This window comes from Felis catus, chromosome B3 (assembly GCF_018350175.1).
Source record: "Felis catus isolate Fca126 chromosome B3, F.catus_Fca126_mat1.0, whole genome shotgun sequence".
Classification (NCBI taxonomy): domain Eukaryota; kingdom Metazoa; phylum Chordata; class Mammalia; order Carnivora; family Felidae; genus Felis; species Felis catus.
In genome coordinates this window covers 94,740,840-95,894,272 of record NC_058373.1, presented here as the reverse complement: position 1 = coordinate 95,894,272, position 1,153,433 = coordinate 94,740,840, and the positions used below count along the sequence as shown (strand labels likewise).

Sequence of the window (1,153,433 nt, the reverse complement as noted above, 5' to 3'; positions counted from 1 at the left end):
TGCTGGCTAAAAGCTTAAAATTATAAATTGCCATTTTGACAAAAAAATAAATCAGATGTTTCCATCTCAACCAGAAGTGCATTTAAAATATATTAAGAATATTTATATGTTGATAGTTTTTTTTTTAATTTTTTTTTCAACGTTTATTTATTTTTGGGACAGAGAGAGACAGCATGAATGGGGGAGGGGCAGAGAGAGAGTGAGACACAGAATCGGAAACAGGCTCCAGGCTCTGAGCCATCAGCCCAGAACCTGACGCGGGCTCCAACTCACGGACAGTGAGATCGTGACCTGGCTGAAGTCGGACGCTTAACCGACTGAGCCACCCAGGCGCCCCTGTTGATAGTTTTAATAAAGTAACTCAATCATTTCTATGACATTATTTTTTCTTTGTAATAAGAATTTTAAATATTAAATCAGTTTGTCTTTTAATAATAATATCACAACATATCCATCCAATTCAAGCTATCCTTCACAGAATTAGTGAAAAAAGTGGAAATCCTGTATGGAAACAATGTCGCCGAATTTTCAAACATTCAGAAGTGCTCTTTTGGAATTGTCACTAGAGCTAACAAATTAATTAAACTAATTAACAAGAAATAAAAATGAATCTTATACTTTAAAATACGAATACAACTTCCACTGCTCTTTTCATTTTCTCCTTCTTTCCTACCAGTATTTAGTTCAGCTTGATTCCACACATCCCATTTTCTCAGGTCTTTCCAGTCTCAGCCCCAAAAGAGGTTATATTGTGGAGTTATATGAACTACATGGTTGAAAAAAGTTAATAAACATACAGCAGTTATGGGATGAGTGTGGCTAGTTGATAACATGGTGGTAAATAATGAGTAATATAGGTAAAGTTCCAGAAGTGAAAAATTGCTTGTGCAGTCTATATAGGAGGCAGTGTAACGTAGTGAATGAATCACTGCATTTATCTGAAATTGTCCTAATAACTTCTGACTACGTTTTAGGGGTAAAATTAGAAAACATAAGTCAAAGTACTCTACAAATTATAAAAGACAATAATTAGCAGAGATAACTGCAGTACAAAGCTGGTACTTAAGCATGGGAGTACCTGTTGAGAGCCATGATGTCACTACATGAAATACTTTACAGGATGTCAACAAAACTGCTAACCTTTATTTTTTATTTTTATTTTTATTTTTTTTTAGTGTTTATTTATTTATTTTGAAAGAGAGAGGGAGAGAGAGAGCGAGAACGTGCACACATGCACATGCAAGCTAGGGGCAGGGTGGCGGAGAAACAGAGAGAGAGAATCCCAAAGAGGCTCCGTGCTTAGCACAAGTCCCAGCAGAGCTTGATCTCATGAATGGTGAGATTATAACCCGAGCCGAAATCAAGAGTTGGTCGCTTAACCAGACTGAGCTGCCCAGGGTCTCCAAACCTGCTACCTTTAAAGTTGAGCAGACTTGAAGAAAACAGATGCAAAGTAATATTTACCTGAATAGTAATGTAGCACAGGGGAATTGACCTCAAAAGATAGAAATAATAAGGGCACCTGGATGGCTCAGCCGGTTATGTACCTGACTCTAGATTTCTGGTTAGGTCATGATCTCAAGGGAGCCATGCGTAGGGTTCGCTCTGCATGTATGGAACCTGCTTGGGATCTCTCCCTCTCTCTCTACCCCTCCCCTGCTCATGCACAGGCTCTGTCTCTCTCTCAAAATAAATAAACAAACAAAAAGGTAGAAATAACAAGACAAACAATTCTGGATTAAGGATGCATGTAATAGTTAACGAGACCAGGAAACAAAGTTGACATGCAGTGTTTGTAACATACGAATGATTTCTACAGTTTAGATTATGTATTTCTTGAACAAATGGGATTTAAAAGTCACTTATTTCATATTTATTGGCCTCTTCTTGTTCAGCTCTGTCTTCATTTTAGGGGTTCTTCCCTCCTTAAAGGAAATATTCTTCTACTCTCAAAGTTTTTGCTTTTTGTTTTTTGTTCGTTTTCGTTTTTATTTTTGTTTTAACAATACTTTGGGTTTTTTCACCTTAAATTTGTGAGCTTTCATACCTTTTCTGTTTCTGGCTGATTGTAAACATTTCATATATATTTATTAATTTGTCTGATTCACTTGTTATCTAAATATCAAACGAATTTGAGAATGAGGAAATAACTTTGCTACTGAATTCTTGCACAAAATGAAAATCTATTAACCCATTTCCTGCTCTGTAGTCTAATTGTGACAAGATTTCACCAGCACACTCTACATCTCTTTTCCTGCAGAATAGCCATATGTTTTTAAACTCCTTTTAGTTTAAGTGAAAAAATATAAAGAAAAAATAGACATATTTCAGTTTCAACTTAGGTTTTATCATCTGGAAATATTTCCTGACTCCCCCAGAATCGCACAAAGATTTTCTGTATTTCAGAAAGGTTTTCCACATCATGGCAACTTTGTAATGACTCTAGTGTAGTATATTATCTCATTATTGTCATTTGCATTAGTAGACTTTGAGCTCCTTTAATATGGAGACTGTTTTATTCATCTTTTATTCCAAGTGCTTGAATGGTGCTTGGTATATAGGGTATTTTTTGCTAATGCTTAATGTCGAGAAAATAGACATAATGGATAAAGAATTTCTTATAGTTCATATATTCCTATTAAAAATAAATTAATAAGAATTACACTGAAGAGAATTTATGAGGTGATGTTAATTTTTTATAATAAAATTAAACATGATGATTTATAAATTATATATCAATGTATACGCCTAATTAATTCTGCCATACTTTATCTCATAGGATGTACATGTACCAACATGCCAAAAAGTATAAGCCATTTCTAATTTAATCCTATAAACCTTAGCCTTAACAAGTAGATCACCATTTCCTATAGTAGATACACAAAGTAAAATGTATATTTTTTCACAAGTATAGTTTTATTTTAAGTTTATTTAAATATTTAAAGAGTAAGGGGGAGAGAGAGAGCATGAGAGAGCACAAGCGAGCATGAGTTGGAGAGGGGCAGATAGAGAGAGAAGCCCAACCAGGCTCCACACTATGAGTACAGAGCCCAAAGTGGGGCTTGAATTCACGAACTGATGAGATCATGACCTGAGCTGAAATCAAGAGATAGATGCTCAGCCGACTGAACAACCCAGGCACCCCACAAATATAATTTTAGTGAAGTGCCTATAGTATTACAAATCAGTTTAACAGCACATGGAAGTTTTTTTCAACAGGAGAAAATGCTTTCAATTCCAAAGAAAACACAAACTCTGTTTTAAGGATTTTACATGAGCAATATAGAATCTCATAAACACCAAATATTCTAGAAAATAGAAACATCGTATTTACAGTGGTAGCAAGGCATTTGAAAGTAACAGAACACATCAGGGCAAGTTTATATAGTGAAAGACACTATATATACCTATTATAACCACAGAATAAATATATAAGTAGGGTACTTACCTATAGAACCATATTTAGGAAAATCATATAGAATAATGTGAGATTTCAATAAGCAGATTTTTAAAATTTATTTATTTATTTTGAGAGAAAGAGAGGAGAGAGGCAGAGGGAGAGGGAAAGAGAGGATCTCAAGCAGGCTCTGCACTATCATTGTGGAGTCTGATGCCAGGCTTGATCCCAGAAACCATGAGATCATGACCTGAGCTGAAATCAAGAGTTGGACGCTTAACCAACTGAGCCAAACTGGCACCCCCAATAAGCAGATTTCAAAGCAAAAACTAATGAAACTATGATTATGACAAAAGAGCATGTGCAATATTTGGTCTATGTCCCAAATATTAAAAAAATAATAAATTAAAATGGGAAGTAGAAACCTATTCCCTTCACTTAGCAAATATTCATGAGATAGCTATTATAAAACACTGTTAAGTCCTAAAAGGATACTACCACATAAGAAGAAACGGTTCCTACCTTTAAAAAGCTTTGTTTCCACTGGAAGAGAGCATAGATGCACACACAAAGATACTTTCAATATAAGACAGTGAATGATAAAGTTTAGGGAAGCACACAACATGCGATATCCCAACATATACTGTGTTCCTCCTTTTTTTCTGGCAGCAATGGGTTTTGATGTGGGTCTTGATTAGTGAAAATCATCACTAGTAATTCCAATTTCACTGCTAGTCCAGGAATCCAGGGCTGGCCCAGTACACAGAATCATTGCAAGGATTTCACCTAGAACTGATTAATGCTTTGGTAGGGCATGTGTGCTAGGCTGGCATAATTAGACTAAAGGAAAGGGATGGGAAAGAGGTGTTCTCAATTCTTTTCTGCCAGATGTGAACTAGGTAACCTGTAATCCCTGGCAAGTGACAGCCTTTCTACAATCAGCTATAGATATAAGGTGAGGAAATTTACAATATGGATAACAGACAGAGAGATTGACAGTCTGAGACCTTAATACTATTGTTGAGTCACTAGACCAATCAAGAAGCCTGTTCTACATGTTGTATGAAACAATACATTATATTATTGTTTAAGCAATTTTGAGTTTTCTTACTCACAGTCAGAAACATCCTAATGGATAAAAATCATTGGTTTATTTCTAGTATTATATTGTGATTATTTTTGTCCCTCCGGAGTATTATATACTGATCACAATGATTCATTTTCTTATAAATATACTTATTGAGAAATAGTATGAACTCATAAAAAATTAAAACTGAAACACCGTCATTGTTCCCACTGTACTCTGATAAAAATATAATTTGATAATATGAAAATTAATCCCAAAAGAAAACAATAATCAAAATTATTCTGTGAGCGTACTCAAGTCCCATGGGGGAAAAAAATATATGTGTATACTTAGATAAACTTTGGTCCTTTTCCATAATCTGAAGTAATTTTTACTAACCCCAAAGCCAGTGGTGGTGGAAGAAAAAATGGAATTATAGATCCATATGTGCTATAAAATATGAAATAACATGCTTGAAAATAAACAAAAATAAAAGTGCTTACCTGCTCTAGTGTCTGTCAGAGTAGATACTGAAGGTCTAGCTTCCAGAAAATGGACGAGTAGTCCTCTACCCTGGGTCCAAGTTTGTGTGAGCCAGCATCTGGAAACAAAATAAGACTTGTCAATTTTTTTTTTTTTTTTTGGTAATTCCTTAGGAAGTCAATCTATCCAGAAAGTAAGTCACAATGTCTATACAGTAGCACCATTTTGGATTGAATGACAGATAAATGACTGGCTCAAAGATGTAAAATATTTTCATTAAAAAAAAAAACAAAACATCATTTCTGATAAAAAACAAAATAAGTGAGAAACGAAGAAAGATACTTTTTGAAATAATACACCTCAATAAATATCAACAATATCAATCAAGATATGAAATATCTCATTCACTTTATGGACATAAGATCATATTATTACAAGAAAGCATACCCATTATGATATGACAAGACACAATAATAAAATTAATAGCTATTGGAAAATAAAAGACAAAATCATCCTAATAAAATATATATTTGCCTTCCAGTACTACAGAAGAGAATCACTGGGAAATGAAATAAAAGTTCAATTAGCTGGCCAGTCACTAAATATATTTGGAAAGATCAATTGCTTTCAAATATACCAGAACAAAATAGTTTAAAAAATATAATAAAACTCTTAGTATAACAATAAATGATGCATTCTATATATACAAATTTAAGTAAAATCAAGGACCTGAATGAAAAAAGTAAAACTATAGAAGTATATTTTAGATTTAAGTAAATGCAAAGATACTCTGGATGGTAAGATTGAAATTACACAGGGGCGCCTGGGTGGCTCAGTCGGTTAGGCGTCCAGCTTCGGCTCAGGTCACGATCTTGCAGTCTGTGAGTTTGAGCCCCGCGTCGGGCTCTGGGCTGACAGCTCAGAGCCTGGAGCCTGTTTCCGATTCTGTGTCTCCCTCTCTCTGACCCTCCCCCGTTCATGCTCTGTCTCTCTCTGTCTCATAAATAAATAAACATTAAAAAAAAAGAAGAAATTACACAGACATAAAATCTATTGCCAATTAATTTACACACAACATGCTCAATATTTATTAATTTTTTCAACTTAACTTAAAAGTTATACATAAAAATGCTTAATAAAAGCAACAACTGGGGTGTCTGCGTGGCTCAGTCAGCTTAGCATCCAACTCTTGATTTCGGCTCAGGTCATGATCCCAGGGTGATGGGATTGAACTCCATGTTGGGCTCCATGCTGAGCAAGGAGTCTGCTTAAGACTCCCTCTTTCTCTCTCTTCCTCTGCCTACTCTCACACTCTCTCTCTAAAAATAAGTAAATAAAAATAAATTTTTAAAAGCAACTCCTTAAAATACTTGTACAACTATTGTTGATAAAAACTGTCTTGTTAGAGCAGAAGGTTCACACCATATGGGCTCCAAATGTGTAGGCCATGCTATTGTTGTTAAGTGATGGCTAAATTAGTTACTAATTATATTATATGTTAGGCTTATTAGTTATACTGTACTATACATTATTCCGCATATGTATTTAAAGAATTGAGCAAAATTGCTATCTCAACAACTGGACAAGTGACATGGTTAGATAAAATCTAAGACTGACATCTGGTAAACATATGCACAGAGGATAAATCTTGAGAATAATTAAACTCATGTAAATTAAAATATCCAGACAATCCATTTTTAACTCATGGAATCATCAAAAGAATAATAATGAAATGTTGGAGGCTAGAATTTACTAATAGGTGCTTTTATGAGCATGGTTAGTGGATTATAAATTGGTTCAACTTTTCTGAAAAATCACCTTCCAATTTATCTTGTGAGTTTTGAAATATTCCTTGTCGTCTAGGGCAGGGACACTTTTTCTCAGTCTATCCTCAAGGGGAGAAATAAAACAAATGCAACAACTCTAACAAGTTAGAGGTGTAGTCAAATATTTATGGAACAGGATGTCAAAAGTGGATGCTTTCCGCTCCAGTTCCTGCTGAGGCATTAACATAATAGATGCCAGGTTACAAAGAGAGACATTAGATCCCCATATATATATTTGAAAAAGAAGGTATAGAAAAGAAAGGTTGTTAATCTTTGGCTGACCTCCCACTTTTACCCAAACACTGGTTTAGAAGGGATGAAAAAAGAGGGCTTGGGGTTCAGAAGACAACAGGTAGTACCTACACTGTCATCTTTAAGCATGTGCTAAGTTCAGAGGACACTAATGCCAGCTCACCTTGACATTCATCAGGAAAGAACTATTCTGCTCCCATACTTCCTCCCCTACAATGCTTCCTTCTTCAAGTAGTCACAAATCTAAACACTAGATAAGCAAAATTCAATCATGTCCTGTTTTCAACTAGTCTTCTGACATATAACATTCTATACTGAGGGATGAGAGAGGCCTCCGTTTTAAATCAAGATGGAACTTTTTTTATTTTTTTAATGTTTTATTTATTTTTGAGAGAGACACAGAGCACACGTTGGGGAGAGGTAGAGAGAGAGAGAGAGAGAGAGAGAGAGAGAGAGAGAATCTGAACCAGGCTCCAGGCTCCAAGATGTCAGCACAGAGCCTGACGCGGGACTCGAACTCACAAACTGTGAGATCATGACCTGAGCCAAAGCGAGACGCTCAACCAACTGAGCCACCCAGGTGCTCCAAGAAGGAACTTTTGATCAATACATGTGGGTAGACATTTTAATTATTGAATTGAATGTTTGTTTTCTGATTGAAAATGAAGTGCAACATTTTATTACTGAAGAGTGATTAAGTCATCATGGATTTCAGGCAGAGAAAGAACTATTTATTCAAAACAAAATAAAAGGAAGTCAGAGACAACAAAATAAAATGACTACATTATTTTATCTTGCAGGTTACTTATATGGGAGAAAATTATTCAATCTTGTATAGAAGAAAAAGTTTTTAAATTCACACCTCATCATGTGAATATACCAATTTGGCCATCTACAGAGGATTTGAAATTCTGATCATTTCTCAAGTTTTAAAGATATACTTTTTTTATACATAATACTATTATTTGGTAATGGTGAGTACAGTTGAAATACTACAGTAGTAAATCCTGATAAAGAATAAGAGGTTTTCTATTTTAGCATTCTCAAAAGATACTCAAAATTAAAATAAAATAAGTGGTAAATGCATTAGTCAACCTACTTTGAACATTTTTAAATGTCTGTAACTTCTAAAGTTTAGAAAGGAGCAGGAAAAGTAAACTGAAGCAAAATAATACAGAAAAGAAATAGAAGTGATTGAAACCAAATTTTGATCATATAAAATTATTCTCTATAAAAATTAGAATTTGCAATTTACCAAAGCATATTTAATAAAAAAAAAAAACCTATCTGCCCTCTATGGGACTCAAGCATTAATCTGGTCATGAAGATAAATCATTATTCAAATGCCCCCCCCAATTAAAAAGAAATATGTATTGAAGGGGGAAAGAGAAGTATTAGTGTCTCGCAATAAAGAACCACTCTCTGGGATGCTTATTTCTAAAAATGTGAACAGGAGAATAAAATTAAATAAGCAATACTAGTAGTAACTCAATTAGAGTGAAACATACTTAAATAATATTTGTATGTTTTAATTCACAATTTACTTGAAAAAAGTTATCAGAGCATTAAGAATAAAGAAATCATTAAGTAATTTAAGTCAACAGTGAATTTATTTGGAAACACCAAAATAAATGAGAAAAATATATATGAACCCTTTCATCATCCCAACACACAATCCTTCCATATAATGCCTATTTCTAAAACAGCAAGGTTTTAATCATAGGTGAATTTTTGATTACTGGAAAATGCCACTCATTGAGACATCTGCAGCATTTTATAGCCTGATGGAAAAGCAATATTCTGAGCACACGAGCATTTTCCTGTGCTGCAAACATCATATGGTCAGGCTCAGACATTAGGTCCACAAGTCAGAAAGTCATCAATGGCATAATTAAGGGAAGATCAGCATTTTCAGCGTTACACCACAAAGTCAAATTTAGCTATATAACTAAGCTACATAAACTTTAATGAGGGCAATGTTTCAGTCTTATCCAATCCATGGTACTTTACAGACTCAGTCATATATGTTAGTTCACACCATAAAAAAACAAATGCCTCCAAAAGTGAGTAAAAGAGAGATAGGGATGTGGTTATTTTATATTAGAATACCGTAGGGAAGAAAACTTAGTGACAGAATTTTTAGAGTTTCTTCAGGCTCGTGGTTGGTATGATTTCTTCGTTCTAAATTGACTGTTTCATTACTTCCTACAAATAAATGGAATAACATAATTATTTATATGTTTGTGAAAGAACTCTCTCTGTGTGCAAATTCGATTTGTTAAAGCAACAACCTTCAGCATCATCTATTTTAAGGTTGGCAAAGTAAGCAGAATCAAATTTCTGAACTTAATGACAATGTCAGCGTAGCTTATGAAACCATAACAATGTAAGGAGAGACATCTGGTGTGCACCATGCATGTAATGTACGGTGAGCTTCAGTGATTCCTCCGACTTCTCCTGGCTCTGTATTATATGTGTGGCAGAGTGCCACTCAAACTAAGTAGAATCATTCAACTGTCTTGAATATAAAGTAAAGAATACAATGCTTCACTAGGCAGACTAGTTGCACATGAATTTTGATGCAGATGCCCAGTAAAAATGTTGCTGATAACTTGCAGCAGAAAACATCTGAAAGAATCAATAAAGGAAGGTTTCTTTCTAGAGAACATACAACTGTTTATGGTGCAATAATTTTCAGACACAAGTACAGGGTTTTTTGTTACATTCCATCAGTACACTGGGACTGATGGCTATAAGAGGTATGGTAACCATTGCAACCAAAATAAGATGTGCACTAGGGTGTATGTTATATGTATATACACACATATATACACACATAATTCTATATAGAATTCTATATTCTATATGGAATATAGAATATATTTTATATTCTATATGGAAATCTGTATCCCATATGTAATATATTCTATATTCCATATGTATAATTCTGAATTATTATAGAATTATGTTTGTGTATACATATACATATGTATACTTTGAAATACATCACCTTATTTATACAGTCCACAAAAAGGAAAAGGTCACACATCCTGAGTTTAAGTAAAATGCTATTTTTAAATATTATTTGATTATAACGTATCATTTTTCCTGTCTCATATTTTTTGTTCCTAATTAGTGCATTATGGGTGAGAATCCTTGAGACAATGGCAAACTTGAGTTTTTCTCCCTCCTTTCCCTCCTTAATCTGTGTTCCTCTCCACGGCACAGAAACTATCGTGCCCGACTGCTGACTCTTGGTTGATAATCAGGACTCTACAGAAATCCCAGCAGGAAAAAATACTACAGCATTTTCTTCCCTCTGGGTTAGCAAATACTTGATTAGAAAACATTCCATGTTTAATGAAATGAGGTAAAGATCAAAATGCTGGGGATTTGGGAAAGAGTTTGGTCTATAAGCCTGTCACCCTTTGGGGAGTAACGTTAGTGCTGCTTAACATGAGTAGGTCTGGTCTCATGGGCCACCAAGAACACAAGGAAGGGCCACCAAGAACCCAAAGAAGTCTGGGAAAGTCCTAGAAGACTGGGGAGCAGTATGATTTCCTCCTGGTGCCTTCATGGAGGCATAGCAGCCTGCCATGGATTCCCTTCATTTCTAGTCATCAGCCAGACCTGACCTCAATAAGCGGTGTTAATATTACTGACTACTCATCTGTGGGTGGCAGAGGGGGGAAGTTGGGTCCATCTCTCACATGATGCACAAAAATAACAGCAATATTAATAAAACAATCTTTGGATGACAATGAGAGACTATATGAAAAATAATTGGGTTTTACAAGGCTTGATAAGTTGTGAGTGAGAGAAACAAAATGTAGAACAACTAATATAATTAATTCATTTTTGTCAAGTACCCCAAATCCACTTCATTTATAAAATGCTTAATAGGATTATATGAGCAAGGAGAAAAACACATTAGGGCACATACTAGATTAGTAACATGAGTCACTTGATGCGGGTGAAGGGCAAATAGAAAGAGAGAAAGACAAAAGAAAAAAGACTGCTTTAACAGTCTTACCTGTTATGATCTCCTATCTGTCATAGGCTTTCATATATTTAAAGTGTTAACTGTGTATATAATATTAAATAAATTATAAAAAATAGTAATCCTAAATGCAATATTACAGTACATCTGTGTTTCATAATTACTAAAGAAAACTAACATGTATAATTAGGGTTTGTTAAGAAAAATATTAATCAAATCACACCATTGAAAAAACTAGGACCTCAGTAGTTATTTGTGATACTGATGATACATGAAATGGGATCTAAATTAACGAATACACAAGACAATATCTAAATTTTTTTCAAGGTGTATTATAGGTATTAATTTTAAAGCAGAAAATCTTTAAACAATAACTCCAACATAAGCATTAAGAAAAAAATACTGCAAGGGCAAAAGAGCTATAAAGATAAAAGTATGAAAGCGGTCAGAGAGATCTTAAAGATACATTTTATTGCCACATTTATGCCTCTTAATGTGAATACTGTATTCCAGGGTTTTGAAAGTGTATTATACCTACCCCAACTGCTTTCAGCAGTGCCAACATGGGGAGATATGAAAAGAAATTTGCCTTCCCACCCTTTTTTCTACTTCCACAATTTAAAATAATTACTTTGAAAACATTTAGTCAAGAATAATTGGCTGATTCCTCCCTGGGCAATCACCTATATAGCTGATGACGTTAGATGTAATGAAAATAAACTTTCAAGAATGTGTTTGTTTGTTTCTTTGTTTTTCCCCACAAAAACACTAGGTTCTTTGTTCCAGGTATCAAAACGATAGAATATTCCAGTACTATTTTTAAAAGAAAGCTTGCTTCTTGTCTCATTTTTGCAGAAGTTGGAAATGATTTTAATAAAGATAAGCATGATTCTAATAGTTTCTTTTTTTAAATGTGAATATTATTTACTTACACTGAAAGATTCTGACTATTAATGAGTAGTCAGTGGGGAGACACTGAAAGATCATGGAAATACCTTGCTCATCAACAAACATTCCTCTCTAGTTTTTAACATTTATTGAGGTTTCTTGCCCAAATCTCTCCATATCATGATGGTTACAAACTTTCCAACTCTACTACTCTTTCCAGTACATTTTAGAGGGGGAAAATCTCATAATTCAAAAATTCATAACAATAAAACAATGTTGGAAGCTGCCATGAAAACACAAGTGAAAAAATACATCTTTTCTAAGTCACAGGACTATAAATTCAGGAAGTACAAAAAATTTAAAATGAATCAAACTCGTCAAATTATATACATTAAATGTATACATTTACATGTATACATAATTTGTATGTACATGTACATAAATGTATACATAATTTGTATGTACATGTGTACATAATTTTTTTATGTCCAATTATACTTCATTTGAGTGGTTTTAAAAAAATCATGCCAAATAAAATCATAATTTTTGGCTTAATCCTGAATTGAGAATATTAACAATAATTTGCTCATAATGCATATAGTCTCCTATATACCATAGATGAGTTTATATACACATTTAAAATCCAATACATTATGGAGGCACCTGGGTAGCTCAGTCGGTTAAGCATCTGGCTCTTTATTTCAGCTCAGGTCATGATCTCACGGTTCATGAGTTCAAGCCCACATTGGGCTTTACACTGGCAGTGTGGAAATGGCTTGAGATTCTCTCTCTCTCTCCCCCTCTCAATCTGCCCCTCCCCCACTCTGTGCTCTGTCTCTCTCTCTCTCTCTCTCAAAATAAATAAACTTTAAAATAAGTATATATATATATATATATATATATATATATATATATATAATACAATACATTGTGAATTTATGATTCATAAGTAACCTTAAGTATTTTCAAGCAGTAGAACTTGCATAACAGTTACAAGTGGAAATAATACTGGCAAAATATTCTGTTTTTTAACCTTGAGACATACCATAGAGGTCTCAGGTTATTAAGAAAATGTCAAAAAATGTTGTTTTGTATATTAAGAATATGTTTTTGGGAATGGGGAAAGAATAACAGCTTTCCCTTTGGTTTAAAATATTCAACAGTTTTAAAGTCATGAATCCCGAGAAGGGGCATCCAGCATGAAAACACACCTGCTTTCCATTCTACTCCTCCACGATGGTCAGCTCCGTCTCTCACTTGAAGAGAACTGTTGGGGTGTCCAGGTACCTCAGTGAAGCATCAGACTCCTGATGTCTGCTCCGGTCATAATATCATTATTCTTGAGTTCAAATCCTACATCCAGCTCTGTGCTGACAGCTGGGGATTCTCTGCCTCTCTCTGCCCCTCCCCAGCTCGCACTCTCTCTCTCTCAAAATAAACTTAAGAAAAAGGAAGGAAGGAAGGAAGGAAGGAAGGAAGGAAGGAAGGAAGGAAGGAAGGAAGGAAGGAAGGAAGGAAGGAAGAAGGAAGGAAGAAGGAAGGAAGGAAGGAAGGAAGGAAGGAAGGAAGGAAGGAAGGAAGGAAGGAAGGAAGAAGGAAGAAGGAAGGAAGAAGGAAGGAAGAAGGAAGGAAGGAAGGAAGGAAGGAAGGAAGGAAGGAAGGAAGGAAGGAAGGAAGAAGAAGGAAGGAAGGAAGAAGGAAGAAGGAAGGAAGGAAGGAAGGAAGGAAGGAAGGAAGGAAGGAAGGAAGGAAGGAAGGAAGGAAGAAGGAAGGAAGAAGGAAGGAAGGAAGAAGGAAGGAAGGAAGGAAGGAAGGAAGGAAGGAAGGAAGGAAGAAAGAAAGAAAGAAAGAAAGAAAGAAAGAAAGAAAGAAAGAAAGAAAGAAAGAAAAAGAAAAAAAGAACTGTTTAAGTTCACTTCTATTTCAGAAAAGTAAACATTTGGTAGTATGAATGACTTTTTCATCTTATTAACTGGAATGAATGGTAATTTCTGAAATGCTTTTCCAGTTTAAAACACAAGAGCCTCTGTATCCCAACCCACAAAGCCACGGGCCTTGTTGGGGGGGTCTGAGGGTAACATCCACAACCCACCAGCCTGTGTGCCCTGTAAGCAGGAAGAATGGAGGGTGTGGAGCGCCTGCATTCCTTCCAGCTGTCAGTGGCACCAAGGAGTTGATTGTAGTTCCCTTTCTACCATTAATTATAATCACAATTAGACCCCTTTTCCTGGGATCGTAATCTCATTGGAGGCTTTTCATTAAAATCTTATTCCTCCGAACACATCTGGTCACAGCCTGTTGGCCTCCAGGTGTGGGGGTGGAAAACCACAAGCAGGTAGCAAGAAGAGTGCACACATTCATCCCTGCGTTTTAGGCATCCAGGCTTGTCCTGCGTGAAATTGAAGGCGAACCCATCCCTCTGTGTCCACAGGCAGACTTCCCCCATGGATCAGACACCACTAAACACCACAGGCCTCCCGTGGCGATTCCACTGTCTCCATCTTCCCAGCCCTGGCTGCCATCCTGGACCGGGAGGCAAACACAGCTTCTGGGGCTGAAGTTGTCACAACAATGGCGTTGGCTCTCTCCAGGAGAGCATCAGACCCAACAAGGCAGGCATCCCACCCTCAGGGGGAGCAGCCACTCGAGGAAAGTAGGTTCCATCAGAAAATGTCTTTTTTTAGACCTTTCCAGAGATGTTTCTCCCTTGTCCATCTTTGATCTTCTTTGTGACTGTGTGAGAATCTTGGCCTCCTTTGCGGTGACAGGAATGTTCTTTCTATGATCAGGGTAAGTAAGCATATTCACAGAGTCATTTATATGTGTCTAATTTCCGGCTTTTGGTGCTCAGCTTTAGTTGTTGGCACCAGGCCCACAGGATGTCTTGGCGGAGCAGGTTGGCTGGTGGCATTTTTAGAAGGTAATTGGGATTTTCTTCCTAAGCCTTAAACTCTTCCAGTGCCTTGTGTCACCTTTTCTGGACAGGAAACTTTGTCTTCTTTCATAGATCTTTTTCATTAGCTCCTGTTCACTGATGTTCGCTGTAACTTTGGGTCGCCAGAAGCCCGCTGTTTCTCTCCGGATTCTCATGATACAGGTTGCAATTTGCAAGCCAGATAATCTTCCCTGACTTCTTTGTGGAATTCTGCTTTTTGCCTTTTCCTTTCTCCATATCCAAAGAGAAGTCAAGATTTCCTGTTTCCAAGTCTAAACAACAGGAGTATGTTGTTCATACTAAATTCTAGAGTGAATAAAATAGATATGTCTTCGGCTTCAGAGACTTTAGTGCCTTATTCACCTATTTTTGTTTGTTTCTTCGTTTAACTTTTTTAAAGATAAAAGGTGCCTGGATGGCTCAATCAGATGAGGATTTATTTGACTCTTGATTCTGGTTAAGGTCATGATCCCAGGGTCATGGGTCATGGGTCATGGGCATGAAGCCTGCCTAAGATTCTCCCTCTGCCCCTCTCCCCTGCTTGTGTACTTTCTCTCATTCTGTCTCTATAATTATAAAAAAAAATAAAAAATAGAAAGAAAGCAGTGATTACAATAGTGATAGTTCTTACAAAAGACAAACAAAGAACGGTGCCTGGGTGGCTCAGGCACCCTTTGAGCATCTGATTTTGCTCAAGTCATGATCTCGTGGTTTATGAGTTCAAGCTCCATGTCAGGCTCTGTGCTGACAGCTCAGAGTCTGGAGCCTGCTTTGGATTTGTCTCCCTTTCTCTCTGCCCCTTCCCTACTCATTTCCACGCATGCCCTCTCTCTCTCTAATAAACATTAAAAAAAATTTTTTTTAAGATAAACAAAGAAACAAACAAAAACAAGTGCTGTGATGAAATATAACGGGAGGTATGTCACTTCACTTCATTTACCTGGGGTGATTCAGAAGTGATGATTGCCCCAAGGAATAGAGAATATCAAGATTAATAAAATTATTCAGTAATATCATGAAGATAAAATTGTTCCAAGATTAAACAGAGCAAGCACCAACCTGTAGTTCAAACAAGTCCCTTAATCTCTATCCTCAGAAAATTAAAGGGTTTGAAATCAGAAATATGAAACATTACTAATTTCCATATTAAATGGGACATTTTCTATGAATCTCAAATGTAATACCACAAACAATATGATTAATAACAACCTGTCAAATTTGATATCTAAAAGCTAATTTTTAGTTATTTTTATGTTTGAATTCTAATAATATACTAATAAAAATATTTTGAAATTTGGATAAAATTCTAAATTTTACCCCATCTTATAATAATATTCATAGACAAAAAACGATTTTTTCCTTTAAATTAAATGAAATGTTATTTGATTTGCCTTAATTCAAATGCTAAAAAATACAAAGCATTTTCAATTATCTTGCTTACAATAAATTTCTTTTTTTTAACCATCATTCAATAGGCTCTAATTTATTCATATAGGGAAACAAATAATTCTTACATTCATAAAAAAATGAAAATTACTTACCAAAGAAAAAAATCATATGAAGAACTATTTCATAGATTCAAAAAAACACACACACTTGTGATCAGATACATGTAAAATAATTTCAGAGGGAAAAATATATTTCAGAGGGATAACTATTTTTTTGTCATCTATGATTAATAATTTATTAAAGTGCAATATAAAGATATTTATTTCAATAACAAAAATTTCAATTCAAATAGGTAATTGTGCAATATTAAAAAAAGAAATCTACCACATCTATCCACGTATTTACACATAATTCTTACAGTTTCAATTTCAAAAAAAAAAAATTCAATGTTGATAAGAGCACAGATTTAGTCCAATGGTAGCAAATCATTTCAAAAATCCTTAAGAGTGGGGCGCCTGGGTGGCTCAGTTGGTTGAGCATTCCGCTTCACCTCAGGTCATGATCTCACGTTTTGTGAGCTCAGCCGAGCCGGGCATCGGGCTGGGCTCTGTGCTGACAGCTCAGAGCCTGGAGCCTGTTTCAGATTCTGTGTCTCCCTCTCTCTCTGCTCCTCCCCTGTTCATGCTCTTTCTTTCTCTCTCTCTCTCTCTCTCTCTCTCTCTCTCTCTCTCTCTCTCTCTCAAAAACAAATAAACATTTAAAAAAAATTTTTTAAATCCTTAAGAGTATTCATTTCCTTCATTCTAGTGATACCATTTCTGAAAATGAGTCCCCACCACCAAAAAAAAAAAAAAAAAAAAAAAATGTAGGATGGTAACAGTAATCGTATGATGATTAAGAAACAACAGAAATGACCGAATTAAATAAATCACCTTACTGTGGGATACTTTGTACCCAATAAAAATTTTTTTGGTCTTCAATATTCATTGAAATGGAAAGATATGACCTGCCTCTCCGTACACATACAAGAATAATCTATAACTATACATATACTAACGGTGGCTATCTCTGCCCTGGGAATTAAAAGTCTTTTACACTGTTTCAAGTTATCTACATGTGTCTGGTAATTTTTTTATAAAATGAGAATGTATTATTTTTATTTTTTTTAATTTTTTTTTTTTTAACGTTTATTTATTTTTGAGACAGAGACAGAACATGAACGGGGGAGGGGTAGAGAGAGAGGGAGACACAGAATCGGAAACAGGCTCCAGGCTCTGAGCCATCAGCCCAGAGCCCGACGCGGGGCTCGAACTCCTGGACGGCGATATCGTGACCTGGCTGAAGTCGGACGCTTAACCGACTGCGCCACCCAGGCGCCCCAGAGAATGTATTATTTTTATGATGAGAAAGCTAGTCTTAACTATACCAAAAATAATCAATAATTTTGATTGTGGTAAAGACTACCATCTTCCTCTTAAACGTAGGCATAATGTTATATAATTTCAATGTTTTGTTTATGTTGATGAAAATATTTATCAATAAATGGATAATTGACTGCACAAGTAATTATTTATAAGAGTGGAAAGTAAGCTTAGGGTAAAGTTATTTTCTATATTACCTTTCCTTTCGGTGGGGAGAAGTGATGTGTGCTTTGCTTCCCAAAATTTTAAACAAAGGAATTTCCTACTTTCCTTTTATTTTTGGCTACTTGCTTTTTCTAATATCTGAATAAAATATTTTGTTTTTTTAATTTTTTTTAATGTTTATTTATTTTTGACAGAGAGAGAGAGAGAGAGAGACAGAGCATGAGCGGGGGAGGGGCAGAGAGAGAGAGTCACAGAATCCGAAGCAGGCTCCAGGCTCTGAGATGTCAGCACAGAGCCCGACGCGGGGCTTGAACCCACAGACTGCAAGATCATGACCTGAGCTGAAGTTGGACGCTCAACCGACTGAGCCACCCAGGTAGCCCTAAAATATTTTCTTACGTTATCATTTGTGTTTGGTTTGGCACTTCAATTTCCTTTTCAAATTTTTAAACAAATGCTCAGAATGTTTAAGAATTTCCTCAAGCATTTAACTTTGCTAAAGGGTCACAGGCTTTAACCATTCTCTCTAAAAATAACCCTCTCTCACTCTCTCTCTCTCTCTCTCTCTCTCTCTCTCTCTCTCTCTCTATCTCTTGAGTCACATAGTTCTGAGAGACAATCTTCCCTCTCAGTTTATGGTAACTTAAGAGTTTGGTTGAGGTACCATTCCTACTTTACTTATTTTTTTATAGTTAAAATGTTTTCACTGTTAATTCCTACTCTTCCCATTTATACCCACTCTAACTGTTAAAGCCTTTGAATATGTATGTATTTTTTAAAAATATACAACATTGAATCTTATATGCATATTCTCTTATTTATTTAAACTTATTCTGAATCATGTTATACATACAAAATGATTAAAAAGCATGATTTATTAGGTCAGTATAACAACTATAAAATTGAATTTATGAAATAAATGACAACTCCTTTAATGAGCATTTATAAAGCCTTGCATTCAAAAATTAGATTATGTCGGGGCGCCTGGGTGGCGCAGTCGGTTAAGCGTCTGACTTCAGCCAGGTCAGGATCTCGCGGTCCGTGAGTTCGAGCCCCGCATCGGGCTCTGGGCTGATGGCTCAGAGCCTGGAGCCTGTTTCCGATTCTGTGTCTCCCTCTCTCTCTGCCCCTCCCCCGTTCATGCTCTGTCTCTCTCTGTCCCAAAAATAAATAAAAACATTGAAAAAAAATTTAAAAAAAAATAGATTATGTCAATTTGTCCAAAAGCACATGGAACAGGTGGGCAGGGCAATGGGCTAACTAGGTGATGAGTATTAGGGAGAGCACTTATGATGAGCACTGGATATTGTATGTAAGTGATGAATCACTAAATTCCACTCAAAACAGATATTACACTTTATGTTCACTAACTGGAATTTAAGTAAACCTTGAAGCTACAAAAAACAACAACCAAAAAAAAAAGAATCATAAAATCTCAACAAAATTTTAAAAATATGTGTCATACACTGTTCTGTGACTACAATGACATTAAATTTAAATATCAATGATTGAAAGGCAAAAAAATGTTAACAATAGTTTTGGAAGGCAAAAAAAAAAGTTAACCATAGTCTAGAAACTTAAATAATAATGATTAAATAGCTAATAGGTTAAATATTTGAGCTGAATAAAAATTAAAACATTATACATCAGAAGTACAAATTCTGAGTAAGATATACTTTGAGGAGAAATTATATCCTTCCATTCTTACATTAGAAAAGAAAAATCCTAATAATCAGTATATAAAGAAATAAGAAAACAATTGAATCATTATATGCTCAAAGAAGTGTTAATTATCATTGTGAGTAGAAAAAAAAGTAAACAATGGAGCGGAAAGTAATGGATAAAAGACAATGTTACAATAGAGATGATCAAAATACATATATAGATTGTTTTCTTAAAGACTTGTCCAATATCTTGTGTTATTGCTGAATGACTGAAGACACAAATAAACCAAGTGAGGACAATAATACAAAAATCTTTGCTCTGAGAAATTTTAAAACCTAAGAAAAATTTCTAGAAAAATGTAATTTTGAAAATATAAAAGTTAGATACCATAAATAATTACAGAGATATTGATGAATTGGAAAACAGTTAAGAACATAAACTCAGGTGTGTTTGAAGGTGAATTCTGCCAATATATCAAAGGAGAGATAATTTTATCTTATACAAACTCTTATAGATAAGAAAGAAAAACAGAAACTCTATCTCAGCTATTTCTAGGCTACAATAATCTTGATTACAAAAGCAAGCAAAATTATAAACTAATCTCACCTAATGAAAATAAATGGAAAACTTTCAACAAATATTAGCCCACCCAGTCTATGATTACTTTCAAAAACAACAAAACCATTAAAAAGATTTGTAACTAATTAATATGACAAGCTTAAATGGAAAAGCATTATTTTAATAGATTTAGAAAAGACATTTGATAATTTTACAATTCATTCTTGAAAATAAGCAAATGAAAAATTTCAAATATAGTATTAGAAGTTCACATTCTTAATTTGCTAAAGAGTAGCTACTAAAACCTATAATAATTATTACCCTAAATGAAGAATATTAGAAATTTTTCTTTAAAATCAGAAAAAAGTCAGTATCTGACATAGTTTCTGTTGAACTTGTATTGGTGGACCTAGCCAAGTAATAATATAAGTTAAATGAAAAAACTAAAAGGTTGAACAGAAGTAACAAAACTGCCACTACTCACAGATTATCTCATTTTCTAAGGAGAAAACTTCAAGGGATTTATGGAACTCATTAGAAATTATATCAATTTACTAATTATTGAATATAGGATTAATATGTCTATTTAAAAATTTTTAAAATGAGCAAAGAAATTTTCAAAAATATTCTTGTAGTATTCTTGTATTCTTGGACAATTTTCTCAATTAATAGCCTTTTTCAAGTCCCTCTAAAACTTGTTTCCAATATTTGTTTCTTCCAAAGCAAAATCCAGACAGAAGACACTATTACGATTTTGAACAAGGTCCTTAAGTGTTATGTCTTCCCCCATCAAGATAATTATACCCCTCCCGTTGATCAAGTCTCCTGTGAAAATCCCTTCCAAAATTTCAAAACACCTGTATGGAAATGATGATCCTGACAGTCATTGACTTTTTCCTAAATTGTTAAATGATGGCAAAACTTTCTGACAGCCAGCAACTCTAGGTTTATAAAACTATAAAGGTCCCTTTCTGGGCCCCAAACCTGCTACCAGAACTTTTTGTGAAAAAGTCATTTGCTAAGGAGCCCATTCCAGAATTGAACCATGACACTTTGGTCCAAGTATCTTATACTAACAATCCCAATTTCGGAACACATAGTTACCCTCAAGTACATTAGTCTTGTATTTCACTATTTTCTTCTGAACCCAGATTTTAAAATTCCCTGCTTTGAGAATCTCATCTGACAATGAATATTAAAAATAAGAAAGATCTAGAGTGCCCCATATAGGTGGTTTTTGCCTCATGTTACCACAGATATCAGTTCAGTTCTAGCATCATGGCAAGCTCACATTCCATTCTTAAAGGATTTTTTAAATATGCTATAGCCTTCCATGGCTCACTCCATCCCAAAGTTTAAATAGTTGTATTAACCCATCTATACTGAAATGCAGCGCATGGACACCATATAAAAAGCTATCCTATGATTTATCTCTGTTGGATGAATGACTCAAATTGTTCAATGGAATTCACACCTTGCCCTTGTTCCTATGTTCTTATATTTCCAAAGCACGGAACTCACTGCTTACTCTGCTTGCCCTCTTCCAACTGAACTGTCATCTGATTCTGAACACAGATATTCTCTTGAATATAGCCTTGTGTCTTTGTTACAGAAATACAGAAATGCACCCTTGATTTTATTTTGGGATGCTACTCCAAATCTGACTTTATCCCCTGTTAACCTCCAAGTCACACATGACTGTGAGGCCCGTTCAACTGATCTTTTTGTCTCAGACACAAATCTTAAATAGGGAAGAACATTGCAGCCAGAGATTAGTAGTCAGGAAGAAGAGTGGTGGGAAAGGGAATCCACCTTTGATGAATATTTCTTTCCTTGATAAATAATTCTGATAGCAATGAAATAATGAGTGTTTTGAAAGATGGAGTTACCTAATGAGACATTTAATAAACCAAGTCAATCTAGAGGTGATGTGGAAAATGAATTAGTAGAGAGGAATGGAGGAAAATGGAATATCAAAGACTAATACCTACCAAATAAATGCCTCTCCTTATGAAGGAATTATTCAACTTAACAACTCACTCTCTGATTAACAAAGAATCAGGGAAACTGTAACTTTTCCAAATCATTTTGTAAGAGAAATGCTATGGTGAATAATATGTTTCAGTGGATTACATAGCCATTGCTTTGAAAACAGACACATTGTGCCTGATATTTCCACTAATTAAAAAAATTGTGGAGGGGCATCTGGGTGGCTCAGTCAATTAAGCATCTGACTCGATTTCAGCTCAGGTCATGATTTCATGGTTTGTGGGTTCGAGCCCCACTTCAGGACATGAGCTGATGGCACAGATCCTGCTTGGGATTCTCTCCTTCTATCTCTCTCCCTGCCCCTCCCCACTCCTTTCTTTCAAAAGCAATAAATAAACTTTAAAAAATGTGGAAATAAAATGGAAATCCATTTTAAGGTTTGTGATAATTTTGAGTATTTAAAAACAGTGCATGGAGTGTTAGTATATGATCTCCCAGTGTACTGTGTAATTTTTCATTGTCAAAACAATGATATGATTACATGAATGTTAACCAACTCACCCTTAGTATCGAAAAAAGGTAAATCGAGCTGCATCATTAGAGGAAAAATGAGAAACAAATACTGTCATGCCAGCTAATGGCTGAAAGAGATTCCTGTCATGAAAAGGGTGATAAGTCAGCAATTACTGCCTTCACTCATTCACCAAAGTGCACTCAGGCTCAATTTATATTCTAAAGCAGACTTTTTCCTTTCACCAAAGAAACAGGAGTACTTTGCAAAAGGTAGACAGTATAATTTAGCTTTTTGATGTTTGCAACAATGTGTAAAACGTCTTTAAGCAAATGTTTTCATCTATATGTATTTATACATATATATGTACATGAATATTTGTGTAGGTGTATACATTTTTTATATGTGTGATTCTCAGAAGTCTTCAAATCATAAGTCTCGACCCAACTAATCAACACATTTGTATGAGCATATGATCAACAAATGTGTCTTAAAGAATCAATGTTTACAACATCACGAGTGAATCATAAACGTGAACTATGGACTTTGGGTGATTATGATATGTGAGTATAGGTTCATCAATGTAACAAATGTGGTCTGGTGGGGGATGGTGATAGTGGGGGAGGCTATGCACGTGTGGGGTCAAAGTGTATATGGGAAATATCTGTGCCTTCTCTTCAATTTTGCTATAAACCTTAAAGTGCTCTAAAAAAAGCTTAATTTAGAAACATGAAATAGAAAAAAAAAGTCAATATTTCTAAGAAAACACACATCATTGTATACATCACCACATATATCAGCTACTCAGCAATCAATAGATCATTTGTTTAATCATTTGACCATTTAAGCATATTCAATGTTTACTTTTATTTTAAGCACTATGTTAGGTTTGTGGATTACAGAAATCAACAAGAATTATCCCTTTACTTAATGATCTTACAGTCTATTCTATAAAGTAGTTCCCAGTGGCACCAAAGTTCAGTGAACAATAGTGATGTCTGGCTTTGAGTGAATGTATTTGAAGACAAAATAGCAGATTGTTTAAAATTATGGGTTTTAAAGTCAGAACACTGGATTTGAATCCCAGTCGCGTGATCAACTAACTTTAGTTGAACATTGAGCGAGATTAATTCATATCTTTACACTTACTTTTTTCTATTAGTAAAATATGGGTGTAACATTAATATTTCTTCAGCATCTTTGAAGGATTTATATATTTTTAAAGTTTATTTATTTATTTGAGAGAGAAATAGCACGAGCAGGGAAGAGGCAGAGAGAGAAGGAGAGAGAATCGCAAGCAGGCTCCCTGCTGGAAACACAGAGCCCGAGGTGGGGTTTGAACTCATGAAACCCTGAGATCCTGACCTGAGCCAAAACCAAGAGCCCCATGCTCAACTGAGCCACCCAGGTGCCCCTGAAGTATTTAACTACATAATCTAGGTAAAACTCTTAGAATAATACCCAATATATTCTAATAAGTAATGTTTAGTCTAATTATTAATAAATACTATTGTGTTCTGTTTTGGATATATTTTTGTCCAAATATCTATTAATAAAAAAGTAAAGATATCATCTTTCTATTGATGAATGTCCACATTATGATTAATAACTCATTTTAATAATTCTAATAGCATACCTCTGATGCTATAAGGTGCTATTCTGATGACCCAAGTGGTCATCAGATATGCTCAAACTCATAACTCCATGACCCATCTGTTATGGTGTTTATTACTTAATACTACGTAAATGTGCTCAAGATCAAAGTCAGAACATTACACATCTGCAACTGCTTGTTTACACACACAATTGCAAAATATGTTCGATTGGCAGCATATGTTAGAATGAACACCAATCTGTTATGGTGATAATTTCATTGTTGGCTGTATTGCAGAGGCCTGGTCTATAATGTATTTTATTAAGATGGATGTGCTTTAGTTTGTTCAACCAGTCATGGTAAAATATTTGGCTAATGTTTTTATTGCATGCCATCTGTGTGGGCAGTAAGGTTGTCCAATAACACATGAAATGTCACTGTTTTGAATAGGCATCTAATTGAGGTTTAATCAAATGGATATTTTACATTAATTAAATGCCAGCTGATTAATGAAAACATATTTTTATATTTAATAACTATGTAAAAATGGGACATGATTAGCTCAAAATTCCATGCATTATGCACAGAATGTAGACTTTCTCATGAATACATGCATGCAGAACAGTGTAATAGAATCTAGATGCATTTAAATAGCATTAAAATAAATGTCACCCTGCTATTTAAGAAATAGCAAGCGGTATGTGTTTGGAAATGATTCTTTCTAATATCTGGATCTCTTTGACCCCTCTTTGTACTGTCATAAAGCAACACATTTTTTTCTCCAGAGCCAAGAAGAAATTTAAATGTACCTACTCCTACTGTGACAAATAATCAGTTCCATATACGCAAGCGAGAAGCTTTGCTAACTACCAAAATGATTGTAAGAATCACAGGAGAACAAAATCAGGCAGATGTTTTGCAAACAAAACAACTTGCTGAAATTTAGCTTCTCTCCAAAAATATCAAAGAAATGAATCAGCTTCTCTCTCCATTTTCTTTCCTTATCATTTTCTATATTATCTCCTGGCAAAGCCATTTTTTTTTCTGTCTGGCTACATTTCATCACAGGTACCTATCTCAGGTTTATCCAAAGTTCATTCCGTATGTCTATTCTCCCATTTCTCTGAAATATGTTTCCTTACTTGATTGTCTGAGAAAATTATATTCAGAAGAGAGGACAGCTCTTACATGCCATTATCTCATCATTTATATCAGCAAAATTCATTTCTCCCCTCTTTGCTTGTGTTTTCCCTTGAGATTAAAGAGAAATCAAGGTATAGGATCAAGAATTGGATGAGCCTTAGATAGAATCAGACCCAAGTCTGTCCCTTCAATGGAGCCAGATTGCTAGTGCCTCAGACCACTCTTCTCTTCCAGGCAACACAAGGGAAAGGGAATTTGGAGCTTCTATTCACATTAGTATCTGCAGGCCCTGGTCAATTCTGAAACCATGAATAAAGGGAAAGAATATATATGTGCACATCTGCCCCATTTAATGTCTAACTGTGTGACTCTTGAGAACCGGGGATATTTATTTCTTTTCTATCTTCAGTGACTAACACATTAAATTATTATTAAACACACTATTGCTTAAATAGTCAGTATTATGCCAAACCTTAAGATTGATTTCCCTTTCCACAATACAGCGATATCTTGCTTCATTGCATTTCACAGATACTGCACTTTTTTACAAATTGAAGGTTTCTGGCAACCCTGCATCAAACAAGACTATCGGCATCATTTTTCAGTGGAATCTGCTCACTTTTGTATATCTAAGTTACATTTTGGTAATTCTCAGAAAACTTCACACTTTTCTGTTATTATTACATTTGTTAGGGTGATCTGTTATCAGCGATCTTTGATGTTATTGTAATTGTTTTGGAGTGCCACAAATTGCAACCATATAAGTTGGCATATTAATTGTTAAATGTGTGTGTCCTGACTGCTCCACTTCCTAGCCCTTTCCCCCATCTTTCTCTTTTTTCTCAGGCCTCCCTATCCCATGAGATGCAATATTGAAATTAGACCAACTAATAACCCATCATTGCCTCTAAGTGCTCAAGTGATAGGAAAAGTCACATCTCTCACTTTCAATCAAAAGCTAGAAACGATTAAGTTTATTGAGGAAGCCATGCCAAAAGCCAAGATAGGCCAAAATCTAGGCCTCTCGTGGCAAACAGATATCCAAGTTGTGAATGCAAAGGAAACGTTCTTGAAGGAAATTAAAAAGGCTGCAAGAGTGAATATGCAAATGATGAGAAAGGGAAGCACACTTGTTGCTGATACAGAGGAAGTTTTTGCTGGTCTAGAGAGAAGATCAAACCAGCTACAACATTATCTTAAACAAAAGCCTAATCCAGAACAAAGCCCTAACTCTCTTGAATTCTATGGAGGCTGAGACGTGTGGGGAGCCTACAGAAAAAAATACTGAAGTTAGGAGAAGTCGGTCCACAAGGGTTTAGGAAGGAAGCCATCTCTATAACATAAATGTGAAAGGGGAAGCAGCAAGCGGTAATATAGAAGCTGCAGCAATTTTTCCAGGAGATCTAGCTCAGATCGTTAACAAAGGTAGCCAGTCTAAACGAGAGATTTTCAATGTAGACCAACAGACTTTTATTTAAAAAAAAATTAAAAAAGAAAAAAAGATGCCATCCAGGTCCTTCACAGCTAGAGAAGAGAAGTCAATGTCTGACTTCAAACTGCGAAGAGCAGGCCAACTCTCTTGTTAGGGTCCAATGCAGTTGGTGACTTGAAGTTGAAACCAATATTCAGTGACCATTCGGAAAATCCTAGGACTCTGAAGAATTGTGCTAACTCTACTTTCGCTGTACTCTATAAATGGAACAACAAAGCCTGGATGACAGCACATCTGTTTAGAACATGGTTTACTAAATATTTGAAGCCCACTGCTGAGATCTACTGTTCAGGAAAAAAAGACTCCATTGAAACGTGACTGCTCATTGGCAATGCGCCATGTCAATCAAGATCTCTGATGGAGATGGACAATGGGAACTATGTTGTTTTCATGCCTGCTAATACACTATCTACTCTGCAGCCCATGGATCAAGAGTCATTTTGACTTTCAAGTTTTATTATTTAATAAATACATTTTTGTAAGACTATGGTTGCCATAGAAGCTGATCTGGGCAAAGTAAATTGAAAACCTTCTGGAATGAGTTACCATCCTAGATGCCATTGAGAACATTTGTGATTCAGGAGAAAAGGTAAAAATATCAACAATAACAAGAGCTTAGAAGTTTTTCCAACTCTTGGGGCACCTAAGTGGCTCAGTCGATTAAACGCCTGACTCTTGATCTTGGCTCAGGTCATGATCTCACAGTCCGTGAGTTCAATCCCATGTTGGGCTCTGCGCTGGCAGTGCAGCGCCTGTTTGGAATTCTTTCTCCCTCTCTGCCCCTACCCCACTCATACTCCCTCTCTCTCTCTCTCTCTCTCTCTCTCTCAAAATAAATAAATAAAAACCTAAAAAAAAAAGTTTTCCAACCCTCATGATTGACTTTGAGGGGTTCAAAGCTTCAGTAGAGGACATAACTGCAGACGTGATGGAAACAGCAAGAGAATTAGAAATGGAGTCTGAAGGCATCAACTGAATTGCTGTAAATGCATGATGAAAGTTGAAGAGATGAGAAGTTGCTCCTTAGGGATGAGCAAATAAAGCAGTTTCTTTGCTTGATGGAATCTACTCCTGGTGAAGATGTTTGTGAAGATTGTGGAATCTGACAATAAAGGATTAAGAATATGACATAGACTTAGTTGATAAAGCAGCAGCAGAATTTGAAAGGACTGACTTCACTTTTGAAAGAAGTTCTACTGTGGGTAAAATGCTATCAAACAGTATGGCATGCTACACAGAAATTGTGAGAGTAAGAGTCAACAGATGCGGCTGTCTTATTTTATGAAATTGCCACAGCCACCCCACCCTTTAGCAACCACACCCTGTTCAGTCAGCCATCAAGGTGAGACCTTCCACAGTCCAAAAAAAAAAAAAAAAGACTCAAAGAAAGTTCAGATGATTAGCATTTTTAACAATATTTTTAAGATATGCACTTTTTTTTTTTTTACAAATAATGCTATTGCACACTTAATAGATTACAGTAGAATGTGAACATAACTTTTATACGTATTGGGAAGCCAAAAAATTCATTTGATATACTTTATTGAAATATTCACTTTATTGCAGCAGTCTGGAACCAAATCTGCAGTATCTCAGAGGTGTACTTATATTTGTGATGAGGTGATAAACTTAGCTATTAGACAAATGTATCTGTCTGACCAAATAAATACATGAGTTAATGGTATCCTATTTTCCATCAAAGACCGATTTCACCGAGGAAATTTATAAGGTTTAATAATTTTCAAGCATCCTCAACTTTGTGTAAGAACTGGCTAACTCATGAAATAACTTCACTGGTTTTCATTTATATTTTAGCCTTCAGTAGCACTTTGGATAATGACAGTATTGTTTGCTACCTGCTGTAGTCTTATTTAGCTAATAAGTACTTATTTCATTGTGAGCTTTTAGTTCTAGTATTCTGCACTGTGTTCATTAATTTGAAAATGATTTTTATGACTTTAAATGGAAAATCTAACCTCCAAATATAAATTATTTTATATGTGGGATTTTACTACTTGTAGTCTATTTTCCTATTAATGTTTAAAACATAGATAAGAAAACATAGTTTACAGTGAAGCATCACTACTGACACTTTGACATTCAGACATTAACTCTTTTCATTCCTGTTTCTAAGGAGTACACATGATAAAAAATCAAAAACTTAAAAAAAAATCTCCTCCTAGTATCTAAATAGAAGTGTTTCATTATTTTTGGCAAAAGAACATGTCAAAAAGACGTTTTGAAATCCTAGACAATTAAATTTACAATAGAATTTTAGTTTCAGGTACACAACATATACAACAGCTCTATACATTATGTTATTCTCACCACAAATATTGTGTGATATACTTAATGTACTCAAATAAGAAAATTAAGAATTAAAAATAAGGGGTACCTGGGTGGCTCAGTCAGTCAAGCGTCCTACTTCAGCTCAGGTCATGATCTCAAGGCTCAATGGTTCAAGCCCCGCCTCAGGCTCTGTGCTGACAGCTCAGAGCCTGGATCCTGCTTCAGATTCTGTGTCCCCCTCTCTCTCTGCCCCTCCCCTGCTCTTTCTCTCTTGCTCTCTCTCAAAATAAATAAAAACATTAAATACATTAATTTTTTTAATAAAAGAATTAAAAATAATCAAAGAAATATCACCAAAACCAAACCAAAAAATGCTTTATTTTTTTTTAAAAGGTATGTCTAGGAAAGGGTACATGATCTCCAAGAAAAGCCTGTGCTAATGGTAAAGGCCAGGAGTTCATTCAGAAGACCTCTGTCCTTGATCTTAATGTCACCTGTTTTATTAACTAGGTATATGACCTTGAATAAAGCTACTCAGTCTTTTTTTTTTTTTTTTGAGAGAGAGAGAGAGAGAGACTACTCACACATGTGAGTGAGGGAGGGGCAGAGAGAGAGGGAGAGAAAGAACCTTAAGCAGACTCCATGCCCAGCATGGAGCCCCATGCAGGACTCAATCCCATGTCCCTGAGATCATGACCTGAGCCAAAATCAAGAGTCAGAAGCTTAACCAACTGAGCCACTCAGACATCCCAAACCTACTCTTTAAAAATAAATAAAATAAAATACAATTTTAGTAAGGTTTATTTTTGCTTATAGAATTCAAGTTGTTTTTCAAAATGTAGAAAGATCTGTGATCCACTGTTTTTTATATCTTCTACTGGCTTGGGCACTAGAAAATCAAATTTCAACAACTGTGTTTGCAGATTGTCTTCTAGATGTCAGTCACATTGGCAGGCTTTTTGTACTCTAACACTGCAGTCTTTGCTCCAACAGGTAATTCATTTTGGCTAACAATTTCACAATTTCACCCTTCAGTTCTTTTAAAACTCTTAGGGAAATTCCATCTGATTCTGGGGATTTATATACATCCAGTTTCCAGACTTTTTTGTGATTTTATTACTTTTTAACTGTTTTTCCTGTTATATTTTCTTTAATATCTATTTATTGGGCAGCAATACTGAAAAACAGACGATAATGGCATCAAAATAATATTCAAAACCAATTTATTACAGCAGCAGGAAACACTCCCAATTTAAAGTATATTACTAGTATGTTTTCAAATTTTTGTATTTTTCAAATGGAAATGGAAAATACATATATATTTTGGGGGGAAAAAGAAATTTTCCCCCTACATATAGACATGAGCACAGATAAATATACACAAATTCAAATCATTTTTTAGAAAGTGAATAGTATAGATAGCATATTTGAGAGAGATTAGCAAAAGAGACTTGAGTATAACTCTTCAATTTTAAGTAATTTTTTATATATTCTATACTTCTAATCAAAGTGCACATAAAAATTCACTTATGTATTAAATCTAGAAAATTATTTTTAAAATGAAAATTTTTTACTCTATAATTATTTCAAATATGGCAGTTAGGTAAGATTCTAAAGTAATAATCTTATACTTTATATAAAAAGGTATGAATTAAGTACTTAATGGTATTAACACTTTGATAATGTAATTTTCAAAACACTGACTTAGCATTTGTGTTAGACCATTTTATAAATGTTCTGATTAGATTATTTTCATTTTAATATCATTAAATTTAAGGTATGTGTTTAACTTTGACAACCCACTAATTCTGAGAGTTGTTGAATATTAGTTCCATTTTACACATGAGGAAACTAAAGTTCATACATGATAATCATCGTACAGCCACAAAGATCCAGAGTGTAGATATGAACTCAGATGTGTCTGATTCCATACTCTCTCCATCATGATGCACTGCTTCCCTCAATTAACGTCACACTTCCTTTACAGCCATTCACTCCATTAGAGTCCCCTCACGTCCAGGTATACATGGAACATATGGATCAAGGGGCACCAAGAAAATTAAGAATTAGTTCAAATGGAACTTTTTTTTTCCATAAGTAGAGTTGGAAAAATCAAATTGCTTTTATATTGGGTGGGTGTGAATATGGTTTAGGGTGAACAGTGTAAGTACATCTGGAAGAAACACTGAAAGACCTCTATTACAATGTGATTCTTTAGAAAGGGAGACAAATTGGTAACTAGGAAACACATCCAATCTTGTCATCCTTTTCACTTTTCAATATATTTCAAAATTTTTATTTCATGCATCATTTTCAATCCTGTGTTTCTGGTTCTCAGGTTCCCTCCTCAGATTAGAGCCAAGCAAAAATGAAAGATTGACGGCTTGTGTCTAGAAAATTTATTTTAGTTATAGGATCCCCTTGAAATGTTAAACAAGAGGCTGTCATACAGAACCTGGTTAGATTATTCAACTCATCAGCTGTGAAATTAGTGTGTTTAGTTTCCACCACTCAATTCTCCTAAGAGGCTCTCTCCTTCATTCATGGAGATTTCTATAAAGCAATGCATTACAAGTCCCTTACAGATATAAATTGATTGGCTCTATTGGATCTGTGTAATAAATATCGGAACAACATTTCAGAAAAAAATATAAGGCATCAAACTGGGAGTACTGGTTTGTTAGTAATTAAGGAAAATGTTCTGTTTTTGAGTCATTGCTTTTCCTCCTCTTGTACTTTCCATCTCCATGAATCACAAAATCATTCAGCCCACAAAAAGAAAAATTATATTTATCTGATCTCATTTTGCCCATGCCTTGTCTTCCCACATTTAACCAGCAAATCCAGTCATTTAAATCTCAATATTCCTCAAATCTCTACCATTTCCCATGTTGTTTCCACTACTACTGACTTAATCTATTTCTTGCTTGGCTTTATGCCGTGGTGCACTGAGTATTTTGTCTTCCCTTAGAATCTAAACTATCTTTGACAGTCTGGCCAGCTAACTTTTAGATAATGTTACTGATAACATCAAATTTAAAATATGTTCATTGTTATACTCAAAAAAACCAATATATGTGTTTGTGTGTGTGTGTGTGTGTGTGTGTCTTTAGTACTTTTTAAGAGTTTTTGGATAAATTACAAAGTTCTAAACATTTCTTGTAAAGTATGACATGATCTTGTGCCATTATCTGGTGCATAGCCCCATAACTCAGAACTCTTTACTTTACCTTCCACTTCCCTTCAACCTCTACCCCACTTCCCTTTAGACATAAAGAACTTGCTGTTTCATGTATTCGTGACATGACAAGTCTTCCTGTTAATTAGTGATAGAACATTATGAAACAAAACACTACCTTTTCAATTTAGAAGCCTCTCTAATGTACAACCCTGTTGCTGATTTTATCTGTACTTCCCGTGTCATTAATTTTTATTGGGATATCACATTTTATTTTTTATGTAAGATGCCCAGGAAAACAGCATGTATACTTTTTAAATTTAACTCTTATTCAAGTTTAATACACTTAAAGTATAAAATTCATAAGCATGTGGCTTAAATTATCACAAAATGTATACCACTGTGTTACTACCATATCAAGATATAGAAAATTATCAGCATATCAGTAGCTCCTTTCAAATCACTTCCTGTATTACCCCTAATCTGTTTCCAAAGGAAAACACTCTGCTAAATTGTAACACTACAGATTAGTTGTGACCTAATTTTGAACTATATTTAAATGGAATAATTATTTTCTTTACAAAAGAAAACACAAAACCTTCATATAATCTGCATTATGATGGTGAGGCTAATCCATGCTACTGCAAGTAGCTTTATTTACTGATTTTAGCTGATATATAATATCCCATTTTATATACCTAACACAATTAATTTTCATTCTACTATTAAAAGACATTTGAACTGTTTAAAGTTTGAGGCTGCTGTGACTAGTACTACTATGAATAACTTGACTATCTTTGCCATGTTTTTGGAGAACATTGATACATGGATATAAATAGCACATTCATTTCCTTTTGTCTTTTATTGTTTACTGAGAAGGCCAAAGTCAGTTTTAGTGTTTCTCTTGAACATATGCATACATATATATAGTACTAAACAGTTATGCAACCATGAATAAATAATCCCAGATAATCCCAGATAGAAACACAAATATGAAGGATGAAATAAAAAAGAGTAAATATGATAAAGATAATTATTTATGACACACTACAGGTATAATAATTATTTTGATGTATAAAATGAAGAAAGAGTTACTACATGCTAAAATCACATAAAAAGTGGGTGAACACGAATGAATCTTTTTTGAGAGATATCCCATTATATTTATATATAATATAAACATAATATATATATTTATATATATAACATACTATAAAATATATAATATATAAACACATAAATATATATGTGTATGTGTATATATATGTGTGTGTATATATATATATATATTCATATATATACATATATATATAAACCCAGTAAACACAAAACAACATTCAGAGGAAAACAGCATGTGTATTTTAAACATATACATAAATATGTAATTACATATATATGTGAAATTTTCTCTAAGTTGTTAACACAGTTGTGTTAACCTTGTGATAATTAAACTATATGTTTCTGATTTTTATACTGTTCTGTATTTATAGCAAATTTGAATATATATAAATAAACAAACAGTTCCACAACTATTACAACATATATTACTGATTTCTTAAAGTATAGTGAAAATTTTACTTTACCAATCCCAGTCAATACAAAGACTTTAAAATGTTTTAATTCATTCATATTCTCCCAATTTTTATGCAATTTTACCATGTAGTAATCTTCTATTTTTACAAAAAAATACATTACCATACCCTCAACATGTCATAAATAATTATTCTTTATTTATCACATTTACCCTTTTCATTCCTTTCTTCATATTCTTGCGTCCATCTGGGATTATTTTCCTTTTGATGACAGAAGAGTTTAGTATTTTCTTATTACTTATATGTTGCTGATTATCTCATTTTTATATCAAAATTTCCTATTTTAAGACTAATTTTTATAGCAGAATTTTGCTGGAAACAGAATTCTAGATCTGTGGTTATTTTGTTTCACACCTTTGAAGATGGCCATATCATTCTTTCAGTCTTTTATTGTCCGTTGAAAAGGCTGAGTCCGTTTTAGAGTTTCTCTGAACTTGTTTTTTCCTCTGTCTGCCTTTAAGGTTTTTATTGCTATTGCTTTTCACAAGTTATATTTTCATTTGCTTGATGAAGTTTTGTTTTTTATTTTAATTTATTCTGGAGCTAGGGCTTAATATAATTTAGACAATTTTTATCAATTATCTCTTCAGATATTACTTCCATCAAATTGTTTCTCTTCGCATTTCCACCATATATGTACAGATATATGCTAGGAACTTTCTTATACTCTATCTGTACTTTTCACTTTTTTCTCTCAGTATTGTAGTTGGGATTTTTTTCTGTTTCATGTCCTAGCTAACTTCTTTTTCTTTAGATTTTTCTACCCTGTTACAAAATAAAGTTTCAATTCTTAATTTCATTCATGGTCATGGTATGGTTCAAGTCCTAGAATTGCCACTGGATACTTTTTTATATTTTCCAACTGCAATTGTCCCTGTTGTTATCTAAGTTCTTGAACTTATTACTCTCATGTGTAAATTGTTGTTTGATAAATTCAAACCTATATATCCTGCATGTCTCTTTTATTTTCTATTTTTACTATGGCTTATGTCATGACATCTTATCTCGTGGCAGTTCTGCAAATTTTGACTGATTGCCACACATTTTGAATGAAAAGTTATAGAGACAATTTGTGCCTCTGTTTGGTATTACATTCCTCCAAAGAAGATTTACTTTTGTTCACAAAACAAAAACACAAACAAAAATAAGCAAGCAAAACTTAATTTACTCAAAGAATGGGAAATTATCTCTGTTCCAGTCCTTTTTAGAAGATTGTTTATTTTCTCTTCATCTTATTTCTAGGATGTAGGCCTACACCTTTGTTGGAGGTCCCTAATAAAACCCTGGGGTATTATCACACAGATCCTCTCTTTCGTAGATCCCAAGAATTCCACATTATTGCCTCCTGATCCTGTAAAATTGCCAGCAGATCTATTTTGTTTTAGCCCCCAATTCTTCTCATCCTCTCTTTGCAATTTTTAAACCAACAAATATCTCAAAGAGGGGAAAGCTCTATATTTAGCTCATATCTCTTGAGAGAAGCATTTACTTCCCTTTTCTAAAAGACCATGGCCTTATAACATCTCATTGCCTTAGAAATTCTCTGATGTCTTAAAACTATTTCTTTGGTTGAGATTTTCATGAAGGCCTTTATAGGAAGGATTTTCTGCACAAAGCTTGCCTGTCACTACTAAAAGAAGTAGGAAAAAATATTTATGTATAAAACTATAATTTTCAATAGAAGTTATATTAATTTTGATTGTAATGGCATTTATTTATAATAAGTCAAAAAGGTATTTAGTTATTTATTATAAATACACTCATATAAATATAAATCTTCAACATTAGAATCTTTCTTGAATGTCTGTCCTCTTGCTCCTAAGTTGGTATTCATAACTAGAGAAAAGATAGCTTTCAGTCCCCACAATTATGTTAGTGCAGAGATGATTTCTAAAAAGTAAATATATACTACTTACATAAGACAAGTGCTACTTTAATCCAAGTTCTAGCCATTCTTATTCCTATTTTTAACATCAACTATAGGACAAAAAGAACAACTAAATAATTTTTCTCAGGTCTTGAAGGCAGCCAATATTTCATTTCCTTCCTGATTATTCCTTGAAATAAACAATGAATACCTGACAAGAGCCATTTTGGGAGATATATTTCTAAGTCTGAGTCAAAAAAGAAAGGCTAAAAAGTCCGTGGTCAAGGGTTACAGATCTGCATAGTAATTCACTAACCGAACACCAGCTTCTCCATTCCATTTCCTTCCTGAACTCAAGAGCCAGGAAATAGAATCTTTGATGTTAGAGAATCTATGAAGAGAGGTGTTTGAGACTCTTTGAAGTCTATAAAAATAGAGGTTTTGTTTCTTTTTTGTCAAACATAGCATTCCTTTTTCAACAAATGTCTTACTGGATTTGCAAACGATTGGAATTATTTTTTGTTCATACTGGCATATTGAAAAAAAATTAACTCACATGGTCAAGTGGTGAGTAAGGGAGTATAAATCTAATATAAAGTCTGGGGTGTAATTCCCAAAATTTCAGCAAGAATTAGAAGACAGCATCCTTCTTTGTTTATAGAGTGCAGACTCTTCTAGAGGTGGTAATTAAATATAACATATCATAATGGGTCAGCAGTTCCAGAGTGTGGAAGATAGTCTCCTTATAGCACATGGAAGAGTTCAGTGCTCTTCACAAACTCTGTTTAGTGTGATAGAAAGTGACAGGTGCAACACTATAGTATACAGTGATAGAATTAGTAGGAGTAATGTAATGGAAATAGTAGCCTCAGCTGCAGCTGCAGCAACTCCTGATGCTATTTATTGGATGACTGCTATGTGTATATGTATAAATATACAAACACACACACAAATATATGTGTATCTCAAACATTTTTCTCTAAGCATATATAGCTGACACTATAAAGATGAGGAAACTGTCAAAAGTTAACTAGTTTCCCTAGGCCAATAGCCACCGATTAAACAGCTAAATATCAAAAGTGCCAAGATTTAAACCCATATTTTACTGCCCAAAGTCACTACTACTTCTATATTTAATATTTTACCTAGCATTTTACTTCTTACAATATTCACAAAAAAAATTGCTCTTTCCTACATATTTTTCTCATTCTAGCTTTTCCTGAATTATTAATTCCTCCAGACTTTTTCTGGAATCAGTTCAACCCTTTTCACTGTTGGCTTTATTTTAGGCATTGTTGAGCTCTGATGGCCAGGGTGATCCTCATGCAAGCAGAAAGCTGCCATTTCTCATTAGCCCCTGCTGTTTATCACAAAACTAGCTTCAAGGTTAAGCCGTGTATGCAGTGATCGCTAAGGTTTGTCCTTGCTTTTTGCATTTGATGGAACATCTATGAATATAGACCAAAGCTAGGCATTCACTATTATCTTACCATTCTAAACCAGAGAAGGAGGATAATTTAATGAAATCAATAAACTAATATATTGCAGGTATCTATACCATGATAATCACAATCATAGTTCACCAGTTGCTTCTAATTAGGAAATAAAGGACGCTCCAGCATCTTTACAAAGAAAATCAGATTTGTTAATGCATTTGTAACCCTGGTATATTAAACATGTTACAGTTAAGCAGCCAGTTTAACCAAGTGTGACAAAATATGATAAGCCTCGGGGAATTAATATGATTGCCCCATAGGAAGGATGTTGATAATGAAAAATAGGAAAGAGCAATAAAGCTGGGATTTCCATTTTAAATGCATACAGAGACCAAGTGGCTATTGATCATAAAAAAACCAAAGCCAGGTGGTTTAGGTCCACAACAGAGAGTAGAGACTGTGGTGAACTGAGGAGCTCATGCCCTCCTTAGTGTGACAGTCACAGCTCATGATAAAATATTGTTAGTATTGGGGTGCCTGGGTGGCTCAGTCAGTTAAGCATCCGACTTCAGCTCAGGTCATGATCTCAGGGTTCATGAGTTCAAGCTCTGCGTCGGGTTCTGTGCTGATAGCTCAGAGCTGGACCATGCTTCAGATTCTATGTCTCCCTCTCTCAATGCCCCTCCCCCACTTGCACTCTGTCTCTCAAAAATAAATAAACGTTAAAAAATTTTTTTTTTAAATATTGCTAGTATTGTAAAAACTCTAAATTCTGAGGGAAAATCCAGAAATCCATACTTCTGTTAAGTCTTCTAATTTTTGAATGTTGTAAGTAGATTTAATTTCTCTTAGAAAAATGGAAACAAGTCTGGCATTTGTGATCTTTGTACCACTGAAGTGTTTTGAAGGCACCTAAAAAGTATAAATTATCACCAGTTTCCTTTAAAAAATCCGCAAATATCTACAGACACATTAGCAAGGCTTGTATATCATACAGAAGCTTGAAGTAAATATAATGCACAGAGTTACCTCTGATTTTCCTCATTGTAAAAGTTTGGGCAACAGGAGTTATAAACTGAAGTATTAATTATATACATAGTAGACATAATGGAATAAATTTTTAATAGAGAAAATATTAGACATTTTTAAAGAGAATTTAAACATCCCACAATTAGAATTAAAATTAAATTAGATTAAAAGCAACTACAGCAACATGACCAAAAGAAAACCCAGAACAAAGGCAAAGATAAAAGATTCCCAGTATAAGAACCTTAGTCATCTGTATAAAACATGAAACTTCTATATTAATGAACTAGTGTCTTTAAAGTAATATTTTTGCAATACATGAAAATTAATCTGAAATTATATACACCAATCATTCAGAATTCACACATGTAGTGTTTGGTCTATGCATGTAATTATTTTTCTTATCTATATTTATTATTTTTCCTAGCCTCATTTCAAAGATTCTTAAACTCTTAAGTTGCTTAGTTTTTTCCATTTTTATTCTGATCGTATATGTTTTAAAAGAGAGAAAAAGTTCTGAAATGATATTAAGTGCTTCCAAACTCTGAAACCTAACACTTAGAGACAAAAAGCAAACCTTTCAGGAACTTGGGAGTTTTTTATTTTAAATAGAGTGAATTATATAAACTAAATGTTATGTCATATCACAAAAGACATCTCATAAATACTAAGGCAGAACTTAACATTCAGCATAACTGAATTAGAGTCATTCATATAAGGGCACCTGGGTGGCTCAATCGATTAAGCCTCTGACTTCAGCTCAGGTTATTATCTCACGCCTTGTGAGTTCAAGCCCAGTGTCAGGCCTCTGAGCTGACAGCCCAGAACCTGGAGTCTGCTTCAGATTCTCTCTCTCTCTCTCTCTCTCTCTCTCCACCTCCCCTGCTCACTCTCTCTCTCAAAAAATAAATAAACATTAAAAAAAATTTAATTCATGTATTTATAAAACAATTTATCAGACCTTTCTCTCAGGGTACCAGAGATCACAGTAATCACAGAGAGTAATCACAGAGATCACAGAGATCACGTTCATAGCATGCTCAAAATCCACGGCCTTTTAATATTGGACGGATTTCAAAGCAAAGAGCTACCCAAAAGTACACTGGATGGTAGATGATGTCAAAACACTGTAACCACTCAAGTAAACTATCTATGCTGAGTTTATCATGAATCTACAGAAAAGATCTTGAAATAACTAGCAGATTTTTTATGCAACCCAGGGACATATTTCCTCCTTCCTTCCTTCCTTCCTTCCTTCCTTCCTTCCTTCCTTCCTTCCTTCCTTCCTTCCTGTTTGCTTGCATTTGAGGTTTATTGCAGAGTCCTAGACATAGAGCTGCAGGAAATTAGATGTGATGGGGTAAATAGGCCTTTAAAATTTTCCATCCCTGGGGTGCCTGGGGGGCTCAGTTGGTTGAGTGTCCGACTTCGGCTCAGGTCATGATCTCACGGTTCGTGGGTTCAAGCCCCACGCTGGGGTCTGTGCTGACAGCTCAGAGCCTGGAGCCTGTTTCAGATTCTGTGTCTCCCTCTCTCTCTGCCCCTCTCCCACTCATGCGCGCGCTCTCTCTCTCTCTCTCTCTCTCTCTCTCTCTCTCTCTCAAAAATGAACAAACGTTAAAAAAAATTTTTTAATGAAAATTTCCATCTCTCAGGGCACCTGGGTGGCTTAGTAGGTTTAGCATCTTACTCATGATTTTGGCTCAGGTCATGATCTCATGGTTGGTGAGATGAAGCCCTGCATAGGGCTCTGCACTGACAGCACAGGATTCTAAAATTCTCTCTCTCCTTCTGTCTCTGCCCCTCCCCTCTTTCTCTCTCAAAATAAAGAAACATTAAGATAAATTAAATTAATTAAATTAAATTGACCATCCTTAAACCTGTAGCTCCTAAATCTCTGCTGACAAGATTTATGTAAATTTTAATAAGAAATATCATTAAGTTCAAAAGTATTTATAGTAAAAAATAAATACAGTAAAATAAAATACTAACAAAACCAAAATCGATGGACAAAAACTAAAAGCTAAAAGTGAAAAGTTAAAAAAAATACAGTGGTACCCAAAATAGGAAGAATTCACTTTTTTTAAAAAATTTTTTAATGTTTATTTTTAAGAGAGAGTGCAAAGAGGGAGGTGGGGGGTAGGCAGAGAAATAGGGAGACATAGAATCTGAAGCAGGCTCCAGGCTCTGAGCTGTCAGCACAGAGCCCAACACTGGGCCAAACCCATCAACCATGAGATCATGACTTGAGCTGAAGTTGGATGCTCAACCAACTTAGCCACCCAGGCACCCCAGGAAGAATTAAGTTTTAATACAAAATCATAAGAATTTTTAAAGAAAATGAGAAAAATTAAATGTTAATGTTACAGAAGAAATAGAAGAAAAAGTAAAGAAACTTGACTAAAATATTAAGAATTAAAACTAAAAAAATTAAAACTAGAAATATTGGTTAAATAATTTTTGAAAGGAATGAAGAATAAGGAAAAGTATAATAGTTTATCAACTTTGGACAAGTGCTAGGAAAAAATATTGCAAACTGAAAATCATGTGACCTTATAAACTAATGAGAAAGAATTTTTTAAGTACCATAAAATAAATAGTATGAGCTAACATTAATTGTTTGCTCATTTAGTGTCAGATGTATTTTATAGCTCCTGGCTAACAAAATCTAATGATATTAGAACTTTTACCTATATATTTTACATTTACCAGTAGACTCCTAGACTGTTACCTAAGGTCAAAAGTGAATACTCTTAGGTAGAGTTTAATCTCTCTTCCTCTAGAACATGGACTATTTCCACACAAGCATAATAAAGATAATAAAGAAAAATGAGGGAGGGCTTGGCTATAAAGGAAATACTGATAATTCATATCAAGCACTGTATGTACATTAGGATGGCATTGGAGATTAGCTATTTAAATGGGCTTAAGTTTATTAAAAAGTTTCATGTAAATCAACTTTCTTTAATTTGTAGTATTTTCAATTTCACTGCATGAACAAAGACATTATCATTGCAGACATTCTTAATGCCCTACTTTCTTCATGAGATTCTTAATTGGCCCTCTGGATTCTTAGTCCATTCTTACTTAACACACCTCATTTCAATTGCAAACTCTTAACGTTTTTAACAATTTTGCTTTATTCATATTTCTTACTCATCTGACAGTGAACTTGAGGCTTCTTTCACCCTGTTAGCTGACTCCAAGTTTCATATTTTCTTCACATGTGTGTCTATGTGTGTATGAGGGCCCCTATTCAGATTTATGCATGTGCATAAGGCAGCCATTGAATCCATCTGCACCCATATTTCTAAAACTGTTTCAAATTAATTGGTGAGGAGAAAGAACTCTTCCTGTTCTGAGGAAGAAAAACGTAGCATCAGAGAGCACTACTCTTACATATGGCTTTACAATAAGGAATATTTAGGAAATATTTATTAGACAAGTTTTAAAGAGAGTTGTTATATTAATTACAGTGGTGGCAATATATTTGAAATATGACATGGCACTTTTCACCATGGATGGATTTGTTTTGGATCCCAAGTGAAGGAGTTTTGCCAATTATCCCACAGTAGAAATATCAGATATATGATTATTTTTTTCTTTTTTTTAAGTTTTTTTAATGTTTTTATTTATTTTTGAGACAAAGAGAGACAGAGCATGAGCAGGGGAGGGGCAGAGAGAGAGAGGGAGACACAGAATTCGAAGCAGGCTCCAGGCTCCGCCTGTCAGCCCAGAGCCCAACGCGGGGCTCGAACCCACAGACTATGAGATCATGACCTGAACTGAGGTCGGACACTTAACCGACTGAGCCACCCAGGCGCCCCCAGATATATGATTATTTATTAACAGTTCTGTAGATCTGTTTGTATCCAAGTAAACCACAAGAAAATTTTGTGAAAGACCATATCCAACAATCCAGCAATCTTAACATCTCATGGCTCCTAGAAGAAAATAAATCCAGTGAATCAGAGGAGACATCCTCACATGAGAAGAGTAAAACTAATACAGAGTCCAGAGATGAAAAAATGAAAATGTGTAGTTTCTGAATGCCATTGGGTCTCTGTATTGACCTTCTCTGCTTATCATGGAACAACAATATTGGCTTTCACATTAATGGCCACACATGTTCATGAACCATTTATTTTCACTTTTTTAAAACCAAAAGTATTGTGTAGATTGTTTTTTTTTTAATTTTTGACATACATTTATTACATCAGTGTTCAAACCCAAAGGTTACATTGCTGGCCTCTTTGATATTAGGATTATTCAATTATATTTTATTTTCTCTTATTATTTCAGTTTTATAAGAGATGGAGGCAAGGTATTGGGACAATACCCTTTTTACTGGACTACCCCTTTTTACATTCAGCAGAAACTTTTTTCTATTTATTCCTCTAGCCTCTTTGCTGCACACAAATATCTTTTCTTTCCTTCTGAAGCACAAATCTCTTCGCGCTTCTGTTCATTAATTCATTATCCATTGAATAACACTGTGGGGAGCAATGTGTTGCTCCCCACGGTGCTTTTCAATAAATAATGAAAGCAACCAGATAACTGGGCCTCACCAACACCCCAGAGGAGTGAGGAGCTGAGAATTTGTGGAAGCCACGGGATTATTTTTTGAAAGGGATTTTTTTTTTTTCATTTGTGCAATGCTGCAGTCTCCGGTTTCCTTATTTCCCCTCCTGGGCTCTATAAGCTTTTAGCTCTAAAGTTTTATTGAGAAGCACAACTGGGGACTTCTCAGGGATCCACACTGATCTTTTCAACTGACTGGCTTATGAAATTGGTGACTGAGGAATGACAGGAAGGCTGTCAGCAGCCATGGTGTCAGCTGAAAACAAAGTGAAAAGACATGCTTGAATCATAAGAGTCATGTTCATGACTAATATAGCCTTAGACTGCTTTTTTTCTAATGTCTTACCCATAGAACTAAAGCAAGATATAGGTGTTTATGTTGACTGGGCTCCATTTGCAATTTGTTCAGCAGGATGTATGATTTGTTGGTGAGTGTTTCCACACTGGTTCACACTCCCTAATCACATCATTCTACAATAATAAAATAAGATTGTAATTTGTACAGGCTTAATCAGAATATATTTTGTATTAAGCTCAGTATATAAAATACATATTTACTGCATATTATATCTCTAAAATTTCATCAGAAATTAAATCAGAATTAATTAAATAAGTAACTTGATGGGAAATCAAAGAGGGAGCTTCTATATTTGCAAATTCCCATCACTATGCACAACATCTTCTCACCTTTTCATGTTTTATTTATCATGTTTTATTCATCAAGAGATAAAAGGAAAAACACAGCACAAAATTTTAACAATAAGGCTAAAGGAGTTGCTAATATGTACCTTTGTTTTGAAATAGGACTGCACTCAAAACTTATTGAGGGAAAAGATAGCTGCCCACTTTTGTTCTAAAAAATATGAAGCAAATTAAGGCACACCCATCATTTCATTTGTGGCTTATCTTAGCATCTTGCAGACCTTAAAATCATGGTTTCCTGAAACTAACAAGTAATCTAGTGAGTTAAATAAAAGATCAACTTTTCTTGCCTTGGTTTTTGGTTGAATTAAAATAGCAACCAATACTCCATACTTAGGTTCCCATGTAAAGTCCTATTATGTAAGTCCAGGTAAATCCTTCTGGAAACCTTGTCACTACTATCGCCATCACCTTCAACTCCTCACCTCTGTAACTTGCACCTTTAATTTTCCTTGAAAGATATCTCATCAAGGATAGAAGTTACAATTCAGTATAACTTAGGGAGTTTAGAATACCTTCTGGACATACAATGTCTTAAAATGTTGCCCTGACAACTGTGCCCTAATTTCTGACTAAAACCCAGATACTCATGCTGGGAAAGATTTGATACTTCCTAGTTTCAGAGGTCATTTTCCTAAGGTGATGTAGATGAGGAAAATATGGGAGAAAGGAAGAGAAAGGAGTGACTATTGTGTGTAACTCAGTTTTAAGGTCATCTGAGATTATGCAATGGTAAAGACATGGGCTTTTAAGAATGAGGACTTTAGTTGAAATTCAGTTTTTCTGTGTCCCTTGGGTAAATTACTTAAATTCCAAGTTTAAATTCCCACAACTTAAATGAAGCTAACTTCATCATCTTGCATGATTACTGGTGGTATTAGAAATAATCCATATCAAGTACCTAGCACGGATCTTGACATCTAGTAAATGTTCAATAAATTGTAGCTAAATTATTGTAATTCTTCATATCCCTTTAGAATTCACCTGTTAATTCACCTAATTTCAGCTACCAATCTGAAACATATGGAAGCTTTTCTTTTTAAATATGAGCTTGAAAATTCTGTATTATGTATGTAATTTTAGAAATTACTGAAACAGTGATTTCTTTATTCTTAAAACACCTGCTCCATTACTGATATTTTGTCAAATACCACCTCACAAGAACAGAAGTAAGATACTCCTGCCTTTTCTTCAAGCGTTTATTACATTTGTCCTTTTCAACATTTAGCCGTAAAAGTGATTTATGTGAGTTGAAAGTTAAAAGCGATAGCTTAATTTCTCAAAATTAAACAATCACTCAAATCTATGCAAATTGAAATGTCCAAATGTGATGGGAGATGTAAAACGCTAACTGCAAGTAATATTAAAAAGGCTATTATTTTAATAAATTAAAGACTGATGCTATCACGTTGCTAACAAAAGGCATCTAAGAACAGATTCCTCCACACTTCATTTATCTAATGCTAGGTAAGGTGTGGCAGTGAACAGCCCACCTTCAGGTCTCCCTACATTGCTTCAAATGGCAGTCACCGATGTATTAAAGAGATCCTATAAGAAATAACAAACATTGCCATCATCTGTACATTATTTTTTAAATAGGATTTTTAATATACTTCCTCCAGTTCTCATCTGTTCATGTGTATAACATATTTTACACCATAGCATCATAACTACATTGTGCTAAAGACAATTTCATCCATTTCAGTAGCTTATCCTGACACTCCTTTTAGGAAAAAAACAGCCATTTTGATAGCTAATGTTAAAAAAAAACCCACATATTGAATATGAACATATGAGCAGCTCAGAGCAACCTCTTTGTCATATTTGTCAGGAACTGAGAGCTGCAGTCAGAGAGCTCTTGGAGCTCAGGGCAGATGGAAATACGCAGTTTCTCAGTAAGAGAAGTCATTAATATTCAAACCTGTAATGGGTATCAGGAAACAATTCAATCCAAAATTTGAGCCATTTGTACCAGAATTAGTTTTGCTTTAGCCTTGTCATCAAAGAAATGTAGAATATTTTTCTTCATAGAATCCTGAAGAAATTCATGGGGAGAGAATACTTGAAAAATAAGTTTGAATTATATATATTTGTTTTTCCTTTTTCAAGGAAATTTTGTAGCAATTAATGATCAGACTTTTTAGAGTTGTCAATAGCCTGAGAGATAGGCACTGCGGAATGTTAGGAGAGACTTTCTATTTTAGCAGAGCTGTCACATTCTGCTTTTACAGACACTTTTCTTACAACCAGAATGTTCTAGTTTCTTGACTAACTTGAATACAATTTTCCATAGCTTGGTCTAATGCAGAAGTCAACCACGCTGGAAAATGATTTATATGACAACATACAAATACACATACAAATCTGTAGTGACTTAGGGCAATTTTTTCGGTGTGGTTTTTCTTAATTCCTATCGTCTACCTCAGTGAATGCACAGTCAAGTAGAATCTAGGAATTTTCCATTCTACGGTAAGTAATGCTTAAGACCAAAGTTTTCAAAGCTTTTCAGTGTGCATGTAGAAGAAAAACCAGTGAAGTTCTTATGATATCACCAATGTGATGATAAAAGCAAACGTTAGAATTCTTAATTTGTTTTAAAAAGTAACTTTTTTAAATGGTCAAATGATTGCAACAAAAATTAAAATAAAACTTGTGTAGGTGAAGGGCCATACAAAAAAATTCTAAATAGATAGAGGTCTTAATTTTCACAACCATCATTCTGAATTTGAACATATTTGGAAGAATATTGCCTGAAAGACACAGGCATATGAAAGTTTTTCCAACCTACTGACAGAACACGGTAGCAGTCCCATTCATTCTCATAAAAAAACAATGCTTAGTCACAAGAAGACATGCGTCGAAGGGGCCAAAGTTATAATTTAGTACATTGCACAATTGGGTATATTTTTTAAACATGTTTTGTATATTCAAGTTTTTAAATAGTTAAGATGTAGTAATGAATTTCTGCTCATATTTAAGTTAACTGAAACTGCATTCCAAGTTTATATAACTATAACATAAAATGCTATATGTTATTTGAGGAAGTAATTTGGTGAGAGGGAAAAGGAAGGAAAGAAGAAAAAAGAAATGAACATTATCTCCTCACTAAGGACATATATGAATTAGAAAGCAAAAAGGGTATCAGGGAAAGAAAATGTTAGCTTTAGGCTTTACAAGATGATTAAAGGGGAAAAAAAAAAGAGACCTTGAATTTTGAAAAGCTGCTCAACAAGATCTTGCCTTTATCCCTCTACTGTATGTTAAAAAAAATACATAGGTATAAGAAAATAAACTTATTTTATAACATTCTTAAAAATAGATGCCTCCTCTATTATGAGTATCCTCCTTTAACCTGATTATCAATAATTAATATTAAAATCATGTATTTTAATATGAGTATCCTCCCCTAAACTGATTGTCAATAATTAATATTAAAATCATGTATTTCTTCCTATTTCCCCATAATTATCTACTGTTTCCATGAAATAAAACTAAAGATGCACACAAACCAGCTGTGCTCTCTTTGTTAATAGCCCATATATTATACAACTTGGAATTGATCCTGACAGGTTATTTATTGTTGGCTTTATTCCAAGGATGGAAAAGAGTATAACAGTGTGAAAAAATAATATACGGAGAAAAGAATAATAAAACAAAGGAAAAAAGAGAAAAATAATTACAACTGTGCAATCTTTTTAAATGTGTATACAACATGCTTTGCTAAAGTAAGTATAGCACATGTTACCAGACGTTTGTTGGAATTTATAATTTGAATTTCTTCTTAAAATTTAAAATTTGATTATAAGATAAATTATATTTATATTCTAATTGTTTGGTTTAAATCAAGGGAATATTAATATCTATATTTCAGTAAGTAGAATTATTTCTCATTGATTTAAATAAACAATTTCACTTGTTTCTAGTTGAAATTTTGGGGTTTTCTTTAATCTTTTATTTATTTCGTGGGGGAGGGACAGAGGGAGAGTGGGGGAAAAAGGGATCCAAAGCTGGCTGTGCACTGACAGCAGAAAGACCGATGCAGGGCTCTAGAACTCACAAACCCTGAGATCATGACCTAAGCCAAAGACAGGCGCTTAACTTACTGAGCCACCCAGGTGTCCCATCTAATTGAAATTTTAAAATAAATACATTGCCTATTTATTTTGACTGCTCACAGTGAATGATGAATTGCGTAAATTATTTTTAATAATTCTGACCTTGCTTCTATAATCCATATTTTGTTTCCAACAGTTTAATCAAGTTGATTGTTTTCTAGAGTTTCCTGTAGCCTGATTTTTCAAACCCTCCTTAAACTTGGATTCCCATCTGCCCTATCTGTTAATGTGAAGAAAGATTGATATAATAGGAATCAAGAAGTTTATCAGATTATGCACATTCTTTTATCTTCTGCAGTTATTCTTCCCTAGTTGTACTTTTAGATGAATATAATATGAATTCTTCTGGGTCTTTTTTCTTCAAGAATTAAGTTTCTGAAATTCAACTGTACTTTAGCCTATACTTTACATTGTTTATTAATTTTTTGCGCTTTACTTTGCATTGAATGAATATATTTATTCATTGTATTTTTTATTTATTTATATATTTATTGTATTCATCCATTTTACTAATGAAATATATGTGTGCTATTATCAAATCTAATTAAAAACAAATATGCAAAGAAAATTCTTCATATATGCTGAGAAAAGTATATAGAAGATTTGCATTTATGCTTAGGAGAAAAATTGCTAAATGACAGAGTGTCTGTGTCTTAAAATTGGTTAAATAATGCCAAACTGTTCCAAGGTGGTTAAAGCAATATGCATTCTTAGTAACTAGAATATGAAGATACTGTGTATCTGTAACCTTGCCAATATGATCATCACATGTTTATGATTGGTGAGCAGTGGTAACATATTGTCTTTTAAATTAACATTTTCCGTATTATCAAGAGTTGAAAACCTTTTCACGTTTTTGTCAGCCATTTGCATTTCCTCACATGTGAAGTACTTAATCCTAAAACTGATTCCTTCTCTTTCTCTCATTGATGTAAGCATTCGTTATCCATTCTAGGGACTAGTTAATTCATGGTCTATTGTGTATGTAACAAATATCTTCTTCACTTGCAATCTTGGCTTTTCTTTCTGTAAAGTATCTTTTGGCATTTCGCACTTTTATTAAATTTTATTATTATTTTAATTTGTATTTGGTGTTTTTTACCCCTTATTTCACAAGTCTCTCTTTACCATAAAATATTGGAGATTATTTTCTATAGTACATGCTAGAAATATGTACAGTTTGGGATTTCACATTCAAGTCTTTGATCTGGCTAGAAGTGACTTGTTTTGCATGAGATAGGGGTCCACTTTCATTTTTTTCTGTATAGATATCACTTAGATCTGGTTTTGTTTTTTTATTGTTAAAATGCTATATTGGGTTCACTGCTTTACATTACCGCCTCATCATATTTCAATTGTCTGTATATGTGTGGACCTATTTATGAGAAATCATATTATATCAGTCTATTTGTTCGCAAACAAAGATATGTTGGTTTCATGACCACATCTCCTTAGTGTCTGCATCTGATAATGTAAGTATTCTTTGTTCTTCTTTATGACTAACTTGGCATTTTTTGTCCATTGCATTTCCATATGAATTTTGGAATCCATTAGTCAATTCCACTGGGATTTTGAATAGTGCTGTAGTAAATCTAGAATTAAATTATGGAGAATTGGAATTTTTGAAGATTAAAAATTCATATATATATGTATATATGTATATATATATATATATATATATATATATATATATATATATATAGTATCTCTCCATTGATTTTGGTCTTCTTATGTTTCTCAATAATTTATTTTTTCTTACACATTTTCTTTCATTCCTATGTACTTTGTATATCTGATGCTATTAAAATGGTATTTCAAAAACTTAAACTAAAAGTTTATAAAATCTAAAATATCTAAAAATGGAGGTCAGATAAAAGGCAGATTTTTAACTAAGACCTTCTCTCTTTCGCTCTCTCTGCATTTGAACTGATCTCCATAATAGAAAAGAAATTTTTGTGTTATTCCAATTCTCTGAGTGAATTCTTTGGAATTTCTGGCTTAGTTTGAAAATTGAAGCTACAGTAATACTGTGAGAAACTGATATCATCTAAAGGTAAAAATGGGTATTTTTTATTATAATGGGGTTGATGGGATAATTTTAATAGTTTCGGGAGCTGACAATTTACAGCAATAAATGTAGTCATCTTATATCAGTAACTTACAAACTTTCTCTTATTGTGTATTTCATTGTCTGTATAAATACATAACATAGATTTGATGCAGTTGTTTGGTTAATTCTGAGCATCTAATTGCTTAAAATCAATTTATAATCTCAGTGTGGCATTCTTTTAAACTCAATTATCTTTTATTTAATAAAAATACATTCTTTTATCAAAATAGAAATTTCAGACACACATCTAAAACAACAACAACAAAAAAACTAAATATGTTAAACAATGGTTTTCAAGACATTGGACAGCAGGCCACAAAGGACAGTAATCACTGAGACAAGGAACAAATGCATTAGCTCTAGGAATGCCCCAGCTTCCTGACCTGAAAAGTTTACAGGTCCTGACACAGAGAAGGGGAAGCAAAGTGGAGCCTTTAAGTTAAGAGGATTGAAGTTAGAGTCTTCATAGACCAAGGTAGCCACAATTATAAGACAGAGTATTAGAGATGAGAGAACTGATCTGTACATGAATGTGTAGAAATTACTTGAGGCCAAGGCACTGTCCAAAAGGATCAGTGGAAACAATACTCAGAGATCAAATAGGGACAAAATTAGTATCTATTACCCTCAGCCAGTGTAGAAAATCTAAAAATTTACAGTGTTGGGTAGAGTACTTAGAAGGGTGTTACCTCAGTGGTGGTGAATGTTTAACCTTAGACTAAATGCTCTTTTGGTACTGCCTAACAAATTTTAATAACATCACAGCTGTTTACAAATAACTAAACAAAAATATCATACTGTTTCTAACTACTAAATTGTGTCACAGAATAAAGCCCAAGAATGCTTCTGGAATACAAAAGTACCCAGCATACAACAAACAATGCAAGATTCAGAATGTATGGATCAAAGCAGATTACCAGGAATGCAAAAGAGTAGGATAATATATCCCAAAGTGAGGAGAAAGTCTATTGATGACATTGATGAGCACTGACACAAATACTAATTTATAAAACAAGGACATTTTAAAAGTTATTGGAACTAAATTCCATATGTTCAAAAAGTTAGGTAAAGCCATATACAAGCCTCAAATCAAAATTTAGAGTTGAAACTACAGTGTCTGAAATAAAGAATATACTGGATGAGATTAATTACAATTAGATCTTAATGAATAAAAGGTTAGTAACTTTAAAAGCACCAAAACAAACTAGCAAAAATTAAATGCCAAGAGAATTTAAAAAGTTAGATAAGCATTGGTGAATTGTGGATCAATTTTAAGCATCCTAAATCAATGAAAGGGGGAGAAAAATATTTAGAGAAATTAAGGCAGAAAGATATCCAAATTTCATGAAAACTATAAACTCAAGAAGCTAAACAAAAACCAATCATGAGACACATGAATCCTAGTGAAATTGCCCAAGCCATTTAGAACAAGAAAATCTATAAGCAACAAGAAACAGGCACGTTATTTACAAAGGAATAAAGATATGGATGACAGCAGATTTCTCATTTGAAAGAATGTAACTCAGAAGACACAGAACCCCATCTTTAAGTATTGCAAAGAAATTCAATTTGGGATTCCATATCCAGAGAAAATATCTTTCAAAAATTTGAGGCAAAATAGACTTTTTCAGACATACAAAAGTTCAAAGAGTTCATCACCTATAGACCAGCATTACAATAAAAGCTAGTCTTTCAGGCAGAATAAAATGAGAATAGATTGAAATATAAGAGCTGCACAATGAAATAAAAGCACAAAAAAGGACAAAGGATAACTATATGGGTAAATGTATAGGATATTCTTATTATGAATTAGGTCTTTTAAAAATATAATTGACTAAAAAATAATAACACCAAATGGAATTTATAACATATGTGTAAATAAAATATGACAACATCAATGCCAAAAATCCCTGTGAAATAGGATTGTAAATACACTTTTTACCCTGAATATTTCCTGTAGTTAATAAACATGAGGAAACATTATTTCCTAAAACAATTTAGTATAAGGATACTCATAATAATAAATTTATAATAAATAAATGCTAATAATAAACCAATATGAACAAATGCTTCATGAAAAATGTATCCTATAAAATGTCTTAAATGGAAACAGAAAATGAAAACTCATTAATAAGGACTATTAAACCATGTTACTTATTCTAAATGTTTGTCGAACAAAAGTATAAATAAGTCAGAAGTTGACAGAAAAAAATGATAAACATTCATAACAATATATCTATTGTGATTTCTTTGTATGATGGGGAAGTTATTCTACGGTAGTTAAATGCACATAAGCATAAGGTCCCAATGAAGATAGTAATGACAGTGTTATAAATGCAGGTGATAAAATATCTTGGTGATATAGTACAAATGTGTATCCTGTTAGTTGTTCTTTTAGAACAGCTTGAATTTATCAGTAAGATACTCATGACCATTTATTCAACTAAAGAGGAATTGCTTGGAAAACGATGTTAATGGGCAAAAAAAAAAAAAATGCTTTTTAAATTACTATTGTAGTGCTATTTTGTCCCTAAGGATCCTCCTGTTCCATCATTATCACGAGAGGCCCAACTCCAGTTTGATGACAACGGCAATAATAATGCTTCATCTTCAATATCTTTAAGCAATTGTAATAAATGCATACTGCATTAATATGTACAGGTACAATGTGGTTTGGATCCAGATATATTAAAAATTCTACTGAACATATCTCTTAAGAATAAGAGTTCTAGTATTTGAGGTTTATATTTATCCCATTATTTATCAATTTAGCAAAATATAAAATATGAATGAATATAAGACATACAATAGACTTTAATAATGTTAATAGTCATACATTTTGCTGGGGAAATACTAATGTTTATCCATATAAACAGGTTGTTTATTAATACAGTAGAGTGGTGCATAGACATTATTGAGAATATAATAAGCAAATATATACTCATTTCCGCTTGAAAAAATAAAGCGAATGGTAAAACCTAAAACATATCTGGCCTGAAAGATCTCAAATATGACACACGAGGACTATAATTTCCCTCATATGGGTGAGATGGTCCATCCTCGGCTTTCACATTTTCTTCTACTCTCTGGAATAATACCTATACAAAAGAGGTTTTGTGTTCTCTAGGATTTTGGAATTCTTTATATGTAAGCATTTTGGAAGGTTCATTTTTTTACTAATGATACAATTTAATTATTGTAGATCTATAAAATTTCTTTGTTCTTCTGGAAATACTTATGGTAATTTAGAAATGCTAATAAAAATATTTATTCCATCTTTCTTGTTTTAACTTAAATACATAATGCTGTTCATAGTTTTGTCCCTTCGGCCCTTTCCCTGTCCTTCTGTGTTTAATTTCTTAGGGAAAATGCAGTCAAGTCCTTCCAATCAGACATATGTTGTCTCTTCATTGTATCTTCCACATGTCTTCATCTTTCTTGAGGATATTTCATCCCTTTATCTCTGTTTTATTTTAAATAACTAATTTTCTCTTAATGTCTAGGACTCTGACATTCATCTTAATGTCTATTTTCTCCAGAAATTCTGCCATTTTTCTCATTTACCTTTTACTCTTAATATACTTTCTTTTTTAATTTTTTTATATTTATTTATTTTTGTGAGACAGAGAGAGACAGAGCACAAGAGGGGCCGAGAGAGTGAGACACAGAATCTGAAGCAGGCTGCAGGCTCTGAGCTGTCAGCACAGAGCCAAATGCGGGGCTCCAACTCACAAACCATGAGATCATGACCTGAGCCGAAGTCGGACACTTAACCAACTGAGCCGCCCAGGGGCCCCAATATACCTTCTTTAAAGGTGTTTGGTCATGGGGCATTTAGGATTTTACTTACTAGAAATAGTAAGTTTTTAGTCTTGTCAAAATCAGTTTATAGCTCTTCAAAAATGTCCACACACTTTGTAACTACAAATTTTGTTTTTCGGGACCGCTGTTTGCCAATCAGGTCCTTTTACATCTATAAAGTCATCACACAGACTACCCATATCTAAAATGTCCATCATTTTTAAATTCTTAGAAGCACATTAGAAGCACATTAAATTTATAATAAATTTAATCCTTCTTTCTCAGGAAAAAAATGGCTTTAAAGTACAGAGTTACTTTGAACTTGTGAAATTGAAATTGGATTCCAAAAACATGTTATTTTTTTAATGGGTTCACTAAAGTGTCTTTTAGATTTAGGTTCTGTTATCTATAGTCCTAATTATTTTGTTTGCTGTGACAGGTGACTTTTTTTTTCAGCATTTTAGTGATTTATTTCTTTTTATACATTATAATCCTCTTTTTAAGCTTATCTTCAGTATGGGATAAATATATATATTATATTATATATTATATAATTATTTATGTATTTAATATATATAATATATATTATATAATTATATAATATATAATATATGTTATATATTATATATGTGTGTGTGTGTTCGTGTGTTTTAAGAAATGTACTCTTAGCTGTGAAAATCTCTCTCTTGAAAAGTTCTGCAATAGACTTTTCCAGAATTGCACCAGACCACAAGGTCTTAGACCAGTTGTTATTTAATTTCTCAGTTGAGGGGCATCTGCGTGGTTCAGTCTGACTCTTGATTTTAGCTCAGGTCACTATCTCATGGTTGGTGAAATCAAGCCCAGTCTTGACCTCTACACTAATAGCATGGAGCCTACTTGAGATTCTCTCTCTCTCTCTCTCTCTCTCTCTCTCTCTCTCTCTCTCTCTCTCTCTCTCTCCCCCCTCTCTCCACTCCTCCCTGGCTTGTGCATGTGTGTTCTCTCTCAAAATAAATAAACATTTAAGAAACTTCTCAAATTCCTATAGCACATGAACAATATAACTAGGGACTCTACACCTGCAGATGATGGGGGCTTAAGTTTTTTTGTTTGTTTTGTGTTTTGTGTTTTTTTGGGTTTTTTTACAAGCAATTTTTAGTTTTCTTTCACCCAAAGTTCAAGGAAGAAGACAGCCTATTTTATAATATACCTGAACAAGTGGGCAAGGATTTTCAACTTCTTTTCATAAATTCAATAGACTTTGAAGGTTCTTGGTTTATGTAAATTTCTAATTCTAGCCCTACTTTGGGTAGGTTCAAAGTCCTATCTTATTTTACTGTTCACCATTAAAACTCTAGATTCCTGCTCTGGGATCTTATATACTAATCCTCTCCCTACGCCATCCTTAGCCAGCACTGTATTTATTTGTGCATAAAGCATATAAAAAAAACCCTCCCTTTTTGTGCATATAAGGATTTATTTATTTTTTCTTCCTTTGTTCACTTTGTAGCTACAGCCACATTTCCTTCCAAAGGTTAATAGATCAGATTTCTGCGTATTGTCTATTGCTTAACTCTGAAACCATGACCCATTATGTTTCTAGATTGTGTAAAATATTATTTAAGCATTTTGTGGTGGCCTAGAATACTGTCTTGCCAAGCAGTCACATTCTTATTCTACCATACCATAAATTTTCAACTTCTGTTCTTAATGGGAAAATGTAAAGATTAAAGGGTGGGATCACAGGAATCTCCTTGAGATAGAATCATTTCTTCTCATTATTCTCTTTGTTCTATTGTATGCACAAATGATTTGGACTGCTGTCCACTATGTAGCTACCACTGCCTACTACAGTCCTTACAGATGTTTTTTTAAAGACTGGATACAAAATGGGACACAGGCTTTTTAACCTCATCTTTTCTTTGGTATAACTGAACACAAACGTATGAATCCTTTCATTTTAATAATTTTTGCATTAATTATTCACAGGGAAACAAACAGAAATAGCAATACAATAGATAGGAGAATTTAATAAAAGTTAATATACCCAAATGTTCTTACAATCATGGTCTTAGACTCTATTTTCTTCCAGAATGTCACTTCTATATTTATTTATGTATGTAGCACTAATAGTCTCCCAATCTTTGTGCATTCTGTGACATTCCCTCTTCTAAAGCCTCACACTTAAATTCATTTAAAATAGAAGTTTATCCCTTGTCTTTGTTGTATAATTTCTTACTTTTGGAATTTCAAAACTGAATCTAAAATTTTATCACATATTAGGAATTATTGTCTCTTGACACTGATTCAACAGTTAATAGGAAGACTGAAATATAAACCAGTTCTCAGGGACATTGCCTGTAATAGCAGAGAGACAGAGAGAGACAGAAAGAGAGAGAGGGAAAGAAAGAAAGAGAGAAAGAGAGAAAGAGAGAAAGAGAGAAAGAGAGAAAGAAAGAAAGAAAGAAAGAAAGAGAAAAAGAAGAAAAAGAAAAAGAAAAAGAAAAAGAAAAAAAAAAAAAGAAAAAGAAAAAGAAAAAGAAAAAGAAAAAGAAAAAGAAAAAGAAAAAGAAAAAGAAAAAGAAAAAGAAAAAAAAATCCTGCCAGTAAGGTGGTAGGTAAACCATTTCAAAAGGCAAGATCACTTTTTGGAGTAGGTTAAAGCCAATACCAGCATTTTTAGGAGAGATAAGTAAACCTATTATAAAACTCTTCCAAAATTCTGACCCACGATATAGTAATCTGCATAGCTCCCTATGATAACATTCCTGCCATTTCAAAAACTGTCAACAGTTAGTGATTACCTATCGCAGGCATCAAGGTTTTAGTCAATCATATCCCTAGTCAAGAGGCACTTAAGAAGTCCTGGATGACAGTTGGGTAACTGCATTAGAATATTTCTGATCCTACTTTACCTTCATTATAACAGCTTAATTTATTTTCTCTTTTCTTTCTTTTCTTTTCTTTCTCTTTTTTCACATCCCTGAGGTATACTGCATTCAGAAAAGCCTTTGTCTGGATTTTACTTTACCTTCCTTTTTCCATCCTCAACATACCCATGTCAAACTGAGAATAATTGATATCATATCTTATTAAAGACCATGGTTTTGTCATGTTTTACTTAGTCTCAAACTTCAATCTCCATTATTGTTCACTTTTAGCTACAACCACATTTCCTGACATAGGCTGATTGATATATTGGGTTTCTGTGTATTGCTCTTGCTTGATTCTGAAACTACAGTCCCTTTATTTTAATATCTGGAAGCTGTCACCTGTCACTAGATATCACCATAATTACTTTTAAGTTTATTTATTTATTTTGAGGGGCAGAGGGGGAGGAGAGAGAAAGAATCCCAAGTAGGCTCTGTACTGTCAGTGCGGGGCCTGATGCAGGGCTCGATACCACAAACTGTGAGATCATGACCTGAGTCAAGATCAAGAGTCAGATGCTTAACTGACTGAGCCATCCAGGCACCCCATATCATCATAATTCTTATGTTGATAAAATAAAATATTATATTATTATAAAATAACTAATAACTGAATATATAATAATAACTAAAATGTACCGTGTCCATTATGTGCCAGTAACCATGACAAGTACTTTGGATGCCTTATCTCATTTAACCCTCATATATATTATCCTCACTTTATATGAGGGAGCCAAATTTCAGATAACAAATAATTTAAACAAGGTCATACAGCTAATAATGTAGAAAATATTACTCAATCCCATTGTTGTGAACTCCAAATCTCAATCATATTAATCACTTTTAAACATTTTCTTGTCTGGATTTTCACCATAAGTGATTTTTATTTTTTTTTTTAACATTTGTTCATTTTTGAGAGACAGAGAGAGACAGAGTGTGAGTAGGGGAGTGGCAGAGAGAGGGAGACACAGAATCCGAAGCAGGCTCCAGGTTCTGAGCTGTCAACACAGAGCCCATCCTGGGGCCTGAACTCACGAACCACGAAATCATGACCTGTGCTGAAGTCATCTGACTTCAACTATATTCAACTATATTCAACTAAATCAGCCACCCAGCCCCGCCCCCCATAAGTGATTTTTAAAAAAAAACCCTAGCCATTAATCCTGACTCAATATTTCATGATCTTGGTTCTGACAGGAGGTTGTGTATCAAATGTCTTATTTTTCCATTAGAGTTACCCTTGGCTTTTTTCAATTTTTATGACCAATAGCGGTCAATGAAATAGCAGGACCAGAATCATCATCTTGATTGCTTTAAAATGACTTCTCTGGGCGCCTGGGTGGCGCAGTCGATTAAGCGTCCGACTTCAGCCAGGTCACGATCTCGCAGTCTGTGAGTTCGAGCCCCGCGTCAGGCTCTGGGCTGATGGCTCGGAGCCTGGAGCCTGTTTCCGATTCTGTGCCTCCCTCTCTCTCTGCCCCTCCCCCGTTCATGTTCTGTCTCTCTCTGTCCCAAAAATAAAATTTAAAAAAAAAAAAGTTGAAAAAAAAAATTAAAATGACTTCTCTTAGCTCAGCTAGCTACTGTTTCTGGGGAATAAATTTAGTGAACCTACGGTATAAGCTCAATTCCATGATTAAAAGTTGTGGATTCTTTGTACCAAAAACAGACACCTGTATTTTCTGTGTGACTTGTTTTAATTTAAAATTTTTATTGTTTTTATTTAAATTTTTTTTCATTTAAATTTTTCCTATGCCATTCTTAATCTGAGGTTCTCACTTGACTCCCGATCCCTGTCATTGGTCGGCATGTACATTGTCCCATTTACCCTTCTCTTTTCCTAATGCATCCAGAACTACCTCCTGCCCTCTCTGTCAAATCAAAGTATCTTTAAGAAGTTTCTTTCATCATTTATGTCAGTGGAGGCTCCACCAATCTTCATACTCCCAGATGGCTAAGAGATACTTTCATATCATTTTAATCATGTGCTTTTCATACCCCACAGATTTTTGACACTCATGAGATTATCTCTCATGCAGAGATTGGGTTAGATAAGAAACTATTAAAATTACATTATTTCTTTCAACTGTTGTTATAACTGTGGCTGCATCAAGAGTAAAATGATTTGGCTTTCTAGAGTTTATGCATGAAACCAGGTTAGGGAAGAGAAGAGGTACAGTATTTCCCTTTGCAAAATGCTATGATAATAATATGGTCAAAATATGATCAATTCTTTGAGGCATGACTTCACTTCTATTGATTCAGTCATTAAGGCCATGGGTGAATGTGATCCATAGCATTTACCTCTCACTAAAACTCATAAACAAGGTTCCAATCTCAGATTTTATGTTCTATGATCTTAAATATGTAAATGGAATGGTTTTTGCTCACAGTTTATGTGATGAAATGACTAACTCAAGTATATAATATTACACAGAAGATCAAAAGTAAAGACACACTTAATTTCCAAATTAACCAAATTACTAAGATAATAGAGAACATCATGCTGCAACACATTTTTTTTTGTAAGTTTTGGTAGTAAGAGGTTAGGAGGATCAAAACACATTCAAAATAATGGATAGACTATTCCATAGTCTGCAACACTACTAAATAAAGTAATCAACAAAAAATTGGAAGAGAAAATTAATTTTATATACAGGCATCCTTGTTTTATTATACCTTGCTTTAACTGAAGGTTTGCAGCAAACTTGCATCAAACAAATTTATCAGTACCATCTCTCCAATAGCATTTGCTGACTTAGTGTCTCTTTGTCACTTGCAATATTTCAAACTGGTGATTCTTGCAATATTTCAAACTTTTTCATCATCATTATTACATTTGTTGTGCTGATTAGTGATCATCGTTGTTACTATTGTAATTATTTTGGTGTGCCACAAATCTCACCCATATGAGATGGTGGACTGAATCCAAAAATGTTATATATGTTCTGACATCTCCACTGACTGGCTATTTCCCCCCTCTCTTTCCCTCTCCTTGAACTTCTCTATGCCTGAGAAACAGCAGTATTGAAATGAGGCCAATTAATAATGCTACAATGGCCCCTAAGTGGTCAAGTGAAAGAGTCACATGTCTCTCATTTTAAATCCAAAGCTAGAAATGATTAAGCTCAGTGAGGAAAGGATGTTCAAAGCCAAGATAGACTGAAATCTAGGCCCCCTGAGCCAAACACTTAGCCAAGTTGTAAATACAAAGTAAAGGTTCCCGAAGGAAATTAAAAACGCTACTCTAGTAAACACATGAATGATAAAAAAGTGAAATAGCCTTGTTACTGATATGGAGAAAGTTATAGAGGTCTGGGCAGATCAAACCAGCCACAACATTCCCTTAAGCCAAAGACTTATCTCCAGAAAGGCCTTGGGAGACCTGAGGAAGCTATAGAAGAAAAGTTCGAAGCTAGCAGAGGTTGGTTTTGGAGGCTTATGGAAGGAAGCCATCACAATAATATAAAACCGCAAGTGAGGCATTAAGTGCTGATGTGGAAGCTACAACAAATTTTTCAGAAGCTCTAGCTAAGAAAATTAATGAAGGTGGCTGCATTAAACAACAGATTTTAAATCTAGACGAACACCTCTCTATTGGAAGAAGATGCCATCTAGGACTTTCAGAGCTGAGAAGAGAAGTAAATACTTGGCTTCACAGCTTCAAAGGACAGGCTGACTCTCTTGCTAGAGGCTAATGCAACTGGTGACTTTAAGTTGAAGCCAATGCTCATTGATCATTCCATAAATCGTTCTAAAATCCTTAAAAACTATGCTAAGTCTACTCTGCCTATGCTCCATCAATGGAATAACAAAGCCTGGATGACAGCACATCTGTTCACAACATGGTTTATTGAATATTTTAAGCCTAATGTTGAGACCTACTGATCTGAAAAAACATTCTTACAAAATATTATTGCTAATTGACAATGCACCCTGTCACTCAAGAGCTCTGTTGCAGATGTACAATGAGATTAATGTTATTTTCAAGTCTATTAACACAATATTCTGCAGCCCATGGGTCAAGGAGTCATTTTGACTTTTAAAAAAAATACATTTTGTAAGGCTATAGCTGTCATAGATTGTGATTCTTCTGGAAGATCTGGGCAAGTAAGGTAAAAAATTCTGGAAAGGATTCACCAATGCTGTTAAGAACATTTGTATTGAATAGGAAGAGGTCAACACGTCAATATTAAAGGAGTTTGGAAGAACTTGATTTCAGTCCTCCTGGATGACTTTGAGGAGTTCAAGACTTCAGTGAAAGTAGTAACCACAGATGTGGTAGAAATAGCAAGATAAGGAGAATTAGAAGCAGAACCTGAAGATGGAACTAAATTGCTATATTCTCATGGTAAAACTTGAACAGGTGAAGACTTGATTCTTATGGATGAGTAAAGAAAGTGATTTCTTGAAATGGAAACTACTCCTGTTTAAGATGCTGTGAAAATTGTAGAAATGACAACAAAGGATTTAGAATATTCCATAAACTTAGTTAACAAAGCAGTGACTGGGTTTGGCAGGAATGACTGCAATTTTGAAAGAAATTCTACTGAAGGTAAAATGCTATCAAACAGTATTGTGTGATTGCTCAGGTCATGATCTCACAGTCCTGAGATCAACCCTATGTCGGGCTGTGCATTGGGTGTGAAGCCTGCTTAAGATTCTCTTTCTCCCTCTCCTTCTGTCCCTCCCCCACTTGCATGCACTTTCTCTCAAAAAAAAAAAAACCATAATAATAATTATAAAAATGTGTACAGGGGCGCCTGGGTGGCTCAGTCGGTTAAGCGTCCGACTTCAGCCAGGTCACGATCTCGCGGTCCCTGAGTTCGACCCCCGCGTCGGGCTCTGGGCTGATGGCTCAGAGCCTGGAGCCTGTTTCCGATTCTGTGTCTCCCTCTCTCTCTGCCCCTCGCCCGTTCATGCTCTGTCTCTCTCTGTCCCAAAAATAAATAAACGTTGAAAAAAAATTAAAAAAAATGTGTACACAATTTTTTACCTTAAAATTGGAGAAATATCTTCTCATGTAAAATCATATCTAGCATTTCCTGTATCAAGTTCCAATAAAATAGTTTTAAAGACACGGAAGAAATTAAGAAATTTAAAAATATACTGAGAGTCATAGCTGGAGGAAATCATAAGAGCAAGAACGGTAGAATAGAAAGAAAAAGTACAATCTAATAGCTGACATACTCTTGAATCTAAAATGCAATCTGCCAGAAAAAAAAAATGAAATACATTTTTCTTCCTTTCTCTGTGTGCACCTCGGTTCAGAGAACAAGTTACATAACAACCAGAAAGCTAGAAAGTAAACCTAAGAATGTAAATTTTGTATAAAAATGATTTGTAAGGTGAGTCATCAATATTGCCCTTTCTATAGACATTGTTAGACTGATATTGCTGGAAAACAACTGAACACGAAGTGTAAAGGGGTGCGGGATGACTGATGTAGAGGGCAGCTGGAGAGAAGGAGAATTACTATTACCAGCCTATTATATCTGGCATTTTTAGTTCACATAAATTAAGCACTCAATATAGGACAAAAACAGGAAGAGCCTTGGCAACATTCATGCTAACAACTGTCATTTTTGTATGTCCTTCCAGTTTAGTGTCCTAGAATCAAGAATGAAGGTTAAGAAGAAAAAAAAAAAAAAATGAAGGTTAAGGAATAGTCCACTTCAGCTCAGGTAAGCTACACCAGTGAACGCTTGCTAGTTATGAGACATCGGAAGGAATGTTGAAATACCACTCTACACTCTAATTCTAGCTGTGATAAGGATTTTTATCTCAATTAAAAATGGAAAATAAGCAAGGCAAATCACCTGTCTATTGGCAAATTCCTGGTCTGGATAAATCTATTTTCAGTAGAGAATAATCAAGCAAAAGGAAAAAAAAATAAAGATTTCATTACTGAAAACTTACTAAAGGGAATACAAAATGGAATGTTTCCTAATGTCTCAAAGGAAGATATTAACTGAGAAAAAACAATTAGCTAAAAAAAAAAAAAAAAAAAAAAACAACTTTTGAAACTCTTTGAAATTCTCAACATGGAGACAACATGAGGTTCTTGAAAGATAATCAAAATCATAGCAAAAGGTCAGCTGGGATTTAAATATGCATATATACAGCAAATGAGTATTTCAAATTGAAAAATGTTTTAAGAAAATTAAATCCCAACTGCAAAATTCACTTTTTAGTAAAGTATGTTACTAGCACAGAAGAAAAGTTGAATTTTTTTTTTCAAAATTCAAAATGAACAAACAGAAAGATGATTCTTTAAAAAGTAGAAGATAGATACAGGGGACATCTAACAGAAATGAAAAATTAAGCAATTCTGTCTAAAAAATAAGAAGCCAGAAATAAAAGTGATAGAAAAGCAAAAGTAGAAGCTTCTAAAACATCGGAAATTAGAGACCTGAATCTGTGTATTAAGATGATATGAGATTAGGGGCGCCTGGGTGCCTCAGTTGGTTGAGTGTCTGGCTTAGGCTTCAGGTCATGAACTCACAGCTTGTGGGTTCCAGTCCCGTGTTGGGCTCTGTGCTGACAGCTCGGAGCTAGGAGCTAGAAGATAGGAGCTAGGATCCAGGATCCAGGGGCTAGGAGCCCAGAGCTCAGAGCCTGGAGCCTGCTTTGGATTCTGTGTCTCCCTCTCTCTCTGCCCCTCTCTCACTCATGCTCTGTCTCTCTCTTTCTGTCAAAAATAAGCATTAATTTTGTTTGTTTGTTTTAAAAGATGGTATTAAAGACTGTTAAGAAATAAAAACTAAAAACTTGTGAATTACAAAGATGGAAAAGTCTGCAAGAATCTAACTAGAAAATTCATCTTATTTTTGTGTGTAAAATTACTTTTTATAAGGCCATAGGGGAAGAAATTTGGGGCATAGGAGTTGCTAATCTAAAAACACTACAATTAAGATGTGATCAACCAATAACAACTATTTTATTTGTTTTCAAATAATAAGTGTAATATTTGCTTCCAGGTATGATGGAGTAGTTTGTGGCATACCAATGCTCCTTTTGAGAGCAAATATAATGAGAAAATATACAAATCTTGACAGGCATTGGAGATCTAATGAATCAGCCTGGAATAGAGAGGACAAAATTCCCCACAGAGAATTATGAAAGATGAACTGAGATTCTGTAGCCTTTTTCCTTGGGGTATTTTCTGTCTCTGGCCACAAGGCAACTGTTTGAGAATCTGGATTTTGCCTGGGCAAAACATTTTGCTCACTGTTGGCAAGTAGAGATGGAACAGAGTGTGGTCATTCCTAAGGCTAAAAAGTCTTGAGAGATGACAAAGCAAGGAATGAGAATTTAGTCTAATGAGAAGGAAGGAATGAGCACTGAGCCATCGCTGAGCCTATTTTCCCTTCAATATTTGCTGAAAAGTAGAGATACATGGAGTATGAAGTTAAACAACTAAATAGCATCTGGAAAGCAAAGCAGAAAGTTTAGTAGTCTCATCAGGTTAAGATGAGGATTACAGTCTAGAATCTTCCATGTGAAAAGGCCCTGGTGAAATTAGATGGAATTCCTACCAGTTTTGGCTCATACATGAAGACAAATCAAACAAGATGGTTGTAGGCACTATAATGAGCAGGAGGGGCAGAGTGGTATACAATAGTAAACTGGACATCAACTAACATTTTACTTAAATTGTAAATGCCAAACAACAACAACAACAACAACAACAACAACAACAACAACCCTTTATAGGGGCATTTGTTTTATTTTGTTTTTCCAAAGTGAGGACTTGAATCACCACAAGAGGGAGTCCTAGGAGGATGACTGCATTAGGAAAAGGAAAATTACTGGACTTTTCAGAAATTACTGGACTTGGGAACTGACATTAAACCTTTGTAACCCAAAATGCCATTTTGGTTTGCCATTCCAAGGAGGAGCTAGTGGATTGAATTTATTAATAAAGTTTTGGCTTAGGTCCATCTCATGATAGGGTTAGTGAATTTCTAAGTACATCTGTGGTTATATCCTCACTTCTGGAAGGCAGTATACATATTCAAAACTAGAAGAATCCCCTTACTGGCTCCATGATCTATGAATTAAGAGCTATTAAGATAAGATTGGCTAGGGGAAACCCACTATAATTGCTTCTCCCTGTAAAAAGTTTATAGGAACAGACCAAAGATCCTGAACAGCCAACACAATATTGAGAACAATATCAGAGAACTGACACTACCTGACTTCAAGACTTACTGTAAAGCTACAGGAAGAAGTGGCAGTGAAGAAAGTGTGGTAAAAGTGAAAAAAAATCAATAAATAGATCAATGCAACAAAATGAAGAGCCTGGAAATAGACCACAATAAATAAAGACAACTGGTCATTGACAAAAAAGCAAAGACAATACAATGAGCAAAGATAGTCTCCTCAACAAATGGTGCCAGAACAATTGGATGTCCATATGCAAGAAAAAAAATTGAACATAGATTTTATATCCTTCATAAAAAGTAACCCAAAATGGATCACAGATCCATGTGTGCAAAACTATGAAAGTCACATAGGAGAAAATCTAAATGACTTTGGGTTTGGCAATGACTTTTTAGATATAACACCAAAGGCATGATCCATGAAAGAAAGAACTGATAAGCTGGATTTCATTGAAATTAAAATTTTCTAAAAAATAAAATAGGGGTGCCTGGGTGGCTCAGTCAGTTAAGCATTCGACTTCTGTTCAGGTCATGTTCTCACAGTCCATGAGTTCGAGCCCTGCATCGGGCTCTGTGCTGACGGCTTGAAGCCTGGAGCCTGCTTTGATTCTGTGTCTCCCTTTCTCTCTGCCTCTCCCCTGTTTGTGCGCTCTCTCTCTCTCTCTCTCTCTCTCTCTCTCTCCCTCTCTCTCGTTCTCAATCTCAAAAATAAATAAACATTAAAAAATATTTTAAAAAATGAAAAATAAAATAAAAACTTCCTGCTCTGGACAAGATTTTGTCAAGTGAATGAGAAGACAAGCCTGAGACAGAGAAAAAATACTTGCAAAAGATGTACCTGATAAAGGACTCTTATCCAAAATACACAGAGAACTCTTAAAACTCAATAAGAAATCAAACAACCAGAATAAAAAATGGACCAAAGACCTTAATATACACCTCACCAAAAAAGACATACAGATGGCAAATAAGCATATGAAAAGATCCTCCACATTATATGTCATCAGGGAAATGTAATTTAAAACAATGAGATACCACCACACATCTATCTATATTAGGATTGCCAAAATCCACAACACTGACAACCAATGCTGCAAGAGATGAAGAGCAACAGCAAATCTCTTTCATTACTGGTGGGAATCCAAACTGGTTTACCCACTCTGAAAGGCAGGTTAGTGCATTTTTACAAAGTAAACATAGTTTTATCATATGATCTAGCAATCGTACTCCATGGTATTTACCCAAAGGAGTTTAACATGTTCACACAAAAATCGGCATGTGGTATTTACACTAACTTTATTTATAATTACCAAAGCTTGGAAGCAACTAAGATGCCTTCAGTAGGTGGGTGAAAGGATAAATGAACTGTGGTACATCCAGACAATGGAACAGTATTCAATACTAAAAGGAAATGAGCTATCAAGCCATGAAAATACATAGAAGAATTTTAAATGTATATTACTACATGAAAGAAACCGATCTAAAAAAGCTACATACAATATGATTCCAACCATATAACATTCTGGAAATGACAAAACTATGGAGATGGTAAAGTGATAAGTGGTTGCCAGAGGTTGGGAGAGGGGACCTGTGGCAAGAGATGAATAGATGAAGTACAGAGGATTTTAAAGGCAGTGAAAATACTCTGACACTATAATGGTGAATATATGGCATTATACATTTGTCCAAACTCATAGAACATACAATACCAATAGTGAATCCTAATGTAAACTATGGAGTTCAGATGATAATGATGTGTTAATGTAGGTTTATCAGTTGCCACAAATTATTACTCTGATGGAGGAGGCTAGACATGTGTGGACAGAAAGTATATGAAAAAATTCTGTACCTTCTGCTCAATATTGCTGTGTACCTAAAACTGCTGTAAAAAACAGTCTTAAAATTCTTCAAAAAGCTACCACAGGTTGTGGGAAAAAATGTGCTTAGGCACAAAATAGACATCATGAGGTCAGAGCTAGTAGACATCTACATAGTCCCTCCCCCCCTCCCCCCATTAACGTGATATGTAACTCATGGAGCAGCCTGTGAAGTCATCATGTCTAGATGAAGCCATTACATCTGTCAAAGTTTCCATGTCTGACAACCGTGATCTCTTTAGAGTGGTGGCCTCCACTCAGTTCCTGCTTTCCAAATCATGAGAAACTTCCTTTTATTAGTGACTCTAACTTGGATCCATATAAGGAAGAGTATGCTCATGAATAATTCCAGTCTTTCACGTGGTGGTTATACCAAATAGGCAACAGACAATTCAGCCTAGTGCATGTCGTTGGAATCTCAACATCCATACACAGCCCTTCTAACCATATGAATATAGGAAAAACAAAAAACAAACAACAATGAAAAAAACAGCTTCATGCTTCTGCCTAGCCTGACACAACTACCCCTTATACAATGTGCTAGAATTATGTAAACAAAAAAGAAATCCAAAATAATTTAAATAACACCTGAAATGGAAGCAGTGAAAGTAAATTTTCCTACTTTCACTCTAGGTTTCTTACTATATTTGATGTTATTTCATGTCTGCTTTAGTCATCAAAATAAACCAATAAAATTTAAATAGCAACTGACCAAATGCCTTGTAAAAATTATTTTACTCTACTTGTTTATTTCTTTATAAATCTTTGTCAGCATGCTCATCTGAAAATATTTTTTGGTGTTTTTATTGTTATTTTGTTGTTTGAGTAATATGCCTTCTAAAACAAACAGATGGGATATTTTATAGTAGAAAATACAAATAAATATTTTATTGTAGGTGTTTTTCTCTGTCTTGTAGTGTAGGATCCATCACTCACACTTCACAGCCTTCTCTACATAAACGTCTCCAAAGAAGAGCCATGCCTGCTTTTTACCTTGCCCAGTGCCTCATCCATAGTGGATACTCCATAATGGATAGATGATGGGTAGATGGCTAGATGGATGAATCAAGTAATTGTAGACTGATGGATAATTTAAGATTGCTATATATTCTATTTATAATTTTCCTACCTCCTTTTGTTCCTTTAGGGCTTTACAATATCATCTCCTCCTCCTTTCAAATAACTCACAAGTGGATCAACTTCTCAATTATGAATTTATGTTAACGAATCTGCTTGCTAAAAGCGTAATGTTTATGACTATAAGACCCATAAAGTTACAGATAGCATCTTTTGATGTAATATTACTATTACATTTAAGAAGAACCATTTTTAACAGTTTTTTGAAGAACAGATTATGGCTAATCCTGTTTAACTCTCTTCACTATTTTTTTTTTTTTTTTTGGTTACCTAATCTTTTTGTGTAATGAAAACACATTAAAAAGATAGTCACCACTATCCCATCAATCCTTCTCTCCTTACCCTGTGTTCTTAGCTCTGTGTATGCATAACTGCAATTAGAGAATATTTTGGACAGGTATTGTGACTATTCGCTTGATACACTTTACTTACACCATCCTACATTCTACATTCTTCATTTTTCTTAATTAAAAATATGTTCATTTTTCCCTTTTTCTTTTAGGTATCCTCCCCACCCTACATCTTGTTTTTTTCTTTTTAGTAGCAGTATTTCACTGCTTCACTTTCATGAAATAGTCTTTTATATATCTAGACTATCTTATATTTGCATTGTATGTCATTTCAGTACTTACTTTTTTCTTATATATTATTGTTCTGAGATCATATATAAATATTGCACTTAAGTAACTTTTTCTCCAACCTAACCATCAATTGGCTATTAATGCCTTCTGAAAAAAAATATAGTAGTTTTGGTTTTCTTTCTAAGTACCCTCACAACAGATTGTTTCTAACAATTTTAAAGCTTTACAATTAAGAGTTTGGTGTCAGCTACTCTATAAAAATTAGTCTATCTTTTCATCAGAAACAACATTCTTTTCCTCTTAAACCATTTCCAAAAGTCGATGTTCTCTTTTGACCATATGTTATTACTATATTATAACAAATACAGGTCATATACTGAAATGGTATTTTCCTTTGTTGTATATATAATTCAAAAGTATCTATATATGGTTCAATTCTCTAAATTCACACAGCCATTTACTCTTGTGTTTCTGTATTTAGCAATATACTAGGCTCAACTACTTCTCACTAGTTTAAAGGAATTAAGTATGTGAAATGGAATAACAAGTAATATATATCTAATGTCTCTATAGGATATCTAACATGAAATATGTGGATAAAAATATGACAGCATAAATTGTAAGAGACAATGCGCTAAAGCAAACTTGGCTAGTCATTGTCCTTTGCCAAGAACAAACATCTGAAACATTTAATTGGTAGAAGGCTTGGGGTGAGTAGGGTAGGAACTTCTTTTTCTTCTAATAAAAGTCCACTGAAACACCAACAACTTCAACTAAATTGTTATTACTGGGAAAATATTTTAGTAAGTAGAGCTTTCATAAACATATTCTATAATAAGATGTTACAAAACATTATAGGTGTTATTGTCTCTCTTCTTTATAAGGCGTCTTTCTTCTTTATTTTGGGCTGAGGGGTGACCTAAAAATCTGTTTCTGGGCAATCAATGCTCAATGCTTTCCAGTTGACTTACTCTCCATTTTGATATATGGTTTTGAATTAACTCATCCAAATTCTACACGCTCTTTTTAAGTACCTAACAGAATAGACCAACAGATTTGCTTCTTAGTTGGAGTTACAAACTCTCATCCAAATACCTAGATGTATGTTCTCCCAAATCCTAGGTGACTTCTCAGGTACCTCAAGTCTTCATTTCTTTCCCATAAATTCCAGCTTTCTGCTGCCCTCTCCTGGCCTACTATGGCATACAGACATTTATAATCCTGAGTTTTACATTAGGAAGCAATAAAACAATTATTCTAAAAATTTAATATGTGACAAAATCTCCAGAGAGCTTGTGAATAAAATTTAAATTACAAAGCCTATATCACCCAGAGATTACAATTCTGTGTATCTGAGGTAGGGGTTATAAATGTTCACCTTTAATAATGTTATTCTGAATCATGTGAACTATAAACCATACTAAAAAACTCTGGAATAGGCAAATTTGACCCAAGATCTTGGCTACAACATTTTGATTGGAAGAACAAGACTTGATGTTATTAATTTAGCAAAGAGGTTATTTACATGTTTTTCAATTATTTAATTTTTAATATAATAGCTAAACATAATCATCTTAGATTTATATATTTGATATTCAAAATAGAGCAAAATTTAAAGGAATATAAATACCTAGGGACAAGTAGATACAATGGCTTCTAACTTTTATATATCGACTATATTTTATTCTGAAAGTTATCTCCTCTGCTCAGTTTTGAATTTGGCTGGTCATTATGACATATCAACTCTTTATTGCCATAATCAAATAATTCTAATACATGTCACTGATCTTATCTGCACATATTGGGTCTTTAAAGATTGAATCTATCTAAAAAATTTTAAAAAACATGAAAACTGTTCAAATGAACAAATAATAGGCACAATACCAAATTCCTTTCTCACTGATGCCTATAACAACATTTTCTGCCTCAATCTCTAAATTTATAAATCATAACCTGAGTCTCATATCAGAATTATCTGAGAGCTTTAAGAATATATCCATTTTGGGGAGCCACTCTTGGGCACTCTCTATGCCTCACCTTCATTTACTGCCATTTCTATCTTGGAAGTGCAGATAAAATGTGCGATTTCTAAACATATAGTAAAACTGACTGGAAGGTATTTATAGTTTAGATATAGCTGGTTGGCTCAGGATTAAGGAAGACAAGATACCATTAAAGCAGTCTACTATTCTTTTATCATTAATCATTAGAAGTCTGATGTTTTCCAAAATATTGCTAGTCAAAGGATCCTTGAGCCCTTGTTTTTTTTTAATCTCCAAAGCAGTTGAGAAAATAAAAAGCATACTACAACTTTTTGTTTTCCTCTGTCCATTGCTTTCACTAATAACATATAGTTATCTTACTTTCCTACTTCTGATTCTGGAATTGAAATATACTTTTGGTTAGTCTTAACTTGGATAACATATCTGATATGCAGCCATACAGTACAAAGGATTGGAAACAAATACATCATCATATAAAAATGAAATTCTAAAATAATTATTATATAGTTAAAGTTTTGAATAAATTATCAATGGAAAGTAAAATGGCTTTATATCACAAATGAACAAAGAAGCTTTCTGAGTTTGGGCTCATCAGTATGAATTTGTCTAAATTATGGATTTAATATCTTAAAATAAAATAGAAATCTAAATAGTCATCAGTTTCTAAAGCTAGAATAAGTTTACAGTTTATGAATTAAACAACTAGGTACATTTTTGGTAACTGTTGTCACTAAATAATAATAAACTGCAATGTATACTATAACATAAAAGTAATGATTATCTAAATTTACAACTTGGGAGTATCATAAAAATGATAAATTTCTGCCTTCATTCTTTAAATAATTTAGATTGTAAAAGAAAGAAGAAAACTCAGTCAGGTTTGCAAGTTTGTATTTAAGTCTTTATTTAATGCATGTTTTTAACTGAAAGAGATAAATTTAAGTAAAAATTTGGACTGCCTTTTATATAAAGACAAAATCCTGCTGTGAGATGGCCCTAATCATAAATCCTGTGCCCAGTCCTTTCTAAAAATGAGTACACACACATGAGCTACAGAAGTTGTTATACCTAGTAGTTTGTACACCCTCTATCTTAGGGATAATAAACCCACATTTGTGGACAAAGTTCTCAAAAAGCATGCTTGTCTTGAGACCATTGGAAAAGTGGGCTTGTTACCCCCCAGAGTGTCAGGGAGTTTATGAAGAAAAAAAGATAGTATATTTAGGCTGAATAAAGACAGATAGTGGAAGGCCTTATTTCCAGAATACTATTACAATCACAAAGTTTTTGGTGCAAGGAATTTGTTATAGAAAAGAGTGAAGTATCTGCTCATTTCCCATACGCCACCGTGGTGACAGACGACTACATAGGCATGTTAACTATATGCAATTTTCCAGAAATGACAGGGAGACCTTAAGATTCTCAAACGTTACAATCCATGTTCAACTAAATTTCTGGATCACTAAGGGGTGACAGCTTACAACTGGTTTAATAACAGATTAACATGATACTTTTAGATTTAGTAAAATTCATTTACTCACTTTGTTATGCCACGCCACCAATGGAAGTGTATATAGTCACTGAAAGAAATACTTCCCCATACACACATGTCCTAAAGAAGTGTATTCCTCAAATGGCCTAAACTCCCTGAAAATGGGGAGAGCCTTGAAACGAGAGGTTTGTTGAACCTTGGCATCTGCAGATGCTACACCACCAAGCGCCAACACCTCATGCTTAAACGAGTGAGCACAAAATGAAGTAGGGAACCTGAATTGGGGGATACAAGCATGTGACCATATAGAATCTCAATACAAATGAGGTGTCTGATTGTTCTTTCCATATCCACTTTATATCCACTTTCAGAAAACTCTTCCCTTCCCTTCCCAGGTCTAAACTATCCTCTCTCCTCCTCTTCCCATCTAATTTTCATAAAAAGCATTATCTGTACCTGGGTCTATATCTCTCTTTTTTCTATTCTTTCCTCAACTCACCGTAATTTTTTTGTTCCCGTTATACCTTTAAAATATATTTAGCAAGGTGATCAATGATTACCATGTGGCTAAATCTAATGGGATTTCTTTTAACTCACAAATATTTTCTTTCTTTAGAATTTTCTTTTCTATCTACTTTTCAGACACAACCCTCAAGTAATTTTTTTTCTACCTCCTCTCGCTTCTTTTTTGGCTTTACCAATTCATTTTTGTTTACCTGATACAGTATTTCAATTCAGGATCCCAGTTCATGAGTCAGCAAACTATGTCTTATGAATCAAATCCAACTTACATTCTGATTTTGTAAATAAGGTGTTTGTGTGTAAATAAAGTGCTATTGGAACAAAGCTAGGTTAATTAATTTATGTATCCTCTGTGGCCAATTTTGCATAACAGTGTCAAGATGTATAGTTGTGGCAGAGCTTATATAGCCTTCAAAGCCTAAAATATTTATTATATACATAGCCCTTTACAGAAAAAAACAAAAAAACAAAAAACAAACAAAAAAACAAACAAAAAAAAAGCCTTACCCCAGTCCTAGTTATTGTATTCTGGTATTTTCCTAATCATTTTTATAAGACATCACATTGACTCCCCTGCCTCCAAATCATATCTATACACAGGACGACTTTGATATTTATATCTTCTGTCTAGACACACCTTAGAATTTCACATTTTGATATCTAGCTACATATTTGCTACTTTTAATGGAATGTCTCAAACTCAGACTCAAAACTGAATTTATAATCCCACACATACACACAAAGCTGACCTCATCAGTTCCCACTCTTAGTGAATATCACCACCAATATTCAATTGCTTGAATCAGAAAACTGCCATTTACAATAGTCCCTCTCTTTTCACCATGCCTAAGGTAACCAGTACAAAGTCTAAGCAGTTCTACTTTTTAATATCTCTCAAAGCTATCTAATTGTACCTATAACTCCATCTCCTTATAAGCACTCCTAGACTCTTATAATAACCTCCTAATTCCTAGGGGTCCCTACCTCCAGTGAAATTTCTACTACTCTATCTTCTCATATTTTTTTTTCAAAATGTGAACCTGAGTGGGGTCCCTGGGTGGCTCAGTCAGTTAAGCATCCGACTTCAGCTCAGGTCATGGTCTCTCATGGTTTGTGAGTTCGAGTCCTGCTTGGGGCTCTGTGCTGACAGCTCAGAGCCTGGAGCCTGCTTTGGATTCTGTGTCTCCCTCTCCCTCTGCCCCTCCCCGCTCATGCTCTGTCTCTCTCTCTCTCTCTCTCTCTCTCAAAAATAAAAAAAAAAAAAATTTTAATGTGAACCTAAGTATTAACTACCCACAGCAAGATGTAATTCTAGTTAACATACTTATGGTATGCCAGTTTGATGTTTTGTGTTGTTTTGTTTGGCTTCCACTATAGGGAGAATATATGGCTTATAGAACTCAGATATTTAGAAACTCTCTAAAATAATTGCACACTAATATTTAAACTTTTAAACTACTACCTAAGTGATCTAGTGATATACAGCTACATATTCAATGGTAAGTTCTATATATAACTTACATAGCATTCGTGGTAGAATGCTTTATTTATAAAGCCAAAGTACCACTGCAAACTCTTCTAGCAAGCATTATAAATTCCCCAAATTTAATCTTTCTGGATTATTCTTAGAAATCCTATGCTTTCCAACTTGTGTATTTCTAATAAGCTATTATATATCAAATATGAATGTGAAAGACTTAAAAAAAATCCCTGCCCAGCATTCTGTCCACAGTAACAGGGCCAGTTTTACGCACATTAAATCTGGTACTTATCAAACTAGCCACCCCTTCATTTCCCCAGGATCCTGGCATATAACTTTATCTGTGTTAGCCCATTCCTGAATTTCCACATCATTTTCAGAAAATGGTGGGTTCTAAATTACACACTGAAATCTGGGTAAGTATCTCCAATAATGCCATGAGATAACATTCTATTCTATGTCTACAATGCAAAATAAGCAATTTGTCAATTATATAATGAGCTTGAACAGGTATTCTTGGTGACCCACTATGCAGGACCACCCAACACTATCTCCCTTTTTTCTTTGCTTCCAAATTTATCCTAGGTCTCACCAATCCCGTAGGGACAAATGCTACATGATTTAAATGGCACAAGCCTATTCCTACGCCTCCAGGAATAAAGTCACCTGCTTCTCTCATTGCCTGAGTTAAAACATATGCCCGATGTTTGGGAAATTTATAGCAACTACAAAACATGAGCTGAGACCAATTAAGCTTGCCATATCAATAGTGAATCTAAGCCTCTATATAAGTTTAATTAATTACTCATTCACTCATTCAGTAAGTATGTGGAGTTCTATTATTTGCCAAACTCTTCTAAATTTGAGGAATAGAACAAGAAACAGAAAATAAAGAGAGGGGGAAAAATCCCTAATTTTATGGTGGAAGGAAACAGATAACATACACATGCCTAAGTCAGACATATAATATGCAAGTTGTTATAATTGTTTTGGAAAAAACATAAAACAGGAAGGAAGGGGTAAGGAGTGCTTACTCCTGAATGGTATATGAAAAGCACAAGTGATGTTATTAAATGGGGGAAAAATGTCCTGGTCAATCAAACACTGGTGATGGGCACTTTAGTTACTCAGAAATATCATGAAGATTAATAAGTCTAGAGCAGTTTTAGCAATGGAGAGAATAATAAAAGGCATCATCAAAGGAAAATAGGATAGATTATGCAGGGCTTTGCAGGGCATTGTGCAGCCATTGACTTTTTTGGGGGGTGAGATGCGAAGTTAAGGGGATTTTAAACATAATATTTTTAATATGATATGTTTTTTTAAAGGACCACTCTAGATTCTGTGCCTATAGAAAGAAAATGGTGGAATGAACAAAACCAGCTAAAAAGCTATTGCAAACTTCTGTTGAGAGATGATAGTGGCTTATATCATGTGCAATGGTGGAAATGAGGTAAAGTATTTAAAGTTTGGATAAATCCTGAAAGCTGGGTCAATAGGGCTTGCAACTAGAATAGATATTAAATATAAAATGAAGAGAAATCAAAGATGTTGCTGACATGAACGAATGGAAGGATGGATTTGACAATAACTGAGAATAGAAAGACTGTGTGAGAGACAGATTTGGGGGGAAGGTGAAGAGTTTCATTTTGGACATGTTAATTTTGAGACGACTATTAAAAATCCACTAGATTTGTTGTATGTGCTTTTGGACACGAGAGTCTCAAATTCAGATGAGACCATCTATATGGAGATATAAATTCAAGAGTCCTTAGAGTACAGATGGTATTAGAGACCATAGACATAATGAAATTGGTGAGAGAATTAGTATAGAGATGGAAGAGTTTGGAGGACTGAGTTCTGGGTCACTCATTCCTCGTGGTTGAGGAATGGGGAAAACCAGCAAGGGAGACAGAGAAAAGACAGCCGATGAGATATGAGGAAAACGTGGAGTCAAGAATACAAGTGAAGATCCTGTTTCAGAAAGGAAAGAGTGACCAGTTAATTCCTTCTGATGAGTCAAGTAAGATAAAGATTACCATCACCATTAGACTTAACAACATGGAAATCATTGGTGATTGTGAGAAGCATATCTTCCATAGAATGGTGAATTTTAAAAGCCTGATTTAAATCATTTGTGAAAAAGAAAGTGCCGGCAGCACTTTGGAGGAGTTTTTGCTGTAAAGTGGTAGTTAATAATGAGTCAATAACTGAAGGGAAATGTGGGATGTTAAGAAGGATTTTCCCATAAAAAACTGAACCATGTTTGGTTGCAGATAAAAATGCTTTTGTAGAGAGGACACATTGATGATGTGGAGAGTAAAGAAAAAGACTGTCTTTCAGTAGGTGAGATGGGGCTAGAGGCTCATGAACTAGAATGTTGCACCAGATAGGAAGACAGAAGCATCCATATTAATAGGAGGAAAATCAGAGTATAAGACCATAAGAATAAGCAAATGGATAATATGTGTTAATATACTTGGAGAGGGGTGTTACAAGTTCTCTTCTCAGTGAAACAGGAAGAAAAATAATTGGGGATAACAATGGGGGATGTGTTAAAGAGAAAGGATAGGATATAAAACAGTTTTCTAAAATGTTTAATGTTCATTTATATTTGAGAGAGAGAGCAGGGGAGAGGCTGAGAGAGACAGAGACAGAATCCCAAGCAGGTTCCAGGCTCTGAGTTGTCAGCACAGAGCCCAACACGGGGCTTGGGGGCTCAAACCCACAAGCCCTGAGATCATCACCTGAGCCAGTCAGAAGCTTGACCAACTGAGCCGCCCAAAGGGTCCCTGAAATAGTTTTCTCAAAGGACAAGAGAATAAGGTACCAATATCAACTGGTGCCACTGAGAGCCCATTGGTAATTAGTATTTGGTTTTCTCTAAGGTGGTGATTCTGCCACATACATACAAAATGGGGGGAAAAGGGCAAGGAATTTCAATGATTGTGGAAGGAAGTGATTATAATGATGAACCATGGATGGGGATAATTTCTGCTCGGCTTTTATATCAAAGGTTAAGCTTAACAAATTTTATTTATTCAGGTGCTGTCAAGGTATTTATATGCTAGTGAGTTTCTAAAGAAGCAGGTATTAATAAAATAATCAAAGAAAAAAAAGGTAAAGTTCCTATGGTAATAAGTACTACAAAGGAAATGTGCATGTTCCTATGAAAGCATATAATAGCAGAATTTAAACATTTTGGAAGTCCAGGAAACTTTTGGAAATTAAGTTGTGGTTTGAAATAAGTAGAAACTGACTATAAAACAAACAAACAAACAAAAACAACAGAGAGTGGGGAGCAGAGCTCAGTGTTATGGAGTCTCAGAAATAGTAAACAGCACAGGCAAATACACTGTGGTAGGAGAGAGTATGGTATTTATCAAGGAATGAAAAAAAAACCTGGAGATATGAGAGTAAGAAGAATCAAGTTTCAGGATGAGGCTTAAGACATAGAAAGAGGTCAGATAATACAGAGCCTTATAATTAGGGTAAGCATATAATTTATTGCCCAAACCAGATACCCCTATAAATGAAAAGGCATGTGAATGAAACAATTATACTACCAGGATCACAGATAGGAATGGAACTGTGTTGGACAATGAGGCATGTAGTCAACTTACCGACATAGCATTAATAGGCCCTAATACTTTATACTAAGAGGAAGAGGAAATAATTGAACACTCTTAATGTTGAGAGGTGATATAAACACACTTGAATTTGCAAAGATCACTTTGGCCACAGTGTAGAGATTAAAATGGATAAACTGCAGATTGCTTTTTAAAAAGTACTTTAAGCAGATCACACAGGAAATAATGGAAGGGTGCTGATGGAAATGGAGAGAAAGGATCAATTCAAGATATATTTATGAGGCAAAATTGACCCAACTTTGGAAAAGTATAGCATTAGAAGGTGTTAAAACAGACTAGGACGTTTATGGCTTCAAAAATTGGATGAATTGTGGAAATATTTCCTGGAATAGGGAATATTAAAGAAGAAAAAAAAATTAGGAGAAAGGTTATAAGCCCAATTTTGAAAATGTTGATTTGGGGGCATTCTTGAGACATCTAGAAATAGATATTTAGTAAACCATTGGATATATGTGTGCAGCAAATACACTCAGATTTTATGCTATATTAATTTTATCTGCTTCTTACATCAAATTACTATCCAATTCTAAAGAGTAGAGATTTCCAAAATGCTAAGAAATTTAATCTCTAATATTTCTGCTATTTTCTTTGACTATCAGGTTTTACTGCCCTTTGCTTCACATATTCAACCACCTTTCCTCTCCACCCACACCCCCCATCATACACACACACTCTGAACTCCTGGCAACCAATGATCCCTTTTATGTCTCTACAGCTTTGCCTTTAACAGATTATCTCAGGAACAGAATTATAGAGTAGTTAGCCCTTTCAGACAGGCTTCTTATCTAAAACTATGCATTGAAATTTATCCATGTTTTTACATGGCTTAATACAGCTCATTCTTTTTATCACTAATTAGTGATATGTAATTATACTAATTACATTCGTGATAATGTAATATCACTATTACATTATTATGTGACATACATATTGTGTGATATAGTATAGTACATCAAATGTTATTTGTTCACCTATTAAAGGACATATTATTTGCTTACAATTTTTGGTTACTGTCAAAAAAGCTTCTACAAACATTAACATGTAGATTTTTGTGTAAACATACATTTTATAATCAGTTGGGTAAACTCCTAGGAGTATGATGATTGGATTGTATGATAAAACTATGTTTAATTTACCTTTGTAAGAAAATGACAAATAGTCTTCCAAAGTGGCTTACCATTTTGTTTTCCTACCAGCAACGAAGGAATTTCTGTTGCTCTGTATCATCACCAATAACGAATTTGTCTGTTTAGGGGTTTTACCCTTCCTCATAGTTGGTTAGTTCTATCTCATTGTTTTAATATGCAATATCTTAATTTCAAATGATGTTGTGCATCCTTTCATATGCTTCTTTGATATATGTATATCTTCTTTGGTGAGGTGTCCGCTCAGATTTTTGACCATTTTTAATTGGATTATTTGTTTTCTTATTGTTGAATTTCAAGACATTTTTAAAAATATATTTTGGGTACATGTCCTTTATCAGTTATGTGTTTTGCAAGTATTTTTCTCTAAGTTTGTGTTTTGTCTTCTCATTCTCTTCACAGAGTCTTTCAGAACATATAGGTGTTTTGTTTTGTTTTGCTTTGTTTTAAGTCGAGTCTGATTTACCAACCTTTTCTTTTTTTTTCCCATGACCCATGTTTTTTGGTATTTCATCTAAAACCTCATTATCACACCCAAGGTCTCCTTCTAGAAGTTTTATTGTTTGCATTTTATACTTAGGTCTATACTCTATTTTGAGTTAAATTTTATGAAAGGTGTAAGATCTGTGTCTAGGTTCAATTTTTGCAAATGGATATTCATTTGCCCCAATACTATTTGTTGAAAAGAATTTTATTTTTCTAACTTTGAAAGAAATTCCAATTTCCTTGAATTGAATTTGTGCTTTTTACAGACCAGTTGAATATATTTGTGTATGTCTGTTTCTGAGCTCTCTATTCTAGGGCACTGATGTATGCATTAATCACTTTGCCAATATCACACTGTTTTAAAAACTATAACTTCAAAAGAAGTCTTGGAATCAGGTAGTATGATTCCTCCAACTTTGTTTTTTTCACTACTATGTTGAGTATTTCATGTCTCTTGCTTTCCATAAGAACTTGAAAATCAGCTCTTTATTATCTACAAAATAGTTTGCTAAGATTTTAATTAGAGTCCTACTGCATCTATAGATGAAATTGGAGGAAATATTAACAATAGTAATGATATTGAATCTTCTCAGTCATTGGAATTTTTTATCTGAATATTCTTTGATTTCTTTCATCAGTATTTTGTAGGTTTCCATATTTAGGTAGTCAGGTCCTGCACATATTTTGTTAGATTTCCACCCTAGTATTTCCCTTTTATTTTATTTTTTTTTTTGTGCTATCATAAGTAGTATTGCTTTTTTAAATGTAATTTCAAAGTGTAATCAACCGGTGCTAGTATGCAGGAAAACAACAGACTCATTTATTATCTTTGTATCTTTCAAACTTGCTATCCTTATTAGTTCCAGGGGTTTTTTGTACATACTTTGATATTTCTAGAGAGACAATGAATAAAGACAATTTTATTTCTCCCGTTTCAATCTGCACATGTTTTATTTCTTATCTACGTGCACTAGCTGGGGCTTTCAGAGAGGTCATGCTGACCTTATTCTTGACCTTTGGGGGAAAGCAGCCCGCCTCTCATCATTGAATATGATATTAGCTGTAGTTTTTTTTTTTTGCATGTTCTTTTTCAATATGAGGAATTTCTGCTTTTTCTTAGTATGCTGAGAGGTTTTTTAAATCATGAATAGGTGTTAGATTTTATCAAATTATTTTTCACTGTACTTGATATAACAATATTGTTTTCTTCTTTAGTCTATGTATATGGTAAATTACGTTTTCAATTTAAAAATTCTAGACATCCATACATGAAATTAAACCCTTAATTACACACTTATTTGTGCTATATAATTTTTTAAAAATCATTGCTAGATTCAGTTTGGTAATATTTTGCTGAGGATTGTTGCATCTCTGGTTATGAGTGATGCTGGCCTGTAGTTTTCCTTTCTTGCAATGCCTTTATCTGGTTTTGAAATCATAACACCTCATTGAATGAGTTAGGAAGTGGTCCCCTAGCTTCTATTTTCTGAAAGAGATTGTGGAGAACTAGTATATTTTTCTTTAACTGTTTGGAAAGATACATAAGTAAAAGCATCCAGACCCTTTTTGGAAGGGTCTTAAGACCCTTTTTGGAAGGTTATTAATTGTTGATTCAATTTATTTAAAAATACTTGGGCAATTTATGTTATCTGTTTCTTCTGTGTCAGTTTTTATTCTTTGTTTCTGTCAAGGAATTGATCTATTAAATCTAAGTTATCAATTTGTGGACACAGACGTGTCCATTCTATTCCTTTATTATCCCTTAATATCCATAGGATCACTAGTGATGACTTCTCTTTCATTTATGATATTGACAGTTTGTGTCACCTTTTTTATCTTAGTCTAGCTATAGGTCTATCAAGTTTATTGATCTTTTCAAACACTAACTATTGGTATTGGTTTTGTTGACGTTCTTATGTCTCTGTTGTAAATTTTGATTCTTGTTCAAATTTCTATTATTTCCTACCTCTGCTTGATATATGCTTCCATTTCTCTTCTTTTTCTAGTTTCCTAAGAAAGGTTAGTTTATTTTATATACCTCTCTAATATATTAATTTAATGCTATAAATTTCCCTCTAAACACTGCTTTGTTGCATGCCACAAGCTTTAATAAGTTATATTTTTATGTTGATAGAGTCCAAAATATTTCTTTTAATTTCCTTTGAAACCCCTTCTTTGACCTACAGGCTGAATGTGTGTTATTAATTTCCACATATTTAAGGATTTTCCAGGTATCTTACTGTTATTGAATTTTAGTTTTGTAGTTAGAATATATTATGCTTTTTAAATTTTTTTTAATGTTTGTTTATTTTTGAGAGAGAGAGAGAGACAGAGCATGAGCAGGGGAGGGGCAGAGAGAGACAGGGAGACACAGAATCCAAAAGAGGCTCCAGGCTCTGAGCTGTCAGCACAGAGCCCAATGTGGGGCTCAAACCCACAAACCACAAGATCATGACCTGAGCCAAAGTCAGACACTCAACCAACTGAGCCACCCAGGTGCCCCAGTATGATTTTTATTATTTTAAATGTATCCTGATATTATAGCCCAGAATGTAGTCAGTCATAGTGAACCATTCAAGTGAGCTTAAAAATAAAGCTTATTGTGTTCTTATTTGATGGAATATTCCATAAATGTCATTTAGATCATATTAGTTGATAGTGCTGTTAATGCCATCTATATCCTTACTAATTTTCTTCCTGCCTGTTCTATCAATTACTGACAAGAATGTTGGAATGTCCAACTATAATTTGCCTATTTCTCCTTTCAGTTCTGTCAATTTTGCTTCATATATTTTGATGCATAGGTATTAAATTCATGCATATCGAGGGTTGTTATTCCTTTTTTTGGGAATTGATCCCTTTATGATCCCTGATAATATTCCATGTTCTTAAGTCTATATTGTTTGAAATTAATATAGCTAATCTAGCTTTCTTTCGAGTAGTGTTAGCATGCTATATCTTTTATCACCCATTTACTTTTAACTTATCTCTGTTTTATTACTTAAATTGGGTACCTTATAGACAACATATAATTGGGTCTTAGTCTAGTCTGACAATCTCTTTCAATTCATACATTTATACTATTTGTTACTGTTTTCTATTTTTTTCCATTTCAGGTTTGGTTTTTTTTGCATCTTTCCCCCTCTTTTTCTGCTGTTTTTAGCTTGAAGAGTATTTAAATGATTGTATTTATCTCCTATTTGACATTATACTCCTTTTTGTAAATAACAGTGTCTTCCCTACAGTTTACAACATGTGCTCCTTCAAATCAATATTTTTGTATCCTTTGGATAAAAACCTAGTAGTATAATTGCTGGTTCATAGGGTAGTTCTATTTTTAACTTTTTGAGGAACCTCCATTCTGTTTTCCAGCGTGACTGCATTGGTTTGCACTCCCACCAACACTGTAAGAGGGTTCCCCTTTCTCTGAATCCTTGCCAACATCTGTTATTTCCTGTGTTGTTAATTTTAGACTGACAGGTGTGAGGTGATATCTCATCATAGCTTTGATTTCTATTTTCCTGATGATGAGTGATGTTGACCATCTTCTTATGTGTCCGCTAGTCACCTATATGTCTTCTTTGAAAAAAATGTCTATTCATGTCTTCTGCCTATTTCTTAGCTGGATTTTTATTTTAAGTTTATTTATTTATTTTGAGAGATAGTGAGTGGGGGAAAGGCAGGGAGAGAGAGGGAGAGAGAGAAAGAATCCCAAGCAGGTTGCATACTGTCAGCGCAGAGCCCAATTCAGGGCTCGGACTCACAAACTGTGAGATCATGACCTGAGCCAAAGTCAAGAGTCAACTGCTTAACCAACTGAGCCACCCAGGCGGCCCTGGATTATTTGGTTTTGTGTGTTAAGTTAAAATGTCTTTAGTACCCAAAGCAATCTACACATTTAATGTAATTCCTATGAAAATACCACCAGCATTTTTTCACAGAGCTAGAACAAACAATCCCAAAATTTGTATGGAGCCACAAGAGACCCTGAATAACCAAAGCAATGTTGAAAAAGGAAAGTAAAGCTGGAGGCATCACGATTCTGGGCTTCAACCTATATCACAAAGCTATAATCTTTAAGACAGTATGGTACTGGCACAAAAACAGACGCATAGATCAATGGAACAGAATAGAAAACCCAGAATTGGACCCACAATTATATGGCAACTAATCTTTAACAAAGTAGGAAAGAATATCTAATAGAAAAATATCTGTTCAACAGTGTTGGGAAAACTGGACAGCAACATTCAGAAGAATGAAACTGGACCACTTTCTTACATCATACACAAAAAATAAATTCAAAATGGATAAAAGTTCTAAATGTGAGACAGGGAACCATCAAAATTCTAGAGGAGAACATAGGCAGTAACCTCTTTAAATTGACCACAATTTTTTTCACTAGACATTTCTCTAGAGGGAAGGAAAACAAAAGCAACCATGCACTATTGGGACTTCATCAAGATAAAAACTTTCTGCACAAGGAAAGAAACAATCAACACAACTAAACGGCAATGGGAGAAGATATTTGCAAATAACATATCTGATAAAGGTTTAGCATCCAAAATCTATAAAGGACATTTCATTTTAATTATTTGTTAGAGTTACTATCTCTCTGCTCACATTACCCATTTTCTGGTACATTGTGTAGTCTTTCAATTAGAGCCCATTTGTTACATTCACAAATGTTTCTCCACTGGTGTAGCCTTTTCGTATCTGTCCATACTCTTCCCTGAATGTAGCATCCCTAACCTGTTTCTTTGAATCTCTGATATCTCTTGACTGTCTTCTCCCTGCCACCTATTAAGTGAGATAAAAAACCCACAGGAGGCAAAAGTTGGAGGAATTCCCTTCCTCCAGCTCAGATAAGGCTCTAGCAAAGCCTTTTCCACAGGTCAAAAGTTTTTTGTTAAGAAGAAGCCTCAAGGGTATTTAACAGTGATTTCTCCATCCCTCTGTGATGGGATCTTTCTTGAATCTTCCTCATGAGTACCTGGTGAGGTTCTTGGAGAGAAAATCTACAACAAGGCTGGGGTCACCCCAAAACTGAAGTCCACAGGAGTTTCTCACCCTCATTCTCATTGACATGCAGTCTCCAGCAAGTCATTAAAATTACCATTTAAGTGCTAACAGAAGTTTATGATACCAGTGGCTTTTGTTCCATGTAAACAGATCCTGAAGGTGATTTTCTAGATGTGCCTGTCTTTCCAGATTCTGGGATGGTAGTTTTATATGAAAACCAAGTTCTCTTCTGCTTCAAAAAATCTATATTGCTTTTCAGTTGTCCAGCTTTCTGTTGTAAGAATGGGAATGATGACTTTCAAGCTGTTTACATGTCAGAACGGAGAACAAAATTTGTAAAATTTTATAATTAAATAATATTTATCAAAATACTAAGTAGTTCTTCAGTGGTAGACTTTATGGATTTTTATAGTTTGTTACTTACACGTTTTAATATATTTCCAACTTTCTTCACTGAGCATCTAAAAGCATTACCAATAATGGGACACATATTACCAATTTGTCAAAATAATTTGATATGGAAGTATCTCTGAGAAAGTGTATTTAGAGCAAATTAACACATAAAAAATAACAGTAGGCCTTTTAAAGGCAGGATGTTTTAAATTTTTATTATCTCGTATAAAAATAATGGATTTTACACCTTAATTTCCCTCTAGTTTTTGATAAAAATGACTATTATCCATGTATCTTTAAAATAGTTTCTACCATTTAACACATCATTGCCCAATTAAAATGTTAGTCAGTTTTATGCATAGATTTTGTTTCCGTTTAATTACTTTTTTCCAGAATATAAAAAGTTATTGCATAACTGGTGTCAACGTTATTGCATATCCAACCAACACACATGGGAAAGTATAGAAAGAAGTACTGAGCAGAATGCAAAAATCTTATAAACTAACCTATATACATTTTGAAGTGTGACTGCAAAGATTTTCTTCTGATCATTCTTTTCCTTTACCATTGCCTTTGACTATATATATCCGTAATCATAGCATTTCCATGTGAATATGATTCCAGACTTCACCAGCTGTTTGAGAATTCTTTACTCGATTAATGATAGTATTTACTTTCCACTGGTGATAATCTGATCATCATCACTCCCCAGTTACCAATTCTTTACAGGGGTTCTTTTGAACGAGAGTGGGAAAAAAATATAAACAAATAATTAGTTTTTTTCACACTAAATGCCATGAGCAGAGTGAGCCTTCCAGGTGTATGTCTTGTCATGTGGCCTATAGTCCACATTAACAAGCTGCTCAAAGGAGGGTTCGATTTAATATTGTAGAACAGATCATTTCCATGTCTCCAACACATATCCACAATTCTTAAAATAAAGCAATGACCTTAGATAAGTCCAACCAAACATTTTATTCTAAGTCTTAATAAGGCAAATGCAAGAGACTGCTGAGTCAAGCACCATTTTCTTATTCATCATTGCCTCAGCTAATCAGCGATACAAGATTATGTGAAAGTGAAGATTGTTCAGATTTAAACCTTAACAGCAGTTTAACAAGGGTGTTGTTAAAGATATATATGCAACAATAGGCTTCATGGGTTTCATATTTGTCCTGATAATTGCTTTAAGGTAAAAACGTTACCACGTGTTCTTTCATTTAATAAATATCGATCCTCTAGTAAGTATCATGCAATATACATAAGGGACTTAACACTTGTCAAAACCAATATAACCTCTTCTATCATATTTTATAGTCTTAGTTGAAAAAACATAAAAAAGAAATAAGCAATTAAAATATGAGCTAAGTGCTCTTAAATAAAAGATAAGAGCTCACCTACATATGCCTTTCATTTTATCAAATATCCCTAATGTTAAAGATTACATAGAAAATTCACACAAAACCCTAAGGAAAAATTTATTTTTCATTTTCAAAAGTGAAGACATATGTACTATATATTACACTGAAATGCAAATATATATCAGCAAGCCAATATAGATTAAAATTATGTGTTATCATTCTACTGTATCTTAATTACATAAAAATGTCTTAAAGTAGCAAGATAAAATAATTACATAAATACATAATTTAGATATATAAACAGTTTTGGGTCAGAATTTTGTTAGCTTAAGCCAAAAACAGGTTATATATTTTGTTATTAGAAAGATAAAACTTACCAATTCTACAGAAACAAAAATGCTCTTTTCTAGGGCTAAACATAATGCATCGTATCTTTTTAAAGGGCCAAGTTTTTTTTTGCGGCAAACAATGCACTGAATTTTGTATGGTTAATGTTTGAACTCTCTTTAATGTACATTAATAAACTTTGGAAATAAACTTTAAAAATAGGAAATATTTTATCTATTTTGTGCGCACATAGGTAATACACACACACACACACACACACACACACACACACACACACACATTTAAAAATTCATATGTCTATATGACATAAAAATAGATTGTGATGACCTGATGGAAAGAAGTAAATATTGGCCCATAAACTGAGAATGATGGGAATATGTGGTTGCTTGAGGCTTCTCCACAGAAGTGAATTTTAAACAGAAATTTGAAGAATGAGGATAAACCTGTCACTGCGATAAATGATGTAACATATTAAAGGACTTCCAACATTTCTGGGAACAAAAAAATGAAAGCAAATGGGAGAGTGATAGGAGATGAGGTTAGAAAAGTCCAAGAACTTCAGATCATGCACAGCAATGTAGACTACAGCAAGCAGTTTAGAATTTATTCTGAATAATAAAGAATGGAATGGATTTAAACATAAGTATGGCATAATCATATTCATATACTGTAACAAATGAATGAAGAATGATGACAGTGGGGAGGTGGAGAGACTAATAGATGCAAGGAGAACAAAAATTCTTGGTAAGAGATGTTGGTTGTTTAAAGGTGAATGGTGTCCATGGGGACCGAGAAATTGGTAAGAATTTTTAAATGCATGTGAGGAAACTCATTTGTTTTTTGCCTTAATAACTAGATAGGAGATACTTCCATTAATTGTGCTACGGAATCTTGGAGAAAATCTAGGCTTGGAAGTGAGGAAAAAGAATATAAAGAGTTTCAGTCTGGGTATATAAGTTTATAATATATATAATATATATAATATATATAATATATATAATATATATAAGATTAAAATATTTATGAGAGATCAGGGTTCAAGGAGGCAAGTGTACATCAAGTCTGTAGTCTGTGGGAGACATCGAGCCTCAAGATATTAAGTTGAAGGACTTAGCATATATTTATTTAGCGCTTAAATACATGGGAATGGATGGTAGTGCCTAGAAAAAGAGAGTTAAGGTAGAGAAGAGTACCCACAAGCAAGACTTGATATACTCCATTTAGAGGCTGTAGGGGATTAAAAAAGGATTAAAAAGAAGCAGTGAGCTAGAAGAAAAATTAGAATGAAGGGTGTTCCTGAAACTGAGAGAAGAAAATATTTCAAGCACAAAGAAGTGAACAAATGTGTCAAATGTTCCCTAAGCGTTGAATAAGATGAGACCAAAAGCAGCCATGGGATTTGATAACATGGAGACTTTGTATTCCTCAATGAAAGAAAAAAAAGAAGTTTTAATAGAGAATAGAATGTGTTGAAGTGGTCATGGAGATTGAAGTTCCTAAGAAGGCATTTGTGCATAACTCTAAAATGTCTTTTGCCCTAAAGTTGACATTAGATGGAAGAGGATAAAGGACCAAGAAAATTTTAAAGTCTTGTAATAACTTTATTACAAGAGTTCTACTTCTTGTACTAACTCTTGTAATGCCTTGATTACACAAATGTCATCTTCCAATAGTATTTTTAGGGATGGATTGAGTTAAAGAGATTATAATCAAGGGGCACCTGGGTGGCTCAGTCAGTTAAGCCTCTGGGTCTTAGTTTCGGCTCAGGCCATGATCTTACAGTTCATGAGTTCAAACCCCACATGGGGCTCTGTGCTGACAGTGCAGAGACTGCATGGGATTCTCTTTCTCCCTATTTCTCTGCCTCTCTCTCTCTTTCTCTTGCTCTCTCTCTCTCTCTCTCAAAATAATTAAATAAACTCTTTTTAAAAAGACTATAATTGAAATTCTTACATGACAAAATTGCAAAAATGTTGAACTGCATTATCTCATAGTGGAGTATTTCCATTTCTACATGAACTTCTGTTTGTAAGAAGATTTATTCATTCACCCAACAAGCATTTATTGAACAACTAGTATGTGTGTGAGCACTGTTCTGGACAAAAGCAAATATACCACCAAAGAAACAAGCCAGCTATCCTTTCTACCCTCAAAAAGTTATATATGCTTTAATGTGTATATAGGCCTGAAGGGAGTGAGGTATGTGGTTATACTCAGTCTACTTTCCTAAATCACTAACACTCGTAAATCCTTCAGTATTATAAAAATGATATAAATCTGCAATGATAAAGAGCTTATGAATGCTGTGCAATTGAGAGATCAAGGAGACATAATATTTAAGCAATTAATAAAAATGATCAATAGAGCAGTATAAACATGGAATATACAATAAATAAAATACTTAAAAATAGGCCAAATGCCAAGTAGTAAACAAAGAATAATGAAAAATGAAAAAAGAGAATAATGTGTGGATGAGAAGTCCCACAGAGAAAACATTTGAATTAGGTGTTTAAAGCAATGTTTAAAATATTCTTTTTATCTACCTAATTAGAATATTACAATTTTATTTGCTATTGACCAAATTGGAATTTTACAAGTAGTTGAAAGCAAGCAATAATAATGACAACACATAACACTTACAAACATTTGTAAAAATGTTATATCTGTGCCCAATGGGAAGGGGGAACTTCCATCACTTCTCAGTAACATATGTAAAAAAGGATGAGAAGCAGAAGTTAAGCCCAAGTTTATTAGCGTTGACTTGTGATTACCCACAGAGCAAGTGCAACTGAAAGATGTTCTGATTAAGGTCTACAGAATAGATAAGAATGCCATACATAGGTTGGTGTTGGTTCTGCAACTCATAACTCAAATTTGGAAACAATTTTCAAAAATAATTTTTGAAAGATCTGGGCATATTTTGTGTACTACTGCTCTCCAGTTCTCAACAGTTGTAAGCATCCCTGTGTTCATATAGTAATTGGATGTCTTGCTGGAATACACAAGGGGTTCAGTTTTTTCTACAATATGTCATAGATGTTTTAAAATCAGGACTTACAATTGCTGTTAAATGCCAATAAAGAGCTTAAAATATTTTACCTGAACAAGACAAAATGACCTAAAATAAACAACCAATGTAACAAAATTCGAATAAAATTTTTAAAAAGGCAAGCAAGGAAGCCATAAAAGTTAAAAATCCTTGAGTAATTGCGAGGCAACAGACATTGTGATGAGACAGCTTATTTAAAGTATGACTTTATGTCTAATGTGCCAGGGACACTCTTGGCTTATGTGTGTTGCTAGTGCATAAGAATAATAGTACCCCCATACACTGGCAAACTGTCACAGCTTAGATAACAAACTATATCACAATCAATATCTAATCTTTATCAGATAGGTACTGCTATAATCATTTTTTTTATTAGAAGTAACTGAGGCTTAGAGAAAACTTAGGCAATGTCCACACAAAAGGTAAAGCTAGCTTCAAACCTCTGTAGAAATAAATCTTCCTTGAGTTTCTCAATGTTTCTGTAAAAAGCCCTGGCCTACTGAGACACTGGGATGTATATGAATACAAAATGTTGGCCTACACTTCCTCTAGAAGTATTTTATTGTTTACACACTATGAGGATTAGATCTGTAGCCATTTGTTTAGTTAATTATGCTGATAAAAAATGTAGTAAAACTTCTATTATCTCCACAAGAAGGCCAAATGGTCACAGCCTAGGCTAGACCCTTAAATTAAGCTTTTAAGGGACCACAAATATGGGTCCTCCATTTCCTTACATGTTTACATTTCAAGGAAGAATGAGGTCCATGACCTTAGAAACATCACTACGTCATAGAAGTCAGAGACACTGGAGCTTCTCAGGACCTTGGAAAGATGTATTTATATTCCAGAAGGTTAGGGTGGAAACCAAGGATCCTTCCCACCCTACCTCCAAAGACTTAAGGGGAGGAGGAAGGAACGGTTTCTCTCCCCTGTATATTATATGTAAATAGAGAAAATCCAGTTTTCTCCATCTTTCACCTGGAGTAACTCTCACTCTTGTAGGGAATTATTCCATCTGGCTTTTAATATTTCACCCTAGTAGTAAGGATCAAAACAAGGGAAACCACCACAATTATTATTACTTATACAATTATAATATCTAATATGTCTCTTATCAAGAATACCTCATGTGCACATTCAGGATAAAATTAATAAAAATTAATTTTAAAAACTCAACAAATCCAAGCAGTGCAATTTGAAAATCTGTCAAACCACATTTTTTTTTACAAAACTCTAAAAATGTCATAAACCCACAATAAAAGAATTTGTGTAGAAATTTACAAAAAAGTAAGAGAAATTAACTGAACAAAACACATGAACAAGAAATAGATGTTGGTATAAGAGACTTTGTAAAGGAATTATCTATTTTAAATTGGCAAATGTTTTCATTAGTATCTTTGTATTAAGTAACATTTTTAAAATATCAACTAGACACCCATATGTTATTTTGTAATAGATCTATGCATTAAGCCATGGAGAAAAATTAAAGGCAACTGGATTAAATAGTCGTTAAATAGGAAGGATTAAGTTTAGGAAGGAAAAAATAAGTTGTAGACCTAAAATATGTTAAGCTTTGTAGCAGCAAAAAAATAATATATATTAGAAAAATAAAGATATATTAACATTTTACATTTTCCATGTAAATGTAATAGTAATATTAAATATTATCTATGCAAAATAATATAAAAACATTTTAATAGATAAAAAATAATAAACTTTTGTTTATGGTAAATTGGAAAGTGGTAAATTATACTAATCATGTAATATGTGAATTAAAATAACAATGGAATAATATTATTGAGTATTGCATAGCAAAAAAAATGATAGAATTAAATTTTTCAAAACTCACAGTAAAATTAGTACATTGATGTGGGGAATAAGTTTAAGAATTCTCTGGGCTTACACCAATGGGTTAACAAGGCATAAAGAAGTACAAAGCCATAGGATGCTCACACCCAAGTTTGGGTAAATAAGATTAGGGGAATGAGGATAGAGAAGGGGAGCTTAGGCCCCCAGAATAAAGTAGGGAGGTGCAAAGTCACCCAGAATAGGGAGGGGAAAAGGCCCCAATATAGAACATAGGTATACAAAATAAACAATATTAGGTATTCAGGGCAGAATTGCCCCCCCCCCCCCCCAATTTAATGCTATAGCAGAAATCTGCTTTCACAGGAAGGAAGAACCAAGTTAGGTGAACAGGTAAATTGGGCTATGTACCACTGCTCTGTGCTGCAGGGCTAAGTTACATCTCCAGAGTGGAGATGATTATCAAAAGAAAGGTGCCTTGTTAACTCTGAGGTCACGTGTCCTACCTGTCTCATCCCCTAAGCTAGCTAAGATAAACAGAGGTGCGGCCTCATGTCTGCTGTAAACAACCTTCCTCCCAACTGCCCGGCACCTGGATTTTGTTTTGTATTAACCCAAAACCCAACCCCAAATATCTTCAAGACTCCCTTTACCTCATGTCCTCAAGTTAATGTTTGCAGATTCATTGTCTCTGTGTGAACGTCCATTGCCATGTTTGTAAGCTTTCTGATCCTAATAAAAATGAGGCAAGGACCCTTATTTGGGGCTCTTGTCTTTTCCCAGATATCAGCCATCTCTCGCTTTTCATCCTGCATCCCACTCTTTTGCTGGCCGAAAGAGAACTTTAGACTTAGAATCTATGACACATTACTTGGTATATACAAAAGTATGATCAGAATATTCTTTTTAAGAACAAAAGATAATATTTAAAGCCGACTAAAATATTCGTAAAATTTAAACTAGCAATTTCATTTTTGTTACTCTAACAGAACAATAGATCTAAAATATTAAAACTTGAATTCAAAATTATGTGACATATATTACTCAAGCGTGCTTGGTACTTATTGATGTTAACTTTCTGATCTAACACATGGCCATTTTTTATAGCTATTACATGTGCTTTTGAGAAAGGATGTACATTCTCTACATTTCTTCCACATATTAATTTTTTGTCATTTTGATCTTGCAATTTCTGACATACATTCAATTTTTTTAGTATGATTCTTTTTTAAGTTCTCCTTATAGGAGAATTCCTATTCTATGTTTTTCTTCTTCTTTGGAGAATTTTTGTTCTCAATATACATTGTTATATCTATCTATCTATATCTATCTATCATCTATCTATAAGCATTTTAGATGTTCTCATCTAAACATCAAGGAGTCTTGGTGTTCTTTTTTTTTTTTAAGTTTATTTATTTATCTTGAGAGAGATAGACACAGCACAAGTTGGGGAGGGACAGAGAGAGAGAGAGAGAGAGAGAGAGAGAGAGAGAGAGAGAAAATCCCAAGCAAACTCTGAGCTGCCAGGCAGAGCCCAATGTGAGGCTGGAACACATGAAGCCATAAGATCATGACCTGAGCCGAAACCAAGAGTTGAACACTCAACCAATTAGGCTACCCAGTTGCCCCTACTCCTTGGTATTCTGATATTTCACCCTAGAATGGATTAATTTTTTAATATTACTTAATACATAGTACCATTCTTATAATTCAAGAGTGTGTGTTATTTCAGTTTTAGGCACTTCCCCTCCATTGTGTCCTTAAGTTTAAACTTTATCTTCATTTCCTTCTCTTTCTGTAAATTCTATTTACTAGATATTACGATTTCTAAAACAGCTTAGCCATCCTTAACTTTTCTTCCATGCTTTCTATTGTACTTTTCTTAGTATTGAATTTTCCTATCGGCATTACCGTTGAATAATTTTTTCTTGATCTGTGCCAATTTTGTTACTGAGCTGTTACTGTTGTCGCTATTCAATTAAAGTAAATGTGAATCATGAGACAGACCTGATGAAGCCCCTGGAAGCAGTCGTGAGATCCCTATAATCCAACTCAGGAGAAAGACAAAGGAGAATTCCCCCAGGATAACAGCAGAAAAAATTCCCAGAATGAAAAATGTGCAATAAAGCTGAAAGAAAGTAATTTAGATAGAAAAAAAAAAAAAAATGAGATTTCAAATGGAAATGTTTCCAAAGGGGGAAAAGAAGATCCATTGTCATACGGGTTGCATTGCGACACCTCCCTCTCTGAAAATATTAAAGTCCTAACCCCCAATACCTCAGATTATGACCTTATTTGGAAAGAGAGTTGTCTCAGTCATAATTAGTTAGGATGAGGTTATACAGATGTAGGATGGGCCCTTAATCCAATATGCCAGGTGTCATTGTAAGAACAGGGGTAGAAACACAGGAACATAGACACACCACAGGAGGTTGGGGAAGAAGGGCAGAAGGATGTGGGAAGGGAAAGCCATGTGAGGAAAGAGGTAGAGATTGAACCAAACTGATAAACCAAAAATTGCCAGCCAAACACCTAAAGCCAGGAAGAGGCAAGGAATATTCTCCCCTACAGGTTTCAGAGGGGGCATGGCCCTGCTGACACCTTGATTTTGGACTTCTAGACACCGGAATTGTAAAAGAAGAAATTTGTGTCTTAAGTCATTCACTTTGTGATAAGTTGTTATGGCAGCTTTAGGAAACTAATACATCCATCCATTACATAATTGGAATAAACCAAGTAGAAAAATTATTTTAAGATGATATTGAAAGTTATTTTTTAAAAAAGTTAGTAGTGACTGCAAAGAAAATTGAATAAATTATAAAATAAGTCAATTATTAGCTAAACCAACAAGAAAGTAATAATTATATCACAGCACACTAAAATGTTTACCTATGAAAATACTTGAATAGGAATAATAACATAAGCTTTCAACACTGATTTCACAAAAACAATATAATCATAGTAGGATGAGGGGAAAATAAAAGCAAAAAGAATAACACTACCAAAGATCTAAATACTCAACTACCATAATAGGAATTCAAGAGTATGGATGTCACTGTGTGTGTGTGTGTGTGTGTGTGTGTGTGTGTGTGTGTGTGTGCGTGCACGTATACATACACACACCACACCACATCTTCTCTATTCATTCATCTATGGATGGATACTGGGGTTGCTTCCATATCTTGGCTATTGTAAATAATACTGCAATGAATATTGGTGTTTTCATATTCTTTGGGTAAATACCCAGTTTTGGAATTACTAGATCACATGATATTTCTAATTTTAATTTTTTGAGGTATTTAATTTTCAAGTTATGTTTTTATCTCACCTCTGATTTCTTCATTGACCCATTGGTTGTTTTGGTTTATGTTGTTCAATCTCCACATATTTGTGATTTTGCCAATTTCCTTCCTGTAATTAATTTCTAGCCTCAAGCCACTGTGATTGGAAAAGATGCCTGATAAAATTTCAGTTTTCTTAAATTTATTGAGACTCTTTTGTGGCCTAACATATGCTCTAGACTAGAGAATGCTCCATGTTGCATTGCACTTATGACGAATGTGTATTCTGCTTCTTTGGCATAGGGATGTTTTGTATGTATCTTTTAAGTCCATCTGTTTTAATGTGTCATTTAAAGCTGACAATTCTTTATTGATTTGCCTTCCCCAGACTCTGTCCCCTGACAGTACCTCCATAGCTTCTATATCTGGCACACCTAAAGTCTGCCCCTCAGGCTACGGCTCCAGGACAAGTGAACAGGCCTTTTTCATTGAAGGACTGGTGGTGGATTTCAGTCTGCTTTCTGTGTAGTGCTCTGGGAATGCTGGCCTGCCAAGAACTGTCTCTCCAGTTGTTCCAGTGCTGTGGGATCCAAGAACAAAATCTCCCCTGGCTACCAGCGCCAGGTGAACAAAGAGCCCCCCTGTTCCCATTCACATCCCACCCTTATTGGCGTGATAGCTCTAGGCGCTGGGTCATCTATTCCTGATAGGCTCAATTTAATTGTATGAGGGGTGGCCTAAGGCCATACTTAGGTCTTTTGTCAAATTCCTGAGAGAAACCTGAGGGGGAGTTAGTGAGGTCTGTTTCATTCTTAAGAGGAACCTTATGCCTGAGGGGGTTTGCTGTGGTCAGACACTCCCAGCATTGTTCCCAAATATGTGCTTTTCCCCACCCAGGGACCTCAGGTCCTCATCTTTCCCTTTTTGCCTACTGAATCCTATCTTTTCCTATCATAGTATCACATAAATCAATCACACTTAGAGCCTTATTCTTTGGAGTAAAATAATTTTTTTTTTAAATTTTCTTGTAATGTACACCAAAGTCATTTTTTTAATTATTCAAAGGCTGTACCAAATACCTTAAAAATACATATAGAAAACATTATTATCTTTATCGCTAGCAATGATTAATATTTTTATATATATTAATTTCTTTGAGCAAAAAGACATGTAACAAGAATCATGTTGTACTTTTACCCTTCTGTCAAAGCTTTTTCAGTCTAATAAGTCAGATTTAAATTCAGCTCAAGTTCTTAGACTATCTGCTTGCCACCCAGGGAATGGTACTCCTAGGGATTCTGCACACACACTGAGAGATTGATATACTGATAAAGTGCTCTGAGGATCTCAGAAAACTTTCTTACATGGAAATAAAAAGAAAAGGATAAACAAATTATACACTTTGGAAAAAAAAAACAACATTGAGAATGAATTTATGTCTAAGCACATAAAAATACCCGATTACCTAGCATTCTTTTGAATCACCTTTTGAAGATTTGAAAAATAACTCCAAACAATCTGAAAACTCAGGAATCCCTTGTTTTGTTTTTTTTTTTTTTTTTTTAATAATTACCATTTCATTTACTTTAACACTTGGAAAGCTTGCTGCTCATGATCGAAACTGGTCTTAACATTGACACAGCATTTGAGGAAAAAAAAAATGTTTCAGAAACTGAATATATTTTCAATGATTTCATTTTAAGATTATTTCTATCAGAGAAAAAACAAGAGTTTATTCAGTTTCTTAATAAATTAGCTTTCTATAGATTTATAAGTAATGATGATGAACTGGATTTACATATTTAAGAGTATTACCGTCTAAATATTTTAGCTCATATTTTGAATATATTCAGGTGACACATTTGTTTCCAGGGTAAGACACACACATTCTACGCTCCTCATGATATGTTTTATCAATTATTAATACTTTTTGCTACAAAGAAAACTATACTTCCTCATTATGCATAATAAACATGGTGGGCCACAATTAACAATGAGACGTTCTCCCAATTTAAATTGAAAAGTAGCAAATAATTTTATAAGCTACCTCTTTTAGGGAAATTCTGGCTCACACAAATCATGTTAAATCTTATATATTTTTAGATTAGAGGGGCCTATTACAGCTCTCTGATACTGCCATATTTTATCTTATCATATTTTTTTTAAAAGCATCACCAAAAAATCCAGATACTTACATGTGCCTCTAACTCTTGCACATTTATCTGAAAGGCAGTGCAAAGTACAAATTGACCACTTTAAATGAGCCACTTGGGAAAGCAAGAGGGACTAACTCCAAATAATGAGAGGTCAAATTCTGTCAAGGAAATGTGTCTTTCTTATGTTTTTAAAACTCTCTTTTGAGAAAAGCCTGTTAGATTGGGGAGCAAGTTAAGTGACATGTCAGATGCAAAATGAGAGAGCTTCTGTCAGAGGCACAGTGGTGAACTGTAACTTCAACTAACTCAAGGTATAAGAGGGAACGCATTGCCACCTGTAACCTGTACCTTGACAACATGCAACATTTAGAAAAACCTAAAAGGCCCAGTGCCGCATTTGTATCGGTGAGAAATGGTCAACTTTTGGAAAACTCCATTTTCTTATTACTGTGGGAATTCCAATGAAATGTCTGTTAATTCTCAAAGTTTTGTGTACTAGATTACTTTTTATTTAAAAAAAAATTCAAAACTGAAACTCATGTTCACTCATATTAACTGGTTAATTAGTCTCCAGTTAGGATAATCTCATTTTCCTTTTTCAGTATAACTTATTGTCAAATTGGTTTCCATACAACATCAGGTGCTCATCCCAACAAGTGCCCTCCTCCCTGCCCATCACTCTTTCCCCTCTCTCCCACCCCCCTATCTACCCTTAGTTTGTTCTCAGTCCTTAACAGTCTCTTATGGTTTGCCTCCCTCCCACTCTGGAACTTTTTTTTTTTTCCTTCCCCTCCCCTCCCCACCCCCGGTCTTCTGTTAAGTTTCTCAAGATCCACATATGAGTGAAAACATACGGTGTCTGTCTTTCTCTGTCTGACTTACTTCACTTAGCCTAACACCCCCCAGTTCCATCCACATTGCTGCAAATGGTTTCAGGTGTACAACAGAGTGATGTAATTTTAAGACTGAAATCCACACTGCAGCCAGTTTTGCCCTTTTCTCCTCTTTTTGAACATTTATGTATGCAACATGCCTATGGGCTAAATTTAGGATGACATTCACCGTGGATAGATTTTCAATATTATTTTGCTCTTTAGCCAGTTGTTTTATTGATATTGATATTAACCAGGTTTCATCAAAACATAAATGCCTTTAGCAAGAGACAATTGGCAAATAACTGAGCTGCGATTGTTTGTGTTTGTACTCTCAAGAACAACCCTTATTTAATAAAGGTTATCTATCGATCACACACACGAAAAATAGGAAAGTGCTGGTTGATCCTAGTACTTTTCCTGCTATGAAATGCAGATCATGAATGGGCCAAATATTCAGGCCTCACCAACCTGTGAATAAACATAAAGTCATATTTCCATTTATAACAGCTCGTTCTCCTCTCATAATAGCGGCATTTCAAACTTCTCAGCAAAACCGGATATCTCTCATTATTCCTGGGAGTTGACCAAGGAAAGTGTCACTTATTTTTATAGTGTAGTAAGTCCCCGGTGGCTGCAACTCACAGTCTCCCTTTGCCCAGCTCTCCCTTCCCCATTGCCCATTGGCCCTTCCATCACTCTAAGTGAATTGCCAATTTCCACCTGCTAATGGAGTTTCTTTGGACATACGTTATGGGTCCATAGTGTAAAGGTGAACACTCTGGACTCTGAATCCAGATGTAAGTAACATCCTTGCCAGAGAGGTTTCTCGTGATACCTCAAAACTTCCCAGTCTGTGATGCAAAAGCAATGCCAGTTTCTGAGCAGAGAAAGAGAAGACGGCTCTCTCTTCAGCTCGGAGCTAAAATTGTTCATATGTATTACAACCCACAATATTTCGACCCCAAATCTCAGAAATTGCTCATGAAAAGTGAGTTTTTCTGCCTCTTGTCTCGGCTTCTCATCTTCTGCAAGTAACTCTCCCAGTAAAACTCAACAATAAAAACCACTCATGAATAAAAATCAGGAACCAAAACCACCCACTCACTACAAAAATAAAGTCTCCATTCAACACACACAAAAATGCATTTCTCCTACTTGCTCACTCTACTCCACTACAAATAAAGCAAACGTCCTGAGACATATAACTCCAGCATACCTACCCCTTCCTCTGGTATCCATATTAATTTCTGGTTAACTGTATCCCTAACAAGTGACTAACTCCAAAGTCTATTCAGGTAATTTGCCTTAAATGAGGACTGTGCTGTCCCAGATACAAATTGATGTATCCTCTCTAGGGACAAAAGAAAAAAACAACTCTAAAATGCTTATTTTGTCTACCTGTATATCAAAAATAATAGGCTACAGCGTCATCCAATGCCCCCATTGCAGGTGGAATTCAAATCATTTGGTCAATTGAAACAGTTTCATTGGATATAGCTACACCTTAACTCAAGAAGTCTGCCAAACACATGTTTACCATGATTTAATAAAACACTAGTTCAAATCATTCATTGTAAATTATTGTATTGGAATACAATATATCTAACAACTTGATTATTTTCAGGAGGATTGTACTAAAAATATAAAATAGCATTCATCAAATATTTAAGCACATGTCTAACACTGTGCTAATGGCTTCACCATATTATGAAAAATATATGAAAATTCTGAGAGTAATGGAAATGATGATTTGCAGAACATGAAATTCAGAAGGTATGAGAAATTGAACCCTGTCAGCACACCAGAAGTAGGAACAACAGACATAGGGTAGCCACAGAAACCAGCAGAAAAACAGCATGAATGTCAGCTTGTGATTACCGTTTCTAACTCAATTGTGTCATCAATGAAAATGCCAAGCCTAATATATGCTACAAAACTTCTGTGATTGTTTCCATTTAATAAAGTCCAGAGCACCTCTTTTCCTTCAAGTTCCCTCACACAGCGCTTCACCTTGAAATACTGCTTTCAGTTTGTCCCACAGCTCACTGATTTCTGTTCTTTTTTAAGTCTTGTTTCTCTGTGAGTTTCACGTTAGATTGGTTATGCTGCTGTTTCCAACTTCCCTAGCCTTTTCTTCTACAATGTCTAATTTCCCACTAATTGTATGCAGTATATATTTTATCTCACCCATAGTTTTTATCTTTAAAAATTCAGTTTAATCTTCCATTTCTCTACTTAACATGTTCAATTACTCCTCAACCTTCCTGAACATATAAAATATAGTCATACTGTTTTAAAGACCTTTTCTTCTAATGCTATCATTGTTACGATTTTGGCAGATAGTTCTCCATGTGAGGATTATAATTTTTTGCTTTGTTTTTTGCATGCCTGTAACTTTTCATTGCATGATGGACACGGTAAATTTTGCTTTATTGGGCACTGGACATTTTTGTATACCTCTGAATATTTTTGAGATTGATTTTGGGATATAGTTGAGTTATTTGGAAACAATATAATCATTGGGGACCTAGTTTTTAAACTTTTTTTGGATGGGACCATGGCAGCATATATTTGAGATATCATTTTTTCCTACGTCTAAGCACTCTATAGTAGGCCCAATGAATTATGAAATTACCCAACCTGACTTGTGAGGAAAAGCACTATTTTTGGGCGCAAGTGAACTCTGAAGGTCATTCTTTTTATTGATTATTGGCAATTATTCCCCAGCTTTGGGTGGTTTCCTCACATGCACACACTGATCAGTGCTCAAATACTCATGGGGTATTGGCATCTCTGGATTTCTCTGTGCAACTGTCCTTTTTGGTACTCTGCCCCGCAAACTCTAGCCATCTTGGCCTTCCCCAGATCCCAGGTCTATCTCCTATACTCAAGGAGACAAGCAACCTCCATCTTACTTACTTTTGCTGTGTCAACATCTGCTTTCTCTCTTTAGGCAGTAAACTAGAGCAATTAAAATGGCTGAAGGGCTGATCCTTACTTGTTTCCCATCTCCAAGAGATTGTGGTTTGTTGTTGCCTATGTTCAATGTCTTGAGAACCATTGTTTCATACATTTTGTTTTGTTTTTTAGATTGTTTTAGACAGTTCTATAGACTGAATATTGGGACCTGGGTCTCTAAGGAAGTAATTAAGGTTAAATGAGGCCCTGAGACTGGAGCCTTGGTCTGACAGGATTCATGTCCTTATAAGAAGAAACATCAGTGCACTCTCTCTCTCTTTCCTTCTGCAGAGGAGAAGGTGCACAGAGGAAAGGCAATGTGAGGACACAGTGAAAAGGTGGCTGTCTACAAGTCAGAAAGAGAGTCCCCACCAGAAAACAAATCGTAGACTTCTGGCATCCAGAATTATGAAAAAATAAGTTTCTGTTGCTTAAACCATGCAGATTGAGATATTTTGTTGTAGCAGCACAAGCAGACTAATGCAGGCAGGTAGATAAACTTTGTCCCTGTTACCCTCTCTTGACTGAAAGAAGTCACAGTTAAGTAAATCTAATCACATACCCAAGACACAAAATACAGCAGCTATAAAGAGAACATGGAAGTGAAAGCATGGATCCTGTATCAGCAAAATTCAGTAATAGTAACACTAGTAACATTCATCAGGTATTGATTCATGTGTTCAACACAGTGCTAAGTGTTTTGGCTTTCATTATATCATTTGTTTCTCCAAAAATCTATAGAGAAATCAAGAACTTCTATTCAGAATGAGACAAACTCTCCCTAGATATCAAAACTACCCTAAGCAGTAGTGAGGAGGGGGTCTTGAGATTTTTGTGTGCCCCCATCCCCTGCCAAGGTTCTTGGCATCAAAATACTGCCTTGAAACATACAAACTAGTCTCATTAAGCATCTAATTTCACCAACAAATTGCAATTAATAAAACACAGTCAAGTGAAAATGTTAGAACTAAAAATATTTTGAATTAAGAACTCAGCAGATAGAACTAACAGCATTTAACTAGAGCAAAGTACAGTTGATCTTTGAATGACATAAGTTTGAACTGCATGGGTTTTCTTATATGTGGATTTCTTTTCAATAAATACAGTTTTGTATTATAGTGCATTTATACTGTAACTGATGTGTGCTGTAAATCTCTTTTCTGTTCCTTACAATTTTCTTAATAGCATTTTTATTTCTTGAGCTTACCTTATTATAAGAATACAGAATATAATACACATAACATATAAAATATGCATTAATCAACTACTTATATTATCATTATGGCTTCTGGTCAATAGTGGGCTATTAAGTATTTGAGGTGTCAAAATTTACATGGGAACTTTTCAGTGCATAGAAGTCATCACCATTAGCCCACCAACATTGTTCAAGGGTCAACTGTAGTACATTTAAAAACAAGAAGTCAGAACAAGAGAATATATTGAAATAGCAGTAAAAAAAAAGCAAAAAAGAATTAACAGAAAAGCAGTAAGAAATTTGTTGGCTATAATAAAAATTTTATGTACATAGAAGTAGATCAAAAGAAATTTATGAAGAAAAAAAATGTTCCAGAAATCATGAAAGACATCAATCCACAGATTCAAGAAGCTCTGGAAGTCTCAAGAAGGATAAATACAAAGAAAACCATTCCAATATGCATCAGAGTATATGCTAAAACCAAAGGCAAACAGAAAATATCAAAGCACCAAGAAAAATCTATGCCCAAACACACCTTACAGATATCGCTGGCTCAGTTCCAGACCACTGCAATAAAGTGAATGTTACAATAAAGCTCATCATGTGATGTTTTCTTTTTTGGTTTCCCAGTTAATATAAACTTATGTTTATACTATACTGTAGTCTATTAAGTGTGCAATAAAAATGTCTGAATAAGCAATGCATATAACTTAATTAAAGATACTTTATTGCTAAAAACAAAAATGCCAACCATCATCTGAGCTTTCAGTGAGCCCTAACCTTTCTGCTCATGGGCAGCCGTGTCTCAGAGTTGATAGCTGCTGACTAATCAGTGGTGGTGGTTGCTGAAGGTTGGGGTGACGGTGGCAATTTCTTAAAACAAGACAATAAAGTTTGCCACATCCATTGACTTCCTTTCATAAATGATTTTTCTGTGGCATGTAATGCTGTTTGATAGCATTTCACCCACAATAGAACTTTTTCCAAAATTGGAGTCAATCTACTCAAACCCTGCTGCTGCTGCTTCATCAACTAAGTTTATGTCATATTCTAAATCCTCTGTTGTCATTTCCACAATCTTCACAGCGTCTTTACCAGTAGATTCCATCACAAGAAACTAATGTCTTTGTTCACCTATATGAAGCAACACCTCATCTGTTCAACTTTTATCATGAGATTGCAGCAATTATATCACATCTTTAGGCTCCACTCCTAATTCTAGTTCTCTCACATTTCCACCACATCTGCAGTTACTTCCTCCACTGAAGTCTTAAACCCCTCAAAGTCATCCAAGAGGCTTGGAGTTAACTGCTTCTAAACTCCTTTAATGTTCGTAATTTGACCTCTTCCAATGAATTGCTCTTGACAGCATCTAGAATGGTATATCTTTTCCAGAAGGTTTTAAATATTCTTTGCTTAATCAGAGGAATCATTTTATATAGAAGCTATAGACTAACATGTTTCATAAATAATCTGACTTGATATCAAAATGATTCCTTGATCCATGGGCTACAAAATGAATGCTGTGTTAGTAGTTATGAAAACAACATTAATAATCTCATTGTGTATCTTCAGTGAGCTCTTGGGTGACCAGGTACATTGTCAATGAGCAGCATATGTTGAAAGGAATCTTTTTTCTGAGCAGTAGGTCTCAACAGTGGGCTTAAAACATTCAGCAAAATTAGACTGATAATTTGTTTAGTGTAGCCACTTTTCTTAATTAGCTAGATCTTTTAAATAATTTGCTGCTGCTTCTACATAAACATGTGCTACTTTGCCTTGTGCTGTAATGTTATAGAGACAGCCTCTTAAACTTCATGAACCAATTTTTGCTAGATTCAAATTTGTCTTCTGCATCTTCCTCACTGCTCTCAGCCTTCATAGAATTCAGGAGAGTTGGTGCCTTGGTGTACCTGAGCGGCTCAGTCAATTGAGTGTCCTACTCTTGATTTTTGCTCAAATGATGATCCCAGGGTCATGGGATCAAGCCCCACGTTGGGCTCTGTGCTGAGCATGGAGTCTGTTTAAGATTCTCTCTTTCTCTCACTCTGTCCCTCTCCCTGTCTTTCTCTAAAATAGAGAGAGAGAGAGAGAGTTGGGGCCTTGCTCTGGATTAGGCTCTGACTTAATGTTGTGGCTAGTTTGATCTTCTATTCAGACACAATAACTTTATATCAGCAACAAGGCTGTTTCACTTTTTTATCGTGTGTGTTTACTGGAACTTTTAATTTCCCTCAAGAATTTTTCCTTTGCATTCACAGCTTGGCTAACTGTTTGGCACAGGAGGGCTAGCTGTTTACCTATCTTGGCTTTTGACATGCCTTCCTCACTAAGCTTAATCATTTCTAGCTTTTGATTGCAAGTGACAGATTTGCAAGTCTATTTCACTTAAACACTTACAGGCTATTGTAGGATTATTAATTGGCCTCATTTCAATATTGTTGTTTCTCAGGCAATAGGGAAGCCTGAGGAGACAGAGAGAGATGGAGAGAGGGCAGGTCAGTGGAGCTGTTAGAACACACACATTAATGATTAAGTTCACCATCTTAATGGTGGTATCCAAAACAATTACAATGCAATGATCATTGATCATAGATCACCATAACAAATATAATAATAATAATGAAAGAGTTAGAATACTGTGAGAATTACCAAAACACTACAGAGACATGCAGTGAGAAAATGCTGTTGGAAAAGTGATTCTTATAGACTTGCTTAACACAGGATTGCCACAAACCTTTTATGTGTAAAAATACAATATCTGTGAAGTGGAATAAAGTGAAGCACAAAGAATGAAGAATGCCTGTATTATCGTCAAAGAAACAATAAGTTCAAATATAAAACACCTCATAGAAATTTCTTAATAGAAATATGACAACCAAAAGATAATGGAATGGCACTTTATAATACAGAAAGAAAATAATTGCCAATCTAAAAAGTGCATTATCAGTGAAATAATCGTTAAAACTATAGGTGAATTAATACTATTATGACTAACTAAATAAAAGCAAAGATTTTTTTTTTTTGCCAGAAAACTTCCACTAAAAGCTAACAAACAGACAAACAAAAACCCACTTGAGTGAATTCTGCAGGAAGGAAGAAATGGTCCAGAAGGAAAAAAAGGGAATGAAGGAAGGAATGAAAAGGATAAATAATGTTAAATGAATAGTACAAAACAAAAATAAATAGGCATGTATTGGTCATATAATGTATATATGCAGGACCTCTCCTCCAATATGAATGCCCATGTATCAAACTTCTGTGTCAACATCTCCTTTCTTAAGTCTAATACAAATCTCAAACTTAATATGTGCACAAAAGAAATCATGGTCTTCCCTCCAAAATTATGCCTTCTTCCCTAGTTGTCAATATCTTGGTAAAAGGAAACTCCACCTTTCCAATTATTTAGGTAAAATACCTTGGAGTCAGCCATTACTCCTGTGATTTTTTCTTTCACATATATATCCAAACTTTCAACAAATTCTATCGTCATACTATTGTCAGAATCAGATGACACAACTTCCACCTTTACCGTTCAGACGCATCTTCTACTTATCCCAGTAGCATCCTGTGTGGTATTTCTGCCTCTCCCTTTCCTCAGCACATAGTCTATTCTCAAAACAACAGCTACAGACATTCTTTTCCAAACTTACATCAGACCTTGTCCCTGCTTAAAACACTCCAGTAAGTTTCCATTGCATTGAGAGAAGTAAAATTTTTTCAATGGTATAGAAAATCCTCCTTATTATCCTATTACCTGTCTGTCCCTCTCTCTTGAGGCATCTCTCTCTTGCCAACTCTGCTCCATTCATAGTGTTCTCTAGCCACAATGTTTCCCTGCTTTTTCCTCAAAACTCCAAAATCTACCTTCCTCATCTCTTCCATCTCCTTCAGGTGTCCTGACCACCCTACTTTTAGGATACTAAAGTTTTGTTTTATTTTGTTTAGTTCTTGGGCATACTATTTGTCACCCTGAGAACTTCAGAAAACATGTGTACCAGAGCAAAATATGTTTTTAAATTACTGAACAATAATCTTAGACATTATAAAGGACAATATATTCTTATTTTTGACCTGCTTATGAGTATATTATATGATTAAGTATATCCATCAATATAAAAAGGTCGACAGTAAAATGAACATTTTTTGAAATTTATTTTTAAGTAATCTCTATACCCAATGTGAGACTTGAACCCAAGACCCTGAGATGAAGAGTTGCATGCTCTTCTGACTGAGTCATCCAGGCACCCTGAACATGTTATTTTAAATAAGCCTCACACTAACAGTTATGCTATGCTTTCACAATAAATAGGCAAAAACTTAATGCTTATTAAAACTGTAAATTATTCAATAATTAAGTAGTGACAGGCTTGTTTCTACATGTGGAATTTATGATAAATCTGTGTTTTCTTCCATTGTAAAAAATCTGATTTCCCACTAATGCAGATATGAAAGTTTTTAAATGATAATTATAGAAGGAAATGGTAGTGAGTTACATATTTCCACATACATATCTTACATGGTATTTTAAGAAAATGGAATATAGAGGTCCCTGGTGCCTCAATTGGTTAAACATCCAACTCTTGATTTCGGCTCAGCTCCTGATCTCATGATTCATGAGTTCAAGCCACGGGTCAGGCTCTGCACTGTGTCAGCATGGAGCCTGTTAGGAAGTCTCTCTCCCTCTCCCTCTGTCCCTACCCCATGTGCTCTCTCTTTATAAATAAATAAATAAATAAATAAATAAATAAATAAATAAATAAATAAATAAATTTAAATTAAAAAAAAATAAAATAGAATATAGTGGAAATGTATATAAATACTTCCGTATTTGATAACAAGTATTTTCCATTTGGAATAGTATTTCTTATTGTTTACAAAGAATATCATATTACTAAGAAGGAATTGTTTTTTCTAGAAATAACAGGAAAGTATTACCTGAGTATATACTCAATAGTTAGATAAGCAATCTATAATACCAAATGGAATTTGACACAGCTCCTCTATAGCTTATCTCCACCTTTTCTTACTTTATACCATTGCCTATCTATATTTTATTTTAAACAATGTAGAAGTATATTCCATATGATGAACAATTGATTCTTGGGTAATTCATTCTTTCTTTTTCTTTCTTCTTTCTTTCTTTCTTACTTTCTTTCTTTCTTTCTTTCTCTTTTACTTTCAAGGTATGTTTTTCCCTGTTTTATATCATTAATCATTAAATACTTGAACATTTAGTTTCCATTGGCATCACTTTACAGACCATCAATAAAGCTAATGTTAAGAGTGATTCCGAAAGAAAGAAAGAAAGAAAGAAAGAAAGAAAGAAAGAAAGAAAGAAAGAAAGAAAAAGATTGATCCCTATATCAGTTTCCTTGAACTTGACAATCTGCTATTTTTTTACTCTTCTTTGTTTTCTGTTCTTCAGTGTATTGTCAATCTTGCTGACAATCCTGATAGGGTAGGTACTATGAATTAATTTTTCAAGCAAGATAAGATGAAAAATATGAAACTTTAAGTACCATATGATTTTTAAGTACCATACGGATTTTCCTAAAGCAGAATTCTACCATTGCTTGTAAAAGTTGTGTATAGAATTAGTCATTAATATTAGAAGGGGGTACAAATAATGATTCATGTGTTGTTAGTTTCCTCTGAAAATTTCAGTTTAGCCCTCAATTAGTATTTATTAGGCTTATCAATCATTAATATTAGAAGAGATCATAATTATTACTAACCTAATGTATGCTAATGTTTTCTTCTCTAACAGACACATAATAAAAGTCAGAATATGATCCTAAATTGCATTAAGCCATTTAAACCATTTTATGAAAAGTCTTCACTCTTACTCATGTACACTTATTTCTGAATACAAAGCTGGCTCCTTTTTGAGTTCCAATTATGAACCAGCACCAACTAGTTCAATATGATTGTTTAATTGATCCAAAATATTTGCCAATTTGCTAATTGTGTATTAAAAATTCTACAGTTCATTTCGTAGAAAGACTTACAGATACAACACTCTAAACATAGGAGAGATCTCTCATCTCATTTAAAGAAGGGGGTATAAATAATGATTCATGCATTGTTAGTTTCCTCTGAAAATTTCAGGTTAGCCCTCAATCAGTATTTATTAGGTTTATCAATCAATTTTGTTTAATTTATGCATCTTCTAATATCTTCTTAGCCATCTGTCTTCTGAAAGATGTGTTTTTTTAAATTATAAAAAAGTAGGTTTTATTTTCTTCTTTTAGAGATAAGATTTGTATGAATTTCTATTTATTTTTTCCAGGTAGATGTTTCTACTTTAAATTACCAAAGAGAAGAAACACTGGTTATATTTGTTTTAACAGAATTTAAATAATGATGCATATAATCATAGGATAATATTGATTTACAGTTACATAATAACTGCTGAAATCCAAGTTAATGATGTTCATCCAGGTGTTGCAAAATATTTTTAAGACATAGAACACTTTTTTCAAATGAAATCATAGGAACACTCCAAAATATTTAACAAATAAATGTAGAACATCTCTGTGTGAAACAGATTTAAGAGAATAGGAGTCTGGGAGTCTTTCTCTGTGTCTCCAGAACTCCATGATTTACCTCACAAATCCTAAGAAATTTCCAGAGAAAATTATATGCTGAGATAATTGATTTTGTTTCTTGGGAAAATGGGCATGGAGATGTGTGGTTTAGAGATATACATTAGGAGGCAGATGACTGGTCTATGCCAAGTGTTAGTGGAATAGTGGTTGAAGACACACACATGCGCGCACACACACACACACACACACACACACACACACACACTTATTCTGAAAGTCTGGCAATATTCTGTAGATATAGAGTTGCTCTCAAGAAAGATTCTACTCTGCTATCTGTAAAATGCTGAATGTACTTTTCTAATGGATCTGAAAATCTTCTTTCATAAAGCCTATTTATAATTAATTCCATATTGTGGTTTACACATTTGACATATGAATCATTTTTGTGCTATACTTATTTTTCAATTGAATTTAATATGCTCAACATGATAATAGGTTTCACGTATCATTGGAATAAACTGTTATTCTAAGATACTTTTTGAACAAAATTTATTTTCCTCATTTTTCAAGCAGCTGTACAAGAAAATCTTAAACTAATACTTGAAGAGCTAATCCAGATAAAGAAATAAAGTACATAAGGAAAAGACATTTTTGAGAGAACTTCTCTACTATCTATTGAAACTAGAAACATGGAAAAGAAAATAACCTTTAATAATTTATTTTTTAAGTAATCTCTATACCCAAGTTCACAACCCTAAAATCAAGAGTTGTATGCTCTACTGACAAAGCCAGCCAGGTGCCCCAAAATAATTCTTTATCAATGTAAAATTAAATCAGAAAATGTACTTATACAATGGGATTACATAAAAATATAATTCATTCTCACATATAAGTAAAATTACATGGTTAATAAATAGTGGTATATTAGGTACCTGTTTAGAAATAGGTCATCAATTTCTAGATCATATAGCTTTGCAAACTTAGGTTGTTTGAAAAGTATATTACAATTTTCATTAAGAGTTAACTACCACATACTTGGTAAACTAAAAATGTCCTATTACAACTTATGTCATTTTTTGTTTCCTTCCTGGATACTTGCTTATTATATTTGACACAGCTTTGAAATTAGATGTATTGTCTATGTTAATGCACATATTTAGCTAACGATTTTAATTATTCAGAATGAAAGATAAAAATTTTTTCCTCTTAACTGTAGTCATAATTTGGAAGAACAAATATAATCACTAGATTGAAGGTGATTTGACAATATTGTTAAGTCTAAGATATTCAGGTATATTACAGTCTGGGCTTCCTTTAGGCCCAGGGAAGATGGGTGGCCAGCTGCCCTGGGGCCAGTGTTTTAGAAGGCCTGGATCTAGCTTTCCTTCATCCCTGACTCTAACCATGTCCCTCTCTATAGTATAAACAATCTTAAGTGTCAGGAGATGCTATTCCCACCTGAACCCCTGGTACCCTTCTTGATCCACTCAGGATGTCTAGAAACCTGGAATTCCCTCCTCAAGGACTGTTGCTGGGCACTCTGACTATTGCAAAGACGTGCATACCTCTAAACCTGAGGGTAGCTAGGAGGCAACTGCTGGTGGGCGGAGGGGAATTGAGCGTGGGGGGTAAAGCCCTGGGACCATTAATGCCTGGTGGGGGCACAGTAGGAGGTCAGAGAAATTTGGAAGCTGTTCTTCCTTCACACTTTGGCGCAGAACTCTGGAGTCTAAGCAGTATAAATTCAAGTCAGCACTTCCCGGTTTTTATGAGGATATTCATCAAGTAGAAGGATAAAATATATTTTATATTATAAATTGCTGCTTTAATTTGTAACTTTCAAATATTTATAAATATAGTATGTAAACCTCTATCTGTATTCTGGCCATAGGCACCCCAATATTGGACATGAACCTGATAATGATGACAGTCTGCAAAGCAAGTAAAGGAAGGAAGACACTGAAAATAAACCATCCTGACAACTAACTGGAATAATTTAGTTTCCAAATATTTATTTTTAGCTTGTTTCCCCCTTTTGGGTGAGCTGAATTAGCAGTCCACATGGTCAAATAAAATGATGAAAATGGGTATACAGTCCAATCTCTCATTCTATTTGAGAATTGACAATTAAATAATACAAAATTATTTCCTATTCTTTTTAATTTTATAATATATAAATATATATGGATGTCAGATAATTAATATATTTGAGAAACTAGTATATTTTAGAATGAATTTTTCATAAATTTTATATTTTAAAATTCTGAATAAAATTATCTTGATCCAAATGACAAATGACACTGAGGAAAAAATCACAATTTACATTGAAGTCTTATATACAAAAATAGAAGACATAATATGTGCCTCAGAAGATATTGAGTTACTCTTCAGAAAATAGGATTTTTAAAAATATTTTCTGAGAAATTATTCATGAGGTAACAATATTTTATTAACATAAGAATCCTGAATGATGATATAAACACTTCTAGTCTCAAAGTGTATACAATAATAGGATTTTGTTGAAACGTGAATCATATATGATTATATCTTCATGGATATTGTCAGAGCACCAATTTCACGTATGATTGATTTTCAGAATGTGTTGAATGGAATACATTTTCAAGGTCCATTTATTCAAGATGAGGTTCAATTCACATAAAACATAATTTCTTATGAATTATAAAGACAAAGAGTCCCCTAAAACACCAGACTTCATATGGTTCCTATAGTAAAGTTCTTTTATTAAATGATACAATATTTTTAATCATTACTTTTTACATAGGTTAATACACATTTTTTAAAAAATATACTCTATAATCTGATTATTCAACTTAGCTTTCTCAACCAGCATCCAAGAAAGGACATTTTTCCCCCCAACTTTTCTACACTGAATGGATATGCCAAGTTCTCTCCTCTTCATTCATTCATTCATTCATTCATTCATTCATGTATATATTTATTTATGGAACAAATTGTTCATTGAGACCCATATACTGGACACAATGCTAGCTACTGGGATATAAACACATGTAAACACATGTATACACACATATATGCACACATGCCAGATTATTACATAAGTTAAGAATAAAGAAAGTGATTGGATTTAATATAGATTGCTAAACTTTGTAATAGAAGAAAACTTCTATCTGCTAAAAGTAACCAAGGTAATCTCATCTTCTCTTCAACATGATCAATATGATGCCCTTTGAGTAATATTGAATTTACTTCATGGTTGTATATATCCTATACTTATATTCAGAACTTACATTCACACACCACATCCCCAAAATAAATCGATTAATTGAAATTATCCTACTCAGATTTGACATACATGTTAAAAATAAACAAAGCATATTAAAACAGTTATAATAATTATATTCTATATTTTCAGACGTTTAGAAGAAATATGGAAGATGTTTTTAAAAACCAAGCTTATAAAGGTGAAAATTTCAATGTCTGTTATAAAAAAAATACTAAATGGAATTAATAGATTAGACACTGCAGAGGAAAAGAAGCATTAACTTGAAGACATAGTAATCCAAAATAAAACACAGATATTAAAAAATACTGAAAAAATAAACCCAGCATTTGTGAGTTCTGGGACAAATTTAAATGGCCTAAAAATTGTGTAATTAGAGTCTCTTAGGGAGAAAGTATGGGGGAGGGGGATGTTAAAGAGAAAAATACGTGAACAAACTTTTAATGGGTAGAAAATTATAAATTTAGACATTTAAAGAATCAAGTAATCAAATTAGTCAAAACTGGTGATTTGGGGAAATTCTTAAGGCAGGAAGAAAGAAAAAATGCAAAGTACATAAAAACAAAGATAAGAATAGCAGAAGATTCTTTGTGGGAGACACAAAAGAAGATTATGAAGTAGCATTTTTAAAATACTGAAACAATTTCCATAAACCTGGAATTCTATATACAGTGAATCCTTCAAAAACAAAGCTGAGGGGTACCTGGGTGGCTCAATCAGTTAAATGTCTCAATTTCTTAGCTCAGGTCATGATCTCAAGTTTCCTGATATTGAGCCCCAGGGAAGGCTTTGCACTGATAGCACAGAGCCTGGTTGGGAATATCTCTCTCTCCCTCTCTCTCTCTCTCTTTTTTTTTTTTTTTTTTAATTTTTTTAAACATTTATTTATTATTGAGAGACAGAGAGAGACAGAGCATGAGCAGGGGAGGGGCAGAGAAAGAGAGGGAGACAGAATTCGAAGCAGGCTCCAGGCTCTGAGCTGTCAGCACAGAGCCCGATGCAGGGCTCAAACTCACAAACTGTGATATCATGACATGAGCTGAAGTCGGATGTTTAACCGACTGAGCCACCCAGGCACCCTCCACCCCTCTCACTTTCTATCTGCCCCTGCCCCACTTGTGTGCACATGCTCTCCCTCTCTCTCAAACACACACACACACACACACACACACATACACACACAGCTAAATTAAGGGACATTTTTGATATTCAAAAGCTAAAATAATTAATCTCTAGCAGGTCTGCACTATAAGAAATATTAAAGGAAGTTCTTTATGCAAAAAGAAAATTATACCAGATGAAAATATAGATCAAAACACAGGGAGAGAGTCAAGATGGCGGCGTAGGAGGACGCTGGGCTCACCGCACGTCCTGCTGATCACTTAGATTCCACCTACACCTGCCTAAATAACCCAGAGAAACGCCAGAGGATTAGCAGAACGGAGTCGCCGGAGTCAAGCGCAGATGAGAGGCCCACGGAAGAGGGTAGGAAGGGCGGCGAGGCGGTGCACGCTCCACGGACTGGCGGGAGGGAGCCGGGTAGGAGGGGCAGCTCGCCGGCCAAGCAGAGGCCCTGAGTCTGGCTTGCAAAAGCGGAGGGGCCGGGCGGACTGTGTTCCCACAGCAAGCGCGACTTAGCATCTGGGAGGACATAAGTTAGCAGCTCTGCTCGGAAAGCGGGAAGGCTGGAGGACAAAGGGAGGGAGAGCTGCTGAGCCCTCGGACAACAGAGCTCAGTTTGGCAGGGAACAAAGGCGCTCACCAGCGCCATCTCCCCCGCCCATCCCCCAGCCAAAATCCCAAAGGGAACCAGTTCCTGCCAGGGAACTTGCTCGCTCCGCGCAAACACCCAACTCTGTGCTTCTGCGGAGCCAAACATCCGGCAGCAGATCTGACTCCCTCCCACTGCCACAGGGCCCCTCCTGAAGTGGATCACCTAAGGAGAAGCGGGCTAAGCCTGCCCCTCCTGCCCCCGTGCACCTTGCCTACCCACCCCAGCTAATACGCCAGATCCCCAGCATCACAAGCCTGGTAGTGTGCAAGTAGCCCAGACGGGCCACGCCACCCCACAGTGAATCCCACCCCTAGGAGAGGGGAAGAGAAGGCACACACCAGTCTGACTGTGGCCCCAGCGGTGGGCTGGGGGCAGACATCAGGTCTGACTGCGGCCCCGCCCACCAACTCCAGTTATACACCACAGCACAGGGGAAGTGCCCTGCAGGTCCTCACCACGCCAGGGACTATCCAAAATGACCAAGCGGAAGAATTCCCCTCAGAAGAATCTCCAGGAAATAACAACAGCTAATGAGCTGATCAAAAAGGATTTAAATAATATAACAGAAAGTGAATTTAGAATAATAGTCATAAAATTAATCACTGGGCTTGAAAACAGTATAGAGGACAGCAGAGAATCTCTTGCTACAGAGATCAAGGGACTAAGGAACAGTCATGAGGAGCTGAAAAACGCTTTAAATGAAATGCAAAACAAAATGGAAACCACCACAGCTCGGATTGAAGAGGCAGAGGAGAGAATAGGTGAACTAGAAGATGAAGTTATGGAAAAAGAGGAAGCTGAGAAAAAGAGAGATAAAAAAATCCAGGAGTATGAGGGGAAAATTAGAGAACTAAGTGATACACTAAAAAGAAATAATATATGCATAATTGGTATCCCAGAGGAGGAAGAGAGAGGGAAAGGTGCTGAAGGGGTACTTGAAGAAATAATAGCTGAGAACTTCCCTGAACTGGGGAAGGAAAAAGGCATTGAAATCCAAGAGGCACAGAGAACTCCCTTCAGACGTAACTTGAATCGACCTTCTGCACGACATATCATAGTGAAACTGGCAAAATACAAGGATAAAGAGAAAATTCTGAAAGCAGCAAGGGGTAAACGTGCCCTCACATATAAAGGGAGACCTATAAGACTCGTGACTGATCTCTCTTTTGAAACTTGGCAGGCCAGAAAAAATTGGCACGAGATTTTTAAGGGTGCTAGACAGAAAAAATATGCAGCCGAGAATCCTTTATCCAGCAAGTCTGTCATTTAGAATAGAAGGAGAGATAAAGATCTTCCCAAACAAACAAAAACTGAAGGAATTTGTCACCACTAAACCAGCCCTACAAGAGATCCTAAGGGGGACCCTGTGAGACAAAGTCCCAGAGACATCACTACAAGCATAAAACATACAGACATCACAATGACTCTAAACCCGTATCTTTCTATAATAACACTGAATGTAAATGGATTAAATGCGGCAACCAAAAGACATAGGGTATCAGAATGGATAAAAAACAAGACCCATCTATTTGCTGTCTACAAGAGACTCATTTTAGACCTGAGGACACCTTTAGATTGAGAGTGAGGGGATGGAGAACTATCTATCATGCTACTGGAAGCCAAAAGAAAGCTGGAGTAGCCATACTTATATCAGACAAACTAGACTTTAAATTAAAGGCTGTAACAAGAGATGAAGAAGGACATTATATAATAGTTACAGGTTCTATCCATCAGGAAGAGCTAACAATTATAAATGTCTATGCGCCGAATACCGGAGCCCCCAAATATATAAAACAATTACTCATAAACATAAGCAACCTTATTGATAAGAATGTGGTAATTGCAGGGGACTTTAACACCCCACTTACAGAAATGGATAGATCATCTAGACACACGGTCAATAAAGAAACAAGGGCCCTGAATGAGACATTGGAACAGATGGACTTGACAGATATATTTAGAACTCTGCATCCCAAAGGAACAGAATATACTTTCTTCTCGAGTGCACATGGAACATTCTCCAAGATAGATCATATACTGGGTCACAAAACAGCCCTTCATAAGTTTACAAGAATTGAAATTATACCATGCATACTTTCAGACCACAATGCTATGAAGCTTGAAATCAACCACAGAAAAAAGTCTGGAAAATCTCCAAAAGCATGGAGGTTAAAGAACACCCTACTAACGAATGAGTGGGTCAACCAGGCAATTAGAGAAGAAATTAAAAAATATATGGAAACAAATGAAAATGAAAATACAACAATCCAAACGCTTTGGGACGCAGCGAAGGCAGTCCTGAGAGGAAAATACATTGCAATCCAGGCCTATCTCAAGAAACAAGAAAAATCCCAAGTACAAAATCTAACAGCACACCTAAAGGAACTAGAAGCAGAACAGCAAAGGCAGCCTAAACCCAGCAGAAGAAGAGAAATAATAAAGATCCGAGCAGAAATAAACAATATAGAATCTCAAAAAACTGTAGAGCAGATCAACGAAACCAAGAGTTGGTTTTTTGAAAAAATAAACAAAATTGACAAACCTCTAGCCAGGCTTCTCAAAAAGAAAAGGGAGATGACCCAAATAGATAAAATCATGAATGAAAATGGAATTATTACAACCAATCCCTCAGAGATACAAACAATTATCAGGGAATACTATGAAAAATTATATGCCAACAAATTGGACAACCTGGAAGAAATGGACCAATTCCTGAACACCCACACTCTTCCAAAACTCAATCAGGAGGAAAGAGAAAGCTTGAACAGACCCATAACCAGCGAAGAAATTGAATCGGTTATCAAAAATCTCCCAACAAATAAGAGTCCAGGACCAGATGGCTTCCCAGGGGAGTTCTACCAGACGTTTAAAGCAGAGATAATACCTATCCTTCTCAAGCTATTCCAAGAAATAGAAAGGGAAGGAAAACTTCCAGACTCATTCTATGAAGCCAGTATTACTTTGATTCCTAAACCAGACAGAGACCCAGTAAAAAAAGAGAACTACAGGCCAATATCCCTGATGAATATGGATGCAAAAATTCTCAAGAAGACACTAGCAAATCGAATTCAACGGCATATAAAAAGAATTATTCACCATGATCAAGGGGGATTCATTCCTGGGATGCAGGGCTGGTTCAACATTCGCAAATCAATCAACGTGATACATCACATTAACAAAAAAAAAGAGAAGAACCATATGATCCTGTCAATCGATGCAGAAAAGGCTTTTGACAAAATCCAGCACCCTTTCTTAATAAAAACCCTTGAGAAAGTCGGGATAGAAGGAACATACTTAAAGATCATAAAAGCCATTTATGAAAAGCCCACAGCTAACATCATCCTCAATGGGGAAAAACTCAGAGCTTTTTCCCTGAGATCAGGAACACGAGAGGGATGCCCACTCTCACTGCTGTTGTTTAACATAGTGCTGGAAGTTCTAGCATCAGCAATCGGACAACAAAAGGAAATCAAAGGCATCCAAATTGGCAAAGATGAAGTCAAGCTTTCGCTTTTTGCAGATGACATGATATTATACATGGAAAATCCAATAGACTCCACCAAAAGTCTGCTAGAACTGATACAGGAATTCAGCAAAGTTGCAGGATACAAAATCAATGTACAGAAATCAGTTGCATTCTTATACACTAACAATGAAGCAACAGAAAGACAAATAAAGAAACTGATCCCATTCACAATTGCACCAAGAAGCATAAAATACCTAGGAATAAATCTAACCAAAGATGTAAAGGATCTGTATGCTGAAAACTATAGAAAGCTTATGAAGGAAATTGAAGAAGATTTAAAGAAATGGAAAGACATTCCCTGCTCATGGATTGGAAAAATAAATATTGTCAAAATGTCAATACTACCCAAAGCTATCTACACATTCAATGCAATCCCAATCAAAATTGCACCAGCATTCTTCTCGAAACTAGAACAAGCAATCCTACAATTCATATGGAACCACAAAAGGCCCCGAATAGCCAAAGGAATTTTGAAGAAGAAGACCAAAGCAGGAGGCATCACAATCCCAGACTTTAGCCTCTACTACAAAGCTGTCATCAAGACAGCATGGTATTGGCACACAAACAGACACATAGACCAATGGAATAGAATAGAAACTCCAGAACTAGACCCATAAACGTATGGCCAACTCATCTTTGACAAAGCAGGAAAGAACATCCAATGGAAAAAAGACAGTCTCTTTAACAAATGGTGCTGGGAGAACTGGACAGCAACATGCAGAAGGTTGAAACTAGACCACTTTCTCACACCATTCACAAAAATAAACTCCAAATGGATAAAGGACCTAAATGTGAGACAGGAAACGATCAAAACCTTAGAGAAGAAAGCAGGAAAAGACCTTTCTGACCTCAGCCGTAGCAATCTCTTACTCGACACATCCCCAAAGGCAAGGGAATTAAAAGCAAAAGTGAATTACTGGGACCTTATGAAGATAAAAAGCTTCTGCACAGCAAAGGAAACAACCAACAAAACTAAAAGGCAACCAACGGAATGGGAAAAGATATTCGCAAATGACATATCGGACAAAGGGCTAGTATCCAAAATCTATAAAGAGCTCACCAAACTCCACACCCGAAAAACAAATAACCCAGTGAAGAAATGGGCAGAAAACATGAATAGACACTTCTCTAAAGAAGACATCCGGATGGCCAACAGGCACATGAAAAGATGTTCAGCGTCGCTCCTTATCAGGGAAATACAAATCAAAACCACACTCAGGTATCACCTCACGCCAGTCAGAGTGGCCAAAATGAACAAATCAGGAGACTAGAGAGGCTGGAGAGGATGTGGAGAAACGGGAACCCTCTTGCACTGTTGGTGGGAATGCAAATTGGTGCAGCCGCTCTGGAAAACAGTGTGGAGGTTCCTCAGAAAATTAAAAATAGACCTACCCTATGACCCAGCAATAGCACTGCTAGGAATTTATCCAAGGGATACAGGAGTACTGATGCATAGGGCCACTTGTACCCCAATGTTCATAGCAGCACTCTCAACAATAGCCAAATTATGGAAAGAGCCTAAATGTCCATCAACTGATGAATGGATAAAGAAATTGTGGTTTATATACACAATGGAATTCTACGTGGCAATGAGAAAAAATGAAATATGGCCTTTTGTAGCAACGTGGATGGAACTGGAGAGTGTGATGCTCAGTGAAATAAGCCATACAGAGAAAGACAGATACCATATGGTTTCACTCTTAGGTGGATCCTGAGAAACTTAACAGGAACCCATGGGGGAGGGGAAGGAGAAAAAAAAAAAAGAGGTTAGAGTGCAAGAGAGCCAAAGCATAAGAGACTGTTAAAAACTGAGAACAAACTGAGGGTTGATGGGGGGTGGGAGGGAGGAGAGGGTGGGTGATGGGTATTGAGGAGGGCACCTTTTGGGATGAGCACTGGGTGTTGTATAGAAACCAATTTGTCAATAAATTTCATATTAAAAAAAAGGAAAACACAGGAATAAAGAGCATTGAAAATGGTAATGATATAAATAGAAATGGAAGGGGTTTTTTTTACTAATATTTTTTAATGTTAAGATGATTAACAAAAACAGGAACCATGTATCATGGGACATAAACATATAAAAAACTAAAATGAATGACAATAAGAGCCAAAAAGCCTAGGAGAGAAGGAAAAAAAAGTTTCTCTTATAAGACTTCATAATATTTATAAAGTGGAATAATATAAATTGACGGTTGACTGCAATAAGTTAAAGATACATAGGGTATACCTTAAAACAACCACAAATATAACAAAACAGGAGTTACAGCTATCATCCAACAGGAGTTATAGCTTACATGCAATCATAAAAGGTATTCAATTGATCCAGAAAAATAAAAAAAGGAAACAAAGAATCTATAAGATGAAAAGAGAACAAATAGTAAGATTATAGATTTCAGTATAATCACACTGATAGTTACTTTAAAGGGAAATAGTATCGAACCATCATATTTAAAAAGCAGATATGATCAGATCAGGTTAAGTAAGAGCCATCCATATGCTGCCTGGGGGCGGGAGGGGAATGTTAAGTACACAATTGGGCCAAAAATAAAAGTGACATACATTGCTGACTCCTCTGAAACTCAAATGTTTAATAAAACTTGCTCTGTTTTCTAACAGGAAATTTAGAACCTGCAGTTTGCCATTCCCAGTGGTGAATGTCAAGCACATAACTGGCAAATAGGTACTGGGCCTTTACCTTTTGTTCCAGGTGGACTTAAACGTATTGGTGCATATTCTGGGTTTGGCCCCAAATACCTAGTGACTGAAGCCAACACTCCATATGCTATCAAGGACTGGAACCAAAAATACTGTACCAGTTTGAAGCTCTTAGGTACCTTTCATCAGGTCCAGGCACTCACTTCACTGCCTGCTCAGTGCAACATGGGAGAAGAAAGATGAAATTCAATGGACTAAGCATATTCCTTATTGCCTTCAAAGGAATGGACTAATGGAATCAGAATAGACAAGTGAAAGTCTGCTAGAAGGGTGGTGGGTGATGGTAAGGCGAGACAAAAATTAAAGAGCTGGCCTATAAACCTCTAGTGCTATTTACCCTGAAAACAACTACGTGGTATAAACTATAAGATAGATGTACATTATATGATTTTGAGGCTCTTGTTGAAATTGGAGGACAGGGGATGAAAGATGATATAGGAACTTAGTAGAAATCTTCCTTACATTACCATAACTTTCTTTTTCAATGCAGAGCTAATAGTCCCTGGACCTGGCTACCATTAAGAATCCAACAGGCTAGCAATTTTTGAAAATAAGGTACTTTGTCTATTAAACTGAACTTCCAAATTTTTTTTAATTCTACTTTTATCTTTATTGATAAAATAAGGCAATTTTTAAATTTATGAATCTAAGGATACACAACACAATAAAATAATTAATGCCAATTGAAGAAATAATAATCTATTCCACAAGAAGTGTGACAAAATCATACCACAAAAATTATATAAAAATAAGTCTGTGTGCATAACACAAATTAAGTATCTAATACAGTAGAAGCACATGGGCTTTGGAATGAAAAACAGCACTTCTGGCGGTCATAAGTCCATTGCTCAGTGGTTCTTTTCAGCATTTGTAACAATTAAAATCATGGTATTTTATTTAGTCAATTTTACTTTCCAAATGTGGTTACAACAGAATCTCACAACACACGTGCTCTTTTGCAGTGTGACTTTGCCACTCCACCTTCAGGAGATTGGTAGAGGTTCGTCCCTCTCCCCTTGAATATTGGCTGACCCTAGTGACTTGCTTGTCACCAATATCATGAAACAGAAGTGACACTATAAGACTCTGGAGACTGGATTAGAAAGAGGCTTATAGCTTCTGCCTGGGTCCCTTGGAATACTGGTTCCATGCTCACTGGAAGCCTGTCTCATGAAGAGGTCACACTCGGAATCTCCAGTAGATAGCCTCCAACTAGCCTAGACTTTGACTCACTGCAGCCCAGGAGTCACACATTTGAGTGAAGCCCCCAGGTGAGTTGCCCCAGCAGTTAAAATCACTCCTGCTATTCAACTAGAAAGGCACTGAGGCCTTAGACATCATAAAACAAAGAGAAGTCCACATCCATATCCTTCCTGAATTCTTGTTCCAGAGAACATGTGAGTGTAATACAACGGTTGTGGTTGTTTATCATTAAGTTTGGGGTGCTTTTGAGGATTGAAGAATTAAAGATAAGGTACAAAGATAGCTGACTTATTAAACAGCCCAACCATCAGCCTCACTAAGGGGTAGTTTCCTTCTTTTATTCCCCTTAGATCAAGAGCTCAGATGGCCAAATTGAGTTGCTAATACATTAAAACTGTGAAAAGCTCAGAAAAGAAATGATGGCAAAATATACATCTTTAGATAAACCACTACACAGGTGAGCAAATAAATAAGAAAAAAAGAAAAAGAAAAAAGAAAAACCTACCATTTTAATAGCAAAAGCCTGTTAAAGTATATAGAGTGAATGAAATAAAATTTCAGTTTAATGTATACTGAATTTTCCTATGTAGTTCTGTTCCCCCACCCCCCTTTTTTAAATAAAAGACTTTGTTTTCCTTTGAATGTTAGAACCCAGTGATAATGCTGACTTTATGAGTCACACAGTTCAGGGAGAGGGTCTTGATTCATAGGAACAGCCACAAGCTAAGTTGGGAGCCTGCAGTTTTCTCAGCATGGCTCTCTTGTAGTGAACTCTTCAGGACAACACGCTATTTCATTAAATCATTCCCCTTCTAACCAGCTTAACTACTATTTTCCCATGCAGCTTTCCCTAAAAATGCAATAATTCTGTTACTTTCTATTGTATATACTTCTCAATATATAATATTTTGAGTTTTCCTAAAAAAACAAAAGACTAATTAGGTGGCACCAATTCTGTTCAGGAGCAAGTACCAATTCTAAGACAAACATGAACTGTCCTTTCTGTAAAACAGGATATGACAGCCTGCACTTTCACCCACTTTTTATATTCTGGAGCCACAATTCAGTTTGTACTTCCCAGAAGAATGTCATACCAGATCTGAAATTACTGATGTTTATTGAATTTGAATATTAACATTTTTGCCTGTTGGAAAAGGCTTAATTTCCTTTACCTAATAGGTAAAAGGTAAAGGCTTAATTTCCTTTACCTAATAGGTAAAATGAAATGGTAAAAAAGATTAACACTTGCATTGAGCAGTGCCTGGGTGGCTCAATCTGTTAAGTAGCTGACTTCTGCTCAGGTAATGAGTTCTGGGCTCGAAGGCTCGTCAGTTGGAGCCCAGGATCAGGCTCTGTGCTGACATCTCAGAGCCTAGAGTCTGGTTCAGATTCTGTGTCTCCTTCTCTCTCTGCTCCTGCCCTGCTCACACTGTCTTTCTCTCTTAAAAATAAACATTTAAAAAATTAAAAAAAGAAACTTGGATCAAAATGTGCAAAGATTGTTAATAAATATTCACCTAGGTTTCCCCAGCCCACATCGCCCTGGGAATAAAAATCCCCACAATAATCATTTAAAAAGTGTATCTCAAATAAGTGTGGGAACATTTAACCACTTTAAAATCCTTCCAAATGATAGGAATGATACAAATTCTTCCTGGCTAAGATATGATATCTAAATTTTCTCTTTAATCATCTCAGCTGTTATTGTGACATTCAATGACACTTTTTTTCTTGGGTCTAGATTCTTCATCAACATATTTTTCAACATATCTGAAACAGAATTTTTGTTGGGTATACATTAAACTCCTCTGTTTGACAGTCAGAAAATTTATTTTTCCTTCAAAAATTGAAATAGATTTTTAGTTCTATTATATGCACACGTAGTAGTTATATTTTAAAATAGCTTAAATTTGAATGAAATATTTTTATCAGGCTCAGGCTTACTTGGAGAATCTGAACTGATTCCTTAGAGTCTTCTGGTCCTTTCACATATCTGGTAAAGTTCACATATTTGCTTTCCCTGTGTCTGTGTAACGTCTGGAGAAAGTAAAATAATTTATGTCCAAGTTGTCTTGGTTTATATTAAAAACTTTCAGGCCCTTCTAAATGGAAAAGCAGAAAGACTTCACTTGTGATAATTTATTTTGCCAGCTAAGAGGGCTAGTTGTCTGGGAGTAATAGGAATTAACTGCATTAGAGGTTTCTTTTATGACTGGGGAAGGTATCCATATTTTGTTTGCTTGCTTGTTAGTTTTATTGTAGGCCCACATGACTTGAGGCCTTTGCTTCTCTGCACTTTGCAAAACTAACCCTGTTAAGAATCCCTGCATCAGTCAACTGCCTACCACCTCATTCCCAAATATATACATAATAAATACAGTTAACTTATCCTGCAACCTCTGCCCTGTTGGAAATTGAGACTGAGTTCTTTGACCACTCACAGTGTCCCTGTTCTGAGTTTCAGGATATTAGTGAGTTTCTGCTAGTGAGATTATACCTTCAAATGTTTACTGGATGAGAAGAAATGTCTAAAATCAAGTATCTAAACTCCCACTTGGTCTTAGTCAATTTGGGCTGCTATTCCAAACTACCGACATTTATTTCCCACAGTTCTAGAGGCTAGGAAGTCCACGATCAAGGCCCAGCAGGTTCAGTTCTTGGGAAGAGCTTACTTCCTGGTTTGCCAACAGCCATCTTCTCCTTGTATCCTCACATAGTAGAGACAGAGCCGAGAGAGAGAAACAAGCTCTTATGTCTCTTATAAGGGTGCAAATCCCCTTCGTGGGGCTTCACTTCATGACCTAATCACTACCCCAAGACCCCACCTCATGATACCATCACAGTGTGGGAAGGGAGGCTAATATTTTAACCTATGAATTTGGCAGGGACACAAACATTCCATCCATAATACATCTTAAGCAACTGTTTAACAAGAGCAATATATGTAAGTGGAAATAAAAGTAATAAAGAGTGAAAATAAAAGAAATAGAAAACAAAAAGAATAGAGAAAATCCATTAAAACAAAAGCTGTTTCTTTTAAAAGACTAGTAAAATTGACAAATCACTAACAATACTAATAAAGGAAAACAGGGAAAAGACTTTAATATCAAGATTGAGAGTGGATACCTTACTATAGTTTCTACCGACATCAAGTAATAATTTCTTAATATTATAAGCATCTTTTTGCCAATAAATTCAAAATATTTGATGACTTGGACCAATTTCTTGGAAGACACAAATTAACTATGATGGTTCAAGAAAAATCCAAAAATCTGAATAGCTCTATATTAATAAAAAACTTTGGGTTCATAATCAACAACCTTCTCACAAACAAGGCATGAATGTCTGTTCACACTATTTCTATTCTGTTTTGTACTGGAGATTCCATTCAAAATAATAGAGGAAACAAAAGTCATGCAGAATAGAAAATAAATAGTTGAGTGTCTTATTCACAGATCACATGATTGACACTCTCCCAAGGAATCTAAAAAAAAAAAAAAAAAAAATCCTCTACCACTAAGGCTTGAATTTGGGAAGGTCACAGTACACATGCTCACTGTGTTTTATACTAGTAGAAAACTGAAATATGATATTTAGGGAAAAATATATTTAAGGAAATATGATATTTAAGGAAAAAATGGCACGTACAGTAACATCAGAAAGAAACACTGGAATACTTTGCTCCTAGACTGGCAGACTCAGTCATTAATATGTAAATTCTCTGCAAATTGGTCTATAGTTTCAGTACAATATCAATTAAAATATCAACAGGCATATCTACAGACAAACTGATTCTAAAATGTATATAGCTGTAAGAAGGATCTACAATAACCAAAATAATCTTACAAAATAAAAACGCTGAGAGATGTTTTAAAATTCAGTTAAAGCTACAATACTCAAGACAGTGTGATATTGATGTAAGGACAGATAAATAGATCAATTGAACAGAACATAGCATTCCTAAATGGACCTACACATATAAATTAAGTAGATTTTGACAGATTCCAAAGCAATGCAACAGGGAAAGAACCTCTTTTCCACAAATGTTGCTGAACCATATACATAAATGCAAGGTCATAAACTGTCCATCACAAGTCAGCATTATAGAAATGACAAAAAAAAATTCATAGACTGAGAGAAATATTTACAATGCATATAAATGACAAAATACTTTTATTCAACATATGTAAAGAACTTCAAAAATCAATAAAAACTCCAAGTAAATTTGAGTAAAAAAATTTGAAAACATAGTTCACAAAAAAAAATATTTACATGGAAAAGAAGTATATGAAAAAGAGTTCTATAACTTCAGTCATCAGTGAAAGGACATTAAAAGTACAATGACATACCACTTCGCACCTACTAGAAGAGTTAAAATAGAATGTCAACACCCATATTGGCAAAAATGTGGAGCACTTGGAGCTTTCATACATTGCTGAAGCAATGCAAAATTCTGAAATCACTTTGGAAAACTGGTGTTTTTTTTCAATTAGGCTAAACATGTATTTACTCTATGACCCAGCAATTTCACTTGGGTTGACCTACCCCCCACCAAAAAACTAAGCATATATAAGTAAAATAATTGCATGTAAAATATTCTACTAGCTTTATTATTAATTGGCAAAAGAACGAATGTCAATCAACAAGAGAAAGGATAAACAAATTCTGATATAAGAGAACGAAATTTTAGAAAAAAATGATCTGCTGAATCATGCAGCAGGTATGAATCTTGACACTAGGTTAACATTATGTTGAATAGTAGAAGCTTAATACAAAAAAGTTCATAAAGTATGATCACACTGACACAAATTTTGAGAATTGACAAAATTCATGTATTTTAATAGAACCAGAAGTGTAATTGCTCTACAAGTTGAGATTAACTAGGAGAGACAAAAGGGAACTTTCTGGGATGATAGAAATATTCTATATTGTAATATTTTTCAAATAGCATCAAATTATACAATTAATGTGTATGAGTATGAGTTAATACTCAAAGTCATCACGTAACGTTTCCCTCAAAAAGAAAACCATACAAAAAGTTCAAGTGTTGGTGAAGAAGGTAAATCACTTTACTCCCTAATGTGTTTTTGTTTGTTTGTTTGTTTGTTTGTTTTGTTTTTTTGAGAGAGAGACAGAGCGCTAGCAGGGGAGGGGAAGAGAGAGGGGGAGACACAGAATCCACCAAATCCAAAGCAGGTTCCACCCTCTGAGCTGTTAGTATAGAGCCCATCACAGGACTCAAACTCATGAGCCGTGATATCATGACCTGAGCCAAAGGTAGATGCTTAACCGACTGAGCCACCCAAGCACCCGGAATAACTTTATACCTATACATTGCTGATAGGAGTGTAAACAGGAACAACCACTTTGATGTACTCTTTGCCAGTATCTACTGAAACTGAACATACACATTCCCACACCTAATTACTTATGTAAGAAATATGAATGCATAGGTCTCCCAAAAGAGATCTAAAAACGTCTTCAAACTACTTTATGTATAATTGACATAAATATGAAACGAGACAAATATCCACCAAAATAAGAGTAATATTTCTCAAGAGTAGCAATATTTGCATTTTAGACCAAATAATTATATGTTGTGGAAACTATCTTGTGCATTATAGGAAATTCAGCAGTATCCTTGCCCTTTATCCAAAAGGTGTCATTAGTAACCCCACTGTTAATGACAATCAAAAATATCTTCAGACACTGCCACACATACCCTGAGAGGGGGAAATTACCTCAGTTGAGAACCTCTAAAATAAACAAATATAGCATATTCACCCAGTGGAATATTACTCAGCAATATAAAGGAATGTTCTATTGATAAACACAACATGCATGAATATAAAACAGAGTAGTCAAAAAAATTAGTATGTTGGTAAAAGTTTAATTGCTCTCTAAGATGAGGTGAGGAGAGGTCGATATGTAGCATTTGCTAATTCTCCTGGTTTCCACAACTATATTGAAAGCTACCTTTTTAGTGTTATCAGACTTATGTTTTTAGGGAGAATATTTCTAATAATTAGGCTATCCCAAAATATTTGGAAAGGGGGCATACCTTCATTACTAAGTTCACAGATACTGTGTGACAATTTACTAAGGATGTTACATAAAAACTTACGAATCCATAAACTTTGGGGTCTTTTCATTTTGAAAGTTTGTAATACTAATATTTGTCTTCAGTATCGACTACTCATTTCCTGTTTATGAAACCAAATGGACCAAAACTTTGAGTGATTTATATTTTTAAACAAGTTCTATTTATATTAATTTGTAAATTCAAAATGTATCTTTTTATCTCAGAATAAATTATGATATATTTTCAAAAAAGACATTTATTTAGATACCTATATGTGTGTAAAAGAGTCCTTTTATACTTCTGAGTAAGCAGAGGTCATAAAAGAAAAAAGGTCTCATTTAGAAGCCAAAGATAACATTGGGACCATGGTAATTTTTTCTTGAGGTTATGGTGTTGGGGTGCTGATAATAAGTATATAAAATGTGACACTGGATTCTACTACTTAAGAATACACTATTGAGATGCCAGGGTGGCTCAGTCAGTTAAGTATCTGACTCTTCCTGTCAGTTCAGGTCATGATCTCACGATTTGTGAGTTCAAGCCCCATGTTGGGCTCTGTGCTGACAGTGTGGAGCCTGCTTGGAATTCTCTCTCTCCTTCTCTCTCTGCCCTGCTCCCTCTCTCTCTCTCAAAATAAACAAACTTAAAAAAATGCACTATCAATAGTAATAAAGGATTCAAGAAAGGTAACAGCTTTTAACTCTAACATATTTGGCATCAATTTGTAGCTCAACTTGAAAGGCCAATAAGCCAACAGAAATTCTGTAATATGGATATCCTATTTAGATTTTAAGTAACTATCACATGTGAACTTTTGACATTTGAATTTCACTTTTCATATCCGCTTACTATTTTTTTTTTCTCTGCACACTTAGGATGGTTACGGATAACAAACTATGTTTTAATCACTAAAGAATTATTTAGCAGATTTTGGGATTTGAAAGGTTCCCAGATTGAGCCTTTAGTTCCTACCTCAAGAACCGTCATTGAAGCTACCAATATTAATTTGCGAACTGAGGATTATTTTGTTACACAATCCCACACCGATGTCATTCAGTAATTAGGGGGAAACTACTCTCTGTAAACGACATTCACTCCCATCACACCTGGTACAACTTCTTAGGAAACAAAGGAAAGTGAATACTGTACTCCACCTTATTTTTCATATAAATTGGAGAATATCAATTAAATTAATATTAGTAAAATAGACTTGTAATTGACATTTGCATATCTATGTTACATCCTTCAGCAGACTTCAAAAATATTTCATTTCAAAAGCATTTCACAAAAGTTCTTTAAATTTTCAATAATGGTTTAGGCAATGATTGTGTATCTATTTATATAGACCTTAACCTTTAAATCCCAGCCTCTTGTGCACTAAATAACAATGCAAGATGTTTTTCTATTTTAAATTTTAAGTATATTTTTATAATTGAAAAATATTGAATACAGGAAAATATTTTTCATAATTCACCAGTAAGTCAAAACAAAATTAAAAATAAGAAAAAGTCTGATGATTCTGGTTGCACTGAAGTAAAGATAACTTCATTAGAGAGGACACTATTATCAGAATGAAAACTAGGAGAAAAAAATGCAAAGCAAAAAATTTCTCACAAATCTAATAGCAATTGGCCATAGCTGTTTCCAAATTGGCTTCCAATTCTAATTTTTCATTTTACACTCACCAAAATTATGAGAATATGTGCTTAAGTCCTCACATTATTGAATATCATCAAGCTTTAAAATATTTGTCAATCCAGTAAATGTTCACACTTATTTTAAGAATGCATAAAATTAGATATCTTTTCCCTTTTTATTTGCCATCTGTCCTTTATGAACTATTTGTTCACTTTGAGGTTTTAATTTCATGATCTCTTCTGATGTACCTTTTGTTTCTAGATGAATGAAAAACTATAGTTTACAATGAAGCATACAAATGTAATTATAAACAAAATGCATAATTCAAGAAGTATATTACTGGGTAAAGTTTTATAAGTTGAATTAAGTATCTGAATTAAAAGTAAATGATGTATTTTTTACTATTCTTCAACTCATTTCTGTAACTTCAAAATGAATTTGGAATAAGTAGTTAAAAACGGAAAAGGAAAGCAACAATGCAAAATGCCTTTAAAAGGAAGGAAATTGACAGTGGTCTGGAAGGAACCCATAATATATGTGTATGGATATTCAAAGGTCTCAGTTACAGCAAAGCCAAGTTTGTTGTAAGAGCAAAGCGTCTGCCCCTTCCAAATAAGGGACATAAATTATTATACTTGGTTATGGATGTAACAGCATGCCCTTGATATGTGTTCAGAGTACCATACTATAGCTGTAGTGAGTAGATTGATTTCTTTGAAACACTTAGTGCCAGGTGATAAGAAATCTTATTTCATGTAACTTACTATGCACTGTAAATATTAATTTGCACTTTTGCCATTGCATGCATAACAGAGTTATTCAGCATTTCTTAAAAGTTTGTGAAACTCACAATATTAAAATTATTTCAAAACATTCCCAAAGATATGAAATGCATTGAACTTTCTTAGAATTCAGACCTAAATGCAATTTGCTTTATTCGGGGTCTTTCTGCTTCTGTTCTTCAGAATATGGCCATAATCTCCTATAATTATGAAGTATTTCATACATTGAGCAAGTTTTACAGCCCACTAAAAAGCTAATTAATGTTGAGTTCAAATTGCTTCTCTTACACTGACATTGCTATGAGTAGTTGGCTTGGCTCAAATATAAAGTGCACTTTCCTTTTTGACCTTATCTAACTGAATGTGAGGGTAGCTCATTAAAAGAATTTTAGCATTCCTCTTGCATGGATATATTATTAATGCCTGGCTTTCAGAAGCGAAAAAGAAAGTGGGGGCAGGGATGCAAAATAATGAAAGTTCAGACAAGGTCAAATACCACATGCAGTTTAACATCTCTCTTAGTTTGCTCTTGACATTGGGCAGGAAGCATCTCTAGAAGTCAGATGTCACAAAGGGAAGTGCTTACGCTTTCTTCCCTGTACTAATCTTTCTAATTTTGGTCTCAGCAAATTCAACCTAAGGCTATTTAACCTCAGTGAGAATTTACACAAAGCAGTATTCTTGCTGTGTCTTCTAAAGAAATGTATTTAAGTATAGATATATAGATATATAGATTAGATATATAGATATATAGATATGATGCATCTTATGGCCACCTCAAATCCTCCTGGTTCCAGCCTTCCTCCAGCCTATTTCTGCTTACCATTTCTTTGTAGGCTCTGACCAGCTTTGTGAAGATACTCTTGAAAGAACCTTGCCTCATCCCATTGCCTTGTATTTCTCCTGTCCTACTCTAGGAAGTATGGGTTCCCTGGAACTCTGAGAAGTTAACATTCATGAAACCACTCTACTTAATGAGGATAAATTATTCTCCTTTTCTTCCAGCTGCGGGCAGTTCTGAGCTAATTTCATAAGCGTCCTCAGGAGGTCCACCTGGATAGAGCTCACGTGGCCAGGAGCAAAAGCCCACCTAATATTGCATCTTTGGATGTTTTTCTCATTTCCCTGTTTTGTTTTGTTGTTTCCTTAACTTCCGCTCCCTGGGATAACTTCCCAAATAAACTATCTATGTGCTAAACTTTTCCTTGATCATGGCTTTCAGGAACTGTAGACAAGACATAAAGCAATGGACGTATGGAGAGATTTTATTAAATATAACTGTCTTGTGCTTTATTATGTGAGAAATATTCTGAAAGTAGTTTCTAAGTGTTTTCTTTTTCACTGAATGGTAATTTTTCAAGTAAAGGACTAATATAGCATTGTCAACATTGTTAAACAGGTATGAATACTTAAATATCTTCTTAACATCCTAGGTTCTAAAATTTTGCCCTACATGTGAATCTAAGAAATGCCATTTGCTAGACGTATGACTTCCACAAGTTATTAATGTCTCTGAGCCTCTATTTCCTCATTTGTAAAATGGGGGCTGTAATAGCATACTAGAAAGTTATACTAGTAGTCCTCCCTTAGCCACAGGGGATATGCTCAAGACACCCAGTGGATGGCTGAAACTGTGGATCATACTGAATCCTATATGTTTTTTTTTTCCTCTACAGCTATACCTATGATACGATTTAATTTATAAATTAGGCACAGTAAGAAATTAAGAAAATACCTAATAATAAAGTGGAACAATTATAACAATACACTTATTACAGTATAAAAACATTATAAATAATATATATAATAAAAAGTTATGTGAATATGCTCTTTCTCAGAATATCTCATTATACTGTACTCACCCTTCCTGTGATGTGAGATGATGAAATGCCCACATGATAAGACGAAGTGAGGGGAATTATATAGGCTGTGTGACGGAGCATTAGGCTACCACTGACCTTCTGATGATATAGCAGAGGGGGATCACCTGCTTCCAGACCCCTGTTGACCATAGGTAAATGAAACTGCAGAAAGCAAATCCACAATAAGGGAGGAGTGCTGTAGCAGCATAGTAAATAATGAAGTGTATTATATCACCCTTGTTGCATAACAAACCAGCCCCAAACTAAGTGGCTTGAAATAGTAACCACTGAATTTACTCAGGATTCTGCAGTCTGGGCTGGATTCAGCAAGGCATCGCTTCTGCTGCTGTCTCCTGGAATCATTCATGAAATTCATCGTCATCCAGAGACTGCAAAGTTAGGTAGTTCAAGACGGCCATGCTCACAACTCCGGTGGTTTGCTGAAATGCCTTAATCTTCTCCCTGTGCCCCGTTGCAGGAGCACTGGAGTTTCTTACATTGAGGTAAACAGAATTCCAAGTGAGAGTAGTGTGGGGAATAAGCTTAGGGATTCCCTGAGCTTGCCCCAATGGGTTAACAAGGCATAAAGAATTAGAAAGCCATAGGATGTTCACACCCAAGTTTGGGTAAACAAGATTAGGTTAGGCATAGGCCCCCAGTATAGGGCAAAGGTGTAGTTTAGGCCACAGCAGGGCAAAGTTGCCCAGAGCAGAGCTAATTAGCAAAAGAAAGGCACCTTGTTAACGCATTAGTGCAAGCTCAGGAAATTCCTAAGCTTATTCCCCACAAGTAGAATTTATAAAAGCACCCTGAGGATGAGGCTGAGAAGTAACAAAAATATTCCTTCTGATGTTCCATTGGTCATAGCAAATCATGGGGATTGGAAAGAAAGAGAGTAAACTCCACATCTTAAAGAGAGAAGCAACAAATAATATGTGACCATTTTTAAGGTATGTGCACCTCAAGGGCAGTATTTATAAATAGCCAGGGGCGCCTAGGTGGCTCAGTGGTTGAGCATCTGAAGTAGGCTCAGGTCATGATCTCACAGCTCCAAGAGTTCAAGCTCTGCTTCAGACTGCTGCTGTCAGTGCAGAGCTCACTTCTGATCCTCTGCCTCTCTCTCTCTCTCTCTCTCTCTCTCTCAAAAATAAATAAACATTTAGGGGCACCTGGGTGACTTAGTTAAGTATGACTTTGGCTCAGGTCATGATTTCAGGGTTTGTGAGTTTGAGCCTCTCATCGGTCTGCACTGTCCGTGTGGAGCCTGCTTGGAATTCCCTCTCTGCCTCTCTGCCCTCTCTGCCCCTCCCCTGCACGTGCACTCTCTCTTTCTCTCTCAGATAAATAAACTTTAAATAAATAAACGTTTTTTTTAAAAAAAGGTTAGTTCTGCCACTTTCTATTGGTCATAGCAAATCACAGGGATTAGAAGAAAGAGTAAACTCCACCTCTTAGAGAAGCAACAAATAATATGTGGCCATTTTTTAAGGCATGCACCTCAGGAGTTTTTATAAATAACTAAATACAATGCGGCACACAGGCTGTACTAATAAAATTTTTTTAAAAAACAGCTATTTTCACTACTTAATTTTATACTATTATTTTATAAAAGAGCAATTTATTTTTCCTAAAATATCTGAAACAATATCTATAAATGAAAAATAATTCTTTACATTTAATAAATTTAGTCTAGTGAAAACTGAGCATATTTTCTTATTTCACATTTCACACAAAATATTAAGTACATATTTATAGATACATATGTACATATTATATGCCTATGCATACACACACACACACACACACACACACACAACACTAAGACTAGTCCCAGCAGCAGCAGCAGCAGCAGCAGCAGCAGAGTTTAGTAATTATTGGTCAAATGCATCACTTTCTCTTTTAAAATCCAGTCATATAAGTCCAGTTTGCCTAGTTTTTGAACAATGGTTCTTATTGCAACATGGCCATTCCCAGGATTCCCATATAATTTTCCACCTCATCAGACCTAGAGCAGACAACTATAAGAAGAACACATCTATTCTGCTTAGGAATGGAAACAAATTACAGGGTTGGAATTGTGTGGTTTCCTGTTCCACAAATGTTCCTGAGCTTCCTGTGTGAGCTCAGGCATGAACTTAATTCTAGTAAAGAGCAGAAGACAAGTAAGCTTTTGCCTCAGAACACCCAGTCAAGTGTCAAGCTCCATTCTTGTTCTGACTTCTCACTTTTCCCCTCAGCGTAAGAATAACATCTTCCTTGGATGGTTTTAAATAATGGATGGTAAAATTATCATGATGTGTGACATCTTTGAACACATTTCATTATATATAAAGTGAGATATAGAGAGATATAGATAGAAATGTAATTTATTTTTACTAACCAATAATAATACACTCCATGCCTGGTTATTAATGGCTGAACGTTCAGACTGTGACATGAGCTTTAGACTGAACAGGGAATGTTAGTTTACCCATGTTGCCCATGGGCATTTGATTTCTGTATCACTTGGTTTGCTGAATTTCGCACTCTATCCTGAGTGCCTGACCACACCTTCCCATTATGTAGAACTGATCTCTAGCTTAGATAATCTATTTTACCTGGTAGCTTCCCTTCAGTTAAGTTAAACACACCTTCCTGCCCTTTCCACTCCCACCAGATTACCTGTGTATAATTTGTGATGTATGGTGGGATGATTCGAGTGACTGTGTTACCAGGGCGGTTGCCTTCCTCTCTACTAATTATCTGTTGTATCTATTTTAGATGAATAGGATTGACTATGCAAAAGACTGTGTAAACAGCAGTAAAATTCTACCAAAAACTCTAATTCCTATCCTAACATCGTGTATATTGTGATCTTGGTAGGAATCAGTTAAAATCTTCTATAATCTAAAGAACCCACCTTTCAATTATTGACGATTCAGAATTTTTCCAGGGCACCTGGATTTGCCTTCCATAACTGATATAAATCTGATAATGCAAAAACTCCAAATACTATGTGCCTAATCACCTGGGTCTTACAAAGAAAACTGGAAGAGTCATTTGACTATAACTCCAAATCAGCTACAATATTATGTAAGGTACACTACACTTTTTGCTTTGAGTGCTTATTTAGCGAGACTTACTTGTCCAAAAAGTTGGACTTTGTGAAAAGTGTTGAGAATTCCTACAGTTATTTAATTCTATTTATTTCATCTAGTATATATTTTCAAAATGTATAGAAAAGCATATGAATATGAATATGAAGCATAGTTTTTCTTTAAAAAAATTTTTTTAATCTTTATTTTTGAGAGAGAGAGAGAGAGAGAGAGAGAGAGAGAGAGAGAGTCAGGGAGGGGCAGAAAGACAGGGAGACACAGAATCCGAAACAGGCTCCAGGCTCTGAGCTGGCCCTACATAGCACAGAGCCCCACGTGGGATTCAATTCGTGAACCATGAGATCATGACTTCAGCCAAAGTCAGATGCTCAACCAACTGAGCCACCCAAGTGCCCAGAGTCAGATTTTTCTAAGTATAATTTGTATTGATTAGGGAGGAAATTCTTTGATATATAGGGAATTTTTTATCAAACAATACCTATTTTTTGTGTCTTTGCAGAGACAACTGAGGAAAGAAAGACTTATGGATTCAAACTTTATTTACTTTGAGAGAAAGAGAATGAGGAAGACAAAGAGAGAGAGAAAGAGAGAAAGAGAAAGAGAAGAAAAAGAGAGCATACATGCATGCATTAACTCAGGAAGGACAGAGAGAGAGAGGGAGAGAGAGAATCCCAAGTAGACTGAATGCTCAGCACGGAGGCCATCACGTGGCTCAATTCCAGGACAGCAAGATCATGACCTGAGCTCATATCAAGAGTCAAATGCTTAGCTGAATGAGCCACCCAGGTGCCCTGAGAGACCCAGCAATTCAAATCATTCAAAAACTCAGGTTAAGAAATCTAGTGATTTACAAATTATTCTTGGTTATCACTAGTAAGGTCTTAAATGGGCTTTAGTTATTGAAAAAAATTGTTTAAAGCATTGTGTCATTTTTTAAAACATCATTACCAAGGTAAGACAAATAATTTATACCATGAATTATCACATAGTCTTATGTAAGAGAGGTGAACAGATGTAAATGCAGGTGGATAGCAGAGGATTAAAAAGAAAATTCACCATTCACCACATTGGCATTTCTGTCTAACAACCTTTCAACTACTTATGTAAATGTTCTTGGAACAGAAGGTGGTTTAAATTTGAGGAGGAAAAAAGCCACCTGAGAACAATTGCATTGTTTGTGAGAATTTGTTTTCTTCCTCGCAGGACTTACTCAGGAATAAAATGTTTCCTTCTAAATATTGAAGTTTTCAAAGGAACAGAAAAGATCCTGTTCCTTTTTCTGTTCCACAAGATGGCTGGAAACAGAAAATAAAATACCACTACAAGAAGCAGAGTTAGTGTAGGGGCAGATGACTGCCCCTTGCAGATGTAAGAAAACCTTAGGAATGGTGGTGATAACAGGACAGTGAGATATTTGTGGAAGCAGCATTTAAGCCCTCTGAAACAAGCCAAGAGGAAAGACCATAGATAAATCAAGACAGTTCTTGAGGGACCATTACCACAGTCCCAGCAAGCAGCATTTGGAGGCCAAAATTTAACTCACCCCTGAGTACTTCTGTAATTGGATTTGGAATATTTGCCATGATAAATAGTCTACTAAAAATATTGATTGGAAGCATGGTCTGAAATGGAAAACTCTAGGAATGTACAATATGACCCAAAACACTGGGGCTTAAATTCCCGCTCTAGCTCTTAATAGCAATGTGACCCTGGGCAAATTATTTCAACTTTGTGCACCTCAATTTCCTTATCTGTGAAATGATATTTTAACTGTCTCATTCTGTTGTGAGTAAAATTATTAAGTCTAATAAATTGAAATAATTAGAGATGCACTATCTGGGCACTGCTTGGAGGAGAAATACTTACTCCTGAGGGAATATAATATTCCTTCAAATTAGTATTGTGTTGTCCATCATGGTAGATTTCATCTTCCCTCTGTTTCTTAAAATTAGGAAAGTTTAACTAAAATGATGGAAATGACTGAATCTAATATCATTAACATCATTAGAGTATTTAAATTTGAGGAATGATAACTTTATTACAGAATTTAAAAGAGATTTTTAGGAATGCGAGGCAAAAAAACTACTAAAGTCTTTATTCCTTTTATAGTTTAGCCCATAGTACAGCAATTTGCTATTTTATTTTCTCTGTTTTATGCAGTATTCTTAAAAGACAAGTGAGCATAAAAATCTCCTATTAAATAGTTGCATGACTAATTTTTGAAGGTTATATCCCACTTTCTACTGTAAAACTTTTAGAATCATAGTGCCTTACAATAATTACAAAAAGACATGTTTTTCCAAATTCATAAACCAAAGGTTAACCTTATGAAGAGTTTCTTAGAGCTTCACTTTTCTTTTGAGTTATCAGTGTAGGATAATCAAACAGCCCAGAGATTTTCCTCCAAGAGAAGGTACTTGCATTTTTCTTTGCTCCCCACCCACTCCACAGCACTTCCAGTTAGGAAAATAAGAAACTTTAGAATGCTGACCAAGCAGCCTCTGAAAAAAATGGTTGGGTGTAGAGCCTCATCAAATGGGAAAGAGAGTTGACTATGAAGCTTCAGGAACATACGACTAGGAGAATCAAGTGAATTAAGAGACTGAGGTTAAAAAAAAATGGAAAAGTCAGAGCAAGTTTGGGAATGCAGAATGAACTATTCTTACAGGTTGAATACGGGGCATCAGGACATTGAACAAAAGTGTCTACAATGGAACTAGAAAAAGGTTAAGACTGCAGAAATGTCCTTACAAAGTTAATTTAACTAGAGCTAGTTAGTGACTTAAGCTGCTTTGATATTTTTCAATGCTCTTGAACAATCAAATGTCTTGGGATTAATTTCCCTGTTATCATGATTAGTTTCAGACTACCAGTTCTTAACAGAGAAGTTGAAAGGAAAATGAGAACTTATTCTCAAACAATGTAATGTGGCTGGCCCTAAACCACATAACTTTCCCATCTGTTTTCTTCTTGTACTACATACATCCAAATGTAAACAAGATGTTGTTTTCCTGTTTAGCACTTGTAAATGTCTCACTCAAATATAAAATACCTAACTCTATTGTATATCCCATGAATGATTTTTATGAACTCCAAAAGGTCCACTTTTTCCAAGTTTCTAACACTTCTACTTCCTCAATCAATTATCCTTTATTAGTTAAAATAAATTATAGCAGCAATATCATTCTCATGACTTCCCCTGTTTCTAGGATAACTTTTCTCTGAAAGATGAGTCATTTGATTTCTGCTTTTGCTGAGTGTAAACTCCAGTAGACACCCACTATGCAACAGGGCATATTGTTTAAGACCATTGTCTCGGGAGCTAGATTGCCTGGGTTCTAACTTTGATTGTACCTTTTGTTTAGCGATTTGGTACTAGAAATTATGCAAACTTTCTGAGTCTCAGTGTTTTCATCTATACCCGAGTATAACAATAACTCCTATTCCATAAAGTATCGTGCTGTATATCTTATGTTTGCCCACTAGATTCCCCTCTTCACTTATCCCTAGCCCACTCTACGCTTAGAGAGGCCTATTCATATGAACCAAATCATTGAGCTCTCTTGCCTTCTACCTCAGACCAGAGATGGAGCTGCTGGGGTGTGATATGGGGGCATTTATTCTCCTCTCTTCTTTCCAGGTTACTATAGACTGGCTGTAGCCACCTATCAAAGACCACAGCTTCTGGTTGGTAACACTCTTCATATAGTTACAGGTCGAGTTAACTCGATTTGCCCCTTCTGGCCTGGAGCTGGTAAAGATCTCCTGCTATGCTAGTCCTGCAGTATCAATACCCCTCTATGAGGTATTCAACTATCCTTACATTATCTGTTTCAAATATGCCATTACATTCCTGTTGAAACCCAGGAAGTAACTGGATGGATTAAATACGTCAAGTGCCTGGCATAGAGTAAGTTCTACAAAAAGTGTTACATATTATTAGTGATCCTGGATATTTGAAGTGCTTCTGACATTTTTACAACTGTCATTTATATGGAAGGGATAAGTTCTCAGTGTTTAACTAACATAAAATAAGTATTTTATTTTATTTTATTTTATTTTTTTTTACATTTATTTATTTTGGGGACAGAGAGAGACAGAGCATGAACGGGCGAGGGGCAGAGAGAGAGGGAGACACAGAATTGGAAACAGGCTCCAGGCTCTGAGCCATCAGCCCAGAGCCCGACGCGGGGCTCGAACTCACGGACCGCGAGATCGTGACCTGGCTGAAGTCGGATGCTTAACCTACTGCGCCACCCAGGCGCCCCTAAAATAAGTATTTTAAAACCATAACCCGATGCAGTAGCTTCTATTATTATGCTTTACCAACAAGGAAACTGAGGAACAGAGATACTAAGTAACTTGCCAAAGAACATACTTCCAGTAACTGGACAAACCTGAATTTAACCTGTGAGCCAGGCTTCAAAATATTTTAACACTGCCTGTTTTGATACAACTATATCCTCTATGGAGCCAGTAATTCTGACAAGATCTGAGTGCTGGTTATAGCAACCTCCTTCCCCTTTCTCAGACACAATCAGATTCCTACTGGTCAAGCCCCAGAGATTCCTCAGTGATTCCTGAGGATGAGAGTGGGAAAGCTGGAAGTGTACCCTTGGCTCTCTTTTCCCACTGGCGTATCTATAAGCTCAGAGACAACCTCAGCATGGGGGAGGGGCAATGTGGTCAGGTGTGGCCACTGCTCTTACCTTTCTAATGTAGTCTGTTCTGGTCTCTGTGAAGCAGGGGAGTGCTCCAGCCTCACCCCCATGTTCTAGGATTCTCTCAGTGTTGTCCATGAATAGTCGTTCCTTGTTCTCCACCTATAGGGGAGTCAATTCAAGAAAGAACTATGCCTCCCACCATCTTGATGATGTCACTGCCTTCTGAGCCAGTCATTCTGAAGTCTATTTTTCACTCAGAAGTGTCTTTAGTATCACTTTGTTCCTCTCTTCATGGAGCTCCACAAAAATGTTAATATATATTTTTTTTGTTTCCATGTACTCTCATAGTTGATATTTGTGCTGATATAAAATTTCTTGACCAAAAATTAGATTATCATGCCTTCTAAAAAAAATCAGTTGACATGAATATATTCATACATGCACAGTGCACCAAAGAATAGAAGCAGAATTAAGAACTTTAAGCTCATGTTTTAGTGATGGAGCTTGAACACAAACAAAACAAAAATCGTATAACCTTAAATAATGCTAGTACAGAAAAGAAGAGATAGTTATTGGGTTAATTCGAGCATTTTAGAGAAAAATATTGAAAGAAATCTCCAAGCTGAGAGCACTTCTTACTATTTCAAACTATTAAACACTATAACATAATTTTAGACATAATTCTTTTTTTTTAATTTTTTTCAACGTTTATTTATTTTTGGGACAGAGAGAGACAGAGCATGAACAGGGGAGGGGCAGAGAGAGAGGGAGACACAGAATCAGAAACAGGCTCCAGGCTCTGAGCCATCAGCCCAGAGCCTGACGCGGGGCTCGATCTCACGGACTGCGAGATCGTGACCTGGCTGAAGTCGGACGCTTAACCGACTGCGCCACTCAGGCGCCCCTAGACATAATTCTAAAACTCAATTCTAATATCTTACTGTTTTGAAATAAGGGATATCATGTAATTTTCATTAGATTAAGTTTAAATAAGATATAATTATCAAACAATAGCATATGTTTATGGTGCATATTCAGCATGTTATTAAATCAAAATATCATTCTTTTGTTTCCTAGGTTGATTTATACTATATTTATCTTTCTTAATAATAGTGCCCTTTGTTTTTTTCTGAAGTGGAAACAACTTTACATTTTAGCTATGAAAGAATACTTGCTCTTATGAAATAACACTTTACTTAAAATGTAATTAATTATATTTATTTTAATTTAATATTTAATACACATATATATCATCATAATCTTTAATGAAATTAAATATCTATTAAAGACCTACTATGTGCCAGGTGCTTTGCTAATTAGCGTGATGAGAATTAAAAGTAAGATTCATGGGGTGCCTGGGTGGCTCAGTCGGTTAACTGTCCAACTCTTGATTTTTTCTCAAGTTATGATCTAGGGTTCCTGAGTTGGAGCGCTGCCTAGGGTTCTGTACTGACAGTATGGAGCCTGCTTGGGATTCTCTCTCACTCTCTCTGCCCTTTCCCTGCTTGTGCTCCTTCTCTTGCTCTCTCTCTTCCTCTCTCTCAAAATAAATAAACATTTAAAATTATAATAATAATAAAAATAAGATTCAAGATCAGCTCCACAAAGTAACATCTAGTAAGGGAGTTTAGATATAATAATAAAACATTTCAATAAAGGAAGAATGAAATATCCTGTGGGAAGCCCCAAAATGAGAAACTTGAGTAGTGACTGAAAATTATCCTGGGAAGTTTAAAGGAGAATTAATTATTTGGGCTGTGTTTTAAAGTTTAAAAAGATTTCAAAAGTAGAAAGCATGAGGATTAATAGTGAAGTATTATAGTAGAGAGAACAGCATAAGTACAAGGACAATGCCAGGGAAATTAAGGGCACATTCAGTGTAACCAGACTCACCCTCATCTGGGATTTATGGTGTACTAAGTAGAACAGTAGAAAGCAAGCCATGAACAACAGCGTGGTGACAAACCATCTAGATTCTTGAATGCCAGCCAAGAAGTTTAGGTTTCCTTGTTGAAAAAACTGAGTATTTCAGCTTTAGAAAATGTGTAACACCATCAGTGTGTGGAATAAATTGAGGGTAGGAGAAAATAATGGCAGAGAGACCAGTAAGAAAGCCATTGCAGTAGCTTGCAAAAGTCATTACAGTAAGCTCTTGAATTCTTATAATGTCTCTGTGAATTTAAAGTAGGGGAAATATGTAAGAAACATTGGTATGTCCGGTTCAAAATCACCCATAGAGACTGTATGCAATAGACTAGCAAATTTCTTCTCAATAAAGAAGTTTATTATTTGACTAGATGACTTTCTACTTTTCACTTGAGAACCCTTACGAGTAAATAGTTAGTATTTACTCAGTCAAGGGTGGAGAAAACCGTGTAACACGTAGAGAGCCACGTTTGGGGAATAAGAAACAGTTTTAAGTAAAGAGGCAGGTATTACAAAGAATAACTATAATAGACTTTACCCAAGAACCAAAGAGCTCCCTGAAGTGAAGCAAAGATTATACTATAGGAGGGCCTGTGCATTTATGAATACTAACTCACCCTCAGGCTCTAGAGCATGGCAGCTTGGATGTTGCCACTCAGACCTTCTGCATTTTTGTAGGACCAGACCCTTACGTCTTGACAACTGTTGTGACCTTGAGCCCCTGTGCCCTGCATGTGCCCCCCTGGCTGGCTTCAGTACTGTATGCCTACTCTCAACAGCTGTCTAGAGTTATTTTTCTGGACATCCATTATCTTCCAGCACTTAAGGAGTTGAAATTCTCACGATATCAGCAGATAAGGAGGTGAATGTCTTGCTTTAAGTCTTATTAAGATACTCAGAGCATATAGGCACCTGGGTGGCTCAGTCCTTTAAGCCACCGATTTCAGCTCAGGTTAGGATCTGATGATTCATCAGATGGAGTGCCATTCAGTCTCTGCACTGACAGTGTGGAGCCTGCTTGGATTCTCTCTCTCCCTCTCTTCTGCCTCTCTCTTTCTCTTTCTCAAAAATAAATTAATAAGCATTACAAAAAATGATACTCAGAGCAGAACAACCGCACAACCCTTAAAATATTCAGAGCAGGGGCTCTTGGGTGGCTGAGTTGCTTAAGCTTCTGACACTTGATCTCAAGTCCGGATCTCAGGATCTTGAGTTCAAGCCCCGATTTGGGGCTCTGTGCTGGGCATGAAGCCTACTTAAAACAAAACAAAAAACACAGAGAGCATATAAAAATAGTATTTAGTATGGTTAAAGAGCAAGTGCCTTCCTGGCATTCAGATAAGTTTTTATTTCTTAGCAAGGGAGTATGCTTTAGGAATTTAAAGACCCACTTTAAGAAAACACCCACCAAGCTGTAGTGCTATTGTTTACTTTCCTATGCAAATTTTAAAAATCACCCAGAATTTTAATGTTCATGGAATATTTGTTTTCACTTCTTTATATTCATAGTAATATGATGTATGCACCTGTTTATTCATTAGGGACAGTTTGTTTATGATCAGTTTGGAAATAAATGTGAAAAACCATAGAGCTGCTTAATAACAGTAACAAAACAAAGAATATAACATATAAACTAAACTTATGATGAATGTATACTATGGCTTCTTTCTTAAATAACTCATTTTAATTAGTTATTCACAATGCAAGAGTATTTAACTTCCCTTTATTATGGATATAGGTAATCAGAATATTTTCCATAATTTTGTAAATGTTTACCTTCATATTCCTTTTTCTTTCTCCAATTATTACTTTATTTTTTAATTTATTTTTAATGTATGGATTATTTTTTTACATACAATCTTTTATTAGTTTTATGTGCACAACATAGTGATTCTACAATTCTATACGTTACTTGGTGCTCACCACAAGTGTAGTCACCATCTTTCACCGTTCAATGTTATTATAATATTATTGACTATATTTCCTATACTGTACTTTTTGTCTCCATGACTTATTTATTTTATAATGGGAAGTTTGTACCTCTTAGTCCTCTTCACCTATTTTGCCCATTACCCCCCAGTCCTTTAACTTCTTATTCTTAAGGAAAATTCTGACTATTCCCAATTGAGTTATTGTTCTAATACAGTTTTGCATTCAAACACTCTAAAGATGACCTTATTACCTAAAAATAGTTTAATAATATTTTATTATTATCACCATTATTAGAATTTAATTGCATATATTAAGACAGAGAAAATAACATGTCTCAAAAGATCATGTGAGTCAAAAAGTAGTCCCTTATTTGAAATGAAAGATCAAAGCAAAGGTTTCTTCCCACCAAAAGGGATGTATTTGCTAACATGACAGAAATGAAAGAATAATAACTTTAACATTGAGTGTCTTTCATCATTGTCAAATTTATAGGAATTTGAGAGTAGAAAGTGGAAAACAGAAATTTTATATAAACAATATAGATATCAGGGGTGCCTGGGTAGCTCAGTCTGTTGAGCATCCTACTCTTGATTTCGGCTCAAGTCATGATCTCATGGTACCTGAGTTTGAGTCCCATGTCAGGCTCCACACTGACAGCATGAAGCCTGCTTGGGATTCATTCTCTCTCTCTCTCTCTCTCTCTCTCTCTCTCTCTCTCTCTCCATATATATATATATATATATATATATATATATATATATATATACATATATATATATTTCTCTCTCTCTCTCTCTCTCTCTCTCTCTCTCTCTCTCTCTCTCTCTGTGTCTCCCTCTCTCCTTGTCCCTCCCATGCTCTCTCTCTCTCAAGTAAATAAAATAAACTTAAAAAAAACACTAAAAATAAAGTGATTCTTCAAGACCACTATATAAAAACATAAACATTTCATATTTTGTGTTCCTAATTCTCCAGTGACATATTTTAGGACACTGGGCTATATATAAAAAAATTTTATAAACATACATAATATAGTTACTAAAATTCTTTGAACATTTAAGGGAACCACATTATTACATAAAGGAGAGATTTTCAATATGGAATTTTCAGGTAAAAGAGTCTATTTCCCACATTCTAATATAAGCATTCTGGGAAAATCCATCTATTAATTTGATTTTTTTCAAAATGTCCTTGTGTGAGTTTGGCTAATGTCTGAGATTTATGTAATTTCACTTTCTAGAAATAAGCTAGAAAGGAAAGTAATATATGGCTTCATTTTTTAAGTGAAAAATTAGAAAAATAATTTATTTTGTATTTTTAATTCTTTTTTATTTATTTTTGAGAGTGGGGAGGGGCAGAGAGAGAGGGAAACACAGAATCTGAAGCAGGCTCCAGGCTCTGAGCTGTCAGCACAGAGCCCGATGAAGTGCTTAACCCACAAACGATGAGATCATGACCTGAGCTAAAGTCAGAGGCTTAACCAACTGAGCCACCCAGGCACCCCTAGGAAAATAATTTAATTAAGATGTTTGTAAATAGCATAATATAGTCACTAGTAGAATATCTTACAAATTGTGAAAGGGTAAAATAGAAAAGAAAGTTAATACGTATAGTCAGAGAAGAAATGCAAGAAAATAAAAAGTCAAATACTAGAAAAAAAAATAACAGAAGAGCAACAACAGTCATAGCAATAAATGTAAATATGTCCTCATTTAAAAAGAAAAGCTCTCAGATTGATCTAACTACTAAATTCTACACATTATCTGAGGCAAACCCAAACAATACAGAATTATATCACTATGTAAGAAGAGAAAATGAAATATGTGATAAAAGATCTAATATCTAATAAAAAGGAACCCATTAAATTCGTTATGATATCTCCACAAGATATACTCATTAAAATCATGTTGTTGAAGAAGATGTAAGGTTATAGGAATATGCTCAAAATATGAATAAAAAAGATATTCTAATGTTATACATTTAATTACATTATATATAGAAAGAGGTTTTAACTATAGTATATGTCAATATATCTAGATACTACAGATAGCTCAACATGCAGATAGATATGGATATAAATATAATATGTTTATATAACAGATACACACCAAAATATTAATGGTCATGATACCTGAATAATGTGATTGGCAGTAGTCTTCCTCAAAGTTTTGAAAGTTTTGAAATTATGCTTCCCACCCAATTTTATTTTTATAACATACCAAAGGGTGAGGAAGGTACAACTCAAGTGTGCTTTGTTACACTTTAAAAAAATTAAAAATAAAAAAATAAATAAACACCTAATCATTTAAAGAAAGAAGTATACAGTTCTCTTGGACTCAAAATTCATTGACATTACTTTGTAGAAAAAGATTAGCTAATGCTTAAAACAATTAGAAAGATATAAATTACATGTTATTTGCTTCAAATTTTTATTTGTTAATATTCAGGAATGTTAGATTCCATAATAAAAGCTGCATTTTCTACTTGTGAGCTTAACACATCATAAGAATTTTCTACCACTATTGGTCCCCATCTACACAAATAATTGCTTCTTTGTTTCAAATTTACTATTTATAACACTTAAAGTTTTTTCTTGTGGAAGAGCATAGTATTTAAGTCTAAACAGTTGAATTTAATTATGATATTTTGTTAAAATATATTTATTAAAGCACAATTTTGTAATGTATTATAGTTTAGATTACATTTTAGTTTGAGAATAAGTAGAGTTATTTCCATTTATAAATATAACTTTAAACAGAGTTCATCAATACTGACACTGCTGACATTTTGGACTGAATAATTGTGATCTGTTGAGTTAAGGCTACAGTGATAAGAAGTGGAAAGGATTTCTTAATACATAAAAGATGGTGAAAGGATTTGAGAGGCTAGTGATTCATGTCATTTACTGAACCGCGTTAAGTATTTCAAGGTCTCTAGAAATTTTACAACTATGGTAGGGTCAAATCTTGATTTAGTAAACTGAATTTGCTGTGAAGATTCCTTCTGACTCCAGACAGGGCTTTCATCTGAAAGATCACAAAGAAAGCCTAGTAATAATAGAGTATCAAATCCAAAGTGTATTTTAACATGGACCATCTCCTTCAGAATTGCCTACATGCAAGTAACAGTCATAGGTAAACATTAATGCTTGAGGACTGTTACTTTAGAGTTCCAAAGATCTAAGCCTCTCTCTAGGCATGCCAAGGAGCTCCAATTTTATGTAACTGTCCTAAAATCATTTTAGAAGGCTTCAGAACACCTGACAGGACTGCCAAATAGATTGGAGATGAACCTCATGAAAAAATATAGATCACAATAGTTCACGTATATTTATTTTACTGCCAACATCAGTCCTTTCAGTGATGTTTTGGTGTTATTTTGGAAGCTCTTCTAGGACTAAGAGCACCAATCAGTGTATCAGTGATCCTGAATTTTTAACTATGCAAGTTTACCCCCAAAACAAAAAGTTCTCCATGCCTACTTACATCTACACAAGAGAACAATCGCTGTGAATGAAGACATTCTATGACACAGTATGGTAACAAGAGACTCTCCTAATAGTTCACTATCTCTCTATTCTCTGCCAAAAATAAAGTGTCTTGAGAATAGCACCATTACAAAGAGATAGGTAATATGCTGTCTACTCCAGATAAGTTGGGAGGAATCACAACATATCTCTTGCATCTAAATTCCTTTTGAATCTTTATTTTTAGAGATTATGGAAAACTGATGTAGGCTTTTGGCTCCTTCCCCCAAATCAGTCCTAAATATACCACATAAATAAGAAGACATTGATAGATCAAAGAATAAAATGTTTTTCAGTGTGTGTAAAAATGGGCAGCACAGAAAAGCTGGTTATTTGTTCCAGATAAAGAATACTTGGGTGGATCTTTTAGTTGTCTTTTCCCTATATTTGCTAGGTAATTCACTGTCTTCTTTTAAAATGTGCAGGTGAGTATGATGGTTAATTTTATGTGTCAACTTGGCTGAGCTAACAGCACCCAATCATGTAATCAAACACTAATCTGTTACTTTAGAGTTTCCAAAGGTCTAAGCCTCTCTCTAGGCATGTCGAGGAGCTGTGAAGGCATTTCGTAGATGTGATTAGCATCTATAATCAGTCAACATTAGTAAAGATTATCCTCAATAACGTGAAAAAAAATCCTACCCAAACAGTTAAAAGCCTTAAGAGGAAAAATTGAGGTTTCCTCGAGAAGAGATATTTCCTCAATGCATAGTAGCCGCTCCTGCCTGAGTTTCCAGCCTGCTGGAATGCCCCTACATGTTGGCTTTGCCAGCCCCCACCACCTCACAACCCCACAATTATGTGAGCCAATCCTCTCTCCCTCTGTGTTTGTTTCAGTGTCTGTGTCTCTGTCTCTGTGCATGTGTGCGTTAACTCCTATTGATTCTGTATCTCTGGAGAACACTGACTGATACAGAACTTGATATTAAGAGTGGTGTTTCTAGAAGAACAGAATCTTGAGGATGAGTTTTCTTAATTGGTTGTGTGAATTCTGGAATTGGTTCTCATTCTTGTTAAATTTAAAGATACTAATGACTATATTTCCAGTGGTTAAAAAGGCATTGATTTCCAGTGGTTACAAAAGGCATTGATTAGATAGAGGCAGAGTTACAGGGGTATATCCTATTCATTCTGTTTCTCTGGAGAACTCTGACTTGATACAGTGGCCTAATATCAAGATTGCAATCAAGCTTTGTTGGGATGGAAAATGGATTGAATGGTACAGGCAGACCCAGTAGCCTTTGATATGTCCCACACAGCCTTCTCCAGACTCTACAATCTGTGACATTAAGACCCTGGGGGAAAAGTCTTACAGAGGAGTTTCAGAGAAGAGTGATGAGGAAATTACAGTAGAGACAGTGGTAACATGGAGCATCTTTCATTCAGTAAGTTATTTACTCACCACCCTAATATACTTTCCTCATTTACCATCTTCAACTCTAAACTTACACAGAGGTGTACCAACCAGAGATCAAATTTTAACTCATCTTTGCTCCTTTCCTCAAAGAAATATAATTTAACCAGAAAAACTAGTGAGATCTCTGAAGAATAAAACCTCTACAGAAGAAAGACAACAAACAGGTTAAAAATAAAAGATGAAGAAAATCAATGAACCAGTAAGAATATGAATTTAAAATAAGCAAAATAAATATCCTCAAAGAGATCAGAAAAGTTATAGTAACATGAATCAAGGTCAGATCTTTATAGAAAGGGATATATAAAATGCATAATAGCTGAAATAAAAATATCAAATATGAATTTAATAGCAGAAAAAGAAAGTTACTACATTAGAAGATCAGGTCAAGAAATTCTCCTATAAAATATCAGAAATGGATAAAGATAAATTATGTAAAAAAAAGGTTAAGGATATAAATGGTCGAGGTATAAGAAGAAAAACATAAAAGATAAAATCTTTTAAATAATAAAAAGTGATAATTTCTAAGAATTCAAGAAAGATTAAAGCTTCAAAAAGACTCATACACACTCAAATCTAGATAAATTATAGTGGAATTCAAAAATATGTAAAATAATATGACAATTCTCCAAGTTTGTAGAAAGAGTGGATGTGCCTTAAAGTAAGCATCAGATTGACATAGCAAATTATTGACACTGTAGGCAAGAAACCAGAGTTACATTATTTTCAATTTACTGGAGACAACTCAAATAAATTAATGCTATAATTTTATACTAGGAAATTCTCATTTAAAGAAACACAAAATAAAAATGTTTTCTAATACACAAAGTCTCAAAAGCTTTAAAATGAAAGAAACTACTTGAAATTATACATGGAGGAAATAGCCATATAAGGGTAAAAGTAAATCCAAGAGGATACTAATGCATAAATAGTTTGTAAGAGTGAGGAAATAACTTACTGAATTGACTACTATCTATATGCAATAAACAAAAAATATTCAAAAGAGCACATACATAAACTCAAAATATTACTGGAATTATGGTGTTGGAGGTTGGGATACAGAATGAGCAATCAGAAAGTAAATTCATGCCAGGTATATATATAAGGAAGAAAATGTTATGATGTCAAGAAAATGATAGAGATAAAGATTCCCCCCCCCCCCTTTTTTAAGACAGAAAGAGAGTGTGAGCAGGGGAGAAGGGCAAAAGGAAAATTCCAAGCAAGCTCCATGCTCAGCCTGGAACCTAATTTGGGGCTCAGTCCCATGACCCCAGTATCATGACCTGAGCTGAAATTAATAGTCTGATGCTCAACCACTGACTGAGCCCCCCCAACGACCCAAGAGCAAGTTTTTTTTTTTTTTCAACGTTTATTTATTTTTGGGACAGCGAGAGACAGAGCATGAACGGGGGAGGGGCAGAGAGAGAGGGAGACACAGAATCGGAAACAGGCTCCAGGCTCCGAGCCATCAGCCCAGAGCCTGACGCGGGGCTCGAACTCCTGGACGGCGAGATCGTGACCTGGCTGAAGTCGGACGCTTAACCGACTGCGCCACCCAGGCGCCCCAAGAGCAAGTTTTTAAATGACCTTGATTACACACCAAATGAAACACACAAAACGAGGAATTTATAAATACTGCATACCTGCAAAAGAAAATTCTATGTATTCACTTATACAAAATTAGAGGAGGGTGGTAGATTTAAAAAGCTTGATAGTAAAAGAATGTAGGAAGAAAACAAACTTTAAAAAAAAATGGGGCACTTGGGTGGCTCAATCAGTTGAGCAGCCGACTCCTGATTTCAGCTCAGGTCAGGATCCCAGGGTCATGGGATTGCATGAGATGCAAGAGATACATTGTGATTCCTCCCAACTTATCTGGTTTGTGGGATAGAGCCCATACTCAGCCTGCTTGGGATTCTTGCTCTCCCTCTCTCTCTCTGTCCCTCCCCCACTTTTGTGTGCATGCTCTCTCTCTCAAAAATAAATAAATAAACATTTTTTAAAAAGGAATGGAGGAAGATATGCAAGGATAAATGAACCAAAGGAAGGCAAGTGTCAAATTTTTAACAGTAAACCATCATTAAAAACCAATAATATAAGTAATCCTTAAATATAAAACTCTGTAAATAAACATGAGAGAAAATTCTGTGACTTTCATTTTGTAAACTGTAACAGTTTTCTTACAGGCCACAAAAATCATGAACCATTGTAGTAAAACTCCAGAGTATATAAAGAACCCTTGCAACTCACTAATAAAGAGACAAATCCAATTAAAATAAATGGGAAAAACCTTGAATGGACATTTCAAAAGGAGTATGTAAAAATAGCCAGTAAGAATTTGAAATATGCTGAACATCATTAGAAATCAGTTAAAACCACAAGGAGATGGTACTTCAAATTCCAAAATGGCTAAAATTAAAAAGTCTGACCACACCAACTGTTGGCAAGAACTTGGAGCAACCAGACTTTTAAACCACTATACGCCATACAAACACTTTGCAAAACTCTTTGGCAGTGAAACATCTATTATTTGAACAAGCAGTTTCACTCCTAGATATTTATGCAACAGAAATGAAAGCATGTATCAGAAGAAGACCTCAAAGCTGCTGTTCACAACAGCTTGATTCATGTTGATTCAAATTGAAAATAACCCCAAATAATTGTCAACAGAAGAATGGATACACAAATTGCAGTATGTTCATTTAATAGAGCATCCTTCAGCAATAAAGGGGGCAAATTAATAACACATGCAACAATATAGATGATTCTCCAAAAATATCGCTTTGAATAAAAAGACACATAAAAGAACAAACTGTGTAAGATCTATTTGTAGACATCAGACAGGGAGGGGTTGTGTCTGCGGGCAAGAAAGTCTCTCTGGAATTTAGGCTGCAGGTACTAAGAAATATCTGAATCTACCAAAGTTACCCATTTCAATTCTTACAGTCATACTCTTATTCAATAGACACATTAAATTTAAATAGATATTTAGGGAGGCTATGAATTCAACTTACTCTGGAATTCAGCAACCCAGAGAATTAGACTCTGTTTCTGGTTTTTGGTGTTAACAATATGACTTCAAGGATAAGATTCTATTGGAGGCGCATAGAAGATCTCTTATCTTCTGGCATTCAATAAGCAGACATTTTAAAGCTTTAAGCTTATAATTTTTTTCTGTCAGTCCTCTAAAGAAGCTAAAAATATCCAGCCCAACACACAGTCTTACTTAACAAGCTCTTCATTCTAGGTGATTCCAGCCAGAAATAGAAGTATATCGTTCACAGCTATGTACCTTAAACTACCATTGCATCACTCTGATCTTAAATTCTAGAATCTAGAAGGATATTCCACTATTTTAAAGCCCTGCCACATCAGTTTAGTTATTTCACCTTCGATTTTCTTGAGACTCTCTGACCTTCAGCATCTCCAGGTAATATTTACTCTATCAGTCTGTATTTAGAACAAGAAGGAAGAATCCATTCTAAGCTATTTAAACAAAAAGGGATTTATTGCTGGGTGTTAAGTGGCTTAGAAAATTTTTGGAAGGGATGATGAGAACTGAGTCTGATCTTTTAGGAGTGAGCCAAAAGCCACCTCAAAGAATTAGACCTCCAACTGCTACTGTAGCCAAGATCAGGTGGCTGCCTGTCAAATTGGGAAGCTGCCGCAATGTACCCTCTGCTACAATGTGTGTTTCCATTACACGAATTAGCTTACATATGAGTGTTAAATTAGGTAATAAGAAAAGTATGTATAAAAATTGCATTGGTTTATAAGAATTTTTCCCAGTTTGTTAGTCTTCCATAGCAAATAATATCTGAAGGCCAAGTACATGAATACAGTCTAGTGCAGCAAACACCAATAGGTGGCGCTCTGTCCCTGAACATACCATTCACCCTCACCTTCTTTCTCCTGGGCTCAGTTTGCCAGGTATTCTTGGAAGGGCTTAATGTGTAATTTTCTCCTGTCTCTGTGTAGTTGCCCTTACTTCGATAATGTAGCATAACACAAAGAATTTGAGGAACACATATGTCACCTTATATCAGAAAATCCTGTTCAGTAGCCTCTGTCGGAAGCTGTGTTATTAAAATGGATGTCATTAGACCCACCATTCTATTCATTTTTTGTATGACACTTCTGATTGCTGGAACCTGAATCATATCCAGAGCATAAGAAGCAAGACAGCTGAGCCAAAGTAGTTTTAGCTAGTTTTTTTTAAGTCTTTGCATTCTAGAAAGCAGGGCAGTGAATTGTTGAATCAACCAACCTAAAATATCTATCAAAGAGGGGGCTGTTGGCAGCTGGAACCAAGGAAATATAAAGAAAGTCACAAGGAAACAACTCTTTAAAAAATCCACTAAGATCTTCACAATAAGAGGAGCAGGAAAATCTGCATTTGCCTCACAAAAGAATCTGACGCCACATTACTACTGCACTGGTTATTTTAAGATGTTTTCTGGCTTTTTCTCTACAACTTCTTTCAATCCTGAAAGAGCTCCCAACTCCACAGAAAGAAAGAAAAAAAGGAAGAAAGAAAGAAGAGAGCAAGTAAGAGAAAATGGACAAGAAAGAGAGAAAATATCAAATATCAACTCTTCCTTGTATTGCAGACTTCTAAGTCCAAGTTAGGGTTTCCCTACAAGGGAGGGAGAAACATTTCAATTATATAAAGGGTTAAGTTTCCTGTTTTAGTATCTATGGTTGACCAAAATTAATATGGGATATATTTGATACTTCACCCAGAGCCAGGAAAAAAGGTTTCTACATTTGGAAATCATAAGACCTGAAGTGAGAGGAAAAAATCATTTGCTTGCATCCTTCTGTGTATATCTCATTCAACAGATCTCTTAACCTTACCTTAGATGATATTTATCTCAGATGACAGAGGGTTTTCAATTCTTCACTTTTCTACGATATAATTATTCAACTATGGTCATGGTATAGCTTCTTATGGGCAAAGTATACTTGCCTTTATCTTGACATTGGACTTCAGCATAAAATTCCTTTGGCCAATGGAATGTTAGTGGAAGATATATAAGTAGAGGCTTGCAATGTGATTGTGGAGTTTGGCTTGCCTTCCTTAATCCTGGTGATGAACCATGAGAAGAAAAAGCCATTAGCAAGCCACTATATTTCAAGCTGGATCACAGAAGAAGATCCATGGATTTAGCCACATGCATTGGGTACATGTTGGAGCCAGAAGATTGAGCATCATGAGCAACAGACTTGGACACAGTCTCTAGTCTGGAGTTGGGATCCTGAAGCCTAGTTTCTGGAATACAGCTTAAATCAGCCACAATGTTGTCATTCCATGACTCATTAGTATCTTTAAATTGAGTGGTTTGTTATACAGCATTATTGCAGCAATAGCTGACTAATACACATCACTATTTCAATTAAATAATTTTGTTCCTTACCATAATACGTTGTTATGACTCATCTAGTTTACAAACTTTACATAATGTCTTTGAATAAGGAGCTGATGTTAAAACCACTATCAGAGAAATAATTAGAAAACAATAACTTTACATAATTCTGAGTAAGATTTTAGCACAACTAACAATAGATTTTCTAACCCTGCACAAGTATTTCTTGCTTTTGCAGAGTGTCTCTTTTTTGTTGGTTTGAAGACTAGGTGAAAATGTCTTCATGGATAGAAAAAACTCTAAACTAATAGCAGTAAGTTTATAGGGGGATTTATGTTTGCTTGGATGATTTTTATCAAAAATAGTCTAGTCTTGGGGCGCTTGGGTGGCGCAGTCGGTTAAGCGTCCAACTTCAGCCAGGTCACGATCTCGCAGTCCGTGAGTTCGAGCCCCGCATCGGGCTCTGGGCTGATGGCTCAGAGCCTGGAGCCTGTTTCCGATTCTGTGTCTCCCTCTCTCTCTGCCCCTCGCCCGTTCATGCTCTGTCTCTCTCTGTCCCAAAAATAAATAAACGTTTGAAAAAAAAATTAAAAAAAAAATAGTCTAGTCTTTAAAAAGAACTCATGCTAATTGTACCGATCATCAAAAATATTTATGAAACAAAAAGGTATGCAAATGTCACATATAAGCTAAATTTCCTATATTATTTCTTTTGATCTTTCATTGCAATGCTGAGAAATTCCTATTTTAATAATCATTTATTTTTTACAAATAGGAAGACTGAAGTTAACTTTTTTTGCATAAAATGTCAGTAAACAAAGTTTATCTGTTTACTACTTGAATATGTTCTCAGTGTGTTTAATAGATATCATTGAAAATATTTTAAAGTTTTAAAACTGTTAATGTTATTTCTCCCTCCCCACTTTAAAACCATCTATTTAAGCCACTTCCTAACCATCAGTACTCCACGTGTGGCAGTGATGATGAGTAAAATGTACCCTAAAATTTCCATCAAAGAAGTTCGTAGAAAAATCTTTCAGAGTAAGAATATAATGCCTATCTTTCAAAATAGAAACAACAACAAAGTAGCCTAGAAAAATTAGTCCCTTCAAAAACATGAGTGTCTACTAACGTAAAGAAAACATTTTAAGTAAATTACTACTGCTAACATCTTTACTTCTGTCAGTGCAAGCTGACTCAGGTGATCTAAAGAGGAAAAAAAAAAACCCAAAAAACTTAGAAATATATGAGTAAGCCGTAAAGCCTAACAGGCAAATGTCTCCATGTACTAAGAGCAAAGTAACGGCAAATGGATACCAGAATGGCAAGTTATGTAGGACCAGTGTAACTTGTGTGTGTGTGATCTGAAAATAGTGAGGTCCTTTGCCTTTGAGACATAACGACAGCCCTGTCATGCTCTAATACTCCACAAGGCAGTAGAATGATTGGAGCCAATATTAACTTGGACAGTTCTCGGGAGTCTCTATTTAGCAACAGCTGTATGACCACACAACCTAATATTGTACAACCAGATAGTGAAATAACACATAATCTTTTGGTCGTGGGGCACTGTTACATAAATGCATCTATGTTGTTCATTTGAGTGCTGCCAGCAATGGTTTATTAGATTAAAAACAAAGGGCTCAAGTAGAAACTACACAACATCCAGTTGTAATAATCTTCCCTTCCACCCTCCACAGGTGTGTTAGTGTGGAACATCCACCCATCTGGTAAAAGCCCATTTCTATTTCCTTGTAAAGTGGTGTATCAGTGCTTAAAGATTTGGGTAATTGAAGGTGAGTGCGATCTTCAACTAAGCTATTTACTACTCATCTGACCTGAGGTAAATATCAAATTCCTCAGTTGTAAAATGAGGGAAACAATTGTAGTTTCTTCAAAGAGTGCTTCAAGCTATGTCAACTAATATATGCCAAGCCCTTAGCACAGTAACTCAGACACGGTAAGTACCCGAATATAGTTTTGCATTATCAATCATACCGTTAATCTGTTTCCATATGCTTTTTCTCAGTACTTGAAGTTTTCCCGCTCCATGTTTTAGACCACTTAATTAAAATACACATGTAGGTGATGTCCTTAGAAAAAATGCGAGATGGATGGAAATGATGACAAAAGGAGAGAGATCTAGAAGAATCAAATAAAGAATGTCAGTGGAATAGCTGTAAGGTTTTGCTGTGTTCAGAGTTGCGCTGATGTAGTAGTTTAACAAGTCTAGAAACCAATTGGTGCAATTCTCTCATTAAAACCCAATAAAACATGTCTTGTTCTTCCTGCCACCCGCCAGAAGAAAACCACCAGTACTGTATTCATCTAGATCAGCGCTTCTAAACCATATAACAAGTATTTTCTAAAGTTCCTTTATTGCCGAAAGACATCTGTAGAAAACATAACCTAAAACCACTCATTAGAATAATTCAAAGTCACACATTATTGATGCAAAATCATGCATTAGATTGATTCAAGTGAATCAATCTAATGCCCTAACTGTAAAGGAAACATGATGTATAGTAAAATAATTGGCTACAATAAAAGACCTAATGAAGTACTTAGGTTCTTGTACTTCCTTACAGTCAATTTGGACTTAAGAGAAAGAGTTTAATATAATAAGGGCAGGGAAATAGAAGAACAGGGATGTGTGTGGATACTAAAATAATAAGTGGTGTTAGGTGGACTAATAGTCGTTAATTGTTGGTAAGAAAATGAATAATAGCAACAACTAAAACTACAGACCAGTGATGTCCAATATGGTAACCAATAGCCCTGAATGGCTATGGAGCCCTTGAAATATATGCCACTGAAGAACTGAATTTTTTTAATATATTTTTTAACATTTATTCACTTTTTGAGAGACAAAGACAGAGTGTGAGCAGGGCAGGGGCAGAGAGAGAGGGAGACACAGAATCTGAAGCAGGTTCCAGTTTCTGAGTCGTCAGCCCAGAGCCCGACATGGGGCTCGAACCCACGAATCGTGAGATCATGACCTGATCCAAAGTTGGACACAACTGACTGAGCCACCCAGGCACCCATGAAGAACTGAATTTTTAATGTTATTTAATTTTATTTAAATCAGGCTTATATTAAAAACTAAATCAGGGTAAAATATCTCCATAGCACTTACATTGACTAATTATAGGTTGAAATAATAATTGGGAGATGTAGTATGTTAAATACACTATATAATTAATATTAGATTCCCCTAGTTCTTTTTGCTTCTTATAACTATTAAAACTTTTTAAATATATAGATAGCTCACATTTGCTGCTTGCACCATCTTTCTCTGGCATGGTGTTGTCAGAGTGGTGAACCTTTCAGGATGGTAGCAAGATAAAATTAACAATTATAGGAATATTTCTAGTTTGTTTCAGTATGTAATTTCTATAACCAAGATATGTCATTTCAATATGTAAATGTATTTAGGCATTAAAAATTACATATATAATATTAAAACTTTATTAATGAAATTCAGTGCAAATTCTGAATTTTATATATATACTATCGAAGTTCAGAGTATGTTAAAAGGAATCTCATGTCTCCTCTGCTTTGCATGCACGTTGGTGATGACACTTGCCAGAATTGCACCACCAGCCCTGATGACTGTTTCACCCAAATACGTTGTTGGAAATCTAGAGTAATTTGCTTCTTTCCAAAGAAGTGCGTAGAAGTTTTAGCCACATCCAAAACCTTTCATAATTAGATTGATTAAAGTGTGCTTTGGCCCCAACATTGGATTTCAGTTCAATTAAAATTTTCTGAAAATTTTGGCTAACATGTTCTTCATCTGCTTCAAAAGGATTAATTTGCCAATCCAATTTTGTAAATTAAACTAAATTTTTAAAACATCGAATCGTCCTCTGTTTAGTAGCCATTCAAATGAAAGCAACTTATTTGCATTTATCTGACTTCTGTAAAGATAAAAGCTGTAAAAATGTTTGATGCAAAAAATAAACTTAAATAATACATGTTTGTTGGCAAATCCTATAATAATTCTGTTCACTATGAGATTGGTCTTAATTTTTAGCATTTTATAAAAGATCCCATTTAACTTTGCAAATATATAAATATATCTGCAAGATATGTTATAACATTTTGAGATATTTGAATTGTGACGCTTATTTTTTTAATGAGTCAGAGATTCTTTGATTATTTTAAATAATAAAAAATTAAAACTACACACTGAAAATTCACCTTACTTCTTAATACAGATTCTCTGTATTACAATTGCACAGTTCCCTCTTAATTTTATTTGTAACACTGAAAACATTTATTGATTTTGAAGTATTTCTTTAACGTCCCAGATGTCAGTGAAAATACCTACTGAATTACTAACACCCTACAGCTATTAATGTCAGCTATAAACACACATTGTAGGTCCATCATAGCTGCTATTTACAGCAATGAGAGTTGGAAAGCTGATGTTTTCACATGAGATATTTTTAAAGCCTTTGTTAGTTGATAAACTCCATGTATCTATTCTCAGTAGTTTTGAAAGTAACATTCTCTTCATGGTTTATTATTTTTTTTTTTTTTACTCTTTACAAACCCTACATATATATGAGCAGTAACAATTCATTTTCACATAGGGTACTTTTACCCATTATGTGAAAATTTGCTTGACTGCCGTTCATTACACAGCTGATTTTCAACATTTTTCATAATCTCATCAAACCTTCTTGACAAAATGTCATTGCTTAGTGAAACACAAAAATCTTTCTCATTTGAACTTTTTTCTATAAATAAAAATAACAACCTCTCAATCAGTTGCAAAGATTCATTTTCTTTAATATTTTTTTTATTTTTCATATTGTGTAATATACTGTTCCATTCTGTAAAAAATAATAGACCTTTATTTCTCTGATTAGGATTATTTAAAACAGTTTGGTTGCTGCAATACAATTTTAAAACTTTTCCTATGAATTTCAGCAGTATGATATATCCTTGTTAATTTCATCAACGTGTTTCTTTGTGAAATTTGCATTAAATTTCACTAGTTTAAAGGATTTCTTTAAAAATGTGTTGTTAGATTAAGAATATGAGAAATTTCCACATGGAAGGATTTTAAAGATCTTGATAGTTTCATAATTAGAACTGTGGGAAAATCCCATTTCTTTTTTTTTTTTTTTTTTTAAATTGAAGTTAGTTAACATACAGTATAGTCTTGGCTTCAGGACTAGAATCCAGTGATTCATCTTTTACATATGACACCCAGTGCTCATCCCAAAAAGTGCCTTCTTTAATGCCCATCCTTCATTTAACTCATCCTCCCACCCGCTACCCCTCCAACAGCCCTCAGTTTGTTCTCTGTGTTTAAGTCTTTTATGGTTTGCTTCTCCCTGTTTTTATCTTATTTTTCCTTCCCTTCCCTTACGTTCATATGTTGAGTTTCTCAAATTCCACATATGAGTAAAATCATATGATATCTGTCTTTCTCTGACTAATTTCGCTTAGCATAATACCCTCTAGTTCCATCCATATTGTTGCAAATGGCAAGATTTCATTCTTTTACATAACCAAGTAGTATTCCATAAGTATGCACACACACACACACACACACACACACACACACACACACACACAAACATGCACCACATTTTCTTTATCATTCATCAGTCAATGGACATTTGGGCTCTTTCCATAATTTGGTTATTATTGATAGTGCTGCTATAAACATTGGGGTGCGTGTGCCCCTTTGAAACAGCATGCCTATATCCCTTGGATAAATACCTAGTAGCACAATTGCTGGGTCATAGGGTAAATCTATTTTTAATTTTTTGAGGAAACTCCATACTGTTTTCCAGAGAGGCTGCACCAGTCTGCATTCCAAACAACAGTGCAAAGGTGTTCCCCTTTCCCACATCCTCACCAACAGCTGTTGTTTTGTCAGTTGTTTATTTTAGCCATTCTGACTAGTGTGAGGTGATATCTCACTGTGGTTTTGATTCATATTTCCCTGATGATGAGTGACATTGAGCATCTTTTCATGTGTCTGTTAGCCATCTGAATGTCTTTGGAAAAGTGTCTATTCATGTCTTCTGCTCATTTCTTCACTGGAGTATTTGTTTCTTGGGTGTTGAGTTTGGCAAGTTCTTTATAGATTTTGGATACTAACCCTTCATCCGATATGTCATTTGCAAATATCTTCTCCTTTTCCATTGGTTGCCTTTTAGTTTTACTGATTGTTTCCTTAGCTGTACAGAAGCTTTGTACCTTGATGAAGTTCCAATAGTTCATTTTTGTTTTTATTTCCCTTGCATCTGGAGACACATCTAGTAAGAAGTTGCTGTAGCTGAGGTCAAAGAGGTTGTTGCCTGTTTTCTCATGTAGGAGTTTGATGGTTTCCTGTCTCACATTTAGGTCTTTCATCCATTTTGAACTTATTTTTGTGTGTGGTGTAAGAAAGTGGTCCAGTTTCATTCTTCTGCATGTCGCTTGTCCAGTTGGGAAAATCCCCTTTCTGTAGGCTCGTCATAGCTATCAGTGTGAACTACATCTGTTTACATCTTTTTAGATTCTTGCTTTTCAGTATTTTATTCTCCTGAGATCCTGTCTATAGCCACAATTACTTTGGAATACCCATAAGTCATCTATTCCATTTGCATTAGTCTCACTGACAAGCACATTCATGATGGGATAATTTGGAAGGCTATTTCTCATCTTCCTGTACTCACCCAGGCTTTTATCCCTCTTATACTTGTGGCCACATTTCTTCTCACCTTTACAGACACAGTTTCAGACCAACCAGGCTATTCATTAGTCCCTGTATATACTTAGGCTTTTAAGTACTTGCTTCTGTGAAGATTTATCCAACTTCTCTTGCAGTTTTACTTTGCTAATTGGTCCAGTCAGTGTTCCTTTCCACAGCTTCTTTCCCAATAATCTTCCCTTAAATTTCCCACCACAGAGTAATTTTCCAATGTTACAGAATAATAATCAAATCCTCCCTCTGATTCTGCTGTCGGTTCTCTAGTACCTAAAATACTCCACATTCTATTCTTAGGCAAAATTCTTATCCTTTAAAAAGATATGCCTAGATTTATTTTTGAAAAATCAAAAAAAAAAAACAAGATAAAATATTCTGGAGAGGGCAGGCTGGGGTAAGTTTCTGTTATCTGTCAAAATTTAAGATTGTCTTTAAGGAGAGCTTGGCCGGCTCTGTTGGTGGACCATGTGATTCTCGTTCTCAACGTTGTGAGTTTGAGACCCCTGCTGTGTGTAGAGATTACTTAAGAAAAAATAAAATATTAAAAAATGATTGTCTCCAAGAAAACTGATTATCTTCTTTATCACACTCTCTGGTTTATCATTTTCCTCCTCTCCACAAACTCAACATTTCACCAGTCTCTCAAAACCATTGTGGGGGAGGAAACAAAAAAAAGGTTCTTAATATTAAGAGGGGAAAGATGAGTAAAATTATCTTTTTTCCTTGTTCTTAGTATTGATATGATATGCTTTAAGATTCTATTTGTGCCTGTGAACATCATGAGGTTAGATAATTGCTTTTTGTTGGTTCTTTATATTTGTAAAGTTCTTTCACTCAATGGAGAGTCCAAAATGTTTGATTTGATTTTTATTAAGAAATTAATTTGTAGAAAAAATACTAGTAAAATTTCAAAACAGCTTCTATTATATTCCATCTTAAAAATGCTTACTTACAGGGGCTCCTGGGTAGTGTCCAACTTTGGTTCAGCTCATGATCTTGGGATTTGTGGGTTCGAGCCATGTGTCAGGCTCTGTGCTGATAACTTGGAGCCTGGAGCCTGCTTCGGATTCTGTGTCTCCCTCTCTCTCTGCCTCTCTCCTGCTCATACTCTGTCTCTTTCTCTCAAAAATAAATAAAAATTAAAAAAAATTGTAAACAAATACTTACAAATTGGATGCTGTGTGTATATTTTGGTTTATGTGACACTGACTGACAAAAGAAGGAAAGTGACAGGTAAAAAGTATATGGGAAAAAGCAATACCTATGATTTTTAGAGATAAAAGGAGAAACTAATTAAGAAGGGAATTGATACAGCCTATTTTGGCCATAACACAAAGCAATTAGCTTGGCTAAAAAGGAGAAAAGAAGAAGAGGAGAATCTGATTACTGACCTTATAAACTAGGTATATTATCAAATTCTTTAATAGGATCAAAGAGTCTCATTTAAGATGTATAGTAGAAAGTAGGTACACAATTCTGAAAAATAAATGCACATTTATAATTAAAATCTAATGTAAGGAAACTAAAAGCAAGAATCAAGAAAATAACAAGTCATATACAGTGTACAAGAGTAAAAAAATACACACACACACACACACACACACACACAAAGACCTTAAATGTCGATTAACTGCAATTGCAAACAGGTACATTGGGGGTACTTGCTTTTGCATAATCAAAAATAATAACTGAAAGCAATTTTAAAACATTTTATACTGCAAAAAAGGGGCTTTTTATAACAAGAGGACCCTAGGCAAACAAACATTCCAGAACAGATTCTCCACAAATATGCCTTTTACTAAGTCATTTCCAACCCTTGCATTCAAGTCCCCTGTAGTTTTTATTGATTGCTGTGGAACGGAGAAAACATACATCTGCCTGTTAAGGCACACCTCATTACAGTGACTTCTGGAAAGTAATGTGCTTGAACAACCAAACATATGCAATATATTCAAAATGTTTAATTTCATTAAAAAGTAACAGCAAAAGTTTCAATATCACTAAAATAACAAAGATCTAAATGTGTAATATCGCCAATACATGCACATTAAAACAATGAGATAACCTCAAATCCTATAAAATTAACACAATTTGAGATGTAATTTATTCAGAATATTTAAATGATTTATTTTATACATAACTCTAAATAATGTTTGTAAAGTATTGTAGTACAACATTGCCATAAACATAAAATTTAAGCTGTCTATATTGTCCAAGAAAAAAAATTTAAACTGTCTATATTATCTGAGAAAAAAAGAAAACTTTGTGTGAACCTACCAAATTGATGCCAGTAAAAATAAATACCTGAGTAACCCAGGAGACCATGCTCTCCTGATGGTCTCTGAGTGGCTGTGGAGCAGAGCCCCCTGATGATCCATTATGAACATGTATCCTCAGAGAAAATTAAATGTTGTATCCAGACACCGCAATTCTGGGCTTATTACGTATTATGACTCAGAGTCCTGAGATGAGAGTTTGAATGCATATGTGGATATGCACTACATCATGAGACTCTCTAACCAGAAGATCCTGTCTTCTCCTCTCAAACTGAAATGGCAGGGCTTTATCGAGATCATTGATATTGCCAAAGAGTCAAGTTTAGGATTAGACATAAGTTTAAGGTTTAAATGAAGTCTTAGTTTGAGATCCTCACTACTTAATAGGCCCTCAGAGAGCAACAGCCCTAGAGGTACATACTTCTCTGAGTTTGAAGATGACTTATGAGATTGAAGAAAAATATAGTTGAGTAGATAGAAAAGTTTTGGAGTCAAGGAAATCTGGATTTAAACACTTGTCTCTCCATATATTGGCTGTGTGAACATAAACCAGTTATCAAACGTCTATAACCTCACTTTGCTTATCTGGAAAATAGGGATAACAAATCTGTTTCCATACAGCTGTTATTTGGATTGAGTAAAGTATAATATGTAAGTGCCTAAAACAGTATCTGGTATATAGTAAGAACTGGCAGATATCGTGTGTACTAAGTGCTCAATAAACAGGAAGTATTATTAACATACCTTGATTCCTCCACAAAAATGTTGTCCTATGGCTCATAATTTGTGTGTTGTAAAAAATCATTGTGTTATTCGGGCACCTGAGTGGCTCAGTAGGTTAAGCATCTGACTGGATTTCAGCTCAGGTCATGATCTCAGTTCCTGAGATGGAGCCCTGCATTGGGTTCCCTCATACTCTCTCCCTCTCTCTCTGCCCCATGCACTCTCTCTCTCTCTCAAATATAAATACGTAAATTAAAAAAAATAATCATTGTGTTACTTCTGACTTTTCTATTGTCTTCTGCTTAAAAGTATGTGAGAATATTTGTTATTTTGTGTTTTTCTTATCAATACTTTTAAAGACTTCATACTTTTATAATAAGATTATTACATCATAGTTATTAAATATTTATTTTTAACGTTTATTTATTTATTTTGAAAGAGAGAAGATATGAGTATGAGCTGGGGAGGGGCAAAGAGAGGGAGAGAAAGAATCCCAAGCAGGATCCACACTGTTAGCACAGAGCCCAATGCAGGACTCAATCCCACGAACTGTGAGATCATGACCTGAGCCTAAATCAAGAGTTGGATGCTAACCAACTGAACCACCCAGGCACCACAGTGATTAAATATTCAAGTTGGTCAAAGGTTTTTACAAAAATTAAATATTATTTGGGTTATGAGTTTAATACAGTCCCTGGCCCATTGTAGGACACAAAAAGGGTAGCTTATCAATCAATATTTTAGTTGGCATGAAATTTTAACACATTAACTGGATAAATGGACATGAATCCTCTGGCTTTCATGATTCAGCATGAGCTCAAGATCTTAGTCAAGCAAGGGTACCTGGGTGGCTCAGCTGGTGGAGCCTGCTTGGGATTCTCTCTCTCTGTCTCTCTCTCTGTCTGTGTGTCTCTCTCTCTCTCTGTCCCTCCCCTACTTGTTCTCTGTCTCTCTCTCTGCTTCTCTCTCTCTCAAAATAAATAAATAAACACACACAAAAAAGATCTCAGTCAAGCAAAACAATAACCCTCTGGACTTCATTCAGGTGGGTGAGAGGGTTAAGCCAAGCGGGAGTAATTTTTGAGAAATGAAAGATAGCTGAAAACATCCTAATTAGCACATCTGTAATCTTGAATCATCTTCCTGTTTTGCCCAAAAGACTTGTCTTACTGCTTGTCGTTGAGCACTGAGTCCCACTCCTCTTCTGAGACATGCTTTACCATAAACTGAATGTGTCCAAGTCACTTGCGTCTTTCCCACACTGTTCTGGTTTATGACAATTTTTAATGACCTGTCACATATTCTATACTACTATACAGTATCTATACATATGTATACATACTTTATATGTGACACACTAGCACCCTTTACCTACAAAGCTATTTAAATTCTCACATTGTTCTCAAGAGTCTTATTTGACTTCCACAAAACACTTCTCATATTTCAAATGGGGTCAACCGAGAGGAAAAAGAACACACATCGCAATTATTATTATTATAATTTTTTTTACCATAAAAGTGTGTAGGTTCTAGATGGCAGTGTGTTGTCTCTTGAAAATCTGCTCTGTATTGGAGAAGTTTAATGTCAAATCATTTTGTCGACAGACTCTGGCACCGCCCTGGGCTGTGTTGCGTGTTTGTAGTGAAATACAGTTCCAAAACATTCCGGGGAAGCAATCACTTCTGCATTGTCTGGCCTGAGGAATCTACCCCCACTTGCTCTTCTAACTCACATCTCTCACCTGCTGGCTGTCATTTCAAGAAGGGCCTTGATTGCAAGGGGTCTTAGCTGCGGGATAGCTCTGGAGATCCATATTTTTGTCTTTAGACTATTTTTTCTATCTTCCAGTTTTTCTATCGGCTTTGGATTCCTGGGAATGACAAATTGTCATACGTATGAGATGTATGTTGTTAGGAATTTAAATTATCATGTTTATATGATCACCAAAAAAGGTTTTACTTGGGTTTCCCCCACACTCTCATAAAAACCCATCTTTTATTTTGACTGACCCTCTTCAGCTTGAGTTATTTCACTTCTTTTTTAATGCATTTAGAAATCACAAGCTTCCCAAATCTCCCTTAACGTTTTTTTAAGACTCGTGTGTAGAAAACATACTTAACAACGTAGCATTGCAAGTAGGTCAAATAGAAATTCCCTGGAGGAAGTAGAAAATATATCTATCATTTTCATATGCTTATTACTAGGAGCCCATCTGAAATCTTATTAGCGCCGAGTATGGGGATTTTTTTTTCCCTTTCCCTTTGGCTAATGACTTATTTACATATTGACTTGTCCCATGGGATTTGGGAGGTGGGGGGAACAATAAATGGGAATTTGTCTGGAGAATAAAACAGTATTCAAAAGTGTATTCTTCTTATGAAAATCCTTCTTTTGTTGCATTAACAACTTTGAAATGATCATTGTGTCATGAAATAATCACTAAATGACATATGGCTCTTTAATCAGCATTGTTCACTGCTGGCAGCATCATAGAGTCATTGGACTTGCAAATATGCAGGTTTTGACTTATGGTGGCTTAGTGTAATGTATGAAAATCGGTGATGGGGTGTTTCAAACCAAGAAAATTCAGCTCTGGTTTTACATGCATGGATAGCACTGGCCTGCACCGGAAAATGAAATCTATTACCCATTTTATTGTTTTCTACTTTTGTGAAGTTTGCTTCAGATTTTTGTGTGAGATTTTACACAGAAGGAAAAATATGTGAAACTTTTTTATTAAATTCTGTATATTTGAAGATAAACCTGCTAATGATATAACTATCATCACCACAATGTTGATTCTACGTTCTACAGACATTCCTCACATGACTTATAGAAATGCACTCTCTCTAGGGAATACCAGCCTCCAATATTGGTCTAACGTGATCACAAATAGAAACACTGTTTTTGATTAAAGACATTATCTCCATACAATCAAATTTTTACCTAGATACAGGAAATATTAGAACAAATTGAAATATTATCCGTTCCTAATAACTTGGTGCTAAATATAGGAGTGTTATAGTTTTGTTTTTAAATAGCAACTGTCTTATTGATATCAATAGCTGTTACAAATAGATATTATTTATATGAAAGACATAACAAAGATTATTTCAATAAAACAGTACTGCATATATATTCGTTACAGATGAATAGAAACTGTCAAGCACGACACATATAAATTTTGTTTGCATTACAGATAGACAAAGCAAGACGATAACACAACCTTGAGGTAACCTCAGAGTTGCTTAAATTAAGTTGCAGTCATGATACAGTTTTTTGAGATAGACTAGGCATTATGAACATATGCTTGTTTTCATGTGTTTATCTTATTTAAATTTTAGTTCTAGCACCCTGAGATCGTTACTTTCTAATTTTTAGAAAAATAAATGAAGTCTCACTGAGGTTAAGTGACTTTCAGAAGTTCAAACAACTAGTCAGTGAAAGAGCAAACATTATAATCAGTTCTTCGGTCTTTTTTTCTAGCCCATTTTCTGTGCATGTATTGCAAGTTGAAGAGGGTGAAATCAGTCCACAATAAAAGAATATATGAGCTATGTCTATAACAAACAAAGCCTATATTTCCATTATAATCTCTAAGACAAATATCTTTGTGTAATGAGACAAATTTTAGCTTGCTGGCTTCCTGGATTACTTTGTTGGAAAGGATCTTAAGAATTCAGTTCATTGCCATGATTGAGAGTAAATGTCTGGATACATATTGCTGCCCCCTGGATTTGTTTCAGGGCCACAGTTTGGCAGTCTGACGCCTAGTTGGGATTGGTAACAAATCAGGAATCCCGTTACGGTAAGCTTCATTCCTAAGCTCAGGGAAGAGAAAAAACTAAGAAGTCTGTGAATTGTTATTATTCTATTTATTTTTAACTAATAATCTCCCAGACACCATAGTTCAAACATATTTATCTTATGTCCTACAGTAGCAATTGTGCATACAAAGCAGGAAGAACTCATCATGTGTTACTTACAAAACCTCTCTTTTGATGTGTCTTTCTTCTCAGTTAGAATATGAGCTTTTTATTTTTTATTTTTTTTAACGTTTATTTATTATTGAGAGACAGAGAGAGACAGAACATGAGTATGGGAGGGGTGGAGAGATGGGTAGACACAGAATCTGAAGCAGGCTCCAGGCTCTGAGCCATCAGCCCAGAGCCTGACGCGGGGCTCGAACTCACGGACCGCGAGATCATGACCTGAGCTGAAGTCGGACGCCCAACCAACTGAGCCACCCAGGCGCCCCATGAATGTGAGCTTTTTGATATCAGAGCAATATTTCATGCCCTTTGCCATTCATAGGACACCAAGAAAAAGACTTTACATAGATTTTGATATATTTGCTGATTTAATTTTTGATTATTCAATTTATTGTGTTTGACTTAACATTTGAAAATTTACCAAAAATTTAGACATATTGTTATTTTTTTATGTATGTCCAGATAAAATTGTTTAAATCATACCGCCTATTTTTTCCAATGATAGTCCTCTCCATCTGAACTAATTTCAATAATTTTCTTTATACCTAATTTTGTTAATTTTAATAATAAAACTGTAATTTATCATTCTTCTGCTTAACTAGTACTTTATTCATGTAACAATTCTTCAACTTCTATCAGAAATGGATTCTGTTGGGGTGCCTGGGTGGCTCAGTTGGTTAAGTGTCCGACTTCGGCTCAGGCCATGATCTCGCAGTCCGTGAGTTTGAGCCCCATGTCGGGCTCCGTGCTGACCGCTCAGAGCCTGGAGCCTGTTTCAGATTCTGTGTCTCCCTCTCTCTCTGACCCTCCCCCGTTCATGCTCTGTCTCTCTCTGTCTCAAAAATAAATAAACGTTAAAAAAAATAAAAAAAAGAAATGGATTCTGTTAAGTAACCAAAATTTTATACATATCTTCGGAGATTCAATTTTAAATAAACAAGTCACTGTTGACTTCTAAAATTATATTTTGGTGCATGCTTTTATATATTGTACATTTTAAAATCAGTTCTTATATTTTCTTTCACTAAATGGCTCCATGTTTATGTATAAACCATTTCCTACAACTGTATTTTAGGCACAGCTTTGAACAATTTATATCTTTTGGGATCTATTACCCTGGAAGGGCCTCTCTTCTATCTTGCTTCTTTTTTATAAAACAAGGAGATATTTGATTTAAAATTTTTTCTTTACTGTTTATTCAGTTTTGAAAGACAGAAAGAAACAGAGAGCAAGCAGGGGTTGGGCAGGGGGGGGTGGGGGGGGTGGGGGGGACACAGAATCCAAAGCAGGCTCCGGGCTCTGAAATGTCAGCACAGGGACCAATGCGGGGCTGGAACCCTTGAGCCCTGAGATCATGACACGAGCCAAAGTCCGACGCTCAACCAAGTGAGCCATCCAGGTGCCCCAAGGAGATATTTGATGTAGGGCAGCAAAATATCCAGTGATGCTTTTGAGCTTCCACAAAAAAATGTCATGAAGATATTCTTTTTTTTTTTTTTTTTTTTTTGCTCAGCAAGCTTTTATTTTTAGCTCTTATGTTAGTTATACGGTCTGTTACACAGTCTGTTATATGAATTCTATTAATTTGTGAGTGTGCAGTGAGGTAGAAGTCAAGGTTCTTTTTAAAATATATACATGGATACACAGTTGTTCTGGCACAATTTGTTGAAAAGAGTTTTTGTTTCCACAATGACTTGCTTTGGCTACTATTTTATTTGAAGAATAAGAAGTTTGTAGAAGTAGGTAGGTTGTAATTTGAAGAATATTTGAAGGTTTGTATAGGCTGTTTTTTTTTTTTTTAATTTTTCTTCTGTTCTATTCATCTATGGTCTACTTTTTCACCAATATCAGACTATCAAGATTGGTGCAGTTTTATAGTTAATCCTGAAAGTAAGTTCTTCAATCTCTTTTTTTCTCAAAATTATTTCTCCTCTTTTCTATACAGATTTTGGAAACAGTGAGTCAATTTCTTCAAATATGCTTGCTAAGATATTGATTGAAATGATATCAAATCTACACCGCGATTTGGGGGAAATTTAAATGTTAAAATATAAAGTCCTTTCATCTTGTACGTGGTATATCTTTCCATTTTATTAAGTCATTTTTCATTTCTCTTCCACCCCTAAAATGCTCTCATTAGAATCTAAACAGTGAGTTTTCAGGGAATAAGTCTTGCATATTTTTTCATTAAATTTATAATTAAGTATTCCATGTTTTTAATGATACTGTAAAAAAGGTACTTTTCAAATTTTTGTTTCTTAATTGATCATTACTAATATATAGAAATTCAATTGATTTATGGATATTGATGCTGTGACCTGAATTGCTACTGATTTCATTTACTACTTCTAGTGGGTATTTTGGAGATTTCTTTCTTTTCCAATTAATTGATTGCATAAGAGAATTAACTTTTGTGTATGTGCACTGTGACCTGAAACACTGGTAAATTCACTTTGAATTCTTGTAAGTATTTTTGCTATTGTTAGATTTCTCAGGATTTCCTACATATATAATAATAGGTCATGCAAGAAAGGCATTTACTCTTTCTTTCTGATCTCTAGGTCTCCTTTCTTTTTCTTGCCTTATACTAGCTAGCATCTCCTTACAATGTAGAATTCAAAATTGAAAAAAAAAATTCTTTGCTGTGTTTCCAATTTCAGGAGGAGAGCATTTACTGTTTCACATTAAGTATGATATTAGTTAGAGAGCTTTTAAATCACTTCATTTAAAGATATTTCCTCATATTTATAGTTTGCTGAGGTATTGTCCCATGAGCAGACACGGAATTTTGCCTTATTTTTTAAACAATTGAAGTAACTACATGATGTTTCTCCTTTTTAAAATTAATGTGGTGGTTACATTAAATTATTTTTGAATACTGTTGTTCATTGGATGAATCTTAGATTCTTGAGATAAATCACATTTTCTAATAATATATCTTATCATGTATAATGTATCTTATTGCATTCAATTTGCTAATTTTTCGAAGAATGTTTGCTTCTTATTCAGGAGGTCTTGTCTGTAATTTTCTCTCTTGAATATCCTTGTCTGGTTTTGGAATCAAAGATATACTTGCCTGACAATAAATTCAAAATATTCTTCCTCCTCTATTTTCTAAAATAATTTATATAATGTTACTATTATAATTTCCTTAAGTGCTAGGAATTTGCTGATGAAGCCCAATGGACCTAGGGTTACCTTTCTATGGAGATTTTATAATTAAAAATTCAATAAATTCAGTATCTCTAATATATGTAATGCTATTGATATTTTCAGTTTTGGGTTATAGCAATTATGTCTTTTGATAATTATTCCATTTTATACAAATTGCTGAATTTATTCACACAAAATTGTTTATTACATTCTTTTATTATCCTGTTAGTGTATGTAGAAATCTGTGTTGGTATCCATAGTTTCATTCCTTATCTTGGTAATTTATGGCTTCTTGCTCTCTGGAGAATTCCAAATTTTATTAATTATTTTAGAATCAGCTTTTCACTTTGATATTCCCTACTATTTATTCATTTTGGTTTCTTTCCTTCTTTCTTTCTTTTTTTTTTTTTTTTGAAAGAAAGAGAGTAGGGGAGGGGCAGAGAGAGAGAGAGAGACAGAGACAGAGAAACAGAGACACAGAGAGAGAGAGAGAGACAGAAACCCAAGCAGGCTCCACATTGTCAGCACAGAGCCTGATACGGGGCTCGAACCTATGATCCATGAGATCCTGACCTGAGCTGAAATCAAGAGTCAGACACTTAAGCGACTAAGCCCCTCAGGTACCCCCATTTTTAGTTTCAATGACTTCTACTCTTAACTTTACTCTTTCCAGCTCATATGTTTTTCCCAGCTCATAAGTTTCCAACTCACAAGCACAGTTCATAAATTTTACATATTTTTAATTTTTAAACATAATGATTTAAAGTTTTAAATTACCCTGTAATGAATATTTTATCTGTGTTCCACAAATTTTGATGTTTGTGTTTTTACCATCATTCATATCTAAATATTTTCTAAGTTCTCTTGTGATTTTTTTCTTTTATATAACACATGGGTCATTTAGAGTGTTTTATCTAATTCCCAAATAGTTGAGTATTTCAAAATATCTTTCTGTTAAAGACTTCTATTTTAATTCCCATGTGGTCAGAGAACATATTATGTTATTTCTGTTCTTTAAAACTTATGCTAACGTATTTTGTTAGATTTACATCTGAGTGCCTCATTATTTGTACTTTTGTATATGGTATTTCTTTTTCATTTCAAAATACATGATGGTATGCATTTGTCAAAACCCATAGACTATTAAAGCACAAAAGTAAACTTGAATATATGTACATTTTTTAAAAAAAAAATCCAGAAGAACATATCAAATGCAATGAATACCCCAACAAAAGATTCTGACTACATTACAAATTTATGCATATCCTCACCAAAATGGGTAGGCAGAAAAAAGAGCTGATCTAAGTAACTTTGGAAATTGTGTCTGATTGGAAACTATCAGACTAAAGATTAAAGAAGCTGTACATAAACACTGTACTCTGGTTGTTTCTCTCAGGGGCGTGGGCTAACAATTTCGAAAAAGTTGTGTCTGTATAGTCGTTTTCAACAAATAATAAACAGACGATGGATGCTGTGAGTCAGGTTTACCATTATTAGACAGGGAAGTTACATATTAGCAAGGGGAAGGGTGATGAAAGTGAGCCATGTGGTAATGGATTGATTAGTCTGAGATTAATATGAACCCATGCTTAGCTTTATACAAATACAGAAGCATAGAGGAATAATTGTAGATATTTGTATATCCATGAGTACATACATAAATTTTCTAGTTGTCTCAGGTGAGAGGGCCTAGAAAGCAACAACACCCCAGAAAATTGAGCCTATCTGACTCCCAGGTCTTGCTTCCTAAAACCATTCTCCAAGAAAATGTATTCAGAGCTTCTCAGAGAAATGGCTTAATCTAGAGATGGGGCAGGGAATATATAAAATGAACCTGGAGCATCTTCTAGTGCTAAAATGTGAAGAAATAATCAAAAAGCCAAAAGCACTGGTACCTGCCAAAGGGACACAGATGCCAATCCAAAAGAGCTCCCAGTGGCCAAAGCTGAAATAATTTGCGAAAAAAAAAAAATAACGTAGTACTTTAGTTACCTTTATTTTTTTTTTAATTTTTTTTAACGTTTATTTATTTTTGAGACAGAGAGAGACAGAGCATGAACGGGGGAGGGGCAGAGAGAGAGGGAGACACAGAATAGAAAGCAGGCTCCAGGCTCTGAGCCATCAGCCCAGAGCCCGATGCGGGGCTCGAACTCAGGGACTGTGAGATCGTGACCTGAACTGAAGTTGGACTCTTAACCGACTGAGCCACCGAGGCGCCCCGTTACCTTTCTGATTATAACACAAAATATAAAAGAAATATGCATGAGTCCATATTGATGTAAATAAGTAATTTAATGAATAAACGAATGGAGGATAGGAGACAAATCTAATCTACCTAAGAATTCCAAATAATTTATGTAAATATTCCTCTCTCAAGGAGCTGGACCTTAGCTCTCTCACACCCCTTAAATGTGGGTTGTACTAAACAATGACTTACTTTCAATAAAGTGGGGGCTTCTGGGTGATTCAGTCTATCAAGCGTCTAACTCTTGATTTCAGCTCAGGTCAGGATCTCACAATTGTGAGATTGAGCCCCATGTCAGACACTGTGCTGAACATGGAGCCTGCTTAAGATTCTCTCTCCCTGCCCCTCTCCCCCTTCATGCATTCGTTGTTTCTCTCTCTAAAATAAATAAATAAATAAATAAATAAATAAATAAATAAATAAATAAATAAATAAAATTTTAAAGTAGAGTGTAGAAAAGGAGGGAATACCTGTATAGAGGAAAAACCTGCCAAACACTACTTTAATGAAGGTCAATGTCATCAACAAGTCATGTTGCACTTGCCCTTGGTATGATGTGAAGTAAATGATACTTTACAATCTGAAGCTCTTTTTACCCAATTCATTTTCCTTTTATCTCTAGTTTTCCTGGTATTAAACATACATTGGCAACATGAAGGCTTTTCTTACTTATTCCTAATGACTCTCCCTTTTATTATTCACAGGTATTACCACGAGTAAATATTTTGAACTTCTACCTCTGTCTTGGATGAATTTCCTGGAGGAACCAAATGACATTTACTTTTAATGTGATAATTGATATGTTTGTGTTTAAGTCTACTAAAATGGTATTTGTTTTCTATTTGCCTATCTGCTCTTTCTTACCCTGTTCATCTTTTCCTGCCATCTCTAGTGAATTGATATTTTTAGTATTCCAATTGATCTCCTCTGTTGACTTTTTAGTCATGTCTTTTTGTGTTATTCGTTTTGTAGTTTCTTTTATGCATTTTTAATTTTGCAAGTGTACCTTCAAATATAATCTAATACTTTATAAACAAAGCAAGAATCATACAACAGTATACTTCAAATCACCAGCCTCCTATCCTCTGTGGCTTCATCATATAAGTTACATATGTTACAGATCTCACAATCTTTTGTTATTTTACTTTCAAAAGTGGTGCTTAAAGATATTTAAAGAGATAGATATTGATATTAATATAAAGACATAGGACATAAGTGGACATAGGTGTAAATATTTAGATTATTTTTAAATATATGTTTTTTTATATTTAATTATATATTTTCTTTTTCTAGTGTTTCCTATTACTTCATTTTCTATAGCCTGAAGGACTTCTATTAGCATTTCTTGTAGTGCAGGTTTGCAAGTGATAAATTCTTTGAGCTTTAGTTTACCTGAACAAGTCTTCATTTTACCTTTATTTTGAAGGGATATTTTTGAATATAGAAATCCTTGTGCATGACATTAATTTTTCTGACACTGAAGGGATGCTATTCCAAAATCTGCCTCTAATCATTTCTAGTAAGAAATCAGCAATACTCTTAAGTTTATTCCATTGTAATGTCTTTTTCTCTCTAGGGGTTTTTCCTATTTTTTTCTTTTCCTTTGGTTTTCAGTAGTTTAAGTATTATATGCCTATGTGTAGTTTCATCATATATATTATGCTTAACTTCTGAATTGATGTCATGTCAATTTTGCAAAAATTTTTGCCATTATTTCTTTAAATTGTTTTTTTTGTTTGTTTTGTTTTGTTTTGTTTTTTTACTACATTCCTTTCTCCTGCTTGGGCTCCAAATGGAGATATTAAACCATTTTATATTGCCCCATAAACCTTGCAAGCTCTGTTCTCTTTTATTAACTCTTTTTACCTTTGGTATTTCAATTTAGACACTTTCTACGGACCTATATTTAAGGACCTTGATTCACTGATTCTTTTCCCTGCTGTGTTCAGCTCAGTCTCTTGATCAGCTTATCAGATGAATTCTGTTTCTGTTACCATATTTTTCATTTCCAATTTTTAGTTCTTACTCTATTTGACAATATCTATCCCTCTGTTAATATATCCCATTTTTTATGCTTGTCATCTGCCTTTTGCTCTAGATTCCTTAATATATTTATCACAATTACCTTAGGAGAGCTGGCCTTTTCCATGAAACCCTAACATTTTTATTATAGTTACTTTTAAATTGCTGATTGATCATCCCAACATCTCTTGACTGCTTCTTTGTTGGTTATGGGTTTCATTTTCTTTCTTGTTCACTTGTCTAATAAATATTTCTTAAATGCCAGACAATTTTTTAAAAGATATAGATGAATGATGTTTATGCCTACAGAAGAGCTCTTCACTCCTTCTGAGTCAATCTTATCTGTGGTCGAGCTTGGTCTAGAATCTGTTGTTGCTTTAGTTAGATTTAGTTGAGCGAGGTTTCAAATGATTTGAGGGTGAGTTCAGAATCTTTCCTTTAATAGACTTGGGATTGTGGGATTGGAGTGCCTGACATTCTGTTTTCCTGTCCTCAGACTCAACAGTCCCAATGTTCATGCACCTTGGGGAGGTTTTTATTTTTTATTTTCTAAGTTTATTTATTTATTTTTGAGAGAGAGACAGAGAGAGGCAGAGAGTGAGGGAGAGAGAGACTCCCAAGCAGGCTCCACAGTGTCAGCACAGAGCCCAATGTAGGGCTCGAGCTCATGAACTGTGAAATCATGACCTACTAAACCCCCACGCACTCCTTGCGTTTTATCTCATCTCTCTTTCCCACACTCAGTCACACAGGACTTGCCTCATGCTCATTTAAGACCCAGAGTGTCTGTAGAGATTCCCCCCATTCTTCTGCACGGTCCTCACACTTTAGAAATTTCTGTGCACCTGCACCTTAAGGTTACTCCAGTTCTCCTCCAGGCAGAGACAGATGCTGCCCTTGACTCAGTGTAAGGCATGGAGGGGCTGGAAGCTTTCCCTCAGTTACTCTTCTCCTGCCTTCACATGTTAGCTGGATCTTCATACCATTGCACAATGAGTACCCAAAGTGCTTAGGGATTTCGGACAGTTCTATCGTCCTCCCCTAGACTTCAGCAGCCTTTACACACCTGAATCTCCTGTGAAATGTGTCTCAGCTTCCCTGTGCTGCTCACGGTGTTTCTCATGAGTGCTCAGTGAAGCTTGTGCGAAAGAGTTGGCAGGTAGTTGCAGATTTTGTCTCTGCCTCCCTGGGATTCTAAATTGTCATACCAGCCATTAACAGTCTTTAACAACTTATTATAACCATTTTCCCTTTAGTCACAGGTATGATGGCTTCTTCCTACCCCTTCTGTTTCACAAGGTGTAGAAGCAGCCATGGATCACTTCTCTTCTAGGTCAGGCTAACCACTTATATGTTTGATGAGTTTAAGAAACTATGACTTTAAGATTCTTATTGCTAGGGTGGAGGGACATTCTCTAGCAACTCTATGTATCCCACCTGGAAGCAGAAATCTTCATTTTTAATTTTTTTTATTTAATTAATTTTTTTAACGTTTATTCATTTTAGACACAGAGAGAGACAGAGCATGAATGGGGGAAGGTCAGAGAGAGAGGGAGACACAGAATCTGAAACAGGCTCCAGGCTCTGAGCTGTCAGCACAGAGCCCAATGTGGGGCTCGAACTCACGGACCACGAGATCATGACCTGAGCTGAAGTCGGTCACCCAACTGACTGAGCCACCCAGGCGCCCCTTCATTTTTAATTTTTAATTAACTAGTTTCTTCAATAATATCTTTGAAAAATGATAGATAAAAGATTTTTTAATGTTTATTTATTTTGGGGAGAGTGTGAGCGGGGGAGCAGAGAGAGGGGGAGACAGAGGATCCAAGCAGGCTCCACGGTGACAACAGAGAGTCCTACATGGGGCTTGACCTCATGAACTGTGAGATCATCATCTGAGCTGAAGTCAAGAGCCAGATGCTTAACTGACTGAGCCACCCAAGCACCCCAAAATGGTTTAAGTTTTTTAAATATTTGCAATTAATGTATCTTACTCCTAAAAGTTTATTACATTTAATTTACCTAACAATATTATTTTTAATTTTTTTGAGAGAGAGTGTACATGTGCACAAGCAGGGAAGGGGCAGAGGAAGAGGAAGAGAAAGAATCTTAAACTTTTTATAAAATAAACTTTGTTTAAAACATAGCCCAAAGCAGGACTCAATCTCATGACTGTGAGATCATGACCTGAGCCAAAATCAAGAATCTGTTGTTTAACTGACTGAGCCACCCAGACACCCCTCTAACAATATTATTGAGAGCCCACCATTGGGATGTCTCAGAAAGATATACAATTTCTAGGTTTATGAAACCTCAAGTCACAAATCCAATATAGAGTAAATGAGTAGCACACATGGCTAACTGATAAGAGAATCTTCTATGAGGGGTATTTCCCTATATGCAAAACTAGAACACTATCGTTATAGAACTAAGAGAAGATTATGAATCCTGAAGTGTAAGTACAAAAGTCCAGGTGAGATTAAGGTAATTGTGGAGACATTAAAAGGCTTGTTGAATAAAAATATTTATTGTTTAAGTCTAATCCTAGGATAATAGAAAACTATTGCAATTCATTGAAATAATAAAGAGCCTATTTTTCAGACCTTATATGAAGCAATGTTAAAGCTTAAGGGAAGCAAAACAATATGCTTGACATAACCTGAATATAAAATATTGTCTGCATTTTCAGATACACTCACCTTGAATATGAGCTTGAAAACTTCAAGCTGATAAAAATACTAATAAATGGCTTGTCATCAAAATAAATATTAAATAAATTCCAAAGTACATGTAATCATCCCAATATAATAACATTGATATTGCTGTATTTCAACACTCCATTTCTCATTTTAAAAATGCATAATTGGGGCACCTGGGTAGCTCAGTCAGTTAGGCATCCGACTTCGGCTCAGCTCATGATCTCACGGCTTGGCGGTTCAAGCTTCATGTTGGGCTCTGTGCTGACAGCTCAGACCCTGGAACCTGTTTCGGATTCTGTCTCCCTCTCTCTCTGCCCTCTCCCACTCATGCTCTCTTTCTCTCAAAATAAATAAACATAATAAATTTTTTTTCAGAAATTAAAATGTGTAATTATCCAATTATTCAGGAAAGTTCTGAGTTACAAATTAACAACCAGGTAGTACAGAAACAAAGAGAAGAAACAAATACTTGATTAAATGTAAGTATAAATATACAATAAATGTTGACTGAAAATTACATTTGTCATTAAAAGTCCCTGATGAATTAGTCCTTCAATACAAAAGAGCTAATTATAACTGCAATATGAGTAAAAGGGAAGTTTTTAAAAAAATGCACTTTACTTAAAACCTTTACTATGTGCCTGGCACTATTACATCACGTTTTGATGTACTTATCCTAATGCGCATTTTACGAAACTTGTGGCTCAGAAGTCAGTATCCTGGTTTAAGTTAAATACAAATAGGCTTAGTTTCAAAGTCAGGTGTTACTGACTTTTAATTCCATGTTCTGAGAAAAAGAAAGTGGAGGGGATAGTATCAGAAGGATACATAGAGAAGGCCTAACTTCAGGGATTGGAAGTTTCTATGAAACCACAGAAAGCAGACATCAGAATGAAGAGAACCATCACACAATACAATCCTCCCAGGAACCATTAAATCAATTTTTGGCCACAGAAAAAGGAATACAAATATTCTAGCCCCTCTACACACTGGTTATCCAATAGGGAAACAACTTAGGCAGGATTTAAAATATCACCAAATCACTGAGGGTTACAGCCAGAAGCATCAATCAAAGGAGGCATAAAAATGCCTCCTAGTTGAGTCTAGGGACTCTTTATAAAATAAAGTTTGGTTAAAACATAGCTAGAAATCAGCAAATAGCTTAAATATCCTCCAGCAATGCTCAAGGCAATGAAAGAGTTGACTATGTTCCTATACACAGCTCTAAGATATTTGAGTAGTAGTAAGGCTGGCAATTTAAAGACAAAGAATGACCCTGAAATACAAATCACCTGGAAAAGAAAACGACCTCTTACTTTTCTGAATCATCATCCTCCTCTTGCTACTTATTTCCATGCCCCCCCAACATTCTTTATGAAACTAGGTACAAGTTAACTTTATACATATTAACTTTCTAAACTCAGTTCACTAGCCATAATCTTTGTAATATGCAGAGGCTCAAAAGGATGCTCTACATTTGGATCACAGACTTTATTTATGTCATTAAAATGTAGATGTTTGAGAAAAATTGGGGTTTTTTTATTGGGCATTAATATATGACTAAAGGCATGAATGACTGGGAATAGAATTTTGAATATTAGAATTCAAGCACATATGGTCCTTATATGAAGCCAAGGACCAAATTGAAAGGACATTTTGCTAGGATGCTGAAAAATATGTAATATAGCTATGTAGGTTTATAACCCTCTCTGGGGCTTTTCTGTCCTGAAACTAGCCCCCATATGCACGGGCAACGAGAGACTGAAGAAAGAGGCAGGTCACTCCACATTGGTCCCTGGCAGTTTTAATAATAACAAAGGGAACTTACACACAAGGCTTGTCCAGGGCTGCAGCAAGTTGACTAGATTTCCACACTTCTCCTCCACACCGTAAAAGCTTATAAAAAGACCCTAACTGGGCTCAGTCACGTGTACCACGCAGGTGTTTCCAACACCACATCACCATCTGAAGGCTCTGTCCTTGGAGCAGCCTCTAGGAACAGGAAAGGCAAGCAGAACCAACATTCCAAGGATAGGAGAGCAGATGAAAAGACTCCGAGTGCCCAGGTCCAGCACATGGGTCAATCAACAGTCACGTTTGTTGTTGTTGTTGTTGTTGTTTTGGTTTTTCTTTTTTGTTTTTAGTCACATTCCCCAACAAGCTATGTAATTGCGAGTTTAAATACTGTCTCATAAGGAGGGTTATTACCTTTAAAAGATTTGTCTATGAAAATCAGCAACATAAGTCAGTAAGTTTGTTTTCAAGTATGGTATTATTTCAAAATGTATTCCAGTAGAATCAAACCTACTAAGTTAGGCACAGTTCTTTCTCTCACATAGAAAATTTGTCAATACAAATAACACTAATTATCAAAGTCTGTGGACATATCTGTGAAGTTTTTATTTTGAACCACGGTAAATGATTTGCCTGTAAATAACAGGCAAGAAAATATTTATTTCACTTAGTGAAAAACTGTAGTTAAGTAGTTACTCTTTCCATGATGTGACTCAAAAGAATCAGAAATCTGATTTGGCATCAGTATTAATTAAGATTAGTTTGGATTTAAAGGACAGGGAACCCAAACTAAAAATGAGGGTAAAAATATGGAAGTTTACATCTATATTACATAAAAGTGCAGGTGTGTGGTCTCTGACCAGAAAAATGCTTATGGAATTGGAAATCTAGCCTCTTCCTGTTTTTTTGCACCATTTTTATATGGCTTTCATTCCCAACTCACCTTATAGGATTGTGTTGGCTGGATCCATATAATCTGCATTCTAGACAACAATCAGAGAAAAGAGGGAGAAAGAAAACAGCCAAAGGTTGCAGATTTTTAGTCACAGCTCAATGGTGTGACAGTGACGAGCATCAAAAAAAGATGGCAAACACAGGATTTATTCCAAGTGGCCATGAGCACAACTAAAATTCAGAAAGTCTGTTATAAAGAAAAGGCTGGGATAGCTGTTCCTACGACAATATTCCTGAATTTTTCATATATTCCCTGGGATATTAAATAATTGCTCAGCAGGTGCATATTCACAAGATTTCACTCAATGGGAGGAGGCAGGAGAGGCAAGAGCTATCTCCACGTGCCTTCCCCTATTCTCTAAGAGGGGTGTTATCTATTATCCTTTCCCAGTGCTCCCTCAGCAGACCTCCAGTTGCAACCTAATTGGACAGGATGAAGTCACATGTTCACCTGTAACTGCAAGGACAGCTGGGAGAGCAAGGTTCTGTCCAGGAGAATGCAGTAGCTTTTTTGAGCAAAACCAGTGATAATCAATCCTCCTAGATTGGGAATACTGGAGTCCAAACAAAGTTAGAGGTTTGTTAGTAAGCGAGATTGGAGAACAGCTACTGAATAAGTAAACCACAGTGTTTGCCAATATAATCTGGTGTTTTGTGTGAGCTGCTAAAAATAAGGTGGAAGCTGGGGCTCCTGGGTGGCTCAGGTGGTTGAGCCTGCGACTTGATTTTGGCTCATGTCATGATCTCAGGGTTGTGGGATCTGCACTGAGTGTGGAGTCTGCTAGAGAGTCTCTCTGTCTCCTGCCCCACTCCCCCACTTGTGCTCTATCTCTCTCTCTAAAAAAAATAATAATTGGAACTTGATACTAGATAAGGTGAATGTTCTCAGCTGCTATTAAAAATTCAGTGACATAATTAACCAAGAATAAAAATACTTAGGACACATTTTCAGTTTTGGAATGTTGTATTAGAACATGGGAAGAAAAAGAAAGAAAGAAAACCATTTTTTTTAAGTTTCTAAATAATGCTTGGGCTAAATAGGAAATCAAACCATATTATAAACATTAGCATTAAACAAAACTGGGAATACAACATATAAAAATACTGCATGATGAAGCTGAAATTTTTCAAAAGAAAATTAAAAGTCTTAAATGTTAAGAGAAAATAAGAAAAAATAAAAAATACACTAAACATTTCATTTTGGAAGTAATAATAACAATGTCTCAAGTCAATTTTTTAAAAAAGAGATATGCAAAGATGAAAGTGAAAATTATTTAGGGGGTAAAATCGAAGAATTGTTTAGAATTAAACATCTATGAGGTTAATTTAATATATTAGTAGGTCAAAAGATAAAAATATTAAAGATATCTTTAGATGCTACCAGAGAATTTGAAACTATCAGTATGCATTTTTGAGTTTTAAAAAAACAATCCTATGACAAACTAAGAATAAGAGAAAAACATCTTTAACCTATGAAAGAGCATTATGAATCAATAGGATGCCCCTTAAGAGTGAACAAATAATGTCTCCAATTGTGAATTATTATTCACATTATTCTTCTAATAAATGTAGGATGAAAATTAGAGAATTTAGTCATCTAAATAATGGAAAGCTAATAAAAAATGATAATTGTTATTGTCATTAGTAATAAATAGAAAATATAGGTACATTATAGATTACAGTATCATCTTTGGGATGATACTTGTTTTTCTAGGTGTCTTTCTCACTATTTACAAAGGTACAAACTTGTGTACCACACACTCATGCTTCCAGAGATCTCTGGGAGTACAAGAACAGCAGAGAACATTCAGCTCCTCTGGTATTGAGTTCCACCTCAAGAACCTGAACTGTCAGCCAGTACCTGATTATAATCTTCTATGCAATCTGAATATCTCTAGGCCTCTGACTTTATTTTACACACCATTCTCAAAATTAAAATAAAATTCTAAACACTATAACCACAAAAATCGATTCGTATAGGGTAGTCAAGTTTATGAGAGAACTCAGAAAAATGCAAGACAAAATACACCATACTCTACACTATATCCTTGTTCTATACCATAGTTCTATAATATGAGAAATAACCGGTTTTTATAAAGGTAATGTAGAAGTGTTTTACTCATAATACAAATAAATAAGAGTAAACCAAACTCAACACTTTTAAGCTACAAGACTTTTATGAAGAAATAATAAACCTTTACTTAAAAACATAAGACATGACCTTGAATAGAGACATAGCACATAATACTAGAAAAAAAGAATCAGTGTGGAAAATATTTCACTTATTTTCAAATTTATATAAATATAGTACAATTAAGCTTTTATCGCCTAATAAAACTTACATTTGTGGCTTTCCCTAAAATATAAACTTTACAGAATTCCTAAAATTTAATTTGGAAGTTCTGGGGAGATGTCAGTAAAAGGCTGATTTGAAAAGCAACAAAAAACTTTGCGAGACTGCCAATTTCAAAAATATGCATTAAAACATACATAGTTTTTATTACCACCACAACCACCCCCCAACACAGAGCACTGAAAACCACAAGTCCAAATCGTCCACATTCCATGTAATAATTTGAGATACAACTGCTGTTAGTAGTAGCTGGCTCCACGTTAAGAAGCCATGGAACTTATTTTCAAGAGTGATTGATAACTCCCCTGACCCAAGCCAACTCATTAATAGTCAGTTTAACATAATGCCAATGGCAATCCCAAGGTAATTTTTTAAGTTGAAAAAATAATTCTTCAGGTAATCTGGAAGGAGTAAATATACAAATTTTGAAGAAAAATCGTAATGGACTAGTTGCCCCACCTGTTAAATTTTAAAGTATTCTGTAAAGATTTGTAAATAATAAGTTCAATCACGACACCAGATAATGGAACAAAACAGCAAGTACAGAAACAAATTCATAAGGAAATATAGGATTTGATGAAGCATTGAAGGTAATGATATTTGTTCATAAAATCATGCTGGAATAAATTTAGGGAAGAAAATCATTTATATCTGCTCCTCATACCATAACCAAACAATGTATTAAAGTAATAAACACTAAAAATTTCAGAAACACAAAGAAAACACAGGTAAATTTTTAGAGAAAGCTATGCCAAATACTCTGATGGAAGTTTTTTCTAAGTATAGATGATCAGAGACAGCAAAGGGAATACAATGAAAGGATATAAATTACCATACCCTCAGCACTCTGTAAGAAAGTTCAGGACAAATCCTTACAAGAGACATCTTATATCTTTTTTATCCCTAGAGCATGGTAATTTGAAATGTTCACCAGCCATTTAAAATATATACCAAGGGGTGCCCGGGTGGCTCAGGAGGTTAAACGTCAGACTCTTGGTTTCAGCTCAGGTCATGATGTCACGTTTTTTGAGTTTGAACCCCATGTTGGGCTCTGGGCTGACAGCACAGAGCTTGCTTGGGATCCTCTCTCTCTTTCTCTCTCTGAACCCCCTGCTCACTCACTTGCTCTCTCTCTCTCAAAATAAATATAACAAACATTAAAACTTTTTTGAATAAAATAAAATACTATCAATAAGCTCTTCTTTAACATTTTAAAATCATTTTTTTCCACCTTGAAGTCATATTTCCATTTTACTTCCACCATTAAATTGTAAACTAATAAAATATCATTTTATGATTAAAAGCTTTTTTAACCCCCTTCTTAATTCTGTCACAAAATATGTATGTGCCCAAAATTTTACATTTTATTATAGAAACCTTTGTTAAGCTGTATTTCTTCTGGATTAGGTTGTGTTAAAATTGTTATTAGTACATAATTGATCTTAGTAAAAACATATTACAAATTTAAAAGTAATTTTAACATGAAATTAAATATTTTAGAATGCATATTTTAATGAGATTAATAAAGCAGTTTCTGTCAGTTACTGAACTTATCCATGGATAAGTAGGAATTATTGCTAGAATATGACAGTTTACAATCAATCCTACTGATATTTTTCATTTTATTACTCGAAGTAATAAAGCAACATTTAGATGAAAAGGGTTTCAACATCACCAAATTCTCTGAACTCTTCAGAATTACATGCCAGAATAAAATAATAGTCTATGACTAAAATTATTATTAATTACAAATCATTTGGCAAGAGATTAGGTAATGCTTCTAATTTGTGGAAAGCAAAGAACATGAAACAACCTGAATTACATTTTTTTTTACCCAGTTATTAGTATCATTTGTTGTCTCAATTTGGGGAAGATATGATGGTTAATTTTAAGTATCAACTTGACTGAGTTGAGGGATGCTCAGATAGCTGATAAAACATTATTTCTGGGTGTCTGTGAAGTGTTTATAGAAGAGATTAACATTTGAGGGGCACCTGGGTGGCTCAGTCGGCTGAACTGTGACTTCATCTCAGGTCATGATCACACAGTTAGTGAGTTCGAGCCCCACGACAGGCCCTGTGCTGACAGCTCAGAGCCTGAGCTTGCTTTGGATTCTGTCTCTGTCTCTCTCTTTGCCCCTCCCCTTCCCATATTCTGTCTCTGTCTCTGTCTCTCTCATATAAATAAACATAAAAAATTTTAATTGAAAAAAAAGGAGAAGAGCTTAGCCTTCGGGTTGACAGCAGGGTAAAGATTGCCCTCAACACTGCAGATGGGCAGCACCCAATTCACTGAGGACCTGAATAGAGCAAAGGGCAGAGAAAGAGCAGGTTTGCTGTCTTTCCTTGAGCTAACACATAACATCTCCTCCCCTCAGGTATCAGCTTTCTGGTTCTAGGGCTGTAAGACTTGAACTGGGATTTACACCACCAGCTTCCCTGGTTTTCAGGCCATTGGACTCCGACTGAATTACACCATAGGCTTCCCTGGTCCTCCAGCTTGCCAATGGCAGATCATGGGACCTCTCAGCCTTTACAATCATATAAGCCAATTTCTATGATTAATCTCCTTTTTACATATTTCTTTGTACAAATTATTGACTGTGTAACCTTGACTAATTCATTATTATAATAAACCTAGGTTTAAAATCATAAAATGATTATAATTTTTGCATTTGGATAAACTCATTTGTTTGTGCACTTTGGGTGAGTTAGGCAGGAGAATGACCAGAAGAAACAACATCAACAACCAGAAACAATAACACAAACAAACCTTTTCTTAAATTAGGAATGTGTATCCATTTGAAACCAATGCTCAATAACATTTTGAACCATGAAACACTAAAGGCATTCCAGTTAAAATCTGAAACATGTCATCACTAACATTTCTCATTATAACAGAAGCTCCTGCCAATGGAATCTCACAACAGAGAAGTGGAGACACATCACTACTATGAAGAAACAATCAAAATTATTATTATTAGTGAAGTATAGGATTGCTTACTTGCTGATAAAGTTGAGATAGCCAAAAGAAGAAAAGAAAAGATGACAAAATTAGACCTAATAACCGAATTTTAGTTGGTTATTAAACAAAGTGATTAGCATTTGAATCCATAGACTGAGTAAAGAAGACTGCCTTCACCAATGCAGGTGGGCATCATCCAATCCATTGTGCACTTGAATAGAACTGAAAGACAGAGTAAGGGTAAATTTGCTTTCTGCTCCAGCAGGGATATCTATCTTCTCCTGCCCTCATATTGGGTGCTCCTGGCTCTTAGGCCTCAGTCTTGGTCTGGGATTTATACCATTAGCTCCCCTGGTTTTCAGACTTCAAAATTTCGACTGGAACTGCCCATCAGCTATTCTGGGCCTCCATCTTGCCAACCACAGAATCTGAGACTTCTCAGACTCCACAGTCATGTAAGCCAATTTCTTATCATAAATCTTTTTCCATCTATTTCTAAAAATACAGATTTCCTATTGGTTGTTTCTCTGAAGAACCCTCACTAATATAGGAGGGATACCCCAAAATGCTTTATCCAGAATTTGCAAATGGCAATTTATTGTACCTGTTATTCTTTCTCTTAGATGCATCTTGCATACCTTGCTATACTAAAAAAGGCCTTCCTTATATAGGATAAGTTTCTGTGTGCCCCTCCAAATTTATTCTCTCTTTGCTCTTCTCTCTGTTCTGTTGTATCAAGTAGTCAATGGGCTTTCAGGCCTGCTAAATTCTGCTTCAGCTAATAAGAAGCTCTAGTAAATTATCTAAAAGAGAAGAGTAAAGTCCAGGGTGTTTATTCTCCAGAATCCTTCCCTTTGAAGGCTTCCCCAGACTGTCCCTAACCAAAAGTCAGTGCTCATCTCCCAGAAGCCTTGTCTACAAGATTAACTCTCTTTCCAGGTACGAATAAGCTCTCTCTTCTTTTGTCTCTTTGGCTTAGTGGTGGTGACAGCTTTACTGCTGCCTGGTCCTAGTTCCTGTTTTACTCCTGTGGTTCCTCAATGCCACCACTCCTCTTTAATCAGTCCCTTTGTAAATAAACTATCATCATACGCTCTAATTTTTGTGTCATCTGTTGAGATCTCGAATGATACAGATTTGGAGTAATGAAGATATTTTAATTCTATTACAATGTTACTAATTTAGTATTTTAAAATGTTTTGAGCTTTAAAGATATTTTTGTCAAGATTTATTGGAGCTGCAGATTAAGCTCATTCAATCTGTGAAAAACACCCACAATACAATCCAAATAGCAAGGCCAATTCTCGTTTTCAAGACAAATATCCAGTTCTTTGTCACATAAAGTCTGATTTCATTTATCAATTTGCATAAATGTGTTATATGTTTCAAGATATATTATCAAAACTATTAAGAAACTGATAATGGCACACATCTTGAAACATAGATGCTGTGAAGTCAAGATTGAAATGTTATACCTCCGATAGAATGAGTTTATTCATTTCATTATAAATTATAAATGAAAATATATCAGTATACTATCATATATAATATATACAATATATGTGACTTCATTTGTAATAAGACTATGCAATTTATATAGCCCAAATTAGTCATTTATGACACAAGGAACATGATAAAATATATAATATTCCTTTTGATAAACTTGTATGGGTACATATATTTTTGGCTTTTATAATGACTAAATAAGAATCAAGAATAAAAAAAAATAAGAGGGACGCCTGAGTGGCTCAGTTGGTTAAGCATCTGATTTCAGCTCAGGTCATGATCTCATAGTTCGTGAATCTGAGTCCTGCACCAGGCTCTGTACTGACAGGTCAGAGCCTGGAGCCTGCTTCACATTCTGTGTGTGTCTCTCTCTGTCCCTCACCTGCTTGTGTCCTCTGTCTCTCTGTCTCTCTCTCTCAAAAATAAATAAACATTAAAAAAATATTTAAAAGAATAAAAATCAGTAATAAATCCATTTAATTTCTTATAATCATGGTCAAATATTCTTATATATTTAATGAAAAAAACAATGATCTATTGCTAAAACTAATAGATCTGTAGCCATGATACAATTTAATTATTGCAAATTATAGGTAAAAGAAATTAAATTGTTTATAAGTGTAAATAAGATAAGAGTTGGCTGTGATTGGAGATATAGCTTTTGACATGATTTAATAAAATAGGTTTTATCTTTCTTATTAAATAAGCTGAAACTACAAATCAGAAATCTCTCTCTCTCTCTCTCTCTCTCTCACACACACACACACACACACACACACACACACACAATTTTACACTAAGAGTTTTTACTTTGGGAAATTTTTTGTACAACATCACAGATACATTTTAAAATATCTTTATTAGTATATTACATTGATTCTGCAGTTTGAAAGTGCTTTTATTATGAGGAAGAATACTGATAATAGCTTATAAAAATTGCTTATGTTTAAATACCAAGGGTCAGAAAGGATGGAAGATGTTGGTAGCATTCAATAATCTCTTTACGCTTTTTCTTGTGCTCACAGAACTCTCCCTCATGTAATGCATTCCTTACTTAGAGCCAGAGATTGGAAGAGGTGATTTTATTAAAGGAAATTTATCATCATACATACCACCCCACTCAACCATATAGCAGATAGATTACATTTGTATAAGAGGTCAAGGGTTCCCTTGCAATGAGCATGTTTTCATATACTTCACTCTTAAAAGGCATATTTATGATAGAAGCAGACAGTAAGCCCTATGGGTTTGGGCTGCATTAATTAAATCATTTAAAGGAGTCACTTTTGTTTGATGTCCTGAAGACTGTCAAACAATACATTTTTGTTACGTAAATTCAAAGATCCAGAAGTTCATTTTCTGAAAACTCTCTTGCCAGATTACATTTGAAGTGTGTGTAACAAACGGTTTAACTTTAACCAAAGAGAGGTCTGGGCTCTATTAGGCCAGTAGAAGGTGATCTCCAGACCCTTAGAATATCCTCCCTGATAAAAGTATCTTCATTTACCTGGAGATCTTTACCAGCAGACTTCCAGCAATGTGAATTATGATGAGGACTTTGGGCTGTATCATATCCTCTCTGACTCCAATTAGCTTGAGACTAAAGGTTAGCCATGTGGGAAGTCAAACATGGCGTTCCAGTAAAACTTTGGACACTACAGCTCAGATGAGCTTACTTGGTTGGTGACATTCTGCTTTTACTATTGCATGTTGATGCCAGGAAGGTAACATATCTCAAAGAAAATGAAAGCTCCATGTTTGGAACCCTCCCTGACTCTGCTCTGTCTCTTTCCTTGGCCGATTTTAATCTATATTGTTTCCCTGTGATAAACCATACTGTGCGTACAGCTTTCAGTAAGTTCTGTGGGTCCTCCTAGTGATTTAGCAAACCCAAGTTTGGAAATCCCAAACCTGTGATTGGTATTAGGAGTAAGGACAGTCTTGTGGACCATGCCTCTAGCTTCATAGAAAATATCTGACATATCCCCCCATTACAAGTACTCCCTTTGATGACATTGTGCTATGGGACATTAAATGCATGTAAAATCATGCCTGAGATAGATTTTTAACATGATGTTAAGAAAGTAGTAATGAGCTGTCTAGCTACCAGGAGATCATAGGAGGCAAAAAGATTTTCTTAGAGTATTGTTCTCAAAGGTACCAGTTACTGGAGGAAAGAGGAAACACGGAGTCAGAGAGGATCCTGCTGGCAATTATTGCTATAACATGTGCTATTGGTATTTATTGACTGGAGTCCATTTATCCACTGGGAGTACATCAAGCTACAGAGACATTATGGGCTGAAGGAGCTTGGTGGTGTCCATCATCCCAAGGTGTAAAACAATGAACATCTAGGGAAAAGGCTAAAGATGTTCTGCTTCACAGAAAAAAACTTGACCCTCCAGAAAGCCTGAGCTTGGAAGAATTGTAGAAAAATCATAGCAACTTGAGGTTGTAGCCTAACATTTAGGTTTTTAATAGAAGGTGTTGTCTACTAAAAGAGCCCTGTAGTGCTATTTTCTAATTGGATTTCCTATAAAATGAGAAATGCATTCATCTGGAAAGAATTGCCTCCTAAGAATTACAAAGTACTTAACACCTTATAATTAAGCTAAAGTTTAAAATGTGTGTGTGTGTATGTGTGTGTGTGTGTATGAACATATGAATGTTTTTAAATAATCTGAATAAATTAGTAATAATATTTAAGTAACAATATGAGGTATAATTTACATTTGGCAGAGTGGCTTAAACATCTAAGTAAATCAACACAAGCTTAACAAAATAAAAACAAAACTGAACTGAGTTCTCTTTGAATGACGTCACTCTTGTGACAGAATGTGAACCTGTAGCACAGTCTTTGGTGGATCATCTTTAACTGTTTCTATGACTAGCTTTTTTTTTAAAAAAAAAATATTTATTTATTTTTGAGAGAGAGAGACAGAACGTGAGTGGGGGAGGAGCAGAGCGAGAGGGAGACACAGAATCCAAAGCAGGGTCCAGGCTGGGAGCTGTCAGCACAGAACCTGACGCGGGGCCCAAACCCACAAACTGTGAGATCAAGACCTGAGCCGAAGTTGGACACTTAACCGACTGAGGCACCCAGGCGCCCCTCTACGACTAGTTTTTATTAAGAAGCAGTTGACTTTGGGTTTTAAAGGGATCAAAATGCTGTATCAACAATGAAAGATAGGACTTTACTTCTGTAAGAGAAGTTAAGGAAATAATGGAAGAAACATTTAGTAAAGTTTGTGAATTTTAAATATGCAATATTAACTCAGATAATGTATATTTAATCAGTTAATTGTCTAAAAATCCCATGGCAATGTATTTCTGATTATTGTTTCCATATAGTCAGGTATATTTGTGCCCACTGTTCCCAACAAACAGCAAAAGTATGGAAACATACAGATGAAAGTCATCTCTCAACTTATGACCCAAGAATCCCCAGGACCTAAGCTGATGGTGAAAAAAGCCACTGAACACAGTATTCAAAGAACTGTCAGGAACATTCAGCAATAATTGATCACTGATTGTAAGCTGAGTGTATTCCATGTGCTTCACATACACACACACACACACACACACACACACACTGCTAATAATGATATTTGATCAAACTGGTAAATTATACACAGTACTATTTAGTGGCACAATCTCACTCTAGCACTCTCCAGTGGCAGGAAGAAGGATGAGGAGTTTGTATTTACAATTTGAGGAGCTTTCAGGGAAAATGATCTTTGTCTTTTTATAAAATTAAGAACTGTATAAATTCCTACGACACTAGAGATTGCAGCTATCTTTCTCTGACTTCTAGAAGTTGACATTTTAATTGCAAGGTCATAACCAGGCATAATGCATGTTTCTGAATAGGCGGAGTAGATTTTTGCAATGTTCTCATTCTTAGGGATATAATACCATGAATGACAGCAGAGTGACAAGGGTGGCTAAAGAATAGCTCACCAAAAACATTCAAGGCAATCAGCTAGTGAAGAAATGGGATCCAATATTTCCACTGGGCTCTTAAATCATTGCATTTCAGCAGGAGATCAAGGAGAGTAGGAAAGAAGGAAGGGAAAAAAAGGAGCAAAATAATGAAGCTATAGGCATTTAAAGTGGCTTTAAAATAACTCCTTTTTATCAAACTTCACCTGTGTATGCAAGGCAGTGTTGTCTAACAAAACAGTTGAGAAGTAACTGTTTATTATTGATGGTTGTTCAGGCTCCTTCAGAGGAAGGCAAAGCTGAGCCCTTCTCCAATGCAGCCTTATCTCGGTGAAGCAGCAGCCCTGGGAACATAGACACTCCATCTGTGTTACAGGCTCTGATCTTAGCAGCTGAAGAACAGCAGGTGATAGACTCCTAACCTCTGGGGAGCTGAAAAAATCAGACAGCAAAGAAATAAATACTTGGCCCAAATGACTGATTGCATCATCACTGTTTACCTACCTCCAGCTCCTTGGAAATTATGCATTATCGGTTTCAAATCACACACCTTACGTTGCCTGATGTTTGAAGTTGTTGTAGTGTTTGGCTGGTAGCCTGAATTTCAATGGTTGTCGATTCCAAGTGTTTTATGAGTCTTGTGCCTTTGATACTTGTTTCATTTCATTATAAGGGACAACGCTCATGTTATGTAATGCATTGCGTTTTACACAATTTGCCCGTGTGGATAAGCTTGATGTTTGGGTGAACAATCTTGTAAAAGTGAAAAGAAGAACTGAAAAAGAATTTTGGTTTTAAATTGCATATTATTATCTGTTCAGTTGTTATTGTGGCTTTAATGAGCTGTTTTGTTTTTTTTCTTTGCTTTTCTCCTATTATTTTCTGTTTGATGAAAAGAGGAGCAGGTGTTTTTTTCTTCACACTTAAGTGGCCTGATAACGCATGCAAGCTGGAACAGGGAGAGAATATAGAATCCCCCGGGATTGAGCAGTGGGTCTGTATAATTATTTTAGGTACTCATTCTACTGACATTGTGACATATATAAATATATTCAATACTTTTTAAAGGGATGCAGATTGCTATTTGTGATATAAAAGTTTTGCCTTCTCAGTCATGAAAAATTGATGAATTGAGAGAGAAGAATTGTTAACTATGAGTAAGTGTTGGTGAGTAAAGAATTTCAAAGTATGTTAGGACTGGTATGTCAAGCCTTTTCTCCAGCTGAGGATACATAAGCCTCTGGCTTCCCTCCACGTAGTAGTTCTGTGACCTTGGGAAAGTTCCATAATCTTTATGTTATCTCCCAGTTTCTTCATATGAAAATTATGCAAAAAGAGATTAAACAGGACTTTCATGAGAAGTCAATGAGATAACCCACATTAACAGCCTAGAATCATGCCTGGGACACGGGGAGTGTTTTAAAAATGCTGGCTGTTATCTCCATCCAAATTCCCTTCCCCAAGTCACCAAGTAAGAAAGCGATTTAGCTAAATTATGAATCCAGTCATTCTAATTCCTGAGATTTAGCCACTGGAAAATGTCCATTTTCTTCACCAAAGTCTATTTGTTGTGCTGTTCATAAAATTTGCATATACTATCTAGCATTCTATGTTCCTTCTAGTTTTCAATGATAATCATTCAGGTTTCAGGGAATATAACATGACATTCAGGAGAGATAAATTTTGTATTCAAATTGAAAAACATCTGGCATGGGAAGAGAGTTTTGACGTCTTTTGTAGTGCTGGCACACATTTCCTATTTCAGATTTAATTAAAACTTCAAAAATGTAGTTTTCTTAGAAGTAGTCTTCTTAATGTCCACTTCCAGATACATTATTTTGGTAAATAAAATTCTTAGCTTTGTAGGGTAGCAGAAGATGGCACCCCAAAATATGCCACACCAACATAAGGATTATTTTGAATGGAAGGCAACTGAGAAGAAGCAGATACAAGTAAAGCTCTCTGCCTTCCCACTGTATGCCCAAAAGCAGGACATAAGTTTGCAAAGGTGTTCCCTTCCTGTCTCCACCAGGAAAGACAGAAGTTAGTTATCAGAGACAACTTTAGCATTTCTGGGGAAATCAGTTAACCAGAATTAATTTCTTTCTTTCTTTCTTTCTTTCTTTCTTTCTTTCTTTCTTTCTTTCTTTCTTTCTTTCTTTCTCTCTTTATTCCTTTCTTTCTTCCTTTCTTTCTTTCTCTTTCTTTTTTTAAGGTAATCTCTAGGCCCAAAACGGGGCTCAAACTCACAATCCAGAGATCAAGAGTTGCATGCTCTACTGACTGAGCCAGTCAGGCACCCCTATTAGAGACAACTTTAGACCTTTATCAACCTGCAGGCAGCACCAGAGGAGTCTCCATCACAAACCTTGCTAAAATTAGCCCTTATCTACCATTCATTTTCCTTTTTTATGTATTTGCCTTCCTAGAATTTGCCACCCTAGACTCTAAATCATTTTTCTTTGTCTTCTCACTTCTATAAAAATATACTATTGTTTTGCTAAAGTGCTATCAAGCCCAAGTTCTAGCCATCCCTTAGAGTTACTCATCTCTGGCTATTCTTATATGTATGCACGGTGCACATGCTAATACACTAGTGTCTGTTTTTCCCTTGTTAATCTGTCTGTGGTCAGTTCAGTTACAGGTCACTTGTTCAAAAACCTAGCTTGGTAGGAGGGAGAAGAATGTTTTCCGCCTCTACAGCCATTTGGGAAAAGTTATGTGTTTTTAGTTTGTTACATTCCCAAATTGACTTTATGTACAGTTCAAGAAGAGGTAACTGTCACAAAGTGTTAAAGGGCTATAGGAAGGCTTTATTTGTTCACCCACTGGCTGATACTTCAGATTTAATATTTAGTGTTTGATTTTACTGGTAAAACATTTTTGATATTTGTAAAATAGAAACTCTTTCAGTGCAGAGTATGTAAAGCCCATTCAGCTGATTTTGACCATATATACTTCAAAGTGAATGAATTTATTCCACAAGTTCCTTCAATGTTTAAAGATGATAAAAGTGTAAAATATCATGAAAAAATGAACACCACTGAATAGGAAAAGGGCATAATTAGGAAGTAAAGTGATAGGAATCTGAAGTACTACAAAACATCTGTATCTAGTTCATAATTCCCTAGGGTCTGCTCTTCTGTACTTAGAAGGTTGGTGAAAGGAGACCCCAGAGGCTACTGCAGAGGAACAGTGCTAGGAAGGAATAAAGTCTCATAAACTTAGGTCACTGTGGTTTAAGGGAGGCCATGGACATAGACCAGGGTTGGGAAAACCTAGGGACAATAAGAATATAACTCTTCATCAGTGTCATGCTGAGCCATGCCTGTGCTTGACATGCAAAGGGGAAAATGTGCTCCCCAAAATTCACTTATCCAAAATATTAACAAATTCCATTTGTTGAACCAGTAAACAAAGTTAATGAAAGCTCCACAATAAAAAATTATAATTAGATACAAAGCCCTACACTGTCCAATGTGTTCCTATGTTTCTGTCAACCCTCATTAACCTACCTCACGTGATGTGACAGATCTGCAGCTCTGGTTGGAACTAGGAGCTCATTAAAAACAACTATTCTTCCCGTATAACACAGGGTCTTGAAACAAACAATAGCTTGTCTTTATAATGTGTTCACCATAGATTTTTTAAATTAAAATTATTTATAAAATAGTGCATTAATACATTTATCTAAATGCCAAAGTTTTTGGTGCTCTCTTACATTTTAGATCAAGCTGAGTGCCTCACCTGCCTCACTCTAATAATGACCCTGGCTGCTCATGCACAAGCTTCCAGATCAATAAGAGTAAGGGTAACAGAATAGGACTAAGTGATGATACAATTTGTGAGAATTATATAACAAATACACAGAGAAAATTTTATAATGTGTGATTCAAGTTTTCTTCCTCATCAAGACTTTTGTTGTTTATTTCTTTTTATTGTATTTCTGCAGTGATTACGACTCCTATTACCATGTCGATTTGAAGTAGACTTACTACATTTTTGTCATATTCATGGTATTAAAGAAATGTTTCTAACACTTCACCATCAGGAATCATTATTACTATACAATATTGTCAGTTATTGTTTGTCAGGTTAAGGAAGTCTGCTCTTCTTTGGCTAACAGTTTTGATCAGACATAAGCACCAAATTTTATCAATTGCTTTATATTTGGCTACTGAGTGATATTTCTTTTTAATCTGTCCTATAATATGAATTATAATAATTGGTCTTCTAATATTAAATTATCCTGTCATTGTTTTGAATTATACTGATTAAATTTCCCTTTATTTCACTTAGGATTTATCTTTCTAATCGGTTCGTTATTTTGTTTACTCATACTCTCATCTGATATTTACATCAAAGTTTCACTGTACTCAATAGGAGCTGGTAATAATGGGGTTCGGGCCAGTTGCCCCAGAATGTGCCACTTTGGCAGGCAGATCATTTCCAGCTGAAGACAATCAAGGCCCAACAGACTCAAGAAAATGCTTTTACCTTCCCTTAATTGCCTAAAATAATTTAAATAGAGGGCCTGTACCAGAAAGAGAGCTATTAATGAAGACAACTTTTTTTTACATCAGAAAGACTTATCTTTACCATTTTTTCTTCATACCTTCCTGTGAGTTATTTTCTTCCCCTTTGAAGTCCCAGATCACTGCCCTTACCCTTACTTAGCTCAGGGTGCCACATAAGCCTCATTTGCCTTCCTGGGGGTCTATAGGGAAGAAGGAAAAAGTTTTCCTCCCCTAGAGAAAGCATTGTTTCAGTTTCTATCCCCTGGCATTTGTATACAATTTAAATGATTTATTCCTTAACATTTTTGTAGAAATCACCATAAAACCATTGATGCTCTACTGACTGATTTTTGAAATTCTGGTTCTATTACGTAAAGTTATGTTTGTCAATGTATTTGCGCATTTTTCCCCGTTTTCACATTTTTAGTGGAGTTCATTATGGTTCTATTTCTTACAACGTCTGTTGTGGTAAATTGTGCTCTTCAAGAAGTACACTCTTGTCAAAATTTAAAAGTTTATTGGGGCACAATTGTTCATAATTCCCTCTTATCATACTTCTAGCATTTTGAGGCTCTATAGTGATGTCCCCTAATCATTTCCTGGTATTTTAAATTTGTTGTTTTGTATTTGTTGATCAGTCTTGCTATCACTTTGATCAATCATTTCAAAGAAAGAATTAGTTGCTTTGTTGATTCTCACTCTTGTGTGTCTGTTTTCACATTTTGATGTTGCTGGTCTTGCTCCATGGGAAGCAGACGCCAGGTGGAATTCGGCACAGAAGGTTGACTGGGTAGTGCTTGTACAATTACCAGCTGCAGGGGAAGGGAAAACATTCAAAGACAAAGAAGTCTTTACAACAAAGGTTTCAGTCAATCCCACAGAGAGTTCTGGATGGCTTTTAGAGTTCTGAGTTGGTAAGACAGGGCCAGGACTTTACCTCCTGCTGTCTACAATTGTTGGATGCAGTGTGCTTCTGGGAAGGAGGAAGGACTTCCAGGGAGGCAGCCCTGCCAGGCAGCAGTGCTCCAACAGCTCACAAAGTAAATCACTGGTTTGGGAGATGGGTGGGGAGGCACAACGTCCACCTTAGAATCTAGAATGTCCACTTTTAGGATGGATTCTGCCCTCATCCACCTCCACATGTATGTTGGAAGCAGAAGTTTTTCCACAATGCTGGTGTGCTTTTGTTTGGGTTTTTGTTTTTTTCTCTTGCAAATTCATGAGAGAAAGGAACCACAGACACCAACTTTGTAGCAGAGCCAGAGGCTATGGACTGAATGACTGTGTCTCCCCCAAATTCATGGGTTGAAGCCCTAACCCCAATGTGATAACATTTGGAGGTAGGACCTTTGGGAGATAAATGGGTTTAGATGAGGTCATGACAGTAGGGTGCCCTTCACGGGGTTAGTTCTTTTTAAGAGGAGGAAAAGAGACCAGAGTTCACTGGCATTCTCTCTCTGCCTCCCTCTCTCCCTCACTCCCTCTCTCCCTCTCTCTCTTTTTTTTTTTAAATTTTTTTTTCAACGTTTATTTATTTTTGGGACAGAGAGAGACAGAGCATGAACGGGGGAGGGGCAGAGAGAGAGGGAGACACAGAATCGGAAACAGGCTCCAGGCTCGGGGCCATCAGCCCAGAGCTTGACGCGGGGCTCGAACTCACGGACCGCGAGATCGTGACCTGGCTGAAGTCGGACGCTTAACCGACTGCGCCACCCAGGCGCCCCATCTCCCTCTCTCTCTTTTTATATTTTGCTCATGCTCTCTTTCTTCCCCCATCATCTGAGAACATAGCAAGGCAGTTATCTGCAAACCAGGAAGAGGACCCTTACCAGGAGCCAAATCTGCCAGCACCTTTACCTTGAACTACCCTTCTCCAGAACTGTGAGAAATAAATATCTGTTGTTTAAGCCACCCAAACTAGGGTATTTTGTGACAGCAGCCTGAACTGACAAAGATACTCAACTACCCATTTGCATTCCATTTAGTCTAAAATAGCAACTCTGTTGGTATAGATGGCCTAACTTTGGATGACTGGGACCTTCATCCATAAGCGTTCTGTACCACTGGTCACTGTGTCTTCTCAGGCCACAGCTGCTGTATTGTTACATTACTCTCCTCTTGTACAGCAGTTCTATCTTTTCCTGAAATTCAGATCAATTAACCTTGCCAGTAAGGGAATTCTCATCTGCCCCTCAGGGGGAAAATGCCTAAGAAGAAGCCATAGCTTAAGTTCAATGACATTCTTATAGGGTCGGTCAGTGCATTTTATCTTTGTCCATCAGATCTTCTACACCCTGTTTGACCTCTAGTGCTGTTCACCTTACAGCTCTCAACTTATTGAGTTTTTCCCATGCAAGTGCAACTTAGTGTTTAGCAACATACTCAAGAGGATGCTGTGTATGTTTCTGAAGCTCCTTCTTTAGACATGTTCCTTCCCTTTGGCTATCTGTCTTACACATTCCTCATTCCAGTATCTCAGCATTCCCTTACTCTGATCTCCATCTCTGCAACTCAGTGAGATCATGCTAAGGATTTTCCTCCTGCACCATGATTTGGAAAATGCTTCCAGGCAGATCATAGCATTCACCTTGTCTGTTTCCTTTTCCCTTGGACTACACTTCTGTGTTTGCCTATTGCCTTGTTTCTGAAAGCACTTGACTCATACATTTTCCATGTTTCTAGATATTTATAATGTTAGGAAAATTGTTATGTATCACAGCCAGAGCAGAATTCTGTATCTTCTTATTATCAATAGTTTGTGTAGTTTACTGATTTTGTGATTTCACCCATTGTTTGTGTAAACATTTTATATACAGTTATTTGATGTTCCATTTGTGGTCATTCCAACATCTGAAACGCTTAGGAATCTAAATTAGGTGTTTGTTGTTTCTGCTTTTTCACTCACTTTGACTTGGCTTATTTAATCTCAATCTTTGAGTATTCTAGAATCAACTTTTTCTCTAGGAGTTTTTAGAAATGATTTCTTCTGGAAACCTGGGACCAGCTTACTAACATAATTTCAGGTGTTCAGGATCAGGTCCTTCAGGCTTAGACTCTGGAACACATTATTGATATCAACTTTTGTCTCATGCTGGCTCTAACCTTCCCTTTTGTGTCTTGAAGGCAGTTAACTGTTGATTCTTTCTCAGGATTCAGGTCATTTTTCGTATGTTTATTAGGTTATTTATTCAAGGCATGTTTAGAGATTTGCTTATTTCCATGTAAGCACAGCAATGCGTTGAAATGTAGATTTTATGAAGAATAGCTAAATGCTGTAAAGAATCTAGCAGTTTTCCTCATGGGTTATTTATGTTGATTCTAAATATCTTCTTGATGGCTTATGTGTTCTGTTTTTTCTACAATATACCTATATGTAATTTTATTTATTTTATCTTGCTCCAGATTCAGTGTGCTTCTCAAACCTTAAGATTCATGTGACTTAATCAATCTTGAAAAAAATCAGCCTTTATGCTTTCCCCTCTTGCATCTATATTTTAATCTGTTTTTTTTTCTTGTCTCTTTTTCTCTCGGATTTGCTTTAGTCTATGCAAAATCCTCCACACTATTTGTTAATGATCTTTTATGAAGTACCCTATCTGGTTTTTAACCATTGTGTCAGAGACACAGTATTCACATTCCGATTTGTAATAATGCAGTTTTTACATGAGTGATTGAACACCTTCCTTAAGACAACAACATTTCCCAGACTCCACTGCAAACACTTATGGCCAAATCAATGGGAAATAAGTAAAATTGATGTGCATAACTTCTGGATCACAGCCTTAAAACTTAAAAGGAAAGGGACAGGCCTCCTATTTTTCATTACCACTTAGGTGCAGTGAGGTGCAGATGTGATGGCAGGATGTGAAGCAGCCATGCTGGACACAGATATATAAGCTTAATGAATGTTATACAAAGAAATCTGGTTTGTTTGACAATGTGGAAATGACTTATCAGCTACAGGAGCCTTGAATTGCTTACATTTATGAGAGAGGAATAAACATTGATCTTATCTGAACTACCATTTATTTGGAATTCTGTTATAGTTTCCTGTATCCTGTTCAGAGTGTATATCTAACTATTAAACCCATATATCGGAAGGCTTTTCTTTATTTAATATATCTTTCATTTTTATAACTTCTATTTGGCCTCTTTTCAAACTATCTGCCTTTTTATGCCATCTTATCTTTTGCAGTAATTGATTTCTTCTTTCCTGCTTCATTCAATTTAAAGCTACTTATTTTATAGTCCCTGGGTCAGTTAGAGTTGGATCCGAAAAGCAGAACCACCAGATTTGGGTATAATAAGGGATTTATTATAGGGATTTGCCTTTATATATTTGTGGAATTGTTTAAGCAATCTTTGTGAAGCAATTATTTCTGTGTCTTGTCCTAAGCCTGAAGTCATCAGGACAAGCAGTGAGGAAGAAAACATGGGTATGAAATGAGGGAGCACAGACAGCCTAGTACCTGCAAGAATAAGCCAAAAATTCATCAAGACAGAACCAAGTTAGTCTTTCACTCCTTCTAAGCGTCCAGCCTCAAAGTCAGGGTGAACTGCAGGAGGCACTGATACTAGTTAAAACACATCTCATTCTTGGGGCACCTGGGTGGCTCGGTCAGTTAAGCATCTAACTCTTGATTTTGACTCCAGTAGTGATCTCACAGTTGGTGAGTTCAAGCCCCATGTTGGGTTCCACGCTGACAATGTGAAGCCTGCTCAGGAGTCTCTCTCCCTTTCCCTCTGCCCCCCTCCCCGACACACTCTCATTCTCTCTCTCAAAATAAATAAATAAGCTTAAAAAAAGTCAGAGAAGTTGAAAGGGGGAATCTGGCAGGTGTGGCACTACTGTAGGCCCAGCTACTATTCCACTTCAACAAGGTGAGACAGCGGATAAATGACAACCTTGAGTGGCAACAGTGCCTCACTGATTTCTGAGAATAAAGGGAATATAGCTCATGCTTTACTTCATCCTTCCAAATCTCATGCCAAATATCTCTTATGGCCCTCGCTAACACAGAACTATCCTAAAAGAGGGGTTCTGGTGAAAAGTTTGAGCTTAATTTGGCATAATACAAATATATCATAGTCTCTTTGGTAACCAGCCCCCAGGATTTCCCCAATAATCATTGTCTTCTGGTATTCACGCCCCTGTGAAATCCCTTTCCGCATTTAATAAGACTGACCTGTGTGACAAATAAGATAGGTCACTGCAGAAGTGACAGTGTGTGATTTATGAGGTTAGGTTATCAATTACATTACAGCCTCCTCCTTGGTCTCTTAGACTGATCCTTCTGGAGACAGCTAGGTACCACCTCATGAGAACAATCAAGCAGTCTTATAGAGAAGACCATATGGAGAAGAGTTGAAGGTTTGTGCCAACAGAAGCACCAGTTTGCTAGCTATGTAACTTAGCCATCTTGGAAGTGGCTCCTATAGCCCCAATCAAGTTGTTATAGTGTGAATGCCTGAGTTCTCCCAAAACTCATATGTTAAAAACTTCATACCCAGAGTGATAACATTAAGAGGTAGGCCCTTTGGGGAGGTGATTGGATAATGACAGTGGAATCCTCACAAATGGAAATAGTGCCTTTATAGGTGAGCCTCCCAGAGCCTCCTTGCCCCTTCTATCCAGTGAGGATATCAGGGAGAAAGTGCAGTGTAAGTAGGTCCATATCAAATACTGAATATGCCAGCACCATGGTCTTAAGATGTTCAGCCCCCAGAACTGTGAAAAATTCTGTTGTTTATAAGTCACTTAGTCTATGGTATTTTCTTGTAGCAGCCTGAACAGACTAACCAAGTCTTCAGGTAGTTCCAGTTCATCAGTCCTCAAGTCTTCCAACGGATACCACAAACAACATGGAATCAGAGACAAACTATCCCCTGTTCACTGTGTTTGTGACCCGTAGAAACTATGACATAAAATGATAGTGTTATTTAAGGCCACTAAGAAACAGTTAAAGAATATAATTTTAGCTCTTCATATTGCTTTGAATAGATTATTTCTTCTCATGCTTCATAATTTTGTTTCTTGAACTCATTTTTGAGCGGCTTTATCTGAAACCACCCTAGGTGGCTTGGTTTAAGAGTGTTTTGCATTTGTTGCTGTCAGGTGAATGAGGAGATCCACTGAAGTGAGTATAATTTGGCATCAAAGTTTTAGCTTGAGGATTCCCAGATCATATGAGTTACATAGATTTGAACCCAAAATTTACATGAAGTGAAAATCTATTGTTATTTTTGAAATTAAAAAAAATTTTAATGTTTATTTATTTTGAGAGGCAGGGGGAGAGGGTGAGTGGAGGAGGTGCAGAGAGAGGGAGAGAGAATCCCAAGCAGGCTCCATGCTGTCAGTGCAGAGCCTGATGAAGGACTCAATCCCATGGACAATGAGATCATAACCTGAGCCGAAATCAAGAATCAGATGCTCAACCGACTGAACCATCCAGATGTCCTGAAAATCTATTGTTTTAATATTTATTTCTCTGTAAGCATTACTTGATACAATGACTTGTGTATAGGTGTCATATTTGAGATGTGATCCCAGGAAGTCAGAATAAGGAAGTAAAAGCAGTAAGGCAGGGAAGGATGTAATACCAATAATGGGCATGCTTTTGAGCTATAGTCATTCCTGGAGGCAAATTGGGCTCAGCCTTCCCAGGGATCTTCTGAAAAACAATGTGGGATGTTCTTCTGAACCTTCCTTTGGAAGGGAATAAGTTGAGAAATGTTTTTCCTGGCTCTCATTTTCCATTGATTGAGGATTGTCCAACATGTGTTATGGGCTTCAGAGAAAAGCAGAGGGTAGGGGGACAGTAATTTGAGATGGGAAATTGGCTAAATGCATGCAAACTGAAAAACACAGCTGAAGCTGAAATTGAAGATGGGCCCAGTGCATGTGATATAGAGCCTCAATAGCATCTGCTGCATACATGATTTCAAGTTCTAGGGTGGATATTTTTTACTCTCCACCCAGAGACCAAGTCATAACTTTAAAAGTTAGGGAATTATCTTATTGTGCCAGTGGGAAGATTGTTTTTTAATTCCATCATTTCATTGAAGATTTAGCACTTTGTGTACCTCAGCTTTACATAAGACTCAGCTGCAACTCCGCTAATACCATCCCTCCTTCATCTATTCTGTTGTGGACACTGGAACCAAGCTACTAAATAAAGTTCCTTTGTTCCTTGACAGTAAAGCAGCAACATCAGCCTATAAATTTACCACTCTAATATTTCATCCCATCATCAATCTGAACCACAGAGATTTTCTTTACTGAAAGTTCAGCTGTACATGTGCAAGATTTGTTTTTCAGTACAGCATTTTTATCCAGTAGTTTAGGTGTTTCACAATAGGAAGATATTCAATACATCTAGTCCAATGCATTAGCTAAATGGAAACCCCTGGTCTCCTTGCTTGATGGTAGTATAGAAATTGTCCGAGAAAAGAGATACTAGTCTGTCCGTCATCAAATTCTAATCATCCTTCAGTCATGGGGAAGGCATTATGGATACAAAGATCCTAATACTATCCAGGAAATAAAATCTGGGTTGTTGGGGCAATGGAGGGTCATGAAGGACAAAGCTGTTTGTTTTGGCTGCAAAGTATTTCCCTAACGTTGAGCCTAAGATTGAAACCATACCATAGTTTCAAGCTATATGAAGTAGAGCATTCCAGTGATCATCTAAACAATTCATACCAAAGTAAGACATAAGTATGTTTTACATATATTATGTATTTATTGTAGAACACTATCAATTTTTAGGGAGTAATGACACTGGGAAAAATTGTCTCATCACCCTAAATTTCTACAACTATAGCCTATAGTTAAATTTTATATAGTTATAGTCTCTAGTTATATAGTTATAGTCTACATAGTCATAGTCTATAGTCATATTTTCTTCCCCTGTTCTCTAGCTGAGGAAGCTTAGATCTCTTTACTATGCTTGAGAGGTTATCTTCTCTAAATTGTAAACTACAGTTGAGGCTTTCCTTTGAAGACATGCAGATCCTTGATCCTATAAGTTGATGCAAATCCACTTTTCAAGATTTTTTCTAGTTCTTACTCATTGTTTCTAATGACGTCCTAAAGTTTGGAGATGACCAGTGGTCCCCAAGGCTGGCCATGCATTAAATACCAGCCCAGGAAAGCTTTTTAAAATTGAAAGATTCCCCACCCCTGAGAGGCATTAGCATTTACAAGGAAGTGGATCAAGTACTGATAATTTTAACAAACTTTTCGAGGTGATACATCTAATTTCTGTTTAGACCCAATCCTCAGATTAGCAGTGAGCATCACTGAATTAGAACAGGCAACCTAGTGTCCTCAAGGATTTAGACTAAGTCAGTGAGGTATTCTAAAATTAGAGGTTTTCAATGGACTGAAAATGTCCTGGCAGAATGTATTTTTGAATGAACAAAGGAATTGTGGCTTAGAGGAAGGAATCAAAATTATTAGTGTCAAAAAGGGTACAATCACTAAAGAAAATTGTGTAGAAAAAAAATGATTGTGGTCCTTTTCAGACAGAGTAGTTAATTTGCTCTTTTATTTATCTACAGTGATGAGACTTTAAGAGAATTATTCCAAATTATGTAAAAACATAAAGAAATACTCCCCAGAATGAAAGATTCAGGTAAATTTCTAGCCATTTAAGGATCAGACTGGTTTTGTATGTGAGCACAACATATGCATTTTATGTTAAAATTTAAAAAAATTCAATTTTTCCTTCAATTTTAATTGAGGTATAATTGATGTACAACAACTGCACATATTTATAGTTAAAATGTGATCTTTTTTAATTAAGATTTTATTTTAATTCCAGGACAGTTAACACACAGTATTGTACCAGTTTCAGGTGTAAAATTCAGTGATTCAACAATTCTATGCATTACTCAGTGCTCATCACAATAGGTGCACTCTTTAATCCCCTTCACCTATTTCGCCCATCGCCCCACCCACCTCCTGTCTGGTAACCATCAGTTTGCACTTTAGAGTTGTCTATTTTTTTGGTTTCTCTCTTTTTTTCTTTGTTGGTTTGTTTTGTTTCTTAAGTTCCACATATGAGTGCAATTATTTGATATCTGTCTCTCTCTGACTGACATATTTTCCTTAGCATTATACTCTCTAGCTCCATCCATGCTGTTGCAAAGGGCAAGATTTAATTCTTTTATGGCTGAATAATATTCTCGTGTGTGTGTGTGTGTGTGTGTGTAACCACTTCTTTCTCAATTCTCAATGTACACATTAGCTGCTTCCTTGGTTTGTTTGGCTGTTGTAAATAATGCTACACTAAACATAGGGATGCATGTGTCCCTTTGAATTAGTGTTTTTGTATTGGGGGGGGGGGGGTAAATACCCAGTAGTGAGATTACTGCATCATAGGATAGTTCTATTTGTAACTTTGTGAGGAACGTTCCTACTGTTTTCCAGAGTGGCTGCACCAGTTATTCCCACCAGCAATGCACAAAGGTTCTTTTTTCTCCACATTCTCACCAACAGCTGGTGTTTTTCTTGTTGTTGATTTTAGCCATTCTCACAGGTATGCGGTGATATCTCATTATAGTTTTGATTTGCATTTCCCTTATGATGAGTGATGTTGAGCATCTTTTCATGTGTCTTTTGGCCATCTGTATGTCTTCTTTGGAGAACTGTTTATTCATGCCTTCTGACCATTTGTAATTGGATTATTTGTTTTTGGGTTTTTGATTTGTATCAGTTCTTCATATATATTTTGGATACTAACCCTTTATTGGATATATCATTTGTAAATATCTTCTCCCATTTAGGAGGTTGTCTTTTAGTTTTGTGGATTGTTTCCTTCAGTGTGCAAAAACTTTTTATTTAATGTAGTCCCAATAGTTTATTTTTGGTTTTATTTCTAACACCTCAGGAGACATATCTGGAAAATTCTTGCTATGACTGATGTCAGAAAAATTACTGCCTGTGCTCTCTTCTAGGCTTTCTATGGTTTCAGGTCTCACATTTAGGTCTTTCACCCATTTTGAATTTTGTATATGAAGTAAGAAAGCAGTTTGGTTTCATTCTTTTACATATAGCCGTTTAGATTTCCCAACACCATTTGTTGAAAAGACTCTTTTTCCCATTGTATAATCTTTCCTCCATTGTTAAAGATTAATTGGCCATATAATTGTGGACTTACATCTGGGTTTTCTACTCTGTTTCATTGACCTATGTGTCTATTTTTATACCAGTACCATACTGTTTTGATTATTGTGGCTTTGCAATATAACTTGAAATCTGGAATTGTGATACCTCCAGTTTTGTTTTTCTTTTTCAAATTTAATTTGACTATTCAGGGTCTTTTGTGGCTCCATATAAATTTTAGGACTGTTTGTTCTAGTTCTATGAAAAATGCTGTTGGTATTTTGATAAGGATTGCATTAAATTTGTAGATTTCTTTGGGTAGTATAGACATTTTAAAAATATTTATTCTTTCAATCCACGAGTGTGAAATGCCTTCCCATTTCTTTGTATCATCTTCAATTTCTTCCATAAATGTTTTCGTTTTGTTTTGTTTTGTTTTGTTTTGTTTTAGAGTACAGGTCTTTCACCTCTTTGGTTAAGTTTACCCCTAGATATTTTATTGGTTTTGGTGCAGTTGTAAATGGAATTGTCTTCTTAATTTCACTTTTTGCTGCTTCATTATTAGTGAAATCTGTTGCATTTCTGTACATTGATTTTGTATACTACAGCTTTACTGAATAAATTTATCAGTTTTAGTAATTTTTTGGTGGAGTCTTTAGGATTTTCTATATATAGTAAAATTTAATTTTTTTAAAAATTGAGATATATGTGATGGACTTTATGTAAGTTTAAAGACATATAATTATTTATTTTATATTTATATTGCAATATGATTCCTTAAGGAAGCTTTAGTAAATGAGGATTAGACCACTATAAATCAGGAAATCTCACGTAAGCATGTGCCTTAATAAATTTGAAAGGGGGACAGTAATGAAAAGGCCAATATATTAGCACTATTAATGCCTCAGCAGTATTAATTTAATAACTGAGAAGAAATTGAGGAACATCCATGTTGGGTCAAGCTATGAGAAAATTTGGGGGAAATCAAGATAGGGAAAGGTGGAAGGGCTGACAGAAATGGATTTTAGAATATTTAGAAAACATTTTAGAATGTTAAAGGAGTCAGTAAGATTTTCTCCTTTCCTACTAAAGAGCTAAGAGAAAAAAAAAAAACAAACAGTGTAATTCTCAGAAGTTCCTCACAGTTCGGTTGTTTAAACTATGTTATTTATAAAACTGCAGACTAGTTAAATTCCATTAGTAATTTACAAAATATTGTAACATTTCCTTACTGTATGTTTGGCATCATAAGATTATTTTGAGCTGGGAATATTCAAAATTACAAATATGGCATTAATTATAGGTTCACATAACCACTGATATTATGTCCAATCTCACTTACACACTTTAGAAATCAAATATTAATTTCATTCAAACAAACTGAGTTGATTTGTTCATAGAAAAAAATCCATTCATCTGCTTAATTATCTGATAATCACTACAATTACTTCCTATTAAATGTTAAGAAAGCTCTATAATGTGATTGATACATTCTAACCAAACTTTCCATGTAGCAAATATTCAAACATATTTCATGCCATTAAATTTATTCTCTTTCATTTTTCTTCATATTCCTTTTAATCTTTTCAATTATATTCCTTTTCCCCAATATATTTTTCATTAAAAAATAGCCATATGGTAGTTCAAACAATATTGAAAAATATAAGGAAGAATGTTGAATACACAAATACAAGGAATAATGTTAAAACCACCCCAACTCTCACAAGACAAAAGCAAAGTTTTTAACAATGTCGTTATGTGTGTATGTGTGGTCTGTGTACGTGTGTGTATATACACATACACATAAACTCTGTCCAGAGTCAAACTACTTTCAAATAACTTGGCCTTCGTACTATATCTAGCTAAAAATGTCATGTCTTCTTTACAGTAATTTTCTTCTTAGAGCCTTCACATTTCGTAACACATTTTCCTTCACATTTCGTAACAATTCTAAGTATCAAATAAAATTTAGTATATTTAAACCTCTACTGAGATGCAAAGGAGTGTCCATTTTCCAGTCCAGAAGTCTTTTGACCTTCACAGATACAGAGACAGAAGAGGAGTGCCTCTGTACTTTCATTGGCAGGATCAAAGTCACCAACTCCCCTATATCAAAATTGTCTAAACCATGTCTGGGCAATAGCGGATCGGGGGGAGCATTGTGGGGAAGAGCAGGCAAAAGAGTCAGTGCCCTCTTCTCCACTGCCCATCTCCCTCTACTCAACAATCTCTGTGTTCTAGTATCTTGGAGCATCTTTAATGACTTTGAGAGCAAATACATTTGTAGGTTGCAAATTTGGATCTTACAGTTAACAAGCATTTTCCTAAAAGACACCAGAATGGAACAATCTTCATTTTCTTTATCTATGAATGATAATTTTGAACATCAAAAAAATAAAATAAAAAAGGAAACTTTCTGTTTTGTTCTCTAATCATAACCTGAAGATTTGGCCAATTTTTCCCTAAGGATGTTTATTTTCTTAGGAAAATAAAATGAAGGGGTCTTTCTTTTTGGCTATACACATAAAATCTGTTTTTTAATTTATGTTGAATTTAATGAGGAATTAGCCAATGTGTTATAACACAGTCTGCTGTTAATGGGGAATGGCAATTCTGTTTAATGATTATTACATAGCTTTATTGCCAAAATGCATCATTAATACACATTACTAAATTGGCATGGAATCTGAAACACAAACTGCATTAATCATTTCCTTTTCATCTTCCCCATATTTTCCCTCTGCACCATTGCAAACAAATGACACCTACAGAGAGCTCATTGCAATGTCACTGACTTCTTTGAAGCAGAGGTCCACCACAGCTTGGTAAGCATAGTGTCACTCAGGTTCATTCACATATCATATCTCGGAAATGAATCATAGAGGACGGGAAAGGAGATTATGTGCTTTTTTTTCCTCTCCGGAAAATTTAAGTTCAAAAAGAGAGCTCATGCCAACATCATGCATCACCCGCCCAAATGAGGGAAAGCTAATAACAAAATATAATTTAGAAGTGAGTTGATTCTGCCCTGCAGCATGACTGCTTCTAAGTTGCAGGAAACTATTTCCAAAATATGAGAATCAGGACAAAATGGAGCTGAAATACTAATTTCTTTCTTCTTTCTGTTGCATTATTGGTACTCTGTTAGAATTCTCAGTATTTTTTTCCCCAGTGCTGTCATACTTCTGTAAAATGAAAGCAAATATGATTCAATCATACTAGAATAAGCACAACCACAGAGAATAGTTAAAATGATATATCAGGGATGACATGATTTAGGGGAAAAATGACGTGATTTGAGGGGAAAAAATACCCTTACTTGCTTTTAAGCAGTCATTGTAGAATGGATTAGCAAATAACAACAGTTTCCCGTCCTTTCCATGGCTCCCATATAAACTTCATCTAAGCTCTCCAACTTTCTCAGCAGTTCTTTCCAGTTATTGTTGCTTAGTGTGTTTCTTTAATATGGGACTGAGGGTCGAAGATACACCAGTGTCTATTTTTTTCAGATATAAAAATGCAATGATAAAATTGTCTTATCACCCTTTTGAAGTAAATTATACACACACACACATACACACACGTTAAGAAACATTTTCTTTGAGGATCTGGACCTGAAGTCTCAGGTAAGACAAAAAAAAAAGCATTCTAAAATTGATCGCTAGACAATGCTAAATTATAAAATACTTCTTTCTCTCCTCTGTGTGTGTGTGTATGATGTATAAAATTGTTTATGACTTTGCATTCTTTTCATTTCTATATCTCCATTAAAATGAAGTGGTATTTTCCCAGAAGGCTCTATAGTTTGCTAGGAACTCATAAAATTAGAGACTAGAAGAACTAAAAAAGAAATAAGGAGAATCACATTTAGCTCCTCTTTATTGCCTATAACAGCATCACATAATGACAGTGATGAAACAGCAGTTCTCATTTTGATCTTTTGAAGTCCTGTACGTGTACCATATCTCAGCTTTAGCAATCATAGTTGTGTTTGCTAAGGATTCATTATGTGCTTTTGAGTAAATAAATACTATAATTTTACCTAAAATGTTACTTTACTTGTATTCAACACTTATTGTCTTCAGTGATATTCTATAGCCTAAATGGAAAGCAAATTTCTGGGTTTACTGATTCCCCAATGACAGTATAAAAAAATACTAGGCACATTTGGACATGAGGTATAGCTCAGTGATTATTATTGTATTCCAGATTGCAGTACACCTTTGTGTACATGAGACAACTCATAAATGTTGTGAACATTTTTATACATAGGAAACTTGATTAATTGCCATGTGAGACCGCAGATACAGAGACACATTTCCATCTAAAAAAACTTAAACGTTGTCTCCTGAATGATAGCAACTAACTACTATAAAGTAAAGGAGAACAGTTAAAATATCCCTTAAGATTAATAAGATAGATAAATGAGTCTGCGATGATAGATAGGTAGATGATAAATAGATAGATAGATCTATATATGAGTTTATAATTTAGTCTCTCAACTTGGTCACTCTACGATTGCTTTGTAACTTTCTACCCAGGGTTAAGTAATTGACCACTATATTGAGATGAACTGCAGTCCCGTGATCAGATATCTCTCACCTGCCTATGTCTGCTTTGTTTCTAACTGGTACCAATAAATGAGATCTTGCCTTGGCCCCGGGAGCTACATACTGTCCTGGAAGTACAATTTCCATACTATTTTGAAAGTGCCTGCTGCAAATCTCTCTTGCCTTAACATAGGCCTTTCTGTTGTCAGGTCCTGCTCTACTTTTCTCTGTCCATTTTAGGGACATGCTTGTTGTCTACTGATTGATTTGACAAAATCTAACAGCTAAGATTCTACCTAGAGCTATGGTTCTCTTCCCTTAGAGAGAAGCTCTAGACTTCTGTGTAATATTCATATTACCTTTGCTAATTAACTGCCCTGGAGGTGGTAAAAGTTCTGTCTAGACTATTTTTTAATGACTTCTATTCTGTATCTTTTACTTAGCTGCTGAGTGAGCCTAAATTCTGAAAGAACTTTTGTTAGTTTAACTATGACTGTGCTTGTCATTATAGTCTTTTATCTTACAAAGATGTTTGCCCAAATAGACCAAATGATAATGAATGTTTATGTTAGCCCTTTTCTTTAAATTATAATTTATTATAGGAAAGGAGAAATTTCAGAAGTATAATCGCATTGTGGAAACCCTGTCCATATTGTTGTATTTTGTCTCCACATTGTATTTCCCTAATTTAAATACAAGTTCCTTTAAGGAAGAGACCACAGTAGATGAACATGAAAAAGCACATGTATTTTGGATTGAGTCATATGGAAAGGCAGATTTCAGATCATATAAGAAGGCACTTTTTAATGGCTAGAGCTACTCTAAATGTAATGAGATAAGTCAAGAGCGAGTGGGTGAACTTGAAGATATTAGAATACAGAGTAGCTAATCACTGAATGGTGATGTTATATGTGAGTCTTAAAATACCAGAGCTAGAATAGTTTAGGATATGATCTCTAAGATAATTCTCAACTTGATGATTATATTATATTGTGCAACGGTAAAAATGTAACCAAGTTTACAAACCCAGCTCTTTCCACATGCCATGGTCCCTTGACTAATTTGCTAAGCTTTTATATCTTCCACTCTCTTATGTGCAAAAATAATGCTTTCTTTCAGGGTTGTGGTAAGGATGGAAGGGTTTGTAAACTTCTAGACGCTTTATTTGTAGGCAAAATTATAATTTCATTATAATTTTTATTAAAATCATATCTGAAGGTGTTTAAGGGCCACCTAATTCAAATACTCCTTCAAGTGATTAAAGTTGCTTTATAGCATTACTGCCAGATGGTTATTTAATTCAGTGGTTGTAAAACTTTAAACCATAGATTTTTTCCCTTTTAATCTTACAAAATCTGGATGCATAAAACATATAAATTTGGAAATATTTTTATTGAGTTGGGGATGGAGGTCCCTTGTCCTAATTTTCCTCCTTAGCTCTATAGTATGTTCTAAATTTAAAACTCACTATTAGTACATTTTTACAGAAGTATAACACTCACTACTTTTTAAGCTAGTTCTTTCCTTATTTGAAGAGCTACCAGCATTAAAAGATGTTTTATGTGTTGAAAAGATAATCTGCCTCTCAGGCTCTTCTTCATGGTGGTGGTTCAGTAATTTGGCGCCAAACAGAACAAGTCTGCATGTTACTCCGATGAACATTCTCAAACATTTGTAAACAAAAGTTAGTTTTCCCCAAGTCTATTTTTCAAAGATAAAATTCCCCAATCTTAAGAGATATACTTCATAAACATTTGTAAATGTCTCTAAACCTATCAACTGTCTTTCATCTTGTTCTATTTATGTTATTGTTGTCATTTTAACACTCAGGTTATTGTGGGACAAAGTATACTAAGACTATGTCCTCTCTTATTCCCAATATATAATATAAATGTGTTTTCTTTTTAGTAACCACACACCACTATTGAGTAATTTTGACGTTTCTGCCAACTAAAAGTCCTAAGACTTTTTTATACACTCTGGTGCTAAAATTCAGCTCTCTTATCCTGAATAGGCAAATTATTTTTTTTTCCTTTGACCCAAATCTACTTGATTTTTTAAAAATCTGTATGAACATAATAAATATGACAAACTGTTAATCCTAATAATTGATTAAAAGTCTGAAGACAGATGTAAATGTAAAACTCATGGTGGAAACTTCTGTCCAGAGTGACAATGAATGATGTTCAATGTATACAGTTTTTACACAGTTATTTCAGCCATCCAGAGGTACCATGAGCATTCACCTTTTATTTATTCATCTTATGCATAAAGGACAAAAAAAAAACATGCTCACAAGTTGATGGAAAAAAGGTTCATGTATTAAATGTATGCCTTCAACTGTTGCTGATGCCTTCAACTGTTTTGAAATTTATGCCTTCAACTGTTTTGTTGGTGATGACAGAAACAAAAGGTCAGTCCAAATAAAATATACTAGCCATTTGTTAAATATTCATATCTTAGACCAGCACAGAGTCAGTATATGAGTAAAAAGTAAGGATGCTGAAGATTTGACATATACAGAATCTTCAGCAGGACAGTGGATGATGAAACAAATGCATACTTCACGTTACAGCACAACATTCAAGTTCACTCATTTATTCTTACATTAATAGTTATGATGAGAAAGGAAGGTGTTTATCATATAAGGGAATAATTTTGAAGTTTGTATACCTATAATATTAAGCTTCATATGAGATAATTGACTTGTTAAAAAAGTGTTTATAAAATAATTTCAAAAATAAAAGTTTTTACCATCAATAAAGAATTAAAAATTATTGATGATGGTCAATAGGTGTACAAAACAACTTTCGAGTTAACTCTAGTACTGAGGACAAGACTGAAAATGTAGGATCTCTATTCCTTAGTAAGATAATAGGCTGTAAGAACAACGGTCAATCATTTGAATTAAGATAAATAGACCGGTTCTGAAAATATCACAAACATGTAGAATATTTCTATGGAACATCGTACTTCACACTTTAAGTGATAAACATTCATTTTGTTCTTCTAAGGGAAGTAAAGCAAAGCATTTTTAAGGAAAATAGTTGTCAAGTTGGAAATATAGGTGTCTGGGCTTATGCAAAAATATATGTCAAAATCCAAGAAGAAAAATTGAAGATGTCTGATGCCCAAAAGGATATATGCTTTAAAATCACAAGCGAAGCCAATGGAGTTTATTTCCTCTGCATTAATGATGATCTTTATGCATAATTCATTTCAAAAGATCAAAATGTCAATCAAGCTTAGTATGTAGAAACTATTATTTCTAAATTCAGAATGATAAAACATTACCGTCTTTGAATCTGTTTTTTAAAAGAATATGTCACAGGTTCTAACATTTAAAATGGTTAGATCAGCATCATTCTATAAATGTATTTATGTACAAATACATATATTTAATTTATGCTTGTTTCCTTTCCAAAAATCTTTAAATGCAGAAACAGCATATTTTGAAGAAGTGAATAATCCCTCAAAGTGACTGATACCTTGAAAAACAGTTAGTTTTAACTATACAACCTCTGGAAAGTTTATTTTTAAAATTATTTGCATTATTTCCAAAAATTATATTAATTACTTTAAATACAATTTAGAAATAGTAAACACCATAGACAATTTTTTTTGGTTGAATTAGTATGTGTTTCCTCCTTTCTCTTATTATGTGCATTAATTTATATTGTCAGTAGTTTACTTGCTCTTATATTATTAGAAATTAGAAAAAAAGTTTATGCCATTTAAAAATTATGTGACTTCAATAACTGTTTATCTTCCTTTATTTAAATAATTCTTGAAATGGAATTAGCTATTTTAATGGGCTTCTGTAAAATTAGCTTTTAATAATCTATTTTTTAACTATAACTGAAAAGATTTTATTTTCCATTTTATTTTTTAATAACCCACAAAACAGACAAAAGTTTCAACCTAGTAATTATTCATGTGGCATTTCATTATATATTCCATTTTATAAGAACTGGCCATTTTATTCTGATGGGCTATTAACATTAGGGCAGATAAATTGAGTGTTATTAATAAATGTGTATATCTCCATGAAAATAGGGTGGATTAAGGAAAAAATGTTGACATGAATATTTGATATTTTTATGCAGTAGCTCCAAGAAAACTATTTTATAACCAAAGTGTTTTAAACTGCTCTACTTCATAGTCTGTATTTTTTAACCCTCTAAGTTACAGTATAATATAATGGGACATAGAAAAACATTTGAATAGGGGCGCCTGGGTGGCACAGTCGGTTAAGCATCCGACTTCAGCCAGGTCACGATGTCGCGGTCTGTGAGTTCGAGCCCCGCGTCAGGCTCTGGGCTGATGGCTCAGAGCCTGGAGCCTGTTTCCGATTCTGTGTCTCCCTCTCTCTCTGCCCCACCCCCGTTCATGCTCTGTCTCTCTCTGTCCCAAAAAAATAAATAAACGTTGAAAAAAAAATTAAAAAAAAAAAGAAAAACATTTGAATATCAGAGTTCACTCGCCTTTAAATCATATATTATTGTGTTAATTGTTTCTATTTAATAATCATGAAGACATATTTTTAATTCATTCAGCAAATCTTATCACTATCTGCTCTGTTTTAGCCAATGTTTTGGGATGTGGAGATACCTCAGTGAAAGAAACATTTGAAAACATTCCTGTTCTTAATCTTACATTCTAGTGTGAATGTTTGAATAAATAGGCAGGAAGTGGATGTTAGCTTCCTGTATACAATATATGTTTTGATGCTGTTGATAACTCCACTTCTTGATATAATCTCTCTTGGCTTTACTTCTACGCCAAACCACATTCATGGTTCTTTTCTACCTACTTGATGTTAGTCTCCTTTGCTAGTCCTTCTTTCAGTACTCTATATATTGGTAGTTCTAAAATTATGTCCCTTGGTACCTTTGCACCTTCATACTCTTGCCCCAAACGTTTCCATTTACTCCAAAGGCTTTTTCTAACATATTTATGTCTGTGATATCCAATTCTAATCTCTGTTCTAACCCATGTTTTTTTAATCCCAGATCATTATTGTAACTGCTTCCTGATCATATTCCCTTATGTACTCCAAAGTAAAGTTCAAGGCCAAAGCATTGTGTGAGGCAATAGGGTAACTTTAACTGATAAATAGTAAATATAATAGAACCTTTGGTACCTAACAACATATGATATGTAAAATGCAAGAATTGGTAGAAATATATACATATATTAACAAACATGGCAGTAAAGATAAGCTTTAACATATCCCTCAATCTGTGAGAGGCTATATTGACAAATGATCACTACCATTTACCAAATACCAGAATGCATTAATTACTAGAAAGGTACAGATTTGTCAAATATTGTAATAAAAAGAGTCGAGATTTTTTTAAAGAAATTGTAGTGCCTTGGGGAGCCTGGATGGCTCAGTCAGTTAAGCATCTGACTTCGGCTCAGGTCATGATCTCATGGTTCATGAGTTCCAGCTCTGTGTCGGGCTCTCTGCTGACAGCTCAGAGCCTGAAGCCTGCTTTGGATTCTGTGCCTCCCTCTCTCTCTGCCCCACTCCTGTTTGCACTCTGTCTCTCTCTGTCTCTCAAAAATGAATAAACGTAAAAAAAAAAAAAAAAGAACTTGCAGTGCCTTTACAAAATTTCAGTGTATGTGATGCCAAAGTGAGCACACCTTTACAAAATTTCGAATGTAGAAAGTGTGTTCGGCTAAAAATCTGTAACTACAACAACAAAAACAGCAATTATATGTGAAAATTAATAACAAGATTCTGCTACTAAGAAAGTTTGGAATATTCTCTAAAAAATATCTAAATCATGGTTAGAAAACAAAAGCCATTGATAATAGTTACAAGTTATGGGGCGCCTGGGTGGCTCGGTCGGTTAAGCATCTGACTTCGGCTCAGGTCATGATCTCGTGGTGTGTGATTTCGAGCCCCGCGTTGGGCTCTGTGCTGACTGATCAGAGCCTGGAGCCTGTTTCAGATTCTGTGTCTCCCTCTCTCTCTGCCCCTCCCCTGTTCATGCTCTGTCTCTCTCTGTCTCAAAAATAAACGTTAAAAAAAAATTTAAAAAAAATAATAGTTACAAGTTAATAACACATTTAACTCAACAATAACTTAAAATATTAAGGTAACATTACTAATTAGTGTTCATTATTGAAGCCAAACAAATATTAATATTAATGGTCATATCCATAGTGAAAGTAGAATGCTTATATTTTTTATATTCTGCAATTAAATTTGATTAAATTTATCATCTAGTCCTTATAAAGCTCTTGACCAACTTGAAGTGGGAGGGTATTTCCACAATATGTTAAGGAATAACATATATTTTATAAAGTTTGTTTTATTTTGGTTTGTATTTGTGGGGTGTTTATTTTGGTGTTTTGGCTTTTTTGTTGTTGTTTGGGGGTTTTTTTGTTTTTTTTTTTTTGTTTTGTTTGTTTTGAGAGAGAGTGAGCACACGCACACAAGTTGGGGAGGGGGCAGAGGAAGAAAGAGAAAGTGTGTGTGTGAGAGAAAGAATCTTAAGCAGGCTCCATGCTCAGCATGGAGTCTGATGTGGGGCTTGATCCCACAACCCTGGGATCATGACCTGAGCTGAAATCAAGAGTTAGACATTCATTCTACTAAGCCACCCAGATGCCCCAGGAATAGCATTTAAGACAAGCAATTAGCATCATTTAGTGGCAAAAACTTTAAGATATTTTCATTAAAATTAAGAGAAAATAGAACTCCTGAAGTGCTACAATAAAAATTAAAAATGCATGTATAATAGAAAATACAATTATAATACTTGAAAATAAACTTAAAAATTGGGCAAGATCTGTATGAAGAAAAATTTAAAGTTAATATGAAGAATATAAAATGAAGATCATGCAATAGGTTTAATAGGTAGAGATGTTGCTTGTCTCTTAGGACCACTCCATTCCTGGGACACCTTTAGCTCACACTCACCATGGGGCTATGCTATTTTCTCTAACTGGGCCACTTCATTCCTATCACCATTAGTAGCTTCGTCTCGGAAATCAGGTCTGGCTTCAATGTTACCTCTCTTGGTTGTTTTTGACAATCTAATTTAACCTAGAAAATTCAAATCTCACCCTTACCCCAAATTGCCACTAGTCATTATTACATTTTCATAGTAATTATCAATATCTATAATCATTGTGAGTCTAAAGTCATTTTCTAGTTTACTATTTGTTTTATGAATATTATGTTTATGTTTTTCCCAAAGAGAACATAAGTTCTAAGAAAGCAGGCAACACACAGTCTTGTTTTCTCCTGTGTCCCTGAACCTAGAATAGTGCCCAACCCAAAATAGGTTTCTAATAAAAATCTACTGTTGTATTCATTGATCAATATGTCTAGACATATCTCATCTCAAAACTGGTTGGTACAGCCTCTTAGAATTGATTTGCAATTCGCTAGTTGAAGTACTGTTTGTAATATCAAAGCCTGGGAATAAAAGGTAGAGACTGAAGAGGGGGGACTGTTTTAAAGACTGTCCTCCAGGCAGACCTCCCCTCTGCAGGAGCCTTAAGGACAGAGAATCTAAACGCTGCATCTGAGACCACTATGTCCTCAAGGGACTCTGAAACACAGGCTGAGGGATCAGTGCTTCAACATTGTGGGGAAAATGTGTGTGAGAGAATTAGAGAGAGAAGTTGTCCATGTATATGCAAAAAGAAAAGAAAAATACCATGTGTCCTTGGCAGATTGAGAACTCTCAGTATTTGAATATTGCCTTAGTGTTTTAAACTTTTAAATTTTGCAGGACTTAATAGGCCACGTTCCTGGAGTGGCTGTCAATGTTATCAAAGCAGACTTTAGACAAAATAGGAATGAACACATGTAGCAGTTAATAGCCATCAACAGCTTCTAGTGAGGTAGATTTATGGCAAAGAATCTATGAAAGCTGAAAAACATTATGTGAAACATTTAAAAAGATAGGTGCAATTAACAAACTCCTAGAAAAAGTTCAGTTAACCAGCCACCTGAAAAAGAAATAGATAATTTGAATAGCCTATAACTACTAACAAAATTAATTCAGCAAGATAAAGTCTTCCCACAAAAATGCACCAGACTTGCCTGGCTTTATTGGTGAGTCTTACTAAATATTAAAAAATAGATGATGAACTTTCTTACAAAAAAAAGAGGGGAAATATCAGACAATTCATTTATGGGATTAGTGTAACATTAATACCAAATGAGATTGGGAGAGTATGAGAGAAAATTTTCAGATCAATCTCATTTTTTAATATAGATACAGAAATCCAAAAGAAAAACCAGCAAACAATAGATAGCATGATGAAGAATTTCAGGTTAACCCAAAATTTCAAAGTTGGTTTAACACGAAAGAGTTTGTTAGTGTAATTCACCACATTAAGAAACTAAAGGAGAAAAAAATCTAAATGATCATTTGAATAAATTCAGAGAGAAAAATGTAAAATGCAAATCTATATTTTTTCATGTTAAGTCCTTTAACATAAAGAAGAAAAGGAAACTTTCAAAATATGATAAAGAATATTTACCCTAAACTTACAAATGAAATACATTATAATAATTTATTCCAGACATTATAAATCCAGATTATGTATGCCCAACTTTTACAGAAGGTTCTAGTCAGAGTAAGAAAAGATAAAGAAATAGTATGCAAGAATTTGAAAAGAAGATACAAGTATTTCAAAAATGGGCACATTATGATACTTTCAGTAAAAAAACAAAAATCTTCAGATAAATAATTATAATTAATTTACAATTCAAGGTACAGTCAGGAGAGCAAAAATGAGAGAGAGGGATTTAATGTCAGTAATTAAGTTACTAAAAATGCTGGGTGGACACGAGAAGCAATGGGAGGTTACATGCTATCATGGAGACGCCAGGGAGCATAGGGAAGGAGATGAGGATCTATAGGAAGTAATTCCTACTCCAGAAGGAGATCAGACAATCTACCCCAATGGTGGGCACTCCTGCAGGAGACTCCAGCCCTTTGGTGGTTACCACCCCTGCCAAAGCCCACATTCTTTCGAGCCCAAGTGCCTCTATCCCAAGCTACTACCTAGTCACCACACATCCGGAATTTACTTCCAGTTACCACCACCACCTTTGCTAGAATCCTTAGTTCCCTGAAGCCTGCAGTTGCCTACGGAAGCCTGTGGCTTCTACTTTACTCCAGCCTCCTCCTTTCTCCTTTCCTGAGAGTGTTGCCTTTGGCAGAACCTAATCAGGGCCCAGTTCTCACAGCATTCTGGGAAATGCAGTTTTCAAGCATCTAGCTCCAGCAGTAGAAATATGTACTACAGAAAGGGGAGTGTGGGCCTAGAACCAGCAGAAAATGACAGTTGGAATGAATAAGAGAGATGAGGAAGTTTACCAGATACAGAGCTAGGTTTAAAGTTACTATATAAAAATAAATCAACTTTTCACATAAATTAATCAGGAAACAAGCATTAAAAAAGCATTTATAATATTAATAAAAATAGGGTAGCTATGTATGATTCTAAAACATTTAAAATAATAGGACTAAAACTAAAGTAATAAAACTTTATTATAAGACATTAAAGAATATCTAAATGAACTTCAAATATGGAAAAATTAAACTCAATACTACCAATATGTCAAATTTCTCCAAATTGATATGCAGAATCAATGCAATTTTTAAAAAATATTTGTTCATTTTTGAGAGAGAGAGAGAGAGAACACGTATGGGGAAGAGGCAGAGAGAGAGGGGGGCAGAGGATCCAAAGTGGCTCTGCACTGGCAACAGTGAGCCCAATAAGGTGCTTGAACTCACAAACCATGAGATCATGACCTGAGTTGAGTCAGATGCTCAGTCGACTAAGCCACCCAGGCGCCCCCAAATCTATGTAATTTTAATCATTACTATATCAGCTATTTTGTCATGTTTTGTCTGTTTCAACACCTCAAAAATTTGTATGGAAGATCTAGGTCCAAGTCATGCCTGGAAAGGAATCGGGAAATTGTTCTGCCATCTGTTGAGGCTTCATATAAATGGATAGAAAGAAACATACAGATATAGATATATAGTAAATATATATGTATAGTAATTAAAATCAAGTTATAAATAAGAGGAACAGACCGAGGTGCCCAAACTTACACATATATGCCAAACTGATATATTATAGAACTATCACTACCAATCAATAGGAAAGTTATGGACTATTAAAAAATATTCTAGGGGTGCCTGGGTGGTTCACTCGGTTGAGTATCTGACTCTTGATTTCATCTCAGGTCATGATCTCACAGTTCATGAGTTTGAGCCCCAAAGGTTTCTGTGCTGACAGTTCTATGCCTGCTTGAAATTCTCTCTTCCTCTCTCTCTGTCTCCTCTCTCTCAAAAATAAATAAATAAAATTTAAAAAATATTCTAGCAAAATTGGTTGACATTATTTTAATTTTTTTTAATGTTTATTTTTGACAGAGAGAGAGAGAGACAGACCATGAACAGGGGAGGGGCCAAAAGAGAAGGAGACACAGAATCCAAAGCAGGCTCCAGTCTCTGAGCTGTCAGCACACAGCCCGACGCGGGGCTTGAACTCACAGACCGTGAGATCATGACCTGAGCCGAAGTCGGACGCTCAACCGACTGAGCCACCCAGGCGCCCAGTTGACATTATTTTAAAAACTAATTGGGATTCATATCTCACGTACTAGATAAAATCACTTCCATGAAGATCAGATATACAAACAGGAAAAGTAAAATTAAAAACCTTCTAAAAGGAAGCATGAAGTAGGGAATAATGATGTCTGTTAATCAAAAGTTACTATCAGACAATATACAAGTTGAAAAAACAAGTATAACAATAATGGCTGGCAAATATTGGTAGCCAGAGACTACAGAGAATGTTTACATGTTAAATACAAGTAGTTAATTGAATAGAAAATGAAAAAAAAAGCATTTCATGAAAGAAAAAAATACATCTGTTGAAATAAACATGAAAAGATACTCAACCTAATTAGTCTTTGCAAAATGCCTCATACAGCCACAATGTAATACAATTTCACACCCACCAGACAAAATATTTAAAGGTCTGACAATGTTAAGTGTTTGTGAGGATGCAGAACAAACGTTGGTAAGACGTAATTTAATAAAATAACTTTGGAAAACGAATTTACATTATCTGATAGAAGTCAAAGATGTGCATATCCCATGACACCAATTTTGAACTCCTAGAAATAAAGCCTTGAGAAACTCTTGCACATAGACATAAAAAGACATGATACAGATATCCATAAAGGTCTGGTTTGTCATAACAAAACCTGGAAACAACCAAAATGTTTACCAAAAGGAGAATCATTAAATAAATGTTTATATACTTAACATACTGGCTTATTATAAAGCATAAAAAATTAATTATAAATAAATTTTCCAGGAATCTAAGACATCCAAATGCAGGTTTAGAGAACATATTTTTCAGACATGTAGATTTTGTAGGCGCTCATGTGCTTAAAGAATAAACTTGAAATACCTTACCTCGTGGTCTAGCCATGCCAGAAAACTTAATCCCAACTCCATCTCCACATATTTACGTCCTGATCCCATCCCAAAATGTACTTTTTCACTTGTGGCAGAAACAAATTCCACCTCAGTTTGCAAAGGAAGACATTTGCCAGTCTCTCTTGCTGGAAAGCTAGTGGCCAACTGAATACATTCTTGTCATAGTCCTTAAACTAGTTTTCAGGGCTGTTCATATTCTAACCTATTCTAACCACCATCTATCTCTTTGGCTCTGATTTCAACTCCAATTATTTCCTATTTTGCTTTTTCTGTTCTTTATTACTCCTCAAACCCACTGGGCAAGCTGCCAGCTCAGAGCCTTTGAGCTGGCTATTCCTTGTGGGTTAAAAGCTTGCTCTCTCACTTTATTCAAGGATTTTCATCACTGCCATAATGCTTCCTTGATTACCTGATATAAAATTGCAATTTTATCCTTCATCCTTAGGAGTCCATATACCTCCATCTCTGCTCTATTTTTTTCAGTAATGACAATCAGCTTCTAACTTACAATTTTGTTGCCTTTTAACTTATTTATCCATTGGCTCTCTCCCCCAAATACAGTATATTCACCATAAAGTCAGGGATGCTTTTTTTTCTTTTTGTGTAGTGATGTATCCTTGATACATCAGTGTCTTAATGTTGAATGAATTACTTATCAAATAGATATGATTTCACTCTTACGAATTCCAGCTGTTACTGTCAACACCCTCTGTAAAATTCACCTGCAATGAAAAAATACAGCTATGTTATATGTATATTTAACATCAGCCTGTATTCTACAAATGTGCACTTAAATTATAAACTCTGTGAAGCTATTTTGCAATCATAATCTCTGTTTGCTTCAGTCTTACCATGAGTCACAAACTCTTTATGCGTAAGATTGAGCCACAACATACTACCATTAGATGAACTTATGTACATGTTTGTTGAAACACACAATACTGGGTTACAATGCATACTGTTCATGCGAAGCATTTATTCCAATATAAGAAATAACTATTCTGCTTTAAAATTTTAAGATAACTAGATCATCACATATTGTCTACTTTTTCATGTACTAGAAAAAATCCTCACAGAAAAAAGTCCAATACAGTTTGCTCATAGCAGTGAAAAATATCCTTGGGTTTGCTTATTTTTTATAGATAAGAGAAATGAAACCCATCTAAGTTATCAAAAACAGAAATGCTGGAATGACAAGTTGAGAACAAAACTGTAATAAATCTGTGGCACAAGGTGGCCTTTATCTGAGAGTTCTGAAGTTTCTAAAGTACAAACCTCCCACTGAAGATAATTAATAGTAAAATAATAATTTTCCAGAAGTACTAGAACTTTTTCCTGAACTTTAAAGATGAGGGGATTATGGACAGTAGGACCCATGTTAGAACCCCCTTTTCTCTCAATAAAAATCACAAGGAAATGGAAAGAAAAAAATAAATCTAGTCATAAAATACATAAATGAGTGTAATTACCCAGGAGTTCACCATTATGTTTCCTATGAAGACAAAAAATGCTGGCCTCAGTAGGTGAAAGCTAACAAGTAAGCCATCTCAAAACTGTAACATATATTTGGATGAGTTCAAAACAGTAATGGATCAAAAATGGAAGTTAGACTTTTAAAAAGTAATTTCATGATTTCTTAATCAAAAGATAAGAAAACAATCAACCATACATTATAGAAAGTCATAGATTAAATACTAAGTGATGCCTAAAACACAAAACTAAAACAATCAACTAAACCCAAACTTAAAAAAAAAAAAGTAACGTAGGGGTCATAGTTTCTACCTTAGGGCTATAATTCTTAATATGATTTTAACAGCTATTTTAAAGTGACAAGGTAAATATTTCCTAAGTGTTTGCTATAGACAGGTGTGGTAAGCAGTCTTTTAAGATGGCTCCGAGGGATTCCTGCTTCTTGGTATTCAGATCCTTCTATAATCTCTCTCCTTGAGTATGGGCTGGACCCAGTGACTTGATTCCCACCAATGGAATACAGCAAGAACCATGGGATGTCACCTCTATGATTGGGTTACAAAAGATTGTGACTTGCATCTTGCTAAGAAGATATTCTTCTTGGCTTGTACAGCTTGATGAATAAGATGCCATGCTGGAGAGGTGCATGTGGCAACACTAGCCCAAGAAGCAGCAATAAACAGAAACCTTCAGTCCATCAACCCTTGAGGGGCTGATTCTTGCCAACAATCAGGTAAGTAACATTGGAAGTGGACCCTTTTCTAGTCAAGCCTTTGTTTAAGACCCCAGCCCTAGGTGACATCTTGATTGCAGCTTTGTGAGAAAAGCCAATGACCAATTTAATCTCTGCTGAGAATCCTGACCCATAGAAACTGTGAGGTAATACATGAGTTTTAAGGCACTAAGCTTTGGGGTAAGTTTCTATGCTCCATTGATAAGTAATACAATAAGAAATATTTATTTACCACTTATAATATGCCAAGTATTTTTCTAAGTGTTTAGCATCTACTAAATTAATTAAATCTTTTAAACTCCGCCGTAGGACAGAGGCAGTTACCATCCCAAACATATACTGAAACAAAGACACCTAGATGAAGCATCCTCAAAGTACCATCTTCCATGCAGAAGATACAGGATGCACACTCAGATAATCTCAGATAATCTGACCTTGTTCATTAAAATAAATAAATAAATACTCTTAACTGCTGTTCACTCTGATATCTGACATTTGTATATTTCTTCATGGAGGATTAAATTGTTTAGCTTATTTCATTCAATCCATGAAATAACTGAATATTTAAAAAATCCAGTTTAAAGAAAGATGGAAGAGCTATCCTACCTAATTTCAAAGTTTATTTTAAGTTAGGGTGATCAAGACAATGTGGTAATGCTGTAAAGAAAAATAGATTAGAAAGAAAGAGTATAAAAAAGAATCCACAGGTATATGTTCAATTGATTTTTCACAAAGGCACCAAAGAAAGTCAATAGGTAAAGGAAAATCTTTTCCGCACACACAAAAATGCTTGAATAGCTGGATAACATTATGGAAAAAATTCTAAATTCCTATTTCACATCATACCATACCTAAATATTAATGTGAGATGGATCATTAACCTAACATAAATGTTAAAACTATAAATCTTCTAAGAAAAAAATAGTGAACTATGTCTTCACAACTTGAGCAGGTAATGATTCCTTAGGACGCAAAGTGGTTACCACACAAACAAATAGTAGTAAATTGGTAAATATTGGTAAATATCCAACATGAAATCTTCTGCTCATCAAGAGATATCACTAAGAAAACAAATAATAGAGCCACAAATTAAGAGGAGAATACTTACAACACATATGTATGCCAAATGAATTCAATCCCTGATATAACAAATATAACCTATAACCCCAAAAGGAAAAAAAAAACCACTTAAAAGTGGGCAAAAGATTTTAGCAGAAACTTCACAATAAAAGATGAACAAATGACTAACAAGCACATGAAGAGATGCTCAGCATTGGGGAACTTGGGTGGCTCAGTGGATTAAGAGTCTGGCTTGGTTTCTGCTCAGATGATCTCAAGATTCCTGACATTGAGACAGAGACTGCTTGGGATTCTCTCTCTCTCTCTCTCTCTCTCTCTCTCTCTCTCTCTCTCTCTCCCTCCCTCTCTCTCTCTCTGCCCCTCCCTGGCTCATGCTCGCACTATTAAAATAAAGAAGTCAACTTAAAAAAAAAAGATGTTCAGCATCATCAATAGTCAAGAAAATGTAAATTAAAAAACATTAGAGACCATCTTATACATACCACATTGGTTAACTTTTTAAAAGATTGAAAATACCAAATATTTATGGGAATGTAAGTCACCTTAAATTCCCATATGTTGTTGGTGAGAAAGTGCAATGGTATAACCACTTTCACAAAGTGTTTGGCAATTTCTTAGGTATTTCCTACACCTATCCTGTGATCCAGCCATTCTGTTCCTAGATATGTATCTGAGAGAAATGAGTGCAAATGCCTCCCAAAATAAAAAGGCTTGTGAAATAGTATTTGTAGCAGTTTTATTCATAATATACCCAAACTGAAAACGTCCATCACTGCAAAATAATGAATTAACAAATTACGATATATTTATAAAATGAAAGGAAGAAAACAGACAACAAATCGCACTACATATATGAGTTCTAAGCACCTTACGTTGAGTGAAAGAAGCCATATATAAACTATATAAATATTGTATGATTTCACTTATATACAATTTTTTAAAAAAGCAAACTAATCTATGTGATAGAGAGAGGTAGTGAGGAGGTGGGATTGGCAAAAACGTTTCATCAGGAAAATTATACGGTGATGAAAATATCAACATGGTAGTTGCATGATCTTCACTCTTGTCAAAACTTAATAAAGTATCAACTTAAGGTTTGTGCATTTTTATGTATGTTAATAACACAGAAACAAATTTAAAAAGCTCTTCATATATGAAAACTATGAAACTCTGATACATCAACTTATTTGCCCTGGGCCAGACTGCTAAAACATGGCAATGTCTGGCCTGGGTCCTAGGGTCTGCCAATTCTAGTTTATGGATATTTCTTAATTGTGCCTGATGTTTTCTAATATATTTGAGAATAATTACTCTTTTTTTTCTTCAAATGAAATCTTATTTAACAGTTTGATAATATATAATGTTGGAAAGAAAAACACAGCTCTTATGTGTGTATATTTATGTGTGTGTATATGCAGTGTGTAAACTGGTGCGACCTTTGGAGGGCATATCCACAATACCTATAAAACATGCATAAACACATTAACTAGAAATTCCACTATTAGAAATTTATTTCATAAGAGATTATAAAAAAAGAGAAGTTATTGATTAGGACTTCCTTATAATAGCAAAAGAGTGGAAGTAACCTAAACGCTTATTAGTGGGGACTTAGAAAATAAATTGTGTAACATCATTATAGTAGAAACTAAGAAGTTTCTTAAAACAATGCTATAGCATTGAACTGTGTTTTTCTTTCCAACATTTCCAACATTTCTTTCCAACATTTCCAAACACACATAAGAGCTGTGTTTTTCTTTCCAACATTATATATTATCAAAGACATAGAAAGATCCCTGAGACACAATAAAGGAGAAAGCAGAGTACCTAAGAATTGGTATATTGCAACTCTAGTCAACTGAAAATGTGAGCATACAGGTATATATAGGTGCACAGAATAATTCTTTTTAAAGAAAAAGTTTTATTTTTATTTTTGAGAAAGAGAGAGAGAGAGGGAGAGAGGGGGAGAGAGAGAGAAAGATCATGAATGGGGGAGAGGTACAGAGAGAGGGTGACAGAGGATCCCAAGACGGCTCTGGGCTGACAGCAGAGAACCCCATGTGGGACTCACAAACTATGAGGTCATGACCTGAGCCAAAGTCAGATGCTCAACCAACTGAACCATCCAGGTGCCCTGAGTCCAGAATACTTCTGGGAAGACACAGAAGTTATTAAGGGAAAAGGACGGTAAGTCAGGGCTAGAAGGAAGACTCATTTCCTTTGGATGATTTTTGGTCTGCTAAATGTTTTTTAACCAACTGTGTGTATTTTTCTTTTGCAACAACTAAAAGAACACCTGAAGTTTATGCCAACTCATAAAGAATGGTTTCTTCTCTGTAAGAGTGTGTTGAGATGAGTCAAGGGCATGGTAGCAAGGGGTCTATAACTTTAGCCATAATGGCGTATTCCTTTTGAAATAAATCGAAAAGAATGTTAAAGGCAGTTTATTCTAAGTGATGAGAATAGAAGTGACTAGCATTTAACATCCTACTGTTCTACAGGTTTTTGTCCAAACTCGGGAAAAGAAAAGAAGGAATAAATAAGAGAAGAAAAGAAGAGAGAATAAGAGGGAGGTGAAAAAAGGAGTGCAGAAGGAATTAAAGAAGAAATGGGAAGAGGAAGAGGGGTACAGAGCAATGCAAGGGCATTGTGAAAGGGAGGAAGAGAGAAGTGGGAAAAGGATCTTATATGGAACTCCATGCCAAATGGGAGAGAGCAACACTAGTTGCTTCAACTCTAGTTGAAGCTGGAAGGGATCTAGATCCCCAGATGCTTTATCTGGTTCTATTACAGCCCCTGTGGTATCTTTCAGAATCTTAACACTCTTCAGAGCACAGTAAATAACCTCTGTTCTGTACCATACCAGATCTCTGTATTTGCAGTTATCATTCGCTCCCTGGACATGCAAATATGTATAGCACTGGGCAATATCCAGTGATAGCAAGACTTGTTTACAGGCAAGTTCTGGCCTTGAGAGCCACACTGGAGTTGATTATCTCCTGAACATATTAATTTTTCTATTTTAAAGTTAATGAGGGTACACAAAGATATACACTCACCTCATAATACTGGGGCTGGGGTAAAGATGGAATAAATTATAAATTCTATAATATAACATCTATGGGAAAATTCCATAATGGAAAAAAAATGGTTGCCTTTAGTGGCGAGGGATATAAAACTTAGCATTTTATTCATCATGTGTAGTTTATAGGAGAAACTACAATCTGCTAAATTTTTAAACACTGGTTAGTTGTAGAAGAGTAAGGAGAAAGAGAAAATTTATCTCAAGTAAGTGAGTTAACTGCTGACTTAGCTGGATGATAACCTGAATAATTCTAGGATTCAGTTATTTTTAGAGAACTTATGAAGAAAGCTTTCCTGGATCCCATTTACATAAGAGTCTGGGAAGCTTCCCTGAATAGAAGTCATTCTGTGAGAACACAAATTCAATTTGTACAACATCCTACAAGGTAAGTAGTTGGCCAATATTGGGATGTTCTTGCTTGAGTCTTGGGGCAAAAAGTCTGCAATAAAAGCACAGGTAAAACTTTTTTAGTCTGATACTGAGAAAGCAAAGTATACAACAAAAAATGGTTGCAAGCATCTTCTGTGCAAGAAGTGGCAATACTGGTAGAATTTGCTTTAGAAGAATTGTATCCAAAGTAGCCAACAACAAGTCTCAGTTATGGACAAGCAGCAGGGGGTGGGGGTGGGGTCAGTGATGCCAGCACCTTTGATGGGGTTTGGCAAAAATAGTTGCTTTCTTGCATCACTGAAACAAAATGGATCACTACAGAATGTTGGCAGGAGAGAGGAATAAAATGGTAGCACTAAAGGGAAATTAAAAGTTCACATCTAGAAGATTTAAAGTCTTAAGCACCATTCCATGGAGAAGAGTAGATATATAGATATAGATATATTCCCTTATTTCACGTAAGTAAATGAAAACCAGAGGAAGACTAGTATACAATAGACAATAGATAATGTTAAAAATGACATTTTTGGATAATAATGTAAAATAAATATTAGTTGGCAGCATATAGGAAAGAATTTGTTAAAAATTTGTAAACAATAAAGCATCATTGAGTGGTGGCATTTCTTGTATATCTGATATATTTCTCCAAAACAGACAAGCTTTTCACTTAATGTTAGAATTCCTGAGGCTTTTTTTTTTCCTTTTTCCTCTTCACTCTTTCTGTCAGGAAATGCATCCATATCTTTGTCTCATTTTCCGTCTGTTTTATGACTTTAAAATGCATGTCTTTATTCCTGATTTCTCTTCTGGGCTCCAGACCCATATAGGTGAATATCTATATTTCAGATATCTAAAAAGTATCATAAGATGATATGTGGGAAATTAAGATCTCTCCCGTACCGTAAACATAGCCATCTTCTAATGTTTCTTCCTTCAGTTATCGATGTCACCATATTTCCTGTGGTTTATGTTATGAACCCACAAGTCACTTTTGGTGCCTCTATCACTTTCATCCATTGCGAACTCCCTCAGTACCTAATATTTAAAACCCATTAACAAGTCCATACCATTTTTTGGATAAAGACTAAAATCTTTAACCCAGCATGCCAAGACCTTGCACTGTCTGGCCCCTGACAAATTTTCAACACTTACCACCACCTGCTCATTATCTGCTTGCTCCAGACATTCTGGCTTTCTTTCAGAGCCTTAGATTCAATACTTTGCTCTCTACTCCAAGAATTCTGCTCAGGCTTCCTCTTCTGCTCAGAACACTCTCCCCTTCCCCAGACCCACCTTCGTCTCCTCCATGCTTCTATTCCCAATTCACTCTAACTTCTCTGTAAGTTCTTGGTATTAGAATAAATATTCCTTGAACCTCCCATTCTAAGCTAAATACTTTAACACACACTTTCAGAGGATAACATAACTTTCTTCTCAAATACTTACACGAGTGTGAATTATACATCTCTTAACGTAATTATTGGTTTAATATGTGTCTTCCCCATGAGACTGTATGCTCCACAAGGGCAAAGATGTCCTCTGGTCTTTAAGCAGTGAACCCCCAGTATTGTCTAAAACTATTTTTTAATGTTTATTTGTTTATTTTGAGAGAAAAAGATAGAGATTTAGTGGAGGAGGGGCAGAGAGAGAGGGAGACACAGAATCCCAAGCTAGGTTCCTCAGCTGTTAGAACAGAGCCTGATGTGGGGCTCAAACTCACGAACCATGAGATCATGACCTGAGCCGAAATCAAGAGTCAGATGTTTAACCAACTAAACCACCCAGGTGCCCACCTAAAACAATTTTATATGTAAGTTACAGACAGATATCACTGAAACGACTTTGTATTAGTCCTCACAGCAACTAGAGTAGTGTACAAATAGGAAATAGATGCTCTTTTTCTGTCTTTGAAACGGGGATGTACACATAGTAGAACTTTCAGCATAATCCATTCCCATAGAACTTGGTGGCTTTCCTTTATTCCTCTCTGTGAACCAAACACCTTGTTCTCTGCTTTGTAGATTTATAGATTTCTTGAGCCATTCAAATGAGATACGCACATATGGTGATTTGAACGGTTCTCAGAAATTCTTAAGATTCAGGCAAGTACTACTTCTGATGAGCAATCCATAAGCAAGACGCAGGCAGCCATTGATGATGGCTGTCACTAGGCACAAACCAGGACAGCTATCATGGCGCTTCAGAATAAGCTAAACGCAGTACCAGCTTCCATGACATTGGACAGTCTACAGATGTCTTACAGATATGGTAATTTTGCTCAATGTCCTAATACTGAGTGAAAATGCAGAGAAACCACTTATTGCTGACTTTGCCCACATTGTCACTCAAATTCAGTACCTTTATTGCCAGCCCCACTGACCACACAATCTTTCTTGCCCCCTCCTAGGCTAGATGATGCTTGCCTACTCTTCCTGGGGTCAGTGTGGTATTCATCTTATTCTACACTAATTTCAAATCTATTCTGAGATTTTGACTTTTTATTTTTTTTTTTTTAGTTTTCTAATGTTTATTTATATCCGAGAGAGAGAGAAAGACAGAGGGCAAGCGGGGGAGGGGCAGAAAGAGAGGGAGACACAGAATCTGAAGCAGGCTCCAGGCTCTGAGTCATCAGCACTGCAAGATCATGACCTGAGCCAAAGTTGGACGCTCAACTGATTGAGCCACCCAGGCATCCTTGACTTTTTTTTTCCCAAGGGCATTTTTCCCTATATTCAAATACTTGTTTTTTTTTTTAAATGAAGAGTTTGACTTTCAGAATGATTGAATTGATGTGGTTTTCAGAGCCTACTTTGGAATTCTATTTTATTTTTATTTTACTTTATTTTTTTAATTTTTTAAAACATGTTTATTCATGTATTTTGAGAGAGAATAGAGCAGAAGCAGGGTGGGGTGGGGGAGGAGGGAGGAGCAGAGAGAGAGGGAGAGAGAGAATCCCAAGCAGGCTGTGCACTATCAGTGCATAGCCTGACGTGGGGCTGGGTTCTCAGGAACCATGAGATCACGACCTGAGCCAAAATCAAGAGTCCAATGCCTAACCAACTGAAGGCACCCAGGCATCCTTGCTTTGGACTTCTAAAACACAATATTGACTAGATCTTTCTCTTCACATTCCTGCCATACAAATTGCATTCTCCTGCGGATGATGTGTCTGTTATCGCACAGGGAAAGAAAAGTACATTCTTGAGGATTATAGTGTATAATCTCGCTACACATGCTAATTAAGTGCCTCCTGTGTGCCAGGAGAATGGGACATGAATCTCAGTAATTCCCTCTCAATGAGTTTGTTCTCCTTCACTAACATGGTCAACAAGGAAATACTTGTGTGAATCACTGGAAAAGTGAAAGCAGCCAGCCACACGTGTCACTTACAGCATGAATAAATTGAATGTATTAAAAGAACATTCCTCCAAAGAGAATCTAAAGACCATTTAAGTTACCATAAACAGGAATAACTATAATCGTCAAGAACATTACATTTAGATTATGGGGTGGCATGCTTTGTGATGTTTTTGTGTTAGCTTCATTTTAAGCTTCGTTTTATCTTCCTGGCTTTGTTGTTTCGTATTGTTTCATGTCTCACCTATAGCCAATTAAGTATGTTCTGTATTATTGTAATATATAGATTTCTTTTATATATATTTGGAACAAGATAGCATATAAATAAATAGGCCTTTGATGCATAAGTAGGTCATTTTAGAAAAAGTTAAAGATACACACATTCATGCTATTGTAAGAATGGAAAAGCAGATCAGTACCAAGTCTAATCCAACAAAGCTTGGCATATCTTAACCGAGTAATTATTGTCCCTGGAGGGTCTTTATATCTTTTCATAAAGTATATTCTCAACCCAAAGTTCTTGGTACGCATATAAAGCAGACATGGACTAATTCACATGGACACAACTTCACTATTCACACATGAAACAAGTTGGTAAGAATGTCTCCACATTGGAAACACAGCAAGCATTGCAGCTATGAGAATAACTATTTGGATAGGAGCTGAGGTCATGGAGGTGAAACAGTTGCTGATATCAGATCATCAAGAAGAGAGACAACAATGTAGGGAATGTACAGAAATAATAAAATGATATCCCTAGACTGCTGGCCAGGAAGATGCATACCATGAGAAAAGTACAAAAAAACAAGTAGAGAGAAGACTAGAATCTCTATTCCTATATGTAGAATTAAATGGTGGGAGATACAGCACGGGGTTAAAAAACAGAAAATGAATAGTCACTGAAAATATTTTAAGCCTGTCTTGGCTCATACTGCTCTAACAAAATACTATAGACTGAGTGACCTAAATGACATCCATTTCTCACAGTTCTGGGAGCTGTAAAGTCCAAGATCAAGGTGCCGACAAATTCAGTTCTTGGTAAGGGTCCTCTTCTTGGCTTACAGAAGGCTGCCTCCTCATGTATCCTCACATGGCAGAGAGAGGAAGCCCGGGTGTCTCTTTCTTTTCTTATAAGGGCACTAATCCCATGAGGGGGGGGCTCCACCTAAGGATTTCATCTAATTACTCTCCGGAGGCCACACATCCTAATGCAATTACACTGGGGATTGGGGATTCAACAAAATCATTAGGGGCATGAGATTTCAGTTCCATAACAAAACATGTTGCAAGAAAATGAGGGGAAGATAATGCAATCAGAGGAGAACCCTTGAGACATTAACAGAAATGAACATGGGAGAAATGCCGAAACTAGGTAACATGTAGGATACCGACAGTACGTGCTTTCAAAGGATCAAAGACCCGCGAACACAATGAAGTCTTTCAGTTTGCCGAGAGTTCAAGAATGAGAACAATATTTTTGAACCTAGACTTCTAGAGGGCATCAAAGCTGACTTCAGCAACAGTAATTTCCCTGGAGTGATGCAGGAAGTAGCCAAACTGAACAAAATTTGTAACTGTGGAAGAAATTCAGCAACACAGAGAAGAAAGATAGAAAATGGAGAAAAGTATTATTCACTGAGTGGCACCTACGTGACAAGTTCTGTGCTAGATGCCCTGCTTGTGTGTTCTCATTCATGCCTCCAATATCGTAGCAATACTAAGGGGGTGGAATAAAACAAAAACATCTAGGGGTGCTTGGGTGGCTCAGTTGGTTAAGCATTCAACTTCAGCTCAGGTCACGATCTCAGGGTTCATGAATTCGAGCCTGTCAGCCCAGAGCCAGTTTTGGATCCTGTCTCCCTCTCTCTCTGCCCCTCCTCTGCTCACACTCTCTCTCTCAAAAATAAATAAAAATTTTTTAAAAATCTATAAAGTAGGAGACATTAGGAATGTCCCCAATCAGGAAATGTTCTTATCATTTAAAAGAAATTATCAGACAAACCAGGCTGACAGTTTACAAAACAACTGACCTAGAATCTTTAAAAATTCTAAGGTTATAAAAGAAAAAGATGGAGAAATGGTTCCAGAATAACAAAAATTTAAAGGAACACAGCAGCTAATGGTATTAGAGTGTTATATGAAAGTTAAATAACAATACTGGTATTTTCCTAGATTATGTGATACCAGTAGTATTTCTCAACTTTTTAAAATTTGTCATTTGTATGATTTCCTCTTATTTCTAAATAAATATTCATTCACATGTTTTACTTTGTAATGCTGTATTCTTTTCCTTCTATGGGGCCCCTAAAAATGTGAGAGCTTCAATTCCCCTACCCCAAGACTTAACCTTCTCCTAGAAAAGGAATAAAATAATATAATAAAAGAAGAAACATTTTTATAGAATAGGCATGTGCTATAGTAAAGAAAAGAAATGGGGGTGTTCATCTAGAACATGCATTTATTCCTATTCCTATTCCTATTCCTATTCCTATTCCTATTCCTATTCCTATTTTGGCTGAAGTGATTCTAGACCTTTAGATGGGTATAATTGACCTCCAATCTTGAAGATCAATACACAATATTTACATGATTAGTTAATGTGTACAGGGAACTTGGACGTACAGTAAAAAATCACTTACCTGTATTATTGGAGAGTAGTTTTACAGAATGGTGTTTTTCACTTAACCAGAAGGAATCATTAGGATTCTACTGAAATGTTTAAATTGTGACAGAAAAGAACTAATTTAAGGACTGCAGAAGTTAAAATGCACAACTTTAAAGCAGGATTACCCCAGATATTTGCATTTAATTTTCTAGGCTCCCTTTTCATCCTGTTCATCTGGTATTAGCCAATTCTGTGATGACAATGTGGGCTTGTATACCTACAGGCCCCAGGCAGAGATTTAGGTACACAATATTTAAAAAAAGAGAAGTTTTCATCAGTGAGTACAACTATTAGCTTTCCTCTTTTATACAAGTAATCAAAAGAAGATTGGGCTTTCTTTTATTGTCAGCTGCTCTTTAAAAATCAGCACACATAGTTTTTAATCATTTTAGAGCTACTACTGCTCAGTCATTTTTTTGTCCATTTGGATTCTGGACTGATATTTTGGTGCTATTGTCGTAAAAACTAGGCAGTATTTATTATTCAGTGACAGAATTATATATTACAGATTATATGAAAGTATATATATAATAGATTTTATTCAATTATGTGTTTTATGTATACAGACTTCTGTGTTCTGCCCGAGTAAATGGATACTTTGAGTTTCAATAGCCACATCAATGGTTTAGAATAACATGTGAGCCCCCAGAAGATACTATTACACAATATTGTGTCTTATTCACCTGCAGAAGTGTTGAAAAGATTTGAGCACAGTTTCTAAGTAACAGTCACTCATTCTCTTAAATACATGGAGCTAAACTTTAAATTCATCAGTTACTCCATGAATGTTGTCTTGTTTAAAGAATGTCTTGCTCCTGGCTTTTCCCCTGAGTAAATAAGATACCAAGGGGGTATTAGTACATTTATTTGTGACATCAGCCATCAAACTCACCAACAAACTGTGACTATAAAGCAAGAGATGGGCCTTTCAAAAAGAGCATTAAAAGCCTGTCAAAATTCCATTAAGTACTGATTCCTCTGGGAGGGCTGCCTTCTTAGCATCCACTCTCTGACACTGATTAGAAGCATGGAATCCAAGGGCAGCTCACTGTTAGTTAGCCCCAAAATTGAACTCTGGAAAGAGATACACAGCATCTGGCTGAATTCTGTCAGAAATTCTTTCAGAGCAGGGCCAGAAAGAAAGATTCTGTACCTTATTTCTGTGGCCAACACACTGTTAATTTCTAATCTGGTACAAAGATCTGATTAGTCAATGAACATATTTTGTTGATAAAAGTTCCAGAAAACAATTAAAATGCAAACTACTTTGTTTTGGAAACTATTGATGCTGTCTAAAAGACTTGCATCTGGCACCCTAAACATTTCAGCTATCATCAGACTCCGCATGTCCCAGTTTTGGCCATCCCAGTTCATGATTATTCTCAAAATTTTGGAAATAACCAAAAGACTAATTAGGTCATTTGTAGCTTGGCTTCGGTGCTAGGTCCAGGATCCCAGCTGGAAGTGAAGGCACTTAGGAGAGCAATCACCATGTCTAACACTGCTGCCTGGCTTTGGGGATGATTGACATTTCAAGAGCTGAACAAGCTTAACATTGAATGAAATGCATTGAGGCAGAGCTGACACTAGGAAATGAACACATTTGTTCTACAAATATTTGCCAGCCATTTGCTGTGCTTCCCATTGTTCTAGATGCTGGAGATAGAAAGGTAAAGATGAAATAGTCCTGCCCCCCAAAGCCATAGCCTATGGATTCAGACAAATATGAGATTTACAAGATAGTATGAAAATGTCACAACTGAGGCAGAAGAAGAAGAAGAAGAAGAAGAAGAAGAAGAAGAAGAAGACGACTAGAATATAGAGTAGGAGCATAAAATTTGTTTTCAAGAGAAAAAAAAGAGGAAGGTTTTGTGGAGGGAGAAATATCATTAGGGGTAGGAGGTGGCTAGGAAGGAACAGTCCATTTAAGAAGCATAACAATGGAAAACATGGGAAACATGGAAAACTCTGGGAAATCAGAATGTTTAGAGTATGGTGCCCAAGCATCTTACCATGGCTCTTAATGCTCTGCATTATTCTCACATTTTTAGCATCCTTGAGCTGTTCACTGTTCTTGAGTTGCTCAGGTCTTTGTTCACATCCTCCAAACTTCATGCTCTTTCCTGGATCAGAGTCTTTGCCCACATGGTTCTGCCATGATTGAGTCGATCTTATCCTTCATCTCAGCTTATGTACTACCCCTGCAAAGACATATTTAAGTGGTAACATCTCCCTTACATTACTCTCCATCATGGCAACCTGGAGAATCGCTGTATTACTAGGCATCTCATTTTGCAATTGCTTTTTTGGGGGGATTTACTTGTTTATTGACCATTTAATGAAAATCTCTCTCTGAAACTTGGCCATTTTGCTTTCTTTCATACCTTTAACTTAGTAGTATTTAGATAAGTTTTGAAGACTGATTTAATGGTCCCAGATGAAAGTGATCTAATGTTTTATTAAGTCTGATATAGATGACACTCTGGTTGTATAGTTGACTTAATATTACGTGCATTTCATCATTCACTATAACAAATAAGAATGAGGGGTTCCCTGAAACTTTATCAGTTTTTTTAATATCTAGATAAGCATGAAGAGAAAGTTATAAGACTCTTGGTTATTTTTAATTTCTTTTTAGGATACAATGTATATACCATGTAAGTGTGGCATGTGACCAGAATTCCATAACAAGTTAGCTATAGAGCTCTGGTTTGAAAGCAAAATACTTGTATGTAGACTTTGGTTTGACCTTAGACCAGGTTTGGTTTCTCTTTATCCCTCTTTGCTTAGTATCTCCCAGATTCGTCAGATACAAGGAAAATAAATGTGTTTCTTAAAGCCTTCCTAATTCAAAGAAGTTCTTTTTGCATTGCAAATTGTAAGTTCTTTGTATAACCATACAATACAAGCTGGTGCCTAAAGAGCTGTACAGAACTATGTATTTATAAATCTTATTGTCTCATAAAAATTCAGAAGTCCTTAAGTGTGATTCAAAAACAAGTAATCAAGAAAGAAACTTTAAGTCAATACTAAGAAAAAGTGACATAGCAAGAGACTAACAACAAAAAAAAAGGTAAAATTTGACCTACCACACTAAAATAAGATAAAATTGAGAACATCTGAAGGATGATAATACTCCTAATAGGTTTAGATTATTAGAAATCTTCCGTTAACAAGCGATATTCACTCATTTTTTTTTACTTGGGCTTATATGATCCATAAAATTGGCATCTGCTTTCTGTAAGCTAAAAAGAAGACATCATGGTATTAAAGTGTTATGACTATGCACTTTTGATGTTCTATGACCTTATTATAATATTTTAATTCTGAAAGGTAATTTATTTTTATTTACTTCTATTATTTATACATTATTGATTTCACTTGTCAAGAGTAAGTTCATTGACAGAAATCTTTACAGGATGGCTGAGCACTTCCTAAAGAACACAACCTAAAGTTTATCCTACACTTCTAATACAGTGTACACACAGAGAAGATTGTAGCTACATGTCTAAATGCCTTTTTTCAGGGACAAAATATCATAAGACAGTTTTATGTGGAGAGAAGAAAATGAGCTATTGAAGCAGTAAGCCAGCCACATCACCCTTCTCTACAAACAATCCACATTTTATTGTCTATTCAAATATCTATAGGAATAGTAACCTGAATTGGGGCTCATGATCTATTTTCTTGTTGCACTTACTTTCTGGCTTTTTATAGTGAAATATAAACTTTTAATTTCACTTACTGAATAACCACCTTCTAACTATTTTTAAGAAAAACATAATTTGCCAAAAATATTAAGCAAGAAAGTGGTTTTTATTGGATATTATTTCTAATCATTGATTATTATATTTAAAAGACATTAGGCAATCAACTAATAATATGGTTTGGGTGGGAGGTAAGAATCTCATGGTGTTTCTAAAGCCTGTATCATGAATTTATTTCCATGCCACAGTAAAATGTTATGGTCGCTGAATACTTACAACTGTTAGAGTGGAATTTAAAGGGGCAGAATGCAACAGCTGGACAAAGGTCTTCTCTGTGAAGTCTAAACCCTACTCTTTTCCCTGAAAGTGAGGCAGAGTCAAACCACCGCAGTGTTTCATTTTGTAGACAGTCTCCCTTCATCCATGGGGGATATGTTGCAAGATCCCCCTATGGATGCCTGGAACCATGGATAGTACTGAACCCTATGTATGTTATGCTTTCTCCTATACATATATACCTATGATAAAGTTTAACTCATAAGTTATAATCAGTAAGATATGAACAATAATAACTAATAGTAAAAATAGAAAAAAATTATAACAATATACTGTAAGGGAAGTTATGTGAATGTGGTCTCTCTCTCTCTCTCTCTCTCTCTCTCTCTCTCTCTCTCTTTTTCTCTCTCCAAGTATCTTATTGTACTGTACTCACCCTTGTTGTTATGATGTGAGATGATAAAATGCCTACATGATGAGCTGAAATTAGATAAATGATGTAGTCATTGTGATGTAGTGTTAGGCTGTTATTTACCTTGTGACAACATGTCAGAAGGAGGATCATCTGCCTCTGGACCCTCAAGTGCCTAAGAGTAATTGAAATTTCATGCAGAAAGCAAAACAGTAGATCAGAGGAAGGGCTGGGGACATCTGGGTGGCTCAGTCAGTTAAGCATCTGACTCTTGATTTTGACTCAGGTCAGGATCTTAGGATTCTTGAGATCCAGCCCTGCATCAGACCCTGCGTTGAGCTTAATAGACTCTCTCCCTCTTTCTCTGCCCCTCCTCTACTTGTGTTCTTGCTCTCTCTCTCAAACAACAACAACAACAACAAAAGGTGGGGAGGGACGGAGGGAGGGCTATGTTCTGCGGTCACTTCACTTCTCAGCTTTCCGGCCAGCAGAATACAATCACACATCCACATGCATGCTGGCAAAATTCTCTGAAGAAACAACTGATACACTTCCACTGCTTTCACAACTGTTGGGTGTAGATGGTGGAGTGCTGAGATGGTACACTGGTGGAACACAAAACAGCTTCCTTTTAAAACCAAAGGGAGCATTTAATACCAGTATTTATGTATTGCTTCATATGTATTCTTCTCTTACCTCCTTCAATTACCACTACTCCCTAACACACAACACACACACACACATACACACTATTATTTTGCGATCCGTTTCAGGTTCCATGAATCAGAATTTTAATAGGTTCAGCTGAAGGAATCTGACATTCTGACATTTTATTAAGGAAATAAAAGTTGGGAAATCCACTGCTCCAAGCTTTTAAGAGACAATAGGCTATCTGCCCATATCATTTTAAGAATCTTAATGATTCTTAAAGGCTTATTTACTAGCAGATACAGAAGGAAAGCATTATCTTACTTTCCAAGTTAAGCCCTGAGAATATTCTAAAATTTATATAATCAGTGAATAACTGCAACAATTTAAACCATGACAGAACCAAATTTATTATCTAATCTTAATAATAGTGCTACATATATTGACATTATGAAAGTTTTCCCAAAGTAATAAGATGTTTAATCACATATTTTTTAAGTTGTCAGAAATGTGAATGATTATGTCTGTCCTAGCTACTAACATCTAACAACTGATAAGTGTATGCAATGTTTTATTTTGCACAATTAAATGTGATCCCATCCGTATGTGTATCCACTATCCACCACCAATGCAATATTCCTAAATGAGCAACATTAAAATATCTTTTGAAAAATTTTAACATCACAAAGTTCATTCTATTTATGACTACACATGTTTTGAGTGAGTACAGAAATAGCCTCTAGCAGAGATTCAAGGTTTCATAAAACACAGAGCAAATGGGGAAATGGTTTTAAATTTACTTGCTTTGACTTGATTTAGATAAATAGGGTAGATTAAAAAATTAACAAAAGGTGACTTTTATGTTTATGTGAATTGGCAGGAGAGGTGAAAGTTAACTGACCTGTTTAACCTCCTTTCTGAAATAGACTGATAACATGTTGTAGTTGAATTAACACTTGGCAACCACAAGAGGCTCAGAAACACAGGGTGAGTTGAGCTTTTAATTTCAAAAAAGCAACTGGTACTGCAAAAACAAACTCTTTTCAGCTTTTAAATTTAGAACATATAAAAGATTAAGAAATGAAAAATATACATTTTATAGAAAGAGAGCAAAAAATTGCCTTCAGAACTAGTCTGCCTTAAAGCAAACTGGGTAACCCTTCAAAAAAAAAAAAAGAACCAGATAATAATTCTTACGAATTGTGATGAATCAAATAAGGTTTTTTTTTTATATTTTATGTATTTGTATAATGTATTTTATATTTGTATACTGCTACTTGATTATATACATTTCCTGTTAGTGAACTTGAGTGTTAAAAGAATTGTCATAATATATTCACCATTGTTCCTTGCTTGTTTTTGTTTTCTGTTTGTACAGCTGGGGAAGATGACAGAGCAAAATAAAGTCATTTAGAAATTGAGTAAAGCAGGGTGCCTGGGTGGCTCAGTCGGTTAAGCGGCTGACTTCGGCTCAGGTTGTGATCTCATGCTCCGTGAGTTCAAGCTCCGCGTTGGGCTCTGTGCTGACATCTCGGAGCCTGAAGCCTACTTCAGATTCTGTGTCCTCCCTCTCTCTCTGCCCTTCCCCTACTCATGCTCTGTCACTCTCAAAAATAAATAAACATTAAAAAAAAAGAAAATCAGTAAAGACACTAACAATAGAATACTCTTTACTTAGAGGTTTTTGTTTTGTTTTGTTTTGCTTACTAATCCCTAAAAGGAGTCAAATTTTGAAAAATACGCAATTTAATTAAAGTGTAAAAACTGAATTTTTTGCTCTGAATTCTAAAATATTAGGTATGACAAAGATTAGCTGTGATGCATGAATTTTCAAAGTCATGTGACAAAGGAATTATTGAGAAGCGCTAAATTACAGCAGAAAAAAAACGCCCAACTTGAGAATGATTTTGGCTTCATGCCCCAAGATTATGAAGATTTCTAGCAAAGTCTCTCAGTAGCCAATCTGATCAGCTCACTCTAGGTTTAGAGGATATATTTCGGTGCCATCAACTTTGATCCCAAGACCTCCTCCTTTGAATACAAAGTAAATCAGTCTCTCCATTGATCCCATATTTTGTACCTTTCCAGGAGACTCTCTCCTTCTAGAATTTGTAGAGCATTAGATTATATACCCAAGGAGTCATAGAAAAATCAAGACCAAGACCAGCTCACTCAGAACTGCCCTTCGTACTCTGCAGAGGCCATTCCTCTGTTTCCTTCTATTTCCTACTTAGGATCACCATTCAGGCTAATGTTCAGGCTACCACTGAATTGCCCCAGATAATGGTGTCATCTCCGTTGTCTGAAAATGTCTCCTTTATTTTTATTTTGCTTCTGTACAGCAGAGCTTCAAATTAGTACAGACTTTCAGAATCTCACACACAATTTTATCCCCACAGCATATACCTACTTCCAGAAAGTTTAGGTGAAGATTGCCACACAATATCAGGAGCCTCAGGTCGAGTAATTAAAACTGCCTCATTGTGTAGTATCTCACATGTTCCAAGGTAGAATTTTCTCTACCTACACAATCTTGCCACCTACCTCCATTCTTTTTTTTAAACCTTCTTCAAAGTTTATTTATTTTGAGAGAGAGAGAGAAAGAGAGAGAGCACACGAGCGGGGGAGGAACAGAGAGAGAGAGAGAGAGAGAGAGAGAATCCCAAGCAGATTCCATGCTGTCTGCACAGAGCCAGTCGTGGGACTAGAGCCCACAAACCAAACTGTGAGATCATAACCTGAGCTGAAATCAAGAGTTGGATGCTTAACCAACTAGGTCACCCAGGTGCCCCCATTTTTCTATCTCAGTCTATTTACCTTACAAGTCTACACATATCACTTTCCTATGAGGCATTTCAATTTCCATGTAAATCAGAAGATAAACATACTTGAGGTGTCAGGAGAATAGGGGAGAGCAAGGAATTACCTATTTCTATAAGCCATGCTTAACATTCAACTACCCCAGCACAAAAGAACTTAAAAAAGTTGCTACAATGTACAGACAATTATTGACAAATGAGTGTTAGCAACTCAACTAGACCTGTGTTGTTGTATACACAATTTCATAATATCTTAGGAAAGAAAATAGTTATCTTTCCCAAAAATTCACCTGGAAATTATTTTCACGGTACAATGCCATGACCATGATTTTGATCATCTTCTCCAACAATGACCTCAATGAGAACAACAAGCTTACAGGCTTTTCTTATAGACTGTTCTTTCCTCTATGGTACTAATATTTCACATGTATTTTAGGGTGCTCTGCTCTTTGCAGCATTCCACCTGGAGTAGAGTGGACATTTGCAGTAAATATTTGTGGAATAAATAAATAAACTCTGTCAGTTTGCTAGGTATGTCACAACAAAATACCACATACCGGGATGCTTAAGCAACAGATGTTTATTTTCTCACAGTTCTGGAGGCTAGAAGTTCAAAATCAAGATGCTGGCAGGGTTAGTTTCTCTTGAAGACCTGTCTCCTTGGTTTGTAGCAGGCTGCTCACCGTGTATTCACGTGGTCTTTTCTCTGTGCAAATATCACTGGTGTTTCATTGTGAATCAAAATTTTTTCTTCCGATAACACCAGTCAGGTTGGATTAGAACCCACCCTAATAGATTCATTTTAACTTAATCACTTGTTTACAGGCCCTATCTCCAATTACAGTAACGTTCTGAGATACTGAGGGTTGGGGGTGCAACACAGGGGTTTTAGGAGGCCACAATTGATCCCTTAACATGAACTACATACAATATGAGAAGCAAATGCTAACTCACGCATATAATTTCATGACTATCTGTTTAGTCGATATGCAGGCATATTTTACAAGAAATCTATTTCAACAGAAAAGAAATTCAGGAAATACAATGAATTTTAATGTGAAAAAGGCAAAAACTTAGTTCAAATGCCGATGTTCGGGCAAGGAAACTAGTTAACGGTATGCAGCAGTTCTCATAAGAACCCTTTACAAGTATATTAAGTGAGTAATCCTCAGAGAAATTGTGAAGAATGAAGAGTGCCAGATAAAAGGGGAAAGTGAAAACAAAACTCTAGGGTGTCTAAACCCAAGGGCCACATTTATAGTTCAGCACTTAATTATATAGACGGGTTAAAAAAAATTCACAAAAGCATTCTGAAAGAGAAGCAAAATCCTGCAGTGGTAAAAAGCCTACCTGTGCCTGAATCCTTGTCCTGCTATATCCTGGCTGTGATTTGGACAGATTATTTACTCTTTCTGAAACCATTCCTCTTCACTAAAACAAATAATGATTGGAAATTAAGGGAAGACGTTAAGGAAAGGGCCTGCACAGTGGCAAGAAAACAATGAATATTCAATGAATGACAAGGAAAAAGAAGGATGTAAATTAAACAGAATGGTAAATATTCAATTATCCCATGCTAACAGATGACTATGGACATGTGGTTCATTTGGCACATATGTAGCAGTGATACAGAGATACAGCAGACTGAATCATCGTCATCTTCAGCAGCAGCAACAACCATTATGTAATTTATATTATTGAAGATTTGTTCTGTAACACAAAAATATGCTTGAAGTTTTATACGCATGATCTAATTTAATGCCCCCTCTACACACACACACATACACACACACCTTATGAGGTGGTTACCACCGTTATCCACATAGCAAAAATGAAGGAAAGCGATTTTCCCAGTGTCATGCACTGACCTGTAACTTAAGTCTTCATGATTCCACACGCTGAACTTTGGCCCAGCATAGTTACTGCAATAATATTCAGATTGAGTCAAGAGAAGCCAACTGCAAAGTATGTTAATGAGATTATTAAAAATGTCCAGGGTACGGGCGCCTTGGTAGCTCAGTTGGTAAAGCGTCTGACTTCAGCTCAGGTCATGATGTCATAGTACGTGGGTTGGAGGCCCTCGTCAGGCTCTGTGCTGACAGCTCAGAGCCTGGAGGCTGCTTTGGATTCTGTGTGTCCCTCTCTCTCTGCCGCTCCCCCGCTTGTGCTCTCTCTCTGTCTCTCAAAAAACAAATAAATGTTAAAAATTTTTAAAAAATAAAGAATCTTCAGATTAATAAAGAGATAGTTAATTGAAAAGAATCCATGTACTTTCTTCTTGCCTGCATTGGTCACTGACATAGAAAGAAAAGATGCTTGGAACAGCATGAATGATCTTGTCAATTGTCACCATGACAGTAAAGCCAAGAGCTTCTCAGAGGCGTTGAATTCAACAACTCTGAAACAACAGGTGTTACCAGTTCTTGTTATAATTCTTGAATTAATAGTCCTTATTGTTTAAGCCATGTTTAATTGAGCTTTCTCTTACAGAGAGCTAAAAAACTTCCCTGAATGACCCAAGTTTGCTTCTATGTTAAAGATGTTAACTAATCAAAAATGAAATAACTGTGATAACTCTTTGTATTGATTGATTTTTGTCTCCAGTTTACAGACAGACTTTCTATATTCCTTCCTGGGGAAAAGCATACTATAATTTTAGAGTAGAGAATATGGAAAATTGTTCCAACACAAAAACTATTTTTATATAAGATTGAATTAGCAAAAAGGCCCTAAGCAAAAATGAAAAATTTTAGCAAAAATAATTTCACACATGATGTGAAAATTTTCCATGCAGCTCTAATTATGAGTATATTGCCCATAAAACAATTATCATTTTCCGTTTTCAGATCAATACCATGCCAAAAACAAGAAGAAAGAACACCTCTTGCCATAATTTCACAGTTTTGCTAACAAGAAATTCATTTAGTTTTGTGTATAGTGTTTCATAATCATTAATATGAGAATTCACTTTATCTTTCTGCAGAAATTGTCATACAATGTATTCTCAGGGCAGACTATTCAGAATTTGAAGGCTTGGTTGCCTATGAACCGTGTGTAATGCTACTGCTGATACTCTCCCTGGTACTTATTATCCCTGAAACACTTTCTGAAGTTTCCAAGCTATCATCACAGAATGACTTGACACCATGGCCTCTGAATCATCATTGAAATTTCTTTTAAGGGCAATAAAAAGAACAAGAGAAAACATTCCAAAGACAAAAAAACCACTCATTTTCCTCTAAGAGGTTTAAAACTATCACAGATTCTCAAGCAGAACTGGGCATACACAAATATATAAGAGCAGAAATGCATCATGGATTTGAAGTGTACATGCACCCACAGCTAAACAAAGATTTTTTTTATGTATATAGTTAATATACATTAGAGTATCTTCATAACTTACCATTTTCAAAAATGGTAGACTTTATTTTTCCCCTCAAACCCTTCACAAACCGTATGTATTATGGTATGCTATAATATCCCTAAAGATAGGTAATGTTACATGTTAACCTGTCTGTGACAGAGGTCTTAGATGTTTAGGATATAGTCTTTGATATCTCTAAAAGTTTGACAAGTCTTTATCAGGAGAGATTTTCCTATATTCTCTGATTATATTTTTCCTATTATATATTCAAAGGTAATTTCCTTCATGTTAATAATGGCAATACCAGCTGGTAGTTTGAGCAAATGGAGGCCTGCCAATAACCATGTGAATGAGCTTGAAACCTGATCCTTCAGCCCTAGTCAAGTCTTGAGATGAATATAGAGCTAGTTGACAGCTTGACTATAACCTCATAAAAGACCCTGAATCAGAATCTCTCATCTAGGTTGCTCTAGGATCCTGGAACTTCATAAGATGTACAAGATAATAAATATATTAAGCTACTAAGTTCTGAGGAATTTGTTACTCGGTTATAAATAACTTCAGACCAAACAAGAACTATTTCTTTGGTCATCCTAGTTAACCATAAATAAAAAAGGACTTGATGACTGATAATCAGAATTTACTTTCTAGCATTCACAATTCATGGTGAATGGGTATTGGTAAAAAGTGCTTATTTTGGACTTTAGTTTTGATAAGTTTCAATATGTTCTTTTGTTTTTGCACAACAAAGTCCCAAGTTAACAAGGCCTTATATGTCTGCTTGTCCATCTCATTGATTTTCTGCCTATCTATCTATCTATCTATCATCTACCTATCATCTTTTTTATTTCTATCCATCCATCTATCCATGTGCCAATATTTTTCTATCTAGACATTTGGACCATGCAAATCCTACCTGACTATTAGTCAAGATTATTGGGTCTAAAGAGGGAAACATCTTTTTGCATAACTGATTCCATCTTCAAGAGTTTAAATTATTAATGTGCTTTTCATGATATAATGATTCTTTATGGCATTAAGTGGTAAAATCATAGCATACAATCTCAGGCAACGAAAATGAAAAAAAAAAAAAACAGTTAAAGGCAAAAAAACTAAGTAACAATAAAAATGTGGCAAATCCCTTATTGAGGGATGTATATTGTGGGATTTTTGTTAACATAGAAAGTTTGACTTTAACCAAACTACCTTTTATCAAAATTTCCCCTGTTTAGGCAATGTAAAATGATAACTTTAGATTCATTAATGTTAAAAGTGCAGACAATAAAACTCTGACTTTAATTTTGTTTTACAGCTCACATTAACTCTTTCAATTCTGTATTGTAGCATAGAAAACCCACAGGAATTTAACAGCTTAAAATACTAGTAATGTATATATTATATATTATTTCTCATGATTCTGCAACTAAGGCTGGGTATATCTGAGTTTTTTATGTTGTTTGTTTGCTTGTTTGTTTGTTTGTTTTGGTTCAGGTAGTCATAGTATCTGACTTCATCCAAGATGGCTTTATTGTTTAGGATTGGCGCAACAGCTAGGAATTGATAAGGCTTCTCTCTTTTATCATACAGCCTTACTTCTTCACACAGCAATGGTCATCACAGAAGATTTTCTACATAAGGGCTGTCTTCCAAGAGAGAAGAAGGAGAAGCTGTCAATCCTCTTACAGGCTAGATATGAAACTGACAGCTTCATTTTTGCTCAATTCTGTTGGTCAAAGAAAGCTACAAAGCCAGGCCAGATTCAAGGAGAAATGTGATAAACTCCACCTCCTGTTGGGAGGAGCAGCATGGAGGGAGGGCAGGAATTGATGGTGGCTGTCTTCAGAGGTTATCTACTCCAGTTCATCCTGTGGCCAAACAATTCATGATTTTCCACATGCAAAATGCATTCTTTGTGTGTACATACAAATTACATCCTAAGATCTCCAAAACCTCAGCCCATGTGGCATCAGGCTCAGATATTCAATCCAGTGTCTCATTATCCATGTCAGATGCAGAGACACATGAATGCAGTTCCTCAGGATCAGAGACCTATGAAGTAAGACGCTATCTTTCCTCTATACCCAACATACAGTAGTAAAACAGTATATTAGTTTCCAATATCTGCTATAACAAATTATCAGAAACTTATACTATCTCACTGTTCTGGAGATCAGAAGTCCAAAATCAGTTTTATTAGTCTCATCATTTTCATAAAATCAAGGTGTTGGCTGGCCTGCCTTACTTCTTGGAGGCTGGAGGAGAGAATCTGTTCCCTTGTCTTTTCCAGCTTCAAGAGAAACTTGTATTTATTGTCTGCTTGCATTTATTGGCTAGCGGCTTTTCCTCCATCTTCAAGCAGGCAGTGTGACATGTTAAAATCTCTCTCCCTCCACCCCCTTCTCTCTCTCATCTTTCACCAAAACCCCTGCTTCTGTTGTCACACACCCTTTCCTCTGACTCCGACTCTTTTTCCTCCCTTTTAGAGTTGGGCCCATCTGGTTAATTCAGAATAATTTTCACACCTTATGATCCTTAACTTAGTTACATCTGCTAGCCCCTTTTGCCATGTAAAGGAACACAAGCTGCCATACAGTGAATAGTATAACTCCCTTTCAAGCAGGGGAAAGCAGAAGACCTTTGTCAGCCAATAGTCCAGAGTAATTCTAAAATCCAGCAGGGAATATTTCCCAGGTCTGCCCTGCTCCAGAGACAAGGTACACAGTATGTTCCTTGGATAGGATATATATGTGCTCTCTGGAAATGGTTCCACATGGCTCTTGAGTTCTTCCTGCATGCTCTTTGCCCTATCCTCTGAGTTAATTCTCTTTTTCTATAGGAAATGGTTTATGCTTTCAACTAAATAACTTTCTCAGTCTGCTTCCTGCCCATAGAAGTTTTCAGGCCCCAAAATCTTTTTAGCTTTTTTTCTGTCTCTACCTCTTTAAGTCCACATTTGTGGCAATTTTTGCCAATAAAATTCTCTTGAAAACATTGTGGATCTTCTGAATCTTATTGGGTTTATTTCATTAGATCAAAACTATACTCACAGGTCTTTTTGAAGCAGGACCTGTTAATACTTCATTTTGTGAGATATTGTGCTGTGGGTCTATGCTCTTAAGGTTCATGATCTTAAGATGGTTAGAAATACCTTTCTCTAGGGGCATCTGGGTGGCTCAGTCAGTTGAATATCTGACTTCAGCTTAGGTCATAACCTCCTGGTTCGTGTGTAAGAGCCCTGTGTTGGACTCTGTGCTGACAGCTCAGAGCCCGGAGCCTGCTTCCAATTTTGTGTCTCCCTCTCTCTCTGCTCCTCTCCAGCTCGCACTCGTTTCTCTCGCTCTCAAAAATAAACATTAAAAATTTTTAAATAATAAGGGGCGCCAGGGTGGCTCAGTCAGTTGGGTGGTCTGACTTTGGCTCTGGCCATGATCTTGCAGCTCATGAGTTCGAGCCCCATGTCGGGCTCTGTGCTGATGGCTTGGAACCTGGAGCCTCTTCAGATTCTGTGTCTCCCTCTCTCACCGCCCCTCCCCCGCTCACACTCTGTCTCTCTCCCTCAAAAATAAACATTCAAAAATTTTTTTTAAATAAAAATAATAAAAACATTTTTAAATAATAATAAAAAAAGAAATACCTCTCGCTAGGTAAGAGGCTCTAATTTTAGGCACTGCCTTAAATTTTTCTGGAATCTTATCTCCCAATTTGGAACTGATACTGGTTCCATGATTTATTAGCAGCATCTTGGATTTGGTCTTTGTTCTCAGGTCATTTTTTCCTTGAAAATCTTTGGTTGTCTAGAGGAGTTGGTAACATAACTCAGAAAATTCTTGCTTAGTTTCCTTGACTGAAGTATTCCTTCTTTTTTTTTTTTTATGTTTATTTTTTTGAAGGAGAGAGAGACTGAGTGTGAGCGGGGGAGGGGCAGAGAGAGAGGGAGACACAGAATAGGACGCAGGCTCCGGGCTCTGAGCTGTCAGCACAGAGACCGATGCAGGACTCGAACCCACGAACTGTGAGATCTTGACCTGAGCCGAAATCAGACGCTCAACCGACTGAGCCACCCAGGCACCCCGTGAAGTGTTCCTTCTTTATATCATTTTTCTCTTGCAATATGTTATCATAGGCAGCTAAATGAGGTCAAATTTAATTGCAAAATTCTTCCTAGAAATATATGCATCCAGATCCATAATTTCTCCGAGTCCAGTTTTTATTTTCCATACCACTCGAGGTGACAGTCTCACCAGGTGTTTCAACTGGTTCCCTGCATTCCAGTAATGCCTTCCCTTCTGATCTCCAATCTCTTTGCTAGCTTTCATTTCAAAACTAATACCATATGTTTTAAGTTTTTGTCATGATAGTGTCCTACATTAGGTACCATTCCATCCCAGTTGTCTACTACTAGATAAGCACACACAAAACTTAGTTCTATGGGGCATCTGTGTGGCTCTGTTGGTTAAGCACCAGACTCTAAACTCTTGATTTTGGCTCAGGTCATGATCTCATGGTTTGTGGGATCCAGTTCCACGTCAGGCTCTGGGCAGACAGTGTGGAAATTCTCTGTCTGTCCCTCCCCTGTGCACTCTCTCTCTCTCTCTCTGTCTCTCTTTCTCTCTCTCTCTCAAAAATAAATAAACTTTTTTTTTAAAAAAGCTCTGTTTGTTATTTATCATGATTCTTCAATCTGGGCTAAACTCACCCGTGCAGCTAGTCTGTTCCACATGATACCTCATGGGGCTGGATCACAAAAGGTGGCTTCTTCATGGAGGCTTCTTCTGAGCCTGGTGCCTCAGCTAGAAAGGATCACACAGTTCACAGCTGACCATTCACTTTTCTTTCCCCACTTGGACTATTCACATGGCTAGCTTAGGCTTCCTGACAGTATGGTCATATTGGACTTCTCACATGGTGGTTGACCAAGAGTGCAGAAGATGAAGCAGCCAATATTTTAAAAAGCTAGGCCCAGAACTGACACAGTGTCACTTCCATCTCAGTTGATTCTTCAAACAAGTCAAGGAACAGCTTAGATTCAAGGGGCAGGGAAGTAGACTCATGATTTTGGTATGAGGTGAAGCATATGCATTTATAGGCAAAGGAAGGAACTGATGATTGCCATCTTTGGAAACTAGCATATCGATTTCTATTTTGCTCATGAGCATTATAATTTTCTAATGGAAAATATTTTAAATCACCACAACTTCAAACCATAACAGTAGTTTTTAATAGATTTTAATTTTAGAACAGTTTTAGGCTTACAGAAATAGTAAGCAGAAGGTACAGATATTTCCCATTTGTGCCCCGCCCACACATACACAACCTCCCCCATTATCCATATCCTCCTAACACTGTGGGACATTTGCTATAATTGAGAAACCTACCTTGACAAATCAATATCACTGGAAGCTCATAGTTTACATTAGGGTTCATTCTTAGTGTTGTACATTCTATAGATTTGGACAAAGTTATAATAACATATATCCACCATTATAGTGTCATATAGTGTAGTTTCACTGCCCTAAAAATCCTCTGCACTCTGAAATAGTAATTTCTTCAGTGTTTAACACTTTGAGGTTATAGTTTACTTCTAAAAATGATTTGACTCTAAAAGAGCTTCTATGATCTAGCTATTAGATTCTAAAATCATAGTAAACCATATAGACTCAAATAACATGAAAAATATATTTTATATTGTTTTAAATTCTTATTTTAGTAAGCAAACTTTATTATAGTGGGACCTAGAATAAATAAATAAATAAAAATAATCTTTAATTTCCATAGTTTCTAATTTGCTTAGAGATTAAGAGAAATATATGTGATGTATAAATAAAACTAAAAAAAGAACAAACCTCAAAATTCAATTCAATTCAACTCCCTTTTAAGGGAAGTCCTATTTGTCATCATGCTGTCTGTTTCACATAACTGCTTAAGATGATCACTTTAGTAGCTGGCCACTGGTATCTTTCATTTAACTAGAGTCCTGGAGTACACAGTCCACAGGTATTGAAAATAAATCTGAGGGGCATTTGGCTGTCTCAGTCACTAGAGCATGTGACTCTTGATCTAGGGGTTGTAAGGTCAAACCTCAAATTGGGGAAAAGCCCACTAAAAAAATAATAATAAATACATCTAAGAAGTTGCTTTATTTTTCTTGTAATGTGATTTTGTTGATTATTATTATTATTATTTTTTGATTATTATTTTTTTAAGTTAAGCAACATCTAGACACTCTTTCTATTTTATGTGAGACTTCATGAGAAGCAAGGACTATGACCAATCAGATGTTTCTACCTGGGAGTTTGAATCTTGAAATCGTGAACCAAAGTCTCAGGTTTGTAAAGATAAATTCTCACCTGGTAGCCATTTTGATGATAATTCAAGGGACAACATGAAGAGTTTAATGGTATAGTGTATTAACAATGTCCAAACCAAATTATTTCCGTATCAAGGCCTTAAGCATGACCTCTGCTACCAGTCTCCATTGGTTTTGACCTAATTTCTGAACTTCCAAAGTTTTTATTAGTTTTGCTGAACAACCCAATAATCTTCCAATAAACTGATTTTCCACTTCAGTTACTAAGGATACAGTTTTTTAGCTTGCAACCAAGAAGCCTCACTAATAGACATGTTTAATCACAGTTTAACCCAATTTTATGTATTAACACAAAACCAGAGTACATCCAAGATGTTTCCTTTAATAGCTACATATTATTCTCCAAATAGCATTAATATGTTCTTTAACAGGTATCCTATTGTACAAGCAGAGCCATTGCTAAACTGTGGTGAAGTTTTTGTTTTGTTTTGTCTTGTTTTTACAATTCTCAATGATTTTATTTATTTTGTAGTGTCCTTAGATGAAAAGATCTCAACCATTATTATGAACTAGTGATCAACAATAAGATTTTAAAAAGAAGCTCTCCTTGGGCAAGTCACATAAATTCAAAATCAATAATGAAAAACCCTTGTTTATTTAGATAGTCAGCAAATCAATTATTCAAATTAGTAGAAATTTCTGGAAAGCTGAGTATTCATCCTTTCAAAAGCCAAAATATTATTATTTTTATTATCATTATTACTTACCATTTGTCTTCAAGTTTTTATTGAAAAGTACACCAGCCACAAATGTTTAAGTCAGTACATTTTCACAAGATGACCACATCGTATAAGTTCAAAATAAACAAGCAGACTATCACAACCACTTAGTAACCTTCAAGTAATCTTTGGTTACTTCCATGTGTATGATTTTTTACTTCCATGGTCATTTATTAAATTTGTTTTATTTTCTTCTCTGCTTGACTATAATACATGTGAGAAAAAGTAACATTTTGCTTCTTCAAGTGTTCTTTTTTTCCATTCTCTGTCAAATAAGTTGAGCTCAATAAATGATTAATGAATGAAATAATAAAGCAGTGAGTGGATGGAGGTTGCATAAATATTATATATTCCCTGTTATTGTTCAAATAATACTTCATTCCTGATTTTTACCTGAATTCCTAATAACTAGTTGCTATTTCAGGGTCTTATCTATCGGAAATCCTGTTTCCCTACTCATCATATAGTAACAGTTTTTATTCACAGGCAGACTTATGTAGTATATGAACCTTTGTCTTGTGGTCAGCAGAGAGGACTTTCTCCCCCTCCAACCCCCACTACGCTGTGCACAGTGGGTGTATTTCAGTTAGTGCTTCGAACCTTCCCACTGCAAGTCATATTTTGCTCAGGTTCCAAGGAATAGCTGTTTCCTCCAAGGCCTTTTTTGTTTTTTAATTCTTAAATTTTAAATTAAGTTGAGAAAAGCAGAATGTAAGTTAGAAAGCATGCTTCAGAGGAAACATTCTCATTGCAATAAGTAAATAGCAGAATCTTTTATTACTATTGTGATGTTATTTTCTCTGATACCAATTTATCTCATGATTATTTCCAATACTAATATATTTCATTTTGGCAACAGCAGATAAATAGCCATGTACGTCAAAAATAAGAAGAGTACAAGTCAGAATTTTATACTGTCTACAAAAAATAATACTGATTCACACTGATATCACTAAAAACAAAATGTATTAAAATATATACTGCCTTAAATCATTCAGGATTACATTACTCAGTTGACTCTTTATCTAAATACTGTCTTTGGTAATCAGAAGAGGTATACCGGAACCATATTTTGCAGTAATTAAGATACACTCATGTTAATAACAAGTGTGGCTAAAGATTTTTTCATACTTTGTTATTTTACTAATAAGCCCATACCTTAGAGATTTGAAGAGAATTTATTCAATATGTCTGTAAAATTTTTCCAAAATAAATATATTGTGTGCATAGCAGACATTTCAGTATTTGGGAAGCTGCTTTGTATCTGTGCCCTCTTCCTATCTTTTAGGGAATTCTCTATGAGTCTTGACTGGAAGTATCTATTGTTGGTTATATTAATTAATTCTCAAATTCATTCACAGTCCTTTTGGTTTTCCCTTAAGGACTTATAAGCTGGATATCTAAATATCTATCTATCTACATATCTATCTATCTATCTATCTATCTATGTATATATTTTCTCCTTTTTCTCCTTATCATTCTATGCAGGGTTGTTGAAGGTTAACTTTGTAAGTCTTTAAAATATAAATTATATATCATATGATTTCTGTAATTGGTCATGAAAAGGTACTATGACTTCTCTCTCCCAATACTATATTTTAAATTTCCTTTCTAAATTCAGGTGGTTTTGGCACTTTACCTGGTAAAGTACATCAAGCCATCATTTCTGAAGGATCCTTAATGGTTTTTACTTTTTAATATAGTCATTGCCGTCATTTTCCATTAGCATTTACCAGTGGTCATGGAAATATTGAAAGGCACCCTATTGTGTAATAGCAAACCAGTTTTCCTTAATAATTGGGATCAATCCAATCGTTCCATTCAGTGATCTGAGAAACCTTAAAATGTTCAGTCTTATCTTCAAAGTGAATGGAAGCATTACTGTGTTCCTTAGTGGAAATATTCTCTCTCTGGGAAGTAAGGTATCTAGTCCAGAAGACCTCGAGGTTTTCAGGATAGAAAGAAAACATTCTGTAACTGGGTCACTAGGTAAAATAGTGAGAGGAGCCCCTTCATACCTTTGATTATTGAAGCCATGTATTCTGGCTAGGAGTGGGGGGATATAACCATATAATATTGTCTCTAAGTCAAAGTACATACTACATCGTATGAGACTACATCACTTTAAGCTGGCGTCTTACAGCTACCACCATACATGACTCTTCAGTAACCCATTTCATCCTTGTATTAGATCAAATATGTCTGGGTGAGGGAGTAAGTAGTAAGACCAATTAATTCCACAAGACCATTGCAGCTCATGCTGAGAAATTAGTTTCTTGATCAGAATCAATGCTGTGTAAAATCTCATGACAGTGATTAAAATACTCTTTGAGCTGCACATGGTGGTGCTAGAAACATCATGGGCATTGAAGGTAAATCCATATTCAGAATATATTTATATTCTAATAAAGTTAAATCTTTACCTGCTTTCTCGTGGTGAGGGTACAATGTAATCAACCTGTTTCCAAGTGATGGATTCCCTAGGTGAATGGTGCCATATAGAAAATTTTGGTCTATGTAACTGGTAGATTGGGCACCCAGGAGTAGCACTGTCAGTGTTAACCTTGGTAATAGGTGGTCTATGTTGTTAAAATCTTGTTAAAGGGATATGTAACAAAGTATTGTTAAAGGGATATTTCATCCCTACTGCCATGACTTCTTTGCTCATGGACCCATTGAATAAGCATTGGGATGGCTGGGAAAGAGGTTACTGACATTCATAGAGTGAGTTATTTGCCTACCTTATTATTTTGAGTGTCTTCCAAATTATATGCCTTTGGGTAGACATCCCCAAGTAAAATAAAATATCTTCACAGTCTATGTCCATCTACATACTTCTTGACTCAAGAGCTCCTTTCTCACCAGTCTTCCATTCTCTTTTCTTCCAAGTTCATATTCATCCAACCTGACCATGAAGAACCATTAACAAGTATTACATCAATGATGTAATCCATACTTCTTCTTATCTTTCAGTCTGTCCAAATTAAAATATACTGTTTGGAATTCTGTCTAGTGGGATGTTACACTTCACTACTGTCTTCCAGGACCATGTGGGGACTGTAAAACTGAAGTGTTCATTTTTAGGTAACATTGAGCATATTGTCCAGAATTATCTACAAAACAGTATAAGGTTTTCTTTTTTCTTCTCCGTCCATGAACCATAAAGAACTCCCCATGAGGCAAGAAACGTGGATTGAGAGAATGGATTGCAGGAGGAGCTGGTTTCAAATAACCCCAAACCACCTACTCATACAACTCATTTATATCTTTGGGATCTACCTGAGCCCAGTCACATATATACTATTTCCACTTGATAATGCATTGCTTTTGTTCATGCCCAAGCTTTAGCTTGGTAGATCAGAGAAAAACTAGTTCATGACTGAGAATTCAGACTTCATGGTCACCTGATACCCTATGGTTAGCTTTAAGTCTTTACCAAAGCCAAGTAGCAAGTCAGAAGCTGTTCCTCATAAAGAGAATAGTTATCTGCTAAAGATGGCATAAGTAGTTTCCAAAATCCTTAAAGCTTGTATTGCAATTATCCTCTGATTTCTTGCCAGATTCTCCATACAGCATTCTTATTTGCCATAGATAATTTGAGTATCATTGGCTGTCCTGTATTATAAGGTTCAAGGGGAAAGTCCAATTGCCCTGAAGCCTAGACTTGTTTCAGAGCCTTCTTTTGTGCTGAAAGAGCAAATTTGTAGGTAATTTGTATATAGATTAAAGTAGAACACACAAATGTAGTATATGTTGTTTTTAAATCCTGAACATCATGCCTTTTGTGTGTGTGTGTCTGTGCTAGGTTGTGTGAAATAAAGTAAACTGTGTTTCACCTTGAATAATATATCTTGTGCTCCAGACCATTGGACTTCCAGAAACTTCATTGAGGTGATAAGCTTCTGAAATTTTGTGGCATTTATCTATGATTCCTTGGCTCACATTTGTCTTAATAAGGTAACTAAATTATCTACTATTTCCAGCTCATCCAAGCTGTGGTCCTTGTAACTTTTTGTATGGAGAAAAATGGATTAGCCAGGTCAATATTTACAAACCAAGTCCAAAAGTCTATGTCGATTTATTCCAGTCAAAATACTGTAGCTGTATTATTGTCTACAAATAGAGCCACCAAATTCATTCTCCAAGATCTATCCAACTTTTGCACAGGCCAAATAGTCAAGTTAAATGGGAATGTGATTAAATGTTACCTCTCTACATCTCTACAATCTTTGATGACAATACAAATCTTCACAATTCTTTAATATTTGAATAGGAAAGAAAAGGCCCAGTGACTTTCACTTAGATCTTGCTACCATCACGGCCTTTACCATGGGTCGCATAGCTAATGTACAGATTATGCCAGTTGCAATGTGTATTTATTCTAACTACATATTCAAGAACTGGAAAAAATTGCTATGGAATCCACACACTAACCATCTAGGTGGCTACTGTGAGTTAAACTTGGGCTAAGACTTCAGGTTTCCCCTAATGACCATTAGATTCTGGTTTGACTGGGTGAACCATAGTTGTATTTAAGGTGGAGGAGAAATTTCCTGGAGATTTCTGGTTTTAAAAAAGCAATGCAGATTGCCACTATGAAATGGAGAAACTTCCCAGAAGCCATGGACTTCTAATCCATGAGAGCTGGTGCTATAGTGAATAGTTTCAGGATCCTGCTTACCAATTCAGTGGCTGCCAAGTTGAACACAGCACACCAGTAAAGGAAAAGAAGTCACTTCCTCCTACTCTGATCTTGCAATGGGCTTCCAATACTCTCTATTGGCAAAATCTAACATCAAGCCAACTGGCAAAGAGAAATGTCCTGAAGGTCCAGCTCCAGGATCACAAAGCAAGGCAAAGAAAGGTAGATATAAAGCTGAGAAGTGATAAATAAATGACTGGCACAGATGACAAGGTTAATTGAAGGAAAAGTGTGTGAATAGATCTCTCAAAATAGATTTTAGAAAGGAAGAATAGTTATATCCCAGTAAGTAATAACCAAAAGACTCCCATTGCGATAATTATCAACCACAGAAAGTAAGCTTCTATGTGGATATCATTTGACCTCTCTCCTCTGCCAACATGGTATTTTATGAAATTTTAAGTTCTTTTTTTTTTTTAAGGTCCACACAAATGGACTATCTTTTTCAATCCCTTAACTTTCAACTTATTTTGTGTCTGTATCTAAAGTGAGTCTCTTGTAGATAGCCTACAGTTGGATGGCTTTTTAAAAATCCATATCTGCTTTTATGGTGGCGAGTTTAAGAGACATTAATCTAATTACTGATAGAGTCTTATTTCTCCCTTTTGCTATTTGGTTTCTATAAGCCTTATATGTTTTGTTTTTTTCAATTTCTCTGTTAGTGCTTTCTTTTGGCTAAACTGAAATGATTATTACAATAAACATTAATAACAAAGGATTTTTTTTAAATTCACAAATATGTGGAAATCAAACAATATACCCCTAAAAACCAGTAGGTGAGAAAAATCAAAAGGAAAATTAGAAAATACTTTTATAGGAAAGAAAACAAAACACAACAAACCAAAACATGTGGGATTCTGTAAAAGAAGTACTCTGAAGGAAATTTATAGATGTAAATATGTGCATTGAAAAAGAAAATCTCAAATTGATACCCTAATCTTTTACTTTGAGAAACTAGAAAACCAAAAGCAAACTAAACTAAAATATGCAGAATGGAGAAGACAGCAAATATTGAAGAATTTACACCAAACTTTCTCAAACTCTTCCAAAAAATATAAGAGAATACTTTCTAATTCATCCTATGAAGCCGTCTTACCGGATTAAGACAACACAAGAAAAAAACCACAGACCAATAACCCTTATGATGATAATCCAAAATCATCAATAAAATACTAGCTAACCAAATACAGCAATATAGTAAAAGCAGTACACATCATGACCAAGCAGGATTTATTCCAGGAATGAAAGAGTGTTTCACATATATATGAAAATCAATCAATGTGAAAAACCGTATTAATAGAATAAAGGACAAATCCACATGATTATCTCAATAGATGCAGAAGAAGTGCTTTACAAAATCTGCATCCTGTCATAATAAAAAACATTAAACAAACTAGGAATAGCAGGATACTTCTTTAATTGAATAAAAGGCATCCAAGAAGATATTACCAATATCACACCAGTGAAAAATTGAAAGTTTTCCTCCTAAAATGGGGACAAGAAAAGGATGTCTGCTCTTGCCACTTCCAGTATCATTGTACTAAAAATTCTAGCTAGAGAAATTAGGCAAGTAAATCAAATAGACATCCAGACAGAAAAGGAAGGAGAACAATCTCTATTTGAGATCTACATCATCTTATATATTGAAAATCTTTAAGAATACACACACACACACACACACACACACACTAGAGCTAACAAATAAGATCAGCCAAGTGGCAGGATACAAGATCTAAACACAAGTCAGTGTATATCTACACAATTTCATTGAAGAATCTGAAAATGAAATTAAGAAAACAGTTTCACCTCTTACACTGCAGGTGAGTACTGGTGCAGCCACTCTGGAAAACAGTACGGAGCTTCCTCAAAAAGTTAAAAATAGGACTCCCCTATAACCCAGCAATCATACTACTAGGTATTTAACAAAAGAAAACAAAAATACTAATTTGAAGGGATACATGCACCCCAATGTTTATAGCATCAGCACTATCAAAAATAGCCAAATTATTGGGGCGCCTGGGTGGCGCAGTCGGTTAAGCGTCCGACTTCAGCCAGGTCACGATCTCGCGGTCTGTGAGTTCGAGCCCCGCGTCAGGCTCTGGGCTGATGGCTCAGAGCCTGGAGCCTGTTTCCGATTCTGTGTCTCCCTCTCTCTCTGCCCCTCCCCCGTTCATGCTCTGTCTCTCTCTGTCCCAAAAAATAAATAAACGAAAAAAAAAATAGCCAAATTATGGAAAGAGCCCAAATGCCCATCTACTAAGATGTGATATATATATATAGTGATATAATTATAATTATTATAATATGATATAATATGACGTAATATGATATATATGATCATATATATATGATATGATATACAATATGATATATATGATCATACACACACACACACACACACACACACGGTATGTGAAATTGAAGAAACAAAACAAATGAACATAGTGGGGGATAGGGAGAGATGAAAATCAAGATACAGACTCTTAACTATATAGAACAAAGTGATGGTTACTGGGAGGGCAGGCAGTGGGGTGGGTGGATGGGTTGAACAGATGATGGCAATTAAGGAGGGCACTTGTGATGAGCAGCAGGTGTTGTATGTAAGTGATGGATCACTAAATCCTACATGTGAAACTAATATTATACTGCTAACTAACTGAAGTTTAAATAAAAACTTGGGGAAAAAAAGAAAACACTTCCATTTACAATAGCATCAAAAGAATAAAATGCTTGAGAAAAGAATTAACAAAGGAAGTACAAGACTGATACACCAAAAACTATAAAACATTATTAGAAAAAATTAAAGAAGAAATAAGCAAATGGAAAAACATCCCACATTACTGCATTGGAAAATAATACTGTATGTTGACAGTATTCCCCTAAACTGACCTCCAGATTCAATGCAACACCTATTAAAATCCCAATTGCTTTTTTTTTTTTTTTGGAGAAGTGAACACACTGATCACTTTAATGCATGTGAAATTTCAAGGGATTTATTCCAGCTAAAACACACTTGAAAAAAAACCCACAAAGATTCATACTTAAAATTTCAAAATTTACAAAGCTACAATAATAAAAAGATGGTGATTCTGGCACAACGATAGATATATAGATAATGGAAAAGAATTGAGTCTAGAAATAAATCTATACTTATTTGGTTAATTGACTTTCAATAAGAATGCTAAGACCACTCAATTTGGAAAGAATACTCTTTTTAGCAAATGACGAAGAGATAACTAGACATCTACATGCAAAAGAATTAATATGGATCCCTATCTAACACCATATACAAAAATTAATTCAATATAAATATTTAAATAGAAGAGGTAAAACTATAAAAATGTTATAAAGAAACTTAGGTGTAAATCTTCATGACCTTGGATTAGGCAATAGTTTCTTAAATATGAGACCAAAAGCATAAACAAGAGGGAAAAAAAAGATCAACTAGACTTCATTAAAATTAAAACTTCTGTGTATTAAAGGACATAATCAAGAAAATGAAAAGACAACCCACATTGTGTGACAAAGTATTTTTGAATCATACATGTGTTTATTATCCAGAATAAAGAATTCTTACAACTCTACAAAAGTTGAAGAACCCAATGAAAAGGTGGGCAAAGGATCTAAATAGACATTTCTCCAATATATACTAATGGTCAATAAGCCCATGAAAACATGCTCAACATCATTAGACATCAGTGAAATTCAAATCAAAATCATAATGGGAAGCCAATTTATACCCAGTAGGATAGCTATAATTTTTTGAAGAAAAACAACAAGTATTGGACCCTAAAACATTGGTGATTGGGATGTAAAATGGCTCAGGTTCTGTAGAGAGCAGTTGGGAGAATTTTGACAGCTCTTCAATGAGTTATCATAGCACACAGAAATTCCATTCCTAGATATATACCAAGAGAGCTAGAAACATACATCTACACATAGACATGTACATGAATGTTCATAAAGCATCTTTCATAATAGCCCCAAAGTGGAAACAGCCAAAACATCCATCAACTGATAAATTTATGTTACAAATGTGGTGCAGTTGTACAATGGAATAGTATCCAGTCATTAAAAAGTAATGAAGTACTGTTGCGTGCCACAACACGGATAAGCCTTAAAACATTATTGCTAACTTGGGATGCCTGGGTGACTCAGTCGGTTGAGCTTCCAACTTCAGCTCAGGTCATGATCTCACTGTTGGTGGGTTCCAGCTCTGCGACTGGCTCTGTGCTGACAGCTCAGAGCCTGGAGCCTGCTTCATTCAGATTCCTTGTCTCCTTCTCTCTCTCTGCCCCTCTCTGCCTCCTGCTCTCTCTCTCTCTCTCTCTCTCAAAAAATAAACATTAAAAAGTTAAAAAAAACATTATCCTAACTTAAAATGAGATACAAAAGTCCACATACTGTATGATGCAATTTACATGAAATGTCCAACCAAAATAGGCAAATCTAAAGACCAAAAGTATTACTGAGTTCCAGAGACTGGGGAGACGGAGAAATAGAAATAAAGGGAGAATAGAAATAGAATGACTGCTCAATGTGTATGGGATTTCTTTTTTGGGGGGACAAAAACATTATTTAATTAGGTAGTGATGATGGCTGAAGACCATTGTGAACATACTAAAAATCAGTGCATTGTACACTTTAATATTGTGAATTTTATGTTATTGAATTTTACCTCAATAAAAAAGTGAAAAACGTAATCAAGACAGGTTTTTCTATATACACAATTATATCCACTTTATCAAGATAGTAATATTTCTTCTTTATATATATCCTTATATAATTTTAAATAGACTTTTTAAAAACAGTTTTACATTTATAGAAAACAAGGAGATACTACACAGGGTTCCTGATTACCCTATACCTGGTTTCTCATATTGCTGACATCCTACATTAATATAATACAATTGTTACAATTAATAATATTGATACTTTATTATTAACTTAAATCCATACTTTAGTCAGGTTTCCTCAGTATTTGCCTAATGTAACTTTTCTATTACATAATCCCATTTAGGATACCATGTTACATTTAGTTGTCATGCTTCTGTAGACATCTCTTAGCTGTAACATTTTCAGACTTTCCTTATTTTTGATGACCTTGACAGTTGTGAGGAGTCCTAGTCAGTTATTTTGTAGGATGCCCCTCTATTAGAAATTTCTGTTTGTCTCATGATTAGATTGGAAATATTTCTGCTGTCATAAAAATTTGAAGAACTTTCTGTCTTGTGTGTATGTCAGAGGAATTAACTTCATTAGACAAGAGACTAATCAAGAGATTTTTTCAGCTTTACTGAGGTATAGCTGACCAGTAAAATTGTAGGATATTTAAAGTACACAACCTGATGATTCGATACTTGTATAAATTGTGAAAGGATTCCTCCCAGAGATCTTACTTAAATAATCCCTTCTCAATTTCTGCTTGGGCCGATATAGTTGAGGGACACTGCTCTCCTTTCCTAGAGGCCACGCTGTAATCCAGGGGATCTTTGAGTCATACTCCTTATCTCTCAGAGTCACATGGTGGGACAAAATATTCTGCTCTCTGATGTTTCAGGAGAGGACTTTGGGGTCACATCCTCAGTATTTTCTCTACAGTACTTTCCTGATAGTGAATTTCTTAATTTTGACTTCCTTTGCTATCTGGAAGGACTGGTAAGTTTTCAAATTATCACCTCTAGGTTTTACTTATTTAACAATTCTTTTCTCAATTCATGTCTTTCTCTCAAATTTTACTATAAGCAGCTAGAATAAACTAGGCCATATTTTCATAGCTTGAAACTATCCCCAGCTAAATATCACACCGTAGTTTATTCACACAGCCCCTGTTAGTGGATATGTAGTTTTATTCTATTCTTCTGCCATTATAAATATTACTGCAATAGTTTCTTGCGTATACGTCTTTTTATGTATTTTGTCAGTATGTATTTAGTATAGATTTCTAGAAGAAGAATTTCTTGATATAGGAAAAATGCATATGTAGTTTTGCCAAATTACCTAATTCCCTCCATGTTTGAGTGATTTTGTACTATATGCTAGTACCTGTTCCCTAAGCCTTGCTAACGTAACATGTCAAACTTCAATGTTTGGTATTCTGATAGATAAGAAATGACATTTTAGTGCAGTTTTATCTTGCATTTTATGTTATTGTAAGAATAACCATTTTTTCTATTACCAAAACCTCTTCACTTCATTTTTGAAGAATATTTTCTCTGTGTATAGAATGTTTAACTTATTTTAATACTTTGAAGATATTATTTCATTCCAATATGGTTTTGGTTTTGTTCTTCTGTTTAAGGAATCTGGCTTCAACCCTGTTGTGACTTTTTTGGGTAATTTGTCTTTTTTCCCTGGATGTTTTTATACTTTGTCTTTTTTCTTATTGTTTTTAGCACATTTACCTTGTTATGTGTAGGTACACTTTCTTCACTTGCTTCTTAACCTGAGACTTTTATATCATCATCAGGTTTTTAAGTTCTCAGCTATTATATCAAGCTTTTAATATTTCTTTTTTCCCCCTTGGATCCAGTAATATTGCATAGAACTTCTTTCTTTTACTCACTTATTTCATATGCTTTCTTCTATATATCCCATCTTTTTTACTTTTTATGTCCTATTCTAGAATTTTTTTGAACTTTCATTCATTTCACTATTCTGTCTTCATCTGTATCAAATACATTATTAAACTCATCTTTGAGTTCTTAATATCAGTTTCTGAATTTTTCAGTTGTAGAGTCACCCAGGCTCTGCAAAGTGTAATCTTTTATTTTTTTAAGCCAGTGGTTGAATCTCTATTATCTAGACTCCCTGTAAATACTGTAGATATTTCTATTTTATGTTGTTTCTCTTGGACTTTGACCATTGTAAAAGTGAGCTAGGGCTGTCCCCAGAAAGTATCACAGGCTAGATGGCTTACAGAACAGAAATATATTATCTCATAGTCATACAGGCTAGAAGTCCAAGATCAAAGCGTTGGCATGTTTGGTTCTTTCTGAAGCCTCTTTCCTTGGCGTGTGGATGGCCATCTTCCTCTGGCATCTTCACATGTTTTTCCTTTGTATGTGTTTATGTCTTAATCTTCCTTTTCAGAAGGACATAAATTATACTGGATTCGGTCCTATCCATACAACTGCATTTTACCTTAATTATCTATTTATAGACCAGATCCTATCTATAAACAGTTAAATTCTGAGGTATCAGGGGTTAGGGCTTCAACATATGAATCTGCAGGGACACAATTTGGCCCATAATTACCACTTTGTCTTATTTCTTCATATCTTTGTAGGACTTATTTGAGACCTAAGATGATATTGCCTTTCTCTAGAGAGAATTTATAGTTGTCTCTGGCATGCAGCCTGTGCATCAGCAATTCCAGATCACCTTAATCCAATACGTGTTGGAGTTGATTCAAAGCTGTGATTCAGTGAGGGCTAGTCTATTTCAGTTTCATCCTTACTCCTCACTCGTGGTCCTTTGGGGTTCCAATTCAAACAGGGTATTTTATCAGACTCTGTTTTTTGGTGGCTCTAAATCACAAATTCTGCCCATCTTGGTCCTCGAGTTTGTTGAAAATTTTGCTTAGCTTTTCAGTTCCTCACTCACTTCTTCAGGAATATGCTAATTATTCTTCAGGAAAAGTGGATACAAATGCTGGACTTGCTGCATTGGGTTTTCCTCTTTACTCAGATCTTGGTCTTGAAATTCTCACTGCATTGCTAGTCCTCTGTCATCTACACAGACAGACAGATAGACAAATAGATGGATATAGATAAAGGTATACATGTGCAGAAAGTCACATTTCAACTTTCTAATTACGCTGTCTGTGACAGTATTGACCGAAATTACTTAGACTGCCATTCCCAGGAACAAAATTCCACCCTACCCATCACTAAATAGGGTCAAACTGGATATGACAAAAATGGTACTTAAGAAAGAACAAATTCATTTTAAAAATTGGTTTTGTTTTTTCATTTCTGTATAATTCCAGTGTTAGAATTATTATTTAAGAGCTAGAAGATTAATGCCACTTTTATTATATCACTTCTTTTGTTTGTTTGTTTTGCAACATCCCTATAAATACTATATATACTCTTAAATATCTTCTTCACTGGTTGATTAAGATGGATAGGTTGGATATCTCTGAGCAAATGAATTTGGTGGAGCAGTGTGTATATTTTAGGTGTTTGATAAAGTAACAAAATAAATGGCAAGTATACGTTATCTGTAGTATAAACAAGGTAAATGAAAGAATTTTCAGTTCTGCATTCTGGAAGTTTGTTTCTGAAAATGAAGTCTTCCAATAGTTTGAAAATAAGGTCAAAGTAATAATCTCTATAAATTATTTTCAATACTTAAGAATCTTGTGTGTAATTTATTTTGTGTTTATTATTTTTAACAATGTGTAAGAAATCAATATTTTGTGTTATGTGAATATTTTATTAACTAAAAATGATAATGATGTTATTTGAATAGTCGGGATATGTATTTGATCCATACAATTAAAGGAGGAAAACCGTGAAAATTTTATTATGCACCTAGAATTTCTTAAATGATAATGATTAGTCAGATATGTTTTTATCAATTTCTTATTTACAATTTAATTTCCCTTTAGAAAATTAATAATCAAAATGTAAAAGGAATATAAAAGCCAGGCATTATTCTGAAATGACAGTAAGTAGCTTGATGAAGTTTAGTATTAGTTCTTTATATCTGTATTAACAAGGCAACATTTTAACTGAAAAGATAGTACTGAGTCAGATACTATAATACTTGGCTCCTTTTGACATTTGTCCATAAGGAAGTACCTGGTGAATATGGAAATATTCCGTATTGTAGAGAATCGGTACTCCAGCAATGCACTGCATTATGTCACTGTTAAAATTAATTACTTTGAGCACTTTATAAATTCAAAACTAGTTTTTTAATCAACAGATGTATCCTAATAAAAAGGAAATTATCATTCTGAAATGCCTCTAGTCATCCTAAAATAAAACTGTCAACATCGATTATGACTTAAATCCAAATGAAACAATTACTTGCAAACTTAGGTTAAAGTTAGAATGTAATACTTCAGTATTATAAATTATTAATGGAATTGTAAGGTTTTTTAGCAAAATAATCCCGTTCAAAGTGGGAAAGGGTAGCGACTCTCAACAAGTCAGTGTATTTCTTGTATGATCTTTGAGTGTAAAATACTAGTTCCCCCCCTTAGTTCAAACTCATATAGTTAAAAAAATATTTTTTACCTGCTTATTATACATCTCTATTTAATTCACTAAATCCAGGTTTTAGTTCATTTTGAATTGAGGAAAGCATTTTACAACAAAATTTTTGGAAAAAATTTTATTACGTTGTATGTAAAATATGGTGGGGTTGGGGATCGATTTGTCTTTAAATTAGACTTAATAATATACAATAAAGTAAAATGACAGGATATGTGCAATTCACTTAAAAGACTCATGCATGTTAGAATAGGGTTAATCTTTGTTAGCCTGAGTAGTAGCTGAAAAGGAGTGTGTACATTGGGAGGGAGAAAAGGGGAGTGTTGGTAATATTCTATTTGTTTTATCTGGGCACTGGGTCCGCAAGTGTGTTCAGTTTGAGAAAATTCATTTTGCTATAGGTCTACAGTACCTGCAGTTTTCTGTATGTATATGGCATACAGAACATGAACATTTTATAAAACAAATAGAGTAAGATATGTAAATAAAGCAGGGTAAATATTGGTATTTATTGAAATTGGATGACAGTTGCAGCCTTATTCACAACAGCCAAGAAATGGAAACAATTTAAGTGGTTATCGAAAGATGAATGGATAAAATATTATATATATATATATATATATATATATATATATGAAATATTATTTTGTCTTAACAAAAAGGAGATGCTAGCTTTTGCAACAATATGGATGAATCTGGAGGACATTATGCTAAGTGAAATATGCCAGACACAGAAAAAAAAAAAAACAAAAAAAACCTGGATGGCCTCACTTGTATGTGGAAGCTAAAAACATCAAATCTGTGAAAGCAGACAATAGAAAGAACAGTGGTTAGCAGGGGCTGCGGGTGGGGAGAAGAGATGGGGAGATGCTTGTTAAAGGTTACAGAGTTCATTATTTTGTAGGATGAATAATTCTAGAGATCTAGTGTACAGCATGATGACTATAGTTAATAAAACTGTATTGAATCATGTAAATTTACTAAGAGAGTAGATTTTAGGTGCTCTTATCACCAAAAATAATAAGTATGTGAGACATAATGTGTTTTAGTTTGAATGTGGTAATTATTTCATTATGTAGATGTATATGAAATCATCATGTCATACATCTTAAATATATCTAGCTGTTATTAAAGATAAGATATGGACTAAAATAGGAGTTAGATGACAGAATATTTGGGTCATTTTAGAATTTTTTAGTAATTTAGAACTTTAAAGTATTTAAAAATTTTCAAAATAAAAAAAGATTTTTTTTAAATGACACAAGGCAGATAGCTGAGTCATTAAGTATTGTTGGCTTCCTGGCATGAGGATTTTACATGGAAAATTAGCACTGTTATAATTGTATAAAACAATGGCTTGGGGAAAAAATAAAACACTTAAAAAAAACAATGATTTGGAACAAACATTTGGTGAAACACTACATGCCTTGACTGATACCTCTTCCTAGCATTTATTTGCTATCACTATGACTCTGGGACTTGCCTCTTTTCTTATATGGGGTTCCCCAAAAAGCAGAACTCGGTCCTAGGAAGCATTATTAGGAAAGTGAAATCATATAGGGAAGAAAGTCAATAAAAGATGCGTTCATGAATGGGCACTGTTGTGGACAACTGGGGCTGAGACTTGCTGACTATTCTCAGAGAATTTCCCAACCAAGGAGTGAAGAAGTTATTAACGAACAAATGTCCCTTATTGTTTGAAGGTTGCTTCTGTGGGCATTAACTCCCTTACATCTCTGACCTGCTCCTTGGTCTCAGAACTATTGTGTTTCTACAGCTAGAGAAAGCCTTCAGGCTGAGGTGTTTGAGGTAGGAAGCCATTCATTCATTCAATGAATTCCTCATTAAAACTGCAGGTGACCTCCAGGTTGGACCAAGAAACTAAGGCCAGAGACTTCTACAAATGCTACACTTTCCTGTATAAGGATTTAACAAATGTTTGGAATGAATTAATATCTCCACCCATCTAATAACTTTTAACTCATGTTTTGTGTTTTTGATTCCTTTTATTTTATGTGAAGTTGGTGAAAAAGAAAATAGAAATTTGAAACATATTGAATCGGGGATTTTGTATTCCTTCATGGTTATGAGTATTTTCTCCAAGATTTGGAAATAAGAATTCTCCCACTTTCAAAGTTGATGATATGTGTTGAATTCACCTCCATTTCATCTCTTTTGCTCTAGAGTGAGATTTGTATTTTAAAAGATTTTTAATGTGATTCCGTCATTATCTTTATAGGTCTCCTGTAAGTGATAAGGACAGTTTAATTAACAGAATTCAAAATAACATAAAGAATACAAATCAAGGAAATTTCTTTACGACTACCAAGAAACATTATGAAGAATGATACCAGTCATTCTGGGTTGCCTACAGAATGGAAGTAGAGAAAATAACCTAAAGTGAAATAAGTTTAGAAAATTAAATGTATTAATCCCCATTTAAATAACGTGTGGCTAACAGGCACCAATGCAGCCTTCTCCCTATGGGAAAACATGCAGAAAAAGACAGGAGTTAATAAGTAAGTGAAACAGACACAACCTTAGGCTAGAATCTGTGAGAAATTGGCATGCTTAAAATAGAAATTGAAATCTTTGAGGGGGAGAAGAAAGAAAAGAAAAGGAAACAACTGTGGATTTAATTCTTGAGTGAAGTCAAGAGATTGAAACACACACACACACACACACACACACACACACAACTAAGAAAGGTGCTTTATCCATTCTCCAACTAAATGGCACATTTCAGGTACTATTTGCAGAGGAAGTACCATAATACATGTATTCTGGAAAGTATAGGTACTATAAGTGAGCACTGAAGAGGGGAAAGATATAAAAGAAATCCCATTCTTCAGGCTGGGAATTATAATCTTTACCTATTTTCTTTGTTTTGAATCAGAAAAGCAGATTATGCAACTAGTAGAAAAATTCCCTGAAGTAATAGACAATTGTACACGGCCGGCTCCTTATTAAGGCTCCTGTTGTCTGTCCTTTACTACGACCCTCCAAAGAGAATTTCAACATTACTCAAGTAGAAAGGGAGCAGGACCTAACCAATCCATATTTTCTGTAAGAAAATTACATCCTGATAGATCTAAATTCCCTTTAAGAAGAAAAATTGGCATTGGGCTAATAAAAAATTACTGCAGCAAAAGAGAAAGGGAATAGCACAAAGACGAGTGCATCCCTGACAATAATTTATTGCAAGATCTAGAAGAAAATTATGATTACTTATATGACAAGGTTTAGGGCCTCACCAGTATCAGGCAAAGACAGAAGAAAATGGGATGAGGAAAAGAAAGCAATAAGTGAGTTATCAAAGGGCTTCTAGGACAATTATAAATTAATGATAAGGATAAAATTTCCATTTGAGCCTGATGTGGATATCCACTGCTGTGGAAAATCAAAGCAGCGATGTGGACCAGAAGCATGGGAAGTTTCCCAGAACACAGAGAAAAATGACAGATTTGATGAAAGAAAGTGAATACACACATAGTATATGTCAAAATGAATGTATATGGATAGAAAAAAAAATAGTAAAGATAAAGTAAAGAGTAGTTGTTCCCAAAGAGGATAACCAGACTAAACAGAGGAGACATAAATAAGAGAAAACATTTCAAGGGTAAGAAAGGACTAACTACACATAAGGTATAATTTCTGGGAAAAATCCTTATCCAGATACATCCTGATAAAATACATGAATCACAAGCATGAAGTAAAAACACTGAAACTGCCTAGGGAGGAAAAGCAAATATCTGTAGTAACTAAAAAATCAAGCTGGCCTCAGACCTCTCCTCTGCAATAATGAATGACAAAATACGTTTTGATGCAACAGGCATCAAAATATTATTAAAATATAGAACATATATATATATATATAATATAATTAAGAAAATTGGTTTTGTATATTTATATTTATATACAAGACTTTGTATCTTACATTTATTTATTTATTATGATCTACATTAAGACTAACAAAGGAGACAATATGGTATGTCAAAAATAGAATGAAACAGCAAATTCTATACTCAGTTCAAGAGGTATAAATCTAAATACTTTCATCAGTAAATAGGTAAGAATAAGCACAGATAAACTAATTACTCACTATGAGAAGCTAAAACTGATATGCCAAAATTATCCCAAGTAGTCTAAGAGATAGGAATAAGGAAGACGTGAAAACTAACACAAAGACTTAATTAATTTGAAAGCATGAAATGGAATAATTGAAAAATTTGAAAGCTACTAGATTGAAGAGACAAAAAAAATGCAATCTTGAGAACTTACAAAACATATACACTGATCTATATACACACAAAGAAAATAAAAGTACACATTTTGAGAATGAAAAAAGTGAGGTAAGCATAAATTTGTCAAATTTTAAGACTTTGCTACTCATAACATTGTATTTTAGTAAACATTCAGAAATACATTACTTACTATAATTCCACTAATTGAATAGACCAGCAGGGACTGCCCTTCAAAAATATGCAGGTCCAGATGACTAGCAGGTAAGCTTTTTTGTGTAATAATTTCTATCATACTCTGGAGTTCACAAAAATTATAAACTTCTTAGTTAATAAAAAAAAATTCAGACCAGTTTCAAATAAGAGTATAAATGAGTTACCAAAGGGCTTCAAGGACAAGAAAATTCTAAATAAAATTATTAGTAACTTTGTATGGTACTTTATTAAAGTCTTATATATTATTACAAGTGTGGGTTTTTTACTGAAACACAAAGGTATTTCAACATAATAAGCCCTCTGTGTCTCAGTTTCCTCATCTATTGACTGGATAATGATAGGTTCCTACCTCATACTGTGATTTCAAAGACTGAGTGTATCAATTTTAAATGGCTTAGATGTCTTATTATATATATTGTATTGGTCGTGTTTCTCAGGAGAACCCTAACTACAAGATCACTACAAGAAACCCAAGTTTAAAATTATCATAAAATAATTGTAATTATACTAAAACCTACTACTAAAACCAAAGGAAACAACAGAAGTTGGCGAAGATGCAGAGAAAGGGGAACCCTCTTACACTAGTGGTGGGAATGCAAACTAGTGCAGCCACTTTGGAAAATAGTATGGAGGTTCCTCTACAAATAGAACTACCCTATGCCTCAGCAATTGCACTACTAAGTATTTACCCAAAGGATACAAAAACACTGATTTGAAGGGACACATGCACCCTGATATTTATAGCAGCATTATCAGTAATAGCCAAATTATGGAAAGAGCCCAAATGGCCATTGATTGGTGAATGGAGAAAGAAGAGGTAGTACATATATACAATGGAATATTACTCAGCCATAAAAAATAAATCTTGCTATATGCAACGATGTGGATGGAGCTAGAGTGCATTATGCTAAGCAAAATAAGTCAGAGAGATATAAATACCATATGATTTCACTCATATGTGGAATTTAAGAAACAGAACAGATAAACATAGGGGAAGGAAAAAAAAGCAGGGAAACAAACCTTAAGAATCTCTTAACTAAAGAAAACAAACTGAGGGTTGAAGGAGGGGAGTTGGGTGGGGAGATAGGTTAAATAGGTGATGAGCATTAAGGTGGAGACTTGTATTGAGCACTGGATGTTATATGTAAGTGATGAATCACTAAATTCTGCTCCTGAAACCAAGATCATACTACATGTTAACTAACTAGAATTTAAATAAAAACTTGAAACATTAAAAAAAAAAACCCTAAAATAAATAAATAAGCTCTGAATTTGACTGTAAGTTTCATATGATCAGTGCCCAAACGGATTTAGTCATTCATACTCATGCCCAGTATACTTGTTGACTACTTTTCCCTCTTGGGATAGTCTCTCTCTCTCTCTCTCTCTCTCTCTCTCTCATTCTTTTTCTCTCTTTGTCTCTATTTTTCTTTCTATCACTCTGAGTTATCTAGAGGCTTACCCCTGCACTGAGAATAAAGACTTTTTTTTTTTTACACTGGCCTACAGAGTTCTTCATGAGTTGGTTCCTAACTACCAGACAGCTATCTTTCTGTTCCTTCAATGCATTAGACTCCAAGAACCCTTGTTTTCCCCTGTGTCTGTAGATCTCTCCTCACAACTTTATGAGGTGGGCTTTTTGTCTTCCAGGTCTATCTCAAAATCCATTCCCTGATGATATTATCTAACATAATCCCCAATCCTTTTGTATACTATTACATCACTTTTTTGAGGTACTTATTGCAATCTGCAATTATCCTTGTTTATTTGTTTGTTTATTGGTTATTACCTATCTCATCCCATTAGAATATAAGCTTTTAAAACAAACCAAATGCCCAACAAAGGGAACTTGATTAGATGATTCCACTGAATCCAGCCAGTGGGATTGTTGTTCAGTCATTAAAAATGCTATTGAAGATGAGCATTTATTGTGCAAGAAAGATGTCACTATATGTGGAATGAAACAAAAAAGGATACAAAACAGGTAAAGAAGTATATCATTTAAAATGTGTATCTTTAACAATTATCCCTTCTCCAAAGCCTATCCAAGACTTTTATTGTTTCAGGGCATGAGAGTTAGAGTGTATGCTCTTTTCAGAATTTTTAGAGAATTTCTTTATCAACATTTTAAGCAACATTTCAGCATGTCAAAAGACAGGCATTTGCATTAAATATGATCAGTTACACACTAAGGAGGTATAGAATAAATTTAGTATGGTCAGACTATACTTTTTAAAAATAAAATAATATAGAAGAGAAAGGAATTGAATAGACTAGAAAAGAAGATAACAAAATACTTTTGTGCAAGGGGTAATTGTATTATGAGAAAGAAATGTGTTTTGGATATGTGTGTGTGTTCTGAGTCAGGACAGAAAATATATTTATTATTGTGAGTTGAGATGAATAAATGGCAAGAAAAGAAAGTTTGAAAACTCCTCCTTGCTTTCGTGAAGTAGAGGGATGTTGTCAGATACATGCAGCACAGAGGACAGAACTACCTCCCTTCCATTCTTCTCCAGGAGATCCCAGGCTCCCCACCCATACTTGGGAGTAGCTGCATCAGAGTCAACTTGAGATGGGAGAACTTCAAATCGAGTTTTCCTGGTTCTTCCTAGTTTCCTGAGAAAGTACATGATCACCTACATTTTAACAAGCATAATTCCCTTTAGCTCTCATGAGTATTATGTTGTGTATTGGAAATGCAGGGACTACTGAGGTTACTTGATTTGTCCGAGCTAGAAAAGTGATTCCATAAAGATTTAGAAGAACACTTTCTAAAGGCAGGGATCTGAATAGCAACCCCAGAGGTCTCGGCCAAATGGGTTTTGTGTACACTCTTGCCCAAGACACAAATGTGAGCTCGTGTATTTGTTTTCTGTGGCTGTTGTAACAAAGTCCCACAAACTGGGTGGCTTATAACAACAGAAATTTATTCTCTTAAAACTTCTTGAGGCTAGAAGGCCAAAATCAAGGTGTCAGCAGGACCGTGCTCTCTCTGAAGGTGCCAGGAGAGAATGTGTCCTCACCTTTCTTTTAGCCCTTGGTGGCATCAGAAATCCCCTATTTTCCTTAAGTTGAAGATGCATCACTCCAGCCTCTGCCTCTGTTGTTGCACGGTATTCTCCTCTGTGTGTCTGTTTCTGTACTTTTTCTTCTAAGGACATCAGTGATATTGAATTAAGGGCTCACCCTATTCCAATATGGTCCCATTTTAACTAATAACATCTGCTAAAAACCTACCTCCAAATGAAGTTCTGACATTCTGAGAAGACAACAATGGGAGGGGGCGCTATTCAACCTGGTATGGTCCCTGTGGTTCTTCCTCCCTTCCCTCTTCTGTCTTGTATTCTTCCTGGTTAACTTTCAAACTACTCAGCCACATGTTTGGCTGGTCTTATTTTCTTTGCCAGTTTTGTAGCACGCTGGAATACTTGACTGTTCAATCTCCTAGTTACTGCTTTCCTGCCCACAGGTTTTGTCTTTTTAGTTTTCCCTCCTTCAAGGCACCTCTCATGAATGCCCCCTAGAAACCTCCCACCCCCCTACCCTGCACTTCTTTGGATCTGATCCAAAACTTTGAACTTGCATAATAATGTTTTCTTTCCTGAGCCACCATTAAGAGACAGGACATGGTCCTACCCCCTTACTAACCTAATTATACAAGGTTGGGGTGTGCAGCTATAACTAATATTTTGAAATATTATCTTATATTCAACTTCTTTCTCATTTCCTGTAATTCTTGCTGCTCTAAGGTTCCACATTTATCGAAGCTGAGCGTACCTTCAGGGAAAGGGCAGAAACCAGGGAAAAAAGAAGTGTCAGGCATTCGAAAGAAAAAAGGTGTTTTTTTTTTTTCTTTTTTTTTCTGGGAGGACCTAGGCTTTAAATTATTAAGCTTTAGCTTGGAGAAGTCAGACCACAGCAGTTTTTCTATAAAGCAGACAGTAAGAATGTAAGATTGAAATGCGTTTCGTGTTTCTTTTGGAAAGATGGTCAACTTTCCTCTGGCCTGGTGAGAGGCTTATGGTCAGGGAGAGTAGAAGAGCCCAGGGAGAGGAAGGAAAAAGAGATGGCAGATTTGGAAGATAGGGAAATGGATGTTCCTGAGGGGGACTTTCCTGTCCTGTCTTGTGACTGAAAGGGGTTAGTGACCTTCATACACTTTAGGAATTCCATGGTGGAGAAAACTTATTTTTTGCATCTTGTCTTAACTCTTGAATGAAAACACCTCCTTGAGTGTAAATTAGGGAATCTACAAAGGAGGAGAAATGTCAACATGGTATACACAGGTAAAGAGAGAATGAAGAGTAATGCTATATAGTTTCCTAATATGAGTGGGGTGGAGGAGATCTAGATTTTCCTGGTGGCTCCAGAGGGGAATGAGAAAGTTCCTCCATGGCAGGAAGTCTGAAAGAAGCCTGAAGTTGGAATGAGCCAAGAGCTGAGTCCTTATCACTCAAAGCCAATGGGTGAAGATGAGAGCAATGGGTGTAGCAGGGTTAATGGTAAACACCTAAAGATCAAACGGAAGACAACAATAAAAGAAGATACCTATCCCTAATATAAGGACAAAACATGAACCAACAATCATGGAGTGAGGACAAGAAGAGCATGTGAAAGAAACCCTGAAAAACTGGGTAATTAGATAAAAGATGGTAAATTTTAAACCTAAGAAGGCTTTGTGCTTCCTTGACTTTTTCCAACCACTGGTTGATAGGAGTAGCTTATTAGCAGGTCGAGTTTAACTACAGAGAATGTTTAAAGTTCATATTATGTTCTGTTCTGTTCTGTTATGGCATATTATATTATATTAATTGTATTAGTGATGCCAAAATGAGCCCAGCTCTGATTACGACCCAAATTTCCTTTCCCTTATTTCCTATTACATGCACATCTATAAACTGCTCCAAATGTAGAATCTTGGGGAAATTTTTTGTTCAACTCTCTTCTAGTCCTTTATAACATATCTGTGGCTTAATCAAATCACTTCCTTGTCAGAAACAGTGGGTTTCTTTATATTTCCACCACAAAATTGCTAATCCAACTTTGATGTTGATCTTTAATCTAGACTACTGGTGACCTAGAAGTGTAAGCATTACTTCATACCAATCTGTTATTAAAAGATAGTAACCCAAGCAAAAATGATAAGCAGAAACTTCTCTGTGTTAATATTTAAGCTATGGAGTTTTCCAAGGATACATCCAGGGATGTGGCACTTTCAAAAATAATCTTGAAGTAGAATTGTACTCTCAAATTTTCAAGTTTTCAGAAGATATTAAGCTATGCTGAAGTACTGAAATGCCAAACCATTACAGATAAACCGTAAAAAGACTTCAGAATTCAATGTGACTGGACAGAAATGGGACAGATGAACTTTGAATGAAAGCAAGTGAAGTAAAGCTTTTTAGAGAAAAGAACACTTCATCATACTTCTAAAACCAAAGGTTCTGAGCTGTTAGCTAACCTCAAAGTGGAAGTGATTCAAGTTATTAGCCCCATCTAGTAATGCTCTTTAACAACTAATTATCAATAAAAATATTGAGTAATAATATATTATTTGAGCACTATATGCCAGGTGCTGAGCTATTTATTTCATGTGTATTACTTTACTTAAACTCTTAGTAACCTCTTGTTCTTTTTGTTTTATGAAATACGAGAAATGTGAAGGTCAGAGTGACATCAGTGATTCAAGCCCAAGGCAGTCTGATGTCAAAGCTCAGACCTTTACCTACTATGTTACACTGCCCTGAACTGAACATCTTCTACTCTGGAACAAATCTGCATCTTTGTTCCTGAAATAGTGTCAGAATCGAGGGAGACGTGCCAGAATAAGAATAAATCTAGGGCAGGGCTACTAAAATTGTCAAGGCTATGGTATATGAGGGTACGCTTTTAAAAAATAATTGTGGGTTCAAGATACAAACTATAGAAAACATGAGTGGCTCACAAAATCCTGGAAGTCTAGATCTATTGACTAGCATATCTTTCTTAAAGAAGGAGGGCACATGAGGGAGAATGCTCTTGACCACATGAGTAAAAAATCTCAAAGATTTGCTATTTTTAAGGTGAAGATAGAATATCAAGACTATAAAGACCCTTGCCTCATGTTTTCTGCCTCTTCCTCTACTTTCCTGAGTCCTTCAGGTCCTCCTTACTGGCAGCCACAATATATCTGAGACCTTAGCCCCATCATCTGGTAACAAATTACCTTGGCATCTTCTCAAAACAGTATCAATATAATGAGCCTTTCCTAGGTACCTTTTTTTTTTTTTTTAATTTAGACCCTGGATTTACTACCTCTAGGGATTAACCTTGGGGTATTTTGTTGCTTCCTCAAGCCATATATCTCTCCTTGACTTCTCTCAGTCCATACAATGGGGATTTGCTGTGCTTCTTTGTTTGGAATATTAGCAGTTACCGTTCTCATTTCCCTTTTTGTTCCCACTAAAACCTTGCTAAGGGACAGTCCTGTTTCCCAAAATGAAATCCTTGTCTCATACTCAACACCAGTGTCTGTCTCAGTTCTGCTGTTTGTGAACAAGTGTCCCCTACCTGCTTCCTGGAAATGACCAGACCTAGAATCCCCAATACTATGCTTTGTCTCTCAGAAGGTAAATCATGTCTTACTGTCTGAAACTGCCAATTCTAGGTGATGCTCCTTAGATTTCTAAGCTTGCATCCTGAAAGCTATTACTAAGGAGGAGAAAATAAAACCAGGTGGAAAGGCACTTGGCTAGAGGAAACTTACCAGGACAGAAGATTTTGTATCCTACAGGAATGGTTCCATTTTAGGGTTTAATCAGAGTGGATTAGCTTTCAAGAGAACTGGTCCATTGGACAGAGGTTGAGGGAGTGATAGTATGGGGTCTCAGGTGCGTGTCTGAGCCACAGAACAATAGAGTTTGCCCTAACAGGTTTTGGAAATGTCAGAAATAGATTTAGCCTCAGGATAAAAGGATTAGGCCAGGGGTACATATACACAGACAAGAAAGGTATGATTCAGGGTGGGTTATAGTCCCAATAAGCTGTGATATAAACCAGGAATCTGTGACCAAGAAGACTACAGCAAGCACAAAGAAGTGTGGGGCAACAGGTTAGGGTGTACAATTTCTGAGAGATTACCTATGTACTCCTGATGATTTCTACATTCTTGTTTGGTTTTGTAAACAGGACAGGAAATAGTGTATATGCGATTTAAAAGGGCCAGTGGAGGAAACAGGGAGTAACCGTAGATAACATACAAGGCCTTGTATTGGCTTTGTGGGAAGAAGCTAGATTAGAAAGAAAGGGAAGATTTGTCACTAATATTCCAATTTTTCCCTACTCAGCTGTATCTCCAGAGTTACTAGTTTTTCTTTTTTCTGTCCCACTATCTTGGTGTATCTTGTCCTGAGCCCTGACTCCCTCTATGACATTGCCTCTCTGATGCAACCTAGGTTGGAATGTCATGCTCATACTGGAAAATGGAGATAGAAATTAAACAGAAACCATAGTCAATAAAACTACAACACATTGTTAAGGTAATTAGGGTTGTCAGAGGGGAGCCCCTAAATTTTCATGGCCCTGTAATTGCAAATGATAAAGTGTTCATTGTTCTTCTTGTTAGAGACAGAAGAATACTCTTGAGTGGGCCCTGGCAGTAATATAATGTGGGATTCCTTTGGGCTCGAAGCAACATCTATATCCACAATGCAAAATCCAAGAAGCTAGTATTCCATAGGTTATTTATACTGCTCCTATAGGAAACTGCTCTAATTGGGCTACACAGAGTGTCCTGGGTCCGATTTCATTATAGCTCTTGGGCCTGTCTTCTAGAGCTCCTCTCCTCTAATAAACCATCTCCCTTCCCATCCTCAAGCCTCAGCTCAGGCTCACCACCTGGAGGCCTTCAGTAGCTAGTGCTAGGTGTGGCTGAATGCATCAGGCCTGTTTGGTCAGAGCAGATATAAAATGCTGAATATCAAAAATAAAAATAAATTTATAAAATAATACCTTGATTGGTTGAACTGGCCATTTTTTTCCATAAATTATCTATCCAGGATTTTCATAGGAACAAAAACCCCTATATTAAATCCAGTGCAATTTTTTATTTTTACTGTCATGTTAACTGAATTAATGGTTGCACATAGAGTTTGCCACCCTATGCCCTAGGATTTTGTTTACTTATATAAAAATTGTCGTGTCAACAGAGATAGTAGCGCATGTGTTGACCAACACACTCTGTCCACTAGATTGTCTGTTTCTTAAAGTAAGGGATTCTGTCTGACATATTTTTGAGTGTCCAATATCCAGAATTAGGCCTTGCCCAGAGTAGATACACCTGGCTGTTTCCTCAACTGAAATAAATTCCACAATGTCCACGTTCTTTCCAAGCTCTGAATAGTTCATTCAGAAACTGCTGAGGGTTCCATGGGTGTAGGGTCCTTCCCTAGACAGAGGTGTGCACTACGTGGAAAATAGAGGCCCTGACTCCCTGAAGCTAACGTCCTAATGTTGAAAGTTAAGGAAAATAATCCCCATTAGGGATAGTCACTTAGTCTGGATTCCTTTGCAAATGTGATACACTGACATTCTGGGATATTAAGATATTTCAGTCTAGAGTCCTGCAAACACTCAAAGAGCAAATGATTCAATATGAGTCCCCCCACCCCTAAAAAAAAGGGATAGTGCCAACATGCAGGTGAAATACTACTTCAGAACATGAGCAGCTAAAATCTGCAAGTGTCTCATGGACAATATACATTGTGAGCTGCTGTCTGAGAGTTGCAGTTTACTGCCCCTTGAAGCTGCTATGCTGTACTATGCAGGAATGATTTTTTTTTTTAAAAGACAGATCTTCAGAAATTTAAGACAATTCCCACCCCCACCCTCCCCATACAAGTGGCCAGTGAGTGAACATCACTCATTCTTTTCAGAAGTGCCACACATTGAATTTTGCTTCTAAAATGACACTTAATTCCATCCATGTGAAAGTGGCATTTCATAAGGAAGGGGTCCTCAACACTCAGTGAAGTGTCCATTGGGACGCGTTCACCATCCCATTCTTGGAAATCCAGAGGGTAAGCAGTAGATCCCACCCTACAAAGATGATATACATAATTCACTTAAGTGAGATAAAGGACCTTGGTGGAAACAACGGGGACTATTCATTTTCTCTTGCTTGGAGTTCCCTCCCCACAGCAGAAGTAGCAGGGGGAGAGGGAACTGCAGCACTAATCTATTATGGGAGCAGATAAATGAATACTATGCTCCAGATTTTTCATAGCAATTACTTTTGTAACACACGTATAAATGCACGTTTGTAGCTATTTTTATTACTTCCCTATCCATATGCTGTTCGAATAGTGAAGAATATATTCAAGAAAGTGAATTGCACGCAGGAAGCATTAATTATTGTGGTTATGGAAGCAAATCACAAATCACTACTATATTCCCAGTTTTTCCCTATTAAAATTGGGCTAAGTATTTCTATACTTGCTCCAAAGTAAAGATGCCTCGAGTTTTCTAATCCTTTTGTAACTGAATTTCTTAAGCTCCCCAAATATCAGAGCTAGCTAGCTAGCTCTGCCCCTGTGAGACACTGTCTTTCACAAAAGAGAAAAGATTTTCAAAGCAGTCAACTTTAGTAGGAGACACTGCATATTAAATAAACTAAGCTCTGAACTCCCAGTGTCTCCTCTCCTAGAGAGGAGAGGCATTTCATTGCCGTGCTGACCACAATTCCATTTAAAAAGGACGGAAATGGGGAAGAAACTGTGCCATTTCTAAGTGCCCTGGCCTGTTCTGCCCTCTAGTCAAGTAGAACGGGTCCTGGAAGACCTTGGGCGACGGGGAGGAGACGGTGTGTGCTGTAATTACCCTGGTCTAGGGTGGCAGCCGGCCCTTCGGCGTGCAAGCGCAAACAGCGGCGTCGGGCATGATAACGGTGGTCAGCCGCCGCGGAGCTCCCAGGGAGTCGGGGGAGGGCCTCGGCGGGGAAAGCTGGAGGCCGGATGCCGCCGGCCTCGCGGAGCCTCTTGGCGCTGTCCATACTGATGAGCTCCTCGGCTGACACAGGCAGGCAGAGCGAAGGCGGAGCAGAGGAGGCAGAGGAGGCGCGGAGGCAGGCGGCAGAGCCGCGCACCCGGCTTTGACGTCGCCCAGCTGCGGCTAGCAGCTCGCGCTCTCAGCACGTAGCGCACAACGTGACCACACACAGCCTCCCTCTCTGGCAGCCCGGCAGCCCGTCCGCCCGCTCTCGGCTTCGCTTTCGCCCTCCTCCTCCTCCTCCTCCTCTCGCCTCCGCGGCGCGCACCCCCGCGCACAGCCAGGGATTCCGGCCGGCGTCGAGCCCTGGGCGCTCCGCCGCCTGGCCCGACACCTCTGCCGCAGCTGGGGCCCGAGCGGCGGCCACGCAGCCGGGTGTCCTCTTCAGGCGGCCGCTCCCGCGTTCACCTCTGGATGCCAGCACTACGTTAGCCCAGGCGGGGAACCCCTTCTGCGGCTCCCTGCTCTAAACTCCCGCCTGTCCCGACCGCCCCCACCCCTCCACCTGGCGGGGGCGGCGCGGAAGCGAAAAGGACGCGCGCGGTGCCGGTGGGCACGCGTAGACGTGTGTGCGGATCCGGTCTCGGCTTGGCATTCTCCCTCCCTTGCAAGTGGCGGTGCCTGGACTCTGCTTTCGGCTCCCGGAATCGGTGCGGCCGCCCGGAGCCCTCTCTTCGCTGGCGGGGCACTAAAGGCTATTTTGGAGAACGGTGGTGGCGGCGGCGGCGGCGGCGGCTGAGGCTGGTGCCCGAGAGAGCTCCAGACGCACACTCTGCTCCTCTTCGGTCCCTCTCCTCCTTCTCCCTCCATCCCCCCCTCCCTTCCCTGTCTCCCCACCCCCGTCCCCCTGGCCCCACTCCTCCTCTTCCTCCTCCTCCTCTTCCTCCTCTCCCCGCTCGGAGATGCGAGCCTGTATCGTGTAACAGGATTGGCGTTGCAATGGCAACTGATGGAATGGGGGAAGGCAAGACAGCAGGGCTGGGGGCTCCGGACTGCGGGCGGGCGGGCCGCTGCCGCCGCTTGACGCTCCTCCGGGGACCTTCGCGAGTTACTTTGTAAAGGCGAATCCAGGCGAGGAAGCCCCTGCTCCGTGCCGCGAGTCAGAGGCCACTTCCTGCTCCGTGGCTGCCCGCGTCAGGCTTGCAGCGCTCGGCACCCCCGGCCCCTGGCCCGCGCCCGCCGCCAGCCCAGCGCGCCGCCGCCGCCGTCGCTGCGGAGACTCGAGCCCGCTACCCTGAAGAAGACTTCGCCTCCCGGTCCCCTTCCCATCACGCCCCCTGCTCCTCCCCGGCGCCTGCGATTTTCCCAGGCGCCCGGTGTGAGTGCTGCGTGCGTGTGAGTGTGTGTCGGGGTATTGTGTTGTGGGAGTGTGTGTGTGCGTGTGTGTGTGTGTGTGTGTGTGTGCATGAGTGTGGGGTGTGCGGGGCTCCTGCGCTCCGCTCACGGCCGCCGCCGGAGAAGGACAGACGGACGGCGCTTCCTTCTTCGGCGAGCGGTTCCTGGGCACCTCGGCTCGGCCCGGGCGCGAGTGGAGCGCGCTCGGCTGGCCGCCGGCCTCCGGAAGGTCCCGCTGCATCCCCCCTGGGCTGGATATGTTCATGTTCACGTGAAGATGGATTTAGTGTACGGTCTCGTGTGGCTGCTGACAGTCCTCCTGGAAGGGATCTCTGGCCAAGGAGTATACGGTGAGTGCAATCGCGACGCTATCGTGACCTTGTGATTCTTGGGCAACATAGGCTGGCGAGCGAAAATGCACGACTCGCGCCGTTCCGGGGCCCCTCCCGGCGTGGTATTTGATTTACACTTCATCACGTTATTGGGAGCGGTGAGGAGGCAGCGAGCGCGCTGCGGGTTGGGTTGCGAGCCGCTCCCCCAGCGCCTCGGCTGGGGCTGGGAGTTGGGTCGAGCCGGCAACATTGCACTCTTGCGAACGAGTGGCTTTGCACTTGATTTATCCCCGCTGGGGAACGGAGCTCTAGCAGTCCTTGATTTAATAATGATTTGGCTCCTTGCATTGCCGCGGTGTCTGTGCCGTGGTTTCCCCCGAAGGGAAGCTCCGAATGTGACCCCAGTGAGCTCCCCATCCCTCTCCGTCTCCCGCCTCCTCCTTTTCTCCACCTTTTCCTTTTTTTTTTTTTTTCTTCTTCTTCTTAGTGAATGCTTACATGACTTCGTTTTCCGGCTCAGGAAGTGGGGTGACAGTTGAGTTGCGTTCTGCACCAGCGTTGCCATGAATACTGACTTGGGGAGGGGAAAATAGCAGGCAAGATTCTCGGTGCCAGACACAATTAAGGGACATGTTTATGTGAATGGATGAGCAAATGCATGAATGAACGGATGGCCAAGTCTGCGCGTCTTGGCTCAGGGGCAGGACACCAGCTCGCTGCAACAGGAACACAATGACAGTTCTCTGGAAAACCCAGGTCTGGGCCGGTTAGGACCGAGAGAAGGGCGAGCTTGTTAATTTGGAGATTTTTAAGTCCTCAAGAGCAGATCTAGGTTCCTTTGCCTGTCAGCAGTTGGCACCCTTGGCTTTCGGGATTGAAAGATACACTCACTCACATACACACCCAGACTCTGGTTGAAAGGTGCCTCATTTCCTGGGACCAGCAGGCAGTGCCACAAAGGAAACATAACTTTTGTGATCTCAGAGGTATGGTAGGAAGGTTAAGAGAACAGCTATGGAGGGGACAGCGGCCACCACTCTGCTACAGCTCTCCTAGGGTCAGGGTGTGCTGGACACTCAACTGCTGCTTTTGGTATCACTCCAGGGTTTAGACCCCAGCGCTGCACTGCTAGGTCAATGGCTGTCCCTGGGCAAAGGGCATGAGTGTTTGCAGAGGTTTCCCTGCAGACCCTGGAACTTACTGCAGAGTGGGTGCGGGTGCAAGGGGACTTTGAATACTTAAACTCTCTGGGAACGTGGTGTGTGCCATGGGCAGGTGTGTGGGGAAGGAGGCAGGAGATCTGACCCAGCCTTTTTTATACTGTCTCTGCTGTGTTTTTCCTGGCTTGAGTGTTTGAGGCGGTGGTCAGGAGGGGGTTGGGAGGGGTGAGCTTTGGCCCTCCAGCGCTCCATCTGCCACTCTTCTTTCTTGTCTTCCTAGTTCCCTTTTTGGCTCAGGCCAGAAAAGTTTCACTTTCTCCTACCTCTGTGCATCTTAATTTCCCCTCTCTACCCAGCCCCTCTTTCCCAAAGGAAAGAGAACCCGCTTGAGGGGGTGGTGGTGGTGATGATGGTGGTGTGTGTGTATGTTGAGAGAGATGTTGAAACTCCAGGCAGATCTTACTGCTTGGCTGACAGCAGGAGGTGGGGCCTTGAGGAGGGCAAGAATTCACTTACTGCTCTTTTGACTTCTGAACATCTTAGAGTGGCTGAGATTCTATGGATAGAGGAATATTGGAGATAGAGCCTTATGAAGGAGCTGTTCCTTAACATGGGGGAGTCTGGATTCCTTTAATCCCATATCCAAGTCTTTATTTCTTTTTCATTTGTTCAGATCATTCCAGCTAAGAAGATTAAACAACAACTCTGTGTGTGTGTGTGTGTGTGTGTGTGTGTGTGTGTGTGTGTGTAGGAGATAATGAGAAGTTAGATTCGGGGATGGCAGGACATGCTGGAAGTGTCTGGATTAGAAAGGCATGGTACCATTTTCCTGTCACTTTTTGTCTTTCGGATTATAAATCCTGGCACGGTTTCATTTTGGGCAGTGGAAGGGTAAGATCTAGGAGTGGGAACAAGTAGGAAACAGTTGCATTGAAATAATGCCCATGATGCTTAACAACAAAGGGGGATGCAGTTCTGCTACTGAACTAATCACTGTGATGAAGGTAGCGGTCTTTTTTTTTTTTTTTCCTGTTTTCTTTTAATATTGGTGTGGCTATTAGGCATCTGGCTTGGATTAGAATGGGGTTTGTGTGAAAATTAATCCACATCCCTGGTCCTTATAAATGTTACAGCTACTAGGTGGGTGAAAAAATATATTTATATATTAGTTTTTAAATATGTTTTAGCACAAGAGTTAGGTTCTCACAGTGGGAACCCCTAACCTTCAGCATCAGCCTCACCTGGAAACTTGTTAGAAATGCAAATTATCAGGCCCCTCCCAGACTTTCTAAATCAGAAATTCAGAGTGTGGGATCCAGCAATCTGTGTTCCTTACCTTAGGTGATAATTGTGATGTATGCTTAAGTCTGAGAAACACCGATAAGGACTTCAGATTTCATTGCTGTGACTGTGTAAATCATGACACCCTTCTTAACCTAAAGTAGTTTGAATTTTATTTGTCGAAATGTTCATAGTGAGTTTATGTAGGTATAAAATATTGATCAGTTGTGGAAAGGACATAGACATAAGAGTTAGTGTAAGGTTATAAATTGTGTTTTGAACATTTTATTTGAAGAACCATGAAAACGAATAAGTAAGAAAGCAGGGCAGTTGTAAACAGAGACTTTAAAGATCTACATTGGAATTTCACTACCATAAAAATCTATGTCCCTTTATCTCTTTGTATTTGCTGATGTAAAACCATTCATGTTACACACAAAGTATTATTTCTTAATGTTTCCTTCTACTAGCTAAGTTAAAGGGGAAATAAAAATTGTCTTATAGTTAATTCAGACAAAATTATTTCATTGCAGCCTCAAGTTAACTCCATGATTTAGAAATACGTCATTGCAACTTTTCTTTGAAATAGCTAGTCAGTCCCTTCATTCTTCTACTTCTTGGCTGGAAAACTCTGAGCGTGAAATTCAGGTTTTTTTTAAGTAATTGAGAATATTTGTTTTAATGCACAGATTATATTGTTTTGAGTAACTATAATCTTATTCCTCTTGTGCACAATTAGCTTTGGCACCACGTTCAATACTTATGTTGTAAAAGTGTGTTCTGTAGACCCAGGAACTTACTGTTATTTATCTTGGAATATTGTTTAGGAAACTTATTGCACAATAGCTGAGATTTGTGTATGTGTGGCATTTAGGTAAGGGAAATTATCCATCAGTTTATATCTGTCTGTCTACCCCCCATCCATAATTCTGATGTCATTAAAAAAGACATTTAAAAACTGGCATTTTCCTGTATATCTCTTAACTGTCCCACACCAGAGATAGTATTACAAGGATATAAATTATTTGAAAACACTTCTGAAAGGAAAATTGGAAAAAAATAATTCTTTATAACAAAGCAGCATTAAAAAAAATTCATGTAGACTTCCTAAGACAGCTGTTAAATATTTTGATGGATAATACTCATTTGGAGATATCTGTATTTGTGTAGTTTTTAAAATCCATTTTCTTGAGTTACAGATTTGACTTTCTTGAATTTTAAAAAGTTATTTGTATTCAAAGTTTTTTCCTGAGAATACTCTTGGAATTTGAAAGTTTTGTTTTATTTTTATTTACACTGAAAACCAGAGTCCTTAAATGAACAGTGAAATGGTATCAACTTTTGGTATTATTTTGTTGGACTTCCTTTGTATTAGTTTTAGGATACCTGATTAAGCATAGCATCAAGGGTCATAATAAACCTCAGCTATATGTATACTTAACTGAAATACTTAGAACCAAGCGATCAAAACATTTTCCTAGTTTTGAAAGTTTTCTTTGTAAGTTTTTGTGCAGTTTGGGCCGTTTAACTGTGTTTTCTAGAGATCTTACATCTCTAGAATCATATATTGAGAATCCTGTCTCCCATCGACTTCTCAGTTGTTTTGCTAAAAAAGAAAAAAAAAACTACTGTATTGCCACACACTGTATTTTTACTTCTGGCCTACCTTAATTTCCAAGGAGACTCATAAAAGATTATAACTGCATTACCACAAGACAAATCTACAAGCGAAAAACCAAATAAAAGTCCATGTCTGAATGGTTTTTAATGGGAGCCAATCGACCAGTGAGTAGGTATCCTGAAATGGTTAATGCACCATCTATATAGTTCCCAGGATGTACTGGAAATAATAAATAGAATAAGTTTATCAAACATATGTGTATGACAAATTAGCAAGCTGTATTCACTCAATTCCAGTAATATCAATTAATATCATATAATTTAGCAATGACATTTAGTGTGGATAGGAAGGATCTGGAAGATAGTTCAGCCTGTCAGTAGGTCGAATCTGAATGGACAGATTGATCCAAAGGATAAGAGCATTCTAGAACATCAGTTGACCATTGCATCCAGTCCCAGGATGTTGCCATCCTCATGGCAAAGTTATCCTGAGTGCGTTGAATTGTGATTTTTGCCCATTTTGAGTTTGGAGAGGCCCTATGATCAGAGACTGCTTTTGGCTGAACACATATTTAGGGTGTCAGCCTATGGCAGGAGAGGGGGATATAACTTTAATAAATGTTGCTGAAAAAAATCAATCTAAAGCTCTACCACATACAGCCAGCTCTTTCTCTGTTCCCACTCTTCGCCCCACTGTTCCTATATGCAATACACGTACACATAAACGGACTCATATTGTCACCACCTTGGCCACCATCATATCACCATCACCAAGAGTGGGCTGTCCTTTGTATCTTGGGATTATTTTTGTCCATTCAACGTTGAGAATTTGCATGCAAAGTGGGAAGATTATTTAAATAATATTACTTGCTCATGTCTCATAGATCCCTAGGAAAGTCCTTAAGTGGGCTATTAAGTATTTTAGATTGAGCAGGTTGTACATCAAGCCTAAGGAATCATTTTCTAGAGAATAAGTTAGAAAGGATGCCAGGGTGAAGATAATTAGGACTCTGATGTAAAAGTGTAGAGATGGAGTTCTGGTGAATAGAGATATCACTAAAGAAATCCAAGGAAAGCATTTTTCGTGGTCTTGATTTCTTGGATTAATTTTATTGTCTCTGATTCTGACTCTTCTTATTGATACGATACAATTATTTTTGTTTTTGTTTTATAAGGTGAACCGCCTTAAATCTGTTTTGAGAAGTAGGCTACAAGCAAATTTTTCTGAAGGAATGTGCTCTGTATTCTTTCACAACTTACTCTTTTAGTGTGATTGTGGTGGGGCTTTCGGAGATAAGACCTACCAGCATGAGCCTTATGGGTTCAGTTTATGTCTTTTCAAGACAGTGTTAGGAACTGTGATCGTGGGTTGCTTTCTAGCTGTAAGGTAATTCATCATTCACATTCTCTGACCTGGTCTTTATGCTTTGGGAAGAGTCTTGAAAGAGTTGGGTTTAAGGCTTACAACCCACAAAAGGCAAAGGCAGATAGATATACCAGCCTAGTCCTGGAACTGAGCTCTAGAGTGGTGCTTTCTGGCAGCTGCAGTAAACTAAGGTAATGTGCCATCAGTTCTGAGTTGAATTGGAGAATGTCGTACTCTCCTTTTTGGCTATTTTGGAGGGACAAGCAAAGTATTATAATGAGGGCATTTCAGGTATGAATAGGGTGAGCGTTTTCAGCTTCATTGTTAATTGCTGTTAACTGAATAGTCCTACAAAATGAAATTTCAATTCTTTGTTTCAGTGACTGTCAGTGTAAATATACCACTTACATCAGACTGAATAAATGATTGTATTCATAGGAAACTGTGCCCTATTTTTATTTCAAATCCAATTAATAAACTTTTGGGCCTATACAATTATAAAGTTGTGAGAAGAGACTATAAGATGTCATTAAATTTTCCCACTACTTTAAGACCCAATATGCCAGTCAAATAGCAGTCCTGTGTTGTTTATGAGATTTCTTTACAGAAAGAAATTTCACAACTCTTTTTTCCAGAATGCAGGCACATCCATTGGATGGATTTTTTCCCCAACCTACTAATAAAATTTGTCATGTTGCGTTATTGGGGCACACACTTATTTTCCATTTTATGCCAGTGCAGTTCCATTTCTTTCTTTCTTCTGAAAAAATGTTTATTTATTTTGATAGAGAGAGAGCACATGCAGGGGAGGGGCAGAGAGAGAGGGGGCAGAGGATGTGAAGTAGGCTGTGTTCTGACAGCAACAGCCCAATGCTGGGCTACAAATCAACAACCATGAGATCATGACTTGAGCCAAAGTTGGATGCTTAACTGACTGAGCCACCCAGGTGCCCCTCCATTTCTTTCTTACTATACCTCCTTACACTGATCCCAGTTAAGCTTTTTTTATATTGGTTTCTTACCACTTTTTCGAGATACTATACTTTTTCTAAGCTTGGTTTCAAAACGCTTTATTTTCATTTCTGTTGATATCATTGAATTCAGTAAGATGATGATTTCCATTTCATAATCCAAATCACACATTCCCCAGAAATTATAATCACAGGAAATTTCAAATATTAGGAAAATATTTTTGGGCTATTACACATTTACTATAAATATATTAATTAAAGACATTGTTACGTAGCAACGAGGGTTTTAGAAATGATGAGGTAACTTATTCTTTGTATCTTTTAGTGTGCTACCTTTATAGTTTTTCATAAAAGTAGGAGACATCAGTTTCTTACTGTTGCACTCAACACTCAACACTCAACTCAACACTCTACTGCTGTGTGGTTGACACATGGGGTCAAGTATGTGACATGTTACCATATCTGCAAGCAGCCTATTTTTTGTTTTATTTCTTTGTAATGAGAATGGGAGGGATAAAAATCATTGAGTGATTCTGTGGAAAGGGAAACATGTCTGTCTGAAAGAGGAAACGTTGATTCATAGCTAGGCCTCCCAGAGTCCTAAAGGACAGCAGAAAATGCAGCTCAGATCTGAAAGAGGTAAGTAGGAAATAGGATGCTAGCCAGAAATGACTGTTAGAAAATGTATCCACCCTTTAAGTAATGGGGAAAAGCAAAATAATTTTTTTTCTGAAGTAATTAGAACTTTGTTCATGTGTGTCAAACAGAAGAAGTAAAATGTTTGCCATTTGACTGAAAAACATCTTCAGGAAGATTTTTCTGGTCTCCTGAAAGGGAAAGATGAGGAACTCTTAAATAGAGGCTATGGTCCTGCAGACCACATTATCCTTCTTACTAATTAATTGTATGACTTGGGTACATAAGGAGAGAGAGGCACAGATTAAGCATCAGGGCATTCTGTTATTTCTGAGCTGAACTGTGTATTGAGTCCATGCCTTGCCTCAGGTAGATGTCCTCCTGAACAGGAGGGGGCTCCTGTGAGTATGCCCAAGGAGAGAAAAATCTGAGGAAGACAGGCAACTTTTCAGAAACTATGGCCAGTGGGAATTCTGTACAGATTCTGGGCAAATGTAGGGTAACTTCTGGTAATTCAGTCAACAAATTAATGTATAACTGCTGTGGATAACGTGTAGCTGTGTGGTGTAAAGGCTGTGAACTGAAAGAGTTTATAAGTTAATTGAAGAGATAAAACTAAATGGGGAAACAGACAAAGTAAGGCTGTAAGAAATATATGTTTGTGCCTAAAAAACAGAGAGCAGTTACCGTTGATATTATGGATGGAGGAAAGTTGAAAAAGCTGATACATCCTAAGTTGAGCCTTGAAAGTAGGTTGGCATAATACTGATAAAGAAGGTGGAAATGCACTGCCACAACACAGATCCCAGCTGTAGGAATCATGGTGCATAAGGAAAAATAACCCTAGAATGCATATCTAAGAAAGCTTAAGCTATTTCTCCAAAGTATACCCAACTAGAAAGATACTATCTGCCGTTTAGCCTCCACCTTCCCCTGCAAAAGTCTGTAAGTCTGGGAAATAAATTTCATTGTGTGATATTCTAGAATGTGCTCAGATGTTTATGTCCACCAAGATTTTGGATTTGGTCAGTTTGAAGCCAACTGACTGCTCATTAGAAGATAAGACAGTTATCAGAGCGCCTTGTTGGCTCACTCAGTGTGGAGCCTGCTTGGGATTCTCTCGTGCGCTCTCTCTCCCCCTCCCCTGCCCACTATCTCTCTCTCTCTCTCTCTCTCTCTCTCTCTCTCTCTCTCTCTCTCTCTCAAAATAAATAAGGTTTTAAAAGAAACATTAAAAAAAGAAGAAGATAAGACAGTTGTGTTTAAAGTTCTGGCAACCTTGGGAAGCTTCGAACCTACACAGCAGTTCCTCTTGGACTTAAAGTCAAAGACTTTTCAAAGCCCTTTCAGAGTGTATACTACTTAGAAGCAGTGGACTGTGGGTCCAGAATGACTTGAAATGTCATGTTGATTTTTACAAATGTACAGCCACTGAGATGAATGCATTGTCGTTATGAAAAGTGAGGTATGTGCTTTCATTATTGTTTTTTACCCTTGTGCAAAGCAGCAAGATGTGGTTGAAAACTTGAGGAATTTAGGCTTGCTTCTGGTTCAGCTGTGTTGCTTTACTGGGTGACCATGGACAAAAATCTTAACCTCTGTATCCCTCTGTTTCCACATGCAGTCAACTGTTAGGAAAGTGGGCTGTTACATAAAGGGAAGCAAGAATAAAAATGTATGGTTGCTTTTTTATACCTGGGATAGAGGGAGAGTGCATGAAAAGTGTTCTCCATCTCCTTAAGAAAGTACACTCAGGTGTGCTAGCAATTGGACCTCATAATAGGCCTGCCATTTGGTTCTTAGAACAGAGTACAGAACTAGTAACAGAGAAGAAGTAATTTTTTCTGGAAAAACATTCCAGTGTGTCAGTCTAGCAGAAAATAAGTGTTATATTTTAAACAGTATATCTAATATTAATATGTGCATGAAAATGCTATTGATATTACATCTTGTGTGCACATATAATTGGTATTGCACCTCAAGCTAACCTCTTTCTCTCAATTTGCATAACCCTGGAATTTCTTCTACTGCTCCTTACTGGCGGGGGGGTGGCAGTGGGGAACTGCTAACCCCACTCTCTGCCTCATTTATGAGCTCCACTGAGGGGCGCCTGGGTGGCTCAGTTGGTTAAGTGTCCAACTCTTGATTTCAGCTCAGGTCATGATCTCATGGTACGTGAGTTCAAGCCCCAGGTCGGGTTCTGCGCTGACAGCCCAGAGTCTGCTTGGGATTTCTGTCTTGGTCTGTCTCTGCTCTCGCTCTCTCTCAAAACTAAATAAATAAACATTAAAAAAAAGAACTCCTTTGAATATTAGTGTAACCTAAACTTTATGTGCATGAGTGTATTTACATATGTGTGTTCAGATTATATATAAATCTTGCTTTTGTATCAAGGAGCAAGAATATTCTTTTATTTTTATTTTTTTTAAATGTTTTATTTATTTTTGAGAGAGAGAGAGAGAGAGAGAGAGAGAGAGAGAGAGAGAGACAGAGTAAGAGCAGGGGAGAGGCAGAGAGAGGGAGACACAGATCTGAAGCAGGCTCCAGGCTCCAAGCTGTCAGCACAGAACCCGATATAGGGCTTGAACCCATGAACCACGAGACATGACCTGAGCCAAAGCTGGATGCTTAACCAACTGAGCCACCCAGGTGACCCAAGGAGCAAGAATATTCTTAATGTCCTCCTCTTTGACACTAATTGAAAATTAGCTGTCTATAAATGTAAACTATTTGAATGGAAAAAAGTAGGAATTACTTGTAAAAATAGAAATATTTGATAGTATAAAAATAAAAACAGGGAAAATGAAAAATTATCAAATGAGACTATTGCACATTTATTGTGTATAGCGTCTAATTTTGGTCCAAAACTGACCAAAATTGCTATTTCTCACCTACTCAACTAATTGTTAAAAAAAAATCTTTAGAATTAACCGAAAAGGTTGGAATTTTGTCAACATTAAACTGTAATGTATATGTACATATATGTATATATATGTGTGTGTATATATATATATGAATATACATATATGAAAACATTTTTGTACTAGTGCATTTTAATTATACTCGGCAAATACTATATTTTTGTGGGTGAAAGTTAGTTCACATAAATAATCCCTATTCATATCACTAATTAGATGGGAAAAATTAGGCTGTCATTTGAGTATCAGGATATTAGTTAGATATTCATTGGGAATATTGGTCAAGTAACAATATTGGTTCTGTAACAAAACCAAAAGGTCATATTTTCTTAGGACCTTAAGCAGACAAAAAATTATTAGTTGAGAATAATTTTCCCCACTATGTGGAATGAACAGTGTTGACTTAGTGAAGTAAGTCACCATAAGGGCATACATAGGAGATTCTGTCGTGTGCACAGATTCAACTGATGTTTTGTGTAGTTTTGGAGTTGTCAGTGTTACCTCAGTACCTCAGAATTAGTGAAGTTATTATCAACAAGCGATATAGTTAATAGTTTTACCCTGCTTCTGAATTTGCTCCTTGTTTCATGGTTATTCTACACTGTTATTATGATTCTCCCCTTGTTCTTTTATTCACTTATATTTATCATTTGGTTCAATTTTCACACTGGACTATCCCACCTGAACTGTTCCCTGTGTAGAGCTGCTATATTAATTTTATTTTTTAAATTAAAAAAATGTTTATTTATTTTTGAGAGAGACAGAGTGCTAGCAGGGGGAGGGGCAGAGATGAGCTGTCAGCACAGAGCCCCATGCGGGGCTTGAACCTATGAACCATGAGATTGTGACCAGAGCTGAGGTCGGACACTTAACCGACTGAGCCACCCAGGCGTCCCTGCTATATTAATTTTAAAATTTTCAGTCTTACTTCACAATCAGTGCTCAATCTTTGGGTGATTTTATTCTCACTTTGTCATGTATAGATTCATCTACGTATCATTGCATAAGGAGATGCAAGTCTGTTCTGTCATGACCACTCCCTGCAATATTTAAGCTACATGGTGACATCATTGCTGTGAAGATTAGGGTTTCTAAACTTCCCATTCTTTACCTAAAACAAGAATAACCCCCAGGGGGCTGCAGCCTTTTACTCAGAGGCTACTTATTCTCTGATTATTTCCTGTGCTTCACCAACAAACATCTCTCCAGTTGCAGCAGCTGGGGTTGAAAGTCTCCTTTCTGCTCACTGTGATTTCATGATTTTCCCATTGAACTCTATTCTAATTATATGTTATTTGGGTGAGCACTTCAAAAGCATCTAACTTTTTAGCTTTCTATCATCGTTAAAAACAAACTTGTTCATACCTCACCTGTAAACTTACTTATGTGAAGGAAGTACTTTGAAACCTTTATGGCTTACCCATCTCTTCAGTTTCAGAGAAATATTAAAAGACTCTTATCTGTCTAGATATAAATAGATATGCACACATTATAAATGTATATTTGTATATAGAGCATATATGTATATGCTGTAAAAATATATTCACATTATTAATTGTGTTTATGTATGTGTGTATGTGTGAGTGTGTTTGTGTATTCATGGAGTAGGTGTCCTGGATTAGTATACGTTTTAGATTAAGCTGGAGGAATTGGATGGCTTTCCAGCTTCTCTTGCAGAGATGACTCTGATTCAGTGTTGTCAGCAGGGCATGCAATCTGTTAACTAACATTCGTTTTGTTTTTAAATATCCCTTTGTGATACTTTCATGTTCTTCTTGTTCACCAGTTTACATTACCTCTAGAAACTTACATTACTTGTCTTTCCTTCTGTTTTTTGCAGTTGACAGAAGAGAAGTTTTTCTTAGCTGCATAATAGCACTACATGGTCAGTTTATTTTGTTTGCAGTACAGTGATGAGTACACTTGAAGCCCAGTGTCACTGGTATTCTGAGAAGACCATCCCCCGTGTCTCTTGGCCAGGTCTTTACAGTAGGTCTTTTCCCCTTTTTAGTGAGCTTTTAGAGCATCAGACATATCTGTATCCAAATGAGGATACTAAAATTCATCTATAAACTAAATTTAGGTAATTTGAATTATATGCCTTCTTTTTCTATTATTGAAAAAGAACTAAAATAGGATCTAGTAATTTTTTTGATAAAATAACTGCTATTTATTAAGTGTCTGCTATTGCCACACCTTGTACTAAGTGCTTGTGCATATTATGCTATACTCTGATCTTTGGATGAGATGGATGAAAAATTAAATAACCACCATATAGTTACTTGTGCCTAAGTTTGGAATCATATATGAAGTATATGCAAAAATAAGTATTTGTGTATATTGTTATATGTATTATTAAGCTTTATTCATATATATGTGTGTATATAACTTCCTATGATTAAAACAAGCAAGTTAGCTCATGTGCCATACATGAAACTTACCTCAAACAGTATATATATGAAATGCAAATTGTGTGATAAATTCTAGCTTTTTGCCTGAGAAACATATATAGGCAGCTAAAGTCAGCATTTTATATCATACAGCCTTCTTTTTTAGAAAGGAAAGATAGGATTTATAATTTTGGTTTTTTTTTTTCTTTTTAGAATTGAAATGCCCATACTGAGGGCTCTCTCTGGTGTCATTTATTTTTGGACTGAAGGGATATTTTAAGCTTATTCATAATTAGTGACCTGTAAAAATGAAGACATGGCTCTTCTAGATATTCTGCAGAAGTAGTTCTATTCTTCCATGTAAAATAGTAGGCATGTGCTTATAAAAAATAACCACTGTCAACTGTACTGCTTTATTTTCCCTCAGGCTGATTAGCAATCACTGGCCTTGGTAAGATTAATAGTTAAATGTCATATTTGGCCTCATTTTGCCTTGAGATCCCTCCAGGTACTACTTGGGCTTTTTTTTTTTTTTTTTGCTCAGAGTTAATTGAGGGGACTATATCAGCGGGTTCCTTTTTCTTAAAAGTCTTGTTGTGCTCAAGAGGACAGTTGATTGCAAGCTCTGTTCTTCTCTTAGCTGCCAGTGAGCAACTGAAACCTCAAAGCTTACAAATTAGTGCAGTTTAGTGATTTGTTTTAAGCTTTTAGCTACGGCATTTGCTACCATAAAAGCCATTTTTCCTATGCCTTTTGAATGCAGTGATTGTGTCATATAGTATAACCCTGTACCACTCTGGCTATTGTGTGATTGATACAGAAACTGCTTCGATAGGAAACCATTTCAAGAGAGAACAGGAAAGGTATTATATTCGGCTGTAGTGCCATGCATTTCTAAGCAGCTGATGTTTTCTTTAACTGATAACCACCCCCCAAATTTTCAGAGGCTATTGAGCCTTTAGAACTTTAACTCTTAATTCAGTCTGGCTGCAAAGAGCAACGCCTGAAGTTCATTATACATTCACATTTCATTAATTCATTAATTCTGTAGGATGACTTTGTTGTTACTGTATTTTCAAGTCATACCTCTTTAAGAATGTGGAGAAATGTTAATTTAGTGAATTTTTCTCTGAGCAGTAATTTGCTCATACCTGAGCCAAATACTCAGAACTCTTGATATATGGCTTTTTGCACACTGAAAATTGTAATAATATTGTCAAATGGAGCAGGCCATCATATGTTTTGTAATCTTTTTTTTAAAGTTTTTTTTTTAAGTAAACTCTACCCACGACATGGGGCTCGAACTCACAACTCCAAGATCAAGAGTTAACATGCTGTACGAACTGAGCTAGCCAGGTGCCCCATGTGTCTTGTAATCTAACAATCTCAAATTACACTGCAAGCCTTTGTAAAGGAATGGATTCAAGGATGAGTCAAATCAAAGTTCAAAATAGTTTAATCATAGATTTTATGTTTTTACTACCTCACACATTTAACACTATATTTGGGAATACTTGCAGAAGAGAGTACACCCTATTTTTGTCTTTCTCCACTTTCAATTTTTGTATTTTGTGATACCTTAGATACATACTCTATTTTGGATGAAGGTGGATGGTGCCTTAAAGATTGAGGTATAAAATTATATACCTAAGATTTAAGTACATCTCTATTTATGTTTTACCCTTTATTTCAGTAATATATAATGTTAGCAATTAATAGTCATTCAATTAAATGTCTAAAAAAGCTGGAATAGATTCTTAAACAAAATAAAGGATGACTGTGATTTTCAAGTATCTTGTGAAACCGGAAAATGCCATTTAAATATCCGTAGTTGTGACAAAACTTAAAGTCTAGATATTTTCAAAGATTATTCTAAGATTGCTCTAAGAATATTTTCTGGTGGCTTAACTATTGACAGCTTCTTATTCATTGTACGTAGCTGTCATCCTCCCAACAATTATCTTGACATTGTAGAGATTTTCTCATTGTTAATGAAAGACTCAGCATTTCTACAAATGGGAAGCCATTGACAAAGCAAATAAATGAAAACCATTAAAGCAAACTTCCAACATACTACTGTATGCTGCTCTGGGGGTTAGATTTTCAAATTACATAGGGAGAGGCAGGTATCTTAGCCTGGTCGTAATATTGGCCTGGAAACAGGCAGATCACACTGGAATAGATTTATTGTTATTACAAGAAATAGTTGGGTGTAGGTCATGGGGACTGGTAGGATGGATCAAGGCAGAATGAGAGATGTCATCAGACGTTGGCTTCCTAGGAAATGAACACTGAGGTGAAGATTCACATGCCAGTCGTTCATTAGGGAGTGCTGTCTGTACTCCCTGTAAGGGAAGGAGGGAGCCTAGATTGAGTAGAGGAAGAAGTTGAACCGTGATTCAGTTGCAGCAGAGTCCTAAGCTGAGCTGATGGGAACTGTGAAGCTGGGATGGACCTTCAGAGATGTTCCAGATAGAGGAAAGTTCCTTTCTACCTACTTTTCTACCAATTGCGAGATGTGTACTGCCCCTGGGTAAGATGGCTCCCTTTAGTAGAAGGCAAATCCTGGGAGGAACTCAGCTGTAAGCAATCAGCAGGCAATACTCTTAGAAGCTGGGAGAATGAATGTCTTTATGTAGAAGGGATTCTGAATAAAACACATTTTCTACATGTCACTCTTTATGGTTTTCATATTTGGTTGCTTATGAGAGTACATCCCATTGGAGAACTGGTCCTCCAGGAGCAAGTTTCTTTTCTTAAGGAAATATAAGAAGAAAGTTAGTGGGATGAACGTCAGCCCCTGCTACTGTGCCTGAGCTCAGAACCACACCTGATATTTATCATCCCCCCTTTTCTACCACCCCTTCTAGGAGCCTCCTGAAGCTCTGAAGTGACCCTGAAGAGCCTGGGATCATGGTTATAATGCCCATCTCAGGCTGCTTCCGCAGATACTGCATTAGTCAGTTTGCTGTCAGAATCAGTAGGGCAGCATAAACAGATACATAGACCAGGGTCCCTGGGTACTAGGTGTCATCTTCCCTTCACATCGTGTTACAGCAGTCTTTCCTTTTCTTAACAGTCAGACTTAGTTATCCCTCCCTGAAAGGCTACTCCTTTCTTGGCCTGTTTATCTTCAGCACATAGTGGCTGGGTGGCAGCTGTCACAAGAGTTCAGGGCTCTTGCTGTTGTCCCTGGGGAAAGTGTTCCCCTCTGGGGACCAGGACATCTTAGCCACACAGAATTTAGAACTCTAGGGACTGAGAGCACAGGGACCCCATGTAAGTTGCTAGGAATGAAGTTCAGTGGGGTTCTTGGACTTGTGTATTCTACTTACTAGGGACACAGCTCCACATAATGGTCATTAATTTAGGGCTATATCAGGTCTTAGGCGTGTGGTGCCCAGTCCACTCAGGCCATTGTCTCCAAGCTGCTACATCAGCTGCTCCTTCAAAATACTGTTCTCTTATTCTGTCTGGCCAGCAGCTTTGGGACGGCACATGATATGATAGAACCAGTAGATTTTATGATCATAAAATATACTCATTGCTGTACCTTTTTTTCCTCTTCAGTGGATCCCTTTGTTTGGTACAATTTTATGAGGGCTCCCATTTGGGTGGATCATATATTCTGAAAGCCCTTGGATCGAGGTGCTTGCTGATTATAGGCAGTAGATTATAAATCCATACCCAGAATATCTTTCAGTTCTAATCAGGATGACTCTGCCCCTTCATGTATGAATGGGGTCCAGTGTAGTCAGTTACCACCATAACAGCTGGTTATTCTCTTTGAATGGTATACATCAGGGTCTCTCTTCCTGGTCAGTTGGTCACTTAGCAGCAGCACTAGCTAGATAAGCCTTGATGACTGGGAGCCTGTCTATGCTGCTTGCTTTGTGCATGTTGCCTGTACTTTTCTCTGTGGCTGCTTCCTTCTTGCACCTGTTGAACCAACACCGTGGTAACTGACGGCAAGCTGACTGATGTTAGCTGGTCAAGTCATTCTATCTATTATGCTGTTTATTGCCTTACTCTATTTATTGCTTTACTCTAATTACTACTGCTCTGTAAAAAGCCATCCCAACGTAGTGGTATAAAATGGCCATTTTATTATATTCATGGATTCTGTGGTCCAGGAGTTCATACAAGGGACAATCATAATGGCTTATCTTTGCTCCATAACTTCTGAGCCCTTACCTGGGAAGACTTGAAAGCAGAGGATGAGTTGACATCTGGGGACTGGAATCATCTGGGGACATCTTCACTTACATGTGAGGTAGTTGATTCTGGCTGGCAGCTGGGACCTCAGCTGGGTTGGCAGATGGAAAGCCTACAAGTGACCTCTCCATATGGGCTCTCTCATAGTTTGGGGTTCATCACACCGTGGTGGCTGAATTTTAAAAGCATGTGTCCCAAGAGGGTAGAAGTGGTCTCTTGATCTTACCCAGGAAGTCACATGCACTGATTCTAAAGTAATCTGTCCTTTGAGGCAGAGATACAGGTCCACCCAGGTTGAAGGGAAGGGACTATAGGTCTTAATGCTTGATGGGAATAGTGTCACGTTCACCTTAGAAGAAGGATTTCTGGGATTAGAGAAATAGTTGCAGGCTTCTTTAGAAAATGCAGTCTGTTACATGCCTCTTTCATGGTGGAAGCAAATACGTGTAAGACAAAGATCTGTCAACTTTATGCCCATTCCCATAGGTACATTTGCATTTCTCTTCCCCTGAGTTATTGTTGCTGATATTCTGTTATTTCTCTTTCCAGTCCTCCAACCAACCACCCAGCCAGTCTATTCACTGCTGCCAATGAGTGTATATGTGTGTGTATTCTACAGCAACTTTTCTTTCCACATGAAGTGTATGATCACCAAAGCTCAGCATATTGAGTGGATTTCCCCTCATTGCTGTCTTTGAAGGAGCTTCAGGGCAGGTGCAGTACCTCTTTAGTTTGTGACACATATCAAGCCAACCCATCTGTGGAACATTATTGGACATGGTGGTCCCCTATGGGACTTTTCATAAAGTCATGGGTATGAGTTGAGGGTAATGAGCCAGTGCTCTTTACCCAGGGTAGATGTAGGGGTCTGGACTGCCTTGCTTACTTGTGCATTCTCTGTCAACTTGTGTTGGGTCTCAGATGTATCATTTTCACCTAATAATGGGTTGCTACTGGACCTGCTTGATCTTACATCACTTAACTGACACAATCTAGCTTATAGTAGGCATTTTTGCTTATATAGCCTCTTAATAGCCTATGGTCAGGTATTCTGCCTGAACAAAGCCCAGTAGTACATCATAAACTAATTTTCAAATGATTTATAATTCTCTGCTGCAAATGGCATGGGCTTGCTCAAAAACCTTAGGTGTCTATGTCGCGATTCTCTTTCTGGGACTTGCCTTAAACTCTGCATGGTGACTTCTCTCACCAAAGATACTTCTAATAACATGGAGTTTGTGGGGTCATATGACCCAAGCTTCAGGATTTCTTCAGTGCCACCTGTAACTTTTGCAAAGTCTTTGACTTTCCTGGGCCTCACTCCAACCCAGCATCTTTCTGTGGGACATGGTAAGTAGGTGACAGCAGTATTTCCAACATGGGGTATGTCCCTTCTGAATCAAAAGAGTCCTGTTAGGGATTTTGCTTCTTTCTTATTGATGAGCAGTGTGAGATGCAACAATTTGTTCTTTGGAAGAGATGCCCTTGCATTCCTGAGGTCTTAGACACCTAAAACTTTCACTGATTAGGTGTTTTCTGTCCTCTGCATGTGTCTTACCAACGCCTGTAAAGTACTTGCTGCGTTTTGCTTATGTGGCCCACTTAATAAAATTTATCGATATAATGGATTAATGTAATATTTTACACAATGTTCAGTAAGTTCAGATACTTTCAGAATAGATTATGACAGAGAATGAAAAACTTACAGTCTTGAGTCAGCATGGTAGAAGTATACTGCTGTTTGCTCTCTATGAATGAGAACTGCTTTTGGTTCTCCTTTTTATTAGAGATGGATAAGAATGTGTTTGCTAGGTCAGTTGCCAAGTACCATAAAGTTGTATCCGTCTGTTATAGGAAAGATACCACAACTAGCCAAGCATCTACAATTGGGGATTCTGCTTGGTTGAATTTGCAGTGGTCCTCTCTCATCTTGCGGCATCAATCTGGTTGTATTGACCTGACTAGTGAATAAAATTAGGACATAATGCCTCCTTTAGGGTTTTAAGCATGATGCTAATATCTTCCATTCCTCCCAATAAACAATAAATGATTTGCTGTCTTGATTTAGGGTTGGGATAATAGGCATTTTAGAGAACCCCCTCACCCTGGCTGCCACTCTGCTGTTCTTATGATTAATTGGCCAACATTGCTTCTGAGGCTTAAGTGCTTCAGACTGGCCTCTGTTATTTAGAGACCCTGTTCCCACTGCCATCAGGGAATCAAGTTCCATATGACATCTCCTGGTGTTTGTAACCTCAGCAATGTGGAGACCCCCTCACCCTAGCACTCACACCACTCAGTTGGTGAATTTTCTGGCTTTAAGTAGCATAAGCACTCAAGCTTTACCACTTCTGTTAATCTTTTAAAGAGAGTCTTTGTTAGTCACTGCATGATAACAACACATTGTTTGGCTTGCCCCATTTCTAGAAAGCCTGGAGATAATGAAACAATATTCATACCTCCTCTTCCTTCCCCCAAATAACCAGTAGTCTTGGTGAAATTTTAAAATGCTTCATTGTCTAACACTGACCAATCATACATTTGATTTCCAAGGGGATTGTTATAGATCAAATTGTGGCTCCAATGCCATATGTTGAAATACTAACCCCCAATGTGACTATATTTGGATATAAGGCCTTTAAGGAGGTAATAAAAGTTAAATGAGGTCATAAGGGTGGGACCCTCATCCATTGGGCTGCTGTCCTTATAAAAAGAGGAAAAGACATTAGGAAAGTGTGCACTCAGAGGTGAGGACACAGCAAGAAGTGGCCATCTGCAAGCCAAAGAGAGAGGCCTCTGGAGAAACCAACCCTGTCAGTACCTTAACCTTGGATTTCCAGCCTCCAGAACTGCAAGAAAATAACTTTATGAGACACCCAATCTGTGGTATGTTGTTATGGCAGCTTTTGGTTTATAATATAGGGGTCAGTAAAACAAAGTGACTACAATAGCACAAGTCCATCCCCCTTATTAGGAATAAAATACACTCTTATGATCCCCTTTTCTATTATGTAGAAATTTCCTACTATGTGGACTTCTATTTCACCTAATAAGGGTGTTACGTGCAAGTGAGATTTGCAAGGCTTTCCTTCCAGTGTCATTGCATCATTTCCTGGGGTCCTCACAAGGATGTTGATAAATCCTTTATCCCAGGAAGATGCTCCCATATCAAAAAAACTCTCCATTGTTCACCTTTATATGCTTTCCCATCTTATTCCAGCATCCTCAGGATTCATTTCTGTACATACTCTTTTAGCTCCTGCTAGTACCTATTGGCTAAATCCATTTCCTTCAGAGCATAGTGGCTTTTCTTCCTCGGAAATTTTAACATCTCCATGGCTGGATTATGTAGTAATTTAACCCTGGTTGTTGGATTAACTGCCAGTAGGATGTTTAAGAGTAGATTCTAAGGGAATCTAGCAAGTGTTGTCTTGCTAGGCAGAGGTCTCTGCATCAATGAACTCTGTTTTCTGACTTTATGTTCCATTCCCTGTTGACCCAGAATCCTCAGACTCAGTCCCAAAGTTACTCTACTGACTCTGCAGGCAATGTTCTATAGGTTCTGTGGCTCTTGTGGGCATTGTCCTTTTCCTCTCTTTGTAGGCTCAGCATATCACCAGCCAGTTGTGATTTATTCCTGGTTTTTGACCCATTAGGCAAGAGAGAATGTGGTGGCAGGTCCTGAGTGGGGCTAGTGTCCTCTTGCAGAGAATTGTCATTGGAATTGTCTTCAGGGAGGAAGCAGGAAGCACTAGCTTTGGACAGGGAGGAGTGTACCCCTCTGTAGGCACACAGAGTCCAGAGGGGCCTGATGATCAAGATTGGTGAGTGTATCAAGCCTGATGTTCATTTCCTAGATTTCCAGGCTCCACATCTTCCCAGTTAAGCCCTTTACTTTGATGTAGCCGACTTTCCAGGTAGATTCAACTGTATCCAGAGCTCCTTACCTTATAATTAAGTTCTGGACATGATCCCCTCAGGATTCTTTTACCCTCTGTAGGAAATGGTATTGTTTTCGTTTACCGACAAGGAGGCTCTCTGGCTTTCCCAGTTCACTTTAAACAGATGATTGTATTAGTTTTCTATTGCTGTTTTCACAAATGATGACAACTTAATACTTCAATATAATTTTTGTTACAGATCTGTAGGTCAGAAGTCTGCTCTGTGTCTCACTGGGCTAAAGTCAAGGGGTCAGCAGGGCTGTGTTGATTTCTAGAGGCTGTAAGGAAGAATCCACTTTCTTGTCCTTTCCACCTTCTAGAGACTGCCCTTATCTCTTGGCTCATGGCCTGTTTTTCCATTTCTAAAGGTCGTACTGTTGCATTTCTTTGTTCCTTTCATACTTCCGTAGTCACATCTCCCTCTCATTACTTTGGTCCAACCCTAAAAATCCAGGATATTCTCTCTGTTTTAAGGTCAGCTAGTTAGCAACCTTAATTACATCTGCAACCTTAATTTCTTTTTGTCATGCAACCTAGATAGAGTCACAGTTTCAGAGAATTAGGAAGTGGACATCTTTGGGGAGAGGCAATTTTCTGCTAAACACAGTAAAAAAAAAAAAAAAACGATATCTGCTTCCCATTAGCTTTCTCAAATGCGTGCGTAGTTCCCAGAAATAACCGTCTGATTCTGTTAACTAGTTACTCCAAACTTTCAAGTATCTGAGACATTGTACACCTTCCTTTGGTAGATCATTTCAGTTCGACTAGGTAAGACATAGATAAATTACATGGAGCTCAGGCACTCTCCATCATAGATCTCAGCCAATCTCCACAAAGAGCTATTGTTTCTACAGTATTCACCCTGGGATAAATGAATTTTATTCTCCTGGGAGATACATTAACTACTCTTGTTTAGGTTTTTTGTGTTTTATAGAAAATGAACTTTTTTATTCTGAAAGGCCCTAACTATGGCAATTTCAGTTCTTATGGTAATATTTTTTTTTTGTCCATCTAAGATTCTTACTGGATAATAAGGATATGCCACTGTAGCACTCATAACTACCTATAGGTCCATGAATTGGTTGTTAGAAGTTAGGGGATGAAAATGGAAAGAAGATGGGTCAGACAATACCTTTCTTCTCAGCCTGAATTTGGCTCAGAATTTCAGCTACTCTCTGTGGTGTGGTAATGTCTTGGCCAAATGTGCCGGCTCTTTAGGGATTTTTGGCATCCTTATTTCTAAGTTTTAGGTATAGTCCTTATTCATTTAACTTTTTTGAAAAATTGAAAGTTATATATTTTCTTTCCACTATCAGTTATCAATTTCTGGAGAAGTATGTGTGTGTGTGTGTGTGTGTGTGTGTGTGTATCTGTATGTGTGTGTGAGAGACAGAGAGAGAGACAGAGAGAGAGAGAGAGAGAGAGAGAGAGAGAGAGGAATGAGAATGGTATCAGAAAGATCTTTGCAATTTTAAAAGTTATTACAGAATTATAAGATATTATCTCCTTATCCACCCTCTGTTTTCTTGGTTTGCTAGTATGTGACAGGACTTATTTTCCCTCAAGAAATAATTATATAAATTTGAAAAAAAATTATTTGAAACAATTTTAATGTCATCTTTATAAGCTTTAAACTTATAAATCAAAGTCTAATTCTGTTTAAGAATATAAAAATATTATAAATGTTGAATAAATTAATATTTGAAGATAAAGGAAAAGTACTTAGTGAATTTCCTACCATTGGAGTTAGTCTTCTTTATATATAATTTAAGAATATTTATGTGTCATCTGATACTTTTATTGGTTGTTATGTATATATAATGAAAGTTCAGGTTTCTCTGTGAATAATTTATTATGTCTAATAGAACTTTTGTTCTCAGGAATAATAGATGAGAAGAATATTGGCCATATTTAAGTTTTCTGTAAATAACTTACCTTGCTCCAAACGAATGTGAGATGTCCTAATAGTACTTTATAGGAAAGGAAATAACGATACTTTCTAACAAAAAAATCTTACATATATAATGCTTCTCTGTATCCTTAGCTAGCGCTTCCTCTTCTTCTTAATTGTAAAATATCACAGATTCTCAGAGTTCTGTCCTTGTCCTCCTTTTTTTCCGTCACTCTGTGCACCCTGTTGCCTTAGGCAGTTTAAATATCATCTCCGTCTAATGACTTGCAAACTTGTACTCCATATCAGATCTTTGTTCTGGGCTCCAGACAAATATAGGTAATTGCTACATTCACATTTCTATTTATGTTGCTTAAGGGCATCAAAATTAATATGTCAAAAGTTCGACTCTTGATCTTTGCCTAAATGTTTTTCCTCAGCCCTCCCCCTCTCATTAAAGGTCGGTCACCCATGTCTACACATGTGTTTGTATCATCCACCTGAAAAGTCAAACTTTTGACTCTGGCCTCTCCTCTACACCCCTATAACTTGTCTATCACCTTTATTGTGAATCATGCCTGCAAAACAGATCTCACGCCTACTACTGCCACCATGCTGATCTGTGCTATTTTTGTATTTCGTCTTTGTAGATGCAGTGGTTTCTCAACTGGTCTCCTCCAGCCTCTATAGACAACCTCTCTACCTACTTCATACACCTCCATACATCCATCCACACACAAAGCCTGCATGATTTTTGAAAACATAAATCAGATTATGTCACTTCTTTCCCTTAAAAAACATTCTGTAGTTTTTCATTCCTCCGAAGATAAATTTCAAACTTGCCATCATCCTTGTACGTTAAAGATGTGCCCATTTCTAGCGTCATCTTGAATTGCTTCTTTCTTTATGCGTTTGGTGGAGACACAGTTGTTTTTATTTCACCCCGTAAAAGCGCTAGACTCCTCCCTGCATTGTACATGCTTATCTCTTGCTCTGAAATTTTCTTGCCTGTATTAGGGTTCTTCAGAGAAGCAGTACCTATCAGATGTCTGTATCTATATCTATGTATATAGTGTAAGAGATTTATTATAAGAATTTGGCTCGTGTGATTATGGAGGCTGACAAGTCCTAAGATTTGCAGTTGGTAAGCTGGAAACCTAAGAGAGCAGATGATGTAGTTCCAGTCCAAAGACCAGTAGCCTTGAGACCCGGGAGCAACCAACATTTCAGTTTGTGTATGAAGACAGGAAAAAACTGATGTTTCAGCTCAAAGGCAGTAAGGCAAGAAGAGTCCCCTGGTATTTGGGGGAGAGTAGCCTTTTGTTTTATTTAAGCCTTCAACTGATTGGATGAGGCACACCAACATTAGAGACTGTCTGCTTTACTGTTTATCAATTTAAATGTTAATTCCACAGAAACACCAAATAACTGGGCACCCAGTCACGTTTACACATAAAATTAACCATCACATTCGCCTTCCCCCTCTCAGTTCTTTCTGCTTAATTCATCCTGATTTGTCAATTCTCAGATTAAAAAGAGAGCAGCCTTTCATGACCATCTACTTGATCTAAGTTCACTCTTAAGCCTGTCACAGCTTTGTCTATCTTATCTCTGAGTGCTTTTTATGATTTATTATTCTATATTTATCTGTGAAATAATTTGTTTGATATGTGTCCTCCCCACTAAATTGGGTGACCCAGAAGGACAGGGACTGCTCTGACTTGTTCACCATTTATACTGTGTAGAGCACTTTGTAGTTTGTCTGACAGAACAGTTATTTTCTTGGGGCCAGAGAATGAATGGGTAGATTCAGGAATGAACTCAATTTGTCATAGATGTAGTCATTGAAGTCTTAGGATAACAAACAGTAGGAAAGTTTTTCCTTTGTGAAGTTAACCATTTCCTCTCTCATTCCTTAAGAACAAATTACCCCATAGGTCTTTTGGTGAAAATCCAAAGTTACTCTGAATCAAAAGGACTATGGAAATAATGATTAAATTATCAGATGAGTATAAAAATATTTTGTATAATTAATTTTAGAAATTTTCTAACGTCTTGATATTTCTAAAGAATTAAGTGTTCTAGATATAAGACATGAGGTTGGAAGACATATATAAACCATCATTGTTAACATGGTGGCTGGCTCTAGTACAATGATTGTTATTTGTATAATTTTAGGTAAAAATATATCATCTCTCCTCCATTTCTGTTGGTATTCCAAAGAAAATTTGTCTAAAGATGTTTTAGTGAAGAAGTATTGAACACATATGAAAAAAGCAAAAAATTAAGTAGCATATTTTATGAAAACTTCATTTATGTTGATATATACTTCTGAAATGTGTTCTGTGGAGAGCATTGTGTCCAGTCTTACTCTGCCTGGAAAAGTTTCCACTTTCCAGTTCTGGTCCTGTCTGCCATTGTTCTTTCCCTACGACACCAGGCCACTCCAATCTCATTCTTTGAAGCTGAGCTTTTCTTACACTTGCGTTTCAATGCCTTCGCTTAGTACTTAATTGTTCTCTTTTTGTTGTTGTTGTTCTTTATTTACTGTTTGTTACAATTGTTCATTGAGCAGATCATCATTAGTCATTATATATATAGTATGTTACTTTCTAGACTTTCAGGGAAACAGTCCAAAAATTGCAGAAATGATCTTTGTCCTCAAAGAACGTATGCTCTTATTGAAGAGACAAAGAAGTTTATAATCATGTCTGTAATAATACCATTTATTGAAAATGAACTATGTAGTAGAAACCTTATTTTACCATTTTTCAAAATACTTCTTTCATAGTAACCCAGAATTCAGAGGTAGAAGCTGAGTCTCAGACAGATTGTACAATTTGTGAAAAGTTATGTAGCTAATAAGTGCCAAAGCCGAGATTAGAAGCTGGAATGTCTAACTCTCCAATCTGCATTTATGTCTCTTAACAGTGTGAAATAGCACATCATGACATAGGCAGAGAATCGGAGGATTTACATGAAACACAGTTTGAAATTGTGTGTATGTGAGTGGGTGTTGAGGACACAATCTGACGTGATAGTCATAGTGTATTGTTTTCTAGGCTTTTAAAAACGTGTCTGTATTAATCGTGATTACTTTACAGAGCTGAAGAGAAGCTAAAAGGATGACAAAGATGCTGCGGTGCACACAGCTGATTTTCTGTTTCGTTATAGTTGATGTTTAATGTTCCAGAACTTTTAAAACCTCTATAAACGATATATTTGGGACATGTGGATATTAAATTTCTGTGTTATTTTATGGTAGGAGAAAAGAGGCCCACGCCACTGTACCCTGCCAATAGTATTCTCTGCATAGAATAGTGTATTTGTCGAAATGGGTAATATGAATACTTTTGTCCACAAAAGGAGATCACGTTGTCTGCAGTGTTTGTAAAAGATTAAAGTTTGTTTCCTCAGTTCCATTTAACTTACCCAGGATGAGATATCTTATGGCATCCAGTCCCTAAGTCAGATGATCAAGTGGAATTTAAAGGAATTGTATTTTTTTTTTACCTTATTAGCTTGTATCCGATGTTCTTACATCAACCTTACAAAGATGCATGCAGTGCCGTAAAACAAATAATTCCATGAAAAAAGTCCACATGTTATGGTTGATCATCCAATATAATGCACTGAAATTAATAAGAAACTTTTGAGACAAATTTCCTAAGGTGCAGCTTTAAAATATATGTGCAGACTCAAACTACACTTGAACAATTAAAAATAGACGTTTTGATCTTCCTGGCTTGTGAGTGGCATGCAGTTGGCAAATGAATGGAACATTTGTATATTCATTTAAGATATTGGAACACTGCATGTAATACTAGAGCTAGAGATTAATCCAAACATTTTCTATGGGCAGCCAAACTTCTTGTGAGAGGGCAATGCGTTTTATTAGTAAACCACTTCTGATTTAGATAGTCATGTAAATTGCAGTGCAGGAGAGTGCTTCCAGATAGTTGAGTTAAACTTAGTCCGACGGAAGTAGGGTATTCAAACATTATTCATCAGCTGTATACATGTTAGAGAATGTGGACTTAAGGAACCGGGAGACTCAACCTTCAGATTTCAGATTCAGGAACAACTGATTTTTATATAACACTTCTCCGTGATGCAGAGTCACTCCTGAAATCAAACTGTCACCTACCTGATATTTGTTGAGCATGTGCCAGACTTTGTGGTAAGGGTTGTAAAACATAAGACAGTGTATAATAATAACTTAAAATAATTGAAATTGCTCTCATGGTAGGGCAGGTGCTTTTAGATAAATATATACATGTTGTGCACTGTGATGAAGAATGTGCTGTTGTTATCCTCATTTTACTGACTATGATACCAAGCTTAGGGAAGATAAATGTTACATCCAAGTTCACCCAACAAGTAGGTGGCAGATGAGGGATTCAAACCCAAGTAGGATGACTCCAAAGCATGCATTGTCATCCATTTTGCCGTCCCTTCCATCTCAGATTAAAACCTGAAACTGAAAATCTGGAAAGAAGATTATATACAGCTTAAAGCTGGTTTTACATACATAAAAAGCTTAAAGAAGTGAATATATAGATTCCTAAAATATTTTAAAACATTTTTTAAATGTTTATTTATTATTTTTGAGAGAGAGAGAGAGAGAGAGCATGCGTAGGGGAGGCGGTAGAGAGAGAGGGAGACACAAACTCTGAAGCAGGCTCCAGTCTCTGAGCTGTCAGCACACAGCCCAACAAAGGGCTCAAACTCACCAACCATGAGTTCATAACCTGAGCCTAAGTCTGACGCCCAACTGACTGAGCCACTCAGGCGCCCCATTTCCTGAAGTACTTTTTTAAAGTTTATTTTAAGAGAGGGAGGAAAAGAGGGGAGAGGGAGGGAGGTAGGGGGGAGGGAAGAGAGAGAGAGAGAGAGAGAGTAAGAGAGAGAGAGAGAATCCCAAGCAGGCTCTTCACTGCCAGCATGAATCCTGACTCAGGGCTGAACCCATGAACTGTGAGATCCTGGCCTGAGCTGAAATTAAGAGTTGAAGGCTTAACAGACTGAGCCACTCAGGCACCCCAAATTCCTGAAGTGTGTTTTAAGAAAAGTTGCTCTGTAACCTTTCCTAGACACGTTTTTAGCAAGTTAAAAAAAAAAAAAAAGGTACATTGTATGTATCAAATATCTTGGTATTTGACATTGACTCTGTTTCAGAAATGAAAGTTTCTGCCTTCAAGATGATAAAACTAAGGAAATTTTTCTCCTTTTGTGTTGTATGTTAATCTTTTTTGAAACAATTGGCAGTTATATTCTGATTAGATCTTGTTTTGATCAGTGAAGACTTTTGTTAGTGCTGGTACTAGATTTATGTGAACTTAAAAAATTGTGTAATAATAAAACAGACATGTCTACCTTAATTAAATCCTAGAAAGCAATTTTTTTTCTGTTTGGAATTTTCATGTGTAGGAGAAAATGAAGATGATCATACAGAAACTCTTGCAGAGAGAAAAGAGGCAAAAATAGTTTTTCCAAAGAGTGATGTAGTTTTACGAAATACAGCTATTAGGATCCTTTGAGGGTGAAGGGTACTTTATTCTTGTAAAAACAGTGCATGAATATCCTATTACTGCTCGAACAAATGACTATAAACATAGTGGCTTAAAGCAGCTCAGATTTGTTATCTTGTAGTTCTGGAGATCAGAAATGTAAAATGGAAGGATCTTACAGGGTTCAATTCCGTGGATCTGCAGGGTTGGGGCTGTGTTCTTTCTGAAGGCTCTGGGCATGAATCTGTTCCCTTGTGTTTTCCAGCTTTTTGCCTGCATTCCTAGGCTGAAGTCTCCTTCCTCCCTCTTCAAAGTGAGATTTAAAAAATCTTTCTCCTACTCTGACACTCCTGCCTAACTCTTACAGGAGTTCTTGTGACTCCCTGGGATCCTTCCATTGGAAGACAATCCAGGATAATCTTCACATCTCAAGATATTTAACTGCATCTGCAAAGTCCCTTTTGCTACATGAACTACTAGGTTTCAGGTATCAGGGTGTAGACATCTTTGGGGGCCTTTAGTCTTTCTACCACAGCCAGATTCTACAATATAGACTACATGATTGTTTTCATATAAAAGCATATCTTTATAATTCTTATTGCATGTGTATAGATGCTTTAATAAAGTAATTTAAAATTAGCCGTGAGAAAACTCACCTGCTCTATACTCTGATCTACTGAATGACCTTTTAATGGCTCATTTCCTCCTTTTCACTATGTAAATTATACCCAACAAGGAGAGTGCTTGGTAATGAGCTTTTAGTGATTACTGGATTAAAAAAAGAAAAAGACCATTTAATCAGTTTCCCTCACAATTTTTTTTTTCTGTTTAAATAATGAAGAATGGAGAATCAACCATTCCATTTTTATTGTAGCACTGGATTTTCTTTTTGGGTAAAAGGAAAAAGTGAAAACATTTTTGTTATTCTAGTAAAAGATTATTATCATATAAAGAAACTGCCGGTCAAATTATGACTTCTTGATATTTTTATGTTTACAGCAGAGCTTTTAAGGGGGAGATTAAGAGCTTCCATCAAATATGTTAACAGTTGGTACCTGCTTGCTTCCCATATTTTGAATGGCTTGTGATAAAAAGATGCAAGGTTTTATTCCAATAATTAGGATGCTATTCTCTTGCATATTAAACTACTTCTCAGAGATGAATGTTGAGGAATTATTGGGAGGAAATTGCCATTTCATATTTACATCATTAGCCTCCCTACAGTAAACCTGATGGGCTTGAAGAAATCAGTAATTTGCATATGCATATACAAAAATGGTGAATGTTAGTGATTTCTGCATCATTTTTATAATGATTGACAAGAAGTACCAGAAATGTTAAAATAGTCTGTTCATTAAATATCATTTCAACTCGATAGACTTTTTATTAAAATGGTATAATGTAGTACTTTAAAATATTTTCCTTTTTTTCTTTTGCTTCATGAACAGAATTTAAAATAAATGAACATGCACAGAATCCATTATATATTTGACTGATTTTTTTTTACAAGTAAAATATGATTTCCTATCAGCAAAGGGAAGGAGTGTAGTCATTGTGCTTTATCCAGAATAACAATAATAATCATAACAAAAGTTCATTTTGCACTTACTGTTTGGCGGGTACTATTCCAAGAGCTTTATATGCATACATACATACATACATTGTTGTCATTCTCATTTTATATAAAAGAAAATGAGGCAAAGGCAGGTTAAGTCTGAGTTCCTTAACCAGTAAATAACAGCTTGAGTTTGAACCCAATCTGTTTTAAGAGTCTGAACTCAAAACAAAATAACTCATTGTATTTTAAAAATATATTGTTAAACAGTAATTCTAATGAATATGTGGACAATTCCCTCACAGAGAAATTTTCTGTTGTTAGATTTACAAAGTTAACGTTTTCTTTAGTTAGCAGAGGCCGGAGTATGGAATTTACAACATTTATGGTATATAATGTAGGTATTTAAGAGCTGTGAGGAGCAGTGAGGGCTCTATTCTGTATGGTAAGGGTGTAGGAACACTGGAAGGAGGGAAGGAAGGAAGGAAGGATATGAAGTTGTGTTTGCTTAGCAATGTGTGTGAGGTTGAGAAGATGTTGATTTTGGAAACAGATATATCTGACGGATAATGAGAGGGAACTAAAGCTCTCTCCAAGCCCTCCGGGATGTAGGTTCTTGACTATTTTTTGTCTGTTGGGAAGTCATGTTTTTGAGCTTATTTTGTTATCTTAAAGTGCATACCTGTTTATTTAGCACACATAGTTGTAGAGTGCTCATTATATATCGGGGTGCTCTAAGTGCCTTGAGAATATTGATTTATTTAATTCTCATAACAATCCAGTGATATAAGTACCATAATAATCTCCATTTTCCTGGTATGGGGACTGAGAAGGGAGAAGTTAACAAATTGCCCAAGGTTGCCAAGATAGTAAGTGGCAGACCTAGGAGTTTAAGCAGTGTGTTTCCAGAGTCCATCCTGTTCATAAACAAATCTATGAAAACAAGTTCCTTTTGGGAGGGGAGCCTTTTCCCTTCCTGACTGTAGCCCAGTTCACACTTTTTCCTACTTCCCTGTCACACCTGGAATAAGATAATTAAACACTGTGGCACCCTTCCCCCGCTCTGCATCCCCTGGGTTCTAGCTTTTATTCTCATGTACAAATGTACTGATTCTTTTCTCTCTTCTCCCTTTGTTCCTATCCTTGCCTCTCCTTTCATCTTTCAGAAAAGTTGGAGAGAGTAATGGACACGTAGACGGATTTGTATACTGTACTTCTAAAGTGGGATTTCATGTAAAGTACCTGAAAAACTTAGGTAAAGTTGTCACATGAGAATGAAGTACTACAGTATAACTTTCTAATTATTTTGTATCACGTTATAGGGTTATCACAATACCAACCTAAACTGATTTGTAAGAGGATTAAATTCTTCTGATGACAAATAACTAGTTAGAGGACAGCCAGCCGCTCATCAATCTTTCCATTGATTCCTTATTGAGTTTGATTTGGACTTTCCAACTCTTAGTCATCATTCAGCTCTCTATTCAAATACTACTTCCTTTTGGTATCACTTTCCTCCTCTGGTGTTTCTCTCTCACTCCCCCCTTTTCTCTAATACTTGACCCCTCATTATAGTATTTTCCTTAATTTACCTTTGTAGTCACATTCATACTCAGCATCAAGTAAGTAGAAATGGTGAGACATCCTTAGAAGCATTCACTGACTCAGGGATTACACTTCCAGAGCAGGCAGAATTGATAATATAAGTGAGGAAGCAATCGATCATGCTTTGGAATCAGACTTACATATACTTGACAAAGGGACCTGTTTTATTATTTGCACCAGGCATGGTAATATAGGCATCAAGATAGTGATCTGTATCCCTGATTGTACTATGGACTTCTTGGCTTGACTCCAAGTATATCAAGAGTAGACACATTTAATTTGCATTAGATGCATGCATATGTATAGGTGCATTCATCTACGTTTGCAATTTCTTAGTTGAATAAATAAAACTAAAAAATTGAATGCATGTTTGTTTCATTCACTGGGAATACTGGAATGAATAGCTTGCCTTGAGGAGCTACTTGAGTGGGAAAGACAGAAAAGTAAAGAAACAATTGCAAAATTTGTTTACTCAAGAAATGTTTGATGCATACTTTTGAGGTGCAAATCATACTAAGCTCTGTATATATAGTTGTAAACCAGGGAGGTGGTGCTCCTGCCTCTGTTGTACATATGCTTTGATTTTATGTGATATGTGCAATGAAAGAAACACACAAAGGAATTGATGATAGCACAAGACAGGAAGTCTTCTTAGAAGAAATGATGTTTGAGTGGGTGTTCATAAAAGCATCAGTAGTATTGACTGATGAGAGTAGTATTGACTGGGGAGAGTTTATTTCAGGCAGAAGGACCAGCCTGTACAATAAGGTGGCCTTTGAAAGACTGTAGATGGGAAAACTCCTGGAGAGTGGATGGATGCTGGTGGCTGAGAGAGCAGAAAAGAGGCACAGAAGATGGCAAAAGAAGAGGTAGGGCCCTTATGTGGAGCTTTATATGATATGCTAAAAAATGAACTATAAGCATTCTAGAAGGAGGTAGGAACGTCTCCACAGATTTTTAACAAGTAATAGGACATAGTTCTCCCTTAAACAACAGTAGCAACCACAACAACATGAAGGGCAGCCACGTGAAAGACGGTTAGGGTATAACTGGAGACAAGGAGGACACTTAGTCCTTGCAAGAAACCTGGTAAGAAGTGATAAGGCCATGAATTGACAGATTTATGTTGATGTTAAATGAGGGAGGACTCAGTGAAGAGGTAATCAGAAGAAAGAGCCTCTATATATAGAATTTGAAAACTGGACATGCATGGTTAGAGAGGATAAGTGATTCTCCAGTGCTTGGTGTGTGTGGACTTCATTTCTCAAGATGTAGAATGTAGAACAAGGGGCCATAAGGATGAAGGAAGAAGAGATGGGGAAATACATGATTTATCTTTGAATATGTTGTGTATTACATGTTTAAAGACACTCGAAGTGAGCATATCCAGTGGTTAGGGACTATGGCTCTAAAAATCTAGGGGAGAAGTCTGGCTTTGGGTTATGTAGAATTAAGCTGAATAAATCTGAGGGTGAAATAGTTGGGGAGAACTGTGATTTCTGCCCCTTTACCGAGGATTGGGGATTGCAGGCACCAGAGGGCCTCACACATGGTGGGCATTTGGTGAATGTTTGCCTTACACTCAGTTCCATCTTCAAGGAAGCACAGAAGAGAAAGTTCTCTTTAAGGTGCTAAGAATCACCTTAGGTACTGTTTGTTGCTGAATTCTCTCATAGCAGAGCTGGATTTCTAAATGATCACCTTCCTGTGAATCCTCTCTGACCCTCACTCCTATTGCTCAGATTAAATTCATTTAGAATGATTTCAGCTTCAAAATGGATTTTACGTTGATATCTAAAGATGATGTCTGCACACACATCTGTATGCACTCTGTGGATGTGCACAGAGTTATTGGCACTAATTTCCTCACTACTGAGTATTTCTGCCTTGGATGTCAGGGGCTTCATCTAAATTCTTTGTGTTAGGCATCATTAGGCCAGCTTCTGTGACTCTGTTGTAGCTTTGAAGACTGTAATCACATGTTCAAAGCCTGGCAGGAGTTGATTGAGAATGATGATGACAAAGGAGACAGTAAGCAAAAGAATCAGAGTTGTGTCATTTCATCTCCTTGGGTAACCGCGTAGACATTTAATCTGAGCGTGTTGCTGTTTGCTTTGCCAAAGGCAGTGTGGGAACAGAGCTATGCAATTAGCATGATAGTTCATTCAAGAAGAACAATGAAATGAGACCAGCTCGCATGTAGGATTATATATATCACATCTGAAATCTGACATTTGCCCTATCTAAAACTATCTTGCAGTCAAAATCTGAATCACATTTTCTATGGTGACTTTATACTGGTTTATATTTCATATAATACACTACATGAGGGCATTTTCATGAGGAGCTGCACATTTAAAATAACACTGTTTTGATTTCTTAGAGGTGGAATGGTGTGACCTTTCTTGGGAATTTTTTAACTTTTCAAAGTTCTTTCCTTGAAGTCTGTACAGGGATGTTATTCTTAGAAAACTATTTAAAATTACAATCTATACTATTTACTTTGACCATTTGGCTATATTATTCTAGAAGGGACTAAGCCATAGAAAAGAGGTCATTTTCTCTCAAGATATTTTGTTATTTCTCTCAAATTCATTTTCTTTTATTGACATTTATGCTGATCAGTTATTTTAAATAATTTAGTGCCAAAGTTAGTTTATCCTTAAAATAAATGGTCTATACCAAATTTTTAACTCTGGGCATCTTAACCACAGACAAAACCAGCAGCACATAGTGGATAGAGTTAGAAATTCTGGGTTATGTTACTTGGATTTGAATCCTCTTTGTACCTTAATCCAGCTCAGTGATCTTGGGTAATATGTCATTTAACTGTATAAACTCATCTGTATGTATAGGTATGTTTTATCAGACTCTATTCCCTTATGTGTAAAATGTGAATGTAATACTAGATTTTATAAAGTTGCCTTGTAGACTGAAATGAGAAAATACATACATAATACATAACACGATGCTTAGCACATTGTAGGTACTTATACATTTCTTCAGTTGTTTGAAGTTGTTGGGTTTACAGATGCACACATTCATTTATTAATGCTGGTTTGTGGACACTAATGTCTTCAAATTCTATGGCTGCCTCTAGCTTTACAATAATTTTAGTAGAGTTTGCTCTCGTGTTTGATTCAAATCTAGAAATCAGCAAAAGCTCTCTCCTTCATTTGTCTTCAATGAAGGCAGATTGGGTTACATTGTGGTTTCGTACATTTTTTTTTTTTGCAGTTATACTTAGAAGTTGTTTCTTTTAATAGTAAGATTAATATTCTGTGTTATCTTTTTGTTTTAGTTCAAGTGATACCTTTAGGAAGATATCTTTGTTTTAGGAGATTTTAAATCTGGGGGAAACAAAGTACTTGAAAGTACTATATTACCATGAAAAGATCAGATGTAATAATAAGATATCTGTGTTATAAGAAATCGTTGTCTTTTACTGGCAAGACTTATTCCATCAACAACTTTTTGAAAAGTGTTCCTGTTTATCATGCTTCCTCATAGTTGCTAATGGAGATTTTTAAAGTGGGCAACTTTTAGGGCACCTGGGTGGCTCAGTGGGTTGAGTGTCTGACTTCACCTCAGATCATGATCTGACGATTCACAGGTCATGGGTTCGAGCCCCACGTTGGGCTTTGTGCTGTCAGCTTGGAGCCTGGAGCCTGCTTCGGATTCTGTCTCCCTCTCTCTCTGCCCTTCCCCCAATTGCGATCTGCCTCTCTCAAAAATAAATAAACATTACAAATATTTAAACACTATAATATTCTTTAAAAAAGTAAAATAGAGTAGGCAAAATTTCAAATGAAGATTTGCTAGGGCCTATGCTTTTTGTCAATAGGTTTAGCCTCTGACCTCCATTCTTTTAGATTGTCTATTGCATAAGGTCTGTCTGCTTTTGCCTTCTCTAAATTGATTTCTTTCCCACAGTTTTCTTGGATGTCTCATACACTGCTTTGGATGAAGCATTCTCTGGAAGATAACAACAAGGAATGGATATTTTTCTTGACAGAAAGTCAGCACTTAAGGCCCCTATTGTTTCTGAAAAATTTGAGTTGCCAGATTACAAAAATTAACACTAGTGATTTCAAGGACCATTGAATTTTGGGGGTTAATTATCTTCTATGAAGATAGATTTAAATTAAATAATGACCATAGTCCTCTCTATCCATGCATTGATTTTTTTTTGTATTTGTACAGGGAAGATATTTGCACTCTTGTATCGGAGTACATTTAATATGTGAGGGACAATGACAACTTAAGACATTTGACCTGTTGAGGTTTTTTAAAAAATAAATTCATGTCTCCTTGATAAACTGTTTTTTGCCAAATTATTCCTGCTTTTAAAAATTTTTTGTAAGCCATCTGTTCTGCATTAGATACTGTGCCAGTCCATATAAAAGTTAAGAACAAATAGATTGATTACATTGCATTGATTTCCGTTATGTGTCTTATTTAATCCTATCTAAAACTTACAATCTAGGTATTTATCTTTTTTATTTTATTTTATTATTTTATTTTATTTTATTTTATTTTATTTTATTTTATTTTTTATTTTAGAGAGAGAGAGAGAGCTTGTGCGAGAGAGGGGCAGAGGGAGAGGAAGAGAGAGAATCTTAAGCAGGCTCCAAGCTTGGTGCGTGGGACTCAAGACCCTGACCCCAACCCAAACCATGACCTGAGCTGAAATCGAGAGTAGGAGGCTCTGCTGACTGAGCCACCCAGTCTCCTCTTTCCTATTTTGTTAATGAGGAGACTGATTCTCAGAGAAGTAAGTGACCTGTCTAAGGTCAACTTTAAGACAAGTAGAAGTCTAGGACTTTCTCTTAGGAGAACAGCATAAAATTTATTTTTTTGGCCATAGACTTTATAGAGTACTTTAAACAAGAAAAAAAATGTATAAAACCTGACTCTGATTAAGATGGAGTGAGAATGGTATTAAGAACATTTATATGTTACTCACTACGTGTCTGTTACTGTTCTAGGTGCTTCCCATCTATAAGCTATTGGGTAGGCATTATAATTACCCATAATAATAATGTAAATGAGCAATTTGAAGCACAGAGATGTTAAGTGACTTGCCTAAGTTCACATAGTTTAATAAGTAAGAAGCTGTGATATGGTTTCAGAGTCTGTTCTTAAATTCAGTTTTCTTTCACATTAATGACTTCTTTTGAAAATGATTCAGTTAAAGGACCGGTACATAATAATGATTTTGATAGGAGAATCTATGAATGGTATGTCTTTTACCTAACATCCTACATATTCTTCATTTTCACAAAATCAGAAAATAAAAATAGTTTTCATGCATTGTAAACTGTGGCTGAATAACTCAAAAAGTTAAATAAACTGATATTGAAATCAGTCTTTCTAGCTGAAGTCTAAGGTTTAGACATGAAAAATAGAGGTGATCGTTTTATTTTACAAAAAATGAAGCCCAAAATAGGGTTTATAAAAGCTAAAAAAAACACATTTTTTTTATTTTGCTGGAGACCAGTCTTAAAAACAATTTTTTTTTCAGAATAATAAACTTCTGGGACTGACTTTTAAATTTGGGGAACTTTAAAAATGGACAGATACTATAACAAATATGTGCATTTCATGGAATTTATTAAAAATGACTATTCATGATTATACAGCTCTAAAATTATTGCTTATCCATATTCTCATCTGTTCCTCGATATGAATATATCATTTTCATAATTGAAATCGGTTTATATATAATATGCTTTTTATTTGATATTATATAGCAATGTAATGCTTATGATATAATTTTTATTTTAAGGGCTGCGTATGATCTGTCATAATAATAAAATGTTTCCTTGTTTTGTTTGAGTATAGTTAGTTTCCAGTTTTTTTCCCCCTTTTGGGAAATACCAGAGTAAACTTCTTGATGCATTTGGCTTTTTTGTTGTTTCAGAGTATTTATTAATGTTAATTTCCAGAGGGATGAGTACTGGATCAAACGATACAAAGTGCCTTATTTTTTTTCTTAAAGGATCCATTTACTGGCTGGGTACACATTGCTCTGTATCTCATCTTAGAAAAGGACAAACAATCTCTTAACAAGCCTTTCACTTTCACAGTATGTATTTCAAGAAACAGAATTTCTCATCTAAAACTTTTACCCAGTTAATATAGTTGGCATTATCCCTCATATTACAAAAGCTCAGGGATCTTGTACCTAACCTACAGAATGCACTTTTCAAGGTGATTTGGGTAAGAAATAATCAGGGAAAGGGTCTGCTTTATGGTTAAGGTGGATTGCAAACTAAAAATTGCAGTGTCTTTATAGCAACATTATAATTCTGCAGCTTAAACTCAGTACTTGTAAAATCAAGTGTGCAGTGTAGTTTACTGTGGAATTTACTGATATGACACCGGTATTTCAAAATGTATCAGAATTCTCTTCTTGAAATTAAAATGTCATTGTTTCTTCTCTATGCTTATTGAGTGTTTTGGCAAAGGTTTATCAATGAAATTTTTCTGATTTTACATTTGCTAAAATGTGTACACATACGCTAGCATCCCAAATTAAGGATACAATTTAAATTTAATATTTAAAGATTATTCCTGAGTGATTTAATTAGCACACAACAGACACACAGACACACACACAACAGGTATCATTCCTTCGGGAAGGAACATGGTGCTTTGAAAAGTGCACAGGTCATGCCATTGGAAAGGTTTCTTTTTCATTCTGAATCCTTTGCTCTTTTACTGAACTATGGTTTAATGGGTGCTATTGTAGGCTCAGCTGTGTGCCAGATGTCAAGAATTCAATATTAAATAAAGTGGACATGGTCCTGACCCTGAAAGAGCTTCCATATGAGTGGGAGATGATGAGAAAGATAAAAAACTTTGTCATTCTGTATAATGGGGACAGTGACAGGAGCTGGAGAGGCCATGGTGAGGACACTTTGGATGCTGACCTTCAGTATTTCTGGGGGTCATTGAAGGCTTCCCAGGAGCATGTGAATAATAATATTCACTGACAATATGTGCCAGGCAGTGTGCCAGTCGCTTTAGCAGCATGTTTTCATTTCTCATTTACACAGTTCTGTAAGGTGAAGATTTCTATTATCCTCATTTCAAAGATGAGGTGACTGTGAATTAAGTTCACATGGTAAGAAATGAGAGAGTCCTGATTCAAAACGGGCTGAGTCCAAAGTATAAGCACCTCCTGTTGAATTAACACCTGAAAGATCAGGGCAGTATTATCCAGAAGGAGAGAGTTTGGGGAAGTGCAAAACAGAGAATAGAGTTCTAGGCATAGGAAAACAAACAAACAAACAAACAAAGAAACAAACAAAAAGACAAAAAACCTGTGCCAAGCTGTAGAAGCCAGAAAAAGCATGACAAATCCAAGGAACTTGAAGAAGCTCATTATGGATGTTTTTTGGAATGGGAAGGAGAGAAAGCACATGAGATAAAGCTAGAAAGGAAGGTAGTGATCAGCCCATGAAGGACTTTTTAGGCTAAACCAGTAAGTTTGAACCGAATTCAGACTTAGTCTAGTGGAAAGCAGCATTTGTGATTTTGGTGAGCGTAGATTTTGAGTGTTGGGGTAGAAATCAGATTGAGACAAGAAGGGGGGAAGATGTCACCATCCATTGTGGATAAACTGGTGAAGAAGTCTGGCTGTGATGGGTATAGATATAGAATAGGCTAAAGGGTGGTGACAAAGAGAGGAGTTTTTTTGTTTTATTTTATTTTATTTTTTTATTTTATTTTATTTTATTATTTTTTTTTCTAAAAATTTTTTTAACGTTTATTTATTTTTGAGACAGAGAGAGACAGAGCATGAAGGGGGGAGGGTCAGAGAGAGGGAGACACAGAATCTGAAACAGGCTCCAGGCTCCGAGCTGTCAGCACAGAGCCCGACGCGGGGCTCGAACTAACGGACCGCAAGATCATGACCTGAGCCAAAGTCGGCCGCTCAACCAACTGAGCCACCCAGGCGCCCCTGTTTGTTTTATTTTAAAAGATAGGAGAAGCTTGAGCATTTTCAGTTAGTAATGGGAATCAGTTGACAGGAAAGGACAGGTTGAAATTAAGGAATAAAGAGATGACTGTATATTTAAGAAAGTTCCAGGACAGGAAATGGAGGTGGGGAGGGATAAGGTTGATGTCCACCAGAACTCAGGTGGAAAGAATTAGCATTAGTTATGGTGGGGGAAGAAGGTGGGAGAGGGAGGAAGAGAGAGAAGGGGAGAGAGAGAAGAAAACAAGTAATCTTTGGTGTAAGTCAGGAAAACAGTGAAGGGGAAATGGGTACAGCTAAGCATCTAAGTTAAAGTGGTGACAGGCTGAGGAAGTGCCTGTATGATGGCTTCTACTTTCCTGTAGAAATAAGAAATGCTTATACTGAGAAATGATCATATAAGAACCGAGGTATTCAGATGCTCCAGAACAGTGGTTGCCTGCTTTGGCACACATTAGAATCACCCGAGGGACTTCTGCATTCTGTATGTGAACAGCAGTCACCAGGCTGTTGAAGTTGGAATCCCTACAGGGTTGGATCCAAGCATTAGTATTTTTAAAAACTCTATAGGAGGAGTGCCTGGGTGGCTCAGTTGGTTGAGCAGCCGACTTCGGCTCAGGTCATGATCTCACGATTCGTGGGTTCGAGCCCTGTGTGGGGCTCTGGGCTGACAGCTCAGAGCCTGGAGCCTGCTTCGGATTCTGTGTCTCCCTCTCTCTCTGCCCCTCCCCCACTCATGCTCTGTCTCTCTCTCTCTCTTTCTGTCAAAAATAAGCATTAAAAGAAATTAAAAACTCTCTAGGAGGTTCCATTCTATAACTGGGGTTGAGAGCTATTAAGAGGATTTTTACATTTCTTTACAAAGTGCAATAGAGCTGTCTTGCTCTATGACCAAGAGCAGTTACTTAACTTTTCTGTTTCATTTGTTGAATGGGGATAATGGTATAGACTTGACATGGTTGCCTTGAGGAATGGTTGAGCAGACGGAGAAAGAAAGCTAGCACAATCTTTAGAACCTGGTAAATTCTTATAAATATTGGTTTTGTTTTTCTCTGTATCCAAGTAGAAAAGAATCTTAGAAATGTATTCCATTTCTAGTATCTGGCTGTTCCATGTACTCAGGACATTAGGGACAGCTATATTGACTTCACTGGAATTAACGGAACAAATTCTTGATGTCCCTGTTCCCTTTAGTACTATCACAATAATCCATTTTCAGAGTTACCACAACACAAATGTGTGTATGGCTTGTTTTGGTGTTTGACTGGGTTTTTAATATTCAGGCCCCTGAAAGTATAGGTTTCTTCCCAGAAAGTCTCTAATATTGTATAGATAATTCCATAAACACAGAAAAAGAGATTTTTACTAAAGAGTCATGAAACAAGAATAGTCAGTAATAAACTTGTATTATCTGTCATTGTATCCCATAAAATTTGACACATACATACACACACACACACATACACACACACACATGCATGCACACACACACACACACACACGCACACACACATACACACACACCCCAGACATATATAACCACACTTCATCCTGAAAGTAGTTTCTGCAGTATGAAAATAAACTTACGGAAGCTATTCATTTCCCCGTGTAATTCGTACTTCTAAAAACAAAATTTTGAGGTTTACAGTAGAGAAGTGGTTTTTATTTGCTCCCTACTACTCATTAAGGTTGACTAGGCTTTTGCTGTACGCGTTTTATAAAGAACAGTTAAGTGGCTCCGGGACTTTTTTTTTTTTTTTTACATATGCTTGTTATATGTGTATGTGTAATTTTTCTCTTTCAAAAAATGGCGTATATCCTTTTTTCCCCTCTGAGCAATATATCAGAAATATTGGCTTGTATCTAGATCACATTCTGTGATGCCTAGTTACATGTTCTTGTGTTTTTTAATATCCTCGTGTCTCAGATTATGGTCCAGAGACCAGCAGAATCAGGGTGATGTTAAAAATGCAGGCTCTCAGGTCTCATCACAGACCCCCCTGAATTTGAATCTGCATTTTAATGAGATCCTTTGGGTGATTTGTGTGCACAGTACAGTTTGAGAAGCCCACATACCTCAAGGGAAGCCTGTTCTTCCCAGGTAGATATTTTCTAATGAGCTGCAGAGGAATAAGGTGTATATTCTTTTAGAAAAGAGTTATGTCCCTAATTTTAATTGCTAAACTACAAAATATGCATAATTGAGATACAAAACAAAAAGTAATGAGTTAAATTTTAGCTAGGTTGCTGAAAAACAACTGCCGAAGTCAGCTGGATAATTCTTTTATTATAATAATAAATATTTATATCTTATTTATATCTTCTTTTTGGTATAAAGGCATCTTTATACAAATTTCTTATTCTGAAAGTAGTTACATCTTTATCCCACAACACTTATGCCTTTAGAAGGGTGACCTTTTATTTTCTGGAAAGGTAAACAAATCACTGTGGTGTGGTACATATATGGCATATTTATTCTCTGTCATTTCCTCCCTTGACATAAAACCATCTTCGAAAATGTATTTGTTCTCTTCGGGCAAATCCAAACCACGATACTTAATATTAAAGACACCTGGACAGTCCTGTCCATATATCTGTAAACCACTGCTCAGTTCAAATTAATCAGAATTGCTATTGATATAACACTATTGAAAGAACCATAAGGTACCCTGCTAAGAGCTTTAAAATTCTTTTTTTTTTTAATTATTTATTCATTTATTTATTTTAGAGAGAGAGAGTGTGTGAATGAGCAGGGGAGAGAGGCAGAGGGAGAGAGAAAGGGAATCTAAAGCAGACTCCACACTCAGTGGATGGAACCCAACACAGGGCTCAATCCCATGACCCTGAGATCATGACCTGAGCTGAAATCAAGAATCAGACATTCAACCAACTGAGCCACCCAGGCGCCCCTAAAAATTCTTTAATAATAGTATATACATATCCACAACACTGATATGCCACATGTTTTATCTATCATTTTAATCCATATGGAACGCTAATATTATTTCTTGTCACAGATGGGTTTGCTGTGAAGCAGACCCTGAGATGGAGTTCAACATGCAAGATGTTTGTTAGGACTGGCTCTGAGGATCAATCCTTAAGAAGTGAAGGGATAAAAAGCATGAGTAGTAGACGCGGAAGCTGAATGATGATTCTGTCCTGTGTCAGCCTCTGTGGAACCCACGGAGAGCTCTGGATGTGGGATGACTTTTCAGTATTGTCTTAAGGTGAGGTGAAGGGGTTCGGCCTTTAGACAACCAAATGCAAAATGTCCCAGAAAGGAGGTCAGACCTTAAACAGTGGTTTTCTTCAGCTGTTGTAAACCCCCAAAGTGAGCTCACAAGGGAGGGTCTTCTTGCAACACTCCCACAAGTTTGGGGAATAAGTCTTCATTCCTGAAGAGGGGGGATGTGGGTGGTATATCAAAAGCATGATCATAATTCTCCTTAAGATGTAAGTCTAAAGCAATACAGGATCCGTCAGTATCCCTGGAGAATCAAAGAAAGGTTAATGCTGTTCTGCATAGTTTTAATATTAGGCTTTCTGATTCATCTTTGAAAATTGATGACTCATTAATATTTAGTGAGAATCCACTATCGGCATTTCTGAGGTGTTTAATTCTTGATTGTTCAAAGCCGGATAAAATCGTGATTCTCCACAGTAGTGATGCTTAGTAAAAGAGTCTTTCAACTCTGAGCTCTGCCCTGTTCATCACTGAGTCTACAGTGATGAACAAAACCAACATTGTCTTGGGCTGCATGGAACTTATGGAGGATGTAGAGACAGACATTAAACAAATAGTCATGTAAATAAGTAAAACTAGTTATAAATGTTGATAAGCACAGTCAAAGGAAAGCAACATATGTTATGAGAAGGGATGGGAGGTGAATTTAAAAAAAATTTTTTTAACGTTTATTTTTGAGAGAGAGAGTGAAAGCAGGGGAGGGGCAGAGAGAGAGGGAGACACAGAATCTGAAGCAGGCTCCAGGCTCTGAGCTGTCAGCACAGAGCCTGATGTGGGACTCAAACCCACAAACTGTGAGATCATGACCTGATCTGAAGTCAGATGCTTAACTGACTGAGCCACCCAGGTGCCCAAGAGGTGAATTTTCTTAAAACTGGGTGAGGTAAATGACTCTCTGAGGAGTATCATAGATGAACAAAGGCACCGGTGGGGAGAAGAGCACTTGAGACAGAGAGAAGAGAATATGTTAAAGCCGAGAAAGAGTTCAGGTTTGCTTCCCCTTCCCCCACCAATGCAGGTGGCATAGTGGGAAGAAGAACAGTGTTACCAGGTAGGTAAGGCTGGAAAACTGGGCTGCGCAAGCCTGGGTAGAGCCAGTGGAGGCTATTGTCCAGAATTCAGGGGGCAGGTATAGACTGTTTTTAGTAATGCAATTAGGTTTACATTTTTTTAAACAACACCCTAATTGCCATGCAGACTCAATCAGCCCTCAGACTGAGAGGTAAAATATGCTTGAGCAAAACTTTAAATATTAATGAGTTCAGCGGTGCTGGTGAGGGGCAGGAAAGGATGCTAGAGTGAGGGAACAGTATATTGGAACTTAAAGAGACTTGAAACTCTGTCTCAGGTCCTGGGTTCCTGTGATTAGCTTTATAAGGCTAGTAGAGGAGCCTGGGGTTGAAGAAAGGGCAGAGGCTAAATCCTAGGGATTTAAAAGTAGAGGTTGAGGCATTTTTCCTTTATTTTGAAAATTATCAAGCACTAATGAATTCTATAAAGCAGAGAAATGACAGTCTAATGAACCTATTAGATAACTCTGATAGCATGTGGAGTATGATTAGAGAATGGTAAGATTAGAGAAAGAGAAATAGTTAGGGAGACATTTCAGTAATCCAGATAATAACTGAAGGAGGCTTATTTTAAGGCAGTGATACTGAAGAAGGAATGGAGCTTAGAATATTAAGTCTCAATATATATATATGTATATATATATAAGTATATATATTTTTACTCTTTTCAATTATCAATTTTATTTAATAGCTAAAAGTCATTGAGCAGTTTTGATAGTTGGAAAACACAGTTACCCTAGTTAAGACCTGAAAATACAATATTAAATTGTGTGTAACATTGCTCATTGCTCTCAGGGATGTTATAAATATTGCCATTGGTAAGTTATTAGGAGGTAAGTAAGTTTTAATGTAATGTCTAATGTAAGTGTTTTTTTATGCTTATTTATTTTTGAGAGAGAGGGAGACAGAATGCGAGCAGGGGAAGGCAGAGAGGGAGGGAGACACAGAATCTGGGACAGGCTGCAGGCTATGAGTTGTCAGCACAGAGCCTGATGCGGTGCTCAGACTCATGAACTGCAAGATCATGACCCTTGCTGAAGTCGGATACTTAACCCACTGAGCCACCCAGGCCCCCCTAATGTAAGTTTTTTTTTAATTTATTTATTTTGAGAAAGAGGGAAAGAGCCTGAGCAGCGGAGGGACAGAGAGAGAGGGAGACAGAGCGAGAATCCCACCACTGTCAGTGTGGAGCCCAGCTCGGGGTTTGAACCCACAAACCATGAGATCATGACCTGAGCCGAAAGCAAGAGTTGACTGAGCCAGCTAGACGTCCTAATGTAAGTTTTAATAGGAGACTAAGTAAAACATTGTTGTACAAGTCTTTTATCTTTTAGTGCAGCAAAGAATCTTGCATTCTGAAGTTAAATGAATTTTTTTAAGTTCCACATTGTTTAGTATTATCTGTGTTCTTTGTCCTCTTGCTGTAAATATAAGAAGTTTGACCAAATTGTAATAAAGACTGCCATGGAGCCTTAAAATAAATCATTCCAAGATGAACAAAAAGCGATCTCAGGAACAATATACCATAACCTTTTTTTGAGAAAGTAGCCACAGATTTCAAGAGACATAGCTTTTAAAGTTTTATATCTGCCACTTACTAGGAGCAAAATCTTGGGAAAATCATTTAATTTGGGGGACTTACGAGTTGATCAGAGCAAGGAAATTGCACTCACTGCACAGGCAAGGAAACCAAAAAAATTGGAGTTTGAGTGATTTGTTTAATTTCACATGCCAAGGTAATAGTCGAAACAGGTCTAAATGAGGGTTCCATTTAATTATGATTCTAATAGAAATGTCTATATGGGCAAAGGTAAAATCAATCTGTACAAAATCAACTTACCCTGTGTTTGAAAACAGTAGTATATGGTGCCTGCCATATTGTCCACTTATTTCTATGTGGTACATTCTTTGGTTTATCTGAAAAGCATTTATTAGGTGTAAAGAGGCTAAGCAGAAGTGTGTATTTCCCAGTTTGAGATCAAAGGAACTAAATTGGGTTTGGCTTCCACCAGTTCAGTGTGACCTCAATTTTAATTTAAAATTAGAAGCACCTAGGAAAATTGTTTACCATCTATTTCATAGCCTGGAGCTTTATTCAACTGATTGGATGTAAGAATATTCATTTATTTTCAGGTCCTGGAACCAACCCTTTGGTTCTATTTATATCCTTAAAATTTGATAAAATGTATATTTTTTTTCTTAAGGGTGAATAAAAAGATCTCTAAAGCAAAAGAAATAACGATCTTTATCTTTACTAGATTGTAGACATATTTTTTGAAGTTTACAGTGATTAAATTAAAACAATGTTTGTACCATATGGGTAGACGTTAAGGCAAAAGCAGTGCCTCAAAAAGGGATGTTAAAACTGACGTAGATTAATAACTCCCTGGAGGTACAATGTGCATGAACACATTTCTCCCCTGAATGACTGACCAGAAGCCAGTCGTTGGACTGTGGTCTTGGAATCACACAGAAGAATGTGTTTGAGATGATGGGCAATTTCAGCGTATACTAAGGTTTGACATATGGGTAGTCCTCTGCATCTGGTTTCACCATAGATTTCTGCTGAAGAGGCACATAGCAGAGTAGTAAGCTGGGTTCTACTTATAAGCCATCACAAACTCACCTTGGGACCTTAGGCAAGTTGTAAAATTTGCCTAAATCTCGGTTTTTTCCAGTTAACAAAATGAGGATATTAATACTGGTTTTCCATTACTCAACAACATAGTAATGGCAGTCAAATGAGGTATTTTCAATGGATGTGAAAGCACTTGAAATAAAGGAAAGTGCTATGCAAATAAAGTAAAAATAGTCTCTTAGATCACTTAGGTCATGCCTGTGTTTGGTGGTTTCCAGAGAGCAGTGTTTAATATATCCTGTTGATACTGGTAGATAGCAACTCTTTCAGAGAGTATATGGAACCTGAATTAAAAAAAGAAAATCCATGCTTCAGCTTCATTGAGACCTTCAGTCCCCTGAAACTCTCCTTTTGCCATATCTAGGAGTAGAAGCGCTTTCTTTAGTTTCCTGACTTAAACGTCATGGTCCACGGCAGCAGCCACATCCTTGCCAGTGTCTGCATTTCCAATCCCTTGTTGGCTTCAATGCAACCATCTGGCTTCAGCAGCTACTCTGGCACAAGCTACCTGCCTGCTTCTCTGTGACTAAAACCAGTCCGAGTGCCACTTTCAAAAATCATACCATTCTGTAGATCAATGCCACCCCAATTCTGTGCTTTCCAACAAATCAGCAACAGTGTCTAGAAAACATTCTCAGTCCCATCAGCTCCCGTACGGTTCTCTGTAATGAAGACATCGGGCCTTATGTAACTTCCTGAAGATCAGCTTTATTTCCTGCATCCCTTTTAGTGACAACAGATGGTTTTATCTGTTTCCTCTGGGAAATAATCATCATCAGCTGCTTGCTCTGCCTGAAACATTCTTTCCATACCCACATTTTCTCTCCTTCATCTACCTGTCTCCCATTCATTCTTGAGGCCACATCCTGAAGAAAACTTCCTAGACCCCTTCTGTGGGTTTCTAAGTCACTGCTTTTCCACATGAAGGACACATATAATTGCTGCTTACTTTTCATTATTTCCCCATCTCCATGAAGGCACATTTGCCTCATTCACAGTTGTCCTCTTAATGCATATCACTGTTTGACTCATAGTTAAGTGTTCAGTAAGTACTTATCGAATAAAAAAGTGATGTCATCATTCCTTTTTCCCTTCTCCCTCTGTACCTTGTTCTTTTTCCTACTGTGGCTCTCTTCAGGTTAACTTTTTGTTACTTTTTCCTTTGACTCTATTTAATAAGTATTTATTAAGCACCTGTCACTCTTCTAGACACATCAGGAATTAGTATTGAGACAACACATAGTTCTCTAATTTGAAGACTGTGGGAAAATGAAACAGATACATGTGGAAGGTTGCCAACTTGACAATAGCTCACATGTGTTGAATATTTCCTGTGTTGCCAGCAGAATGCTTATCACCATTCACATTATCTCATTTAGTTATCACCATAAACTTATGTACTATGTATGATGTACTGGTGTACTGGTTTTCTCTAAATTATGCTGCAGTAACAGGTAATCTCCAAATTTCAGCGGCTTACAACAACACAAGCTTATTTTTCACATACTTGTTGGTTGTGGTTTGGTTGTGACTCTGCCCTACGTCGTCTTCATTTTGGAAACTAATCAGAAGAAGGAGCCCCTGTTTGGGACATGCTGTTCCTGTGCTCACAGTTCATTGGCTAAGGCAAGTCACATGGCCAAGTCTGATACCTGTGTTTTGATGTGTTGTACCTATAAATAAATGCTGTTTGCTAAGGGGACAAGGTCAAGAAAATTACATGAAAAGAGGAAAGACTTTATGATTAATAAGGAGTAGGCAGGATCCTCTGGGTGTTTGAGTATTGAGAAAAGTAAGATGGAAGAATGGTGAAGAATAATTCCTCAGGACTAGAGCTTACATGTATTTAATAGTTTAGGGATCGGTGAAGGGGTTAGGGACCGTGAAAACAGGAAAACAGTTCAGATAATTAATGTGAGGGTCTGAGTGGTGGGAAAGGGGGTTGGGAGTTAATGAGAGTACTAAATAATGCGACATGTATGGATTCAGGCCTAAAGATCTTTGAATTTGGCAAGTAGTAGGAGGGTGACCATAATTTCAAATGATTTGCTCCATTTAACTAATCTTCAAATATTTGTTATATTAAAGTATGCTGGAAGTAAATGACTTAACCTGATCTTTAGCATTGGGGATGCTCAGTGATGACAGTTGTATTTAAACGTTAGGCGACAGGGGCGCCTGGGTGGCGCAGTCGGTTAAGCGTCCGACTTCAGCCAGGTCACGATCTCGCGGTCCGGGAGTTCGAGCCCCGCGTCGGGCTCTGGGCTGATGGCTCAGAGCCTGGAGCCTGTTTCCGATTCTGTGTCTCCCTCTCTCTCTGCCCCTCCCCTGTTCATGCTCTGTCTCTCTCTGTCCCAAAAATAAATAAACGTTGAAAAAATAATTAAAAAAAAAAAAAAACGTTAGGCGACAAATAGTGGGCAATTTTGCCTGCACATAATTGTCATTTGTCTTGATTAGAGTGAAGGTGCACCTCAGCCAGCCTGATTCTGACAGAGTGAACACACATATCCAACCATGAACTGCTGGGGTGGGGGGAGGTTCATGTTTGCTGTTCCAAAAGACTTGAGAGCCACTGCCTTTAGTTGTTTCATTCTCCCCTCAAGGCTTCATCCTGCATGCAAATCATAAGGGGGCAATTGGCTTCTTATTGTCTTTAAAATTTTTTTTGACACTTGAGGTGCCAAGTGTATATGATAATCTTACCAATTTCAAATAAGTGTATACAAAAGTTTTCAGATGTAGTTTAAGGCACAGTTAGGCACAAAGCGTTTAGGTTCTTGTGCTCTCTCATTGTTATTTGAAGAAGGAGGAAAAGTGGTTGTAAGCATGTAAAATATACCTATGATTAATTGAAATGTATTACATGTAATCAAATCTTTATGATTTATGAACTTAGAAATCAAACTTAAGTAATTTTAAAAATTATTACTATTCGTTTTAAATCAAGTAATGCTTTCCATTTCTTTTGGGAAAGAAGTATATATTGTATTGATTTAGTGTGATATACTGGAAAAATGAGAAATAAATGTGTTTTATTTATTTATTTATTTATTTATTTAATTTTTTTTAACATTATTTATTTTTGAGACACAGAGAGACAGAGCATGAACGGGGGAGGGTCAGAGAGAGAGAGAGACACACACACAGAATCCGAAACAGGCTCCAGGCCCTGAGCTGTTAGCACAGAGCCTGATGTGGGGCTTGAACTCACAGACCTCGAGATCATGACCTGAGCTTAAGTCGGATGCTTAACCGACTGAGCCACCCAGGCACCCCTAAAGTGTTATATTTAAAATTTAGACACTTGGGGCACCTGGGTGGCTCAGTTGGTTAAGCGTCCAACTTTGGCGCAGGTCATGATCTCACGGTTGGTGAGTTCGAGCCCCACATCGGGCCCTCTGCTGACAGCTCAGAGGCTGAAGCCTGCTCCAGATTCTGTGTTTCCCTCTCTCTCTCCCCCTCCCCTGCTCCTTCTCTCTCTCTCTCTCTCTCAAAGGTAAATAAACATTAAAAAATTTAAGAAAGTGCAGACTTTAACTTCATGGAGTAATTTAATTTGCATTTGCTTTTATGTGTGTTAACATCAACATGTAGTATACTATATATCATATTGTTCCACTTGTCCTTGAATATGCCACAGTATCTTAACTGCTGTTGTTCTAGTTCAAAAACACAGAGAAATTAATATTTATCTCTTGAATCAGAAACAGCGATTAATACATGAATACATTAATAATTAAACAGTGATGAAACATTGATATTAGCTTCTTGATAATTCATTTATTTCTAAAAGTTGGCATTTGTTTCGTGCCTTGGTTGTCTTGTTTTGGGCACTGTTAGATCTTAATTCATTCCATTTTCAAGTATTTAACTCTATATCTCAAATATCAGCATTAAGTCAGGGATTATAGATACATCCATCCCAGAACGTCCTGAGAACCTTTTGTTGGGGCTTCTTCCATGGCCAAGATATGAAGCAATGTTTGGGACAGCAGAATCAAGTAGATGGCTGTATGCTCTGATGAGGACAGCAACAGATCAGTCTGTGGATCAATCATGTTCCACGGGGGAGAGTGAAGCATCTGTGGCTAACAAAGTAATAAGTGAAATTACAGTCGCATTTAGTATCAGTGTTGAAAGCCTGTTCACATATTGACGATGTGGGGAAAAGTGTCCAATCAGATGCTGAATTTGTCAAAGGAAACAAAACATAAAATTGCAGCCTTTTTAAATGTCAGTACCTGGCTTGAAAAGGGCATTGTAGTTCCTTATGTTCGACCTGAGTACAGGGAAGTTCCTACTCATCTGTGAGTCTTGCCATTGGTCTCTTGAGAGCCTTTCCAGTCATTCTGAGGTTCTATCTCTGCCAGCATAAAGCTTGAGCAATGTTTCACTGTGCTCTTTATCTACCTCCTCATACACACTCTGACTGAATGCACAGCCCTGATTCATGGCTACTTCTGCCCTTCACTTGATAGGTAGTTTTAGAGAAGCCTTTGATTTGCCTATGAAATTGTTAGTATTAGCTTTAATGTACTTCAAGCTCTTTGCTTACACATTCAAAAAAATCAATCAGCCTGTCCTCTATTAGCACTTCTCAGAGTGATGATGACGCACCTGGTCACTGTTCCATGAAGAGTACGTTCTTTATTCATGTGACTTCTATTTTGAATATTATTATTATTGGCACTAAAATTATTAGGTATTATTTATGAGTGTCTAGTTAGGGTCTAACACAATGCTAGGTGTTTCACATCCATTTTTTTCCAGCCATCTCAATGGGTTCACAGAAAAAGTCTTGCTATGTGTATGTAAAATTCAGAAACTGAGGCTCCAAGATTATATTAATGGATCAAAAGCAGCATAACCCAGAGATTTCCATTCCCCAGGTGTGTGCCAAGATCTTGATTCTTTGAGCCTTTGAACATCCATAGAGAGCCCCTGGATGGGTCTCATTCTGACCACCACGAAAGGGTTTTTTTTTATTACTTTCAGTGTGCTTTACGGATGTGGTCCTTCACTATGAATGTCGTCAATAGGAAGTTTGGAAAGCTTCAAAACGTACTCAGTTGTGGTACAAGAATTTCAACTCAAGCCTGTCTAAATTCAGAGCTGTATTATTTTGCCTTCTCGTGGCTGATTTTGTTTTTTTTTGTTGTTGTTGTTTGTGTGTTTTGTTTTGTTTTAAAACTGAAGCTAAATTTATTCTCTGAGTTTAGGGTTTTTTAAATTTTATGGATACTTAAAATACTGGACAGGCAATTGTACCAAAGCAATGGAAAGAAGAAAGCCAGGGGTGCCTGGGTGGCTCAGTCGGTTAGGTGTCTGACTCTTGATTATGGTTCACATCATGATCTCACGGTTTGTGGGTTTGAGCCCCACATTGGGCTCTGAGCTGACAATGTGGAGCCTCCTTGGGATTCTCTCTCTCCCCCTTTCTGTCTGCTCCTCCCCCACATACTCTCTCTCCCTCTTCCCTCCCACCTCAAAAATAAAATTTAAAAAATTTTTAAAAAATCTTAAAAAAACCAGAAAGCAACCCAAAGTAGTAAGAATATGTAGTAGGCCTTCAGAAAGATTGCAAAGATAAGCAAGCCACAGTGCTCACTTACAGCAGTCTTTACTGTGGCAGGCATTGCATCAAGAAAGGTATAAACGGAGAGATTGAGAGAGTATTAAGAAAGGATTCATCACTTTCAGGGAAGCGATTGATTGGTGGAAACATCCTGATCGATACCCAAGCATACATGCGTATCAGCCTATATTACAAATTATTTCACATTTAATGTTCCTTAGGCTCTTCCCAAATGCCAGCATTGTTCTGATATAAATCTTGCATTAATCCACTAATTTGTGTGCAATGAACATGAAATGACTCGCCACCCTCCAGTTATGTTGTTTTTTAAGATGCTTGTAACTCCATTTTTGTCTCTGTATATAGTATTTGATGGGCGCATAACGTGTTGTATGCAAATACATAAATAATATGCATTTGACTTAAGAAACAATAACTACAAGTTATTTTGCACCAAGCAGTCCAGTAACATTTATATTTTTACAACTCACCCATAAAGAAATGGTCTTAGGAGAGAGTCAACAAAGAGTCCATCTCTCTCCCTTTTTCTTTTGCTCTTTCTTTTTCTTTTTATATATATAATGGTTGTGGTGACTGTTGATACCAGCATGCAAGTTTATCATTTCCTCCTTTATAATAGACTAATAAAATTTAAATTTGAAATGCTTTATTTTTCACCTATCTCGTCAGATTATATCTACTCTTATCTGTATATACAAGAGTGTTAGATCGTTTGGAGGCATAAGAGTTAAACTTCAAGTCTGTCATTTTTCAGTTAGGTCATTTCAACAGTGATGCTTTAAAATCAGTGCTGTCGAATAGAACTTGCTTTGATGATGAATATATTTTCTGTCCAGTAGGATAGTTGCTAACCACATTTGGCTTTTGAGCACTTTAAATGAGACTAGTGCAACTGAGGAAGTGATTTTTAATTGTTTACTTTTTATTAAATTTAAGAAGTCGTATGTAATTAGTGACTAACTAGTGGACAGGGTAGCTTTAAGTGATAGCTCAGGTCATGTTAATAAGGCTTTGGACAAATGTGTGTACAAATAAGGAATCTTGCAGTCCATTTTAAAATGTCTGCGTTTTTATGTTAGGGTTACTTAGGGCAGATTTTAGAAAATCGGTGGGGTTTCAGTTACCCATTTGTGTGTGACAACCTTCAGAGTAACAGAAGTCACTGTGTGGCCCATTATATTGTGCTTAAAGCAGACCCAGTAATTAGCAGGAGAAACATGGAGAAGAGTGTTTGGAAATTCAAACATGCCTCAGGGAAAAAGGTTTCTGAGTTAAAGTGGTACCAGCCTCAAAGCTACACTGGCAGGTGGGGAAGAAAGGAACAAGAGTTTAACATTGTAAAATTAGATGTTTTTTGTCATGTTAGCCCAGTGTCTAGATAAGTAATAAATCGCCTGTGTCTCAGAAATTTTTATAAAGTAGCAAAAATGCATAAGCGGATACTATTAAAATAAACCCTCAAAATAGCTAATTCAGAGTTTACTGCCAGGAACAAAGGAATCTGGGAATTTTAGCAGTGCCTCAAAGGCAGAGCAGACAATGCACAGACATCACTTTAATTCTTCTGTCAAGTTTGACAGTAATGCCCCATTATATTTTACTGTCGACTTGAAAAGTCAGAATCAAATGTATTTTAGTGATAACATTGAAACGCACAATGCTTGTTGGTCTTAGACTGAGGTTTAAGTGTCCTGATCACTTCTCCTTCCCTTTCACTCCTTCCAGGGGAGGTGGAGTGACTTTTCTTCTTGGTAAGATTGGAGGGAGAAACAAGGTTTACTCTTTAATGTTCCCAGGTCCCCCACTCTAATGCCAAAACCCAGCTCAAAGGGTGGAGGCTCAGATTGATCCACTGCTCTCAGTGTGGACATGGTTAATCCATTCAGTTCCCGGGTCAGCCTCAGGAAGCCCATTCACTGGCATATATGAGCCACATATTTCAATTTCAGTTTTATCAACAGTAAAGGTGAGGTTTGGTCTTATTTCCCAGTTCATAACTCAGGCGAAGAAGAGAGGTGATATTAACATATTAGACTCCTTTGAAATCTCATAGTTCTCACCTGTGCTGGGGAGGAATGCGGTTGAGGGCTGGAGATGGTCCATTAGAATCATTGGAGTTGCTTTCTCAAAGTGCACTTGTTCTCTTCTTTCTATTCTCTCTCTAGATAACCTCTCACTTCACCTCAGCCCCTGAGAGTACCCCCATTGAGAAGGGGCCTACATGTTTTAAAGACCCAGTTACAATTTTGCTTAGAGTATATTTTCACACCCCATAATTCATATTACACTGGGCTATTCTACCATGAAACATCCTGTCTGTTGACTTGGGCTAATCCCTCAATACTTAATGTAGCCATTGATCTGGGTAACTGGGATTGTTCTTAAAATGTTCATGAATTTCAAATGCTACATTGATTTTAAATAAGTATACATCATTATAGAGTGGTTAAAATCATTATTTTGGTAGGAATTAAAAGCACTGGTAAGTCAAATGTTATTTTTTAAATCATTTTATATTATATATAAATTATATATTTATATAATTTTATATTAATTAATTATATTCCTAAGGAGGTCAAGACAAAATAAATGTACTTGTCTTTTTGATGGCTTTAGATATAAAAGAAAACCTAGGGGCGCCTGGGTGGCTCAGTCGGTTAAGCGGCCGACTTCGGCCCAGGTCATGATCTCGCTGTCCGTGAGTTTGAGCCCTGCGTCGGGCTCTGTGCTGACAGCTCAGAGCCTGGAGCCTGTTTCAGATTCTGTGTCTCCCTCTCTCTGACCCTCCCCCGTTCATGCTTTGTCTCTCTCTGTCTCAAAAATAAATAAACGCTAAAAAAAAAAAAAATAAAAAAAAATAAAGAAAATCTAAAAAATAAAACAACAACAACAAAAACAACACACCAGGAAGATGGATCAACCTTGCTATAGGGTATTTTTTTTTACATTTATATAAAATTTTCTTCCCAAATGAGTTATTAATAAGGTTTTAATAAGCCCACCAATTGGAGAGTGTACTTTGTGACTACCAAATAATGATGATGATGAAATTAATAATAATAATATTAAACTCATAGAATACCTACTGTGTACCAGATGTAGAGCTAAGCTCTTATAGGTATAGAGTTTTAAAAATCCAAACCCCACTTGAATTCAGTATGATTATTGGCACAGTTTTATGGAAGAAGAAGGTCTTCTTTATTACTTTATCATTACTTTATCACTACTTTATCACTACCAAGCCTTAGACACATGGATATTAAAGTCTTCTGAATGTTCTGACTGGATTAGTTGATATTTGAGATAAATAAAAAAAAACTTCTACCCTTATTATGTACCTGTTCCTTCTTCATTTACCTAGATAAAACTATGAGCCAGTAGAGATTTGGTCTGACCAGGTAGTGTTTTAGATGCTTGCTCCAGTGGAGGGTTCTAAATCAGAAAGCTTGACATTTTTTTACTTGCAGACATTTCTAAGGATTGCTTAATGGTGGACCCTTCTAATCAACATGGATACATGAAAGAATAGTATATTAGAATTAATCTGTCATTACTCTGTTAGTTATCACAATGAATATGAACATAAATAACATTAATATATAGAACAGAGCCAGTGTTGGCCTTAAGTATGCTTTCTGCTCTCTAAAATGGAGTGAAATGCATCTGAGGGAAAGCATTGGTTTAAAAAGTGAATAACTGATTTCTGGCCAAACTTAGCCAGAATTTTATTATGGGGAAAAAGTTTTTGTGGACCAAAGTACATCAACTTTGTTTATATACTTTATACAATATTGACAAGTTTGTGTGTGTGTGTGTGTGTGTGTGTGTGTGTGTGTGTATATATATATTCCCTCTAGAATGGCATACAAATTTCCTCTAAAATGGCATAAATTATGTTTTCAATTCCTTCAATAAAGTTATAGAAGCCATATTTAATATAACTCCAAATATAGAAAAGATGCTTTAAATGTGTCCATAGTTAATAAAAGAAATTTAAAATATTTCATATAAAAGTCTAAGTAAAATAATTCTAGTAAGTACATGAAGGTTTATTTTTAGTGTGATGTGAAAAGTTAACCATATGAGATTGAGATCTTTTACAAGTGAAGAAAATGATATATTCATCTTGTGTGATAAATGTTGACATGGCAGAAGTGTATTATTCACAAAGGAAATTAGGAAAGTTATGTATAAACAAATGTGTTGTGCCGAAAGCATACACAGATGACCCATGAACAGTGTGGAGGTTCAGGGCACTAACCCCTTGTGGAGTAGAAAACTGGCATGTAACTTTTTGACTCCCCCAAAACTAAACTAGTAACAGTCTACTGTTGACCAGAAGTCTTACCAATAACATAAACAATTAATTAACGTGTATTTTGTATATTGTATGTATTTTACACTATATCCTTACAATAAAGTAAACTAGAGAAAAGAAAATGCTATTAAGAAAGTCATAAGAGAAAATACATTTTTAGTTCTATACTATATTTATTGAAAAATAATTCATATGTAGGTGGACCCATACAGTTCAAACCCATGTTATTCAAAGGTCAACTGTAAGTCCATATTTTAGAATGCTTGGATGTTATTGGCCCTAACAGTATGAAGTGAATCCCTCTTTCATGATAAATAATACTATAGCAAATTCAGGATTTGCTTTTTTGTGTGTGTATATGTTTTATGTGTGTGCATGCATGCGTTTTATGTAACAAATTAAGTAAAGTTGCCTGCGAAGTGTGAATTCAGAAACTCTCTCTCAAAACATGTATTCTCTCTTGGTGAATGTTTGAAATTCCACCACACAGCTTACTTTATTTCTTTGTTTAGAACTTTGCTAATCGGCTAATATGCAAAACTCATTTGTTAACAGATGCTTTAGACAGTTTGCTGTCTAATGAAAACAGGGCCAGTAGGAGCAGACAAAGCTGGGACTGACCCTTGCCAGTGGCTGGCTGAGTGGCCATAGGCAAGTTATCTATTGTATAAGGCCTTCAATTTTCTCCTTAGGGAAATAAGTTAACAGTAATTATTTCAGAGTTGGAATGAAAAAGAAATGAAAAAAAACCTATAGCAATTATCACTGTAGCTGGCATATGGATGGTGCTTAAAACTCATTGTGAACGATTCTGTGAAATTCTTCCCTGACGTGGATTCAAAACTAGGTAATTAAGGAAGGAAATCATGATATCAATAGGTTTTCAGAGGACACTCAGAAAGAAATGTCAGCAAAGCCCAGGAAGGGGAAATCCTATAGTTAGACTGGGTCTCTTTTTAAATATGGTCAGACAGATTTTCAGAGAACATTTGCTTAACAAGTCATGAACCAGCCCCATATTTTAAACTAGATATGAATTTTATTTTATTTTTTTACCGGTGGAAATAGAGTATATTTAAAGTACACTTTACTTTCTGTATATGCTATTTCAACACTTCTTTTTGGGGAAGTGTTAACCTTAAAAATAAAACTCTCAGTTATGTTACCTGTAAAAATGGGCTTATTTGGGAATAGAGAATTGTAATTCTGGACAAGAAAGTATGGCAAAACCCTTGGCGAGTCCAACAAAGAAAGGAGAGGAACATTATGTTATTTTATGGAGAAGGAGGATAAAGCTGAGAGGGGTTTGCTTTGAAGGAAAGTCCATTGGAGAAAAGGAAGCTTTCAGGGTGATGATGGAGGGTTGCAGGGTTCATCGATTTCTTGTAGGAGATGCAATGTACATCTTTTCCTGTCATGACTTGTAATTGATGACCCTCTCCTGTTGACCATTCTTCTCTTGGGTTTTGTAATTGACAGTTCTATTGTAATTGACATTGAGTTGTATGATCCTTCTAGCCTTGGGACTCCACTGTAGTCAGGTTTCCCTTTATTAATTTTCACAGAAAAAAAAACCAATACAGATAGTGCCTAAAGAGCACAAAGAGTGGCATATTATTTGGAGAAGATTTAACACTTTGTAAATAACACACTCAAATAGTTTTGCATACCCAATAGTGAAAAAAATTAAATAGTAAATCTTGTTTAAGGAGCTTAAAGACAATTCACTCTTCGGTGTTAATAAAATTTAAAATTCACATGCCAACAGTTATAACCTTGGACATCTGGAACTTTGGACAGCTTACAGAAGTTATAGACCCTATTTTTTTGTTGTTGTTGTTAAAACTTATTTTTTGATAAACATTTCCATTTTAAAGTATTTTTTTTTAATTTTTTTTTCAATGTTTATTTATTTTTTTGGGGACAGAGAGAGACAGAGCATGAACGGGGGTGGGGCAGAGAGAGAGGGAGACACAGAATCGGAAACAGGCTCCAGGCTCTGAGCCATCAGCCCAGAGCCTGACGCGGGGCTCGAACTCACGGACCGCGAGATCGTGACCTGGCTGAAGTAGGACGCTTAACCGACTGCACCACCCAGGCGCCCCTTAAAGTATTTTTAAAGTAAATTTTTAAGGATTTTTTGTTTATTATTTATGAGAAAATGCACACACAAGCACATATGCAAGTGGGAAAGGGACAAAGGAAGAGGGAGAGAGAGAATCATAAGCAGACTCCATGCCCAGTGCAGAGCCCCACACAGGGCTTGAACTCAGGACTGTGAGATCATGACCTCAGCCAAAATCAAGAGTTGTGTGCTTAACCAACTGAGCCACCCAGCCACCTCCATTTTAAAGTATTTTTAACATAAATTGTTCTTTTACATCTTTGGTCTTTTTGTAAGGGTGTGTAAACTTGTAAATTGTTTACATGAATTCTAGGCAATAAGCCTTTATCCTGCACTTACTAGATGTTACGCTCCATTCCAGAGGTTGGTAATTAATAAAACACATAAAACAGGTACATAAACATATATTTAATATACAAAATAGAATGTGGTTAGTGCAGTACAAAAACGGTATTAGGGTACAGATTAGAGGGACCATTATTTCTTGAATTAAGTATTCAACTTGGAAAGCATTTCCAAATAAGACAGCCAGTGTTTTCCTTTCTAAATGCTATGAAACTAGCCAAATAATTTTTATATTATTGGTTCTATGCTACCAATGTCTGTGAAACATATGCTTCCACTCTTGGGAAGTGATAGGCTATGGTACATCTCTCCTGAATACAGGTGAATACAGGTGAGACACCGCTTGCTCCCCAAGATGTTGAGAGCTAGACTTTTTTATGTGCTATGTTGGATTTGTTGACCAAGACGAACAGGCTGTAAAACAACCAAAAATGTTTGTTTAGGGTTTTAGGGATTGCATTCTGGGAAATACAGAGTGGGTGAAAATTGAAAATATGTTCAAATGGCAAGTGGAGCCTGTGGGCTCATAGAGGCAAAAACCACGAAGTTACATAACTTGGTTTGAAGGAATTATGATTGGTGCTGACAGAGTTAAACTGACTCATACATGATTGGTTATTTAGCTAATAGATGTCACATTATCTCTATTTCAGTCCAAAGTAGAAATAAGTGTTCCAGAAGCTGGTCAGAGGTGCAATTGACAAAAGTCAAAAGTTCATGATGTTACAGAAATTGAACCAGGAGATGTGCTTAGGTCCTCCTTCCTCACAATCCTCCCAGTCCTGTTTTGAATGAATCTCTTAGCAATGCTTACTTCACTTTGGAATCTTCTTTTGCAGGTTGTTGGCCAAACAGCTTGAAATTAAATTGTTCTACTGTTCCTGTGCCAATTAAAATGTAGGACAATTTGGTCACACTACTGCATTTTGTTTTCTTTACTCAGTCTTCCTCGTGTTACAACCTTTCCCAGCACATGACATTCTTCTTACTTATTAAACTGCTAATAAAACTCTGAAAAACTGGTGAATTATTAAAAAACAAAAACAAAAACTAATTCTTTGTGGTTCGTGGAGCGAGGCATTTCAGATTTGCGCAAGATGTGTGCCTTCTGATTCATTCACAGAAGCTCTCTTTGTCCTACAAACCGTTTCTTCCCAGTGGGGAACAAATCATATTATACATCTTTTAGGTATCCTGTGTGCTGTAGGGAAGGGTGGTGCCTATTCACAGTGCTGGGGGTGGATCTGCTGACACAAGGCAAATAGTACCTTTAGTATTTAGCTCAGATGTAAGGTTTGAGTTGGAGGCGCTGATTCTGCGTTGATGTACACAGCTAGGTCTCAATTACCTCTGCTAGTGGAGAGGAGAGGGTGTTTCATGCCCTGACACATTGTTTACTAAAACATGCTTCCAACATACAGGATGTATATTTAGCTTTTGGATTAAATTATGTCTTTTTCAGTGGATAACATTTAAAAATGGATTCATGACCACATCAAAGCTTCGCTTTCTTTTCTGAATAGCGGTTTCGTAGAAAAGGGAAGTGATTCCAAATGGTGTTGTGTGTCAGAAACTACATGGGATTGATTTTAGCCTGGGTATGAAGCCAACTCTGTACTTCCTATCTAGTTCATTTACCCGTTTATTCAACAGATTCATGTATTCTACGTGCTAAGGACATAGTAGTGAGCAAGAAAAGGAAGTTCCTTATTTCATAAACTATATCCTTTAGTTGAAAATAAAGAAATAAAATAATATATAAAAATATAAGATAGTTTCAGTTAGTGATTTGCGCTATGTAAAATTTTATAACCAGATTAATATGTAAAACACTATCTGGGGCACCATTAGAGAGAGCAATTGGAGCCTGCCTCCCTGAGACAGCAGCGTGAAGGAGGAGACTTGGATGGTCATCAGGAGACAGCAGTGAGAGTGAGAAGAGCAGATCTGGGGCAGACCAAGGCCGTGAAAAGGAAGCAGAGAGTTGAAGGACAGGAGATAAGCGGAAGGAGCTAGCTTCCTTAATACATGACGTGGAGTACATATGTGCCGTCTAATCAAATAGCAATAGAGATGTGAGAACCTACTGTAAAATATATTTTTCTTTCTGTGGGGGATACTCACTCTTCAGTTTGTGAGAAGGAATTTCACAAACCTCCCTCAGAACTCATGTTAAAGTTATTTTTGGGAATTCTGAAATTCATTTCTTTCATTGTAACCATTGTAAACTGTACAGGACTATGAGGATGTTACATATTAACTTACTTTTCTTTCTTTGGACATTTGCTGGGTTGATTTGATGTGACTTTCCTCGTTCTTGTAAATGATGTTGTTCTATCTGTAATGTCTTACAGAAAAATAAGGATACAACAGTTTCTAATATCTCTTCTGTCTATCAGGTGACTCATACAACACTGTGGGTCTGTATGCCCCTCCTCTAATTATTCCCTTTTACATTTTACATAAATGCCTTGTAGTAATAATCAAAGGTGTTTGCGTGGGCATGTGCACACAGACTCAAACACATATGAATTGCCACTTACCTATTTCGCATCTTAACTTTTAAGTGGAAAAGTAGTGATTGCCTTCATTTTGTCTCATTGAAGTTAAATAAATTGATGGGTTTATGGTAAGTGCTGTGCTACTTATTAAAAGACTTGCTTGTCAAATAAGAAGAAATAAACCCAAGGATGCTCTTGTGACTAGACATAGGTCAATAACATTGGTATCACAAGACATTTTAAATCATAGAGAAAGAAAACAGAGAGAGTGAAAGAAAATGAGACAGAAATCAGGGTATAGTAGTTGTCTGTTCTTCTGTAACACACCATTCCCCAGTGCAGTGGCCTAAAAACAATTCATTATTACTAGTGACTTTGTGCATGGTGTGGCGCTTCTTCTGCTGGTCTTGTCTGTGCTCTGTCACGCACATGCTTCAGCAGGCAGGTCAGCTGGGGTGACGTGCCTCTCTGCATGTCGTCCTTCAGCCTCAAGGAAGCCAGACCATCTTTTTAAAAGCATAATGATCTCTGGGTTGTGAGAGGATGAGAATGAGGCTTTCTTAGAAATTGCAGGGTATCATTTCTATGAAAATCACAAGGCTGGCCCAGATTCAGAAGGTGGGGTAACAGACTTCCCTTCTTGATTAAAAGATCTGCAGAGACTATGTGGCCACTTTTTAATCTGAGAGAGTCAGAGTGAGATCATGATTAAAGAAGAAGTAACAGGGGGTGAGTGGTGCGGGGTAGGGAGAAAAGAGGGAAGTAAGAGATGGGAAGGAAGTGAGAAAAGTGACATTTGAAATACCAACGCAAAAGTTGCAAGTATTCCTTCCATGTTTTATCCTGAGTTGGCTCAATTACATGTCTGTTCAAAGTCTTCCAAGGGTTTGGAGACAGTGGGCCCAGAGCAGAAAAAGGAAATGAGAAAGGGGAGAGTGGGCAGAGAGGGAGACAGATAGCATTACTGAGAGACGAGTAGGGGGTCCTGGAAATGAACCCGCATCTAATTTTAGCTCAGTCATTGGACAAAATCAAAGCATTGGTCAGGCAGTGTATTGCAGAATATAGATCTCTTGTGAGTTCAGAGGAGGAACCGGGCACAGGAACACCTTCCAGTGTAACATCAAGTAGTACCCCTTTTTGAAATAGCTCTTCATTGAGCAGTGGTGATTTTATGTCTACTGTACCTAATTTGAGGGTGTATTCTCATGCTTTGGACTAATGCATCACTGCGTGGAACTGGTGCAGACTGATGTATTAGTTTAATAAAGCATTCAAATGAAATCTGATAGTTTCATTAATGTTTGGGGAAGGATTGTAAAAGCAAAATCAATTAGTAGTGAGACAGAGGGAAAATTAGGATCCCTTTATTTAAATCATTGAAGTGGAAAGAATAAAAAATACTGCATATCTCTCTCTGCTTCTTGGCAGACAAACTGGATTGTTGCCTAGACAGCAGTGGTCCTGATTCTTGTTTGGGTAGATTAGGTAATAGACTCATTAATCCAAACCCTTAAATTGCCCAGATGAACTTGAGAAGATAAACAGGCTTCTATGGCTTTGTGTGGGCAATAATGGGTGGAAGTCGTATGTAGATTCTACTTAACATATGACTTGTGGCCTATGTTTTTTTTTTCTTTCTCATTTCTTTTTCTTTAAGCTTTCACATTCATCAAGTACTTCAGTTGGACTCCAGAAATAATATACAATGAAAACAAAGTTCAAAAGTGTTATTCAGTATTCAACCTAACTTTCTGTGTTCTAGGGCCACTTCTATCTAGTACAACATATTTTACAGTCTCTGAGCCCTGCACAAGGGGAAGCGTGGTGATGGGTCTGTTTCTTCCCCAAGGTGTATCTTTCATCAGTCCTTCAAACTGTTGGTTTGGCCATTGGAGGCCTCCAGGAGAAAAGTCCAAGAACTTTCTCTGTCACTTTTATCCCTCAAGGGGACAAAAAAAAAATACTGTTCAAATTCTTCTTTAATGAAAATAGTTTTCCATAGAGACATGGTAGGAAATTAAACATACACAAATTTCAACTTAGTAAGAGAGGGAACATAGGATGTCTCCTCTTCCTCCAGCTTTTAGAGGAATTGGAATTGTATTTTATAGTGCTTCGGAGCTCTGTAAACACCCTCAAAAAATGAAGTAGAATTATTCTGGTTTAATGAGTGGTTCATCTGATCAAAGGGAATGCTCATCCCTCTGGGCACTGTCTGATCTGAAAGCAGGCCATAATGAGTGCTTTCACTGCACTCACTCTGTACTGGGCCTCTTGGTCTCCACGGCCCTTTTGGATTTAGAATAGTTGGTACTCACAAGGCACCTTTGTGACTGGGCCTGGCAGTCTGTAGGTTAGTTGTTCAACATAGTCATTTCATGAAAACATTAAGTTGATGGTATAGGATAGAAGCAAAACATGTAGCCCTAATTTAAAAATATTTTCTGGGGCGCCTGGGTGGCTCAGTCGGTTAAGCGGCTGACTTCGGCCCAGGTCATGATCTCACGGTCCGTGAGTTCGAGCCCCGCGTCGGGCTCTGTGCTGCCAGCTCAGAGCCTGGAGCCTGTTTTGGATTCTGTGTCTCCCTCTCTCTGACCTTCCCCTGTTCATGCTCTGTCTCTCCCTGTCTCAAAAATAAATAAAATGTTAAAAAAATTTAAAAAAAATTTAAAAAAATAAAAAATATTTTCTGCTTAGATATAAAATAGTCATAGGTTTCCATGGTCCTGAGAGGAGCTTTCTCAGATTAACTATGTAACGAAGATAGTGGCATTCCTGTTCTTTCCATACGGGTGAATTACCTATGGTGGTCAGACCTACAACAGTACTCCAGGAAAATAAGCCTAAGCCAAAACTCCAAAGCCATAGGAGACAATATAATTTTTGTACTTGAATGTATTCAAGATACTTTACAAGTTCAAGTTTTATTAAAGGCGATATATTACTATGGGCTCACACATACACAAGCTTGCTTTTATTCCCACAACTATGTATACTCCGAGCGAACACATCCAAGCACTATTCACTGATGTAGCTGGATTGTGACCTTTGACCTTGCCTCAGATGCCACGGAAACTGGAACAAAAAAATCTTTTACCCGCACTTTTTAAGAAGAAAATTTGAGTCTCTTCTCAACTATGAATGTAATTCTGATAGAGTCCTGTCTTTCTTATTTAAAAGAAAGATGTTTTTTATAAAACCATTTAGTTTCAATGTTAAATAATGGAAAAGGAAATGAATATAGCTATTTTATTCTGAACAAGTAGACTAGTACTAGAAAATAGGTTTATATGTAACAACCCTTTATAATTTAAGGGCTGTACCTTAAACCCTTGCTCTCTGACATTTTATAGTCTTCCAGAAAACAACTGTGCTGGATCGATACATTTATTTTTTTCTTCTCTATCTGGGATATGGAGTATTGTTGGGAAAGTCCCAAGTGTTGATTTCTAGCACAGCATACATGTGGCCTTCACCTCAAGGGTCCTTGATCTTGCTCTGTAACCAGACCAAAGCTGTTGTAAACAGTGGTGCCTAGCTACCCTCTGCAGTTACTAGACACCTTCAGTATTTTCTCTGTGCCTTCTTCTGTTTGACTCCTCAGATCTAGCTGATGGCATCAACTACTCTGTAGAGTTAAATGGTGTTATCAATGTGCAACATATTTGGTGCTCAAAAATATATATTAAATTGAATTCTTAGTATTCCTGTTTGACTTGTATCAAATATCTGTCAGCCTGGACTCTCTCTGAAAATCTTGTGAAGGCAGACTTAAACTGTTATTCTATATGGCTATACAGTCTTATAGATGATAGGTATTTTGTGGAATGTATCTCTGCGTGTGTTAAGAAGGTTCTAGTAATAACAGCATGTCATTTTGCTATCACTAAATGAAAATTTCTTGTTAAGGTTACCCATTAAATCATGGAAAACTTACTGGCTAACATGAGTTTTTTTCAGTACTCGAAAATGGCTTTGATTCAGCTATCAGAAAGACTCTTAATTTAAAGGCGTCTCTTAGCAGCAGTGATGGAATTATACCAGTTTAAGTGCACTCTTTCCTGCTCTTTTCTGGGATCTGACATACGGATATGCATAGTTGATGTGGTTTACAAGGAGGGGGATGATGGAGGCTGTGCATCCCCACCTATAGGTGTTGATGCTTTTTTTTTTTTTTTTTTTTTTTGCCCTGACAGTCTGAGACTTTAAAGAGTCAGCACTCCTGAGAGCCCTAGAGAAGGTGTGGACACAATTCCTATTACATCCAGAAGCAGCCATGCTTTAACTCAATAAGAGTTAACTCAATGAGCCATCATTAACTCAATAAGGGTTAGGTAAAGTATTAAACTATCCTCCTGGGACTATATATATATATATATATATATATATATATATATATATGTATATATACTACATTAAAGGAGAAAAAAAGCCACCATAGTCATGTAGCATATATGGCCACAAACAAAATATATTTTATTTCCTTGTAAATTTGAATTATAGTTCTTTATTCTGTTGTGGTAAAAAACTAAAAAAAAATCAGTTATTATTTTCCCTCTGTGGTAATAATATTACTCGGGATATTCAGAACATACTATCTATACTATACTATCTATACTGTAATCTATACTATAGATTTAGGCCATCCACTAAAATCTGTATTAAATTTTTACTCTTATTTGAATATATTTTTTACATTTCAAATAGATTTATTCTTCGTTTCAAAACACAGTGAGGTGAGTTTATAATGACACAGAATAATTCCTCAGTAGACTTGATGCCCAGGCCTGGCTCTATACTTATTCAGCTAAGTGACTTTGAGTAGGCAATTAATCCTCTCCCATCTTGAAATACTGTGAAAGGAAAGGGTGGGAGCAAGATTATCTTTAAAATTCCGTTCCAATTGTAAATTAATACAATTTTAAAACACAAGCTTGCAAAGTGTATGAAGAAGGTATTGTATTTTCCAGATGGAGAAATTGAGGCAAACAAAATCAGTTACTTATTTAAAGCCAGTTTTTGTTTTGTTTTTTGTTTCGGTATGGAGTAAAACTCATTGATGGAGTTAAATGAAAAACTCATGACTCCTTATTCTAAGCACATGCCACTTTCTACTACTTGGAAGAAATATTGAATGCAGTAAAATACTCAGCCTCAGCTGTGTGTTAAGTGCTTTGAGTTCCGTGTATTGGCTTTTCTTTCTGTGCCTAAGTATACATCAGTAATTATCTTAATTTGATTTGCTGCCATTTGAATAAAATGGAAGAAACCAGCACTTGTCTTAGTTTCTAACTGACTTCATTCTTTCCTGCTAGCAGATTTTCTGTCTAGTTCTGTTTCAGATGGAATGAGTTGACAGATTCCTTTTAAGTTAAAATCATTGACTCAATTATGGAATATCCTTCTTGTGCATAATGATGTTGTGTAGCATACTAGCGGAGGACAGACATGATGTTTTCCCCAAACGATCGAATTATCTAGTTTAGGAGATTAAATTAATTGATGGGGAGCAGAGGCTGACCCATTACTGGTGTAGCACCTCAGCTCTGTGATTTGACCTGGGATTCTTTCTACTAACCTGCATTCTGTTCGACTATTAAAAATAACCCTTTCGGGGCGCCTGAGTGGCTCAGTCAGTTGAGCGTCCGACTTCAGCTCAGGTCATGATCTCGCGGTTCATGAATTCGAGCCCAGCTCAGAGCCTGTAGCTTGCTTCATATTCTGTGTCCTCCTCTCTCTCCGCCCCACCCCTGCTTGTGCTCTGTCTCTCTCTGTCTTTCAAAAATGAATAAAACATAAAAAACAACAACAAAAACAAAAACAAAAAACCTTTCTTACATCTAGTGTCAGAGAATTGTCTGAGTTAATTGTGTCTGTGGAGAAATGCCCTGAACCACATTTGTATGAGGAAGAGTCTGGAGCTGATTGCAGCTTTCTTTTTTAAAATTATTATTATTGGGGTAAAATATACATAACATATTATTTATCATTTTAAGTATTCATAAGTGTACAAATACAGTAGCATTAAATACATTCTCAGTGTTGTATAACCATCACCACTGTGTGTACTAACAACTTGTCCCCAACATAAACTCCATAGCAATCAAACATTAACTCCCCACCTCCTCTTAACCTCTGGAAACCTGTTTTCTGTGTCTCTGATTGTCTATTTAGGTACTTTGTATAAGTAGGATCATACAATATTTCCCCTCTTGTGTCTGGCTTATTTCACTAAGCATATTTTCAAGGTCCATTCATGCTATAGCATGTATTTTGGTGGATAAAATATACTCAACCGTATATAACATACCACATTTTGATTACCCATTTGTCTGTGGACAGACACTTGGGTTATTTCTACCTTTTTTTGGCATTTGTGAATAATGCTGCTATGAACATTAGTATACAAATATCTGAGTTCCTGCTTTCAGTTATTTTGGATATATACCTACGAGTTGAATTTCTGGGATATATAGTAGTTCTCTGTTCATCCTTTTGAGAAACCACCAAACTGTTTTCTGCAGGGGCTATACCACTGTACATTTCTACCGGGATGTAGATGTGAGGATGCAATTTCTCAGCATCCTTGCCAACACATGAGACATATATGTATTTATGTGTACGTATATATATATATATATATATATATGTATATATATATGTATATTATATATGTATGTATATATAAATAGTTTTAGTAGATGTGAGGTGGTATCTCATTGTGGCTTTGATTTACATTTCCCTAATGACTAATGATATTGAGTGCCTTTTCATGTGCTTATCAAAGCTATCTTTTGCAGCATGTATAATAAAATATGCTTTGCATTTATATCTTATAGATTTATTACTTGATAAACTTTATACACACTCTTGATATCTTATTCAATCAATATCTGTCCTTTCCCTGGGATTGGACAGTTCTATCTGGCAAGTCTAGACTCTGTGTTTTTTTTTTTCTTTTAAAGATATCTTTCATATATTTAACTTTTTAATTGACTCTGATCTACTACGTTTCCTTAAAGGAAGCCATTGTAGCAGCTGTTGAAGCCAGTCGAAGACATGTGAAAGCATTTTTAAAGTTTTTATAGTAATGATGGTTAGGGAGGAAAGTATTGAACAAAGGTCATTTTTATTCAAATTTATAAACCACATTCAGGTTTATAAAATATTTCTTTGAAAAGGAGATGTTATAAAATTATTTTTCAAAGTTTTCAGTTTCTGAGATATAAAAAATACAAGGTGAAGGCTAGTCATATTGTAGTTGGAATATTTTACCAACATTATTTTTTATTTCATGTTGGAAAGTGTTGGTGAATTTATTAGAAGAAGAAAAGAATGTGGGATAGTTTCATCTAGCATCTTTTTCCCTATTGATTTGAGTTTTACTGAAGAAAAAAATAATTAAAATACTCATTTTGTTTAAAAAATGGGCAGAAAATTACGTAGATATCATTTCTTGATTATGGAATGAATCTTGGTAAATATATGAGACAGTCTTAGTGACTTTTTTTGATAATTCTTTTAGTTTTTTTTTTTTTAAATTAATGTTTATTTTTGAGAGAGAGAGAGAGAGAGAGAGAGAGAGAGACAGAGTGAGAGTGGGGAAGTGCAGAGAGAGAGGGAGACGCAGAACTCAAAGAAGGCTCCAGGCTCTGAGTTGTCAGCACAGAGCCCTACACGGGTCCCAAACTCACGGACCGCGAGATCATGACCTGAGCTGAAGTTGGCCACCCAACCGACTAAGCCACCCAGGCACCCCTCTTTTAGGTGTTCTTTTTTTGTAACTAAGTAGAAAATTTAACCTCAAAGGGAAAATTTTCATGACCTCAGTTGATAGTGAAAGGGTCTCTTGACTATTGAAGCACACCTGTCTCTCACAAAACATTTTCATTTTCTATAAGAAGAGCTTGATGGGATTTTAAACGTGTGGCCTCAGTGTAGTAATACAATGAGAGACTAGCACATTAACATGAAGGCTTATTTGGTGAAGCTACCGCTTAAGGTGGTGCAGAACTCTTATAGAATGGGCTTAGGCACCGGAGCAAATTGGTTATGGAGATGGACTCTTGATTTGGACTTGAATAAAGAGTCCCTAACTTACTAATTTTTAGAAATTAGACAAGTTGCCTAATCGCTACATGACTAGTTTCTTCATCTTTAAAAATGGGCATAACAAAATACTGACACCAGAGAGAGATTTTTGAAGATGAAATAAATGAATCCAAGTAGCAGAATGCCTGGGAAGTATTATGTGTTGAGGAAGTATTGGCTGTTAATTATACTACTCATAGTTTTTGGTAGCGGTGTAAAGAGAAGAAAAGAGACAAGTGTAACTGCTAGGTGCTTGCTACAGAGGGGGAACTGGATGGTGGGCAAAGGCCAACTTTACCTGCTTCATCATTTTACCATGGACCTGAACGTATGAAACACTGAAAACCATAAATAAGGAAATACGCCACGGAAAATGACTTACCGGAGTGAGTCAGAAATGCTTTCTGATGATGAAGAACAGAGTCCATGTGTTTTTATGTTTCAGTTCTTAGAGTAAAACAATTGCATTAATTTATTTTATTCTCTTCAAGTCCTACTTCTTGACTGTTGAATTACTAGCACAAAATTGGAGGCCTTTTGGGTTGTCTTTAACTTTTAAACAAATTTTATTGAAGTATAATTAACATATAATAAAATGCACGCCTCTTACATGTACATATGAGTATCAACAAATGTATACTGTGTAACCACTCCACAATCAAGATATAGAAGAATACTTCCATCACTCCTCCAAATGATCTGGTTTTCCTTTGTAGCCAATTCCCCCCACCATAGCCTCAGACAACACTTGGTCTACTTTTTGGAATTATAGACTAGGGCTTGTTTTGTGTGTGTGTGGTTTTCTAGATTTTTATATATTTATTTTTTAACATTTATTTATTTTTGAGAGACAGAGAGAGCATGAGTTTTTCAGCACAGAGAGTGACATGGGGCTTAAACCCATGAACCATGAGATCATAACTTGAGCCGAAGTCAGAAGCTTAACTGGCTGAGCCACCCAGGTGCCCCTCTAGAATTTTATTTAAATGGAATCACATAGAATATACTCTTTTATATATAGTGGCTCATTCCATTCAGCATGGGGGTCCTATTAAAGTGAGATTTGTTCCTATAGAAATGGCACTGTACCTTACACAAACTCAACCTTTTAGTCAGGGCTTTGAAAACTACCAAATTATGTAGGAAAATTGAGGTAAGGGACAGAGATTACTATATGCCTATATGCCTACATGGTTCTGTGTAGCGTGGGCACTGCCTTGGTGACTCATTCCAGGTGACAAACATTTAAGATGCATGGCTGAGGGTGGCTCCTTCAGAGAGTATAATTAATGCCTCTCACTCCATTATGCTGTCACATCTTTGAGTGAATTCTTCACTTGGATTCAACTGAAAACATAGTAGGATGAGTTTTTGTGGGTTGCTTCTCTCTTTTTCTTTTCTTACAATATATCAGTTTTTATATTTTCTTTTAGTGCTAGGTATCAGCAAAGAAAATGTCTGATGGAGCATCTTTTGAAATTCCCAATTATCATGTCGGGTTGTATCCAAAATAATGAGCACCCTATAGTATGCATAATTTTTTGTTAGGCGCTTTTGGGTGTGAAAGACACTTAAGCTACAGGCTTTACTGTAGAAGAGCATGTATACACTGGAGTGGGATTTGTGAAAAAAGTTAGGGATTTAGCTAGAGCTTGAAGGTTGAGAATATTTTAATTGTGAGGAGTGAGAAGACATTCTCAGATGAGGGAGAAGGCTAGAAGATTGGAATGATATGGAGGAAATTGGCAAGACAGGTAATAGGTGATGTAAACCATGTAATCTATTCTATCCATTGCACTGGAAGTCACTTGAGAACAGAGATGCTGCCTTCCTCCACTCTCCTTGCAACATTTAGCTTAGTGCTAGGTATGTTGTAGGTACTCAATATTGGTTGAAGAAATGAAGGCATGCATGAACCTTGGCAATCACTTGGGCCTGCTTGAGAGTAGCTCTGTCGCTACTGTGCCTACACAGTTAAGAACCAAGACCAAGTTTAAGTAACGAGCAGAATTGCATATGACTCCTGAGAATATGAAGCCCATGTAGGAGGCAGCACTGCCCCCTGTAAGCTCTGAGGAATCCTGAACCTAAAATTCTATTTCAAAAATATGTCAGAGACCCACTTTTGCTCAACCTGAAACTTAATGTTTCTATTAATACATACTTTTCAATTGAAATAACTTTCTATGCCCTTTAGAGGAATCCATAGAAGAATCTATCTTTTTATGGAATAGTTGAATTTATTTGCAAGCTCTTAAGACCTTTTATTTTCTAATACTTTAAGAGAAAATATCAGAATAAGATCAGTCATCAGAAACAGTAAGCTGTTACAGAGGTATGAGGGAGAATAAGATAAAGAGAAGAATATCTATATCCATGTCCTTACCATGTGTCATCAAACTGGCTCTTTAAAATAATTTAATGTTTATCCTAGACAAAAATCTTGGATTCCTTGAAAGGGAGCAAGTCTTAATTTAGGAGTTAATTATACTTTGTACAAGGACTATTATTTCCAATCCACACTGAATCTGAATTCCTTACTGAAGGACAAAAGTGCACTGATTAATTTATTTTGAAAAATTTGCAAGTTTCCTTCTAAAAGAAACTTCTGGCACTTCTATAATTTCATTACTGTTTTTAGTTTAATTGTATTTTAAATGCCATTTACAATGTGCATATTACTGATAAAATCTCTCCTCAGGAAACTATCTGGAGTTACTAAACACAAATAATCAAACAAGGTCTTAGCTAAACTTCTGCCTTTACCTAGGACTGAGTTTTTTTTAAATTGTTTGAATTGGTGCCAAACTTTACAAAATAAGCGTGAGAAAACACGAATGGAAGATGTTCCATCCCAGCAGTCAAACCTGGGAATTTTCATATCAGAGATTATAGGTTTTCTTTTGCCATAAGGATGAGCAGAGAAAGAAATTTTCTTTTGTAAAATTGGTACTAAAATTTTATAACATTCCATAGAAAAGAGTAATTTCTTATGATATATGAGAGCTCTATTCATTTAAGTATAAAGATGAAATGTCCTGTCTTGTTCCAAAATTAGTCTGTAATTGGGTTAAATTTTCTCCAACAGTTCATCATTATTTGTTGGTTAATTATCATATTTCAAAATATTACTTTATGAAGTTGATGGAAAAATTTCCTTGTCCTATCTGTGGGTGGTCAGTGAGCACATTATAAAACATCGCTCAATGCAATATTAGTATAGTTGTCCTAAGATACTTCATATGAAAATGTAACAAATTTGTATTATCTTTTTGGTATTTTTTAAATGTTTATTTATTTTGAGAGTTGGGGGAGAGGACATGGGCAGGGGAGGGTCCGAGAGAGAGAGAGACAGAGAGAGAGAGAGAGAGAGAGAGAGAGAGAGAGAGAATCCCAAGCAGCCTCTGGGCTCTCAGTGCAGAGCCCCATGCAGGGCTTGATTTCATGAACCATGAGATCATGACCTGAATTGATACCGATGAGTCATAGCTTTTCATAATCATGCCCCATACTTTTCTCCCTAAATATCTTTGCTTACACTTTTCCCTCTGCCTAGAATATATTTTATCTTGTCAAAATCCAACTCATCTTTCATGATCCATTCATATTCTTTCATTCTTGCTAACGAGTGATAACTGCATCTACTGAAACATCAGTTATTTGTGTTTTCTTTTGACATCTTTCATATTCTACTTTTCATTTAAAATATTTGTGTTGAAAATTAAGTATTTACCATACCATGAACTAGGCCATTGCTGACTTTACATTGTAATGGGAAAGGCAGATAATTTAACATACTACTAAAGTAAAGGGTGATAATCTGCTGTCACAATTTCTATTCAGTATTAGGGTTTAGTTGGAGCAACTAGGGAAAAAAAGGAAATAAAAAGCATCCAGACTGGAAGTGAAGTGAAACCCTCTCTACTTGCAAATGACATGAGTTTCTTTATAGAAAACCCTAAGGAATAGATGCATTATAACTATTAGAACCAATAAATAAAATCAGCAAGGTTGTAAGATACAAGGCCAACATACAGAAATCAATTGCATTTCAAGAAACTGGCAATGAACAATCTGCAAATGAAATTAAGAAAGCAGTTTCTTTTACCATACAAATAAGAAGAATGAAGTATTTTGCAATAAATCTAACAAAAGAAAAACACACCTAACAACTGAAAATTACAAACCATTATTGAAATAAAGAAAGCCTAAATATATGCCAAAATATTTCATGTTCATGGATTAGAAGATTTACTCTTAATATGATGATAATTTCCAAATTGATCCACAGATTCAAACACAATTCATATCAAAACCTGTAATTTCTGTAAAGCCTTTTTGCAGAAATTGACAAGCTGATTCAGAAACCCGTATGGAAGTTCGAAGTTCCCAGAATAGCCAAAACAATCTTGAAAAAGGAGAACAAAATTGGATGATTCAAACATCTTGATATGAGAACTCACTATAGAGCTATAATAATCAATACAATGTGGTACAGTGGAATAGAATCTGGGAATAAACCCATATATTTTTGGTAAATTTTTTTCTTTTTACTTTTTTTTTTTTGTAAATTGATTTTTGACAAAGGTGCTAAGACAATTTTGGGGGGGAAAAGAGTAGTCATTTGAACAAATGGTTCTGGAACAATTGGATATCTACATGTGAAAGAATGATGCTGAAAGGCTCCTGGCTGGCTCAGTTAGAAGAGCAAGTGACTCTAGATCTTTGGGTCATGAATTCAAGTCCCATATGCCCAATTTAAATAAGTAAACTTAGAAGAACAATGAGGTTGAACCATAGTCTTATACTGTATACAAAAATTAATGCCAAATGAATTATAGACTTAAATATAAGAGCTAAAATTATAAAACTCTTAGCAGAAAACGTAGGCCTAAATCTTTGAGATCTTGGGTTAGGTAATGATTTCTTACAAATGATGCCAAAAGCCCAAGTGACAAAAGCAAATTTAAATTGTGGTAGGGAGAATAAATTATCCACAAAGATGTCAGTATTCTAATCCTCAATACCTTTGCAGATGTGATTAGATTAAGGACCTCAACATGGAGAGATTATTTTGGATTATCTGGGTGGACCCAGTGTAAACACAAGGGTCCTTATAGAGGAAAAAATATGAAGGAGAGTCAGAGTCAGAGGAGGAAATGTGAAGACAGAAGCAGAATTTGAGTGATGTGGGACCATGAGTCAATAAATGTAATAGTCTCTAGAAGTTGAAAGAGGCAAAGAAACAGATTCTCCCAGAGCCTTCAGAAGTAATGTAGCTCTGCCAGTACCCAGTACAACCCATTTTGGACTTTTGGTGTCTACAATTGTAATACAATAATTTTGTGTTGGTTTGAGCCATTAAGTTTATGGTAATTTGTTATAGCAGCAGTAGAAACCTAATACTTAGATAAATTGGACTTCATTAAAATTAAAATTTTTGTGCTACAAAGGACAAAATCTGGTAAGTCAAAGACAGCTTCCAAACTGAGAGCAAGTATTTGCAAATCGTACATCTGATGAGTTGTATCCAAAAAATTCGAAGGACATTTTAACAAAAAAGACAAATAACCCAATTAGAAAATGAGCAAAGGATTTGAATACACATTTCTTTGAGGAAGATATAAAAATGGTCAATAAGCACATAAAAAAATTCTCAGCATCATTAGTCATTAAGGAAATGCAAAGGAAAACCACAATGAGATGCCACCTCATAACCACTATGATGGTTATACAATAAAAAAGATGGACAGTAACAAGTGTTGGTAAAGATGTAAGAAATTAGAACCCTCATACATTGTTGGTGGAAATGTCAGACATTTTGGAAAATGGTTGTTTGATCTTCAAAATATTAAACATAGAATTACCTGTGATGCACCAGTTCTGTTCTTTTTTATATATCCAAGAAAATTTAAAACATATTTATACACAAAAACTTGTGGATGCATAGTCACAACAGCTTTATTTTATAATACTCTGAAAGTAGAAGCAACCCAAAATATCTGTCATCTTGTCAGACGCCTGGGGGCTCAGTCTATAAAGTGCCCAACTCTTGGTTTTCACTCGAGTCATGATCTCACAGTCATGAGTGTTGGGCTCTGTGCTGACAGTGGAGCCTGCTTAGGATTCTCTCTCTCCCTCTCTCTCTGCTGCTCCCCCTGATTTTTCTCTCTCCTTCTCAAAATGAATAAACATTTAAAAAATATCTATCAACTTGTGAATGCATAAATAAGATGTGGAATATCCTTACAATGGAATATTATTCAGTAATAAAACGTAGTAATGACATAAGCTGCAACATGGATGAACCTTGCAAGCAAGCTTAGTGAAAGAAACATGCTAAGCATAAAAGGCTGCATATTTCATGATTCCATTTATAAGAGATGTCCAGAATAGACAAATTCATAGAAAGTAGACTAGTGGTGCCAGAGGTGGCGATTATGTGGCAGAAATAGAGAGTGGCTATTTTTGAGTATGGGATTCCCCTCAGAAATGATGAAGATATTCTAGAATTAGTGGTTATGGATGCCAAACTCTGTGAATATAGGGAAAACTACTGAATTGTATACAATAAAAGGTGAAATTTATGGTGTGTGAATTATATCTCAATAAAACTGTTATTAAAAATAGCATGAAATGGGGCGCCTGGGTGGCTCAGTTGGTTGGGTGTCCGACTTCAGCCCAGGTCATGATCTCGCAGTCCGTGAGTTTGAGCCCCGTGTCGGGCCCTGTGCTGACAGCTCAGAGCCTGGAGCCTGTTTCAGATTCTGTGTTTCCCTCTCTCTCTGACCCTCCCCTGTTCATGCACTGTCCCTCTCTGTCCCAAAAATAAATAAATGTTAAAAAATAAAGAAAATAGCATGAAATAATATGAAAAATAAAATAAATTTAAGGGCAATAAGTGCTCTGAGAGAAAAAGTGTGAAGTGCTTTTCTTTTCAAAGAACCTCAGAGTGCCACCCCAACATGACTTGGAGTATTATGCTAGGCTTCTTTATTAGAGAGAAATCTAAGTTGGAACATAAAGTAATTTATTTACTCATATTCTCCTGAAATCTGTGAACTCCCTCATGATAAGGAGTATATTTCTGTGAGATTTAGTATCAGATAAGGTAGCAGTTGAAGGGAATAGAAATGGCACATGGTCAAGCCAATAGAACTACCTAAATGTCATTTCTGCTGTAGGAGTAGATTCAGCTATATGGCTAGAATTGAGGAATCCAAGAATTGTAGCTTTCTATAACTGAGCTCTAGGAGAAAGAAAATGTAGCGTAGACAATGGCTATCAAGAAAGTTTGAACATGACTGGTGATCAGGGACAGGATGTTCATTAAGAAAGGGTTATTGGACAGAGCAGAGGAGGTCTCAGTTCTAAAAGTTCATGGCAGGCCACTTACGGAAAACTCTTTGCAATGTTTAGCTCAGGTCCCCTTGGCACTCACTATTCTCATATTGATACTGTTCATAAGCTTCTATGACTTTTTGTTTGAAGAGTGTTCTTTCAGCCCTCATGGAAAAACAGGAAATGCTTGAGGATGAACATGCCCTGGAGCTGGCCTCAGCCACTAACGAATGGACATTGCATGATAAAAATGCCAAATTCCTCATTCCTTGGGAGGGACAACTCTGAGAAGTCCCAGACCATCTTCTAGAGATGGCCAGCTTAGCTCTGTCCTGGATGCCTACAGAAATAATCTATTTTTTTTTAATGCATACCATATTGGTTTGCTGTTTCTTGCCTTGCCTTTTTTTCTATTTCTTAACTGATTCTTCCCAGGATTATCTTACAAAAATCTCAGTTATACTCAAATCCTTACATTTGTGTCAGCATCTGGAAAAAAAATCATTTCAGATACCACTGAAGCTAGGGACTGAGAGTTAGGACACTGGGGAGCAGTAAGAGTGATAAACTAACTCCCACTGACTAATCTAAGTGGCTAGAGTAGAGAATGAAGGCATTGCGTTCTTAGGGTTGTGGCAAGAGTAGTACTAAGGACAGTCTGATGCCATTGGTTAATGCTGGACACCACTTTTCTAGGGAGTAGTCAATTGAAAGAAAAAAATTAAAACAAGCTTAATTTAGCTAAGATGAAGTAGAAAATGGAAATATTATTAAGAAGGATAATATAACAGCTATGGCTTACATCTATCCAGTATTTCCCCTTCCCGGTTCCAGTAACAGACCTCTACTCTCTGGTAACAGACTCCATTCTAGTAGCAGACCATTCAGTAACTCAAGAGTGGTTGAGTTACTGGTTGGACCAGTTCTAGTAGCTTTCCCTTCTGTCTATAGCAGTTGGTTCCAGACTGCCTGTCTCAGTCCATTTTCTGTAACAATATACCATAAACTGGGATGGCTTATAAAAAAAAACGAGGTTTCTTTCTCACAGTTCTGGAGGCTGGGAAGTCCGAGACAAAAGTGCTGACAGATTTGGTGTATGATGAAGGTACTTCCTGGTTCATCAATGGCTATCTTTTCATTGCGTCCTTACATGGCAGAAAAGGCAAAGGAGCTTTCTGGGTTTTCTTTTATAAATGATGCTAATCTCATTTATGAGGGACCTGCTTTCATGTCATAATCACCTTTCAAAGACCTGACCCCCAAACACCATCATTTGGGGGATTTGGTTTTAATATATGGATTTTGGGGGTACATAGTCTATAGCACTGACCAATGAAAAACCTCACAGAGATTATATAAACTGAGGCTAAGGAAGTGAGTGTTTCTTGCCCCCTTTTTTTTCTAAGTGGTTTGTCAAAGTTGAAGGATGTAATGTTGGAGCTCTGGGACTGGTGAAAGCCATATACAATGGAAAAAAAAAATGGAACAATGTACAAAGGGATATAATGAAGACAGAGATATGGAGAGGGCTAGGAAGAAGGAAATTGATTCTGAAAGTGAAAGGGAATTAATGAACTATGCAACCTATCAGACACTCTATACTTCCCAGTTTCCATGACTGGGAATTAAATTAAATTAATCACTTCTTTTTGGCTTTAGTTGACTTACATTGGGTCTATGAATTGCAGCTGAAAGCCCTAACTATCAAATAGCTATCTTTCCCAAATCTGAAGCATTACTGCATACCAGACTCTGTTCTAAGCATTGTGTATATAGTCTCATTTAATCCTTATACCAGATTTGTGAGATATGTATCTTTATATTCTTCATTCTATTGATAAGAAGACGGAGGTTAAGAGATAAATGGTTTGCTCAAGTTTAGATAGTTGTTAGAGGTGGAAGCAGGATCTTAAACATAAAGTACAATTCTTTCATAACCTTCCATTGTTCTGGGAGCTAAGTGGTGCTAATGCCTCGGAGAGGGTGTTGGCAAACTTACATCTGGAGAGTTGGAGAAAAGGCAGGCATCACAGTTCAAACATATTTTTGTTTCCTATAGTTCCTTTATGCTGTCTTTCTTCAACATATTGTCATTGAATGCCAAAGAACTCATGTAGAAAAAAGATCCTAACTTCAACAGATCATATTCAGTCAGGAAGAAATACCTTTGTACACATATACATTTCTAAAAGTATGCTAGAGCCTGGGCATTGTGATTGTAGTTCATATTAATAGTTACAAAGGGCATTCAGGAGGAAGTAAGATTTTACTCAAGTAGGGGAATAGGATTCAGAAAAAGCTTTAGAGAATGAAGTCTTGATGTGAATAAATGTGTGCTATTCAGGGTGAAGAGGAAGACATTCCAAGGAGCGAGAGTAAATGACAAAGGCATGAAGCCATAAAACAGAATTCACATTATGGGAACGGTAGGAAGTCAGCTTGGCTGAGTTGTGGGGTATTGATAGGATGTAGACAATGATTAATTCATGGAAGAACTTGTGTGTGATTTTAAGAAGCTTGAACTCTATCCAGTAGAAAAGAAGGAACCATTAAAAATGTGTATTCACACAGATAGACTTAAAAATGGAAGGTGATATTGACTTAAACAAGATGGAAGATGAGGAAGCCATTTATAGAAGAAGATTGTGATAATCCACACATGAGGCTCTAACTTTCTGAATCAAGGTTGTAGGAGAGAATAGAGAGGAGCGGATGGATGGTAAGAGAGATGTAGAGGAATTTAAATGTGTGTTTTTATTTCTGAAATGTGGAATTTAGTTATCTGTACTGCAATAGAACAGCGCTTTCCTCTATATAATACTTGTAAGTAAAGCTGTATCTCTAATTCGTGGTTCTGATCCTAAGATTATATCTACATAGCAAAGTATTATCAATAAGCAAGTACTGATTGAACAACTATCATGTGCCAGGTTAAAGGTTAATCTGTAACAATTAGATGGTTACTCACAGGTGTGATTATGTTTTACATTGTGTAACATTACATTAAAAAAAATAAAAACAGTGATTGCCAGAAGAGACCACATTTGTTTCACATTTGTGTCCCCAGAGCTTACCACCATTTCAGAATAGAAGGTGCGTGACAGATGCTTATTCAGTGAATGAGAGATGAACAAATTTCATGGAATTGCTGGATTTAAAAAAAAAATAGAAAGTTTTATACAAAATGGATGATTTTGTTATTTAAATAAACACCTGTATGTTTCTCAAACATTCAACCTCTTGTCAACAGGAAGATAACTGGCTAAGGTGGTTGTTTTTTATCCAGACACTTTGAAACACTTTGAATACAGACCATAGGATAATCAGAAATAAGTAACTTAATTGCCCAGTGCCTCAGTTTGTTCACTAGAATAGTTTGGATAGGATTGTTTCCCCTTTACATTACCAAAATGTGTTGAGGATTATTTGGGTTTAAAGTAATTAAAAATAAGTCTAAATGGATGACTAAGCCCTTCAGAGAAATTGCTGTTTACACACAAGGTAATCATTTCAATTTAATAATGTCAGCTAATAAAGAATTTGTCTTAGAAAGAAATCACATATTATCTGGGGATCATAGTTTGGCTTGAAGACAGATGCAGTTTTTTTATTATTTTAATCCAAGATCTAAATATAGGGATTGAAATAAGAAATAGGTAATGATTAATAAGTAGATATATTTAAAATCTACCATTTTCTCTGTCCTCCTGAGAATTAAGGGCAGATGATTTTGTTCTTGGGATCTAAAATTTTCATAGTTTTTCAAGGTAGCGAGGATTCAACTTATGTTTTTGAAATACAGATATGAAATTTTTATTATTCAAGATTAGAATTTAATAAATTAGAAATCAACTACATAGTTTTAAAAAGAATTGTCAAGATGAATCAAAGGCTCTGGTTCATGTTTAAGCCAGTAGGTGTAAAGCTTTTTCTGTTCCCACTGGGTAGCTGCTGCTTGTCATTCAGAGTGCAGTGTAAATCTTACCTCCTGAGAGAGATGTTTTCCTTGGCCATCTAATCTAATCTAGCCGCTCTCTCTCACAGCATTCTGTCTTAAGTCTGTACATCACACTACATTTATTCATTTATTTACTTGTGCATTGTCTGTTTCCCCTCAAGCTCTGTGAGACTGGAGACCTTGTCTGTCTTGCTTTAGCTTTCTCTCTCCATTGCCCTACACATGCATTGTGGATTCTCAGTAAAGGCTTATTGAGTTAATGAGATATGAATAAAAATCACAATTTGGGTATATTGTCTTTAGAATAAATCTCCTAAGCATTCACAAGATGGTGTTATTTACCCATCAAAGATAGTGCTGTGGCAAGCACAATAAGATACACAAATAAGGTCCTTCAGGTGCCATGGTTATTAGTTTATGAGAAACTGAGTTGAATATGACCAAACAATTGAAGTGGTGACTAATTCTGATTTAGGAGAGTATTTTGAATAATGCTACGATATCAAAGGGTACTGATAGGCAGAATACAATTTATTAAGAATATAAAAAAACTTCAAAGAAAACTGGTTTATCCTTTGATTTCCTTAATTTGTTTGGGTAGAACAGTGGTCATGTAGTACAACCTATACATGCTGCACTCAACTTTCATTTAAAGTAAACAAAGGAAAAGGTGTTATATAGATTGCATTGAGGAATGTAAGTTCATTCAGCATTGATACCTCAAATTTATATTAAAAATATAAATTATTATTATAATTGCTAAAAACAAATAAGAAACCAAGACAAAGAGTCATGCAAAATGGTTAAAAACTTGAAATCCATATAAAGAGAGGAAAGGAGGTTAGGATATTATTTAGAAACATTTCCATCAAAAGGATTAAAAATTTCAGCATGGAAGAATTCATATTTGGTCACATGTAAAAGTCATTTGTTCTCAACGTCACATTTTAAAAGCACAAATTTACTAAGACGCCCTTTTTGCTGTTGCATTGTTTATGGAAAAAAAAATATATATATATTACTTCAAACAAAAGACATTTGTTCTCTCACGGTTCTGGAGACTAGAAGTCCAGTGCTTATGGAAAATCTTGAATGAAGTGTTTAAGTCCATTTTCATTGCACCATCACAGAAGTCTGGCTATTGGAAGGATGCCCCAGCCCTTCCTTTCTCCTACCTCACTTCCCATTTCCTAGCCAGACCTTTATGCAGCCTGTGTCATGTTAATGTATCAATAATTAAAACACAAGTAATGAAAAAAACAATAATACCATATCTGAGATTTGGTGAATGCTTACTGTATACTGAGAACTATACTAAGGACTTTAAATCAATTATCTTACTTAATCTTCACAATAATAACAGTGTGGTTGCTACTGTTGTTATGCAGATTTTACAACTGAATAAGTAGGTTTGCAGAAGTTAGCTTACTGAAGGTCCATCTTATTTCAGAGCTTGCAGGCTTAACTGCTTTTTTGCCTACTGTAATGAATGTAGCTTTAGGCAGAATGAGGGGAATGAATACGGAGAATAATTCTTGAAATACAATGTGTATTTATTTTAAAAAAAAATTTTTTTTCAACGTTTATTTATTTTTGGGACAGAGAGAGACAGAGCATGAACGGGCGAGGGTCAGAGAGAGAGGGAGACACAGAATCGGAAACAGGCTCCAGGCTCTGAGCCATCAGCCCAGAGCCTGACGCGGGGCTCGAACTCACGGACCGTGAGATCGTGACCTGGCTGAAGTTGGACGCTCAACCGACTGCGCCACCCAGGCGCCCCTACAATGTGTATTTAAGTTTATATAATAATGGGCCCTAACTAACAATGTCAAAATTCCGGAGATTTATGAAAGTAAACACATTTATTTTCTCTTTAGGGTCAAGTCACCCTACGTGTTTTCATTTTGGAACCAGTAGCTGCTTGGTCATACTCTTCCCGTGGAGGGGCAAAAGAGCAGAAAAATTTTGTGCTGACTATAGTCTGTGCTCTGAACAGGTACACTGTCACCTCTGTTCATATTCCAGGGCTCAACACAAGTCGCGTGACCAATCCCAACATCAGTGAGCTAGGAAAGTGTACTTCCCTTTGAGTGAGAATTGTGAGTGGGACTATGTCCTGCATGTATTTAATATGGTGGAACCTTCTTTATTCTCCCTGTGTTTCCCAGGTCTGTGTATCTCACAACCTTCTGACTCTATTTGGATGTGTTATCATAAAAACTTGATTATTTCACAGTCCTTAATTCCCATTTTTAGTAATCAAAATAGTCTCCTCAACCAGGGGCCGGGTTATTGGAAACTTAAAAACTGAGCAAAGTTAACAGGCAGAAGTGGTGTGGAAATGCTGCCTCTACATCCTGTTCCTACTCCCAAATCTTGTTGAGAACTGCTTTTCTAAAAATATTTCTTTCCTCCAGTCAGGAAGTAGGCCCCAGTGAAGAAAGTAACAAAGGACAGTTTGGAGAGAGAATTTTCTTTCCTGTATGTCCATGGAGATACATGGGTAGGGCTTTCATTAACTTGAAAGCTGAATTAAGGGACAAAGCCTTATAAAAAGCAAATTGCTGAGGAAATGTGAGGCATTATGATAACTTGCAAGTGCTTCCTGATTTCAGATGATTAAAATCTTGCTTTACCCAGTGATTGAGCCATCATGACTTAAAATTTATTAGCAATCATTTTTGTTTTCTAAAACAGTATGAGTTAGAGAAGTCTGTTGATGTGCCCCTTTGATGTATGGCCTGTGGAGAGGGCCATTGTCACTAAGATGGCCAAGGGGCAACAGGCAGCATGTTATGTAGCAGAAGCATTGTTTCTTATAGTTGCAAACCATGGGGTAAGAAAACCAGTGCCTTGTTCTGACTTAAAACCTCAGGAAAATATAAATACATATTGTTTCAAAGAAAAACAAATGACTTCCAAGGGACATGCTGGCATTTGTGTGTGTGTGTGTGTGTGTGTGTGTGTGTGTGTGTGTGCTTTCAAATATGTAGAAAACCCATATATTCTACTCTTTTCAGAGGTTACTGGCAGGTGAATATTTTTCTGTTTACATTCCTTTTCCACAATTTCATATTTAAAAAAAAATAATGTTTTATTTATTTTTTAGAGACAGAGAGAGCACAATCAGGGGAGAGACAGAGAGAGAGGGAGACACAGAATTGAAAGCAGGCTCCAGGCTCTCAGTTGTCAGTCAGCACAGAGCCTGACGTGGGGCTCGAACTCACAAACTGTGAGATCATGACCTGAGCTGAAGTCAAATGCTTAACCTACTGAGACACCCAAGCACCCCTCATATTGTTTTTTGATATGGTTTATAACAGTGTATTGAGTAGAATCCTATTTATATGATTACATTTTGTGAAAACTAACTCACATGTAACACTTGAATTTTGGAGGGTAAAAGAAACAGAAAATAAGATAAATAAATATAATTATAAGATAGAGTAAAGTAAAATAAACTATAAAATAGAGGAAAGTAAAATAAATATAAATAAAATAGAATAAAATAAATGTAAATACACTTAAAATAAAGATGTGTTCAAATAATTGCTTTACCATTTAATTTTGATGTGACTTTAACCGAGAAAAGCAATAATTTTGGACCCACTTCCTCATTTATAATATGAGAATTATAATTTCTCCCTCTTGGAACTACCTTATAAATTAAATACTAGCACAATACCTTGTGTTTAGTAATAGGTATCCAGTAGATTTTGGTTAATTTCTGTTTCTTTAAGAAAACAAACCTGTTTTAAGTAGAATATGACATGTAGACAGAACTGTCTAACCTCTGTATATCACCAAGGTCCATTGGATCCAACTTTAGATTTTAGTGTCTTTTGAGAGCAGTTCTAACTCTTTATAAGGATTGATATATTATGACTTTTATAGTTTCTTAGAGGTCTTCCAAAGGAAGTAAAGAACACTTACATTAAAAATAAATAGGATAAAACTCATCCTACCTTGTAATTATCTTATGAATCCATTGAGCCCTCTAAGAGATTTTAGTGATGTTATTTTTCCCATATCTTGAAACATTTTTCTATTTCATAATCCCAGAATTATTTTGTTATTCATCTTGTATTCTCAAAAATTCTAAAAAAGACTTAAAAAAAGGAAATAGAATAAAATGAAAGATGTTTCACAATTATTGAATAAATCAGAAGATGAATGAAAAGAGACAGCACTATAGACTTTATGATGTTGCTGAAATTTTTTATGTAAGTGAAATCTCAGAGAATGAATCTTCAGATTATGATATTCTAGATGAATTTCCCCCAAATCAAAAATAAGTGGATGAATAATACATTTTTAAAGACAAAAGTAAATATGACATTCTCACCTCATTAGTCATTCAGCTGGAAGGACTTACTCATATAATACTTTACTACAAAAACCTGGTCTATCCCCCTATTTATTTTATTTTTTTTTAGAGAGAGAGAGTGAACAAGTTGGGGAGAGGGGCAGAGGGGGACAGACAAAGAGAGAGAGAAAGAGAGAGAGAAAGAGATTGATTGAGAATCTTCAGTAGGCTGCAGGCTCATTGCAGAGCATGAGGCAGGGCTTGATCCCATGACCCTGAGATCATGACCTGAGCTGAAATCAAGAGTTGGATGCTCAACCAGCTGAGAAACTCACGTGTCCCTGATCCATCCCATTTTGATAAAAGTTTATCTTTTATAATATGTATATCCCAGAATTCACTTAAGAAAAGAGGTTGATATGTTTAAGGTCTTATTATAAATTATAATGAAGTTTTTCACTATTTCCTTACACTTCTGTAAATTATTCATAAAACTTAAAAAATATATATTAAAAAATTGGATGCAAATGGTGATAATTAATTTTCCTCATATGATGAGGATAAGATATTCATACTCTTTGACCTAATATTATACCCCCAGAAATCTGTCCTGAGAACATTTCAACACAAGCAAGAAGAAATTTACTGTAGCACAAAATGGAAACAAGCTAAATGTATAAATATAAAATTCTTTAATAAATTATGGTATACCAACAGGATAGTACATCATGTAGCCTCCAAAAATTATAATTATGAAAATTTAGAAAATTTTAGAAATTTAGAAAAATATTGACAATTTACAAAAATATTTATAATGCTAAATAAAAATAATAGCATGTTAATGGATGCATAATAATTACAGATGGACTAAAAAGAAAAAACATTGACCACTAAGCTTAATTCTGCCCTTAATCATGTCTTACTATGATTGCTTGATTGGGGAGCTGAACTCAGATTTTGAAGTAGACCTTCATCATGCTAATGGGATATTATGAAGCCATTTTGGTTAAATAGGTTATTTTTAGTCTCCATTTCTGTCTCCCATCTCATTTGACTTCCTTCTTCCCAGAGATATGCTCAATAGCATGAGTTACTTTGTAAACTTTCTTCTAGAATACTCTAGCTAGGCAGCAAAGTGGATGGACTTTCAAAGAAGGCCAACATATTCCAAATCTGAGAACCTAAAGAATTTCATTTGATGCTCAATTTCGTATTCTGGTCTATTTTTTCTTCTTTCTCATTAGGTTGTAAGCTTTTTGAAGGCAGAGCTGGTTTCCCAGTTTATATGAGATATGGTGAAAATCCACAAAAATTATTGCTTATATTGACTGAATTTAAATGCTTTTGTGAGAATAAACCTGGTGCAATGAGAATAATACATCTTGAGACAAGGAGAAGTGTTTGAAGAAAACTGAGATTTCTTGAGTGTCTGAAATGTGTGAGTCATGAGGATGAAAGTTCTATGTCTATTCTTAGAGTAATTTTCACTAAAATCTGTAAAATACCTATTTTCATCTACATATTTTTTGGAATTTATTTATTTAATTTATTTTTTAAATATAATTTATTGTCAAGTTACCTAACATACAGTGTATATAGTGGGCTCTTGGTTTTGGGGTAGATTCCTGTGATTCATCGCTTACATACAACACTCAGTGCTCGTCCCAACAAGTGCCCTCCTCAATGCCCATCACCCATTTTTTTTAAGATTTTTAAAAAAATATTTATTTATTTTTGAGAGAGAGACAGAGCACAAGCAGGGAAGGGGCAGAGAGAGACACACAAAATCTCAAGTAGGCTCCAGACTCTGAGCTGTCAGCACAGAGCCTGATGCGGGGCTTGAACTCGCAAACTGCAACATCATGACCTGAGCTGAAGTCAGACGCTCAACCAACTGAGCCACCCAGGTGCCCCGCCATTACCCATTTTTAATAGAGGATAAAATTTAGGCTCAAAAATGTTACGTGTTCAATATCACATGGCTGTTAAGTTTCTGAACCAAAATTCTAATACTAATCTACATGTTGCATACATAGTATACATACAAGGCACTACTCCATACTGTGAAAAAGTAGAGAAACTGCAAAATATTGCTTACTGAATAGGCTGTTCTCTAATATTGAGGACACTTACACAATTAAATGTGAAGTTGGCTGCCATATTTTATAATAATGGTAAAACCTAGAAAGTGTGCAATGAATTTGACTAGTCCAAGGTGGTGGAATTGTCCACTTTGTAAAAAGGAATTAAATTTGATTGGGTTTTTATTCCTAGTTTTGTGTTCTGTAAAATGCTAGTCTGTTTGGCCTTACTAAACACACGCATATACGCGGGCACGCGGGCACACGGGCACATACACACAGACACACACACATGCCAGTGTGATATCTTTACAGTGAGCCACCTTGTTATTACTTGAAGCTGTTAAGCTGGATATAGCAGCTCTGTGGACATATGTCATTCTGTGATAAAGTTCAATAAGTGGAAATGAAAATAGTCTATAAATAGGTTACTACGCCAAATGTTTTGGGGCCTTTTTTTCCTTCTATTTTTATTTGGAAAAGGTGTAGCAGGTCACGGGTTTGTGTTAGCATTTTTACAGTCTGCGCTCCAAAGAAACCAATCACAAGTTTACAAAAGCACTGACCTTGCAGTGGAGTTGGGAAGTGCATTTGTGGAATTTCATTTTTAAAGAGAGGGAAAACTATAAATGTGATGATTTGAAACAAAGGAAGAGTGGGAAATATTTTCAAGTTAAATTAGTGTGCTCAGGTTTATTCCTGACCTTATTAAATCTTAATCTCCCTCTTCCTCTGGATTTAATAATGTTTCCCATCTCCATTTGCCATAGACAGAGCTTGTAGGTGGGGTAGAATCTCTGTGACTTGAGTACTCTTTTAAGACTACAAAGCTACAAGGAGGAAAGTTGAAACATAATGATGGAGAGACTAGAGTTAGCAAACACATTCTTTGGACTGGGCTGATATGAGGTTATCAGTTAAATGACTATTTGGCCCACAATAAGCTATTAATGCTCTTGTTACCATTGTCAGTACTAATATTTTATTTTGTCCCCACAATATCCAACTAGCATATTTATGAAAGTCTGTGTCCTCATGTTTGCCCCTCACTGGCTCTTTTTGGTTTGTAGTCTTCCCATATTTCCAGGTTTACTTTGGGGTTTCACACACTGGAAATATGGCTCTTTGATTTTTACTCTGATTCAAATGATTCTTGTACCATCAAGCATAAGTTAATTCTGTGAGAAGTATAAATAGAGAGATGAGGAGCCAAAGTTGCAAAGAAGAATTCCTCTATTTTTAGTTGTTCTTAAGATAATAACAATTATGCACATTAAGGGTACATTATAACAGCAGTTTTTAAAATATTGATCTGTCCTCTAGAAAGATAGATTATTTTTAGGGTAAGCTTATTTTTGCATTTGTTTAGGTTTAGAGCCTACTGTTCATTGAAGCTTCAAGACTGGTTGAAAAAATAGGAATCTGTAATGAAATAGTAAAAGAGAAATTGAATTAAAAAAATCTGTTTCAAATATAAAGATGCCAAATTAGAAGTGCACAGATATTCTCTGTGATTGACAGATTTGATTCTTAGCTTCCAGAAAGCTGGAGTTGGGGTTTAGGAAAAAGCAAACATGGAATAATTACATAGTTTATGATTCTTCAGAGGAAATGCAGATTTTTTTAGCAATGAATTCCAAAATGTAAGATGTGGGCTTTTATGTGCTTGGATAAGAATTTATATAATGGCCTCCTAAATTATATTTTTACATGATATTCAATATTAAATTTCATATATATTTTATATGCCACCCAAAAAACTATTAGGGACACAATATTAAAATGTCTTTCAGGAAAGTTAATTCTGTGAGGGGCATAACTGATGTAAGTCAAATACAAATCCTTATAGGAGCTGACTTTGATCTCTGATAAAATGTAAAGTAGTGAGAAAAAGATGACTTTCCTTCAACACACTTCTTGTCCTTGAAGGTTATTGGATGGCATATAACATCCAACGTTTTATTTTCAGATAATAACCTATGATGCTGGCATGACAGAAGTAATTTTTGCCTGGAAATACTTGTAAGTTTATATTAATAGTCACCATGTTCAGCCATTTGATCAGTGGTTCCAAGTGGCATAGTGCACGTTCTCTGTGTGTCTGTGTAGTGTTTAACAGAGACCAAATGGGGTGTCTGGGTGTCTCAGTCAGTTAAGTGGCTGACTTTGGCTCAGGTCATGATTTTGTGGTATGTGAGTTCAAGCCCTGCATTGGGTTCTGTGTGCAGATCCTGCTTGGGATTCTCTCTCTCACTCTCTCGTTTTCTCTGCCTCTCCTCCACTTGTGCTCCCCCCTCCTCTCTCTCTGTCTCTCAAAATAAATAAATAAACTAAAAAAAATCTGTCTGAAAAGTTGAAAAAAAGACAAAATGATTTTAGGTATTTGCCAAAAATAATGCTTTTTGCTTTTGATGCAATTAATTTTGAGTTCTTGTTTCTTTGACTATTTTGATATTAGGACCAGATTGGTTTTTTGTTGTTGTTGTTTTTTCTATTTTATTTGAAAGCTATCCATTATGATAATTAAAACCACAGCAGTATTCGAAAGGGTATTACTTTTCACTGTGGCAATTTTTCCCTTTTTTTTTTCAGCTACCTAATAAAATGTTTTCTCTTATCTTTTCATATACTATAGTGGTGTCCTCTGCAGAGTGAATACATTGATTTCATTTTATAAAATGAACATGGTTCTCTTAATCTACTTATAAGAATAACTTGGAATGGAGAAGTCAGAAGCCACTCCTACTGAAATAAATAGTTAGGGGTGTTCTTTTTTTAACTTAAAAAATGTTTTTTTTGAGAGAGAGAGGGAAAGAGAGAGAGTGAGTGTGAGCAGGGGAGGGGCAGAGAAAGAGGGAAAGAGAGAGAGCCCCAAGCAGGATCTGTGCTGTCTGCCCAGAACCTGACAAGGGGCTCAAACTCAAGAAAGGTGAGATCATGACCTGAGACGAAATCAAGAGTCAGATGCTTAACCAACTGAGCACCCAGGCCCCCCAGCTAGGGGTGTTCTAACAAGAGAAAACTGTTAGCCTTGTGCTCATATACTCACTCACCTCCAACCTACAGTGACCGGGCATGGCCTCAGTCCCCGCTGCGATGCTAGAAAAGATAGAGTGGGTAGCCCAGTACCACGTAGCAGCTGGAATGAAGTGGTGAAAAGTGCACACTCTGGGGCCAGACTTGCTGGGTTCAGATTCAGTTCTACTTAACAGCTGCAAGACTGTAGGCAGGTTATGTACTCTGCAGTGCCTCAGTTTCCTCTTCTGTAAGAGGAGCCATCAATAGCAACTACCTTAGACAATTGACATCCAGCTTAAATATTTAGTACAGATTTGTAAACTGTTTATAAACATTTGATCCATATAGTAAGCACTCAGTAATTGTTAGCAATTGTTTACGTTAGTAGGAGTACTAGAAATGAAGGCAAGGAATATTCCTTTTTTTAAGGGAAGAGTTTAGACATTACAATTGAGCTGTCATGGCTAGATTAACTAGAATTGGGTTACAATGCATGATTAAGGAAATCAAAGTACATTGTTTAATAAAAATGGTAAGTACAATTGTAATCAGGCCATCAAACTGGAATCATAAATACAAAGTTGGGCTATAGGGGTAGATGAAGTGGACTAAGAGGTCAGGGCAAAACAAATCAAAGTCCTGTTGCTGAGCCAAGGATAAGAACCCAGGGGAGCAGGCACTTCCCAGTCTGGTTTATGCATGAGATTTGGGCATGGGGATCTTATCTTAGCAAGGAACCTGGGAATAGGAAGGAGTAGGAAAGTGTCACAACTTAGGCTCATGATATCGGGATATCGGTAAGGTGACAGATGCTGGACTTTATAGAATCCTGAGTTCCCTAATATCTGCTTGTGTTTGATCTGCTTTCTTCATTGGTCTGATTTGCTAAAAAGCTACAGTGCACAGAACCCATCTTCTTCCTCCATCAGAACTTACAGAGCATCTTTGCTTGTACCTGTATACACATCATCTGAATTTTATCAGCAGAACAGACAGAAAAGAGAACAGTGAAAAAAGGCACACCATGTCAGTTTGGCTTCAAAAGCACTTTTGGTGCAGTCCCTGGAATTCCGAATATTTTCTTCCTATCAATGTTAAAGGTTTACCTTCTATAAGGCGGTGAAGTGTCACCTTTCTGGGAGTTTTAAAGATAGCAACATCCTACAATGAAATCACTTCTGAATTTTTAAAACAATGTTAACAAATTCACACGTCGTAAACACTCCTTCCATGCTATTTCCTCCAATCAGCTCTTCACATGCTTTTAGCTGAGTTCCTACTGCTTATTAAGATCAGCTGTGTTTAGGCAGCCAGAGCACAAGCTGGCCAGTAAATACATGCTATATAGATATTTAATACAACTTAGTGCTTTATCAGTCTTTACAACCTCTAATTAGTTAAACCACAGAACACCCGAGCACATTAGGTAATTATTACTTTACCCCCATTTCACAGATAAGGAATCTGAGCATGAGAAAGATTTGGTTCCTACTATTTTAATGGTAAAATGAAGATGCATGTTAAGCCGAACTTTGGGCTTGTGAAAAAATGTGGTGTCTGGTGAGATGTAAGTCCTTAGGGCTCTGGCAATGAGAAGTATAACATACTTCCTGCATTATGCAAGGATTATAATGTGATTAATAACATGCTACTTTTCCAGGGCTAGAAGTAGTCTATGTCCATTTTGCTGAATTCTCTACCCAACAGTTCATGCTTAACTGCTTGGAAAACACTCCCCAAAAGAATAATGCTCATTTCTTTAGTGTTGTTATCTTAATTAAGTCTCATAGTATTTCATATTTTCATTGATAATTTGATGGAATTGATGCCTATTAATGTTTCCAGAGGTATAAATAGGCAGAGAAGCATAATCCTTGGTGGATAGATTCAGTTACAGAATTATGTGTTAAATGAGAGAAATAATCAGTGGTAGAGGGATTGGTCATTGGTCATTGTTTCAAGGGACCTGTTCAAGGAAACATAAGATTATTGTAAATGAATTAAATTTGTGATTCTTAGCACGACTTCTGCCTTTAATTATAACGTTGCACTGGAGACAATATGAAAATAATCATAAGATAAAGAGCATTTGTATCAAAATGCTAATCAACTTTGAGTGAATTTGTTTCTTATGTGAAATTTAAATGAGCCTGTGGGTCTGGTTGATTTACACTGTTGAGTGGTACTGGTGAGGCCAGAATGTTCCGTTCCATTTTTAAATGAGCTGGTTAATTTTCACTGAGGAAAAAAAGAAAACTTTTCTCTGCATTCTGTATCTCCAACTCGAGCTAGTCATCTTCCTAGGAGGTAGTCTGGCTGTCCTGAGCATGGAGGTGGTGAGATCTCCCCACCAAGGGACTTAAAGAGATGATATGCTGCCTGTTCGAGGTTTTGGTGGAATCCTACCCGAAGGATGTGTTATTAGTCCGTTGTAATCTACCTGAGCAAAAAGCTGTTCATCAGGTGGACAATTTAGTGAATGAGTTTAATGTTTTAATCAAGTCAGAATTAAAAAAAAAGTCCAGCTAAATGATATTTAAGTGATGATTATAATTAATAACATGGCCACACATGTTCCTAATTCATGCAAGATATTATATGGCTAGAAATTATGAGGATTTCAATGTATAAAATATGACTTGATTTATATAAAGCTTGTATGGGGATGTTACAATTATATAAGTGATTTTTGTAAAGTAATGAGTGGCATATGGAGGTCAGAATAATTGCTTATGGTCACTGTCCATACACATACCTTGTATTTTGTAGAGAAGGAAATTAGCAGAGCAGTGAATCATAACTATCAGATGCAGTGCAAGAATTTGGAGGAGCAAGGGATGGGATTGGCTGGCCTAGGATTCTCTTTGAAACCTCTTTCTAAAGTAGAACAAAAGTGGGGCGCCTGTGTGGCGCAGTCGGTTAAGCGTCCGACTTCAGCCAGGTCACGATCTCGCGGTCCGGGAGTTCGAGCCCCGCGTCAGGCTCTGGGCTGATGGCTCAGAGCCTGGAGCCTGTTTCCGATTCTGTGTCTCCCTCTCTCTCTGACCCTCCCCCGTTCATGCTCTCTCTCTGTCCCAAAAATAAATAAACGTTGGAAAAAAAAATTTTAAAGTAGAACAAAAGTGAAAGATGTGCTATGCAGAGGGATAATGAGCGTAAAGGATGGGGGCCAAAACTCGGATTCTGTGTTAGTGCTCCATTACTTTTAGATTTGACACCTGAGTAAAGTGTGTGTTTGTGCATAAGAAAGTACTATGCTAGTGTGCATGTGTTGATGTATGCTATACGTTTTTAAGAGAACATGTGTTTTCATTTGAAAGTTTGAAACAGAAATGTGGAAAAATACATTTTGTCCCACAAAGTGTGATATATCATTTAATCTTCTAACAAAACTCCATGAAAATGATGGTATGATCCTTGTTTACGTGTGAGTTTGCCGAGCTGAGTGTTAAGGAACTTGCCTAAGGTGAGCATACATGTCGAACTCCAAAATCTGTGTTTACTTGAATTTCATTTTAGAGCTTATGTTTGGTAAAGTTTACATTTGGAGATAATATATTCAGAAGACTAAGTAGGTGCCAGTATTCAGTGTTTCCTTAACATAGAAAAGCATTCCTTTTTTTAATTCTAATTTTTGCGTTAATTTTTCCATTCTAGGATATATTTGAGAAAGAAGGTCATTATTTTAAAGCAACTTAATTGGGTACCTTCTAATAATGTATGTAAATAAAATACTATTTTCATTAAATTTGGTTAGCAATAAAAGTTAAACTTTTATTTCCATTTTAGACATTTTTCTATCTTTATCAACAATGTGATTTGTTTAGCCTAAAAATTTTATTCAATACTTAATTAGAAGTTCTTGCTTTGTGAATATAACCATGAATCTTTAAAGCACCTTTAGTTTCCTATGCTTAAAATGAATCGTTTCGAAATTAAGACATTAGGAAGTCTTACTTTTAAGACTTCTAAAAAGTCTGCACTTTTCCTTCTGTGGGATATGAGACCACAAAAGAGAGATAAGTATCTGAAATATACTTGATTGAATTCTCAACTGGATGATTATTGAAGTATATTGAATTATTTATGATGCTGTGCACTGTAAATAATGGAAATTCTGGCAGAAATGGCCTAAGAAATAAGGGCATTTCTTATCTCCAGAATTTGTCAGTGCTCAAGAATTGATTGTTGACTGAACCATATCACTGGGCCTTTCAGCCTCTTTGCTCTCCCATCTTTGGTATATTAGCTTTTTCCTCAGGCTGTTTCCCATCGTGGTTGCAAGTGAACTGAGAGTGTGAACTAGGACCATGTTTATTTTTTGTTAATTTGGTTTTTTGTTCAGTGAGAGATAGAGAACCGTATTCCCCAACTAAGAAGTGTCAATTCTCTGTGACTGGGACAGATTAAAAGGCAATTACCATGTTCATGCCATACATTGGATAGCTCAGAGTAATCAAGATTCATTTCCTGGAGGCAGTGATTGGAAGGATACCTGAAAAAAATTGTAGGTTGAAAAGAGGAAAACAACTATTAGATTTTGGTCCTAAACACTACATATATGCATTAAAAAAATCTAGTATCAATGTTACTCTGTTTTTTTTTTTATAGGATATTTGATTATGAGAGAGAGTTATTTTGAAAGGCAAATACAGGCATTAACAACACAAGGAACACAAGGTTAGGTTTTATTTTTTATTTTAGTAATCAGCCAAGTTTACATCAAGAATGACAGTAGTTTTATGTTTTAATTAAATGTGAAAGAAGAAACTTATGTACCAAAAGGAAGTAATAATCTCCAAATAGTGGCTGAGTTTGTGATCATCAGCATTAATTTAAAAAGTATACGTTTTAGGGGTGCCTGGGCTGCTCAGTCAGTTAAGCATCCGACTTCAGCTCAGGTTATGATCTCACGGTTTGAAGGTTCAAGCCCCAGGTCAGGCTCTGTGCTGACAGCTCGGAGGCTGGAGCCTGCTTTGGATTCTGTGTCTCCCTCTCTCTCTGCCCCTCCCTGGCTCACACTCTGTCTCTCTCTCTCAAAAAATAAATAAACATTAAAATAAAAAAAACTATACATTTTATAACCAACAAAGTGCCATCTAAAATTGATCATATAAAACTTATGCATTTAAAAAAATTATTTTGACTCCAGCAACAATTTTTAATATGTGAAGCTTTTCTTATTACATATTGTATCCATTGACAGGGAAGACAGTTTTACCAGTCTACAATGATTTTTTAGCAGCAATTATCTATACGTTCTTCATCTTTATTCTCACCTGAGAAAATATGTTGAATAGTTTGGGGGGCAAGGAATAAATGACCATGTAAATAGATTTTCAGTGGCCTGAATCATCTATGTACCTTTTCCAAAGACATATTTTAGTTTTTCTTTAACATGAAGAGAATGTCCTTTTTTTCCTTAAAGAATATAAAAAAAATTTTTTTTTAGTGTTTATTTTTGAGAGAGAGAAAGTGTGAGTGAAGGAGGGTCAAAGACAGAGGCAGACAAGGAACTTGAAGCAGGCTCCAGGCTCCATGTTATCAGCATGGAGCCTGACACAGGCTCAAACTCAGGATCTGTGAGATCATGATCTGAGCCGAAGTCAGATGCTTAACTAACTGAGCCATCCAGGGATCCCAAGAATTTTTTTTTTTGCTAATATTGATTATTAATCTGTATCTCATGCTGTCATATTCATTATTTAGATGTAGTTATCACAAAAAAGAATTCACATATAATTGCATTTATTAAATTGGAATGATCCATTCAGTTTTATGTTTTGTTTTAAAATACAAAATATGAGGGATGGTGAATACTTTAAGTGGATAGGAATCAAGGAAGCTGAACAGCCTTAACAGTTTGACTTGTACAGGAGTAAAATTTCCCAGAACAGCAGTTGGTTGATGACTTTAGTCTATATAGACAGCATGAGGTCCATAAAATCCACATGTGATTTTAAAACTGTTAACTTTAATGACCTTCCTTGTGTCATAACTCAGGAAGGCTGGAACATAATCCATAGTGTTAGGGCCGCAGCAGGACTGACTAGTGAAGAAAAGCAAGGGAACAGGGGTCCTGTGGAAACATGGGAGTGAGCCCAGGAAAACTGTAGGGCTGACTCTGTATAGGAAGAGCTAGTATGGGAGAAGCCAGGAAGGTCCATAGTATCAGGTCTTTGGTGCATGCCAGTAAGCAGAGGGTCAGGAGGTATTAGGAAATCTGATAAATTATAGCAGAATTGCAGGCAGTCATGGGAGTATAACAAATAAAATATACTTCACCAACAAAAGGGACATGATTTTATTTGTTTATATGTATATATCAATTAACATTAGGTATATTATATTTACATAATTAAATATGTTATATATTACATATAATATTTATAATCTGAATATATACATATATATAGACACACATATACATACACACATGCACACACACACACATACACACACACAACAAAAACAAAAGCAAAGATACAGTGTCAAGTTGAGGGGCCTATTTACTCTAGGATCAGGCCTCCTGGCCTGGCTAGAAACAGGGGTGTTAGGGAAGATGAAATCAGAAGCCTAGGCATTCTCTGGGTCAAGCAAATGATGGTAGCAGCTACCTCAAGCGTGTGTGTGGCACTCAACTCTCCCACCAATGCTAATGCTGTGAACACTGCATAAAGCAAGACTCTTAATTTCACCTTGTCCTCGAGTGTTGACCATAAAGGCACTCCCCTTTATGGTTGGGATGGGCTCAGAAAGTGGTTGAAATTTCCTTTCTTGATGAGGAGTACTGCTGCTTGGGCAGGCAAACATGGAGTGGTTGCTTGAGTTTATATTTCACCATTTGGTGCTTCTGTGGTAACATATGATAAGCATTTGTCCCTCTGCTGTGTGGACCTCATTGTAGCTAGTCATAGGTGAAACTTACCATCTCATTCTACTGCAGACACTGGTTTGGGACAGGTTCTAACATTAGAATACATTGCAAATACTTGTATATGATGGATGTCTGAATTATCTTTTTAAATATTTTATAATAGTACTTTAGTTCAACCTTTTATCTATTATCTTCTTCCTTAACGTTTAAAAATGCTTAATTATTTGTGACATCTGCATAAAAACGTGAACAATTTCATATAAAACTTTTTTTGCAATACCATATATATTTACACATATATGTACATATATATATATAATTTTTAAGAAAATGAAGTAAAATTTACAGATTATAGCTGCCTAGTTTACTCCCTTAAAATGATAATATCTCCAAGCAGGAATTCTCTAATCAGGGTTCTGTGAAAAGTTCTATTATTAAAAATAATCATTTATCAGCATAAATTCATCCCTAGGTTTTATTATAACTGTCATTATGTAATGTATATTCCCAGTCTGCCCTAAGGGAATGAGTAAATTTATACACACTTAAAAAAATGCCAGCATATTTTTGTAGGAAACATTTATTGTAACAGAGGCAGAAAACTCATCAAAATGGACAAAGCTGTGCATATATATGTTGTCTCTGAAGTTAGAGGCTAATTATAAAATTCACTGCTTAAGGGTGTACTTTCCTTTGTCAGTTCACATCATTTATTCCTGAAATACAGGGATGTTTACTCATTATTTTTGGAATCTTGACAGTTTTTCTTCATTTTGTTTAGGTACAAATAATGCACTCCCTCAGAAAACTGCATGGTGAGTCAGTCATTTTCAGTAAACATTGCTTTTCTATTGAAAATATAACTTCCTCCAGATGCTGGGTTAAAATCAAAACTGGCATCATACCAGTGTAGACCTAAAATTTGAGGATATCAGAGCAGACTTATTTTTTCCTACCCCCCTGCCCACCCCTACTTCAGATCATTTTAAACCAGGATTGGAAGTTATTTGAAGATGATGTTATTTTTGAAAGCATTATACTTTTATCCTCAGGCATAGATGAGAATAGTCGGAGTCTTCACCCAATTATAAACCTTGTTTGTTAAGGATGCTGGAGTCATGGTCTTATTTATCTTATTTCTGACACTGCTCCCCACTTGCCTTGTTTTTCACTGTGAACTATGCCATACGATTCCATTATTTAAAAATTCATGATGACTCCTCTTTTTTAGCAGTTAGACCATTCTGACTGGTACCTGAATTATGTAACTGAAAAAATTTTAATGAAAATTGTGGACAATCCAGGAACCAATTTACTTAGCTCACAGATCTGTTTGTAATGCTTTTGTGTGACAACGTGGAGAGGTGGGTTTTGTATGTACAAACTAACAAAGTGAAGCTAAATCAAAATGGGTTAAGGATCATTCACCAAACACACACATACACACGCAACAAATTATAGACCCAGGGTAAAGCATATTGCTTCCTTTTTTTTTAAATGTTTATTTATTTTTGAAAGACAGAGAAAGACAGAGCACGAGTGGGGAAGGAGCAGAGAGAGGGAGTCAAAGAACCCGAATCAGACTCCAGGCTCTGAGCTGTCAGCACAGATCCCAACACGGGGCTTGAGCTCAGGAACTGCGAGTTCATGACCTGAGCCGAAGTTGGTGCCTAACCAATTGAGCCACCCAGGCGCTCCAAGCATATTGCTTCCTAACAAACAGATCTTTGTTCACCATTATAGATATTGAATATGACACCTAATAGGTACTTAGTGAAAGTCTGTTGAATGAATGAATAAATCAACAAATGGCTATAGTTGGAGACAATGGGACATTTATGAAGAACTGTCTCTGATTTGAAATTTTAAAAGATGAGTCAAGCTTCTTAGCATTCTGTGTACCCCACCCTCTTCTGCTCCCCTACCCCATCATGTCCAGGAGCTGGAAATATCACCTCTCATTCTCTAGTTCTGAAAGGCCTATTATACAAAGGTCTTTTCTCATAGTTGATTTGTGAGCCTGGACTATCAGGAAATTTTATAGACCTAAGACTCCAGATACGAGACACTAAAATCAAACCTGTATTTGATTTTTATTTTACAAATTATGTACTTTGTGTGAATTTTTCCCAGAGATAAGGTGAGAAACCAATATCTGAAATGTCCCTAATCGTATGAGGATGTTTATAATCAATTACATACTAAAATGTGTCCATCCTCAAATTTTTGTGAATTTGGCTTCCATTTGATATGTAAATCTTACCTTCATCATGATGCCCTTTTTGTTCCTATTTTATCATTCAATAATAATTCATGAAATGTGTATTATATACTTAGTTTGGACAAAACAATGAGTTATATGCTCTGGGGACAGGAAGATTCGGAAAACATGGGTTTGCCTCCCAAGGAAGCTGTGCCTTGGGGCAGAGATTGTGGTATGTGTGTCTTTGCATCAACCACTTGATCTCTTAGGATCTTAGTTTTGCTTATTGGTGAAATGCGATAATTTACAGATTGGAGTTATTGTATGGATAAGACTTAAATAATAATTTTTTAATGTTTGTTTATTTTTGAGAGACAGAGAGAACACTAATAGGGGAGGAGCAGAGAGAGAGGGAGACACAGAATCCAAAGCAGGCTCCAGCCTCCCAGCTGTCAGTACAGATCCTGACGCGGGGCTTAAACTCACAAACCATGAGATCATGACCTGAGCCAAAGTTGGACACTTAACTGACTGCGCCACCCAGGCGCCCCTGGATAAAACTTTTTTAAATGTGGAAATTCTAACAAATTATAAAAGACCACATGCAGATATTAAATGTCCTAGAAAAGCTTAGAAAAATAAAGAATTATTGTATAGACTGTTTTATTTTTCTTGTAGTAAAAATATCTTAGAGATGTAATGCTAACAATAACAAGTATTTATTGGGCATGTATTGTTTGCTAGGCATTTTTCTTTTTAAACTCAGATTATCGTTCCCCAATGGTGTTGTTACTATCTTTACTCTGCAGATCAGAACAAAGAGGGTAAAAAAACATAAATAACTTGACCAGTGTGCTCCAGCTGGTATTCCAGTGGAGAAGCAGGGATTCGAACATAGGCAATCTAGTTCACTGCCGTTCGGCTGAAGGTGGTGAAGTTTTGCAATGAGCGTTTACTTCTGGTCGTACTCTGAAAACGGGGCCTTTTGCAATCCAGCCTTGAAAAATGTATAGAATGCTAACAGTGGAGATGGAACTCTGACAAGGGTTTTCTCAACTCAGGGAATAGTATGAGGGAAGCTTCAGGGTGGGACAGCCTTGACGGGGTTTAGAATCACTGATGCAATTATCTGGTGAGAAGTGGGGAGAAAATGAGTTACAGGTTTTGATAGTTGGGTTACGTCAGATTGTAGAGTCTTAAATGTCAGTGAATTTAATTTGTGTTTGACTTAATGGGCAACATGGTCCTATACGCTGTGTTTTGTGGTACTTGCAAGGACAGAACCAAGTTCAGAGCCAGAGGTGGGGCACAGCCTCATGACCAATAGTGGGAAGCACAAGTGAGTGTACCCACTTGCATGCAGCTGTGCTGGAAGTAGAACCAGGAGCCAGAAAGCAGGCATCTGGATGGAAGTCACTTAAGAAGAGTAATTGTAAGAACCTGAGCCCACGAGAGGCTTTACATACAGAAACGTCAAGATACAAAGCAAAGGAAATTTTCGAGCTCAAACAGAAATCTTACCAGGTTGCAGCCTGTTTGCAGAGCCACAGCTTTGCTCTCAGTGATGGGTGGGGGGAGGGAGAGCTTCTGGGGTTTAAAATTGGGCTGATGTGGAAAGGAGGGTAAATGATAGAGTTGTATTTGTGGAAAAATTACTGTGACCAGAGGTTATGAGATAGATAGAAGTCATTAAAGTTAGGAGGAGCAGTTTTAAAAAGAATCTAGCAAAGTTTTGGCCAACTGAGTTATTTCATTGTGGTAGGTGACGAAGAGATAGTGACTCTCATTTTCATTGGCTCACTATGGCTCTATTTTCTTTTTGAGAATAAAAAAACATGCCTTGCAATGGTAGAAATAATAATTTTAAAAACTTCTTAAAACATCACGTGAATGAATTATTAAATGGAATAATAATTATTAAAAGAAATAATTTTAAAAACTTCTTAAAACATCACTTTAACGAATTACCTACACTCCTACTTCTGAGTCTCTCTCCTGAAGATGTACTCTCAAGTGTCCCTACCACACATATTGATCAGAATAAAAATGCTGTCCTTCCCAGAGTTAGGAGTATACTTTCTTAGCTCCATTTCACACCAGATTTCATCATTCTTTCTTAAGTATAACTCACAAACTCTCCACAGTCCCAGTTCCCTAGTTTTCATGAGTATGAGACCCCAGTGCCTGAGAATATCGCACTGCTAACAAATGAAAAACAGTGGAATGTAAAGGATTCTGGATTCTAGTGCCGGCTAGCTGTATGACCTTGGTTAAAAATATTTGCCTTCGGCTTGCCAATTTAGGCCACAGAAATCATTGGCAATCCTTTTTTCCCCCAGTCAGTGAGAACATACAAAATATTAAGCCTATCACTTGTTGCCAGCCTGTATTTGGACAAGGCCAACAGTCCTGCTCCAATAATCTCCTTCCCGTAACACCTATAGGACATAAATCCGCATTCACAATACTGCTTTTGGCTGAGATGAACTTATTTATTTGTGTAGATTTGGCCTTGTTCTGTAATTCTACTAGCAGAAATTAGAAAAGCAAAATATGAGAAGAAGAAGAGAGGTAAAATAGTGCCATAGCAGCTTGTGGAAATAATTTTTGGCCCCAGTTTTGACATCAATAAAAGAAAGGAACCTAAGGAGGGGATTGCTGAAGGCCACTGCCAAGTGAAAACTTCTAAGATTCTGTATTTGAATATAACTAAAGTGTCCCAAGATAGTGGTTTAGAAAGAGTCCAAGTTCAGTTACTGACTCAGGTGAAATGGAAAATGAATTTCTTCATTTTTAAAATTAGAAAACTGGATGAGCTTATTCTTAAAATACCTATCATTTAAAAAATTCTTAATCATGAATACTGTTAGGGAAACAAAGATCTATTAAATGTACTAGTAATAAAAATAACCTGCTCCTTGTAAAGCTTTCCAAAGAATCATTATTTACTCCTCAGCCATCCAGTATGCTTGTATATATGCACATCTTTATCCATCTGGGATAGTTAAGTTCTAATGTTGCTGGGGTGGTCTATGAAGACAAGATGATTTTTCAAGGTTTTTTTTCCCCCATTCATTTGAGCTTATGTTTCTGCCCTTATGTACAAACATAGTCAAAAACAAATACACATTTCAAACAATAAGGAGTCTTCAAAGTTATTTTTTCCCTAGCAGCAAAATTTCCATCCATATCTCTGTTTTCCTGTGAAATAAAATACAGACAAACTACTAGGTGTGCGATATACTCATCAGACAGTCAGATGGCAAGTGTAGAGTCTGGCTCGGAGAAAGGAAGTCAGCCCGAATCAATAACACCTGTAATGGAACTCCCACGCTGAAACCCAGGACACAGGCATCCAGGGAATCAAATGCTCTTCCATAATGGAGAGTGATTTCAGCAACTGAACACTCCCGAAAGTAAATGGATTTCTTAAATGATAACAGAAGAAAAGAAAAAAATAGGAAGAAGGGTTAAAACAGCAGGACCCAAGCTACAGTGTATAGAACTATATCCCCACATGAAAATCAACAGAATTCTTGACTTCATTTTATCTGTGACTTTGATATTAGGAAAATACAGGGTCTTCGCATGTTATATTCAATACTAATACATATTTATTGAACACCTAATATGTAGAAAATACTAGGAAATTCTAGAGATGTAATAAAGTGTAAGAAAGCCTGTATCCTTATATGCCATGAACAGGTAAAATGAATGATTCAGGGTGAGTACAGACAAGTGTAGAATGAGGTAGTTAGCAAAATTAGGTGGAAGATACTGGATTTGAACTGGTCTTTCAGATAACCTAAATTTTAATAATGTGAGATTTCTTAATGTCCATTCAATAGACTGCAGTGGCACTATTAAAATGTTTTTGACAAATAGTTAATGGTATGGTAAAATGTTAAAATTCAGCAGATTTTCCTTATTATATTATGAATTATATCTTTCACTATTGATTTATATCCACTTGTATGGGTATATATGTATATATATGTGTGTATGTATAAGAAAAATATCAGAAATATTTCAAAATATCAATTACAAGAGATGACATTATCTTTTTACCTTTTGGAATTTTCTAAAAACTTCCTAATGATCACATAATTGTTGGAAAAATGAGCTATTTAAAAATTAAATAATAAAAGTTTTATACATTTCACATGCTACTTAATTTTTTTTTGTTGTTTTTTTAGAAAGAGTGCCAGCAGGGGAGAGGGGCAGAGGGAGAGAGAGAGAATCCTAAGCAGGCTCCACGTTCAGCACGGAGCCCAACATGGGGCTCAATCCCATGACCCTGGCCTTCTGACCTGAGCTGAAATCAAGCTCTGACCTGAGCTCCCTTGATTGATCAAGTAATCAATTACTTACTTGATTATTTATGTCTATCACATAATGATACAAATTATTGAATATCTAGCAGTGGTTCCAAGTGGCTGACCGTAATATACATGTTGACTTCCAGATATCTCTATGCTTCATCACCATAGTTTAAAAATAATTTCTTGGGCATCTACTCTGTGTCAGCCACTTTCCTTTTTTCTAGGAGGCAACAATGTAACTAACAAAACAGACAAAATCCTTTGCCAACAAATGCTTCACATTCTAATTGGGAAAATTAGGTAATGATAATTAAACACACACACACACACACACACACACACACACACACACACAAGGTACATCAGATGATAAATAATATAGACAAAATAAAGCAATAAAGTGGCCTGGAGAGTTCCAGGGAAGAAGTCAGGGCTGCATTTTAAAATAATGTGATAAAGGAAGGTCTCAATGAGAGGGTAATATTTGAACAAAGATCTAAATTGTTTGAGGGAGCCGGGCAGCCAGCAAATAGCTGAGGGAGAAGAAATCCGTAAGGAAGGAAAGTGCAAAGATTCTGAGGCAAGAGCTTGCTTAGTGTGTTCCAGCATAGAAAGGAGCCAAATGCAGAATGAAAAAGGCAAGGTTGAGAGTGGTGAGCCTGTATAGCGTTTCATAAGCCACTGTAAAGAATTTGCCTGTTATTTTGAATATAATAAGCCATTGGTGTAATTTGACCAAAGAAGTGACATGATCTGCCTTTTTCTCCCCTTTTCCTTTTTTCTTTCTTTCTTTTTTTTAAATGATAGCAAGGTAAAGACTAGTTAGGAGGCTACTGCAATAATGTGGTAGGGGATAGGGTGGTGGTTTTAGGGCTTGGACCAGTGTGGAAGGGGTGGGAATTATGGGTTGTGATCAGATTCTGACTGTTATTTTGGTGTAACCTATAGGATTTGCGGAAGGATTGGATACTGTGGTGTGAGAGAAAGAAAGGAGTCAGGGATTATCTCAATATATGGTCAGAACAACAGAGATGATGTAGTTGTAATTTACAGAGGCCATTAAGACTGTGGGAAAGCTCCCTTCCTTCCTTCCTCCCTTCCTTTGTCTTCCTCTCTCTCTTTCCCTATTTCTTCCATTTTTGTTGGGATATATCATGAACTCCATTTTAGACATACTGACTTGGAAATGCCTCTGTAACATCCAGGTGATATGAGTGAGTAGCTAGTTGGATAGTCAAGTCTGGAATTCAGGGGAGAGGTCCAGGCTAGAGAAATACATTTGGGAGCAGTTATTAAGCAATGATATTTAAGGCTTTGACTCTAGATAAGATTTCTGGTAGAGTGAGTGATTATCCAATAGGAAAGAAGGTCAAGGGCTGATTATGGAACCACTGTAATATATAGGGTCACTGAAATGAGACAAAAGCAAAGGAGACTAAAATGGAATGGCTGGGGAGGAAGGAGGAAAACCAGAAGAGTTGAAATCTTGAAATATTATTTAAAATCTTTTTTAATGTTTATTTATTTTTGAGAGACAGAGCATGAGTGGGGGAGGAGCAGAGAGAGAGGGAGACATAGAATCCGCAACAGGCTTCAGGCTCTGAGCTGTCAGCACAGAGCCCGACGCAGGGTTTGAACTCACGAACAGTGAAATCATGACCTGAGCCAAAATCTGCTGCTTAACCAACGGAACTACCCAGGAGCCCCTTGAAATACTGTTTTTAGACTAATTTAAAAATAAACTCCAAATGACCATAAATATTTTAGTAATGAAGTATACTTTCTTATTGAAAAACAGACAAATAATTTGAGTCCTTTCGTTGTTACTATTGTGGCTGTTATTTCTGCTGCTGCTTCTCCCTTTCCTCCTACATACACGATAATTTCCTCTTACTGCTTCCGCACTAATAAAGATAAAGTGAGAGTTGATTTCTTACTCATAAAAATTCCATATAAACATATAAATTTTTAGAAATACGCTTTCAACTTCTTTTGAAGTGTTGTTTTCACTATGTCAAGGAAGTGATATGACCATGTTGTAATATGAAGGTCTTGGGAGACTTGATGTTGTCTATTTCTATTCCTTTCCATTTTGTATTTTAATTCTTGAGAGATGCTAGATTGTAAATATAGAAAACATCTGATAATGCAGAAAACTCCTCATTGGAGATTAGTTAAAAATCAGATTGGAGAACAGTTGGAATTATTTTAAAAAGGGTGCCAAGGATACCCTTTATTTCAGTAAAACATCATCAAGGAATTTCATGGAGACCCAGAGGAGCAATATGTGTGTACTGAGGTGGGGTGTGAAGAAGCAAGAACATCACAGTATTTAGCCTGAACTGTAGCTGCATGTAGTAGAACTGTTTTAATAGAACAGAAAAGCATAGAAAGCAAAAATGTATATCCCCAGGCAAAGAACAGGCTTAGTGATTTCTGAGCTGGTAATCAGAAGTCATCCTAGTAGATTAAAGGCTGGTCTGTGATAAAAAGCAAAATGAAAACTGCCTACCTGTCTGGAGGCAGAATTTAGAGGGATGTATATTTTGAAATATTTTTTTTAATTTTTAATGTTTATTTATTATTGAGAGACAGAGACAGACAGAGCCTGAGCATGGGAGGGACAGAGAGATGGGGAGACACAGAATCCGAAGCAGGTTCCAGGCTCTGAGCTGAAAGCACAGAGCCCGACGTGGGGCTCGAACTCACAAACTGTGAGGTCATGACCTGAGCCGAAGTTGGACAGTCAACTGACTGAGCCACCCAGGCGCCCCTTGAAATATTTTTTTAATCAAACACAAATAGTCTCCTCTGAATTATATTGAATAATTACAGTTTTATTTAGTTTGGAAGATGTCATATTGTGCTTAATTTCTCTATAAGTTTGTTTTTTTATTTGTATCTTCAGCTAAAATTAAAATAGAATAAAATAGATATTTATTAACAGTATATTTTAATAATATATAATTTAATAAAAATGCATGTTTTTCATTTCAAAAAAATACTTCAGACTGTGGAAATACCCCAAAAGCAAAAAGGAATGATTCTGCTTTTAAAGGACTAAGTTGGCTTGCCTCCTTGATGCTTCCTAGGGACCTATTCACCTGGGTGGCCAAGACTTGGCTTAGAAAGGGAAAAGATGGTTAGTGAGAAAAACTCTACCACTCTCTCAATGTGCACCTTGAGCCAATATCTGGGCTTTACATTTAATGAGGGAATGTCTTGATATGTTACTGGTTATCAAAAATGAGATCACCGTAGGCAGAATTGGATGTAACTTGTAGCTGAGAAAAATCATCGTCCTTTCTGCAAATGCTTACATAATTCCAGGAATTCTGCTTTGCTGCTAAATGCAGGGCAGTGTCTTTTTACAAAGACACAGTTTTTTGAAGACTATGGTGAGGCAGGAATTTGGTCATATTTATGTGTTTTCAGAACAGCGAGTTAAAAGGTGATAAAGAGAATCAGTGAATCAATCATGTTTGACTTATATAGCAACTAAGGATTGTTGTGATTTTGTTTATTCTTTGCCAGATTGTCAGTTTTACTAGTAAGTTGTTTGGAGGTGAATAGGTACGTATTTAATATCAAACCCACATTCCTTGTGATATCAGTGGCTATGATTGCAGTTTTTGCCTCTGTATGCTTGACGATACTGATTCTGAAGACAGTGATGGAAGTATTAACATGTTGAGCTTGCTTGCCAAACACACCATACTGTATCTTATAGCCATAGCTACCAACATGGAGGAGAGTATGATCATTTTCTTTACTAAGAAGTCACAAGAGGGGTTCCTACGTGGCTCAAAGTGTCTGACTCTTGATTTCACCTCAGGTCATGATTGCAAGGTTCATGAATTTGAACCCCTTGTTGGGCTGTACACTGACAGTGTGGAGCCTGGTTAGGATTCTGTCTCTCCCTTTCTCTCTCTCTCTCTCTCTCTCTCTCTCTCTCTCTCTCTCTCTCTCTCAAAAGATACATAAACAAAACCACAAAAAAAGAAGTCACAAGAAAAAAGTGCTATGTACCCTTTATTTCCTTGTTTAGAAATGGTCACTAAATAGCTTTGGAAAACATTTTTATAAAATCACCTGTACTAGAATGTGAGTCTGGTTAGTGGGGAATCATTAATAAAGTTGTGAAAGGCAAAAATAATTGCTGATCTACAGCTATGAATTCTAGTTGGAACATACCGTGATTTATGTGACCAGAAGGACGTTGAGGAAGTAATACCTAACAAAAGTTAAAAACATATGCTGATAATTTATAAGTGAGCTTAGGAGCTGAGAAATAGATTTAGGAGACAGTTATATTCATCAGGTTAGGCTGCCATAAAAAATACCACAATTTAGGTGGCTTATTTTCTCATAGTTCTGGAGGCTGGAAGTCTGACATCAGGGTGCTAACATGGTCAATTTCTGATGAGAACTCTCTTTCTAGCTTGTAGGTGGCTGGCTTCTCACTGTTGTGCTCACATGGCCTTTCTTCCTGTGTGTGTGTGTGGAGAGAGCACTCTCTGGTGTTCCTTCTCATGAGGACACTAATCCTATTAGATCAGAGTCCACCCTTGTGTCCTCATTTAACCTTAGTTACATCCTTATAGGCCTTATCTCTTAATACAGTTACAATGGGAGTTAGGGCTTCAACATATGAGCCTGGAGGGAGCTCTGTTCAGTCTGTAACAGTAGCCCAAGCCAGGGAGTAGGTGGAATCACTAATGCTTTATGTACAAAGAAGTAAGACCCAAAGGAAAAGTCTGGTAGTTGAGTATAATGAGGACTAAAGAAAGTCATTGACTCTAGATATTAAAGTCATCATGAAAGAAGCACTTCTGGAATGGCAAATAAGGACAACCCCCTACCCCCCCAAAACAAAACAAAACAAAACAAAACAAAACAAAACAAAACATGATATTTTATTAAGAGAGAGAAAGAGACAAAGAAAGACAGAGGGAATACTGGCAAAAACTGTCAACCTAAACTTTTTTAGAACTCTAGAAATCAAAGAATTGCAAGACCTTAAGGAACTCAAGGACAGCTCAAGAAGGATCATTGAATCTAAGAACAGAGAGTTTCGTGGCAATTTTTTTTTACCTTCTCTATATTCATATCGCCCTGTCTAGCTCCATCGTGACTATGAAAACCATCAGCTTTCCAAATGCAGTAGGTATGAGAAAAGCAGCCAGTTAGCCACTGGAGGGGGGAAGACCATTTTGGAGCCCCTCAAATATCTCCACCCCTTAAAACAACAGTGAGATACTACTGTGTACCTATTAGAATGGCCAAAATCCTGATCACTGAGAACACCAAATGCTGGTGAAAATCTGGTGCAGTGGGAACTCTCATACATTGTTGGTGGGAATGTGAAATGGTACAGCTAGTTTGGAAAACATTTTGGTGACTTCCTACAAAATTAAGCATACTCTTACCATATGATCCAGCAATCATGCTTCTTGGCATTTACCCAAAGGAGTTTAAAACTTATGTTTACACACAAACCTTCACATCAGTATTTACAGTCACTTCATTCATAATTGGTAAAATTTGGAAGATTTTGTCCTTCAGTAGATGAATAGATAAATAACCCTTGGCACATTCAGACAATGGAATGCTATTCAGTACTAAAAAAAAAAAAAAGAGCTATCAAGTCATGAAAAACCATGAAAGAACCTTAAAAGAATATTGCTAGATTTTAAAAAGCCCATTTGAAAAGGTTACATACTGTATGATTCCAGCTATATGACATTCTGGAAAAGGCAAAACAATGGTGACAATAAAAATATCAGTGGTTGCCAAGGGTTGGGAAAGAGTGGGGAGAGGGGGATGAATAGATGGAGCCCAGAAGATTTTTAGGGAATTGAAAATATTATTCATGTTACTATAATACTGGATACATGTCTGTATACCTTTGTCCAAACCTATAGAATGTATAATACCAAGAGTGAATCTTAAAGTAAGCTGTGGATTTTGGGTGATTATATGTGTTAATGTTGGATCACCAGTTGTAACAAATATACCACTTTTGTGGGGGATGTTGATAGTAGGGGAGGGAATGAATGTGTGGGAGCAAGGGGTGTAAGAAAAATCCCTATACCTTTTTCTCAATTTTACTGTGAACTCAAAACTGCTCTAAAAAACAACATTTTTTATTTATTTTTAAAAAATGATTCTTTATTTTTGAAATAGAGCATGCACACAAGCAGGGGAGGGGCAGAGAGAGGGACAGACAGAGAATCCCATGCTGTCAGCATGGACCCCAACGCAGGTCTTGAACCCACAAACTATGAGATCATGACCTGAGCCAAAACTGAGTCAGACACTCAACCGACTGAGCCACCTAGGTGCCCCAGTAATTTTTTTTTTTAAAGATTCATCATTGCTGAATTGTTACTATCTGACCTGTCTGGCATATTCCTGGAAAAAATTCCATTAATAGGGCCTGTGTTTGTTTGACCTGATTCAGAGGTTCCTCAGTGAGGAAACCCTATCACCAAGGAGTCAGCTGAAAAAAAATTCAAGTTAAGGTATTAAAAATTGAGATGGTATTACCATTGGACAAAACAAGAGGCTAACAAAAATCTTAAAAAGAAAGTCTGAGGAATAAGAAATCTACAGGGTATATGAAAGTTTACAATATACTTCTGGGGATCTAGAAGCTCACAGCCATATGGCTGTGTACATGCTAAGAAAGTAGTTCAGAAGACCTTAATTTCTTACCTCTGGCTGACCTTTAGGCTTTGCACAAATAAGTGAAGTCCAAGACAGAGCTTAAAACTGCTGTAGTTTTAAAGTCATACCACCAACATACATACAGATCTCCTCTTCAAAGGTTTAGAAACTTCATTGGTTCAAGGCATTTAAAGAAATCTCTGTCCGGGGCGCCTGGGTGGCGCAGTCGGTTAAACGTCCGACTTCAGCCAGGTCACGATCTTGCGGTCTGTGAGTACCAGCCCCGCGTCAGGCTCTGGGCTGATGGCTCGGAGCCTGGAGCCTGTTTCCGATTCTGTGTCTCCCTCTCTCTCTGCCCCTCCCCCGTTCATGCTCTGTCTCTCTCTGTCCCAAAAATAAATAAAAACGTTGAAAAAAAAATTAAAAAAAAAATAAAGAAATCTCTGTCCAATCATTGACTGCTTACTAGGCTCACTATGCTGAAACATCAGTGGTTACAGGTGACAAATATAGACTTTTCCAACATTAGTCCAGGAGATTCATTAAACAAATAGCAACAACAAACTATGGGAATGAAGGATCTGATTTCTTAAATTGTACAGTTTCAACAACAACAAAATATGACATATAGAAGGTAATGGGAAAGTGTGACCCATATACAGGTTAAAAAAATAAAAAGTTAAAAGACACAGTCCCTGGGGGCTCCTGGGTGGCTCCTGGGTTGAGCATCAAACTTTGCCTCAGGTCATGATCTCATGGATTTATGAGTTTGAGCCCCACTTCAGGCTCTGTGCTGACTGCTCAGAGCCTGGAGTCTGCTTCAGATTCTGTGTCTCCCTCTCTCTCTGCCCCTCCCCTGCTTGTGCTCTATCTCTCTTGCTCTCAAAAATAAACATTAAAAAAAAAGGAAAAAAAAAAGACATGGTCCCTGAGTCACTTGGAGGGCTCAGTCAGTAGAGCATGCAACTCTTGGTGTCGGGGCCATGAGTTCAAGCCCCACGTTGGGCTGAAGATAACTACAAAGAAAAAAAAGAGAGAGAAAGAGAAAATAAAAGTAAGGGAAAGAAAAGAAAAGAGTCCCTGAAGAAGCTCAAATGATGGGCTCACTACATAAAGATTTACCAGCTATTATGAATATGTTTACCAAACTAAAGGAAATTGTATCTGATAAACTAAGTATGAGAAATATGTTTCATTAAATATAAAATATCAACAAAGAGATCAAACTTAATATATATATATGTGTGTGTGTATATATATATATATATATATATATATATATATATATATATATAACTAATTAGAATTCTGGAGTTGAAAGTATAACCAACTAAAATGAAAAGTTTGAAAAATTCACTGGGCAGGGGTGTGGGGTTGGATCACGAGTAGATTTGGGCTGGCAGAAGAAATAATTTGCAAACTCAAAATATACGTAAAGTGAGATTATTCAGTCTGAGTGATAAAACAAAGAAAGAATAATGAACAGAGCCTCAGATACCTGAGACACTATCCAGTGTTCCAAGATACACGTAATGAGGAGTCCTATAAAGAGTGGAGGAAGGGGAAGAATATTTGAAGAAATGATGGTCAAAACTCCCCATGTTTGATGAAAAACATTCATCTACACATCAGCTCCAAGTAGTATAAACTCAAAGAAATTCATACCTATGCACACTGTAATTAAACTGGCAAAAGCCAAATAAACAAAGAGAGAATCTTAAACACTCTGAGAGAAAGTACCTTATAACACATACAAGGGATTCTCAATAAGAACTACAGCTGCCTTAATCAGTAACCAGGAAGGCCAGGAGAAAATGGAATGACATATTTGAAGTGCTGAAAGAAACCAAGAATTCTATATCCAGCCAAACTATCATTTTAAAATAAGGTGAAAGTAAGAAACTTAACAGAGAAACAAATTGAGAGAATTTATCAATAGTAGACATCCCCTATAAGAAATACAGAATAAAGTTCTTTAGGTTGAAGTGAAAGAACACTAGACAATAACCAAAATCCACATGAAAAACTAAAGAGCACAGAATAAAAGTAACTACATATGTGCGTATTAAAGATAGTAAGTATGATTATATTTTTGTTTGTAACTCTTCTACTTAAAAGACAAATGTATAAAGCAATAGTTTTATTTTTTTATTTTTTTAAAGCAATAGTTTTAAAACTGTGTTGATGAATTTCTAATATATAAAGTTGTAATTTTTATGTCAATAATAGCACAAAGCAGGGGAGGAAACAGCTATATTGGAGGAGAGTTTTTGCATACTGTAAAATTGAGTTGGCATTAATCTTGACTAGATGGCTTTAAGTTAACACATTAATTGTAAACTACAAGGCAGCCACTGAGAAAATTATTCAAAAAATATAAAGAACATCAAGGGAATTAAAATAGTGTACTTGATGACATCTGTTTCACACAAAAGAAGGGGAAAATGGAAGAATTGAGGAAGAAATAAGATGTGCAAAAATAAATAGCATGATGACAGGTGTAAGTTCACTCTTATTGGTAATTACATTGAATGTAAATTGATTAAGATACCAACCAAAATTAAAAATAAAAACATATCACATGGGAAATTAGAAGCTACTGCAAGATGAATGAAATTAAGATACAACATACCAATATATATGGGATGCTGCTACGGTAGTACTTATTGAGAAACTATATGTTTATAATTGTGAATACCTATATTAAAAAAAAGAAAATAGGGGCAACTGGGTGGCTCAGTCAGTTAAGCGTCCAACTTTAGCTCAGGTCATGATCTCACGGGTTCATGAGTTTGAGCCCCACTTCAGGCTCTGTGCTGACAGCTCAGAGCCTGGAGTCTCCTTCAGATTCTGTGTCTCCCTCTCTCTCTGCCCTTCCCCTACTTGCACTCTGTCTCTCTCTCGCAAAAATAAATAAGCATTAAAAAAATTAAAAAAAGAAAGAAAATAGTCTCAAGTCAATAACCTTTCACCTTAAGAAACCAAGAAAAGAAGAGCAGACTAAATGGAGAGTGAGAAGAAGGAAGGAAAAAAAGATCAAAATGGAAATAAATGAAGCAGAGAATGGAAAAACACTAGAGAACATCAAAAAAACCAAAAGTTGTTTCTTTGAAAAATAAACATAATTGTAAAACCTTTAGCTAGACTGACTAAGGGCCGGGCGTGGGGGGAGGGTGGGAGAGGAAACTCAAATTACTAAAGCAAGGAATGAAGAAAAAGGTATCATTATCAACTTTATAGAAATTAAAAGGATTATAAGGGAATACTATTGCATTAGGTATCTTTGGTTGCTATCTCAAATTATCACAAATTTAGTGGCCAAACCCAACATGGACTTCTTATTTTACTGTTGTGAAGTCTTCAATGAGTGTTACTTGGTTAAATAAAAAAATGCAAGGCTGCATTTCTTTCTGGAGGCTTTAGGAGGGAACCAATTTCCTTGCTCTTTACGGATTCTACAGTATGCTAATATTTCTTTGCTTGTGGCCCTCTTCCTTCAAAACCAGCATCAGCGGGTAGAATTCTTAGATCACATCAGTTTGATCTCTTCTTTTACCTTTCTCTTCCACATTTGACTCTAGTGATTACATTGGGCTCACCCAGATAAAACCTTTCCCTATTTTAAGGTCAGCTGATTAGCAACCTTAATTCCATCTGCTACCTTAATCTTGCCCTGAAAGGTAAAATATTTATAGGTTCTAAGAATTAGGACATGAACACCTTTTAGAGGATGATTATTCTGCCTACAAAATTTATAAACATCTTTATGCCAACAAATTAGGTAACCTGGATGAAACTGACAAATTCCTAGAAAGACAGAAACTACTGAAACTGACTTTAGAAGAAATAGAAAAACCTGAATAATTATATAACAAATAAAGAGATTTTCACTTGTGGGAAGAATTTATAAAGTTGCCACAAAGAAAAGTCCAGGTACACATAGCTTCACTGGTGATCTCCAGACTTTTAAATGAGAAATAATTATATTCCCTCACAAATTTCCTCATCCCCACAAAAAGAGTATTAAATACTTAGCCACTCATTCTATGATGTCAGTATTACATGTTACTAAAACCAGATAGATATCACAAGAGAACTAAAGGCCAGTACATTTTATGAATATAGATGAAGAAACACCAATAAAATGCTAGCAAACCAAATCTAGAAACATTTATAAAAGATTCTAAAGAGACGCCTGTGTGGCTCATAAGCATCTGACTCTTGATTTTAGCTCAGGTCATGATCTCACAGTTTGTGAGATCAAGCCCCACATTGGGCTCTGGGCTGACAGTGCAGAGCCTGCTTGGGATTCTCTCTCTCTCTCTCTCTCTCTTTCTCTCTCTCACTCTCCTTGTCTCTTTCTGCCCCTACCCCACTCATACTGTCTCTAAATAAATAAATAAATAAATAAATAAATAAACAAACAAACAGCATGACCAAGTTGGATTATCACAGTTCAAGCTTGATTCAACATCTGAAAATCAATTAATATTAGTAAACAGCAAACAATTTCATTACCGTTTCAATAGATACATTCAACTAGCCAGGAGTAGACATGAATATCTTTAGTCTGGTAAAGAGGGTCTCCAAAAAATGAAACATAGAGCTAACGTTATGCTTAATCATCAAAGACTGAACACTTTTCCTCTATGATCAGAAATAAGAATGTCTGCTTTCACAACTTCCATTCAGCCTTGTACTTACCTGTCACTCAGGCAAGAAAAAAAATAAAATACATTCATATTGGAAAGGAAGAAATAAACCTATCTCTGTTTGCAGACAATTAAATCTTATTTATGGAAAATCCTAAGGTATCCTAAAAAAATTTAGAGGTAATAAATATATTTAGCAAGATTGGTGGGTACAAGATCAATGGAATATAGATTAGTAGACTAGTACTGAGAATTCAGAAGGTAACTCCTACCTTTATGGTCAGTTGCTTTTCAGCAAAGATGCCAAGACAATTCAATGGGGGAAAGAATAGTCTTTTCAAAAAATGGTCCTGGGGTATCTGGATACCCCCATGCTAAAGAATGAATTTGGACTCTTATGTGACACCATATACAAAAATGATTGCAAAATGGATCGTAGACTTAAACATGAAAGCTGAAACCACAAACCTCTTAAACCAAAGAAGTAAAACTTCCCAACTTTGAGTTAGGCATTAGTTTCTTGTATATGGCACTGAAAGCATAAGCAGCAAAAGAAACAGTAGATACATTTGACATAATTAAATTGAAATTTTTTTTGTGTTCTAAGGACACTGTCAAAAAGAAAAAAAAAAAAACAGAATGGGAGAAAATATTTGCAAATCATATAGTTTATAAGGTACTTTACCCAGAAGAAAATATATTCCTTGGAATTTATCAGTAAAAGAGAAATAATACAGTTTCTTAAATGGGAAAAGAATTTGAATAGATATTTCTCCAAGAAGATATATAAATAACAAATACATGAAAAGATGCTGAATACTTAAGCTATCAGGAAAATTCAAATGAAAATCATGATATTCCACCACTTCAGAACTTCTAGAATGGCTTAGAAGTTAAACACAAAACCAAAAACAGAAAATAAACAGTATTATTGAGAATGTGGAGGAACTCATATCCTCAAAAATTATTGAGTGGGAATGTAAAATGTTGCAGCCACTATGGGAGACATTTTAAAAATTTCTCAAAATAGTAATCATTTATTTACCATATGGCCTACAAATTCCACTACTAGAAATATACCCCAGAAAAGTTAAAATGTGTGTATGTTAACTTACCCCAGAAAAAGCTAACATACCCCAGAAAAGTTAAAATGTACAGGTTTTATGTTGCTATAAAACTTGTACACAAATGTTCATAGCACTATTATTCATAACAGCCAGAAATTTGGAACAGCCTAAATGACTATTAAGTGATGAGCTGGTAAATAATATATAGTATATCCATACAATGAAATACTATTCAGCAAAAAAGGGGATAAAGCACTGATACTTCCATAACATAGATGAATCTTGCTGAGGGAATGAAGGCAATCACAGAAAACAAGGTGTGATTCCATTAATGTGAAATGTTCTGAATACACAAATCCACAGAGAAATAAATTATATTAGTGATTGTTAGGAGCTGTAGGAAGGACAGAATGGAGAATGACTATGAATGGATATGGGGTTTGTTTGGGGGGGGGGTCATGAAATTATTCTAAAATTAGATTTTTATGATGGTTACACAGTTCTGTAAAAATACTAAACACTTAGTTGTACAATACAAAAGGGTGAATTTTATGGTATGTGAATTATATCTAAAAAGCTTTTAGTTAAAAATATCATCAGGCATTTTGCTAAAAGAGTGATAAAGAGAAAAGGAAAATTACAAAGAGGTTGAGATTGAACCGGGATAAAATCTAATACCCTTTTAAGAACTTTCTATGTACACAAAAGAAGAAAGAGTACAGTAAAGTTTAATGGAATAAAGGAATCATTGATATGTTCTGTGGAGACTGAAATGTTTGCAGACAGAAGGGAAGAAACTAAGAACAGTGGAAAATTTAAGTGAGGGAGCATGGTTTGATCACTTCATTGCATGTGAAAAAATCGAAACTTTCTCTAATACAGATCCATTGCTTCTAATTATAAATGATTGCACTTGTTATCAAATTAAAATTATCTAATTATACAGTTTATGTCCATCAGGGCTTTTCTTCTCTGAAAACTTCCATGACATCTAACCAGAGCTAGATTGGTGAGCTGGGGTTAGCTAATGCTGTGGTTAGGAAATTTCAAAACTGACTATTTTCAACCTTGACCCTCTGAGTCACGCAAGGTCGCTATGCCTGGTGAAAGTCTTCATGGTTTTCTTATTTGTCGGCACATGCTAGTTCTTCATGCTAGTTGAATGGTTAATACAGTTGTCAAAATGTTGAAACAGGAATTCTTGAATTTCGTTCATCTGCTTCAACAATTTGATTGCTGGCTTTAAAACTCCTTTCCCAAGGCTGTTATTTTTTGTCAATTCTAGAAAAAAATATATTAAATATTCTCTTATTAGAGCATCTCTCTTTTATATGTTCTGCCCCCTAGTATGTCCATAAAGCTAAAACTGCTTGAAATCCAAGAAAATATTATTTAGAGGTTCGTAGCTATATTTTCACTATATCAAAAGGACTAATGGAAGCTTACATGTACCTATAATAAGGCTTCAAAGAATACATATGGAATCAAGATCATTTGTTTAAATTGGAAATATATCCATGCAATGTGGAAATGCAATCTTGAGGTAACATCTTGCACAATAGAAACCCTGATTGTATGTGTAGCTGTCTTTCTATCTATATATTAAAAATGGGAAGTTAATAAGTTATTTCAAAGCCAAATAGGTTGATAAAAATTCTCTTTAAAAAGTCTCTTTTAAAAAGGCGATAGAGAAGTCCTAAATGAAAACTTTCAAATATTATAGTGCTTACCTCTTTGGAATGGAGAAAATGTGGACCAGTATATCAATATGTAAATCAAATTTTATTTTTAACTATTTTATTTTATTTTATTTTATTTTGAGAGAGAGAGAGAGCACGCATGAGGGTGTGTGCACATACTCATGAGCATGGGGAGGGGCAGAGGGTCAGGGAGAGGGAGAGAGAGAATCAAGCAGTATCCACACCCAGCACGGAGAGAGATCATGACCTGAACTAAAATCAGGAGTTGGGCGCTTAACTGATTGAACCACCCAGGTGCCCTTGTCAAATTTTATTTTTAAAGGGATGATTGGCATATACTTTAAAAATTAGCACACATATTTGACATAAGGAATTTCTTAAATGTTTCTGGAGTGTCATGACGAATTTATAAATGATACATTAAACCAATATTTTTGGTTTGCATGTGAAGATTTCCAGTCGCAGTGTAGTTTCTGTTTTGCCTATGCTTAATGATAATCAATAATTAGCAAAAATTGTTCCCCCCAAATCTAGAGAGATGATATCAATTTAAAAAGAAAGTATCAGAGGCAGCAGGAGTTTACATATGAATGCCAGACAGCATTTTAAGCATTTTTCTTTCCTTGCTAACACAGAAAATCATTACAGCTACCCCATTATCAAATGAGACATGGAAGACCAGAGAGGTGAAGAGCATTGAGACTCATACAGTTAGTTAGTGGCTGAGCTGAGATTTAAATCCAGACAACCAGGCTCCAGTGACTTCATTCCATAATCACTGTTATTCACCGCAATTGTTTTCTTTGCTTTAAGACAAAGTATTTTTCTCAGTCTTTTCTCTCAACTTTACCAATATTCCCAACATAAATGCATTGAAAATAGGCTAACATTGTGTTCATATATTCTTTCATTTTATTTCTTGTCCAGCATAACACACACACACACATGTTTAATGTTTAAATTACTCAGATATATGAGCAAGTTCAGACATTTTTTTAGAAATACTGTATGAAAGTGAGACTCAAATGAGTAAGACTTATTTCTCATTCTGCCCATGAAAATCAATTTCACTATTAGCATGGTTGTAGCAGTAGTTGATTTTAAAGTTTATTTATTTATTTATTAGTAATCTTTACACCCAATGTGGGGCTCGAACCCACAACCCTGAAAGCAAAGTCACATACTCCTCTAGCTGAATCAGCCAGGTGCCCCACAGCAGTTGATTTTAAAGGCACCACTGACATGGGTGCCTAGGTGGCTCAGTTGGTTAAGCATCCCACTTCAGCTCAGGTCATGATCTCACAGTTTGTGAGTTCGAGCCCTCCATTGGGCTCTGTACTGATAGCTGGGACCCTGCTTTGGGTTTTGTGTCTCCCTGTCTCTCTGCTCCTACCCAGCTCATGCTCTGCCTCTCTCAAAAATAAATAAACATTAAAATAAAAAATTTTAAGTACACCACTGATTATAGAAGTATCTTTACATTTAGCTGCTTTAAAGGATTGCATTGGACATAATTTAAAAGTATAAAATAATTTTATTCAAGATTACCTTCTCCTTTGAAACTCATAACATTGTTATTCATGGAAATGAGGACATAATGTTGGCACTATGTTATTATCTCATTTTAAGGACTATGAGTGTGTGTATGTGTATGTGTGTATTTTTTTAAATTTATATTTATTTAGGAATTAAATATTATGGTTAATAAGATATAAATTATTATGTTACTAGTAAGATTAAAAATATGAAATATAGCTTTAGAAAATATACATTACTACTATTAACAGTTTTTATTCTGTATATTCAGAATGGGGATTAAACAGAATTTTTAGAAAGAATTGCCATTTTAGATCTTGAGAAGTATTGATGCCACTCATATATGTACCGTAAAGTAAGTGAATTGAGGTTTTGTTTTGTTTGCTTGTTTGTTTTTAACTCCAGTGCTTTTGCTCTGGTCACATTTACGCTATGACAAAAATTTCTGAACTTGGACTGAGCAAAGAATACTGGTCCATCTACTTATTGAACTGGTTTTCTTATCATTTTTAAATGAATATATAACTATTTTTATTACGAAGCTGCCATGCGTAAAATATTGTAATATGTAAGCTAAACTTTCAATCTCAGATATGAATCTTTATTTAATAATCACGGAGTTAGTGTGTTTTCTCATTTTAAGCCACAGTATGGTTATGTTTTTGTATGAATGGGCAATAACAGTAGCAATATGTAACACTTGGTGTTAGTGCATTGTCTCCTCAGTGCTAAGTATTTTAGATTAATCATATTTAGTAATAACAACCACATTTAAAGTAAGGGGTATAATTTATATCCATTTACAAATACTCAACTGATGCTGTTAGAATTTAAGTAACTTGCTTATAGTCATACCAGGAGGAAACAGGGCTAGATTTTAAATCAAAGACCTCTTACTCCAGAACCTCTGTGTTTGATCTATTTAAAAATAAATTGTTAATGTTTATTTATTTTTGAGAGACAGAGAGAGACAGAGAATGAGCAGGAGTGGAACAGAGAGTCAGGGAGACACAGAATCCGAAGCAGGCTCCAGGCTCTGACCTGTCAGCACAGAGCCTGATGCAGGGCTTGAACCCATGAACCATGAGATCATGACCTGATCCGAAGTCAGTTGCTTAACTGACTGAGCCACTCAGACTCGCCAGTGTGTAATGTATTTTAAACTTTAAACTTTGAAAGAGTTAAATAAAGCAGTAGCCAACTTTCATGCTTTCCCTTGGATAAACGGGAATGTCAAGTAGCTATGAAAATATCATTTCTCTATCAGCTACAGCCAATTTATCTTCTGTCACCCTTACTTGCTATCAGGATTCCTGTTGGCAAAAACTCATAAGAACACCTGGGAAAAGAAAAGGGGAAGATGAAGAATTTGAGGAGATCAAATATTCCTGGGGTTTCCTCATTCACTTGTTAATTATTTTGAGTGCCAACAAAGTGATAAAAAGTGGGAGTACTGGGATGAAGAGACAAGGGGCCAGTGTTCAGAAGCTTCGCGATCTGTAATTAACTCAAGCAGCGGTTGTGGACTAAGGTTCTGTCCGTGCTATTAACATAGCCCTGCCCCTGTTCCATCCGGAAATGCCTAGAATATACCGAACCCAGTTTTTCTCTGAAATGTAGCTGAGTCTTTATTCATTCTCGAATGGTCAAAACCCACTACAAGAATTTATGTATTGTTTACCTTTCACTGTCTTATCGATAAAGAAAAAAAAAATAAGTTAAGACTAAAATGGAGCTGTTTTATTCCAGAAACCCTTTTAGTAATTTGTGTGAGACACTCTCATGAAAAACCTAAGGACCTAAGCACTTGATTCTGGAAAATATGCCTTGGGGAGAATTTGTGGAAATAGCCTGTGCAGTCTCTTCTTGAGTTATGGAGGATAAATAATTTTGTTTGATATAAAAGTGAGACCTTCAATATTAATTCATTCAATTTACTTTTTGCCTGAAGTGAATTAGGTACCATTCCAGGCACCAGTCCTTAAAGTGAACAAAGTCTCTGACTTTATGGAGGTCTGCTGAGGAAAAGAAAGGAAATAAGCCGGGAACCAGAGAGACCAAGAAACACTTTTGAGGTTTTGAAGTAATAGAAGCCCCAATCCTATAGGTCTCTGCCCCACTCTTTGGGGATGTCCAGAGCCCTTGTCAAAACCAGAGGTGTTTTTCTATGTGCCTTACTTTAGGAGAGTTTCCATTTCTGATGTTCTTTAGGTAGAATTAGAGGCAGAGGAAAAGTTCTTCTAGAATAAATGCTTGATGGTCCACATAAGGGCCTTAAGTTTGTTTTCCTATAGACATCGGCGGTTCTCTTTCCTATAGATGGTTTTCTTCATATTCAATGTTCAGGGAATATGGCAGCCTACTTCAGCGATGCCATAACTTAAGTACAATTTGTGAGTAAACAGCTATGTGTGTGTTTATTTGTATGTATGTTAGCACACACATATAGAGACACAACCTCAAATGAGTGTATTTATATATCCATAAACTTGTGTATATTCTTGGGATCATATATTCAGAAGCTAATATCACATAAAATCAGTCTGTGTTATTGGTAGATGAATAATTGGGTGTTCAATGCCTTCCTCACTGTGGCCACCTGACACTCTTTGGTGCTTTCCACCAGGACTTGTCCCCCGCTTACATGAACACATGCTGCTCTCAGACTGTGCCTTGTTAGTTTCCATTTCTTGCCTTTGCTGGATTGTCCTCCCTGTTACTTAAACTATGCCATTTTGCATGAACCATGTTTTCCAAGTTCATATTAAAAGGAACCTTCTACATAAAGTATCGTCCCCCACCATCTGTAACCTCTTCTCTTCTAAGGAATCATAAAATTCTACTTGTATTTATTTCAGAGTGGTGCTCATACTCCGTTTGATTAATAGTTGTTTTCTTGGACTCAGTACATTCTTCTCCATTTCATCATAATGCCAGTCATTTATAAGGCAGGGATTGTGTTTTAAACATCTAAAATTCTCTCAAAAATGCCTAGCACAGGATTGCATACTTAGGTGAACACTTGAAACACAGCCTTTTCATAAACTGGGCTATATTAATCCTAGAAAAACATCTTCCGTAAACTTACACTACTCTTAAATCATCCATAGTGCACTTGATGGACATGGCTTTCAAGTCTCCCCCACATATACACCAGCTGTCTTCTTTATTTCTGTTTGTAGCGCACTGTTGTACCTGAGACTCCTGCTGTATTTTCTTTTTCTCCGTTTTGAAGATTCATTGTAAGGATCCAAGCAAGTTTTTCCCCCCTTTGACTGTGACAGAGTTGTTAAATGTCATTGATTGACGCCACAGATGTTAAATGTATTTTAAGGAACAAAGCCTTGTTGGCAGAAAGTCACCGGTGTAAATAATATATCATAAGTAGCACCCTGCATAGTTTTCATTGGCTTTTGCTGTGTACAGAACTTTAATCTATGGCTTTCATTCTTGTTTACAGTGTATACCAAATCATGAACCTATTCCTTTTTGAAAAATAAAGTGTTATCTAGCACAGGATCTCTGCCCCCTTTCTAATCTTTTCTAATCTATAAAAACATGAGATGTTTTCAAACCAAATATTGAGTTTAGCTGACCACAAAATGGAGATTTCCTCTTTAAATAAAAGTGTGTGTTGATGGATTTTATAGTGTGTAGTTTAAACTGCTTCCCAGCCATTAAATATGGACCCTTAAATGCGTTTAGAGCTTAGCCATCAGCTTTTTGTGGTATCAGACTTTTTATTTTGTTCTTTTATTTGCACAAATATTATTAAACACAGCCAGCAGTGACTTAGAATTAATTCGTGGATATGAAACTCATTTGTCACAGAATTTGACAGATTTTTACAATACCAACACAAGACCAGAATTTTTTATTTAAATATTGAACTTGGTGTTGCATAGTTGAAGAACAAAATGATTCTTTTCTAGAAAAAAATCTGTTTCAGTTGGCACAGATCATATAGATCATCATTTTATACCCACCTCTCTTAGTATCATTTTGTTGGTGAATTAATTTAAATCTAGAAAAAGTTGGTTTATCTTTAAAAATAAACCTAGCCTGAACCTACAGATCTCTGGTGATATAAAGTAATTACAGGCATCAGTTCTTTCATATTGGTCCTGTGATAGGACTCTCATGTTATCTTTATTTCTCTATACAGGTTTGATTCCATTAGATAATCTTTGTATTCTCCAATACAGATTGGCTGGAAGAACAGGTCTGATTAGTTTTGCTAATTAGTTTTTTCCCTCTGGTGGGAAGAAAGAATCCTCACAGCCTAATACTTAGACGTTATTAGCCTACTGATTCGGAATTCAGAACACACCTCTGGACTGATAGTTACCATCCCTCTGTACAACAAACAGAGCAGCAAATTAACAACAAAGCAAACACGGGGACCTAGGTGGCTCAGTTAGTTAAGAGTCCGACTCTTGATTCCCGCTCAGGACATGATCTCATGGTTTGTGAGTTCGAGGCCTGAATGGGGCTCTGCGCTGTAAGCTTGGGATTCTCACTCTTCCCCTCACTCTCTCTCTCTCTCTCTCTCTCTCTCTCTCTCTCTCTCTCTTTCTGCTTTTCTCTCAAAATAAAGAAGTAAAACATTAAAACAAAATAAACACAAAGAAACCAAAAGCTTACACTAGGTGTACAAGAGGCAACATAGCTGGTAGGAGATAAGCTGTATGATTGACATATTCATTGTACCCATTCATTCAGAATTGGATTTGAAATGGAATTGATTATTTCACATTAATTTCTTGGCAATGAAAAAAACATGGGCAACTCAGGAAGCATATATTTTATTATACTTGTTAGCCCATGTTTGAAATTTGCAAATCATATTTCAAGTTATCTGAAAAACAGGTTAATAAAGACCACTCTAACCTTCTAAGGCTTTTGTAAAAATCAGAGGTGCTTGCCTAAAAACTTAGTCTTATAACTAGTTAAGCCTGAACACAATTAGATTTTTTCAAAATTTTTTTCTTTTCTTTAATGTTTATTTTTTTAGAGAGAGGGAGTGTGAGCAGGGAAGGGGCAGAGAACAAGGGAGACACAGAATGTGAAGCAGGCTCCAGGCTCTGATCTATCAGCACAGAGCCCAACGTGGAGCTCGAACTCACAAACTGCGAGGTCAGGACCTGAGCCCGAGTCCGTCGCTCAATAGACTGAGCCACCCAGGCGCCCCACCATTAGATTTTTGGTAACTGTTATTTTCGCGCTGGTGATATTAACCCCAGCATTTAGCCTATGACATATTTTCTGTAATCTTTATATTTTAAATGTGAGGACATTATCTTTAGTTTATTTGAATATACTTGTTATTAGAACTTTATATGAACCAATCTCAAACCTTCAGGATATTCCTGAGGTGTAATGAAAATGTTTGACTAAATGTTTCATGGTAAATATAATGGAAAGATACTGGATTAAATGAGGTTTATCACGTTTTCCCAGAGCCTTTATATGTTAATGTCCTTTGAAACTCTAGCAGAGAGGGCTAGTAAGCTGCCCCCATCTCCCGCCTTTTTTGTTATTTTTCCTCAGAAAATCTCACTGAACTATTTTGCAGTATTCACTTTACCAAGTGGTATTTTAGTGCTTAATATCTTACAGAGCATCTTTCAAACACATCTCTCTTGATGATTTATAGGTTTTTATGGAGTCTGGTAGCTGGATTAGATGATTTATGACTGTAACTCTAACAGACTGGATGAGAGAACTCAAGATATTTTTGAATTATCTGAGTAAATTCATTTGAAGTGGCAAGAATAAGGGTCATTAACTTATTAACCATGGGGAAAAACTGGAAAATTGATGATGTTACCTGCTCAGAAGTAATATTGCATTTGCTGTTTTGGACCATGCCTATGTCCTTAACTCTCTTAACTCAGAGTATTAACACCTTCACTAACGTTCTCCTTGTTTCAGGGTTAATGCTTGTTCTCTGCTTGACCATCTTAGGGCAATAAGTTTCAATTTTAATCACTCATGGCATAGCTTTGTTCCTGAGGGAATTCGTTACACTTTCGTAATTTCATAGTTAAATTATTAATTACATTACTTTCTGCATATTTTTTATGTTTTTCTACTTCCTGTGCTTCTTAAAAGTATGCATGCATTGCTTTTTATAACATGAGATATAAAATGATTCCATAAATCAATTTTCTAATTCAACACAAAGCATAAAACATCTGTGAGTTAACCAGTTGTCAATATGCAGAAGTAAGTTGATAAAACAATATGAGAACATTTTTAATAGCAACATTTTAGAAATTTTGTCTCAAAAAATCTTTTTAATCTAATTTGTTTTATTTTTATGACTTATAGATAGATAACAACTTTTCTTAAACCTTTTGTGTCAACACAAATATACTATTGTTAAACAAAACCTAAATGATACTATGTCTTCAGCCTAGGCATGATTTTACACCACGTCCCTCTTAAACTATACTAAAGTCAAAAGCCGTAATAAGTGGTGATTCTGAATTTAGCAGCAAGAACGTGAAATCTCGCCAAGGTTAAAGGAAAGCTGAAAGAACATCAACTAGACCTTTTGTAATCAACCTCTGACCTCCCTCGTGTGCTGGTAGTCTAATCAAATTTACTTCTCAGAGGTTTTTTTTTTTTTCAAAACCCATGGAGAATTTGCTACTTACACATCTTTTCAGAAATAAACATGAGGCTTTCAATGTCTGCTAGAGGCCTAATAACAAAAGATACTGTGAACAGAATACCCTTCCATGGACTCTTAAGGGGAAACAACTACTTTGTTGAAAATAAGTATTTTGGCCCTGTAAAATATTCTTTCCTCTCAATTAATTATTATAGAGTCACAGAACCTTGGAATACAAGTAGTAGTTCAAGACGATGGATTCAATTCGTTTGCCCTTAAAAGGAGATACCTTGTAAGAAAATAATTACAGTTTCTTCTCCCCTGCCCCTTCTCTCTCTTGTCTGTCTCTCTCTGTTTGGTTCTCGTGTGTTAGGTGCTAAGGAAAGTAGATGATAATGAATTGAGAGAATAGTTCAATAAACCTCAATGTTATGTGGTGGAATGGAGTTATAGTGCCAGGTATTTGACTTTTATAAGAGGACAAGCTTTCTGTGATTCTCCTTATTAAGGAAAAATTGGACTTAGGCTCCTCAGGGGGAAAGCAGCCAGTCGCTGGGGGGAACGACTAAAGGATTACATTGGAAAGTGATGGAAAGGCTTCAGAACAAAATGGCTGGGTTTCCATGGGAATTCAAATGCTGTGAGAAAATTAAAGATTGGAGAGGTAGAAATTTATCTAAGTTCTTATAGCAATCAAGAGGTAGAGCTATAACTCAATTTTTTTTTTTTTAAATTCCAAATCAGACGTTCCTTCTGAAAATTTACTAGGTGTAGGCTACTGGCAGAAAATACTGAAAGAATCAAGGATAAAAAGAGGGCAGAGGGAGAGACAATGATGCCTTTATGGGGGTAAAACTTATTTGATAAGAGAGAGAGTTGATACATTAAGAGTTTGAGCATAAGTGCAGAAAGAGTGAATTTAGAGATCAAACATGGAATTTCCATAATGTATCAGTGGGGGGAAATCATGTGGTCTCCCAACTGCTATGGCTGCATTTTGCCACCAGGTATATTTTGCTTATCTTCAAAGTGTTTGGGTCTTATCTCTGGTTTCTTTTGTTCTTAAAATGAATTCGCACCTATATTTACAAACTAAGAGATTATGCCTCTTTTGTAAAGTCTGAAACTGGCAAGGCTGGTTCTGATTCTTGTGTGGCTACAGTTTCCAGTAGAGATGATGAATAGCTACTCCCTTCAGATAGAGTATACAGTCCTCACTTTGCCCCAGCTACTCACCTCAGCCAGCTTCAGTCATTTATATTACCTGCTTGGCATATGTGTGCCCTTCAGGATTTTTTAACCTCTAAAGTAAGGAGTGAACAATCATCTGTGCTTACGTTGCAGAATAAAAGTCATTCATTCCACGTGTATTTATTGATCACCAAGCATGTGTTAGATATTAATCTGGTATTTATAATACAGTGCAGTGAAGACACCAGAAAAGTTCCTTCTTAGAGGTTCTATTCTAATGTGAGTGGCAGGCAATTACCAAAATAGACAGCTAAAATGTATAGTGTGTTGGTGGTAAATGCTAAGGAGAAAAATAAAGCAGGAAAGTAGACAAGAGGCATTAGTGGGTTGCTGTTTTAAGTAGGGTAGTTAAGGAAAGTCTTACTGAGAAGGTGACATTGCTAAGAACCTGAAGAAAGTGAGTGAACAACCCCTGTGGCTCTGCGAGAAAAGTGCTTCAGACAGAGGGAAGAACCAAGGAAAGTTGCCCTGAATGAATTTGTTAGTGTGTTAAAGGAACCTTGAAGAGGCTAGAGTGGGGGGCATGTAATGAACCACTGGGAGAGTAACAAGGATTTGGATCTGGAATGGTGTGATTGTTAGTATCCTGGCTTTCATTCTGAGTATGAACTATATGACCATAAATATTAGGCCCTAAAGGAAGTGAGTTTATGCTAGACCGGCTCTAAGGTACACCATGAAGCTGGATATGATTTACTTTGTCTAAATATCCCTCAATTCTCTCAAATATAAATAAGGGTAACGTATGCCCTTTCAACCACCTAAATATGCCATGCAGCAATAGAGTGATTGGAAAAGAGGATGCAGATAAGTCCAAAACATAAAAGAATCAGAATGATATGAGGTTTTTGTTGAGAGTGAATTCCTCTTTTGTTGAGTGATGTTCCAGATAGTGATTCATTGCCTCAGAGTTCCAAACTTACCCTTAATTACCTGCTGTGCTATAGTGGAGTTAGACCCTATAAACACTTTTTTCCTTTGCAGGAATCTCAACATTAAGCTTTGTCAGTAGAGGGTGCTAAAGCAAAATTGCAGAAGGAAGAGTGTTCCCTTTCTGGCTCTCCTGTGAATCTGTTTTGCTACTTCTTCTACAGCAAGAATGCCAGTTTAGGAATGTGCAGTGGCACTCTGCTTCAACCGTGTACCCAGAGCATGCAGTCTGATGTGACACTGCTGTGGCTTTCCTAGTGGGATACTATATACAGTGGGTTTCCTGCTGATCTGCTGGTGAGCAGGCTTCTAGTGCTTTGACACCATCTGTATACCTACCTGTCTGCCCCCCAAGAGGTGTTTCCTGCTTCCCTATCAATGGTAGACCAACTCTTGTCTGGACAGCTCAGCAGACTTCACTATCCAGTGGGCTGTAATCATACCTTCTGTATTGATAATCTGAATTCTAGACATGGGGAGATCTCTTCACCTGTCCAAATTATAACTTCCTTGGGTACAGTCCCTCAGCTCTAGAGTTTTCTTTAGATATCTTGTGACACCTTTATAGTTAAGTTATATGTGATAATTTTTTGTTGATAATTTTAAAACGATTTAATTTTTCTTTGCTCTATTTAGTAATTCTTTTACACTTCGCCTGTTCAAATCACATGGTTTCTAACTCCTGATTAGACCCTGAATGGTACAGGTGGTAAGAGCAAAAAATTAATTCCGAAACTTACAGACACATGTTTCTTTTTTTCAGTATTCTCAAGGATGCATTAAGTTAAGAAACTCAGCCGAAGTGTTCTTTGAGTTGCATTTATCAGAGAAGTCAAGAGTGAGACTAGCATGACAGGTGGAGTAAGAGAGGCAACCGACATAAATGCAAAGCACTCTCAACTGGCAAAGTGTTGTGCACTTAATAAGGGATAAACAGTGATGGTTTAATTCAGGGCCACACACATTTATGGAGCAGTTTTTACATGCAAAGCAAGTGTGCCACTTTCACTGAAACTTACAATGATCGATTTATTCAATGTGCAGTTGACCCTTGAACTGCATGGATCCACTTGTATGTGGATTTTATTTTTTATTTATTTGAGAGAGAGAGAGAGAGAGAGAGAGAGAGAGACAGAGACAGAGAGAGAGAGAGAGACAGAGAGAGCATGGGTGGGGGAGGGATAGAGAGAAAGGGAGAGAGAATCCCAAGCAGGCTTTGGACTACCAGTGCGGAGCCCAGTGCAGGGCTCAAACCCACAAACTGTGAGATCATGACCTGAGCTGAAACCAAGAGTTGGATGCCTAATTGACTGAGCCACCCAGGTAGCCCTGTATGTGAGTTTTTTTATAGTACATACTATAAATGTGTTTTCTATTCCTTACGTTTTCATAGTAACATTTTTTTTCTCTATTGTGAGAGTGCAGTATGTAATACATATATCATACAAAGAGTATGTTAATTAACTGTTTATAGTATCAGTAAGGCTCTGGTCAACAGTAGGCTATTAGTAAAGTTTTGGGGGATCAAAAGTTATACGTGGATTTTTTACTATGTGGGGATGCCAGTGTCCCTAACCCTTGCATTGTTTAAGGTCAACTGTATGTATTCATTGAGTGTCAGGTAAGTGCTGGCACTAGATAAATGCTGGGTAATTGCTGTGATAATCACACAGAGTGGAACGGGAATTTTTACCTTTCATATAACTTAGAGTCCTATGGGGTTGGGGGGAGAGAGAGAGAGAGGGAGAAATACACACACACAAATACATACACACACACACACACACAATCACACATCACGATGTGATAAGGTGATGATGGAAGTGACAGAGTAGAAATGTAATAGAAAGGTCAAGTATGCCTGTGGCTGAGACTTAGAGATGTTTTGATGGCAAACAACCCTTCCATTAAGGATCTCAGTCTAGAGATACTGCATTGGTGTCTTTACATGTTATAACATTAAACCTCAATGAAAAGGTAATATCTGAGACCACTTAGTTTTTTTTACAAGACTTAGACCTTTTGATTTACCACTTCCTGTTCTAGAACTATAATTTACTGAATCACCTGGCAGTTGAATAAGAAGTCAACTTCTTAGATGCTACTGAACACTTGTAGGATAGTTTACTGTCCAGATTCTGCTAATAGGAGAAAAAAAATTAACTCACAAATTTGAAATATCATGCCAATCAAGCTGTCAAACTTTAATGAAACAATGGAGAAGTGCCCAATAATTTTATTTCATCAATAAGCCATGTATATCCAAGGCATACATTTGCATATGGATAAAAGATGCTAGCACAGATTCAAAATATCCTACTTTTATTTAACTACTGCCTCTTTTAAATAATTAGGACATGAAACAGTCTAACATTGTAATTTAAATTGCAAATGTAAACACACAAAAGACCTATTTATCTGAATCTGTATTGTCTTAAACATCAGTGCTGGTAACAGTGTTTTTCATTTAATGGTATTTTTTCCTATCATATAAATAATGCATTAGGATATAAAACTGCCCACCTGTGCTGTACATGGTTATTATTAATTATGTTGTCCTTGGGAAGTCTGGTTCCTAAATATTTATTAGTATGAACTCATTGAGTTGTTTTAATCGTTAAGGACTATGTTGAAATCTTAATCCTGTTCTTTTGAGACTCAGCGAACCCTAGAATTAATGTGGTAGCCAAAATAGGGGGAAGTTTAAACCACAATTCTTTGGCACAGGATCAATGGATCTGTTCTGTTGTAAACAAGGTTGGTTTAGTCAAATCAGCCATCTGTCTCTGATGAATTTAGACAGTGATGTGACATATTTCAGTATTGTAACAAGCTTTTGCTTATTTTTAATTTTTTTAAGAGACAAGGTATCAGCAGATAATAGGTCCCAGGTTTCCTCTTCAGATTAATTCTTGAATTGCATTGTGGAACCCCTCTTCATGTCAACAGCTGGTGCAGTTTTTTTACAGTTACAGGTCTGAAGAAACTTCCATTTCTAGATTCTTCAGTCCTTAAATTATTCCAGTCACTTGACTTCTTTTCAGTCTTTTCTTTGAGGATTAACAAATTAAGTCTGCATTCTTTCATGAAGTGGTCTATAAGCTTTAATTACTTGCTTAGATTTAGTGCCATATTTAACTTTTAAATAAATAGCAAGAGCAGGAAAGTGTCTACTTCTTTTGCTATATGACTACCTTTGGGGAAAGATCATATACTTAGGGAAATTAGACTGCTGAAATACCATGATGGCCAAGCTATAGGGAATATCATACTTAGCTGTCAGTATTGTTGGTGACTTAAAGGAAAGCCTTTTACTTCTTACAGAGAAGTTCTTAGTAGTTCTGATTTGTCTACTGGAAAATTTTCACTTTATTACAAACTTTAAATTATACCTCACAATGGAATAAATATATTCTGCTATTTCTTCTTCTCCACTGTTTCAACTGGTGTAATCATTGACTAGTGTGATTAACTAATCAATGGAGTACTTGTGAACTCTCACTCTGAATAATAGAACACTTGAAAACTCCCGTCTGCTCTAGCAATGTAAGACTCATGAGACCCTTCATACTTAACAATAGATGCATGTAAGACAATTATTACTTTGTGTGACTAATGTTTATAGCACATTAGTGCACATTAGCACCCAAGGTTACAGGTGTGCTCCATACACATTAGACTACCAGCTGGAGGGGAAACATATGTTTTAGTTCATTCTGGGCTACTATGACTTAAATACCGTAGGTTGGGTGAATTTTGAACAACAGAAATTTATTTCTCACAGTTCTAGAGGCTAGGAAGTACAAAAGCAAAGTGCCTGCAGATTTTGGCGTCTGGTGAGGGCCCACTTCCTGGTTTATAGGTGGCTGTCTTTTGGCTGTGTCCTCATATGGCAAAAAGGTCAACTGAGCTCTTTGGGTGTCCTTTATCAGAACACTAAACCCACTTAGGAGACCTCCACCCTCATTACCTAATCATCTCCCAAAGACCCCATCTCCAGATACTGTCACACTGGGGATTAGGCTTCAACATATGAATTTGGGGGTGGTGGAAACACATTTAGTCTATGGCAGCATTTAAGTTTGTTTTTAATAATGCATCTTTCACTTGGTAATTTTCATTTGCTTGACTGTGTTTTTATGGTAGAAATAATTATTGGCCCTCATTCTTCAGCCGGTCCTATGTTGTCTGGTTCCTGGCCCAGGGAAGATTAAGGTGGAGGAATGATGCCTCCTGGGTGCAGTGGCCAGATAGAGGAGATATAGCTCCGGATGAGTTTGCATATGAAAGGCATGCTCTGGCTGAGCCTTTGCTGTCTCTAAGAAATGGCTAGCCCAGGGAGGGGCAGTCTCTCCTCAGCCATAAAGATTTTTAAAGATGTGAAAACACCATAGTATAGAGAGAGACGACAGGAAAAAAAAGTACACACTCATGATACACTAGTTGTCAAGTCTTCAGGAATAAAATGGTCTAGTTTTGGTGCATCCTGTTACGTGAAAGAAACTGTGTAAGCGATATAAATGGAAGTTATATGACTGCTCTTTAAATTTTTTTCACTTTGCTAGATAGGGCCTAAAATATAGCCTGAATCAATAGTCAACACCTGGCAATCCTGATGATGACAAATGGATTCTGAGGACACAAAAGTGAAAAACATGTTGTCATATTAATATGGTTATGGGGCACATAACTTTTCACAACTCAGTTTCTAATTTTGAGACACAATCAGTGTTTCCCTAGGCCTTAACCTGAGTAGCTTCACAAAAGACCGCAATAAGAGCAGGAATATCGTGTTGCTTGAGCTCTGTCCAAACTCATCTGTGAGACATCCAGGCTCTTCAGTTTCTCTCCAGATAGTTTGGGAGTTCCTGGGGAGATTCTACATTACATGCTCCAGTGCAGTCCTCTAATCTATCCTGTGTTGTCTGACATTTTCTGCCTTTCCTGCTGCTGATGCCCAGTACATTCTCTAAAAGTCCACAGACCTGGTTCAGAGAGCCAGTGTTCTCACCAAGACAACCTGTGCCCATGAAGCTGCTGTATTTGTTCTTGCCAAAGCTGTCAAACCCAAAGCCAGCCCTTTTCATTGTTACTTGTTTTTTTATTGAAGCCGCCAGCCTCCCAGTCACCTGCACCCGCACTTTGGGATTTATGTGTGAATTCGTGAAGAGTGGACTATAGATCAATCACAGCGACAGAATGTTTTTCCCAGTTTAAAGCACTCCGAACTCTTCAGCACTGTCTCACTGCCCTTGAACCTCTTTTGAGCCTCACATCTCACCCGTAAGATATTTTTTCCCAGTTTTCTCAGTTCTATGAAGCTCCCTAGGCATATCCACATCCATTTGATTATTATGGTATAAGATTAAGGCTGCTTAAACTAGGACGTCCTAGGAGATACAAAGAATATCTCCCAGCGATCAAGATATTTGACCACTTCAGCTACATTTACTATGATTAATGCAATGTCAGATGGTACTCTTTGCTTTCTGTTTTTACTAATTAAAGAATACAATAATTACTGTTATTTAACAAATAGATATTTGGGACTGACTCTGCACCATGGTCTTTTGCTGAACTCTGGAGCTAATAAAATAATAACACATGATTTACTCTTTGAAATATGTGTCCTGTCTACTAAGGACACATGCATTTATTTAAAATATATAGAAGCCATAGGGAGGAAATCAAGGCATAGACATAATGAGGTTATAATTCTCTAAGTTCCAAACTACAATACAGGCATGGTAGTATATACTGTTTTCAAATTATATTCTAGATGTGCATTGTGTTGATCATCCTCCATTTGTGGAGGTGGAAAAGATGGGTGGATCAACATACACTCTTCTATTACCTTGTTCCTCCAACTATCTAACTATGGTCCTAGATAGATTTACATAAACCATTTGATCCAAAATTGTCTGCAGGTTGGATATTGATCAATCCAGTAAATCCCAACCTATGTATTAGGAATTGACTAACGGATCTTCCGCAGCGTTGAATATTGTGGGAATGGAGAAGTTTATAGAAAGGAAGATTAGGATTTGTACATGATCTGTGCTTGGAGTTTGTAATCAGATTGGAACGTGTCTCAGACATGTGTTGTTTTTCTTCCCAGCACCTATTTCCTTTTCTCTCAACACAGTAGCCTGATTTTCCTTTGAAGGATTTACGTGCTTCCATTCTGAGTCTCGTGCTGTGGGGAAACTTGAAACTACCTCTGACTTAGCAGACCCATCTTTGATTTCAGTGATTGATTTAGGGGTATACATGTAACCTAAATCAGACCAAGAGAGATGTAATCCCAGGATTCATGCGAAGACTGTCAAAACAGATGCAAAATTCTGCTGTGGGGAGTGTGATGTGTGAATTGGGGACCTAGAGCTAATGCAGCCGCATTGCTACCATGAGGACGGGTATGATGTTGTTTTAGCAGCCACATTATAGAGGGGCAGATGGAACTCATTCTGTGGAAGATAGAACAGGGAAGTAGAGTGAAATCAGATTCTTGGTAACGTGCTTAAGGCACTGGATAAAACCTCAAATCAAATCAAAACTAAGTCTGGATTTTAATTTGCCTAACCCAATGAGTTCCCTTAATAAAATGAGTTTGGATTGGCTCTGTCGTTACTTGCAATGTAAAAAAAAAAGTCTTAACTGACACAAAGAAAATATATTTGGAGGTACGAATTGTGGGGAAGAGCTCAATATCAGGGAAGTGGAAGAAAATACCTCTGGTATGAATTAATTGTAATGGAGAAGTGCATGTAGATGAGTATGATGTAATGGAAGCATACTAAAGTAGATTTTCTTCTGTCAGTCCCTGGAAACAGAACTGGAGTAGGGATGATGGTAGGGCTAGAGATAAGGATTTGTGTATAACAATTAAGATGATGCTTAAATTCATTAGAGATGAGTTCATAGAAAAGAAACATAGAAAATACAGTGGACTTAGAGAGGAAACTTTAGTGCTAAGGCAAACTGGAGGATGAGAAGAACATGAAGGTGGTAAGAAAGAAGGAAAGAAGACAAGGTCAGGAGCTGTGAAGGTTGTAAAATCCAAGAGGGAAAGCTTTTATTTCTTGGTGAAACTGAGTATTTATTTACTTATTTATTTACTTATTTAAATGTTCATTTACTTTTTGAGAGAGACACAGAGCATGAGTTGGGGAGGGGCAGAGAGAGAGGGAGACACAGAATCTGAAGCAGGCTCCAGGCTCTGAGCTGTCAGCACAGAGCCCTACACGGGGCTCTAAGCAGTGAACCAGGAGATTATGACCTGGCTGAAGTTGGACGCTTAACAAACTGAGCCACCCAGGTGCCCCTAAAACTGAGCATTTATAATACCAGTCAAAAACACTGATTTGAAAGGGCACAGCACCCAGATATTTATAGCGGCACTATCAACAATAGCCAAATGATGGAAAGAGCCCAACTGTCCATTGACTGATGAGTGGATAAAGAAGATGTGGTATATACATACAATGGAATGTTAGTCAGCCATCAAAAAGAATGAAATCTTGCCTTTTGGAAGAATGTGGATGGAACTAGAGTGTATTATGCTAAGCAAAATAAGACAAAGTCAAATGCCGTATAATTTCATTCATATATGGAATTTAAGAAACAAAACAGATGAACACAGGAGAAGGGAAGGAAAAATAAAATAAGATAAAAACAGAGGGGGAGGCAAACCATAAGAGACTCTTAACTATAGAGAATAAACTGAGGGTTGCTGGAGGGATCTTGGGTGGGGGGATGGGCTAAATGGGTGATGGGCATTAAAGGAGAGCACTTGTCATGAGCACTGGGTGTTATATGTAAGTGGTGAATCACTAAATTCTAGTCCTGAAATCAATACTACACTATATGTTAGCTAACTTGAATTTAAATGAAATCTTCAGGAATAAAATAAAAATAATTTTTTTCTTCCAAAAAAGAAGTGTATAGAATTGCTTAACCCTTGTATGGTACACCTGAAATTAATGCTGTATGTTAATTATACACTACTTTTTAGAAGACAAAAAAAATCTATCATCAAATTTCATATTAAATAAGGAATAAATATCTTTATCACCTAAAAAAATAGACCTAATGCATTTCTTTAAAACTGCAACTATCTTGGGACGTTTAAGTGGCCCAGTTGGTTAAGCGTCGGACTTTGGCTCAAATCACGATCTTGCAGTCTGTGAGTTAGAGCCCGGCATCAGGCTCCATCCTGACAGCTCATAGCCTGAAGCCTGCTTTGGATTCTGTCTCTCCTTCTCAAAATAAACATTAAAAAAAGTTAAAACTATAACTATACTAGTAATTGACTTGTAGGATAAAAACGAGAAGATCTTCTCTGCCTCTAAATCAGTGCAGAGGGGCTTGTAATCAATCAAAAGCTACTGTTGGATGCACGGCTATATGCTTCTATAGCTCTTCTCCCGTTACTATGCCCTGTTAGCCTCAAATTATGTGGAAGGCTCCGCAGCCTTGAAAGCACCAGCCCTCATCCCCAACCCTCATGTGCTAGAGACCCTAGAAACAGTGATTTATATTAAATAACCCTTAATATGTGGTCAGTTTTCTACATTTATTTTGATCATAGAAATATATGTGTTGGCCTTGTCTTCATTAAATCCTTTTCAGGATCTATCTCCCTTGATCTTTCAGATTTCTAAATTAAAAAAAAAATCTTTTTAACATTTATTTTTGAGAGAGCGAGACAGAACATGAGTGGGGAGGGCGGGGGGGGGGGGCAGACCACAAGATCTTGACCTGAGCTGAAGTTGGCCGCCCAACCAACTGAGCCACCCAGGTGCCCCTGGATTTCTGAATATATATGCACACAATTCCCTGAACCATCTAGGGCATTTAATTTCAAACTTAGATGGTTTTTATCTAGGTAGAGATGTGTACCATAGATAAGAAACTATTATTTCCTTAATTTCAAAGAGTAAATATGTTTAGTGTTGCCATCAACATTTGACAGATCTTTACCAACATGTCTTATGTTTAAGGAAAAGCTCTCCAGAGGCACCTGGATGGCTCAGTCAGTTAAGTGTCCGACTTTGGCTCAGGTCATTGTCTCATGGTTTGTGGGTTTGAGCTCTGCATCAGACTCTGTGCTGATAGCTCAGAGCCTGGAGCCTGCTTTGACTTCTGTGTCTCCTTCTGTGTCTGCCCCTCCCTCACTTGGGCTCTGTCTGTCTCTCTCAAAAATAAATTTAAAGAATTAAAAATAATTAAAAAAAAATAATTTAAAAAAATAAAAGGAGCTCCCCAGCAACCCAATAAGATGAAGTAATACTGCTTAGTTTAATGTCTTAGAATCTGTCCCCAGTGCTGTTGTAAATGCCTTCTATGCATTAATTCATTTAATCCTCATAACAATTTTGTGAGGTATATTGTAATCCACTTTTTATAAGTAAGGCATTGAAGCTCAGATAGGTTAAGTCACGTACCTCATTATATTGTATTTATCCAATGGTTGCCTAAAATAGTTCAAATACTTCCCTTCCCCTTTTAATATGGGTCTTTGTTAGTCCTGGCTTTGGAGGGGCAATGTAACATGCACATTTTGTGATTATACATCTTGCATCCTCATTTTGAAAGTGATCATATTTGAAGTTTTGGTGAAAGCGAGGTACCAAACTCCAGAGAGTCGCAGCTTCTACGCTGGAATTCAGTGTTAGTTTCCTGGGTATTTTTTGAACTGCCTTTGTAAAATTAGTTTAGCCTGGGAACTTAATAGAATATAGATTACATGGGCTTAATTAACTTATAATTTGGATAAGGAAACATTTTTAGGTGAATGGTAGGAGAAAATTACTCTTTGTATTATTTTACCTATCATTTTGACTGCTGCTCCTGTCATGTTTCCAAGCAGCAAAAATTCAAACTAAGGAAAATATGATTCATGTAACATCCATGGCAAATGCTTGGAATTGTATAAATGTCATAGCCATACATACCCTGCTGTAACTTCTGTGCAACTGTACAATTGGTTTTAATGACAATATTTCCAAAATAGAAAAGTCTCCAGCTGTGACATGTATAACAACGTTTAGTTAAATATGTAGACTTACTTCTACCCACCAAAAAGACTGACCTTCTGAGTGTAGTTCTAGTTGACCATTCTCAATAATTTTCATGAAAGAAAAGAATTCAGAAACTCAGTTTAGGAGTTTATAATGCTTAAATAGAGCTCTCTGTTAGAGGTCACTAAGAGTATGAAAATAATGAGAAAGAGGAGTAGAATTTTCCATTTTACTCTTATAAAAATACTTTTTTTAAATTAATGGACTCTCTGTAAAAATGCCAATAATAAATGTTCATGGTAGATTTTAAAGAAGTAATGGGGTTAATATGTGTCTCTGATTTGGAATTTTTCTGAGATGGTTATCCAAAAAGGGACTCACTAAGGCTGTACAGTAACAGCTGTATTACAGATGTAGTCTGTTATCATTGATACTGGAGGAGATAATGATACCTGCCCCTCGCTCAGAATCTTCTAAAACTTCTTCATGGAACACATAGTTTGTCCCCAAGAGTGGATGTTTAGATAGATTGTTTCCTCTGTGTAGTACATAGGTTGTTTTACAAAATAAAATCTATTGATAGTCCTTGTTCATGAGCTTCCTAATTAGATGAAAGAATAGCTTTCTATTTTAGGCTAAAATAATTGTTTGATTTGGTGAATTCAGTCTAAAAACTAATGTATTTGAGAGAAAATAAATATTAATCTAAGTGATAACTTGTATTACAGAGATCATTTTAAACACCTGTAAATGTAACTGTTTAAACATTTATTTCACTAAATTTTGTTGGCACAATATATCTGTCATTTTAGTGAATGTTTATTTTCTAGTCTTATTACATGAAAATCTGCTAGAAACCTATTCTCAGGCAATGGTAGAAGAGACCATGACTTCTTTCTTCATTGGAAGATGGAAAGTTGCCACAGGTTTCCACAGCTGTTGACTGAAGAGCTTCCATATTTTGGACCCTCATCTGAGGGTGGTCTGAGGGGAACATACACCATTCTGTAAGCATCTAGAGTATAAGCTCTAGGAGGGCAGGAATAGTGTCTGTTTTGTTCACTACTGTGTACTGCATGCCAAGCATCATGCTTTGCCTACAGGAAGCACTGATTAAATAGTTCTTGAATGAAAGTACTAGATGGAAAAGATGGAATTTAATGGTGCTGTGTCTAGGTACAGGAGAAAGAATACAAGCCTACCTGGACATAGATAAGAAAAGGCCTGACTTAGTAGCTGTTCTTCTGAAAAAGATGTGGTAATTTTATTTAGGGTTAAGTTTGATGTGCACCTGCAATGAAATGTGGCTACCAAAAAAATAATAATACATTAAAAATAAAGTCAGGGATAATTGTATTCTCAATGATAACATCCAAAGAAAGGATCTTATTGATGAGCTTTGTTTTCTGTCTCATGCATTTTCAGTTTCTGCCTTCCAGTTGTTCCTTGTCTTCAGTCTTTAAACATGCTCAAGTCTCTCCCAGAGTTAGAAATAAAAAACTGTTTTGGCTTTTACCAACTGCTTTATTTCTTTCCTCCCATGTCCAGATATGAAGGAGAATAATTCATGGTTGATGTCTTTCATTTCTGCTGTCTGATTTCCTCTTACCTCTCTCAAGTCTAGTTTGCCATCACTGCCCTGCTCAAAATATTTCCACTGAAGCCACCAATGCTGGTATTAACAAGGGTCAAATACAGGTGGTACTTATAAGTAGTCTTTGCTATACTAGAGTCTTCTGCTCATGTCCTCTTTCCTGAAATTCTAATGCTCATGGAGCATCTTGATAGTTTCTTCTTTTCTTTCTACTTCACCCTCACTTCTCCCCAGCTTTCCCAAGGTTCTTCCCTCAGTTTTCAGCCCACTGCATTTCTCATGCACCCATGCTCCGTAGATAATCCTTTCCACTGTTAGTATTTTTAACACATCGTAGGTGCTGATGGCTGCCCTTTGTTTCTTTCATGCCTCCTACCCTTTCTTTTTCTCTTCCTTCTCTTCCCTTCCATTCCTCCTTCTTTTTATCCATCTATCTGTAAGAGTCTTGATGCTTAGACAATAAAACAGTGGCTACCTCCTAGTAGGAATCGAGAAGTAGTTTCTAGTTTTTTCTTCATAGTTTTATTCATTTTCTGATATTTAAAATACACAATGAATATGAATCACCGTTTTAATCAGAAGTAAAAACTAAAATTGTTTCTAATTAGAAACCTACAAAAAAGTGGATCTGTCAAGAATAAGTGCTTCCTTTGACTCATCAGCTATCACCTCACACACCTAACCTTACTCTCTATGTTAAATAAAAGCAAGAGTGGGAGGACACTGTATTGTAATCCTCTTTGTGGATTGTTTAGTGCAGAGCTTAGGATTTAGTAAATATTCAGTAAACATTTTTGAACTATGATAACCTCATGGCATGCTGCATAATTAAAGTAACATTAAAATGAAGACAAGGGTGAAAACCCAGAGCAGACAGGACTTGGGCCAACATTCTGGAGGAAACAGACCACTGTGATGATCCCAACTTCTACTTTTCCCTCACAGAACCTGTCAATTTTCAGCAAAGAGAAGAGAGACCAAGGAGCAAGCCCCAGCCAGAGGCTTGTAACAGTTTTGCTGCACTCGAGAGAGAATTTAGCATTCAGGGCTACCACATAGATCAGGACTTGATGCGAGGAGGAAATCTTTGAGAACTGAACTGCAAATGATGTATGTTATTTCCTCTGAAAGCATTTTCCAGTTTCCAAGCTATACGTGTATAGGGTGAAACTTTTAGAAATCAAGTAGAAATCTGTTCCAGGAAGACCAGAGAGCTTAGTAAAGATATTGACGGTCTGGTGGTCTTGGGGAGAGAGCAGTTAGAGGTTAGGGCCCAAGAAAGTGGAGTAGTCCTTGTAAATTCCACAGGCTTGTAGTCTTGATCCCAGAAGTGCTATGATCTAAGAATAAAGACAAACTGGAAACAAAATCAGCACTAACAAAACCCAAAACCCACGCTTAAATGGACATGCCAATACTCTACCTGCCTTCCAGAATAAAATAAAATTCTGCTTGGAAATCACATCAAACAGAGCAATATTTTATATATGATATCTAATAGTAATTTAAAATTACCTGGCATGTTCATGGAGCACCTGGGTGGCTCAGTCAGTTAAGCCTCTGACTCTTGATCTTGGCTCAGGTCATGATCTCACAGTTTGTGGGATTGAGCACCATGTGCTGATGGGCAGGGCCTACTTGAGATTCTCTCTGTGCCTCCCCCACTGATGCTCTCTCCCTCTCTCTCTCATATAAATAAACATCTAAAAAAATTACCCGGCATGTGCAAAAAACAAATCCAGATGACTGAAAGTGAAACAAAATTCTATAGACAGAAACCCGAAGGATGATTTAGGTATTGTGGTTATCAGGTAGGAACCTCTAAATAACGATGACAAATATTTTCAAGAAAATAGAGGGAAAATGTAGAATTTTCCCAGAGTCCCAGAATCCAAAAGATGTTGTGAGTGAGAATTGAAGATTCAGTGGATGAGTTAATAGCAGATTCGATCTGTCAGAAGAGGGGATTAGTGAACTGGAAGATAAATGACTAAAAATATCTAGATAAAATCCCAGAATCCCAGAGGGAAATGAAGAAGGATATAAAAAATATGTGAAATATGTCTAACATACATGTAATTTAGGGTTCTAGAAAGTGAAGAGCAAGAGAAAGAGACAGATCCAGGAAAATTTTCAAAAACTGGTGATTTAAAACACAGATCCAAAAATCTTCAGACTCCTAGGAGGTAAATTACAATGAAAAACCACATCTAGGTGCATATCATCAAACTGAAAATGAAGAAGAGAAATTCTTAAAAGCAGTGAAACTACATTTTAATTTTATTCATTTTGAGTTCCACATTTATAGAAGGCGATTGAAAAACTAGAGCATATCCAGTGGCAAGTGGATATGGCAAGTGTCCAGAAATCATAAAAGACTTGGAGACTGGACCTGGAAACCAGAAAATAATAAAAAGATGAGAGAGGTGGGAATGTTAAACCAGTAAGACAATTTTGGTAGTCTTAAAAAATTTGAGGTGTTGTCAGGACAAAAAGGCAATTTACTCGTGCTGTGTTATCCAAGGGACAGAGCTAGGATGCGAGTTGAAATGAAGCAGCTTGTGACTCAACAGAAGAGAGTAATAAATAGACCTGAATGAAAATGGAACAGCAAACTCCCAATCACTGAGATTTTTAAACTGAGATTTTAGATGAACAAGCTTCAGAGAGGAAGAAGGTATTCTTAAATTGAATGTGAGTTTAATGAGCTCTCCTGTACACTTCTTCATAACTCCAAGGTTAAATAATTCTATAATGTGCATTCCAGTGAATGATTGTTGTATTTTCATGACTGCAACTGATTTAAGAAGCCGTTCATTTAATCATTAACTCAGCCAAATGTTATTGAGTACCCACTTGGTGTAAGGCCCTGTTCACAGCCAGGAGAGATACCAAGAGACAGAGACACAGTCCCTGGCATCATCTTGATCGTGCACATGAGAAAAGCCAATTCTGGAGAGTTTATAACTTATTCAGGTCACTATAATATAACTTAGTACAAGGGAAGACAGGACATATATTATTAAAATGGAGCTGAATAGTGTAAAAGAATAATTCATCTCCACTAAATGGGTATTTTATTCCTTTTTACAGAGGAGATTACATGCTGTTTGTCAAATTGAACACAACTGTTATAAATATAACCCTTTTCAGGACAACCAGATGATCTTAGCATACTATTGCTTCAGTGCTCTAGAAGGCCATACTTGGAGCCTCAGTGTTGTTTAACTATCTTGTATTTCTTCAACAATCCCTAGTTTCTGTATTTGTTGTTAACATAATGGTTCTAGTTCTCTGTCATGAAGTGATCATATATGTCTTTATGTCATGGCAGAAGAAAGTTGTCATTAATAATAATTTTTAAATGCATTTTCTGTGCCATTAAATGAAGACACTGCAATTATTTTCTACCCCAATGTCTCCTAAATTTAATGGGACTGAGAATCTTTTTTTTTTAATGTTTATTTATTAGAGAGAGAGAGAGAGAGAGAGAGAGAGAGAGAGAGAGAGGGAGAGAGAGACTGTTCAGGAGCAGGGGAGGGGCACAGAGAGAGAGAGATAGAGAGAAAGTGAATCCCAAACAGGCTCTGCACTGTTAGCATGGGGGGGGGGGGAGAGACTGAGAGGAGAGAGAGAGAGAGAGAGAGAGAGAGAGAGAGAGAGAGAGAGAGAAAGAGAGAAAGAGAAAGAAAGCGAATCTCAAGCAGGCTCTGCACTGTTGGCACGGAGCCTGACATGGGGCTCAAACTCATGAACCATGAGATTATGATCTGAGCTGAAATTAAGAAGCGGATTCTTGAGGTGCCTGGGTGGCTCAGTCGGTTAAGCATCTGACTTCAGATCAGGCCATGATCTCACAGTTCCTGAGTTCAAGACCCGTGTTGGGCTCTGTGCCGACAGCTCAGAGCCTGGAGCCTACTTCGGATTCTGTCTGTCTGTCTCTCTGTCTCTCTCTGACCCTCCCCCCCTCACGCTCTGTGTGTGTGTCTCTCTCTCTCAAGAATAAATAAACATTAAAAAAAAAAAAAAAGAAGCAGATTCTTAACCAATTGAGCCACCCAGGTGCCCTGGGGATCTTTGATCCTATCATTTTAATAACCCAGGCTGAGGAGTTGGCTTACCCTGCAGTCTGCGAAGAGAACAACACATATCTTAAAACACTTAGTTTTCATACCAAATTCTGTTTTTAAAACAGTCTTCATAGTAGAAAATATATTTTACATTTTAAAAGCACCTTTTTGACTGGAGGGGAAAAAAGTTGGAAACACTGCATACTACAGGTTTTTTTTTTTTTTTTAAATCTGTCCTTGATTTGCCCTCAAGCATTAATGAAAAATATCGGTCAGTTCCACTGCCTGAAGATTGTTTTCTGGGGAAAATAAATGTTTCAACTGTGACATTGTGTTCCCATTTGATACACCTTTCAACTTGTAAGCTGCTGAAGAAAGAAATAGGGATATTTTGTTTCAGTCACAAGCTAAGTCAAAGGCAACTTCTAATATGATGGATAGCAAAATAAAAATGGAGATGTCCCTTTGTTGGGATGATGTGCTGAAGGCTTAATGAACCTATGCGTAGTCCAGCTATAAGCCTGTGTATGGGGACTGGGGAATTCCTGTGGCACATAGCCCCACTGATAGTGTCTGGAGGTCAGAGCAAAGGGCCCTCCCTTTCCCTCCTTTCTGAATGGACCTTCCCTATAGTCGTCCCTCCAAATTCATGTGAACGTAGGCCCAGAGAATCTGACAATTTTGTAGAGATTACAGATACCACCTCTGTGTGCTCCCATTTTAATCTTTATCATCTGTTTTTTTTTTTTTTTTTTTTGCTGCAAAGAAGATTATATTAACAGTGGACTAACCTAAGGGCCTTCTCTAATACTTCAAATATTTTAAAAAAGAAAAAGAAAATAATAATCTAGGGTCAATATCAATTAAATCATACTACCCTCACTGTTTGCATTAACCCCTACTGTATGTCCACAACTATTTTGGTGATTCTGATTAATGTCGGTTTTACATTAATGAAATTGTATTCTTACGAAGTTCTTTGTGATTTCAAAACTCAATGAGCAAGATAAATGGACTTGATTGTATTTTCATCACTTTTTTCTTTTCTTTTTTTGTCCTCCTTGGTCTTTGCTTAATTGGTATGCCCAGAGAGGGAGGATGGGCTGTTTCCTATTTCAGGAGCATGTTGTTAGTGTTTGATAACTATATAAATGTACACAACAATACTGATGAGCCAATGAAATTAAGCTTTTCAAAGGGCAGCTTTAATTTGTTGATTTGGAGCTTGAAAATGCGGGTTATTTTGTGATTGAATAACAGCCTTGAATGTTTAATGCATGGCTCCATTTACCTTGATTAGCTCAGCAATTCGCTACGCATTATTTCCAAAGATGCTAATCAATTTTAAATCAAAATAGATTGAATTGCCTCCGAAATTGTGAAGATTGCCCGAAAGTGTCAATCTCTTTGGGAAATTGAAATTCTGGCATCTTAATGAATAGAACCTAGTTATGGAAGTGCTGTATAAGAATAATGGTTTTGGAAATACTATAAGCCAGGGATAAATTTCTGAACATAATAATTACAATAAATATGGATTTTGTTCTACTTGGAAGAAATACCTGTGGTATCATTGTAGGTTTTATTCCTTCTAATTGATAAAATATGAAATTTAGAATTACCATTTCACTGATTATTTGTTACCTCATTCACTTCTTCTAGACTGTTTAAACTTTACAATTTTAAATATTCTCCCAGATCAAACATCAATGACATTGCTCAAAGTTGCACATGTAAAATTAAAGCAAAAAGAAAAGACAGTTTCTGTAGTGAACATATCCAACTGAATAGAGAATTTCTAGTTACATTTAACTGTGTATCTGTATATATATATGCACACATACATGCACACATGTATATCCACACACATATATATTCACACATGAACATTTTAACATATTTTGGATATTCAAATATGGGAAGACAGCATTATGCTTTTTAATAAACTATTTAACATATTAAAGACAAACATTTATACTGCAAAAGAAAATCATTTGCTTGTCTACAGAGAGAAATGAAATGCAAGGGCTTCTGACCATGACTTTATGTTAGTTCACGTGTTTATTTTAGTTCAGAAGAGTATTTAAAATTACAGGGGAATGATTGGAAAGGGAGAGTATGTTCCCACTGAAGATTTATTTAGGGTCTACAGTATTAAGAAGTGGAAGGAGAAGTTTATCGTTTTTTTTAAGATTTTATTTTAAAGTAATCTCTACACCCAACATGGGGCTCAAACTCATAACCTCCTAGATCAAGAATCACATGCTCCTCTGATTGAGCCAGCCAGGTGCCCCATCTATTTTTCTTTATATGAAGGTATTCTATAGAGTGGTTGTAGCATTTTAGAGTTCATAAAATCCCTTTTTAAAGTTGAGCTCCCCTCACTACTGTCTTTGTTGCTTTAGTCAAACTATCAAATTCTTGGAGCCTCATTTTTCTCATCTATGAAATAAGACTAATTATAGCTGCTGCATAGTTTTGTTTCATTTTTTATTTTTTTGCATGTGTGGCTTTTCTTTTTCCTTTTTGTAAGAGAAAGGGTAGTGGTAAGATCAGTGTTCAATACAATATATGTAAAGAATGTAGCACTGTGCCTGGTAGATGTTCTTGTTCTAAGTGCCCTTAATGCATGAGTGAGGAGTCAGGGAACTTTGCATTGTACACTTGAATAAGGCTGAAATCAACATTTGCGAGCATCTGAGAAATAATTCTCCAAACCCAGTTTCTACTGTCTCATTCAATAATTGAATATTAAAAATAACAGTCATTGAACCAATCATTAAGATGCTCTGGAAGGAGGAAGCAAGTCTTTTCATGAGAAGATTGAGACGGGATTTGAGGGAAATGAGAAATCAATTTTAGTTTCTGAGTTATGTGTGTGCCTGCAGAGTAGAAGTTATTTTTGTTAGTTATCATATCCACGGCAGGTTTTACTATCCTCACGTTTAAGTCAGTGACAAAGTATCAATGCTTTTCAATAAACATTAGAAAAGAAAAAAATTCTGATGTGAATTAAAATTCATTCTGTATTCAAATTTTTTTGCAAATTATTTTCCTTACGTCTGGATGACACAATTCCTATACTTCAGGAATGGTTAATATTTTAATTTGGAGTTATCTTTAAGTTGAGGGAAATTTATTTGTGCGTTTCATGTAGTGAATCCAATAGTTTGGAATCATATTTTAAGGAATGGTCACTGATTCCTTCAGTGTTCTGAAGTGAACATTTCCAATGTGTCAAGTGCTTAATTTAAAACATTTATCGATTCTTGATTTTTGCTTGGCTGTGAGCTCATTTATTTTAATGGAGTTGTTAATAAAATGTCAACTTTCTCCTGTTCTGTGTTCTGTATCTATTTTCTGACTATACTTACTTGTGATCTGTCATAGAGAAAAATGATTAATGTAATTTCTTGGGGCTTGCAAACTACTTGCACTTTAATGTCCATCTCATAGATTTTTACATTAGAAAGTTCACATGGGTTCATAATATGCAGTTTTACTTGTCGTTGACATCAGCCGCTTCTGGGAAATTAATCCCATGAGTTGCTAGTGTGCTAATAGCAGCCACTATGGTTTTGGACAATTATTTTCAGTGCTTTAAGATTTTAGATTATTTATTTACTTATTTAGTTGGTTGGTTGGTTAGTTAGTTAGTTAGTTAGTTAGTTAGTTAGTTAGTTAGTTAGTTTTTCAGATACCCTGAGTGCATTGTGCTTAGTTGGTTTCTGGAGGGACAAACTCACTGAGTTCAAAACACAATAACTTAAAAAAAAAAAAAGGAAAGCATCACTAAAGAGAGAATAGTCCTCAGTGAATGCAAATCCTGAGGAAATTCTTAGTTACTCCTGAAAATAAGTGAAATAGGGTGATTTAATGGGGTGATGCTTCACAGAGAGCATGACTTAGCTATCGGTACCTCATAGATCTGGACGCAGCCTATCTACCAAGCCAAGTTCATAGACATGGAGATTGCCTTTGCCAAATCAGAAATGAACTTCTAAAAATTATTACTTCTGGTATAGTTCTCTCTCTTTGTTCACAAGCAGAGAGCTCCATTATTTTAGTACCTGGCTTCATGGAGAGAGAGGTTTTATTATCAACAAGAGTAATGACCTTCCGACTCAGTGCAGTGATTTACCTGAAATAAAAATTAGAGAAATAGGAGGAAAGTTGTTGAACTCTTGTATTAGTTTAATTCCATAAAGGAGGAAAAAATAGTTCCTACTGAGTCGGAAATCATTATCTTACAAACTATATGGCTGATTAGATACCCAAATGTAAGAATGCCTATAGATGGTATAAATTAATGATTTGTTTCCAGCTGACAGGCTGGCTGGAGAAGAAGGCCCAGATAAAGGGACTTGGAAGGTAATCAAAAAGAGTAATGAGGGATAGAATACTTCCTCTGCTCCTCTGACAAAAAAGAAAAAAAAATCAAATGAAATCTTGGGAGAATTTAACCTTTGTCATTTCTGTACATTCTTTTACCTGCCATTTTTCAAAGAAGACAATTATTTCAATAAGCATTGCGTGTAAATTCAAATTCTTTCATTTAAGATGGAGTTGGGGGATGCCTGGGTGGCTCAGTTGGTTGAGCGTTGGGCTCTTGGTTTTGGCTCAGGTCATTATTTGCCACTTCATGGGTTCCAGCCCCACGTGGGTTCTGTGCTGGCAGCGTGGAGCCTCTTGGGACACTCTCTCTCTCTCTCTCTCTATTCCCCCACCCCCATCTCTCTGCCCCTCCCTCACTCATGCTGTCTCTGTCTCAAAATAAATACACTTAAAAAAATTAAAATGGAGCTGGAATTTAATTGCTTAAATGACTGTTTTTCAGTCATATAGCATACATAAAATTGCAGTTTAAAAGAATTGCATGAATAAACAAAACAAAATAGGTGGCCTGAGGCATGTCCTTCTCCCATTCAATGAACACCTACGGAGAAGACTGAATCAAAAAACTAAATCAGCTCCTTAAATTAGAATGTAGCCATGCATAAAATACAAAATAGGTTAAGAACTAAAAATAAAATGGAATAAAATGTTTTTAATTTGAAGGGGTTTTAAAACTACTCCAATAATTATATTCTATGTTTTTGAACATTTTACATAAAATAAAAATGAATCTTCCATAAGGATACTCACCAGTACTTGCTAAAATATGAAGCAAAATAGCACTAACTCATTTGGGTCTAATAGCATATTTTTCAATAAACAAAGGACCTGTGGCCCCAAAACAGGCAACAGAAAGTGAAAATAGTAAAAATGATGATGACTTAGCACTTCCTTAGTTCTGTGTGCCTCCTGAATGTGTGTTTGACAGCTTCCCGTGTCACCAGACTTTCTATAAAGCAGACTGCTGCTGTAGATGGCTTAGGGGTTTTAAGTAACTGTCAAATTCCTTTAAGTGTTTTTAAACGTGTTAGTTCTGTTTCTTTTTTTTTTTAAAGAGACTTTCTTTATAGGGATATTTAATGTTATAGAATAGCAGATAGAAAAATCATAGAGGCAGTAGTAAAATAACAATTATGTTTTCTTGGCAAGTACACTGTTGCAAATTATGTACACAGTTCTATCAGTTTTAGTGTGTGATGTATAGATCAATAATAGAAAGTCTAAATAGTGTTTTGTTTTGTACTAAACAATTAGTGTCATGTAACAGTTTCTACCAATTTTTATACTTACATAAACATATCTCTGTGCATATATATATATATATATATATATATATATATATATATATATATAACTTCAGCATGTCTTTTCTCCAGAAATTATCATGTAGATATGTTTAAAAATTGTTTCTATTGCTTTCTTCTTGTTCAGAGGAAATTTACTGAATCCTTTAGTATTTGTGAAGATTGTTGACCTTACCACCACATGTCCATCCCCCAGTCCCACAAATTTAGTATGTTTTTGTGGGTAGACTATTCTGCTTCTAGGATTCTGCAGTACCATCAGTCAGTTGCTAGGGAAGATTTATTTCTTTGATCAAGCATTATTTCTTGATAATATACATATGTATGCTCATTTATATCAGCACACAGAATTTCCTCACCTTTTACTGCTCTAGCCACCCTCAACGTCATATTCTTAGTTGACCTATGTAATTCCTCCTCCCCTAACAGACATACCCACCCTTTTTACACATAGAAACATACATACACATATTCCTTGTCATTATGGTCATTCATCACCTTAATTTTCCATACTGTTGGATTTGAAAGATAACAAAAAAGAAAGAAAAAGAAAAAAAAATGAGGAAATGTAGGACACATATTATGTTGGGAATATCTTTTCTTTATACCAAAATTTTCCAATTTTCTAGTTGGGAAGTAATAAATTAATAAATATGACTCAGTGAACTCATATAATTAGGTTATTTGGCATTTTTGTAATTTTTATGCTTCCAAGTGTAAGTTACTCTTCACAATGTTTGAGTAATATGATTCTACTCACTAGGCATATGTACAAATGTGTGAGGTAACTGAACGTCAGAGGGTGTCTATGTACTACTTGAGCTCATTGAGCTGATTGCATGGCAGAATCTAAATTAGAGTTCAATACCTCTGTCTAATTTTATACTGAATCATCTAACATAATGTTTTGCATATAATATAAATTATATATATATATATATATATATATATATATATATATGATCTTTTTGATTCTCTCTGACTTGCACATTGCTTTTTAAAAATGAACTTAAGGAAAGTTAATATTTTTGGAATTTACAACCTACATTCTCAATATTTTTCTGTAAATATTCTGTTTTCTTCTCCCTCTTTGTACTCTAGGGACGAGTGTACACATGATGGCATACTAACACATCTGCGTTAACTTTTGCTGAAGGATGTATTTTGACATCATAATTTCCCTTCAGAGTTCTAGGGTGTTTTAAGCTTGACTTGTCTTGATTTTAGTCCTTGAAAGACTCCCACTTACAGTCAGAGTTAAACTGTAAAAGTCAGGTGTAAGCATTTTTGGCAGGCATGATTTTTTCCCCTATGCAGTCGTGAAAAAAATGAAATTTAAGATGCCTTTTATCTGACTGACATTTTTCAGTCTAAAAGGAGGCTAGTCAAATGTGAAAACATTTGTTGTTTGTAAACTATTTGTTAATGTCACAACTACTCTGAGTCTCAATCTGCAATTCCTTCTGATTCAACTTCTGATTGTTTCTCTAATGGATGTATTATATTAGACAATTATTTTGGTAAATAAAATGTTTATTATTCTTGTTCTTGTATGTAAGAATATGTTTTCTGATAATATTCTAGTTTGCTCTTCAACTAGGAATCTTTTGGTTGCATGTGATAGAAAACCTAATGCAAATTGGCTTAAAAAATAAAAAAAAAAAGTAATTCGACTTAGGTACCCACAAAATAAGAGATTTCACTGACTTTGAGGCACAGTTTGATTTAAATGTTCACACTATTCTCCAGACTTTGCCTTTTGCTTCTCTGCAATTCTCTAGCTGTGCACACCCTGTGTGTAGGCATAATACCCAGACGAGCTTCCCACATGGTGGCACAGAAGGGTCACCTTTGTAACTTCACACTATGAAGTCCAGAAAAGAGAAGTCTCCCCTAAAAAAAAAAGGAAATTGCTCTTTTGGAAGCCCCAGCAGATGCTTCCTTATGGTTTGTTGGCTTAATAGTCATTCCTGAACCAAAGTTTGCAGCTCAGAGTATGGAATTTACTACCTGGTTTAAGCCATGTGGCCTCGAATCTGTGACTCAAAAAAAGTCTGGGAACAAGTTCAAGGGGATTTGCCAAAGGAAAGTCTGGGTGTTATTGGTGAGAGAAGAGGGGATTAGATGTCCAGGAGGCAACCAACAAATGTCTGCTACAAGTCTATGTATAAAAGACTATTTCACAACACTTCTTGTGAAAAACAATCATTGGTTTGTTTTTAATTTCCTGTGTGCTAATGGAGGCCTACAGACATAAACATTGCCTACGAAAGATATAAGCGTCACCTACTGGACAAGTCTCATTTCCGGTAAGCTATGCAAAAACAGTGCATCGGAAAATGTACTGAGTGTTTTGAACTGGGGTTGATGATTGAACCATGCTTATTTTCCATGGACTCTAGCAATGAGGGGTTTCTATCTGCATTTCAGAGAATTCCCTTTAAGTTGCTAACAGTGGAATTCATTCAGTCTTCAACTTACTAATTGGTTGTGAGAAACAAAATGTATTTAGAGGTTCAGAACGTGGAATGAGCACATGCAGTTATTGATTCTGTACTGTTTTCAGATGAGAAGATTGAGGTCCAGAAAACTAGTGCAATTTGTCGAGGGTTGGAGAGCTAGTAAGTGGCAGAAGCACTGTTCATACCTGATGCAGTCTATGCATACTCTGAGTCAGCTGCATACAGTATCCTTCAAACTCGGTGCACTGTCCTTCTAAAAAAAGCATGTGGCGCTTGATGATTCACATTTCCAGACTTGCCTGAGATGGCTTATTTATCTCTGCCTAGTGATGAAGTATACCATTCTAAGACTTGAAATTAACCCCTCAAAATGGGAGACTCTCATATCTATGTTAGGTATTTGTTGATATTTGGCTCCCAGTGACTGAATATCCGTTCTATTTTTGGTGTGTCTGTGTGGATTCCAAAGGAATCAGGAAGCAATGCCCCACTGACCTCTATGCCTCTGTGTAAGATCAAGACAGATACGTCATCTCCCTGCTTTCCATCTGCTGAAGTGCATCATGTGAAGCAGACTTGACTCATGCAGTGTGCATTGTGTATCTTGATGTGTTCAGGCTGTTTACAGGTTATCCCTGGCAGCGGCAACCAAATTGAGGGTCCAGCAGCACTGCTGAAAATTACTGTGATGGTCCTGGTGGCAGCATCCTAAGTGGTTCCCATGGCCTCACATTTCTGTAAAATCAACTACGTAGCCCCTCATCCAGGCCCAATTCTTTAGTTTTCTGTGCAAGTCCGTGAGCTACCCTGAATCCTAAACTCCTTTTCTGCTTAAGCTCTTCATCATTGCTTTCTAACTCTGTCAGAACTACTTTGTGTACTCCTGTTCCCCAACTAACCTGTTTATTCAAGAACTATGTATAAGTAAATGCAAAATGAACACATTTACAAGGGTAGATCTTTGCATATATGAAGAGATAAAGTATAAAGTATAGTCAATCTGTATTTCAGATATAACACTTGTGTTATCTAGAGCATTTCACCACAGGAGATGGAATGGGGGGTTGTCACTGGTTTCTTGGGGCAGGAAAGAAACTAGAGAGGTAAGAAAAAAGGAAGAACTTGGAGAGAATTTTTAACACTGTTTTGAGCCCTTGTAATCATGAGTTTTGGCTGATAAAAACTTTATCCAAGAGTTGCAGAGAAATAAATGGAGAGGAGAGATGAAAAAAAGAGGGAGATCAAAGAACCCTTCACTGACAGTGTTATTCATAGGTGGTCATTCATTTACAAGGGAGTATTTCCCTTAGGCAAGTATAAGTTAAGTACCAGCTGTATAAAATATGCTTCATGGCATGGGATAGAATGGAAGATTCTGATGATAGAATTCCAAGATATTGTTTAAGATCCAGTACTGGTGTTAATACATTAATGATTATGGAAGCATTTCTGAGTGAGTGTTCTCCTTTGTAATACCAAGCTTAGAGGTGCCTGTAGATTCCTTCTTCTCCAATCATCCTGGAAAACTCAGAAGAAAGACAGAATTCCAGAAGTTAGTTTAGCTTGGGAGGGCTGTTTGATCTAAATTGCTTGCTTTCTAAACCCACTAGGAGCTCACAAATGAAGGCTGGCTTGTACACATCACCTTCCCCCAAGAACTTTGGGGCATTACCTGTCTCTCTTTTAGGCTTTGGAGGAGAAGACACGTTGTTAAAAGGGGGAAAGTGTGTCAGGTGGAGTTTGTTCTTACCCAGCAGCTAGTCACTGTAACTCTTCCACCTTTTTGAAAATCAAAAACAACAAAATATAAACTTAATAAAAGTCTGTTAAAGTGCCCTAGCTGAAATCAGAACTTTTTATTAAGTGTGCTGTTGGTGCTTTGTTCTTAGTTTCTGAGGTGCACATCCTGGCTTCAGTGTCACTACATTCTATGTGGTGATTAAACCTGGTAGGCAGTTCCTAGAAATCAACAAGATTTGTGGAGCATCTGCTGTAGTTCAGATATTATGCATTTTCTCAGTATATCCCAGTTGCATCTGGGTACTCAAAGAGGGGAAAACATAATAAGTGTATGTTGAATTGATTTATGAATTTGTTTTAATTTGGACAAACCATATAATATTAATTTTTACACCATTAGAAACAGAGGTCAATTAATCCTTAACTGAGGACATAAGGAATGCTAATTTAATGTGCTTTTCAGTTCTTTGAATTTAAAATATTCTGTAGCTATCACTTATGTATGGTTATTAGCCTTAGGGACAATATGTATTAAAGCTTACATGCTAGGAAATGTTTACACTGTAATTGATTCTGGTCTCTATTACTGATGAAATGCTCATTTACCCATTCATTTTTTTAGAACCCCAAATTATCACTCTATTTCTCTTTGTGGATAGAAAAAGTATCACTAAAAACAGTAAGAAAGGGTTTAATAATTCAGCATTTTTTATATCAGGAGCCGTAGAACAAAAATATTAAATTATCCTATGAGATAATTGTAATTAAATACAATATGTTAATATAAAACATAATATAATATATTAATTATATAATATATAATTAAATTATAATAACTTTCTTACAATATTTTCTTCCTTGTAAGCCTCATTAGGACATAAACTATACTATTACTGTTTTGTTCATTGTTGTATTGGGCATATAGAAAGTTCTCAAAAAATATCTGAAGAATTTGGGAGACTAGTTCTCTTATATAATTTGTTGAATTTCCTACCTTCAATTAACTAGCACGTTCTCTTATCATAGGTTCTACTTCAGTGACACAGCTATCTAAGATACACTATTTTTTTGTACAATTCTTGCAGTGTATTAGATTTGTTTGAAAGAAATGTGTGTATTACAAACATTGAATGAATGGATACAGCAGGACAAGATAATACAGTTCTAACCAAATATACATGAAATAAATTATGTAATGATTAAGTTTGTGAATATATAGTATTATTTGAATTTTTCTTGAATGACATTTAGTTAAAATTTGTGTGCCATTGTATAAAAACAAAGCAGAGTTTCAAAGGTCAGCTCTGAATTGTGAGGAGATTTAGAAAGAAAGTATGTTAAGTCAGTATGATATCTTGGACCATATTTTCTCCCCATTCTTTCATCCAACTCAAAGATGGCTAACACCTTCACAGTGAGAGAAAGACATGGATTTTGAGTGGCTGTACGGGGAATCTGCTGTATAAGAGACTGACATCAATAATTTCAACATTATGCTGTCATCTCTTAAGAAAATCATTGAACTGTGGATTTAAATTAGCATTTCACACTTGAAGTACTGTTAACTATGGACCTTGGCATAGACAGCGATAGATTTATGATGTCGATAGAACAAGGCATCTCTTCATAAGTCATTCAAATCTTTGGCACTTGAAAGGTTGATACCATTTCAGTAAGTAAAGTGGATAATTTGATTTATGATTTTGTGGTCCTCTAATTTTGGGATCTATTTGAATCTTTATGAGCAGTTTTGAACTATAGCTGGATTGAGATCATATTAAATGTTGATATCCAGTGAGTTACTATATATACCAAAAGTTTTAGTGATGTTTCAAATGTAGAAAAATCAGAAGAAAAAATTTACAAGGAGTAAATTTACAAATCCACCTTTCTTTTTGTTTCAATCTGACAATTCAGTTTTGATTCATTGTTGGAGGTCAAAGTCAGATATAAACAGAAGATATTTTATACTTTAATATTTTTATGTGTCCAAATATGTTACCTGAACTTAGAAGTAAATATTAAATTAAATGCTATGCTGTGCTTTTTAGTACTTCCCATAGTGTCCCACGAAACAGTAACACATACCAGCTCTGTCCTTGGCCTGGACTTTCCTGAGCCCAAGTTTTATTATTTGTGAGTTGTTGCCCTTATGTATGCAAGGTGGCTAGAACTTTTGGGGTATGTAGGGCTGTAAGAATTCATTGTAAAAAACAAACAAATAATCAAACAAACAAAAAGACTCTGTTTCATTGAGAAGTAAATCTGATTATGGCAGCATAACTTGTTTAGCTGTAGACTTAGCCATAAGTCCTTTTTCACGATCTCCATACTTTTCATATACAGTAAAGGTAGACTTCCTTCTTGAACTGGCTGCTTCCTCAGTTGCATCATTTCTCATTTAGAAGTATGTTTGTATGTCTGTGTATAGTCTGTGTTTCTTTCCTACCATTCCCCTCTCTTTTCCATGTGTGCAATATCCAACAGTTTTAAATAAAAAAATAAAACATTTTTATTTTCAGGAAAATATTTGTCATGATTAAGTCCACTCAGCTTAAAACAGTCAAGAAAGGGGAAACAAAAATAAAAACAAAACTCTTCTACATGTTAACTGCACATAAAATAAAATTTTAAAATATTTAGTAGGTAATTTCTGTATTGTATATTGTTACATTTTTCTTTAAACATACTTGATAGTCACTTTATGGTACAGTCTTTCAAAGTTCAATTTCCTTTTCGCCAGTAATGAGGTTTCCATTGGGCCACAGTATAAGTTGTCTTCATTTATTTTAAGTCGTCTAATGTGATTTGTTTACAGAGGACTTTCTACCTGTTCAGTACTATTCCAAGATCTGGAAATATACCAATGAATAAAATGCAGTCCTTGATTTCATGGAGTTAACAGGTGTAGGTGGATTGGTAGACACAAATAAAGCCAATAAAAATAAGAACACTGTAGATGATGATATCTACCATAAAGATATTAAGATGGGGCAGTGAAGTAGAGAGTGACAGCTTGTAGGGGGAGTCAGCTTTAGCTAAGATTGATTGTGCCAAAAAAAATCACATCTGAGCTGAGATCCAAACTATAGTACAGGTAGGTGTTCTTGTAGTGAGTGCTTGAGTAGAGCACTCATATTCCAGACTTGAATAAATGATACATGTAAAGTCCCTCAGGCAGGAATATGTTGGAGCATGCCAGGAACACAAGGAAAGCATATTTGATGGAAGGTAAAATGTGATGAGGTCAGAAAGGCAGGAGCCTGCTAATGTAAGGACTTACAGACAGCCACAAAAAGTTTATATTTTATTGCAATAACAATTGGAAATCATTGGAGAGCTTCCCATTTGTCCTTACATCACTTGTATGACATCAGTCTTTAGTTCCAAAAAGAAAAGGGGGGGAGGAGTAACTAAGGGAAACAAGATTATTTGAGGTAATGCTGATTATGTCAGATTTTTAAAAGAGACATTGAGCTAGAAAATAAAAATAAATAAAATTGCCTAGAACTTTCAAGCTAATATCAGAAGGGCTGAAGACCAAAATAAGATGATGTTTGTAAAGTTGCTAACAAAAAAAGTCTTCTTTTGAGCCTTATTTAGAGCAACAAGTTAAACAAGGAGAACTCTGCCTCTTCTTTCTTACTATATGCCTCTTCCATATTCCATTGCCTCCCCACTTTTGAAATACAGGGACTCCCCAAGCCTCCCTCTTCTGTGCAAAACACTGCTTCCCTTGAGTGATCTCATCCACCCTCATGGATCACAACTGTGTTTGTAATCCCCAAAATGATATCTTTAACTTGTTCTCCTTAGTTCCAGAAAAAGTATTCCAGTGGTTTTACTGGATATATACACACTGAACCCCATCCTGTCCCACAAAGCCTCTTCTAGCATTCTCTTCTCTGTGTGGCAGTCTACCCAATAATGCAGTGTAGACTAAGTTCTTTCTAATCTAGACATTTCTATTTTTCTCAGTCCTTTTGTACAAATGACAGCTATTTTCTTACTTTTTTCATTGTTTTGTCTTGCCCTCAATAACTCAACCTTTCTCATATCTTGTATCTTTGCAAACATCTTAATTCCTTCCCTGTAGACTTGTAGGAAATTGTCTCCCTTTGTGCCCAACACTTACTTGTATCTGTGTGTGTTTATCTTATTTCCACTTGCATTGTGCAAGCCAGAGTCTCTAAGCTATCTACCAGATGCCAAATCCATACAAAATAATAACTACTAAAGGGCTAAATGGATGATGGACATTAAGGAGGGCACTTGTTGGTATGAACACTGAATGTTTATATGTAGATGATGAATCACTGAGTTCTACTCGTGAAACCAGTACTACTCTGGTTATTAACTAACTTGAATTTAGATAAATAAATTAAAAAAATAACTACTAAAAACAGTGAAGCATCAACAAAATAACTTTCTTCATGCTTAGAGATTTTTTATACCAATAATTAACAGAAGTGAAGATCTTTGTCTTTTTAAAATTATTCTATTTCTCATTCACTCTGAAAAAAATCAGAAAAATTACAGGGAGAAAAGATAATCAAGGTAATTGACAAAGTAAGAAATACTTGGCTGGCACTAATGAACTCTACTCAGATGTTTTTAGGGTTGTTACTAAACTGTTGGAGATGCACACAAAATTTGTATTTATATTAAAAATACAAAAAATTATAGTCCAATAATGATACTTATGTGAGATACCAGCATTGATTTTTATGACTTATTAATTGGATGATTAATAGTACTTAAAAAGAGATTCAGCACCTAGAGCAGCATATATGCCCTGAGGTTAAGTCATGCAACAATACCTAAATTTCTTACTTTGTTTCTGTTTTGTTTCTGTTCCTTTATATTCTTGTACTAGACTTGAAAAGTTGAAGTTCTTTTTCCAGTAATGGTATTTGTGGTACATTTCCATTTAATCACATTATATAACAAAATGACTTTTGAAATAATTTGACTAATATGGAGAAATAATATCTGGTTGACAAAATATATTAGGTTAATTTCATAAATAGGTTGAATGGCTGTGCATGAGATCTTATTAATGAATGTACATCAGCCTAGAGGGAGGTCTTCAGTGGCATTCTCCTGAGTTTAATTTTTAATTTTGTTGCTTAAAACATTCTTATTTATAGTTTTGAAAGGGAGTTTGCTAGCATAATGATAAAATCTTCAGATAACGTAGTAATGAATAATCTAGGTACAAGATTGGGATGCACATATTTTCTGAATAGATTGGAATCATTAGGATGAGTCAATCAAGGTGAAACTGAACAAGAATTAATACAAAATATTTCCTTAGATAAAAATTTAACTTCACACATACAAAACTAATAGCAGCATATTTTTAAAAGACCTGGTAATTTATTTATTAATTTATTATTTATTTATTTATTTATTTTTTATTTTTTTCAATATATGAAATTTATTGTCAAATTGGTTTCCATACAACACCCAGTGCTCATCCCAAAAGGTGCCCTCCTCAATACCCATCACCCACCCTCCCCTCCCTCCCACCCCTCATCAACCCTCAGTTTGTTCTCAGTTTTTAAGAGTCTCTTATGCTTTGGCTCTCTCCCACTCTAACCTCTTTTTTTTTTTTCCTTCCCCTCCCCCATGGGTTTCTGTTAAGTTTCTCAGGATCCACATAAGAGTGAAAACACATGGTATCTGTCTTTCTCTGTACGGCTGATTCCACTTAGCATCACACTCTCCAGTTCCATCCACTTTGCTACAAAGGGCCATATTTCGTTCTTTCTCATTGCCACGTAGTACTCCATTGTGTATATAAACCACAATTTCTTTATCCATTCATCAGCTGATGGACATTTAGGCTCTTTCCATAATTTGGCTATTGTTGAGAGTGCTGCTATAAGCATTGGGGTACAAGTGCCCCTATGCATCAGTACTCATGTATCCCTTGAGTAAATTCCTAGCGGTGCTACTGCTGGGTCATAGGGTAGGTCTATTTTTAATTTTCTGAGGAACCTCCACACTGCTTTCCAGAGTGGCTGCACCAATTTGCATTCCCACCAACAGTGCAAGAGGGTTCCCGTTTCTCCACATCCTCTCCAGCATCTATAGTCTCCTGATTTGTTCATTTTGGCCACTCTGACTGGCGTGAGGTGATATCTGAGTGTGGTTTTGATTTGTATTTCCCTGATAAGGAGCGACGCTGAACATCTTTTCATGTGCCTGTTGGCCATCCGGATGTCTTCTTTAGAGAAGTGTCTATTCATGTTTTCTGCCCATTTCTTCACTGGGTTATTTGTTTTTTGGGTGTGGAGTTTGGTGAGCTCTTTATATATTTTGGATACTAGCCCTTTGTCCGATATGTCATTTGCAAATATCTTTTCCCATTCCGTTGGTTGCCTTTTAGTTTTGTTGGTTGTTTCCTTTGCTGTGCAGAAGCTTTTAATCTTCATAAGGTCCCAGTAATTCATTTTTGCTTTTAATTCCCTTGCCTTTGGGGATGTGTCGAGTAAGAGATTGCTACGGCTGAGGTCAGAGAGGTCTTTTCCTGCTTTCTCCTCTAAGGTTTTGATGGTTTCCTGTCTCACATTCAGGTTCTTTATCCATTTTGAGTTTATTTTTGTGAATGGTGTGAGAAAGTGGTCTAGTTTCAACCTTCTGCATGTTGCTGTAAGACCTGGTAATTTAAAATTACTAATTTTCTTGTGCTGTTATTTGTTGTCATATAGGAAGAGACCATAGTAAGTTTCAAGGGTAGCAAAGTATTGAACTGGTTTTAGCCTAGTGGTTTGATCATAGTACATAAAGTAATGGTTCCTAACTGTTCTGCACTGGTCAAACTCTCTTCTAAGTTTGTTGTCTCTTCTAGAGGTGTAAAGAATATGGTTATACAGATCCATGCTCCAAAATTAATGTTATAAAAGTAGTCCAAACAGCTGTACAAGAGATGGTTTAAGGATGGACATGTTTATTCTGAAAAGTAGACTTAACAGAGACATATCTGTCTTTCAATATTTGAATTGTAGTCATGTTGAAAAAGAATTACTTTTAAGTTGGGAACCCACTATAGAGGATTGAAATGATTGCACTACTATATCAGGAAGACTTCCTAACAAATAGAGCCATTAAAAACTAGGATTCTCTTTCACTGGTGTCAGGAAGTATGTGGTGATATTTAAAGAGAGGCAATACTTGTCAAGAGAGGCATAGAGGGATTCAAAATGCATGAGGATGAGTTGACAACATTAGATTTACAATCACTGTTTCAATCACTGCTCCACTTCTCAGATTCTGTGTTGGAATAGAGTAAAGAGCAACTTAGGCAATAAACTTTAAGCCAAAAATTAATGTTGTCAGTAACCAACATAATCTCACAACCACAAAGTTTTGTCTGAATTATTTAGGCAGTTCTGACAATGAAGATAAGACACGTGTTGAGTATTATCTGGAAAGAATCCTTTAGGTATAAGGAAGAACACTGAGAGAATAACGCATTACCTTTATCACTAGGGAGAAGTTGAAATCACTATTCAGCACCTTTCTTCTTCTACTGTCTGATAATCTATAGCTAACATGTTAGACCTACTTGAAAGGAACTTAAAGTGAGAGATTTATCAGCTCCTTTTTATTTAATATCAGACATGGATAAGTGAAATCCTGTCCGCTTCCCTATTCAGGTCTGGCCTGGCTTGTACACTGTTTACATCTGGTATTATACTGGACTTATTTTCTCAGGTTATTTCTATGCACAGGGTTTCTAAACTGACTTTTCAGTTCTACTCTCTTGCTAGTTCCTCTTCTAGGTTTTTAGCTCACCACTGAATTTTTTTTCATAAACTATATTAATAATTCCCTCTTCCAAATCCTCTCCTTATTCTGTGTTACCTAATGTGAGAGTAGCCCAGTCTCTGTTGTCTCCTAGGCTAGAATCATAGCTAGATTAATCTTGTTTTACAACCACAATTCTGAATTCTCTACTTTCCCTCTCTGTTCACTCTTATATTCTCATTTGTGATATTAACTGATTTGATCTTGTAATCTCTCCTTACATTACTTCATAAAATGTACAACTGCGAACAAATGTTTATCAAATTATAATGGGATATTTGAAAGAGCACAGTGATGGCACATGTGTGACAAAAAAAAAAAAAGTAAGTACTTTCTTATTTCTTCTTCTTCTACCTACTAGAGACTGGGAAAACACAAAAAGTCATCCAAGGCCATAACTTAAAGTCCAGATGTTGGAAGTCTAGCCAGGCATCTTGGTTCCATTCTTCTCATGACTCTGTATTTTAGAGCATTTTTCTCACATGTGTCCTTGAAACCTATTCAAATGCTAGAAACTTCCAGCCCATGAGAAAGAGAAAGTGAAAGAAACAAAATTTAGGTCAAGAATTTCATTTATTTTTATTATTTTTTTAATGTTTATTTATTTTTGGGAGGGGGGAAGGGGCAGAGAGAGAGAGAGAGAGAGAGAGACAGAGACAGAATAGGAAGCAGGCTCCCGGCTCGGAGCTGTCAGCACAGAACCTGATGCAGGGCTCGAACTTGGGAACGGTGAGATCATGACCTAGGCTGATACCGGACGTTTAACCAACTCAGCCACCAAGGTGCCCCAAGAATTTCATTTAAAGCAACAAAAAAGGATTTGCACACAACATTGGCATTCATTTGCCATGACAAAAAGTTGGTCACGTGGCCACATCTGGCTGCAAGTCTGGAAATAGGGCCTCTAGATGGGTGGCCAAGGGAAATACAGATTTTTGGGAAGACAATTGACTGTGTTTGTGTCCTTATCAATTCTATTTTCCATATTTATTTTATTGTATATCTTATGCATTCAGTCCCAGTTCTATGCCTTTGCTCATTGTGGTATGTCTACTTGAATGTTGTCTTTGACATCTGAACTACACTTGTCCAAGCACTTCAAACCGAATGCTACTTTCCCATGGAGAATATGCTGACCATTCCAGCCAATGGTAATCTGGTTCTTTATCTATACTTTCTCATCACTAAAACCTTTTATTAGTTATGTATGTGCATGTCTTACCTTTCCTACAAAGGTTCAAAGATAACATAACCTTTGTCCTACTAATTTTATCCCATTCCACTGTGAAGCCTGTGCTTTGTGTTTCACTTCTCCTTAATATTCATTCAGTGAATACATGGTTAGGTGACTACTGTTTTTTTATAAAACTTGGATTCAACGAAATGACAAGTTAGTAAACAAGGCACATAATGGAAATATACAGAGTAAATGAAAGCCTTGCTAGAGATTGGGTATCCCATAGATAAATGGCTCTGGATTCCAGTTTTAATTATTATTCCTACACTAATTTTGGATCAATGTCACTAAAGACTGTAATATAAGTTGAAATTTGGAGTTTAGTTGAAATAAGGGCAGAATTAGCCTTCACTTTGCAAATAATGGCATAAAAAATCCCAAACATTTTTTTTACTAGAATGGATTATAATAATCTATATTTTTCACTTACTATTTTGTTTACTCAACGAATAATTATTGAGTGCCTAATGATGCAACAGGCATTTTTCTAGGTGTGCAGATATAACATGAATAAGACAGATGCCATCCTTGCATATCCTTCTCATATTATAATATGACATGATATCATAATTAAATAGAGGGAGGATAGAGAAGATGGGCATTGGAGATATATATGTGTATATATATATATATGTATATATATATATATACTTTTTTTTTAGCACCTTCTGTTGTGAATGTTATCAGAACCAGTGAGTGTAGCAGTTTCTTTGTTCATAATTCAGTACTCAAAAATGATTTCTATGTCCAAAGAATAACTTGGGGACTATCTATTAAAAAGAGAATTTTCAGAATGAAATAGTGAAAAAATGAAATCACTAAACTAGTCTAAGCACAAAAGTCTTGAAAGAGTTAGTTTCGATTCTTTTAGAATACGCTTTTAAGAGAGGTCCTTGGCCTCCCTTAACCGCGGATATATTGGTTTTATTATAGAATGACCATTAAATTGTGTCACTCAGCTGGATGAACGTGCATCATAATGTTGCCCTGTACACTAAGAACATCTGAGGGTTACACATTTTGTGCATCTGTTTTTAGTGCCAGGCCCTATAGAGTATGAGAACCCTATTTGGAAACAACCTAGAACTAAGTATTCACAACTGGACACAGACTAACCACATTCTAAGAGACAGTCACAGGTAAATAATGAAAAAGAAGTTGGTAAACAGGGCATCGAATATCAGTACTACTCAGACATTTCCCAGAAAACATGTATTGATATTGGCAAGCCAGAGAGGGAAGGGAAAAAAAAAAAAAGAAAGAAAAGGAAAAAAAGGGGGGGGTGGATAAGAACCTGTGATAGGGTTGAGATAGTAGAGGGTAGTGTAGTAAGAAAGTGATAAATCAATTAATTTTGCTAATCCTCTTCTTTGTATAAGACTTTTTACTAAGCTACCTAAATGTGGCTTTTTAAAAAAATGGTACCTAAGCAATTTTTTTTTTTATCTTTGACCCTTTGGTTTTTCCTGAAACTAATTCTGAACATGGAACTCACCTCTCTACTATTTTAATTCTCAATAAAATTTTAAAACAGCTTTATATTTCACATACATAAAGAGGGGACAGTCTGCCTCTTTTCACTGTAGCTCATAACCACAGTGGAGAATTTTTAGTATTTTTTGGAGGTTGAACTTGAATTTCTATATTTTATAAAGGGCTTATGTTTTTAGTTTCTCTGAAGCATCCAGGAATGTTCTTCATAAAATAACATTTTTTAGAAAAGTGTCATTCATATTTAATATTTTGTAATGGATTCATAAAATATCTAAATTTGTTCATAGTATTTTAAAAAACTTTTTCAGAATGTTAGTTACTAAAATCAGCTGATCAACATTATAAAAGCATGGATTTGCATATAAATTGTCATCATAGAACTAATGAATGGCATTTTTCTGGCTAGATTCTTTGGTTCCATGCTTTGATCCTATATACAAGAATCCAAATGGAGTTCAGGAAAGCAGCCTTAATTTTAGCAGTATGATCATGTCCTAAGCACTAATTTTATGCTTTTCTGTTCTCTTTTTTAAGTCTTTCTTATGGACCTTTTACTTTTATTAAAAAAAATTTTTTTAATGTTTATTTTTGACAGAGAAACAGTGTGAGCGGGGGAGTGGCAGAGACAAAGGGAGACACAGAATCCAAACCAGGCTCCAGGCTCTGAGCTGTCAGCACAGAGCCTGATGTGGGACAGGTTCCCGATGTGGGAACCCACAAACTGTGAGATCATGACCTGATGCTTAACCAACTGAGCCACCCAGGTGCCCCATTTATGGACCTTTTAAATAACACCAAATAAAGCAATATAGCATAATTAACTCTATGTACCCATAACTCAGCTTCAATAGTTAAGGGTTTTCTACTCTTATTTCATTTCTTCTCTTAGCACACATTTGTCAGATTTTTAAGGGAAATCTCACACATCATGTCATTTCATAGGTAAATACTTCATAATGTATTTCCAACTAATAAGGAAATTTAAGTGGTATATTAGTTTAGTAGGACTACCATAACAAAGTACAACAAACTGGTGACTTAACAGCAATTTAAGTCTGAAATCAAGATGTTAGCAGATTATGCTCCCTCTGAAGGCATCAGGGAAGGAACTGTTCGTGCCTTTCTCCTGGCTTGTTGATGGTTATCTTCTCTCTGTGTCTTTTTACATCCTCTTCTCTCTATGTGTATCAGTCTGTGTGTCCACTGTTTTTCCCTTTATGACATCATCTTATTGGATTAGGGCCTACCCTAATGACTTCATTTTAACTTGATTACCTTTGTGAAGACTGCCTCCAAATAAAATCAGTCCGAGGTATTGATTGGGGATTAGGACTCTAGCTTATCATTTGGTGGGGGAGGGGAGGCACAATTCAACCATAATAAGCAGTAATCCATTTAACACCATTATTACACTAACAAAATCCTTAATAATACACAATATCCGAGTTCCAATTCAGGTTTTCTTGTTTAACTCTAAAGTAACTTTGTAGAATCAGCTTGTTCAAATCTGGAGCCAGTGTTCACACATTACACATATTTGTGATTTCTTTTTATTCTGTAATGGACTATATCCATCTTTTTTTTTTTTTTTTTTGTGAATGTCATTGATTTAATCAAAGTGATTCATTTGTCCTTAAGAATGTTCCATATTTTGGATTTGACTGAGTAATTTCTATTTCTCATGGTGTCATGGAACTTATTCTACATCACCCATTACCTAGAAGTTGGTAATTATAGCCAGAGGATTGATCCTATTCAAGTTCAGATTTTTTGATTTTGCATCCTATCAAAAAGCCCACTTTTGGGAGTGGCTAAAATTTATCAGTGTTCCAGAGGTTGTTACTCTTATTTCTGCATTATAAATTCACCATCAATATTTAATCTAATAAAACTCACTGATGATTATTACTTTAAATCTGTTGTTTCATTAGAGTTACAAAACAGCATTTTTCTAATTCTATTACTTTTTATATTTTATTTGGCATCTTTAATAAAGAAGAACTCTCATTATCCAGATTATTATTATTGTGGTATATTTCCTTTATTTAGTGACTTTCAGTATAATAAGTTGGTTCAAACTAACTTGAATTATAATGAGTTTGTTCTAACTTTTGTTAATATCATTCTGAATATATTAATTTTTAAGTATTTGATGTGTTTTATCAATTATAGTCATGATTCCTTTTGATGCTAAAATTATCCCATCTTGAATGAGTTGCAGTCCTTTCTGCTTGATTCTGGCAACTTCTATGTTTGCCAGTACATGTCCTAGGCTCATCCTTTATGTATCCTCCTTTAGCCCAGAAATCAGCTATTTCTCCAAGAAGTCCTGGTTCCTTTAATGGAATTAGTATTTGGATAATAAAACCTTGGTACTAAGAGTCGAATTTTGATTTTTAAGGAAGTCCCATTTCAGACTTTCTAGCTCACATGGAAAAATGAATATATATTCTTAACTACCAGTTTTGATCTATCTTCTATTGTAGTTTTAAATTTTTTACCTCAATCAATGGAGAAAACTCCTAGTCACAATTTAACATCCAAAAGAATCTAAATTGGGAAGAATTCTATTACTGGTTTTGGCCTTTAAATGGTCCTTCAGTCACAGGATCAATTTAACTTTTGAAAGAATTTGTAGAATAGCCAAGGAGATCATTCACTGGGAGGATATGGGGAAATTTATGCCACACGGTTTTTGCCCTAAATTCAAAATGATATGATCCCCAGACTTAATGTGTCATCGTACATGTTTTCATGGGTGTTTTATCATGTTTTCTGACCATCTGCAAATGATTTTTCAGTAGACTAGACTCGCAGCTTAAAATAAAATAAATAAAACCTTTAAACACTTTTACTGTTAGTATATTTTCCAACACTGTCTACCACTGAACTGAAAGAAAAGTTCACATTTCTTTCACCTTCAAGTTGAATATAGGTGTGTATTTCTCTGTGGTTATCTGGGCAAAGATAAATGCCAAAACACAAAACCAGATAATGCACAATTTTCCGTGGGCTAACTTAGATCTGATTGAAAAAGAAAATCTATTTGTAAATTCTCATGCCTGGAATTGCAGTTCCCAAGAACTGTCTTTTCTCAGAAGGCAGTTCCTGGATGTCCTGATTTAGTTAAGTAGGAAAACTCATCAAAGGATAAGTGTAGGTGCTACCATTGTGGCTTTTATTCCTCTCATTATCTTTGGAGTAGCCAGTCTACACTCCTACTTGTTGCTGGAAGCTATAGGAACATAGGCTGACAGTGGTGGGGAGCTGTGGTACAACTGTATGGTGAAGATCCTAGCAATGCACATTAAAATAGATTCATTACCTGCTCACAGTTTGTGAAACACTTTCTTGATCTAGAAGAATAGAGAGGAATACAGTTTATGTATATTGTGGCTACAGGTAGAAGGGCATTGATCTGATTGGTTCTAATTCTGTGTAAATAGACACAAAACTATCTTTGAGTATTAGACCATATATATAAAATAATTTTTCAGTAACTTTTCCAACAATGAAAAATAGATCTGTAGGATCTGCATATAAAGAACAAAGCCCCCCTTGATATCTCCAATACTCTAGGATTTGCTCTGGGCCTAGAATATCTCAATCTAGCAAAGACCAATCAGTGGGAAGAGAGCCAGACACATTTTATGCAACTTTATTCCATTACATTATGGACCAGCTCCAGCTGGAATGATTAGGAAGAAATATGCCTAAATAATGAACATACACCTTTGGTTTTAAAAATGGACTAGGATTAGTTATCCTGGAGAAATATGAACATATTAGCACATGATACAATGAAAAGAAATTCTACACAAGAGAAAAAGTGACAGATTGTTAAGTATTAAAATCCTGGATGTCTGCTTCCCCTCTACATGATTTATAAACTATGGATTCATAAACTGTGAATGGTGATGTCATGGCAATGAATAAGAAAACTTTATCTTTTTTTTGTTGTTTCTTTGTTGTTGTTGTTGTTGTTGTTGTTGTTGTTGTTGTTTTTCAGTTTTCATACCAAACTGTAATAATACATAGGATATGTATATGCCAAAAACTGTTGGGCTGAAATCCTTCTCTATAAAACAACATTTTTCCATCTTTTAATGCAAGTCTTGACATGTTTGTTTTTTAATATTTTAATTTTGCTAAGCATTGGGCACCTTTATTTCATATTTCATTTGGTACTGTGGCAATGCTAGTTACAGTGCATTTAATAATAATTTAAGTAATGCCATTTTTTTCTAACTTTAGAGTTTATCTTTTTTTTTTGTTTGTTTATTCATTTTGAGAGAGGGAGAGTGCATGCACTGGGGGGGGGGGGGTGGCGGCGGGGTGGGTGGCAGGGTGTGGAGGAGAGAGTATCCCAAGCAGGCTCCCTGCTGTCAGTGAAGAGCCTGACATGGGACTCTATCTCATGAAACGTGAGATCATGACCTGAGCCTAAATCAAGAATCATACGTTTAACCCACTGTGCCAGTCAGGTACCCCTTAAGAGTACATTTTAAACAGATACTTTGTTGGTGAATTCCTGAAGTAAAGTTTTCCTATGGTCACTTTATGAAGCACTCTTTCACTTGTATCTACCATAGTGGGAAAGACATTGTGAGCACATGTATTTACTAACACTAGATTATAAGGATGAGAATTCCTTCATAATAGTACAAATGTGACTAAAGAAGTCAAGATTTTCTATAGCTATCTTGTTCCAGTAACAGTTTCATGATAAAAGCTTTTGTTTGCCCTTTACTTAGCATTTCATAGTAGGAATATTAGCTAAGTTAACAGGTTAGCAACACATATAGTTAGAATTGATAAGAAGGGGTAACTGCCTCCAAATACTCCATGGAAATGAAGAGATTTACATCTAGCAAAGGAAGGTACATGTAGGGGATGCTGGTGTCTGGATGTTGATAGAAAAGTCAGAGATTTACATTTACTCTATCAGTTATCCTGGTCCATCGTTCTGTTTTCATCTGTGTTCCTTCTGCCTTTTGTTCTTTTCTCCCAATGGAACTTATTGGATAATTAATCTTTGGAAAGGGCACCCCAAAAAGAGTATTATAACTGATTCTTTTTTTAAATTTTTTTTCAACGTTTTTTATTTATTTTTGGGACAGAGAGAGACAGAGCATGAACGGGGGAGGGCCAGAGAGAGAGGGAGACACAGAATCGGACACAGGCTCCAGGCTCCGAGCCATCAGCCCAGAGCCTGACCCGGGGCTCGAACTCACGGACCGTGAGATCGTGACCTGGCTGAAGTCAGACGCTTAACCGACTGCGCCACCCAGGCGCCCCTATAACTGATCCTTAAGGGAATTTTTAACAGAAAAATAATATACAAAATGCATTACTGTGAATTACTTGTATTTTTCTATTGGTTCACAGCAGTAATTCAGACTTATTACTTAGTATTTGTAATTTATTCTCAGGGTCAATAGCTTATGACGCTGTAATTTTTATAGTTTCCCCAGATTTGCAAACATCAGAAATTAGTGGTAACAGATAGTTCTTAGAGAGTAGATAATCAATTTAAAGAGAATGTTCTTATAAAGTAGTCATAAAAGAAAAAAATTCTAACGCTAGTAATTTTAGCCTAGTATCTGTATTTTTAAATTTGAATTTTAATATCCTATTGTTTTAATTGGAGCATATCCTATTCACAGAATATAAAGTCAAAATTTTTTTTTTATTTTTTTTTTCAACGTTTATTTTATTTTTGGGACAGAGAGAGACAGAGCATGAACGGGGGAGGGGCAGAGAGAGAGGGAGACACAGAATCGGAAACAGGCTCCAGGCTCTGAGCCATCAGCCCAGAGCCCGACGCGGGGCTCGAACTCACAGACCGCGAGATCGTGACCTGGCTGAAGTCGGATGCTTAACCGACTGCACCACCCAGGCGCCCCTAAAGTCAAATTTTAAGTCCTCTGTTAAATTGAAGCACAAATAGATTCAATGAATTATCCAAAATCCTTCACCAAGCCAATGAGTGGTAATAAGTGGCTTGTTTTTCAACTGAATTTATGTATTAAGATAATTGATATTTAAAATTTTAAGATTAGTCAAATCTCATTCTCAGCGAACAGTTATAGGGTTGCTGAATTTATGAAACAAAAATGACCTGTGGAAAAAATAATTGATGCAAACTTCAAGCTTTTCATATTATTGAGATTATTATACTTAATTAAAGAGGATATGTCAGTGTATTTATTTTCTAATTAGAATGCAAGTCAGATGTCTTCCTTTTAAAGTGCCTTACATACATTTTCTATCTTCACTTTTTCAAAACTGCAAGTTAGAAGTTTTGTAAAAAATAAGTAGGTAATAAGGATACCACTTGTTCCACCTGCTTGTGATCCTAAAAATTCCTTACAGGCACTCATTCATTCATTTGAATCAAAACTTTTTGACTCAGGAAAGAAAAATGACACAGATTATTAATACATTTAGTATATAAATACTAAAATTATATCACAATTAGCAAATTTACCAAGTACATGAAGAAGCACTTTACCCCAAAATACATATATCGAATAAACCTTTGAAAAAATGTGACATGTTACTAATTTCCAGAAGGGTTAAAATTAAAATTTTAAGTAATTTTTCAACTGGCAAGTTAACAAATGTTTTAACAAATGATGTCACTCAGTGATTTTGAAAGAACAATGAAATGGATGTTTGTATACACTGTTACTGAGAGTACACATTTGTTTCCCCTTTTGAAAAGCAACCTGGAAATATTGGATCTGAAACAATGATATGTTCTCTGCCCTTCTATTGAACGATCATTGTCCTCATCACATGTACTCTAAGACTACTTGACTAGTTATTCCACTACATAGATATAAAATAGCATTTAAACATCAAAATGCCATTCCATGACAATAGGGATAGTGGTTTTATTCCATTTTGGAGATAGAAAACTGGGGCCATGAGGAGTAAGTAAAATTGCTTAAAACCATGAAGATAATCAATAGGGCATACATGATTTGAAATTAGGGTTGTCTAATTCTAAATGTGGTTAATATGGGTTCTTAGGCCATTCTCTTTGGAGGATTTATAGATAAAATCAAAACAGTGTGGTAAATCAAAATTTACCATAGCAATATTATCAAATGTCTTTCTAAAAGATTTGTTTGTGATCCTCTGAAATAATGTAGCACTGGCCATAAGCTATAGTTTCAAACTAGTAGGACAGCTATCCAACTATGGTCAATATGGAATGAATTTTAGGGAAACTATGTTTATATAATACCCTTTATGCGGATTTCTATAACATATGTTTCACACTTATCCATATCTATATCTTTATTTTGAATGACAGTTGATTTCTTCTTTCCAAAGCCTTGCAGATTATATGTAAAATTTTTAAGTCATAAGTTCCATTGGATATACCATATGCATTGGTAATAACAAAAAGAACCAGTAATTTAAGTATTATCATTAATTATCAAATGATAGGAAAATATTCCCAGATAGAATTTTAAAAATATTTGAGAGTTTGTTTCATAAATTTTGAGAGCTACTGTTTGAGATACAATTTTAAACAGATACTTAAAATCTATTTTAGATTATTTTAATGTATCCTAGTTTCAGATACATTTTAATGTAAAAATCTTGTACATATCCGTTGAAGTATTTCTGAGAGGGGGAAATAATTGGATAAGTTGTAAGTACTCTATATTTGGCTTCCTATTAAAAGTCTTACCTGAAAATATTGAGGTAATTATATTAAGTGTTTTATAGATAGTTTAAAATGTAGAATTAACAAATGTTAGGATGCCACATTCATGAGAATTATCACTATATTATCACGATTCTGGTGATAAAATATTAGAAAATGTATAGTGTTTTCAAAATTTGCTTTAAGCGTGTAAAATACAAATGGTTAAATGTCTGCAGTTTTGGAGAAATAAGAAAGTGAAACACAATTTGTCTAGATTCATGTAAAGTAAGTATTATTCAAGTTTTGTAAGATATAGCTGACTCACCTTGAATAATAAACTAAAAGAGACTTTTATATTGCATAAATCTAATATCATGGAAATAATACTTGTGTTATTACTGACATAATTCAGTAGGGTTTTGGATGGGGTTCAGGACATTTTTTAAAGTTCCCATATGTTTTTTATAACACCTCTTATAGAAGGAATTGTATTCAATGCTTATTAAAAATAAGCCCAGATAATGTGGTCTGATATTGACCATATTTTAAATTACCTGCATTGGTGAAAAATCACTTAAAAGCTAACCATTATTGAAATTAATGAATGAATCCAACCAGCCATAAAGGTACTTCCTTTGAAGTACCAGACATGTTCTCTGATCCCTTCTGTCACTTTTTCATTTTCTGTCCTGAATCACAGTTTTGTACATAAATATTATGATCACTCATACTGTAAGCTTGTTGAGGGCATGATCTCTGTCTGATTAATGCTTATATTGTCTGAATAACTGAGCTTGAACATTAAGGAGGTACCCTATTCTAATGTGTGGAAGTAGGTGAAGTTTCCCCTACAACCAAGCAAGCAATTCAACACCAGCTGTGTGTCCTACAATTTAACTCAATTCTGACACTCTCTAACTGGAGCTGGTGTTAGATTCCACAGGTTAAGATGTCAGTCCTATAAGTCTACATCCTACTTTAAATGATAATTGCAACCCCAGGTTGTTACTGGTACTTCTGTACGATCACCTGGCTATAGATTGGAGGTTCCCATGAGCTGCTCTTTGGGCTTCAGATGTCAGTCAAACGTCCTGGTTGTTACTTGCACTTTGACCGTCTGGCTATAAATCAGAGATTCCCAGGACTCCTGCCTTGGGTTTGGTTAATTTGCTAGAGTAGCTGAAAGAACCCAGAGAAACATTTTAATTACTAGATGACTGGTTTATTATAAAAGAATATATAACTCAGGAACAGCCAGATGGAAGACATGCATAGGGCAGGTATGGGGAAAGTGCAAGGACCTTCTGTACTCTCTCTGAGCATGCCGTTCTCCCCTAAATCTCTACATGTTCACCAACAGGGAAGCTCTCCAGACCCCATCATTTTAGGCCTTTATGGAGCTCCATAACATAGGTATGATTGATTAACTCATTGGTCATTGGTAATTGATTCAACCATAGCCCCTCTCCCCATCCCAGAAATCAGGGAGCGGGACTGAAGATTCCAGCTCTTTATACATAGTTGGTTCTCCTGGAAACCAGCCCTTATCTGTAGGTGCTTTCCTAAAGTTATCTCATTAACATAAACCCAGATGTGGTGGGAAAGAGTCTTGTTGTGAATAGCAACTCAGTTATTTCATCTTTATGGCTGTGGAACAGTTTTAGGAACTAAGGACAAGAGAGCAAATACTCTAACAAAAGATGCTCCCATTGCTCTCACCACTCAGGAAATTCCAAGGGTATTTGGGATCTGTGAGCCAAGAACTATAGATTAAGACCAAATATATGTAAGAGATATGTTTTAATCATTCAGATAACAAAAATATATTTCTAACTTTTTTTAACATTTATTTATTTGAGAGAGAGAGAGAGAGAGAGAGAGAGAGAGAGAGAGAGAGAGAGAACAAGTGGGGGAGGGGCACAGAGAGAAGGAGACACAGAATCAGAAGCAGGCTCCAGGCTCCCTCCAAGCTGTCAGCACAGAGCCCAGTGCGGGGCTCAAACTCACAAACCGTGAGATCATGACCTGTGCTGAAGTCGGACACTCAACTGACTGAGCCACCCAGGTGCCCCCAAAAATTTCTTAAAAAACATAATATTTCAGCGGCAAGTAATTAATAAAAATTTTTAAATAGATGAAAGAAGTTATTCATCTCTACTGTGCTAGCTTTGAAACCAGAAACAACAGCACATTTGTTTGATGTCTTGGATTCATTATAATAAAATCAACATTATTAATATATCAATACAGGAAGATTAAGTGAGAGTTGGAAACAAGTGTACAATTACTCAGACTCATCTGCAGGTTCTTGGCATGAAGCAGTATGGGAGGGAAAGAAGAATTTATATTTTTGTGGTACTTGGTTCAAAGAGGATAAATGTTTTTGAATGGTCACAGATTGCTGGAGACTCTGTAGACAAATCCACTTGCTGTTCTAATGTAACTTCTAAACAATGTCATCGCCGTAAGTGCAACAATTTATTTACTTGTTTACTGAATGAAAAATGGATATTACCAGGAATGTGTGAAAATATTATCATTCTGTGGTCAAATGTGATAACTTTTTGTTAGAAGATTTTGTTAGAAGATACATTACTGTGTACTCTGAAAATTAATAACAGCTTTAAGATCTTTCTCTTAAATCAGATGTGTTACATAGCAAGTATGGTATACACATAAAATAACAATTGTCCAAAGTTAGTATTTATTGACAATAGATATTTATCATCCTGGCAGTATTCCTAGGGAGAAAATAGATCATTGTTTCTTTCTTTGAAGTTTTTTTTTTCATTTATTTTTAGAGAGAGAGGGGGTGGGGGAATGGGCAGAGAAAGAAGAAGAGAGAGAATCCCAAGCAGGCTCAGCACTGTCAGCACAGAGCCTGATGTGGGGCTTGATCCCACAAACTTCAAGATCATGACCTGATCTGAAATCAGGAGTTGGACGCTTAACCAACTGAGCCACCCAGGCACCCCGAACTCATTGTTTCTTAATCATGGCTTTAAGTTCACCAGGTCACCAGTTCAACTTACACACACACACACACACACACACACACACACAGACACACAACCACGCACACACACATGCACACACACAAACATACAAACAACTATATCTTTTTAAGCCCTCATTTTGAATTGATTTCCATGTTTGTCATTATGAGGTCTGCTTATTTGGGCTAAGAAACAAGTCTGTTCCTTAAGCAGAGATTCTGGAAGATGAAGGGTTAGTCTCTCCTTTCTACAAGCACGCATAACCTTCATGATTGATATATTGTTACCCCTTCTCACTTAGCCTCATGTAGGACAAAGTTCCTCTGTTTTTCTTCCTAGAATGAAAAGAGAATCTTTCATTTGTGAAATTTGCATTCCTCACAAGACCTTTGAAGAAACTCTGAGAAATGTTGGTGCATTGCTGTTTAGTGGTCATAGGGCTAGCTGTATCTCAGTAAACTCTGTAAACTCTGTATGGCACTTGGTTCTGTTTGAGTTCTTACACATTTCTTTAGAATGTAGGCTAATTAGTGATTTCACTTTTAGCTAAAATTTCATTTTCAGTCATAATTCTAGGATAACAGAAAAAAAATGTCATCAGTATCCTACTATAATTATTTCCTAAAAATCAAGCTGTCTTTAGAATGTACTTTGATTTGTTTATCTAGCTGTCCATCTATCTATGGATTTACCTACTGTCAAAATGTCAAGGGCCAGTTCTCCCAGTTTTTTAACAGACAAAAACAACAAACAGACATGTAACCAATAATTTCTAAACAAAGAGGACTTTCAACAGAAATCTCGTCACAGACCCTGTGAAATGTTCTTTTTTCTCACTGTGTAAATGCTGCTTATCTTTGGAAGAGGCACCTGCACTAGGTCTAACCACCTGATTCCTATAAGAAGGTGAAACATTCTATCAGTAGCAGAGATTTCTCTCCCAAATCCCTTGTGACAAGGTGATATTTTGCTTATTACATCAAGTCTGACTTCTCTCATTACCCCTTAACGCATGTTTTTAGATTTTCAGTTTTTTCTTTTGTAAACTCTTACTCTATATTTCCTCTTGCTTAAAATTCCCATGTTGCTTCTATTTTTAGCACCTCTTCCTTGTTCCCCCAAATATGTATAACGTTGTGAAAATGAAATTTGGCAATTGTTGAGTTAATGGGATCTGCATAGAAAAGACTAAACTACACCATCTGATTTGGTTTCAAAATGAATCTTCATTGAGTCCTCAGAGAGGTATTATGTGATGTTGTCAGTCACCAGTTATTGAACAGCAGCTTATTTCTTGAAATGTATTCAGAATAAGATGCTTTTTTGTAGCTCCTTGATTTCTGTAGCTTTCCTGATAGGATTTTCTTTAAATAAAATGTTTTCAAATCACCGAAGATGATTCCTCTCTCTATACATACACTATTGGTAGGGTACTCAGTAGAGTTCAACTTTTCTGCAATTCAGAAGTGATTTTGTGTAAATAACAGTAAGAAGCACAGAACACTGAAATTCAAAACCATTTCTTATTAGCTAACCCCAAGAGTTAAAATTTACACACAGTTTATGGGAAAAGAAAAAGAAAAGAAAAGAAAAGAAAAGCTGACTAGTCCTATTATTGTGGGCATTTGTCAGGAGAATAGATTTTATCCTGCTGTTGACAATACTACTCATTAAAGCAGCTGTCACTGTCTTATTTTCATTTTCCAAATTAAAAGTAGGTGCACATAGTCATTCTTTGTTAGAAGTCCTGTAGAAAACAACCTTCTGCAAAAGTGTATAAGAATGTGAACACTGCTGAGTAATTTCTGATCTTGAAAGTTGCATAGTTTTCAGATAGTAACCCATGAAGTTGTAAAAGAATACTGATGATTAGCTTGAACTATGTAAAACCCACCCCAGTGATTAAAACAAAGCTGAAGACATAGTGAAACTCGCTAAGATGTGCAGAGAACCAAGTGCTACCCAGATCTTGCACTGAGTGCTTGTCTGACTTTGGCAGATGGTAGGCTGCCTCAGTTTTCTGTTTATAAGATGGAAATAACTGTCCTGAACGCTTACAGAATTTTTAGTGGGATAAACAGCATAGAAAACTAGAAAATTTTAAATTGTATTATGCAGATATTACATATGCAAAATACTGCTTGGATTATCAGTCCAGTTTGTTTGTCTTCTTCTGATGTTTTGGACATTTCACTGACCACTGTGACCTACACCAAATAGATGGGGAGCAGAAAGTAAAAATAGTAACCAGAAAAGTAGCATGTACAAAATATCTTGCCTATTCTTGACAAGTAATTTAGCTGTCAGTTCTTTGGGTAAGATGCTCAGGGATGAAGCAAAAGTGAAATGCTTGTTCACTTTGTCTATAGGTGAATCCTTAAAGATTGACCCCCCAAAATTATCATTAATTCAATGTAAAAACATAATTTAATGAAAACCATTTATAAATTTATAAAAAAACATTTAAAATATGATTTTGGTTTTCTGAATGATAGCTCTTGTCAGAGTCATCGTCATAAACTTTTCTACTGTCACCGAAATGCTTGTTTCTCTTTATTTATATTGTTAAATCCCATCAGTCCTCAAAATTATTTTAATGAAACAAAGGACTTCAGTTGTCCATACCACTAGATATAATTTATCTAAACCTACATCAGAATAAATACCAGGACTGGTAAGCATAACAGAAACTACTCAGGAATAGTGCACAAGAGGAACCACATTTCCCAGTTATATTGTTTGGTCAATTATCAGATCATAACTTTGTCCTGTCCTTTATATGATAGACACCTCCCAATAGCGTAAGAAGAAATATTGCAGTCCTTTGTCTGTTTCAGCTGATTGTGGTATGTGTTTCTCACGGCACATTTTTTTATTTTTCCTAGTCAACTTGTGTTTTGTGGAAGTGGATTAATTGTCATCCATGGCTTGTTACATATTTTCAGTATTTGTCTATGCGTGGCTTGTATTTACTTATTTATTATTTACTAGCTTTCTTGTTTACTTATAAATCTTTAAGAAATGCTTACTAATGATACTTCAGATGAAAGCTAGGACCTTGACCATGACCTGTTTGTAGTTATGTGTTATTCCTTCATCCCATTCCTTCCGTATGTTTATTCTTCTCTTGTTCCTTTTTATATAGTTTTAAGTTCATTAATATATATGCATTAAAAGTCTATTTATGTTAATTGCTTTTAACTTTATAAAAGGAATAGCATGCCTTTTCATGGTACATAATCACTAAGAAGTCTTCATACTCGCTGCAGAGCACACATAGAAAGTAATAGAACTATAAGAGGTAGAATGTCAAGAGCATAATAATTTCTTTGAACTTGATCTATGAACAAAATGCACAGGCCAGATGCTTCATTGGGAGAAAGAGTGTCAGTTTGTATCTCATGCTTTGCAAAAGTTGGTTTTGCAAAGAGATTTTACTTACTCTAGTTGTGAAATTTAAGGGAATCTATTTCTTCTCTGGTCTAAATGCACTCTGTCTTGGCTTGAAATCTCACATGTCAACTCATGCATCTGACTGACAAGACAGCTCATAGGGTGACCTACCGGATTCACTAAAATATGCATTTATACTTAGAATACCCAAAGATCTAACTAGGATAGAGAATGAGTGGCCTGTAGCATGGAGACCTCCCAGAGAGCCCCCAGGGGTCTATAGTGTTAAATAATTCCTACTAGGTGTTATAGACAGCCTACATTCAAACAGATGTTCCTAACCTATCAATTATTTTATTTTCCTACTATAGCAATGCTCCATGGATAAGAAAATCTTTGTATGATATATGAAAATAAGTGGTAATTGAAAATCTAATTCATTCTCCAAAAAGCAGTGCAAATTAGACTTTTATAATGGACATTTTTGAGGTATTGCCAAAACTAAGTAAAAGAAGAATTCTTAATAAAGCTGGGAAGAATGGTTAATTATCAATACAGATTTATTATTAAACAGCAAGTGAAGGGTTATGCATTTTCTATTTGTGGTACTGCTTCTAAATTTAGAAATAAGCCACTGATACATTGAAAAAGTAACATTAAGCAATATTAGGCTCAAATAATTATGTGAAGTTCTTTTCCATTCCTCCATTCTGTAAAGAGGGCATTTAGATGACATAATAATGGAGCCAAAGTGCTAGGAATATGTGAATATTACCAGCCATGAATATTTAATTAAGAGTGATAATAAAAGTTTTCATTTACTGTCAACCTTTTCTGTGCCACATGTCTTACTTAGCTTATTTCATTCAACCCATACAACTCTGTTGATTATGTTTTATAATTTTGGTGTCATATGTGAGGAAACTAAAGGTGACAAATATTTAGTAATCTACCCAAGTTGTAAGTTTTGATAATGTATTACCCGTATTCATTTTTATGGAAAAAATGCTAAATCTCTTAAAAGCCAGACCTATATGGGTCTAGCCTTGCATCTGATTGAATGTGATGTACTGTCTCTGACGATCATCCACAGTAATGTTGCTATGCCTGAACATCTATCAGGAAGATTCGAGTAAAGCAGTGTTGCATAATGAACTTACGTCCCTTGTTTTAACAGACTCTGTGATACTGTTTGTTTTCTCAAGATTTGCCTTAGGAACACATGATTGAGGTGAAATTAGCAATCATTCAAACTGAACAGTTATATTTCATAGCATATTGTAAACACAGAAATTTTTGTGTTTCTAATGCAGTGAATTGATGAGGAATGCATAAACTTTCTCAAACACAGTGATAAAAGGATAAAGTGATTAAGAGCGATAAAGCAAAAACAAAACAAAACAAAACAAAACAAAACATAACGTAGTGTTAATTTGGTATCCTCATGTCAGTCTTGAAGAGTTGTTTTGGATTGCAGAAATATCCATGAATTTAATACCAAGCAGGAAAGCAAACTTAGCAGATAGTAGGTATTATTGCATCCATTGGCAATTGGAAGAAAACTTTGTTATTAAACCCTCCTTAAAATAAACAAACGTCTCTGCAGGTTTTTGACAAATCTGCCTTCTTCTCATAAAGCATTCATTTATGAATCACTTCTTTTTATTAACCAGTTACCATCTGGTAAACTGCTCTATTAAATAGACTTGAAAGTTGTACTTTACTATGCAGCCATATACACTATACCCCTATAAATGTATGAAAACTGAAAACCAGCATGCATTGCTTCACATCTAATTGTGTCTTTGGAAGTAAATCCTTTGGAAATATATAAATACCTGACTCATAATTTTTTAATCATAATTATGGTATGGCTTGGTACAATAAAGCCAAAACTTTGTTACAAACAATAGCTAACTCAAAAAATATTATATAGTGATAAATTTATGTATCCATATACTTACTCTTCATTTGAGGCTTCTCCCACTCATTTGCCCATGAACTTATTTTATTAAAATAGTTAGACAAAAGTTGTTTTTAAAAGCGTGAAATAAGGGGCGGCCTGGGTGGCTTGGTCAGTTAAGCGTCCGACTTCGGCTCAGGTCATGATCTCACAGTCCGTGAGTTCGAACCCCGCGTCGGGCTCTGTGCTGACCGCTCAGAGCCTGGAGCCTGTTTCCGATTCTGTGTCTCCCTCTCTCTCTGCCCCTCCCCTGTTCATGCTCTGTCTCTCTCTGTCTCAAAAATAAATAAACGTTAAAAAAAAATTTAAAAAACAATAAAAGCGTGAAATAAGGATGAGGCAGCTGCTGGTTAGAAAGAATTTGTACTCAGAGGTTTTGACACCACATAACATGTACACTGAGCAGTTTAACAAAAAATTGCTGAGGAGTGGGGATGCTCAAATCCTTCTTGGGGGCTAGACTATGTCCTTGGCACTTGTCTTTATAATATCCCGCTGTTGAGAAAATGGAGACTCAAGAACTACTACACGATGAAAATAGATGCCAACCACTCACTGCCTGCTGAGCTCTGCTAGTGTGAGTGGAAAGTAAGGAGGAGTACTTGTGGGAAAATGAGGTAAATATGAATATGTTAGCAGATGGAAAGCCACTGTTATTTTGACTTTCGTGATGTACTCACGAGCTTTCAGCTTTGTCTGTCGCCATCTGTACTTTTCGGTACGTGCATGGTAGACCTCGGTGCTCTGCGAGACACGATTTAGAGCAGCTCTGTGTTGCAAATGTTTGAAATGTGGTGTCTCAGGTAATTGGAATAATTCTTAAAATTGAAGCCTATCAGAACTGAAGGTCGGTTTTGGACATGAGAATGATGGGGCAGGAAGAGTTAAAAGAAATGAACAAAGCAGCTGCGGTGATCATGATTATGATGATTGTGCGTGTCGGTTGGAGGCAGGCTCTTGCTCATCAGTGTTTCTGATTGAGAGTTTGACAGAGGCAGGAAAGTTCATGTAAAGGGAAGAGGGAGAAAAACACAGAATGTATAGACTATTTGGTCATTGAAAGTAAATGTGATAATGGAATATCAGTAATAAGTTAGTAAGTTTAAAAAAAAACATTTGAGATGTGTTTTAGAATTGTGGGGAGGGAAAGACAGGGTCAGTAGAGGCCTTTAAAATGATGCCATCGTTGTGATTGCCATGATCTAAAAAAATGTCAGTGAAAAGCTTTTTAAAATGTGAATTTTTTTCTTTTCTAAAACTTGAAAGTATGCCATGAACGTCAATTCAGTATTGCAAAAGAATAATATCATCCATTTGTAAACTTGAAAAGGGAAAATAAATATGCCTGTAGAAAGGGAAGGGTTGGGATTGTAGAAAGGGACATTGCAGTAATGTCCTCCCTTTTTTTTCCTTCTTTCATTACCCCGCATTCAATCCTTCAGCAAATCTTCTTGGTTGTACCTTCAATATATGTCGACAAGCTGGCCACTTTCTCACCACCTCTGCTACTAATATCCTGGTACAAACCCAGAGTTTCACTGTATATGGCCTCCAAATAGTGTCCCTGATCCCATAGTGCTTCTTATGGTCTATCAACATAAAAGGTAGAATGGTCACTAAAAGGTGGTCAATAATAATGAATGAATGAAAGGAGAATGAAGAGAATGGTATCATGATGTGATATTTTTGATATCTTTCTTTTGTTTCACAATCTAAAACTTAGAATCAAATTAAATTAGTCAAATAAATTAGTATTACTTTACATTTAAAAATTACATTTAGGGGCGCCTGGGTGGCTCAGTCGGTTGAGTGTCTGACTTCGGCTCTGGTCATGATCTCAACGGTTCATGGGCTCAAGCCCCGCGTCAGGCTCTGTGCTGACAGCTCAGAGCCTGGAGCCTGCTTCAGAGTCTGTGTCTACCTCTCTGTCTCTGTCTCTGTCTCTGTCTCTCTCTCTCTCTCTCTCTCCCTCTCTCCCTCCCTCCCTCCCCTGCTTGCACTCTGTCTCTCTCTCTCTCTCTCTCTCTCTCAAAAATAAACATTAAAAAAAAAAAACTTTAAAGAATTACAGTTAAAATTACGTTAAACAATTAGACGTATCTGGATTTTTCAGAGTTGGAATGAACTCTAGTCAATGCTCTCTATGCGAAATGAGGACACTGAAGCCCTGCGAAAGAGGTATAGGTAATATATTCTATGTCATAATTTTATTTACAAATGGAACTACTTTCCAGTCCTGTGTTCCTTCCAATATATAATGCCACTCCCAATGTGAAAATGAAAACTGATGGTTAAGGAATTTATTGGTGTCCTGTGTCATGCAAAATGCTATTTTGTAAATGGTCCTGTTGTAGAAATTTGTAATCCTTTTATTAAGCCCTTTTTATCTTAGGAAAACTTTTGTCTGTTTCTGTCTTCCTGAACGTCTGTCATTCCTGATACCATATAATTTTTTTTCATACAAAGCTTCCAGACCTTACGGCTCTCTTTTTGCTTTTCACCTAGAAATAATGCGTTAAGAACTAGCTCTGGAACTACACGTCACTCGCCATTATAAACCCATGATGAATTCTAGCTGGAAAATCTAGGTTCAATCTATAGGATCTGTTAATTAATTATAGTATTTTACTAAAATTATATCATATAAGACCTATTTCTATATTGCGGTTCATGCATATCTATAATATTATGAACATATAAGGTAATAATATTGTTGCTATAAGTTTTTAAGTGCTTATTTGAGGCAATTTATGTACTTCTTCATATGCAGTACATATTGGGCATTTTCTCTTTTTATTTTAGAAATTATCTATAGTACTTCTAGTAAAAGTTCTGTATTTTTTGTGATGTTTAATTTTCATCAATGGAGAAATAAGCCTGATGCAAAATTTCCAAGTCAAATATAAATCATTTCTGAACCATAAACGTTTCTCTGGCTTTGAGGGCCTTCTACTTAGCATGGGCAAAATAAGCAAATATTTAATTTGTCTGATAATAAAAAGGACTTAAGCCATTTGGCCTGATAAGTGATTATGTGACTTTAGGACAACTTGGTTACTTTTGTCTGTAGGTGAATACTGGTTATTTTTAAAGCATAAGTATTTTGTACTGTGTCAAGGCACAAAAGAAATATTATACTACCAGTTCAAGATATTAGTTTGTTTGAACTCATTCCTCTTGGCTTTTAATATGTTGGACAAACCTTGCATCTATAAACCTTATTTTAATTATGGTCAGCCATGTCATTTGTATATTTCATTTCCTGTAAACTAGTGCATCATATAAACATTGTCAAACAAAACTCTGATTGTCTGCTCAGTTAGATCTTGTTTTTAAAGTTTCTAAGTTGAAAGTGTTTTCCGCACCCTGGAAATAGTACTGGTACTTTGCCAAGTCAGATTTCCTCCTACGCTTATCACTTTATATGTGGCAAAGGGAGTAAAAGAGTAGGAGGAATAAATAAGGCTGGTATCTTTTCTGAGCATCACATTAAGTTAGGCAAGGAATTGTGTCTACTTAACTCACATTTGCAGTGGCAGTGTCATTACTTATATACCTTTTAGGGATATAACTAGTTCTCAAATGTGAAGATATTCTTATGTAAAGACTTCTAATATCTTGGGTTTTATTTTTCCCTTCTTTATGCATTGCTACTCTCATATAATATGAGATTACCATTATAATACTGAGATAATTATTGCTATCGGAACAATTCTCTACGGTGCTTCTCCCTATTAGTGTAAAAGTGAATCATATAATCATCCTATAGTTTGAGATTTTTTACAATAACAGGTTGTCCTAATCACTACAATAGTATTTACAATATCTCATTCTTCTTAAAAATTCCTATTTGAGCCAAAAAAAAAATCTTTCCTAGTTTATCTTAAAACTATGTTTCAGAAGGCACAGTGAGTGTTTGGGGTCCACTTTTGGTGGACTAAGTTTATCTATTCCTTCCTGTTTTGTGAATGATAGTTAAAAAATGAACTGTATCATTTTTGGAAAAAAAAAGTAAGAAAACAGTATTTTTTCTTTTTCATAATATAAATATTATAGTGAACAATCCAAACTATTTTTTTTATTTAAAAGTGGATTATTAGTACTTGCTGCTCAAAATGTTAATTCTTACCATTATTTTTACCAACTGGTAAGAGAAGTTGGGGACTAAACGTTAATGCTACTGACAAAAATCATTTATTGGAGATACGCTCTAGGTATTACTCTCTTAGAACTATCGCTGCTTGGGCTTAAAAGATGTGTGCCAGGGTGGGTGCCTGGGTGGCTCAGCCCATTAAGCGTCTGACTTCGGCTCAGGTCATGATCTCGAGGTTCCTGAGTTCGAGCCCTGCGTCGAGCTCTGTACTGACAGCTCGGAGCCTGGAGCCTACTTTGGATTCTGTTTCCCTCTCTCTCTGCCTCTCCCCGACTCATGCTGTGTCTCTCTCTCTCAAAAATGAACATTAAAAAAAAAAGATGTGTTCCAGGAACAATAATTATTTGCTGTTTTAAAATAGTCATCCCATACTTAGGTTAAATACTACCTGAGACTATTTTACCTGAGTTCATGCAGTTCTTAGCTCAACTATAAACCCTAAAATGTTGGGTTCTTTTTTTCTAGCAATATTTGGTTTTGTGAATTAATTTTGAATTAATTATGTTTATGAATTAATTTTACATGTGCTAAAGTTTGGCTAATTTTTGAAGAGCTGTCTATTAGAAGTTTTAAAATAAATGTGAAGGAGGAAAATGCATTGGATATAATTTGTAAATAATTAAAATATTTAAGCCTTTTCTTAAATGGAACCACATTATTTACAATTTTTATGCCTTGTTGAACATAATTCAGTTTTAAAGGGATGCACCGGGGCAAAGAGAGAACAGAAAAGATGTTTTTGCATAACCTTTGGAAGGTGAAATGGGAAACTGAACAGTGGCGAGGGCAGTTGAAATGGAGCAGATGTGATCTGATTCGAGAGATCTCATAGGAACTGGAAGGTATAGTGTAAGGATGGCTCTAACGTTTTTGTGTGGTTAGCTGGGGGTGTGTTACCATTACTGGGGGGAAGGAATAGAGGACATGTTATCAATAATTACTACCTGGAATAACTTTTTTCTGAAGCTATGTGAAATTTTTTCCTTACTTGTGAGATAGTGAATGTTTACCAGTGGTTATTTGGATAAACATTTCACCAAAGATAATATTTATATCAGTAAATTTTTACATCGAATGTTTTGGACAATGATTGCTTCCAGGAAACACGCCTGTAATTAAAATTATATACCAAGAGAAGCAGAGGTCCTTCATTAGACTGGATAGTTTGCAGCTTTGGGTTTGTATTCTGTAGCATTAAAAGTGTTGTCAAAGTGTTTTTCTTACCTAGAAAAAGCTAGACCTAGCTTTAAGTAGATTTGAGCTTCATTTGAAACTTTAACATTTAACATTACGGACTATCATTTAAATCATCGTCATTCCACTCTGTATCTCAAAGGGGACATTGTTATTAATTTTTAGCTATTTCTTTGTTTCTGTCAAGATCTGGTATTCATCCTTTTGATTAACAATTAAAGGTAGAGAATTACTGTTTCTATGTGCAGAGCACCTTGTGATTCAGCTTCATTGGTTAAAAAGATGATCATGTGTATAGGATTGTTGCTAGGAAAAAGCTGCTACTGTTACTCTCAAAAAATCATTGTTTTAAAGTGAGCAGTGTGGATATATCCTTTTGATGAAGCAGGGTACAGGGAACTACTGTCAAATCTGCCTTGCCTATAAAGAGCCAAAGGTGAGGCTCTAGAAGTTAGCTGCCATTTCAAAGACTTCAAGATGTCAAGAGATCTCCAGCACTTCAAAGCCAAGTCTTTTCCTCATCTATTTAGCATGATCTGTCATCCATTGGTGAAATATTCTCCACCAGATCCTAATTCGTGAGAGATTTTTCTCAGTGTATTTTGGATCAGGAAAGTGTCACTTGAGTTGATTATTTCTAGAGAGGTACTGCTCTTGGATATGAAACTTACAATGTTTGCAAATACAATTGGATTTCAGTAACAGTATCACTAAATACAATATTCTATGTTGCATAACTGGTCATCAAGGTATCCATCTACAGTACAAGCAGTGTATATATGATTTGAAAGATGTACTTCCCACGAGAACATTCAGCAATGAATTTTCGTTGATTTAGTATATGGAAGACAAGATTTCTACCAAGCTAACTGCAACTTTTTAAAGCTGAGCCAAGTTTTATTTCCTTCAGAAAAAAAAAATGTAGGGTTTTGCCTCAGGCATTGTGAACTAGAATACCAGAAGTCTTGTCCATTTTAAAAACAAAAGCAATGAGTTTGAGCTGCATTGAGTTATTTTTAAATACCTTAAAAGCAGCAAGATATTGTGGAAAGGGCAGTGGCCTGGGAATAAGAAGGCCTGATCTCAGTTCTCTTACTAATTAGCTGTTTGACCATGGATAGGATGCCTTAACCTTCAGGGCCAAAGTTTACATTTGTGTAAAAGAAACAGATTGTGCTGAATGGTCTATTAGGGTTCTTAGCCCTATATGTATGTTTGAATATCTATGAAATATCATGGAATTTTTTTTCATTAGAGCAAGGCAAGATCCTTCTAACACAAAGAGTTTATTAAGATTTCTCTTTTTACATGTAAATGAGTGAATGGCATTCTCATATCTAGAGGATTAGCACAAAAAAGTTGCTATGATGGAGAGATATTAGTCAAATATGTTATATAATTTAGCATACAAAAACAAAGTCCAAGATGGAAATCAAAGTGTAGAGCCACTAATTACATAAATCAAGTAGAGACATAAAGCTCTGTGGAGCAAAAATGTCAGAGTCATAAGTAAAAATTTGAATAAGATTTGCAGAGTCAAAGGAATCAGGGTATGGACTTCGGTTAAGATATTATATGTACCAGGTGCATATGATCCATATCATGTATTCATTTTTTCTTCCATTTAACAGTGAATTACTTTGATACTACTTTAGGTTCCAGGGGTTTTAAAATTATCAATGTTTCCTAACATCCAAAAGCTTAAAGCTCTTACAAATCAAATGTCTAAAAAGTGAACAAATATTTATTGAATATTCACCTTGTGCCAGTGATTATCTCGAGCACATTACATGCATTATCTCATTATATATATATATATATATATATATATATATATACACACACACACACACACACACACACACATACATATGTATATATATATATATATATATATATATATATATATACACATATATGAGTTGACAATGTGGATGCTATTATTGTATTTTTGAGTTTTAAGCAGATTAAGGAGATTGTTGGTGGTAGACCTGGCTCTTGATGCCTGATTTGACTGTGTGCAAAGATCATGTGATTACACTTTCAATTATGTTATGCCTTTTATAAAACTGTATAAGTATGCCCACATCTGTCATTGAGAGCATACAAAACATGAATTAGGGACAAGAAAGCTAATTGAAAATATATAGTCTCATATTGAATGATCTGTTTTATATCTTTCCTAGGCACACATTTATATATAGTTTACCCATAAAAAACAGATACTACTGTGTATGTTTTCTAATTTCTTTTCTTCACTTGAAATATTTATCTCTACATGTCTATAAGAATTTATGAGATCAAATCCAATGAATATATCTGCTGCATTTTTAATTAATCGCTTATCAGAAAGCATTTATAATATCTTTAAGTTTTTCTAGTATTTAAAGTTCTAAGTATTACTTTTGTATTTAAACCTTCAGGAACATCCTTATTTTATTGGTTAGGATATTCTAGATAAAGTTTTATGGATACTTTTAAAAGCTTTGCTACATTTCGTCAAATTGTGTTAAATATAACTGCTTTTTTTCCTCTTGTCCAACACTAGATTTTATATACATGTGCATATTTATATATTCTTTTTTTTTAAGTTTTTCAACGTTTTTTTTATTTATTTTTGGGACAGAGAGAGACAGAGCATGAACGGGGGAGGGGCAGAGAGAGAGGGAGACACAGAATCGGAAACAGGCTCCAGACTCTGAGCCATCAGCCCAGAGCCTGACGCGGGGCTCGAACTCCCGGACCGCGAGATCGTGACCTGGTTGAAGTCGGACGCTTAACCGACTGCGCCACCCAGGCACCCCTATATATTCTTGATAATATACAAGTTTTTATATTCATAGACCTTTGAGTATTACTCAGGTTGAACATTTTGTCAATGCTTTTTAGTTACTCAAAATTTAAAAAAAAAATTTATATTTTGAGAGAGGGAGGGAAGAAAGGAGGGAGGGAGGAAGGGAGAGAGAGAGAGAGAGAGAGAGCGAGCAGGGGGAGAGGCAGAGAGAGAGAGGAGAGAGAGAAACCCAAGCAGGCTCTGCACTGTGAGCACAGAGCTGATGTGGGGTTTCATCCCATGAACCATGAGGTCATGACCTGAGCCGATATCAAGAGTTGAACTCTTAAGTGACTAAGCCACCCAGGCACCCATAGTTACTGAAATTTTTTAAAAAAATTAATTTTGTCCTTGAAGCTTGTCTAGTTTCATGTTGTTTCTTTTAAGTTTTTATTTAAATTTCAGTTAGTAGCATACAGTGTAATATTATTTTCACATGTAGGATTTAGTGATTCATCTAGTTATGGTTTGCCTCTTCCCTTGCCCCCCCACCATGTTCATGTGGAAACCTTTCCCTAGGTTCAGTGAAATCATGTGGTGTTTGTCTTTCTCTGACTTGTTTGCTTATCATAATACTCTCTAGCTCCATCCACATCATTGCAAATGCCAAGATTTCATTCTTTTTGATGGCTGAGTAATATTCTATTGTATGTATGTATGTGTATATATATATATATATATATATATATATATATATATATATATACTAGCTCTTCTTTAGCCATTCATCATTCAGTGAACATTTGAGCTCTTTCCATTATTTGGCTGTTCTTGATAATGCTGCTCTAAACATTGGAGTGCACCTATCCTTTCAAATCAGTATTTTTGTATCCTTTGGGTGAATACCTAATAGTGCAATTGCTGGATCATAGGGTATTTCTATTTGTAATAATTTGAGGAACCTCCATACTATTCTCCAATGTCTGTACCAGTTTGATTCCCACCAGCAGTGTAAGAGGGTTCCCCTTTCTCTGCAGCTTATCCATTTTTCTATTGGAATATTCATTTCAGAATTTGTTTTGTAAGTCTTTTTACATATAATAGTATTAACCCTTTGACCATTTATGTTCCAGTCTCCCCCAGTTTATCTTTATGCCTTTTAATTATCCTAATGATGCTTTTTTCAGATTTAAAGGAGGTTAGTATTAATGTCATCAAGTCTATTGATGCTTTTCTTTTTCTTTTCAGAGAGGGGAGAGAGAGAGAGAGAGAGAGAGAATGCAAGTGGGTGTAAAGGGCAGAGGGAGAGAGAGGGTGAATATTTAGCAAGCTCCACAGCTTAGTGTGGAACCTGATGTGGGGCTAGATCCCATGACTCTGGATCATGACCTGAACTGAAATCAAGAGTCTGATGCTCAACTGATTGAGCCACCTACGTGCCCTTATTGATGCTTTTTTTTTTCAATTTCTGCCTAGGTTTCAAAAAGTTTTACTTAAATTTTTTAATGTTTATTTATTGTTGAGAGAGAGAGAGAGAGAGAGAAAGAGAGAGAGAGAGACAGAGGGAGGTACAGAGAGAGGGAGACACAGAATCCAAAGCATTCTCCAGGCTTTGAGCTGTCAGCATAGAGCCCGACGCGGGACTTAAACTCACAGACTGCGAGATCATGACCTGAGCTGAAGTTGGACACTCAACCAATTGAACCACCCAGGCACTCCTAAAATTTTTTATTTTAAAATATGAGAAGATTTGTTCTATCAAAAATTGTTGTAGACTATATGTGTATTTTCTTTAGGCACTGGTAAAACTATTATACATCCACCTCTTAAAAAAGTGTTGTCTACAAAACAAGGAAGAGTTGTTACATCCATAGTTTATTGTTAGAACTGTCCCATTCCATGACTTGGAGACAGGCTCTGATGCACTAACTCAGAATGAACAGAATTGGGAGTACACACAGGGACTTCCCACTGGCAGAGCTGATCCTTTCCCTGCTGTGACCTGTTCCTTGCTCTGATCAGTGCCCCTCCCTGTTTGTAACTGCTTTGTCATATCCTTCTATTTATTCTGCTAAGTTCATGGTACACCTTACTTCACGTGTCCTCTAATATGAGTGTCCCTTCCTTCCTTGGGGCATGCATTTGCTTCTTGTTACATTTCCCAAAAGGAACCTCCTGGTTTCTCATGCTCATACAACCCTAGATTTGGCTCTTAAATTGGCTGAAAAATAGTATCAACAACACAACAATGAATATTTTTATATTCTTTCTTAAAAATGTGCTAGAGACTGCAGTAGGCACCCTTCATGAATAAACTTGTTGAATATCACAACCATTCAATGAAGTAGGTATTTTAAAATTACTTCCATTCAGTAGTTGAAGAAGTGGAGGCTTAGGGGTTTTAAAGTTGCCTAGCTGGTAAGAAAAGGAACCTTTCCCCAGCTTCTTGGCTTGAACATCTGCACCCTCCCCCATACTTATCCTACATGAGGATCAGGTTCCCCAAACCTTGCATTACCTTTTGCTGTCACTATTTCTAGGCGATGCCTGGATAACATACTAAATCCACTTTAACCATCCCATCCTTAACCACCACTGGCATTAACTCAACCTAGCCTACCTTGTTATGGCTGCAGAACTAATGGTCTGCTCCCTTACTTTTGTGGAATCAATTACATATTGGTATTGAAGAATTTTGCCTTACAAATTATTTCATCATCTACTGAATAGCACAGTAAGCCATAAAAAGTAAGCATTTCAGGGGTGCCTGGCTGGCTCAGTTGGTGGAGCATGCGACTCTTGATTTCAGAGTCATGAGTTCGAGCCCCATGTTGGGCATAGAGCTTACTTAAAAAAAAAGGAAAAAAAAAGTAAGTACTTCATAACTGTATTACAGAAATGACAAATATACAGGGATATATGTTACAGGGTTAATGTATATGTATATATATATATATACAAGGTTAAGCATTCTTTGTTCCAAAAAATTAGCCTTATCTTTATTTCTTGGTAGGCATAAGGCATTGTTTAAACTCTGTGATTTTAGTGTTCCTAAAGTTAAGCAGGCATAGTATGAACATCAGGAAAAAGGATAGAAATCTGAGCATCTCTGAAAGCCACAAAAATGTGAATGACAACATACTATGATTTATAGTTACAAATTATCAAAGAACAATAATTGCATAAATACTGCACTAAATTATCATTCCACTTTTTTATTTTTACTTAAATTCAAGCTAGTTAACATATGCTATAATAATGGTTTCAGGAGTAGAAATTAGTGATTTATCACTTACAGAGAACACCCAGTGCTCATCCCAACAAATGCCCTACTTAATGCCCATCACCCATTTAGCCAATCCTCCACCCAGTATCCCATAGCAACCCTCAGTTTATTTTCTGTCTTTAAGAGTCTCTTGTGGTTTGCCTCCCTCTTTATTTTTATGTTATTTTTCCTTCCTTTCCCTTGTGTCATCTGTTTTGTTTCTTAAATTGCACATATGAGTGAAATCATATGGTATTTGTCTTTCTCTGAGTGACTTACTTAGCTTGGCATAATACATTCTAGTTCCATCCACACTGTTGTAAATGGCAATATTTCATTCTTTTTGATTACCAAGTAATATTCCATTGTATATATTACCACATCTTCCTTATCCATTTGTTAGTCAATGGACATTTGGGCTTTTTCTGTAATTTGGCTATTGTTGATAGTGCCGCTGTAAACATTTGGGTGCATGTGCCCCTTCGGATCAGCACTTCTGTATCCTTTGGATAAATTCCTAATCATGCAATTGCTAGGTCATAGGGTGGCTCTATTTTTAATTTTTTGAGGAACCTCCATACTGTTTTTGAATGGCTTCAGCAGTTTGCATTTCCACCAGCAATGCAAAAGTGTTACCCATTCTCCACATCCTCACCAACATCTGTTGTTTCCTGAGTTGTTAATTTTAGCCATTCTGACAGGTGTGGGTGGTATCTTGTTGTGGTTTTGATTTGTATTTTCCTAATGATGAATGATATTAAGCATGCCTCTATGAGCCAAGGGGATGTCTTCTTTGGAAAGTGTCTGTTCATGTCTTTTGCCTATTTCTTCACTGGATTATTTGGTTTTTTTTTGGGGGGGGGTGTTGAGTTTGATACGTTCTTATATATATTTTGGGTATTAACCCTGTATCTGATATGTCATTTGTAAATATCTTCTCCCATTCCATCAGTTACCTTTTAGTTTGTTGATTGTTTCCTTTGCTGTCCAGAAACTTTTTATCTTGATGTGATTCCAATATTTTATTTTTGCTTTTGTTTCTCTTGCCTCGGGAGACATGTCAAGTAAGAAGTTGCTGCGGCTGAGGTCAAAGAGGTTGTTGCCTCTTTTCTCCTTTAGGATTTTGATTGTTTCCTATCTTACATTTAAGTCTTTCATCCATTTTAAGTTTATTTTTTGGATGGTGTAAGAAAGTGGTCCACGTTCATTCTGCTCTGCATGTTGCTGTCGTTTTCCCAACACCATTTGCTGAAGAGACTTTTTTTTTTCCATTGCATATTTTTTCTGCTTTGTTGAAGATTAGTTGGCCCTACATTTGTGGGTCCATTTATGTGTCCTCTATTCTACTCCCTTGATCTATGTGTCTGTTTTTGTGCCAGTATCATATTGTCTTGATGATTACAGCTTTGTAATATAGCTTAAAGTCTAGAATTGTGATGCTTCTAGCTTTGGTTTTCTTGTTCGGGATTGCTTTGGCTATTTGGGGTCTTTTCGGGTTCCATACGAATTTTAGAATTGTTTGTTGTAGCTCTATGAAGAATGCTGGTGTTATTTTTATAGGGGTTGCATTGTATGTGTAGATTGCTTTGGGTAGTATTGAAATTTTAGCAATATTTGTTCTTCCAATCTATGAACATGGAGTGTTTTTCCATATCTTTGTGTCTTATTCAGTTTCTTTCATAAGCTTTCTATAGTTTTCAGCATGTAGATCTTTTACCTCTTTGGTTAGGCTTCCACTTTTAAATAATCTCAGATATTATAGTTTAAAGGTTATAGACTAGTTGTTTCATAGAGTAGTAAGTAATTATTATTCACGACATTACAACATGGAGAAGCATATGAAATAAATGTTAAGTGAAAAAAATACAAAAATCTAGAATAGTATATATACAGTTACTATGGCTACATATTTTGCAGCTAAAATATACATATAGTCATAACTCAAAACTAAATAAGCAATAATAAATCACTGTGCTGGGATAATGGATTTTCCTACCTTTTTCTGGATTATCATTAGTTTTGATACATTGCTCTTGCAAGTTAAGGAGAAAAAAGAATCACTTTATTTTTTTTATTTACTGTTCCCTGATGTAGCTTCCTACATTACCTTGAATAAAAAGAATAATCTTGAATTAAATATAATAACACCATAGACATTTGATTTTGTAGAAGTCTGGACTTGTGACAGGCTACATACAAGTTATTTGAAGAGAGACATAAATGATTTTTCAGCTATCATTTTTCAATTAAGTAAATTATTCTGATATAAAATTGCAACTCATGGAACACAAGAATTATTGTACTTGCCAAGCCTTAAATGTTTTCTGCATTCATAGAGTTTATTCCCAGGTTAGTTCCTAAAGAGTAAGTATGCCACTAAAGAGTTGAAGCAGTTTTAAAATTTAGAGTTATATGAACATTAACTGAGCAAAATTATCTAATATTAGCTATTTTATTTTGACATGAATAAATCAGTTTAACCAAGATTAGGTGTTTCTACTTAAATGAAAAGTAGAAAACATTTTGCCAGAGAAGATTAATTCTAAACGGGTGGGAAAGCTGCCATGATAAAGCTGTGTTTAAGTAAATAAGCATTTTGCTAAATTATATTTCTTAGACTTGCTCACACAATAATCTTCCCCCCTCATTTTGTGTTAGTTAATTTTAAAATATATTTAACTAGTTTAATCTAGAGTATAAATAAGGTAGTACTTTTTTTTAAAGTTTATTTATTTTGAGAGAGAGAGAGAGAGAGAGAGAGAGAGAGAGAGAGAGAGCCAGCAGGGAAGGGGGCAGAGAGAGAGGGAGAGAGAGAATCCCAAGCAGGCTCTGTGCTGTCAGCTCAGAGCCCAAAGCAGGGCCCAATCCCATGAACTGTGGATTCATGACCTGATCTGAAACCACGAGTTGGACTCTCAACCGAGTCACCCAAGTGCCCTAAGGTAATACATTTTTCAATGTCAAGACAGTTTTATAACTTTGTGCGTTAGCACAGACTGTATTAAAATAGTAATGTGACATCATCCAGAATCTATTACTAAAAAAAAACAAAATCAAAAGAAACAAACAAATAGCTCTCCCATTTCATGCTATTAGTCACAGGAAATAAAAGAATACTCAAGAATAATCTCTCTCCTTCCCTTGTAGATTCTTTTCTGAGAACCCTCTGGCTTTTACCTGTTAAGATAAGACAAACAAGCAAACAGAACAATAAAACACAACTCATTTATTTCTTGCACTATCCACCCATAATATTGTGGGATACTGAAACAGTGGTAAGAGTGATTTGGAACCTCCTCCCCAGCACCACCCCAAGTGGAGAAGAGCAGTGATATTCTCTTTCTGTCCCTCACCAACCTTGAAATGAGACCTATTATAAACAAATCCGCTATTGCTGGTAAATCATAGACATAGGAATTCACTCCGTAAAAATTTCTATTATAAACTTTTGGAAAAAAATGTTTTCTCCTTAGCTGAATATAAAATCAGCTTCATTTCCATGCTTTCATTAATTGATGCCAATTTAGCCGCTAGAAATAGCTACTCCTGGGAAAATTTTTCATTTTTAATCTTGACACACATGGTGGGTAATCCTTTAGTGGATGTCCCAATAAACTGGAAAAATCAATCCCATGGGAAGCCTCATAAAATACGCCTGCTGACACTGAGATGGAGCTGAACCTTCACAGTGAGCCTGGCTGGGGTGTCACTGGCTGTTTTAATTTCATACAGGGGAGAGGCAAGGGGAGTAGGAGGAAAGGCCTTAACTGCCTTTATAGACATTAACTTTCAGGTTGCCCTTCGAATGCAAGAAGAAGTTGCTAATTTCTTCTCAAATATAATTCAAGATAATGTTAAATAAGCCTGTTGAGGTAGCAGTTTTTGAGTATTTATATCATGCTATCATGTAGGCCATTGTATGTGATTTTCATATTTCTCTGGGGTATTTTATATATATAGCAATCAAATAGAATAGAATCATATTTATTTCCAGATCTCTCCTATGGATGTAAAACCTGAAAAAAATTCTTTTTTTCAAATTTCTACTCCTCAGTGTGAAACAGATTTGACATTTCAAAGGCAATTTTAAGTGATTATTATTTGCATAGTAAATTCTCAAGATGCCCTATATGCTCAGACACTTTGCAGTGAGCTGAAGTCATTTGAAAAGCAGTGCACCTGGCATTTATATCCAAAAGAGGTGCCAAGTTTAACTAAAATATACTTTAAAAAATTTCCCCATTGGTTTCAGCTAGATTATGATATTTAAACTCCTTAGTTAAAGGAAAAATTAACCCTGAGAAATTCAATTTTTGAAGTCAGGAGAAGCTCTGCTGGGTATGGCTAAGGACTCCAGTCTACCTTTGTTTTAGCTGATTTATTAAGTATCATTCAGAATGGATTAATTTTGGCCTTAGCTGCCAGCCCTCATCACAATCAGAGTTGCTATCCACCTAAGTCTTTCCTTGAAGAGGCTTCAGAAAGAAAAACTGCTTATTCCACTCAGCTATGATTAAGTTTTCTAGCTTATAGGGACAAATAATTGGTGTCAAGCTTTTCAAGTTAGAGATAAGAGGAAGGGCAACAAAACCAATATGAGTGTCCATCTGCTCTGAACATGCCATAATAGCATTCAGTTGTAATTCCCATAGAGAACATATTGACTCCTCTCTTGTCTTCTTCCTTGAGACATTTTTTTGAAGATCATGGCTAAGCAAGGCCTTCAAGAATTGAGCCAAATCTCATGAGGTTGACTTGAGGCCATTCCAAGACTGCTTATGTCATTTTTACCACCGAGAAATGCTTGGATTTGGGGCTTTTGCACCATTCTCTTGATGGCTCTCATTCCTCCGCTATTTGCTGTCCTGGACTTACCTGATAACAATGCAGGGCCAGCAAGCATTGCTTTCACTGTGCCTCCGCTGGAATCTACCACCCCTCATGGATACCCTTTATTGTGGGGTCAGGTTCAGTTTCCTTAGCCTGTTACCCATTGTTTCCTACTTTCTGCTCCATCTTTACACGAACATTTCATTATGTGAAAGACACTGTGTTAATAGAATTTTCACTTTAATCATCTTTGAAGCGTAGAGTTGAGGTGTATTTTATATGGATTTTTTTATAAGATGAGTTAATAAGGTCAAAATACTAAATAATATTAAGTGGTAGATACGGTTTTTGATATGTGTTAGGGTCTGTTCTAAATAAACACACGCACACATTTATTTAGTCATTAAAACAACTTCATCTATTCCTCAATTTATATATAAGAAAACTGAGGCACACAGGGCCAAATGCCTAGCCCAAGGTCAAACATCTGGTAAGTGGGAGAGTGAGGGTTCATACCAGCAGTGTGGCTCTGAGAGACTATCCATTTACCAACTTCATTATGCTTCCTCTTTAGCTGCTTCTGAATATTAAAAATTATGCCAAGGTATCAAAACCTTTAAGTATGCCCTCATTCATGCCATTGTAGGGCACACTGATGGAGGGAGGAAGATGGAAGGTGACATTCTTCTTCCCCAGAGCCCTTATCCAGAAACTTTATTGCACATCATGCTGCGAGATTCATGTCTTTCCACTCCTAGATTTCCCATCGCTTGAAACTTTATTGTGTTACTTTTGCATTTCTGAAACACATGTATTTAGTATGTTATCGTTCAGCTGCCAATAGTCATTGATATATACAAAAGCTCATTAGTCTTTGAGGAGGGTAAAGGAAACCTTTCTCACATACTAAGAGGCTTTGTTTTTTTTTTCCCTCCTCTAACTGCCAGCCTTATTTTGGCTTCTCCTTTTTGCTGTTTTGGCAAGCATTTATAAATCTCCGTGGCTTTTTGTTGAGAAAGTAGTAATTTATGATCATGTTGCCATTTTAAAGAATAGAATGACTTCCTTAGTGGCACCTTCACTATCTGTCATTAGTTTAATTGCTCCAGTTTACACTCTCTGAGTTGCTGGTGTGTCCCAAACACTTGGCTTTGTTCCTTCTAGAAGTGATTCAATTGCCCTTCCTCATTCTCTGCAGTTTCATCTATTACTTACACTGTGCGCCGTAAAAACACAAGCTTTAGAACGTGAAGCTGGAGAGATCTGCAGAATGAAAGAATGCATATGTGTGCATATATACGCCTTTATACTGTCATTAATATATATTAGTAACATTATTAACATATCTAATATATCAGTAAACCATGTATATGTGGATGCATACACACACACACACGTATTTCAGAGGAAGATTTTGAGGGTTTCACTTTGAAATAACAGTCCTCTTGTAAGGTATCTGTATTATTCCAACAGGAACACACTCTTTCTAACATAAGTTGAAAGATGACAGCAAGTTATGTCATGGACATCCAAGTCCAGTAAATGAGGCACAGCCTTGTTACAGGAAGACTGAAACTGAAATGGAAGATCAGGAAAGCAGAGTTCTCCCTCTACTTCTCAAGGATAACACCTTTCTCTTTCTTTCTCTTTCTCTTTCTCTTTCTCTTTCTCTTTCTCTTTCTCTTTCTCTTTCTCTTTCTCTTTCTCTTTCTCTTCCTCTTCCTCTTCCTCTTCCTCTCTCTCTCTCTCTTTTTCTTTCTCTCTTTCTCTTCCTCCTCCTCTTCCTCTCTCTCTCTCTCTCTTTCTCTTTTCTCTTTCTCTTTCTCTTTCCGTTTCCCTTTCCGTTTCCGTTTCCGTTTCCTTTTCCTTTTCCCTTTCTCTGGCATCTCCCTGTCTCATTTCTTTCTGTCCTTCAGTCTCTGCTTTCACATAGTCCCAAGTGACGACCTAAATCGCAGTCTAAGTAACCTAAGTATGTGAGTATCACTTAATTACAACACTTGCAAGAAAGAGAATTGGATTGGTTTTTCCTAACCTCTGGGTTGTTTTCTCTTTGATGTCATATTCATCTGTGACCCATCGGTGGTCTAGTCAACTGTGATTCGTGTCTGCTGTCAACAGCAAAACAACAGAGGCTATGTGTGGGTGTGTATACCTAGTAAATTAGAAATTAGTTTTAAAACTAAACTACCCAGCTTATCTTATAGAAGTTGTTCTAGGGAGAACTTGTAAGTATTGTTGGAAAATTCTTATTTTAGGCTCACTGGTGTCTGTCCTAAGTGCAGTCCTCTCTTCTGGCATTTGAGCTGTTAGGTATAATATTATACTTTAAGTCATACCCATTATAGACTAAAGGAATACCATTAAGTAAGGAGTAATCAGGAGAACACTAGAGTTTCCATGCTATTACAGAAAAGGAGTCAAAACTGTAATATGAGGATTAAATGAGACGAAAATTACTTAGCACAATGCATGCCATGTAACTGGTGACCCAGAAAGTATTGCCATTATTTTAACAATACTATATGTATATGTTCCTCTCCCTAGAAGTTTGCTTAGACATTAAGAACTCTTAATTCTAGAACATCCCTTTCATCTCTTTGTGTATATGAGTTTACCATTTTTAAAGTTCAATCACTGTTTCCTATGTGAAGATGTAGCCGATCAGTAAGGCTCACATACATGAAATCCTCTTCATTTTATTTTTCATTAGGTGCTTCATTTAGATTAGTACACAATGTTATATATTGGATCACATCTAATTATTTGGACTCTTACATATGTGACTGTTAGAGTTACTTTAGTTTTTGGATATCTGTGCCTCCTCTTTCTCCACCTAAATTATGAATACCCTGAAAACAAGACCTAAAGCTTCTAGTCCACACAACATCTACCATTACACCACATACATTGGCAAGCATTTATGTGATTTTTTTCAGGAATTATACATAAATAATTCTCAAAATATCAGTAAAATGGGACAAGGAAATATGAAAGTAATTTTAGTAGAAATTCAGTTTAAGATTCAAGTTTGTTGAAAACTGTTGTCTATGACATAATGTTTATTTTCGTGAGCTCTATATTTACCTTTTCAGAAATTGTAAGCTTACTGAATTATTCCTGTTCTTTTCCATGTCTTAGAGTTTATTTCTTACACACACACACACGCACACACACACATGCACACACACACACACTCACACAAATATATTAGTGATTTCTAAAACCATCATGAACTTATCTAGAATTTTTTTTGCAAACCACAACTATTCATAAATGTTTCAATTTTGCTAGTACAGTCCAGTTTTGAAACTTTGCTGTATGTGCTTTGAGCATCTGGTGATACGTTGCTAATATGTTCAGTCATTTTAGTATGAGAGGTGGGAAGGGGAGAATCCAAAATAGTTGTTTCATATTGAAATCTTCTAGGCCAAATTGTAGCTTACATTAGTCAATTATTTCCATTTTTAAAACACTTGATTATTGGTATCAAGTATTTCCAGACCTTCCATGTTGATGATAATCGCTTGGGGCATTGAGCATACGGCTTCCTGTCCCTTCTTGGAGGATTCTGAGTCAGTGTCTCACTTAGGTGGGAACTGAAATTTTAACAGGAATTTGTATTTTTAACCATAACTTCTATTCTGGCAGAATTTTATATTTTTAAAAATTACCTCAGGCAGTTCTTTTCCAGGAAGCTTAGAAAGCATCTATATGAAGCATTTATCCTTCTTGTCTGCTCCCTTCATTCCTAGTTACAAATCCTTGTGGAAGTCACGGACCACAATCACTGGTTTTATTGGGAACATCTCTGGTGAGTTGGATTTAAAGGTGGCAAAGTGATTAGAGTTTATTAAACTTCTTTTTATGGCAAAGACCCAAGAGTGTTGTTAACTGGTAAATTGTCTCATCACTTATAAGGTATTTCTGATTAGAACAATTTACCGTCCTCCATCAAATACATAGGGATCCCACAGATTTGAGTTTAGGGACTGCTACTGAAAGCACATTACTCATCTGTGAATTTCTTTTCTTCTTGTTGTTTCTGTCCTTTCAAAGTGTTCTTCTTTGAAATAACTTGAAATTGGGTTTCAAGAAAAGTGAATGGCTTTGAACTTCAGTAGTATCGTTCACTTCACAAGAAAATAAGAAAACCAGGATCGTATGTTATTCAAATCATTTTCATTAAGTATCTACCTTTGGTCTTTTTTTCTGTTTTCTTTTTTGATGCCTTATTGTGGTTCAGACTGTAGTCTGCAATCATTATGGGTATTTGTGGGGCTTGAATATGTTTGAGCCTCTGAGCAGAGTCTGTGAAGGAGTGAATGCTCACAGTGGGAAGCCACTTTCCTGAGAAATAAATGTACCACAGAAAATTTAAATTGCTTCTATTTTTTTTACAGTGCTATTCTGTTTATAAAACTATGACATGCTCTCTGTTGTTATTTCCAGGTCTGAATTCCCTCTGTTCTAAGATTACAATTCTCTTTCTTATTTCTATTTTGAATAAGAGGTTTGACCAAATGTTCTTCCTGGCACAGCTGCCTGGACCCCGCTGGTTTTGTGTTTCCATATCACAGTGTACATATTTTTTAACTTAAGCTTCAAGGAACTATGCAAGTACTTAATCTGACTCTTTTATGAAATAATTAAGACACTCTGGGGTTCTTCTGATTGGACTCCATGTTTCTCCTCCTCCCTCTATCCGCTGAGCTAGAAATCAGTGTAACATGGTCATCAATATAGGAAGAGCGCTTCAACCTGAGTTGTGATGGATAAACAGTTTTATGCTCGCATGACCAAGGTTTATTCCCTCATATTTGGAAAGTTTTCCCTTTTTTGTTTGTTTTTAAAATCACATTCAAGGCAGTTCCTTGGTAGAATGTGAAGCTGTGTTAAATGAATAACAGAGTACTCCCTTCTTATTTAAATGTTTATAATTAATGTTTAGACAACTCTGTGTATAATGAATGTACACTTCCAGTCAAGTGAATAAAAATCACTTTGTTGGACTGCGTGCATTTCTACTGAGGGCACTTGTGGACCACGATAGTTCGGTTGGGAGGTGTTCCTAGGTGAGCAGGTGTGGATCGAGAATACTCATTGGGGCGCCTGGGTGGCGCAGTCAGTTGAGCGTCCGACTTCAGCCAGGTCACGATCTCGCGGTCCGTGAGTTCGAGCCCCGCGTCAGGCTCTGGGCTGATGGCTCGGAGCCTGGAGCCTGTTTCCGATTCTGTGTCTCCCTCTCTCTCTGCCCCTCCCCCGTTCATGCTCTGTCTCTCTCTGTCCCAAAAATAAATAAAAAACGTTAAAAAAAATTAAAAAAAAAAGAATACTCATGTGATCCTTTGTCCTAGTCTATTTGATAGTCCCCAGGTAGAACAAGGGCTTCCTGGGTCTTGCTTTCAGTGCACCGTGACATGACATTGTCTAATATCTTATCTTCTAAAGGGATGAGATTTTAAGCATTGCAATCCAGTGTTTGTGTGTTTTTTACATATATTTTTTTTCAATTTTAACACATTTACTTTGTTCCTTTTTTATTTTTAAACTACTTCAAAGTCATTTCCAAGCTCCACATTTGTTTTTCTTTCCTTTTGAATTCATATTTGCAGGTAGAACAGTACAAGTGCTATTGCATATGATTCAAGATCACTTAAATAATCAATGGTTCTGACACCCAAAACAGGAATGAGATACCCTCAGAACATGTCCTATTTAGGCATATCTAAAAAAGAATATTAAATCTCTTAGGAGTCAACTTTAATGATGGATGAGAATGAAGAAAATGGTATTACCCTTTTTTTCATAAAAGATCAGAATCAGGTCAGGTGAAAATATTTCATTTTGTAATTTTGAAGTTCAAAATAAGAGATTCAAATTCATGTACTCAGCTTCACTATATTGGAAAATCTACTCTGGATCATACAATAATAAATTATCTGGTTTGCAAATTATGAACATATTCGTCTTTCCTATCTCTTCCCACTACTCTGAAAATAATTCTGTTTCTTAACATCCTTACCAGAACCTGGCAGAAGGAGCAATCATAAGACTTGAATTAATTCATTTTGGTATTAACTAATTTTCATAAAATTTTTGATAAAAGCAATAGTGTTTGAGACTTACAAAATTGTGAAATAAAATACATTCAGATAACATGGCATTTTCCTTTCAATATATTATTTCAGTTTAAGAGTTTGATATAGCCTTTCTATAATTTTCTCCTATTGGGAAACACACGCATAAATACCTGAGATAAAGAAAGACAACAGGAAGGAAAGGAAAGGAAAGAGATAGGAAGGAAGGTGATTGAAAGATAGATGTATGTCATAATTCTGGGAAATAAAAGAACCTAACCACTTACAGAGTTCCATAATCCAGGAGGAGTTCTTCACCCTTTAAAATGGTACAGCCTAGCTACACTTACTCTTGGTGATGCATGACCTGTACTATAGAGAAAACCAGGCCACTGTCTTGCATCTCCAGCTCCCACCCTCTGCCACCCTTCTGTAGGTAATTCTTCCTGGGCAAGTCAGTGAAGTTTTCCCCTTCACTCACCACCAATCAGGGGACAAGTCAGAGATATTACAGAGAATAATAGAAGGGCAATTGATGGCATCACTTTGCCTTCTGGAGATATGTCTCCAGCACATAATGTTATGTGGAACAGTAGAAACAGACGGAACCATGATGATTTAGAGATTTTTCTGGTCAAAGAGTGTAGACTTCCTCAAATTCACTAGGACATAAATATATCTCCTACTAGTTACAAAACCATTGGAGGACAGGAGAAAATATACCTTCATTCCACAAAACCACACTAGTTGTTGGCCATTACTGGGGATTGAACTGGAAACTCTGCATATCAACCCAAAAAGTAAAATTTTGCAGTCCCAGAGGACAATGCAGTGGAAATGCAAAGATTGATTCACACATCCTCTTCTCCTCTTAGAAAATTTTCTGAATATGTATGCCAATAACTCAGGATGTCAGAGCAGGATGACAAAAGTAGAGTGGTAGGGTCTTAGGGAAAAGATAGAAAAATTTAAAAACTAACTGCATAAAAATAGGTAATATCCTCTTAACCACTTGGAAGAAAAATGAACTTGTGAAGAAAATTTACGATAGCAACAGCAGATGATTTTAGAAAATATCTGCAAGTGTCATTAAAAAATACAATAAAATTCAAATAAAAAACAAAATAAAAACAACAAAATGACCATGCGACCTAAGGATAGGTAGCTATAATAAAAGATTAAAATTATATTTAAAAAATGTAGCCTGACCAAAGCTAAGATTTAAAAAAAAAAGAAGAAGCTAAATTTTTTAAATAGCAGCAAAATGAAAATAAAAGAGCATAACTCCAAATATGGTGCAATGAACAGCAGAGTTAACAGTGCAGAAAATCAAGTAAGTAATATAGAATGCCATTAGAAGCTTCTCAGCCTTCTTCAGAGAAAACTTCTTCCCTCTGTCCAATTTTTCCCCCTAAATTACTGTTCATAGCATTCCCAAACTGCTTATCACATGGCAGCTTGCACTGGGATTGCTTGTTTTCATGTGTTAATTCATTTCATGTGTACCTCAATTTATGGAGGTAATGAGTTTCCGTTAGTGTAGTCTTAACTGCGTTTATCAGATGGTTGCAGAGAGCTTGCCTTCTGAAATGCATGCTGATAGCTAATATATGGTTAATGCTTTCTCTTCTGGGACACCACCTACCAACAAGGAATACTAAAATCGTTTTGGTCTAAACTGGTCAAATATATGTTAAAACATTTAGAATTAGTACAATTTATCTAACTTCACCAAGTAATCCAGTCTTTTTGACCACATACCTCTTTGTTAATCCATAGGTATTTTATGGGAATATTCCCTCATTCACCCCTGCAGCAATTGGATTCATCCAGTTGTTGCAATATGTCAGCTTTGTTCTAAATATCTCATTATACTGGCTAATCTAGAACATCTGTAGGGCTGACATATTTTTACCCAGAGTCTACGTATAGTATGGCATGTGTTAGTATGTTTTAAGCTTTTCTTAAGTATACTTACTCAGTAAGGCTTGGTGCTGTTTTTAACCAGCACACATTCACAAGCTGAGAGTCATCATATTTCTACTGCTCCTGTATAAAACATAAGCGAAAGAATGTCCTTGAAATTTTCAGACATCATATTTCTTTTCTAAAAGAGGTTACTCCATTTAATCATTTGCATTTATTTATCTCTCACATAGGGACATTCTAACTTGCCATTTGTCTTCTGATTCATCCCTCACCCTATGGTTTCACATCTCTCTAGCTCTTTAAAAATGTATACAACTTTCTTGCTAATGCTGACTCAATTGTCTATTTTAGTATAAGCGTTATGATCTGTTCTTGAAAACGTTTCCATCATCTCTTAATATTCTAAAATGTCATACCCTCTAAAACCTTATAAAAGACATTAGAGCTCGAAAGCTTCTCCTTCCCTCCTCACCTTCTTTTCAGTTTCAGTATTTGATACAAACTCGTTCAAGCAGCTTCACAATTTATTTACCACAGCCCATTCTTACTCAGGTTCTGATATTTAACCTGTGATCGACTGTAATCAATAAAAGTAAAATACAGAGCCAAAAATACTGTTGTCTCTGTGGCTTATGTTAAAGATCCTAACTTTGTGCATTAAAGTTCTTCAATATGTCCTTTAGTATTGTTTATATTATACTTATATTATCTTCTTCCTCCCACTTTTTTAATATAATGTATGCCTCTTTAGCATACTTCTGCTTTTATGAATTCTCAAAATCTGGAGAATATGCATCCATAAACACCTGTATATTCATTTCAGTTCGTTATTATATAACAGAAGTGTGACCTCTTGCTCTGTCATTTTGTTTTTACATAGTGCCCATGCTTTACGTAGTCTAATGTTCATAGTTTTAAAAGGTGTTACATGATACTGTTTCCTCATCTTTTTAGACCATTGAATAAAGCTGGATGGAATGCACGTATGCTTCTTCAATCGCATTGTTTTATTCACTTCTCCACTGTCATTTTTAGTGTTCATTTGTTAGCACTATCTCCCAACATTCTCCATTTCCAGGTATTAATGTCTCCTGATTCTTCACATGTTATCTTTTCTTGAAATCATCTTTGCTTGGAGGAGTATGAAATTATCTGACTCAGAAGAGTGAATTCCAGATCTGAAGAGACCCTGAAAGGTGCCATTTTTTATCATTAATTACTTCAGGCAGTCATTCAACACCCTTTCAGGTCCCCTAATTCCATACGTCATTGTAGGTGCCCACTGGCTAGCCTCTCCATTGCAATCTTTTTATCTAGACACCACTACTGACTCGAGAAATGATTATATAGCTCAGAGAACCTGGCATATATGTAAAATCTTATTCATACTGGGAGTGAAAACTATATACACAGTTAAAAAAATGGGAGAATGAATAATAATTTTCACTGATCCATAAAGACATTAAGTATTATAGAGTTAGCTTTTGGATAGTTTTGGTACTACATTTTATATATTTAAAGTATTAAAGAAATACTGAGGTCATAAATATACCGAGACCAGTCATTCCTCTTTCTAAAAAGCAGAATGTAAAACTTCGTGATTTATGATAAACACGACTGCTTTTTTTTCACGCAACTTCCCCTTCATCATAAATAAATGTTGATGCACTTTGGAGGGTAAAATAAAGTCTGTCACATGAATTTCATTTGCTCTGTCAGACATCAAAAATTACAGAGTCTGCTGCCTACGACACTCTCCCACCTCCCTGGATGAAATAGAAGCTTCAATCAATCACATGGATCAGCAATCTGAGGAACAAAGCAACTACATTTATTAAGCTAAACCTCCCTATTGGGACCTATTTCGCAATTCTGGTAGCAGAGGGAGTGCATAGCCTATAATGCGACAAATCAAAGATTTTCAAATACTGTATACTATCATTTCAGTGTGACATTTAGCATCTGTTACCTCATCTCTTAAATGTTCATCTATGTGGCTTGAATTTTCCATGGGATTAAAAAGCTGGCAGAAGCAGATATGATCATCTTTCCTCTACCAGCAGCTAATAACACCAGTTTATGAGGCTCACTCTACCTGTTGGGTGTCAGCTCTCACCCACAGTCAGGTCTTGTCAGACTTTTCTAGCTCTCTCCAGCTCTTTAGCTCCTTTTATAAATTTGCTAGGGGTTAGACATTTATTTAGTGCTTACAGAAATGTCTCAAACATACTGTAATTCCATGACTAAAACAACTCTTACCAGAATGATGCTTCTAGAATTTAGTTAACTTATATTCCAAAGATCTTTACTCTTTTGGCTTGAAATTGTATGGGGTTTCAAACCTTGCTCTTTTTTTTTTTTTTTAATTTGGCACATAGGTAAAAGTGAGAGTTAGATGAATCTCCAATAAGGAACAGAGTAGTATGTATAGTGAGAAATGAGTAAAAAAAACAAAACCAAAAACAAAAACAAAGAACACACTTCTAGAACATTCAAGGTTTAAATTAAATACCCAGTATTTACTATCTGAGGGAGATGCTGTGAAACTTGTTTCAGTTATTTTTTACTGAGTAACAAATCACCCCAAATTTAGCAGTTTACAATAACACAAATTTATTATTTTCCAGAATTCTGTGATTCAGATCTTGAGTTTGTTAAAAACAAAGGACCCCAATATGCATTGAAACTCCATTGCATTCCCTTGTAAGGAAAAAAAATTATATTTAAAAATAAGAAGTCAAGGACAAAGGAAGTGAAGACAAAAGAAAGCTGGAATGACCAAAAGCTACACCCTGGCCTGATCAACGGTTGGCCATACTGAAGAGGATAGGTAACTTTTACTTAAAATAACTCTTTCCATCACCATTATTGTGCACGGTAATAGAGCACCCAGTACGTTGCGATATTATTATAGAGCAAGGCTGCACAAAATGCTTTAAACTTTATTGAAGAAAGGGAAATTTTCATGATTTCTATTACGGTGGAGTGTTACAACAAATTAACCCCAAAATGTGAGTGACATAATAGAAATATATTTCTCATTAATGTAACAGTTACTATGATGTGCTTGTAAAGTTGGTGGCCTTCCACAGTGTGATTCATGGACTGCTGTGCCTTCGATCTTTTGTCTCTACCATCTCTCACGATGTTGGAGATTTTGCCTGGTAGCCAGAGGACAAGAAATGAGAGCATGATGAAGGCATACCGATTTCTTAGCCTTTCATCTTAGAGCTGACATATGTCACTTCTGTTAACATCCTATTGAAGAGTATTGGTTATATGACCCCATGTAGATGCAGTGGGGCTGGGAAATACGCCCTTGGCTGGGCTGGTGCTTTGTAGCAACAGTTCTGTTTTTCTGGAGGATAGCACAAATCTTTGAAAGACTACTGATCATCTGTATTGCAGTATGATGAAATCTGTTTTAGATAGGATCCTGAAGTTCATCTGACGTAACCATACTTCTGATACTTGAGTCCTTGGTCGCCTAGCCCAGAAGTTCTCAGTGTAGCAGAATATACTGAGGTACACCTACCAGTTAGGAGACAAGTTGAAATCAGTGTTGTAAGTAAAAATAGTAAAGTACTGAAGTTTTCATAGAACTAATTCTGTTTTAAATAGGTGGGTGGATTCATAGTTACCTTCACTCATATTTGTTTGTGTCTCTTTATTCAAATAAGATGGTGGAGAATCTACATGATTTATGGGCTGTCTAATCTGTGCTTTGATTCCCTTCATCACAGTCTGGGGAAGCTTGTGAGCATTTTGCAAACATCGCCCATTTATGTGTGTGTGCTGGGGGAAAAACATTGAGAAACTTTTAACCTAACTATGCATAAACACTACACATGGTAGCATACTTATTAGAAAGGGTTTTTTTTTGTCTTAGTGACTTATTAGAAAAAACAAAAATTTAGGAAGATCTGTCTTCTTGGAAGTCGTTGGTCCCTAAGCCCATATACCATGTAGAGCAAATCTAATACTCCTCCATGTCGGCATTCTTCATATATTCTCAAATAAATTATATCTCCATGCTCCTTCAATCTTATATGATATATCCTCTTACTGCCCTCATCATTCTCCTCTGAACTTTGGCAGCCTTTCCAAGATCTTCTACTATTGCTGTATGTCTCCATTTGTTTAGTTTTGTGTCAGTATGAAAATAACAAACATTTTATTATAACATGTCACTCAGCCTTCATTTACATAGGGAAGGATAAATAAAAATCTATTGGCTAGGACCAAAATCCCATTTCATTGAACAGTGAACTGCTTAATGTATCCACTGTCACCTGTATGTAGTTAACAAAGGGTAGATGCACAGAGAAATCTGTGACTAAACTCTTTATTTCCCTAGGATTTTGGCCCATTATCTGGATCTATCTTCCTATCCTGGTACCTGGTTGACATATATGTTAGCCTCACAGGTTCCTTTAGGTTAAGATTAGAAGGAGCTTTCAGTGGGAAGTTCCATGTTGCCATTTCCCAGAACCATATCCTGATATTTCTGTGGCTTCCAAAGATAGGGAAATACAGGTGGACATAATCTCAGTCTACATTGTAACACCAGGTACATTTATAATGGCAATTAGCAGAGTGATTAGAAGAGGGAGAGGAAAGCAAACCAAGCCAAAGCAAACCAAAACTCACAAAAAGACAATATGTGTCCCAGTGTGGAATCATATGATCACCTTGTTCATCCCCAAAAAACCACTGCAGTTCCTTCCTTTATCACAATGGTCCCCTTTAGGTATTCTTAAAGAATTCTTGATGGGCTTGGTCCAAATCAGGGAACTTCATTCCTGGATAGGAGAGTTTGAGCTTAAGATTTTAAAGTGTGCTGTTCTAGCAAGTCTTGAGAATCTGTAGATAATAAGCATTATTGCAGTAATTATGGAAGGGGAGTTGGGGGTTTGGAGGGGTGTATTAGTGGAGAGATGTGGTGAAGAATCTCCTGAGGTACCTTCCTAGGTGGCTTCCTTTCTAGATCCCTTTATGTTAAACCACAGTTACTGACAGATGTGTGTCTCATATTCCTCTGATGAGTGAGGGGGTAAAAGAAGTTGTGAGCACTGCCCCATAGAAATGTTAATTCAGTAGTGCCCCAGCTAACTACGAATTTTGAATTTGAATTCTTAAGGTTATTTGAAAAGCAAGTCCTTCGGTTCTCTATTCCATTAACCTTTATTATAAATTCCAATAGCAATCACTTGAAAAAGAATTATGCTATTCACGATTTTTTGTAACAATTGCAATTCCCTTCAGCTTGAAAATAAGCAGTCCTTATTCATATTCACTAATACATTTCTTCTATTGTCATAAAAGGTATATGTAACTGCTCTGAATATTCTAATGCATCACACTGGAGTCTATTCTCAAAAATGTCTTAATAAGTGGTGGTAGATGAAATAAGAATAATCCTAAATGACAGGCAATAAAAAAACCCCAAAAACATCGCATTATTTGACATTGGCATTTTTTAAAAATTTTACCCTTACATTTATTTGTTCTGGAGATTCACTTCAGTGGCTTTAATGGTGACAAATGATGTCATTGTAACTGTAACACTGCTGGGAAATTATTTCCCAATTTCTAACCCAGCAGCTCCTCTCTGTAACTTTCTTTAGGCTGGAAATACATGATGTTCTCTTAGGTCTTATCTGTGAGATAAACCTTTTCTCTACTTTCCTTGGCTTGGAGGCACTTAGTATGTGATTCAAATGACTTTGCTTAGAGAAAGTAAAATGAGAAAAGTGACAGAGCCACAAAGCTGTGTTTAAACATATTGGGAATCTAATTTTTGCTACCAAATATTAAGAAGCTCATATTTAAGTAACGTGGGAGTTAGCCTCAAAAAAAAAAATGAAGAGCTATGTATTTTCAGATCTTAACAGGAATATATGAGTTCAGAGGATGTTGGTTGTCTTTCTGTTTAGACTAATAGTTCTTCACATTTTAGGCAGTAATTGTTTTCAAATCATCATTATTATTATGATTTTGCCTAAGAAAAAACACATTTAGGGGTGTCTGGGTGACTTAGTCAGTTAAGCATCCAACTTCAGCTCAGGTTATGATCTTGCAGTTCATGGGTTCAAGCCCCACATTGGGCTTATTCCTGTCAGCACAGAGCCTGCTTTGGATCCTCTGTCCTCCTCTCTCTCTGCCCCTCCCCATCCCTCTCTCTCTCTGTCTGTCTTTCTCTCTGTCTCTTTCAAAAATAAAAAAAAATAAACATTACAAAAATTAAAAAAAAAAAAAAAGAAAAAACACATTTAATAGAGAACAAAGTGGTGGTTCCCAGAGGGAGGTAGGTGGGGGATAGATGAAATAGATGAAGGGGATTAAGAGTACACTTAAGGTGATGAGCACTGACAAATGTATAGAATTGTGAATCACTATATTGTACACCTGAAACTAATACAACACTGTATGTTAATTATACTTGAACTTAAATAAGGGGGAAAAAGCCCCTTTAAAAGGAAATTCTCACTGAGGTCTTTTCACAAAGATTAAAGGAGTTGGTGTCAGTATTAGCCTAGGAGATTTGTTTCTGCTCTGCATCGTTATGTATATTGACAAATTCTGACACTAAAAAAACCAAAAACTATCCTTCTTACTATCTTTTGGCTGTGTGATTGTAAGTTACAGAATAATGTAAGTGTGTTTTCAAGTGTTTTCACTTTCTTAGCTAAATCTAAATTATTGAAGAAGGTAAACTAACTGGTTTCTAAGTTCACTTCTATTTTTAAACAAAAAGTTATGGTCCTTTGAGATAACACACCCATGATGGGTCTCTCCTCATCTGTCCCTACTATATGAAAAAAACTTTGCACGGCACAAAAAGTAGTTAAGAGCTTGACAGACATAAACTAATTTATAACACGGATGAGATTGACTGTATTTCTGTAACAAAGTTCTCATGTATTCGTGTTTAAGACCATTCAATTTAAAATATGAATTTAAAATATGAAATACTCCTTCATTGGTGTAATAAACAGACTCTTTTGGATGTAGATAGGAGTGTGGTTCCAAATATAAAGAAGAAAATAAGTTTCAAGTACCTCCATGTTGTTAAGACTGTGTTGGGCTGCTCTCTCAGGACAGGCAGAGGCAGTGGCAAACTACCAGTTTCATGAGTCCTAGCTGGCTTTCTACTTCTGAGGTATATAACAAGTTGAAGAATGAAATAGAGTTAAGATTTATCTGGAGAGAATTAGGGAGATGTTTCCTTCTCACCCCAAGTCACATGAGAGGATTTTTAAGATCTCCTTTAGGGAGGAGCACTGGGTCACTCAGTTGGTTAAGCGTCAGACTCTTGGTTTTGGCTTAGGTCATGATCTCACGGTTTGTGAGTTTGAGGCCTGTGTTGGGCTCTGCACTGACAACACGGAGCCTGCTTGGGATTCTCTCTCTCCATCTCTGTCTGCCCCTCGACCTGCTCACTCTCTTTCTTTCTTTCATTATCTCAAAATAAGAAACTATATATATATATATATATATATATATATATATATATATATATCTCCTCTAGGGATCTTGCCCTGGGTCACCTGGAATTTAGAGGGGCCCTAAATTTCTGATAGTCTGTTTCTGCCTGTGCAATTTGTAGGCAATAGACTCTTACTGGAGCTGCTGGCTTGAGTGTCTACCAAAGAGGTTACTTATTGCATATGAATGAAATCATTTCCACTAATGGTGATAGCAGAACTCCTCATTTCCTATGAACCATAGTGGAATACAGGGGAGGAAGCCAGCCCCAGCTGAATTTATAAAGGAGATTTTTCTAAGAGTGCTGCTTGGAGGCACAGTTTCTGTGGAGTGAACTGTTTACCCCCATAGAGAAATGAGGATTGACATCAGAAATGGTCAGTTGGAGAAGTACGTTGCTGTATCAACCACAATAGTGGGAGATTTCCATGTGATCCACATAAGCATCCAACAAGATAAAGTGTTAGTACTGAGAAACTAATACAGAGGGGAGTCCCATAGCCAGGTGGTATCTGAGGCAATCAAAGAAGGCCTTTACCCTGCCCTCCCTTAGCCTTCTCCTTCCCTTCATGTGATCCCTACGTGGATTCCCTCCCTGGAGCAAAAGGAGGTAGTGGGGGTAGGCATGAGATAAGATTCTAACCTTTCCTTTGTTCTCAACAACAACAAAAAAACCTAAACAGTGCCAAGCTGAGCCAAGGTGGAGACTGGGGGGAAGCCTTAAATTCTAAACTCTAAATTCTATGAAATTAGGAGTTCCCTGCACTGGACCTTAGAAAAAAATGTTTTAGGCTCTTGTTGAAAGTGCTGCTATAAACTTTGGGGTACAAGTGCCCCTATGCATCTGCACTCCTGTATCCTTTGGGTAAATTCCTAGCAGTGCTATTGCTGGGTCATAGGGTAGATCTATTTTTAATTTTTTGAGGAACCTCCACACTTTTTCAGAGTGGCTGTACCAGTTTGCATTCCCACCAATAGTGCAAGAGGCTTCACGTTTCTCCACATCCTCTCCAGCCTCTATAGTCTCCTGATTTGTTCATTTTAGCTACTGCTAGGAATTTACCCAAGGGATACAGGAGTGCTGATGCATAGGGGCACTTGTACCCCAATGTTTATAGCAGTACTTTCAACAATAGCCAAATTATGGAAAGAGCCTAAATGTCCATCAGCTGATGAATGGATAAAGAAATTGTGGTTTATATATACAATGGAATACTACTTGGCAATGAGAAAGAATAAAATATGGCCTTTTGTAGCAATGTGGATGGAACTGGAGAGTGTTCTGCTAAGTGAAGTAAGTCATACAGAGAAGGACAGATACCATATGTTTTCACTCTTATGTGGATCCTGAGAAACACAGAAGAGAGGGAGGAAGCCAAACCATAAGAGACTCTTAAAAACTGAGAATAAACTGAGGGTTGATGGGGGGTGGGAGGGAGGGGAGTATGGGTGATGGGCATTGAGGAGGGCACCTGTTGGGATGAGCACTGGGTGTTGTATGCAAACCAATTTGACAATAAATTTCATATCAAAGAAATAAAATAAAAAAATGTTTTAATGTTTATTTTTGAGAGAGAGAGAGAGAGAGAGAGAGAGAGAGAGAGAGAGCGAGCTCACATGCACACACAAGGCGGGGAGGGGGAGAGATGGGGAGCAGAGGATCTGAAATGAACTTGGACTCTGACAGCAGAGAGCTAGATTTGAGGGCTCAAACTCCCAAACTGTGAAATTAAGACTTGAGCTTAACTGATTGAGCCACCCAGGTGCCCCTCGACTGGACATTTTTAGTACTAAAATGGTGATATTTAGCATGTGAAAGCAACATGAAAGTATTTTATTATCTGGAAGTAAAAGGAAAATATTTCATCTAGGGGTTAGGGAACCATGAGTCCATGGGTCAGGTTTAAGAGAGTAATAACATGTTTGTGATCCATAACTTACACTGGTTCCAAAAAACTTACAACAGACTTTAAGAAAGTAAATTTACTTTGAGAAAGTAAATTGTTTTCTGATTACAGTCCATGGAGTTCAGTCCATTCAGTATGATTAAAGTCACTACAGAGATGCATGTAATTCATTCACAGTATGCAAATAAAATTCTGGTCTGCCACACTTCTGTCTATAATACAAGGGGATAAAATAAATGTGTTGGATATTAACACCATGTATTTAATTTGACTTTGGAAAGTGGCTCTTCTTCAATCTGACACCCATCCTTTCTTTTTACTTCTCTGTTTTGTATACCCACATATCCTGGTTCAGGCTTTTTAATTTAACTTAATATCAGCACAAAACTAAGGAGATCCAAAACAAGAGAGTGAATGTGATCTCATTGACAAGTGGGGAGAAGCTACCTTGTGAATGTTACATAAATTACACTACAGGTTTTCAAGTCTTCATGAAGTGAGAATGTTCTCTTTCACTTTTTTTCCTAGCTCCTAACCACACTGTCTCTACTTTCCTTTTAACTAAGAATTATCATTTAGGAGAAATTCTGGTCAAAGTGTTTCTATTTCCTCTTCTTTCACAATGAGCCACACCCCACAGGGAGGGCAAGTTCACAATATGTCTGTTGTAAGTTTGATGGAACCGGTGTAAATTATGGATCACAAACATGTTTATTATTTCTGCCAATAGCAACTGACTGTGTAATTTTCCACTCAGATTTCTTGTATAATCTGCTCACACATAATCACAACATGTTTTTGCTTTGTTACAACAAACCAAGTGCTCATACATATCTTCATGTAAAGTTTCTGTGTTGGTAAACCATTTCTGTTAAAAATTCCACACTGGGTTAACTCTGTATACAAGCTGTTTCTTTATCTTCTTTTCTTTTCTTTTCTTTTCTTTTCTTTTCTTTTCTTTTCTTGCAAGAAGTATAAAATGATGGCCAGTGATTTTTATATATTACTACTAGTAAGTTTTTTTTTAAGTCTTAAATAATTACTTCCCCTTCTGTTGGCATATATAGATAAGCTCTAAGGGGGAACGGGCAGCCTTGTGAGAGTTCTTTAAAAAAAAAAAACAACAAAGAAAACACTACATGATTTTTCAGACTAAATCACAATGCTATATGCACTTGTCACATGAACAAAGTATTGCCCCACATTGCTTTCTATGTCCTTACGAGAGTTACGGAAGTAAATTATATTTTGTTCCATTGTGTTCCTTTCTTTTCCACTTGTGTTCCTTTCTTTTCTGTTTGTCAGCCATCATACCCTCTACTATTGTGGTATCAAGAAATTGAATTCCATTTGTGACACATTACTATGCTTTTCCAATTTGTGCTCATCATTGTCCCAGACCATTTACAAAGGAATCACATAGCTTCCACTGAAGCCAGTGTGCAGCCATTTTGCTCTTTCCCCTCCCCTCCTTCTCATCTCCCAGTAACTTCTTCATTTTCTTATATTCTGTATTTCTTATTGCCATCTCCCTCTGGAATTTTTCTAATTTTGTCTTATTATGTTTTGTGATCTCAAAGGTTGAGAAAGGATGGGTAAGAATGCAAACTGAGAAATTAAAGTTCTGTTTTTTAATATTTTCCCATGAAGTTTTTCCTTGCCCTCTAATAAAAAAAGATGAAGTCGGTGAAAATGAACTCAACTAATTAAAAAGAAAGAGCACTTTTGTTACAGTGTAAATAGAATTAGAATACACTAGGTGTGATTTGCAACCCTAATAGTTGCACTTGTTATTCTCTCAAATTTGTGGGGATATATGAGGGAAAAACATTTACTTTTAAAACACATAGACTCTTATTCCCTGAGTGACATGAGCAAATCACACAGGCAGCTACAGTCAAGCGAGGGAGGTGGCCAAAGGCAGATATTCTTTCATATGCTTCCTGCCCTCAGTTCTGCCCATCTGTACCCCAGATTCAGCACGTACCATCTTTCCCACCTTCTTTCTCTATGCCTACCCTATAGAGCAGATACTCAATGTAGAGCAGATACTGGGAAGACTGTTTTATTCTTTGAAATGTTCATCTTCTGTCAGGCAAAGTAGGTATTATGACGATACTCAATGGTGCTATATCATGATTTTAACGTATAACTATTATGTTAAATCTGAGAAAGGGGAGGTTTAGGCGAGAAATCCAGTCAGCCCTCCTACAGTACACGATTGGCCTATTGTTGCAAGCTAAGACTGTGGAACCTGCTGTCACCAAGTTTGCCTAACAAGTCTGGTAAATAACCAAAGCTCCAATATAAGGTGACTCTTTGGAAGACTCACATACATGCTCTACAGGCAATAAGCCAAGAAGTTTTCATCTTCAGCAGGAAGCTTCCAGGAAGGGAAGCCACCATCAAAAGGAAGATGATCTCTCATTTAAACAGGTGCTTCTTTAGTGTCTCTAATAATGTGCTAGATCCTGTGCTATGGGGTGAAAAAAACCTGCCCTCAATGAGGTTGTGATCTAGTAGATATGTAATAGAAATGGAGCAAAAAGGGTAACCCTAGAATCTGTGTGTGATGGAAAAGTCAGGTTTCCAGGGAAGGTTTGGGATTGAAGAAGTGTCCCTAGGTGTTTCCACAGCACAGGGTCTTGGACCTTCTCTCTTACCATGTGGATATCTGAATTCCAACACTTAGGGTCTCCTTCCTGTGCTGGAGACCCCCTCATCAGGAGCACCCCTAATCAGTTGCACGTGAAAGGTGTCTTCCCTTGCTGGGGATAATTTACTTAGTTTTGACCCTGGATTTATTCTTCATTGAAACATTGTTGTACAAAGTTGGTAGTTTCTACAGGATTTTCAAACCATGAAATAGTGAAATTCAGAACAACGAATATTTATGTAATGCGTGTGTGTGTGTGTGTGTGTGTGTGTGTGTGTGTATGTGTGTAGAGAGGGAGAGAGGCAGAGACAGACAAAGCGAGAGAGAGAGAAATATAATTCTTTTCATTTTATGAGCCTGTTAATACTGTTTTCATTTCCCAGTCTATTTTGAAGCTAGAGATCTCCTCAGGCTTTATACACAGATGTGACGTCTGCAAGGAGGTCGTGATTGCGGGAGTTAGGGCACACATTCTCCATGCCATTCGCTGTGCCCACATATTTAATGTATTTAAGCTTTTGTTTGTCCAAATGGAAATAAGCGCTATAATAACACCTACTGTGTAGAATCATTGTGAGGATAAATATGTTAATGCTCAGCGCTTGCCTTCTCTACCAACTCATGGGCCACTCTTTTTGCTCACAGCACCTCTGGGCACAGACCTCCAAGTTGGTCTCTGAGAGAGTCAAGTGTGTCCCTTATTCTTGGCTGTCTCCTTCCTGTTTCCTCTGTCAGGAATGCTGAGCCTCCATACAGTCTCCTCCTTGGCTCTCATTTAGGTCTCTCTTCAAATCATCAGAGTGGCCTTTCTTGGCTACCTTAGGTATGGATTGACTCATTACTCTTTTGTCTTGCTTGATTTTACTTCATGTGCACTTTCCCTGGAATTAGATTACATTCTTCCTTTTTTAAGTAGTTATTTATCACTGTCTCTCCACCACTAGAAAGTAAGCTCCAGAAGGACAGAAACTTTTGCTGTTTCTGCACCAGTATGTCTGAAGCATCTGTAACAGTGCCTGGCACTAAAGAGACATTTAGTAAACATCATTTCAATGAATAGAGGGCTAAACGAATCAATGTATATGTATTCCCAAGAAGACTGCTTGTCATACAAAAATAACTCAAATTATGTTATGCATTACCTTTATTTAGCATGATTATTACAAATTGATTCCAACCTATGATAAATCAGAGTATGAATCCCGTGTCTGATTCTCAACAATTTCTACACCACAGTCCTGCTTCTCTTTTCTCTACTACACAGAGTTCCCCCCCCCAAGTGGGAACTGGAATCAATATATTTGACTGTTTTATCTGTTCTCTGAAATCAAATAGAAAAATGTTTGTTCTGCTGCACAGGATGTGTGCATCTGACACCGCGAGTCTATCCCGGGATATACTGTGATAGCTGTTTCCCATGATTCCCAACCTTGTACTTGTGGTACCATGTCGCATTGATAAGTTTCATTTAAACTTCAGGCACCGGTTTATATTTCTGTTCATGCTATTCTGCCTATTGGCTTAATACCCTGCGTACAGTTCTTGGTTTATCCACCAATTACTTATTTTGCTACTCTGTTGGTTGCGATGTGATGTACCCATCATTAACCTGATTTTTAGAAACTGTAAATTCTGTGAGTAAGGGGAGTCTGTCTATTCAATGGTGCACCTATTATAGGTGTTTAATGTATATGTTTGTTGACAAAGTGTTTATTTATATGCTTATTGTGGTAGTTAAAATTAGATATCCCTTAATCTTTCTGACAAGTCCTTCAGTATAGCCAGAAAGATGCCTTGCTTCAGTTGCTTATCTGACTTAAGAAATTTACGTTATCAAATGTTTTATGAGGTTTATGCAACTTTATTTTCCTAGATTAGCTACTAAATGCCTGTGGCATTATTTCTAGTTATAATTTCTCATCAAATTTTAATTGTTTAAAATTGCCACATTTTGTAACTGATAAATTAATTATTGTGTTAGATCCAAGAGTTTTTCAGTGTGAAAAAAAATTGTTAATATGAATTGCTAATGTTTACTATTCCTCTTTCCTTCATGGTGAGGAGGAGTGTTTGATGTGTATGTTTTGCTATTCAGTTATGGTGTATGGTTATTGCAAATGCCTGGATGAAACTTTTTTTTTAATAATTAAAAAAATTTTTTAACGTTTTTTAATGTTTTTATTTATTTTTGAGAGACAGAGAGAGAGCATGAATGGGGGAAGGGCAGAGAAAGAGGGAGACACAGAATCCTAAGCAGGCTCCAAGCTCTGAGCTGTCAGCACAGAGCCTGATGCAGGGCCCAAACTCAGGAATCAAGAGATCCTGACCTGAGGGGAAGTCTGACTTTTAACCGGTTTAACTGGTTGAGCCACCTAAGCATCCCTGGATGAAACTTTCAAAGTTTTAAGTATGCAAAGTGTGTTTTAGGTCTCTTTACTATTTGTTTGCTGCCTCACTCTGGCCTAAGGAAGTAGTAACTTCATCGTACCTTCCTTCTATCAAAATCAGATGTGAGTCAAAATATTTCAGAAATTATTCACTCTATGATAAAAATCAGAGCTATACTAAAATTACCCTTCTCTGCAAATCTGCATTTGTAAAGACCTAAAGTCAAGGGAATTTCAGTCAAGGTGAAATTCAGCTGGTGAGATCTTCGGTGCATTTCTGAAAACTTACTACACCCCCACCCGGACTCCAGTCTTGCTTACACATTCTAAAGCAATGCTGCCCACATTGCCCATTCTGTCTCTGCTCTCCATATTTGCCTTCCCCCACCTCCTGCCTTAGTCCCCAAGCATCTTGTCTTGTCATGTTGGTGTCACTGTGGAAGCCTTCCTCCTTGACTCAAATAGACCAAATCTCTTATATTAAAGGACATCAGGAGCCATGTTGGCCAGGCTGCTTTGCCTGACTACCCAGTTCAGAGTTCATCCATCTCACTTTTCAGCTCCCAGAAGCCTTTATTTGTGTTTCTCTTTGAGGTGTATATTTTCTTTCTTGCTTTATGGTCGCTGTGCACAAATCTGTCTTTCCTATTATGCTGTAATACTGAAGGTAGGGAATGCTTTAGAATGTGAATGTGCAGTCCCCAAGTGGAATCAAGGCTTGTCATATATAATCAGTTATTAGCTGTGACCTTGAATTTAATTCTACCTTTGGAAGAGATAAGGAGCTGAGATAGGAGAAGCGATGAATTTCTCTAAAATAATGCCTTGGATTCCAGGGAAAACAATCATATCTTTCCCTCATTTATGCATAACTATGGAGGCAAAGGGCACCCTCGGAGTGAGAAGTAGGTCTTTTTTTTTCTTTTTTTTTTAAGTTTTTTGGCCACTTCTCTTCCCAGGGAATCTCTGGAAGCCTACAGGAAGTGTAGAAGCATGCTGAGCAAAACCGTGGGGTTTATAATAACTTTTCTTTTATGAACTTGGAGCTACCAAAATACAAACTAGAATAGTCTGGTTTTTTTGGTTCACTCTCCTCTGGAACAGAGGGGGATAGAATTGTCCAGTTCTCCATTATTCCAGGTCTAGGTGTGACACTCGTGTGTCTAAGGTTGCCCTAACTCCCCTCAGAAGCAGACCCGAAGACAACGTTTAATGAAGAAGTGGTTCATTGGAAAGTATTCCCAGGAGTGAGAAATGGCCCAGGGAAAAGAAGGCCAGCGAGTAAAGATGTGAGAGCAAAGTCCCGTGGAAAGTCCCTTGGACTCCGTCTCCGTCAGGAGAGAGTGGAGATCACACTTAAAAGCTGTCCTTTCAGGGCATGGTATCTATATGTTCTCACTGAGATCTGCCCCAGAGACTTCATCTCTTCCTGTATTCAGGCAAAGCCAAGTCCAGGGCGAAGGGCAGCCCTTCTCCAGGGAGCCACAGGTGTTTGTTGTTGGGTGGAACCAGTGCACAGGACAGTGAAAGAACTCAGAGAGGTGTGGGTGGAGCAGTGGCATTGCCTGAAACACGCAGTCTGCATTCTTGCTGTAGGTTTCTGCAGAGAATCCTGGCCCAGGAGCTGACAGGAGCACTGCACAGCAATAAGGCAGTGCAGGCAATAAGGAGATGCAAGGTCTATCAAGAATTTACAAACAAAAATGAAATGAAACTGGGCAAAAGTCAGTCTGCTTCTTATTATCACCGTGCACCAGCAGTTCTGGATACTTTCACTGATAAACTGCTTCCAACCTCGCTCTCCCCATCACCCAGCCGTTCTCTTGGTGTGCCGCTGTCCTGGCCCACGGTTAGGTACTCAAGTGTATCAAATTTGAATCCCTGCCATGTTTAAAAAGCATTGGATCAGATGTATCTTTTTAAGAATGTCAGTTATCCCTGCAGTTATAAATAATTTGGTATTCTTTTAAACCACATAAAAAATATTCTTCTCTATCTATGAAGTAAAATATGTCTTCCCACTACTGAATCATCACAGGCATAGAGGGGTAGGGGCAGAAGAGGGGGAGGACCGATTGACTACGTGGGAATGTTAACCCGGCATTTCAATTCATCCATTTCACAACTGTTTCTTAAACAACTACTGGGTGATTGCGATGCACATTTTGTGTTAAATGGTTATGTAAGTATAAATTATTGTATACATATGTATAGGATACACACACACAACATATATATGTATACTAATTATGCACATTTCTATCTGAACTGTGGTTCATTTCCTTATTTGACTTAACGACTCACCGCTGTGTCTCTCAATATAGCCTGCTATATTTATCTCCATCATACCAAACTCTTCTAAAGAAAGACTCCTCTTGCCTTTGGAATAACTTTTCTCCCCCACCCCCCCTTTTTTTTTTATTAACCAGAGCACTACCGCAGTTCATTTCAGCATCCTGAGGAAGACAAAAGGACCTAATTCACTACAGAAATCCAATGCATAGTTAAATTCTGCAGATTATTTGCTCGTGAGTCAGCCTATTTACCGAGATAATTCAACTTGCAAATTAGTCATGTAGAAAGATTTAGTTGGCGAAGATAGAGTAGGCACATTGGCCCTAAAAATAGACACACTATGCTTGTTCCTAAAGCAGTACAGTAGCACCACACATAAGAGACAGTGAGGCAGCGAGAGACTTTTTTTCTACTTATCCAAATGATCAATTCCTTTCCCTGATAGAGCTGGGAGCACATGGCCAGACCTTTGTGCCAGCTTTTCTCTACACTGGAAAATAAACCCTGGCCCATGCTCATGAATCAGGCTCTAGCAGTACCAATTGGTCTGGTTCTTCTTTTGCTTTTTGCATTGCTGACATTTCCTTCTTCCAGCTTGGGACTCGCAGCTGCAGGGATAGAGATGCAGCATATTTTTGACTCCTGTCTCTTGAAAAATGGCATCGTGGAGCTAGAGGAGTGGAGTAGCTGTGTGGGCTTACATATCTGAGGAGTGGGAGCTGTTTACAGCCTGATTAGAAATATTTAAAATCGTTTGTAAAGATGGAATGTGCTGGGCTGTAAAGTCAGAACACAGTGTACCCCTGCTGAGTTACATCCAGTGATAATTCTTTCAGGGTTATGGGGTAACTCTGAAGCTTGATGGACTTATGTGCCGACCCTTCTTTCTGGAGCAGGACATTTGCTCTTGGTATGCGCTTGGCTATCCTTCATTGCATCACTGCAAAATCTTACCTTCTTGGAGATGAGAAAAAATGTTTCCCTTTAGATTATTCTTTTAGGTTTTAGCTTTGCAAATGTAGTAGGAAGTTAAATCAATGCACAAAGAGCTAATAACAGAGTACAGTTAGTAAATGGATAGGCTGTGTGCATCCATCCACTGGTATGTCTGAAGCATGTCCTAACGTAGAATAGAACGTGGCAATTCAGTCTAGAGATACTTCAGAGTGAGGTGCTGATACATGGCCCCGTGTGCATTTGACAGGTTATCTGTAATAGGTAAAGATTCTTGACTAAAAAGTCTGGTATTTTATGGGGAAAGACACTGTACATAAGATATGACCTTATGTAGTACTCAGGAAAACGTTGCCTTTATTAGAGTATAGCACGACTGCTCAGAATAAACCAGTGCTGGAGCTCATTAATGAGGCTTCTTCAGTAAATTACTCCTACTGTGGATATGCTTGAATATTGCTGGACTGAAATACCAAAATTTGCATGTGTTTTTCCAGCTGTGCTTGTTTGTTTAATTTAAAAGATCAGCTGCAAAAGAAATTCTGATCATATTCTTAAATTATGAGAATGGTCCCAGTTCTCTGATCACATTTGAAGGCTGATTTGTTTCATTCAGTGCCTTCCTGTCATTTGTTGCCTCCACTCTGTCCTGTACTCCATTTGACATTTGCTGAACCCATTCTATGTGCAAATTGTGGGTGGATTTGAGTACAAAGCATGAGGAAATACTGTGGCCACTAAAGAAATGCAAGTATAATCATTGTCTTCTGGTAACTTGTAATAATTCTAGAGTAGCAACATTTTATATGTATTTTATGTATATTATGTATATGTAATTGGAAGCATGTCAAAGATATTGGAATACAAATAATAGCTGATATTACTGAGATTTATTATGCTCCATACTAGGCTAAAATTGGATGCATTATCACGTTCAGTTCTCTCAGCCCAGTTGAGATATCTCAGGTACAAAAAAGTAAAATATCTTACTGTAAGATTCCAATATAGGTAGTCTTTAAATTTCTGTTATTCAATATGTTTATGCTCCTATTTAATTACTTTGGAATGGAGAGGATTACTTCTCCTAGAAATGAGTTTAGAGAAATTAGAAAAAGGCACAATTCTAGGCACTAAAGTTGGAAAAATGATTAAGTAATGTGCCAACTCTCTCAGCAGTTTTCCACATGGTGATAAAGACAGACAAATCAACTAACATTACAGAATGAGAAGTGTCATGGTCTGGGTATGTGCGTGTGACTCTAATGAACACACAGAGGAGCATGCAAAACCCAGAATAGGTCTTGTTCTCTGTCTAGCAGATACAGAACCGTGAGCTTGAATGGAAAACTCAGATCAGAGCCAGTGGTTTCTTTAAGAAATGATCTGGCTGCAGGATATTTTGTATGGTTTCCCTGGAAATGTGAGGTATTACAAGGAAATGTGGTGGGTTGACTCATAAAGTATAGTATACTATAGCAGATGAGTGTGTCCATTTTCTTGATTTTCTCCTTTCTACTCTACCTATGAACTCCACTTGGGGTTCCTTTTTTATAGATATTATATATTTATAATATATCTGTCTACCTATATTACTTACACATTTATATAGTTACATTATATAGTATTATTGTATGTAGTAATATATAGTATATTGTAAGTAATATTGTGTATGGTATATATAAAAAGAAAATGCCATCTTCTCTGTTTGTCTGGACTATAGAAATGGACTACAGTTCATATATAAGCATGAAGCATATATAACAACATTAGACCTATTTCTAACCGCCATTCCGCTAGAATGCATGAAAATTCATCCAGGACTAAAACCTCCAGCCATTTTTTTTTAAACCAGAATCTCTTGTCTTCCATTTATCTATTTGAGAAGAGCAACCTCTCAAGTAGAGAAAAGAGAAGGCTAATGACATTAGAGAAGTATTCATGAACACCTTTTCTGTGAGATGGCCCAGTTTGAAGAAAACCACAAGCTATAGTCTTAAGTGTTGAAGTGTTGGATGCACAGAACGCAGAGTTGAGCTTGAGGAAGTCTTTCCTGACCTTGATGGGCTGTCTGACAGTCACCAGCTTTAGGGAGAAAGAAGAAAGAAGAGAGTCCTAGATAAAGGCTGAAGGTTTTTAATAGGTCAGGTGGGAACAGTGTAAATTTTCTGGGAGAAACTGAATGATACAAATATTATGGGCTATGTTCTGCCAAGTTAATAAGAAATGAATTTGACAGAAGTGAGTCCAAAAGTATAAAGCCCAGGGAGGTTTTTTTCAGTAACCTGGTCATGAGGGATTGTGGACCTTTATCACTGCATTGGTAGCAGGGACATAGAGTCATGTGCCCCCCAGTATAGGAAGGACTTAGGAGTCTTAAATAACCCTTTACTATTTGCCAGTTGTTACCATGAATGCAAATGGCAAATTTACAGAACAAGTTAAACATTATGAAGGCAATGGGAGCTGCACTTCATAGGTCATAGAAAATGGTAAGCCAGGTGGTTAAATGATGAGTAAAGGGTTTTGTGTGTGGAAATAACTTGATTCTTAAGAAAGCTGATTTCCAGGCATGCTAAGCCATGCTGGTCTATACTTCAGAGCCTAAACTCTCACCAAATATGTGGGTCTTGTGAGGGGGAAAATGTGCGCAGTTCCGCATTTAAGAAATGGTGGAGAATCTGGGAGAAAACATACAGCAGCCAATACTTGCACTGCAGAAATGCATGAAAAAAATGTCTGGCAATACACAAAGGAAATTAGGGGAATCTGATATTTTTAGGAAGGTCAGCAACTCATCTTTGTGTGTGACACTCTCACTAGAGCTAAGTATTATAACTGGCTGCATTGCTGTCATAAAGCACAATTTTATATTGCTGAATTGGTTTTAATTAATGCATTGCATTCCCTTTCCTACTGGGTCTTGAAGTATTGGGACCTAGAGTAACCATAACAAAATTTATATATCCCACACTCAGATGTTGGTCTTTAAATGCTTACATGTGTGTGTGTCATAGACAAATAAATGATGAATAGATATATGGATAGATAGGTAGGTAGATTTTACCTGCAATTAATACCAGATGATTACCTTGTATTCTCCCTACCACCCATAATTAAGTAGCTAGTCCTTTCTTTTATGTTTGGGCAGTATACTTTTATGATTAGGCAGTTCCTTTTCCACTGTTAAGATACATAGATCCCTTTTGCTTTACATTTTTTTTTCTTTCAAATGACTCCCACATGTGTAACACATACATTTATCTATATTTATATGTTAAATAAATTTTATCCCCATTGATAGAACTATGGACTAAAATTGAAATTATTTTTTTCTATTTTTCTTTCTAAAATTTCTGTTAATCATTTTTCTGTGGTGATTGGAAAAATAAGGAAAGAAGTCAAAAGCATTAGCAAAATGCTTTAAATCCCAAGTGAGTCCTTTTCTTCACTTCTCCACAATGATGTAAGTATTCCCCATACCTATCAGTAATGACTGGGAAACTAACATGTATTAATGCTGGTATCCATGTACCAGCTAGGATGCTAGGTCCTATATGTGGATTGTTTATTTCATTTAATAATCAGAGCAACTCATTTGACAGGTGAGGAAAGGGAAACTCAGAATTGTTAAGTGATTTGCCCAAGATAACACAGCTATTGTCAGAGCCCTGATTGGAACTCTCTCTCTCTCTCTCTTCTTTCCCCCACTCTCTGTTTCCCTCCTTATCTTTCCTTCCTCACCATATATCTATATATATCTATATCTGTATCTATCTATATCTATATCTATATCTATATCTATATCTATATATATCTTTCTCTCTATACTGTTCAGCTTCGATATGGTGATAACATGGAAACTGAAAAAATGTATTCATTGTGTATTAAGATGCTTTATTTTATAATGTAGTTTTTAAAAAGTCACATGATAGAACTGAATATATTATTTTCTACTGAATTTTTTCAGTGACTTAGATTGTTAAAACCAAAAGATACACGTATGCATGTATGTTTATATATGCACACTACACATACACACACACACACACACACACACACACATGCACAGCCTTCTGACAACACAGTTTATCTCCTTTCATCAATTTAATCCTTATTTAATTTTAAGAGAGAAGATAATTGAAGTCCAGAGAGATTATCCACTTTTCCAAAGATAGTTGAGTAAGTAATGGACATGGCGGGCATTTGAACCAAGGCTCTTGCCTTAAGAACTCTTTCTAATACCTATCTTCCCATGTGCACAGGACTTTTATCATCACTTAAACAGTATGATGATGTACACTAGAAATTAGAAATACGTCACTACTAATCCTTAAAATTATGATCATGGTAATTCCAATTATTACCTAAACAAATGGTGAAATTCTAGATATTACAATAGACTCTACAATGCATGTGTCGTCAATGCAGCGTGGACCTGGAGGTTATTACACAGGACCAATACATTATCTATGTGGCTTGGGCAACTGATTAATTCAATTAATTTCATGATTTCACAGACTAACATCAAAGCTCACATCCTCCACCTATCCTTCTATTATTGCCCAGCTATCAATAATCCAGAGCAAACAACAACAGTAACCTCATAATTCTGGTTTTTGTAACGTTAGAGGAAACAGATGAAGAAAAGCATCATATGTTGGTAAGTTGCAAGAGAAGGCAACCTGGAGCATGGAGAAAGAGGTGGGGTGTAAGAACATAGAGGGTTAGGGAATCTAGCGTAGAAGTAGCCCAAGTGTGATGGGAATTACAGCAGCTCCCAAGGTGGATCTTCAAACAGAAATTCTCATTTAAAGTTGTCAGATGATTTAAATTTAGCTTATCTGATAAGTCTCTTAATCCCTTGTGTATTTCTATAAATTTGCAAAATCCTTGTCCTTGAAAAATATGGTTCAATATTAATGTCTTATTGGGAAAGGCTGTCCCAACACTGACATCCACATCACAAATTTCAGATTTTGGGATATCCTTTTTAGGGCTACCAATAAAACTGGTTTCAAATAATAGTGCACACAGCCACCTAGAGAATAAAATGAAACTAGATAAATAAGCCATCCCTTAATATCAGGAGGAAATAAATGTAGAAAAAAATCACCTAAAAGGACAAAATAATAGGATTTATCATTGTCAATTCCTGAGAACACTTTGTAATGGAAAAGGTTGTGAGCTAGTCAATATCATGTCAATAAAATGTCTAGGAGTAAAGGAAATACTAAACACACATGCACAGTAATACCACAGAGGCTAGAACTCCCAGGAACATAAACGAAAATTGTTTTCTGTATAAGGATGTTGAAGGGTGTAAGATATTTTTCACTAAAGTGTAATTTAAAAGCCCACTTTGTTTAGAGAATTTATGAAAAAAATGTTCATTATAGTTATGAGCCACTATGTATATATATGTGTGTGTGAATATGTGTGTATGTGTACATATATACATTTTGACTTGTTAGACTTGTAGAAGAATTGAAAAGTGGTGTAGTATTTCCATTTATTTACCCTCCAGCAAGCTTCCCCTTATGTTAACGTTGTACATAACCACAGAACATTTATCAAAAGCAATGTGGATGGAACTGGGGAGTATTATGCTAAGTGAAATAAGTCATACAGAGAAAGACAGATATCATATGTTTTCACTCTTATGTGGATCCTGAGTAACTTAACAGAAGACCATGGGGGAGGGGAAGGTGGGAAAAAAAGTTACAGAGAGGGAAGGAGGCAAGCCATAAGAGACTCTTAAATACTGAGAACAAACTGAGGGTTGATAGGGGGTGGAAGGAAGAGGAAAATGGGTGATGGTCATTAAGGAGGGCAGCTGTTGGGATGAGCACTGAGTGTTGTATGGAAACCAATTTGACAATAAATTTCATATTAAAAAAAAACTAAAGAAATTAACTATTTTGTAATACCAATACTAAATTAACAAATGTATAGTAGTACATTTAAAGATTTCACTTTTTAAAAAAAATTATTGCCCTTTTTGCGTCCTAGGATACAATCCAGCATCCCACATTGAATTTAGTTGTCATGTCTCTGTCTCCTCCCATTTGTGATGGTCCCCTGTCTTTCATAGCCTTGATACTTTCAAAGAGTATTGTCATTTATTTTGTGAGTATCATGTTGGGTGTGCCTGATATTTTCTCATGATTAGACTTAAGGTTACACATTATTGGAAGAATACCACAGAGATGATGTGTCCTTCTCATCACCTCCTAACCGGGAGTGTGTGGTGGTGATGTTAATTGTGATCATAAAGCTAATTTGGCAGGATTCTTCACTATAAACTTTCTTTTTGTAATTAATAAGTGTATCTTTTTTTTCTTTAAATCGCAGCCATAACAGATTACCACAAACAACTTAAAACAACACCCATTTATTATCTTACAATTTTGTGATTTTTGTATTATTAGATGCAGGTCTCACTTGAATAAAATCAAGGTCTTAGTAGGTCTGTGTTCCTTCTCGTAGGCCCTAGGAAAGAATCTGTTTTCTTGCCTCTTCTAGCTTCTGTAGGTCACCCATATTTCTTGGCTTGTGGCCTCCTAACCTCTGTCTTCAAAGCCAGCAAGGGTGGATCAAGCCTTTTCACACTGCAATGCTGTGACCTTGTCTTCCATTTTTAAGGACACTCATGATCCCATTGGGGCACACCCAGAAAATTCAGTGTAACCTCCCTAGATTTAAGGTCAGCTGATTAGCAACTTTGATTTCATTTGCAGCCTTAATGCTCTCTTTCATGTAGAGAGAACCATCTTCACAGGTTTTGTGATTAGGATGTGGACATCACTGAGGGGACATTATTCTTCCCACTGCACACAGTATTTTTTAGGAGAGATACTGTTTCTGCCCACTATATTTTTGCTCACTAATTTAACTTCCATCAAAGGATCAGGACTATGGCACATGTTATAGTAGCAATATAATGATGATTTTTAAATTCTCCCATTTCTTCTACATTTTACTAATGGAAATTGTAATTTAAGAAATAACTGTCTTTTCTCCCACTTATGTATTCCAACTTTTTATTGATACATATAGAGAATCATCGATATTTATTTTATTCTTTGGGTTATAATCTAATACTATCATTATATATTTTCTTGATCAAGTTGTTCCAAATTTGCCAATGGGATTTGTTTCAGGTTGGTTTTGGTGCCCTTTTGATATGCCTCCACTTTCTCTTTTCAGCACTTTTCCCCCCCTTTGATCACTTTGTTACTTTGTGTCCCCCCTTTGTTCACTGTGTCCTGCACCACAGGATGATCTAGGTATAAAGTCCCTTTAAGAGAATTATAGTGACGCTTGGAACTGTAAAATTGCTAAAAAACTGTAAGTTTCTAAAGTTAAAAAAAGTAGAACCTAAAATGATTTTCTATAAAGGCAGTTTTGGAAAAATAATTCTTTGAAAAAGTTTCTCTCTCTTCATATAAATGTGAGCAATCTAAATGTGCAATAAAGGATTAACTAAATTATAGTATTTCATACATGTAGCCTTAAAGTATAATAAAGATTCGTATTTACAGAGAAGGAAGGATATTCATTATACACTGCGTGGGGAAGAATAGCAAGCTCTGGAATTCTCTATAAATTGTTAAGTTATCATGAGTTACTTGTGTAACCTTAGGAAAAAAAAATGTCTGCAAGTAAACACAGCAAAGTAATAATAGTAGACCATGGCTGGTGAATGTCAGGTGCTTTTAAAACTGTATGGTAATTTAAATAAAAATGTTACTGAATTTTATTGTTTTTAGGTTGGCAGTATTTAAGGAAATCTGCTCTTAACAAACGTTCCATAAACTGCCATCACGCCACTATTTTCAATATGGTAAAAAGGTATGAAAAGCCATTACTTTTTTTTGTACTTTAAAAAAATGTCTCAATATGTTCTCTGAAGGCAAAAAGAAAATAATACCTACTATTCCCCTCCCACCCCCACCCCACCCCCCCAAAAAAGTCTGAAACTGATGGGAATAGAGAGAAAGATTAAAAGAAAATGACATAACTTTTGGCCATGGAATTGCAAGAGAGAGGTGACTGGTGGTAGTTACAGGGAGGGAAGGATTACTGTGATTTCCAAGGTTTAGGGTTTGTGGATTTTGTAGATACTGTTTGCAACACTATTCTAAATACTCCTGCTACTCACTGATAAGGAAAAAGGAAGTCTTTGGGCCAGGTTCTCCATGTCACTTTGTTATTTCCATCCAGACATAAATTACAATCACACAATCTCCTCATTCTCTGAGGTCCTCTCCTCTTTTTGCAACATTCTCATTTGAAGCAACACTTAATTGCAAGTGAGTAATTGTCTCTAAACTAGGTGGTGGGAGTCAAGAGACCAGGTCAGAAAAGCAGAGCCATTTTTCTCCCTCCTGGGACTTAATGTGATGCCAGATGCTTCTTTAAGTTGTGAATTTGTTTCAATTGTCTAGCAATTCTTTTCCTTAGAAAGTGCCAATGAGTGGTGAGTTAGGGGAAGCTTCACAAGGTCCTGCTAAGCATTTCATTCAGTGCAGATTGTGTGAGAGATGTTCTTCTCATTATTGAGAGATCTATCATTGGATCATGCCAAGATTAAAATTTATCATGCAGTTAGTCTAGATCTATGGATTAGCTGCACCTAAGAAAGAAATAAACTGGTTCTAAACTCCTAAGAAAGATAAATTATTCCTTGATTTCACTAAAGCATGCTTATTGATCTTGTAAGATCTTTCTTTCCTTTTTTTGAATTGCTATTTTAATTTGATGATCAGTTCACAGAGAAGCTTTTCCGGGGATGCATTTCATTTAAAATATATTTTTCTAATTTGTGTGCCACTTCAAACTGAATACTTAAATGGAAACTGAGGAGAAAAAAAATTAAAGAACATTGTTTGCACTTTGTTTTTTGTTATTACTTAGGAGTTAGGATAAGCAATATGGAGAATGCCCCATTAGTATTATGCAGTTATTTTCATAATTGAAAAGACTAATGTGTAATTCTAAAGTTTGTATTTTGCAGAAACTGTTTCGATGAGGTATTTTCTCCTTATATTAGATAAGTACAGACGTTTTCAATATGAGATACATTCATTCTCACCACAAAATAAGAAAATTCTGGTTAGCCTGTATAAAGACTAATTTTCAGAATCAAGTTTATATTTGATTCTTAATATTTGGAATGTGTTGCTATTTCAAAATGAAAAATGTTACCTTAAAAAAGAATATAGTTTGCAAGAATCTATGTCCAGAGGGGCGCCTGGGTGGCTCAGTCAGTTAAGCATCTGCCTTTGGATGGTCAGTGAGTTTGAGCCCCGCATCGGACTCTGTGCTGTCAGTTCAGAGCCTGGAGCCTGCTTCGGATTCCGTGTCTCCCTCTCTCTCTGCCCGTCCCCCTTCATGCTCTGTCTCTCAAAAAATGAATAAACATTAAAAAATTGTTTGAAAACATAAAAAAATAATCCGTGTCCAGAACTTTCTTACACGTTTTGTATTCTGATATCTAATTATCATCATTCAAACCCAAATAATAGATCCTGATGGGGCAGCTTTCTCTAAGTGGCATCTTTCCCTGCATTCTTCTCTGTAAGGGGAACTAGATATATATGGAGCTCTTCTCTATATATGGAGCTTATTCCTATTGTGTTCTCTCTCACCACACACACACACACACACACACACACACACACACACTCACACACCACTGTTATTGACCTTAGTAACATTTTTGTAAAGTGGTATATGAAATAATGATTAATACAAAATAATAAAGGCATTTTGAGCATAATTCAAATCAGAAACTGAGAATAGGACCTTCCATATGTTATGGTACAATAAAATTGAGCAAATCATGTAAGTATAAAATATAAAGATAAATGTATATACATATTCATATATTTTTACATATATCCCTATATGTATATATATACACACAAATCTCTTATCTATATCTATCTATCTATCTATCTATCTATCTATCTATCTATCTATCATCTGTCTCTTTATTATCTATCTATCCATCTATCATCTGTCTATCTATATCTTTATTATCTATGTATTTATCTCAGATAATAGTGAAATAATATAAAAAGATAATACTGAAGTTTTTGGTATTCACTTCTAGTTCTTTATTACTAAGGAAATTATAAGCATTCTTTGCAAATGTATGTCAGGTAATGGTCTTGCATCTTCTGGATTTCTCCTTAATTTTATTCATGTGCAGCAATCTTTTCTATGACATTTTTATTCTTTTGGTTCTGGAATGGTCTTACTCTTGTTATAAAGCATGCATCATCATCTGCATCTATGCATTATGGATTATCAAATGCTCAAAATTCACTTTAGGTACAATCTTTATAAATTAATTTGTGTAGACTTGCTTTTCCAGGCAAAATGATTAATGCCTGTTTCATTTATTACCCACAAAATGGTGTATTCATTCACTGTAGGAATTTTTATTGGGTTCCTCAGCGTCCCAGGCACCATTCTTCATATTGAGGATAAATCGGTGAACAAGGGAAATGATATTTATATCCAGTGGGAAAGATGGAGCATTAGCAAATAACTTCACGTAGTGATGAATCCTAGAAAGAAAATAAAATAACGTGATAGAATGAGTATCTAAGTGGGAAAGAAGGCTTGGTGTACCACAGCATTATATAGTCTGAGGCTTGAAGATTGATTGAAAAGATGACCTGGGTGTTAATGAGAAGAAAGAGCATTCTAGAAGGAAGAGCAAGGGTCATGCCCCTGTGGTGGGAAAGCAATAAGATGACAGTATATCTAGAATGGAGTGAATAAGTGGAAAAATGGAGTAGAAGTCAGAGAGGTAGGCCAGATACAGATCTTCTGCACTTTGTTGATTCTACTTAATGGTTTGGATTTGGTTTTAAAAATGTTGAGCATGTTTTACACACAGTAATGGCATGATCTATGATATATTTGTGAAAGACCATTGTACAGGGAGGAGCATGTAGGAGATTGTGTCAGTAATTTCGGAGATAATTCAGAGATACAGAGTGATTCAGAATATATTTGGAAGCAGAGCCATTAAAACATGCTGATTAATTGATAAGCATTCATAAACTAAGAAGAGAAAGACAACTGCTATTTTTTTTTTTTTTTTTGCTCAAGCAAATGAGTAGATGACATTGCCATTTATTGAGATGGTGAAGACAGTATCAAGCTCCCATCCTTGTCCTTAGCCAAGTAACATTCTAAGACCAGATTTATCTTATCTTGCATTATGACCTCTTTGCCATGATCTGTGTTCCTTATGCTAGACTGAAGAAAGTGCATATTTTGTTAATTTGAGTGAGTGGCAATGGCGTTAGAAAGTTTAAAGAAAATTTCTCTATGGGGAATAAAGTACAGAGAGTATCATTATATAATGGAATCATGATTAAAAATCCTATTCTGACCTATCCGTAATAGAACTACTCAAAACTCATTTCTGTTTAAACATACAAGATCCTATATCAAATAAGCACTGTGAGTGACAGATATCCTTTATTGGTTTAGAGTCTTATTCAAACGATGGTATCCCATTCATTCAAATGATGGCCGTGCATAAGGTGATCAAATGTGAGGTTATCTAAATTCTAATCCTAGTACCACTATTCTAGCTGTTCAACCTTTGGCACATTATTTCATTCCATGTCACTGTCATCAACTGTGAAGTGTTATCTATCTGCTTGGGCTTATTTAAAGGTTGAATCAGCGCACACATGTGCAGGCTTTATAATTATTCGTAGAGTAGGAACTCAGCAAGCATTTGCTGTTTCTTCTATTGTTTTTATATTATTACTTGTTTTGATTTGGAATTGTCTGTGCTCTCTCTCTCTCTCTAGTGTTCATAGATAATCATAAAACAGTTAACCAGAGATTACAAATACCACCATAGGCAGTGGAAACTCACTTATCCTTCGGTACCGTTTCACAGTGTAAGTTATTGTTTTTAATAGATTTTATTTTTTAAGAGCAATTTTAGGTTCACAGCAAAATTGAGCAGAAGGTACACCATGTAAGTTTTAATCACCTGGTTTAAGGAGAGGGAATAAAGTTTCATGTAACATTTTCAAATTTAGTAATACAATTGTTTAAAGACATTTATAAATATTTATCTTCTCAGTCACATAAACATAGAGTTATGGTACACAAATCATAGGAGTATTAGGAGAACTTTATGTGGTGATACATAAAATGTTGATCCTGGTGCCTAGCACATAGAAAGAATTCATTAAATATTATGTTTTTGTTGTTATGATGGAAAAAGCATTAACACTAGAGTCCAAGTCCTGGCTTTAGTACTAATTATCTCTTAAGGAAATCTGATCATGTTTCAAATATTGCCTGAGGTGCTGTTTTTTCTCTACACAACTGAACATTTCTGGAGTAATAATACATTATGACAAAAATAAGTCATACTTTACTATATACATTTTTAAAAGTGGTAAAAAATAAACTAAGAAAGTTAAAAATAAGTAGGCAATTAGTAACTGAACATTTGGGACTGGTTTGCATTCTGTTTTTCAATGGCAATTGTTACATACATCACTAAACTAAAGGATCCAAAAAATCCCTGAAGTGAAGAATCCTCTTTAAATTTGCCTAGCGCAGCTTTCCACAACCTACTTGACTAAATTCCTCTATTACAAATACCTTTGTTAATCTCCTGAGACATTACTACTTCAGGGAACAAAAATAGAGAGATACAGATGTAGCTAGTGCATTATTTATATCAACTTTTTTATCTAGTGAAGATTAACTTAAACAACCAACTCTTGAAAGAGAATGTCCGTTCAGCCTATGTACTCTACATAATTTGGCTGGTCTATAGGTGTTTGTGCACATACCTGTCTCTGACTTTTTGAAAACGATTTTGTGGGATAATTGGGTTTTGTATGGACCTTTTTATCTCATGATTTTGTGGTAAAAGAAACATTTTCAAAATCTATGACTCAAAATAAAAGTCTATTTAATGTTCAAAGTTAAACGTATACTTGAATTGAGTTCCATTTGTGATGCCTAAAGGAACCTCATCCCTTTATGTTAGGTCACAATTCTGCTTAAATTTTGTTCACCTGCTGAAATGTCTTGTATTATTTTGTCTCACGTATATCTGCCAAATTAGATTTGTAAGCCCTTGGAATAAGAATATGTATATTCAGGTGATTTTATGTGCACTTTCTGGCTCCTTCTATCTCCATTACAGGAGGAAGGGGTTTCTCCATAGTGTATCTGGCTGACATGCCAAGAGAGTGATAGGATCTCTGTCCACCAATGTATTTCTATTTTCACTTCTGTGAACAAAGGCCTTATGAACTACCTGATACTCTCTGTGTCTTTTTGGAGAAATAAATGCTGTCTCAAATAAGAGACGTGAAGAGAAAGAAAATTCTTAATGTGACTACTTATCATATTCTAAATAATGGATTTCGGAAGCTTTAGTTTAAAACTATAACCCATATTGTATTTGGTCAGATGACCTGTAGGTGAATGCAGATAAGAATTTTGAAGATGAATGATTATTGTGGAGGCTGTTTGCAGATCAGAAACCAGTTATTAATAGAATTTCATTTATTCATTTCTTCCATATTTTTTGAGTACCTACCGTGTGCCAGGAGCTGGGCCAGATCCTGGGATACAGAGATGAGGAGGACTGGCCTATTTTCCATGCTCTCAGAGGACTGCCCTCATGGTTATGTGAGGAAGGTGTGTACCAAGCCAGCGATTACAGATATAATTGCCTTTTCAAAAGAGAAAGGGCAGGGTATAAATAGGGCATAGGGACTTGTAGAGCAAAAGTGTTTGAGGAGGTTAGGGCACCTGGGTGGCTCTGTTGGTCGAGTGTCTGACTCATGGTTTTGGCTCAGGTCATGATCTCATGGTTTGTGAGTTGGAGCCCAGGGACAGGCTCTGCACTGAGAATGTTGCAAGGCCTGCTTGGGATTCATTTTCCCTCTCTCTCTGCCCTTCCTCCACATACATGTGTGCTCTCAAAAATAAATAAACATTAAAGAGTTTTAAAAAAGTGAGGAGAAGTATTACTTTAGGTAATTAAAAAGTGGTCACAACGACAATAAAAAGTTTTTCATTAAAAAGTACTCACATAGTATTAGGCCTAGAAAGCTTAGAAGCAGCAGAGATGCCCTTTTGAGAAATGGAGGCACCTCTTCATACCAGTTGGTTTCTTAGCTGGGATTTTCTTCTGGAAACACTATGTACTGATTAAGAAAGCAAGCAACATTCCACCTGACTGAATTTCTCAGAGTTGGGTTCTCCCAACAAAATGTATAAGAAATTTGAGAAGACGAGAGACCTAAAATATTTTATAATCGCTTTGAAAAATATTTATAACCTACAAAATAATCAACATGACTATTGCCAGTTTTGAAGTAAGGAGCCTGATATCTTAGTGGAAATATTCCCTAAAGCTTTATAAAACCTAACTCAACACTGAAGAGACATTTGGAAAGCTACCCACAAAGGGAAATGAGAAAATCGGGATTCAGGACATCAGGGAATTGAAGTATTGGGGGGCCGATGCTGCCACTTACATTGTTATTCCATGAAAATGGCATAAAGCTGTAGACTTGAATTGTAAGCACACTGAGAAAAATGAAATCATCTTGTTGTTATTCAAAGCAGACATAGCATTCTCTGCTATTTAAGTATCTCATCTAGTTGTGCAGAAAACAAATGCATGTACTAATTCAGGGATGTGTTGAAGTTTCACAGAGCATTGCCTGAGATATGGTCAATGAAACAATTATCAGGCATTGCTGAGGTTTTGCACGTCTGAGAGTTACGGTGAACACATCTAAAATTAACATAAGTATCCATGATTATTATCCCCAAAGTAATTTTGTACCACTGCTAGATAAAGACAATGTAAGGTAAACGTGTCTCTTAAAAGATAAGTAAGAGGCCTTTGGTATCTGAAGAGGAATCATGATATTACAAAAGGCCCTTTGCTGGCAAAACATAAGACCTTTAGCTGTGAGATTAAGTTAATAAGTTCCTCTATTTTAGGAAATAATCATTTAACAACAGCATATCAATTATTGAATAGATGAAGTCTATTATTGCTGCCAAGTAGCTCCATTTTTCTGTTATATTTTCAATTTTGACCAAAGTTCAGCTGTCATAGTAGTACTCAGATGCAGACCCTCTTGAAAATGTTACCTAAATATCTCCAGTAGTTTTCTGCGTGTAGATGTCTGATGCTACTGGGACTATTATTGTTACTCTTTTAATTTGCCTCAAAAACAGAATACAAACAGTACATTTTGTAGAACGGGGGTTATTTGTAGCTTTATGAAACTCTGTCTTTTGGATTCATAGCTTACCAATTAATTGACTTCTCATTTAGAATTTTAGCATATGGTTTAGGCTTTGATCAAATGTTTTCTGTTACTCATTTTAGCCTGTAACAGTTAGGTCAAAGAGAAGGTAACAAATATCCTGAATGTACCAATCTGGAGTTTCATATTTATTGTTTAAACAATATTTTTCACCGGTAATGATAGGGTCCCTTAAGGATAACAGGTATGTTTATTCAGCACACCACAAAGATATGTGTGAGATGATAATGTATCCATTCGTGTTGAATGAGCTGGTGTTGTTTCTACCTTCTAGATCCTTTCTTCCTGTCCATTGTAACTCAGTCCTTACAAATGGCCTGCCATACAGAAGAGACATGTATTGTGGCTTTCACGATGGTGGCATCTGAAAGAAAGGATCAAACTTATTTTTCACTAAAAATTTTAGCTAAAAGTATGTGTGTCTGCTGAAGGGATACCTAGGAATATGAAAGGAGTAGAGACGGAGAGAGATGGCGAAAAGTAAACATCATAGAAGTCATAGTGTAAAAAGTTAGAAAACTTCGGACCTGATATTTGATGGATGGAAAAAAAACACCACTCAATGTACATATGCCTTTAATTTAAGCTACTTGTTTCACTTGAGCCTTGCTTTCAAAGTTCTTAAAATGAACTTCAGAAATATCCTGGCAGTTCTCACATTTTTTGGGGAGACATGTTTGACTAACTCATTTTACTTACATTAACCTGGAATCTGGAGGACGGAAGTGGGGATGGGGGAGAGATGAGGAAAGTCTGCCACATTTGCCTTGCTAATCAAAACCAATAGAAAATCCAGGCTTCCCTAGGAAGAAACGTAATTGGAAGGTCAACATCAGCACTCGTATTTCCTTTTTAGCCAACAGGGACTTTGCTCACAAGTAAACTCAAATACTTAATTTATTGCTTTTGCCGAGAATGCTTATTGAAAGAGAGCACAAAGTTTGAGTTTAGAGATACGTATCCAGAAAATGCAGGTCTGGAAATTTAATAAACAGAAGAGAGAGGTTAATGTCTGTGCCATGGCACATGGAGGGCAACTCCTAGGCGTTACAAAGAGATGGATATTCTGTTTAGCGACATTACAACTTCAAAGGATAATGTAAAAGTTGTAAAATGCTTTATTACAGCCATCACACCTCCAAAATTGTCTGCTACATGATTTCTTTTAACTTGGAAAGATGAATTACAAAGTCAACACAATTTGCAGACGGTTTAACACCAAAGCAAACACAAAACGAAACACACCCTCTTAAATATTTGAAAAAGTTGAGAATGTTTAGGACTAATCCGGCTTTTGCAATGGAAGTAATCAAAATGGTCTTCAGAGAAGATGCTCCGTGTGTATTTCTTCGTCCTGATAGGAAACATAGAGTTTGTGCTATTGTGACTTTAAAATTGTTTGTTTGTTTGCAGACATTGCTTTTATATCTAAGGAAACTGGAAGCCCTTATAAAATTAGTGCCTGATATTAAAATTAAGGGCTTTTTCACCTCTAAAGCCTATAACCCTCATGGCTTCATGAAAAAGAATACAATGAAAAAAGATTGTTACATGTTCATAGTCTTTGAGCCCCTTTGGCCAGATAGTTTACCTTTACACCTGCAGTAGTTTTAGTGTCTTGTGTTTTATGGCACCAAGAAAGAAATTCCATTACATATTCAGATGACTCTTTTCTATCCCCTCCCACCCCCTCCCACCTCCTCCCTTCCCATTTCTCCTCCTCCTACTCCTCTCATCCTCCTTCTTTTCCTCTCTCTCTGTTTTTACTATCATGAGTTTGATTAAAGACCTAGAACACTTTTCATACTAATTCATTATGCAGTTTTTTCCAAAATTTAGAATTTCTTGAAATCACAATAGATATTTGTCATGCTTAAAATAACATAGAATAGTAGGAACTATCTTAGACCTAATATGTTTCTTTCTTTTTGTATTTCAACTTTTTATCATTCATCTTTATTTTGTCACATGGACATATTACTTTAACAGAATTATTTTTTGAAATGATTTATGTGAATGAATGACTTGTGAGTCATCAAACTTAAATTGTTTATGTGACTTTCAGTTTAAAATAACTGTTCTGAAAATAATTTTTGAAAATTGGCTACAGATGTTGTTACCATACATGTTGTATGTCAGTGCTGTATACATGTATATGGGCAACCTTTGGATGATCTGATTACATGTCTGGTATCTGTTTTGTTCTTCTTCTTTCTATCCAAACCCCATTATCTTCCTTATACAGTCTGCCCCATTATCTTCCTTATAATCAGAGCTCATCATAAAAGATCATCCCTTATTACTAGCTTTCATTCACACTAGAAGGCTTATTTCTTATTACCTTTGTAATATTTTTTGGATTATCCTTCTTCATATTTGAATGTTCCATATGTTCCCTTACAGAGATTTCAGGTGTTAGTATGCTTAACCCCCATAGAAAGGGCTCTGCATCAGAAAGAAATGGTCCTTACGGAAAACTATTTCTTATCCCTTATTAAATTATTAAATCAATTTTATACCTATCAATTGAACATTTAAATTTGGATATTTGGTATATTTTTCTGAATAATAGACTTGATCTTTCCTGTGCACACTGAGTGATATGGCATATTTTCTTTACATGATTAAAAAAAATCTAATTCAACAAATTCACTTGATGCTAGAATTATATTAAGCACATGTAAATGAGCAGCTAACCTGTGTAAGGAAAGGCATGACTAGTGGATATGAGAATATAAGAATACTAGATCCAGTTAATGGGGTTCATTCTTCTGTACTCAGGTGTGTTATTTAGAAAAGGCAACTTTAGAGATACTTTATACATTTTTCCTATGATTACTGAAAACATAACCATCTTACTTTCTTTTCATCACATAGTGGCCTTTGACTTCTTATTTGTTATTTCACTATCTAAATCCAAGAGAGAGCCCCACTTTGCTAAATTCTTCTCTCAAGTGAGTAATATTGATAACATAGGGGCAGTGGTATTTATTTATGGTCCCGTGCCTTTGCATTTAGTTCCACTTCAGCCTGGAATCCTCTTTGCCTTGCTGATATACCTTTGCCAGTTCCAGTAGTCTTTCATAACACATGAGTATCAACATAAAAACCAATTCCAACCCTGGCAGATGGATAAGTGATATACCTATATAAAGTGGACGACTTGCTTAAGTCTGTGCTTCTTAAAAATAAATTGGAATTACTTAGTTATGTGCCTGAATCCTTCTTTAATTTAGTTTCCCTTTAATATCTCTTTAATCCTTTATAAATCTACTATCTCTCTATAGGGCAGAAAAGGAATATTGCACTATTTTTTGTCATCAGAATTCATAGGGTGGTTAGAGTATAGTAGCATAATGTTTACTGGACAAATAGGCCCTCTCCAATGAACTGATTTCCTTGACAGCATTTCTGGCCTAATATTCTTTCTGTTTTCTCAGACCTAGATTCTATTCCACTCATACCAGCTAAATATAATGCTTGGAAAGTGAAGTGAGAAAGTAAATTGCAGTATGATGTTAATATATGATGTTTGGATATGTTTTTCTTATTAAAATTATGATGGCTTGTTTTAATGAGTCAGATAGAGTGGGGCTGTATAATTACAAGGGGGGTAAATCTCTACTCGTGAAATTTCAGATATTTTGATAAACTGCCCATGAAGTTCGTTTGATTAAATGATGCTTTCAACCTGAAAGTTCTCTCATTTTTCCTCAAATTCAGCCATGATGGTGATGGCTTACTTCATTTGTGCATAGTACTTTTGGGACTTTGCAGTTTGTTTTGTACAGTGCCTTGAGTGTACTCTGTCAAGATTTATAAATAATTCTTATGGGGTTAACAGGATTGGCACATCTACAATGAAAGAAGAGTCTTACGGGTTTAGAAGAAAAGTTGAAAATAAATCCTGAAGAAGGAATTATTTTAGTTTACTATAATGGAGTATGAATATATGTATATATGTAGTTATCTAAATTTTATGTGATATATATATGCATATACAGCATATTTAAGCTAAGTAGAATGACTAAAATTGACTAAATTATAGAATCTATGAAGGTGTTTACCTTGTGTGACTCTGAGGCAAAAACAGATTACTGACTTTGTCACTCAGAAGACAGCTCTACTGATTAATCCAGATTTTTTCTTGTATGCTAAAAACAAAATCGTATACACCATGGAAAGGTTATTGCTGTGTACATTGCTCTGCACTTGGATCCACTTGGGTTTTATCCAATCAAGAGTTCCCAAAATAGGTTTCATCATGTCAGAATTGTGCCATTAGTTCTTTAGTTTTAAAGGGGATATGTGAACTAAACAAGTCATACTAGTAAAAAGACCCAATATTATATGTAAATCTGTAAATTTACATTTTAATCAAAGGTTTTGAACAAAAATGAATTCTTCTTTTATGTTTTTTTTTTTTTGCCATAGAATGAAATTTGAATCCTTGCAACCTTAGTAAAAATAATGGTTGCAATAATCTTAATGATTATTCTTTTGACTGGCTTTTATCTCTTTTTCAATATCTGTTTTGTTGCATCTAAATTTTTGTTGGGTCCTTGGTTACATGGGATGAATTTAAATCAGGGCAGAACTTCATAAATCTTAATAACGGTCAAATGTTCAACACAGTAGTGATGCACGCAATGAAATATGAATCTGAAAAAGTAATTTTTAAAACCCAAAGCTTGGCAGGGTTTAATATCCACAAGCACAATGTGCATTAACGTTTTTGTAGAGCTCTAGCAACTTAATGCTATCTTTTTTAGTTTTTACTTGCATTAATGAATCAGCAACTATTTAATCTGGATCCATTTACTTCTATTTTCTTGTGTCTCTGTACATATTTCAAGAAATTCATTCCTGGGCACTGATTTATAATTTGGCAAAGAACATTATTCTTGCTATTAGTAGCTAACATTGGTATATATAGGGATTATTTTTATGAATTACATAATTTAATTCTAAAAGCTAACCTATGGAATATATGTCTTACTATTCTCATACTATGTTGTAGTATTTAGTCTTAGAAAGGTTAGTTATATGGCCAAGGGCACAGAACTCATAAGGGATGGATCTTGAGTTACAACATGATGCTGTTTGTGTCTGGTTAGTGGTCTTGACTGCCATGTTCATAAAGTTAATGGAGATGAAGAAATTGGATTCAGGATAAGCAGCTGAGTATTACCCGAGGACTATAACTCCACTTCACAGCACAAGTCCGCACCACCTTATTCCACTGGGATTTCACTCTTAATTCCTGTAGAACACTTTATCATTTTCACTTTTTGGCCTTTAAGAAATGCTACTTATCGTTTTAAAAATGCCATTTCCTGAATACTTTCAAGTCCTAGAGAGTCTGCTTCATTTCCTCTTCTCTCCTTGGAACTTAAAATTTTGAGTCTGGGACATAAGCCCTGTGTATTATTAGTGACACTGACGACAGAACTGAAGCTTAACTTCTGTCTGTTTGACAAATTCTAATACATGTCTTAAGTTGCTGTTGCCACAATTGATTCACTTGCTTCCCACTCTGTTCCCTTGTTTGCTTAACATCCTTTAACAACATAGGTCTCTTTGAGCAGATAATTTTGTTTTTAGTTCAGTCCTAATGAATTGATAAGATTCTTTCTTTCTCAGTTCTTATTTTTATTAACTATTGCTTGTAATGAATAGACTGTCAGACCGGGATGACCAGCCTGTGTTACATGCATTTGTGGGTTTCTTGTAAGTGTTTGAATGCTTCAGATTTTTTGGTAGGCATTTTGTAATCTTTATCTCATAGAATCATTGAGGATATAGCTTCTGTGATTTTTTCATTCCCTCTTTCCATGTAACTTCTATTGCTCCCACTACTCTTACCCTTAAAAGCAGAGATGAAGTCCTTTCCATCTTTAGAAAAGTAAGCACCTAATGCAATGCATAAAACAGTAGGAGCTTAATAATAATTTTCTGAGGTTAATTTTGTTAAGGACATGTTCACAACCTCAGAAATTTGGCAGGTACTGGTTCTAGCCTATGTACCAAGAGTTTAAGAATGTGCTTTCCTTAATGTTTCATGTTTACTTCCAGTCAAATATTTTGCAGTCTAGTGAAAACTTTGTGGTTTGATAGATGTTTAATATTGACGGGCCAGGTTTAATAGCACCTTACAACCGTGAAATATAGTTCAAATGTTTAATCAGTCTGATAGAATGATATTACTCACATGGAATAAAAAGGTTTTGACACTACAACTTTCTGTATTAGCACAAACCCGGTTCTGAAAAAAATCAAATGAAATTTTGATGAGATGTTGATAGTTTTCAAAAGCATGTTAATGAATCTTTGAGAGATCAGTTTCCTTTATTTTTAATACATTCAGCTTTGAAAGAACACATGGATGAAAATCTTTGACCTGTGATTAAGGATGAATGCAAAACTGTTTAGTTCAAAAAGCATTTTTCCCAAATCTCTCCTTGAAATTGTGTGAGAAACATGTGGTTTGGTTTGTGTGTGTTTATCAGCAACATCTAAAAACTTCTGGGCCTCTTTCCCAGGGAAATTCAGGAATCTGATGTTGATGACAGCCTACAGCACTACTTTCATTCCAGTCTGTCTCTCCCTAAGCAAATCTACCATCAAAATAATTTATTTTACTGCATAATTTATACATTATCAGCAATCCACAACATTTCAGAAGTATTTTTGCACCTTGAAATATTTCCATTTCTATTTTGTTTTTCTTCTAGATAATTGTAGAGCTTCCTGTCTCAGGCTTTCCCTGCCTCACATTATTCATCCTTCTCCTTTCCCATGAAGATTGATAGACATGTTATATCAGACAAACTGAAGACAGTTCTGAGTGCTTTGATGGTTGCGTTTTCCTTCTCCCTTCCAGAAAATACTAGCAAACTAATGGAAACTAGACTGCCTTGGGTTACTCGCTGTGGAACTTTAGGGAAGCTTCTTTTTTTTTTTTAATATATTTTTTTAACGTTTACTTATTTTTGAGACAGGGAGAGACAGAGCATGAACAGGGGAGGGTCAGAGAGAGAGGGAGACACAGAATCTGAAACAAGCTCCAGGCTCTGAGCTGTCAGCACAGAGCCTGACGCGGGGCTCGAACTCACGGACCGCGAGATCATGACCTGAGCCGAAGTTGGATGCTTAACCGCCCGAGCCACCCAGGCTCCCCTAGGGAAGTTTCTTAATTTAGCTTTGAATTTCAGTTTCCCAGTGTGTAAAATGGTGATACCACTAATAAGTATACCTACTTCTTAGTGTGATTGTCAGGAAGATTTAAAACGGGCAACAGTGCCTGACACAGCCGTATTCCATAGGCAACCTGCCAGACCTTTGGGGTTTTATCAAATGCCTTAAAGCAGTCAGGGCTCTGGTTCGAAGATAAGAACCTATGCCTGATGATCCATCTTAGAATATGCATTGGTAAGCAGAATGTATGAATTCAACAGAACAATAGAGCAGATGGCTGTGATCTTCCTGCTTTCCACATAGATTACTGTTGACATTTTTCTTATCTCCTCCTTCATGAGCCTACTGTCAGTTAACATTTTTCATTTTTACATGCTTTATTTTCCCATCTTCTGGTCTTCTATAAATTTCGGTTTTTTACATGTTGTTTCTTACTTCCTAAGACCAACTTTTATGGTCCCAGAGATGTAATGAAATTTAAATAATGGTGGTCAAAAGTTTGGATAAACTTATACTTAACCATTTTAGGGCATGTAAGATTGGGCTACAGTCTTCCTACCTAGACTTAGAAGTAAATGACCTTAATTCTGTCCATGATTATTTTATCCAGAGTTCCAGAACATTCTACAATGTTCCAGTCCAATCACTCATGCCATTTTAATAAATATTTTTGTGTCTCCCCTCCCCCCCCAGCATTTTATTCTGTAGTGTACTTTCAAGGCTTAGGAGTATTTTTTTTGACCATCCCTCCCCAGTGAAGACAAAAAGGAAGAAAGAAGCTTATGCCGTATTTCTATTACAATTATGCAGAGATCAATTCATATTAACTTACCTTTCTCTTTGCAGCTCACAATGTCCCTTTTCTGATTACTCCCACTCTGGAAGAGATTTGCCTTTTCTTCCTCATAAACTGATATATGTCTGTCTACAGGAAACAGATTGATCCCCCACATATGAGGGAGCCCTACACCGAGTTAGTCAATGATCTGACAAATGCATTATAGTGAGCCTTCAAGCTCAAAAAGACAGGATTTCACCTAGCGTTGAAAGCTTTTTTATAGACTAAAGTTTCATTAGAAAACTCTGTGAGATCATTGAAGGCAAGGACTACATCTTAAATATCTTTTATTTTTAATGACTGCATGGCTTGGTGAATGATAGCCATTGTATAAATACTTGTCAGTTCAGTGAAAAAATAAGCAAATTCAATATTAGACAAATTTTATCTAGCATAAAATACTATCAGTTTTACTTTAGGGAGAACTTCTGGTAAAAGTAATGTTTATTACATACAAAAATCAGGAATGGGGACACTTCACAAATATTTTTAGAATAATATGCTTTTGAAAGTTCTTCCTTTCTAAATGCAATATTTTCTCTCTTCATCCATGCATACATTCATTTTCCTGTTCAATATATATGTATCTCAGATATATTTTATGCAGATAATTACAGTTGGTATTTAAATGTTGTCTGAAATCACTTCTTTTAAGTTTGGAAGGAAAGATGGAGGTGAACTACAAATATATAAAAACAAAAGGAACATTAGTAAATTCTAGTATCAAATTAGTACAACAAAAATTAAAGGAAAATATATAAATGATCTCTTGGTCTCTTTGAATGGCTTTTAGCATTCTTGTTAGTAAAATTTCCAAAGTAGTGTTAATTTTCTCCTCTTTCTTTCCTTCTTTCCTTTTTTTCCTTCTTTCTTTTTCTCTCTCTTTCCCCTTCTTTCTTGCTCCCTCATTTCATCTTCCCCTTAAGTAGGCTATAAAAAACAAAGGCTTGCTCCAGATTAATGCTTCTCTGGGTACTAGATGGTTAAAGCTATTAGTGCCAGGCATTTATTTATAGGTGTATCTTCTAACCAGTGAGTAGAATACAAAATGGTCCTTGTTCACATCCTGACAAGCTTCCTGTTTGAAGATAACATAAGTTAGTTGCCTTTTGTTTTTGTTAGAATATTGATAGAACAAAAAAGTTTTTAAAAGTCTATGAAATTCATAGACTATGTTCCTTATGATTGAGCAGAAATCACTTGTTTTACATACTTCAGACTTTGGACGTATTTTGTCCTTGACTCCTCAGCGATATGTAAACATTGTGCCACTGCCCATTTTTTCTTTCTTTCTTTCTTTCTTTCTTTCTTTCTTTCTTTCTTTCTTTCTTTCTTTCTTTCTTTCTTTTTGGATTGTTCTACACTTTTTCTTCAGAATGCTGCAATCCAAGGAGAGAAAAATAGTGAATTACAATAAAAGAAGCAGTATTCCATTTGGAGTCTCTATTGATGATTATAGAAATCTTGAGGTTTTCTTTCTACTAAAAACAAATCAAAATAATATGAACCTAGTTTTAACATCTAGGTGCTAAGATGTTGAAATGATATAGCTTGTGAATGAAGAGAACTGGAGGCTCTCTGGTGTACCATAAAAGATAACTCTTCTAGAAGACTGGACTGTACCTAGAGTATGGATTAGAAGCAGGGATGGCAGCATGCACCTTTTTATTAAGCTCACCTGGAAAGATATAGTTGACTTTTTAAAGGTCTAGTGTGAAGTTTAGAAAGAGAGGAAGAGTAAACAGGTAATTTTAGACCAGTGTGATATGTGCTGTGATAACAGTGTGATGTGTTATGATAATTAAGTAAAGCTGTGTAGAGGTGTCATGGAAGCTTCCTAGAAAAAGAATCCCTTAAATGTCAGATGCAAATTTTAAAAATGATTTTCTGAATGGGATCCCTTCTCATCTCCATTTTTACTACTTTAGTTTAAGCCATTATCATCCTTTGTGTGGATTAGTGAAGTAACCTCTGAACAAATCTCCTGGCTTCTGTCCCTGCTCCCCTAACAGCCTCTTTCCTGTACAGCAGCCGGATTGTTCTAGAAACATTTACATTCGATTGTATCACTCATCCACTCAAAACCTTTCAGTGGCTTCCTTTTTCACTCAGAGTAAAAGCTGAAGTTTCCCAAGCCTGAGATGGCATACGATCCTGGTTCCCACACCTCTCTGGCCTCCTCTCCACCTACCCTGTCCAACCCTCACTCACTCTACTTCTGCCACCCAAGGCCCCTTCCAGTTTTTCAGAGACATCAGGTCTGCCTTAAAATCTTTTCTCTAGCAGGTTCCTCTGCCTGGAAAGACTTCTCTCATATGTCCACTTGGCCAACATCCTTACCTCCTTTTCTCAAATCTTACCTTTTTGATGAGGCCCGATCTGGCCACCTGTTTAATGCTCCATCTGCCCAATATCCTCACACAAGCATTCCTGATCCCTCTGACCTTGCATTAATTTTGATTTTTCCTAGAGAATTTAATGCCTTCGAATATACTATCTAATTTACCTATTTATTGTGCATTTTGTATTAGTTTTCTCTTGCTGTCAGGAAAATTGCCACAGATGTAGCGGTGGCTTCAAACAATATAAATTTATTATCTTGCCATTTTGTAGGTCAGAAGTCCAGATTGGCATGCTGGTTTCTCTGCTCTGGATTTCACAAGGCTGAAGTCAAATTGTTCATCACCTGGGCTTTGCTCAGAAGGCTCTGGGACGAATAGCCTTCCAAGCTCATTCAGGGTCTTGGCAGAACCTGGTATCATGTGTTTGGCGGAACTGAGGTCTCACTGACCTTGCTGGCTGCCCACTTGGAGTCACCCTTGGCTCCTAGAATTCTTTCTCCAGTTCTTAGATGTGGTTCCCCCCATCTCAGAGCCAGCCATTGCTTACCAATACTTCTAGGGCGGTCTGCCAGATAAATCAAGAGGAACTCTGTTTTAAGGTTCACAAGCTTAATGATATCTCCAAAGTCTGTCTTGCCATGTAAAGTATCATATTCACAGGTTTTTGGGATTAGGGTATGGACATCTCTGTGAAGCTGTTATTCTGTCTATTGTTTGTGTTGCTTGTTATCTATCCCCCCTACTAGAATTCTCCCTACTAGAATTAAGCAAAAACTCACACAAACAAGAATCTCCATCTGTTTTGTTTATTAATGTACTGAAAGTGCCTGGAAGGAAGTGAATCACCTAGTAGCTGCTCAGTAAATATTATTGAATGAGGGGCGCCTGGGTGGCTCAGTTGGTTGGGTGTCCCACTTCAGCTCAGGTCACGATCTCACAGCTCATGGGTTTGAGCCCCACATCGGGCTCAGTGCTGGCAGCTCAGAGCCTGGAGCCTGCTTCACATTCTGTGTCTCCCTCTCTCTCTGTTCCTTCCCCTCTTGTGCTCTGTCTCTCCCTCCCTCAAAAATAAATAAACACTAAATATTATTGAATACATGCATGAATGAACAATAACTTTCATTTTCACTACAATACTAATTATGCGGTTGCTTAATGGTGAATCAGATTAATGGTGAAAAGAAAATTTTAATTAGTGTATAGAACATCTAGCCTTACTTTGAATATATATTCTTGGTTATCTATTTATGATTACATAAATGCATTCTCATACTTTTCTCTAAGAAAGATTGATATAGGAAAATCTACTAAAAGCCAAAATACCTACCAGAAATCTAGTTTTTAGGGGTAAAAACTACTATTTTTTGTAACATTTGAAGATATCCCTGTAATCTATAAAGAATTCACAAAAATTACAGTTAATAAAGGCAACACGAGTAAATAAATAATTACAGAATGAAAAGATATTTGATAAAAAATAAATGATTAACTGCATTATTAAGTGGACTTCAAGTATCAAAAGTAGTGAACAACTTGTAAATGATTATATTAAATGTTGGTTAAAGTGCAATGAAATGGATATCTACCAAGCAGGAGTATAAATTGCTACAGTCTAGAAAGAAAAAAGAAGAAAGAAAGAAAAAAAAGGAAAAAATGAATGTGCCATGAACCTTCACATTGCTCCTAAGTGTGGCCTATAATGCACAATTGAGGAACCATACCTAATGGAAAGGAAACTTGAACCAAAATTAGTATGCAGATCTATTCACTGCAATGTTCCAATAAATTAGAAGAAACCTATACAATGTCCTGATAAGTGAATGAATAATGGCATATTAAAAATAATGCAATAATTTTAAGTGACTTGAGTAAATGTTTACAATATAATGTTAAATGACAAAAAGTAGAATTAAAAGTGTATATATAGTATAGTATATATTCCTATGCTTGTATATCATATGTAGCAAAGGAAAAACATCAAAATGTCGAACAGTGTGTGACTATCACCAGGGAGAAAGATTGTACATTATATTTATGTTCTTTATACCATTATGAAGCTTTGTAATTCTCTTCATTTGGTATGTATTTGCCTTAGTATTCAGGGGGAAATTATTTAAAATATTGAAGAAGAATATATATTGTCTTCAACATAGGATAGAAGTCTTATTCATTTAACCACACTTGTTTCATCTGCTAAGTGAACAGAATAGATAGAAATGAAGAGGAAACAACCCAATTATTACTTGAAATATTTCATAGCTATTTCTGCATCTTCTTTTTGACTGATTTATGGAAGAAGAGAAAATAGAAATGTAACAAGATGCAAAGACTAGAAAATGTCATGTTTCTTTTTTCGTCCAACCTTTCCCAGGTAAATTCTGTTCCTCAGACTTTTCATTTTTTATGTTTCCATGTTTACTGCCATTTTAGTGATCACCTAATAAGGCATCCTAAATTTGTGCTGCAATTAATTAAACAGATACCATACTGTCAATCATTTGTGCTACATATAATAAACATTTGTCATAATTTCAGAAATTTATACTCTTTTCATAATTTTGCTATCTCAGAGGATTCAACAATGAATTATTTAATTTATATATGAGTTTCTGATTATTTCTCTAGGGCAGATTTCTTAACTGGGTAAGATTTATTAGGTTTATTGAAAATTACTTCCAAATTTCTCCAAAATGAAATACTATTTTGCACTCTTCCAGCAGTGTGAGAATATAACTTTTTAGTGTTCGTGTTAATTCTTACAGTTACTATCAATTCCTTTCTTGCTCCTGGCCTTGTCTTGTGTTAAACTACGTGTATAGAATTCCTACATAAAGAGATTGATGCATTTCAGTTTCTGTGGACCATAACCCAGATTTGGAAATGTATACTTTATAGGAAACTATAAATTGTACTAAAAACTACTGAAAAGCTTATGTCCAAGTTTGAAGTTCTTAATTGTTTTTCTTTTATTCAAATATTGACTGTATCTGTGCTGTTAAAAGTTGAGTCATGCATGTTCGTGGGTAATTTTTTCGAAGGATTCTTTGTGATGGTAAATCTGTTGATTGAATTTATGTGATTGCTTCATGTGTCATTTATACTCCAGCAATTCAAGCATTTTAAATCTCTGTCTCATTGTCTTCATGCTTCAAGTGCTTGGGAGATTATGCAAAATGATGTGACAAAAGGCATAGATTCTAAAAATAGAATCTGTAACTGTCAGAGTGATTTTGCAGTTCATAATACAGGAAAAGTGCTTGGAAGAGACTCTGAAATTGGACAAACTATGGCACCTTCAAAGTCAAGTGTGTAGTTTTGTTTGGGGATTGATAGTTCCATTTTCTTCCACTGGTGAGGATAGCAATATTGCTTAACATTACTATTCTCCTTATCTTTGAAAAACATGCAAAGCATAAAAGGCATGTCAGGAAAAGGAAATAAATGATTAATTCTCAAACATTTTTTTTCAAAAACAGCATGTAGCCATCTTTTTCATGGCTTAAGACTTTGTGGAATTTACAGATACGACAGAATATCACGCTCTAGCTGTAATGCATCAGAGTTCATATTCATCAGGAGAGAGCCAAGTGGAAAACACAAGATGAGGATACGACTTAAATTTTATTTACGAATTCAGTTAAGAACTGTAAGATGAAGGATGTGTTATGGTTCCTTGATTGAAAAGACAGTTTAATTAATTACTTTTATACCCTTGACAAAGCTGCATCGAAGCACGCTTGTTATTAATCATTTTTATAAACACAATACATGTATACATCAGAGAAGAAAAATATAGTATAAAATGTTTTTTGAGATATTGCCTAAAAGCACTGATTAATTAATGATTGCCATAAACATCACTTATTGCTTCAGATTCCAAAACTTAGGAATTATTTTTAATATGTACAGAAACTGACCTGAAGTTTTTTTTTTCCATAATTGATGTCTTGGTTAAAGGCTTTATTACACAAGCAGATAACCTAAGATTCACTTTTGGGGTAAGATAAGTTTGCTTAAAATCCTTGAAAGATATATGTCATAATTGCTTTGGTCAGAATTTATGGGGAAGTTAAATAAACCAACAATTCCATAATAGCTTATAAGTGGTAGGTATAGAAAACTAAAGGACCCAAAGTCAAATTCAATTTAGGACATCTTGGGAAAGCTTTGAAAAGGATATGATAGTTAAGCATGGGCCTCAAAGCAATGGAGAAGACATTTCTAGGTAGAAGAAATGTTATCTCCATAGAATCAAAGGCATGAGACACCAGCATGACCTCACAGAGGAACAAGACATTTGGGTGAGCTAGACTAAGAATCCATGTTGAAGATTAACAATGGAAAACACTAAACAAAGAGAAAGGAGTAAGACTGAAGAAAATTTGCTTACTATCTTGAAGAGTTACATCTTGATTGCCATGTAAAGCTGGAAACTAATAATTTTATTTGGATCTGCATAGAGAATGAATGAGTGGTGGTGATTGTTGTTGGTGGTGTTCCTGGTGGTAGAGACGGTTGAGCAAAAGCAGGAAGAACTGTTAGCAAACCATATAGTGGTCCAAGTGATAGAAAGTGACCAGCTGAGCTGAGGCAATGGCAGTGGAAATAGAGGGGACAGAATGGAATTTGAAGTGATTACTGGTAGAATGGTAGTCCTTGGCAATCGGTTGATTGCAGTGGGGAAAAGGAGAGGGAAAAATCCAGGGAGACTGTAGTATTGGCCATAATGTGATTAATTAACATTGATCTAGGAAGCAGAGATTTGGGAGTTTGCAAAAGAGACTGATAAGGAATGTCCGTGGGGGAAAGGTGAATAGAGTGTGGTTTCCAGATTCCGGGATGGCAAATGGAAAGGAGGGAAGGAAAGCAGACTTAAAAGAAGCAGAGCAATCAAGTTGCATAAGGAATAACAATTCAAAATTGAATAAGCAGTTAGGGAAGCTTTGGATTTAGCAAGAGTGCTTTTATGGCATCGAGAAGGATGAAACGAAGTTGCCGGTAAATATGCCCCAACGTTGGAGGATGGTGACTGGAAGTGGATCACAAACAGTCATGAAGGGAAGAAGGAAGCACAGCATGGTAGCCGGAGAGAGATAGTGTTGACCGAATGGCTGCTGTTTTTTAGAAAAAGCTCCAGGATAATTTTGTGTTGAGAACAAAAAGCAAGTCAAGAGGGGAAAAAATACATATGGAAGAGAATTAAATGATGGTGCTGAATACCTAAGAAGATGAAAAGGTGAAAAATACTAACCTACAGGATTAGGAACTCCTTTTGAATAGAACAGAAGAGAATCATTTTTGAAATTAGCTCTCATTCTTAATGGATACATTTTTAACTCCCTTTGTGTTTCATTCTCCTCATTGGTAATTTGCCTATCGCATACAGTTTTTAAGGCAAAATGAAATGTGTGTGTAATATTTTATAAACTACATAATGCTATACAAATGCAAAATACCATTGTTAAAGGGAAAAAAAAAACAGTTCATACTCTTTATCCTCATTTGTTTGTTCTTTCCTTTTTTGCACTCTCCTCTGACACTTTCTTTTCCCATATCGTTCCAGAAGTGTCAAGGAATAAACAAGCTTTCTGGCCAAAAAGAGAGCTTCTGTATCATTTATAGAATTGCATTGTAGGGGTAATGTACTCCTTGGTGAGATGGAAATGTGGCACCTGAGGACAAGTTTACACCTCTGCTTGTAGCAAATAGAAAGGGTCAGTCATGGTAGCATACTTTTTTTTTTCCCTTCTACTTTTGTCTGTAAGGCTTATGTCCTAGCATAAACCAGGCATTTGTTTTTGGGTTTGTAGAATTCTAAATTAGGTTTGTGGAAACATAGTGGGAACAGTACCAATTTGTTTGTGATTTAACTTTCTCCTGCCCTTGCAAGTATACTGGAAGCTCCTTGGGATCTGGAACTCTTGTTTTTTTATGCCTTTTCTACATTTAAGTAGTATTGTGCTGATGCTACCTGGGGCAGTCTGTGAATCTGGGCATAGAAACAAAGTTTAATTGGCTGAATGAGAAACACACCATGAAAAAGTCTTAAGACTTCTCCTGGCCGGTATAAGATAGACATTGATAAAATATATGTTGTGATAACTTTTAACCACAAAGTGGAATGTGATGGCCATTGATTTTCGTACCTTTAGGCCATGTCCTAAAGTCAGACCTTCACTTGTTATGTGGCATTTGATTAATGTTTATGTGTTGTCTCTCACCTGTCACTCCTCAGAGATTCGTTGCATTAAGTCTGCTTCACGGTAAAGGAATCTTACCTCACAGCAGACATCATAATTTATTGCTTAATTAAATCAGAGAAAGATATGCAATCAGTGGCCCAGACAGACCTGACACTGGCTGTCATGGGTTTCCAGAAAAAGATGTCTCATGTGACTGTGCTGGAGACACGTCTCAGGAAGATGGACCTCAGACTTCTGAGTGAATTGGTCTGATTGAGTACGTGGAGAGGCCACTCAACCACTGTGGGTTATGGCCTGTGGGTTATAGTCATTTGTTGCCAGGCAGCCTGGTACCTAACATGATCATGACCCAAACTCACAATTTGATTCCATTTAATCATGTAATTTATTGGTAAAAATCCAAGCATTTTAGTAAGTGAGTACCTAATGCTAATATTAATCATGCTGGTTATAGATAATTAGGTTGCCTTAGTGTCTTTTTTGGCTTTCTCTGCCTTGCTCTCTCTCTCCCCTTAACTCCCATTTACCTTATGACTCTTAATATCATGGTACCCCAAGCTTTCAGGGTCTGTTTTAATTATACATATTCATGTCATCTTCATAATAGACTTTCACTGCTTCAAAGGCTAGAATTCAGTTCTGTCTTCTTACCCTAATAGTCCTGTTGGAAAAAATGGATATAACAATTAATAATTACCTGAATAGATGAAACCAAAAAATGAGTAACTGTTTTGTTATTGCATGCAGTAGTTTATTCATTTACTTGACATGTTTTTATTGAGGTTCTACTATTAATTAAGCAGGGAGGCACTTAGAACAGAACAGTACTGGGAACACAGAGGAAAAAATATTTGCCCTGCCATCCTAGATTTTACAATTGATGTGTTGTTTCTTTCCAATGTTCTGTCCATTGTTGGTGTCACCCATATAAATTCTGTAAAGTGTTTTTTATTATTGGCCAAACAAATATCACTGGTACATTTCCAATCAGAGTCAGATATAAATGTATACATACATGGGGGTAGACAAGGCAATCTAAAAGTCTATTCTTCATAAATGGCAAGTGAAGAAAGAGAAGTTGCAGAAAGTAATTTTTAAAATATAATCATGAAAAGCAGGGAACTAAGCATTGACTATAAAGTTGGATGAGTTTGGGGGAGAATTCAGATTAAATGGTAACTCTGGTAACCTGGGATCAGGAGTATATATGCTGGAAAATAAGATTTTTAACATTAAATTGTAAAAGAAACAGAAAAAAGCATAACATAAGAATATGAGTACTTTAATAGATTTTTTTCATGATAAATATGAATTTTTAAATGCTCTAGACTTTGAATTTTTTTCCTGTATATGAAGGTTCTGTCAACAAAATTATTTTTACCAGAACATTATGCATTCAAACTAGCAGAACACTGTCAGGCAAAAAAAGGAAATAAATTGGAGATACATGCTATTCTTGTGACATGGGTCAGGCTTTTAGGTGTCACAGCTTAATTATATATTCTTGGTACCACACTGAGAGGCTTGGATGATGACCAGACCCACCTTCTTATGGATGCCTTCTTTGACCACATCAGCTGACCCCTGGTGATTTTCCTTTCCTCTGAAATCCTAAAGCTTGCTATTTTTACCTCCCTAATTTGATAGTTGCTGTATATTATTATATAGCATTGTTTTTCTTTTAAATCAGACATAATTTGTTTCCTGAGGTTTGTATAAACTCTTTGTGGAAGTACAGAGTCCTTTATATAACATCTAGGCTCTGTTGGGCAGTCCTCAATGTTACCTGCCACATCAGTGTGCCCCGGCACCTATTTAAAGTGCTCTGTATACTGTAGGGGAGAGAAAGGCATTTTCCCTAGAGCCGGACACTGTCTGGTGTCCAGCTGTAGTGTTCAAAATGTGGTGTTTAGAATCAGATTCAATCATGTTAAGAGTTTTCTAAGGTCTCAAACAGGTGGAAATAGATCTACTTCTAAGATAATGGAGAAGTGGGTTACTTATTTTGAGAACAGAAAGGCAGATATTGGACTATTTGTTATTCCCCATGCTCCCGCTTCTTGTTACACAGATAGGCATTCCCAATCCCAAATTTCCCTGAGTTTCCCGTTTGTAATCTGTCAGTCTTTTATTTTGTTATTTCCACGTGGTTGTGTACAATAAAACTCCATCTAATACCCGTTCCTCCTCCTGTCCCTCTGTCTCCCTGTCCTTGCTTCTTTCATTGTGGTCCTTCTTTATGTTGCTCTTTAAGATGGATGCTTCTTTCTCTCTTTTGTCTTATCTTTGTCCTTTATCTTTGGCATGTCTGACTGTAAATTTTTCTTCCATGTTGCCCATGACATCATAACAGGATTCCTGGTGTACCCAGGTATTCCTTGTTGGCTGGAGAGGGAAAAAAAATGTCTGGAGAGGCAAGAGGGCCAATCAGATCAACTCAAGTAGACCCAAACTATTTGTTGAAAGAGTGAACTTTGTTCTATAATGAAAATAGTAAAGTTACTTGTTGAGTACACAGCTACCATTGTGTACAGACATCAGGTATTTTTCCCTCAGGGAGTTTGCAGTTTTATTGCTGAAGCAGCACCAGACAAACCTAGAAATGCTAAAGTACTAGATTGTAACTTATAAACTATGTATTACATAAATCCTCAAAAAAAGGTGATGGGAAAATAACTCGGGGAGAGAATGGAAAAGATGAATTTTATGCTTTGCCCTAAAGGAATTTTTGAAGCAATGTGTTGTCCTGCAAATTGCATGGAATATAGCACCAGAGAACCTGAGTTCCAGACTCACAACTACTACTTAACAGCTGTGTGCTCTTAGGGAAATTCCTTCTACTCTCTGATGCTTGATTTTCTCATCTGTAAATGAGACTAATAATGATAGTCTAATAATAGCTATCATTGATACAGTACTTAGTTATGTGCCAGGAAATGTAGGTACAATTTCTCTAATCTCTATAACAGCCCTTCTAAGAATGCATTTTTTGCCAGTATAAAATAGTCAAGTGAAGCTGAAGAAGGTTAATACACTTAGTTGGACAAACACCTGTGTCTGTCTTGTTTGATTCTGCTTCTTATGAGACACTCAGGAGAAATAATGCAGATGAAACTGCACCTCTCAGAATAACCTCAATTTCTATATACTTCAGTAGTTTCTGAGTTATAAGTAAACTGGACAGACTATATTTAAGCTCTAGGTCTGTATCACAGAAAATTCGGATATAGACAGTTAATTGGGGGACAATATAGCCTAAGGGTGTAGAGCATGGACTCTTGAAACCAAACCACTTACGGGTTTGACTCCTGACTATGACACTTACCAAGGACCTCAGTCATGTTGTTTAAATTTATGGTGCCTCAATATTAGGATAATAGTGAATACTGTTCTCAAAAGGGTGCTATGAGATAAAATGAGAATATATAAAAGTGCTTAGAACAATGCCTGGTGTATAGTGTTGGCTACTAGATATTGCTAATTGTTGAAGCATCTAAATAATTGAGACAAATCTATGTAACTGATAATAGGAACTCTACATTCTTTGTATTACACCTTCTTAACCTGGGTCTCTTTAACCAGCCTCCAATGCTACCTTGCTGCATCTAGGATAAAATTATACAACATTGGTTTTTAAAAATATGCATGCATGTATGTTTGTATTTACATAAAAACATTTGTCTATATTTACATGTACATATATCATACATATGTATATAGAGTATCTATATATAGAGATGTTTATATGTTGATGTATAGAAAAAAGAAACTCTTGGTTTAGCTGTACTCTGTTTTATTTGGGCTTTTGAACATTTTCTACGTACTATTCCCTTGTAATTCAATGTTAAGTCTTAGTTTCATTACAGAGTACATATGAAGCTCTATGAGTACAAATTGGATTACAATAGTAAAAGCCTTCTGAAATACATAAAATACTAATAGGAAAAAAAACTTTTAAAACTACCTTAACTTTGAGTGCCAGAAAATGTTTTTAAATGTTTAAAAAAGATCTAAATAAATGACAAGATACAGCATTAAAAAAGTTTCTTAACTTTGGAAGTATGCTTATTAAGAAAATTTTCTGCATTCACTTAAAGTAATAGGCTATATTTTTACTGGAAATTGATTTGTGCACTCTTCTTACGGATATTAACACACAGTTTACTATCTCACCTCAGTTTTATCCATCCCAACATTTATGAAATATGTAAGTTACCATATTAGTCATAAGATATTCAAACTTTAGTTTTTCCCCTCCCTGCTTATCATACACAAAAGTAAATAGGGCAACTGGTGACAGAAATTGTTAGTTACCTCCCAGTTAGGGGAAAAAGTCTTCTATTTATTTTCTAGGTAATATACAATTAAAAATTCTGATTATTATAATGAATTTAAAAATAAAATGGTGACTATACTTTTTTTTATACATGAATGTGATTTAGAAGCTGTGATTGTGTGTAAACTAATTTTTAACTCTCACACTTAATCAAGAAAAATCTACTCAATGGGCATTGCTAACCCCATAATTTATAATAAGTGAATAATTAATGCACACATTGTTCATGATTTGGTAATTTTTATTGTTCTGTTATCATTATGTACATTTTTAAATTGTCCTACAGTCTTCTTTGTAGCTTCTAAGAATCATGTTCATATGGAATAACATCATTTTCTAATAACTTGTTATTTACTTTAGGCTAAGGCATTAAAAATTATTGCTTACCTACACATTTAATGTTATGTTTAGGAAATTCTATAAAATAAGAAATTTATAATTTTTTAATGTTTATTTTTGAGAGAGAGAGAGAGAGAGAGACAGAGTGCAAGTGGAGGAGGGGCAGAGAGAGGGAAGCACAGAATGTGAAGTAGGCTCCAGGCTCTGAGCTGTCAGCACAGAGCCTAATGTGGGGCTCAAACTAATGGACTGTGAGGTCATGACCTGAGCCAGAGTTGGATGCTTAACCAACTGAGCCACCCAGGCACCCCAAGAAATTTAAATGTATCACAGAAATAATGTTATATGTAGCTACATATTGTCATGTGACTTACAATATTTTTGGATTCTATGCAGAAAACTTCAGAGAAATACATGTACAATTCTACTTTGGGATAACTCCACTTTGAGAACTTATTTTCTTTTTTTTTTTTTAATTTTTTTTCAACATTTATTTATTTTTGGGACAGAGAGAGACAGAGCATGAACGGGGGAGGGGCAGAGAGAGAGGGAGACACAGAATCGGAAACAGGATCCAGGCTCTGAGCCATCAGCCCAGAGCCTGACACGGGGCTCGAACTCCCGGACCGCGAGATCGTGACCTGGCTGAAGTCGGACGCTTAACCGACTGCGCCACCCAGGTGCCCTGAGAACTTATTTTCAAAACTAGTATAAGTAATTCACATCACTCTTTTTCCTCTGCACCGAGATAATTTTATTAGGGACCTTACTTGTTTAAGTTTGAGATTTATGCGGCGATACATTAAGATCTAGGTATATCAAAAATTTTTTCTTAAAGTCATTAATACATAACTTTACATTTGTAGTCAGTAATGTTTCATTTTAAACTTTTGATCAATTGTGGTATTGAGCATAATTCATGATAATAATATATCTTTGTTCTAATTGACTGCTTTATATTTAATAATGTGAATAAATCCACACATTTTAATACTTATGTGGTTATTAAATTGTCAAATTAAACTGTTATAATTTTAAATGTTTATTCATTTACTTTAAGAGAGAGAGAGAGAGAAAGAGAGGAGGGCTAGGGAGAGAATCCCAAGCAGGTTACTTGCTGTCAGTGCAGAGCCCAACATGGGGCTCAATCTCACAAACTGCAAGATCATGACCTGAGCAGAAATCAGGAGTTGGATGCTTAACCGACTGAGCCACTCAGGTGCTCCTAAACTGTTATAATTTTAAAGAGAACCACTGACTACAAATTTTGAAAAGTGTGTGTATTAGAATATATGAAGGGATATAATATATATTCTTTGCATTCTGTGTCAGATGTATCAACTCAAATGCCAATATAGTATCTTCTCTGGTTTGGGATTCATACATGTTTTCATGTATGTTTGTCTAATCAAGTAGTCAAATCACTTCTATGCGAGATGCTTTCTAGTTTGGTTAAATTGCTAGCACATTTAAGATTAACTTCACAATGATTTCTGACTGGTAAGTATTTGGAGTTTGGGACATTATCCAAGATATATCAGATGCCGTATTGCTGATCAGTTGTGTTCAAGAAACTGTGATTCTGGTCCAGGCTCTAATAAAGTATCAGCCTTCAGTTGGTCATTCAAAGCCTCAGTAACTTAATTGCCTTAATATTAAAAACGAGTAAAATGTATTGTTTCTACCTTGATAGATGGTTTAAAAGCTCAAATTAATGAACAGATGCAAAAGGTTTTAAAAAAAGTGTCAGATGCTAACAAATGTATAGCATGTTTATTACATATAAGTTTCATTTTTCTTGTAAGGTTAATTATCTGTGCTATGGAGGAAGTTGTGAGCTTGCATTTTCCTTTTCATGGGGGGAAAATAGAGGGCCGGAGAAAGCAGATTAACAGCAATTTTGTCTTTGAAGAATGTGGTTGAACAGACTTTAGTTTTCCTCCTTCTTCCGAAACCACTGACCAGCCCAACTGGTCTTGTTTTAGCACTGAATGCCTCTTTTCCCGAGAAAACGTTTAGTCCTTGGGACTTAGTATGCTGTAGACACATTTGGCCCCTTTCTGTTCAGGCATAAATCACAGGATACTCTCACTATTGAAAGATGGACCAGTAGTTGAGGATCATATGGGTAGAATGTTAATTAATCATAAGTATCATATTCACATTTTGTTGGTCCTTGAAGCTTGCACAATTGTGAGGCTGAGAGGGGAAAGCCCCTACAGAAATAGCATAAGGGCCTATACAAGTGATGGAGCTTAAATTTAAACTTCATGGGAAGTTTGCTTCTGGTATTTACAAATCTACCTTTTCTTCTCCCCCTGAACACTCAGAATTTAAAATAAATAGCTATTATTTGTGGGGTTTTAATTTTTAAATGGCAAACATATTTATGCATTAAATATGTAATTATATTTTATTAAAAAATCAAAGAACCATAATTTAAAAAATATTTCAAAAATAAAAAAAGAGGGGTGCCTGGGTGGCTCAGTTGGTTATGAGTCTGACTTCGGCTCAGGTCATGATCTCATGGTTTGTGAGTTTGAGCCCTGCATCAGGCTCTGCACTCCTCGTGTGGAGCCTACTTTGGATTCTCTCTCTCTCTCTCTCTCTCTCTCTCTGACTGCCCCTGCCCCCACTTACACTTTCTTTCTCAAAAAAAATAACTAAACTTAAGAAAAATTAAAGAAACTTATGAAACAGTAAAATAAATAGAGATTCTGGTATGGAGGTTATAGCGGTATATTACTCAAAGTAGATTACGTTGCTAAAACACATACACAAATTCTTAAGTATGTAAAAGGAATGGATGCTTTATATTTTTCAATTAAAGCAACTCAAAAGTTGCTTTTTTTCCTCAAGCCTGTCAGCCTTAGAAAACAAAGATCTTTGACACAGCTAGCTATTTGTATCTCTTGTTGCAATTCTTTTTTATTGTCTGGGCTATTTAGCTAGTAGCAACTTAAGGTTCATCTAACAAACACATTAGTTTTTAAGACTTTGGAAGACCAATTTCTTATTGGCAACAAAGTCTCCTCAGAAAACACTGGGCTGATCTGGTGTTTCTCTCCAGAATTTTCTTGGCTGATGATGAAATAAGAGCAGTGAGACTCCCGAATTTACATTATTCCCATGCTCCTGAGACTTTTCATTTCTCTAATTTCATTCACACAGGAACAGACTTTTTGTTTAAATTCAGAAATCTTACTCAGCAGGTATTTTGTCTTAAATGATTTTTGTTTGTCAAAAAATATGCCTGCTCTGGACAGCAAGTGTAAATGGAAATAATAAACTATGCCAGGTCACCGCACACAGCTGCTCCTTCCTCTGTTCCCATGAGGTGCTCACAGAACTTCACTCTTCATCTTGTGTCCAAGAGCAGTGGCAGGGTATGGACTGCTCAAAAGGCCTCTCTGGACTTTTCACCCTGAAAATCCACCTGCTTCTTGAAGGCAGGGCCTGTATTTATTTTGTTCATCAATATATCTTCCACTCAAAGATGTTTGTTGAAAAAACAAAGCTTTTTGTTGAAAGTTGGTCAGTATTCAAAGGCCTAGTTGCATGAATCTGTATTGTAATGAACATTCTGTTGTGCCAGCATGAAGTATCAGCAGAAATTAGGTCTTGCATTATAATGTATATGACTAGAATTTCCCATTACTTTATTTTTTAACTTTTTAAAGTTTATTTATTTTGAGAGAGAGAGAGAGAGCATGAGTGAGCAGAGGAGGGCAGAGAGAGAGAGGGAGAGAATCCCAAGCAGGTTCCACCCTGTGAGTTCAGAGCCCAGCATGGGGCTTGAACTCACAAACCATGGGATCATGACCTGAGCCGAAACCAAGAGTTGGATGCCCAACCGACTGAGCCACCCAGGTGCCCCATAGAATTTCCCATTACTTTAATGCTGAATCACTTGCTTCATGAAATGATAACATTTAATTATTTCTAAGCTTCACTTTTTTTTGCCTTTGACTTTAATCAACTATAATAAACTTTTTCCTGTCCTCAACCTTACTCTAAACTAATTATGTAATAGTTATTCATTTATTTACATACTTACTTACTTATCTATTCATTCATTCACTCATTTTTACACATACCTTCTATTTAATTCTCTCCCTAGGAGATCTCAGGGTTAAGAGACTGACATTCTGGAAGTTTTATAAAATTGAGGAGGACTTAGTTTAAAGTCACCCTTTCACAGGTTATTTGCACACTTTTGGCTCACAAACATGCTGTGAGTCATCTTGTTAACCTTCTAGCCTTTTGGGAGATGCATATAAAAATGAGTATCAGAAAGGGAAGGAAGATTAGTAGAAAATAAGGAAATAAGTACATTTTCATTTTTTAATATTGAGAATGACCCCAGAAACTTTGCTTGGGAAAAATAACCTTACTCAGTGCTTCTCAGGAGCTTCTATCAGATCTATGAGATGCCTCTGTTGAAGGGGCTTATAGTCACAGCAGCCCGCCAAGGAGAAAATTGAATGTCTGACACTAATCATGTATACCTGAGAGTTTCTATTGTTTACTGATATTGACATTGCAAATCAGGAGAACATTTTCAGATTCATGTACTTTACTGTGGGAATGACTTTTAGAGATAATCAAGGTCACACCTGACATTTTATAATTGACAAAACCAAGATCAGAGAAATGACTTGTCTTGATTAGTGTGCTATATTTATATGCATAGCTGTGACTAGAAAAAGTGCAATTTAAATAGATGTTCAAAGTGCAGTGAGGTTGACCTATAACCAGGGAAGCCCCACTAGATGGCATCCACAGAGTCCCAAAGGCTGCCATTATCTTGGTGCTGACCTTCACAGCCTCAGAACTTCAGAAACACTCTGAATAGATCATTCTTCTTAGAAGCAGTTTCACACTCACCTACTCAAAGAAACGGATTCATAAAAAATTATGGCAAAACAATGCCAGCGAATTTTATAAGAGATCACTGTCATGTGAACAGGATTTGTGGAGCAGACTGGTGCATTTTCTCCCTTCAGCAAATCTATGCTACATGTAGTTACAATCAGAAGATTGCTTGAAATCAAAGGAGAGTTTGCAGTGAAGGGAATAATTAACTATTTCCAGAGTCTGGTCAGGAAAAGTATAACAGAGAAAATCATACCAGAGGAGGAGATGACTCCAGCCAGAAAGAATAGCACCTTAAATAAGGATAGAATCAAAACTAGCAGGCAATGTCTCTGGTAATACATCAGATTGTGAAGTCCGCAAGGGCTGGCAGGGTGGGAGTCGGGAGGGCTAGCAATGGCAAGGACCAGGTTTAGAAAGGCATAAAGGGACAAGGCTTTGGGGTTGCTTTATTTGGGAAAGCCTAGTTGGCTGTTTGTGACAGGCTGTTCTTAAATTTCATGTCTCAGATTCCTGGACATTGACTCTGGCTTAAGTTTTGGTTGCTAGTAAGGCATTAGAGCCACTTCAGTCTAATAAATTTTGTTTAATTACTTTGATATCACAAAGGTAGAAGGAAAAGAAAACAGTTTTAGTATTGAATAGACACTAAACCAGAATATGATGTGCATCACAGGCAATCTGCTAAGAGATTGCAAAGACAGAAAGAAATCACACACTTTTATATAGACCTTGCATCCACACTCTCAAGATAAATAATGACTAGCCCTTAAGTAAGAAGACTTGACAACCCCACTAGGCACACACAGTTCATCCTAAGTTCACTTGGTAATTGGGATAACCATATGTTTAACTACTTGGCTTTATCCAAAGGAAAAATACATATATCTTTATGACAGAAGGGAGTTTTGGTGCTAAGCACTTGCCAAGGTTAGGCTTCTACCATCCCCCAAAACTAGGAGATAGGGGAGCTGTTTCCTTGATGATCACATTTCAGAGTTGATTCCCAGGTCCTTGAGAAAGACATTAACTAGGTTGTAAAGCTGGCATTTGGCTTATCCAGCTTTAAAAAAGAGTTACATACATTTCAAAGAGACAGAACTTAAAATACGTGTTGTCTAAAGAAAATGCTCTACAAATAAGGAGTGAGAAGCAGTCTTTTCCCTGATACTCACTAGGGAAAGTAGACCTCTTGATTTGTATTTGCCCTTAAGGACAAGCAAGGGTGTTTAGTTGATCAGCTACCTTCAGCCGTTATACACAATTTTAAAAAGTGGGGAGGGGCACTGGAGAGGGTCCAGAGAAAGTCCTTTTTTCACTTCAAAGTGGCAGTCCTCCACTTCTGTGAGTATTTTCTGAGCATATTGATGGAGCCAGACTGCAGAGTTTTCTCTTTAGGAGTCAAGAAATTAAATAAATAAATGGCCTTTTTTTTTGTTATCGTTTTAAAGTTATTTGGATTAATTCTTAAAATGTTGTTTGTATTTGAGGGAATTATGTTGGAATCCTCTACCCTTAGGCATTTTAAAGTACTTGACTGTGGCAACAATTTTTATTCACAGATCTCTGGGAAATTCCATCCCCCCCCCCCTTTTTCTTACCCTGAGGCCCAGGGACTGCAAAGTAGGGCAGTTTTGCCTTCTCATTTCTACAGCTGCAGGGGGTGAGTAAGGCTGCTTTGCTGTCTGAAGGCTTTTTTTTTTCTTCCCAAAAGGGAAATCCTCAAGTCCTTTGTAATTGTTCACACAGCATTTTATTTTTCATTTATTCCATTGTCTGAACATATTCCTAGACAGCAGTTTTGTAAAGCCCACATTACACTATAACAACAACAAAAATTGAAATAAGTATTTCCATATGCCTTTTAACATTACAAAAGTTAGTAAGATCAGCCTAAGAAGCATAAGTAATGCATTATTAGATACTTTTTCAGTCATTACATGTTAGTTTGGGGACTTTAAAAAATATTTGCACAGTATCTCCTATATTTCAGGGGTCAACATATTTATGTGTTTGCACATATATTTTTCCATGCAAAATGCATATAACATTTATGTTTCCATTTCATCAGTCACAGTGTACACAGTGCTTATTAAAAACCATTATCAGGGGCACCTGGGTGGCGCAGTCGGTTAAGCGTCTGACTTCAGCCAGGTCGCGATCTCGCGGTCCGTGAGTTCGAGCCCCGCGTCAGGCTCTGGGCTGATGGCTCAGAGCCTGGAGCCTGTTTCCGATTCTGTGTCTCCCTCTCTCTCTGCCCCTCCCCCGCTCATGCTCTGTCTCTCTCTGTCCCAAAAATAAATAAAAACGTTGAAGAAAAAAAAATTAAAAACCATTATCAAACACCAAATGTTTGCTAATACCATGCCGTGTATCTTGGGAAATAGAGAAAAGTAAAGACTTGATGTTAGGTGCAGTCTTGCTGGTAAAATGTGACTAATGGGTATGGCTATGGATAGCCCTGTATCATTAGGACAGAAATTGTGACTCTATGCCTCTTTTGTCATGGAATTTCCAAGACTCAGGAATCAATAAGAAACAATGCAGAAAACTCCACACATGGTAAACTATAGCCAGTGACTGTGTTGGGACCCATGGTTATAACTAACAAGTCCACTCAGCCAGCTTCGGCAGAAAGCAGCCTGCATCGAGAGGAGGCAGACTAGATCATAGTGTGACCAGGAGTGATGAGTAAACATCAAGATTAAGAACTGAAACAGCTTCGCTCTGTCCTCTTTTGCCCTGAGGCCACCTGTTCCTCTACCTGGACTTATCCTTCACTTTCTCCTTTTCCTGGAATCAGTTTTGTTTACTTTTCTGCTCATGATGGAAGATTACAACTCACACCCCACCCTGACTTTTTGTATCCTCAGTTTAAGTGCCTAGCACATGCCGGCTGGCATCTCAATATCCTAAGAAAATGAGGGTCTGATTTGACCAAGCAGGGTCAAAAGGGCAGCCAGGTTGGATGGATGTCACTAAAGCATTTCCTAGAAAGGAGTGAGGTGGGCAGGAGACAGAGCATTCAAGTGGAGATGGAGGTTGTGGTGCACATACAAGCAGGAGGTGCATTGATTGGTAGGTGAGAGGGAAAACGACTTTGGAAAATCTGGTGTGCCTTTCTATGAAGGGTAAGTTTCTTTTACAGAAGAATATCTTATTAAAAGGCTGTTGAATCTGTCAGTGTTCCAAGTTGAGAGACAAATAACAAAGGCCATTAAGGAACACGGTGGTACAAGTCTTCTCTTTTATTGCCTGTCTTGAGGGCCTCTTAACACTGCCCCTTTGCCCCATTTAATAGCAGGAGATACTGGATTATGTTGAGCCTGACTCTAGAGACCAGGCTCTGGTAGAGAATCGGGCATTCCTAAGTATGAAAACAAAACAGGGTCTAAGTCAAGGTTCCAAGCAGATTAAAAAGACTTGAAAGATAGACTTGGACTCATAAATCAGGCCAGTTGGTGTGTGAAAATAATGGATTTCAAGTTACTAAGATCAGTAACCCACAGGAGAAGTTTCGTCCCTGAAGGAGAGACAATGGTTACGGCACGAAGGAATCGTTGGCTTGTGGTTTTCTTGGCTGGAGAAGGAGAAGTAGAGAGATGAAAAGCACAATACTTTCTGTCTGTTGGTAGATCCTCATCATTCAATAGATTTGAGAGTCAGCAGCACAGAGAAGAGGGTTGAAATCATGAAGAGAAATAAATAAAATTGCAGGATGAGTGAGGGCACGAGAGCAAAAGGAATAAAGGATCTAGGATCAGCCCTGAGGCGTGTGCATAGTTATAGGGAAAAGAGGACACAAATCTTGTAACATAAAAGGATTTGTCAAAATGTCAGTGGAGAATCAGGATTTGAAACACCACACAAGTGGTGTGGGGAAGCAATTCAAGGAGGGGGAGAACATATGTCCAGTGCAGCAGAAAGATGAAGAAAATGAGATTGGCATGAAGGGCCTTGCATTTGGCAATAAGGAAGCTATCAGTGACCTTTGGGGGAGTCGAATCAGGAGATTGATTTGTTCAGAAACCAGATTTCAGGGGGTTAAAATATTGAGTGGATGTGAAAAACGAAGGCAGCAAGTATGGATCAGTTGTTTCAGATGTTTGTCAGTGAGAGGAAAGAAATAGGGAGTAACATAGTTTTTTGTTTTGTTTTTGTTTTTGTTTTTTTGAAGTTAGAGGAGAAATTTGAAATACTTGAAGTTTGAAAATTGTGTCTAACTACCTCCATTTTCTAGAGTCTTTTTTCTCATGTGTTCTAGATTTCTCTAATAAATTGTTAGTCTATTGGGTTTCCCACCCTCTTTGTAATAATTATTTGTGTGCTAATTTGTATAACCTCCATTTTTAAATTACTGATACAACTGCAAAATCAAATCACAAATGTATACATGTTTAGGAGGAATTGGGACAGAGTTTGAACCAGTTGATGTAGTGTTACTAAGGAATTATCTGAGGATTCAGTTTAATTTACTTTTCTTAACATGGAAAATAGTGGAGTGTATTTAATTTAAAACTAGGTTTAGAGAAGAAATGCTAACTAGGGAATCATTTGTACCACTACTTACTATGTGTATCTCTATATCCAGTATAATTGCAAATATCATTCTGGTAACATACCTAACAGAAGAAAGGTAACAAAAACCAAACAACAACAACAAAAACAAGAGACTCTCGGAGCATCTAGTGATGAGTTCTCAGGATGAGAAAGAAAAATACAGAAATAGGATTTGTTAGTACCTACTTTGGACATTGAGAATAGGGGACACAAGCAGAGTGGATATGGTGAATGTCCGAAGCGTGGCTTATTGGGGCCACCCGGGTGGCTGGGTCAGTTAAGCCTCTCACTCTTGATTTAGGCTCAGGTCATGATCTCATGGTTCCTGAGATTGAGTCCCACTTTGGGTTCAGTGCTGACTGTACAGAGCCTGCTTGGGATTCTCTCTCCTTTTCTCTCTGCCACTTCTCCCTCTCTCTCAAAATAAATAAACACAGACAAAAAAAAAGTGTGGCTTATTCACCAAAAGGCATGTCCCATCCACATGTTTATCTGTCATCTTCCCTGATATTAGAATCAGTACTGTGTCTGAGCCAATTCTAAATGCAGACTGGTTTGGAAATAGACAAGGGATCTGCTTGTATAAAAATATACCCTCAATCCAGAAGATAATAACATCAGCAACTGTCAGAGATGTCCTATCCATTCTACAGAGGACCTGGAATATGCTAGATAAGAGTACAGGATGTGTTTAACCTGACACAAAGATATTTAATAAAGTACAAATATTATCAAAATTATGCCCACATGATGACTTTTGAACAAAGACAAAAATTTTAAAACAATTGAGCATCTGGATTGACTTACTGAAAACAATTTAGAGCAACTTTTAATACTTTATTACATTTTACCTGGCTGAAATAATGTCAAAAGAGTGTAAGAGGGAGTAGTAGAAGGGCTGGGTGAGCATAAGACATAACTGGTAGACAGTGATGAGAGATGGAGAGAAACAGTAAGCTGTTCTGCTGTATTGATTACAAATGAACAATAGAGTCAAAACATCCTTAGTTCCTGGGATGCCTGGGTGGCTCAGTTGATTAGCGTCTGACTTTGGTTCAGGTCATATACTCACGGTTTGTGAGTTCAATCCCTTTGTAGGCCTCTGTGCTGACAGCTCAGAGCCTGGAGCCTGCTTAGGATTCTGTGTCTCCTTTTCCCTGTGCCCCTCTCCCGCTCATGTGCATGGACTCTCTCTCTCTCTCTCTCTCTCTCTCTCTCTCTCTCTCTCCCGCCCGCTCATGTGCGTGGATGCTCGCTCTCGCTCTCGCTCTCGCTCTCGCTCTCTCTCGCAAAAATAAACATTTAAAAATTAAAAAAGAAAAAAAAACATCCTTAGTTCTCACCTCCAACCTCCAACCTTTCCCCCCAGATAGTAGCATGGAATGGGGAAAATGACATTGGGACCAAAGCAACCCACTATTCTGTCTTGGTCTCAAAGTATCTGTTCATGAATTGAAGAATGGGAGCCAACTGAAGAATCATTTTGGCCTATAAAATATTGAAATGCCTGTTAGAAAAATCCTTAATGTTTCCTGAGGTGGTACAGTAACATGCTCCAAAAAAGGAATTCTAAAAATAGCATCAAAAATGACAGAGTCATGCTCTCTGAGGATGACTTTGAAGAATAGAATTTAAGGGGAGGTATATATTTATGTTCGTATTTGTTTTGTTGTTTTGAATTCACTATATATTAAGAGATGTCATTTATTGAGTGCTTTTTATGTGTCATATATACTTTCTGTCATTTAATCCTCATTTAAAACCTAGTGAGGTAGGTATTCATACTCCTATTTTGCAGATGAGAAAAGTAAGACACTTTGCAAGGTCACACAGCTAGTAAATGGTGGAACAGGATTTGAAGCCAGGCAGACTTCCTTGTGAGTTCTTCCTTACCACCATTCCTTTCCACTGAGCCATTCCGTGGCTCCTGTACAATCCCTGAATGATCCAGAAGCCATAATTGTGGATAACCTCAACAGGTATTGATAATGTTGGCACCTGTCTCTTCATTTTTCTCTTTTCTCATTACGTGTTTTCACTCTGCTTCTGTAGCTAATCACTACCTTTCAGTAAGGTGCACATTTTATTTTGTCATTTCCTTAAGGACTTTTTCACCTTGTAGTTGATACTTTTGTTGCTATTTTTTCTGAAATGATTACCATGTTCACATCTTCGAGGAATGGTGGCCATTGTATTGTGAAACTAATGGTGATGATTATCTCTTCATTAACTACATGTTATCAATCAATGGTTGTGTTTTTTCCTTTGATAGAATCCACTATAATCAGTTCCTGTGAAATCAGAATAATTGAAAAGATTATAAATGAAATGTATACTGTTTTAAATTTTTAAAAGTGAGTCTGATGGATATAATATGGGAAACCTTGTTTCATTGTATTGTTATGAATGGTAATCCGCATGTATTTTTTTTCCCTCTGTCATGCATGTGAATGGCTACAGTCCTGGGATTTATTGACATTATAAAGATAAGATAGCTGCCTCAGTTGTTATCATCACTGACTTTCTTTAGAATATCTTAGGAATAATTTTTTCATTGTAGTCACACAAAAGCTCTGTATTCCTTCCTTCTTCAAAACAAGCAAGTGTATATTTCTCTAGCATTTAGAGAGTGAGAGTGAGGGCATTGCTAATAGATGAATGAGGAGACAGTGGGAAGGAGGAGTCATTGGTGGTCACTTGCCTTTCTTTTGAACTATCTAAAACACTGGGAAGAAAAAATAAATATTTAATTATCATTGTCCATCTCCTAAATAACCATATTATGGCTCCATCTTTGAAACAATAACTTATGGGCCATTCTTGAAAAATATATATATTTTTAAAAATTTTTAAAAAATTTTAAAGATTTTATTATTTATTTATTTATTTACATATTTATTTAGTTTTAGAGAGAGAGAGAACACGTGATTGGAGAAGAGGGGTGGGGGTGGGAGAGAGAGGGAAAGAGAGAGAAAATCTTAAGCAGGCTCCATCCTCAGCACCAAGCCCGACACAGAGCTTGATCCCACGACCCTGGCTAAAATCAAGAGTCAATTGCTCAACCAACTGAGCCACCCAGGCACTCCATAAAGATTTTATTTTTAAGTAATCTCTACACCCACCGTGGGGCTCGAACCCACAACCCCACAATCAAGAATCATATGCTCCACTGATTGAGCCAGCCAGGCACCCCTCTTGAAAATATTTCTGATTGTGTTTGGACTTTTCATTTGATAAGTACTTTCATGTGCAAACTGCATGCTGTATAACATCTCTCAAAATAAATTATACTTTTCACTTATTTAGAAATTCCTTCTCAATTTTTAGTAAAAACATTTTATTCTAAGGGAATGAATGCCAATTCCTAATCTTGGAGTATGTGACCATACTTAGTGAATTTTGTTTGGATCCAGAACCTACTAGGGACACTATAGATATTTATATCTATACAGTTAAAATCTGTAGGTTTTAATGGGAGGTTTATTAACAATCTTAGAAATAAAAAGTATAATTTTATATTCTAATTGGTTCCCACATATTATTAAATGTACATTAAGTATGTGAGATGGGTCAGTATTATCATCCACTGGGGCTCGACAGACTGTTGCTTTGTCCAATATAACACAAATAGCAAATAATACAGCTAGGACTTTAAATCATGTCTGTTCACATCAAGAACAGTATTCGCTCCCTTTTAGGAAACCCTGGTAAGACAGCTTTGAAACAGCTGAAGGCATCAGAAGTGTTCATTGTACGGCTCCTCCATTGTTATGGGCTCGGCCCTCTTTGTGTTCCCAGGTTGCATAGTTTCTTGATTAGCTCTGCAGTGTTCTGTTCATCTGGTCCACCCCACTGGGCTTAACACCCCCATTTGTTCGGTGACTTTCAATTTGTTTTGCAATATTTTCTTCTGCACTGGGGAGTCTCTAAGTGGGTATATCAGGTGGGATGGAGCCACTCAGAGCTGTGTGGAACGACTGTGGCACCCACCCCAGCAATCAAGAGCAGTGATTTTGATGGCAGTAGGTGGTGAAGTTGCTCTCTCAGCCATACTGCAGAACATAAAAGTATGAAATATCCGAGATTGGAGAAGAGGGGTTGCAAATAATGGTAAACCTGATTAGTAGTTCCAAGTGTCATCACTACAATACCAGGGAGAAAACAGAAGGAACAGGGAAGGAGAAGAAGAGTAATAAATACAGTGTAACCGTTCTATGAGAAATGATCTTAGAAAGTTAACTTTGAAGAAAAATAAAATAGAATTTGTACATTTGATTTTTTTCTAGATTTAAGATGATGGAGTTTAAGACCATTATGAGCTTGTAGGAAAGTATACAGAACTTATTCTTGGCACAGCCTAGCTTCAACACAACTTTGGAGTTGTCTGCACACTAGAGCCCATCTCATGGCTTGGTAGCAACTCTCATAATGTTCCATCCTCTTGACTTAGTCCCTCTGCCTCTGTCAGTGATATCAAGTATGAGACCTCTACTTTCTTCACTGCCTCCTGAACTTTGCTGTTATGTCTATATGTCTGTATGCTATATGTCTATATGGTTATCTTAGTTTCTACTTTACAATACTTTCTAAGCCTCTGGATATGTTTCTCATATTCAAATATCTGAGAGACTGTTTGATGAACTAGTTACTAACCAATATACCATACCATTATCATAAATCTATCATTCTATGGAATACCATATACATAGAGGCTTTATGCTAGGCTACTGTTAAGCACTGGGCAATCCATAGATGGCAACATTTTTTGCTTGAGGCATGATCACAATCAGCTGATCTATCAGCTGACAATCTATCCAGTTCTTTATGTCATATTTCACCAACACTCTTGAAGATAAATTATTCATGACCGTGTTAAATACAGTAAGAAAGATTTTATTCAAGTGGCCTGCTACATGGAGTTTTGTATTGAGGACAGAGATTCTGTTCAACTCCAAATGCAACAAGAAAAAGTGGGAATTTATAGCCGAAATGCAAGGTGGGGGTCAGTGGATGGAAAATCACTAAGAGGAAACATCAGGGGTAAGTGGTGGGACGGATTCTGGTGAAACAACCTAACAGAATTCTTACAAAAAGCAGGCTGGCAAGATCAAACATCACCTGGGAGATGGTGGGGAATGAGGAACTTGGACAGATACCAAGGATGATCAGATATTACACATGGGGGATTCTCCTTAAAATGACTCAGCAGGATTCTTACTAAAATTGGACAATGCAGAGGCAAATACAGAAGCTGAAAAGTCAGGGTCTAGTTGAAAAAAGAATTCAGAGGAGCCTCCCTGGTTCAGCCAGGGAGAAACTGTACTTATTGTTACTCTAGGTTGTAACATGTTGATGTTTTCAATTGATTTTAATTAATCAGGAAAGTTCATGTTTATTTATTTTTTCATTCCAGCTGAATTTGAAAACTCTTCAAGACTACATTTTTACTTTTTCTGCCTCCTTCTACATTGCCCAAGTCAGTTCCCTATAAAGAGTGACTGCTCAATACTCTTGCTTTGGAACTAATTACATGTTTTGCTGGAATAGCATGATAATGTATGGCATGGCAACATGGAAATCTAGTGCAAGAGCAGCTGCACAAAAACAAAGAGGCCAAATGAAGTCAGCAAGTGTTTCCCAAATTTTAATATTCTCATTAGAGGAAAAAGAAATTAAAGTCAGAGAAGATGGGATTTTTAAAGTTATCATTAAATACCCTCCAGTTCCATCCACATAGTTGCAAATGGCAAGATTTCATTCTTTTTGATTACCGAGTAATACTCCATTGTGTGTGTGTGTGTATGTATGTGTGTGTGTGTGTGTGTGTGTGTGTATATATATATATATATATATACACATATATATATGTGTGTGTGTGTGTATATATATATATGACATATATATATATGACACACACACACATATATATATATATATATATATATATATGAATGGATAAAGAAGATGTGGTGTGTGTATATATATATATATATATATATATACACACACCACATCTTCTTTATCCATTCATCCATCAATGGACATTTGTTCTAGAAATTGTTCTAGAAAATAAATTTGTGCTTATAAGAAATTTGTGTTTATAATTTTTTTTTTAATTTGAAGAAGAGAACAAATTTAGGTTTGAGTTTGACCAATAATAGTTGGGTTACACAGCCATGATCTTTGGGTTTTCTTTTTATTATGCATGCTGGCCTTCATGTGCAATGGACATGTAAATATACAATAATGCTGTTTACTAGGAAAACAAGTGTGGAATGAGTATGTGTAAAATGTTTGGCCTATTTACAGGAGGTGGATACCAGCATCATTTGTGCTTTTTTTTCTAAGTAACTCTTGGTAGTATGCACATAGGTTTTCAAAAACAAATAATGAAAACCCCAAAACATTTAGGGAGAACAAATGATTTCAATTAACATGCAATTAATGTGAAATAAAATTGATGAACATGCTTTGAGATTGAGGCATTGGAATACATTGCATTTTCTGTTTAAGTGAAATGTTACAACTGCCTCTTCATTGTTTTGAAGATATTTAACAGAATCTTTTCTGTCTTATAAAGTGAATGCAATGGAATTTTATTTTCTTGCTGATCAGAAACATGCATTACTTTGTACAGTCTTGTAAATATAGATAGAACTCAGCTGTCTGATTGAACCAAAAGGAAAAAGACAAATGAAGAGCAAATCAAGTTTTCCAAATGGTTCTGGACTACCCACTGAGCACAATGTACTTTTTCTGTGTGCTTTGCTTTTTTTGTGTGAAAAGCACAAACAAGACACACAAAAATGAAGACAAATTATGGGAAATAACTTCAGAACACCTAATAAAAATACAAAAATAATTACCTCATAAATTCTAAAAACTATCATTTTAGAGGTTAGAGATGGGGATATGGTTTCTAGTTAGAATAATTAGGAAGAGTTTTACAAAGTGGGTAAAAATTGAGATCTGGATAATTGTGATGATTGGTAAGTAACTGTCATATTTAAGGGAAAATAAAATTATAAAACATCATCATAGAATCAGCGATAAACAAGTCAAAAGTTAATATTTTTTTTTAAGATTGACATTAGAAAATGGCAGATTTAGGGAGAACAAATGATTTCAAATACAGATCAGTTTCACTGAAATGGAAGGAAGATGAAGCTAGATTAAGAAGGATCTTAAAGGTCAAGATAAAGCATTTTGAGTTTATTTGGCGAGATAATCCCATAACCTGGCATTGAAGATTTTGGGGCAGTGAAAATATGAAGTATATTTTGGAAAGATAAAACGAGCAGTCATATGTGGTATTGGGTAAAGATCAAGTGAAGTATAAGAGCTTTGATTAAGATGGAAATTGTGGGCTAAGGAGTTAAGAAAAACAGAATGAACTACTTCTGTGTGATTAGTGATTTTGGGGGGGGGGAAGAGGCAATGTATTAGACTTTTTTTATTAATGATGACTAATTTAGTTCCTTTGAAGAAGTACAAAGTAAATGCAGTAGTCCCGCCTTATCCAAAGGGGATATATTCCAAGATCCCTGGTGGATGCCTGAAACTGTTGATAATACCAAACTATGTGTACACACACACACACACACACACACACACACACACTGTGGTTATTCCTACACATGCATACCTGTGATAAAGTTTAACTTATAGATTAAGCACAGTAATAATTAACAATAACCAATAATAAAATGCAATAGTTATAACTGTATACTGTAATAAAAGTTATGTGAATGTGGTCTCACAAAGTCTTACTGTATTGTACTCACCCTTCCCATTGTGATGATGTGAGATGAGATGATAAGATGCTTACGTGATGAGATGAAGCAAGGTGAATGATGTAATAAGCATTGTGATACACTGTTAGGTTTCTATTGACCTGACAGTATGTCTGATGGAGGATCACCTACTTCTGGACCATAATTAACCACAGGTCACTGAAACCGAGGAAAGTCAAACCACGAGTGAGGAGGAAAGTCAAACCACGAGTGAGGAAGGACTATTGTAATGTCTTCCGCATTTTTTTTTTAAACACTACATTTTTTTTTTCAACGTTTATTTATTTTTGGGACAGAGAGAGACAGAGCATGAACGGGCGAGGGGCAGAGAGAGAGGGAGACACAGAATCGGAAACAGCCTCCAGGCTCTGAGCCATCAGCCCAGAGCCCGACACGGGGCTCGAACTCACGGACCGCGAGATCGTGACCTGGCTGAAGTTGGACGCTTAACCGACTGACTGCGCCACCCAGGCGCCCCTGTCTTCCGCATTTTTATAAGTGAGGAAATATATATGGAAACATTGTGACCAAGTAAATGTTTAGAAAACAACTGAGCTAGAATGCAAGATAAACTCTATTTGACTTTAAAATTCAAATCTTTAACCACTATAACTCACTGAAAAAAAAAATCTTTGGAATTGTTTATAAATGATTAGTTATGGGGATAACTAATTAAGGTCAGATTAAAAGGAAATTGAATTGATGATAACTGTGCCTGAGAAGGGGCACGCTTGGACAAAGGTTTTATATATAACACATCTGATATCTAATAAGTATATAGGGATGTGTATAAATTTTGGAAGACATATCATTGCAAATATAACACTGAAACAGAAAGGATAACATATAATTGAATTCTAAATAAAAACTTTCACAAGCTTGAGGAATAAATGTGCAGAAAATCATAGAAGCAAATCCAGTGTGTATTTTTCCAGCACCTGCAACTTCTTGCTTGTGTATAACACCCCTAAATTGATCTGTCACAGATTTTGAAACTATTTTGATGTTTAGTTTGAAAATGTTAATGGCAGAATTCATTGCTGAAAACCATGTTTGAAAAACTGCAGTATGAAAGTAGATATCCATGCAGCAAGTTTAGTCCCCCATGGAATAAAAATAGATATGAGTATTTTAGTGATTTGAATACCAGAGAATATCAGGAGCACTGCCCAGATTGAAAATCGGGATATTATATGCTATTTATCTTACTGTCTGCAACCTTACTTGCACAGAACAGAGAAGAACCAAAAATTGAGGAACAGACATCTGAATAGTCAAAACTGATCTCACAATACAGTAAGCATTTAAGGTTAGGTACATTATTTGTGGAAACTCAGGCTTTCTATTAAATGAGATTTATTCTTTTACTTTTCACTTAAATTATATATATTTTTCTAAATATTATTATTTTTTATTTATATCCAAATTACTTAGCATATAGTGCAACAATGATTTCAGGAGTAGATTCCTTAATACCTCTTACCCATTACGCCATCCCCCCTCCCACAACTCCTCCAGTAACCCTCTGTTTGTTCTCCATATTTAAGAGTCTCTTATGTTTTATCCCCTCCCTGTTTTTATATTATTTTTCTTCCTTTCCGTTATGTTCATCTGTTCTGTGTCTATACATCCTCATAAGAGTGAAGTCATATGATATTTGTCTTTCTCTGACTAATTTTGCTTAGCATAATACCCTCTAGTTCCATCCAGGTAGTTGCAAATGGCAAGGTTTCATTCTTTTTGACTGCTGAATAATACCCAGCTTGTAATTGCTGGATTATTTGTTTTTTGGGGTGTTGCATTTGGTAAATTCTTTATATATTTTGGATACTAACCCTTTATCTGATATGTCATTTGCAAGTATCTTATCCCATTCTATCAGTTGCATTTTAGTTTTTCTGATTGTTGCTTTGCTGTGCAGATGCTTTTTATTTTGATGAGGTCCCAATAGTTCATTTTTGCTTTTGTTTTCCTTGCCTCCGGAGACATGTTGAATAAGAAGTTGCTGCAGCCAACATCGAAGATATTTCTGCCTGCTCTCTCCTCGAGGATTTTGATGGCTTCCTGTCTTCCATTTAGGTCTTTCATCCATTTTGGGTTTATTTTTGTGTCTGGTGTAAGAAAGTGGTCCAGGTTCATTCTTCTGCATGTCGCTGTCCAGTTTTCCCAGCAACACTTGCTGAAGAGACTGTCTTTATTCCATTGGATATTCTTTCCTGCTTTGTCAAGATTAGTTGGCCATACATTTGTGGGTCCATTTCTGGGTTCTCTATTCTGTTCCATTGACCTGAGTGTCTGTTTTGTGCCAGTACCATAATGTCTTGATGATTACAGCTTTGTAGTATAGCTTGAAGTCCGGGATTGTGATGCCTCCTGCTTTGGTTTTCATTTTCAAGATTGCTTTGGCTATTCGGGGACTTTTCTGGTTCCCTACAAATTTTAGGATTATTTGTTCTAGCTCTGTGAAGAATGCTGGTGTTATTTTGGTAAGGATTGCATTGAATATGTAGATTGCTTTGGGTACTATTGACATTTTAGCAATATTTGTTCTTCCTAGCCAGGTGCATGGAATCTTTTCCCATTTTTTTTGTCTTCTTCAATTTCTTTCATAAGCTTTCTATAGTTTTCAATGTATAGATTTTTCACCTCTTTGGTTAGATTTACTCCTAGGTATTTTATAGTTTTTGGTGCAATTGTAAATGGGATCGGTTCCTTGATTTCTCTTTCTATCACTTCATTGTTGGTGTATAGGAATGCAACCGATTTCTGTGCATTGATTTTATATCCTGTCACTTTGCTGAATTCATGGATCAGTTCTAGCAGTTTTTTTGGTGGAATCTTGAAGGTTTTCCATATATAGTATCATGTCATCTGCAAAGAGTGAAAGTTTGACCTCCTCCTGGCCGATTTGGATTCTTTTGTGTCTTTGTGTTGTCTGATTGCAGAGGCTAAGACTTCCAATACTGTGTTGAATAACAGTGGCGAGAGTGGACATCCCTGTCTTGTTCCTGACCTTAGGGGGAAAGCTCTATTTTTCCCCATTGAGGATGGTATTAGCATTGGGTCGTTCATATATGGCTTTTATGATCTCGAGGCATACTCCTTCTATCCCTACTTTCTTGAGGGTTTTTATCAAGAAAGGATGCTGTATTTTGTCAAATGCTTTCTCTGCATCCATTGAGAGGATCATATGGTTCTTGTCCTTTCTTTTATTGATGTGATGAATCACATTGGTTGTTTTGCAGATATTGAACCAGCCCTGCCTGCATCCAGGTATAAATCCCACTTGGTTGTGGTGAATAATTTTTTTAAGGTATTGTTGGATCTGGTTGGCTAATATCTTGTTGAGGATTTTTGCAGCTGTGTTCATCAGAGAAATTGGTCTATAGTTCTCCTTTTTAGTGGGGTCTCTGTCCTGTTTTGGAATGAAGGTAATGTTGGCTTCATAGAAGGTAATGTTGGCTTCATAGAAGAGTTTGGAAATTTCCTTCCATTTCTATTTTTTGGAACAGCTTCGAGAGAATAGGTGTTAACTCTTTCTTAAATGTTTGGTAGAATTCCCCTGGAAAGCCATCTGGTCCTGCACTCTTGTTGTTTTGGCAGGTTTTTGATTACTAATTCGATTTCCTTCCTGGTTATGGGTGTTGTCAAATTTTCCTTTTCTTCCTGTTTCAGTTTTGGTAGTGTATATATTTCTAGGAATTTTTCCATTTCTTCCAGATTGCCCATTTTATTGGCATATAATTACACCTAATATTCTCTTATTATATTTATTTCTGCTGTGTTTGTTGTGATCTCTCTTCTTTCATTCTTAATTTTATTTATTTGGGTCCTTTCCTTTTTTTTTTTTTTGATCAAACTGGCTAGGGGTTTATCAGTTTTGTTAATTCTTTCAAAGAACCAGCTTCTGATTTCATGGATCTGTTCTACTGTTTTTGTTTTTGTTTTTGTTTTTTGTTTTTGTTTTTTTTTTTTTTTTTGTTTTCATAGCATTAATTTCTGCTCTAATCCTTATTATTTCCTGTCTTCTGATGGTTTGGGTTTTATTTGCTCTTCCTTTTCCAGCTTCTTAAGGCATAGGTTAGGTTGTGTACCTGAGATCTTTCTTCCTTCTTTAGGAAGGCTTGGATTACGATATATCTTCCTCTTATGACCACCTTTCCTGTGTCCCAGAGGTTTTGGGTTGTGGTGTTATCATCTTCATTGGATTACATTAACTTTTTAATTTCCTCTTTAACTTCTTGGTTAGACAATTCATTATTATGATGTTCTTTAGTCTCTAAGTATTTGTTACGTTTCCAAATTTTTAAATGTGGTCGATTTCGAGTTTGATAGAGTTGTGGTCTGAAAATGTGCATGGTATGATCTTGATCTTTTTGTACTTACTTAGGGCTGATTTGTGTCCCGGTATGTGATCTATCCTGGAGAACGTTTCAGCGTGCACTGGAGAAGAATGTATGTTCCTCTGCTTTAGGATGAAATGTTCTTAATATATCTGTTAAGTCCATCTGGTCCAGTGTGTCATTCAAAGCCATTGTTTTCCTGTTGATTTTTTGATTAGATGATCTGTCCATTGCTGTGAGGGGGTGTTTAAGTCCCCTACTATGATAGTATTATTATCATGACTTTCTGTATGTTTGTGATTAATTGATTTATATATTTGGGTTCTCGCACATTTAGTGCATAAATGTTTACAATTGTTAGGTCTTCTTGGTGGATAGACCCCTTCAGTATGATATAATGCCCTTCTTCATCTCTTGATACAGTCTGTATTTTAAAGTCTAGATTGTCTGATATAAGTATGGCCACTCCGGCTTTCTTTCGTTGACTGTTAGCATGATAGATGGTTCTCCATCCCTTTACTTTCAGTCTGAAGGTGTCTTTAGGTCTAAAGTGGGTTTCTTGTAAACAGCATATAGATGGATCTTGTTTTCTTATCCATTCTGTTACCCTGTGTCTTTTGATTGAACTATTGAGTCCATTGACATTTAGAGTGAGTACTGAAAGATATGAATTTATTGCCATTATGTTACTTGTAGAGTTCGAGTTTCTGGTGGTGTTCTTTGGTCCTTTATGGTCTTTGTTACTTTTGGTATTTATTTATTTATTTATTTATTTATGTATGTATGTATGTATGTATGTTTTCATCTTTTCTCCTCTCAGAGAGTCCCCCCTTAAAATTTTTTGCAGGGCTGGTTTAGTGGTCACAAACTCCTTTAGTTTTTGTCTGGGAAACTTTTTATCTCCCTTCTATTTTGAATGACAGCCTTGCTGGATAAAGAATCTTTGGTTGCATATATTTCTGATTCAGCACATTGAATATATCCTGCCACTCCTTTCTGGCCTGCCAAATTTCTGTGGATAAGTCTGATGCAAACCTTGTAGGTTAAGGACTTTTTTTCCCTTGCTGCTTTTAATAATTCTCTCTTTGCCTGAGTATTTTGTGAATTTGACTATGATATGCCTTGTTGATGGTCGTTTTTTGTTGAATCTAATGGGAGTTCTCTGTGCTTCCTGGATTTTGATGTTTGTGTCTTTTCCCAGGTTAGGAAAGTCTTCCACTATGATTTGCTCACATAACTCTTTTACCCATATTTCTCTCTCTTCCTCTTATGCAACCCCTATGATTCTGATGTTGTTCCTTTTAATGAGTCACTGATTTCTCTTATTCTTAAATTGTGCTCTTTTGCCTTCATCTCCTGCTTTTTTTGTCTGCTTCATTATTCTCCATAAGTTTGTCCTGTATATCACTAATTCTCTGTTCTGCCTCATCCATCCTTGCTGCCATGGCCTTCATTCGAGATTGCAACTCTGTTATAGCATTTTTTATTTCATCCGGACTAGCTTTTATACCTTTTCCCTCTGCAGAAAGGGATTCTAATCTATTTTCAACTCCAGCTAGTATTCTTATTATCGTGATTCTAAATTCTGGTTCAGATATGTTGCTTGTATCTGTGTGGGTGTAGTCCCTGGCTGTCGTTCCTTCCTGTTCTTTCATTTGGGCTGAATTCCTTCATTTCATCATTTTGAAGGGAAAAAAGGAATTAATGAGGTAAAAAAATTAAAATTAAAAAAAATTTGAATAAAAAATATTAAAATTAAAAAATTACACACACACACACCAATCGAATAAATGATGTTAGATCTTAGGTGTGTTTTGGTCAGGGTGTTGAAAGGAGCTTGATAGATTAGAGAACAAAGGGGAAAGAAAAAAAGAAAAAAAAGAAGGAATCGTTTGAAAATTTGAAAAAATGAATACACTGAAGTAGACTAAAATGAGATGATGGAAGTAAAATAGAATTTGACAAAATTTACACAAAAGTAAAAAATATAGTAGAAAAATTAAAAATATGTTTAATAAAAATTGAAAATAAAAGTGAATTTTTTCTTTCTGTATTCAAGAAAAAGAAAGGAAACAAAAAGAGAAAAAAGAAATAAGAAAAAAAGAGAAAGAAAATTGAATAGATATACTGGCTAAGAGACTGAAATACGACTGAAATTACTTTGTTTTCCCCTAGAATTCAAACTATGAAGTGCTTTATAGTCCCTAAAGTAAGCAGGTGGAGAGAGTTGTGTTTCTGAAAAGCGAGGTTTGCCCAGTTGAGTGGGGTTTAGTGTAAAGGCTCCCTTCTCCACTAGATGGCGCTGCTTAGCTTAATGGTTTAGATTGTTGTGTCTCTTGTAGGCGTGTGCACACATACGTGGGAGTGGTAAAAATGGCGTCACTCAGCTACCCAGTCTCTAGTATCGGAACTCTGTTCTCCCCGATCAGCAATCGTGCACCCATCCTTTGTCTTCGGCTTTTATCCCCTCCCCGCTTTTACACTGTCTGTGACCAAGCCCCAGACAGAGCCTCCCTCCTGAGTTTTATCTCAGGTGCAGCAGGTTTTTCCAATCCTTTATTTCTGTGGGACTGTGGCTTTGACCCATTCTGCCCCTTTGCAGGAGGGTCTCAGTGAGCAATGGCCAAGTGCCAGTCGCATTCAGGAACGTTTGCGGGACTGTGCTGCTGCTGATGCCCAGAGACTGTGGCTGGGTGCCAGCCCACCCCGAAAAAGTTCAGGCGACAGTGTAACAGCAGCATTTCAGGGATTATGGCATATCACAACACACATCTGGCACCATGCTTCACCCCCAGCGACCTTGTTCCAGCACCAGTGAATGTGGTTGTTCTCCCGGGTCCACTGGAGCCTTTGTCTTTGGGGGAGTCAGATAGCCTCTACCAGGTGTCTCCTAGCAGGGGAACCGGCTCTCCCTGTTTGGCCCAAAGACTTCTGGACTTCACTCTGCTCCTGGAGATTTGCCCTTCTTACCAGAGCACTGCCAGGTATTGACCTGCAGAGTTTCAGACTCTGTACTCCCCCTGTTTATAGAATCTTAATGGAATTTAAACCCTCTCCTTTCTCCTTTCTCCCTTTTTAGTTCAGTCTCTGGGCTGTTTCCACTTTTCCACTTTCTCTCCAGCTGCTTTTGGCGGCGTCGGGGGGTGCTTTTTCTGTATTCTTCCTCCCCACCCTGTCTCTGTTCTCTTTCCACATGCAAAAGCAGCTCCCTGCCCTCCGTGGCTTCTCTCTCCCCCACTTCACCTCTCCGCACTGAGGACCTACTGAATTCTGTGGTTCAGGTTGTGCAGATTGTGTTAATTCTCAAATCACTTTTCTAGGTGTGCTGGATGGTTTAGTGTTGGTCTGGCTGTATTTCACGGACGGAAGACACACAAAAAACTTCCATGCTGTTTTCCCATCTTCGCTCCTCCCCCTTAAATGTATATTTAAATGAGCTCTACTATCAAAGAAAATTAGTGAGAAATCTTAGGGGAGCTTCTGTGTAAACTTCATTCACATTAATATTGCATTTAAACTATATATCATAACGTTAAAGGTGATGTTTGTATTATTGATTACAGTTTCAAGAAAAGGATGTCTTTATTACACACTGTTTAAGGAGTCAAATAGGTTTATAACAAAGTTTACAAATTTTCCTAACTAAAATATCTAAAGTTGAAGAGAAAGTATTGCTATTTCAAGTGGAAATTTTCAGTCCACAGGAAATTTTACGTTTTTGGAGTACTTTATTCTTGTTTAATGTCAGGTTATAGGGTATGCAGTTTAATGAGCATTAACATTTAAAAATTAATTTGTTAGAAGACATTTTATGTGTTCAAAAATTGGTCATTATTTTTTTCAACTTTGTTGAGCTCTTTTTTCTATATCATATAATTCACCCATGAAAGTGTACATTTGAATGTTTTTTATATATTCACAAGGTTGTGCAACCATCACCACAATCTAACTTTAGAACATTTTTATCTTCATCAATAAAAGACCCTCTACGTATTAAGCAGGCACTCACTGCCCTCCTCTTGCTGGCCTCCTCAGCCCTAGCCTAACACTAATCTACTTTCTGCCCTATAGACATATTTTCTGGACAATTCACATAAAGGGGTGATATACTATGTGGATTTTTGTGACTTGTTTATCTCACTTAGCTTGGTGTTTTCAAGGTTCATCCATGTTGAAGCAGGTATCAGTACTTTATTCCTTTTTTTTTTTTTTTTACTAAATAATATTCCATTGTATGGATACCATATCAATTTATCAAGTTGATGGAAATTTGGTTATTTCTATTTCTTGACTGTTATAGTTGTTATAAATGTTTACAAATTTTTGTATGAATGAATACTTTCATTTCCCTTGGATATATATATCCAAGTCATAGATATTTTTGAACTGGTACACTGGGATTTATATGCTTTATCTCTTATCAGTCTTAATTTTAAAATGTGTCAAAATATATTCAAAATGAATCACATGAATTAGTGTTGGTATATATAAAGAAAAAACAATAATCTCTGTTACTCTTTGTTCTTTTCATCAGACCCTCCAAATAAGCAAAGGTTATAGCCTATTGTATGTCATTCCATATCCCTACTGTTCTCACATGCTTACAAACATATAAAACATATATACAAACTTACAAAAATGCAAATTAATATATTCACACATATGAGGGCTTATTGTATGGCTTTTTTAGAATGGGATAATACTGGTGTATGAATTACTCTGCAATGCAGATTGTCTTTCTTATTTAAAAACATACCGTAGGTATTTGTCTAAGCCAAAACATGTCTTTCTAACTCGTTCTTTTTAATAATGACCCAATATGGGGCTTAGTTGGTTAAGTGTCTGAGAGTTGATTTTGACTCAGGTCATGATCTCATGATTCATAAGTTCAAGCCGCACTTCAGGCTATGTGCTGACTGCTCCTAGCCTGGTTGTGATTCTGTCTCCTGTTCTCTGCCCTTCCCCCAAGTACATGTGCTCACGCCCTCTCTCTCAAAAATAAGCATTTAAAAAAGTAATGACACAGCATTCCACAAAATTGGTATAAAAAATTACATAAACATTTGCATCTTGTTTGATAATCAAATTTAGTTATTTTACTTCTTAATTTTTTGCGACTGTAAACAAAGCTACAACAATCATTTTTGTACATATGTTCTTTATAAGTAATGTATTAATTTCTATAGTTTAGACTCCTGGTTTCTCACAATTGTAAACAAAGCTACAGTAATCATGCTTGTACATTTGGTCTTTATAAAATATATTAATTTCCGAGTGCCTGGATGGTTCAGTCGATTATGCATCTGACTCCTGATTTTGGCTCAGGTCACAATTTCATGGTTCTGCATGTCAGCCTCCCTGTCTCTCTTCCTCTGCCCCACTCACTTTATCTCCCTCAAAAATAAATAAATATTAAAAAAAGAATAATATTAATATCTATTGGCTGGATTCCTTAGAGTAGGGTTATTGACTCAGTAGTCATCCTTACTTTTAATATATATTGTTAAATTGATTTTTGCAAAAGTATGAAACAATTCATATTTCCAGTTGATACTACCCACAGCTCATGAGAGTAACTCTTTCACAGAGTCTCTACCAACACTGGATATAGTAAATTTTTTTAAGTTTGCCAATTTCATATGTATTTCATTGTTGACTTAATTTGCATTTCTCTGACTACAAATGAGAGAAGGAAACATCTTTTCATATGTTGATTAGCAATTTAAATGTCTTCTTTTGTGAATTGCTAATTCTTTTCCTTTGCCCTTTTTCTATCAAGTTTATTTGCTTTTTTCTTACAACTTACTGGAGCTTTTTATATATTAGGGATATTAACATTTGCTTATCATTCGTGTTACAAATATTTTATCATTTGTTTTTTGACTTTATTTTTGTTGTCTTTTGCCATATAAATCTTCTTAATGTCCTCAAATATATCTATTTTTCTTTTCCTTTCAGTCATTGTAGTTTGATCAGTTTCATTTACCCATTAACGATGGAAGTATTTTCATACTTTTTTTTCTTACATGCATTTCAGTTAATGTAATGTTTAAAGAAAGGACATAATGTTTCTAAGGTATTCAGTAATTAACCGGAATTAATGGAACATTCACCATTTACTTCATGATTCTTTTTCTAAATGTTGAATAATTTATAAAATCTTAGAATATTTTATAAGATGACATTATATTTTATGTATGTTTCAAAATGGATAATGAAAATTTGCAGTATATATTATAAATATTTCATTAAAAAAAACACGGACTACTTAAAATGTTACCACATATAAAATGAAAAAATAAATGGTGGGCCGCATGGGTGGTTCAGTCGGTTAAGCAGCTGACTTTGGCTCAGGTCATGATCTCATGGTTCACGAGTTTGAGCTCCATTACGGGCTCTGTGCTGACAGCTCAGAGCTTGGAGCCTGCTTCAGATTCTGTGTTTTCATCTCTCTCTGCCTCTCCCCTGCTCATGCTCTCTTTGTCAACCCCCTCCCCCAAAAAACAAAACAAAACAAGACAAAAAAACATTAAGGAATAAAAAGAAATGGATACTTTATGCAAAAAAGAGAAATATGAGGGGTGCCTGGATGGCTCAGTGGCTTAAGCTTCTGACTTCAGCTTAAGTCATGATCTCATGGTTTGTGATTTTGAGCCCCCCCTTTGGGCTCTGTGCTGACAGTTCGGAACCTAGAGCCTGCTACAGAGTCTGTGTCTCCCTGTCTCTCTGCTCTTCCCCCACTTGCACTCAGTCTCTCTCACTATCAAAAATAAACATTAAAAAAGTAAATAAATAAACAAAAAATAGAAATACTGACTCATATGATGCTGGAATATAAAATACCAAGTTATAGAACTAGAAGTTACCTTGGTATGTATTATTTTCTGGTACCCTTTTGGTGAAAATGATAATCCGTTATTCTTACAGTTGGAAAACCATTAAGGTTATGGAAAATTTGAAATTCATATAAAACCACTTGATTAGCACATTTTTGGGATGCGGGAATTGCAGGAATATTACCATCTACGAAACTACTTTTTGCATTATTATCCTCAAGCTATTTATCTGGTTCTGTGCTTTTCTTGATTCTATTCAGAATATAAAAATGTGCCTGGAGTCAAAATGATTAATTACTATAATGTTAATATTTTATGAGAAAATATATTAAATCCTGCCTTGAATACGGTTCATGGTTGGAGAGAGTCAGTACATTAATTTAGATGACTAAGAGAGATTGATACTTCCAAATAAGGAACTTGGGTATGTACTTGAGACTTTATGTACTAACTTTAGATTTTATAATTTTATACTAAATTTGAGTAATTCTTACATTGAATTAGAAAGGTCAGTATTTGAAAATGGCTCATGCATAATTTTTAAAAGGTCATAATTGTTCCTCTAATAATATGATATCTTAAATTAAACTTCCTATAGGAAAAATCCAATGTAATATCACTGAATTTTGGCTTACAAAATCAGTCTCAAATATCTTACATACCCCAACTTCTTCTAAGCATAGTAACTAGTCATTTCTCCTTTTCTCCTTTTGCTCTGGCAATATCTGCTCTGTAAGCCTTCTTCCCAAGTTTATATCAAATTGTAAAATTATTTTTATTTTATGTAACTCCTTTTTCACCTCCTATTTTATTCTGCTGTCTTTTAAGAAATGTTCCAAGTCAAGTGGTATTTTTAAATTCCTTTTTTGCTGTCTACTAGGTATAGGTTATATCCCCAATTCTTGATGAATTTGTTACTAAGAGTGGGGACATAAAATGTACACTCAGGAAGGTATTAACCAGAAAAACAGGAGACAAGATTTTATAAGTGTTTAGATAATATAAAATCAACTTAGTAAAATGGAAATACAGAAAAGGATGTACCACTTGAGGTTTGAGGTTTAAGTTTCAAGTTTCAATGGAAACTTAAACCAAGTGTATGATTTTCACTAGTGTTTATTACATAAGGGGTGGCTTACACAGCAGATATTGCCAGAGCAAAAGGAGAAAAGGAGAAATGATTAGCTACTATGGTTGGAAGAAGTTAGGGCAGGTAGGATATTTGAGACTAATAATTTGCAAAATTACTGATGGACTTTTATGAATTTAGCAAAAGTGAATATTTCAATGACTGGAATTAGTTTGAATAATACAATATAAAGAAAAACTATTTTGGTGGATAGCACATTATTTAAATTAATGAGAATATTTCATATGGAATATGGTAGCTTGTGTATAAATTTCTTTATAAATGTATGCAAAAACCTTACACACGTTTATACATACACAAATAATAAATAGATCTACAAAATATTCATTTAAATACAGATCTAATCTAGATGGAAGAAATAATTTGTGAATGCATTTTGTTAAAAGTGTTTGCTATGTCTGTAGCATCATTTATTCATTTTAATTCCAGATTAATGTGGCATATCTTCCTTTCATTATTATTTTTTAAGAGTGTGGCTAACATAGGGTAGTTGACTTTGATACTCAGGGGAAAAATAATAAGTCTTACATTTCAAGAACACTTTGCCTTTTCAAAGATATATTTTTACTTTCTCTGATAATAAGAATATCACCTTAGTAATGGACAGTCTTATTTAGAGTCACTTAACTTGAAGTCAGATTTGGAGAAATGCCTAAAGGAACATTGGCCAAGTAAGGGAATTAACTAAAACAAAGAAAACTGAATTTCAGAAGGGGATTAAGAGGTCAGGATGCACATGCTTGCAATTGCTGCTCTTGTTTAAATTAGATTTGTTTTGGGGTTAACAAACTGTGGAAGAAGGAGAGGAATATAATTTCTAGAATGGTTCCCCCATAATAGTCTGATAGTTAGTTCATGACCTATCATTCTGTAGTTTTACTTTGCAAAGGTGTTATAACTAACAAATCAGCATTTGGTTACCTGGGGGAGGGTGTTCTTGGTAATACTGATGTGGAAATGCTGGGGTTTGGAGCCAAAGGTGAAGAAAGAATCCTTGAGATGTCTTCTGTGCAAAAAGGCGGTTTTATTAAAGCACAGGGACCGGGCCGTGGGCAGAAAGAGCTACACTGGGATTGTGAGTAGCAATTGATGATATACTTTCAAGTTGGGAAGGAGTCAGGGATAGCGTTAAGTCTCTGAGGAATTTTGGAAGCAATGTTTCCAGGACCTTGAGAGGCTAGCTATTATTAGGAAAAAGTCATTTGTTACTGTCTAATAAAACCTTTGTCATGAGACTCTTCAGATGTATTTCAGGGAGCCATATCCTGAAGGATGATTGCTAACATATATCTCGGGAGGTAGAGATAAAAGAAGTTTCCAAAGGAATTTTTATACATTAAAAGGGACTTAACAGGATCCAGGAGGTTAGGATAATGTTAAGCTAAGATTGCCTTTTGTCCTTAGTAAAGTATTAACATGGAGGTAGTTGAGTTCCTAGAGGAAGGTCACTCTGTCTGTCTGAAGGACTTGTCATTGGACTGTAAGTTACAAGGAAATTTATTTTTTTTTCTTTTGCTTTTGTTCCCCACATCAGTACTAGAATCAAATTAATTCTACATGAAAATAGTAACTAATTATAACGTTAATTTAAAGGTTTTCCTGGCTAGTGAAGAGTTTGCTACACGTAAGTCCTTTATGAGCATTTTAATATCTATCTTCTAGGGTTTACTGGAAAAATGGCGCATTTCGTGAAGATTGTTGTTTGCCTTTGTTTTGTCTCTTATCCTTAATTCAAAAGTAAGTCTGTTTTTCCAGAATGAGAAACGTAACACTTCTCTGCCCTTTCTGAATGTTGTTTAAGATTAAAGATATTTTAGGACTTTATATTGGGTGGTAACTACTTCTAGTCAAAAAAGTGAGATAAAAATTACTTCAGCAGTTGACATCTGTGTACCTAAATTAAATGGGAGTCAAAAGCAGATGACTTATGATTCAGATCGGATGGGTTGCAACTGAAGACCTTTTAAGAGACACACATCTCTAGGAAAGATTTAAATGATTTTGGAAACTCTAGGCTTTACCATACGCTGAAACAAGGATGGATGTGTGTTATTGCAAAGACACAAAATACGGGTTTCTGTGAAATTACTCATGAGAGTTAATGGGTGAATTAATCCCACTGTGTTTTATCTGCTTACTGTAAAGTGAAGAACAGCTAAGCTCAGTTATATTTGTTTTCCTCTGTGCGTGTTAGCAGTAATTAGCTAATAAACTCCACCTGAGTTCTTTGCAACTCTCAGTCTTTCATTTCATGACAGACGATTAGACTATGGAACTCCTCCATTTGTAACAGTTCTAACCATATAGATTAAGGTTTTTGTTCATCAGTTCTGTTTTTTTTTTTTTTAACATTTATTTATTTTTGAGAGAGAGTGAGAGAGAGAGAAAGAGAAAGACAGAAAGTGAGTGCAAGCAGGGAAGGGGCAGAGAGAGAGGAAGACAGGATCCCACACAGGCTCTGTTCTGACAGCAGAAAGCCTGATGCTAGGCTCAAACTCATGAACTGTGAGATCATGACCTGAGCTGAAGTTGGATACTTAACTGACTGAGCCACTCAGGTGCCCCTCTGTTCATCGGTTCTTGCTTTTACACACGAATTTGTTTTCTTTTCTTAATTTTTTTTCTTTTGGCAGAAGCAAAACTGGTGGACCAAAGTCAAACTGAAAGTGACTGTATGATGTCTAAATTTTGGTAAAAGACTGTATCACATATTTTTAAGGAGTTCAAGTCTGCTTAGAAGTACTATTATATGAAGTATATATAATTGTTATATTGAAGTATATATAACACTTTTAAAAGCTCTGGTGAAATAATATGTTCATTTGTGCAACGGCAAATAATAATAACAAAACAACAAATTGAAGAACTCAATCTGTACTGATTAATGAAAAATCATCTGGAAAGTAAAATTTAAGTAATTATAAATTTAAAAAATACATTACATATTAGTAAAATTTAAGTAATCATATACTTAAAAATGTATTAGGTATTATTTGTAACAGATAAACATGTTTTATTGACCATTTTATTGGTTGATAAATTGAAGACTTACTACAATATAACTTTCTGGTATATAAGTAACCAGGTGAAAGATGAAGAGAATTAGGAAGGAATATCTATTCGACTGTTATTTTTGACTTCACTAAGAGAGACCATGGGGAATGGGTTCATCCTGGCTAATCCCAGGATTAGAAGGAACCACTCTCTCCAGGGAAACTCTAGGACAGATCCCTTTTTTCTTGGATATATTGTGGACTAACAAATCAGACCTAGATATCCTTGGGGCACTCACGTTTAACAATTCTCTCTACTCTTTATGCAGAAAAGGCACTCTTACCTAAGAGGGTTTGGTGATTGGGACTCTCCAATGCAGCATCATACCCTAGTTTTCCTGACCTCCCTCCTAAAGCTCCAAAGCCTTCAATGGGGGACGTTCTGGGCTATGTGAAGGGACCCTTGAATGCTACTTGTGCTGTAGGAAGAATAGGTTGTGTTGCAAGGATTGCAGTTACTGGAAGTATAACTTATAAGAGTGGTTTGGAGCTGGGTTTTTTCCTCCCCTTTTCTTTTCCCCTGCATGCATGGTTATTGAGATTGCCTTTGTGATTGAGTTTTTGGCACCTCAGCTCTAAAAAAGATTTAGATAAATTAAAAGAGCTTCCGAGAACAGCCACAAAAATGATGAAAGAGTTGGAAGTATTGATTTATAAGGAGAGATTAAAAGAATGAATATGCTTTGGCTTGGCATCACATTAGGATGTGGTGGCAAACTATAACTATAAATATTTGTAAACAGAAGGAGGAGGGACAATTCTTTACAGTGGTCCAGTGAAGCAATATGTTATGCAAGAAAGAGAAGTTTAAGACCATGTTTAATGCCCTTCCTTCTGGGTCTCCTCTCTACATATTCTGGTGATATTTCTGCTTGGAAACAGAGTAAGTTACCATTTGCTATCTAGAATAACTACTTATATTGCTTAATGTGGGAGAAAAAGGAGAATAAAAATGAAGAAGTTATCATTTGAGTAGAAATGCTGTGCAGTGTGTCTGGGCTTCCTTGACCTTCCCCAAGTTCCTGTCTGCCAGTACTGGTCATGGCATATAAGCAGCTTAGGAATGGCAAAGGGTCATGCTGTCAGCAGCATAGCTGTGGTGATTCTGCCCATTCCAGCACAGTCTGCTCTTTGTGTTCCACGGGGTGAAGAGCCTCACTCATTTATTATGGGCAAAGTTATCTCTCCCTCAGCAGCTGTGCCTACTGCTAGCTACAGCTTCCATGGGTAAACCTGAACAGACGGGAGAGGCAGGGGTGGGACACCGAGAGGCACATTTTCCAGCTGTGCTCAGAAAAGCATGTCTTCCTTCCAATCCAGAAGGAAAAGAGCGAGTTCTATCTGAAGTCTTTCAGAAATAATATACTATTGAGAAATGGATGGAGGTGAAGGAGTTGAATTTTATTTGATTTCTATGGTAATATACTAGAGCGCCTGTTTGGTTGAGATCCCATTCAGTAGTATAGAAAACAAACTATGGATGTCCCCAAAGGGACTTTATTGTGTTTACAGATGCGTTTTTGTTCAGATTTTCTTAGTTGTTTCTTAGAATTCATGCATATTATGTCATGAAAGCTGTGTTATACTTGCTAATTCAATTTTAGGTGAGACCATGAAATCCTATTTTACCTATGAACTACTAATAATTCTTTTTTCACTTTACGAGGTAGGCAACTCTTCTCACACTGTTTATATAAGAAAATGAACTCTAAGATCCAACTTAGAATTCAAGGAGAACATGTCTTTGGAGAGCCAGTACCCTTAGTGAAGATTTGTGCGATGTTGATTGGCATCAATCACATTTGCTTTAAGGAAGGACCTCATTTGGTTGTCGCTCAATAAGAGAATTGCACTCTTCTAATGTAATTAATGAATAGATTAGTGGACTCAGTATTGAAGAATTACATATATACCTACTCTTTACAGATGATGCACATGTACTGTTGAAATAGAATTGATAAAACTCAGAGAGAATCACCACAGTCATTATGTAAAATAAAGATGACAAAGGCAGACACTTGGGAATGCCCACATTCTATTTGAGCCTCATCTTTAATCAGGTGATTTGGTATGGGTTATCTTTCTTTTTTTTTTTTTTCTTTAACTTAGAATTTCCAAGGAGTTCATTTTTGTTCAGGCAGCTACTGTTTTGAAATACGTGAATGCATTTAGGTCCTTCCTTCCTTTTTTCCTTTCTTCCTTCCCCTCCTCTTCAACCTGCTTCTCTTTCTTCTTCTGACCCCTGTTTATAAGATAATTTACATGTTTGCCAATTCATTTACCATGCTGTGTGAGTTTCTGTTATAATTTAATAAGCAGAGACTTTGAAACTTGGATCTTAGTCAATATTTGGTGAGCATACAAATTCGATAAAACCCAGATATTGAAACATTTTTAATAAAAGTGAACATCTGGAAGTGTATACAAAAGATATGAAAATAAAGTATATACAAGTTGAAGAAGATATTCTTACACAGCTTACCCCATCACCAAGATGATAAACTCTAATATCTTCAGCTCCCACAGAGTTTACCTAAGGGAGGAAAAAAAGGAGGCTGTTTCTGTGAGCATATAGAGTTGTGCTACTCTGATCAGATTGTTAACTATTTTCAAAAGCTTTACTAATTGCTTTTGCATCAGATGCCTATATTCAGTTCAAAATAAAACTATCAGGCAATTTTAGTCCTAAGTGTTGTCACAGAATGAGATTTTGTTAATAGTATTCAATCCATTTGATACATTTATTTTGAAGTAATTCAGGATAAGTGAAATAAAATAATACCTATTTTCAAAAAATTTAGAAAAAAACTTTTGAGAAAGCTTCCATCTTGAATATTACAATAACAAACAAGAATGTCATATTGGTAGGAGATAGCAAAATATGAAAAATGGTTTTACTTAAATTTGTTGAATTACTGGGAAGACCTAGCGGCTAGTGACTTTTAACTTTACCTAATAATTTCATAATCTTATAGAGTCAGATAAATCTTTTTAGAAGAAAAAATACAAGGGAGGGAAAATCTATGTAGGCAGAAAAAGAGACAAAAGTGAAAAGTAAAGGCAACTAATGCAGTAAGTAGCTAGATTATATTAAGTGTATTAAGAATATCAGTACTCAAATTGTCATTTCTTATAGTGTACTTAGTGTAGCTAATCCATGCACAGTAAAGATAATAAACACTATATAGTCAATAATTATATTAATTGAACAAGGAATGAGTTAATGTGTCATTGTGTATATACACATATTCAAAATTATTTTATTATTACTTTAAAAGTCTGCTTATTTATGATTTCACTCTAAGATGTATGTGGAAAGGAGTCTTGCTTGAAGGAAAGGAAAAGTAAATGAAGGATACTTCAAAATTCAAGGAGATGTTAGTATTCTCTTTATGAGACTCAATTTGGTGATGCAAATGTATTTGAATGAGCATGCATTAAATCTAAGGCCACTTGGGACAGAAGGCCAAGCTAGGCTTCTAGTTCAGGTTTAAGGATTGTTGAAGACTATTGAATTCAATGGTAGAGTGATCAATATGCAGATAAGTGTATTCTGTCTGATCTGAGGTTTCAGACTTTCTTTGCTAAGTATGATGTTAAAACAAAACAAAGCAAAACAAAACAAACAAACAAACAAAAAACCCCAACTATCATATCCTTTCAAAGAAAGGACACATTTTATAAAAGAAAATTAAAAATCTAGGGGCACCTGGCTGGTTCAATCAGTTAAATGTCCAGCTCTTGACTTCAGCTCAGGTCATGATCTAACAGTTCATGGGTTCAAGCCCTGCATTGGACTCTGCTTGGGATTCTTGGGATTCTTGGGCTCTCTGCCAGTCTGTTTGGGATTCTGTCTCCCTCTCTCTGCCCCTCCGCTGCTCTTGCACTCTCTCTCTCTCTCAAAATAAATAAATAAACTTAAAAGAAAAAAAAATAAAAGGAAGTATAGTATCTCAGAATAAAGGAAAGTGCTTCAAACTATATAACTAGGCTTTAAAAAATACCTTGCAGTATTCTTATTTTTGTCTAGTTTTCCTGTATTCTAGTGAAAGTCTTCCAAAAGATTGACCAGGAGTGCAGATTAGTGATCAGCCAAACTCTCACTTGTCTGGTTCAAAATCAAAGAATTAAAAAATGGGGGCTTGTGTAAACAGTCCAAAAGACTCAACTGGTCCATGGGGCACCTGGGTGGCCCAGTCGGTTGAGTGTGTGACTTCGGCTCAGGTCATGATCTCTCGATTTGTGAGTTTGAGCCCCGCGTCGGGCTGTGTGCAGACAGCTTGGAGCCTGGAGGCTGCTTCAAATTATGTGTGTGTGTGTGTCTCTCTCTCTCTCTGCCCCTCCCCCACTCATACTCTGTCTCTGTCTCTGTCTCTGTCTCTCTCTCTCTCTTCCTCTCCCTCTCTCTGTCAAAAATAAATAAACGTTAAAAAAAAAAGACTCAACTGGTCCAGTCTCTCTTTTTTTTTTTAGAAAAATTTTTTAATGTTTGTTTATTTTTTGAGAGAGAGAGAGACAGAGAGCAAATAGTGAAGAGGCAGAGAGAGAGGGAGACACAGAATCCCAAGCAGACTCCAGGCTCTGAGCTGTCAGCACAGAGCTCAACACAGGGCTTGAACTCACAAACCATGAGATCATGACCTGAGCCGAAGTCAGATGTTTAACCGACTGAGCCATCCAGACACCCCAAAACTGGTCCAGTCTCTTATTTTTAAGAGTGAGGAAACCTATATTCTGAAGCTCATTTAGAAGGCACTAGATAATAGCTAAGCTTTAAATCTGAATGTGATGAATCACAGGTGTGGGAGGGCAATAGAATTAGTTGTTTGAATAAGGTCAGCACACCTTTTTTTTCTTCTTTGACCTGAAGTCAGAAACAACATTAAGAGTTTTAAATGACCCTACAACTTTTACTTCATTTGAACATGGCTACAGTAACAAAATACCACCTAGAGACTTAACAAAAATTTATTGTTTTACAATTCTGGAGGCTGAAGTCTATGATGAAGGTGTTGGCAGAGTTGGTTTCTCTGAAGCCTCTCTTCTTAGCTTGCAGATGTTCATCTTCTTGCTGCCTCTTCAAGTGCTTGTCTCTCAGTGTGCATTAGTCCTTGATATCTATTTGTGTATCCTAATTTCCTCTCTTACAAGAGTACCGGTGGGTTGGATTAGGATTCACCATAATGGCCTCATTTTAGCTTAATCACCTCTTTAAAGACCTTATCTCCAAATATGATTACATTCTAAGGTACTTGGAGCTAGGACTTTAACATATGAATTTGGGAGGGAAATACATGGTTTATATGATTATTTGCTAAAACATTAAGCATTGTACAATAAAGTATTTATCGAAAAGGGCTTTGAAATATTCACCACAAAGTATTAAAGTTTAATGACAAAAGGGGTGATACTAAAATATAGGGAATAATACAGTTACCTTACTAAAAATGCTTATTAATATATCTTTAGTAAATTATAATTTACAAAGAGCTTTTATGTATATTTTCTCACCTATTCCTCCCAGTAATTTTGTGGGATAGGTAAGCTAAGTTACAGTAAATATAAGAACATAAGACATTTATTTTTGGAAACCACCATGTGTCCGTCAGGCACTATGCTGGAAATTTTATAAGTGTTATCTCAATTAATTTTTTAACTTCTTATCTCCATCCACGTAAGAATAAACCAAGACTGGGGCGCCTGGTTGGCTCAGTCAGAAGAGCATATGATCATTGATCTGGAGGTTGTGAGTTCGAGCCCCATGTTGGTGTAGACATTACAGAAAGAAAGAAAGAGAAGAAAGAAAGAAAGAAGCCAACTTAAAAAAAAAAAAAAGAATAAACCAAGACTCCCAAGAGGATAGGAAACAAATTTCCTTCCTAAATTTAATGTTGACTTTGAACTGTTAAGTCCTATGGAATTACATATTCATTTTAAGGGCATATAATATTGATAAGTCCTATAATAAGATGTTTAGTGCAGACATGGTGAGGCTTTACTAGTTACTGTTGTCGTTTGTAGCTTCAGGTATTTTGGGAATGTCTTCTGGTTTCCCTAAAATCAGCTATGAAGTTATTTCCTTCCTAAGTCTGTTGGCAATTCATAATAATCAAAAGAATGCTCAACTTAATTTTCATAATATGACACCTATGATGAAATGACATAATGCAGATCTTTTCAGAAATAAGGTAGAGGTGCTGGATATACCAGAAATTCATCAATTTAAAGATTGTCTAAGAATCTAGGCAGATGATATTCAGACCTTCGTGTCTCATTTAACAGCTGTTTTTGAGCATTAACCATGCAAGGTTATAATCTTAAAGATTTTGAATCCTTGCCCTTGAGAAGTTTACAGTTCACTAAGGGAGAAAGCATAAAAATCCAGTCATAATGATAGATGATTTTATGGCACCTGCCAGCTTGGTGCAGATTATGAAATTCAAGAATACCTAATCATATAATAGAAATCTACATGCACAAGACACCACTCTTCTTTCTCTGACTCTCATTTTCCCACTACACTCTGAGAATTCCCTTATCTTCTATTGAAACCTTTCATTGAAATTTCTTTCTGCTCCCTAGATCCAGTGACCAACTGAAACCACTTAGGAACTTGAGAGCTACTGAAATGGAAATTCACTGAAATGATAGGGTTATGTGTCTCTGCTTCAAAGACATATTCTCTCCGTGGGATTAGGGAGTTCAGAAATTCTTTGAAAAGTTTTCTGAAGGAAAACTTTATTTACATCACTATTATAACATATATAAATCATTATATGTGTGTGAGTGTGTGTGTGTGTGTGTGTGTGTATGTGCAGAGGAATGAGCCTTACAGAGATGACCAATGTATTTTGACAACATGCTGTATTTTGTATATTTAGAATTTGATATATTACTATGTTTAAATATGTAACTTTGCATAATTCCAATATTCCATCAATGTTCTGGCTCCTACTTAGAGTCCTGATCTTTTCTCCTGTTATTTCCAAATCCCTGCCTATCCTTCATCCTAACTAGACAGCTCTACTATCTTGAAAATGCCCTACATTCTTTGACTTTATTATTATTCTTGTCAGAGAAGGAGGGCCAGCAGATAGAAATCTCGCTTTTTTACTGGACCAGAAAATGCACTAGTGCCCTCGAGTGGATCTCCATATAAACAGGGTTGCAAATCATGGTTTAGTGACAAGTGACTGTTTAAAAGAAGGTAGATTCTGTCTTAGGGAAGTAATAAAGTTAACAAAAAAGACTTCCAGAATGGTGTCAGAGCAGAAATAGAGAGTCTAAATTCAAGCACGTATTCTGGGATTCAAATGAACACACAGTTATCTCTGTGCTGACTTTAGGATATTAAGGTCTAAGTCCCATTTTCTAAAAAGAAGCTTAAATCAGGGCAGGTCCTGTCTTTGAGACATTGATATATCTAACATTATATCAAAGCAATCAGCAAACCGTAGGAATTGCTTAAACAACAATGGCCAAACAAAGTAACAGTGGTTTCAACAAGGTAGAAGTGTCTCCTGTGGTAAAGAAGCTAGAAGTTTTTTGAGAGTTAACATAGTTCCCCATGATGTCAGAGACCAATAATTATTTCTTCCATATTCTCAAAGCCATTTATGGTCCAAGTTGCTGTGGGAATGCCCATCATTATTGTCTGCTTTTTAGTCGTCAGGGTGGAGAAAGTCATGAAGAAGAGCCTGCTTCCTCCCTTTAAAGACATTCTTGGATGCTATATATGTAACTGTTACTTACTTCCCTTTGGGCAAAACTTAGTTACATGACTGTAGTTAATCATCAGGGAGATCGCGAGATGGAGTCTTTTGTAATATGTAGTTCAGCATTTCTGTGTCAAGATAAAACAATAAATATAAAAACTGAAGAAAGAAGATAACAGATACTGAGATTAATTGGCAGTTGGTCACATGAAATCACCCTTCTAGAACTAAGATGAGGCTAACCTAAGGTCGAGTCATTTGGTTTACTGATTCAGGTTTTTAAAAATTTCCCAGGTAGGGGGGGGGGTGCCTGGGTGGATCAGTTGGTTAAGCGTCTAATTTTGACTTGGGTCACGATCACACAGTTTATGAATTCGAGCCCCGCATTAGCTCGCTGATGTCAGCACAGAGCCCACTTCAGATCCTCTCTCTCCCTCTCTCTCTGCCCCTATCCTGCTCATGTGAGTGCTCTCTCTCTCTCTCTCTCTCTCTCTCTCTCTCTCCCTCTCTCCCCTCTCAAAAATAAACACACATTAAAAAAAAAATTCCCACATAGGTAAGGACTAGTCTCAGAGCTTAAAACATACTGAATTTGTAATCAGAGATCAAATATCTACAACTGGACACTAGAGTTTTGTGGAAGCAGAAAGCCAAATAACTCACTTCCAAGATCTTCTTCTGGGAGTGGGATGATTAGAAATAGGAAAAGCTTTTAGAAGAGGGATACTTAAGAGCCCTGCAAATTGGCATCTTTGGTAAATAAATCTTAATGAATTGTGTGCTCCATCCACATCTGTTGAATAGAATTTCTCATTAAGTTCTATTTTTTATGCACCAAAATAGCAAGTATAGGCTTTCTGCCAGAAAATGGTTAATGTTTAATAAGGTCTAGTTAAAAGGTCAGCATATTTTGCATACTTTTAGATGTGACCTAATGAGTTCCCTAAATCTAAATGGATAAAGCCAGCCTTATGCAATATAGACTCCTAGCAGAGTTTATTCTCTAAAGCCTGTCCCATCATTCAGTGTTTTTACAAGGTTCTGACAGTCTAGACTTCTCAGATCATAGCTCATAACTCAGTTATTCCATAATAAACTGTGTCACCTTTTTTTTGTTGATTATTTGCTACATCTAAAATACATAAGGAGTAGATGTTGATAAGAGTCCCAGCAAGAAAGATGGAGCGAACAGGGTAATTAAAAACAAAAAACAACAAAAAAAAACCCTTTTAATCAAAAGGGTCAAAATAAAGGACGATGAAAGACAGCTGGCCCTGAATGTACGCTATGAAGAAGTGGTTCTGCAACTCCCTGAGTGCCATAGCTAGAGGGGAGTTCTACCCAACAGGAGTTCTGGGTTTTTGTAGAGAAACAGAGCCACTCCCAAACCTTTGCCTGGTACAGAGGAATCTAGGGGAATCCGTACCTATACTTGCCTCTTCTCCAACCCTCTTATCTCCTGCCAACACCTCCCATTGGCTGAGCAGGGCCAAAAGGCAGAGCCAGAGTGATGCATGACCTTTAAGCCTTCCAAGGATACAGCACAGCGTGAGGAGGAAAAATGGACATGGAGAGGTCAATAGGTAATTTGTAACTTAGGGAAAACTACAAAGAACTGATTTTATTACTAGTTGTTTTCATCCCTAAACAGTTCGTAATTTATCTTTAAATTGTAAGACATTTCCCCACCCCTCCCCAAACAAATACGATTAGTTACCTAAAATTGAATAATTCCTAATGTCATCAAATTTAGTGATCAAATCTCCTGGATTGTCTCCTGGATTGCAGTTGGTACTTGTAAGAATCAGGATGTAAACAAAGCCCACATGTTAGTGGCAGTTGACATTTCACTTAAATCTTATGATATAAATGTACCTTCTCTGTCGTTGCTTTAAAAAAAAAATTGTTGGAGGACTTTGGTAAGTTATCCTCTAGATTTCCCCTGTTCTAGATTTTGCTAATTGCATGTGTGTGAAATTTAGCATGTTCCTCAATCCCCTATATTTCCTGTAAACAGATAGATAGGTCTATAACCATGAACGGATTTAGGTTTATAATTTGCTGAGAATACTTGAAGGAGTGTTGTGAACCAATGATTCCATCACAATAGCAGTGAGATAATATCTGATTAAGACTGAGCCTTTAATAGTAAGATTTCAGATACTATTCCTGCTGGAAGTGGGAAATGTCTGGAGATGGTGACATTCTCAGATCTCCTCAAATTATGCCTCATGGGTTACTTGGAAAGTTTTTTGCATGAATCCTTCCTCAGAACTGGGTTCTTAAAACATTATTTGTTAAAAATTACTTCTTACTAGGTGGATAAAATGTCAAAGGCCAGACTTGTACATTTTCCCAAGTTAAACTCATGCCTTTGTATAGACAAGTATCTCTTGCCAAAATCTTTTGTATAGATCATCTAATCTTCACAAGTAGCAGATAGAGTAAGAGAGGATCTTCCTTTATTATTATTTTTTAATGTTTATTTATTTTTGAGAGAGGGGAAAGGCAGAGAGAGAGAGTGAGACACAGAATCTGAAGCAGGTTCCAGGCTCCAGGCTGTCAGCACAGAGCCCATGAACTGTAAGATCATAACCTGAATTGAAGTCGAACACTTAACCGACTGAGCCACCCAGGCGCCCCAGAGAGGGGCTTACTTTGATGCTGATGAGGTTTGATACTGATCTGCTCACTTGCTTGAGTCTTTTTATATACCAAGTACCAGGTATGACATTTGTGTTTTTATTTTTTTATCAAGAGGGTTCTTGTATTTTGTAAACTTTTGGTACCACAAATCGTGGACTTGGTATGGTTGATGTGATCAAAGCTAAACATGCTTGGTTACTTTCGATAATCGCTGGAAGTAAAAGAAGACTTCTTTACCTTGAGGTTTGCTGGGTCTGGAAAGCACCCCTTTGCAACTACTAGAAGACGGTCATTGAAAGAACTCTGCTTATGCTCTGAGAAAAATCTAATATTCTTCCCCAATAAAGCTATTTTCAAAAGAGGGCTACCCTCCATCCTTTACAACATCTGGTCTCCATCCCAGCCATTGTGGCCACAGCTAATTGGCTTTTCACAAATACAGTGAAAAATGACAATTGTCCTCTTTCCCCAATTGGGATTGCTTTTGTAATTGTTAGACTACAATCCAGTCTGTAAGAACATGCTCATGCTGAATTTCTTCCCTTGCTCCCACCCTCTGGTATCACCAGTGATGAGAATGTGGCTTTTAGTGCATTTTCCTTTCTCTCAGAGTGAAGATATTGCAATTTCATCATTTGCTCTCACCGCTTACAATTGACTGAAGTCAGTGTATTTTATTCTGCAATTTTTGTTATTTAAAAAAATGTTTTTTTTCAAAAGTACCCCAACAACGGAGTCATGACATTCTTCTAAAATAATGTTGAAGCCAAGGCAAGAAAAGTTTATTATTTTGTGGAGATAATATAATTGCACTGACTGGTTGCATATATTTTTCTAAGGAGGGAAGCTTATGTGTACTTAACTAGTTAGTATTTAAAGATGTTTATTATGTGATTTCTATTAAACACCTCCATTTAACTGCAGAATTTGTGATAGTATTGACCTTGTCAGTAGCAATAACGATCGTTATCTTTTTTGAGTGTTTATTATATGTTGAGCACGTAACTCTTACGTAGCCCCTGTGTTGCAAAACTATAGGAGCACTTTTCCTATAAATTACATACGTTATCTCACTTAATCTCATAAGCAACTTGTTTGACAAGAATTCGAATCACATTTTTCAAATTAGAAAATATATAGAAGTATTAATCCACTCATTGCAGGTCAAACAATTGATGAGTTACAAGGAGGCTTTGAATTCAGGACTAAGTCAGTCTTGTGCCAGTGTATTTTCCTGTGCTCTTACAGCCCTCTCCTGTTAGTACTTTCCTCCCTGTCATGTTTAGATTTCTTGGTCTGCCACTTCCAGTAGGCTCTTGGGAATACTTTCAACCCCATTTCCCATTGGAAACATTTAAGCACTTAAGGATTCTGCTGTCACAGCTGCTTTTCAATACCTGAACCCTAGATCAATTCAAGAACTTATCTTTTTCACTCCTACATCATGAATTTTGTGCACAACCACTGAATGTCTAATAAAACAAAACAAAAAACAAAACAAATAATGTCAATATGAGTTTACTTTACCCTTTCAATCTCAACCAGATTCTCAATACATAGGAATTCTTCTATATTTCTAAGTAATTCTCTTTCTTCTTAGGAGATGTTTCAGACTTCCTCAATTTTACTCTGCTTGCAAACTAGCTTCCTCTTCTACCAATAAGGTCAGCAGATAACCTTGGCTCCAATTTTCATATAAATAGAAGCCATCAGATTAGAAGTTCCTTAAGTTCTTGCCACCATATCTATAAAGATTTTTGCTTCTGCACTCATTTTTCCTTTCTTCCTCCTTCCCTTCATCATTCCCTCTCTGTTGGAGTTGAGGAGGTGTTCTGTTACTTTCTAAATCAAGTCGCTTCACTGTGCTAAGGATTTTATCCTTTCTCACCTTCTCTGGGAAACTCTCTCAAGTAATTGTCTTTGTACTTTCATTCTCTTTACTTCCCAAATTATCATTTAAACATGTTAAGAACAGTCCTATATATTTTTTTTAATTAAAAAAAAGTTAAAGTTTATATTTGAGAGGGACATAGAGTACAGGCAGGAGAGGGGCAGAGAGAGAGGAAGACACGGAATCTGAAGCAGCCTGCAGGCTCTGATCTGTCAGCACACAGCCTGATGTAGGGCTTGAACCCATGAACTGTGAGATCATGACCTGAGCCGAATTAGGATGCTTAACTGACTGAGCCACCCAGGGGCCCCAAGAACAGTCCTATCTTAAATACACATACACACACAGCAATTAAATGGTTTCCTTTAATCTCAAACACTCCTATAACTATTACAACTGTAGTTTTATTTCTCCCTTCACTGCCAGACGTATTGAGAAAATGTTTATGTTCTAACTTTATTTCCTGATCTCTGAGTCACTTCTCCAACCCTCATCAGTCCATCTCTTGACCTAAATCTCCACTCTTGCCTTCTTCCTAGGGACCTTTCTCAATTCTGATTTTACTTTATCTCTTCCTAGCGTTTGACAAACTGTTGACCATTTCCTTAGGTCTTGGGTTCCATAACATCACATTTTCCCCATTATATGCCTCTGTATCAGACCATTTCTTCTCATTTTATGGACTCTTCCCTCTCCCCATTCTTTACATGTAGGTGCTCTTCACAATGATGTCCTTAACACTTTACACTTCTGCTTCATATACTTTCAATGAGCCATCAGTTAAACTCCCATGACTAATTTTCACTGTATGCTGACTATTCTCAATCTTCATCTTCGCTCCATATCTCTATCTTGTGCTTCGTGTTGAGGTATCGTAAGCGTCATAATTGCAAAATGTTGAAATTTGAACACACAATCTTCATCAAACCTGTATTTCCTCTTGCATTCTCTAGCTCAGTGAATGAGAGAGAAGACCATCCACCTAATAGTCTAAGCCAGACACCCTGGGATCATTTGTCCATTTGTCTCACAGTTATTCCCATCCCTTTATGCCTGTTTCCACTCACAATAAATAGTGTCAATTGTTTAATCCCATCACCATTTAACATTTGTTAACATTTAACATTTATCATGTTTATGAATTCTCACTGCCACTTTTTCTTTTTTCTCTCATAACTACCACCCTCTTTCTTTCTTTCTTTCTTTCTTTCTTTCTTTCTTTCTTTCTTTCTTTCGAGAGATAACATGCAAGTGGGGCAGGGTGGCAGAGGGGGGGAAAGAGAGGGAATCCCAACTAGACTTCACAACGTCAGCATGAAGCCCATTGCAGGGCTCAAATTCACAAACCATGAGATCGTGACCTGAATTGAAATCAAGAGTCAGATACTTAACCAACTGAGCCACCCAGGTGCCCAGCCACCCTCATTTCTTATTGTAATTATTGCCACAGTGTCTTAAACAGTGTCCTGAACTTCACTTTTACTTGCTGAAGTTATTACCCACAATGGCTCTCAGAATGACTTTTAAAACCGAAAATATAACTATGTCACTTTTAAGCTTAAAATTCATTGGTCTTGAAACAAAATCCAAACTTTTTATTATGGCCACTGTGCTCTGTTTCAGTGGTTCCCTACTTATGTCTGATCATTCCCCATTCCTTTCTCTATGCACTTTGGAACCCGCCATGGAGAGGTTTCAGTTCCCCAAGCATACATACAGCCTTGTGCTGATTCTGCGCCTTCTACATGAGCTGTTCTCTCTGCATATGGTGCATTCCCCCAACCCGCTTCTCCCTCCATGGATCTTCTATTTCCCATTCTCAGACTGGGCACTTATTTCTTCTCAGCCTTCCTTGGGTCCTAAGACATAGAGAACTGCTCAAAGTCATAGCAATACTGCCTTATAATTACCTGGTTTTTTTTTTTTTGCCTTTATCTTATTTGAATTGTATTCTTTATGGTTTATAAGCCTTGTGAGGGTGGAAAATATGTCAATTTCATTCATCATTAAATTCCCAGCACTTAGTGCCAAGCACAATAAATGCTTAATAAATATTTCTTGAAAGAATTAATAAAAATAAGCTATGTTCTGTAATAAAATTACAATTAAAAGGAACATTTAATCCCATTGGAGGATTAAAACATAAAGTGTTTTATATACATGATAACATGCATTCTTAGAAACAACTCTCTGAATAGGAGAGACTGTTGTTTTACACAAGAGGATTGAGACTTAAAAAATGTTCAGTGACTTGCCTAAGGTAAAAAAGAAAGGGATTAAAAAATAATAACTAGAACTCCTGATGTCTGGTTCAGTGTTACTTTTGCTGTATCACACTGGCTGAAATTCTGAAAGTACAAAATTTGCATACGTTGTTGTATTGGAGAAGTTTATATGATGCACAAAACTAGTACGGCCAACTAATCAGTAGTAACTAACATTAAGACAAGACTAATAGTTACCATTTATTGACTGCTATGTTACTTTCTAGTTGTCCTCTACTAGATGTTAGCTTAACTATTTGAACAGAATGACTATCTCAACTCACTAAGATGCCATATGCAAATGTATTTGTGTATAATGAGGAGAAAACAGACAACACACACTTCACTTCTGCAGAATATAAAACATCTAGTATTTGGGTTAGCTAATTTATGACTATTCTTTGAGCCTCATTGTAATTCATCTGTAGTCTTACGGTGGAAGAATGCTCATGCTGTGGAAATATTGCCAGATCTCTATGGTTTTATAGTTTAATCAAGTAACTCTCTTTGAGAGTTGGGAGGTGGTGGTGGATGGGTGGGATGGAGTTACATCTTCAAGTTGTAAAAGTACTATATAGTCGAGGGTTGTCACCCCAAATTACTAGAAGTGGAGTTCAAACACATCTTTGAGAATTTTTTCATTTTTTTATCCTTGCAGTACTTCGCTTGGAAATGGATAATGTAAACTGTTGTTCGGGGAGATATTTATTTGCATAATGAATATTGATACAGTTCTTAAACTGATTGTCTTACAGACTGAGCTTGTAATTCTTACCTTCCTATTCATAGCATGTGTGGGAAGTACATTTTAATAGAAAAGGGACAGTCTGAAGACCATCTTTGTTTCCCGTTGGGGCATTTCCAGATTGGATGAAATCTAAGGAGAGCCATCTGTTGAATATTTAGTATTCAGAACGGTAGAACTACTCCTGGCATCTGGTTTTGCCAAGTCCTAGCTAAAAATAAATATTAAATAGAACTTGCTTCCTTTTTCATTGATTTTGAACTCTTTTAGAAGAGGTTGTAAATTCCCAAGGGAAAGAAATGTAGGCATTTAATTTTCATTCTCGTTTTTCAAACATTAGGTTGAATTTTAAGATCAAAAATGCCAAGACATTTCTACTTTCATTTCTGTATTTCTGCACTGCATTTTTTGTAAGTTCTTATGAAATAATGGTTACTAATTCATTGATACTGTATATAGCACACCACTCCCCTCCCCCTCCCCGAACACACTCATCTTTTCCATAGTCATATATTAGGTTGCAATTCTATGGTGATGTAATAAACTGTTTTGCTGGCTTTGGGGAAAGTATGTTTTCATATTTAACGTGTGACTATTAGTGCAGTGTCTTAGCTACCATCTAGCTTACACAGACCCCTTCAGATATTAAGTAGTGCCTTTATTAATAAATGTATCCCACCAGATATGAGGTTATATACAAAAATAAGAGACAAACTGAATTAAGGCATTTTTATACAGGTTAACAGATATTACTTAAACTCCTACTGTACAGAATAATAATCCTGTATGATGGAGAAAAATTAAGAAGTTTCCATAGAAATTATCTGCTCTTAAGGAGCCAAAGGACCAATTTGTTAAAAAAAATAGGGGTAGAGAACCACAAAATATTTGTATTTGCCTTTTTTAGAATCTACCCAAATACCAGACTATATATAACTTATTGTTATAAGCTATCATACACCTTGAAAAATGGTCCCTGATATTGACTAGGGCTTTGAAAGCACAAAATTAAAAGAGAGAGTGGCTCACTCTTCATTCATCTTTCTAGGATAGCAAACTAGTGTTTCAAGGAAGAATAAACTAGTTTCATAATTGGCTCTGGTTTTGCCTGGCAAAACATTGCATCAAGACTGTTTGTTCTTGTATTATTGAGGGGAGGTTCTTTACACAAAAGAATGTCATAGGCTGCACCCTGGCTAATCTTTAACAATAGGATGAGAGGCAAAACACTTGTCCTGACAATATGGCATTGTGAAAAATACTTGGCTTATGTTTATGCCAAAACTAAAAATGCTTTCCTCTTTACGAAATAAAGAAATCTCTTATTCCTCAGAAGAAATGTTTTTGATAAATGCCAAGGATAAAGAAAGCAGAAGGAAATTGGGAAGAAAATGAGGGAAACAATTGTAGTTGAGCATGATTGTGTGGTAAACAATGATCAGCTGTTGGCACTCAGGGGGTCTGGCAATGGCAGTTTAGTTAATTCTAGAAGTGCAGAGGTATGCACTCTTCTGATTTCTCCAAGAGTCAGGGTAAATGAATAGGCTGTTAAGTGGTGAATTCCATTGTTGAATTGAATACTGAAAAAGTATGTTTGGGTTTTAGATACACATGGGTATTTTATTCTAAATTATTGCATATTACCATAACTATTTTTTAACGATTTTAAAATGCATGCAAGCCATATAATTGTGTAATGCTTGAATACACGGTGGGGGGCGGGGGACAAAAAATAGAGACACAAAGCACTAGAGATAGTTTTAACAAATCAATTAGCAAAACAATGTGAAATTATTATAACCTAAAAACTTGTTTTTAGGAGCAGAAACAACTTTCCTGTTGTGTATTATATTTAGATAAGGAGTGAAAATGGCGTCTTTGTTCCTTGGGGTCTGCCTTCTTTGTTGGAGAAAATATTTTCATTCTGTGCAGTTAATTATAGTATATCAAGTCAAGATAAAACTGAAAAGAAACAGTGGTGAAAACATTAGGGGGAAAAATGGCACAAAGAAGGAAAGAACAGAAATGGCAGTCTCCAGATGAAACTAGTAAGTGAAATTCAGTGATTCTGCTAGAATAGACATATTTATTTGGGGTTCAGAGTTAGGCTTTTTCACTGTAGGTTAGGTCCTCCTTTATGCTGTGGGAGCACATTCATTTCATCCCAAATTCATCACATGTCATTGCTGCTTATACTTTAGGTGACATTGCCTTCCTGAGGTAATGCAATGTCTAGGATTCAATAATCTGTCTCTTAAAAATTAGACTATACCTCCTTTAAATAGTTTAAGACATTACCAAAAGGATTAGTAGAAATTAGTCCTTGTCAGAGTCACTTCAGCTATTTCATTAGTCCATCAACAGTGTCTTGAGCACCTATCCCTCAACATGTGGCCTTCCTGTTCAGGTAAGAATATCTTAGAATCTGTCCCTGGCCTCCTAGCCAAGCTGCCTGCTTTTCCCACTCGGTGGTGGACTCCCCTGAGGTAGTGTTCTGCCAAACAAATCTGGCTTTTCTTGCTCCCACTCCTCTGACTTCAGAGGAAAGGATATGGTTTTTACTAATCTGTGTTAAGTATGAAATAAGCCCCCCCTTTTTTTCTTCTCCCCTTCCTCTTCCTCCTCCCCCCTCCTCCTCCTCCCCCCCTTCCTCCTCCTCCTCCCTCTCCCTCTCCCTCTCCCTCTCCCTCTCCCTCTCCCTCTCCTCCCTCTCCCTCTCCCTCTCCCTCTCCCTCTCCCTCTCCCTCTCCCCCTTCCCCTCCCCCCTTCCCCTCCCCCCTTCTCCTCCCCCTCCCCCTCCCCCTTCTCCTCCTCCTCCTCCTCCTCCTTCTCCTTCTCCTTCTCCTTCTCCTTCTCCTTCTCCTTCTCCTTCTTCTCCGTGGAACCTACCCTTTAAGTCTCTAAGAAAGCCTTTTATGGATAATAGAAGTACAATATGGAAAAGACCTTACTAGTACTATTATGAGTGACTACTTTCTGGCCACCCAAAGCCAAACCCCTTTTCACAAAGTCTCTTACAGGCTGCCTTTTACTCTGCTCATAATCCACTTCATGCCTAAGTTTAGGAACATGTATCTCCTCTAAGGAGAACACCCTCAATCAAATGACCATTCTCCGCATTGCAGGCCTTCCTGAAAAACATTCTTCCCTGTCCCCGTGTCAGCATCTTCAAAGGACTCTACATGCTCTGTCCTTTGCTGAAGTTCTTCCTAGTAAAATATATAAGTGCTCTCTTGAGAGGAAACCCATCAGCAGCTTCATCCTCAGATAAAAGAAAACAGTAATCTGGAAGGAGTACATCTCTCTAGTTCTGAATTATTCAGTATGAGGCAGTAGAGAATGTAAGAACTTCGGATGTTAAGTAAGAAATACAGATTTGAATTCATCTCCACTGCTCACTACCTATAAGCCTATGTTTCCTCATCTATAGAATGATATTATTATTCATTCCATACAGGAATGAATATATATATATAAAACATTTTGTCTGAGCTAGGCATAAGTTTTCATTGACTGTTAGCAAATTTAGGTGAATAAAATCTCTGTGTATGAACTCACAGAACAGTTTATGAATCTCTAAATAAACCAGGTCCTGACCCTCATCACAGCCTCTCCTGGGGGGCCTTGCTGCTTTTCTGTCCACTTCTGCTCTCCATTTTCTACAAATACCTGCCCAAAGAATAACTATACATGAATAGTCACTTACTTCTGGAGAAAGAGAAGTTGACACTTTTCCCCAAGGAAACTTCAAAGCTTGACAAGATAAAAATTTAAAACTCTTAAGGTAAGACTGATTTCTCAAATATATCCTTAGATAATGACGTGTTTTATCAAAACTAACCTTATTTGCATTGAGGTAACTTCCTTATTTGCAGACTTATTAGAGAACTCAGCATATTTGTTTTATCTTTGTGTTGCAAAAAGAAAAACCAAAACCAACAAAACTAAACTAAAACTTGATGCAAAATTTACCCCAGAGTAGGGGAACCTGGGTGGCTCAGTTGGTTAAGCATCCAACTCTTGATTTCAGCTCAGGTCATGATCTCATGGCTTGTGAGCTCAAGCCCCATGTGTGGCTCTGCATTGACAGTGTGGAGCCTGCTTGGGATTCTCTCTCCCATTGCTCTCTGCCCTTCCTCCACTTGCGCTCTCTCCCTCTCTCAAAATAAATAAACTTAAAAAAAAAAAAGGAATTTATCCCAGTGTAAGAAATGGAATGCCAAGGAGCAAGTACTTTTTATACCTTTTATATGATTTATTTTCCATTTCATGACCATTAGTGTTGAAAAAAATAATATAGCATTAATCACTTCATTCTATGACATCTATCAAAAAGGTTTATTTGGCCATATACCATTGTATCAAAAAGCCCAGAAGCATTGGATTTTTATTATGGTAGATACTGTTAATTTCACTTGTATTTTTTTTTTTTTTTTGAGAGAGAGAGAGAAAGCAGGGGAGGGGCAGAGGGAGAAGGAGAGAGAGAATCTTAAGCAGGCTCCATGCCCAGTACAGAGCTCCACACTTGGCTACATCTCATGACCCTGAGATCATGACCTGGAATGAAATCAAAAGTTGGCCATTTAACCAGCTGAGCCACCTAGGTGCCCCTCAGTTGTATTTTCTAAAAATTAGTACTTCAATCCAGACTATTATGCAGAATTCAGTTGTTCCTTTGCATATCATTAAATTGCAATGTTCCTTAAAAGGGAAATTTAGAATAAGATCACCGTGGGAGGAAGTGCAAGATTATGTGATAGCAGATGGGGCTAAGTACATAGAAAGTAACAGTCAGCTGCCCCCCAAATTTGAAGATAAGACATTCATTGAAAATGAAGTTATAGAGTATTAAATATAGAAGGTAAGATCAGGATTCGTATAAGAAACCCACCTGAATCAATGTTCTGTGAATGATGGGTCTAAAATCACAGAAACAATATATCACAAGCAGGGAGAGTTCCATGGCATTAAATCTTGAATGTTTGAATACATAATGCATCTGAAACTTAATTCTAACGCTAGGATGACAAATAAATTTCATTGAAAATGGCAATTACAATTAAATGATAGTGACTGCCTCAGCTGCTTGCTGCTTTGACAGAGTCTAAGTCCAGATTTATCAGAAAAGACTGTAATTAACATCCGATATGCTGTAGTGTCAAGGAATGGCAGCAGACCATTTGCTGATCCTTTTGGTACCCTGTCTTATAAAGGTTATGGTCACAAACTCTAGGAGAACAGTAAGATATTTTAAAGCAATTATGAAATGAAGTTTTGATTTGGTTCTAGTGCTAAAAACTGAGAGTGCCATCCCTGTCTCTGTGATTGAGATGGATTCTACACAATGGCATAACTAGATGGCACTAGCTACTGATGTGATCTATCTAATTACCATGGGTCCTGAAATCTGATTTTAATACTGATTGTAATCAGTATTCTGAATATGTTTTATTTCCCATATTGGTTTACTCAGTGGGAAAGACCATACTGATCAAGTATGTATAATTATTTCATTTGTTTGGTGCTCGTATTTCTCATTATAAATTAATAGGTAGGAGATCTATTATCAGTTGGTTTATGCATTAGTGTCTTGAGAGTTTGCTTAGCCAGAGTCCTTCCAATTGAGTAAACCATGCTGTTATATCTGGTTGTGTGACAAAATCATGATGGTCTAGGAAACTGAGGACCTAAACTGGGAGTGTCCAGTCTAAATCATCTCTGCAAGGCCTCCCCAATTGTCCAGCCAGTGTCACTGCAATATAATATCTTTATAATATAATATAATATCCTTATAAAATTCTAAAATCAAAAGAAGCTCATTAACTGTGTACCCATTTTTATAAAGCACATGTTTGATAAATTATGTTATTACTATATAAGTCATGGTATTTGTTGAGAGTTAAGAATACTGGCATCAATAGGGGAAACATCTATGTGTATACAAACTCGTTCTTATGTACATATGTACATATGATTATGTAAACACAAATTAATCTCATAATCTTGCTTTCTCAGTTATAAAAGTTTTAAGGTATACTTTTCCCAAACTTTTAGTAACGTAAATCCCCTCTTCATAAGAAACGTGGGATCTACTTTAGTAATATTACGTAATGTCTAATAAAAGAAATTACTAAAATAAAACTGTCCCCCAAATAGTGCTTCATTATCTTATTACTCATACCAGTTCTCTAAATCTGTTACAACCCCTAAGGATGCCATATATACCTGTGAACTTTGAAGACTGGTTGATGACAAATGAAGACATTATAGTGCATTTTAAATGGACTGGCCCTATAAAAGATACATGTTTACTGCCAGTGATTAATTTCAACCAGAATAAAGTAGACATGATCATGATTTTTTTTTTCTCCTGAAATGCTTAATAGGTTTACAGAAATTCTCAAAATGTGCAATTCCTAGGGAAGGTAGTGGCTAATTGCACTGTGTTAATTAAATTACAATTTTGTGAACCAGTTAGAAAGGACTGTACATATTATGAACAATAGTACAGGACCTTACTATTGCCTAACACAAAGTTTCAGGAAAGAAAATGCTTACTTTTAGGCTTCATACATTTGTAAATATTGCAGAATTGAGGAAATAAATCATAGTATATCATAGATAAAAAAAAAGTATGTCTTTCAAATTACAGTGCTTCTGTGAAATACCCTTATTTGAGTCAATAGATACCTTTTATTTCTGCACAAGGAAACTATCCTTTTGTAGGTAGAATTTTGAGATATGCATAAACTTACAACTACACCTCTGATGCATTGATTAAAATGGCAACTTCTGTTTACCAACTGGTTTGAACAGCATTTTCCTAGAAGTGGTTCTTTGTTTAGGTGTCATGTGACCACTGCCTTAAGTTGTAATCGCAACATACAACTGGATTAATAATGTGTCTTCTGAAAAACAAAGACTCTCAGAAAACAAAGAACTGGGGCTTTGGCAGATAACATTACTGTAGAGCAAAGCCAATCTGGTAACACTAAGAGTTAGACATTTTTTTCGTTTTCAGCTTTGAGCAGGAGTCAGTGGACTTCTGAATAATAGCTAACATGAGTAACAGAGGTTATAGATTTGCATAAGCCATTTAGGACATAATCAAGATTTTTACTATTATCTTTTAAAACCAAAATCTAATAAATATGTCAAATCCATCTCTCCTGCAGTGCTTGAAAGCTTTACAAGCTATGAAGCACCTCACAAACTTTATTCTTATTTAATTGCACTGTAAATTAGCATAAATCAATGACGATGTGATTAGTCTTTTATGCTTAGGATTGAGTATCATGAACACACATACACAAAGATACCATAGCCCACTTACATGTGTATTACTAGTGAGTCTATTCAGAGATACCTTTTGTCTTTTTAGCAATGTTCTCCTTCCTGTGATGCCATTTAGCTCTCAAGGTAGAGTTCTTCAGAAATTGCACGATTGATACATTCTATCTAGACAATAAAATGATTTCCATAAACTTAAACTTTTTAAAGCAGACCATATGAAATACAATAAAATCTCATTCACTTAAATCCTCATGATCTAGTTTGATGACATGCTAATTAAAAAGAACAAATACACAATTAGGATATGACAGCTATTGAAAACCAGGCTTGTCTCTCCTAGATTATTTGAAAGAGTAAAGTAAATATACACATTATTTTAAGATACTTTGAGAACAAAATTATTGTGTTACACTATGCAATTATTTAAGCAACTCTCAAAGGAAAAAATCAGACTATGTAATGGAGACTACAGTGTAGTGTTCTGGGTGTGTATGTAATTTTTAAAAACTGTATCATGGGATCTGAGGCATTGTAAAAATGTGTATTTAGAAGCAAGTTTATTCCAAATAAAGTGGGGAATATAGTGACATATAGTTTTTTTCCTTGGTATCTCCCACAGTATAATCATACAATAATATGTGAAGTTTGATCATGTGCTGTTAAATAATGTGCAATTCTAAATCTACATTGTTTAATATCATAGATTATGACATTAGGTGGAAAATGATTGATAGCTCCTAAACAATGGCCACCATCTGAACAATTTCTTTCCCCCTCTTCCCCCCTCCTTTTTTTTTTTTTTTTTTTTTTTGCTATTTCCCAATGCTGCTTTTTTATTCTTTTTTTCTTTAATTTTAATTCCAGTATAGTTAACATACAGTGATATATTTCAGGTGTACAATATAATGTATTCAACAATTATATACAACATCTGGTGCTAATCACAAGAAGTGAGGTCCTTAATCCCATCACCTGTTTCATCCACCTCCACCCACATCCTCTCTGTTAACTTGATTTGTTCTCTGTAGTTAAGAGTCTGTTTCTTATACCCTTTGTTCATTTGTTTTGTTTCTTAAATTCCACATAGGAGTGAAATCATATGGTATTTGTCTTTCTCTGACTGATTCATTTTGCTCGTTACACTTTCGAGTTCCATCCATGTTGTCACAAATAACAAGATTTCATTCTTGTTTATGGCTGAATAATATTCCATTGTATATGTGTATCACATCTTCTTATCCATTCATCTATCGATGGATGTTTGGGCAGCTTCCATAGTTTGGCTATTGTAAATAATGCTACTATAAACATCAGGGTACATGTATCCCTTTGAATTAGTATTTTTGTATTCTTTTTCTTTAAATGTTTATTTTTGAGAGAGAGAGAGAGACAGAGAGAGACAGAGCAAGAGAGAGCTAGTGGAGAAGGGGGACAGAGAGAGAAGGAGAGAGAGGATCCCAAGCAGGCTCCAAGCTGTCAGTGGGGAGCCCAGTTCAGGGCTCAAACTAATGAGTTGTGAGATCATGACCTAAGCCGAAACCGAGAGTCAGATGCTTAACCAACCAAGCCACCCAGGCACCCCAGTATTTTTGTATTCTTTAGGTAAATACCCAGTAATGCAATTACTGGATCATAGAGTAATTCTACTTTTAACTTTTTGAGGAGTCTCCATACTGTTTTATATAGTGGCCTGCAGCAATTTGCATTCCCACCAGCAGTGCACAAGGATTCTTTTTTTCCACATCCTCATCAACACGTGTTGTTTCTTGCCCTTCTCTCTTTTTTTGAAATCTTAAATAGGCTTCATGCCCAGCCCAACATGGGCCTTAAGCTCACGGCTCTCAGATCAAGACTGATCAAGAGTTGGCAGACGCTTAACCGACTGAGCCACCCAGGTGCCCCTTGCCCCTTTTCTTTTTAATCATCATTTTCTCCTACTTCATCAAAGCTCTTTTTTATTTTTCTCATTTTATTTTTGCAACTCCTTCCCCAAGAAAACAATACTGTATTATTAGGTGTTAGTATCCATATATTGAGAAATTTAAAAGAAGCTCTCTTCTTTCCCATTCTTTTCCTTGTATCTTTTTTTTTTTTCTGTCTCTTTTCTTAATTTAGTTGGCATGAGAGCTCGTTGTTCTTGCCAACTTAGATGGGAGTTGCAATTTATAAGCAGATTTATGTCAACATTGATCAGAAGGAGAAAAAAAAGGCTAATTAGGCAAGCTGGTACCTACTTTTATTTTCTTCCTTTTCTCATGAAATGAACCTGAGTTTTTTGATGTGTCAGTGGAACCAAAACCATGTTCTAAGTGAAGGCTCTCCATGTTGCAAATTCTGTAGGTATAGAATGTGGGTAGGCAAGAGAATGCTGAACAGCAAATGAATTGTTTGGAACTAATAGATTCTTCCAGCAGATGCTTTAATAGTAATACCTGTGAATAATACTTATTGTGACTGATCTGTACTACAGTTTAAAGTGTTACCATTACTGAAGTTCTATAAAAATGAAGTAATTTCAGTGTCTACATTTCCTAACTTAACATACTCTATGGACATTTCATATATTTTATGTTTCTTTTATCTTTTTTTACTTTATTTCACTGGTTATTTTTTATGAGAAGCTGAGTGAATAATATAATTTATATAAAACGTCATCATAATTAAATATAATGTTGCATTCATAACTACTACTAGTGCTTGAAATATAAGTGAATCAGGTTTTAGAAGAGAACTAATGATAATTTGTAATTTTGCTTCTGGTAAAGGAAGAATATCAAGAAGATAGATACATATTTCTTCTATGTTAGCATGACTGAGACTAGGGCGAATAAAGGAAAGGTAGTTATTCATTCAACAAACATTTCTTGAGCACATACTAGCATGAGCAGTGTGAAAAAAAATATGAGCAAGTCTGAAAAGATTCCTGAATTCATTTATATTTGGGTAACTAAATAAGCAAATAAGCAAAAAATAAAGAAGTGAAATAGCTGTACATTTTGTCAGGTATTACAGAAGCATACTGTATGGTGTGGCAGAGATCTTGAGGGGATCTACTCTTCCTTGAGACATTGAGGAGTAGACATTGAAGCTGAGATCTTAAGCACCTACATTTTTAAGCTACTGCAGTAACATTATCTCTCTCCTGAAATCCTGACATGCTAAGACCCTAAATAATTGAACTAAGCCAGTGATTCAAAGTGGCATTTTAATTTAAATAAAATAATTTGTGGTTACATACTGTTGCAACTTACTGGTTTTATGATTTAGGACAAGTTACTTAAACTTTGTAAAATAGGAAAAATAATGCCAACTTCAGTGGATTTTTATAAGGATGCAATTATTTCTTCCTCTCAAAGATACTCCTTTTTTGCCATATTGTTTGTTCCCACTCTCCATTTTCTACTTCTCTACTCAGCTAAGGTCTTGAGCAGCTCTGTAGTTGCTCATGTTAATTTCTCTCATTTCATCCTTTCTCAAAACCACTACAGCGAGGCTTCATCCCTCACCACTCACACTGTCCTGTTGAGGTCAGTTATGACTTCCACGTTAAATTCAAAGGTAAATTTGTAGTCATCATTGTATTGATCTATGAGTGTCACTTAACATCATCAAGTCATTTGCTTTTCTCTCTGGTTCCTGTCCACTTAGCTTCTAGACCCCATGAGTCTGCATTTCCTCAGTACTGTTGTTTATTACTATTTTTTCATTTATGCCTTCTTTATTTTTTCTTCCTTTGCCCGTTTCCTCCTTCTTTCCTTCCTTCTTTTTCCTTCCTTCCTTCCTTCCCTCCCTTCCTTCCTTCCTTCCTTCCTTCCTACTTATGCCTTTTTTAGTGGTGCCTCCTCAGTTACACAGGACTGAGACCTCTTCCCTCTTCTGTCTGCATGCACTGCAGACCTAAAGAGAACGGATGCATGAATAACAAACACCTAAACACATATGTTCAGCCCAGACTTCTCTTTGAACCTCCAAACCATATTCTACTGCTTCCTTGGCATCCCAATGTGAAGTCTAAAAAGACATCACATGAATGATGGTATGCACAATTACTGACCTTTTCCCTGGCTGTGAACCCTCCTCTCCTACACTTTTTCATGTCAGTATTAATGGACCTTCCATCACTTCATTGCGCAAGTAGAAACCTTGGAGTCATCCTTGAAGTCTCTCCAGGACCAGCTTCTCAAGAGTGTAACCATTGCAGTCATGCAGGGTTCCACACTCAGAGAAGCTCTGTGCTTGGTTTGATGTTCTGCTGTCTCTGTATTAAAATTCTTACTTTTTTTTTTCAACAAAACCTTACAGTTTCATTTTTCTCTGAGCCCCACAATGGCTGTCCTGCTCCTCTCTCTTACACTCTATATTCAACCTGTACATCTGCTATCATCTCTTGCTGAGTTAACATATCTTGACAGCATCCTAACTGGTCTTCCTGCCTCAAGGTTTGTCCCCCCTTTAGTCTGTTTTCCACACAGCAGCCAGAGTGATGTTGTGTGTGTATTACATGTATTTTATATTATAATATATGTATAATGTGTGTGCATTATATGACTGTGTATTACATGTGTGTATTATATCATTGTATTATATCATTCTCCTGTTTAAAATCATTTAATGACTGATAGTTTCTAATTTAATTCAGAGTAAATGCAGTTACCAAAAAGGCCTACATGATCTGATCACCCATAACTGTTGACTTCATTTGCCATTACCCTCCCCCCAGTCTACCCCATTCTATAAATTCTCCACCTCGGGGGTTTTGCATTGCTATTTCTGCATCCTGGAAGGGCCCTACATACCCATATGGTGCACTCTGTCATCTACATAAAAACTTAGCTCAGATATCTTCAGGAAAGTCTTCCATGATCACTATATTTAAATTGCAATCCCTGAACCCCTCAGAATCCTTTTTCACCCTGTACTTTTTTTTATCCTTTTGCAGTATTGATTATCAAATAATATAACATATAGTTTTATTTATTTATTTATTTATTTATTTATTTATTTATTTATTTATTTATTTAAGATGTCTCTGTCTCTACTACTACATTGTAGGAGTTATGAGGGCAAGAACTTTGTCTGCTTTTTCACTGCTGATCCTCAGCATTGTAGAGTAAGGAGTTAGCACATAGTAGGTATCAGTAATAGCTTTCAATTAATGACATTAAATGAGGCAATGTACATAAAGGGCATGCTATATAAATACAATAATACATAATAATAAATAAGTATAATTTAATATATATGTTTTTTAATTTAATTTTTTTATTTTTTTAAATTTACATCCAAATTAGTCAGCTTATAGTACAAGAATAATTTCAGGAGTAGATTCCTTAATGCCCCTTACCCATTTAGCCCATCTCCCCATCCCACAACCCCATCAGTAACCCCTCTGTTTGTTCTCCTTCTGTTTTGTCCCCTTCCTTGTTTTTATATTATTTTTATTTCCCTTCCCTTATGTTCGTCTGTTTTATCTCTTCAAGTCCTCATATGAGTGAAGTCATATGATTTTTGTCTTTCTCTGACTGACTAATCTCACTTAGCAAAATACCCTCCAGTTCCATCCACATAGTTGCAAATGGCAAGATTTCATTCTTTTTGATTGCAGAGTAATACTCCATTGTATGTATATACCACATCCTCTTTATCCATTCATCCATCGATGGGCATTTGGGCTTTTTCCATACTTTGGCTATTGTTGATAGTGCTGCTATAAACATGGGGTTGCATATGTCCCTTTGAAGCAGCACGCTTGTATCCCTTGGATAAACACCTGGTAGTGCAATTGCTGGGTTGTAGGGTAGTTCTATTATTAGTTTTTGAGGAACTTCCATGCTGTTTTCCAGACTGGCTGCAAGAGCTTGCATTCCCACCAACAATGCAAAAGAGATCCTCTTTCTCCACCTCCTCGACTACATTTGTTGCCTGAGTTGTGAATGTTAGCCATTCTGACAGGTGTGAGGTGGTATCTCATTGTGGTTTTGATTAGTATTTTCCTGATGAGTGATGTTGAGCATTTTTTCATGTGTCAGTTGGCCATCTGGATGTCTTCTTTGGAGAAGTGTCTATTCATGTCTTTTGCCCATTTCTTCACTGGATTATTTGTTTTTTGGGTGTTGCGTTAGGTAAATTCTTTATAGATTTAGGATACTAACCCATTATCTGATATGTCATTTGCAAATATCTTCTCCCATTCTGTCAGTTGCCTTTTAGTTTTGCTGATTGTTTTCTTCGCTGTGCAGAAGCTTTTATTTTCATGAGGTCCCAATAGTTCTTTTTTGCTTTTGTTTCCCTTGCCTCTGGAGATGTGTTGAGTAAGAGGGTGCTGTGGCCAAGATGAAAGAGGTTTTGCCTGCTCACTCCTCGATTTTGATGGCTTCCTGTCTTACATTGAGGTCTTTCATCCATTTTGAGTTTATTTTTGTATCTGGTGTAAGAAAGTGGTCCAGGTTCATTCTTCTGCATGTCCCTGTCCAGTTTTCCCAGCAACACTTGCTGAAGAGACTGTCTTTATTGCATTGGATATTCTTTCCTGCTTTGTCAAAGATTAGTTGGCCATACATTTGTGGGTCCATTTCTGGGTTCTCTGTTCTGTTCCATTGATCTGAGTGTCTGTTTTGTGCCAGTACCATAATGTCTTGATGATTATAGCTTTGTAGTATAGCTTGAAGACTGGGACTGTGATGTCTCCTGCTTTGGTTTTCATTTTCAAGATTGCTTTGACTATTCGGGGTCTTTTCTGGTTCCCTACAAATTTTAGGATTATTTGTTCTAGCTCTGTGAAGAATGCTGGTGTTATTTTTATAGGAATTGCATTGAATATGTAGATTGCTTTGGGTAGTATTGACATTTTGGCAATATTTGTTCTTCCTAGCCAGGTGCATGGAATCTTTTTCCATTTTTTTGTGTCTTCAATTTCTTTCATAAGCTTTCTATAGTTTTCAATGTATAGATTTTTCACCTCTTTGGTTAGATTTATTCCTAGATATTTTATGGTTTTTGGTGCAACTGTAAATGGGATCGATTCCTTGATTTCTCTTTCTGTTCCTTCATTATTGGCATACAGGAATGCAACCAATTTCTGTGTGATTTTATATCCTGCAACTTTGATGAATTCATGGATCAGTTCTAACAGTTTTTTGGTGGAATCTTTGGGATTTTCCATATAGAGTATCATGTCATCTCTGAAGAGTGAAAGTTTGACCTCATCCTGGCTGATTTGGATGCCGTTTATTTCTTTGTGTTGTCTGATTGCAGAGGCTAAGTCTTCCAATACTATGTTGAATAACAGTGGAGACATTGGACATACCTGTCTTGTTCCTGACCTTAGGAGGAAAACTCTCAGTTTTTCCCCATTGAGGATGATATTACCGTTGGGTTTTGATATATGGCTTTTATGATCTCGAGGTATGCTCCTTCTATCCCTACTTTCTTGAGGGTTTTTATTCAGAAAGGATGCTGTATTTTGTCAAATGCTTTCTCTGTATCCATTGAGAGGATCGGATGGTTCTTGTCCTTTCTTTTATTGATGTGATGAATCACATTGATTGTTCTGCAGATATTGAACCAGCCCTGCCTGCATCCAGGTATAAATCCCACTTGGTTGTGGTGAATAATTTTTTTAAGGTATTGTTGGATCTGGTTGGCTAATATCTTGTTGAGGATTTTTGCAGCTGTGTTCATCAGAGAAATTGGTCTATAGTTCTCCTTTTTAGTGGGGTCTCTGTCCTGTTTTGAAATCAAGGTAACACTGGCTTCCTAGAAAGAGTTTGGAAGTTTTCCTTCCATTTCTATTTTTTGGAACATCTTCAAGAGAATAGGTGTTAACTTTTCCTTAAATATTTGATAGAATTCCTCTGGAAAGCCATCTGGCCCTGGGCCCTTGTTTTTTGGCAGATTTTTGATTACTAATTCGATTTCCTTCCTGGTTATGGGTGTTGTCAAATTTTCATTTTCTTCCTGTTTCAGTTTTGGTAGTGTATATATTTCTAGCAATTTGTCCATTTTTCCAGATTGCCCATTTTATTGGCAGATAAGTCCTCATAATAGTCTCTTATCATTTTTTTATTTCTACTGTGTTGGTCGTGATCTCTCCTCTTTCATCTTGATTTTATTTATTTGGGTCCTTTTTCTTTTTGATAAAACTGGCTAGTGGTTTATGAATTTTGTTAATTCTTTCAAAGAACCAACCAGCTTCTGGTGTCATTGTTCTGTTCTACTGGTTTTTTTTTGGTTTTGATAGCATTAATTTTGGCTCTAATCTTTATTATTTCCTGTCTTCTGCTCATTTTGGGTTTTATTTGCTCTTCTTTTTCCACCTCCTTAAGGTGTAAGGTTAGGTGGTATATCTGAGATCTTTCCTCCTTCTTTTTTTTTCCTCAGTCTTTTTTAAAAAAATTTTATATGAAATTTTTTGTCAAATTGGTTTCCATACAACACCCAGTGCTCATCCCAACAGGTGCCCTCCTCAATGCCCATTACCCACTTTCCCCTCCTTCCCACCCCCATCAACCCTCAGTTTATTCTCAGTTTTTAAGAGTTTCTTATGGTTTGGCTCCCTCCCTCTCTAATTTTTTTTTCCCCTTCACCTCTCCCATGGTCTTCTGTTAAGTTTCTCAGGATCCACGTAAGAGTGAAAACATATGGTATCTGTCTTTCTCTGTATGACTTATTTTACTTAGCATAACAGTCTCCAGTTCCATCCACGTTGCTACAAAAGGCCATATTTCATTCTTTCTCATTGCCAAGTAGCATTCCATTGTGTATATAAACCACAATTTCTTTATCCACTCATCAGTTGATGAACATTTAGGCTCTTTCCATAATTTGGCTATTGTTGAAAGTGCTACTATAAACACTGGGGTACAAGTGCCCCTATGCATCAGCACTTCTGTATCCCTTGGGTAAATTCCTAGCAGTGCTGTTGCTGGGTCATAGGGTAGATCTATTTTCAGTTTTTTTGAGGAACCTCCACATCGTTTTCCAGAGTGGCTGCACCCATTTGCATTCCCATCAACAGTGCAAAAGGGTTCCTGTTTCTCCTCATTCTCTCCACAGCATCTGTAGTCTCCTGATTTGTTCATTTTAACCACTCCGACTGGCATGAGGTAGTATCTCAGTGTGGTTTTGATTTGTATTTCCCTGATGAGGAGCGACATTGAGCATCTTCTCATGTGCCTGTTGGCCATCTGGATGTCTTCTTTAGAGAAGTGTCTATTCATGTTTTCTGCCCGTTTCTTCACCAGATTATTTGTTTTTCAGGTATGGAGTTTGGTGACTTCTTTATAGATTTTGGATACTAGCCCTTTGTCTGAAATGTCTTTTGCAAATATCTTTTCCCATTCCTTCGGTTGTCTTTTTAGTTTCATTGATGGTTTCCTTTGCAGTGCAGAAGCTTTTTATCTTCATGAGGTCCCAATAGTTCATCTTTGCTTTTAATTCGTTTGCCTTTGGAGATGTGTCAAATAAGAAATTTCTGCGGCTGAGGTCAGAGAGGTTTTTTCCTCCTTTCTCCTCTAGGGTTTTGATGGTTTCCTGTCTCACATTCAGATCCTTTATCCATTTTGAGTTTATTTTTGTGAATGGTGTAAGAAAGTGGTCTAGTTTCATTCTTCTGCATGTTGCTGTCCAGTTCTCCCAGCACCATTTGTTAAAGAGACTGTCTTTTATCCATTGGATATTCTTTCCTGCTTTGGAAAAGATTAGTTGGCCATACTTTTGTGGGTACAATTCTGGAGTCTCTATTCTATTCCATTGGTCTATGTGTCTGCTTTTGTGTCTTTCTTCCTTCTTTAGGAAGGCCTAGATTTCTATTACTTTCCTCTTATGATCGCCTTTGCTGCGTCCCAGAAGTTTGCGTTGTGGTGTTATAATTTTCATTGACTTCCATATACTTTTTAATTTCCTCTTTAACCTCTTGGTTAGCCCATTCATTCTTTTTTTTTTTTTCAACATTTATTTATTTTTGGGACAGAGAGAGACAGAGCATGAACAGGGGAGGGGCAGAGAGAGAGGGAGACACAGAATCGGAAACAGGCTCCAGGCTCTGAGCCATCAGCCCAGAGCCCGACGCGGGGCTCGAACTCACAGACCGCGAGATCATGACCTGGCTGAAGTCGGACGCTTAACCGACTGCGCCACCCAGGCGCCCCAACCCATTCATTCTTTAGTAGGATGTTCTTCAGTCTCCAAGTATTTGTTACCTTTCCAAGTTTTTTCTTGTGGTTGATTTCAAGTTTCATAGTGTTGTGGTCTGAAAATATGCATGGTATGATCTTGATCTTTTTGTACTTACTTAGGGGTGATTTGTGTCCCAGTATATGGTCTATTCTGGGGAATGTTCCATGTGCACTGGAGAAGGATGTATATTCTGCTGCTTTATGATTAAATGTTCTGAATATATCTGTTAAGTCCATCTGGTCCAGTGTGTCATTCAAAGCCATTGTTTCCCTGTTGATTTTTTTATTAGATGATCTGTCCATTGCTGTGAGTGCAGTGTTGAAGTCTCCTACCAGTATTGTATTATTATCGATGAGTTTCTTTATGTTTGTGATTAATTGATTTATATAATGGGTGCCGCCATATTTGGCACATAAATATGTACAATTGTTATGTCTTCTTGGTGGATAGACCCTTTGATTAGGATGTAATGCCCTTCTTGATCTCTTGGTACAGTCTTTATTTTAAAGTCTAGATTATCTGATATAAGTATGGCTACTCCGGCTTTCTTTTGTTGACCATTAGCATGACAGATGGTTCTCCATCCCCTTATTTTCAATCTGAGGGTGTCTGTAGCTCTGAAGTGGGTCTCTTGTAAACAGCATATAGATAGATCTTGTTTTCCTATCCATTCTGTTACCCTATGTCTTTTGATTGGAGCGTTGAGTCCATTGACATTTAGAGTGAGTACTGAAAGATATGAATTTATTGCCATTATAATGCTTGTAGTGTTGGCGTTTCTGGTGGTGTTCTCTGATCCTTTCTAGTCTTTGTTGCTTTTGGTCTTTTTTGTGTGTCTTTTCTACCCTCACAGAGCCCCCCTTAAAACTTCTTGCAGGACTGGTTTAGTGGTCACGAACTCCTTTAATTTTTGTTTGTCTGGGAAACTTTTTTTTTCAACTTTTTTTTTTTTTGTTTTGCTTTTTGTTTTTTGTTTTTTTTGGGGGACAAAGAGAGACAGAGCATGAACGGGGGAGGGGCAGAGAGAGAGGGAGACACAGAATCGGAAACAGGCTCCAGGCTCTGAGCCATCAGCCCAGAGCCTGATGCGGGGCTCGAACTCACGGACCACGAGATCGTGACCTGGCTGAAGTCGGACGCTTAACCGACTGCGCCACCCAGGCGCCCCTGTCTGGGAAACTTTTAATCTCTCCATCTATTTTGAATGACAGCCTTGCTGGATAAAGAATTCTTGGCTGTGTTTCTGATTCAGCAGGTTGAATATATCCTGCCACTCCTTTCTGTCCTGCCAAGTTTCTGTGGATAGGTCTGCTGCAAACCTGATCTGTCTTCCCTTGTAGGTTAGGGACTTCTTTTCCCTTGTTGCTTTCATGATTCTCTCCTTGCCTGAGTATTTTGTGAATTTGACTATGATATGCCTTGTTGATGGTCAGTTTTGTTGAATCTAATGAGGGACCTCTGTGCTTCCTGGATTTTGATGTCTGTGTCTTTCCCCAGGTTAGGAAAGTTTTCCGCTATGATTTGTTCACATAACCCTTCTACCCCTATTTCTCTCTCTTCCTCTTCTGGGACCCCTATGATTCTGATGTTGTTCCTTTTTAATGAGTCACTGATTTCTCTAATTCCTAAATTGTGCTCTTTTGCCTCAATCTCCCTCTTTTTTTCTGCTTCATTATTCTCCATAAGTTTGTCCTCTATATCGCTGCTCCTGTGTTCTGCCTCATCCATCCTTGCCGCTGTGGCATCCATCCGTGATTGCAGCTCAGTTATAGCAATTTTTATTTCATTCTCTTTTTTACTTCTTTTATCTCTGCAGAAAGAGATTCTAATCTATTTTCGACTCCAGCTAGTATTCTTTATTTTTTTTTAATGTTTATTTATTTCTGAGACACAGAGAGACAGAACATGAGTGGGGGAGGGGCAGAGAGAGAAAGAGACACAGAATCCGAAGCAGGCTCCAGGCTCTGAGCTGTCAGTACTGAGCCCGACTCAGGGATTGAACTCACAGACCACGAGATTATGACCTGAGCCAAAGTCGGACGCTCAACCAACTGAGCCACCCAGGCGCCCCTCCAGCTAGTTTTCTTATTATTGTGATCCTAAATTCTGGTACAGACATCTTGCTTGTATCTGTGTTGGTTAAATCTCTGGCTGTCATTTCTTTGTTCTCTTTCCTTTGGGTGAATTCCTTCATTTTGTCATTTTGAAGGATGAAAGGAATTAATGAGGTAGAAAAATTAAAATTAAAAACAATTAAAATTATAAAAATAGTAAAATTAAACAAATAAACACACACACACACACACACACACACAAAATCAAATGGTGCTAGATCCTAGGTGTGTTTTGGTCTAGGTGTTGAAAGTGGTTTGACACATTACAGAAAAATAGGGGAGGGGGAAGGAAATCATTTGATAATTTGAAAAAAATGAATACACTGAAGTAGACTTAAAATTAGATGATGGGAGTAAAATAGAATTTGAAAAAAATTACACAAAAGTAAAGAATATAGTAGGAAAAAACTGAAGAAAAATATTTTAATAAAAATTAAAAATAAAAATGAATTTTTCTCTTTCTGTATTCAAGAAAAAGAAATAAAAAAAGAGGAAAAAAAGGAAATTGTTTGAAAATTTGAAAAAGTGAATACACTGTAGTAGAGTTACATACAATGATGGAAGTAAAATAGAATTTGAAACAATTTACATAAAAGCAAAAAATATGGCAAAAAATAATAAAAATATTTTCAATAGAAATTTAAAATAAAAAATGAAGTTTTTCTTTTAGTGCATTCAAGAAAAAGAGAAGAAAAAGAGAAAGAAAAAAAGGAAATCATTGAAAATTTGAAAAAGTGAATACACTGAAGTAGACTAAAATAAAATGATGGAAGTAAAATAGAATTTTAAAAGATTTACACAAAAATCAAAACTATACTAAAAAATTAATGAAAAATATTTTTTATAAAAATTGAAAATAAAAATGAATTTTTCTTTCTGTATTCAAGAAAAAGAAGTGAAAATGAGAAAAACAAGAAAAGAAAATTGAATAGATGGAGCTGCTAACAGATTTAAATAGGACTGAAATTACTTCGTTTTCCCTAGAAATCAGACCATGAAGCGCTTTATAGTCCATAAACTAAGCAGGCGGTGAGACTTGCGTTCTTGAAGAGTGAGCCAGTTGGGCGGGGCTCAGTGTAAAGGCTCTGTTCTCCACTAGATGGTGCTGCTAGCCTACTGTGGTGGATTGTTGTGGCATTAGTAGGTGTATATACCCATGCACGGGAGCAGTGAAAATGGTGTCACCCAGCTACCCAGTCTCTAGTATGGAATTCTGTTCTTTCCGATCAGCAATTGCCCACCCGTCCTCTGTCTTCAGCCTTCATCCACTTTCTGCTTCTTCACTGGCCGTGATCAAGCCCCAGGTAGTACATCTCTCCTGAGTTTTGTCGCAGATGCGGCTGTTTTCCCTGGCCCCTTACTTCTGAAGGACTGTGGCTTTGACCCTTTCTGCCCCTCTGCGGGAGGGTCTCACTGAGCAATGGCCGGATGTGGGCTGCACCCAGGAAAGTTCGTGAGACCATGCTGCTGCAGGTGCCCCGAGATTGCATCCAGGTGCCAGCCCGCCCCAAAAAAGTTCCTGAGACAGTGTAGCAGCAGCATTTAAGGGATTATGGAAAACCACAACACACATCAGGCACCAGGCTTCACCCTTAAGGACTTTGTTCCAGCACCAGCTAATGTGGCCTCTCTCTGGGATCTGCTGGGACCAAGTGGATTCAACAGTCTTTACCAAATGTCCTTCCGGCAGTGGAACTGTTTCTCCCTGTGTGGCCGAGAACCTCCCAGACCCCACTCTGTGCCTGGGGATTCACCCTTTCCACCAGAGCACTGTCAGGTATTGAGCTGCAGAGTTTTAGTCTCTGTACTCCCCTTGTTTACAGTCTTAATGGAATGTAAACCCTCTCCTTTCTCCTTTCTCCTTTCCCCATTGTTAGTTTAGTCCCTACGGCTGTTTCCAATTTTCCACTTTCTTTCCAGCTGCTTTTGGGGAGGGGTGCTTTTCCCACATTCTCCCCCATCTCCATCCTCTCTCCACCCGCAAAAACACCCCCCTTCCCGCAGCTTCTTGCTCCCCAAGTTCACTTCTCCATGCTGCGTACCTGCTGAATTCTGTGGTTCAGTTTGTGCAGATTGTTGTGTTAATCCGCCAATCAGTTTTGTAGGTGTGCAGGATGGTATAATGTTGCTCTGGCTGCATTTCATGGACGCGAGACACAGAAAAAACTTCCATGCTGTTCTCCACATCCACATTCTAAAAACCAGCTAATTTAATATATGTAAAAAATAAATCCAAGTTTAAATTTAAATGAGATCAATCTATTTTGGTAATTATGGAGTCTAGTGTCCATGACACTGCCCTATGTGGGAAAACCAAGTCTCAAAGATTTTAAGTGCTTATTTAACTGATATTGGTCATTCAATGCAGACAGATCTGTTCTTGACCTCTTCCCCCAGGGATCCTTTAACATCAGAGTAGCTTTCTGAGCATTCACAATCCCTTGCATCTGATTCTACTTGAATTGTTAATCATGCCACAGCTTGCATTTTTCTGACACTGGATCTGTGGCATGACACTAGTAAGATGTTTACATTGTTTACAGAATTGTCAGCAAAATATAAACAATTCAAATAACCTAATTTTAATTTGTTTTTAACACTGATATAATAAAAAATACTGTGTAAAGTATTTTAAATAACATTTTAAGTATAACCACTTTTTATGGTATGCCATTTGAGGGATTATCTCATTAATCCTCTTAGCGATTCTATAAGGTATAATTATCCCCCTACTAAAGGTAGGAAAGTGATACTTAGGCAGGTTCAGTGACTTTCCTGTGATTATTTAAATAGTAAATAAAATCTGAATTTACAACCATGCTACTTTACTCCTTGCATTTTAACACTAAACAAAATAGATCCCATCCACTTTAAGATGCAAATTTCCTACTAAAAGGCTTTTTTAAATGCGTGCATGTATAATTTGTGTTTAATCATGAATGAGCCAAATTCATGTGACCTAAAGTTTGAAAACAGGCTTGCTGTATCTCAAATCTCAATGATTTTTATGTATTTTTTTTCCATTGAGTCTTTGCTATAGAGCTCTCCCTCAAGAAACCAGGAAGATTTTGCTTTATTTTTATATGTCATTCCAAGATTTCAAACAGTTCTAGCTATCACCTTTTGAGTGTGATGAGTCACAATTCCATTATAGACTTATTTTTAGTTTGTCATTATCATTTCAGTTGAGAGCTGTGATTCCCTCAAATTCTTGAACACCCGCATCTTGCTAGAGGGAATATCTTAACCATAACTTAAAATATATAGGGATCAAGAAATCTTGCTTGTTTGTCACCTGGAACTGAGAAGTCCTTTCAAATACAAACTACTACAACTGACTTAATGAAAAGTTTTAAAGGTGGGCTCAGGATACTCTTGTTTCTCATTCATTTACCAAGTCAAAACAGAATTGGACATTAACACATTTTGTTTCTCAAAATAGATTTAGAATAATTATATCTGTGGAATCATTTTCTTATTGTGTAAAATAGTGAATTATTGAATTTGTGCATGTGTAAGCATCAAGGCTGGGGGTGGAGATTGGGATAAATTAGGGGGGAAGACCCTTGTTTGGTCTATCATTGATAGAAAAACTACAGTAAAATCGAGTTACTCTTAAAAATTAATTCTAGAAATGTTTTGTTACTCATAAGAGACTCTTAAAAACTGAGAACAAACTGAGGGTTGATGGGGGGTGGGAGGGAGGGGAGGGTGGGTGATGGGTATTGAGGAGGGCACCTTTTGGGATGAGCACTGGGTGTTGTATGGAAACCAATTTGACAATAAATTTCATATGTTGAAAAAAAAAGAAATGTTTTGTTACTAAGACAAAAATTTATATTGTTGAAAGAAATAAACATTGTTAGATCATTTGATTATGATGATGAAGACATCATAGCCAAAATAGAGGCTTTTGATATTTGCTGTAACTTGGGGATAAAGCATACATCTTATTCTATTTAAGTTATCTGCTATGACTATATATTGGAACATAACTAAATTTAAAATAATTGTGAAAGTGAATTCTTTACTACTGTGATACTTTTTGAAACTTTGTCTTTTTAAATTGGTTTTTATTTAATTTTGATTTTTAAATTTAAGACTAGCAGTGTTTTTTTTATTATTATTTTCAGTTTTGTTTCCTTTTCTTTTTAAAATAATCTTTACACCCAGCGTTGGGTTTGAACTCACAACTCCAAGATCAAAAGTTACATGCTCTACCGACCGAGCCAGTCAGGCACCCCAATAATGTTTTTTGAAAGAAATTTTACACTAGTATTGAACTTGGCTTTGCCGTCTTGAATTCTTTTAAAATAATTTTTGTTTGAATAGACTTGGTGAGGACCAAAGTTCCCATTCTGCTGCATTGGAAAATGGGTGCTTTTCTTTTTCCTGACAGGTTTATAGTTTCCTGTATTAACTCAAATTGGCTATTTACAGTATCTTCGTTATTGTTGTTTTGATGTTGTTTGTATTCAGAAGCATGTGTGAATTTTGCTAATGTGTGCTTATGTGCTATTGCTGAAACTGACTGTAGGAAGGCGTGTGTGATTATTTGGGCAATTTCTGAATGCAAACCAATCACTGATGAACTGAATTTGAGAGTTTTAGGGAGACCTTAGAAGTGTCTGTACTTCACTTTTCCAGATGAGAAAACTGAGGCTTCGTGAATGTAAGCAGTTTGCACCAGATCACACTGAGAGTTCATGGATGAGTTTTGACTTGAGCCTAGGATTTATGGGATGAACTGAATGGGCATGTAGTCAAACTTAATATTGTTATTATGTGTATAGACATACTCCAAATCACTTTGAAGATTTTATGACTAGGCATGAAAATAACTGAATTTTATTTCCTCTTATTCCATTTCCCGTGTCTCTTTAGTCAAATTGTTTGATTTCTTTATGCTGAAATATCCCTAAGTACTAAATGAGAGTTGGAAATTAAAGTTCGCTAATAGATCTAATCTAGTTAAGTTATGAAGCATATACAAAATAAGGCAAGTGATCTTTATTAATCCTATTACCAAATATTCTAAAAAACCTCCCCCTGCTATCATCCCAATAGGCTAATTTGTTAGCAAAAATCAGTGTTAAGTGGATTTCCAGAAAAGTATTAAAATAACACAGACTAATATCAAGTGATTTGAGAAAAAAGAGAGGAAATATGTTTGCATGAGCTATGATATGAGAAAGTGAGTTTATAGGGCATTTTTTATCAAGAGGAACATTTTTGTGAAAGAGGACTTTTTAGATGTCTCTGTTTATAAAATAAACTGTATAAGGGTAGATTAAATTCTACATTGTTTTTACAGTGTAAATTTTGTTAGCACCTTTTTACTTCTTGGCACAATGACATACATGGTAATTTTTCTCTTGATTTTTCATTCATGCTTCACCCCAAACTGCTCAGGGCTAAACACAGAAAATTACATTTTCTTTCTAATCTAAGCATTTGATTGAAGAATTATGTCATCTTATAAGAGGAGAGTTTTTTCATAAAATATGTTTTGCTCTAATGTTGAAAAGAGTTGCTTTTTAATTTTTTAAAGAATTTATATATGTTATGCAGCTATATATGTTCATCTTAAAATACCATTTTTTCATCTTTAATGAAACTCTTAATGGACTTAGACTGCAATTCACAAAATTTTCATTAAAAAAAAAACCTTTCTGATTAGTAAAATCATCATGTATTAAGAAGAATTCGATTTTTAGACACTGATAAAAACAAAGTTGGCACATTTACCCACCCCCTAGATGCTGGCAACCGTCTACATGGTATGTATATGATATGTATTCTCTGTTTCTGTGAATTTGGCTGTTTTGAAACCCCATGATAGTAGAAACTATATTTTGCCCTTCTGTGGTTGGCTTATTTCATTCAGCATAATGTCCTCCAGGTATATCCATGTTTGTTTTTTAAGGCTGAATAATATTTCGTTGTGGGTATATATAATGTTTTATTTATTCATTCACTTGTTGATGAACACTTTCGTTGTTTCCATATCTTGACTATTGGGAACATTGCTACAATGAACATGGGAATGAAGATATATCTTTGAGATCTTGATTTCAGTTCTTCTGGATGTATATCCAGAAGTGGGAATGATGGATCATATGGTATTGGGGGGTGGAATGGAGAGTCATTATTCAGTGTGCAAAATGTGTCACTTCTGCTATACAGATAAGTTCCAGTTCTTCTGTACAACATAGTGACTGTAGTCAACAATGCAGCATTGTACGCTTCATAATTTGTTACAAGGGGTGATCAAATGTGAAATGGTGTTACCACATGCACACAAAAAACCAAAGAAACATAAGGAAACTGTAGGATGTATCTATTCCCTGAATCATAGTGATATCATAGATATTTGCATATGTCCAGATTCATCTAATTGTACCCACTGAATATGTGCAGTTCTTTGTTTACCATTATACCTCAGTGAAGCTGTTTAAACAAACAAACATACAAACAAACCTTACAGTTAGTCCAGTCTGAAGTTCAGTAATAGTAGGTAAATTCTACAGCTCTAAGCCTCACAAAACCATGCAGAGATTACGTAGTCCAGAAATATGTAATTCTTTCATAAACCTACCTTTCTCTCTTTACTTTTTGAAAGTATGGGAATTTAGATAGGAAAGAAATCTGCAAAAGTAAAGAAATCTGAAAAATATTGTCTAGTAGAACTGTTTGAATTGTTTTCATATTTCACTCATACATGTTTTAAGTGTCACAAAGGAAATATACTCTATGGGATTCTTTGAGAAATCATTTAGATAGGTTTTTGGATCTAAGCATCTTATATCTTTGATTCTTTTGTTTCGTTTTGTTCTTTTGCTGGTAGCTGCAGAGAAGTATGAATCATTATGATATAATAGTATTTTTTGTGGCTCTCTATCTAATGTCTTGACCAAAATTGACCTGGGCATTCACGTTACTTGGATCATACGCTGTCATAGATGAAGAACTAAGCATGGTACATTTAAGCCACTCTTTTCAAAGGCATAATTTCATTTCACTATCAGAGTTCTTTTCCAATTTAAAATTTACCAGATATTTGTGGATTATTCCCTTTGATGTTGTGTTGAATTATGAAACATGTCATGTAAGTACTGTTTGAAAGATTTCTCTGCATTTCATTGTATATTCCAGTTATTTAAAGCATAGGCATATACTCCAAGCTATGGCAGTTAATGCCTCAAGTAGAAATTGTATTGTAGACTAAAGTATCACAAATGATAGGGGAATAAGAGTAATTCCCACAGTGTATATCAATTGTAGATCTAGGTATGTAAAAATAAATCAAGTTGACATATAAGATACCTGATATAAATTAAAATTTTTATTAGATAACCTGTAACTCACTCATAAAAATGAAAGAAATTGAACCCATTTAAAATTGCTATTAATGAAATATACATGTAGTGCAGGTACATTTTTTTTTACTATTTTTCCTTTTAAATTGCTGTACCTTAATATTTCTAGCCCAAGTGGTTTCCTGGCAGCTATTTCAAGAAAATAAAATAAAAAAATGGCAGTTTGAATAATATTGAAACATTTGATTTATGAATTTAAATTATTTGCTTTCTTTCTGTCATAAATACAGAGGAAGTTATCACCACCTTTTTAGTGCTTTGAACTAACTTTTAAATTCTATACTATAAAGTCCAAAGGAGTGACTTTGGGCAAATCGCCTAATTTTTCTTTGCTTCAGTTTTCTCCTTATGAAATGATTACTAAATAGACTTCTGTGATTCTTGATTTTATGTCTGTTTCTGCTCTCTCTTGGTATCAGATTTTACATATTCACTAGCAACAATTGGTTCATAATAGTTAAGACCTAACATTTTTACTGTGACAATTTGTGAATTTACAACCCAATGTTCATGACTTACATAGTTTTCAAAATGTCTTAGGGGTCACAAGACAAAGGAAAAAAGAGCCTATTAAGTGTTTATAAAACATCGCTCCTTTGTAACTGGAAGAAAAGGAACCACCGTTGAATCTTAGAGTAAAGTACTATGTTTATTACTGGGACGTGAGTAACTTTTGAGGACCATCAATCTTGAGCAGCTCAGGCAGAAACACCTATTTTTCTATTCCAAGAACTATGTATGGAAGGTTCACTTGATCCATCCTCTAGTGGATTGACACCCTCTCCTATATTCTTGTTCTCTCCTCGTTCATCTCTCCCTCCCTCCCTTCTCTGTTTCTCTTCCTTCCTGCCTTCCTTCCTTCCTTCCTTTGAAAATAAGACATACTTATGAAAATAACCCCTATGGCATACAAGTACTAGTCTAACAAACTATGCTCTACAGTTTGGCTTGTGGTAAGTCTTAAACAGAATAAAGAGTACAAGAAATAATGATAACCGAGTCTGCTTGAATCCAACAACAACAATACCATTTCACTTTGCTTAGCTGTAAATGACATGAAAACTGAATTGATCCAGTTAAATAATTTAATTCAGAGTGAAAACAAACCAAGCAACCCACAACAGATTGTGGGAGTTTGTTGCAGAATGATAATCTGAAACCGAGAAAAGTTACCTTACAAATCAGCAAACAAAATCAGGACAACTGATGATAGAGAAAACAGTTGCATACGTAAAAATAAGGTCTTTTATTTATACTTGAGGGCACAGTTGGGGGCCTGTGGGCTAGTGCCCACCTGCACCTGTGTGGGTTACAGTATAGAATGCTTGCATATACAATGGCTCAAACATTTTTGTAGCAGTTGCCAACATTAAAATGGAGATTTCCCAAAAAATATGTATGCATCTTCCTTTTTTCTTAAAAATAAAAAAAAATCTGTATTAACAATGGCGCCTATCAACTGAATTGGAATAAGGGCCCACCCCTCTCCCCTGCATTCATACTTCACTGGGCCTCTCCTTTCTGGTTCTCAGCAGAACCCACCTCTCTCCCTATTGTTTCTTTCTTTCCTTTTTTTTTTTTTATGTTTTATTTATTTTTGAAAGAGAGAGAGAGAGAAAGCAAGCATGGGAGGGACAGAGAGAGAGAGGGAGACACAGAATTCACAGACAGACCCCAGGCTCTGAGCTAGCTGTCAGCACAGAGCCTGATTCGGGGCTCAAACCCAGGAACCGCGAGATCATGACCCGAGCCAAAGTCGGACGCCCAACCGATTGAGCCACCCAGGTGCCCCTCTCCCTATCGTGTCTAACCCCTGGTCTCTTCCAGATGATGCCTGACATGTCCTCTTAGGCTTGTGAATTTTTCCCCCGAGTTTAAGTCATATACACCATTTAAAAAATATGGATTAGTTTAATGAGCTATCACAAATACGGTGTTTACCAAGTAAGGAATTAAGATCAAAACCAAAAATAAAGTAAGACTTTTGTAACACCTCCTCTGTTCACGTTATCCAAAATGTGAGAGTTACCAAATGTTGCCCTAATTTTTATCTCTTTTTGGGGGGATGTAGCACCCTCTAAAACATTTCCATTCTTCACAGTCATAATCAATGAATTGGGCAACAGACCCTAAAAGGAAACCACAGCTTCTATTTCAAAAACACTGGGGTTGTTCGCTCGTATTTTTGTTGTTGTTTGTTTTATATTTATAATGGGAACTATTCTGTGCAAAGCTTTTTCTTTGATGATTGCTTGTTAGCTATCACATCTGATACCTGGAAAAGTAAAAACTAAAATAAATTAAAAAAAAAATCAAAGCCAGCAGGAGACATACGTATCAGGGACAGGGTTCTTTCAGACAGACCAATGAATTCACACTTGCCAATTTGTTCCAGGAAGATAGGCAGTGAGGATGTACAGCGTGAACACAGGCTCTTCCAGTAGCACATAAAGTGTGCACATTCTAAAAATAGACTTGTATTACTTAAAATCTTTCAAATACAGCATGACATTAGCATATATTTTGGTGCCATGCTCTACAAGAAAAACAATAGATCCTCTAATACGTGGCTTTCATCTCTTCACACTTTTTTGTACTGCCCCAACTGATCATTAAAGTTTCCTCTGGTTGGTGGAAATATAGGATTTCACAGTGGGTGACACACACTGTGTGGAGAAAAGCTTTCCTTTTATATTTCTTTAGGAATTCGTGTCTAAATGCACTTTGTCTTCCAGACAGTGAATTGGTGTATCTCCTTTGGTACTGTGGAGGACTTTAGACCAAAAAAATTCTACACGTGTAATGTGAGCTTCAGTAATCACCAGGATCCTTTGATCATGAAGGAGCTTTAAAAAGAGATTGAATTTGTTTGTGTTATCGTAGGGTAAGCAGGATTTTTGTTGGTTTGTTGTCTCATAAACAAATGTATAATAGTACATTACCCTATTTGTTTCAGCAACTGTGGGTGAGGAAACGTTGTGACTTGGAGTGTAGTTCACGTTAGATTCCTGTGGTTTGAACCCTAGCTTCCACCTTTTCCTGAACATGTGAACTTTTGTGTTTTACTTACCTTCTTCAAGCTTCAGGATTTTTCTTTTTTTTTTTCAATTTTTTTTTAACGTTTATTTATTTTTGAGACAGAGAGAGACAGAGCATGAACGGGGGAGGGGCAGAGAGAGAGGGAGACACAGAATCGGAAACAGGCTCCAGGCTCTGAGCCATCAGCCCAGAGCCCGACACGGGGCTCGAACTCACGGAGGGCGAGATCGTGACCTGAGCTGAAGTCGGACGCTTAACCGACTGCGCCACCCAGGCGCCCCAGCTTCAGGATTTTTCTATGCTATATGAAGATGATACACATTGTCCAGGGTTATGTGAACTTTAAATGAGTAATTTTATGTGAAATATGTACTAGAGAGCCAAGTGTATTTAGAAGCATTAAAACCTTCATACACACAGAAATATGTGTGTATGGGTATATGTGTGTGTATGTTGTATTTATATTTTATGTAGTAATTTACGTTATGCATTGTAAGTATGTTATTATGGTAAGCAGTTCTAAGAGTCATGAGGAACACAGAAACTGATATTTCTGGAAAAGTCCACTAATCTGTTCTTGCTCTGCGTTAGGATTTATTTGTTGGCAGTAAGCCTTTACACATGCCTCTGCCTGTCAAAAATCCTTGATTTATGTGGTAGGTGAGAGGCAAGACTAGTCTAGCAGTGAGGAAGTGGGAAATGGAAGCCCAGCAAGCCTTTCTGTTGATGAGTGTCAGATGATATGCTTGTTTCATATATTCAGATAGGCCTTAATTTACATAATTTCATGTCAAGAATAAGACTGCTGTATATCAAGGAAGCACATTGCTGTTTCTTCCCCATTTATGCTTCCATTTTCACTTTCCACCCTCATCTACCTTGCTATATCCCTTGACAGGCCGATCTGTATGGACCGCTCCTGTGGGCTTCTAATTCCATTAGACCAGTGGGAGCAAGGAGCTGAGATTGGCTTGTGGGAGAAGAGATTGAGCATTTATTCCCCTAGCTTACTCTCTGAGAAGGACACAGTGTGTTAGTGGCTCTGTTTCTCTGCCTCATCAGTGGCTCCTATCTGGTGGCTCTTTCTGGCCACAGGTTTGACCAGGTCCAGACTACATGTCTCTTCAGACCCTGTTTGGGGAGTGGCCTCTAATTCTCACTAGTCCCGGGGTCTGTCACTTTCTTGTTCTTTCCTTATCTCTGCCCTTTCTTTAGTAAACAGTCCCTTCATTAATCTCTCTTCAGTCACACTTTTTGAGAATGTTATATGATTCCTGACAGGACCCTGACTGATAAAAATCCCCTCAATGAAACAAAATTAATGATTTCTCTGCAGAGAGAAAGGAATAATATATTGTTCTACTCCAGAGATCAATAACACTTAATATCTCTATTTTTAAAACCAACACAAGCCATAACTGATTTGCTTGAATTTCTCTCTCTCTGTGATTAAGGATTTACAAAAATGCTACAATTGTGTGTATGTGTATACTATTGTATTCGCCTAAGGGCAGATTAATGCTGTGACTTGCATTTTAGAACAGCTGGTGTGACAGCATAATGGAGAGTGGCTTGAGAAGGGATAAAACTGAAGGCAGAAACAGTTACTCAGAGATTGTTGTGGAATGTAGGTAAGAGATGAGGGCAATTTAGACTAGGTCAGCGGGAGGAAATTGTACTGGAAAGAAATAATTTAGAAATTATTGAGGGGACAGTATCGTACAGTGGTTAGCTTCTTACCTGCTCAGTGACCCTGGGCAAGGTCTTTTACCTTTATGAGTCTCTATTTCTTTCTTTTATGCAAAATGGGGAGAAGAGTCCCTATATCAGAAAATTGTTGTGTTGAATTGATGTGTGTAAAGTACATAGAACATTTCCTGGGACACGGCAAGTATATAGCATCCTCTTTAAATATTACTAGCAGTAGGTTTGTGAATGTAGGATAGTAGTGACATGTCTGGAAAGACTTGCAGATATACAGTTTGGTAGAGTATGTGGTTTTTGGTGTCATTCCCTGAAATAAGTAATTTGACTGAAATTTCAGATCTTTAAGTTTTTCTTTTAATTCCATATAGATTTTTAATTTACATTGCTGCCATCTTAGACTACTGTCTGTTGCTGATATCCTTATGCTCAAAATATAGCTAAGTAAAATCTACATTCTTTTGCTAGAATTCCAAGTGCATGAATTTTCTACTCGGCCTGTGTCTCAGTTGATCCCTTGATCCCCAGCAGAGTCCCCCATAGTGGCCAAGGGCATCTTTCTTGTAGTTCATCTCACCTAAACTGGCCTCCTCATAACTTAATCGGATTTAGTGTTATGTAGCCCCAGAAACATTCTGTGGTTCTCTCTTTTCCCAGAGCATATGTTCTTAACTCCTGACTCTAGAATTCAGAGCCCTCACTAGTTTGGCCTACCTGTTATATTGTTTTGTTTTCTCATTCCGCTCCATTATTGGACTTTTACATATCCTTAAGAGTTTTTCTTTGTTTGTTTTTAATATGTATTCATTTATTTTGAGAGAGAGAGAGAGAGAGAGAGAGAGAAAGAAAGAGAGGGAGGGGCAGAGAGAGGGAGACAGAGAATCCCAAGCAGGCCCTGCACTGTCAGCATAGTGCCTGACTCAGGGCTCGATCTCATGAACTGCAAGATCATGACCTGCGCTGAAATCAAGAGTCAGATGCTTAACCAACTGAGCCACCCAGGTGCCTCAAGAGTGAGAATCTTAAGCAGGCTGCATGCTCAGTGCAGAGCCCAATGCGGGGCTTGACCCCACGACTCTGGGATCATGACCTGAGCTGAAATCAAGAGGTGGATGTTCAACTGAATGAGTCACCCAGTGCTTCTCTTTAAGAGTTCTGATTGATTTTTGCTCCGAATCTTTGTTATAGCTATTTCCTATACCTAACATGTATCCTTCTTTTCTGCATGTGCCCAATAAAGTTCTGCTCATCCTGCAAAGGTCAGCTCAGTCTGTTTCTCAGATAACCTTCACAATCCCTCCTCCTGTTTCTAATGTGTCTCTCCCTCCCTCATTTCCTTATGCCATGCTAATGTAGTACTTTTTCAAAGTATTCCTGTATTAGAAAATGTGTTCTCAGATTTTATTGTGGATGTCATGAATACAGCTTCTTGGGTCACTTGATCCAAAAGATTCCAATTCTTTTAGTCTGCAGGTTTTAATGCCAATGCTTATTTTAGGATGATACACAGTCAAAGAGAAAAAGGATCGACCCTGCCTGTCAATCAGCCCTGCAGCTCCTGCCCTTGGCATGAAGCCACGATTCTCATGATTGAGATGTCTGCCCCCTGGGATGTGCGGTGGGGTGCAGTCATCCCAGTGACAGTTGATTTGTGACTGAGCATTGCGGAATTCTCAATTTCAGGTTCTTAGTTAAGGGTCATTTGGGAAATCATGTCAGAGCCTGAATGTCCAACCCCAAAATCAGAATTTGTAACCTCTCATATCTGTATCTTGCAGTCTTGACTTCTAAAATTGTGCTGCAACACAGTAGACATGCCCCATTATTCCCTTTTGTAGTAGTACTGTTCTGATTTTTGTTAAGATACGTGTGCCTATTTTTCCTTGCTTTATCTTCCCCAAGTTTGGTACGTCATATATGGAGCCTGCATATTTCTGAAGGTTGCCTAACTCTCCTCTCCCCTCTCTCTGTCTCCTTCTCCCTTCATACAATCCAGAACAATGTTTATAACACTTGGCATCCTTTCTTTTTTCACCAAGGTAAGATAATCATTGAGCAGAAATCAAGAAAATAAAACCTTCACATTTTAAAATTTTCAAACAATTTATAAAAGATCATAATTTGAACAACTTACATTTCACTCTAAAATGTGGAGACAGAGGTTCATGATCAAAAGGAAATTATGAATAAGTATGTTTCCTTTGCTTTTTCATCATATTTTTCAAGCAAACCAGAAAGGAAGAAGTCATGAAAAAATTGTGTTATGATAATTTTGATAAAACAATGATTTGGCTCAATGGTTCCTGGCTAGAAAAGCCCACAGAGAATTCCAGAGTCTGGACTAATTTGCGCTAAAGAAAGAAAATGTTCTGACTTTCTCTAGATGAAAGGTAACTTGGGCATTTTCTGAGTGATTAATGGAATGTCATTTTTAACATGCATTCCCAGTGATTCTGATACAGCTGGTCCGTGGACAACACTAATGCCTTTGACTCTTCTAATTGTACTTTGAGGTTCTGGGAGAAAGAAAGAATGTTTTATATACTTTTGTCTTGCAGATCTGTAATACACTTTGTATAAAGTATCTACACAACTAAATATTCGCTGAATTGAATTATTTGCAATTTCGTTTTTCTTACACTGTTTCTTTCATGCTATATCATGCTTGTATTCTTACGATGTTCCTTTCTAGTTTATTTTACCTTTCTCCCCCCACTCCCATCTTGCTTCAGCCAACCTCCACTTTCAAAGTTGCATTGCACACTAATACCAGTTGAGGACACCATTCCAGACGAAAGAGTTGAGTAGCTCTTTTATAGTTACAGGCAACTTTATTTTGTCTTTTTTAAATAATTTTTCTGCTGTTTGGTGAATGAACTGTTTATTTTATCACATCCATTAATCAAGTCTGGTCACAAATCATTTCAAGAATGATTGTGGTTGAGCCCTTTATTTTGAATCTTCGCATATAGCCACTCACAGTGTCATTTGGAAGTTTACACTGTATACTATATGCATGACTTAACAAAGTTCATTTCACCGCAGTGGTTGAAGTTAATCTTTAAGTGAAGGGAGGAGGGGCGCCTGGGTGGCTCAGTCGGTTTAGCGTCTGACTTTAGCTTGGGTCATGATCTCATGGTTCGTGAGTTTGAGCCCCGTGTCGGGCTCTGTGCTGATAGCCCAGAGCCTGGAACTTGCTTCGGATTCTGTGTCTCCTTCTCTCTCTGCCCCTTCCCTGCTCACACTGTGTCTTTCAACAAAAAATAAATGTTAAAAAAAAATCTTAAATGAAGGGAGGAATTTCCTTCCACCCCAGAATTTGTCCCTCTGCTTCTATGACCCCGCCTTAAGAACTTCTCCCATTTATTATTTGAGGCAACTGCAAGCTTCCTATTAATACTAAGCAGCTTGCAGAGAGAGAGAGAGAGAGAGAGAGAGAGAGAGAGAGAGAGAAAGAGAGAGAGAGAGAGAGGTATATGTTTGTGAGAGCAGGTGGTGGTGGTTCTGGAAATCATGGTGGCAAGGAGGGGAGCAGTTATACATTAGCTGATGTAATCCAGTGCTGGTAAAATATTTTCTGTATTTGCATCATGACTCATGGTGCTGAAAAAAATATTCATTTTTCAGTAAATAAACAGAATTTAAGAAATAATACTAGTCTACCGTTCACAGAATCTAGAATTACTGCTTTCTCTCGATCCAAATGGAGAATCTGAATACCCACAGATGATAAATACAATCTGAGATGTGGCTATGCCATTGAAATTACTTTTTTTATATGCAAGTCATGTTTTCTGGGTAGTGTTGCATTAAAAGTCCTGCCTCCTCTATTCCATCCCTGTTCCTAAAGGATAAAATCAGATTGAATTTGGTTTCTCCAGCATCTGTATCTCCTTTTCAGGTTGCTTGACTTCATTAAATTTTAGCAGTAAGCTTCTTTTTTTTCAGCCTTCAATTTTCCTTCCAGAGATCACCAGTAGTAAAATGATGATGATGATGATGATGATGATGATGATGATGATGATAGTAAAGCAATAAACAAATTACATGGCATACCTGTTTCTCAGGACTGCTGCCAGAAGGTACCCTGATTTTGACACTTTAAAACCTGTCAGCAGAATACCTATTAAGGGAGACAAAACATTGTTTTACATGTAGGAACCCTTAACTTCCCCCCTTACAACTGTTTACTCTTCCATTTGTGGCATCCTGCTGTATAAATTTTAAAAACATATGCTCTGTGACATGTGGGCCCCTGTCTGGTCAGTCTGTGTCTCTGATGACAGGAAATCAATCCAAATAGGATACTGTGAATAGAAATGCTTTTCCTTATTTAGAATATCTTGGAATCTCTCTACCTCTTTCTTAACTTAGTTTACTATTGCATTTGAAGTTCAGTGTTTTGAAAAATGTGACTTTTTAGCATTTTAGCAATAAACAACCTAGCGATTTCTGTCGAAATAGAATGCAGCATGCAGTTATAAAATCATAAGTTCTAAAACTGCAAGGCACCTTGTTAAATTATTATAAAACAAATTATTAAATAATTGCTGTTCTCTTTCTGAATATATGTGATCAATAGTCATTAATGGCAGAGAAGATGAACATAAGGACATATCAATTTTCCAGACAAAAAGATTGTGGAAGCTTATTTTGGTAATGCAGTGTGACTACATCCTTATAAAGATCATTGTATCCTATTTTGTAAGCATCGTTAACTTGTATAGCTAAACTGTTACTTATTAGAACAATATTGTAATTTTTCTTTTTTTCTCTGGCTCAGATAAAATTTACTAAGTTGAGTACCACAGGGTACTGGATGACTGTTAATTAGCTTTAATAGTTCTTTTTTTTAATTTTTTAAAATATATTTTATTTATTGTTGAGAGAGAGAGAGAGAGAGAGAGAGAGAGAGAGAGACAGAGCATGAGTGAGGGAGGGGCAGAGAAAGAGCGGGACACAGAATCCGAAGCAGGCTCCAGGCTCCGAGCTGTCAGCACAGAGCCCAACGTGGGGCTCAAACTTACAAGCAGTAAGATCATGACCTGAGCCGAAGTCGGACGCTTAACCAACTGAGCCACCCAGGCGCCCCAAAGGTTTAATAGTTCTTACAAGACCTATTTGTAGTACAGAAGGAAGCCACAAAAGAGGAAAAGATAACCTCATTCCCAAGTTGAGGACAGCCGACATTGAACACTGGCAAACGTAGTAACTAGATGTTGGCTTTCAATTGACCATCTTTAAGGCAGCCAATGCATATCAACTAGCAATATAATGTATCTTTTGGTCAATACTTTTCATTTGACAAATAAAATTTGCAGTAATTGTTATATGTAATCTTAATAATGCTGTGTTGAATGAGAGCTGTGTCAAAAAACACTTAATTGAAAGAGAAGTAAAAATACCAACAGACTTATTTCCTTACTGCAGTGACCTTGGTCACACAAGAGGGAACCACAGCAGCTAATGTATAGGATTACCTAGAACTGATTGAAAAGTCACTTTGGGGTGTGTGTGTGTGTGTGTGTGTGTGTGTGTGTGTGTGTGCACGTGTGTGTGTTGCCACTCTCAAGCTAAGAAAGAACAGCCAGTCAATCACTCAGCATGACAATCTACTCTGTCTGCCTTCTTTCACCTCCAGATATATCATTTTCAGGCATGTATATGTTTTATGTTTTTCCTGGAAAGGTGTCATCCTTTCCATAGTTTTCCATAGGGTGTTCTTGGAACTCCTTAGCCATGAAGTTTGTGTTTATGTCCCCTTTGGCCATTAACTCTTAAAAGTTTTGGTTTTGTTTTATATGGTTCACAGTGTTTTATGGGTAAATGGCAGAGATAGATGGCTTTGTCTCAACTTTAGTACACATACAGATACTCAAGATAGTCTTAAATCTCTTAAATCCAAGCTATTCCTTTCTAGGAAAATTAGAGGGGAATTTATGTTTTGAATAAAAATTTTGGATTTTATTACCATCTCTCCTTTTCTCTTGCTGTATTTAAGTACAAAATAGTGGGCTTTCCACTCAGGAAACTCAAGTTTCTTTTAAATAGTGTTCTTGGAGATTGCAACTGTGACTTATTCATCATGCTATCCAAAGGAAGGAAGTAAAGAAGGGAGAGAGGGCAGAGAGAAAAAAATAATAGTAAAGGAGGGAAGGGAGAGTGGAAGAGAAAGGAAGAAAAAGGGGGCAGGAAGGAAGGAAAGATGTGTTGCTATTGTCCCTACCCGCCTGTCAGTTTTGGGGGCTGTACATTAAGTCATCAGGGGAAATGCCAAGCTGTGGAACCCTCATCTTTCTCACTAATTGTTCAGTAGTGTATTACTTTCCTAGGGATGTTGTAACAGAGCACTGCAAACGGGTGGCTTAAACAATAAAAAATTTATTGTGTCACAGCTCTGAAGGCCAGAAGTTTGAGGTAAAGTATTGGCAGGATTGGTTCCTTCTGAGGGCTGTGAAAAAGAATCTGTTCCATGCTTCTCCCCCAGCTGCTGGTGGTTTGCTGGTGATCTTTGGCGTTTCCTGCCTTGGCTGGATGCATCATCCCATTCTCTGTCTTCAAATTCACATGGTGTTTTTGTTGTGTACATGCCTATGTCCAAATTTTACCCTTTTTGTAAGGACATCAGTTACATGAGTTAGGGTGCACTCTAATGACTTCATTTCAAGTTGATTACCCCTATTAATTTCCTTTCTCTAAATAAGGTCACATTCTGAGGTATTGGGTGTTAAGCATTCAACATTTTGGGGGAGGGTGACACGTTCAGTCTATAGCAAACAGCATATTTTTTGTTACAGTACAAAAACTTTTATTTCAAAAAAATTTTTTTAATGTTTATTTATTTTTGAGACAGAGGGAGACATAGCATGAGTGGGGGAGGGGCAGAGAGAGAGGGAGACACAGAATCTGAAACAGGCTCTAGGCTCTGAGCTGTCAGCACAGAGCCCGATGTGAGGCTTGAGCCCATGAACCGTGAGATCATGACCTGAGCCGAAGTTGGACGCTTAACTGACTGAGCCACCCAGGCGTCCCATACAGCACAAAAACTTTTAAAGCATTTGAAGTATATTTCTCTTGCTTTTGTCATAAACCAAAATAATTTAAAGTAATAACATTTAATGTTGCTCCCCAATCAGTTAGTATTTAAGACAACTATCAGTGGCTGTTTCTATCATTGTAAATAAACCCCTGTAATTTTTTAGCAGGTCTACAGAAAATAGGAGATGAACCTGAGGGGGTGAAATATCCCTGACACCCTCTTTTTGAAGATTGGTGTTCAGAAGCATGCGCTGGTTGGAAATGGAGTGTGCTTTCAGTCTTTTAGTATATAAGGTATTGGTGTACTAGAAGGAGGGACAGGTTTAACAGACCAATAAAGGTCTAACTATGGGTGGAAACAATTTCATTATTTGAAAAAAAATAGAATTTTACAGATTATAATAGATGTTTTGCAGTTTGTCTGCAAGTCAGAAATGTACGGTGGCAAAAACTGGTTGGGAAAGATGGTTTGTTTGGATATTGTCAAACCCAAGGATATTGTTTGCAAATGTTGGTATCTGTGCTTTGGCTGCATAGAGCAGATAGTCTTTTGTTCCAGTCCAGAATAAGAGATGACTGAAGATCCACCACCCCATTAGAGGGATATTATGACACTTAGTGAAAAATACTGTATTATAAATCACAATATGCATTTTAAGCAGCATGTTCTCAGACATTTTATTTGTAGAAATTGCCACATAATAAACTGACTGTAGGGAGGAGCAAAAGGCTGTGTCCTCAGGCTAGGGAAAATTATGATGTAAATTATTTTACCAGAAGAGATATAGGCCTAGATTAGTCCCATTTGCTGGAGTGACAATCAGTTAGGAAAAGGCAGAACTTTTGAAAATAGACATGTGAGTTATCTGTAAAATTACATTTCTAGTGTTATGTGCATAGTCGAGAATTATGTGTAGCTTTTTTTCTAAGGATTTCTTTCCTTCCATCCACCTCTCCCCCTCTTTTGTACTATGGATCTGTATAGGCTATTTCTTTCTTTAACTGCATCCATATATTTATTCTGTAAACATTTAATGAAGTACATTATGTGCTGGACACAGTGCTAGGCACTTGGGATATAATGCTGAATAAAATAGGGCACAGTTTACTTCCAACTGGAGGAGACTGACTTTAATAACCACAAAAGTGTATGTAAAATTGTATTTGTGACAGGTGGCATGAAAAAGAGGCTCATGTTGCTCTGGGTGTCCATAAGTAAGGGATTTGATTTATTCAGAGGAACCAGGGAACGTGTTCCTGTAGTGAGAGCACTGAGTAAGGAATAACTAGGATAAGATGAGTAAAAAGGACTTTGGCACCAGAGAGAGCAACAGATGCAAAAGCCTTGAGCCAGGATAAAATCCAGCAAGTTAGAGGGACTGGAAGAGACAATGAGGACAGTTTGAATGCGATGTGGAATCAGGGGAAGAATGTTCAGGGTTTTCAAAATTCAAATAATAACAATTTGATTTTGAAGCATTAGGGAGCCACTGACGGTTCTTAAGTAAGGGGTTGATCTGGTTATTTCAAACTACTACTAGGGTGGTGTCTGGAGATTTATTTGGAAAGGGGTCATCGGTTAGAATGATTTTGTAGTAGTCTGACTGAGAGTTGATAGTGGCTTGGGATAGCATACTTGTGCTGAAGATGGAATGAGCCAATTAAGAGGGTAAAGTCAACAGCTCGGTAATGTGTCAAGGATGAGGTCTAGGTATCTGGTAGAGGCAGTTTTTCTGATGGTATTGCCATTCAATGACAGGAAAGGCTGAAAGAAAACATCTTTTTTGATGAGATAAAGGTGTTATGAGTTCAATTTTGGATATATTAGAATACTTTATGACATTCAAGAGAAACTATCAAGTAGAAAGTAGGATATAGGGGCCAGAAGGCGAGTACTAAGGTCTGTATTGGCAGCTTGAATTTGTGAGCCGTCATATAGATGGTAGCTGGGCCATTTTATAGCTTAATGCTTGTGTACTCTAGAATAAGAATGGTGAGAAGAGACTAGAGTAGCGCAGGGAACAGCCTCGTGGTTTTGGACACTTTTTCCTAGGTAACCAAATGGAGATGATCCATAGGCCTCCCTGCCCCCACCATGTAAATGACCTATGGAAAATGAGATCCTTCCAGGGGTAGACTTCTTCAGTGCTGACAAGCACTACAGGAACTTTTCTTGAGAAAATGTAGTTGGAAGCCTTAGGCAAAGTCTTCTAAAAAGTATAAATGCCCTTACTCCACAGCATGCCATGTAGCAGTGCCCACTTCAAGAATGATACAGGGTCACATATTTTAACCTCTTACCTTATGTAAGGGGGAAAAAATAGGGACAAACATCATGTCAACATGAGTTACATGTTTTTTATTTGAGGTTCTCATGGGCCATATACATACATGTATTATGTCAAAGACTTTGTACTTAGATTTCTCAAAATTAAGTATTTCTTGTTTTATTTATTTAAAGAGTAAATTTATTTCCAGAATTAAATTATGTAGCCTCTGTACTAAATCCTAAATTAAAAAAAAGGATTTTGAGTACCTATAAAGTTATTTATTGTTATATTCAACTTTTCTTTAGTGTCTACTCAAATCAAGTTGAAACAGAGGTATTCATGTTTCATTGCTATTGAGGTGCTCTTCTAGATGTTTGGCTAGAGACTGTAATATGAATTATTAGTGTGTGAAGCCATTAATTTGCTGTCATATTTGATATACTAATGTAGGTCAGTGACAAAACACCACTTAAAGGTACTAGTAGCTAATAGGAACATATCAACATGAGAACCTGTCAAAAAGGCCTTTAATTGGAAATTAAGGAACATTTGATATATGTCAAAATAGCTCTGGATTTAGACCCTCAGGTCTCTTGTTCTCAGCCCTTAATTAAAATGGAGGCTTCAGCTGCATGATAACATTTTTGGCTTGTGACATTCCTCCACTATTCATTTTAGTTATTGAAACTTCAGTATTGAAAAGGTCCCTTTATAATTCTTTGGGTATTCTTTGAAATTTCTACAAATATTTGTATTTTTTGAGATTATAGTAGAGAAGCAAATATATGCTTCGTACTCTGAGTATTAACATGTGTTTCTTTTTTTTTAAGTTTTTATTTTTATTTATTTTGAGAGAGAAAGAGCACTAGCAGGAGCGAGGCAGAGAGAGAGCAGGAGAGAGAATCCCAAGCAGGATATATGCTGCCAGCACAGAGCCCGACACAAGGCTCAGTCCCACAAACTGTGAGATCATGACCTGAGCTGAAACCAAGAGTCAGACACTTAACCATCTGAGCCACCCAGGTGCCCCGAAAATATATTTACAAGAATGCTGATTCTGTGATTAAGTAGACAAAAGCCTTTCTGAAATACTTCTCTGTAGATACACCCACTTGTTATTCTTTAAGTGTTTTCCTACTTTTATTTATTTAAAATGATTTGTAATATTAAGTAAATTTATTCTAGAAAAACACCAGCTTCAGTTGACATTTTCAGCAACAATTTTCATTTATTTACTTGATAAACTGGCCTCAAAAAGAGAAGCTTAGCTTTGTTGACAAATTTGATGGTTTCATTATGTGGACAATTTATATTAAGTTGGTGTAATTGTTACAGATATTTTTCATTTTGTTTCATGTAAATTACTGGGAAGATAATATAATGATTTCACTAATCAGTAATAATATTATTCCTCCAATGTTTGCTCCATACATGAGGATTTCAGGCTGCCAACAAAAACTAAAATTTTGAATGCTTACTGCTATGAGCCAGGCGCTGATGTAAGCTTCAGATATGCATTATCTAATATGATCACTGCAGCAGTGTGAAGTAAAAAGTTTTATTATCTTCATTTTATACATGAGGAAGTGAGACTATCCAAGATTATATGCTAGTATTTCCCAACCCAGGAAACCCAACTTCAAACCCAGTACTGTAAATTAGCAACATTAGAAAGATTCAACTTTAATCATTAAAGACTTTCTATCTAGAGGTGTGTATATATATATATACACACACACAAACACGCATATATATATATATATATACACACACACACATACAAACACGCATATATATATATATATATATACACACACACACATACACACATACGTACATACATACATACATACATACAATGCATTGTTAATTATTTACCAATAACATTAAGCAGGTGTGGGAGAAAATTTCTTGTGAAAAAAAAGTTATTATTGAAAGAATAAATTCCGTTTTTCTTTTCTTAAAATTTTGACTGTTTTAGGTATTGGCTTACATTATGTTGGTGATGTAAAATTGTAATGTTGGCATTGGTGATATAGATCTCTGGGACAGTGGGTCAGTAAAAGTGGGGGTGTAAGATGATACATGAGTGATGGTTCATTGTAGGGGACCTGGAAAGACGGACAGAGCTGGTGACTTGAATCATAATGGGCTTGGTCATTCACTGGATTTTCATATATCAGACAAACGGCAGTGCAAAGAAGAGGGTAGGATATTCAAAGTCCAGAAACATAGTTTAAGAAAAGTCAGAAGACTCTAAATCAATTTTTGAAAATGGACTGAAGTTCATGGGAAAAAACCTGGTGGGTCCAGACAGATAGGCAGGTGTTATCTTTACCATTGAGATTAAGACAAAGAGTGCAAGTGTGATGTGGAAGCAGAGAAAGTATGTGTATGTTTGAAATTGTCAAGGCTTAATATTTAAAATAATTGGATGGTGGATGATAAGACTTACTAGTAATTGCTTATGTGTCACATTACATGATTTAGACAGATGTTTTTACTTTGAGTCTTATGGCACCAAGTAATGTAATAAAAACACGTTTTACCTATCAGTATATAAATGATTGATAATTTTCTTTCTGTGTTTGGTTCTTTCCCCCTAAATTCCAAAGATATAAGGGAATGTTTGACCTTTTAAAAAGATGCAGCACCGCAAAATGAAACACAACAAAATTTGTGTTTTTTTAAGCTTATTTATTTATTTTTTTTTTGAGAGAGAGAGAGAGAGAGAGAGCGAGCAAGCGAGCGAGCAGGGGAGAGGCAGAGAGACAGGGAAAGAGAGAATTCCAAGCAGGCTACCCACCGTCAGCACAGAGCCTGATGCAGGGCTTGAATTCACAAACTGCGAGATCATGACTGCAGCCAAAATCGAGTTGAACGCTTCACTAACTGAACCACTCAGGCACCCTAACAAAATTTGTTTTTTAGGGTAAGGCAGAATTGTAGTTAAAAGTAAACTCTGACAATTTATTGAATTTCACTGAAGGTGTCTTGTTTTCTTCAATGGAAATTAAAAATAAACATTTCAGGTTTTAGAGAGAACTAGAGATTGTCAGAATCACATTTGTTACACAGGTGCCTGGTGTTTGCTAAATTCTCAGTCCATGGAGTACATTATTGCCCTGGTGGATTCTGACTCATTTTTGCTTAGTGATAATCTCGTTTCTGCTCTGTTCAATAGGGGACTTTGGGCGTGGCTCACTGCCACACTGATTCCTGCATTCTGGGGTCCAGAAGGCATTTTCCTGACATTTTGAGGAAGTTGTTCTCCTTGGGGTTAGTCACAGGCAGCAGCAGTGATTTCTCAGTGGAGAGAAACAATGGGGAAATTGGCAGGTCAGATCATCAACATTTTCTGCTTGCCATTGCCACTCTTGGAGAAGCAAATTGAAGTTTTCATTTTTGGCATATTCTGTAGTAAATCTCGTTTGTTGTTTTGTTTTTTTTTGTTTTTGTTTTTGTTTTTCTTTTGATGAGCTAGACTGGAAGAAATAATGGCTCTCTGTAAATACCCAATTTGTGATTAAGGTTGCAGCACAATGATGAGACTAATTTCATTTTAGTTAGTATTTGCTGTAGCTTAAGTTCCTTCCAGAAGGCTGTAAAGCTCTTAATTTTCCTGAAGGATGAGTGTATTGAGGTATACATTTCAGTCCAGAGGGATAAAAAAAAAATGATGTAATCAGTACCTGTGGCTTCAAGAGTCCTGATCTCATAAGATGTGGTAATAATTCATAAGGGGCAAGGAAGATGTGGTTCAAAGAACCTTGGATGGTTCACTGACCGCATGATACATAGCTTCTGACATTATTAGGAGGAAGCCATTTCACAAGTTTGATTTAGAGGGAGAAGACCTAATCAAAGGTTTTAAGGATTAAATGCTGCCCTCTCTTGCAGTGTTATAATAGGGTCTGTGTCTCCATTACCGTGCCCCCACACTGACTCAAAGCCCAAAAAGAACAGTGCCATAAAAGCAAGATAGTGTTTGTCTCAGCTTGTTGTTGAGGTTGATAGTCTACGGCCTAGGCTTCAAAGTTTCTGGAGTAGTTATTTTTTATTTTTCTAAAATTTATTAATTAGAGACATGATTCAACTTCTAGTTGCAAACAATTCAGAATGTGCTATAGCATCCAGTAGAAAGCCAGGAACTTGTGTATAGGGTATCTCATTCCTACCCAGGAAGAGGAATGTGCAGTTCCCCATAATAATTACCTTCAAGTTGGGGTACCCAGCTTAGTCCACACAAATCCTTTGGGAGCAAAATACAAGCTTAACAAAATATTTGATGGGCTTTCAAATATTTGCTAGGTGTAAGTCAGATATTTCCCCTGTAAAATACCAGGAAGAACATAGTCAAGGGTTTGGGCTAGGAATGTCCATGTAGAGACAAGGATGTAGAGAACTGGAGGCCAACTAAGACTTGGAGGTCCACGGTTCCTCTATGGAACACACATAAGAGGTTGTCAAATGCTCTATTGGAAAAAAGGAATGTTAAAAACCTTCGATTCAGTGAAATGTGTTTTTCATCTATAAAACATATAAGAGTCTTTGAAGTTTTAGCTATAGATATTAATAGGTTATGCTTCTAGGTGAAAACAAAGAGATATTTTTGATGAAATCTGAATTTGCAAATATAGAAACCTCCATGTAATAAAATTTAAAATTTTTATATTGTTTCACTTAAGAAAAATAGGACACAAAATGTTATTTTGTGGAATATAGTTTAGATTATATTTTGCTGTTATGTGTTTAATTTTCTGCAAAGTTAGTACCCTGAATGAATAATATTAGAAAATGACATTACAAGGTAGTTCTTTTATACAAAAACATTATTGGTTTTATTCTTGTTTTAACATTACAACTTAAATTGCATTACTGATTTTTGTGTTTAACTTCAAAATTTCATGCACATAGTTATATTATTATTGAAGGTCATTTTATTTTCTGTTCTTAGTGTTGTTTATGTATTTCACACTTGTCCTACACACCTCCCCTCTGGCACCCACCCACTGGTTTGTTCTCTATTTAAGAGTCTGTTTGTTTGTTTTTTTTGTCTCTTTTGTTTTGTTTCTTCATTTGTTTTGTTTCTTATATTCCACATATGAGTGAGATCGTATAGTATTTGTCTCTCTCTGACTGACTTATTTTGCTTAGCATAATATACTCTGGATCCATCCATGTTGTTACAAATGGCAAGATCTCCTTTTTATGGCAGAGTAGTATTCCAGCGTGTGTGTGTGTGTGTGTGTGTGTGTGTGTGTGTGTATACCACCTCTTCTTTCTCCATTTATCTATAGATGAACACTTGGGCTGCTTCCTATCTTCACTATTGTAATAATTCTGCAATCAACAAAAGGATGCATATATCTTTTCAGATTAGTGTTTTCATTTTCTTTGGGTTAATACCCAGTAGTCGAGTTAGTGGATCAAATGGTAATTCTAGTTTACATTTTTGAAGAACCTCCATATTGTCCTCCACAGTGGCTGTACCAGTTTGCATTCCCATCAACAGAGCATGAGGGTTGCTTTTTCTCCACATCCTCGCCAACACATGGTATTTCTTGAGTTTTTTTATTTTAGCCATTCTGACAGGTGTGAGGTGATACCTCATTGTGATTTTGATTTGCATTTCCCTGATGATGAGTGATATTGAACATCTTTTCATATTTCTGTGGGACATCTGTATATCCTTCTTGGAAAATATCTGTTCACATCCTCTGCTTGTCTTTTAATTTGATTATTTGGGCTTTTTTGGTGTTGAGTTGTGTAAGTGCTTTACATACTTTGGATATTAATCCTGTATCAGGTATATCATTTGCAAATATATTTTTCTTTTTAGTAGGTTATCTTGTTCTGTTGGTTTCCTTTGCTCTGCAAAAGCATTTTATTTTGGTGTAGTCCCAATATTTTAATTTTGCTTTTCTTTCTCTTCCCTGAGGAGACATACCTAGAAAAAAATGTTTCTATGGCTGATGTTAAAGAAATTATTGCCTAGGGCTTATTCTAGGATTTTTATGGTTTCAGGTCTCACATTTAGGGCTTTAATCCATTTTGGATTTATCTTTGTGTAGAGTGTAGGAAAGTGGTCCAGTTTCATTCTTTCACATGTAGCTGTCAGTTTTACCAGCACCATTTATTGAAGAGACTGTCATTTTTCCCATTGTATATTCTTGCCTTCTTTGTCATAGGTTGACTGACCATATAGACATGGGTTCATTCCTGTGCTCTTTATCCTGTTCCATTTATCTATGTGATTATTTTTGTGCTAATACTGTACTATTTAATTAGCTTTGTAGTATATCTTGAAATCTTGGATTGTGATACCTCCAACTTTATTCTTCTTTTATAAGATTACTTTGGCAATTCATAGTCTTGTGGTTCAATGCAAATTTTAATAGTATTTTGTTTTAGTTCTGTGAAAAATGTTGGTATTTTGATAGGGATTACATTAAATCTGTGGATTACTTTGGGTAGTATGGACATTTTAGTAATATTGGCTTTTCAATACATGGACATGGGATATCTTTCCATTTATTTGTGTCATATTCGATTTCTTTCATCAGTGTTGTACAGAGTACAGGTCTTTCACCTCCTTGGTTAAGTTTATTTCTAGTTATTTTATTAGTTTTGGTGCATTTGTAAATAGGATTGTTTTCTTAATTTCGCTTTCTGCAAATTGATTATTAATATACAGAAATGCAACAGATTTGTGTATTAATTTTGTATTCTGCAACTTCACTGAATTAATTTATCAGTTCTATTAGTTTTTTTGATGGAGTCTTTTGGGTTTTATATAGAGAGTATCATGCCATTTGCAAATAGTCAAAGTTTTACTTCTTCTTTACCACTTTGGATGCCCCCCCCCTTTTTTTTTCTTGTCTGATTGCTGTGACTAAGACTTCCAAAACTATGTTGGATAAAAGTGTGAGAGTGGACATCCTTGTCTTGTTCCTCATCTTAGAAGGAAAGCTCTTCAGTTTTTTAACCATTGAGTATGATGGTAGCAGTGATTTTTAATGTGTGGCCTTTATTATGTTGAGGTATGTTCCTTTAAACCTGGTTTGTTGAGGATTTTTTATCATGACTGGATGTTGCACTTTGTCAAATGTTTTTTATACATGTATTGAGATGATCATATGGTTTTTGTCCTTTCTCTTGTTGACATAATATACCACATTGATTGGTTTGTGAGTATTGAACCACTCTTGGATCCTTGGAAAAAATCCTATTTGATCATGGTAAATGATTGTTTAACATATTTTTGGATTTGGTTTGCTTATATTTTGTTGATGAATTTTGTATCTGTATTCATCAGAGATATTTCATGTATGTAATTACATTATTATTGTTACTTTCTTTTGATGACAGACTTTCTTCCGTCTTAAATAGTATCTATTGCATATAAACAGATAACTTGATTTAAATTTTTTTTTAATTTTTTTTTTCAACGTTTATTTATTTTTGGGACAGAGAGAGACAGAGCATGAACGGGAGAGGGGCAGAGAGAGAGGGAGACACAGAATCCGAAACAGGCTCCAGGCTCTGAGCCATCAGCCCAGAGCCCGACGCGGGGCCCGAACCCATGGACCGTGAGATCGTGACCTGCCTGAAGTCGGACGCTTAACCGACTGCGCCACCCAGGCACCCCTAAAATTTTTAACTTAAACACTTTTCTTTAAATACTTAGCTGATACTAACCTAAAAAATCATATTAACTTCTGTTATTTAGAAAACATTAATAGCTCCTTTCTAAAAGCAGAGGGTTCAGGGTTTAATTTTCTTACCTTACTTTTGGGTTTTGGAGAGTCTCTCAGGGGAGCTCAATTAACTTATAACAATGCTGCTCAACATGTACTGAAGAAATAATGCAAAATATTTAAAACTTTTCATATTAAGAGCCTTTTCTCAAAGTCATATGAGGTAGATACGGCCTTCTTTTGGTTAAATCCAGAATAATCAATAGGATCTTAGTACTTTTATTATATATAAAATATATTTTTATATTTTGTAAATATAAAAAAGGTATTTCTCTCATGTGAATAGGAATATTGTGTCAATCAAATATATAGGTTCAGGGGAAAGGGGGAGGGAAATGAGTTCACAATGATGCTGAAATAGTAGTTAATTAAAAGAAATCAATGAATCAAAAAAATCAAATGTCAGTTTCTAACTGATTTTTTTTTGGAACTAAAAAATTGACTAAAATAATCTGTATGTTGTTTGTGTATCAGACTATTGCCCTATTTGGGATTACTTAGAGCAATGACAGAGGGATTTTAACTACATTTTAAGGAAATTATTAGAATAGACATACAAATTGAACATTTTGTTTATGGGCATGTTTCCATATGTGTTTATATTCATGAGTGTAGTGAGTATATTAGTGGGATTTAATAAGTCTATGTAGTTTTAATATGTAGAGTAAGGGTATAATTTCATAAGATCCTTATAGTCTCATGGAGGCAAAGGCAGATAAACTAAGACTGAAGGAGAGGTAGAAGACCAAAATAATGCCAAATCTAGCAGCTTACCATCTTCTATTTTCCTTTTATAAATACAAGCAATAGGCAGAAGCCAGGCTGCTGTGATCTGAGGATAGCAAAGCAGACGCAGAAAGATGGCTTAGAGTGTGTACTGTTATTTCTAAGCACTAAACTGTAAAGGAAGGACAAGAAGAGGCCTTGATGGGAAGATAAATGCTCTTGTTTTGTCTCTGTTTTTCTTTTCTTTTTAAAATATGGGTTCATTTAAGTATATTTATGTGCTGTAGGGATTAACCTTGATTGTATTTTTTATAGAAGAAATTAGATAGTTTTGAGAGATTTCTGCATATGTGGTGCAGAAATTGACAAAGTTTAACTTGTGAAAGAGTAAACAGAGGAAAAAAAAGAAGGAAAAGAAGAACAGGTAGGATTTTAGGAAAGTCAATTAAAAAAAAATTTTTAACGTTTATTTATTTTTGAGACACTGAGAGAGACAGAGCACGAGCAGGGGAGGGGCAGAGAGAGAGGGAGACAATGAATCTGAAGCAGGCTCCAGGCTCTGAGCTGTCAGCACAGAGCCCGACGTAGGGCTGAACCCATGAACTATGAGGTCATGACCTGAGCCGAAGTCAGGCGCTCAACCCACTGAGCCACCCAGGCACCCCAGGGAAGTCAATTTTAAAAGAATGATGAAGAATTGTAGAAAATAGTATAGTATTGCATAAAGTTGTTTATGTTGGAAACACAAACATTATGGTTTGCTTACTATATAATGTAAATAATCAGTCTTTGCAGGGTACTGGGTGGCTCAGTCAGTTAAGCATCCAACTTTGGCTCAGGTCATGATCTCCCGGTTTGTGAGTTTGAGTCCTGCGTCTGGCTCTGTGCTGACAGCTCAGAGCCTGGAGCCTGCTTTGGAGTCTGTGTATCCCTCCCTCTCTGCCCCTCCCTGACTTGCACTTTGTCCTCTCCCTCTCTCAAAAATAAACATTAAAAAAATTAAATAATTAGTCTTTGCAGTTCTGAGATGATGGTATGATATTGTTAAAGGATTCCATTTTATACTTACGTTCCTTTTCACTTATGGGCGAACCTGAATAGAAGTTTTACTTTTTGCCCTAAGTTGGTTTGACCTACTAAGACTTTTCTCTCTCCATTGAGTCTTACCTCATTCATCTTTTGACCCCATTACTCTAATACCATATCTCACTCAAAATTTACCAAATGCCATCCTAGCTCTCATAGGCAATGACCTTTTGTTTGTGATCCTCCTGACAACCCTGTTGTAAGTAACATTTTGGACAGTTCCCCATGCTTGAGCATCTCTTTATGTAACTTAAAAAAATTTTTTTTTAATGTTTATTTATTTTTGAGACAGAGAGAGACAGAGCATGAATGGGGGAGGGTCAGAGAAAGAAGGAGACACAGAATCTGAAGCAGGCTCCAGGCTCTGAGCTGTCAGCCCAGAACCCGACGTGAGGCTCGAACTCACAGACCACGAGATCATGACCATGAGCCCAAGTCGGACGCTTAACCAACCGAGCCACCCAGGCACTCCTCTTAATGTAACTTTTAAAGAACTACATTTTCTTTGTTTTCCTTCTAGTTCTCTGACTTTAGAAACGTATTAAGTCTTTTCTTGGCATCTCTGTATTAAGAATTCATACTCCTCTGTGTCTATCATTATCCTTTTCATTTCTCACTTTGCATTCTCTGTTTTCAAGGTTTCGCCTATTCTCTTGTTGTCAACACCCACTACTCTGGAAGTTCTAAATCTTTATGTACAGCAGTGACTTTTCAGTTGTTGGTCAGCTCACCATTAGCATCTAAAACTGAGTTCTTCACCTCATCGATGAAATCTTCTTATTCTCTTCTTCCCTGTGTTTGTTATATCGGAATATGTAATATAATGCGCCTAAGAAAAAAGCTACTAAGCAAATTGTTGTAAACAACAAGAAGGATAAATATGGACTCTGCCTTCAAAGACGCAATACTTAATTTAAGTATTGAATTGGAAGATCATACTGAAAAAAGGAAGCAGGAGAAGACTCATCTTCTATCTTAAACCAGTCACTTGGGTGGGAGAGAGAAATTAGAAAGGAAGACACCATTTTTAGAATTACTATTTAAATGTGCTGTATTGGAGATTGTGTGAAATAAGCAGAAGAGGCCAATTATTGGCAGTGTCAATTAGCTAAATGTAAGATGTTAAGCAAAACTGAGAAGCATTTTATGGAAGCATGTGATCACTTAAATCAAAAATGGAGAATGGGAAGAAATTTGATTATTGTTATGTTTGCTTGAAAAGCGCAAGTGAATGCTTGCTAAGAGAAGGCTGTTGACTAACAATGTCAACTGTATTATCTCTAGCCATGTGAGAACAGTGAGGTGTGAGATGTTCTATCTCTCTGTCTCTGTGTCTCTGTCTCTTGACAGAATGTGTGAGAGATGCTGGTGCTGGGTGGTTCCCTGATGTCTTTACCAGGGCTTCTGAGAGGGGGCCAATGAGCATCCCTCTCCACATTGCCTGTCCCAGGAGATCTGGGACCTGCATCAAGAACATAAGCTGTCTTGATCTGGTGTTGAAGAGTGTCAAGATTATATTGGCAACTGGATTTCCAAAGAGAGTAGTTGGATCAGGGTTTTGAGGGACTTACCAAAGTACAAAGCTCTTATCTGGAGTTCTTAGACAAGAGAAAACTCCTAATACCAAACCTGTTTACTGGCTAATAACTTGCCTGCTATTGGAAAACGACTTTTTTGAAAATGCTTTGCAGCTAAGTCTTTTCTCTAACAAAGTCCTCCCCTCCATGATTTGGGCTTAGAACGCCTGATCTCAAATCTTTTCCACCTCTGAATAGTATGTAGTGATCAAGAGAGCATTTTATTTCTATTCTTTTTTTTTTTTTTTTTTTTGTAAAATAAGGTCTAGGCCCAACATGGGGATCAAACTCAGGACCGTGAGGTCAAGAGTTGTATTCTCTACTGACTGAGCTAGCCTGGTGCTTGACAGGCATTTTCTATTTAAACAGTCATCTCTCACCTAGTTAACTGAAGTGTAAACTTCTGTGTCATCTTAACTCCTCCTTCACCCCACCTGGAGTTAATCTTCAACTCCTGTCTAACAAAACCCGCTGAAGTAGGTCTCTGCCCTCATTTCCATTCCTAGGACTATACGGCGTCTCTGCTGTGTCTCGAGACATAATGGCAAGTTGAGAGAGTGGCGCCAGTGTCAACATTTAGAGTAAGTTATAAACTACGTGGGCCACATTTTAATGTAGTTATTTCCTAAACACTGTAGGCAGTCTCTTGCAGACGTACCTTTGAATGCACTGCTTCCTCTTTCTGGAGTATCCTCCTTTGTTCCCACCACATGGTTTCAGACCTAGGTTACATGTCACTGACTCATGTTAGAAACCTCCAGGCAGATTTAGGCATCTTCTGGGTTGTCCTCTTATAGTGCTTTTCTCTTTCTTCTGTTAGAGTACCACCCTTCCTTCCTTCCTTCCTCCCTTCCCTCCTTCCCTCCTTCCTAATTTGACAGACCCTATGGGCTGTAAGCCGCTAAAAGGTACAGCTCACAACATTAATTTTTATATCCCCAGGACATAGCCTTCTGCCTGATCTACAGCAGTTGTTCAGTAAATATATGCTTGAAAGTCTGTATATGAGAATAAAAGCCTAGAAATGCTCCTGATTGTTGCCATTGGAGCATAATTTCTTTGTGTCCTTTCTCCAACAGCATACAGAGAGAATTTGGTTTAACTTTCAAAAGTATACTCTAACAAGATAAAAGAATATCTGTCTTTTGCCCTTTCAGGCTGACCTTTTGAACCCAAAGCCAATTTACTCGAATTAAGAGAGTTGATGTGATTAGTGTTAGGAAAGATTTTACGTAATGGGATTTGGTTTACTTCAAACAAATTTGGATGAATATGAGTCTCATGCAATATTTTAACATTTTAATTTATTGCTGACTCTACAGGGCAAAGGGGATCATAACCCTTAGTCCAATTTCAGGATGATGAATTGAGGCTTTTTTCAACAAGGCAGAGGATAAAAGATGACGTGCTTCAGTTAGAGTACTGCAAATTGCATTTATATTTAGAGTTAAGTAAATTCAATGCCATAATAGTTGATATTTTGCTAAAATAGGATGTTGGTGTCATTATAGTGATATTTGCTAAAACATAAATTAGGAATTAATTATTAAATTAAAATAAATTATTAAATGTAAATCTACTCTGCATTCTGAATCATGTGATATGATTCAGATGCCAAAAATGGTGCTCATCCTGGCAATGATATGCTTAATGTAAAATTAGAGTGTTAAGGAAAAGGAAAATCACTGGGCAGTACATATCTCCTGAAGAAAAGAAAAGAGAATCATTGCTAAATAATGCAAGAAGGTGTCAGGAACATTGGTCTAAATATCTGTCTGGGAATTCTAGATGGGAGGATATGTGAGCAAAGCCTCTCGTATCTGATGGATAGCAGTTGCTCAATAAATACATGCTTGAAGATCTGTATATGAGATCAAAGGCTTAAAATCTCAGTGCTCTTTACCTTACCCCTGGTGGGCTGATGTTACAGAGAAGTATGGTTTCAGATTGGATAGTCAGTATGAGGACCTTTACAGAACTCTTCGAGGCATTCCTCTGTGAAACGTCATGCAGAGACATCATGGATCCTTAGGCAGGAAGAGGACATGTTGAAAATAGAAATTTTCAACATATTATTTTGGCAGTTGTGAGATTTCTTGGGTTGGGCACGTACTGGAGGCAGGATGATGAATTGGGGCAATATTACTTTGGTTGTTTGTAGCAATTATAGTGTTTATGTTGTTGGTCTACTTGCAGTGCTCTACTTCGTGAACACTTAATCTTTTTCTTCCCTCTAGTGTAGTGTAAGTCTAGTTTAGGAGTTATTTAGAGCCCTTATTTAACTATGTCAGACATAGTTTTAATAGCATGAAGTAGTGAAAAGGACAAAGGACCAGTGGTTCTGGTCTCATTTAGGCCACAACTAGCTACAGGCCTATGAGCAGGTCACTTGTTGTCCCCAATTTGGAAATAAGAGTGTTGACCTGGATTAACTAAGACCTTTTCAGTTGAGCTTTCTGCAGACCAAAGAGTTAGTGAAAGCTTCCAAAATACTCCTCTTATCACTGAGCAATGAAAGTACTAAGCACATATTTTAATGCATACTAGGAAAAATACATCTTCCACTCCTAAACTTTGGTAGAATATTCTACCTTACCATAAGATAGACAGTAGGTTCATAATGATTACAATATATAGGCATTACCTTTTCTAAGAACGTGTTAAAATATAGAAGAAAGTAGAAAATTAACCCTTGTACATGAACACAGTGTGCTTATTGTATAGTTTTCATGTTTTAAATAAAGCTACTTATTTGCATAATGATGCTTTGGAAAGATATATCTTAAAATAACAATGCTATTCATTGATTTGAAATTAAAACAAAAATAATGTGTAAATTAATCTGGAAAGATTGTCATGTTATTCTATAATTAGATGTATTAGTAAATGTGTGCTATCACTTATTAAGATACATTTGGCATAGAATAATATTTCAAAGTAGTGAATCTGTATTTTCTATTTGTTTTGAAAATGTTTATTAATTTTCATCAGTTTGTTAACCTCTATAATACGTATACAGTTTGTATTATGGATGCTTAAAAATAAGTAGCTCTCTGATTTTGCTTCTTTGAACTGAAGTTTAAGTTTGATCCTTATAGGAAATGATATGTCAGAAACATTGTGTGCAGTGTATCAGAACACCCAGAAAAACGCTGCAGATAAGGATTTCTAATGTCATAAAACTAAACAAATTATTACAGTGTCTAGACAGAGTCCAAAGACATGGTGAATTTTTTTTTGATAAATTGATTTTATAGATCAAACAAAACATTTGATTTTTTTGAACATAATTTAATGTTCAAACCAATGAAATGATGCATGCATGAAATTTACTTGACAATATTAAAAGGAAAATGATATTTTATTCCTTGGAGTACTTTCCTTGAGTCAAGAAATACTTATAAGACTTAGAAAATTATTTTTGATCATCTGGCCTAAGTAGCACTGGCATCGTTATCATCTGGGTGCTAGGCAAAAATGCAGGTTCTTGAGGGTTCTGCATCCATTACAGATCTCTGGCCATACCTCTGAAATCTGGATTTTAAACAGGTTTCTGGGGAATTGTTTTTGTGCGTAGTGAATGTAAGAATTACTTTTCTAAATCTTCTTATCTTCCTGCTGGAAATCTTTACATGTCATTTGATGCTGGGTATTGGATCCTGAATTTGAAAGTTGAAGAACAGGACTCTGCTTGGGAATCCAGAAAGAACTTGAAATACCCAATGATTTTATTATCTATAAATAGACTTTTCTATCAGTTTCTGTTTGAAATTGAGAACGATAATAAAATATGTTTTTCGATTGTTAATGCTATATACATTAGTTTATATAAAACAAAGTATTAGATATTGGAAACTTTTTCTTCTGTATTACTTTCAGAACACAGATTTTTCCAGAAGAAATTTTCCCATAAGTTGGACTTATATTCATTTTATTTCCTCCATAGAATCAACAAGTTCAACCAAATTCTATGATATTCATGATCTTTTTAATGTTACATAAAGAATTCCAAGTATGCTTTCATTAATTTTTAAGCAGCCATAGCATCTACTGACAATACTGATGTTTAGGTTAAGATTGCTACAGGAAATTCTTGAGATTACTATCCTTTACCTGTAGATGTAGCCTTTCCACTTGCCTTTAATTAAAATAACCCTTTCTCCTCCATTCCCAAATGTGTTTATTACAAAAAAAAATCCTGAATTCACAAATGAGAATGATCTCCAATTTGAAGCTAGTAACTGACATTTATCTCTTTGGTGACAGGAAACATATTTTATTATCTAAGTGTTTCTTATGACTGGAAGAGTTTTTGCATATAGTGGATTTTCAGTGATAAGTAAGTCAATTAATGCTAGTCAAGTTTTAATGGCCTGTGTGGTATTGAAAGAGGAGAAAATAATACTTAGGAATTTGGATAGCTTCATGAGAACTACGTCTCTCTTGAATCAGAATTTTACACTTGGGCATCAATGATTTATTGCCTTCTTCAATGGCTTAATTCAACGATCATCTTTTGCTCATATCAACACAATAGTCTATAAATATTGAAAGCTAAGTTGATGTTCAATTCCTGACAACAAAATCTTCTCATTCATTAGCACTCTATTTGCACCAGAAGGCTTATAAAATTAGTAGAAAAATGCCAGTGTTTTTCATTTAAATTCCTTTATTCTTTCTATTGGTCTCTGGAGGTTGCACTACTTAGATTTTGGGCAGCATCCTTTACTATATTAAATTTGGGGTTTCAGAAAAGGAAGGACCTCTCCCATTTTAGCAGTCAGATCTCATCATGCAGTCTTGTAATGATGATGAGTTCCTAAGTCATGAGTTTTCTCCCACCATCATGTTCCCCTTTGCCATTTTTAGAATGTATTGGTGACTGTTAGAAAAGTTTAAAGCTTCCTGTCCAACAATATCTTTAATCCCTTGGGGTTGCTCAAAGTCTTAAGACTGATGGATCTGACTGTGGTAAAGTCTAATAAGAATTGCTCTGACAACCAAGATGATTCATGGGAGGAGAGTTTCCTTACTTTTTTTATATGTCTTGTCTCTCTTCTTCTTGACTCGACAGCTCCCCCAACGGTTCGTATTGTGCATTCAGGCTTGGCCTGTAACATTGAGGAGGAGCGCTACTCCGAAAGGGTCTATACTATACGGGAAGGAGAAACCCTAGAACTGACCTGTCTGGTCACAGGACATCCACGTCCACAGGTGAGTCCCGAACCGTGACAGTGGGGGAAACTCTCATTGACCTTTCTTGCAAGTCAAAAATGTACATATTTCAGGAGATTTAGCTAAAACAATTGTGTGTGTGAGAGAGAGAGACATTGAAGTCACTGCGTGTCTGCAGTGCAGGATAAGGGTGGTGATTGCTGAACATTCACGCTTGAAATACTCACTTGGATAAGATGAAGAAAGAATTTTTTTGTTTTGGTATTGTGAGAAATTTGGAAGACACTTCTAAGGAAGCTGTTAAAAAGACAACTACAAAAATATCTCAGTAAGATAACAATTCATATGGCAATGAGTTTATTTTAGAATGTGGAGCATGATTTCATGATGACATAATTGCAGCTGAGGAAGCATTTGTTCTGAAGAATGTGGTGCACGAGGTCACATGCACTTTCCTTACTCCTCATAATTATATTCATAGAAAACTTTGAAAAACAAATGTTTGCAGGTGTATGCATTCAGGCTTTCAGAGTCATCTGCTACAGCTTTCATAAGCTACTTTAATAGCAGGAACAGAAATTGAGACTTTCAAAGGGCACTAAAATTATAAATAATGAGCAAAGCAAAAGTTTGTAGGAGTGAAAGAAAGGGTTAGGCAGAAGGTAATATAGTTAGGCTGTGTATTCATGATGTAAAAATTTAATTCAGATTCAATACAGAATATTCAGGATGTTTTAGTCAGTAATTGCCGATTCTTATTGTCATATATTTAACCTGCCTGGTTCAAAATCTGCACTGGCAATCAATACGGACACTATGACGGAAGAGAGATCTCATTTGGTGGCAAAGTTGCATATTTTAAGTATTAGTGTTACGGGAAAAAAAATCCATCTAACACCACTACAGAGGAGAAAGTAAGGGGCAGTGTGGATATTTTATGAACGCATCATATTAACCTTCTCTTTTGCTCCTACCAACCATAATGCTTAATACGCAAAGATGTTTGACCTTACCATTGTGACCTGAAGAACAAACAAAAATAAGCAAATGAACTTCATAGAATGAAGCAATAGATGGATAAATAAGACCATGACTAAAACTAAAACGGTAAAATATAAAACTTAATGCTACTCTGTTGGTAAAATGAAAGACAGTAAAAAGTAATCTAGAAATTAATTAAACCTAATTGTTATTAAAATTTAAAAATATTAAAATTAAAATTCACAATGGCTAAAGTGATAAATTATAATACTTGCTTTTAACTGAAAATTGATTAAAGAATGAAATTACATTAATAAATTTGAGTTCTATATAATTTGACCTATTACGATTAGACTTCATGGAAAACAATGATTGCAAAACTATACATACAAGGACAAAAATGATAGTTATTAAAATTGGATATAGAAAAACTTATATGTCAGACCTTTCTATTTTAAAATTCATATAGAAACAATGGACTTCAATAAAAATAATTTTGCTAAAATTTAAAAAATGATGACATTAACTCAAGAATATTATCTCACAGAAAATTTAGTGCTGTTATAATTTGATTATAGTTTTTGTATTTGTATACATAGAATAACAATTCCAAAATCAAAAAGTTGGGATCAAAATATGAATGTCCAAATCTAAAGGAAGCCACAAATTGTCAAATGAGAGGCAGTTTGTGGCAAGAGAAGACTCTTTAATTCTTCCATCATTCCCACACCAAACCCACCAAATTCAGCACCTTCTAAACTACAAATTACACTTAAAAATGCAACTTTCTATCTTTTTAAAAAGTCATCCCTGCTGTCTGCTCCCTCATCTCCATCCTTAGGTTCCCTTAGTATTAGGAATTTCTTATTTTCTTCATACATTTTGTCTGCAATGATTCACAATCTGGAGTATAATCTCTGATGTCTGGCCAATCCAAAATAATTCTGTAACAAAGAAGTAGATTATTGCCTTATGTGTTGTTTTTTTTTTTGTTTTGTTTTGTTTTTTTTTCCTAAGCAGTTCCATTGCTGGAACCATTTCAGTGTTTTCTGACCCTAGGAAAAAGTTGTCTCAGTATTGTTATTTCTTCATTCCTAGAAGTAATTTAGGCATTCACAGGTGACACAGTTTCAGTTTATATCACCCGCTTGAAAAATTAACCAAGCCTCTTTTTTGTCAACAAACTGTATAAGGAAAGCTGACAGAACAGCTGGGCATCGACATCCTGGCCAAACACTAAAGGGCATGCTGATAGCAGCTGGTCCTAAGGATGGTTTTTCTTGGTTGAGGCCATGAAGCTGGAACGACCTCCTGGCTCTCTTGGCTCATCTGAATGTGATAGGTTGGGAATGCACTGGAAGAGTGAGGTACTCCACTCTTCAGGAGTTTCCTTAATCTGTTGTCTATTCCTGTTGGCAGTGAGAGTCATAAAAGTCCCCATTTCCAGAAGTGTTCAAAGGCAGCATTTTTTTTCTAGATTAAAAAAAATTCTCTTCAAAAATATATCATCTGGCAATATGTAATGGCCTGAAGATACTATCGTATGCAAGGGAAATAAATGAAGGAGAGGAAGGTACAGTGCAGTAGTTAATAGTATGGCACTGGGACCAGACTACCTGGGTATGACCCTAGATCCACTGTGACTGCCCGTGTGAGTGTGGGAAAGTTCCTTGACCTCTCTTTTCTCTATGCCTCAGGTGTCTTATCTGTATACAAAGGATGATGGTAAACATCATACCTATATCATAGAATCCTTTTGAGAGTTAAATGGGTATTGTAAATATATATGTACATATATATATATATATATATATACACACACATACACATATATATGTAGTTGGCATGTAAATAAGCATTATATTGATATGTAATAAAATATATGCTGGGTTTTTATTCATTGTTTTAAAGCAATTTATGATTAGACTTTAAAGTCTAGAGTTGAATATGTAAGTATGAAAATAAGTTGATTTATAAAGTGGTTCTTAGCATTCCTGTGGCCTACTTTAAATTAGACCCATTTAAATAAATTTCAATATTTTTTGTGTTTTAATACTCCACAGAGCTTTTACATTTCTGTTAATTACCTTTGCTTAGCTTGCAAGGACTAGGACTATGTTCAGACTACTTCATTTAATGAAGGTTTATTATAACATATATGAAGAGGTAAGAAAGCAGGGGGAGGCAACAATTTGTTAGTATATCTCTAAACCTAATATTACCTCTACATGTCCATAATTTCAAGATTCAGCTACCCACTCTCTTTCTCTTTCTTCTTTTCTTTTTTCCTCCATCACTCCCTTTCTCTTTTCTTTTCTTCCTTCTTTCCTTCCTCTCTTCTCTCTCAATATTATCACATCAATAACAAATGAATTCTTAATATAGCTCTCTTATAAGTGACTTAAACAATGAGATATTTAACAAAATGTTCACTGTCACTGTCCCACTCACCTCTCAGAGGTTTATGTTAAATAGTTTGATGTATCATTTTGCAGTCCTTGTTAGGCGCATTCCCATAAATATGATTGTATATGTTAATGTTTTAGGTTCATTTTTTAAATTAGGTAATGAAAAGTATTATTCAGTGGCTAGAATTTTGCACTTGTCCATGTGTCCAAATCACCGACTATAGATCCAGCTTAGTGGTTCTCAAGGTGTGGTCCCTGAAGAGAATGTGTTAGAAAGGAAAGTTCTTGTGCCCATCACATCAGAAAATCCTGTGTTGGGACCAGTGATCTGTCTTGTCACCAGTACTCTGGGTAATCCTGATGTACCCTGAAATTTGAGAACCACTGACTTAGATCACTATTTTCACAGAGGCTGAATTATACTTTGTATGGATGCACTAAATTCTACTGTATAGATGCACTAGATACATGGAATTGCTGCTATTTTATTTAAAATTGAATTACTTAGAGATTTTTACTATTACAGATAATAACTTAGTGAGCACTTCTGGTATGTGTATGTGTTTATGCACGTCTTGATTACATGTCTGCCAGTGTCATTGTAGGATAGTTTCCTTCTTCAAAATGGCATTTATCCAAAGTTGAAAGTGACTTTACCTTAATTCCTTAGCACAAGTGAATCTTTAAAATTTTTGCTAATTTGATGTGAGGAAGTGAATTATACTACAGTGAAGTTTCAATTTGCATTTTCATAATTACCAGTCAATTTGAACATTTTCCCACCCATGTATCAATCATTTGTTCATCTCCTTTGTCTGTTGATTGTTTTTATCTACCTTCTTTATTTTCTTATGGGTTAGCTGTTTGTCTTCCTACAGACCCGTAGGGACTTTTTACGTCCTATAAAAATAAATTCAGTATCTGAAAATTATGTTGCAAATTTTATCTACCAGGATGTGTCTTTTAATATTGCTTATGCAACGTTTACTTGGACAATTTTGTTTTTAAAAGATGAATCATTTTAATCTTTTCAATTTTGGCTTCTGAATTTTATACCTACTTTCATAAGATCCCTTTCATGTCCATGTATCTTACATTGTATGCTTCTTTTCTAACAGCTTATATAGTTGCTAATGTATTTAATGATTTAATCATTAGGGAATGTGTTGTCCATGGTACAAAGTATTAGTCTAGTGTTTTCTCTCTTTTTTCTTCTTCTTTCCCTCTGCCTTAATCCAGACAGGAGAGTCAGCATTCCACCCTACAGCTTTAAAATGCTATTTTTTCTCTTTTTACGAAAATTGAGGTATAATTGACCTATAACATTATATTAGGTTCAGGTGTACAAGAGAAATAATCACCACAGTTAAGTCTAGTTAACATCTGTCACCGTACGTGGCTACAATTTTTTTCTCTCGTAATGAGAACTGTTAACATTTTAATTATTATATAGTGTGTAACATTAAAGCATTTTTAAAAGTTCTTAAAAATGCTGTTTTCACCACTAATAAAATTTAATTATTATTTTTTTAATGTTTATTCATTTTGATAGATCGAAAGTGCATGAGCAGGAGAGAGGCAGAAAGGGAGGGGAGAGACAGAATTCCAAGCAAGCTCTGTGCTGTCAGCCAGAGCTTGACGTGGGGCTTGATCTCACAAACTTTGAGATCACAACCTGAGTGAAAATCAAGAGTCAAATGCTTAACTGACTGAGCCATTCAGATGCCCCAAAATTGAATTATTCTGTTCTACCATTCTACTTATCCCTTCTCCTACCATGCCATGCTATTTTAATTTCAATGGCTTTATATTACACTTAGCTATGGAGGAAAGCAAGTCACTCCTTTTTGTTGTGTTTCTGTATTTGCTTGGTTGGCCTCAGACATTTTTTCTTCTCTTTGATATTGGAAATGAGCTCTTCATATCCCCCACCCAAATAAATACTGGAACTTTAATTGCATTGCATTTTTCTTGCTATGGGACCTTGCAATAGAAAGTATGGAAAACTTTTACAAAGAACTTCTCAGTAGGACACTTTGAATATTTCAAACTTCTCAAACAAGAAGGCAGTTTTATTGTAATGAGTATAATGTGAAGGTCTTTGAATTTATTTTAATAACAAACCTGGCTATTTATATTTGGAAGGCTTTTCTTCTCTTTTCAAAAACAAAACAAAACAAAGATGAAATGTGCATCAACCAAAAAAAGCTCTACTTTTATACGTTGGCTTTCTGGGTAAGATTTCATTTGAATATTACTTTTCATCACTGTAATATTTTTGAAAGCGATTCCTTAAAATATAATTATGTATATCCCAAGCACCTACCTAAGAATAATTAATATTGTTTACTAGCTTATTACAGTTCATCCTAGGCATTGTTCATTTTATTGATTAAAAAAATAAGGGTAAGGCCATTCAATTTTACAATGGGATCATATTCAGTCATTTGATTGCTATATAAATGTATTCTTGACTGTCAAGACTGTTGCTGAGTTATCGATGTTTTTATCCTTGTTAATTCTGTATGCAGATTTCAAAGTGATAAATTTGCCATAATGAATATATTAGCAAGCCTTGGTAACAGGTTTTTCAGTTTTAAACCATTAGTGCTATCTGTGTGTTCTCCTTTGCAAATATTTTGTGCATCTTGGTTCACATTTCCATATGTTTTTTCTTCTGATTCAGTCTGTTAAATTTCTTACAATAAAATTAATGCGTGCACGTGAACAATAGAGGTCTTAGATTGTTGGATTTATGTCCAATTAAATAGGCAGAATTGGAATCTGTTATCTAATCAGAGATCATCAAATGTTGCATCTCTTCCTTATCATGGTTTATAGAATTCCATACAATGTTCTTTTATCATCTGTGATAAATCTATCTAGGCTGGATCTCTCTGCTTCATCATATAAGAGACTCTCCAACTAAAATGGCTAATATTTTTTCAATGAATATTTGGATAGGATGTAGGAAAGACTTTAGTATATGTCATATTTAAAAATACATTAATCACAAATTCCATATCAATAGCTACCTTCACAGTCTGTCCTCCCTCACACATACATGCACACCTAGTGTCTTCTCCTGGATATACTCCTTTAAGTTAATTTTTACATGGGTAAATGCACTTACCACAGCTCATTTAGGAGGAGGGATTTACAGTCTTTCTGAAGGTTGATGTCATACCTTCAAATAGTTTTGTTTCTATTGATTTTTATACACAATGTGGAAAGTATTTTTTGGTTCAACACTTTTCTCCAAAACTGCTGATACTTTTTACTCCCAGTATATCAGCATTGACCAAAGAGTGTTTTAAAAAAACATTTAATGGATTCTCTATTTAATGAATAGAGAGTCTGTTTTGCTCCTTAGGAGATTTGAATGTGTTTATAGGTATTTCAGATTTCATCTTTTGTTTAATTCCATGGACAGTCTTTATGCTTATAAGAAACACTGATCATCCATTCCAGAAAACTGCTCAAAAAATGTTAATCTACTTAATGAAGGCTCAGGGACATGGAAATGTTAGCATAGATTTATTATGAAACTTGTTTTTAGAGAGTTCCCAATGGATACTTCTGTTACTATGAGGAATGCACTGGTCAGATGGGCACTGACATCTTTCAGAAGCTCATGGGTGACTGTCCTTGGGAGACCAGGGTTTCAGTAGGGGATGCTGCCATAGAAGTAGAATCTCTAAAATCAGCAGGATGATAGGATTCAAAAATGGCAGAGTTTGGGTTGTCACACTTAACCAACAGATTCAATGTGGATATAAATAGTGTAATGAGCAGCAAGGTTGGAGTAGCAAGCATGTTGCCTTTACCTGTAGGGCTTTGTTGATGAATGATAGATTATAGTGTGTTTAGCGGTAATATATAGGGGTAGCTGACTAGAGTGGTTCTTGACTCATATAAACAGACAAACAGAGGTAACGAGGTAAGGAGGAGGTTGATTTCCACTCTACAAAAAATCACAGTCACACAATTTCCAAATCTAAACTTGTTCACAGAACCAACACTCATTGTTGGAAAAGGAAGCCAGATTCCTTTTCTTTTTTAATTTTTTTATTAGTTTTCTTGGAAGCCAGATTTCTTTGAGGAAAGACCTACAAATATCACTACAAGCTCACACCAAAAATAGTAGCTGAATCCTTCCCCAAGGGGATTTGTGGCCATTTGTCATAGTAATTTACCTTGGAGAGAGAAAAATACCAAGCCTTTTTGAAGGCTCTTCAAGGTACAGAGATTGAGTTGACACAGAAATCAATGGATTTGTAATACTGACATAGAGTGGAGGTTTATGAAGCGAGATGATCAATGGGGTCCTGGCCCAGAGAAGTGGGTTTATGGTCATCTCTCCAGACTCCCAAAAGTGTAATTGGGAGGGACATACTTAGCAGCTGGCAGGATCCCCACATTTGTTACCTGACATGTGGAGTAAGTCAGAGTCATTATGGTAGGAAGGTGGAGTCCTGTAAAATTGTCCCTCCCAAACCAAAATATTAAATCAGAAGTAGTACTGCATCCCAGAAGAATTTTCAGAGATTAGGTACTACAGTCAAAGCTTGGACAGTAAAGGAGTGGTAGTCTCTATCATGTTCCAATTTATTTCACATACAAGATACCTAAAAAGGCAGGTAGATTATGGCAGATGATGATAGACTGTGGTAGACAATCAGATCAACACTGCTGCTGTGCTACATGTCATGTCTCCATTGGAGCAGATTTGCCAGTATACAGGTAGTCATCTGACAAACGGATGCTTTTCAATTGTCACCAAGAAGATTTTAAAGTTTCCTTTTATGTGGGATGGACAGCAATGCACATGTACTACTGTGCCCTGGGTCAGGATTCACTCTCTGACTCTCTATAACATTATAGTGCACAGGGAACTTGATTGTCTCAGTGATCTACAGAACATTATATTGATTACATCATGTCATCTTGAACTTCTGAAAAGGAAGTAACAGGTACCACAGATACCATAGTAAGATAGAAATGTGGCAGAAGGTAAGAAATAAAGTACCCTGAATTTTACTGGTCTGTTCAAATGGTAAAGGCTTTTGGAGTCCAATGAGGCATGCTAGGGCTATTCCATCTAAGGTTATAAAAATGTTGTTGCTAACCACAGCCATACCACGAAGAAAGAAGTCCAGCATACAGTAGCTGTTTTTGGATTTTAAAGCCTGTGTATATTACATTTAGAAATATTGCTTTATTGGAAAACTATAAAAATTCTCAGTTTTGGGGCAAGAGAGGGCCTGCAGCAAGTCCAGTTGCAGTGAAAACTGCCTTGCTCCTCAGGCAGTGCAATCTGGAAGGCTTGCTGTTGGTTGATTATGCTGCGTGGATTCTTTGTTAGTTCCTAGGAAGAGGGTCACAGCACAAAACTTGAGATTCTGGAACTAGACTAAACTTTGTCAGGCAGAGTGCTAATTGCTGTTTGCAAAGAAGCTCTTTGGTCCATAGGGAGTAGATTCCAATTGATACATGCCCCCTTGGTCAGGCAATTCTGCGACACATTCTACGTGGCTCCTCAGAGGATCCCAGTAGAATGGAGCCCCAGTTACTCTCAGCAATGACAGCACAATAACAGTTTGTTGTATGGTTTTCCCTCTTTCTCTTTGTCATATTCACAATTTCCTGTTTCCCCAGGATTGGTTACAAAAAACATACTTATTTCTGTATCTCTTATCTCAGTCTTTATTTCCCCATGGCAATTCTATAAGACGGTACCTATTTCCTGGACTCAAACATAATGAGGAGTATATTTACACAACTAACCCTAGATTCTTCTTCCTGGTTGCTGACCTTATGTTGCTTAATTGTGATTCAGAATTATCATACTACTTTTCCTGAAGACTTGTAAAAGGAAAGCCACAAGTCATTAGTAAAGGTATGATGTTCCGTCAAATTTTATTTGTCTTAAGAGTTTTATTAACATGAATAGCATGGGTGTCGACTATATTTTCAAATTTATTCTAATATTTAAAAAAATATTTCTTCTATTTGAATTACTTCTAAGCAGTGAAAGTTTGCAAGTTAATGCACAAGAAATTGCATGTGATGGAGATTGACTGTAAATTCAGACTAAGGATTTGTTTGGTTATGACAGCTTTACCTTTCATGGCCAAAATTGGATCCTCAGAGAGATCAGAAAATGATTTCTCAGAATCAAAATTTTAGGTATACAAATCATGTGGAAGTTTTAACTTAGAAATCTTACTTTGAGATCTATATATGTTTTTTAATTTTTTTTCAACGTTTATTTATTTTTGGGACAGAGAGAGACAGAGCATGAACGGGGGAGGGGCAGAGAGAGAGGGAGACACAGAATCGGAACAGGCTCCAGGCTCCGAGCCATCAGCCCAGAGCCCGACGCGGGGCTCGAACTCACGGACTGCGAGATCGTGACCTGGCTGAAGTCGGACGCTTAACCTACTGCGCCACCCAGGTGCCCCGAGATCTATATATTTTAATGAAAAATATTATAAGTAGAAGTGATAATATCATAATCATTACTTTGTTACAGCAGTTGACATAAAGTATTTTAAAATTATTAGGGCATTTCCAGGAGATAGAAGGAAATCCATACTTCCTATTAACATGTAATTAAGAATCTATTGGTTGTGTTCATGGTTAAAATGTATAATTTAAAACATGTTTATTTATTTATTTTGAAAAAGAGAGAGAGAGAGCATGAGCAGGGGAGAGGCAGAGGGAGAGAGAGAGAGAGAGAGAGGGAGAGAGAGAATCCCAAGCCAACTGTGCTCTGTCAGTGTGGAGCCCCACATTGGGGTTGATCCCACAAACCATGAGATCATGACCTGAGCCAAAATCAAGAGTTGGACACTCAACTGACGGAGCCATCCAGGTGCCCCTAAAATGTATCATTTTAGGGTAGACAATTGCAGTTCTCTTAATACGGAAGTTATGAATAATTACATAGACATTGATGAATTGGATTCTGTATTTTTATTATTAGAATAATACTCCTATTGACATGTTTTCAGATATGTCTTATTTAAATGGGGCAATTTCCAAGTGGTAGATATCCCACAATAGTTTTTTCCCTTCAGATTTAAAAATTTTTTCATAGTGGTTATTGAGCTGTCAACAAATCTAAATTCAGTAACGTTAACGTAGTATGAAGTGAATTTTTTCATGGTGGAATGTCAGTTGAATTAATTGATTTAGTTTTGAGTCTATATTACATATATACTGCCATTTTGTATATATGTATAGACAAAAAATAGATATATATACACACATACACACTTACTACATATATGTATGTATGTACATATATAAACAGATAAAGATAAATCCACAAAGTGTGAGTCATTTGGGCACATTCAACATGTCATAAATGATCATTTATAGTTATATCCATCCCTACTATTTATAAAAGGCAACATGAAAAATATAGTAGTTGTCTACATGTGATCCTATTGAGTGAAATTTATTCTCTGCACTTATAGCTAGGACATCAAAGATACCAATTAAATGAATTGGATTTACTTAAATTTTTAAACTCCAATCTAATGAAACATTCCTTAAATTGACTTTAAAACATTGAGGTTTCAAATTTAGGTTTAATAATTTCAATTATAATAATAGAAAGTACTACTGATCTACCTCTATGCTAAAGAATATCCTGTCAGTGGTAATTAATAATCTATATCAGTGATGGTTGTAAACATGACATATTTATTCTGAATTAGACTCCTCATGGTCTTTTCCTGAAATGCTCAGAGATATTTCCAAAAACTCAATAAAGATTAAAAACCTTTCTGGGATCTACAAAAGTTAACTTAAACTACACCAAAGAAAGTGCTTGTAAAATGTGAGTATTTTCAGGACTGAAAAATGAGAAAACATTTATTAGGAATGACTCAATCAATTCTTTTTTGTTTGTTTATTTGTTTTTTTAGGAATTATTAATCTTTTATTCTGATTTTCTCTTAGTGCCAAAGTCTTAACAAAACCTAAAAATAACATTTATTTTCCTGACAGTTTTAGCTTTTTCCATCAGCAAACATTGATTTCTTCCTTTTTCTGCTTATTATGGTACATGAGGAAACATTATCCCATACAACCTGGCCTCTTCTTGTTTTCTTACTTGCCCTTGGCAGAAATCATTAAATGATGTTGGATAAGCTTGAGCAGAGCAAAATCCGTAGTTAATTAGTGTCTTTTCTGTTGGCTGTCATTGAAATTCTGTATGTTAAAGTTAACTTTTAGGCATCCAGGTGTGGTATAGTATCAAATCTAAGTGATCCTTTGTATTGATACCATGTATAATTAGAACAACTGATCATTTTGAATAACTTCACCATGCCATCAACAAGATGGATTATAGCCAACCATTTGGCTGTGTTATATAAAATTCATGCAAACATTTTATGACATATATAAATTCTACATTGGCTAATGCCCAATATTAGCTTTAAAGGGTCCCTAATTCCAAAATTGTACACATGCCTGAATTACATGATTATAAATCTTATTAGATTTCTAGGGCTGCCATAACAAAGTACCACAAAGTAACAGAAACAACAGAAATGTATTGTCTCACGGTTTTGAAGGCTAGAATTCTAAAAGCAAAGTGTCAGCAAGGCCATACTCACTCTGAGATGAGATTCTGGGTAGAATCCTTCCTTGCCTCTTTTAGCTTCTGGTGGTAGCCATCGTGTTCCTGGCCTTCACTTGCATCATTGCAACCTGTGCTTCTGTCAGTGTGTGTGTGTGTGTGTGTGTGTGTGTGTGTGTGTCTTCCAATGATATTTTCCCTCTTCTGATAAAAACACTAGTCTCATTGGATCACGGGTCCACTTTAGTATAACCTTATCTTAACTAATCACATCTGCAACAACCCTATTTACAAATAAGGTTACATTCTGAGATACTGGGTGTTAAGAATTCCATTTATCTTTTTGGAGCACACAATTCAACTCATAACATATTATCTGTTCTTTTAAATGAGAGAGTTCATACCTTCACTGGACATGTTCTGGGGCTGCCGTTAAAGAGCACATCATATATATATATATATATATATATATAGAGAGAGAGAGAGAGAGAGAGAGAGAGAGAGAGAGCGAGCGAGCGAGAGACTGCTGTGTACCATTAATCTTGAAGAACATTTCAGTGATTTGCCTACAGATTTTTTATTTGTTGTCCCTTCCATCCACTTGTCTGTACCTTTGCCCCTTGGTTAATTGAATAAATGGCTTATTTGTCAAATCATTTCGAAAGCCTTTCTTGGTCAGAGAGGCTTGCTTAAGTGCCATTTCTATGTGGTCCCAGAATACCTCGCCATTTCTTACTATAATAAATGTATCCTAGGATGTTGCTTTGGGGAGTGAGTGAGATTTTAGGCTCTGGAATCAAACTGCATGGTTTTAAATTGAATGCCACTCTCTCTACCTTCTAGCCATGTGAATGTAGGCAATTTATTTAAACCCTCTTTCACTTACTTTCCTCATGTATAAAATGACAATGGTAGTAGTGATTATATAGTAAGCTTCTTTAAGGATCAAATAAAATAGCAGAAGGCAAGACTTACAAAAATCTTGAATAGTGATAATGAGGATAGAAATTAAAATGGAACAATCATATTGTTTTCCACTTAGTGGATTCCTAAAAATGAAGGAATGGGTCTTGCCTTCACATTTTCTATCACGTTAGAGTGAACCTATGTTACGATTTGCCTGGGATGCTGCTAGTTTATGGCTATTGTTTTGGTACAATTATTAACGTCATCCTCTCTCAGTCCCCAAAAGTGTCTTGTTGTGGAGAATAAAATATATGGGAAATAAACATAAAAGCTTTACACATAGAGGGTCTCAATTATTTACCAAATGAGTGAATGCAACAGGCATTTTCATTTTAGGCCAATTTTTCAATATTTTAGTTAATTCCATTACCTTCAAAAAATACTAAGTTGTGTTGGCTTGTGCCTATGCCATTTACCTCTTAGAAGTAAGCATTTAAAAAAGCCTTCAGATTCACTTACATAGGCACTGTTGGAAGACATATACCTCAGTTCCTGCAGGAATGCATTAAATGTTCCCTTGGTGGTCTCGAAGATTTAATGTGTGTTCTTATTTTACTATCCAGCAAGGATTTAAGGACACTCGGGAAGTGGGACTCAATAATATGAAGCCATTAAAGCCCTTCAGTCAGAGAAGATTCTAAACACTCCATGCCACTTTTGACAACAGTGTACATTTTTAATTATATATGTTAACAGTTCAACATTGGGATCTCAGTGATGGGAGCATATTCACAAAGTATCAGATCAAAACCTGGTCATTCATTGTTGGAATTTGTTGCTTAAAACCAGAATACAGAGTTGTAATCCTATGTCTAAATAAGGTACAGATGATGAAATCTTGTTCTTACCTGAAAAGAGGGGGGAAAAACCAGTATCAAGAGAAAGTAGAACAGAGTTTGAAAAAGTATATGCCAAGACATGTTCATGTTGCCAACTAGTCATAGTTAATTTTGCTAGAAGCATTTGAAAGAATATAGCTTCTATTGTTCATGGGGGTCAAAACAGAAAGCCCAGGAGGAAAGTTAGTTACCTTATAAGCACAGGGAATTTCGATGCATGAAATAAGATGAGTGATCTAGAGGTATTTTTTTTCTCATATATCTTTGGATCCCCTGCCTGGAGACCAGTTAACTTCCTTGGCCAATATGTTGGTTAACCAAAGTGGTCCAGTATTGTGATGATATCCTCTAACATTATGTTTATCAGTCTGAATATTGCTAAGTATTCTAGACCAGCTCCTAGTGATATGTTTACAGATTAAACTGAAAACTACATTTAGTTTGTTATTAGACATACACATAATCTAAGTCTATAACTGCCCTCCTAACCATTTTTCTATTTGAGACTTTTATTCCTTCTGACTGTTCTTTTGACAGTCACAATGAGTCACACACTTGGCTTATGTCTACTTAATGGGGCTATCTAGTATAATTTACCAAAAAAAAGTACAAACCAGAATTTTTATTGGTTTATATGCTTTTATAATGAATTTGTGTGTGTGTGTGTGTGTGTGTGTGTGTGTGTGTGTGTGCGCGCCCGCGTGCATTTGTCTGTCCATAGACACACACTTCATACTTCTTGAACACATGGTTATAGTTCCTAGTGGGTTCTTATGTCATATGGTAATCACTTAGGGTTGGACAGGGAAAGTAGAAACAATTCTGATTATTTAAAACTCTGAGTTTACAACTGATGAAGTGTAATGTAGGAAATGAGTTACATTGGGGATAGAAGAGGCTGAGAAGAGGGAGAAATACTTGGCTTTTCTTTTTCTTCTGTCATTTGGTCTCATGCCAGTCTCAGTCCATTGGTTGAAACCAGTGAGAGTCTGGGTAGCATAATCTACAAGTGTTTAGTCCCTCCCAATGATACAGAGTAGAGCAGAGGAAGGTTTAAAAGTTTAAAACATGGATTTGTGATCATACTGGCTACAACCAGCCCTCATAGCAATGCAGAGAAGTACCACCTGGGAAATGCAAGCTTTCTTTCTAGGTAGTTATCCACAAAGGGACATTTTATCTTGGTAAATAAGGCCACTCAGTTTCTAATACTCATTTTGTAGGTTCATAAGCCTGGTTTTGTTAGTATAGTTAAAGCAGATGAGGGATGAGTATGCATTTTCTAAACTCATAAAGACTCATACATGTACAAACAATGCAAAAATCAAGTTAGGCATTTGTAATGAGAAATGCAATTACAGATCATAGCACATCGTCCCACTTGTCAATCAGTGTATATAAGCTACAGATAAAGCCAAATTACGATCAAAGGCCCATTTTTAAACTTGCAATGGCAAATTGATTGGACATAGCTCCTTCTATCAGGTTCACTCTCTCATTAGGCAAGCCAATCAACAAGATAAACAAAAACATGTTGGTAAGCAAGGACTTTCAACTGAGGTAGCTCAGACCATCTCATCTATTATGGAGTACAAAACTATAAGGCTTGAATCCAATAGTAAAGATTTCCTTTTTTGGACAGTTCCTGAGTAGATGATACTTGCCAGTTTGTCTTCCTAAATGCTTATTTTTCCATTCCTGAGGCTGACCAATTGTTATTTTGATTGGCACATTCTTTTTTAGGTATATTAATATTAATACATTCAATCACATTATAGTCAATTCCCAGGGATGTGTTAACAATTTGCCTTCATTATGCTGACTTTGCATATCTCTATTCTGAAATGCTATGCTTAATTAATTATAACTGCATTCTCCAAGGACAGTCTTAGTTCCTATATTTCTAATTTCTTTAGAATGGGTGCACCTTATTGTATTAGAATCCTAAAACTCTGACAAAGTTTGAATATATTTTTTCCTTTTTGCTACAGTTGACACATGTGCAGGCTGAGTCTGGAGAAATTAAGTGACTAAGACTAGGCCACCCAGATTTTTGGGGACAGAGACTAGATTATGAGGTGGCTGCCAGACTGCCAACTTCATACTCCTTACACTCTGCCTGTGTTTTGAAACATTTGTATTCATTCTCTCCCCTTTTCAGAAATTGCACACTTTTTAGCATGGTAGCCTGAAAATGATCTTGCTTGATCATTACTTAGATCAGATTTTATTATTGGTACTCATTACAGGCATAGCCCATCGAACTTAAATTGTGAGTCCTGAAACAATAGCATCAACATCGCCTGAGAACTTGTTAGAAACACAAATTCTTGGGTCCCAAACCAGATTTACTGAATAAGAAACTTCTGGGGGTGGGGCACAGTAATATATATTTTAATAAGTGTTTGGATGATCTGATGCATTTTAAAGTTTGAAGGTCATTCATTTAGTGGATTTACATAGAATATCCCCAGAAATGCTCATATGTGTTACCAAAATATCCCTTAGACTGCAGGTGTATGCAGGTCCTAGATATTTACTTACCTTGTAAGAGTCATAGGTCACTGCCTCCATTTTTTTTGTTTACATAGACATAGCATTCTCCAGCAGTCAGGGACAGCCAGTCTGTTTTTGGACCAGCACTTTCACAGAAGTCCTCCTACTCAGCACACTTACTGGTACTTTGGAGGCAATTCTCTTTCAGAGTACAGTTAATGCAGGATGTCACTTAAAAGATTGTTTCAGACTACTTCCTTGGACGTAGCAGAATGTAGTGGTTCATTAGAGGCTGTAGAGAAAGATAGATTTAGGTTCTAGTTTTGACTTTGCCTCTTAAAAGGTTTATATGAAGATTAAAATACATAATGTGTGTATAATGCCTGGCAAATGTGAGGCACTAATGTAGATGCTAATGGCATTACTCCCAGTATTACTAATACTATACAGAGTGCATATTGCTACCTAAAATTGCTACTATCTTTGATATCTATGCCCACTTTTCCAGCTGACTCACAGACATATTTTTTTTCTCATGGCCCCCAATGATGCTGCCTCAAGAACCTATCCTCTTATACATTTATTATGATCTAAATAAAAATATCAATAAGATTATTTTTTAATTAGGCTTATTTAAAAATTTATGTGGAAATAAATAAGAAAGCAAAAATAACTAAACATTTTTTTAAAAAGAAAGTTAACTTGGGAGGATTTACCCTACCAAATTTTAAAACCATCTAGATAATTATGATTAAATACCATATAAATACCATGTAGAAGATAATAATTTAAATAACCTGGTACTGTTGCATGAATAGATAGGCCCATAAGGAGATAATGAAGCTCTGGGAAAGAACCATATATACTAACAAACAGTGCAAAATAAAAGTACCGTTTAAAATCGTTAGAGAAAAGTTACATTACTTAATAAGTAGTTTTGGCACAAAATGCTATCTTTCTGAAAGAAAATACATTGAATCTTTACCTCAAATTTCACACTATTGGATAAAATAGGATACATGCATTCAGTGGAACTCTAGGCATCTGTGAAAGAAATGAGGAAGATATCCTTATAGTACAATAGAATGATCTCTGTGGTCGAGATACATCTGTTTATCAGCCATCTATCTGCATTTATGTTTATACAAACTTTTTGATATTTTTAGAAATAAGTAATAGAAAAAAACTAAAGAAGATTGTTACTTTTAAAAAATATAAGGGAACAAGAATGAAGGGACAGAGATTAAGCCAGATATCTTTAAATGTGTCTTAATTTTATTTTATTTTATTTTATTTTATTTTATTTTATTTTTAATTAAATTGTTATAATTTTATAAAATTATAAATTATTTATTTTATATTTAATTAAATTAATTATGGTTATATGATTAAGATAGAGTGCTGTATTAATTTTAGGTGTACAATATAATGATTTAACAGTTCTGTACATTAGTGTTCATCACCATAAGTGTATTCTTAATCCCCTTCACCTATTTCACCCACCTGCCCCCACCTCCCCTCTGGTAACCACTAGTTCTCTATAATTAAGAGTAGGTTTTCTGGTTTATCTCTTTTTGTTTTCTTTGTTCATTTGTTTTGTTTCTTAAATTACACATATGCATGAAATCATATGGTATTTGTCTTTCTCTGACTGACTTATTTCACCTAATACACTACCCTGTAGATCCATCCATATTGTTGTAAGTGGCAAGATCTCATTCTTTTCTATGGCTGAGTAATAGTCTGTTGTGTATATATCTCTACACACACGCACACACGCACACACACACATGCACATGCACACACACACACACACACATATACACCACATCTTCATCTTCTTTATCCATTCATCTACAGAAGGGCACTTGGGTTGCTTCCATGTCTTGGCTGTTGTAAATAATGCTGCAATTAGTATTTTAATTTCATTTCATTTCAAATTAATGTTTTAATTTTCTTTGGGTAGATACCTAGTAGTGGCATTACTGGATCATATGATAATTCTGTTTTTAATTTTTTGAGGAATCGCCATTCTGTTTTCCACAGTGGCTGCACCAGCTTGCATTTCAACCAACAGTGCACGAGGGTTCCTTTTTCTCCCTTTCCTTGCCAACACTTGTAAAAATACTTTTTTTTTTTATTTTAGCCATTCTGACAGGTGTGAGGTGATGCCTCATTGTGGTTTTGATTTGTGTTTCCCTGATGATTAGTGATATTAACAGTGAAGGAAACCATCAACAAAACAAAGGTAAACCACTGAATGGGAGAAGATTAATTTGCAAATGATGTATCAGATAAGGGGTTAATATCTAAAATATATAAAGAATTTATACAACTCAACCCCTAAAAAACAATAATCCAATTAAAAATGGGCAGGGGCACCTGGGTGGCTTAGTCAGTTAATGGTCTGACACCTGATTTCAGCTCAGGTCATGATCTCACAGTTTATGAGATCCAGCCCGTAGTCGGGCTTCGTGCTGACAGCACGGAGCCTGCTTGGGATTCTGTCTCTTTCTTCCCTGCTGGTGCACTCATGCTCTCTCTCTCTTAAAATAAATAAACACTTAAAAAAAATAAAAATGAGCAGAAGATGTGAGTTGACATTTTTTTCCAAAGAAGGTTTACAGATGGTCACAAACACATGAAAAGAAGCCCAACATCACTCATCATCAGACACACGCAAATTGAAACCACAATGAGTTATTGTATGTATATTTTTTGAGTTAAGTTACATTTTGATATTAAAACCATGTATATTTATGTAACTCCAAACAAAATAAATCATTTTTAAATTCCTAAAATTTGAATACAAATGGAAACAAATTAACCAAAGTCAGTATCAAGCTGATAGAATCAGAACACAAAGATCATCTCAAGTTATTTTAAAACATGGTCTTTTGGTTATATCCTAGAGGGATATATCCTAAATGGAGGCAATGAGGGAGAAGTGCAAAACAGACTAAACTGAATTTAGTAGTTTTTCTAATTATAATATTGTTGTTATTTTTGTTATTTTGCTTTGAAGCTATTATAATGTATTATATATATATGTATATATATAAGGTAACATATTGTATAATAAATTAATATAATATAATATAATATAATATAATATAATATAATATAATATAATATAATATAATATAATATAATATATATAATAAGCATGGTATGCTGAATAATAGCCCCTAGGGACATCCAAGTTCTAATTTCTGGAACCTGTGAATGTTACTTCATATGGCAAAGGGAACTTTGTAGATGTGATTAAGTTAAGGGTCTTGGGATGGGAAATTACCCTGAATTATCTGGATGGGCTCTATGTAATCACAAGAGTCCTTAAAAGAAGAAAGCAGGAGGTCAGAAAATGTATGCAATTGACTTTGAAGATGGAGGAAGGTAGCCATAATCTAAATGATGTAGGCAGTTGCAGGATGCTGGGAAAAGTAACAAACAAAGAGACAAACAAAACACCAAATTCTCCTCTGTAAACTTCAAAAGAATTCAGCTTTGAGATCTCATTTTTCCCCCCTCCAGAACTGTAAGATAATAAATTTGTACGCTTTTTAGCCTCCAACTTTATGCCATTTTGTCATAGCAACAATAGGAAAGTAATACAGCAGGCTGACACTCTCAGACAATTTAAATGAAAGTTTTGTGATTTTAATTTTAGTTGACAATATCAATATGAACTCATAATTTATTTTTCACTTACTTAAATATGATGTCCTAGTTAAGTCTACTGAAAAGTTCTAGAAATAATGTAGTAAAGATGCCCATAGTACCTGGATTTTGATCCCTAACTACAATTTTACAGTAAATGGAACCAGGTCTCCTTGGAAAAATGGTTGATTCCTGTCCTGGGGCAGGAAATATATAAGGTGAGCCTTAGATTTTTATTCTAGCCATAAAACAAGGAAACAATCAAAGATGACTGAGGTTTATTTCCAAAGAACCCAGAAGCCAACTGGAAGAGGCTTCTACCAGCCAAATAAGAAATAATGTGAATTTTAGAGTGACTGTATTCATGTCAAAGAAATAAAAATCTTTGAGTGTATAATGATACCAACACACTAAAACAACACAAGCACAAAATGAAACAACTAAACTAACAAAAACATAATGGCCACATTTAGAATTTGATAAGACACACGGGCATTTTTCTGAAAATTGATAATGTTTGAGCATTTTTCTTTTATATACAAACTGTATTTGAAATTAAGAAAATACTTGTTGAAGAAAATGTCTTTTTAGAGATGAATTTCAGCTAATACACTCTGTAAAAATTATAGGGTTCAAAAATTACCATTTTGTATCCCCTTCAAAAATAATGGATATAGGTAAGGATCATTTATGACTGCTAAAATCATTAGGTGTAATATATTGAGGAAATTTAAAGTGGATGGCTCAGTATGACAACACCTGGACCCTCTGATCATTCTTAATCTAACTAAAAATAGGACAACCAGATATTATACTCCTCTTGCTGAGAAGTACTAGGCAGTACACAGTGCCATCCATCCATGAATTATTCTTGCTCTTTTCCAAATAAATTTAAAAATGAACTTATAAGGGCACCTGGGTGGCTCAATTGGTTAAGCATCCAACTTCCACTCAGGTCATGATCTCATGGTTTGTGAGTTGAAACCCTGTGCCAGGCTCTGCACTGGCAGTGTGGAGCCTGCTTGGAATTCTGTCTTTCCTCCCTCCCTCCCTCTCTCTCTCTCTCTCTCTCTCTCTCTCTGCCCCTCCCCACTCTCAAAATAAATAATAAATTAATTAAAAAATGAAAATTAAAAACATGAACTTAACAAGAAGGAAGCTTCTAGAACTAAATAGCAGTTTCCAGAAAATACAGGGTTAGAGAACAATGCTAAATGGCACCAGGGTGCAATTACCTAAATACAGAATGTAGGAAAATGTACAGGACAAATCACCTAGTAGACAATATGAGGTGGAGGGAGAGGGGGAAATGTTACAGATTGAGATAACTAAGGGTCGCACCATTCTTTTTTTTTTAAGTTTATTTATTTATTTTTGTGACAGAGAGCCTGCATGTGCATGTGAGTGAGGTAGGGCTCAGGGGTGTGTGTGGAGAGATTGGGAATCCCACGAAACGTGAGATCATGACCTGAGCCAAAATCAAGAGTCAGATGCTTAACCTACTGAGCCACCCAGGCTCCTCAAGGGATCATATCATTCTTATGCAATGGGTAGACTTTTTCTAGACCCTGTCTGAAAAAATGTATTTTTAATATGATGTTTTGAGACAAAGAATATTGGATACAATATGGTTGTTTTATATCCTATTAAGGAATTTTTGCTAATATTACAAAGTGTAAGAAATGACAGTATGCTATGTTTTTTATGTGCTATCTGATGGAGATTATATGAAGTTTTTACAAAAGTTATGATACAATAGTCTGGAATTTGCTCAGATACTTTAAGAAAATAAAAATAAGTGATTTTTTTAAATAAATGGAAAGATAGGAAAAACTGAGTGACAAACTACTGTTTGTTGTAGCTGTGTAATGGGTATATACAGTTAAGCCAGTCTCTTTACTTTTGTGGAGGCTTAAAATTTTCCAGGATATTATAAGTATCAAAAATAATATTGGTTTGGCTGTAGCACACACATGAGCAGAGACTGAGCCTGCAGAGTCCTCTAATTCAGAGTTTGGCAGTCAAAGTTTTAGCCTGGAAGACATTTTAAAGCAGATAATGCTAAATATCTAAGAGCACAGTGTGTTGATTTGACACATGTATATATTGCAATATGATTTCATCCACAGTGTTAGCCAACACCTCTGTCGTATCACATAGTTATTATTTGTGTGTGTGTGTGTGTGTGTGTGTGTGTGTGTGTGTGATAAAAATACTGCAGATGTAGTTTCTTAGCAACTTTAAATATGTAATACAGTATTTTGACTATAATCACTATGCTGTATATTAGATTTCCAGAACTTACTTTTTTTCTAGTTGCAGGTGTGTACCCTTTACCATCATCTCCCCAGTTACTCTACGTGCAGTCTCTGGTAACTGTTGTTCTCTGTTTCCATGAATTTGTTTTTTTGTTTTTTGTGTTAGATTCCATGTGTTAGTGATATCATATAGTATTTGTCTTTATCTAGTCTGTCTCGCTTAGCTTATTAATGCCTTCAGCATTCATCTGTGATGTAGCAAATGAGAGGATTTCTTTCTTTCTGATGGCTGAATAACATCTATCATCTATCTAGTGTATTTACTCTTTTGTTAATAAACACTTAGGTTGCTTCAGTATCTTGTCTTTTGTGAGTAATGCTGCAATAGACATGGAAGTGCAGGTATCTTTTTTTATATCGTGTTTAGAAAATGTTATTTATAATCTCAGTAAAACACTTGTAAAAATTTTAACCTTAAACGTTCTAACTTCCTGTTATATCTATCATAAAATGAATTATACAATATTTAATAACTTAGACACAAAAATTATTTTTTTGTTTTGGTAACTAAGTGGATGAAAATATCTTTAAAAAAGAAATTAGGACTTTAAATTTGGAAATAATTTGGGGCGCCTGGGTGGCTCAGTCGGTTGGGCGGCCGACTTCGGCTCAGGTCATTATCTCGCGGTCTGTGAGTTCGAACCCCGCGTCGGGCTCTGTGCTGACAGCTTGGAGCCTGAAGCCTGTTTCAGATTCTGTGTCTCCCTCTCTCTGACCCTCCCCTGTTCATGTTCTGTCTCTCTCTGTTTCAAAAATAAATAAACGTTAAAATTTTTTTTTTTAAATTTGGAAATAATTATTCTCTAGTCCTTTTTATTACTAAACATTAAATAGCAGGAAGAGCTTTAGGGCAAAGCCATATCTGGGGTGCAAGATAAACTATTTCATTTCAATTTTTTTTTAAAAAAGAGTATGTGTGTGTGTGTTTGTGTGTCTGTGTCTGTGTGAGTATTTTGGAGGTATGTAAAAGTTAAATGTGAAAAAAGAAACAAAAATATTAGAGGAAACCATGAGTTACTTTTATCTCAGAATAGATTAAATATTGATAATATTAAACCCTGAAGCCATAAATAAAAGACTAGTAGTATGTTTGAGTACACTAAATAATGAAGATGATGATGGTAACAGTAATAAAAAATAAGTTTTGGGGAAAATTCTAAATTAAACTTAAGGCAAATGTCAAACTGGAGAAGAATATTACAGTATTTACAACTTATATCCAAATAAATTAATGTTTTCAACAAAAGAAAGCATAGCGTATGTAAGAAATAGTACTACAACTGAAGAGAACCATGGTCAAAGAATGTGAGCAGGCAGAAAAAGAAACACAAATGTCTCTTAAACAGACCAAAATTAGCTTAGTCTGTTACTTACATTATAAGGTTGATGAAAATTGAAACTAGAGACTTTAAAAAAAATCTGTTAAATTGACAAAGGTAAAATGCAGTTAATAATACACTATTCAATATGTGAGGGAATGAACAGTCTGCTATATGGCTGGTGGGAGCATAAATTGTTAAATTTGTGGTCAGTTTGGAATTGTAAGTAAAAATAATGCACGTAAGGATGCCTGGGCGGCTCAATCAGTTGAGTGTCCAACTTTGGCTCAGGTCATGATCTCATGATTCCTAGGTTCGAGCTATACATCGGGCTGTCTGCTGTCAGCACGGAGCCCACTTTGGATCCTCTGCCCCCCTCTCTCTTTGCACCTCTCCCACTCATGCTCTGTCTCAAAAATAAACATTTAAAAAATAAAAAGCAAAAAAAAATTAAAAAGTAAAAATGATGCACTTAGGTATTGACAGCTATGTCATTTTAATGTATTTATCCTTCAAACTCATATGTGTTTCTAATATTACATATTACATATATATATATATATATGTCTTCAAAGATTTACATTGCAACATTTTTGTTGTAGCAAAAACATGGAAATTTAAGTGTGTAATAATAGAGAACTAGATAAATAAATCCTTAACAAAAAACAAGTATACAGTGGAATACCATGCAGACTAAAAAGAATAAGGTCCTTATATATGTTTTGATTTCAAACTTCTCCAAGATATATTGTTAAGTGGGTTGTTGGGGAGGAGGAGGATCATATGAGTGGAAAAAGAGCAAAAGCATTTGTTTGAAAATTTCATGAAATAGCCCTGAAAGAACATACAACAACTAAAATAATGCATGCTGCCTTAAGCAGAGAGCTGGGAAGCAGAGGAGGTGGGGAAGATTATTTATTTTTAAGTGTATATATTTCTTGTTTCTTTTGAATTGTGTGCTTATAATAGCTATATTATAACTTAAAAAGCAGATAGTATTCCCAAAGAGTTGGTGGGGATTAGAAAAAAAATCTTATTCTATTACGGCCTCCATCAGTAAGGTCACTACTTATAGTGCAGGACTTTAGGTGATGGGACCAAAGTTTGGGGCCCAGTTTGAGATTTCACTGGGGATCTGGAATGCTTGGCAAGTCTAAGACTAGCACAGTTTTTGTCAATTTGTGAGGAAAACTTGTTTCTAGGGGGCAGTGTTTTCTAACACCACTACCAGGCTTACTGTATCAGTTCTGGCCTTATCCAAATATAGTATTATTTTACATATTAAATTCACTCTCTGTTGTTGCAGCTAATTTTCTAGTTTTCCATGTTCATCCTTCTTGCTATGTAGATTTTAAACCTGAGATGTTTTTCTTTCCCTTCTCCATCCTTTAACCCCTTTCTATAGCTTTGTTTTCCTTCTCTATCTCTGCTTTCCCCCTTTGCTAGCTGCTGCCTGCATCTTCCTACCTCTTTTTCTTGCTCTTCACTTCACCTCTGGGCCAGTCCTGGGCAACTCCTTACTTTATCACACAGCAGCTGAACACAGAGAAATTACGTGACTAGGTCAAGGTTCATAGTTATCAGCATTTCCAGGAATGGGGTAATAGGACAGTCAGCATGCTCAGGGCTATCTAATTCCAAAATATTCAAGATACCAAAATATTCAAGAATGATGCATGAACAATATAGCCTTCTTGAGCTTTGAATTCATCTTAGTCCAGTTCCCACTGTGTTTCTTGCTCCTCTCATTTCTGTTGGAGGTACATTTCATAGTTCTGGCCAATTAGGTCCAAGTGATCTATATACTTTACCATAATTGATACATTTAATTTCCACTATTTAATATTAACCTGGTTCTCTGCCGTTAAATAGAGTTCTTTGAAATCCCTCTCTAGTCAATATTGCCCAATCAAAGGCATGGGAATTAGTCATTGGGTATAAGTGTTTTATATTTGTTGGTTAATTTAATGGTTCATAGTTGTTCACTCCACACATATTTATGGAGCATTTATTAGTGTTGTGCTAGTCAAAGCAAGGTGAGAAAGATGGTTTAGATAAATAGTTATCTAAATCTAGCTTCTTAGCTAGAAAAATGTAAATCCATCTGGTTCATTGTGTATCCTCACTGCATATCATTGTCATTGTGTTTCTTCTATCATAGGGTCTGAGATCAAGTTCCCCAAAAGCAATTCCTGAGGTGAGAATTGGTGTGTAAATGATTTGTTCAGGAAACACTCATAGGAGAGACTGGTAAAGAAAGGAATGGGGCAGCAGGGTGGGGCAGAGGAGGAAGCAACACCAGCCTGTGATGTCAGGCAAAGGCCTTTTAGAGGGTGGCTTCTCCCTGACCCTAAAGAGGAGCCCGGCAGTGTAAGTTATAACTCTGCTTTCCTGGCCCTTGTGGTTTTAGGTCTGACCTTGTACCCCACACACAGTGACCTAGACCTGATAAATATTTGTTAGAGAAATGAATGGAAAATATACATACTAGAGAATATCAAAGAGCTTACACTCTAATGATAGGTTCAGATAAGGAGGGGTGTAATCAAAGCTATAAGAGGAGTGCAAATAAATTGCTAGTGGGTTCAGAGGAAGAGCAGATTGCTTACCTACCATTGTTTCATATAATGATAATATTTTTAAAAAGCTTTTAAGTTAAACTTGGCAGCCTCTTAGAGTGTAGAATCCAGAATGAAAACGAGGATATGTAAACTGGACTTTGCCTCAGGACCTCCAAATTAGAGGACATGTTTTTAAAAATTATTTGAGGGAATGTAGATATTTTTAAAATGTTACATTATGGAAACATTCCTTTAACACATATAATCCTTTAATTGACCTTAACCTGCAGCCAGCAATAGGATAATGTCAATAATGCTCTTCTAAGAACTACATTGTGCATCCTAAGACTGGTATGATGGTGTGCCAAGTTGCTAGGTATGGCTCTGTGGGAATCTCCCCTGTTCCAAACAAACAGAAGAGAATATCACAGTGGATCATGCTTCCATGCCATTGCTTCTTCTGTACCTCCGCCTGGATTGAGCTTCTACTATTCTTAATTTGGTTCTGTCGTACTCATTATTCAAGGCCTAAGCTCAGATATTTTCTTGGATATGACACCCAAGAACACAGGCAAGAATAACAACAGCAACAAAATAGATAAATGGAACTACCTGAAAAGTAGAAACATTTGTGCTGCAAATAAGCTCAAGAAAGTTAAATGACAACCCACAGAGTGGGAGAAAATATTTACAAATCATATATCTGATAAGGAACTTGTATACAGTGTATATATGTAACTCTTCCAACTCAATAATAAAAAGGCAAAAACAATTAACAAATGGACAAAGTATCTGAATAGACATTTCCTCAAAGAAGATATATGTATGGCCAATAAGCAAATGAAATAGATACTCAACACATTTAGTCAATAGGGAATTTCAGATCAAAACTACAGCAATATACCACTTCTCAAGCCCTAAGCCATAAACAAAAGGAAGGATGTTAACATGGACAAAGGATCTGAATAGACATTTCCTCAAAGAAGATATATGTATGGCCAATAAGCACATGAAATAGATACTCAACACATTTAGTCAATAGGGAATTTCAGATCAAAACTACAGCAATATACCACTTCTCAAGCCCTAAGCCATAAACAAAAGGAAGGATGTTACCAAGTATTGGTGAGGATGTGGAGAAATTGGAACCGTCTTACATTGCCAGTGGGAATGTAAGATGGTACAGCCACTTTGGAAAACAATTTGGCAATTTCTCAAAAAGTGAAATGTGGAGTTACCATTTGACCCAGCAATTTGACTCAGGTATATTCTTAAGAAATAAGACGTTCGTACAAACTTGTACACACAGCTCTTCTCAATAAAGCATTACTTGTAATATCTCCAAAGTGGAAATAATGCAAATTCCATTAATTGATGCATAGTTACATAAAATATGGTGTATCCATATGATGGAAAGTTATTCAGCAATAAAAGAGTAATAAAATACTACATGCTACAACAGGGTAAACCTTAAAAACACTATGATAAGAACTCAGTCACAAAAGACCATGTAGTGTATACTTCCATTTATATGGCATACATACTTCCATTTTTATGGCATAGCAGATTAGTGAGGTGCTTAGGGATGGTGGGGTGGAAGTGGAAGGTGTGGGGGAAAGATGATGAGTGACAGCTAATGGCTATTGGATTTCTTTTACAGGGACAAAAAAATGTTCTAAAATTTGAATTTGGTGGTGGTTGCATGGCCAAACATGAAATTGTTACTTTTAAATGAGTGGATTGTATAGTATGTTAATTATACCTCAATAATTATCTTAATAAAGCCGTTTTTAAAAGCCCTGAACCTAAAGGTTATCTTATAGAAAAAAATTTCCTGAGGGGCTCCTGGTTGGCTTAGTCAATGGAGCATGGGACTCTGGATCTCAGAGTTCTGTCTTTGAGCCCCACATTGGGTGTAGAGATTACTTAAAAATAAAATATTTTAAAAAATAGAGCTACCCTATAGTCCAGCAAATGCACTACTAGGTATTTACCCAAAGTATACAAAAATGCAAAATTGAAGGGGTATATGCACACTGATGTTTATAGCCATAATATCAGCAATAGCCAAAGTACAGAAAAAGCCCAGACATCCATTGACTGAATGAATGAAGAGGAGGTGGTATATATACAGAATGGAACATTACTCACCCATCGAAAAGAATGCAATCTTGCCATTTTCAATGATGTGGATAGAGCTAGAGTGTATTATGCTAAGTGAAATAAGTTAGAGCAAGACAAATATCAAATGGTTTCACTCATGCATGGAATTTAAGAAACAAAACAGAACATATGGGAGGGGAACGTATGGGAAATAAACCATAAGAGACCCTTAACTATAGAGAATAAATGGAGGGTTTATGGAGGGAGGTGGTGGGGGATGGGCATTAAGGAGGGCACTTGTGATAAGCTCTGGGTATTGTATGTAAGCGATGAACCACTGAATTCTACTCTTGAAACCAATATTGCACTGTTAACTAGAATTGAAACAAAAATTTGAAGAAAAAACAAAACCTTTTAAAAAAAGAAAAAGAAAACGATTTCCTGAAACCTCAGTTTGAGCTCAGTGCCCTTTTTTGGGTTGCTGGTGGATATACTATGTTCACAGCCATATTGCATGTAAATTCTTCATATAGCTGGCTCTATCACTAAACTAAAAGTTCCTCAGAAATGAATTCTTCTCCATCTCTTCCTCCTCTTCCTCCTCCTCCTCCTCCTCCTCCTCCTCCTCCTCCTCCTCCTTCTTTACTTCCTCCTCCTCTACTTCCTCCTCCTCTACTTCTTCCTCTCCCTCCTGCCTCTCTTCCTTCTCCTTCTCCTTCTCCTTCTCCTTCTCCTTCTCCTTCTCCTTCTCCTTCTCCTTCTCCTTCTCCTTCTCCTTCTCCTTCTCCTTCTCCTTCTCCTTCTCCTCCTTCTCCTTCTCCTCCTTCTCCTTCTCCTCCTCCTCCTCCTCCTCCTCCTCCTCCTCCTCCTCCTCCTCTTCCTCTTCCTCTTCCTCTTCCTCTTCCTCATCTTCTTCCTATCATTATGTTGCAGAGTCTAGGGTAGTTTCTTTTGTATAGGAAACAAACTGCTGAACTTAACAATATTATTCCTTTTTTTCAAAAAAATTTTAACCCTTACTCATTTTTCAGAGACAGTGTGAGTGGGGGAGGGGCAGAGAGAGAGGGAGACACAGAATTTGAGGCAGTCTCCAGGCTCTGACCTGTCAGCACAGAGCCTAACACAGGGCTCGAACTTGAGATCATGACCAGAGTTGAAGTAGGATGCTTAACCACCTGAACCACCCAGGCACCCCTTAACTATATTATTCCTTACATTCATACAGCCTTTTGAGGCTATTTCAAAATTTTATAATATTGACACCAATTTTAAAATGGTTAGAGACAAGAAAAATCCCTCCCAAAATGTTAGAAAATGCTATGTGCATTTTTTCTTTCTTTTTATTTTTTTTATGGGGGAATGTTTTGCCTTAAAATTGTAGATGATAAAGACAAAATACAAGAGCATATAATCAATACTTGCATACAAAAAGCACAGCGTGTACAGGGCCATTAACATGATTTTATGAAGGACAGATCAGATCTGACTCATTTTACTTTCTTCTCATAACATACACCTTATAAATTTAAAAACCTTGATTATTGTATCTTTTGTTAAAGCACCATTAAGCTTTTCAAACACTGTTAATTTGCTCTGACTTTCCCTTGCCTCGGTGTACTTCAGAGAAAGAGGTGGATGGAACCACTAAAACCCTGCTACTCAAGTATTATTATATGGTTTTACTAAGAGACTTCATTGTCATTCTAGTTTCATTAATAACACCGGAATATAATTTGATGCAGGATTTGATGACAGCTTTAAGTAACAATTATTAATTGGTTTTATATTCAAAATTATGTTTGAATAAAATGTAAGTCCCTTACCTCGGTGATTTTCAAGATTTTTTGAACTGAACTGTTTCTTGGCCAAAATCTTATTCAAAATCCAGTATATAAATCATGTAAGAACAGAGTCGCTCTGCTAATTAGAGATTGAAAAAGAGGGTCAAGAGACCCAACCTCTAGCCACAGTTGGCCCCTAGGGTGCCTCTAAAGATTGCTTAAGTTTCCTTAGAGTAAAAATTTCTGCCTTAGTTAGGTAGAAAGTAGGTCTATGCATCTCCCTGCAGCTGGGAATTATATTTTTTATAGTAACCAATTACCTTGAACCAAGTGAAGTTAATGGCATTTTGCTAACCGATTAGCAAACATTGGAAACCACCTCATATGCATATTGTTTTATATAGACATTTTAACAGAAAGGCATTATTAGGCTAACTCTGTGATAACACACTGGGGTGATGGAAATAGCTATGAAATGAGTTGCATGTAATGTTACTAGTAATATTCAAAGTGCCAATCTTTGCAAATGCTTTACTTGAAAATGAAGAAAATTCAGGTTATTTCTATTAAATCATTGCTATTCCTTTTGCTCTCCTTCACTAAAAGACCTAATTGGAGAACAGAGAAGTCAAGAAACAGCTGGCATGGGGCTTGCTTATAACCCAGATAAGACTTCGGGAGTGGGGGAAAGGAGTGAACAGTGTCATCCACTTCTGATCTTCATCTCCCTCCCAACCTCTGTCTCTCTCTTTCCTCTTCTGCATCACATGCTTGGGTATCTGGGTAGGTCTGCCATTCACCCACAATGGAAGGTCTTCCACAAGACCTTTAGAGTTCATCTCAGTTTTCATGTCTAAGCAATTTAAATTGTGTTGCCTTCCTTATGAGGTATGCATACAGTCCATGGAAAGCACTTAGCACAGTGTATAGCTTGTAGTTAGGGTTCATTGAATAGCAATGATTCATCTTTCACTTAACTGTTTTCTCTCCCTTCTTTCTCCTTTACTTCCTTAAATTTCACTTTAACATTCACTGTATTTATTTATACTTATTGAAGAAAAAAATGCAAGGAGTTTTTGTTTCACTTTTCAAAGTTTTGGTTTGGGTGTGTTTCAATTTATGAAGAGAAAAACGTACAATTGTGTATGTAACTTAGAAGAACAAAGCATTGTTACTCATGAATCTCTAGGCTATAAAGTCTGGGGATGCACAAAATAGCAAAAATATCCACACTAACAAACAGTGATTTTTCAGTTAACATTCAGGACACTGTGACTCACTAAGTGTGGAGTCCTAGATTAAGCAATTTTTCTAAGACTCGGTCAGCCTTAATGGAGAAAGAAAATTATTTTAGAAACCCAGGGGAAAATAAGGAATGAATATTTGCTGGGGGGAATTATTTCTAAGGAAAACTTTATTAATAATTAAGTTATTTATAATTTTAATAAGTTTTTTTCCATTTTAACAGTTTTTATTTAAAGTCGTTTATAAGATTCCTTTATTCCTGCATCTTCTCAATTGTTTCTTCCTTCTATCTGCCCTTTTCCTTTGCTTCCTGATGAGATACGGCTTTATGTTCAAGGATATGTTAGTGGTCTTTGTCCAGTTTTAGCCTACTGATAACCACCTTGCTAGAGGGATGCCCAGGGATCAGTTGCACCAGTGGCCTTCTCTTGCTGTATTCATTCAGTGTAGATAATGTATTTCTTCCTGTAAATGTGGGCTACTTTGCCAATTTGCCGACCTTGGTATAGTCCTCACACAACCTGTACTTCCTTATCCTTTTGGGTGGGCATGGATCAAATGTTGTACTTCCGTCTCAGCTCTTTGTAAAGAGAAGATATAACTGTGAGTGTGGGAAGGTACATTGGAATGCCTTTTATAATTCTTGTTCCACAAACTGAGGGTTGATGGGGGGTGGGAGGGAGGAGAGGGTGGGTGATGGGTATTGAGGAGGGCACCTTTTGGGATGAGCACTGGGTGTTGTATGGAAACTAATTTGTCAATAAATTTCATATAAAAAAAAGAAATAAAAAAAATTACCCAAAGCTGAAAAAAAAAAATAATAATTCTTGTTCCAGTCAGAAGTCACAAAGGGATTGCACTTCATTTTGGCCACTGATGTCCAGCAATGGCTGCAACAGCGAAGAGAAATTTTAATGTTTTAAAGAATTATCTTCTGATGTTATTGGTGTTGCTCTTTCTAAAGGGAGAAGGTAACAGTCTCTTCAGCGTATGTGATTTATGTAAAATCAGGAGGTTGTGGAACCAGTCACAGGGCTGGGATGGGAATTATGACTTGATCATTCCTACTGCTACTTGATGCCTCTTAATAGGGTCTTCTCAAAATTCTGTGTATTTTTCCAGGTTCTACTTATACTCACTTCTCATCCTCTTCCCTAGAGGGACCCTTTGCAAAAAGTCCTAGAACCACATCTTAGACTTTTAAGTTTCATCCATATTTCCCTGATTTTCTTTTTCAATCAAATAAGCTTTTAGATAGTGAGCCCCCAGATTTGCTCACACAATTTCCTGTGCTTTTGGAGGTATTTTCTTTTCAAACTTGGTCGGGGGAGGGCAGTATGGGAAGGGGGACAGAATTACATTAGTTATTACTAAGTGTATTTAAATGATAAAAATAAAAGGAAGAAAGGGATTCAGAGATGAAGACATTGCTACTATCAGTGGAGTGATGATTGGAAGGGGAGTTGAGCCAAGCCTTTGGGGGAAGGAGAATGTTAATGGTATGGATATTGAGATCTGGAACCATTTAAGCTCCTCTCTCTGATAGGGAGGATATGCACGCTTGCACTGGCTCCTGTCAGAGATATGCCTTCACTTCCAAAGTGAGGAATCCCACACAGGAAAGAAGATGGTAAAGATGGAGTAAACTCTTTACCTCAAGAAACCTTTAATCTGGCTAAATACAGATTTTCTCCACATAATTACGGTAGCAGAAGCTATTTTGAGTAAAAAAAAAATCTGCCTGGTTTTGAAAATAAAGTCAAGATATGTATCTTCCCTAGACATTTCTATTATTTGGGGTGTGTATTTACACAAACTCACATAGACACATATATGCAATCTTTCCCAAGCGTAATTACATATATGCTAATGTACTAATTTGTAGTTTTAAATATATGTAATTTGTAGTTTTCTCGCAGTGGTGAGCATCCCCCTGTAAAATATTTAAGTTGTTTGGTGTTTTTCCACCACTAGATTTGTCCTAAAAACACGGTGAAAGGACTTCATCGTATCTCACTTCTCATCCTGGGCCATCTTGTCATTTGTGACACATAAAACAAGAATAGATATAAAATAGAATCATAATTCCCTTTCCCCATTAACAATAATCTATGTGCTTTGAATATATTTGACTTTTTAAAATTTTGTGTTTCCTGGGCCTGTTAAATTATAGCAATAAAAGCTCTTTTCTCTCTGATTTTATAAATGGCGTGTGCCCATGTTACCAACATGAATATTAATGCTTCTCTTCTCAGTTATGCCTCTTTAACATGATGGTACTCCCTAGTTTATGTAACCACTTAGTCTGTTCTATTAGGGAAAATCAGGATTGCCTATACACGTGATAGAAAATTCTCAACCTCTAGAAAGAGAGTAAAAAAAAAAATTGCATGGCCTTTTTTTAGAGCACGACTAACCTCAATATAGTGTTTAAGTGTCTAATATTGCTTAATGGAAAAATCCATGGTACAGTTCAAACTAAATGAAATAATGATGTAAGTTAGGGTGCTCCTTCAAACAGCATCTTAAGTAGATACTTAATGTACTTCTGAGTTCAACCCCACAGCAGCCGTGCAGCCTGAGAGCTGGTTATGGGATTTCATATTCCTTTAATGGAGATGGCCCCATGCCGGGCTTTTACTTTTCCAACTGTGGCAGTAATAGTTAGTAATCAAGTCATAATGGAATAATCACAACTACAGGGAAATGCTGGCTGATGTAATAGGTTGCAAGGAGAAAAAATATTGGTGTTTTTCCAAACGTTATTCCATCTGCCTTTTTGTTGTGTGTTGAAAGAATCTAGGTTTATAGGTGAAAACAGCCCCTCAAAAGTGCCTGCACAGATAAATCTATATCATTTACTGAATCCTAGTGAATTTATTTTTTTCATCAGTGTACTCACAAAGAGTCACACACTTAGGAATGCTATGTTGAAATCTGAAAAGTGTGCTCTGAGCAAGAGCCAGGACATCTCTAATTCTAGAGGCCCTCACATATTTAACTTATATTTTAATGAAACAGACATCAATAGCACACTTTTTTTGTTCTGTATCTTGTAGTTCTCTGACCTCTTCCAAAAACTGTTTCAATTTTCATTAAAGAAAATGCTACTTGCTGCTTAGAGAAAGTTCTTTCTACTGCTTATTAGGTTCTGGTCCCCAAAATGATCTCAGTGAAGGTACAGAGTCCTTTAACTTAGAAATGTAAATTATCCATTCATTTTGTAAAACCTATCTGGTCCATTCTTTTCATTTTTTGGATAAAGAAACTGGTCCCTGGGAAGTTAACTATCTGTGTGTTCTTTACTTGCAGAGTGATACAAATGAATATAGTTAATGATGATAATAGATCATTTCAAATGGCCTATAGCTTCTCTCTTACAAGAACAAATATATCACATAGCTTATCTGAAGAAAATATTCATGCAAGAGTCCATGAAATCCTACTATATATAGTTGTAGGCACGAGAAATTTTAAGTTGACAGTTGAATAATTAATTGACAATGGGAGTGTCTGGCAAGAGTAGGAATGGAAGATTAGCTAGCTCCTTAGCCAGAAGAAAGTGCTTGTTCAAAAGCCAGTTGGTAAGACCTTGGCAACTTCCGACTGTCAGAAGTTGGTCACTATGCAAGAGGAAGTTGCAAGACCAGAGCCTGAAGAGATTACAGGGAACAAATAATGAAGAGCTTGGGGAATCCTTTTAAGGACTTTGGGCTTCACTGGAGCCCTCACTGAAATATGTTAATGAAGATATTGACAGAATCAGACTTTACTTTTAGAAAGATCATTCTAACTTCATGCTAAAGAATAACATATATAAATATATTTGTTTCTGAAGGCAGGTCTGGGTGGGGATGGAGGTAGGGACTTTTGGTGGGTGAGATGTGAGGGTGGGAAGAGTTCTTGAAACATAGATCTTGTTCTTGTTCTTGTTCTTGTTCTTGTTCTTGTTCTTGTTCTTGTTCTTGTTCTTTTCTACAGAGAGTAAGGGCTATTTGCTTTCAGAGCTAGAAGCCTGGCGTTAGTCTATGTAAACATTCTTGACTGAACAGGAGGCCTGCTTTGTTAATGTACAAACCAACTTGTTAACTACAATATATTTGTTCCTGTTGGACATTTACCCAATGTCTTGGTCACTGTGCCCATTCTGTAAATCTGGATAATGATGATGATAGAGCCTGGGGATACAGAGGATAGTTGCAAGATGGAAGGAGTGGAAACCAAGAAGGAGATTCTTAGAGTTTCCTGGGCCAAAGATGTTGGTGGCCTGGACTAGGGTAGTGGCAGTAGAGAGGAACAGAGTTGAGACTTCTTTTAGAAATATAGCCTATTGATTTTAGTGATAAGTAACTGTAAATGGTTAAAGACCGCACAACATCAAATAAGTTTAGGGTTTTTGGTTGGAACACAGGGGGATGGAGTACAAGTGACATAGGGATCATAGGTGTGATAAACATAGTGGTATTGAGAAAGGGATTGGGAGTTAGGAAAACTTGGGTTTAAGTTTTAGCTTTATCCCCAGCATTATTTGGGCTAGTTATTTAGTCTATCTAAACTTCCTGTTGGCTCACCTTTAAAAATGATAACAGAAGTACCGTCCCCATGTGGTCATAAGGATTAAATGAGGTACTATGGATAGCAACCAGAACAGTACCTTGGAAGAGTGTTTGTTTGCTAATAGCGTTAGTTACAATAATAATAGCAAAGGTTTCTGGAGGGTGAAGATTATGATTTCTGGAGACTTTATGTGGGAGGTATTATGATTTTTGGCTTTATTTTTGAAGGCTTGGAAAGTGCCTAACTAAAAAATATTGAACTACTGTGCTGTTAGGAAGTTGGGCTCATCAGTTTAGTCTGTATTAACATGGAAGCCTTCTGAAGTGAGAAAAGATTGTACTAACGTCACTGATCCTCACAGGAGTGTTGTGATTTTTCTAGGACTTTCAGAGATTTGCCCAGCCATTTTATTTTTTAAACAACGTATCATATCATACATCAGCCAGTTTAAAGAGAATGTAATTCCCCAAACAAAATCAAACACTGGTTTCCATAGTGATATCAAGTTGATGCCTTGCATTTATTTCCTCCATGAACTTAACAAGAAGATAATAGCACATTCCAACTACCATAAGTAGAAAATATAGCAAACAGTAAAAAAAATGCACAATGTATTTAGATGGATGTTTAAATATGGATTTAACTTTTATGAAGAGAAGTATAAACTTAAAGCTTGATTAACTGTCATAGTAGAGGCAATAGTGTATTGGAGGCAGCTCTTAATGGCTTGTAAAAGATGATTGTGAAATACACAGGTCATTAAAAATTAGATGTACTCTTATGATTGAATAAATTATACTAAAACCAAAGGTAATGCATCTTCAAAACTAATGACTTCTTAATTATTTTACCATGTCTTATTATCAATGCTCTTGACATTATTTATGCCTGTTGTATCTGTCTGGTGGAAATGTAACATAATGGTATATTGCATGTCTCTTCCTAGCTCTGCGTTCAGTGTCATTATATTAGTAATTTGAAATCCACTCTGTTGGAAGTATTTACACCATAGAAATTGGCAAATGTTATATACATCAAGGCTTCTTGTTTTACTTTGCTTTTATTTGGAGAACTGGTGGTCAAACATTTACTAGCTCACTGCTGGACAAAGGCACCTGCTTGAAGGAACATTTAAAACAAAACAATCATAAAATATTGAAGGAAAAATCACAAGTATTTCTTAAAGTTAACCTGAAAGATATTGGCTAGGGGCAAGACAAGGAAAAACACTAATCACTAAGAAAAAATTTTAAATTCTTTGGAATTTCTTTAGAAGACAGAACTCGGAATGTTAAAAACTTAGTTAAGTCCTATGCTGTAGATAAGATGGAGACTCTGTTGGACATCAGATATTTTTTTTTTATTTTTTTTTCAACGTTTATTTATTTTTGGGACAGAGAGAGACAGAGCATGAACGGGCGAGGGGCAGAGAGAGAGGGAGACACAGAATCGGAAACAGGCTCCAGGCTCTGAGCCATCAGCCCAGAGCCCGACGCGGGGCTCGAACTCACGGAGCGCGAGATCGTGACCTGGCTGAAGTCGGACGCTTAACCGACTGCGCCACCCAGGCGCCCCAAGGACATCAGATATTTTTAAAAAGGAGCTCTTTCAGCAATGCCAGAGGAAGCCAATTTTAATGCATTCAAAATGCTTTAAAAATGTTGAAAATTGCAGTTAACCCCTTTTTTAACCTATTTGTAAGAAAGAATTATGAATTTTAATAATAGTTGTTTTATTGGTTTTTGTTCACTACCTGTTTGATGGTGATGTCTAAAAAGACATGATAATTTGCAGTGAATTGAGCAGAGAAGTGAAGATTTCTTAGTGAAGTAGTTTTCAGTAAGACATGAGTTTTTATATAGAGATGTGACTCAGAAGTAAAAAATATTGGGGAAGTATGCAGAAATAGGACCTCTCTGCTCCTTGAAAACAATTATGGTTATTAAATTATTCTCCAAGGACGTCTTGACTTAAAGAGCTTGCTTCTCTGTTTTCTTCATGGGTTCAAGGGATGGTAATAATGTTAAATTCTGTGAAATAAACAGTATTTTGAGTCTCTCACTTTAAAATTTTTTTTTCAACGTTTATTTATTTTTTTGGGACAGAGAGAGACAGAGCATGAACGGGGGAGGGGCAGAGAGAGAGGGAGACACAGAATCCGAAACAGGCTCCAGGCTCTGAGCCATCAGCCCAGAGCCCGATGCGGGGCTCCAACTCACGGAGCGCGAGATCGTGACCTGGCTGAAGTCCGACGCCCAACCGACTGCGCCACCCAGGCGCCCCTTGAGTCTCTCACTTTAGATAAATTTGTTACAAAATGAAACATGACTTTGAGACCTTATGTGACTTCCACGAAGGCAGGCTGACTTGGTCACAAGTTAGTGCTTCTTAGGGTTTTTTAACTCAAGGTTGTATTGTTATTTTTCTTTATAAAGGAGAAAAAGAGACATCATGACCAATGGCAAATCATAAAACTCAGGATCAGGTGAATTCACTGTCAGTTGTAATTTAAAGAATGGCTTACAACACAGGCCATAAGTGGATATTCAGACAAATACAAGGTAAATGTGAATGTTTTTGCTGTACTGCGATCACTCCAATGACATGAGTCAGGGAGTTGGCCTAAGAGGGTATTGATAGAGTTCTAGTGAATTTGTTGGAGCTTTCTAGCACCTTTGCCTGTGATGACAACCATAGCAGTAGTCTTAAATATAGGGCATGGTCAGTCATTCCATCCCGTAAGACTTTTTAATGAGGACCTCACTGAAACACTAAAAACCAGTTGTGGATCAGAGATCTTTCTAATACAAATGATGACCTCTAACAAGAAAGTATAAATCAATTATGCATTGAGAGGGGCTTGAAAAATATTGCTACATACCACTATTTAACTGTGCTTGCCTATTATTCTTTGGCAGTTACCCTGATGAGATTATGAGACTAGAGGAGGAAAAATAAACTTTGTAATTTGAATCAATGAACCTAAATAAATCCTGATTCTTTAAGTTCTAAATGTTAAGACTATGTAGTATCACTTCTTTATGATTCAACTGATAGGAATTTAAGTCAGGCATATCTGAGTACCTGGGATCTCACCAGGAGGATACAGCCTGGCTAGCAGACAGGCAAGTGCCATATAGGGAGGGATTATACTGGTGAATTTGCCTCCGTCCATTGTCTGCCCCATAGCCTGGTAGGCCAAACTCAAACTTTTCAGTGAACTTGGGAGGCTGACTCATGCCAAAAAAGACCGCAATAATTTTAAGTTTACAAGCAGAATTTGTCTGTTTGTTTATTATGAGAAATGTAACTACTAAGGAGGTAGTTCCATTCTTTGCCTAGAATATTCTTCCCTTGTTAGCAAGCTCTAAGGAAAGCCAAATTTTTAATCAAGCCAAATTCAATGTTAAATGATGTTAGGTTTCAAAAATCTTTCCTGTTCATGTGTGTGTGTGTGTGTGTGTGTGTGTGTGTGTGTGTGTGTGTGTGTGTGTCAAGTCCAAGATACCAGATACTGTCAGGACAAATATTAGTACCTTTTTGTCTTAGCTTTTCTGGTCATTGCTTGACCAGGGACTGTCATCTTCATCTTTTGACTGTACTTTGTGTAAAATTTCCCCTGTTAAACTTCTGTCCTCCAGACTGTTGGTCAAAGGTGTCATTGTGGAAGCAAATTCTTGGAGCAAGCAAGGAAAATATTAGAATTTCCATAAGTGCTTATCTTCATCATTCTCCTATTTATATATATTATGTACATAATGTATAATATATAATGATAATTTAAATGGTATATAATGAAAAGTATGTATTGAAGGGCTTTAAATTCATTAGCTCATTTGATGTTTAGAATAGCCTTGTGAGACAACATACCTATGATGCCCAGATAGTACCTAATTTGTCCAGAGTAGAGGAGCTGAGATGCAAACCCAGGTTGTCTGACTCCACATTCTATGCTCTCAACCAGTATACCGTGCCACTTTTCCAAAGTCTTCCCTAAGTGTAATTTATACATGAATGAATTCACAGATGTTAGTGAATAATATTCATTGATAGGGCTGTACAAGTGAATCATTCTGTAAATCTCAAACTGTTCTTTCTGATTTGGGAGGGTTTTTTTTCACATGTCTTTGAATATACTGTGTTCTGATCTGCTTCTTGTGTGCTGGTTTTGTAATTGAAACGTCTGTGGGCAGTTATAGCTTACTGTTTACACCCATCCCCATGTGCGTCCATGTTCTTGAAGTGATTTCCTGGCATCACCTTTAATAATATTCAGGTCATTCTGGCAACACTTACTGTCACAGATTTAATGAATGTTTCTTTCTTCCTAACTAATTCAAAGACCAGAGAACTCTCTACTCAGCTTGTTTAATGTGCAAAATAATTCTCTGTAAGAGTGTGCGGTATAGCACTTTCCTCATGAGTTTCTGGTTTAGTTTACTCTCATTTGTCTCCATCGCAGAGGTAGGCTCAGAAGGCAAGGAGGCATCCTTCAAGGAGAGAGGTTAGTTTCTTTCATCTGAACATGGCAAGCACCCAGATGCTTGAACATATGCAACAGACCAAGAGTAATTCAGAAAATAACATCGAGTGTAAGGGGGGAAAAACCTCTTTTTTGAAGTGAGATTCTTTCTAAAGGTATTTTTGCTACTGTACTTGGCAACTTGTTAATAAAAATATTACTTGGGCTATTTTAGTTCGTCTCCATATTTATGTGATGTAGCACTGTGACTTAGGCCATCTGTTTTAACATCTTATGTCATTCTTTGCTGCTTTTAGCAGATGACTCTTTCAAACAACAGTTCATGAAGCTTGATCCTCTCTTCCTTACTGCATCACACCTTTTTTTCTTTGTTAAAATCTTCTGGATATCCCCAAGGTGACTCTGTAAGACATACTTGACCATGTGTGTTGAGATTAAAACAGGAGATAGTTAATAAGATGGAGACCACGTGGTTGTAAAACATTTTGGCTAACTAGCAATTTTTACATTCCAATTTGATGTTTTTTGCTTCATTTTATTTAAATCCTGAACTTAGAATTTTAATGAGCCTGAGGAATATCGTAGGCAGAAGGCATCAATAATATGCTACAAATTTCAAGAGTGGCTGATTAATATGTCCTTTTAACTATGTTTCTCCAAACCCTCTTAAGCCTGCATGCTTTCACTGTCATTGCTATGTGATATGACATTAAAGTAATTTGCTTTTGCTTAACTTTTATGCCATTCTTGTCCATATTATTAACTCAGTGGACTGGGATGCTAATAACTTTAAATAGCCTATTGGTTGTCATGGCAACTGATATTAAAGTTAAATATAAGTCTGTCTCTTAGATTTCACATTTAAACCATTGCTGGAATTTGCATTCTTTAGGAACTCTATGGACTGACCATAGGACTTTATACAAAGGGGACCTTGAAAATGTAGGTTTGAATTAGGATTTGATTCAGTGACATCTGTTTTCAGCTCTCAGCTTATGCTTTGTTCAGATTCAGCCCAGTTCCATCAGATATGTGTTCAGAGAACCCTAAGAAGGATGCTCATGTAAATATTACAGGGGTTATCTAACCAAAAAGTTGTACTTTTCTATATTGTTGCTATTCATTGTGGGTATTTTCCATGCTGGTTTTTGTCTTTTACTTACCTGTGGGATGACTTCTATAAAGTTCCCAAATTGTTTTTAAAATTGCACTCTGAGTAGAGAGAAGATAGAGGACACATCCAAGGAAGCTTTGTAGAGATGACTCCCGGATACAACCTATGCTCTGTCTTGAATGACTCGTGTCCCTCTTATCTAGGGGTTTAGTAAAGATTTCACCTCCGGCTTAAAGCCTGATCGTCCTCTTTCACTTGTATTGTGTCACTCTTTTTCCAAAAATATGTGCACAGCATTGAGCACACAAGATTTCATTATAGTTCTAGGCAATCTCTGAGGGAAAGCTGACTAGATATTAATTTATGTTGCATTAATTTGAATAACCCATTGCTCTCATCCAGACTGTGTAATCTTTCTTTCCAGGTAGTTCAGCTTTCCACATAGCATTATATTTTAGGCTGTGCTATCCTTTTTTTTCCCCCTGAAATTAGCATTTTTTTTCTACCTAGCACCAGTTTGAGGCTGAATGAATTTTCTCCCTTGATCTCTGGAGATGCAGAGTTATTTTCTGTCTAGGCTCCCACCCCCAGCTTCCAGAAGAAAGAACACTCTGTTATCAGCAGCAGCTTATCTGTTGAATATGTATGAAACATCCTAGATGTTGGACAGTCTTGTCAGTCTCTTATATAATAATTTGGTAGTGACATTGAGTCTTCTCCCTTCCCCCATATTTCTTGAACTAGCCCCTTTTTTGTTCTGAATATGCAATATCCTGTTCTGCCCTTGGTTCCTTGTCTTCTCTCTCAGCTTCCTTATTTGCCAGACTTCACTTTCCAATGATAGCAAGGCCTTATTTTCTAAAACCACAGTTTTTAATCAAAGTTCCCACTTTACTCACACACACACACACACACACACACACACACACACACACACACACACACTTTTTTTTCCCCATGCCTTTCAGTAGAAGCATCTAGCATAGTGTTAAACATGTATCAATAGAATATTAATTCTGTGGGTTGTCCAATAATGTTACAAGGGAAAGGGTTCGGTGTTCAGATATGATTTAGAAAGGCAGAGTTAAACAAGGCAGCCAGGTTTCCTCACCAGAAAACAATAAATATTATGAATCTCTTAAGAGAATAACAAAAGCATTTCTGAAACATGCCTATCTCATAAACATTTTAGGACCCTCATTTGGGAGATTTCACTTTTTTCTTTCTCCCTTTCTTTCTTTTGCCCTTCCTTCTTTCCTCCCTCCCTTCCTTCCTTCCTTCTTCCTTTCTTTCTTCTCTATTTTTTTTTTCCACAGCAATCATCAAACAAGGGTCTGTGAGTAAAGGAAATAGTCTTAAGGGAATCAATCTTAATATTTTCAACTTCCTTAAAATGGATATACTTGAGACAAGACTGGAGGGATTTGAGGTCTCCCCTCCACTTTCCATGATAATCACTTTACCCTTTATACAAAAGAAGAAAACAGCACAACACCAATATTTAAATTTCACAGCCTTAATCTTTTAAGTGCCTTACTTCAGGGTCAAAAAAACTCCAAGGCACCAAACAAATAGAAATTAGTCTTGGAGTAGAAAGGATGAATGATTTATGTTTGGGTAACAGATTCTTTCACAACTAAGATAGTTTTCAGTTCTTTTTGCTTTAACAAAATTGGAGATGGGCTTAATGAAATGGTCAGCAGACAAGTTACTGGAAATAATTTTCAGTGATGTAGTGTGGCACTATATATTATTTTTCCCAAAGCTAGAATTTCAAAGAATTAAAATTCTTATATTCATATTTATATGAGCACGTTTCTCCGATTTTAATTAGGAGAATGAAAAATAGAAATAAGTGATGTGAAACCCTTCACTTCATTTTAGCAATAAGTGATGATCATTTAGTATATATACATGAATTAATTTAGGGGGGAAAGTAGCTTATTAATTTAAGAGATGCATTTTCAATAAATAATTTTCAAAAATGTAACATATTTATATTGTTAGATCAGTTATGTACTAATATAATTTTAGTGATGACTCAAATAACTTTAATCTCAACCTCGAAAAATATACTCCATTTCTCCCAAAGGTAATATGAAACATGAATTAGTAAATGACTTTCAAGCATATAAACATATTACCTCAAGATAAAATTCTCTGGAGAAAAGTGGAATGACACATGATTTAAGGAGAACGAGAAATGATATAAAATGTCTGATTATTATGAAGACCATGTTTTCATATTTTAATACATGATATTGATCATCAAATGGTTGTATATTCCATGGATCCATTTTTTGTTTCAATAAGTCACAGCCTTTTATTAAGCAAAAAAAGATCTTACAAAACTTTTTTCATCTCATCTGGAAGATAGATCTTGCTAAATGTATAATACCAAAAATGTTAGTGTTAAAAGCAGTTGCTAGAAGGGAAAATAGTGAAAATATAAATGTTCTCTTTTAGTTATGGGTGAATTTATTTAATCTCAAAGTCAGAACTAGCTTTAGTTTGGCAGATTTTAACTTTGGGGGGAAGGTCCAATGTGTACTTAATTTTTTTTCTGTTTTTCTTTTTTATGTTAAAAAGTTTGAAATTAATGTATAACTCACATACCATAAAATTCACCCTTTTAACATGTAGCAATTCAGGGGTTTTAATATCTTCACAATACATGAATCCCTTTAATTGAATGGTATATTCATTTTATTTTCAAATCTCAATAGTTACAATGCATCTTTGCAACTAAATGTATGAGAATAATGTTAGAAGTTAACCTGAAAATATGTAAGGGGTAACTGGATTTTAAAGTCTTTTAGGAGTTATGTGGACAAAACATGTTTGAAGGCCACAATTCTACTTCACATTATTTAGGAAGCATTGATTGAAGACTCCAGGTTCTTGTTCTGTCTCTTAGGTTTCCGTGTCCTGCCCCTGTTTTCAGGCTTCTTGTCTGTTTCTTGGTAGAGCTCCTGAAGAACTATCTAAGGGATTCATTATACAGTTTAGATAACCGGTAATGGATTTAAGGTTCAACCATTACAAAAATTGTATTGAGCAACCCTTTGTACCAGGCACGGTTCCAGGCACTGGACAAACCAGCAGTGAATGAAATGACACAAATCCCTGTTCTTACAAATGCACCGATAAGAGGACACAGACAGTGGACAAATATATAAGTAAAATATAAGAGCAGAAGTTATGGAGAGCAGGAAAAAGTCTATTTCAATTTGCAATAAAATGTTTAGGGGAAGCCTCAGTAAAAAGCTGATATTTGAGCAAATACTTGAAGGGGTATCGGGATATGGCAAAACATTTTTGGAAGAGGACACAGCAAGGACAGCATCCCTGAGATGATATCACACCAGTTGTTAATGAGGAAAAGGTCAGAGTGGCTGGACTGGTGTGAGCTATAAGAGCATAAGAGATGAGATCTGAGAGACAAGCAGGGCAAAAGCCCAGGGTCGTGTTGGCTGTTGAAAGGACGTTGCTTTTTATTCTCAGCTCAGAAGTTATTTGGAGTGTTTTCAGCAGAGGAGGGTACATGCTACAAGCCGCAGCCAAATGGTGTAAGTTATAACTAAATTTATTTTAAATCTGGGTTTTCTTAACCTGACACTATCCCTAAACAGGTCCTTTTCTCTCCCCGTCTGTACTTTTCTACCCCACTCCTATCTCCTTTATTCTTCTATTTGTTCCCCCACCCTTTCTCTTCTCTTTTTTTCACAGCTCTATCAATATGTCACTAAATGATTTTTTAATTTGTTACATTTAATAAAAATTTTTGGCATTTTCTCCCAAATTAAACAGCCAATAATAACTTTGAACCCAATCAAATATAATAGAGAAAGAAAATAATCTATTTAAAATCACAATTTGGGGGACACCTGGCTGGCTCAGTTGGTTAAGTGTCTCACTCTTGATTTCAGCTCAAGTTGTGATCTAATGGTTCCTGGGATTGCGCCCCTGCGTGGACTCTACACTGAGCACGGAACTTGCTTGGGAATCTCTCCCCCTCTCTCCCTCCACTCGCACTCACACGCACTTGTGTGCTCGCTCTCTCTCTCTCTCTCTCTCTCTCTCTCTGAAATAAATAATAGAAAACAAAATCACAATTAAGTAGAATCACTTCCTTTAATGGAGTGTCAGAATTTCCTTCTAGAAAAATGATCTTTATGTAGCGTAACATCTTTAAGTGTGTAAGGTGAGCTCTTGAATGCCTGGTGTGGTTGGAAGAAGGAAGCAAATAGGTTAACTGTTCTACCAGAGAAATGCACTGAGATTTGCTAGTAAGGGAAACCAGAGAAAAGGAGGAGGAGAGTCAGGTGGACAGAGGGAGAGAGAAAATAGTGAAGGGTCACTGAGCTTTATGGGAGGGAGGGCACTGTTGGTAACTATTAGCTACTGATTAACTCTTGATTACAATGGAGGGAAAGTAGATGAAAGATTTTTGGAGGTATGAGGATTTAATATTTTATTTTCAGCTGTTTGCTTGTTAATTGTATGATGTCACCACCGTCTCTCTTCCCAGTTGTTCTAAAATTCAGTAGTCTCCTACACATACTCTAGGTGAATCATTTTAACATCCAGTTAAAGGGAATATATAACAGGTTGGTATGGGGCATGGAGAAGAAAATAGCTGTGGGAATGAGATATAAGTGATATCAGTGGTTCAGAAATACCTAGAATTTTGAATTACAAAAACCAGAAAGCTAAAATAACCAAGCCTTGAATTTTTGGAAATCTGGAGGTGGACCTCAAACTTCTCATTAAACATAGATGGTGGAGGGAGATGGCATGGTAAGGGTCAATTTAATTTTATGTATAACTCTCAGTGGGCAGAATGACCTCAGCTAGCATCTGGACTACATATACAATATAGTATTTGCTTCCAATAACATGTGCTCTCCAATCTCATTCACCAGACAAGAAGGATTAACATGAGTATGATGCTCAGACACAAAGATAGTGTCCTGGGAACTTTATTTGTGTTAGAACTGCATTGAATGAAGCCAAGAAATGTGATTAATAAGAGATGGTATAACTAGCAGATGCCAGGACGAAAGCTATGCAACTATGAAAACAAATCACTATTTTTAAGTAACAAGGAAAAGATGAAAAATGACATCTGATCCTGTGACAATTGGAGACGTCACCCAAAAGTGAGCATTAAAAAAAAAAAAGAGGAGAAAGGGGATGGAGTATGGAAAAATTCCTGGAGGAGAATGTAGTGAATATATGCTTTGAGAAGTTCCTGTAGATGATTCAGGTATAGGTCAGATGCCTGGACCTACGCCAGTAGATACACTCAATAAATACACAAAGCCGCTCGTGTTATCCCCTTGCTTTAATGCACCTGTTGAGCCCACTCCCCGTGGACACATGCTCTGGCCTTTGCTGACAGCTCTTCCTCCATCTCTCATGACTGTGTGTACTGTGTGCTCCAGTCAAACACACTGCTAGGCTCTTCTGTTGACAGGTGGTTTTCCTTCACACTGCCATATTTTGGCTAGGATTTACAATGTATTCTTTGGTAGTCTATAATATCTTTAGTACTTTACGTGTTTCCACATTTGAAATCTTTGGATGTTTTAATAATTTGGAAACTTCAATAGCATCAATAATTTAATAATTTGGAAGGGTCACTATTTGAGTTAAACCTTTGCTCCATGTCTTATTAGCTGAAGACTTATATCAAGTTATTCAATCTCTATAAATCCGTCAGTTTGCCTATCTGTCGCCCACCCTGAAAATTCAGTTCTATATAGTGTTGAAATAATTAAATGAGGTAATACATTTGAGATCAGCTAGCACAGTGCTGAGAAAACAGTGCTTATTAAATAAATGTTTGTTTTCTTAAACGTGCTTAAACTTGAACAGCCATTTTTCAGAGATGATGTACAAATGGCCAACAAGCATAGGAAAAAAGCCCTCATACCACTAATCATCAGAGAAAGTCAAACTACAATGAGATATCACCTCACGCCTATCAGAATGGCTAAAATGAATAACTCAGGAAACAACAGATGTTGGTGAGGTTGTGGAGAAAGGGGATCCCTCTTATACTCTTGGTGGGAAGGCAAACCAGTGCAGCCACTCTGAAAAACAGTATGGAGGTTCCTCAAAAAGTTAAAAATATAAGTACCCTACAGTCCAGCAATTACACTATTAGGTATTTACTGAAAGTACACAAAAATACTGATTTGGAGGGACACATGCACCCCGATGTTTATAGCAGCATTATCAGCAATAACCAAACTATGGAAAGAGCCCAAATGTCCATCAAGTGATGAATTGATAAAGAGGATGTATATATGTATACAATGGAATATTACTCGGCCATTAAAAAGAATGAAATCTTGCCATTTGCAACATTGTGGATGGAGCTAATGGACAACATTGTGGACTTAAGGCTAAGTGAAATAAGTCAGAGAAAGACAAATACCATATGATTTTATTCATATGTGAAAATTAAGAAACAAATGAACAAAGGGGAATAAAAAAGGAAAGATGCAAACCATAAAATAGGCTCTTAACTATAGAAAACAAACTGAAAGTTGCAAGAGGGGAGTTGGGCAGGGGGATGGGTTAAATGTCTGATGGGTATTAAGGAGGGCACTGGTTGGGATGGGCACTAGGTGTTTTAAGTGATGAATCACTCAATTCTACACCTGAAACTAGTATAACACTGTATGTTAACTAATTGGACTTTAAATAAGAACTTGGAGCTAAAAAAACAAAACAAAACAAACATCCATATATCCATTAGGATGACTGCTATCTAAAAAACAGAAAATAACAGGAATTTGCGTGGATGTGGAGAAATTGGAACCCTTATGCACTGTTGATGGGAACGTAAAATGACGCAGCCCCTATGGAAAACAGTTTGGAGAGTTAATCAAAAATTAAAAATCTCATTTCTGTGTGTGTATTCATAACAATGAAAGCAGGATCTCAAAGAGGTTTTTGCACACCCATGTTCATAGCTGCAGTATTCACCATACCCAAGAAGTGGAGGAACCCAAGTGTCCAGGAACAGATGAATGGATAAACAAAACGTGGTACATAGAGTGGAATACTATCCATCCCTATAAAACAAAGAAAAGCTCGCCATATCCTACAACATGAATGATTGCAGGACATGATGCTAAGTGAAATAAGCCAGTCTCATAAAGGTGAATACTATATGATTCCACTTATATGAGTAATCAAAATCCTAGAAACACAAAATAGAACAAAGGTTGCCAGGGGCTAGGAAGAGGAATGAATGGGGAGTTGTTGTTTAATGGGTAGGTAGCTTCCGTTTTGCAAGATGAAAATGTTCTGGAGATTGGTTGCACAGCAATGTGATCTTGCTTACCACCATTGAACTGTACAATTAAACATGTTTAAGAGGATTTAAAAAAAAAAAAAAAAGGTCACCGAAGAAACAATTGTTTTTTTTTTCCTTTTATTGAGACTTCACTGTTACTTTGTCCCTTTCCTAATCCCTTTGAGAATTCCTTCCAGTCTTTATTAGCAATTGTCTAATAAAGACCTGCTGTCTTTCTCACAAGAATGTATGCTCCTTGAAGACAGAATCTAAGTCCTGTTTCCCCCTGCATGTGCACAGTTTGTAAATGAGTGACCTGTAACAGATGCCTAACATATCCTGATGATTATATGAATGAGTAAAGAAGAAAATCATCAGCCATTTGCTATATCGGCCATCAATTCAACCCAGCTTAAAAAAAAAAAAAAGAGGTAAATTGGGAACAAAACACAACCCAGTGAAACCGCTTCAAGGTTCTGAGACATCATGTTCCTTGGACAGCAGGCCATACAGTGCCAGTATGAGTGTACTTTTCATTCATTGTTTTGTAAATAGGAGAGACTTTAACGTTGATTTTCATGAGCCTTACTCACAGGTGGCTGAGCTCAAGTAGCAAGTTATTTTCTCAATTTCATAAAATATAGAAAAGCTGCCAAGGAAGTATTGACTGGGATATTGTCCATATGTTAGAATTTTTCCTATTTCAGGCATTTGTTTTTCATAAGATATTCCTATTAGAAAGTGGTTTTTTTTTCCTTGAAAATTGCAATATGTAACATGTCACATGTAAATATTATTTTCTTCTTTTATTAAGACATCACCCTCACCTTGTCCTTCTTATCACCCTTTTGGTAACTGTTGCTGCATTCTAACATACAGATAAGTTGAGCATCTTGATATACATCAAGCTTTGGATTGAAGTTGTCACTTCCAAACTGTGCTCCTGTTAACAGTCAAGGTTTATCACCAAAATGGAATAATGCTGTTGTGTCTCAATTTGCCCCCAAAACACAATGTTAACAGGTTAAATTTTCTTAATTCTACACATTTCTTCCATAAATAATTTTAAACCTTTATTGCCTATCACTGGCTCACTCGATTAGGAAAACATGAATAGCTATCCCAAAATAATACAAATGTGCGAGATTATGATTAAATATTTTCCTTCTCGCTTTTTGTAACAAGACCTGTGCATGTATGCTGTCATTGCATTTTACGTGAAAACACTGATGTCTTCCACATCTAAATATATCACAATCTTTTCTGTTCTGAAAGTGGTCTGCCTGAATAAGTTTGAAAATGTATTTATTGTAAGAACATCTTATTTTTAACAGTGTTTCCCTACTTCATGAGATTCTTATATTTAGGATTATAGATTGTCTAATCTTTCTCTTTTCTTTTCATCAATGCAAGCTCCCTTCTCCTCCTCCTTTTTCTGTGTAAAAGGGCCTGAACAAGTTAAAACTGATACCTTTACAGGTCTGGATTGAGAAGGAGGTCATGTGGGTCATGGAGATGGAGAAAGTAGATAGAATGGCTGGGGTGAAGGAAAGGCAGTGCTGAGGGGTGGCTCTGGAGGGCTATACTCACTTCCCCTGTTTCCAATAGCCCCTTCCCTTCCAACCACCATAAATTAAAATGATTAATAGTAACAATAATAGAAGTCAATAACAAGAGAAATCACCCTGTTATGAGTCAGGTATTACTATTTTTCCTGTTTTCTAGATGAAACTAACTCAAAGAAATGTTAAAGTACTTGTTTGGGGTCCTGTACTAACAAATGGAAATGACTGAAATTAAACCCAGGTAGCCTTTTTTTATATTGATTGTTTGCCTGAAGTTGTGTGTGTGTGTATGTTTTAAGTAAGTAAATATTATTTTGTCTTGAGTGATACGGCTTTATTTCCAAACATCTTCACACTAGTTTCTATGCAAATGCGGAAGTCTGAATGCATCACTGAGCACCTAAATATCTTGGTGTGCTTTGTGTGAAAACAATAAACAAATAATGTTTACTTATAGTCGCCATGTTTTTACTGACAGAAAATTACAGTGTGAGATTGACATGATGTTTTATTATCTTCAGAATAACAACGCTGAGGTATGGCATATATGCTTCAGGGCTAGTGATTCATTGTAGATAAAACTCCGTATTCCTCTCATTCATGTAATCAGTATTATTGAATGGCTACAATGTAAGGAGAGGGAATCTCACAGTGCAAAAGACAGAAGCTTACATTGTAGTACAGGAGACAATGGATAATGAGCACATAAAATGGATGAAGAATTGTCATGGCTGTAAGTGGGAGGGAGTGAAGGATGAGGAAATGAGGTAGAGAGGGGTGGGTAGGGACAGTGGTACTATTCCAACTGGGATGGTCAAAGGAGACTTTCAGAGATAGTGATACCTTGCTGAGACCTAAATGATGAGAAATTGCTGAGCCCTGTGAAGATCTTGGTGGTGTATAAGAGGCAAGAGGTTGAAGGGAAACTTTTCAGATAGATGAGCAAGTAGGCAGAATGGCCCCCCGGCAGGGACCAGCATGAAGAATTCTAAGAACAGAAAAGTATATATATATGAAAACAAAAGGTGCTATTAGCACTTTAAAGGTCCATAACAGGTAGGAGTAATGGGAAGAGTGTACTTAATATATCTTGATATGTGTTTAAATGTTATTTTTCTTTCTTGTTGTGTGAAGAATGGAGCATAGGAGAAGAAAGAAAGCAACACCATCTGTTAACAGGCAATTGATACATTTCAGATGAGGTAATAGTGGCAGCCTAGATTGTGGGGATATCAGCTGAGATGTTACAAAATGGTGAGATTGGGATATGTTTTGGAGGTTGAATGAGCAGGGATTGCCGAGAGGTTCAAGAAAATCATCAAAAAATGACTCCTACAATTTTGTAATTTAACTGGATATTTGGGCCATTAAATAAAATAGCCAGCAAGGTTGGGCACTTTTTGGAAGATCTTAGTTTTCAGCTCAGCCATTACTACTTAGTTTACTGTAACCTAGAAAAGGTCATTTAACCTTTTTCTTTCTCCCAACGTAGGGCTTGAACTCAACTCCTAGATGAAGAGTCGCATGCTAATTTATTGCAATATTAGTTTCCCTAAGTACAAAGTGAGGGAACTCCTAGTACACAGGATTGTATTAATGTTGAAATGAGCTAATATTTATGAAAATACTTAGGACAGTTTGAAGCATATACTTGGTGCTCAATAATATTAGTTTCCCTAAGTGCAAAGAGAGGGAACTCCTAGTACGCAGGATTGTATTAATGATGAAATGAGCTAATATTTATGAAAATACTTAGGACAGTTTGAAGCATATACTTGGTGCTCAATAAATGTTAATGTACATGCAGCCCTCTCCATGTGCTACACATTAAATGTTAAGATTTGATTACCATTAATATTGTTATTGTTGCTGTTACTATCTTGTATTGCATAGCAAGGCAATGATACACTGCACAGTGGCCACTCAATAAGCATCTTAATCAACATTCATTATCATTATTAATCAACAGATAAGTTAAAAGAATATAATAAAAATGATCAAAATATTTGAAAATTATAATATGAAGGAACTAATTTACTTTCTGTGCATTATTTTGGGTTGAGAGCCTGATCAAAAAAATTATTATATCTACCTCAGGCCAATCAGAGAACTCTTGTTGAAGATATAAATCCTTTTTGATCCTGATGGTCATGCGTGAATATCTTACCAGTGATCCTCAAAAGAATTTATAATCTTATCAATGGAGTAAAACACTGAGGTTTTATTTTTTTATTAATTTATTTATTTTGAAAGAGAGAGAGAGAGAGAATGCACGGGAGGGGCAGAGAGAGAGAGGGGGAGAGAGAGAGAGAGAGAGAGAGAATCCCAAGAAGGTTCTGCACCATCAGTGCAGAGCCCAATGCAGGGCTCAAACCCATGAAATGCAAGATCATGACCTGAGCTGAAATCAAGAGTTGGACACTTAACCGACTAAGCCACCTAGGCACCTGACTTTGAGGTTTTAATTATTCATCCATCTGGGCATTAAAGCAAAATCAGAAATATTGGCCCTGTCCATAGATTTCTCTGTTTACTTTTGGTAGAGGTGGTTTGCTCTTTCTTGAGACATGGACCTTGCTATACCCAATCATTTTCCTTAAAGAATGTCAAGCAATCTGTTGGCTTATGTTAAATGTTGAAGGATATATATTAAATAATACAGGATCATATTTAGTTTGCAACAATAAATACGTGTATATTGGACCTTTGGCAGGGAATAAAATTGAACTCACAGCTCCTTGTCTCAAAAGCTGCTGCAGAAAACTCTTTTTAAAGCCGTTTTTAAGGACTTGTCTTCAGTCAATGCAGTCATTCTCTGAAAAAAGCATATATTAAGCAGGTATTATGTGGAGACACTGTACTAAATGTTGATGATATAGTCGCAAGTAAGTTGGATGTGATTAGGACCCTCAAGGAACTTGGAACCAATCAGGGAATATAAAAATCAGACGATTGTTTGGAGATATTTCTGCATGGGTCTCTCATATGTCTGTCTGCATGTATTAAAAGCAGAGGCACTGACCCCCCCAACCCCTTTTTTCCAGACTATCTTTCCAAAGTTTTTTATATAGAAAACAGCCTTGAAAATTATAAGTAGTGTCAGTCTGGAGCAGCAGAAATAAACTATTCAGTATAAAAATTCCTTAGGACAGGAAAATACTATAGATCAGGAGTTTTTCACCAAAACTCTCTGTGGCCCCTTGCTCACCATTTGGGTGAAATCTGGGGAAAATGTGATGTTTCTGCATCAGAACATATATGTGTGTCCAGTCCACAAGCCCTCAGAGAGGCCTCCTCGCCACCGTCAGCCACTCTATCAACTGCCCTTTCACCAGGACTCCTAACAGGCCCCAGAAGCACTGGATAAACCAATGGGTAGCCTCTCTGTGCCCGCTAGATAACTGATGGCGTTTCTCTCAACACAGAAAATAAAAAGCATTTCATTCTGAACTGAGGGGAAAAAAAATCTTGGTTCCCTAATCTGGACCTCCTTGTGTTGCCCTGTGGGAATAGAGACTTGGGGAACCAGAGCAAATGTGGACACCCTGATGACTGCTAATGCCATAATAACAATATTGGGTAATGAATTTCTTTGTCTGTCACCCAAGAGTAAAAAAGTCTTTTGTCTCTCTTCCAGGAGGCTTTTGTCTTCTACCAGTATTTTTTTCTTTTTTTAATGTGGCAGGCTAGTTTAGCTTGTCTGCTTACAAATAGAGTAAAATCATAGCACTTCACAGATTTTGATGGCCATTAAAAGTATTGAAGAGTTTGTGCTTACACAAGACAGCAGGAAGATCAACGTCCAGCAAAGGCACTATTGGGGGATACTGTTAAAGCTGAGACATCAATGGGGCGCCTGGGTGGCACAGTCGGTTAAGCGTCCGACTTCAGCCAGGTCACGATCTCGCGGTCCGTGAGTTCGAGCCCCGCGTCGGGCTCTGGGCTGATGGCTCAGAGCCTGGAGCCTGTTTCCGATTCTGTGTCTCCCTCTCTCTCTGCCCCTTCCCCGTTCATGCTCTGTCTCTCTCTGTCCCAAAAATAAATAAACGTTGAAAAAAAATTAAAGCTGAGACGTCAAGGCTGGGGAACCTAAGAATGATTCTACTGAAAGCGTCTTGCTTACAGTAGTAGTTCCAGACAGAAGGAAGAAGTTGTGAGGCAACATAGAGAGAAAGCTTGACATTAAAAAGGAGCATAAGAGGTTTATAAGCTACCCCACAGCATTTATTTTTCTCTTCTGTCTTACCTCTAATATTATTTTATCCTACAATATTGTTTTTTAACAGATCTTTTATGTATTCTTGTTGTTTATCATGGTATAACAAACCAGCCCCAAAACGTAGTGACTTAAAGTAATCATTTTGTTGTAGCTCATTATTTTATGGGTCATGGATTCTGTTAGGGCTCAGCTGTGTGATTCTTCTGTTTCTGTGCTTTTGATGAAAGTCGCTTGGGGGTATTTATTAACAGGCTGTTCTAGATGAGCTAGTAAGGCTTAATTCACTTGGGTGTTGCCTCATCAGAAATGGCTGAAAGGCTGAGCAGAACTGGGAGGGACAGCCACAGTCCTTACACATGGACTCTGTAGTGTGATGACGACAGGTGGCTGGCTGTACATCTTGCGAGGTGGCTCAGGGCTCCAAGAATGTGTATTTCAGAGGGCAAAGTGGAGGCTAAATTGCCTTTTATGATCTGCCCTTGGATGTGTCTTGGCATCACTTTTGCCCTTTTGTACTTATTCAAAGCAGTCACAAGTCTGCCCACATTCAAATGGTGAGGATGTAGATAGACCTCATCTTTCAATGGCAGGAGGGTCCAGGAACTCGTGACTATGTTGTAAAAGTGTCACATCTAAAATCCTTTTTTTTTTTTTTTTTTTACAATATACATCTATATGTGTGTGGAAGGGTATGTTAATTGATTAAAAGCACTTAAGTAGGAAATATAAATAAATAGTAAAATTTGAAAATACAGTGCCATCCACAATTCACCAGTAGAAGACCTGCTTCCGGAATCCTGCATGGCCTGCCCCATGTTATCTGAGATAGATTTTGAGTATGCTGCTCCCTAAAAGTCCAAAGATTTGTTCTGGCCTCAGCAATAAAATGTTCAGGTGGAAGGCCCATGCTAGCTTTGCCTTCTTTGCTACATTCTAGGTAGAGATATTGTGCAGTGATACATGTACAATGTATCATTTTGCTACAGATACAGTTAACAATGACTGAGACACTCCCCTTCCACCCCAGAAGTTCGCTTCACAGTCCTGTATCTCTGACACATCTTCCTGAGGAGTTTAAAGACATTTCTTAGGCCCTTTGGATAGGACCATAATAGAGTGTGTGTGTTCTCTTACAGCTTTCACAGTGGGAAAGTCTGTTTCCCTTCCAGACAAGTGTCAGGTTATAGGTGAGCATCTTGCATTACCTTGTCTAGTTAGCAATTCTTCAGGAACAGGGTCTGCTACACAAAGGGAAATATAATGATAAGGTCTTTAAGGTTGTTTTTTTTTTTTTAATAAGTGAAGGTCTTACTCCTCAGCCCTTGAGCTCATTCCTGGCCTACTTTTTACAGGAATATCTAAGTCTGTTTCTGAAAGAAAAAGAGAGAGAGAGAGAGAGAGAGCGCCTATGTTTAATCTGTGTCTTGTCTTAACAAACGCTGAAGAAAGTAGAGTGACCATAAGAATTTTGATAGAAAAGATTAATTGAAACATAAATTAAATTTTGAGTTTCAGACAACGGTGTTAACATCAAATACACTAATTTTTCTGAGATCTTGTAGCAGTGTTAATTGTAATTATTCTAATGGTGTTAGTTGAAATGATTTACTAGCTATTAGAGAAATAAAAACAAGATTTTTTTTATTTGATAAGCCTGATATTGTGTTGCTTTTAAGCAAACTATTTTGTTTTCTAGCCACTAAGACTTATGACTATTCTGATGCTCGGGAATTATATATTTTTTTTCTTTTTTTAGAAAAAGCAAAGCAAAACACAAAAATAAACAAAACCAAGACATTGTAATTTTCCTGATGCCAACTGTTTGGCAATTTTAAGACTCTTTTTATTATCATGAAACTATATAACTTCAACAAGACATTAGGGATTTATCATATATCTTTTTACATATAATGTTCTGTTGGCTGTGAATTGCATTCTCTCTGAATCATTTCCTTTTGGCTACCATTAGTGATGATTTTCTGCAAATACACAGAACAAACTATCTTCTTTAGTTACTTTCCTAAACTTCTTATATATGATATTTTCTGTATGTCTTCTGTGAAACTTATGTAAGATATGGCAAGAGGTGTATTTTTTACATGCGTTTTTATTGCTATTTTTCTGTCTAGCGATTCTTATTTTTTTAAGATGAATTCATCAGTTTGTTCTCTCCTACTCCTTACAGAATATTTAGTATTTCATGTATTCAGTCATACTTTCTCCTATTTAACAAATATGTATTGACTCTATCAATCTGACACTATACTAGGCACTATGGAATATACACATGTATTTAGTTCTACTCCCTCTCTCCCCGAAGGGGTTCTACATCTGGCTTTTTTGCTTAAATGCTACCCTACTCCATCAGTCAAAGGTACACAGACTCAGAGCCTCTTGTCCTGCAAAGCTTTCATTTCCTTGTGACCAAGATGGCTGGGGTACCACAAACCAGTTAAGATACTGCCTCAAGGATAGTCTCAATATTAGAAAGTAATTATAACAGAAAATACATCAACAACAACAAAATCTGCACTAAGAGTCTGTGCTCTGTGGATCGCACACAATTACAATAATCTCTGTGAGGATTGCTCATAGGCATCAGACAAGATGGGGAATCTTCTTGCTCCCCAAATCCAGGACTTGGCCCTGCCCTTTATCAGGAATTATACCATCAGGGATCCTCAGACTTCATTGATATTTTCAAGCGTGTGTGTGTGTGTGTGTGTGTGTGTGTGTGTGTGTTTTTCCTTTATTTTTCTTCATCATCTGAGCCCAAAATTCACAAGTTTCTGATTCTTTTTATTTCTCTGGAAACCCTTCTGGACCTTGAAATTAAAAAAAATAAATAAAATAAAATAAATAATAAAATAAAATAAAATAAAATAAAATAAAATAAAATAAAATAAAATAAAATAATAAAGGGAAAAGTTGTCCTGCTCGTGTCTCAGGTATTTTGCTTGCCATGTTACAAGGTTTCATTTCTGGGGAAAGTGCTATTATTTTTAGGGCCAGAGATATTAAGTAGTTGCCTCATTTTTCAATTATGAGGGTGAACCTTAAGAGTCATCTAGCTCAACCTTCCTTACCTGTCAGCAACTCCTAACACTTGACTGTAGATAGGTATGCAGGACCTGTTCTAATGGTTGCAGGAAGGGAGGAAATGGTGCCTTCTAGAGTATATTAAAATATGTGTCTCTTTATCTCCAGGTAGCCTTTGAATGCCTTTTTTTTTCTTTTATCAGTGATGATGACGACATTAGAAATAGGTGTGAAGTGACTGGATCAGGATTTTGAGGAGGACTGATAAATTTGGGACCAGCTCTTAAGGGGATGAGCTGATCAATTACTGGAAGCAGAGACTGTCAAGCAATGCTTTGTACATAATTGGTGCTCAGTGTATATTTGTAAAATAAATGGGCAGAAAGGTGACATAAAATCAAATTGCCAATCGGCCTAGGCAAGTTCATGTTTGGAATGAGCTGTAGAGTGGAGTGTGTATGGCAGCATAGTATAGTGGGTGAGCTTGGAGAGCACTGGCCTCTGAGCCTGAGTGCCTCCAGTTAAGGCCCACCTCCCCTCGGTGGAGAGCTATGTGACCTTGAACAAGATACTTGATCTCCCCTTACCTCGATTTTGGCATCTGTGAAACAGAGGTGATAGTGACAACTACTCCCTAGTGTTGTTCTGAGTATTAAATGAGTTAATATTTGTAAATCTCCTTAAAAACACTCTTTCATGGAGGAGATAAAGCTATATAAGTGAGTGCCATTGTTATTTTCTTTAGGAAATTATTGCATATAAGGGAAGGATGTTATAATATTTGATGGAAATGTTGACTAGAAATGAGCTATTTTAATGTTTCATAGAAGTATTTTCTTTTATATTGGAAGTAAGGATAGATTTAAAATCCTATATATTTTCACAAAAAATATGACCCTTCAGTACCTACAGTTTTACAGCTTGTTTTTTTTTTTTCACTTAAAATATATCTTTGACATTTTTCCATGTCAGTACATATAAAATTTTCTGTACTTTCATAGTAGTTTACAGTTAGGAAGGAACTTTGAAATAATTTATTTTACCCTTGTCTCTCAGGGATTGATTGTACTTCTAGAAAGAACTATAGTTTTTCAGATTTCTTATTGCAATATGCAGTTTGCAGTCCTATTCAGTGTGCCATTTGGTTATTTTGTTGTTGTTTAAGGGTGACTCCCGGACCCTCCCAAAGAAAAGAAAACAGCTATTGTTATTAATAATACTCTGAGTTCTTTGTAGGGGATAAAACCTAAGTCTGTGTAATCACCTGAAATACTGCACACAGAGCAGTGGCAGAAGTTAATGTGGAGTAACATAATCTTTTAAAACCCAGTTAAAAAATAATGGATTGAACACGTGCATTAAGACTGTTTTGTTATAAGGTTGTAAAAATGACAATCAGTGGGGAAGGAGATGTTAGGAAACAAGCCATTGGAATGTAAATAGCAGCTTGTCAGCAGAAAGGGGAAAATAGAGCTGAATTCTGAAACACCACTGTGTAAACAGAGAAGTGCGACTTATGTTATGACATCCCTCCTTTACACCATCAAACACTTGTTAACTCACAGCACCAGGTACTTGTGGAAGGTGGGGAGATGGCAAGGCTGTAGAACTGGGAGAGGGGCTGAAAATCTGTGTGAAAAGCAAGGGGGCCCAGATCCTCTCTCCTTGACTCTGCATATTTGAGTGATCATTCCTCTCACCGTCTGACAGAAGACGAAGGTCTTATATTCTGGAAAGGGAAAAAGAGAGGATCCCTGCCTAGGGAAATAAGGGGGACACTAAATTAAAACAGGGTGAGTAAGTGACCATTGAGATGATAAAGTTGTGATGTCCAGTACCCTGCCCTATGCTCCTGTCACCTCACGCCCAGGAGGCTGCAGACATGGTATATACATCCTCCATGTATGAAACTGGAAGATACTTTTCCCAGGAGTCTGGGGTAGGTAGGGAGAGAATCCTAAATATACTGACTGAAGTTCCCAAGCAAATGGTCCAGGAGATCATCATTTAATGAAGACTATAGTTAATAAATCCCACTCATGGGCATGGAATTTCCAATCAGCTTTTAAGTGTTCTGCTCTTAATATGGACAGACAACTGTGGATCACTACATATTTATGGAAGTCACCTGAGATGAAAAATGGAAGCAAAAGCAAAACAAAACAAAACAACCAAAAAAATACCCCCCCAAAAAAACACAAATAAACAGAAAACCATGTGGAAAGACGATACCAGAGAGTGAAGACACCCTCAAAATGTTTTATTAGTAATCTTACAGTGATAAAACCTATTATTGCATCCATGAAAACAGAATAGTTTACTATTAAAAAGAGTTATCAAACATAAATGAGTTCTTGGCAATTAAAGATCAGATAGTTGTGAGGGAAGTCTCAGTAGGAGATTTGAAAATTAAAGAAATCTGTCAGAAAGTAGGGCAGACGAAGAAATGGAAATTAGGAGACAAAAAAAATAGAGAATTTTTCCAAGAGGTCCATATCGTTTGAATAATATAAGTCTCAGGGAAAAAAGTGAAGACAAAAATGATGAAGAAGTGATAATCAAAAAAATAAGAATCTTTCTAAAAACGTAAGTACAGAACACAGGAGAGAAGCCAGTTGAAGTTGGTTACAGGGAAGGAGTATCTGAGATGATAGCTGCTAAGCAGATTCAGAAAGCAGCCTGTCCAGGTTGGAGACAGAATCTCTGGGCAGGGATAGGTTTCACAAGAAGAAGTGAATGCAATATTTAATGTATTTGTATATACTGAAACAGATAAGTGCTCTTCTGAGAGATGACAGTGAAATCATGATTTCAATATTTTTAAAAGGGGGATAGGACAAAACAAAATCACAATAATTTACTTCAAGGAAGACCAGACATGGTGCAAGAAAGAAAATTTTTCATGGTATACTGTATGGTGGTGAACAGCATCACCCAGTCCTAATACTATAAATTCAGAGTAATGATTAAAACTGTGATAGAACTACATTTGAGAATATAGGGGGATAAGAAGTGTGTTACGTGTTTGTGCATCTGTATGTCTTTGTGGGTGAAGCTAGGCAGAAGAGCTAAGTCCTCATATTCCATAATAGAAGGCCAATACAGAATGCTCCACACAGGAGAACATAGAAGAAACAATATGAATATTGTTATTCAGATTTATGGAAGTAAATATAAAAACATACTAAAAGATTTGGAAGTTATTCCCTCTGGTAAGCAGGAAATGACCTTACACGGCTTTGAATGGCATTTGTTTTTAAAAACAAATATTATAAAAATAATTTGATGTTTATAATTTTGGTAAAGCAAAAAAAAAGGGGGGGAGTGGTTGGCTTTCTTTAAATTTATAGCACTTGCTGATTCCTTATAACTGGATTGTAAGAACCAAGTATGAGGAGGGCTCCTTCAAAAATTGTTTTCACTTAAAAAAAAAGTCCTCATTTTCTGCTGTCCTATTCAGGAATTTAAAGAAAATTCCACAAGAAAGGATTTCAAGAATTCTGTATCATCTCCTTTCCCACTGTTTGTCCCAGAATTAATTTCTTTAGGAAGTGAAGGTGAAACTCAATATATTTTTATAATGCATGTGAGAAGTCCTGACATCAGTGAGGTACTGGTCTACCTGTCAACCTAAGTTTAAATCTGAGACTGCCAATAATAAATCTCTATGTAAAATAGTGATTCACATCCTGCATTTGTCCTTTGTTGCCTATCCTCATCTTCTTGATGATAAGACCACTTGTGCTTAGTCTGTTTTTATTATTACACAATATTATTTTTAAGAGACCAAGGGAACCAAAGACTGTTTGGGAAGTATATCAAAATATACAGAGACAGAGCCCACACATTTTCCATTGCCTTTTCATAGGATAGCGTTTTCTACACCTTTAATCAAAATATCATGTTACTGAAGAATGCTAGTTGGTCTGTGTGCTACAAATTAGACAATACTTTTGCCACAAAGACTTGACTCTATTTTAGAGAAGCTTTGAAAATCAGTATTGGCATAGATGCAAGAATCAAATTCCAAGGATAGAAAATGATCTTAAATAATTATTGCAATTAGGGGCACCTGGGTGGCTCAGTCAGTTAAGCACCTAGTTCTTGATTTTGGCTCAGGTCATGATCTCATCATGAGATCCAGCCCTGCATCAGGCTCTGCTTGGGATTCTCTCTCTCTGCCTCTCTACCCCCCTCCCCCCCCCCGCTCCCCACTGACCCAACTCTCTCTGTCTCTCTCAAAATAAATAAATAAACATTAAAAAAAAGAATTATTACAATTATATTTGTAAAGATGTTATATAAGGTTTTTTATTCAACATTTATTGAGTATTATAATATATGTGGCCCAAAACTATGTTAGACACTGAGGACCAGAGACAGGTCTTTGAAGAACTAAGAAAGTCTAGTAGAAAAGATTGATACATAAATTCCAAGAATATAACATCAAATACATATTCTTATTTAATTCCAGGAGGTACATGGTTTCTACTGAAAATATATTGCATTAGGACAAGTAGGAAAAATAGCAACTTTGAAATTAGTAAACTTGTATTATCTTCTGTTCTTTAATCTGTTGAGTGTTTATTCCTTCATTAGACTAATTTATTATAATTCCACAGGTATTTTTTTATGAGTGTATTTATTTTGAAAGAGACAGAGATAGCGCTAGTGGGGGAGGGGCAGAGGGAGAGGGAGAGAGCGAGAGTCTCAAACAGGCTCTGTGCTATCAGTACAGAGTGCGACATGGGGCTTGAACTCAAGAAATGCTGAGATCATGACCTGAGCCGAAACCAAGAGTCAGATGCTTAACCAACTGAGCCACTTAGGGGCCCCTCCACATATAGTTTATGTGTTCGACAGTCTGCTAGCTGCTAAGGATAACATATAATTTTTTTTAATTTTTAATGCTTATTTATTTCTGAGACAGAGAGAGACAGAGCATGAGTGGGGCAGGGGCAGAGAAAGAGGGGGACACAGAATCCGAAGCAGGCTCCAGGCTCTGAGCTGTCAGCACAGAGCCCGACGCGGGGCTCAAACTCACAGACTGTGAGATCATGACCTGAGCCGAAGCCGGACACTCAACCAACTGAGCCACCCAGGTGCCCCAGGATAACATATAATTAAGGAGAAAATGAAGTTTCCTTCCTCAAAGGAAGAATCACAAGGGGGAAACATAACTAAAGAAGCAGAGTGTTATCAGAGTGTGGTTAAGTGTGGTAAATGCCAATAGGGGTAAGTCATCAGGATGGGAATGGATTCTTTATGGACCTTACGGTTTAGAATTATAGAATTGTAAAGGTTATAGAATTAGTCTATTGAATTGTTAAATTATAAAGAGCTTCTGTGGTCATCTAATTTTTTGCAGACTGGTAAAATGAAACCCAGAGGAAGCATAGGTACAGACAGAGGTAAAACAATCACATGCATGTTCACACACCACTGTGATGTGGTCTCCAGTTACCCGCTGGAATGGTTGGAATGTTTGGCTGCATGAGAGTTTAATATCCTCTATGCCTGGCAACATTTTATCAACCCATTCAGTAATTATCTAATTATTGAAAAACAACTGTAAATACGTGTGACAAGGGATTATAGTTTGAATGAACAATTACTCTAAATGAAATATTAGCTATGGTAATAGATTATTAGATGAAAACATGGGTTTTACTAAATGCCAGGAAAGCAGTGAAGATGCTAAAGTGAGTAAAAATATTCCTTACTCTTATTTTCCATACTGTTTCTCGGGTTTTTTGTTTGTTTGTTTGTTTGTTTTGTTTTGTTTTCACAATGGCCCTGTGAGTTGAATATAATTGTGTGTATTTTACTGGTGTGGAATGTGAACTTCTGGAAAAAAAAAAGTAACTTTCCTAGGATCACAAAGCAACAAAGAGATTTCAGTCTAGCATGTCACACTATTAGCAATGGTTTATTTTGTTTTGCTTGTTCGCCTGCTTAAAAAAATTTTGGTAGGTAAACATCAAACTTTGTTAATTTGGATACTATACATTGTGACTCCAATGGAAAAATCTTAGAATGTATGCTAGTGTTTTATGATACAATGAAATATTCTGGAAAGCAGGACAATTAGAGAAAAGGAGGCTGAAGGATGTAAGAGTTTGGGGAAGTCTGTATGTTTCCTCCCTGTAGGAATTCATAAAAATACTTTGGGCCACAATTTGTAGGAAACCTAGTGTTTTGGTTCAAGGACTGATCAGGGTCTGATCTTCAACAAAAGGAAACAGCCTTGCTGTTTACAAGCAACTAAGACCTGACATTCTCTATCATTAACAAAAATTAATATTAAAAAATTCAGTTTTGTTTCCTTTTGACCTCAGCAGGAATTGACATTTTAATAAAGATAAGATTTTTCTGGAGCTAGGTGGGAGTATCCCTGAAAAGATAGCCTGAGACAGGATGAAGATGTGGTGTGTATGAAAAAGAGACATGGGAAGTAGAATGTGAACAATGGCTTCACTATTTTGCCTGTTGTAAGCCCAACAAATTTGGTTTTTGTGGTAATTAGTTAACATACTACCCTTCCCCAAGCCACGAGAACGTTCCTAACAGTCGAATTACACCTGTTTTAAGGAAGCATTAAAGGATGCCATTTTTTAAATGCTTAACTTTGAACATCAAATGACTCTAAATGTCCGTCCCCTGGATTGGACATCCAGTCAGAAGGGTTAGGTAAATAGAATTTTAAAACCTTCAATGATTTCAGCAAATGTAGCTCAAATCTAGCTAGGCCAAGCTTCCTCCAAAGAAGTCATTTTCCAAAATCATACACACGCACACACGCACACACTCACACACACCCCTCCCCCTTGTGTGCCTAAAATTACCTAAAATCAGCTGATTCAGTGAACATTCTGAAGGAAGTATCTGATTAAAGCCGTTGGCAATAAGGTATGAATAATTCACAAATACCACCCTCCTTAGGGGTATTTGCTTCCTAGAGGTTTGGCTAAGCGCTCACTGATTGGTGGATCCTAAGCAAGAGCCCTTTAGCTGACGGCTCCCTGCCCTTTCTGGGTCATGTGTTTTTAGCTAAGACATCTCAGTTGTGTATGATCTGAAACATGTCCTACCTCCCTAGCAATAATTGCTCATTCATTCCTGTCTGATTTGCACAATGTCTTTTCAAATATTTCTCTTTTTTCTCCACTGCCACACTATGCTCTTTCTCGATTTCAATTTGTACCTTCCTCCACATGGGGTGTCCACAGAGACAAACACGTGTGATGGCTCTTTCCTTGACAATACCAATGCAGTGTCTTAACTCCTTCTAATTATCTAGTTACTCTTTATTATGATGGTAGTTATTTTATTGAATGTTCACTAAACTGAACACGCTCCTATGACCTGATTTGAGAAACAGAACATTGTCAGCACAACATTCTTCCTCCTGAAAAAAATGTTTCTTGTTGAGAATAGTGTCCATGCTTCCATTATGTGCGGTGAGATCACTTTGTGTTTAGGCTGATATTTGAGTGACAAGGTTATAACAACTGTATGTGCTGAAGCTGTTTCAAGAACTGAAATATTTAGAAAAAAAGATTGCTGTTATACTTCACACAAAAAATGTACATCATTAAAAAGGTGATATAAAATTTGTATATAAAACCCACAGTTTCAAAAAGTGAGGATGAAATAGCAATTGTGAATGTGGAGGAAAAAAACATAATAAAATGTTTAATAAAATAGTGAACTTTTAGGCAGATAATTTAGAATGATCTGATTTGTCAAGAATTGAAGTCGTTTTTGTTTTTGTTTTTGTTTTTGTTTTTGTTTTTGTTTTTGTTTTTGTTTTTCCTTTCCTAAGGAAGATACATTTTTAACTTATTGCAAAGGTAGTAATAAAATAGCCATTTGACTTACAGCCCATTTTGGTGTGTGTTCCCTTAAAATGTTAAAAATTAACAAAAATTGTCCTCAATTTAAATTGTCTGCCTGGTACCCATTTAATATGAAAGAAGACTTTAATGTTTCACATCAAATTGATCAAAGCATATTGCCTGCCTTTTTCTAAGTAAACACATCGTTTTGAGAAGGCTGATTTTCTCATCTATATGAAATTTATAAATCATTTTATATGATAAAGTAGTTTACATTAGACATATTAGAGTAGAAGTCTATACTGAAATAATTATGATTAAAATAAAGGATTACTAGTCCATGAACTTAATGCTGTATATATGACAGAATTTGCCCATAACTTAATCAAGCGCTCAAGCCATTTCATCATAGATTTGAGCTTTCTTATAGATTATGGTCCTCAGGATCACAGAGGGTGTTTGTTTCCCCAGGCCAGAGTGAAGCTCATATTAGGTTGTCAGTAAAACTTTGAGTGATAGCAGTAGAACACTCAAGTTTGTAGCAGATAATTTTTTGGTAGTATTCTAGGAATAGCCCAACCCTGCCCCATAAATATTGATAATGGAATCTTTGGTAAAGAATAAATAGATTGTAGAGCTCATCAAATAAATTTACATTCAACATTTTTAGATATCTCTTCCTATTTTGGACTAAGAAGTGGACTTCTTAGCTCATCTTTTTATTTTATTTTTTTTAATTTAAAGCTATTCTTCTAATTTATTCTGTGTTATTTGGGGTCCCCTGGGTTGGTCATGTTTGACTAAAAAATGTTGTTGCTGCTATTTTGGTTTTGTTAAGTTTTATTTTGTTTTTACATCATTAGGTGTGGAGAGCTTACTGGAATACATTTCTTTTTTGTTACTGAGCTTTCACTTTATTTTCTTCCTAAACTGCTGAGCTTTAAAGGCTTTTCATAAAACTTCTGTGAATAAAATGCTCTTCTGGGAACACGGTGTTTCTGCATTTATTTGGAGAGGTCTATAGGGTAACTTAAACATTCTAATTAATAATGTTGGTGCTTTTATTATTGCTGAATGGGTAACCCCTTTTTTGTGAACATTTACAAAGTTGAATTTCTTAAATAGCATGCACATTTCCCTCAGAATTACACTAGGCATTAATGAGGTCATTTGTTGTTTCTAATACTTACCCAGGGAGTTGTAAAGAAAGGCCACTGTATGCCATATGTAAGGAGGTGAGCATTAAGCATCTACTAAGTGTGAGGCACTATTTTGGTTTGGGATACAACAATGAACAAAACCTACCAAATCCCAGCCCTCATGGAGGTTATATTTTCTAGGGCAAAATGGGCAATAAACAGATTTACATGTCTCCTGATCTCTGGTATTGATTAATATCCTGAAGAAAATTAAACTATATAAGGTGATTGAGATTTTATATAGGATGCTCAGGGAAGCCTGCAGTGATGAAAAGGCATTTAAGCACAACCTTGAGGAAAGAGAATAACAAAGGCAAAGGCCCTAAAGCAAGAGGTATATGGATGTGTTTGAATAGGAAGTTCCGTAAGGCTGCAGGGCAGTGACTGTGAGGCCTCTGGAGGTGAAAAAGGATTTCTGATGAAAAGGGCCTGATGAGAAGGTCCCTCTTACTTGCACCCAGTTTGGGAAGACAAAGAAGGGTTTAAGCAGGAGGTGATACTTTGTGACTTATGTTTTAACAGGATCAATTTGCCAGCAACTTGGGGAATAGATTAGAGGGATTGAGAGTAAAGATGGGTAGTCTGTTCAGAGAGAGATGACGGTGATGTTGGCTATGGGGTTCATGTTGGGGGTGGTGAAAGAGAGTAGATCAAATATATTCTGAGTGAAGGTTTTGTGGATGGATTGGATATGAGGGTGGGAGGAGAGTAGTCAGGGATGATTCAAGAATTTTAGTCTGAATGGTTACGTGCCATACATACAGATAAGGAGTTTTGATTTACTATATTTATTTATTTATTTAGAGACAGAAAGAGCGAATGGAGGGGGGTGGATCAGAGAGAAAGAGGGAGACAGAGAATCCCAAGCAGGCTCTGCACTGTCAGCGGCAAGTCTGATGCAGGGCTTGAACTCATGAACTGTGAGATCAGGACGTGAGCCAAAACCAAGAGTCTGATGCTTAACTGACTAAGCCATCCAGGAGCCTTGATATACTAATTTTTTGACAGTAAACTTCAAGGGCATCTACGTCCGTTATCAACAGGGATATTTGCATTGCAAATCTTAGGTTTCTAACACTTTTGTGCTGTAAGGTAATAACTGTGACTCATTCCGGAAAGATTATTTTGGCTTTTGTTTTCGTTTTACCCCAAGTTTTAAAGACGGAGGAGAAATAGATAATTTTTACCTATAAAATCAAGTCTGTAAGACCTACTGTGCATTCAGAGTCTTTTCTACTACACTGTCTCAGGTGAGCTTGGAGGTGTAAAGAACACCTTGCATTAAAGGTAAGGCATGAGAGATCTGGGTGTGAAATGTATATAGTTGATAATATCAGAAATTGGTATGAAACTGGTTGATAATATCAGAAATTAGATTTCTTAAATTTGCTTAATGTGACGTTAACTTTTTTTTTATCAGGGAATTAAGGGGTTTTAGATGTCAGGAACTTACTTTACTGGATCGGGCCCAAGGAGTAAGTGACTTCTCTCTTTGCAAAGCTCTCCTTTTTATGCACCAGATTCTCTGGCATTCTGAATTAATAATAAGTGTGTCTAAATTAGATTTAGGTTGTGGGAAAGGGAAAGCTTGCCTTACTCTAGGGGAGGCAATAGCTATTTTTACAGGAACCTGAATATTGTAAGTACTACATATTTAGGGTGTTTGCACTAGTAAGTTATATTAATAGGTAACTTGATAACAAATTTCTAAGAACTGGGTCAGAGAGAAATATTAAATTGGTGCCATGTAAGTTTTTTCTAACAGCTTGGCTTATTTTGCAAACAAAGTTAAAGAGTTCATTTTCATGGAGGCTCTCCTTTATATTTTATGGCCTGGCTCAGGAAAAAGTTTCTTGAAATATTGGGTTTCCCTTCCTCCCTCTCTCCCTCCCTTCCTCCTTCCCTCCTTCCTTCCTTCCTTTCAATATTACATTAACTTGTTTTAAATACTTTTAACTACTAGATTTCACTAATGTGAAAAAAGTCACCAAAGCCTTTGGTCCCCTCCCTGAAGTCACTGAAGAGGCCATTCATTCATTTAACCATTACTGAAGGGTGCTATAAGATGCCAGCAATCACTGCATCATCAGTCCTACCCAGCAACTAGGGAAGCATTTGGGAAGACATTGTTACTGAAGTACTCACTGTGTTTTCAGGAACCTGTGGGAAAAAGCATCTTGACTACTTAGCATTCCTTTATCCCAGAAATAGCATGTGACTCTCAATCTCCTTCACCGGTATTATCCACTTGTGACTTTCCTCAAACACTGACTGTTTCTAAACATTTCCTACTGAAGTTAATTGTATCATTCAGCTTTGTTCTTTGGAACACCATTCACATAATAAAACCACTGTCTCCCCACAATGGAGTCTTCTCTTGTAACCCTATTTTCTCTGGCTATACCATTGATTCTGCACTCTTTTTTTTTTTTTTTTTTTTTTTTTTTTTTAACTCTTGGGCCCAGGCATTGGCAGTGATGAAGTCCTTGATTTTCAAGGCCATTTCGAGGTCTTTTGACCTGGCTTCCTGAGGAGTCATGGGGGCCAGGTGTTGAAGCTCAAACTTGTTAGTTTTTCTTGGCATGACTCTAGACAAATAAGAAGCAAGAAACAGGAGATAATAAGATAGATTGAATTTCTCTTAATTTCTCCCCTCAGAGACCTTCACTGAAAGTATGTTCCCTCTTTGTAAATCTTCCAGATTATCCTACATGTAGAAAAAAAGGCACACCATGAGCAACATATCTTTAGCATTGCCTCCTACCTCTCCTTGCCTCAGTCACCCCCCTCCTTTTCCCCTTATCTTTATTTCACTGGACTCACATCTCCCAAAGGAACTGTCAACACTCTAATCCCTGCCTAAGGCTCTGATCTTTTTAAAAGGTCCAGGCTAATATAGAGGGTAGTATTAATCTACATGAGCAAACATTGTGGGGAATAGAAAGGATTGTAAGATCCGCTTCTGCTTATACGTTTTGAGTTGCTGTCAGTTGATCACCTTATTCTTTCTGTAATTAGTTCTGGAAAACAAAAACTTCGTCAGAGGCATAGAAACCTTTTTTATGTTTCTATTATTCTGGAATTTTTTTTTTAATTTCTCCCTAGTCCAAACTTAGGATACAAATAATAAATGTATGATGAGTGAATACAATGAATGGCTGAATCAAGGCATGGTGAGAGCTCACTAATAAACATTTTGGCATGTTGTAGTACGTAATAATGCAAAAATTATCCTGTGGCCTATTTTATATACATAAGATTTATATCTTTACCTTCTTTTTCTTTCCCTGTTAAAACTTAAGTTAACCTTGGAAAGTAAGCAGTTTTAAAAACAGTATTGTAAGTAAAGTATGAACCTTTTCTCTTTCAGGTTTTTAATAAATAACATGCATTCTTTTAAAATCAATAAGAGGAAGATTTTGATCATTTCAATATACTCTATAATTATAAAATTAGATATTATAATTACATGTTCAAATGATTACACATATGAACACTGATTTCTTAATTAGAGATAATGAAGCTAGCTGTGTAAATATACAGTAATTGACTGAAGTGATAAAATCAAATAAATACTTCCATCAAAAGAATGTTAAGGAAAAATAAAAATACGTTCCTACTGAAAATACCTTTCAGTGGACTCTGTTTATTGGAAGTTTGATGTGAATTGTATTCATTTAGCAGTGAGACTTGTTGTAGGATAGCATCATAACTGAAATTGTGAATGTGTAAATTTATGACAAGAGGCAAAAATGTTTTTCATGAAGTGTCATGGTAACATCTTGGAATGTCTGCCATCTTCTGTTACCTGGTAAGTTCAGCATACATTTGTCTCCTTTTGGTCATGTATCCTCAACATGAGCTCTTGCTAGAATAGCAACATTCTATTCCTATCACCATCAGGCACAGAAATAACACTGGTAGATGTACATTTGAATAAAGAGATCTTAAATATTTATAATTTATACAGTGTATGAAAACCACTGATGATGAAACTAATGTTTCAGAGGGCTGCCTGGGTGGCTCAGTTGGTTGAGCATTCGACTCTTGATTTTAGTTCAGGTCATGATCTTGCAATTTGTGGGTTCGAGCCCTGCATTGGGCTCCACGCTGGTGACGGAGAGCCTGCTTTGGATTCTCTGTCACCCTCTCTCTGCCTCTACCCTGCTTATTCTCTCTCTCTGTCTCTCTCTCTCAAAATAAATATACAAAACTTAAAATATTAAAAAACCTAGTTTCAGATGTATTCAAACCTTTATTGATAGTTGAGAAATAGAGTCTTTAATTTATCTCATATTATTTTATATGTTTTCACTATTGTACTCAAGAACCTATGATTATAGTTTTATATGTATGAGTATATGTATGCCTACATATGTGTGTATATATAACATGGAATATAGATACATATTTTTATATTGAATATATGTTTATACATATGTATATTATTGGGGCCACATTCATTAATTATGGGGAGGCTGGTTATTGTCACTTCCTATGTGATTTTAGTTTTGTGATCTAAATGTATAAAATGAAGTGAATGAAAAGATATTTACATAAGGTATTTTATGGTGCTGTGTGTGCTGGTTTTAATTTGAACTGGCAGGTTAGAAGGAAAACATTTTAGGAGTTACCCTTAATAGCTCAGGAGGCAATACGCTGAACTGGTTTCATCTGTGTCACCCATTTTCCTAGAGGACCTGAATTCAAAGTAGGGGCTATAGGTGACATTCTCTGGTAGGAGCTTTCCTTCATGATTTCAGAAAGCTCTGAATTCTCCCCAACCGCAAGGGTGGAAGTGAAATGTTCTCAGAAATGTCTCATTTTGAGTCTGAATTAAAAGCCATGGATGCTGTTAGGTCAGGATTCTGCCTTTTAGTTAAGGCACATTGTGCGGCTCCTTAATAAACTTTGAAGAAGTATAGTTTTCCAGTGCTTTGTGTCACGTCTGCTAGAGCAGCCTCATGTTTCTATGATCAGCAATCCCTTATTAGTTTTCTCCACCCGCCATCCTTTCTGTAATGCCTCCCTTCACATCCTGCACCCACATGCACTCCTATCACATCACGTGAGGAGTAGTCAAACTAGGAGACAGACTTCACAGAGTGGCAAATGAGGCCTGAAAGTACAGCGTCTGATGTTATTTCTTTAAGGACAGGGGCACCTGGGTGGCTCAGTCGGTTGAGTATCTCCTGATTTCAGTTCAGTCTTGATCTCAGGGTTGTAGGTTCCAGCCCTGTGTTGGGCTACACGCTGGGCATGGTGCCTACTTTAACAACTAACAAACTAAATAAATAACATTAAGGACAATACACTTATATGAGTGAAATATATTTCCTCACATTTGCTGGCTTGAAAACTAAGTTTGTTGGGGGGAACGGATGAACAGATCCTTATTTTAAGCATTGTATTTGTGACATACCATGTGATATATTAACTTTGTAATACATATTTTATTTATATTTTACCTGAAATATAGTTTAGTTTTTCATGTGCAATTGATTCCAAATACTGTGAAATAAATCTTCATTTATGTCAGGATGGAACGAAGCATTCATGAGTTTTTGTGTAGTTATTGGTGTTAAATTTCTATGGGTAGAAGAACTGGTAACATTATTTACTATCAAACAGCAAACGTTTATTTTTAAACTTCATAAAATAATTTATTGAAATATAAATGCACTGGTACGTTAAATGCTGATAATGACGCTCTTTTATAATAGTGCTTACCTTCAGCTGAAGACACCCTAAAGTCTTTATGAATCCTGAAAAGTAGCTTCTGTATATTTCATGAAACCCCAGTACTGTTTTTTTTTATGTTTGTTTGTTTTGAGAGAAAGAGAGCACAAGCCAAGGAGGGGCAAAGAGAGAGGGAGAGAGGATCCCAAGCAGGCACTGTGCTGTCAGCACAGAGCCTGATGCGAGACTTGAACTCACGAGCTGTGGAACTGTGAGATCATGACCTGAGCTGAAACCAAGAATAGGATACTTAACCGACTGAGCCCTCCAGGTATCCCTGGTACTGTTTCTCTTTCACAGAATACGAATTCTGTTTACACTCTATTGCAGATGCCACTTTTCCCTTCAGTGACCAGTGCTGACCTGTTCTCCATCATTCTTCTTTCAGTCATTAAAATTAGAGGATAGAAAAACATCATTTAAATTTGCAAATTGATAATACTTATGCAGCCAAGAGTTTGTGTCAATATATTAATTCCACTGGGTAGTTAGCTTTTATGGTGCTTATGGTACTTGAGAAATGTTGTAGCCTATAGTGGATACTGACCCAGGTAATTCCAAAGAGGAGCATTCTTCTGGAGGATCAAGGCCCCGGAGAAGACAGAGTGCTAACATTATGTTTTCACTCTGCTGGGCCTGGCTTTGAAGGTGAACCTGATCAAAGGCAGGTGACAGTGAGGAGAAAAGGTTTGCATCAGCCAGGGTTCAGTTGCAAGTAACAGAATCTGTTCTAACTAGTTTAAGTATAAATGTTAAATTGATCTAGATAATTAATTCCTTACAAAACTAATTCTAAGAACTACAAGTGAAGGCTATTAGGCTGGACCTGTAGAAATGATTCCCAGGATAAATAACACCATAGCATTTGCCCACCAACAGAATGTCTTCCTCTATTAGAATCACAGAGTAGTTCTCTCTCCCAGCCATTAACTTCAAGAGAAACATACGTTATTGAGAAGTCAGCTCCATAGCTGGTGACTGTTTCATAACCATGCTTACTGTGATTCATACCTGCAAAAATTGATTTTCACAAAAATACCTCTCTTCACACTTAATTTGGTTTTCAGAATTTTTATTGATAAAATCCAAATTCTGTCCAAAACCTTAATGCAAGAGAATCTGGTAAATGTATTTAGTTTTCTGGCCTTTGAATTATAAGAAGGCATTTTGGTCAAAAGTTGGGACAGGTGTTAAGTGACCAATGAACTACATCCCGTGGTCATATGGGATAATCATGTGGCACAGTTTCCCAACCATCTATTTCCATAACCCATTTGATTTTTACTATATTTGGACAAAAGTCAAAATCTCTAACTTGCTATTGAAAACCTACCTTGAAGATATTTAAAAAAAAAATAAATGTTTATTTTTGAGAGACAGAGATACAGAGCACAAGCAAGGGAGGGGCAGAGAGAGAGGGAGACACAGAATCTGAAGCAGGCTCCAGGCTCTGAGCTGTCAGCACAGAGCCCAAAGTGGGGCTTGAACTCATGGACTGCAAGATCATGACTTGAGCCGAAGCCGGATGCTTAACCCACTGAGCCACCCAGGTACCCCTTTTAATGTTTATTTATTTTTGAGAGAGAGGAAAACCTACCTTGAAGCCTTTAAGTGTTGAAGATATATCCTTTCAATTCCTTGTTATTTGTGGAAACCACTCTTAGGACAAGATTCTTTGTAGACCTTTCTAACTTTAAAATTCCTGAAATTTTTTTCCTTCTTTGCTCAGCATTTAGTGTCAAGTTCCTTTTCTTAAGTCTTTTCCTGTCCCAGAAACACTCAGTCCCAAAAATCCCGGGTAATTTTGTGCTTTATGCTTCATCTCCATTTCAATTAGGAAACATATTCTGGTAGAAATATAAATATGTGCAGAAAATGTTACAGTGGGTCAATAAAGTCAAATACTGTGTGCTCTTTTTACTAAGATAAAGCAGCCATCTAGTTTCACTTGCACTAGAGAAAAGTTTTCAATAGGAGTTGAATTAAAGCCACCAAAGTTGTTTACTATTAATACATCAGAGCGAGACTAAAAACAGACTCCAATTTCAGAAAGAGGGGGACCCCCACCCTCACTCTCCCATATATTAGCTGTAGGATCTTGGACAAATCATTGTATTATCTTCAGCATAAGTTGTCTCATCTATAAAATGGAGACTGTACCTAATTGATATGATTGCTGTGAAGATTAAAGGATATACCTCGATAAAGCATTTGCCTGAGTGAACCTGAGTGAACAGATATTGATGATTTTTAGTAGAAATAAAGCCCTACAGATGCTTGCTAAAATCCTGGAACTACGATTTACTAATTGTATGGCCTTAGGAAAGTTAGTTAACCTTTTTGAATCTCAGTTATATGCAAATTTAGGATAATAGTATTTATTTGTAGGGTTGTTAAAAAGATAATAATGTAGCCTATTATGGAATCCAAAGCAACTTAGTTTCCATTTCTTCCTTTTCTAATCTTTATTCAAAATTGAAACAAGTTACACATAAATTCTTGTAGTATTTAACCCCAGCACTAATCTAGTGGACTGAAATACTTCAAATGTGTACAAGATTAACATATTTCTGGATCCTGAGATGGGGCCACTTGATGAAAGTTTAAAATAGTCCTCTTTCATAGGTATTATTTTTGATGCCTCAGTTTAGTTTTGCAGGCCTTCATGTTGATAGCTTCCCACCACCTGGCTGTTTCTTGAGTTCAAGTTCCAAAATTGCAACTATGACTAAAGGTCATTTGCACCTTTGAATGTTGCAAAGTGTCTATAAAATGTGTTCTTGTTCTTAAGTTTTCTAAAAGTTGCTCAATTAGTTTAGGGAAAAAGTGTGAGATAGGATTTTTACATAAAATTGAAAGTGTACCCATAGGGTTTAGAGGTATTAATTTCTCTTCCCAGTGCTGGTGCCTAGAAAAATGCAGAGGGACAGATAATTCACTCTAAAATATTTTCTTGGCCCAATTAAATGTAATTGGGGGGGGGGGTATTTTAGTTGAGTTGTTGGAAAATATGAAATGGAATCACACTGAATTATTTATTTGGTACATCTGTCTGAATTTAACTGTTAGGAGAATACTAGAATACCATAATTACAAACATCCTTGTCAAGTCTATATGCCAAAAGACATTCTCATGTTTCTGTAAGTGTGCTGGTATTTTTTTAATGCCTTAAATGGCAAAGTTCATTTGGTTATGTTATGAATAAATTTAGCTACAGCTTTAGTAGAGCACTGTTTTGGAGTGAGTAGCACAGAGCAATTTATTTTTTATTACATTCCTAATACTCTGCAGTATCTGCAATACTGTTAATTTAGATTATATTTTATTATAAAAAACCATTAAGGAAATTACTGCTTCATTTTCAACAAGATTGAGAGTGATAGTAAGAAAAAATCCCATAAGAAACCTGTAAGGAAGATGAGAAGCTATTCAGTGGCAACTGTTTAAAAAAAATGCTTAATTAGTAAAATTTGTGGTAAAATAAATATTGATCATTAAGTATAAATGTGCTAAATTTAAATCAGGGAGCTCTTTGAAAGTTCTGGAAGAAACATAGGGAAATTTAACTAGCCTCCTCTATTTATTCACTTAGATTACAAAAAGCAAATGTTTTGGGGACATATTGTATGTCATTACCTCATCACCCCCACTTCATAAAAGTGATGTATGGATGGATGATCAAGTTGTAAAGGCCCAGTTTAATGATTTACTTATTTTTAACCAATAGTCTGTTCTTTCTCTCATGAGCTGGCACTCAAATCTTTTAGATGCTTTAAATATGGCATTTCCAATGCAGGCAGTTTATTTCTTTGGGTACTTCTAGTTGTTTCTTCAATGGTATTACCTTCATTTTTCATTTGATAAACAGAGATCTTGGGGTGCCTGGGTGGCTCAGTTGGTTAAGTGTCCAACTTCAGCTTGGGTCATGATCTCATGGTTCTTGAGTTCAAGTGCCACTTTGAGCTCTGTGCTGACAGCTCACAGCCTGTACCCTGCGTTGGATTTAGTGTCTCCCTCTCTCTCTACCCCTCTCCTGCTCATGCTCTGTCTCTGTCTCTCTCTCAAAAATAAATACATTTTTAAAAAGTTTAAAAAAAGGAAAAAGAAAAACAGATCTTTTATTTATAGTGTTTGCAGATGTTAAAAATGGATTTCTTATATTTTGCTTGATTTAAGTTTTTCATGACAAATGTGTTTGGCTTCTAATTTCTGAATGCAGAAGTAATAGCTTAAACAAGATAAGTGTCAATTCTGTATAGAAAATAAATGTAGATGTTGAGAACGTTGAAATAGTATGATGGTGGTATGATGGGTTCAATATGTCCATAGGGACCATCCTTAGCACAGGACTTCTAAGGAGGTGGCTCACAATCTAAGATGGATCTTGGAGGCTCAGCTGTCACCTTTGAATCTGAATTAACAAGGAAGAAAAGGAAACAAGATAAGTGGGCCCATACCCTTGACTTTCAAGGAGCTTCTTTGGAAGGCCCACACAACACTTCTGCTACCAGGTGTATATTTGTACAGAAAGACTTGACCCAGCAGGCCTGAGGATACCATCCTCAGGCCCGCTAGCAAGGTTGGCCCTTAGTTGGCATCCGGGAACTGGGATTTCAGGAAGAGTCCACCATTCTCTGATTAGAGTGGCTTACTTACTATGCCTAAATTGTTATCCAAACAATAACGTGGATGCTGAACACTTGCTTTACTTTTGGGAGTCTAGATTTTTGTGTATGCTAGGCAGAGGGTGCCTGTATGACCAGCCTTCAGTAAAAACTGAGACTCTGATGCACTTTCCCAGTAGACATTTCACACATGTTGTCGTAATTGAATGCTGGGAGAATTAAGTGCCTCTCGTGTGACTCCACAGAGAGGGGACTCTTGGAAGCTTGTGCCTGTTTTTCTCTGAACTTCTCCCCATCCACCTTCCCTTTTGTTAGTTTTGCTTTGTGTCCTTTTTCTTCAACATATTATAGTCATGACTAGGACTATGCCATGAGTCTTGTAAGTCCCCTGTGGTCTTAGGGACTCCTGACAAAATGTGAAAATTCAGTGAATGATTGTTTTACAACTTCTCCAGGTAGAAATCAAATTTGATAGTTGATCACAGACCTGGTATGATTCTTTTGGGAACTAAAATTAATAATATGATTTTGCATTTCTATTCACATTCTGTTTTCATCAAGGTAGCTGTGAAGCTTGGGTCTGAATGACAGGAAGGATGAAGTTGCTGTTGCCTGAGATGGAAAAGACTTAGGGAGCTGGTTTAGAGGGGAGACCAAGAGCTCATTTTGGATACATTACATTGGAGATAGCAGGCAGATGGTGGGGCCAGGAGACTGGCCTGAACTACTAATACTAACTTAGGAGTTATCATCGTGTAAATGGCATTTAGAGAATTGGAGGGGATGGCCCAGACTCAGTATAAATAGAAAAAGACCATGTTTTAGGGCTTTCAACCGTTCAGAAGTCACAAACAGGAGGCGGGACCTCCAAAAAAGCCTTAAAGCAGTGGCAGGTGAGGAAGCAGCCAAACAAATCTCTTTCCCTTCACCTTTTGGAAAACATGGAGAGTATCTTCTACATTTTTTCGTATTCTTCTACAGCTTATATGAAATGTTGTAATCTTTCAAAATTTAGATGATGGTAAGAAATGAAGTCAAAACTTTACATTTCAGTCATAGTTGGATATACTTAGCAAAGTGAGTACTTTTTTTTCTACCAGCTATATTGTACTGCTGATCCATTTAGTAGTCTGTGTCCATTCTAAAACTTGGGTGGTCTATTGATAAACTACTTCATAATAGTTTTTATTTTTATATTATTTTTTTTCCAATATTGTTGGTTCTCTTGAATGAATTTATATTTATGAATTCTTTTTTCCATTTATCAAAGTTGATTTGTGTCCCCTTTAATATTGCTAATTGGTAATTAAATGATGGTTCAAACACTAATTTGACACTGATAAGGTATCATTTAACATTTTCCTCTAACATCAACCCCCCATGTTTATTTTATTATTATTATTGTTATTATTATAATTTTTATAGTTTATTTATTTTTGAGAGAGAGACAAAGAACAAGCAGGGGAGGGGCAGAGAGGGGGAGACACAGAATCTGAAGCAGGCTCCAGGCTCTGAGCTATCAACACAGAGCCCAATGAAGGTTTAGAACTCACAAACCATGAGGTCATGACCTGAGCCAAAGTCCGAAGCTCAACCGACTGAGCCACCCAGGTGGCCGTATTTTTTTTTATTATGTTTTAATATGAAATTTATTGTCAAATTGGTTTCCATACAGCACCCAGTACTCATCCCAACAGGTGCCCTCCTCAATGCCCATTACCCATTTTCCCCTCCCTCCCACCCCCCATCAACCGTCAGTTTATTCTCATTTTTTAAGAGACTCTTATGGTTTGCCTCCCTCCCTCTCTAACTTTTTTTTCCCCTTCTAAAGCCTCCCCCATGGTCTTCTGTTAAGTTTCTCAGGATCCACATATGAGTGAAAACATGGTATCTGTCTTTCTCTGTATGACTTGTTTCACTTAGCATAACACTCTCCACTTCCATCCACATTGCTACAAAAGGCCAGATTTCTTTCTTTCTCATTGCCAGGTAGTATTCCATTGTATATATAAACCACAACTTCTTTATCCATTCGTCAGTTAATGGACATTTAGGCTCTTCCCATAATTTGGCTATTGTTGAAAGTGCTGCTATAAACATTGGGGTACAAATGCCCCTATGCATCAGCACTCCTGTATCCCTTGGGTAAATTCCTAGCAGTGCTATTGCTGGGTCATAGGGTAGATCTATTGTTAATTTTTTGAGGAACTTCCACACTGTTTTCCAGAGTGGCTGCGCCAGTTTGCATTCCCACCAATAGTGCAGGAGGGTTCCCATTTCTCCACATCCTTTCCAGCATCTATAGTCTCCTGATTTGTTCATTTTAGCCACTCTGACTGGCATGAGGTGATATCTCAATGTGGTTTTGATTTGTATTTCCCTGATGAGGAGTGATGTTGAGCATCTTTTCATGTGCCTGTTGGCCATCTGGATGTCTTCTTTAGAGAAGTGTCTATTTGTGTCTTCTGCGCATTTCTTCATTAGATTATTTGTTTTTCGGGTGTGGAGTTTGGTGAGTTCTTTATAGATTTTTGGATACTAGCCCTTTGTTTGATATGTCATTTGCAAGTATCCTTCCCCATTCCAATGGTTGCCTTTTAGTTTTGTTGATTGTTTCCTTTGCAGTGCAGAAGCTTTTTATCTTCATGAGGTCCCAATAGTTCATTTTTGCTTTTATTTCCCTTGCTGTTGGAGATGTGTCAAGTAAGAGATTTCTGTGGCTGAGGTCAAAGAGGTTTTTGTCCTGCCTTCTCCTCTAGGGTTTTGATGGTGTCCTGTCTCACGTTCAGGTCCTTCATCCATTTTGAGTTTATTTTTGTGAATGGTGTAAGAAAGTGGTCTAGTTTCATTCTCCTTCTGCCTGTTGCTGTCCAGTTCTCCCAGCACCATTTGTTAAAGAGACTGTCTTTTATCCATTGGATATTCTTTCCTGCTTTGTCTCTGTCTCAAAAATAAATAAAACGTTAAAAAAAATTTAAAAGGTCAACATCTTGGGGTACCTGGGTGGCTCAGTTGATTGAGTGTCTGACTTCGACTCAGGTCATGATCACACTGTTTGTGAGTTCGAGCCCCCCATTGGGCTGTGTGCTGACAGCTCAGAGCCTGGAGCCTGCTTTGGATTCTGTTTCTCTCCCTCTCTGCCCTTCCCATGCTCCTGCGCGCGCGCGCTCTCTCTCTCTCTCTCTCTCTCTCTCTCTCTCTCAAAAATAAATAAACATTAAAAAAAAGATCAGCATCTCAGTTAACTGATACTTAGTATATTGTGAGTGCCTTGTGCAGTGGGACTTTGCCTAATTTAAGTTTGCCTTGTCAGCAGAATTATAGTGCTAGGAATTCATTCAACCAACAATGGTTTTGTTAATGAGTACTATGTCCCAAGCTCTTAGGTCAGGTTCTTTGGATATAGAGCTTCAGATGAGCATTCATTTGCAAGTAATTTATTAAGGAAATGCTGTCATGAGAAACTGCTAATGGGGAAGAAAGCGTGAGTGGAAAAGGAAGAAGGAGGGCTTGGGTGTGATTTTAGGAGATTAGACTCAGCTTGATCCTGCAAAGAAAGTCTGGAGGACATATTATGCTTCTGAATCTATCCTGTCTGGAGGCAGGGGCTCTCGGCTTTCATATCCACTCTACTATTTCATTGCTAAGAGCCCTGGGGTGAAGGTAAACCCCAACAATTTCCAAGACTGCCTCTAAGAGCAAAGTGGCTCCACAGCCCAAGGACCTTCTTCCATGACAGAGACTTCTAGGGAGGCATATATGGGAGGATAAAGGGGCTCTGAGAGAATCAAGCAGAACACCAGTTGCTAATTTGTGTGTGTGTGTGTGTGTGTGTGATCATATATACATGTGTGTGTATGTATGTATATATATATATTTATATGTGTGTATATAATACATATATTTTATGTATTTTACATGTATATTATATGTACATATAATACATATTTATATGTATATATACATATTTATATATGTATTATATGTATATATACATATAAATTTATATATATATAAATTAGGCTTTCTAGTAAAATGATTTCTGAGTGATCAGAAGGAGTTACTGAGATTAATAAGAATAGAAAAAAAGAGCTTTCAGGTCAAAAGGAGCCCAGTGTATAAAGTTAAAGAGTCACATGGTCCTGGAAGAACTGGAGCTGTGAAATGGGGGGGAAACATTTTCCTACTTTTTCAAGTCTGTTGTGGTATTAAAATCAGATGATGGAACAGAAAAGCATTTTGTAAATTTTTGAAGAAGTAAACTTTTGTTAATGGTTGTTCGGAGGTGATGATTAATGTCTTGGTTATGCTACAAAATAAAACCCTTTAATGAAGCAATCTACATTAACCCCCAGCCTTTTGTATTTATGAGCATGTATTTATTTGCACCAAGATCTGCTCCCCTCTTCTATCACCTTTGGTTTGAAATAATGCCAACAGGTCCTATTGTAGTGTTCATATACATTTAGGAAGCCTGGCATTGTCACAGGTAAGCACTACATTTATGTAGTTTCTCCCACAGGTTAGTCACATAGGAGTATGTTCTTGAAAGTTTAAGTCCAAAGAAAAGCCACAGCCCAAAAGAAGATTAGAACATAAGTCTTCTTTGCTTGAAGGCATATCTAGTGTTCAGAAACACCCACATCCTTATCCCATGCTTTTCTTCCATTTCCAGTGCAGTTGGCCATGATGATTCCCTCCCCACCATTCTGTTCTCTGGCTGGTGAGAAGATCCCTCATTGGTGTTCAAACTCACCTTTCCTTACTGTTTCTCTGAGCATATTTGCACTACATACACTGAGAAATTCTTTCCTATTTCACTGAGCACATATATCACATAGTAACTCTAACTTATAGAAATCTTTAAAGGTATCTGTTACATTGTTATTGTTATTATTGTTATTGTTATTATTATTATTATTATTGGTGGTGATAGTCATATTGGTAGTAGTAGTGATCTCTAATATTTTGAGCATACTAGAAAAATGTGATGTTTTATGCATAGCGTATAGAAGTTTTTGGGTTAAATTTTTGTTGCTTTGTCAGACAATTGTAGTTCTTTTTATAAAATTAGATTTAGAAGCAAGTGTGGCATTTTGCTATAATTTATGGTAGGTGAATATGCCTTATTGAAAATTGGACCTGTATGATCTGGAGTCTGTGCCACTCAGAATTCTATTTATTGTATTAATAATTCAAAGAGAGCATATTCCCTCTGTAATTTTCCCTGATACTGATGCAAGATAAGAGGATAACCTTTATTTTCAAAACTGTAATGAACACTGTCTACTCATACTCACCTATCATAGATGTTCCTTTATATTCTTCTAGGCTGCTGCTCTGTAGCCAGCTTTATTTAGCTCCCAAAGCTCTGGTGGCAAGTCACCTGATAATTATAGCAGATCGGATGATCTTTATCATACTTTTTCTCTGGCTTACTTTTTTATTGATGAGGTAACTTTTTTCAGAGTACAACCAAGGCAGGGACAAGGCTCAGGTTTGTCTCTACAGGTTGATCTGAGTATATATGCCCTAACTCCTTGACAACTGATAGAAAGTAGCTTCAAGTCACAAATCCTCCCATTCACTAGAGATTAATTAAAGGGGAGCATCCTACAAATCTGAGCATTGTCAAGGTCTAAGTCCTTATTGGGTTCATAGCATCTATGTATTACACTAGTTTAGATTTATCCAGGTCTATCTTCGATCTGTGCCTCAGGTTTTTAACATTTTCTTGAGTTATCTCAGTTCACATTGATTTTATTTAAGGTTGCATAATGCTGTGATGTTTCATTATATCAAAAAACAAAGTAGAGAATTCTTTATTGGGAGTCGGATAACCCTAGGCTAAGTGTTAGGTTCTGCAACCAAAGAGGATCTCCATGTCATTTCTTCGGATTAGGTAGAGAATTATAATAGATGTATTTCCTAATTTCTAGTATCTTTCTTTTTCTATTCGTGTTACTTTATGGAAATGATTGTTTGATGTCATTGTACCAGGATTTAAGCGCAATTGTATTTAATAATGCGGCATATCTGAAAATTGGATATATTTTATTCCCAGTCTCAAATATCCTCTCTCCTATTTTCCAGAGTTATTGAACCATCAGATTTTAGCAGAGGGTTGGGAGGAAGGTACTATGCAGTGTAAAGAATAAACTGCCCAGCCTTTCTCGTAGCTAAGGATGGAATATAATTATGTGATGTTAACACAAGTGTCATGAGGCAGTGACCTAGCACTTCTTGTAGAAGACAACTGGCAGGCACTTTTGTCCTATCCTCTTTCCTTCTGCTAGAAATGGGATGTGAAAACTAGATCTGTAGCTACTATTTTGGACTTAAGTTCAAGTGACACACAGTGTGGAGGGCACCTCTAAAGAGTCTGAGTCCCTGATGGAGCCATTTTGTCCGCAGTGGCCTGCCTCCTTCCAGATTTCTTTTACATGATAGAATTTAACTTTCATCAAATATAAATCACCGTTAATTTGTCTATTTTACACCCAAACCTGATCCTTACCATTCTGTCCACCAACCTCTCAAGGTACAACTCAAGTCCCATATTTCCGTTCAACATATTTGTATTAGTAGTAGTACTACTAGTAGTCATGATAGTAGTAAGCCATGTAGATTCTCTACTGAACTAATTGCTAGCGATGCAGAGTTGAAATATCCAGAAAGGCTTCCTGAGGTACTTCCTATTTTATTGTTTCCGCAGTGACATTCTGTATATCTCTGCCAAGCTAGCTCACAAAAATCTCTGGGAGAAGGAACTGAAAATGAAGATGAATTAGTTCTACTTGCATGGCTAAATAGTATGTCAGAGTAGAGCTCAGTAACCTACATTAAATTAAAATAAATTAGTTGAGTTTCTGTTTTATTTATTTATTATTCATTCATGCTTCCATTCATTCATTCATTCCTTAATATAGAAGGTACTTACACTTTATATTTTCCTCTGTGCACTGCTTTCACTGAATTCACAGATTTTGGTGTGAGATGATTTCTATTCGTTGACTTCTAGATCACTAGCAATTTTCCTTTTAATTTTCTCTTTGACAATGTAGTAGTAGTCATCTTTTGATAACTTATTTATAACTATTTAATTAAGTCTAGATAACATTGCCTGTACTATATCCGCTTTTTTAATTAAGATATGTTTTCTAATTCCAACTACACGATCAATTTTTATAAATGTTCAATGAACATAAGAAAATGTTTATTCTATGTATGAAAGATTTTTAAAAATATTTTATTAGTCATATGTGTTGAGTTTATTTTTCAGCTCCTCCTTGTCTTAGTTATTTTTTAAGTTAATAGAAAAAAACTGAACTATCTAGAACTTCCTAGTTCTCGAAGAGATGGATTGGAATTTCCTACTGCAACTTCATGTTTTTCAAATTCTTTCATTTCTAATTTTGTTTACATTATGTCTTTAGCTGCCCTGTACTTTACTGCATACCAATTAATGACAATATACTTTTGCTATCAGTTATGACTTTTGTTACGTAAAGTAATGACTTTCTTTTTCCATTAGTGTTTATATGTATGTATGCATATATATACACACATTCTATATATATGTTACATATATTATATGCAGATAATATATATATTATATATGTACATATGTATGTGTATATATATAATATGTATTACATATTATATATTATATAGTTATATATATGTATTGTATATTGTATATGTATATATACGTACATATATAATAGCATAAAAACTTGTTACCTTTAATTCCAGTCTAACAAACTTTTTAATGGGCAAATTCAGTCTGTTCATATTTACTTTATGACTGATGCAGGTTGTTTCTATCTTACTCTATGGTTTTTATTTATTTAGAATTATATATTTCTCTTTCTCTTTTGGTCTCTTCTTGCCCATTTTATCAAATTTCTATTTATCCAATTTCTTTTCTTTCCACTCTCTCCTTTTTCTCATTTTCCCTGCCATTAATGGAGTTGTGCATTTTACTATTATTTTAATCAGACATTTATGATTTTATTATTATTTATAAACAGAATACCTACAGTTTCTTCCATAAAGAGATTTCTTCCAACTCTCCTAAAGTTTAAGGCTTTAGTATAATTTTTCTCTTCCCTTTTCCTTCCATTCCCATGAATCATTAAGTTTATTTCCCCTTTGTGTCCTGCGCTCACCCCAAACTCCAAGATTTTGCTAAGATATTACAGATCCCTTTATTCTATGACTTTTGGGTTTTAAGAAACTTTACTTAGTACTTAAGTTGCATATTACCCAGGAAAACTTTACTTACCCATTAAAGAATGGACACATATTAACTGCTCACCAACATATGCTTTTCTCTGTCTTCTCTAAAGCCAACCCTCAGATCCAGTTATTTTGTTGGGTGATTATTGTCTAAAATATTTCTGTCAGGTGGGTATTAGAACCCTGAGATCACTGTATGTTTTCATATCACTGAATATTTTCTTTTCACACTACATGAAAGAGATCTTGATTGTTTGATATGGAGATAGAGACCCTGCCCCTACCTTTTTCAGTAAATTCTCGTGCTATTTACACTGTTTTCAAGCAGTCAGTGTTGGGAGATGGGTTTCCTGAGGTCAAGCTGACCTTCTGTACCACCCCAGACTTGTCAGTTAAAGTAAAATTTGGCTGTTAGTCACAGAAAATCCCCCCAGAAGTATGATGTAAACAAGATAGAATTTTATTTGTCTCCCATGTAGAAGCCCAGGGTTATAAAGAGTTCAGGACAGGTAGGTACAACTCCATGATGTCAGAATTTCAGATTCTTCTGTTTTATTGCTTCTCTGTGCTGGACCTTGTTCCAAATCAGCTCATGGTCCAAGATAGGGGTCAGAAGAAATGTGCAGAAATGAGCAAAATGTAGATTGCTGCTTCCCTCTGAGGACACTTTTGCTCTAAGCACACTGGTAAGAATGTGGATGAATAGATAGCTAGGAAATATCATTTTTGTCTTGGGCAGCCATGTGTCTGCTGAATTTTTGGGGCTCAGTTACTACAGAAGGAGAACACTGGGGAATGAGAAGGCTCTGCAAATTATAACAGTTCGTTCCTTCTGCCTGGAACTCTACACAATTTTCTCTGGAGACTTTGAAGTCACAATCTTAATGTTAGTGTATCTGGAGGTTTCTTCTCTCATCATTAGAATGTCTTTTTGTGGCTCAGTAATATTTCCATTTAGTATTTTTTTTTAAAGTAGAGAAGAAGAAAAGTTTTTTCCTAAGTGATTTTCATTTTTCTCTTTTCTCTTTTAGTTTCTCTATTTTCTATATTTCACTATAGAATTGTATTATTTTTTTAAAACTTATTTATAATAAACAGTATTTGTTTATGGTAAAATAAATTTTGTAAATAAGAATTCTAAGTTAAAATCTTAAAAAAAGAAACATTTTAACTATTCTTTTTTCCAGTCCCACTCATTGAGTTAATCAGTGTTAAATTTTGTGTATTTCTGTGTGTATTTCTAACAAACATATTAGTATATATGCACATGCATACATACACATGTGCTCACTTTATATGAGAATATTCTTTAGTTCCTTTTTTATTTAATAAAACATTTTATATCTTAATCCTTTAATGCCCACATTCAGTTTAATTTTAGAATCAATTAGTTTATAACCACTTCCCTATCATTTGATATTCAGTTGTTCCCAGTGTTCTATTACTATATATACATTTTTCTGCATTCTTATTCATGCAAATGTTAGGAAGGTAAATTTTAACCAGATAATTGCTAAGTCAAAGTGTGAATATGTTTCAATTTTTTGACATAATTTACAAAGCTTCCTTTCCAAAAGGAAGCTTATACCAATTTGTCCTTTCAGTCTCAACTATGAAACCCCAACAATACAAAGATATTATCAGCATTTGTGACTGTTGCATCTAGAATTTATTTCAGTGTGAAGGGTGTGTTGGAGAGTCAGCTATTATTAATTATTATTATTATTATTATTATTATTATTATTGATATATAGTCAGTTGCCCTAACACTATTGATTAAATAATAAATGGCTGGATGTAGACATAGATATAGTTATGGCTGTTTCTCTATCCTTAAAAATCAGTGTTTCTTGAAGTGTGGTTGCTAGATCTCTAGGGGGACCCTGCGATCTTTACTGGAAGCTTATGTAGAAAATAGTATTTTTTTTTTTTTACTGTTGCACTTGCAGTGATGGTGCAAAGCAATGGTGGATAAAACAGGCAGCACCTTAGCACAAAACAAAGCTGTAACATTAAATTGTACTATCAGTCTGTATTCTTCTCTACTTGCTTCACTAACATGTACCCAACAGTGAAAAACAAACAAAAAAAGCAATGTCACTAAGAGTATCGTCAGTAAATCAGTAAAAATGATCAAATTTTAAGATCGTCAAAGTTGAGTACTGTATTTTCAATATTCTGTTGACAGAATAAAGAAATCCCATAAAGCATTTCTGCTGCTTCCTATAATACAGAGTTTTTCTCAAAGTAAAGGACTTGCGTGATTGAATCTTGTACTGAACTTGCCACTTTTTTCATGGAATATAAAAAGCATGACTGTTAATACAAACTCTGGTTATTCAGACTTGGGTATTTGGCAAACATTTTCTTAAAAAATCAGGGAAGTTGATCCTCCCATTCTAAAGAAAATACCTTTGCCATATTTGTTACTAATAATAAAATTAAATTTTAAGAGGAAAATGAGAATTTTGGAAAATCTGCTCACATTAAGCATGATGGCTTCCCAACACTTAAAGACTCTTCTGAAGAGATTGGCAGTGAAATTATTAAATATGCTTTTTTTTGGTATTGTGTGATGAAATGCATGAATATTTAGAAGATCTGCATAAGTCAGTGAATTCATATTTTCAAATGACTGATGTGCCATATTACACAATCATGTATGAGTGAGAGATCCATTCAAAGTGCAAGATAAACCAATGGATTTTAATGTAACAGAATAGAAAAAGTTCACTGGTATGGTTTTAGAATTCACTCTGAAAACATTAGGAAACCACCATTGTAGAGTTTTAGTGTAGTATCAAAGGAGACTATCCACAGTGATCTGAAAAGGCTACTGAAGTACTCCTCCCTTTCCAAATAAATATTGGTGTGAGGCCAGATTTTCTTCATATATTTGAAACAAAACATTTTGTAGCAACAGATTTCATGTAGAAGCTAATATGATTATCTAGTTGGCTCTTTTTCACTAAACTGGGTATTAAAGAGATTTGCAGAACTATGAAACAGTTCCATTCTTGTGGCTCCTGGGTGGCTCAGTCGATTGAGCCTCTGGCTGTTGATATCAGCTCAGGTCTTGATCCCAAGGTAGTGGGATCCTGCCCTGTTGGACTCTATGCTGAGCATAGAGCCTGCTTAGGATTCTCTCCTTCTCTCTCTCTCTCTCTCTCTCTCTCTCTCTCTCTCTCTCTCTCTTTCTCTCTCTTTCTCTCCCTCTGCCCTTCTCCCCAGCTCACATGCTCTCTCATTCTCTCTCATAAGTAAATAAATAAATAAGATAAAATAAAATAAAGTAAAATAAAATAAAATAAAATAAAATAAAATAAAATAAAATATAAAACGGTTCCATTCTTCTTACTCAATTATTTTTGGTTGTGGAAAATATAGTCTTCTGACTAAAAATATCCCTTGTGTTAATATGTCATCAATTTATTAATATAATTTGGAATGAGTTAATACATAGTTTAATATTACCTCAGTTTTAATTTGTAATACAGTAATTGTGAATGGATAGAATCAATCTAAATGAACAAAAGTTATTTAAGGTCTTCAACAGCTTTTAAGAGTATAAGGTCATTTTAAGACAAACAAGGTTATAACCGCTGGTATGCATCATAGTTTTTTCTCTCCCTGTTTTTCTCTCTTTTCTCTCTGATTCTGTCACACACACACGCACACACACACACAGAGGCACACACAGGCACACACACACACACACTCTTACGTACTTTCTGTCTCCCCTATTGCTGAATGATTTCTAGTATTGTAACAGTATAATCCAACTTAATCATTGTATCTTAAAATTTTTTTAACGTTTTTATTTATTTTTTGGACAGAGAGAGACAGAGCATGAACGGGGGAGGGGCAGAGAGAGAGGGAGACACAGAATCAGAAGCAGGCTCCAGGCTCTGAGCCATCAGCCCAGAGCCCGACGCGGGGCTCAAACTCACGGACTGTGAGATCGTGTCCTGAGCTGAAGTCGGACGCTTAACCGACTGAGCCACCCAGGCTCCCCTCTTAATAACATTTTTAATTTCTGAAAGTGCTAGGCCATTTCCAAAATTGATTTATACCGAACTTACTTTTTATAATATGAAATATATATTATTCAAAATCAATTTTAGTATTATGATAGCCAAATAAATTTGGCATCTTAATTGGAATTAATTTTTTTTTACATTTATTTATTTTTGAGAGACGGAAAAAGGCAGACTGCAATGGGGGAGGGGCAGAGAGAGAAGGAGATACACAATCCAAAGCAGGCTCCAGGCTCTGAGTTGTCAGCACAGAGCCCAGAGGTGGGCTGCAACTCACAACCCATGAGATCATGACCTGAGCTGAAGTTGGACACTTAACTGACTGAGCCACCCAGACGCTTCTTAATTGGAATGATTTATCTTAGATTACATCTTAGAGATATCGATTATCTTAGAATTGGCGTCTGTTTATGCAAGAAAAAAATATGTAATTTGTTTATTTAATCTTCTTTTTTTGTTTACTTGTAGACTCTGAAATTTGAATGAAAACGTAACCCTAGATATTTCCTTGGAAATACAACTTGTCAAACCAGTGCCCCTGTTACATCTTGTCTTTTTATGAGCATATTAGTAATCAGCTTATAAATTGCTTAAAGTCAGGAGTCTTGCCATTGACTTTTGTCTATATTCCATACACACAGAACATGTTGAATAAGAACTTGATACTTATATTTGTGAATTACTCAGTTTTTATAAATCTCTAAGTAACATTTTCATTTCATTCACAATTAAGGACAAACATGATTATATTCATATTGATACTTTAATGATGTGGAAAACTTTTTAAAAATACTTTTAACATCATTAGATTATAAACTTTAATTAATATATAAACATAGTATAGCTACTGGGAGTATTATAGGATTTCAATTTTGAAGACTCAGTCTTTAGTTTCATTTTCATTTCTTCTTCTATGTTTAACCAAGGATTTCTGTCAACCACTTCTCAACCTAAAAGTAAAAACAAATGAACAAAAATATCGTATACAGCAGGGGCAAGGAGAGAAATAAAACCAAGTTGTTTTTATTTCCTATTTTTTATCACTTTACATTACCATCATGTGGCTTTGTTCAGGTTTTATAAACTAAAATACACAAAATTTGAGTTGAATGCCAGTCTTTATTGCTAGCCAAAACTAAGTCTGTTATACACAGCTGTGTTTAAAAGAATGCTATTGTTTATAATGGAGTGTTTTATATATTCAAAGTGTTTTGGCACTTTAGTAAAAATGCTGTCTTTGAAAAAGTTTGCACATTTTTTGAAAATAATTATTGATATAAAATAAATTATTTTTATCAAAACAGATATGTCATTTATGGACTTATTAAAGCAAAGCCATTAGAAAAAAACCCCAGAACTTTTAACAACCAGTATATATATATATATATATATATATATATATACACACACACACACACACACACACACACACACACACACACACATATAGTCTCAATAAGCCATTAGAGTCACATGCTTAAATTATCCAAATCAAAGAGGAAATTTAAAATAAAATAATGAAGCATGTCCAAAAAGAAATTGAGAGCCTTCCTGTATTAAATAAATAAAAAGTACCTTAGAGCGTTTGAAAAATACGGAAGTTTAAATTCTCAACAAAGAGAGAAACTAATCCATATCTCCAACATATTACATATGTTTAACTCCTTTTATGTTATATTTATATTGCCTTACACACTGATTAAGCTATGCATGAATTCTATGCAATTGAATAAGAATTGTGTACACTACATATACTATACAATAATGGAATTGCTATCAAATTTTTATAATTCAGTTGTGCACATAAACTTAAAATTTTTTCCCAGCAATTTGCCAGGAATGGCATATAGCATCTCTGAAAGCAAACTTCTAATGACTAATGGCTATTTGATTTTTCTTTGAGAAAACCAACCTAAAGTAACAATCTTTGTTGATGCTTGCTCAGATCAGGTGGACCAAAACAGCAGGAAGTGCCTCTGACAGATTCCAAGACTCAAGTGTCTTCAATGAGACTTTGAGGATTACAAATATTCAGCGACACCAAGGAGGCCGGTATTACTGTAAAGCAGAGAATGGCTTGGGGTCCCCGGCGATAAAGTCAATCAGAGTGGATGTGTACTGTAAGTAACTTACCCAGAAAACTATGATTAAGTCTACTATGGGTTTTCATCTGACAACTTGAGATATATTTTCTTTTCATCTTTATGTCTTTCAGAAAAACTATGGTTTGTTCCCCCCCAAATAACCTTCTGTTTAGTTGAGGATAAGAGTGTAAAAGATAATTATAGCTCATTTAATATATTTCCTGAAGAAAGAATCTGTTTTAGAAACTTTCGTAATTTTTTGTGATAAAGTAATACATGTTAATCATTTAAGAACCAGAATAACAAGAAGACAATAAATGTTACTGATCATCCCACCCATGATTGTTAGAGTTTGAGTGTATATACCTCCTATCTTTATGTGTATGTATATAAATACGTTTGTAATTACATAAAGAAAATATTATGCGATACATACTGTAACTTGTTTTGTTAACTTTCCCTCTGTGTGAAGTCAGCTGGTCTTGTGTTTGGAAAGGCACATCACGTAAGTGGTGTTTGGATTGGCTTGTGAATGACCAAAATCCCTAGGTAGAGTCTGCTTTCGGTCCACCTCTGTGGAAAGTAACCAGTACCTTGGGCCATGCTGTGCCACCCGTAAAGTGTTTGTTGATTTATTTTGGTTGTCAGTCTCGTTTTTCTACTTTTTGCTGTTAGCAAATGGTTCTTAGGCTCATTTTTTCACATTTTGCTTTTAGCAAATATACTTAAAATGTTCTTGGTCTCCTTATCTTCTTCTCCACCAAAACAAATCAAGGGCCTACTTTTCATTTCATCCTTTTGCACAGGTTTATCCATCATTCCGTTGTCTTTTTATGAGAACTTGCATTTTTTTTAACTCTCTACTAATTAGAATAAAAAAGGTTTTTTCTCCTCCAAGTAATTCAGACATAGTAACAAGTGAGGAGTTCCTGTTTCTCTGCCTTTCACTGTGTCCCTTTCGATGTGCAACAAGAGATACATTGTTAGGAAGGTGACTGGAATTATACATGATTTCTTTATTGCACCATTTGCTGAATCTTATTTAGTTATTCAGGTGACTGGGAGGTGCGTAACAGGGCTGCATTTGTGATTCATCTTCCACTCTTGGATGCTTGTTCCCTTCCTGGAAAAGAGGAGAGACAAGTCCTGTCCCATTCTCTCTAGCATCTCCAGCCCCTTAGGCACCCCCTGGCATAATTTAGGCATCTGCATCCTGTGTGCATCCATGTACATCTAGGGCACACAGGTTGGCCTTACTCATTTACCACCTAACCACAATATAGCCTCTGGCCCTTCTCCTAATCACATATTTCCAGTTAGTTTCCTTAAAAACAAAACAAAACACTATTTTTACTAGTTTTGTTCACATATAATCTTTTAAAGTTTTTATTTAAATTACAGTTAGTGTAACATACAGTCAATACTAGTTTCAGGTGTACAGTTTAGTGATCCAACACTTAATGTACATCACCTGTTGCTTGTCACAAGTGCTCTCCCAAATTCCCAGCACCTATTTTACCCATCCCCCCCCCACCTCCCTTCTGGTAACCACCAGTTTGTTCTCTAAAGTTAAGAGTCTGTTTCTTGGTTTGCCTCTCTTTTTTTCTGTCTCTCTCTCTCTCTCTTTCACTCCTTCTCTCTTTTGCTTGTTTCTTTTGTTTCTTAAATTCCACATATGAGTGAAATCATATGGTATTTGTCTTACTTTGACCTATTTGACTTAGCATAATACTCTCTTATCTCCATCCATGTCATTGCAAATGGCAAGATTTCATTAGAAATTACATATGAACAGCCACTCTGGAAAACAGCATGGATGTTCAAATATTTTGTAATTAAACTAAATTTAGTCTAGTTTACCTAATTACATAATTACGTACTTCTATTATTTAACATTCTAGAGTACATTCCTGTGCTTTTTTGTTCTTATAATTTTGGTCATGACGTTTTAAAACACACAACTTCAATACCTGAAACACGATTCTAAAATCTAAAAAGTTCTGTAAATTAAATGAGTGTATTTTATTTTGCTTTGTTGGGCATTATTGGTAAATTTTTTCAGTGAAACCTGATGTGAACTTGTTTGATGGCAACCACTGCTCTAAAATTACACAAATAGAAGAACAGAAAAGACTTTATGCTCTTTATTTACCCTACTTTGTATGAATAATCATATGTTTTACTCAGGAAATTATATATTTGATTACACAGTATTGGCACAGAGCCTGCTGGATGTATTACGCAATATGGTATATGTACTGTATTATCTTCTGAAAAGCTGAAATATTCTGAAAAACATTCCCCAAAGGTTTTGAATATGAGATTGTGACTTTCATTGCCACCACAATAGGTTTAGTAATAATTCAGACAATTACATTGCTGGGTTAAAAATCAAAGATAAAGGGGGAACTGACATTGTTAGGACCTAAAAAAATATTCTTTTTCTCCTCCTTTTACTACAAAGCCATCTCAGTACTATTCTCCATTATACCCACCCTTTTCTATCTGTTCACATCTCTTGCTGTCCAGACTCAGTTGCACATTTTGGTAGAAATGATAGCACTGTTCCTTGCAGCACTCCAAAGCCCCGTTGGTCTTTTAAGACTTGGGTCACCTTCAAGACAGCCAGGAATGAAAGCACTGGCTTGTTTCCTTTTTCTTTGCCTTCCTTTGGGATTTTCCCCATACAACCAGGACCTGACAAACATCTTATTCTGTCACTGAAGGGAAATGTCACTGGGATACATATCAGAGTGAAGTACTTCCAGTACTTTTCTTTGTGCCCAAGATTTATTAGAAAGCTGCCTAAAATTATTTGATTGGAGAAAATAACATGTATTAAATTCTGGACCATATGAATAAATGTGACATTGCTGAAATATAAATTTTCCAGATAATGCCTTACCTTCAGGAAAGATCTTTGTTTGTGGAATCTAGACATGTGTTCTAAGTGATTATACCTATTCTTAAAGGTCTGGATAAATAAATTCCTCCAGATAGTAAATTGTTAAGCGTTTTAACTCATGAGATTACTTTACAGTAGAGACAGCTAAGCCTACTTGAGGAATCCATGTGTTCCAAATATAACCTTGACTGAAGACTGGTTTTTAGGCTTAAGTATGTGTTCTCTGCATGAATCTTTATAATTTAAAACCTGTTCTGTCATTGTTAATAAGAACATGACTAGCATAGAAATTCTGCATGCATTTAAATTGGGCAACCTTGTTAAAAAATTGGATTATAGTCTTAAGATTCATCTGTGCTTGGATTTTGATTTGATGTTGGACTATTTGATTGAATAGATACTCATTTTGATAAACCATAAATGAGAAAGCAACTTTATTTCAGATACTTTTGCTCTATTTTAAGAAATGCTAAAATAACAGCACTGATTTTTCTATTTGGATCCATGGTTTTAGATCATCACCTAAACTGTAGATTTCTATATCTTTTCACAACTGGTTCTTGAGTGGAACTGTCATCAATATCAACAGAACTTGGAACACAGGATGGGCCTACAATACAAGATATAGAAAAATCTGCAGATAAGGACTATACTTGCAGTAACAAACTGAGGCCATAATAGCTCGAATTTAACAAAAATTCTAATAAACAGTATTATAATTTAGCCTTGAATCCCCTGTAATAGATTATCTCTAAAATGTGCCCAACAAAGTATTAATTTTAAGGCTACCATTTTTATGGAGAGTTTTCCTAACAGTGAAAATGTACATCTCTCATTAAGCCCTGTATTCTAATAATAAATTTCTAGAGTTTAAAGCTAATACCAACCTAAAATAAAATTTTGTGATAGCTCATCATTAGTTTGATGAGGAAATTTAGTTTTAGAAAAGGAACCTGCTACAATGCTGATTGATATATATGGTTTTTATTAGATAGATATTTTTAAATATTTGTGACTCTGTATTAATGTTCTGATCAATTTGGGCAGATTTATTAATCTGAATTAGCAATTTTGTCCCACAAAATTTTCTGAAGTTTCTTGTAGTAGAAAAATTGGACTGTATAGGTTTTATAAAGCAACTACCAAATGTTCTTTTATCTATTTATTTACTTTTACTATTTCAACCAAGAATACTGTTTTCTCTGTGTTACTATTTTGACAAAATATAACTATATTCCTTAACTTATATGACCTATCACTTGTTTTCCTAAGAATTATAAAAGTATCCAAGCATTCTATGAGCTATAGTTTCTTAATAAAAGTATATTTTATAACTAGGGAGATTTCATAGCCATGTAATGATTTAATTGTTTTTTTCTAAAATCTGCCCTAGTCATTTATTTAATATTTCTGATTAAAAGCTAATCAATGCAATCCTTCTTTTGCTGGGATATGTCTTCTGAGAGTTTGATAACTAATAGTTATATGCTTGAAAGAAACATGTAGAATTAGTTCTACTTAAAGTTGCTGCTTAAACATATGTATTCTTTATGTCTTCTCTCTAGAACCATGTTAAAGCAATGGTAAGGGAATAAAACAACAACAAATACATACAGGATAGAGAGAATGGGAGAGGAGATGAAAGAAAAACAATTTTGAAGGAACAGAATCAGATCAGGAAATGGCCACTGCTTATTTAGCATACTAAAGAAAGCTTAAATCAAAGCCATCAGTTTAAAGGACAGAACTGGCATACTCATGCAGTAGAATCCTTCAAAAGCTCAGCAATTGGAGACACCACTTAGCTCCTGAGTGTGAATGTAATTTAGTGTAAAAGCAGAACTGGCTGAAAGTCTATACCAGAAGAGTTACACACCCAGATCTCCTTCCACATTTCACACAATTCTATGCCTCCTTTTTCCACCAGCTTCCCAGTCAACTCCTACAGAAGACTAGAATTTATTTATTTATTTATTTATTTAGTTTGTTTGTTTGTTTGTTTGTTACGTGAGATGTTGAAACTGAGAGACTTTGAACTAAGAAACCTGGAATCATCAAAAACAGGAGGTAACTTACTGCACTTAAATCAGGGTTATTAAGTCAAAGTTTACATATTCGACACAATCCGTTCTCTTATTTAGTTCTGAAAACGCCTTCCTGGCAGAATATTGAAGAATTCCTGTGAGGAAATCTGATTAACTTTGGAGGAAAGGCTACAGGTCCTGACAAGTAAGGGACTTGATGACAACAGTCTAGCTAATACACTTACAATGAAGCTACTATGATCACAGAACTACCGATAGCCCTTTCATAACTGATTCTTAAATGGGAATATACCCTATACCCCAAAACTTGAGACAGTCTTTTAACAAAAAAAGAAATAAACCAAGAAAAAGAAATAGGAAAAAGAATTCAGGAAGCAAGGAGAATTCAGGGACCAAATACAAAATAAAACAAAATTATTGATTATTTTAATTAGTATTCTCAAAAAAAAAAAAAAGAAATATTGCACATATGTAACAAGAACAGGAAAAATAAAAACAAGGAATTTTCAGAGAATATCAAAGATTTCTTGGAATATTAAAAATGATAACATAGGGGTGCCTGGGTGGCTCAGTCAATTAAGTGTCCAACTTTGGCTCGGGTTGTGATCACGTGATTGGTGAGTTTGTGTCCCGAATCAGGCTATGGGCTGACAGCTCGGATTCTGTTTCCCTCTTTCTCTGCCCTTTCTCTGTCTCTGTCTTTCTCTCTCTCAATAATAAATAAACATTAATTTTTTTAATTCAAAAAATAACATAAGTTATGAAAGATAAGTTTGAAATCTTAAGGACAGTAAAACAAAATTTAATAATCAAAGGGATGGAACAAGAAAAATAAGATAAGAACATGACAGAATTAGTCCAGCTTATCTAACATTTGAATGGAAATTCCAAACAGAGAAAATACAGTTGAAGAAATTATTTTTAAAAATATTAGGAAAATTTCCCATCATATTTGGACATGCATTTTTAATTACTTAGGTGTCTAGTACAATGCAGTAAATTAGATCTACACAGAAACATGTCAATATGCAATTCAGAACACTAGGAGAAAAATAAAGATCTTAAAAGTTTTTAGAGAGTTTTGTGTTTTTTTCTGAAATGGTCATATGTAATGAATTAGGATTTAATATGGCACATGTCTTAATAGACTCAAGAAGCCAGAAAACAACTGAGTAAAGCTTTTGAAATTTGGAAGGAAAATTATTTCCAAACTAGAATTTCCCACACAGCCATTGTGGGAAGAAGATCCTTTTTAGAAGAAGACATTTTTAGACCTAAAAAATTTCCAATTTTTTTCTGCCTTGTTCCCTTTCTCAGGACACTACTTTTATGTATGTAGCACCAAAACCAGAAATTAAATCAAGAAATAAGAAGAGAAATAATAATAATATTATTGTTGTTATTATTATTATTATTATTATTATTATTATTATTACTGCCCAGGAATTGCTCCTGTCTTCCTCAGGAGCAAAGATTGAGCAGATTTGCTAGAGGACCCTTTAAGTTTAGAAGTTTTCTAAGCTCACAATTCCTTAGCTATGAGCTAAGGAAACTTCGTGTGCTGCATTCACCTGGGTGGGAAATATTATTCTATATATTATTAATTATTATCCTATATACAAGAGTCTTGTATATAGGAGAATATAGAGCGGAATCTTCTCAGGATGGTAAATGATAGTTGTGCATTGGGTCTCAAGGGAAACCCAGACAAACTGAAGCTGGAAGAAAGAGGCTCCATGAAGGACGTTTTCATGGAACAGATGCAAATGGTGGGTTGCCTGGCTTTAGAGAGTAATTTTACACTTTTCGTAGAAAGCTTAATAATATGGTGATGATAGGTGCCTACACAATTGAGCAAACAAAATATGGGCATTATTAACAGAAGACAAAGAAAAAGTTGTATGAAATGAAATGTAATTGAAATATATTACAAGGTTCAACTGTGAAGAATACTTAGCATAGTCATTAGTAACAGCAGCATTTGACTTAATCAAAAGTATGATAGACGGAGGATGGGAGACTGTTAGTACAAAAGGGTGAGTACAGTTAGTAAGGGCTTTTCTAGAATAGGAAAAAATCAGTAAGACAATAGGAAAATGAAAAAAAAAAAAACTATGAATGGCAGTTAAACATTTAGAAATATTGAAGGCAAAACCAAGACTGGTTAAGAGATGAATTAGATAGATAACGTTGCCTCTGGGTATTAGAAATGCTTGAGGTGGTGTTTTGTATAATTATTTGGCTTTCTAAACTATGTGCATGTATAATTTGTTATTTTTTTTAACTTCATAAAATATAGATTTGAAGATTTTGCCTTGGAGGTCCTGGGTATCAAGCTCCTATAAGTCAAAACTAATTTCATTCCAAATTGTATCAGAAGACTGTTTTTTTCTAAAACTTAAGACCAGATTTCTTTCACATTTTTCTTTTTTTTTTAATTTTTTTTTCAACTTTTATTTATTTTTGGGACAGAGAGAGAGAGAGAGAGAGAGAGAGAGAGAGAGAGCATGAACGGGGGAGGGGCAGAGAGAGAGGGAGACAGAATCAGAAGCAGGCTCCAGGCTCTGAGCCATCAGCCCAGAGCCTGACGCGGGGCTTGAACTCACAGACCGCGAGATCGTGACCTGGCTGAAGTCGGACGCTTAACCGACTGCGCCACCCAGGCGCCCCTCTTTCACATTTTTCTTGAATTCTTCATAAAAATCCATATCCCTTGATATTTGACACCAAATAAAATTGGCTGAAAAGATATCTTACAAGTAAAAGATGGGCAATAACAAGGGACATTGGTGCCACATTCTGATTTTTCTCCAAACTTAATAAGCTAAAATTCAGGTTAATACACTGTCATTTATTTGCATGTCATTTAGGATGAAGCTTAAAAAATAAGTTTTGACTCTTCATGCATTCAACAAATATTAGGTGGCTATTCAATATGTAATTCCATTACATTTTGTGAGGCTTGTATTTTCATTGAGTGTAAACTGCTTAAAGAGACAACATGGAATATATAGTTAATTTAAATGGAATACAAATATTAAGCAATAAGATAAATAACATAAATTATACTACACAACATGAATGATGTGTCAAATGACACACAAAATGTAGTGCTGGGAGTGAGAGGGTCTTGTGGACTCTGCTCATTAAAGAAGTAGGGTTTAGGAGCTCCTGGGTGACTCAGTTAAGCATCTGACTTGGGCTCAGGTCATGATCTCACAGTTGGTGGTTTCCACCTCCACGTCTGGCTCTGTGCTGACAGCTCAGAGCCTGGACCCTGCTTCGGATTCTGTGTCTCCCTCTCTCTCTGCCCTTTCCCCCACTTGTGCTCTGGTCTCAATCTCTCTCTCTCAAAAATAAATAAGCATTTAAAAAAATTAAAGAAAAAAAAAGAAGTAGGGTTTACATTGTAGTTTGAAGGATGAGATTTGAGAGAAAATTCTTCATGACATTTCTACATGTCTTGTGGCAGCTTTCATTCTGAAGCTTGTGTTCTGTTTATGTAGCAAACAGCCTCTGATGTTAGAGATGGTGTCTGCTTCCAGGGCAGAGGGAAAATTTGTTTCCTGACCAGGGTAATAAAGGTAATGTCTCCCTCAGGAGCAAAGATTGAACAGATTTGTTAGAGGACCCTTTAAGTTTGGAAGTTTCCTAAGCTTCAATTCCTTAGCTGTGAGCTAAGGAAACTTCATGTCCTGCATTCACCTGGGCTGCCCCCATTTGCTCCCCTGGAAACTGAGGGAGGAGGAGAACCCATGAAAACATGAGGCTCATATATCCATCAGAGACATGAATAATAGTCCTTTGTCTCTGACCCAGGAGTCTCATGTCTTCAGTGAGCATCCATGAAACTGTGACAGGCTAACATGTTAGCCAGCAAAATAGCGGAAATACCAGACTATTAAGCGTCTTATTTAAAAAAAAAATTTTTTTACATGTTTATTTATTTTTGACAGGGCGGGGAGGGGCAGAGAGAGAGAGGGAGATACAGAGTCTGAAGCAGGCTCTTGGCTCTGAGCTGTCAGCACAGAGCCAAACACGGGGCTCTAATTCACAAACTATGAGATCATGACCTGAGCCAAAGTCGGACACTTAACCAACTGAGCCATCCAGGTGCCCGTAGACTCTTAAGAGTCTTGACACAGAGTTTAAATAATTAGAGGGGAAGTCCAGGGGCCCCTGGGTGGCTCAGTCGGTTGGGTGTTCAACTTTGTCTCAGGTCATGATCTCATGGTTTGTGAGTTTGAGCCCCGTGTCAGACTCTGTGCTGACAGCTTAGAGCCTGGAGCCTGCTTCAGATTCTGTGTCTCATTCTGTCTCTGCCCTTCCTCCACTTGTGCTCTGTCTCTCTGTGTCTCTCAAAAATAAATAAATGTAAAATTTTTTTTTAAAAATATAAAAATAAAAAAAATAAAAATTAGAGAGCAAGGCCAAAGGTATTGCATAATGAGTGAGAATTTTGACTAAAGGCACAGACGAGAGATTATGAGAACTGTATTTGGGGGGAATACTAACTATAATGGGGAATTAGAGGAGGAATGAGAGCTTAATTTGAAAGATGAGCTGTCAGATTGTGTTGAAATTTTCTGCCAGTGTTTTCAGACCAATTGAATGATTCTCTGCCATATATGTAACATCTTAAGAAATTATAACTTTAGGATTTAGGACTTCATAATTACTGATGAGAGTCAACATTCTCCTAATATGAACACTGCTTTATTTGCCCTCTCTAAGAAGCAACAACCACTCATTGGGAGTCCCAAGATCCATTTTTGGAGGAATAGAGTATTATAAATATGCGATATATATATTTAATATATAATGTATATATATACACACATACTGATGCAGATATTTATATATATAAATATATATGTAAAGCAGGTTCATTGAATTTTGAAGTTCTCCTCATTCAAATGTATTTGTTGCCTTGAGATTCTTGAGGGCACTTAAGAATTTTTCTAAGAATGTGTTCCCCTAATTCTTTCACTTATTCTTAGCCATGACTATATTGCTCACAGGGTAATAGAGGTCATACAACTTTAAAGGTTAGGGTTTGATTAAAGATGATTTTTAATTCAAAAAGAAATTAGATTCAGAGGCATTAGCTTAATAAGTTTTCATGTGTGCAGACACTGTTCACACATGAGACAAATCTTTTTCAATATCCATTAAACATTTTGTAAGTCTTCTTATTTCTGAAACATATCCCCCACTTTAATTTCACTTAGGTATATTGCTGCATTTCATTACATTCAGAGCAAGCAGTGATTTTTTTTGTCCTTGTCTGTTAATTTATTACATTTTTACCTAAGAAATTAGTTGGAAATTAGGATGACATGTTACCAATTTATTCCCCAAATACAATTTACCTGTGTTAGAAAAAAAAATTATAAACTCCACAGTTAAAAATTATTGACAGTGAGTTGTTTCAGTTTATTTTTACTGGACCCATCAACATGACTTCTGGATAACAAAATTTAGAAAAGGGCTGGAATGACAAATGATACCAAGGTAAGCTCTGGACGAAAACAAATACCTTAAGTCAGTCTTATTAAGCATGATTTTCTCATTCACCATTTCTCCTCCTAAGACTAATTCACCTTGGGTTTGGAAGGGCTTAATAATGTTTGATGCGGTAATTACAATGCTTATTAAAAATGGGTTACAGTCATGGTAATTACCCTATTAATAAATTTCAAGACAGAATTTTGTAATATTGTGTATACTACAGATGAAGAATACTTGTTTCTCAGAGTTATTTACTCATGGGACACATGGCCAATCTCATTCCATACGGTATTAGAGTTACTAACATCCTTCATTGAAAATAAGAGGTGGGCATATAGAGACATCTGCCAAGTCAAGGACTATGTCAATCTCATGCTGATAAGGCTTCATTTTCTATGGTCTTAGATATGAACAAGCAGATAAAAACATATTACATTCCTCTAAATCCACCTAATTTCTTCTGTTCAATTCTTATATAAAGTGTAGTTAGATTTTGTTAATATATTTTTTCTAACAAGACTTTTGCTATTTTTTAAGTGCATCTCCAATTTTTTGTGCAATGTTTGTAGATTTTTTTTTTAAATTGCGCTGACTTTCCTATAACTTTCAGTATGCAAACATGTCTACTCTTTCTTTCTTGTGACCATTTTAAATGGTCATTCTGATGCCCTGCACCTTTTTCATAGATTCATTGTCTCCACTTTATATATTATCCTTTGTATGAGGCATTTCTAAATATATTATCTTCTAGTGGACTCTCTTAACATGCTAAATTTTGTCAGTATTTTTCTAAAAACTTTAGTAAATCTGATTCACAGTTTTACTGTATTTATGAGATGATCCACATAGACTAAATTAGAAGCATTATCCTTATAATCAAAAATTTGAATCCTTACTAATAAAATTGTTTGCTTTGGCTTCTTAAAAAATTAGTTATATTATTTTACTTTCTTGACTATATTTATCTTGTGGTCAAATCTTATTTAAACAGACATTTGAAAATTAACATTCTATTAACATGATTTGTGCAACTGATCATATTGTAAACCTAAAGGCATAATTATATGCCTTTTTACTTCTGTTCCTGTGTATTTCATTTTATTTTCATCTCTGTACAAATATTTTAAGATTTTAAAATGTATTTGTTTTAGAATTTCATTTCCTTTTTATTCATTTAATTTTTTTGTATTTTATGTTTTACTTAAAAATATTATTACTTCTTATATTTCATCTAATTCATTGCTAAAAATATTCCCTGCGGACAAGACCAAGATCAAACCACTTTAATATGCTACAAACACATTTCTAAATTTCAGGCTATTTCATGACCTGTAGTAGACTCTTTCATCCAATATTTATTTGCTTAATACACATTTAAACTCTGTTTTCTCAGTTTTGGTTCATCTGGGTATGGTCATGAGACAAGTTTCAGCCAGTGGCATGTGAGAAGAAGTGATATATGTCACACTCAAGTTGAGTACCTGAAACATCTCACATAATTCATAATTATCTTGATTTGTGTACTGTATCTTTGCATACAGACGGCTCCAGTAAAGTGTGTAAGGATCCTGTGGTTTTTGGAGTGACGTGATGGAAGGATATTGAATCTCAGAGTTACCGTTTAGAGGAGAGCTACACAGGAGATTAATTAGTATAGGAACAATTGAACTGGAATTTTTTTTTTTTTTGAGAGAAAGAGACCACATGAGCATAACCACATGCATGCACACATGAGCAGAGAGGTGGGTTGTGCAGAGGGAGGGAGGGTGGGTGGGAGGGAGAGAAAGAGAGAGAGACAAGAGACAGAGAGAGAGAATGAGAATCTTAAACAGGCTCCACACCATCATGGAAATGCTAGCCGAAATCAAGAGTTGGATGCTTGGAGGACCTGAGTGGCTCAGTCGGTTAAGCATCGGACTTTGGCTCAGGTCATGATCTCACAGTTCATGAGTTCAAGTCTTGCATGGGGTGAGCTTGAGCCCCCCTTCTCTCTCTCTCTCTCTCTCTCTCTCTCTCTCTCTCTCTCTCTCTCTGCTCCTTATGGGATTCTCTCTCTTTCCCTCCCTCCCTCCCTGTCTGTCTCTGCCCCTCACTCAAGCCCTCTCTCTCTCTCTCAAAAAAAAAAAAAAAAAAAATGAAAGGTAAAATAAAGACTATCAGAACTAGAATTAAAAAAAAAAAAGAGAGAGATGGATGCTTAACCAACTGAGCCACCCAGGCACCCCTGAATTGGAATATTCATAACAGGAAATTGTTTTGTTTTGTTTTGTTTTAAGCCACTGAGGATTTAGAGATATTTGTTATACTTATCCTAACTGCTGTCTTCTTGGTTCCTCTTTTCATCTATTCTCCATTTCCACACTGTACTCATGAAGTTATAGAGTATCTTAAAAAACATATGGGTCATTTTGTTCTCTTTAGCATATCTGAATGATTTAGAAGTAAGTACACTTTAACAAAACAAACTCACAAAAAGCAGAAATCCATTTATTGATTATATGCACAAAATGGGTACAGTAGGGAAATTACTGATTTCTCAGATTTTAATTATACTGGTTCTGATCCCAGGGTAGAAGATAGTCCTGATCTGAGACCTCTCCCCCTCAGAACTCTCTGTTAATGTCTTCTGAAGCTGAAGCATTTTTTAGATTCTCAGTTCTTCCGTAAGTTTTGAAACAAGGGGTAATACTTTGTCTCAGTGGAAGAATATAACACCAGTATGCTAATTTAATCGACAAATTCCCAGTTTTTATAATATCTCACTCAAATTCTGTCCGTGAAAAAAGTATACAATTTTTATTTGTCTAAAGTTGCTACAACTGAAGCATAAAGAAGTGTACTTATTGCTTACTTAAGAAGGCTAGTTTAGTAATTTGGGTCAGTCCAACAGTTTTACATTCTGTCTTACAATATATTTTAGACAAACAAGATTATTTTAAAGCTAAATATTAGCATAGCCTTTTTTAATGAGAAAAGAGGGGTGCCTGCATGGATCAGTTGGTTAAGTGTCTGACTCTTGATTTTAGCTCAGGTCATGATCCCAGGGTCGTAGGATCTAGTCCCCTGTCAGGCTCTGCACTGACCATGCTTAGGATTTTCTCTCTCTCTCTTTCCCCTTCTGCCCCTCTCCTGCCTCACTTTCTCTAAAGCAAAATTAAAAATTACAAAAGGAAATGTTTAAAATAAATAATAAATAAATAAGAGAAGAATACTCACCTGTGAAGGATGATTTCTAGAGACTGAAATCTGGTTTTCTTTTTTATTATAACCCCAAGATTAGATAATAACAGAGATAACATTTAAAAAGAGTTCCTTCATATATAAAAATGGAGAATGTAAAAGACCTCAATAAGTCGGGCTACCCAAACTAAAGACTCTACCTGATCAACACAATAGATGTTGTTGGTACCCTTCCAATAACTTTTTTTTTTTTACTCTCTCTCTCTCTCTCTCTCTCTCTATATATATATATGGAAGTAATTTCCAAATGTGTGTGCCTGACTGAAATGCCTTCCTTTAGGTTTTCTTTGGTTTCCAGAGTCTACTCTGCCCATATTCTCAGCAGGCAGAAGTTCTGAGAAATTAATGCCCTTCACATATTCTTCAAAATGTTGTTAGCAATAGTTGGTATATAAATACCCCAGCTCACTTGCTCCTTGGATAGGATGACTCAGGCTGTTTCACTATCCCACAGTTCCTCAGGAAACTCTGAATTCTAATTGCTTACAGTTGTCACTAGCTTAATAATGTTCTCTATGTTTATTTCCTCACTTTCCAAATAACCTACTGGTGTTTATGGGAATACTTTCAGATGCACTGTTTGCCCTTGAATCTTTGTCTCAAGAGTTTGCCTCTGGGGAAACTCAGAAGACACAATAAATATTGAAAAAACATTTAACTTGGTATAATGATACATTGTTTGCAATGGTAACAAGTAGATTTTGGTTGGGTTTTTTTGGCATTTTTTAAAGTTTTTATTTATTTATTTTGAGAGATAGAGAGAAAGAGTGGGCGGGCCTGGGGGAAGGGAGAGAGAGAGGGAGAAAGAGAAGCCTAAGCAGGCTCCATGCTATGCATAGAGCCCGATGAGGGGTTCAAACATAGAGCCTGATGAGGGGCTCAAACCCATGAACTGTGAGTTCATGACCTAAGCCAAAATCAAGAGTTGGATGCTCAGCCAACTGAGCCACCCTGGCACCCTGGTAGATTTTAGTTTTAAGAGAGAACAACACATTTGATTTATTTGTATTTTTATAATCTTTATCAGAAGTTATTTTGTACAAAATAAGTATTAAAATATTGATTACCACATATTTTGACTTATATAATTCTCAATATAATTTTTATATAATCACAAAACATCTTTTTAACAATAATTTCAACATCAATTTCAAAGTATAGTTTTTTTGTTTATTTATTTTGAGAGAAAGAGAAAGAGAGCACAGGAAAGGGGCAGAGAGACAGGGAAAGAGAATCCCATGCAGGCTCCATGCTGTAAGTGTGAATTCCCACATGGGGCTGAAACTTGCCAACTGTGAGATCATGACCTGGGCAGAAATCAAGAATCAGATGCTTACCCAGCCAAGCCACTCAGCTGCCCCACCCCCAAAGTACAATTTTTTATTTCATCTCTGGAGGAGGGGAAGTCTTGAATTCATCTTGTATTCTCTTCTAACAGTGAGTTTCATGTACAGTTGTCAGATTTAATGGAACAAATTCTGTAACATGTCCTTGGGTCTCTAGAAGACCTACCTGGTCTGCCTATTTCATACTTGGTCACTGATTCTTGTTCAGAGAACTTAATGGAAGAATTGCTTTTAAATCAATGTAGTCCTATCTTTATCAAGCTGATTATTATCCATTCACTCCTGGACAAACATGTCCTTTTAAGAGATACTCAGTGAGGACCTACTGAAATCCTTCCCTCATTCCACAGGCACACAATTTGAATAGCTATCAGCAGCTTTCTCTCAGTTGCTCTGCACCTGTTCTTACTGCCTTTAGGTTGTGACTATTCAACCTGATTCTGGAAATCCCAAATGTTCTGTTAGCCTTCTGGATTAGAGGTCCCAGAAGGCCATTTCCAATTAGAGTCTGTCAGTTTGCAATGTTAATTGAGGATTCACTATTGGAAAACATTCTACTAAAAACTATGCCGAGAAATAAAACAAAAATACAAGGCCTTTGCCCTAAAGAAGTTCATAATTAGTTGGAGATTTGAAAAAAAAACAGACCTAGAAAAGAACTTGGTTAAAAAATAAACTGACGAGTAAAAGTAGTATGCATATTAAAAGTACTAAAAGAAAAGTGATACATAATATGACATTCATTAGAAAGTCCTCCACTAAATATATTGAAGAATTCAAGAAAACAGATGTAATTATTGTATCAATGTAATTTAATTTCTAGGCTGTTTTATAAAAGCTATCAATTTTTCAGCAAACTTATTAACTGAAAAGTAGCAGTTTTTCACAAAGTTGATGACTGTTTAGAGAAAAAAAAAGTTTGCATCTAAATTCGATAAAGTTTCTCCCTCACATCTAAAAATTACATATATTTTCTATCCATTATAATAAAGTGGTAAATTTATTGATTAAACCAAGTAAAAGTCCCTTAAAAAAAACAGACCATTGGCTATGTGAGATTGTTCAGCCAAAGTTCAATGGCAGGCTGACTGCTGAGTCAGCCAGGGAATTGGAGTCGGCATTCAGTGTTGTGATTAGTAGTCTGTTCGTGAAGTATCTGAATCTAGTTTCTTCCCTGAGAGCAAAGTCTGCTACTCTCAATTCTGTATTGCATACATATTTCATTTAAAAAAAAGAAGAAAAAGATAGGAGGAATGATATAATTTGTACAAATAAAGTGAGTTAATAAAATGATTTGAATCTGAAAAATATGTAAGACGATGTTTAGTTAGATTTACTTCACATGTTTTTGAATCTAGTCTCAGAGGATAAAGTAGAAGTTTGAAGAGTAAATTATTGCTCACCTCTATATTTAACACTCGAGGCCATTATATGACTAATACTTCCTCTGAATTTATTCAGAATGTATTATACTATCTAATTTAAATTTATAACAAGCCCAAGAAAGCCTAGTAAACTTCATTCCGCATTTTTGTTTAGATCATGAGTAAGATGAAATAATGTAAAATATCAATTCTTGACTAGCTTTGTAAAAACAATGCGGAAAGAGTCTCATAGAGAGTAAAAAAAATCCATTAGATTTTATACAAGATAAGAAGCTCTTTAAAATTAAAATGATTTCTACCTCCAACTTTCAGCAAGAGTTTATTAATTTTCCCTTTGACAATTGAAGGCAATGGTTCTTGTCATTCTGACCAAGGATATTGGAGAAGACGTCTGGCCTTGTCTTGATACTTTACATTTTCAAAATCTTAGCTCTGTTCTTTTACTAGAGAGGGAAATTCAAATAACAGTTTTTAGCCTCTGAACTGCACTTGTATGACCGAATACCAAATATTGAAGTATCTGAAAAGTAGCCTACTTTCAAGGCTACTTTCAAGCCACTTTCAAGTTCTTAGGTTGAAAGTGAAATGAAAACATCTAAACTCTCATAGGAAACAGTACAGTGTTTTTTTTTTGTTGTCGTTACTGTTTGTTTTTAATTTTTTTTTTTTGTTCATGGCCACTTGAGTCTGTCTTCAGGCTTAGAATATAAAAATCCATGTGTCACAAGATAACTATGATGTGCATTCAGGACATCCAGATGGCTGTGAATAAAGTAAATGAAGGGTTTGTTCATTTTCAAACATTTTCAGGTGTCCATCCCTAAGAGTTATATTCAAAATGTGGAGTGAGCTTCTAAAGAGAGGCTTTTAGAAATCTATTCTAATTTTCAGAATGAGTTAAATTAGCGATAGAGTAACAGATGCCATTTTGTAATCCCACCTCCACTATGTTATCCCAGTACCTCATCACCTCACACCTGGTTCCTGCAAAAAGCCTCCCAGCAGACCTCTCCTTCAGTATTAGTACTCTCCTGGAATTTATTCTGCAGATCATTGCCAGATCCATCTCTTAAATTCCGGGCTCATCATAGTACTTGTCACTAAAAATTCTACATTCATTCTGTACTTTCTTACAAATTCAAATCAAATTCCCTGTGCTTCTTTCCCCCCCCCCTATTTTGTTGAAATTTAATCCCTTACACCCCAAACCAATGTTCTCCTCCTCCCCTGTGCCCTCTTGCTCATGCCCCCATATTCTAGCTGGCCCAGCCCTCCCTCTCCTGCCGCCATAAGAGCCTGGGCTTACGTCCACCCCCACACTGTGTTCCTGTTATGTCTTGTCCTGCGTCCTCAACTCTTCTGTTGTCTCCAGGTACCCATTCTTGCCTACCTTTCAAGGTTCCTTGCTGATTGCTTGAGCTCCTTCTTCATCTCCTCTCCTGGGAATTGTAACTTTAAAAAAAAAAATTATGCCTCAAAAATTTGTGTGATAACCTGCCTCTTTATTTTACATTTCTACAATATATTTTGTGAAGGTTCAAGGCCATTTTAAGACTCAGGGTTTTTCATATTTTAGAAAGTTTTTTGGGAACATACAATATTTTTTGTAACATTACCAGTGAGACCTGGGGCACTGCTTCATGATGAAAAACATTAATATTCTGCAGTTCTCTCCATGCTCTGAGTCATGTCAATCATGGAGTGGGATAAATGAACTTCATAAATAGCCTCAAATCCTTTGAAGACAGTGTTTGTCACCTAAAGAGCTCAGGTCATGGGGCGCCTGGGTGGCGCAGTCAGTTGAGCGTCCCACTTCAGCCAGGTCACGATCTCGCGGTCCGTGAGTTCGAGTCCCGCGTCGGGCTCTGGGCTGATGGCTCAGAGCCTGGAGCCTGTTTCCGTTTCTGTGTCTCCCTCTCTCTCTGCCCCTCCCCCGTTCATGCTCTGTCTCTCTCTATCCCAAAAATAAATAAACGTTGAAAAAAAAATTTTTTAAAAAATAAAAAAAAATAAAGAGCTCAGGTCATGTCAAATTTTGCTTTCAAATGGCTTATGGAAAAATGCTCCCTATTGAGAGCTTTATGTACTTCAGAATTGTGTAGAAGAAATTATGGACTTGTATATGAGGTACTGTGTACCTATATTAATAGTTATTGTGTATATTGACAGGTATTATATAATGATTTATGCCTATAAATTTTGTTTTTCTGAAGGTCTTGTACACTTCTGGAAGGCAAGGATCACCTTATGTCATTATTTAATACAGCCTGTCCAAATGACCAGCTCTGTGCCAAACTTATGGTAGGGTATAAGAAACAGGTGTTTGTAGTGGGGTGGATTAATTACCGAAGGGCATCTGGAGGTAGAATCAAACTGCTTGATCTTAATTCTTTCAGAATGTGTATCTGGATTCATTCTTCCTTCCACTTGCAGCCTCTCTTTTATGACCTCTGCATTCTTAGAAATAGCCTGTAAATTTCCTCAAAGCAAAGATTCAGGCAAAGAAATGATGGCATGTGTCCGTATTTCTACTGGGAAAAAGATAAATGACTGGTGATCTTAATGGCAATTTACTGAGAAGGCAGTGTGCTGTAGTTGGGAAACTCTGAGTTAGAATGTAGTATTTCTTTCCTTTTTTTCTGAGTATGGAGCAGTGTTTTCAAGAAGAAGCTGACATCTGGAAAACAATGCTTTTGAATAGTGCCCTTCGTGGGAGTTAAATTCTTCTTCATATGACTGACAAACAAACTGAGGGTTGATGGAGGGTGGGAGGGAGGGGAGGGTAGGTGATGGGTATTGAAGAGGACATCTTTTGGGATGAGCACTGGGTGTTGTATGGAAACCAGTTTGACAATAAATTTCATATATTAAAAAAATTTTTCAGAAAAAAATTCTTCATAAGATGTTGTATATAGGGAACCATTCAGTATTCACTCAACAAACAATTCTGAAATGACTTCTGTGTGGCAGATTCTGTGTGACTCAGTGTTGAGAATAGAGTGCTAAAACAGAACCAACACAGTTCATATCATCAGAGAGAGTATGATCCAGCATAGCGGAGTTAAGATGCTTGCTGTAGTATCTGAAATCTGAGCTAAGATTGAGGAGTCATAGTTCCAGTTCTTCTTCTACTAGCCCTGAGACTTGCTAAATTATGAGTTCAATAAAGAGACGACATTTCTGGGTCTCAGTTTGTTTTTTTTTTTCTTTCTAAATGAATAGATTGAACTAAAGCATCCTTAATTACCATAACAATTTTTGGATTTTTGATTCTGAATTTCTTCTTTATTGAAAGGATGCTTTCTATTAAACCAAAAAATATCTAGAGTGAGTATTTTGAGTGTGTGCTGGGGCATGGAAGAGAAAAAAATAAAATCTCTTATACACAAATACTTTCATTTTCTAAGAACTATTCTGAAAAAAATGCGATCTATCCGTAAACATTTTCTGAGCACCTATTTGGCTTGGGGATACTTAAAATATATAAAGCATATTATCCACCCATTAATAAGTTATAGCCTCTTTTGGAAGTAAGAATAGATGTAAAATCATAAGTACAAAGGTGTATTATAGAAGTTCAGGGGAAGAAATAGTCTGTAAAGATTGGCACGATTTATTTTTTATTTTTTTTTAAATTTTTTTTAACGTTTATTTATTTTTGAGACAGAGAGAGACAGAGCATGAACAGGGGAGGAGCAGAGAGAGAGGGAGACACAGAATCTGAAACGGGCTCCAGACTCTGAGCTGTCAGCACAGAGCCCAACGCAGGGCTTGAACTCACAGACCATGAGATCATGACCTGAGCCGAAGTTGGATGCTTAACCAACAGAGCCACCCAGGCGCCCCAGGATATAGCTTCAAGCTATAAAGAAAGAGTGGACTCCAGCAAGTCAAGATGAGGGAGATGAAGTATTTCTGATTGGGAGAGGCACTCACTAGGTGTGGGCACATTCCTAGGGGAACATGACTCTATTATGTTGACAGAACAGATTGATTTGAGTAAGGGTTACAGGGCAAATGTTCTCTAAATATTTAGGCAGTTTCTGGGAATGCCAAGTTAAATAGTTTGTATATCATTGTGTGGGAATAAGGAGCCATCATAGAATTGCTAAAGCAAGGGTATATATACAGTTCTAATGTGTGTGTGGGGGGGGGGGGGGAAGGGCTGGTAGAAATGTGAAGAATGAAGAGAGAAAGCATTAAGACAGAAGGTTTTTGTTTTGTTTTTTTTTTATCCTGGTGACTTGGGTCACTCCTATTTTAAATAGTTTATTTAAATCTTCACAGTATATTGGTGGTATAGTAGGTATTAGAAATGAAATCTTTTAACTGTGTGCCTATGGTATCACAGTGAAATTGTGTTAGAATAATCAAATAATGTTGGTAGTGAAGAAAGTGCAAAGTTTTCCTTGTTAGCATGCTTTTTTTCATGAACTCAGCCTAACACTGTGGGCCTGAGTTGTTTGAACTACTGTCAATCATCTTGTTCTGTTCCTTACAGAACTAATACTAAGTGAAGGAGGGTGTTGCAACTAAAAGGAATTAGAAAGAAGAATAAGAGAGTGTATTTGAAAGGATAAAAATATAGTCTTCACAGCAGTTTGGAAGAGAATGCAAAACTTACCTGAAATGAAGTAACAGATGATTATGAGAAATGTCAGTGGATTAGTTGGGTTTTTTGTTTGTTTCTGTTTCATGATTTCCTTTCCCATTGAGTTTGTGTTTTATTTTATTTGAAGGCCATGTGGGCACACACTACACATCATTTGCATAACTTTATGATGAAGATAAATTTTAATTAATTACATGGATGCTGAATTTTCTCTCTCATAACCATTTACCTTTGTCTTCAATACACTTTCTCCTTGCAAGGTCAGCATGAGGTGCTGTACTAAAACAGGAGTGAATCACTATAATTGGTAGTTTTGACTACAATTGATAGAAAAAATGAGGTGGAATGACCACAGTCAATATGCATAAAAAGTTATTAATTGGTAAGCTTTTCAATAAAGATTGTATAGTCCTTTGAAAATGTTCACCATGTATGTGCTCATTTCTAGTTCTCACTTTTTTTAAATATCCTCATACTTTTCTTTTGTACGTATTATATTGTGCCAACTCTTGATTTTTCCTGTTGGCACCTCTTGGGAACTCACCCTCTCTCTAACCTGGCTTTAAAAGCCCCAAATCTGTATAATTAAAAAAAAAAAAAAAGAAAATCCCAAATATATTTATCTGCTCATTTGCAACCAGAGTGTATGCTCAGGAAGTGTTGTAGAAGCTTCCTACTCACAGCCCTAAAGCCACATTACCATTCTTATCTGTCGTTATGTATCTTCATCTCTTGTGGACACTTAACAAATTACATATCCTTAGTCCAAGTCCAAGACCTTGCTCCTGGTTCAAAATGAGGTGCATGCCACAAAGTCGTGCCATTTTCATACTCTCTCAATGTCCAAATCTCTCCTTCAGGGTTTCTGAAAATTGCTGTGTTTTATAAAGCCCACTGCCTCCTAGGCTCCTGGGCTTCTCTTTCTCTGTCTCTGTCACTGTGCAGTCATGTTCTGCCTAATTAGGAAGCATGGTCCATTGGATTTCACACAAAACTGCAGCTAACAGCACTCCAGGAGCACGGTACTCTTTACTGAAACTCGTCCAAATGTGATGGAAGCCAATTTGAATCCGGCAATACAAACAGCCTTACCTGGCTTAGCTGGCTGTTTCCACCCAGCAGAATGACCGATCCTAGTTTTTCATGTACTCTCAGTGTATCCAGATGTTCTGTATCTTCCTGGTGCTTTCTCTACTTTGTTCACTGTCCTTCCTCCTTTCAGAAATAGCACAACAGTCTCCCATGTACCACCAGGTCCTCTCTCATGAAAAATAACATCACCCTCCCCTGAAGCTTACTAGGATTTCCCTCTAGCCCTTCCAGATTCACCTTCACCTTGAACACTTCTTTTTTTTTTAAATTTTTTTTAACATTTATTTATTTTTGAGACAGAGACAGAGCATGAACGGGGGAGGGTCAGACAGAGAGGGAGACACAGAATCGGAAGCAGGCTCCAGGCTCTGAGCCATCAGCCCAGAGCCCGACGCAGGGCTCGAACTCACGGACCGTGAGATCGTGACCTGAGCTGAAGTTGGACGCTTAAACGACTGAGCCACCCAGGCGCCCATGAGCACTTCTAAATATATTTTTAAAAGAGTGATCTTCTTGGGGGACTATTGTCAAATATTAAATTAATAAAATGTCTCTACTTCATTATAGTTATATAAGAAGGATCTGGATCTGTGTAACTGCACAGTGCCTAGGCAGTATGCATGATTGATTCTGTTTGCTTATACCTTTTTTAAATTTAAATTTTAATTAATTTAATGTTTCTTGTTTTAGAGAAAGAGTATGAGCAGGGGAGAAGGGCAAAGGGAAAGAGAGAGAGAGAGAGAGCGAGAGAGAGAGAGAGAGAGAGAATCCTAAGCAGGCTTCATGCTCAGTACAGAGCCCAATGTAGGGCTTGATCCCGTGACCCTGAGATCATGACCTGAGCTGAAATCAGGAGTTGGATGCTCAACAGCTGAGCCACACAGGCACCCCTACATCTTTTATTCTTTTTTCCAAAAGTTGATTTCTTTTGAGAGAAGAGAGAGCATGCACACACACAAGTGGGATAAGGGCAGAGAGAGAGAATCCAAAACTCTGCACCGTCAGCACAGAGTCTGACGTGGGGCTTGATGAACTCATGACCTGAATGCTAATCAAAAGTCAGATGCTCAACCATCTGAGCCAATCAGGTATCCTCACCTTTTTAAAAAATAGGCATAGGTATATGTTAAGACTATAAAGACAAAGCTTTTGCTGCAGATTAAAACATGACAACTGAGAACTCTTTTCAGATATTTACCACACCAGAACTGAAAAGAAAATTTATTTCCCAGTATTTCATAACTTTATTTTTATTTATGTATTGTTATAGTAATTTTAGCACAGGCATTCATTCAACCAGCATATTGGGCATCAGTTATGTGCCACTAATCTGGACACTAAGAGGTGTCATTCTTATGAGTGCATACAGTGAGCCAAGCTACTGGGTTCCAGTATTGGATCCCACATTATCAATTCTATAGCTTCTGTAACTCTATAATCAATACATTTTTATTCTCTGAATCTCATGCAACTAATTTTGCTCATTTGAAAAATGGAGATGATAACACCAGAATCATACAGTTATTGTAAGGATAAAATTAGTTGGATCTGGTAAATTTTCTCATTCAATGGCTGACAGAAGTCAGAATTCAGAAGGTCATCTCATTGCTACAGACAGGCAGTATGCTGGTGATATGGGCGGGTAGTAGTTTCAAGAAGGATGGTAATCATTGTCAGGATTGTGAATTTTATATGGATGGATGCCTGAAATGAGACAATTAAAAAAAAATCAGGTTAGCCTACTGCTTCCAAGGGTACAGATCAAGTGAACTAGAGTCAAAGAGTTAATGTAATCACAAGTGGCCATCTCCACCATTACTAGCCTCATGGCCTTGGGCAAATTGCTTAGCTACTTTTTAAAGGGCTAATAGTGATATCTAAGGATATCTAATCCATATCAGTGTTGTCATTATCTAATCATCACAACTACATTTACTAATGTTAGTCAAGTGCCTGCTATTCACTTGGCAGAGTAGTAAGCCATTGTAAATATTTTGTTATTTAATTCTTACACCTATAAAGGTTTAGAATAGTGAATGACATGTTAAGAACTCAATAAAGGATGACTAAGAAAAATTTGGGGACAAAAAGAGGCAGTGGAATGTATCCTACTGCTTTTATTTCTCTATGCGTAGGTACAAAACATTGCATCGGGCATGTAAAAATAATTGTGTAACTATTAATACTATCACTACTCACCTAACAATAATAAAATATAAGATTTCATAACACTTCATATGTACTGCGCATTATGTCAGCTACTTCACAAGTATTAATTCATTAAATATGAAAATGGAATATAAGGAAAGCCAAGTGATATAAGACAGCAGGGATATTTGATGGCAGTGAGATTCTGAGGGAATAAAATCAAAAGCTCAGATAGATCATTTGAGGAAAAATGAACTTTCTTCCTTTGTATTACCAAGGCAGGCAAGAAGGAAATAGAAAAAAAGAAACAGATGAAGTAGGTGGGCAGTGGCTGGGAAGCTGAAGGAGTGAGATCTGTTGGCCGTTTTGGTCTACTAAAATACAAGGTAACATTTGGTGAGAATGTGCATGGAGGGCGAGTTAGAGGTCTGAAGAAAATTCTGCATATTCAGAGCTGTTGTGCAGAATGGGAAATTTCACTTACGTGGAGGAGAGAGGCTTGGGAAATAATACAAAAGGTTCAGTTAGTCTGAGCTGCAGGTACACAGGCAAGGGGGAGAGAAAAGAACAGGAATCTCATGGAGAAGAGGAAACCTCCACATGTACCATGTTCGCGTCTTCGTATGATTTCATGATCCAGATAATCTTGTGAGGGGGTGACTGAGCTGGGGTGAAACTTATTGTCCTTTCAGTAGAAGGTACTTGGGAGTTTTGAGGTAGTGAAGATGTATCCGGTATTGATGTGGATATTGAAACCCCTGGCTTTGATGGCAGGAGTCTTGATCGAGGGTGAGGTTGTAAACTAGGTGTAAAAATGTTCCTCAAAAAGTTGATGGAGTGGACAGGTTAGCAGATGATGGAGTAAGAATAGGAAGAGATGAAAAACTAACTGTATATGAGTTATTAGAAACCAATCTGATACATGACTTATGGTATTAACTTATTAACTTTCATACTCTCAGTAAGCCAAGTCTATTCTATAGAAGTTGTAGAAATGCAGTATCTTTTTCTTTTCTTTTCTTTTCTTTTTAAGTTTATTTATTTTGAGAAAGACAGAGACCTCACAAGCAGGGGAGAGGCAAAGAGAGGGAGGCAGAGAGAGAGAAAAAGAAAGGAAGGGAGGGAGGAAGGAAGGAAGAAAGGAAGGAAGGAAAGAAAGAGAAGAAAGAAGGAAGAAGGGAAGAAGGAAGGAAGGAAGGAAAGAAAGAAGAGAAGAAAGAAGGAAGGAAGGGAGGATGGGAAAGAGTAAGTTTGAAAATAAAGAAAAAAAGATTGATTTATTTTAGGGATTTGGATACCACAACTAAGGAACTGGCAAGTCTGAAATTTGTAGGACAGGCTAGCAGGCTAGAAATTTAGGTAAAAATGGATGTTTCAGCCTGGGTCCAAACGTCCCAGGGTAGCAGGCTGGAAACTGAAGCAGGGTTTCTGTGCTGCAATCTTTAGCAAAATTCCTTCTTCCTTGGAACCTCAGCCTTTGCTCTGAAGGCCTTCAAACTGATTGGGTGAGACCCACCCATACTATGGAGGATTAATCTGCTTTACTCAAACTCTACAGATTTGATTAGTAGTCACATCTAAAAATAGCTTCTAGGGAATATCTAGACTAATGTTTGACCAAACAACTGGGTATCATAACCTAGCCAAGATGATACATAAAATAACCATCAAGGGTCTTTTCAGTTATTTTGACATTTTATTTATCTTTCATTCAGATGTCTCATTAACTTTAACTTTTAAAATAAAAGCAGATAAAATAAAAATTTAAAAACATTACTAAATAAAGAAAATCAATGTGATTGAAAACCACAACACTATATTAATGTAGCTTCTTATAAATGTTTCTTCATAATTGTATTAATATGGGGCTAGTAATCATCCTATCATTTACAGCTTTTAAAAAATAGGATGAAGTAGACATCACTAACTGAAGTTTATTTTTAAAACACTAACCATTTGACCTATTTAAAAAAATTTTTTTAACGTTTATTTATTTTTGGGAGATAGAGACAGAGCACAAGTGGGGCAGGGGCAGACAGAGAGGGAGACAGGGAGTCTGAAGCAGGCTCCAGGCTCAGCACTGTCAGCACAGAGCCAGACGTGGGGCCCAAACCCACAAACTGTGAGATCATGACCTGAGCCGAAGTCACAGGCTCATACGACTGAGCCGCCCAGGTGCCCCCAATTGATCTATTTTAAACAAATTTCTGTTTCAATATAGTTAGTTTTGGATTAAGTCACATACACATTCTATGTACAATGTGAAGTGTCATTAAGACAATGCACATACTGTACATAGGAACATATCTATAGCTAAAGATAAAATTATTAGTTATGAGTAGATTTTTTTTAAGAACAGAATTGCAGCATAAGTGCATACCTGTTGATTTCATGACTAATGGTATTATCTTATAAGAAAATTAAGGACAGGTGTGTTATCCTAATTAAATAATACTAAAATCACATCATCTCTGCTGGAAATTTTCTCTTTTTGTTTCAGAATCATCAACAAGATCATTTCTGAAAGACATCCCTGTATTGAAAAAAATAATTCTTGTTGTTTTATCAACAACATCATGGACAACACATTATTCTGTGATTTTTTTAATGTTTATTTACTTTTGAGAGGGGTGGGGTGCAGAAGTGGGGGAGGAGCAGAGAGAGAGGGAGATACAGAATCAGAAGCAGGCTCTAGGCTCTGACCTGTCAGCACAGAGCCCGATACAGAGCTCCCACTCATGAACTGTGAGATCATGACCTGAGCCAAAGTCAGACACTTAACCTACTGAGCCCCCCAGGCACCCCCTATTGTGTGATTGTTTTTATCTTAGCCTGAAAAATAATGCAACTGGTTTGTATGATGTGGTTATATGATATTAACCTTCCAATCTGATATTTATGTTTGTTTTCTCTTCACTGTGAGTCTGGCTTGGTCATCATGGCAGAATGGATACTAACTGCCATTGGTTATTATTGGCACTTCCGTTTGTAAGTGCAGTAACACCAGTTTCATAAGACTTTCTTATTTTCCCATAACTACTGTGTTTTCAGATTGGTTAGCTGATTTCATTGTATCTCACTGTTTCTTGAAAAGAATTTCTTGGAATCATTCACTATTTAGTCATGGCAATTGTCATGGTGAAAGATTACTTAGGTATACAAGTCCTAAAAAGTAATTAAGTCAAAAAATACTTGTGTTTACTATAAAAATCAATATCTTTAGAGTAACATTACTGGGGCACCTGGGTGGCTCGGTCAGATAAGTGTCCAACTTCGGCTCAGGTCATGATCTCACGGTCCGTGAGTTCAAGCCCCACGTCGGGCTCTGTGCTGACAGCTCATAGCCTGGAGCCTGCTTCAGAATCTGTGTCTCCCTCTCTCTGACCCTCCCCCATTCATGCTCTTTCTCGATCTCAAAAATAAATAAAAGTTGAAAAAAAAAGAATAACATTACTTCCCTAAGAATTTAGAGTATAGCATATATGATAATTTGGGGGGAGAGTTGTCTGAGTCTGTTGAGGCTACTATAACAGAATAAAACAGACTAAGTGGCTTAACTAGCAAACATCGATTTCTCACAGTTCTGGAGACTGGGCGTCCGAGATCAAGGCACTGGCAGATCTGGTATTTAGCAAGAGCTCTTTTCCTGGTTGGTAGATTACCATCTTTGTATTGTCACGTGGCAGAGATCAGAGAGTGAGAGCAAGTTCTGGTGTCTTTTCTGATAAGAGCACCAGTCCAGTTTATGAGGGGTCCACCCTTAGGACCTAATTACCTTCCCCAGGCCCCATCCCATAATACCCTCATGTTGGGGGTTTGTATTTCATCATAAGAAATTAGGGATGGAGCATAAACACTGAGTCAATAGCAGTAGTGAACCTTATAAATATGTGTTATAGAAATGCCCAAGTTATGATTATGATACATAAACCCAAAGTTGAGAGGATACTTTAAAGTAAAAAAGAATTTTTAATTGTTTTAAATGTGAAGGTCTTATAAACTTTGTTGTGTCTGTAGCTTTTTACTATTATGCCACAATATCTTTATACTATCTAAAGTTATTGTGCAGTGTAAAGTAGTTGCACAAAGTATAAGCTTGGGTAGCAGTATGTTTTGCAATCTGGTTCCAACACTTAGAAGCTGTTTAATCTTAAAGCATTTAAAACCTCTGAACATCAGTTCTCTTATATAATAAATGGGAATAGGGGTGTCTGGGTGGCTCAGTTGGTTAACTGTCCAACTTCAGCTCAAGTCATGATCTCACCGTCCGTGAGTTCAAACCCCATGTCGGGCTCTGTGCTGCCAGCTCAGAGCCTGGAGCCTGCTTTGGATTCTGTGTCTCCCTCTCTCTTTGCCCCTCCCCTGCTCATGCTCTGTCTGTCTCTGTCTCAAAAAATAAATAAAAACATTTTTAAAAATTTAAATTAAAAAAATTAAAAAAATAAATGGGAATAATGGTTTCTTAATCTCAAGTATCTCGTGAGAATTAAATAACAAAATGCAAATCAAGTCTTGACCTGATGTGTTAAGATATAGTAAGTGGTCATTTAATGATCTGCTACAGTATTAAGATAGGGTTATCTCTTTCTGTGTTGACTACATTAAAAAAACTACTATTATTGCTGTTTCTTCTTATACTATAGTATACTATTACTACTGCAACTACTTATTACATCTCTTGTAATATATATAATGAGTAGTGAATGTTTCACAGGATGTACTTAGTGTTTTACATAAATTTCTCTATCCAAGGGAAAAGTTTTTAGTTTAGCAATTTTTCCCTGAAAAGCATTAATGAAAAGCAGCATATATATTTTTATGAATACAGTATTCTTAGAAATTAAATAGTTCACAAAGTCATTATGTAAATATTTTCTTATTTTGAAAATATATCTTATAAGCATATATATAACATCATATATATGATTATATTACTATAAATATAAAACTATATATAAACTAGTTATAGTTATAAAGTCTGAATGTCTGGTATGTAGCAAAATAGGATGTATAAGAAACTGTCGTTAAATTAAAATTAGTCGTGATATTAGAATGTTCAAAAATCATAATTTGCTGAGGTTTCTATTTGTGTAAGTTTTACCTTTGTTTTAAATGCAGTTTTTAACTTATTATTTTCCTTTGGTAGGCATAATTTTTAGATGACTTCTTATGGCTATTTTCTACAGGTCTCATGCACTTATGATGTCATCCACAGATTGAAGAGAAAATATAATTTACTTGCAAGTTCCTTGGCTGTCTTCTTGAGTCAGTTGTCAGTTACAGACTGCAGCAAACTTTGAATTCTTGTTGCAATAGCATTTAAATTCCTATTGGAGATATATATAACAGAAGTCAATGAACTCTTTGAACTTCTCATTCTTATATACTTTTACTTTTTAAATTAGCAGTTTACTTTCTGATCTGAATATCAAATGAAACCTTAATATGAGGGTAATTAAACTTTGTAGATGTAAGTTCCTGTTAATCATTTTCATGTGGTGCAATAAAACCAGTTTATCAAATACACCCTGCAGTGAGATCTAGTATAGATTCCGGGCCTTAATGTCTTCACATTTTGCTAATAGGTGTTTTCAGAGACTGAAATTTTAAATTAATTTTAAGATGTTAAATATGTTCTTAGGGGACATAAGAATAGTTCTTCTGTCCCCTATTTAAATGGTGATATTAATTATCTTTGAACTATTAGGCCATAATTTTGTTGATAATTTTGTTGTTTTTCATGGTAGTTCAATAAATGTAGGAACTATTGCCAACACTGAAGGAAAGCTGAAGAATTAGATACGATCACTGAAACTCAAATTATAAGTAATGTGTGTGTGAAAAAAATGCACTTTGAAGGTGAGAGAATGAAAACTTTCACACTGCTGGTTTTAAATAGAATGTGTACTGTCTTTGTTTGACCAGTATACTGAAGTCTGTGCTGAAATGCAGGGATCATACTTTAATGAACAGGAGAGAAAAAGTGAGAGCTTGTGTCTTATATCAGACACATTCATATCACAATCATTCCAGACTACATAAAATAAGTCAGAAAGGGATATGTTGTACTAGAAAAAACAAGCAGTGCATTTGTTCATCCTGTCTCAATGTTTAACAGATAAATGGCTCTGGGAAAGTGTCTTTAAACTTGGGGTTTTATTGCTAAAAAAAGAATAATATTTATAACCTGTAGAGTTGTTGCAGAGGGAGACACAGAGAGAGACAGAGAGACAGCGATGCATCTAATTACTGAATTGCAATCCTAGATAACTTAAAACCATCTTTATATGTTGTCCCTTTATCTGAATCTTCAGTTCAGTGCTACAGAGTGTGTGTGTGTGTGTGTGTGTGTGTGTGTGTGTGTGTGTGTGTGTGTGTATGTGGTTTCCTGGTTTATTGTGGGCTGATTGCTTTGTTTCATCATAACCAAGTGCTTATCTTGAAACTGCTTCCTAGAGAAGGCTTAAGGGGCCTGTTAACCTCGTCTAATGAGAGCTCTATAGTACTCCCTCTTAGACAAAGGAATGATCCTAAGATAAGTATTTTTAAAAGGCACAAAAACTTTCATGACTGAATACTGTAAAAGGCAAAAAAAAAAAAAAAAAGAAAAATTGGATAAACTAACTGAAATCCCTCATCAGAAACACAACTGAATAAATTTTCTGTATGCAATATATACATAGTAAACTAGTAAAACTATTTTAAAAACACTTTTTGTAAAATCCTTTATTTCTGGTTATGCAGCCAAAGGAAAATGGAAAATTAATTAATAATACACATTCTTCTGAATGAACTTGAACATGGACCTTCTGAACCTGTTACTTTATTAAATCAGTCTTGTACTTCCAAAAACTTAGAAACATTGTTACTGTGTCTAGGGATTCTCTTTCAGTTATATTTTCAGCTCTCTTGTCAGAATATAATTTTATTGTCCAAGATATCATATAAAAATGGAAATACAAATATGATAATTATCTAGAAAAATTTCTTGTACATTCCTTTGTGGTACACTGTGCTGGCTGGGCAAGATACCTATTCTGAAGAGACTTAAATTTTTCTGATCTTTATGTCAGTGGCTAATCTGAAAAGTATTGCATCTAGTTAGTCTAACTAAAATGACCGTTTGATGAATATACCCCAACTAAATTAATGGAAGTCTTCTATTGAGAAGCCTGTCTTCTAACTCAAGTCTCCTATTTTTATAATATGTTTAAAGCAATTTTATAAAAAATTGTGACAAGGTATTAAAATGACATTTTCAGGAACTATCTGAAGGAGCCACCAAGATGTTCCAAAAGAAAAGTAGGCAGTTTTATCACTCCCTGAATACATACATACTCCCACACATACATGGGGTGAATACATATTTGGGCGCATTAATTCATTCTGTCATTCATTGTTTCCTAACACATAGCAGTAGCTTTCTGTATGCTTATATTGGAGATGTACTACCCTAACTAAACCCTTCCCATGTATTATCTCATGTAATACAGTTCCCCATGAAGTGGGGACCATGATAACCACTACTTTCTCATTTTGCCCTGCACATTGAGAGATCAAAGACAAGCAGGGAGATACATTCTACATCCTCAAAAAGCTAATAGGATGCTGAAAAAAAATCAGAATAATGAGGATGGATATGGAGTCATATGGTTAATATCTCTGACTCTAGACAGATGAGTCCAAGTCTGAATTTCACCCTAACTAGCTGTAGGACAATAGTTAAGATTCCAAATACTAAGATAGTTGTTAGTGGTATGGTACTTAGCAAACAGAGTGGTTATAGGTTAGAATCTATATGATAATATGATAAAAAGTTATATTAAGTGTCCAATAATATGGATTATTTCTGCTGTTAGTGTTGCTACTATGTGACTACTGCCACTATTCTAGTTGTCACAGAATATAAACAAGGGTACATTAGGACTGAAATTTAACTCTGTCAGAGGTGGCTGGGGAGCTTTCTAAGAAGGATACTACTTGAGCTAAGTCTTAATGTATGATTAAGAATGTCACCAAATAATTTAAGAGTCACAGGAGTTGGGATTTTAAACTGTGTGATGATAGGCTTCAGATAGCTCTAACAGGAGATTTACATGTAAACTGTATTGATGGTACCTACGTTTGAACCCACAGGACTGCTGGTGAGTCCAGAGGAAAGTGTTTATGCGCAACAGTGATTGATTACCAATCTGTTTTTGCAGGTGGCTAGTTGGAGGACAGCATTGCCAGAGTCAGTAATACATGGTTGGATCTTTAACTGAAACCTTTAATAGTTAACTGAAAATAATTGAACATATCTTTTGAAATAATTAGTATACACTTGGTTTCTATAGCTAGAATAAATGTAGTTTTATACAGTGAACTCTGAACAATACATACTGGAAATCTAATAGTAATTTCTATACCCCTTCCCAAAGAATTAGCAAAGTAAATGTTTCTCTTCTGTTTTGGCACAAATCTCTCTTAGTCACACTTACCTGCACTGGTATTGTCATTGCCTTGCCTTATTGTTAACAGCTAATTTCAGAAAGTTCTCAGTGTTAGTATTTGTGCAGTTTAGATTTTAAATGAAGAGATCTCATTTATTGCATAGCCATCGTGGTTGCTTTCTCTAGTATGTTCCATAAGATGCAGTTACTTATTTTCTAAGGTGGCTTTTTTCATTTACATGAGCTGTAGTATTCTGTACCTTTGATTAGCATCTAGGTTTCTCTGCTTTCCCACTCACTCACCAAGTGCTCCGTGGGTAGGTGTTTTACTGTGTTCTGACTTTGAGAAGGAAAGCTAACCGAATATGTGAAATTATTAAGTATTTCCTGGCTGCGGTACATCAGATCTACCATTTAACTAAAATGCATTAACAAATTACACAGATTGACCAGCAGATAAAAAAAAAAAAAAAAAAAAAAAAAAAAAAAAAAAAAAAAAACCAAGTGGAGAAGTAGCAATTCATTATTAATGGGAAAATTCAGAAAGAATTACTACTCTTAGTTTGGTATTCTGTTGTTTTCATGGACGTAGAATCATTTTCTAGTGAAGAGTTTTGGATGAAATAGAAGCAGCTAATAGATACTTTAATCCAATGAAGATGTTAAATTGCATATGTGACAACCCAAACTTCTGAAAACATAAAGATGGTGCTAAGATAGCCTTTTCTAATAATAGATACTGTAATTAGAATTGGTGGATAAAGTTTCTAGCATTTTCCCAAAAAACACTTTTTTTAACATTCAGCAAGTAATGACTATGTTTATATAGGAAGCAGTTTTTGTTCTCTCGTAATGAAATAAGTGGGATTAGTTTATCTTTTGAGTAGTCTGTAAAGGATACTTTAAACTACTTTCATAAAAGAAATATAAGAAAGAACGTTATGGTAGATTTTTAGGGTCTTCATATTGTCTTCAAATTTGTGAAGTGCTAATATACATAAAACTCAAGTCCTGAGGGGAAACACACACACACACACACACACACACACACACACACACACACACAGATAGCTAAATTAGCTAAATACATTAGCTAAATTCAGTTACTACAAATAAATTCGGGTGCTACAGATATTTCAGAAACTGTAAGTAATTTTAAACTTCTAAAAATTCAGTCAAAAACTGTCCACATTCCCTAAATCTCATGTAACAGCTTGTAGGGCAAATCTCAACCTGATTGATGCATTTTAAACCAGTTGCTTGAATGAGTGCCTCCTGGAAAACTGAGGTTGTAATGGGAAAAAAAAATACTAACTGACCCCCTAACTATATTGTTTCAAACCAGGTAGTGTAATAAGATTTAAAACTCCAGTGCACATACAAGTCTCCTACATTGGATTTTCCACTATATTACTCCAGCGAGTCATAGCTATATTCTGCTGTGAATGTGGAGAGAAAATTGATTTAGATAGTTCTGTACTCAGACATTCCCCCCTCCCCCATTGGAAACATTTCTGTTGATAAAATTCTTTTTGTTCAGGAGAGAAAGTGAAAAATACTCAATAGTTTCTATGCCGTCATGATCCTCGGAACCTTACAAGACTGTTACATAATGTCATACAGATATGGCAATCTTGTGGAGATGCATTCATTTTTTTTATATAGCCAAAGATAGTATTTTAAGGATTGTGTCATTTCTGAGAACTTTGACCTTACATTCAAGTTGATCTGTGAAGCAATTTATTGCATTTGCTGATATTTATGTATTTCCACCAGAGGGTATGAGAAAAATTCCAAAGAACACACACCTTGAAAACAGATGTGTTAATACAGTACAACATGTCTTGACTGCCTAATATTTCAGCCCAGAGGGACAGGCAGGCCTTCCCACCCATGTAATTGATTTGGACCTGGCTCGCTGTCCTGGGAGGCTGTGTATATTGCTGTCAGTGAGACTCATTACACATTCATGCTATTTTGCCACAGCAGCGTTGCAGAGGGTCATTAGGTTCTGACTCCTAGATCAGCAAAGTGGTCATTTTCCAGACATTACATGAAAACAAAAAGAAGATGCTGTGTTTTTCAATTTGTGCAGGATCAACTCTAGCCTCATTTTAGATGTTTTGATAGGTCAAACCGATTTGAATTTATCACGGCCTTAGTAAAAACAGAAGCCAGAAATCCAAGCACTTCTGTAGATGTTGCCACTACCCTACAGCAAAAGCAACAGATAAATGAGAGGAACAATGGGACTTGGCAGACAAGTGAAATTCCAGAGAAGCAATCGAAAGAGTGACATTTTACTAGGGTGTTAGAACACGGCCTCATTATCTCTTTTTATTTGCTACGTTGAGATGGGTTTTCAGTGTTAATTATCACCCGATCAGTGGGAAAGACCACCAGAAATGATTCCAGACATATTCAGTCCATCTCCTACCTGACAAGGTGATTGAAAGCTTGTCTGTACTCTTCAGAAACCATGTGTCTGAACTCTGCCTCCCGCATTAAGGGCTTAAATATAAATTGAAATGTGGTAGCTATTTTTATGATTTAGGAAAATAATTCTAGGCTTAAAATTAAATGATACGTGTTTGCCTAATGGCACTGGCATGTTTTCAGTCATCATTAAACCTGCAAATCATTTATTGGCATTTTTTGTTAAAGAGGTGATTAGGAGGAGGAAATGTGAATGGATTCAGACTATCTTTATGTTATACTAGGATGAATAGAAATGACTGCTGACTCAATATCGGCAGCTATGGTTGCCAGAAATAGTATTTTTGCCAATTCTTGTGATTCTGGACAGCCATAAGGAGAGGTAGTGAGCCAGCTATATTGCGTGACTCTGGGAGGCAATAATACCCAATGCTTTCTTGATAAGTCATTCTTAGGGGCATATTTTTATAAAGGAGCAATACGATGGCTTAAACTGCCCCTGTTCCTTGAGGGGCTATAGTAGCAGCAACTGATAATCCATTGTTGATAAATTTTAATATGTATTTGTGAAAGCGTGTGTGTGTATGAGTGTGTGTGACAGAGAGAGACAGAGACAGAGAGAGAGAGACAGAGAGACAGATCAGAGAGACAGAGACAGAGAGGCAGACAGACAGACACAGAGAGATGCAGAGACATATAAAGACAGAGAATGTGTGCCACAGGGGGATAGGATGAGATCAGGGTTGCAAACTCAGGATACCAGAGCTTCTGGTGCTCCTGTGTGCTTGCCTTTAACTGAAAACACCTCAGTCAGGTGAACTGTCTCTGGCAACAGTTGTGCAATGTGTTTCCAAGGCTTGCTTAGACTTCCATGAAGATAGAGCCTGGTTGGGGTAGGGGAGTAGCCACAAGCATCAACACCACAGATGTATGCTATTTTTGTCTGAAGTTCAGTATTTTTTGTGAATAAATGTTTCGTAGTTTGTGGTATAGCCTAGATCAATTTTGGAATTGGAGTTTTATAATGTTTGTTGCTTTCTGGGGAGAGGATTTGAGAACTTGTTGATCTCCTCACTCTGTCATGCTAGAAATTATCTTCGCTAATCATCTTTTTGAATATATTAAGAAATTTCATTTTTATTCTTTTTTACTTTCCTGATAGAAATATTTTTACATTTCATAGTCCAGCTTATGTTCTTTTCCTAAGAATAGGGTGTTATTTATTACTGACTAACAAATTACCCTCAAACCTAGTGGCTTAAAATAACATTTATTATTTCACAGTTTTATGTTTGTCAGGAATCCCATCGTGGCTCAGCTAGGTGGTCATGCTCAGGGGCTCTCAGAATGCTGTCACCAAGTAGTCATCCAGGACTGCAGTCATCTCCAGGTATAAGCGAGAGAAAGAGATTCTCTTCAAAGCTTACTCATGATTTTTGGCAACTTCACAACCTCCCTGGCTGGTCCCTAGAGACAAAAGTTCCTTGCCACATGGCAGCACAACATGGTAACCACCTTCCCTTAGAGAAAGCCAGCAAGAGCACATGAGTGAGCACCCAAGAAGAAAGTCATAGAATCTTTAGAACATAATCTTTGATGTGAAATCCTGTTATTTTTGCTATATTCTGGTTGTTAGAAGTGAGTTACTAGGTCTAGCCCACACTCAAAGGGAGAAGCTTACCTGAGGACCTGAATGCCAGAAGGAGAGAATCATGGGGGGGGGTCATTTCAGAAGCTACTTACCACAAATGGTGACATGTAACCAACAGCTTTGGTGAAAAAAGAAATGACAGTTTACCAAGTCATTTTTATGAAATCTCAAGAGGGAAAAAAATTTTACCTTCATATTTTTTTTTTACCTTTACATGTTCACCTAAAGGCATCAACTTTTTGTAATTTGATGGAGTATTTGGGAATATAAAAAATGTTGAGATAATAGGAGAACAGACACACACATATCTATATCCTCTTTTTAAAAAATTTTTTTTAATGTTTATTTATTTTTGAGACAGAGAGAGACAGAGCATGAATGGGAGAGACTCAGAGAGAGAGAGGGAGACACAGAATCTGAAGCAGGCTCCAGGCTCTGAGCCATCAGCCCAGAGCCCGACGCGGGGCTCGAACTCACAGACTGTGAGATCATGACCTGAGCCGAAGTCGGATGCTCAACTAACTGAGCCACCCAGGCGCCCCCTATATCCTCTTTTACTAACAAAACAAGGCAGTGTAGTTAAAATCCTCTATGAACCCTTTCTTTCCTTGGGATTATTGCTGCCCTGACTTTGGGGTTTTATTTTCTTCATTTTTTTTGACCTTGGTGTTTTAATTTTCAATATTTTTGTATATTTTCCATATTATATATATTTAGATTTTATATATTTTATTATTCAGAATTTATAGTTTTACTATATACATGCATTATTTAATAATATATTCTTGTTTCGCTTGCTTTAAAACTTCATGTAAATGGTGCCCCTATTCTGTATATTCATATGCTCCCAAGAATATATGTTAAAAGTTCTTGGAAAGAGCATTAATCATAAAAAACAAGAAAATTAAAGGAAGCACCTATGTATCCATTAACAGTAGAATGGACATACAAATGGTAATATATTCGTAAAGTTGAATATTATACACACTGAAAATGGATGAACTAGAGTCATAAATTAACATGGATCCATTTCACAAGTCTTAAATTGAAGATAGAATATTTTTAATCATACGTATTTTCGGTCAACTAACTTTTTAAGTCATTCAATGTTATTCTAAGTTACCTGTTTAAAATGTGTGTAAATGACTTTTTTATTAGATAACTAAAGAAATTATGTTATTGTTCTTCAGCTTACTAACCGGTTGGGTGGGGTAATTCAGTAGAACATTTCTAAAAAATCCCATGCAAGTGTCAACTTTAAAAAAAATGTGAATTGTAAGCCTATCTTATGATTATGCTTATCGTGTATGTCAGGTATTGATAGAATTTATGTAGTTTGGTGCCATGGAAGCAAATTATTGTTACTTGGTCTTTTTTCATATTTTATTTTGAATGCCTAGAGAGCTGATAGATGTATTTGTGCCCTCATCTCCCTGCCTCATTTTTCTCTCATACAATTGGGAAAATTGCAGCAGCTGTGGCTAACTATTTACATTGAAAATAATAACATGCGTGAATAGGATCTTTCTAACTCTTCGTTATTGGCAGCAGAAATAAGTGGGAATATTGGCCCAGCCTCATCCTAGAAACAGAGCCACATCCAGAGTGACATAAAACAAATAATTATAAACTCATAGCAAAACAAGAGAACAAATTAACAAAAGAAGGCAGTAATAATGATAATCAACAATACATAACAATCTGAGAAATTCCAAGTGGTCCAGTAGATAATATTTCTTTTGAGAGGGTTGGTTTCCATTTGTTGAATTACGAATTCTGAGTTATTTGAGTGACTAGAGGTCCCAATGACAAGTAAAAGTCAACTTGTGTTTGAGGCACATTGAGATTCAGTAGAGTATATAGTTAATAGCATAGCTAGACTGTCTGGATTTGAAATTCAGCTCAGTCACTTAATAGTTATGCAACCTTGAAAAATTTCCTAAATGCTTCCGGTCTTTTCTCTCACTTATAATCTTCATATGCCTCATGGTATTTCTCTCGGTATTAAGTGAGTTAGTATTTATAAAGCCTGTAGAAAAGTAAGTAGCCTATAGCAAGCATCCTATAAATGTTAGCTTTTATTAGTTAGAAGTCAAGAATGTATGATTTTCCCATTAGTTGAAGGTAGCTTATATATTGCTTTTAATGAAAATAGTTATATTTCTGTAATAATGCATTCCCTACACCTCCTGGATATTAATACCTATGTATCTATAATATCTAGTGCTATTATAATTAAATTTGTAATTAATAATTATAATTAAACAATTTTATAAAAATTTATTGCATTGGACAAATGGCGTTTGATAGACTGTCAAATTTTTGTTATCCACATTTTGGTGCATTTGTTACTTGTTTTCATATGCACAAATGATATATAGTATTTTTGTATTTTAATAATTACAGAAATAGTATGAAACTATGTATCTTCTTGCAACTTTATTTTTTTTATTCCACATAAAGTTTTTAAAGTTGTCTAAGTTAGTACATGAAGATTTATTTTACTTATTCAACTGCAGTATAATATTCTAGTGAATGAATATTGATGCCAAAACTTTTTTTTCTAATTTTCTACCAGGAAATAATGAATATATATGTACATGTCTGGAATATATATGTACATGTCTGTGTGTATACCTGTAATATTTTTCTTAATGTATTCATTTAGAAGTGGAATTGGGATGCCTGGTGGCTCAGTTGGTTAAGCATCCCGCTTTGGCTCAGGTCATGATCTCACGGTTCAGGGGTTTGAGCCCTGTGTCAGGCTTTGTGCTGACAGCTCAGAGCCTGGAGCCTGCTTTGGATTCTGTGTCTCCTTCTCTGCCCCTCTGCTGTTCACACTCTGTCTCTCTCTCTCAAAAATAAACATTAATTAAAAAAAAAATAAGTGGAATTACTCAATCTCACTCTTGAAGTGCTTCTTCAGCTTTACACAGTATTGCCAAAATGCTCTTCACAGTGGTTCTGTCAAATTTTACTCTAATAAGCGTATTAGTTTTTGTTTCCCATGTCTTTGTCAACAGTTGGTATTTTTGCCAATCAGAAGGATCTAATGTTTTTTGTCAATTATCTTCTTTTTGCCAGTTAAAAGGATCAAAGATCTATAATGGCATAATTTTTGTTATTTTTAATCGCTAGTAAGGATACAGATATTTTTCATACTTATTAGCATTCAGGCCTCCTTTTTCTGTAAATCAGCCTTCCATACAATTTCCTAATTATTTTTTAGGCTGTTTTTTTGTTCTTGTTATTTTTGTTCATTTCAAGAAGCATCTAATAATCTCTTGATATTATTTATTTTATATATGTCACAAGTATCTTTGCTCACTCTGTGACCTTTACTTTTTTGTCTTTGGATTTATAGAGTTATAATATAATTCATAAAATTAACCAATCTTTTTTTCAGAGTTGGAACTTTGTTAAAGGATATTTTAAAAGATATTAAAAGTTAAAAAGATATTTTTAGTTAAAAGGTGTTTTAAAAGATATTTTTCTCTACCCTGACCTCATACAGTGTTATTCTGGATGTTTTCTAAAGGCTTTAAATTATTTTTTTTGTTTTTGTTTTTAGGAATTTAATATTAAGAATCTATATTTTGAATTATGTCTGGTGACGAATTGTAGTGATTATTTAGGGTTGCATAATTAAAGAGACACAAGATTCTACAGTGTATATTCACATAAAGTTTTAATAATTGTAGAAAATGCGACACAGTAAGATAAAGCATGCACAGCCTACCATGAAGAGATGGAAAACATTTGAGTGCATCCCCTCAAGGTAGTTCCTTGATTGCACAGGACGAACTTCTCTTCCAGTTACGAGCCAGCCAAGGTGTGCGCATGGTATCTTAGTCAAATGGTGTGACCAGTCAGACCAGATGAAAATCATCACTTTACATAATCCTGAACAAGGTAGACAAGCTCATTAATAGTGCTTCAAGGAGAATTTCAAACTTTATTTACTTTATTTTATGGTGGTAAGAGCACTTATGAGCTCTAGGCTCTTAATTTGTTAAGTGTGCAGTACAGTATTCTTAACTGTAGGGACAGTGTTGTATAGCATGTCTCTAATTGATTTGATTAGAAACTCCCATTTTCTCTCACTCTCACCCCCTAGTGGCTGCCATTTTCCTCTTTGATACTGTGATTTGATTATCCGACATACTTCACCGAAGTGAAATTATGCAGTATTTGTCGTTCCTTGACTGGCTTGTTTCACTTACGTGAAATGTGTATGTCCTCCGTGTTCATCCACGTTGTCACATGGCAAGATTTTCTTCTGTTTTCATGGCTGAATAATATTCAGTTATATGTATGTACCATATTTTCTTTATTCATCTGTTGATAGAATTTCAGTTATATCCACGTAATTCTGCACTGAACACTAAAGGGCTAATATTTTTTGAAATCCTGATTTCAATTCCTTAGATAAATATTGGGGGAGAGTGAGAGACTCTCCATCACACAGTGGTCTGTAACCATAGTGTAACCTTTCTCTCCTTCAGCTTCATTATGTATACAATGGGAGTATTAATAATATCCAAATCATAGAGTATTTTTTGGATTAGTTAGGAAAATGCATGTAATGTACTTAAGAACACTAACTGGCATATAAAACTTCCTTGTTTTCCTAAAAAAAAATTATTCTGTATTATAAAGTAATGACAAACTTTATTAATACTTTTGCCTTATTTTACTGATATTAATAGAGCTTCCATAATATTACTCTGGTTAATACTTATATTTTCTTATCACATTTTCTACTCAAATACTTTGTAATATTATGTTAACATTATGTTTATGTATATCTTGTGTAAAGATCATATCATTAGGTATTTTGAAAGACATATTCTTGTCTTACTCTCAAGTTACGTGTGATTAACATATTTGACAAATATCTAGAATATTATTCATTAATTTTATTTTATAGAGTTTTTGTTTTTATTTTTTTATACCCCTTCTTTGATTGTTATAGTTTTACTTTCTTTTAATGTAGTTTAAATCACAATTCTATTTTTATATTTTAATGGTAAAACCTAACTTTTGGTATGCATATTCAGCTTTCTACATTAAACATTAATTGGTATCTCTGTTATTTTCATAATGTATGGGCTTTAGGTAGCTTTTACCCTGCAGTTCAATCTTCTTTGTGCTACAGGTCCATTGATATAATTTAAACAATTTATATAGTGTTGTTAGTCCTGAGAATTAAACAGAGAGCATCATGTTCTAATTGTTATAAAACATGTGTTTTACTCTGACTAGGGTCTAATTAATGGTATAAAAACAATTAATGTTTATTTCTGAGAGAGAGAGAGAGAGAACGTTGGAACATAAGTGGGGAAAGGGCAAAGAGAGGGAGAGGGAGACACAGAATCTGAAGCAGGCTTCAGGCTCTGAGCTGTCAGCACAGAGCCTGATGAGGGGCTCAAACTCGTGAACCCAAACTTATGAACTGTGAGATCAGGACCTGAGCTGAAGTCAGACGCTCAACTGACTGAGCCACCTAGGTGCCCCTAATTAATGGTATTTTGTAAGAACTAGAAGGATACTTTCATAGAGTGATATTTGTTCTGCAAAGCTCTTACCAATATTAAGTAAACGTCCTTTGAAAATGCAAATTTTTCTAGCCTATGTATTAGAAAATATTGCAGCAACTTGGGAGGGAGGGAGAGAACCAGAGGGACAGGCAGAAGCAGAGGCAAAGGGAAAGAGCCAAAAGGAGAGAGAATGAATAGAGAGCTACATCTGCACCACATGGCTGTTTAGTAAAGTAACCCAAATTTATACCATTATATGGGCTGATTTCTAATTAACCACATGGACAAAAAATGTGCTAAAATATCCCAATAGAGGTCTAATTTGCAGCTGTTTGATTGTTTCCCCCTACTATTATCTGCAAAGCAATTATGCATGAATAAAGACTTCTTGACTAGCTTTCAAGGAAATATTGACCACTAATACATTTTAATTAAGGAATATTGAAGCAGGAGAATTTAAATTAACAAAATAAACAATGTTAAAACAGGGTGAAGTTTCAACAGTAAGCAATTCTAAAACCTATTAGCAAATGTTTCTGTTTCACATTTATAAATATATATGCATGTCTGTGTAAACACATGCTTGTATATACATGCATATAATTTAAAATGTATTTCTAGGGGCGCCTGGGTGGCGCAGTCGGTTAAGCGTCCGACTTCAGCCAGGTCATGATCTCGCGGTCTGGGAGTTCGAGCCCCGCGTCAGGCTCTGGGCTGATGGCTCAGAGCCTGGAGCCTGTTTCCGATTCTGTGTCTCCCTCTCTCTCTGCCCCTCCCCCGTTCATGCTCTGTCTCTCTCTGTCCCCCCAAAAATAAATAAACGTTGAAAAAAAAATTAAAAAAAAAATAAAATGTATTTCTATAGGATATGTGTAACAAATGTATAATAAATATAGTGTCTTTGCCTAATATCAAATAGGGGGGTTTAAGTCATCATTTGTTGGGAAGGGGCATTATCTTGGAAGGTTTGATCATGGAATTGATGTCTGAAACCTTAAAAAAGTAAGAGTGAAGGATGCAAAAAGGGGATGAAGATTTGTGGGTAGAGGGAACCATATAAAGCATAGAGGCAAAAGAATGCATGGAAGTCAGTATAGCCTCATACATCAGTGTCCAGTAGACTTAGGTTAGAATTCTAATGATGAACTGTTCTGGAGAGGTCATTTAAGATAGAAGATTCTGGTAAATTCCAATGATAATGTTTTTTATATCAAAATTATATTTTGGAGATGTGATATGCTTGTGTATATATGTTTTTGTGTGTTACTAGCCAAAAGGAAGTTGTCCAAAAATATGCTTTCATCTATTATTATTATCATTATTATTACAGAGTTTGCTATAATTATTACTGTTGCCCATTTAAGACATTAGAATTATTATTATGTTTTTAAGGCACTTTATTTATTTATTTATTTATTTGTTTATTTATTTATTTATGATTTATTTATTTGGAAAGAAAGAGAGAGATTGAACAGGAGAGAGGCAGAGAGAGAGAGAGGAAAAGAGAGAATCCCAAGCAGGCTTCACACTGTCAGCGCACAGCCCAATGTGGGGGTCAAACTCATGAACTAGGAGATCATGATCTGAGCTGAAATCAAAAGTAGGAAGCTTAACCAGGTGAGCCAGCCAGGTGCCCCTAGACACAAGAATTATTTAAATATAAGTTGAACATGACTAAAAAAATTGAGTAGTAAGAATTAGGATAACAGACAGAGGTAGTAATGTGAGGCAGATTATGATGCATTTTTAAACTTCATCAAAACATTTAAACATTACTTTGGGGCATCAGGGAGCTGTTGAAGTAAGTGAGCAATTTGGAATGTAGAAAGCTCTCCTGTGAGGAATGGATGCAGGGACATGAGGAGTGAAACTGGAGGGAGAAATACTTATAAATTAGAGATAATGTTTGCCTAAATGCGGTATGTGCAGTAAAGATTGAGAAGATAAAATTTGAGATATGCTTAGGGCATAGACCTTACTGAACTTAGAAATTTATTAAATTCAGCAGTTGGAGATGAATCAAGGATGGTGAAGATATCTTGAATGTGATACATTAGATAGATAATGATTTTATTCCCAGGAATGATAAACACAGAAGGATTAGCTCATGTGAAGGGGGATAGTGAGTCCACTTTTGCATATGTGTAGATACACATGCTCAGAGAACAGAAAAAGGTATGTGTTTAGCATGTGTTTTACTGAACTGGATTTCAGTTCTGGAGATACATCAGCAGATGATAAATAGAAATTATCAGCATTTAGATTAAAATTAAACTCATAGAATAAATTAAATTGAGATATACTATAATGTTTATTTCTGAGAGAGAGAGAGAGAGAGAGAGAGAGAGAGAGAGAGAGAGAGAGAAGAGAGAGAGAGAGAATTAGACAGCATGAATGGAGGAGGGACAGAGACACAGAATCTGAAGCAGGCTCCAGGCTCTGAGCTGTTAGCACAGAGCCCAACACAGGGCTCAAACCCACAACCGTGAGGTTGTGACCTGAGCCTAAGTCAGACGCTTAACTGACTGAGCCACCCAGGTGCCCCTGAATTAAGATACTATAAAAGAGTCAGAACATACCTGAGGAACATCCACCCACATTTAAATATCAAATGAAATTAAAAGAGCTCATTAAAATGTCCAAAAGAAGCAGTCTCATTTGTTTGAGAAGTGCAGACTTTTTGTGAATTTCAGTAGGAAAAGAGAAGTGTATAACCTGTGTAAGCTATAGCTCTTGTAATGTATTGGTGTCATTTTCAACTAATTGGAAAAACCTACTCTGATTAAAATCATTCTCTTAATTTTACATTAAAGTGTGTATCTCCTGTTACTATCTTAGTCTCCCTGAGTTGTCATAACAGAATACCACAGACTAGGTGACTTATACAACATAATCTTATTATCTCACAGTTCTGGAGGCTGGAATTCCAAGATTCAAGGTGCTGGCAAGGTTGGTGGCTGGTGAGGCCTCTCTTCCTGGCCTGAAGATGGCCCGCTTTTTCGCTCTGTCCTCACATGGACTTTCCTCTGTGTGTGCTCTCAGATTTTCTCTTCCTCTGCTTGTAAGAACATTAGTCCTATTGGATTAGGGCCCCACTCTTAGGACCTCAGTTAATCTTAATCACTTCTTTAAAGGCTCTAACTCCAAATACAGTCACATTGGAGATTAGGGTTTCATCATATGAATTTTGGGGAACACACTTCAGTTCATACTAGTTACAGTATCAAAATAACTTGAAAATTCAAATAAGCCGTATGATGAAAACTGCGTCAATCAAAAAAATAATCATAAGAAAATAATCTATCTTTTAAGAGAGCTCTATTTAAAGAGATAAGAGGTATCTAGATGTCACAAATAAACAGAAGAATCAAAATATGCGGAGTGCCTCTCCCCCCATGACATATACTTGGTATAATTCCTGGCATAGATTAAGGTGTTAAATTAGTGTTTTGAATGAATGTTGAATGAAAAAGTGACTAATTGATCAGTTCACCAAAAATGTATAAACAGACAATTAGAGGTTTATATAAGGGTACTAAAAAATCGGTTGTAATATATTAATATAAATATAATGAAATTAGACAGGCTAAATGGTTTTTACAATGTCATACAATTACTTAATAGAGAAAAAAATGGGTCTGGATCTTAGTCCTTCTAATCACCACACAAAGGGAAGAAGCCAAGGGAAGTGATATTCACTTATTAAATAAAAAGAAAATTAAATATTTGAAAATAAAAAATTTAAATTGAGTCTCAACTGAAATGGATTTTTATGTATAAATCTGAAATGAGAAGTAGTAAACTACTGTTTAGGAAAACCACAAGTCAGGGGTGCCTGGGTGGCTTAGTTGGTTAAGTAAGCATCCAACTTTGGCTCTGATCATGATCTCTCATTTTGTGAGTTCAAACCCTGCGTCCGGCTCTGTGCTGACAGCTCAGAGCCCAGAGCCTGCTTCGGATTCTGTGTCTCCCTCTCTCTCTGCCCCTCCTCTGCTCTCACTCTGTCTCTGTCTCTCTCAAAAATAAATAAACATTAAAAAATTAAAAAAAAAACAAGTCAGGATTATCTTAATATGTTTATGATTTAGTAAAAAGCCAAGTGAAGTTAATTTCAGGAATGAAGAGTAGATAATCACGTTCATAAAGAGATATGACTAGTTTGTTTTTATTGAAATAAATGTTTAAAATATTTTGAGGACAACTAAACTTTTTTTTTGTAACTCTTAGTTTAAAATCCTTCACCTGCCTTTATGTTCCCATAGAACCTACAGTGCTGTACTTTGTTTTTAAATTAGAGATGTTATATATCAGCAGCAGCCTGTTAGAACATAAAATTAAAAAAAAAAAACACATGTAATTTAATTAAGAAAACCGCAAACCTTTAATGATGTGTAAATGAGACTTGAATTAATGTAGATATGTATTATGAATATGGTTTAGGTGTCTGAATAGTATGGAGGTCTGCTCTTCCCAAAAAAACAATAGTTTATTGGCATAATAAACAGGTTTAAAAAACCCAAAATATTATGAAAACAAAATGGAAATAGTTGGCCTCAGTTATTATTAAGCTATAGTGCAGAGGTAAGTAGAGGAAAAATAGTAAAAATTTCAATTGATGGTAACCCATAAAATAAAACATAAATGAAAATATTGATGTTTTAAATTAGATATTAAAACCTTATGACTTCTCTTGATTTGACTACCCCACATAACATTGTACACCTGAAATTATTACTTACTTATTTTTTTTGTTGTTGTTGTTGAAGATTTATCTTCCTCATGAGAACAGTCATTGTGCTGGGTCGTAGTTATTTCCCCATGGTCTAACAAAAGACCAGGCACAGTAGATGCTCAATTAAAATTGTTGATAAAGCAAATTAACATTATAATATATAGACTTGACTTGTATTCATTATTTACCAAAGGCCTTGTTGGGTCTTCATTGCTTGTAAGACCAGTACTCATATGTGTTACTTTAACAACTTTGAACATCTTGCAGTTTCCTGAATGTACTACATTCTCTTATACCTCCAAGTGCTTGCTGTTTACTATGCCTGGAACATGTTAGCCTCTATTCACTTTCCCAACCTCAGCTCAAGCTTTTACTTCGTGTTCCTTCTTCAGGCAGGATTTGTTGCTATTTTCACCTAGGTCCCTGAATAAATTTGGATAGGTTGTGTAATTACATATCTATAATATAGCTGTTCTTGATAGTTCCCATAGCACTTGCCACATGAAAATGTTTATTTTTAATATATTCTGCTTCATTGGATTGTGAAGTCTCCCAAGACAGAAGTTTTCTTAGTTGTTTTATATTTCTGTACGTAGCTCAACACTGGGTATACAGATGGCAGGCATGAAACACTTTTATAGAAGAAATGAATCAACTGAACAATGCATTTTGTAAAATTTCTTTGAGAATAGAGAAAAGATATTCTTTAAGGTTCCAAACTTAGAAACAGAAGACAATATAATCAAAGCTTTACTGGCATAGTCCAAGACTTTCACTGTGAATAGTGAAAAAAGTTTGATGTCAGTCTGGTTGGCTTTTGACCAAGTAGAAATGCTTTTGAATGGTCTTTATTTATGAAAGGAAATAATAGCTCTAAAGAAGGCCTGGAAATTTGATGGGTTGCCAAATGTACATTTCCTATGTTAAAGCAGCAAATAATACTACCCTGTTAGTTACTTTAAAATGACATAGTGGTTTTGTAATGAACTTTAACACTATTTAATATATTTTAAAATCTTTTTTCAATCAAAATGGATGTTGTGGGCTGTTTTTGGATTACAAAGTCTGTAACACCCACTCCCTTCAATGTGTGTTTCTTAAGCAATGTATTTCTGAGATGCATTCCAAGGGGAATCTTCTCTGTGACACTATTGCCATGGAGAAGAACTGGTTATGATAAAATTACTTATGATGATGTGCTAAGCATTTATGTTAATTCTTCTTCCTAAACGATTCACAAACAGAAAATTAGTAAAGCAGGTTTTAAAAATGTATTCATGTATTATTATAAGTTGACATAAAATTTCTGAAGGAAAATGGATTCTGTTATAATTAGAGCACCTATCTGAAATAAATATTGTCACTGAAGAAATAATATCCCTTTGAACAATAGGAGATCACCTATTTTACTCTGTATCATTTGCCAGTAATGAACACTGGAAGAGAATCCTAGAAAGGTGGTAATAACTTTTCATGTAAACCAACGTTTGCCTTAGACCAAGAACATAAGATAACTACTTAATTTTTTTCCATTTAAACCCAAGGATATCCTCAGTTTCAATAAAAAGAATTTAATGTTATTTGATATACTTTATTATTTTCATTTTTTTCTAGTGTATGAAATTAAAAGGATTTATGACATATCCATTATGCTTTGGGCCATAGTATTATTGAAATAAAGAAAAAAGAAAGTAAGGAACTCTTATAGTTCTTTTTTGCACATTTCATATTTAAACCTCTAGTATTTTTTTCACGATCTCTTAAGAGATTGTGAGCTTAAGGTTATGAAAACCATATTTTTTATAATGAGAAATTCCCTAATAAGTTATGATTTTTAAGAAATTGTTTTGATTAACTATGCAAGGGTTTTGAGCCAGTGGGTTATGAAAAGTATATGACTTTCGATTTCTATATGAAGATTTAAATTAAACTATATATATTAAACCAATATGTTATGTGTCAAATATCACATCTTTTGATATTTCAATTTAAATATACATGAATAGTCTGAAAGCAAAACATTTTTATGGTCGTTACAGTTTAAAACTCACATCCTTTCATTCTCCTTTCATCTAGAAGGATAAAAATCAACAGAACAAAAATTATTATGAAATTAATCTATAGAAATATGGATCTTATATACACTTGTCAGAAACTTTTATAAGAAACTTTATAGAATGTTTTATCCATTTGCCATCTTAAACAATGTGATAACTGTATCTAAATGTATTATGCAAATTCATAATGCGTTGAGGTCCTAATGAAGTAAAAAGTATGTCGGATTTTCCCCTCTAAACAAAGTATCCAGAGTGCTCCAGTTTTTCATTCTCACAGAAAGAGCTTTGAAGTTCGGTAGACTTGCTCTTGAATCATTGTTCTGCCATCTTTTTCAAACCATTCAACATCTCTGAGAAACTGTGAGTAGTTTTCCACCTGTAAACTGGCAATGATTGTGCCTCCCTTGAAGCACTCTTGTAAAAGTTGGATGAAATATCAAATGCCTCTACCGTGCCTGGCACATGGCAGGTTCTGATAAATGATAGCAAATAATTTAGTATTATTTGTTATGGTTAATGATTTCTTTCCTCACTGTCAGTCTTTTTAAGTACCATTTCTTACTGCTGTTGCTGTAATTTTTCCTCTTCCAATTTACTTTTGGTTAACTGAGGATTTAGCAATAAACCAGGAAGCAGTTATTATTGTATCTAAGACCTTGGAGTTGAGTTCAAGGACAAAGTAAAGTTGCTGCACCCTATGAGTGAAGGGTATGCATTTCTTTCTGTTTGGTCGAACACCCTTTGCCTTTATGTATGTACATTAGTGTTTGTTCTGGTGGTTGACAGTATAGAAAGATCAACTTAGGATAATTGAATTATTATTATATTTATCTAACATTTGATATTTATTTAATAATACACTGTATTGCTTTGACCTGACAGGAATGCTGTGAATGTGGAGAAGAGGGGAGGGTAGTTCTGTAACAATATACATAATTTATTTATTTTAATTTCTGGATGTCTTTATTATTTAATATATTTAATTTATAATTATTAATATTTCATATCAATACTTCATTTAAAAGTCATTCAATCAAGAAAGAATCCACTTAGGTTGAGGTCCAAAGTTATAGAAATGTTCAGATTCAGTAAGCTATAGAAAATCTTGACTATTATAATTATTGCCATTTCATCCTATCAAGTAGAAAGACTCATGTTTTAGTAGTAAATATAAGGTATATTAGTTCTTAAAATAATGTTATGTTTACTTTTTTTCCTAATTTGATCCATAGGTTCACATCTTAGTAATAAACTTTGTGTTCATGTATTGAAGTAATAGTTTATTTCAATGTTAGTAACCTTTGGAACTCCTTAGTAAAAACTGTTGGCTACCAATGAGTATGAATCTTTCTATGAACATGTATAGGCAAATGAAAGTAATAGAATAAATTTTAAAAATTCTAGATGCACTTTGATTGTAACTATATAAATATCTGTACGTGTTTTAGGAGCAAAGAATGGAAGAAAATATTCTGAAAGGAAACTAGTTATTAAATTTAAGTTGTGAGTTATTCTTGGTCATATTGTTGAACTCGTAGGCTGAGTTTCAATATACGTAGCATGGCTATTTTGAAATATGTAAATAAAGCAAACCAGATTTTAAGTTGTTTCCTGTCACCCAACTATGCCCATTTGGAAGAAGAATTTTAATACCCAAAACAGGCTGACTACATAAATACATAAAATTAATTAATTAGCTAATTAATTAATGCTCCTTTCATGTTTTTGAAGGAGCCAAAAATCAGACTTATTAATTTTCTAACTAATAAGACAGTAAAAGACTAGTGTTAAGTCTCATCTTATTTTACTTATATCCATAAACATCAGTCAGGTCCTAATGTTGCTAAGGTTTAAGAACCCGAAATATTTTAGGGGAATCAGTTCTCAGTCAAAGGGATACTGTTCTTAGGTACATATAACTTTCATTGAATTAGTGTCTTGAAGGCAGAATTTCTTCCATTAGCTTTATTAGCATTTTATTACTTTGCTATGAAATTCCAGCTGCTTGAATTTAATGTATAAATATAATTTAAGGTGAATTAACTTGAGTTTGAGGCAGTTTCTTAAAATTGAACTTGGTTGATAGCTTAATATCAGACTATAAAATTTAGCACACACATTTATTAAACTTATATTCTTTTCTAGAACTGAGTACGTGCTACTTAGTTGCAGTATATTCTGAACTATATAACATAAAACCCTTTTTTATGTAATAATTTTAAATAATAATTTCTTATCAGCTACCAAGTGAGAAGTCAGCATGTAGTTTTGGGACAAGAGGTCAAGCAAAAGAAAAACAGAGCTTACACTAGTTGAGTGGAATACTAAACTTAAAAGACTCTAAAAACTTGTGTATTAATTTGTCAGCATTTTACCCAAATTATGATAAGGAAAGGATGAAAAATTATACCGAGTAGAGAAGTTATTAAATATTAAATGGAAACTTAATTATAGGCAAGACGTTAAGCTTTTGTGATGGGATTTTTCTCTAATGAAAATAATGGGTGGACTACAAGAATTTCTTTATATACCTGGAATTTCCCCCACAACATGGGTGCATAGATAAGCTTAACAGTGTCATTCTCAGGCTCTTTCCTTTGTCCACTTTACCTTTGTAAGCAGAATCGTGGCCCTGATTTCTACTCCAAAGAAATGTTGTGAAATAGTCTTAAAAAGGGAAGAAAAGAAATGTGATTGTTTTCCTTAGATAAACAAATGAAAAATAAAACCCTCTATTTTTGGTAACTTGAGGCCTTCCCTTCTATATCTGATGATGTCACTCAATGTTGAAAGTGAAATTTTTAATTTTCAGATTTTTCCCAGAAAATTATAAAAAAACAATTAATTTTCTTGAAGTCCTACCAATAGCTGACTTTGTTATTGTCTCTTTGCTAGGAATTCTTTATAATCTAGTGTGGAGAGATCCCACCCCATTCTTACTAATTCATAAATAAGTGGCCATCAGTCATTTTGATTGACAGCCTCTGGTTCTGCAGAAACAATAAATCTGACCACATCAATTATTTGAGTCCTCATGATCACCAAACTTAGATTCTTTTATCATTTCTAACAGGAGAACATAAGTTCCTGACTTAATTTTCTTGTATGTTTTGGGAAATTCCAGTAGTGGATCCATAGACAACTGTACAGCAGATAAAAGAGGGGGATGGCATGAGGCAGGACACTGATTGACATTGTGAAATCACCTCCAATGTGGTTACATCTCTGATATTTATAATATTCTGGTTGAAATCTCCATTATTTTGATGGAGATTACTGTATCTCTCTTGTTTAAGTGGCAAGGGGTTGCTATTAAACTGTTTAAAAAAAAACAAAAAAAAAAAAACAGTTTTGTTAGAAATCCCATGAAAGGAAAGCAAACTGACGGCAAAAAAGAAGGCAATTGTCAGTTGAAGGAAGAGCTGATCCCATAGCATCCAGGCAAGTAACAGATGCACAGATTTTACAGATGTCTAATATATTAAGAATGGTCAGCTGACAATAGAGAAAGAGTAGAGATACTTTTCTGTAAGCAACACACATGGCTAAATGCACTGGAGTTGTACATTTTGTATAATTGAAATATGCATGAAAAATAGATACAACCATGCTGGAAATGCAATTAAGTTATTCCCTTGGGACATTATGAAGGCAGAAGTCACCCATTGTTTTAAAACTGGTCTACCATTATAAGGTTTTACTGGATTTTAAATATAAATAAAATACTTGCATTTAGAGTAACTCCCATTTTGTCCGTCTGTGCCACTCAATTAAGCAGGAGATCTAAATCTTATTCTAGGATGCATCTTACAAAGTATTTTTTAATAACCCCCTGAAATGTGTACGTGTGTGGTTAAAAAATGTTTTAGCACCTCTGATCTGAGGTCCCAGAGATGTATGACTTAATCACAGCACTGCCTGTAGTTTATAAATCCCTCAGTTCTGCTAATCTTGCCACCTTTTGGTTTCTACTGTTTTGTCTCTTGTGGGAAGAAATTCCCACTGCTATGGATTTTCTGCTCCCTGACAACCTCCAGTCCTCTTCTTTTCAGCCAAAAAGTTTTCCCTGCCTTTCACAAGCTCTGGCTAAAAGGTGCTTCCCACAGCAGAGCACATATAAAGAGAAGATTTAGGTGCAGACAGAGGTTAAGTAACTCGCCTCAAATTATAATAATAGTAAAGGCAAAAACAGAGATCTGGGTGATTACCCAGTTCTCTTTGTAACCAGTAAGTTAAATTGATTCTTATTCAACTTTAATTAGAATTGGTTTCATGCAGTTACTTTTCAAATAGGTATCAGCTTCAGAAATAATGGCAGATTCTCACAAGTGGAGCATGCCAGTGGTGACTGGTCAGGGGCTACATTTGAGAGTGTTGCTAATTTTCCCCAATTTTCAAAAAGCTAAGTCCATACTGTTAGGTGATGGCAGCTAAAAGCAGAATCCAATGTACTGGGTACTTGCTAGATTGCCTGATACATTCTAGACACAGATTGTCTTTTCTGCCTGTGTGGAGCCCTGTGGATTAGTTTTTAAATTAATTATTAGAAAGAGGACCATTTGGTATCAGTGGGAGAAACAAAGCTGGTTTTTGTGGTTAGTTTGTTTTTGTACCATCAGGTCAGCTCTGGACTTGTGTGTAAAACATTCTTTACCTCAGGTGAGGTTTTTCTCAAGCTGGTTCATAATTTTGCTTTTGCTTTTTTTTTTTTTTTTAAATAATGACTTGTTTCAAGTTTTTTTGTCCTTCAAGCTTTGTTGGCTAGACCAGGAGGTAATGGTTCCTTTCAGTTGTTTCTCGTGTTGAGGTATCTTTATTCTATTCTAATGACCCATTTTTATACAATATCCTACTAAAGATATCTTGCCCAATACCGGAAGATGCTGATGCTTGTATTATGGATGAAATGAATGATATTGTTAAAAGAAGGAAATACACATTGTATTTCTGATAAGAAGATGAATAAATGAATAGATATCTAGAAATACATGTTTTTGGAATAATGAAATAAGTATACTACATATGTATTAGCTATTACTATTACATCTTTCTAAAAGGTTTCTAAAGATGGATTAAAAAGGTAAACAGGGCCGCTTATGAAACTAAAGAAATGAAAACTTAGAGCAGAAGGTGTGTATTGACCTATAAAAATGGAGCTGTCTTGGGATACCTGGGTGGCTCAGTTGGTTAAGTGTTGGACTCTTGATTTCGCCTCATGTCATGATCTCGAGGTTTGTGAGATCAAGCCCTACATTGGGCTCTTCATAGACAGTGAAGAGCCTGCTTGGGATTCTGTCTCTTTCTCTTTGCCCCTCCTCCCTGTACATATATATACGTATATATATACGTATATATATACATATATATACGTATATATATACGTATATATATACATATACATATACGTATATATATACGTATATATACATATGTATATATACGTATATATATACGTATATGTATATGTATATATACATGTATATATATGTAGTTTTTAGTGAAGTTGTCTTGATAATAACCACCAATGCTATTGTTATATATGAAATCAAGTAGAACAAAAATGTATGTTTTTAGTCTGCCTTATCAGTAAATCAGGGGCTAAAGTTAGGTAAAAAAAGTTTACTAGAAGGCCAGAAAGCTCTGTGTCAGAGCTCATAGTTGCAAGAGTAATGGAATGCTACTTTGCACTGTGTCTCTATCACTTTGGGCAGAGACCTAAAGGCTTATAGCAATTTAGAAGTTGCCAAAAACATCTGGCAAAGTGAACTACCAGACCATGCATGATGACAGTGGAAACTGCTCTCTACCTCCCTTTTAAGAGGAGTTGAATTTGGAACCTAGGGATGGAAGACAGGGATTTTATTTTATTTTATTTTATTTTATTTTATTTTATTTTATTTATTTTTTTTATTGTGAGTGCTTCATTGTTTCTCCAGATGGATAAGAAGGTTATGCTTCTTTCTTTTCTCCAGCCAAGTGAGGAAGACTTCAAGCATTCTGTCCTAAGATCTGCAGACTTTCTCGATCTACACAAGACAGGATCCCATTTTTCTTCTCCACTCCTTTAGTCATCATCATGTCTATCACCCTGAAAGAACTAGCCCCTGTGGCTATGAGAGTGGAAGGGAAGAGTCAAAGATCAAAGTATACAAAGGAAGAAAGGGGGCTAAGTCAGCCCCCCACTATCTGTTATTCCGTCCTAGGCTTTCAGGATATCAGGCCTGAACTAGTACACAACTGGACGGAATGGAGAAAGCATTAGAACATTCATAATTTTTTTTTAATTATTGAACTGGACATTTTAATTACAGAAATGGGGCTGTTCCTGGGAATTACTACAGGGAACTGGAAAAGCTATGAAATGTGCCCCAAATTTCATCCAATAGCAAGAAAAGAAATAGCCTATCACATAGGCTTTAAGGGCCAGTGGAAGAAAGAATAAAGTTGATTTATGGCTCCTTCCTGTTAAGCACTGATAATTCAATAGTCCGTTGCATATAAGCAGGAGAGTTCAACTCTGACTAATTTTAACTAACTAAATGAATGAATGAATACATACATAAAATTAAATTTTGTAGGTTTGTTTTCAGTTTCAGAAAGATTGACTGAAACACAGAGGAGCCCATCCCCCAATCCCTCCACCAGGGCTGCCATTTCTGTGGCTATGGTGCACTGAATTTCACATGTCCTGCTGTTGCCCATGCAACACGGGATGCAGGCTCTAGCACAGTTACCCCTACTGCCCAGGAAACTCAACATTGTTGCTGCTACCTCTGTCATATGACACTGAAATGGATCCTCTGTGGTTTCTACTTCTTTGTATTAATAACACCCAATTTAAAGCTTATAGTGGATTCATTCTACTCTGGCTACAAAGAGATTGGGAGATAAATTATCTAGGATTGCATTGTGGGGGGGGGGGGTAAGGGGGAAATACCAAAATGTAAGGATGGAGTTCAAATGTTAGACCCTGTGTTTGGTGAGACCCAGTAATTTACCCATTTAAAAAAAAATATTTAAAGATCCCAAATCTGAGAACCACAATATAAGAAATTCAATTTCTGAGGTCTTTAACCACTAGAATAAAAGTACAATATTACCAAAAAAGGTCTATTAAAGGAATACAAAACTGCCTTCTTATCTGAAAATGTATAAGCACATTACCAGTAGATGTTTAAAAAGCATTTAATACATTTTAACATCTCTTCCTATTTTTAAAACAAATCTCTAAATAAGAAGTAGAAAAAAAACTACTCAAATCAATAATATTCAATTTAAATTTTGCCTAAATGACAAAAGAAGAAAACTAGAATAATTTCAGTTAAAATTAGGATCTAAATATGGATGCTCTTTGTAGTTTTTTTTCTAATTTTTATTTAATGTTTATTTTTGAGAGAGAGAAACAGAGATAGAGCATGAACAGGGGACGCGCAGAGAGAGAGAGAGAGGGAGACACAAAATCTGAAGCAGGCTCCAGTTTCTGAGTTGTTGGCACAGAACCCAATGCGGGCCTTGAACTCATGAACTCATGAACTCAACTCAACTCATGACCTAGCTAAAGTCAAATGCTTAACCGACTGAGCCACGCAGGTGCCCCTTTTTGCAGCTTGTTTTTGATTGTCTTTGATTTCTAGCAAATGTTCTAAGAAAATAAGATAAAATAATTTGTATAAACTTAAAAAAGAAAAAACAAATTTGCTGATAAATTATACAATATAAAATACTTTAAAATATAAATAAATATATCCATATATATATATTTACAATATAAATATAAAATACTTTTATAGATAGAGACTAGGAAAAAAGTTCTAGAGTATTTGGAAGAATATGAAAGTAATTGGATATGAGTTAATTATAAAAAATTAATAGCTATGTTTTAGGAATAAATGATGGTAATGAAAAAATATTTCATTGATAACTTAAAAAATAAAATGTTTTGGAAAAAATCTTTAAAAAATGGTGTAGAATCTAAATAAACAATGTATGAGTTCATATCTAAAACTGCAATATGTGTTCTGAATTAATGGAAAAACATGCCATGTTTTTGAATGAATCCATCTAACATAAAATATGCCAATTAATAAGTGAATTTAATATAATCCCAAATAATTCCCAGAGGTCTGTTTATATGATTTCTTAAATTGAGTTAAATAAAATAATCTAGACATTAAATAAAAGACAAAAGCCTGAAAATAACCTAAGAAGTATAAAATAGAATAGCAGTGAAGGGTTGGTACAGAGTGAAGTTGTCTTTATAAAATTCAGAAGGTAAAAATATATTGTATTACATATAATAGTTTTACATATGAATGGAAAAATTAATACAACAGAGAAGATAAACAATAAATAGATCCTAGACATGAGAATTTAATATAATAAATTTGCTGTTCAATTATTGTGGTAGAATGAAATATTAAATGGTGCTGCTGTTACTGTATCTCCATCAGAGAGAAAAAAACAATTAGACCTCTAAATTACATGATATTCAAAATTCAATTCTTTTATTTTTTTTTTTATTTTGATTTTAGAGAGAGAGAGCAAGTGAGGGAGAGGGGCGGGTAGAGGGTAAGAGAGAGAGAGAGAAAGAGAGAGAATATCAGGCAGGCTCCACTCTCAGTGTGATCCTTCAACCCTGGGATCATGACCTCAGCCAAAATCAAGAGTCAGATGCTCAACCCACTGAGCCACCCAGGCACTGCCAAAATATGATTCTTAATGGAGTAAAGACTTCATGTGCAATTGAGGGGAAAAGTGGGCATAATTTGCCATACTTTAACAACCAAAAATCCAAAAAAAAGATAATAATTTATGTTATATAAAAATTATGTTGTTTAGGAAAAAAGATATCAAACAAAATTCATAGAAAAATAATAATCAAAAGGTTATAATATATAATCTATAAAGACATTTTAATGTTTTTGAAGTACAACTAATGGAAAGAAAAATAGACAAAGGATATGAATTGGTAGTTGATGAAAGAAAAAGTCTATGTAACCATTTACCAAATTAAAAGACTCAGAATAAGATGTAGTCATGGAAGTGCAACATAAAGTGATAATGAACTACTACCTTATACAATCATAGTGCACAAAAATTCAGAACAAAAAAAAATCTATCATAGCTGAGAGGTAGGAAAAATGATACTCATATGTGTGTCATGAAACATATATTTCTTTTGGAAAGAAACAGGACAAAAATTCAGTTAAAACTACTTACAAGTCAGTTTCATGTTTATAAGAATTATTCCCATCAAATAAAGCCATCAGTTTGAAAATACATATTCAGAGACCATTACTATGGAATTGTTCAGAGAGGCAAAAAACTGGAAATAAAATCAATGCACACAATAGGGAAATACTTGAATATTACATGAATTCATGGCCAGGGATATAGTATAACTAAGATAGATAGATAGATAGATAGATAGATAGATAGATAGATAGATAGATAGATAGATAGATAAGAGCTCTACTTTGGAAGGATTTCCATGAGTTATTTTGCATGAGAAAAAAATTTTTTTAATGTGTTATATGATTAATTTTACTGGAAAGACAAACAAAACTACACACCCAAATATGTGTGTGTGTCTTTGCATATATGTGCATATTTTTATATATATGAATATATGAGTCTGAACAAAAACGTAGAATACCATAATATTAACATGGAGTATGTGGGGAGGTGAGGGTATGAAAGAAGAGAGTGGAGTGAGAGGCAAGCATTTAGAAGAAAAAGATTAAAACAAATACATATATATATATACATATATATATATATGTGTGTGTATATATAGCATAGTATATACCTATAAATATTATATAATGTATATAACATGCTTATAATACGTTATTTATAATGAGTATATAAATGTATATGTTGTAAACACATAAATTACCATTGTGTGTGTGTATAAAATGTTAAAACTTCAGATTCTTTATTTTTCTCATTTTTCATGTGTCTCTTAGAAAATGGGCAAGGAGGAAATAAAAAGAAAATCCTGAAATAATTTTTAGAACATCTGAAAGTTCAAAAACTGTTTCTGCAGGATGATATGTAAGATCATCAGATATAATATCATCAAGCTATAAAGCATGTGGTTACATTTTTTTTTTTTAATAATAGAAGATGAGGACCTATCTACCAATGAAAGCTCATCAGTGCACAACACAGGGAAAACTCCCAAAAGTTTGCTGGTACTGTGGTACTGATTCTCTGGAAAACACCTGGTCTGACTAAAATCAAGCCCTAGACATCCTCAGACTGGCCCACTAACACCACAGGAACTAAACACTACCCACAACAGGCATACAAACAAACAAAAAATCCACTGCGGGTGACTGGACTAAAGGAAAAAGCAACTTACCCACAACAGCAGGGCACACACATCACACATAGGAGACACCCCTGAAGTGCCAGATTCTGGTGAATAGGGGACACTGCAATGCAGGGTAATACAGGACTTCTTCTTCATAAAGCCATTATTTTCTAATGCAGGAGATGTAGCTGTCTTTCCTAACATACAGAAACAGACACAGAGAGTTAGACAAAACGAGGAGACAAAGGAATATGTCTCAAATGTAAGAACGGGACAAAATCACAGTAAGAGACCTAAGTGAAATGGAGATAAATAATATGTCTGATAAAGAATTCAGAGTAATGATCATAAATATGCTCATTAGATTTGAGAAGAGAGTGGAGGACATCAGTGAGACCTTTCAATGAGATTTAAAAAAGAACCAATCAGAGATAAAGAACACAATAAATGAAATTTAAAATACACTTGTTGGAATAAATAGAGTAGAGGAAGCAGAAGAATAAATCAGGGACCTAAAGGACAGAGTAATGGAAGATAATCAAGCTGAGCAGGTGAGAGAAAAAAAAATGGCAAAATGAGAACAGATTTAGGGAACTCAATGCCACCATAAAATGTAATAACATTCACATTATGGGGATCTCAGAAGAAGAAGAGGAAGAAAAGGGGGAAGAAAATTTATTTGAAGAAATAATAACTGAAAACTTCCTTAATCTGGAGAAGGAAACAAATCCGCATCCAGGCACAGAGATCCCCCAATAAAATTAATTCAATTAGGTCCATATTATGACAGATAGTAATTATGACAGCAAAAAGTAATGATAAAGAGAGAATTTTAAAGGTAGAGAAAATAAAAGCATTACATACAAGGGAAACCCTGTAAAGCTATCAGGTAATTTTTCAGCAGAAACTTTTCAGGCTAGAGGGAGTGGCATGATACATTCAAAGTGCTGAAAGGAAAAAATCTGCAACCAAGAATATTCTATCCAGCAAGGCTGTCATTCAGAATAGAAGGATAAGGAGTTCTGCAGATAAAAGTGAAAGGAATCCATGACCACCAAACCAGCCCTGCAAAAAATGTTAAAGAGGACTCTTTGAGTGGAAAGAAAAGACCATAAGCAAGAGTAGGAAAAGTAAGAAGCAGAAAAGCAGTAAAAATAAGTATATCTGTAAAAATCAGTCAAGAGACTCACAACATAAAAAGATATAAAGTATGACACCATATACCTAAAATGTAGGGGAGAGAGGAGTAACGAATGAGTTCAAACTTAAGTGACCATCAACTTCATATAGACTGTTGTATACATAAGATGTTACATGCAAACCGAATGGTAATCACAAATGTTGTAATAGATATGCAAAAAGTAAAGGAATCCAAGTGTATCACTAAAGAAAGCCAACTATTTTTAAGAGAACATATCAAGAGAAGAAAGAAATAGAGAAAAACCAAAAAGAATCATAAAACAAGTAATAGAATAGCAATAAATAAATACCTATCAATAATTACTTTGAATGTAAATGGACTAAACACTCCAATCAAAAGACATAGGGTGACAAAATGGATAAAAAAGCAAGACCCATGTATCTACTACCTTCAAGAGACTCATTTCAGACCAAAAGACACATTCACATTGAAATTGAAAGGATGGTAAAGCATTTATCATGGAAATGGATGTGAAAAGAAAACCAGGGTAGTAATATTTATATGGCACAAAATGGACTTTGAAAGAAAGATTGTACAAGAGATAAAGAAGGACACAATATAATCATTAGGGGAGCAAGCAAGCAAGAAGATGTAACAATTATAAACGTTTTTATACCCAATATGAAGGCACCCAAACATTTAAAGCAGTTAATAACAAACATAAAGAAAGTGATCCATAATACAATTGTAAGGGACTTTAATACCCCACTTACATCATTGTATAGATGTCCAGTAGAAAATCAGAAAGGAAACAGTGTCCTTGAATGACACATTGGACCGGATGACTTTTAACAGTTACATGTAGAACATCCCATCCTAAAACAGCAGAATACACATTCTTTTCAGGTAAACAGTGAACATTGTCCTGAATAGATCACATATTAGGCCACAAAACAAGGCTTAACAAATTCAAAAAGATCAAAGTCACTCCATGCATCTGTTGTGACCACAATACTATGGAGCTAGAAATTAACTTGAAAATCTGGAAGGAGCACAAATACAGAGGCTAAATAATATGCTACTAAACAGTGAATGGGTCAACCAAGAAATCTAAAAAGAAACAAAAAATACATGGAAATAAGTGAAAGTAAAAATACAATAGTCCAAAATCTTTGGTATGCATGCTATAAATTTCTCTTAGAATTTTCTTCCAGAAAATATAAATTTATAGCAATACAAGCCTACTCCAAGAAGCAAGAAAAATCTCAAACAACCTAACCTTATACCTAACAGAGCTAGAGAAAGAACAAACAAAACACAAAACCAGTAGAAGGAAGCCATTAATAAATATTAGAGCAGAAAAAAATAATAAGAAACTAAAAACAAAACAAAACAAATAAAACAGTTTTACTTAAAAAGTAAAACAGATCAGTGAAACCAGGAGCTGGTTCTTTGAAAATATCAACAAAATCAATAACATTTAGCCAGATCTGGGGTGGGGGGGGAGGGTTGGAAAGGACTCAAATTAAATGAAATCAGGAATAAAAGGGAGGAGTTAAGTCAGTTAAATGTCTGAGTCTTGATTTCAGATCTGGTCATAATCTCCTGGTTTTGTGAGTTCGAGCTCCACATTGGGCTCTGTGCGGACAGATTCTCTCTCTGCTTGGGATTCTCTCCCTCTTTCTCTCTCTCTGTGCCCCAATCCTACTCACACCATCTCTGTATCTCTCAAAATAAATAAGGTTAAAAATTTTTTAAACATTAATGTATTTTGAAAAAGAAATGAAAAGAAAACTGAAGAAATAAAAAGGAATGGGGCACCTGGGTGGCTCAGTCAGTTGAGTATCCGACTTCGGCTCAGGTCATGATCTCACAGTCCATGAGTTCATGACCCGCGTTGGGCTCTGTGCTGACAGCTCAGAGCCTGGAGCCTGCCTTGGATTCTGTGTCTCCCTCTCTCTCTGACCCTCCCCCACTCACATTCTGTCTCTCTCTCTCAAAAAGTAAACATTAAAAAAACTTTTTTAAAAAGAAACTTATGATCATATCAATAAATGCCAAAAAATTTTTGACAAGGTACAACATCCATTAATGATAAAAACCCTCAACAAAGTTGGTTTAGAGGGAACATACTTCAACATAATAAAGGCCATATATGAAAAACCTACAGCTAACATTGTACCCAATGGTGAAAAACTTAGTACTTTCTCTTAAGATCACAAACAAAACAAAGTAGTCCAATCTCACTAGTTTTTTTTTTTAATGTTTATTCATTTATTTTAAAAGAAAGATATGGAGAAGAGGAGAGCCAGAGATAGAATCCTAAGCAGGCTCCACACTGTCAGTGCAGAACCCAAAACAGCTCAAACTCACGAACTGTGAGATCATTACCTGAGCTGAAATAAACAGTCATGAGTCAGACACTTAACCGATTGAGCCACCCAGGTACCCCCCAGTCTCACCAGTTTTATTCACTCTAGTACTGGAAATCCTAGCCACAGCATTTAGATAAGAAAAAGTAATAAAAGACATCCAAATTTCAAGGAAGAAGTAAAACTTCCACTATTTGCAGATGGCATGTTACTCTCTATACAAAACCCTAAAGGGTCCACAAATAAATAAATAAATAAATAGATAAATAGATAGATAAATAAGTCAATAGATAGATAGATAAATAAATAAATAAATAAATAAATAAATAAATAAATAAATAAAACAGAATTGATAAATGAACTCAGTAAGGTCACAGGATAAAAAATTAGTGTATAGAAATCCATTGAATATTTTATACGCTTATAATGAATCAACAGCAAGAGATATTAAGAAGCAAAAATGTTTATAATTACACCAAAAGTAATAAAATAGCTGGGAATAAATGTAACCAAGGAAATGAAAGATCTATAGTCTGAAAACTATATAGCAATGATGAAAAAAAAATTCAAAATGACACACATGAAAGGTGTCCCATGCTCATGGCTTAGAAGAACAAATATTGTTAAAAGGTCCTACTCAAAGCAATCTACAGATTTAATGCAATCTTTATCAATATACCAACAGCATTTTTCATAGAACTAGAACAAATAATCCTAAAATTTGTATGGTATCACAAAAGACCCTGAACAGCCAAAACAGTCTTGAAAAAGAAAAAGCTGGAGGTATAAAAATTCCAGATTTCAAGTTATATAAAGTTGTAGTAATCAAAAGAGTATGGTACTGGCACAAAAATAGACATATAGATCAAAGGAAACAGGATAGAAAGCCTAGAAACGAACCCACAATTATATGGTCAATTAATCTTTGACAAAGGAGGCAAGAATATGTAATGGGAAAAAGACTCTGTCTTCCACAAATGGTGTTCGGAAAACTGGACAGCTACATGCAAAAGAATGAAGAAGCTGGACCACTTTCTTACACCATAAAAAAATAAACTCAAAGTGGATTAAAGATCTAAATGTGAGACCTAAAGCCATAAAAATCCTAGGAGAGAGCTCAGGCAGTAATTTCTCTGACACTGACAGTAGTAACATTTTTTTTTTTTACATATATGTCTCCTGAGGTAAGGGAGAGAAAAGCAAAAATAAATTGTTAGTACAACATCAAAATAAAAAGCTTCTGCACAGTGAAGGAAACAATCAACAAAACTGTAAGACAACCTGCCGAATGTGAAGAAGATATTTGCAAATGACATATTTAATAAAGGGTAAGTTTCTAAAATATATAAAGAAGTGATACAACTCAACACCCCAAAAAACAAATATTCCACTTAAAAATGAGAATACATGAGCAGACATTTCTCCAAAGAAGAAATACAGATGGTCAAAAGACACATGAAAAAATGCTCAACATCACTCATCATCAGGGAAATGCAAATCAAAACTACAGTGAGATATCACCTCACACCCATCAGAGTAGCCAAAATAAAAACACAAGAAACAACAAGTGTTGGCAAGGATGTGGAGAAAAAAGAGCCATTGTGCACTGCTGGTAGGAATGCAAAGTGGTGCAGCTACTCTGGAAAACAGTATGAAGAGTCCTCAAAAATTTAAAAATAGACCTACCTTACAGTCCAGTAATTATACTGCTGGGTATTACCCAAAAAATACAGAAACACTAATTCAAAGGGATACATACATCTCTGTGTTTATTGCAGCATTGTTTGCAATAGCCAAATTATGGAAGCAACTAACATGTCCATCAATAGATGAATGAATAAAGAATATGTTATTATATAATGTTCACACAATGTATATTCCACACACACAATGGAATAGTAGCCATTAAAAAATCATGAAATTGTGCCACTTGAAACAACATGGATGCAGCTACAGAGTGTAATGCTAAGTGAAATTAAGTTAGCCAAAGAAAGATGGTTTCATTCATATGTGGAATTTAAGAAACAAAGCACATTAACAAAGGACAAAGAGAGACAAACCAAAAAACAGACTTTTAAACTATAGAGAGCATGTGCTCTCTTCGGCAGCACATATACTAAACTATAGAGAGCAAACTGGTGGTTACCAGAGGGGAGTTAGAGGGGGGAGATGGGTGAAATAGATGATTAAATAATACACTTAATCCTGATGAACATTGAGAAATGTCTAGAATTGTTGAATCACTATATTGTAAAACTGAAACTAATGTAACACTGTATGTTAACTATACTGGAATTAAAATGAAAAAACTTAACAAAAGTTAAAAAACTTTAGAAGATGCAATTTATGTGTAAGTAGATCTGTAAGAACAAAATTTCAGATAACGAGTCTAAATCTTATAGATAGCTTCATTCTTTTATAAATGTGCTATTTTGAGAACTTGGTGTCAATTACTCATTTTTTGTCCTTTTTTTTATGGGCTATCAGATAAAATTAGTCATTAGACAGAAAAAAATATGTAGGGAAAGATTTGAAACTTTTCTTGTCATCAGTACTTGCACATAATTTCTCATTGATTTATCAAATGGTGCTTTTTTATTGATACCTACAGAAAGTGCTACAAATCTTTGACATTGATGCTTTATTTATACTAAGGTAACTTGTGCTTGATTGTTGATATATCTAACAATTATTTAATAAGTTTTTCTTTTTTGTAACTTCAAGGCAACCTAATTTTATTCAGGTTAGTTAGCATTATTTATTGTTATGTATATTCATCCTATAGCTATACTACTAACATAAATTCTTACCCATTAAATGAGAAATAATATACTTGACTAGCTTTAGTGCCTCCAAGAGTATTGAGTGGTTATTTTCCTTGAGAAAACACAGTCAGATTTTTTTTATGCATAGGATTTTTAAGATTTCTAGCACTTCCCAGAGGGGAAGATGGCATCCAGTGCGGTATTTAGTATGTCTGCCATCTGGGTTTTTAGATTCATTTGGTTTAATTCAAAGATTAAAGACAGAAAAATTGGACCAAATGGTGGAATAAAGCCCTGTGGAAAACATGCCTCTGCTGTGATTATTTTTGAGATTAATTGATTCTTTAACTTGTAACTATATCCCGTGACTTCAGTGGCAGTTAATAACTGATTAACCATGAATATGTAGATTAATTGTGCCATTGCATGCTGGGAGATGAGTTAACTCTTTTATGTAACTAGAGTACCCCAGTTTAAGTGGAGAGTAGACTAAACAAATGCTCCCATGCTTTAGTGAATCTTATTTCAAACAGGACTATCTAATATATAAGCACTAATTTTGAATTTTTTAAGGAGAAAATCTATGCCTTCATTAAAAAAATAGCGAGGGTGTAAAAAACACTTCCAAGTTTTCTAATCTAAAAGATTGGAAGCTTGGGGTGCCTGGGTGGCGCAGTCGGTTAAGCGTCCAACTTCAGCCAGGTCACGATCTCGCAGTCCATGAGTTCGAGCTCCGCGTCAGGCTCGAGCTCCGCGTCAGGCTCTGGGCTGATGGCTCAGAGCCTGGAGCCTGTTTCCGATTCTGTGTCTCCCTCTCTCTCTGCCTCTCCCCCGTTCATGCTCTGTCTCTCTCTGTCCCAAAAATAAATAAACGTTGAAAAAAAAATTAAAAGATTGGAAGCTTGAATAAATACTTCTTAAAAACAAGGATGCACTACACTTGATCTTAGCCAAAAGACCAAGAAACTATAAAAAACAAGGATGCACTATTGATAAATCTTAAATGATGTTGAGTTGTAAAAATCTATATAATTATACCATTAAAATAGTTCGCATATTGACCATTTTCATAAAGCTCCCTATTCTTATTTTTTTCCTTATAAATTCCTAGCTCTTTTCTATTGGGACTTAAATATATATCTCTCAGCTTCAAGGAAAACAAAACAATGAAAACAGAGCAGGACTCCTATGATCAAGTGCTGTCTTATAGCTACTCCTCTAACTCGTTGTGAAAGCCAAGTTCCTTGAAGATTCATATCTATGAATCTTTCCATATTTTTACTGGCTTTCAGTGCTTTAAGGCACAGGAAAATGACTATCAGTTCTATTACTCCTCTGACACAACTATGATGAAGGCTACCAGTAACCTATTTCTTGCCAAATTTCAAGTCACTTTTCAGTTCTATTTTTACCTTGATTCTTTTCACCATTTATTCTGGTTTCTAACTCTTCCATGGCAATGGATTGACCTTTTAAATTTTTTTTGTTTCCCATTGATTTGTTTTGTCTCTACCCTCCTTATCACTTTTTCAGTTTTTTTTTCCTAATTCTTTCCTTCTTTTTTCCTCAATTTGGTGTTGCCCATGCTCTATCCTTGAACCTTCCCTGTCTTCATTCTGCACACTTCTTGAATGGTCTCATCCCTCACATAGCATATTGATGACTCACAAATCCGTATCTGCAACCCAGACTTCTTATTCTTCTTAATGTATAGTCTATGTGCCTTATAACTAGTAGAGCAGTAGGTGCTTGACATTCGACATGATTTAAACAAAACAGGCTCTTCATCTTCCATAATCTCCTGCCTTGTCTCCTCTGGCCAGGAACAGGTTTACTTTATATTTTATTTCTGTTACTGTACCTTCTACCCAACTGCCCAAGCCAAGTCCTTGTCTCACTCTCTTCTTTCTCTCAGCTATTTAATCAGTCACCCAGTTCAGTTCATGCAAGTTTCTAGGATTAAGAAAGGTAACTTATATCACCGTATATATTTTTGTTTCTTAAAATGACTTTAATTTGGCAGTTGCTGGCATGTTTATTTAGCCAAAGAGAAAATCTCTAGAAAATTATCTCAGCTAGACAGCAGTAGCTATTCTGTTTATGGGGAAAAAACTAATTTCCCTTAGATTACTTTATGTATGGGTAGCCTTGCTAAAGATTGACATTGATCATATTAACTACAGATTAATCTTCTTTGTGTTAATACATTAGATCATTATAGAATACTTATGTCCATTATGTCAGGTTGAAGGAATACCAACATGACTAAGATATGGATCTTATATGTACATAGAGATATATATTTTTTATAGAAATCCAAATTAGTTATGTCATTAAAATATATTTGAAGCAAGTATTCATATATCAAATCATATATCAGTTATTTATATTATTTCATAAATGAGAAGAATTTTGTCCTCTCTTAGATAATAAAAATCATATTCTCTTTACTTCAAAGAATATTTTGCATTTGTCAATGAATACTATCTTTACATGTTTTAATTTCACATACTCAACCTATAAATTTAAAAGAAATTTATTTTAAAGAGAATAAATAAGTGTAGATAAAATATGTTCCATAACAGAAAATAGTACAGTGTGTTTTTGCAATATCATCAAAGCCACTTAGTATGAAAACTGAATATTAAATAAATATAGAGAGAGATCTTACGTCACTTAAACTATATATAAAGATTGAAGAAAATTAGAAATGATAACTTAAAGGTCCTTGGATAAAACGTATAGCAAGTACTCCTTCTAAATCCTGGGTGTGAAAGTTGTTGACTTTCAAGTTAATCTCTCTCATGAAATTATCCTCAAATGGAAAGAGCTACATAACCCAAGGTCAAGCCTTCTCTCTAGGGAAGCCCTAACCCAGTGACTAATCAGTGTCCTTTATAAAACAACTTTTTGGGACAACTTAAAGTCCTTTGCAACTCTAGAGCTCCTTCTGGATCAACTTGAGACTTTGTAGTGATGCATCACAGTTTAACTCCTCCCACTGCCTAATCTTTCCTACCTTTAATTTTTTTTCAAGCCACCATAAAAATTGTTCCTAGGGGCACTCCTCAAAAGTTTCCTGAGTGCATGTCTTCATCAAAGACCATATTTTCAAGGAGTCATTCTAGATGGTCTGAGGAAATAGACTCTAAAATAGAATGGTACAAACATCACCCATCAGCCCACTAACTTACTGACAATGAGGACCCCATTGCTGGTAGTAGGTGGACCACTGATAGCTCTTGAATGCTGTAGTGGTGAAATTGTTAAAACCCCTGATGTTGAACAAGGATAGGCACCAGTGGAATGTAATACACTGTGAATACACTATCTCTGGCTTTTGTAGAATTCAGGGGAAAGTTATTATAAGCATGATGGAATCTGTTTCTCATGGATTCTATTTATGCAGTGGAGAAAAAGAATGCAAGGCTGAATGTAAATAATCATGAATTGGAGGTGATGATGTGTGAGAATAAGAAGGCTTTCTTCCCACAATATAAAGAAATGTTCATCTTCTTTAGCCAGAGGTCATAAAGGCTGAAAAAAAAAGGCTTAGGATTTGCTTAAATATATAGCTGAGCTTTACAGAAACTTGAATCCTTAGCCCTGACAAGTCAGCTAAACCAGTGTCTGAACCCTGCTTGAGAACAAGTGGTACTCTGATTTGCAGGGCTGGGGGGAGGGTTGGAGTACATTTGGGTTAATGATCTCAGAAACCTTGAAACCTAGTTCTCCATAAACATTCTGGGCCTACAGAAATGGTCTGTTCCTCCTAATTAAGGGTTTTTATGTCCATCTTGCTTAAAGATGGTTCGGAAACTTCTTCCCCCTGAGGATATACCCTCACCTCCATTCCTGGCCTCCAGATCACTATATAGGGTCAGCAGATGACATCATGTGGCCACAGAAGTATGTTTACTGATAAGCGTTGGGAGAGTATGTATGGAATTGGATTCTGAGACTGCTGGATCAAGTGGGATAGAGAATAAGATTGAATAAGTTTGGGGATAGAGAATACATAAGATCAAATGGGGATAGAGAATAACAGTTTATTTATATGATAGTATTCTCCCATGATATAAAATTTAGCATCTCAGCAAGGATAGCAAGAGAGAGTTGCTGCTGCCAGATAGCTGTTGGAAACTTGAGGAAAGCAAGCATTCCCACTAAAAGAAGTATAAATACCAGAGCTGCTGTGCATACAGTAGAAAAAGGTGTCAAAAGACTCAGATATGTGAACATACTAAAGTGAATATACCAGTTAGAGTCCAGAAAAATCATTCACTCACTATCATCTGTATAAAGGCTTCAAGGACACCCCTAAAGCAATAAGAATGTGCTGATGACTCAGATGCAAGCATCATTGAGAAGTTCCTAGGTGTCTGTTCTCTGTAGGCAAATGTTGATAGCAAGAGATGCTAGTACAGAACTGAACTGCCTGATAGGAATGGAAATGTCAAGATCTCAAAATAATAGAATCTAAGTGGCAGTGCTTGTCACAAGCAAGGTGGGCACAGTTATTTTAATGAGGAGCTAGTTAAAATGCACCCAGGGCTCTAGACTCACAGGGGTCCTGGAGACCAACAATAAAATATAGCATTGCATAGAGCAAAACAAGTGGACACTCAACAAAGGTATTATCCAGTCTATGCTATTAAAGAAATCAGGGGTGCCTGGGTGGATCAGTGGGTTGAGCGTCTGACTCTTGGTCTCAGCTCAGGTCGTGATCTCATGGTTCGTGTGATTGAGCCCCATGTCGGGCTCTACACTGACAGCACTGGGGATTCTCTCTCTCTCCCTCAGCATCTCCCCTGTTTGCTCGCTCTCTCTCTCTCTCTCTCTCTCTCTCTCTCTCTATCTCTCTCTCTTTCAAAATAAATAAACATTTAAAAAAATCAGAGGGATGATCAGGAGGCTGAATATGGTCACATAATAAACAAATAATGATTCCTTGCCTAATTGTTGCAACTGAGGTAATTTTCAGACTTTGAACTCTTTTAAGGGGAGACTAAGTCACTAGAAAGAACACTACAACACCACAAGAAGTGTATACAGTAATGATTCTCAAAATTCTTTGTTTAAAGAACCTATATCCACTTCCTTAAATAACCATTTTCTAGGAAAAGGGGACTTGTGAAACATTTTGAGGAGTGTGTTACACAGGATCTAAGTTGACTTTGATACCTGATATTCTACAGAATTATCATGCTCTTATATCATTGGAGTTGGGCATACAGGTACCAGGTAATAAATGCAGTTGTGGCCCATGGCTAGCTCACATTGGGTCAAACAATCCACAGATCCCCCTTGTTATCATTTATCTCATCTCTAATTGTGTAATTGGGATGGACATATTTTCTAGTTGGCAGAGCCTCCATATTGATTCCTTGGCTTTGGGGATAAGAGCTGTCCTAGTGAGAAGGCCAAGTTGAAGCCTCTGAAACTTCCCCATTTTTCAGGTGAGATTAATCAAATGTAATATTATATCCCAGAGGAAATACCACAGATTGATGCCATCTTTAAAATCCTAAAAGATATGCTGGTGATGGTCCACCTCACATTCTACTTACTGACAATGTTGTCTCCTGATGAAACCAGAGAGATCCCAGAGAAAGATAATGGACTACCACAAACTCATCTAAGCAGTGCCCTTATTGCAGCTTATGCCAGATAAGTTCATTTTGCTAGAGTAGAATAACATGGACTCAGATACATACTGTGTGCCCAGTAATATACTTAATGCGGTCTGTTTCATTTCTGTTAGGAAAGATAATAGTAAATAATTTGCATTCACTTGAGACAGACAATAGCATATATTGGCAGTCTTGCCCTAAAACTAAATTAACTCTCATACTCCTTTTCATAACATCGTCCAAAGAGATATAAGCATCTGGATATTCTGTTGAACTTGTTATTGTTCCACTATATCAATGGGATTATGTTGATTAGTCCAGATAAACAAGAATTGCTAAGTACATTGGATATCTTGGTAAGACATGCATAATCCAGAGGATTGAAATAAGCCTATGAAGATTCAGGGGCACACAGTATTAATAAAATTTTAGAGATCCAATTGTTGTATCTTACCAGGATGTTGCCTCCAAAGTAAGGCACAAATTATTGCATCTCACAATTCCCATCCTTCGGAAGGAAACACAATGCTTGCTAAGTTTCTTTGGGTTCTGAAGCATATTTCACACTTGTAAATATAATTTCAATCCATTTATCAGGTGATTTGGAAGGCTTAAACTATAGACTTCAACTGTGTCTCAAAGTAGGAAAGGGTTCTGTAGTATTCCCATGCTGTGATGTAAGTGCCCCTGGTGCCTGAGTCACATAACCCAGGAAAATCGATGATATTAGATATAGCAGTGCTAGAAAAGATGTGTGGTTTACAGCAATACTCATAGGAGGATTATAAATTCAATTTCTAGGATTGTTAGTAAGATCATGCTTTCTTCAGTTAAGAATTTTGCCCCTATCATAAAAATAGCTCCTAGTATGCTACTGGGCATTGGTAGAGATGGAGTGTCTGAATATGGAACATTGAATGACCATGTGGTCTGAAATTTCAATCATACGTTGGCTTTTGTCCGATCTACCAACATTAAGCCATAAAATAGTTGAGACCCATCAGTAGTTCATCATAAAATGGAAGTAGTAAATTCAGGAGGAGGCAAGGCCAGGGCCCAAGTAAGCTGTACAAGGATGTGCCCCCATGGCATCTATCAGTTTTACTGGCTCCTCTTTGTCAGTCTATATCTGGCCACATAGAGGGTCACTTATATGTTGATGGTGGAGAAAAAAGGCTAAGCTTTTGTGATAGGTCAGCTCAGCATATGTATGCAAGTAAAACACTGGACTGCTACTTCACTAGAGCCCCAACTCTGGGATGTCCCTGATAGACAGGAATGAGGAAAAATACTCTTAATGGGTACAACTTTGGTTTGCGTAGTGTACCTGGTCAACCACTTTGTGTGGAAAGAGATCTGTTTGAGTATGTTGTTGGACCTATTATTATTGTGGATAATTATTGAATGGATATTATTGAGGACCAAAAGTTACCCACCACAGAAGAAACACAAAACAATGAAGTAGACAGAGTTGTGAAGACGGTTGTTAACAGCCAGCTTCTGTCACTGGCCACTCATAGGTAGCACAACAGGCTCATGAATAGGATTCCCATAATGGTAGGGATAGAGGTTATGCATAAGCTTGAAACATAGGTCCTCATCCATGAAGGCCAATCTGTCTACTGCAACTATTGATTACCTAACATGGCAGCAACAGGGACCAACACTTGACACAGTAAAAGTACTGCCCTTCAAAATTCCAACCAGTCCCTTGGGGCGCCTGGGTGGCACAGTCGGTTAAGCGTCCAACTTCAGCCAGGTCAAGATCTCGCGGTCCGTGAGTTGGAGCCCCGCGTCGGGCTCTGGGCTGATGGCTCAGAGCCTGGAGCCTGTTTCCGATTCTGTGTCTCCCTCTCTCTCTGCCCCTCCCCCGTTCATGCTCTGTCTCTCTCTCTGTCCCAAAAATAAATAAACATTGAAAAAAAAAATTCAAAATTCCAACCAGTCCCTTGGTGGCAAGTTGGTTACATTAGACCTGATTACCCGAAAGTAACAGTGCATCATTTTGACTGAACTTAACATGTAATCTAGGTGTGGATGTTTATGTTGACCTTAGTCAGCAGCAGCCTTACCCAAGGACTTTTAGAATGTTGTATTCACAACACAGGGTCCTACCTAAGCACTCATGGGACTAGAAGCACATTTTGCAGCAGTGAAGATATAGCAGTGAGAACATTGCCATGGGATTCCATGGTCATATATTCTTTATTACCTAAAAATACCAACTTACTAGAGTGATAGAATGGTCTTTGGAGGGGGCATCTGAGTCTCAGAGAGATAATGGCTGCTAAGAAAGGGGTGCTATTCTCTAAGATACAGTACACATTCTAAATCAATGATCATTATTATCTAATGCTTTTTTTTTTCTATAGGATACATAGGTTCAAAACCAAGGAGTGAGCCCACTTACTAACATTACATTCAGTGTCTCACTTGGGGAATCCATGTTTCCCTTCCAACTCTGGGTTCTGCCAGTTTAGAAGTCCTAAGTTCTCAGAAGAGGAAAAGCTTTTATTAAGTGATATATCAAGAGCCCCATTAATCTTTAAGCCATAGCTGCTACTCATTTACTTTAGGTTTCCTATGTTAGGAAATAGGGAATAAGAGGAGTCACCATCCTGGAAGGAGTAACTGACCCTTATGGTTAGCTGGAGGTAGGGATGTTGTTACAGTGAGACAGTAAATAATATGTTTGATACCCAGTTGATCCACTTAATCATTTCTTGGTCTTCTCTTGACCAATTTTGGTGGTAAACATCAGTAATGTGCATCAGTAATGGCTTGAGAAGGACATGGTGACCTGGTGCACAAAATCCTCAGTGAGGAAGGGTTGGTAACCTCAGTAAGGGGATCTACTTATACCAAAAGTTGTACTAGCCTAGCATGAGAGCAATTTAGAATGAGAATAGTAGAAAGAGATGACGAATATCATCTCACCACAGTTTCTTTTGACAGTTTTCCCCAGAAAGTTGACTAACCAGCATCCTGGAGTAGCTTTTCCCAGATAGAGTGAATTATCATAACTAGAAAGTGGATGTGAGCAGATGCTGTATGCAGCAGCCAGATCCCTTCCTTGATACTGAAGGACTCATTCCTCCAACTGCTGAGAGTTTTAGCAGCTGATGGCTATCAGCTAAATCTTTCTTTAGAAACCACCCTGGGTGCAGTTGATTTTGGCTCTTGATTTTGGCTCAGGTCATGATCTTTAAGTCCTGAGATCAAGCCCTGAGCCCCGCCCCTGGCTCTGTGCTGAGGATGGAGCCTATTTAGGATTCTCTCTCTCCCTCTCTCTCTGCCCTTTCCCTGCTTCAAGCCACTCTCCATCTCTCTCTTTCTCTCTCTCTCAAAATAAATAAATAAACTAAAAAAAAAAAAAGAAAAAAAAAAAAGAAATTATCCTAAACCTAATAGAGCTATCCCTCCCAAGGTCATGCCTTCTAGGTGGGAGTAGCACAGAGGGAAGGACTGATTGAGGAGGAGGGGGTGGGTATATAAAGTTTAGCTCCCTTGCCTTAGGGCAGGACAACTGTGAGAAGACCTCACAGCTCCATCACTTCTATAGAGCTACTGAGACCTTTGTTATAACTGCTGTAGCTCAACTCTCCTCCCCAACAATCCTAAGTCTGTCACTCAAGTGTTGATCTAGAAGGTACTTCTCAATATACTTCCTGCACACATACCTCTCTTTTAGAGTCTTTTCCAAGAAACCTGACCTACAACAAATACTCATATTCAATATACATTCACTAAGACTATATAGAGTTTATGTTAAACATATGTACTGCTTTAAGTGATTTATATGTATATGGTAAAATTGTATATCATGAAGTATATTTATATGTGTATAAATATAAACATACCCCCCCACACATATAAAATATATTTTTTTAGGAATGTCATTGTTTGACTTTCTAGAACATGACTTGTCTTTGTTATGTTTGTTTTTAAATAAAATATATATATATATATTTATAAGTAATATGTATATTATATTATAATACATTATATTATAATATAATAATATATAATATATTATATAATTATATATATAAAATATATATATGATATATATATATATATATATATGATATATATATATATATATATCATTTAGGAGCTTTGTGAAGTAGAAGTTCCTAAACATGGGTGAATCCAACAGATAATTCTGCCAATACAATGTTCAGTGCACATTGTCACAGGATTGGATTCTCAGAAGGCCAGTGACCTGAAACTTACATAGATCAGAGAAGAGCATGTTTAAATGTTTGTTCAGGTTTGGTCTATTGACACCATCACCTAACAAGAAAAGAGCTAGGGATATGTCAATAAATGCATGTTGGAGAGTACAGTATTGTTAACTACTTGGAGGCCTGGGAGTATCTTCGTTGTTGGCATTGATTACCATCCACTTGTTTTGTCCCTAAACTTTCTGGCTTCAGAATTTTGTTTTTACAACATAACACAGATCATATCTCCTAAAAATGAGATAGGACTAAAAGAAATTATGTTTTGTCTAAGAAAAAAAAAAATAAGTCGTTTACAATCCATTCACAATACTTTTTTTTTCAAGTCACTAAGGCTGAATTCATATAATCAATCTCCTCTAAGGATTTGATTTGTATGTGAAGGACTAATCATCAAGTAAGCGAATATTTGATAGATTCTCAAGACCTTTAAACATTTCATAATAATGATGCTGGTATCCCTAAGTACACTGACTATTAAAACCAGATGGCATGTATCCTTGCACAGCTAATAGAATGAATTTAAACTGAAAGTTCCTTCAATTTTACCAAAAAGCAGCAGTTGTTCTGTAAATTTATACTACTAAAATTAGAAGCCTTTGAGGTAGCTGTGAAAAGATTCTAATGTTGGAAAAAAAAAAACTCAGAATGTTGCAAAACTAGAAATTTAAGTAGGGCTGTCAAGCAGTTCACATTTGGAAAAACCTTTTTTAAAACTGGGGAAATTTGAGAATTCTGTTCTTTGATTCCTTAGGGCTGCTATTACTTCATGACTTTTGTTGACTTTTTATTATTTTAATGCATCACAAAGAATCTTTTTAAAGAACACTGCTTTTTAACTATTCTGGGTGGCATATGCTCACACACCTTACTATTCTTATGTTTATTTAATGTATATAATATATAACATAATAATATATAATATGTATATAAATATATAATATTTACAAATATAATAGCTTCTCTTCAGTGTTCACATGAAAGTATTTGTCTTATAGAAAAAATTGGTAGTCTGAACAAATGGCAAAATGTCATTTTTATCTATTTAAAATGAGAGTTTTGTGCATTGTGAATTGAGGTAAAGGTAAGAAAAGTATGTGGAATTAATGGAAGTCTAAATGAAACCCAATAATGATAATAATAGTAATAATAGCTAATTTTTATTGAGCTTCTACTATGTGCCCAAGGCTGTGAGGAGTAACTCATTTAATTCTCCAACAACTTTAATTATATAGTACCATTATTATTCCCATTTTATTGGTAAGGCAATTTAAGGCCACAAAGATTAAGTAATCTTTCAGGTACAAAGCCAAAAAGGGCAAAGCTGGGTGAAATTAATATTTAAATACAGCGAAAGTTTGCATCATACTTAGTAAGTATATACTATGTTAATATTATTAACATTTGGAACCAAGAGCGTGTTGTTGTTTTTGTTTTTTTTTTTTCCCCCTCTTTTTTGTTGTTGAGATATAATCGACATATAGCATTATATCAGTTTCAGGTATACCACACAATGAGTTGATATTTGTGCGTATTGCAAAATGATCACCAAAATAAGTTTAGTTAGCATCTATCACCATGCATGAGGTACAGATACTTTTGTGTGTGTGATGATAACTTTTAAGATCTATTTTCTTATTGACTTTTAAATATATAATACAGAAAAAAAAAACAAAAAACAAATATATAATACAGTTGTTATTTTAAAGCAAGTTTACTTTCTAATTTCTTCTTAATTAAAGAAACTGGGATATGGTAGATCAGGGGTTGACAATCTATGGCAAGCTGTGGCCCATGAGCCAAATCTGTCTAGGCACCTACATTTGTAAATAGTTTTACTGGGACTTGGCAATGTTAATCAACCATTCATTTAATTAGCTGTCTTTGACTGTCTTTGACTTCACACTATGATGGTAGGGTTGGGTAGTTGAGAGAAAGACTCTATGAACCCAGGTTCATACGAAGATTGTATGAACCCATGTTCATACAAAGCCCAAGATATTTATGTATTTTTTTTTTCCAGAAACTGTTTACTAAACACTGTGGTATATATCCCTTCTTTAAGATGTATGTAAGATGGCAAAAATTTAATCTCAGTATCCTGTAGTAGAAATATTAATGCCTTTTAACAGTACCTTCTGTTAGCACATTTCAAATTAGCAAATGTAATCTGGGAAATAAAATCTGAGATGAAGAAAGAACTTAACCTAGTTTAAGATCATATTTTCTCGGGGAGCCTGGGTGGCTCAGTCGGTTGGATGTCTGACTTCGGCTCAGGTCATGGTCTCACTGTCCGTGAGTTGAAGCTCCACGTTGGGCTCTGTGCCTAGAGCCTGCTTCGGATTCTGTGTCTCCCTCTCTCTCTGTCCTTCACCCACTCATGCTCTGTCCCTCTCTGTGTCTCTCAAAAGTACATGAACATTAAAAAAAATTAAAAGATCATATTTTCTCACTATAAAGATGATAATAGTTTATAAACATAATATTTTTTTATTTAAATATATCTGTTATAAATGTTTAGAAAAGATGTTAAGGGATTAAGGAAAGGAGTCTGTTGAGCCTCTTGATATTTCCCTGTCCCTGTTTCGTTGTTTTGGCTAATCTCTTGAATTGAAGGGTCTTGGATTCTGATCTCTCATGGAGCTCTGTTCTATGCAGCTGTTAGAAAGTGTTGGAAATATGCAAAGTCATGTGTACTATCTCAACAAGTAGAAATCTTAAAAAATAGCTCTATTTGTTTTTACTGCCTATCATTGGAATTTTCTCTAAACAATTTCAATAAACTAAATGAAAAAAACGAGTCTAGTGATAAGCAGTAAAACTGATTATGAAAATGAACCTTTGGTTGGGTTTCATATGTGTAATACTTACAAAAGCCATGTAACTCATAACATTGTCACTTGGTTTATTTTATTTTTTGTTTTTTTAGATTTGGATGACCCAGTAGTAACTGTTCATCAAAGTATAGGTGAAGCTAAAGAACAATTTTACTATGAGAGAACAGTGTTCCTCCGGTGTGTTGCCAGTTCCAATCCACCTGTACGGTACAGCTGGAGACGTGGTCAGGAGGTGTTACTACAAGGATCTGATAAAGGAGTTGAGATTTACGAACCCTTCTTTACCCAGGTAGGAATTACTAATAATGTTAAAATGCTTTCCTAATCCAGGTAGCTTGTAGTATTATGTTTATTTGAAAAGAGTGTCTCCAAATCTGGCCTTGTAAAAAACACGTTCTTGGGCGCCTGGGTGGCTCAGTTGGTTAAGTGTCCAACTTTAGCTCAGTCATGGTCTCATGGTGTGTGGGTTCGATTCCCATGTTGGGCTCTGTGCTGACAGCTCAGAGCTTGGAGCCTGCTTTGGATTCTGTGTTTCCTTCTCTCTCTGCCCCTCCCCTGCTTGAGCTCTGATTCTTTCTCTCAAAAATGAATAAATGTTAAAAAAAATAAAAAAAACCCAATATGTTCTTGACTGAAAGATAAGGTAACTCATATAATAAAATTTGTTAATTTTTATGTGATAGCTAAATTTAAAATGTTAACATTTGAAAAAAAAATCAAGTATCCTAACTTGTATTCCTTTATCCATAGGTTTACCTAGGTTTCATTATATAGTACATAATTGTACATTTGATGACTGCTTTGTTTTTTGTGGAAAATATTTCTTAAAAGGAGAAATTTTGATTTTTCTCTTTTCAGTGGTAAATACTTTTAAAGGAATAAAGAAATGTACTTGAAATTCACTTAACTTTGGTTATAGGAAAAAAATTTCTACTTTCTTTTGTTCATTTTGGGTTTTGAATTAGTTTAATAATAGAGCCTTAATTATGTAAAAACTGAAATTTCCAATGGGTCCTCAACTTATTTAATAAAAAGAAAAATCGAATTAATTTCACATAGAGTTAATGTAATGTGAAATATTCTTCTATAATATATCGAGTGGAGAATTAGTAATTCTTGAGGAAGACACTAAAATTTGAAAGAATATTTGAGTGCTGTTATTATAGAGCTTTTCTGGTTACTAGAAAGGAATACAAACCTAATTAACAAAGAAAAATAATTTTTAATTAAAAAATGTCTATGGAAAATATTCAAAATAATTGTGACCCTGAATAATAAAGAGGGATTTGACCATTTTATATGAAGCTTCGAGATATTTTGTGACCATAATTAGGTCAATATACAACTAAATTTTATATATTATAAATATTCTACTTCTAAATATTAAAGAAAAATACATGTTTCACCTCTTAACTCCCTATAATAACAAAAGGTCATCCTGAGTTTGTAAATTTCCCAACATCTCATTTTTCATCATTAAATATATTTCCCTATTAAACTGTTTCCTTAGTAAACCATTTACCTGTAATATCTGAGTTCTGACCTCTTTCAATTAATATAATTGCCAATGTTTAGATATTAACTGGGGAAGAATGCATAATTGTACAAAAACATCTGAACACACTATGTATACTTACATATTGCTACTTGGAGGTATAGAACAGCTGGGACTTACCAAGATACAAACTTCTGAAAATCATTGTTGCACATGTGTTACTACCATGACACATTGTTGAAGCCTGTTTTAATTTGACCCTCTCCTGACTCAGGCTATTATAATATCAGTTGCTTTCTGGCAAAAAGGAAGACCAAAATCTCTCCATTCATTCAGCACTACTGTAATTCATTGTTCAGTTTTTACTTAAATCATTTTTTTTCTTAGAACATTAACAAAATATTTGTTAGCAGTATTTAGTTGCTTGGGTGGCCCTAAGGTTTAGAAATCAGATAAATGATCATCTACCATTTTTATTTTTATTTTTCTATTGTCAATGTTTTTTTAGAATATGTATGTTGTCTTTTTTTAAGTTTTTATGCTAATTCTAGTTAGTTGACATACAGTGTAATATTAGTTTTAGATGTACAATATAGTGATTCAACACTTCCATGCATCACCCTGTGCTCATCACAAGTGCCCTCCTTAATCCCCATCACCTATTCCCCATCCCCCCACCCACCTCTCCTCTGGTAACCATCTGTTTGTTCTTTATAATTAAGAGTCTTTTTCTTGATTTCTCTCTCTCTCTCTCTCTGTCTCTCTCTCTCTTATTTTTGTTCCAATTGCTCGTTTGTTTTGTTTCTTAAATTCCACAGATGAGTGCAGTCATATGGTATTTGTCTTTCTTGGACTGACTTATTTCGCTTAGCATTATACTCTCTAGCTCCATCCATGTCATTGCAAATGGAAAGATTTCATTATTTTTTATTATTTTATTATTTATTCTGCATATATCACATTATATATATTCCATTGTGTACATTAATATATATGTATACAATGGAATTGTATAATATGTATACAATTCCATTGTATACATATATATTAATGTACACAATGGAATAGTATATATTGGGCTGCTTCCATATCTTGGATATTTTAAATAATGCCGCTATTAACATAGGGATATCCCTTTGAATTAGTGTTATTATATTCTTTGGGTAAATACCCACTGGTGTGATTGCCGGGACATAAAGTTGTTCTGTTTTTAACTTTCTAAGGAAACTCCATACTGATTTTCACAGTGGCTGTGTCAGTTTTCATTCCTACCAGCAGTTCACGAGTGTTGCTTTTTCTTCACATGCTCACCAACACCTGCTGTTTTTTGTGTTTTTGGTTTTAGCCATTCTGATGGGTGTGAGATGATTATGGTTTTGATTTGCATTTCCCTAATGATAAGTTATGATGAGTATCTTTTCGTGTGTCTGTTGGCCATCTCTATGTCTTCTTTGGAGAAATGCCTGTTTCTGTTTTCTGCCCATTTTTTAATTGGATTGTTTTTTGGGTGTTGAGTTTTTTAAGTTCTTTATATATTTTGGATACTAACCCTTTATTAGTTGGGTCATTTCCAAATATCTTCTCCTATTCTGTAGGTTGCCTAGAATGTGTACACTGTTAAGAATTAAAAAAACAACAACATGTTTTCCTCTAGAAAATTGTGAAAAATGATAACATTTACAGATACAAAGGTGATACTGTATAGCTATTTCTTGCCTATAGGTGGGTCTGATCTCTTGGACATGAACACATGGGCCATGTCCACCTTTTGGAAAATATATATATACTTCCAAAATAATTAGGAATTTGTTTTAAAGTTATTAAGCAAGCACAAACTTTTCATTCTTTTGAATCTGTTGCTAGTTTCTGTTACCAGCTCTAAAAAACCATCTTATAAGAGTTCTCAGACTAATAACTAGTGATTCTTCCTTTTAATAATAACTTCTATTTTCTCTTCTTTATTTTCCTTCCTCCATTCACTTAGGAGAAAACAACTTTTTAATTTGAACATTTCACTACTGATACTTTCTTGGATATGAATATCAGCCTTTACTATGTAACACAGGCTTTCTCTAAGGTGGCTGTGCTCATAACTCTGCTGTTTAAACCATCTGAATCAGTACTCTTAAAAGTATTTAAGACACACACAAACTTTTCTTGCAAATTCTGTGTTGTGGATTCACCTGCTTTAGTTGATAATTACCAATAACATACAGTTTAGCTCCTATTTAAAGATATCCTTCCTGGGGTGCCTGGGTGGCTCAGTCAGTTAAGAATCCGACTTCAGCTCAGGTCATAATCTCACGGTTCGTGGGTTCAAGGCCCGTGTTGTGCTCTGTGCTGACAGCTCAGAGTCTGGAGCCTGCTTCAGATTATGTGTCTCTCTCTCTGCCCCTCCCACATTCGTGCTCTGTCTCTATCTCTCAAAAATAAACATTAAATTTTTTTTTTAAAAATGAAGATGTCCTTCCTGCCTTTGCTTATTTGACTGTGTTGCTTATCTCTCCTTCTGAAATAGCTAATATGTATTTCTATGTGTCCAAAAAATTCATGTTGGAGCACAAGGAGTCCGTCAATATTTTTGTGTTTTGTATGTACTTAACTTGTTAATATCAAACATGTTTTGTAGGCCAAAAACTCTGTTTGATAGAAACTCTCAAACAGCAGCATGTGGAAATTTTAGTTCTTACAGCCATAGAGAGTGTGGGATTTTTCATAGATAAAATGTTATCAGTGGTTTTACTCTATACTCCATGGTACATACTGTACATAGGCCTAATGTACACAAGTCCAACTATATCACACAACTTCCACGATCTCTCCATGGAATATTGGAATAGCGGAATAACTGGCTGCCATGGTTTATTACTCCAGACATCTGACTGATTATTTAAAAAATGTAAATCTGATCAAATATGTTTTTCTTCTTAATCCCTCCAGTGGCTTCCAAATATTTCAAATAAATCCAAATAATATATTGCGGTCTAGATCCTATTGGACTTTGCTCTGCCTTCTTCTCTCTTACCTATCTATACTTCACGCACTGTTCTGGTTACACCATCCCTAGGTGCTAACCTTGTCTATCCCTGGGGTCTCCGTGTTATCAATTCTTCCTCCTATTTACTTAGATAACATGGCAGGGGTCTTAACACTGAAGACTTTATCACCTCAGAAAGTCTTCCCTGGCAGACCTTTGTGAAATAACATGTCTCCCTTCCACAGTTACACTTTTCCAATGCCCAGTTTTATTTTATTTTATTTTTCTCATAACACTGAATCCATCAAATTATCCCATTTGTGTGTTTGGACATAAACTCACTAATTATAGAGTCTTTATCTTTTCAACAGCTCAAACACTGCCTGATGCATGGAAGATTCTCAGTAAATATGTGTTAAATGTTGAGCCAGCACTTCCATGGAGATGTCTGGATTTCTAGCTATGGTGTAAATAAAACTGAGTCCAAGTTACTAGTAACTCTTGAGTCACTCTCTGTAATTCCATCCCTCTTTACCCATTAAAGAAGGCTTAGTGAAATGTGAATGAGAAAGATGTTATAATTAAATCCATCTTAACGTATTTAGTTTCCAAAGTGTTGATGATTTTCTAGTTACAGTTTTTAATTGTCTTCTTGTCTGATTTCGTTCTATCAGAAACCATACTCTGACCCATTTTAACCTTTAGAAATTAACCTAGACTTGCCTTATGCTAAGCCTGTGGTCTACTTTCATAAATGATATATGTGCGCCCACACACAAGAATGTGCACTTCGCAATTACTGTGTTTCAGATTGGTCACATTTGTTAATTGTGTGTTCAGATTTCCTTTATATTTTCCAATTTTTCTGTCTGTTCTTTTAAAAACTATTTAGAGAGGCTAATGTCTATTAATATGGCTGTAGAGTTGTCTGTTTTCAATATTTGCATTATATATATTTTGAAGGTATATTATTAGTACAGATATAGAATTTTTATAACTTCCTAGTGGATTATTTTAGTATATTATTTTCCTGGTAGATTATTGTTAAGAATGTCCATTTTTACCTCTAAAAATGCTTCTTGACTTAAAGCCTCTTGTGTCTGTCATTAATTTAACTACACTAGCTTGTAAAAAAACTTTTTATTTAAATTCCAGTTAGTTAACGTAGAGTGTAATGTTAGTTTCAGGTGCACAATATGGTGATCCAATACGTCTATACATCACCTGGTGCTCATCACAGCAAGTACACTCCTTCACCACCATCACCTATTTCACCCCCCCCCCCCACTCACCTCCCCTCTGGTAGTCATCTATTCTCTATAGTTAGGAGTGTGTTTCTTGGTTTGTCTCCTTTTTGGTTAGTGTTTGGTTTATTTGGGAAGTGGAGGGAAAATGGTAATTATCTACCTCTTTTACTTGCATATTTTATGTGTTGTTATGTCACTTGTAATCAGTATATGGTTTCATTGTGTTAAGCTGGTGAGACAAATCTTAGTTTTTACCATATTTAATCCTTTTTTTCTACATGACCCACCTATTATCTTTTATTTATCTCTTTTCTTGTCTTCTTTTAAATTTGTCATACATTTACTCCTTTATTCAACTAGGAGTTTTAAATTATCTTAATATCTTGTACTGGTTACCTTAAAAGTTACACCTTGCATCTTTGATTATTACTTGATCACTTCCTCAGTAGTGAAAAAAACTTAGAATACTTTAACAATATTTACCCTTTTGTATTTCATGTCATTTTCATCTAGTATTTTAATTCTATGTATATTTTTAAATCAACAAGATATTAGTATTTTGTTCTTTGGAGCAATCATTATTCATTTATATTTACCAGCTTTTTTTCCCATTTTGAGTTAATTTTTGTTTATGGTATGAGGGAATGTTTGAGGTTCATTTTTTGTGGATGGTTATACATGGGTTCTAGCACCATTTATTAAAAAAATCATTCACCACTGAATTTCTTTGACACCTAAATTGAAAATCAATTGGCCCTGTGTATTAGGGTCTATTTCTGACCTATTAATTCTGTTTTATCGATTTATATGTCTGTCTTTATGCCAATACCACACTGTCTTAATTACTGTGGCTTTATAATAACTCTGGAAATCAGAAAGAATAAATCTAACAACTGTGTCCATCTTTTTCAAAACTGATTCTGATGTTTTGGCTTGCATTTCCACTTAAATTTTGGGATTATCCTGTCAATTTTTACAAAAAGTCTGATAAGATTTTGAATAAAGTTGTGGTGAATCTGTAGATCAGTTTGAGGAGACTGCTATTCAACGATGGGTGACTGATATTGGCAATATGTTATAATCAAGCAAAGAAAAACTCGATCTGCCTCATTTAAAAAAACTATTCATTTTTGAGAGAGGGACAGAGAGAAGGGGAGTGGGGAGGGGCAGAGAGAGAAGGAGACAGAATCCAAAGCAGGTTCCAGGCTCTGAGCTGTCAGCACAGCAGGGCTTGAACCCAATGGTGAAATCATTACCTGAGACAAGTCATATTCTTAATGGACTGAACCACCTAGGCACCTCAATCTGCCTCATTTTGACTTTAGTGCTTTGTCATGTGTAAATTTGCTTTATAAATAATATGAGATTATATGTAAAGTTTTTCAGCCAATTTTGTTTAGATACATCAACTTTTGAGAAACAGCTTTTGAGTCTCTTTATATGTATGTATATATATATATACACACACATATATACATCATAAATGCATAAGAAGTTGGTCATTTATTTAATAAATTCTGGAGAGTTTCCTACAAAAAAAATATGTTTCAGGGGCCAGGTGTAGATAGCCACCTTGAAATTCCAGTGTTTCTTTTTTAATGGGCATAGTAAGTTTACTTTTAGGCAGGAATCACAAATGCAAATGTTCACTGAGACTAATCTGGTAACATATATAAGTAAATCTTCCTGGTAGTATGAAAATAAAAAATGGCGAAGCTTGCTATGTGTGCATACGTTCTAAAAAAAAATACACTGCCTGTTGCCAGAGTTCTGTATTTGGGCCTCTGGGCTGCCATTTTGAGGCTCGGGCTCAAGTTCAAGTTACTTCAGGAGGGATGTGGTGGTGTATATGATATTATTACTAGTGTTATATAGCTACAGAGTAACCAGGATTTCTCTAAAAGTTTTGTTGAATGAAAAAAGTAGAATTGATATGTTGAGGATTACAGAGATGGGCTTTTTATAATACAGATGAACATGATATAAGGCACATTTTTGCCTATGAATCTCCTTGATGGTAGACAGTGTCCTCATTTGTATTTTCTAACCTCCTTGGAAATTTGGAAGGACTGTGAATTATGGTTGACCAGCAGTAGAAAGCAGCAAAATAAACTTAGCTTGTGTTCTTCATTTTTATAATGATAAAATATGATTTTTTTGTAAGTTCTAACTTACAAAATTATCATTATCTAGTTGTTTTTCTGTACATTAGAAGATCAAACCATACATTTCTAAGTAATTATCCAGAATTGTGTTATTGAATTAAAGGCATCACTTGTTTTGGTACGTATCAAATTTTCTCTAGATTTAAAATTAATTTTGTGTTGTGTCCTTGAAATATTTTCCAAGATATATTTGCCTTCCTATAATGGCTTTGGTATTTTTAATGAGATAGGAATAGTGTTTAATTTTCCTGTTGCTTATCGTGCTAGTTTTTATGTGTGCATTTGTGTGTATGTGTGTGTGTGTATATATATATGTATATATATAATTTTGTAAATTTAATATATATAATATATGTATTTCATTTAATAAATATATGAATTTAATAAATTATATAGATAGATATAAAAAAAGATATAATTCTTTGGTGTTATTCATTTCTTGGATGGTTGTTTCCCATCACCTACCATGTGTACTTTATGATGAAAAAATTTTCCACATTAACATTGTTTGTATTGGAATAATTCAATAATATTTTAATTTATTTTCATAGATCCTGTAGCCTTGTGGCTTCATAATGCAAATAAGATCCTGTTATTTTTTTTCAAATTTTTTAATGTTTACTCATTTTTGAGAGAGAGAGCATGAACAGGGGCAGAGAGAGAGGGAGACACAGAATGCTAATAAGCAGGCTCCAGGCTCTGAGCTGTCATCACAGAGCCCAATGTGGAGCTTGAACCCACAAACCATGAGATCATGACCTGAGCCAAAGTTGGAAGCTTAACGGACTGAGCCATCCAGGTGCCCCAAGATCCAATTACTTTAACCAAGATCTACTATGTGCAAGGTTTGGGGAACTCTCTTCTAGAGATATAGAGGTTACTAGGCATAGCTCCTCCTCTCCTTACTTTGTTGATATGTGTGGGAAGAACTTAAGGTAAATAATGGTTATGATACAAAGTAAACATCATTCTTAAAATAGAGGCAAACAATAATGCCACAGAGAGAGCATTCAAGATGGAAAACAGTAGTACCTATAGTAATAGAGAAGGATGACAATATCTCCAAGATTGACTGGAACAATAATTGGTAAAGGTGGGGAATAGGTGGACTGTAAAGCTGGAACACTATACTGGGACCATATTATGGAAGAATTCACATTACAGATCATAGTCTGCTTATTTTTTAACATTAGAAAATCATTTTTTAGGATATTTATGTTTTGCTATTCAGTAATGATTTGTTTTTATTAAATTGAATTTCCCAATTCATATTAAGTTAATAACTGTATCAATTTGAATAAAATATTTACTTTGCCATCCTATTGAGAGAGAAAAATCTTATTTACACCTTTTTATATAACTCATGCTACTGAGGTGAAATTGGTCCGAGTTTCTAAGTCTGATAGAATTCATAAGAATGTAATGCAATAAGTTTAAGAGGAATAATTATACATTTATACTTACACTCATTACTGAAGGTGTAAGCTAACATATTGTTGTCAATTCATAAGTTCATAATAAATTAGTCATTAGACATGGAAAAAATGAGTGTGAATAAAAAGATTTTAATTTTTTACTGATACCTGAAAGTATTTTTAAAATTTCCAATTTCTTTTAAAAGAAAATGTGTTTCTTTTACTAGAAATGGTGCTTGATGCCAGGGGTATTATTTCATTACATGATGTCAACTTTGGTAATGGCGACTGACTAATGTATAGAATGCCTTCCCTTTTTTATTTTATTTACAAAAAGTAGTTTTAAAAGCTTAAATATAGATATCACAGATAATTTGGTCAATGTTAGAGGAACATGTACTTAAATTTTATCAACTACACATACTTTTGCTATTTTTCTAGAACTTTAATAAAGATGTTGATGACATCATCTTGTGTATTGTAATTACACCATCTAATTATAAGACTGAACATATTTACATCAATTACATAATTAGTTATAATTAGGCTAATTAGACTAATTATACAATTAGACAATAATCAACTGAAAATTCCTTTTTACAAATCATGGAAATTCACATGCAAATAGCCTTCTATCAGCACAGAATATTAAATTTATATGAGCAACAAAATAAAATTAATGTTATGTGATAAAACCAGTTATAAGTAGTAAAGTCTATACCATTCTAAACATATACCTTCAAATGTATATATACATGCTATTTGATAGCAATATATGTGCACACATTTGTTGGTATCCTGTTTTTTTATATATTATGCTATATATATTTTTTAAGTATTATGGAAGCTCTTTATTGAGGGGAACAGGGTCATCCTGAATGCCTTCATCATTTCCTGAATGTAGTGAATTAATTAAGTAGTTAAGGTTCAAATTTTCCCATAACTCTGTTCTTTTCTATATTCATTCAATAGGATTTGTCTGTATTAGCCCTTCTCACTCCTTGCCATGCTGCATAGTTTTATGTATTAGCCTAGATGGCTGTCCTGTAGGTTCACATATCTTGGGACCTTGTTTTCCGACTATTAGAAATAAATTATCTTAGCTCACCGAGAATAATTCTCCAGTCCCAAGAGAGCTGAATCCTTGGAATATTATGAATCTAGAGTTCAGAGTAAAAGCTATTCTTTTGTTTTTTGTTTTTTGTCTTCTGTACCTATTTTGCTGCTCTGTTCTGCGTTTAAGAATTAACTAGAATATGCTTTGTGCAAACCATTATAGTTACTGGGCCATACTTGGTCTTTAAATGGTAGGAATCATCTCAAAGGGAAACATGAATTCTCTTTTTAAGCCTTAACAATATTACTTCCCAATTTATATTCTTACTTTTGGATAATATAAGCAGCAGGCACATTCCTTCCACAAAAACTTAGGTATACAAAATATTTCAAGAATACATCCAGTACAGTAGTGACTTCCATATTTTAATGGCCAGAGCTTCATTGCTGTTGGCCCAGATGTATCTGATTTTTTTTTGCATATTTCCTTCCCTTGTGACTTATTTTCCATTTACATTTTCTTATTTATAACTGACTGTACAATTCTGTCGATGGCCCCTAACTCAGCTTCATAAATCTACCTTTCAGACTTTCGTAATGTTAAGAATTTTTTTATTACTAGTACTAAAAAGCTAATATGGTTAAAAAAATGTTTACTGGAAATATGCAAGAGAGTGAGTTGGCTTTATTTTTTTTTCTAGTCAGCAGTCTTTACTGAATTGACAACATGAACTGCACAAATGGCAGAGGTGGAACTTAACAGTGAAGTTATCTTATATATGGAAAACGAAGATCCATACAAATATATAATGCAAAAAAAAAAAAACAAGCAGAAAACATATACAATGCAAATGACAGAAAACATATACAGACAGTCCCCAACTTATAATGACTCAATTTATGCTTTTTTGACTTTATAATGGTGAGAAAGTGGTACACATTTAATAGAAACCATTCTTTGAATTTTGAATCTTGATCTTTTAAGGACTGGTGATGCACAGTTAGATATTCTCTTTCTGATGCTGGGCAGCATCAGGCGAGCCAGAGCTCCTAATCCATCCACCATGTGATCAGGAGGTAAACGGCTGATACCCATATAGCCGTTGTGTTTTTCACTTTCAGTACAATATTCACTAGATTACCTGAGATATTAGGCATTTTATTATAAAATACGGTTTGTGTGAGATCACTTTGCCCAACTGTAGGCTAATGTAAGAGTTCTGAACATGTTTAAGGTAGATTAGGCTAAGCCATGATGTTTGGTATATTAGGTGCATTAAATACATTTTTAACTTCTGGTATTTTCAATTTATGATGAGTTTATCGTTCCTCCCACAGCAGTGTAGGATCAAGAAACTGAATTTCCAACCAGGTCATTCCCTCTATGGTTGTAGTAAATTTTAAGTCAAGAAACTAGCTATTTCTTAATATTTAATAGACAGGAAGTGCTGTATATCTATTCTAGTAGTCCAGGTGTAAATACTTAACTGTAGAAAAGTTACAGAGAAAGAATCAGCATCTAGTTGATTAGTCACTACTTTTGAGAGAGAGAAAGACAGAGAACTAGGAGAAGAAGGGCAGAGAGAGGGAGACCCAGAATGTCAAACAGACTCTAGGCTCTGAGCTGTCAGCACAGAGCCCTATGCGGGGTTCCGACTCACAGATCATGAGATCATGACCTGAGCCGAAGTTGGATGTTTAACTAACTGAGCCACCCAGTGCCCCCAATTGATTATTAATATGACAAGTTTTATAGAAAAGGTAGAGAAATGAGAAAGTAATAAAGATGATACAAGAAATACAGCAACATAAGCAAAGGACCATGTGCCTAGTGAAGAAAAATGAAATCTAATTTGTCTAGATTTTATATTTTTGCCCTCTATTTTAAAAGTCATTATTATTCGAGGTGCCTAAGTGGCTCAGTCTGTTAAGCATAAGACTCTTTATTTCAGCTCACATCAGGACACCAGGGTCATGAGATGGAGCCTGGTGTCAAGCCTTGTATTGGGTTCCATGCTGAACATGGAGCCTGCTTGGGATTGTTTCTGTCTCTCTCCTTCCCTCCCTCTGTGTCTCTCTGTGTCTCTCTGTCTGTCTCTCTCTCTTTCTCTCCTTTTGCCCCTCCTCTGCTTGTGCTCATACATGTGCACACACACTCTCTCAAAATAAATAATATTAAAAACTCATTATGATTGTATGTTATGACTACATTTCTTCCTAAAGGATATGACGGTTGGAAAAGACCAAACTTTAAGTACATTCTATTAATGAACAAGTTTTTATTAAGCAGTACATGAAAGGTTTCTACCTAGTATTGTGAGAGAAACAGGATGAGCCTGTCCCAGGGGCCTTACGATTCAGGTAAAGAATAGAAGTAATGATAACTAATAAGGAAACACGAAACAGTGATTTATAAATAGGTGTCTTAGTATAAAAATGCAATAAAAGATCCAAAGGAAGAGAATTTAACTGAGAAGTTCAGAAAGACCATAGGGTATGTACACATTTTTTTGAACTGCACTTCAGTTAAGATGGGAGCAGAAAAAGATGCATATCAGGGGGCGGGGGTGTCTTTTTAAAAGATGGCAGAGTTGGGGGGTACCCGGGTGGCTCAGTTGGTTGAACATCCTGACTTCAGCTCAGGTCATGATCTCATGATTCATTGGTTTGAGCCCCAGGTTGGGCTCTGTGCTGACATCTTGGAACCTGCTTTGGATTCTGTGCCTCCCTCTCTCTCTCTCTCTACCTTTCCTTTCTTGTGCTCTGTCTCTGTCTCTCAAAAATAAATAAACATTAAAAAAAATGATGGCAGAGTTGGATGTTACAAAGAGTTCAAAATCATGATGAAAGTAATTGGGAATATGGAATTTGAAGAATAAGGAAAATAATTTTGTGTAGACTGCATGGGGTCTCAAATAAGAAACTAAAGAATTTTGAAATGATGTTTCAGAGGAGAGCTGGCTAGGATATTTTAGCATGGACATGGCATGATGAAGACAGGTCTGATGGCAGCTACAGAATGATTGGAATAAAGGAGAGCTGCAGTTCTCCATAGTAGATGGTACATTACCTTAGCCAAAATGAGCACTCAAGCAATATTTGTTAAATCAATGATAAATAAGGATCTAAAGCAAATATTATGCCGATAGGATTGGAAAGGAAAGGTCATTTTGTGAAAGGAAAATTAAGAATAATCTAAAGCTCTTGATGTCATTTAATGTGGACTAATGAGAAACAGTAAAAAGTAAATGACGACATGACTTCTGAGTCTGGATTATGGGAGAATGATGGTGACTTGCATTAAAAATAACATCAGAAGAGAAAATTCATATGAGGTAGTTCAGCCAGTATAATGGAGTGTACTAGTGAACCAACTTTAATATGACATTGTGTGCCTTACTGATGAAAATCTCCATCAAGCAGTTATCAGAGAACAAGAGACGAGGCTAGAAGTCAGAGGTGTGAAGACATGTACATAGAGGCCAAAAGCATCCAAGAGGGAAAAAAAATACATTGGGAAAGTATGAGATGCTTTCTTTTTGAAGGGAGGTGAGTAATGCAGGAAAAATAGAAGTCAGCAGGTGACATAAATAAACAAATAAATAACAATGATCAAAGAGAATTAGAAAGCCATGACAAATTATTTTAAGAGGTCCAGAGGGAGCAAAATTCAAGTGCACGGTCATTGTTGCTAACAAACATTGCAGGTAAAAGGACAGGAAAAAAACAAGAAAAGTTAGATTTTATTAGTTACAATACTATTGATAATTTCTTTCAAATACATTTTTTTCTGTTGTTGTTTAGTTAGAGATTTGTCAGGAATCTATACATCGATACTAATTGAAGCAATGTTTCTAATTAGTACACTAGAAGATTGCAGAATAAAATTTGCACAACAGATAGAAAATGAAATGGAAAACAACCAAGAAGTGACTGAAGTATGATATTCTAATTACCTACACTGAGGGGCTGTCAAAGTAGCAAAGATAATCTAAAGTGTTAGAAAAAAGCAGAGAAATATAGAAGCATTTAAAAAAAAGAAAGATGTATTGAATTGTAACAAAAGAGCATTATTAATGACATTAATAGTTATGGTTTCATTGGGGTGTTGAAATATTTTTTTAAATATGTATTAAAAATAATTTGTCAGTGGAAACAGAAACAAGTTGTTGCAGAATATAATTAACTCCATGTGAATAGACAGACTTTATCACTAAATATACACCTAAATGACACTGTTTCTCCTTTGTATATATTTGAGAATCTTTATTACTGAAAAATTGCCTTTAGAATTACTTTTAGAAATTGTCTATATTTATTAACATCTATTGAATTCATATTGGGTTCCAAGGAGATAATAAATCCTGGGGTAATATGTGCAAAGCAAAGCCTTGAGTGGTGAAATACAGGTAGTTATAGCACTTTTAATTGAAAAAGTATTCATTTACGAAGTGTCTCTAGCTAAGTCCTGTGCTAGGTGCTTGAAACATAATGCTGAGAGCAGGAAAGACATAATCCCTTCCCCCTAGGTACTTACTGGCAAAGGGATGAGTCTGGCAGAAAATCAATCCATTATTGAAATAAAAGGAAATTTGAGACTGTATTATGAAGATAATGATATAAACAGAACTCACAAAAAGGGATTTCTCCTCTTCCAGAGGTGAGGAAAGACTTACCTGTGGAAGTGAGGAGTATTGGTACCTAAGAATGAGATGAAATTGATTAAGCATAGAGAGATAAAGAACCAACCATGTGAAAAGGTTCTGTGGTAGATGGAAGGATGTGTACAGGGCACTAAGAGAATGAGATGAGACTGGAGAGGAAAGGAGAATGCAGACCATATAGGGTTGACCATCATGTTGATAGCTATTGTGTTAACTTTAAGAATGATAGTTAAGCCATTGATGTGATTTAAACATAGAAATGACATGATCAGATTTTCATATTAAAAAAAAATCATGGAGGCACCTGGCTCTATTAGCAGGGGAGCCCAGCATCAGAAATTCTGCAGCTCAATACTCTGATTGAGCAAGGAAATGATGTGATAAGATTTTCATATTTAAAAAAATCCTGGGGGTGCTTGTCTGGCTCAGTCAATAGAGCATCCAATTCTTGATCTCAGGGTCATGAGTTCAAGCCCCACGTTGGGCATTCAGCCTATTTAAAAAACAAGCAGACAAATAATTCCTGGTTATAGATAATTATGCTTGCTTGTGTTCTTAAACTATACTAAGCATAATCAGGAATTTCTTAGCAGAATGTAGGGTTTATAACATTACATTTAAAAATAAATAAGAAGAATGGCCAAGATTGAACATGTTTCAAAGTCAATAAAAGGATCTGAGAAGGGGATACTGAATATATGATTAATAAGTAACTGAAAGTCTATGATTCTTGTTTTTAAAGAAGGAAGAGTAAATTTAGAGGAATAGAGCTGAAGTTCAATTTAGGATATGTTAAGTTTTAGGTGTCTATGATACATCAAAATGGACATATTAAAGTAAAATATTGGTCTCTGTGTATGAAACTTAAGGGAGAATTCTGGAGTAGAGATACAAAATTGAGGAGAGGAGCAGGAAGATAGGGCTTGTAGTGGCAAGGAGTAGTAGGTCACCAGGGGAATTTTGTAACTCAAAATCAACTGTGAAACAGAATTCCAGGGAATCTAAATAGTTAAGTGTTGAGAGGAGAAAGAAAAGTGGAAAAAGCTAAGGAATAGCAGTCACAGAAGTAAAAGGAGTAAAATACGTCATGTTATTCAAAAATTATCTGAGGAGAGGCCACGTTGACAGAGCAGCATGGAAGTTCTCTGCTTCTGTCATTCCTGAAATGCAGCCAGATCAGCACCAAATCTTTTTGCACACATAGAAAATTGATCCAAGGACAAACACAACAATTTGCATAACATGAGCCACAGATCTCGGCAGGTATGTGGTGTGAAGAAGTGAACTGGGGGAGAGAGAAGCCGCAGAGGGTAGGAAGCTGTATTTGCAGAGAGAGGAGAGAGATTGTGGGAGGGAGGAGTACAGGAAAAGCCCTCCCCCTGAAAGTAGCTAGAGAGAAACACAAAGAATGGAAATGCCTATAAGTGACTGAATAAAAGGGAGAAAGGAGAAATGAGAGGATTTCAATGCCATTAAGACTCTATTAGGAGGGGAGCCCAACATCAGAAATTCTGCAGCTCAATACCTGGTAGTGCTCTAGTGGGAAGGGAGAATCCCCAGGAGCAGGCAGCAGGGTCTGCAGGGTCTGTGGACCACATGGGGAGAAGCAGTTCCCATGCTAGGAGGGCATTGGGTAGAGGCCATATGGCCTCCCCACAGGCAAAGATCCTAGTGGACCCCAGAGAAAATGATTGCTAGCACTGGAACAAAGAGGCCAGTGTGCAGTGCAACCTCACACCAGCTGTATGTTGTAATTTACCGTAATCTCTGAATCTCTGTCGCTATGTGATCACACAAACTTATTCTGGGCCAAGTTGGTACCCAACACAGTCTCTGAGCCTCTGCAGTAGCACAATTGCAAGAACATTACTGGGGACAAGACAGTGTCCAGCCATTGCTCAGCAAGACTCTCCCGAGAGAGTCTGAGCAGATACAAGCCACAGGGCCCTCAGAAGTGAGGGGTTTATGTGAACATTGTAGAGGAGAGGATTGGACAGAAGCTGTAGACAAAGGAGGGGTGCTCGATTGCCAGTTGGTGAGAGCACAGAGTTCTGGTGGGAGAGACTGAAAAGTTGGGTGATGCCATTGTTACCTTTCCTGTGCATCCGCATACACACTCACAGGTGCCACACCAATCCACCCCAGTAAGATAAGCAGCGCCACCTGGTGGAGAACAGAGCCATTACACCAGCCCTGTCCAACTGTGCAAACCAAGCTCTAGAGGACCACCACAAGTCTCTCTGTGTGCTTAATTTACTGACTATAAAGTGCTTCATAGTTTACTTCTAGGAGAAACTGGATGTAATTTCATTTGGATTTCATTCTGTTAACTGCTCCATATATTCGTTTTTTTTTCTTTTCTTATTCTTGGATACAGAAAGATTTTTTTTCCATTTTTATAAAAAAATCCTTTAATTTTTATGTTATATTTTTAATTACTTTTTTGTAAATTTTCTTAGTCTATTTTACTTTCATTTTATATTATTGTATACTTTTTAAATTTTTCAAATGTTTTCTTACATTGTTTTCCTTTTTAAAAATTTTCTTTTCTTTCCCTTTTTCTTTATTCTATCAAGTTTATTTCATTTATTTGATTTTTGTGTCGTTTTGATTTTTTTAATTTTTAATTTTTATTTTATGAATTCTTATTTTTCATCCAAAATGATGACATGAAGGAATTCACCCCAAATGAACAGGAAGAAATGACAGCCAAGGACTTAATCACCACATATGTGTAGGCAGATGTCTGAACAAGAATTTAGAATCACGATAATAAGAACTAGCTGATGTTGAAAAAAGGATAGAATCCCTTCTGCAGAAATAAAAGAAGTAAAATCTAGTCAGGATGAAATTAAAAATGCTATAACTGAGATTCAGCCTTGAATGGATGCCATGGTGTCAAGGATGGATAAAGCAGAGCAATGAATCAGTGATATGGAAGACAAACTTATGGAGAATAATGAAGCAGAAAAAAAGAGGGAAATTAAGGCAAAAGAACACAATATAAGAGTTAGAGAACTCAGTGACTCATTAAAAAGGAATAACATCCAAATTATAGGAGTCTCAGAAGATCAAGAGAGAAAAAGGGGTAGAAGGATTGTGTGGAAAATCAGAGTGGAAAACTTTCCTAACCTAGGGAAAGACACAGACATCCAAATCCAGGAATCACAGAGAACTTCCATTAGATTCAACAAAAAAGCGACCATCAACAATGGTAGACAAATTCACAAAATACACAGACAAGGAGAGAATTATGAAAGCAGCAAGGGAAAAAAAAGTCCTTAACCTATAAGGGAGGATGGGTTCACACAAACCTATCCACAGAAATTTGGCAGGCAAGAAAGGAGTGGCAGGATATATTCAAGTTGCTGAATCAGAAAAACATGCAGCCAAGAATTCTTTATCCAGCAAGGCTGTCATTCAAAATAGAAGGAGAGGTGAAGAGTTTCCCAGACAAAAACTAACGGAGTTTGTGACCATTAAGTCATCCCTGCAAGAAATTTTAAGGGAGACTCTCTGAGGGCAGAAAAGACAAAACAAAACAAAAAAGATCAAAAGCAACAAAGACTAGAAAGGACCAGTGAACACCACCAGACACTACAACTCTGCAGGCAACACAATGGCAATAAGTTTATATCTTTCAGTACTTTAAACGTCAATGGATTAAATGCTCCAATCAAGAGACATAGGGTACCAGAATGGATAAGAAAACAAGATCCATCTATCTGCTGTTTACAAGAGACCCACTTTAGACCTAAAGACACCTTCAAATTGAAGGTAAGGGGATGGAGAACCATCTATCATGCTAATGGTCAACAAAAGAAAGACGGAGTGGCCATCCTTTTATCAGACAATCTAGACTTTAAAATAAAGACTGCATCAAGAGATGAAGAAGAGCATTATATCATAATTAAGGGGTCCGTCCACCAAGATCTAACTATTGTAAAAATTTATGCTCCCAACACAGAGAACCCAAATGTATAAATCAATTAGTCACAAAAATAAGGAAACTCATTGACAATAATACCATAATAGCAGGGGAATTCAACACCCCACTTACAGCAATGGACAGAAAATAGAAAATCAACAGGTAAACAATGGCTTTGAATGACACACTGGACCAGATGGACATAACAGATATATTCAGAATATTTCATCCTAAAACATCAGAATACATATTCTTCTCGAGTGCACGTGGAACATTCTCCAGAATAGATCACATACTGGGACGCAAATCAGCCCTCAATTAGTACAAAAAGATCAAGATCATACTGTTCATATATTCACACCACAATGCTATGAAACTTGAAATCAACCACAAGAAAAAATTTGGAAAAACAACAGATACTTGGAGACTAAAGAACATCCTATTAAAAAGTGAATGTGTTCACCAAGAAATTAAAGAGGAAATTAAAAAGTACATGGAAGCCAATGGAAATGATAGCACCACAGACTAAAACCTCTGGGATGCAACAAAGGTTGTCATAAGAGGGAAGTATATAATATGCAGGCCTTCCTAAAGAAGGAAGAAATGTCTCAGCTATACAACCTAACCTCACACCTTAAAGAAATGGGAAAAGAGCAGCAAATAAAATCCAAAATGAGCAGAAGATGGTAAATGCTAAATATGAGAGCAGAAATCAATACTATCAAATTCAACAAAACAGCACAGATCATTGAAACCAGGAGCTGGTTCTTTGACAGAATTAACGAAATTGATAATCCCCTAGCTAGTTTGATCAAAAAGAAAAAGGAAAGGACCCAAATAAATGAAATCAAGAAGAGAAGAGGAGAGATCACAACCAACACTGCAGAAATACAAACAATAATAAGGGAATATTATTAGCAATTATATGCCAATAAATTGGGAAATCTGGAAGAAATGGACAAATTCCTAGAAACATGTACACTACCAAAACTGGAAGAGGAAGAAATAGAAAATTTGAACAAGACCTATAACCGGGAAAGAAATGGAATTAGTAATCAAAAATCTCCCAAAAGACAAGAGTCCGGGGCCAGATGGCTTTCCAGGGGAATTCTACAAAACATTTAAAGACGAGTCAGCACCTATTCTCTTGAAGCTGTTCAAAAAAAAATAGAAATGGAAGGAAAACTTCCAATCTCATTCTATGAAGCCAGCATTACCTTGATTCCAAAACCAGACAAAGACCCTACTAAAAAGGAGTACTATAGACCGATTTCCCTGATGAACATGGACACAAAAATTCTTAACAAGATCCTAGCCAACTGGATCCAACAATACGTTATAAGAATTATTCACCATGATCAAGTGGGATTTATACCTGGGATGCAGGGCTGGTTCAATATCCACAAGTCACTGTGATACATCACATTCATAAATGAAAGAACAAGACTCACATGGTCCTCTCAATAGGTGTAGAGAAAGCATTTAACAAAATACAGCATCCTTTCTTGATAAACACCCTCAAAATTGGGATAGAAGGATCATACCTCAAGATCCTAAAAACCATATATTAAAGACCCACTGCTAATATCGTCCTCAATGGGGAAAAACTGAAAGCTTTCCCCCTAAGGTCAGGAACATGACAGGGATGTCCACTCTTGTCACTGTTATTCAACATAATATTGGAAGTGCTAGCCTCAGCAATCAGACAACACAAAAGAATAAAAGGGATCCACATCAGCAAGAAGGAAGTCAAACTTTCACTCTTCACAAACAACATGATACTCTATATGGAAAACCCAGAAGATTCCACCAAAAAACCGCTAGAACTGATCCATGAATTCAGCAGTCACAGGATATAAAATCAATGCACAGAAATCGGTTGCATTTCTATGCACCAATAATGAGGCAACAGAAAGAGAAATCAAGGAATCAGCCCCATTTACAATTGCACCAAAACCATAAAATACCTAGGAGGTATAACCAAAGAGGTGAAAAATCTATATGCTGAAAAGTATAGAAAGCTTATGAAAAAACTGAAGAGGACACAAAAAAAAATTGGCAAAATTTTCCATGCTCATGGATTGGAAGAACAAATATTATTAAAATGTTGATATTATCCAAAGCAATCTACATATTTAATATAATACCTATCAAAATAAAACCAGCATTCTTTACAGAGCTAGGACAAACAACCCTAAAATTTGTATGGAACCAGAAAAGACCCTGAATAGCCAAGGCAATCCAGAAAAAGAAAACCAATGCTGGAGGCATCATAATCCTGGACAGTATGGTACTGGCACAAAAACTGACACTTAGATCAATGGAACAGAATAGAGAAACCAGAAAGGGATCCAGAAACATATGGTTAACTAATCTTTGACAAAGCACAAAAGAATATCCAATGGAATAAAGACAGTGTCTTCAGCAAATGGTGTTTGGAAACCTGGACAACGATATGCAGTAGAAAGAACCTGATCCACTTCCTTACATCATATGCAAAAATAAATTCAAAATGGATGAAGGACCTAAATGTAAGATAGGAAGCCATAGAAATCCTAGAGGAGAAAGTAGACAAAAACCTCTTTGATCATGGCTGCAGCTACTTCTTACTCAACATGTCTCCAGAGGCAAAGGAAACAAAAGCAAAAATGAACTATTGGGACCTCATCAAGATAAAAAGCTACTGATCAGCAAAGGAAATAATCAGCAAAACTAAAAGACAACCAATGGAATGGGAGAAGATATTTGCAAATGACATATCAGATAAAGGGTTAGTATCCAAAATCTATAAAGAACTTAATCAAACTCAACACCCCAAAAAACAGTGAAGAAATGGGCAGATGACATGAATAGACAGTTTTCCAAAAAAGACATCTAGATTGCCAACAGACACATGAAAACATGCTCAACATCATTCATCTTCAAGGAAATACAAATCAAAACCACAATGAGATACCATCTCACACCAATCAGAATGGCTAAAATTAATAATTCTGGCAATGACACATATTGGTTAGGATATGGAGAAAGAGAAACACTTTTGCACTCCTGGTAGAAATGCAAACTTATGCAACCACTCTGGAAAACAGTATGAAGGGTCCTCAAATAATAAAAAATAGAACTACCCTACAATTCAGCAATTGCACTACTAGGTATTTATCCAAATACACAGGTGTGCTGTTTCGAAGGGGCATATGCGCCCCAGTGTTTACAGCAGCACTATTGACAATAGCTGAAGTATGGAAAGAGCCCAAATGTTCAACAACAGATGAATGGATAAAAAAGATGTGACATATGTGTATATATACACAGACACACACACACACACACATGCGTGCGTGCGTGCACATACATACACACACAATGGTGTATTACTTGGGAATCAAAAAGAATGAAATCTTGCCATTTCCAACAACAAGGATGTAATTAGAGTGTATTATGGTAAGCACAATTAGAGAAAGGCAAATATCATGACTTTACTCATATGTAGAATTTAAGATACAAAACAGATGAACATAAGGGAAGGAAAACAAATAATATGAAAACAGGAAGGGGGACAAAACATAACAGATTCTTAGATATAGGAACAAACTGAGGGTTGCTGAGGGTTTTGGGTGGGGGGATGTGCTAAATGGGCAAGGGACATTAAGGAAGACACTTGTTGGGAGGAGCACTGGGTATTATATGTCAGGGATGAGTCACTGGATTCTACTCCTGAAATCATTATTGCACTATATGCTGACTCACTTGGATGTAAAGTAAAAAACTGAAAAAAAAAAATCTTAGTCAACTGGTTCTAGAGTAACATTTTCTTTCAACTATACTTTCTAGCTAAGCACACACTTTTCTAGGCATTGTGTTTAGTTAGTGTAAGTGAGAACTCTGTAATACACTGAGAATATATTTTAAATATAAGCTCTAGAAACACACACACTATGTATATTCATGTGGGATGAATTTGCAATTGTTTGTATAGAAAAATTACAGTGTCTTTCCTAAAGAAAAATTAAAGATAGGAGATTGTTTCTAAGCCCCCTAAAGAAAGTGGACTGATTTAAGACTGAATTTTGACAGTGAATGGGTGGAATTATAGCCACAGTGCCCCTGCATACTGAAGGAGAGATTCATTTGACACATTTGCAAAACTAGGTGTGAATGTCTATGTGTGAGCAAGCTTTTTTTTGTTGCAAAAGAGCAGATAGTGCTTATATGTCTTCTCACTATGTATTCTGACCCTTTTGAAGAGTATATGAAAGTATTACAATTTTTAGGATTTGAGTGATGTTATACATTGTTACATGTAGATATTATCTGGAAAAAAATAACATTTTGAAAATTACTATACCAAATATGATTTCATTGGGATACTGTTTATCATTTCCATAATTCATTTACTTATGAGAAGAACTATTTGGAGAAGATGCATTAATGACCTTAAAGTAACAAAATCTCAAGAGACCTATTTTAAATTGGGCAGTAGGGTTTTTTTCTTTAATTTTTTATTGTTGTTGTTTGTTTGCTCTTTTACCCTTTGAATAATTTCATTGTTTTACATGGTCTTTCCTGGATTATCAAGAGTTTGTCCAGCTTGCCTGATTTGAGTGTATGATTTTGCAGATTTACCTGGAAGATCTAGGTCTTGAACTCCTGAATATAAGATAGCAAGAGCAGTAATTATTTAGAAATATTCATGAATGCTTCTTTAAGACAGTTCTATATCTGTCATCTATCATTGATACATATACACAAAATATTTATGTTTATAAATTTAATTGCCTGTTATTAGATTGATTTCAATAACTGTTCTACCAACAGTTTTTCATTTATTAGCTCTTCTTCAGAATCCTTTTCTTTCAAAACATTTCATGTTGAAGTCTATATAGATTGCAGCATTTGTTGAATAAACTCCATTATTAAGTACACTGTTCTGATCTTTGCGTAATAATTGGCATAACCACCACCAGAAATAGATTTCTCCCCTTATGAAGCTAATTTGCAAAGAAAATGTTGAGTTTTCATTGTAGTCTGTTAGTTTTTATCTCCAGGCACATTGCGGTATTATTTTTAAATGCATGTGGTGTTTTTGTTGTTTGTTTGTTTTTGTTTTTGTTTTATTTAAAGACATTTTCCTTCAAAATAAGACAATCTGCTAGATTTTGATAATAATATGATTTAATACACTATAATGCCATGATTCATCATTCATTCATTTTGGTTACTGTTGACTTTTCTAACGACCTTTTCTACATTTTCAGGGTGAAACCAAGATCTTAAAACTAAAGAATCTTCGACCTCAGGACTATGCTAATTATAGCTGCATTGCTTCAGTGAGGAATGTATGTAATATTCCTGATAAGATGGTGTCATTTAGACTTTCCAACAAAACAGGTATGGAGCTATTTCTTAGTGTCTTATGTCTTTTATCCATTGTTAATGTTTAAAAAGGCTCTAACTTTCTTGTAGACCAAATTATTTCTTTGAAGTATAAGTAGGTACAAGGCATCTTTATTTTTCCCCAGAAAAGTCTGTGATATCTGGAAAGCTTTTAGTAAATGCACACTTTACAATGCAATATGTTCCCATGTTAGGTTTGTTTATATTGCATACAAAATTGTGCTTCCTTAAGATATTGTATTCATAAATGTCACAAGCATGCCCATGTCCTGTTCAAAACATTCTGAGAAATATTAGATTCTTCATATAAAAATTTATGGTCTAAATTGCTAAAAGTGTTTTGTAATTCCAAAGCTAAGTAACAGAATCCCTCTCTTACTCTGTTTCAAGTCAAGATAGTTAATTGGTAATTTCAGGTAGGTGTTTTCTGGAAAGCATTTTTGTAGAAAATGTCAAAACATTAGCAAGATTGCAACTTAAGTCAGCCTGTGTTTAGTACCATAGACCTCAGAATAACTGCAAACATATTAAAACGGAATTGCTAAATGAAAGAGCAAAGAGAGAGCATGGGAATGGACTGTCTTTTCTATGATTGTGTCCAGTCACCCCAATCAAATAGAATTTGAACTGGTGTTGAGAAACTTGCAGTGGCAATTAATATAAATTATTACTTTTAAATAATGCTATTAAAATATGGAGTTTTAAAAGGACTTTTCTCATTAACAGAAACCTGGAAAGGTGTGTGTTGGGTGTGCATGGGTATAGGTTTTGATTCTGCCACTTATTAGCACTTGGATTTTGCTGAGCAAATCACTTCACACTTCTTTGCCTCAGTTTCCTCATAAATTCTTAACGTTGTAGAGAAGAATTCATGAGTTAATATACATAAAGCACTTGGAACACTTTGTCAGTTTTTTCAACAAAGAACTAGTCAGCATCCCCATCCAGCTCATTTGGTAAGAAAATTAAACCTGGGACTTTATTGGAAGGTGGAAACAACATGTGCTCAAACATTGACCCATCAACATATGTTCCATTGAGTTGTTAAAATTTTGAAAGGTCATTTTAAAAATGTATTCATTCATTTGTTTGTCAGAAGTGTATTGGGTTCCTATTATGGGTCAGCAATGATAGGCACAGGAATATTGGATAAGATGTAAATTGCCTTAAAGTGGAGAAATGATTTCTTAAGCAGCAGGTAAAAGTCATTTGTGGAAGGTAGAAGAAGAAAGTGGGAGATGAAAATAAACTTTATCAAGAAGGATGAGAAAGACTTGAGGGAAACTACGTTGAATAAAAAAAAATAGAAATATAAAATTTTAGGAGACCTAAGACTTATAGAAGTTAATAATCTCATTTCACTTAAAAAAGAAGAAATATGATATTGAGAAATAATTATCAGAGATGAACATGTAAGAACTGGGTGTGATGATGCTATTGCTCTTGTCATGAAATACTTTGTGAATTATTATAACTGATTTTGTTTTTCTTAGTTTCTTTAATTTATTTTTAAAATACACATGATCCAGAGAGAAAAATTAGAAATAAAATGTAAGTAGGTTCTATGGGATGAGGAAACATTGCGACATAATAAGGACAAAGTAGTAGATATTATTACATATGTCACAGCTTTGCCCTTGACAATGTTTTATTACTTTTAAAAGTATTTCTTGTTTATTGTCTCAGTTTATCTTTATAACTACTGGGATGTAAGCAGTTAGATGTTTTGTTTTCTTTTTATCACGTCTTTATCATTTGACACATAACATACTATCCCATAGTGATTAAAGTATCCTCATTGGATTGTTTTGAGAATGAACTAAATCAACATAAACAAAAATTCTTTGAAGTCTAAGAGGTACAACAAAATTATAGTTAACATTTTTTTTCTGCTTCAGGAATGTATACTTTATTATTTCTCAATGTTCTATGGCTACTAACAACAGGGGACAAAATCTATCCCAATGTTTGAGGAGTTGTTTTAAATAGGAGACTGAGTAGCTATTCAAAATTTTTTGTAGAGCTAGAGAAAATGAACTTAAATTTCAACCGGAGTTTTATTAGGAAAAAAAAAAAAAAGCACGTATTATCCTAAAGCTGAATGGAGAAGATTACCATGAGAGGTGATAGACTTTCCCTGCCTGAGGTCTTAGAAAGCAGTTGGGTGACTTTATTTCTGAGGTGATTTTTAACATTTGCAGCTGAGAAAACACAGATTTGACTCCCTGTCTTACAGAGAGCACAGGAACTCTGTAATATAGATGTTTTGTTTAACTGTTCAGTTTTCTGTTCCATTCTTTATTTTTCAGACTGCAGTGTTGCATATGTAGACTGAGCTAACAAAATAACCTATTTTTCTCTTTTATAAATTATCTCACAAAAATCTTAAATTGATGTTCACTGAAAAATGAGCATCAGAGTTATGGTAAATAATTGGGTTTAAAAATACAAGTTAGTGCCTTGTTTGACTCTTCACTAACTATAATTGGGCACGTCCTGCAGCCTGGTGCTTTACATATTCAATCCAGGTTTCTTCTGCATTTTCACCATCTGGTTGTACTCTTAAGTTGAAAGAGTTGGTGCATTTCAAATAGGTGGAATCTTGAGGTGGCTCTCAAATTACACCAGGAATAAATTAAGCTTTCAGCATCTTCATGCAAACAGGTCAATAAACTGACAAGTGCATACAGGCTATTTCATTGCTAACACTGGAAGATCAGGAGTCACCATGGCCGTAATCGATGTGAGAGACAGGTGCTCTATCGTTTCACTCTTGTGAATCTTTAAATGACATAAAGTTCCCATATTTTTAACTCTTGGTTTGCAAAATGTCAAGGAAAATATTTAAAGTATTGAGGGGGAGAATATTCTATTACAAATATTGTAATATCTGTGATTGCTCTTGTTTGTTAATTAATTTGTTGACGAAAGGATAACTTTGGAAATAATTTTTGTAATGGAGATCAAATAATTGACTATTAAATGTATTTTTGGTATAATTTTATTCTAACATCTCAGGGAAACTTTTTAATTGTAATCAGGGTATTGATGTGCTTTGCACAATGCCCAAATGACATAGCCTATGAAGATGGAGACAGTCCTCTGTGAATAACGTTTTCAAAAAGTTTTTGCAGCAGAACAATTGCATCATGGAGTATAGTTCTCTGGGCCCTTCCTATACCTGCTGAATTACACTTCCTGCAATGTATACACTTTAACCAAGTATAAATGATTGCTTTGGAAAACAAAAACTGTATCATTAGAGTGTTTTCCATGAACCAGTCTATTTTGTGAATAGGAACTTTTGTTAATAAGAGTCTGTTTTTTTTATAGAACTGCTTAGAAAAGCCATGTTTAGGTATCATTTTAAAAGGCAGCATCATTTGTAGATTTACCAACAACGTATTTCCTTAAATTTTCTGCTATGAATTGGCATATAATAGAGCTTATAATTGAATATCATTGGACCATGGAGTGTCCAATCATTTGTTGGCCCCTGTTGGTTACTTGGCATGCTATGGAAAATCTCCTATCATAGAAATGTCATTATTTATCATACCTGATCTAGCTGTCTTAGGACTTATCATGACAGTTTGTAGAATTTTATAAAATATGAAGATTTTAGGTGTATTAATTTCTTGTCATAATGTTGTAGCAGAGACCAAAGTTGTTTCCTACTCCTGTTTGGAAGACAAAGATTAGCTCTTGATTGGCAAATTCCCAATGTAGCTGTATTTTTCTTAGTTCATTAAAACAAACCTGTTAAAATTTTTAAATTTAGAATATTAATAAATATAGGTATATATTTTAAATTATCATAATTATGTTAACTTTGAATATTAAATACTAAAATTTCTCAGATAATTTATACTTCTAACATGAGGGCACATAGGAATTATGATAAAGCAAATTTAATTTATTTTAATTTATTTCTAGTACTTATATATTGATGTGTCATGATTTGAAAGGCAAGTAAGAATTAAGTAGGTTACTTATATTAGGATGAAAAACATATTTTGTACCTGCTTGAGAGGTTATGATGTAGTCTGTAAAGAAATGGGACAGGTGGGGCTAATTTTACTTAATTATATAGTCTTTTGATTTAGTCTGCTCACATTTAGCATTTATAAAAATTACCTAATTAAGATGTCTTCCTGAAATGTGCATCACATTTAGGAACCAATTCATCATAAAAGTTATTGCTGGCTAAATAAATAGGGCAAACCTATACCCCTTTCTTCTCATCCGCTCTCTCTCCCTTCTATCTCTTTTTCATCTTCTTTCTCTTCTTCCCCCCTCCCCCCTTTAACCTGTGTTAATAAGAGAGGTTAGGAGAAATCTCTGTTTCTTATGCTAGGTAACTGTTGCCTATTCTGCTAGATAACCCACCTGGTAGCTATAATATAAATTCCCAGCAATTACAATAAACTTCAATGTAAGATTTTTTGTACATTGTGATTTATGCTAGTTTTATGTTTATGGGAATTTAATAGGTGTTATGAGAAATAAAATAATATTTCAGTTATAGGAGTAGTATAGGAATAGCTGTAGATATGAAATAAAAATACATAAACACTTCCTCTTGTAAAATGGTATGCCCTTTTTCATAGATAGCCCATTTAAATGCAAAGAAAGGGGCAGTAGACATTTTGCTGTACATGTGGGTGCTGACCTCAGGCATTTTTCTTAGCTATATGGATATTTGAGTGTCTTGCCTTTTGGTGGTCTCTCCTGCATCTATACAATCAGTAGTATCATTTATTAGGACTTAAATATGGTGTTTCACGGGCACCTGGGTGGCTCAGTCAGTGAAGCATCCATCTTCAGCTCAGGTCATGATCTCACAGTTGGTGGGTTTGAGCCCCACGTTGGGCTCTGTGCTGACAGCTCTGTGCCTGGAGCCTACTTCAGATTCTTTGTCTCCCTCTCTCTGCTACTCCCCTGCGCACAATCTGATTTTCACTCAAAAATAAATAAACCTTAAAAAATTAAAAAAAAATATGGCATTTCACCAACAATAATAACTCTTAAAAAAAAAAACTACATTTGTGAGAAGTACATAGTGCAAATACAATGACTTCTTTGTACTAGTTTTCTTGGGCTGCCATAACAGAATGCCATAGATGGGTGGCCTAACAACAGAAACTTATGTTTTCACAGTCTAGAGGCTGGAAGTCTAAGATTAAGATGCTGTTCAAGTTGAGTTTTGGTGAGGCCTCTCTTTCTTGGCTTGTAGATAGCTGCCTTCCCAGCTGTGGTCTTTCCTCTGTGGTTCACAGAGGGAGGGCATGAATGAGCTAGAGCTCTTGTGTCTCTTCCTCCTCTCATAAAGACACAGAAGATTACAGTCCCACCTTTATGATCTAATTTAACCTTAATTATGTCCTAAAGGCCCTATCTCCAATACAGTCACACCGGGGGTTAGGGCTTGAACACATTGAATTTAGGGGCACACATTTCAGTCTATAACACTTTGAAATGACTGAAAGGTAGCTTTTGCATTTAGGATTCCTTTTCTTTTAAAATTTCAGATATAAGTTTATAATATATGTAAAATCCATGTAAGAAAATGAATCTAACATTTAAAGAAAAAAAACCCTTTCTTCATTAGTATCACAAAGTATTTCAACTCCAGTGAGAGTGTTTGTGGCCCTGTAATTTTAGGTTTGGAGATTACAAGCAACTGTAAAAGGTGAATGAAAATCTAGTGAGGGCAGAAATCACTATTGTAATAGTATTAGCATGAAATTTTAAGAGCATGATCAAAACATTGAGGGGCGCCTGGGTGGCGCAGTCGGTTAAGTGTCCGACTTCAGCCAGGTCACGATCTCGCGGTCTGTGAGTTCGAGCCCCGCGTCGGGCTCTGGGCTGATGGCTCAGAGCCTGGAGCCTGTTTCCGATTCTGTGTCTCCCTCTCTCTCTGCCCCTCCCCTGCTCATGCTCTGTCTCTCTCTGTCCCAAAAATAAATAAACGTTGAAAAAAAAATTAAAAAAAAAAACATTGAAATAAGATCACAGATAATATACAGAGAACCCATACATTATTTTTCTGATTTCCTTTTTGGTGAAGTTAGTATGTGCAACAGAAAATAAAACAGAAGGAAAAAAAAACAGAAAAAAACTGAAAATCACCATTTCACACACTGAAATATTGGGAACATGAGTGCCTTAATGGATATTTTTTATCATAGATAATTCACATTTTCTAAAACCGGTATTTACTACTAAATCCACCAACAGAACACACATAATGTTGATATGCTATCATTAGAGAATGAGATGTTTCCTATAACTCTTTTGCATGAATTTGGAAATTCAAAAATCTTAGATTCAAATTCTGGTTTTCTGAACTTGTAGATGTTACTTAGTTTCTTTAAACTTATTTTTCCCCCACATAGAATGGGGATAATACAAAGTTCCACGTTATTTAGTTTTGTAGGCTTTAAATGCTATTAAATGGAAAACTTAAAAAAATATCTGGCATATAACAAATATAATATATAATAGCTATAATTGGGTTGTTAACCTAGATAATAGAAAGAAGGAATAAAATGACACCATTAGTAATAATGATGAGATGGTGATAAGAATCTTAGGGTTTTTGCTAGGATATGGTTTACAGCTTCAACCACTGATGACTAATCTTGAAAAAAGTTCATAATCGTTTTGTGAATTACTTTTATCAGTGGGTGAATTAAATAATTTCTCAGAAAAAATCTATAGAAATGAGTACATATTCTGGTATACTATATAAAGTATTATTGACAAAAATGTTTAACAGAAATCAAAGTATTATTTTACGAAATTAATAATGGTATGTAAGGTAAATTGAAAAAGCTTTCAATCGTGTTGATATGCAGCAGATTCTTAATATGAGTGCTCATCTTTTCCTAAGGTAATCGAACTTATATATGACCTATTCTCACTAATGTCTCTTCAGAAATGTGAAAATACAGGTGATGAGTAAGCAGTGAATCTGGAGATAGAAGCAGTGTCATTATGGGGTTTCAACTTTGGTCTTCCTGAGACTGTTTCCAGAGCAACAAGGTGACCCAGATTTCCCAAAATCCTATTACTATAGTAACAAGAAGTTTGCATGTTGCTGAGATCTCCCTACACCTGTGCATTTTGTTGTCCTAGCAGTGCATTTTTCAAGTTTGTTATATCCAAAGTTATTCTTGGATTATGAATTCTTATATAAAATATTCCTCAGAAGCCATCAGCTCTCCCAGAAGGTATCAGAACCCAGACACAGCAGATATCTAAACATAGAACAAGATTAAAAAACACTGTTAGTGAGGGGTGCCTGGATGGCTCAGTTGGTTAAGCATCCAACTCTTCATTTCGGTTCAGGTCATGATCTTGCAGTTCGTGCGTTCGAACCCTGCTGTCAGCATAGAGCCTGCTTGGGATTCTCTCTCTCCCTCTCTCCCTGCCTCTACCCCACTCATGCTCGCGCTCTCTCTCTCTCTCTCTCTCTCTCAAAAATAAATAAACATTAAAAAAACACTATTAGTCAAATGAAACACTTATCATTCATTGACAAGGCTGTAAACTATTGACATTCTGTCTCACAAATTACCACAAATAGTTTGGAGCATATCAAATAGTTTGTGATTTAGCAAACATCTAGAATAATTCATTGGTAAGATTTTTCTAATTTTAAGTAGTACTATTCTTCATATGCTGTTAGACTATAATTAAATTGAATAATTTAAAAATTACTCATGAGAATAGAAAGTTCAAACCATGTATTTTATAATATTTCTTTCAGCAAGTTGAGTGAAGATAAGCCAAAATAAAATAAGGATTTTTATATCCCTGAGAATAATTCATTTTTTAAATTTTAAATTGCTTCTAGATTATGGATTTATAGGCCACAGCTTATTACTTTTCAAGATCCTCTTGTTCTAGTGAAACTGCTCGAAATTATGCTATTATAGATACTAATTAAATTGGTAGAAATGCATTTTAGACTTCTTTCATGGTTTTTGAATTTGCCACTCATAACTTGTGATACAGAATAACTCCACAATCATTTGTCAAAAAATTTGAGTTTGTATATTATTGGCTGTCAAGATGAAGGTAAAATAATTTCCGTTAGTTCATGTACCTAATCCCATTATTTATTCACCCTAATCCTAGAATTGATTATAGCAAATGATCATCTTTAAGGTTACTGACGATCCCAGTTTGTCCTAGACTCAGTGAAAGTCCCAATTCTGGAAAACCCTTTAATCCCAGGCAAACCAGTATGTTTAATTACCCAGTGATCTAATTCCACATGCAGCCTCCTTCCATATAGGATACTAGTCTTAATGACAATTGTTAATGCTGCTGCATATACAGCTTTAAGCCACTCTTTTGTAAAGACGCATCAGTGAGAATACCTGGGTATGGATCCTGGTTCTCCCCACTCCATTGGTGCTATGACCAATTCTGTCAACTCTTTGAACTTGCTTTTCTGTCAAGTCATATTGATAATTTTCTCTGAGGTTGGTTTCAGATTGATGAAAAGACAACATTCACTCTAAAATTTCATTTTTATTTAGCAAGGTAACATCAACAACAATAAAAACCTACATGAATGAGGTGGCTGGTTGCAAAGAAGTGGATGAAACCTATACATACACAGGTACTCTTGAACCCCAAGGTCCATCAAGAAAGGTTCAGGCTCACACAGTTTAGGAATATTAACACCTCATTGTGCTTGTTGTCCTTTTATATATGGGACTTACATTACTATCCAGGAAAAAGTGAAGCTACTAAATAATCTATGAACCGAATGCACCGATTCTAGAGAATCTTTGCAAATATTGTACTTTCATTATTTCTTATACAAAATTTAAAGAATTCAGCGGCAGGAAGGCTTTAATGTCCTTGAAGAGAGGATGCATCCCTGGCTACTGTTCTCCCTCAAGCTCTAAGGCATTTCAAAGTATCAAGTTTGTTTTTACCTCATCATACATACTGGAAAGATTAAATGAGATTAGCCACATTACTCATAGGATTTAAGTCGCCGTGGTGGGCTAAGTTGTAGCCTTGTGGTCACTGTTACTATCATAGAGTCATGCGAGCCACGGTAGCCATAATTTAAAAGATTCATATTGGTTCATGCAGACTTTTAATTAAAATCAGGGAGAAACAGAGAGAGAGAGAGACCCTGTAGTAGTTGATACATAGGGTATGTAGTATATTGTTATAGGGACTGGAAGCTGAGAGATTGGTAAATGGGAAATAACAGACAAGCTGAGTATCAGAAATGCATTAACATCAATCTTTTGATTGTAAGTCCAGACATCACATGCACTTTTGGTTTGCTATTGTGGCAGTTATTTCCAAAGCCTCACAAAGATTTCAGCTATTCCCTCAATTTCCATTTTCTGCAAAGTCTGTTTTAAGAAACATTTTTTCCCTATAGCAACATACTCCTGTTGATTTACTTGCTACTGTTCTATTCCCATGGAAAATAGGCATGTCCAATTGTTTAATAATATGCTTTAGTTTTTGTTTTGAACAGCATTTCTTTCTGTCAGCTGCTTTGAGTCACTCTGCTTTAGTTGCTTATTGAACTACTTGAGCATTTTATTGATGGCAACTTTCAATCACATACTACCTAATGAATGTGCAGTAAAGTCAGCAGTTTTATTTTCTGATAGACACATTGTGTAATAGGAATTCATTGATGATAGCCGTGGCCTCTTGTTTTATTAATGGCACCTTGTATCCCGATTTGATAAGAATGAATATTATCAAGAATCCAGGTATATAGTTTTAGCATAAAAAATTTGTCACTTTTATGAAGCTACTCTTTTTAAGTTGTTACTTAATGCAACATTAAGTACTCAACATTGTACTCAACCAAGCAAGAGGGAGGATTTTAAGTCAGCCAGGGAAAGCAAAATCCAGCAACCATAGTTTGCTTTGTTTTACTGAAAAGGCTTTAGTTCCAAATATATTTCCAAAGTGAAGAGAAAACAAATCAGGGACAACAGGAAATAGATGAACAAACCTTTTGGGAAAATAGGCAGTGTAATATGGGTTTCTTGTTAAATTTCTCCAGGATTAAATCTACTAAGGCACTTGCTTAAAGGAAACAAAAAGGGGAATAGGAGGATAAACCCCTATTTTTATATCTTTCTAATTCTCTTGATGTGGATCAGAAGTATGTAATAACTCAAGTCCTGCCTTGTTGCTTGTTGTCTTTCAACTTTAAATTTAGCTCAATCTGATAAAAAATTGTAATTTTCATGTCTTTTTCATTTTAGAACCATAAGTAAAAAGCAATTTGATATGATATCATAAAGTATTATGACACTATGGGCTATAAAAAAATATGATACTACATTTCAAAGAATCTGAAAATTCTCTGAATATGCAGTGGTCTGCATGCTAAATATCATTTTGTGTGTTTAAGCTAGGTGTTAAATATGAATATAGGTTTAAAAAGCATTATTATATGTACGCAGATCCACATTCAGTATAAAATGGATTTAATTCTCTTTTTAATTTTTTTTTAACGTTTATTCATTTTTGAGACAGGGAGAGATAGAGCATGAACGGGGGAGGGGCAGAGAGAGAGAGGGAGACACAGAATCGGAAGCAGGCTCCAGGCTCTGAGCCATCAACCCAGAGCCCCACGCGGGGCTCGAACTCACGGACCGCGAGATCGTGACCTGAGCTGAAGTGGGACGCTTAACCGACTGAGCCACCCAGGCGCCCCATGGATTTAATTCTCAAGTTGCTGAAGAGTTAAATAGGCAAATTAATATATTAAGAACTTGAAGAAAAACAAAAAAATAATTTGACACTTAAAACAAATGGTCTTCACATCCTCCGTAAAGATATTTCTGCAGCTCATACTAAAATGGGAACATGTAGATTTACTGAAATCTATAGTGAAAATATCAGAAGTGAAATGTAAAATCTATATTTCCAGTGGCTTTGAGAAATAAAATATTGGCAGGACATTTTATACATACATTTCTTATGTGTAGAGAGGAATTGAATTCAGAGGTGATTCAGTCAATGTTTTATCTCTCATATTAAAATCATATTAAAAAGGTTTTATTGGCTTTTAATCTTTCCTTAAGCAGTATTCCATTTTTTTGCAGCTTATTTAGTTCTTCTACACATGCTATATTACATTATTTCTTATTCAAAAAATAAATACCTCCCTTATCATGTAGCAGCATTGTCCTAGAACATGGCAGCAATATATTTAAATATTCTCTGAATGTCTGAAATCCCAAGATAAGAAGTGTAGCTAGTTAAATGGTTAGACTTGAATTGACTCTTGTTGGAATTAGATCTGTAATGACAGTGTTAAGCAGCAGCTACTATTTACAGAATGTCAACATGATACTGCAGTGACACCTACTACAAGGTCTATAGTTTAAAATTGCCATTCTCTCCAGTGTAAACCACAATGTGCATGGCTTTGCAATTCAGTCCAAATGGTTCCTAATCACACACAACACTTGAAATCAAATTTTTCTATTTCAGCACATTTATTTTTTACAAATTATGCTCTGATTCTTTTTCTTCCTTCCTTTTTCCTTTTTTATTTAATTAATATGGGGAAGGAATATCAATATACACATCATAGTAAGAAAAATACTTAATTCTATCTGTATTTGAAAGGAAACATCTCCTAAAACCACATTTATTCCTTTATGTAACAAAATCGACACAATAGTAGGCTTTCCCAGGACAGGTCTTAATTTATTAAGGCACCCTCACCTACTAGAATTAGATTCCAAATGCACACATGTCCATGTAGGCTAGAGCAGAAATCCCAGATGAGAGGTTGGTAACAGATATGTGCTCAGTGCTGAGGAACTCATGACACTACACTTATCTGGGTTGTGACCCAGTTCAGGCAATCAAGATTATATTCTATTTTGTAAAACTGCTTCCAAAATCCACAGTAAATAACCATTTATAAGGCTCAAGTGTGTTCAATGTGAATGTATGTATGATTTGTGTGATTTGATTTTTTATCAAGCTTTGGTCTACTATTGTATTCAGCAAAATATGACCACTTTTGTCTTTCACAAAGTAGTGTTTTATAGCAAAATTTAGGAGCATCAGCAAAAATGTTTCTCTCTCTCTGCATCTAATTACTAACATCTAAATATGTGGATATATTACTTCTTTTCTTGCTTTTTAAAATTATGCCTTTGTAATCTGGCATTTTGAGGATGATAGTTGAAATAGCTTATTTTATCTTTGTGACCACACTTACTGTTCTATGTGATGTTTCTCCTTCTCTTTTCTTGCCGGCACATTGTCACCTACCACTGATGTTCTCCATTTTCCTGTCTCAAGAAGACTTTTAGTTCCTCCTCCTTACCTCTTGAAATCTGAGAATTGAAATAACTGATTCCACTGTAGCTATGTATAAGTTAGGAGTAAACATCCTCTGGGCATGGCCTAGAGAGCCAAAGACACTTCAGAATTAAGTCCTTTTAATTCTGACTTAGGTGGTTCACAAGTCCTTTTTGCCTTGTATTCTGAATGGCAGATGTTTCTGGAAGTCTGACTAGCAACCCACATTTGTTTTTGCCCTCCCTAGGTTTTTATAATGTAATAATGGACTTGTATTCTGAATGGTAGATGTTTCTGGAAGTCTGACTAGCAACCCACATTTATTTTTGCCCTTCCCAAGTTTTTATAACGTAATAGTGGATGACACAAATGCTACCTCTTCTTTCTGTCAGAGAGTCAGCACTAAGTCCTCCTCTGGCATAAATTCTCCTCTGGCAAGAATTCTGTTAGAGCTTGGAAATTACCAACTTTGTTTATTTCACTTTGGAATTTATCTACAATGACTTATATTCATCTCACATCAGACTGCCTAAATTAGAATCCCAGTTCCAGCCGTCACTATCTATGTGAACTTGGGCCAGTTATCTAAACTATTTCTCAGATTGATAATAACTAAAATGAGTAATAATGGTACCTATCTCATGCAATTAAATGAGTCAGTATATGTAAAGGCTTTTGAAGAGTGTCTGGCACATATTAAAGGTTATAATTTTCTCCATCTAATCTTTGCTAGTTCTTGGACCCAATTTAGGAACTGGAATAACCTCAATAATATGTGTCATACGATTAGAAGACTATATGCCCAGGTGTTTTCCTAACCAAAATAGAAATCTGGCCTAAGTAGTCCCTTGGGAATTATTTAACAGAATTCCCTGGATATTTAGGGGGCAAATAGAGGCCCAGCAGAGTTAAATCTATTCAACATTATTCTTTTAAGGTTAGCTATGCACCAATCTTAGCCAAAATGGCTATAGAATAGTTATAGAACCATAAAAGGATTCAAAATAGAACACTATAATACAGTGTCCCCAGGCTGGGTTATAGATAGAGAAAAGTAATCTTTGTCAGTTCAATAAGAGAGTAACCAGTAAGAGAGTACCTTTTTGCATGGATCTCTCTGTGTTATCATACTGGTTATAGAAATACCAGCTGCCTCTATTTCAGCAGCTGTGGTAGCCAGAACAGAATTATTGTTTTGTTTGCTTCGATGCTCTGGTACGGCTTCAATAGTATAGCTGTGAGATCTGCACCAGATGGTCTTAGAGGTGATGTCTTTATCTCTTCTGCTGCTGCACTATCTCATTCTCATAGAAAAGTCTTAAGTCCTGACTGATTTTTTTAAGGCCATATTGAATTATCTACCTACTGTCCTCTTAGGATAAAGGCCATGCTCCCTTTATTTTGGTTTCAGGGATATAATTTAGCTTAATCACATAGTTTATTAATAGTAATGTGTATGTCATAACTGAGCAAAGGGTTAAGCACAAAGAAGTGTAAATAAGATACTATGTAAAAGTGGTGTACTAAATTTTGATAGAGAAATTCGTTGTCGTCACCTTGTTAGTAATATAAACCAGGTTAAGTTTAGATGGATCGAGCAGCGAAAGAACTGGCAGGTCTTTATAACTACTATTTTTCAATGAATGGCTCATGAAATTATAAGTCATATGTCACATTTTTTTCATTTTATTTTTTTGGGTTAAGTTTATAATAATGAGTAGTTAGGGATTAAGTGGAGTTTCTGTTCTCTAATCTTTATTTTCTATTGTTAACTTTACTGAGTATAGTTGACACACAGTGTTACATTAGTTTTGGGAGTACACCAATATGATTTGAGTGTATACATTATGCTATGTTCACCACTCATCTAGCTACCGTCTGTCATCATACATCACTATTACAATATCATTAACTATATTCCTTGTTCTGTGCATTTTATTCCTGTGACCTAGTCATTCCATAGCTGGAATCCTGTATGTTCTACTTCCCTTCACCCATTTTGCCCACTTACACCCACTTCTCTGGCAACCATCAGTTTTCTCTCTGTATTTTGGGTCTGATTCTTCCCCGTGTTTGTTTATTTGTTTTTTGTTTTGTTTTTAGATTCCACATGACAGAAATCATATGGTATTTGTCTTTCTTAATCTGACTTAATTAGCATAATACCCTTTAGGTGCATCCATGTTGTCTCAAATGGTATAATCTCATCCTTTTTTATGATGTGTAATATTCCATTCATACCACATCTTCCTTATCAGTTTGTCTCTTGATGGGCACTTAGGTCGCTTCCATATCTTGGCTATTGTAAATAATGGGGCAGTCAACATAGGAGTGCATATGTATTTTCATATTAGTGTTTTCACTTTCTTTGGGTAAGTACCCAATAGTGGAATTATTGGATTGTATGATATTTCTATTTTTAATTTTTGAGGAACATCCATACTGTTTTCCATAACGACTGTACTAGTTTATAATCCCACTAACAGTAATATTAGAGTTTCTTTTTCCTCCACATCCTCACCAACACTGTTATTTCTTGTCTTTTTTATTTTAGCCATCCTTACAGGTGTGATATCATATTTCATTGTGGTTTTGATTTGCATTTCCCTGAAAGTTAATTATGTTAAGCATATTGTTCTCTAATCTTTAAATTCAACATTGTTTTATTTAATGAGACGTTACTGAGCACTTAATTCTTTATGACATCCTTTTCTAGGTGCTATTGGTACAAATATGAAAAACATCATCCTTTTCACCCTGATATCCTATTCCTAAATATCTCACAGTACAAGGGTAGAGTAAATGTTGTAATGTTGTAGTGGGGCATGAAGGGTGGTTACTAAAAGTAGCTATTGCCATACAAAGGAGGAAGTAACTCATTTGGCTTGGACAGAAAACTAGGAATCCAGTGAAGAATTGATATTGATAGTTGAGCATGGTAAAGTGTTGACTACCTGTTTACCAAGTGTATAAACACTGAAAGAAAATTTTAGGCAACAAGTATAGCAAATTCATGCTCTATTGATCTTGTGAAGAGGACATTGTTACAAAGTGGCACTCTTCCTAAACAACTGGTGCCTTCTGTAAAGAACAGGAAAGTTCTGTGTACAACAAATTCCTTAGTCGGAAGTGCTTAGCTTGGATTACTACTCTCCATGAGTGATGACCCCCTGGGATTCGGCTGCAATAACAAATTAATGCTTGGTTTCTTGTAAACTTGAATGAGACCCAATTTAGCCAAGATTTTACATTTTGGCAAGAATAGTTAGGGATTGTTGACCAAGGGAGAGAGGTGTATGTGGTTTTACTGTTATTTTCCATCATGTTTCCCAAAGTATATGAAGGCATTTCAGGCCATTAAGTATTTAATCATCCCAACTATTGGCATTGCTTACTGACTGAAATAAGCTTTTGCTCACCTTAAAACACAAGTTCCATTTCTAATTTTTCCATTTATCTTGTCCACTTATTAGATTCAAATGTAAATGACACTTGTTCTATTTTGTAAAGCTTCATTTTATTGAATAATATCTTGTGGGAAATTTCCTTACTCATTTTGTTCATGTGGCATAAGCATCTTGGTCAGGGATCAGAAATGCACACAACTTCAGAGAACAGGCAGGTGATGTAAATATATGAAGTCACCTAAGATAATGGGAATCATGGGGAAAGGGCTGGCTCTGTTCCTGCTAGGATGTAAGCTTCTGAGTGCAGGGGATCTTTGGCTGTTTTTCTTTTCACCAGTAAATTTCAAGTGCCCATCACAGGGACTAAATATATAGTAGGTTGTCAATACTCATTGAGTGAATGGATGAATGAATGTGTTGAAATTCGTTGTACTAGGGAAAATAAGCAACACATCTAAAAACATTCCTTCCTAATAACAGCAACAGCAACAATAATAATAACAAAAGAGGTTGTGCCAACCTGGTTTAGACCCTGGTATTATTATTAACTAGGTCTCTTCTAGGAGACTTTTATGTAATTTTCTGTGCAGAAACACACTTACTCTGCCTTCTCAATCATTTCCAGAAGTATTCTGTCTGTGAATATTAATGTAATAAAAATGCATGTTGGTTTCAATATCTGTACCAAAGCCTCACTTTTGAATTAGAGACTATTTATGAATACTGTTTCGAATATTGCCATATCCTGGAGCATTGTTTTAAACAGAATTGCTTAATATGATATCATTTCTGGATTTCATGGGAATCAATCAATATGTCAACAATGATAATATTTGAATAGTAACCCTAGTAAATGGATAGGTTATTTTCAGTCTTCAACTTCTAAAATATTCTCTCATTTTTACTACGTGAAATGTTCACTGCAACCTGTATTTCAGTGAAATGTGTGTTGAAAATGGATTTCAAGGAAAGGCATGAAAAAAAAATAGTGATTCTTGCATCTCAGTGAAGTAAGTAGTTCTTCTGGGAGAAATTTTTTCCTATTCCTTCAGTCTGTAAGCATACCTTATGCTATGTCTCTCCACATAGAAGCTGGGCTTGGTTTGCTTATCATCTGTGTATCTTTTAGTTTAGAAAATGTAGGGCCATAGAACAGAAGCAGAAAGTTAATAATATATACTTTTATCCCCCTTCCTTCAATTTACACCATGTTCTTATTCATTTTGTTTTGTGCCTGTATCCTTATGGATAAAGGTGCCTCTAGTCACCACCCATTCATTTGTTATTCTTTCTTTCTCTATTTCTTTCATATTATCTCCACATAGCCAGGTATTTATCACTGATACATCGAAGGTTATCCTAGCAGATACTGTGAAAGCCCTGCCTTCTCTTCTTAGCATGTTGTGGAGGTTGCTGAAGTTTCTTTCGACAGGTTCCACATTCAGTACTCTTCTCTCTAAGGACTTTCTCTGGACTCAGCAATGTGTTCAGCCAAAGCATGAGGTTGGAAAGTTAAGAACCACAGAATAATCCTCAACTAATGAGGGACGGGAGGTAGTAGACAACACCCCACACAGCCTTCTTGCTCTTCACAAGGAGAGCTTTGAGGTCTGTTCTCCATAGTCTCTCCCAGGGTTCCAATCAGCAGGGACCCAGGCTTCCCACAAAGATGACCAGCTCGTTAGTGCTCCTTTACTGGCTTTTCCCCCTTTCCTTTCCCCCTTTTCTGCTCCTTCAGTATGATTCCTTGCATCTGCACTCAAGTTAACTACATATATCACGACCTATTTTTGGAAAGACTCAAACTAAGACAAAGACCATGCTAGTTGAGGTGTCTCTGTTCTTCCATTCCACCATTGTGGGGCTGAAGACCACTCCCCTGAGGCATGGAGCTTTTCCCATGAGATTCACTGTGTCCTCATTTATCTAGCTGGTCACACTCAGTGACCTCAAACCAAGAAGGGATACACAGATACTCTGCTCTTGAATATCCAGCTGTTTGAGATTTGGTGTGTGAACCAAGAGGCCAGTCCTCTTTGTCTGGAACCCACTGAAGTGTCTGTTGCTCAGCCCAAGAAAACTATTCTTTTTGTTTGCCAGAAGAGGAACTGAAGGGAATATGGCCAGAATTCCCTTTCTCAAAGATATTTCCTAAAATATATTTTCCACACTGCAGTTATTGAAACTCTATTAAATGTTTAGGATTTTGGAAAATAGAGACAACAGACTGGTTTTTCCTCTCTTCCCCTTTGTTCCCTTCTCTTTCTCTCTCTCTCTCTCTCTCTCTCTCTCTCTCTCTCTCTCTCTCTCTCTCTCTCTCTTTGTTATCCTACTTCATCACATTTCTCCCAGGACCAATAATTTATCTATCAATCGATCAGTCAGTCAGATTCCTACCACAGAGCACATCAGTCATGCTAGAATGTTGGCATACTGATGTTGAAGAGGACAGTCACATCTCTGTGACAACTCCTATGGTAACCCATGCTTGCCATAGTTAAGTGCTGGCAAGATTACCTTTCTGAAAATCTGAATGGCACCACAGTTATTTATAAGCCCTGCATATACACAGAATTTTTATAGCTGGTGGTATCTATGTGTGTGCTATGTTAAAAGCTGACTTAGTTGGAATTATTTTTATGTAATTTGAGTTAGGTGTTGGTAATAACTAAAAACATGTTTCAAATACTCTATTAAATTTCACTTAATTTGGAAATTTTCCTTTGTTTATTGTATGTATTTCATTTTTTCTACTTTTTGCTTTGGTTTCATGAACATCCCAAATAAAACTTATATTGTCCATTCAGTGTTTCTCTTGTCCCTTTTTCAATCTTCATGTTTAATTTCTTTATTACTTAACAATGAGCTGAAAATGGTAATCTGTCTCTCAGATGTTGCTGTGAAGAATGTATGGATGTCTAGATCTTGCAATATGTTTTAGGACACTGCAGTTTTGTCATAGTAAGAAGGAGACTGATGACCTCTGTGGCCTTCCATGTTTGTATTGATATAGTGATGCGGTAATTTGACCAACACATGCTATAGTCATTTACTGAACACTCAGCTACTTACATGATTTAGTGTAATGAGATTTATCGTTCTCATTTCCTGTCTACCTATAAAAGTGGTAAAGAGGAATCTTATAATGCACAGACTCAGGATGGTTGGACAATTTAAGGACACTGTGAAACAAATAGCATTCACTCACAAGGTGGATGATGAAATACATATAATAATTTTTACTCATAAGCTTTGAAATTCCTGTGAAAATGTTGAATTTTGAAAAATAATAGTTTCAAATTATAAATTGAAAAATATTTAAAATATTAATAAATGCTTAATCATGTTTGCTTAAAATGTGTATGTCTTTAAATGTGTTTTATATGACATGGTATAAAACCTCCAAAAGTCAAAATGATCCTAAAATATCTCAGCCATATGCATCAGAATAAAATAGAACAGTTGAATTTTATGGTGACCAAATTTTTCACACCAGTCACTCATTTATTAATTTGCTCCCTTATTGATTTGCCTTTCTAGTACTTATTAAGTACCTATTATGTGCTAAGTGTTGGACCTGGCTATGATAGTGGTAACAAAAATAGTAACAGAGGATATCACTTTTTCAGTGGATATTTTGTCCTAGACATTGTTGTAAACACTTTAGACATGTTAAAGCATCTCAAAGCTATAAGCTTGTTAGCAATTGCTTTCCTCCATCTCAACAATGAGAAATTGAGTCACCAAGAAGTAAAAGAACTTGTCCAAGTTCAAACAGCTATTAAATAATAGCACAGTCAAGATTTTAACCCACGTGTCTCTTACCACTCAAACACCCCACCACTTAATGGATAATGGAATCACTCAGATAATAGAACCACCAGACTACATCTGGCTCAAGAGCAGTTCTGATAGCCTGGCTAATATTATACAATGTAATATGAAAGGGAAAAATATGGGGGCTATGGAAACCTATAAAAAGGGAGTAAATAGCTCAGGATATATTGCATTACTCTTTTATAAACCTCCAAATTAGCAAAGGATCCTTCCAATAAGAAATCTCCTCTAAAAATACATTTGATAATAGAAAAAATATTTTTAAGTCTTCCCATTTTAATTTTTTTTTCTCTAAGACATGCTTTACACTTAAGCCTAGTGAATTCTAATGCCTCTGAGGTTCTTAAGCAAAACCTCATAGTTTAAAAAAACTGATACTTATAAAATCAAAAGTAAGACACTGAAACAAAATGACAGCTATTTCACCTCTTACCTTTTCAGTATTTAAAGCTAGAAAATTTTGATGTTAACATATATATGAATATTCTTAAAGTCTTGAAATCATTTGCCATTATTGTGTTCTTCTTGGGGTATTTTTAATATCAGGGATAATCAGAAAAATGAATGCCATCTTCAACAAATCTAAGTTGGACTATATTCTTTTTTCAATTCAGATTTGGGAAAGAGAGGATTTTTAAAAAAATAAGACAGTGCATATAGTTCTATATAGTGCTTTATAGGTAAAACAGTGGTCTTGTTATATATGTATTATATTTCTGAACTTTGGAATTTTCTTGAGCTTTTTTCTTTAATAGAAACTAATAGAAGCTCATCTTTATACAAGTCGATTTCAGGGGCAAATATTTCTTGAGTTAATGTCACCATTGTATATTTCCATAGTCCAAACGTATGCTGTTAATGGCCGTTAAGCCTTGGGACTTTAAATTTTACTAAAATATGATGTAAAACAAATGAACTGTGTTAGCATGATATAAAAGTTGGAATCTCTAGAATTATACTCTAACTACATACCCTTGGGAGATTATGCTATTTACCTCACATTCGGCTATGGGGATTTCTTTTACTTTTTCATGGAAATATATTGATAATTAGACATAATATCTATTTTGAAAATATTTAAATAGTAATATTAAATAACTCTTTAACAGAACTTTCTTTTGTACTAAACTGCAGTGCCTTTTGCATATTATTTTCACTATGTGAGTTTTCCAGTTTTAATCATTAATCTTTATAATTTCAAATAAACACCTCACATGGGCTATTAAGACACTTTGAAAAACTTCCATATTACTTAAAATGATGTTAAAAGGACCAACATGCAAAAAATCATGTTTAAAAATGTTATCCAGGCAATTTGTGCCCATCCCACAGAACCATAATAATAATATGGAATTGTTTTCTTGTTCATGTCTGTTTTTTGGCTTTATTTTGTTTTAACAAGGAAAGACAATATTGGACCACACAAGTTTGCCTTTTATTCTGGGAAAATCACTCTCTACTCTAAGTTGAAGTTAATAGTTAAAAAAAAAATTATACTTTACAGTTGAATATTTCATGTGTTTTTGATGTGGATTTACAATACAATTTTAACTTTAGTATAAAATATTTCTGCATATGTAAGATCAGACACCAGCATACTGCATTCCCCCGTCTTCATTTAGGGCTGCGTTGTATAGGGCAGCACTTCATTGTAAGCAGAAAAAAGTGCTGCATGTGAACACAGATAGTTTTTGTGCTGTTTCTATTTTGAGTGTTTGGTGAAAAGTCTAACACAGCATTTTTTGAATGGATATTTATCTTTATATTTTTTAACCTGAAAGTTTGCAAGGGAATTATTTTCACTGGGGAGATTATTATATAACCTGAACATTAGGGTGGCAGGAGTCACAGTTTGGCGACTATGTTTGAGCTCTCATTTGTTTGTTTTAAAGCAGTTATGCAAACTCACTGTCTTAGACCTTTTGTGAATGGAGAGGTTAGAGATGAAGTATGGGGACTGCATTAGAATTAGATGATTTGTTATTCCTTTCAAGATCAAAAACCAGGCCCACTGCTTGGTGAAAGACTGGAATGATCTATGCCTTTATCTCTTATTCAGTTGGGTTCAGGCACAAAAATATATCATAGCACCTCAGAATGATCCACAAATTAAATAATTGATGATCTTCCTTATGAAAATACAAGGACTAAACAGCTGCAATATTTGTACCTGGGAGAACAAAAACAAATAATGATTGTCAGTATTAAAAGAGAAAGGGATTTTTACTTAAAAACCTTAATCTTTCTTGTCATTCTAATTTTGGAACAATAATCCATAAATACATAAATTTTAATTCCTCTCTCTCTGTGTAAGATTCTTAGTGCACTTCTACAGGTTTATGCCATGTAATTAAAATATGTAACCATTATATCTGGTTTAAACTTGATTATACAGTAAGATTTTGGCAAAAGAAAATAATATGCCATTTTAATTGTTTGAATAAATATAAAGCATGCTGTTGAATTCCAGTTGTAGGAGATCTAAATAGTGCATGTTTTTTTTTGTTTGTTTGTTTATGTCTTTTAGCATCTCCGTCAATTAAACTCTTGGTGGATGACCCTATAGTTGTAAATCCTGGAGAGGCCATAACATTAGTATGTGTTACGACAGGAGGAGAGCCTGTGCCCACTCTCACCTGGGTCAGGTCCTTTGGGACTCTGCCTGAAAAGACAGTTTTGAATGGAGGAACGTTGACCATACCTGCCATCACCTCAGAAGATGCCGGTACTTACAGCTGCATCGCCAATAATAATGTGGGAAACCCTGCAAAAAAGTCCACCAACATCATTGTGAGAGGTAAGTTGGCCTAGAGAATGTTACCACATAGATTTCTGTGTTAGCGAGGCTATCACAAAGCAAATAATGTTTGGTATGAAAACATTTCCTCAAATATTGCATGTATTTGTAATATACATAGAAAATTATTTATAGTTGATGAATGATGTCTAATTCTAAATGGCAACTAAAATTTCTGAATCTTAATAACCATGCTTTCTTTATATTTGCATCGAATGGTTTTCATAACATAGTCTTAGTGATACTATGAAACTATTCCACTGAATAGTTTTTATAATATGTTTTTAGAAAAAAAAAATCATGAAAACACAAATGTGGCATAGAGAGTTAATCATTATTTTAAAGATTGCATATCAGTTTAGAAGTTTAATACATGTATCAATTTAATGTTTAATAAACATTTATTGAATCTCTATTACAAGCGGAGCTCTAAATTGTAAATTGTAGGATTATACAGAGATCGACAAAACATTACCTTGCACTCAAGGATTATACTGTCAGTGAAAATAAAATATCTCACTTAATAGCCCTGTGATCCAGCGTTGGGGAGGCATAAGCAAAAGCTATAGACATATAAAAAATTGCAGTAAGTGCTGGCTGAGGTTGTTAGGAAATATCTAATCACGTTTACATCAGTTTGTAGAGGCTGGGAAGTTTTAACAGATAGAGGTTAGAGAAAGACATGGAAAAGTCCGACAAATTTATTTGAGGAATTGACATAAAAGGTGGGTCATGAAGTTGACATTAGCGTTGATGTTCTAGTGTGGCTGCTGCCAGCTGGTGTGTTGGTACTATATGTAAAGGAGATGCTATCCCTGCAGGTTGGAGGATGTTAAGTTACTGTGCAAGGAGATTGTGTTTCTTCATGTCTCACCTGGCATGGTCCTGGGTTGGGATGGAGGATGGACACCAATGCCTCTAAATTTAAAATAGATATTCACATGCCCAAGAGGACTTGCCTCACAGGCAAATGAAAGTTTCTCATGATAGAGGATTGTAATGGAAGCAAAACATAATTGAATGTATTGATATTAACATTTGTAATTTTGTGAACGTGGGTTGCAGTGGCTTTAGGGACTGTAGCTATCTGTTCTTATCCAATTCTCAGAAAAATGGTACTTGACCAAAAATATACACTTCAAAATATTGCAAGGTGTTAGATGTAAATGAAGCACTATGAAAAATGCACTATCTGCTACCAAATTGTAGGCTGTACAATGTTTAGTAATTGCAAGATGGACCTTTATTTTATGTATCACTACAAAGTAAAGTGTAATGTCAATTAAGCTACCACAGTGTTTTCTTATGAGATACAATGTTACTGAAAGCAGTGTTTCAGATCTGTATATACTTAGGTTTTCTTTTAAGCCATGTATCAACCATTTACTATGTATAAAAAGGAAAGTAAAAGAAAAACAAGTTGATTAAATTATTCCTAAAATTTCACACTCAGAACCAACCCAACTGTTTCAATCCCAGTCTTTGTTGACTATGGTTTTCCATACATCTTTCTTTATCATTAAGGACATTTATAATCCAGAATTACAGAGAAATATGGTCTCTGATTTTCTCTCTAGTTAGATCATCACTGCTTTGCCATGTTGATAGCAATCATAAGAGAATACTGAATGTGAGATACATTCTGATTTTAGAAGTGTTTGAAGGTGAACGTAATAGGGATTTTAAAACAAATGAAATGTGATCTTTACTTAAGCTGTTTGATTTCAGAAACTTCTACTGGATGACTACCATATGCTAACAACTCAGCAAATTTGTAAGGGATGCATGGGGGTAACTACAAAAGTCAGTGACTACCCTCACAGGGGTTCACAATTCTGTAAGAAAGATAAGAATACAAAGGAATAACACATGGAAATGAATAAAAAGACAGGGTCTATGAATCAAAGTATCCTAACCTTCCTAACTTGGATATCAATATTGCTGGCATGGACTTCTCTAAGCCTGGTCTCACTGAGTAACCAGATTCTCCGACCACTCCAAATTTCAAGAAAAGAAAGAAAGAAAGAAAGAAAGAAAGAAAGAAAGAAAGAAAGAAAGAAAGAAAGAAAGGAGGGAGGGAGGAAGGAAAGAGAAAGAAAGAAAGAAAGAAAGAAAGAAAGAAAGAAAGAAAGAAAGAAAGAAAGAAAGAAAGAAAGAAAGAAAAGAAAGAAAGAAAGAAACTGTACAAATCATTATGTTTATTATTCCCATTTTTATTTGTTTGCTTTTAAGCACATGCTTTCCCAAATATTCATGAAATAATGTTATCAAATATTGCTATAAAAATTTGACACTCATTAAATCATTGCAAAACTATCCTTAAGACTCATGGATGCAATGTAGAATCTTTCATTCCACTATTTTTTCAAGGAGGGGAATTCACTAGAGAAAAATGATGCGTTAAATATAGTTTGACCAGAGGATCATCTGCAAGTGCATTGAATTCCTATACAACTGGCAAAATATCTGGCATAAAATATTTGTGTTTCTCAGGCCCCCTCTGTGAGGGACTACAATCCACAGCACATAGATGCTCAGAGAGTGATCTGCTCTTCCCCATTCCATCTAGCAGTTTTAATCCATGTTCTTACAAAAGACAATTTCCAACTTTGATGGGAGTGACCTAAACATGTATATCCCCAATTCATACATTTTAAACTTTTAATTTATCTGAAGTGTATGTGTGCAGAGCCACAATGTATTGCCAGTGGAACCTCTCAGCAATGGCATTCACATAATTCATAAAGTCGATTTGACGAGATTTGTTTAAAATCATACTGAGAGAGAAATAGCCTTTGTTAATGGGTCCTAGATTACGTGTGGGGAGAAAACTGCTATGGTAATGTAAGGCATCTGATTCCTGCCACCATGGCCAAGAAATACAGTTAAAGAAAATGGTTTTCATTATATCAAAGAAATTATTTTCGAGTCTTCTGAATTTGTAGACCTCTGCAGTGTCTCAGATTAACTGTGTTATGGATACAGTAAACACGAAGCTCTAGGTTCCCCCCTCCACACACACACACACATTCTTATCTGTAATGAAATCAAGATCCATAGACCAGAATTTTGAGCAAGCACAGGGATATTTTGTGTGTAGAATTCCCATTACCATTGGAGAATATTCATGGAACAAATAAGAGCATGGGGTGAAGACAGGAATAAAACTCTAGAAACATTTCTGAATTGTCATTATTTGTGTTTCTTTATTTTAATAGAAAACATTTTAAATAATGTAGACAGAACCTCTTGTAGATAACATGCTCAAAACTGAAGAGGAATGTCATATGCTTTAATTTTTTGTTAGATATTTATAAATATAGCTGCAATGCCTTTTCTTATTCTTTAAGAAGCTGTCATGATGGAGCCATATTTTTCCTGAGTCAGAAGAGAAGCAGGATGGCCTGGGCCCACTGCCTTCCAAGCTCCCTTTCAATATGTCATTTCCATGATTTTCATATGTCATGAATTGAACCACCGTGTTGAACAAGCATGGTTCATAACACGATCAAGACATTATTGTATTTTAGTTTCCTGTGGTCTCTTTAAATGTTATTCGGTGGCTTAATCTTCCCATTTCAAGAAGAAGAGTCAGCATGTCTCCTGACCCTTATCCTCATTATTAGAAATGGAGAGAGTCTTACAGTTCATTCACACCACAAGCACACATTTAGTTCAGGGTTTCTGGATGCATTATCCAAAATACTAGTAAAATTCTAAGCCTGATTTAATGCAAAAATTTCTCTCCTGCTCAGCTTGGGTCCACATTAGGTTGGAGACTTGCAATGGGAAAGCAGAAGGGATGTATATTGACTTCTTCATCTTTGTCTGTTTATCTACCACCCTCCTGACTACCCACTCCACCACTGACCTGATCGCCAGATTCTGACCTCCCTGGCTTGTGGTGGGGTAGAGAGGTCTTCTCTATATAAAACATTTGTCTTTCTTATGTGGCACATTAAGGGACTCTTGGGAGATTCCTCTATCTAGAAGAGATGTATATTTATGTGGATTCAGGATGTAGCTCTAGTGATGGAATCTCCCAAGAGCCCCTTAATGTGCCACATTCCCTGAGCACAACCTCTTATGCTGTGTCCTTTCCTCCTTTCTGCTGAAGGCTTCTCGCTTTCCTCTGGGCAGCCAACTAAAGAGAGCCCAAGACAAGTCTGTGCTATTTCTCTTTCTCTGTGACTCACATCCATTTAGTGGAAATGTTCACCAGTGATCTCTGGGAGAGCACACAAATTCCAGTGTAGCTACCCTATTGCCCACACAAGTTTTGGCTTCCTCGGATGTATCAGGTACCTTTTCAGGGAAAGTACTTCAGAGCTCCATCTGTTCTCATGAAAAGCCTCCTCAGTAGGATTGAGATGAAATAGACAGGTCGTTTGTCTGCTACGTTGGTCCATATTGGCTCTATCTTCAAACTGTACTCTGAATCTGGGCATATGTTACCAAGTTCACCATTACTATCCTTGTGTAAACTATCAATGTATCTCCCTAGTTTATTAAAATAGCCTTTTCTTTCATCTTTCCACTCCAGCTTTGCTTTTAGAAGCCCCTTTTTTATCCACTGTATTAAATAAAGTAGACTAGGCTTTTAACAAATAGACCTATAAATGTATTTACTAAAAACAGAAACACTATAGATGTTTCTCATGAAAGAGTTCAGGCATTTCCTAGTCAATAATGTTGGTGAGAGTGTTGTGTGTGTAATTGGTATGTGTGTGTATGGGGTGGGGGTGGGTGGGTACAGGTAGAAATGGAGAGTCTGATCCATGCAGTCATTCAGGCACCTAGGTTGATGATATCTCTGCCATCTTCCAACTGTGGCTCCTAAGGCTTCTCTGAGTAATACCTCCATCCCTCTTAGCTGGAAGTGGGAAGGAGTTTGAATGAGCACACATGGGAGATTTTTATGGAGCAGGTCTGCATTAGTTCCACTCACATTCTATTGGCTAGATCTTAGGTGCATAGTCACGCCCAGTGACATGCAATGACATGAAGGCTGGGAAATGTCTTCTTACTGTGTGCTCAGGAATGAGAGGGCATGGGTGTTTGTCAACAGCCACCCATCCATACAAGAGACAGAGTGATTGGCATTATCTCATTCTACTATTGGAAACTCCTCCCATGACTTTCCCTAAAGTGGGATTTCACCTAAAATGGAATTCAGATTCCTCCTCATCATTCCTTGCCCCTCTTTACCCACTATACTTTATACTCATTATTCTTCTTTTTCCTTTCCACAACTCGGGACTTGAACATTTACTGTTCGTTTGGCCTAAAATGTTAATTTTCAAATACTATCTTCTGGGAGGTATTTGACTACCCTCTCTGAGATAACCTACCCCTAATCCCCTTGCATGATTTGTTGTTTCTTCTTATTACATAACTACCTGGAGTTGTCTTATACATATCTTTATTTATTGTTTGTCTGTTTGATGAGACTATGAAAACAAAGAATTTATCTGTTGTCTTATTCAGTAATGTATCCCTAGAACCTAGAAAATTACCCAGCATATCATAGATGCTCAATAAATATATGTTGAGTAAATAGATCTCTTTTATAAGTTTAATGGCTTATATTAAACATTTCTTCAGACATCTGTCTCCCTTTGATATCCTAATTATGTACTAAATGTTATTAATGTAAGTTAGGAACTTTATATACATGTTAAATCCTACTAAACATCTGTGTGATATGACTAGCTCATTTAAAAGGCCACATTGTTCCGATGATTTATTGCAGTGTAATAAGCCACCCCCAAACAGTAGCTTGAAACAGTAGCTGACATTTGCTTTGCTCACAACTCTGGGGTTTGAAAAGCTTGGCTAAAAAATTTAGGGTCTCCTATGATTGCATTTTGAAAGCGGCTAGTGCTGGGATCATCTTCAAGGCTTTTCATTCAAATATCTGTTGACTAGACTAAAAAATTTAAACAGCTGAGTTCTTTAGCTCAGTCTCTGTCCTTCACTCTCAATAGTCTCTTTGCATGCTTTCTCCACATGGAGAGGGCTCATGGTAGCTAGAATTCTACCGGATCCCAGGACAAAAGTCCCGAGTGCTGTGTGGATTCTTTTAACCTGGGTTCCAAAGTCATGTGGTGTCATTACTGCATTCTATTCAAGACAGTGATAAAGGCTGGCCTGTTTCTGGAGGGGATGAAAGGGAGCAGTGTCAAATAATCTGCAGACATGGTTTTAAATAGGCACCCCAATATGTGGCATACTCCAAAAACCATATTCTTCACATCATACTCCCATGCTGTCTCAAAGCTCACTTATGCCTCTTCTTTTTTTTTCCCAATTTCTCCTTAATTTTATCAGCCCCTATCTTGAACCCTGGCCTCTGCTAAGTGGTATTGTAAACAGTTTTTTTTAATTTTAGAAATATCCCAGCCTCTTTTTGTTGGCTATGATCTCAGATTTCTAATATAGAAAGAGAAAAAATAGGTTGTCAATATTGAAATAGATTTAACCTTTATGGAGGAAGTCAATATGTATTCAGTGAGGCGTGAATTTACAGTTTCCTAACTGTACAGAAATATACTGTAACCTCCAGGAACATCATAACCTTCTATACTGAAATGTGTTGATTTACCTAACTCGTGTATCCACATGAAATGACTGAGTTCTCTCTAAAAATCTGAATTGTAATATTAAGCACATTTAGTGGAAATACATCAAATATTAGTGCTCGTAACACTTAAAAATGATCTTTAGGCTTATGGCAAAAAATTTTATAGTTCTAAAATTCTATGAGGAAAAAAATTGTGAGCAGTTGAGTTTATCAGTTCCATTTAGGTAATAGTAATAGTTATGTTCCAAGCTACCAGGCATACTGTATACATTAACATTTAATAATTCCAAAATACTCATGAGGTAAAAAATATTATTTCCATTTTAAAGAAAAGTAAAACTGAAGAGGGAACAGTTAAGTAACTTCCACCAAACAAGCCTTATTTAAGCAGCAAAGCTGAGATTCAAAACCCATACAATGTGGTTCCAGGGACACTGCCTTAACCAAGGTACCATTGTGCCTTTCAAAATTTAGCCAAATTTAATATATATATAATATAAAATATATAATATATTAATATATTAATATATAATATATTAATTATATATAAATATAATTATTTATATATTATATTTATATATAATATGATTTATATATAATATAATGAATAAATATATATTAATTATATAAATTAAATATATATATACACATACACACATATACATATATATTCCATTCCCCAGCCCCCAAATTTAACTGACTAATATCCTTTATTGTTTCCTGTATTCTTGTCTTGCCAGAGAGTTACTAGGTATTCTTTCTGGTTTGTGAATTGAATATATGTTTGTATTTATGGAAAAAAAATTCCCAACACTATATAGAGTTCTTCCTAATTGCACTGTTTTCTTCCCAGATATATAATTGTTTTTGATTGGAGAAAATTGTTTTTGTTAGCACTTTTTTTCCTGTGGTGATGGTAGGCATACTTCAAATTCTAACCAACACAGTGTTTATAGTTTATGATTTTCTAAGTAATACTGAATTGTGAAGGACTTAACATGACTCGTTTACTTCTAATGGTTCTTTTAAAAATTACTGTACAAGAATTTTGAAAAATTTCTATTCATTTTGAGACTAATTGAATCATAGAAGATACAAAATAATTGCACAAATAAAGCATGCAGTATAAATGAGGAACAAAACAAGTTACCTGTACTTAAAAAAAGTGTGTTCATTGTTTTTACTGAAAGTTATCTATCTCAAGCTCTTGACCAGAAAGTCAGTCAGAATTTACAATTTTCCGGGGCGCCTGGGTGGCGCAGTCGGTTAAGTGTCCGACTTCAGCCAGGTCACGATCTCGCGCTCTGTGAGTTCGACCCCCGCGTCAGGCTCTGGGCTGATGGCTCAGAGCCTGGAGCCTGTTTCCGATTCTGTGTCTCCCTCTCTCTCTGCCCCTCTCCCGTTCATGCTCTGTCTCTCTCTGTCCCAAAAATAAATAAACGTTGAAAAAAAAAATTAAGAAAAAAAAAAGAATTTACAATTTTCCATAAATAATTGATTCAATTTAGGTTTCTATGTGTTTCTAAAAATAAAGTATTTCTGAATTTCCATAATAAGGTCATTGTACTTCCCAAGCATTGAGATTAATCAAATTACATTTTCAGTAGTCAGTAGTCCTCTTTCGTGATCTGTCATCAATAAAAACTATAATGATAAAAGCTGAAATTGTAGAAAAACAGTCTTTAACATTCTTCAAGAGCAAAGCTGTCTGCCGTGTGCAGGTGTTCTAATTATTCATGTAGATTAAATGCTCTATTTCTGTTTTCCCAATTTAATATTCTGTAGTAATTACATCTCCCCAAAACACCAGAGAGGATTTTATTATATTATGTTTTATAGCTCTGAAATGGTTTCATTATTATTTTTTAAAAAATTAATCTGGGCTACACAAAATATGAAAATTACCACATCCAGTAGTTCTCATCTGAATATAGATGATAGCTCAGTTTCTTTTCATAAATAGGATATATCTCACTTATCTTTGTTCATTGAAATAGCATATGAGGAATTATCATAAAATATAAATTCAAGTGAAAAAAGTTTGTCTAGATATTGCATAGTCTTATTATGTTTACATAATGATGCACAGACAGCTTAGTTATACATGTTTACTTCATTAAAAACTTACACACGGGGCGCCTGGGTGGCGCAGTCGGTTAAGCGTCCGACTTCAGCCAGGTCACGATCTCACGGTCCGTGAGTTCGAGCCCCGCGTCAGGCTCTGGGCTGATGGCTCAGAGCCTGGAGCCTGTTTCCGATTCTTTGTCTCCCTCTCTCTCTGCCCCTCCCCCGTTCATGCTCTGTCTCTCTCTGTCCCAAAAATAAAAAAATAAACGTTGAAAAAAAAATTAAAAAAAAAAAAAAAAAAACTTACACTGTCCTCCGTAGTAGATGGAGTCTCTCATATTTATCCAAAAAGAGACTTGCCAATTGGTAGTAGTGCCTTAAAAGTCGATACATGCTGGGGCGCCTGCGTGGTTCAGCCGGTTGAGCTTCTGACTTTGCATCAGGTTTTGGCCCATGGTTTGTGAGTTTGAGCCCTGCACAGGGCCCTGTACTGACAGCTCGGAGCCTGGAGCCTGCTATGGATTCTGTGTTTCCTTCTCTATCTCTGCCCCTCCCCAGCTTGTGCTCTACCTCTCTCTCTTTCTCAAAAATAAAAAAAAAAAAAAAACATTAAAAATAAATAGAGGTGCCTGCTGGCTCAGGCGCTTAGGTGTCCAACTTGGGCTCAGGTCACTACCTCGTGGTTATTGAGTATGAGCCCTGCGTAGGGCTCTGTGCTGACAGCGCAGAACCTGGAGCCTGCTGCAGATTCTCTGTCTTCCCCACTCTCTGCCCCTCCCCCACTTATGCTCCGACACACTCTCTCTCAAAAATAAATGAACATTTAAAAATTAAAAATAAAATAAATTTTAAAAATAAAAATAAATAAATACATAAAAGTTAATACCTGCTAATAGAAAAGAAGAATCTCATTCAAATAACATTATTAAAAAAAATTTTAATCAGTTTCTTTGAAGGCATTTTATATATTGTTTTGTTTTTGGTTTTAGTTTTTGGTTTTTGGTTTGTTTCAGCCATGATACAGTGGATGATGGGAACCCAATGCAAAAAGAGAGAGAGAGAGAGAGAGGGAGATGGCATTTTATTTATTGGCTTAGGTCAGTGGTTCTCAGTTGGAGGCAGTATTTCCTTTTAGGGGTCATTTGGCAGTTTACTGAGACATTCTTGATTGTCATGGCCAGAAGTGGTAGTGTGCTATTGGTATCTAAAAGGTAAAGGCCAGGAATGCTGCTGAACCTACAATGCCCTGGACAGCCTCGACAAAAAATAATTATCCTAAGGGTAAATAGCAATGCTGTTCATAAACTCTGACCTTAATTGGTTTCCCTTAAAACCAATCTGAAAAGTGAATAAAACTATATACATGCACACACAACAAAAACAAAGAGAAAACGGAATTAATTCCAAAAAACACTGTGCATTTTGATACAGTATTAATATCAGATTGTAACGACTTTTGACATATCTTAGAGCTGCAGATGTCAGTACTCCTTAGCCTGACAGTCCTGTTTCTCTGTAGAGTCATCTTGGGAAGAAGCTGTCATCTGGCCCACATGGGAAGTGCTTACTGGGAACTTAGAGCAGTACCTTTTCTCTTTGGCCCATGGTCATCAGCTCCTATCTCCTGGGTTATAATGATCTCTCTCAGTCTCAATTATTCACCTAGTCCATGTCTTCAGACTCTTTCCTCTGAAGCTCTGTACTCCATTCACTAACATTTCTCACCTCATTTGTTAAAGTTTTTTATGTGTTTTCTAATTTTTGAAACCTACTTTTTACTGTAAGAGTAAGAACTATTATAGGCTATTTTTTAGGCTTCTAAAATGTGCTTCCTCCCCCTTGTCATTCATTGAGCCCATGGAGTCCATGAACACAATATTGTCATTTATGGGCAGTCCAAATACTGTAAAATCTGTGTGCTTCCTGTAGCACTAGAAGATATCCTGTCAGGTTATCCAAGACTTGAAACCAACATAATGGAAAATGAAATAATGGATATTTATGTTGCCTTTATCAATTTCCTTCCTAAACGTTCCCCTGATTATTCTGGTGGTTTTGGTGGTGTGTGTGTGTGTGTGTGTGTGTGTGTGTGTGTGTGTGTGATATAAAGACGATGTAAAATGTCATAATATGGCTCCTTCTTACAGTACAAGTTAAATGCTAACTTTATTTACAGAAGCTTGTTTTTGAAGGATTGTTCCTAGTGTAATTCGTTTCATTTCAAACTGGCTATTAATTTCCTTTGACAGATGTAGAAAAACTCAAAAGGGAGGCATGTAACAGATTGTAGTTGGTCTATTAATTTGGGAGTTTATTTAGTGTGAGCGCTCAGAGAAATAAATGAAGATATTCACTTAGATAGAAAGGTTATGGTTCAGTAATTCTTTTCCTCTCATAGTATTGGAATTCTAGACTCAGGGTCCCTGTGATTTTATTAGTTTTAATACTTTATTATCATATAATACCCCCTGCTTGCTGATGATATAATATGAATATATTAAAGCACTATCTTAAAAATGAGGTCTAAGATATTACTTTATTTTTAATTTTTATTAAATATAACAGAAATGGTGGAAGTTATAAGTATATAGCTTAATGAACTTTCACAGAGTGAGCATATGTATGTCACCAGCCCTCAGACTGAGAAGCAGAGAATTAATAGCCATCAAGAAGCTTTCCTCTTTCACAACCTCTATTTTGACTTTGAACTTCTTAGATTAGTTTTGCTCTTTTAAATTTAAAAAGAACTATAAAATGCAATTTGTATCTAGATTTCTATCCCAATATTATGTTTGTAAGATTCATATGCTTCTGTGTGTGGCAAGAGCCTTTTTATTTTCATCATAATATAATGTTCCCTTGTATGCATATAATGAAATTATTTGAATATTTATGAACTTTTATTTCTAGTTTGACACCTTTGTATGCATAGTTATGCTCAGAATATTTTTTTACCAATCTTTTGGTAAACATATGAATATTTATTTAAATTTATTTTTATTTTTTATTTTTTTAATTGTTTTTAAAGTTTATTTACTTTGAGAGAGAGAGCGTCTGGGGAGAAACAGAAAAAGGGAGAGAGAGAGAGGAAGAGAGAGAGAATCTCAAGCAGACTCCACACTGCCAGTGTGGAGCCTGACATGGGGCTTGAACTCATGAACTATGAGATCATGACCTGAGATGAAATCCAGAGTTGTTTGCTTAACCAGCTGAGCCACCCAGGTGCCCCTAAATTTATCTTTAAAGTTTATTTATTTGAGAGAGAGAGAGCTAGAACATGTTTATGCATGAGTGGGGGTAGGGGTAGAGAGTGAGGAAGAGAAAATCTCAAGCTGGCTGTACACCATCAGTGCAGAGCCCCATGCATGGCTCGATCCCACTAACAGTGGGATCATTACCTGAGCAGCAATCCAGAGCTGGTCGCTCAACTGACTGAGCCAACCAAGCACTCCTGAATGCATTTCTTTAATAGATATACCTAAGAATTGTAGGATAAGAGAATATTAATATCTAATACCAGATTCTCCAATTTACACTTGTACAAGCATTCTGTTTGTACCACACCTTGTCAACACTTGATATTGTCTATATTTTTATTTTAACCACTCTATTGGTGCTATGGAGTCATACTGTGGTTTTAAGTTACATTTATCTAATGATGGACAAGTCAAACAACTCCTCAAATAGTTTTGACCATTGGATTAACTTTTTGACAATCACTTTTTCCAGTCTTTTGTCCTCCCCCATGTGGGCCTGATGACAATATGGCCAGAGATTGCAGAGCATCATGGACCCCATGCCCCTACCTAGAGATTGAATGATTGGGCATCTTCCAAATGCATACCCCTGATTTCAGAATTTTTTCCTACCTGAGAGTTTCCATACAAGTGGGAAGCCTGTATAGAACTCCTAATTTAGCTGATGGTTCTTCAGTCAGGAATTGAGATAGTTCTGGCATTAAAGGCTCTCCCCATGGGTATCAGCAGTAGCATCCTCACTGGCAACCCTGCATGTCTTGTCCTTGGTGTTAGACCAGTCCTCCTTATATGGGTAACTGGACACAGGGTCTTGTCTCAGTGGGGAAGGTCTCTGATTAATGCGGTCATGCACCAGTCCCTAAGGCTCCCCCTCCCACACCTTCTGGGTTATTTTTCCTTTTTTATTTGTAGAGTTCTTTGCATATTTTGATATGTCATTTATTGAATATATTTATTGAAAAATAGTTCCTCTTACTTAATGCTTGCCTTTTCACAATCTTAATGTTGTCCTATCATGCATAAGTCTTAATTTTGACAGTCTAAACTATCAAAAACATTTTTTAAGGGTAATGCATTTTGTGTCCTACTTAAGAAATCTTTTCCAAACCTCATATAATAAAAATATACTCTCCTGTGTTTTCTGCTAGAAGTTTCATTATGTTACCTACAGCTTTAATCCTTAGTTCATTTCAAATTGATTTTTATATGTAGTTTGAGGTAGGAATAAGGTAATTTTTTTTCAATTTCAATTCCTGATTAACTCATTACCACCTGTGTAATTTACCATTCCTTCCATTATACTGCAGTGTCACCTTTGTCATACATAAAAGTAACAGATACATGTGGATTTGTTTCTTGGACCCATTTCTTTTCTATTGGTTTTTGTTTATACCTGTGCTAATACTATCGTATCTCAATTAGTATAACATGATATTGATCTTTAAAATCTAGTAGTGTAAGTATTCTGGCTTTTTTTTCTTTTTTTCAAGATTGCCTTGGCTATTCTTGGCCCTGTGTGTTTCCATATACATTTATAGGCAGCTTAATTTTTACTTCACTCCCCCTCCATAAATAACTCTGAAAATTTTGTTTGGATTGAGTTGAATATACAAATACTCCAATCTATCAACATTGTCTACTACTTTATTACTGATTTTTAATTTCTTTCAGAAAAGTTTGTAATGTTCAGAGGAATGGTCTTAAACGTTTGTTAGATTTATTTTTAGTAAATTTATTTATTTATTTATTTATTTATTTATTTATTTATTTACCAATTTATTTCATGTTGGTATATAGCAATGCAAATTATTTTGTATATTGACTTTGCATTACTCAACCTTACTATAGTCACCTACTGATTATAATAACTTGTCTTAGATTCTTTAAATTTTCTATGTATACAATCATGTTCACTTCAAATAATGAAAGGTATATTTCTTCCTTTAATGCTTACATATTTTATATCTGTTTGTTGACTTGGTTTATTGCCAAAGATATCCAAATTACATGTGCAATAGAAGTAGAATATCACACATCATTCTCTTTTTTCCAATCCCCAGGGGAAAGTTTTAAGTACTACACCATTAAATGAAATGTTTACTGCTGACATTTTAATTATATTCTTCTATGCATAATTAGCTAAGAATTTTTAATGAGTGCGAAATGCTATGAAATAATTGAATCATGCTGATAAAACAAGAAAAGAGGACTAGGGGAACAAAGAATATGTGAGACAGAAATCAAACCCAAAGGAGAAGAAAGAAAATAATTTAAAAAGAGTATATTTCAATAAAATATGGAAAAATGACAAAGAAAAAAGCTAAAAATATGTTCTTGGATAACATTAACAAAGCTGATAAATTCCAAAAGGACTGATCACAAAAATAATAGATAAAATACAAGTTATTATCACCAGGAATGAAAGAAGTGGCATTACTACAGAATTTACAAACTTAAAAAGACAATGAAGGAGTTTTATGAACAACTTTATGCCAATATAGGTTTATTGAAAAGCACAATTCATCAAATTTAACATAAGAAATATTTTCAAATTTATTTACATTATTCATATTCTAAATATTAATTAAAGAAACTGAATTCATTAATTCAAAATTCCAAAAGAGAAAACATGGCCAGTTGACTTCACTAATGACCTCCATTAAACATATAGGAATAAATAATAGCAGTCCTATACCTATTCAAACAACTCATAAGGTCAAAGAGGACGAAACAGTTTCCAACTCATATTATAAGGCCACCGTACCCCTGGTAGTGAAAAAAGGCAGTACTTTATTATAAGAAATGAAAATTAAATACCACTAGACTTCATAACCACAGACATAAAAATTCCATAAATATATTATCAAATCAATTCCACCAATATATAAACAGGATAATACAGAATTATCAAGTATTGTATACAAGAAATGCATGTTGGTTTAACATTCAGGTAGCATTTAATGGAGGCCCCTGGTGGCTCAGTTGGATGAGTGTCCAACTCTTGATATTGGCTAGGTCATGATCTCATGTTTGTGAGATTCAGCCCTGCATCAGGCTCCACACAGAGCATGGAGCCTGCTTGGGATAATCTCTCTTTCTCTCTCTTTCCTCTCTCTCTCTCTCACTCTCTCTGTCCCTCCCCCACTCTTGCACTCTCTCTCTCAAAATAAATAAATAAACATTTAAAACCCAAACAAATAGCAATTAATGCAAATACTGCATTACAAATTAAAGTGAAAACTAATAGTTCAATTGATACAGAAAAAATTTTGGTAAAGTTTAACATCAATTTTATAAATACAAGGCGACAGTTAAACCTAATCAAACACAACTACAAAACCCTGCAGCTAAGGTAATACATAATAGTAAAATACTGAATACTTCCCTTCCTAAGACTGCCAAGAGAATGATGTCCATTGTTGCCACATCTATGCAAAATTATACCTTCTGCAGTTTCCACCAGTGAAATAAGACAAGAAAAAGAAATAAAACCCTATGGATTATAAATGAAATGAAACTGTCATTATTCTCTGATGACATATTCTTAATACATTTTTAAAGAACAAAACTTACCATAAAAATTGGTTTTATGAAATGCTAAAAACTTCTATTTATAAAACAACAACAACAACAACAACACACTTATTAAAGGGTGCCTGAGTGCCTCAATCCATTAAGCATCTGACTTCTGGTTTCAGCTTGGGTCATGATCTCACAGCTTCGTGAGATCCAGCCCCACGTCAGTCTCTGTGCTCATTGTTCAGAGCTTGCTAGGGATTCTCTCTCCCTCTCTCTCTGCCCCTCCCCAACTCATACTGCATCTGTCTCTCTCAAAATTAAATAAATAAATAAACTTAAAAAAATACACTGTGAAGAAAATAAGCCAGAAATTGGGAGAAATTACTCTCCCCACATAAGCATGCAAATAATTTATATCCTGATTATAGAAATAACTCTTACAACTTAGTAATAAAACAACAAACAAGCCAATATTTAAAAATGGGGAGGGATTTTCAGTACCAAAAAAGATATTAAAAAAAACAAGTCAGAAAACATTTTTTTTTCTTTTTGGCCATCTTAAGTTTATGTAAAATCAGTGTTATTTTCTCCTTAATTATTTAGAAAAGAATTCTCAGGAGAAGCCTTCAGGGCTCATAGATTCTTTGTACAGAGATTTTCAATTATAGATTAAGTTACTGTGATAAATATGAGACTATTAAAATGTCTATTTCTTTTTCAAGATTTTTTTCCCTATGGAACTGAGTATGTTTTTTAAATTGTGAATTTTATTCGTGTAACATTGCTATAATTAAATGTATATATACATATATATGTATATATATGTATATATATGTGTATATATATATATACACACACATATACATATATTCTTTTTTTTTTTTTTTCTGTCAGTGGTGTGCTAGTAACCCAGCTTTCTGGGGGAAAAAAAAAAGTTTGATTTATAAGATTTACAAGTTTCCATGCTGTGTGTAATCGGACCATGGCCAGTTTCAAGTTGTATCATTGGGAAGACATGCACGTACTTTGTTGTCATGAGTAGATATGAGGTAGTTACAACATACTACTGTTGTAATTTGTAATGAAACCATTATATTGGTAATTTATGTCTTAATTGGTTTTCCTTGCTTAGTTCTGTTTGAGGTCATTCAATGTCATTAGTTACTTTAAAGATTCAATTTTCACTTTTTTTTTTTTTTTAGTTTTCTCTGTTGTGCAGACACTTTCTGTTATAATAATTTCTACCCTTGATTATTTCTTTCCTTCTATATCTTTAGTTTTACAATGTTAGTTTCCAGCCTCTTATAGTATTGATTTTATTATTGGTTTTAACCTTCTCTATTTTGCCTGATACAGGTTTAGGCTGTAAATCTCCCTATAAACATAGTATTAACTACATCTGGTGAGTCTTGATTTGTAATGTTTTTATTATCATTCAGATTGAAATACTTTATAATTTCCACTATGATTTTTTTTTCTTTGATGCAAGGGTTATTTAGAATTATATACTTACACATATATGTATATATAAGTATATATGATACACTTATACTTATTTATATTATATGTAAGTATATATATATATATATATATATATACACATAGGTCTTATATATTTATATGTCAATTATATATTTATATATAATTTAAATATTTATATGTCAATTATACATTTATATGTCAATTTATATTTCAATTATGTATTTATAGTATATTTATATATTATATAAATTTATATATATGTAAATTATATATGTATATATTTACTTATATATTATTTACTTGTATAAGTTCCAAACACATGAGATTCTTAAATTATATTTTTATTATTTAGTATAAATTAATTATTATTATCAGAGTTCATATTCTTTTATTTGTATTTTATGACTCAGCGTGTTGGATTATATTTGTTCTTTTTTTGTTATTTGTCTTCTTTTTTTTGGAGTTCTTGAGATGGGAGCATACATAATTTACTTGAGACTTTATCTTTTCTATTGTGTGCATTTGATGGAAATAAAGTTCCCTCTCAGCACTTCTCTAGCTGTGTCCCACACATTTTGAAATGTTTTATTTTTATTTTCATTCAGTTCAATGTTTTTTTTTCATTTCCCTTGATACTTCCTCCTTGACCCATAAGTTATTTAGAAGTATGTTGTTCAGTTTCCAGGAGTTTGGAGATTTTCCTATTATCTTTCTGTTTTTGATTTCTAGTTTGATTCTGTCTGGTTGGTGAGCTCACTCTGGATGACTTCAGTTCTTTTAAATACATTAAGATTTGTTTTAGAAGCAGGATATGTCTTCTTTGATATGTTCCATGGGCACTTGAGAAAAATGTCTATTCTGTTATTTGGTATAATGTTCTGTAGGTGTCAGTTTGATCTTCTTGGTTGATGGAGTCCTTCAGTATCCTTGATGATTTGCTATCTAATAGTTCTATCAGTTTTAAGGAAGGGGTGTCAGAGTCTCTAAATACAGTTGTTGATTTGCCTATTTCCTCTTTCAGTCTTATCAGTTTTTTACTTCACAAATTTAGGTGCTCCTATTTTGTTTGTGAGTTTTGTTTTGTTTTGCTTTGGTATATACACATTTAGAACCGCCACATCTTCTTAGTGGTTTAACCCATAGGCAATGCATACTGTCCCTGACTGAGTTCTGCAGTTTTCTTTGCTGTGAAGTCTAATTTATCTAATGTTGTTATATACACATGTGTGTGTATTTACTTTTACTCTACCTATATCATTATATTCAAGTGAACTTCTTATAGACAATAGATAAATGAGTCACTTTTTTAAATTCACTGTGCCAATCCGTGTTTTAATGGATGTATTTATGCCGTTCATATTGGATGCAATTATTGAAATGTCAGAGCTTAAGTCTGTCACTTATCTTTTGTTTTCTGTTTGTTCTGTTTTTCTTTCTTATCTAGTTTTTTCCTGCTTCCCTGTGGATTATTTGAACAGGAGGAACTTCTACTTCCTGGAATGTGTAGTAGAAGTACTTTTCCTTCTTCTTTCCACTAAATATAACTTTTTTTGTAAAATTTCCATTTTTATTTAGTTAAATCTGTAGGGTTTTTATTATTACATCTCTTTGTGTAGTTTTGTTTTGTTTTGTGTCCCTGGTTGATTTTCTAAGAGTTGGGTTGTTTTGTTCATTTGTTAACATTTGGATGTTTTAATAGTTTTCATACTCTGTGCTTACATGTGTTTTTTCTATGCTTATCATGCTTCAGTTTTTCTGAGTACTCTAAATTTATAGGTTTTAGTCTGTTTTCTTTATCGCTTTCCTTTTCTCCTCTCTTTCACTGATTTTATTTACACTTAAGATTAGGCCTTTCAATGAATTTCATTCGTATATGTATATGAATATATATATGATATATGAATATATATATGAATATGTATATATGTGAATATCAATATTAATATATATATAAATATATATATTTGTATATATATTTTTTTTAATTTATATCCAAGTTAGCATATAGTGCAATAATGATTTCAGGAGTAGATTCTAGTAATCATCCCCTATATATAACACCCAGTCCTCATCCCAACAAGTGTCTTCCTTAATGCCTCTTGCCCATTTAGCCCATCCCTCTACCTAAATTCCAGCCACCCTCAGTTTGTTCTGTATATTTAAGAGTATGTTATGTTTTGTCCCTGTTTCTATATTATTTTTGCTTTTCTTCCCATATGTTCGTCTGTCTTATATCTTAAATTCCACATAAAAGTGAAGTCATATGATATTTGTCTTTCGCTGACTAATTTAGCTTAGCAAAATACCTTCTAGTTCCATTCATGTTGTTGCAAATGGCAAGATTTCATTTTCTTTGATTGCTGAATAATACTCCATTGTATACATATACCAAATCTTCTTTATCCATTCTTCTGTTGATGGACATTTGGGCTCTTTCCATACTTTGGCTATTGTCATTAACACTACTGTATTTATTGAGGTGCATGTGTCCCTTTAAAACATCACACCTATATCCTTTGGATAAATACCTAGTAGCATAATTTCTGGGTCATAGGGTAGTTCTATTTTTAATTTTTTGAGGAACCTCCATACTGTTTTCCAGAATAGCTGCACCAGTTTGCATTCCCACCAGCAGTACAAAAGGGTTTGTCTTTCTCTGCATCCTCACAAACATCTGTACTTGCCTGAATTGTTAATTTTAGCCATTCTGAATGGTGTGGGGTGATATGTCATTGTGGTTTTGATTTGTATTTCCCTGGCGATGAGTGGCGGTGAGCATTTTTTCATGTGTCTGTAAGCCATCTGGATGTCTTCTTTGGAAAAATATCTGTTCATGTCTTTTGCCTAGATCTTCAGTGGATTATTTTTGGGGGGTGTTGAGTTTGATAAATTCTTTATAGATTTTGGACACCAACCCTTTATATGATATGTCATTTGCAAATATCTTCTCCCATTGCATAAGTTGCCTTTTGGTTTTGCTGATTGTTTCCTTCTCTGTACAGAAGCGTTTTATTTTGATGAGTTCCCAATAGTTAATCTGCTTTTGTTTCCCTTGCCTCTGGAGACATGTTGGGTAAGAAGTTGCTGTGGCCACGGTCAAAGAGGTTTTGCCTACTTTCTCCTCTAGGATTATGATGGCTTTCTGTCTTACATTAAGGCTTTTTATCCATGTTAAGTTTATGTTTGGGTACGGTGTAAAAAAGTGGACCAGGTTCATTATTCTGCATGTCGCTGTCTAGATTTCCAAAACCGTTTGCTGAAGAGACTCTTTATTACATTGGATACTCTTTCCTGCTTTGTCAGAGATTAGTTGGCCATAAATTTGTGGGTCTGTATCTGGCTCACTTTTCTGTTCCATTGATCTAAGTGTCGGTTTTTGTGCCAGTACCATACTGTCTTGATGATTATAGCTTTGTAATACAGCTTGAAGTCCGGGATTATGATGCATCCAGCTTTGGTTTTCATTTTCAGGATTGCTTTAGCTATTCGGGGTCTTTTCTGGCTCCATACAAATTTTAGGATTGTTTGTTCTAGTTCTGTGAAGAATGCTGGTGTTACTTTGATTGGGATTGCATCGAATATGTAGATTGCTTTGTATAGTATTGACATTTTAATAATATTTGTTCTTCCAAATCCACGAGCATGGAATATTTTTCCTTTTTTGTGTGTGTTGGTCCTCTTCAATTTCCTTCATAAGCTTTCTATGATTTTCAGCATATAGATTTTTCACCTCTTTGGTTAGGTGTATTCATAGTTATTTTATGGTTTTTGGTGTAATTATCAAGTGGGATCAATTCATTGATTTCTCTTTTTTTAAATTTATTATGGTATATAGAAATGCAACTGGGGCGCCTGGGTGGCTCAGTTGGTTGGGCGTCCGACTTCAGCTCATGATCTCGCGGTCCGTGAGTTTGAGCTCCGCGTTGGGCTCTGTGCTGACAGCTCAGAGCCTGGAGCCTGTTTCAGATTCTGTGTCTCCCTCTCTCTCTGACCTTCCCCCATTCATGCTCTGTCTCTCTCTGTCTCAAAAATGAATAAATGTTAAAACATTTGTTTAAATAAAAACATAAAAGAAATGCAACTAATTCCTGTGCATTTATTTTTATATCTTGCAACTTTGCTGAATTCATGGGTCAGTTCTAGCAGTTTTTTGGTGGAATCTTTTGGATTTTCCATATAGAGTATCATGTCATCTGCAGAGTGATGCTTTGACTTTCTCCTTGCTGGATCCCTTTTATTTCTTTGTGTTATCTGATTGCTGAGGCTAGGATTTCCAACACTATGTTGACTAACAGTGGCGAGAATGGTGAGAACAGTGCTGAGAACAGTGGTTAGAAACCGTGTTGTGTTCCTGACCTGAGGGAGAAAGCTCTCAGTTTTTCCCCATAGAGGAGGATACTGGAAGTGGGTCTCTCATGTATGGGTTTTATGACTTAGGTATGATCCTTCTATCCCTACATTGTTGAGGGTTTTTATCAAGAAAGGATTCTGTATTTTGTCAAATGCTTTCTCTGCATCTTTTCAGAGGATCATGTGGTTCTTGTCCTTTCATTTATGAATGTGATGTATCACATTGATTGATTTGTGGATATTGAACTGACCCTACATCCAGGGTAAAAATCCCACTTGATCATGGTGAATAATTCTTTTAATGTATTGTTGGATCCAGTTGGCAAGTATCTTGTTGAGGATATTTGTATCCATGTTCATCAGGGAAATGGGTATATGGTACTCTTTTTTTGTGAGGTCTTTGGTTTTGGAATCAAGGTGATGCTCACCTCATAGAATGAGTTTGGAAATTTTCCTTCCATTTCTATTTTTTGGAACACCTTCAAAAGAATAGGTCTTAACTCTTATTTAAATGTTTGGAGGAATTCCCCTAGAAAGCCATCTGACCCTGGACTCTTATTTTTTGGGAGATGTTTGATTAATAATTCAGTTTCTTTATTGGTTATGGATCTGTTCAAATGTTGTATTTCTTCCTGTTTTAGTTTTGGTAGCTTATATATTTCTAGGAATTTTTCATTTCTTCCAGATTGCTCAATTTACTGGTACATAATTGCTCATAATATTCTCTTTTGATTGTTTGTATTTCTACAATGTTGGTTGTTATCTCTCCTCTTTCCTTTTCGATTTCATTTATTTGGGTCCTTTCCTTTTCCTTTTTCATCACACTGGTTAGGGGTTTATCAGTTCTGTTAATTCTGTCAAAGAACCAGCTCCTTGTTTCTTTGACCTATTCTACTGTTTTGTTGATTTTGATAACTTTGATTTCCACTCTAATCTAATCTTTATTATTTCCCATATTCTGCTGGTTTGGGGTTTTATTTGATGTTCTTTTTCCAGCTCTTGAAGGTTAAAGTTAGGTTGTGTATTTTAGACCTTCCTTTTTAGGAAGACCTGGCTTGCTATATATACTTGCCTCTTATGACCACCTTGGCTGCATCCCAGAGGTTTTGGGCCGTGGTATTATCATTTTCATTGGTTTTCACGTACTTTTTAATTTCCTCTTTAACATCTTGGTTAACCCATTCATTCTTTAGTAGGATGTTCTTTAGACTTCAAGTATTTCTTGTCTTTCCAAATTTTTTCTTATGGTTCATTTCTAGTTTCATAGTTTTGTGTCTGAAAATATGCAAAGTATTAACTTGATTTTTTGTACATGTTGTGGAGTGATTTGTGTCCTAGTATGTGATATATTCTGGAGAATATTCCATGTGCACTTGAGAAGAATGTGTATTCTCTTGTTTTGGGATGAAATATTCTGAATATATCTGTTAAGTCCATCTGGTCCAGTGTGACATACAAAGCCATTGTTTTCTTGTTGGTTTTCTGCTTAAATGATCTTTCCATTATTGTAAGTGGAGTGTTGAAGTCCCCTACTATTGTGGTACTATTGTCAATGAGTTTCTTTATGGTTGTGATTATTGATTTATATTTGAGTGCTTGCACGATGGGGGCATAAATGTTTACAATTGTTAGATCTTCTTGGTGGATAGACCCTTTAATTATGATATAATGCCCTTCTTCATCTCTTGATACAGTCTTTATATTAAAATCTAGATTGTTTGATATAAGTATGGCTACTCTGGCTTTCTTTTGGTGACTATTAGCATGGTAGACGGTTCTCCATCCCTTACTTCCAGTCTGAAGGTGTCTTTAGTTTTAAAATGGGTCTCTTGTAAACAGCATATAAATGGATCTTGTTTTCTTATCCATTCTGGAACCCTATGTCTTTTGAAGGGAGCAGTTAGTCCATTGACCTTTAGAGTGAGTACTGAAAGATATGAACTTATTGCCATTGTGTTGTCTGTAGAGTTGGAGTTTCTGGTGGTGTTCTCTGGTCCTTTCTACTCTTTGTTGCTTTTGGTATTTTTTGCTTTGTTTTGTCTTTTCTGCCCTCAGAGAGTCCCCCTTAAAATTTCTTGCAGGGCTGGTTTAGTGGTCACAAACCCCTTTAGTTTTTGTCTAGGACTCTTTTAATCTCTCCTTCTGTTTTGAATGACAGCCTTGCTGGATAAAGAATTCTTGGCTGCATATTTTTCCAATTCAGTACATTGAATATATCCTGCTACTCCTTTCTGGCCCACCAAGTTTCTGTAGATACATCTGCTGTGAACCTGATCTGTCTTCGGTTATATGTTAAGGACTTTTTGTTTTTGTCCCTTTGCTTTGATAATTCTTTCCTTGTCTGTGTATTTTGTGAATTTAACTATGATATGCCTTGTTGATGGTCACTTTTTTGTTGAATATAATGGAAGTTCTCTGTGCTTCCTGGATTTTTGATGTCTGTGCCTTCCCCAGGTTAGCAAAGTTTTTCACTATGATTTGCTCACATAAACCTTGTACCCCTTTTTCTCTCTCTTCATCTTCTGGGACCCCTATGATTTGGATGTTATTCCTTTTTAATGATTTACTGAGTTCTCTAATGCTTATATCATGCTCTTTTGCCTAAGTTCCCCTCATTTTTGCAGCTTCATTATTCTCCATTAGTCTATCTTTATATCTCTGATTCACTACTCTGTTTCATCCATCCTTGCCACCGTGGCACCATTCGAGATTGCATCTCAGTTATAATATTTTTAATTTCATCCTGACTAGATTTTACTTCTTGTATGTCTGCAGAAAAGGATTCTATACTTTTTTTTTTTTTAACTCCAGCTGGTATTCTTATTATCGTGATTCTAAATTCTGGTTCAGACATCTGTCTTATATCTGTGTTGATTAAGTCCCTGTCTGTCATTTCTTCCTGTTCTTTCATTTGGGGTGAATTCCTTCATTTTATCATTTTGGAGAAAGAAAAATAATTAATAAAATAAACATTACATTTAAAAGTTAAAAATAACACAAAAAAATCAAATAAAAGAAGCTGGATCCTAGATGTGTTTTGTTCTGGTTGTTGAATTGTTGATAGAATAGAGAAAAAGGAAAAGAAAAGAAAATTTTTAAAAGGAAGAAAAGGAAAACGTTTAAAAAATTTAAGTATATACAATAACGTTGAATAAAATTAAATGAAAAAGTAAAATAGACAAAGAGATTTACAAAAAAAATAAAAAATTAAGGAGAAATCATTTTTATAAAATGGAAAATAAAACTGAGTTTTTTTTCTTTCTGTGGCCAAGAATAAGAAAAATAAATGAATAGATGGCCCAGTGAACAAAATGATATCCAAATGAAATTACATCTAGTTTCCCCTAGAAATCAAACTATGAAGCTCTTTGTAATCTGTGCACTAGGCAGGTGGAGAGACTTGTGGTGATCCTCTAAGGTTGGATTTGCACATTTGGACAGGCTTGGTGTAATGGCTCCATTATCCACTAGGTGGTGCTGCTTAGCTTACTGGGGTGGATTGATGTGGCACACGTATGAGTGGTGCTCATGGGCAGGAGAGGTACAAATGGCATCCAGCTTCCCAGTCTCTAGCATCAGAACTCTGTGCTCTCGCCAACTGGCATTCAAGCACCCCTACTTTTTCTATGGCTTCTGTCCTCTCTCCACTTCTACTCTGTCCATGGCCAAGCCATCAGCCTGCCGAATGGCACTTCCTTCCAGAGTTTTGTCTCAGATGGGGCTGTGTTTCCAACCCCCTCACTTCTGAGGGCCCTGCATCTAGAATGCACTCAGACCCATCCAAGGGTCTTGAACCCAGGGGAGGGTCTTGCCAAGGAATGGCTAGCTGCTGGCTCACCCTTAAGAATGCTTGCACACTGCTGCAGAGGCCCAGAGACTGTGGCTGGGTGCCAAACTACCCCAGAAAAAGTTTGCAGGATTGTGTAGCAGCAGCGTTCAGGGACTATGGTAAATCACAACACACATCTGATGCCACGTTTCACTGCACCCTAGTGTTCTTGTCCAATACCCACAAACATGGCAGTAATCTGCAGTCCACTGGGACCTTTGCCTACAAGGAGGCTTCATGGCCCTTACCAAATTTCCTCCCAGCAGGGGAACCACCTCTCTCTATGTGGCCTGAGGACCCATCAGAACTCACTGTCTGCTCCTGGGGATTCACCCTTCCCACCAGAGCACCACTAGGTATTGAGCTGCGGATTTTCCAACTCTGTGCTCCTCTGTTTGTAGAGTCCTAATGGTATTGAAATCCTCTCTTTCCTCCTTTCTCATTTCTCCCTTTCTTGTTCAGTTCCTTGTGGGTATTTTCGCTCTTTCTCTTTCTCTCCAGCAGCTTTTGGGGGGAGTGCTTTTCCTGTACTCTCCCCCCCGTCTCTGTCCTCTCTCCAAAAACAAAAACAGCTCCCTACCCCACCCCCCTGCGGCTTCTCTCTCCCCCAGTTCACCTCTCTGTGCCACATACCTGCTGAGTTCTGTGACTCCAGTCATGCAGATTGTTGTGTTAGGCCTCACACAAATGCGGGTTCTGTGCTGTTCTAGCTGCATTTCAGGGATGAGAGAAGCAGAGAACTTCCATGCTGTTCTGCCATCTTGGCCCCTCCCCGAGTTTCATATATATTTTAGGCTTTTTCCATCTTCTTTTTCTCCTTTGTGTTTCAAAATTTATTATTACCCTATCTTTTAGTTCACCAAGCATGTAGTCTGTTGTTTTAAACTATTATTAAACACACTTAATGTGTTCTTAATTTCATTTATTGCATTTCTCTTGGTGAAATTTACATCTTATTTAGTTTTATAGATTACAGTCATTTGGTAAAATTTTCCATCTTTTTATTTAGCTTTCCCAAGAGTTTTATTTCATTTTGTTGAGCATTTCAATCATATTTATTTTAGTATTTTTATCTAAGAACTCCAGTGTCTTGACCAAATATGATATATATTTTTTTTATTTTAACTTTGTCCTGTCTCATGACAAGCCTTATTTTCTTATTGGTTCCCAAGTATTCTATATTAAAAATGAGCTTCAGATTATGTTTCTTCAGAAATGTTTCTTCCTTTTTTTAAAATTTCTTTTAGTTTTCTTGTCTCAATTCAATCAGATATTGATCAGATTGAAGGTTGAGGTGGTAATTCTCTGTCCCCTATTTGCCCCACTCCTAGGGCAGGGATTTGCAGAGCTTCCAAATGAGTACTGTGGAATATTCACTGGAGTTTTTTGCCTGAATCTTCAGCCTCCAGCTACAGGCAAATGCCTTGAAAGAAAAGTGGCTATAATATGTTGGCTCATCTTTTTGTTTTCCTTTTCTCTGGGATTTTAACCCATCAAGTTTGCAAGAGCTGATATCTGATGCTTTTAAAAAATCTTATTGGCTTTTCTAATTTTTCTTTATGGAAGTGATGGTCATCTGTAAGTGACCCCAGCAAAGTCAGAAACAGAAGTCTGATTCAATACAGTTTTAACATTAATGTATTTATAGTAATAAGTACTAACTTTGTATTTGAGAATTTGATGTATAATAATGATCAAAATGCAGAAAACTCAGACATCATGGGCAAGTGAAATAGAAAATAGCCAAGTAGCTTAGATTTTTCCACCATAAAGTTGAAACTCTTTAAGTACCTACAGTTAAAGGAAGTGTCTGTTACCTCTTTATTTTTAAGGAGCAAAAATTGTAATAGAATACAATGGGATTTGCAATCCAATGTTTTTACAAGTAAAGATGATAACAGGAGCATAATTTTACAATATAATGATCAACAGCACAGAAACAATAATTGACAAATGGCTCAATCAGCAAATAATGAAAAATTTAAATTAGGCATTAAATTCAGTTTTTTTCTTTCTTAATTGGATATGTCTTAATTGCTGGAACTATGCACTGAAAATAATAAATATGTTAATAGATACGTATATTTTCAGTGATGATTTAGGAACTGTTCATAATTACAAGTTAATATGGTATAGCATTGTGTGTAATTCGACCACTTTAAGGAACACCTCATTCCCCAAAATAAGCCCACAATGATATCTCCTTGCTGAAAAGACTCTAATGTTTTGGGGTTTTGGTGGGTACTTTTCATTGTTTCCTAAAAGTACTTTGTGTCTAAATTTTCTATCTGATTTTCCTGATATGGCAGAAAAATCCCAAGTGCACAAATAATATTAAGGTTAGAGATTTCATTAATGCTTGAATAATATATTCTTTTTTAAGCTTTTGCAAAATAATACTTAAAATATTACTTGACTTGATATTATTATTTTTATCAGTTTAATACTTACAGATATCTTTTCATTAAGTTGTTCTGTGTTTCTATTTCATCCTCTATAGATAAAAGCAATATAGTATACACAACCCAGAAACAGACCTTTGGAAACATATACATTTGAGGGATGCAACAATTTGTAAAAATTTGTAAAAATTGAGGTAAAATGAGAACCAGAAACAAATATTGTTTCAAAAGCAATACAAAAAAAAAACAAAACAGATTTCACAAATGATGGTATGGTCACAACAGCATAAGTGCATTATGCCAGAAGTTCAACAAGGATTGAAACTGCACAATGATGCCACTGGTGTGCTGGGACACATAAGAGGTGGATCAGAAGCCAGATGTCAGCAGATTATGGGAGCAACTGGGATTTGCAAAATAAAGGTTGTGAAGATGGACTACCTGGAGAAGTTGAGAGTGAATAAGATGAGTAGGAATGAAATCTTTTTAAGATGACAGAGATGAGCATTTGTGAAGGCTTGACTAAGGTAATCAGTGGCAAAGGGAAGGTTGAAAACTGAAGCAAGAGATGGACAGAGGGAGTAGTGGAACAGAATAGATGCAGGCACAATCATGGTCGAACATAGAAGGGATCATCTTCAGACACAAGGGAAAGGATAAGAAGAGGTAGAACCATAGGTAAGCTTTGTTTTGGACTGGAGTCTATATTTGGGCATTTATTCCTAATGCCATTTATTTTTCTCATTGAAGTAAGAGGCCATAGCTTTTGCTGAAACTGAGAGATGAACTTAGGTGGAAGTTTGAGGCTGATGATGGCAGATAATGGAGAATGGTTAAGAGCATGGAAAAGGGAGGCTGCATAAAGCATTGCTGAGCAACAGAGATTGTAGCATTTTATATAACCATGATCTTAGTTAATATTCATTAATAATAAACACAATATCACTCAAAACTAACCCTTAACTATTCATTATAACATGGCAGTGCTTTATTGATTCTACCTATTTTTCTAGAATAATTGACTTTAACCAAAGTATTGTTATTACAATTCTTACAGTGTAATGACAAGATATGTTTGGTGACTACAATTCAAAATGGAGCAATCTCTCTACCTTTTAACTAATGGGTTTGTATCCTTTTCTTTCCAAAAAAAAATCAAGTCAAATTACAATAATATCTATTCAGTGAGGCTTGGGAGAAAATAAATAATAATATGAAAATAAGTTAGGTCTCTCTCAAGATTTCCTTCATAGAAAAATATGTTTAAACTGATAGTCGCAAGTGGTTTTCTTATTGAAGAAATAGTCTTCCAATGTTTCTGTGGAAGAAAAATAAAATGATCCTGTGTCCCCAAATAAACTAGTGACTGTATAAATAGAACAGACATCTCTTCAACCAGAAATCATCGAATTAAACATAAGTGCAATATAAATCAAGCTATTTTTACTACTCTCACTCTATTTGCATATTCAGCTTTGTTTTAGAATCATGTTTTCTTCCCTGTATATGATGACAGACCAGGTCTTTCTAATGACTGAATTATGTAGCTGATATTCAGTAAGTATGTGTTTAATTGAATTAGACAAAATGTTAACCTGCACCTTTCTGTAGTTCTTTTATTCTGTTTTATTGAATTCCAGGAGGACTGCAAATAGAAATTATGATAAAATCAACTGACCCAAATAACACAGTACATTTGACAGCATTCATTTTTTGTCAACACAACCTAAAACTACTTACTGTCAACATTATTGTGGACATTTGGATACAGTAAAACTGAGTGCAAAGGGACAATTAACTTGACTGTCCTTGCCACTAAACTTTATTATTAAACTAGTGCTATAAGAAATTATCTGTATTTTTCATATATGATTTGCTTGCACTCCAATATTACTTTCTGCCAGCTTCTATCTCAAGTGATGTTGAGAATGAAGCTATACTTAATAAAAGCAGAATTCCACATTGATCTACTCTGCTGTCTAAAATATTTAAGTAATGGGGTGCCTGGGTGGCACAGTCGGTTAAGCGTCTGACTTCAGCCAGGTCACGATCTCGCGGTCCGGGAGTTCGAGCCCCGTGTCAGGCTCTGGGCTGATGGCTCAGAGCCTGGAGCCTGTTTCCGATTCTGTGTCTCCCTCTCTCTTTCTGCCCCTCCCCTGTTCATGCTCTGTCTCTCTCTGTCCCAAAAATAAATAAACGTTGAAAAAAAAATTTAAATATTTAAGTAATGAAATTTCATCACTGCTTAGATTCTTCTAAATTTACCAAACAGAAACTTAGTTCCTTGGAGCTATTAATAGCTTGTTCATCTCTCAGCCTATTAATGACACCTTATCAAACGGTTTTTCAATCATATACAATCCTTACTTGTGCCTTCTTTAAATGGCTAAAAAAAAATCACCCAAACAACCTACAAATTTTGAAGGGTCTTTCGTTAAGGAAATTTTATGTAAAATGAAGATTAAGTAACTGTCAGAAAGGCCTGTTCAAGCATGCCAAATGCCCATCAAATATTAGTGACTGCCTATAGAACTATGTCCCAAATGGTTTCAAAGTGTTATCCAGACTGGATAGGATAGATGGTTAGTATTAATATATGATAATGGTCATCTGTATGTGAAGAAGTAGGAGTGCAAATGTCACATAATTGCCATGTTATGTAATCAACTTAATCTTTTTCAAAAATTTACTTTTGAGGGGCGCCTGGATGGCTCCGTCTGTGAAGCACTTGACTCTTGAGTTGGCTTTGGTCATGATCTTGTGGTTCATGAGAACAAGCTCTGTTTCTGGCTCTGTGATGACAGCATGGGGCCTTCTTGGGAATCTTTCTCCCTCTCTCTCTGACCCTCCCTTTCTCTGTCTCTTTCTCAAAAAATAAATAAATATTTAAAAAAATTACTTTTGAGGGGTTCCTGAGTGGCTCAGTTGGTTAAGCCTCCAACTGATCAAAGAATCGTCTCTGATCATGATCTCATAGTTTGTGAGTTTGAGCCCCATGTCGGGCTCTGTGCTAACAGTTCAGAGCCTGGAGCCTGTTTCAGATTCTGTCTCTCTGTCTCTCTGTCTCTCTCTGTGCACTTCCCCTGCCCGTGCTCGCTCGCGCTCTCTCTCTCTCTCTCTCTCTCTCTCTCTCTGTTTCTCAAAAATAAATAGCCATTAATATTTTTTTTGAAAAACTTACTTTTAAGAGAATATTTTATTCCCCTCAGGAAAAAATATGTGAGTGAAGTTATCTACGGTTTTATCTTAATAATTTTCCCTCAAATTTGAAAAGGACTGAACAGGTATAGGTTGTGGGTTGTGCGGTACTAAAATCTAAATTGGATTTATATTTTAAATATTTGATGTGATGTTTTATTTTAGATGTTGTCATTATAAGGGGTTCGTGTCCTCAACACTTAGGCTTGTTGAAGGTAAGCCTCAATAATAACATTTAACTTATTTAGGGTAAGCTACTTAGCAGGGAGTTTCAAACCACACAGTTTTTGTGGGACGCTGCCTTGGTTTGTCAGACTGTTGAAGCATAGGACTCTGTGGTTAACTGTCAGTAGAGATTGTGGTTGATTTGCCAGGGATTTTGATCTCAAAGTTATTGCTGCTCAATACTTTTCAGAATCTTAATCCAGAATATCAAATATATGGAGGATTTCATGTAGGAAACGTTTTTCAACTCTTTATTTAGGTCAGTAATTTCTCATCTTGAGGCATGAATCAGAATCATTAGTTGTAGCCTAAAAATGCATGTTCCCAAACTGCACCTTAACGTAACTTACTTGGAATCACAGGTGGATGTGCTCAGACATTGTGACTCTGTTTATTTTGGTTAGGAACTAGTGGTCTCAATGCATGAAAATCTATCCCTAAATTGATATATCATATGTCTCCTCATCCATCCTTCACATATTAAATCTCCTTTGCTAAATTCCCCTTAGCCTAATGTTTTAAGCCTGAAATGAGCAATTTTTTATAAATAGCCTTCTAAAATTGTTCCCTGGGTTTTTTTCAAGAAAATGTTCAAAGTTATTGTTCATCCCTCTAGCCTGTACCCTCCTAAGGTGAACATTCTAAGAAATGCTCGTACTTCTCTTGTGCAGCTGTTTTGTTTTTATTCTACATACACTATAAATTCTACAACTGGTCAAGTTTTACTCCTTGTTTTTGGCTGCTACAGTGTTTAGTATATAATCTCTGGCTTGCCTCTATCTATAGCAAATAAATATATATAAGCTTATTATATTTATTTTTCCCTTCCGCTTCACTTCTGCCTTTGTCTTGTTTTCCTAACTTGATTTTATCATTGCTTCTTTGTTGTTGTTGTCATTGTTGTTGCTGTTGTTTTTACTTCAAGGTACAGTAAATTAGCAATAAATGTTGAAAGTCTTTTAAATCCTTCTTAGAACATGGCAGGATATAAATAAATGAGCAGTAGTCTCAGGACCTTGACACTACAAAGTAACATCATACATATATAGCAATCATACAGAGCCCCCTGAAAAAATGAGTAAAAAGAGAGAAAAAACTAAAGAAAACCAAAAAATAAGAAAAATATGACTATGGAAAGAGAGTACACAACTGTGTATGATAAAGCCCATGTGCATCTTTGATAAAAGAGGTAGAGTAGAAAATTGGGAAGGGAGTGAAGTTGTTAAACTAAGTCTAGAACTGTAGTGAGAGTAAGAGCTGACACTTATCAACAAAGAAACTGGAAAAATCAAAAAGAACCTGACACAAACTAAGAATACACTCTTGTCTATAGCTATCTAGAGAAGAAAAAAGTCACTTTGTCATAATCAGAAGACACCTGGTGCCTATCTATGCAGTTGAGTAAATTGGTGATGATAGGTTCTCAAATTTTTATGAAAATGCAAAACTATGTCCCAATTCCTTTTCTTGAAAAAGCAGAGACATAGATTTAGTCACGTCGTATGATGACAGATGATAACATGATATATAAAGATGTTGAATCACTATGTTGTACACCTGAAACTAATGTAACATTGTGTGTCAACTATACTTAAAAAAATTAAAAAGCAGGGACATATGTAATACATTTTAGAGTAAACATTTTTAAAAACTTAAGCTTTTATTTGTTATTATTTTTGAGTGTTTATTTATTTAAGAGAGAGCCCGAGTGGGGGAAGGGCAGAGAGAGAGGGAGAGAGAATCCCAAGCAAGCTCTGAGCTGTCAGTGCAGAACCCCATGGGAGCTCGAACTCACCAACACTGAGATCTTGACCTGACCTAAAACCAAGAGTGAAAAGCTTAACTGACTGAGCCACCCAGGTGCCCCAAAGCTTAATCTTTTAAAGTTGTGGGCTTAAAATGATGTATTTTAAGTTATACAGAAAAAAAAAACTTTTTATAAATCCAAATTGTGTTGAGTTTCCAACTGAATGAGCTTTGACTCTGCTGCAAGCAAAAAATATTTATCTGTTTAAAAAAAGTGAGTAGAATTGCACAAGATTTTCTGGTAGGAAAATGTTTTCCAGATAGCTAAATTTCAACAAATACTCTATTTTGTTACCATGTAATGAAACAAAACACTATAGTGTTGCACTATTACCCAATGTTGATAAGGAATGGATTAAGGAGAATTAATTTTGAGACAGTCTTTGGAAAAATAGCTTCATAAAATTCTCATTGATTTATTCCCAAGCTTCATTTGGACCTCCAAATAAAGGTGCCTGGTCCATATAGTATGCTCTTAAATATGTATTTCTCTTATTATATTATATTTAGTAAAATAAGAGGAAAATGGGGGAAGGCAGAGTAATTAAAGATGTTTTTAAAATAGTGCTTGTTGGTTAGCATATGTATATTTACACATATGCATATATACATATACATACGTATGTTGAAATATGTCCTACCTTTTTTTTCATGTTTATCTATTTTGAGGATGAGAGAACACACAAGCTGGAGAGACACAGACAGAGTGGGAGGGAGAGAGAGAGAATCCTGGCTCATGAGGAGTCGAACATAGGCCTCAGTCTCACGACTGTGAGATCATAACCTGAGTCAAAATCAAGAGTCGGTTGCTTGATCCACTGAGCCACACAGGCACCCCAAAATTTGTCCTACTTTGATAAATCATGGCACTCCACTTCTACCGGCCACATTTATACATCTTCATCTGCCCTGAGATTTCAGAGTCATACAGAGCCATGTATATGTGGAAAATTTAAGAAGAAAAAAAAGTGTCATTTTAATTTCCAATTGCAGGGAATTATAGATATTAATGAAAAATGTTGCATGTGTTATATGTTATATGGTCACACATTTTTAGATTTTTGTTTATATTTTTTTCCAAAATATCTGGAGGATTACCAACACAGAGAATTAAAAGTTTTATGTCTTTCCCCTATTAAGTGTTTTTCAGAATGATAGATCATTTGTTATAATTCGGTTAAGAAAAATATTCTGCAACAAGATTCTGCAATATGTTGAGGAGTAGTTCACAAAAGACATATTTATCAGGCACTATCACTAAATGATACCCACTGTGTGAGGAAGATTAATTTATTTCCTGAACAAATACTTTATTGAGTATAAGTTAATTTCCTCACCTAGTTTTATTTGGTAGCTATTTTTTTTGTATTTTATATTGATATTTGATAATTATTTTTCTATTTTTGATGATTTTCAAAGGGCTGTAATAATTCAGTATAGTTTACTATGAAAATAATCCAGAGTTGTAAAGCACAAAGTCCATTATTATCACTGGGACTGCTTGTGGGTATAAATAACAATAAATTAGTGTCTTTTTATTTTTTATTTATTTTTAATGTTTTTTTTAATGTTTATTTCTGAGACTGAGAGAGACAGAGCATGAGTGGAGGAGAGGCAGAGAGAGAGGGGGAGACACAGAATCCAAAGCAGGCTCCAGGCTCTGAGCTGTCAGAACAGAGCTGACGCGGGGCTCGAACTCACAAACCATGAGATCATGACCTGAGCCGAAGTCGGTTGCTCAACTGAGCCGCCCAGGCGCCCCAAATTAGTGTCTTTTTAAATTCATTTCTCAAACAACTTCCTAAAATAAGAAAAAAATAATTGATACACAAGTGCATTAGTTTAGGTTAGTATTAGGTGACAACAATCAATATGATAACTACTTGGAAATAACTCCAGATATGTCTCCAGTGGATGTAACGTTTTATATTTTTGTTTATCCTATTTACTCTTCCATATCACCAACCACACTGTAAGACATGTGGAAGATAAAATGCTCAGGAAGTCAGCATTATAAAGTACCTCTCTTTTCCGGAAGCTTGTAAATCCAGAAAATACAAAGTATTTTGAAAACAGCTATGTGGGAGAAGGTTTTCTGACAGAGAATAGTGGCAATTCGGTCTTAATTGCGTGAATCGGGGAAAGTATTATGAAAGCAATAACATTGGATCTGGGTTTTTGGTGACTGGGGAGGACTTGGACACATGGCTTAGAGAAGATGCCCATACCAGGTATATGTAATGGCAATGGCAAATTCTGGGAGCCTGCAAGCAGCAAAGGGGAAAAGATAGTTTCTATAGAAGAAGGTGTCATTAATGGCAGGAGAGGGGCGTGCTGGGGAGGGAAATCTAGATACTCCTTAAAGCAGTAGTACAAGTAGTTTTAAGGCGCACAGGCTCTGAAGTGCTTCATCACATAGAAACCTAGCTGGTGACTGGAAGTAAACAACTGTAACTCAGAGAGGTAGAGTCAGAAGCTTTTGCCTAAGATGGCATCTGCTGAGCCTGAAATGATGGATGTAAAAAGCAAATTGTGAAGTAATAGAGTAGACAGAGAAGAGAAAAGTGGAGCCCAGATTCAGGACGGAGGAAATGGGGATAGAGTTATCTGGGAGCTGGAAACAAAAGGTCAGGACATAGGGAATGCTGCAGGGAGAGAAGGGGGAACAGTAGCTCCTGGAATTTGTCTTCACTGGCAATTGTTACAACTCTGGTCCTGGTGAGAATCAGAACTAATTTGAAAGAGGTTAAGGGTGAGTGGTTTCTGTGTTAATGTTTTGACAAGGAGAAAGGGAAAGAACATAAATAAGAAGTAGCTCCAGGCTATAAAGTTTAGAGAGGACTTTTTGTATTATTTAGTTGTTGTTGCTTTATTGTAATTAATAAGGAGATTATGATCTTGTTTATAGATACATGGGAAGGACCTTGTTGTGTTTGAGAGAGAATGTAAGAGAAAAACATGAGAAAATGGAAGATGTGTGATACTCCATGCAGGGCTGGAACTGATATCAGGAGGACAGTTTAAGATTTTAACTTGGAAAGGAGAACCAAACTTGCAACCCGAGAGACTGGAGGGGAATGGAAATGAATGGTTGAAATCACAGAAAAATACATTTCATAGAATGGTGAGGCTATTTGCTAGAATTAGTGAAAGATGAATTAGAAACAAACACTGGTACCATAAAAATCTCTGTTCCACATACTTATGGTGGAATCCACTCTGTGGAATGATTTGTCAGCATCTACAACCCTTCTCTTTTCCCCTAATTCTCAGACCTTCCCTGCCTTCTCCACAGTAACTAGTTGTTTTTGTTTATGTGTTTTAAAGTATTCCCTTGTGTAATAGCTAGTACTCTGTGTCTTTGTCTTTATTGCACTGTAAATAAAATTTATTTCTATGCTTTTCTCCACCATTAGGCTTTTCCATCTTTGTAGCTTTGGTGGGAAGCATAACAATAGATACATTGTGAGTCAGGAAACACTGAATAGAAAGCAGTTGGCATCTACTATTTGCTTACTCTGTGTGGGCATCAACATTTTCAGAGCTTCATGGTTCAATTTTATGATCTCCACTTTCCAGAATTGGGAGACTTAGTTAATTACACAAGGTCACATTTAATAAATGATGAATTCAGACTAGAACCCAGATAATCTGACCCCAGAATATTTACTCTTCAAATTTACTTATTCTCTATATTGACTCTCCAAGAAGTCACTGGCATTCAGATGAAAGCTGATGTGCTATGCATTTCTCAATCCCAAATTCTGAACAGATTGATTTTTTTTTTAGATTTTGCCTAAATGGAGGTTAGTTAGACTCATAATACTTTGAGAGTTAGAATTTCTTAGGTAAAGAATGGTGACCTTAAGGTACTTAATATTGATCACTCTTAATATCTTTAGTAGCTTGTGAAGACATACAGAAACCACTGGTTTTGTGAAACTTTCTTCAAACCTGAGCTATGTTGAAAGGAAGTTACATGTTAAGTTGTATGAGGTCAATTTAAATAATTTTATTATTGATACATTTAGGAGCTGTTCCTTAATAATGTGTGAAGTAATATAATCAGGATAAACACTCCCTTGAGGGTCGGGTAAAATAAAGAATGATTCGCTGTGGTCACTTTTAAGCATGTCCTCTAATAACTCAGTCCTTCTGGATAAGCTGATGACCGGCCTCATTCTCTACCAGCTCTGCATTTCTGGAGGGTGGAAGGGTAACTAACTGTTTCCTAAGATACCAGTTATCAAAATTGAACATACATCAGAATCACACAGTTGGACTTGTTGCAATGCAGATAGCTGTGTCCTACCTGAATAATTATAGATTTAGTGTGAGGTGGGGCTTTACCCCAGGAATTGCCAATTGAGTGTGAGGTAGTACCCAAGACTTGATTTTCTAACAGGTTCTCAGGTTGTGCTCTTGTTGCTTATCTAGGATCCACACTTGGAAAACTACTGTTCTAAACTATAGATGTAATAGTTTTAATTTGCAATAGTAGTAATAACTTTAACAGACTACTGGCCTTATCATCTCATAATTTCCTTTGAGAATGAGTACAGATCAACTTTTTCAATACAAAAGTCATTGTCTGATAAATATGTTCTAACATTGCACTGGCATATATCCAACAACTCTCTAAGTAATGCAACAGTTGATTTAAAATGAGGATATTGTGGAACCATTTTTTTTTCTTAAAGCAGTCAGCATGTGTCACTTCTTTTTTTTTATTTATTTTTTTTAAATTTTTTTATTTTTATTTTTTTATTATTTTTTTTTAATTTTTTTTTTCGTTTATTTATTTTTGGGACAGAGAGAGACAGAGCATGAACGGGGGAGGGGCAGAGAGAGAGGGAGACACAGAATCGGAAACAGGCTCCAGGCTCTGAGCCATCAGCCCAGAGCCCGACGTGGGGCTCGAACTCACAGACCGCGAGATCGTGACCTGGCTGAAGTCGGACGCTTAACCGACTGCGCCACCCAGGCGCCCCAGCATGTGTCACTTCTTAAAGTATTTTCACTGGATGCTGGCACATGTAGACCTCCCTATCTTGTCCCTATCCACAGGTATCCCATTATCTACCTGTTCACAGAGACTGCCTCCTAAGTCAGCTTTTCTCCTTTCTAAGACTGTGAATCTTACTTCCATGTCAGTTAACACTTAAAGTATATATTTTCATATAACTCTGAACATATAGCATCACCCCCCAACCATGACCAGCAGTGACAACCTCCCTGGGTCATTGTCATAGAATGTAAACTTGTATTCATTCTTGCTGAATAGTTACCAAGACAAATCTTTGAATTTATCTTTGACTTGAACTTGAACACCTGTGCATCTAGACCGTACTCCTTAGGTTCCTATGTAAAATTGGTATAATTAACTCACCTTGAGGGACAGATTGACAACTAGTCATTGAATTATACTGTTATGATCATCATGGGATGTGGTTCCAAATGCTGCTTATTGTGGGTCTCATTTATACAAGTTCAGAAGATAAATTCCATTCAGATCTTGAATCAGGAATAGTTTTGTTTGTTTGTTTGTTTGTTTGTTAATGTAAGCAGTGGGAGTATTTTTAACTCACAGAAACTGTGAAATATGAAATTAGTATTTCCCTCTTTGCCTTTGGTCCTGTAAAGATCAGAGCCAATTTATAACCCAACTACCAACTGTATGGGATGTAAAAACATTTCTATGCCACCATCGTTTGACCTTACTTGCTTATATGCCACAATTTTCTCATTAAAAAAAGAGAATGAACTATAATATGTATAATATGTATTTCTAAAATATGCTTTAAAAATTTCTAAAGCAAGTAGGATGTACTTTTTTAAAGTAAATGTTACACATTTCTCTTTATAACACATATATGAAAGTTATTTAGTTTTGGAGCCTGTCTTTTCACACCTCATTTTAGCAGCCCTGTCATCTGTTAGTTAACCCACAAATCCAGGCACTTGTCCTATGGTCTATTATCAGAATTAGGTGGTCTCATCAATGGTATTGACTCTTCAGATTCTTACAGGGCAAGATAAGGTAGTTAAGGCCATTTATAGAAATTCCTAAGGAATACAGATTTTTTTCATTCGGTCATTTAATATATCTAGGTTATTTTTCTTGCTCTTTAACATTAAAATGAAAGAATATATATGAATTGTTTAACGGTTGTTTTAAATTGAAATGTGCATAGATCCAGTCACAATCTTTTGTTTATCAAGAAACAAAAACAAACAAACAATGATCTCATGTTCCCAAACACGGGGAGCAAAATGGATTAAGGAAAATATCCGTGGTCTAAAATTATGGCAAAATAATTTATAAAAATTCCTTCCTTCCCAACAAAGACTGACTTTACAACTATATATGGATGATAAAATACATATGAACTAAGGAACTAGAGAACATAGCATGACAGTGGTGATGCAGATGAGCAAAGCCAACTGATTTATTTATTTTCATAAATATGATCTCATATTTTACTAGTCATAGACACCAGTAGAAAAGAGATTTTCAAGAAGGAAGAAATCAATAATGTAAAAAGATAGGGAGTACAAATATAAGTGCATATAAAAATGGAGAAGACCTGGAGAAAAAAATCATTGAGTTAATTTGTTAAGAGGCTATTGCTAACCTGTGAGTCTTCGATGCCATAATAGCACCAGTGAAAACCAGTGTGTGAACTGCCCAGGTAGATCAGTACGTGATGGAATAGTGGGGGTAACTGGGGTTTCACTGTGTTGTTTTTTTTTTTTTTAAGAAATATGCCATGAATAGTTTCAAGGATTTTCAGAATTAAGAAAAAAAAGTGTTTTAAGTTTTGATGTGACCGAAATAATTTTCTATGCTAAGAGTAAACAGCTTATGGAAAAGAAAATATTGACATTTCAAAAGCAAGTGGATACCCAAAAGAATGCGAGGCATCAGGGTTCAGTGCGAGAGGCTGCCAGATGGGCAGAATGAGTTTGGAAAGGAAAAAGGCCGTAACTTTGAGACAGAAAACAAAGAAAACAAGAAAAGTAAAGAAAGATTTTTAGTTTCATTTAGTTTCATTATTTTCCTCCAGTTTTCACTGCTACGTGATCGATTCCATAAATGTTAAGGATGTACTATTTTCAAAAGGACTTCAAAAGAACTACATTTAGCACAGGCCCTTCAAAGCTGCAGTTGATGTTATAGCTGTTTCTAGTCCTGGGTCCTTACAAACTAACCAAAAATATAATTTACTGTGGGCACATTCTTATTTCTCGTAGTGAAGGGGTATTCTTAAATTTGAGAGGAAAGGTGAACTCAGACTACCTGCTAATTTGTGACATCAGAGGGCAGGAAGTTGTGCTGATTAACATTCTCCTATTCAGATAAGTGGTGCGAACATGTCGTGCTGTGTCAAATACCATTTATGTAGTAGCTGTGGTATGAAAATATTTGTCTTTATTTATGACATTATAAAGGCACTTTGATAATTTATGGACAATATACATTTTCTCCTTGAGATAGAGCTGAAGTGATATCAATGGCAAAATAATAATGGTAATGATAATATCATTTTAGTCCCTTTCTTTTCCCATTTCTCAAAGAAGGGTTTAAACCAAAAAGGAAAATTTATGCCCATCTAAAAGATCCTTTCTTATTTTAATTACTACTCAAAATACTTACCTGCAATTATTTTATTGAGCAAGGACATTTAAAAGACAATTAAAATTCAACCATACTTTGCTTAAACAACTTGAATGATTAACTACAGTAATTAGCTTTGAGAAAATTCATAAAATAAATAAAGCCTTGATACTTCATAATTGAATAGAACCCCAACTTCCTTCCAGCATCTAATTCTGCATTCAGATTATCAGGGGTGCTATTTCAAAGCACTTTCAGGAAATGGATGTAATGATTTTTTTTTTCATTCTTGCATTATTCACACTACAGATTGGCAATTGGAATTGTTAGATAAAGGGAAGTAAATGTACAAATATCTAATAATATATACAAAAAAGTACCTCCCTACTTGTATCCATCTTCTAGAAGCTTTACTGCTTCGTTTTTTTTTTTCTCTAAATGTTTATTCATTTTTGAAGGAGAGAGAGAGACAGAGCACAAGTCGGGGAGGGGCAGAGAGAGAGGGAGACACAGAATCCAAAGCAGGCTCCATCCAGGCTCTGAGCTGTCAGCACGGAGCCAGACACGGGGCTTGAACCCACAAACCGCAAGATCATGACTGGAGTTGAAGTCGGACGCTTAACTGACTGAGCTTCCAGGCACCTCTTACTGCTTCTTATAATAACACTTTACATGCTTTTTTCGTAACAACATAATGTATAAGTAAGTAAATATTATTATTTCTGCAAGCATCTGAGCTAGATTGAGTCTTACTAGTTTATATCAATAATTGCACATTGTACAGAAGCTAATACACTTAATCCCTTTTTAATGCTATTTGCATATTCCAAAGTGTGCATTCCCAAGATAGGAACAAACTGATAAATTAAATTTTTAAAAATGCTGGTTAATTGGGAAAGGAAAGAGACACACCTTTGTTGGTGCAGATAAGTTTATGTCATGGCTCTGAAATATGTTTTATAACTTTGATATGCCAGTAGGTACATCTGAGTTTAAAAATATTTCCCTTTCCTTTAGTTTTTTTTTTTTTTTTAATTTTTTTTTCAACGTTTATTTATTTTTGGGACAGAGAGAGACAGAGCATGAACGGGGGAGGGGCAGAGAGAGAGGGAGACACAGAATCGGAAACAGGCTCCAGGCTCTGAGCCATCAGCCCAGAGCCTGACGCGGGGCTCGAACTCATGGACCGCGAGATCGTGACCTGGCTGAAGTCGGACGCTTAACCGACTGCGCCACCCAGGCGCCCCTCCTTTAGTTTTTTAATCTTAAATTTTATTTTTACTAAAGAGTTGTATCTTCTCATTACTTTTGTGATTGCATAATGGAAATTCCTGAAACATCAAGAATGAAATCTAATTTTAGAGTCTTTTCAGTGATTCTCATCAATTGATAGATTCTCTTTATTCTGTAAGACACTGATCCTGAAAGATGTTCCACAAATAAAGGTTTTTTAAAAATACCATAAGCCCCTCTAGGAGTATTGCAAAGTGTGTGTTAACATGTTCAAAGTTCTGGGAAGTTCTGCAGGAAAGCAAACTTATTCATATAGTCAATCTCCCAACACTATTTGTTCTGCTTCCTTTTAACATGATCCCTAGACTTTTTTCTAAAACAAGTTTTGGCAAATACTGTTTCAATTAATATAAATGTGCTTAGATGTCAGTTTTCTTAATTCTTTCATCTTTCCTTAGAAAAGGTTATCAACTGAGCTCTAAAGCATGTAAACAAACCCTTTTGCATGAAATTCAGGCTCCTTACAAAGAATGGATGAGTAACAGATGTTAATTTGATGGCGCATGTCCCTGACACATTATATGACTAGGATACATAACTAGCTAGTCATTGGCCATGATGGAATGAGGTCTCCTGAGTTTTTCTGTACAGAATCCTCTTCTTCACATATATTCCTATATTAATACTGTTTATTCACCAAGCATTATTCTGCTCCTTTAACAAAACCCCTGGACCTTAGAGGACATCAAATCTCTTCTCCTTTCTCTATCTTATTCCCTCTGCCATGATTTATCTCAGAACATAAGACTACCAAACAAAAAGAGTTAACATAGATATCAGACTGAATGGAAATGATTGGCATTTGTAAAGTTAATGCTTTGAAATGTCACACTTAATTAAATTTGACAAAACCTCTTAAATACCAATTCTACCAAGGAACCAGCTTCAAAATTTGGAGACCATAAAGAAGGATGAGGGAGGCATGGCCCCACTCCCTAGGTTTTCACACTCTTGTTGAAGAGGACTGACATCTAATTATAATAGGACAGATTATATACACTATAATTTACTATTTCTTAAGTTGCTCTGCTGATGTAATTTATTTCCAACTGTTTATTCAATTGACATCATGTGAAACTGGCAAATACTTCTTTTTCCATTTAAATATTTTTATTGTCTTTAATATAAAATAAAGAAATAGAAAATCAATTTTGTTTATCTGACTACACTATTAATGATTTCTAGATCCATTTCTCCCAGCAACATTTTGCCAGTTTTCCTGCAGTCCAGAACCCTACCGATAGTATAAGAATTGGTACACTTTGTGATTTTTAAAGTAATTTAACTACTTAGAATAGTGGGTGGTGGTCACTCTGTGTCTCATCATCCCTGTGAAATAGCTATGTTCTCAGCAGAGGTTAAAAGACTGACACCTGATATTTCATATCTGCAAAGAGGTGCTTCCTCATTAAAATTTGACTTTTTTTAAATTTTTTAAAAAAAATTTTTTAAATGTTTATTTCTGAGAAAGAGAGAGAGAGTGAGCAAGACAGAGAAAGAGGAGGGGAGGGGCAGAGAGAGAGGGAGACACAGAATCCAAAGCAGGCTCCAGGCCCTGAGCTTTCAGCACAGAACCCGACACGGGGCTTGAACTTGTGAACTGCCAGATCATGACCTGAGCCAAAGTTGGACACCCAACCGATTGAGCCACCCAGGCCCTCCAAAATTTAAAACATTTTGAGTATCACTTCATTTAGTGTCATTTTTGCTGTATCTACAAATTATATTTTCTTTTGGAACTACTATATGCTGTATACTTGTGGAACAGTTGACAAACAATCAGTACATTTTATAATTTTAAGTTTATAGTTACAGGCAAAATACAACCTCATAGCCTCCTCTTTGTCTTTATCTGCACTGAGCCTATATTCCTGGAAGCCACAGGCATAGACTTCTCCAAAGCCAGTGGTTTCTCGTTCAAAAATAAACTCAAGAAGTAATTTAATTTTATATAATGGAAATCTTTTTCATAGCTGTAGTCATTCATAAGCAAAAATATACTTTAACTCTAGGGAAAGGCAAGCAGCAAGCCCACCTAGATCTTTGCAGTGGCCTTGCTATAACACACCGGTTTCACTCTATTCGCAGGGCACCTTTTTAAATTTCAGAGTAGAGGGACTTCAGTGAGTGCATCTAGAATATACTCACAAGTAACTTGTCAGAAGAGAATGTGGGCCAAGTTTGTATTCAGTTCTCACAATATTAAAAAAAACAAAAACAAAAATGGGGGCTGTGGGTTATATGGCAGTGTTTCTAAACTGATTATCCCAGAGACTCAGCTTGATGCCAATTCTTTACATGAACTGCCAGACTAAACAAGTACCTTTTGAGGTTCATCCATCACAATTTATGATACATTAAGCTAAATCTAATGTTCTCTCAGGCTGGTGTTAGGGGATTTTCAATAGTCAGACTAAGAAATTACATTTGGGGAAAGGGATTTCTCCTTTCTTTTTCCGTAGAATTTCTTTAGTTCTATAGAGTCTTGTTATGTCTGTTGGATCCTTGTTATACTTTGGTACTAATCGCAGATTGATTTTAAGCATTTAAATCTTAACTGGTTAGCAGGAAATGACTTTAAATTAACATTGCATGAACTACCGTAAATTGTTCACTGAAAAAGAGAGTGTTTAATTATAAATGAAGGAACCTGCTTCCCAGTTGATTAACTATATTAAACACTTTATATTTTCAAAGCTCTACACTATTGCTAATAAGCTATTTCTCACAATGGGTCTCAGAGGAAGCCTACTACTATCACCTCCTATTTTTATAAATGATGCACTTGACCCATAAAAATTAGATTGCCCATATTGGACTACATATAAATGAAAAGCTAGAATTAGGTTTCAAGATCTTAATGTACCTGTGACTAGTTTACAGAGGCATGCTTTTAGTTTTCTGAGGAGCTAAGGTTAGAAAATCAAATAAATTTAACTGGCCACTGGTCCAAGAGATGTTTGTGCATGGATTCCCACACATGCACGCACGCACATACACATTATTTCTTTTCCCTTAGAACAATTCTGTTCTGTGTGCAAAACTAGGTATTTTGTTATGAGGTAACATAAGACAAACTCAATGAGATGGCTCTCCAGTCAAATGATCCATGCTACTTATTCTGATATTCCTTAACTTTAGCTCACTTGCCAGACTGACTTGTCCCTCTTTTCCTTTTTAGAATCTGTCATTCAGAAGACTAATGTGATTGACATTGGTCAAGTCACAGAGTGGCCTGATACTGAGAACAACAAATATTTGTGGCAATGAGTTCATTTTAAAAGCCCGCTTGATTATTTTGCTTTTTATCAAAAAATATAGTTGCAAACCATATTGATTTTTTTAATTAATTGATTATTAGAGTTAAAATCTTTAATATTTTTAATACTTCAGATTTGAAAAGTTATTTTCCATGAATAAAACAGTTTGGAACACATACTATAAATATTTTATGGTTTTTAAAAAATCAGTGGCTTTGAATTGTTTTGTTGTTTAAATCTAACTAATCTGATGAACTTGCAGCTCTCTCAGTGGTGGTATCCATTTACTATGTCACTAGGCAGAGAGCAGACCTAACAGTAACTGCCTAATAAATAAATATTAATCACCAAAACATCAGAAGTTTTTGTTGTGTTTATATATGGCCACCCTAATAATTTTGGAATGAAATTTATTCTCAATGTACGTCCATATGAAGCTATTAATAAATTAATATATATATTTAAACTTTTAAAATTAAGAATTGTCTGTTTAAAAATTTTATTTAGGTTTATCATTTTTTCTGTAGAAACAGAATCAGGAAAATTCTTACCAAATGAAAGTAAACTCATTTAAATATTATGGTGCTGACAAAAGTAAATGCTCCTTGACATACTAATTTTTGGGGACTCTTAAAAAAAGAAAAAACTATTGTAGGGTACAATTTACTTTGTGCTATAGAACTTTAATTATATTTGAAATATATGTGCACAAGTTATATACCAAATATAGGCATTTTCAGCACATTTTCCTTTCTAGCCACAAAGTTGTATTTCAGTGCCTGTTAAAATATAATTGTATACACACACACACACACATACACACTGGGTAATAGAATGACATAATTTCTCTTAATTTCATCCTACAGTCATATACTGATAAAGACATTGTTAGCAATAAATAAATGATTGTTAGCATTTTATTTGTGGAAAAATGTAACAAACAACGGTATGAGAATGTGATTTAAATATTTGTTTTTTGGTGTTTTCATTAAGAATGAAGATTTGTGCCTTTTCTGAACAATATTTTAAAGGATACTCTGAGATTCAGATTTCTTCAAAGTTATAACATTTAATATCTATGTAGAGTGTGGTTTTTCTAGACAGGAGTATCCTAAGTGTCAGGTGGATAAATTGGACTATAATCTATGAGTACAAAATATGCTGTACCAGTACATGAGGGTAAGGATTATGTCTGCTTTGTTCATCTCATGTAATAAGAGCCTCATCTAGCACCTAGTCCTGAAAAGGAGCCCTATAAATTTTTCTTGAATAAAAAGAAATATATAAACATTGTTTTTGATATTCATTTATCTCTCCTCACTCAGTTGCAAACAAAAAAGCAGATGAAAATATATGGGGCTGACTAGTAAATAAAATTAAAAGCAATTTTTTTTTTAATTTCTAGTGCATTCTTATATAGTTCTAAGACTTCCAAGGTATTTTCTTGCTTTTATGGGATGAACTAAGAAAAATCAGGTTAAACTCAAGAAAGGTCACCCACAATGCAATGAGAAGGCCTCCATTATCTGCAGGTCTTTTAAATTCACATCATTTTTGCCAGTGTCATTTATATATGGTTAATGGTAAAAGCAAACGGACAGTATTTTATTCTGATTATTAATGTTTCAGTCCATATGCCACATTTTATCATATAGGGATATTAAGTGCTATTAAGGGGGAGGGAAATGAGTAGGATGTTAGTAAAGAGAAGAATGTATGTCTGTGAATCACTGCCATAAATAAATGTGCAAACCCTATTCTATATTGAGTCCCATGGTATCATTCAAAGTTTAGAACTGGGGCCCTTGGGAGGCCAGTAGATGCTCCCCCAAAAGTCTCTGGTAGTTATCACTGCTGACACATGGTAAGAGAACAGTACTGCCCTTAGACCCAGAAAGCACTGCTGTTAGGATACAAACACAGTATGTTTTCCAAACCATCTGCCAAGAGGTTCTTCTGGCCATCTGCATGAGCCAGCACACAGATTCAACTGGAAACATCTATGTATGGTGAAATAGAACAGTCATAGCAAATGTGTTTTTTTTTTAATTCTCTTCAGTGCAGGTTATTTAAATATATGAAAATGCCTTATGAATATGAACTGACTCAATTCTTACCAAACTAGTTTTGGTCAGCATGTAGATAAAATAGAAGAATTTTCTTTATTCTGACATTTGTGCAATATTCTCTGTGAAATTGCACCATAATTAAAGGGTGGCACAGGTATTGAATTGGGCTTATGATCCATATTGTTATTTTTAAGTCTAATACCTAAATGATTTTATACAAAACAAGTTACATCATGTGTTCAAAATTCATTGGCAACAATTTTTAAGTATCATATATAGACAAAGCATCTTTTATATCACTGGAAAATATTATCCAATTTACAAAAATCAGTGTTTAGAATCTCTAAGTGGCTTAGATCTTCAGACTGTTTCCAGGTTTCCTAAATGAGGTTTTTGACATGCACACAACAAAGAAACATATATACACTTTATTTTATTTTGTTTTACTTTATTTCAGCCCAGAGATGATTACCTAGAGTGAATGAATCCTTAATATTATGGAAGTAACACTAACTACTTATGGAATTTTTATGTTTTAGCATTAAAAAAAGGACGATTTTGGATCACACCAGATCCTTATCACAAAGATGACAACATCCAGATTGGGCGTGAGGTGAAAATATCTTGCCAAGTAGAAGCTGTTCCTTCTGAGGAGTTAACATTTAGTTGGTTTAAAAATGGTCGTCCATTGAGAAGTTCTGAGCGGATGGTTATTACACAGACTGATCCGGATGTCTCCCCGGGAACGACAAACTTGGACATCATTGATTTAAAATTCACGGATTTTGGGACATACACATGTGTAGCATCTCTGAAGGGAGGAGGAATATCTGATATCAGTATTGATGTTAATATATCCAGCAGCACAGGTAAGAAGCATATTTGTGATGCAAAAGATGTTTGCATTGAAAATCTTTTTTTTATGTTTAGCAGACAAAATAGTCTTCAGTCAAGCTAAGAACATTCTTATTTCTGTTTCCTAAAACCACAGTCCTAACATTCTGAATGTCTAATAAATATCACGTTAAAAGACATTGTTACTTCTGTTTTGATTTAGGTTTATAGGAGGTTTTACAGAAGTAATGTGAGTAACAGTAATAGCATTGGCTATGATAGACATAGGCTTCCAGATTAAATAGTAACAGGTGTTTTTTTTTTTTTTAAGTTAACTAGGAGCCCTCTGTAGAGCCTAAAATTATATTAATTAACAAAGTTAACAAATTCCTAAAGAGTTAAGGCAAATTTTGGAAATTTTAAACAAACAAAATATTTAGTCCTAAGAAGCAAATACTAAGAGATCATTTGAAAGTATTCAAATACAAGATTTATAAGAAATGCATTTTCCACCAATTCAAACCAATGATAAAAGTGTTAAACTTGTAATCCGATGTGACTTTTTGAAGAACGTTATGATAGAATCTCTTCACAGTGGGAATGATTAAATATAAAAATATACTGGAGTGAAATTCCTTCTTTTAAAGTTAAAAATGAAAGTGTTATCAATTTTCTCTCGACTAAACATGCATCTGTAGATGAGGTAAATTATAGGACTTTGGTATGGGAGGACATGCTAGCTTACCTCTTAGGATGTTTTTAAAAAGCCTTGTGATTCTGTGAACTGCAATCAGTATGCATGGGGACGACACCAACGTAGCTTTGTTTTGCCAGCTTGTTACCAGACTGAATTTCAATTTAGGATTTTTGTATAATTCTAGGGTGAATAATACGTGTTGAAAACATAGAGCACAGATGTCGCCAGCAGACATACTCTGTTTTGAGAACATTTAAACGGCTTTTCCTTTCCAGTCAGGCGGCATTTTGACTCTCGTGTGGTAACAGATTGACTTGTGATTTTGTGTCTTCTCATGATTTAAATTCCGGTGGACACTGGATTGATTTTACTCCTTAAGGGACATAGGTCCATCTTCAGACTGACCACATGTGCTTACTTTTCACCATTCCGCATTATTTCTAAGAGATATTTCATTTTTATCAGCCACGGTTAATGTGAAAGGAGGTTAGAGGGATGAAAGTTACTTGTGTTTGGCAGAAGTCACTTTCTAGGCAAAATGATAGTAATAGCTATTTTGATAGTAACTATTATCTGAACTTTATTTCCAAGTTGGTGCTGGCACCATTTTAGGATATCTCATAGAAAGCTGTTGATATGCTTAGTCATCGTTGTTTATGTTTTCATTCAGTCAACAGACATCCATTGATTGCCTACATCAGTGTGCTAGGTGACATCCCACAATGTTATTTCCTGTAAGAGTGAGAACAATTTTGTAAGACCCAGAATTATCTGTCCTTATTTTTGAGGGACGGTTTTCCAGAACTGGTCTACACTAAATTGTGAACACTGCTTTTTTTTGTTTGCTTGTTTGTGTGGTTTTGTTTGCTTCTTGTTGTTGTTGTTTGTTTGGTTTTTTTTTCCGGAAGTAGTGACATAAACCCAGATCCAAACAATCAATACTGCTATCGAAACAGACTTGTCTGATGGTAGCATAGTTCATTCAACATTAAACTTAGACAAAAGAGGGAACGTAGAATGGACAGAAGAAAGGAGTATTATATAATATCTACAAAATTAGTTCTGACATTCATTTTCTTTGTCTCTTTTTTTTTATGTTTATTTATTTTTGAGAGAGAGAGAGTGTGTGTGCCTGAGTGAGTAAGCAGGGGAGGGGCAGAGAGAGAATGAGAGAGAGAGAATCCCAAGCAGAGAGAGAGAGAGAGAGAGAGAGAGAGAGAGAAGGAGAGACAGTACCACGCAGGCTACACACTGTCAGTGCAGAGCCTGATGCAGGGCTTGAACCTATGAATTGTCCAATCGTGACCTGAGCCAAAATCAAGAGTCAGATGCTTAACTGACTGAACCACCCTGGTGGCTCCTGACACTCATTTTCAAATATACTACTTATATTACCCATTTCAAACTATGGGCTATAAGAGAAAAGGAGAAGAGGTAACTAGCATTGATTCATGAAATTTCTAAAAATCCTAAGTGAAAAGAAATGTCAGAAAAGCAGAAAATATTGTAGAAATGCCTCTTAGTAATAAAAGTTTAGTTACAATAAGTAAAATTTCTTAAACTGTTATCATCTGGTCTGGTTACCAAATGTAACAATGCTAGAGATAAAAGGAGATATATTAAGTCCTCTTTTAAAACACTCCCGTTTGCTGTCCCCCACCCATCACAGACAGACCTGGTTATTGTCTGTCTCCTCCTTAGAGTGGAAGCTCCATGTAGTCTAGGCCTTTGTCTGTACTGCTTGTTTTTATAATATCAGCATCTGGAGCAATACATAGTACTTCGTAGGTACTCAAAAAGTAATTTTATTTATTATTTATTTATTTATTTACTTACTTATTTGTTTACTTATTTATTTACTTATATTGAGCAGGGGAAAGGAGCAAAAGGAGAGAGAAAAAGAATCTTAATCGTAAGCAGGCTCCATACTCAGTCTGAAACCTGATGCAGGGCTTGATCCCATGACCCTGGGTTCCTGACCTGAGCTGAAATCCAGAGTCAGACACTCAACCAACTGAGCCATCCAGCCCCCCCCCCCCCAAAATAATTACTAGATAAAGAAATGAGCTAATTTGTACCCATAGCTTTCCTTTTTAGGTTTTCTTTTCTCTTATTACTCTGAGTTAGGCATTTTGTGTCTCTCTCCCTTCCCTTATAATTTCCTACTGTCTGTAAGAAACATTATTCAGTATGCCAATGTATACTGTGATTTGAGGTGTTATCACTATTAAGGGCAGGAATGGCTCCATAATTTATGGTGTCCTGTGGAAACATAAAGCAGATCCCGTGTTCAGAACTTGCTGAGAATTTCACGGTAACAACATCGAAGCATTAATTTAAGCACAGGATCCTTGTGAGTGTGGCTGGCATGGTACTGACATGCACAGGGGATTGAACTTTGATAGAAAGGCCTGAAGAAGATGAAGTTTAATCTAAAGCATGAGTCACTCACTGGAGGCGATCGCATATTCTGTCTTTATGCCAAAACTTGTTTTCATGCTCTATTTTGATTACAGTAGAATGGAATACCGGATTACATTATAAAGATCTGCAGATCTGAGATTATGTGATTCAATGGGTACTGAAAATATTATTTTTATCCTCACATAGTAGAAGACTCCACTTAAAGCAATGCTTTAGGATGAAATATAGAGGTATTCCTGGGGGTAGAATTTGAACAGTGAGAATGAACAAGCTGTAACATGGAGGAAAATCTTGGACTACGTTAATTCTATGAACCACACGGGAGGATTCAAAGGAAATTTCCACAGATCGGGCGAGTGAAGTCAAAGAGGAGGAAATTGCGGTTAATATTTAAGTAAATATGTGGGGACCTCTTAGGTTCTGGATTTTGCTAGTTATATTATTACTATTTCAGGGAATTTAGGATTGACCAAGTGGTCGTGATTTTCTTATGTGCTAGATGTTTTCTATATGTTAAATGTAAGCTATTTAGGGTGACATCTTAAACTTAAAAGAAAACCTCTAAATCTTTTGTTTTTCATAAAAATCTTACACTTAGGCCTGAGTTATCACTTACTGTGTTTAAGAGACATATATTAACTTTACTAAGCTGAGGATGAGGTACCATAAGACAATTCTGCCTAATATAGTTAGAAAAGCATTTTTTTTAATGAAAGCCACATCTCTAGATAGCTTTTGAGGACTTTTAAAACTGAAATATAAAATATCTCAGGAAGGTAAATCCTAGTTTACAGAATTATTAATATTTTAAAAAGATAATGATTTGATTTAAAAAAAATGAAGAGAAAGGCTACATGTATTTATTTTGGAGTTTGCCTCATGCATTTGATTGAATAATAAAAACTGTGATATATGATGATAGATTGTCTTATTTTCACATTAATTCATTATTAGTAGCTACTTTCATTCTGACTCTGCAAGCATTCAGATTGTTTTATTGCATTTGTTTTGTCTATTTAAAATTCATGTTTCTGGGGCAGCTGGGTGGCTCAGTTGGTTGAATGTCCAATTCTTGATTTCGGCTCAAGTCATGATCCCATGATCATGTGACTGGGCCCTGTGATGGGCTCTGTGCTGAGCATGGAACCAGATAAAGATTCTTTCTCTCCTTTTGCCCCTTTCCCCCACTCATGTTTTCTCTCTCATTCTAATAATAATAGTAATAATAATAATAATGATAATAATAATAATTCCATGTTTCTTGCAGATTCTTCTACTGTTATTGTTCTGCATCTGGCTCCATGTCATATGGTGATGGACAAATGGGCCTTTCCCTTAGGGACCGTACAATCTAAGTTTTCATACTACTTAGTTATCAGGTGACTTAGAAATTAGGCAGAGTTTATACTGGGAAGGAAGCTGTACTTAAATTTGATCATATTTCTGTAGGAACTGTGAATGCTTTCTTTAATATTCGCCCAGGAAAGTTTCAGAGGAAAATGACATATGAGTTAAATCTTGATAGAAATGGCATTGTGATAGGGATAGTGGAGGGAGGAGGGTACAGCTGGCAAAATATACAGGATGAAGAAAGTCCTGGAAATATTACATGATTCTTCATGTTCTGCTTTTACTATAGGATTGATAGTAATTGATATTAAGATAAGTTGTATTGGTTTATTTCAATTTTATTGCTATCATTATGGAAGCTATATTTTATCTAGTACACAGCTTTAAAAAACACATTGTAGTAATTATAAATTTATCAGTTAAAAGTAAATATACTGAAATTTTCATTGTAACAGTTCAATTTTGTAAAATGAAGATCTTCCCCATACTTGCTGAAAAAAGCATGTGAATTTTAGCCTAAAATCCCAGCAATAGTTAAAACCAACTCTTAAAATCTTTTCACCTGATTGTTATTCATTTCAAAATATAATTGTTACCGTAACTATTTAATTTTCAGAAGGCTTGCTGAGAATTACTCCATTGCTTCCTCCAGGGTCATTCTGAGGTAAAGTCCTTAGGTACTTATTAGTTTGCATGTACTTCTTTGCATGACCTGACAAACGTGTAGGTTTATAGGAAACTCAGAAGCATCTGCATCATGCTAGAAAATATAAACAGTGAGACTGGCGATCTGTGGAATTCCCATGGTGAGACATCTGGTGGGCAAATAGAGCAGAAGACTCAAAACAGATTTGACGATTTTCTCCTCCCTTGTTAGAATACATGAGCATTTTGTATAGCAGAAAATTGAGCAAGATTTAGAGGATTAAACCATAAGCATAGGCACACAGAGCTGACCAACTGAGAAAATAATTTTGAAATTTTAGCTTCGCTGCTGACTACCTGACTGGTTACTATAAATATGATGGTTAACAAATGTTTGTACAAGCATTCACACCTGTGAAATTAAACGCTCTTGATAACACGGGGATATAATACACAACTAATAAGAATAGCTAATGAGCTGGAAGGCAAAAGAAAAATGATTAAGCCTGTTCATTAATTTGCTTCTTTGCCCTTTTTCAGTTAAAGAATAATAGAAACGCATGAAATTCTGCTGATTAAAACTGAAGTTCTATAGAACGACTGTAGTGAAAGATAGACCCTTTCATGTAAGAGGAAATCATAAATAAAACCAATGCATGTAAGATCTGACAATGCTTTGATAAGAGGAAACTTCCATGCAGTGAAAAGTTATGTAATCACTTACTCAGTTACTAGACCCAGAAAAATTCATTTTCTTCCTTGACTCCAAAATTATGAAGTTCAGTCCATGACCTACAAATTAATGGTGAAGAACAGAGGTCAGCAATCTTTTTCTAGAAAGGTCCAAATAGTAAATATTTTCAGCTTTGTAGGCTATGAGGTTTCTGTTGCAACTATCTTAGTCTGCTGTTGTAGTAGGAAAGCTTCCACATACAATGGGCATGACTGTGTCCTAATAAAACTTTATTTATAAAAACAGGATGTGGGCCATATTTTGCCTCAGGCCATGTTGTGCTAAAATCTAACCTAGATTGTTGGAACTCTATTAAGAATTAAAATAGTAACAACGCTGAATTCTTATGGACTTACTAGGAAACTAAGTTAAACCCACAAATAACTGCTATTTGTCTATACAAATATTAATTTATTTTCTATAGACTGAGGTGAAATCTCAGCCTTTCTCTATTTCTTATTCATCTGTATATCTTATTGGGTCCCTGGTTAAGCTGATAATTGTCTGCTAGGATGGTCCAAGTTCTAGAATTAATGCATTAAGATCTTCTGAGATTACTTGAGATAGCTCAAATCTCCTTCCTTACACACAAAATTTTCTGCTGCCATCCCTATTCTGCTTGTGACCTCTTAGAGCTATCTTTTATCTGTTTCTACATTTAAAAAAATTGTTTTGAATAGCTGAGGAGACAATGAAAAAAAACAACTTTAAAAAAATTTGATACACTGAATTTTGGAGTCTCCTGATTATAGGGTCAGTGTGCTTTTTTCTGAAAGGCTGATTGGCTACTATTCACACTGGCCTCAGGCAGGACTGGTTCTTACAGACTGAATTTACTCTCAATGCTGAAGCTTTCTCTCTCAGTTGACTCTTGTGCTTATTGGAAGGGGTATTATATCTGTCCTTGATACGGGTCAAGAAGAAGCATTGCGTTTTGAGCAGTGTGTCAGTAAAGAGACTGTCACTCTAAAAACTGGTGAATTATCTCTTGTACAGACTTTCCCACTTTCTCCTCATAGGCTTTCCTCTTCATTTACAGCACTGGGACTGGAACTAAATGTAGCTAGCATATATCTTTACTGTGGTACTTACAGCCTTAAATTGCTATTGTACTTAGTGAATTTCCCAGAGAGACACTGAACTGCAAAATACTGTGTTTAATCACCACATACCCAGAACATTCCTTAGGAAATATTGGGCTATGCATACTCAGAGAGATACCTAATTCTTTTCATTTGTGCTTTCAGTAAAGGATGGTATTACTGATGGCCTGTATGGTAGGTGTGGCTATATAAATTCCTATTTAGGTATGTAAAAGTTTACCAAGAATATTTTATGCTTAACATTGCCTATTTGAAAATAAGTTTTATTCCTTATATTAAATGTTTTAACTTTAAAATTATTTAATAATTTGGAATTATTTCTTCTGCTCATTTATGTAAATCTTGTATTGCTCAGTGGCTGATGCCGATTTTCTACAAAGGAGACCTATAAATGCAACAATTCGGAAGTGTTGGAGTGGCCAGGCAACTTGTCTGGAATCTGTGTTTGGATAGCTAATATGGCTTTAATTTAGATTGTATGTTTGCAATAATAAAAGAAAAATAGCAAAATTTTCTAAAGATGTCTATACTCACTCTTAAGTAGGTTTGAGAAAATATCAGTTGTCCATATCAAATATTATTGTTTGCATTATTCTTATTATTATCATTTAATTTCAGGTAGCTTAATGGGGATTGTGGTGTTTGGAGCTTAGGACCATTCTGTGTTGTCTTTGATAACAACCATTCAAATAGTCAAAACCCCATACTTGAATGTTTTTAAGGTAAAGATACTTTCAGAAGTCTTACCAAGTGCCATATTAAAATGTGCTGAATGACCTAAGAGAAAAATTGTTAAATTACACAAAAATAAGGCAAAGTTCTTTACAAAAAGACTCCTGAAACTTCTGAAGTCATCTTAATGGAGACAGGAAACCCTCCACAAGAAATGTACACCCTATCGATAGCTCACAACATTGGTATTTTTTCCTTCCATCTGGTATATAAGACCTTTATTTCACAGTCTGTCAGCCCTAAAGAAACTGCCCTTAGTGGAGGAATATTGAGGCTTGGAAATTTAAATTTGAGAGGCAAAGCTAATTGACAGTGCAAGAAGGAATAAAGCCAAGTGTTCTAACATAGCAGAGAGAAATTAAGTATAGTTGTCACCTGCAATTCTGGAATTAATTCATGAAACATAGTGCATATTCAATCCAAAAAAAAAAAAAGTTTTATTCAACAACCACTGTAGGAAAGGAGGTATGGAAGAAATAAAAACAAATAGGGTATAATTCATAATTGATTGTATATCATAGTGAGAATACACTTGAAAACTTTAATAACAGATGAAGTCTAGAGTTGCTTCACAAGCTATCAGAGAAATATAGAAACATATAGAATGAAATGATTGAATCTGGTCAGCAAGAGTTCTATGGAACAGGTGGCATCTGAACTGGATTAAGAATGAGGATTGTATGCCCCTAGATCTTAGAAGAAAATGCATATAATTAGATCTCATTCACTCAAGCAAGAATGACCAAAGAACTTTATCAAGGGGTGAGTATGATCAGATTGGTATTTGGGGAGGGGGGGAGGCTATTCATTGGATGAATCTTCAGAGTTCCAAGAAGAGACAATTAGAGGAAGAATGGTGGAGATATAAAATAGTTTCATTTAGAGATAATGTGAGAGAGAAAACAGAAAATTGTTATTAAGAAGCAAAAAGGCAGTGGGGCTAGGCAGTCCTTCATGGATGTGAATATTAATGTCACTCATGAATGTCATCTGAGAAGTCAATAAAACCTCTTTGCATCTTAGATTCCTTATCTCTCCACTATAGCTTTGGAATATTTTTAAGGAAGAGATTAAAGAAATCGAATGGGAAAAAAAGAACATTAAAACAAAACAAAACACCCTCATTTTGGAGCGGGGGAAGGGAGGGGCTATTTCTTCAGCTGAAGAAATTAATAAGAATCAGATGAGGCACTGGGGAGCACTTTTAACCTCTCCTGTTAAGGGACAATTTAGTCAGTGACCAATACTCTCAAGTCAGCTTAAGAGAGAGTCTGATTGGCATCAGGAAATAAGATAAAAACAGAGAGAGAGACAAACCATAAGGGATTCTTAAATGCAGAGAACAAACTGAGAGTTGCTGGTGGGGTGTTGGGTAGGGGGATGGGCTAAATGGGTGATAGACATTAAGGAGGGCACTTGTTGGGATGAGCACTGCGTGGTATATGCAAGTGATAAATCACTAATTCTACTCCTGAAACCAGTACTACACTGTATATTAAATAATTTGAATTTAAATAAATAAATTTTTAAAAGAGAGAGAGAGAGGTAAAAAAATGTTAAGAGAGAGAGGGAGAGAGAGGGAGAAAGCCTGACTGATATTAGAACAAAGCTATGGACTTGGTCCAGGCCCATATTTACCACTTAATAGCTTTATGACCTTGGGTCTGTCTAGACCTCAAGAATTTTCATCTGTAGAATAAAGGAATCAAGTGGGTAACTGGTTTTAAATGGTGTTCTAATGATAACTAGGGATTTGGGGGAAATATTTTCAAGGGCTACTGAACTGGAGAGAGACAGTAAATAACCAGCTGGAAGTTTTATAAACCCCCCCCCCTTTCTTTTCAGTTTCAATCAGAGATAAGCATGTATCTCTCTTATATTAGGACTTCTATGTAAGATGATATTTGGGCAACAATTCTGATCCAAATTCATGCACAAATGGTATTAACAACACATAGTTGTCAACTGTTTGCTTAGATAAATTCTTTAGTCCCTTCCAAAGTATATTGTTCATTTATGCTTCCAAAATGTTATACTCCAGCTGCTTAGAACATGGCAATGCCACCTTCTGAGTGAGAGACTTTAGGTTGTGGGAGACGTTTGAGAGGACAAACTGATTTAGGATCATTTATAGCTGAAGGGTTGAACAACATCCTTGAGTTTCTGGTTACCAATTAGAGAATCAAGTTTGATGACCAAAAGAAAGGTCACAAGTAGAGCATGGATTTCACAAGCAGTTGCATTAATTAGAAGTGGATGAACTTGTCCACGAAGAGAATATGAAACAAAGGTAAAATATATCCAAGGACATGGTGGAAAAAAGCAAAAAATCATAAAGAAAATTTAAAAAAATGGACATAAGGAAAAAGAGCTCCTCAATTTGTGTGGAAGAAGGAATACCCCGGGGAAAACTTATGTATTTATAGCACCTGTAGGACCTTTAATATCTCTTCATCAGCATGAAGAGGCATGTGAAAGATTTTGTTTGTCCCAGGTACTTTAATATTGATGCATGAATTTTGACAATGGAAGCAGCTCTTATCTTTCTCCTAATGAAAGGATTGTGAATTAAGGGAGAGAGGGTGAGTGGAATAGAGGGGAAGAGAGAGAGAGAAAGAGAGATTTACAAAAAGTAACAATTACACTAATTCTCTTTGCAATGAGATCAGTTGCAATGAGATATGGAATATTTAAAATGCTTTTAGTTAGCTTTATCAGTAAGTTACAAGTTGTTTTGAAAAGCATGAATTGTATCAATGTTTTTGCTACTTATATTTTGGGAGGGCATAAATGCAAAAATTCTGTATTTTCTATAATAGTTCAATAAACTTTAATCATGTTTGTAATTAGAATTTTCTCACATAAATTTGAATATCTGTAATTATGGAAGTAACATTGGATTTATAGGTTTCCCTGTTATTCATCTTAAAATATGCTTCCCCCCCCCACCCCACAAATACCAAAACAAAGTTTCTACCTTACAGGTTATAGTTTAACAGTGGCTAATTTAGCTATTGTAAAATTACCATGTCTTGTGTTGAATATTTTCTTCACTTGGCAGAGTTAAACACTTTTTGAAATTCCTAGATTGCATTAAGATAAGAACAAGTAAGATAAGAACAGATCAATGGGAAATAGGAAAGAATACCCAATTTATGCTTCCTATACTCTTCGTCCTTTTATAAATGCAAGCAATGAGGGCATAGGAACTATTTGAATTTTAAATGACTAAATATAGGTTTATCTAATCTTATGAGGACTAAACACTATTAGTTAGTTTCATAATTTGCATTTAAAATTATAATAACTATCAATAATTTGGTTACTAGAGTTAAAGATGACAGTCTACCCATTAATTGATGAAAAATAAATTTCTCCATCAAATTTATGCTTAAGAATAGAATATAGGCTAGGGTATATTATTTAAAGCTATGATATAAAAACTTACTCTGGATCTTTTGCTTAGAGAAGAGGATAGAGTTATGGGAAATAACATTATATTTACTATTTATGTGATTATGACCACACTTCATAATTTTGTGTTTGTAGGTGACACTACCAATCTACCATTATCAGGTGAGGAACAGAGAAATGAATAGAAGTAGCCGTGGAGACTAGATCCATAGACTAATAGTTTGATCATCATTTTGCTCTTGTGGAAGCAGATACTCTAGAATCCTAGATCTTCTAGCATCCGCTAGAACAATTAGTATAGTGAGTTAACTTGTGTGCAGCATGTAGGTTTCATTTTACATATTAGAATGTCTTAAATCAAAGCTATCTCTTTTAAGATCTCCAAAGTAGAAATTAGAACTAATGTTAATGCAAAGAACTTTCCCCAAAGAATATGCTTACAAATGAATACATTTTTTTAGTAAAAGGACCTTATTAATTTTCAGTCTTAATTTTTCATCCTTCATTGTGGCATATCAGTGAGGTTAGGAAAGAGATTAAATACATTTAGAAAATCATTACAACTGGAATTTTGGTGATATGGTTTTGGAAAATTTATAAATTTTGAATATCTAGTTTTAAAATAAAAGATGATTGGGGCAGGTTCCCAGACACCTACTTTGTAAAACATTTTTAAAAGATTTCTAAATGTCTCATTTATTGGCATAGTTTTTAAATATTGAGGCCATTTATAGATTACCTAATACGTTTCATTTTATAGAGAGGGAAATGGACCCCAAAGCTTAGGTACTTTCTTAGTTCCTATAGCCACATTATGAATTAAGCTTACAATCTCAGATGCAAAGTCCAGTATAAGAGTTTGCAGCATGCTATAAAATGTCATATCACCTTACATTAAATGGCTATTTCCCTTTACTATCTCAGTGATTCTGAATTTGACAAGGGCCTTGCATGAAAGGGTCACTAAAGGAGGTCTTAAAATATTCCAGAAGAGATTCAGGTAACCTGGTTGGATCATATGCCATGCCCTCTGTTGATGATGGAACACACCTTTCTCTCCTGCTCTGAGAACACCACTCCAAAGAGTGGTAGGATGTTAGGTTCCATTTACCAGTCTTATATTCCACTCACAAAAGCAGAGTGAGGCCTTACCTTATTCTAACCAAGGCACACAGCTTGAACAGTATTCATGCTGTTTCACTTTCAATGTTATGCTAGGTTAAAAATCCTCTAGTGCAGCTCAACATCGTTATACTTATCCTAGCTTCCTGAGAAGAGTGGACCCAGGGTTTGGGTATTTAAAATACTACTTTAACCACACCTGGGGTCTGAGTGGCATAGTTTAAATAACCATACCCCTAGAATATACATTAAAACTTACAGCATATAAACATAAATCACATTGTTTATAGTGAAGCATTTTTTAAAAAAAATTATATTGCAGCTTAATAAAAGCAGAAAAATGCATGAAATGCAAGCATGCAGCTTAGAGAGTGCACATATATATATACACAAAATAGAATAAACAAAACATTACCATATGTGGAAGATTAAAAGTAAATTATAGACCACATAACATAGAATACCTACTTACAAGAAGTAATAATCTATGATGTTTGGAGTTTTTATTATATTCTAGTTGCTGGGCTAAGTACTTTAAAATGAGTACTTCATTGAATCCTTAGAACACCCCTTGAAGTACGTACTGCTGTGATTATATCCATTTTACAGATGAGAAACTTGAGCTTTAGAAAGCATAAGTAACTTTACTAGGCCTCAGAGTTTCTAAGTAGCACAGTAAGGTGTTGAATAGAGGTCACTTATGGCTGCCTTTTATATAAAACACATACCCTCTGAATAGAATGAGCTCACGAAATGAGATTTCAGACTCCAGAGACAAACTGTGAGAAATGTATTTTCAATGATTGAATTCATTTCAGAATTTTCAAATCATAATGTGTTTGCCTTTCATTCATCTTTGACTAAACAATTGGAGCCTAAGAAGACCTGTTGGTGAAAGTCAACCTAAGAGGCCGTTTAGAACCAGGACTGAAAGCTTTAGAAAAGGGGACATGGCAGTGATTTGCAGGGAAACTGAAGAATTGAGAATGCTGGACTCCCCTCAAGTACATGACAGGTAAATAAGTCAGAATTTCCCCAAGTTTAGAGATCTTCCATCAGTGATGACTAGATTAAAAAGATGTGAAATGTGAAGCATATCATTGCACTTTAAAGAAAGGCTGTTGTGCACAATATGAAATATACTGGTAATTTAAATATGTGAAGTAGAAAAAATAAAATGACAGGCAGTTCAAATGTCTGCATCTAAAATGGATTTCGTGTGAATTACAGTCCACTATAAATGAAACATAAGTAGTCCACTTTTACCGAGTCTGTCTAAATAATACTTGTAAACAAAATATATTTAGTTGACATTTAAGCAGAAATATCCTTGCTTAGGAATAAAATGCAATGTAAAACCGTATTAATAATATGGTACTCTATTCACACTCATATATGAGCTCAGAACGAGTTATGTCTCATTCCAATCAATGGCATTATATGAGTTTTTATTTGGTTTTAAAATTGGGCTCATATTTTTATTGTATCATTCTATACTTCTGCAGACTGGCAGAAGGGACCATAAAGTGCAATCATTCATTGGGAGAATATTTGTTAATAAAGTGTTCATGTGTAATAAAAAAGAAACCTATTTTTTAATTGACCAGTTAGTTACCTACTAACAGATCTGTTAATTAAGCCTCATTTGCTGTAAAGAACATGTGGCCTTGATCTGTTGATGGAACATTGTGTTCACTGGTTGTTTCATCTTGCTCTTGACAAAGCGTGAAAGAGCCAGCTTCATTTTATGTCAAAATGTTTATTAAAATGGTAGTAGTGTCTATTTCCACAGGATAAGGCATATTCAGTGATACACAATCAGTGGTGTAATTAGGGAATTTGTAAACCACAGGCATTGTGCAGCGTGATCATTTACAAGGGGCCTAACAATGTCACATGGATTCTACAAGTAGACAAATGGCCTTTTTATTATAGAAGCAAATTGATTTTTCTAGCCATTCCACATTGAAGAGTTTACCACTGTGAGCAACAGTTGCTCTAGAAAATAAAATAAATTGTGGATTGCTTTAAAGCATCTTTCTTTTGCTATGCTTTCATAAGATGCATTTGATATATAATTTATAGTTTATCATCCTTTTAATTTAGAATTCCATCATCCACAGAAAAGCAATCACATAATTAACATGATCAGATAGCTCCTTTTTACTTACTGGTCCCTGGTTTTCATGGCAACACCCTGACCTTTGTGAAAATGGACAGCACTGACATTTTGTCATTCTCATAAGGGAGGAACAGATGTATTAGGAATGTCCAAGCCCCTTTATTTCATAGAAACAGAATGAGAGCTGGGATATCTGTATTATGTGCCATTTTAGGATAATATCCAAACACACTGATCAAATTATTGTGTCTAATGAAAGAAATCTGCAACCTTCTTTCCTTGGTTGGCAGTGGGGGATGCCTTTGTTCGGATTTTTAAAAAGTTCATTGCTGTCCATTTCCAAAATGTTATCTTCTTCAAACAGTGTTTTCATCTGAAATGCATATGTATCTCCAATAGAACTGATAATGGCAATGTGATATATATATATATATATATATATATATATATATATATATACTTTAAAAATATTTCTTTGATTCTGTGTGTACCCATGTTCAATACTTGAGACATCATGGGTATGAATAAAGCAAGATCTTTGCCCTCAATATAGAAATATATGTATAACAATAAAATACAGTCATTGATACCACACCAGTAAAAGGCACTGATAAGAAAACATAACATATAAACATATATGGAGTGTTTACTATATGCTAGACGTTGTGCTCAAGATTTTGTATGTATTCTACTGTTTAGTCCTAAAAAAATGTAGTTGGTACTATTATGCTACTTTATTTAGAGTAAACGAGACAGTGGTTGGACAACTTTCCCAAGGTCACGCACCTAGTAGGTGGTAGAGTAAGGATCTGAAATTAGGCTGCCAGCCCTGAGCCTTGCTCTTCACAAGTGTACAACTCAAAGTACTTCACAGTTCAGGGATACTCCAGTGTGCATTGTGCCATTGTATCTTTAAATTATCATTAAATTCTCAAAATGACCTAAAATTGGACAGCTGGAAAGTGGGCTGGGTTAAGCCCAAGTCACATTCTAATTTTGTACCTTAAATCTCTCCTAAACTCTCCACATCTACCAAAAAAAGCCATCAGATTTAAAAATAATTATGAGCAATTACCAGTTACAAAGAATCCTCTCTATTTATCATTTTCTGTAATGCATAGTGCATTTTTGAAGGTAGGGAATGGCCTAATTTATCTCTCTTGCCCTCAGTTTTAAGCATATTTATCTTTTGAAGGAGCTCTAAAATGTGTGTTAAAATGAATTGGTGTTAGCTCTAAAATAACACATAAGTTTTCATACATGCTGTTCTGCTTTTGTTATTCCCAGGATGTTTTGCTATTGATTTAAGGGATAGTGCATTTATGCACACATATAAATGTATTTGGATAAACTGTTTTAAGAGCGAGTAGGCAAGGACACAAATATGTTACAGAACAGAAGAATTTCAGGAATTTGGGAATCTCTGAGTTAACTTTAAACTATAATACTCTCTCTCTCCTCCTTGTTATTTTTAGTTTCTGTAACAAATGTTTAGAGTGCAATATTCAACTTTTAAAGGTAAAAATCTAAATTGATTTCTTACGCCCAAATAACTGTTTTTCAGTTTTACTCTACATTATTTAAAAAAAAATTTTTTTTCAACTTTTATTTATTTTTGGGACAGAGAGAGACAGAGCATGAACGGGGGAGGCGCAGAGAGAGAGGGAGACACAGAATCGGAAACAGGCTCCAGGCTCTGAGCCATCAGCCCAGAGCCTGATGCGGGGCTCGAACCCACAGACCGCGAGATCGTGACCTGGCTGAAGTCGGACGCTTAACCGACTGCGCCACCAAGGCGCCCCAACTCTACATTATTTTTAAAAAGACATACAAAAATGAAATGGAATTTACATAATAACATAGTTAAGTTAAAGAATTGATCCCGTTTCCCAGAAATGATGTTATAGATTATTATTTTTTATAAAATAACCCAGTCATATTTTAGTGAAGATCTTAGTTCTTTATTTGATGGTTTGACTCTTGTAATTCTTTCTTATTACAGCAAAAAAGAAAGTGCTTCTTTTGCAGTCCTTATTTCTTCCAACATTCTCAAATCTAGCCCAGATGCCTACCTTGTTGAAATTTTATCATAATTTGAGTCACTAGGAAGCAGAACTATCTTGCTCCTAGTTTTTTAGTTTTTTTTTTTAAGTTTTTTACATGTGAGACTTTACATACTTAATCAGTGACCATCAGCTATTTCTATATTTCACTGCTTGAGTAACACATACAGTAAGTCAGGGGAAGGGAAGTTAAACACAGAAACAAGGGAAACTTTCATATCTTTTTCCAAAGAGGTGAGTAGAAAATTCTCTTTTTGACACAGATTTATCTTAATGATTCTTCGAAGATTAGAATCAGGTTAGAATCAGGTTAGAAAACCAAATTACATGAAGATCAGAACAATGCAAGATACTCGAAAACTACATTTAACCAAATGCTACATGAGCAACCTTAGGTTAAGTTCCTATTCACTTATGTATTTATGAGGCAGCAAGAATGGAACCCATGTTTCTTTGCAACTGGACTTGTAGCTTGTGTAGCAGGGAAAATATGAATGCCACTTAGAGAATGATTTTCTATTTTGTTCTTTCATCTTACACTTTGTGTTCTATTGAATCCCTCAGAGACTATTCTTGTGCCATAGCAACACCTGCTGGGAGAGTGAAGTTGGAACAGCCACACTGTTGCCTGCCAAAGTTGTTTTCCTGATTGAATGGCACGGCATGTCCTCCATCTTCCAATACTAAACCCTCCAGAGTTGCTACCCTCCAAGATCCTGCCTCTCCCCATATATTCCAAATAACTAACAATACCATTGTAATAAGATTTTCTAAAAGTCTTTCAGAAGTAAGCAATGTATATGTATATGTATGTGTGCTTGCAGGTACATTTCCCCTTAGAATTTCCAAATGCAAATGCTGGGGTACTGAAACCTCATGTTTGTTTTTCACACGTTCTTTCTTCTGGTTTTATTGCTAGACTTGCAAAATCTTGTCAATTCTGTTTTGTTTGCATCTCATAACTTATTGTAGGTGAGTCAGTAAAAAAAATGTGTGTCAGTGCAAAATTTTTTAAAAAGGCAATTTTTTATTTACAGAGTGTGATAAGAGAAGTATTTATGTGTATTCATATCATGGACAAAAACAGTAGGCTTACCATCTGGCGTAAGGAAACGTTTAAAAATAAGTGCGTGTTTCATATATGATTTACCCACGAGGCTATAAGTAATACAAGTCTTAGAATATGGGTCCCCAAGGACATTCTATTGTAGAGCCAAATAGCCTCTTCTTTACTGCTAATAGAAGAAAGCCATAACATGGACAAATTACTCAATACTATCAAATGCTTCTGATATTTTACCTCCCTATATCATTACTGTGACCAAATTAAAATCTAGGAGAATTGCTAACTTTATAGGAACCAATTGGATTGTTGTGGTTTTTTTAATTAAAAATTGAAAGTGTTAGTTCATGTGTGAAAAATGATCTTGAAATTCATACACTTTATAATTAAGCCTTGGATCATCAAGAGGTGATTATTCATCAATAGTTTTCTTACTTTGGTTACTTAGTAACTGTCATTGGTGCTCTATGAATCACTTAAGAATTTATCAAGCACCTCTGAAATACTTATTTTTTTTTCCTCTGAAATACTTTAAAATGTAACATGGTGTGGGAGCTCCTGAGGAAGTAGATAAAACCTGGTGCTGACCCCAGGACATCTGAGCTACTTTGTAAAGGAGAGAGGCATTTTGTTCTGGCATATGTAGAATGAATTGGATATGCTGTAATTCGGAGACATGGAGAATGAATAAGAGACACAGAATTCAAAAAGACTTAAGGGAACAAGAAACTTAAATTGGGCCTTAATACAATGGTGGATGATTGGATGGGTATTATGAGGGTAACATCATTTCTGGAGAGAAGGAAGGAAGATAATGAGCCAAGTATATTAAAAGAACCCAAAGACCTGGCTACATTGAATAGAGGACTTTTCACAGAAAAATTGCAGCTTAATAAAGTTTGGCAGGTAAGGGGCAAAACAAGCAATGGGATTTAGACCTCTATCCTAGAAAACAAGTAACTACTGAAGATATTTGAATGGTGGAATGACACGTTTTACTAAAGACTAAGGAGGGGAAACATTAATCAATGAGATTTTAGTAATTCATTTGTAAGGGGGAAGAAAATCCAGAAGGAAGTGCATCATTCAATATATTTGTATTATATGACATTGCATTAAATTATATTAAAATGTTGCTCAGAGAAGTTCTGCATATTTTAAAACAAACTACAAAAACATTCTATGTGCTACATATCCTATAATTCACATATTGTCTATCTCTGTGATTTTACAAAATAGGAATTGTTTCCAATAAGTATCCATTGGTGATTTCTATTCCTTTCATGGGAAATGAACTATAGAATGTTGCTGTCTTTCATCAAACATTATGTTCCCGGTCATGGTCTCTTAAAGGAGGCCAGTATCAGCAGGTTCATTCATAAGTGAGAAGTCTTTAGAATGCTGGATTTCTTTATCACCTTGAAAATCTTTTAAGCACATCTTACTAAATATTTAGTAATTGGCACATATTAATTAAGCTTATTAGTTTAAAAGTATTTTGGTGGCTTGGATTGGAATTAGCTTTAAATGAAGAAAAATTCTCGAAATTCCCTTATATAGTCACATGAATATTCCCCAATGGCCATAGACCTCACTTTCTTATATGTTTCATGTATTAAAGCAGTTATTCCTCCTTTCAGTTGTGTGTTCATATCAGCTGTGAGGTTTATATTACATTAGATTAGAAAATTTCCAATATTAGGGTATGGAAGTTTTAAAATATAGATTACAATAATTATATCATTCTCACTTATATTGGGTATACTTTTTTGAGTGGAAGAGAAATGAGACATGCTGACAATTTCACTTAACTAATAGTTTATCTTGCTTTTCCTTAGTCCATTGTGAGAAGTCATTACTGATATGCCGTCAGTGAGTGTTGCAATTGCAAGCTATTTAGTTCTGTATGTCCGTGTAAAATTATTTTGTGATTTCTTATAACTTCACATTTTGAATATATCTATGTGCCCATCTCATACTTATAAAGCTAATCTGTAATATGTTAGCAAAAATGAGATTGAGGACTGCTGATGTGGACGCTGAGAAAGCACTGAAGTGTGATAGAATATCTTTACTTTAAAATTATGTGGTCTGAAATAAGGATGTTACTAACCTTGGCGTCTCAATCAGTAGATCACCAAGGATGAAACTCACATCCAGTTTATAGTAAATTTTTAAAATTCACATGTTGTTTTTGAAGGTTACCAAAACAAAAACAACAAACAAACAGAGTTGATTCATTTGAATTAGTTATATCTACAAATTCGGTATTTACTTGAGTCTTTCTTATATTCCTTTATATACATCCAGTCAACTTGAGAATTCCTGAAGTGTGACCTCTAGGGGTCACTTTTATAAACACACATTTTTCTGATTTTTTTTTTAATGTTTCAAATACAGATTATACATATTACTTTAAAACATACATAGGTGTTATAAACGATTTCTCCCTAAAATTCAAGTATAATTAAATAATGACATAGCTATTTTAGGATTCTTGAAAAATGGGAGTCTGGTTGTCCTCCTGGAGAAAACTCTACTTACTACTTAGTTTATTATGGTTTTTATGTTAAAGGAAATATATTTTTTCTTTTAATATCTCTTATTAAAACACACTATAAATAGTTATGTGTTTTAAACCATTGTCTGTAATTAGCATATTCTGATGTCTTTGTTTCAGATCACATGATATTTTCTCATATAGTTCAGATGAACTAACCTTCCCCTGCATTCTTGTGAGTGAGAAAATAGGCCAGTCATTTTCTGAGTAATGACTAAAGATTAAATTTCGTCAGCTTCCTTCCTACTGAAGAAATAAAATCATTTGAATTTTCGATATTTGTTTTATTTCACGGTCTGTGATACTATGGAAATGTTGACAGAAAACCAGTTTGAATTACTTGTCACATATTTATTGTTTAGAATGAGAAACTTTGGTGTCATATCATGCTTTTCAAGTTTCTCTGATTATAGCATCTTCCACAGTAGCATTTCAGATAGCACAAATCAAAATAGGGGCATGTATAACCTATATGTCATAGAAGTTACCTTTGTGTTTTTACCAGGAGGGAATTTTTTTCTACTGAGTACATTATGGATAAATGTGGATCTCAGAGGGGCAGACATTTCCCTTTTTTCTACTTAGTTTGATGCTTTCACTGGAGACGATGTTTCAAGAAAAAATAATTCAGTTGATTAGCAAAAGGATGGAAAAAACATCATGACATAATTAAATGGCATGTCCTCAAGCTAGCTCTTTCTGTTGTATTTGTTTTGTTTCGTTTTGTTTTGTTTTAATTTACAGCTTATATATTTGAATTTTTAAATGAAAGGTGAAAGAAAAGATAAACTGGTGGGTCCTTTTTTTGACTCTCAACTTTCTCACACACCCACACACTTCTCAAGATATACCGCATCTGAAATCCATGCTAACAATATATTTTGCAGAAGATTCTGCTACTTGTATGGGCTATTAATTATAGAAGTAATACTACATTTCATGATTTATCACTTTTATAATATTCATGATTTGTCTCTATTATGTTTATTTCTATTATACTCATAGCCTTTTATCTTCTTATCTTTTACCCTTTTTGCCCTCTCTCCCTCCCTTCCTTCTTCAATGTCATGACTTCCTGGTCTCTGCCAAGCAGGAAAGCAGGGTACTTTAGAGATAGAATAAGATACTCTGTCTTTGAGGAGCTTGTCTGTTTAGGGGCATAGAAGTGGGAGAAAATGTAAGGCAAAGCCACAAGTACAGGTCAAACAAATATACAGTGTAATATGTGTTCAGGAAGAGTGAGCAATCAACCCAGCCTTAGTGGTAGGCAGTTATCAGAAAAATGATAATATTTGAACTGAATCTCAACACATGAGGCAAGCAGGAGCTACTAGAATTCAGCAAGGGCCAGACATGCTGAACATAGAAAAGAAGTGCTTGTTCAAGGGCACTGAAGTTCACCAGTCAGTGAAACTGCAAGAGAATGAGTGTTAAAGGAGTAAGCGTTTCTCAGACTGTGTTGAACAGAATGCTATGTCCAGGTGATACATTTGTGTTATTCAAAAATGGAGTTTTTATCAAATGAGCTTTGGAAAATTGGTTGCATTAACATTTTAGATTTCTCTGAGCTTCTTGGAACCTATGATGTACTAATATGCATTGTCCATATTGTAGAAGAATGAAAGATGAAGGGAAATATACAAAGAAAGTAAAATTCATCAATAATCCCACACTCAGAGGGAACCACTATTAGTGTTTTGGTACAGTTCCTCCTGGATTTTCTTTTCCTCTAGATTTTTCCTGTATAAGCCTCCTATTCTCCTCTAAATCAGTGCAAAATTGCCTCCCTTTCTTAATTTGTACATTCAGTCTAACATGTTTTACTGAGTTCTTACTATGTGTGAAATAGAGTGCTGGATACTAACAATATAAAGGTATATTTTCTTCCTTTCAAGAAGCTCCTTGCTAACATTCACCAGCATATGTCTTTTTGATATAAAATTTTGATACTACTGTTTATAGTGCTCAGTAACATCTTTTACTCAATCATAGTGATAACAGCTATTCATACTATTCACTAGAATGTTTTTTCTTAGCAATCTCAGCATCTTTATCAATAAATGTAGGTGTATTACATCATCATCTAAAAGGCTGCATCATATTTTATAATGTGACTGTACCACCATTTATTTAATGGATCCGTCAGGCTGTTTTCAATCTTTTTTTAAAAAATTAAAACAGTATTATGAGCACTCTCAGTGAGTACTGTAGTTTTCACAGTGACATGAACAAAATTGTATTTAAAATGATAACGCTTATAGCAGGGTAGTAGGAAGCCTGGAAGAATTAGACTGGTGACAGAGACCACTTATTGTAGTGTCACAAGAAGAGAAAATGATGAATTCTACTGAGAAGTCTGCCTCTAGCCAGGAAAAGAAATAGGCAGATATGAGAGACATTTTTGATAGAGGAAACAACGCAGCTGATTAGAAGTGGTGAGCAAGAGGAAATGGTAAAACAAAATTCTGTAGCTTTCAGTTAGCAGATGAGGTGTGTTGATAACTACCAACTATGTCAAGAAATAAACAGTGCTTTGGTTTGGGATTTGAAAGACTTTGGGGATATAGAAGTAGGCTATAATCATAGACTGAAAGAGCCTTGGGATAAAGTTAGAATTTGTGTTATCAACATATAAAAGAGAGAAATTCATGAGAAAAAGTGAGATCTTGTAACAAGAAAATTTATAGTAATAATAAGAGAGTTGACTGAAGAATTCTAAAGAATGGAAAATTTAATGTGGAGAGAGAAGACAAGCCTATGAAAAATGTGGGAAGTTGTAAGGTCTTCCTGGCCAAGAAAGTTGCAAAGAAAGATTCACTCTGATTTCAAGATTTAAAAGCCTCATGGAAGAGATGGAAACAATATTTTAGTTGAATGTTGCTGTTTAGCAAAAATTGGGCTAATTTATTTTAAAAATCTATTTTTAAGTCATCTAGATTAAAATTGAGTCTTACATTTATGTAATTTTGATTTTGTAGGGAGGAAAGTTTACCTAAATAAATAACATAAATAAATTTATAAAGGGAGTTTTTGAACTATGTAGCATGATAGACAACAACAAAAAGTTATATAGCTAGTCCATTATGCATTTTGTATCAGAATGGCCTAATGTAATAAGGTCTCTGAATATTCTTCTTACTAATTCAGGAAATACACTTTCATTTAGCACCACTTCTTTCCTTAACGTTCTACTATTTGTTTTTAGGGTCATAACATTAATAACCTTGGAGCTTATAAAGTACAAATTCTTATTTTCAAAAATGAAGAAATTAATACTCAGAGTGATTAAGGTTGGCCAAGGTCATGTGACTTATTTTTGGAAGAGATGGGAGGAATATTTCAAAAACTAATACTCCATTGAATAATCTTTTAATTTATCATTTATTTTCTTTTATTTCATGTAGATTTATCAGAATTTGGAGATATGTTTGGATAGCTATATTTTATAAGCAGTTTTGACTTATACATATGAAGTATTCCAATATAGACAGAGATTTTGAAGATAACTATAGATCTGTAAGATATAAGATAGATAAGGTCATTTGCAAAGGGTGTGTAATTTACCATTTTAAATTCTACCTTGGCTCTTTTTATTGTCCCTGAGACAGTGACCAAGAGATGGGCAGGTAAAATTGGTCCATTTTGTCCCTAGGAGCACAGAGGCCATGAGCAGGAGGAGTGGGGTCCAGTGTTAGCTCAAGTTATTCATTCCAGACACCATAGTTTACTGGAGGCTCAACATTGGCCAACTGCTCTAAATTAGCCTCAATTTGAATTTTGATCAAATCAAAGTGTTTTTCCTCTCTTATTCTCAATGTTTTCATTTGTTAAATTTTAATATTAAATATTTAATCCTTAGGATTATCAAGGAAGTAAAATGCCAAACCTCTAATTATGCCTGGCACATAGTAGGAGCACAATTAATGTTAAGTGCAGATATTGTTGCTGTTATTCCGTATGCTTTCTCATGGAGGGTGAATAAATATTACATCTTCCCGATCCTTTTATAAGATGCCGCTTAGAATTGCATCATTCCCTTGTGGTTCATTTCAAAAAGAATAAATTATTGGGGCGCCTGGGTGGCTCAGTCGGTTGAGCGTCTGACTCCGGCTCAGGTCATGATCTCGCAGTTCGTGAGTTCGAGACCCCTGTCAGGCTCTGTGCTGATAGCTCGGAGCCTGGAGCCTGCTTTGGATTCTGTGTCTCCCTCTCTCTCTGCCCCTCCCCCGCTTATGCTCTGTCTCAGTCTCTCAAAAAATGAATAAATGTTAAAAAAAATTTAAAAAAACTAATTATTTAACTAAGTAATTTAATTTTTTAATATTTACAGAAGTTAATCAAATAATTGATCATGTAAGTTTTAAAAATGTAGCCATTTAAAAATATATTTTATTGCCAAATTCTAGAATGTATATATCTGCTTCAAGAAAGTGGTGGTTAATGAAGTCATATGATTTTTGTCTTTCTCTGACTGACTAATTTCACTTAGCATAATACCCTCTAGTTCCGTCCACATAGTTGCAAATGGCAAGATTTCATTCTTTTTGATTGCTGAGTAATACTCCATCTTCTTTATCCATTCATCCATTAATTCATATGAGTCCTTTAAGAGACAAAACAGATGAACATAAGGGAAGGGATACAAAAATAATATAAAAACAGTGAGGGGGACAAAACAGAAGAGCCTCATAAATATGGAGAACAAACTGAGGGTTACGGGAGGGGTAGTGGGAGGGGGGATGGGCTGAATGAGTAAGGGGCACTAAGGAATCTACTCCTGAAATCATTGTTGCACTATATACTAACAAATTTGGATGTAAATTAAAAAAAATAAAAATAAAATTAAAAAAAATTAAATGCAAGGAAGTGGTGGTTAATATTTCATATTTTTTTCTAATTTCTAAGATGTGTGCATTATTTAAGTAACTTTTTTAAAAATAAGAAGCAAATGAAGGAATTAAATGAAAGGAAAAAAACCTGAAGATACTTAAATAGCAAGATAATTAACTTCCCTATCACTTTGGACTCAAATTTATTTTCCTCTATGTGTAACAAGAGCGATAACAGTTCAACGTTAAGTTGAAAAATAATTTAAAAACTATGTTTGTTTTTGTTCTCGGGCACTGAAACACAGTAATGCCAAAAGGAAGAATAAAATCTTTGCCTTTTTATCCATATATGCAGTGATACCTCTAAAGGAAGCACATGATGTTTCCCAGAAGGGTAGAATTATTCCTATATTTCTGGTTATTCTTATTCTGGCATTCTAAGTTAGCCTTTGTTTTTTGATAGACATTTTAATTGCCCAAATACAATGGATTTCATATATGTTTGTATAAGAAATAAAAGTCTTCAGAGGAATAGGTAATGTTTCTAAAACAACACACTGAAAAGTATTTGCCTCTTACTGGTTCATACTTTTCACTAAACCCTAACATAAATATATTCCAGCACAGTAAATTTCACGTAAAATGAATGTCTCATAAATATCTTCAGTAAACTAAAAAATTAGCTTTACTTGAAAAAATTACAATTATTTTATTGTTGAAATATGTTCTCGAAAATTCACTTAAAATTAATTCCACAGAAATAGGGGCAAATTGTGACAAACTACTTACAGTTATCTCAAAATGTCTTAAAAGGAAATTATGTGAAATTAAAATGTTAAAAATATTAAAAGTCCAAAAGAGAAGAATATAGTGGATTGTCACAGTGTGACATTCTAAGTCTGTTGTTGCATTCCATTTCCATCAGGGAGAAAACAAACCCTAAATGTTAGCAATTTGGCAACATTTTGTACACCAGAGTCAAAATTTCTGATTTTCTATCAGAGGTTCTTTGTTTTCCTTTTCCTATTACTTGCGTTTACTGTGCCTGCTAAGTCGAAAATATCTCTTATCCCTTTCTTAGAGCATCTTTGGGTAAGAGATAACAACATAGGAAACAAGACTGAAAAGCTGGATCCTACCCTCAGCAAGCAGGATCACTCTTCTATGAAATGCAGATGTTAAAAACCCAGCCAATGACTGATCATGACAAGTCATTGAGTAGATTGTTCTTATGTTGACCGTTCATGTTCCAATTTAGTGCTTTATTTATTTTGCTAATGTTGTTTAAATACCTCATCTGTGAGAGTCATAGGAAAACAATTCAGAATTCTTTTAAGTGAGAGTATGTGCCACTTACTCCCAAGGTCTCTATTATTTTTGTCATCTGAATTGTCACACTTCTTCAACCAGCAGAAATTGTTTCCTTATGATTTTCTGTGTTTGGATATGCTTTACCAGTTTATACTAACCTTGAAAAATTTTCTTTTTCCCATTTCAAGTTCCACCCAATCTGACTGTTCCACAGGAAAAATCACCTCTGGTCACCAGAGAAGGGGACACAATAGAACTGCAGTGTCAAGTAACTGGAAAACCTAAACCCATCATCCTCTGGTCTAGAGCGGATAAAGAAGTTGCAATGCCTGATGGGTCAATGCAAATGGAGAGCTATGATGGAACACTGAGGATTGTGAATGTATCTAGAGAAATGTCAGGAATGTACAGGTGTCAGACCAGCCAGTACAATGGATTTAACGTGAAACCAAGAGAAGCCTTGGTGCAGCTCATCGTGCAATGTAAGTAATGTTTTTGTCTGTTTCTACTGGGGACAAAAGGAAAGAAAGGATGTGATGATTCAGCTAGTAAAATGAGGTGAATTTTGGTGTCGGATTAGGATAAAATATTTCTATATTGTCACTACCCTATTTAAATTATAGTTTTCCCTTAAATCTGCTTATTGCTTGAGTTAGAAGTAATAGAAAAGAACAGTATCAGTGTGGTGTGTGTGTGTGTGTGTGTGTTGTGTGTGTGTGTTTTGATTATGATGGTATTATGTGGTTGGTTAACGCCAAAGCATCAACAAATCTAATGGTGAAAAACTGGCTATGTGCAATGAAGCAGAGTGGAGACTGCAAGTAATTGCTAATTCAGATTACAATACTCTTGTCTTCACAATTCTTGTTTCTACTTCAGGCTATTGCTTGCCCTTTGCCCAAATTATCCACCTACTCCAGTGTACCCCTCTGCTTAAATTGTGGAAACCTCATCATTAAACTGCTATGTTTGCATATCTGAAGCTGTAAGAGTAGATTACACAATTTTCTAGTCATATTGAGATAATTCACATATTAGGTACTGAATTTTTGCTTGATTTTGGTAACAGATAATTGTTTCACTGTGAGAGTTAGATATAATAGATTTTTAACTATTTTTATTGAAATCACTGTTACACTTCTAACAAAAAACTGGAGACATTGTGTGCTTTGAATTTGCTTTTAATATTAAAAGTACCTAAATTCATAAAGGTAAGAAAAAATTTAATGATGTCCTGATGTTGGGATATTAGAGGATGCCCTGGTAAATTGGATGGCAGGTGGTACAGATAGGGCCAAAAGAGAAGAAGCAAACTAAACACAATCTTTTCAAACTCTGGTAACGCTGCTGTAAATTTTAATTGATGTGTATTTTGTTAAATACATGTTGGCAAAGTCTTTAAGAATATGAATGAATTAGATGAAAGTACACACTTCAATAAGAAATGATGTTGTTTTCTTTCTATGGTTCTGTAACTCAGAAAATGGAAAACAGAATTTAGTCCAAAAATGTCTCTTTTTATATTAGATTTAAGGATGTCAGCAAATTGGATTAACTGACTTTAAATTTGAAAGAATAGTTGAGATATGGAAAGATTATGTTTGGGACTAATAAAAAGTTCATTTATGTCTGAGGTGTGTGAGTGAGGTTGGGAGGAACAAGGTTCTGGGTGCTGTTTACCGATTCCCTCTCTCCATTCTGTAGAAACTCAGACTCTAGTGTGCTGTTTGCCCTATAAATATGCAAACTGATATTTGCATAGGATAAAATATTTAGTCAGATACCTTGGCTGATTTCCAGTTGATTATTACTTTGTCTGGGTTTCCCCCCCCAATAATAAAGCATTTAGATAGCAAGTTCTATTCAACAGTTTAGTATTGCTTATTCCTTACTGGTCTTTGTACTCATGACAAGCTCATGGGTAGGAGGTTCATGTGAAAATAGGTTCCAGAAAGAAAAAGAGAAAAGAATAAAAAAAAGAGGAAAAAAAAAAAAAAAAAAAAGATACTTTCAAGTGACCATAGAGGAAACTGCAGTTTGGAATACTTCATTTTGTTGGTAATCCCAGAATTCTGTGCTTCCTCTAGAGTTAGGCACAAAGCCTGTGTTCATAAAGGCTAGTTTCAGGGAAACTAGTGTCATGCTGCTCACACCTCTCTGGGGAATCTGTGATACAAATAAAAGCCATAGAACCCACTGATTATAAGGAATTTTGAAATAAAGTTTTAAGAACCAGGATCTCCAATCTCCATAGAATATACTAACCTTCAGAATTCTATTGGCGAGCTTTTTTTTTTGTCTTTGCTTCTTAAAAAGTCCCATAGGAAACATTAAGTTCAGCACAAGGTTTAAAAATTCAATCTTGTAATAGTGAATGAAAATAAATACTGGCACGGTTCTCTCTAGTGTCACAGGATGTAATTGACTAAAAGACACAGATAGACATAGGCAGAGTCTAGTTCATTTAATGTAAACAAAAAGATCTACATCCCAAGGTGACTTCCCAGAGCAGGGGATAGCATCTAACAGCACTTCCTCTCGGAGGCAAGCTTCCCTAGCCTACTGGGGAAGTCTTGCCAGTTCCAGGTGAGGATGCCATCATGTCTTTCAAGAAGCTCCCTTTCATGTATTCCCTCTTCTTGTGAAGAATCTAATTCTGTGTCTGAGCATTTGCCAAGTACAAGTAACTGGTAACAACTCCAGATTATTCCTGAGTGAATCAAATGTTGATATTCCAGGCACATAATACCTGCTAGCAGGTCCAACCTGCATGCCTACCTAAGGCTTATTCCTGCAAAACTAATGATGCAAGAATTCTGGTATTTTTTAAATGATAAACATTCCAGCTTTTATAGTGGTTTCTTAAAGTCATGAAAATAATATAGCATTTGTGCTAAACTTGTAGTCATGCTACATGTAGGAAATATCCATGTGAATATAAAATACTAAGTTATTTCATATACATGTGCACACACTTATACATACACATATGTGCATATGTTTATATTATCTTTAGTAATTAGTTATATCACTGAAGCGAACAAGCATTGCTTTATATATGTTGTATATTCTCAGCATAATATATTTTGCACTATAGCTATTCATTAAATCTGTGTGGTAAATGTAAGTTATGGTACCAAAAGGAATTATATATATGTGTATACATGTGTGTATATATAAATATATATTGCATATATATGAATTGCATATATATATATAATATTGCATAGTGTGTGTGTATACATATGTGTGTGTGTGTAATATATATATATATATATATATATATATATATATATATATAAAGCTCATACTGCTTGCTTCCTACATGACTGGTTTTTATTATTTAGGTTTCAGGAGTATCTGAGAACTTGTTGCATAGAGTTTGAGACCTGAAAGTGTTCAAGTATATGAAGAAGATGCCAAATTATTCTAACACTAATAAAACACCTCTTTCAGGACTTGAACTCTACACTTTAGTTTATGATTTCTTTTCTTAGAATATTTATTACATTGGAAACTTCTGGGGCAAATCTGTTTTTCACACACATGCACACATAATATACACATTTATATATAATTTTATGTCTGAAGTGTAAAAGAATGAAAAAGAGATCGTCATAGTAAATAGGAAACCAACAAAAATCTAGTATCTTTAAGGCACATTTTTTCCCCTTGTTTACTTTTACTGTGTCCAATTAAACAGTCACCAGTCAAAAGGACTAAAGGAGCACAGAAGTAATTGTTGAGATTGTACGTGCATAAATATAAATAGTATATATATTTCCATATTATATAGATAATGGACTACTTTGTGGGTTTAATGTTCTAAATTGCCAAATGAGATTTAATTTTAGCTAATGTTGAATTAAAATTATGAAGCAATCATCTTATTAAAACCTTTTGAATTATTTGCTATCTCAATTAATTTGCATACTCTTAAAGAATGATTTAACAAGTGACAGAAGCCTCAAGGTATTTTATACCATTCTATAGCCTGTTACGAGAAGCTACATCACCAAAATGAAATAGTTTAAATTACTAAATTCTTGTGTACACTGCTTGATCCTGGAAAACAAACAAACAAAACTATTTTATCATAATATTTTTAACTTTTACATTTGCCAATTATCACAAATGATATGGGCCAGAATAAGTAGCTGCAATTAATTATAAAAGTTTGAAAAATAATGATTTAAAGTTAATCTAAACTTCTAAAAATTTGCTAGGTGAAACTACAAAGTGCAATATGAAGTTTTAATAATCTTCAAATTTTTAGCCATTACTTAATTTCGTCTCCGGGTATTTGGAACTGTATAATTCTTTTGTTAAGTTTCCAGCTCATTTTTATTTGAAACCGATTTATTCTCCTACAATAGAATCTTTGAAAAGAATTATATGTGTTAACTGATCCATATCATTTAAAAATCATAGTGTGTATAGAGCTTATTGAACAAAACTAGAACAATTTCCTAACAAAGTTATAGTAATAAAATGATAAAAATTAAATGATTTAATTGACCCATTAGAGTAGTGATTGTTTGAATCTTGATTAAATAAAAGTCCCATTGGATGAATAAATTCAAATATATATTTGAAAGAAGGAACTAAGATATGCCTATTGTCCCCCAAAGGAAATTGTTGTTTTTTTATTTATGTATTATATAAGTATACTTACAACATTATGTACTCTGAATTTAATTTCATAAACTGTAAAATTTTATTTTAATAAAAGCTATCCTTTAAACGGTTTCATCTCAGAGCACTGGTAATATCTTTCAGTTAAGTGAGTATATTTTGAAATACAATTTTCTTGAAAATCAGTTGGAAAAGATATATACTGCATTGAATGTTACTTTTATTATCAAAGCTTCATTATATATATGCACATTTGTTGCACCTACCGTACAAATAGGAGAAAATCAAATTTAATTTCATATACAGGGAATCTACTCAGACTTGGAAATTCCAAAGACAGTCTGGCAAAGTGAGGTCCCTTATCATTTGGAATGAAGGAGGAGGCAGGTAGTAGTCTGGGACTTCAAAGGGAAAGAATGCAATTCACAGGAAAATGAAAAAGAGTAAATGTTTGGTAAGCAAATATTTGTTGCGTTATTGGGAAACAGTGGGACACAGAAGATTTTGATCAAACAGGCCTTGCTAGGTTCCTCCCAGTCTATCATACCCTAGTTTATAGCATAATGTAATTATCTATGGTGATAGCTCTCTTTCTGGAACAGGTTCTCTTTCTCAATTCTTTGTAGGCAGTTGAGGGGGGGAGGTAAAGAGGTTTTCCTGAATCTGCTGGGCCTAGATTGCTTTTTAACTCAAAATAATCTTCCTGCCAAAGTGGCCCATCTTGGGGTGGCCTACCCTTGGTCCCTACAAGAAGATCATGGAACTTATATAGGAAAAGAAACTTAAATACAGATTAGAATGTAATGCTCACTATTGTTAAGTTATTGAGTAATTTTGTGTAATGTTGAGATGTATAGAATTACTATTGCGTGAATAGAAGTACTTTTTGGATTTTTTTAAACAGCAAAATTGCCCTGAAAATGATAGTGGGGCTAGAGATTAATCTAAAGTTAATACAAGAGACAAAGTAACTATTGATTAAAGAGGATGCAAGCAATTTGCCTTCTTCACACAGGAAGATGTTAAAGCTATCCAAAGGAATTTATAATTAAATGGACAAGAATTTTAACTTATTAGCAGAACAATAAAAGGGCTTCCAGCTCAGTAGCCTACTTACCCAGATGCTTTTCCTATTTTCCATATTAATTCAGTCTATCCCTTCTCAACCTTCTAGACAAGATTATTTGGTGTTGACTCATTAGCTAGGCTCCTTTACTCCCTTCTCCTGTTTCCACCAATTTGTCAACTGCTTTTCATTATTCAAGTCCTGGCCAAATCCCCTCCCTTTAGAAAGCCTCTTGGTACTGGAGAAGGGTACTGATTGTGACCCATTTCTAGAGCCTCAATACTTAGGAAAAGTTCATCACTTTTTAAAAGTCTACCTGGGGGCGCCTGGGTGGCGCAGTCGGTTAAGCGCCCGACTTCAGCCAGGTCACGATCTCGCGGTCCGTGAGTTCGAGCCCCGCGTCGGGCTCTGGGCTGATGGCTCAGAGCCTGGAGCCTGTTTCCGATTCTGTGTCTCCCTCTCTCTCTGCCCCTCCCCCGTTCATGCTCTGTCTCTCACTGTCCCAAAAATAAATAAACGTTGAAAAAAAATTAAAAAAAAATAAAAAATAAAAAATAAAAGTCTACCTGGATGGGGCGCCTGGGTGGCGCAGTCGGTTAAGCATCCGACTTCAGCCAGGTCACTATCTCGCGGTTCGTGAGTTAGAGCCCCGCGTCAGGCTCTGGGCTGATGGCTCAGAGCCTGGAGCCTGTTTCCGAATCTGTGTCTCCCTCTCTCTCTGCGCCTCCCCCGTTCATGCTCTGTCTCTCTCTGTCCCAAAAATAAAAAATAAACGTTGAAAAAAAAAAAGTCTGCTTGGTAAGAAATTATTAACTTCATTATTAACTTCATTAACCCACTAGAATGTAGGTTGGGAAAAGCTTTTAAGTTTACTAACAATATAATATTTTAAGCATTCATTTTTCATATTTTATGTTTAAAGGATTATTGCACAGAATTTAGCATTTATTATACAGAGTTCTTTTATTTGAATTAAATGGCTATGTTGTTGTTTGCAGCAGTTATTATAAACATTAATCAACTGAACCCTAAGGTAATGTTAATATTATAAAAACAATATTTATGCTATTTTCTCTGATCCTACCTTTCCTGTCCCCCAGATAGTTAAGATCTTCTCTTCGGAAAGAAGAAGCAATATTCTTATAAGTTGGTGTACAATTTAAACTGTATAAAATAAAACTCTCGAATTTCTACTTCAAGTCAGTATGTCATATAAATATATCTTACCTCATTTCCCAGTGGATTTAATGAGGAATTATAATGGAGCTGCCTTGAAAACAGATGTGTTTAAACATTTTATTTTTGTATTACTACTGAACATTTGAAAATTGAACTTCCCAAGTGGATATGTTATTCTGCAGAGTGTATTTAGGATGAATTTACTTGAGCTGAACTGCTCCTGCCCTCCCAGGTAATCAATCTCTTTGCTCCCTGTTTTCTCCCTCTTCCAGAGAGGATAGCATGGTAGATAACCATCTAAGGGAGTTATCAGAGAAAACAGAAAATCTCTCTCTTTTTAAAATATTTTTTAATGTTTTTTTTTGAAAGAGAGAGAGAGAGCACAAGCAGGGGAGGAGCAGAGAGAGGGTGACAGAGGATATGAAGCAGGCTCTGTGCTGAGAGCAGAGAGCCTGACGTGGGGCTCAAACCCATAAGCCATGAGATCATGACCTGAGCTGAAGTAGGATGCCCAACTGACTGAGCCACCCAGGGGCCCTAAAACTCTCTTTCTAAAGAGCTTCTCAATGTAGAATACAGATGTGATGTCTTTATTGAACAGTCAAGTATAGATTATCTGGAAAGAGGATAGGTTTATTCAGAATAAAGATCATGTAAAGAAACTATATCCATAATTTATTTCATTGTTGCTATTTTAATGTAGATACAAGCATGGTTTAATATTTAGAAAGCCTTAAACATTAACAGTTTTGTTTTCAGTGTCCATATAAAGAAGTGGAATGAGGGGGCAGCCAGTTTTAGAAGGATGATTAAAAGTAGTCCAATTTAACCAGTCAAGTCTTGTGTTTATTGATATTGCCAAGTTAAGTACTTAGGCCCACCCCTGTAGTGCAGAAAAAAAATTAAGTGTAAATAACAGCATTTCCATAATACTGAAAAGATATTTTCCCTGAAATAGATCTGTGATTAAATTAAATGTGCTTTGAATGAGGAAAGTTTATACTGTCTCCTTTCCCAGTGTCTTTTCCTCACCTCCTCCCTTCCTCATTTTATGGAAGTATATTCTCTAAGAGAGGTGAAATAAACACATATATCAATAAATGTGTGACTATAAAATTTTTGTAACTTTTTTCATTGTAGTTAAAAAGGGATTTACCTCTCATCGAAAAATAAATGTATTCTTCCCAAATATAGAATTTAGACATCTTCTAAATACCATGTTCTTCTCCCATGAAAATAAAAATGTAATAATCCTAATCCATTAAAATAAATCATACATAGAAGTTTATAATAGTATACCCCATGGACATGACTGTGTTTATCAATTTATTTTAAATAATATACCACCAATAAAATGCTTTGTGTATGGGAAAATATAAAGTAGGCAGAAGACATAGCTCTGTGGTTAAGAAAAAAATCCATAATCATTTCAGAAGTTAGGTAACAATGTAAGAAATTGAATATCAAAAAAGCAGTTAGTCATATACATAAAAGCAATCAGGAAGTGAGAAATCATAGGCCAGTGTTGTGAGAGAAAGGCATGACTTATACTGTCCCTCTAAGCAGAAGACACACATTTAATCAGTGTTTAAACCACCTGCAAGCAAATAGAATTCATAAAGAATTTTAGCTTATGTTTTGTTAGTAATTTTATCTTTATTTATTATCAATTGTTTGATTATCTTAGTTTGATATTTAATACCAGCCCCATATTTTTTTGTCTTTGCATGTATTATATTGTTTTGGGTTATATTATATTCTGTTTTGTTAATAACTTTTAAACTAGTAGTAAACTCCTTTACTGTGTAAGCTACAGGAGGGTCTTCTTAGGTGCAATTATTTCCAAACCCATGGGACTACCATAGACACATATGGCATCAAATTCAGTTTATAGATATAAGGTTGGAAGCACAGCTTGCTGGCATGCCCTCTCACTCCCCACTCCTGGGGACACTTGAGAATTCTGGAAGCACGTTTGCCTGTCAGGACTGAAAGAGGAGTTATGCTACTGACATCTAGGGCTCAGCGGCCAGGAATGCTGTTAGATGTCCCAAATGCATAGGCCAAACTCCAGAGAAAGAATTATTCTGCATAAAATGTAATAATTTGTTTTATGTAGGGGTTGTCCTATTAATTTAAGGGAATTTAGAGGCATTCTTGGCCTCTAATCTTGAGATGTCAGTAGCAAGCCTCTCCTCACGTCATGACATTAAAAAAAAAAAAAAAGAAAAAAAAAGAAAAAATGTCTTCAAACATTGCCATATATCCCCTGATGGTCAAACTTACCCAGGTTAAGGCCCACGACCTATATAATGTACAAGAGAAGAGCTACATAATTTGGGGATGGGAACTCTGGCAGAAGCTTCTGCCCCACAGGAACCAATGTTTCTTATACCAAACCTATAGGTACAACTGTGAAAATCCCTGAAGTTACAGTCACTACACCAGTAGCTCAAAGCTATGGCATCCTATTAGCTATTATTCCTCTATTTCTATTCCTCTCAATCTAGAAGCAATTTAATACAAAAATGTTACCTAAAATCAAAGTTGACATTCTTCCCTTGTCAAGTTACCAGGGCAGCAGAGCAGAACTTTAAAAGAAGGTCAGATTCTCATGCAGCAGGGAAAAGGCTTTTGTCATCGCTTCAAATGTATCTACTCTTCATCTGCCATGTTAAACTTTCTTAGTAATTCTTTTGTGTTGGTATTCTTTGTTTGATCATAATAATTACAGTTGTGGATATCAAGCAAGTATGTTTCCAACATACTTCACTTATTATTATTTTTTTTTTTTTGGACTCCTTTTCTGTAAACTGCTGTGCCTGTATTCTTTCTTTGTAAGACTTTTGGCTTTGTATCTGGGTTTGGGAGGGAGTAGCTGTATTTCATGCTGTTCCATCGGATCATTTGATCTCTTATGAATTCCTTTCTTCTGGCAAATGAGTATTTCCTTGAATCCTTAAAGATTCTAGTAGGAAAAAAGCAAAAATTCTTCAAAAGGAAACTTTGAGACTTAAGCTAACCATGCATTGTGAAACTGAAAGAAATTCTCCCTTGATTTCACACATATTAGATTTATTTTAAACGTGGAAATTACTTTTTTCTTCTTAATTCCAAACTATTTGCAAAGAGAAAGAAGTGAAATACTTTTTGGAAAATTAGTGAATGTGTGGATTTTGTTCTTTAATATTGTTTCTCAGTGAATGAAATAAAATGTTTTCCTTCAGACTGTTATGTAGCTTGGGTAGCATTGTTTTTTCTTTTTTCAATTAAAGAGGGGTTTAACTTTAAAAAATAATCAATGCTGGATAATACTAAAAATTAAGCAGAAATTGAAAAAATCTTTAAGAAAAATGACGTATATTTTCTTAGTATGTTAACTATTTGCATTGAACTGTATGAAATGGCAGAATTAATCTGATGTTCCTTCAGTTATTCTCAGTTTCACTCTGTCAGCATCAACATTTTTTCCAGTGATTCTACTATTTGAAGATATATGTTCTTAAGCACAAGCTAACTGCTTTGTGTACAACATAGAATGATAAATATAATATTTTATTGCTGAGTTAAAAGACACAAGTAATCTGAGTATGTGAAGTTTTCACTGTAATTACTGACTTAAAACCTGAAGCTACAAATGTATGCAAATATTTAGAGAGATATCAATGTGTATGATAGATGTCTGTCTGCCCATCTATCTACCCTTCCATCCATCCAGCCATCAATCCTTCTGCCTCTCTCAATGTTATTAGCTTCATGCATTTTGCATCTTTACTGAGTGAACACTCATTCTTATTAATGCATTTTTCTTCTTTGCCTTTTATAATTCCATATGTGCTAGTTCTGTTTTAACTTTCCACTTATGTCTTTATTTCTGTTTATTCTTCTTTTCTCCAAATCAGGTTTTGTTTCTATTTTTCTTTTACTCTACACTCCCTTGCTTGGCAATTGAAGGACTTAAACTATGACTATGCAGATCTTCCCTGCATTTGTATCTGGGACAGTCAGGCAGCTTCTGTGAATTTCAACTTAGTTTCCTGATTTATTCTAAAATCTAATATGACTATAATTAAACTTATAGTGATTCCTTAATTATTTTTTCTCCTCTTGAGTTCCCTGCTCCACCTAAAAAGATCTCGCTCCTCTCTGTTATGAAAGTCATCATTCTATCTTCCTTCTTTCCCAATATGCAACTGAAAATCAGGATATTGGATTCTGAAATTTGAGATATGGTTTAAATTCCAGCTTTGCTACTTTAACTGTAATTTCTCTCAGTGTTCATTCTCCATATCTGTCATCTCTGAGGACCAAATTAAACGATGCCAGAACAGTGTTTATCCAATGTTTGGCACATAGATAGTACTTCCTAATCATTAGCTCTCAGTTCTCAAAACCTTCTCAGTATCTATTCAGTCCTCTCCAGTCCCACTGTCATTTTCAAAGCTAGGCCCTTTATCTCCTGCAAGAAATTCCTATTTTTCCCCACCTCTCATCTTCTCTTTCCCCCTCAGAACATCAGTGTCAGATGAACATTCCTTTATGAAGAACACTTTCGGTTGCAAATAACAGAAAATTCTTATCTAAATCCTTTTTTTTTTCTTTTTCTTTTTTTTTTTTTTTTTTTCCTCTCCTCCAAGGATTAACTCCAGTGGGATCTGATTCCCTCGGCTTAGGTAGCCATTCTGTATAGCAAAGGCATGGCTGCAAGCATTCGTTATTCCCTCTTTAGAAATTCTGTATTGCTGCTCACTACCCATGATTCAAAGTTCAGACTGCTAGACTTCGCAAACAGGATCCTCCACCGTTCTGTGAGATCATATGCCATATTCCAGTCAAGGTGAACATTTCATTATCCGGTGCACTTTTGAATTTGGTGCTTTTTGTAATTTCATTTTTTTCCTAATGAATATGCTTAAAGTCACCTCTCCTGAACCTACTCTTTACCATTTTTAAAGCAACAGTTGAATGCCATTTGTCGCATAAAATTTCTCTCTGAAACCTCCAGCTGTATCTAATCTTTTTATTCTCTAAATTGACACTTTTTTTTTCTGGACTTACCAATTTCAACATTCTATTCCTAAATTATATATATGAGATATATATAATAGATGTAGATATAGATCTTCTTTTCTCCCTTTTTTTCTCTCTCATAAGAACATAAGTTCTTTTTTTCATGAATCATGAATGTGTCTTCCTAAAGGACCTAGATCAGAAAATGCATAAACTAATAAATTATTTGAAATAGGTACTTCTGGCTTTGGTCATGTTTTTCAGCTGCTGTTTTGTTAATGAAGATATAACATTACATGTACAGTTTTTACTATAACTATGAATATGAGTACATTTCTAGGGGAGAAATAGGTTATAAATTGTAGGATAGGTTCCGATTCTGCAACTGGTTCTAATCCTAGATTTTTTAAATTATTTTTTATTGTTTATTAATTTTTGAGAGAGAGACAGAGTGCAAGTGGGAGACAACAGAAAGAGAGGAGACACAGAATCTGAAGCAGTCTACAGGCTCTGAGCTGTCAGCACAGAGCCCAGCGTGGGTCTGGAACCCACGAACCATGAGATCATGACCTGGGCCAAAGTCAGACGCTTTACCAGCTGAGCCACCCAGGCACCCCTAATTCTAACTGTTTTTAATGTGTGACTAACTCTGTCTCTACAACCAATTTCCTTATGCAAATGAAGAATTTAGTAGGATGATCTCTTAAGTCATGGTCAAGTTTGAAATTGTTGCCAGTAAGTGTCTGATGTATAATTTATGCATATATCACAGCGAACCCATATTTTAGTAGCCATTTCAAGAATCTCCTAGAAACTGTATGCTTGAATCAAAAAGATGCATGATGAGGGGCATCTGGGTGGCTCAGTCAGTTAAGCGTTTCCACTCAGGTCATGATCTTGTGGCTTCCTGGGTTTGAGCCCCACATCAGGCTCTGTGCTGACAGTGCAGAGCCTGCTTGGGATTCTCTATCTCCCTCTCTCTCTCTGCCGCTCCCCCTCTTCTGCTGTCTCTGTCTCTCTCAAAATAAATACATAAACTTTTTTAAAAAAAAAAGATGCATGATGACAACATTTCATTGGAAGAAGTTCCCAGTGTTAAAATGTCTGTTCTGTGTTAAAGACGGGTAAAAAATTTAAAAAAGATAACCTGAAGACAAGTAGAACATTAATTATATCTGCTTTACATCTATTGCATCTAGAGAAAATACATTTGAAGTAATGGAAAAAGCATTCTTGGTATATAGATAATGACAAGAATTTAGTGTCTGTGAATTAAAATTTCAGAAGTTTATTAAACATATCATCCTTGTGAATTTTACTTGAGTCTTTTCCTTTGGTTTATGATTAACTTCACTGTAGAGTAGGACTGATCACTAGGTACAGTACTGAATCCATAAACTATTACAAATATCATGCATACAAATATGTGTTATTTTGCAGTTACTTTTAAAGACTGTGGATCTGCTATCTTATTAAGGATACTACTGTGTGGTTTCTTCTTTAGAAGAAAGAAGCAACTTTTTTAAAGCAACTTAAATTATTTTATTTTTGTGTGTATGTATGTCTGTTTCTATGTAGATATCCTTTGCAGCTTATCTATAAAGAAAATATACAAAGCAATGGAAAGATATGGTAGCTTGGAAATTAGTACTTTTCTCTCAAACACCATTTTATCTCACATGCCTAATTTAAAAATTAGATTGCCTGTTTGCTTTAGCAAGAAGCTTTTTCCAAAAAGTTTCTGAGTCTCTTTTTCTTCAGAGCAATCTGTTAAAAATTTCTGCTTCCAATGTTTAAACATATTGTGTCAGCTCATTTGAGTAAGAAAACCTAATTTGTTCAGCATACACATTAGTATTTATCTGGAGTTGAGTAAGATTTTAAGTGAAATGGCCATTTTGACCTTGGATAATAATAACAGTAGTATTTGATAACCATGTGACAGTCCAGAGTATGTTTTGGTTCCCTTCAGAGGTCTTGGGAAAGCATGATTATTTTCTGAGGCAGCTTTTGAACATTCTTACTTTCAGAAACTCTCTTTCTTTACCTCCCTCCGTCTTTGTCTTCTCTCTCCCTCTCTATACACAAATATACACATACATACGTACATACACACATACATGCATGCACACACATACACATACATACACACATGCACACATACATGCATACACACAAAATATGCACATACATATATACACACATACACACGTACCTACACACATACATACACCCATACATACACACATACACATATACATATACACATGCAAACATACACACATACATACATACTTTTAGGGAGTTTTAATTTGAGTATATCGCTTCTTCTTTGAAGATGGAACATACTTTTCACTTGTCTGTTTTCAGATTCAGACTGGTTTTCTCTAGAGATGTACATGAGAAATTCTGGATTTTTTCCCTTCTTCCTTGTCCTGAAGATGAACTCCATGCCATCCCATGCTGTGTAGTACACTTGGTCCCAAATTGCAGCTTAAGTGTAATTATTGTTGTTTTTTTTTTTTTTTTACATTGATGACAAAATAAACCAGTGTTTCCTAAGACTCATATCTGACCTGGGGCACCTGGGTGGCTCAGTCAGCTGGGTGTCCAATTCTTGATTTCGGTTCAGGTCATGATCTCACAGTTTGTGGGATCGAGGCCCACATCAGGCTCTGTGCTGACAGTGTGGAGCCTGCTTGGGATTTGCTCTCCCTCTCTCTCTCTCTGCCCCTCCTCCCACCCCTCTCTAAAAATAAATAATCTTTAAAAAAAAAAACTCATATCTGACCTTATTACCCCCAACTCTGGGCTCCAGTCATCTAATGTTTTCATATTTTCATTAATTCATTTGTAGAACTACTTAACACTGTTGTGTTTATATGTATGATTGTTAGAGAGGTTTCCACAAACAAAAAACTAAATTTGGTAATCTACATATGTATATTCTTTTGTTGACACTTGATCTCAAGCTAATGCCTTGAAATTTCATGTTTCAGCTTGAATGGGGTCCTGAAGAGCTGGGCTCAATTATGTCCATAAAATTTCAATAAAGTTTCTATATTCATCTATATATACTTAAATTAATAGGAATGCAAATGCATACTATTTCCCTTTTATTAATAGTAATGCTATATAAGTTTAGTTTAGATATGATACTGGTTTTCTATTGGGTTTCATTTCTTTTACCATGCAAATAATAATTTTACTTAATTTTTCCATAAAAATGTTGATTGTTCCAAATGCCTTTCCACATTGTTAAAATAACATTAACAACATAACAACAACAAACAGTGGACTGACTTAAAAAGTAAAGCCAAATTACAAGAGAACATCTACTTGTAGTGTAACTTCTATGCCTCACCATGGTTGTTTTGTATACTTCCTTATTTTTTTCTAATTTTGTCAAAATAATGACTATTGTTCCTACATTGTAGACTCAAAACATTGGCATTATTTTTATTCTTCACATAATTATGTTTAATTTATCACTAAATGCTTCATTCTTTTCCAAGATAATGGAACTGTTTCCCTGTCTTTCTCTCTCCTTTCCATCTCTCTCTCTTAACATGTGAATCTGGCTCTTCCACCTGAAAATAGTGTTTATAATCTGTCTTTTATTTCTCTGCATTTCCAGTCTTTGCTTTATTCCCTTGCTTCACACTAGTTTCTGCATTAGCATCTTGGTTATGAAGCCATAGCTCCAAAAGATCTCGTAGTTTGACCTAGCTCCTCACACTGCTATGGTCTCCTGTGTTGCCACCTTGTGATGCTGGTTGATTAACCTTTGTCCTTTCTTCCCACTTTTTACTAATGAGAAGTCAGTTGTTCAACAGAACCTTTCTTTTCTCTCTCTCTTTGTTTTCCCCACAAGTGCACTATATTCAAGTGTGAGTATATTTTAGTTTCTGCAGAATTACTAAGCCTGTAAAATTGCTGAAAGTAAATGTGCATGTGTTTTTAGAAAACTGTTTTGAACAAAAAGACACAGACAAAGATAAAGTGCAGTACTCAATGTTGGTATAGCATTATAATTGATGAGATAATGGTCTATTCATGAAATTTGACTACACTGCATAAGACCTTCTGAGCTTTTGCATTGCAAGTACTTTTTTTCTTTTTTCTTTTTTTAATTTTTTTTTTAGTTTCAACCTTTCACTTAAAGTCTAGTTAGTTAACATATTGTGTAGCAAATATTTTTTTCTTAAACAATTGCTTTTTGTTCTTGCTGCTCAGTAGTGTGCCACATTTATTTACTTATTTTCACTTTAATCTGTATTCAAATGGGAAAGCTTTAATTAATTTTGTCAATAACTACTTTCTGTTTTCTACCCATTTTTGTGCTAGCATAAGGGAAATTCAAATAGGAAAGAAAGAGAATCTGTATGCTAGATATGATGTAGAGCCAGACAAAAACTTTTAACGCTAGTGACAGAACACATACTATGTGAGCACAGCAGAGAGGATGCTGGTAGCTAATTATGCTTTGTCCTGACAGTGTATATGTTTGGTACATGGTTTTACATTTGATTTCACCAGTACTGACAGATGTGGATATGACTGTGTAAAAAGATTCTCCCTAATCCTCTTACTTCCTTTTAATTCTCTCAACTTAAACATCTTTGCAAAATGGCTTGAGCCCCTACAACTATGGGGACTTTCTAGCATGTCTCCCTAATATTTTTGGGGGGCCTTGATCCTCCTGTGAATCCCTCACTCTGAATTTTTCCTGTGTGCTCAATATGCACTCCACCAGCATCCATCCCTTAGTGAGTTTTAATTTTCCCCACACATAATTTCATTTATTGGACACACTCTCTTTTCATTATTTCCCCAAAGCAGTATTAATCTAAGTCTGAGAGGCAAGACAGATGACTGAAGATTTCCAGAAACTGGGGGAAGGGGTAGATTAGAGAAGGAGATACTTAGAAAGAATTATCAGTGTCCCCAGATAGCCATCATTAGCATTTCTCTCTGTTAGGTCTAGATCTTAATTCCCATCTAAGTGAGATCTTCACTTCCTAACCCTCAGCCACTAATAGAAAACACAACTCCTATATATAATACTTACTATGGAGAGTAATTTACTTCTTTTCATGGTAAAGATCCCTTATTTATACTGCCTTGTCACAATTGAAAAGACTAGTAAAAGTATTTCTTTTAAAGAGGGAAAAAAGCCAATTACCCCAGGAGAAACTTATGACATTTCCCAGGATCTATCAATCTAAGACTTCAGAATTGCATTTTTTACTTTCCTTCTCTGTGTGCTGTGTAAGTACCTGTTTCTGTGTATACTGGTGTGTGTTCGTCTGCATATATATATATATATATATATATATATATATATATATATAGTGTGTGTGCGTGTGTGTGCGCGCACGCGTGCGCGTCTGGAGGGGTAAATATCAAAGATAAGGCAGGCAGAGTGCATGGGGTGGAGAGGAACGGAGAGTAACAAATGCCACAAATATTGAGTCTAAAATTCAACATAGTAATAAAAAGGGTAATACCAAAGCAAAGGCGACATTTTCTTGGGTGTCCTCTTAAACTGCTTGACGTCATGTAGGTCCTATTTCATACAATGTTTTAAAGGTCATTAGGGGCAATATTTAAATCTAAAGGAAAACAAAATGGTAATGTTAATTCATTTATGTAGAGTCCTTCCCTTAAACTTTGAGAGCCTCTACTTCCCACATTCTGGAATAAGCAGGCAGGGAATGCCCCTCCAATACATAAGAATAAAAGAGATTTTTAATAGTTTTATTTTTCAACTTTATGTGGAATTTTAAAACCATTTTCTTAAGAACTCATTTAAATATTTTCTTGTGTTTTCTTTTTTCCCTGAATGTGGAAGATTGCATGTATGTATATAAATGTTTAGGCTCTGATTTTAGGGTCTGGTTAAATCCTGAGACTATGTCATATTTCTTTCTGTGGTTTCTTCACTTCTCTTTGTGTTGGTATTTCTTTCATATATAGTTGGACATAATATAGAATTAGAATTATTGTACTACTCATTATATATTTTTCCTACTTGATTTAAAATATTGATTACTATAATATTTTACATTTCTTACTCAAAAACAAACATACATAACTGGTTCTAAATTTTATTCCTTTTTTTTTTTTAATAGATGAATTCCTTCTGACCCTTTGGGTAAAGTTCTTTCATGGAACTACATTTCCCTAACTAGATCTAAAATAAAACCTGTCTCTATGGGCAACAAGAGAGCATGAAGTCAGGATATGTTTTCCTTTGATAAGCTTGAAAAGTCAATTTCAAGGATAAAGTACCTTGGTAAAAGTGAATCAGACTAGATAAACACAAATGGAAAACAGAAAAAATAGAGACATAAATAGATATGTGGTATATTCTACTTTTCCTAAATAAGAAAGGTAGTTACATGGAAAATACAGGTGTCTTACAAGAAGAAAACATTAAAAAAGGGAGAGACCAAATTAAAAAAAAAAAAAAGATAGAATGTGGAAGAAAATAATAAAAACTTCTACAAATGAGAAAAATGGAAATATTTTAAGCAAGTGTTTCAAAGGCATTTATCTGTGAGTTATGTAAAATTTCAATAATTGTCTACTAATTTCAAATCTAACCTAGGTGTATTAACAAAGATGTCAGAAGTTTAGACACTTAATTTTCCCTTCTTTATTTTTTTCAATTAGAACTGTATAATTACAAGAAAATTAATTATGACTAAACTTTATTTAAAAAGTCCATGGGATACCTGAGTGGCTTAGTCAGTTAAGCATCTGACTCTTGATCTGGGCTCAGGTCATGATCTCATGGTTAAGTTCATGAATTCAAGCCCAGCATCTGGCTCTGTGCTGACAGCCAGGAGCCTACTTGGCATCCTCCCCCTCTCTCTCTCCCTCTCTCTCTGCCGCTCCCCCCACTCATGCACACATGCTGTCTCTCTTTCTCTATCTCAAAATAAATAAACACTTAAATATGAATAAATACAAAGTTCTCATATTATAATAGTCTCTGTGAATTTATGCGCTAAGACATTTTTCGAAGCTCCAGAAGTCTAGTTCAAGTTGCATCATTGCAGGCTCCAGATTGATAGAGTAATAAAATAAGAGTTGCAGGCTTTTTCTTTTTCCAATGGAAAATTTAAAATATATTCAGAGTGAGTTATTGAAATACATATAATCACAACTTCCCTGGTGCATTTATCTTAATTTCATATTTAGAAATTATTTTGTATAAAATGATAAATCTGTGTTGAATGTACAAAGGGAAATGTCAAGAATGAGTTTTGAATGAGAGAGAAATTAACTCACCTACTGTGCTTCATGAGCCCTGAAAATCTGACAGATTTAAGGATAATGTATAATGACAGATTCTGTATTATTTGGGAAAATATTTGAGATATTATTAATGATATAATTTGGATTGTATGTTTATAAAAAGACTTTCTATTGTTTTTCAGAGAAATCTTGTGAGGAACATACACCTGATTCTTTTTTTTTAATGTTTGTTTATTTATTTATTTATTTATGAGGGAGAAAGAGGGCAAAAGAGAGTCAGAGGGAGAGAGAGAGAGAGAGAGAGAGAGAGAGAGAGAGAGAGAGAGAATCCCAGGCAGGCTCTGCACTGCTGGCAGCACAGGGCTGGACACGGGGCTTGAACCCATGAACTGTGACATCATGACCTGAGCTGAAATCACGAGTCAGAGACTTAACCAACTGAGCCACCCAAGCACCCTGAGAAAGTAAATGTTTGAACTGAATTGATGAATGTAGCAATTTAAAGACAAGGGATCCAAAGGATAATCTTCAGACTCTTTCCACTATTTCCCCTGCTGACTACTTTTAAAATACATAATTAAAGTTATGAAAATTTTAACAAGTTTTAAATGGAAGTCTGTTGATATCCTACTAGCAATGTTATACCTCTCCAAATAAACAAGTCCACAGGGCAATTTAATGTTTTCCTGGTGCCACCTTAGTGGTTAGTCTGGGAGACTCTTCCCAAGTTGTTGACCCTTTTCTCCTTACTTTTCTGTGCTACTTAATTTTCATAAAAATCCTGGTTCCCTAGATTTCTGCAGTTCTGCATTTTGGGAATTCATTTTTTTCCCTAATTTTATCAGTATCTTCTCAGACACCTCATCTCTGAAGCACATGTTACATTCTTTTTTCACTTCCAAAGTCTTAAGTTCAGACCCTTCTTGTCTCTTGCCTACCCTTTCATTAGTCCTGCCTCCAATTTCTGGCATTCCAAATTGTTGGAGTCCCATACTTCTCCTTGACTCATAAATTAATTACAAACCCTTTAACCTGGGGGTTTTGGCCCACCTTGTTTGCCTCAGGCTTCTAAACTATTACTTTTTTACAGATACTTCCCATTGTAGACTACTCTGTTTTCATGGCTCTTGTCTTCATGCTTACACCACTTTCTCTTGTTAGTCCTTGTTGGCTTTATATCTCTCCTTTGCTCTTTTACCTAATAAAATATCTGATGGAATACATGCCAACTGCTTATACCTGTACCAATCCTCCATGCTGAAGTATGATTTCCTGGGTCTAAACCCAAATTTACAATGAAAACATCAGTAAGCGCAGAAACCAGCTTTTGTGGAACACTCACTTTATGCTAAACACTGTAGTAACTAATCTTTTTGCATTATTTGATTTAATCTTTAAGTAACTCTCCAACTGTATGTCATGTATTTTTGTATTTGGTTGTGTGGTTGAGTCCATTATGCTCCTTTTCTAATCTAGAGACTGTAAGTTTATTAAAGCTTGTTAAAGGTAAAGTCATGATTGATTCATCTTTGTACTTTCTGCTCTAGACAGTTCAGTGATAGGCACTAAAATGGTATTTGAAAAAATTATATAAAATGATTAAATGATATAATAAATCAGTGGATAATACCCACCCTGAGATTTCAGGCTCTGAAGTGTGTGTTTGAACTGATTTATCATTTGTATCATGAATGTTGACTCAGTTGATCATTTTAATGACAAGTCAATTAATTTACTTAGTTCCCTTTTCTTACAAACAGCTATACACAGCTTATGGACAAGGGATTTTCAGGAGATTTTTTAATCAATCTGCTCTCTATACAAATCTTTGGTTTTTTGCTACTTTACTTTTATATTTTTTTCTCTGACCTTATCATCCTACAGAATTAATTTAACACAATCATGTATACATGAAGACTGGAGAAAACATCAGTATCTTAATGTAAAAAACAAACATGCAAAATCTAATGATACTATAATCCAAGAAAGTGCTGATGAAAATAGCATATAGTCAACCAAGAAAGTTGTCAAAGACGGAACTGAGAAAAAGTTTATTTCATTGCTTCTACTTTTAAATGATCTGCAAAATATATCCCATCGATAAAAGCAGCAAATTATAATTAATTGCAATAAACCTCAGGGTTAAATTGTCATTGTTAAAACTAGTAAATGTTATTATTATCTTAACATCTTAATAATTTTATGATACTGATATTTACTCCATTTCAGAGCTCTGATGTCAATTGTTATAATTGTTATATAATATTAGAAATACACTGGTAAAACACTACTTGCATATAGCAGAAGTAACTTATTTTAAATTTCATGCATTTTCAAACTGACCATTATTGTCAACATGACATTAAAGAAATTTTTTAAAATGTGCTGGTGTAGAACTAATGGACTCTACATATGTAGCTAGTGAATCCTGGGAAAAATTTATCTCTAGAACTCCCAATACATTGCTTTGAAATATGTTTTGATATAATAGTCTATTAGGCAGATATAATATATAGGTTCAGTAGAACCACCCAAAGAAAATTGCTACTCCCTCCTCAACATAGAAAAGTACACAGATTTATTAAATTACCTTCTAAAAGTTCATTTATAAGGCAACTATTTAAGTTTCAGAATATATGTCCTCACAGATATAATGTGATGAATGGTATTTACATTCTTAAGGAAGTTTACAGGTATACATAATGCTCATGAATCATAGCAAGGGCAGTGTTAGTTCAAGGTCATAGTTCTCACTTTATGTTATGTGGAAAGTAAATGCTATTTGTTTCCCCTGAGCACCAATTCTGTAGTAAGGTAAGCTTTTTTCCTTCCTTTTTTTATGACATGTTTCCATCTTCTTTCTGATTACCTTTGTCTAGCTTCAAATTCCTTTACTCCTTATGATACTAAGAAATTATCTATTACCTTTTTCTTCCAAAATAAATTTCCAGTCACCAACTTCTAGAAATAAACAAAATGTAAATTATAAATTAGTAAAATAAAACCTACCTCTCTTAGTGAAAATGGATATCAGTAAGAAATAAATCTGATCAAATTAACTCATGTCCATGACTTATATTCATTTCATTATAAAGAAAACACTTGTATTTCAATACATGAAGCTTAATTAACACAATATTTAGTTGATGAACAAAAAGAAGTTAGACATCTAAGCACTGAGTGATCTAACGAAGACATTTCTGTATCATTCTTTACATTCAATGACTAGAAAAATTTAAATTTTGCATTATACTTATGCCATAAGGAATATACCCCTACTCATCCTCACCTAATAGTCAAAGTACTATAGGAGGCAAAACTAGATTATCAAGGTGTAGTTATGAATTAAGGTAATTAACTCCATAATATGCATATTTAAAGAAAAAATTTGATTTGTTTGCTGGAATATGTCAGAAAGGTGAATTCTGCCCTGATTTTAACTAAATAGGTGTTTCAAATATTCTGCCTTAGAGTGTATATATCCAGCTTTAATGTGCTATAAATTTATATTATTTTTAATATCTAATTTAATTTCCTTCCTAAGATTTCAAAAGCTTATTTCATTAACCTATCTCTTTAGATCTCTTCAAAAGCATATGTTGAGCATTTGCATGTCAGCAATTGGACTAAGGTGCTGAGAATACAAAGGTTATCATTGTTTATTCCTAACCTTGAGAATTTCCAGTCTGACTGGCTAATCAGAAATAGTCATGGATCATTTGCATGCTAGTTAGTAAGGGGAAGGATTCCACAGGGACTTGGTTGTTAATGGAGAACTTTAATAAGAGATTCAATCTTGCCTAGTGGAGGGTGGGAGGGAATCAGAAATCTTCCTTAAGGGGAAATCTAAGTTGGATTTTGAAGGATGTCCAGGACTTGGTTGGGGAAGGTGTGAAGGGCAGAGAAACCAGCATGACCAAAGGCTCAGAGAGCTAGACCCAGCAATGCTGTATATGAGTGAAAAGAGGTAGATTTAGTATTGCCAGAGTGAAAATTGAAGGCACAGCAGTGGCTGGAGACACATGAGGGGATCGAGTCATGGTATGCTCCCTCTTGTGGCTCAGCTGAAGAGTTGACTGTCTCTTACTATTTCTGTTTTCCCTGGGAAAATGAATTCAGAATTCTCACTCACACCTGATGGGATTTAGTAAGTATGTCCAGTAGGGAAAAGTAAATGCACAACTTACCAGGAAAAAATGGACCCACAATTTAATGTTGTACAAATAATGCTTGTTCATTGTATCACATATATCATAGCAAAATAATTCTGAAGTCCTAGTCACCATATATCTTTCTTTTTTCCTTACTTTGGTACTACTGATGGAACTTAAAATGTCTGCTCATATGTACTTAGCTAGAGAAAGGTATATATTGATTAGATTTTGAAGATTGAGAAGCAACAGGCCAGGACAGTTAACAAATCAAAACATCCCATAATTACCAAAGGAGGCAGAAAAGGTTCAGGTAACGTGATCCAAAAGGCACATGTGTAAAGAGTGATCAAATTGAAATCAACTGTATTTATGTTTTTTTCTCATAAGAATGACCTTAAGAAAAACCACAGCATATTAAAGTAACCTACTATCAGAACATGGAATCATTGGGGCGCCTGGGTGGCGCAGTCGGTTAAGCGTCCGACTTCAGCCAGGTCACGATCTCGTGGTCCGTGAGTTCGAGCCCCGCGTCGGGCTCTGGGCTGATGGCTCGGAGCCTGGAGCCTGTTTCCGATTCTGTGTCTCCCTCTCTCTCTGCCCCTCCCCCGTTCATGCTCTGTCTCTCTCTGTCCCAAAAATAAATAAACGTTGAAAAAAAAAAAAAAAAAAAAAAAAGAACATGGAATCATTCTATTTGAACATTTCCATAATATGGTATTGCTCCAGTACTAATTCAAGAGAAGAGAATAATCCTACATATAAGTTAAAAAAATGGTTTTAATTCCAGCTCAGTTTATTTATTTATGGTGACATAAACTTATCTGTGGGACTATTTGAGTTCTATACTATTCTAATTTATTTATCTGTTAAATGCATGTTACATTAAATTATATTACCTGATAAAATAAACTTAACCTGGTGATATTTGCTAGGAAATTTGATTTATGGTTGGGTAAATATGGGAATATTTTCTTATAATTACATGTTATTATGTTAAAAATAGAAAGAAGTAGATATTAGCTTAATTTGCTGAGTAAGATTAAATGATTAAAGAGCTAAAATGTGCTGAGTGAGAAATAAACCTTTGAATTAGTTCTTAATAAGGACCTTAGATGTTTTTAAGTAATATAAATATTATTGCAAAAAAGAGTAAAGACACTTTATTGAGGGCACTGTGAGATCTAATAGAATGATATACAATTATAGTTATGGAGTGTTTTAATTTTTAAAAACTCCTTCAAGTACATTATTTTATTTTATCCAACTTCCAGAGAAGATATTTTATAGATAATGACATTGTAGCTTGAGAGGTTAAGTGACTTAACTAAATCACACACCTGATTAGTGGCAGAACTGGGGCCAGAATTTCTAGTCTAGTGTCATTTTTTACTTCATGCTGCCAAATTCTGCATAAGATTTAAATATTTAAATCTGCACTAGACATAAATATGAAATACACCATGCTTTTTAACTCATTTTATGATCAATTGAGTACACTCAAATCAGTTCTAGGAATTGGAGACTGATTTGCAAGGTGGCCCAGGGTCTATTTGATATCAAAATCTTACTTCCACATGCCAGATATAGAGTTATTATTATTTAGCTACTTGCATGAGCCAACACAAGAAAAATAACAGTTAGACATTGGCAAATTTCTCCAACACTACCTGTTAGGAATCTTTTGATCCACCATATTTATGCTGTGTTTTTGTATATGAATATGTCTTATAATCACTGTCCTTCAACTATATCCAGAGGACCTCTGAATATTTTTTTCCTCTAATATACACATGTCTAAAACATAGGTCCCCTGCCTTTATAATGTATGTTTAGAATGAGACCTCAATACATTTTATCTATTATGGAATATTCAAAGGCATGTTTATACAGTAGTTGTTTAACATATGCCATTTTATGCTAAGTAAACTTGAAATTTGAATTGTAGACACAGATAAAGTCCCAAATAAAACAAACACATTTGAAAATTGGATGCTTTCCAAAATAATTTTCATCATGTACAATTCACCCTGTGCTTTTTTATTTCCTTAGATTATAATTGGAAATGAATATAATTGAATATTTTTACAATTTGATTCACCCAAACTTAATATAATATCATTCCAGCAGAGAAAACAACTCACAGTGTTAAAATCAGCATCACTTATACAATAGACAAAACAATCTGGTACATATTTAGATCAGTAGAAGTTTATACCCAATCAACAAGATAATTGAGGAGCAATTGGCAAGATGTGGAAATCATTGAAAAGTATCAGTGCATTTACTCTATATTCCATTTATCTCCCTATCTTCTTTCATTGTCTAATCTTAGAGGGGAAACAAATAGACTTTCTACAGTCATGATGGTAACATTCTGAACCATCCATGTAACATTCTGAACTGTCTATGTAGTTTTATTCTTTACTCTCAGAATAGTAAGATGCTGTTCACTGTATCTCTAGTAAGAGATCTATATTGCTCTCATGTGTAATAAGACACCAGGTAATCTTAATGTTGACTGAAACAACCTGTATGTGTAGGTGTATGGCAAGCACTTTCCAACTGCTAGATTCATTCCTACCACCTTCACTTAACCAAATCCTACAGCAACTACATCATAACAAAATGAAAACAACATAATGAAAATCTCAACTTCCGATTAATCAGGGATTGACCTGAAAAATAGTAGAGCCAGCAGTAATTTTTGACTCGATTTTTTTTCTTAAAGCATTTTTGTTATACGTTTATAATTCTGCTCCATCAACATACGTTGTTCTCCATCGTAAAACACCTCTGTGCATATATAAGTCCATCCTTTCCGTAACAATCTTGACTTAGGAGTTGGATTGGACTCACAAGACCAAAATTACCATTCCCACATGATACAAATGCTATAGGAAGTTCTCACTGGTCTTTCAATCTGTTCCCTTAATGGATGTTTACCTCAGTCCATCAGTTATCCAAAATGCTGAACTTTTTAAAAGAAATGTTGCTTCCTGAAAATTTCTTCGTATCAGTGTACATCTGTGGAGGAAGACAGTTGCATTTTTATAGAACATTGCTTAAATTGTACCCCCTGCCCCCACGAAAACTTATCTAACTCTCCAGTCTGTTCCACTCCAAATAACCTTATTTTGCTATTCTCCTAAAGTACTGTACACTTTCCTCCTTTATATGTACATAGCTAAAATGAGCCACCCAGGTGATTAGGAACTCTGCTTAAAGATGAGTTTGCATATTTCTTTATAAAGAAAGAAAAAAATAGCAGATTTTAAATAACTATCTTCTAGTTTAAAAAAGAACAGAAAATAAAAATTCCCATTCCCTGTTCTTCACTAGGTGATACTCTAAGTAAGTAATTTCTGGGACAGAGGTAAATATTAGATAGCATCAGCTTCCCTGACAGTGGGGGAATTAAAACATTTCTATTTTCCTTTTCTATACTTAAATCATTTAAATTCTCTGATGTGATAGATCAGTTGACTGAATATTCAGAAATTCACATTTTGTATCAAAATTGGAGTAATGTTCACTTTTAATGTTATTGATGATATTGTATATTTATAAGCATTTATATCATTTTTTAAATCTTTATTATATGTTGTGGTGAATCATTTTTACACCATCATTCTATGTGGTGTGTGTGTGTGTGTGTGTGTGTGTGTGAAATGGAGATGGGGGATTTATTTCAAATTTAACTATTATAAACATTAATACTCAAATATCATGAAAATAATCTGAGCTGAAATGAATTACATCCTGATAACTTAAATATGCCTGAGATTTACTGACTGGAATAGACCTGTCAGTGCAAGCTCAACCTGTAAGGATGTAATTATTACTAATAAAATACTATTTTTAGAGGAGTTACTAATCTTCTATTTAAAATTCATCAACATAACTGATAAATTTGGATTTGCTCCTATTTCCCAGAAACAGTCATACTTACTAATGAACACTTCATAGGACTTTGGATAATCTAGCAATTCTCAGAAAACATGTTGAAAGCATGGTCTTATAGCAATCAGCATAAGTTCTGACAGGATCCATTTAATTAATTACAGAATATAATTTTACAGTTTTTAAAAATACCTTATACTGTTATAAAACATACAATCAATGCATAAATAGGTAAAAATGTAAACAAATCACCCTAATCCCTATACCCAGCAATTAGCATCATTATCATTAGTTTGGTATATATGTATATATATTGAGAGATGAAAAAGAGATAAATGAATAAAGAGAAATTTTTATCAAAATTACATTATATTATATGTAGTTCTTTTGGAAAACTTAAGAGTAGGGAATAATTCCCAACTCATTTTACATCCTAATATTACTCTGCTACAAAAAATAATAATAACAGTACAAAAAGACTATAGACTGATATCACTTATGAACACAAAAATTACAAACAAAATTTTAATAATTTAATACAACTATATATGAAACATGATGACACATTATGATGATGAGTGGTTTATCCTATAAATGCATAGCCACTTTATTTTTTTATTTTTATTATTTTTTTTAATTTTTTATTTATTTTTGACAGAGAGAGAGAGACAGAGCATTAGCGGGGGAGGGGCAGAGAGAGAGGGAGACACAGAATCTGAAACAGGCTCCAGGCTCCAAGTTGTCAGCACAGAGCCTGACGTGGGGCTCGAACTCACCAACTGTGAGATCATGACCTGAGCCGAAGTTGGATGCTCAGCCAACTGAGCCACCCAGGCACCCCAATGCATAGCCACTTTAACACTTACTTATCAACCAATATAATTTGCCACCTTAACAAACTTAAAAAAGAAAACTCTTATGCATCTTTCATTAAATGAAGAAAAAGCATTTGTTGAATTCTAACAACTTTTCAAAGCAAACAAACAAAAAATAGATGAACAAAAGATGTTTAAAAACTAACACTGGAAGGGAACTTTCCAAACCTGATAAAATTGCCTACTCCAAAAACCTACAGCTAGCATCATGCTTATAAGGAATACACTAAATCATTTCTAAGACAGGAAAAAGACAAGGATGTCTTTCTTACCAGGTCTTTTCATTATCATACTGGAGCTTTGAGCTAGTACAAGGCAGCAAAGCTAGGAAAATAAGTAAATGGCATCTATTTTGGAAAGAAAGAAACCAAACTGTCTGTTTCAAAGATGATGTGATTGTCTGTGTAAAGAATCTGATGGAATTTGCAAAAGGTAAGAATTAATAAATAATTTAGCAAGGTTGTAGGATAAGATACCAATATACAAATTAATTGTGATTCTATATAGATCAACAAATAAGCAGAAGATGAAATTAGAAAAGAATCTTTTTCACAGTAACATTTAAAAATGTGATGCTAGGAGTGCCTGAGTGGCTGTCTGTTAAGCGTCCAATTCTGGTTTTTTTTTTTTAATTTTTTTTTTACATTTATTTATTTTTGAGAGAGCACTAGTGTGTGTGGGGGGGGGAGAGAGAGAGAGAGAGAGAGAGAGCAAGAGAGTGAGAGAGCAACAGAATCCAAAACATGCTTCAGGCTCTGAGCTGTCACCACAGAGCCTGACGTGGGGCTCAAACTCACAAACCGTGAGATCATGACCTGAGTTGAAGTCGGACAAGTGTCCAATTCTTGATTTCTGCTCAGGTCATTATCTAATGGTTGTGAGATCGAGCCCCATGTCGGGCTCCATTCTCCATGGAGCCTGCTTGGTATTCTCTCTTTCCCTCTCCGTCTGCCCCTCACCCCACTCCATTTGCACTCTATCTCTCCCTCTCACAAAACAAAAAAATAATGAAATAAAATAAAATGTGATGCTATATGATTATATGGAGGAAAATTTGACAAAGATGTGAAAGACCTTCATTATAAAACATTGCTGAGAGAAATTAAAGACCTAAATAAATGGAAAGGTATATGGTGTTCATAGATGATGAAATTCATTATTGTTAAGATTTCAATTTTCCCAGATGATCTATAGATGTGAACAAGGTCATTTGAAATTCTAGAGTTTATTTATGTTTTAGTAAAAATCAACAAGCTGATTCTAAAATTTATGTGGAAATACAAAATAACTAGAATAGCCAGAACAACTGTGAAAAGGAAGAACAAAGTTAGATGACTAATCCTACTTGATCTTAAGGTTTATCATAAGGACAGAGTATGGCTTCATGTGAACATAGACTAATAGATTAGTGGGAAAAAACTAGATAAGTCCCCATGTATATGGGACACCTTCTTACTGCCAAATGTGCAAAGGCAATTTATTGGAGAAAGGTAATCTTTTCAACAAATTATATGTAACAACTGGATTTCCGTACACTACAAAGTAAACTCCATTCCACCCTTTGCTCCAGACATAAAAATTCACTCAACATTTATGATTAATTTGCATTTTCTTCATGAGTAATAATGTTGAGTTCTTTTCATATGATTATTTGCTATCCATGTATCTCCTTTGCTGAAATGTCTATTCATATGTTGTCCATTTTTTATTAAGTTGTGTTTTCATTATTGACTCCTGAAAATTCTTTACATATTCTGGATATACATCTTTTATCAAATATATGATCTTAAAATGTTTTGTCTCAGCTGGATTGTCTTTTCATTCTTTTTTTAAATTTTATTTTAGAGAGAGAGAGAGCACGTGAGTCAGGGAGAGGGGCAGAGGGAGAGAGACAGAGAGAGAAAATCTTCCACAGGCTCCACGCTCAGTACAGGGCCTGATGCACAGCTGCGTCCTATAAGCCTGGAATCTTGACCTGAGTCAAAATCAAGAGTCGGCTGCTCAACCAACTAAGCCACCCAGACACCCCATTTTCATTTATTAAATGTCTTTTGACAGAAGTTTTGTTTGATTTAATATTGATAATGTCTAATTTATCATTTCTTTCTTCTATGGATTGTGTATTGGGAATTGTATTTGAAAAATCCTTGCCTAAAACAAGGTTACAACAGTTTTCTTCTGTCTTCTACAAGTTTTATAGTTCTGTGATTTTGTAGATATAGTGACCAAAACACAGTCCATAAGAAAAAGAAGTAATAAATTGGATATTATATAGAAGAAAACTTGTGTTCTTTGAAAGACACTTAGAAAATAATGAAAAGACAAGCTGAAGACTGGAAGAAAATATTTTAAAATCCAGAATATGTGAAAATTCTCAACTCAATAATGAGAAAACAATAAAATATGGGCAAGATTTGAACAGACACCTCACCAAAACAGTTTGTGGATGGCGAATAATCACACAAGTGTTTACTCAGTATTATTACTCATCAGCAAAATACAAATTAAAACCTCAATGAGGTAACAGTACACAGTTATTATTAATGGCTAATGTTAAAATGACTGATTATACAAAATGCAGAGAAATGTGAATAGGTGATAGAACTCACATACCCTGCTGGGAATATAGAGGAGCGCAACAACTGTGGCACACAGTTTGGTAGATTTCTTTTTTTAATACTGAACATTCACCTATAATTATGGTCAGGTCACTCCACCTACAGGTGTTTACCAATGAGAAAAGAAGCCATAAGTCTACTCAAAGACTTATACACAAATACAGCAACTTTGGTTATAATAGCCAAACACTGGAAACAAGCTGAGTGTCCATGTGTAGGTTAATGAACAAACATTGTGGTATGTCCATACAAGGAATGAACTACAGACACACACAGCAGGTGTGAAACTCACATAATTATTCTTAGTGAAAAAAACAGACAAAAAAAGAGTAAATAATGTTTGATTCCATTTATATTGAACTCTAGAAAATGCAAAGTAATTTACAGTAACAGAGAGCAGATAATTTCTGTGGGGATGAGATAGGGGAGGAGGAGGATGGACAGAAGGAATTACCAAGGAGCACAAAGAAACACACAGGTGTTGAACATGTTCTCTACCTTGACTGTGGTGATGGTTTCACAGGTTTATCAAAAATATATGTCAACACATATCAAGTTACATAATTTAAATATGTGCAGTTTATTTTTGTCAGTTACACCTCCATAAAGCTGGTAAGATAGGTTAAAACAAATAATGCATATATTCATCTCAGAAAAGATCATAATAAATATAGCTACGCCAAATACTTAGCTTCTCCATTCCCAGTGTCTGCATTTTGGACCATCCCTCAAATGACTATCAATTAGAACCATTCTACAATATGAAGCTAACGGGTATTACATATCCTGACTTGATATATATTTGACAATATTTTGCTCTCATAGTTTCATGACATTTCTACTGGATATATATTTTCCATATGCAGATATTACTTCATTGATGATACTGTGAAAATATGTAGAATATATTTACCAGCATTGTCACTGCCAACATTCCCCCAAGAGTGGAAATTTATTCAGTTTTCCTGGTTTGCCCAAGAGCTGTATCTATTTTTTTTTATTTCCAGTATAATTAACATAAGGTGTTATATTAGTTTCATGTGTACAACATAATGATTCAACAATTCTGTACATTATTTGGTGCTCATCATGATAAGTGTGCTCTTAATCCCCTTCACCTATCTCACCCATTCCCCAACCCACCTCCCCTCTGCTTATATTTTGTACTTCTAATGTGATTGTAGTTTTAATTTTTTTTTCCATCTTGTTCCTGATTTGGTATTTTAGAATAGGCAGTTTGTTTGTTCTGATATAAAGTGTTTGGCTTCCAGACTAAATATACACTATCTCTACCCATAGGCTACTTTTTGAAACTTGAGTAATGTTCTGTCCACATTATGAACAGTGGATAAGAAGGTATTTTGTTCTCACTTAAAATACTTTGAAAAGTTAACCTATTTTCTTTAGATGTCACATGGAAATAATATGTAGTGTGCTTAGTTTTAGAAACAAACTATGCTTAGTTTAATAATCAAAGGATTATTTAAGGTTTAAGTGTTATGATCTTTTCCTACCTGTTGATACTTGAAAGGAGATTTTCCATGAAAAATCAGATATTCAGAGTGCAGCTTACTTTAGGATGCTAAGAAAACATGGAATTAGAAATCTAAGAACTTCATTTCTCTTCCAGGATCTGCAGCTACCCATTGCATGAAGTCAGTCAATTCATTTAAGTACTTCTTTGTCTTGTTTTTGAACTTATGGAATACAGAGATGATCTTGAAGACTTCTGTATTATTTCTGACTCTAAACACTATAATTATTCTACACTACTTCTTCATGAATTTAGGGGTTACAATAACTGCTCTTGCTTTGAAAAGTTTGTATTTAAATTCCAGGCTATAATAGCTAACACCTCACAGTTAGCTATTTAATTTGCAAAGTTCCAGCACACTTTTTTTTTTTAAATTACATATTCACAACTGCCTAGAATGTAACCAAAAATGGCATTATTATCCTTAAGAGCAGTTATGTGCTTTGAAGTTAGGCTTTCTACCCTTCAACTTTCTTGTGTAGCATATAGATGTCACAATACCTACGTCAGTGTTGTGAGATTTAAATATGTCTGACATACAGTAAGTATCATATAAATGACAGCCATTAATATTAGTATAACATTTTAGCTCTAATAATTTTGCTATTCTTTTACATATACTTGCAGTTATTTTTAGGCGGGGAAACTAAAAGTTGCAAAGGATAAATAACTTGTAAAATGGGTACACCTAACAAAGGGCAATGCTAACATTCCAACCCAGGTATTTCACTTCAAACCACATTGTTATTAAATCCTATACATTATGTCTAATGACTATATATCATTCTTATGAAACCCAACTACCTAGAATTGTGTGCAGATAGATGATATAGTATGTCCTAATTTGTTAGATTTGCGTTCCCTTCTAGGCAATCTCTTCACCAATTTAAACTGTCATGGTGGTTCACATTTCAAAAGAGGAGTTTAATATCCACCAATAATCCAAGCGGGAGGGAGCAAGGTGATTGCCATCTTTTGTGGTTTTCAAGCTGGCAGAAGAGGCAAGATATGACTTTATTTCCTTCAAAACCCTCTCCCTTCTCATAGAGCCAAAATTTTAAATATTTAAATAATGTTGGATTTAATATCAATAAATCATTTTTATGAGAATAGGTTTACCTCATTGTAAATACATCTATCTGTAGTTAACAAAGTGAGATAGCAAGAACAAAAGTTTTTATACAGACCAATTATACTGCAGAAAACATACTTTTTTTTTTTTTTTTTGAGATGTTGCACCAGCTTTAGAATCAGGTAATTTTATACCTGTTTGGACTATTAATGACAAGTCTGTAATTTTGAAAAACCTTTCTAAACATTTGATAATTATGTTTTTTTAAAGAAATCAGTCTGTTATATAACTACCTATAGGTACTGGTGTTCCATTAATGCTTATGATTTCAGTTACCAAAAAAAAAATTTATACTGAAAATACCGGCTATTAACTTTACTAGCACTATCAGGTAATAGGTGGACTGCTTTGATACTTTTTTTTTTTCTGGCTGTGGTAATGATAGAATTTTGGTCCTCTGATTCTGCAGTTTATATTCAATTTCAATCATATTTCAATTTGCCATGTTTAAAATTAGGCAAAAAAATTCAAGAGTTTTATTCAAGCTAGGGAATAAAAATAGTGATAATTAGCTTATTATGCCTGAGATAGTACTTTTCATTCATTACATTTCACTATATACTTCTATTCCACTTATTATTTTATTAACAGGTAATTTAGTAAACAGTAGACTGTTTCCTATGGGGAAGGTTAAGTTCCTAAAATGTTCTGCCCATGGTAGAACAATTTATAGTCAAAAAACTTAAAACTGTATGGGAAAAACAGGACAAGGGAGATCAAGGTTATAAATGAAAGTATTAAACCCTTGGTCCATTTTAAAAGCCTTAAAATAATATAAAGTCAGCCCACTAGTTTAAAATCTTAGAAATATCATATACAGATTTAATTAGTAATGGTGGTTAGTGGATAATTAGTGTCCATTTATTATTCACAATTGATAAAGTAAATTCCAGACTCTTATCAGAAGTTTGAAACACTACTTGACTTTATTTTATTTTGCAGAGAATAATTTTTATTTTGCAGAGAATACTATGAGGAATTTTATAGGAGTATCTTATCTATGAGCCTTTCTCATTTTATAATTCACTGCTCTTGGTTTCCACCTTTGGTTCTCTTATTGGATTCAGAAATGCAGAAAAGCCCGATCTTGCAGTTTTAAGAGTGAATAGAGTTTATGTAACCTTTATTTAAGGTTACTCAGCTACTCAGCTTTATTAAACTTGCCGGGCAATCTATTTCTAACCCTTTCTTTAATACATATGTTTATATAACCTCAGGTCTCCCAAGATAGCTTCATGAGTTCTACCCTTCTTACAAGTGGCTTAGATTCCTTAGTCTTTATACACAGAGAAATTCTCTTCTAAGCCTCATGTTATTTCACTTCATTCCCCCCCACCCCCCCACCCCCACCGAAAACTCTTTTAAAATAGCTCTTTTTCTTCTCTGCCTTCTATTTCTCTTTGTCTAAACTTCTCTCTTGGTTCCAGGTTTTTTATGATGATGTTCAATAGGGATTATTCACAATCTTCAAATAACAAAACCATGATTTTTCTGATAAAGAGATCTACTCAAAATATTTGCTTTCACAGACCTTTGAATTTGGATTGTTCACAGCAGGGTTGACTTTTTATGATACTGATATTTGCCACACCTAGAAGTAATCCACCCTACTTCCTTCCCATTATCATGAATTTCACAAAGTAACACTTGTGAATACAGCAAATATTTTGAATTCCCTTTGCCTTTCAAGTATGAGTAGTGTTGAGCACATAGAGATTGAAAACTAATCTGAGAATGGAATAAAATTTTCTATAAGCATATAGTTGGTATTAGTTTGAAAGCAATGGCAGAACTTAGAGAATAAGAAGCTTTTACTAAAACTGATGAAAATAGTACTACTCTCTATCACTCTTAATGATACCACTTAAGGACTTTACCACCTATTTACCCACTCCCTTGACTAATGGCACATATGGTTAAGACACTGACCACTGGTTTTGAAGTGAATAGATGTGGACCCTACACCAGTTTTTTCTCGTGAAAAAATTAAATGACATTCATTTTTTCCAGGAAACTGAATTAAATGCTTCACTTTAATAAGAAACATGTTAGAATTCAAGAAACTTGCTCTTTAACTTGCTCTCTAATCTTATTTCAGAAAATAATTTGTATTATGATATGAATAATGTGAGGGATAGTTTTATATTAATGAAACAACTATAAATGTTTATTGTTACATCCAAAATGTTTTATGACAGCTTCCTTATATCTTCCTTTAAGATAAAATTTTCATATTCATAAAATTATGTTGAAGACGTTTATGCTGAAAAACACTGATTTAAAAGTATTAAATGAGGGGCACCTGGGTGGCTCAGTCAGTTAAGTGTAGTGTCTGACTTTGGCTCAGGTCATGATCTCACAGCTCATGAGTTCGAGCCCCACACCAGGCTCTGTGTTGACACCTCAGAGCCTGGAGCCTGCTTCTGATTCTGTCTCTGTCTCTCTTTGCCCCTCCCCCGCTCGTGCTCTGTCTGTCTCTCTTTCTCTCTCTCTCAAATATAAATAAATATCTAAAAAAATTTAAATAAAAAATATCAAATGAAACATTGAAACATTCAGAACCACTAGTGAGAGAGTTCATTTCTGAAAATTAATTCAGCAAAAGATGCTGTCAAACAAAGCAATTGCCACAGAAATAATTTAAACCCATATATTACCTGACAAAAATCACAAAAATTAATTAAACTGTCATCATTAATTAAGTGGTATAGTGTTGAATATTTTAATTCCTAGAAAGCAACTAATTTAAACTTCACATTTCAAAGCAATATGCTAGGTCCAGTCCTCAAGAAAATTTTAATTTATTGATCAGTAGTTTTTCAACTTTGGTAATCAACAAAATAATTTAGAGAGCTTGTTAAAGTGTAGAAATGCAAGATACCATCGATACTACCAATTCAGATTATTTTAGTTTAAGATCTGGGTACCAAGAAATTCCCTCACTGATTCTGATAGACGCTGATTGGATCAGTCACTATAGGAGTTGATGATGCAGTAGAATATAAATAGAAGCAGAGTAAATAGAAATTTTTTTTTAATTTTACTTTAAAATTTCAATTGTAATTCTTCTGTTTTTTTATTTTTAATTTTATTATTTTTGAGAGAGATAGACAAAGTGCGAGGGGGAGGGGCAGAGAGAGAGGGAGACACAGAATCCAAAGCAGGCTCCAGGCTCTGAACTATCAGCACACAGCCCGATGCAGGGCTCACACCCATGAACTATGAGATCATGACCTGTGCCAAAGTTCAATACTTAACCAGCTGAGCCACCCAGACACCCCCATAATTAATCTGTTTCAATACTGCCCCAGATTCTTCTCATAAAATGATTATCATTATCATATAATGGTCTACCATCTCTGTTTGACCAGAGAAATATTCTACTCTGATGAAATTTCAGAAATACTGTTTTGCTCTATACTATATAAGCTAAATTTGGAATTAGGAATTCCAAATACTTTCAATATTGGTGTTAACAAATGTGGATACACCCACAAGAATGATACTGTAATGAGGTAAAGTTTGAAAGTAATATCTTAAGTGAACTGACTAAAAGAACTACACTTTGTGTTTAAAAAAATGGGAAAGTGTGCAGGAACTTACACATGTATATTTTTAAATGTTTATTTATTTGTGAGATAGAGCAAGTGGGGAAGAGGTGGTGGCGGGGGGGGGGGGCAGCTGATCTGATCTGAAGCAATCTCTGTACTGACAGCAGAGAGCCATTGTGGGGCTTGAACTCACCAACTATGAGGTCATGACCTGAGCCAAACAGATGCCCCTACAGGGACTTATATTGAATTGCATTTTCCTACTATGTCATGTGCTTATCTCTTTTGTGTCAAGACATGAAATTTACATCTTAATACTTTCAGTTCTAGAGACTTTGTATTTAAGGATATTGTGCTTTTATATATAAGGTTGTTTTGCACCAACATCTGAATTAACTATTAAAATCCATTTATAGTGCAAGAGGCATGAGAAGAAGCACATATGATACTGATGGTAAGTTACTGAAATATATTTGTTGATCTATAATTTGGTCTGTTGATGTCCATATATATGTTTGGACTGGGTTTCTGTGTTACATATTTTAGTGCTGTGTGTGTGTGTGTGTGTTTGCCTTTTAATGTATCATAAGTATTTCTTCCTGGGAGTTAGCCAAATTGTGAAGTTTGAGGACACAGATCTGTGCAACCTGTCCTTGCTTTTGACATCTACTACAATGGTTGGTTCAAGGGGTCTCCAAAACCACTCTTAAATTTGGATAATTTTCTGGAAGCATTCATAGAAATGATTGAAAGCAACTCTATTAAAAATTCCAGTTTGTTAAAGGGAAAAGAGACAGATTAAAATCAGCCAGAGAAACAGACACATGGGGCTCCAAACATGAAGCTTCTACTGTCTTCCCTAAGGAACCAGTATGTGTTATCCTCCCAGCATTGATGTGTGCCGATATGCATGAGGTATTGCCAAACAGGGAAACAAACATCCAAGTTTCAGTGTTGAGAGATTTTATGAGGCTCCATTGGGTCAGCACCATTGGTTGATTGATTGATTGCCCACGTGGTGGAAATCAGTCTCCAGGTCAACTATTACTGTGTGACTCAAAGACCTCATTCTACATCACACACTTTCTGGTGTGACCAACTCAATGCTGTCTGATGTGACCAACTTCCACTGTGAACAAAGACATTTCTGTGAGATATGGCATAGCTTACCTTCCAGAGGTTGAAAATGAAGGCCAACCCTCTCCTTGGGCAGAGATAAATTCTTCACTTTTACTACACAGCTTCTTAAAGCAGAAATATAAAAATTTTGAATTAATTAGAGATAATCAACATGGACTCAACATACAAGAACAATTTAGGGAAAAAAAGTAAGAAATGTGTAAAATTATTTATAAATCCTATTTAATAACAGTGATTTAAGTGCACAGGATTTGGAACTGATTATTCAATATGAAGTATTTGAGGATAAGAACCTAACTAGAGGGACACCTGAGTGGATCAGTGGGTTAAGCGTCTGACTCTTGATTTTGGCTCAGGTCATGATCTTGCAGTTTGTGAATTTGAGCCCTGCACTGGGCTCTGTACTGACAGAGTTTGAGCTTCTCTTTCTCCTTCTCTCTGCCTCTCTCTCTCTTTCTCTCTGTCTCATAAATAAATAAACTTAGAAAAAAAAGAAGCCAACTAGGTAGGGAAGGAAACTTCTGCAAATAAACATTGATAGAGGGAGTAAATTTGTTTTCAGGTATTTGTTTTTAATAATTCATTTTCATTTATAAATAAATGGGATAAATTGAAAAATATACTTATAAACACTGTGATTTTATTGAAAGTATACATCACATCATCATACCACCAGAGAAATAAAGAAATGTTTATATTTTCCTAATAACCAGTTAACATCCTTTTCATCACAAGGGACTTACCTAGTGTATGAGAAGAAATTTATATATATATATACACATACACATACACACACACATACACAAACACAGGGTTGAGTAATTCAGTTATTGGGGCAAGAGGCATATAATTTCAGGATATTTGGTTGAAAATGTTTTCATATAATTCATTTCCCCTTGTCAGTATTAAATACATAAGTGATTAGGTTAGTTAAGACATACTGCCCTGTCATTAACAAACTTCATGCATGGCTCAGAAATCATCAGGACAATTCTGGAAGCTATTTGTGTCTCACAATTCATTTTTTTAGAACTGAACTCAAAATTTAATTTCTCTGGCATATAAAAGTGACACAGTTTACACAGCTATGCTATCTAGTAGCTTTTAGCAAAGTACTAATGAGTATTAAGATTGCTGGAGAACTTGGGTCTCTAGCTACTATGAGAAATGTACCAGTAAATGATCAGAAAGATATGACAGAATATCCTCCTCAAGAGTGAAAAACCTTGTACAAATTAAAATTGTTATATGCACGATTGTGAATGTGTGATAAATTTAAGGAATAAGTTGTTGCTGCCAACTATTATGGTATATATATTATTAGTAAATTTCCTGTAGCACTTCATTGTAACAAACATAGATTTGTAAGTAATTATCCCCTGCAGGAAGAAAATGATTGTGAGATTTAAATTTTTTTTATTTAAAATTCTTGGCTAATTGTTTAAATAGGAAATTGTCATGAATTTGTTCTGATAACTTAGGTAGAATTTATCTTTTATCTATTTCTTTTGAATAAAAATATATTTAATTTCACAGTGGAAATTTAAATAAATTTAAGCCACCTCCAAATATGAACTTCCAAGTTAGATTTGCCATGGAATATCATTCTCCATTTCTTTCTCTGCTCATGCTAACCCCAGGGATTTGAACTGTCTGAGAATTTTTAAGTCATTGTCAGTGGTTGGGTTTTGTTGTCATAGTGTGTACCTCAACTGCTAATTGCAACCGTTGGTTTTACTTTTTACACAAGAAAAAAATATATTTAGGACTAGCTTTTCTCACCACATCATGGAGTCCTGAGTTGGAAGAAATTATTATCCTATTTAGATCACACATTACGCAATTATGCATTTTTTTGAAGTCCATGGCAAAAAGCCAGTGTATAACAAGGTGTTTCTGTATTTCAACCTTTGGATGGAGTCTAAGAGAGTCTGGTACTGAACTAACTCTGTGGTATGAGGGATAGTGATCTAGCAAAGTTACAATGTATTGAATGAACAAAGATACTTGAAAATTTACTTTAAAGAGTTTATTCTAAATTAGAGTTGCATTAACTATTTTGTGTTTCTTGCAATCACAAGGGGAAATAACTGACTTTTAGTTTCAGTGGATACAGGAAGTTCACTTTTGTTTTTGTTGTTGTTGTTGTTGTTAGAAACATTCAAGCCTGAGGAGAAAAATTGTTCAGATATTGATGTAAGCTATATGTTTGGAATTGCCCTCACAAACATCATTAAAATATTTTATGATAAAATATTATTGCTATTTTTGTTTATACCATTTAGTGGATATAAAATTGTTGAATAACTTAAATATTAAAGCCTTAAATTATTAACCTTTGCTGATTTGAATCTTAGGACATATATTGGGGGGAAAAAGAGGTATTGGGGACTATTAAGTCCCTAAATTATTGAGTAATTGCTGGTGTTGCCATTTGACACGAGTTCTGTTTGATAAATTGTATAGACAATCAACACTTAACAAAAAAATTTGTGTTTTAACTATCAAAATGAGAATACCACTTCTTTTCTTTCTGAAAACTGTAAGATCTTCTTTACATTTCATTAAGGGTTTAAAGAATCCTCAAGAGATGACCTTTCTAAAGAGGATGTCTTCCCTATTATTATTCTGTATCCTGAAGTTTCTATTAAAGTGTGTGACATTTCCACAGAACTTTAAATAGACATGTTAAAGGACAGAACAGGGAGTACATTCATTATAATAAAAAAAAAATGTCTGGCTATATGACCCCAATAAGACAAGTTAAATATATTAACACTACTTACTTCATATCGAAGGGCCAGATGATAGCCGGAAAAACTCAGTGAGCACAAAGCCTGATTCAGTATGTGTGCTCTGACACTTGTAGTCATAATCCCCTAATCCTTTACAGAAGTGATCAACAGCCTTTTGCTCCTGTATTTTCTGCCTCTGTCTTATGTGTGTTTGAGTCCATGTATGAAGCCAAGTCAATAACTAGAATTCTGATTTTCTGTATCTTCTCTAGCACTTAAATCGTTAAACATATTTCTATATATGACAAAGTAAAACTTGATGTAGTCTACAAATAAAATGTATATTTCATTATCTATCTGTATCTGGTATCCTTACTAGAAATTATTTTAAATCTTTGATTTTTTATATATTTACTTTTTTATATAACATTTTTCATAGACACCATTTTCCAATGTGCATTGCATGAAACTCTAGACATTAGCAGAAACTCAAAAATAAAAGGAATGGTTAACATTTTTGGAAAATGTTTAACAGATGTAGACAGGTTTTGTTATCTATACCCGTTTATAGTACTTCTCAATAGCTTATATTTGTTAAAGCATATCATAGATTCCTAAAAAGACAAGAGAACCTGCAGCATTTTCTAAACAAAGCTTACCATGAAACTTTATTTCTTTTTATTTATTCCAGAAATATTTAATTAGTATTTGAATAACCATAGTAAACCAATCTGATCAAGTTCCTACTCTTATGCAGTTTATGTTCTAGGAAGCTAGGCTCTCAGGACCAGTGGTCAATAGAACCTTTACAAACTAGCAAAGAGGGGGCAAGGGAATATGTTAAATGTCTCATATATGCTACCTCATTTAATTTTTAGGACAAATCTATGAGTTAAGCACCGTAATCATCCTCATTTTACAGGCATGAAAATTGAAGCCCAAGAGAAATTCAGTTCATGTATTTTAAGGTCATATGTATAGCAAGTGGTAGAATCTGGATTTGAACCTGAGAGCTCTTAAGCACACTGTATTCTATTGAGGACTGATCCTTTATAAGAGCCTGCCCTCCATGAGACATGACATGGCAAATATTTTTATCATATACATAAAATTTGGAGCTCTAATTTTAGTTTCGTAATATGGATACATTGAATAGGAGGACAGAGTAGCAGGATTTGGACACTAAGTGAACTATTGTTGACTACTTACATTTAATATTTCTAACAACTCTGAGAATTCTGTGATTTTTTGAAATATTCATGATCCACTTGATGAGTCACACTTTGTGTGTGGTCTCTGCTACCTGGTTTGCTCTCAGGTAGCTAATCATATAGAGTATGTATAAGTGCCTGTGTATAGTTCTCTCTCTGATAAAAATCGGAGCTTCCGTAAACGGAAGCTATGATAAGAAAAAAAAGCAATCTGTATTATCTGTATTTTTCACTGTCCCATTGGCACAGTCACTCAGGAGTTAACTGGATGTGTTTTGAGTAGCTATTGCCAACAGACTGTTTAAGCTGATGTTATATTTAGTCTCTCTCATTAGTACTAACATTATGTAATTCTAGCCATGATGAAAAAAGATTAGTCACATACTGTCAACTGCCAAGATTAAAAATATAAGCTTTCCATCTTGTATTTTTATTTACCTTTAGTTTATTCTCCAGTAAGAAATAATTTTTTCTAGGTGTCTATTCTATTTTCTTCACAAGTAAGCTTTTATTTCACTGCAACTTTCCTGTCCTTATGTTTCAGGGAAGTTCCGTTTTTCCCATCACTTTCATGTACATATTCCTAACAAATAGAGATGTAACAAGTCATTAAGATGTACCATTTAGCTGGTGGTACAATTAGGGCAAACTATGTAGTCACAGAACCTAGAGAGTTTGTGATGAGATTGGAAATTAGAGAGCTACATTGACAGATACAAAGAAAATTAAAAACTGGGCAGAGAATTATGGGTGCATGTGATGAATAATTTCCTATCAGTATAAGACACTAAAATTTGTGACTTGGATTGCATTTTTAAATATAAAAGAAATTAGAGAAACTTTGAAGTTATGCTTTGGATACGTTTTCTTTACAATGAAGGGTAGTGTTAGCGAGAGCAGTCCAGGAACTGCATATATCATGTAGCATTTTTTAATTCTTGTCCCTAAGCTGATACTACATGGGATTGTGTTGTGCATGAGAGTTTTATCCAAGTGTCATGGTAGAGAAACAGTTGAAAATCATTCTTCTATAAGGATCTGTTCTGAAATGGATCTTACTTCCTCCTACTAGCAAAATTTTTATGGAACATGAGTTTCAGTTCTACCTGAGAGGAGACAAGTAAATCAGATCTTCCTGGATTTCTTAAAGCTCTGCTCTATCCACCCCTCTTTCCAGTTTACGTCTGATATCCTTGCTAGTACATATGAAGGCAGTACCTGCCCGTTGTCTTCACTATTATTCCATTTTCTATGAGTCCTTCTGCTACTCATTAGCTGTTTCCTGTCCAAAGTATGCCTGCTCCTGTGTCAGACTGCTACACTGGGTCTACTGAGAGTTGAAATACTACTGTCAGCACACACAGCATCAGCAGCCTTTCTATCAGCCAACATGTCAGAATCTAACCTTTGCTTTTCCAGTGTCTCAGTTTCTATTAAGTTGCTTATGTTCAAATTAGACTTCATGACAACAGCTGTCTGAATTGTGGGGTTAGAATCATGCTACTTTACTTGATTTTTTCCATCAGTTATTTTTTTTTCCTGTCTTGTAAGGTAAATATAAATCCTCAATTATGTTGCTTTTTATTTGACCCTAGTTTCTCATTCCTATTTTTCGTAATTTATGGGATAATCAGCACAACTCTCCCACTATGAACGTGAGGACACATTTATCAGCTCTACAGAAAGACAAGCCGTCTTCAACACTCCTATATGGTTTTGCTAACTAGTACCATCGTAAGAAGCCATCTTCACAACGACAGTAGTGAGAATATGTCATAAGAATTTGAAATGTACCCTTTCTTGAAGAGAAAGTTCATTGGAGCTACAGTAAATCAATATATGTGCTTTATAATGAAATATTAACTTGCTTATGGAATTTTTAAGAATTATATTTACTCTCTGTAAGCCTATTTGAAACTGTGCCTTCACATTACTTTTTCCTCCTATGCTAATACTGCCTTTATGCTGAAACTAAATTTCATTGAGAGATTGGGAGGTAGGCGTTGTGAACAACAACAAAAAATGAGTAAAGGAGAAGGAAACCCATAGAAGAATAGGAAGTAAGAGTGGGAGGAGTGGGTATGAAGAAATTCAAGGTGGTGAACAGATGGAAGAGTATAGGTTGGCATGAATGGGGAGGGTGTGGTGGTCAATCTGGAAAGCAGAATGCCTTACTGGAAGTGAGTTCTTTAGTTTTTCTCTTTCATATTCCTCCCTGCCTTTCTATCTTCATGATTATGGTCAGAGGAAGGGAGATGAAAGAACACGTGTTTGGAATAAGTGATGACAAAGACAGGAGACAGAGAGTGTTTGAGCTTATTGATTTGAAGTATTGGGATTCCCAGCTTGCATCCCGTGAGTGCTTGATATCCCTTTGGTGCCAATTTATGTTATAATTCTTTTCTAAAAATTTATATTTGTGAATAGTCAACACACAGCGTTATATTAGTTTCAGGTATACAATGTAGTGATTCAATAAGTTTATATATTATGCTGTAAACACCACAAATGTAGCTACCATCAGTCTCCATACAATGCTATTACAATACCATTGGCTATATTTTTTGCTGTGCCTTTTATTCCTATGATTCATTCATTCCATGACTGGAAGCCTATATTTCCCACTCCCCTACACCCATTTCGCTCATCCCACCACCCTCTGGTACCTACCCTTTGGCAATCATTAGTTTGTTCTCTGTGTTTATAGGTCTCATTCTGCTTTTTGTTTGTTTATTCATTGTTTTTTTTCTCATTGTTGTTTTTTTAGATGCCACATGTAAGTGAAATCTTATTTTGAAACTTTTAATAATCTGGGTTTTTTTCAAAATTTGTTTTTACAGATTTGATTTTTGTGGTTATTACAACCTCTCTGCTGTTCTGTTTTAAACTCTTGATAATTCTCTTCCTATTGGCTATAATGCTGTGTTGACAGCATTTTCTCTGAAGGGCTATGAAGTATATTCTTAGATTTTTTTTCTAGAAAGTTGGTTGGAATGTTATGAGAATCTTCAAGAAGTCCAGTGCGTGGCTTATTGAACTAATTCAGTCTGATTTCTACCTTTAAAGTGAAGACTTCCTCTCAGGCTTTTTCTTCTATTCATCTGCATCTCCATGACTTGTGCTCAGATCCCACATAATACCACATTTAAAAATTTTGAGTTTCTGTCTTCTCTGGTCTTTACTTAGCCCCTTCTCAATAATATTCTCCACTTTTTATTACTATTATTATTATATATGTCATGATAATATATTAATGATATTAATTTAAGTACTATAATTTATATTTCCTTTCACCACCACATACTGTAGTCTGTGCCATAAAGAGCTAGCATACTTCTACAGTAAATTATCACACACACACACACACACACACACACACACACACCACACACCAGAGCATTGTTTCTCAACACACTTTGCTATACATATTTCCCTTACCTTGCAAGACACAATAATATCAATATGGAGGATGCCTTCTTTTGAGGCCCAAATGGTGTTATATTACTGTATTTGACTTCATCCAGTCCCCGTTAAAATGCCAAGTACAAGGTTGAAACTTGGTCGTTGGCACTCATTTCCCTTGATTATGAAGGATGTATCGTCCTAACTGTGAATTTTATGCATGTTTAGGTGATTAAACAAGAACTTTCACATATGCTAGTGTTGCTCTTTAAAGTTATTTTCTTTTTTCAGATCAAAGCAAATTCATTTTCAGTTTATCAGTGTGATGAGTGTCATGTTGCTGCATTCTTATTCTGGAAGGCTCAGAAATAAGTCTTAATGCGTGTCTGCATAGAGGAGAGAATCTCTTTTTTAAGATTTTCTATTCCTTTAATTTATAGAGTCCAATAATTCTTCAATAATCACTGATTCACAATGTCTTTTTATTGAAATATGGTTGAAACACAATGTTACATTAGTTTCAGGTAAGTAACAGTGATTCAGCAAGTCTATATGTTATGCTATGCTCACCACAAGTGTAAACTATATCTCACCACACAACACTATTAAAGTACCACTGACTGTATTCCTTATTTGTACCTTTTATCCCAATGATTTATTCATTTTGTACCTGGAATCCTATACCTCCCACTCATCACACGGACTTATAAGTTAGCACTGACAATTCTAGCCTTGTTTGCTTTGTTAGCCCTTTACCAAATATTCACCCTGAGCATGTTAATACTTTTTTTTTTTGTTATTGGATTTTATTTTGAGAGAGAGAGAGACCATGTGAGCTTGGGAGAGCAGCTGGGGAGAGGGATAGTGAGAGAGAATCTTAAGCAGGCTCCATGCTCAGCACAGAACCTGATGTGGGACTTGATCCCACAACCCTGGGATCATGACCTGAGCCAAAGTCATGAGTCGGCAGCTCAATTGACTGAGCTACTCAGGCACCCCAGCATGTTAATACTTCAATTAGTTACTTGAGAGAACTGTCATTTGAGAATAGCAGATAAGCTTTCTGTGAATAAATTTCTTAAAATAAGTTAAGGTAAATGCATATCCCATGTCAGGTATTTTATTATTTCACTATCATGAGCTATGATAGATAGATAGATAGATAGATAGATAGATAGATAGATAGATAACTAGGACAGAATTATGAGCATCACTGTAATGGCTTGAAATCAGACTAAGGCCACTTTGAGTAAATGTGAGCGGTTGCCTTTAAGACTCTTAAAGCCCTTCTTCCAGAATGCTCCTAGAAGATCAGAACGCATTCTTAACCAAGGCTTCTAAATAATTGCTGATAGAAAAATCAGACACTCTTGACAGGTTATGCTGAAGAGTATAAAATAAGTTACTCATTTCTACTGACTTCAATAATTAAATGGGTCCTAGGCAATCAGATATAACTTACCACTGATGATATGGAACGAACAATCTGCCAGTGTGTTATTAAGAAAACAAAGATAGCATGCTAAACATCTCATTGTGTCTTTGGTTAGATGATGTCCATTAACTCTAATTTCCTTAAGAAGTTTCTCTTTTGGAAATTTCCTCAGTACCCTATTTAAGACTTTCTGGTATCTAGCAAAATTAAACATGGATTTAATCAGCCTGTAGATGAGAATCAGAAAGAAAATCTTACATCAGTATTTTCAGGGAAGGTCGTTGGTATATTCTGGGATCAGTGTTGGCAGATGCTTAGGTTGTCAGCCTTCAATATTGTTCTTCCATTTTATGTGGTCATTAGTGTTGAGCAAAGCACCCCAGTGCTTTATAATTAAAGGGAGTTGCTTAACCTCAGAAAGAATCCCTGAAGAGGTTTTGTTGATACAAATAATAAAGACACAGATGTAGAGGTAGCTGATAAAACTTCTTGTGCAAAGGGCTTCTGTATCCATTTCTGCATAATTGAGTTCTGTATGTGACACTGTTCTTGAATGGAAAACAATTGATATCTCTGTACCATCTGTTATTTTGTGTCTGTGCCAAGTGCCAACACCATAAGGTAAAAACAATAGTTTGTGAGCACTGCAGTGTGCTAATATTCACTGGGAACCTGATATTCCAGCAATCTTCCTCAGGCTGTCAAAGCTATCAAAATATAGTGATGATTTTTAGTAGGCAAAGATAGTGTTCATATTGTTATCTCTTGACAAATTACATCTATGGAGCAATCTGTGAAACCCAAGAAAACCTGAAGTTATATTTTTTCCTAGAAAAATGTCCCAACTGCAGGTAGCTAATGGTTACTTGGTAAGGTGTAAATAGCAGCGTTAATGCAGTAGGATAAGTTGTAAGATCTGTGATTCTTACATCAACTATCTCCCATTTTTTTAAAAAAATTATTTTAATGTTTATTTATTTTTGAGAGAGAGGGAGAGAGAGAGAGCAAGTGTGAATGGGGGAGGGGCAGAAAGAAGGACACACAGGATCTGAAGCAGGCTCCATACTGTAAGCACAGAGCCCAGTGTGGGGCCCGAACTCACAACCTTGAGACCATGACCTAAGCCAAAATCAAGAGCCAGCTGCTTAATTGGCCACATAGAAGCCCTCCTGTTTCACTTGAATACTTGATTGTTGAAATTATGTAAAGTTCATGGAGGTGTTCCTTGACTTCATCCTGTGTTATTTCATGATCTGTAGATGGTACCACCACAGAAAAATTGAAAGCAGATTTACTGATGCCCAATTCTTTATTAGCTCCGGGGTGAACCATTCAACTAGAGATTTGCTCAATTATCAGGAGAGATGCCATGTTCCACTTGCTTAACATTAAGAGTGGATTTACTCACTGTGGTCTATTTTGAGGATTTTTTGTTTGTTTGTTTGTTTGTTTTCGCTTTTTGGGTTATTTTGTTTTTGTTTTTGTTTTGTAAGTGTATAGTATCCTTGTTGCCTGCACATGTTATTTGGGGTAGCTATAGTCAGGGGAGATGAGTGTGACCCCCTGAAAGCCACCCTTTCTCCAAAAAACTATCTGGCCTATCATACTATAAATTCCTATCACATATACCTACCAAGATTAAAACAAAGTAAACATGAGGATGAACTTACACAAGATAATGCAAAGTACGGATTTATCAATTTAACATTCCATGGGACCCAAAACTTAAATGCATAATTACATGTAAATGTATACTCCTCTAGCGTCAGTTCAGTTCTTGTCAACAAATTTCTAGAAGAAACACTTGTATTCAAGGAACAGTACTGTATTTCTCAAACCAATCAAATAATCAGTAGAAATGATGTTGAGAAATAATTTCCTGTCGTTGTATTATTTATATTTTTTGTTACTTCTTTTTAGCCACTTTCACATCTTAATTCATTTAGTGTTCATGAGAACTCCTTGATAAATACAGGAAAGGTCCACACTTAAAATTCACAAAATAAAGACTAGGAAAGCAAATCTAATGGAAGGTCTGTGGCTTGGTCCCAGTCATCTAACCAGTCAGGTTCAGCAATAGGAAAAAAATTCTGGTTCCTTGTCAGCAGCAATTTCTACTCTATTCTTCCCTAATTCCTTTGTAATTATCCTCAGAAGGCCTCAAAGGGGAAATGAATGAGAAAAGAAAAGAAAATACACTGCTGAGTATTAAAGAACAATTCCTACTTAAAATTTGAAGGGAAGTTCAGCAAATACCTACTTAGAGATGTTAACATTAACTGTAATTTAGAATGACTGTTATTAAATCTGCTCAAGTGTTGCCAGTGACTTGGGTATAAGGGATGAAAAAAGCAAAATAGCAACTTCAGTTAAGTGTTAGTGATGTATTTTTGTCAACAGAAGATTGGAACATTTAAATAATTTTTAATTTTTTGGAAGCTGGCAATCAGAACCATTTACTATTGCAGTATTTAGATGTTGTTGCAGAGCTCATCTAGTTCAATAGTTAAGGAGAAATTGTAGCATAAATCAGCTGTGTAAGATTTCAGCTGGTGAATTGATGGACTATGTAGAGATTCTTGAAGAATGTGATGGGGATCATTGTGTACAACTGTCCACTGGAAACCACTGTCCTGATTTGGACATATAATGGCATTGATATGCTGGTTATGGATATGTGGGCAGGAATCATTTATTTTCTATGTTGAAATAATTATGGGTGATTTGATTATATTTTGTATATCTGTTTGATATGTAAGAGCATTTTTACTCAATAATCTTAAAGGAGAGAACACATATGTAGAAAAGGGAGCGTAAACAGCAGATGATATATTCCATCTTGCATCAAAAAGGTTCAATGAGACATTTCCTTATAGTGTAGTCCAAACCCTGGGCCAAAGTTATTTTAGGAAGATCATTGTTAGATAAAGGTGACCAAAGAATCTTGAGGAAACCATGTAAAATGATTTATAAAGCAAGTTAAAAGTGGAGATATGACTGTTAACACTTCCCTATATGCAATCATTTGTGACTTTCTTTACTATAGTTTGAGGAATTGGAAGTGCATGTACATTCTTATTTTTATACCAGGAAAGTTAAATACAGGGTATAGTTTGTTGTTTTTGGTAACATAAGTAAAGAAGCAAGGCTGAGGATGTAGAGGCTAGTTAGCAGGACTTTCATGAGTTGGAAATCTGATTTGAGATGTTTAGTGGAATCATGAAAAATACCTTGATGTGTCTTTGATTATTTATTACAATAATATACCTGTATTGTTACTAATATATTTATAGCCTTATATTTACTCTTATTAATAATAGTGATACTAATAATTTTGTACTAGTAATAAATTAATATTCAGACTAGTTTTATTGAACATCACAGTGTGTATTGTGAAGGTAGCATTTTGCTGGTTGAAGAAGAGAATTAATCAAAATTCTCATACTCTCTTCTCTGTTTTGAATGGCATGCATAACAAATTTAATGTTAGTGTCAGCTGTAGCTGAAACTAATTCTTTTCCATGTGTGGGGTGCCAACAACGTCAGCATTTGAACTTTGTGAACTTTTGAACTTTTGAACTTTTCAGCACATTGATGTTACTGAAAATAAGACCTGCAACCAGGAAAATATTGAAATTCATCCCTACACAGCAAAGGGAGACTGAACAAATTAAAGGAGCACTCAGATGTATGACTTAATTTTTAAATCTCCACTGACACTTTGGGATATCTCAACTTTTGGTAGGAATATTTTTCTAAGTTTATTTTGAGAGAGAGAGAGAGAGAGGAAGAGAGGCAGAGAGAGAAAACAAGTGGGGGAAGCGCACAGAGAAACGGGGACAAAGGAACCAAAGAGAACTTGGTACTGATAGCAGAGAGCCCTGGGGTGGGGGTGAGGGAGGCTTGAACTCAAGAACCCAGAGATCATGACCTGAGCCAAAGTCACATGCTCAACTGACTGAGCCACCCAGGCACCCCTGGTAGGAATATTTTGATGGTGCTCTTCTGGAAGCACATTTAAAGAGATTAATATTATTTTCTTAATGTTTATTTATTTCTGAGAGAGAGAATGAGCTGTTAGCACAGAGCCCCATGCAGGGCTCAAACTTGTGAATTGCAAGATCATGACCTGAGCCAAAGTTTGAAGCTTAACTGACTGAGCCACCCAGGCGCCCCATAAAGAAATAATTTTCTTAATAGAAATTCTTGCTGATAGAAAAAAGTCAATTTAATATTACCTTAATTCAAATTTATTAATCATAAAATACAACTGTGAAATAAATTATAGGAAACTTCGTGGAAAAATTCAAAATAATATGATCATTTGGGAAAATACATTCATTAGATAAATATTAATGACAGATATTCTGTAAAGAAATTGAATAAGGTACATGATTATATACTCAAAATAATTATTCTACTTATTTTAATATTCCTTTAATATAATTTTACAATATTTCTTTATGAATGTATAAGGATATATGCTGTATTTAAAAAAAAAAATAGTTTGGGGAAGGAGCGCCTGGGTGGCTCAGTCAATTGAGCGTCTGATTTTGGCTTAGGTCATGATCTCGCAGTTTGTGAGTTTGAGCCCTGCATCAGGCTCTGTGGTGACAGCTCAGAGCCTGGAGCCTGCTTTGGATTCTGTGTCTCCCTCTCTCTGCCCCTTTCCCACTCATGTTCTGTCTCTCTCTGTCTCTCAAAAAATGAATAAATGTTAAAAAAATTTAAAAAAGTTTTGGGGCACCTGGGTGGTTCAGTTGGTTAAGTATTCAACTTCAACTCAGGTCATGATGTCACAGTTTGTGTGTGCAAGCCCCGCATCGGGCTCTGTGCTGACAGGTCAGAGCCTTGAGCCTGCTTCAGATTCTGTGTCTCCCTTTCTCTCTGCCCCTCCCTCACACACACTCTGTCTCTCTCAAAAATAAATAAACATTTTTTAAAAATTTAATAATCATTTTGAATTAGTGTTTTAAAGAAACAAATTTTTAATTCTATCAATATATTAAAACTAATTTGTAAGCCCATAAATAAATATTCCAAAAACCGTATACATTTAATAAATTGTGGAGCTCTTGCACAAGATTTGGAAGATTAATTGCATGGTTCTTGAGAGTCTGACATAACTGGAATACAGTGTCCAAAAGGACATTTAATTTTTAGGTGATGTTCAAATACTTTTGAATGAATGAATGCATGGATCTAGTTTGATACCTATCAAATATTACTCAATTTCTGACACCAGGCTGCACTGAAAAATCATACCCTCCTATTCATCACTGTTGTCAAAGTACTTTTGGGTTTGCTACCTCTTTGATTTTGTTGACAGAATCGTTCACTTCTGTGTCAGTCCAAATCTTTGAGTTAACTGAGGCCCAGGTACTTTACGTGAAAGTTCAAGAAGGGGACAATGCCCAGGTGTTCAGTCTTAGCATCTTCCCACAGCAAATGATACTTTCCTGCAATTTTTGTGGCTCCTTTCTCTCTGTGCACTCAGAAGATTGTTTAAAAACCAGCTAATGAAAACTTAAATGACTCTATCCTCCAGTGATGCTCTTCTCCTGTGACAACTTAGAGCCTTAAGTCTTTATGCCATTCATTTCACACCCACCACTTGACATTTTTTAAGCTCTAGTAAACTTATCCATTGTATTTAAATATTCACATACTTATAGCTTGTCTTCCCCAACTACATCACAAGCTCTGGGAGGACAGGGACTTTGTTTTATTTCCCACAGTGCCGAACACACTGATTTGCATATAGCAGTTTTAAAGGGCATACATACTTATATTTCTCATTTCTTATCTTCTAGTTAAGACTCCAAGTTTCTTAAAAGAAAAAAAAATGTCTTTCATGGTGCTTCCGATAATTCCTCATCTTAATAGATATTTATTTATTTACAAAAATAGTTTTTCAAGGAAAAACTATAAAGGCTTTTAAAACCAGAGATGGTCAGAACTTTTCAGAATCTGAAATACAGACATTTTACAAAGTCAAACATGGTGTCTGAATTAAATGTGTTTACATTCTAGTCAATGCATCTATGTACAGAAAGTCTAGGAAAGGGCCTATTTTGCAAACTCAGTATTTAATATAAATGTACAAATACCAAAAGACATCCCAAAATGTATGAATGGAGATATAAATACTGTCTTACAGCTCTGAATCATTCTTAAGGAAAGATTTAGCACTTTTTAATAGGGCTTCTGTAACATTTCTCTATGTTTGCAAATGCAGCAACTATGACTTGGCAGAAGCAATGAAAGCATTTCTTCCTCTGTTACCAACAATAATCCCAGAAGTTGAAGCTTCATATTTACAGTTCCTTGATATACAAGAATTTACACCATATTAAAAAGTGCTCTGCTTCTTCTGTCATTACTGCTATGTGAAATATAGTGAAATAATATGTGTTTTTTTAGGTTGTTATTAACTATTTTGAAGTATATATTGAAAGCATCCACTATAGAGCCCTGAAATTAGTGTCAGGAGTGTAACATGTGGCTGTCTAAATCACTACCTATAGCCCCTATGGCTACATAAATGATATTTAATGTACTTCTTGACAAGCATCTACAACAGTCTTCACTTATCCACAGGGGATACATTCCAAGACCCCCAGTGAATGCCTGAAACCATGGATGGTACCACGATGCTCTTTCCTCATCATAGTTACCTATGATGAAGTTTAGTTTATAAAATGTAAAAAAAAAATAGTGACTAATAATAAAATAAAACAATCATAACAATATACTGAAATAAAAGCTACATGAATGTGATCTCTCCCTCCTCTCTCTCTCTCTCTGTCCCTCTTTCTTTCTCTCAAAAAAGTATCTTGTTATACTGCACTCACCCTTCTTGTGATGATGTGAAATAATAAAATGTCAGTGTGGTGAGATGAAGTGAGGTGAGTGACACAGGCCTTGTGATTTAACCTTAGGCCACTATCATTCTTTTGTCTGATTTTGTGTCAGAAGGAGGATCATATCCTTCAGAATGGTGGTTGACTGCAAGTAACAGAAACTGTAGAAAGTAAAAACCATAGACAAGAGGGGCCTGCTGTATGCTAAATGTTTTCATCAAATGCTAGTAAATTAAGAAGCCATTTTTGATGCCCAAATTAGAATGATATATTAATTTAAGTATATTCTGGACATGAGTGGTTCTTAACAATCTTTTTCATCAGAGTGTTTTATCTTTGTTATGATAAAGGAGACAAGTCAATTAAAACGGTGTATCTTATTTGCATATTGAAACTACAACTATATTTGATGATACAGTTTTTAGCCACTGGAATTATAATCATTTTGGTTTTATTTTCTTACTTTGTTTTGTTGTTTTTTGTTGAAAATATTTTATGTATAAATACATAGTACATGAAGAACGTCTTCAACCTTCAAAGAAGGTAAGATAACTAAAGTGTCTACTAAATGTAAAAACACTGAAGGAAATCATAAGCCAAGAGCAAAACTAAAAACAGTGCAACTTCTCCTCACTAATGTTTTTGGTGTTGGAGACCATTTTTTATAACTCTTTACTACCAAGACTAAAGCATCACATCATCTGCTTTTGGTCTAAGATTAGGCTTCATTATTTCATATCAATTTTCAAGGATAATTCTTTTGCTGAGTCCTCCTCTATTTTTGAAGTTTTCTCTATATACTAAGTTCACTATCATGTTAATGATTTATATTATTTAAATATCTGATTTGTAAAAGGTGAATGAACTCACATTTCATTTGTCAAAGTAGGTGTCAATTTCCTTAAGTAAAATCTTATGATTTAAGGAGAGCAATCAACATATGAAATGGCTAGGTATAATGGACTTCCACATAGAAAATGCAGTGTTCTAAATATATTTTTATTAGACTAACTTGTTTCATGTTTTACCTAATTGGGGCTGTACAGAGTTAACCATTTCTTCTTCCTTAAAAATGCAGAATTTCCACTCTGGAGTACCTTCACTCTTTCTTTGTTTCCTTCATTTTTGCCAAAATCTGTTTGCATAAACTGTGCTCTTACTTTGCCTTATAATTACTTCACTTTCTTATCCCCAATGCCGCATCTTCTTTACTAACACATGTGCCGGAGTGACATATAGGTCATAGCTACAAATGAATCCCAAGCAGTCTCCTCACTATCCACTATTCTCAGCTACAAATCCACATCTCTTATTCTTGTACCATATTTTCGTACCAGATCCACAACAATATTTAACAATTTTCAATTTTAATTTATTCAAAGTTTCATTTTTCTGTGTCAGAACCATTGTTTTATAGATCTCTCAATTTACCTATAATCCCATCAGAAACTGAGCATTCTGTTGGGAAATTAAGTTATCCCCTCCTGAACTTGTAACTAAATATAAAATATAAGCTCTTGCCCAGAATGTTGGGGAATTGTCTTTGTGGAATGATTGCTTATTTTCAGTTTTATTTTAAACTAAATTAATTATGCAACAGGGCTTTTATAGCATGAATCAATTTTTAAAACACGAGGACAGTTATATGACATCATAGCCTATAGTCTAGATTCAAAACGTCAAATTTAGTCACTTGTTCCTCATTTACTATGCGTTGTAAATCAGACATCGGCACAAATTGTGGGTATTGCAATTTCATTTTCTGAGAAGGTTGTTCTGCTTAATTGGACTTCCTGGTTGACTTAGAATTAATTAAAAGGTTACTTTCATTGAGATGATCCTTACCGTGTATGTTTCTGAAATCCTGCTTGCATTAATGAACACAAAGGACAGAAAGGGTTGAGGTATTGAGGATTTAGTGTCTTGCAGTTCTTCTGCTTCTTATCTCAAATATTGTTTGACTTTGTTACTATGTATGAGTCAGTTTTCCAGCTTTTATGGAAGTATTTTAGTTTTGAAACCAGTTTGTTGAGTCATATGGACACACAATTAAGCTCGAAGAAGCTGTAAAGGAAAGTCAGAATAGATTTGAGGGCTGGTTTCATCAATGAAAATATCCAAATGATTAAATCAAATGTATTATTAAAAAGTTCCTTGGATTATCCAGAGTTGGTTTATTCTTCACTTTCTTTTAGGTCTAGAAACAGTATGGCTCAATGATAAATAGTGTCTATTAATCTTATAAGGCAAAGCTCCCATAAAACAGTTATGAGTACAGACTACTATACTTTTGTTGTGAGAAAGGAATTGCAGTGGTTCTATACATTATCCAGTATGTGTCTTATATCAATAATACAAATACGCAAGTATTTTCAATAGTATGACAAGTTAATAATTCACTATGACTCCAAAATTGTATCTTGCACACAAAACTCGTAGAGATGTGAAGTAATGGTTACCAACAATCTCAAAATGTTTGTGGAGAAAAGTGAACACTAATTTTATAAAGTGTTTCACCCAATCTTTGGTGTAGCTTTGCTGCTAATTGTTTACAAATGATATAGACAATTTAGTTTTTAAATTACATTTCCCTATATTGACAACTTCTGAAGTAGATGATCATTATGCTAGAGACTGATTTATAATTTGCTTTTGACACTGCTTCCTCAAGTTACTATGTTGGAAAGAACATGGACTTTGAAGTAGGTGGTCTGAAGTCTGTCACCTGGAATGTGTGGGATGCTCAAGAATGTAACTTCCCAGATGTATTATATATAAAATGGAGACAATAATATATACTATAAAAGATTGTCGTAAGGAGGGGTGCCTGGGTGGCTCAGTCAGGTAAGCCTCCAGGTCTTGACTTTGGCTCAGGTCACGATCTCACAGTTTGTGGGATCACACCCTGCATCCGGCTCTGTGATGACAGTGAGGAGCCTGCTTGGGATTCTCTCTCTTTCTTCCTCTGTCTCTTCCCCCCACCCCCCCGCACATCACATGTGTTCACTCTTGTGTGCACGCTCTCTCTCACTCTCAAAATAAAAAAGTTAAAAAAGAAAGATTATTGTAAGGATTGAATTAAGTCTTAAGTATGTGTAATGTGCTTGCTCATCCATACAGAGTAGATTAATCTTAAAAGTGTTTCAATCCCCACGTTTAATATACACTTAGCCAGAACCTACAAACTTCTCAATATCTTTTTCTCAGTTTATCCTTTTTTGTATCCTCACTGCTGAATACATTGGCCTATTTTAAGACTTGGTTGGCAATTGTCTTTTTCTTTCTGACACCAAATAACTAGTGTGTTTTCCAACACCAATTCTCTGATTCCTCAAAACCTTTAGGTGTCCAAAGTTGAATTCAATTCCAGCACTAACTGCCTGGAGTTAGTGAAGATACCACAAGTCAAAGGGCTCAGTCTTGCAAGATTACCTGCACTCCAGACACCAGTAATAATTCCATGTTGCCACCTGTACTTCTAACCAACCAGCTGTAAATTTTAGAGTTCCCATGACCTCCTCCCTCCCAATTTAGATAATTTGCTATAATGACTCATAGAACTCAGGAAAACGCTTTCCTTAAATTTACCAGTGTATTATGAAGGCTGTATCTCAGATACAGCCAAGTGTAAGAGATACATAGGGCAAGATTAGGGGTGCAAGTGTAGGGTAATGGAACGGTTTCCTTGCTCTCTGCAAGTGCACCACTCTCCCAGCACTTCAATATGTTTCCCTACCTGGAAGCTCTCCAAACACCATTGTTGAGGTTTGTTGTTTTGTTTTTTTTTTAATTTTATTTTTTATTGTTTAATTTACATCCAAATTAGTTAGCATATACTGCAACAATGATTTCAGGAATAGACTCCTTAGTGCCCCTTACCCATTTAGCCCATCCCTCCTCCCACAACCCCTCCAGTAAACCTCAGTTTGTTCTCCATATTTATGAGTCTCTTATGTTTTGTTCCACTCCCGTTTTTATATTATTTTGTTTCCCTTATGTTTATGTTCCCCTTCCCTTATGCTCATCTGTTTTGTCTATTAAGTCTTCATATGAGTGAAGTCATATGATTTTTGTCTTTCTCTGACTAATTTCACTCAGCATAACACCCTCTGGTTCCATCCACGTTGTTGCAAATGGCAAGATTTCATTCTTTTGGATTGGCAAGTAATACTCCATTGTGTATATATACCACTTCTTCTTTATCCATTCATCCATCGATGGACATTTGGGCTCTTTCCATACTTTGGCTATTGTTGATAGTGCTGCTATAAACATGGGGGTGCATGTGTCCCATTGAAACAGCACATCTATATCCCTTGGATAAATGCCTAGTAGTACAATTGCTGGGTTGTAGGGTAGTTCTATTTTTAGTTTTTTGAGGAACCTCCATCCTGTTTTCCAGAGTGGTTGCACCAGCTTGCATTCCCACCAACAATGCAAAAGAGATCATCTTTCTCTGCATCCTTGCCAACATCTATTGTTGCCTGAGTTGTTAATGTTAGCCATTCTGACACGTGTGAGGTGGTATCTCATTGTGGTTTTCATTCCTATTTCCCTGATGGTGAGTGATGTTGAGCATTTTTTTCATGTGTCGGTTGGCCATCTGGATGCCTTCTTTGGAGAAGTGTCTTGCTGCGGCCAAGGTCAAAGAGGTTTTTGCCTGCTTTGTCCTTGAGGATTTTGATGGCTTCCTGTCTTACATTGAGGTCTTTCATGAATTTTGAGTTTATTTTTGTGTGTGGTGTAAGAAAGTGGTCCAGGTTCATTCTTCTGCAGTCACTGTCCAGTTTTACCAGCACTACTTGCTGAAGAGACTCTCTTTATTCCATTGGGTATTTTTTCCTGCTTTGTCAAAGATTAGTTGGCCATACGTTTGTGGGTCCATTTCTGGGTTCTCTGTTCTGTTCCATTGATCTGAGTGTCTGTTCTTGTGTCAGTACCATACTGTCTTGATTATTACAGCTTTGTAGTACAGCTTGAAGTTTAGGATTGTGATGCCTCCTGCTTTGGTTTTCTTTTTCAAAATCGCTTTGGCTATTTGGGGTCTTTCCTGGTTCCATATACATTTTAGGATTATTTATTCTAGCTCGGTGAAGAATGATGGTGTTATTTTGATAAGGATTCCATTGAATATGTAGATTGCTTTGGGTAGTACTGACATTTTAACAATATTTGTTCCTCCTATCCAGGAGCATGGAATCTTTTTCCATTTTTTTGTTACTTCTTCAATTTCTTTCATAAGCTTTCTATAGTTTCAGTGTATGGATTTTTCACCTCTTTGGTTAGATTTATTCCTGGGTATTTTATGATTTTTGGTGCAACTATAATTGGATCGATTCCTTGATTTCTCTTTCTGTCACTTCATTGTTGGTATATAGGAATGCAACTGATTTCTGTGCATTGATTTTATATCCTACAACTGTTCTGAATTCATGAATCAGTTCTAGCAATTGTTGGTGGAATCTTTTGGGTTTTCCATATACAGTATCATGTCATCTGTGAAGAGTGAAAGTTTGACCTCCTCCTTGGCCGATTTGGATGCCGTTTATTTCTTTGTGTTGCTGACTACAGAGGTTAAGACCTCCAATACTGTGTTGAATAACAGTGGTGAGAGTGGACATCCCTGTCTTATTCCTGACCTTAGGGGGAAAGTTCTCAGTTTTTCCCTATTGAGGATTATATTAGCGTTGGGTCATTCTTATATGGCTTTTATGATCTCGAGTTATGCTCCTTCATTCCCTACCTTCTTGAGGGTTTTTATCAAGAAAGGATGTTGTATTTTGCCAAATGCTTTCTCTGCATCTTTTGAGAGGATCCTATGGTTCTTGTCCTTTCTTTTATTGATGTGATGAATCACGTTAATTGTTTTGCGGATATTGAACTAGCCCTGCATCCCAGGTATAAATCCCACTTGGTCGTGGTGAATAATTTTTTTTTAATGTATTGTTGGATCCAGTTGGCTAGTATCTTGTTGAGGATTTTTACATCCATGTTCATCAGGGAAATTGGTCTGTAGTTCTCCTATATAGTGGGGTATCTGTCTGGTTTTGGAATCAAGGTAATGCTGGCTTCCTAGAAAGAGTTTGGAAGTTTTCTTTCCATTTCTATTTTTTGGAACACCTTCAAGAGAATAGGTGTTAACTCTTCCATAAATGTTTGGTAGAATTCCCATGGAAAGCCATCTGTCCCTGGACTCTTGTTTTTTGGCAGGTTTTGATCACTAAGTCAATTTCCTTCCTGGTTATGGGTCTGTACAAATTTTCTTTTTCTTCCTGTTTCAGTTTTGGTAGTGTGTATGTTTCTAGGAATTTGTCCGTTTCTTCCAGATTGCCCATTTTATTGGCATATAATTTCACATAATATTCTCTTTTTATTGTTTTTATTTTTGCTGTGTTGGTTGTGATCTCTCCTCCTTCAATCTTGATTTTATTTATCTGGGTCCTTTCCTTTTTCTTTTTGATCAAACTAGCTAGGGGTTTATCAGTTTTGTTAATTCTTTCAAAGAACCAGCTTCTGGTTTCATTGATCTGTCCTACTGTTTTTTTGGCTTCTATTGCATTAATTTCACCTCTAGTCTTTATTATTTCCTGTCCTCTGCTGGCTTTGAGTTTTATTTGCTGTTCTTTTTCCACCTCCTTAGGGCATAAGGTTAGGTTGTGTATCTGAGATCTTTCTTCCTTCTTCAGGAAGGCCTGGATTGCTATATACTTTCCTTTTATGACCATTTTGCTGCCTTCCAGAGGTTTTGGGTTGTGGTGTTATCATTTTCATGGACTTCTATATACTTTTTAATTTCCTCTTTAACTTCTTGCTTAGCCCATTCATTCTTTAGTAGAATGTTCTTCAGTCTCCAAGTATTTGTTACCTTTCCAAATTCTTTCTTGTGGTTGATTTCGAGTTTCATAGCGCTGTGGTCTGAAAATATGCATGGTATGATCTCGATCTTTTTGTACTTACTTAGGGCTGATTTGTGTCCCAGTATATGGTCTATTCTGGAGAACATTCTATGTGCACTGGAGAAGAATGTATATTCTGCTGCTTTAGGATAAAAGTTCTGAATATATCTGTTAAGTCCATCTGGTCCAGTGTGTCATTCAAAGCCATTGTCTCCTGGGGCGCCTGGGTGGCTCAGTTGGTTAACCGGCCGACTTTGGCTCAGGTCATGATCTCGCGGTCCGTGAGTTCGAGCCCCACATCGGGCTCTGTGCTGACAGCTCACAGCCTGGAGCCTGTTTCAGATTCTGTGTCTGCCTCTCTCTGACCGTCCCCTGTTCATGCTCTGTCTCTCTCTCTGTCTCAAAAATAAATAAACGTTAAAAAAATAATTTAAAAAAAAGCCATTGTGTCCTTGTTGATTTTTTTGATTAGATGATGTGTCCATTGCTGTGAGTGGGGTGTTGAAGTCTCCTACTGTATGATATTACTATCAATGAGTTTTTTTATGTTTTTGATTAATTGTTTTATATATTTGGGTCCTTCCACATTTGGCGCATAAATGTTTACAGTTTTTAAGTCTTCTTGGTCTATAGACCCCTTGATTAGGATATAATACTCTTCTGCATCTCTTGATACAGTCTTTATTTTAAAGTCTAGATTGTCTGACATAAGTATGGCTACTCCAGCTTTCTTTTGTTGACCATTAGCATGATTGATGGTTCTCCATCCCCTTATTTTCAATGAAGGTATCTTTAGGGCTAAAGTGGGTCTCTTGTAAACAGCATATAGATGGATCTTGTTTTCTAATCCATTCTGTTACCCTACGTCTTTGACTGGAGCTTTGGGTCCATTGACCTTTAGAGTGAGTACTGAAAGATATGAATTTATTGCCATTATGATGCTTTTAGAGTTGGAGTTTCTGGTGGTGTTCTCTAGTCCTTTATAATCTTTGTTGCTTTTGGTATTTATATATATATATATATATATATATATATATATATATATATATATAATATATATATTATATATATTATATATATAATATAATATATATTTAATAAATATAAATATATATTTGAATATATAAATAATATATAAATATATATATATATTTCTTCATCTTCTCTCCCCTTAGAGTCCCCTTAAAATTTATTGCAGGGCTAGTTTAGTGGTCACAAACTCATTTAGTTTTTGTTTAGGAAAATTTTTATCTCTCCTTCTATTTTGAATGACAGCTTTGCTGGATAAAGAATTCTTGGCTGCATATTTTTCTGATTCAGCACACTGAATATATCCCGCCACTCCTTTCTGGCCTGCCAAGTTTCTGTGGATAGGTCTGCTGCGAACCTGATCTGTCTTCTCTTGTAGTTTAGGGACTTTTTTTCGCTTGCTGCATTCATGATTCTCTCCTTGCCTGAGTATTTTGTGAATTTGACTATGATATGCCTCGTTGATGGTCGTTTTTTTTTATTGAATCTAATGGAGGTCCTCTGTGCTTCCTGGATTTTGATGTCTGTGTCTTTCTCCAGGTTAGGAGTTCTCTGCTATGATTTGCTCACGTAATCCTTCTACCCCCATTTCTCTCTCTTCCTCTTCTGGGACCTCTATGCTTCTGATGTTCCTTTTTAATGAGTCACTGATTTCTTTAATTCTTAAATCTTAAATTCTCTTTTGCCTTTGTCTCCCTGTTTTTTTCTGCTTCAGTATTCTGTATAAGTTTGTCCTCTATATCGCCGATTCTCTGTTCTGCCTCATCCATCCTTAATGCATCCATCTGTGATTGCAGCTCAGTTATAGCATTTTTAATTTCATTCTGGCTACTTTTTACTTCTTTTATCTATGCAGAGAGGGATTCTAATCTATTTTCAACTCCAGCTAGTATTCTTATTATTGTCTAAATTCTGGTTCAGACATCTTGCTTATATCTGTGTTGGTTAAATCCCTGGCTGTCGTTTCTTCGTGCTCTTTCTTTTGGAGAGAATTCCTTCATTTTGTCATTTTGAGGGTGAAAAGGAATTAATGAGGTAGAAAAATTAAAATAAAAAATTAAGATTAAAAAATATTAAAATTAAAATACTAAAAACACACCCACACACACAAATCGAATAAGTGGTGCTAGATCTTAGGTGTGTTTTGGTCTGGGTGTTGAAAGTGGTTTGACAGATCAGAGAAAAAAAAGGTGGGGGGAAGAAAAAATCTTTTGAGAATTTGAAAAAATGAATACACTGAAGTAGACTAAAATGAGATGGTGGGAGTAAAATAGAATTTGAAAAAGTGTAAATAAAAGCAAAAAATATAGTAAAAAATAAAATATTTTTAATAAAAATTAAAAATAAAAATGATTTTTTCTTTTTTGTATTCAAGATTAAGAAAAGAACCAAAAAAAGAAAAAGAGAAAAAGAGAAAAAAGGCAAAAAAAAGGAAATCATTTGAAATTTTGAAAAAGTAAATACACTGTAGTAGACTAAAATAAAATGATTGAAGTAAGATAGAATTTGGAAAAATTTACATAAAAGCAAAAAATGTAGTAAAAACATTAAAGAAAAATATTTTAATAGAAATTGTAAGTAAAAATGAAGTTTTTCTCTTTCTGCATTCAAGAATAACAAAACAAACAGAAAAGAGAAAAAAGGAAAAAAAAAGGAAATCATTTGAAAATTTGAAAAGGTGAATACACTAAAGTAGACTAAACATGATGGAAGTAAAATAGAATTTGAAACAATTTACACAAAAGTAAAAAATATAGTAAAAAATCAAAGAAAAATATTTTTAATAAAAAGTGAAAATAAAAATTAATTTTTTTCTCTTTCTGTATTCAAGAAAAAGAAGTGTAAAAGAGAAAAAAAAAAGAAAATTGAATAGATAGACCTGCTAACAGATTGAAGTAGGACTGAAATTACTTCATTTTCTTCTAGAAGTAAGACTATGTAGTGCTTTATAGTCCATAAACTAAGTAGTTGGTGAGACTTGTGTTCTTGAAGAACCAGGTTGGCCCAGCTGGGTGGGGCTCAGTGTAAGTGCTCCGTTCTCCACTAGATGGCGCTGCTAGCTGACTGGGGTGGAGCATTGTGGTGCTGAAAGATGCGTATGCGCATGTGCCGGAGCAGTGAAAAATGGCGTCACACAGGTACTCAGCCTCTGGTTTCAGAATTCTCTTCTCCCGGATCAGCAATCGCACACCCGTCCTCTGTCTTCAGCTTTCATCCATTCCCCCACTTTTTCACTTTCCGGGACCAGGCCCCAGGCAGTACCTCTCTCCCGAGTTTTGTCTCAGATGCAGCTGTTTTCCCTGGCCCCTTACTTCTGAGGGACTGCGGCTTTGACCCGTTCTGCCCTTTTGCGGGAGAGTCTCACCGAGCAGTGGCCGAATGAGCAATGGCCGAAGGCTGGCTGCACCCAGGAACGCTTGCTGGATCCTGCTGCTGCCGGTGCCCCGAGACTGCGTCCAGGTGCCAGCCTGCCCCCAAAAAGTTCGCGAGATAGTGTAGCAGCAGCTTTTCAGTGATTATGGAAAAATCACAACACACATCTGGCACCAATCTTCACCCTTAATGACCTTGTTCTAGCACCAACAAATGTGGCCGTTTTCTGGGGTCTGCTGGGACTGGGTGGCTTCAACAGTCTCTACCAAATGCCCTTCCAGTAGTGGAACCGCTTCTCTACGTGTGGCCTGGGGATTCGCCCTTCTCGGACCCCCACTCTGCTCCTGGGGATTCGCCCTTCCCACCAGAGCACCACCAGGTATTGAGCTGCAAAGTTGCAGCCTTTGCGCTCCCCTTGTTTACAGTCTTAATGGAATGTAAACCCTCTCCTTTCTCCCTTTTTAGTTAAGTCCCTGCGGCTGTTTCCAATTTTCCACTCTCTCCAGCTGCTTTTGGGGAGGAGTGCTTTTCCCATATTCTTCCCTCCCCCCCACCATCTCTGTCTTCTCTCTGCCCGCAAAACACCTCCCTTCCTGCAGATTTTGCTCCCAAGTTCACTTGTCCGTGCTGCTTACCTGCTGAATTCTGTGGTTCAGGTTGTGCAGATTGTTGTGTTAATCCTCCAATCAGTTTTCTAGGTGTGTAGGATGGTTAATGTTGGTCTGGCTGTATTTCATGGACGGCAGACATACAAAAAACTTCCATGCTGTTTTGCCATCTTCTGTTTTCCCATCGTTGAGGTATTTTTATTGGAACTTTCATTACATAGGCATAATTGATTAAATCATTGGCCAGTGGTACTTGAACTGAATCTCTAAACTCCATCCTCTCTTCCTTCCCTGGAGATTAGGGGGTGGAATGAAATGTTCCAAACTTAAAATCAAGGCTTGATCTTTCTGGAAATATCACATCCCAAAGCTCTAGGGGCCAGCCAGAATCACTTCATTAGCATAAGTTTCCTATGGTTGAAATGGGCTTGTCATAAATAACAAAAGGCATTCTTATCACTCAGGAAATTCCAAGAGTTTTAGGAGCCCTGTTCTAGGAATCAAGAACTAAGATGAAATCTATATTTCCCATTACACTATAGCAATTAATAAGTTATTGCCTTATAAAAACTAATATATTACTTGCTCATTTTAAATTGTGCTTACTTACATATATTAAGATATTATTTTTATACTGAGATTGTAACTTGCATGTTAACAGGAGCCATTTTTTATTCATTTTTGTTTAATCCCCTAGTATATCATCTTGTACCCAGCAGTATCTTTGAATTCTCTAAGTATTTATGTGTTTGATTGATGCAAATAATATAGGGATCTTTTGAATACATATCCTTATAGGAACATAATGCTTAGAGAAATCACATGGTAATGTCTAAATGGCTGACATTTTGAAGGTAAATTGGCTTTGGTTCAAATATGCTTAGTGTTTCTCAGTGCATAAAGAGGTTACTCACAGTCATCTCTGAATTTCAAAGTCCTCACCAGTAAGATGGGTATAATTGCAAGACCATGAAAAGGTTTGAGAGAAAGGCGCGCGCACACACACACACACACACACACACACACACAGTTTGTCGTACACTAAAAGTAGCAATTTCACTATTTTGATTGAACCATAGAAGAATATATTTCACTGACTTAACCTTCAAACCCCTGGATTTTCCCATCTAAGTATTGGATTTATTATTATTATTATTATTATTGACAGCACAGTTTCCCCATACCTCTTTTAACAAAGAATAGCAAAGAACAGACAGGTGTTTCATTGGACAGATATTTGACTTGAGAAGAAATTACTTGAGAAGAAATAATCCTAATGTGTACATGTTTAGTAGTGACCTAAGAGTTACATAATTAGGATCATACCTACACTGAAGTTCACCAAACAGGTGACTATTTTCCTCTTTTAACTATAGATAAACTATACATATTTAACATTCATAGTCTGATACTCCCTTAAAGACTTAAAAAGGGCTATATCAACATTTTTTAATACTAGCTTGAAATTTTTTGTTATATATTTAAATGTCTTTTATTATTTCTGTAAATTAAAAGTATTACTTTGTTTACAGTTCTAGTGTTCATGAGAACCTGGAAATTTTTTAAGAAATAGAGGCAAAGTTTTATTTATGCACAATATTGCAAGAAATCATGGACTTATCTCTGATTCCCTTACTAAGAAATAGATACTAATACACATTTCTCTATAATTGAGTGTTTTCACAGGTTCACAGGTTACTCTTTCCAAATAAGTTAGACACTTGTATTTTGATTTAAAGATTTAGAACCATTCCTACTCAGAACACTTCTCAGACATCTGGAACCAGTAGGTACAAGAATAGTAAATGCTAAAAACCTAATTAATTGCGAGCATTTTCTCCTTAACAACTTTATTCCAATCAAAATCCTTAATAACTTTAAAAGGTTACACCTTTACCTTCAGACAGCTTATATTCTACATGCACTCATCATATCTATTAATACATGGGCAGTACAGAAATTTGTTTACATGAAGTACTTTGTTATATACACTACAATTTCAGTCTGGTTTGAAATCTATCATTAACATTTTTTCTTTAACCTAGCAGTTTTGTTGTAATACTTTTATGCTTTCCACAAAACATGGTTTCCATTTTTGACTTACACAAGTTTGTACATGTGAATAGGCCAACGTCTGTTTTAATTGATAACTTCAATAACCAATATTTCCGAGGGAAATGCTGAGAGAGAGACCCAAATCGTGATAAATTGGTAGTATTTGTAATTGGAAAGAATGAAGCAGACGTTGTAGTTATGAGCCTACTCTCTGGAGTCAGAGTGCTTTGTTTGAATACTTATTCTGCTAATTTTTAGCTGGGTGACTTTACTTAACTTTTCTGTACCTCACTGTCTTCTATAAAAATGAGTACTACTATAAAAAGATAAACCATGTGAATATATTAACGCAGTACCTAGAATTTAGTAAATATGCAATATCAACATATATAATTATTATTTTTATTATCATCATCCTTTAGTATATATGTAGGGAGATGGTTTTACAAGTAAACTTTTTAAATTTTTTTAACGTTTTATTTATTTTTGAGAGAGACAGAGACAGAGTGCGAGTGGGGGAGGGGCAGAGAGAGAGGGAGTCACAGAATCTGAAGCAGTCTCCACGCTCCAAGCTGTCAGCACAGAGCCGGATGTGGGGTTCGAACTCACGGACTGTGAGATCATGACCTGAGCCGAAGTCGGACACTCAACCGACTGAGCCACCCAGGTGCCCCTGACAAGTAAACTTTTGAAGCAGATAATATACTAGTGTATTTTTAGACTATAATGGTATAATTTTAGAATCATTTGTTCAGTTGGAAAAAAAAAAACACAATTACCTATTTATTTCTCCTAAGGAATCTTCCTTAAGTGGATTTTTTTTCTCACAATATCTTTTCATTTCAGTTTCTTTAAATACTTCATAATAAAGCATACTGACTAACTCTTACACCACGAAATGTTGATTTTATCAGAATAGTGAACTTTAACTTTTTGACACCTGAAGCTTTCTTTCATCATATTTAAAGTTTTCACACAACACCATTTAATCCTAACTGTGAAGGTCTGTTCTTCTCACTGGTTATTCCAAGGAATGAAATGCTGAGTTCATTAATAGCTAGTGGGCTTAAAGTGAACCTTATATCACAGAAGTTTTCCACAGGCAAACGTGACTTATAATGAGTTTGCTTAGTTTCACATTTTATCACTTATTTTGAGGTTAGGGAATCACCCTGGAACCTAACGTGTTTGGGCAGTCTATTAAATAGCAGTAATGATTACTTTCATTTAGGGATGCTTTCCAACTCAGACTCTACTGAACTCTATGAAAACACACTGAAGAGATTTAACCCAACACTATCAGGTGTTTTTATAGGCTGTTAATAAATGAGTTGACTGAATTTTCTAGGTTTGGATGAATGACACATTCACATAGAGTGAAAGTCTAAAAAATCCATTATTTGAAATAATCTAATAGGTCAGATATAGTCAAAGAATTCCCACAGAAAATCTTTCACAGGAAAAGTAAATATATATTTTAGGATATTGGCCTGGTAAGTATAATTAATTACATTTTGACCTTTGCCATTTAAAAACAAATTTATAAGAAGAAAGATAAGCAGTTGCAAACACTGTTAGACAGATACAAATACAATGAGAGTAAATGTGTATTCACTTAACATAATTGCATTTGACTCTAGTATCATTAATCTCTACTTCACTTCAGCATTTCATTCCAATGAACATAACACTGAGCCTCTAATCACTCCAAATTTTCAACAAATTCTGTTTATTGACTACAGCTTTCTCATTTCCTGATTCCGTTGTTCTCAGTGTACTTGTTTTTAAGGTTTTCAAGCGTCCTAGTAATTCAGTCTATTGATTGACTTCCCCTATTAGTTTCCTTCTGAATCATTTCCTTCTGGAACCAACTTGGATCCCAGGATCTGTTGCTTAAACTGTGTTCTCACGATTGCCCTGTCCACTTGTCCTTTTGCCTCACTCTACCAGGTCTCCACTCATATTATCAAACTGCTTAATTTTGAAGGCTCAGAGACTTTTGTATCAATTATCTGTTATTGTGAAGCAAATACTTAGGAGCTCAAAATAATCATATTTTATTATATCCATTTAATCTCTGGCAAGTCAAGAATTTGAAGAGAGCTTGCCTGGGCTATTCCTCTGTTTCATGTGGATTGTGGTATTATCTGGGTCACCTGATGGTATTTTGCAGGTGGCTGGGCTGGTCTGGAAGGTACAAGATGACCTCCCATATCTGGAACCTTGGTGAGGATGGCTGAGCTTAATTCTACCCTTTCCTCCTTTGTATAATCTCAGGGCCTCTTGAGATGGTCTCTTTAGTAGGGTAGTTGGACTTATTTCATGGGTCAGGGCTCCCAGAATAAGTATTTTAAGAGATAAAAAGTGAAACTCCCAGTCTCCTGTGGTCCAGGCCTACAAAATGATGTAGCATTACTTTTGCTCTATTCTATTGGTCAAAGTAAGCACAGAATCTACGCAGATTTAACAGAGCAGACATAGAACCCATGCTGAATAAGTATTGAAGACTTTGTGAACATCTTTACTCTTTTACATCATTTATTCATTCATTCTTTTATGTATTCAGTAATGATCTGGCATTAGCTATAATGCTGAGTACTTGATGGATACAGAGAAGATACAATGATGGGGAGTTTTAAGTCCCATTATAATGGAACTTATATGAACTAGATATGAACAAATGGTGTTACTATGCAGGAAATAAATACAATGATTGCTAACCATGTATTGGTAACAGTAGGAGAAATATTTTACTAATTGGTAGTCCAGGATAGGCTTTCTAAAGAAGTAAAATATAAACAATGACCATCAGAGAGCAATAGAAAGAGTGAAGGAAAGAACATCTTCAGAAGAAAGAATAAAGCCCAGAATCCAGAAAGTGCTTGTCATGCAGGAACAGGAAGGAAACCTGTTTCTGAACACAATGATTAAGATAAGAATGATTGAGAATATTGTCAGAGCCAGAACTTGCAGGACTTTGTAAGCCTGATTGACAAGTAGGGACAAATCAATAAAGTGTTCTAAGGAGGAGAATAACAAGAGCTGATTTCTCTTGTAAAATAACATCTGGCCAATATCAGAGAAATAGTAGAAGGTCAAAATCGGAAGCACAATGGCCTTTTAGAAGGCTATTGGAGGACATTTGCAGTAGTCTATTTAAGAGGTAATAGTAGTGGTAGTAAAGATTGGGAGAAATGTATAACCTCTGGATATATTTTGAAAGTAGAATGAATAGATAATTATGTTTTCTAATCATAGACAACACTATTGAACAAACAGATGTCATTCCTGATGTCTACTATTTAACCATAAAAACTGCAACACACATTATGTATACTCCACAGAAAATGCTTTTGCTATAATCACTTATGACATCAGACTTGTCAAAAACAATATATATTTTCAATCTAAACTCCTATATTGCTAACATTTGGCACATTTTTTTACTTTATGTTCTTTGAACATCCAAAGCCTTTAATTTTTTGTAACACAACTCTCTGGATCCATATATCTCTTTGCTTATTTATATTTATTCTCCTCTAGGAGCTTTTACTTTTCTCTAACCCCAGAAGTGATTATATTCAGGACTAAATCCAAATTTGGCTTTTTATTTGTCTTTTTTTAAGCTTATTCTGAATTATCTCAATAAAACCAGAGCTTTCAGTCAAGTCAGCATTTTGAGCTTTAGATCTGTATTTCCATTTGACTAATAGAGACATGTGATTCTGGGCATATAATAGACAAAATATTCCTCAAAATCCTTCCAGTGTAGGGACCCCTGGGTAGCTCAATCGGTTGAGTATCCAGCCTTGATTTTGGCTCTGGTCCTGTTCCCACAGTTGTGAGATTGAGCCCGGCATCCAGTTCTGTGCTGGGCATGGAGTCTGCTTAAGATTCTCTCTGTCCCTCTCCCTCTGTCCTTCTTCCACTTGCTCTCTCTCTCTTAAAAAAAAAAAATTCTTCCATTGCAAACAATCAAAAAACGCTGCAAAATTTCTAAAAAAATATTATTGAAAGTATTAAAATGTTTATTTTAAAAATACAATGTCAAATTTATAAGAAAGCAGGACAATGAGGCTAATCTTGCCCCAAGGGCATTTGCTGATGTGGGAGAATTTAAGCTTCAGTTTTGATGGCATTTCTAGTCGATTACAATCTAACCAGAGTATTTCCTGGAGAAAAGTTCTACCCATAGAAGTTGGAACTCGAAGGACTATATCCATAGGATAAGAGTAAAGTAGGCATAAACCCAGTCTACATATTCCTATTCCCGAGTGAGTGCAAAGAAAGTTGTCTTTGAAGTGAGCAGGGTAAGGGTGATGTGGGATCACATACTGTACATTATAATCACAAGTTGCCCCTTTGGAGGATTTTTAATGAAAACTCATATCACTTGGGTGATTAAAATAAAACCTCAAGCCATGAACCTAGATTAATGTGATCCTAGACATTGATATCAGTAGTTGCCTATAGACACATATCTCTCTAGAGGAAGAAATCATCATCTTAGATATTTAAAAATTCCCATATTTTTACAGGACATTGAATAGCACAGAGTCAAAATTAACCGAGAATATACAGCAACAAAATACCATCAGAGAAAACAAACAAAAAAACATCTTTAAAGCCATATAGAAATATCAGACAGTATAAAATAATTACTTTGTTTAAAGAAATAAGAGACAAATCTTACTACATTTGCAAGTAATGGAAAAGTATAAAAGTAGTGGCATAACAGGTATACAAAAAAAAACTATGCAGAACGTTTATAAATGAAAGCTACATTATTTTAAATAAAAAAAATTAACAACTCAGGCAATAACAGATGTTGGCAAGGATGCAGAGAAAGCATGCCAGTGGGAAAGAAACTGGTGCAGCCACTCTGGAAAACAGTATGGAGGTTCCTCAAAAAATTGAAAATAGAACTACCCTATGACCCAGCAATTGCATTACTAGGTATTTATCCAAAAGATACAAAAATGCTGATTCTAAGGGGCACATGCACCCCAGTGTTTATAGCAGCAGTATTGTCAATAGCCAAAGTATGGAAAGAACTCAAATCTCCATTGACTGATGAATGGATAAAGATGTGGTATATAGAAACAATGTAATATTACTTGGCTATAAAAATAATGAAATCTTGCCATTTTAACAATGGGGATAGAACTAGAGTGTATCATGCTAAGCAAAATAATTTATTCAAAGAAAGGCAGGTATCATGTGATTTCACTCATAGGTTGAATTTAAGAAACAAAACAGATAACCATAGGGGAAAGGAAGCAAAAATAAAAAGAGAGAGACAAACCATAAGAGGCTCTTAAATACAGAAAACGAACTGAGGGTTGTTGGTGGGGTGTTGGGTAGGGTGATGGGCTAAATGAGCAATGGTCATTAGGGAAAGCACTTGCTGGGATAAGCACTGGCTGTTGTATGTAAGTAATGAATTACTAAATTCTACTCCTGCAATCATTATCACACTATATGTTAACTAACTCGGATATAAATAAATAAACAAACATTAAAATAATAATAACATAATGGATGGGTTTACCAGATTAAGTAGAACTGAAGAAAGAATTAGTGCTCAGAAGAATTTATTCAAAATGCAATGCAGAAAAAGCAAGAAATAGAAAAGTTGGAAGAGGGATTAAAGACATGGAAGACAGAATGAATGAAAAAGACCTTCAAGTGAGGATAGAAAGAAAAAAACACAGGTATAATTTAAGAAATGACAATTTTCCAGAAATTTCTTAGGTGAAATATGCCAAACTGAAATCAACAGATTTAAAAATCCCAGCAGTAGGGGCGCCTGGGTGGCGCAGTCGGTTAAGCGTCCAACTTCAGCCAGGTCACGATCTCGCGGTCCGTGAGTTCGAGCCCCGCGTCAGGTTCTGGGCTGATGGCTCGGAGCCTGGAGCCTGTTTCCGATTCTGTGTCTCCCTCTCTCTCTGCCCCTCCCCCGTTCATGCTCTGTCTCTCTCTGTCCCAAAAAAAAATAAACGTTGAAAAAAAAATAAAATAAATAAAATAAAAAAAATAAAAATAAAAATCCCAGCAGGTCCCAAACTTTTAGGTACAAAGAATATCCACTTAAAATCATTATATTGAAGCTATCAAATATCAAAGGTAAAACATTTTGAATGTACCTGGAGGAAACAAAAACAAGAACTTTAAAGTGTGAGACTTTAAGCTTACTTGTCTATAGCAGTAAAAGCCATCTGAAGACAGTAGAACTATATCCTAATATGCTAAAAGAAAATCAGTGCCACCCTCTAATCCTATTATGTAAAAGGAAAATATCTTTTAAGAATAAGGCTAAAAATATATTTTCAGAAAATCAAGACCAGAAAGGTCATTAAAGATAATTCTAAATGATGTACTTGAGGCAAAATTTGGAAAATGATCATGGAATTTTAAGGTATATAGTGAAAGAATGAATTAAAGGCAAATGAGCCAGCATATATCTGAATAATTCTAAAATTAGTGCAGATATAAAATTATAATGTTCAATTGTTTTTAAAAAAAGAGAGAATTAAAATTAGTAGTAGCAAAAGGGTTGGAATAATCATGTAGTCCATAAATCTAAAAGAAGACAAAGAAAAAAGACCACAAAACAAATAGGAAGTACAAAACAGTTACATTTGTTGAGTACATCTGTACTCAAATGTATCAGTAGTCAGTAAATGTAAACAAAGTGTTAATTGCTGTGGGTAAAATTTAAATATTGCCAAGGTTTCTTGAAAAAATAGAATATAACTACATGCTGTTTAAAGGAGACATTTGTAAAATATAAGGATAATGGAACTCTAAAAGTATGGAAAAGACAGCTTGCAACTACTAAGCAATGTCAGAGTAAGTATTAATTGAGACAAAATAGTTTTAAATAATACAACCTTAATAGAGATAAAGGAGGTTGTTTCAAAATGATAAAACCTTCCGTTTACCAATAAAATAAAGCGATTTTAAATTTGTATGTACTTAATAGCGTGGCCTCAAAATATGTAAAGCAGGGGCTCCTGGGCAGCTCGGTTGAGCCTCCAACTTTGGCTTAGGTCATGATTTCATGGTTCTTGAGTTAAGCCCCAAGTCGGGCTCTGTGCTGACAACTCAGAGCCTGGAGTCCACTCAGGTTCTGTGTCTCCCTGTCTCTCTGCCCCTCCCCCCTTATGTTCTGTCTCTCTGTCTACCAAAAAATAAATGAATAAATAAATAAACATTAAAAAATATGTAGAGCAAAATGTAGAGAAAACTATAAGAAAAAATTTTAAACTATTGCCATTTTAGAAGAGCTTAACACTCTTCTAAATCAATCCAAGTAGAACAAATAGGGTAAAAGCCCAATAACTATGTAGATGATTTGGATAACTCATTTGTCAGACTTGACCCAACAAACAGTTCCACATCACACTCCTAAACTTCAGACTATTCCTTCTTTGCAGGCATACACAGAACAAAAATTAGTCATATATTGGGCTATAACTCAGGCTTCAACAAATTTCAGAAGATTGAAAACACATGGACTATTTTCTCTGACCGTGATCCAATTAAGCAAAAATCAGAACAAAGAGATAATAAAACATAACCTATATATATTTGGAAACGAAGAAACAGTTGCCTACCTGGTATCCCTACTGTCTGACTAGCAGGTGCACAAGTTCAACATGTCCACCGTACCCTAAACTACCCCTCCTGTTTTCTCTGTCTTCGTCACTGACACCGTATCCACCTCATTGTCTAAGGCATCATTTGTGGTTTCACTGACATTGCCTTAGTTCAGACTTTCAGCAATGATGTTCTCATTTTCTCTGTAACTAGACTCTTTCCTTTGAGTATGCTCCTCCTATCTGCCCAAACATTCTTTCTAAAAGATCAGTTTAGTCATATAAAACCTTCATTTAAAAAATTTTTAATGGACCTTGAGGGTTTATGCTAAGTGAAATAAGTCAAACAGAGAAAAGCAGATACCATATGATTCCAGTTATATGTGAAATCTAACAAAAGAAACAAATGAACAAAACAGAAACAGACTCCTCGTAGACAACAGAAAACAATCTGGTGTTTGCCACAGGAAAAGGTGGTGGGGGTTGGATGAAATAGATGAAAGGGATTAACAGGTACAATAGAAAAAAAAAAATAATGAGCCTCACCACTAACAAGATGAAATCCAAACTCCATAACATGATATTCAGAAATTCTTGACTAGAGTCCCTTCCTTTCTTTCCATCTTTATTTCCTCTGAAGCACTCATGTACCTTTTGTTCACCAGCTATGCCAATTCATTTATACTTCTATGAACACCACCTCCTCTCTACCTTCTCTTTACCTTTTGCACATATTAATCTCCTTACCTGGGATGATTGATTCCCGACCTCACATTTCCTATATATCCTGGAAGACACAGCTCAAGTATTACATTCCTTGAGATGCCTTGCCTGGTCAGTCCTCATAGTGTTATTCACTTCTTTACTTTCTACCCTAGAATTGTTTTTTGTACTTCAGTTTTGTAAATCAGCTATTTAAATAGCTACCTGTTGTGTTAAATCATAAATTTCATGCATTCAGGAATTTTTTTTCATTCATTAAAAACAAATTAGCACTTATGTAGGAAGAGGTCAAAAATTGAATTTATGAATAAAATTAGAACAGTAAGGTAGTTTAAATATATTTGTTGAGGGGCGCCTGGGTGGCGCAGTCGGTTAAGCGTCCGACTTCAGCCAGGTCACGATCTCGCGGTCCGTGAGTTCGAGCCCCGCGTCAGGCTCTGGGCTGATGGCTCAGAGCCTGGAGCCTGTTTCCTATTCTGTGTCTCCCTCTCTCTCTGCCCCTCCCCCGTTCATGCTCTGTCTCTCTCTGTCCCAAAAATAAATAAACGTTGAAAAAAAAATTTTTTTTAAAAATAAATATATTTGTTGACAGAAACAAGAAGGATGAGTCAACAGATTGGCAACGAGAAGGGACAGCGATAGTACAAAAAAGTATTGGAATAACATGTAAAGAATATTGGAGGGTGAACTTAGTGCCTTTAGGCAGTCCTAAAACCTTTTAGCATCTTGAATGAAGGGATGCCAGAAAGAGTTGTATGGCTTCTATACTACACAAGAGAGTATGTACGGCTCTATACTACTCAGGAGAGTATCATATACATCTAGTCAAGGATGTGATAGTGCTGTGCAGTGCAATCCTGAGTGGTCACAGACAGTTTATTTGATTAAATGAATCCTGTCCTTAGTGCCTAGGAAGTAATTGTTATTTATTATAACCATTGGGAGTCATGAGGTAAAGGATTATAATTTGCATACTCTATATAATGAGAAATGTATGTATGAAAAACTTTTCAGAAATCTTTCCATCAAAAACAAAGAAGTTAGGTATCTAATGTAGCAAATTTTAATTATATGGAAAAAAATCACAATTAAGGCAGATAAATGCATCATTGCAGTGAGTTAGAAACCTCATCCACCTGTGTTATAATTTGCAAAGTTTGCTTAAGGTTTACCCATGAATATTATGAATTTTAGTCAAATGTGTTCAGACCAAATAATTTAGAACATAAATTTATAAACTTAGGTTACCTACTTTATTAAATAATAGGTAGTTCAGAAGCCAAACTGGGAATAATTAGAATTCACTGACTTGAACCAATGACTTCGTCTGTTTCAAAGTCTCATGCTAATTTGGAGATTGCATTTTATACCTACAACATCATTTGGTTGCTGGCAGTATAAACATAGTCATGATGATTTGTTCTGGGAAGTAGCTAAGAAAAAAATGAACTCTGCTACTTTCACCTGCAAATGATATTTCAAGGCAGTGAATCTCATTCACTGCCCACAGTCAGTAAATGATGTTTCCCATTTCCCATCCCAAGATAAAATTCCTGGTGTTGCTCTCCACCCACCTCTTACTCCTTACTTGTTGCTAGATGTGTTCTTAAAAATAGCTTCTTAGAATAAGAATAGTCTTTGGCTCATTGCAGACCACATGTTTTATCTGTTTTAACATCTCTTCTGCAGATCCTCCTGCTGTGGAACCAGCGTTCCTGGAAATTCGGCAAGGACAAGACCGAAGTGTTACTATGAGCTGCCGGGTCCTGAGAGCCTATCCAATACGGGTGCTGACCTATGAGTGGCGCTTGGGCAATAAATTATTACGGACGGGTCAGTTTGACTCTCAAGAGTATACAGAATACCCGGTGAAGAGTCTTTCCAATGAAAACTATGGGGTTTATAATTGTAGCATCATTAATGAAGCTGGAGCTGGGAGATGCAGCTTTCTTGTTACAGGTAAGATTCACAATATTTTTGCCTTTCATATATTTTTGATCAAGGGATTGTAGGCTTTGTCACTATACGAATTTAAAGCATTTTTCAAATCCATGAAGCATACTATGAGCAGTTTGACTACCATAGTTAGAGCTACTCATTTCTTTTCAAGGTGTTTGTTTTAGTAGTTAAGACAGTTTATATGCCTATAAAATTAGAAGTTTATGTGAATTCAAGTAGATTTGGCGAAGAGTTTGGTTATTTTGAGTGTTTAAGTAATATAGTGAGAAATCTTAACAAGGTTTTTTTAGATCACATTACAAATATTAATACTAATATATATTTTCTTCTGCAAGTCTAAAATTTCTTGTTAACCAAGACTTGCTTTTGTTTTCTTCCTATTATTATTTATTTACTAACGATGAATCTTAATTTTGGTGAATCTTAATTTTGTCCTTGGCTTACCATTGGTTCACAGATATTCGGAGGGAAAGCAATAAAGTTGTATCTGGCATATAATAAATTTTTAGAAAGATGTATCAATCAAAACTTTTTCGTGCCGTATCTTTCAATGTATTAAAAGAAATATTAACTCTATTAAGTCTTATGTAAATATTTAAATTATTTTATAACCTATATACTAATAAATTTGTATAATTTTTGAGCTATGGGTTAGGCATACATTAAAAGGATATATTCCTTTTATTCTTTTTCAGTATTATTTAATTCTAGGGAAAGTTAGTCATAATAGTTGGAATGTTTATGCTAGTAAAAAATGAAACAGTAAATTGTTTATTACCTGAAAATCAATTGTAAATGTTTCAAACTTAGTGAAATCTTGTTCATTGGTAATGTAAATTTTTATTCATAAGTTCTTACCAATAAGAAAATTTTCTAGACATGAATCACCTTGACATATTTTTGGTTCCTGAAATATGACATTAGGTAGATAAAATGCAATAAACCAACCAAAGAATATGAAGATGTTCTCTCTTCTGGCTCTTGCCACCTCTTGGTTTTATAGTCCTTTTATCAACATTCAGTTGTATTGAAAAGATTTCTACTTTTCTTAAAGTGAACTATTAAAACACGGTTCCTGGGTGGCTCAGTCACCTAAGCATCTGACTCTCTATTTCAGCTCAAGTCATGATCTCACAGTTTGTGAGATGGTGCCCTGAGTTGGGCTCAGTGCTAATAGCACAGAGCCTGCTTAAGATTCTCTCTTCCTCTCTCTCCCTCTCCCTCTCTCTCTCTTTCTTTCCCCCTCTGCCTCTCCCCAGTGTTTACTTTAAATAAATAAATAAACAAACAAACAAACAAACAAACAACCTTTTTTTTCTTTAAGTGAACTATTAAAACAAAACCAGAAATCTCTAGGACAATGCTACTTACATGATGATCTCACTGCTAATTTTTATTCCTATGCATATTTATAAGGGAAAGAGAATTGAGTCTGTTAGTCTATGGAGTAATTTAAGTGGCATGATGTACTTTCACTCTTAATTTACATATTATTACCCTAAATCAATAAGAATCTTTCAAAGGTGGTTGTTTTCCACATATCGGTAGAAATAGGACACCTTTTTTTCATTAATTCTCCAAAAGAAAAACACTCCATAAAATTAACTACATACCTTTCTTCAAATTTTTGGACTTACATTCATTCTAATTTGTTTTTGACACTTCAGGCTAGTTTAGACAATGATGCCTTTGTAAGATTTTCATTTGTTCTCTATCATGTGACCCAAATCCTATTTTCTGAACTGGAAGACAAGCTGAGACCAGAAGGGAATACTTTTCCTAGAAGAAACCATTTCCCATTCAAGATCCATGGGATGTAGTAAATAGATTTTGATAGCTCCAGGAAGGAATAAGCCTGTTATGGGTTGCCCCCACAAGCGAATGAATAGCTCCATGAACTAATTTATTTCCAGTGTGTATTTTTTATACCTTCAGGTCAACCTTATTGTTTCAAGATTCCAATAATTTTGAAGAAAAAAGGAAATAATTGAAATCCAAATATTGTATAATCCAGAAAAATATACATTTGGCCCTTGAACAACAGAGGAGTTAGGTGCACCAACCCCCAACATGGTCAAAAATTTGCATACAGTTTTTGACTCCCCCAAAACCTAACTACTTATAGCCTACTGTTGACCAGAAGCCTTACTGAGTATATAATCTACTGACACATATTTTGTACTATATATATATAATATACTATATTTTTAAAGTAAGCTAGAGAAAAGAAAATGTTATTGGGGAGCCTGGATGATTCAGTCAGTTGAACGTTTGACTTCGACTCAGGTAATTATCTCTCAGTTTCTGAGTTTGAGCCCCATGTTGGACTCTGTGCTAACAGCTCAAAGCCTGGAGGCCTGCTTCAGATTCTGTGTCTCCCCTTCTCTCTCTCTCTGCTCTTCCCCTGCTCTCTCTCTCTCTCTCTCTCTTAAAAATAAATAAACATTAAAAAATTTTAAAAAGAAAATGTTATCAGGAAAATCATAAGAGAAAATATATTTACCATACTTCACTATATTTATTTTTTAAAAATCTCCACGTAGAAGTGGACCTACAAAGTTCAAACCTGTGTTGTTAAGGGTCAATTATATAAAGAAATCAATGATTCCTTAGAATTAGAGGTCCGGAAGGAACAATGAAAAGGCATTTGTTTCTTCTATTAAAACATATCACAATTAGTAATCCTTATGAATTTGCCACAATTCAGAACCCTTTGAAGCTATACAGAAAGGAGCTCAGGAATAGAATATATACAAGGGTATGTATAATCTTCCTGCATATATTCTTTATCCACAAAAATCTTTGAAGACAATTCTGTTTACGTCCTGACAGCCAAATTAATTAATTTTGTTATTATAACTATTTTACCAAATTCAAGATCACTCTTCTATTAGGTTTGAATGTTATACAGTCACCCAAAAGTGAACTTGATCTCAGTACATATCAAAATATACAGAATTGAACTAATAGTGAATGGCAGTCCTCATATTTATAGTTACTTTAGCTCCTAGGAAAGCTAAAATTTCACACCCCTTTTTCCCAGTTATGTCATGTGTGTGTGATGTGTGTGGGAGTATAGAGGTTGATGAGTGGGGTTGTGTTTGCTGAGAAGTCAGGATGTGAGAAAGTAAGTAAAGATATTTTGGGAACAGTGAATAGCTTAGCTTGTAGTGCACTGTCCATGTTAGAAAATATTAATGACAATACCACAAAATACTGTGTATTTTCATTTATTTTATTTACTAATATTATTACGGTAAAGGTAAGCATAGAGTTGTTTATTGTTTGTTTTGTGGGTTAAGTTAGCTTTGTGAACAATGGTAGGAAACTAAACACCATTTATCATGTTTTTCTGTGAAGGAATTTTTACAAGTTCCAGGAAGTATGTATATACAGTTATATAAATTTAGATTTGTAAACCACTTAAGAATTGGATCAATGGAGACAATTTTAAATTCTTTTAAATGAAAACTATTAAAGGAGTAGTGTCTTTTTCAATGGGTAACGGTGGATATTTATTCTATAAGAATTTTTATTGCATAACTACAAGTTATAATTGAGCATAAAACAACCAGTGTGTATTCTCTCTACTGATGAAAATTTTGCAATCTGGAAAATATTTAACACTTATTTACTGTGTACCTACTAATTTTCCAGGTATCAGAGATGACACCAGAAATAGAATAATAAATACTCTCTCCAAGAAATCTTCCACTATCATGTCAGTTTCTAAGTCTTCTCGGTTTTATATTTGCTTGGTGTTTTGAATATATCATTTTAACAATTTTATTCCTATTACATATGTAAAGCCATATATTCTTTTATCTGAGATAGTATAGTTGCCTTTTATCTGATACCTGACTTTTCAGCCTCTTTCCCTTTCAATCCATTTTCCATACTGCAGGGCTTTATTTTCCTAGAAAATATATCTTACTTTTAGTGGGAAATATCTGTGCTCTTCATTGCCTTATAGAGGTGATAACATTAATTCAATGTCATGAATTTTCAAACCACTCATTAATATACCAAATGGAATATATAGAAATACATCTCTTTGAGTCCTACCAATTATTCCACACTCTAGTCAAATTAGGTCATTCTGCTTCCCACCAAATCATTACACATTTCCAAGACTTTATGCCTTTGTTCACATATTACTTTATTTTGAAATACTTGCCCTTTGTATATTCCTCTACCAGAGTAATGGCACCCTTGTATAAGCCTTTACCAGGGTCATTTTGACTTTTGCTCCTCAGCCAAATAGAGATGTGTAGGTTGTAATAGTGTATTATTTTACAATTCACAAATTAATTATGTATGTTATTATTTGTCAAGTATCTGAAAATATCCATAAAACTCCCAAGTAACCATGATTTGAACAAGATAGAAAATTATTACACTCAGGTTAAACCTTAAAGTATCATTGCAGGAACTAACATAATGGCTTTTCCACAAAGTCTTCAGAAATTCAGGTTTCTACCATCTTATTGCTCATTCACCATCAATAATTGGCACATCTTATAGCCCTAATGGCTGTTGAAGTCCCAGCTATTACCTCTACATTTCAGTGTGTTACCTCTTTTTAAGGATACTTCTTAAAAAGTGGTAGTTTTAGATACCCTTTCTACTTGAATTTTTTTGGAAACAACTTAATCCTATTGATGTATCTGCAATAAAGGCTGTGGGTATTGATTTTATTTTAGTAAGATTAAATCACAGGATTAAATCTAGGAATATTAAATTGCCTTAATTGAAAAAAATACAATGAAATTAAATGGAGATTTTCAAGGAAAACCTGGAATCTAGGTTTTATTTCTGTAATACTTAACACTTACTGATAGTCAACTTTTCAGGAGCCATGGCCATTGGGCCCTTAGTATAATTTAAAAAGACAAGAATAGGTTTAATCGTAGAGCTTGCAAGATATTATATTGACGAGCAATGGAATTGAGGGTACTATGTTACTTAATGCTCCATAACCAATTACTACAAACTGAGCATCTTTTGCAACAGCACATGTGTATTATCTCACAACTTCCGTGTGTTAGGAGTTCAGGTATGGTTTAGCCAGATCCTCTGTTCTGGGTCTCACAAAGCTGCAATCAAAGGGTTGGCTGGAATGTTCTTATCTGAATGCTTAATTTCAGAGAGGAAGTTGAATCATGTCCAAACTTATTAAGGTTTTTGAGAGAATTAATTTCCTAATGGTTGTATGATAGAAGGCCCAAGTGTTTTGCTCCTTGTTGGCTGAGGCCACTTTCATGTCCTAGAAGATGCCTGCACATCCTAGAGACCACCCATAATTCTTTGTCATGTGGGTTTTTCCAAAATGGCTATCTACTTCATCAAGCCAGGGAGAGGAATCCCTAGCTCTAGTCAGCTAAGATGGAATCCTGTATGTCGTAACAATTACTGAACTGATACCCCATCATAATTTCTCCCCACTTTCAATGGGAAAGAATTATACACAAAGACATGAAAACCAGGGTTAAGAATCACTGAAAGTCAACTTAGGGTTTCCCTGCCACAAATACCCATTTCCTGCCACAAGGAGTATTTTTTAATGTTATTATTTATTTATTTTATTTATTTATTTATTTATTTATTTATTTATTTATTTATTTATTTATTTATTTTTGAGAGAGAGAGAGAGAGAGAGAGAAAGTGAGGGAGCTGCAGAGAGAGGGAGACATAGAATCGGAAGCAGGCTCCAGGCTCCGAGCTGTCAGTACAGAGCCCGATGCGGGGCTCGAACTCACGGATGTGAGATCATGACCTGAGCTGAAGTCGGACGCTCAACCGACTGAGCCACCCAGGTGCCCCTAGGAGTATTTTTTAATTTTTTTTAATGTTTATTTATTTTTGAGGGATGGGGGAGGGGCAGAGAAAGGGAGACACAGAATCTGACGCAGGCTCCAGGCTCCAAGCTGTCAACACAGAGCCCGATGCGGGGCTCCAACTCACGAACCGTGAGATCATGACCTGAGCCAAAGCTGGATGCTCAACCGACAGTACTGAGCCAACCAGGCACCCCAAGGAATATTTTTTAAATACAGCCTACATATGAAGGAGACTACTGTATCTAAGGCAATATTGAAAAAAATCCTTCATAGTTTACCTTCTTCAGTAAACATGGCAAATAGGGTTCAACCAAGCAAAAATTTGCCTGTGATTGTTTCTTTTGCCTCTAGTTTAGAAATATTTGTGCTAGGATTCTGCATAATTTTCCTGTGATGTAGTACAATATTTAGATTTTCGCATTAGAACTGCTGCTTTCTCCATGTCCAGCAACAGCAGATAAGACACATAACTATAATTAGATTCTAGAGGACAAATAAGGCAAAGGTGACAGTTTTTTGAAAAGGAGTACATGTTATCATTCAGTAAATGTAAAGAAATTCAGACTGACTAAGAGCTGTAATATTACCCAAAACAATATGTTGGAGGACTCTTAGCATTGCTTAGTTTTGAAGATGAAAGAGGAAGAAATGATAACCAAATCGCTCCAAATCAAAATATCAAAATATTTTATTCTTGTTTTCTAATGTCAGATTGAATTATATAGTAACTATATGGAAAATATATTTTATTCTACGGTAATGCATATGTTTGTTCTATTCAGCCAAATACTTGTTTCTTATGAATATCTAAAAATAGGCAACATAAGATTATCGATATATCATTAACAGCTATCATAAGTAACAGCAAATGAAATGATGGAAAAAATAATACCTACTAAAATTTCTTGGTGATAACTCTAAAAGACAAGAAACTTCTATGTGAAATCAAATATTTTTCAGGGGCAGAATTCTATTAAAATTTTTGAAGTTTTATTTATCATAATAGATAAACTAGTGGCCAATGTTTCAGCTAGATTATGAATTATAGTTATTTTTTAAAATATGGAGTAAGAGTGCTCCTGGGTGGCTCAGTTGGTTAAGCATCCGACTCCTGATTTCACCTCAGGTCATGATCTCATGGTTCATGAGTCCAAGCCCCACAATGCGCTCTGTGCTGACAGTGCAGAGCCTGCTTGGGATTCTCTCTCTCCTCTTTCTGCCCCTCCCACACATTCTTTTTATCTCTCTCTGTCTCAAAAATAAAGAAATAAAATTTAAAAATTTAAAAATATGGAGTAGAAAATGCATAATATATTCTAACAACTCTTAATGTGTACCATTCTATAGTGTATAAGCTGATTCCACTTGTATCTTTTTCATTTCATTCCTGTGTGTGAATTTACTCTTCAGAGTAAAAAAAGTGTTAGAATTCAAGCAATGCTGAAGGAAGCTAGGATTTTTAGCTCAGCAAAATGATGTATACCTCCCCTTAAAATTTCTGACATCCTGGTAAGATATCAGAATGATTAAACCTTAGAAAATAAGGGTCATGTATGAGAGTAAGGGTCTATTCTAGATACTTCCTAACCAAGGCTAACACCAAGCCCTCATAACATGGGCAGGCAGAATTTCGAAGTTGACTCCCACCAAGTTGGAAGAGCTTGGGAAATGCCCTAAGTTCTCCATTGTTTTCACTCCAATAAAATGTAAAAAGCTAGCATACAAAAGCATCAGGTGGTCAGCTGATAACTGAATTACATATTAGAATAAACACAACAAAATGTTACTCTTAGTTATGAATAACAGTGGTCTATTAAAAAGGAACCCTACGATAGCTCAGATGTTGGATATAGCAAAACCTAGCTATTATAAATAATTTCAAACTATTCAAGGAGAATACATAGTAAGATTTAAAGATAAATGCAGTATTTATGAGCAAATGGATAAGAGATTTCATTCAAAAGGGGAAAAAAAACTGTAGGAAAGAACTAAATGCAAATTCTGCAACTAAAACTCTGCAATAACTGAAATGGAAAATTACCTGGATGGGCTTAACAGTATATTGGAAAAGTTAGAATGGTCAGTGAAATTGAAGACCAATTGAAAGAACTGATACAATCTGATAGAAAAAGAAATGGAGACTAAAGAAAAGAGGCTTAAGACATGGGAGATGATACAAAATGGTCTAAAATGAGTAGAATTGAAGGTTTAAAAGACAAGAATGAGATTGGAAGAAAAAAAGTTATTCAAGCCCACAGATCCAAGCATGAATCTTGGTATAGAAAGCAAGAAGAGTACAGAAAAAAACCACACTTACGTACACCATAATCCAACTGTGGAAAACCAAAGAAGGGGAAAATTTTCAAAGCAGCCACAATAAAAATGATATTCTGATGATACGCATGACAATTACCTTCTCATGAGAAACAATATGGATTAGAAGACAATAGAGCATCTCTAAATCTTTAAAATTCTTTAAAGTATTGTCAGTTTATAATTTGATATGCTATTTAAAAAATAGCATCAAATGAATGTTTCTGAACAATGAAATCTAGAGAGTTAGTAGTCAGCAAACCTGTACCACAAAATATACCAAAGGATACTTTTCTTATTACAGGGAAGGTTATCAATGGAAACCAAAATCTATAAAAATAAATAGTCTTTTCTTTATGGTTTCAGACCTTACATTTAAATCTTTCATCCATTTTGAGTTTGTTTTTATGTATGGTAAAAGACAGGGTTCAATTTCATTCTTTTGGATGTGGATATCCAGTTTTCTCAACACCATTTCTCATAATGTACTTGTGGCACCCTTGAAAAGATCAGGTGACCATATATGAGTGAGTTTATTTCCAGACTCTTAACATGTGTACACACACACACACACACACACACACACACACACACACGTATTCATACGAGGAAACTTTTAGAGGTGATGGGTGTTTATTACCTGGTTGTGGTGATGCTAACACAAGGTATACACACGTCCAAATGTACCAGTTTGTATACATTAATTATGTGCAGATTTTGTATACCAATTATATCTCAATGAAGCTGGGGGGCGGGAATGAAATGAAGAGGATCAGATACAGTAAATAAGTGGGTAAAGATAAAAGACTATCTTTCTTCTTTTTTTTCTTGTAATTTCCATAATATACAGCTATATAAACAAGGGTCAGCAAATTACAGCTTGGGAACCAGCCAACTGTTTTTTTGTAGATAAAGGTTAATTGGAACATAGCCTCACTTGTTTAAGTACTGTCTATGGCTGTTTTCATGCTACAACAGAAGAGGTGAGTAGTTGTAACAACAATCATATAGCCTATAAGCCTAAAGTATTTACTGTCTAGTCCTTTAAGGAAAAGTTTCCCATCTTTGGTTTGAAACAAAATACTAACATTATTAAATTAAGATTTAACATATTTAGAACCAAAATATCACAGTAGCATAAATGATGGGATTAATTTGAATTATATGGTTTTAAATTTATAACAATTGTAAGGTGGGAAGTGAGAAGTAAATAGGGACTTCAGATAATCATGAAATATGAATTGTGATATATAAAGTGATCTTATATTGACTCTAAACAGAATCAGTAAGTTAAACTTGCATAGTTTTAGCCATACAGAAACTTCTAAAACCTCTTCAAAAAGTGGTGCATCAAAGGAATGAAAATATACTTGAATTTCCTCGAACTATCACAGGAAAAGAGCAATAATACATGAACAATAAAATCATTGAAAGGACAAAGAAAATAAAGAGCAGGATAGTAGACATTAGCTCAATTATACCAGTAATTACATTAAATGTAAATGAACTGACCGCTCCAGTTAGTTGTCAGAAATCATGGGACTGGATTTTTTTTTTTTCTAAAAAGCAAGCTGTTTACAAGGCACACCCTCCTGTCTACAGGAAAAAAAAATATTAAATACAAAGACACGGAGGCAGAAAGTTAAAGAATGGAGGAACACACAACGTGCAAACAGCAGACGTAGGAAACATGACATAGGTGTATTATTATTATCAGACACAGTAGACTTAAAGACATAGAACAATTTTGGGTTAAAGAGGGACATTTAAAAATAATAAAAGAAGAATTTATAGGGAAGACATAGCAGTTCTACATATGTGCATGTCTCTAATAATAGAGCTGTAAAATTCATAAATACAAAAATGCCAGGAGAAATAGATTATTCCATAATTATAGCTGAAGATTTTAACATTTATCCATGAATAATTGATAGAATATGTACCCAGAAAATCACTAATCTTTTAGAAGATCTAAGCTATATTATCAAGCAATTTACACTAATTGATATTTATAGATCATTATACACAAAGTTGTGAACTATACATTATTTCATGTACACAGGGAATGCTCAGTAAGCTAGATAATACACTGACCAAACATTTTCCTTCTAAAATTGGGAGTAAGACAAAAATACACACTTGTACCCTCCACAAATATTATACTGCAGGTCCTTACCATTGCATTAACACACAAGGGAAGTAAATAAAATGCGTAAAAGTAAGAAAGGAAGAAATAAAAATACTTCTTTTTTTTAAAGAGTTCTCTTCCTTTTTTTTTTTTTTTTTAAAGTCTATCTATTTTGAGAGAGAGACAGAGCTGGGAGAGGCAGAGAAAGAAGGAGAAACAGAATCCCATGCAGGCTCAGTGCTGTCAGTGTGGAGCCCAACACCGCACTTGATCTCACAAACCTTGAGATCATGATCTGAGCCAAAATCCAGGGTCAGGCGCTTAACCAACTGAGCCACCCAGGTGCTCCAAAAGTAAAAATAATTCTATTCTCAAATCATATGGTTGTTTATGTAGATAATCCTACTTGAATTAATAAGATAATTTAGCAATAGCAAAAGACATAAAATCAATCATATTTATGTATAAAATAAAATATGTAAAATCAATCATTTATGTGTAACAGCTACAAAAATTTGAAATTGAAATGTAAAAAATACCATTTCCAATTTAAATTACCATTTCAAAATATGAAGACATTTAATAAAATATGCACAAGATATACATTTGAACAATAAAAAAAAATTGCTCAGGAAACTAAACAAGACTTAAACAAATGGAGAAGTACACACTCATGGATTGGAAGAATGAATATTGTTTTGATGCTTATTTTCTCCAAATTGATCTATAGATTCAATTCACTCCCAACAAAATTTCCAGCTTTTTCTTTTTCTTTTTCTTTTTCTTTTTCTTTTTCTTTTTCTTTTTCTTTTTCTTTTTCTTTTTCTTTTTCTTTTTTTCTTTCTTTCTTTCTTTCTTTCTTTCTTTCTTTCTTTCTTTCTTTCTTTCTTTCTTTCTTTCTTTCTTTCTTTCTTTCTTTTTCTTTCAGTGGGACTTGAAATGCTTGAGTTTTTATTTGGAAAACTAAGGTTCAACAATATTTAGGCCTCTGTTGGAGAAAAAGAATAAAGTTGGAGGCCTCGTACTACCTGATTTCAAGGCTTACTCTAAAACACAGTGATCAAGATACTGTAGTTTTTGTATAAAACTATACACAAGGAAGGATCAATCAGACAAAATAAAGAATGAAGAAAAAGACATCTATGGTTACATAGAGGATATGGTCAATTGAATTTTTCAAAGTCACCAGCATAATCCATTGCAGAAATCGTAGTTTACTGAATAAGTTGTGTTAGTTCTGGATACATCCATATTGAAAAAAATAAATCTTAAACAATACCTTACACTGCTCACAAGATTAGATCAACTGTAGATGTAAATATAAGAAACTAGAACTATAAGGGCACCAGGAGGGCTTAGTCGGTTAAGCATCCAACTCTTTGATTTCCACTCAGGTCATTATCATGGTTCATGGGATTGAGCCCCAGGCGGGGCTCAGCACCAACAGCTTGAAGCCTACCTGGGATCCTCTCACTCCCTCTTGCTCTGTCCCTCCCCTGCTTTCTCACTCTTTCTTTCTCTCAAAATAAATAAACTTTATTAAAAAAAAATAAACTAAAGCTATAAAATTCTAGAAGAAAACATAGAAGAAAATCTATGCAAATTTGGTATAGGCAAATATTTCTTAGAAAGTAAACAAACAAAAGCCCCATTCATTAAAGAATTATGCATCAGAGGTCATTAAAACTTTCTGCTCTTGGGGCGCCTGGGTGGCGCAGTCGGTTAAGCGTCCGACTTCAGCCAGGTCACGATCTCGCGGTCCGTGAGTTCGAGCCCCGCATCAGGCTCTGGGCTGATGGCTCAGAGCCTGGAGCCTGTTTCCGATTCTGTGTCTCCCTCTCTCTCTGCCCCTCCCCCGTTCATGCTCTGTCTCTCTCTGTCCCCCCAAAAAATAAATAAACGTTGAAAAAAAATTTCTGCTCTTCAAAATACATCATTAAAAAATAAAAAGGCAAGACATGGGCTAGAAGAAAATATGTTGCAAAGGTTTGTATCCAGAGTATGTAAATAATTTTTAAAACTCAGTAGTAAAACAAATAGTCCAATTAAAAATTGACAAAAAACTTCAATAGACACTGCAGAAAAGAGCATACCGTTGACCAATAATTGTATACAGGCCTGTCACTATCATTAGTTATTGTAGAAATGAAATTTAAACCACAATGAGATGACACTACACATACATTATAATGGCCAAGGTTAAAAAGACACAATACCAAGTGTTGCCGAGGGTGTGAAGTAACTGAAATTATCACACACTGCTCCTGAGAATGTATAATGAGATTACTTTTGTGAAAATGGATTGTCTCTTGTAAATGTAAACATGCACTTACCAAGTAATCTGGCAATTCAATTGCTAGATGATTACCCTACAGAAATAAAAGCAATGTCTATATAAAGATTATGTACAAACTTTAATAGCAGCTTTATTTGTAATAGCCTCTAATGAGAAACATTCCAAATATCCATCAACAAGTGAATGGATAAACAGCTTACTCATGAAATGGAATTATACTCATAAAAATGGAAAAAAATGTGAAAAATTACTGGTAGACACAGTATATGGATGAATGGCTTTCAGAAACAGTATGTTGAGTGAATACAACCTGACACACAAAAAGTGCACTATTTATGCTTCCTTTTATACAAATTTCATGAATAGGCCAAACTAACCTTTAATAATAGAAACTAGTACATTTTACTGTATGGAAATCATATCTCAATTACGTATTACCAGATAAATGATATTTGCCAGCTAAAGTAGTATTGGGAATAGGAGGTATTTTATAATATAAAGATGCTTGCTCTATTTAATGTTATCATATAATATACTTATTCTAGTGCATATTTTGTTACTACATTCAGGGTAATTCAAAAAAATTGGTTGTTCCTCAAAAATCCTTTGTTATTTTTTCCTCCACTAACCTCTAAACTCCTTTCCTTCAGATGGACGCACTAAACTGGTTGTCTTCATGGTATTTCCCCTCACCATGATAACCACTATGATCTTTCCTCAATTGTATCCCTTACTTTAAGAGATAGTGACTATTACATTAAGAATATAGAATGACCTAATATGTTGGTAACAAAACTTATACATACAAGTTAAATCAGAGAGCAATGAATCAGGTTTTGGAGGGTTACCATTTTGTAAGCAAGACTGTGACTACGGGATACAATGAAGGGAAAATAGAGATACAAGTCTAGCAAGATAGCCTGCCTGTCAGATTCCAAAACTATTTCTCATGGCTTCCTGATATTATTTTGGGCAGGCATCAGATCCAATTTGCAGATGGTAAGAAACAGCCTGTAATCACAAATAGTTTCCCCTGAGAGAAAAGAATCCTCATATTCACTTAACAACCAGAGAAGAATAAAACAAAGAAACTCAAATGTAGAAAAGCACATATATGTATATGAATGTTATATGTTTAGTATTTCTACTATTTTCTTAAGGGTCTGTTTACCACTTAGTACAGTTGGATTTTTCAGGAGATATTGGGGGGTAATAAAACCAATCTTTGAAAGAATCAAAGGGCTTTTTAGTTCAATGGAATCTTAGCCAACTGCCAAACTTCCAAGTGTCTGTTTAAGCACCTGGCTTCTGTTTATCACCCTGAAGGGATGATTAATGGATGAGAACAGTGGAAAACTTGTTCCAAAGGCATGCCAAAAACCAGATTCAAAGTGGTCAGCAGAGAGATTACACAAATGATGGCTCAAAACCTGATCCATCGTTTTTTCTTAAGGGAGGTTTTGCGACGGACGTTAAATTGCAGAAGTCAAGAGAGGTGTTCTTTTTATAAATTCTTTTGAGGTTTTAGACCAGAGGATAAAACCACAGTCTGAAATTTTTGTATTACTTAGGTAAGCACAACTTAAGAAATCCACTTGTTTCATCATATTAATGAACTTTGTTTCGAAAAAAAACTCATCAATATGACAGTTCCTAGAAGCCTCAGGATCTGACTGCAGAGAGATAACGGCTTTGTGGTCAGATCCAGACCAGTGCTTCTTAGCCATATGATAAGAACAGTTATTTATCCTCTAATCTTTTTCTTGTGCCAGGAGTCATATTCACAGATCTTTTAGTTATTCTTAGAGAGTATCAGTGATTCAGTTTCAATAACTGGTTTCCTTTATTCATATCTAAATCCACTTTATTAATTCAAGTTATATGTTTTGAAGAAAATAAATGTTCCTAGAAGATAAACAGCATAGCTTCTGGGCTTTCTTCCAGCTCACTTGAACACCTCTCGCTCCCTGCCTAAATGATATTCAGTGTATTCATATTCAGCAATGGACCACCCACATGTGCAGCAACAGCTCTTGCCAAGAAGTTAATGTGGTCTATAAGTACACCATTGAACATTCAGCTCTCTCAGCCCAAGAGCCACTGGGTCAACACATCCATCTGTTCCCCTTCCATGCACATACCTCAACCAATGGTCCTTTAAATGAACACAAGCATTAAGATATTTGGAGTTGTTACGTTTTTAGGGAATGTATAACTTTAGGAAAGAATGAATACACTTATTTGCAGCTTATTGTATATTCATTATTCCTGAGTTAAATATTTAGTTAATACATGTATCTGTCATTCAAGAGATTTAGTCAACCCTTATCTATATGAAGTCCTGAGTTGATAATACTTTCTGATAACAATATAACATGGCAAATCTGGTTTAGTGCCAGGGGTAAATTGTAGTTTCAGTTTCTGTACTCACAACAGACAAAGTAGGGAAGCAGGGATACTTTTTAGATTAGTGGAAGTGACATTTTATCAGCAAATCCATCTGTACAGTATTTGTGTGTGAATTAGGGAAAAAGTTCCTGTTATTGAAGCAGATATGGCTCCTATACCAGGATAGAAGCAGTTGCAAGACGAATAGAGCCTGAATTTCAGCCCAACTCACCCCTTCAGCCAGACACACTTGGTAGTGACCAACCATTTCCAAAGATGTTGGATGTTAGAACAAAAAAGGACTTTGGACAGTGTGGGTTCAGAATGTAGCTTTGTTACTGGAAGGTTGCTTACTATAGGGCAAGCTGTTTAAGACTGCTAATCTTCACTTTAATCTTTTGTGGAAAGAAAATGATAAGAATATTCTCATCCTGCAGGGGATTGCACATATTAAAAAAACATAATGTGTGCAAGTTGATTAGCATGGTGCCTGACAAATAGCAAAACACAACACCAAAAGTGCCTTAAAAAGATTTTTTTTTTGTCTAGGAGAGATCAAGCATCAATTCTTCCTTAAGCCTAGAAAGAACTGTTTTATTCCCTAGATTAAACTTTCTACTAATGCTTTAGAAGCCACAATTAGAATATTTTCTGTGATCAGGAAGAACAACACTAGAAGCAGGTTTACAAAGTTATTAATAGGAAGACCCCAATGGAAAGTGTTTATCCAGATGTATTTGTAGTATATAAAGAGAACACAAAATCCTTCAGTGTCAGAAATTACAAGACTGAACAACAACAAAAAATCAAATCTCTAATAATACACCGTCTGTAGGATTTTTTTCCCTTTTACACATATTCTATTGAAAATTTTGTACATTAGAGGGCTTTTTTACACATAGTTCCAGTTACATAATTCAGATAAAATTTCCCCACACTGTACACAACCTTAAGGGAACTGACTGTGTCTTTGATAGAAGTTGGAATAAGAAAGAAAGGGCAGGAAAACCTGAAATGACTGGCTTTTGGATTACATGTGAGAAGCCTTTTGAGGGGTGTTCCAGAAAAAGCAAGGGAAAAGTTTTGGAAGGTTATATTAATGAAATACTTTTTAATATAAAATGAAGCAAAATAGTTTTGTATTCTTTCTGCCTTGTATTTCCTGCAATGTTTCTAGAAAGAAAGATTTCTAAAAATTTCATTTTATCATACCATTCTTGGAAATAATATACATTGAGGAAGATGGGGATCAGATCCTCTATTTGAAAGCCAGCTTTCTTTGAATCTTTAGGTGAATGGTGTAACCTTGCCTTCTTAGAAAATGTTCATTTGGATCTTTTTGAGGGATGGTTTGAAAACCAGGCGAGGAAACTAGTCTACATTAGTTCAGCAATTATGATGTTCTTAGTAACTTTCAAGATTCGCAGCTCAAGCCAAGTAATATCCTTTTGCATATTGGCCCTTTTCAACCTCTGTGAGACTAAAATAAGTTAATATTTGGGGAAGTAATTTGTAAACTGTAAATTCCTATATAAATTTGAGATACAGTTTTTATCCCTTAACATTTTCTTACTCCATGAGTCCATGGTTGTAGTGGTAAATTATAACAGAATAACTTTAAAATGCCAGCTCCAGATGTATAATTTTCATAATGTCTCAAATACTGGACAGGGTAGTGGTAAGCAAAGGCTTTGGGCAAGCTCTATGGCATACAAAGTGGGTAATGGAAGTATAGAGTCTTTTGCCCTTTTTCTTCATGCGTGTCTCTATCAATAAGCAGTCATCTTTATTTCAGGAGGATCTCTCCACATTAGTTTTCTTTAGAACAGGTGGTTTTTATGCACATAACATTTACTTAGATATTTCCTTATAAAATATCACTGTATTTATAAGTTTCATTTCAAAACTTTCTCTAAACCCTTAGCAGTTTCCTATTTACATGCCAAATGTGAGCGCTGTTTCATCAAATCCAGACTGTTTCATCTTTTAAATTTTTTGGACCAGATCCTAGTCTAAACCTATTTCGGAAAAAAAATCAAATTATTCATATCCAGAAGTCATCATTTCTGGCAAAGTCCATTCAGAGTTTTAGAGTGAGGGGGTTATTCATTTAAGTTGAAATGTTTGTTATCCAGCAAGTGTGCGTATTATATTACCCAAGACAATATATTTTTGATGTGCAAGCCAATAACTACTTTGTATAAATATTTTGTTTTCTAGGTCAGAGGTGACTCAATTGTGTTGAAGTATTGCTTCCTTAAAGTTTAAAGAAAATAAATAGGCATTCATTTGAATTTGTCCAGTTTAGTATTAAAACTTCAGGGGCACCTGGGTGGCTCAGTTGCTTAAGCCTCAGACTCTTGATTTTTGGCTCTTGGATCAGTGAGTTTGAGCCCCATGTTGAACTGAGCTGAGAGTGCAGTGCCTGTTTGGGATTCTCTCTCTCTCCCTCTGTCTCTCCCTCTCCTGTTCTCTCTCTCTCTCTCAAAATAAACTTAAACTCTCTCTCTCTCAAAATAAACTTAAAAAAAAAAAAACCTACTAAAATTGCTTCAATTTCCTGTGCTTCTAAACCATAACAATGAAACCAAGTATGGACCTCTTCCTAGAGAATTTTAGTTTACTTTCTTTTTTTCTTTCCTCTTTTTTTTTGTGAGAGGCGATACAGCAAGAGATTAATATTTATTTAATATTATTTGCCAGTTGTATGATAGGTATTTTATAGATTCTATCAAATATAAATAGAATAAACTGTATATGCTAATCCATTTGAATCTCCAGAGACAGGTTTTTTCACCAGTTATCTTCATAAAATAATTATTTTTGACAACCAGAAAACCTAAGTGAAAGAGTCCTTAGCAGTAACTAAATGGATCTATCATTAGTAATATTTGCTGAGTATACAATCTTTATTAATAATTTTTATTGTATTAATAAAGAATGTTAACTTTATATTGCAGATCCTTGCTCAAATGAAATTATGAACTCCTCCAAAAAGTGTCTTACATTGGGGGAGAATTTTTACAGTGGAAAACGTATCATATTAGCTTCCAATTGATGTGGATATGTGTGGCTTGAGCGTTTAGTGTTTTGGTAAAACAGACCCTTTTTTTTCCAAGAAGTAATTTCTAAGCCATATTCCTTCTGCAACCCTACCTGGTTGCCTATTTCAGTAGCAGTGATTTCTTTCCTAATAATCAATCACAGGATTCTTGGTAAATTATAGCTTTTGCATCTGATCATCATTTTCTGTTTTAGGAAATAGGCCTAGAGGCTGTTTTCTTGGGCCATCATTTTAATGTCCTTTCTAGAGATTAAAAGAAAAGCTAAATTATCAACACTGAAAGATGATTTTTAGAAGAATTTATGTAATTCGGTCTTGGGTTCATTCTGCATTTCAAACATTAAAGTGAAATATTTTAATTTAGACAATTTGAAGTCATTATCGTTAAATAATTTTCCAAGTAGAAATTTCTATAAACATACTTCCTCTAAATATCTGACCTAAAAACTATCTGTAGAAGAAAATTGAACTGGTAGGATATTATGTTCAAGTGAAATTACATTATTGAAGCAAACTAAAAAGACTAAAAGTTTACACATAAGTCTGAGTATTTTCTTTCATTGGCTTTTTGTTAATTAAGAAAAGAACATTGAAGTCATACTTTTAATTAAGTATTATACTTTCTGCTAACATATTTTGATAAAGGATATGAATTGTATGAAGCCATTTCATGAGCATATCATAAGAATCCTGCTATATGGCATTTTCTCCACGTGCATCTTTTAAGATTATGCTAATAATCGTTATCAACTTCACAGGTATGTGAATCAAGCAAGAAAAGTTAATGCTTAATAATTGAGATTTGTCAACTTCTAGGTGATGTTCACACACATTATTCCCTTTGATCTGTGTCAGCTTTTATTATATTAGTAATATTCTTTGATGATCTATCAAAGATGATTTGATTATGCCAGCAGTGTTTATTTATTTAAATTTGAAATAGGTCAAAGACAGACAAATACCATACGATTTCACTTCTGTGTAGAATCTGAAAAACAAAACAAATGAACAAACTAAAAAAATTGAAACAGACCCATAAATACACAGAACTGATGATTGCCAGAGGGAAGGTGGGTAAGGGGGTGAGCAAAACAAGTGATCCAGAATGTGAGATACAGGTTTCTTGTTATGTAATGGATATGTTGCAGGGAGAAAAGGTACAGCATAGGAAATACAGTTAATGGTATTGTAATAGGTTTGTATGGTGACAGATGGTAGCTACACTTGCGAGCACAGCATAATGTATAGACTTGTGGAATCACTACATTTTACACCAGAAACTATTGTAACATTGTGTGTCAGCTGTGCTTCAATTAAAAAAAAATACTCATTAATTCGAGTCTAAAAAAGGTTATTGAAAAAAATGTCATAACAATGACCGGTCATTTGAAAACATATTGATTCTCTCACAGTAAGCCAAAGTATGGATGAACATTTCTCTGTCTCAAGTACAAAGGCATTTCACTTTAATGATTTGGTTGGATAATACATTGTTACATGTCTTGTAATTTTTTTTCACACTCTAAACAATCATTAACTGAGAGATGTTGTCATTGACTTCACAGCTGTATAATTTAGTTATGCTTTTGTTTCCTGAACACATATTGACAAGTTATCACTGTTGAAAAAACTCTTGGCATTCAGTTTATTGCTGCTGTGACATTCACTGTAATTCTAAGATAAATTGTTGTTTTTTTTTATCAGTTACAAGTTTCTTTTGTCAGTGTTACTTAGATATTTTCCATGTTTCCATTCTTCATCTTTCTAGTGAAATGAGAATACGCAGGATTCATCAATTCAATAGTAATTCCTTTATTACATTCTTTTAATGAGATAAGGCCTAATATTAAATATCATATAACTACCAAATATAGGTAACACAGATTAGTATATTGATTCTTTAAAAAAAATTTCCCTTTGACTTCATAGAATTAAACTTTTTGGTCCTCTTTCTTATGCCTCCATTTTTAAGATACTAACTTTTACATAGTTTTGAATCAAAACAATAAGCTTTCAGAAGGATAGGATACCAAGAGGTAATATATCTCTTCACTCTTCTTCCAGGATGAGATGCATACAGTCATTTTCCATCTCAGTTGTAGACTCTAGTGTCCAGTCCAGTCCAGTGCACATTGAAAATTTAGGAGTTTACTCATAGTATCCAGTCAGAGGACAAATGTTAATTGGGTGTTTATCTGTAATGAGTTTTGACTTCATCCACCTTTCTTCATTTCTTAAATTATGTTTTTGGGTTTTTTGTTTGCTTTTTAACAACATCTTCTTGCTGGTTTCCTACTCAGGGCTTTTCACTTATCTACTCCACTCTCTTCTTTCCTACCAATTATAGTTAAAAGCTGTAAAGTGGATTTGTATCCTATTCCTGATTTAAAACTTAGAAAAATCTCCATTTCTTTTTTTTAATTTTTTAAGTTTATTTTAGTTATTTTGAGAGAGAGAGAGAGAGAGAGAGAGAGAGAGAGAGAGAGAGAGCATCCCAAGAAGGTTCCACACTGTCAGTGCAGAGCCTGACACTAGGCTGGATCTCACACCATGAGATCATAACCTGAGCAGAAACCAAGAGTTGAACACCTAACTGACTGAGCCTCACAGGCACCCCAGAAAAATCTCCATTTCTATAGAATCATTTCTTTTTCTTTATTTTCTTTTTTCTTTTCTTTCCTTTTTAATATGGCTCAAGATTCACTAATTTGAAGACAAGACATTTATGGTTCCAACAATTGCATGTTCTTTCTTCTATCCTGTGGAGGAATGACAGAGCTACATAGATTTTTGCTGTCTGTCTAATAAACTGGCCTCAGTCTTAGCCGGCTTCTGAGTCTGAACACAATGTGATTTGACTGTGTTTGTTAGCTTTTACTAAAAATGCATACAGGCACAGAGCTGTGATTCTTCTGATATTTAGAAGTCTTATTTGTTTGTTTGTTTGTTTGTTTAAATCAGTACATCATCAGTGTTTTAAGTTTCCCATGAATCTCTGTAGCCACTTTTCTTATGATAATACACATTTAAAACATATTAATATTTTTATTATTTTTGATACTTTGCTAGTGTATCTTTTATGAAATTCCTTGATTATTATCATTTTGATTATTAATTTAGTTTTCATCCAATTCATTGATTTCACTGAGTTCTTTTCACTCTGGGAAGTGATAATTAGTAGATACATATAAAATCTTTTCTCCTACTTAAGTGAGTCCTGATTAAAATAATTAGAGAATAATTGGGCTATATGGTAAGTATCAAACATCTTATTATATCAAACAAGGCGCTTCATAAGTTAGCACTGACCTATTCTTCCTGTCTTATTCGAGTACATGAGTGTGTCAGCTGTTATATGACAGCTGATGATATCATCCCTATTCATCAAAAGTGCAGAGTTTGTAGGAAAGACGGGCATTGCATGCTCGTTATACCAGATCCTGTGATAGTTCTAAAATATTATCTATAATATAGTCCTTTTTCGCTGCCAAGGGCCATGCTTTATTTCTTCTCTTCTTTATCCCTTCGTAAGCCACCCTTGTCTGTCCAAACAATTTCTTCTTTAAGATCTATAAAGATGTCAAATATGCCCCTGTGAAGCCTACCTTTGTTCCCAGTAGGGAATATTAGTTATTCTTTCATAGAAGGTCCCATAGTATTGGGTTATCATCCTCTATTGTAATTCTTCAATGGTCTTGGGCATACTTATTTATAAATTCTATTATGTGTTTCTATTTATCTATAGGCTAATTCAGCTGTTTATTGGTTTTCTTAGTCATTCATAGTTGAACGTCTTCTTGTTAGTAATGTTGTATTCTGAATTCATATCCATTGAGGTTTAATTAGGATAAATTCTCTGTAGTCTAAATTGAGAATATGTCTTCCAAAAATAACTTGGTATTGGATTTACTCAAGCACTCCAGTGTTATCACTGGCCAACAATGATTTAATATATATATTTAATGATTATGGGGCGCCTGGGTGGCTGTCGGTTAAACGTCCGACTTCGGCTCAGGTCATGATCTCACAGTTTGTGAGTTCAAGCCCCGTGTCGGACTCTGTGTGGATGGCTCAGAGCCTGGAGCCTCCTTCAGATTCTGTGTCTCCTCTTCTCTCTGCCCAGCTCATGTGCGCTCTCGCTCTCTCAGTAATAAATAAAAGTTAAAAATTAATATATATATTTAAAGATTAAATGATGATTTAATATAATTTTTTTGTCATCTTCCTTTGCTGGTGAAGGGAAACTATTTTCTAGTAACCCTATGTCTGAGATAACTATCTTTACTGCTATGGAAAGTGACATGTTATAGCTTCTTACTAGATCTTCAACTTTTAGCTTATGCATAAAATCATATTTTGAAATACCAATTTAATCACTTTTCAAAAGTTATTTGCTGGAGAGTAAATGTATCTTATACAAATTCTATTTAAAATTGTGAACAATTAAATTTTTATCTATGTATATTTTAAGAATATTTTAAAATTTACAATCTATGAACATAATATATCTAAAAAGTATCTGCTAGTTTAGATAATGAACTAGGTCATTTAGTCTAAAAAGATTTAAACTGGGACAACGTTGCATAAAAATAAAACTAGAATATAAAAGAGAAAGGAAATTTCTTGGCATGCTTGCTAGAAGGAGAAAAAAAATGCCCACAGAATAAAAAAGAAAAAAAAATATGTTATGAATTCTTTCTGTGTTCAACCAGCAGATGTCATGTTTGGTTGTCAGAGTCTAGGATTATTATAAGGGTATTTCTTTAGTATTATGGTGAGCTTCTTACAAATGACTGTATAAATATTTAATATGATTGGCTCTGAAATCAGAGAAGAAATGTGTGTGTATGTCACTTTAAAAAATTATTTCTCTAAATGAAATAGAAAGCATTTTATTCAATAAAATTTATACAAAAGAGATTTAGTACAAAATATGTTCTGAAACATAAGCATAATATCTATATTTAACTGTAACTCGTCAAGATTTCTTGTCAGTAATTATTTATTACTATTCAATATTGTGCACCATCTAAAAACTTTTTCATCATTTTTAATGTTTATTTACTTTTAAGAGAGAGAGAGGGAGAGGGAGGGGCAGAGAGAGAGAGGGAGACACAGAATCTGAAGCAGGCTCCAGGCTCTGAGCTATGGGCACAGAGCCCAACGCAGGGCTCAAACTCATGAACTGTGAGACTGTGACCTGAGCCTAAGTCAGATATTCAACCAACTGAGCCACCCAGGCGCCCCAAAAACCTTTTTCATCTTTAATTCTAAGGTTGTGCAGTTCAACTAAAATTTAAAAAGTAAAAACATAAAACTAATTAAAATAAAACTTTCTCTATTTTTTTAATTTCACAAATCAAAGTCAAAATTTGTAATGGAACCTTTTTTATTTGTTTTTTTATTTATATCAACTTTCATACATCATCACCATTTCTTTGTTCCTAAATCTCTTGTCATATGAGATATTGGAACAGACCATTTCTAAATTATTTTCTAATCTGATTGTCCATGAAAGATGACTGCATATTATGTTACTCACAATAATACAGATATATCAATGCAAATAAAATATTTTTGAAAATATTCTGGAAAGCCTTTATAATATTCTGCAATTAAATATACAGATGATGGAATTTTACACTGAAATTTGGATCTATTTGGAGTGTTAGATGATCTTGAAAATAGATCTTGATTAATTCATATTATTCATAGGATCATGAGGATTTTCTTAATTTCAAGGTCTAACTGCTTCAATAACCTTAAAAGTATTTATTTAGGTAAACAATGAGTTCTAGAATTATGGCTATTTGCATTTATGACAGACAGCCTGTTACCCTCCTGGTACTAAACAAAAAACAGGATTATATTACAGACAATAGAAACATGCAATGGAATCTGTAAATTACTATGATTTCTACAGTTAAAGTAATACAATAAACAGCAGGCACATGTTTCATAGCACCCAATAGATCTGCGACTCAGTGGTACTTTAAGGGCCACCCTGTGGCTAGTCACCATCTCAGACCTGCTAAATGATTAGTTGGTATTGATTAAATACCTCTAGCAAAGAGAAAATAAATCAATGATGTAGATCATTCCATATTCAGAAAGGATTGGGAGAACATTTCTACATCAAAATGTGTTTCCTTCTAATAGCTACCTGCTGGTATTCATCTTATTTCATAGATCTGTTAAAATTTGTCTGATCTTCTTTCTCTGTGATAGAATTTCAACTCTTAGAAAACTGCATTTGCCCTTTTTTGAGAGATTTTTTTTTGTCCTTTTCTATGCTAAACAGCCACAGTTTGCGAGTCTACTCTGTGTACTCATTCCATTTGAATGTGTCCTTCATTTTATAAACAGTGATGCTTAGAACTAAATTTAGTACCGCTGCATTTCCCCCTTGGTTAAAAAACAAAAGCACCCCCCCTCCAAAAAAAAAAAAAAAAAAAAAAACCCTACTGAGACTATTACTTCATTAATTAAATCATCACTAGTCTCTAATGAAAACACTCCAGGTTTGCATTACTTACTTAAGCAGCTCACTTGCTTCATTTTTACACTTTGGATGCTTACTTTTAATCAAAACCCCTAGCTCTTTAAGGTACTACTAAATGCACGTCCTCAATAACATTTTGAGAAATTTGGTCTCAAATAAAAGTTGCCAGACACATTTTGGGTATTGATTTCTTCATTCAGAGCATTATTTTCCACCTAGATTTTGCCCTTAAGTCTTGCGAACAATAAATTTGTGCTATCACTTAGTAATAGGTAAAAATACCATAAAAAGATAAAAGAAGCAATAAAGTGAATGTGATGGCTCTTTTCTAGAGAGTTCCTTCTATGCAGGAGACCTCCTTTTTAATTCATTTCCAATTCAACTGAATGAATATTCACGGAACATTTTTTTAAGTCACAGAATATTGATGTGGGAGGCTTGGTTACTAAAATTCAGATATTTGATTCCATGTAATTTTGCTGGTAAAAGTATCAAAAATCTAATTCAGCTCACCCGATGCTATTTTTTCCTGGTGAACATCTCTGGGGTAATAGAGACTATCACTTCTCTTCTTAGTGGGCAAAACCCATTTTTTAACTATCCTTTAGAAATGTTTATGGGCCAGAGAGCCTGGGTGGCTCAGTCAGTTAAGTGTCCAACTTTGGCTTAGGTCATGATCTCAAAGTTTGTGAGTTTGAGCTCTGCGATGGACTCTGTTGCTGACAGCTCAGAGCCTGGAGCCTGCTTCATATTCTGTGTCTCCCTCTCTCTCTTTGCCCCTTCTCCACTCACTCTCTATCTCTCTCTCTCAAAAATAAATAAACATTAAAAAAATTTTTACAGGCCAGCTCTTCTGCAACGATTAGATGATAGATGAGTAGTGATGAAGAAATATGAAAAACCAGGTAATAGAAGTTCCAACAGAAAGAAACCCAGGAGGAAAAACCCAGGAGGACATTTAATGTTTAATTTTTATAAAATAAAAAACAGAAAAGATGTTGAATGAGGGATGATAAATGTACAACTTATTAACTCATCATTCAGTAGGAATTGCAAAGTTATTTGAAAAGTCTAAGAAAATGTTAGTATTTTCTATGAGGACAGAGGCCATACTTTGTTCATTGTGCCCCTAATGCTTAGTATACTACATGGCATTTAATAGGATCTCCTTTAATGTTGTTGATGTAATAAATAAATACATTATCGGTAAAAATAATGAAGTATGAAAAAATCTGTTTTTCAGAATATCAGGAGTTGGATCTATCATTCCAAGTGGTCTGTACATTTTTCCACTTGAAACTTGGAAAAAAAAAAGATGGTTTATATATGTTATATACACTCTATGCACTTCAGATATTCTTAAAATCTAAATAAAAGCCTCTTTGTTATTGGCCCAAGTTCTTATGTCACTGTGTTGTTTGGGCAATTTCAAATTTACTGACCAAACACAATATAAACACAGATTTTCATTTTTACTAATTTGTTTTGACAGAATTGATCATTCACTTGCTGAAATACTACTTTTGACTTCTTGGATGCCACAATTTTTATTTTCCTCCTGTTGACTGGTTTATTCCTTCTCACACTTTGCCAGGGTTATCTTCTCTCATCATTCTTAATGCTGGATTGCTCCAGGGTTAGGCCTTAGTCATCTTCTCTATCTATTCACAACCCCTTGGTAACCTCATCAATCTCATGGCTTTCAATTTAAAATCTATCTATATGCGTATGGTTAGCAAGAGTATATAGCTCTAATCTGGCCCCTTCCTGAATTCGAGACTAGTATATCCCACTTGATGACTCCATTTGTATCATTTAAACTGTTCAAAAGTAACTTTCTGAAGTTCTGCCCCCAAATTTGATCCTCCCGTGGGTTTTCATCTCAGTTGATGGAAACTCCATTCTTCCTTGGGCCAAAAACTTGTAGTTGTCCTTGATTCTTCTCTTCCTCTCATGCTCTTCATCTAATCAGCCAGAAAATCTTCCTGTATCTATGCTCAGAATTCTCCAGAAAGTTGATTAGATTTTAATAATACAACTTTTCAAGTAGAAGAATTACTCATGGCACACATGGTAGAATGTGGTAAGAGGGTCAAAAAGAATATGCATGTTTAATGTGTCATCATTAAATTTAAGCACTCTTTCTATTTTTAGGAAAGGCCTATGCTCCAGAATTCTATTATGATACCTACAATCCTGTGTGGCAGAACAGACACCGTGTTTATTCTTACAGTCTACAGTGGACACAAATGAATCCTGATGCAGTAGATCGGATTGTTGCATACCGGTTGGGTATTAGGCAGGTGAGAAAGAAATTTATTCGGTGCCTTTTTTTCTCTCTCTTTGTGGTTCTCTGTGAAGACCTTGTTATTATGATTTATTGCTCTAAATTTTTAATCATTTTGCATAAATTCCAGAATATATTTTTCCATATGAAAGATAATTGTGCTTTACATAGAATTGTTTGGAATTTTTACGAATGTTTGGATTAACTTTTGCATTTTCTGCTGTGACAGCAGACATTCTAAAGTGATATCCTTTGAGTCTTCTGAAATCCTTCATCACTAGATATGCTATAGAAATTACACTGTATTACTGCTATGAAAGAAACTTATATAAGATGTGCTTACACTTACCTATAATGCATAATTCTTTGTCTTGTTTCCTAAGGAGTTAGAAGTCTTAGTTATTTTTACACTAAAGGTTTCAAAGTACATAGAGAGGATGTTTTAAGAGTGAATTTAATATATTGGAAGAATAGAAATATTTTAGTAAAATGAGAAAAAACAATCAAGTATGTTTTCCTAAAGTAGCTAAAGATTATGGGTTATGTGAAAATAAATATTTTCAAGTGAACCATCGTTAAACCAAATTATCCCTTGTTGGTGTAAATGACATTTTTGAAATTTAAATGTGGGTCTTTACATTGATTCCTGTTACATATTATATTATCTGGAGTGACTGTTTCAACATAACAAAACATTTTTGAAGAGTTATTTGATGACTATTTAATCTATTAGCTGTCCCTCACAACTTTATATTATCCCCAGACTTGTAAAGTGTTATTCCACTTCCTTGATGAAATAACAGGATAGCATTTTGAGTTTCCACAACAGAAAGGACAAAGTTTGCTTGGAGAAGATTGATCAACCATCATTAATCCCCTCAGTTGTATTATCATAAAACCAGTGTTTTTCTACCTTGTTCACAAAGTTATAATAAAAGACTATGTAAGATACATTATTCAAATTAAGATATATTGTGAGTTGAATATTCATGTATTTCCTGTCTAATCTAATCTAAATGAAAAAATAAAAGAATCTTTTTTCTAGTAAATACATCCTGGCATTTGAAAATTGCCACTTTCTTGTCTAAGTATTCATAGGTCGCTGATAGAGCAGACAGCAGGGTATCATTGAGAAAGTTTATTATTCCCCTTTTGCTTCAGTTCCTAAGGAAATCTGAGTAAATCCCAAACGTATATCGAAATTGTTTGTTCTACTCATTCTAATGTGATGACAATTTTCCCTAATAAAGAAAATATAAACAAGAAAGGTTAACAGTTCTTTTTCCTTCAGCTGGTGGACTTCTTTTTCTTTCTTTTTTTTTTTTTCTTAAGCTAACATTTTTAGATCTTTCATATTTACAGCATCTTAGGGCATTCTTGACTTTAGACATGTCAACTCATTTTCTGAGTCCTTACCACTTGATTTGGTCATTCACATTCATCTTTCATTATCTGTATTTTGATATATCTAAGAACCGAATACAAATTGTTATTTGTAAAATTGTTATTTTCCTTAGGTGTCTTTTCCTTTTTTTCTGGTTATAACTTTATTTGCAATGATAAAGTCAGAATTTCATCTTTAGTTTCTTACTTTCTTCTTCAGATGTATTTTCTTACAGTATCTGGGTAATGGCCCATTGCTCCTGTAAACTTAAGGGCTGCCTATTTTGTGTCTGCAGAATTTACCCAACTCTGCTCATCATTACCTTCCTTTACTCTCCTGTCTCTCAAAACCTCCATTCCCAATGTCTCCACTGTGTATGCAGCTACCTTCTCTCTAAGTCAGATTTAACAGAAAAGCAGTTACCATTAGAGCCGTTCCTCCCAAATTGATTTGAGCAGAATCAGATTTCCTTCTAAGAGGGATCCAACTAATTGAAGCCCTTCCTTCTGTCCACATCTTGTACTCATTATTAATAAACTACTTTCTGTATTATGTTTCACAATGATTGCTACCCTATTTTCCAATGGCAGTTTCTCTTCAGATTTTCCTCTCCTACATTAGCATCTCCTATAAATTCTTATTTTTACCTATCTGGATCATAGAACTAGTATATAACTCTCTGATGTGCACTGATACACATTTCCTAGTCACTGTGGTGTTCCTTGTGAACAAATTAGACAATTTCCCCCTACTCTGCTACTCTAGAATAAATTAAGAGTGTATATGTGTGTATAAATTTCCTCTATGTTTTTTTCAAATTATGCATTCCAGACATATCTGGCTTCCAATTCTAGCCAATCTAGCCTCATCATTTTTTAACTATATAACCTGGAGCAGATTTCTGAACATACCTATACCTAGATTCCTACCCTGTAAATTGAATATAATGATACCTTTCGGGCAATTGGATGTGGAGTGGAATGCATTCCACACTTGCCTCACAGGCCAGCTTCCCTTGTGTGGGGCATTCCTTACATAAACATCGGTTGGAGTTCTCACATTCAGTTACCAGAATTGTGTAAGGAGTTAAAAAAAAGGGGGGGCATTTTATGACCTTAACATGCCTACTATTTTTTAGTTGCATTCGGTATACTGTATATCCTAGGCCTAAGTATTATTCCAAACCATGATTTTCACGAATTAATTTCTAGACAATTTTGTCCCTTTGTCTTATTTTCATTTCAAACTTGTCTTCCATAATATCCATTTTACTGATTCACATTTTTCTCTTCCACCTTGAGTCTTAGTTTAAAGCCTTCTTGATCAGATCAGTAAGTCTGCTGCTAATACTATTCTTTCCAAGTTTGTGAGATTCATGCCATCCACTACAGGAAAATGTATTTCTGATGTTATGAGCCATAGTCTGGGAAAGGCATTCTAGATATAATGAAAGTGATAGAGTACTTTTAAAAATATCCCCTGCTTAATAAAAGGAAACAAAGATATTAATGTAAAATATAGTTATTTTTCTATATTGTCTTAGAAAATTTAGATTTCTTCTTTCATTGGCATGTACCTTTAGGTATTAACATTTTTAAAGACACAGATACCAGCATTTTTAACAGAAATCACTCTTGCATTCTGATCTGATGATCACTGTAATAAAGATTTTATATTACATACAAATGGCCTTTTTCATCCCCCAAGCTATCACAGAATCTTGAATCAAGAGCTTTTGAATATAATCAATATAACTTGCATGATTTTGAAATAAACACTGCTAGGAATGTAACCTCAACCAAATGGATTTTATAAATGGATTAAAATGGCTTAAAATGGTTTTTTTTCCCTAATAACTAACATTTATACCTTTGATTCTGAGACCAGTTTTTCCTCGAGGGATTATTAATAATTTATGTCACATATTTCCTGTTTTTTTAAGACTTATTTCTTTGGGGGCTCCTGGGTGACTCAGTCGGTTAAGCGTCCGACTTTGGCTCAGGTAATGATCTCACAGTCCCTGAGTTCGAGCCCTGTGTCAGGCTCTGTGCTGACAGCTCAGAGCCTGGAGCCTGCTTCGGATTCTGTGTCTCCCTCTCTCTTTGCCCCTCCCCTGCTCATGCTCTGTCTCTCTCTTTCTCAAAAATAAATTAAAAAATTAAAAAAAAAAGACTTATTTCTTTGGCCAGTATTTTTATTTTGAGCATATATATCTAAATAATTTCTTCTACCCACAAAATATGTAGGTTATCTAGTGCAGAGCACCTCCCCTTTTATATCAAACATATTATGTAATACATTTCTGTATTAGATGAAGTCTGTAAAACAAATCTGATTCTTAAAAAATAATGGCAAATTCAATTCTAGAGAGCCCTACTTTGTTTTTAAGCCAGAAACTGTTAGAAACCTTGTTACCTATTATTAAATTCAGGTGATAAAATCACTGCTGTGTTATTAAACCCACAACTCGATAGAGTTGGTGAGCTGAACCTGGCATTTCTGTAGCTTTCTGGTAAATGGATGATTACTTCAATTAAATTATTTAGTCTATATTTAAATATGATGAAAATTCCCTTCGAATTTGAGTATTGCTTATATACTTTTCTTAGAAGTTGCTGCAGTGTATTTGAGAAAAAAAGAACACTGGTGTTCTGGAATCACTGCTTTAAGAGACTTAAAAAGAGAACAGATACATCATATGAAGTTAAAAAATGTAATATGTGGGAAAAAATTTTCTCAAAACCTTAATATCTTTAATTTATACTTTTTAGGCTCAGCTAAGCAATTGTTTAATCTCCTTAGACAGCTACTAGCCCCACAATTATTTGCTTCATTTGTTGCTTAACAGGAAAGAGAAAAGGTTATTTGAATGTCTGCTTTCCTTGGTATCTAAGGAATTAAGGAACAAGCAAAACTGTTTCTAAGTTATCTGAAGGTACCATAAACATCGTTTGGCCGCATTTGAAACACACACAGCTATAGTTTTAATAATAAAGGATTATGAAGTTTTATGCAGTTTCTTTTTTATACTCTGTCATAGAGATGCACAAGAATGTGGCTTTTTGACTGTCATCCTTGGAAAGTAGGATGTTTTATTGAATAAAATGAAATGCCTCTGTTCTTTTTAAGTTATGATATATTAGGGGCACCTGGGTGGCTCAGTCGGTGGAGTTTCTGACTTTGGCTCAGGTCACGGTCTCACACTCTGTGAGTTCGAGCCCCACATTGGGCTCTGTGCTGACAGCTCAGAGCCGGTAGCCTGCTTCCAATTCTATGTCTCCCTCTCTCTCTGACCCTCCCCTGTTCATGCTCTGTCTCAAAAATAAACATTAAATTTTTTTAAGTTATGATATATTATAATGCTTAGAATTATCATCTTCATTTGACCACTCAGTCAATAAAACTTTAAGTAAGTTAACCCTATGGCGATTACCAGGAGTTCAAAAAAGAAGCATTGCTCTCAGTGTCTTGTTAAAGTGAGCTATAATAGGACTATGTACAAAATGCCATAGAAACAAGTATAAAAGCAATAAGTACTGCAAAGTAGTATGGGTAAGAGATGTGATCATCAAGTTAGAGACTTGTTTATTGGTTTTTATAGATTTATACTCAATTTTTTTCATAAATGGTAATCACTAACATAGACTAATCAAGAAATCACTAATTATGAATATACTTTTTGGTATAATTATTACATGAATTTATTATAAATTTAATTTTACTTTTTATACATGTGACCATAAAACTGAGCTATAGTTTATTTTTCCTTACATTTAAAACATTTTTGTTATTTTGTTAAATAATTTATTGCTTATTGTTGTTTACTTAAGTTTTAATATTATACTATATCATAGCAGTTAAAAATTTTTAATGTATGGGGGCACCTGGATGGCTCAGTTAGTTGGGGACCTGACTTCTCAGGCCATAATCTCATGGCTTGTGGGTTCAAGCCCCACATCAGGCTCTGTGCTGACAGCTCAAAGCCTGGAGCCTGCTTTGGATTCTCTGTCTCTCTCTCTCTTCCCCACTCCTCCACTCATGTTCTGTCTCTATCTCAAAAATAAATATTATTTTTTTTTAATTTATAAATGTATTATATACACAAATGACCATATGTATGACCATTGTGGTTATTAATATTGCTAAGTACCTCGTTTAATGTATTGATAGAAACAGAAAAATTTAAGGAGCATGGAGTATAATTGATCATGGGGAATGACTTTTTGTACTTTAGCAACTCGTGTAAAGAAGTACTGGCAGTCTACAGATGCTGAAGTAAAATGAATGATAGAATAAGACAGAATGAGATTAATGTGTATGATTGACTTAAGCCAATTGGACAGATTTCGTTGAGAGAGATGTTTGGAGGAACCATTTGACATAGGTTGACATTTCATACTGGCCCAGGGAAATCTGTGGAGAATTGATAGATAATGTGGATTCACTGTATAGTCTTAAGTCGTGAATAAAATGACATATTCTATAGATTAATCTGATCATATCATACATAGTATATTAAATTATATTATAATAGAGGCAGAGAAGAAAATTAGGAACGTTTGAAGTAAGGTTGAGTAAGATTTACATTAGAGTAGTGAAAGGGGAGAGAGAAAAATTGAATTAAGAAAATGTTGAAATGGGCAGAACTTGAATATTGATTTAATTTGTGAGAAACAGTTTTTAAAAGTACAATGACCTTTGTTTTCTGCCATTTACTTCAATCTCTTTAGTGAAGGTTCTGGAAATCATCAAGTATATAGATGAAGAAGAGAGCAGGCAATGGAGAGAAAGGTAGAGAAGCCATTTTGTTAATGGTCTCTTTGGCTCTGGAAAAGAAATAAGCCATATGCCAGTTCATAAAAAGTGGCTATCTCCATCTTCCAAATGAAAGACACCACACATATATTCTTCATTCATTCCATAAATACTCACTTCACAATTTATTTTTTAGGAGGAATAAATAGGATGCATTTGAAAGACCTGGACAAGCCAAGGGCCTTTTCTGTGAAAGCCTTTGCAAAATAAGGTTATGTTGTCTTGGAAAATTCCAACTATTTCCTGAAGAGTTTATCTGAGTCTGTGGCCCTTTGTACATATTTCATTTTGTGTAGTAATACTACTCAGAAAAATTAATGAAAAATTTCCTTTTACTTGACCCTGAGTGAGATAGAAAATGAGCAACCTCGAAGAGACTTTTGGAGTGAAAGATTGTTAAATTATTGATAAAAATAAGATATTGAATCAAAGTTTGCAAGAATGCTCAGATTTTTAAGTTGAACTTGTTAAATTTGAGTGATAGTAAACATAAAACAAAAAAAGGTAGCCTGGGCAGGAATGTGCTACTAAATTTGAGTGAACAATTCTCCTTGAAAATATAAATTTATAGACCAGAAGCATTAGACCTGAGAACTGAAGATAGCAAAAATGTAGAGACATAAATTTACTGCATTAAGACAGTGAGGATAGAAGTTCCAGTGAAAAAAGAAATAACTAAGAGGTAGAAAAATCTACTATATCATGGAAACTAAGGGAAAGGTATGTGAATACATGCCTGAAAGCAGGGGGGGGGGTTGTATTCATACATTTAAATAAATTTTAAAAGTTTAAAAAGGCCTGAAGTTTAAAAATACCAGATACTGACAAACCAGTGTTGCTTTTTTATTTAAGGTGAACAATTAAGAGGGGAATGGAAAAAAAAAATGTAGGTAGGTTTAATATTATTTCAAGGTCAAGTGTTAAAAAATCTAATTGAGCTGAACCTATCTTGGCTGTCCATTTGAATCAGTATTTTGTTAAGAGGAAAACAGAAGACTCATATATTTCTTTGGATAAGAGAACACTTCTTACATGTCTAAGTTGTATCTTTTGTAGTCTTTAAATAAGTGGTTTATGGGTTCCAAGAATTTGCTCCCAAACAAACTGTCCAAAAGACCTATATATGTTATATTCTGTGCTTTTATATATTGTAACATTATATAATATATAATATACTATATATTCATGGTCTTAAATGACTAGGACTGTAGAGTTCATCAGAAAACAGTCATTCATTCAACTACTTTTAAGTGAAAAAAATATCAAAACTTAAAATAGAGAATGAAGTTTGGATTAAGAATCCTTTTTAAATTAAGCTTTTTATTTTAATTACAGTATAGTCAATATACAGTATTAGTTTAGTTTTAGGTGTATAATGTAGTGATTCAACATTTCTGTGCATTACTTAATGCTCTACCCTTAATCCCATCACATATTTCACCCATTCCCCACCAACCTCCCCTCTGATAACCATCAGTTTCATGAGCTTGTTCTCTATAGTTAAGAATTTGTTTCTTGGTTTATCTCTCTCTTTTTTTTTTTTTGTTCATTTGTTTTTTTCCCTTAAATTTCACAAATGAGTGAAATCATACAGTATTTGTCTTTCTCTGACTGACTTATTTTGCTTAGCATTATGCTCTCTAGCTCCATCCATGTTGTTGCAAATGGCAAGATTTCATTCTTTTTTATGGCCAAGTAATATTCTATTGCACATACATCCACTTCTTTTTTATCCACTCATCTATTGGTAGACACTGGCTTCATTTTCCTTTTTTCAGGCTTCAACACTATGCAAATTGTTTCAATTTAGATTTACTTATTGATGTATAGTTTATATTTGTACTCTATGTACTATGTCTATTAATAAACTGAACACACTGGTTTCTTTGTGTTATAGCAGTTGCTCTCAAATTTGAGTGTATATCAGAATCACCTATAGCGCTTCATAAAACAGTTGCTGCACCCTACTTAGACAGGTTCTGGTTTAGTGAGTCTGGGGTATGGCCCAAGTATTTGTATTTTTAGCAACTTCCTGTGTGAACTTGATAAAGCTATATCAGGGCCATACTTTGGAACCATTCTGTATTGAAGGGACTAAGATCAGATTCCATTTTCATCTTTTGACATTTTCTCATAATAGCATTGCTATATGATCTTAGTATTTTAAAAGTGTGTAAATGCTGTTTAAGCACAGTGCTTGGCATATGCTGCTCAACACCATTTTTGGAATTAATGATTTTGAAATTTACATGTTATAATGAGTAAATTATAAGGGGTACAATGAGTTCCAACCAGAGAGGTATCCTTTTGTTATGCCTGAATTGATGCATTTCCAAGACTAGTGATTATTAACATATTCTCAGTCTACCATTAATCTTCAAGATGTATCTGGTATACTGAGAACTTAAATGCAAATATTTTCCTTAGTTCTTCTGGGCAAGATATGCACAGTTCCTTAGGCTTATTTTGTATATATTTTTAAAGATTTTTTACAAGAAACCTATAAATGGAGTGTTAAAAGTTAACTTACTTATGGTATGTGTAAAATAAAATTTGCATTTGATAGTTTTCTAATGACTGACTCGGTGCCTCATCAAGGAATGTTACTACTTCAAAACACTATTATAACTTCTAAGTGATCATTTCCTCAAGTTTCAAGAATGAATGATTGTCAGAGTGCTCTTCAATTGACAACCGCTTTCTATTGCTTCTTTTCATTTTTAATTATAAATTACCATCAATTTATCTTTATCATTTTCAGTTTAATTCTTCACATTTCTTAAGTTGTCTGAAAATGTGGATCGTATATATTTTTACACTTACTTTCATGACATAAAACTTAACTAAAGTAGCTGGAAGAATATTTACCTTTGAGTGATGAATGCTGACCATGAAAGATTTCAAAAAAATTACATTAACTACAGTCGTACAGTTGCTTGATACTGGATTGTCAGATACTCCAAGTTTCTGTTCTCTGTTTTAAAAAGTTCAAACAAGAAATGAAAACAATCATAACGTGTTTAGTGGACTCCAAGTTCTGAAAACCATTTATGAAAAGATAGAGCAAGAAGTTGAGAAAAATTTGAAGGCAATAGTTTGAATAGAACAGGAATGACTTATTCTTAACAGTTGTTTTTTTTTTTTCAATTTTTTAAAATTTACATCCAAATGAGTTAGCATATAGTGCAATAATGATTTCAGGAGTAGATTCCTTAGTGCCCTTTACCCATTTAACCCATCGCCCCTCCCACAGCCCCTCCAGTAACCCTCTGTTTGTTCTCTATATTTAAGAGTCTATTCTGTTTTGTCCCTCTCCGTTTTATATTATTTTTGTTTCCCTTCCGTTATCCTCATCTGTTTTGTCTCTTAAAGTCCTCATATGAGTGAAGTCATATTATTTTTGCCTTTCTCTGACTGACTAACTTCACTTAGCATAATACCCTCCAGTTCCATCCAGGTAGTCGCAAATGGCAAGATTTCATTCTTTTTGATTGTCGAGTAATACTCCATTGTATGGGTGTGTGTGTATATACATATATATCACTTCTTCTTTATCCATTCATCCATCAATGGATATTTGGACTCTCCATACTTTGGCTAGTGTTGATAGTGCTGCTATAAACATGGGGGTGCATGTGTCCCTTCAAAACAGGACACCTGTATCCCTTGGATAAATGCCTAGTAGTGCAATTGTTGGGGCGTAGGGTAGTTCTATTTTGAGGGGTTCTTTTTGAGGAAGCTCCATACTGTGTTCCAGAGTGGCTGCACCAGCTTGCATTCCCACCAACAATGCAAAAGAGATCCTCTTTCTCCATATCCTCGCCAACATCTGTTGTTGCCTGAGTTGTTAATGTTAGCTATTTTGACAGGAGTAAGGTGGTATCTCATTGTGGTTTTGATTTCTATTTCCCTGATGATGAATGATGTTGAGCATTTTTTCATGTGTCGGTTGGCCATCTGGATGTCTTCTTTGGAGAAGTGTCTATTCGTGTCTTTTGCCCATTTCTTCACTGGATTATTTGTTTTTGGGGTGTTGAGTTTGATAAGTTCTTTATGGATTTTGGATACTAACCCTTTATCTGATATGTTGTTTACAAATATCTTCTCCCATTCTGTCAGTTGCCTTTTAGTTTTGCTGATTGTTTCCTTTGCTGTGCATGAGCTTTTTATTTTGATGAGGTCCCAATAGTTAATTTTTCGCTTTTGTTTCCCTTGCCTCTGGAGGTGTTGAGTAAGAAGTTGCTGCAGCCAATATCAAAGAGGTTTTTGCCTACCTTCTCCTCAAGGATTTTGATGGCTTCCTGTCTTACACTGAGGTCTTTCATCCATGTTGAGTTTATTTTTGTATATGGTGTAAGAAAGTGGTCCAGGTTCATTCTTCTGCATGTCACTGTCCAGTTTTCCCAGCACCACTTGCTGAAGAGACTGTCTTTGTTGTATTGGATATTCTTTCCTGCTTTGTCAAAGATTAGTTGGCCATACGTTCGTGGGTCCATTTCTGGGTTCTCTATTCTGTTCCATTGATCTGAGTGTCTGTTTTTGTGCCAGTAACATACTTTTTTTTTCATACTGTCTTGATGATTACACCTTTGTAGTATAGCTTGAAGTCTAGGATTGTGATACCTCCTGCATTAGTTTTCTTTTTCAAGAATGCTTTGGCTATTCAGGGTCTTTTCTGGTTCCATAAAAATTTTAGGATTATTTGTTCTAGTTCTGTGAAGAATGCTGGTGTTATTTTGGTAGGGATAGCATTGAATATGTAGATTGTTTTGGGTAGTATTGACATTTTAACAATATTTGTTCTTCCTATCCAGGAGCATGGAATCTTTTTTCCTTAGTGTGTGTGTGTGTGTGTGTGTGTGTGTGTGTGTGTCTTCTTCAATTTCTTTCATAAGCTTTCTATAATTTTCAGTGTATGGATTTTTCACCTCTTTGTTTAGATTTATTCCTAGGTATTTTATGGGTTTTGTTGCAACTGTAAATGGGATCGATTCCTTGATTTTCTTTCTGTCACTACATTGTTGGTGAATAGGAATGCAGCCGAATGCTGTGTGTTGATTCTATATCTTGCAACTTTGATGAATTCATGAATTAGTTCTAGAAGTATTTTGGTGGAATCTTTTGGGTTTTTCATATACAGTATCATGTCATCTGCAAAGAGTGAAAGTTTGACCTCCTCCTGGCCGATTTGGATGACTTTATTTCTTTGTGTTGCTGACTGCAGAGGTTAAGACTTCCAATACTGTGTTGAATAACAGTGGTGAGAGTGGATATCCCTGTCTTGTTTCTGACTTTAGGGGGAAAGTTCTCAGTTTTTTCCCATTGAGGATGATATTAACGTTGGGTCATTCATATATGGCTTTTATGATCTCGAGTTATGCTCCTTCATTCCCTACCTTCTTGAGGGTTTTTATCAAGAAAGGATGTTGTATTTTGTCAAATGCTTTGTCTGCATCTTTTGAGAGGATCCTATGGTTCTTGTCTGTTCTTTTATTGATGTGATGAATCACATTAATTGTTTTGCAGATATTGAACCAGCCCTGCATCCCAGGTATAAATCCCACTTGGTCGTGGTGAATAATTTTGTTAATGTATTGTTGGATCCAGTTGGCTGGTATCTTGTTGAGGATTTTTGCATCCATGTTCATCAGGGAAATTGGTCTATAGTTCTCCTATATACTGGGGTCTCTGTCTGGTTTTGGAATCAAAGTAGTGCTGGCTTCCTAGAAAGAGTTTGGAAGTTTTCTTTCCATTTCTATTTTTTGGAACACCTTCAAGAGAATAGGTGTTAACTCTTCCATAAACGTTTGGTAGAATTCCCCTGGAAAGCTATCTGTCCCTGGACTCTTGTTTTTTGGCAGGTTTTTGATTACTAGGTCAATTTCCTTCCTGGTTATGGGTCTGTACAAATTTTCTATTTCTTCCTGTTTCAGTTTTGGTAGTGTGTATGTTTCTAGGAATTTGTCCGTTTCTTCCAGATTGCCCATTTTATTGGCATATAATTTCCCATAATATTCTCTTTTTATCGTTTTTATTTTTGCTGTGTTGGTTGTGATCTCTCCTCTTTCATTCTTGATTTTATTTATTTGGGCCCTTTCCTTTTTCTTTTGATCAAACTGGCTAGTGGTTTATCAATTTTGTTAATTCTTCCAAAGAACTGGCTTCTGGTTTCATTGATCTGTTCTACTGGTTTTTTGGTTTTGATAACATTAATTTTGGCTCTAGTCTTTGTTATTTCCTGTCTTCTGCTGGCTTTGGGTTTTATTTGCTGTTCTTTTTCTACCTCCTTGAGGCATAAGGTTAGGTTGTGTATCTGAGATCTTTCTTCCTTCTTCAGGAAGGCCTGGATTGCTATATACTTTCCTTTTATGACCATTTCGCTGCCTTCCAGTGGTTTTGGGTTGTGGTGTTATCAATTTCATTGACTTCCATATACTTTTTAATTTCCTCTTTAGCTTCTTGGTTAGTCCAATCATTCTTTAGTAGGATGTTCTTCAGTCTCCAAGTATTTGTTACCTTTCCAAATTCTTTCTTGTGGTTGATTTCGAGTTTCATAACATTGTGGTCTGAAAATGTGCATGGTATGATCTCGATCTTTTTGTACTTACTTAGGGCTGATTTGTGTCCCAGTATATGGTCTATTCTGGAGAATGTTCCATGTGCACTGGAGAAGAATGTATATCCTGCTTTAGGATGAAATGTTCTGAATATATCTGTTAAGTCCATCTGGTCCAGTTTGTCATTCAAAGCCATTGTCTTCCTGTTGATTTTGTAATTAGATGATCTGTCCATTGTTGTGAGTGGGGTGTTGAAATCTCCTACTATTATATGTTACTATCGATGAGTTTATTTATGTTTGTGATTAATTGATTTATATATTTGGGTTCTTCCACATTTGGGTCATAAAAGTTTACAATTGTTAGGTCTTCTTGGTGAATATACCCCTTGATTAGGATATAATGCCCTTCTGCATCTCTTGATACAGTCTTTATTTAAAATTTTTTTAGTATATATTTATCTTTGAGACACAGACAGCGCATGAGCAGAGGAGGAGAGAGAGAGAGAGACAGACAGACAGACAGACAGAGACAGAAGCTGAAGCAGGCTTCAGGCTCTGAACTTTGTGCACAGAGCCTGACACGAGGCTCAAACTCATGAGCTGTGAGATCATGACCTGAGCTGAAGTTGGACACTGAAACGACTGAGCCACCCAGGTACCCCTGATACAGTCTTTATTTTAAAGTCTAGATTTTCTGATGTAAGTGTGGCTACTCTGGCTTTCTTTTGTCAACCATTAGCATGATAGATGGTTCTCCATCACCTTATTTTCAATATGAAGGTGTCTTTAGTTCTAAAGTGGGTCTCTTGTAATCAGCATATAGATGGATCTTGTTTTCCTATGTTACCCTTTGTCTTTTGATCGGAGCATTGAGTCCATTGACATGTAGAGTGAGTACTGAAAGATATGAATTTATTGCCATTATGATGCTTGTAGAGTTGGAGTTTCTCAGGTCTTTTCTAATCTTTGTTGGTTTTGGTATTTATTCATTCATTCATTCATTCATTCATTCATTCATTATTTTCTCCCCTCAGAGAGTCCCCTTGAAAATTTATTGCAGGGCTCATTTAGTGGTCACAAATTGCTTTTTTTTTTTTTTTTTTTTTTTGTCTAGGACTCTTTTTATCTCTCCTTCTATTTTGAATGACAACTTTGCTGGATAAAGAATTCTTGGCTGCATATTTTTCTGATTCAGCACATTGAATCTACCCTGCCACTCCTTTCTGCCCTGCCAAGTTTCTGTGGATAGGTCTGCTGCAAACCTGATCTGTCTTCCCTTGTAGGTTAGGGACTTTTTTTTCCCTTGCTGCTTTCATGATTCTCTCCTTGCCTGAGAATTTTGTGAATTTACTGTGATATGCCTTGTTGACGGTCGGTTTTTATTGACCCTAATGGGGGTCCTTTGTGCTTCCTGGATTTTGATGTCTGTGTCTTTCCCCAGGTTAGGAAAGTTTTCCACTATGATTTGCTCACATAACCCTTCTACCCCTATCTCTCTGTCTTCCTCTTCTGGGACCCCTATGATTCTGATGTTCCTTTCTAATGAGTTACTAATTTCTCTAATTCTTAAATCATGCTCTTTTGCCTTAATCTCCCTCTTTTTTTCTGCTTCATTATTCTCTATAAGTTTGTCCTCTATATTGGTGATTCTCTGTTCTGCCTCATCCATCCTTGCTGCGTGGCATCCATCCGTGATTGCAGCTCAGTTATAGCATTTTTAACTTCTTTCTGTCTATTTTTTACTTCTTTTATCTCTGCAGAAAGGGATTCTAATCTATTTTCGACTCCAGCTAGTATTCTTATTATTATCGTGATTCTAAATTCTGGTTCAGACATCTTGCTTATATCTGTGTTGGTTAAATCACTGGCTGTTGTTTCTTCGTGCTCTTTCTTTTGGGGTGATTTCCTTCATTTTGTCATTTTGAAGGGAGAAAGGGAATTAATGATGTAGAAAAATTAAAAGTTAAAAAATTAAAATTAAAAGTATTAAAATTATTAATTAATAACACACACACACAAACACAAATCAAATAAATGATCCTAGATCCTGGGTGCATTTTGGTCTGGGTGCTGAAAGTGGTTTGACAGATTTGAAAAAAAAAAAAGGGGGGGGGGTGAAGGAATCGTTTCAGAATTTGAAGAAATGAATAAACTGAAGTAGACTAAAATGAGATGATGGGAGTAAAATACAATTTGAAAAAATATACACAAAAGTAAAGAATATAGTAGAAAAATATTAAAGAAATATTTTTAATAAAATTAATAAAGATGAATTTTTTTCTCTTTCTGTATTCAAGAAAAAGAAATGAAAAATAGAAAAAAGAGAAAGAAAAAAAGGAAATCATTTGAAATTTTGAAAAAGTGAACACACTGTAGTAGACTAAAATAAAATGAATGAATTAAAATAGAATTTGAAAAAATTTACATAAAATACAATAAAAAATTAAAGAACAAATTTTTAATAGAAATTGAAAGTTTAAAATGAAGTTTTTGTCTTTCTGCATTCAAGAAAAAGAAAGGAAACAGAAAAGAGGAAACAGAAAAACAAAAAAAAAGGAAATCATTTGAAAATTTGAAAAAGTGAATACACTGAAGTAGACTAAAATAAAATGATGGATGTAAAATATAATTTGAAAAAAAATACACAAAAGTAAAAAATATAGTAAAAAATTTAAAGAAAAATATTTTTAATAAAAATTGAAAATAAAAATGATTTTTTTTTCTTTCTGTATTCAAGAAAAAGAATTGAAAAAGGGGAAAAAAGAAGGAACATTGAATAGATGGAGCTGCTAACAGATTGAAATAGGACTGAAATTACTTCATTTCCCCTAGAAGTCAGACTATGAAGCACTGTGAAGTCCATCCATGTACTAAGTAGGTGGTGAGACTTGTGTTCTTGAAGAGCCAGGTTGGCCAGTTTGGGCGGGGCTCAGTGTAAGGGCTCCATTCTCCACTAGATGGTGCTGCTAGCCTACTGGGGTGGAGTGTTGTGGTGCTCGTAGGTGCATATGCGCAAGCACGGGAGCAGTGAAAATGGCGTCTCACAGCTACCCAGTCTCTAGTATCAGAACTCTGTTCTCCTGGATCTGCAATCGCCAACCCGTCCTCTGTCTTCAGCTTTTGTCCATTCCCTGCTTTTTCACTGTCTGTGTACAGGCCCCAGGCAGTACCTCTTTCCTGAGTTTTATCTCAGGTGCATCTGTTTTCCCCGGTTCCTTACTTCTGAAGGACTGCGGCTTTGACCCGTTCCGCCCCTCTGTGGGAGAGTATCACTGAGCAATGGCCGAATGAGCAATGGCCAAATGTCGCTGCACCCAGGAACACTTGCTGGACCCTGCTGCTTCCGGTACCCCAAGACTGCGGCAAGATGCCAACCCACCACAGAAAAAGTTCACAAGATAGTGTAGCAGCAGCTTTTCAGGGATTATGGAAAATCACAACACACATCTGGCACCAGGCTTCACCCTTAAAGACCTTGTTCTAGCTCCAGCAAATGTGCCCATTCTCTGGGGTCTGCTGGGACCAGATGGCTTCAACAGTCTCTACCAAATGTCTTCCAGCAGTGGAATTCCTTTTCCCCGTGTGACCTGAGAACCTCCCGGAACCCACTCTGCCCCTGGGGATTTGCCCTTCCCACCAGAGCACCTCCAGGTTCGAGCTGTGGAGTTGCAGACTTTGTGCTCCCCTTGTTTAGAGTCTTAATGGAATTTAAACCTTCTCCTTTCTCCTTTCTCCCTTTGTACTTTAGTCCCTATGGCTGTTTCCAGTTTTCCACTTTCTCTCCAGCTCCTTTTGGGGAGGAGTGCTTTTCCCGTATTCTCCCCCCAGCCCCCCCCCCAACCATCTCGGTCCTCTCTCCACCCGCCCTCCTTCCTTCATGGCTTCTCGCTCCCCAAGTTCACTTCTCCGTGCTGTGTACCTGCTTTATTCTTTGGTTCAGGTTGTGCAGATTGTTGTGTTAATCCTCCAATCAGTTTTCTAGGTGTGTAGGATGGTTTATTGTTGGTCTGGCTGTATTTTATGGATGTGAGACACACAAAAAACTTCCATGCTATTCTTGGCTACTCCTCAACTTAGGAGTTCTTATAGATTCCACCAGCTGCTCTTGAAGTATGCATGCTGCACAGTCTGGTACTTTGCTTTACATATACTACCATATTTTATTTTTTAATCAACACAGTGAGTTAGATATTCCTGTTTTTCTGTGTTAATGACAATTAAGTCATGGGGTTAAGTAATACACCCAAGATCAAAGGTGAAACTGGGATTTGAACCCAAGACATGTGGGTTGGAGTCTGACAAGTGTAATTCAGCTGAATATCATTTGAGCTTTGTGTCTTTATCTTCTATCTCATCTTTCCTCTCCTTCCTCTTTCTTCTTCTTCATTTTTAAAATTTTTTTTAAATTCATTTATTTCAGGAGAGAGAGAGAGAGCAAGCAAGCATAAGCAGGGGAGGGATAGAGAGGAGAGAAAGAGTCCTAGGCAGGCTCTGTGCTGTCATAAGGGGCTCATGACCTGAGTTGAGACCAAGAGTTGGGCGCTTCACTGACTGAGCCTTCCAAGTGCCCCTCTTATTCTTCATTTTTTAATGGTAGATTTTCATCTTGTTTTCTAACTTCTCTTATACTGATTTCTTATTGACAATTTCTACCTCTTTTTGTATTAACTTTAGTTGCTATTCATATTTTAATTAGAATTATATATATCTATACCCACATAGTTGAACATTGTATTTTTCTTCTTTTAATTTCTTCTGTATTTGAGGATGCATCCACTTTTCTACTTACATTTTCTATATTTTATACAAACCTTTCTGATTTTGGAAATCTTTTCCTCAATTTGTTATTGTATAGTTTAGTTTACTTAATTATGGCATGATATGAATACCTGTTTTTGCTTTTTTATTGGTAAATGAGGAAAACAAAACACAACTGTTTGATTTCAGAATAAATAATAATATAAATTAGAAAAATATGCCAATATAATACTAAAAACCAAAAATTCCTGTGAAATTGGTATTATCAATCTTGTTTAGATGCAGAAATAATCTTCCGAAAGTTAAGCTTTGTAATCATGTTCTGCAGAGAGAGGGGTCCTTGGGGAACTATAATATTAACCTTGTTTGTCTAATTCTAAAAGCTCTTTTCTTCTATATTTCACTGCTGTGAAATTCTGTATGCTTCTCTGAATCATTAGAATGTAATATTTCATTGGAAAGGATATTGGATAGGCATCCCAGAGCTCTATCATGAAAAGGTATATATGTCTGCTCACCTCTTGCTGCTTCTACAGCCAAATACAAAAAGTTTATAAATCAAAATACCAATACAAGAATAGCATGTTTGCTGTGCCTTATAATTGAAGCTAGACAAAAGGGGGTTAGGGTCTATTGTAAATGAATGCTTAAATCTGCCTTCTATATTTCATGTCAAGTTATAAAGAGGTCAGTCATAAGAAAGAAGGATCCTTTCATGTAATCAGTGAAGTGTGTACTAAGCTCTGATTAAATATGAAGGACTCAAATGCCAAGCATTTGAGATGCCAAGGAGGTGGGAATGGGTGGTGGGAGAATAGTCTTATATCTTCATGGATGGATAACCAAGGAGGCAATTACAGTACAGTTTGATAGGTATGATAATAGGTGTGGATATAAGGTATTGTGGGAAAACATTGGAGGAGAACCTAAGATAACTTTGGGAGGTGAGGAATGCTGACACAGTAATAGCAAACTTACATGGGAAGAGTGAATAGAAGTTACCCCAGATCAGGGGACATGGAAGGAATTACCATGTACCTGATACAAAACCAGCATGGTAAGTTCAGAGACCTGAGAATAAAGCAGTGTATCTGACCATATACTGCATGAGGGGCAGGATCTAGCTGGACATATGATAGACCAAGGACACAAAGGGCCAAATGAAATATTCCAAACAAGTTAGACTTCACCTTGAGAGAAGTGGGAGACCCAGAAAAGGCCAAAACCGAGGAATCAAATGATTGCTATTGTGGCACAAAATTAAGAAGGGATGAGCATAGAGTGAAAGCTGTTTTTTTTTTTTATTTCAAATGAAATATAACAACAGGAATCAGTGCTGCTGCCTTGGTGATTGGAGAGAAATTGATTTGGCCACATGAGGATGATTTGACGATTAAATTTAGATTATGGGAAAGAAGAAAGCAAGAAGGCAGAGTTGAAAAAAAAAGTTCACTGCTTATGTGCTTGTTGTCAAAAATCTTATGTCAAAACATGAATATCTGTTACTCTTTTCGATAGGTTAAGAAAATATTTTTAAATATGATTTTTTATAGTTCTAGGAAAATAAATTGCTATTGAGATGAATGATAGACACATATTTAATGGAATGTTTTCAAGCAAATATACAATGGTAAAATTTAAAAACAAAATCTGAAGGAAGTTTCACGTGATAATATAAAAGAACCTTAATGTATCCCCGCAACTCTTTTTTTAGTGTTCTAAGATTTATTCTCAGAAACTCATGTCTTAACAAAATGACACAATAAAAAATTCATAGGAAGTTTTCTTATATTTAATAGGCATCTCCCTCAAAAATAGGAAGCTAATTTTGAACATATGTGTCTATGCTTATAGTACAAGGTGCTACAATGATAGGTCCTAAAATGAGAAAAAAATTTTGAAAGAATAGTTACTCTTAACACACACATGCGCATGTGCGCACACGCATGTGTGTGTGTGTGTGTGTGTGTGTGTGTGTATTTTATACTATATCCTCTATAATTTTGTATTATTCTTTCTTTAGAAAGTATCTTGGTGCCCCACAGTATTGGTATAGTAGGTTAAGTACTCCTGTATATTAATACAAAATTACTTTTGCAGCATTAATTATTTTTTGGAAAGAAAAATGTTAAGGCTTGTACCAGTTCTTAAATCTAACTCTTGGAAGGGACCCATATCACTTCCGTTCCTATTTCCTTGACCAAAGCAAGCCCAATGACTTTAAGTGAGATAAACAAGGCAAACAAGTGGTATCCTCATGTACCTGCAAATATAAAAGAAAATATTTATGAAGAGCATGAGTTACCACCCAGATTTGCCTTTCTAGTCAGCAGTGTTTGATTGAATATATTAATAATATCATTTGACTTTCTGATGAAACTGTAACCTCAGAAAGATCTGCTTCTTAAGTTTACTTCTAAAATATTAAAAGAATGAGTACAAATTTTATTTTGAAATTATAGCATTTAGTTCAAATAATGAAAGCATAAAGAATTCAAAGGGGCTAAAAAATTGTCTTTTGAATGCCTGAGTCAATAAATAAATGATGAAATAAATGCCCCTGTATGCATGCTATCTGTGTAAAAGAACAATACATGACCCTGTGTATAATTTGTCAAAGACTTAATATTCTTTGATTCTTCTTTTGTAATTAGATGTTACAAACTGTTTTATGTAGGATAAGAAGTGAAACAGACAGAAAAAGTCCATGAACTCATGAAGCTTATTTTCTTTTAGAGAGCAGACCAACACACACACACACACACACACACACACACACACACACACAGATAGAATAATTTCAGAAGCTGATTAATCTTACCTGACAAATAAAGCAGAGATAGAGGAAAAACTGATATCACTAAAATTCACTCTGTATTCAGAGAATCTCATGAAAATATGAGAAGGTAACAAAAATCTCATCTTTACCTTTCCCACATGACATCATGTGGAGACAGTTTTCAACTCATGTTCATAGGAAGTGGACTTATAGTTCAATCTGGGGAAAAGAATCTAATTTTCAATAATCAAGTACATTAACTAAAATGAAGCAATAATAATCTCTTCATTCAACTGCCATTTTAGATTTTCTTAAAAACTAAATGAGGTAAGGCAAATGACCCAAAATTCACTGGCTACATTCATAACTCTTAACCATATTCAAGGATATGAAATAAATTTGAGTTGGATATAGTTTAAATCTATATATTTTAGGGGTGCCTGGGTGGCTCAGTCGGTTGAGCATTCGACTTTGGCTCAGGTCATGATCTCACAGTCTGTGAGTTCATGCCCCACATCGGGCTCTGTGCTGACAGCTCAGAGCCTGGAGCCTGCTTCAGATCCTGTGTGTCCCTGTCTCTCTGCCCCTCCCCCGCTGATGCTCTGTTTCTCTCTGTCTCTGTCAAAAATAAATACACATTAAAAATAAATAAATAAATAAATAAATAAATAAATAAATAAATAAATAAATAAATAAATAAAATCTATGTGTTTTGAGGACATATTATGACTAGTTAGTATGTAAAAAGCTGTTCACAATTTGCAAGACAGGTAGGTCACTTGCATAAGAATAAATTGCCATCTGAGGAACATCTGAAATTCTAAAAGACATGTCTGAGGCATTGATACTCCTAATGCTTTTATTGTAACTGCATTATCTTTCTTATTTAAAAACTTATTTTGAATTCCAATAATCACAATTTTTAATTTTTGTTTATTTTTTATGTATTTATTTTATTAGAACACAAGCGAGAGTGGGAGACATAGAATCCAAAGCAGGCTCCAAACTCCAAGCTGTCAGCACAGAGCCTGACGCGGGGTTTGAACTCACAAACTGTGAGATCATGACTTGAGCTGAAGTCAGATGCTCAACTGACTGAGCCACCAGGCGACCCCAAATAGTCACAATTTTTGAATTGGGATAGAATTTTCCTAAGTAGCCCCAAAAACTGTTTAGAATGTTAAGATGCTAAGAGACAGGTGACAAAACATTAAGAAGGGAAGAGTTGCCCAGGGCAGCATGCCTAACACTAAGAAATCTAGAACTAGAGCCTTAGGTGTTTGGCCCTTCCAGATTGCTCTATATTACAAATAGCTTTTTTTTTTAACCTCTAGTTTCTGAAACTATGGATGATGTTTTTAGTGCTCTAAATTTCTATCCCCTATATTTTAATAAGCACCAGGAATGGTAATGTTAAGGATCATTCTGGTTTTACTGCTAATAATTGTTTAGATGATATGTATGGTTTTATTTCATACTTTGTTTTATTGCTAAGAGTGATATGATTGTGGGGGTGTTTGTGGGATCTTCTGTCAGTGTTATATGATATTGCCTGGAACTGTTTCTGTTCCCCTTTAATTGGTTCTCAATACCCTACAGCTGAGGACAAAGATGTACCTCCCACCCTAAGGTAATGAGAAGACAGAAACAATCCTAAAATATACTCAGGAAAAGTTCCTTACCTTGCTAAACTTTCTTTTTATTTAGGAAGAAATCCTGTACAGAAATAAACAGCTATTATGATTTCAGGTAATAAAAAAATTGGGATGAGCAGTGGAATGCAGTGAGATAATGAAACAGTGAACCTGGTGCTTTAAGAAATAATGTGATCAGGGAACTTCTTTCTTAGGAATTGACATATCCGTACAGACGTGAATGAAGTCAAGAAATAGGAGCTACAAGGTAATTGAGCTAAGAGATCAAACGCCACATATCAAAGAAAAATAAAAACGTGTAAAATATATATATTACATTTAGTTTTTGTGGGCACCAGATCTTCAAATGTCTATTGAAAAAACAGAGCACTCTATTACAAGAAACCATGGAGATCCAAATTAAAAATTTTTAGTGTCAATCTGATGATATAACACAAAGGCCAATAGAAAAGAATTGGGTATTTTGCTAATTAGAAGTGTAATTAACATGTGTTTTCATATTGTTAGGATAAGAGAACTGATAAGACACTGGTTATGTGGGACAGAACAATGCAGAGCCCACAGTGGATTTGCTAGAAATTAAGACAAGAAAAGAATGAAACTCTGTAATTGGGACTGCTCAATGAGTGACAGTTGGTAATTAATTTAGGTGTTGGGCTTGAGTTTTTATTAGCTACCTCTCAGTAAATTTAAGTAATGGCACAACATTTTGTCAGTATGGGCAAAATGCCTTTCTCTGATCCAGAAAGTAAGACACACTTTCCCACTGAGTAACCAACTCAATAATGTTTATGCATCAATTCAATAAATAAAAGTCTGGACTGCGGGAATATTATAGTGACTCCAAAAAAAAAAAAAAAAAAGAAAAAATTCCTTCCCTTTATGGACTTGCATTATAAAGAATAAATTAACCCATTGTCAGACACTTGTAAAGAACAATGAGTTCTAGCGAACAAATAGACAGCAAGTAAATATATACTGAAACATCAAACCTAGAATAGTGAAATCATACTGATCCTAAGCAGAACATGTATTCACAGTGTAATAATCTTTTGTCATCCATTTACCAAAAAAGGACCATGATAGGTTTTATTTTACAAAACATGGTAATAGCAAGGCTAAACTTATCTGTAAATATCCAGATATAAATATCATTTAGCATTTATTAAGCATTTGCTTTATCTCTCACAAAATAAAAGAGTAACTTTTGTCCCCATTATTACTTCATTTTTGAAATATCCAGAGGATTATAAATTTATTAAGTAATATTAGTTCTTATTATTTTAAAGAAAAACTCATCTCATTTTAAGATAAGTGAATTTAAGCAGTCATTCTGGGGAACAAATTGTCTTGCAGATTAAATGAATGAGATTTTCTCAAAGGCAAGAAAATGTTCTTTTCTGAACTACATCTCCCCTTTCACCTGCTATTCTGTACTACAGTATGTAGCTCAGGGTGGCCTATACTAAATGCCCAATATTAATCAATTATTGATACCCCTCATAGAATGGCCTTAATGTGCCAGTATTTTAAAATGGGAAAGTTTAAAGGTGCCTGAGTGGCTCAGTTAAGTGTCCAACTTTAGCTCAGGTCATGAGTTTGAGCCCCGCATCAAGCTCTGTGTTGACAGCTCAGAGCCTGGAGCCTGCTCTGGATTCTGTGTCTCCCTCTCTCTCTCTCTCTCTCTCTCTCTCTCTCTCTGCCCCTTCCCTGCTCATGCTCGTGCTCTCTCTTGCTCTCTCTCCCTCTGTCTCAAAAATAAATAAACCTTTAAAAAATTAAAATAGGAAAAGTTGAATGAATTACAGTATTAATGTAACATAATGCTTTTTAACTTTTCAACAATTTTATGTCAGGGATTTACATCTACTTCATTTATTTCTATAATCACTAGCTAAGTTTAACTATGGCTCCTGGCTAAAGAGGAGCTTTCGTTTTGTTTTAGTTATCTAATTTTCAAAGTACTTAGCAAACATGTTTTTTTTTTCCCTGTTGTCGTGATGAATTGAATCGCATGCTTATGATTTTCTTTTTTTTTTCTATCAATGGCTGATCAGTTATATTGTTAATAGCAACTATCAATAAAGGGATTGTAGTTTTACTATATTTTAATCCCATTTTGTATAACAGATAATAACTTGATAAATTTTAATGTTTCAGAAGCATTACATATTCCTCTATTTAAATTTACTCTCATTTGCTTATATTCCAATTTGTGTGTGGTTTAGTGTCGTTATGCATAATGATACAAACTAGTGTCATTAATCATGAATGAGATAGTTTGGTTGCATCCTCAAAAGAATATAAATAAAAGTGTAAAATGGAATTTGGAAACATGAGCACGTTTGCCAAGTGAAAAAACCTGGTTTTATTTGCACTCATGCAAATATTAGTACTAAGTATTTTGACATGGAATTTTAGAAGTCCCACCTTCTCAAAAACAGCTTTCTCAATTTGAGATTGCACTGCTGGGAATTGCTTTGAATATCTAAAATCTTTTCTGTCATTATTAGTCTTTTGTGTAATGTGAGTCTTCCAGAAAAGGTGAAATTTTGGACTTTTCATCTGAGTTAAAGACTTAGCAACTTATAATAATGAAATAGGAAATGGTCTTATGAGAATGAAATGAGATGAAGGATAATCATCTAGGTGTAGAGTCTTCTGGGAGATTAAAAATGTGTCTGATTGTCTGTTTTACATAAAGCTGTCCTGCATTTTCATTAATTTTGTTTTATTAAAGCTGTGATTTCTAAATTCCTTCTCATAGCTTCAGAGATTCACATTTATTTCCAAAGGTCCCATGTAGATTACCCTAGTAATACCACTTCAAAGACTAGGAGATAGTCTTCTAAAGGTGCAAATGAGAAATTTTTAAGCAAGGATTCTGAGACTCTGAAGTGGGATGTATTGAAGGAGAACTTACTTGAGTCCAAGTTTCTAGTCATTTCACCTTATGAGTTCAAGAATTTTTAAGAAGTATGTATGTTATTTTTTATTTATGTACCCCTTATTCTTTAAAAGAAAACATGCTGATGTGAGCACTAAAGCATATTAGGTTGTATTTAGTGACATCAAAAATATTTGATGAAAATAAATGGCTCAGACAAGAATTTTCTCAAATATCCTTAGTATGTATGAATACTTCCATTTTGGGTTGCTTTTCTGAGAAATGTAATAGGCTCAGAAAAGTACTTAGTCTGCCTCACTGATGTTCTGGATGTCTATTCCCTTATAGATTAGACCCAGTTTTTTAAATTAGTGGTTTTAGTAATAATGCCGTTGTCAATAACAATAGCAATGCTGTGATTTTAAATAAAATGTTTCAAATTTTGTAAGTTTTTATACAAACTCCTCTTTTTAACAAATGTACATTTTGAAACCACTGTTGTTTATAAAGTGATTCTAATTGATTCAACATTGCTTAAAAAATTATTCTTCCTTTTAAGTTAACATAACATTCCTTATAAGTTAATGTAAAATGATTTTATAATGTGGTCTACATTTGACAATTCTAATTAGATGAACACAAAAAAATAGTCATCAAGAAATTGCTATATACAAAGGTATTTAATATAATTCCTACTTCAGAAAACTGTTACTTGGAAACCAGACCATCATAATAAATAATCAAGTAATGCTCAGTTAGTGAGCAAATCCACAACCCAAAATAAAGTAGGAACCTTCTGTGGTGGAGTGAGAAGAGCATTCTGATATGACATATAGTGCAAATACTACAAAAGGCACATATTAGGCTAACAACGAGTTCAAGTAGGTTTTGTTGGAAAATAAATTATATTCGTTATCTTGCACAGTGCCTCTATAATGGAGGTGAGGAAAAGAAATACTTTCTTTGATTGAAAGCAGAAATATGTTTCCTCAGGTCAGGTATAGAAATGGACATTTTGGTGAAGATTAGAAAATAAAACTTTTGAGGTATCAAAATAAAAGTTATTGTTTTGGAGTAGCAAAAAGTCAAAGTAGCAAAACCAACTGGCAATTTTATCTGTAAAAGCTACACTAGGCTAATTCTGTTCTAACGCTAAAATTAAGAGTGTGTTTCTCAACATTAAAAAAAACATAGTTTTCATTTCCTAGTGAAATCTATTACAATGGGGAAATAAGGTTGTGCAAACAAAAAGATAAACACTGATTAATCTGTATATTTAAGTAGATCTGTGGATTCTCAGTGTCTTAGAGATTGCAGCAAATGAAGTATTACGGTACAAAGCAGTATAAATCTTGAGAAAATGCATATTTCCTCTCCTATAAAATGGTACATAACATTACCTTGAACATAAAGCAGATACTTAGTCATTATTAGTTGATAGTATGAGGATATTATGGCCATATATGAAGCAATAAAGACAGTGAAATAATGAAAAGAAACCCTTCTTGTAACTTTTATATATTTTCTATGTCAATACAGTGCATTGCTCACTTTAGTGCAGTCGTTTTGAAATAAAAAAAAAAAGAAAACAAAGCTCAGTTATAGAAAGATTACTTTTAGTGTAGCAAACATGCTACTATTTTGGAAGATAGTTTTGGTTTTTTTTGTTTCCCAACCAATATAACTTCTATGTACTCAAACATATGTTGGAAAAAGGTAAAAGTGTATTTGGGAAGAGATAAAAAAGTACATCCTGTATATAGTTCTTGCAGATTGAGGGAGGAGAGAAATGTTCTATAAAGAGGTAGAATGTGGGGTTCCATAAATCTGTAAAATTTCATCTCTTTTTAAAATAGTTCTGAGCAAAAATAATAAAATATTAAATTCATCTTATCACGAATTACAGGGGTATTTTTTTTGCATATTCTGTGTAAGTTTTGTCAATTTAACATTTTTCATAGCTTTAAAATTTTTTAAAGTTAAATGTTTCTGTGGTTTAGATGTTTGGTTTTGTTGTAACATATTCTAATTAGTGACTTTCATGAATATACAGCAAATGTTCAGCCAGCTCAATTATTAAAAAAATGGAAAAGCTAATAGTGGATTATGATACAGTATTAATCAGGCATCTCATTGTCAGAATTAGATATTCCCAATGTTCAAATACTTACCATTTTTAGTGCTACAGTGGATTATAAAGGTCATCCTTATATTATTGCTGAGGAAACTGCAGCCCTCAATTTCTTAATGCATCCACATACAAATAGCTAATAGGTATAAAAATAGAAATAGAAACAAATAACCAGATTTAGATATTCAGTCCTTAACCATGATGGAGCTTTTCGCTTTTAAGACATTCACCTCTATTGGATGCCTTTTCTCTCCTAAATTTCTGATTAACATTTTTTGTTAAGTAATGTCCTTGATTTTTACGATAAAATTCTAGTAGTAGGCGTGTGAGCTACATATAGCTTCAAAAACTACCATTTTAAATAGCTATAAAAAAGAACAAATGCAACAAAAAGTTCTACTTGAAATAGAAGGAAAAATATAAAAAAGGACTTCATTTCCCCACAAGTCTAGGAGATTCATGTGGGGTCATGAGTATATTCCTTAGTACTGCAAAATCCAGCTGATGTGCTAACAAACTGCATTTTAAACATTTTTCTTAAGTTTAATTTGTTTAGTTTGAGAGATAGGGTGCGGGGGAGGGGCAGAGAGAGAGAGATGGAGAGAGAGAATCTCAAGCAGGCTCCACACTGTCAGCGCAGAGCCTGATGCAGGGATTAAATTCACTAACCATGAGTTAATGACCTGAGCCAAAATCAAGAGTCAGGCACTTAACTGACTGAGCTACCCAGGTGCCCCTTAAACTTTTTCTTTTTTTTTTTTTTTAAGAAAGAATGAAAGGGCGAGGGCAAGGGAGGGAGAGGGAGAGGGAGGGAGTGGGAGAGGGAGAGAGAGAGGAAGAGAGAGAGAGAGAGAGAAAAGGAGAGAAGGAACAAGCTGGGGAGGGACAGAGAGAAAGAGGGAGAGAAAGAATCTCATACAGGCTCCATGCCTAGCACAGTACCTGACATAGGGCTCATTCTCACAGCTGTGAAATCATGACTCAGACACTTAACCAACTGAGCCACCAAGGTATCCAACTGCATTTTAAGTAATGTAGAATTTCTCTTTCATGGTAATTTTTGTAAGATCATTTGTTCATTATCTGACTTTCCTGATTTATTTGACTAATCACACTTCTTACTCTAATATGTTATTAATTATTATTATCATTTAGCATTGTTTCCCACACCAAAATGCTAGCTTTGTGAAACCTGGGTAGTTTTATTTTATTATTATTCCTATTATTGTTGTGGTGTTTTTTTATTGTGCATTCGTGGTGTCTATATATGGGATACTATATATCTTAGTTTACTTAAGTGCCTGACATATAGTATGTGTTCAGTAATTTTTTTAGTAAATTATTGCTGCATATGATAAAAATTTAACTAATTATCAATCTTGTGGATATTGAAAATAAAAAAAGAAAAAGTAATAATTCCAATATTAAAACTTTTTCAAAATTGAAATCTGGGTGACACTGTTTAAAAAATAAACTAAAACTAATTTAGAAACAGAAATGGCTATATGAAGACATTATACCACTCTACATTTGCATATGGTTTACATAAAACCCTTTCTTGTAAAGCAAGGGACAAGTGGGAGCAAATAAGTTGCACTTATGTATACCATGAAAAGGGGGATGAAAGAATGAAGCTAATCGGTGAGTCTGGAGTTGGACCCTAGCAGCAACTGTTTGCCTTAAAAAGTTACTGCTGAAAACTCCACAAGCCCGAGTAAAATTGTCGTTCGTGATGAATGATGAAGATCTTTGCACGAGCCACAGTATCTCTCTTTAAGTTTTACTTCTAGGCTTAGCCATAGCTCTTCAATTAAGACTGCCTCACCAAGATGGTCCAGGGAAGCTCCAGCCTTGGCCACAGGCTTAGTTCTTATTTAAACTCTAGCAGTGAGCCTGGGTCCTGAAAGGAAAGCAAAGGTGTAAACATGGATTTCTGAAGTGGTTGGGAAAGCTAGAGGCCATTACGGGTTGTTGAAATAGCATTTACAATGATATAGAAGCATGGAATAAAAGATTTTTGGTCTGTTTTACTCATTGTGTTATCCCCAGTGCCCAGAACTTTGGTGCATAGTTGTGGTAGAGTAAATATATGCTGAATAAATGAATGAATCCAAGTACAATAATATAGCTGGACATCAATTCTAGGTTTGATGTTTCTTTCCTTACAGTTTAAACATATTGCTTCATTATCTTTTGTATGCACTAGTGCTACTGAGAAGCATGATGCCAATGTGATATTTCATCTTGATTGTTGAATAACCCCTGCTTTCTAGAATCTTCCAATATTTTCTTTCTCTTTGATATTTTTAAGTTTTACTATAACAAGTGAAAGTGTGTTTGAGTGTCTTTATCTCACCCTTATGTATACGTTTCAGTAATTACAAAGTCTTTTGGTATGAAGTCATTTTAAATTAAAAAAAACTTTTATTTTGAAATAATTATGGATTCATGAGAGATTACACAGAAATAACAGGGAAGTTCCATGAACCACTCCTCCTGCCCATTCCGAAGCCATAATAGAGTATATTGTCAAAACCAAGAAATTGACATTGATATAATCCACAGAGTTTAATGAGAATTCACCAGTTATGCAGGCACTCATTTGCCTCTGTGGGAAACTTATTTTACTCTTACTTTGGAAATGCTTTGTCACGTGTAATTATTTTCTCAGAGAAAGATGAATAGAAGGAAAGAAAATACTCAGGTTACCAATCTTCCTGTAACTATTGTTATCCGTTCCCAACCTGTTATACCTGGTGTGATTAACTTTTGGCTTCTCAGGGGAAAAAGCCTGAATAGTGATCAATCCATAACAATGATGAGAGTGGGGGGAGGAAAAAAACAATTATATGCTAACCTATATCCTCTTTGTGATGTGACCCTTTTTCCATTAGGGTCTCTAATTTTCCCCTCAGGTCATTAATCAACTTCTTACTTTTAAGGAGTCTTGGGGTTGGGTTTGGAAAAAGGCAAAAATCCTATAAATTTCCTTTTTTATGGACAACCACATCATTGACTATTAAATACTACCTTTCCTTAATCTGACCTAAAATCTATATCATGTTCCAATATTTTGTTGATGCTATCTGTCTAATTAAAATGATTGATATTCTTTGTCTGAATTGCTTGGGTAACCTTGATGTAACATTTCAGTATCCTGCCAAACCCCTACTCCCCATCCAGTCTTGCAGTCTTACCCTAGAATATTTGATTTTAATCTCTTTTTTTCCCATCTTCCATATATTTTCTTTAAAGGAGCCATTAAACCATATGTGGATATCATTACCTTACATTATTCATAAAGTACCACAGAACATGTCAATGAATAATGTTCTCTTTGCCTCTCAAACATACCATGTCTAAATCCTGGCATACTCTGTCTGAAGCCTGGTCTTCCTTCAGTGTCCCCATTACACTGAATAGTCTCATCCTCCATACCCTTACTCAAGCCAGAGAGAACTGGGAATAATTCTTGACTCTTACCTTTATTCCATATCCAAGCCATCCAATTTCCACCAATTTTATCTCTTGAATATTCCTAAAATTCTTTTACCTTTATCCAACTCTTCTGTGATCATCAAGTCAATTTCTTGCCAGACAAATTACCAGAGACTTTTGCTGAATGAACTCTTGCCTCCTCCAAATTGTTTTCCATAATTAACCATATATTTTTAATTGCTATTATTTTTGTTTTTTTTATCTGATCTTGTGACTATATTAAGAATTCTAGCATATGTTATGGAAATATTCTTCCATATACTTATCTTCTCATTTTAATGTTATTTTTACTGTGCCTATTTTTAAATTTTATACAATTGAATTTTTCCATCTTATGGTTTCTGAATTTGAAGTCTTCTTGGAAAAGCCTAGCACACTCAAAGATCTAAACAAAATCTTAAATTTTTACTTCTAATACTTTTGTGGTTTCATTTTTTTATTTTAAAATTAGGATCTAAATTCCGCATATGAGTGGAAATCATATGGTAGTTGTCTTTCTCTGACTGACTTATTTCGCTTAGCATAATACTCTCTAGCTCCATCCACATCATTGCATATTAAAAATCAAAACAGGGAAAAAAGAAAAAAAAAAGAGAAGCAAACCATGAAAGAGACTCTTAATGGTAGAGAAAAAACTGAGGGTTGCTGTGGGGGAGGTGGTGGGGGAAGGGTTAAATGGATGGTAGATATTAAGGAGGGCATTGTGATGAGCACTGGGTGTTATGTTGTATGTAAGTGATGAATCACTGAATTCTACACTTGAAAGTAATATTATACTGTGTGTTAACTAAATGGAATTTAAATAAAAATCTGAAACAAAAAGGAAAGACAATTAAGATCTAGCTATAATTTATGTAAGTAAATTTTCCAATTAAAGAAAATAAAGATGATTACAATCCCCAAACTAGCCAGATCCTATGTTAATTGTGCTATGCATCCCCAGCTTATAATTACACATTTTTCTGTGATAATTAAATTAATCTCTTTCTTACTGCACCCTTTCCACCTATGTACCGTTTGCTTCTCAGTAACAGTAACACTAGTAGGGGGGCTAGCAGATGTAATTATTATTGTATTAGCTAACACATATGTAATGCTTACTTTGTGTTAAACATTGTTTTGAGTGCTTTACATGTATTAATTCTTTTAATCCCTGCAACATCTCAGTAAGGCAGTTACTAGGTTAGAGTTTAAGTTCTAGAAGAACAAGGATTCTGTCTCAGTTGTTTCAGTAATAGGCTCTCAGTAGATGGCTTTGAATGAGAACCAATCAATGATACTGTGCAACATTTTTCATTGAAATAAAATATAATTGATACTTGTTCTTAGAATTGCAGTTTCAAAATGTTAAATGGCCACAATATACATAACATAGTGATTGACTCTGTTTTCAAAAACAATATTTTAAGAAAAAATTTTTACATTTATTTATTTATTTTGAGAAAGAGAGAGCACAAGATGGGGAGGGTCAGAGAGAGAGAGAGATTGGAAGGGAGAGAATTCCAAGCAGGCTCTGCACTGTCAGGACAGAGTCCTGTGAGGGGCTCGATTCCATAAACTTCAAGATCATGACCTGCACTGAGATCAAGAGTCAGACCGTTAGCTGACTGAGCCACCCAGGCAACCCCCAATATTTTCAGAACGTTTTGATGATTAAGACATTTTTCTAGAAATTCACAGGAATGCAGGGCAGATATGAGGATGATATCAAGTCCAGCAGAGAGTGATGTTAGATTATATGTTTAGTAAATATATATTAATAAGGAGTAATAAGTATGGATTTCATGTGTAGATAAATGGAGATATTACAAGTTTTCTGGAAAAGCATTTAAAAATACTTATTATGTAATAAGACACTGGTTGCTTCATTTATCAATTATTTTGTGTCATTTTGGGGGCATGTAAACAGTATTTCATTAAATAAAAGACTGTTGGTATACTGCCGTTCCCATATTTACTAAGGACAACTGTAGAATAATTTCAGTAATTGTCTTTTTCCTAATATTGGAATCAGTTTTGTGTTATAGAAAACGCATATATCTAGCTAACCATCTATAGTTGATGGCATTTTTTAGAATGAGGTATTTTCTGGCTTCTAAAAATGTTCCTCTTAAGTGTGATATATAAAAAGAAGTATGAAAATGTGATTATACAGCAGTATGACACATCTTTAGTTTAAATTCTAACAACTTATATATTTTGATACTTTTCCTTTAATAAGAAAACTTTGCTGGAACTGTGTGATACATTCAGGGTTCTAGTACAGCATTATAGTGTATTAGATTATTGTTCATTAAAAGTTTACTTCTCTGCAGTTCTGGTCTTTGGGAAGAGTATATCCTATATTCACAGATGTGAAACTTGGTTATGTGATTTGCCTTGTCATCATGGAATATGTGTAGAAACGATAGATGCTAGTTCTAAGAACAGTCATTAAAAGCCTGGCATAATTCTACTCATCCTCCAAAACCATCTGACTTCATCAGTGATAAAACCTGCTTTAGGTAGTATGGTGGTCCAAGAAGGATAATAGACTTGGAGCCAAGCCCAACTGGGAAAAGCTTAAATAATCTGAAACCCAACCACCTATTGATGTACAAGCAAGAAATAAACGCTAATTGTTTTATGCCATTAAGAATTTCTGGTTATTTGCTACACAAATTATTGTTGTGTCATAGCTAGATGAAACTAACATACTTTTATTATTTTTTACCTTGATATATCTTATATTGCAATTTTGCAAAGTGAATCTTTGACAGAAAACAGCGCTAACAAAGCCATACTCTTATTTATTAGAAATGTCCAGAAAATTGTATTTTACAACTTTACATTGAATAAATTCAACAGTCTGGGTTTTTTTCCCTTAATATATATGGAAAAAGAAACAAGTTGTTGGTATCTATAGTAATTAAGATTACGTATAAACGTATGAAACTGAAAAGAGCAAAATAATAGGAGCTTAAATGAGATATATGTTTATTTCTTTCTCACAAAGAATCAGTTCAGACTTCAGCAGGCCAATGTTGATATGTGCTCCACAGTATCATTAGAGACCTAAGTTTATAGCTTTCTTTTTCACTACCAGAGGACATGACTTTCATGCTTGAGGTTACCTGATGACCTAAGGTTACTGTAGAACTTGACACATCACAGGTGAATCACTCACTATAATTGAGTAAAGGCAAAGATCAAACAAACAAAAACTTAAAAAACAACAAATGATTAAAAAGCCTTTCAAATTGATTAGGCTGTCTTCCCTAGGCTTCCCAAAAGCACCAAGCAGCATTTCTACTTCAATCTCAGTGGCCAGGATTAGGTCACATGCCCACATCTTGTTTAAAGGGAAGCCCAGAAATTAGCAGCCCTAAAAGCTGAGTTCTCTTCCTAAAGAGCAAGGGGACTGGAAACGGGTTAGAAAGTAGCATTTCTGGGGCGCCTGGGTGGCTCAGTCGGTTGAGCATCTGACTTCGGCTCAGGTCATGATCTCACAGTCCGTGAGTTCGAGCCCCGCGTCAGGCTCTGTGCTGACACCTCAGAGCCTGGAGCCTGTTTCGGATTCTGTGTCTCCCTCTCTCTGACCCTCCCCCCGTTCATGCTCTGTCTCTCTGTCTTAAAAATAAATAAACATTAAAAAAAATTAAAAAAAAAAAGAAAGTAGCATTTCCTGTGACATTGCTTTATATTTTCACCGAGAAAATTGTATCCCGTTGGTCATAAAATCACTAAAAAATAAAACTTTATATTTTAGAAAATTCAAAACTAAACTTTCTAAGACTCAAAAACTGTGCATAGAGTTTATATTTAAACTGTGCTTTAATATGTTTTATATAAAATTTCAGTATTGTTGTCCACTCACCTTCCACTCTCAATTTAACACTGCTAAAATATAAAAAGAAATTACTCTGTGTGGTTCCTCATTGTTATTGTTTTCTCGTGCCAACCTAGTTGGGTGAATTTGAATTAATAAATACATGTATCAGTCCAGGAACTTGTGTAATGTTTCCCATGAAAAGAAAATATTACTGACATTTTTATACAAAATACAGTAAGAGATGCTAATTTCTATTTATATATATGTATAACAATTGCTTGTTTTTCTTACTGTTTTTTGTCTAAGCCTATAATGTGAGAACATTTTGATGATTAAGACTTTTTATTGTTGTCAGTAATTGAATTACAGCAATAGTACATAAATACATTTAAATTTTTATGTCATTATTTTCTATTATACAAAGTTTATGAAGACATATTAACCTGAGGCTACTCCCTATGAGCGTTAAAATTGATTGCCCAAGTAGATACATATTTAAGTCATATCAAGCTGAAATAGTCTAACAAAACTTAGAAAATATTCATGGGGACATTACAGATTTCAACTAAGTTAAATTGAGTAATTTGTCAACGTACATACTGAGTGCTCAATAAAGTTAGCTATTATTTTAAATAATATTAGAAAAGAGTAATCACTCAGCTCGTTTAAGCAGGAAAATAAGTTAGTTCAGTGGCAATCTGTAGGATGGGTAGGAATTGGAATTCACTAGAAGCAAAGAATTCAGTTAAAAGACTATTAGAAGTTGTTGATGAGATATGGAAAGTCAGCATTTACAGCATTAAGATATAAAACTATTAGTAATAAACTCAGAACATAGAAGTAAAATATCACAACAGGTTATTCATAAAAATAATTGAAGGAAGTGATGATGACTCCCTTATATCAAAGAAATGCCAAAATTAAATGACAATTCAAAACCCTAATGATTGATCTATTTGTAAATTCTGGAAACAGTAACTTATGAAGAAAAATGCTGACTAAGCTGCTTAATTCATCAATTAGTCTTTAGGCTGAGGTGTCCTTTCACCTTCTGATCCAAGCATGGCAAAAAAATTATTACACTATGTTATTTCCAAACTTGATAGGAAACCAGTTTTTCTTCCATAGTAATTTATCATTATCTGCTAAAGAATGATTATTTTTACTGTTATATATGGTCTTTTGGGTGGTTTTCAATGTTATGTTTTGTCTTAAGAGATGAAAATAATAAATTCATGGTTGAAGGGATTTGCCAGTAATACACACAAATTCTTTCCCGAGGCAATATGAAATACCCCGTCACTTAATGATTTACATAACAGTTATGATCACAGAACTCAGCACAACCAGAGCATACATTCACTGGAGTCTCAAAATAAAATTCAGAAAGCAGAATGTGAATTCTCTTAAACTGTCAGGACTCACAAAAACAAAAGCTTTTTGTGTGACTAAACTCTCTTCCTAAAGAAAGAATCGTTATCTTATATCTGTCATGCACTGCTGTGTAGTTCAGTTCAACATAATTAGGCCCTCCCTAGTGTAAAAGTCCTTTATCACTTTTCTAAGGGAATGTGAATAAAATGCACATTGGTCAGAAAAAAAAATCGTGAAAGCAATACATTGAATATAATGATAAGAAGTGGAGAATAGTGATTAAGATTAGGCAAGTTGCCTTGAAACTGGACAGTATTGGGTTTCTGTCTCGACTCTTGCTACTTACCAGTTATGTGTCCTGAAAAAGTTTACCAGTTCTGTAAGTTTTAGTTGTCTTGACTGAGGAAATAAGGATAAAATACTAATCTCATTGGATTTTTATAAAAATTAAATTAGGGGCACCTAGGTGACTCAGTTGGTTGAGCATGCTTGATTTCATATCAGGTCTATTTCGTTGTCTCCGGTCATGATCTCATTGTTTGTGAGTTCAAGCCCTGTGCTGGGCTTTGTGCTGTCAGTGTGGAGCCTGCTTGGGATTTTCTTTCTCCCTCTCTCTCTTCCTCCTGGCTTGCACACTCTCTCTCTCAAAATAAATAAACATTAAAAAGAAAAAAACAATTCTACATATTTTACTAGAATAGGTGAAAATATGATAATATGTATACGATTTAAAGTTAATTATTTAACTACCTCACTGAATTGTTTGAGATTAAATTAAATAATTACAATGTTTAGAACAAATAGTAGTCACTCAATACATATTAGCTGTTTAATAACATTCTCGTAATTCTTCTAATATATTTGTAAATGTTATATTGGGAATGTAAGTTAAGTCACATAAAAATATATATAGTAGGCAGTTAGACTATGTAAAATGTTAGTCTTTGTTCTCAACCCCTTCTCTTAGTGGTTAGCTGTTACTAAAACTAAATTTTTTTTCAGGGAGCTAAAAGGCCTCCTTTTATTCAAAATTCTGTTCTATAGTTGTCTTAATTTTTCTGGAACTGCATTTTTTACTTTAAGTCATAAAACCGTTAATATATCTAGAAAGTTTTTGGCTCTATTTTTCTTCTGTTTCTTCCTTTTCTATGGTCATTAAGAAATGTTTCATTTGGTTGTAGCTGAAGACTTTGTTGTAGGTGCCTAATGTTTCATTCTCATTTTTTAAAAATCATCCTTGGAATATATTTATAAGGCCTTTCATTTATATACCAGTGATACCTACCAAAGACTCTGCCTCTGTCTCCAGTTCACATCCCCACAGACAGCACTGGCTCCTTAGGTAGACAAGGAAAGAAAACTTAGCAAAACAGCATGAAAGACTGATACTCAGTGAAGCTGTGGACCCTTTCATTGTTGTCTTTACTTGAAGGTTGTTTTGTTCTTTTCTTTCATTTGCAATCAAGCAACTATTATGATAAGAAATGTAAATTAGAAAAATTTTCAACACAGTCAAAGCTAAATGCAGTAGCTCTGTAAAAGTCTTTCTTGACATTAGTTTACTATCTAAGTTAAAAACTTTGATTGCACAAGGGCAGTTGGGAGTTTGAAATATTAACAAATGCATGTTTTTAAATTATTGCAGTTTTTTTTTGTCCACTGCTGGATTGTTATTTAAACTTACAACAGAGGACACTGAGGTTTATGGTCCAAGGATATGAAGACACATTCCAGGAATGTGAAGGCAAACCTACAAACAATATACTACCACAAAGTCAAAAAAATGGCAAATGAGCTTTGAGCAGATTTTATAACATCTAAGCAAAAACAGTAGCCTTGGAAGCCTAAGCTTCAAGTCAGATGGAGGTTTGTGGTAGTGGAAGTAGGCAAGGGGTAGTTGAAGGAGAAAAAGTACTGAGTTCCAAAGCCTTTGTGTCAGGAATAAAAACATTGGGAAAAATTCCAGTGCAAGTATGCAGAATCTCCAGGCATGAGGAATATTTTATAAAAGTGAAAGAAGAACAATAGAATAATTCTTAAACATTCCCTGAGAAAGGCACCTATAACCCACATGAGTGGGAAAGCTGTGGGCTCACCTCCTAATGATAGCAGGAAGAATGCAAGACTGGCCTGGAAGCTTGGGATGCTGCCTGGGTGAGCCCTCATGTGGCACAACAGCCCAGACAGAGCCAGATTTTCAGGTACTGGGGCCTGCTAGTCTTTTGCTTCATGCAAAAGGGGGTGCAGTCAGAATTTACTAAACCTCTGAAAAAGGAGAGAGACAGTGCTGTTAGAACCAAAGAACCCGAGATTTGCCAAAGATGTAGGCTGAATAGAAATAACTTTTTTAATTTTTTTTTTAAGAGAGCATGAATAGGGGAGGGGCAGAGAGAGAGGAGGACAGAGGATCAGAGAAGGGGCTTGATACTGATAGCAGCAAGCCCAACATGGGGCTGGAAAGTAGCCCTGGAACCTGAGCCAAAGTTGAACACTCAGCTGAGCCACCTGGGTGCCTAAAAGGCTGAATAGAAATGTTGACCCAGAGCCCAAGGCAGTTCCAAAGTTATGAGCCAGTATAGGACAAGAAAGACCATATGAAATTGACTAACTCTGAGAGATTACCTACCCGTAAGAAACAGGATAATCTAAGCAATAGACATCCTCTCTAATACCATGCCAAGAGCTTTTAAATTAGGGAATGGGTTTAATTTCCCAGGTAGTACCCAGTACTAAATGATTGTTGTTGTTGTTTGTTTTTTTAGTTTTTTTAAATGTTTGTTTATTTTTGAGAGAGACATGGAGCATGAGCTGTGGAGGGTCAGAGAGAGAGAGGGAGGGAGACACAGAATCTGAAGCAGGCTCCAGGCTCTAAGCTGTCAGCACAGAGCCAGATGTGGGGCTCAAACTCAGGAACCATGAAATCATGACCTGAGCCTAAGTCGGATGCTTAACCAACTGAACCACCCACGGGCCCCAAACTGATTGGTTTTAAAACCTGAGTTTATGCGGTCTGTGAGTTCGAGCCCCGCGTTAGGCTCTGGGCTGATGGCTCAGAGCCTGGAGCCTGTTTCCGATTCTGTGCCTCCCTCTCTCTCTGCCCCTCCCCCGTTCATGCTCTGTCTCTCTCTGTCCCAAAAATAAATAAAAAACGTTGAAAAAAAATTAAAAAAAAAAAAACAACATCTGTTGAGCACTTACCATCTGTCTCTGTGCTTTAAAAAAAAACAACAAACCTGAGTTTATCAAGGTCAAATCTTAAACATATTGAGTTTAACTTGAATTGTCAAGAATTAGTTGTTTTTTAAAATTACTTTTTCATCATCAGAATGAGGAAAGCAAAATTCAATTTTAGAAAAATAAAGAATATTCAGTTTCTAGGAGAAGCAAATGACGAATCCCACACTTTGATTGCTACTGAATGTAGCTTTCCAATACCCCTCAGTTTCATACAGTAACATTATTTTGAACCTCACCCTTTGGAATCAGATTTACCAGATACTGTATGGTAGTTAGTTGTACCTACTACTATTTAATATAACATCAAAGGAGTTTTTAATCATGCAGAATCTCATCACCTTTAAAACAGATTTTCTTATTTTGCATAACATTTCCATGGACTTATGTATTTTATGGAGCCACACTCATTTTGTTTACATTTTGCACTCTGCTACTTTAACTGTACATGATATCTTAGACATTTCCACATTTCTTATTTGTCTTCAAAATTATAACATTCATCACAGTGGTAAACCATAATTCCTTAAATAACTTTCCCAAAAGAAGTTATCAACCACTTACTAACTGAGATCACTATTACGTAGCATCTATCATTTTGTTTATGGATAAATCTGAAATTAAAATATACATGGAAACATGCATTACTTACATTAAATTATGAGAATGTGTTTTTAAGTCAAACGATTTTAGTGTCACTATGGCTGTTATTGAATTTTACAAATAAGATTACAACAGAGTACTAGTACAACAGAGTACATTTGTCCTGAAAGACAGCACTTCTGTCATTCGTCAATTCTGTCTCTCCACCCCACCTTTCTAGTGTTCCATATTTGGATCCATCATATGGTATTTATTAAAATGAATTTGCCAGCATTTAGGCAATAGAGTAAATTACTTAGCAGACATTATTGTCTAATCAGATACATATTTTCCTCTGTATAGATCTCTATCAATTTGATGGTTACCCTCACTTGCATTATTTACATTATTTTAACTCTGATTTAAACACAGATCCCTACATGCTTTCTAAAAAACTTTAATATGGCAATGTGATATACACTGAGACAAAAGGCACTGTTTACTTGGCAATGACCTTGGCCATGTCACATTTGGAAATGCAATTAAATGCCATAGGTGTTGCCCACATACCTCAGAAGGTAACACAAAATCTTCAGTTGTAGATGAAGCAGTCTGTTGAAGGACTAGTTACAAATCAGTCTGCCAAAAGCTTCAGACTAGCTTTCAATTAAAGCTACATAGCTTTCACTAAACACAATTCAATTAAGAACAATAATACTAGCTTCCAAAGAAGAATGGCAGATGAAAACTATTAAACATCTGTATATTTAAAAATATGTACTGTTACTTCCAAAGGCATTAATTGTTTATGATATTAAGCAAAGCCTGAAAAAACAAACATTTCAAGGGTGTTGAAAAAATGACTCTAATTCAGAAGAATTCATACCAAGTCTGAAAAGAGTAAGACACAAATTTGTAGTAACAAAGGAAGAAAGGTTAAATGTATACTATTAGTAGTAGAAAATAGAAATAAGGTACCTTTAATGCTATGTTATTATTCCTTTATCCTCTCAGGTGTTATTAAAGTAATAGTGCATCTTAAAGCCTATGTCACCTTTATTTGAGGCTATAAGACATCTGGATTTTAACCCACTGAAATGTTATCTTAGCTAGTTTATATTCTATGGGGTAGTTTTATGAGTGTATGATTTAGGGTCTGCGATACCTGGATTTTTAACATCAGCTGTTATTTTTATTAGCAACGTACCTGGCAAACAAACATGAATGGAAGTTTCCTATAATATGGGTATATCAATATTTTTCTGTCATTTTACAGCAAAATAAATCGTATAAACCATGTATATGTCTTGTATTCAGTTGGTGAACTCTCTCTTCTCCTTTAGGGTCCTCATTTAGACAGTATCTTTCATTGGAGTTCATTATCAGGCTGAAAAAGCTTTATAGTCCGAAAGGACTTCCTCCCCCAACCGCATTTCAGAGTCCACTGCAGACTTCTACTTAAAGGAGCTAATTTTGTTCCTTTTAAAACTAAAAAAATTAAATTAATATTTCCCCCCTGAAACCTTTTCAACAATGGCCTTTTAGTTATCATCTGTGGTTAAAAACAGCAAACTGCAGCTTTTAATAAAATGATTCATTTTATTAAAATGAATTTTAATAGGGGGTTTTTAGGTTTTGAGGTCATCCCCTAAATCATTTGAAAAGAATGTATCTCCAAGGAAAAGTAAGTTAAATGGAGATTTTTTAACACCTGAAATGATAAGAATTTTTTAACACATTGCTTTCATATGAACATGTTTATGGGGTATGCTCTGGGACTGTCATTTGTAGTTATGATTTGGGTCCTGTGTTCTCTGGAGGTTTTGTGGTATTACCTCCAAACATTGTGCTAATGTTGCATTTTCTTCTGTAGTGTGCAAACACTACATTTAGTTTTGCATTTTTACGTTTTACACAGCTCACTGAGATACAATATAAAATATTTAGTTGCTTATTCCTCAACTGCAGAAGTGTATACTTTCATTACAGCTTTAAATTAAAGAATTGGGATCAAAATTATTGCTTTTTTAATACACATGTGAAGTTATGTACTCTAGAGTTTGCGGTAAGTAACAACATCAATGTATCTGCCAACTAAAATTACTTGAGTAGAACATCCCATTATAACCACAGAATACCTACAATCTTCCCTTGGGATGTACTACAAATATTGAGTGGTTTTGAACTTATATTAACATCCAGAAGAGTATACGTTGATTAAACTTGTTTGTCGTTAGATAGCGGTTAAATGTCAAATTATTCTGTATGTATTTTTGTGAGTTTGAACTTCTTTTACTATTTTCTGAAATAATAGTACTTTGCCTTTAGTTTAAAACCTAAAAACAGTGAGAGAAATTGGCATTTACATTATATTACTTTATAGAATACTTAACCTCCAGAACTAATAGGAACCTTGTAGTATCTAGTATCAACTATGCATGAGTAAAATAGTTTCTGTGCAATTAGGTTTTATGTTCCATTTTTACCCCTGTATATGAATTCAGTGATTGTATGTGGTTATTAGTAACTACGTTGGATTTCCTGCTGCACTCCTTGGGGGCCAGTTAAATACACTCTGCATGTTAGAATTTAATCTTATCACATCTTTATCAAGCTAACGGCCAGACACTGCAGGCTTAAAAATAATTAAGAAATTGTTTCTTCATTATAATCTATATGCAAGAAAAAGTACAATAAGTGTGTAATAACTAAATAAATAAGGCTCTGTTATAAACAAAATAAAAGGAAGGAATAAATTCTAGGGAAGCAGGAAAAAGTGATGAGTGTTGAGGTTATTTTTGGTGCAACCAAATTTTGCAGTTGCTACTCTCTGGCTATATGACCTTAGAAGCATTACCTTAACTTCTCTCTGCCTCAGCTTCCTCATTTGCAAACTAAGGCCAGTATTAGATCCTACTTACTAGGAGTTGTGGTAGATTAAATATAACAAGTATAATACAGTTAACATAGTGCTTGGTACATAGTAAGGACTAATAGATGTAGTGGGTGGGGGTTGTTTCTGTTTTTGTTGTTTTGTTTTGTTTTGTTTTGTTTTGTTTTGTTTTAACTTGACCTAACCATACAAGTTAGGCAGTAATCAACGTAGAGGTGTGAGAAGAAGCTACTAGTATCAATGAGGTGGTGTAGCAAGACTGAGCTGTGCCTCATCCAATGTAGCCCCCGGGATCATATGCACCTAAACTGCCTTGTAAAGGAAGAGGTGGTTTTTAAAAATTACATTTCTAAACTCATTGGAAATTGTATTTCTAGACCTTATTAAAGAAGAAGCACTGGTGCTTAAGACTTAGAATTTTGGTTTTTAACAAGATTGCTCCATGATACTCATGCATGCAAAAATGTGAGAACCACTGATACAGAGTATCAAAAATACAGCATATAAAACTCTGGAGACCATCAACACTTAGAACTCAGGAAAAGGAGAAGCTGCCCATCAAGGAAAGGGGAGTAGCCACAGATGTAGATGTAGGAAGCAGCACAAGGCCCCACTGCCTCAGAGTCTAAGAAAATTCACAATTGCCTGTCTCTAACTTTTATTCTACAGCTCTCTCTTTGAAAAACAAAGAGAAATATTTCAGGCATACACACAAATAATACCATCATAATTTGTATATCTATCACCAATCTAAAGAAACAACAATAACAAAAAAAATCACCAAATGGAGTGAAGTCCTTTGTTTACTGCTCACAATTAAATCTTTTCTTGGTGCTCTCCTAACCCACCTGACCAGTATCTTGAACTTAGTATTTACTTTTTTCTGCATTTCTTTATACCCAATACATATCTATGCATCCTTCAAAATGCATACTTTGAACTTAATTTTTATAACATGCCTGTTTCAAAATTAAGTTTGCTCAGTATGACTTTCGTGAAATTTGTCCATGGTAATACGTGTTGCTTAGGTTCATTTTTCGTGCTATATTTTGTATTATATTTTCTGAAGAGCCTATAATTTTATTATTTTATCTCTTATTGAGGTTCAGATCATTTTCTGTGATTACTATGCCATGGATATTTCTGTTTCCTTGTGTACAAATACAAGAATTTGTCTGTTTTCATTGTAATATTGTTTTTATTGCCAAATGGCTCTTCAGTTTACATACTCATCAAGACTGTATTTTTAGAAGACCATTTTCCATGGATGTCTCGCCTTTTTGAATATCTTGTGTGCAAAAGCACTGTCTTTTTTTTCCAGCCTATCTTTTCAAGGTCATTTGCATAGCAAACATCCTTAGAAAATAGAGATATTGTCTCCCTCTAGGGCAGAGGGAGCAGAGATCTGTTTCACATCCAGTATAATAATTAATTTCCCTTTTCTGTAATGGTTGAGCAGGTTTTGTTACTGTCAGTTTTAAAGTACTAAGGTTTTTTTTTTAAGTTTTTATTTAAATTCCAATTAGTTAACATACAGTATAATATTAGTTTCAGGTGTACAATTTGGTGATTCAACAGTGCCATACACCGTCCATTGCCCATCACATGTGCCCTCCTTACTCCCCATCACCTATTTAACCTATCCCCCCATGCTTCTTCCCTCTAGTAACCATCAGTCTGTTCTCCATAGTTTAAGAGTGATGCCAGGGTGGCTCAATTGGTTAAGTGTCTGACTCTTGGTTTCAGATCAGGTCATGATCTCACGATTCTTGAGTTCCAGCCCCACATTGGGCTCTGCACTGACAGTACCCTCTTTCTCTCTCTCTGCTCCTCACCCACTCATGCTGTCTCTCTCTCAGAATAAATAAAGTTTAGGAAAAAACAAGTTGGTGGGGCGCCTGGGAGGCTCAGTTGGGTAAATGTACGACTCTTGACTTTGACTCAGGTCATGATCTCATGGTTCATGAGTTTGAGCCCCCCATCGGGCTCTGTGCTGACAGTGTGGAGCCTGCTTGGGATTCTCTCTCCCTCTCTCTGCCCTTCCTCTGCTTTCTCTCTGTCTCTCTCTAAAAATAAAATTAAATTTAAAGAAAATATCTGTTTCTTGGTTTGAAGCTCAAGAGTATTATGCTAAGCCAAATGAGTCAGAGAAAGACAAATAACATGATTTATTTCATATGTAGAATTTCAGAAACAAAACAAATGAGCAAAGGTGGGGGAAATACTAAGGATTGTTAAGCTAAGGATCCCCCAGATGTGATACAAACCGTAGGCATGTGCACTTCAACCTGGCCACTTTTGCGTCACCACTGTGGGGCTTAGGAGACAAGGGGAACTGATCTGAATGTAACGTTCATGCTGTCTGCTGTATTCTGAGTCCTTTTCATTGACCTGGTTGTCTCTTGTCTTCTGCTACTATCTGTAATACTGTTGACGGCTAACTTCTTGGTTTGTTTGTTTGTTTGTTTGTTTGTTTGTTTTTTAAGTTGATTTATTCATTTTGAGAGAGAGAGAAAGATAGCAGAGGAGCGCAGAAAGAGAAAGTCCCAAGCAGGCTCCATGCTGTCAGCACAGAGCTGGATCCTGAGATCACGACCTGAGCTGAGATCAAGAGTCAGAGGCTTAATCGACTGAGCCACCCAGGTCCCCCCAGTGTCTTAGCTTGTTAAGTGGAGTAAATTCTTGCCCATCCCTCTACTCCTCCCACCTTGCTGGTTCTTGACAGGAAATTCTCATTGCTTTATATCTACATCAAACTTTAATATTGTTATTTTATAAGTTTTTGTTTATCTGATGGTGGGAAATAGTATTATGATTTTAATTTCCATTTTCTTGATCCATGATGAGACTGAGCCTTTTCTTTAGTTATTCAGGTTTCCACATCTATGAAATACCTGTTCCTATCAGTCTGATTTTGCTATTGAATTATTTCTCTTAAGTTAGAAGACTGTTAGCTGTACTATTCTAAATATCTTCTTCAAACCTTTGCCTTTATTTTGGCTGCTTAATGGGGAGCATTGATGAGAAGAACTTTGTATATCAAAATTTTAAATTTAATATTAACTTCAAATTTAAGTTTGCCTAATTTATCAGTATTTTCCTTTACTAAGTGTGCTTTTCTATTCTGTTTCAGAAAGGAATGTCTTACTTGAAGTCATAATGACATTCTTCTGTATTTTTTTCTAAATGGTTAAACTTTTGCCTTTTAGATTTAAGTCTTATTTGATTTCCAGAGACTTTTTCTATGTAAGATGTGAGGTAGACATCAAATTCATGTTTTTTTCCATATACATACCAATTTGATGATATATCTTTTTCTGTCATCTATGTGAAAATCCCCACAAGTATATATATAAAAGCTTTCTGTTTTATTCCATAATTTTATTTGTCATTTTTCTATCCTGCTATAATGGCATGTTTGAGATTTACATTTCCAGAAACATAGCAGATTAGGCTATATAATTAAAACTAACCCACACTCAGAAAACAAGCAAATATATAAATATATGCAAAATATCTATATGTACATTTAATTATATATGTATATGTGCGTATATATATTACTAGGTACAAATGTAAGGGAAAATGGAAAATCAAAGTATTTTAATTGGAATGTCCCACTCAAATTGCTTTTGCCTTCAGCTGCTCACCAAGCCAGACAAACTTGAACTTTGAATCTTATAACTTGGCATGGTGAAGCAAGCAGGATTCAAAACACAAGGTCTTCCCAAAGCAAGGGATCACCTCCACTTTAATCTGTGAAAATAAAAGTGAACCATACTGTTGATGTGCATAGGATTGTGTCAGAAACAAAGGCATATCTCTAAAGGAATATATCTGTATTTTAGACTGCAAAGAACCCCATAAATAGTGGTTTTAGTCACATGGTCAACATACAGTTAAAAATAAGCAAGATAATACAAAGAGAAAAGTGCCAAGAACAAGGATACTATAGACTTCAGATATAAAAATATCAGGTACATGTTTATAAGGTAACTATATTTACGCTACTTATATGAATTTAAAAAACTGAAAATGTATGCAAAGAAAAGAAAATTATGAAGTGACACAACAGATTTTTTTTAAAGACTTTATTCCTTTAGAGTAGTTTTAAGTTCATTGTAATACTGAGCAGAAGATTCAGTGATTCTCCTCCATATACCCCCTGCCCCAGGACAGGCATAGCCTCTACAAGTAACAACATCCCACAACAGAGTGGTACATTTGTTACAATTGATTAACTTACACGGATCCACTGTTATCAGCCAAAGTCCATAATTTACATTGGGGTTCACATTTTGTGGGTTTATAATGACATGTATCCACCATTATATCATCAAGCAGAGTAGTTTCACTGCCCCCCCCCCAAATTCTCTGTGCTCAGATTATGTATCTCTCCCTTCCCCGAACTCCTGGCAACCACTGATCTTTTTACTGTCTCCATAATTTTACCTTTTCCAGAGTGTCATACAGTTGGAATCACTCAGTATGTAGCCTTTTCAGATTGGTTTCTTCCATTTAGTGTATGCACTTAAGTTTCCTCTATGTATTTTCATGTCTTAATTGCTCATTTCTTTTTGGCACTGGTAATATCCATTGTCTGGTTGTAGCACAGTGTATTTGTCCTTTCATCTACTAAAGGACATCTTGGTATCTTCCAAGTTTTGCTCGTTGTGAATAAAACTGCTATAGACATCCATGGAAAGAGTTTTGTGCAGATGTATTTTCAGCCCCTTTGAGTAAATACCAAGGGACATAATTGCTTGATTATATGATAAGGGTATGTTTAGTTTTGTAAATAAAACAAACAAACAGACAGACAAACCAAAACTATCCTCCAAATTGGTTATATCATTTTGCATTCCCACCAGCAATGAATAAGAGTTACTTTTGATCCACAGCCTCACCAATATTTGCTGTTGTCAGTGTTCTGGAATTTGACTCTTTTGATAGGTTTGAAGAGGCATCTCATTGTTTTGGTTTGCATTTCTATGATAACATACAGTGTAGAACATCTTTTCTGTTAAGATCCGTGGACCATTTTTTAATTGGGTTATTTGTTTTCTTACTCTTGAATTTTGAGAGATCTTTATATATTTTGGATGTGCCTTTTGCAGATATATTCTCCTAGTCTGTTCTTGTCTTTCAATAGTCTTGGTAATATCTTTTGTAGGGTAGAAATTTCTAATTCAAAGAAGTCCAGCTTATCAATTATTTCTTTCCTAGATTGTACTTTGGTATTATATCTAAAAAGTTGTTGCCAAACCCATGGTCATTTAGATTTTCTCCTATTTTACCTTCTAGTAGCTTTGTAGTTTTATGTTCGACATGTATGTGATACATTTTTAGTTAAATATCATGAAAAGTATAAAGTTGGTATTTAGATTCAGTATTTTGCATATGGATGCCCAACATTACATCTCCGTTTGCCGAAAAGGTTGTTTCTGCTCCACATGTATTGTCTTTGCTTGTTTGTCAAAGAAGATCAGTTGATGTTCGGAAGACTTAGTGTATATACTCTATGAGATATTACTCAGCCATAAAAAGAATGAAATCTTGCCATTTGCAGTGACATACATGGAGCTAGAGAATATTATGCTAAGTGAAATGAGTCAGAGAAAGACAAATACCGTATGATTTCACTCATATGTAGGATTTAAGAGTCAAAACAAACAAGCAAAAGGGAAAAAAGAGAGGCAAACCATAAAACAGACTCTTAACTATAGAGAAGAAACTGATGGTTACCATGGGGGAGGTGGGTGGGGGGAAGGGTGAAATGAGTGCTGGGGGTTAAGGAGGGCACATGTGATGAGCACTGGGTGATGTATGGAAGAGTTGAATCACTATATTGTACACCTGAAACTAATATTACACTGTATGTTAACTAACTGGAATTTAAATAAAAACTTTAATAAAGAAAAAAAAGTAAACTTGTATCTCTCTAAGCTTCAGATTGAGACAGCAATAGACACTATTGTTTTATCTTCTGACTCTTAATAAGATGGCATATTAAATCTGTTTAATCAGCCAGGGTATTCTGTGATAATTTGGTAATTATCTGCAACCATCTGTGTGGAAATATCTACCAAATTTGTTGCTTATTCTAGAAACTTGAATATAATATAATGTACAATATAATGTAAATATAAAGGTACAATATAATACACTTTTTTATTTAATAAAATTTTAGAAAGCTTTCTTGAACATAGTAAATATCTCTGAAGAAAATATTGGGAACATTATTACCTAATTCCTTTGATTTCAGGCTGGACAGCAGCGTTGGTGGGAACAGGAGATTAAAATAAATGGAAATATTCAAAAGGGAGAACTAATTACATATAACTTGACTGAGCTAATTAAACCAGAGGCTTATGAAGTCCGACTGACTCCTCTCACCAAATTTGGTGAAGGAGATTCAACAATCCGTGTCATCAAATATAGTGGTAAGTAGTACTTTATAAGTATTTTTTTGCATATTAAGGTGTCTGGAATATGTACAATGCAACTATCTACTAAATTTGGACATAAACTAAAATTTAGCATATTGACCTTCTGGGTCATCAGCCAAGCAACAAAAAGAGAAAACAGAAAACTAAATCATCATGTATTGTAATATTTGTTTTAAATGTAGAGATGTCGAATAATATTTTAGTTAACATTGAATCTCTGTGATAATGCCAACAGTGTCCTTTTATTTTCTATCCCATAAGTTATGATGCAATAATTTTGCATATTTTTTCAAATTCTTAATGGCTTTAAAATTTGTCATTAAGAAATTAGCAAATATTACCAATGCTTGGTTTTTAATTGATGGACTTGATTTTTTAGAGAATTTCTAGATTCACAAGCAATTGAACAGGAAGTATAGAGAGCTTCCATGTATGTCCTTTTCCCCCAACACAGTTTCCCCTATTATTAACATCTTTCTTTAGCATGGTACACCTTGTACAATTGATTAAAGAATATAGACGTATTGTTAAAGCGACAAATAGTTTGCATTAGGGTTTAAAATTATTTGTGTTGGACAATTACATTAATTGTGATAAGTAGATAATATTATTTATTCATCATCACAGTATGATACAGAAGAGGCTCACTGCCCTGTGGGTCCCCTGTGCTCCCCTTGTTTATCCATCCCCACCCACGCCCTCCAATCCTGACAACCAGTGATCTTTTTATTGTCCGTAGTTTTGCTTTTTCTTGAGTGTTGCATACTTGGAATAATGCAGCATATAGCTTTTTCAAACTAACTTATTTCATTTAGCAATATGCCTTAAAAGGTTTTTCCATGTCTGAGGCTCGATAGTGCATTTCTTTTTATTGCTTAATATCGCATTGTACAGCCATATTGCAGTCTGTTGATCCATTCATCTATTGAAGTACATCCTAGGTTATTTTTTTGGTCATTTTTTTCTTTTAGATTGCTAATGTTAAAAATAGCTAAATGTATGTGAGTGTTTTGGTGTGTATGTTGGTGAAACAGATTAATATTTTATTGACTGAAGTTTATGTGAATTTTTCAGTTGAAATTTATAATATTCAGTGGCTACCTCTAGAACTGTCAGTGTTTTTCAGAGTTGAATGATTCGTATTTCATATTTATTTTATTACTTTAGTGAAATATTATTCTTTTTATCATTGATTACCAGGGCTTGAATTAAAAACTAATAGAATGTAGTTTTTTGTGGTTGAAGTTCTCCATTCAGTTTAGCATTAGGCAGATTTTTTCCTACTTAAGAGGGAAACAGTGAATACTATCAAAAGTAAAAAATACAGTGAAATTATTAAAAAAAAACTCATTGGATTTGGGGCACCTGGGTGGCTCAGTCAGTTAAGCATCCAATTCTTGATTTCAGCTCAGGTGATGGTCTCCCAGTTCGTGAGATCCAGCACTGTGTTGGGCTCTGTGCTGACAGCATGGAGCCTGCTTGGGATTCTATCTCTCCCTCTCTGTCGGCCCCTCCACTGCTTGCACATGTGTGAACACTCTCTCACTGTCTCTCTCTTTCTCTCAAAAGAAATTAACTTAAAAAAACTCATTAGAATTGCTTTTCACATGAAATCACTTTTCTTCACTCTTTTTTCATCAATTAGATATATTCAGTTTTCACTGAAAAAGATATACAATATAAAATAGAATATTAACAGGATAATAATAACAATAATATCATGGTGTCGCAGTTCGTGAGATGCAGCCCCGTGTCAGGCTCACTGTCAGCACAGAGCCTGCTTGGAATTCTGTCTCTCTCTCTCTCTCTCTCTGCCCCTCTCCCATTCACGCATCCTCCCTCTCTCACTCTCTCTCAAAATAAATTAAAAATAAGTAAATTTTAGTGGCTATAACAATTGTTATTCTGTAATAACCTCCATGATCCCATTGGACACACAATTAGATAGCATCTCAATATATTTTTTCTAAAATTTTAATTTTATATGTCTTATAAATTATGAATTATTATCTCCTTTTATTTAATTTTATGTTCCCTGTCCCTAAGTTATAAAACTATAGACTACTTAATATGGTCATTAGAAACAATGCATTAATATCCATTCATGTAAAAAATGAAGATATTAGGACCCAGAAAGTTTCAGTTAAACAGAGTTAAACAACTATGATATGACAAATTCTGAATAGAACTGGGGTTAGTTCACCCTGTCATGACAGAGGATCCATGTTGCTTTGCTATATTTAGAAATTATATGACTTTCCTTAAAGAGATATAGAGAAAAAAAGTCTTTAAAACCTCAGTAGTTTTATTGAAAACTCTAAGGCAACAGACTAAAATGGAAAATAAATCTGGAGAATAGATATTATTGTAGTTTCAACTTTAATTATTTTTACATTCTTAGGCATACTTATTAAAATCTTAAACATTTTAATTAAAATTTATTTTATATAATATAGATTTGGGTAAAGTTTACTTAAATGGTATCTAGGCATTTATAAAAAATCACACATGAAAGTTCAATTGAAAAGAGAAGCAAAATGGACTGACTGCAATATTTAGAATTTAGAATGGCAAATTTTCACAAGGTTAAATCTGCTACTTACAGTAAATTTGGTGACTAATAATATTGTAGCAGAAGACTCAATTAAAACTCAGTCTGGTCATAGGTTAACTGTAGATATGACATAGTTTTTAGAACTAAATTATAATTCAAAGATATTTACTTCTTTGTGAGATAATACATAGACAAATTAAACTTTCATATTATTAATTATGAAATAATTTTAATTTTTTACTAATTAATTTTTGAAAGATAATATATTGATATCTTGCAAAAAATAATTATTTTTCTTCACTTCAGTGGAACTAGCAGATATATAGTCCCTTCTCTATATTGTGCATTTCATATTTACAATGGAGAAAACAATGAGAAAAATAAAGTTAATAGAAATAATCTGTCTTCTGTAAGAAATAGTAAAAATACTTGAGAAACTAATTCACTTTGTTAAAACTGATGTCAGTGTACTCATGTAACAATTATCATGAGTACACTTAGTGTATGTGTGTGCATTTTTGAGTATCATACTTTACCTGTAATGTCCAAGTTTAACAAAAGTGGTTAATGGCAAACACTAGGAATTAACAACAGACAAATTTTGCAAGTTAGAGTAACTCCCTCTTGTAATCCTGGTAGACTACGGTAATGCTTTATTTTATCCAGAATGAAATTTGCTCTCGAAGTGATAAATGACTAATGATTTTACACAGATAACATTTTAACTGCTGGATTAGACATATTTTTGTTGTTTCAGTAAAATGTAAAGTACTCATTCCTCTTCAGGTAGACATCAATTGTCACTTCTATGGTAAGCACAATTAGTTTTTTGAAATAAATAGGTCTTCTGGTGCACAAAAATGCAAATGTATTGCTTTTTATTTGAAAACCGTGTGTGTGTGTGTGTGTGTGTGTGTGTGTGTGTGTGTGTGTGTAATTAGACAAAACAGCACTGGTACAGCAGTTTGTTTTACGGTGTGTGTAATAACATGATATAAGGGATGTCTTATTTTCATATATACCATGTTATTTTCACCAGAAGTAGATAACTGCAAAAAAAAAAAAAAAAAAAAAAAAAAAAAAAAAAAAAAACCTAAAATGTAATCTTTGTTGGATAATTGCTTTCATTGTTAAACCATCTAGATTATAGGTTGGCCTACTGTCAGCCTGAGTTTTGATTTCTGGGGATTTTTGCACTGGTTAAGATATAAAAGATCAGCAACTCCATTCCTTGGAAAAATGAACAAATCCCACATGCTATTTAGCATTGATCTTTTGGGTACTTTGAGACTGCTATTGCTGAGCTCCAAAGTAGATTCTATTCAATCCTCTAGAACAAAATGGATTGCAGACACAATTCTCCATGGTCACAGTGGGGGAGATCATTAAGTTTTGATAAGGAACTATGAGACACTGATTAGACCTTTATTTATAAAAGACATTCAAGCCATGCTAACATTAGTTTTTTGCTTTTCTTGTAGCTCCTGTTAATCCTCATTTGAGTAAGTATATTTTTTACTTTAATAATGGTACAGCATTTTACAGTTAAGAAAAATAAAAAATTCATAGGCATACAAAGATTATTTGGCAACTGTTCACATTTTGTTTAAAATGGAATGGCTTAGAAACAGCAAAACTGGCGTTAAATGTGAATTGTAAATTTTAATTTTTTATGGACGGGTATAAAGACAAATTATTTAACATTGATCATTGATTTTTATAATTTTTCCTAAATAGGGAGCCATTTCCAACAACTTAACATTTGTTATATGTTTAACTGGGGGATTTTTTTTTTATCTTTTGTGGCAGTGCATATCATTTATATTGGTGTTATTTGTTTCTTTAATTTTCTTTTTAAATTTCTACATTCCAGTTGTAAAAGGTTATAGTTACTTAGAAAGTTGGTATTCAAATAGTTTAATCAATATTTTTCTTGGATCACTAATCTGTATCCTCATTTTTAATGAAGAAGATAGTCTCTTCACCATCCTGTTGATAATATTTCACATTAAAGATTGACTTGTGTTTTTTATTTTGTGCCTAGGAATATATTGTTCTTGGCTAAGGAATATATTGTTCTTGGCTAATAAAAGAATGGAGAGTCACTTTACATTCTTACTCCCATCCATCCAATATTCTCCATTACTTATACTTACTGAAGAAAATGTGCAGGTCTTTTTTCTCATCTTACTATGTTTCCTTTTCTACCATGGCCTTTCAAGGATTATATCACCAAGACCATACTACACAACATGCTTCTACCTTATTTTCTACTAAAGATCCTCTTTTACTCCATTTCCACATATCCAAATCATAACACTGAATACATTTATGGGTCTTTACTATTTTCATATTTCTTTCATGCACACTTCATTTTGTTCTCACCAATGACCCTTTAATGTGGATATCCTCAAGTCTTTGAGGTTCACTTATAAGGTTTAGCACAAATGCTTCTTTCTGCACTAAGTATTCTCTCCATTTGATTTTCTGTAACAATTTATCTTCATCTATGTGGTCAGCTATTTTTTATTTTGTCATATTCCCCAGTAGATTATAAAATACTTAAGAGCCAAATATGTTTCTAATTTCTCGCTATTATCTCACTATCTTTTTGTCTATCACAGCATCTTATATTTAGCAGGTGTTCAATGATCATTTGTAAAAAGAACAACACGACAGTTTCAAGATGAATTAATTGCATAAATCAGGTTCTCCCTGGCTTCCACCCAGGGTACTATTGCTATTTAATTACTATATTGATTATAATTCTTTTGAAGGTAAATTCTCTGACTATAATTTCAGTAGAAGTGTTTAAAAAGAGTTGTCATGGGAAGATTAGATACAGGAAAAATCGACAAATATTTCAGTTCAGGAAATATTTGTGAGCAGCTTCAATTTACTGGAAAAAATGCATACATAAATAAACAGTAGAGCTTTGTTTGCTAACAGGTTACTTCCATACAATGTAATAAGTACCATTAATTTTTTGGCAAGTGAAGTTTTACAGAAGACATGCTATTTTAATTGGGTCCTGAACATTGAGTAAAGGTCCCTTTGGTGAAGAAGGTAAGGAAAGGCAAGCCTGTCATCAGAACGAAGGTCATGTTCAGATAATTACTGAGCAAAGCTCAGTGTGTCTGGAGTATGATGTTCAAACATTACAGAAGCCAGAAATGTGCCCTGAAGATGAACAATATTAATTAGAATTTGAGTGTTTCTTTTAAAAGCTTGTATCCTTTAGGTGATAGTTACCAACTTCTTCCTCATAAGTATTTTTTTTTATAGTCAAACAATGAGTTGGATTTTCTATTTTTAAAATAATTTCCAGTATAACTCTCTATACCAAAGATTTCCACTGACTGTACTTTTTTTTTTAATTTTTAACGTTTATTTATCTTTGAGACAGAGACAGAGCATGATGAGGGAGGGTCAGAGAGAGAGGGAGACACAGAATCTGAAACAGGCTCCAGGCTCTGAGCTGTCAGCACAAAGCCCAGTGTGGGGCTAGAACTCACAGACCACCAGATCGTGACCTGAGCCGAAGTCAGACACCTAACCGACTGAGCCACCCAGGCGCCCCAACTACTGTACTTTTTTAATTTTACCAAATTTCGATATGGTAAAAGATTAGAATTGTTTAGAACAAAGACTTTTTAGTAAACATCATACAATGATTTCCATAATTTATAAAGAGTATTTTTTTAAAAAGGGTAATTATTTTTATGTTTTTGACATAAAAATACATACAATATGAGACCTATATTGACAACAAATCAAACTAACCTTAAATGCTCTTTTGTGTATAACCACTTATATAGTCTTTAGGTGAATTTATTTATCCTAGGTATCTACTTCCAAAATATCTATATAGAGTAAGTCCATGAAATTTATCACAGTAGGATTCTTCATTAGACTAAAAAAAACTAACTTTTTAAATTTAAAAGAGAAAGGCCTTCTATTTATAGTGTCTTTTAAAAACTCTTTTGGTTAGTCTTTTGAACTGAAAGGAAGGATGATTAGTTGTCAGAGAACTGCAGTCCTCTGGTAGAGCAGCAGCAGTGCTCAGTTGCCCTTCTCATACATGTCTTGTTCCTCAGGAAGGGCACCCTTGGACCAAACCTGAAGTTTAGTCCATGATTGGACTGTGTTAATTGAAAAGAAAACAGAAAAAAGTTGAATTTCAATTGAAATGAATTCTGAGATCTCACAAGTACCTCACCAATGGAGTTGAAATTTCCCACTGTAAAGAGGTTTTAAATTTTTTGAAAAGCAAATTGTTAAAATTCAGAACTTTTGGAAAGTTTGTTTTTGGATTTCATTTGCTTTATGTTAGAGATTATAAGTACAAGACGGTATGTGTATATATATGAAATTCATATGCTTAAGATAATATATAACCATAAATATGCATTATAATACAAAGAATGCATATGCATGAAAATTCACTACCTCAAGAAAACAGCTTAAAACTAAAAAGAAAATTTATTGTAATAACCCACTCTAAAATATCAATCCCAAGTTAGAACTAATGGACAAATTAAGTAAAGTGATGTGATATAAAATCAGCATACAAAAACCTGTGACATCTCTGTATATTCACAATGAACTTTCTGAAGATGAAATTAAGAAAACAATCCCACTCAAAAACAAAAGAATAAAATATTTAGAAATAAAAATAAAATATTTAGAAATAAACTTAACCAAAAAAGTAAAAGACTTCTACATTAAAAATTATAACACATTGTTGAAGGAAATTAGAGAAGACAGGTAAATGGAAAGACATCCCATGTTCATGGATTAGAAGAATTAATATTGTTAAAATATCCATATTTTCTCAAACAATCTACAGATTTAGTGAAATCCCTACCAAAATGTCAATGATGTTCTTTACATAAATACAAAAAACAATGTTAAAATGCATACAGAACCATTAAGGATCCCAAATAGCTAATGTAATGTTGAGCAAGAAAAATAAAGCTGAACACATCGTACTTCCTGATTTTAAAATACATCACAAAGCTACAGTAATCAAAGGAGAATGGTACTGGCATAAAAACTGTCATTTAGACCTATAGAACAAAGTAGAGAACTCACAAATAAATGTGTGAATTTCCAATCAACTTATTTTTGACAAGAGTACCAAGAACATACAATAGGGAAGGGACAGTTTCTTTAACCATTTACATTGTTGGTGGGTATGTAAATTGCTACAGCCTTTATAGAAAACAGTGTAGGGTCTCCTGGATGGCTCAGTCAGTTAAGTGTCTGACTTCGGCTCAGGTCATGATATGCAGTTCTTGAGTTTGAGCCCTGCATCCATCTCTGTGGTGACAACTCAGAGCCTGGAGCCTGCTTCAGATTCTGTCTTCCTCTCTCTCTGCCCCTCCGCCTCTCATTCTCTCCCTCTCCCTGTCTCTCTGTCTGTCTCTCTGTCTCAAAAATAAACATTAAATTTTTTTAAAGAAAACAGTGTAGAGGTTCCCCAAAAATTAAAGATAGAATTACCAAATGATCCAGCAATCTCACTTCTAGGTAAATATCCAAAGGAAATAAAATGTCGTCTTGATGAAATATCTGCAATGCCATGTTCATGGTAGCATTATTCACAATAACCACAAAATGGAAATGATCTAAGTGTCTGTCAATGGATTAATGGATAAAGCAAATGGAGAATATTAAACAGCTTTTAAAAAGAATGTTATTCTGCCACTTGAGACAACTCCAATGAATTCAGTTTATTATGCTAAATAAAATAAGCCAAACACAGAAGGACAAATGCTGCATAATATCATTTACAGGGAATCTAAAATAGTTAAACGCAGAAGCGGAGTGTAGAATGGTGGCTGCCAGGAGCAAAAGGGAAGGAGAAATGGGGAGATGTTGGTCAAAGGGTATATAATCTTTCAGTTATGTTAGATGAGTGAGTTCTGGAGATCTAATGTACAGCATGGTGACTATGCTTAGCAATACTGTATTATATCCTTGAAATCTGCTAAGAGAGTAGATCTTAAGCATTCTCAACTCCAAAAGAAAGGAAGAAAAACAATGGTAACTTGTGATACGTGAAGTAATGGATATATTAATATGTTTCATTGTGGTGACCATTTCAGAATGTATATCAAAACATCACATTGTATATCTTAAATATATATAATATTTGTTGTTAATTATATTTCAGTAAAGCTAAAAAAAAATAAGGTTAAAAATAAAGAAGTGGTTGGGGTGGGTACAAGAGGGTCATTGGGCTAGAGGACTACAGGGCATCAGGGTGCTTATCCCCAAGTTTTAATCTGTCTTTATCATGTTGAGAAGAATTTGAAAAGTAAAGCACAATTTTGGAAACCTTGTAATGTAGAATATCTCAAATATATTAATTTATTTCTATGGAGCCCCTGAAACCACCAAAATTATGTTGTTAGAAATCTCGTGAAACTTTCAAGATTAGATCGGTCTTTAGGACTGTATTACTTTCTTATTTTTTTAAAGGTTTTTTTTAATGTTTTATTTATTTTTGAGAGAGAGAGAGAGAGAGAGAGAGAGAGAGAGAATGAGCTGTGCAGGGGCAGAGAGAGAGGGAGACAGAATCCACAAAGCAGACTTTAGGCTCTGAGCTGTCAGCACAGAACCCGACGTGGGGCTTGAACCCATGAACCATGAGATCATGACCCAAGCCAACGTCGGACACCCGACTTGACAGAGCCACCCAGGCACCCTATATTACTTTCTTATTTTATGATATCTTTTAATATTTAATATAATACTGACTTTTTATAAATTTTTACAGACTGAGGCTTTTTCATTATCAAGATATTTCTTATTCCAATAAACTTTTTAATGAATAGCTTTTTACATAATTACTTAACATATAATGACAGGATAATTATAGGATTATTATAGTCCAAAATGGTGTCTTTTTTCCACTTTTTCTATTTTTTATAAAATCTCTCCAGTAATAGGTTTCTTCACTGTAGATGTATGTCTACAGAAGTAATGAAGAACTATTAAGATTACTTCTGTATCTTTGTCCAATATGAATTATTGTAGTCTTAAATCGTACTGTGAACAACTTGTGTCATCTATAAAATCAGCCTTTTAGGTGTATCTAAAATTATAGACATGTATTAGGTTCTTATAAGCTGTATTTTTGCTTAATTTTCCTATGAGAGACTTAAATTTTCAGGTTTTAAAAACTTTTGTTTTTGTAGGCAAGTTTTCTTTTTTTTTTTGAAACAAGGCTAAATTACACAAAAGATATGTTTAAATGTCCTTATAAAAATTCATTATATATAATTTTAAATAACATAAAAAGATTTGGCACCAGATTTATAAACAAATCCTGAAGTTTTACTTTTGTTTTTGGACATTTTCTTTGTGTGTATACAATATGTAGTTAAACAACTGAAAACATTTAAAATCAGGGATTGCTTTATTACAACTCCAGAATAGTAGCTAAAGGAATCCCCTGTCGTGCCTAAAAAACATTTAAAGAAACGAATCGACGCATGTAGCTACCCTGCTGTCACCAACGTTAGATCTCAATTGTTAGACTCAGGCAGTCCTGTCTTCTTTAGTACAAGATCCATGGTGTAAAGACGTGCTAGAAAATATTTTATATGGGATATTGTTTATCCAGAAATGTACTGATTTAGAATTCACTAAATGCTTATGCTCCCTATCAATATTCCTATTCATAACATGGAATATAAATAAACACAAAGAAGTACAGCAAGTCTTGAATCTGAAAACAAAAACAAAATAAAACAAAAACTTATTCCTTAAATTCAAAGGGAGAGTTTCTGTTTACTTTTTAAATGTGTATGCCAATAGTTTTCTTTCTACTTCTCCTTCCTTCCTTCCTCCTTCCTTCCTTCCTTCCTTCCTTCCTTCCACCTACCTACCTACCTACCGGTTTCCAGCCTTCCTCCCTCCCTTCTTTCCTTGCTTTTCTCTTTCTTTTTTAAATTGTGATTAGAACACTTAACCTGAGATCCACCTTCCTAATAATGTTTGAATATACAATATAATATTGTTATATACAGGCATAATGTTGTACAGCAGATCTCTAGAACTGACTCATCTTGCAGAACTGAAAATTTATATCTTTTGACCACTATCTCCCCATTTTCATCTTCCTCCAGCCCCTGAAAACCACCATTCTACTCTCTGCTTCTATGCATTTGGATCTTTTAGATACCTCATAAGTGTAATCATGCAGTATTTGTTCTTCTAGGATTTGCTTAATTCACTTAGTATAATGTCCTCCAGGTTAATTAGAGTTGTCACATATGGGAAGTTTTTCTTCTTTAAGGCTGAATAATATTCCATTGTATGTATATACCACATCTCCTTTACCCATTTATCCATTGATGGGCACTTAGGTTACTTCTATATTTTGGTTATTGTGAAATGTGCTGTAATGGACATGGGAGTACAATTCTCTCCTTGAGATAATGGTTGCAATTTTGGGGGAATCTGGGTAGCTCAGTCGATTAAGCATCCATCTTTCGCTCAGGTCATGATCTCACATTTGTGAGCTCGAGCCCCATGTCAGGATCTTTGCTGCCAGCTGAGCCTGGAGTCTGCTTTGGATTATGTCTCTCTCTGCCCCTCCTCCTGCTTTCATTCTGTCTCTCTCAAAAATAAACATTAAAAAAAATGGTTGCAATTTTTTTGATAGAGACCCAGAAATAAGATTGCTGAATTATATGGTAGTTTCATTTTTAATTTTTGAGGAAACTCCTTACTGTTTTCCTTACTGCCTGTACCATTTTACATTCCCATAACAGTGTACAAGGGTTCCAATATTTCCACATGCTTGGCAATGCTTGTTATTTTTTTAATTGCCATCCTAACAGGTGTGAAGTGATACCTCACTGGGATTTTGATTTGCATTTCCTTGATAATTAGTAATGTTGAGCTACTTGTGTACTTATTGGCCCCATCTATATATCTTTTGGGAGCAATGTTTATCCAAGTTTTTTCCTTATTTTTTAATCAGGTTCTTTTTTTTGCTATTGAGTTCTAAGATTTCCTTATATAAAAAGGTGGCCTTTTTCACTCTGTTGTTTCTTTTGCTGTGCAGAAGCTTTCTAGTTTGATGTATTTCTGTTTGCTTATTTTTGCTTTTGTAGCTTGTGTTTTTTGCTGTCATATCCAAAATATCATTACCAAGACTAATGTCATGAAAGTTTTTCCCTATGTTTTCTTCTAGGAGTTTAACAGTATTAGGTCTTACATTAAAGTATTTGATCCCTTTTGAATTTATTTTTATGTATTGTGTGAGATAAGGGCCCACTTTCATTCTTTTGCATATGGATGTCCAGTTTTCCAGCAAAATTTTTGAAAAGTCTTTTCTTTCCCCGTTGTGTGTTCCTGGCTCTTTCGTCAAGATAATTTGGCTGCATATACATAGAATTCTTTCTTGGCTCTCTATTCTTCCCATTTGTCTGTTATGTTTTTATGGCAGTACCATACTCTTTTTTTATTTTATTCTTTTTATAAATAAAAACTGCATATATTTAAGTTGTAAAATAATATATATATATATATATATACACACACATATATATATACTTTCTCTCTCTATATATATATGTAAATGTATATTACCCTCAAACAGCACGGGTTTAAACTATGCAAGTCCACTTATTATATGGATTTTTTAAAAATCCACATTGTAGATGCATTTTCTCTTGTGATTTTCTTAATTTTCTTTTCTCTAACTTATTTTATTAGAAGGCTACAGTACATAAAACATATAACATATAAAACATGTATTAATTGACTCTTTATGTTATTGGTAAGGCTTCCAGTCAACTACTTAAGTTAACTAGTTAAGTTTCTGGGAAGTCAAAAGTTATATATGAATTTTCGACTGTGTAAGGAATTGGTGTCCCTATTCAGGGGTACACGGTACATAGTAAAATGACTACTACAGTCAAGTTAATTAACATATCATCTCGACACATAGTTACATTTGTGTGTGTGTAATGACCTCTACTCTCAGTGCATTTCTAGTATATGATACAATATTATTATCTGTAATCATCATGCTGTACAGTCATCATATCTAGAGTTATTCATCCTACATGCCTGCAACTTTGTACTCTTTAGCCAGTGTCTTTTCATTTTCCCCCTACCTGCCCCTGATAAAGACCACTATTACTTTCTGCTTCTCTGTATTTTGACTTTTTTTTAGATTCCACATGCAAGTGATATTATGTAGGGTCTTTTTTTTCTATGTCTGGCTTATTTTACATAGCATGTCTTCCAGTTTCATCCATATTGTTGCAACTGGCAGGATAACTTTCTTTTTCTTAAGATTTGGAGGCATCACACTGAATAATTTTAAATAATGAAATGTATATAATATATAAAAATATATCTGTATGTTTTATTATTTTAAATATATATATATGTATATATATAATATTTTATTATTTAAAATTATTCACTGTGATGCCTCCAGCTCTGTTCCTGCTCACAGCTCTATGGGCAGTCCAAGGTCTTTCATGATTCCATATGGATTTTAAAAATTTTTTTCTACTTTAATAAAAAAAGTGCCATTGGTATTTTCATAAGGATTGCATTGAATCTATAGACCACCTTAGTAATATGGATATTTTAACATTAAATCTTCTAATCTATGAACATAGGATATTTCCATTTATTTTGTCTTTTTAAATTTCTTTTATCAATGTATTCAATGCATATGTCTTTCATCCCTCCCTCAGTTAAGTTGGTTCCTAAGTATTTTATTCTTTTTGATACTACTGTAAATGGGATGGTTTTCTTCTTTTTTTGTTTTTTTTTTTTTTTTTTCAGATGCTTCATTGTTAGTGTATAGAAACACACAGATTAATTCAGGGGCATGATTCCAACTTCAAGGGCTCCACTTCCAGGGATAGCTGTCTGATAAGTCTAACTCACTGATGCGGGAAAAACAAGAATCTCTGTTTGTTAGATTCTTCTATCTTTATGAATTCCAGGGAATCTGAACTGGGTTTTGACTTCATCATTTACTATCGCAACTTAGTCAAAGTTTTCTCTTCGGTGAGCCTCATGAGTTAGTATTCCTGTGATTTCATAGAGGTTTTATGGGTTTGAATGAAATATATAAACTATGTTTAATATTTCTCTATTTAGATAATTTTAGTTTTGTGTCTAGTTGACATTATTATCTCCTTTATTGTCTCCTGTATTTCAAGCAGGGTACATCTCAGTAAGAAAAACCTTGATACCTAGAAAGGTTACTCCTGCCTACCCTCATTACAGGAAGAAAACTCTCTCCGAACTTTTTGTTGGGTCTGAACTTAGCATGTGGCAGGCATCCAGGAAATCCCAGGCCTTCCACAGTCTTCTTAAATTCTTTTCATTTTTTTTATTTCTAGTGAATTTCAACCATCTGCCAAATTCACATTTAAAAAAAACATAAAAGATAACTACTTTTTAAAATATTTTGCTATTACCTTCCCCTAAGTAAACTTCCATTTCTGCAAGTGCTTCTATGTGAAAGCATCTCCAGAGATGGTGTGAAAAATTATAACTTCAAGGTATACAGCTTTAAAGTGTTGTCAGGTAAATTAATAAAGATAATTTTATAATTGACAATTTTGTTTTGTTTGTGTTGTTCTTATACTTGAAAAATGAAAGTTGAGAAATGTCATGGGGAGCCTGGATGGCTTAGTTGGTTAGGTGTCCGACTTTGGCTCAGGTCATGATCTCATGGCTCATGGGTTCGAGCCCCACATCAGGGTAAATGCTGACAGCTCAGAGACCTGGAGCCTGCTTCAGATTCTGTGTCTCCCTCTCTCTGCCCCTCCCTCACTTGTGCTCTCACTCTCACTCTCTCTCTCTCTTAAGAATAAATAAACATTAAAAATTTTTTTAAAAAGTTGGGAAAAGTCTTCAGCCATAGTTAAATTTTAGTTATTTAGATATTTCAGAGGAAAATGACTTGGGTTTAAGATATTACTGGTTTATATACATCAAGATTATCTTTCTCTTTATTAAAATTGAAATGGTTTCATGTTTAGTCATACTCTTTTGCACTATCATGGCCCTGGTGCCATTATTGAAATCTTGCATTATTATTGTTGTATGATGTTTTAAATTTTTTATAAGAATATTGTGTTTATATTAATTTAATTAATATTAATTTAACTAAAATTTGTTAACAGGAGAATTTCACTGTGGATTTGAAGATGGTAACATTTGTTTATTCACCCAAGATGATACAGATAATTTTGACTGGACAAAGCAAAGTACTGCAACGAGAAATACAAAATACACTCCAAACACAGGACCGAATGCTGATCGTAGTGGCTCTAAAGAAGGTATGAGGGTATGAAATGTACTCCAGTCTTGGACTTCTAAAAATGCCATTAATATGACATGCACAGAATGCTTTGCTATAGATTTGAAGATTATGGGGTAAAACCTTAAATTTTTAATGCATAGACTCAATAATTCATATATTTCCAAAGCTTGTAGACATTAATTTTCTCTCAGACCTCACAGACACATATAGTTGAGAGATTAGATGTTTTTGATAATTCAAGTCTAAAATTCCTATTTTGTTTAACATTTTTGTACATTCAAGCAATTTTATCTTTCATTATGTAGATCATTTATTCTTGATGTTATATATATAAAGATTTCACAAATGATATCACAATTCTCCTGTGCATCTAGAATGTACTTCTTATAAAAACTCTAAACCTCCTTAATGATTAAACTTAATGTCTCCTAATAATAATTTGTCTAAACATTTATGTTGTCTTTTTAAAGGTTTTTATATGTACATTGAGACATCTCGACCCAGACTGGAAGGTGAAAAGGCCCGACTTCTCAGCCCTGTTTTCAGCATAGCTCCTAAAAACCCTTATGGCCCCACGAACACTGCATATTGTTTCAGCTTCTTTTATCACATGTATGGACAACATATAGGTGAGCTGGCAAGAATTATTATGTTTCTTCTAAAGTAAATCATAAGAAAAAATGTTTACCAAGACACAGCATGAAATCAATTTTAGTCAAAGAATATCATCATTGACTTTTTTTTTTTTAATGTCTGTTTATTTTTGGGAGAGAGGGAGACAGAATGTGAGCAGGGGAGGGGCAGAGAGAGAAGGAGACACAGAATCCGAAGCAGGCTCCAGGCTCTGAGCTGTCAACACAGAGCCTTACATGGGGCTTGACCTCACAAACCATGATACCATGACCTGTGCCAAAGTCAGACGCTTAACTGACTGAGCCACTCAGGCACCCCTGTTATCACTGACTTTTAAATTACATACCTTCAAATTGCAAATTAAGAGGCTAAGAATGTTCCCCTATCGTGTCCTAATTTTCAAATTTTAGATTCAAATTTGAACTTTTGGAGCATTACCTACCCCTCTAGAATCCTAATTCACACAGACCAGAGTTAAATTCTTGATGCGATCTTATTGTGGAATTAATAGCAGTATAATTTAAGCAGCTTCTTTTCAAAGAAACTTGCTCAAATAATGACTCAGTGTATATTAATGACCATGAAAAGAGGTATTGCCATATTTGGAAGATAAATACCTTTAGCACTGTCTTTGCATTTGGAATACTGGGATGATATTTTCTTGTTTATAAAGTATGCCTAGCATACCTAGTAGGATCTAAGAATGTCCTCATACCACATAGCCTTACAGACAACATAGCAAAACTGCTGCGGGAGGTGGGGAGAGATCATACAGGTCTACATGTCTTTATGCACAATTATAAAATCAAACTGATCACAATATGTTTTAATTTAATTATTTGGCAACACATGCTATCTGATCTCCATGTGTTGGAATATATGACCCGAAATAATCTGAGCTTGTTTATAAACTTTATTTATCTAAATAAGTGTGAACATTTATCTTATTAGCAGCAAAAATATGACTATGTTTGATTATAAGATTCTGTTCCAGATTGTTCCAGAGACTATCATGTAATCCATAAGATAGGCATTCTTTTACCTTTCTAAAATAAGACAAAATTCTGAATGGTGAAGCATCTATCACCACAGAGCTTGGACAAGGGGTTGTGGGTCTGTATCTAGCAGAAGAATAAAGCAATGCTTCGGGACAAAGGAAAACATCTCTCTCTGAAAGAAGGTTACATTTTCAATGGACAGAAATGAGCACAGGGCAGATTAAGGCACTGATAGTGAGGAAATAAAATGTGGAAAGCTAGGATGACATTAAATGTTTTGATGTAAATGAACAAAACTAAAAATATATAATTACATAAACTAACACAATCGTGCACATGATAGATGCCAGTTACTGTACTATTTAAGTGAAGTAATCCTCTTGATCAGTTTAAAAATATGAGCATAACATCACTGTCCATTTTTTAAAGCAGAAAAAAAAACTGAGTCCCAGAGAGTTTGTTTGAATTGCAAGGAACTGGTTATGCTGGGTCGTAAACTCATTGCCAGCACTATTAACCAGTATTTTTCACAGTGGAGCACTAGGTAATACACCAGGAAGGCCAAACTTGTGCAATGAAAAGTCCTCTGAGGGTAAAATCAAGAAATCTGGGCTGGAACTTGGCTGTAGCTTACTTTAAGAATGCAGAGAATTCACTTAAAACACCTGGATCATGATCTCCTCGTGTGTAAAATGGAAATATTAATTCCTATTTCAAAAATTTGTAGTTCATGCTAAATAGGATAATATATATGAAATCTCAGATGGTAGACACTCTTAACCTTAGGTTACTTTGAATCTCAAATAGCAATAATAAAGTAATAGCTAATGTCGGTCACTATTCCTAACACGTCATGGATTATTTCTTTTATTATAATAAACATTTGTACTCATTAAAATCATTATCCTCTATCATAGATAAGGAGACTGATACAGAGAATTTTACTTTACTTTACTTGCCATAATGTCACAGCTGATAAATAACGAACCATGATACCAATCTGGGAAGCTGGACAGGATTTGCTTGCTTTGCCATTCTGTGGAGAGACTCACTGGAATGTCATAAATGTTTAACTAATTTAGTAGTTAGGGGAAGACATACACATTTTGGGCAGATGACAAAAGCATGATGAGATTTCTGATTTGGGAAAATAAATCTTATAGGAGTGGGTAAAACCGTGGAGAAACAGAATACAGTTTGGAAAAGCAGTTAGAAAGTTACAACAGTAGTTATGGGTTCACTACAGCCTAACCTATGAAGGGAAATAAATCTCCATACAATTGCCAAGCCATCTTATTTACTATGAGATTATGATCTTATTACAAAGGTAGGATTAGCTCAACTCTCATTTTCCCATTAGTTGGTGATGTATTCTTCACTTTGAAGATATTCCTTAGACTCTCTTTCTCTTCTCCCAATTTCCTTTGGAACAGGCTTGTTTTAAAATGGTTTTTAAATAAATAATTCCAAGATCAATATTTTGAATTACTTAAATGAGTAAAATGTGCATGTACTGTTTTTATGAGGCTGGCCCCCTCTCAAATTTTCTCCATATTTATATTGAGGTTCAAGATAATTGTACTATACTTCTAACTTCACAATTTTTATACTTATCATTCTTTATTGTCAACAAATGTCCAGTTGACTTCTGCCAGTTTTATTCTGATTGTTTCAGGAAGAAGGCAGTTCTCCATTTCTTCCATGTTCTCAAACACTTAACCATTTTGATGCCTGTGCCATTTCTCTGCTTCATCAGATGGTTGAAGGTTGCAGGTATCAGATCTGTCATTAGAGTCCCTCCCAGCAAGGCACAATCATGCTGCTTACTAAAATGTAGACAAAAATGTCTATTCCAGACGTGCACTAATCAGGACCAGATGAGTGACCTCATTAGGGAGAGGTTGCCTGTAGCTGAAACCTTCCCTCTTTGTAAATATTATTCTAAGACACTCATTTATCTGTAAACCTGGGGGCATTTATAGTCACTGGTTTTACAAATTACATTCTCAGTGTTATTCATTTTTTTGCAAGTCCAAATTCGAAAATGATTTGTGTGGATTGCTAATAGCCTAATTGCGATTATTATTTCCTGAGTAACCATACACAATCTTTGCTGTTTAAACTTTGACTAATGCTCAGTATATCATTGAGGAGAGTTGTAACTTTTAATGATACAAAAATGGGCAATCAGTTATGCATTACTTAGAAAATATATTCCTCTTTGATGTAAAGTCAAATATGTTGTATTATTTAATGCTACATAAAAAGTTTCCCCAAAATTTTGTGGCTCGAAACACAAACATTCATCTCTCAGTTTCTGTGGGTCAGGAATTTAGGTGAGGCTTAGCTGAGTGTCTGTAGTTCAAGGTCTCTCACGAGGTTGCAGACAAGCTATCAGGCATGACGACTGTCTAATTTGAATACTTGACTTAGCGATGATATTACTTCTTCTAAGCCCACTCACTTGGTGTCTGGCAAGCCTCACTCCCTCATAGGTATTGGACTAAGGACATTGATATCTTGCTGGCTGTTGAATTCCTTTCAATTCTCTCAAGTTCCTTGTCATAGGAACATCTCTACAGGACTGTCTCATGGCATGGCAGCAGGCTTTATCCAAAGCAAGCACTGACAGAGAGCAAATACATGCCCAAGACTTTTTATAACCTAATCTCTGAAGTGACATTCCATAATGTCTGCCTTATGCTATTTATTATAACTGAGCTGATATTTCCACCCCACATTCAATGGGGGGGGGGGATACACAAGGGTGTTAATGCTAGGAGGCTGAAATCATTGGGAGGCATCTTAGCATTTATTTGCCACACAGGTACAATTTATTGTTACCTAAATGTTTCATCAAAATTGATTGAAGAGAAAACAAATGAAAACTACAACATGTCACCCTTAAACTGTTGATTTATAAGTACTGATACAATAGATATTGACAATAGCATAAGATTATTTCAACAATCCTGTAGGTGCAAGAAGGCATTTTGATTCTTGATTAATCATCTGAATTTCTAATATTCTTGCATTGAAACTGAACTTCATATGAAGTCACCTGATGTGAAAAAAGCTTATTAAAAAATAAGTAAAATATGTACTTCATTTATTTCTAGGAAGAATGTAAGATATAAGCATACCAGGAAATTAGAGATAAAAATACAAAAGGCACTTATGAATACATTCATTGAGCTTGATAAGAATGGTTCAATAAAGTTGTGGCTCTAGAAGGCTAATTTCACTGTGGAACAAACGGGAAACAAGGAAAAGGAGTCCAGTCATGGGATCCGTTCTTTCATGAATCTTGAGGGTGGGGAAGAAGTGATAAAGTAGAGAAATGTGGGGTTATAGATGTGATTATTTTTAAGAGGAAAAAAATTAATGGAAAGGTAAGTTTATAGATACTAAAGTTGGAGGGAAGCAAATTTCTTGAAGAGATGGGAATTGAGAGTTATGATTCCCCTACTACAAGGGGAAAGAATGTCACTTCCACTGAGGTGGGAAGAAAAGAATTAAGTGGGAATTGTGGCTTTTGATACATTCCTAGATGCAAGTGCAGCAAGTGGACTTAGAAGTTGCCTTTTTAACAGTATCTAACAGTACCTATTTTTTTTCTGTAAAATAAATACAGCTTTTGCATGTTCAAAGAGTAGACCATTGTAGGCAAATGGAAACAGACTCATGAGTGATAGAGAGTTGAAGCAGTTGGAGACCAGGATATCAGTCCTCGGTGTTTTGGAATATGTTTTAGGATATAATGCTCAATTTCAATGCCAATCACTTCTTGTGTGTATTACTGAATTCCCCTGATAACTGATTTCTTTGCTGTCTCTTGGGCCTATAGTTTCTGGGGTAAATATAATTTTCTCAAACTAGTATCATAAGGACCTTAAGGATATATGCCCCTCTGGCTTCTTAGGGCAGCAGCATGGTCTATATCAGCCATACAGGAAGTTCCCCAAATTGAGCTATCTTCTATCTGTAGCCTTTTTCTAGGCTCTTTGTTCTACTGAACTATATACTTGGGGGGAGCAGAAACAATATCTCTTCCCATCACATGGTGCCCTGCAAATATAAATATTTATTTGTCCACTACATAAATATTTATTAAGCAAATGAATATTTTTTAAATCACATGATAGAATAAGTACTTTTTCCCTTCCTTAAATCATCTAGGTAACTCATATTCTTCCTTTAAAATCTAAATCAAGGACATGTGAAATTTTTCCCCATCCTCCTTCTCTTTTTGTTCCTGTAACACCTGGTATACATCTCTATCATAATGTTTGTCACCTTGACCTCTGGTAGACGTAAGCTCCTTGAGAGCAGCACTCATAATTGATATATATTTGTTCCTCTGAAACAAAAATGCTTAATAGATTTTATGAAATAATAATCTAAACTAGATATTTAAGCTCTGACTGTGTTAGAAGAATAACAAGGCAAATTACTTAAAAGTATTTGTGTAGGTTGGAAACAGGTCATTTCGCTAAGACTTTATAGAATAGGTTGGGGGAAAAATAGAAGTTAATCATTGACTTAATGTGCTCTGGCAGCTAATAGAGGAATATCACATATTTCTTAGCAACTAATTCAAAGAGAAATTTATGTTTATAAAAGCACCCTTAAAATATAATGGAAAATGTCTTCACTTAGTACTTTTAGAAAGCTCTAAAACTTGTTCAAATAGGAAGTTTATATACTGATGGACCAAAATACATTACAACTTGTGTTTTGAGCTGAAGTGTCATGGTCCAGATATGTCACCTTATGATTAACTAACAAAGTGCAGAAATAGAATTAACCTCTAATTAAATTTCTCTTAATAAGGTATCTCAGGTTATCCTTTAGTGAGAGTGGAATAAAACTTTCTCAGTGCTGGCATTCAAAGATTTTAAAATGGAGACTTCAGTGTTTTTATACAACGTATAGAAAAGGTGATGGTGACAACGTTCTACGTGGTTTTAGGAGTCTGATTTTTATTCTTACTTTGGTCAAAGACCATATTTCTTGTGTTTGAGTTAAGAAACTAGAGATTCTTGCTTATATCTCAAATATTTTCCTCAAATAAGAAATCTCACATATTTTACTTCTTAGATTTAGACATTATAGGAAAGACAGTTTGAGCCTGTTTTCAGTAAAGTCTTGTATTATTTAATACTGATAATGCCAATGTCATCAGTGTGAAAATAATGCTGCAGGTGGGACATTCATTGAGGAAACTGCTTTGTTGAATTAAGATGTATTTCTTAAGGGGAGGGTGAATAGAACCTAGCCATGATTTATGACCACTTATAATTAAAATGTGTTATTACAGACACCTGTCACAGATCCTCTACTAAGACCATAAATAATATCTAGTGCACCTACCTTTTAAATCTGTGTTTTGAACTACTACTACCCCTAAATTTATTCTCCTCCTATTTATTTATTACTCAGATAATGTAAAGTAGAAGCTGAGATTTTTAAATAAAATTAATGCTATGATCAAGAAAGGCTGATATTTCAAAATATACTAATCTAATTCTTAGTGTAATTAATACAAAATATCTCATCAGTTGAATTGATGGTAAGCAAATGGGTTGACTTGCTTTTGTTGCTCACCCAGTGAAAAACTTTTTAAACTGAAAATATAGGTTTATTGTGATGAGTATTTTTACCCTTAGGTCTTGAATTCACTCATTTTTGTTCAATAGAATGAATTGCATATGCTATGTGCCTAGTGGTATATAGGGTTCTACAGAAAATAAGAATTGTGGTGAAAGGTTTTTATCCATCAAATAGTTTGTCATCATATTTGAGATAATAAATTACTGAATAAAATAAAAAGTCATATTCATGAAAGTAATATTCATTAAAATGCTTTACAACCCTGTGCAATGGGTGAATAAAGGATAGAACACTGAGAACAGCAAAGTTAAGATAAAATTTCTATGGACAAGAACAAAGTGTAAACCATCCAAATAAGTATTAAGCAGAAAGCAAAGATTACAGAATGTGAGAAACAGAAGGAGCCACATGAAAAAATGGAGAATATTGCTCTTACAGCACAGTAGGGACTGCGGTATAGTCAAAGAGTGACTGGGTCTAAGAAAGGGATCTGACATAGTTCAGAGAAATAGAAAGCCTGATGAAGGTTATGTTTAAGGAAAATTTATTGGACACTAATGGAGAGATTCAACAGGATGCAAGAAGGCATGGTAATGACTGGAGAAAATGAACTGACATTTTTTATTTAAGATATAATTGCAATTATATATTGAAAAAATAATAACAGTGGATGCATGCAGTCATTTCTATTCAAGCAGAAAATAATGATTTTATAATTTCCCATGTTTGTCTGTGTATATAAAACAAATGATGCCAACAATTACCTATCAATATACATAGCTCTTGCCTGAAGCTAGATGATTTTGGCACATCTTCATGTTCCATGAAATGTGAAACACAAATTAATGGCTGTATTCCTGATTAGAATAAAAATGTGATTTATATGCAAGTGATCTCTAGGCCTCGGAGTACACCAAACTACAAATTAGTTTATACGAACTTGGTAATTTCAAGTATCTGTAGGATGTATATATGTACATTTTAAGACATATATTTCAGTTATTTATATAAAATATATAAAATACATATTTATAGTAAATAGTTAAAAGTAAAATTATGTTAATTACTTAATGAAAGAACTAGGTAATAATAATTATAAATAATATTTATGAAAATTATATTTATACAGTAATGTATGTGAAATAATATCAAAATAAGAACCATCCTATTTCATAATGCCATAAATAACTTTAAAACATTGGTCACTGCTCTTGAGGTCATTTAGCCCTTCTGACTGTGGTCCCTAACATGAGGTCAGTTTTCTTGAGCTCTCACACCTGACCCAGAAGGGGTGGTGATCAAAATATAAGAATTAGGAAACGAAAGTGAAGAAAAATACAGTTAAGTTTTGCTTAGCAATGTCAAACTTGTATCTTGGAACTATGTAGCATTTGAAATCCTTGGGGATGATTAAATTCATACCTATTGATACGTGGTGCCTACTCAAGCATAAACACAGTGCCTCTAAGGACTTAAAATTACTTTTAAAGGGTATTAATACAATCCATCATTTTCACTTTGGAATTTTCTTACTATAATACTATAATAATGTGCTGAATCACCTTTGCTGAATCTAACTTTTCTTGAATTGCTTTATTCTGTTTCACAAGTTCTAATTTCATCGACCTAGATGACCTGAACATAAGTTTATATAACGGTTGTCATTGAATTCTCTTTATAAACTTAAAAAACTGGAAACTAGAGAACTTGTCATCCCTGATGGCTTCATAAAAAAAAAAAAACTGGAAACTTGTTGGAAAAAACATTCTAAAGTTATTTGTTAACACTGCTTTTCTCGTAAAATAGAACAGCAAATCAATAGTTTGGATTCATTGATTTGGATTACAGAGTATAATTAATTAGACATATAAATTATAACATAGTTTAAAGAATTTATTTCAGTCAGTTATTCTTCTAGTGTCTTTTTTCATAAGTAATGCTTGCGTTTTAAAATAAAATCTGGTAATGGGCAGAAAACATGAATAGACACTTCTCTAAAGAAGACATCCGGATGGCCAACAGGCACATGAAAAGATGCTCAACGTCGCTCCTCATCAGGGAAATACAAATCAAAACCACACTCAGATATCACCTCACGCCAGTCAGAGTGGCCAAAATGGACAAATCAGGAGACTATAGATGCTGGAGAGGATGTGGAGAAACAGGAACACCCTTGCACTGTTGGTGGGAATGCAAATTGGTGCAGCCACTCTGGAAAACAGTGTGGAGTTTCCTCAAAAAATTAAAAATAGACCTACTCTATGACCCAGCAATAGCACTGCTAGGAATCTACCCAAGGGATCCAGGAGTACTGATGCATAGGGGCACTTGTACCCCAATGTTTATAGCAGCACTTTCAACAATAGCCAAATTATGGAAAGAGTCTAAATGTCCATCAACTGATGAATGGATAAAAAAATTGTGGTTTATATACACAATGGAGTACTACATGGCAATGAGAAAGAATGAAATATGGCCCTTTGTAGCAACATGGATGGAACTGGAGAGTGTTCTGCTAAGTGAAATAAGCCATACAGAGAGAGACAGATACCATATGTTTTCACTCTTATGTGGATCCTGAGAAACTTAACAGAAACCCATGGGGGAGGGGAAGGAAAAAAAAAAAGAGGTTAGAGTGGAAGAGAGCCAAAGTGGAAGAGACTCCTAAAAACAGAACTGAGAGTTGATGGGGGGTGAGAGGGAGGGGAGGGTGGGTGATGGGTATTGAGGAGGGCACCTTTTGGGATGAGCACTGGGTGTTGTATGGAAACCAATTTGACTATAAACTTCATATATTGAAAAAAAATAAAATAAATCTGGTCAAAATTGACTCTAGCTCAAATAATGTATTCAAAAGCAAATTCAAATCTGGGATAAAACAAACCTGGCTTCTTTAGACCTGGGACAAATATTTTTCACATAGTATATATTCAGTAAACATAAATTGGAATAATTCAAGTTTGAATTTATATTACATATGTAAATATGGTCCTTTTAAAGAACAGAATAACTTGAACTGCCTTAATAGCTTAGAGATAACATCCATCATTCTTTACATGCAAAGTATCATAGGACTTCTACTAGGTAGAGAAACTAAGGTGTCACATTTAAGAAAAAAAAAAGACAACTGATAATTTGCTTTCTGAAAAAGCAGTACAGTTAGATAAGAAATCAGTAGAGAACATCACAGGTCAACCCAATCAGTTACCATTAATACAGCCATAGGCTATAGCAGACACAAGCTATAGAAGAGATGAGGAGCCCCTTTTCTATCTAATGCACATACAGAGTGTTTCTTCAAATAATTTCTGAAAGGTTTATGCTACATATCAATTTGTTAGTCCAATGACAACTAATGGATTCAAAAGTATTATAACTATATTTAATGTTTAATGTATTATTTATTTAGGCTTGATTTCCTTGGAATCCCTCCCTATTGTGGATTCATTTTCAAAAACAGAATGCAGTTACATCACACAGAAATATGTCCTGAAAGAGCTCTTCCTTTTGGCACAGGTTGCCTTTCTAAATACAAGGTGCCAATACCAATGAGCAAGAAAATTGGAGCCACATTGTGTATCTAAAGTGGAAAAAAGAAGGATTCAGAACAGCTACTTCTTACTACAATGGATCACTGAGCACAGTCTACTGAAATAAAACTGCCTTCTGAGAAAGATTAAAAATCTGAAGTCTCTGTGTCCACAATGCCCATTTTTCAATGAAAATCACTAGACATACAGAGAAACAGGAAATGGGGTCCAAAGTCAATGAAAAAGTAAAAATCAATCCATTGAAATAAAGCTGAAGCAGGAAGATAAGGGCAAATAAAACTAAAGAGGGCAGATCTATCTATGTATCTATATAGATAGATCTCCAATTATATATATATAAAGAGAGCATATATATATATATATATATATATATATAGAGAGAGAGAGAGAGAGAGAGAGAGAGAGGCAGAGGAAAAAGTAGAAAAGGAGAGGAAAAAGATGAGGCATAAATAAAGGGAAAACCAAAAGACCTTCAGCAACCTCTACACCAAGATGAATATAAGGAGAATCATATTTAGGTACATTGTAATCAAACTACTGCAAATCAAAGCTAAGGAAAAATTCTCAAAAGTAGCCAGAGGGAGAAATAAAAACATATTCAAGGGAACAAAGATAAAATGATGGTTGATTTCACATTAGAAACAGTGACATACAGAAAAAATAGATCAACTTTAAACTGCTTGAGGAAAAAAAATGGCAGAATTTTAAATGTCACAAAAACATGAATGAAATGAAGTTATTTTTATATAAACAAATCTGAGAAACTTTGTCTCCAGCAGATCACCACTACAAAAAGTACTAATGGATATTCTTCAGGCCAAAGGGAAATGGTGCTAGATTGCAACTCAGATCTACAGGTAGAAAGGAAGTCCATCAGAAATGGTAAATAAGTAGAAAATTTTAAAACTATATTTTCTTCTTATAATTTACATAAAATATATCTGTTTACTGTAAAGTGAGATTTACAATTTAGGAAAAAGTAAAAAATACTATTAAAAATGGAAAGAGGATAATAAATGAATGATACTGTGGTAAGATTATTGCATGTGTGTAGTGAGATAAAGAACGTGAAGTATCAGCTTTGAAATGAAAAAAGGGAGATAATAGTAAAACCCGAAAAGAGAGTATGATGATGTAAAGTTGTGAGCATGAAGAGTAAACTACTGCCTATAATTGGACTATGAAGAGTTATGAGTGCTGTTAGCCCTGGAACAACCACCAAAACACAATTAGAGATTTAAAAATCAGTACAAGAAATAAATTAAAATCATATATATCAACTGAAAAGAAAAAAGAGAAGGAGCCACAAAAGAATAAAAACAAAGTACAAGTGGAGAATAAATAAGATGGTCTTAATTCCAAACATACCAAAAATTACAGTAACTATAAATGAACTAAATATTAAAATTTAAAATGATAGAATAACATAGATGAATATAACAGAAACTATACTGAGGAAAAGTAGCCAGAGACACAAAAAATAATTAGTGCATAATTTCATTAACATCAAATTCTAGAAAAGGCCAAAACCATCAGTTAGTCAAGAGAGTCATATCAATAATTGCCTGGCATAGGAGCAAGGGCTGTGAAGATAACTGCAGAGGAAAGAAAGTAAGGAAGCTTTTTGGGAAGAGGAAGTGTCCTGTATCTTGATTGAGCAGCACTTACACTGTAGTATATATCAATCAAAGGTTATTGACCTGTACATTTAAAATGAGAGAATTTTGGGGCGCCTGGGTGGCTCAGTCGGTTGAGCGGCCGACTTCAGCCAGGTCACGATCTCGCGGTCCGTGAGTTCGAGCCCCGCGTCGGGCTCTGTGCTGACAGCTCGGAGCCTGGAGCCTGTTTCAGATTCTGTGTCTCCCTCTCTCTCTGACCCTCCCCCATTCATGCTCTGTCTCTCTCTGTCTCAAAAATAAATAAACGTTTAAAAAATAAAATAAACTGAGAGAATTTTATTGCGTGTAAGTTATATCTCAATAAAGTTGTTTTTTTAAGTGTATCAAAATACTGATTGCTTACTGATCAGTATATCAGACTTTATGGGTTCAAATATTGCCTCTCGTATTTTCTTACTGTATGAATTGGGCAAATTACTTAACCATCCTAAGTTTTGTCTATAATTGGGAATAATAGTAGTTTATAGCACTGGTGAGAGGATTAATTCCTTATCTGGAGCAGGTGTTCACTATATATCAATACCATATTGTAATAATATCATTAGCATCACTACTATTTTTACAAGGTTCAGAATGTGAAACTGTTGAAAGAGATATATCAAATAATGAGACAAAGTTATTCTCATGTTCAAATAATTCTTTTAAAAGAGAAATGAGACTTGGATAAAAAGTAAACTCAAAAAGATGCTATTTGGTAATGTAAGATAGGGCAATTAGAGTCAAGTCACTCAATACATACAAAAAACATTAGTTTCCTATTAATGCTGTAGCAAGTTACCATAAGTGTTGTGGCTTAAAAGAACAAAAATGTATTATCTTACAGTTCTGGAAGACAGAAATCCAAAATGAGTAAAATAGGGCTAAAATCAAGGTGTCAGCAGGCCTACTTCCTTCTGAAGGCTCTAGGGAAGAATATATTGCTTTACCTTTGGTAGCTTCTAAAGGCTGCTTATATTTGGCTTGTGGCTTTTTTCTTCACCTTCAAAACAAGCCACATAGCATCCTCTCTTTCTTTCACATGACCTTCTTCTCTCCTATATCAACTCTCTTGCCTCCATCTTATAAAGATACATGGGGTTACATTTAAGATCCACCAAGATAATCCGGAATAATTCTCACCTGGAGATCCTTAATTTGACCACATCTGCAAAGCCCCTTTGGTCATATAAAATAACAAAGATTCTAGGGATTAGTACACAGTTGTCTTTGGAGGCCTGCCAAATGCCATACGAGCAAGATTGGAAATGAGAGGGGAGGAAAGGAGACACTAGTGCCCTGAGAAATTTTATTTTTAAAAGTTTACAAGTGTTTGGTCAAGGAGAAACAAATGTGAAACAAAAACAAATATATGAAATAAAATGTCATTGTTATTTTTAGGTGTCCTAAATGTTTATCTGCGTTTGAAAGGGCAGACAACCATAGAGAATCCACTGTGGTCTTCAAGTGGGAATAAAGGACAACGGTGGAATGAGGCTCATGTTAATATATATCCAATTACTTCATTTCAGGTAAGAGAAGAACAATCACTTCTGTAAATAGATTGCTACACATGAGCATAATGTTAAAAGGCAGACCTTAAGCAAACATTAGAATATGAACATTCAGAAATTCTGTGATACAAGTATCACAAAATGACAGTATTAAGTTTTTCTTTAGTTCTCAAAGCTGTTTTATAAAGAGAAAATGACCCTTTTTCTTATTAATACCTATCAAGTAATATGTTTGAATAATTATCTTTCAGAATCTAAATGATTTGCCTAGTGGAAATGTAATCCATTTCTACAAATTCACATGTGTATATTTTGTTATCTGAAGTTAAATAACACAGGTTCTTATAATAATGGAAGCTGGGTAGTCTGTTCTCAATCTGAATTTTAGTTGATGAAATTTTATATGTTTTAGCAAAATGTGTCTCTTTAGGCTAATGTCATTTTAGTATTTTATCACTGTGATTACCAAAGCCAGAGAACTTAACAAAGCTATTTTTCTTTGTTTTGACATAGAAAGGTAGGCTTAGATTGAAAGCTACAAATATATAATATAAATTTTAATGACTATAAAAATGGCCACTATGGCTTGAGACAATACTTCATGAAAATATATCAGTGGAGAAAATAATGTAGTTGTAATGATTTTAGTGACTATATATAGTATGTGTATTTTATATACTCAAGTGTTTTTTTTCTATCGGTGATTTCCTCAATATATTGAAACATATTTTTGCTTCCTATGTAACTGCCTCACCAACACATTATTAAATCAAATATATATACAATATGTTTTTAAGAGAATAGTTATATTAATTATTAGTTATTGCTATAGACATCAATTTAGTAAATATTTATTAGGCACATTCAAGATAATAATTTATTCTCCTAACGAACAATTCAATAAATACTTTTTGAGCTACTACCATATGCCAGGAACATACATAGTTTGAAGATCTAAAAATGATTGCTTGGGGTGCCTGGGTGGTTCAGTCAATTGAGCATCCAACTTTGACTCAGATCATGATCTCATGGTTCGTGAGTTCAAGCCCCACGTCGGGCTCTGTACTGACCGCTCAGAGTTTGGAGACTGCTTCGGATTCTGTGTCTCCCTCTCTCTCTGCCCCTCCCCCACTTGTGCTCTGTCTCTCTCTCAAAAATAAATAAACATTAATTTTTTAAAAATGATTGCTTACCTCAGATTGGTAGAAATATACATCTAAACACTAACATCACATACTGTAAAAATTGCAGTAAGAGAGGTATGCACAAGGTTCTGTGAGCACATCCAAACAACAAGAACAGTATGGAGGAAAGTCAAGAGACACTTGAGGTATAAGGTGAAACCTGAACCAAGGAGAGGGATTGCAAAGCCAAGCAAGAGCTAACAATATTGCAGCAGAGTTCGGAGTAAACAGACATAGACATCATATACCATAGGATTTGCTTGAGAAACAGAAAAACTTTTATCTAGAATTTGGTACCTAAAGATACATCAGACTGGGGTGATCTGAGGTTAAGGTTTAGATAATGGGGAGTCATTGGAAGATTTTAGTTGGGGAATGACCTGGTACAGTGGTCACGTTGGGGTTCAAGTGGGTAAAATTGGGCTGGCAAACAACTTAGCACTCACAAAATTCACATGAAAGATGTTGAAAGAATAAACTCAGGAAGTGGTATAAAAAGAAGTGGATGATTTCAAGATCTACTTAGGTGTGAAAACTAGCACAGCATTTTTATGTTGGGAATTTGGGAAGCAGCCATAAATGACTAACAGGTTTCCAACCAGGGAATCTTGGGTAATGCCTGTGCTACACATTACCTTAAGAAAAAAAAAGGAAGGAAGGAAGGAAGGAAAGGAAAGGAAAGGAAAGGAAAGGAAAGGAAAGGAAAGGAAAGGAAAGGAAAGGAAAGGAAAGGAGGAAGGAAGGAAGGAAGGAAGGAAGGAAGGAAGGAAGGAAGGAAGGAAGGAAGGAAGGAAGGAAGGAAGGAAGGAAAGAGAAAAGCTTCAGGGTTGAATACGGCTACTTCTTTCTTGGACATGTAAATAAAAAATGCCTATAGACTATCCTTTTAAAGCTGTGCAGGTTGCTGTATGTGTTTATGTGAAACTTTGGAGACATACACATTTGTGAGTCATCAGGTTGTATGTGCTACTTAGAAATGTGGGAATGGTTGATATTTCCAAGGGAAAGTGTACATAGGTGAATAGTGATTAAATGATGGAACCATGCAGAAAGCTAACCAATAATTAATAACAACTGTGGGAGAAGAGCTCAATCCTAAGTAGTATTTTTTAAAGTTAAAAGGAAGGAGATCCAGGAAAGTTGGGTGCCCACAGAATTTAGAGACAGTGATACTCAAATAGAAAAGCAAGTTGAGTCCAGTGCATTGGTCATTACACAGAGTGTCCAATCTTGGTAAAGATTGGACATCTTTACCATCTTGGTAAAGAACCACCATCATAACTAAAATTATTTACTCCTCAGAGTTAATAAAATGACCTATAGGCAGATATTAAATTTGTTATATTTATGCAGTTATTTTATTCTATAATTTTTCACATTAGTAAAGTATGAATTTTGTTTTGTTTTGTTATGATCTTACAAGGGAATGTTGCTTTAGTCAGGTTGTTACAACAGGGAGAATCCACAAGGGAATGTCCCCCTGGATACAAGCAATGAGGAGAGTTCATAGAGGAAAGAAATGAGAGGCAGAGTATCAGTTCCAAACTTGAGGTTTCATCTCATAGAAAGGAATTGCTTTCCTTTGTGATTTGGTCCATCTTACTCCATTGCATCTTATAACCAGAATTGTTGATTTAAAGAAGGGATTTCAAGATGTGTATTGGTCTTTTGTTACCAGGAAGGATGTGGTCAGTATAAATTCAGAGTAGAACATTTTTACAGCTCACTACAAATGACACATTTTCTGCAGCCTCAGAGATTTCCATATTAAATTCACAAAACGAGATTGATTAGAATGTTTAAAGCAGATGTTCAATAAAGTGTTATTCACAAAACTCCAAACCTTGGAGAACTCTTCACTACAGTCAACTCTTCGCCTCATTCCAATTGAGAAGTCAGCCTGGGTTTGCATAGTTGGTGCTCACAGTATTTGTCATTTCTGGTGCTTTTTGTTCTTTTGTAGATGCAGATTTCCATCTGGTATCAATTTTATTTTGCTTGAAGGACTTCTTTTAACATTTATTTATTATAGTGTGGGTCTGGTAAACATGAATTCTTTTTACCTTTTGTACTTCTGAAAAAGTCTATTTCATCTTCATATTTTGAAAGATCTTTCCCCTGAGTATAGGATTCTAGTTTTTCCTTTTGGAACATTAAAGATATTCTGCTGTCTTTTTGTTTGCATTGTTTCCAAGAATAAATCTGTTGAAACTCCTATTTATCCTTCTGTGTGTAATATGACTGGCTGCTTTTAAGATTTTCTCTTTACCACTGGTTTTGAGCAATTTAACTGTGACATGTTTTTATGTCATTTTCTTCATTTTCCATGTGCTTGTGGTTCATTGATTTTGAATCTGTGAGTTTATAGTTTTTATAAAATCTAAGCATTGTCTGGCTAATGTTTCTTCAAATATTTTTGTTCCTCCTCCTCTCCTTTGAAGACTCCAGTATCTTATATATGTATATAAGACCCCTTATCTATGTGCACGTATATAAGGTGTTACAGTTCATTGATGCTTTTTAAATGCTTTTTAAGTTGATTTTTGTGTTTCATTTTGCATAGTTTTCTGGTGTGTCTTCACATTCATGAATCATTTCTTCTGCAATGTCTAATCTGCCTTCAATCATATTCAGTGTATTTTGCATTTCAGACATTGTCATTTTTGTCTCTATAAGTTCAACTTGAGTGTCTTAAAAAATATTTCCACATCTCTAGTGAATGTTTTGAGTATATGAAACCAAGTTATACTAGATTTCTTTGTCATTGTCTGCTAATGCTAATACCTATGTCAGTTCTTGGTTGGTTTTAACTGATTTTTTTTTTCCTCCTCATTACAAGCCATTATTTATCTGCTTCTGTGCATGTCTGGTAGTCTGATTGGGTGTCAGACACTGTGAATTTTATTCTGAGAGGTAAAATTCTTAAAATTTTATAAAATGCAAATTTTTTGTGTATTTTTTTATATTTCTGTAACTATTCTTGAGCTCGTTTGGTAGTTATTTGGAAGCTGTTTGATTATCTTGGTCTTGTTTTTAAGATTTGTTGGAAGACGCTGAAGCAGTGTTTAGTATAGGGCTATTCTCACTACCAATGCAAGAGTCTTCTGAGCACTCTGTCCAATGAATTATGAGGTTTTCATGTCTTGTGTGAGTTAGGTACTGTTACCTTAAATGCATCACTCTGGTTCTTTCCCAGTTCTTGTGTAGTTACCAGACATTCACGCCCTGATGAGTACATTACTGAATACTCGAGGGGGACTTTCTGCAGATCTCTGTAACTCTGTCTTTGCTTATATCCTGTCTTGCGCAGTCTAGCTGCTTTGGACTCCTTAGACTCTCAGCTCTATCTCCTCAACCCAGATTTTCTACCAGGTTCTGTCTTTCTTCTGCTTGCACCATGATCTATAAATTCTGTATAGGACAGTCATAGGATTCACCTTGTTTCATTCCTGTCACTCATTGATCATTGTTCTTCATTACCTAATGCTCATTGTTTCCTATATTTTGTCTAGTTATTTGGTTGTTTCTGATGAGAGGATAGGTCTGGTTCCTGTTAATCTGCCTTGCTGGAAGCAAATCAAAAAGTAGCAGTTTTTAATGAAGCATTGCTACGCTATGTAATTATCAGTCAAAAATAAAATAAATAAAATCATTTTTATTTTGTATTTCTATGTTATTTTATTCTCTGACATATTTTTAGGTCTGTTGACTAAAGACTGTCTTTAATTTCATAAATCTTGATTTTTGAAGGAAACATGAAACACAGCTACATCATCTTACCACATATATTGTTTGTATTTTGGTTTTGAGTTTGTTGTTATTTTGAACTCTTTTCAGACAAAGTCATTTTATACTCAAAAATAATTTATAACCTATTGAGCTTTTCAAAAATGCTTTGGTATGTAATGCCTACCAGGAAAACATGGTAAAAACTGTACAGAATATATTAGGATATAAATTAAGTTATGAGAAGTTTTAATATTACTCAGATGTAGATTTGTGGCATTGTAGAATGTCTTTAATTCAAGTGGAAAGGATATCTCCTACCTCTTGGAATTTTAAATGAGATGTAAGTAGTCTTGAGCCTCTGCTGCACTGACACTTAGGTTGTTTTGTTTGGAGTTGCATACATTTAAATTATTTTGATTTATAAACCCTTTAAAAAACAGCCACTTGCAAAGTCCTTTGTTTGAGTGTGCCCAGTTAGTTTGCTTAGCTGAAAATAAAATTGTTTAGTATTTCTCAGGGTTAGTAGAAGTTTTAGCCTTCTGAAATTCCTTTTGGGGTTCTTTTTCAAGAATTAATTTAACATGATCAGTGCTTATGATGAAAACATATTTTATTACTAGATTTGGAAGGAATACAGCAAAAATTCCAAAAATGGTAAAAATGATGCAGTGTTATCTTAGAATGCTACTTATCATTTATATCACACACCAAAAAAAAAAAAAAACATCCTTTTTAATGCTTTACTTATATTCCAAATGCTTTCCAGGGGGGAAATATGGAGACATCCTGAGACATAAAAGATGCTCTTTATATTTTCTTTATTACAGTTGAAAGGATATCTGGAGATCTTCTCCCTTTATATCCTCATTTAAAGATTTCAAAGTGATTTCAAGACAGTGTATCTTAAATAACATACATCCTTAACATGAAATAGGGTGGGAAAAGATTTTAGCTCTCTTTACATCATGCTCCCTTCATGCTTATCTAGGTAATAATAATAATAATAATAATAATAATAATAGTAATCCGGAATATATTGTCACATGGTCAAGTAGATGTATATCTGGCATTCTAAGCCAAATTCCAGGGCCATTATATAGACACAACTATGGCTCCTAAAGTAACTATTGTAAACATTTTCCAATGACGGGGCACCTGGATGGCTCAGTGGTTAAGCTTCTGACTGGATCGCAGGTTAGGTCTTCATCTCAGGGTTGTAAGTTCACCTGCACTAGGGATCCACACTTGGTATGAAGCCTACCTAAAAAGAAAAAAGAAAACAAAATTCTTCCAATGTTAAAGCTATTTTAAACTTTATTTGTATCTTAATTTTTTCCAAGTGATGTACACTGTCAGTTTTCAGACTGTATTCTTAGAATTTGTGGTTGCCTTAGCAGTAATAATCAGAAGTGATGTATCTCTTGTCTTGAAGAATATGCTATGAACATTTGCAGAAGGCATCATTAATATTGAAGTCAAATCATCAAGAGTGTGTTGTATCCTTTGACTCCCCCATCTATTTTTATTCATTAGTGTTGCATGGAGCTCTTTCTTCCTTACTAAGAAATTATATTTGAACACAAGTTTTAATAGCATCATCTATATCTCTGTCTCTTTATTGACATCTGTATCGGTAAGCTTTAATGCACTATACTGTACGTAAGAAATTGTCAATCAGTGAATTAAAATAATTTTGTTTAGTGTCATTCTAATAACAGAAGCCAACATACATTTTATTAACTTCCCACTTGAATATACCCACCAACAGTTAATTTTATGATCATGCAGTATTTATCACATATTAGGTTTGATGCATTGCATGTGCACACTGTGAAAATATATAAAATTTTAAACTTGTCATTTCAGTTAAGGGAAATAATATCAGTATGATTGTGTGTAAAGACCATGTTTTACATAAATTGAGCCTTCTTTTAGGAAACCTAAACTTTAACATTTTATCCCTAAGTATATAGATGTAATTAATTCCTTCTTTGTGGCAATTAAAGCAAATGCATTTCAGAAGTATTGAAGAGGAAAGGAACATAATTTTACCCCTGTAATGTAATAGTATTCAGAATCATGATGGTCCTTCATAAAAATATGACAAAATTTAACCTGTTAAACTAGAGAACATTTCTTTTATAAATGAATAAAATTCATTTTTATCATTGTATACAGATTATAGCTTCCAGTTTGAGATACATCATAAGGAATGGTTATAGTTTCTTCTTTTTTATACCTGGGAAAAAGCTGTTTGTCACCAAGGATTTATTTTTGTAAACACTTGAAAGTTTGGCCAAGGTACACTGTTTGAATTGAATCTGTATGCATTTTATTTCTGTTACCTACTTCACAATCAAAAACAATATAAAGGAAAAAGGTATCCCTCTAGGTCTTAGTTTAGAAGTCACTTACGAGTATATTAGAATCCATAAAATTTTGTTATAATAATTAAATATGTAGTTGGAGTTGGAGTTCAGAACATAAAAAGAACAATGCGATAAATATCTCTTGTGAGAGTCTGTAGGAGTTAAAAAAAAACACTCTATATCTTCTTAGGAGCAAAACTCTTACGGGAATTTAAAGGAAACAAACAAACATATGGCATAGGATCTTTTTCTCCCTGTTCAAATAGGAGGCTGAGGAAGACTACAGTATTTCTCTGGAATATTGGATTGGATTCCCTATCATTGCACGATTACAAATAAATATTACAAACACTAATTATATAACTGTACCAAGAGATATTGTCAGAAATTATTTTTATCATCTACTGCTGTTTACACTATCTATGCTACTATATTTCTGATTTATTTCCACACACAATACATAGAACACCTGTTATGCTTACACAGGAAGTAAAGTTGCTTTACTCAGTGACAAGCTGTATTATTGATAGTTGTACAGATAAATGTAATAATTTATAAATAAGCTAGCTTTTATTTCTATAACACTTAACTCATTCAGGATCAAAAAGGGATGAAGTTTTCATATAAGAAAATGTGCTAGATATAGGCAGTCCTGATGACACATGACAGTTCGACTTGTGTTGATTTGTATTTTTGCTGTTCAGCCAACTATACACATACAGTCAACTCACTGCAGGGAGGCAACACGCACATTAAATTACATCAATCTACTCTGATGCTTACCGAAAAAGGCTCTCCCAACGCTTCCTCTCAGTCCTATCACAAAAGTAGTGTGACAGCATCCTTCACAACCTCTCTGCTTCATGGCTCTGTCTTTAACCCAAACGTAGGTCTGACCATATGTTTAAGCATGAACTATGTAACCTGAATGGGAAGAAGAAGGAAGGGAGGATAAAGACAGCTAATGGGAAAATTAGGAGTGATTGATACTTTATGGTCCCTAAAAGACATTTTGAAATGCTTTGAGCAATGGCAGCATCATTCAAGGGCCAGCAGCTTTGAAAAGATGTTGATGATTTACACATTTTAGTTCTCACTTTTTTTTTTAAATAGTCTCATCTTTTTTATATTGACACCTACCTCCGGGTGACTAGAACTTGCTAAGTAAAAATAATTGTGTACTTTAAAGAAATGAGAAAAATTGTGGATGATTGTCTTACCTATTTACCTCTACATAACTAAGATGGAAAAATCTATGTATTCCTAAACCTGTTTCTCCAGCATCCTTCCCAATGAAAAGACTATGACTTCACCTTCATCTGTTTAAATTTCAAGTGCGAGCAGGTGCAGAACATTCTACCCTATCAGCCTTCTCACGGACACTTCACTTCCCACACAAAGCACATGAGAATGCAGTCCCCTTCTTTGCCATGGCTACAGCATAAAGCCTGTACTCCACTCTACAAGCTGGGTTTGCTTCCTTTCCCTTCCCACACCATCTTTTAAAATTAAAACTATTGGTTACTGAGGAGGTTTCCTCTTTACCAAAGCAAATTTTCCTAATTAATGCATCCTTATTCCTGCTGCAGTCCAGAATTAAAACCTGACTGGGAGGCAGAAATCTGTACTTTATTCCATTTGATCCTTTATAATAGCTGCAAGAAAGAAAGAATTGTGATGACAGTACTCCACTTTTATTCAGTCAACTATTAGCCGTGTGGCCAAAGTGGACATGTTGGATTTTATGGAATAAGACTCATAGCAGCATGAATCTGTGGGTTCTAACTTTCTCCAAGATAACACTTCATTCATGTTGTTATCTTCAGGAGAGAAGACTCAGCATCACATGACTGAAACTAAGAAGGGGGTGGGAATAACCATTGATTTACTCTAACAATGATTCTCTACCAGGTAAGCAGCACATTTTAAAATAAGGAAAAATACCCAATGACTTAAAAACCCATAATTAGGAAACAGGCAGTAGTGCTGATAGGGGCAATTTAGGATGACCTTAAAGAGCCATGTGCTCTATAAAAGGTGTGCATATTAATGTTTTAAAGTGCATTCACCTCAGCCTTGTTCAGAATAGCTGAAAATAACTTTAATGTCTAACAATATCAATAGGGCCACTGGTTACATAACTTACGTGATACCCATTAGGTGGGGAATTCCACAGTCATTAAAATGATTTCCCCTTTTCTGATTTCAGTGCTCTTGGATTTTTATACTATTGATTTTTTTTTTTAATTCAGGTTGTAGGACCTTGTGATTTAAACAGCCCTCTGAGGGTTTTGTTTTTTTTTTTTTTTTTAGCTATTTCCCAGATAACTTTCCAAATACCACCTTAAGACAAAAGCAAGTCATTATTCTAGGCAGTCAAAGTAATATTTCATTTTTTATTCTGAGGACTGAGAATCCGTATACTGCTAGCTGGGTTCTATATTATATTTTAACTCTGGTCTGCCATATTATTCTGGCTTGAGTGATAACATGACATTTTGGATGTTTTACAAAGAAATGGCTTTGGGAAATCTTTATTAACTTATTTATCTCAACATAGGTAAGCAGAAAACTCTTTCTACACAAATTAAATATAGTAATAAAATTTTCTCAAACTTTTCTCCTATCAGATCTTGAAAATTATTCTTACGCTATGGATTTGTATGGACTATGAGCAGGGAAAAGGAACTCAATGCAAAAGTTGATAACTAATGCTTCTTTACTAAAAGATTTCAATTAATAAAATTATGACAGTATATAAGAGAACAATAGATAAATCTTTCAAAGGTAGCATAAGTATTCTGAAAATCACCACAAATTTGCCTTTAAGGAGCCATATTAAGATACTTTCAAAGACAAACAGAACCAAAAATTTTGATATTGATAAAAATAGACTTTCACTCAATTTGTTACAATGAAATAAGGCTAAAAATTGTATTAAAATGCATACATCAGCTTGATGTTGAAACAGCTCTTTATTAAGCTAATTTTTCTTTGAAAAGACCAAACTAGATACTTCATTTTGGCATGTAGAAATTTTTGTGATTATAATCACTAAATGCATAGGTTGCCTTTTTGTATCAAAAGGATTAAAAAGGTTTTGCTAGAAGCAAGGAATGACTGTGGGGTTATAGAGAAAATTTTATAAGTCTTATTTCTGCAAAAACAAAATAAAAATTTGCTAATTGTCCCTATATTGTTATTGTATTCAGAATTTAGCAATAAAAGGAGACTGATTTCATTCATCTATACTTTCACCTCTCATGTATCAAGTCTCAGTGCCAATCACTGTTGTAGATACTGGAAGTTCAAAGGTCTGACACTAAACACTCAAGCAAACCCATAAATATCTTCAGGTGTTTAAAAATAGAATGTCAAAAGTGAAATTATAGAGGTATATCATAACATAGGGGAATGTGAGAAACTTATTCACTGTATTTGCAAGAGAGCAAACAACTTCATAGTGATGGTAACCCTTGTTCTTGGCTTCAATAAACCTAAATACTGCTGTAAAGAACCGTGAACTGATTTATCCCATAAAATATTTCTAGAAAACCAGTGTTAGATGTTTAGAGAAAACTGGAGGGATTCTATCTCAGAGAAATACTGTTCAAATAAACATTTTTCCCCTGAAAACGAAGTGGTAGGATTTGTAGCAGTGTTAGTTTTTATTGTATTATTCAATTAAGTGTAGTTTTGTTTTAAAGCCAACACAGAGCTTTTGATGTGAAAACTAATATTAGCCAAGGAAGATCCTATGATTTGTTTTGTTAAGAACATTCTTTTTTTTTTTAAGCAACAACTCTGAAGACTGTGAATAATAAATGATGCCAGAATTACTGTTGATTTTAGGTTTGGCTCCTTGGTTTCTCAGTAAAAATCCATCTACAAATCAAAGCTCTACATTTAGGTTTGTTTCATTCATATTTGTAGCTCATTTTTGAAGGTATTCGAGGTCCTGGCATAGAAGGTGACATTGCCATTGATGATGTATCAATTGCAGAAGGAGAATGTGCAAAACAAGACCTAACGACTAAGAGTAAGTGTCCATTCTTGGATTGGTTTGATGTAATATTAAAGTAACATATTAACTGTTAATATCGTCTAATTTTTAAAACTCATTTATTTTTTAGTTTGTAAGTTTAGAAATTCCTTATATGTGAGACCCTAAAATTGTGAAGATATTTTGAAAACAAAGTATTAAGTTTGAGGGTAGGCATATTAGACCTAAGATCAAAGTAATTTTGATCTTAGGTCTATGTAAGGCAAGCACACCTTGATTTTTAATGAAGATTTTTTTTAACGTTTATTTTTTTATTTTATTTTATTTTTTTATATGAAATTTATTGACAAATTGGTTTCCATACAACACCCAGTGCTCATCCCAAAAGGTGCCCTCCTCAGTACCCATCACCCACCCTCTCCTCCCTCCCACCCCCCATCAACCCTCAGTTCTCAGTTTTTAAGAGTCTCTTATGCTTTGGCTCTCTCCCACTCTAACCTGTTTTTTTTTTCCTTCCCCTCCCCCATGGGTTCCTGTTAAGTTTCTCAGGGTCCACATAAGAGTAAAACCATATGGTATCTGTCTTTCTCTGTATGGCTTATTTCACTTAGCATCACACTCTCCAGTTCCATCCACGTTGCTACAAAAGGCCATATTTCATTTTTTCTCATTGCCACGTAATATTCCATTGTGTATATAAACCACAATTTCTTTATCCATTCATCAGTTGATGGACATTTAGGCTCTTTCCATAATTTGGCTATTGTTGAGAGTGCTGCTATGAACATTGGGGTACAAGTGGCCCTATGCATCAGTACTCCTGTATGAAGATTTTTAAAAATATTTAATTCATATTATTAATTTCAGAGGATTCTTTAACTTTTATTAAAACATTGGCTAATCTATATACTCAGCACACATTTACATAGCAATAGCTATTTTTATTGCCCCAGTTTATGAATGTATTTTCCAAGTCTGACTTTTGCAACCATTTTAACAGATTCACTACTGTGAAGAGCCTAAGTGTATACAATAAGTAACAGATCAGCCCATTTTTTCCTGCTATAAGTAACCTATGTGCATCACAATCTTGTTTAGTAATTTGGTTTCATTTTTTCACACATGAATATTTTAGTTTAATGATATATTCAAATTTTATTTTCTTGCCACAAATATGTTTTTGAATAAAGGAGATATAATGTAAAATATTATTAATATGTAAAATAAAAGATAAATTTAAAAATTACAAATAATGCAGATAGCATCATAATTATGTGTTAGGCAGCTTCTTAAAATCCTCATCTCCATATTATCCATGTGAATCTGAGAAAACTAAAACCATTTCTTTTAAAAATTCCTCCACTTGAAAAATTTTCATAGGGTCATCTGATCTTTAATTTCGTGATTATATAAAGGGGTATATCGATCAAGCTAAATTTAAACAAATAACTCATCAATTATTTAGTACACATAAAAGGAGCATGAAAGTCCATTTTGTAACATGTAGAGAAAATAGGAGTCTTTGTTAATTGCATATAGTTATTGAGAAATTGCATTAGTCTAGATGTTGAAAGTCAAATTTGTGCAACTACCCGGGGATTGCTCATATGAACTGAACTGACTCCATTTTTAAGCATTGTAAAGAGACAAAAACTAAGATTGTATACAACAATGAGCCACTTTGCTCATAGTTTTCACCTTCTTGTCTACTACTTATACTTAGTATTTCAAGTAATAAATTTAGTAAAAGTTTTTTCCCATGTCTGGCTAATTTCACTTTAAAAAACCAGTAGCAGTACCCAAATGAAGTAGGTTTGTCAAATATTCATTCTCCTTAGAGGAGGAGAATGGGATTTCTTTTGCATTTCATAACATGAGCCAGTCATAGTAACATCATATTAACTGAAGATAGTTACCATATTACATAGGAATCTTACAGTTAGATAATTTAATCACTGAACCCTATTACAAATTAAATTCAAGAAATTGAATTAAACTCTCCAAATGAGGAAAGCAAGAGAACTCCCTCATGGAGAAAACACAAGTGGTGAGAGTTGCCACAGTAAAATGACAAGAATAACCCATAGGGACTTTATTGTTACATATTAGTATACTTTCATAATCAGTTTTCTTCTCTTCTAAATTGAGAGAAATGTGTGTCTGTTTTAAATAAAATCTGTCTGTACTGGAGGTATTTCTATTTAGCCTCTGGAAATCAGAGGAAATAGCCCCAATGAACAAAAACATTCTCTTTGGTATGAGAAAGTATTCTGTTACACTAGTATACATTTAACTATCATTTATTAAGCTCATTTTGACAAGTAGTATTTGGTGAATATTGTTAATTTCTTAGTACACACCAATTTGGTGGCCCAAAGCTTCTTCCTAACTGCTCAGGTTCCTAACCCTTCTCAGTCAGTATATGGTACCACAATATCAAAAGCTGAGGTTTTGCCTTATCTTCAAAACCCAGGTCTCAACTAGGTGAGATCCATGTTATAATTTAAGCTAGGTTCATGAATTACCAGGCTTACCTATGTTAGCCCTCCTAGGTAAGGCATACATTCTGAGAGGTATCACCTGGACATGGAATTCTACTTGAAACTCCAATTGTGGTAGCAGTCTTACAGCAGATTGTTGGGAAATTTTTTTTTTCAGTTAGAATGTGCTTCATAGTGCTTCTAAAACTCACACTAAACAGAAAATTATTTACCCAATTTATAGATATTGGGCTGATCTAAGCACATATAATCCAGTTTGCCGTAGTTAAATTTCTACCCATAAAAACCCCTTCCTAATTTTCATAAAAAGTACTTTTTCTCTGTCTTTAATCATAACCATTTCTGGAAGCTCGGGGTGGGGGGAGAATGAAAACTGACCTCTTAGGATTTCTTAGAATTTTCTCTGTGCACAGGCTTTCATGTGGCTAGCAAAACGCTGAGGTTGAGCCCAACCACACACTTACACAAATATCTTCTGAACAAATTCTCATAGCATAGCATATCAACTTCAAATATTTTTCTTTTATCAAATTTCTAATCACATATTTAATTTATTTTCTTATTTTCCTGTCTTGGAAATAGACTGATCAATAAAACAAACCAAAAAGAGTATTTTGTAAAAATGTTTTCCATATGCTAATATTGCTTATTAGGTCACCACAGTTGTATTGATAGCTACATGGAGTATTTATTCTCTATTTTTGTTTGTTTCTTGGCATTCTCTCTCTTGTCTTTAGATTCTGTTGATGGTGCTGTTGGAATTTTAGTACATCTATGGCTTTTCCCGGTCATCGTCCTCATCTCTATCTTAAGTCCTCGAAGGTGACCTTATCCTGGCAGAGGCTATAAAAGATTCACCAGGCACTGGCATGAAGAAAGAGTCTTTGTAAATGGACATTGAAAAAACAAACTACCAAAGATTCCTCCACTGACTACTGACTCAAACATAAAATAATAAAAACGAATTTTTTAAAGCACTGGGGATAAAAAAGACATCATGGAAGTATAACTTATTCCAAACTACATATAAAAGATAATCTTGACCTGAGTAGAGAAGAGACCTTCAGGTGCTTTTGTGGCTAAAAAGATTACAGCATCATCTGGTCATCTGGTTGAACTCTGGAAAAAAAAAAAAAAAAAAAAAAAAAAAAAGCTATAGAAATCCTTGTCAAAGCACAAAGTCATGGCTGGTTTTGTTTCAAATGAATAGTTTGCTTGTTACCATGGAAACCTAATGGCCTGCCAACAAAAACCTCACTGTAAACAGGGTACGTGAAAAGCTGGCATTTATTTTCCTTTCAAGAAGGTTTTACATAGAGAATTAAATAAATGTAGGCCCTTTTACCTTTGGTTGTTACCCTTCCTTGAAAATAACCCGAACTCAGAATTATTTAAAACATTCATGCTCCTCCCCACCTGTCCCCATCCCACCTTTCTTGTTATTATTTGTTTTCCTCCCATGGCTAAGCTAGATAACTGTATGCTGTCTCTTTTTGCATGCATTACTATCCAGGACGGTAAACCTGGGCTTACATATTACACAGGCTTATCGGAGTTTGCTCGCGGCCACTTGAACACCCAAACTAAGTCATCTGTTCCAATGAAGAAACCAAACCACCATCTTTTATAAATTGCCATGGAAACCAAGTGCCTTCAATGAAACAAGCCTGAATAATTTTCAACTCAGAAGCTTGCACAGCTAAGAGTGGTTTGTGTAAAACTATTTTGTAAACAAACTACAGAGCCTAAACGTGCAAATTATAGGCGAGACAACAAAAGCCGCTTCTGAAGAAGAAAGGACCGAAGCTACTGCGTAAGCCCATGCAGACGAAATACTTGTTGTTGGACCTCCTAGACAGCCATGGCCATTCGGCTTAATTGTCCATCAGAAAATAACTTCCATTGAGACCAGACATGGGAGCAACACTTTTTTCTTCCAGGTTATTAAATGGGTCAACCAGAGCAAAAGGTTGTTAAAATAATGCTTAGCGCAGAAGGTGGTAAAACACAAGAGTGATTTTTTTACTCTAACCTCCATTTGAAATGAAATTGGCCCTAGCTTTAGAGGGAGCAAAGAAAATGTTTGTGATTGCAGTGCGTACAAACTCTACAGCGGAACTGGGCCTGAAAAATCTGGCTTTATTCTAAACACTGAGGGTAATATGCCTCTGCCCTTTAGTCAGACTCTGTGCAAATTGTGAAATATTATTTTATTATTTTACCGAGATTAAAAACACTTTTACAAAAAAACAAAAACCTGTAAAAATGATTTTGAGCTACCTGAGGACAAATCATACCTTTAACCAGCCAGTTTTCCAATGCATTGTAAATTTCACTTAAACCTGTTGGTTATGAAAATTTGAAGATCTTTTTCCTTAAATTATCTCAGCTTTTAACTTCATTTAAAAAGACTTTTGTCTAAAGAAGAATATTATTATTATTATATGTTCTTTCAACACCCCAGGATTAAAAAAAAAACTGATTATGCAAGTAATTGGGAAATAAGTATTAAATTATAACATTTGCAAATATTAATATAAAAAGCACAACAAAATGTAGTGGAAAAATGATAAAGCTTGGTTTTTAAAAGAAAAAAATTCTGTAGAAATGTTTGTGCAAATTCAGTAATTCAACTTAAAAGATAATTTTACAGCTATGTTCAATAAAGCCTCTTTCCAGGTAAGGTATGCAAAGCGGTATGTGTGTTTGTTGAGCAATGTTTACTTGTCACCAAAATGAGACTAGCTATATATACAAGTTATCAGTTATGATACCATGGGGTAAACCTTCAGAGCTTCAGACATCTTAATGTTGGCAGGAAAGCATTTAATAGGAACCCTTGATGCACTCTTCCATATTTTTCATACATGTAAAATAAAAGTCAAACTTATGAAAGTAAAATACGAACTTGGAATTTAATGTGTATTTTCATAGTGAAAGAGGGGACCAGTCAGAGCTAGGTAGTGATAGAATCAAGCTAAAGCCAAGTCCTTTAAATTAAACAGAATTAACTAAGAAGCTTTATAACTTACTTGAACAAATCAGGCATATTGAAAATTTTCACATTCAACCATCTGTTTTATCAAACCAAAGAGATTAAAGTAAACAATATTTGGGGCATGTTTTACTAACTCTCCTCACCTTGACTTCCATTTTGTGTGGCAACTCACCACTTCTTTCCACTAGCCCATATTAGTGGATCATCCTTTCTAATTGATGTTTTGCACACCCATTGCTGATATTAAAAAATTGTTTTACATCTAAAGAGGGGCTTAGCTCATTGCTGCCTTCTTCCTTTATCTTGAATTTGATTTGAGTGAGACTTTTGAAAAAAACTAAAAAAAAAATCTATATTCAGAATATTTGATTATACATGTGTCCTTTCCAGGAAAACAAGTCTACTTTTCTCCTTATTAACTGCACAAAGAAATTGCTGTAAGTGCAAGTTTTCAGTCCTTTTACAATGTACTCATAAAATACTAAAGTCTTTTTATAACCTTTCACATAGCTGCAGAAGTCCATGAGAACTGGCTGGTACTTCAAAAATTAATTTTGATTAATTTTTTGAGAAAATGCAGATGAGTGCCAGGAACAAAGGGGCAAGCAGAAGAACTGCAAAACAATCAGATTTATTGATATGGTAATAAATTAGAATATACATCGCAAGTGGGTTCTGGATCATTTCTGTAAAACACCAAACTTAGAATTCGAATCAATGTTTTTCACTCCCCATCAAATGTTCAGCTGAAAGAAAATGAATAAAAATGCAGGAAATTTTAAAAGGTTGGGATAAGTCAAGTGTAAATTGTATTAAGTAATCTCTTGTTTAACATCAGTAATAATAATGATGACTTTAAACCACTTACCTGTTTATCAACTGCCTATCTTTTCCTAATATTTTTTGTATTTATTATGAGTTAAACTCACCAATATATTTCCCCTTTTCCTTTTTGATAACATATTTTAAGTGTAATTTATGTCAATTTTTTGTTGTCGTACTTTATAGGAAGGCATCAGGCAATAGAGCTTTTAATTTTCTGGAAGAAAGATTACACCACGTAATGTCCAGGTCATTAATAGATCCGATTAATTAGGAGCTAACTCTGTTTCCTTAGTTCAAAAATGCTTGTTCCTCCACATTTAACATGTCTGCAACTGGGCGTATTTCAGTTACAATTGGTAGTATTTCTGTGTAGTGATATATAAAATAAAAGTGCATATTAAAACTGATAACATCTTAGATATGTTGAGATTCACCAAATTCACTAAATCTTCCAGAAGTGCCAAATCATGCCCAATATTTATTCCTTTCCAACAAACCCAAAAGTGAGAAAAAGATACCCTGTCATATTTGTAGGGTTTATATTATTCATTGCCTATGCATTAAAAATGTCATAACTTTTATTTTGTGCTTTAAAAATTCTGAGTCTTCTCTTACCTCTAGTATACACATACCTAGCCGTGCTGTGTTTTTCTTTTTTCCTGCTACCTATTTTTGTTAGTTCCATGATGAATTATAACATGCTGTGTATCCCCGGTTTGAAATGTTTTCTTGTTTTGTGTGATTCATAGTACTTAGTAAGTTAGAAGTTTGGCCTGCCATTAAATTTTCTTTTAGAGATCTGAAAGATGCATGGTGCACTACAATGTCATACAATAGGCTAAACTAATGGGACTTCATTTTACATATATCACAGAATTGACTTTGGCAATGAATTATGATAACTACAATAATCAGAATTACAAACCAGCTAGTCAGTCAGTTACATTATATTACAAATAATAAAATCCCACTCTTTTATATTTTAAAATATGGCAAAATATGAATGACAACTGTACTAACTTTTCACCAAACATGCATTTTTATTTTAAGACTTTATAATAAACTTATCTGTCAAAATGCATCATTGGAAAACAATTAAGTTCTATGCTTAAGACTGTATGAAACTGGTTGTGATATTTTTCATGACCTATTTTGTTTTGATTAGGGATTTTAAAGATGGTGACCAACTAATATGATTTTGATAGAGTGATTTTCAAAGGATTCTTTTGAATGCAGTTTCTTTAACAAAACAAAAAAACTTTTTTTTTTTTTAACGTGCCTTTCAAAGATCAGGGCCTCACAACAGCATTTAAACTGGAAAAAAATTTACTGAAAACTCATTTCCTTTTTGGTTGATGACTACTTCTTACAAATTGTCTCACCTGTGTCTCAACAAAGCAGAAGGTTTATACTCTTCTTGCAACTGGGTAGTTGGTATCAATGAGGAGTTATTGCATTTTCTGTGAAAACAATAAAATCATAGGGTTCAATCCCAAGCTATTTCCTTTCCTCCAGTGTTCCTTTTGTGTCTAACCAGTTTAATCAGTTTTCTTAGCGCTTATTGTTTAAAAGCAGTCTCTGGCACTTTTTACTTCAACGTAGGAGAAAAGCTACCACGAACGGACAGAACTTTTTTCAAATCTGGTATTAAAAAGCTCTTTGCTGAGTATCCATAATATTTATAAATATATGTTATTACATAGCAAAAGTAGGACTCACAGACTTGAGATTGTAATGGGAAATATGTCCATTCAGAATCAGTCCATCATATGTGGATGTCGGCTTAGAAACAGAACTGAAGAGTTAGGGAGAGAGAACTATTCCACATATTTCCATATGGATCACTTTATTGCCATTTTAGAATAAAGTTTAATAAAATACGAGTCGTGATTTTACTATCCTGAACCCACACTAAGTATATTGAAATTAAGGAATTGGAATTCAAAATTTTGAGTAGGGTAGAGGTTAAACTCCAGGTAAAAAATGAAATCGTTTTCTCAAGGGAATATTTACAACTGATTGAATTTAATTTCAATTGTTCTAATTTTCCATGGGTTGAGCTAAAAAATATTCTTATTTTTCAATCAAATGATGGTAAATTCTATGAATTAGGGATTAGCTTGTTAGTTTCAGTTTGTTTTCATATGGCTCTTGTTATCCTGGATTTCTAGGATATCACTTTTATTTCTTGAATCTCATCAGTATATTTAAATGTATAAGTTTAATTAAGTATACGTTGTGTTGAATTTATATTGAATATTAGTTACATTTTAGATCTCAAATTTAGATTTAACTTACTTTTTCTTTTGATAATTTACTTCTGCTAGTTTCAGATAGCTGTATGTTATTTTCCCTTGGATTTTCTTTCAATAAATGCAATTATGTTAAATACTCTATTAGTGTTTGGGGGAAATTTCTGCTTTCAATAAGCACTTAAGTTAGAAAAAAGCTATTTAGAATGGCAATTATATTTTCAAATTAAGGTGAAAATGCCATCATTTCTCTCACTATTAAAAATCTTTTATAGACTCAACACTGCAATGAAGCACAATTAGCCCATTAAAGATATGTGTTGAGTTTTACATACTTTGTGAAAGATCATTTATAAGATTGTGTTAAACAAGCAGGCACTAAAAAATACTCCTGAATGAACTGTGATTTAAGAATTATGGCTCAGTTTAGTAACTCTGGGCTTGTGTATGATATGTAAAATATTGATTGAAGATTATAGCATGGATAGTTATCCAAGTAGATAGTTTCAGTCACATATTTCATGGGGAGCACTGTAGGCTAAATGTGGGTCTTCTGAGGGAAAAAAATAATAGTGCTTGACAATGATTTGAGTGAACCAAAGTATAAATGGAATCCTAACAATTAGCTTGCATAGCTTAACTTCCTGTCTATCTTTGGTATTATATTTCTAAGAATATCTGTGAAATTATAGAAAAGTGAATACAATTATTATTAACAGACACACTAATTGTGTTTAAAAACCAACCCTTAACTATGTATTAAAATACTGTTTATTCTTTATAGCTATTTAGTTTAATAGTCAAATTAAGGACCTTATCTATCTTTTGACTTCCTATAGTACCTACATTCCTTTAAAGTATTCTTTAGTTATCTGAATATCTGCTCCCCAACTGAAACTGTAACCTACCCCAGGGCAAAGACTGTGTCTTTTAACAAGAGTAAGTACTTTCAACTTATCTAGGTTCTGTAGAGGTTATTGAATTAATGGTTATTGAATTAATCTGTGATTTAGAGCTATATTTAAAATAGAACTTATTCAAAACCTAGGAAATAAGCAGCAATGTCACCTTTCAGTGATAAAATCAATGAAATTTCACGGACAGAAGATGCCTCCTGCATGTGAGAAAAATGAGAAGTCAAGGCAACTGAAATAACAGCATAAGCATTGCAACACAATTTCCTGGCACTTCTTAGTTTAACAGAAAGTGATTATATCTCTTCATAAAAGGGCATATGTTGTCAATGTTTTTGCAAACAAAATTACTATGTCGTTAAACTGAAGAAAATGAGATGAATTCTGCATGTTTTGTGTCAGATGCCATCATTATACATGAGACTAATACTACATGCATGTCTTCTTTCAACCAAAATGTATTAATTATAGAACATTATGCTTCATTTTCTATTACAGAGATCATGAGCTCTAGCTAAATTCAATCTTAGCTGCTTTCTGGAATTTATGGTGGAAGATATTGCTTGAGATCCAATTATCCACTAAACTTGAAATAAAGTATATTTAAACATGGAAATATTTTTAAGAATTACACAATAATTGAATTATAAACAAAATTACCAAAATAGGAATACATTTATTTAGTTCTGGGAATACTTTATGTGGAATAAACTAGATTCTTTTGTATACGGAACAAAAAATGGTAAACATTAATTTTCAAATTTGGAAATTGTGTTGAACAGAGAGAACTACTAATTTTGTTATTTTCATTGTTTCTGTTTTGAAGTCTATGTTTTAATTTCCCAAATTAACACAATTCAACAGGCCAATAGGCCCAAAATGAAAGATGGTACAGTGTTAGTACATGGCAACTACACATTGTTAAGTGAAACTATAAGTAGTATAGAGTCTGTTAATACTAGAGTTCTCTAAAATTTGCAGAGAACATTCTTATTAGCTCACAGTTTTCAAATATCTAACCAAATAGGCTGAAAATACGTTGACCTACCAGATGAGGCTAAGGGACAACAAGGGGAGGCATGCAAAGAGGAGAGGTAGTGGGTTTCAAAGACTATATTCATTTCACAATTTTCCTGAGGACAGGTCCAGATTACATACCCAGTACATAAAATACAGACAGAATGAAAGGAATGTCTGTCAGTTACACACGAAGGCTCAAAGAACAGAATGATAAAGCTTCTAGGACAGAAATATAAAGAGGTCACTTAAGAGGGGTACAATGTGAATAGATCAGGAGAATGCATTGAAAAATGAATCTAATCAGAGCATTCACATTAACATAAAGGAGAGAAAAATAAGATGACATAACCAAATGCATCTGGTAGAGAGACAATCTAAAAAATGAAAATAAAATATTTTGATGAGGTAAATTTGAAAAGCAACTGCAATAAATATATATGCAAATATTTTACCACACACTCGCCTTGCTTTGTCTTTTTTATTTTGCAGTGACTATGGTTACAACTTGGCTCCTCTGTCCAATTTCTCCTTCCTGGTTATGTGGATTCACAGTATGTAGATTAGTCTAGAGTTGAGAATCATAATGCCTACTGCACATGCGTCAGTTTGGCGATGAGCATTTTCAAATTATGTCCACTTTTTGTAATAATCTTACTTCAAGCCCATACATCCACATTCATAAATATACAGTGGTGGTATAATGATTTATCATTTTCAAAGTGTTTTCATATCATCCGTTCTAGCCCATAATTCTTAGTGACTCACCATGGTATACATGAATCTTTGTATGATGGATGCCTTCTGGTCTTCTTTCTATCACCCTGTCTTTCATTGCATGTGGATGGTCACCCTCGCATAGTATGACCCAGGACTGAAAAGAACAATGTTTAATAAACAATGTCTTTTGTATTTTGTTAGCAATGAACCTCCATACTTTATCAAGTCTAAAATAACATTATTTTACATACCACTAGGAAGAAAAAACATTTTTATTGTGATTATAAGACACCATCATTTCTAACAGAAAGTCCTATTTCAGAGATGTTAAATTGCAAATCAACAAAAAATTAACCTTAAGATTGATGAAATATGGCATCATTGATAATTATACTAGATATTTCATTTGACCTTCACAGGAAATCTGCTCTGCATCTTGTAATGCAGTTGGACTCTGACTTTAATGTGAATCAAAATCTCCTAGAATGGTGGTTGAAAACACAGATTCTAGAATCTTGGCACCAGTGGTTTTGTTTAAAAAGACTTTGAGGGAAGGGAGAAGGCATAGGTTTTTAACAAGCCACTTAATGCTGATCTATTGATCAAAATAACCACAATTTGTTAAAGATCAGTGCATTGGAAAGTAACCAAGTTCAAAATCTGTTTTTTACCACTAGTAGCTGTGTGACCTTGCACAGATAGTTTAAAATCTCTGTGCCTGAGTGACCCTGGAGATAACATAGAAAGGTGTGGCATCAGGTTGCCAGGGTTTTTCATTGCATAATCTCCCTCAGTTCTCTTAGCTTTAAAAGGGAGTACTGTGTTTTCTAATTAGTGAGCTAATATCTTTACAAAATGTGGAACATTACTAAGCACCACGTAAGTCTTTGCTCACCTATAAAAATGGGATGGTAATAATAGTACCCACCTCATAATGCCGTAATGATTCAATGAGGCAATGCAAATTAAGTATTTAGCAAAGAGTGAAAATTTTGTTTTGTTTTTTTAATGTACTCGTTTAATAAAGTAATAGATCTTTTAAAATAGGTTCTTTAAAAACTCTTTGAATAGCTAACCCTTATTTCCTTTTCCTTGTTTCATCTTAAAGATAGACAAGGAAGAATTATCTATAATATTTTAATTACTTAAATATTCTAATATTATTTATCTGATATGAAATGAAATAACCCCCAAATAAAATAAGCTCTCTGGCATTACTTTAATACTGTAAATTGTTTTTGGAATAATCATGCTTATATTAGGATATAAAAAATTAAGTTAGAAACATTACACAAATGCTAGTGAGTAAGCACAAGGTTGATATGCTTCAAAAGTTACCACTGAGATTCATATATGTGTTTACATTCTATACAGGAACGATGTGTGTTTTTTAAAAATAAACTTTTATTTTGAGATCATTATAAATTCACATGCAGTTGCAAGAGATAATATAGAGAGATTCTATCTACCCTTGACCCAGTTTCCCTCACTAATTACATCTTATAGTTATATATGTGTGTGTATTTAGTTCTATATATGTATTTAATGTTTATTTACTTTTGAGAGAGAGAGAGAGAGAGAGAGAAAGAGAGAAAGCCGGCAAAGTGCAGAGAGAGGGAGACACAGAATCCAAGCAGACTCTAGGCTCTGACCTATCAGCACAGAGCCCGAAGGGGGGCTCAAACTCACACACCATGGGATCATAACCTTAGCTGAAGTTGGACACGTCACAGACTGAGCCACACAGGCGCCCCAGTTCTATGTATTTTTATCATACCTGTCAGTTCATGTATCCACCACCAAAGTCAAAACACACAGTCCAATCACCATAAGAACACCTTTAGTGCTGTCTTCTATTTTACACATTTCACTCGTGCCTCCCTTCCTCTAACCCATCCTGTACTCCTGTCAACAACTAACCTGTTCTCCGTTTCTACAATTTTGTCATTTCAAGAATGTTATATAATGATATCATATGCTATATCAATTTAGGGACTGACTTTTTACACTCAGCATAATTCCCTGGAGATTTATTCAAGTTATGTCATGTAACCAGTAATTTGTAACTTTTTATGGCAGAGTACAGTATTGTGGTGTATGGATGTACTACATTTTGTGTAACCATTCACCCACTGAAGGACATCTGAGCTGTTTCCAGTGTGGGGCCATTACAAATAAAGCTGCTATGAATGTTCGTGTATACACTGTTGTGTGAACGTAAATTTCCATTTCCAAGATAAGTGTTAAATATTGTAAAAAAAGAAAAAAAAAGACAGCCAAATTGTTTTCCAGAGTGGGTATATCATTTTTCACTCCCACCAGCAATGCATGAATGATCCAGTTTCTATGCATTCCCACCAACATTTGGTATTGTCACTATTTGTTTTTATCTTAACTATTCTGATAGGTGTGTAAAGTCTCATGAATTTAATTTTCATTTTCCTAATGACTAATGAAGTTGAATACCTTTTCATTTGCTATCTGAATATCTTCATCTGTGAAATGTCTAGCCATGCCCTTTGCTTGTTTTCTAATTGTATCTTGTGTTTTGTTTTATTTTTGAGTTTAAAGAACTCTTTTTATATTTTACACATTAAATCATTTTCTGGATATATGTCTTTTAAGTAGCTTCTCTCAGTCTGTACTTGGACTTGTCACCCTCTTCACATGGTATTTTGCAGAGCAAAAGTTTTTAGTTTTGATGAGGTAGGTCTAATTTATTATTTTTCCCTTGTAAGGATTATGCTTGTGATGTCAAGTTAAGAACTCTTTGTCTAGCCCAAGTTACTAAAGCTTTTCTTTGATTCTTTTATATTCTTTTATAATCAGTGTTGTCTTTAAGATGGAAAATTGGACAAATTTTAAGTCCTATTATAATTTTAGGTATATTTATTTTAGTTCAAAATACTGACATTTTCTCATAGCAATGAGAAGGTATAAAAAATAAATTAATGGTGCTAGCAATTTAACTGTTCTAGATGTTAAATCTAAATTTAGAATGTTACATTTAAAGTTAGATATATGATGTATGACCAGTCCATAAAAACTTTCATATAAGGAGAAGTTGCCTCTCTTCATTCCAAACAAACCCAAAGACTGCTGTCCTTAATTGTCATAATTGTCTTTAATTCCACTTATAGGAATTATCATGCAAAAATTGGACAACCATGCAAATAATCATGTGTAAGAATATTATGGCAGTTTATAATGGTGAAAAAAAATTGGAAACAATCTAAATGTCCACCAGTAAAGGAATGGTTGATGAAAGTATGGTTGTGCTCTTCCCATATCCACTCTAGCTTGAACACCACACTGCAGCCTAAAGACTGCCGATTGTGTGAGATTACCTCAGGACCTACCCATGCACTACAGCTCCAAAGTGCCAGCAATTAACATCCACCACAACCATCCTCCTGCCCTGCTGCACCAGCAGCCTTCAATGTACAGTGCCCTGGGTTTCTAGCCTTGAAAAAGACTAACACTGAGATATCTGTTGTACAGACTCCCAGAGTTCCCCAAATAGGATCGAGTCAATCATCCACTGGGGTCCTTGGATTAAGAGCATATCCTTATTAGTTACCTTTCCTTCCCTTTATAACTTCCTCATAACTCCACTAGAATTTTCCAGTAATCATCATCCAGATAAGATTTCGTCCTAAAACTTTGTCTCAAAGATAAGGTTCTCTTTTCTGAGAGAACAAAACTAAGACAATAGTTTAGTTATGGAAGAGAGAATCAAAAATCTATTTTTTAAATGGGCTTGAACTTTAACATATAAATATATCTACTACATACTGTTAGGTTAAATATTACACGTAGTCTGATATATTTATAAAAATATGTATATCTCAAACTGCTAACATTCTCCATGTCTGGTAGATATGGTTTAGCAAAGTTTCCTTTTATACATTATTTTTTTGATCCTTAATTTTTTGGGCATTAAATGTATATAAACATTGTACACTGAAGAAAAAAACTCCTCGAAGAGAAAAGAAATGGCTCAGTGTAGGGAAATTTTGAGATTTTATTGTTTAAAAGTGATTCTGTCTACATTTGGGTGGCCTAGAAATTAGAGCTTTAAGCATTTTAGATGGAGGCATAAGACAGCAAGGACAACCCTATCTGCCGATGAGTCCTCAAAGAGGTGCAGTGAAAACAGGATAATTGTCAAGGGCAAAGTATCAGTTAATGTTACCCATAGAGGTAACCAGATAAAGTTGTAGAATTAAAATAAGCTCTACTTAGCAAAGTAAACTTAACTCAAAGTTCAGATTGGATATATTAATTGGAAACAGCAAAAATCCTGTTTCTAAGTTAATGAAAATAACTCATTAATGATTCTTTAATTATGAATAACAATGAAAAGTCTACGTTTCAGAAGAAATATGCAGAATTTCTGTTTTATGATATAATGGAGATGTTCCTCAAGACTGATTTTCCACTTTTATCTCTTCCTTCCTATACACTAATTATTTGTTGATCTTAATTGTAGTCTCTCAACTGTATTTATTTATTCTGGAAAATAGTACACAGCACATGAGAGTAATCTCCATCACAATGAATGCATTTCTTTTCATCTTTTCTGGCCTGGTTAGCTCTGTTGATTTGGGTATGTGCTAATGAGGCGGGTCCTGAAGATTCAAACTCCATCCCAATTAGCTGTTCATTGAGAAGTAAATTCCATGGACACACACTGAGAGTATCAGCCAAGCATCTGATTAAGGCTTGTTAGTGGTCAGAAATAGGACTACAATTGTGTGACAAACTTGATGGTTTTCATTATCACAATTGAATAAAAATTTCAAAACCTCCTTTTACATTGGTGTATTAATAGCTGCTTCTCCAGTATTCCTGATATCTGTAATGGCAGCAACAATCAAAATAGAAGCCAGAAACCTGAGAATCAACCTTAATGGCTCCTTCAGTCTTTGTCCCTTATGTCCAATCCATCACCATATCTTGCTGATTTTTGTCTCTTGAGTATATCTGGAAACTATGTACTTGCCACCAGCCCTTATGTGACTACCCTAGAAAAAGTTACCATGAACTCTTGCTAGGATACTGCCTTAGCTGTTCACTGTAGACTTCTACTTTCAATACTGCCATCCCCATTCTCCACCTGTAGCTTATATAATTATCTTAAAAAACATATACAAATATAAACTTACTCTCCTTCTTAAAGCCTTTTAATGGCTTCTCACTGCTTGCAAAATGAAGACTGAATTCCTTAAAGTCGCATAAGAAAACCTTCATGATCTGGCTTCTCTTACCAATCCAGCCTTATCTTGCTCACAAGATAATGACACTCCCCAGTACCTATCATATTACATAATCTGTAGTTGCCACTTACCAAATTACGGTGAAGAATAAACAAGTCTCCTGCCACTCTCACTCTTGCTCATGTTGTTTCAGACACAGAGATTTTCTTCAGTTTTTCCAATGCTGCCTCCATACTCAGGGCCTGGGTGTCTGCTGTTCCTTGTCTCAAATAATCTAAGCCTTCCTTTCCTGTTGCCCAGTTCATTCGTGATCTTAGCTTATGCAGATGTTCCTCTGAGAAACTTTTCATTATTTAGATCAAATCGGTGTCTTCTATTATATGTTCTCTCTAATTTCCTTGAGAAAATTTCTCAAATTTTTAAGTGTTTACATATTTGGTTATTATGAGTTTCCCTTACTGCACTGTAAGCTCTATGAAACCAGAGGAAACATACTGACTTTGCTTACCAATTTTTTTAAGTTTTTTTTTTTTTTATTCTCTTTTAGTTCTCTCATTTTTAAGAGAGAGATGGACAGAGTGCAAGCAGGGGAGGGTCAGAGACAGGGACACATAGAATCTGAAGCAGGATCCAGGCTCTGAGCTGTCAGCACAGAGCCTGAGCAGGGTTCCAGCTCACGAATTGTGAGATCATGACCTGAGCCAAAGTTGGATGTATAACCGAGCCACCCAGGCGCCCCACCAGTTGTTTTTTTCTTAATTCAGAGTAATGTGTCAAATATTTTGTTAAACAACAGTGAATGACTATATTCCCTCCACTTTGATCCTGTATAAGCCAATCCAAAGACTTTCCCAAAGATTCATTCTCTTCAATTTATTATTTTTCATACTATCACATTTTTTTGAAATTACCAACTCCTTGAAATTACCAACATCAGTAAATGTTATCATATTCACTGTTTTTTTCTCATTGTTTTGGATACTATCTATTACCTCACATGCCACCTATCCTTCTGTCTTTAACTTTTTCCAATAGTCTAAGTTTTTTCTTCTTAGTTCCATCCCATCCACTACAAGAACTACCCTCTCATGGATGATGTTCGAATCGACCTCATTCTCCAGGCCTGCATCTTTTATATAGATTAAAGATTTATGCTGAATATTACTCTTTACACCCCAAATCAGTAATCAACTTGCTCTTCATCCCTAAACCAAATTCTTCTCCTGGATTCTTTATCTTGTTAATTTCACCACCATTATGCTACCATTTTTCTAGTGAAATATTTCAACTATGTTCAAACTTGTTGAACTATCTTTGCCTCCATTTCCCTTGTGTTCTAAATGTAATCAGTTTTGCCTCCTCATTTCTGTCATTTTTAACCTTTTTTAAATTCCATTCCACTTCACAGAAATTAATATAAATTTTCTACTGTCTACACAATGTAATAGCATCCTAACTCATGTTGTTTCTCTTATGCCCTATTCCCAAATTTGCCCCTGCCAAATTGGTCTTCCTAAATAGGGTCCCACCCTCTTACAAGAATGTGGAGCTTTAAACATATTAGTCCCCTTCTCAGGGATTGTTAGTGTCTACCTTTTGCATACTGACTGAGGTACAAATGCCTAGCTAATACCCATAACTTTTCTTAAATATGTCTAATATACCTTGCCAGATCTCTGTACATTTCAATTTTACTGGAAAGCATAACTTGCCTAGAACATACTCACGTTCTAAATTCTTTGAGCTTTACCTTACTATTTCACTTTACTAAAGTGAATTATGGTCTAGGGGCAGGGGATGAGAAAGGGGGAGTCCTACCCATTCTTGAACATTCATGTCGAATGCCATCTTTTTACCTGATACGCTTCTTGAAATTCATAACACCTTTTCACACCTCTTTTATGGAACAGATATTTTGCTTTATATTATAACCATTGGGTCCTTGTCTTGTTTCCTTAATAGAGACTGTAAGCTCCTTAAGAGCAGGTATTATTTCTTATTAATTTTATGTTCCCTGCAATGCCAATTTCAGAGATTGGCATATACTAGGTGCTCAATTAATATTTGTTGAATTAAACTAAATATGTAGGAAACCAAACTAATAAAAATGTATATATAGAGAAAAATATTCAAGAAATCACTGAAATTTGTACATCAGAATGTATAGAATAAAGAATTTATTGTTTCTGCTGTATCATTCATTTTATTATAACATTTAATAATAATAATAATATTTATGTTTTTAGGATTTAATTATCTTCAAATTTTCTAATAAAAAAATTAATGTGATGTTCCTAAATGCTTTGTGAGATAGAATAGTCATATACTCATTCTATACATCTGAAAACTGCTGCATAGAGATTTTATAACCAACCTGTTGAAGATCACATGACTGATAACACAACCAGAATTAAAATCAGGGTCTTTTGACCTTTGTCATCCTAACGTATTGTCTTCTAATCTCAGTATTATTTTTCTGCATATATAATGTGAATTAATATATTAATGGAAGTTAAGGTACAAGTCCTATTTTATATAAAGTTTAAATATGTATAGAATATATTTTTCTGGATATTCTGAAAAATGATGGGAAGTTTGAAAAACTCTCTAATACAAAAAGAAGGAATGCCAATAATTTCAATGTATTCATTATTTGCAAGTATGTATACATGCACACAATTGGATGTATATGTGTACACATGGGTATATCAGCATACATACATAACCATATCTGATTGAAAATGCTAGGCACATTATTATCTCTCCCAACCTCATGATTTTAGAATAAGGATTTTACTGACTGTCTCTCAGAGGCCACACTCCTCTCTTGGCAAGGAATCATTAATATTATATCATACATTATTTCAAAAGAGACAAAATTGGGAATGATTCTCATCAAAATGTAATCATATTCATTTTTGTTGAAATTATCTCTAAGAGACCAGCATAAAATAAGGCTCATACACTGCAACCAGTTCTATTATTTTACTTGTGTATTATTTTATTTGTGTATGGGTACCTGAACATGAATAAAGCAGGTTCAGATCCTTTGTGACACTCTGAAATTCTGGATCCGGGCTCCACTGTCAATTGTACAGGAACACATGTTTAAACTTCAATTGTCATCTTCATTCATCCTTAGCACTAATGTAGTCTCAACAGAGGAATTGGAAATGCCATGGTAGTAACATGAAACGTTCTGATATCAAAATACACATAAAATATTTTTCTCTGACACATTCACACTGAGAACCTGGTGTGACTAAGAGGTTTAAGTGCATGCAAGTGCACTGATGTTGCAGAAGAAATGGCATGATTTAGTACAAAGAAAGTCTGTTTTTGTAATTTCTCCCCCAGAAAAGAGCTTGAAAGTACCATGGCTATTTCCACCGAGCTATATCAAAAAGAGATATCTAGAATGTTAAATCTATGCTGACAGTGAACAAAAATCAATTTCCTAAAGGTGAAATTTAAATAAGTCAAAGGTTTAAGGGAGATAAATGTTTATATTTATCATTAATCTAAGAAGAATGTCTTGTGTCTTCATAAAGGGTTTTTTAATATTGCTACACCTGTCCCTTCAAATGAATGTATTTCTATCTTTAAGAAGAAGATTAGAAAAATATTGATTTTTGCAACTCGATAGGACAAGAGCAGTACCCTATATGAAATGCAATCCCTTCCTTTAGAGAGGAAAATGTGGTTCTAATGAATGCTGACAAGGGCAACATTTCAGCCTTTTTAAGTAGTTTTAATAATAAAATTTGATTTGTTACATTTCTCAGAAAAAAAACTTTACATTTAGATTCCTTTTTCGTACATTGTGAGTTGGTTGGGTCTATTATTGAGGGGGAGGGGGAGGCAGATGGACTGCCTTTATTAACTAAAGTGTAAGCTTTACAGCTTACTCATGTTGAGCTTGTAACTATTCTTATGCTTCCTTTTCACTTGCGATTCATTCCTTCAAGCATGCATTAATTCAACAGATCTATGGAACATGCTACGATGAGCGAGGCATGGTATTAAGGACTGGGAATGCAGTGTGAACAACACTGATGACACTGCCTCTTCTCAAGTTAATATCATTAATTTAAGTGGACCTTTCTTTTTTTTTTAAAGGTTATCTAGTCTCAATCATCTGAGTGGGAAAAAGCACTAAACCTGAGTAAAAGATTTATATAAATGCTTACAGTAGCTCTATTCAATTCTCAGTAAATATCCTTTAAATATATCCCAACCACCTAGTATTTCTTCATATTGATTCCACTCTTGTTTCGCACTGCAAAACTTGTAGGGATAACATTGAAATACAGGATAACACTCTATTTCCACAGACAATAGTTAGAAAAGCTCAAAGGACCTAGCTCATTAATCCAACATACCATTAGGCTATGGAGCTGTAGTGGCCAAAATGGGGTCATCACAAAAGGAAGGAAGTATGTAGCTCTGAAGAAACACGCTGGAGCCTCTGTGAAGGTCAGATACTCAAAGAGCCCTCTCTTCTCTCAGTCTTGATATTTTGCAAACTTATTAGGAAAAATTATAAAGTAAATGTATTAAAAATTCTGAAGATGTAGTGACATAAGCAAACTATCTTTTGGTAAAGTTAGTTCTGAATTGAAACTTATATATATTTTTTTTTAAAAGGGGGATATACTTACCAGGGACTTAATGAAATCTGCAATGCTGTGCAGTCAATTGAAAAAGAAACTACATTGAAAGCCTTTGGTTAAATATGCCAGTTTCTAAAGAAGCTATTACTAGTCTGACTTTCCTCATCCTTAAGTAAAGTAATACTTATCTGATTAGCTATTGCAAGCCAACCCTCCAGAATTGAGTTGCAAGTATAAAGAAAGAATAACCTAGAAATTAAATCATTGGATTTGTAGGACATCCTATATTTTATTTCAAGTACTTCCGTGCCAGACTCTAAAAATTGCAATCAATTTCAATGACCGTGAAGCAATAGTTTTCATAGAGACATTATAGTCAAGGCTATTTAATTTCCATTTAATCAATGATTAAATTGTAAAAAAATGTTTCTGTTCAGAAATAATATGAAAGCCTTCTTTAGGATGATGGATGCATGTATGCATTTATCCATCATTTGTTGCACAACCACAACAAAATGAGTCATTTCAATGAGCCAGGCATTCATGAATGGGACAGACAAAAAGATCTACTCTTAGGGAGCTTCTAATATAGTGGAGTAGACACACACTCATAATCCCGCCATCACAAACAACAACATAGCAACAACAAAATAACTATATTATATGTTAAACAGGACAAGTATTACAGAAAAAGTAAATACAACAGTGGAGAAGAAAGAGTTGGAATTTTAGAATGTTGATATCATTTTTTTCAATAGGTTTGACATTGATTTAAGAAATAAATTGATAATGATTCATGACAAAGCAACAAAGAGAAAAAAAAATCCATTCTCTATCAAATCACCAAACAATGAAAATTACCTGAAAATTGATTTTTTTCTCTTTTCCCCCACAGTGAGTGGTAAGGAAAAGAAACCAAGAACTTCACGTGCCTAAAACTGACTAGAAATTAAATAGTTCTCTCAGGGCACTTGGGTGGCTCATTTGCTTAAGCACCTGACACTGGATTTGAGCTCAGGTCATGATCTCATGGTTAGTGAGATCGAGCCCAGCACTGGGTTCTGTGCTGATAGTGCAGAGCCTGCTTGGGATTCTCTCTCTCCTTTTCTTTCTGCCTCTCTCTCTCTCTCTCTCTCAAAAATAAATAGACTTAAAAAAAGAAATTAAATAGTTCTCAAATGACTTGAAAAAGCTAGAACTTATTTTTAATAGAATTTTAAAAATATAAAATCTTGATATTAAAATTCATCCTTCAGATATGAAATCTTACATGCACCGATGAGTCTTGTACACATCTCCCTTCTTCTGTGTCACATTTTGTTTTAGAAGATGTATAAAAAGGGGCCATTTTCAGATAAGCTCTCACTTTTCGGCCATAGAAAATTCAGAGATACATTTAAGCCATATGAAACTTCTGATGTGTTAAACCACATTTACAGAGAAGAAAGAAAGCAAAACAAAAATGAAATTACTGACTACTTACGATAAGTAGTGTAAACATTACATTTAATGTTTAAGTCACTAGCTTACACGTAGAGTGTTTGTATCTTGATAAATCTGCATTAGTTACTTGGAAATAGAGCTCAACTAGTTGTCTTAACAACATATTGCATACCGGGGTGCCTGGGTGGCTCAGTTGGCTGGCCAGCCATCTGACTTCAGCTCAGGTCATGAGCTTACAGTCAGTGAGTTGGAGTCCCACATCAGGCTCTGTTGAAAGCTCGGAGCCTGGAGCCTGCTTCACATTCTGTGTCTCCCTCTCTCTCTGCTCCTTCCTCTCTTGTGCTCTCTCAAAAGTGAATAAATGTTAAAAGAAATTTAAAAACAAAAAAAACACAACATATTGCATACCAATTTGAAACTGGGTTTCTTAATGACTTTAAACCATCCTATAATGAGCAGGACACATATTATAATTTTTCATATTGGTAGAGTGAATATACATTTAGGTACGCAATTTTTTTTACAATCATTATACAAATGCATACATTTTTCTCATTTTGAATATAGTAATCATGTTTAAAATTAGATTTCATTCAGGGCACTGGTTTGCACAGAGGATGACTTAACAAATATTTTTAATAAATGATAATAAATATTTAGGAAATAACTTGCAGGTAATGAAGATTTTACATACTTTACTTAATATGCAATTTAATAATTATTATTATTAAATAATAACACTGTGAATTATATATTATTGCTATGTCCACTTTAAAATAAATTTGTTATATATTATATCAGGTCACATAGTCTGGGCATGAAACTCACCTCTGCTATTAGTAGCTGTCTGATCCATTTTTTTACTTCTATATGCCTTAATTTTCCCATCTGTATAGTGGGGATAATAATAGTATCTATCTCATGATTAATATGAGAAATAAATTAAAAGATGTGAAATTCTCTGAACAACGTATTTGCATACTAAGCACTCACTATATGTTAACTTCTATGGTGGTGGTGGTTAGTGTCATAGGTAAGAACCTGAAGCTTAAAGAAAATAAGATGGCATAACTAGAAACCAGCTGAACAAAGACACAAAATCAACTCTCTTACCTTCAAATCTTTTACCTTTCCAAAGTTCTGTGTGACCCATTACAATTTGGATGATTGAAAACTTGAGTTTGTCCAGATGGAGAAAAAATGTTTATAGGTGTATGTGTGTCATTGGGAAGCTCTGTAAAATTAAAAGTCTATTTCAGGGGTACCTGGGTGGCTCAATCAGTAAAGTGTCCAACTTCAGCTCAGGTCATGATCTCATGGCTTGTGAGTTTGAGACCTGTGTCAGGCTCTGTGCTGACAGCTCAGAGGCTGGAGCGTGCTTCAGATTCTGTGTCTCCTTCCCTCTCTGCCCCTCCTCTGCTTGTGCTCTCTCTCAAAGATAAATAAACATTAAAAAAATAACAATTTAAATTTAACAATTAATTAAGAATAAAAGTCTATTTCAAAATGTAATTTTAGTTGGGGCACCTGGGCGGCTCAGTTGATTGAGCATCTGACTCTTGGTTTCAGCTCAGGTCATAGTCTTGCAGTTTGTAGGTTCGAGTTCCGTGTTGGGCTCTGTGTTGACAGTGTAGGGCCTGACTGGAATTCTCTCTCCCTCTCTTTCTGTCCCTCCCCCACTTGTGCTCTCTCTCACCTCTCTCTCAAAATAAACTATAAAAAAGCATTTAAATGTAATTTTACTTGAAATTTTTCTCATCTTTTGAGAAATGATTCTTTATCAATTTAATTTGCCTGTGCCTTTATTACATCATTGTTCCATCATGTTTGGTAAACTGGATTCAAGTATGTAATATTTTAATAGAACAGAATAAACAAAGAAACATCACTATATATTAAATTAGTCTTACATATTTTCTTCATTTGGGTAAATTAGAAATGAACTCTGAGACCTAGAAGTGGCTTGACATGAGTGTAATATACACTTTCCTTTGTGTACTTCTCTTTGATTTAATTTTTGGCACTATTTTGTGATGAGATGTATCCAAACAGAAGACAATACCAAGAACTCACCATTACTGACAAGCATTCTGACCTTCAAAGGGTGTGAGAGGAGTAAAGGAACACAGGACAACACACAACTCTATTTCCACTTTCCCGTCTTTCTCTTCCACAAACTGACGGCATGACAAACCAGCTCCGATTCCTTCTTTGTCAATCTTCCTGACCACTTTTATTGACCTCGGTTATACTGAGTTCTGGTTCACAAAAGTAGACAATATACAACAGTTCTAGAAAAACAGTGGTGTAAATGCACAATGCCCACCCTGGGAAGGTACATGAACTTCTGAAGACTTTACATTTCTTTTCACTAGTGATATCTGACAGATGTCTACCTGTAAGATTACCCTGCAAAGTCTCACAAATTTATTTGATAGCTAAGGCTTCTACCTGAGTCCTCTTAAATGTGTAAAGTTTTGACTCTAAGTCTCTTTATCTTGTGGGGTCAATTTTTATTATACAGAGGCAATAG

The 1,153,433-nt window shown here is 35.4% G+C and overlaps 1 protein-coding gene, 2 long non-coding RNA genes and 1 pseudogene across 4 annotated transcripts; 1 reads left to right on the top strand and 3 right to left on the bottom strand.

Moving 5' to 3' along the window:
• Positions 1-14,153: 14,153 nt before the first annotated feature.
• LOC101090444 lies at positions 14,154-14,917 on the bottom strand (annotated as a pseudogene).
• Positions 14,918-263,943: 249,026 nt separating this feature from the next.
• On the bottom strand, positions 263,944-280,248 carry LOC123386063. The gene is made up of 2 exons (XR_006599565.1): positions 280,031-280,248; positions 263,944-264,224 (listed from the first exon to the last, which is right to left on the bottom strand). It is a non-coding gene; the product is annotated as an uncharacterized LOC123386063 (long non-coding RNA).
• A 744-nt stretch (positions 280,249-280,992) lies between these two features.
• MDGA2 (MAM domain containing glycosylphosphatidylinositol anchor 2) lies at positions 280,993-1,133,586 on the top strand. 2 transcript variants are annotated; one of them, XM_023255671.2, is made up of 17 exons: positions 280,993-281,883; positions 645,159-645,298; positions 736,447-736,621; positions 815,120-815,316; positions 839,230-839,362; positions 861,470-861,739; positions 909,237-909,566; positions 935,888-936,181; positions 1,012,380-1,012,649; positions 1,039,335-1,039,483; positions 1,088,093-1,088,270; positions 1,092,312-1,092,332; positions 1,103,010-1,103,165; positions 1,103,620-1,103,778; positions 1,117,001-1,117,131; positions 1,128,329-1,128,434; positions 1,131,637-1,133,586. In XM_023255671.2, exons 1-17 carry the CDS (start codon positions 281,604-281,606, stop codon positions 1,131,723-1,131,725), a joined length of 3,078 nt encoding a protein of 1,025 aa, XP_023111439.1. In that variant the 5' UTR covers positions 280,993-281,603; the 3' UTR covers positions 1,131,726-1,133,586. The 2 variants fall into 2 exon arrangements, 1 of the variants encoding a protein (XP_023111439.1); XR_002743071.2 differs by lacking the exon at positions 1,131,637-1,133,586 and adding an exon at positions 1,126,222-1,126,306.
• LOC123386062 lies at positions 1,131,883-1,139,950 on the bottom strand. Its single transcript, XR_006599564.1, has 3 exons — positions 1,139,674-1,139,950; positions 1,136,105-1,138,088; positions 1,131,883-1,132,018 (listed from the first exon to the last, which is right to left on the bottom strand). It is a non-coding gene; the product is annotated as an uncharacterized LOC123386062 (long non-coding RNA).
• Between the last annotated feature and the right edge of the window lie 13,483 nt (positions 1,139,951-1,153,433).

Coding starts and splice junctions, on each gene's coding strand:
- MDGA2 (XM_023255671.2), top strand. CDS start 281,604: ATGAGTGTGGGGTGTGCGGGGCTCCTGCGCTCCGCTCACGGCCGCCGC. Junction 1,039,484..1,088,092: donor ACCGGTTGGGTATTAGGCAG/GTGAGAAAGAAA, acceptor CTTTGATTTCAG/GCTGGACAGCAGCGTTGGTG. Junction 1,117,132..1,128,328: donor ATCCAATTACTTCATTTCAG/GTAAGAGAAGAA, acceptor TCATATTTGTAG/CTCATTTTTGAAGGTATTCG.